The 1067022-nt window shown below is 42.7% G+C and overlaps 11 protein-coding genes and 4 long non-coding RNA genes across 23 annotated transcripts; 10 read left to right on the forward strand and 5 right to left on the reverse strand.

The window, feature by feature from the left end:
- Nucleotides 1–34662: 34662 nt before the first annotated feature.
- Nucleotides 34663–736376, reverse strand: LOC112987615 (uncharacterized). The gene is made up of 12 exons (XR_010391477.1): nucleotides 736044–736376; nucleotides 596974–597067; nucleotides 505150–505227; nucleotides 428552–428639; nucleotides 427255–427470; nucleotides 405020–405143; nucleotides 346838–346934; nucleotides 165755–165917; nucleotides 55398–55500; nucleotides 46575–46652; nucleotides 41797–41903; nucleotides 34663–37515 (listed from the first exon to the last, which is right to left on the reverse strand). It is a non-coding gene; the product is annotated as an uncharacterized LOC112987615 (long non-coding RNA).
- Nucleotides 580765–586962, forward strand: DYNLRB2 (dynein light chain roadblock-type 2). Its single transcript, XM_064519739.1, has 4 exons — nucleotides 580765–580900; nucleotides 580993–581068; nucleotides 584682–584849; nucleotides 586646–586962. The coding sequence occupies exons 1-4, from the start codon at nucleotides 580898–580900 to the stop codon at nucleotides 586687–586689; spliced, it is 291 nt and encodes a 96-aa protein (XP_064375809.1). The 5' UTR covers nucleotides 580765–580897; the 3' UTR covers nucleotides 586690–586962.
- A 4883-nt stretch (nucleotides 736377–741259) lies between the features above and the next one.
- CDYL2 (chromodomain Y like 2) lies at nucleotides 741260–803668 on the forward strand. Its single transcript, XM_064519740.1, has 7 exons — nucleotides 741260–741538; nucleotides 774179–774773; nucleotides 783462–783679; nucleotides 790852–791024; nucleotides 795789–795999; nucleotides 796747–796890; nucleotides 799147–803668. Exons 1-7 carry the CDS (start codon nucleotides 741515–741517, stop codon nucleotides 799303–799305), a joined length of 1524 nt encoding a protein of 507 aa, XP_064375810.1. The 5' UTR covers nucleotides 741260–741514; the 3' UTR covers nucleotides 799306–803668.
- On the forward strand, nucleotides 741742–745820 carry LOC135329791 (uncharacterized). Its single transcript, XR_010391478.1, has 2 exons — nucleotides 741742–741919; nucleotides 742385–745820. It is a non-coding gene; the product is annotated as an uncharacterized LOC135329791 (long non-coding RNA).
- Nucleotides 803669–849700: 46032 nt separating the features above from the next.
- CMC2 (C-X9-C motif containing 2) lies at nucleotides 849701–865542 on the reverse strand. Of its 4 annotated transcripts, XM_026092585.2 has the most exons (5): nucleotides 865392–865539; nucleotides 860068–860207; nucleotides 857890–858026; nucleotides 853827–853898; nucleotides 849701–851266 (listed from the first exon to the last, which is right to left on the reverse strand). In XM_026092585.2, the coding sequence occupies exons 3-5, from the start codon at nucleotides 857968–857970 to the stop codon at nucleotides 851180–851182; spliced, it is 240 nt and encodes a 79-aa protein (XP_025948370.2). In that variant the 5' UTR covers nucleotides 857971–858026; nucleotides 860068–860207; nucleotides 865392–865539; the 3' UTR covers nucleotides 849701–851179. The 4 variants fall into 4 exon arrangements, with proteins under 4 accessions (XP_025948370.2, XP_025948368.2, XP_025948371.2 ...); XM_026092583.2 differs by lacking the exon at nucleotides 860068–860207 and having other exon boundaries at nucleotides 865392–865542; XM_026092586.2 differs by lacking the exons at nucleotides 860068–860207; nucleotides 865392–865539 and adding an exon at nucleotides 865158–865203.
- Nucleotides 865543–865557: 15 nt separating this feature from the next.
- CENPN (centromere protein N) lies at nucleotides 865558–875519 on the forward strand. 2 transcript variants are annotated; one of them, XM_026092617.2, is made up of 11 exons: nucleotides 865558–865709; nucleotides 866028–866209; nucleotides 867210–867255; nucleotides 868024–868080; nucleotides 868450–868526; nucleotides 870108–870284; nucleotides 871022–871123; nucleotides 871647–871704; nucleotides 872172–872284; nucleotides 873802–873925; nucleotides 874217–875519. In XM_026092617.2, the coding sequence occupies exons 2-11, from the start codon at nucleotides 866039–866041 to the stop codon at nucleotides 874330–874332; spliced, it is 1041 nt and encodes a 346-aa protein (XP_025948402.1). In that variant the 5' UTR covers nucleotides 865558–865709; nucleotides 866028–866038; the 3' UTR covers nucleotides 874333–875519. The 2 variants fall into 2 exon arrangements, with proteins under 2 accessions (XP_025948402.1, XP_064375811.1); XM_064519741.1 differs by having other exon boundaries at nucleotides 865566–866209.
- Nucleotides 875520–876807: 1288 nt separating this feature from the next.
- ATMIN (ATM interactor) lies at nucleotides 876808–891795 on the forward strand. Of its 3 annotated transcripts, none has more exons than XM_064519742.1 (5): nucleotides 876979–877090; nucleotides 880460–880540; nucleotides 881113–881238; nucleotides 882416–882615; nucleotides 883317–891795. In XM_064519742.1, the coding sequence occupies exons 3-5, from the start codon at nucleotides 881134–881136 to the stop codon at nucleotides 885145–885147; spliced, it is 2136 nt and encodes a 711-aa protein (XP_064375812.1). In that variant the 5' UTR covers nucleotides 876979–877090; nucleotides 880460–880540; nucleotides 881113–881133; the 3' UTR covers nucleotides 885148–891795. The 3 variants fall into 3 exon arrangements, with proteins under 3 accessions (XP_025948388.2, XP_064375812.1, XP_064375813.1); XM_064519743.1 differs by lacking the exon at nucleotides 876979–877090 and adding an exon at nucleotides 877155–880331; XM_026092603.2 differs by lacking the exon at nucleotides 880460–880540 and having other exon boundaries at nucleotides 876808–877090.
- Nucleotides 891796–894323: 2528 nt separating this feature from the next.
- On the reverse strand, nucleotides 894324–899430 carry C13H16orf46 (chromosome 13 C16orf46 homolog). Its single transcript, XM_064519744.1, has 2 exons — nucleotides 899117–899430; nucleotides 894324–898587 (listed from the first exon to the last, which is right to left on the reverse strand). Exons 1-2 carry the CDS (start codon nucleotides 899291–899293, stop codon nucleotides 897556–897558), a joined length of 1209 nt encoding a protein of 402 aa, XP_064375814.1. The 5' UTR covers nucleotides 899294–899430; the 3' UTR covers nucleotides 894324–897555.
- On the forward strand, nucleotides 895881–899397 carry LOC135329793 (uncharacterized). Its single transcript, XR_010391480.1, has 3 exons — nucleotides 895881–895961; nucleotides 897113–897179; nucleotides 898880–899397. It is a non-coding gene; the product is annotated as an uncharacterized LOC135329793 (long non-coding RNA).
- LOC135329792 (uncharacterized) lies at nucleotides 899421–902534 on the forward strand. Its single transcript, XR_010391479.1, has 2 exons — nucleotides 899421–899615; nucleotides 899651–902534. It is a non-coding gene; the product is annotated as an uncharacterized LOC135329792 (long non-coding RNA).
- A 3257-nt stretch (nucleotides 902535–905791) lies between these two features.
- PPP1R3E (protein phosphatase 1 regulatory subunit 3E) lies at nucleotides 905792–906869 on the forward strand. The gene has a single exon (XM_026092605.2). It carries the CDS (start codon nucleotides 905889–905891, stop codon nucleotides 906834–906836), a length of 948 nt encoding a protein of 315 aa, XP_025948390.2. The 5' UTR covers nucleotides 905792–905888; the 3' UTR covers nucleotides 906837–906869.
- A 15066-nt stretch (nucleotides 906870–921935) lies between these two features.
- Nucleotides 921936–929585, reverse strand: GCSH (glycine cleavage system protein H). Its single transcript, XM_064519745.1, has 5 exons — nucleotides 929428–929585; nucleotides 925285–925364; nucleotides 924403–924466; nucleotides 922649–922780; nucleotides 921936–922065 (listed from the first exon to the last, which is right to left on the reverse strand). Exons 1-5 carry the CDS (start codon nucleotides 929546–929548, stop codon nucleotides 921968–921970), a joined length of 495 nt encoding a protein of 164 aa, XP_064375815.1. The 5' UTR covers nucleotides 929549–929585; the 3' UTR covers nucleotides 921936–921967.
- A 275-nt stretch (nucleotides 929586–929860) lies between these two features.
- On the reverse strand, nucleotides 929861–972580 carry LOC112978860 (polycystin-1-like protein 2). The gene is given in 43 exon segments (XM_064519289.1): nucleotides 929861–930149; nucleotides 931041–931172; nucleotides 932309–932410; nucleotides 933084–933294; nucleotides 934694–934854; nucleotides 935189–935316; nucleotides 936212–936345; nucleotides 937365–937692; nucleotides 938644–938829; nucleotides 939506–939646; nucleotides 941133–941229; nucleotides 941684–941915; nucleotides 942706–942934; nucleotides 943623–943839; nucleotides 944436–944662; nucleotides 944813–945012; nucleotides 945535–945681; nucleotides 946191–946369; nucleotides 946582–946683; nucleotides 947372–947602; nucleotides 948045–948238; nucleotides 948681–948906; nucleotides 949637–949771; nucleotides 950964–951090; nucleotides 951889–952013; nucleotides 953042–953224; nucleotides 954276–954401; nucleotides 955759–955953; nucleotides 956783–956928; nucleotides 957136–957336; nucleotides 957830–957971; nucleotides 958584–958704; nucleotides 959442–959649; nucleotides 960348–960465; nucleotides 961259–961308; nucleotides 962029–962127; nucleotides 963210–963614; nucleotides 964268–964497; nucleotides 966220–966367; nucleotides 966807–966917; nucleotides 967750–967935; nucleotides 971404–971568; nucleotides 972127–972580. Coding segments are annotated over 43 exon segments (7590 nt in total). The 3' UTR covers nucleotides 929861–930038.
- Nucleotides 972581–983609: 11029 nt separating this feature from the next.
- Nucleotides 983610–999954, forward strand: BCO1 (beta-carotene oxygenase 1). Of its 3 annotated transcripts, none has more exons than XR_010391481.1 (11): nucleotides 983610–983768; nucleotides 986676–986804; nucleotides 988733–988862; nucleotides 990035–990182; nucleotides 991123–991270; nucleotides 992313–992533; nucleotides 993315–993569; nucleotides 994883–994985; nucleotides 995974–996068; nucleotides 996944–997081; nucleotides 998300–998412. XR_010391481.1 is itself a non-coding variant. In XM_026092597.2 (11 exons), exons 1-11 carry the CDS (start codon nucleotides 983705–983707, stop codon nucleotides 999290–999292), a joined length of 1578 nt encoding a protein of 525 aa, XP_025948382.1. In that variant the 5' UTR covers nucleotides 983612–983704; the 3' UTR covers nucleotides 999293–999954. The 3 variants fall into 3 exon arrangements, 2 of the variants coding, with proteins under 2 accessions (XP_064375816.1, XP_025948382.1); XM_026092597.2 differs by lacking the exon at nucleotides 996944–997081 and adding an exon at nucleotides 999120–999954 and having other exon boundaries at nucleotides 983612–983768; nucleotides 998300–998411; XM_064519746.1 differs by lacking the exon at nucleotides 998300–998412 and having other exon boundaries at nucleotides 996944–997707.
- A 3868-nt stretch (nucleotides 999955–1003822) lies between these two features.
- Nucleotides 1003823–1047006, forward strand: GAN (gigaxonin). Its single transcript, XM_064519747.1, has 11 exons — nucleotides 1003823–1004103; nucleotides 1017759–1017873; nucleotides 1018735–1019085; nucleotides 1019569–1019786; nucleotides 1020871–1020992; nucleotides 1021475–1021587; nucleotides 1022611–1022760; nucleotides 1023861–1023997; nucleotides 1024585–1024713; nucleotides 1031832–1031941; nucleotides 1032751–1047006. The coding sequence occupies exons 1-11, from the start codon at nucleotides 1003937–1003939 to the stop codon at nucleotides 1032930–1032932; spliced, it is 1794 nt and encodes a 597-aa protein (XP_064375817.1). The 5' UTR covers nucleotides 1003823–1003936; the 3' UTR covers nucleotides 1032933–1047006.
- The last annotated feature ends 20016 nt before the right edge of the window (nucleotides 1047007–1067022 follow it).

Here is a 1067022-nt window from a genome sequence, read left to right on the forward strand (position 1 = left end):
ATTGGCAAATGTGTTATTCTTCCACAGAAATGAAAACAACCTGCAATTTACTGGATTGCTTTATAGAGTCTTGGTGCAAAGAAGTGTATGTCATGATGACATCTGATATCTTTCAGTGCCATTAACTGTCTTCAGCAAGAGAGAGATGGAAAGTCTTATGCCCCCTTTTTTCCTCCTCCTCCATTAAAATTAGCTCACTGTTATGGGAGCTCTAGGCAGATCCAGTTCAGCTTTGTCTCCATCCGGAGCCTGGGTCGTTCAGAAACTTTAATCCTTAACTAAAAGGAAATGATAAAAATACCCATGAAATTAATTTTCACACCTGCAGTTGGAATTAATAATGGCAACCAGAGTGGCATCCTATTTCAGCTCCCTTGAGGTGACTAACAGTCCTGGTCATTAATATAATACCAGCCACCAGAGGAATTCACTGTCTGAGGGATCTACCATGAAAAACAAATGATCCCCAGAGCTATGCCTGCACAATGGAAACACGGCTTTAGTCATGTATTAGTCATTTTATCACAAGATTGTATTTTTTGCACCATGAGGTTTGCTCTCTGATATTAAAAGAGAACAGAATACAGCAGCAGCATTTGACTTAGCAATTTGCACACAGATTTTGATTATATTTAAGCTTCCTCCCTTTAGAAGGATGTGTGTAAATGACTAAGAGCAATAAACCAAGTCTTAAAAGCGTGGGTTTTTTTCATGCTAAGTTCTCATGCATTTATTACTGTCTGCGCTTAGAATCAGTCCCCGCGTACATCTCTGAACGAGTGACACTTGTACTTCATCGCGATAAGGGAGTGGTCTGTCATTAAAACACGGCTTGAATTTTTCCCGTTCTGCTTCTCCCCTAATTGCAAGGGATGAAATGTGTCGAGTGTCTGCTTCACTCGGCTGGGAATCACCGTCCTGCCACTGCAATTTCCCAGCCTTCAAAGATGACATGCAGCTAGCAAACTATAAAGCCAAGCGACTGCGCTGTGACTCTGAACTGCCTTCAAAAGGCATTTGCTTCTACCGGTGGAGCAGCATTAGTACTTCAAGCAGGACGCAGAGTAGGTATGCACTTGAATCCTTTTGCAGAGCCATCTTTCAGAAAGAATTTATCTAATTATGTTTGTTTAATACTTCCCTAATGGATGCACATGAGATGCTACAAGCATCTGAAATGCAGCCACCAATTTCAGCATTTTTCTCCTCTGCTCTCAAGACCAGCTTTGCTCATGAAAAGCAAAACACTATTGCGTGCACCCCAGGGGCCATTTGCTCAAGGTGCAAGCACATTTGTACACCTAGTACTCGTGGCGAAAAGCAGATGTTGTAGTGCCTCTTCTTAACACAAGGCCTGAGATGTCCCGCACAACCAAACACACCGATCACGCGCTCCCCGCAGTTACTCCTCTGGGCAAACAAGAAGCTGTGACCTCGCGATATTGCTGGAGGGGATCTTTCCATACCTGCAGTTGTCTGTTTAGTTCCCAGAAATACTAACTAGTTTGAAAGATACGACCCGGACACCAGTACTTAACTTGGGGTACAAAGGGGTTTAAGGGCTTTAGCAGTGGTAGATCTTATTTATTTGCACAGCGCTGGAATTGGACTGATAGCAAGATCTGGAGATACCAGATTGTCTCCCTGCAATTTGTGCAGAGATTTCAGCCACTGCTTCCTCCCTGCCCTCCCCCCCCAACTTAGACCATTTACTAGAGCCAGTTACTGTGAATACAGCCCATATTATTCCCTGTGGAGCAGGAGACAGGTAGGACAGTTTCTCTTTTTATTCCTTCTTGTCCCTACTCCAAATGCACACCTTCCATAGTTGTTAACGTAACTACTGAACTACTTAGAGACCGGCCACGTACAGCGGCAGGTTAGCACGTTTTGGTGTTACTTTAGCCCCAGCAGGTTTAGATTCCATCTCCTGCAGTCTCTTTTAGGCAGTGATTTTTTTTATCTGCCTGAAATTCAGGGTTCAGTTTAAAGTTGATTCCAGCAGCACTTGGCTATATCCTTTTGCAGCTGATGACCCAAAATAAAGCACTAGGAGCCACTAATAAGAGGGGTGATATACCATAAGGTTTGTGCAGTTTTCCATACTACTCAAATATCCTGCTATTAGTAAATGTACCCTTGCAGATTCAAAGGAAAGATATACCTCATGCCACATTATTCTGCGAGGATGGTGGGGAATGCAAGGCTGCTTCTGTAGCTGGATGCACACTGTTGCAGTGAAGAATCGGGCTGCCAGCTCTTCCATATCACCAAAATTGAACAGGTCAGTGCAAAAAGGTGCAGTTGACTAGTCACGTAGTGCCTTGAATTGTAAGTGTCTGGGTCAAGGTACCACATATGAACCCTAATATTTGGTCATTCCAGTGCTGCAAAACATTCCTGGTGCACAGAAAAACATTCACGACCATGTCAGCTCACTACAGCAGTTGCCAGCTGCAAAGACGAATTGTTAACCTCCTCTTCATTTTCTACGGCTAAGTCAGACAAGTAAATACTCCACTCACAAGCCTCAGCTGGGCAAACTGTTGTTAGGCCAGTGGAGGTGATGGTTGCTCAGGGGCTGACCTTTCATTTCCCCAGAGTGCCCTTCCTCAGAGAGGATTTTTCTGTTTGAGCAGGAATTTCATTCTGACTGTGAGCGAGGAGCCCACTTGCAGCTCCTGCAATGCCAGCTTGCAGCAGAGGTGCTGCAAACCTGCAGATACAGTCTCGGAGTAGGGCTGTTACAGAATTTCTTAATGGAAAAAAAAGAGTTCAGTTTTAGGCTTCTTGTGGCTTTTCTGAAAGATAAGTAAACTCTACATTCACAACAATCTGGAACCTGATCTTGGGGTCAGAAGTACAAGTGCCTTTTCTGCATACTCAGGAAGGACTCGTAGCCTCCATCATTACCTTCCCTACCACCTGCTTTTAAACAATAGGCAGGTTTGGAGACCATCAGCCTCCTTTTTTAGACTGTGACAGCAGCTGGCAGGATAGAAGCAGGGCTTCTAATCAGGTGCATTAGCTTTCTCATCATTTTAAACATAAAAATGCCCAGACAGCCTCCCGCAGTGTGAGAGGGCACAGGGAGACCAGTGGACATCACTGCTTTGCTTCCGAGAGCAAAGGTGCGCTCATCGGGAGGAGCCATAACCAAATTTATAACAGAAGCAAAAGGACCCCTTTTCTTCTCCAGCCATCTGTCCTACAGACCAAACCCATCAGAAGGATGTCTCTCGTTCAGTAATGCAGTGGGAGCGTGGCAGTGTTACCCTCCTGTCCCACTGACTTCCAGGGAAAATGTGGTTCAAGCCTAACATGACAATTTCCTGAATCATAGTCCCACAAACCCAGGCTGGGAATGTGCAAGCCAAGAGCCTCTTACGTTGCCACCCAGACTGCAGGGATGATGATAGGAACTTAGCAGATAGTTTTATCGATGCTACTCAAGAATTTTGCCTCAGCTGGGGCTGAATAAAAGCATAGGACGTTTTTCAGCATTTGGCCCTTCATTTGGGAATTTCAGCTAATAACTTCCTTTCCTTCCTCTGTTTCACAGGTCCCCTAACTAATATACTGGGAGGTGTGAGAATATTGCTATGACTCATAATCAGAGCTGCAGAGTCCAAATCCAAACTTCTTCAGAGGCTTAGAGTGGTTGGGGCAAGGGCAAAATTACAAAAATAAAGGCAATGAGAAGTGGAGGACTTGCTATGAAGAGGGAGCTCCCATAGCATATCAATGCTCTTCAGCATCAGCAGCCAGGCAGTAGTGAACAGATGCTAGAGAAGTGCTTGGTGCACCAGTCTTTCTGGTTAGGAGCAATTTTCATCACTATCTTTCCAAAGTAATAGGATAGAATAATAATATCACGATTTACAGTATCCTTGATAAGGGTAACTTTCCACCTTACTAGAAAACCTAGCAGAAGACTTGAATGGGACATCAGTTAGCTGAGCAGCCTGCAGGATAAAACTAAGAGAAGGGAATGATACCTGATGCTTTATTTTACCTCATTTTAGATGTTCTTTCCTCACAGTTTGTACTAGCAATTAGCTCTATTTTTTCTGGAAAATATGAAAGCTGGTTAGAAGTAAAGAGTTATTGTCTGATCCCCTTTGGCTATCCACCCTACATAAAGCATATGTCATAGAAATTTAATGAAGCTCTTCCATTAGGTCAAAATACAGATGGCCCTACGTCCCTCCTACATAGTGGAAGAACTGCACCACTTTTTCTTTCATGGATGTCCGGTTATGTACAATTCAAGGACCGCATGGTAAACGTAACATCTATAATACAGAGCAATTAAAGCCATTCCAACCACAGCTGAGCTTGGCTCATTTATGAACAGTGCGCAATGAATGTTGTATCAAGACTGTGATGATCTGACGGTTTTAGGAATAAACCTTTCAAAGAATAGGAGACATTGATACAAAATTGAGGTGCCACAGAAAAGGCCAGATGTTCAACTTTTAGGTCTTTATAGGGCATGCAAATTTTTTGCATGACTGAATGTGCATATTACCCATTGATGCGATCACTTATGCATCCAGCTCATCATCTGAATAGGCAAATATCTTATCTTCTCCAGCAACTATACTCAGAATTTAATGCAAAATTCATTCTTTTTGAAAATCAGTCCCCTAGAACACAATGGTAAATCATCCATGATAAACTGATATGAAGAGAAACGCTGCACCCTTCTTCTGGGGTCTTTATTTCTTTTTTATTTTTCTAGAAAATGTCTCCACCTTCATGCTGAAAGACAGAATTATTACGTCTTTCTCATTCACCCTGTTTTACTGCTCAGCAACTCCCACCACACATTAGGCTCCATTATGCTAAATTCCAGAATGCCTAAAGAGTTAAATATAAAGCAGGAGCCAACAGACACAAAAAAAAGACATGGACCACAGGTAACCCTGAACCACAGTAACACCCTGCATTTGTTTTGTCTTCCAAGGCAGAGATGGGGTGAGTCAGTGCATCACGGGACATCACAAGGGATGTAGAGGTAGTGGTGGTTCTCACGTCACTGAATTGTGACCATTAAAATAATTGTCCTCCCTTGCGTTAGATGACATAGCAACCTTCATGTAGCCAGTGGTGGAAAGACATGCAAAAATGAAGTTCTGATCTCTAATGAGGAAAACACCTACGATTCTTCTTTTTCTTTCTTTTTTTTCCTTAACAAAAGGAAAAACAGTCTCCTGGCAATAGCCGGTTCTCAGTTCTGCCATGGCATTCTGCCTTGGCTATAGTTTTCTTGCTCATTTCCTTTCCAACCATGTGATGTTTATAGTTACGGGGTTTGAACAAATGGAGCAAATTCACTTGTGGATGATATATAATATAATATAAATATAATATATGTGAAATGCACTTTACATTTGTGTATCAGCTTATTAGCAGGCAGTACTGATCTTAACAGGAATTGCTTAGATTCCCATCTCTAGGCATCCGTAAGTCTGTTTGGTATGGAAATATGATTTCCATCCATATTATATGACCCACTGCATTTCGCCGTTCTCTCGTACGCGACGACTGATGTATGTAAGAAAAGATGTAGGAAAGCAAACCTGCCACAATTATCAGCCTCTGAAACAAATGCTTACTAAGGAAGACAAAATGCTCTTTCCCTAAGAAAGCACAAGCTATATTATGTATACAAATAACATGCCCGTAGTTTTGGTGCCATAAAGCATAAATCACATTTTAGCCCTGCGCAGGCAGCCTCTCTGCAGCTAGCTGCTGTGCGGCGCGGTCCACCTCCGCGGTGAGCACCGCGCCGAACCGGAGCAGCCGGCCAGAAGGACCCCGGCGCTCCCGGGGCCCGTCTCTGCCCCTGCCACCCTGTATCATTCCTGCAAGCGCCACCCTGGGAACCGAGGAAACGTGAATGTGTCTTTTCAGCGCTGTCAACGCGACGCCGACTGCTCTTTTTTTAAAGGGTTAGAGGAATTCTGGATCCATGTCAGTTCTGCGATCCCCAGTGCAGAAGGGAAAAGGATTTTTAATGAAAACCAGCTTCAGTTGTGAATATTTAATACAGTGCCCAAGTGGTAACAGGATGATAAAGTTTTGATAGGCCTGGTATTGGCTTTTATTTTTTTAAGGGGGAACTCCTCTCTCACTAACGGAAAAAGCATTTTTAATGCCAACATCAATATAAAGTGCTGCTGGGACTTTTATATCATTTCAATATCAGGCCTGTGTTCAAGAAGCACAAATAAATGCACTGTTCACAACCATTTGATATTATAGCTGAAGAGCTTTCAACAAGCTCTTACCATATTTTTATGCACAAAGTATGATCTGGAGGTTGGAGAAGGAAAATGAGAGAATTAGAGGGGAGGGGAAGCTTTTCGTTAATTTATAGACACTAGCTGAAATGTTTAAGAGCAATCTTACCAGGGTCACAACATGGTGCATACATCAGGAGATTTTGCAAATAGCAGAATTTCTCCTCCTCCTTCTTCTTTTTCTGGCAGTATCAATAAATTTGTTTGATGCACTTTAAATGTTTAATTAAAACATTATGTTAGCACATTTACTGTAAGTGATAAAAACACTTTGGAGGTGGTCTTAAAGCAATTGGTGGCTCTAAAATTGCTAGACATGCACTAGTAAATCAGATACAAAGTCCATAAATTGGAACGATTCTTTTTCAGGCCTGTGCCATTTCACAGATATTAAAGCTGCTTAATTTAATTCCTCAGTAATGTGGAATGTGTACAGCAGCTGATGTGACTTCTTCAGACTGATTGTTTAAGGTCATATAAACTCAGGCCTACAGAGCACAGGATACAAATTCCCTCTTATATTAATGCTGTTTATAATTCAGTTCCCTTTCAATCCCTTAATCAGAAAAGAAATGTTTATTGTATGATATTGCTATAAGAAAAGTAGGAATTGTAATGAGTATTTGAAAGTGCAGAAAAAATGTACGCTAAGTCACAGCTACTGGTACCAACAGCCTGCTCTTTTTAAGCAGGTTTGTTCAACTCAAAAGAAAAACTTGTTTCTAATGCAATTTTATATGTGGAATGTCACTCTATTTTATAAAGTACAAAGAATAACTCAAAGCTAATGGAAACTGTTCCTTGCAAATGACTTTTACTGTTCTTCAGCAAGCAACTCCCCCCCTCCAAGATTATGCCCTGTATTTACTAGATGAAATCCATATCCAGCTGAAGTCAATGGGAGTTTTGCTACTTACTCCCACCAGGAGTAGGGCTCACATTTTTAGGAATTGCATAGGTAGCATCTTGAGCAATACACAAAGGATAGCATCTGCTGCTCCACTGTTGTTTTAATACCTGTATTCAAAAACACAATGGTAATAAAGGCTTCAGAAGAAATTATTACGATTGGCTTCTTTGCCTGTGTCAGAAATCTTTACTGAATCAAATTAATACAGAATATAAGTATCACAATTAGATTTCACCAAGATGAGCAAATAATGAATCTTTCTTCTTCAGCTAAGAAAGTAGATTTTCTTGGGAAATCTCTGAGTCAGCATTTCCTGCAAGATGAACCTTTTTCCCCTTCCCCCAACAATGTCAATAGCTGAGAAGTCAATGATTTCCAAGGATGTCACGGATAACTTGCAATAGGAAAGGTAAAAGTTCACTCATTTTGATGTGTACATAACCTATTTCAGTCATCTTTAACAATATGTAACATGAAATTCTTAGCATGGAAAGCTTGACTAAATGTCATGTTCCCTACTCATAAAGAAGCTGCGTGACAAGCCCCTTCCAGGATGCACGAGACAAGCGAGCTCTGGCAAAGGCTTGACTCCGGAGCGGCAAAAACGCGTCAGAAAGCTCTGCTGCTGGAGCGCCTGCTTCTTGACAGGAGCATTTCCAGGGACGCAGACACGTCTTTTTGTTCTGTGCAGTGCCCAGCACCACGCAGCCCTGATCAATGCAGCTGAGCTGGAGATCAACGCAACGCAAGTCATAAGGCAATAGTATGTGGCGCATGCTCACGGTAGCGATGTCAGAAAAGTGTCTTGGTAAAAATGATACGGTCTTCTTCAGTGTGTTTTTAATTCGTATCTGTTCTCCTTCCTGACGAAACCACACTTTTACCACTAGCATGAGGTGGAAAGGATTTTTATCTCTCGTGCATCAACAAAGTTATCAGCACATTCTAATTAGGTGATGTTGTGAGAAGCAGCAAGGACACAGCTGGATTTTCAGATTCCAGATCTGAGGTGTCTGCAAGGCAGACATTTAAGAAAATAACATAGACACTAAGACTCATTAGACCATGTAGCATTTAAACTAGGGTTGAATTTGTCTCATGAACTCTGTCCTCTGTGATCAAATTCCAACTGCATGTCTGCTGGCCCTATTAATTACTTTTTGGATTAAGAGACAAAATTCACCTCTCCAACATTCTTAAGCAAGTGGCTTTTTTTTTTCCCTCCGTAAACAAACAATGAAATCAAAACTATTTGTCTTAACTTGTTGATTTGTCCTAGTTAGCTCATCCCAGAGCCAATGACTGTCCCAAGTATTAATACGAAAAAAAATCTCTTTAACAGCTGCACCTCTTTTAACATTATTATTTTCTTTATTCTTATTTTGTACTGGTTGCAGCCTTTAATGGTTAAAAAAAGGGTGGCAAAGTGGTAAAGCACGGACAGTCCTACCCATCTTCAGCTGACCTATTTTAGATTCTCATAACTGTCAAAAGAAACTGAAAATCCAATTGTTGCCATACATAGTGAGGCCTTCATTAATAAACTCTGACAAAATCCTGTCAAGCATCAAAGTCATTTTCAGCAGAAATTAATTATGTGTATTGGAGTCATTTTCAGAAGAAATTAACTGGGTGCACTGGAGTAATTTATTCCACCAATTCTGGAAGGAAGAACACTTGATTCTGTATTTAGCACAAAGAATATTCATAACACTGAAAAAAAGACCAGAGTTTGGCCAGTTCAAGTTTGGTCGTTGTGCTTCTCACAAAGAAGAAAACAGATAGTATTAAATATCACTTCCACCAGTGTTTTAAAGTACCTCTATTGGACAAGTATCATACAGTGTGTTCACAAGCTAGGAATGCTATTCCTAGTTAATGTGAATTTTGATAACGTATGGACATTAAGCCCTTCTTTATATTTGGCCTAGGTTAAAATGCTCTACTTAAACATCCATGTTTGTATATAGTGGAGCAGGTCAGTTCTCAAGGTAAGCTCAAGGCCTCCAGGATTTTTTTTTTTTTTTTTTTGAAAAGTACATTTTTAAACAGTCTTGATATTTCATAATATAGTTTGTGACAGGGCTATTTCGCTATTCACTAACGTGGGATGCGGTGTCATCACAAAGATCCCAGCACTGTGTCAGTGTGAGTCTATGGAGAAGACATCAAGATGTCAACATGTTCCGAAAGGGGAAAGAGTGTCAGTGCACGTCTGCAGAGATACACTGGCATGTGAAGAGGAAGCAAAATGAAATTATATCTGTGACTGTACAACACTGCCAAAGACACGCGCAACCCAGAAGCTTTTTCTTCAGGAACACATGCCGAGCTCAAGAGGAAGTGACCAGGTAATGGGAGGTATTTTCAAATATAACAGAAATTTTAGCTCTAAATAACTCTTCTGGGCTAAAATTCCTAATCCATAAGCAGAAGTCTTACAGGAGTGATGGGTCACTGGAAAACAATGCACTAGAGTGTGCTAACTAGGAGGACAGACAAACCGCTTATTGGGATGTATACTGTTGTCCTCCTAGCCAACTCTCCCCGCACAGAGGAGGTTGCCTTGCTGTCTTCTCCTAGCTAGTGGAAGGTACAGCATTTTTCTTAAGGGCTTGCACAACCTCTGGAGAGCTCAGAACAACAGCCAGCAACACAAAGTGGAGTGTCTTCTCCTGTCACAGGAGGACCATATATGCCACAGCGCCAATGTACAAATAATGCTCATGGTTCACGGTGCTGCCTACTGATTTCCTGGCGTTGGTTTCAAGCTCAGTAAAAACAGATCGAAAAGTTCATTTATGTTTAAGCATCTGGACAAAGCCCTCGGGGATGCGCACGTTCAGACTGAACAGCTCCACCATTCTCTGCAAGTGTTCATCTTTCCTCACTCCATCCATGCTTCATAAAATATTCAGCCCTGCAACTGCCCTTCCCACACGTCCGTCTCTCCTGGCTGTGCTGAGCACGCTCCAGCCTTGTGAGCGCAGCAGCCCCTTTTCTTGCGCGCCCTGGAAGGGACACCCCACAACTTTGGGAGCACAGCCCTGTTCTGTGGAGCTCCATTTTGCTGCCCAGACACCTGGAACCTATCGTCCAGGGGCCAGACGTGACCGGTGTCTTAATTTTACATTGCCTGCAGGAAGGAAGAGGGCAGAGGCCTCACATTACTATAGCACTGACAAGCCCTAATAGTTTTTTTGCATAATTACCAGACAATGTAAAGATGCATGTTAACGTGTGGTCCACGGAGCTATCTGACAGCGCCTTTAGACCCTCAGTAAGGAAGGTCCTCAACCAACATTTGTCACATCATGGCAAAACTTAGGGCTGGCTGTGGCCAGTAGATGCACATAGACACTCCCTGCTTTGACCTGAACGGGGCCAGGTGCAGCCTGAGGCCACGTGCTGTAAACTTTAGCCCAGGGAGCAAAGTACTTCCATGTTTTAGTAATGGAAGCTTCTTTTTTTCAACAGTGCTTGAAGGCCAACTCTTTAAAGCAATTAAGGCACCTAAAATTCAGAAGAAGGTGTTAGTCCAGGGCAGGATTCAAAAGCATCTAGGTATTCCACTCGCAATGCTAGATAAAATACTTGCCAAAATTATGCTTTGTGTGCCCTCCTCCAGTAGAAAAACGGGACTGAGGAGGACGAACCACACAAAAATAAGACCAAAAACAGTACAAAAAGTCTTATTGCATTCATTTATCAGTGCAAAATAGAAAACAACCCAGGGTTCAGCACAGCAAAAGAGCTGAAAGATGCAATTGTCCTGACCTTGGGGGTTTTTTGTTTGTTTTTGCTCTGTAGCATGCTCTGCCTTTCTAACGGGGGGACTTCCGTCATTACTGCAGGCAAGGTCAGCGAGCGCAGTCCCCGGGCGTGTGGCTGAGGCTGCTGCAGAAGGCAGCGAAGCCACATCCACCCTGGTGCGGCTCCACCAAGGCGCCCAGCCTTACAGAAGGGACTAATTTGGCCTTGTGTATTTTGAATAAATTGTTAACTCTTCTCGGCATGAAGGAGTGATTATTGAAAAGTTTGCCTCCACATACAAATGCAAATGACAGTCGAAGAACACGTGAATGTTAATCTTCCAAACCAAGTACGTAGACAAATGCTAGTCATTAGAAACATTTCCGTGCATTTATATTAGGCTGTCCTCTAAAAGACTTTTCAGACAAATATGTCATCAAGATATTCAAAACCATGTAATCTTATCCAAAGTTTCATCTATCAACAGTACAGTTTTCATCTCTCGCAGCTGTGTGTCAGAATGTGCAGGCAGATTAGCCAGCTGATAGCAAGGGGGGAAGGGAAAGAGGGGCTCTGTCATCATCAAGAAATACTGCTGGGGAGAAGAGACTGTTGCTGATTTTTTAAAAAGCTCCCCCAGAACCCTTTCCATGCGGGGATGCAGAGGAGATTTGCAAAAACTGTGATTTTTGACCAGCGTTTGGGCTCACCTCCGCTTTGAAGCCCTCCTCCCCCCCCGTTTCCCCTGCCCCGTAGAGTGTCAGTTCTCATAATAAAAAACATCCTGATCACAATTGTGTATCTGGTGGCTGTGGCAAAGCGTTTCCCTCCCAAGGCAGATTAACTCGCCAGATTTCTTCTGCATTCATAGGCCCGAAAAGAACTAGACAAAGCCCAAATCCAGATTATTTTGAACTCCAGCTGCACCCTTCACCTTCCTCAAAGGGCAAATCTGCACACAGACCCGTTTTCTGCTAAAGTCAAAGGGATCACTTAAAAAAAAAAAGTTTGCCTCAACACTTTTTAGCAAGCAAATGCTGTTGTTTCAAGGAAAGAGATGAATGATGACATATATGGGCTTCTGATAAAGATGCGAAGAGATAGGACTAACACATACAGTAAAACACTGTGAAATGACTCTTCAGCATGAGATTCAATATGCTGCAGTTGTTGTCTATGAGACAATGTCTATGAATCCATGTATATGAATCCCTGCATAATCTTCCAGCTTGTTCATTTTTAAACACATTCTTTCAAGCGAATTTTAGCATTACCAAGGAGCTCTAGTTTGACAGTGCTTGAAGATGAAGACAATGTTTTCAAATTTGGGGAGAGTGGGGAAGATTTTCAAAACCACAGAAAGGCAGTTAGGACTTAACATCCATCTAAAATAGGCTCCTGCTTTTCTGGGCATCTTTGAAACTTTGTTTTGAAGCAAAGCCTTAAATCAACATGTTTAGCTAGACAAATAGAAGTGCCCTGATTTTCAGAGCACCAGATCCGACTTGTGCTGGCCATGCAGAATATTCAGCACCTCTGAATGTCAGGCCACCCGTCCCCAAAAGCCCAGTGTCAGTTTTTGGGGGGTTACATTTTTATTTTCTGTTTTTGGCATGAAGGTGCCTCCCCACAGGATAGACAGAAACAAAGACAGTGCTTAGCCATGTGCCATGGGCTCTGATCTCAGGTTAAAGTGGTATTTCAGCCCGGAGGAGTCAGTTTTGGTGAGGAATCCTGGGGTACAGACACCTTCCAGCATCATGGCCTGAAGCCAACTAATGTCAGTTCAGTCACCAGACAGTCTGCGGGGATTAGGGTAGGAGGCACCAAACCTCTAACTGAAGGAGCGTTCGACTGAGGGAGACAGCGCACCGTATCTCACCAGTACTCCTCTGAGCTTATCTGGTTCCCTAACTTCAATACCAAATCAATCTCTTTAATGGGAGCGTAATGCTTAGCCCATTTCCGGACCTCTTCCCTTAGCCTTGGAAATGTTCTTCGGGGAAACTTGACTAAGAAGTCAGAGCAGAGAGAAGGAGTCATCGGAGCAGATGCTGAGGTGGCCTGGCAGGGGAGGGAAGGAAGAAGTTTGTTGTCTGCTAAAAGACAACCCTTAAATGTGAAAGCAAAACTCCTCACACTGTGCCCCACTTGAAAGGAAAGAGGAGCCTCAATGCAGTATTTCTTAAAGCTTCATTTTACAGACCCTGATTTTTAACTCAAGTAATTTTTTTTAAGTCCAGAGTATTTGTGTTTGCATTTCCTTGCTAGGAAAAGTACCTTTGTCTGCTCTCGAGAGATGCAGAAAAGGAGGGAGGAGCAGGGCTGGAAAGCAGAAGACGACACATTATTTGATGAAGGAAGACATTGCTGGGGCTTGCTTTATGCCACAGCGAAGGCCAGCACGGCCACACAAGCCCGCCTGCCAGCCAAGGTCCACCAGGTCAAAAAGCTGCTTTAGAGGAAGCGTCCCGAGCTTGTGTTTACCTAGAGGACCCATTGTGGCCTATCAGGAAATAATCCACATTTTCAGCCGAGCCTGCATGCCCAAATATTTATTTGCTAGTTAGATGGTAATGGCTCGAGAGCAGCTGTTGTGGTCTTCTGGGGACAACATGCAACTTGTACTGCTACACAGCGTTTGTGTACCGGATGAGGTATTAATCTGGTTAGTTGAAATACTACGGCCTGTCTACAAATCATTAATGTTGGCTACAGGACGCTGTAACAGAGGAACTTCAGGGGCTGGTCAGCAAGTCCAGTCCCACATACTAGGTATTTAGCCCAGAAAAGTCTGTTCCCACCCCCGTTCTCCTCCCGGCCGTGCTGCCAGACTAACAGAAACCAGTCTGAAGCACGGGGCCATGGGTGGAGGCTTTGGAGCTACAGCTTCAGTAGGCAACGGAGGAGGGGAGGGAGAGGGAGAGTGACCTGCCAAGACAAGCATGGGTGGTGTGGCTTTCAGAAGACAGGGGCACTAAATAGCAGGGAGCAAAGCTTGCTGGAGTGGTTTTTAAAGATGGTTTAGGAAACTGGCTTTGATTTTAACAGCCGGTTCTACCAACAGACACTGAACTGCCTTCAGTGTAGCCCTGTCCTTTTTCTTCGCCTACACACTGCCACAAGCCACAAAACACTCACCAAGACTCTATAACAAACAGAACTTCAAAAGACCAAAAGCCACAAAAACTATAATGTCCCACAAGAAGGGAACAGGAGCATAAAGAGAGGTAGTAGTAGTGATTTCCTCACATGTCTTTCTACAAAAAGAGAGAAGTGGGCAGCCAGAAGGTTACGTTACACTTCCAGATCTTCTCTGGCTTCTCGGAGCCTCTCTTGCTCCCCACAAGTGCCCTCAGCATCAACCAAAAATTTGAGCAACAGGATACAGATTGCAACGTGGACCCAAGACATCTGTGCAGAAGGTTGTGGCTTCCTGTGGGGACCGCGCAGGTTCCCTCTCTCCATCCCCACCGGAGCTGGCTCACAGGAGCCAGCAAATACCGAAGCAGCCCCAGCACTGTGCTCCCTCATGGCCCACGCACATCTCACTGTTAGCCTGCCAGTGACGGCAACCGAATCTCCGAAGAGTCACTGCCAGGGCTGGTATTTCCTCCTACAGCCTTGTAATCAAGCTTTTTTTTTTTTTTTCTTTTTTCCTCAGAATAGCTGGAGTCAAGGATGTGGTGTTGGCCTTATCTTTGAATTTCCTGGCTTTTGTCAGCGAGTGTGTCACTAAGGCAATGTTATTAGCTCCACCGTGCTGATAGCAACACGGAGATTTTGCTCTTGCTCTCTGAGGCTTATTAGAAAAAGCTGCTTACGGGACGTGATACGATTGCTGCGCGTACACCTTTCCCCACCGTTCCCTGCGTTCTTCCGTCACCTTTGATGCTGCTCGGGTGACTCCCCTTTTGGAGGGTAAGGGATCGCAAAGGACCTTCCTGAAGAGAAGAACGCCTCCCCCACGTGCCGTTTTGCTACACAAGTAGAGTTTCACTGGTGGTGTATCTGCAATCTGCACATTGCAGGCATAATCAAAGCAATTTTCCTTCTAACTCCTTGCAGATGGCATTTCGCTTGCCACTGGCTAGTTCCACTGCACAGCCCAGATTCACAACAAAAACAAACAAAAAAAACCCCAGTGCTGTGTGTAATCAGAGACATGAACACAAAGCCAGAAGTTATGCATCCCACACTACATGAGCCAAGTCGTACAGGGATAACAAAATTCAGTAACTTCTTCAACAGATAGAGCTCTCGATTACTGTGAACTCTCTCTACTTCAAAGTAGAGTCAGGCTATCTGGTAGGGATTCATTCACCCTTTCCAGAGCTGGGAAGCCAACTCTGCTGTTGCCCTGCGGCCTGGGAAGCCTCCAAGCACCTTTGGGAATCAATGCAGGCACTTCCTTCCTTGGGAGAGTTTCTGTAAGACCTGCTTTCAGAAGGTTTTTCAGGCCAACAGAGGCACCTGAAGACTTAAAGATGCTGCTGCCAGATGGCATGGCCCAGAGAGAAGATGAAATGAAGGCTGCTGGGACGCTAACACTGATTTCTCCAACTTATCGCAACCATGGTGAAGAAAGAAATAGCTTCTGTCACAAGAGAGTCTGATGAGAAAAGTCATTTGCTACAGAAATGTAATTTAAAAAATGTATTTAATACCAATTAACAACACAAGCCTGTAATATCCACTTATCTAAACTGCTTGTGGATTACTTGCCTTTCACTTACTAACCTACCCACTAATTTCCACAAAAAATAAAAATACAGGTCAGGCTTTTGCTACCAGATTTAGTTATTTTACTACCAGACAAAGATGAGCCAGAATGGTTATCAAGAAAAATAAGGGGGGAAAAGAGAATTGGGAAATCTTAGACATTGTATTAAAACAACAGTTTTTAGGGTGTTTGATTTACTATTCAACTGTGCACAGCTGCTGCTGTGAGAAATAGGAAGCATGCCAAGGGAAAGAAATGGGGAAAAAAAATTGAAGGATGGGGGAAGGTTTGCAGAATCAACTGGTTAACAAGATATGAAAATTTTTATGACTAAGCCGCTGCTGAAAAGCACTTGTTTGTCTAAACCAGCTTGCTGCTTATCTACTGCCACAGCAATTAGAGTATGCTCTCCAAAGGACTTAATCACCCAACACAAAATTTAGGTAGGGTTTGGGTTTTCATGCACCAGTTTAGATCCTCTGTATTCTCCCCCCAGTCTCAGAGCCACCCAAAACGCGCTGGAGCGTACCTTTTCCAGACGCAATTCCCCTAGAGGCAGCAAGAGGCACATGCTCTCGCCTCTGCCGCTCCAGGTAGGCTGCAGTGCTCCGCACGGAGGGGAACAATTCCAGCGGGAAGGGCTGTAAATGACTCAGAAATCCTGCAGCTGTCTCTGAGGACGCCCAGTGTGATGAGGTAAGAGATGTGGGTTTGAAGCCCTTCAGGCAGAGGACAAAATGCAAGCAGTGCTCTGAATGACAGCTGTCACCAGGCCAGGGCCACCTTCCCTGCAGCCCCACCACAGCCAGAATGGAGCTCTCCCTTCTCCGCCTCTCAGGGAAGGGCTCGGGGTCCAGGGAAGAACCAAGGCCATGAATTTTGGTAAGAGAAAAGCGCTCTGCTTGGTCCAGAGGAAGACCCCTAAACCTTCGAGAGGTCCATGCCTTTCCTTGGCGTTTCCTATCAGGCAACTTGGGCAGTCCCCTGCTGACTGGACTCACTTGCATGAAACCCTTAAGCACAAAGCTATTCCCAGGCACTTTACCTGAGGACCTAAGCACCAAATTCAGGATTATGATTTCCACTAGGCATTTAAGCACCCTGAATTTCAGAGCTGCATTATTGAGCCTTAATCTCTTTTGACACAATCTAAGCCTTAGACTTTGTTTCATAGCCCAAGTGAAAAAAGACTTAAGCCTCTCCGGTACCACTGCCTGGCTTCTATTTAATAATTCATTGGATTATATTGCCCAGTTTCTTCTATGATTACCCCCATCATACTTACAAATGGCTTTGACATTGCTCAGTGGTTTTTTTTAAGTGGCAAAAGCTCAACAATTTGCAAGAAAAATAAATGCCCGAAATGCTCTAAGAACCAAACACAGCCCCCTGAGGCTCGAGTCTACCCCAAACCCAGCCTGTGGGTTACTCCTCATGCAAAAGAAGGAACTGGCACCACCAAAAGTTTGGTTTGCATCTTGGTTTACTCACTGGTGAAAATTTATTGCTGGGGAAACTTTTCAACCTGAAATGCTCATTTACAGTTGACTGATAAACTCCTGAAAACAACATCCCATTGTCATGTAGATTCTAACATATCTACAGCTACTAGGCAGCTAATGGGCTCGGCCCCAGTCTACTACTAATTACATTAATGAAGGGTTATTTTCTAGAACTTGTTCAAATGATAAGCATTTAAATGGAGGGATAAAAGCCATATGCAGTGGGGCTCTGCAGCAGTGCACTCTGAATGCCCCTGTTTGCATCTGCTACCTTGTAAAAGATTTTCCATTGTGTCACTATTCTAGAAGGTCTCAACCCAGAATATTAGGCTTGAGAAATCATTTATTGGGATCTTATCTTGCATACCTAATTGAGATGTCAGGCCACTGCATTTAAACTATAACTTGCAGACTAATTAAAGGCAACAACTTACTGCTTACCTAGGGATTCCCGGAGATTGCATGATGACCTGCCTGCACCGTAAAGGGAAAATTGAACAGCCTGAACTAAACAGTGTCTTTATTTTTTTGGTGAGGTATGATTTTGGGGATCAATTCCACTTTTTCCCCAAACATAAACCTTTTCATTATTTACAGGGATATAACCTAGAAATGCCTTGTGAGCCTGGCTTTGATGCCTTCATTTTTACTAGCCTTAAAGCTTGTTTTTTCCCATTTCCCCAACTGGTTTCCAAGCAGCTATCTGGTTGGTGGGAAAGCATCACTTTGCTATAGGGAAAAGTTCAAATGAAAGAAATAACATTTTCTACAGTGTTCGCTTCCTTTATTTGCATATGTAGATCATTCTAATACCTGCTTGTCAAGTTGAATAAAAATACATGGGATCCTGCTACAGCAGAGCAGACTTAGAATGGCAAGTTAAAAGCTAAGAGGTCACTGCTGGGACAAGAGGAAGCAGTTTTCCTGTCTTCAGGAAGATGATGATGATGATGATGCCTTGATTTCACATGGTGTGGAAGGAGGCAGGCAGATACTGAATATAAAAAAGGAGGAGTTTATTTGACAGTGTTACGAGGAGGGTAACTGGAGGCAAACATTTGACACTGATGCACTGGAATGCTGTAAAAATTTAATTAGATGGCTACATTAGTCATAGTTGCATTAAGGGGTTCATATACTACATGCAAAAATGCATGCTCCAGTACTAAAGAAATATTTAAATCCTTCCTGTAAATACCATTTCCCTCATTATTGGGGAATGTGGTCTCAGTGGGACCATTGACCCTGTCACTGTATTTACAAAATACAGTACACAATACAGAATGAGATTAACGGCATTTATGGGAGGGGGGTTCCTACATGGAGAAAGATGCCCATCACGTAGGGAAGCTTGTGCAGCTGAGTTGCAATGAAGTAGACGTTTGTGGCTGCTCGCTGGTTTACTGCAGAGCCTAGTTCTGCATGGCTAAACTATCTTTAATAGCATCACGTTGCCTAAAATCAGGATTACTGGTGAGCTCAGATGTATTGAAGCATGCCAAATGTTTGGTGTGAACGAGAAGGCCTCCTGCAACTTTGCCTCCCCCTGGAAACCATCGGGGAATGCTATGGATTCACGGCTGTCCAGAGCAAAGATCGGTACATTCGCTTGCTCTCTTTGGGTAGTTATAAAGCATTTTCACAAACGGGTCCTCACAATGCGATCTCCTAGGACAAGGTTTATCTGGGAAGTGATTCCAACACAGACGCCCCAAGCAAACAGAGGACAAAGCTACACTCAAAAGCTTGCGGGGAGATGCCTAGGTCTCAGCAGCCCTCTTCCACTTTGTGGTGAACCAGAAAACCAGCTCAGCCCAAATAGTTCCCATGTGCTTGGATGTAAAGAACGGGGTTACTGTCAGGCTGATCTAAACCCGGCTAAAACCAAAGTCTTTGCAGAAAGGCTTTGAACATGAAGATCAAGGTGGTGAGCTAGTTCCGAAACAAGAAACTGGCAAACCAGAGAGAAATCATACGTGAAAGGATCTGCTCAGCTCTCATGCGCTCATACACACCGTGCTCCTCAAAACCCTCCCTACCTCAGAGCACACGCTTGTGTCCTGTCTTGGAAGAAATATGTATTTCGAGTCACTTGCAGTGATTTCTTTTCAGAAATCCCTTTGGAAAGGAATTTGGACCACTTCCCTTATTTTTTCCCCCCCCTCTTCAGCTGTACTACATGTGGAAAATAAGATAACGTTTTAATTTGACAATGTTCATTTAGTAGTAAATAAGCAAATAATTGGTTGCTTTTTACTTCAAACTATGTTTCGGTTGTGGTACCATGCGCAACATTCAAAAGTAATTACGAGATTGAGATACCGGATAGGAAAAGGATAAAAACAAAGGATGACTCAACCAAAATCAACTAATATTTTGTCTCAATCAGTGTTTGGATTGTTCTGGCAAATTTGATATCAATTCTACATAAAATGAGAAGGCTTTACTGGTGATCGGTTCATTTTCCAACTTCAGTGCATTTGCAAAAAGAGTACTGCCCTCCGTAATCACCTTAAGTATCTAAAACAGGAAGATGTACAAATTTTGAGGAAGGCAATTGTGAAAAATTGCCTCTAGAAAACCATATATGTAAATATCAGGAATTTATCTTCTTAATTTACTTGCCTGTAACTGCCTTGCATGTACAGTATCTTTTTAGAGACCTTTCCAAACTAGAATGGCTATTACTTTGAGACACAATGAATCCACTGAAAAGCCAAACTGGCAAAAAAAGGTAGCAGGGAGGGGGGAATCCAGGGTTCCTTACATGAACTAATGAACAATAGCCTGTGCCTTTACTTAACACCAAAGACTAAAAATGTAGATCAAAATTAACCTTCAGATGAACTAGTCACCCCTGGTCCTAGCACTACAATTTGCCCAAACTTCTGGTTTACTATTTATACAAATTGGAAAAAAATGTCACACTGGAAAGTGAGAAAAATGAACCTCAAGACCACCACCTCGAGTTCATGTTAAGACGATTCTTTCTTTTCTAACTCCCAAATAGAAAATCACAGCCTCACAAAAAGACTTGCCCTTCAGTGTCATGTTGGTTGTTTAAAATCAGCAGATCAGTCAGACCAACCGAACTGCCATGCAATAAGAAAGATGAACAGCCAAATGATCACAAACTGATTGCGAGGCAGATGCACACACACATACAATTTTTAAATGGGGAAAAAACCCAGTTTTTCAGAGCTACCTTGCTCTGAAAAGTCTGTTGTCAAACTTAAACAAAACTGATACAGGAAGAAGGGTCAAAGCAATTCTGGGCCTTAGAGATACCTTGTTATAGGCAAAGATATCAGCTGATAACTACATCTAATACAGCGTCCGAATGAGTACCTCAACAGATCCGAGGGAGCTCTGCAGGAACGACACTAATGGAAATGGTCTCAAGACATTTGGTTGAAGGACATATTTAACCATTGACACTGACATGCTGAGCAGATGACAAAACATGATTTTAACTTGCAAAAATATGGAAAAAGGGAGCCACCCAAGAAAAGTGAGATAAAGAATTAAACTAAGCCAAAACTATTCTGGCTGAACATCTGTAAAATTTCCAAACAGCAACTAGTATTATACTGAGGGACAGTCTCCCAAAGGAAGCAATAAAACCCCTGCTATATGGGTCTTTAAAATCAGAATAGAGTCAAAACTCAAGCGCACCTTCTGGGGCCATTAGCACAATGCCAAAGAAAAGCTAACAGGTCTCTAGCAGGCTGATCCCACAAAGACATTTACAGAGGCTACAATGAACTATATCCTCAGCGAGCGCGGTAATAAAATTTTAACATAACATTATCATAGACAAGAAATTGAGTTTATACTGTACAGAGCAAATACAAAACCTAAGAGGATGAACCAGAGGAGACTTTAGCATAGTGGACAGGACAAAGCACAATACGTTGAAAGAGCTTGCTGGATTGCTGCTACACTTCGGCTGACAGAATCATTTGAGTCATTTTTAAATTAACCATGTCAAATACTGTGAAGTGTTTGAATAACAACAGTGCCAAGTGCTGAGAAATGTTAAGATATTTGCATGTTCCTGACACATTTTTCAAATAATCCATGTTTTGCTAATGTATATTGTATGGTAACTTTCCCAGGTTTGTTTTGGAGAGTGAGATCTTCTCTTTTCTCTCTTGGAAAGATACAATTCAGACAGGACCAATGTGGTCAGAACACCAGGCCTCATCCTGGATTTGACGACTATGAAGAGGTGAGAGAGCAGCTTGGTTTCAGTGCCCGTTGAGCCTCATAGCTTTGCTTGGCGATCTAACAAGGGGTCAGATGTGTCGCTTCTTCTGGACTGCAACCATGTGCCCATGGACGCTGCCGTGGGCACTCACAAGCACCGATGGAGCAGACAGTGGGATCAAAGCCAGGTCCAACCACACGCCCCCTCACCAGGCTCAGGGTATGTTGAGCACGCTGATTTACTTGTGATAATGATGAAATCTAAGGTTCCCACTAAGATACAACACAAAATTTTTGAAGCCCTTTAGCGACTGCTTGAAGACCCATCTGCAAAAGTCTGACAGACACTTTTGCAAATTGGAATCATAATTAGTTTACTAGACAACCGGACTCTTAACATCATTAGAAAGATATTAGGCATAGTTTTCAAAGTCAGTGGGATTTATACACCTTAGTCACATAAGCCCCTCTGAAAATTTTCCTTCATGTCAATCTGCATTCAAATAATTCTTCTTGCACTTGGCTCAAATATGTTTGTCATGACCACTGAGCATGATAAATCAAATCTCAAAAATCCGGCAGCAATAGGAATTAAATAAATGTCTCCTTAAACTATTTATTACCCTTCAAAAAAGGTAAAAGAAATTATGACTAGACTATGGTAAAAAAAGAAAAAGAAAGCTTGTTAAAAAAAAACCTCAGACTGAAGTAATTCCAGCCCATGCAAACCCTGTTCCCAAAAGAGCGCAGGAAGATCAGAAAGCTGCGACTTGCAGAGAACAGGCAAAAGCAGATGCTGTGTCCAGAGCCCTCTGAGGAATTCAGTAGTTGGTTTGGTTAATCGTTTGAACTGGTCACTTGGGAGGACAGTGCCAGCATATTTTATGGTAAGTCTGAACAGGCCAATGCCTGAACGGCATATTCAACTCTTACTGGAATAAAGAGACTGTGTTTGTAAATAAGATGACAAGTTGTACCATATTAGGGCCTTTTGCAACTGACAAAGCATTCACATTTTCCATAGAAAAGGAATCATTTGACTGAGAAGAAATATTATCTGGCAGTATTTCTAGAGCCATGCTTCAAAGAGAAATTTGAAGCCACTCTTGTATAATGTGCAGGCATTAATCACCAAAAGTGAGATTCTCATAAACAAAGTAATCCAAACCAGTAACAGAAATCCAGTTCTTCTCCCTTGCTGAGTGCTAATCAGTGCGGAGCCCCTGGAGAGCTGGGTCAGATCCTGGCTGATACAAAGCAGCCCAGCTCCAGTGCCCGAGGACCGGCCCATGCCCTTGCGTCTCCGAACGAGCATGCAGCCCTGCTAAAATCTTCCTACAGCGCAAAACGCAAGTGAAGGCAAGGAGACACTAATAACCAAAACAGCATCCAAGGAAGCAGAGAAAGTTTTAGCTGCCCAGTGGTGGGAGCAGCAGCATAAATGCTTATATTATAGGACTGTCACCTGAGAGAGCTGATCAGTGCTATTAAGACTGAGTCAATCTGCATCTGTGCAAGTACAGAAGTGTCTGAATGATAACAAATCTCTGGGTGCAAGGGGAGACATCCTTCACCTTGTTGAAAAGTAAGGTAGTGGCTGCTGCGATCAGTTTTGGCAAGTATTTCTGATCCGTATCTGGACCATTCCCATCAGGTACCATTTGCTAAAGCTTTATGTGTTCTCACGTAATGTCCATGCTGAGAGGCCAAATCGCTGTGGACCAGCAGCGTTGACTGCTGTTGTTTCAATAAAATGAATAATTATATATCTCCCACTCAAGCTGATTGTTTGAAAGATGCGAGAGGGAACGTGCAAGAGAAATACACTACCAATGAGGATGTTTTTAATGCAGCCGGTGTTGCATCTGCGGAAGACCGGACTCAAAGTCTGCAAGAACACGGGGTGGATTGCAATCCTGCGATTAGTGCACAGCATAAACAACCCTTAAGTGGCATATCTCTGAGTTTGCGCTAATATATCTGAAATAGACAACTACTTTATGCAGGGAGGAATGAGGGGAACTATTTCCAAGTCAGTTTAATAGCCTAGTCTGCAAACAATCTTCTCCTCTCTTGTTGCTGTTCTCCCCTTGTCTCTCCTACTTGGCAAGTTGCCTTTTCCCCCCCGAGCAGCAGCTGTGCACACTTGAATAGTAAATCAAACACCCTAAAAACTGTTGTTCCAAAATCCTTTCAGATCTTTCTCTCCTCTATTTCTGTTCTCTTTTTATTGCTAATGATTAAGGCAATTGGCTTTTTCTTTTTTCTTTTTTTTTTTTAATCTGGTACGAACTAATCTTGTGTTGCAAACAACTTGACATGTCACAATGTCTAGCGATGAAAGGACCTAGGAGGTTCGTCCGGTTCCTCTCCCATGGGTGCATTGGTGGTTGGGGAGCCACAACCCTAGGAGAGGCACAGCAGGGGCCTTCCAACTTCATCTTTGGGAGCTGGAGCTCCCAGATCATTTCGCAAAAGGACAAGGAAGACGGTAACGGCCTGGATTCCCAGGTGATACATATCAATGTAAGTGCATTTCTGCCAGTGGAATGTAGCTGATTTACACTAGCCAGGGACCCAACCCTGAAGTCCTAAATGTCAATTGTTTTTACAACGTCAAGACTATTTCTACAACAAAAATGCCTGGAGGATTAATATATTAGAGAGAGTGATGAAGATAGCACAGCAAAACACCAGATAATTAGGACCATGCAGTACATCATATGTTTTTATTGAATTCACCATCCATCACAGAGTAGCAACGAGTTACTCCCTGGAAAAATGGGTGCTTTTTTCCCCATAAAGCTCAGATTTACAGAAAGTAACTAAGCAGCAAATCTGTTCCTATATTTTGAAGCTATTGAATGAAACTCATGTTGCAGCTTAGAAAGATCCAGTTTGGAAAAGAAAAATGAATAGTTCTAGTGCTGCCCCTTTTATTTGCAGGAGATACTTAAGCCCATGGATAGCTTCTCCCTTTAGTAACTCTGTGAAAGTGGTAGATGGTAGAGCTTTGGCTATGAAAATACAATGTATTCCTTATTACAAAGAAAACCACAGTTTGAAAACTGGGGAAAACTCTGATTCACCAGCATGACTCACGCATGCATTATAGAGCCTGCAATCCCTTCAGCAAAGATGCAAGCCCAGCAGCATGCAAGTACTTGCAGAGAGAACATATTTTCCCCAAATGAATGATCTTTTCAAGTGCCTTATCTTACTCTTTCTGAAGACAGTGGAAAAATCTCTTCCTGGACTTTGGACTAGGCCCTTAAATGCAGGAAGAAAGTCAGTAGACACCATGTGAATATCCACAAAAGTGACTCAAAGCCAGTATCAAGATAATGTTATCGTACGAGATAGGAAGTCCGATTTCTGAGAAGGCTGTCAGGAACCCTGGGAGGACCTGTTACGTTGGCCAGCGTCTGACTGCGATTAGCAGAGCTGAACTTTTCAGGAAATAAATGCTTTAGGGTTCACACTTCAGGAGACGCGTCTCAATTAGCATTAATGCTTCTGAAGGCCAAAAAGTTTCAGAGGATTTTTAGGTGTCTTCATAAAAATGAAAACAACCAGACTGCAGAGCGTACGTGTACCTGAAGGTTGCAACTGTAAGCTTAAGGGGGCTCAAAGGAATTTTCACATCCAGGGATGAAACCATTTTATTACATTACTCCAGGCCCACAGACCACTACTACAGCTGATTGTCTTAAGTTGTAATACTGGAGTAAAACGGCGAGGACTCAGATTCACACTGTTGCCCTGCTGCCTAACAGAACGGCGATGAGACACGAGAAACCTCGCTCAGGTGTAATTAAGGCGCATTCTTCCTGCTGGGGCTACAAAAAGTGCAGTGTAAGAACATGCACAGGACTTGGAGGGAGGAACTCAAGCTGCAGGTGCAGGTAAACTTGTTTATTCTACCCTCTTGAATAACTGGCTTCATTTTCAAAAATGCAAAGCACCACGCTGCTCTAACTGAACCAGCGTGCCACGGGAAGGAGCTGGGTTAGTGCTGCCCGTTTGTTTCCCACTCTCCATCTCGGGACGCAGGCTATGCTGTTCCCACAGCCATACCCAATGTGTCCGTTTATCCAGTAAAAGTAAGCTCTGAAAGTTTTTTAATATAGCTAACACGTACGAAAGTGTTAAAAGGAGAACAAAGTTCAGCTGAACTCTTTTCTTAATTAGGTTTCCAGTATTTTTTGACTTGCTTTAGCATGGGAAAGTTCCACTATATTTTGAAAATTCTCAGGAGGGAAGGGAACATAGTTTAGCACACAAAGAAGCTACATTCACCATTTCTTTTATTCCTTGTTGCTATGGCTGTGTTGAATCCACCCCTCTGACCTAAGTCTCTTTGATTTCCGTATATACATAGCTTCTACATGAACACACCTACATGCATTCAGCTCTACTGTCTGTGAACTGCAGTTCTAGAGCTATACGGGCACATTTCACCTGGCTTTTGGACCCTAGTGTCTTAACAGGCCTTTCATCTGCACATAAGTGTCTCTACTTGGCTTAAACCTCGGGTTTATAGCATGAGCTGTGGGAGTAGCAGACCTGGGCTCACATACGGTAGCTTGGTGTTTTACAGCATGCGAGACAGATGTAAGATCAAGCCAACTCAGATCCTGCACAGTCATCTCCTAACCATGCTGTGCTCAAATGAAAGGTCATGTCAGCCACATAAACTCTCATGCTTGCATTTCCCAAGCTAACAAACTCCCCATTTGTTTTTCAGAGCCCCAGAGAGTCCTTCCATGCTGGAGTCTCCTAACTTCACAGCTGTTGACAGTCATTAACGAAATGAATTCCCTACCACTTCCACCCCGTTGGCTAACTTGCCTTTGAACTTCAGTGTATTGCACAGGACTTCTGGGCAAAGACAGAGACAGCCCTCTCACTCCCATAACATCAGGCTGGAGCTGCAGACTTGGGAAAGGCTAGAATTGGAAAGCGTTGTCTACCTTGCTTAAAAAGAACAGGAAAGAGGTTAGTATATAGGAAGTGTGGACAAATGTCCATTTGTCCTTATGCAAAAGCTCTACGTACAGAACTTGAAAAATTGGTCTTTCGTATCGTCGGAAAAGAGATGTGTTTTCTCCTTTATAACACGTCAAATGTTTGTACTCAGGATTCCTGCTGAAACCCAGGTTGCTGTAGCTGTGTTTGACCAGATAATGCCATTAAACAGACCTGATTTATTTTATAGCTTTACAACATTACTGCTGGAGGGTGAGGGCAGGCGGGAGGCTGGCGTAGCGTGCAACGGGAGGGAGCAGCTATCTGAGGAATGCTGCCCTTGATTTCAGCTGCTCCTCCTCCCCTGGCACGCACCTCCCAGCTCCCTCGGACCAGCCACACCACGCATCAGGTGGCCGTGAATCTAGACACGTGGATGTGGAGCTCTTCAGGATCCTCTCTCTGCTCTATTCAACACAGGGCAGTGTGCTATGAAGCCGGTATACAAGCGTCCTGTGAGCTGCTATATTAAGGCACATTTATTTCTCTGGGTCGTGAAAGAAATATTACAACTTTTTACTTCCTGACTAAAAAAACCAAACCCCTATTTCTGCCTGAATGGCTAGGAGTGATCTCCAGCATGGCTCAAACTCATGTCTCTGGACCCTTAGCAAGATACTTCAGCTGCTTTAATACTGTACCCCCATGTCACTGTAACAGTTGGCAAAAATGGTGGGGTACTACGGTCACAGTTGGTTTATCCCCATTTCTTTTCTGCCTCAGCTGTGACACCTGGGAGCACTGTGGGTGGCCTGTTCAGCCAGAGAGGCGAGACACTTCAGCTCTGTTGTTATTTGCCTTTCTTCAGGGACACTCGATGACCAACATCTCCAGCTTCTGTGTGATGGCTTTATAGCATTCCTAAAATATCGCTGGAAATCCACAGAGCACATGTGGAGTAGGATATCCCCCTGCCCCCCAGTCCTTTGCTATCATTATCCTAACCCAGAATCGCAAACCTTCACAACGAAAGCTTTCTGATGGAAAGATCAGCGTTCTCCGGCATCCCCCAGCCAGAGATTCCTCTCCTACATCACGGCATAACACGCTCGCCCTAAGAGGGCTCTTATTCACACAGGCTTCTGCATCTACGCTACAGAAGTTTTTGTTATATATAGATGAGATTATGCATTCTCCCTCATGGAGCTAGATGGTATCTCAAGGACACACCTCAAGGAAAGCAGAGGGAGGACGCTATTCCCCAGCCCGGGAAAGCTCCAGAACAATTCCTCCCTATTTCTGTTTTGCTCCAATACCAACAGCAAATACTCACACGCCCCCGCTCCTATACGGCCTCGGTCGCGCCGGGGTGCTGCAATAGTTGGTCTTTGTCTTTCTCCACCCACTAGTTTATGAGGCTAAGCCCCAAGGCTCGGCAACCGCAGAGGCGCCCGGCTCCCCTCCCGCCTTCCCACCCGCCCACATTGAAAGCCACGGGCGAGCTCGGCACACGTGCCTCTGCGAGCGGAGCCCGACCGGAGTTCAGGGGAGCCGCGAACCTAAGCTTCTGCACAGCGAGGGGAGAGAATACACAGAGAGAAAGTGTGTTTTTGTTTTTATTTTTTTTTAAAAAAGAAAAGAAACAATGAATGTGGAGAATAAATTGCAAATAGCACAGGTGCATAATTTGTGGTCAGAAAGACTGAGCGCTAGTCATTATGGAGTATCACCCATTTCTTTCCTCCAAACATATGTATGAAAGCCAGGAACAAATAATATTTTTATAAACAGGGAGGAGGTTTTCTTTTTTAAATTAGATTATGTTAGAAAATAATCTGGGAAGACTGAGTGAGATTGTACCTATACAGAGAAATTATTATACAGCCAAGTGAATCATTAATCCAAATATAACATATAAGTTTACAGCAAACAAAAGCCAGACATACTGAGAGTGAATTGTTTACAATAAAGAGTTACATATTAAAATGTATGGATAATTGTAACCTTCTGCTAACACCCTCCTGAAGAGGAGAAACACCAGTTCTAGGCTCTATAATGATGTGTCTTAACCACGCTCAGCGAAGAGCCCTGTATGTAACAAGAGCAGCATATACAGGACAGATTCTCGTAGGAAAAAAGGAAAAAACTGCTACTATAAAAGTGTTTAGCAAAAATTGCTCCATCTTCATCTGCCTGTATCAAAGGAATTCATTGTCATCTCCGGCGACAAGCTTGGGGGGCAGAAAACATGCTTTATTGAAAGCGCGACATATGATTTAATCTGATCTCACCAGAATTTCATTCTAGCCCTAAGAAGGTTGCCCTGGTGACATCACACATGGTGTCATCAGCCCACAGGCACCCATTGTAAGCTCCAGAAGAGCCCTGGCGTCCGGCGAGGGACAGGGAAACGCACACGCTTCAGACGACTGATCGGGGAGAGCAGACGAACGCACCTTCCCTCCCGGCTCCGACAAGAGGCCCGGAGGCTTGGCCTCCGCTTACACTGACGGGCTCCACTTCCTCCAGAACAGCATCAAAGGCAAAAGCAAAGCCCCACACCCGTACCAAGCTCCTTTCCCCAAACTTGGGAAAGGACCGGACAGAGTAACCGTGATGCCTTCTACCATTTCACCAATTCAGCCACCATAAACACCTCCTCAAAGTAGCACAGGAAGCAAAGAAATCAGGTTTCAGACTCCCTTCCCATTAAGAAATGAATTAGAAAAGCCCTCGTCTCCCATTAAACTGGGTAATAGGGGGATGGACATAAGAACAGAGTGGGAATAAGGATTCCCCGGAGCGATGTACCCCGATTTAGCTGTCGTCACTGCAGGCTGGTTGGGTCTCCTACAAGCGCATGGTAGTAAGTGCCAGAGCTCTGCTCCACCAAGCACCCCCGAACGCGACTTGCGTGCACCTGCTGCTCTCTGGGCTCACACAAACCAGGCAATGCAAACCAATAACCAGCTGCTTTCTCTCACCCATAAAAATTCCCCTGTTTCAGTCAAAGGGAAAACACTTGCCCTCCTAAAAACAACCTTACCAAACCCCATCCTTTTTTTTCTTTTTTTTTTTTTCCCACTCCTCCTGAGCTGAAGCCAGATCTAAGTCTGTCAAGGGGGAGCCAGGCCTTGGGCTGATAGCCAGCACCTGGGCTTTGTTCGAGCCCAGCCCAGGCAGCTCAGCCCAGCCCAGCCCAGCCCACTTGTGAGCACCAGGTAAACGCCAGCATGCATCTGCATAGCTCTGCTTTGCTGTCACACACCAGTGCACTGTACAACACGTGCCCAAGGGTTATATATTATGTGAACTCCATGATTCTAATAAGAGCTCTTAGGGCAGTGTTTGGATATTACAGACTGGAAAACCAGGAAATAAAGTAGTGCAGAAGAGAGGGAGGCAGAGACCTTATTCAGGGAGAAAAGCTCCAACTCCAGTGCATCTGCCCAATACAAATCACAAAGCTCTTGCAAGCTCTACCAGGAAAACAACAGAAGCCACAATCAACACAACACTGGTGTGTACCACAGGTATGCACATTTCAATGCAATTTCAGCATAACCACACTTCAATATTTTCCATCCCACTGAACAAATAGGTGGGACTTAACATTCCCCAGACTATGCAGAGCACTAGTTTCCCAGCACAGAAGAAGAACCAAGTTTCTCTTACCTGCTTTCCTAGAGCCAGACACGGGAAAGCTCCTCTGCCAAGTACTTCAGGCAAGTGAGGGACTCACCCCTCAATTGAATGAAGACAATGAGAAAGTGAAGATTGACTTGCTCGTTATCACAAGATTCCCAGCTGGCTAGCACACACATTGGGAGGATAATTTCAGAGGAGCTTTGTTGCAAGGGCCCTTCTTTTCCAATCAGTAGGCATCATCACAGCCGGATAAGAAGCTAACACAAATACTAGCATTCGAGTCATTACAGTGATATGTAATACTGCAATTTTCTGGGCTATTGATTATTGCTGTTCTGGCATTCCTGCCCAAAACACTGGAGGAAATCAAGTGGAGAATGGGAAAAAAGGTGGATTTAGCATGCTGGTGAACTGGTTAAAATACCTTTCTGGAAAAAAAGCTGCCTTGACAAAATCATAACTTTGGGCCAAAAGGTATGAATTTCACGACAAAGGTTTTGCAGGTAGTTTGGGGATTTGTGCCTGGATCTCCAACCTGTCAAATTAGTTTCCTAGTCACCAAGCTATCAGTTATGCTCCCTTGGGTCATACTTTGCTTAATTTTAGTGCAATTTCATTCTTAGCTGCATCGCAACCAAATTTTTGAAATATCTCAAAAAATAGAGTGGTTTTGAGTCCCCAACACTTCCTTAGTGTTCAAAGAGAGGGAAATAACTCTATCATAACCTCCATGAGGACTTTATTGATAACATAAAATAGTACATTTTGCTCTCAAGACTTTTCTTATTACAGTCCAGAGAAAGAGGATGTGAATCAGAAGCTTTTGTCTCAGTTTCACTTGGTTCATTTTTTCACTTGGTTTACTGAAACCCAAGTAGCTGTTAGAGCTAGAAGTCCCGAGGCACCTGTGTTCTTTAACACATAACTTAACTTCCAAAACAAATAATTGCAACTAAGTTTCTAAGTGTCACTCTTCCTGGGAGGATCTGATGCGTATGCAAGAATGTAAAAACTCTAATGCCAGCGCTCTGCTGAGGCTAACTGCACCTTCTGTTTCAGAGATGCACTCTCTTCCCACCAGTTCTTTAGCTCAGGCAGTTGTTTCTTCACCTGCATCACTTTTGGATAGTTCACTCCTGGCCAGGAGACACTGGCAGACCACCGGTGTCACCCACACCAGACCCCTCCGCAAAGCACTTCTGCACTGAACAGATCTGCCTTCACGTAAGGCTGAGGTTGCTCAGACACCCTTCAGAGGAAGCTCTGCAACTGTAAAGATTCAGGACTTCAAATTTTTAGGGACTGGCCCCTCCTCGCTTTAGCTTTAATGCTGACCTAATTATACAGGGCCTCAAAGCCACCGTGTGTAACAGTTTTGAGTTTGCTTGTTATGCGATGCCTACAACAATATTTATTCACAAGCAGTTTCAAACAAAACGTGTTGTTCTACCATGCTAACATCAAAGCCTAGTTTGTAGAATGTACTGTTCTAATTTCTGTGATATACATATACATATATTTATGTGTAGATAATATATATTTATGTACACACACGCGCACTTGCTCAAGAGAAAACACAGTGCAGGGCCACTTACAATAACAACAAACAACAAGGGCTGATTGTGATTTGGGATCAAGCGAGACCCCATTTTCTCCCAACCAGGATATCAGCAGTTTAAGGCAAGGGTCCACCTCTTTCAACATCTCCGTAGGTCCATATGGATTTTTACTGCTCCTTCTTGTATGTGTAATGATGACTCGAGGGGGTGGAGTGCTGATATGGTGGCCATATGGTGATACATCAGTACCTTCTAAGACAGTAGTGTTGTCTTAGAAAATTCAAGATGCTTGCCAGAAGCTTTTTTGGTGATTTTTTTTGTCTGCAAGAGATCACTTCTAGCAGGCTAAGAGAAAGGTGAGGAAGTTTTCTCCACAGCCAGTGTGCCACGTGGGATACTGAAGCATTCCCAAACACAACCAAACCAGTCCACTTGTACACCTGCAATGCCTGTCTGTTCAAGAGAACACTTATTTTTGCCTTTTGTCTCATAACAGTTCAATTTAAAAAAAAATCAATATATACTAATGAATGATTTCAGTCATCTTAGCCATGATCAGGTCATCACATCTAGAAGAAAATCAGTAAAGGCGCCCCTTTTCTTTTAAACCAGTAAAAATTACCCTCTAATTTTCCTAATCCCCTCCTTCTTCTCAGTCTTTGTTAAAAAGTGGAAACTGAACTTTTAAAAAGAAAAGTAGATGAAAATCAAGACCAATACTGAGCCATAACATAGAACTTAATGCCAAGACATATTGAATAATATTGATTTGTCTAAAATATATGCTCATGACATCAAGCCCTTGCATTTTGAGCCATTTTTACTTTTGAACTGTAAAATCCTCACATTCTCTAAAACCCCTATACAGATGTCCATATTTTTCCTTCCTCCCTGTTTTATTTTTTCAGATCTGAAGGTCTGCATAAACCCTCATACTCTAGGCCAGAGCAGAGTTATAATCCAGAAATAATGTGGGGTCCTTAGTTCCTTCTTTCAATGAAGATGTGGGAATATAAACTATTTGGGGACAAATGTTCAGCAGTGTGGGAATTCTTCTATTTACCACTCATCAGCATGAGAGAAGAAGATACTAGCTAGAGGAGCTGAAGATCCTCTCTTCCCTGTCTTCATTTGACCAGCACAAAACAGTTGTGTTTACACTGCCTGCAGTGGCCCAGTTCAGCATGCATCAGCGTGGGAAACATGGGGAAGTAGAGCTGAAGACCTGAACTAGAATAATAGCATAAATACTGTTGTCATATGTACATGCGACCAACTGTGAGTCTTCAGACATTTCCCTGCAGACTCAATTTTTCTTTTTGCTAAATATGAACCCTTCTTGTACAATATAAAGACTTCCCAGCAGAGGTGGCCTGGGCAGCATCTTATTTTTTCATTGCCAGCAAGTATTTCTGAGAAAGGCTAGAACAGAGCGTGCCAGAATCTGGAATTAGATACAAATTAATTGCATGTAATTACTCAAGAGCATCAAGTATCTTTGGGGGATTTTACACTTATTGTTATTGTAATGATGTACAATTTGCAAATACAATTATTGTAAATTACTCTATTGATAACTTCAGCCTCCCTATTGTGTGCGATCACCTTGCCAGATTTCTTGTGGTCTCCAGAAACAGGGGTTCTTTAACCATGATGAAGACACAAGGAGAGCTGAAAATTGGCTGCTGTTCTCACAAAGGCTTTCTCTGTTACTCAGAAATGGGGAATTAGTAAATTATTAGCTTACGACTAAATTAAAATGACGCTGCAACATCTAAGAGGTCAAAGTCATAAACAAACTTTATTTTTGTCTTTCACCAGAAGCCTACTAATAATAAATCACTAACACTTAGTTTCCAGAATACTTTAGGCAATGCTAAATCTTAGCAGCGTTACCTCTTTGATTGTATTTCTCATTTTTTAATTTTCTATCCACTTGGGTTTCTCTTATCATTTCATGCAAGCTAGGACCACCAATGATCTCACAGGGAGGTGCTGAGAAGCCTAATAAAGTGATGCAGAAAAGCCCTTCAAAAGCCAGTTTTTATGTAAAATATGAAGATTTGTTAAACATTTCTCTCCTTAAGCCGACCACAGGGTGTAAATAAGTATCAATATGCACAAAGGGAGACAGAGGTCTGAAAAAAATCTCTTTTTTCTTGCACACAAAAATCTGTGTACAGCTGTTTGTGTATCCACTCAACTACACTAACTGATGATCACAGTTTGCACTTTCTGACCTCAGAAATTCACTAGGCATGCTGTCTCCCGATAATATAGTATATTCTTTGGTCAATAAAACCTATAGGAGAAGTAGGGAAAAAAGCTATATCCCAGTTAGACAGGGGGAGGAGAGATGCAAGAGAAACACACTATGAAAAAGATAAATGGGGAAAGTGAAACGTCTGAATGGAAAATTCTCTTAGAGACTCTTTCCCTTCCCCCTCAGACAATATCTTCTTCTAGCCCCTTCCCTGCACAGAGCTGCACGTGCTCTTCTGCATCGCCTTTCTTCTTTACATTCACTTTCTTCCAAGCCAATCTTCCAGTTAAGTATCCTTCTTCTCTTACCCAGCTCCTCTTTTCCATCAGAAATCCCTTTCCTCCCAGTATTTATTTTTTTCTTCCCAGCTTTGTTATTTTTCAGCATGGCATAAACTATAGGAAGGAAAATTCAGGTTAGGTATTAGGAAAAACCCGTTTGATGGTAAGGACAGCAGAAGCACTGAAACAGATTGCCCGAGGAGGTTGTGGAGGTTCCATCCTTGGATGGTTCAAAGGATAAATTTGACAAAGATATGCTGGGGATTTCCTAAGTGTAGCTGGTCTTGCCCTGGGGCAAGGGGGTGGCCCAGATGACCCCTTCAGATCTCTTCCAGCCTATGTTTCTGTGATTCCTCTCACTGGTCCAGGCTTTGAGTGCATTTAAATGGCTCACAATTTAAAGCCAGAGTATCTCACTGCTTAATTAAAACTTTACGGTACAAGAAAAGTATGTAAACCAGTAGAGACGATTCTTCCAGGGTCACAGTGCTTACATCCAGAAAGGTGCTGACACAGGCACACACAAACACACGCAGGGTTGTAAGAGGTGCACTCATCATTTATTTACGAAGTTTATAATCTGACACTTAAAAAAAAATGATCCTAACAGGCTCCAGCATTCCACAGTTGTTGAAATGTCACCTTTCAGATACAGATATTGATTTACAGTTCGAGACCAAGTACACTGTATTCTGTACTAACAAGCCAGTACAGCTCTACTCAACATTTTGCAGTGAAGGAGAGGGCTAAGTCAGGTTTGGTGTCATTTGTCAGACAGCACTGCATTTTGCGGGTGTTTTTTTTTAACATCAGGCTTCAGTTGGGGAGCCTGCAGACATGAGCCTGTTCTGCCCGGGCAACTGGACTCCAGTGTCACAGTGGAGAGAGCCAGGTTAAATGGAAAGATAGTGGTAGATTTGTATTTTGAGCCCAGGGTTTCTGAAGAAGGCAGGTGTGGGGCGACTCACAAACAAGGAGGTCTAAGGGAATCCTGGTCCCTTGGAGAGGGCTTGGGTGTTTCTCTGGCCCACTGAGAAACCATTTTAATCTCAAGCCCCTCCACAGCTTTACTGAGGTCTCAAGACACCCAGTTCTGCCACTGGTTGATAGTTCCTCAAATATAGCACCATTCTGCACCATCTAGTATGCTGACCTTTTCAACATAATCACCCAAAGTGGGATAACCCAACTGGAATCTGTGTTGTCTGAAATGCTAAATATTGGACTCTGAGATCCCAGGAGAACGTATAAACTGGCATGCAGGGAATGAGCCCAAAATGTCAGTGGCAGCGAGCTGATCACCAGGGAGGCAGTGAGAACAATGTGACAGCTATACGAAGCATAAGACTTCAAACAAGCATTTTGCTTCATTTGCATGGAGCTGATTTCCAGATCAGAAGGCAAAATCTCGGTTCCAGCAAAGCCAATGGCAAAATTCCTGCTGACACCACTGGGACCCGCAGAAAAGTTTTCAAGACTTAACATGAATGTAAACTTCCAAAAATGAAATCCCTAATGAAGAAATCTGTGTATTTTTCATCACATTTCCACTGGTACTGAGCCAGGTAAAACACATGACTACAGTTGCTGCTACTTTTCAAGCAAATTTATAGCTCTAGTAGTTTGTCCCAGGCACCGATCATTGTCTAAGCCACTCAGATCACACAGCGAATAGACTTTCCCTAATCTCACCATCCTTCAAACACAGGCTATAGTCTGGGATGGACTCCCCTTTCTGAGGGTCCTGGCCAAGGTGTGCTTACTGCGATTTTAACTACTGTTTTGTACAACGTTTAGGCCTCGGTATCTCAATTGTAAAGAGCTGCACATTCATTTGATAATGTCCACGGCTTCAGCATGATATAATGACTTATTTCCCTGCCTGTGCATTTGTTGGCAGCGAAACAGAGCATGTTATGAAGAACAGGTGAATTTGGGATAAGTAGGAGGTACTAGCTCTCAAAATGGCCTCTTCTCGAGGCCTCTAGCTTGGCTAAATGCTTTACTTAAAAATAACAGATTTCTTTCAGATGTCTCGGTACAAATTTTTTCCTCCTACTTATTTAAAGGAATGATAGCTTGGTGTCCAGATGTTATTTGCCAAAAAGTAAGCTGGACAATATACTGGAATCTTTTTCTCATATTTCTAATCCAAAGCAATGACATTAACTTTGCTATATCATATCAAAGAACTTTCATTCGGGCTTTATTTTTCAAAAGAGGTTTTAACATTTCACTTTCTGATCCCACGCTTCACTTATTTATTTATTGTGGTGCTTTGCGGTGGTGGTGGGTGCTCGATTGCACCAGTGGAAGGATGTGCAATCAAACTTGCAACGAGACAGTAGTCTCTGATTGTCATCAGCTGCAGCTCATTATTCTCTCAAGGATTCCTTGTGCCAATCGATGATAAACAATGTGTAATCACTTGCAATTGATTGCAAATCAGATTGCATAGACTGGCATGTGGAGTCCTTGAGGGAATAATGAGCGATGCCTTTTGCCCATTGCTGGGTCTGTAAGGCCCACATGCCATTATCCGAATGCTCTTGTCCTCCGCTTGCCTGAAATGCTAAGCATATTCTGCAGGATGCATCAGGTCAAGGTTGTGCTTATATTTGGCGTACAACATTGTGGCCATTCGTTTCTTTTTGGCCTCGTCACTCCTCGTGGGTGCCATATAGCTGTATTTTCCTGGTATGTTAGCCTCCACGAGACAAAATCTGAGGGGGTGAGGGGACATTTATGGTCCAGTCCACCAACAATGCTCTAAATCTTTCTATTGTTCCCTGTCAAAAACAGGATGAGTTTGAGTCCCCTTCAAAATAGCTCAGTTTTGAAGCAGTTGTCAGAAAAATAACCTGGAGAAGTAACAGAGAAATAAACCCCTACTGACTTGTCCCAAATCTGAGTAAGGTATGTGATGAGTTCAGCTAGGTTTTGCAGTTCAGATTTACCTTACACAGTGGTGTAATTATGGCAAAAATAGTAAAAGATGGCAAATGTTATCAGTAGCTGCTTTCTGATTGCTGACCGTGGCTGCCACCAAGCATAGCTGGTACTTGTCACTTACAATGTTGGTAACTGAACAATAATATTTTCATTTTAGAAACATTTCATTTATCTACTTTCTAAATACAATATTTATCAATTTATTTATCAATTATTTATCTCAGTCCAGGCTGCTAAACAACAGCAGATCTCTGGGCCAGAAATATTTTGTTAATCAAAGAGGTTGGTGGTTCTTCCATTGAAAGAGCTCAGGAAAGGCCATTCTCAATCACTTCTCTGTCCGGAGGTTTTGGTGTTTCAGGTTTAGGTCCACGTGAGGCTGCAATGATCTCGTTCCAAGTACTGCTCTTAGAGCAGAACATGCAATCCCATCTGATTTCTGCACGAAACAATGAGCAAACAACAAATGTATGAAAAAATACTCACGGAATAGCTTGTTTAACTGAGCTGATAGTGAGCTTTTTGACTGCCAGCAAGCAGGGTCTTGGCTTGATCTTTATATTTAAATGAGAAAAGAACAGCATTAGCATTCACTGAATATTTTGACTGAGATAATCATCTCTATTGATAACATACTTCCTTTAAACATCTGTAAAGCAATCAATCGTGAACTGATGCAGTGCTTTAATCTTACTTTACAATCTGGTTCTTGCTAAGGAGTTTTAAAATCATAATGGAGGAAGAAGCAGACTTTTATGGAGGTGAAGCTCTTCTAGTAAGTATTCCTTTTAAATATATTTTAATGCTTATTTTCTGAAGAAAGTTTTCCTCACAGTTGATGTAAACCACTGTAGCTCCACAGTATTCAATAGAATTAAGCGACTTACCCAATATCAGGGAGGTCAAGAAAAAAATTCCTCAATGAAAAATACACAGCTAATAAGTAAAGAAATGCCTTGCTTTCGTAAATCATTTTCCAAGTGTTTCATTAATAGTCATCAGGGTGTTAAAGTACAACTTCTTGAGGCTGCAGTACAGCTTGCAGTTGTTCTTCTATGAGCATCACAATAGCTATCATTAAACACATGAGGCACAAACACTGTCTGTAGCAGACTTTTAGAAAAATATGATTCCCAAAGGAATTCCCCCTTCAAAAACCAAAGAGAGTCATGAATTTATTTCAAATTTTCCTTCATTAACCAAAACTGATATAGCAACTAAAGAAACAAGTATATAGGTTTGGGTTTTTTCCTCCTAATCTCAGTTTATAAACAGAAACAGAAGGATATATAACTCAGCTTTTAAGTACAGTCATCAAAGATCTGAAATATGTCAAAATTCTGCAGTATTTTAAGAAATCACATATTTGAATAGTTGGTTTAAGTTACCTACATTAGGAGCAAATTCCCAGCAACTCACCTCCCAAACTTAGGAACATACTCTAAAAATATGTGAAGCTTTTGAAACATTATAAACAAAATGTGAGCCAGAGCGCTTTGGAAAGGCAGGAGCAATTTCTCAGCTGGTGTGATCCGTCACAACGCTCCGATGGCCAGCAGCAATTTACACCGTTGACCTTAATGGCTTTTGAATGAGGCCCTTCCATCCTTTCCAAAACGAATTTTGCGGGCTGAATGGAAATGCTCAGCTCCAAGTGGCACTAGCCAAGGGCGAGGGTATGCCGTGGTATTCCCTGGCAAGGGGAGACACAAGAGTCATTGCTACTGCTTGAGCTGGACAGACGACTTTATATTGGCTTTCTTATCTGTCTACAAACAGGACTTCTGATAAAGTGACAATGAAGTATCAGAGGTGCGGATGGTATGCTGATAGCTTTGCTATGCCCATGACATCTTGTGTAAGGAGAGTTGCAATGTGGCGTAAACTAAGGGAGCCTACATAGCTTTATTTATTTACACTGGAGCGTTCATATGACAGATATCCAGCATTTTACATGTTTCTCTTATGTGAGTCAAAATCCTGGCTAGTTTGCAAACAGAGTGGGCATGGATGTTCTGCAAACCACCCAGTAAATAATTACACCCAGGTTTGCATTAACTGCTTTTCCTTTCTGCAGTGTGCTGATGGAAACATGCAGTTGGTGAGCATCTGTGATGGGTGCTTGTTTTTTCTCATTTTTGTTTTACTGTAGAACAAGGCAATTTAATTATTAGCACTGAAATAGATAAAACATAATTTGTTCCTGCTTTGACATTTGTTAAGGATTTTTAAGCATTAAATAGTAAAACAAGAGCTATAGTTGTGGTTTTAGATAAATAATTCCAGCAACTGTGTAGAATGATGAAAATACTAAGGCAGGATTTATGTCTTCAGTGTGATAGTAAAGAATATACAAACTCCCTTACACTGAAGAGTCTTTCCCTGTGTCTATATATTGTTTGCTGTGTTGAGCAACTCTTGTTATCTGGAGCTGAACAAACTGTGCACATTAGAGAACTGGACAAAATTGTCCAGACAAAAGAAACAAGATTGCTTCTAACCAATGTTAAAAATAAATATAGCATAAAATACAGAGTGGTGAGAATGATGTTCATGCCTGGAGATGGATTCAATTTAGGGTTAGTCTGGGTTTTGAGGTTCGAATGAGAGAGTTAATTAAGACAAGGATTGTGTTCAACTGCAGTGAAATCTGCAGGAATTTCAGACCCTCCTGGCCAAAACCTCCTAAGAATCACTGTTTTCATGAGATTATATGTACAGTATATACAAATGGAAGCAGAACATATGTGCTCCTCCAGGCTTGGAAATGACTTAGAACCAAAAAAATGAGAGTTCAGATTTCAAAATCTAGCTTAGCTCATTCTTCCCTAATGTTAACAAATTCAAGAAAGAAAAATATATTAAAACATTATGAAAGTGTGAGAAAACAGATTTTAACTTGAACTATGGAAAGAGGATGGTTCTCTATCACTGGTCCCTGCCTGTGGCCTCTTTAACTTGCTATTAGTATACATGGTCTTCTGTCAGTCCTAAATTGCTGAGCAATGTGATATATTGTTGGGAAGCACTTGGAAAAATTTCCTGACTAAAGTGCAATCTAAAGACCTAGTCTTACAAACAGCAGTACCTTAGCCCGCAGCATATGAGAGAACTTTTTTTAGGATTTTTGAGCAGAGGCACCATTCTTTACGGTGTTATGCAAGTAGCTTAGAACATTTTTGATCCAAATCAAGTTAATTTTTAGCTTCTCCTCTACAAATCTTCTGAAACTTTTCCGTGAAGATGAAGATCCTGTTACGTGCTGTGTATTATGGAAATTAATAAAGCTAATGAAATCAAGTGCTGTTGGTTCATATGTGATTCATCAGTCACACATCTCCTTCTAGCTAATTTGCACAGGTTTTGAACCTACTTCTCACTTACACAAAAGTCTCACTCCGGTAGTTTAAGAAGTCCTAGTATAAAAAAGAATCCATTTTGTGATGTACCATAAAATATCTAATAGCAATGAATGATTATAGTCACAAGAGCTATTTTGGCTGGAATTGTGCTAGTTCCCCAGGCCCAGGATTAACACCACTTTCCCTGTGTCTGAAGAACATAGCAATTGCCAGAATCCTACAACCAGCAGTGACTAAAACCAGATGTTTCAGCACAAGAAACCTCTCATTAGGCTCACAGGGAATGAGCGTGGAAAAAATGGTTTGCTTGTTTGTTTGTTTGTTTGTTTTAACAAAGGGGGGGTGCAAATGCACCTGAGTGCAAATGCAAATTGAGCTTTTTGAGTTTCATGTTGCTATAGCAAAGCCTAAAGGAAATGACAAAAATACCCAGCCAACAAACAACCCTATTTAGCTTGTGGTTTTGGGCCTAAACTCCAACCCTTGAGGATCACTGAAGGCAAGTTCACTTTAGATAATCTGCCCTTTGGAAATTCTGCGTTTCGTAGTAAAACTGCCAAATTGGTGATGCCTGGTAGATCTCAAATTTCGTTCTGAAGGACTCGGGTATGGCTACCTTCATAGCCAGGTATTTAGTTTGTTTAAAACTGTGTTGTTTTGATATTAAGAAGTAAGAGATGATAAGCTAGAGCTCTAAACATACCACAGACACGCATCTTCAAGTCGGACAGGTTTTTAACAGCACCAGTAAAGCAGGAGAACATGAAGCTCGGCTCTAGCAATGCCTCAAGTAAAAACACCACCCCAAGAAAGATGGGGGGTTGCGTGTGTTCTGGCTATGGATAAAAGAACCTACTTCAGAAATGAGGGACGAGGCAAAGCATCTCGGTTGAAGCAGTCTGCTTTGAAAGCTAAGCCCTTTCTCGAGGCAGCCGTGGCATGGCCCATCCGTGGTCGCCGGACACCCGAAATGAATTCGGGGCTACCACTAGGCACACAGCCACCGAGGTAAGCAGCCAAACATTTTCAATCACGGACACATACTTCAGTACTTCTTTCCCTCATGTCTTATATTTATCAGTCCGTCAACTTAACGATAAAGATATTCTGGGTTTAGGGGTGACTGCTGAATTCCAGCTGCAGGCTGAGCCGTTAGGCATCAGGATGGCCCGCAGGAAGCCTTCATCTCGGGAAGAGCAGTGTCAGGACAGTCTGCCTGCAAGAGCAGGTATCTAGGGCTAAAGAGCTGAACCCAGTGACGGTGTGTGGAGAGGGAGAGCCCTCATTTCCTTCCTACTTGCAGAGTTAAAAGCTACTGCCCAAGAGCCAGGACACTGAGATTAGAGAGCAACACTCACAGAGGACGGGATCCCAGAGGGATTATGTGTTTTCTGCGTGAACAATCCTGTGTGCCCCCATCATGCGTCTTTGTCCAGCGTCATATTCCACATCTGGGCTTTGGCACCTGGAAAGGTATGTTCAGACATAGCATGACCAAATGGCTCAGAAAAACACACCAAATATCAGTGAGATTTAGTGTGTTTTTTTTTTTTTTAAAGTCAGGGGCTTTTCCATTTAAAAAACAGAATTCCAGTGAAATAACAAATGCTTAAAACATGTATTATCTATTTTCAACAGAATAAAAGAGCCCCTATAGTATTTTGAAAGAGTGTCTGCTTTATAGGTCTGCAGTGATAACATGTTGGAAGTAACTAACAATTATGTTATTTTTGTCCTCGCTAATAATGCTCAGGGAGCAACTGATGTTTCTTTTAGAGTTAATAAGAAACATTTGAGGCAAAAGCAGGAACTGTGGAGATAAAGCAATTGGCAAGAAATAGTATGTTTAAATACCATAAAACAGTCAGTATCCAAACAGGTGTGAGATAAAGTGGTATAAATAAACTGCTCTGTATGCAGCCCATCACACAGCAGAGTTGTGTAAAAAATTGCATGAAATAACTTTACTCCTATTCAGATGAAAATATAACACACCCAATCCTTGTGTCTCCTAATTAGCCTTAGCAGCTGAGAAAACATTTCTCATGTGGAAATTTCTAAAAGTTAAGAGTTGTTCTGCAAAAATGAAAAACAAACAAAAAAAGCAGTCAGACCTACAAACCCTTTGGAGAAGCCGTATCTGAATTTTGGAAACCTCTCCTCTCCACCAGTTAAACCTCTCCACAAGTTAAAACCAGTTATTCCGCATTGGCTGGTGGCATTACGATAACTAGATGATGTCTATGTTATTTTTATTGGTGCTGCTTTCACAAACACACAGACGTTTGCCCTTTCTTCATCCAAACATTTGGTTGCATTAAGGATTGTTTGGTTTAGATTAAAGATTTTCTTTTTTTAAGGCCAGTCAAATGCAAAGTAAATCAGCACTAGCAGACATGAGGTGAAAATAATTACACATGCTCACATGACTGATAAGCAGAACTACAGAAAATGGCTCACAACAAAATCCACCTGGTTTCTGTGGCTCTTACAAATTAGAAGCCACGATAGGTTCATTGAAAGGTTTGTCAAGATCCACTGACCTTTTGGGCCAGTCAGGCTAACTGTGGCATGACATATTTTTATTTAACCAGCATGTGAATTTGTTCAGCATGGGAATTTTAGGTGACCTATTACGATTTTTGTGATTCTTGCTCGCTGTCTTTGGGTTCCTTCAAACTCAAGTTAAAATAAGTGAAAGAATTATGTGCACAAGTGTGCATGTAGCAGCCCCCACAGAATGAAACTGCCAAATTTCAGACAGGTTTAGTAAACACAGTTTTCAAATCTCCCTCTTTGTAACTCCCCTGTTTGTGAATCGGGTCCCTGAATCCAGCTCTGTACTGTCCAAGCTGTGCAAAAAGCCAAGGAAAACAGCATCTCTTCTTCAACTGCTTCCCTGGCCTGTAGCACAGAGCGTGAGTTGGAAAAAGCCACCTCTCCACTGATACTCTCTGCTGACAAACCTCTCCCATAATTCGTGTTACATATAGCACGGAGGAGTCTCTAACCACAATGGCTTGGATCCCACCTGGTGTTAGGACTAAGGGAAACAAAATTTTTATAATGCCAATTTTTGCTTCTCCCCCAACATTCTGCGCTGGAATGATTCAGCTTGCTGGACCAGAGGGGCTAGTCTTGAGATTACGTGACCTTTTTTCTTAAAATCTCCCTCATAGTTTCCACATGCTCAGATTACTCTGGACCAGCTGTCCACAATCGGGAGCAGATGGACACGACATTCAGGTGGGCACCACATTTAGTTTGGAGTCCCTTGGCATCAGTCTCAAGTAGGACTCCTGGGCCAAGTCACACACAAATAAATACAGTGTTACAGACAAACACGGCTCCATGGCTCCACAGGAGCTCATGTCATTCACTTTTGAGGTCCATCCCTTCAGACACGCTGTATGGACAGAGCCAGTGGCCACGAGATAAGGGCATTCCCACGAGATGCCCACACTGCTTGGTGGAGCACAGCTGGAGCAGCCCCAGGCTGCTCAAAATTGAGATGCACATGGGATATGCTCAGGTGCGGCACCAAACAGCTGTGAACTTGTTTTGGCTGCCCAAGTACCCTCCCGTGCTAAGAGAGGTGCCAGGACAGCGTAGAGTTGGCGTGGGGTCTTTGCAGCGTATCGCGTTGCGCAGTGTGCACAGGCCCTGTAAGAGCAGAGATGTTTAGAGAGAAACCGATACAGCACTGAGACACGCAGAAATGGGAACGCTGCTTTTTCACGTTGGCTCTCTTCTGTTAACCACTGATAGATACGATAAGCTCCCAGCACTGCTACTAATAAGTAAAGGAAAGGAAGCCAATGTTCTTTTATACTCTGACACATGGCGCGTCTTGGTTTCACCCAGAGCAGCAAACCTTTTTTCCTTGTAGCAAGTATTATAAATAGGCCCACTTCTTATCAGATCCTCCTCTTAATGTTTTTCATTAGAAAACCACAGTTAATTTTAGATAATTGTTAGAGATAATCTCAAATTTGTGTGTAATGTATGCCCCAGTTCTAAGAAAAACATGACATTGGGGAAGGTACTGCCTGCCTAACAGCTTTTCATTTACAACACTGCTAGGAGATCTCTTGTTCTTGTCAAATGAATTCTTGTGTCTTAGACATTCAGACTCCTATCTCTCAAAGCAGATAAAATTTTAACTTGCTTAGTGTTTATTGTCTTCTGTATTTTGTAACAGCTTCTGAGCAGTGTGTTCAGGGACTGAGCACATGTTCTACCAAACAAGAAGAAAAAGGTTTCCAAAGAGCGTATGCCAGAATTTGCAGTGGCATATCTGACTCTTTAAGCTTTCCTGTGGGAGTCAATTTTACTTTACTTGACAGCAATGGCATTTGCTGCCAGAAGAATAAAGACAACAGTTGTTTAAAAAAGCACATGTGTCACCCAGCACTATCAATCTGCTCGGCATTGCAAGAGATTTAAGATGAAGTGAATAGATGAATTGCCAGTACCAGGGAGAAAAACTGTTTCTAACTCCAGAGAAGGAAGGAGGTTCATCTACCAATAGGAAAGGATTCAAAGTGGACTGCAAACATTATGTTAAGCCTTCTGGAAAGGACAAGAAGCAAGACTAAAAACCTAACAATAGTCTAAGAAAAAAAGCATTATGAGAAAAAGGGAAACAGTTACGTATCTCCCAGTGCTTCTCAGATGACTGAAAAAAAAAGTAGGTTTCTGTTCAAAGCATGATCCTTCCAGTCCAGTTTTCTTCTGTTCAGAAGTAAGATTGCAAAATATTGCTTGAATAGTATTAAATATATATAAAATATAGCAGTACATGGGGCTATAATATGCAAGATACCATAAAAATAAACAGAGTAAAAAGCAGTCTGGGATCTTCCACTTTAAAAAGATAAAGAAAGGCAAAGGGTTTCTTTGGGTGCCATAGGATGGTCCAAGGGAAACATGAGGGATCTGAACATCTTGGTCTTCCTGCTCCCAAGCGGAGACCTCTATTCCCTGAGCAACATTCACTTTAACATCGGGGGCTAAATGTTGCAAATATTTTTGTTGCTGAATTCTCACAACATTTTGAAGGCTATGTACCTTGAATGCTGTGTTTTTCTGGGCAAACTAATGGAAAGAGCTCTTCTTGGCATACCAAAATACTAGGAAATTCTAACATCATGCACTAAGTTTCAAATCTGCCTTTAGGAAAGGCCAACTTCCTTTATAAATTGGCTCCTCCTCGCTGGCAAAGGTGAGTAAGGTCAGGCAAAAAAACAAACACAAGCCTACTTTTAACTTTGTGAGGAAATTTTAAACCCCATAAATTTCAATACATTTTGCCTTTTATTGTGAAGTCCTGGCATATTTCTAATTGCAAGTTTTTTAAACAAAGTTCAGCTCTGCTATTTTATACTCTCTGTTTATGATATGTGTGAATGGACACGTATCCAAGTTTATAGCTGACAGCCCAATCAGAATGTCAGCTGGTCTAGAAGTCTGGAAAATTTTGGTGTCAGTCCCATGCTTCCACTCCCTGTGGTCCATGGAAATCCATAGCTTAGAAGTCTTAAGACGGAGAGACCATGGTGTTTTCACCCTCTGTTAACTGTTGTTTTAAACCAGCAGGCATATCCTTTTACTCAGATGCACACCCGTAAAAAACAGCTCACTTCCACACTTACTGGTGAAGGAAAACGAAATGAAGGTTGCTAGCTTTATTCACATATGATAGCTTTGCTAGTGAGCCTCATTTCTGATATTGCTGTTCCTGTCTTCCACCTCGAATGAACTGCAACTGCTAGTAAGATCTGAAGGTAGAGTGTTTTTAATAAAGTGATACATTAAACTCATTTTCACCTGTGATCAGAAGCCTTTCAGTGTAGACTTAAAGAAGTTAAAAGTTAATGTATGAATGACACAGATTAGCTAGCCTGGGGGTATTGTAGAACAAAATATTCTGCTCTTCAGAGCTGATTATTCTTGTGGCTGCATTAGGAAATGAACGAATGAAGGGAAAATACAAAAAACAATATATTTAAAAAAAATCAGACTCTTTAAAAATATACACTAGGTCATAACTCATCAACAGCAAAATAGAGCACTGCCTGCTTTAAGATTTCAAAAGTAGAAACTAGTAGGTTTGCACAAGTTCATTGGTTCTTACCGTCAGCATAGGACTTCTTAGACCAGCAAAGCTCTGTGGGAAGGGCCATGCCGTGAGTGAGCACCTCACCAGAAGAAACTGTGTAAAACACAAAAAAATGGCTCTGTTTCCGGTTTTAAAGCTATAGGTACTCATTTGACAGCAAGATGAGTTTGACCAGAAAGTCAATCTTGAAAAATCTCAAGAGTGAACTTTAACCCTATACAGCTCACTAACTTTTTAATAATGCTGGCAAAAAGGCCAAACCATTGGCTGTACTACTGTCCAAGGACAAGGACAATGTTAGCTTTTAAGAGGCACATTTTGTTTGCTGAAGCATACAGCACACTGCCAAAAGGACTTGTCCATTGTCTCGCATCGGAGCAGCTATCACAAGAGGGTTTGTAACTCCTATCTCTTGACTGCACAAATATCCCATAACAAAAATATAAACTCACATTTAAATAATGTTCTTTTTTCCGAACATCTATGAGGTCACTTATTTGCAGAAAGACAGATGTGGATTCCTTCACCTCTCCTGTTATCAGATGTTGCTGTCCTTCCAGCAAACTGTTTGGAAAGAAGGACCCCTGAACAGTCCTGCAAGGGGTGTGAACCAGTCGTGCAGAAGGCATGAGATCTGGGAATCCTGACTTCTTTTTACTCCTTCCTTTCAGACCCCAGGCTGAATTTAACTCTACCATAAGAATGAACCAAGACCACAGACTTCAGTGGGACTCCATTGGACTGATGGCACTGTAAGAGACTAAAATTTTATCATACTGGCTCCAGAATGTGCTTTCTTTTCTAGTCTCCAACCTCAGTTCCTCTACAGCTGTGTAAAGATGCTAAGGCCAGCACCCTCACTTGCAAATGGTTACAAGCTGCTTTCTGCATTGTACAGCATTACAGAACAAAGGATTGTGGAAGTCTATACTCAAAACAACACCCATGAGTTACCTACAGCTGTGGGGCCCCACATGGGACAAGCCTGTATTTCATCGTCCACCTCTAGTGCAATCAGAGCCCAGTAATGACGATGACCAAAAATGCATCCCACTTTCCAAGTGCAGCATACCAGAGAGTGGTTTTGGCGTCGTTGCTCTAAACAAGACACTGATTAGCTAGTAATCAGCCAGCGATTAGCAAAGACAACTGGGTCACTTGAAGTTCAGCATGTGTATTGTTTGCTGGGAGGCACAGGAATGCTAGCAGCACGAGCAGACCTCCTGATATGAATGTCCACTGCAAACACTGAATCAACAAACTTGGTTTGGAAAACCAATCTGTGGCCCATAGAAGTTTAAGCATAAATGTTGCAAAATGAGAATCATGATCCTCACTGAGCATCATAAGGTGTAGGTTATTTATGGGGGTTTTTTTAAACAATTTCTCTATGTGACATGATGAGGAACACTGATGTGAAGAAGAGCCATCTTTTACTTCAAGACTACTATAAACGAATTCTACCATGACGTACAGCAGTCTAACCACAGGTCATTCAATATCAGGTCTAGAGATACCAAAAACTGGCTGATAGATGATTTGCATAAAGGGCAATTATGCAGTAGCCTTTTCTGAGCACAGACAGACCAAGAATCAAACCTGTAGCTGATTTCAGTCAGCAGGTTTTCATTAGAGGCCAGCTGACACTCCATGTATTTGTGGACCTCCTCCTGTTCCAAATCAAAGCTTGTATTGACTTTGGAGAGTCACCTATGAGTCCTGTAAGTTATCACTTTTACTCTTTGTGCCACCATCAAGGGAAATCAAGAAGAAAGTTCCAACCACTTTAAAAACAGGGCTAAATTTATACCCAAGGCAATTTCACTGTCTTCACATTACCTATTGCAGCTAATCCAATTGTTAGGTAGAGATATCTAGGGTAGTTTATTAACTCATCACTAGCTATGTTTGAAATCTTCTTGTTCTTTATGCATGGCAGCAGTTGAACTGATATGGTCCCACATCAAAAGAGAGGAGGGCAGAAATCTCCAGTGATGGTATTTCGGTAATCTGGGTAAAAACAGATTTATGTACTGTCACCATCATCCCCTCCTTCCTCAAACAGTGGCTGTCTATTCCTGCCAGAGGACAATTGTGTTAACTGTATGAAAAAGCTGTTAATTTTTGGAGTTTCCATAAGACTAACAGCTCCTGAAACTTGACTTTTAAGTCTCTACCTAAGGGTTTTAAAAAAAGCCTGTTGTACAACATTGTAATGTGGCTTGCATTTCCTGATAATATGAATTACCTGCAACTGGACTTTTTCCTACTTCAAACTTGGTTACTCTTACAAAGATTGTCATGTAAAATTCCAGTAAACTTTTAAAACTCTAATTTTTAGCCATGTTAAAAAAAAAAAAAGCCCTCTATGAATCTGTCCTCTTTTTCCTGCCATATCTTTTAGTGGGTGTTACAAGAAAGCAGCTATTCAGTTATTACCAGCAATGAGTGTTTTGTTAAAGCACAATATTTGAAGTAAACAGATATTTCAGAATATGAATATGTCCCAAAGTTAAGCTGAGTCTAGAAACTGGAAGCACTGAATCCATCTAGAGTTAAATTAGACTGGAACAAATATGGACAAATCCTTAAGCCAAGAGGCAAAATATTTTTTTGTTTCCAGTCTCTAGGACACTAAAAATATTGTGGCATGGCAGCACTATATAATACTTGAAGCCTGATATGATACAAAATAAAGTCTGACAATGCTGTCCTGGAGACATTCCTTGTATAAGGTCTGGATTTGATCCCCAGTACTAGGCAAGCTTGCTAGCCTAGTGAAGTAAAGCAAGCACTGCTTTAATTAGAAGGTGGCCCCAGCCTCTCCTGGAACAGGAACTGCTGGTTCAGGAGATGGCTTCCTTCCCTGAAGCAGTCCAGGTCCAGCACTGGTAGGGGCTGCTACACTGTGTAAATGGTGGTTTGGGGACCAAGGTCACTTGGAAGAAATACACATAGCAGCTAGTCCTGGTCCCATCCTCTCCCCCAATGTCTCTTCCTTCTCAGGGGAGCGAGAGGAACCAAAAACCCAGGTATGTCACTTGTGTGCATCTGCAATGGGATATGGAGACATGGCTACCCTGCTTAGGGCAACAGAAAACATTCTGATTTTGCCATGTACATGCTGTTGTAACCTAATGTATGTGCGGAAATGTGACCTCAGATTAGAAAAACAGAAATGAGGCGTAGAGATTTACAGGAAATAAAGCAAATAGAGAGGAGAAATATTTGAAGTTTTTTCCTTGCCAAAATCACACATATCCACAATGTCAGTGCCAAGCCAGTGCCTGCTCTCAAAATAATGCCTATAGGGCTGAGGGAAAACATCACTGTAATTATTACAGTATGATTAAAGAGTTGTTACTTGAGGGAAAAAAAAAGCATTGGAAGAGCAGAGCTGATTTAAAACAGTACCACTGTTAGCAAGAGACAACACTCTAGTAGGGGCGAAGAGCAGTAGGAGAAAGCGGAGGAGGGAAAGAAGGCGCGACAACAAAAGGCTGTTTGCAGGAAGCAGCATCTCTCTGCCGCGATACAAAATCCACTCAGTTCTCTCCTCAAATGTAAGTGGTTAAGAAATGTAACCAACCTTCCCAGGGTTTTTTTTTCTTTTTTTCTTCCAAAAAAACCCATCTTACCTACTGTATATGGAATGACACCAAGGCTGATGAACACGGTGCCTTTAGCATGACTCATCTTGTGCCCAGGAAGAGCAAAGCTGAGACAGAAAGCTGTTAGGAACCCTTATTGAGCAGGATGCCTATACGACTAATTGCAGAACATCTGCGTTTCTTTGTCTGTTGTTCGGAACATCTTAATCTATATGGACCACAGAGTCTTCTGTAACCTTCAATGTATGCTTTTAGTTAAGATAAAACTGGTCTTGAGGTTATATCAAAGCTGTTCAAGGAACTTTGGCTTTAAATTCATCTTCATATTTGGGCCTGAGGTGTCTCCCTTTAGCCCTGTGGAGGTTGATGTAGCAACCCTGGAAGTTCATGGTTGGTAAATGGAGGCAAATGAAAGAGCAGAGGCAGCAGGGTTACCCGCTACGCACCGAGGGTGTGCTCGCCACGGCACGCGGCAGGGACGGCTGTGTTGCACCATTTCCCAAGAGGATTTGGATGGCTCTTCTCCCTTAATTCCAGAAACGCTTAGGAGGTGTTTTGTAACGAACCCAAAGCTGACACAAGGGAAGGAGGAAACAGCGAAAGGGCGGCCACAAAGGGGAATCTTTGTCTGGCTTGAGAGAGGCTGACTTGCTGCTGCGCTGGGATCAACGCTAGGATTTTGGATTTGAACACTTCCAGTGTCAAACTGTTTGAGGCAGTCCACTGGAAAATACAACAAACCCAGGGCAAACCCAGATAATAACAGATAGGCGAAGAGAAAGACAGACAGAACTGAGCTTGCCTCATTCCTCAGCCTTTTAATTCGTATCTGGCTTACGGATTTTCTCACCCGTTGTTAAAATAATCCTAAAGTTACCATTGAGCAGATCTCCTACGAAATACAGCCAGAGTATCAGTTTACATGGCGAGAGGTTCCTGTGTAAACAGAAAACGTTGTCCTTCTGAAACTGGAAGTTCAGATCTCCCACGCTGCACCTCGCTACCGACTGTCATGTGTTTCGAGTCCAGCAGGGCTAATAGGCTCCGTAAAGCCCAAGGACCGATTATACCCAGAGCACAACACAGCACTGACGATTATGTAGCAACTTAGCCGGTATATAATTACTTTTGAGGAAAATGCATTGCAGAACAACATCAGTTCTCAAAGATTTAAGTTATTAAGGAAGATTAAGGAATTTCACTCTGGAAAAGAGACTTCACAGTGACCTAATTGAAGTTTTTAGCATTCTCAAGGGAACTAATAAAAATTGGTTCATGCAAATTCTTCGTACTTTCAAAGAACACGAACACAAGAGAACATTATCTAAAAAAAAAAAAAAAAAAAAAAAAAAAAAAAAAGAAATTGAGATCAAAAAGAATTTAGAACAAAAAAAACCAGAATAATTTGAATTAGAGGGGACTATTCTACCAGGTCAGTTAATCCATCCCCTCCTCCCCTTGAATCACAGAAGGATTGATTTCCTTATCCTTAAATAATCCCTAATAGATGGGTGTCTACTTGAGCCAATGATGACAATTCCACAACCTCTCTTAGCAGTCTGTACTTTTAGAAGAATAAACATATTGAATAAATTATTAAAAGAGGCCACTGTGGGCAAGGAGAATCAATGAAATCTAGGGAGAACTTTTTAATATAGAGTGGGGGCTGAAAGACAGAGCACAAAAATAAGCTCATTAGATGAATGAAAGATGAAAATGGCAGAAAAGGAACAGAATCTTGCAGTGTATTTTTTATTCTTGCATTATTGTTTTCGCTTACTATTTAAAGAAAATGCATAAAAAGAACACCCACACATTTCTCTAACCATTAAGCAATTTCAAGAATAATCACATTAAAACTGCAGCTAATCTACTGTCAGCCTCTGACAAAGTAAAACGAACAAAAGAAATGCCCAGCAGTACATATATGAACAACTTTCTTCCAAATTGAAACCAACACATTTGCAAAAGATAATTTCAAGTAGATTCACAACAGTACATTCATTTATAGCAAAACATACACAGAAATAAACCACATTAATAAAATACTAATAGGTGAAAGTTAGATTTTAAGGTCACAAAGTATAACAAAGCTCCTCATCCTGCAATCAGGCACATATTTTGCTTTGCACAGAGGAGTAGTCCCAGTCAGCTCACTGGGAATATTCACCTCTGCAAAGTACTACTCACTCTGTGGCTGCCACTCCAATTAACCCAGGGAAATTCATGCTGGTGTCCTCGGTGCAAGATTGTCATCAGACAACCAAGTGCTTTCTATGCTGCTGTGCCCTAAATACTTGCCACAGGAACACAGTTAGGATTTTGCACTTGAATGGGGGCTGGGGGTAGATCACCTGGGTGCTGGTACAGTCTCTGTGCTGTTCATGGCTGCAGGGGATTATGCCTGGCTTAAAAGTAAACCTGATCTGATTTTCCCATGGCTTCTCCAGAACAAGCTGTCTGTGAAACCGTGCAGAAGGTACAGTTGAAGGGCAGCAGGAAAACTGAAGAAGCTGCAGAGTGGGGCTGTTAGAGCCTTTAAGAGTTCACACAAGCTCCAAAAGGTGCAATAGGCTTCAGCTGATCTTGGGTGTAACTCAGATTCTTCATTTGAACTTTTACATGGTGGCTGCCATCCTTGCACCGCAGTGCTTGGAGACAGTTTGTTTTCTAGAATGAGGTCAAAACTCACAAGCTCCTCCTCTCTTCCCTTTCCTTTAAATGCTCTTGGTGGGCTATTATTAGATGTATGTGAGTCTCCTGAGAGGGGAAGGATGCAGCTTGATTGCTTTTGCTCTGATGGATTGGCTGATTGTGCAGGGTTACATGTGACATTTGGATCTTTTCCTTTATGCATTTTGGGGTTTTGGATTTTGATTAGAGCATTTCTGATAGACATTTAACAGGAACCAAAAAACAGAACAAATATAAAAGTGGAAAAAGTTTTCACTGCCTATGAAGTCACAAATAAACATGCTGTGTTTCAAGAGAGGCTTAAGAAACTATCAAACAGGCTTTTCTAGGTCCCTATATAGCCATGAAAGCACATACAATATTTGCAATACTTGTTCATTCTAAATATATGAAAAACTGGTTAAGTTCTGCTCTTTCTGCATCTGACACTCTCCATGTCCCATTAATAATGTTTACTGTTCGTTAGCCTTACTTCTACAACTTCACTATTTATTCAGGCTATTATGCAGACAGCATGGCCATATACTCTTTACTAACTGTCCGTGCAAAGCATTTAAGTGACCTACAAACTATAATTATAATTCTATAAGTACTTTCTGTCACTTTTACTGTAAAGATTTGGATTTACATATCAACTTTATGGATTCACATAATTGCAAGGTTCTACCTGGTTTGTTTTCAAATGTAGCAACATTTTCCTTACAAGAAAAAGAAAACAACTCTCATTTGAGAAGTTTGCTGTTAAGTTTTGATTGTATTTTATCAGAATTTTAGCTGTTTGCTAGTGTACAGCCCTTGCTGAGATTAGTCTATCTGTACGCAATGGATGCAGACCAACTTTTTTGTTCCTGACAGGTAAACCTACACTTCCCAAGGCATTGAGTGCTTTCTGTCTCATGCAGTTTTATATTTTTAACCCCTTTGCTAGTGAGATGTGAACTCTAGTTCTGCCTTGAAATACATTTTGCACTGTACTTGGACTGGCTACTAAAAACCAAATGACCTCATTTCAGCTTAAGAGACTTTGTGGGAAAAGACGATGTTCAAGAAATAAAGATTCTGTTTTCTTGCATTTATATTATCTTTTGCTTCTAATAAATATTTAAGTAAAACTGAATTTAACTTAACTTGAGGATTGTTTAAGCTTAACAGTCATTGGTTTATTGCAGTTACTTTCAGAGAATTTTTATCTTAAAAATCTTTGGCATTACACCAAAAAACACTCTAACTTTCTTCTCCTTTGTCTTTAAGCTTATGACTTGCTTGTGCAGTTGTTGTATGAAAGTAATTTTACTTTTTTTTTCCTCTTGTAGGAAAACAGATGGAGAAGAATTTATCTGCAGTTGGGATTTGCTGCATATAATTTATTTCACAGGATCAAGTAAAAGATAACTGTGAGCTCACGCTAGCCAAGCTTCCAGGACGCCATCACTTCCAAATTATATATATTTTTGAGATTATAGTCATGGAGAGACGTGGGTAGAAAGCCATTGAGGCATTTTTTTTTTGATTTCCATGAAGGCTAAACGCTTCTCTGTAAATATACAGTACATTCCTAGTGCTCCCTCTTGACTGGGTGGCTCCCATGAACAGAAATATATTTCGTATTCTATTTCCTAGCTTTCTGAAGCATTTGGTATTGAAGAAACAGTCCAAGCACCTAAAAGAGCTGCGCACATTTCTGCGGTGGGCATGAAGTTGTGTGACTTCGCGATATGCTCAGATTATGCGAACGGGGTGGAAATGATTCTGACACAAGCTTGTTACACAAGTACCATTTCTCAGTGGAAATTTTCCGGTACACCCTATTGTTTTAGCATTACATTTTATTATTTTTCGTTAATACGGTAGGAAAATCACATTGCTTCCAGAACACGTTGATGCTAGTCAGGACGCTCTTGAGGCTAACAATGAGTCAGGACTCTGGATTCTCACCAAGCTTCCCTGCCATTGAGCTGCATGTGTTTTCCTTCCTCCTTAAGGAACTAGCTTTTATTGGCCTCCTTAGCTTTGGATTAACTTACATCATACATTTCATAGTATATATATATATTCCAGTGGAAGAACACAAACAGTATCATGCAAATTAATGCTCTAATCAAATTAAAAGGTTGAGTGACATATATAGAGCAGTGTGGAAAAGAGGCTCTGCACTGCAACATGATGGTTCCCATTATGTGCCTTACACATCACTCATCCGCACTGCACTTAGGGAGTGATAAAGCCAAATTACACTTGTGAGTCAAATGCTGAAAGAGTCGTGACAGAAAGCTGTAAAGCGAGCAGACTTTCCCTTCCCATGTGTTTTAACATAGTTGGGCACAACACTAAGTTATGGAGGACATGCAGCAGTTTTGAAGGGAGAAGGGGAAAGTTAATTTCCACTAGGAAAGGAAACAAAAGGGTATTTCTGTCAATGGTTCAGATGGGACATAGAGGTTCAATTCCTGCTAATTTTCAAAGGAACACGCCTTTGAAAACCCTCCCCCTACCCTTTTTCTCACAGCTCCACTGTGGAGGGCAGGAGCCTTACCTGGGCAATAGCCTGCAGAGAGCAGCAGCGCCGGCTGTCACTGCCTGCGACGGTGGGATGCGGTCCCAGACATGCATCTCTTCTCTCAGACCAAGGAGCTCCCCTATAAAAAAGGAGTCCGTATTATGGTAAAGACGTAGGATGAAATACTGCCAGCACATGCTTTATGACAGTTTAATGTCTCTCAAAGCCACTTCAGTGCCAACAGTGCGGTGATAATTCCTCTCTCCCCCACACCCTCGATTGTTTCGCGGCTCAGCAACACATTTTAGTCCTGTGGCTCCACTTGCTTTTCTTTGCTTTTTTTTCTTCTGGTCCTGAGTACAGGGTCGCTGACTGCCTTAATCAAATCTCACACCATACTGAAAAGTACAAGGCATAATGTACCATTTACCAGACTAACTATCCCCTGTGCTGGCTGGCATCTGATTTTTCTCAAAGAATGAAACTTCAGTAAGACCTGAATGGTTCAGTTCAGGAAGAAAGAGAGGCCAAATATCTTTCTAATCACAAACCTTTGCCCCATGGGGTCTGAATTCTTGCTTTAAGGACCACATCAGAAGATTTATGAAGTCTGCTGCTTTGTTCCCATTTTCAGGAACCACTCCAAGTCACACTGAAGTCAATAGGAGTCCTTTCATTGCCACGATTGGGCTTTGGAGCAGGTCCATAGAGAATGTCACTTTTCTGTGATAAAAAGAGACGAGCACTGAACATGCTCAGCATTTCCACCGATGCTCACGTAGGGTGGAAAGTGCTTCTTTCCGGATGAGTGATCATCCTGCACAGTCTGTAGAAACACTAACCAGATGCAGCACTTACCCAGTTCATCTTTCTATTATTCAGAGCAAGGCAGTAGAGCACTAAAGACACAGCTTTAAGAACACTTTCAGATAAACTTGAATAATCACTGGAATTATCCAGTTTCACAGCTAGACTCTTACAATGTTGAGCCCAAAGAGACCTAAATGAAGGCAATTTTCGCTTGGTCAGACAATCAGAGTCTTCACAAACCAGCCTCTGAGGGGTTTATTACAAATTACTGCCATGTTTACCTTGGTTTTTACTTTCCTTTATGGCCCAAATACAGCTGTTTAAAAGCCCTTGCATTACGTTAGTGTGTGCGAGTTGTCTAGGTGTGAAAATCGGATTTCTGATATGCCCCAAAACTCTGGATTCTAGGACCCCAGAGATACCCGAGATGTGTATCTGAGACAGAATGGGTAAAGATGATGTATTTTCTTATGGTGTTTTATAAAGATCCATTTAATATTAGCTCACTGTCATACCCACCAATGCCTTCATTCACTAAATGACAAGATGCCACTTGTTCACTGCCAAACCCATTAGTAATTTGAATGTAAATAACATTGCTTTAACTGGGCAGTAACGTCCCCATGAACCTCCAGATAATGAAAAACTCCTCCCTACCACCAGAAGGACAATGAAACTGCGCTGTTTGTAGCCAGGAATGTTTTGTGCCTGCAGAAGGTGGACCCAAAGTTGGCGAGGAATGGAGCTAGCTGTGCATGGTTGGCTGCAGACTCCAACATACCTTAACTACATTATCCCCATGAGCTGCCTGTTCCCTGCAAAGACCTTGGTTTGGACTGCTGATGCTGTTACCAACATAATAAGGAACAGAAGACCTTCCCTTGTGGAAGCATCATGTTACCAGAGCAGCAGCTGGGCCCATCTCTTTGTTCAGAAGGTTTAAAAAGAGCAACAAGCATTTCCATCATTATCACCGCTACGCGCCTTAAGTGTCCCGACACTCTGTTTTTCACTGTACATTGACAAAAAAGACACTGGTAAGAAGAACATTAATTAGTATAGGGAGGAAAAGAAACAAAGTTGTATGTGGGAGCACTGTGGATCGGATCAGCTTGTTCGCTCCCAGCAGGAGCACGCAATCAGTATTTATTTACTTGAAAGTGGAAGGTGCGCCGTGTCCAATATTCTCCCTGACAGATGCAGGCCCCTGTTGGATCATGCTAGTCTGCCCTCTCTTTGGGGCTCTTTGTCTTTGGTTTTCAACTGTCTCGTCATGATATATGTGCACTGTGCATACCATGGCGTGTCAGGCTAGATCAGACTATAACTTGTCACACACAGCAACAAATCAAGGCAGTATGAGTGAGCTGCAGATACATATCACATGACATGGAGAAGTTAATAAAACTTAGTTTGGTGGAACATATTTTGGTGTGTAGTAAGCATCCTTTGGATCATGTTTCCTGCTCTCTCGGCTGGTTAAAATCATTCTTTTTAACATGCACAATTTGAAATTTAAAAGGTAATTGTACGTTTTAGAAGTACACTTCTAAACATTCGTCTATGTGGCTCCCTTTGTTCTCTCACGAGAGCAATCTGTTACGGTCCTCTTTGCAAAATTATTCCTACTTCCATTTATTTTATCACTTCTTTTGCATTATTTGAAGGTGCCATTCTGACATAACAAAAGACGAGCCGGCTCTTGATAACTGACTGAAGCCACCTCGGCATTTATTAAAAGGAAGAGGGAGAAGCACATTTTTGGCTAGTATAAGAACCACCTGAAATTCTAGCCCAGATCTTCGTTCAAATGTACCCCCGGCATTCCTGAGGTCCCATGACTTTCCTCTTTGCCCCTCTCATGCACTTTCCCAGTTTGGGTCAGAGGTGTTGAAAAGCTGCATGAAACAAGTCCTCTTCCAGCCCCTGCTCTTCTTGCAGCAGCTGGGCGCATATTGGAGACAGTTTGGGGGCAAATCTGCAGACGCAGAACGGGCTTGGATTCGGGGCCCCGAAGTGGGCAGCCAGGAAGCGGGAGCACTGCGCTGGACTCGGCCGGACTCTCCCAGTTTGACTTTCTGTAGTTTGCTTAGGCTGGAGTTTAGCGAGATGCAAAGCCACATGGTTATCTTCGAGCACAGATAGTTTCACGGAAGTCAACAGAAAAGGACAGGGCTGTTAGGCTGCCGGAGCCGGAGCTGGGTGGGCGCTTCCATCGGCCTGGTGGCAGAACTGAGAACTGAAGAAAGGAATCAGGCGGAGCTGCTCCCAAAACATGCCGTGTTTTGGTGCAACAGCCATAAAACCCCCTGAAAAGTTTCATTTTGGATCATCTCAGGGTGTTTTGATTGATCTAGAATGGAAATTTCCATTTTGTTTACATTTTTTAAACCAAAAGTTAAACCACCAACAAACCCTGAGCCCTTGCTGAAAAAACTCTCTGTTTCAAAAATGTCAAAATGAAACTTAAAGCACTAACAATTCCCTCTCATAGTGAGAAGTCTAATATTCCCTTCATCACATTACTTCCAAAATAATCCTGAACAAAAAAAAAAGGTTAATTCTAGAAAGTAACTGGTTTAAAAAAAGGTCAAAATGACATGGTTTATTTTGAAAACATTGAAATGAAACATTTAAACTTTCCTGGGAAAAGAAATTCCCCCGGTTTTCTTTCTGACAAAACTCTTCATTACATGCAACCTGAATTTGTGAAGAGTTTTCCACTTCAAATTGCACTTTTTGGCAAACTTCGTCTATCCTGGAAAGTTTCCACCAGCTCTGTTGAAACTGGCACACGCTTACATACTTCACTGAATAAGAGATTTCATCCTGTAAAATGGGGATTATAATAAAACTCCCCCACCAATGGAGAATAATCTATAGGTTGACTTGTTACTATCTGTAAGACATAGATGGCTATGGTAGACACCACAGGTTTTGACTTTTCGAGGTATAACTCTTGACGACAAAAGGAATTCTTCTCTTGGATTTTAATGGAAGCTAGATCAGCTCTTAAAAATCTTAACTAGGTAGAAGGACAAAGAGCTAAAAGATAAAACAAGCGCAGGTGCTTTAAAATTATGATAAAGAAGACCTCTAATTTGCAGTATTACAATACAGCTACTTAGTTTAGTTTAAAGTGATAAATGGACCCAGGCATCCAGCTTCTGGCAGCAGCGGTGAAGGATGAGGGATTGCCGTTGCGGTTGCTGCATGGGACACTGCTGCGTCCAGCAGCGAACGACAGTGGGGACAAGTCTCTTGGCTGCAGGCGGTCTAGTCTTGCTGGTATTCAAGTATCACTCACCAGCATCTTGCTTATCCTGTCCTCTTCCTGATCAGGAGGGAATTTCACTACTAAATTGGGCACTCAGGTGGCAGAATGTTTTGGGTGGAATTTTCCTGTTTCATTGTATGTGACATGTCTGGGACTGAATTTTAGTACAGACTCGTAGCCTATGGCAGTGGGCAGGCCAGATGAGGCTTCGCTGAAATGTGGAGCAAACGTACACAGAAAGAAAATGGATAAAACATTAAAATGACAGCTTGCTGAGGTAGCTTTTTGTCAGAGCAGCTTTAGCAGGATCACAAAGTGATGCGCAGTAGTTGACATAGCTCACTGTGACGTGGTGAAACAAAATCGATGCTTCGTTTGCCCCGCTAGACCAGGATTTGCTACATGCACAAAATTTCCAAAGCGGGCCACAACAGGTGTGCCAACAAAATTGTGAACGTACGAAGAGATGTGTCTATACAGAATGCCCGAATCAAACATCTAATCAAACTTTGTCACGATGGATTCAGTGGTTTGATCAATGAGCCGTGCTTGGCAGCTCACGTCCGCTGTGTACTTTAAAACGGTTTTGCGCCCCATGCGATGTGACAGCATAGGTGCAGGAAACAATGTCAGAGCTAATAAAAAAACCTCAGAGCCAGAAGGAGAGTAAATGTTTTGGGCAAAATTCTGGCCTCAGGAAAATTGGTGGCGATACTCCTGCTGCCTGCTGCAGCGCCAGGATTTCACCCTTTACCTGCAGACGAGTCAGTGGATACTCAGTAACATGAATATCCATTACACTGGGCTTTATTTTTAAAGATACTTCGGTTTAGCTTCTGAACATCATTTCCAATAAGCTTTTGTTTAGCTCACAAAGGTCAATTAACATAATTCCAAAGCTTCTGGATCAAGTTGTGTATAGATCATTCTCTCTAATGCATCCGTCTGCCATGAACTACTCACATCTTCAATTTTCACTTAATTCCCTTTGAAGTTACCTGTATGCCTAAAGTTAAGCCTCTTTTAAATCTTTACAGAATCAGGGACATAGTTTTTCTAATTCTCCATTCAGCTGATGTGGTAAGAGCAGTAAGGATGGGCTGTGATATATGCAGAATTACATGCTGTGTTCTTCCTCAGAGCTGCTGCTTTTCTGTGGTGGTACAAAAAAATCCTATCTGCAGGGAATCTGGTAGTGGTTAAAATACGTATTTTAGTTTTCTCCATTTCTTCTACTCAAACTGAACTAACAGGTACAACACACATACGTACAAATGTGCATACAAATATTTAAGATCGTACAAAAAGGCTGTGGAGGAAGCTGGAAAACCATGCACTTGTTTTAACTGCTATGAAACTGTTTTTTTTCAAAGGCTAAAAATGGAAAATATTCATGTGCTAATTACCACAGGATGTGCAAATATAGGAAGGATTTTTTTTCTGTGTTTTCAGAACCTTTACGAGAAATGTTGTCATTTAATTCATGTATATCATGAAATTTTTAAATTTACATTCCTACTGGTTCCAACAAGATTATCGTCTACAGAAGGAAATAATAAATACCCATAAATGTAATAAAACCTGCTTGCATAACGTGTTATTTTTAAAAAGAAAAAGATAACTTATCTTAGCTGCTGCCAAGTATTTAAGTCATCTTTGTTTCTAGCATTCACTCAGAGCTCAAGGACTTTTGCTGGGAAAGCGTGCAAGTGTACTGATGTGCACACAGGGCACTCTCCCCACAGGAGCGAGAACATACCCACTTTTTGCAGTTGCAACTGGTGATGAAAGGGAAAAAAGGGTTTAAATGACAGTTCCTAATCGCTCAGATCTACCGACAAAAGGGAAAAGTAATCCTCTATTAAATGGAGAAGTTTTCACAACTTCTCGTGAAAATTTCACCAGGTCTTTATATGCTGTACATGCCTCTCCGAGATGTCAAGGACCTGCTGTTTCCCTCGCGGCAAGTGCGAAACCCCGTGCTGGCGAGCCTTTCCCCAAAAGGTGCGGGAAGGCCGCTTTTAGCTACTGAAACCTAGGAAAAAGGGGACGGGCCATAAATAAATGCACACATAAACAAACACGCAAATGATCTGCACGCAGCGTTTTGCTGAAAAAGCACAAAAACGAGTCAAAAAAGCCAGGGGTGCGAGGGGACGGGGAAGGAAAGAGGGAGGAAAACCCTGGCAGCCTCATGGGGCGGCGCGGGCCCTCCGCGGCCGGGGAGCACAGCAGGTCTCTACCCGTCTGAGACATGCTAAGGCGGGAACATTCCCCTCATTTTAGGACCACGGAAAAGTGCGCTTTTGCCCACACGCAGTCCTCTTCGTGGCCAGGCAGCAGAACGGCCTGTCCTGTACGTGAACGCAGGGCTTTGGGCAGCGCAGGGACCGCACTGGGGACCCCAAAGGCTCCCTCGCTCGGGGCAGGGCTCGCCGAGGCCTGGTGGGTGCAGGCCCGCCGCGGCCGGGCTCCCGCCGAGGGCCCAGCACGCAGGCCCCACCGCCGGCGCGCGCTCGCGCCTCCACAACGCCGGCGACGGCTCCGCCAGGAAAGCCCTTTCCAAAGGCCGGCGAAAGAGTTAACAGTGCCCTTTCATGCAAAACCACAAACAACCGGGGCGGGAGGGGGTGTGTGGGGGGGGTGGGATTTTAACTGAGAAATGGAAAGTATCCAAACTCGAACCGAGAGCAGAAGCGCAGGGAGAGTATGAAACGCACAAATCATCCCAGCGTCCGGAGTTGATAAAGTTATTAAAAAGGAAAAAGGGAGGTGGGGAGGGAGGAAACCCCCCCCTTCAGTTCTGCCCTCTACCTTTAGGCTGTGCAAACAGAGCCCAGAAGGAGCCAGGCGGGATAAGGATCTGCAGCAGCTGCTGCCGCTGGGCTCAGAGCGCGGGGAGGAAGCCGCTGCTCTGCCGCGCCGCTCTGCCCAGCCCTCGGCCCCAGTCGCCGGGGGCTTGCTTGCATAAACTCGGCACTTCTCGGGCTTTTTAAAAAATTATTATTATTAGCAAGTGGGAGAAGAGAGGCTTTTAATACCGGCGGGCCGGAGCCTGGCGCGGCCGGGGCGCGGGGTGGGGTTTGGAGGGCCCTGGCCGGCTATTGGGCCGGCCGCGTAGCAACAGCGCCGGGAGGGCCAACCCCAGCATTTTTGCAGCCGGGCCACTGTCCAAGGATGGGTGCCAAATGCTTCGCTCCTCTGCCAAGAAAACAAACAAGGGCACTTTTAAAAACTCCAGAGTTAAAGGTTTCTTTTTTTTCTTTCTTTTTTTTTTTCTCCTCCTCCGCAAACTATCCTCGCTCACAGTTAATGCTCCCCCGCTCCCCTTATCGCTGCAGTTGGCGCTCCGGGGAGTTGCTGCTTTTGCAGGTTTCGGAGCCGCTTCCACCGTCTCTGCACGGGGCAGTTTCACGTCTCTGCACCGGCGCCGCCGGCAGGGCGCAGGCAGCTCCCTCCCCTCAGACGCTGCGTTCCCTCCGCTCTTCCTTACGGGAGAAACCCCTGCCCTGTGCATTAGCTCTGAAATCTGCTCATTGCCGCTGTGCGTTTATGTAACTTACATAATTTACCATCTATGTCATTCTCTCATCTTCAGTCCCTCTATTTCGAATCTGCTAAGGACGTGGAATAAGCAGCACAGAGGCTTAAACTCACAAAAAGTAGCTTGTAGCTAGAAACCCGTTTTTCTGCAGAGAAGTAAGAAAGGAGTTTGGAATCCTCCTTTCCTTTTTATTAAAGACATATTTTTACATTAGATTTTTAATGTGGTCTTTCTTATATATTAGTCTTTGCGATTGCTGAAGTTGGGATAGAGCCAAATGTTCTCTGAACAGCAATCTGGACTATGTTTTTCACCAGCTGAGAAATCTCCAGGTCTATACCATGACATGAAATCTCTCCTTTCCTTGTGCAGCAGAAAAGCACTGAGCTCAGAGCCCATTTCTGAGAGATGCCAAGTGTCTTCAGGACCTGGTGGCTTAGTGCCTACCCAGACAGAGCGAGCTCTCGCCCTGGATCTTGACTTTTACTGTGCTAGAGGTAAAAAACGGAACTGGGACTTCTGTTGCTGTTGTTGTTGTTGCTAGAAGACAGTTCAGCACGAGGTGAAGCCAAACAGGACCTCCTGGGAAATGCTAAACACTTTGCCGAGACAGGCCTAGAGAGGCCAGGACTGCAGCCCTCTTCTCACGCAAGTCATTCCACGAATTTCTGAGACACTGCTCACACCAGTAAGGCTAGTGGGGTCAGGCCTTTATTTACACACAGTAGCACCTCCGAAGGTTAAAGGATGTCATTTGCAGTCATGATCCTCTTTCACTTCCTAACTCTACCTCTGATTTACTGGGCAACCTTGAGTAAATCACTTAACCTCTCTAAGATCAAGTTTATCCACGTGCAAGTGTGTTCAGAGCCTCAACAATGTGTGAAGTGCTTTGAGGTCCTTGGAGGAAAGAAATAATGTACCTGCAAATTATCCATGTAGCTACTTCTACAGAAATAAATCTAAATTGCTGTGGTTAAGCGCATATCCCGGCTGCATCCCAATCTCAGGTCTGCGGAATGGTGGTTATACCCTATACTCTCCCTTTTGGCTTTCATGGGAAAAATACGCAGGAAAAGAGGTTGAAAGGACCTCTCAGCTATTGCACTCAGGTCTGCTAATACAGTGGACTTCGGGCACACTGCAAGGTGCACTTCTTTCTCAAAGATTTATATCTGATACATGGAGAGAGACGTTTCTACAGCTGCATGTTGAAGTTGGGCGTGCAGTAGCCACATGCACTATTTGCTTTCTTCAACTACCTAAACATCTTGCATAAATAAAACTGGACTGGACAAGATTTTTTGAGCTCAGTTTCTGAATAGCTAAAAAACACGATGACAGTAACTCGTGTGGCTGTGACTATTCTTTCAGTCCTAGGCAGGACTAGGAAACGCAGAGGTACAAAACTGCACAACAACAGGAATCATACAAAAAAGAGAGTTTGGGTAAAGGTTCACTGCAGGGAGAAAAGGGAAGGGGCTTCCTTTTTATCCGTACTGGTTCTGCTTATCCTTTACTAGAGGTTATTTTTAGTGATGAGGAAGTAGAATGAGAAATCCATTTTGTTTTGCTCATGACACAGCAACATTCACAACCTAATAACTCAGAATAACATCCCTTCTGCCCTAAAGAAATAATCTGACAAAATTAAACCAAGACTTTATCCAGAGATTGTCCAATTCAATAGTAACTTTCCACTCAGCTGAAGAGGCTTTGGATAAAGCCTTCATGTGGGAATCCAACAAATTGAAGCAACACAATAAATGCTTGCTATGAATTCGGGGCTGTGGTCTTTATTATTTTGCATTCATTACTGAGCTAAGTACTACATACTTGCATGGCAATTTAGAGGACTACAAAATAGGACAAAATACTGTGGCACAGAAGCACAGTTGGATCAATCAGGAGGCCTTGAACCACCAGCCAGTAGGTGCTGAGCCGCGTTTGCACAATGCCTTCCTCGACGGCGGCTTCCCCTCCTGTGCTGCTGCCTCCAGCACGCTCTGCCTACCTCCACCATCCTCAACAGCATGTTTTACCACCACCTGAAATGGTATGTTTTTTAAGGGGTACATACATTGTGTTGGTAATTCCTATATACCCATAACTGGTTTTATAATACCTGGTTACAGTAGGTAGTACAATTTGCCAAGAACTTGATATTAATGCATTTCATAACATGCTTTATATAATCCATTATTAAAGAACACAGCTGCATCTGTAATTATGTTTGCAAATGCATTTTATTGAGTTCTGCTTAAAAGTATGCAGTACTGAAACCAGCTCCTAGGCTGCAGAAGTATATATGCTTCTTTCCATATAATTCTTTGTTCTGTATAGACAACACTATAAAGGGGGAAGTATGATATTTAGCCTTGTTTTCATAACAGAGTCCAGCCCCTCATCCAAGCTTCCCTGAACTTGGGGAAAGTTAAGACCTTCATTGGAATCCGGTCATTTTTATCTGCTTCAGTTCTAAACAACAAAAGTGATTATATAAATTCTGGTTTGAGATCGATCAAATCTTTGTGTGTCTCCTCCATCCCTGATACTGCTGTGAGAGGCAAAAACTGCATTTTGTACAGGCTTATGTTTGCAGAACCCACCCGGGTAAGCAAGCTGGACCCTACAGTAGTGTGTGCTAGAAATGCTAAATATATTCTGATTCCCCAGCCTCTTTCTGGCACAGTACGAGCCAGAGAAAATCTGGCTTGTCACATCCCAACCTGACTTTGACCGACCAGCAGCAGCTCTGGGAAGGGAGCTGCCTTTACAGCCTGTGGTACTGATTCGGCTAAGTACAGGCAGCGGAGCTTAGCCTCGTGCCTATAGATTTCCCACAAAATCTCCCCTGTACATGGTTAATTTGCAGGAGTCAGGCAGCTCAGACAGCAGCAGCATCTTTTCTCATACTGCCTTTCCAATAAATGCTCTTTCAGTCAGGTTTGATTAGCTCATCTGAAGCTTAAGTCCAAGACCATCAAAAGCCCTTACCTGAATAGAGCAAATATACTACCACACTAATCTGTGGTGAGACAGTTATCTGTTGTACCTAAAAAATACTGAGCGTGTGAGTTTTGGTGCATTTTTTTCTCTTGCATGGAAATACAGTAGAAATGTGATAAAAAGCTTGGACAAGGTGAACTAATTATAGTTCCAGCCTTTTTCCATTTATGGTGAGCTCTCTCCTTCCCTCGCAGCCCCCCGAGGAATTGCACTGTAAAACACTCCCTCTAATAGGTTTTATCTCATTCTGCCTCGCCTCCATTTTCTCCAGCTCCTCTAGTGAATATTTGTCTTTTCTACCTGCTGCCCAGTTAAATCAGCCTCGGAGGCAGTGACATATGCCAGATCGCGGGTGCTGTCACTTTAATTCCCTGTGCTCATATTTTTCTCCTCTTAGTGGGGAGCTGGGGGCAGATGTTTAGAGAAGGGACCCCTTTGCTGCCTGGCACGCTCAAGTCCTGACGTTAGCTGCTAATTACTGGAGTTGAAATCCTGGCCTTCACTGACAGTACCCAGAGTTAAACAGCCGGCTTCTCCCAAGCGCACTTGAATGCAGGTGCTAGACATTAGAAATGAAATTTTGTGTTCCACCACAGAATATTTCCAGAGGAATTCTTCCACTTTAAACTCAACTATCTGCTCTAACTCTTGCCTGAAGGTGTAGGCCTCCAGAAGGTGTGCATGCTAAAGCTAGTTGGCTCCCATCCTCGAGCCTTTCACAAATGAGTTATTTTTCCTACATGGCAAGGGGGAGACGAAGTCCCAAGAAACTGTGGCCTTCCCTGCTGTATTGCAGAGATTGTGATGGACTGCAAAGTGTCCATGACTCCTGGCTGCTCCACTGCAGTGCTGCCTGTGCAGAGACCATGTCAACAAGACCACGTGTGGGGCAATGCTTGGCTGGGTCGCCCTGAAGCTCCCTGGCTGGGTCGCCAGAAGCTCCTGGCAATGGGCCGTGGCTGCTCTGGGACCACAACATGTTGTAGATAAGCCACCAGATGCATATTCTGCACCTTCTCTCTTTCTAAGAGGGAAAGAGAAGTTGATGTCCCCTTTTGCTTTCACACTGGTGTGCTGCCCAAAGTCCACCTAACTCAGGTTTCCAACAGCTAGTGAGATTTTACCCTATTGGATATATATGTCTCAAAAGCCCTTTGAAATCAATGGAAATATCTCCACTGACTTCAAAGGGCCTTGATGAGAACCTGAACTTTAAAATCTTACTGGGCCAAAACTGCAGTTTCTACCTGGCTTGTTAGTGGTGTCAGTAATTTTTCAGCCAATGTGACTAGGAGAACATATTCTTCTACTGGCAGCTTTTCTTGGGAGTAAAGTGAAATCCTAAAGCTTCTGACGGTTTGCTAAAAACCCAGCTACATAAACCTTCTTCTATCTCTGACACTGTAAGGAGCACTCTAATCTAAGTCTTCCTCAGGGCTGGGGAAATTTAAGGCTGAGCCAGATGAAAGCTTGATGGAACAAAATAACCATGATTTATTAATAGGCTACAGGTTTGGTTTTAAACTGATATTTATCAGGAAAATACTGGAAGGGGGAAAATAGACAAGTCACTGATTAATGCAGGCACAATGCCAAAAGCCGCCAAATCATAGCTCCTACCTGATGGGATAGAGTAAAATGGACCATCCCCTTTTCTTTTGCCTTTGCACCACCACTCCCCTACACCCAGAGCAGGGGAGATCCTTAGAAACTGCTGTTCTGAAAATACTGAGACTTAAGTGTTTTTTTCAGAAAAGATGCAGTTCCCAACACCACACCTGCCTTTTCCAGCTAGAACTTAACACCATCACTAAACAGACAATGATATAACACACGTTTCTAAGTGAGAGTGTCCAGGGAGAGATAAATTGAAGGTTTGGGTTTTATTTACATTAATAATGCATACAGAAATGCTATTTGAAAATAAGAAAGTGATACATTTTATGCTGTGCAGTTTGTGGGGCAGGAATGGAAAGGAATTTAGTTTTATGCTTCTTTTGAGCCAGCTAAATGCTGGGTCAAGGTGACTCCTATTGTAAGTTAGAATAACTCCACCGGCAACCTCCTACACACCTACCTAGTATCGCTCCAGATCCTCTCCCGAGCTTAGTCATTTCTCCAAGCACATCGCAGAGGTGAGCGAGAGAGATAAGGTGCAGAACTGCTCATCCCCTCCCCAGAATGGCCCTCTGGCAGGACATGGGGGCTCTTTCCACTCCTTTAGTCCTGTCTCCTGATCAGAGCCAATGACTTCAGTGGGAAAACTGTACTTAAGGATATAGCTGTAAATCAGGGAAGGAAATGCCTGGAGCAGAGCCCTCAATTTATTACTCTAAAGAAAGCGAGCAAACTGTTTCTACTGAGCTTGAATGACCACACAACGTTCACAAGAGACACTGTGTGAACCTTGACGTTGCAGCATGAGTTTGCTTCGGCTGTCCTGGTATAGGATGGCAGGCCACGGGCATTTTCATCTGGCAAGTTTGGGGAATGCATGCCTGACTCTGCTCACTGGCACTGGCTTATTTTATGAGTGCTCGATTCACCCAGAGAGTGAAGAGTCCCAGCGTGAAGGCGACCAGTAACCGAACCTGGAGAACAGCCAGCTGCACCCTCTGCAAGAGGGACTGCTCACACGTACAACTACTCCTACCAGCCGATGTCGTGACACAAAACTGCAGTGACGCACTTGGGGATACTTCCTATGGGATGTGAATGGGACGTTGCTTAACCAAGAAAGGCAGCAGGCTTCCCAGCGTCCCAGTGTGGAGGCAATTAAAAAAGCCCCTGAGCCATGTGTGACTGTGCCTTAAGAAATCAGTGTGATTCAGAATGATTCGGGTAAAGGGATATTTTCCTTTAAGGTTTCTCCCTGGGCTGTTCAGTGTGTGGAGGGTGGGAGAGGAGCATTTCCCAGTCCTTCTGCAAAGGTGAACTTTGCCCAGAAAGATGAAATCTGAGCCCACTGCAGCCACCTCAGGGCATTCCATAAACCAAAATGGAAAATTAATTAAGAGGGTGAATCATTTTCTGAGACTTATTCAGTTTTGTGCAGCTTCAGTTTTCATCTTTTCTGTCAGTGGAGAAGCTCTTGATCCAAAACAGTGTTTACAGCCATGTTTCCATAGAGCCCTGGCTTGCACAGCAAACTTGTGTGAATGACCTGCAAGACCTGTTTACAGACCTCCATTACCGGGCCTCTCATTTTCTTGGATGATTATCATAGGTGTCAAATAATATTAATAAAATACCTGTTTTATGTCTTAGAATGATAAGCAAGCCAAAGCAAGTCATTTGGCTCATGCAGTTATACAGGTATACCTAGATATATGCATACATACATTATTTCAAACACTCTAGGCACTCTTACAGCCTTTCTTGTTGAGATTTCGAAATCTTTTCATTTTACCAAAACGTCCCTCTTGGTAAGGTGATGCTGGAATTTCAGCTTTTCTGGATGAGCCGAAGAGCTAGTTTGCAGGATCTAAAAGAGGATGGAGTAGGCACGGCAATATCGTTTCAAGGGGGCAAGAAGCCCTTCTTCCAGAGGGCGGCCGCGGTCCTCACCGCGCGGATGGGGTGTCTCACCCACAACAAGGTTTGGCTCGGCGGTGGTGCCTACGATGGTAACAGGAGGTGAAGCGTGTGCTGACAGAGCTCACTGCTGAGAAGCGTATAAATGATTCCTGGCACTAGAGTTGGCAGTGGCCAGCGCTACCAGTCCCCCCATTGCATAACATCTGCACTTTACCACAATCGCCAAAACAATCAAACGAGAAGAGCATGCTAATGCTTGTTAGCGAATAAACTCAGCAGTCACCCGAGCATCACCACACTTTTTCCAGCACGCGGCTCCACCTCCTTGTGCCTCATCCGCCGGGGATGACTTGGTCCTCCCCGGTACCCGGCGGCCCCACCTCCGTGGGTGCGGCGCGAGCCGAGCCCTGCTTCCCCTGGGCAGAGATGTGCTAAGGCTTTGGGATGTGCTGACTCAGTGATGCACGGCTGATTGCAAGGAGCAGTTTCAACCAGCCGGCCAGCTCCAGCTCGCGTTTAGTATGCGTTTACCAACGAACAGACCCAACCACAAGCTGCTTTTGTAAATGGATTCCAGGGCCCGGAGAGCAGAGAGCTGGCGGTGGCTGGAGACGCGCGAAGTGCAAAGCTGGGTATGTGGGAGGCCTGGGCAACGGCAGCCTCTGCGCTCCCAGAGCATGGGTCAGCTAAATCCGGAGCTAAGCCCCATCCCTCAGCGTAATCCCCAGAGGCTGGGAGGCTGCTCTAGTTAAAGCACAGTGCCGCAGCCCCAGGGAGGCTGTTAGAGGAAATGGAGCTCAGTCAGGCCTAGGAAAGCTCTAGGAAACCCCTCTACCCTCACCTCTTCCACCTATTCTTATACACTAATTAATGCCCTTGAAGGACCCACTTCTCGAGGTATGCCCTACACGCCAACAGCTTCAAGTCACTGCAGGACAAGCTGTAGAGGGAAGCAGCCCTCACCGGAGTCTCGGGTCCTCACTTGAGAGCAGCCCTCTCTCTCTTCCGCAGAAACGATGTGCTAGCTCACACGTTGCTCCTCTCAACAGATGAGGCAATATCCCCCGAGAAGAGAGTGTGTCTCTTGGATAGACAAGCTGTGCAGAGATCTTTGGGCCCGATCCAAAATAATTGCAGTACACGGCAAGTCCTTCCACTGATTCCAAAGAGGTTTGAATTAGACCCAAATATCAAAGCCAACACCATAAACTCTGCCTGGAAGCCAAGCAGCAGCCAAGTACCGATTCCTCAGCGTCGGTGTCATGTGCGTACAGCAAGACACCCTGCTTACTCAGCAGGCTGCTCCCGGTCAACACCAGCTTTTCAGTTCCCAGTGGATTTAACTTCCTTCCCTGCATTGCAGTGCTCAAGTCTGCAGGTGACAAAATGTGGATAAGAGCTGCAAGGTCCGCAGCCACGAGGGGAGGTCACGGCAGCTGCCGCCAAGCAGCCACAGGGGCAAAAAAGGACAAAAATCAACAAACCAACAAAGTTCCTGCACACAGGGAATGGGGTCTCCGAGCTCTCAGCCAATTATGATAAATAGTGGGAAAATCTTTATTCCCCCCCAACCAAACGGAACAAAACAATGACACAATGGCCTCGGCACTTTAATCAGCAGGACAAGTCAAGCCGTTTATTCCTTTGTATTTTCCAGTCAATGGGAAGTTATTGCTTAATTAACCCCCTTGAATGAATACCTGATAATTAATAAACCCCTATACTGTACCCCAAGGCTCTGAGTTTAAGAAATCTCTTCTGTTCAAGTATGAAAAAAGAAAACATGCTGAACTAATGGGAAATAATTCCAGTAGAAGGCAAACCAATTAGGATTAGTGAATTCCATTTCATTTAAAGTTCCAAGATAGAGAAGTAATTTATCTAGTAAATTAATAGTGTTAGTGACTTTCCTAATATATTAGCAAGTCTTTCGTATCATATTAGTGAAAACCAAGCTGGCTAATACAATAAAAGACTTATTATAAAGGTATGAAGGTTACTAATGTGATAAGATTTTTGCATCCAATTAGTATTAAAAGAGTGCTGTTCTAAAGTGGACTTCTATATTTATTTATATCATTAGACAGCCTACTACTAAGGCCACAACTTTTATCTCAGCAAATTACTCATTCTCCTCCCAAATTTGGAGCTACTGTATGTTATGTTCCTCTTGCAAAACTGCATGTGTGCCTGTATCTGTCTATCTGCATGTATTACTGACCCAGATTATTTGGTCTGGCTGTATTGTGTTTAGCACAACACTATGGTGGTTTTGCATTCTCCTAACCTTGGATCAGCTAGAGACTGGTCTAATCAGATACAGCAGCCTACAGGCAAAACAATTATGCTGAAATTATCATATGGAATCAAGCCAATGCTCCATCTTGTCTGGTATCCTGTCTTCATGAGTTACTACATCCTCCCACCCTTCTTTGGGAGAAGGTAAAAAGTATCTACTGCACTGAGTTTATGGAATAATCTACTCATACAGGCATTCCTTCCGAACCTAACTAGATAATGCGTTGCTGAATGAAGCAGCGAGGTTTATTTCCTTTTTAAAATCCTGAATTCTAAGCTTTATTGTGTAATACTAACCTGTATAAATATCCCCAGCTAAAACTACGCTAATGTGTCAGTGAGTTCAAGGGGTGACTTCTCAACAGCATGAAAAACTATCACCTCATTTGGTTAACTTTAAAACGTGCTTTCTACACTGTAATAATAAAAATTGTATGAACACAGTTTACAGGTTTTTTTTCCTGTCAAAGATCTCAGCTACTTCCTCATTCCCCCGCTGTGGGTGCAATAGCGGAGGAGCAGATTTCCTTTCAGGCCCCAGTGGAAACAAGGTTACACATGGCAGCACACAAAAATGGAAAAGACAAACACCAAAAAGAGTTTTTGTAGGCTTGTTTGCCTACGGTTGCACAAATGGGTACACTTTTGAACCTGCATATATTTAATCTCATTTATTCTTACCAATAGTTCAGGAGTATTTACCTATACATTTGGATTTGTACCATTTACCCGCAGTCCTTGGCAAGAAGCTTTCAGGATATCATAAACCCCCCTCTTACAGGGTCTGCAGCCAGAGTTTACCAAATCAGAGATCTACAGATAGGTGCTTAGAGATCAATTGCACTGGAGAATATAATTGGTGCTATTCTTCATCTTTAAAGTTCCTGCAAGAGTAATTTTCCTAGGTAGATCAAATTAGTAAAGTAGAAACAGATGCAGTCAATCGTCCATCGTTCAAGTAGAGGTATGCATTATAAAGACTGATCACGGTCGAGGGGATGCTAATGTGAGAAGATATATTCCTGCTCATGCCACAGAAATCTGAGCTGTAACTGGTCTGATTCAATCCATACCCTGAAGTCACTGGAAATCTTCCTAGTCTGCATTTCAGACTTAGGTCCTACTATCTCACCCCCTCTGGAAAACACAGTATCTTATGTACCAATCTGGAATTTCGCCTGCCTTGGCAATCCATACACCACCATGCGTCCACACCAGAGGTGAAAACACAACAACCCAAAGTGCGTGCTGGAAACAGGTGGCTGATACGTCAGGTTTTGTACTGGGCACAGGAGCAGAAGGAGATGAAAAGATCAGGATAATTCCACTAGGAAGACATTGATGCACCCCTTTTTTGAGCCCCCTCCCATAAATTGAGACCAAGGGAGTTCCTGGTAAAATGCAAGGTCTGTCTTTTTTAAGAAAAATAATGTTTTTCTGCAACAGCCAACCTGAGTCATCACTGAGACAACTGCTACAGAAAAATTTAATACAGAACCTATTACCTCCCTGATTGTAGGAAGAATAACTATGTAAGCATAGTAACAGGCATATTTAACCTTGTGATTCACTTACTGCTCTTATGAGTGTCAGAAAGGATCCCACAATATTAAACCATACACTAAGCATAGAGCTAGCTGTATTTCTTGTGCGTCTCTTTGAAAAAAATCAGACGATGGCCACATCTGGGCTGAGGCCACAGCAAAACTGCTTCTATTAGATACCTTTGAAACCACCACGCTGTATAGACCTTAAAGGGCAGACGGGGTAAGATGGAGTGAGCCGGAGGCTTGGGACCCGGCCTGTTGAGGAGGCAGAGCCAGGCGAGGTTTGAGGAGAGCCCCAGAGCAGGGACCAAGAAGGAGCCCCGGGTCCGCGCCGGCACCGGCCCAGCTGCCGCAGGAGCAGCCGGAGAAGTGGGAAGATTACTGAAGAGCAAAGAGTTATGGACGCTTCAGGAGGAGAAAAGGACTGACTGTCAAACCAGCACATAAAATAAGACAGCCGAAGAGAGAGGTCACGGGAACAACAAATACCAGGGTGGCTGCGGGAGCGGGCGAAAACGAGAACAGTAAGAGGAAATCAGCTGATAATTTGATAAGGGAAATCAGATTCAGAGGTCAAAGGGGAAGAAGTTGGTGCTGAAAAATAGGTCAAGGGAGCAGCCTACCGTCATTACATTGCTCTTCAAACCTTTAATTTAACAGTTACTAATGACAGACAGTGCACAAAATGACATTTGTATTACCCTCCAACACCGATGTAAAAATAGGCATAATCCTGTTTTTGTGATGATTAATGCAGTGTGAAAAAGATAATTAAATGAGGCCTGCTGTACTTTTGCTTTCTATGCCTCACTGCTACCTTCAGTGGCTCCTGCTCAATCTCCTTGAAAATCTATTAGACTCTGCTACCACTGTTTTATCGCTTCCCCTGCGTTATGTCAGGCATGCCATCCCCGAGCTGCGAACGGGGGAACGAGGAGGAGGCTGCGCGGTGCCGAGGGCCGCCGTGGCCTGGCCCTCCGCCTGCCGCGTCCTCCGCATAGCATTATCTGACCCTTATATAAATCCCAGCACAGTAAGTTTTTACTTCATTAGCTACTTTACGTAATAATAGCAACTTTTACCACTTGACCCAGCGAGGAAAGCTCTGGGAAGCAAAGTTCCAGTGAAGATGATGCACCGCACCGACTCACACTCTCAACTTTCATTTCGGAGAAACATGGGAGGAGAACAGGGGGAGAGGCGAGTCCTGAAAACATTAATAATATCCTGGAGAAGCTATTTGTGTAACTGTAGAGGATAAAGTTTTCAAAGCTCTGCTTTGGAATTTTATTTTTGTATTTTTATTTTTTATTACCAAAAAAATATAAAAATGTAAAAGTGCATCAAACGTCTGAAAAAATATTTTTATAACCATTTTTCTTTGTTCAGTGTTCAGAAATTTGCCAGATTTGATCCTAAATGAAATGAAAACAAATGACAGTTCCTTGACATTGCTCATGAAATGGATTTTCTTCCATTTCACTGCCCCTTACATAATCAAATGCACATTCAAAATACGTAGTGCTCTGCTGTTTTAAAATTATTGCTTGCTCCTACGGCTGCAGAAAAGCAGTGGAGTCAGCCGGTGTTTCTTTAGGGTAAATCAGTAGCAGAGGCAGGGCTAGAACTAAAGATATCCCAATACCTGCCTCTCTTCTCCTTCCAGCTCCCAAAGCAATAAAACCTTTCTATGCTAAATTAGACTATTGATCACTGGCTACCATTCCTAATGGACATCCTGTCTCTTCTGTCTGGGATTAGGATGTTCCTTCTATTGCTGGATAATCTTACAACTGTATGATTGCGCTTTCTCTGTTAACAACTGACTATAAGAAGAAATTTTTCCTAGTTGCTTTTGGTTTTGCAAAATATCATCAAACAGGATCACGTGAGAGGAACTAACAACCCCAATTTGTGATCTACTGCTATCTGATCGAGTTCACCCCAACTACCAGGTATGTGTTTTCTTTTCTATGAAGGGATGTTACATCATTAAACCACCATATGCAGCACGCTGTATGACTCTTTGATAATTCAAGCTATCATGTCATAATGTGCATTAGAAAAAAAAGAAAGAAAGAAAAAAACCTAACCCTTCTTCCTGTTCTGGTGACTGGCAAATGATAAACATGAGCTGAAAGTCACACCTGCAAATTTCTGAAAAAGTGCCACAGCCTGAACATCTGCATCGGATGCAGGATAGGGGCGTCCAGCCGGGCCACCAGCGCAGCCCCGTTGGCGATGCAGGGCTGTAGGCAGCCGCACCATCACCAAATTCAAGCCCTTTCTAACCACAGGAGGGAAAGTGTGAGATGCGCTTTTGACCAGACACCCACATGTGCTCTCACACGACCAGAGGTGATCCTGCGTTTGGTCGTACGGTGGGCAAGCATCTAGTGACGGACGAGGATACACCGAGCCATTCCCCAGCTCCCGGCCCTGTCTGCGGGGTGCCCGGCAAGGAAGGCAGCAGGAACAGCCACAGACCAGAAGACAGCCTGAACATTTCTCCACCCCTTCCAGACAGCGTAGGTTCAGGGCAGTTCTTCCAGATTCTTTTTCTTTTGGCCAGGAAAGAAGATGACACATGAATTAAAGTTCTGGAATCTCAGCTGTAATCCCGTAGTGGATATATTCTTATGGCCAGACTGAAAGCAGTGAACTCTCCAAAAACTGGACACAACTTTTGTTTGGAGATGCACTTATCTTATTTTCACCCAGCCTTTTCATGCTTTGGAAACACCCTTAGCAAGTCAGATTCCCAACTACATCCAAATAGCTGACTTCTGCATCGCAGGTTAGTAAAGAAAGAAAAACAATATTTCCCTGCCAAATGTACCCTAGACTGTATGCTGCTAAATATCAAGCACGGATGGTGGATTAGCAGCACTGACACACCACTGGAACAGTGGACGTATGTGAGAATGCTGCTAGACTTCCCAGAAGTCCATAATGAGTGTCCAACCGGATGGCAAGAAAGGGGTTTTTTTTCTTTCAGCATAAGCTGTTTTCCATCGCATTGTGGCCTGGAAATCAGCACACAAGATGTACTATGGCGTTATTAGATAGCAACAGCTGCTGAAGAAATGCTGCATTATAAACATGCAACAGTGCAGTGAACTGGCAAATCCATATGGTGGGAAAAAGGAGGAGGAGGAAGGAGGATGAAAAGTATTTCAGATTTTTTTGAATGAGGTAGATACTCAGGAGTTTGCTTCAACTTACATGTCCTAATCACAGCTTATTTGCACTAATGAAAGGTTTGTATACGCATATACACATATATATGTACACACACACACACATATATATGTATGCATTTCCGCTATTGTTTTTTTTCCTAGGGATAATCTATTGCATGCGGCTGGAGAACCGGAGGTGATATTTTCATATAGTACCCTATTTCTGCTGCTTATTTCTGGGAGATCTTTGGCTGAACGACCAGTATCTGGAGTTGCAACAGTGCTAACATCTTCAAGCATCCCCCTAAAACCTCTGTGCAGTTCCCCCCTCCCTCTCCTGGGTAGATGCATAATTGCGGCATGTATACGCCAGAGAAAGGTTAATCGCTCACTTCTGCAGTGTCGTGGGTCATGGAGGATTCTGTGTGTGTCAGAATAAGTGCGTGTGGGCAGCACGGACATAGCACATCACGGGGGAGACTCTAAAACCACACGCCAATGTTTATAGAGCTCATACATGCCCTCATAATTGATGGACTTCAGAGAATATACATATCTGTAGCTTTTAAAAATGCTGATAAATCCATGCCCATGACACATCCTTCTTAGGAAAGCAAGTACTATGACTTTTCAAGAAAACCAAATGAGGAAATGGAAACTTGCAGTCACATCAATCCGCACTTTCAAAACTGGCTGCCAAAGCTTGCTTCCTATTTCTGAGCTTAAGCTCCTAACTGACCGAGGCACAATTACCACCGGCACTGTATGCTAACAATGGCAATCCAGTCCCTTCTCGGTCCAGCAATTTTTGCTTGGGTCCTAAGCACAAGGTTAGAAATCCCAATTCTGTCATGGAGGTTTGAACTTGTAGCCCAAGAATCAGATGGAATCAGAAGCCTGTTAGTTTTCTCTTTCATGTGCCACTTTTCCATCCACCTTTAACCAGTGACATCTGAGAAATGAGGGCTTAAAGAGTATGGAGTATGGCACTGGCAACATTTCCTCAGGTTTTTATGGAGAGTTTTCTCCCCGGTGATTTTTTTCTTTGTCATTTAGTGCCACTATTTCAGATTTCTTCTTGCTGAACTGCTAGAGTGTCATCAGTGCATCTATATAGAGTATGAGAATATATTTGGAAAGCTTATTTCCAAGGGCCATTGGAGATGACTAACATTTTTACACTGCACAAAAGAAGAGAAAATAAATTTAGGAGTAGCAAATAGAGCCACTGTGTTATTTCCTTCCCTGTAAATAAATAACTGTAACACTTATATTCCAATCGTGGAGCAGGGTATCCAGCCTCTTTGTGGGGAAGGCACATTTCAAACAGCCATAAATGTTCACCCAAGACATTGACAATGAAGGCTTAAGACAGCACAAATTATAGGGAACATGAAAGAAGCCCTGCTTCCCTTGAAGACACCACCTGTTTAAGCACCTGGGAAAAATTATTCATAGCACTTTACCACTACACAGACAATAAAGATCCTATGGAAATGTCTTTGTTTAAAATCAACATTTATGGTCCTGATTTCATAGAAGTGTATGTAAATCCTAACTGATGTAACAAAAGCAAAATGACATCTCTAAAAACATGGGCGCTGCACATCAGGCTTCAGAACAATCCAGACTGCTCCAGCTTTAGAATCTCATATTTTAGGAGCAGAGACCTGAGACCAGAATTTCCTTCTTTTAAATGTTCCTTCTAGGTTGTTTCACCTCAGTACATATTTATATAATGATTTTTTCCCTGAACAAAACTACCCTACTCAGCTGAAGAGCTATTAACTGGAAAATGGGAGTAAAAACCATTGGCATTTATCCTAACGTGGCTACTCAGTGCTGTGTCCTTGCCCAAGTCACTAGAAATCTGATCTATAAGAGCAACAGAAACCTATTGTATCGGTCCCCTTCCCTTTTCTGTGCAGATGGATAATCTCTGTATAACACCAGGGGAAGGAGACAGATACCAACTGCATGAGAATTCATGTGATGTGCATCTTTAAGCCCTACTTTCTGTACCTAGGAAACATGTCCAAGCCTTCACTTCTGTGCTGTACCTGATTTCTCTATTGCAAAATGGGAGCTGTAATATTTCACATCATGCTGCATCATAAGTATAGTTTCAAAGCCTTAAGATACATTGTAGAAGTTTCAAATACTATGTTCAGCAAGTACAACTTAATTCAACTCTGAACTACAAATTTTAGTTACCTTACACTGCTCTGATTTGTTTCAGATTCATGTTTGAAGATCTTCTGAAACCAATTAATGGGTGTTCTCCAGCTGCCTCACATTAACTCTTTTATTGCTGGTACCTTTTGAGCATAAATGTTTCACCAAAGTGGAGAGAACTTCCAGCTATATTTGGTGAATACCACCACAGGGCAGGCACATCCAATTGTCCAGATGTACTTGGGAGCTGTCCAAAGGACTGGACACCTTCACACTCCTTAGGGGATGAAAGTGGTACTGAGTGCTGGGTATGATGGAGTCACGACTCTACTAGCCCTTCCCTGAATCACCCTGGCATTGGACTAAAGTTTTCCCCTTATACATGGGAATAGCACTGCGGGGTCACATATGAGTAAGGATTTCTTGTCTCTATTACAGCCATCAACATGGTATCTGGCCCTTAGCACACAGCCATGAGATGGTACCGCATCAGAATTCACATTTTCCAAAACGCTTCTTTTTAGTCACATAGGAAGACTGATGACTCTTCTCTGCTTTCTAATCTCAGGAAAATACCAGGAACTCTCCTCTCCCCACCCCCCACTTCCTTTAGAGAAACCCAACAGCCTTCACAGAAATAGGAAATGACTGTTACCTTCAGGCTTGTGGGTTTTTAGGTTATATCCTTCTTTATTTTCAGTTTAAAAACTTGATTCTTCCTTCCTTTTCTATATGTTCTGCCTCCGTCCTCCAACAGTGTTGGAATCTCCTTTTTCCCTTTGGCTGCGCTCCTAACTCAGCAGCCTTCTGTCATCACAAAAGAGATGCCCACAGCTAAGCACCTTAGAAGAGCCCAAGGAATGAATACGGTCCAGTTTGATGTTGTTTATCACAAGGGAGAAATCCTCTATCATACCTACTCTAAAACCCAGGAAAACATCGAGAAAAAACATCCAGAGAGAGAAAAGTTGGTGAACGGACAAGAAAAATCTCTCCTCTCATAATTTTGCACTATGGGAAAGGGACTAGAAAAAGTAGTTAAGATATAAAAAGTTATAACTTGCAGTATTTTTTCATTACTTTTTTTGACTAAGTAAAAACAAGTCCTTAAAATGCTATCAAAGAAATCATGGAATCCTTCAAAATTACTTGTAGTGCTTTGTGTAGAAGATTTTCTTACTGGCTGGTTGAGGATGTAATTTGTCCTAGAACATTTGTGGCTGCTTATTTTTTCCATGTGAATGAAAACACAGATACAAGTAGAAGCTGCTGTAACTGTGGCTACTTCACTTGCTTCTGCAGTCAAGTTTCTACTGGTTCAAGCACTCAAGTTTTATACAGGAAATACAATTGCACATTCAAAAATGCAAGCTCATATTTACACCCACCAGTGGGAGGCTTACCTTCTCAAAATGCATCTGCATATGTGCAAAGCACTGTACAAATTGCCATAACAATGATACCTCCTCCAGTGCACATATAAATATTACAATCTCCCTTCTGCAGTGAAGAAACTTAATACAGGAGTAAAGTCCACAAGTTCAGGTCACAGAGCAATGGAACAAAAAAGCCAAGGTTTTCAGAAGTTTCTGCCTTTTGCAGGATAAGACCATTTCACAGAATCTGCTTCCCCATTTTAACTTGCTTTTAAAAATAATTATAAGTATTGAGAAACTTTCTAAAAACCCACAAGATGCTTTAGTGGATGTATTTCATATGTTTGTTTTACAGTTGCCAGAAGATCTTTCGGTCTCCTTGTCATTTTGCACTATGTGACCTAAGTAACACTGATATTTATTGCTCATTTTCATTTAGCTCTTTGAAGACCAATCCACTTAATGATCAGAAGCCTCACACAATTTAGCAGATAACATCATTGCAGAGACTTGTTGGGAAGCTTTAATAAGTAAAATGAATACTAAGAGAAGGGCTGGGGTGATTGCTGTGTTTTAATGCTAGATGATAAGAATCAAAGTCATACCTGCTCATTCTTGCACTGCGATTACAGAGACAGAACTGTTCAAAGTGGACACACATTTTAGAGGAGGTTGTTGAAGCATCTACCTCAGATACTTGTGAGACACATGCTGAGAGCGACGCCTGCCCTTAGTGTCACACATGTTTCTCTGCACCCAGTTTCTCATGTGGTGGGTGAACTTGATCTGCAGGCAGGAAGCTGCTGTGCAGACCCACAGTTCCTGGTGCCACGTGCAAGGCCAAAATTGCCACATAAGCCTAACTGGTAGCCTCAGTCAAAAGCATCTCTGGAGGGCCAGCAAGCCTGCCTGGCTCCACTGCTGTCCTGCACGGGCAGCTCCCTCGGAGCGCCCCAAAACCTCCTCCTGGGAGCCCCCGGACGGCTGAGTCCAGCCCAAGCCAGCTCCCTGCGCAGGAGCCAGGACACCCCAGGTCACCACCCGCAGCCACAGCCAGCCCCGAGCAACACTGGCCAGGGGTGTGCACGGGCCAGGCTGGCCATCACAACCACGTCAAGAGGAAAACTGCAAAGAGCCGCCCCTTCTCAGGGCGTGTGCGGCGCCTATATGGGGGGACCCTAGTCCCAAGCCATCCCGGGCTGTGCCGGGAAGCAGCTGCGCTGGGAACGCAGTACGGGGTATTGCAGAGCATCAAAGGGAGTATAACAGAGTATGAAAGGGAGTATAATGGAGTATAACAGGGAGTGTAATAGCATCCTGCCTCTGTGCACAGACAGTGATACCAAGTAACTTGCTCAAGGTCATGCAGGAAATCTGGAGGGAACAAGGAAGAGAATCTGATTCCTCCTGGCTCCTAGTTCGTGCCCTAACAGCTGGACAAGCCTCTGCGTCTTATGGAAATGTGCCTTCAGTCCTACTGCAAAATATTTCACATTACAAACTTCCTACTGTCTTGAGAAAGTGTTTTATTTGTGGGAACTTTTAAAAAAACAGTCTCTATATAATAACCATGGAATGTTATTTTCTTGTAAAATTGTAAATAAGGCAGTATTTATATTATTGTTATAATCTCTCTGGTCCTCAGTGACAGGGTGACCCCGGTTGGTGTACGGAAATGGAGCAATTCATAAGTAATGGCCCATTTCCTGATAGGCACATAGTGCAGCCCATCTTTTGTTCTCAGATCTTCAGGGACTATCTCTTATCATAGGTCTCTTCCCCTATGCAGAAACACTTCAAGGTTGCTTTAGGTAATGCAGTAAAGGGTAATTTCCAAAACCAACTGAAATTAAAGGGTCCTTTCAGTAGTTTTGAGCATGCCACTACTGGAAGACCGCAGAAGGAAATGATCTGAATCACCCTCAGAGAGTTTTAGGGTTACAAATTTGTAAGACTCGGACGTCTTGTCACTAAATAAAGCAGTAGGTACCACCACTTTGTTTTCATGAACAGTTGAAAGTCTCATTTGAAACCAATCGGTTCTGTTTTATAACTTGAAGCCTTTACAGGAAACATCCCTTTGAGGGCTGAATTATGGTTTGTTACCTATCAAAAAAGGCCAAATCCTTGATTTTTGGTTCTGGGGGCTGTTCACCTTTCATATACAAACAGATGGCATCGGAACAACAGGTCTCTGTGCGTAAGGCAGAGCTTTGTGGATGTGCAGTTCTCCAGCGAGCATAAAGCAAAGTAAAACCAGACTGAAAACTTTCATTACCCAGCAATGCAAGTCACAACAGCAGGGTTAAATCTGTTTCTATTTAGACAATATCTGGAACACCATTTTATTATACAGCCTGTAAAGCACTGCCTGTGCATGGGTGGAAAGTACATTGTCTCCTTAAATAAAGAACTGGGGCAGGATTGTTTGGCACTTTCTTTCTTCTTCTTCTTTTTTCTTTAACCATAAATACAAAGTAACCATTTCTCCATAACGTTGAACTCTTTGTGGCCTTCCTAGAAACAATAAAAGTATCCAAAAATAAACATCTACTTAGAATAAATATTAACTCAGAGACCTTTAAAATATGAAGAAAATACTCTCTCCAATATCATCTTTTCCTCGATAATGCAAAAGCCACCCCATGGGCTTCCACACTGGCGGATTTCAGGGCTTCGGGGTGTCTTGCGGTGCTCGCTCTGAGCAGGCTGCATGCCAAGCCTTGTGAATGCTTCTGTCTTAAAAGACAGAGCCCTAATCGCTTTCAACTTTTCTAATTCTTCGCATTCCTTCCTAGCAAAATAACTGCCTGCTTTATAATGGCAGAAACATTTGGAGACTAAAAGAAACAAACAAAAAATAATCAATTTTCAAGGTCCACTTGCAGACGGAGGAACTGTTTATGAAACATTTACTGTTCAGTTGCAGGAAAAAACCTTGTCATCATAGCAAAAGGGGAAGCATGGAAATGCTGGAGAGAGTTTTGTGTGTGCGTGTGGGCTACAAGTCGGATGACTGACTTTTCCAGCAAGCAGCACCCACATCCATGCCTTGCCCAAGAAAACTGGGATTTTCAGCCCTGCTCTCTCCGGGGGAGCCCCCAGCTCTCGCAGGGAGCCGGGTGCGCTTGCTGCTGCCAGCGGCATGGGTTTACCCTGTGCAACCATCCCCAGCTCCAAACCGGCCCGGCCAAACACCGGGCCCGGCGCAGTCCTGACGGCAGAGCTCGCCCAATTCCCCACGTTTCTCTCGGGCAGTTCTGGTTTCCGAACCCAAGATCTCCCGCTGGGTTCTGACTCAACATTTTTACCAGTTTCCCACGAGCAGAGGACAAGGGACAGAAATTTTGAGCCAGTCTTGCTACATAGGGCCCATTCTCAACTTCCCACACTTTCTACATAAAATACAGAGCAGTTCTTGGAACAGTGGCTTTCACATTGCCCCACACCATCCCCATCTGCTGCATTCCCTTGCCACAAAAGACTGTCACAAAATGGAAACATCTTGGATTAAAACCGTATGAGTTCATCAGACTGTCAATCATACTTCTGATCACAGCCAGTCATTTCTTTAAAATGATCTGTCTGTGGCCCATGAGGTTAGAGGCTCAGTATTTTGTTAGCTTTATCACCTCTTGAATCTGGTTTTGATCTTTATCTTCTATGGCAATATTCTAAGAATTCAAAAAAACAACAGCTTTTATTGCCTTAATTTAAAAGTATGGCTTGCTTTTCAATTCCAGTTAAATACTTCATTTAAATCTTGCCAGAGATGCTGAGAAACTAATGTGTACAGATGAGAAGCAACCTTTCTAAAAATATGAATGGAAAACATCCAGTCTTTCCTGTTATGTTTATAGTTTTTCCCTTACAGCATATCATTAAAATCACCAGCTCTCACATGGTATAATTTGGCTACATCCCCTAAAGACATATGAAAGTAGTCCCAAAGGAGCTATTTACCTCAGTGAGAATTGAAGGTGCTGAGTACATCACTCAGGAACATTTTTTTGGTTGTTAGTGGGTGGGAATATTGGTCTGTTGCCTAAATCCTCAGCCCTCACTTCCCATGCCCACAAAGATGGGGCCGGGTGGGATGATGCAGGTCACACACCACTCTTCCACTGAGTTTTAATTTCTCTAGCTCTTTAGGCCTAACACTGTAGCCTTTACACACACTAAGGAAATGAGCCTGCTAATATGATGGGGAAGTACAGTTGTCACCTGCCTAGAGATGAGGTTAGACGACTTGCACAGCACATCATCTACGAGGGAGCAAAGACCAGAGCTCAGATCTTCTGTCTCCGACGGTGGCACGGAAACCGTAATCTTCCTCTGTTACTATTCTCAACCTGATGAGCAAAAACTGTCAGAAGCATTCAGCCATGGCCTAACTCTGCTCTCCCTGGGGTTAGTGCCAAAACAAGCGAAGTCTGCTCAGCCTTGGGGGCTCTGGAAAACCGGATCTGCTGCTGCTTGTGAGCTGCTAAAGAGCTGCCTTGTGCATCTCCGCTGTCCCCAACCTCCTACCATCCCTCTCTCCCTGGCTTATTAAGAGCTGGGATACACTGGCGCTGAATGCTTGTGAACATACTGACCAAGGATATTATGCTTTTTGCCCTTAATTCTGTAACAGGCTTTATGATACCCACATTCCTCCTTACTTCAGTAATCGCCTCTGTGAGCTCTGGTAGATCACTCTCTAACACCTCTCTTCGTTTCTCCTACCAAGTCAATGAAAGACTGAGTCTGGATATCTGAATGTGAAACTTAATGACCTCAGGAAGGGATTCCTTTAAAAACTAATCCTGCAAAATGATATTTAGATGTTCACTTTGCTATCCCCATGTTACATTATGTATTGCTGAGGAAATCACCGTTGGGTGTTATCAGCTGTGACAGTGAATAGGCAGATGCAAACATTTTCTACAAAGAACTAGAAATAAATGCAGAGCAAATCTACACACTTTCCACAATTCGCTAGTTGGTTGTGGTAACAGTCAGTTTCTGCTGTGCAACAACAGCAAAAGAGTCCGCAGTAAACAAACTAAACATCTTAAAGGTAGGTGCACAATCTGTTAGCTAAGTTCATGGTTAACTTTAAACATAAAAATAATGCCACTGACTTCAGTCTAATAAAGTTATGTAGCTCCATTTGTCTTGCATGCTTCAAATTAAGCCTACTGTTAAGTGCCTAACTGGTTAATTCTCTCCCTACGTGCTTTAATTAAAGTTTGTTTAGGATCAGTTGCTCCATCTTACACATACATAAGAGCACAGCTTCTCCAAGACATCTTCTCTAAAACATCAGTTTTCCCCAGCTGAGAATCTAACAGGTAAGTGTCTAAGGATTCTTCCTCCCATGAATATGACCCTCAATTTCTATCACTACATTTATGGACAGTTTATCACCCAAGAAGCTGAACCTGCAGTTCTCAAGATATCACGGTTTCTGCTTGTCATCTCAGTGCTGCCAGGGTATGGGCTACATTACCAAGCCTTTAATGTAGAGGAATATATGGTAACTATATTTCTAAAAATTTGTGTACAGTCTGGCTACAGTTGTTGTTAAACCAAATAGTCGGAGCTAAGAGAGTCATTTTGTCTAGCTGGGTATTACACATTATACCTTCACGGTCTTCACATTTTAATGGTAAGGTTTTGTCAGCTTCATAAATTGGTCCATCATGGATAGGCTTGTAAAGATGACGACTTGTGAAAACTAGAAGCTTTTTTGTGCTGTCTTTAGGTTTTGTTTTGAAACAGCTCCCCCGCATTAACTGTACAAATTTGAAATGGGGCACGGTGGGAGAGAGGGGAGAGGGGTGAACAGACGGTTCTGCATAGATTCACTCTCCAAAGAGAAGTCAAGGAATGAATTTTCAGCACAAACACTTGGATTTCAGTGGGTTGCGCTGCCCTGACAGGGAGAATTTTTCCCTAGTTATTCTCATTACTTAAACAGCATCTCTTTTGCAAGAATTCTGCTTTAACATCATGTAATACTTGTGACTAGTAAGAACTGGCTTCTAACTAAAACTGCATGTTTCAGAATGCCGCTAGCAGGGAATTTGCGTAAGTACCAGCTAGCACTGTTTTTTGACTTGCGTTACTCATGTAAAGGAGTAAGAGTTTTACTTGCACCCAGACACGAGCCCCTGCTCTTGACCTACTTATGGACCTGTGGGACCGATGTCCCATGGCCGCGGTGCGAGCACCTGCTCCACGGCAGGTCGGCCGTGAGGAGACAAGTCTCAGCTCTGCAGCCTGGTCTGCAGGCTACAACACAAGAACTGATACAGATGAGCTGCAAATGTCTTCCCCTTGCCGAAGAGGAGAAATCATAATCCTTGCAGCGATTCTCTGCTTGCGGTGTGGAACCCTCCACTCGGAGGCAAAACCTAATCCTCAGAGTTGCTTTTGAAGAGTCAGTTATAAAATCCAATAATTAGCTGAAGAAGCTAATTGCTGATATTCCGTTAAATAAAAAGAAAACAAAATGCTTTAATGATCTGTGTTGCATGCTGCTCTGAATGTATATTCAAATAGAGCATGTATCTTATTGAACACATCCAATACTGGGCTTTCTGGATTCAAAATAAATAATTAGACCTGTCTCTCTTCAGACAAATTATCAGGATGGAAAGCTTTAAAAATATTTTCTTGTGAAATACAGTGCTATTTCTTTAAATAAAGGGCTCTGGCAGTTCTGTGAGGCAGTTAGCTTAGCACCATTAATATAGAATACAGTCTATCAGCATTTAGTGAACTCTCCACGACCCTGGCGGAAAGTAACTACTTTAGCTTATACTTATGAAAAATATTATTAAAAAATGCTGTTGAAATGTAAGCATCATTTATAGTCAGTGTTAAATCGGAGTGATATTGCCAGCTCGATCAAGCATTTCACCAAAGATGGGGACCACTCATCTGCTCTCCTAGGGGACGCAGAGGAACTCGGGGAGCTGGAAACAGGAGCTTTTCAAAACATCTCGCTTACACCCTGCTTCGTGCACTTGCAGGCTTCTCCTCCATTTGCTACACATCTTGCCTTTCAGCAAAAATCTCTCGAAACTGGCCTACATGCTAAGTTTTGAAATTCACCTGTTTTGCAAAAGAGCAACTAATGCTGCTATGTGCGGGAGTATGTCTTGATGTGCCCAGACATGGCCTTCAAAGGTCACAGCTCCTCCTTTGCAGAAGGGGCACCTTGGTCAGGAAGGACTTTGGAGAGGAAGCCCAGGGTTGCGTCTGTTCTTCCTGCCTTGTGGAGGAGGAAATCTGAATAGTTCTCTGACAACAAAAGACAGTAAACGGCTTCTTTTGGTCATTCAGCCACAGAGCCCTTTTGCCTGCTGAACTTGTATCAACAATACTATCCACAGGATTACGCCTGCTTGTAACGGCTGCCCACTAAGTAGTACATGAGGCCACGTATGAATCCTAGCCCTCTAAAGAAACAGTTCGCAGGGATTCTCCAACACAATGCACAGCTATCTAGGCCCACGTGCGTAGCACCTAACTACAGGCACTCAGTGAAGATGCCCAAGTTGGACATTCATTATGGTAGCCTCCTTTGAGAGTCAAGGGACAGAGGCACCCACGGAGGACAAACACTTCCCTAAAGTATCTCCACGAATGCATATCTCCCTCTCTGTTGAATAACCATGGGGGTCTATGTGCCAAATTTAGGCTCCTAATTTAGACATTGTAACTAATTAAGGCTTTAGTCCAAGCTTTAACAGTTAAGAACCAAACTCAAGAATCCCTCGCAAACGCCGTGCTTGTATAACACTCAGGAAATACATCTGGCGACAGGGGCTGAGCACTCAGCCCGCAGCAGCAGCACATTTGCGGATCAAGCGCACAAGATGATTGCCTGTCTGAACCCTGTATATCAGAAAAAGGGGTTTTCCACATTTGGAGGAGGGCCACCACTGGAAGCTGAACCTGGCTAGAACAGTTAGTGACATTTTCATGATAAACAAAACAGTGCATTGCTTGGGCCACTGGCTGATTATAATAGCTATGAAATTACCCAATTTAGTTCACCACGTCAATAAAATTTATACAAAAATACCACCAGAATCTTGGCTAACATATGGATAACTGTAAGAAAGTTACCCAAGCCAATGTGACAACCATTTAAGAGGACTAACCTCTGTCATACGGTTTTCATTTTATGCGTATGCTATACAAACACAAGCACCACAAATATGCATTGCAAGCTGCCGGAGACTCACTGCTGAGGTGAATTAGCACTGTAGTCTGACCTGTTGAAAAGCTTAACCTTTAACCTCCCAGGCAACAGCGGTTGCAATTTGCAAGCCATTCGTGTGTTGAGTGGCTGAAAACATACTTATTTACTTGTGCAAAGCCATAAATGAAATGGGTTGGGTGAGCTCAGCTTACTTCCCAGTTCATAGACCATGTCACAAAACACTAACACATGTTCAGCCAGTAATTCAGCGTGAGCACTGAACACTACTGCACTGTGACCCAAATTCACTCTTCAGAGAAAGAAGAGTTTCTTTTAATCTGGAGTGAAAAGGAGAGAATTCAAAATGACTTCCTTTATAAGTAACTTCCCACTACACTTCCAAGAAAAAGAAATTCTAAGAAATTGTTTGAAAACAACTCGTTTACCCTCACGAAGGTCTGCATAAATTTAGAACTTGAGAAACCAAAATCCTCTATGTAACTGCACTCATGTGCTTGTCCTTAGAAGTATATGTTTCTTCCAGCTGCCCACTGGCGAGTCTCAACTCCGACCTGGATGCATTACCCATATAGGGTGAAGCACTAATTCAGTCACTTTTCCATCTCATCTGCAGAGGCTGCCAATAGTGCTATTTGGGATTAACTATAGAGAGGGACTTGAGACAGAAATATCATTTCCCACTCACAGCTTTTGCAAGATTTATCACTTATCAGCCTTCTGAAAGATGCATCGTTTCAGGATGTGAAGCTCTCCCATGTTAGAACTGCTCTTGTCTATCAAATGAAGCCAAATCAGTAGATAACCCAGGTTTAGCAAACTAGATGTTTTGTAATGCAGATAGCTAGATAATAAGTATTTCTAGATCAAAGTCAGTGACTAGGCGTTGCTCTTGGCCTGTTGGCTTTTTGTCTGACTGCATAACCACAGGTAGGCTTGAGTTGCAAAATTCAGATCAGGATGCAAACTCCATAATTTGGGAATTGTTTAGTTGCAAAGACCTGGTATGGTTCACAGGAAGTGAGATAGGAATCAAGATGCTCAGAACCAGGTTAGTGTAAGAATTACATCCAACCTGGCCACATGTTGCTGTCCTGGTCCATCTTCAATCCCAATGCACATGCAATTCCATCCCAGCAGAGTCTTCCAGTCAGACTAAAGCCACAGTTGGTTTTTCCCCTTTCCCCACAATTGTGTGTTTGCGCAGACACCAAACATCAAACTTTCAAACCTACAATAAAATTATTTCATTAAAGTAGACACTTTTGACTTTTGTTTTCTGATGCTTTGGTTCTTGTTGAAATATTTTTTTCATTTCAAGCCCTACAATAGTAAAACAAAACAAAAAATGCCCTACAATATATATTTGCTATGCCTCAGTAAAGACATAGACAAAAAGGTTTATTTTTCCCTCACTTCAGAAGACTTACATTATCCAGAAAATCTCAAAAGCCCTAGATGAGCCAGGAAGGGTTAGAGAGGGTTGTGAGGGAACAGCACACACTATATATATTGCTGCTTTTCATTGCTTTCATACACATACCATAGGCAGCTGCAACCCTACAAGTTTTAAGTTAAAATGTGACACAAACGCTGGGATATATCAAACAATATGAAAAGATGACACAATAAGCAACAGGGATAGAAGAGGACAGAGCAGAACGGGGATGTACGAGCTTAGCTTACTACAGCTATAGGCAAGTTTGAGAATCCACAGCCCATGCTGGTGCTGAGACTCCACTTTCATTTATTTTCTGAAATGGGAGTAAAATAATAATAATACCACCATAATTCCAGACAGTGTGACAATCTACTTTCTAAGTATTGATGAGAAGTGCAAGATTCATTTTTAGAAGAAATTTTAATAAAAAATCTTGGGTCTAAAATTGCAGTTTGAAAGAAAACTAACCTTGGATGGAATCCATGCCACATTCTTCCATCTTATTAAAAGTTGGTTTCAGTGGTGGATATCAGTGTTTGAAACAATATTACTGCTAATACTAGGGTCATATTTGTTGATTATGAAGAAAGGAGCAGATTTCCTTTGAAGAGAGGAACCAGTATTCCCCATTGGTTGAAAGCTTGCTATGATAGCTCTGCAGTCAGAGGCTGGCAATAATTACATTTTGGGTTTTGCGGTCATTTTGGATTGGTGTGAACATGATAAATGACACGTTTTAATTTGAACTATTGCTCAGCAGGCCTGTTCAGGTAGGCAATAATTCACTCAAGCAGGCAATAAACCTGAACAGGCAATAGCCCACACTTTGAAGTATGCCAGCAAACTCTTTAGCAACTAAATAAATATGTACATGAACTTCCGCCATAAATTGTATTTGGTGAGACAGACCTACTAAGAGTTTCAGAGCTGGCTTTTCAGGTACTCATGAGGAGCAGAATGAGTCAGTGGGCAGATCCTACTCCCATGTTAGTTCTTTGAAGCTGGACTAATGAACTGGTCCAACATCCACTGAAGTTAGGAGGAGTCTTCTATTCAATGAAAGCAGAGTGACTAAAGCTGGTAGGGCAGTTTTTCCTTTTACTAATATAACTAAATTGCCTTCACATGAAACCACCAGCTTATAAATGAGCCTATTCCTATGCAGTCAACCAAACTGAAAAAATGCAGCACTAATTTGCAGCGTAGCTTTGCTACGGCTCTGAAGAGATAGAGGGGGGTCCAAATAGCCCAGATTGCCAGTGCTCGGGAGATGTGTTGGTGAAGCCGAGCTTGCACAAGAGCTTTACGGCGTTCCTTTAACTGTTTTCAAACCAGGCTGTTTGTTAGACATTACATTACTTTTGTATTACAAACACAACTTTTCCAGCCTTTGGGCGAAGGCATGCATTGTTTTAGTCTCTTAGACTGATACGTTTTGTGCAAATGACACCGGACTTGCTGGTAACGGTATGCTTCCATCACTGCAGGATGCTGTAAAGGAAAGCAGGTCTGTCTTGGTTTCCTTTTCTTCTGGCTGCCAGTTGCTCTTACTTTTCCTATCAAGACCTATAGTATCATCACTGATTACTCTACTTGTAGAGCTTAAACTTGTGACAGGAGGGAAAAATACTTGAGAGTGTAACACTATTCAAGCCAACCTGCTCCTGAAAGAAGCTAGATATGGTTTTGATGATGCAAAGTAGGCTACCGGTCTGTGTGAAGTTTTTTTGCCTTCTGCTTTTACAATGAACAAGGGCAAAAATTTAAGAAGGCAGAAGAAAAAACAGCAACAGATTGAATGGAAAGAGGCCGTTTATCATCAATTGGAGATGTCAGTAAGTCTGGGCTGCTCTGCGGCCCAACTGCGCTTTCACACCAGACACCTAGAGGAGAGAGAGGTATTATTCCGAGTTACTTCAACCTCTGAGACTGTAGAGGATCCCACACTTTTTTGCAGAAATTTCTCCATCAAATCAGCCTGTAGGATAGGGCAGCATGTGCCATCATCTGCTGGCTGCTGGGAAGAGCGCAACGGCTGTGGCTATGCCTCACCCACCGTTTTTTCTTGTCTGCTTTGAGGTGATTCACCTTGCAGGGCACAATGTCCTTTGCCCCCTCACCAACAACCGTTTACCTTTAGAAACAAAAGAAAACGCGTTTCTGGGCTGGGCTCTGAATCCGGATTTACATTCTTTTCTTGCTTGAAGTTGCCCAGCTCTGTCTTCCTGGCTTGATTCATCACAGAAATAAGATCCAGCAGCTTCCTTCAGATGTGAATCTGGACCTGAAAGCCTTCCTCCTCCCTCCCCAGGCCATCTGGGAGCTGGGATTTTCCATCTTTTGTGAAAATAGTTACTTACAAGAGGAGGAAAGGGTTGAGGGCAGTTCACCACGTTCATTTTGCTTGGTATGTGTTTGCCTCTGCTTTAACACAGGCTGTTTTTATGCCAAATGACAGTTCTATTTGTTCCCCCACCCCCTTTTTTTGTGTAGCTTATGTAGAACATCTGGTTTTAAAAGTGTCGCAATTTCTAAACATATTCTAATGCTCTTGGGATCAGAATATCAACAACTGTCTATTGCGGTAAACCGCATGTCTGGAAAACATTCCTGCAAACTGAGTTCTTAAATAAACATAAAGCATCTATAACACATAATGCAAAGCAACATTCACTCATAAACTCAATATTTAGACCAGATGAGGTGCAAAATATGGTTTCTCTGGACTAAGCCATCACAATTTACAGAAACATTGAGGGGCTTTCCTTTGTATACAAGAGAGGGCAGAGGTGTGGATGCAGATCGTAGCCACACTTTAAGTGATCATTCTGCATTTAAGCCTCATCTGAGATTCTGCTGCTTGGGATGCAGACAGGAGGCCAGAAGTAGTGTCCTCTGAAAAATTTCTACTGTTATTAGAAAGTGGGAACTTAAAAACGAACCATATAAAGGACAGGCAGATTAGAAATGGCTGTATCTGATAAGCCTGATCATCTTGTGTAATATCTACATCTATGCTAATTATCTGCATACATGTGTCTGAAATCCAGAGGCAATTCAGAGACAGCTTCAAGATTAAATAAACTGAATAAGATGGTGAAAAGAAAATTGCAGTAAATTGGCCTGAGAGGGAAGCTTTTGTTATTTTCGATCATTATTATTATTTATAGGGTGTGGAAAGTGGAACTATAAGCAACTTTATTGAAATATGCGGTCATACTTTTTCAAAAAAATGGTTTCACTTTGAAATTCCCCTCTACACTGGTTTCACAGACATTTGCTGTACTCACAGTGAGGACTAGCACCAAAGCAAATAATCATTTCAAACCACTTTTTAAGAGTGGCCCACAAAGTTGGTTGACGGGATACAGAAATGCTGAAAACTCACTAAACTACTGCTACGTACTATAACTATACCATCTGATTATTCTTCCAGATTGCTATTTCTTAAAAATATTACCTTCTTCCCCCTAAAAAGAGCACCAAGTGCCTGCTTCCAATAAACCCTTTAAGAATTTTCATTCTCAAGTTGCTGCAAATATGTATTAAAAGAAGAACAGATGAATACGCACACTTCGGGCTGACGTAATTGCACATGAAGATTACCAAGAAGTCTACTGAAACTACCTCCTATGGCATCTCAAGGTTTATCAAGAGAAAACTGAAAAATTAAGTCTGGCCTTATCATTTCATTCCCTAATATTAAAAAGGGCTGGATCATTTTTTTGATGATTAACATCTGGAGTTATGTAAGGTGAGATAAGTGTATTAGAACATCTCACTTCCCCATATAAAGATGATCATCTGAACAATATGGAAATGAAGGCCTCCACCCAACTACCCCATTATGCAACTGGGAAGATGTTTTGGCCCCAAACCTACACGTATCGGGATGAAAACACCTCCCTTGTAAGTTCACCGCTGGAGATATGCACCACTTTCTGGACCTAAGTGATCACAGAGGGATAGAGCTCGCTTGCTTTGAAGATTAAAGACATCTTTTGAGGTTAGTGGAGATTTAGGTCTCAAAATGGATAAATGCTTGGGTTCTATTATTTTCTTCTTCCATATCAAAATCAAAGCTCTGTATTCCTAATGTGGGTTACTGGATTGAGCTAGTGTATCTGAAACTGATTCTCCTTAGAAGCTCAAACAAATGGTTTCTAGAAAGCAGAACCATTTTCAGTTTACTGGAAGCGAGCAAAATTTTAACAAATCAACCAGAGTGAAAAAGGCTGAGCATTCAGCTGAACATATATCAAGCTTGAAACAACTGTGCTCTAACGCAAAGCAGATTTGTGCCAACCTGCAGGAACTTCTCAGTCACAGCACTCACTCCCTAGGAATTTACTAGTGTCCCATCGCTTGGGACAACCAAACGGCTCAGCCTCTTGCTTCTGTGAGCGACGCTAGAGGCGATGTGCTGTTAGCAGTGATAATGGTGTTGTTGTCATCCATACAAAAAGCCTTGCTTTTGCTAAGTCTAATCATTATACAATGCGCCTCTCCTTCTTGAATGAGAGGTCCTAAAGTATGTAGTTCATTCAAAAATACATGCTGCATTCATTATAGCTGAATATTAATGAACACCTTAAATTCTTGGAGCATTATTGGCATCAGGTCTCTTGGCTGCAGCTAGGACAGGATGCCTTATGGGAAACTTGACACCCAGCCAGGACTCAGATTACAAAGCATACACATCTTTCTTTCAATATATTGAAGAATCCACTGAACCTTACGTATCATCAAAGTACTTCCTAAACATGTGTTTTTTCCAAAGTGTTTCTGCTGAGATTGCAATGACTCTGGAAAACCCTGGCTTTCCTTTTGCAGAAGCTGGAATACAAGGAGTACTCTATTGAGACTCTTAATAGGCATAACTGTTCCCCAATAATTGTTTCTTTGCTCTTTTAACAACTTTGATAATATCCTCTAAGAAAACATAAAGAAGCAGCTTATACAAGGAGGACAGTTTAGAGCTTAGGTCACATAGCATCCTCTTGCTCGCCATATGTTTGAGGCAAATGACTAACATACATAGCCCCACAAAATCATAACTACGATCATTTTCCAGGAATCTGATCTACCTATATATTTACATGACCTTCATCGCTTGAATATTTGAGAACTTGGCAAATTGTTTTGTCTTATCATACAACTTTCCTTTTCCATACAACAACCATACAACATTCAACTCTGGAGCACAAAAGAATTACCCAGACTTTAAAAGGCCATCAAACTGTTATAAGGGCAAATAAAGCCAGAGAAGAAGCCTGCATTTGGGTAAGAGGTGGATCACCTGAATACCACGTCAGCATCATGCCTCTGAGATCGTCCTTGCTCTAAACATAAAACAAAACCTCATCTTACTGGGATACTCTATTATATTAATATATTTGTTTAAAGGTACATCCAATATAACATTGCTGGCCCTATTCCTTCAGAGTATTACGTTTTAAGGATCTTTAGCTGAGTGAGCTAGAAATAGATGTTTGTGTTATTATTCCTAAAGAAAAATGTTTATTATTTATTCAAAAGCATCATGGAAATAGACTTCTCAGATGGTCTGGAGCCAGTATTCTCACCGGTTTCTCTTCTAGTCTACAGCAATTGATTTCCCTGACCTCAAGGACTATCTTGTGGCCCCTAAAGGGACCTCTGCCTGGCCCACCGATGATCCCTCTGGTGCAGCAGGAATGTTTTGAACAAACGACAAAGAGCACGTGAATGAGACGCCCGGTGTGTGTCCCTAGCACAGAGGACAGCCCCTTTGCAGAGTTCCTATTTTCACTTTCACCTTCGTCCTGCATCCAAATCCCTGTCATAGACTCAAAATCTACCTTGAAAGGGAGACATTTCCCAAACTACAACACACAAAAGGTGGTAAGCATCAACCCACCTCTGCTCTTTAACTGAAAATATGCTCAGAGATGTAAGTGAGCAGGGGAGGTGCTTCTTTAAAGAAACCAAGTCATGGATTTCTGATAGGATTAGGCAAAAATATTGCTCTGCCTTTCTAAATATTGACAAAAGGAAACAGGAAGATAGCTGTGTCCATAAAGAAGGGGTCTATTAACCATAATGCTGCTCTATTCAAGTGATAGTTTTATCTTTGTATTAAAACAAAAAGGGTAAGGCTAGATATTACTTTTTTATATTGACACTTCTAAACCTCATAAAATATTAGTATCTGAATCAGCTATAAAAATTAACAGCTCCAGATCCTTTTGTGTTGTGCTCTTCAATTTTATTTTATCACCAGGTTTTCAGTTGTGTGTGTGTGTGTGTGCACGCACAAAGGTATTCCATCCTTTCTAAGTGGCTTGGCTGTTGAATAGCCTTATAATTGTTCACTACGGCTGTGCAGTAGGTTTGCAAGTGGCACTCCTGATTCCTTTACATCAGAGGTCACTATTGTACAGTAAGATCCTGATAGGAGATAGTGATAACATGATGAAACAAAAAAAAGAGAGAGAGAGAGAGGGGAAAACTCTGGTTTTGACGGCGTGGATTGTTGTACATTTAAATGGTTTTCTAGGAGCAAAACTAAAATATTCTGTCAGCCCTCTCAGTCCAAAACTGGCCTTTTTAAATGTTTGGAAGCCAATGTAAACACTAAACTCAGTATGCTGTTTGTATTCACTTACCCAATCTAACTTTTATTAACAATTAATCCATCAAATTTAAATGCCTATAAACTCCCCTGAGGAACAAGCCCCTCAGAAGCCTGTATCTAGAAAATAAAATTTGCAATTACTGGCATTATTTTTTGATGCAGAATCAAATTTAAACTGGGTTTTACAAACTGAAGAATTAATCTGTATTTCTACTGTCTAAAGGCATCAGATTCCCTTGTTAAAGCTCATACAGAGTGTAAATATATATGAACTACAGGAGGCAGCCAGTACATATGGAACACATAAAGGCCACATAGTTTATTGAACCTTGCGGCCTGCTGATGTAACAAAATAAGCTTTGCAATGAGCAGCAAGATCTTAACATCAGCTCGCTCCCTTGCTGAAGTGTAATAGATGACAGCCCTCCCAGGGCCAGATTTGGATCCCCGTATTTACCAGGAGTCTTACTTCAGGCCCTGGCCCTCAGTACCCTGAATGAGGGATTTGAAAACATTCATTTGTAGTATTTTCTCTTCTCAGAGCAAAGTGTGGTGAGAGGCAGCTGTAGGGTTTAGTGTTCCTGCAGTAAAAGGGAAAGAGATCCTGAGACCAGCTATATCAAATCTTCTCAGTATTGATGAGTCCTTCTCTCTCAAACAGGTAAATAGCTCTCGGCTGGGGTAAAAGCAATTTGGGTCGAACTGACTCCTCATTGCAATAACCCCTTTCTGAAACGTTTAGCCGCAGAGGGTTAAACCCTTCCAACGAGAGGGGCCAGAGCAAGCAGTGCACGCCACAGTGCTTTCCTGCTAGCAGCAAGCAGTCCGTCACTCTTCAAAGGTGCCCAAACTTTCTTCCAGCTTCACGTGAAGCTTTTTCTTTCACCTCAGACTTCCCTGGATTCTGTGTCTGATCACATCCCCACTGGCCGGAGGCTGCACTTCCAAAAGGCCGGGGGTAAGGAAATCAGCCCCGACAGCCTGGCGCGTACAGGGGTGAGGGAGACATTTGTACCACACCTGAAGCCTGGTGCTAACGCAACGAGGCTGCAGCCCGGGAAAGGCTGAAGGCACCGCGCGAAGAGCTGTTCCTGGGGGCTGGGGACTGTCACCTTGACAAGCAGAAAGATTCAACCTCCCAGCACGGACGCCCCACGTTCGAGTCCCAGGGAAGCGGTGTCCATGTCCCCCTTCGGCCTGGATGGAGACCCTCGTGACAACAAACTGTGGCTGGATCACAATGACCTTTGGCTCAAAAGGACTGTTTATCTATTAAACCAAGGAGACTTATTTGCTTGAGGAGACGTTTTGTGAATGGAAACTATAGTTGTGAAAGGAAGAGTTGCTCTGCCTTTGGGAAGTAGCTAATATCTTCAAACCCCAGCTTCTAGGGAAATTTAGGCTGAAAGGAACCTCTGGAAAAATACTCTTTCATTCCAGCACCTCAGAATATCCCCTTTTGTCCTAGAGGCCTATCCTGCATTTTATTCCCATGAGCCATCCATATCCTCCCATATACTACAAAAGAGAAGGTTAATGTTATTGTTTCTCTACAAACCCTTTTACAATTGTGCACTCACTAAACGTCTGTCTTCTCTTGAGTGAAGAACAGAGCATATTCCTAGCCCATTTCTGCTCTGGAAATGGACTTGTTATTCACCAGACTACATCCATATGTCCACACTGCCCACTGGAACAAAGTCATCAACCCACAGGACAAATTAAATGTAAGTACATTTGAACTCATTCATAATATAGCAGCTATCTATAAAAAGCAGCTTCTAATTTCCTGTTTTCAGAAATCTGCAGGGAATGAGAAGTACATTTCAAGATTATGCACAAACTGAAAGCCCTGAAGAACTTGCAAATACTAAAATTGATGCAGATGATTCTCATGGATAAATAACATCACCAGAGAAAAGACAGAAGCTCACTGGGAGTTGCCTAAAGTAACTAGGGCGGAACAAAAGGGATTCCTAGTCCTGGCAGTGAAAGAAATACAGTGAGGCAAATGAGATGTAATCCAGCTCAGGAGCCAGGCAGGTCAGTCTCAAGCCCAGATGAGAAAGAAGGGTTGTGGTCACCAGTGGCATAAGCAGATAAAAAGATCCAACAACAGCATGGAGACATGCCCCACTGAGTAAACAGAGGAAGGTCACTCAGCTCACAGCTTTCATGCAACTCACTGCAACGCTGTCTCAGTGCCATCGGCTGGTGAAGAAACCAGTGAAGCCCTATTGAAAAGATCAAGTTATGGCCTAGTTGTATTCTCCGAATTATCTCCAAAAGGTTCTGGACTATTCTGATACACTCAGAATATAATTTGCTCTTTTGTCTACAGAGACAAAAGAGGAACAAACACTCACAATATGATAATGTGCGTTGATTCACAAATAATAGGAACTTAAGCTCATTTTCCACCTCCTTGACATTTTCTGCATTGCGTGGGTTGCAGTCAAGAGCCAATTATATCTAAGGTCATTGTGTCTATTCTGGTTTAGGAGATGAAATGCTTCTGGATCAACCATTATTTTTATCTATTTTTTTCAGAACACATGACCTATGAAAACATTTTCCTAGGAACCGGCGAGATGCACACACAGTCTGATCATAAAGCTTTCATAAGAGCTTGTGGTCTAACCACTGGAAGCATTGGTTCAGTCCTGACTACCTTTCATCTTCCAAAGGTTAATACATTTCATTCCATTTGCTTATGTTAGGTGGACCTCAAAGGAAAGTCTAAAAGCAAAGGTCCTTTGCAATGCTCCTTTTTAATTTTCCATGGGCAGACTTCAGTACAATTCTTCACGCAGGAGAAATGAAGCTTTCTCCTAAGGGAACAGATCTTGGGAAAAAGGGCCTACAAGAGAATTTTCAGTATTCAATGTCATACCCATTATTACACTTGATTAAAAAAAATCTGATCCTCCATACAACAGTTCATACACTTTTAAATGAGGTTATATATTTGCCATAGAGTCCTGTACTAACACATCCCCTATTAAGCCTTTAATCTATATCCTCTTCTTTATTTCTGTGGTACCCTTGGATTTGCATTCCAGTGATGCACTCTGGGATCCTCAAGATGAAACATACTACTGAAATGTTAAAATAGTTTCACAGTCTTTATTTAATACATTTTTATCATTAAAGGACAGGAATTATAGGAGAGGTTTTCTGCCTAATGCATCAGAAAATAATTATTTAGATAAAGTAGGTCTGCATGGCTTAGATATTTCTTGTTCTTCAACCTATTACATGACATCATTTTAATACAAAAGTACTTTGCAATTATGATGCCTTTCCTGATAAATCTTTGTTGAACACCACTGCATCTGTTTTATCTGAGCCCAGAGATCTTTTAGAGATCTTATACTCACACCGTAATGAATTGCAACAAAAAGGCTTTCAACCTTCTCAACCTCTTGCTTCGCTTTGGTGTGCTTTGGTGTGCTCAGGATAGCATTTTATATAACTTCTTCATTTTAGCTTTAACCTTGCCTAGAGGGCAGCAAAATAGCATCTCCTGAGGACTCCGAAAACTAAATTTGCTTCTCTTATTCAGCAAAGGACCACAAGCTCTTCTTCAGCGTTTCTAACGCTGTGCTGAAAGGTAGAGCCAAAATGTAACCCATCTTGGCCACTGTGGGTTGGCCAGGGTATGGTGTGGTTAGCCCCATCTGTCTCCCCACCGACCTAACAAACCAAGCTTGAACCTGCCAGGAACAGAGCTTCCACTCGCCGTCCTCAACGGGTTTTGTCAAGCTTTCTGCCAGCGACCCACCAGCTATGAGGTAGCGTCTCTGAGTCCTGGGTTGAAGACTGCAGTACTAACTCAATTATTTAATGATGGGGGAGACATTACTGCTGAGACTAGAACTTGCATCTCTAGTTTCTGGGCCTAAATGGGGACGCTGGAATGAAGAAAGACGCTAAATGAAGAAACGCTGGAAGCAAGACAAGCGCATAACTGTTCAGCTGCAAAACTCAGATGTCTGTAAGATTTTCCTCCAGTGAGGTATGCAGCTGAGACGCTTCTTCATGGATCAAAAGTCACCTGTCTAGTGGAACGAGATCTCTGGCAAACAGCCTGAGTATTCTTTTATTTTTAACTGAAAAAAAAAGATCAAAACAAAACAACCTCCAGAAATTTCTATCTAGATCTCAAAGCTCTGAGAAAAGACACTTGCCCAGTGGGACTTACCCCTCTGTTACTCATCTAAACATCTGCATTCTGCAAGAAAATGTACTTGAAGGAGAAGTGAAGTGTTTTTTAGATTATAGTAGATAGCAGTGAAGTTGAAAATGCTGGAGTCAATGCAAAAAAGAATGCCCCCAGCAAAGAAAAACATCTGAATAACTGTCTGAGCTAGAGGTAATAAATCTGGCTTCTCTTGGCTTTGCATATCCTGAGTGGTTTCTCTGATGCCTAGTGAGGACTCTTGCTCTAGTTTTTTCCACCAGGGAAGGCGTAACTAGGGCCTTTCTCCTCTATCCTGGATGTCTGTTTTCATAAACTTGTATGGGCACATTTTCCCTGTGACATCTCCTTCTTTTTTTGTCTCCTGTTAAAATTAGCCAAAAGGATCAAAAGTTAGTCAGGGATGATAAAGATGGACAGAAGTATGATATGATCATAGTCTCTCTTGTCTACCAAAGGTACTAGAGAAAAAAAAGTTACAATTTAAGTTAGATATTTGGACACTGAGGACAGAACATATGCAGGAGTGTCATCCCCTCACTATTTGCCATTACTTCATCTTGCTGGGAGACTATAACAATAACAATAATAAAAAAGGCTCTGGTTAGGGTCAGTCTGCAGTGGAAATCTGCAAATGTTTCCAGGTATCACTGCAGAAGAACCACCCTCTACTTGCAGAGAGTTATCCACTTTCTAGCTATCGCAGCCACTGTAGTTTCTTGTGCACAGCTTTGGTTATGGTGAGCCACAAATCGTTTTGATTTTCTTTGTGGATGTTTGAACCCCTGCACAAAGCACAGAAAGCTATCGAGGCCATCAACCAAAATGTACTGGAATTTGAAGTTTTTCTCAACTGGTTTGTCTGAACTCCCTGCTTCCACCGATACTAAAAATTCACAGCACACCCACACTCACAGGTTGCTCTGAATAACAAATGCAACCTTCCCTTTATCTCTAGCAAAAATAGAGAAGTAAAGTAACACTGCTTGTAAAAAGCATTTCATATGCAAGACAGATTAGAACATCAGTGGTGTAATAAAGTAAATAAGATGGCAATTGACCTGAGACGTGAGGTTTTACCCCAATTTTTTGTTTATAGTTGAAGGTCGTAAGCTATACAAACCTCTATTGATCAGAGTCCTCTTTGTTTAAACAAAACCTACTGTATTTATTTGTGCTGTTCCTCTAAAGTCAAACAAAAGGGGACAGTTTTAAGTAAATCTCTGCATGACACTGCTGCCATGTGGTTCATTCACTCAGTATACAGATGTTTTCAATCTGTACAGTTTGTCTTTCACATCCATATGAGATGAAGAAGGCTTGATTTAGGCTGGGAATGATGCCAAAGAGAGAAGATACATCATTAACCCTTAATAAACGACTTAGGAAGCATCCCTAGTTTATTCATTAAAGGGACTCCATGAAGTATTACCATCACACCTTATGCGTAGTAAGAACCCTTTACTCTGCCTGTAATAGCGTGACAGACATTTGTACGGAAAATGAAAACGCTTGGTGTGGGAGATCCTCTTTGCACACTAATATAGATGCTAAAAATAAGCATCTATCCACGCTTAGCATTCAGATAACTAACATTGTCCAGAATTAGAACGACAGATTCATTTGGGTTTTGCACTGCATGTAACGTGCTGACATCTCAGTGAAATGAGGACCCCTAGGTACCGGGCATCACACAGGTATTTACAGAGTTAGTTTGTGCCTTACCACCTTAATACGTACTATACGTATTTACATAATGCCTACTGTGCATAAGAGACAAGACGGTGCCTCTTCTTAGACATCTGTGGAAGTGAGGCAGCAGACGGGGCAACTTTCCCAAGGTCACGTGAGAAGCATGCAGCAGAGCCAGGAAATGAACCAAGCTGTCCCAAAACGCAGTCCAGAAAATCGGTCACAAGACCAACCGTCCTCCTATATCGGTTCCACTTTCCTCAACACCCCTTTCTTCCAACAAACTATAAAAACCCTTGACAAACATTAGATGTGTGCTGGGCACAACACTGTGCTCGTATTGGATATGGGGATATTAGAAGCAGCTACTGGCTTGGAAGCAATTGGGGAAAAAAAAGGACACAGCTTTTTCTTCAGGCAGTTTACAGTGTTTTGCACGCTGATTCTATTCTTGCTGCATTATTCAGGAAACAAACTGTTGCATCACTACAAAGAAGAAACTGCTGATCTAATGCAACTAATAAACAACCTCCTCAATCCATTTCTTGCTCTATTAAAACATGCAAAACAGTAGTGAGCTTAAGCCCGCTGTGCCAATAGTAACATCTCTTGATTTTAGCAGGGAGCAGTGTGGCTTGGCAAATAAAAAAATCAGAATTGATTTGTTTTTTCCTTCTGCTCCAGCTCAGTTAAAAGGCAGACATTCACCACACCACTTAGCTTTAAAAATTCAGAATTGAAGGCCACTGCTCAGAGGGGTGGGCTGAAAAGGCTGCTCCCCGCTACAGTGCGTTGTCCCTACAGATTTGACAGCCCATCCTACGCAGCTAGGAGGAGAAGTAGCCTAAGAACGTGGAGGATTTTCTGCCCTGCTTCAGTTTTTGTTTGAAGAACGGGCTATACATAGTCACATGTATGTTCAATTATTCATTTTCCAGGTGTTTCAGTCAGGGAGAGCAGGCTCAGCACATACCATAAAAATAGTTTCGCTCCTTATTCTCAAGATCCGCACTATAGGTCAAACGAGCTCCCTTCAGTCATGGGACATTAAGTCCCTGGCTCTTGAACTCCAGCCGATCGCCTCACCCCGGCTTTGGGACGCAGCGCGCATCTCCCCAGCCGAGCGGGGAAGCCAGCGGCCGGGCTCCTTCGCTCACCGCAGCGGGCCACGGCGCACGCCGGCAGCGCGCAACGGAGCCGCCCTCGCCCCGGCAGCTCGAATGTCCCCGGTGGGGACACTCGTGTGGGACAGCGGTGAAGGAAGCCTGGAAGGGCTGGTAGGAGCCTGAGGCTCAGTGCCCCGGTCCCTCGTCACGCGCGCTCTCACGACTCTCTTGGGAGAAACGATTTCTGAATCTGCGGCCACGTGGCTGCCCAGACCTTTCTCCAAGCCCAAAGTTCCCTGGGAGAGCAATGGGTGCCGAGGGGAAACACCCCAAACTAAGGGCGGACAGCTTGTCCGGGTGTCCAAGTGTGAGTGCTCTGAGCACTGGGCTGCGATACGAGAGGCCGCTGCCGTTACCTTCGCGTTACGGTCTTAAAGCCAGGGCTGGAACTCTGCTCAGCCCCTTGGCAGAGCAACTCCAGGTGCCTCCTGGCCGGACGGGGTCAGACCAAGTGTTAGATCAGCGTCCCCGATGCAAAAACGTCAGACCACGGAGGGGAAGCGAGAAGAGAAACGGGGTGAAATACGGTGATTCGCTCACGGTCATAAAGCAAATCAAAGGCAAACCCAGCCGAAAGCCCGAGACTACCAAGTCCCAGTCTTGTTCACCAGCTTGCACCGGCTCTGCTATGCAACCTATACCACAGGGCCTTTCTGGAGATACAAATTCCTTCCAAAAAATAAAATAAAATAAAATAAAAATTCAGGCTGTTTTCTGCATGGTACTTCAGCAGAAAGCTGCCTCAGTGAGCCTATTTTAAAGTCAAATACTCATTTAAATATGGGGGAAGAAGGAGGGATTTGGGGGGAGAGAGGGAGCCACAGTTACTGGCCCCTTTTTAGGTTTTTAAACCAAACCAGAGACAACAGTCAAACTTGGGACAATCCTGGGTAAACCGCAAAAGATGGCAGCACTTCTCCTCATCCTAAAACAACAATATTTTTCCAAGTTTTTTCAATCAGAAATGCTAGCAAGGCCACCCTGGAATTTGCTACCATTTTTCCTTACCCAAAGCTATTTTTCAACACAAGTATTGAGTTTACATATTAATACACCACTAAAAACAGGATAGAGGAGATTGGAATGTTGGAGTTACTGATTTGTTTGGGATTTTCTAAGAAAAAATAAAATAATTCTGTTCCATCACTTTTTTTTTCCTTTTCCCATTAAGTGGCTGTTTCAAATTAATAGAAAGAGGATGCAGCATTTCTTGAGTTTTATTTTATGGGTTTTCCCAGCATATGGAATCTTTTTAAATATGAGAAGCTGTGGTAATGTTATTATATGCATATTTTAAGTTAACCATTCTTTATATCTTTCTTAAAAGAAAAGATTTACCATGTATATGTCTGAGAAATATGTTTATTTGGAAGATTTACTCCGACTCTACTGATTTCCTTTAGAGGGACGTCAACTGGAAAACTGTAGCAGCATTTTTCTAAATTAAAATTAGGGTGGAGCAGAAGGAAATGATTGCTTGTTGCTTTTCTAAATCATAGAGGTTCCCTCCTAAATCTGACTTGACAGGTTCAGAACGTTATTTTCTGAGTTTGTTCATTTGCCAACAGGGCCACTTTTAAGGTGGTGATCCCTGATCTGTGATGCCAATGCTCCCATCAACATACTTCAGAGACCCCAGGAACCCAAATTTTCAAAAGTAGCTACTAAACTGAAATATGTCTTTTGGGGAAGGGGGTGAGGGGGAAGCAACGGGAGAATTTCTAAACACCAAACTGGCAAAAGGAGATGGTTATCAAACGCTCCAGATCTCCCAGGAATTTTGAGCAAGAGTCACTGGAAAACGAAATGACAATTTCTATGCGACTCTGCTCTGCTCTCTTTAAAATAGATGCCATCATAGGAGGTATCGCTGGGCTGCTTGAGCATTAACAAATGTTTGTAAGAGTTTAGCTTCATGAGTGATACTTTGCCTATATACAGTGCAGACGATAGGTGGTATCCATGAATAGCTATTTGCCTCACAGACCTGAGACTTGCATTGCAGCCCTGCATGCTGAGACCCCTATGGAAACATCCACCGCATCCACCACCTCAGCTGACACTCAGCACAGTTGAAATCTGTGTACACAGTTTACTTTTATCCTTCCATGCCGACCTAAAAATACTAGGATAAGAAATCTTCTGCTGCTTCCCAAGATGTTTTTTTTTCAAATAAAGCAAAAAAAAAAAAAAAAAATTAGGTTCAACTGACAGAAACTATAGAGAAAACTAATTTTAAATAAGACTTTCCTGCTGTAAAGAAAATTGCATTTTTGGCTCAGGGAAGGCATTTTAATTACCTGGGAAAAATTATATGAAGTCGTTACAAGGAGATAACTAGGGAGGCAGGTTTTTGAAATCAAATTTGCATGACTTTGGGATTTGGTCTGGGTACAGGATTAGTGTCTGTGTGTGTCAGAATTGGCAAGTCCTGCTGCATGTGGCACTTTTCTCCTTCCTGTATTGTAATTCAGTGTTGGTCTGAAATTTCACAGGATGGTGGCACAACTATAACGAAGGCGGCTATTAAACCTACTCACACAGACTGCCCCTTTCACAAATGGCTCTCCCTTGAGGCAAATAAATAATTCAATTCTGAATTATTGTAGGAAACAAAACAATCATGTTCCATGGGCGAAGAAGCGAACCACGGACTGAGAGTGACCACAAGGCTAGAGATCTTGAAAATAAGGGGAGGAGGGGCAGGAGGTTAAGTTATTGGAGATGAACCAGGAGACAGCTGGACCGAGAGAGCTGATGTCTCTGGGGGTGCAGGGCAAAGAGCTTGTGCTCAGCGGTACGTAAGCCCGGCACGGAGGGCTCCAAATTTGTCCACCACTGAGCACCCAACAGGCGAAGGCCTGTGGAAGCCACACAACAAGCTAGATGATTTGAGCTAAACCTAGATGTGCTTCTCCAGACCCAGCTCCCATGGCTTGTACCGCCGGCCTACGCGATAAACTCAAGCGGCTCTAACGAGCAGCACTGGAGTGGTTATCCAGCTCTGCACAGGTTCTCACACCATCTTGATTTAATTCCCCAGTCCCTGTCAGTGTTCAGTTTTGGGATATGATTTGCATACAACACATGGTTTTGCTCTTCACCAGAGATTGCTGGCTTTTTTTTAATCATGTACTTCCCTGTGATAATTACAAATTTAGGCTGTTTGCTCTTACATCCACAAAAGCAGATTCCCCGAGGCACAGTGACAGCCACAAAACTCCCCTGCAGATATCCTCGGGAACCGGACTACCTGCAGGACGACGTACATATTTCACTGTTTTAAAGGTAAAATGAACTCAGTAGTGGAGCAAGTAGGAGTTAACAAACCAGACTGCAGAATGACTGCCCAGACTAAGTCAGGCTAAGACCATGTGTGGAAGTACCTGCTGTTTTACACACATGGAGAGGCCACACACGACAAGGGGGTAGGAATATGGTCCTCTTGCACATCCCCTTCTCCTGCCCATGGAGCGTACGGGAGCAGGAGAGCGCTGGGAAGAGGCAGCCTGGCCCTATCAGATGGGACCAGAGCTGGCTAGACTGCTGTGAATCAAAGGCCCATAGGCAGATCAGAGACACCGGTTTCTTTTGGTGTCTCATTTTGTATCAGCCTGAAGAGCCTTTGTTGCTCAACAGTTTGTACATCCTTTTTTTTTTTTTTTTTTTTTTTCCCTCCACAGCTGTCAAACCAAATTGATTTTCAGTCATTTTAACCTGGGCAGGATCAGCAAACCTACTCCCCCAGGTGAAAAGCCAGAACGCAAGGAAACCGCTCGAGTTGGCCGAATTATCCGATTCTTCTAAGACACAAAGAATTTGTTTGTCTTGCTTACGAGAGCCGAGGGACTGATGGCACAGAAGGCTAAATCCTCACCATCCCCTCGGTACACACTTCACACTTTGCTATCAATACACAGCGCAGAAATGCTTCCAGGGCTAGCAAAGCAGTCGGCAGTGTCTTTTCAGGAAAGGACCTCTCCTGAGCAAGCTCGCTGTCTGAATTACATCTCAGCCCTAGGGAAGATGGCTTCTGCAGTTCCCATTCAAGGTCAGTTGTGGGGTAACATATGTTATTCGTCTCTCGGTCTCTGCTAACAGAAAATATGACTGAGCGACATGTGGAAACTGGGAAATGAAAATAAACAAAATGAATAAACACATTTAAAAGGGCTTGCAGGGGGAGACAGAATCCCGACCTGCACATAATATCCTTATCAACAGGACAATGCAAACTGAATTTGGGATTTGCATCTTGATGGGTACGGTAAATTTGAACTCTACATGACTCCAGCGCATCTGCTAAGCAAATAGAGCCACTCTTATTACAGATGTGCAGCACAGAGTCAGGGTAAGAGCTGGGATCCAGTAAACTCGCTGCATTTGTGAATAGCATGCGGGTGGGGGGGTTGTTCTTTTGCTTGCAGATTTCTTTTAATAACTAAAGGGAACAAGAGCTTGCAGAAATTAATATGCTTAAATGGCGTTTCAGCTTTCCTTTTATGCGCTGTAACAGGACGAACTCGGGAAGCCTCTGCGTTCCCAGCGCTGCCTCTCCTCACTCCTTGGCACCGCGTCCCTGGCTTTGCTCACCCGAAGCGAGCCAGGGGCAGGTGTGAAGCACACCCGCGCGCGGCCTCGCTGCGGGGCGGGAGCCCTTCGGCCTGCCTGGCGACAACGCGGGATCGCGTGGGCACGAGTTTCAGCGCACATCCGCGCTTACTCGTCCTTGGGATGGGTCAGCACAGCCTGGGGACACGTCAGTAAAGCCCAAAGGACCATCTCAGGTACCCAAAGAGGCAGGGGAATACTCTCAAAGATGTTGTGCCCTAGTGCGTGTGGTCTCAGCCCGAACAGTCGCGCGTCCTCGACTCTCAGGGCTTCTCCCCCCGCACGCACAGCCGCTGTGCTGCGACCCCACGGCAGGGTTGTGAGCCATGCCACAGCAGCTCCCGTCTGTACAGTCACGTTTGCCACCCCAGCCGTGGTGAAGAGCTCCCTGCGCTGGCTTACCAATGCTCCAGCACACCCACTTCTTTCCTAAGATTTGGCTAAAGATCAGAGCAGCCTGGTTATAATAGCATTTGGCAGTAAAAGTCTACCAAGCAACCCGGCCTGAATGGCTGAAAGGAGAGCGGTGAAGCAAAGGACTAGAAACTTAAAAAAGATCTGAGATTCCAAAAGGAAATTTCTGGGCATCCCTCACAACCACCATAACCTGGAGTTTCTATTTCTCCCTCATTCCTCTCTAACACATTTGCTTACACTCCCCCCTCCATTTTTTCCTTAAAATCAGCAAGGGAGAGGGGTGAATTCAGCATCTGTCTGAGCCTGTGTGTGTGCATGCAGGCACACGGGCTCCCGGAGAACAACCACCGTCATTGCCAAGATGAACTGGAGCCAGGCTGGTGAAAAGAAAGAAACCTAACTGAGGATAGTGAGTTATAGGGAAATGGGTGAGAAAAGTAGAAAATTGATCACAAGGGTTTCTCTTAGCCAGCTGGCATAGCTGCTCCACTGGTGAAAACCTAGAGGCTTTCCATGCAGTGTATTTCATAAGTGAGATATTATGACTAAATTCAATTTCAAAACACCACACAAAAAGGCATTTTATCATTTTCTGCTAGAACTCTGATGCTGACGCTAATGTGCTTTTGAGCTGGAAGGGAAACGCACAGCCTCTGCCTTGGTTATTCATGCAACAGCATGAGACAGGCTCAGGCTTCCCAGAAGGTGGAGGATACTAGCATCAAATCTACCTTCTAAAGGAACTCCTGAGGATCAATCACTGATCCAGGCTTCCTGACGGACAAGATTTTGTTTGTGAAGATCCCACGGTTATGGAGGAGCTCCCTGAAAAGCAGGTTTTGCAGTGCATCTTGCATCACAGTGGCCAAGTCCTGGACTTATATCAAAGCTTCACCTTATGAGTCGCAGCAGACATCAAGATGTGCTGCCTGCTCTGATCTCTGAGCAGCGGCTCTGCCTTCGCAGGGCAGGGTACCACACCTCGCACCAACCCAGGGATGTGCATGGCATCGCAACGAACCAAGCAGTCTCTGTTCCTGGATGAAACATGGCCCTAGCTGTGAATAACAGCCTGCTCAGTGACCCGTCTGGGGAAAAAAGAAAACCAGGCAAGTTTTCTACCAAACTATTTCTGTATGTCCCATGCTCTTTGTAGCACTGGTGTGCTGCAGCATAGTTGCATGGAATTCATTAGCACATCCCTTCTGTTAATCCTCGCTGGGTTTAACACAACATATGCACTGTTTTTTCCTGGCCCCCTGGCCAGCTGTGTCAAGTCAGAAGCATGTGCTTTGGGACAAGCTGAAACCCAGGAGCTCAGCCCTTGAGAGACTAGAGAAATTAGGGCTCTAAAGGTTCACTTGGAGGTTCAGGTGGCATGAATTTACATTATGATTCAAAAGAAACATCACAGAGGGTCTTGGGACCCTCTTTTCAGTAGCCTTGCCACCTCCCTTTAAATGCTGGGATCCACCATTGTTATCCCCGAGGAGATGGTCGGACATGCCTGGTGTCTCACCCAAACCCTAAAGAGCACTACAGAGCATACTCCAAATTTAAAGACCGCCCCAGACACAAAAAGACATCTTTAGGGTCCACTAGACAGAACATCCACCCACCACCTCACAAAACCCCAAAGAGTTATAAGGTGGTTCAGCATGATTTGTACTGACAACCTCAGCAGCTGAAGGAGAAAAACATGCTCCATCTTTTGCTGGGTGTTAAACTGAGCCCGATGCAGACGGCTTTGCCTCCAGGGCAGCCACCTAACGAGACTCAGACTTAGCAGAACATCCCTCTGAACACCATAAGACTTGCGATAGATCCAGTGGCTTTTCTGGTCTACCACCATGCACATACATGAGCCTCTCCCTAAAGATAAAGGTGGGTCCCATCTGTCCTACACGGAAAACCAGGAGTCAAAACCATCAGAGCAATCGCAAACACGTCAACATCACCTCATTAAAACGTTGCCATTGCGGCACCGGTCACGTGGTTCAACCACCCAAGCGCTGCCAAAACACTTCATGACATCATGTTGGAAGCCACCCGCATACGCCCGTCCTCCCCCGGCATCAGCAACGCTGTGCGAGCGCGCAGCGAAGCCGTCCTGCCGTGCAGAGCGCGCGTGGCGGGCCGGCGGCTAGAGCCACGGCTGAGAGCAGGGAGTCATGAGAGAGAGATGGCGAAGGAGGTGGAAATCGAGGGATATCTGCTAGAGGTTTAGGAGCAGAAGGAAGGACATGAGCAATAGGAAGCAGGCTTACCTCACCTTTCCGAGCCTGATCAGACTTGCACTGAGAGTAATGCAATTCATTTCTCCACCTCTTTAGATGTTAAGTACTCAGTTGCATCCAAAACTGAGCAACAGCCAAGAATGCATATAAAACTACAGATTTACAAGTGTGGATATGTGGAGCTCTTTCACTTCCTGGAAAACTTTATTAATGTTATCAGCTAGATCCCCAGCTGGTGCTGTAGCAATTCCTACCAACCGGGAATTTCATTCCCTGCACAGAGAATTAGCCCACATGCCCTATACTGTCAGGTGCTGCTGCAACAGTGGAGTATTTGTCTGCTTTTTGTTTTCTGCATTAAAGCATTTATTATCTGGAACACTGATTTGGCCGTGAAATTTTCACTAGAGCTGAGAAAATACGTTGTCATAAATCATTTCTATAATGAATCACACTTCCCAGTTTGCAGATTTTCCCTAAATGTCTCTTTCTTTTTGTGAACGTATTCATTTTTCAAAATGATCGGCTGCATAATGTTGGGAGTAATTCTTTGCCCCACCTATCTTACGGGATAACTGCAGGAGAAGTCCTTTTGATAGGAAATACAGGGCACAGGTTATGTGTCTGCTCCACAATAGCATTTCCAAACTTGAGTCCTTAAAGTTAGGCACCTTAGCCTGTATTTAAGCATTAAAAAAAAAAAAAAGATTGCTTGTCAAAAGTGCTATCTATCTGCTGTTTCCATCAGTTTCAGGAAAGACAAAACATTTAGGAGAAAGATTTCTAAGAATAATATTTTAAAATTTCCATGGATTTCAGCATCTCTTCAAATAACAGATGATTATTGTTATTACTGCTGTTGCGAGGTTTTGGTAATCTCGTAATATTTATGTCAAGTTATTTCCCACTGCTAGAATTTATATCTTCAATTTGGCCTAAAAATCATTAAATTAATCAGCAGCAGCTCAGCCCGCTAGGTTACTGTGCGCGTACCCCTTGCAGCCCAGCTTAGCACTTGGTACGTGTGCTGGTAGATAATCCAGGTTTTCAAAGCCGACTCCCTCTTTATCATTATGTGACGTAGGCCTGCAAAGTTCAAGGTAAGGCCATTGTGTCTTGAGTCTATTTTTATTGTACAAAACAGTGGATGGAACTTAATTATTTTTTCCATCTGCCAACCATTTTGACTAATTGAACCCTTTGGAGCCAGGAGTCAAGGCTTCCCAATGTAAACCAGACCCTGGAACTCAGCATTAGCAGAATGTTGAAAAATCATGAAGGAATTTTTGGTTCTGAGGTTTGGTTCTGTTTTCCAGAGTCTGACTGGGATTCAGAAGAAACCCAAACCCCTCTTCTACATATACATTTTTTGGGTCCTTTTTAGTGTCTCAAATTTTCCAGGCACTAAAAGTTCCCATTACCAAAAAAGAAAAAAAAAGAAAAAGAAAGAAAAAAAAAAGGATGTAACTTAAAGCCACAGAAGTATGGAAATTCCCAGCAAAGGCTCAGACTTCCATTATTTTGGCATAAGCAGAACATGCCTGGGCAGCACTAAAAATGAAGCACAACTTAATACCGGAGGGTTTTTGATAAGTTCTCTGTACTGAAGGTCAGACTGTTGATAATTTTGTAGTATGTTTTAATGTTATTTTCCCTGATATTTTTTCGCCTTAAGAGGGTGACTGGGTAAGCAATAAACTCTGTTGCATGTTTAATTTGTTTGATGACTCCATGAAGAAGTCTCCAATTGCAGTAATATTCCATTTCTGACCTTCACTCAGAACATACAAATCTTGGGAATGGCCAATCTTGCAGCCATTCAAGATCATAAAGGAATGGATGGTAAGAGGTATTATTTTTCAGCTGTGACTTGCTATACAGCCTACACCTCTGATCAGGCCTGGGAACTGCACTTGAGTTCTCCTGCTTGGTAGTGAAGCCTAAATGGGTGGCTTGTGCTTCTCTGTGGTTGCCTTCAGTACTATAAATCTGCCTTGATTTAGTTCTTTTTAGGACCTACTATCATTAAGGTGGCATCTCCATGCTGATGTCTACTGCCTCACTCATCTCGGCCTCTTCTGCTATTGCTCTGTCTTTCCCCAGCAGTTCCTCAACTTGCCACTGCCCTTACTGATATGCCACTAGAGAGGTTTCATCCTCTATTTTTCATGTCTTTGGTGTCTGGCCAAAGGAAGGAGCAGATTCAACGACTTCTACCACCACATTCTTTCACTTTGACACAAAACTCATTTTACAGTATAGCTGTGATAGCTTGGAAATGCCACGCAGAAATCAGGGGATCTGTCTGAAATTCTACACTGCAGGCAAATGAAAATTTCTAATAGATCTAGGTCTTAGTTCTGCTAATTTCAATGGTTCATTTCTCTGTTCTGGCAGTCAGGACCCATTAATGCAACAGAAGGAAAAGCATGTATAATGCATGTACAGCAACAGCACTCTAATCTGAAATTTCTTTCTTCTTTTAGGTTCTTATTTTTTTTAAATACATTTATAATGAGTTACTGACAGTCCTTAACAATATCTTATACTAGACACTGTAATACCCCAAATAAATACTTCATTTCTGCTTTCCTGCAACTTCACTAGGATTACATCATGTCAGATTACTGTAAGTCTGCTTTAACCCAGTTTGAAAACACCAGTTATTCAAATATCTTTACAATTCTTAATTTCATTCTTTGAAATACCTTTTCTTTTGCTTCCTTTATACATTTTTTCCAGCCTGTGAAGGCCAGAAAGTTGCTGAAGTCAGAGCAAGCCTGCAAGGGGGGAAGCTGGGAAGGCAAGAAGGCTGCTCAGCCGGCAGCAGAGCTTCCTCCCTTCCTCCTCTCGCCGGCCAGCAGCGGCTCATTCCCTCGGAGCAGACAGACAGCTAATTTGCCTCAAGCAACCTTTGGACTGTTTGATGCGGTAACAAACGTAGTGGTAGTTTTTGTGCTGTGTATTTGTATCTACGGAGAATCACATGGGCACCATGAATTCAGTTCACCCAGGCTCCTTACCACCCAGGAGATGGCATGTGCTTCGATCTGCTCACCTGCTTCCAGATCACAGCCACCGAGTGAGAAGTGAAGAGTTCCCTACCCTTAACTACCAAGTGTAGTCATTAACATGCGCTCCCCACCATGAATTAAATTAGTTTAGATTCTACTGACTATGCAAATAAACTCATGAAGCATAGCTCTATAGGGCTGCAAACTAACCCATTTGAAAAGCCCTTTGCTGCTTTTGTTTATCATTTCAGATGATAAACAGCTACCTCCCTAAATTACCCAGGAAAAGGAATCTTAAACATTCAGCAAATAATAAAAATTGTTTTAATGATATATAAAAACTCACAAAGCTCAGCATGTTCTGCTGAGAACTATTAATAAAGGAAGGTGGTGATGCCTATGAATTTACCTTTCCTTTTGTTAACAGGCTTTTTCGTCTTTAATCCATACAGTTGAACAGAACACAGCTCCCTTATTAAAAAAATTTTAAAAATGCTGAAATTTTGGTTCTTTCAAATTTTGCCTAATCTTGCGCTAAAGTCTTCCAAAAGGCTGAAGGAATTGAGCTCCTAATCCCACTATGTTCCTGTGAAAATCTAGACCATAACGATGACATTAATTATTGTTGCCTTTGACTTTCCTTCCTCGGTAAATATCAGTTTAAAACGTAGCTGTTAAAATAGCCTTCCTGTGGTAGGAAGCACCTTATCTTGTACTTTCGTGTCCCTGTAACATCTGCATGCGGTGTGCTGAACTTTGCCGTTGCCCTCAATTAAAAGCAAAACAAAAAAACCTTGATAATACTTTGCTGGAAAAGCACCTAAATGATATCCTGCTTATTGCAGAAAACGAACACATCATGTTCCTTTAGCACAGCAAATAGGATGCAAAATTGGCGAGGCACAATAAAGCGCACGAAGCGCCCTTCCCGTAGCCCTGCGTTCTGATCCCCAGCCCGCGGCCAGGCCCTTTCCAGCGCTCAGAGCACTTGTTTCCTGCTCTGTTATCCAAACGGGAGATACTGCTATCTCCTTCAATTTCCAAAAATTTCTGGCAATCCTGCAATGTCTATTTTGAAATGTACATTTGGAAATACTCTCCCATCCTTTTTCCCTCTTAAAATGTACTTTAATGACTCAATTATAAAGATCTGAAGTGTCTTTTATACAAGAGTTGTTAAATTGAAGATTTAGTTACGCCTGTCTATGAGATTTTAGATCATCTGGGAATTTTCTCCTCTTGCTAACTGTTTCAAGTTCTCTTGACCTGTCCAAATCCCACCGAAATCAGTTGACGGAGTTAACTGAACAAACAGGTTTACATAACCCCGTCCCAGCACCCAAACTCTATTCAAAGACCGACATTTCTGAGAGCTAGTATCAAATTATAGCTAGTCTAAAAATACATACATGAGAGAAGAAGCCTGTCCTTTCAACCTAAGAAAATAGCGATTTCTTTGGGCCCGAATATAGCCACAATTACATCATTTGTGTGTGCAGGGTCCATTTTGCCCGCATGAGCAGGGCACGTACGGACCGCGCTCTCTCGCTTCCTTGCTAATCCCTCCCATAGCTGCACAAAGAGATGTGAAGTCAGCCAGACTCCTGGTGCCTGGGAACGGGATGCCGTAAGCATGCGTGAGACAGTATAAACCAAAGATTTAACCGATACTGGAACAAACAAGCGACGAGATACAATATATGTTAAAGTTTCTAGAGAAGGAAGTTAAAAAGCAGGCAGAAACCTGTTTCACTTGTATTCCTACATTTAAATGCAGTCAGTTGGCTGCTAACAGCGGTATAATTTGCAGGCAAAGATGCAATAGAGAGAGCACATGCACACAAGCAGGGTGGATCCTGAAGATTTAAGAACCACATAGCAAGTTACAGGATCCCCACCGGCCTCCAGATACACAGCAGTGGGTGTTTTCCCAGAGCAGCATCTGCGGAGAAAAGGCTGAGGAGTTAGATGGTGGGATGAACATTTTTCATCTGAAAATGGGTGTTGGCTCCTGTCAAAAGTTATCTCAGTCTCTCCCCAAGAAAACTATTGCCAATACTTCTATTCGACTTGGCATGATCAGCTGTCTCTTTTCCAGAAAAAGCTGCTACCCTGTCTCCACCCTTTTATGCGACAGTGGAGGCTTAGCAACTGCATGTAGACCTCAGCGACAGACCTGAGATGAAGAGCTCTGCAGTCTAGAGAGGGACAATATAAAGGCCTCATCTCAAGGCACTGCAAACATAGGGCATTAAATGCAATATATGCATTCCTTTTTTCGAAAAAAAAGCAGAAAGCATCTGAGAGTTTTTGATTTCACATCTTGGAAAATAAAGAATGGGCTATTTTAACATGATTTATAAAAAAGGGAAATACCTGAAAACTTGAGGGGTCAGTCACTGCTTGAAAGCATCACCTCAGATGTCCAGCCTTGCTCAGAGAAATATCAGACCCTAGTGAAGGACAATGAGCCCCAATCAGAAAGGTGTGTCACAGACAGAGTCATTTCTGTCTGAATTTCAGACTTCTTGATATTGACCTTGGAAAAATCCTGGCAAGTGTTTTTACAATTACTATATTCAGTAGAATCTTCAAAAGGATTTTTTCAAATTCCTCAGTTCTCTGTGAATAGATGACATTTAGCTGCATATCACTTAACTTCATAATCCTCTTAAAAACATGTGGTCTTGATTTGGCAACATTATTTTCCATATGATGCTACTCTGTAATTCTGTATCAGATAATTGCATAATTTATTTGCCTTGCATATTGAACTGAGACCTGAATGCTGCTCTCCCAGCCCAATTACTCCAGACTTATGAAAAGTGAGTCAGAATATCATGCCTGAAAACCAAAATCAAGGAGAATAATAAACAGTGGGCACTTCTATATATATTTTTAAAAGAACATACAATGATCAGTGCAGAGCTCCAATTTTATATGCTCATAAAACACTGCCTTGTTACTATAAACAAAACGGGAATATGATAAGCAGCCAAAATATTTTTTTAAATGATAGCCAGAAGAAGGTACAACCTCACCACTGAATGTCATGCCGTAAGTCTACCTGGAAACACTCTTTGCACCCACTTGTGCCATACGGCACTGGGTCCCTTTTGTTCCTAGCAGGTGGAAATGAAGCTGATGGGAGTCCTGCTCCCAGTTTACGTGACTGGGCACCACACCTGGGACCTGCCAAGCATTTGCTGCCATTGCTGTTTTATCCCTATCACTCAAATGACATTAGGACCTTTTGGAGTTATCTTCAGAAAGTGTTTCATCCAAGTACTGAGTGGTACCATCACCACTTAATTGTATCTTTCATTTTACACCCACAATTAATATTACTCATTTGGTTGCAAGCTTTGGTTGCAAGCTTTGGTTGCCTGTCTGCAGGCAGGTGGCTTCATTAGCATCATTTGTCCACCTGATTGACAGCTGACACAACTATTTTGGAGAGCGAAAGAGCGTCTGCACAATTGGAGGCCACCTTAGCTGTCCTGGATACTTATTCAATTAGGTTTTTTAACTCTTTGCGATGCAGAAGTCACATCCCACCATGCTCCAACCCTGAAGAATTCTTTTATAATGTTTAAATGTCCAGGTTTTGGACCATCTAAATAAGTGAGAAGTTACTAGTTTTATGCCCTGCTAGAAAGAGATATTCAAAATCAGTTTTGTGAAAGAAAAAGGAAACCAGAAGATGAGCTCACTGACTCATAAGTTAAATGCATACGTGCATCAGTGTCAGAGTTAGCACAGAGACCAAAAAAAGATCTCTACATATCAGAGTTATCCATGTTGAGACTTCTTTTAAAAACATCTGAGAGGACTGCTTCTCTCAGGTGACATAAAGTAGATGCCTCCAGATATTCTGCAGGCACTGCTACCTCCACCTGGAAAAGACACATCTTGGCTCTGTCCTCCAGAAGTACACAGAGATTCAAGACATGGAAAAACAACCCAACATAAGTATGTGTTTGCCTTGGAAATCAATTGGACCTAAACATATGCTTTAAATTAAAGATGAGCCTCTGCAATTTCCTGGATGAGGAGGGATTTAGGCATGCATTTACACCCTTTCTGAATGGAGAGAAGAGGAAATATAGAGGGGCTTGGTACCACTTATATTCCACTTGCATAAATTGGAATTAGGCAGCATGATGTTACTGGAAATCCTTTCAAGAGTGAACACACTCCTGGACAGACTTTCACGATCGTTTGTGCAAGGAACGCTCCGTCCATGTAAACAGGAAACCAGATTTGCTTTGTCATGAAAGAAAATTCTCCCGCGCCAAAGGGCGATTCATTTCATGACAAAACAAAATTTGTTTTAGGCAAAAGCTGAAATAGCTTAGTGGTCATGAGCTGTCACATTAAATTGCTTTGAATTGACTTTAAAATCTGGAAACCTCTTTCCAGTAGACTGTCGTTCTCAGGAGGTGGACTGCTAAATAAAACTCGAACGGTGAATACGACAGAACGAGTGCTCTCCAAATGTCCCGGTCAGAGCATAGTGCCACTACTAGAAACATCACCATTGTGGAACCGGGTTTAATTACTAAGAAGTTACCAACATTAAAAAAAAAAAAAACCCTCCCCATTAAGCAGTAAGGAGCAGGCCTGCAAGGAGGCGAGCTGCGATTCGCTTCCTCCCTGGGTGAAAATGGAGTGAAAATGACTCAGACTCCAAACACTGACAAAACCAAACCCTTGGCTGTTACAAACGTACTGGAGTCAATCAGGACTTGCAGAAGCTAAGGACCCGATGCCTTTTGTTTCGGATAGCATTAGTGGGCAGAAATAACCCTGTCTTTACTATACGAGAGGACATAGTACATTGTAAATCGCTATCGGTAAGCCAGTAACTATGTTCTTCCTACAGAATAGCATCATGGGGGAGCTGAAGGAAAGGAAAGGAACTAAGTATGGTATAATAGTAAAATACAGTATAATTTCTGCCTTGGCTCTGGGGCGGTTTATTCACTACTGCTTAGATAGCTACAAATTCATTTGGTGCAGATCTCAGTCGCTGTAAGGATGAACACAGAGCAACAGGGTACCTGGCACTGCTGCGGAAAGCACGGGGGTCAGAGGCCCCCCCCAGCCCACATGTCACCTCTTTACCTCACCACACACCACGCGGTGCCGATGCACCCCTGAACTGCAGCTATTGCACTTAGCGAACTGTTACTCTACCAAGTCCTCTACCTCTGAAAGCTTTGCACAACATAATTTTTGCAAAACCCTCTGGGCAGCACATGGTCCCAGTCCTGGGGGTACGGTGCCGGCAAAAGCAGAAGCAGCTTTTCCCTCCCAGCCCCAGAGCTGCCGTGGGGCCAGCTCACTGCACCGGCACACGGACTGCTGCTGGCATGGGACCGCTCAGCTCCGCTCAGCACAGCTCGAAAAGCCACCTTTGAGCTCTGCAAGATTTACACCAGCGAAGCGTTTGGCCTTCCAAAAGTCTGCACGCTAAACCAGCTGGTTGTCTCAGCTGACCTTCCTCACAACACCAGCTTTCTCTTTGTCTCCCAAACAGTGAGGATGCCCGTAACACTAAAGGAGCTTCGCGATTCCTGCTCGGTCCACAAGGCTTACTTTTCCTTATTTATACTATATACCTGCCTAAGAAATTCAAAGAAGTAAAAGTTTGCAGCAGATTCTGGGGCTTCTAAAATACCATTTGCGATCATAAAGATCAAGAGCATCTTCATTTTTAAATAACACTTGTGTCTTCTTCAAAATTATGATCGGTTACATTTGGATTTTCTAGGTTTGCTGCAAATGGAAATGAACCGAACAACATGCATGATCGCAACTGCTTTCTGCGTGAAGAGGTCTTTCTCAGGCTGGGCTGGCTGCTGCTGTTTTAATCAGAAGGTTGTCTATTTGTATGTTAATAGTTTCATCCTGGTTTATTAGGCCTGTTGATGGAAAAGCGAAAATCAGATGCTTTACTATTTTCAAGCTTCACTATTAATCTACGATTTTTTTTGTGCCAATGCTGAACCATTTCAGCATCCTCTGCCTTAAATCCTCTTAATGAAAGCATGAAGAATGACAAAATACTTCCTTTCATAAAGCAGAAGGCTGTGCCAATTCACTTTCAACATGCTCATTCAGTGGAACTGAGGTAAATATGTTGCTCCACAGGTGCTTTTCCTTGCAATAACATACTCCCTAGTAATCCATTAAATTCATCTCATGCTCTGTTTAGTGCCTGCTCTGCGAACTGCCTAGCTGGTTAAGGTCACTGCGATAATAGGAGCAGGTTAAGCAGCATGGGTACGTTGAACTCGGACATCCACGCACCGCGGCCACCACACAGATAAGAAACGACAGGCAGCGGCAGATGTGTAGCATCTGCTTAGACTGACACGATCTTTTCTCCTCTGCAGGTCCTTAAAAGCAGAGACCTTGGGGATTAGGCAAACGCCATCAGACCTGCATCTCCAGACTCCTTAAAATAATTTAGCGCGTTTAGGAACAGCAGATCAGCAAATGGAAGCACGTCTATTTTCTTGCATTACTGAACGAGCACAAATGCTCGAGTGTGAAGCGGCTGACGGCCCCGGGGGGCCGAGGCTGGGTCCGCTGCCGCGGCACCTCTGCTAGTCAACCCAAAAATATCACGGGTATTTCTCATGCCGCTCATGGCTGGTGAGTGCCCAGGGAGGCTCTTGAAAGCCATCACGGCCTCGGTCCCAGCACCGTATCTTCCCACAACAGACTGGCTGTGGAAACAGACTCCATATAACTCCTAGATGATAACCTCTTTCATTACGGAGCTCCTGTTAAATGCAGACAAATAATTGCCAGTTAGCAAGTCTCTATTAAATTCAGCCCAAATTCAGCCCGAGCAATACTTTCCAAAAGCCTGATGGGTTTTATTTTATTATTTTCTTTGCAGGGTGTTAGGAAGTGTAATCACTGGTAACTAATCAAACTTCTTTCAGATACTCACAAATATATAACGGGAATGAAATGATTAATTATTGGGCTAAGCCATTTCAAATGAGACCTCATCTAAATGAGCAGATTTATTTCCAGAGCAAGCCGGGAGTAAATTTAGCTGGTTTTTGAAGCCCTGAATTAAAGCATGCTGGGATTTGAGGATGGGATGGCTTATGAGTGGCTGTATAACCTCTCCCAGACATCCAGCAAAGCACAGCAATAAAAAACAGACTGCAATTTTACAAAATAATTTCCCAGACAAAGTGCTAGCCAGGGTTAATAAGTGCTACCATTAGGTATTGTTTAATTATAGGCAGGATTAGGTTGGGACATTAAACTGAGCGGATTTAGTCTGTTCAGCATGTTTTAAATTTCAGTATTTAGATGAGCATTTATTTTATTTTTTTCATATAAATGTTTAATTTGAGAAGAGGAATTAAAAAATAACGTTTTATCAAGTCTCCCTCCCTGTCTTTATTTTGTTCTTGTGGGCTCTAACTGGTCCCTCGCCTCTCTTCGTCCTTTGATTTCTTCCAACGTTTCTACCTACTTTAGTTCAAGGTAGAGCTTTAAGGAGTAAAGAAAACCAAACCAGCTTCGGTTTCCCTCTTGCTGTCCTCAAAAATCCCTAGATTTTGCAAAAATCTGGCCATAGAAACTTTAACTCAGCACCATTACCCCAATTTACTGCAGCAATGATAATCATTAGATAATCTCCAGCAGTCGCTTTTCTCAGTAATGCCACAAGCATCCCTATACACCTATGCAGAAAGGGATACGGTATAAATAAAATCATCTTGTCCATCCAAACCTAAGCCCATAAAACTAAAATTTATGTCTCTAGAGAGCTGCAGCATTTCTCTTATTCAGAAATACATAATTAGAAACGAGTTAGCAGTTAATGTACATGCTGAATATCCTTCTGTCACCAGGCACAAAATTAATTTCTGAGATTCACTTTTACACCAAATGACGTACATGCCTCTTCTCATACTGAATAAATTTAGCAGAATAAGTATCGATATGTCCCACCAAAGCCGCAGTTAAAGAACCACCGCGGCACTGAAACGGTAATGCCGTGCTGCGCACAGCGGCTCGCATGCACTCTATGTACATGGGTCGCGCGGCCGCGCTTTCCCGTAGCGAAACCGCCAGCACCAGACTCACTGCAGAGACTCGCTTTAACCTCAGACAAACATTTATGGAAAGCATCTCCCTGAGCTGCAAATCCCAACCCACAGCCGACCGGCGGCGCGCGGCAGAGGGGGTGCTGAGCTGTGCAACCGCGCGCTCGGGGCTGCAGACACCAAGCGAGAAAGTCCTGCTCCGCGCAGCGTTCGCACTGTGCCGTTTCATTCTTCGTGCACGCATTTAAGTTACAGCCCAATATTTTATACTTCTCCCCAAGGTAATTGACAAAACACGGTTCTAATGTTATTTAACAATTTTAACGACAACAGCTGAAAGATGCATTAAAAAAAAAAAATTCTAAGCCAAACATTTTTTGACAAATGAGACAGTTCCCAAATTTGCTGTTCCTTGTCTCTCTATTTCTATATAAACTCTCATTCAGGCTGCAGGTCACAAAAGAAGAATGAAGCCTTGGAAGGATATACAATGACTACTTAATATTGTGTGGGATTATACGCAGCGGCCTGTGGCAATTCCTTATGTCTCTCTGGGTAGCGATGCTTTTCCAGCATCATTTCTTTTTTTTTTTTTGTCATCACACAATCCCATTGTGAAATGCTCTTTTCATGAAGGAGGAAGAAAGAGCTGGTTACACCCTGCAGTGTTTTGGGGAAGACTAAGAAGCGCGGTTTGCAGGGAGTATGTGTGAAATATGACATTTCATTATGTGTAATTATTTTTTAACCAGTAATGTCCACGTTGAAATGAGTTCCTTATTTCTGGAATGCATGGGGAGCGGCTGGGGAGGGGAGTCATGCTTTTTCCTTGTTAATAAACTCAAGTCATTCTTACGCTAAAGTAATTTCTCAACAAAACAAATTTCTCTCCATCTGGGTAACGACACACCCAAATACGACTACATTAGAAGGGATTTTAAATTAAATTTCAAGGTAGGAGCATTATTAACCCAACACATTTGTCTTTATTATCACTGGATCTGAAACAATAAAAGCCTAAAACTCGCCTGTAAATGGCACTACAGCCCCTTCTCCTCACGGCAACACAGGTTGGGTCTGAAACACTGCAAGCGGTGCGTCTTGGGCCAGGCCCCAACTGTAGACACAAACCGTCTGAAAAGGTGGAGCCGGAACGGCTGCATCCACCCCACAAAGACAGGGGAGTTACATAAGAGATTAATCTGTTTTGGATTCTTTCTGAACTCAAATGAGAAACATCAGATGCTGATTTGAGAGGCTTCTAAGGCACACTGCTAACAGCACTGGGAGGAGGTGGGACATGCAGAACTGCTACAACCAGAAATACACATTTTTCCAGAGCTACAGCAAATCAAGTCGTCACCTTGGAAGATCAGAAGTCCATATTTTTGAAGAACTGCAGGAAGAGCGGGGAGCTGCCACATGCTGCCCACCCCCTGATTTCAAAAAGAGGTGTCTGCATGCACGTGCCAAGTACCTGGATGCCCAAATGGCTTGTGCTCCTCTGCCTGCTCGTGTTCGCAGACATTCGTACTGCATTTTGGATGCAAAAACAATTTTGCTTAAACCCATACCTAATGAAATACAGTAAATAGATAAGAAATGCAAGAAGCCCTCCTGAGTACTATTTTTCAATCAAACACACACAAGACTTCCATCTATCTCTGCTTATAAAATCAATGTAATCAGAATTTGTCATCGCATCATTATTTGCCCACTTTTTCTTAGAGAACCTGACAGCTACCAGCTGATGATATTTGATCCGGCAACACAACGCAGATTTTACCAACTTTTCAGCACAACAGCGAAAAAATTCGCGCTCTGCAGCACCCCGAGTAACGTTATCACAAAACGCTACCATGTGAAACAGCCTGGCTTTCTACAAAGCAGCAACTTTATGAAACGTGCCGATTTCTCACTTTTCTGCCCTTCGAGGACCAACAGGTCTGCAGCTGCCCAGCCCTGCGCAGTCGGTCCCAGCCGCGGCGCTGTTGGAGCTGCCGAGGCAAGACCCGGCTGCAGAGCCGCCCGCCGCTCCTCCCCAGCAGCCTCCCAGCCTTTCACCTTCTTGATATCCAACACTTGCCAAGTGCAGCCGGTGGAGGCGACTGGCTGGCCGGGGCATCCCGGCACCCAAAGGGCCCAACGCCCTCCAGCGCAGCCGGGCCCTGGTGCCGAGCAGGGCTGCACCGGCTCACGCCTCCCTGAGAGCCGACCTCAGGCACAAGCGATACCCAAGAAGGTGGTAGGGGCTTGCTAGAAGATCACAGCCATGTCTCCCATGCTGCTCTTAACGGGGGCTTTTCCTTTGCACCGTGACGAGCGGACGGGACTACCCAACGCCGCGTTTCTGGATTAGCTTGGATTGCATTCAGAACATTTTACCCCAGTGCAACGGCGTGCATGCAAACACACACCTGTAATGGTGGGTGCCCACACAAACGTACAGCTTTTTAGGTAACGACTATGTTCCACTTAACAGTACACTCTCTGCGAAAGCCGTGCTGCAGCACAGGAGTGGGTATTGCGTTTCAGAAAGGGTATCCATTGCCACGCAGAAACAACTTAATCTTCACAGCCTAGTCCCTCAGTAACTGCCTGTGCATGAGATTTCCAAATGCTCAGACATAATTCTCCCACTGGAGAGCACAGGCTGATTATGACAAACTCTGTCAATTTTATTAGCCACACAGATGTTATAGATATATGTGAAATTCGACCATAATTCTTCCCGTGATGTGCACAGTGGAACTGCTGCAAACTGCGTCTTTCCCCCACACAACCCCGGAGCTTACGGGCTTCCTGCCACTCAGCCGCCATGTGGCCTGCAAGCTAAGACGATCCTAAAAGGAGAAGTATTAACAGGATTAAAAATGACACTACTGAGCCACTGAGTAATTGCAACCACGCAGTCCTGACTGCTGCTGAAAGCTGAAGCGAAGCGCAGGAAAGGAGCCCGCTGCCTGGAGCGCGCGGCACGCGGGGCTTCTCCCACCGGGCGCACAAGGCCGACGTGCAGGCGCACGCGTGTGCATCACCGCCGTCGTCCCTCCACGAACGTCTCAGCCGCTCGGCACCAGGTGGGCAAGGCTGGCTGCCCCTCTGAAGCTGGCGGGGGCACAGCTGAGCCACGTGGCTGCTCTTGCTCTCCGCCGGCACCAAGGTCCTCCCAAAGCCCGTCTTTACATTTACCACGGGGCCACCATGCCCCAAATCTGGCTAAGCAGGGCTGGATGCGAAATGCACTGCTAAAGGGCTGCAAGAAATACTTGCATCGCGATCACTTAGCCAAAGCCTTATCCAGCTCCCAGCACGTGTCCTCAGCAGCTTAGCAAACCAAAGGAAAGCAACGGGGGCAACCTGAGGAAAAGATGAAGCTTACAGGGGTTGTAGGTTTAAGCCCCTATTGAAATACACCTCTGCTGGAGGGAAACTAGAAAGGAGGTTTACTGTGGACAAGCAGGTCCAGGAGTGAGGAGACCCGTGCAGACTCAGCCCTTAACCCCTCTGCACCTCAGTCTCCCCATCCGTAAAAAGTCCCCAGGTTTAACAGCCCGAGAGCACCCCGGGCCCTGTGTGAAAGGTGAAAGCAATTAGTAACCGCGAGGCACGGAGAAACCGTTGGCTGCAAGAATCACACAAACGCAAAGTTATTACGGGCACCCAGTTACCATAGTGATTGGTGTCTTAGAAATGCTAATAATAGTAAAATAAATAATACAGGCCAGGCAGGAAGAGCCCCTCGAGATGAATGGGAGCTGCCCCCCTCCTGCGGGACGGCCCGTACTGCTTTCTCAGCGCTCCAGCCCCGCGCTGGCTCCGGCGCAGCGGCCTCCCGGGGCAGCACGCTGTGCCGGTGCGAGACCGCCGGGTCAGCCAAGTGAGAGCGGGACTTTTAAGTGCTTTATTATTTTCAGGAGTCATAAGAGAAAATGAAACCCCCACAACTGCAAATAATTGAATACGTCAATAATATTTTGACTTGTTCATGTTTCGCAAGGCTTACTATAGCCCTGTTAAGTACTTTATTGCTGTCCCTCCAGCGATGTTAATTAAGTTCACCATAGGCTCACAAGTTCTTTTTTTTCCCCTTCTTTCTTTCCTCCCCACTTTTTTTTTTTTTTTAAACGAGCGAGCAGTTTTCTCAAGTATAAAGCCAAGCAATGAGAGCTGTGATACAGTGGAAGGCACCTAGACAAAGGCCGATTAAAAGGAATAAAGATGAGGCGCCCTTTGGTGTGATGGTCAACGTTTCTCCACAAATAGCTTTTCCAGCAATATTAGCTGAGGGATCATGAAAGTCTGAAGAAAGTATTAAGGAGGAATGCCAAAAAATAGACAGCATCAATCCTTAGCCTTGGACCACTTTTATATTAGAATTTGTGTTCAGCATGTGCAAATGGATATTCACTGCAGAACATCTTTGCTAGATGTTTCATGGCTTTCCCATGTGGTTTTACAGGACTCAGTGGGTGGCAAAAATGGCCAATTCCATGTCACGGGGCAGGCAGAGGCATCCAGCCGGTGCTCCCCGCCGTTCCAACGTGAAGGGTGCCCTGGGGACCGCAGCAGCTCCCTGGGCTGCCACGACACTGCCGCGCTAGCAGGCTTCCCCTCTGCAGAACAGCAGGTTTGCAGGGATACAGAAAGATTAACGAAAGATGAGTGACCTCCCATCGCTTCACTGTTCCTCTGGTGACTCCTTGCTTCTACCCTGCCCCTTCTGCTCCCTTATCCATCGAGCATCTCCCATCTCCCTCTCAAGCCAGGCACTCACATGCATTCTCCCCGCACACAATTCTGCACACAGGTCATTTTTCCTGCTCTTATTCTTCTTTTCTATTTATAATGCTTTCAGCAATAGAGGAATCACATGAAGACAAGCTTAGTAAGGAGAACAGAGTAAACAGCAGGCCAGGAAAAAGACCTCTACACGCTCCCTCCTTTGTGTATGTTTCCAGCTGCCAAAGAAAGCATCATGATGTTTATCCTGCTTCATCTCCCAACAAATTCTCTGTGCCACCCGCTCTGCCATCTCAGTGACCAAGAGCAATTGGCCTCATGCCTCTCAGTAAAGCTGAGAAGTGCAGAGGAATCAGGAGGACCCAGCGGAGGTTTAACTACAGTGGGATGGGTTCTTCTTTCTATTATGCCTGTGCAAATCCAACTGTGACACTGTACAGGAGAATTTAGGCCATTATTTTCCTTGTCAGCCAGAGCTGTTGTTAAGATTTTAAGTAGGTAGTTGTATCTTGCACTTAGTTGTCCACCCTGAGCGATTCAGAACAAAGAAAATATCACTTTGCAGTAAACAGGGACATGAAATCCCACAGAATGAATTGCCCAGGACTTCTTAACCAGAAAAACTCTTAGAAAGCCTCTGCTATACAACCAACTGTCCTTCCCTGACTGAGGGCATTCATTGCTCTCATTGTACGTTGTATTTCCACTAAACTGAAAAAGCATTTTTAATGCAGTGCTGATCAGAATAAGAATAAAATTTTGTGGCAAACTTTGGTCAAGAACACAGTCTTTACATCCAGATTTGGCTCATTAAAGGCTGCTCAATGTTCAGATTTCTCCTTTCATTTCAGACTTCACTCCAAAACTCTTGCCATATATGCAGCTGATCAATTAGGCTAATACATTACCTTAAATACAAAGAAGCACAAACTCAGCTGCTGAGAACTGTACTTATGGAACCATCAATAATGTAGGGCAAAACTCTGCGCCCTCCCCTGCTCTTTGTGATTTCTTTGCTTGCATGCTGCACAAGGATGCTCAGAGGGACCAGCTTCTGTATCTGGCTGGACTAGGAAGACATTATCATTCTGGGTCACGGTATGCTAAACCAGTGTGGGGAGGAAAAATCTTTTGGTGCCTCTGCTTCCACTCAAACAACATTCAGACGTAACCTGGCCCTGTGCAACGCCCTTCCTGACCCCAGGGCATATCCTTCAAACCATCTTGATTAATCTCTTTCCAGTTTGACATTAACTAGATACACTATCTGACAGAGAGTCAAAGACGCTGCAGAAGAATTGTTTTCATTCTTGGAACAGTCCAACCTAATGGAAAGTACCAGTGACCCCCCTATCTACCAACTTAATCCTGAGTCAACATGTGTGTCTCAGCAGGACTCCTGGCCACTGGTGTGATGAAACAACACAAAGAAGAGAGATGAGTCAAGTATGACACCCGCACTGCAGGCAGGACTGGGAGACAGGAAAAAAAGTGGAGGTGGAAGTGGTTGGTTGGGAAGATGAGGCAGTCAATTTTGCTGATTCAAGCATACAAATCAATCAGCGATAAGAAACAGAGACATCAGGGAGGAGAGAAAAAAGGAAGCAGAAAAAGTTTCTACTGTTTTCAAGCAAGGAAGTGGTAGAAGCAGAAGTAAGGAAAAAGCCTGATAGTATGGAAGGAGTAGGAGGGGAAACTACATAAAACCTCCAATTTCCACAAGTGTCGAGCTTGGATTAAATTAGTTTCTCAGGTACTCAGGCAACTCTTATGACAGAGGTGCCTGTTCTGAGACATAAATGAATCAGCAGATCATAGGGAAGCCAGCACAAGAAAGATGACGTTGCACACAGAAAGCCTGCAAACTGGTATAATAAGTAAAGCAATGAATAAGCAGGAAGGAATTATGTTCTTTTTGAGCAACAGTTTGCTCTATCTAGATGAGTTCTGAAGATGTTGACATGTGATCAGTGATACCCATCTCCCAACCTCTGAATGCTTCTCTATGGGTAGGACTGTACAAACCAGCATATCTACTACTTGTCTGCATGTCATGGTTCTGAGGAACAGGAGACTGCTGGGGCAGAGGAACGGACCAAAAAACAGATGATGCTGCAGGATGAAATTCCATAGCTGAGAAAAGCCCACTACTGATGACTAAAAGAGAATGAAAATTGGGCAGCTAAGGGTTTTTTTTTTTTTTTTTTTTTTTTTTAGGGATTAAAGGATTCCTCCATTAGATGTGAATACTCATACAACCCCAACCCATGCTTGTATTAAATAAACATTCTTCCCCTATAAATTTGACTGAAGAAGAGTTAGGTGGCTGAGCATTTCTTCTGAGAGAGACATCAGAGGCCCTTTCCTAGAAGAGCAGACACATTCTGAGCTCTGTTGCTCTGCTTCTCCAACATGTATAACATCTAAACCAAGCAACCATGTTCCTTCTTCCTTCTGCAGCAATCTTCTATACACAGTATTTGGGATCCTTCCAGTAGAATTAAGCAGTTTGGCCTATTGCCACGTCCAATTATGTCACACAGAATTATCCCCTTTCTGTCCCTTCTGTTTGTGGCCTGGTTGTTTTAGGAATATAAAACCTATCACATGATTACATAATATTACAGTAGTATTTTCCTACAGGAGCAAGTTAGGAATACAGAAACAGACTGCAATTTTCATTAGCAGTTATGTCTGCTGTTGCTATATAAATGATTTCTCTTTCCCAGGCCATTGCATCCTGTTGCAAGGAAAACACAATCCTACCCTTGAGACTACAACATCAGTTTCCATGGGAGTCTGCGTGACGTCAGAAATCTGCTCTGATTGCTCCCTGCTAGGATTTCCATGTCCTGCATGAGCACAAGTCATAGCTGAGCAAATCCTGGTTTGAGTGCTTTGCTCATGCAGACTCCAGGAATCCACAAAGGTGCTCACTGAAAAAGCTAGTCCACCTGCTTGCTCGATATCTTGGAAGAATCTTTCCGTGCTTGACCCAAACTTCCCTGCCCATTGTCTCTTCTAAGCTCACCGTTGATTTTAATCATGTTCTTCAACAATGCTCTGACTCACTTATTTCCATTTTTTTATTGTTGCTGCTCTTCCATATTCATACCAGAGTGTGACACCAAATACAAAACATATTATGTTAATTCAACAATAACAACAATCAAGCTCTATAGGGCTTCAAGTTTGACAAGCTATGCACATGGAGCACTGTGACACCAGGTAAGTGCTGAAGTCCCCTTACCTTCTAGAGCCACACACTTTTTACCTTTTCATCTGAAAGACTCCATGCTCAGAGTCATCAGCCCTAGGTCACAAACCTGTCCCCACCTGCTCAATTCATTACAACAGTTAATCTATTCAGAAAACAAACAAACAAACTCCTCATAAATGATAAGCCTAGTATTTGGCAAGATTCAAATAAAAATAAGCCATTTGAGCAGAGCATGTACACCTCTCCTTTCATCTCAGAAAAATCAAAGAAAGTATAAATCTTCCATGTTTCAGAATATACACTACTTACAGCTTGATAGGAAATAGGAAGAAACTTCCACAAAACCACACAAGTTCACAACAGTCCCTCGGGAATTTTCTCTGATATTCCCAGTACTGGCCACTGTGGCATGTAGCTTTAATATCAAACTTGGTAGGCCACTGGTCAATCCAAGATGTCAGTGTCACGGTTTTCATCCCTCTCCTTGGATTTCTTCCTCCTGAGCCAAGCAGCACATGACTTTAAAGTGAAGGAGCTTTTTCTAAGTACCAGAGACTTCTAAACCAATTAATCATAACTCAAGACAAAACTATTAATGAGAAACTATGTGATACCATGGTGGACACTGCAAATCAAAAAATGGCATACTGGAAACACAAACCTATGCCTACTGCATGCTTCAGCTGCTTCTTGTAAGGTAAAGAGACCCTAAAACTACCTTAATCTTTTGGAATTTCAAATTCACGCATATAATAGTGCTATAATTGTGTTTGCTATGATCAAAGAACAAATGTGCGATTGTTACTCATTTCCTTAATGACTGCTCTGCAAGTGACTAGTTGACCGATGAACATATAGTTAACATAACTAATGAATTTGAAGAGACTGACGTAAAATAATCTAAAACTTCCCTAATGGTGTCAGAGTGTAAATTCCATAGTTATTTATTTATCGTCCACAGTAAATTATTTTGTCCATTTCATGAGAATTTTTTTTTAAGTTCCAGTATGCAATACCTGCTTTAAAAACACCCAGCATGGTGAAAGAACTGTATTATTAACAATTGCCAAATAATATCTGGAAACATAACTGCAATCAAAGCTATTGCTTTAGTTTAGGAAAAACAATATTAAACGGCCCACGCTGCTAGGTTAGTAACAATCTCACCAATGAAGGGATGCCCTGTTTGTATATATAATTTCAAACTGTACGGAAACAGGATGCGTGCTCCCTGGAAAGATGAAGGATCTTCCTTTCTGCTAAAGAGAATGCTGTTTCGTACTCATTTCTATTATTTTCTAAGGCTGACTGTTGAACAGCTATGCTTTGCAGCCTGCACAGCAAAATTTCCAGTAACAACTTATTTATGCAGTCCAGTGTGGGTTTTTTGACCAGCGATGTTAGCAATATGGAGTGTTTTTCCGAGATAAATTGGTAGCACTTGTTCCCTTCCAATCCATAGGAGAAAACTGTAATCATTATTTGTAATAGTTCACAGTAATATGGACACTGCTTTCATTTAAAGCAATGCTATTTATACATATTCCTATCTACAATTGCTGGGATTCAAGCATGTGACTCCCATTAACATTAATGGGAGTTATATATTTAAAATCTCTGCACATTGTGATGAGAATATACCCCATGGAATCCAATTAATTTGAAGAACATTACAAACATTTGGGAACATTCGTGTTGTACAATTTCACTGGCATATGCATTTGTCCTCAATAAAGCTTGCTAGTATTGGGTAACAAAGACATTAACAATCTACTGTACATCTAAATAAAGGAGGACTAGACTATATGTTTTCCCAGCTCAGTGTAGGCAGCTACAAAGAAGCTTTTGAGTGTAAACAAATAAAGAATTGAGAAAATAAGGAAGAAGATGGTATTTTAAGAATGTGAATATCTGGAGAATGCTGGGGAATGAACACAGAGGAGGCTGTTCGCTTATAGGTTAGATGCATTTTCAACAGGAACCGAGCAAGTACAGAAAAAGAAAAGAAAAAAATATGGGGGGAGGATAAAAAGAATATTCAGACTCTGGCTGTTTCCCACACGCAGAAGATAATAATGTGAATGGAAGTGATTTTGTTTCAGGGGTCACAGCAGAGGCTGATATTGCAACCTCTCCAGATCCTGTAAATATCATTTGATTAAAATAACTGGCCCCGTTGTTCTTGTGATCCTAAGGAGGCTATTTTACATGATGAAGACAACAGCAGCAAAGTAGCAAACAGTAGGTTTTAGTGCTTCAGAGCCAAAGCACCAGAGACACACTGCTGCTGGAAAATGTAACAGTACATTAAAGCACACGATAAGTAAGCAGGAATCAGCAAAAAGTTAATAGGAAACCACAATGACAATATGTCCATGCAGTTTGGTACAATATTTCTCTCTTCTTTTTTTTCCCTCTTCTAACAGGATGAGGCATTTAATAGTACACAGGAAAGCAATATCTTAGCAAAGAAAGAGAGGAACAACCAGAGATAAGGAAATAATGGTGCATGCCACCAAACAAGCTATTCAATTTTAAGAACATTTGTTTGTAAATGTTTGACAAGACCTCATTTACCCAGACCTTGATGATCCCGAGACCTTCTTCAGAAAGGTTTCCTTTCTCTAAATGAAGAAGTTACGTGACCAAGATCGCCAGAAATGAGTCACTATTTTCAAAGCCTCAATTCGAAACACGTCTTAAAGGCCTGAAGCTCACAGGAAGGTGTTTGGGCTGTTCTGAGAATGCAGGAGACTTGAAGCCCTCTCAAACCAGAGGTCTGCCTAGACCAGGCATGGGCCCATCTGACGTGTGCCGAACCACCCGGGCAGCACCCCACACAGTGGTGTCTGCATCCCACGGATTAGTTCAGAGTGTTTTGCTCTTATAAATGCCGCAGTGCTTTGTATCATACATTTCCCTTTGCAATATCTTACATAACCAAAACAGGCTGATAACGAGGAGCTGAGGGCACCTGAGGCCCTGCAATACTGCGTTTGGGGGAATGTGAGAAAACAGTTACGTTACAGGAAGCGACAGTGCAGTAGCCAAACTGAGACGGAAAAATTCTCTGAAAGCTTTCAAATATGAAAGAAATCAGCAAGTTAAAGAATAGCATTTGAAGACTTTTTAAAAATGTTTCAAAATCCTACAACTGAACTGTAAATTTATTTATTTATTTATTCTGGTGATGTAAAGCTCCCATTGCTACATCTGATGGCTGGGGAAGTCTCAGACCTTGCATACATAGATCTTTATGTGCATGGGCCCTGCTTTGATGGAGAGATTAATATGGCCCACTGTGATCCAAAAAGAAGGAAAATACTTTTTCATGCTTCTTTTGAAGGCTGAGAAAGAGGCATTACTAAGAAGAGGGCAAACAACAGCAACGGGTTCATGCTGGGTTCAGTTTGTTCCATGCCCTGCAATGGAAACTACACGAACGCGTTCCTCCCCGTTCTACGGTGCGAGCCGGCACGCACGGCTGCTAGGCAAGGACACCAGTGTTTTGCTCCTTCCTGCCCTTTCACGTGAAGCTACAGCAAGAGGAGATGCTCCCACCACACTTCCTCAGGTGCGCGGCAGCGGGGTCCCCAGCTCGCAGCTGCAGCTGGGTCCCTGGGCGACGTGGGTCACCTCCACCCCACCAGCTGCCCTCGTCCAGCCGCCCCAGGACAGCTCCCGGGACGCAGCCCCAGCCCTGGAAGTACCCCCGAACAGTGCGGACGAGGTCCCGGAGGGCCTCAGCTGAGCACCATTTTGTGCAGGATAAGTACGACACCGCAGCACGTCTGCAGCAAGAAGCTGCGTGACACTTCGTATAGCATTTCCTCATCACCTGCACAGCATAACCGAACCCAAACCCCTTCCTCTCCTGCAATAAATAACAGCTTCTCCGAAATGCAGAAGTCTTGTTTCAGATTGCTGCCAACTCCAAGCATCTTCTTCCATGCTTGCTCCTTAATGCTGCAGCTTTTTATTTCTGGCAGAGCAATGACTACAAAGGGTTAAACCCAACAAAGAACATTTGTAATTCCTCCTTCTGCTTGGTATTAAACAACCATTTTATAGAAAGCAAATAGATCTTTCTTTACAAAAAGAAGAAAGATGGAAAGAAGAGGACCTATGCTGTTCTTGCAGACCATAATTTAAACTTGATCCTGAAAAGTAATGTTAAAATGATAAACATGCTGTTTGTGATGTGTGAATGTTTAATGATGATGTTATTGAGAAGGGAGATTAGATCCATATCAGATGTGGTTTTGAAGAAGATACCTGGACTATGCAAAGATTTCCAAAGGCATTTTTCTTGCTAAAAAATAGCCAGCTCCTTGTATACTTTTCCTTTCTAAGTATCTTAAAAACACATCAAGTTTTTCACTCTCCAGTTCAGATTTTAGAACTGCTGTTTATCTATTTTAAAGATCTCTGTGCTGGAAAAAAGAACTTTAATTAATGAAGGTTTTAGGCTTTGCTTGTATACCCCCCCCCAAAAAAAAAAAAAGTTTATCTGTCTACGTACGCACAGACAGAGACACATTTCAACTTTAAGATGTGGTTAAAACTTAAAGGACTGATTGCAAAATATTGGCAAGGGCCATTTTATTTAACAAAATATCCAGTGGTTTGCCTAACATCTAATTCCAGAATGACCTCATTGACGTTATCATTTTCCAAAAGGCTAATGGAGAGAGGTTTTTTAGGGTAAGAAAGAAGAGCTAAGCCTCAGAATGCGGATGATCCAATGCTTCTGCAGAAGAAAGTCACTCCAGGCAACACATAACCTTACCTGACCTACGAATACTCACTAAAACCTTAAAGTTTCAAAAAGTTTTAAAAACCTTAAAGTCACTTAAAATTAGTCGATCAAAAACCAAACCGACAGCGCCAAATCTACCTTTGCAATTCACTGGATATCAAAGGAGAAGAAAATAATGTACAAACTGTGTTCACACGCATGTCGTTAGAGTTCAAAGCTGCGTACACTCTCTGCACATTGCACATCCGTACATGTGCCCCCCCAAATGACACTCTCAGTATGTATTTTCTTTTGAAGAGGGAAATCAAACTCATATGCTAACGCTATATGCCAGTCCCTGATACAACAGGCCTGCAAGCAGGAGTCGGTGGAATGGTACATGTGTCCAGACCTAAGCACACTTCATATTTTGTGCTCAGACGTGACCAGAAGAGTTAATGTCTTACGAGACCAAAGATATATGACAGAGATTCAGAAGGACTCTACCCCATGGAGAGGTTACTTCATAATTTTCTAATTGAAGTTTTTACCTCCTCCAAGACATCTGGTATTGGAAAAACATGCTATTGGTTTGGTACAGTACAGAAAGATCTGTATCTTCCTTCCAAAATAGGATCTTGCCTATTCAAGCTAAGAGAGAACAAAAAAAAAGAAAAAACAAAACAAAACAAAAAAAAAACTAAAAAACTCTACTTTTTTAAGGATGGCAACTTTCTAATAAATCCAGTGCAGAATGCTATAGACAGCACTTAAGAGCACACTGACATAGTATTATCTACAGAATTATGGACAACCCTAGGACCCTGCCAGGTTGAAGCTTAATACCAGAAATAGAATAAATTGATTCAAGAAGTCATCTTGAACACCACTGTTCAGCCTGAGTGCAGTTCAGTCTCTAATGATTAAATGTTACTTCTTTATAAGCTTTATTCTGGCCAAAACTCTCTTGCATTAATATTTTCACAAACTAGGTCCCAAAATAAACATTTTATATATGATACAAATACCAAAGTCACTTCAGTTCACTTATTGTGGTCATGACCACTTTGGCAAGATTATGGGGAGGGAGGAGAAATTCAATAAATCAGACATATTCATGATTTAGTGTTTTCAAAGGTCAGAAACCAGCACACAATATCTCCCTACTCTGAATTACACATCAGTTAATAGAAAGAGCAAAATTTTCCAAGAATCCAGCCAGAACCTGGCATCTGACAGAGGAACTTCATCAATGTGTCCTTCCTTTGGGCTCCTCCTTCCCACCAGTATGTCCTGAAGAAATACAGTGCAATAATGGGCACAAGGACTAGTTCTTAAATTAAGAAATAGATGGCAGGGGAAGGATGAATGGGGAGAGCCTCTGCTTTCCTTTAACGGTGCTGTGCTTTCATTAGCTATCTTTGTAGAATCGGCACTGGAAGAACATCATCTGAGGAAATTTGGTGACACGGGGGGAGCAGAGCATTGTGCTTCAGGTCAGGTCTGAGCATCTGCAAAACTGAAGTATACTGGGGATTTTTGGTTTAGGCAGTATTTAAAAAAGGCGGGGCAGCTACAAAATTCACAGCCAAATTACAAGGATGGAAAGCACGTCTCCAGAGTATCGGGGATGCTCCTTCTACCACAGCTTTTATGTTAGGGGCCCAGAGGATCACTAGCAGTATCACTTCCACTAGAGCTCCCATTCCAGCACCTCTTTTTCTGTGCTGTCAGGAGCCATGATGTAGTTCTGCTAGAGGCTTGTTTAAGTATGTGTAAAGCCCTGGTGTTGAAGACAGAGTACTAATCGTAATCATCTTTGCACTTAGTTCTGATGATAAGCTGAGACAAAAGCAAAGTTATTTCTGTTTTTAATTTGATTTTCCTTTTAAGTGGTAGAAATCCATAATGGTCTGCCCCAGGTAATATCAAATGGCTACCAAACATCTTGTCAGATTTATGATAATTTTGTTCTAAGACAGTAAGTCTACTCTGAGTTTCATATTCACCTGGACCACTTGCTCCTCTTTGTATCACTTCAGTTTTTTTCTGATCTGTTCTGACACAGGTGGGTTGTTTTTTTTTTTTTTTTTTTTTTTTTTTTACTGATGCACACAATATTCATTACACGAGGCATACTTGTGAGGAGTTAAAAAAAAAAAAAAAAAAAGCCAAAATATTGGATTCTGTTCTGTGATTTGCTGTCTCATTTCCTTAGTTTAGAGGTACCTAGCATGTCCTCATCAATACGTCTCTCTGCTCCCCTTTCATTGATTATCAGCAACTTCTGACCTGAACCAACCAGTGCATAGCTCAAACAGCAACACACCTGAGATGAGTGAGCTATGCATATGACTGTCCTTCCCCCGCGGCAGGACTTGCCCTTGGTGAGAAAGGGCCAACTCCACAACATTTTCACTGGCGATGCTCTGGAGAGCCTGTTGCGTTGCTGTGCAGGCTGATGCAGTTAGGCTAAGACACTTCTGGATAGATGCAAAAACGCAGGCTTCTGCTTTGCAAAGCCACTAGTATCTATGAGGCACTTAGTAAGGCAACCCGACATGCGTAATTGATATGGAAGGAGCAAGCCAACAACCAGGAACTGGCAGGGGTGCCCCAGCACATGCCCCTCCCGCATATATCATAGCATTAAAAGCATCAAACGCTCCTGGTAGAAGAGCCAACAAACAAGACCGGCATAAGACCAAGATATATAAAATGCCCAAAGCAACATTAAATCATCTGAAGATATTCCCATTAAACAGAATTATTGTCCCCATTAAGAATCAATCAAAGCTATTTAGAATCATTGGCTATTCAGCTAGTTCCCTGGGAGACCTCCTGATTAAGCAGATTTTCCATGTAGGTTTCTTGTGATTAAAGGTCCTATCTTGCAAATCCTTGCTCATAGCTACAGTCCTAACTCAAGTGAGCAGTTCTGTTGGCGGAAGGGTGCTGACTTACTCATCTCATGTACATTTACCTAGCTCTGCTGACTTCAGCTTTGATTTGCATGACACGAGGAGACTGCGCCCAGGGACCTACTCTCTCCCAACAGTTTGCAAGAGAAGAACTACGGTCCTGCCAACAGTCAGGCACAAACAGACGTACCTTAAGAACTGCCCAGGCTCCAAATCAGCAGAGCATAAGTCAGCTCTGGTCTGGAAGGTGCACAGCCATGTTAGTATAGTGCTGGGAACATGCTGATAAACCCACGCGAGAAGCAAAACTTTTTACTGCTGACACATTCACACCCTAAGGTGTCTAAATGGCTTCCTGACCAAAGCTGGCTTGTGCCCCAGTAGCTTGGAGCTAGCATGTGACTGTGTAGAAGTGGTCCATAAGGTAAGTACATCTTATATTGACAGCACGTAGTTGATTCTTCATACTAAAATGTGTATTCTACTGGTCTCTAATTGACTGGCCTGCTGACTGTCTGAAACTGCCTGGAGACAAAGAAATGAAATGAGACAAATTACTTTAAGGGTAATTATATTAATAAAATGCAATACAGCTTTGCCTGCCATCTAGAAATACTGTAGGTGTCAGACAGAAGAGCAAGCGAGGATCTCAAATTCCACAACTCAAACCAGAAATTGAGGACCTGCTCTCTTTTAAACCAAACTTGTATTCGCCCTGATTTCTGTAATTTATAATCCTGGAAATTAACCTTGACATCCTTAAATTCCCATGTTCCAAGTTTCCTAATATATTCTTTCCATAGATCTTCTGCCCCACCCTTTCTGTGGTCCAGACAGAATTTCTGAAGACAGTTCTGCTGATTTCGGCAACTTGATAAAGTACAGTGACTTCTTTCTACTTTCTCCAAGTAATACATGGGTGTATGCTTGCCTGTGGTGTGTCTGTGTGCATGTGTGTGTTTTAACATGGTTGCATTGTCCCCCACTTTGTCCTAATGAAAAAGAAAAAACAGATTATCAAAGAAAATAAGAAAGCAACCAAAAGCCTGAAAAGAGGACAAAGAGGAAAGACACCAAGCCCAGATAAGCCCACAAAATGGTTCACTCTCTCCTCCCAGTTACAAGAACCCAAATACAGCATTAGCGTGTATAAACCATTAACCTTTTATGGCTAGTTATGTGATGAAGTGGATCTTGTCTTGCTTCATTTTTGTTTGACAATGCTATAAACAAAGAAATTAAAAAAGTGTCCCAGCCAAATCTTCTCAGATAGACTTCTGTTGGAATTTTTGGGGAAAGCAGCAGAGGAAGAGAGACTGGGGGACTGAATGCAGGACTGACATGCATGCGTCTGAAACTCTTACAGTTGAAACAAACTCAAATTGGGAGTGATTTGATGTGTAGGAGTTACATCTGCTACTTAGGCAGCAGCCTCCAGGAGAGCATCAGGGTGGGCAGTGACATGGAGGGCAGGAAACACTTCAGGCATCTCAGCCAACTCACCTGCAAATGTGAGTCAGGACCCTCAGTTTACCCAAAACTGCACTGTCTACTTAACACACCTTCACTGGATTTCAAGTTAGAGGGGGTCCACCTGAAATAACGTAGGAGAACATTAAAAGTTTATGTTTGACAGCATCTGCTCAGTGTTCATGCGTGTCAAGTTCTGCAGACCTGTTACCTCTTCGTGGTTAGACACCTTGTTTTGAAATCCAAGCAGATTACCACTAAAAGCTTTTCCTTCCGCTCATTACTTCCTGCTTCAGTGTTATTTATATTGATTTTCTTATTCTAAGTCTTCAGATCTAAAAGCAGAAGGCTGAACTCGTAGGACTGCTCTTTTACCATTTTCATAAACAGGACTAACACTACTAGAGATCAATCATGGTGAAAGTTATTATTCCTTGCTTTTTTTTTTTTGACTGAAAGCTCAAGAATTTGAAAGCAAAGATATGGCACATGGGATAGAGGAAAGAGACAATAGACTGGGTGACTACATCTCCTCTCTTCAATGTTCAAGTCAATAAAGAAAAAATCAGATGAAGTGGAGTTACATGGGTGTAATACCGGGGCAAATAAGAGGAAAATCAGGCACTAAAAAAGGGAAACAGAACATTAGAAGTCTAATAACAAAAGCATGTCATTTAGCATAGGTAATACATGTATGCATAGCAGATCTTGATAACTACAAATATTTTCTTCTTCTCCCTTCTGCTCAAAAAATACTTGGCTCTACCTCTGTTTGTCAATAAATCACATTAAGGTCACTCTGAGGAGCAGAAGAATATAAATGTCTTTTATGCAAAATCAAACTATCTTTCAGGTAAAAATGTGATACAAATGCCATCCAAAAGATGCTTGAAATAGAGAAATGAAGTACTAGGCATTAGATTTGGCAATTTATTTACAGAGTAGAAGTCACTGAAATCCACTTCTCCCTAAACTATCTGTTCCCAGGCTTTAAACATTCAGTAACTTCTCAGCCAGGGAATGTGCTTTTTTTCCCTTCCCTCTGTTTTCTCTGTGGTTTGCCTTATCATGCACTAAATATATTATTGCAACACATGAGTTACTTTGGTGCACAGCTCTGAAACCTTCACACAAGACTCTAAGAATCTCACAGATAAATCACTGATCAGAATAAACTGATTGTCTGTTCTGAATTCTGCTTTGGAGGATTAGAAAAAAGTACAAAAGATAAGCTCAGAAAACAAATCTAAGTCTGTTCCTTCTCAGAAAGCCATGGGTGTTTTCACCCTCAGTCTATACATTGTGGATTTTTCTCCAAGTCTTACGTATGAATGGCAAAAACTGCAGCTCTTTCAAGCTGCAAGACAATCATCTGAAAATCAGAATATATTTGTAAGATTACAAGCTTGGTTTTCATTTAAAGTTTAGATAGACTCTGTATATCTTTCTCCAAACCAATATTTAAGAAGCTGTTTTTGGGACCTATTGAAGCAAGACATCTGCAGTGCTTTGCACTTTTGTTTTTGGTAGAGCCATATTAAGCCTGGTACAGTTGAAGTCTAGGACAGAACATCCTGGAACAGACAAGCCATGAATAATTCCAGATCTTCAGCTACCATAAGCACCTTCTTTCGACATCCTCATTCTGAACACCATCTTTTTTTTAAATTAGTCAATGGATGCCAGATTGAGGTTATGGACTTAATTAATTTTATGTCTGTGACATGCTCACTATATGATTATACCAAGCTGTGCACTATCAGATAATTATTTTTGGTCCTTAAAAGAGGTATTCAACCCATTTAAAATTATTTTAGCTCCTTCAGAAAGAAAGATGGTATTTCCTTTAGAAAAGCCATCAAACTAAGCGATAAAGCAACTCTATTCTGGTAATAAAAGACTATGGCACTGAAGTGGTTACAAACCATTTTGTTCAACCAGACTATTTACAAGTAGCAACAGGGTATCTGTTTCCTGTCATCTCCATCATATATCTTGAGGCAGAGAGATTGGAGCCCAATTACAGCCTGATATCTAATCAATACACACCTTATTCCTAGAGCAGGAAGTAAAGGAGTAGGCCCTTGGGAGCCAGAGTTCAAATTACTCTACTGTCGATTCTAGATAGCAGCTAATGATAGGATATATTTCGGAAAAGGGGGGAAGGTGGGAAGGGCAGCACGGTTTAATGGGATTGTTAATACAAAGAACACGTATGTATATTAATTTAGACGTCTACTTCTGAATTCCAGAAGCGCCTTCTGCGAATTAGAACAAAAGCGACCCAATTTGCTATTCTCTCCTGTAACTTTTTGGACTTAACTTTTTAAAATAAAGGATTCAGGTGACAAACTCCATCCAAAACTTCTAAATGAGATTTGTAAACTTCATTTGGTTAGATTTCCACCCCCCCCCCCGCTGTCTTTTTAGAGCTATTTTTTTCATGAAGAATGACTTAGTTTCATATGGATACAGATTTTATATAGCTCCAGGGACTTTTGGCCAAACCAGTTAACATTTCTCTCTCCCAGCTGACTAGTTAAACTTACTCTGTTTTGCACATGAACCCACTAAGCCAAATTCTACACTTCACTGAAGGCAGTCATCTGTTGATTCTTGGTCAGATACTAGCTATTTAGGAAGATCTTAAACAGATAAATCTGGGGACCTTTTGTCCTTAAGTGTCTACTTCTAATTTTGTCAGTTAGCCAGAAAAATAACCTCTCCTACTCACTAATTCGGTTATATTCCTAGTAATTGTTCAAAGAGCTGCCTTATGCACAGCAGTCTTTATGAACATGGGTTTTTCTGTCTTCCAAGAATTACTCTCAGAAATGTAAAATATGAAGAGCAAATAGCCTGAATAATCAAAGAAAGTCACATGCTCCACTCTGTATCCAAGAAAGAGAATGAAGCACAGGGGCATAATAAATCTTGTTAGCATTTAGTTTTCAAAATGGTCTGGAAGGCTGCCTGCTGACAGGGGTTCCTTCTAGGTTCAATACAGGTTTGATTAGCCAGGAAATCGTTGTCTTCTTCAAGTGAGCCAGACCACAGAACTACAAACTTCACAGCAAACAAAGACAGGTAACAGAAATTTTATCTATGGTTTCCTGGTTTGAAGCACTGCAGTAGGCCTAAGACACCTAGGCTCAGGTCCCAGTGTGCCAATCGACTCTGCACGTTCAAGGTAGGTAAAGTGTCACAAGGACCAGAGTGACAAAGACCTTTAGGTCTCCAAAGAGTAAAAAAAGAAAACAAACAAAAAAACCCTTCTCATTTATTGGGACTATCAAAAGCATTTAAATTGGTACTTAACTCCTACTGCATTCCAGGAGGAGTTAAGCCACAGACTTCCTCTGCATATCCCACTACTTATCCAATTGCATCTTCAGGTTCCTAAATAACTTTTTAAATACCTAAATCTGGTCTTGGATCCTGATAGGCTTCAGTTCCCCTTCTGTCATATCTGAGTGAGTAATACTTCCTCTCTCCTGTCTTAACTCTTTGCCCATCTTACTAATACAAATTCTTCCAGCCAGTGACCACTGCAATATATTTGTGCAATACTTAGCACAACTTCAGCTTGCGATCTCTTAGTCTGACTCACTACTGCTATTGCTAATAGAGTTTCACACAAATGGGGCCCCAAGATCGAGTGATACCTCTAAGTGCTGCTGCACTACAAATAAATAATTATATGATATACATAAATCTTGCATTTTTAATGCTGAAGTCCCATGAGACAGAAAAAAAGATTTTAAACGAGACAAGAACTTTCTAATTATACTGCATGTTGATGATCTTGGAAAAGGTACAAAAACCATTAAAGACTTTTACTATTTTTTTCTGCCTCTTAAATAGGAAAAATCTTTTCATCAAACATAGATTGAAGCCAGTGATAATGTAACTCTGGCTGACTAAATAATAACAGTGCAGGGCTTTCTAAATAGCCTACTTCAAATAATGACTTATATTATCCTAAATTCAAAAGCAAACAACTGGGGAGAAGGAAATCACTAAATGAAGAGCAATATTAAATTCCAGAGGGTGAATGTCTTCTGCTAAAGGTGTGGTCTTAATGGAATTTGACCTATATCCATAATTCTGCTGTCAGTCAGCATAAGCTCTCACAGCACAGAGGCAGTCAATGAGGAGGATGTGAGTGAAGGGGAGCTGCCTCGAGGAGCAAGACTTGGGGGGAACAGCACAGCCACGGCCCCATGGCCTCTTCCCCCAGCCCGGCTGGCTGCTGCCGCCGTGGTTTTGGGGAAGGTGAAGGCGTGCTGCGTGATGGCTCCTGCCCAGCATGGGCTTGGCCTCTCCCAGCAGCAAAGCCAGCTCCTCCAACACCTCCGCAGCAGCAACCCTATGGGCGCAGTCAACCCTCTTGAGCCCTGCCGCGTCTCCAGGTGTTCAGGGCACGGAAGCAAAAAGGAGGTGGTGGCTACCTGCTAGGTCCACAGTCCTTGGGAGAAAACAGGAGATTGGGTTAGTGAGCTGTCTTTATCCCAGCTGAACTGTTGCATGAACTTCCAAAAATATCCCTGAATTGGCATTCTGCATACAGCTGTGTTTATGAAAGGCAGTATCATGTATGTAAATAAATTCAGATGCTGCTTGAGTTATTTTAAAACAATCAGTAGAACACTAATCATTTTATAGGCACAATCTTATCCCAAGAAAGTGACAACTTGGTGTGTATACACATGTACCAAAAGTTAAACATACTGCTACTTCTATCTCCATAGATACATTTAACAATATGTAGACTTACAGCTTCATGCAAAGCTACTTTAATTTTCTGTGAACTTACTTTGCTTGCTGATGTAAGCTTTAAATACAGTAACCTAAAAAATCACTTAGCCAGAGCTCTAGGGGCCTCATCTGAGGTGGAGCTAATTATCTGCAGGCATCAGATATACCTTGGCAGCACGCGAACCCCCTTGTGTGAAGACCAGCTCCTCCTACCCTCCCCTCTGACACCTAACAAGGGAGAAGAAGCCCCAGCGAGGTCTCGGCAGGGACCGGCCTCTCGCGAGCACCGGGGCACCTCGGGCTGGGCAGGGGCACCAGGCAGGTCCGCGGGACAGCCCAAGCGCCGCTCTAACGGGGCAGGGTGGAGACCTGGGACCCGAGCGATGGCCAGCCGGCTGCTGGGCCTCGGGCAGAAAGCACGTCTATCACCGAGCTCCCTGTGTTTAAATGCACTAATTACCTCCGAGCGTAAACAGTGTTAGTGTGGTTGCCTGCTCATAGGAAGATAATCCAGTGCAACCACGGGCTGTCCTGACTTCATCGCTGAACCGATACAAGCAGGGTTACACAAATTCCTGAGCAAGACGGGGCAGCAACGAACCCATTTCCCAGCTTTGCCTCCTGTCAGCCTGTGGCAGCCTGGAAATGGTATTTCACCTCAGTCGGACAAAGCTAAATTGGGGAGGTCACCTGTGCTGGAGTCAACGGCGATACTCCTGCTGACCTCAAGGGAGCCAGGACGTCCCCTCCTGACTGAGCCTGACCTATGTATCTGTCTGCCTAACATATGCCACAAAAATAAAACTGTTCCCTTACTCCCAGTGGTCCCATAGTAATCCCATGATATCCAACTATCATCTGATTAATGTTTGGAAAAGCAACAGCCCTCAATTGCTAATAGATCTGGCTAGTCACCGTATAGAGAAGAACACCTGTCTACATCTTTATGCCACAGTCAATGCCACACAACGGCAGAGTTCTGCAGATCAGGTGGCTGTTTTAATAAAACATTGTATATTGCTCCCATTTATTCTTTTTTTGATTGGAGAACAATCTGGGACTGAGAAGGTATAATCTATCACAGTCTGTTATGTCTGTGTTATCATTTTTTCTCCAGTGTTGGCCCGCAGAGACGACATGTCTGGAAATACAAACATTTCCATTAATGTTAGCTCTGGTTTTTCTTTTTTTGAACAGAGTCCTGTACAGCAAGGTGAACTGATTACATGATGAACCAGTTACACTGCGAGAGCTGTAGAGAGTAAGGCCACATAACAAGGCACCTCAGCAATAGATAGAAAATGAGCTTAAACTTGCACAGTGCAGAAACTCAAGTCAACCTTGAATTTGATGCATCATTTGATGCACCATCTCTTTAGGTAGCAAACAAAATCTGGTGGCTAACCAGTGTCACTGAGATAAACCTCATCCTGATCTCCAGGGTCCAAAGCAGGAACTTAAAAATAAGTTTTTTATAGCACAAAAGTTACCATAGAGAAGACTACAAAACCACAGGATTACAAAACATACAGGGTTATTGCAAACTTCCCTCACAAATGCTAATGAATTGTTTTCTTTTTTTCGCTCCAATACTGTTGTTTCAACTGAAAACACATCGTTGCTTTGTTGCTGAGCACTTTCTCCCACAGCGCCCTGCATAAAGACTTGCTTGTGCACCCTGAGGAATGTGCTTGTTCCAAGATGTCTAATGGTCATTTTCTTTTACCTTACATCAGATGCCTGTCACATGCATTAATTAGGTCTGTAAAGATATGCTTGAAAACCCTACCATCTAAATACGAGAGAGACAGAAAGACAGAGAAATGAGCACTGTAATTTCCAAGAATGACTAATGTCTTGCTGAAGTTAATTCTACGGATTGATGGCCTAATTGCCAAAATGGCTAAGGTTGGGCACACGGTAGACTTCTTGGCAGTGAACACTGGCTTACTAACATGAAAACGGTAATTTTTTAATTGATGTTTCCAACTGTGAACTTGATTTAAATGAAAGGCTTACTGTGCAACAAACAATAAGCTGCCATTTACTGAGTACACTTACACATATATGGGTGACAAGCTCCAGCTATGGAGACCTGGGAATTGGAGACTAAGAAACACTTTGCATTATTACAGCAGAAAAGGAGCTGACTGACCCGATCAGGCCCCAAGTTCAGCTACTTCAGTATCCTATCCCGTCTCCAGCAGCATCAGCTCCAGGTGCCCCAGAATAATGTTTAGGGAGTTAAAAATAAACTCATGGGCTTCTTAAGTAGCCATTTCTTTAAATAAGACCCTTTCCTAGACAGGAGCTCTAGTCTTGACTGTCCTCTCACAATAATATAAATGAGAAGTAACTTCATCTAAACCAGTGAAATCACAGCAAGGACTTATTCACTGTGAGGGTGAGGAGGCACGGCAGAGAAGATGCCTTGAGCTTTAAATAGTCCAAATCAGGCAACAACTGTTTCAAAAAAGGTTTGCTCCTGCAGTAGCATTAACATGCCTACGCGCATGAGTGGCAGTTTCACTTTCTTGCCCCGCTAAGGACAGCTTCTGGCTTCCTAAAGGCATTTAGTCACTTCTTACTTCCCACTCTCCCGACACCAGCAGGACTTTCTGTTCCCACTCGGACACGTCCTTTCTGTGTGGCTGCAGATTGGTCACACAGATGGTCTGATCACTATTTCCATGCTGTTGCTGTTGTCCTGCTGCAAACACAAGGTTTGGGCAGTGATCTGCAGGGGGAAGCTGAGAAATCATCACTTAGGCGGTGCTGCCTTCCCTGCCGAGCCAGCCAGGGGCTGGCGTGTGCAGAGCTGCAACGCTGCAAACGCTCAGGGCCACACGCTCCCTGCCAGAGTTCCCGTGGACCCAGGGAAACAGCTCCCAAGGAAGGAAACTGTGTCACAACTTGTCATAGTTAGGGTATTAAGGTGTATTAGGATATTAAGACATATTCACAGCACAAGAAACGCTCAGTTGCATGCTGGGAACTAAACTGTGAGCACCATCTCCGTGACAGCACTGGAGTAACAGTGTGAATCATAGGATAGAATGCAAAAATCAAATAAAGTTTAATTTTTTTTTAATTTTGCATTTTTTGTGTGCTGACAGTCTTTCAGACTTGAGGGAATTAAATCGCTTGACTTATATAGCCCTGAAAAATAAGACTTTTAATTCAAATATCAATTGACCCTTAATTATTCTAGTATTAATGGCTTTTATTTCTGCTGGAGAGAATTCTGCTGTTTGTTTAAACTGACCAGAGATATATGCAAAACGTGCCTGGGAATAATATACAGACAATGAATTGCTTTCTGAAAAACTAAGCCAGGTTTATATTAGTACACCAACTGTATTTGTTTTCACATAATTCTGATACCCAGAGTTAAAACAAATGCATGTCTTTATGAAATGCATGTAGAATTATACTCAACATATCTCACATCAAACATCTTCCACTAGCTCTTCTGATGATCAGTATCTTTCAGATTTATTGCAAGACTTATCTGAGGAGGTCAAAGTACTCTAACATAAAGAAACCTCACAATATCCCAGATGAATAGTAAGCATGATTATAATCTATTTTACAATTCTAAATATGGTTTTCCAGTAGTCAGACACAGAGAGGTTATATACTTAGCCCAAAATAAGCCTCTGCTCTACCTCCTCAAGCTCTGTCTCCTCACACCTTTTCCCCCTCCTCTGCTCATGTGCCAGAAGAGCTCCAGAGGGTTTAGCAGCAGTGGTTAAGGATGCCAGCTCCCTTCCCACCGCTTTCCCCAAAATACGGACGCTGTAGGAGAGGCAGGAGAAGGGGCCGTATGGGCATACTGCAAGGTATGTTATGCCCCAATCGCAGGCTGCAGGGCTGGGGTTCCCCAGCCTGCGAGTGCCACACTCCCACCACATTCCCATAGGAAGACTGACACCGATGGAAGCTTTTTCTCTGATTTTGGTGATGCCAGATCCTTTCTCTACATTTGCATGCCTTTCCTTTCACCCTGCTTTTCACCAACTACCCCAATCCTTCCCAGCTGATCTAGGATCAAATATGCCTGAGAAGCCAGGAATTCAATGGTAGGGGGTTGGAAAGGCTAAGAATGCAGATCGGACACAGTGATTGTCCAAATCCTATAAAGTCACTCCCAGCAGCATTTCTTTTTGTGGACAGGTGTTTTTGCAGAACGATAAAGCTGAACAACATGTGTCTGTGACTTAGTCGGGGCTGAAATTTTAGCCTTTTTCTTAATATTCTATTACATACACTCTTCCTTTTAAATATTAAGCTTAACATTAAACATTAACTTTAAAGATTAAGTCAACTCCCACACATAGCAGACTATAACTTCTTAAAACTGCAACAGTCTGAGCTGGAAGAAAGAGGAACATGCTCCAACTGCTCCAAGAGGCTGGAGCAGCAGGTCACCAATGCTTCTAGGAAGTGCAGGCAAGGGCAGCAGCAAATGACCTTAAGTCACAGGTGGCTTCCATTTCCCTTAGCCACTGCAGTAGAAGAGGGCAAAAGCACTTTCACAGCCTGTATCTGAGTGCAGACCAATCGTGGCAAGAGGTGTCACTTGCTATTTATGTTACCTGAGAAATCATCTTCCCTTTTCAAATGTGGGACTTTATTTTGCTGAAGATAAGGAAGATCTGAGGTGGTTTGGGGGCTTTAAAGAGCTCATTTCAGGTTCTTTTTCCTTAGAGACAGACCTGAAATATTACATCAGTACTAAGGTGCAAGTAGTTCTCACCAAACTATTGTCCACTAGCACAGCCTACAGACAGCCGAGCCTGACATCAGTACATGCTTCAGGTTTTTATTTCAATAAACCATAAACTGTAATACTTGGATTAGTGTAGGTGAGTTCTCTCAAGCAATTAACTTATGAGACTAAGGTAATAATATCTATAGTAGAATTTGAAGGTAATTGTTAGAATAAAGCACCCACTATATTGAACTGGAGGTGGAAACGAACCCAAAAGCGATCATCCAGAGTCATCACCAGTCACCCCCTCGAAAATGGCTTTTTACATGAGGAGGTTTGGTAGGTTCAAAGCCCAGAACCGAAGCCCCACTTCTGAAACTTCCAGCTCTCCCCACAGAGAACAATTTCTAAAATCCAGATCAGATTTCTGTGGCTTGGATACTGCTTTAGGTGATGTCTGCTTTCCCTGCTGTGCTTTATCTTTGATTCACTACTCTGTGTTAAACCTCAGTTGACCCATTTGACAACAGCACATTTTATGACGCCAGTTCCACTGAAGAGAAATCTGAGATACAATGAAACTAAGTGAGATGTCCAAGGCAGTGCATGACATTTATAAGAGAGCAGGGAGTAGGCTGGGTCTCAGATTCTTCTCTCCCTGCCAGCAGGACTGTATATCCCCCTTCTGTTTCATCTTCCCTCATGCTTAAAATACTTGTAGCTTATTGAGAGATTTAGCAAGAAGCACAGGTCTATCTACCTGTTTAAGCAGAGAGTGCAGTGCTCCTAGAAGATGCATACCTTAGAGCTATCTGCCACGTGACGCCTAAAGATGTTGGACGTCTTGCCCGATACTTAAGTGAGATACCTAGTTGTCTGCCAGATAAGTGCTACAATCTCATTCAGAAAAAAAGCTGGGGGAGGAAAGGAACCTACATAGGCTGGAAGAAACAAAAGACCTTAAAAGATAATATATATACACACAGCCCTTCAGTATCATCAGCATTTGCAGCAAAGTCAAGAAAAGCTTGTTCACATTTGGCCCCAAAGGCTACTATCCTTTTAAAATGAAGACTTAGAATCTGTTATCCCTGTTTAGATGATGATGATTTCCAGGCTCCATTTCTGAAACAACGTACCAGTGCCCGATAGGACATCGCTCCTGGTGAGAGGTGCATCTCCCCGGGGCAGATCACGCCGGCACCCCAGGGTCCCCCCTCACTGACCGCAAGTTTCTGAGTGCAGCTGAGCAGTTGGTTGTGCCCAACAGCGACTGACTGGGAGCCTTCTCCATGAGATCAACAGAGGTTGGACCAGGCCTGAAGTCAAGCCTAAAAGCTGCAGAGAAGTCCCTCAAATACCCAGGGCCGCTGCAGCACTCAGCAGATAGGCTGAAGCTGGTATAAAAGAGGAGCAACAGACGGGAAAGCATTTGCTGGGAAGCGGCTGCAACACTGATACCCACTCCTTCCACGGTGATCCCTAATAGCCCGACTGTATTGTACTTTGGCTAGTAAAGCCCTCTTGATTTACCTAGAAACTAGACATCAGAGACGAGCAATAATACCTAGCAGGAAATATTACCAATTTGATTTCATTTTCAGATGGTTATTTCATACTCTGGTATCAGGTTTTATTCTTCTTGTGGAGTATCTATTATATATATTTTTAATAAAATCATTGCAGAATTACCAACAGGCTGGGGGAGAATAAATTAATAGGCTACTTAATTGAGTTCTTTTAAAGATTCTTAGCATCAGCTGCACCCAAGCGAAATGAACAGGAGTGTAAAATCTGCCACTTTACAAACCACCAGGTCATTTGCTCTCCCAGCCTGCTTACTGCAGTGGTAAATTCTTAATCATTTTAACTGAAAAAACAAACAGCAATGCATCAGTTTGGTTATAGAACCACTGTACCCAAAACAAGTGCCAGCTTCAAGAAGAGGAAAGATTATTCTTTCCTTGCTGCTGCTGGAGTCATAAACCTGCAATCCAAAGGGTGTTCAAATCCTTCTGGGTTTGAGCGCAAGTTAGGGACCTGAGAACTTCTGAGGATCCAGGCCTTGCTCTTACCTTTTCTTTTAAATGCATAAGGGGGGTGGGTGTCACTAATTTACCTGACCCTTATATATGCCACAGGAAACGCAAGCACTTCTCTTTTAATTGTACTTTTCAAGAATCATTTTGAAAGATCCCTTTTCCTCCTCAGAGAGACTGTCAGGCATTTTACAAGAACACAAAATCTTTCCCAGTTTGATTTTTAGTTTAACAGCAGTTAATTTCTATTTGTTCCTCCTCCACAATTTCACTAATGCCCCTTTTTGTATACGTATATTTGTCCATTACAATCTACAGAACAATCGCCCTAATTGATCTAACGCTAACCTCCGGCAGCTTAAGCTCCAGACTGTTTTCATCCATTGCTCAATCCCAGTTGCAGCATTAATTCCCTATAGTGCTTGCATCTCTGCCACCAGCACCCAGCCCTTTTACAAGCAGCACCTCGGAAATAAATGCCACCATAAACAAGCCTTAGAAGATAAGCAGCAGCTGCTGAAAAGCCCCCACCATAACAGTTTGTTTTGCCTTGTGTTGTATATAATGATAAATTTCATGCAGGTGTCACATTTTTTTTTCAGCAGGAGGCAAGGATTGATGGGGAGCAGTAGAACGATCCATCATCGGCGGCAGGTGGCACAGTATCGGAATTTCAGAAATCTGTTCCCGATCACATCCACTGCTGGATGACTCAGTAACGACCCTATTTGTGATGCCTTACTGAAAATCAATGTGCCACATTCAAGGTCAATGTACTGTTAGAAAACTCTTTAAGCACTGATGGATGGATTGTGTTCATTCAGAATAAATGTGAGAAGCAACTGACAGCTGAGCATCCCAATATTTGTGCCAACTTTCAGAGAACCGCTTCCTTTTTCGAGAGAGAAGCGTGATTCCCTCGGGGATCACAGCGCTCCGTACTTCCTTTGTTCTTTCTCTTTTGAGTATTTAGGTAATTGTTTAATGTATCTGTCTTCATGCAATTAGGAGACTTCAAAGTTTGAAGACAAATTCTGATGAACAACGATCTTTGTGGACTTCCCAATATGAATAACATTAATCATTGTGAAAGACCAAAGTTTATAAGGATTAAATAAACAAAGGGGAAAAACATGTGAAGACAAAACTAAACCTGTATGCAGGTACAGAAGAAAACCCTCTCTACAAAGAGCCCGGTAAGGAACCATACACTCTAAAGATAAAATCCCAAGTCAAAGCACCATCTCGATTTTTTCTGTTATTACAGTAGTGAACAAGATACTTAGTGTCTTTACATATCTTTACATATTTTTCAACTCTCTAAGTGGTTTTGCATATCTTTAAATGTTTTATATTAGCTAGGAACTTGCCGTGCATGGTAAAACAGATTTTAGCTCATAAAAAATCCACTTTTATAAATAAAGCTTCTCCACTTTTTCCCTTTAGCAATGGGATAGGATAGGATATCTTTATCAGCTAGGTTGCTAAATATGAATTCATGACACTTCAGAGACTCTTTCAATGGGGTTCAGAAATTACACTCCTTTTCTGTCCCAAGAAATAACAAAATTGGCTTTTAGTTGCTGGGGGAAAAAGTAATCACGAGCTTCCAAAAGGAAAAGAGGATTGATAGCTCAAACAAACAGGAAGGGGGAAAAGTGTGATTTACCATGTGGTTCACCAGCAGCTAAATCTGCTCACTTGACACAATAAATGATGTCAGGCTTCCTCACCCACTGTGTCAACAAAATGGGTGTTGTCAAAAACATTAAGACATCTTATTGACAAACTCTCAAGTCATTATACTCTTTGAAGTGGTTTTGTCTTCTGCCTAAAATTATTGCACCGACAGCATCGATTCATCTGATACATTGATACTGCAGCAACAAGCTCTGGGGAAGATTCTGAATAAGGCTAAAGCCATTATCTAGACAAAGTTATTTTTAAACTATTTTGGGAGTATTCTGAGGGGTGACGGATTACCAGGGATGAGCAGTTCATATATGATATTGGAACAGCTACGATTCTTCAGCAAAACAGTATTTTTGCTATATAAGGTAACTATACAGAGCACTGTGAAAAAGAGGTTGTTTTACATCAGGAGCTATCAGCTTGGGGTTAATTGCAAATACATTGTCTTAAACAGGCTGCTGCAAATTAGTCCAGCCAGAATATATTGCTTATTCATACACTTTAGGGAGTACAAAGCTTACAAAGCTCTCCTTACTCAAACAGTTGTACTACACTCTGTCAGCCTGGTGCTACGAGGAAAACTTGGATGATTTTGCCAAAAATAGCTACATTTGAAGATGATTTTGGTCAAAAATGTGTGAAAGAACCTAATCACTGCAATTTAAGAAGTAGGAATGAACTAATGTTCAGCTAGGAGGTCAAAGATGGAGTGAGCAGAGCAGGCAGAGTCCCCTTTCCAGTCTAAAATGATCTGGTAAGGTGAGGGTTGAGTCAGGTTGTACACACTGCTCTGCCCATCAGTCTCTGCTGCGTGGACAAACAGGAGACCTAGTCATCCAGAGTATGAAGGATGAGTGCTTCTGACCCTTAAGTTTAACACACCATGGGTCTAATTCTCCTTTCACACCAAGGTGAATCAGCAGCAACTCTGTGGAAGCATAAAGCCAAAAAAAGAGGAAAAGCAATTCTGCATGGGATTGAATGTCTATTCACCCTGCAAACCAAAGGCCCATTTCTTTTCTCCCCCCCGCCTTGCAGCTCTGCAGCGTGGAGGAGCCTGCAGCCAGCATGGAGACAATACAGCAAACTCCAGCCCTAGTTCTCCCCAGTTGGCCTTTAGGGAGCAAGGAAGGTGCGGTAGGCATAGCCAGAGCATGCCGTGGTCCTGTTTTTGCACTGACTATTATTTACGCTTTTCTGGTCTTTGTTGGGTTTGGCAAATCCTAGAACCACACGCCAGCAGCAGGGACTAATAACCAGGTCTCTTGATCCCATCCTGACTGCACACACAGATGAGAATCGTGGGCTGTTGAGAATTTGGCTTGCCATCCTCAATGTAAAGCACAGAACCGAAGATAGAAGCAGGTTGAGCGTGCCAGCTCTGTCCACTGTGGACTTGTGATTAAGTTTTGCCATTAAAATACAGTATATAAAACACTAATTTCAAGCCAAAATTATAGACTCGGATAATACATGGAATTACTGTGCCAACAATCCACAATAAAAATACACAGTACAAATAAGTGAAAGAATCTGATGTCAAAAATATGGATAATGAAAGTAAACTGCATAAATGTAACTAATAAAAGCTTAGAATGGAAATTTCCAGTGTGCAACGGCTGAGCCTAGATCCACTGAGATTCCAAGATCGCTCCTAAAATTAAGCTGAGATAGTAATGACCAGCTTCTTACGTTTTGTTTAAATTGCATCTTTTCTGTCAGAAGTCATCTAGGAGTCTCCACTAAATTATTTTAATTAAACTAACTACAGTATTTTATTAGTTCCAACTTTACCACATTCAGATGAGAAATAAAGACGCATGTAAAACCCAGGCTTTGACATGAAGAAATCCATTCCTGCACAAACGTTCACAGCCACTATCTCGCACTGCCCTAACTTTGCAGATAACAGCTACTGCTCTGCTGAACTTGTCATATAGCCTGGAAGCCTGACGAGGGTTTTTTGTGATCCCTTTGCAGCCTGTGCACAGTCTCAGCTATGCTTTTTTTTTTCCTTTGCTCAAAACCCTCTGAGCTTGGGTGGCCTTGATTGAGGATTTTCAGGTTTTATTGCTAAGATTATGAAAAAAAAAAAACCCAAAAAACTTTTCTTACATGAAGCACTTTTGTTTAAAAATACCACTGAAAATACCGAGCAAACGGGCTAAGACAACACTTGCCTTCCTTACTACCTTTGCTCTCCTGACTCAGCATTACACTTAACAGTGGAGGTTCCCATAAAAAAAGCCAGATTTGGCACTTCCACCTGAACTCACCATGTACTCTCCATGAAGACATGGATGAACTAAGTTTAACATGTCTATTATGTATGTAAATACGTTACTGTGATGGCTCCATCCAAAACCAAGAAGCAAAAGCATGTATTGCTAACACAAGGCCATGAAGATAAAGCCTCAACCAACACCCCCATGTTTTGATTCTTCTGGTCTAGATTTATGGAATGAAATCTCTTTCTGCTGGTTTTCATATGATGGATGGCCATGAGCCACTGATGTCAAAGAATGAAGATACTCACGCGCTAGCAGGAATAATGGGGTTTCTTGCCTAATTTTTAAGGTTCTAAAGTCTTTTGTGATCATGGAACGAAAGTTACTGTCAGGTAAGTCCTCGCGTTCTTACTCCCATGGGGTAGTCTCTTACGGAGAGTCATACGCTTTAATAGTAAGCAGGCTGTCCTGCATTATCTCTGGTTTCTGAGCAGCTTTTTAATAGATTGCAACTGTACAAAATTCTACTGAAATATATTTTCCATCTGTAATCACAATGCAAGTAATTAGCAAAGCATCCTCAGGAATCTGGTGGAACCACACAGCTAATTAAGTCATTTATCCAAATCAGACAAGGACACGGCCCAGTGGAAACCAGGTTCTGAAAAACCTTTCTCAGCCCTGGCACAGGTCTCGAGTTGGGAGTTTTTGCCAGTCCCTTGTGCACGCTCCCCGCTGCCGCACAGCTCTGCTGTGCTGTTTTTATAGCTCCCCACAACCTGGGTCCTGGTATGGAGGAGCCAGGGCTACTGCCCCCACGGGACTGCGACACAAGGGCTACCGGGAGCGACGCAAACCTCCAAACCCCCCCTCCAGTAAACCCATGCCTGCAGTGGGCGACTTTCAAATAAGCACAAAGGGAGAAACCAATACACTTCTTGTAATTGTCTTAATAAACAAAACCAGAGTAAACCACTCCAGAATAATAACTCTAGCAATTTGATCTCTCTTACTCTTTCAAAGAAAGCAACATTATTCTGGACTAATTAAAGACCATTTCTGATGGGAAATGAGAAGTGACATCCCAACTAATGCAAAATAGTAAGCAATAAGCTTAAAAAAATATCACCCCACCCATCTGCATGGAAAGATGCACAACCTTTTTTAGTCCTAAACTAGAAATACCTCTATGCCCCTTTGTAAAGCTGTTTAAGTGCATTGCTACATTAATTGCACTATATTTTCAAGTCAACTATCAGATATTCAGTGAAACAAACAGCAATTTCAGGTGTTGGCTGCAGCAGAACCCATTGCTCATCAGGTACACGGCACCGCCTGGCAGCTCAGCCAGCACAGGGAATCGTACAGGCGCTCACTGTCTGCTTCAGTGCAGACAGCTTAGCTTAAATTGCTGATGGTCATGATTTGAACCAACTTAACTGCCTCTGCATGGGTATGGGTAAGGCCACAGTCACATGAACCTTTCCAGTTCCTCTAGCAGACATTGCAGTCCAGGCTAGTTTTATCCCTTGGGTTTCCAGAAGAAAAATATTCTGTTTTCATTCTTATCCACCCAGATTACCATGTCAGTACAGCTGGGCGGGTCATCACATTCCCACAAACGCTTTGTGTTCCTGTGCTCCTCTTCCTACTCAGCAATTAGAAACACTTTCCCATCCAGGCAAGTCCTCTGGTGCACACTGATCACAACACTCTTCGTACACAGGACGGCAAATCTTCCAGTGATGTCAGTCGACATGCTATCAGCCCCTCTACTGCGTGGCTTTTGAGAGATAGTTTATGTTGGTATTCGAAATTAAATTGAATGTAATATTAGCCGTTGCCCCAAAATAATTAAAGTAAGCTACTTAAAGTGGTTTGGAATGTGCTTCCAAATGGAAGTTTTAACAGAAGTGATTCGCACGGAGTAAGAGATATAAGCATTTTGATAATTTGAAGTGAGACAGCTTATCCAAAAAGCCACTTAATTACACCAAAACTGAAACATCTGGTTTAGATTATCTCTAAAAAAAATAACATGATGAAAAGTAAACCACTTGGAGAGGAAGTATTAACATTTTTCTTGTCACGACAGCAAACTAATACCTACATTTTTTCATTATTCTTGTGCCTTCATGCGATTGCATATGATACACAGAGAGGAAACTGAGCAAAGTAAGGAGTCCTCTTGCCTTCACGCTGGATGTAACAGCTCAGAGGGGGAACAGGAGGAGCCTCCCTGCCCCGTCCAGAGCAAGTCCTAGGGTGACAGTTGCAGCGGGACTATGCTCAGGTGAGGCCAGAGGGACAGGGCTGATCCTCATCCCTTCGATCCTTTGGAGTCCAGATGCTTTTCTGCAGTCTTGCCCTGCTCGGGCTGCGGTCCTCGGCAGGATGAGGCAAAGGGATGGCTGAACGAGGCAGCCCACGGAGCTTAGTCCTTTCTACAAAGGACTTTCTTTTCCCCTTAGGAGAAAGGATTCATTTTCTAATAGATGCATGGAGCTGGCTACAGATCTGAGTAAATGTAGGGGGTTCTTCTCCAAAGGGACTTGGCCTGGTATGTATCAGACAACACACAAACAAGGCAACGTTCTTCACTTGGACTCAATCTAAAAACATTCCCAACTCTGCTGTTTTCTGCTGTTAGTTATGTCTGCCATTTCCCATTTTTCCCTGATTGCAACTAAGGAAAGACACACCATCTAAAAGCAACACCTGCTCTATCCCTGCACATACAGTAGGTACTCCCCAGTCTGGAGATATCTAAATCTCTCCCTGGTACAGTAGCCCAGTATTTCTTAACAGTATCTGTAGCTGAGAAGTCACATTATAGCACTTTAAAACATTTAGAGCTTAAGAAAAACCTTTTATGTGAGCATTTTAAAGCTCAAAGCTCTAATGTAGGACTTGGTATATTTATCCAAGTCCTTAATTATTAATGTTACTCTATTGATTTGATACCTAAAACTCTAACAACAAAACCTGTGCAAACTAATTATGCCTGGCTTCCGATTTTACAGGGCTTCTCTGCTCCTCTTCTAAGCTTTCTTTTTCTTAATCAATAAGGTCTGATTCTTAAAACAATACAGAGATGCCAGTATTGAGAAATAAAAGGCATATTAATTATCATATAAACTGAGCAACAGATCCGCAGGTTGGTGAATCATTTATGCACAAGAGCAATCCCAATGATACCTAAGTCAGTTTATGCTTATTATCCTAACACAGGCAGCACGATCAAGACTAACAGTATTATTAATTAGTTAAGAAACAGAGTTATTAAAAAAACCTTGGATGTTTATGTGCAAGGCTTTGTAACGCTACTTTCTTGAGGCAGTACACCTTTGCCAAATTTAACTGGACAGAGTACCTTCGCAAGCCTCTAATCTGCACAGACTCCTCTGTCCCTCCGGGAGCACCCGTGCAGCAGCAGCACTAGGGCTGTGCTTCGCTAGGTTGTAATGCTTAGAAGAGCCCAGGGTCTAGAAGACCCCTTGTCTGCATCCAAAAAATGCTCAATCAGCATTGATTGCAATTGAGCAAAAATGCTCAATTCACTAATACTGCTAATTTAGGGCCAGATGCTCATGCCTTTCCTCAGTCTGCATAGTATCTTTAAGACAGACAAGATTACTGTTGGAGCAGCTCTCATCCAGAGGGCTGGCAAGATCACCGTTCAGGATCAAGCCTCCGCAAGGGACAAAGCCTACCTGACTTGCACAAGGCAGAGGGCAGACAGCAGCAAGGCACAGGCTGCTGCTGGATTTCTTTTTCCAAGAGACAAGCAGCAGCTGACACAGTCCATTTTCTCCCACTGAAACACTTCCAGGATTTAACTGTTGTACTGAGAACAGAAGAGCTGACGACCTGCTGGTCTTTCCCACCAACTAACGCTACTGCAGGAGTGGTGACTCCGCACTGGGCTAGTGGGGGAAGGAGAGCCATGTATTCCCAGTTCCTCCTTTGAACAGTTACATAAGTGTTCATGCTCAAGTCCCAGTTTTAGCACAGGAATCTGGATCAACACATTTATGGATATGTTTAAATTTTACACTAAAGATAATTTTAAATAACTTTTAACATCACCAAATTTGTAGCGAAAAGTTTTAAAAGTGTATAATATAGAAGGTCTGCAATTCTCATCTGTGCTCAGTTAACTCTTCTCCCTCAATCTCTCATGGGCATATTGCAGCCCGGGAGGGGACAAATATTTGTCAACGATATATTCAGTACTGAACATGTGATTTTTGCCAATACTCTGTGAAAAGGCGATCCTTGCATCTCTTCCTAAGATACATTACTGCTGTAACTTTATTCCTAGGACTGAGATGTTGCTAAATAGAAGGCTGAATAAATATGATGTTATATGATCTTAACATTTTTATTAAGGTCACTACAAGGCATGACTTAAAATTAATGATACTGGTGACTCTCTGATCACAAACATACATAAAATTTTACTAAGCAGCAAAAGTTCGGGACAATATGGCCCTATTGAAAAGCTACTTTGATTTATCTGACCCTTTACAAATTTTGCACTCTTTTAGGAGACAATTTTTCTTATGGAACAGAATATATAGCACCATTTTTTGGTGTGCCTCATAGATCTGGAAACTTGGCTGCCCAAATCTACACCCTAATTTGAAGAAAGGACTATCTCTTCGCGCAGGACCCAGAGTTTCCAGAGACCTTCAAGTTCCACAGCAATACACATGGATGCAGCACTTTTTAAACGCTCGGCACGCTGCCTCTGGGCAGTTCTTCTGAACCATCCCACCACAGAGTGTACCTTGCTGAACTGGGACTTGATAAAGCTATTTCACCTATTCCAGGTGGCCACCTTTAAGCGAGTTATTTTATGACTTTAATAGCTAACGGTTGCTCTTTCCTCTTCTCCAGTTGCATCCCAGACATTTCTACTGTGATTTCTGAAACTGTTGTGTATAGACTTCTGCAAAACTAATCTCTGCACTGAGTAATTATTCTCTAGGTAAAAAGTGAAATATATTGTTTCTGTCCTCAGCAGCCTGGACCTGAGTTGCTACTGTCCTGGGAAGCATTTAATACCATTTTGCCTAGGTGCAAGTGACTTTTTAGGAATAACAGTGGACAATGAGACCACTCCTGCCTTTAGCTGCAGTGACCACTACAGTTTCAAGAGGTACCAGAGAGGAATCAGTGATACTACAGTCATCACCTCTAAGTGGAGAGAAGATGGGAAACAGATCAAATTCTTCCTTCCCCTTTTGAACACAATTGATTTCCCCCCCCCCCCAAACAGCAAATATTATAATACATTCACTCTTTTACAGAGAGTGGAGTTTACATACAATATTTTAGATGGGAAAAGTGGCTCAGGGAGACTATTCTCACCTGACTACAGGTTTTGATTTAGTCCCCAAACCTTCTCAGAGTTGTACTTCAGAAACTTGTATCTCAACTACAAAATTAGTAAGTGAAATGAGAAATTTGGTCTTAACCTATTTTTAATCTCCATTTCTGAATATCTACTTTGACCTGTTTTAATATGTCTAAGTACATAGTGATTATGACAAAAGAATTCATTTTTGTCTTATTTCAAGTCCTCTGATCTACCTGGCTCTTGAACAAAATATACTATATTCAGCTTAGAGTCTCCTGCTTCTTACATGCCATTTCAGCTATAAAAGTGATTTTAACAGTGTCAGAGAAGAAAAAGGCAAGTTCTGAGAAAGATGCACTGCATAAATTTGTTTATGAGCTAAAATGAAAGTGGGCTAGCATAAATCCTTGACTTCAGTGGGATTACTCCAAGATTACATCAGAAACAATGGTGATTCAAATTTGACCCAAACGTCTTCATTACGAACAAGCTCCATTAGTTCTATTGAATAGCAACGTACATCACTAAGGGAGGTAATTGACAATTTTTACAGCCATCAATTTGTAGTACACAGCCAACCACATGGCCATTCTTTCAAAACATCAAGATAAATCACAGAAAATCAAAGGCATATTTAACATTTGATGACAAACAGCTACTAACAAACATTTATTGCAATAAATTGTTGTTAAAAATGGTGATCATGGGAAAATGCCTAATAATGGTGATGCAGACCACTTATTTCAAAATTTTTTCTACTGCTTCTTTTAAGTGCATGGACCACCAAGTTTCATTTAATCCTTTCTAATTCTGAGCAGGATAAGTATGGCAAATAGTAGTAAATGAATCACATGCCTGTACAGGAGTATCACAGCCTTTGTGGCATTTAGATGAATGCTGTGTCAGAGGGATTAATGTGGTATAATACCGTATTTGCTTTTGCAGCCTGTTATTTTAATCTTGTGGGCTGCCTTTCATCAAGGTAGGGAAATACAGTAAGGTTACAGTTGATCTCGGGCAGCTGGAGAGGATGCTGTGCAACATCCAAGTCCTTCAGTCCTATAAGGGACTCTTGGCAGCTTCTAAAAGTCTTGTTTTGTGCATTAATGGAACGAGAGAGAGAATATGCCTGTGCTAGGGAAAAGTTGGCAGGTGAAGTAACAGCACAAGACACCATTGTGCCAACAAGTTACTTAGTTCTGAGTATTCGGCAGCGCGCACCCAAGAACTCATGGGGTCCTAAAACTGCAGAGACAGCAAATCACTGAACTGTCACTCACAGGGAAGCAGAGACCTGGCAGAGGCTCAGCACTAGATGGAATCAGGTAGCCAAGAGTCTATAGAAAAGAGGAGAACGTGATCGAGGCTACGAAAGAGAGGGACGCTCTTTACGCTTCGCATTTGCCTTGATATAGTTTCTCTCCTATCTGTGCTGAGGCCTTTAGCATTGTACTGACTAATGTGTCTCCGGCTTAGACCGCTGGAGAACTTCGTTATGGAACAGTCTGATCCTGAGCAAGAGCATCTTCACTCTTGTTGGGTAACAGCAGCAGTCTGAAGTGCTGGAGTTGTACATTTAGATACTGTGCCTACCAAATACCCACCTATGAACATATGCTCCACACTCACAACCTCTTTACAAAGAAAGGCAGCATGGGGGCAGGGGGTGAAAACTGTTCAGAAGCAAATACCATTTCCCCAAGCCATTGCCCAAAACATAAGAGGAATTCGGAACCCTCTGCAAATCAGAAAAATTCCCTTAAATTCTATCCATTATATTCTCTAAAACAAGATAGAGGAGTGCCAAAATACCTAAAGAAAGCAGTTTTTTCACGCTATTTCCATCCCACCAAGAAGTAATAAGTCCTGGAGATCTTACAAAGAAACCTGTTCGTGAACAATTTACTGCTCTGATTTACAAGTCCAAAAAATGAGGATGGTTCAGATTAACTTCATATAAGCATGGACTGACTCTCAAGAGTTCTTCTCCAAACCAACCCTGAGCCAGACTTTTTTTCCCAGTTAGCTGCCCTTTCACGCTGGCTGAGCCGTGTGAAGGGGATGGAGTATAGCCACAAGTGCGTATCTGAGAACTCCCCCAACTATGAGGAAGTCTCCAGCTGCTCTGAGTCACTGCAATCTATTCTTACACTTGCATCACAGAGGACATTAAGCACACCAGCGAGCTCTGCTAAACCGCTCCATGGCCAGCATCCACAACCTGAACTACTCTAATTGCTGCTGGGGTCAGCGCTATGAAGCTTGCAAATCCAAGAGCTTTATCCAGTTGTGAATATGCAAGTAGCTGGGTGGGTTTGGTGGGTTTTTTATTTATTTATTTTAAGATGTCTGCCAATTCTGCAAACCTGCAGAAAAAAATATTGTCTAGATCTGAAACAAAGGTTTTTGAATTACTTTGCGTATAAAGACTGAAGAAAAAGTCCTTTCAAGTGAGAATGCTGAAATTAAATATTGACGTTTTAGCTTTTAAATTTTGATTGGACACAAGTGATTCGGGGAAGTCAACATGAATTAATTGGTGCAATGCTGGGCTGCCAAACTGGCAGTATTTCTATTACTAAAAATGGACTTGGCCACAGAGCAGAGACCAGCTTTTCTTATAGGAGATAAACCCATCCTCAAATTTACATTAATTATAAATTGTCTGTTCTTGTGTGTTGTCCACAGCCCCAGATAATGCAGAGTGAACTTGGCAGGATCAGCAATGAGAGTCCAACCCTTGTGTAGTTCACCTCAGCAGGTCAAGTGAAGTTTTCAGTATCTGCTTTAAAATCTTATGTAAAGTCACACAGAAGTCTTTTTCAAGGGAGAACTGACAAAAAAAATTCAACCCAAAACAAAAAACTTTGAAATGCAGAGGTCCCCTAAAAATCTAGCAAAGAAAAGATGATACTCTCTAACTAGAAGAGGGAATGAAAGATCAGGAGCCCAACACTTTGACTTAATCTTAGCTACCTTGACTTCAGGTAGACTAACTATTTTATATGACCACAACCCTCACCACATTTGCAATCCATAAAACACTCCAGAAATAGAGGTGTTAGGAAGAGCACATAAAGCATATGCCTTAGTTTCCACCTTCACTCCGAGGGGAAAAGTCAAGTACTGTAGCGCAAAAGGAGGCAACTTAGGTATTGAAGGTATTCTAGTCTACATACACAGGTGGATGATATGATAAAAAGTCCAGGCGACAGAAACTGTTTGGAGCTACTTTGAGCTCATGGACTCTCCAAAGCACTCAGGGATGTTACCAGGGCTCCTTCTGGCAGGTAAAACAGATTTCTGATCAACAGAGAGGAAGCAAAGGGAAGCCACATCAGACAATCTCAAGCCGTGCAATTAACCACCCTGCACATCCCCTACCTTTACTATATTCACTTCTTTTTACACCATACTTAGAGGAAAAACATGCGTTCGCTGGGAGGCTGCAGAGAAAGCCAGTGCTGGAGATACCTTAAGTCAAGACATTGTATAAATAGAGATTTGAATATGAATTTCCACTGGCAGAGAGAACAGCAGTGAGATTTCATTTTCCGTTACTACTACATACTGGTAATGTGCCTGATAGCGTAAAAGCCTTTAATTGATATGAATGGATTTTTTAACCTACGGGTCTTTTTTCTCTCCTACTCTGCAGTAAATCAGAAGTCATTTTGCTAACATCAGTGTGATGGTACCACTCTACAACTGGGGAAAGGAGAATTAAAGCACTATTTTAAGCAGCAGTGGTTCTGTTCAGTATATAATGTTATTTTCAGTCCACATGAAACAGCGAAGATTGTCTATGAGGCTGGATTAAGAGCAGGAGATATGAATTGTATTCCTGGTTCTGCCAGTCTTTTGGCACTCTACTTGGACAAATCGCTTAACATTATTGCATCTCAGTGTCCCGTGAAGCTCAATGTATGTTTTCCTAACAGTAAGGATTTTTGTAGAGGGAAACAGAATAACGTTAGTAACTCTAAAAGCAACAAGGGAGATTGTTTTCCCAGTAAATAGCAATGCAGTTTTATAAGCAAATTCAGTAGTGTGAGATAACTTTCAGGCTCCTCTATTTCAGGGTTTTTATTGTATTAAAAAGTGTTGAGAGCAAGCACAGAACACAGATACCCACTGGTTTAAAGAAAAAAGAAAAGGAAGATTTTAGTTTTGTTTTTAAGTGAACCAGTTAGCAAGGATCCATCTTCTTATAACACCACATCCACTTTACTGTATATTTGAAAGCTACAGAACCGTATCAAGGTAAAAAATTGCTTCCGATTTTAAATTAAGACATGCAATGCAGGACACTTTTTGGTAAAATAACAAGGGTTTGAACTAGCTTAGAAGAAAAGTTTCTGTACAAGTCACTTGAAAACATAATAGTGAATAGTTTAACTTTGCTTATGTCAAAGGAATTTTGCCATCCATCCCCACAGAGCCAGGACAACACTTTGCAGGACTGGGACCCTAAAAAAACCCAAATGGTGATGCAGAAGGGAATTTCTAAAGTCAGTGGGATTCCCCCACAGCTCTCAGGATCAGAAAATTGTGGAAAACTATGTATAGAACTTGTCTGAATTTTGGCCCAAGAGTTTTCTCATTTCCTTTGACAGTCTCTATGAAAGCCCTCTTGTGCAATTCCTACTATCTTTTCATCTTGGGATGCCAAAATGTAAGAGTCTGAACATCTGTTTGAAAAACAGAATATGCCAATATTTAAATTAGCAATGGCTTCTTTTCCCTCCAAGACTATCAACTAATTATTTGAAATAGATTTACCCAAATATTGTACTCAGTTCCATATTACACATGCCTAAATGAGAACAGAATTTGGCCCAATATGTTTAAGCTAAGCACATTTTTGCAGCTATGAAAAGTAATCTGATTTCCATGAAATACTTCATATATGGCAACTTGCCTTCCTGGGCCTCAGTTCACGTCAAGCTTTTTCACTCCGTTCATTTTATGAAGATTTAATTGAATCCTACTTAAATAGCATCAACTAGCACTTATTCATAAAGCCATCAAGCCTTTCATCACAACTTCACAGTTTTGTAATTCTTAAAAAAATTAAATCAGTCATATATATTCGGTAATACTATCACTGGAATCACTTGAAACAAACTCTTCTGTCCACAGTCCTCCACCACCATTTTGAAACCCTGTTTTGAAGTCCTGTTAAAAACCACCGCATTTTCACCAAAGGAGATTTTTCACTGTTTTTCTGCCAGAAGAGTGATGGTAATGAAATAACTGTTGCAAGGGCGAGTGCAGTTTGAATTCAGGGTTGGTACAAAGGAATATAGCTGTAAAGCAACGACAGACAGGAAGGCCAACGCTGTTTGGGCAGAAAACCCTAAAGTTGTTAAAAATTGACCCTCAATGGGTATAATTTATGAACGAACAAAGAAGCTCGAACAGCAACAGAAATCCTCCAAAAACAAAACTAAAAAAACCAACAAAGAAAAAAGGGCACAAACGCAGAAGACAAAAGTCCTTTCTTACTAGCCTTCCTCCAGCACCCCCATCCACCAGCTCAACGAGAGGCAACACTTCTCTACCAGCGCGTAACTAGCATCACTGCCAGCTGCGCGGCCACCTCATTTGCTCTGTTGTTTTAGCCTTCAGTTTACCACCTCCAGCACCTCAAAGGCTAAAATTGCACTTTCAGAAAGAAACTCTGAGGTACTGGGTGCTTTGCCATTTGGTAAATCCTTCAACTTACTCCTCTCCCCGCCGGTCCCTTTGACCCTGGTTGCTACTTGCCAGAACAAATTGGGCCTTGCATTATTGGCTCTTGTTCTTTACAGACACGGAGCTGACACCATGCTGATCGCGACAGTCTTTCCAAAATACAACTCAGACATGCCTATTGTACTTGAGGAATTATGGTCCCCTCAAAACAATACCATATTTCTCATTTCCATCATATAAATGATCCCACAAGAGACCAGGTAGCCTTTTTGTCTCATAAAAATAGTTTACACAGGTGCACACTTAAAGCATGATTCTTGTTATTAATCAGCATGGTAAAAACACAATGGATTTACCTTCCTGGCAGTGATGAAAACCACATGGATCACGGCAATGCCCACCAGCATAGACACGACATTGCAGAGAGAGCAGGTTAAGTGTCTTCACTCACGCAGGACAGGAGGGAGACGATTTGCCTTGCTCACGGACCTTCATATGAACTGTCTCTGGATTATGCTCCTAAACAGAGAAGTAGGAAAAGTCCTTTTAGTATGAAAGGAACAACTATGAGAAAGAAAATGAGGGAGCCCATTCCACGCCTACCTCGCGGCCCTGTCAACACGCAATGGAAAAAGAGAATTGTTTCCCATTTTGTTTCGTTATTCACTTCCACACACAAGCAATCCAAATATAAATCACCAGAAATTATCACAGCAAAATAGAAGAGGAGAAAAGTAAAAATAGGGAAGTGAAGCCTTTAATCCATGACTCAAGAAAAAAGTGGCACATTCACAGATTATTCTTGTAGCTGATGTTCCCATTACAAGGCCAACTCCAACTGCTTTGGACACTTACAGACATTGCTGCAGCAAGCCCTGCTCTTCTGCTGCCCCATGCCAATGGGGGGCTGCCCCAATCCTCTCTCCGCAGTACCCTCGCACTCAGCCTGGGCTTATGCCTGCCGGCCTTTCTTCTCTGCAGCATCTCCTCACCCTTCCCGTGTCACACCTTCCTTTCTCTTTGCTTTTTTCTCCATGTGGTTTATTTCTTCCTTGTTGAAGCCACCATGACATACAACCACAGAGTCAGCCCGATGTCGCGACCCGACGCTGTTTGCTCTGGGTCACATCTCCGCGAGCACGGTGAAACGCGGTGCGGGGATGCCAGCCCGGATCTGCAACAGCAGGCGTGAATTCGTGCAACGCCGAATGCCCAGTGACAAACATCACGCCTCAGAGACCGGGCTGACTCTCGCACCAGCGATGCTGCCCTGCTCCATGTACACATCTGATCAGTAGCGCTTTATGACCATCTACAACGCGTTCATATACCTGCTTTTACACATTGGGGCCAATTTCCTCCATTTGCAACAGCATGGACAGACCATGACAGGTAGCAAAATAATAATAAAAAAAAAAAAAACAGAATTCAAGAAATTTGGAGGGCAGGTGTCAGTGCTAACACTTTGGTGAGGGCCCACATCCACCAGGCACCCATGGAAGCACCCATCTCCCCTCTCGGCAGCCCGCGCTTACGCAGCAGCTCGCAGAGCGCTGGTGGCTTCTGGGCTCACCCTTTGATTCTGCGAGCACTTGGAAGGCTTCGCTGTTATTTTAACCTCTTGGCAATCCTCCCTTTTGTTCTCCACCTTTACTTTCCTTATCTTATTTTTACACCCTCTTATCTGCATTCTGCATTCTTTAACTTTCTTTTTTTTTTTTTGAAAGAGGTTTTCCTCACTTCTCTTCCTGTTCTGTACAAGTTTAATGCAGAACCTCTTAGGTTACTCACCTGTTACCACCTATCTGGTCATCTGGGTGCCAACCTTTCGGGGAAAATGAGCATTCAGGTCTTGCTCTTCCCTATCATTCAAATTCCACTTCCAAGTTACTGAGCAAACTTTCCAGTGTTCAAGCATACAGGTCTCAGGCTCCTCCCTATGAGTTTCTCCCCCCCCCAAATATTCACTCTTGACACATGGGAAAGTACCTCGATTGATCTAACACCAGGGAACAAATACATAAAACTGTCTGAACTTAAAATGCTGTTCAGCTGAAGGACTTTCCCACCTCCTCGCACAGGGCAGGATTTTCTCTGCCCGACACATTCGCACAGTTAGGACAACTGCATCCACGCTCCGAGAGGCCCCCGGCTTCCTCCCGAGGCAGGTGTTTCCTGACAATTCCCATCGTCACGCTGGCGGCCGGTGACACCCGCCGCACGGCTTGTGCTGGGGACTTTCTGCACACTGGGAAAGCATCTCCCTCCGGCCAGCCCAAACCGTCCTCTCCTTTCTCGCCAGCAAGAGAGCTGCCCAGCTCTGACTGCGCCCACTCTTATAAACCCCCGATAAAAACCAACGTGGCACGCTAGACCTTGGCTTTACCCTCGGCAGCGTGCTACCTTTCCCGATTCCCTTCCCTCGTCTTTTTTTGGGGAAGACGGGGCTGCTTTGTTTTGTTCTGATTTGTTTTCTTGTTCCTGCCAATTGTGTGAAATGGAACATATTTGGGAGGAATGAATTAAATTTTATAAAAGCTCTTCTAATAATATAGATTAAAAAAATAAGCAAAGAATAACAAGTATTTGCCCAGTAGATGAACTGTAAATGTTATCAGGCAAAGTAAACATTCCAACTGTAATTGTTATTGTAGATGGATGAATTCATAAATATGGAAACACTAAAAAATGGTGTAATACAGAAACAAAATGCAATGGACTGCGGAAAGAATGCAGCATGCAGCAGCCTGGGCAAAAGCAGTTCAGAAAGGTTAAAGAGCTAACGAGAGCACTGAAAAACAGAACTTTCTCATGTGGCACCAACCCTGTCAAAGCTGATGCAAACATTCGTCACCCATTCACCCCTCGAGATTTTGTTGATACTGCTTATGAACCCAAAGGAACGTGTCCTCAGGAGGGCACTCTCAAAGTGCATCTCCCAGCGGTCCTCGCTCACCACGCTGCGACTCATAGCACGGAGAGGTCCTAGGGCACACGAGCCCTTTGCATGCAGCAAAACCAGATGATGTGCTCCAGGGATGCACCTGAAGCGTTGCAATCCCTACAGGGCAGGGGGCACAGGATCAGGCTACAGCCAGACCAGAGTAAAATCCCCACTCGATGAGGCTTGAGGACATCTGGTACTCAGCCGTGAGTATTTTGCTCTATACAGGAACAGAGAAATAGGAACAACAGCCGGCTCCTGCCGTGCCACATGACTTGCTAGCACAGGCATAACGTCACTCAACTACCTGAACCTGGAGGCTGGTCTTCACAGGCTTTTAGGTAGGCTTCTCCAGAGTACAGTTTGCTTAAATCAGGATCCTGTTCATTCTGTATTGTCCTCTGTAGGATTTCTTTCACTCATTCTCTTTCAGAGCCTGCTCTTAGGCAATATAAATACATGTGATAAAATCACGCTGAGGAGGGTTCACATTACTTGTGTTTTCCTTAAAGCTTTGCCTTATGAGAGACTTGTGTCCTGACACGTGCCAAACACAAATCAAAGATGTCCCGGATTGTTTGACAGCTTCGAGACCCGACTGCTCGTGAGGAGCATAAGTACCAGCTGTCACCCTACCTACTTCAGCAGGCTTCTGATGCTCTCCTAACTCACTTCAGGCAAAGTCGGAGGAAGCAACGCAACCAAATTCCTAACGAGCCCAGGGATCTATCACACAAACTGAGCCCCTTCCTGTGCACAGCATCTGCAACGTGAATCCTGTGTTTTGGCTCCCGATGGGCAAGCGTGTGGCCAGGCAGCCTGGCTTATGCCCTACCACATCTCTTCTGTCCCCCTCTTTGGAGCTGGTAGCACCGTCCCAGTAAAGTTGGCAAGCACACGTGTGACAACCAGATCACAATATTTTCCCCTGTCCCAGCTCCATTTGCACCCTATCCTGGTCCTAGATGCTCTGTTTTTCTTCCACTGCTGTTTTGGCATTTACATGTATAAAGTGGTCTGCTAGTCCTGCAAAATCAGGTCAGTTCTTCCTTCTTAACTGCTCCAAATCCCCAGCGGTGTGGTCAATGACAGCAACACACTTCCCTCATATTTTTCAGCTCATTGAGTTGTTCGGCTGAGATCAAGCTATAATTTAGGGAAAGAAATAGTATTTTGAGTCTGACATTTTAAGAAAACTGCCCTTCATTTTGCCTGAATACCAGCAATATTTACACTCCCAGCTTCTCCCTATACAATACATTGCAAGCACAAATATTAGCCCTTAGATGATCTGATCTTCAATCATGAAAAGCTGTCTCAGAGCTAATGCTTGCCCCCACGGTTCATTAGCAGGCAGAAAAAAAAGCTGCCGAGAAATAGGAAGGCTGGCTCTCTGCTCATCTAAAAATTTATCTCCGAATATTCAGTACAACCTCAGTCATTAGTTTCCAAAGTCACATACGGAGCAGATAGATGTCAAATCAATATCAAGACAGATAACTTCTTATCAGTAGGAATGGATACTGAGAAACAGCCTCTGTGTGATGGTATCATTTCATTAGGTAAGTTATCAACAATGAGTGCCATATGTGACATTCTCCTATAGCCCTGAAAAAAGCCTGGAAGATAGTAGTATGCTTTATAGCTTAATTCTATGCACTAGTTAATTATACGGCACATTAAATCTACCTCAAAATAAACAAATGCTGTAATTATAGCTAGAAAAAATTTGTGTCATTCTAATCAACCAGAGTCTGACTGGGGGAGCTGTGTATGTTTGGACAGCTAAATCAATACTTAGGTACCAAAAATGGGTATTTAAACAACTTCCAATCTTTTCAGTTAGAAACTCTTATGTTTTGCATTAAAAACAATTATTTCTCTTTAGGATAGACTTTCCCCCTGCTTTTACAGTGTTTTAGCATCATCTTTATATACAACTATTTTCTACACCTACTACATAGAAGTTCCCTGAAATTCTGAGGAATCCATACTTCAGATGCATTTCCACCACTACTGCATCACATGGAGTATGCAATAAGATGCCACTGAATTAATTTCATCACTGTGATGGATTATTAGTATGCAAATCTAATGGATCCCCTAGTGTTCCCTTGCTATCATATTACTGCTGTTTACAAAGGATTGCAAAACTTTCATTATGTTGGCCAATCATTCAAACATTGAGTCAGCTAGTTCATCTTTTTCTGTCTCTCCAAGTGGCTCTATTTATATCAGCTAGATGGTTTGACGATCCCCTGAAGCGCAGAAACCAAAACACCCCCCCCCCGCCTCCGGTAGCAAAGACCTCTAAAACCAGATTCATGGAAAACTCTCTTGACCCATCTCTGCTGCACAGCTTTCAGCACGGGCTGTATCACAATACTCTCTTTATCCTGCATTTCCCTTCTCACAGAGTAAATAAACCGAACTAATTAGGTTAAGGGATAACCATGAGTAATGTTGCAGCTGCACCGAATGACTCTCGGAGAGGAACTATGGAATAACTCAAGCATTTGAAGGAGTACAGAAGCAAGTGCTCTACAATAACCCACCATATATCAAAATAATAAAAAGAGACGGAATTTGGCAACAGCAAAGATATGGCAGTATTGACATACCTAGAGATGTCCAACATAAATATTTCAAGATCTTTTATCAACAGTTTCTAAACACAACAGGAATGTGCATGAGCTGCAGCAGCTCAGCTCCAAACAGCACCACATTAGAGATGATCAGACACTAGATAAAGCTTGTGAGTGGGGTGGAGAAGAAAGAAGAGGAGAAAAATGGTTTGCAGCTTAGTAGGTCACTTCCAAGCTAGCAGCATTGGTGGCAAATGGAGCTTTCTAATTACTTTTACTTTCCTGCTGAAATTGCAAGAGCAAAGAACAAAAAACTGCACAGCGCTGCGGCGATGCACACTCTTCTGGGACCTCCAAGCAGGCAATCCCTCCCTGGCACTACGGCTGCTGTCCGCTGGGTGAATTAGGGTTTAGCAGCTCCAGGCTGATTGCGTGAAAAGCAGTGACATATATCCAGCCTGTAGAACTGCAGTGGGGACAACAAACCTTTTGCATTGCAAACTGCCTCCTTTACAAGTAGCAAAAATAAATTGTTTTTCATATTTAAGCCTCATAAAAGTTGTTGATTCATAACTACTGTGATATCCATACACTTTTTCTATGTGACAGAGTTTTGAAAGACCTCCTAAATTAAAAGGACTAACTTTTTTTTTATTATTATTATTATTTTTTTTTTTAATATAAACTGACTCTTTTTCTTCTTTCTGAAAACACACTTGATTGCATGAAAGCAGTCTGAGCCAGCAAGGAGTTATTTACTCTCCAGACCACATATCTAGTACCACACTGAAAAACGTGGCTTAGCAATTCTGCACATCTCTGTCCTGCTGGGCATCTCCCAACTTGCCTCCAGCTTTCTCTGAGACATACTGACAAAGTCCTGCCTGGAAAAAGAATTATTCTTTGTCCTGCTTTCATGCTTACACCAAGTTTTCTGGGAGTGGTTCCTTGTACCCTACTGAGCAGGGAAGTAGGAGCCACTGCCCTCAGTTCAGCCCGGTTTAGGTTTTCCTAAATCCTCAAAAAGGCTAGGCAGAACTCCTGGTCCCTTTTTGGATACGCAGGATTGTCACAGAACAGGGTAAAGGGCCTCTGGAGACCCAGAGGCTTCACACTGCTGCGTTTGCATTTCTCCCGCTGATCCACCAGCTCTTCTGTATCACAGATACCCTGCCTAGACTCAGAAACCACCTGCGGAAGAACTTCAGAGCCACGATGCTGAGTACAAGTCCTACAGTTCAATACACCGACCTCCACGACAGCAGAAAAGTCTGTAGAAAGAACAGATTCTATTTGCAAGTCAGTGGCCATTTTCTAAATATTATTTACAATGTACTAGTAGCAGTATGTTTTGGCTGCATTAAATATTAGTTTGCTAGGAAACTGATAAGGAAATTCTCATACCTGTCAAAATTTTTACACACTGCTGCCTTTGGGCTTTGTTGCACCTAGAGCCTCCAGAAAGTTTTAAAGTTACTCTGGCTTGCTCTTCCAAAGAGGGTTACCAATCTGTGCAAAAAGATTATTGCCTCAGCATCTTCTCATCCATGTGTTCGTGCCTCAGAGGTATAACAGCAGAGTGTAAATTACTATAGCTTAATTCTGTTAGGAGACCCACCAGCAAGATATGGGAAATGTCCCCAAGACATGTTGTTTAAAGGGGAATGAGAAAGCTTGCTGGGACCGAATTGGAGAAGAAAGTTGGTTAGACATCATGAGATTCAGTGAACATATAGGCTGGGATTAATCAAAAGTGATTTTGAAGCACATTGGCACTTCTTTGCCACTTGGACTATTATGAAAATCCTATGTCTCAGTCCACATTCTCCAGTTTGTTGTGTGGCTTTTACACATCTGCTTATTGATTTCACTGGCTGCTTTTGGCATATGAGCTGTTCCCCAGAGCTGCTAAGCAGGACTTGGACCTTTTACTCACTTATCTAAACTAACTACCCTGCTCCATTAGAGGGGTGCACTCCTCAGGCCTTCCTTTCAAACCGTTGTGTAATTTAGTGTCACAAAGAAGCATTTCCACCATTTTAATATTGGAAATAATAAAATTATTTCTAAAACTGACATTGTGCTAGTTTAACTGGTTTGCAGAAAATAGAGACGCATTCGTTAATTGTGCAAGTTGAGAAATGCTTCATTTGTATCAAAAACAATAAGTTGGCAAGAAAGCACACTAACTGTGCCAGATCTAAAGGTGTTACCATGACGGTAAAAAGAATTGGTTTAAGAAGCCATTTATTTGATGAAATTGGAGGATCCCCAACTTCATAAATCAATTCCCAAATTGCAGGAAAAAATATTACCTTTTAAATGCCCCTAATTGTTATTCATTATTCTAGGCCCTCTAAACCTCACCAGAGTGGTTTATTGATGATGTAGTCTTCAAAGAACATTATTCAGGCAATGGAAAGGGGAAAAAAAGAAAAAGAAAGGAGTACTGCACCAGAATAATGAATTACAGTGGACAACATCAAGAAGTTTTAGTTTGTTTGCTTTAGGCTAATTTAACAAGTAGAAGGCTTTTCCACCCCCCCCCCCCCCATTCTTTTTTTGAAGCCAGTTGAAAAAGAAACAAAATTATTTAATCAGGAAAAAAGAAGGCAGTGAGATTCATATGAAATTACTGTTTTAAAATTTTTAAGTTAACTCTTCTAAAGCCCAATCTCCCAATACAAGACAGGGTTCATTCCATACAAGATTTCCGAGTGAAAGTTTTGGGTTGTTTGAGTATTTGCCCGGGGGCTTCACCGTTAAGCGTGGTGTCCTGGTTGCACAGAGGTCACAGACAGCTTTGACATTGCCCACAACAGACCTGGGTTTTCACATAGTGAGTCTAAATTGCAGTTTTTTGGACTGCAAAGTTTCTGGTAACTCAGGGCAAGTTCAACGGGCAGATTAGGCCTGATTTAACGAAGGACTTCAGCGTGCCTAGTTTAAAGCATGCCAATTGTCCCATTCATTCTTCTGGGGCTAATTCGCCGAGTAAAATACCGGCTCCATTGAAAGTATAGCTCCCACTCAGGGTATTTCTTTAGAGCCGATTCCTCCACAGGACAAAAGCAGATGGAGGTGCCAAGCAGACACCGCTGCAAAACTGGGACCTGGCAAGAAGCATCACATGCAAGAAGGAATAAGACCAGGGGTGGGGGAAGTCGAAAAGAACAGTGTGCCGAAAAGTCAGCGTGAGGCATCTGGCAATAGGGAAAAGGCACAAGCAAAGAGCGAGAAAGGCTGGGTCCTAAACCGGGCTCAAACAGGTGAACTTGAAGAAGTGCATTTATCTGTCCTATGGCGATGGGTACCCACCCTTCAAAGCGCAATTGTATTTACACAGTTGGAGAGAGTTCACCAAACACTCCGAAGCGCAAGCGTGTAACGGCCTGAAAATCAAAGCTATCAGTATATTCACAAACAGAACTTGTGTAGTTGCATTCCCACCCCAGCCGATTTCTTCTGATGGGGCAAAATCCAGGATTATCAGTACTGCCGGCGCAACGGCGCATATGCATCTCACCTGCTTGAAACGTGTTAACAGACAGGGACTGGTTATAGATCACCAGTAATAAAAACAACCCCCAGGATCACTCTGTCTGGAATGAAATAAAGATAAATCCCAAACTTTTGAGAGCTGTTTTCAGTGAGGTGGTTTTCACACATGGGATGCTCTTTTACAAGAGATACGAGCAGTCTCTCGAGAAGCTCTGCCTGGCACCTCCCTGCAATCACACAAGAACGCAGGCATCTTACCCCATTAAAAAGCACTTTTTAAATGTGTCACCGCAGGAGAAACTGCCCCGCTTCGGGGCCACGAAGAGGCCATCGGCATGGGCTTATTTATAGAAAGGGCTCAGAGAAGAGAGGATCAAAGGAGAAGCAGAAATACTTCAGCAAAATACAGCAGGTCCCCACAGCAGGACAGCATGCAGCCAAAGGGACAAAACCCCCTGAGCCGCAGGGCTAGCAAAAGGCACCTGCAAGTTGCAGGATGCTCTCGCTCTTCAGACTGGAGCAGAAACAGAAAGAAAACATGTAAGTTCAAGGTTCAGCTGCATCTCAGAGTGGTCTCACCATAAAACCAGCACTGTGCACATGCAGACGGAGGTTACAGCCCAAGTAAATGCATCACACCAGAGAATAAGTACAACTAATTTAGTGACTAATATAATTTTGGGGTATCGAGATGCAGCCAAACCCAAGACACAGCCATCCCAGGAGCCGAGAGGCAGCACTAGGGTTTTCACCCTGAAACCCCTCCCAACCTTTGACGCAATTTTGCCCTCAGTGACCATGCTTCTTAAAACCTGACCGGATACGTTTTAACTTACTAACTGAAAATTGAGCTGAGATCATTGAGTCATTTCAGAAAACCAGTACAGTGTCAGAAACATCAGTGCCAGAAACTTAGGGCATTAAAAAAAAGAGAGAGAAAGACAGCAAGAGAAACTTCAGCATTGCTCAGTCTTTTAGGGAGAAAAATAATAAAAAAAGAGACAATGGTCTATTTTCCTTCACTGGCAGTACAGGATTTACCCTGGGACCAGGATAGAGTTTGGAGGCGCTGGCCCACCACAAGGGAAGGCGAGGGGGCCACCGTTGCCTTAGCTTTCCCGTTTGCCCCGTTGCTCTCTCCCCCGCGAACCAGCCAGCCCAACCCCGCTGTCGGGGTGCGTGCTGCCTGCCTCTAAGCAAGAGCAGAACAAAAGCAGCATTAAACGGAGCTCTGTGGCCATCCACACACCATACTGGCTTGGATGACTCTCCGGCTCTGCGGCTTGCTGTACAAGAGCTTGCATCAATGGCCTCCTTGTTGTCTGTCGAGCCCCCGTGGGGTTACATGAGTACTATCGCAATTCAATAGCTTTGCTCTCAACCATTGTCTTTTAATATAGGTTTATAGTCCTCAAGGATATATGCTGCATTACAATTAGTCATAACGTCCAGCAGTTACTGAGGCTTATTTGGAACAGAGAGTTTATTGCCCTTTGCGAGGCTGACAAAGAGATACTTGTTGAGCACCGTATACAAGAGGCAAATACAATGTATGAATTTCTCAGCAAGGACAAAAATAATAGTGGCCAGTAAACAGCTCTATAAGCGACCAAGCAGCAGTCTCTTCGTCCTCCCCTGCCTCCCACTCCTGCCTTTCTCAAATCAATGTATCCCACCTAATTTTAAAGCAGTATCTGGTAGAGAGAGGAAAGAAACACCGATATGTACTCTGCATCACATCATGTTCATCCCTGCTTTCCACCATTTACATCCTCTGTTTCCCGGGGACACGCGCCCAGGCCCGGCACCCCAAGTTTCCCGCTGGAGCTTTTCCAGTCTGCATGTTTGGGGACAAGCAGGAACAGAGAGGAGGGAAAGGAGGCTTTGGCCCTTTATTGCTTTACAAAATGTAAATTAAACCTGTGAAAATTGCCATCTGGACCATAATGCTGAGGAGCAAAGCAGAATGCGATTGAGAACTTGCAAGGAGTGAAGCAGCAGTCATTGCACTGTTCACTCAGGGAAAGTAAGAGCTGCTTCATTTAAAATATTTGGACAAGATATCAACAGTACAAGGGAAGAAGAACTGGGATGGAGTCCAAGACAGAACAAACACTGTATCTGACGCCTTTCCTCATCCCTGATCCTCTTCTCCCCTCACCTCCCCCACTTCTCTAGAGGTTTTGAATTTGGGAAAAGTTCACCTCCAAACAATGCAAATCTAGATAGTCAGTGTTAAATGATCCAATGCAGAATGATACATAATCCAAACACCTCAAAAACATGAGGAAGCTCTTCTACTTCAGATGTAAAAGTCACAGCTCAACCCAGACTTCAAATGATCAGAAAGAATCTGCACCAAGGGGCTTCAAGCCAAGCCAACCAAAACATGCTCCACTGGCCTCTCCCAGTTAAGAGCTCCTCGCTATTTCCAAGAAGTTAGATACACCGGCAAAGTAGTCACCTTTACACCAGCACTGAAGAAAGAACATAAAATCTCACTGCTGGGAAAGCAAGCAAAGCTTCATCTGCTCATGGTGATTGACCAGAGGGATCATCTGCAACCAGATGATTTTAATATTAGAAGCTGCAGGCTCTAGACACGAGTATCCTTTGCATATCTGCATGTGTGTCCAAAAAATCCCTGTCACTTATCTCAAAGTAGGACAATATATAAACAAAAATAATGATGCTAATATTTATTTCCTTCTCTTGGGTTCCTCAGCACTTTGGAAAAGTCTTTGGACTGGAATCTGAGTTCATTAGCTGACGAGCCTTTCTTTTTTTTCTGCTTCATGGCTTCTTTTCAGAAATAGTTTTTCAGCCAACTTGCCAACTTTCCCTGGCCTAGTCTGGGTCCTGCCATTATGCTGGCTTTTTCACTTAAGAAATCTTTTTCTTTTTCCTCCTCAGAGGAAAAAGCTATTTCTGTGTCTCCTGTTCTTTCATGACTTCTTCATCAAAGACTGTTTAATTGCCTTGCTTCTCTCTGGGAAATTACCAAGTTTCTTCCCCTCTCCCAATCGGAGAAAATCGGTTCTCCTGACGCCAGCCAACCTCCATAGTTCAGAAGCCACTCATTAAGTCAAGCAACGCTCCACAGTCATTATGCTGGTGAGCACATGTGAGACACCTTGGGAGAAAATGATGGATTCACCATCTGAGGCAACCCAAGATGCTACAATTTTTCATAACAGCAACTTCATAACTTCAACCAGAATTCATAAATTGTACTTGGAAGATCCCCATATCAAGACAGGCTCCAAAAGTCCTTAGGGAATTGTCACATCTCTAAGGCATTAAATCCATCTCTCTCATCCACCGGAGAGCTCTGCGGGTATTAACGAGACAAACCTCTGTCAGCTCTGTAGAATCAAAGAAGAGTAATGAGCGTTTTTTGGACTCCACAGGAACGTCTGCCAATATACCTCTGAACATGGGTTTAATATCACAGCTAATTTTGTTCCAAGCCAGACATGTGTGCTCAATGACTCTTCATACTAAAATAAAATATTTCCCTAGTGGAGAAAACATTTATTTTTCAATGAATTCAAACAGATAAATAACAGGGACACATCAGGTCAGAATATAACCTCTCTCTTGTGTGTTCCAGGGAATGTAACTTTTTATTTGATCCTAACCTTTGAGGGCTGAAAAACATTCTTTTAGCACTTAAATAGCAACATCATCTATTAGTTTTTCAGCCCAGAAAAGCTTTCACAGGGAATTGTAAATCACTGTTCCCTACAAGTCATATGCTATCAGAACCTTAGTCTGAAAACTCCTAATAAATTGCTTGATTCTTAGATATTCATCACATAGATGTAGATCAGATGCAGAATTCACATTTTTTCCACATGCCTTTCTCCTGTATTTTAAACTCGTCACAAAAAAAAAAAAAGAAAACAGAATAGTAATAAGACATTAGAAATATATATTCTCCTGAAAGTGTCAGTCTATGAGCATAAGTTTCTATCCTATACCTTCTCTAGCAGATATCAGGGGGGTAAACACTTGCATTTAAGTACCATTCCAAAGGTTTTGCCTTTGCTATACTTTAAAAGTTGTATGTGTTCATAAATACTAAAGCTGCATATGTAAATAAGGATATGCAAATAAATAAGAATATGTAAATAATAATGAAGATTTTATTTCAGACAACCAAATATGCTACTGAAATTTAATTGGATGAAATAAATATTTATCAGGACATCCAAATCAATGGGAAAAAGAGGTGTAAAAGATACATAAGAATTTAGTAGTAAATGCATATACATTTCAGCAGAGTGCAAGGGAGTCTAATTTAATCCAATAGCATTGGAAGTGCTATAGTTAACTCTGCACTGTTTCACTCCAAAGGGCCTGATTTCAACCTCCAAATGTGCCTTTCTTCCCTGCCCAAGCTCCACGCAAGGTGTAGCATCACGCCACCACGCAGCTGAGACAACATACTGGGGACCCACACAAGGGCCGATGCACTAATTTTGCAGGGGCGACCTGCTCAGCAGCGGGATGAATCCTCTCCCCTGCCCGATTTCCCGGCAGTGCGCTGTGCCGCCCGGCCCTCGCCTCCGGCGGGCTCGTTCCCGCGGGCACCCACCGGGGACAGGCAGCACGGTGCTCCCCTGCCCCGGCTTCCCGGGGCTACGCTAAGGCGAGGCTCAGACGAGAAGGGTCCGGCTCTCCTCTGGGCAATGAAATAATCCATTACAAATACATTACTCATTACAGTGCATAAAAGAAAATACAGATGCAGAGAGCTTCACAGAGCACTGCACAGCCTGTTCTCACGTCTGAGCAGAGTTTCAAGCCTTTTGCTCCTCTTCCCTTCTTCCTCTCCCTCCCCCTATACACATGCGTCTCTGTGGGCCGGGGTATAGATTATCCCGCCAGCTTCAGTGGCCACAGCGTTTTTATGCCCTGCATATTGCTTGCGCTGTTATCTTGGACACAGCCCTTTGCAGACAGACTAGTTAAAAAAATACATTTCTTGCAATGTGTCATGACACTTAACACTGAACTAGGGGAAGTGAGGGAGAATAAAAACAGGTATTTCTTTGGGTGGGATGCACTCAATTAAAATTTGGTGCAAGGAAAATTAAGCTAAGCCAATCTCCAGCTACAGACAAGCCTGCTGCAACCCCCTGGCATGCAGGCACAGTCTGGATATTGGAGAATGCGTTTTTCTTTTCCTTGTTCACATAAACACTCCTATATGCCACCTTGAATTTCCAACAAACCAAATCTCTCTTTTAGAGCAGCTGAAGGCAGCGTGGTAATACTCCCGTCACTTTATCCCTTCACAAGCCCGTCTCTCAGACAGCATAAAGCATGACTTGCTTCAGTGGAGGGAGACTAATTTATCCTTCCTCCCCCAAACCCTTTCTTTGTTGCAGGGAAATTCGGTTTCACCCTCATATTTCTCACTTCCAGAGCAGAGCGAAGTTTCTGTCTCCCAAACCACAGGATTATCTGGTGTAAGAGAACTATCATTTCAAGGCCTACCCCAACACAGGTTTAGGAAGCAGGAGATGTTGCACGGCCTGAACAGCTGGTCATTGCTTCTCGCCGCTGCACGCAGCAGCCGAGGGGCTGGCCCTCTCCCTTTCCTCCCGCCACGCTCCGGTCCCGCTCGTTCTGTGCACTGCTCCTAAGTTACATCCCTGGATCAAGTCCCAAGCTCCTTAAATTAATATCCTCCCTAATAATCCCCACGAAAGCTACACCACGAGTGAGCTGCATGCTTCTCCTATATTAACTTACAGTATTTCGGCACAGTGCCACCCAGCAAAACGCCACTGGACTAAGCATCACCTGTTTAGCCTGGGTCTAAATTTAGGTCTCATTTTGTGTTGTCGCAACAGTGTCTCTGGAGTTTGTGGTTATTTGGATCTGGAAGTGCCTGTGTGCCTGCTTGAAAGAGTCTCGCAGACGGCACTCGCTGCCTGGCAGGACACACGCCCAGCCTTGATCATCGCAACCGGCTTCCCCGCTGGTGGGACCGGGCAGCGGGCTGCTGCAGGGGCGCCCGCAGCCTCCCCGCTTTGCAGACCTGTTCCTCCGTAACGCTCCAGCCGCAGTCGCTGCAGCTTTTACACCGCATTTAAATGCTGCAGGAAAACTTCAGGGGGCAGGAAGGCTCCTCCGAGTTGGGGACACCCTGCCTGCTGGAACCTGAAAAGTCCGAGATTTTCCATTTTCCTCTTCACTGACCCCTCCAGACCCTCTTTGGAGCTTTTCTCCCTTGCCTTTTTCCCCCCCCCCCCCTTCCCTCCCCCCCCCCTTTTCTTTTTTTTCCTTCTCTAAATTCAGCGAGTGACCTCCGTAGTCCAGCCTAGCTCCCATCAACGCTGAAGAGAGTTGTTCCCAAGATCTGGTTGGAAACAGGCCCCAACCTCCTGTTAGGAACCACCGTGATGATTTTATTCATCTTTTAAACCAGGGAACCATATTATCCTCCATGCCAAGGACTTTTGGACAAGCCTGTGGTTTTATGATCACCTCCGGATGGGATGCCCTATCTCTCTTTCGCCTCTGGGACATTTCTCACACAGCAATTCTCAAAAACGCCAGGGATGCCGCAGGAAACCCAGATACAAGAATTTTCTGAAGAACCAAGAATATGGTGCGTGCAGAAGCTGTTTAAACTTAATTAACAGGCATAGGATGGAACAGCCACTCGATTAGACAGAAATCTTTTATGTTCATCACCTGCCATGGTTTAGGATCTCAGGATGAATATCAAGCTAATAAAAGGACAGAGCTGTAATGCTGCTTTTAGAGCATAAGAGACCTCAGACAAAAGGGAACAGTCCAAGACAGGATTAGCTTGCGAGGGCTGACTTCCCCCAACATACTTGCTGGTGAGAGACAGAGTGGATTTCACTTCTGATTTCATTTCACATGCCCTTCCACGGAGGGGCAAGTCCTTTCCAGTAGCGGAGACCTGACACTGTCCTCCTGGGAAAGCCTCGTCTCCGAATGGTTCGCCCAGACGGTTTTCCTGACAACTCCCACAAAGTTATTGTGTGTCTGAAAATAAGAAATCCAATCTGAAAATATCACCTGTTCTCTATTCTTGGTCTCTTGTATATTATATATGCCACCTTTTTCTAACTTAATGTATTCGATTATGAAAAACAGAAGTTATAAAGGGCTCTTGGAAGGTGCCAAATCCACAGCCATCAGGATGTGAACAGGGCTCTCTCTTTCCAGTGGCAGAAAGGCAAGCATCTTGTTAAAGGAGATTATAAGTGCTCTAACCCTTTTAGAGCAGGCAAAGTACTTCTGCTGCCGTCTACATCGAGTTTGCCCACCTTCCTTAGAGGAGCCAGAAAGCGCAGCGTCAGTGTAGTGCTCCCTGCGGAGCTCACGTGCATGGCTCTGCATTTGCCTGTCAGCATCCACAGAGAGAGAGGTTTGCAAGCAGGGGTCTTAAACTTTTCCAAGAGCAACTATAACCCTGTTTTATCTCTTGTCCTTCTAACATTGTCTTGATGAGACATTTCTGTTTTGCTTTGTTGTTCCCTAAGGAGAGGGTAAAAGTATAAAAGGGAAAGAAAGAACTCAAAAACAGATAAACATCTAAAGTTTCCAACAAAACACATGGTTTAGCTTAAGGAAAATTTAGACAGCAATTGCTTAGAAAAATATGTATTTAAGTTTTGCTCTATACAGAGTGGGGGAAAAAACCTCAAAGACGTAGAGGGAGATACCAAATGGGAAAGCTGAAAAATACTGAAATAATCATGGTTCACTTCAGTTCTGCATAGTGCTCCTGACACGAAGTTAGGACAGTCCAAGCCCTGTGAAGTCAGTTCAAGATAAAACTCCCTCCTCAGACTAATCCCTAAGCATCCCAGCAATAATTAACACATTGATGAATCTTGTTGGGAAGAGCTGAAGGGAAGATGTTTTCAAGAACTGGCTAGCTTTCACATCCCTCCAGTTTCTGCTCTGGCAAAAGAGCTGAATGACCTACCTGCCTCTTTGGCTCAAATGCTGCAACAAAAGACAGACAGCAAACGTTCTCCTTCCCCTTCCCACGGCTCAGCATAAGGCTCATCTCTGGCTGGCCTTTAATAGTCACTCTGCCCTTCCTGTTGGTGCTACCTACAAGCCCCCAGTTGGACACATTAAGAGGTAAAGCAGCGCATGTTCTAGACCTCTCTTTCTTAGTTACCCTGATATTAATTTGTCTTCTCCTTTCTTGTTCATACTAACAGGAGACAAGGGGTCTTCTTCCTGCAGTGGACTTTCTTGATAGTTTTGTGGTTCAGGAACAAACCCCAGCCCTGTCCATCAACACTCGTCTTTGCTCTGATCTGAACTACATGAGGTTTCTAAGGTGACCTGATCTATAAAACTCAGTAAAGCTGGCAGAAAAGCTGGACTTCAGAGCACCTTGGATTTCATCTGATTAAAGTTAATTTCCTGGCATCTTTGCATCAGCCTTATGAAATGTCACAAATATATCTAGGCATGTTTTCAGAAAGGGGAATTTTAAGAAACACCCTGTGTCCTCCCTGGAGAGGCTCAAAATGGCACTTACGTGCAAATAGGAATTTACAGCATACACTGAATGTGTGTCAGACTTGAGCTCCAGATATCCCTTCATGGCTTAAAAACCTACTGAGTTTTGGGAATATGCAGAGGAATAAATATTTTATACAACAGCACCGCTGAACAGGCTAAAAGTCTTCTACAGCCCAGCACTGCCCAATCAAGACATCAAAAAAGGGTGAGAAACATCAGCCGATCATGTTAAATAGCCCACAGATACATGAGAGATGACCACAAGAGAGTCACTGCAGCCATTTCTATAAAATCATCATCTACCACCATATCCACCACTAACCAGCACAGCTGGTTTCTATCTACCTTGGACAGATGGAGAAACAGAAACACAAGACTCATCATTAACACACAGGTCAACACAGACCCAACAACAGTGTCCAGGTACCCCAACTGGTGCCTTAAACAAGGTAACATCCCTTTTCCCTAGTCAAGGTTACTTTTACCAGATATGTAGAATAAATAGAAGAAGCAGTTCTGATAGGCAAAACCAACTTTGAACCAGGAAATTCATTGCACATAAGGATTGTTGCCATGCCAGCGTCACCTATCTGTTGCGACCACGTTCACCACATTAATTTTTCCCCCTTTAGGTTACAAAGTACTTTCTTGAAATATGTACAAAGCTAACAGAACACAACGACTGCATGACTTCGCAAGGGAACATTTGTATCAGGAAGGTCAAAGTCAAAGCCTTGGTAATCTGGATCTGCCCAATTACATCATCGCAAGAACCACACACTTGCCTCTCACTGCATTCACGATCATTACTTTTTACTGTCTCCTTTTCTTCTGCTTGCACTTTAATTTAGTAGGATTGGTTGCACTCTACTGAGGATTCGACTGAAGTCTCTGCAAAACGCTGAACCTTGCAAATCTTGAATGCTATTAGCTGTGAGGTGGTGATATTTAACCAGATTAATATATTCAAGCCATGGCAAAAAAGAAAAAACCCAAACATCTTCCAGTGAAAATTATGCCTTTTTGGGTGGGCTGATTTTAGCAAATCTGAACAACAAACATGTTTAGGAAAATAAAACACCGATTCAGAAACCACAGAGTCCTGCCTGTGCTGCTGTGTTCTTGTCATGTGTCCTATGGTACAGCATGGCTATAAACTTGTCAGTGGTTCCTGTTCCCTCATTTGATAGCTACTTCATCAAGTGTGAATCATGAAACCACATAAACTGCAGCAATGCTGTCCTCCTACTGACTTCTCGGAACATAAACAATAATAACGTAAATACAACTTACCAAAGACTTAAGTAAAGCACTTAAAGGAAATCTATATTTTATATAAACCACGGATGTTTAGTGATGTGGTATGATATTTCTGCTCAGTTCCAAATAGCTGGAAATCATCTCACTACTGAATAGTAGTATATTCCTTGGATGCTTAAAATCAAAGCCAAAATGGTATCTTTTATTTATTTATTACATATTGTTGTGTTGATATAAAGAAGCACAGGCACAGACATTATGGACTGGTAAATGATCGATGTTTCATCAGTTTACAAATGACAATAAAGTGCTAGCAAGCTCTTCACGTAAAATGTGAAGAAAAGTTTATTTCAAACAGTCTGATGCTGGAAAAAAAAGAATCCAGAAGAAATCTTATTTGTAGTTTATTGACCTCTCTCATGAGTGTTCATTTGGCTGGTGCTGGATACTAACCTTAGCTGATACTGAATGGCCTCAGATGGAGCTGCCTACAAAGTCACGCAAACCTCATATTTCTATCAGCTGATTGTTAACCACAAATATTTGTAGTTTGTGTTATCTGAGCAATCATGAAAATCCAGCATGGAAAAAACTCAGACATGAAAATCAATGTTGAAACCACCTTAAAACCCTCAAGATGATAAAAAACAGAGTTAAGCCTGGAACACTGTCCTTAAAGTACCCTATTTTTACTGGCTCAAAGCAAGGATCTTCCAACAGGCGCTCCTCTGACTTACCATTAAATAACATAGGGCAAGATCTGCTCATCACAGCACCACAGCCACTTCATCAGCTATCAGCCCAAACAGTCCCTTGTCCTGTTTTAGCCACTCACTGTCTGGGCTCCTTCCAGTCTAACTGGGGTGCTGTCATCCCTGCATAGCTCATCCACCTCTACGCTGGCTATAGGGCGAGCTTCCTAGTTTAAATCAAGTGCTGCAAATACTGCTTTTAGTGTCAAAATTTTCCACGATTATCAGACTGCAAGACCTCACTATCTGAACCATGTGCACTGAATAAAGGGGTTTCCTGAGCAGGAAGCGTAGAGCACCACGAGATATGTTAGGGCAGATTCTGCAGACAATTTGTGTCCTAACTGATAAAAAGGGTTAAATCTATCACTGATGACCTGATGGTATCGCCGTGCGGCCAAATGCTGCAGTCGCTGACACCCTTGCAGATTTCAGCCACAGATTTAACTTTTGAAGTGAGAACTTAGCAAGAAGTTTCAAATGCTCTTTTTCAAGCACTGAGGAAACACTGAGAAAAGAAAACAAGGCAATACACAGTCTCTACAAAGAGCTCGTGAGGACTGATGGAATTGCTAGCTGTCTTTATCAAAAACTACAATCAAGATGACGACCGTGAACTTGGATGTTCTCTGCCAATTACTGAAGAGAGATTAAACAAGTTTGGAAAACCAGATTCCTTCACACATGATACTCACTTTTGCAAATTTGCAAGAGTAAAAATGGACTTTACTACAGTCAGCAGTACCAGTGGCAACGAGGTAACAAGTCTGTGCCAGATAATACAAGTCTGCCATACCAGGCCTGGTGTTTGAACAGTGCACAAGACTGAACTGTGTCTGCCGGAGGGGTCAAGGTGCCTTCACACAGGTGGAATCGCTGCCTATTGCTATAGCTTGTGCTGATGTTCCAAATACAACTTTTTCATCTATTGTCTCAATCCTGCTTAATCCAAATGCTTAACAGTTTCAGAATCTATGGGTTTAATCTAGGGTGAATCTAATTTAAAGCTTCCATAATGCTAATAAAGTTGTAAGGAAAAGTGTAAACCTGTCAACACACTTTGGAAAAATCTGCAAAAATTCTCTGATAGGGAAAAAGCATTTGCACTCTTCTTGCATCAATTCCGCATCATTTGAATTAGCAACATGGGATTCCCTGGCACAGCGAGGTCATGGCTCCTGCTAGCACTTTTAAGCATTGCATTATCTAACTCTAAGGCAAATACGAACAAAAACCAGTAGCTTATTTGCAAGGGGGCTTTTTGGCACAATCTCAGGCAAGTCACATGCTATTTTTCCTTTGTCAAATGACAGACAGCAGTGCTTCTCCCCTTCAATAAGGGCTTCGAGATCTGTAAACAAGGGATTCTAGATATTAAAGTTATACGCATACTCAACCTGGCATGTTCCCTCAGCTTTTTGCAAGAAAGGTGCCTAAAACATAAGGATATATAATGCGGAGAAGTTAATATTGAGAATATTTCCTGATCATTTGTTACCCGTATAACTGAGCTTAAACTAACATTTTTTTCCTGATACCATTTTCCTTTATTTTTGCACATCCATAGTGTATTAGAGTCACTTGATACAAACTTTTAGTTTGTATCTCTGTCCATGGAATGACAATGACAGTACATTTTACTCCACTGTTTTCCCAAGTCCGTTTCTATTTTTGTATTTATTTATTTGCACCACTAAATTATCTAATTAGTGGCATATATAGTTGAAACATGAGCTGCTGTGAATATTTACTGCACACTTGTTCAGGCATTTATCTAAATAGGTGGCATGCCAGGTCTACGTAATAAGGAATAATGATTCTTCAGAAGAGTTGCAGGAAATTACAGAAGACAAAAAAAAAGAAAAGTTTTCACAGTGGGTTGTAACTTCCAACAACATATATCAGTTCTTCCAGAGACAGAGCAATTGCATAGTAATGACAAAAATTTTATTGTAACAAATAAATCAATACTTGCCCTACTGCAGTCTCAGATGTTACTTTTATGGATCTTCCCATGTCTTTTATATAAAACTGCTCCTGATAGAGTGCGTTAAGTGACAACTGCTGGGGGGGAATACAGCACCACGTCTTCGCGCAGTGTGCTCTACCTGCTATTAATCACTATCTCATTGCATGGAGATCCATTTATATCACTGCAACAACAGAGCCGAGCGGCTTACGGTGATGGACTACGCTGCACCTGGAACGCTTGTTTTTACAACAGAGCCGTCACCACATGCCCAGCAAAATGGAAATTCAAGATATTCCCAATCAGAAATGATAGTAAGGGGGCAGCAAGAATGCTCTGCGGGGCAAGGGCAGAGTACACCAGTGTCCGACCATCTCATTCATCATATAAGCACCCCAGACCACATGTTCTCAGGGTTTTACACGATGCAGACACCACCTCTCCCACACCAGATGAGTTCTGCACCAGCCTCTTTTTGCACAGAGCCCTTCAGTGTAATAATTAGGCAATTTTTCACAGCACATTAAGTGATTACAGGAGTACCTTTCTGGATATCTTGTAGCTCAAATAGAAGTCAAAGACACCACACAAAAAAATTCCATTATGCAGAAGGTCATACCAGAGCCATCTGCTCTAGCAATCTTTGCTGGGCACTCTTTTCTCCTGTCTTCTCTAAGCAGAAGAAATCCCATACCAAGCAAATATATAGTGCTGGCAACTAAGGAAGAAACAGGCAGCCCTTCAGATAGGCTTTATTCGCTCTCCTGCACCAGTAGCTAGTAAAATGCAGACACCTGTCCCAGGTACCTATTCTTTCATTTTAATCTTTCATCATGCAGCAAGTGTGCCAGCAAGGACCAGTGCTGGGTAACGGGAAGTACCTCTGAAGTCAAGACATCATCATGTGTAGGCAGAGAGCAATGTCAGCGTGACTATTCAAAGAATTACAGCTGTCAAACACTATACCTTGTCTTACCCCACTGGTTGGCAAAAGACTAAGTTCCCTAACAGAAAAGTTACAGTTATTCCCCTTTCTCCAGTTTTAAGTCAAACATAACAGAAGCGTCCTCAAGGGGTACTGGCGAGAGCCAGCAGCATCACCGCATTTCTTCATCCCACTCCCTCCCTCTTTTCCCACTCCTTCATCCTTTGTCCGTTAGGCACTGTGCTACATCTAAACTTTCAGGGAGGCATGACATCTCCCCAGTTAGCCTCGCCAGAATCTGGGCATTATAATGGGAATCTACAACAATACTATACAGCGTTTCTCAACAGAAACATTCTGTATGCTGTTTGGGATGGCTTCTCAGAAAGCCAAGTGGAAATACAGCATTAGTGAGAGTCCTTCCTTGCCCAGACACACCAAACATTGGGAATTACTGTTTTATCTATAGCTGAAATTCAGGTCTCAAATGCTACTAACATGAGAGAGATGAAAGAGCAGGCAGCTTATGAAATTTCCTGCTCGTTTCCCCAGTCTCTTCACTCTAAGGTGATGTGCTTTTCTAAGCGTTAGATCCAAAGAGCTGCTGAGCATTTTAAAAAGGAATGCTGTTGAGTCCTTGTCCTTTCAAAGCTCATACTCTCTTGCCAGTTGTCTTTTTCCTCAGCCTACAGGTGTCATCTGGATGACATTTTGCTTATTTTACATGGCCAATTTATCTCTAGTGTATTATCCACACCCTGGGGGGGGGGGGGGGGGGGGGGGGGAGAAAACACTTGCACTGTTCTCCAGGGCTTCAAATGGATACACAAGTTTCTCTTGGACCAGGATTAATTTATTCACCAGTATGCTAATTTCATTTGCCTATGGCTATTAGTGAATAACCTGAAGCCTTGATTTGGCATGGTTTTTAGGAGTGCTTGCAATGATAAATGACCAACTAGGTATATCTGCACAGATTTTTTTTCTTCTGCATTTTAATTCATTAACCAAATGAGGTCTTAAAATCACTTTCCTATTTCTTACCCTTCTGATGGATTAGCATGCATTTCATAGTCATCCATCTGATAAAGGCAAAATAAAGCAAGACTATCTTCCATGGTGTTCAAGGCAGGCATCTCTCCACCCTTCTCATTACTTAGCTAAATCTAATTTTGAGCTTTTTGTTGTTTTCTGTTCACACAGTCATTTGCAAGTGAGAGCGAACCACTTTTTCCTCTGCAAAGAGGCCAGCTCAGACACCAAGTCCTTCTGCCAGGCTAGAACGAACCAAAGCGAACATCTTCCCATAGCTGCCACGCTCCCAGGGAGCTCTGCACAGCAATTACCTTCTGATCACCCTTTCGTGCCTTTTAAAGCACACGCCTTCAGTTCAGAGATGTAACAGCGATGTTGCTGAACTTCTGCGCTCAAGAGACAGGTCTACAGCCACTTTGTGCCAGTATCACAGCACATCTCCTTTGAAGGGCAGCCCCTTCGCCCTAGCCCCGTCACCTCTCCCTACCTCCCGCTGGCATTAGCATTTGCTGGCTGCAGAGCGAGCCAGGGCAGGGAAACACTTCAGCTGCAGGCTAATCTTTTACTATCACTGCTGGGTTAACCAGCACAATGAATGGCCTGGAAGAGGGGATAGAAGCATGCAGCCAGGCATGGCAAGAGCAGCAGTGGGAAAGGACAACCATCCCACTCAACAGCTGCATTGCCCAAAAATTAGCATGGACCCATGGTCAGGTGGGTAAAAACCACTTGTTTAGAGGCCCTCAATGAAGAGGCTGAAGTCCAGCTGCTCCTGGTTTATTTGCAACTTCACCTCTAAGACATAGCTGTCCCTGCTCATCAGCTGTTTGCTTCAGGTTTTTGGGTTTTTTCTGATTCATTGTGGGCATTGGCTGACTCTAAGGCCATTTTAAAATGGTTTTTAACTTTACATAGGAAAACATTATCTTAAGACAAACGGAGCAGGGAAATAAGCAGGGAACTGCCTCAGGCAAGGGCCATACCTCCTGCAGACCGCAGACCTTCCCCATACCCAAGTCCCAAATCCACTCTGTGCAAAATTCCCTGCCTCCCCCACTCCCAACTCCATGGGCTCTTCAGGCCAGCTGACTTTGATGGGTCCATTACTTTATCAGTGCTTGTCCTTCAGAAATCTACCCCCACATTTACAGACTTCACTTATCTTTCCTTTTAAGTTCAACTAAATCACCTTGTGATCACTCAATCCAAACATTTTTTTTTTACAAGTAGCTTCTTTAGACTGTCCTCACTATTTACTGACACCAAGTCTAAAACAGTCACCTCCTATTGACTCAGTAAATATTTGGTCATTACTTCCAGAAATAGCACTTGTTTTTCAGCACACATGTGAGAAGTCCCCTGGTGTTGCAATAAAATAGTCACCTTTTCCTTTGAGGAGAGAAGGAGGAAAAAACCCACCTTGTAAGAATCCAAGTATCAAAGAAGATTTTTGTTTATCACACTATTTGGTGGCTGTCTTAGCTTTTCTGATCACTGGCTGCTTGAGTGAATCTTATCTAAGGCTTTATCCAGATTTTTAAGGATCTCACATTTTAAAAGGTGAATTTGAAAACCATCAGTTGCTCTCCTGCTGAAGGGTGTGGATAGAGATTGTGCTATACCATCTGTTCCCAGCCTATCTATTTTATGTTATTAAAAAGAGACAGCTTTTAAACTCAGTAATTCTAAGTATTTTTAGTTTGCATTTGTTGCTATTCTGCAGCTGGGATCACAATGTTTTGAAGTAAATCAGATGAGAATTATACTGTGTAGAAAGTAGCAGTAGATATTCAATGTACCTATATTAGGTTAATGTATTCTTTTTATGGATTTATTTTTCTTAGTTCAAGACATGCAGAAAAGAATGGGGAAAAAAAAAATCCTTCAAACAAGTGATTTACTCTACATCAGGGATGTGTTTACCTGCCCTACTTAGATGGGGAAAAACAAGTTAGCTAGACATTGCTAGATATGAATATTTTCATCCTTTATTTCCATAAAGATTAGCTGCATATGGCCCCTTGAGTAAACAATGTGTATTGGCTCATAAGCCCTATTGGGGAAAAAGCAACATTAAAGATGGATCTCTGCTCTCAGTTCCACTGCAATCACACTACAACCAAGAGACTAGAAGAAACAAAAATGTTTATTGATTACTTTCCCATAACTTTGTGCAAAGAATATTGAAGACCAGCAGAGTGTACTAATGACTTAACTTCTTTCATTCAGTCATGACACAAGGATGGGGGGGGATGACAAAGAAACTATTTGTTTAAAAAGAATTTGGAGTAGGTAAAACTAAACAACCTTCCTTTCTTTTAAGGCTGAAATTGTTTCCAGCAAAATCAGTGTATATTCTTCAGAATAAAGATGGAAATACTATTTTGTGGACTCTTTGCAGGGAAATAGCACAAGGTAATATTGTGCTTCCACAGCTAACAGACTGGCTTTTTGAAGAGCTATTTAGAGCGATGCTGCAAACAGAGCTGCCCTTCCTGGGCAAGGACTTGCTTCCTTCTCCCTCTTTTCCTCCCTCTTGGTTCATGGAGGTTACTTCATCCTTTTGCTAAATAGCTTTCATGCAGATACAGCAGATGGATAGAAGATGGGTTAATGGCAAAACTGAAGTCATAGATCAAGCTAACAATACTGACAAGGCTTAAGGTAGGGCTGGAACCCCTCACAGGCCACCCACTGTTGAAGAGCAGCTTAGCTCTTTTCGAGTGTCAGTTCATCTATTTTCAGCATAAGCTGAATTTTTATTTAAAAACTAAAGCCAAGGGTAATCACCAGAGATGGTCACCTCATTCTTCCAGTCACATTCAAACTCAATATCAAGCCCCAAGTGCACATTTGCACTGCCTAATTTTAAGTGCTTGATCTAAGTGCCAGAATTTAGAGGCCACGTTCCCTGCCTAGGCAGCACTGAGGTGCTTGGGGCATCAACAGCCAAGTCAACCACGATGTATACATCCACAGTAGATGCCTAAGACCAGCTTCCTTGAAGCATCCACCTTTCAGAGATATGTCCTGATGTTTAGAGTGTTGTTATAATGTTCTTGTACAAGCAAACACAAGGATTTTTGAGAGCACACATTAGTGATACTTCAGTCTGTCAGCTAAACACAAGCCAAGTGACACTATTCCTTGATACAGATTTTTTGTTGACAGTCCCACAAGTTTGACAGGTTGTTTTGTTAACAGCCCCAAACTGGCCAGCAGCCACAGAAGGGAGTAACCAGCACTTGTTCACATTTTTGTGAGACTGGGTTGCTGGTGGCCCTACAGTCCAGGGAAGACTAGGCCATTAGTGAACTAAAAGCCTAGTGCAAGTACAGCAACTCAGTCACCAACAACCTTCCCTGGTGGAGACCCATTCAAAGCTTCTGTACCTGCTACAGTGCCCCTCTAGCTGCAATTCTCTACAGCAAGAACCAGTAAGAACCTCATTTCCAAATGCCTTGGTCTCCAATGAGACCATCTTTAAAATCTCCAAACCTACACATCAATGCTCTGCACTATGAACATCTATTCTTTCTTCAACTTCTTGGTTTTGGGGGGGGGTCTTTACAGTCACATTCTCTTTGAGTTCACAAAACTCAGACATTTATCAGCTACTCCTGTGTTTTAGGCATTACTCATGTCAACAGCGTTTCACTCACTTTTCATCCTTTCCCCAGAGAGACAGTAAAATAGATTTATCTTTACTTTCTGATATTCCTTCTCCATTGCCACTTTAGATGGAAACACTTCTGCTTTGCTTCCCTTGCTTCCAGACAGCATTTGTCTGGAAACCCAACTTTCCTGGGTGCCGTTGTTTTCCCATTAATCATACCTCTTCATTGTAAGCTTTGCTAAATTGACTCTGCCATTGCATATTTAAAGTTAGCCTTCTGTGAGAGAACTGCTCATAGGTATGGTGCTTTTAAACACCTGCACATGCTTGAAAATTGGGCCCACTTCATGCATGGCTGATCAGCAGGGGCTTTCCTCATGAGGGCTCTGATCATTTGGTTCTGTTATTCCCACCCTCAATTCCAGGATCAGATGGGACTGAAAATATGGCTGCCTTAGTGAGAAATTTTAATAAAGTTTGGTCTTTTGCTAGCTATACAGGAGAAGCGGGGGGAGAAATCTGGAGTATGGATAATGCCAGCTTCAAGAAAAAAAATTTACAGCCAATTTTAACAGTCAACTCATTGGTATAAGTGAGCTTGATCACAGCGAATATTGGAGTATTTACCAAGCCTTCCTAATAGCTGATGCAGCCTTGATATATGGCTTGCTCTGTTACCAAAAGTACATTCATCTTCTCTATGCTGGAAAAGAACAGTCCGCAGCTTTACTGTGGAATAGTGCTGTGCGATTCCCCTAACTCTATCAGAAACAAAAGGAGTATTGTTTTTATTAGCAGCAAGTTAAATTAACATGGATACTTGAGTATTGCAAGCTGAGAAGTTCTTATTTTAGGGGCTTTTTGGCATACGAACAAGTGAAACCCTAACTCTCAGAAGAATAAAAAATGGGCTTTTCCCATTATCCTTATCCATTCCTGGTGGCTCTTAAGAACAAATAAACTAAAAAACAAGCATAACCTGTCTTTTTATTTTATTAAGAAGCAGCCATCACTGTTCTGTTTGCTCTACCACTCGCTTCCAGAACATCTGAATGCAATACTGCTCTAAATTAATCCAGTGAGGGTTACTTATTCCCATTTATGTTTAAATGCCAGTATATTTCAGTCTTGGATTGACCAAATGCAAGTTTTATGGAAACAAGTATATTACTGAACACAGTTTTTAAGTTTCCTATAAACTGAATGTGTGAATATCCTCTACAGCAGTAGAAGTCACTCTCCTGACTGCAGAAACCCCATGGCAAAGTTGACTAAATGTCTGCTGAGCAGCATAGCACAGCATACAACAGCCATTTCCCACGCTGGTCCCAGAGCCAAGACAACCTTTTTGCCTTGATACAGAAGCATTTTCTGAGCAGCAACCGGAAGGGGATCACCCTGCAAGGAAGAGGCCAGAACCCCACTGCTCAAAAACACAGTAACTGGGAGTCAACAGCTATCACCATGTCCATGAAACATTGCCAGGTGGCTTGGAAGTAAGCAGAACAAATTCAACATGGATTTCTCCATCTGACATAATGATACGAGGTCAGCAGCTCATTTGAAGCGGTACTGAGCAGTTGTCTCATTCAAGTGTTACAGCAGGGGCCTGGGAGGGGGACTCAAACTTCAGGCACCAACATCTTGGTCTCCGGTTTAAGAAACACTCAAGTTCACTGTGATTCAACAGACATTATCAAACAAGCTTACCAGAAGTAGCTATTACAGCTAAGTGATTCCTGAGGTCAGAGAAATATATAATTTTCAGTTCTATTAATCAGAGATCATTTAAATTTGTTTTCATCTGGATTTGTCTCAAATATTCAAAGTTTCCTTTTAATTATATAGCAAATACATCTTTTGACCCAAAGGACTGTTTTAATACAAGCATAAATAAGAACTTAATGGAAAACTGCCAACAAGGTTTAGTCCTCAGATTTAACTGCACTAATCTAATATAAAATACATGCTGATGCCTGGGAAGGATTCGACATCTGTTGTGTCAAATTTTGCTCATCTTGTGCATCTCCCCATTCTTATCTACTTCACTGGGAAGTGACTGCCTTTACTGTGAGAGGGAAGATAGGCCTTGTATATGATTTTTACCTTTATCCTGACATTGTCCTTTCAAGTATCCTTGAAATAAGCAGGCCAGAAGTGTTTTTATGTAAAATGAGATGTAATTAACATGACATTCTTCATATTTACAAGAAAAGACTCACTAAATATGGAAGAGTTGCTGTTTGACATTTGAGTGCAAATACATTGGAAAAAGTTCAATGTCCTTAAGAGAGAATGCCCTATGAAGAAATCTGAATTCTGTTACTCATCACAGGAGGACATAAAAGGCCAGTTAGATTTTAAAAAGATCTAATTGGTATGATTTTATATGCACAGTTTATTGGAGAAGAACAGAACAGACTTGCCACCTCTTTCCCTTTCACTCAAAAATTCATCCTAACTAGTGTTAAGATAGATAAAGGAAGAACAGAAAGTGTTTTAAAAAGTGTTAGTATTTATAGTCTTGGATTCATAACAGAGTGAGGCTATATGTTTATGGGGGCTTGCCAGGAATTGCAAAATTGCACAGAACAGTAAATAGCATTGCAGAATCTGAAGCAGCATCAAAACCCTTTTCCCATGCTTCCTAGACACTGGTTTCAGCCAACACTATGCCACACACAGGTTTCCCTGCCGTTCTCATGCTGTGGCCAAAATAATGGGCACTATTCAATCATTATACTTTTATACAGCGGGCAAGGAGAACATTGACAATGACAACAGCTAACAGAGGAGGAGGGGGAGGAAAAAACACACAGGCAATCGCATGAGCAAAATGTGGCTGGAAAAAATTGACAAACTCTGTGGAGACCAGACAAAGAATAAAAACTGCAGAAGGCAGGCAATTCTGGAGAAAGGAACAGGACAGCCCAATGGCCCGATGGCATCCGAGCCATCTCAGGAGGGACTGAGCTGCGTTTGGCTCAGGAGACTCATGTTGGAATACCTGATCCTCTGCAGTTTCACTGCTCAAATTTATCTTTCCAATTTGCACTGTGTAAAGCACTTCTGAAAACATATGGTAAATGGAGACGTTCTTGAACACATCCTATGTAATAAATATGTTTTATGTTGTATAATAAATAACCAGATTCAATTAAGCTCAGCAAAGGAGCCATATTTTGTGAGTACTGTTCAGAATTTTAACATCTTATGCACTTTTTGGAGTAAAACATTTTGTTGGAAACTTTCTAACTGAACACAAAGTTAGATAGCCTGACGTCTCCTTTCATCTACATCAAAAAGAGAATCTGGATCCAATTATTCTAGTAATCCTGAGAATGGGATTTTGACCTCCAATTGTGCAATCCAGGAATAACTCCTTTGAGTCTTCATCTTTACAGTTGTGTAAATTATGCACTAAACCACAATTGGTTTCCATTAGCTTTTGGTAAGGTGCAGCATATGTGGTTAAGTCCCAGCCACAGTGGTCCAATGCCACTTTTAAGTGAAAGCCTTTTCAGTCTGCCAACACATTAAAACAGAGGTGGGAGACCAAACAATTCGATTTCTGGCTTCCCTGAAGGAAACAAAATGAAAAAGATCCAAGTTAAAAAAAGGTTTTTTGAATTCAGCACAGAAGAGAATAAAATTGTATTTTCTTCCTCATTTGGGCAGACTTTCTGAAAATACTAACTTCCTGCTCCACTGTCATAGTCACATGTGCAGTTTGGCCTTACTCAAGGTGTTTTCAGTGTTTGAAGTTTTGGTGGTTTCCTACTAGTTCAGTTCCCCAGGATCAGAAACCTTCTTACAGACAATCCTGGAAGTGAAAGTTGGAGGCCAAAAGAAAGTTAAGTGAGTTTTGCCCTATTGAGAATAAACTTTGAATAAGTATTCTACTGATTTGATCTGTGAAAGGATGAGGAAGCATTTGTTACTACCAGGAAAGTGTTAGCCTGAAACAAAAAAAGAGATACAGAATGTTTCCAGATGATTTTACTTTGAGCACCTAGAAGCATTAAACATGATTAAGTCAAGCTCCTACTAATTTCTCAGGAAACTCTTGTATGATACACAGTCACTACTACGAACTCCCTAACAAGGAAGTGCCACTGTCCATGGCCAGAAGAACCATTATGAATAGCAAATCAGGATGGGCTAGGCCTGAGAATTTCTCCATGCAAAAGCCTAACAACATGAAAGCACAACTTTTAGAAAGATACCCAATCCTGAGTTAAAGATTGCAGTAATAGAGACTTTGTCATATTTCTTCCTATGTTTCAGAAGAATTTTGTTTTAAAAAACAGTGCTTTATATCATAATTACTCTACTTTCCCCATCTACCCATTGCATTCTGCTTTGCCATGGGCTGCTAGAAGTACCATCTGGAGTCAGTAACAGTCTGGAGATGAACCTTGCCTATAAAAACAGACATTAAAAAGACTATCCTTGGAGATAGCACACTTATTTCCTACCCTGAATCTCCTGTGACAACTAGTTATTATATTTCCTACACCAGCTGTGGTATTTCAGTTGTTGATATTGTGGTAACCACTGCTGAATGACGACTTTTTAGCAGCAGATACTTAAGCTGTACAAAATACAGTGCCTGAAAAATAGGCTACGGCATGGCTTTCAGCCTTCCTTCTCCATAGCATATACTGAATTTACACATTAACTGGAATTTTTTAAAAAATATATTTCCAGTTAAATACAACTGCCCAAGAGAAAAAAAGAATTCACAGTTTGTGGACCCTTTGCATTTTCCATCTGAGCAAGTGGAGTTTCTCCAGGTTTGCTGGAGCAGACTGTGGCCATGTAAGATGCATCTCTTGTGGTTCACCCAAGATGCTATTTGGGAAAACTGGGAATCTTGCAAATGCTATGGTATTATTTTAAAAGAAGTTGGTAGTTTGGTTTCTATGATGCATGCAGGATGAGTCTGGAAACTACAGCAATCAATTGTGGCTGAGTTTCGGATGATAGCAAAAAGCTCTCAGCATTGGAAACTCATCCAACATATCCTACAGGCAGGGACTGAGAATGAAGCCTATTTCCATTCCCATACTTGCTGCTGCTATTGCCATTTCATTCTTCCATTCTCCCATCGCACTGCTCCCAGCGCTCTCCCTTACCTGGCTCGTTATACTTGATATCTATATTATAAGATGTCTAGGGCTGGAGCAAGTTTCTCCATAGCTCTTCAGTGCAGCACACAGCACAGGGAACTGTGAATATTTGGCTGGGGTTACTGGGTAGTACTGCACTAGATATAATACCCAAAGAGTCCCTCACACAGAAGTGAAAAACAGCCTTTAAAAATCTTCTGAAAAACTGGAGCTGCAGTACAGGTTCTCAAGAAAAATTATACTCAACAAAACAAACTCTAGTCCATACTGTCAACACCTCCATGTTTCCCATACTCCAGCACAGGATGGTCCCAGCTCCTTCAGCCAGGAGTTTCAGGCTGTTCCTCTGCACCAATCCCTTCAGCAGCAGGGAGCCCAGCCAGAGAGCAGCTCTTGAGCTCAAGACAGCCATCAGACTCCCCCAAAACCCTCCAAGAGAAAGCAAGGCTTTCAGAACTAGTGAACTGAGTTTTTTGGTTTTTTTTTGTTTTTTTTTTTTTTTTTTTTAATTTAAACCAAGTAGTTTCTTTACCAAGATAACAAGCTTCCCTTCCAGTGCTCTTAACCCAGAGCTGTCTATTCTGATGCACACTTAATTTGCACGGTGAGCAAGATCACTTGCTGGCATAGATGGAAGGTGAGCACAAGACCTGTTTGAAAGCTTTGCTTGGTTTATGTAGACTGCTGTGCGTAACAGGGAATATTAAAGGGTCTGTTTAATTTAAACAAGTGAAAAACAGCATCAAACTAGGAAAATACCAGGTTACATTATGTTTCATGTTGCCACGTATCTTACATGCTGTATTTCATAAAACCCAGTAATAACAGGAAAAACCCTAGGAATAGAAAAAACATTACCAGCATTTATGATAACGTGCTTCTTGATTAAGAGACCTGCCAGTTCTTTTAGTCTTATTTTTCCACATAAATATAGTCTGAAGCAAACAGACAACTGATGTTGCATTACAGAAAATCCTACATCAGCTACATTATAATATTTTAAGATAATGTTACAACCTCTCAACTATCAAATGCTATCAGCATTGCACTAGATTCGTTTTCTGAAATTTTTCATTTGAAAGTCTGGACAGAAGATTAGATGAGGTCATACCATCAGCACAATGAGTTTGGTGATTTCTAAGGGTATATTAAAGACACATTCTTATCACAGGGGGCCAATTTTAGCTTTGTTATGCAAGCTGAGTGCATTGCACTTACACATGTATTTTAAATTTAGCTTCAGTTGCATTTCTACTACACTACCTTATGTAGTGGTGACAACATGCTTAAAGTTGTGTTATACACATATATAGAGGCTTATATACCAGAAAAAAATCTATTAGCCAAACAGTATCACAGCAAAGCTATAGCTGTCCCAGACCAGCATCCTGTAAGTTCACATTTATTTCAGCAAAGAGTGTCTTTGCTGGATACACCTCCTGCAAAGTGGCACGGCCAGTGGCACACATCGCGGTGGCTTCACATACCTCTGAATATATTACTTGGGCAAAACCCCCAGGTGGTCTTGCTGGCTGTTAGCAATCCTGACCCATTCAAAACCAGAAGAAAACCAACTGTCAATGGGAGGAGAAAAAGAAAAAACCACACCCACCAAGTCCACAGACCACTGTTTCCATCCAGATGAAGCCCAGCTTCCGGTTTTAAAAGGAAAAGCAGCCACACCTGAGATTTAAAGACAATTTGCTGGGGATCAGTTTTGCAGCAAAAACAATTGTTCCAGGAGCATTCATTAACCAGAGCTGAAGGCTTTCGCAGGGGATGCGCTCATCAGAAACACACCAGCACGAGCTCCCGAGCAGGACAAGACTCCTCTTCTGGGTGTGGAGCCAAAGGACCAACAATTCAAGTAAATTAAAAAGCTAGCTGAGGTGCACATGAAAGCCCTTTAAATAGGCCAGTACCAATTCAAATAATTAGGGAGACTTTGCCAAATTATGCTTTTACATATATACATATGTATGCATATATGTGTATGAAATTATACTTCTTCCAGGAGAAAGAATCACACATGTAATGGCTTATGATAACATAAATTGTACTGATTTACTTGGCAATCTCTGCAGTATACTGACAGGCTTCAAAGCCAAAGGCCCCAGACATTATTTAAAACAAAGCCACAAGATCTTTAAGCCTCGAACTGGCATGTCTCACCAAAAAGGTGATGATTTAAATCCACTAAATTTCACACAGAGTAAATGAACTGTTGAAACTTGGTCTTTAACCAATTCTTGGAGCACACATCAAATTGCAGGGTCTGAGATGAGGAAGGTTCATCCAGAGGACACTGCAACAGGTCTGAGCCCAAACGGGTACAAACAGCAAAGTGGGCTGCACAGCTGCCTCATTATTATACCCAGATGGCCAGAAAAGTATCTTATGTCTTGAGGACACTGCAAACAAGGGGTGGGAAAAACAGTTCTCCAGTATTACATGGAGATTTTAAAGATGAGCACATCTTAAAGAGAGTTTCAAGGAAGGCAAAAAATAAAGAAAAAATCAAATAGAGATCCTGCTGATTTTAAGTTTATGCTAATTTTTATGTTTCAGTTGAATCAGGATCAGCAAAAGTTATTTTTGTAGAAGTTGGAGCATTTAAGGCATTTTGTGCCACTCTAGCTCAGGCGGTGACGCCACATGACAGCCACATGCACCCGTAACTGCACAGGTGTGGCCCCAAGCTCAATGCACACAGGCACCCCGAGGGCTGGAGAAACCACATCCATGGCCTCAGGAAGAGAAGCCACTTTCCACCAGGTGCTTTCATGCAAAACTTTAAAAACACTCAAGCAAGCCTCCTAATGAAAAGCTGGCTCAAACCACATATCTTAGTTTTAGTCTGGAGCTCAGACCTACATTAAGAACATATAGTCCCTACCGGTACAGCTCTAACAGCACCTGCTGTCCCAGAAACACGTTCTGGTGTTGGTAGCAAGTCTACCCTTGAGTTTTACAGAGGACAAAAGGCCTAGAACAACCACATCTCAATTCAAAACCTACCAAAATCCTTCCTTGGATTTCAGCAAAATTCAAAGGTCTTTGGATTAGACTTCAGAAACATTATAATGGGTAGCAGTATCCAAATGTAAAGAGATAGTATTAACTGAAAGTAGGCAGTTCATTCCATCCCCCCCCCCCAAAAAAAATTCTAAGACTGCATGTAAAATTTCAGAAGATACTTGTTTTAGTTTTTTTATAGCAGTCAATCACCAATATTCATTTGCCATCAGGAAAGCTGACCACAGATTTGTGAAACTATCTTTGCCCATAAGCTACCAACACAACTCTCCCAACTGCATAAAACACGACCTGCCCCAGTGCATTTGGCTGTAAAGACGACAACCAAGACCAGTCCCACTCCCTTTGAAACTAGGTGGAGTTACACCGTTCATTTTGGTGAGATCTAACAGGTCTCTATGCCAAGCAATATACTGAGCTCCCAAAGCCTAGTTTTGTTAAGCCAAAGAACAAGCATAGCCCCTACAGCAAATCATGACGAGCACAGCTGTGTCTCATGGTCCTTCCAGAGGTGCAGTGTCAGATTTCACTAAATTATCTATAAATTTCATTATGATTCTACCATTATTTGAGGTTGACTTTCACAAATTACAACTAAGCCATCAAGAAATTAGATATTTTACCATCACCACAGGACTTATTTCTTAAAAGAGATCTCTACAAGTTGTTTTTCCCCATTAATATCACAGCTTGCTTCTACATTAGAGCTTCTGCTGTTTCATTGCTGCCGAGCCAATATGAGCCTCAGACATTTCTTACAGGAAAACATTACAATTAAGAAATAGCTTAGTTAAGTCCTAGTTATTTGTCAAAAGTATCCAAAAAGAATGAACAGAAGCCTAGGGTGATCTACCAGATTACCTAGGCATTTTTAAGTTCAAATAACATTTGGTGGATTACCCTACATTAACATAATATAAATTAATGAGACACTCTCAACCAAAGTTAATGCAATACTGTTCTTTTGCTCAATTGGATTTAATCTTAGTTTAGTATAATACTAGGTGCAAACAATTAAATACAATAGTGAAGCAGTTCATCAAACTTAAGGAAGATCCATGCCAAGTATTCAGACCTCTCTCCCCTGAGGTTACAAGTTTAAGACCAGAATAACACTGAGTCATACTCCTACTTGTAGCCCCATTATTATCTTTTTTTTCCTTTAGTGCTTAGACAAGAATTGATGAAGAAGCCAAATCTCTATATTTTATCAAGCAGTAAAAACAGATTCATCACTTGATATAAATCCATGTTGTTTCCCTGGAGTCGATGGAGCTATATTAATTTACATTAGCCAAGGGTCTGGGCCATTGCTTTAATCTATTCAAAGTTAGAAGCACCAGATAACAATCATTTGATTTTTTTTTTTAAACAGAATCAATACATCAGATGCCTACTTGATCTAGGAGAGATTTTACATATTTTTAATAGTAAAGAATTATTATGCCAATAAAATAGTGCTTGAATATAAGCCATGGTATTTTTTCCATTCCAGTCCACCTATGCTATGAAAGCACACTTATGGATCCATAAATAATTAAAATCTAAGAGGGCTGTTGAAAAATTGTCTCAACTGATCATTAGACATATCTCACCTGCCTAGACATATTTGTGTAGCATTTATTCTTGTCTTAAAGGGGGGCAGGGGATTATGTGAACCACAGGTGCCAACAGAGGCTGGACTAACAGCTCCTTCCTCAGGCACACAAGCCTTGCCACTAGCCTCAAACCGTTCAAGTGCTTTTACAAACTTCTCACAAGGCTTTGTCTCATCCCATCCAGGATGCACTTCATTTCCACTATGATATAGACAGCAGTTTTTCCTCATCTACAAGCAACATAGGTTTCACAAGTACCTTTAGACAGCACAAGGTTAGAAAGAAGGCTTTGGTAATGGAGGCAACAGTCAGCAAAACCCAAGAGACTGCAAAGACACCTCCACCAGTCTGTGGTCTTCCAAAAGCACTTTCCAGAAAAGACATTTTACTCCAGGAAGTAGACTTAACCATTGTGAAAATATTACCTTTAACATCAAGTACAGAGCAAGCAAAAGAGTAACTTGTAAATGAATATACAAACATTAGTTTCATTCAGCAATCCTCAGTTTCTCAGAAAGAGTAACTAATCCTACCGGTTAAATAAGAAATTTAAAATCTTGCTTACACACCTCCAAAGCAAGTCACCTAAAGGAGCAGCTCGCAGTCTTAGGGCCAAAAGGAAACAACTCTTGGTGCCACCATCCTCCTGAAAGGCAGAATTCATCCCCTGCTCTCAGCTACAGAGCTGAGGCTCAACTCCCAGACTGCGTGGTTTATGCCCGCACTCAGAAGCTAACTCGCTGCAGCTGAGGCCACCTCCATCCCGCCTACCACCGGGCTCCTGGCAGCAGTTCCAGTGAGAGCTGACACCTGTGGTAGATAGCTGGTTCAGGAGAACATTAGCCTTGCCGGTGCCAGGGGTTCAGCCCTGGTCTACGTACATCCCGTGGCAGCCCTAGGCACACGCCATGCCAAGGAAAGCAGCCTGCTCCTCATTAGCTGTTTCACAGAGTCCGAAAATAATGATGTGACAACAAACTCAACAAAATTTGCTCTAGGGCACAACAAGAAATAGGCAAGATTTCCATATTTTTGGAGGACAATTTACTGTACTTGAAAGCGATGAATTCTTTCTGTTTACATTAACTGCCTCACTATTTGGTCCAATTATTCCTACTACTTCAGCAATCATGTTACGCTTGTTCAAGAAGAAAGAAATAACAACAGCTTATCTTGTTGAGAGCAAAGAACAAACAGTAAAAAATCAGTGGATGCACTTAAGCACTACAGTTGTTGCTATTGTGCTAAAGAGATGATTCATGTTCTCATAGCAACTAGGGTGAAAGAAAACTGCTCTTCTTCTGAAAAGGATTCTGTTGTAATGGTTAAAGAACTCTTGAATAATCAAGCTAAATGGAGAGGGGAAGAAACACTTCCCTATAAAATTATGTACACTAAACCCAAGGACATGTTGATCTTTAGATTATATTGAACTTCATATGTATCTAAGTTAATCATCTATCAGTGTTATATTTTGTATTAAGCTAAGGCAAAAATGAACAGCATCAAATATCAAAAAGCTCTCTAAATAGGGTGAATCTTCCAGCCAGCAGTGGAGGTAATTGCATGGTTATAGAGGCTGGCTACCGGGGAGTTCTGTACCACACGTTCAAAACCAAGCTCTCTTCACTTAAAATTATTTATACGAGCGATTGCTGCCAGCTCCTCGCAAAGTGCCCCGGCCAGTCGGCATTCCCACGGCTAACCGGCCACAAACAGCAAGCACCACATCTTCGCTGGCACTGCTGGCACTCCATGGCCACATGTCAGCTTGGTCTCACTGCATGCACATCTCGGTCTCAGCATCCTGCAGCGAAGGAGCAGGGGTGACAGAGGATGTTGAGCGGACCGTGGTCGTGTTAAGCTGATTTCACAGTTTCAGTGCACGGCGATCTTGCCCTCACCCATTGAGGTTACACCATTACCACAGTCAAAAGAGATCACGGCTTGCGAGCACATCACTGTCATGTTTTATTCATGCTGAATATGTGGGGTTTTTTTTTTCCGTTCATGGCAAAATGGCTTTCACAAAGCCCTTGGTAAGCTGCTCCAGGCATGGAGGACAAGCTTGTCCTTGACCTATGTTTTAACACTCTCCTTTGCAGCAAGGTTTAGTTTCAAATAATGGCCAGGTTGTGGAATCAGGAATCAATATTCAGGAGCAGTGTCAAGAGAGAGGAGGTTTAATTTCCTAACACGTCAGCATGACAGAAAGTTAGACCTAGCCCAGGTAGCATCAGTTACTAGCGCTACTTTCTGGGGCTCTCCCTAGCATGAGCCCCTAGCAGGCTGGAGGCTGCTGGGATGACCAAAAGCCACAACAGTCAAAGGAAAATGTATTCAGAACAGAGCGCTGGGCCAAGAATTACTGTAAAAATTAGCAGAATCCCACCCAAATGAGGGGATCCCGAAAGTATGCCTTTTAATCTTACCTTGGTATGTTCCACATTATCCCTGTCCGGGATAATTCAGCTGCTGGCCAACAGCTGGCTGCAAGCTGGGCTGCAGCCTTTAATGTTTTTGTCCTCTGCAAATTTGTGTTGCAATTTTGTAGCCACAGAGAGTTCTTTAAGAGACCTTTAATTAATCGTTACAGCCAAGTAACACTCAGAGAATCAGCCCTTTTAGCAACTTGTATTTTGGAAACTAAAGCCGTATCAGTAAATTCTCTTAGAATTTTTCTCAGCAAGTTCTGACAGCTTTAACACAGCAAAGAGGGGTGGTAGCAGGATATCTATGCAGAGATGATTACATTGTTTTCTTAAGCTTATCCAAAGCTTTTTAGAAACTTTTTCGAACGACCAAAAGGTTTCACTGTCCTCACTGCACATCAGTTGGGGTTTTGGCAGAGAAGCAGCGCTGGCTATCGAAGAGCACCAGGAGATGCTAGGTTCACTCGGACACTATTCCCATCGGAATAAAGCCGCCGCAGCTGCGGGAAAGCCATGCGGGCCGAACACAACCGCAAGCTCAGAACTGAACCCCAGGGCTTCTGCTGTGTGCTACAGTGTTGTCCTCTGGACGCAGTATCTCCTATGGCTCTTCACTGATCATTTGTGAGACACTGACTGAGCATGCTCCTTATCCAGATCCTTCAAGGTACCCGGAGATATATTTAGACTGACATGCAAATGAAAGCGCTACTTAGGCAAGGAGGTTTGAATATCATTAAGGGTATTATTTACTTTTTCTCAAATATCTGCTAAAAATGTAAATATCCAGCAAAGAAAAGTTTCTCTGTTGTATTTTAGAAGCATGTTGAAACGATCATCTGTGGAGCAGCATACACTCCCCCAAAATTGCCCGTAGATGAGATTCAGCTTTGCCCTACAGCCAGTAGCTTAGTCCTGCTTTTAGCTCCCATAGTGCTAGCACCCAAACCCACCAGGCAGAAAATGTTGAAACTGCCCTGAGGTATTTGCTGCAGCGTGGCCGGCGCGGAGCATTGCTGCCACGAACGGATCAGGCTGCAAGTACCTCCCTCCACCCGGCCGGGTCTGGGAGCTCAGCACGCCCTCTGCAGCGCTCACGGCACTGCCATATATCCAGGCCCTTCAGAAACAGGCCAAAATGTCTTCTAATTTTCGTTTCCAGAAAAGTGAAGCTGTATGCATATGGCTCGATTATGATTAAACGATGCACAGTTAAGTAGTTCAAGTTTACAAAAAGAAACTGGTTATGAAGCGATTGTTTTCACTAGCTGGCTTTGGGCGCCTAGAACGTAATTAGCTGGAGGACAGGCTTGCGCTGGCACAAGTCAAAAATGATTTAAACAGCGATCTTTCAGATTAAATGTTTGAGAGCCTGCTTGCTGGTTTTATGGATTTCAGGAGGGCAGATTCACATGGCAGCCTATTCCGGGAAGTATGGGAACAGCACCAGAAACTACTGTTTCCTGTAGTACCGTTCTTGCTTGTCCATTCCTGAAGCATTAGAGCAGATGATTCATGAGGCTGAGGGTGCTCTGCAGTGCTATTTACAGTCAGTGTTTGTGCCACTTCTCGACACACTAAAAAGAAGTTTAATACACTGTAGTTTGGTCCAAAGGAAAAAAATAATACCTCCAGCAAGAGCAAGCTGTGGCTTGCTGGACACTGTTAGCCTACTTCTTTCTATTAGATTTCGGACAGGCGGACCTTTGTAGGTTGCGTCTGTATGTCCAGCACACTTCATCTCTACTAGCTGTGTGGCTCCAGCTCACCACACTGGGGTGACTACGCCTTTGCAACCACACCATTTGTATGAAAGCTTGGCTTGGTCTTCAAGGATACTTTATCCCAGCAGTACAGCTGGCTCTGGGAAAGTTCAGCACCCTTCTATCAAACAGAAGATCTGTCCCTGGATAAACCTTCACACCGACAATGGTAATTCTTTTCTTTCACCTAAAATCTGTACTGAAGACAAAGCAAGGCTGGCATGAGGAGCACACGTATCTGGAGACCCCACAATACAGCAGGGCTATCTCGATAAATCTGAAAGAACCTGAGGCATGGGGAGATCATATGAAACAGATCCCAGTGCAGCGCGGAGCTCTGTCTTCTTCATTGCAGCAATACGATGGAGCTCAGCACGCATGAAACAGATCCCAGTGCAGCGCGGAGCTCCGTCTTCTTCATTGCAGCAATACAATGGAGCTCAGCATGCCTGGACCTTCCGGTTTTTGCTACTGCCAACCGTGACAATTACACAAACACATATGCCTATTTATCTTGCATGCAGTACTTTTTAAAGCTGCAAACAATTTCATTGCATGCGCTGCATTGTGTTTTAAACCAGACCTCTGAAGAACTTTCACTGGTACCAGCATAACTATAGTATGGTGCCTGCCACCAGCCATGCCAGACAGAAACTGAAGGAAACATTATTCCTGGAAACTCCCTTGTTTGAGCGATTTCCCTTGTCTCATCAAACTCACTGAGCACCAGCATAAATTAACCTGGCTGGGTTCTGAGGGGCAGAAAGTGCTTTTGAAAGCTGTGGCCCTTTCTGCCTAGAGCTTAAATTCTCAAATGCTCATTTTGCAAAGAAAACAAGATCTACTATCACAGTGGCACCACAAGGAAGGAAAAAGTCAAAGCTTGATAGCAAACATGCCCTGTTGTTTTGTTCTGCAAAAGCTGCATCTTAAGAAAACAACACTTTGGCTTGTAGCCAGCAGAACTTTCTGGTAGACCCTACTGGAAGAAGGCATCAGGCCCTACAAAGGTTAATGTCTTCAGGAATTCACCTCTGTGCCCCCTTTCCTCCAGAACAATGCTGCATTCATTGCTGAAATACCTTTGGCAGAAGGAGTTGCATTTCTGCTTGGCTGCCCCAGATCAGATCCTGAGTGGCATGGATTACATGGATTTCAATCATGAAATGCAGCGATCTCCTTTAGCCAGATATATCCAGACCTGGAGGTTTGCTACAGCTGTGTCGACAATTCAGCAAGTAGCAGTGCCAGAAATTAAATACAATATTGCTCTTTTTGGCTGCCAAAGTAGCTCTTGAGGAACCATTTACACTGAGTGCTGCAGAGTCCAAAATGTGGGAGGTATTGCCCAGAATGCAAGTGAAAATGTGACTTTAGAACTCCATGTTGGCAACCAGCCCTCCGGCTGCAAACAAAAAGGGCCAAGACCATTCCCAGTATTAACTAAGGAGGGTTAATTCCCCACTGGAGTTAGTGAAATTTGAAACAAAACAAATCACCATACTGCGATCCAGAAACTACATGTCTATAATCAGATCTGCAGCCCTTCTCGGAATTGCGGGTTGACTAAAATTTGCATTAAGAGGGCTTTTGGAAAGTCATCTGTCTCTCATAAATAGTATACCACCTATGCACCAAGTGCTTAGCTATACCTTGGGCTTGAACCATAGTATAAAAAACGGCAAGACAGCTGTTTATCTTTGCTTTATCACAAGTTCCTCTTAGCCCAACACCTAACCGACTGGGGCTATGGAAACAACTCCCACAAATTGTGATTTGGTTTTCAATAGGACTCCTCAGGGGTCTATTTATTTTCTATTCGTTTTCTTTTTTCACATGCTTTGCCTTTCCAAAGCTTGCTTTACTTTTTCTCTCACTTCGACTGCTTCGGTCTTTAAGGATGGTTTGCATACTGTAAGAAATATATTTCCTACATAAGTAGACTGTTCCTTTCTCTAAGTACTACTCTTCCCTTGGACATCAGATCTGCACTGTTTCTCAAGGCTACTTCTAATCCTCTGCAAGTTACGGTTTCACAAAAGTATTATTTTCCAAAACACATTGCTGTCAAATCCAGTAGGATTACTTTGGTGGGCAGAGCGCTCCTCAGCACAGCATCTCAACCTACATTTGTGAAGCATGAAAATATCCGGAAGCCTCACTCAGGCGAAATGCATTGCTACGTTTTCTATGGCTGGGAAAACAGTACTGCCTTGCTCTTCCAAACACTCAGAAGTCCAAGGGAGGAACAGAAAACTGATTTGCCTTTCTGTTTCTTAAAAGGCAAAACAGTTCCTACCAGATAAACTTGTAGGCTGGAGGAGGAGTATTCTGTGACAGTCACAGGAAAAAAAGATCCCGAGCATATTGACCGCTGGGTACCCACAGCAGCGCTGCCTTGGTAAAATGCTGCCTTGTATTGCCATCGCCTAAACAAACAGAAAGCTCCTGCCGTTCACCTCCGGATCCCCTGCACAGGGGAACCGCTCCAGCAGCTCCAAACTCCCTGCTGCCTCCCTGCCTAACACGTTTCTTCACCGTCCGCATGCCAGCAGCAGCCTGAAAGTCAACCCGAGAACACAACGCAGCCTCTTGAGCTTGGCCCAGCCTGCGAGAGGATGGCTGTCAGCAGTGTCGACAAAGCTTTAATGGTGCGAACTCAGGGCTCGAGTGCTCCCAAGCACTCGAAGGATCAACGCCTGCAGCACACTGCAGAGAATCTCGTTCCAGAAGTATTTTGGGAACCCTTGAAATTAGAGGCATTCTCTTTGCTCTGCAAAAGCTCATTTTGGAAAACAATCTAGACCATTTTTAGTAGCAGAGACGTTGAGATAGCTCTGCTGGGGGTGGCACTCTCCTGTTGACTTTATTTCCCTAATGCCCTGCTTTCTCGCTGCCTGTTTTTTCTGCCCATAGGGTCTCATCTTTCCAAAACACTCTGAAATGCCATTAGCATATATAAAAAGTTCAGTAACATTTCCTGTTCCAGCCCTATCCTGACCAGCCAGAAAGAAGGAACAAGTCGAACTGGCCCCACAGCCTCCTGGGGGTCGTTCTCCTTCAATTACACCTTGAGAAGGTTCAGTGCTGCTCCAGCTCACACCATCAGTGAAACAGGACCCAAGCTGGCTCTGGGAAGCTTTCAGACAGCTTGTCCTCGACCTCTCAGCGCTTGCAAACACGGCTCATTAAAACCCCCAGGTCACAGCTATGAGTTCAGAACTTCCCTACTTCATATTTTTTCCTCATATAGAACAATCAACTGTTTTGGAAAGTTAGTGCTGTGTGTCCCATTCTTGCTTTAAACAGTCTGTTGTGTTCTTCTCCACTAGCATCAGGCACACATGCTCGGCCACAAAACCGGCACGGAGCCCCGGCACATTCCCAGGCCCAGCTCTTCCAGATTTTGGGCTTTAGGGCTGGCCAACATACAAAAGTTGCACTAGTTTAACAGTTTTTAAATTGATTTAAAGCACTGCAAAAGCCTGTGTGGAAGCAAGGCTATTGGTTTGCAACCATCTTGTATCAAATTAGACAATTACTGGTTGACGCAGCTATTATGGTAACATCCTGATTTAAACTAATTTGATGTAAGCTGGTTATAAACCAATTTAAGTGTGTCCAATCAGGGACATACACTGGTTTAGCTAAACGGATTTTGCAGCTGAACTGATGCTACCATTGTGTGTGGACAAGCCCCCAGGCTTGTGTGGCCTGTTTCTCCATTGCTTCTGTCTGCATTCGTTCACGCCAGGACTGTAAACACTACCGACTCCTGGCAGTGCTGTTATATGCCCACGCTGAGCAAGTGGAATGCTAGTACAAACCCACATTTTATCATTTTTCTGTTCCAAAGAAGAAAAACATTAGTATTTTAATCACACAAGGCGTTACTCTTTCTGACCAGCCTCCTACGGATAGCACTCAACCACAAGAACCATTATAGGAACCAAAACACATAGTCTCGTATTTCAGTGGCAGAGGATTCATCTTCTCCAACCATATAGCCCAGCACGTACCTGGAGTAACTGCAAGAAAATGGAGGTGTTACCCTTGTGCAATGCCAGGAAAATGAGCAGAATTAGGTGCACTATCTGCAGATGGTCCACAGGGAGAGCAGAGCAGCTCCTGCCACCATGGCACCGTACAGGGACCCCACACGGCCGCGAAGGAGAATTTCCTCTGAGACAGGCCTTACGGGGACGAGCGTGTCAAGGGCCTGGCGGGAGTACGTGCCACTGCCGCAGTACTGCCACGCCACAGGCAGCTTCAAGCGGGAAACCTAAATCAGAACAAACAGCTATTTTGGTTCTCCTATCTGCTCACTAACGGGGTTAGAAAAGGGAAAGCAGAGAAACAGGTGCACGAAGGAAGCTTGCAATGACTTTAGCTTGCTCCCATCTCCCAATGGCAGTCTTGCTCTGTGTGATCGAGCACAGTGTCCCTGTTTGCTGCTGCTCTGATCTCGGCTATTGACTCCCGCTGTAGGAGCACTGTCCTGGGCTCCCATGTGAGCTCGAGTCTCCTCCCAGGTCATCCATCTTCTTCATCTTACTTTTCACAGCTGTGGCATCTCCCCAGGCTACATTTCCTTCCAACCTATGGAACGTGGCTCATAATTTCTGAATTAATCATCTCCCCCTCCAAAAGCCTGCTTTTATTCATACAGCAGAGTTACTCCCGGAGTAAAGACCATATGAAACTACCCTGCTGTTCCTCTCCACTGAGGTCTCAACAAGTCACTCCAATACACAAAATCCAGGCAGGTTTGATATAAGCACAAGAGCTTGCCCTTAGCTATCTTTTATTTTCTGTAAAACATGTCAGGAAAACCCAGTATTTTTATTCTCTATACACTAGAGAGTGTTTTGAATTGGAGTTTTAACATCTTGCCACAAAAAACAAAGCCATTTTTTGTGAGAATGTCCTACGAATTTCCTCACCAAAGTTCTACATGGTTGGAAAGGCCTTTCTCATCCCAAAACAAACATTTTGCAAAAATATTTCAACCAGCTTAAACAGCAACACAATTTTATACTGCACAGATAATAGGTCCAACATAATGATATATTAGTATGTTGAGCTATCACTGGTCTATGATACTACAATCTCTTAAAAGCTTCCAGCATTTTAATAAGAAGTGAGGCCCAATTCAAAGTAAAGAGAAAACCCTTAAGCTCAGAGTAGAAATATATAAACTGACAGGCTGACTACATTATCTAAACTGCTGTTTTATAGCTGTATTATGCACTCAATCTAAAAAGAAAGTCTAAGTAAAAAATGTATAAAGATAAGGCATTAGTGAGGGGTGGAGCTGTGTTTTTTTCATTAGATACATGCTTTGATTCTCCTGCCTAAAATGCTGCAGTCAGCAGTAGCATAATTCTAAGTTATAATTAGGGTTATGCATTAAACCAGGACTCTTGAGCATGTCTAACCTAAAGAAGTTAAATTCATAAATGAAAAACAGACCTGTGGCTGGCTGACTTGGCATCAACTAGGATACCAATATACAGTAACAGAATAAACTTTAAATGAAAATTAAATGTGGTCATTATAGCTTAAATTGATGACATATTTGCCAACTATTTATGGAAGGAAAATTTAAAGATAAACATGATTTTTGGGGGAGGCATTGTGCTCTGATACAGAGCAGCTTACTGTGAATTGGGGTGAATTTAAAATAATTTAACACTAATTTTTCAGTTTACCAAAATGATGTCAACATTTTTATTTAAGATTAGTTTGGCCCAAAATGCACATGGTGCTTAAATGAACAATTGCATGCTACATAATACATAAGGAAAGACTGTTTCTAACATCAAGAAATCTGGTTGCTTAACAACATGTGCTCTTAACATGAGCAAGTCACACAGTTAAAAAAAAATCAAATTTTCAAGATACATACATGCGTTACAAAATTGAAATGAAGATGTCCTGATGAGTAGGATGTCCCCTGCATTTCCTATTATTTCATTTTCTATTTATGACAAAAAGGTGGAAATTCTCATGTCTTTAAGGGGAGTTTTCTTACGAACCGTAAGGGCGTATGCTGCTCTCTAACGGCACAGGCGACTATCGACACTGACCGTTTCTGACATCCACGCGCCGTGACGACTCTTCCTCTCCAGACGCATCGCAAGGGCACAACATCCACACATAACCATCCCTCTCCATCCCAAGAGCCACACTGTCCTGTCCATAGTGGACACCTGGCGATATCGAGGCCTATCGATAGGCTTCGATATCGATATATCGATATCGAAGCCTATCGATAGGCACCAATTCCGCCCGTTCTCAACACACACGCATAGCTTTCGCTCTAGGGCCTATGCTGCTCTCCCTCGCCACCGGCCACTATCGACACTGACCGTTTCTGACATCCACGCGCCGTGACGACTCTTCCTCTCCAGACGCATCGCAAGGGCACAACATCCACACATAACCATCCCTCTCCATCCCAAGAGCCACACTGTCCTGTCCATAGTGGACACCTGGCGATATCGAGGCCTATCGATAGGCTTCGATATCGATATATTGATATCGAAACCTATCGATAGGCACCAATTCCGCCCGTTCTCAACACACACGCATAGCTTTCGCTCTAGGGCCTATGCTGCTCTCCCTCGCCACCGGCCACTATCGACACTGACCGTTTCTGACACCCACGCGCCGTGACGACTCTTCCTCTCCAGACGCATCGCAAGGGCACAACATCCACACATAACCATCCCTCTCCATCCCAAGAGCCACACTGTCCTGTCCATAGTGGACACCTGGCGATATCGAGGCCTATCGATAGGCTTCGATATCGATATATCGATATCGAAACCTATCGATAGGCACCAATTCCGCCCGTTCTCAACACACACGCATAGCTTTCGCTCTAGGGCCTATGTTGCTCTCCCTCGGTACCGGCCACTATCGACACTGACCGTTTCTGACATCCACGCGCCGTGACGACTCTTCCTCTCCAGACGCATCGCAAGGGCACAACATCCACACATAACCATCCCTCTCCATCCCAAGAGCCACACTGTCCTGTCCATAGTGGACACCTGGCGATATCGAGGCCTATCGATAGGCTTCGATATCGATATATCAATATCGAAACCTATCGATAGGCACCAATTCCGCCCGTTCTCAACACACACGCATAGCTTTCGCTCTAGGGCCTATGCTGCTCTCCCTCGCCACCGGCCACTATCGACACTGACCGTTTCTGACATCCACGCGCCGTGACGACTCTTCCTCTCCAGACGCATCGCAAGGGCACAACATCCACGCATAACCATCCCTCTCCATCCCAAGAGCCACACTGTCCTGTCCATAGTGGACACCTGGCGATATCGAGGCCTATCGATAGGCTTCGATATCGATATATCGATATCGAAACCTATCGATAGGCACCAATTCCGCCCGTTCTCAACACACACGCATAGATTTCGCTCTAGGGCCTATGCTGCTCTCCCTCGCCACCGGCCACTATCGACACTGACCGTTTCTGACACCCACGCGCCGTGACGACTCTTCCTCTCCAGACGCATCGCAAGGGCACAACATCCACACATAACCATCCCTCTCCATCCCAAGAGCCACACTGTCCTGTCCATAGTGGACACCTGGCGATATCGAGGCCTATCGATAGGCTTCGATATCGATATATCGATATCGAAACCTATCGATAGGCACCAATTCCGCCCGTTCTCAACACACACGCATAGATTTCGCTCTAGGGCCTATGCTGCTCTCCCTCGGCACCGCCCACTATCGACACTGACCGTTTCTGACATCCACGCGCCGTGATGACTCTTCCTCTCCAGACGCATCGCAAGGGCACAACATCCACACATAACCATCCCTCTCCATCCCAAGAGCCACACTGTCCTGTCCATAGTGGACACCTGGCGATATCGAGGCCTATCGATAGGCTTCGATATCGATATATCGATATCGAAACCTATCGATAGGCACCAATTCCGCCCGTTCTCAACACACACGCATAGCTTTCGCTCTAGGGCCTATGCTGCTCTCCCTCGCCACCGGCCACTATCGACACTGACCGTTTCTGACACCCACGCGCCGTGACGACTCTTCCTCTCCAGACGCATCGCAAGGGCACAACATCCACACATAACCATCCCTCTCCATCCCAAGAGCCACACTGTCCTGTCCATAGTGGACACCTGGCGATATCGAGGCCTATCGATAGGCTTCGATATCGATATATCGATATCGAAACCTATCGATAGGCACCAATTCCGCCCGTTCTCAACACACACGCATAGCTTTCGCTCTAGGGCCTATGCTGCTCTCCCTCTGCACCGCCCACTATCGACACTGACCGTTTCTGACATCCACGCGCCGTGATGACTCTTCCTCTCCAGACGCATCGCAAGGGCACAACATCCACACATAACCATCCCTCTCCATCCCAAGAGCCACACTGTCCTGTCCATAGTGGACACCTGGCGATATCGAGGCCTATCGATAGGCTTCGATATCGATATATCAATATCGAAACCTATCGATAGGCACCAATTCCGCCCGTTCTCAACACACACGCATAGCTTTCGCTCTAGGGCCTATGCTGCTCTCCCTCGCCACCGGCCACTATCGACACTGACCGTTTCTGACATCCACGCGCCGTGACGACTCTTCCTCTCCAGATGCATCGCAAGGGCACAACATCCACACATAACCATCCCTCTCCATCCCAAGAGCCACACTGTCCTGTCCATAGTGGACACCTGGCGATATCGAGGCCTATCGATAGGCTTCGATATCGATATATCGATATCGAAACCTATCGATAGGCACCAATTCCGCCCGTTCTCAACACACACGCATAGCTTTCGCTCTAGGGCCTATGTTGCTCTCCCTCGCCACCGGCCACTATCGACACTGACCGATTCTGACATCCACGCGCCGTGACGACTCTTCCTCTCCAGACGCATCGCAAGGGCACAACATCCACACATAACCATCCCTCTCCATCCCAAGAGCCACACTGTCCTGTCCATAGTGGACACCTGGCGATATCGAGGCCTATCGATAGGCTTCGATATCGATATATCGATATCGAAACCTATCGATAGGCACCAATTCCGCCCGTTCTCAACACACACGCATAGCTTTCGCTCTAGGGCCTATGCTGCTCTCCCTCGCCACCGGCCACTATCGACACTGACCGTTTCTGACATCCACGCGCCGTGACGACTCTTCCTCTCCAGACGCATCGCAAGGGCACAACATCCACGCATAACCATCCCTCTCCATCCCAAGAGCCACACTGTCCTGTCCATAGTGGACACCTGGCGATATCGAGGCCTATCGATAGGCTTCGATATCGATATATCGATATCGAAACCTATCGATAGGCACCAATTCCGCCCGTTCTCAACACACACGCATAGCTTTCGCTCTAGGGCCTATGCTGCTCTCCCTCGGCACCGGCCACTATCGACACTGACCGTTTCTGACATCCACGCGCCGTGACGACTCTTCCTCTCCAGATGCATCGCAAGGGCACAACATCCACACATAACCATCCCTCTCCATCCCAAGAGCCACACTGTCCTGTCCATAGTGGACACCTGGCGATATCGAGGCCTATCGATAGGCTTCGATATCGATATATCGATATCGAAACCTATCGATAGGCACCAATTCCGCCCGTTCTCAACACACACGCATAGCTTTCGCTCTAGGGCCTATGCTGCTCTCCCTCGCCACCGGCCACTATCGACACTGACCGTTTGTGACATCCACGCGCCGTGACGACTCTTCCTCTCCAGACGCATCGCAAGGGCACAACATCCACACATAACCATCCCTCTCCATCCCAAGAGCCACACTGTCCTGTCCATAGTGGACACCTGGCGATATCGAGGCCTATCGATAGGCTTCGATATCGATATATCGATATCGAAGCCTATCGATAGGCACCAATTCCGCCCGTTCTCAACACACACGCATAGCTTTCGCTCTAGGGCCTATGCTGCTCTCCCTCGCCACCGGCCACTATCGACACTGACCGTTTCTGACATCCACGCGCCGTGACGACTCTTCCTCTCCAGACGCATCGCAAGGGCACAACATCCACACATAACCATCCCTCTCCATCCCAAGAGCCACACTGTCCTGTCCATAGTGGACACCTGGCGATATCGAGGCCTATCGATAGGCTTCGATATCGATATATCGATATCGAAACCTATCGATAGGCACCAATTCCGCCCGTTCTCAACACACACGCATAGCTTTCGCTCTAGGGCCTATGCTGCTCTCCCTCGCCACCGCCCACTATCGACACTGACCGTTTCCGACATCCACGCGCCGTGACGACTCTTCCTCTCCAGACGCATCGCAAGGGCACAACATCCACACATAACCATCCCTCTCCATCCCAAGAGCCACACTGTCCTGTCCATAGTGGACACCTGGCGATATCGAGGCCTATCGATAGGCTTCGATATCGATATATCGATATCGAAGCCTATCGATAGGCACCAATTCCGCCCGTTCTCAACACACACGCATAGCTTTCGCTCTATGGCCTATGCTGCTCTCCCTCGGCACCGGCCACTATCGACACTGACCGTTTCCGACATCCACGCGCCGTGACGACTCTTCCTCTCCAGACGCATCGCAAGGGCACAACATCCACACATAACCATCCCTCTCCATCCCAAGAGCCACACTGTCCTGTCCATAGTGGACACCTGGCGATATCGAGGCCTATCGATAGGCTTCGATATCGATATATCGATATCGAAACCTATCGATAGGCACCAATTCCGCCCGTTCTCAACACACACGCATAGCTTTCGCTCTAGGGCCTATGCTGCTCTCCCTCGCCACCGGCCACTATCGACACTGACCGTTTCCGACATCCACGCGCCGTGACGACTCTTCCTCTCCAGACGCATCGCAAGGGCACAACATCCACACATAACCATCCCTCTCCATCCCAAGAGCCACACTGTCCTGTCCATAGTGGACACCTGGCGATATCGAGGCCTATCGATAGGCTTCGATATCGATATATCGATATCGAAACCTATCGATAGGCACCAATTCCGCCCGTTCTCAACACACACGCATAGATTTCGCTCTAGGGCCTATGCTGCTCTCCCTCGGCACCGGCCACTATCGACACTGACCGTTTCTGACACCCACGCGCCGTGACGACTCTTCCTCTCCAGACGCATCGCAAGGGCACAACATCCACACATAACCATCCCTCTCCATCCCAAGAGCCACACTGTCCTGTCCATAGTGGACACCTGGCGATATCGAGGCCTATCGATAGGCTTCGATATCGATATATCGATATCGAAACCTATCGATAGGCACCAATTCCGCCCGTTCTCAACACACACGCATAGCTTTCGCTCTAGGGCCTATGCTGCTCTCCCTCGGTACCGGCCACTATCGACACTAACCGATTCTGACATCCACGCGCCGTGACGACTCTTCCTCTCCAGACGCATCGCAAGGGCACAACATCCACACATAACCATCCCTCTCCATCCCAAGAGCCACACTGTCCTGTCCATAGTGGACACCTGGCGATATCGAGGCCTATCGATAGGCTTCGATATCGATATATCAATATCGAAACCTATCGATAGGCACCAATTCCGCCCGTTCTCAACACACACGCATAGCTTTCGCTCTAGGGCCTATGCTGCTCTCCCTCGCCACCGGCCACTATCGACACTGACCGTTTCTGACATCCACGCGCCGTGACGACTCTTCCTCTCCAGACGCATCGCAAGGGCACAACATCCACGCATAACCATCCCTCTCCATCCCAAGAGCCACACTGTCCTGTCCATAGTGGACACCTGGCGATATCGAGGCCTATCGATAGGCTTCGATATCGATATATCGATATCGAAACCTATCAATAGGCACCAATTCCGCCCGTTCTCAACACACACGCATAGCTTTCGCTCTAGGGCCTATGCTGCTCTCCCTCGGCACCGCCCACTATCGACACTGACCGTTTCTGACATCCACGCGCCGTGACGACTCTTCCTCTCCAGATGCATCGCAAGGGCACAACATCCACACATAACCATCCCTCTCCATCCCAAGAGCCACACTGTCCTGTCCATAGTGGACACCTGGCGATATCGAGGCCTATCGATAGGCTTCGATATCGATATATCGATATCGAAACCTATCGATAGGCACCAATTCCGCCCGTTCTCAACACACACGCATAGCTTTCGCTCTAGGGCCTATGCTGCTCTCCCTCGCCACCGGCCACTATCGACACTGACCGTTTGTGACATCCACGCGCCGTGACGACTCTTCCTCTCCAGACGCATCGCAAGGGCACAACATCCACACATAACCATCCCTCTCCATCCCAAGAGCCACACTGTCCTGTCCATAGTGGACACCTGGCGATATCGAGGCCTATCGATAGGCTTCGATATCGATATATCGATATCGAAACCTATCGATAGGCACCAATTCCGCCCGTTCTCAACACACACGCATAGCTTTCGCTCTAGGGCCTATGCTGCTCTCCCTCGCCACCGGCCACTATCGACACTGACCGTTTCCGACATCCACGCGCCGTGACGACTCTTCCTCTCCAGACGCATCGCAAGGGCACAACATCCACACATAACCATCCCTCTCCATCCCAAGAGCCACACTGTCCTGTCCATAGTGGACACCTGGCGATATCGAGGCCTATCGATAGGCTTCGATATCGATATATCGATATCGAAGCCTATCGATAGGCACCAATTCCGCCCGTTCTCAACACACACGCATAGCTTTCGCTCTAGGGCCTATGCTGCTCTCCCTCGGCACCGGCCACTATCGACACTGACCGTTTCCGACATCCACGCGCCGTGACGACTCTTCCTCTCCAGACGCATCGCAAGGGCACAACATCCACACATAACCATCCCTCTCCATCCCAAGAGCCACACTGTCCTGTCCATAGTGGACACCTGGCGATATCGAGGCCTATCGATAGGCTTCGATATCGATATATCGATATCGAAACCTATCGATAGGCACCAATTCCGCCCGTTCTCAACACACACGCATAGCTTTCGCTCTAGGGCCTATGCTGCTCTCCCTCGCCACCGCCCACTATCGACACTGACCGTTTCTGACATCCACGCGCCGTGACGACTCTTCCTCTCCAGACGCATCGCAAGGGCACAACATCCACACATAACCATCCCTCTCCATCCCAAGAGCCACACTGTCCTGTCCATAGTGGACACCTGGCGATATCGAGGCCTATCGATAGGCTTCGATATCGATATATCGATATCGAAGCCTATCGATAGGCACCAATTCCGCCCGTTCTCAACACACACGCATAGCTTTCGCTCTAGGGCCTATGCTGCTCTCCCTCGCCACTGGCCACTATCGACACTGACCGTTTCCGACATCCACGCGCCGTGACGACTCTTCCTCTCCAGACGCATCGCAAGGGCACAACATCCACACATAACCATCCCTCTCCATCCCAAGAGCCACACTGTCCTGTCCATAGTGGACACCTGGCGATATCGAGGCCTATCGATAGGCTTCGATATCGATATATCGATATCGAAACCTATCGATAGGCACCAATTCCGCCCGTTCTCAACACACACGCATAGCTTTCGCTCTAGGGCCTATGCTGCTCTCCCTCGCCACCGGCCACTATCGACACTGACCGTTTCCGACATCCACGCGCCGTGACGACTCTTCCTCTCCAGACGCATCGCAAGGGCACAACATCCACACATAACCATCCCTCTCCATCCCAAGAGCCACACTGTCCTGTCCATAGTGGACACCTGGCGATATCGAGGCCTATCGATAGGCTTCGATATCGATATATCGATATCGAAGCCTATCGATAGGCACCAATTCCGCCCGTTCTCAACACACACGCATAGCTTTCGCTCTAGGGCCTATGCTGCTCTCCCTCGCCACCGGCCACTATCGACACTGACCGTTTCTGACACCCACGCGCCGTGACGACTCTCCCTCTCCAGACGCATCGCAAGGGCACAACATCCACACATAACCATCCCTCTCCATCCCAAGAGCCACACTGTCCTGTCCATAGTGGACACCTGGCGATATCGAGGCCTATCGATAGGCTTCGATATCGATATATCGATATCGAAGCCTATCGATAGGCACCAATTCCGCCCGTTCTCAACACACACGCATAGCTTTCGCTCTAGGGCCTATGCTGCTCTCCCTCGGCACCGGCCACTATCGACACTGACCGTTTCCGACATCCACGCGCCGTGACGACTCTTCCTCTCCAGACGCATCGCAAGGGCACAACATCCACACATAACCATCCCTCTCCATCCCAAGAGCCACACTGTCCTGTCCATAGTGGACACCTGGCGATATCGAGGCCTATCGATAGGCTTCGATATCGATATATCGATATCGAAACCTATCGATAGGCACCAATTCCGCCCGTTCTCAACACACACGCATAGCTTTCGCTCTAGGGCCTATGCTGCTCTCCCTCGCCACCGGCCACCATCAACACTAACCGTTTCTGACATCCACGCGCCGTGACGACTCTTCCTCTCCAGACGCATCGCAAGGGCACAACATCCACACATAACCATCCCTCTCCATCCCAAGAGCCACACTGTCCTGTCCATAGTGGACACCTGGCGATATCGAGGCCTATCGATAGGCTTCGATATCGATATATCGATATCGAAACCTATCGATAGGCACCAATTCCGCCCGTTCTCAACACACACGCATAGCTTTCGCTCTAGGGCCTATGCTGCTCTCCCTCGGCACCGGCCACTATCGACACTGACCGTTTCTGACACCCACGCGCCGTGACGACTCTTCCTCTCCAGACGCATCGCAAGGGCACAACATCCACACATAACCATCCCTCTCCATCCCAAGAGCCACACTGTCCTGTCCATAGTGGACACCTGGCGATATCGAGGCCTATCGATAGGCTTCGATATCGATATATCGATATCGAAGCCTATCGATAGGCACCAATTCCGCCCGTTCTCAACACACACGCATAGCTTTCGCTCTAGGGCCTATGCTGCTCTCCCTCGCCACCGCCCACTATCGACACTGACCGTTTCTGACATCCACGCGCCGTGACGACTCTTCCTCTCCAGACGCATCGCAAGGGCACAACATCCACACATAACCATCCCTCTCCATCCCAAGAGCCACACTGTCCTGTCCATAGTGGACACCTGGCGATATCGAGGCCTATCGATAGGCTTCGATATCGATATATCGATATCGAAGCCTATCGATAGGCACCAATTCCGCCCGTTCTCAACACACACGCATAGCTTTCGCTCTAGGGCCTATGTTGCTCTCCCTCGCCACCGGCCACTATCGACACTGACCATTTCGGACATCCACGCGCCGTGACGACTCTTCCTCTCCAGACGCATCGCAAGGGCACAACATCCACGCATAACCATCCCTCTCCATCCCAAGAGCCACACTGTCCTGTCCATAGTGGACACCTGGCGATATCGAGGCCTATCGATAGGCTTCGATATCGATATATCGATATCGAAACCTATCGATAGGCACCAATTCCGCCCGTTCTCAACACACACGCATAGCTTTCGCTCTAGGGCCTATGCTGCTCTCCCTCGGCACCGGCCACTATCGACACTGACCGTTTCTGACATCCACGCGCCGTGACGACTCTTCCTCTCCAGATGCATCGCAAGGGCACAACATCCACACATAACCATCCCTCTCCATCCCAAGAGCCACACTGTCCTGTCCATAGTGGACACCTGGCGATATCGAGGCCTATCGATAGGCTTCGATATCGATATATCGATATCGAAACCTATCGATAGGCACCAATTCCGCCCGTTCTCAACACACACGCATAGCTTTCGCTCTAGGGCCTATGCTGCTCTCCCTCGCCACCGGCCACTATCGACACTGACCGTTTGTGACATCCACGCGCCGTGACGACTCTTCCTCTCCAGACGCATCGCAAGGGCACAACATCCACACATAACCATCCCTCTCCATCCCAAGAGCCACACTGTCCTGTCCATAGTGGACACCTGGCGATATCGAGGCCTATCGATAGGCTTCGATATCGATATATCGATATCGAAGCCTATCGATAGGCACCAATTCCGCCCGTTCTCAACACACACGCATAGCTTTCGCTCTAGGGCCTATGCTGCTCTCCCTCGCCACCGGCCACTATCGACACTGACCGTTTCTGACATCCACGCGCCGTGACGACTCTTCCTCTCCAGACGCATCGCAAGGGCACAACATCCACACATAACCATCCCTCTCCATCCCAAGAGCCACACTGTCCTGTCCATAGTGGACACCTGGCGATATCGAGGCCTATCGATAGGCTTCGATATCGATATATCGATATCGAAACCTATCGATAGGCACCAATTCCGCCCGTTCTCAACACACACGCATAGCTTTCGCTCTAGGGCCTATGCTGCTCTCCCTCGCCACCGCCCACTATCGACACTGACCGTTTCCGACATCCACGCGCCGTGACGACTCTTCCTCTCCAGACGCATCGCAAGGGCACAACATCCACACATAACCATCCCTCTCCATCCCAAGAGCCACACTGTCCTGTCCATAGTGGACACCTGGCGATATCGAGGCCTATCGATAGGCTTCGATATCGATATATCGATATCGAAGCCTATCGATAGGCACCAATTCCGCCCGTTCTCAACACACACGCATAGCTTTCGCTCTATGGCCTATGCTGCTCTCCCTCGGCACCGGCCACTATCGACACTGACCGTTTCCGACATCCACGCGCCGTGACGACTCTTCCTCTCCAGACGCATCGCAAGGGCACAACATCCACACATAACCATCCCTCTCCATCCCAAGAGCCACACTGTCCTGTCCATAGTGGACACCTGGCGATATCGAGGCCTATCGATAGGCTTCGATATCGATATATCGATATCGAAACCTATCGCTAGGCACCAATTCCGCCCGTTCTCAACACACACGCATAGCTTTCGCTCTAGGGCCTATGCTGCTCTCCCTCGCCACCGGCCACTATCGACACTGACCGTTTCCGACATCCACGCGCCGTGACGACTCTTCCTCTCCAGACGCATCGCAAGGGCACAACATCCACACATAACCATCCCTCTCCATCCCAAGAGCCACACTGTCCTGTCCATAGTGGACACCTGGCGATATCGAGGCCTATCGATAGGCTTCGATATCGATATATCGATATCGAAACCTATCGATAGGCACCAATTCCGCCCGTTCTCAACACACACGCATAGATTTCGCTCTAGGGCCTATGCTGCTCTCCCTCGGCACCGGCCACTATCGACACTGACCGTTTCTGACACCCACGCGCCGTGACGACTCTTCCTCTCCAGACGCATCGCAAGGGCACAACATCCACACATAACCATCCCTCTCCATCCCAAGAGCCACACTGTCCTGTCCATAGTGGACACCTGGCGATATCGAGGCCTATCGATAGGCTTCGATATCGATATATCGATATCGAAACCTATCGATAGGCACCAATTCCGCCCGTTCTCAACACACACGCATAGCTTTCGCTCTAGGGCCTATGCTGCTCTCCCTCGGTACCGGCCACTATCGACACTAACCGATTCTGACATCCACGCGCCGTGACGACTCTTCCTCTCCAGACGCATCGCAAGGGCACAACATCCACACATAACCATCCCTCTCCATCCCAAGAGCCACACTGTCCTGTCCATAGTGGACACCTGGCGATATCGAGGCCTATCGATAGGCTTCGATATCGATATATCAATATCGAAACCTATCGATAGGCACCAATTCCGCCCGTTCTCAACACACACGCATAGCTTTCGCTCTAGGGCCTATGCTGCTCTCCCTCGCCACCGGCCACTATCGACACTGACCGTTTCTGACATCCACGCGCCGTGACGACTCTTCCTCTCCAGACGCATCGCAAGGGCACAACATCCACGCATAACCATCCCTCTCCATCCCAAGAGCCACACTGTCCTGTCCATAGTGGACACCTGGCGATATCGAGGCCTATCGATAGGCTTCGATATCGATATATCGATATCGAAACCTATCAATAGGCACCAATTCCGCCCGTTCTCAACACACACGCATAGCTTTCGCTCTAGGGCCTATGCTGCTCTCCCTCGGCACCGCCCACTATCGACACTGACCGTTTCTGACATCCACGCGCCGTGACGACTCTTCCTCTCCAGATGCATCGCAAGGGCACAACATCCACACATAACCATCCCTCTCCATCCCAAGAGCCACACTGTCCTGTCCATAGTGGACACCTGGCGATATCGAGGCCTATCGATAGGCTTCGATATCGATATATCGATATCGAAACCTATCGATAGGCACCAATTCCGCCCGTTCTCAACACACACGCATAGCTTTCGCTCTAGGGCCTATGCTGCTCTCCCTCGCCACCGGCCACTATCGACACTGACCGTTTGTGACATCCACGCGCCGTGACGACTCTTCCTCTCCAGACGCATCGCAAGGGCACAACATCCACACATAACCATCCCTCTCCATCCCAAGAGCCACACTGTCCTGTCCATAGTGGACACCTGGCGATATCGAGGCCTATCGATAGGCTTCGATATCGATATATCGATATCGAAGCCTATCGATAGGCACCAATTCCGCCCGTTCTCAACACACACGCATAGCTTTTGCTCTAGGGCCTATGCTGCTCTCCCTCGCCACCGCCCACTATCGACACTGACCGTTTCTGACATCCACGCGCCGTGACGACTCTTCCTCTCCAGACGCATCGCAAGGGCACAACATCCACACATAACCATCCCTCTCCATCCCAAGAGCCACACTGTCCTGTCCATAGTGGACACCTGGCGATATCGAGGCCTATCGATAGGCTTCGATATCGATATATCGATATCGAAACCTATCGATAGGCACCAATTCCGCCCGTTCTCAACACACACGCATAGCTTTCGCTCTAGGGCCTATGCTGCTCTCCCTCGCCACCGCCCACTATCGACACTGACCGTTTCCGACATCCACGCGCCGTGACGACTCTTCCTCTCCAGACGCATCGCAAGGGCACAACATCCACACATAACCATCCCTCTCCATCCCAAGAGCCACACTGTCCTGTCCATAGTGGACACCTGGCGATATCGAGGCCTATCGATAGGCTTCGATATCGATATATCGATATCGAAGCCTATCGATAGGCACCAATTCCGCCCGTTCTCAACACACACGCATAGCTTTCGCTCTAGGGCCTATGCTGCTCTCCCTCGCCACCGGCCACTATCGACACTGACCGTTTCCGACATCCACGCGCCGTGACGACTCTTCCTCTCCAGACGCATCGCAAGGGCACAACATCCACACATAACCATCCCTCTCCATCCCAAGAGCCACACTGTCCTGTCCATAGTGGACACCTGGCGATATCGAGGCCTATCGATAGGCTTCGATATCGATATATCGATATCGAAACCTATCGATAGGCACCAATTCCGCCCGTTCTCAACACACACGCATAGCTTTCGCTCTAGGGCCTATGCTGCTCTCCCTCGCCACCGGCCACTATCGACACTGACCGTTTCTGACATCCACGCGCCGTGACGACTCTTCCTCTCCAGACGCATCGCAAGGGCACAACATCCACACATAACCATCCCTCTCCATCCCAAGAGCCACACTGTCCTGTCCATAGTGGACACCTGGCGATATCGAGGCCTATCGATAGGCTTCGATATCGATATATCGATATCGAAGCCTATCGATAGGCACCAATTCCGCCCGTTCTCAACACACACGCATAGCTTTCGCTCTAGGGCCTATGCTGCTCTCCCTCGCCACTGGCCACTATCGACACTGACCGTTTCCGACATCCACGCGCCGTGACGACTCTTCCTCTCCAGACGCATCGCAAGGGCACAACATCCACACATAACCATCCCTCTCCATCCCAAGAGCCACACTGTCCTGTCCATAGTGGACACCTGGCGATATCGAGGCCTATCGATAGGCTTCGATATCGATATATCGATATCGAAACCTATCGATAGGCACCAATTCCGCCCGTTCTCAACACACACGCATAGCTTTCGCTCTAGGGCCTATGCTGCTCTCCCTCGCCACCGGCCACTATCGACACTGACCGTTTCCGACATCCACGCGCCGTGACGACTCTTCCTCTCCAGACGCATCGCAAGGGCACAACATCCACACATAACCATCCCTCTCCATCCCAAGAGCCACACTGTCCTGTCCATAGTGGACACCTGGCGATATCGAGGCCTATCGATAGGCTTCGATATCGATATATCGATATCGAAGCCTATCGATAGGCACCAATTCCGCCCGTTCTCAACACACACGCATAGCTTTCGCTCTAGGGCCTATGCTGCTCTCCCTCGCCACCGGCCACTATCGACACTGACCGTTTCTGACACCCACGCGCCGTGACGACTCTCCCTCTCCAGACGCATCGCAAGGGCACAACATCCACACATAACCATCCCTCTCCATCCCAAGAGCCACACTGTCCTGTCCATAGTGGACACCTGGCGATATCGAGGCCTATCGATAGGCTTCGATATCGATATATCGATATCGAAGCCTATCGATAGGCACCAATTCCGCCCGTTCTCAACACACACGCATAGCTTTCGCTCTAGGGCCTATGCTGCTCTCCCTCGGCACCGGCCACTATCGACACTGACCGTTTCCGACATCCACGCGCCGTGACGACTCTTCCTCTCCAGACGCATCGCAAGGGCACAACATCCACACATAACCATCCCTCTCCATCCCAAGAGCCACACTGTCCTGTCCATAGTGGACACCTGGCGATATCGAGGCCTATCGATAGGCTTCGATATCGATATATCGATATCGAAACCTATCGATAGGCACCAATTCCGCCCGTTCTCAACACACACGCATAGCTTTCGCTCTAGGGCCTATGCTGCTCTCCCTCGCCACCGGCCACCATCAACACTAACCGTTTCTGACATCCACGCGCCGTGACGACTCTTCCTCTCCAGACGCATCGCAAGGGCACAACATCCACACATAACCATCCCTCTCCATCCCAAGAGCCACACTGTCCTGTCCATAGTGGACACCTGGCGATATCGAGGCCTATCGATAGGCTTCGATATCGATATATCGATATCGAAACCTATCGATAGGCACCAATTCCGCCCGTTCTCAACACACACGCATAGCTTTCGCTCTAGGGCCTATGCTGCTCTCCCTCGGCACCGGCCACTATCGACACTGACCGTTTCTGACACCCACGCGCCGTGACGACTCTTCCTCTCCAGACGCATCGCAAGGGCACAACATCCACACATAACCATCCCTCTCCATCCCAAGAGCCACACTGTCCTGTCCATAGTGGACACCTGGCGATATCGAGGCCTATCGATAGGCTTCGATATCGATATATCGATATCGAAGCCTATCGATAGGCACCAATTCCGCCCGTTCTCAACACACACGCATAGCTTTCGCTCTAGGGCCTATGCTGCTCTCCCTCGCCACCGCCCACTATCGACACTGACCGTTTCTGACATCCACGCGCCGTGACGACTCTTCCTCTCCAGACGCATCGCAAGGGCACAACATCCACACATAACCATCCCTCTCCATCCCAAGAGCCACACTGTCCTGTCCATAGTGGACACCTGGCGATATCGAGGCCTATCGATAGGCTTCGATATCGATATATCGATATCGAAGCCTATCGATAGGCACCAATTCCGCCCGTTCTCAACACACACGCATAGCTTTCGCTCTAGGGCCTATGCTGCTCTCCCTCGCCACCGGCCACTATCGACACTGACCGTTTCCGACATCCACGCGCCGTGACGACTCTTCCTCTCCAGACGCATCGCAAGGGCACAACATCCACACATAACCATCCCTCTCCATCCCAAGAGCCACACTGTCCTGTCCATAGTGGACACCTGGCGATATCGAGGCCTATCGATAGGCTTCGATATCGATATATCGATATCGAAACCTATCGATAGGCACCAATTCCGCCCGTTCTCAACACACACGCATAGCTTTCGCTCTAGGGCCTATGCTGCTCTCCCTCGCCACCGGCCACTATCGACACTGACCGTTTCCGACATCCACGCGCCGTGACGACTCTTCCTCTCCAGACGCATCGCAAGGGCACAACATCCACACATAACCATCCCTCTCCATCCCAAGAGCCACACTGTCCTGTCCATAGTGGACACCTGGCGATATCGAGGCCTATCGATAGGCTTCGATATCGATATATCGATATCGAAGCCTATCGATAGGCACCAATTCCGCCCGTTCTCAACACACACGCATAGATTTCGCTCTAGGGCCTATGCTGCTCTCCCTCGGCACCGGCCACTATCGACACTGACCGTTTCTGACACCCACGCGCCGTGACGACTCTTCCTCTCCAGACGCATCGCAAGGGCACAACATCCACACATAACCATCCCTCTCCATCCCAAGAGCCACACTGTCCTGTCCATAGTGGACACCTGGCGATATCGAGGCCTATCGATAGGCTTCGATATCGATATATCGATATCGAAACCTATCGATAGGCACCAATTCCGCCCGTTCTCAACACACACGCATAGCTTTCGCTCTAGGGCCTATGCTGCTCTCCCTCGCCACCGGCCACTATCGACACTGACCGTTTCCGACATCCACGCGCCGTGACGACTCTTCCTCTCCAGACGCATCGCAAGGGCACAACATCCACACATAACCATCCCTCTCCATCCCAAGAGCCACACTGTCCTGTCCATAGTGGACACCTGGCGATATCGAGGCCTATCGATAGGCTTCGATATCGATATATCGATATCGAAGCCTATCGATAGGCACCAATTCCGCCCGTTCTCAACACACACGCATAGCTTTCGCTCTAGGGCCTATGCTGCTCTCCCTCGCCACCGGCCACTATCGACACTGACCGTTTCTGACACCCACGCGCCGTGACGACTCTTCCTCTCCAGACGCATCGCAAGGGCACAACATCCACACATAACCATCCCTCTCCATCCCAAGAGCCACACTGTCCTGTCCATAGTGGACACCTGGCGATATCGAGGCCTATCGATAGGCTTCGATATCGATATATCGATATCGAAGCCTATCGATAGGCACCAATTCCGCCCGTTCTCAACACACACGCATAGCTTTCGCTCTAGGGCCTATGCTGCTCTCCCTCGCCACCGGCCACTATCGACACTGACCGTTTCCGACATCCACGCGCCGTGACGACTCTTCCTCTCCAGACGCATCGCAAGGGCACAACATCCACACATAACCATCCCTCTCCATCCCAAGAGCCACACTGTCCTGTCCATAGTGGACACCTGGCGATATCGAGGCCTATCGATAGGCTTCGATATCGATATATCGATATCGAAACCTATCGATAGGCACCAATTCCGCCCGTTCTCAACACACACGCATAGCTTTCGCTCTAGGGCCTATGCTGCTCTCCCTCGCCACCGGCCACCATCAACACTAACCGTTTCTGACATCCACGCGCCGTGACGACTCTTCCTCTCCAGACGCATCGCAAGGGCACAACATCCACACATAACCATCCCTCTCCATCCCAAGAGCCACACTGTCCTGTCCATAGTGGACACCTGGCGATATCGAGGCCTATCGATAGGCTTCGATATCGATATATCGATATCGAAGCCTATCGATAGGCACCAATTCCGCCCGTTCTCAACACACACGCATAGATTTCGCTCTAGGGCCTATGCTGCTCTCCCTCGGCACCGGCCACTATCGACACTGACCGTTTCTGACACCCACGCGCCGTGACGACTCTTCCTCTCCAGACGCATCGCAAGGGCACAACATCCACACATAACCATCCCTCTCCATCCCAAGAGCCACACTGTCCTGTCCATAGTGGACACCTGGCGATATCGAGGCCTATCGATAGGCTTCGATATCGATATATCGATATCGAAACCTATCGATAGGCACCAATTCCGCCCGTTCTCAACACACACGCATAGCTTTCGCTCTAGGGCCTATGCTGCTCTCCCTCGCCACCGGCCACTATCGACACTGACCGTTTCCGACATCCACGCGCCGTGACGACTCTTCCTCTCCAGACGCATCGCAAGGGCACAACATCCACACATAACCATCCCTCTCCATCCCAAGAGCCACACTGTCCTGTCCATAGTGGACACCTGGCGATATCGAGGCCTATCGATAGGCACCAATTCCGCCCGTTCTCAACACACACGCATAGCTTTCGCTCTAGGGCCTATGCTGCTCTCCCTCGCCACCGGCCACTATCGACACTGACCGTTTCTGACACCCACGCGCCGTGACGACTCTTCCTCTCCAGACGCATCGCAAGGGCACAACATCCACACATAACCATCCCTCTCCATCCCAAGAGCCACACTGTCCTGTCCATAGTGGACACCTGGCGATATCGAGGCCTATCGATAGGCTTCGATATCGATATATCGATATCGAAGCCTATCGATAGGCACCAATTCCGCCCGTTCTCAACACACACGCATAGCTTTCGCTCTAGGGCCTATGCTGCTCTCCCTCGCCACCGGCCACTATCGACACTGACCGTTTCCGACATCCACGCGCCGTGACGACTCTTCCTCTCCAGACGCATCGCAAGGGCACAACATCCACACATAACCATCCCTCTCCATCCCAAGAGCCACACTGTCCTGTCCATAGTGGACACCTGGCGATATCGAGGCCTATCGATAGGCTTCGATATCGATATATCGATATCGAAGCCTATCGATAGGCACCAATTCCGCCCGTTCTCAACACACACGCATAGCTTTCGCTCTAGGGCCTATGCTGCTCTCCCTCGCCACCGGCCACTATCGACACTGACCGTTTCCGACATCCACGCGCCGTGACGACTCTTCCTCTCCAGACGCATCGCAAGGGCACAACATCCACACATAACCATCCCTCTCCATCCCAAGAGCCACACTGTCCTGTCCATAGTGGACACCTGGCGATATCGAGGCCTATCGATAGGCTTCGATATCGATATATCGATATCGAAACCTATCGATAGGCACCAATTCCGCCCGTTCTCAACACACACGCATAGCTTTCGCTCTAGGGCCTATGCTGCTCTCCCTCGCCACCGGCCACCATCAACACTAACCGTTTCTGACATCCACGCGCCGTGACGACTCTTCCTCTCCAGACGCATCGCAAGGGCACAACATCCACACATAACCATCCCTCTCCATCCCAAGAGCCACACTGTCCTGTCCATAGTGGACACCTGGCGATATCGAGGCCTATCGATAGGCTTCGATATCGATATATCGATATCGAAACCTATCGATAGGCACCAATTCCGCCCGTTCTCAACACACACGCATAGATTTCGCTCTAGGGCCTATGCTGCTCTCCCTCGGCACCGGCCACTATCGACACTGACCGTTTCTGACACCCACGCGCCGTGACGACTCTTCCTCTCCAGACGCATCGCAAGGGCACAACATCCACACATAACCATCCCTCTCCATCCCAAGAGCCACACTGTCCTGTCCATAGTGGACACCTGGCGATATCGAGGCCTATCGATAGGCTTCGATATCGATATATCGATATCGAAGCCTATCGATAGGCACCAATTCCGCCCGTTCTCAACACACACGCATAGCTTTCGCTCTAGGGCCTATGCTGCTCTCCCTCGGCACCGGCCACTATCGACACTGACCGTTTCTGACACCCACGCGCCGTGACGACTCTTCCTCTCCAGACGCATCGCAAGGGCACAACATCCACACATAACCATCCCTCTCCATCCCAAGAGCCACACTGTCCTGTCCATAGTGGACACCTGGCGATATCGAGGCCTATCGATAGGCTTCGATATCGATATATCGATATCGAAACCTATCGATAGGCACCAATTCCGCCCGTTCTCAACACACACGCATAGCTTTCGCTCTAGGGCCTATGCTGCTCTCCCTCGGCACCGCCCACTATCGACACTGACCGTTTCTGACATCCACGCGCCGTGACGACTCTTCCTCTCCAGACGCATCGCAAGGGCACAACATCCACACATAACCATCCCTCTCCATCCCAAGAGCCACACTGTCCTGTCCATAGTGGACACCTGGCGATATCGAGGCCTATCGATAGGCTTCGATATCGATATATCGATATCGAAACCTATCGATAGGCACCAATTCCGCCCGTTCTCAACACACACGCATAGCTTTCGCTCTAGGGCCTATGCTGCTCTCCCTCGGCACCGTCCACTATCGACACTGACCGTTTCCGACATCCACGCGCCGTGACGACTCTTCCTCTCCAGACGCATCGCAAGGGCACAACATCCACACATAACCATCCCTCTCCATCCCAAGAGCCACACTGTCCTGTCCATAGTGGACACCTGGCGATATCGAGGCCTATCGATAGGCTTCGATATCGATATATCGATATCGAAGCCTATCGATAGGCACCAATTCCGCCCGTTCTCAACACACACGCATAGCTTTCGCTCTAGGGCCTATGCTGCTCTCCCTCGCCACCGGCCACTATCGACACTGACCGTTTCTGACACCCACGCGCCGTGACGACTCTCCCTCTCCAGACGCATCGCAAGGGCACAACATCCACACATAACCATCCCTCTCCATCCCAAGAGCCACACTGTCCTGTCCATAGTGGACACCTGGCGATATCGAGGCCTATCGATAGGCTTCGATATCGATATATCGATATCGAAGCCTATCGATAGGCACCAATTCCGCCCGTTCTCAACACACACGCATAGCTTTCGCTCTAGGGCCTATGCTGCTCTCCCTCGGCACCGGCCACTATCGACACTGACCGTTTCCGACATCCACGCGCCGTGACGACTCTTCCTCTCCAGACGCATCGCAAGGGCACAACATCCACACATAACCATCCCTCTCCATCCCAAGAGCCACACTGTCCTGTCCATAGTGGACACCTGGCGATATCGAGGCCTATCGATAGGCTTCGATATCGATATATCGATATCGAAGCCTATCGATAGGCACCAATTCCGCCCGTTCTCAACACACACGCATAGCTTTCGCTCTAGGGCCTATGCTGCTCTCCCTCGCCACCGCCCACTATCGACACTGACCGTTTCTGACATCCACGCGCCGTGACGACTCTTCCTCTCCAGACGCATCGCAAGGGCACAACATCCACACATAACCATCCCTCTCCATCCCAAGAGCCACACTGTCCTGTCCATAGTGGACACCTGGCGATATCGAGGCCTATCGATAGGCTTCGATATCGATATATCGATATCGAAGCCTATCGATAGGCACCAATTCCGCCCGTTCTCAACACACACGCATAGCTTTCGCTCTAGGGCCTATGCTGCTCTCCCTCGCCACCGGCCACTATCGACACTGACCGTTTCCGACATCCACGCGCCGTGACGACTCTTCCTCTCCAGACGCATCGCAAGGGCACAACATCCACACATAACCATCCCTCTCCATCCCAAGAGCCACACTGTCCTGTCCATAGTGGACACCTGGCGATATCGAGGCCTATCGATAGGCTTCGATATCGATATATCGATATCGAAACCTATCGATAGGCACCAATTCCGCCCGTTCTCAACACACACGCATAGCTTTCGCTCTAGGGCCTATGCTGCTCTCCCTCGCCACCGGCCACTATCGACACTGACCGTTTCCGACATCCACGCGCCGTGACGACTCTTCCTCTCCAGACGCATCGCAAGGGCACAACATCCACACATAACCATCCCTCTCCATCCCAAGAGCCACACTGTCCTGTCCATAGTGGACACCTGGCGATATCGAGGCCTATCGATAGGCTTCGATATCGATATATCGATATCGAAGCCTATCGATAGGCACCAATTCCGCCCGTTCTCAACACACACGCATAGATTTCGCTCTAGGGCCTATGCTGCTCTCCCTCGGCACCGGCCACTATCGACACTGACCGTTTCTGACACCCACGCGCCGTGACGACTCTTCCTCTCCAGACGCATCGCAAGGGCACAACATCCACACATAACCATCCCTCTCCATCCCAAGAGCCACACTGTCCTGTCCATAGTGGACACCTGGCGATATCGAGGCCTATCGATAGGCTTCGATATCGATATATCGATATCGAAACCTATCGATAGGCACCAATTCCGCCCGTTCTCAACACACACGCATAGCTTTCGCTCTAGGGCCTATGCTGCTCTCCCTCGCCACCGGCCACTATCGACACTGACCGTTTCCGACATCCACGCGCCGTGACGACTCTTCCTCTCCAGACGCATCGCAAGGGCACAACATCCACACATAACCATCCCTCTCCATCCCAAGAGCCACACTGTCCTGTCCATAGTGGACACCTGGCGATATCGAGGCCTATCGATAGGCTTCGATATCGATATATCGATATCGAAGCCTATCGATAGGCACCAATTCCGCCCGTTCTCAACACACACGCATAGCTTTCGCTCTAGGGCCTATGCTGCTCTCCCTCGCCACCGGCCACTATCGACACTGACCGTTTCTGACACCCACGCGCCGTGACGACTCTTCCTCTCCAGACGCATCGCAAGGGCACAACATCCACACATAACCATCCCTCTCCATCCCAAGAGCCACACTGTCCTGTCCATAGTGGACACCTGGCGATATCGAGGCCTATCGATAGGCTTCGATATCGATATATCGATATCGAAACCTATCGATAGGCACCAATTCCGCCCGTTCTCAACACACACGCATAGCTTTCGCTCTAGGGCCTATGCTGCTCTCCCTCGCCACCGGCCACTATCGACACTGACCGTTTCCGACATCCACGCGCCGTGACGACTCTTCCTCTCCAGACGCATCGCAAGGGCACAACATCCACACATAACCATCCCTCTCCATCCCAAGAGCCACACTGTCCTGTCCATAGTGGACACCTGGCGATATCGAGGCCTATCGATAGGCTTCGATATCGATATATCGATATCGAAACCTATCGATAGGCACCAATTCCGCCCGTTCTCAACACACACGCATAGCTTTCGCTCTAGGGCCTATGCTGCTCTCCCTCGCCACCGGCCACCATCAACACTAACCGTTTCTGACATCCACGCGCCGTGACGACTCTTCCTCTCCAGACGCATCGCAAGGGCACAACATCCACACATAACCATCCCTCTCCATCCCAAGAGCCACACTGTCCTGTCCATAGTGGACACCTGGCGATATCGAGGCCTATCGATAGGCTTCGATATCGATATATCGATATCGAAGCCTATCGATAGGCACCAATTCCGCCCGTTCTCAACACACACGCATAGATTTCGCTCTAGGGCCTATGCTGCTCTCCCTCGGCACCGGCCACTATCGACACTGACCGTTTCTGACACCCACGCGCCGTGACGACTCTTCCTCTCCAGACGCATCGCAAGGGCACAACATCCACACATAACCATCCCTCTCCATCCCAAGAGCCACACTGTCCTGTCCATAGTGGACACCTGGCGATATCGAGGCCTATCGATAGGCTTCGATATCGATATATCGATATCGAAACCTATCGATAGGCACCAATTCCGCCCGTTCTCAACACACACGCATAGCTTTCGCTCTAGGGCCTATGCTGCTCTCCCTCGCCACCGGCCACTATCGACACTGACCGTTTCCGACATCCACGCGCCGTGACGACTCTTCCTCTCCAGACGCATCGCAAGGGCACAACATCCACACATAACCATCCCTCTCCATCCCAAGAGCCACACTGTCCTGTCCATAGTGGACACCTGGCGATATCGAGGCCTATCGATAGGCTTCGATATCGATATATCGATATCGAAGCCTATCGATAGGCACCAATTCCGCCCGTTCTCAACACACACGCATAGCTTTCGCTCTAGGGCCTATGCTGCTCTCCCTCGCCACCGGCCACTATCGACACTGACCGTTTCTGACACCCACGCGCCGTGACGACTCTTCCTCTCCAGACGCATCGCAAGGGCACAACATCCACACATAACCATCCCTCTCCATCCCAAGAGCCACACTGTCCTGTCCATAGTGGACACCTGGCGATATCGAGGCCTATCGATAGGCTTCGATATCGATATATCGATATCGAAGCCTATCGATAGGCACCAATTCCGCCCGTTCTCAACACACACGCATAGCTTTCGCTCTAGGGCCTATGCTGCTCTCCCTCGCCACCGGCCACTATCGACACTGACCGTTTCCGACATCCACGCGCCGTGACGACTCTTCCTCTCCAGACGCATCGCAAGGGCACAACATCCACACATAACCATCCCTCTCCATCCCAAGAGCCACACTGTCCTGTCCATAGTGGACACCTGGCGATATCGAGGCCTATCGATAGGCTTCGATATCGATATATCGATATCGAAACCTATCGATAGGCACCAATTCCGCCCGTTCTCAACACACACGCATAGCTTTCGCTCTAGGGCCTATGCTGCTCTCCCTCGCCACCGGCCACTATCGACACTGACCGTTTCCGACATCCACGCGCCGTGACGACTCTTCCTCTCCAGACGCATCGCAAGGGCACAACATCCACACATAACCATCCCTCTCCATCCCAAGAGCCACACTGTCCTGTCCATAGTGGACACCTGGCGATATCGAGGCCTATCGATAGGCTTCGATATCGATATATCGATATCGAAACCTATCGATAGGCACCAATTCCGCCCGTTCTCAACACACACGCATAGCTTTCGCTCTAGGGCCTATGCTGCTCTCCCTCGCCACCGGCCACCATCAACACTAACCGTTTCTGACATCCACGCGCCGTGACGACTCTTCCTCTCCAGACGCATCGCAAGGGCACAACATCCACACATAACCATCCCTCTCCATCCCAAGAGCCACACTGTCCTGTCCATAGTGGACACCTGGCGATATCGAGGCCTATCGATAGGCTTCGATATCGATATATCGATATCGAAACCTATCGATAGGCACCAATTCCGCCCGTTCTCAACACACACGCATAGATTTCGCTCTAGGGCCTATGCTGCTCTCCCTCGGCACCGGCCACTATCGACACTGACCGTTTCTGACACCCACGCGCCGTGACGACTCTTCCTCTCCAGACGCATCGCAAGGGCACAACATCCACACATAACCATCCCTCTCCATCCCAAGAGCCACACTGTCCTGTCCATAGTGGACACCTGGCGATATCGAGGCCTATCGATAGGCTTCGATATCGATATATCGATATCGAAGCCTATCGATAGGCACCAATTCCGCCCGTTCTCAACACACACGCATAGCTTTCGCTCTAGGGCCTATGCTGCTCTCCCTCGGCACCGGCCACTATCGACACTGACCGTTTCTGACACCCACGCGCCGTGACGACTCTTCCTCTCCAGACGCATCGCAAGGGCACAACATCCACACATAACCATCCCTCTCCATCCCAAGAGCCACACTGTCCTGTCCATAGTGGACACCTGGCGATATCGAGGCCTATCGATAGGCTTCGATATCGATATATCGATATCGAAACCTATCGATAGGCACCAATTCCGCCCGTTCTCAACACACACGCATAGCTTTCGCTCTAGGGCCTATGCTGCTCTCCCTCGGCACCGCCCACTATCGACACTGACCGTTTCTGACATCCACGCGCCGTGACGACTCTTCCTCTCCAGACACATCGCAAGGGCACAACATCCACACATAACCATCCCTCTCCATCCCAAGAGCCACACTGTCCTGTCCATAGTGGACACCTGGCGATATCGAGGCCTATCGATAGGCTTCGATATCGATATATCGATATCGAAACCTATCGATAGGCACCAATTCCGCCCGTTCTCAACACACACGCATAGCTTTCGCTCTAGGGCCTATGCTGCTCTCCCTCGGCACCGTCCACTATCGACACTGACCGTTTCCGACATCCACGCGCCGTGACGACTCTTCCTCTCCAGACGCATCGCAAGGGCACAACATCCACACATAACCATCCCTCTCCATCCCAAGAGCCACACTGTCCTGTCCATAGTGGACACCTGGCGATATCGAGGCCTATCGATAGGCTTCGATATCGATATATCGATATCGAAGCCTATCGATAGGCACCAATTCCGCCCGTTCTCAACACACACGCATAGCTTTCGCTCTAGGGCCTATGCTGCTCTCCCTCGCCACCGGCCACTATCGACACTGACCGTTTCCGACATCCACGCGCCGTGACGACTCTTCCTCTCCAGACGCATCGCAAGGGCACAACATCCACACATAACCATCCCTCTCCATCCCAAGAGCCACACTGTCCTGTCCATAGTGGACACCTGGCGATATCGAGGCCTATCGATAGGCTTCGATATCGATATATCGATATCGAAGCCTATCGATAGGCACCAATTCCGCCCGTTCTCAACACACACGCATAGCTTTCGCTCTAGGGCCTATCTTGCTCTCCCTCGGTACCGGCCACTATCGACACTAACCGATTCTGACATCCACGCGCCGTGACGACTCTTCCTCTCCAGACGCATCGCAAGGGCACAACATCCACACATAACCATCCCTCTCCATCCCAAGAGCCACACTGTCCTGTCCATAGTGGACACCTGGCGATATCGAGGCCTATCGATAGGCTTCGATATCGATATATCGATATCGAAGCCTATCGATAGGCACCAATTCCGCCCGTTCTCAACACACACGCATAGCTTTCGCTCTAGGGCCTATGCTGCTCTCCCTCGGCACCGGCCACTATCGACACTGACCGTTTCTGACACCCACGCGCCGTGACGACTCTTCCTCTCCAGACGCATCGCAAGGGCACAACATCCACACATAACCATCCCTCTCCATCCCAAGAGCCACACTGTCCTGTCCATAGTGGACACCTGGCGATATCGAGGCCTATCGATAGGCTTCGATATCGATATATCGATATCGAAACCTATCGATAGGCACCAATTCCGCCCGTTCTCAACACACACGCATAGCTTTCGCTCTAGGGCCTATGCTGCTCTCCCTCGGCACCGCCCACTATCGACACTGACCGTTTCTGACATCCACGCGCCGTGACGACTCTTCCTCTCCAGACGCATCGCAAGGGCACAACATCCACACATAACCATCCCTCTCCATCCCAAGAGCCACACTGTCCTGTCCATAGTGGACACCTGGCGATATCGAGGCCTATCGATAGGCTTCGATATCGATATATCAATATCGAAACCTATCGATAGGCACCAATTCCGCCCGTTCTCAACACACACGCATAGCTTTCGCTCTAGGGCCTATGCTGCTCTCCCTCGCCACCGGCCACTATCGACACTGACCGTTTCTGACACCCACGCGCCGTGACGACTCTTCCTCTCCAGACGCATCGCAAGGGCACAACATCCACACATAACCATCCCTCTCCATCCCAAGAGCCACACTGTCCTGTCCATAGTGGACACCTGGCGATATCGAGGCCTATCGATAGGCTTCGATATCGATATATCGATATCGAAACCTATCGATAGGCACCAATTCCGCCCGTTCTCAACACACACGCATAGCTTTCGCTCTAGGGCCTATGCTGCTCTCCCTCGGCACCGCCCACTATCGACACTGACCGTTTCTGACATCCACGCGCCGTGACGACTCTTCCTCTCCAGACGCATCGCAAGGGCACAACATCCACACATAACCATCCCTCTCCATCCCAAGAGCCACACTGTCCTGTCCATAGTGGACACCTGGCGATATCGAGGCCTATCGATAGGCTTCGATATCGATATATCAATATCGAAACCTATCGATAGGCACCAATTCCGCCCGTTCTCAACACACACGCATAGCTTTCGCTCTAGGGCCTATGCTGCTCTCCCTCGCCACCGGCCACTATCGACACTGACCGTTTCCGACATCCACGCGCCGTGACGACTCTTCCTCTCCAGACGCATCGCAAGGGCACAACATCCACACATAACCATCCCTCTCCATCCCAAGAGCCACACTGTCCTGTCCATAGTGGACACCTGGCGATATCGAGGCCTATCGATAGGCTTCGATATCGATATATCGATATCGAAACCTATCGATAGGCACCAATTCCGCCCGTTCTCAACACACACGCATAGCTTTCGCTCTAGGGCCTATCTTGCTCTCCCTCGGTACCGGCCACTATCGACACTAACCGATTCTGACATCCACGCGCCGTGACGACTCTTCCTCTCCAGACGCATCGCAAGGGCACAACATCCACACATAACCATCCCTCTCCATCCCAAGAGCCACACTGTCCTGTCCATAGTGGACACCTGGCGATATCGAGGCCTATCGATAGGCTTCGATATCGATATATCGATATCGAAACCTATCGATAGGCACCAATTCCGCCCGTTCTCAACACACACGCATAGCTTTCGCTCTAGGGCCTATGCTGCTCTCCCTCGCCACCGCCCACTATCGACACTGACCGTTTCCGACATCCACGCGCCGTGACGACTCTTCCTCTCCAGACGCATCGCAAGGGCACAACATCCACACATAACCATCCCTCTCCATCCCAAGAGCCACACTGTCCTGTCCATAGTGGACACCTGGCGATATCGAGGCCTATCGATAGGCTTCGATATCGATATATCGATATCGAAACCTATCGATAGGCACCAATTCCGCCCGTTCTCAACACACACGCATAGCTTTCGCTCTAGGGCCTATGCTGCTCTCCCTCGGCACCGGCCACTATCGACACTGACCGTTTCCGACATCCACGCGCCGTGACGACTCTTCCTCTCCAGACGCATCGCAAGGGCACAACATCCACACATAACCATCCCTCTCCATCCCAAGAGCCACACTGTCCTGTCCATAGTGGACACCTGGCGATATCGAGGCCTATCGATAGGCTTCGATATCGATATATCGATATCGAAACCTATCGATAGGCACCAATTCCGCCCGTTCTCAACACACACGCATAGCTTTCGCTCTAGGGCCTATGCTGCTCTCCCTCGCCACCGCCCACTATCGACACTGACCGTTTCTGACATCCACGCGCCGTGACGACTCTTCCTCTCCAGACGCATCGCAAGGGCACAACATCCACACATAACCATCCCTCTCCATCCCAAGAGCCACACTGTCCTGTCCATAGTGGACACCTGGCGATATCGAGGCCTATCGATAGGCTTCGATATCGATATATCGATATCGAAGCCTATTGATAGGCACCAATTCCGCCCGTTCTCAACACACACGCATAGCTTTCGCTCTAGGGCCTATGCTGCTCTCCCTCGGCACCGGCCACTATCGACACTAACCGATTCTGACATCCACGCGCCGTGACGACTCTTCCTCTCCAGACGCATCGCAAGGGCACAACATCCACACATAACCATCCCTCTCCATCCCAAGAGCCACACTGTCCTGTCCATAGTGGACACCTGGCGATATCGAGGCCTATCGATAGGCTTCGATATCGATATATCGATATCGAAACCTATCGATAGGCACCAATTCCGCCCGTTCTCAACACACACGCATAGCTTTCGCTCTAGGGCCTATGCTGCTCTCCCTCGGCACCGCCCACTATCGACACTGACCGATTCTGACATCCACGCGCCGTGACGACTCTTCCTCTCCAGACGCATCGCAAGGGCACAACATCCACACATAACCATCCCTCTCCATCCCAAGAGCCACACTGTCCTGTCCATAGTGGACACCTGGCGATATCGAGGCCTATCGATAGGCTTCGATATCGATATATCGATATCGAAGCCTATCGATAGGCACCAATTCCGCCCGTTCTCAACACACACGCATAGCTTTCGCTCTAGGGCCTATGCTGCTCTCCCTCGGCACCGGCCACTATCGACACTGACCGTTTCTGACATCCATGCGCCGTGACGACTCTTCCTCTCCAGACGCATCGCAAGGGCACAACATCCACACATAACCATCCCTCTCCATCCCAAGAGCCACACTGTCCTGTCCATAGTGGACACCTGGCGATATCGAGGCCTATCGATAGGCTTCGATATCGATATATCGATATCGAAGCCTATCGATAGGCACCAATTCCGCCCGTTCTCAACACACACGCATAGCTTTCGCTCTAGGGCCTATGCTGCTCTCCCTCGCCACCGGCCACTATCGACACTGACCGTTTCTGACATCCACGCGCCGTGACGACTCTTCCTCTCCAGACGCATCGCAAGGGCACAACATCCACACATAACCATCCCTCTCCATCCCAAGAGCCACACTGTCCTGTCCATAGTGGACACCTGGCGATATCGAGGCCTATCGATAGGCTTCGATATCGATATATCGATATCGAAACCTATCGATAGGCACCAATTCCGCCCGTTCTCAACACACACGCATAGCTTTCGCTCTAGGGCCTATGCTGCTCTCCCTCGCCACCGCCCACTATCGACACTGACCGTTTCCGACATCCACGCGCCGTGACGACTCTTCCTCTCCAGACGCATCGCAAGGGCACAACATCCACACATAACCATCCCTCTCCATCCCAAGAGCCACACTGTCCTGTCCATAGTGGACACCTGGCGATATCGAGGCTTATCGATAGGCTTCGATATCGATATATCGATATCGAAGCCTATCGATAGGCACCAATTCCGCCCGTTCTCAACACACACGCATAGCTTTCGCTCTAGGGCCTATGCTGCTCTCCCTCGCCACCGCCCACTATCGACACTGACCGTTTCTGACATCCACGCGCCGTGACGACTCTTCCTCTCCAGACGCATCGCAAGGGCACAACATCCACACATAACCATCCCTCTCCATCCCAAGAGCCACACTGTCCTGTCCATAGTGGACACCTGGCGATATCGAGGCCTATCGATAGGCTTCGATATCGATATATCGATATCGAAACCTATCGATAGGCACCAATTCCGCCCGTTCTCAACACACACGCATAGCTTTCGCTCTAGGGCCTATGCTGCTCTCCCTCCACACCGGCCACTATCGACACTGACCGTTTCTGACATCCACGCGCCGTGACGACTCTTCCTCTCCAGACGCATCGCAAGGGCACAACATCCACACATAACCATCCCTCTCCATCCCAAGAGCCACACTGTCCTGTCCATAGTGGACACCTGGCGATATCGAGGCCTATCGATAGGCTTCGATATCGATATATCGATATCGAAGCCTATCGATAGGCACCAATTCCGCCCGTTCTCAACACACACGCATAGCTTTCGCTCTAGGGCCTATGCTGCTCTCCCTCGGCACCGCCCACTATCGACACTGACCGTTTCTGACATCCACGCGCCGTGACGACTCTTCCTCTCCAGACGCATCGCAAGGGCACAACATCCACACATAACCATCCCTCTCCATCCCAAGAGCCACACTGTCCTGTTCATAGTGGACACCTGGCGATATCGAGGCCTATCGATAGGCTTCGATATCGATATATCGATATCGAAGCCTATCGATAGGCACCAATTCCGCCCGTTCTCAACACACACGCATAGATTTCGCTCTAGGGCCTATGCTGCTCTCCCTCGCCACCGGCCACTATCGACACTGACCGTTTCTGACACCCACGCGCCGTGACGACTCTTCCTCTCCAGACGCATCGCAAGGGCACAACATCCACACATAACCATCCCTCTCCATCCCAAGAGCCACACTGTCCTGTCCATAGTGGACACCTGGCGATATCGAGGCTTATCGATAGGCTTCGATATCGATATATCGATATCGAAGCCTATCGATAGGCACCAATTCCGCCCGTTCTCAACACACACGCATAGCTTTCGCTCTAGGGCCTATGCTGCTCTCCCTCGCCACCGCCCACTATCGACACTGACCGTTTCCGACATCCACGCGCCGTGACGACTCTTCCTCTCCAGACGCATCGCAAGGGCACAACATCCACACATAACCATCCCTCTCCATCCCAAGAGCCACACTGTCCTGTCCATAGTGGACACCTGGCGATATCGAGGCCTATCGATAGGCTTCGATATCGATATATCGATATCGAAACCTATCGATAGGCACCAATTCCGCCCGTTCTCAACACACACGCATAGCTTTCGCTCTAGGGCCTATGCTGCTCTCCCTCGCCACCGGCCACTATCGACACTGACCGTTTCCGACATCCACGCGCCGTGACGACTCTTCCTCTCCAGACGCATCGCAAGGGCACAACATCCACACATAACCATCCCTCTCCATCCCAAGAGCCACACTGTCCTGTCCATAGTGGACACCTGGCGATATCGAGGCCTATCGATAGGCTTCGATATCGATATATCGATATCGAAGCCTATCGATAGGCACCAATTCCGCCCGTTCTCAACACACACGCATAGATTTCGCTCTAGGGCCTATGCTGCTCTCCCTCGCCACCGGCCACTATCGACACTGACCGTTTCTGACACCCACGCGCCGTGACGACTCTTCCTCTCCAGACGCATCGCAAGGGCACAACATCCACAGATAACCATCCTTCTCCATCCCAAGAGCCACACTGTCCTGTCCATAGTGGACACCTGGCGATATCGAGGCCTATCGATAGGCTTCGATATCGATATATCGATATCGAAACCTATCGATAGGCACCAATTCCGCCCGTTCTCAACACACACGCATAGCTTTCGCTCTAGGGCCTATGCTGCTCTCCCTCGGCACCGGCCACTATCGACACTGACCGTTTCCGACATCCACGCGCCGTGACGACTCTTCCTCTCCAGACGCATCGCAAGGGCACAACATCCACACATAACCATCCCTCTCCATCCCAAGAGCCACACTGTCCTGTCCATAGTGGACACCTGGCGATATCGAGGCCTATCGATAGGCTTCGATATCGATATATCGATATCGAAACCTATCGATAGGCACCAATTCCGCCCGTTCTCAACACACACGCATAGCTTTCGCTCTAGGGCCTATGCTGCTCTCCCTCGGCACCGCCCACTATCAACACTAACCGTTTCTGACATCCACGCGCCGTGACGACTCTTCCTCTCCAGACGCATCGCAAGGGCACAACATCCACACATAACCATCCCTCTCCATCCCAAGAGCCACACTGTCCTGTCCATAGTGGACACCTGGCGATATCGAGGCCTATCGATAGGCTTCAATATCGATATATCGATATCGAAACCTATCGATAGGCACCAATTCCGCCCGTTCTCAACACACACGCATAGATTTCGCTCTAGGGCCTATGCTGCTCTCCCTCGCCACCGGCCACTATCGACACTGACCGTTTCTGACATCCACGCGCCGTGACGACTCTTCCTCTCCAGACGCATCGCAAGGGCACAACATCCACACATAACCATCCCTCTCCATCCCAAGAGCCACACTGTCCTGTCCATAGTGGACACCTGGCGATATCGAGGCCTATTGATAGGCTTCGATATCGATATATCGATATCGAAACCTATCGATAGGCACCAATTCCGCCCGTTCTCAACACACACGCATAGCTTTCGCTCTAGGGCCTATGCTGCTCTCCCTCGCCACCGGCCACTATCGACACTGACCGTTTCTGACATCCACGCGCCGTGACGACTCTTCCTCTCCAGACGCATCGCAAGGGCACAACATCCACACATAACCATCCCTCTCCATCCCAAGAGCCACACTGTCCTGTCCATAGTGGACACCTGGCGATATCGAGGCCTATCGATAGGCTTCGATATCGATATATCAATATCGAAACCTATCGATAGGCACCAATTCCGCCCGTTCTCAACACACACGCATAGCTTTCGCTCTAGGGCCTATGCTGCTCTCCCTCGCCACCGGCCACTATCGACACTGACCGTTTCCGACATCCACGCGCCGTGACGACTCTTCCTCTCCAGACGCATCGCAAGGGCACAACATCCACACATAACCATCCCTCTCCATCCCAAGAGCCACACTGTCCTGTCCATAGTGGACACCTGGCGATATCGAGGCCTATCGATAGGCTTCGATATCGATATATCGATATCGAAACCTATCGATAGGCACCAATTCCGCCCGTTCTCAACACACACGCATAGCTTTCGCTCTAGGGCCTATCTTGCTCTCCCTCGGTACCGGCCACTATCGACACTAACCGATTCTGACATCCACGCGCCGTGACGACTCTTCCTCTCCAGACGCATCGCAAGGGCACAACATCCACACATAACCATCCCTCTCCATCCCAAGAGCCACACTGTCCTGTCCATAGTGGACACCTGGCGATATCGAGGCCTATCGATAGGCTTCGATATCGATATATCGATATCGAAACCTATCGATAGGCACCAATTCCGCCCGTTCTCAACACACACGCATAGCTTTCGCTCTAGGGCCTATGCTGCTCTCCCTCGGCACCGGCCACTATCGACACTGACCGTTTCCGACATCCACGCGCCGTGACGACTCTTCCTCTCCAGACGCATCGCAAGGGCACAACATCCACACATAACCATCCCTCTCCATCCCAAGAGCCACACTGTCCTGTCCATAGTGGACACCTGGCGATATCGAGGCCTATCGATAGGCTTCGATATCGATATATCGATATCGAAACCTATCGATAGGCACCAATTCCGCCCGTTCTCAACACACACGCATAGCTTTCGCTCTAGGGCCTATGCTGCTCTCCCTCGCCACCGGCCACTATCGACACTGACCGTTTCCGACATCCACGCGCCGTGACGACTCTTCCTCTCCAGACGCATCGCAAGGGCACAACATCCACACATAACCATCCCTCTCCATCCCAAGAGCCACACTGTCCTGTCCATAGTGGACACCTGGCGATATCGAGGCCTATCGATAGGCTTCGATATCGATATATCGATATCGAAGCCTATCGATAGGCACCAATTCCGCCCGTTCTCAACACACACGCATAGATTTCGCTCTAGGGCCTATGCTGCTCTCCCTCGCCACCGGCCACTATCGACACTGACCGTTTCCGACATCCACGCGCCGTGACGACTCTTCCTCTCCAGACGCATCGCAAGGGCACAACATCCACACATAACCATCCCTCTCCATCCCAAGAGCCACACTGTCCTGTCCATAGTGGACACCTGGCGATATCGAGGCCTATCGATAGGCTTCGATATCGATATATCGATATCGAAACCTATCGATAGGCACCAATTCCGCCCGTTCTCAACACACACGCATAGCTTTCGCTCTAGGGCCTATGCTGCTCTCCCTCGCCACCGGCCACTATCGACACTGACCGTTTCCGACATCCACGCGCCGTGACGACTCTTCCTCTCCAGACGCATCGCAAGGGCACAACATCCACACATAACCATCCCTCTCCATCCCAAGAGCCACACTGTCCTGTCCATAGTGGACACCTGGCGATATCGAGGCCTATCGATAGGCTTCGATATCGATATATCAATATCGAAACCTATCGATAGGCACCAATTCCGCCCGTTCTCAACACACACGCATAGCTTTCGCTCTAGGGCCTATGCTGCTCTCCCTCGCCACCGGCCACTATCGACACTGACCGTTTCCGACATCCACGCGCCGTGACGACTCTTCCTCTCCAGACGCATCGCAAGGGCACAACATCCACACATAACCATCCCTCTCCATCCCAAGAGCCACACTGTCCTGTCCATAGTGGACACCTGGCGATATCGAGGCCTATCGATAGGCTTCGATATCGATATATCGATATCGAAACCTATCGATAGGCACCAATTCCGCCCGTTCTCAACACACACGCATAGCTTTCGCTCTAGGGCCTATCTTGCTCTCCCTCGGTACCGGCCACTATCGACACTAACCGATTCTGACATCCACGCGCCGTGACGACTCTTCCTCTCCAGACGCATCGCAAGGGCACAACATCCACACATAACCATCCCTCTCCATCCCAAGAGCCACACTGTCCTGTCCATAGTGGACACCTGGCGATATCGAGGCCTATCGATAGGCTTCGATATCGATATATCGATATCGAAACCTATCGATAGGCACCAATTCCGCCCATTCTCAACACACACGCATAGCTTTCGCTCTAGGGCCTATGCTGCTCTCCCTCGCCACCGGCCACTATCGACACTGACCGTTTCTGACATCCACGCGCCGTGACGACTCTTCCTCTCCAGACGCATCGCAAGGGCACAACATCCACACATAACCATCCCTCTCCATCCCAAGAGCCACACTGTCCTGTCCATAGTGGACACCTGGCGATATCGAGGCCTATCGATAGGCTTCGATATCGATATATCGATATCGAAACCTATCGATAGGCACCAATTCCGCCCGTTCTCAACACACACACATAGATTTCGCTCTAGGGCCTATGCTGCTCTCCCTCGGCACCGGCCACTATCGACACTGACCGTTTCTGACACCCACGCGCCGTGACGACTCTTCCTCTCCAGACGCATCGCAAGGGCACAACATCCACACATAACCATCCCTCTCCATCCCAAGAGCCACACTGTCCTGTCCATAGTGGACACCTGGCGATATCGAGGCCTATCGATAGGCTTCGATATCGATATATCGATATCGAAGCCTATCGATAGGCACCAATTCCGCCCGTTCTCAACACACACGCATAGCTTTCGCTCTAGGGCCTATGCTGCTCTCCCTCGCCACCGCCCACTATCGACACTGACCGTTTCCGACATCCACGCGCCGTGACGACTCTTCCTCTCCAGACGCATCGCAAGGGCACAACATCCACACATAACCATCCCTCTCCATCCCAAGAGCCACACTGTCCTGTCCATAGTGGACACCTGGTGATATCGAGGCCTATCGATAGGTTTCGATATCGATATATCGATATCGAAACCTATCGATAGGCACCAATTCCGCCCGTTCTCAACACACACGCATAGCTTTCGCTCTAGGGCCTATGCTGCTCTCCCTCGGCACCGCCCACTATCGACACTGACCGTTTCTGACACCCACGCGCCGTGACGACTCTTCCTCTCCAGACGCATCGCAAGGGCACAACATCCACACATAACCATCCCTCTCCATCCCAAGAGCCACACTGTCCTGTCCATAGTGGACACCTGGCGATATCGAGGCCTATCGATAGGCTTCGATATCGATATATCGATATCGAAACCTATCGATAGGCACCAATTCCGCCCGTTCTCAACACACACGCATAGCTTTCGCTCTAGGGCCTATGCTGCTCTCCCTCGCCACCGCCCACTATCGACACTGACCGTTTCTGACATCCACGCGCCGTGACGACTCTTCCTCTCCAGACGCATCGCAAGGGCACAACATCCACACATAACCATCCCTCTCCATCCCAAGAGCCACACTGTCCTGTCCATAGTGGACACCTGGCGATATCGAGGCCTATCGATAGGCTTCGATATCGATATATCGATATCGAAACCTATCGATAGGCACCAATTCCGCCCGTTCTCAACACACATGCATAGCTTTCGCTCTAGGGCCTATGCTGCTCTCCCTCGGCACCGCCCACTATCGACACTGACCGTTTCTGACATCCACGCGCCGTGACGACTCTTCCTCTCCAGACGCATCGCAAGGGCACAACATCCACACATAACCATCCCTCTCCATCCCAAGAGCCACACTGTCCTGTCCATAGTGGACACCTGGCGATATCGAGGCCTATCGATAGGCTTCGATATCGATATATCGATATCGAAACCTATCGATAGGCACCAATTCCGCCCGTTCTCAACACACACGCATAGATTTCGCTCTAGGGCCTATGCTGCTCTCCCTCGCCACCGCCCACTATCGACACTGACCGTTTCTGACATCCACGCGCCGTGACGACTCTTCCTCTCCAGACGCATCGCAAGGGCACAACATCCACACATAACCATCCCTCTCCATCCCAAGAGCCACACTGTCCTGTCCATAGTGGACACCTGGCGATATCGAGGCCTATCGATAGGCTTCGATATCGATATATCGATATCGAAACCTATCGATAGGCACCAATTCCGCCCGTTCTCAACACACACGCATAGCTTTCGCTCTAGGGCCTATGCTGCTCTCCCTCGCCACCGCCCACTATCGACACTGACCGTTTCCGACATCCACGCGCCGTGACGACTCTTCCTCTCCAGACGCATCGCAAGGGCACAACATCCACACATAACCATCCCTCTCCATCCCAAGAGCCACACTGTCCTGTCCATAGTGGACACCTGGCGATATCGAGGCCTATCGATAGGCTTCGATATCGATATATCGATATCGAAACCTATCGATAGGCACCAATTCCGCCCGTTCTCAACACACACGCATAGCTTTCGCTCTAGGGCCTATGCTGCTCTCCCTCGCCACCGGCCACTATCGACACTGACCGTTTCTGACATCCACGCGCCGTGACGACTCTTCCTCTCCAGACGCATCGCAAGGGCACAACATCCACACATAACCATCCCTCTCCATCCCAAGAGCCACACTGTCCTGTCCATAGTGGACACCTGGCGATATCGAGGCCTATCGATAGGCTTCGATATCGATATATCGATATCGAAACCTATCGATAGGCACCAATTCCGCCCGTTCTCAACACACACGCATAGCTTTCGCTCTAGGGCCTATGCTGCTCTCCCTCGCCACCGGCCACTATCGACACTGACCGTTTCTGACATCCACGCGCCGTGACGACTCTTCCTCTCCAGACGCATCGCAAGGGCACAACATCCACACATAACCATCCCTCTCCATCCCAAGAGCCACACTGTCCTGTCCATAGTGGACACCTGGCGATATCGAGGCCTATCGATAGGCTTCGATATCGATATATCGATATCGAAACCTATCGATAGGCACCAATTCCGCCCGTTCTCAACACACACGCATAGCTTTCGCTCTAGGGCCTATGCTGCTCTCCCTCGGCACCGCCCACTATCGACACTGACCGATTCTGACATCCACGCGCCGTGACGACTCTTCCTCTCCAGACGCATCGCAAGGGCACAACATCCACACATAACCATCCCTCTCCATCCCAAGAGCCACACTGTCCTGTCCATAGTGGACACCTGGCGATATCGAGGCCTATCGATAGGCTTCGATATCGATATATCGATATCGAAGCCTATCGATAGGCACCAATTCCGCCCGTTCTCAACACACACGCATAGCTTTCGCTCTAGGGCCTATGCTGCTCTCCCTCGCCACCGGCCACTATCGACACTGACCGTTTCTGACATCCATGCGCCGTGACGACTCTTCCTCTCCAGACGCATCGCAAGGGCACAACATCCACACATAACCATCCCTCTCCATCCCAAGAGCCACACTGTCCTGTCCATAGTGGACACCTGGCGATATCGAGGCCTATCGATAGGCTTCGATATCGATATATCGATATCGAAACCTATCGATAGGCACCAATTCCGCCCGTTCTCAACACACACGCATAGCTTTCGCTCTAGGGCCTATGCTGCTCTCCCTCGGCACCGGCCACTATCGACACTGACCGTTTCTGACATCCACGCGCCGTGACGACTCTTCCTCTCCAGACGCATCGCAAGGGCACAACATCCACACATAACCATCCCTCTCCATCCCAAGAGCCACACTGTCCTGTCCATAGTGGACACCTGGCGATATCGAGGCCTATCGATAGGCTTCGATATCGATATATCGATATCGAAACCTATCGATAGGCACCAATTCCGCCCGTTCTCAACACACACGCATAGCTTTCGCTCTAGGGCCTATGCTGCTCTCCCTCGCCACCGGCCACTATCGACACTGACCGTTTCCGACATCCACGCGCCGTGACGACTCTTCCTCTCCAGACGCATCGCAAGGGCACAACATCCACACATAACCATCCCTCTCCATCCCAAGAGCCACACTGTCCTGTCCATAGTGGACACCTGGCGATATCGAGGCCTATCGATAGGCTTCGATATCGATATATCGATATCGAAGCCTATCGATAGGCACCAATTCCGCCCGTTCTCAACACACACGCATAGATTTCGCTCTAGGGCCTATGCTGCTCTCCCTCGCCACCGGCCACTATCGACACTGACCGTTTCTGACACCCACGCGCCGTGACGACTCTTCCTCTCCAGACGCATCGCAAGGGCACAACATCCACACATAACCATCCCTCTCCATCCCAAGAGCCACACTGTCCTGTCCATAGTGGACACCTGGCGATATCGAGGCCTATCGATAGGCTTCGATATCGATATATCGATATCGAAGCCTATCGATAGGCACCAATTCCGCCCGTTCTCAACACACACACATAGCTTTCGCTCTAGGGCCTATGCTGCTCTCCCTCGGCACCGGCCACTATCGACACTGACCGTTTCCGACATCCACGCGCCGTGACGACTCTTCCTCTCCAGACGCATCGCAAGGGCACAACATCCACACATAACCATCCCTCTCCATCCCAAGAGCCACACTGTCCTGTCCATAGTGGACACCTGGCGATATCGAGGCCTATCGATAGGCTTCGATATCGATATATCGATATCGAAACCTATCGATAGGCACCAATTCCGCCCGTTCTCAACACACACGCATAGCTTTCGCTCTAGGGCCTATGCTGCTCTCCCTCGGCACCGGCCACTATCGACACTGACCGTTTCTGACACCCACGCGCCGTGACGACTCTTCCTCTCCAGACGCATCGCAAGGGCACAACATCCACACATAACCATCCCTCTCCATCCCAAGAGCCACACTGTCCTGTCCATAGTGGACACCTGGCGATATCGAGGCCTATCGATAGGCTTCGATATCGATATATCGATATCGAAGCCTATCGATAGGCACCAATTCCGCCCGTTCTCAACACACACGCATAGCTTTCGCTCTAGGGCCTATGCTGCTCTCCCTCGGCACCGCCCACTATCGACACTGACCGTTTCTGACATCCACGCGCCGTGACGACTCTTCCTCTCCAGAAGCATCGCAAGGGCACAACATCCACACATAACCATCCCTCTCCATCCCAAGAGCCACACTGTCCTGTCCATAGTGGACACCTGGCGATATCGAGGCCTATCGATAGGCTTCGATATCGATATATCGATATCGAAACCTATCGATAGGCACCAATTCCGCCCGTTCTCAACACACACGCATAGCTTTCGCTCTAGGGCCTATGCTGCTCTCCCTCGCCACCGGCCACTATCGACACTGACCGTTTCTGACACCCACGCGCCGTGACGACTCTTCCTCTCCAGACGCATCGCAAGGGCACAACATCCACACATAACCATCCCTCTCCATCCCAAGAGCCACACTGTCCTGTCCATAGTGGACACCTGGCGATATCGAGGCCTATCGATAGGCTTCGATATCGATATATCGATATCGAAACCTATCGATAGGCACCAATTCCGCCCGTTCTCAACACACACGCATAGCTTTCGCTCTAGGGCCTATGCTGCTCTCCCTCGCCACCGCCCACTATCGACACTGACCGTTTCTGACACCCACGCGCCGTGACGACTCTTCCTCTCCAGACGCATCGCAAGGGCACAACATCCACACATAACCATCCCTCTCCATCCCAAGAGCCACACTGTCCTGTCCATAGTGGACACCTGGCGATATCGAGGCCTATCGATAGGCTTCGATATCGATATATCAATATCGAAACCTATCGATAGGCACCAATTCCGCCCGTTCTCAACACACACGCATAGCTTTCGCTCTAGGGCCTATGCTGCTCTCCCTCGCCACCGGCCACTATCGACACTGACCGTTTCCGACATCCACGCGCCGTGACGACTCTTCCTCTCCAGACGCATCGCAAGGGCACAACATCCACACATAACCATCCCTCTCCATCCCAAGAGCCACACTGTCCTGTCCATAGTGGACACCTGGCGATATCGAGGCCTATCGATAGGCTTCGATATCGATATATCGATATCGAAACCTATCGATAGGCACCAATTCCGCCCGTTCTCAACACACACGCATAGCTTTCGCTCTAGGGCCTATGTTGCTCTCCCTCGGTACCGGCCACTATCGACACTGACCGTTTCTGACATCCACGCGCCGTGACGACTCTTCCTCTCCAGACGCATCGCAAGGGCACAACATCCACACATAACCATCCCTCTCCATCCCAAGAGCCACACTGTCCTGTCCATAGTGGACACCTGGCGATATCGAGGCCTATCGATAGGCTTCGATATCGATATATCGATATCGAAACCTATCGATAGGCACCAATTCCGCCCGTTCTCAACACACACGCATAGCTTTCGCTCTAGGGCCTATGCTGCTCTCCCTCGCCACCGCCCACTATCGACACTGACCGTTTCCGACATCCACGCGCCGTGACGACTCTTCCTCTCCAGACGCATCGCAAGGGCACAACATCCACACATAACCATCCCTCTCCATCCCAAGAGCCACACTGTCCTGTCCATAGTGGACACCTGGCGATATCGAGGCCTATCGATAGGCTTCGATATCGATATATCGATATCGAAACCTATCGATAGGCACCAATTCCGCCCGTTCTCAACACACACGCATAGCTTTCGCTCTAGGGCCTATGCTGCTCTCCCTCGCCACCGGCCACTATCGACACTGACCGTTTCCGACATCCACGCGCCGTGACGACTCTTCCTCTCCAGACGCATCGCAAGGGCACAACATCCACACATAACCATCCCTCTCCATCCCAAGAGCCACACTGTCCTGTCCATAGTGGACACCTGGCGATATCGAGGCCTATCGATAGGCTTCGATATCGATATATCGATATCGAAGCCTATCGATAGGCACCAATTCCGCCCGTTCTCAACACACACGCATAGCTTTCGCTCTAGGGCCTATGCTGCTCTCCCTCGGCACCGGCCACTATCGACACTAACCGATTCTGACATCCACGCGCCGTGACGACTCTTCCTCTCCAGACGCATCGCAAGGGCACAACATCCACACATAACCATCCCTCTCCATCCCAAGAGCCACACTGTCCTGTCCATAGTGGACACCTGGCGATATCGAGGCCTATCGATAGGCTTCGATATCGATATATCGATATCGAAACCTATCGATAGGCACCAATTCCGCCCGTTCTCAACACACACGCATAGCTTTCGCTCTAGGGCCTATGCTGCTCTCCCTCGCCACCGCCCACTATCGACACTGACCGTTTCTGACATCCACGCGCCGTGACGACTCTTCCTCTCCAGACGCATCGCAAGGGCACAACATCCACACATAACCATCCCTCTCCATCCCAAGAGCCACACTGTCCTGTCCATAGTGGACACCTGGCGATATCGAGGCCTATCGATAGGCTTCGATATCGATATATCGATATCGAAGCCTATCGATAGGCACCAATTCCGCCCGTTCTCAACACACACGCATAGCTTTTGCTCTAGGGCCTATGCTGCTCTCCCTCGCCACCGGCCACTATCGACACTGACCGTTTCTGACATCCACGCGCCGTGACGACTCTTCCTCTCCAGACGCATCGCAAGGGCACAACATCCACACATAACCATCCCTCTCCATCCCAAGAGCCACACTGTCCTGTCCATAGTGGACACCTGGCGATATCGAGGCCTATCGATAGGCTTCGATATCGATATATCGATATCGAAACCTATCGATAGGCACCAATTCCGCTCGTTCTCAACACACACGCATAGATTTCGCTCTAGGGCCTATGCTGCTCTCCCTCGCCACCGGCCACTATCGACACTGACCGTTTCTGACACCCACGCGCCGTGACGACTCTTCCTCTCCAGACGCATCGCAAGGGCACAACATCCACACATAACCATCCCTCTCCATCCCAAGAGCCACACTGTCCTGTCCATAGTGGACACCTGGCGATATCGAGGCCTATCGATAGGCTTCGATATCGATATATCGATATCGAAACCTATCGATAGGCACCAATTCCGCCCGTTCTCAACACACACGCATAGCTTTCGCTCTAGGGCCTATGCTGCTCTCCCTCGCCACCGCCCACTATCGACACTGACCGTTTCTGACATCCACGCGCCGTGACGACTCTTCCTCTCCAGACGCATCGCAAGGGCACAACATCCACACATAACCATCCCTCTCCATCCCAAGAGCCACACTGTCCTGTCCATAGTGGACACCTGGCGATATCGAGGCCTATCGATAGGCTTCGATATCGATATATCGATATCGAAACCTATCGATAGGCACCAATTCCGCCCGTTCTCAACACACACGCATAGCTTTCGCTCTAGGGCCTATGCTGCTCTCCCTCGCCACCGCCCACTATCGACACTGACCGTTTCTGACATCCACGCGCCGTGACGACTCTTCCTCTCCAGACGCATCGCAAGGGCACAACATCCACACATAACCATCCCTCTCCATCCCAAGAGCCACACTGTCCTGTCCATAGTGGACACCTGGCGATATCGAGGCCTATCGATAGGCTTCGATATCGATATATCGATATCGAAGCCTATCGATAGGCACCAATTCCGCCCGTTCTCAACACACACGCATAGCTTTTGCTCTAGGGCCTATGCTGCTCTCCCTCGGCACCGGCCACTATCGACACTGACCGTTTCTGACATCCACGCGCCGTGACGACTCTTCCTCTCCAGACGCATCGCAAGGGCACAACATCCACACATAACCATCCCTCTCCATCCCAAGAGCCACACTGTCCTGTCCATAGTGGACACCTGGCGATATCGAGGCCTATCGATAGGCTTCGATATCGATATATCGATATCGAAACCTATCGATAGGCACCAATTCCGCTCGTTCTCAACACACACGCATAGCTTTCGCTCTAGGGCCTATGCTGCTCTCCCTCGCCACCGGCCACTATCGACACTGACCGTTTCTGACATCCACGCGCCGTGACGACTCTTCCTCTCCAGACGCATCGCAAGGGCACAACATCCACACATAACCATCCCTCTCCATCCCAAGAGCCACACTGTCCTGTCCATAGTGGACACCTGGCGATATCGAGGCCTATCGATAGGCTTCGATATCGATATATCGATATCGAAACCTATCGATAGGCACCAATTCCGCCCGTTCTCAACACACACGCATAGCTTTCGCTCTAGGGCCTATGCTGCTCTCCCTCGCCACCGCCCACTATCGACACTGACCGTTTCTGACATCCACGCGCCGTGACGACTCTTCCTCTCCAGACGCATCGCAAGGGCACAACATCCACACATAACCATCCCTCTCCATCCCAAGAGCCACACTGTCCTGTCCATAGTGGACACCTGGCGATATCGAGGCCTATCGATAGGCTTCAATATCGATATATCGATATCGAAGCCTATCGATAGGCACCAATTCCGCCCGTTCTCAACACACACGCATAGCTTTTGCTCTAGGGCCTATGCTGCTCTCCCTCGGCACCGGCCACTATCGACACTGACCGTTTCCGACATCCACGCGCCGTGACGACTCTTCCTCTCCAGACGCATCGCAAGGGCACAACATCCACACATAACCATCCCTCTCCATCCCAAGAGCCACACTGTCCTGTCCATAGTGGACACCTGGCGATATCGAGGCCTATCGATAGGCTTCGATATCGATATATCGATATCGAAACCTATCGATAGGCACCAATTCCGCTCGTTCTCAACACACACGCATAGATTTCGCTCTAGGGCCTATGCTGCTCTCCCTCGGCACCGCCCACTATCGACACTGACCGTTTCTGACACCCACGCGCCGTGACGACTCTTCCTCTCCAGACGCATCGCAAGGGCACAACATCCACACATAACCATCCCTCTCCATCCCAAGAGCCACACTGTCCTGTCCATAGTGGACACCTGGCGATATCGAGGCCTATCGATAGGCTTCGATATCGATATATCGATATCGAAACCTATCGATAGGCACCAATTCCGCCCGTTCTCAACACACACACATAGATTTCGCTCTAGGGCCTATGCTGCTCTCCCTCGCCACCGCCCACTATCGACACTGACCGTTTCTGACATCCACGCGCCGTGACGACTCTTCCTCTCCAGACGCATCGCAAGGGCACAACATCCACACATAACCATCCCTCTCCATCCCAAGAGCCACACTGTCCTGTCCATAGTGGACACCTGGCGATATCGAGGCCTATCGATAGGCTTCGATATCGATATATCGATATCGAAACCTATCGATAGGCACCAATTCCGCCCGTTCTCAACACACACGCATAGCTTTCGCTCTAGGGCCTATGCTGCTCTCCCTCGCCACCGGCCACTATCGACACTGACCGTTTCTGACATCCACGCGCCGTGACGACTCTTCCTCTCCAGACGCATCGCAAGGGCACAACATCCACACATAACCATCCCTCTCCATCCCAAGAGCCACACTGTCCTGTCCATAGTGGACACCTGGCGATATCGAGGCCTATCGATAGGCTTCGATATCGATATATCGATATCGAAACCTATCGATAGGCACCAATTCCGCCCGTTCTCAACACACACGCATAGCTTTCGCTCTAGGGCCTATGCTGCTCTCCCTCGCCACCGCCCACTATCGACACTGACCGTTTCCGACATCCACGCGCCGTGACGACTCTTCCTCTCCAGACGCATCGCAAGGGCACAACATCCACACATAACCATCCCTCTCCATCCCAAGAGCCACACTGTCCTGTCCATAGTGGACACCTGGCGATATCGAGGCCTATCGATAGGCTTCGATATCGATATATCGATATCGATACCTATCGATAGGCACCAATTCCGCCCGTTCTCAACACACACGCATAGCTTTCGCTCTAGGGCCTATGCTGCTCTCCCTCGGCACCGCCCACTATCGACACTGACCGTTTCCGACATCCACGCGCCGTGACGACTCTTCCTCTCCAGACGCATCGCAAGGGCACAACATCCACACATAACCATCCCTCTCCATCCCAAGAGCCACACTGTCCTGTCCATAGTGGACACCTGGCGATATCGAGGCCTATCGATAGGCTTCGATATCGATATATCGATATCGAAACCTATCGATAGGCACCAATTCCGCCCGTTCTCAACACACACGCATAGCTTTCGCTCTAGGGCCTATGCTGCTCTCCCTCGCCACCGGCCACTATCGACACTGACCGTTTCCGACATCCACGCGCCGTGACGACTCTTCCTCTCCAGACGCATCGCAAGGGCACAACATCCACACATAACCATCCCTCTCCATCCCAAGAGCCACACTGTCCTGTCCATAGTGGACACCTGGCGATATCGAGGCCTATCGATAGGCTTCGATATCGATATATCGATATCGAAACCTATCGATAGGCACCAATTCCGCCCGTTCTCAACACACACGCATAGCTTTCGCTCTAGGGCCTATGCTGCTCTCCCTCGCCACCGCCCACTATCGACACTGACCGTTTCCGACATCCACGCGCCGTGACGACTCTTCCTCTCCAGACGCATCGCAAGGGCACAACATCCACACATAACCATCCCTCTCCATCCCAAGAGCCACACTATCCTGTCCATAGTGGACACCTGGCGATATCGAGGCCTATCGATAGGCTTCGATATCGATATATCGATATCGATACCTATCGATAGGCACCAATTCCGCCTGTTCTCAACACACACGCATAGCTTTCGCTCTAGGGCCTATGCTGCTCTCCCTCGCCACCGGCCACTATCGACACTGACCGTTTCTGACATCCATGCGCCGTGACGACTCTTCCTCTCCAGACGCATCGCAAGGGCACAACATCCACACATAACCATCCCTCTCCATCCCAAGAGCCACACTATCCTGTCCATAGTGGACACCTGGTGATATCGAGGCCTATCGATAGGTTTCGATATCGATATATCGATATCGAAACCTATCGATAGGCACCAATTCCGCCCGTTCTCAACACACACGCATAGCTTTCGCTCTAGGGCCTATGCTGCTCTCCCTCGCCACCGGCCACTATCGACACTGACCGTTTCTGACATCCACGCGCCGTGACGACTCTTCCTCTCCAGACGCATCGCAAGGGCACAACATCCACACATAACCATCCCTCTCCATCCCAAGAGCCACACTGTCCTGTCCATAGTGGACACCTGGCGATATCGAGGCCTATCGATAGGCTTCGATATCGATATATCGATATCGAAACCTATCGATAGGCACCAATTCCGCCCGTTCTCAACACACACGCATAGCTTTCGCTCTAGGGCCTATGCTGCTCTCCCTCGCCACCGGCCACTATCGACACTGACCGTTTCTGACACCCACGCGCCGTGACGACTCTTCCTCTCCAGACGCATCGCAAGGGCACAACATCCACACATAACCATCCCTCTCCATCCCAAGAGCCACACTGTCCTGTCCATAGTGGACACCTGGCGATATCGAGGCCTATCGATAGGCTTCGATATCGATATATCGATATCGAAACCTATCGATAGGCACCAATTCCGCCCGTTCTCAACACACACGCATAGCTTTCGCTCTAGGGCCTATGCTGCTCTCCCTCGCCACCGCCCACTATCGACACTGACCGTTTCCGACATCCACGCGCCGTGACGACTCTTCCTCTCCAGACGCATCGCAAGGGCACAACATCCACACGTAACCATCCCTCTCCATCCCAAGAGCCACACTGTCCTGTCCATAGTGGACACCTGGCGATATCGAGGCCTATCGATAGGCTTCGATATCGATATATCGATATCGAAACCTATCGATAGGCACCAATTCCGCCCGTTCTCAACACACACGCATAGCTTTCGCTCTAGGGCCTATGCTGCTCTCCCTCGCCACCGGCCACTATCGACACTGACCGTTTCTGACATCCACGCGCCGTGACGACTCTTCCTCTCCAGACGCATCGCAAGGGCACAACATCCACACATAACCATCCCTCTCCATCCCAAGAGCCACACTGTCCTGTCCATAGTGGACACCTGGCGATATCGAGGCCTATCGATAGGCTTCGATATCGATATATCGATATCGAAACCTATCGATAGGCACCAATTCCGCCCGTTCTCAACACACACGCATAGCTTTCGCTCTAGGGTCTATGCTGCTCTCCCTCGCCACCGGCCACTATCGACACTGACCGTTTCTGACATCCACGCGCCGTGACGACTCTTCCTCTCCAGACGCATCGCAAGGGCACAACATCCACACATAACCATCCCTCTCCATCCCAAGAGCCACACTGTCCTGTCCATAGTGGACACCTGGCGATATCGAGGCCTATCGATAGGCTTCGATATCGATATATCGATATCGAAACCTATCGATAGGCACCAATTCCGCCCGTTCTCAACACACACGCATAGCTTTCGCTCTAGGGCCTATGCTGCTCTCCCTCGCCACCGGCCACTATCGACACTGACCGTTTCTGACATCCACGCGCCGTGACGACTCTTCCTCTCCAGACGCATCGCAAGGGCACAACATCCACACATAACCATCCCTCTCCATCCCAAGAGCCACACTGTCCTGTCCATAGTGGACACCTGGTGATATCGAGGCCTATCGATAGGCTTCGATATCGATATATCGATATCGAAACCTATCGATAGGCACCAATTCCGCCCGTTCTCAACACACACGCATAGCTTTCGCTCTAGGGCCTATGCTGCTCTCCCTCGCCACCGGCCACTATCGACACTGACCGTTTCCGACATCCACGCGCCGTGACGACTCTTCCTCTCCAGACGCATCGCAAGGGCACAACATCCACACATAACCATCCCTCTCCATCCCAAGAGCCACACTGTCCTGTCCATAGTGGACACCTGGCGATATCGAGGCCTATCGATAGGCTTCGATATCGATATATCGATATCGAAACCTATCGATAGGCACCAATTCCGCCCGTTCTCAACACACACGCATAGCTTTCGCTCTAGGGCCTATGCTGCTCTCCCTCGCCACCGCCCACTATCGACACTGACCGTTTCTGACATCCACGCGCCGTGACGACTCTTCCTCTCCAGACGCATCGCAAGGGCACAACATCCACACATAACCATCCCTCTCCATCCCAAGAGCCACACTGTCCTGTCCATAGTGGACACCTGGTGATATCGAGGCCTATCGATAGGCTTCGATATCGATATATCGATATCGAAACCTATCGATAGGCACCAATTCCGCCCGTTCTCAACACACACGCATAGCTTTCGCTCTAGGGCCTATGCTGCTCTCCCTCGGCACCGCCCACTATCGACACTGACCGTTTCTGACATCCACGCGCCGTGACGACTCTTCCTCTCCAGACGCATCGCAAGGGCACAACATCCACACATAACCATCCCTCTCCATCCCAAGAGCCACACTGTCCTGTCCATAGTGGACACCTGGCGATATCGAGGCCTATCGATAGGCTTCGATATCGATATATCGATATCGAAACCTATCGATAGGCACCAATTCCGCCCGTTCTCAACACACACGCATAGCTTTCGCTCTAGGGCCTATGCTGCTCTCCCTCGCCACCGCCCACTATCGACACTGACCGTTTCCGACATCCACGCGCCGTGACGACTCTTCCTCTCCAGACGCATCGCAAGGGCACAACATCCACACATAACCATCCCTCTCCATCCCAAGAGCCACACTGTCCTGTCCATAGTGGACACCTGGCGATATCGAGGCCTATCGATAGGCTTCGATATCGATATATCGATATCGATACCTATCGATAGGCACCAATTCCGCCCGTTCTCAACACACACGCATAGCTTTCGCTCTAGGGCCTATGCTGCTCTCCCTCGGCACCGCCCACTATCGACACTGACCGTTTCCGACATCCACGCGCCGTGACGACTCTTCCTCTCCAGACGCATCGCAAGGGCACAACATCCACACATAACCATCCCTCTCCATCCCAAGAGCCACACTGTCCTGTCCATAGTGGACACCTGGCGATATCGAGGCCTATCGATAGGCTTCGATATCGATATATCGATATCGAAACCTATCGATAGGCACCAATTCCGCCCGTTCTCAACACACACGCATAGCTTTCGCTCTAGGGCCTATGCTGCTCTCCCTCGCCACCGGCCACTATCGACACTGACCGTTTCTGACATCCACGCGCCGTGACGACTCTTCCTCTCCAGACGCATCGCAAGGGCACAACATCCACACATAACCATCCCTCTCCATCCCAAGAGCCACACTGTCCTGTCCATAGTGGACACCTGGCGATATCGAGGCCTATCGATAGGCTTCGATATCGATATATCGATATCGAAACCTATCGATAGGCACCAATTCCGCCCGTTCTCAACACACACGCATAGCTTTCGCTCTAGGGCCTATGCTGCTCTCCCTCGCCACCGCCCACTATCGACACTGACCGTTTCCGACATCCACGCGCCGTGACGACTCTTCCTCTCCAGACGCATCGCAAGGGCACAACATCCACACATAACCATCCCTCTCCATCCCAAGAGCCACACTGTCCTGTCCATAGTGGACACCTGGCGATATCGAGGCCTATCGATAGGCTTCGATATCGATATATCGATATCGATACCTATCGATAGGCACCAATTCCGCCCGTTCTCAACACACACGCATAGCTTTCGCTCTAGGGCCTATGCTGCTCTCCCTCGGCACCGCCCACTATCGACACTGACCGTTTCCGACATCCACGCGCCGTGACGACTCTTCCTCTCCAGACGCATCGCAAGGGCACAACATCCACACATAACCATCCCTCTCCATCCCAAGAGCCACACTGTCCTGTCCATAGTGGACACCTGGCGATATCGAGGCCTATCGATAGGCTTCGATATCGATATATCGATATCGAAACCTATCGATAGGCACCAATTCCGCCCGTTCTCAACACACACGCATAGCTTTCGCTCTAGGGCCTATGCTGCTCTCCCTCGCCACCGGCCACTATCGACACTGACCGTTTCCGACATCCACGCGCCGTGACGACTCTTCCTCTCCAGACGCATCGCAAGGGCACAACATCCACACATAACCATCCCTCTCCATCCCAAGAGCCACACTGTCCTGTCCATAGTGGACACCTGGCGATATCGAGGCCTATCGATAGGCTTCGATATCGATATATCGATATCGAAACCTATCGATAGGCACCAATTCCGCCCGTTCTCAACACACACGCATAGCTTTCGCTCTAGGGCCTATGCTGCTCTCCCTCGCCACCGCCCACTATCGACACTGACCGTTTCCGACATCCACGCGCCGTGACGACTCTTCCTCTCCAGACGCATCGCAAGGGCACAACATCCACACATAACCATCCCTCTCCATCCCAAGAGCCACACTATCCTGTCCATAGTGGACACCTGGCGATATCGAGGCCTATCGATAGGCTTCGATATCGATATATCGATATCGATACCTATCGATAGGCACCAATTCCGCCTGTTCTCAACACACACGCATAGCTTTCGCTCTAGGGCCTATGCTGCTCTCCCTCGCCACCGGCCACTATCGACACTGACCGTTTCTGACATCCATGCGCCGTGACGACTCTTCCTCTCCAGACGCATCGCAAGGGCACAACATCCACACATAACCATCCCTCTCCATCCCAAGAGCCACACTGTCCTGTCCATAGTGGACACCTGGTGATATCGAGGCCTATCGATAGGTTTCGATATCGATATATCGATATCGAAACCTATCGATAGGCACCAATTCCGCCCGTTCTCAACACACACGCATAGCTTTCGCTCTAGGGCCTATGCTGCTCTCCCTCGCCACCGGCCACTATCGACACTGACCGTTTCTGACATCCACGCGCCGTGACGACTCTTCCTCTCCAGACGCATCGCAAGGGCACAACATCCACACATAACCATCCCTCTCCATCCCAAGAGCCACACTGTCCTGTCCATAGTGGACACCTGGCGATATCGAGGCCTATCGATAGGCTTCGATATCGATATATCGATATCGAAACCTATCGATAGGCACCAATTCCGCCCGTTCTCAACACACACGCATAGCTTTCGCTCTAGGGCCTATGCTGCTCTCCCTCGCCACCGGCCACTATCGACACTGACCGTTTCTGACACCCACGCGCCGTGACGACTCTTCCTCTCCAGACGCATCGCAAGGGCACAACATCCACACATAACCATCCCTCTCCATCCCAAGAGCCACACTGTCCTGTCCATAGTGGACACCTGGCGATATCGAGGCCTATCGATAGGCTTCGATATCGATATATCGATATCGAAACCTATCGATAGGCACCAATTCCGCCCGTTCTCAACACACACGCATAGCTTTCGCTCTAGGGCCTATGCTGCTCTCCCTCGCCACCGCCCACTATCGACACTGACCGTTTCCGACATCCACGCGCCGTGACGACTCTTCCTCTCCAGACGCATCGCAAGGGCACAACATCCACACGTAACCATCCCTCTCCATCCCAAGAGCCACACTGTCCTGTCCATAGTGGACACCTGGCGATATCGAGGCCTATCGATAGGCTTCGATATCGATATATCGATATCGAAACCTATCGATAGGCACCAATTCCGCCCGTTCTCAACACACACGCATAGCTTTCGCTCTAGGGCCTATGCTGCTCTCCCTCGCCACCGGCCACTATCGACACTGACCGTTTCTGACATCCACGCGCCGTGACGACTCTTCCTCTCCAGACGCATCGCAAGGGCACAACATCCACACATAACCATCCCTCTCCATCCCAAGAGCCACACTGTCCTGTCCATAGTGGACACCTGGCGATATCGAGGCCTATCGATAGGCTTCGATATCGATATATCGATATCGAAACCTATCGATAGGCACCAATTCCGCCCGTTCTCAACACACACGCATAGCTTTCGCTCTAGGGTCTATGCTGCTCTCCCTCGCCACCGGCCACTATCGACACTGACCGTTTCTGACATCCACGCGCCGTGACGACTCTTCCTCTCCAGACGCATCGCAAGGGCACAACATCCACACATAACCATCCCTCTCCATCCCAAGAGCCACACTGTCCTGTCCATAGTGGACACCTGGCGATATCGAGGCCTATCGATAGGCTTCGATATCGATATATCGATATCGAAACCTATCGATAGGCACCAATTCCGCCCGTTCTCAACACACACGCATAGCTTTCGCTCTAGGGCCTATGCTGCTCTCCCTCGCCACCGGCCACTATCGACACTGACCGTTTCTGACATCCACGCGCCGTGACGACTCTTCCTCTCCAGACGCATCGCAAGGGCACAACATCCACACATAACCATCCCTCTCCATCCCAAGAGCCACACTGTCCTGTCCATAGTGGACACCTGGTGATATCGAGGCCTATCGATAGGCTTCGATATCGATATATCGATATCGAAACCTATCGATAGGCACCAATTCCGCCCGTTCTCAACACACACGCATAGCTTTCGCTCTAGGGCCTATGCTGCTCTCCCTCGCCACCGGCCACTATCGACACTGACCGTTTCCGACATCCACGCGCCGTGACGACTCTTCCTCTCCAGACGCATCGCAAGGGCACAACATCCACACATAACCATCCCTCTCCATCCCAAGAGCCACACTGTCCTGTCCATAGTGGACACCTGGCGATATCGAGGCCTATCGATAGGCTTCGATATCGATATATCGATATCGAAACCTATCGATAGGCACCAATTCCGCCCGTTCTCAACACACACGCATAGCTTTCGCTCTAGGGCCTATGCTGCTCTCCCTCGCCACCGCCCACTATCGACACTGACCGTTTCTGACATCCACGCGCCGTGACGACTCTTCCTCTCCAGACGCATCGCAAGGGCACAACATCCACACATAACCATCCCTCTCCATCCCAAGAGCCACACTGTCCTGTCCATAGTGGACACCTGGTGATATCGAGGCCTATCGATAGGCTTCGATATCGATATATCGATATCGAAACCTATCGATAGGCACCAATTCCGCCCGTTCTCAACACACACGCATAGCTTTCGCTCTAGGGCCTATGCTGCTCTCCCTCGGCACCGCCCACTATCGACACTGACCGTTTCTGACATCCACGCGCCGTGACGACTCTTCCTCTCCAGACGCATCGCAAGGGCACAACATCCACACATAACCATCCCTCTCCATCCCAAGAGCCACACTGTCCTGTCCATAGTGGACACCTGGCGATATCGAGGCCTATCGATAGGCTTCGATATCGATATATCGATATCGAAACCTATCGATAGGCACCAATTCCGCCCGTTCTCAACACACACGCATAGCTTTCGCTCTAGGGCCTATGCTGCTCTCCCTCGCCACCGGCCACTATCGACACTGACCGTTTCCGACATCCACGCGCCGTGACGACTCTTCCTCTCCAGACGCATCGCAAGGGCACAACATCCACACATAACCATCCCTCTCCATCCCAAGAGCCACACTGTCCTGTCCATAGTGGACACCTGGCGATATCGAGGCCTATCGATAGGCTTCGATATCGATATATCGATATCGAAACCTATCGATAGGCACCAATTCCGCCCGTTCTCAACACACACGCATAGCTTTCGCTCTAGGGCCTATGCTGCTCTCCCTCGCCACCGGCCACTATCGACACTGACCGTTTCTGACATCCACGCGCCGTGACGACTCTTCCTCTCCAGACGCATCGCAAGGGCACAACATCCACACATAACCATCCCTCTCCATCCCAAGAGCCACACTGTCCTGTCCATAGTGGACACCTGGCGATATCGAGGCCTATCGATAGGCTTCGATATCGATATATCGATATCGAAACCTATCGATAGGCACCAATTCCGCCCGTTCTCAACACACACGCATAGCTTTCGCTCTAGGGCCTATGCTGCTCTCCCTCGCCACCGGCCACTATCGACACTGACCGTTTCTGACATCCACGCGCCGTGACGACTCTTCCTCTCCAGACGCATCGCAAGGGCACAACATCCACACATAACCATCCCTCTCCATCCCAAGAGCCACACTGTCCTGTCCATAGTGGACACCTGGTGATATCGAGGCCTATCGATAGGCTTCGATATCGATATATCGATATCGAAACCTATCGATAGGCACCAATTCCGCCCGTTCTCAACACACACGCATAGCTTTCGCTCTAGGGCCTATGCTGCTCTCCCTCGGCACCGGCCACTATCGACACTGACCGTTTCTGACATCCACGCGCCGTGACGACTCTTCCTCTCCAGACGCATCGCAAGGGCACAACATCCACACATAACCATCCCTCTCCATCCCAAGAGCCACACTGTCCTGTCCATAGTGGACACCTGGCGATATCGAGGCCTATCGATAGGCTTCGATATCGATATATCGATATCGAAACCTATCGATAGGCACCAATTCCGCCCGTTCTCAACACACACGCATAGCTTTCGCTCTAGGGCCTATGCTGCTCTCCCTCGGCACCGGCCACTATCGACACTGACCGTTTCCGACATCCACGCGCCGTGACGACTCTTCCTCTCCAGACGCATCGCAAGGGCACAACATCCACACATAACCATCCCTCTCCATCCCAAGAGCCACACTGTCCTGTCCATAGTGGACACCTGGCGATATCGAGGCCTATCGATAGGCTTCGATATCGATATATCGATATCGAAACCTATCGATAGGCACCAATTCCGCCCGTTCTCAACACACACGCATAGCTTTCGCTCTAGGGCCTATGCTGCTCTCCCTCGGCACCGGCCACTATCGACACTGACCGTTTCTGACATCCACGCGCCGTGACGACTCTTCCTCTCCAGACGCATCGCAAGGGCACAACATCCACACATAACCATCCCTCTCCATCCCAAGAGCCACACTGTCCTGTCCATAGTGGACACCTGGCGATATCGAGGCCTATCGATAGGCTTCGATATCGATATATCGATATCGAAACCTATCGATAGGCACCAATTCCGCCCGTTCTCAACACACACGCATAGCTTTCGCTCTAGGGCCTATGCTGCTCTCCCTCGCCACCGGCCACTATCGACACTGACCGTTTCTGACATCCACGCGCCGTGACGACTCTTCCTCTCCAGACGCATCGCAAGGGCACAACATCCACACATAACCATCCCTCTCCATCCCAAGAGCCACACTGTCCTGTCCATAGTGGACACCTGGCGATATCGAGGCCTATCGATTGGCACCAATTCTGCCCGTTCTCAACACACACGCATAGCTTTCGCTCTAGGGCCTATGCTGCTCTCCCTCGCCACCGGCCACTATCGACACTGACCGTTTCCGACATCCACGCGCCGTGACGACTCTTCCTCTCCAGACGCATCACAAGGGCACAACTTCCACACATAACCATCCCTCTCCATCCCAAGAGCCACACTGTCCTGTCCATAGTGGACACCTGGCGATATCGAGGCCTATCGATAGGCTTCGATATCGATATATCGATATCGAAACCTATCGATAGGCACCAATTCCGCCCGTTCTCAACACACACGCATAGCTTTCGCTCTAGGGCCTATGCTGCTCTCCCTCGCCACCGGCCACTATCGACACTGACCGTTTCTGACATCCACGCGCCGTGACGACTCTTCCTCTCCAGACGCATCGCAAGGGCACAACATCCACACATAACCATCCCTCTCCATCCCAAGAGCCACACTGTCCTGTCCATAGTGGACACCTGGCGATATCGAGGCCTATCGATAGGCTTCGATATCGATATATCGATATTGAAGCCTATCGATAGGCACCAATTCCGCCCGTTCTCAACACACACGCATAGCTTTCGCTCTAGGGCCTATGCTGCTCTCCCTCGCCACCGGCCACTATCGACACTGACCGTTTCCGACATCCACGCGCCGTGACGACTCTTCCTCTCCAGACGCATCGCAAGGGCACAACATCCACACATAACCATCCCTCTCCATCCCAAGAGCCACACTGTCCTGTCCATAGTGGACACCTGGCGATATCGAGGCCTATCGATAGGCTTCGATATCGATATATCGATATCGAAACCTATCGATAGGCACCAATTCCGCCCGTTCTCAACACACACGCATAGCTTTCGCTCTAGGGCCTATGCTGCTCTCCCTCGCCACCGCCCACTATCGACACTGACCGTTTCTGACATCCACGCGCCGTGACGACTCTTCCTCTCCAGACGCATCGCAAGGGCACAACATCCACACATAACCATCCCTCTCCATCCCAAGAGCCACACTGTCCTGTCCATAGTGGACACCTGGCGATATCGAGGCCTATCGGTAGGCTTCGATATCGATATATCGATATCGAAACCTATCGATAGGCACCAATTCCGCCCGTTCTCAACACACACGCATAGCTTTCGCTCTAGGGCCTATGCTGCTCTCCCTCGGCACCGCCCACTATCGACACTGACCGTTTCTGACATCCATGCGCCGTGACGACTCTTCCTCTCCAGACGCATCGCAAGGGCACAACATCCACACATAACCATCCCTCTCCATCCCAAGAGCCACACTGTCCTGTCCATAGTGGACACCTGGCGATATCGAGGCCTATCGATAGGCTTCGATATCGATATATCAATATCGAAACCTATCGATAGGCACCAATTCCGCCCGTTCTCAACACACACGCATAGCTTTCGCTCTAGGGCCTATGCTGCTCTCCCTCGCCACCGGCCACTATCGACACTGACCGTTTCTGACATCCACGCGCCGTGACGACTCTTCCTCTCCAGACGCATCGCAAGGGCACAACATCCACACATAACCATCCCTCTCCATCCCAAGAGCCACACTGTCCTGTCCATAGTGGACACCTGGCGATATCGAGGCCTATCGATAGGCTTCGATATCGATATATCGATATCGAAACCTATCGATAGGCACCAATTCCGCCCGTTCTCAACACACACGCATAGCTTTCGCTCTAGGGCCTATGCTGCTCTCCCTCGCCACCGGCCACTATCGACACTGACCGTTTCTGACATCCACGCGCCGTGACGACTCTTCCTCTCCAGACGCATCGCAAGGGCACAACATCCACACATAACCATCCCTCTCCATCCCAAGAGCCACACTGTCCTGTCCATAGTGGACACCTGGCGATATCGAGGCCTATCGATAGGCTTCGATATCGATATATCGATATCGAAACCTATCGATAGGCACCAATTCCGCCCGTTCTCAACACACACGCATAGCTTTCGCTCTAGGGCCTATGCTGCTCTCCCTCGCCACCGCCCACTATCGACACTGACCGTTTCTGACATCCACGCGCCGTGACGACTCTTCCTCTCCAGACGCATCGCAAGGGCACAACATCCACACATAACCATCCCTCTCCATCCCAAGAGCCACACTGTCCTGTCCATAGTGGACACCTGGCGATATCGAGGCCTATCGATAGGCTTCGATATCGATATATCGATATCGAAACCTATCGATAGGCACCAATTCCGCCCGTTCTCAACACACACGCATAGCTTTCGCTCTAGGGCCTATGCTGCTCTCCCTCGCCACCGGCCACTATCGACACTGACCGTTTCTGACATCCACGCGCCGTGACGACTCTTCCTCTCCAGACGCATCGCAAGGGCACAACATCCACACATAACCATCCCTCTCCATCCCAAGAGCCACACTGTCCTGTCCATAGTGGACACCTGGCGATATCGAGGCCCATCGATAGGCTTCGATATCGAAACCTATCGATAGGCACCAATTCCGCCCGTTCTCAACACACACGCATAGCTTTCGCTCTAGGGCCTATGCTGCTCTCCCTCGCCACCGCCCACTATCGACACTGACCGTTTCTGACATCCACGCGCCGTGACGACTCTTCCTCTCCAGACGCATCGCAAGGGCACAACATCCACACATAACCATCCCTCTCCATCCCAAGAGCCACACTGTCCTGTCCATAGTGGACACCTGGCGATATCGAGGCCTATCGATAGGCTTCGATATCGATATATCGATATCGAAACCTATCGATAGGCACCAATTCCGCCCGTTCTCAACACACACGCATAGCTTTCGCTCTAGGGCCTATGCTGCTCTCCCTCGCCACCGGCCACTATCGACACTGACCGTTTCCGACATCCACGCGCCGTGACGACTCTTCCTCTCCAGACGCATCGCAAGGGCACAACATCCACACATAACCATCCCTCTCCATCCCAAGAGCCACACTGTCCTGTCCATAGTGGACACCTGGCGATATCGAGGCCTATCGATAGGCTTCGATATCGATATATCGATATCGAAACCTATCGATAGGCACCAATTCCGCCCGTTCTCAACACACACGCATAGCTTTCGCTCTAGGGCCTATGCTGCTCTCCCTCGCCACCGGCCACTATCGACACTGACCGTTTCTGACATCCATGCGCCGTGACGACTCTTCCTCTCCAGACGCATCGCAAGGGCACAACATCCACACATAACCATCCCTCTCCATCCCAAGAGCCACACTGTCCTGTCCATAGTGGACACCTGGCGATATCGAGGCCTATCGATAGGCTTCGATATCGATATATCGATATCGAAACCTATCGATAGGCACCAATTCCGCCCGTTCTCAACACACACGCATAGCTTTTGCTCTAGGGCCTATGCTGCTCTCCCTCGGCACCGGCCACTATCGACACTGACCGTTTCTGACATCCATGCGCCGTGACGACTCTTCCTCTCCAGACGCATCGCAAGGGCACAACATCCACACATAACCATCCCTCTCCATCCCAAGAGCCACACTGTCCTGTCCATAGTGGACACCTGGCGATATCGAGGCCTATCGATAGGCTTCGATATCGATATATCGATATCGAAACCTATCGATAGGCACCAATTCCGCCCGTTCTCAACACACACGCATAGCTTTCGCTCTAGGGCCTATGCTGCTCTCCCTCGGCACCGCCCACTATCGACACTGACCGTTTCCGACATCCACGCGCCGTGACGACTCTTCCTCTCCAGACGCATCGCAAGGGCACAACATCCACACATAACCATCCCTCTCCATCCCAAGAGCCACACTGTCCTGTCCATAGTGGACACCTGGCGATATCGAGGCCTATCGATAGGCTTCGATATCGATATATCGATATCGAAACCTATCGATAGGCACCAATTCCGCCCGTTCTCAACACACACGCATAGTTTTCGCTCTAGGGCCTATGCTGCTCTCCCTCGGCACCGGCCACTATCGACACTGACCGTTTCTGACATCCATGCGCCGTGACGACTCTTCCTCTCCAGACGCATCGCAAGGGCACAACATCCACACATAACCATCCCTCTCCATCCCAAGAGCCACACTATCCTGTCCATAGTGGACACCTGGCGATATCGAGGCCTATCGATAGGCTTCGATATCGATATATCGATATCGAAACCTATCGATAGGCACCAATTCCGCCCGTTCTCAACACACACGCATAGCTTTCGCTCTAGGGCCTATGCTGCTCTCCCTCGCCACCGGCCACTATCGACACTGACCGTTTCCGACATCCAGGCGCCGTGACGACTCTTCCTCTCCAGACGCATCGCAAGGGCACAACATCCACACATAACCATCCCTCTCCATCCCAAGAGCCACACTGTCCTGTCCATAGTGGACACCTGGCGATATCGAGGCCTATCGATAGGCTTCGATATCGATATATCGATATCGAAACCTATCGATAGGCACCAATTCCGCCCGTTCTCAACACACACGCATAGCTTTTGCTCTAGGGCCTATGCTGCTCTCCCTCGGCACCGGCCACTATCGACACTGACCGTTTCTGACATCCACGCGCCGTGACGACTCTTCCTCTCCAGACGCATCGCAAGGGCACAACATCCACACATAACCATCCCTCTCCATCCCAAGAGCCACACTGTCCTGTCCATAGTGGACACCTGGCGATATCGAGGCCTATCGATAGGCTTCGATATCGATATATCGATATCGAAACCTATCGATAGGCACCAATTCCGCCCGTTCTCAACACACACGCATAGCTTTCGCTCTAGGGCCTATGCTGCTCTCCCTCGCCACCGGCCACTATCGACACTGACCGTTTCTGACATCCACGCGCCGTGACGACTCTTCCTCTCCAGACGCATCGCAAGGGCACAACATCCACACATAACCATCCCTCTCCATCCCAAGAGCCACACTGTCCTGTCCATAGTGGACACCTGGCGATATCGAGGCCTATCGATAGGCTTCGATATCGATATATCGATATCGAAACCTATCGATAGGCACCAATTCCGCCCGTTCTCAACACACACGCATAGCTTTCGCTCTAGGGCCTATGCTGCTCTCCCTCGCCACCGGCCACTATCGACACTGACCGTTTCCGACATCCACGCGCCGTGACGACTCTTCCTCTCCAGACGCATCGCAAGGGCACAACATCCACACATAACCATCCCTCTCCATCCCAAGAGCCACACTGTCCTGTCCATAGTGGACACCTGGCGATATCGAGGCCTATCGATAGGCTTCGATATCGATATATCGATATCGAAACCTATCGATAGGCACCAATTCCGCCCGTTCTCAACACACACGCATAGCTTTCGCTCTAGGGCCTATGCTGCTCTCCCTCGCCACCGCCCACTATCGACACTGACCGTTTCTGACATCCACGCGCCGTGACGACTCTTCCTCTCCAGACGCATCGCAAGGGCACAACATCCACACATAACCATCCCTCTCCATCCCAAGAGCCACACTGTCCTGTCCATAGTGGACACCTGGCGATATCGAGGCCTATCGATAGGCTTCGATATCGATATATCGATATCGAAACCTATCGATAGGCACCAATTCCGCCCGTTCTCAACACACACGCATAGCTTTCGCTCTAGGGCCTATGCTGCTCTCCCTCGGCACCGCCCACTATCGACACTGACCGTTTCTGACATCCACGCGCCGTGACGACTCTTCCTCTCCAGACGCATCGCAAGGGCACAACATCCACACATAACCATCCCTCTCCATCCCAAGAGCCACACTGTCCTGTCCATAGTGGACACCTGGCGATATCGAGGCCTATCGATAGGCTTCGATATCGATATATCGATATCGAAACCTATCGATAGGCACCAATTCCGCCCGTTCTCAACACACACGCATAGCTTTCGCTCTAGGGCCTATGCTGCTCTCCCTCGGCACCGCCCACTATCGACACTGACCGTTTCCGACATCCACGCGCCGTGACGACTCTTCCTCTCCAGACGCATCGCAAGGGCACAACATCCACACATAACCATCCCTCTCCATCCCAAGAGCCACACTGTCCTGTCCATAGTGGACACCTGGCGATATCGAGGCCTATCGATAGGCTTCGATATCGATATATCGATATCGAAACCTATCGATAGGCACCAATTCCGCCCGTTCTCAACACACACGCATAGCTTTCGCTCTAGGGCCTATGCTGCTCTCCCTCGTCACCGGCCACTATCGACACTGACCGTTTCTGACATCCATGCGCCGTGACGACTCTTCCTCTCCAGACGCATCGCAAGGGCACAACATCCACACATAACCATCCCTCTCCATCCCAAGAGCCACACTGTCCTGTCCATAGTGGACACCTGGCGATATCGAGGCCTATCGATAGGCTTCGATATCGATATATCGATATCGAAACCTATCGATAGGCACCAATTCCGCCCGTTCTCAACACACACGCATAGCTTTCGCTCTAGGGCCTATGCTGCTCTCCCTCGCCACCGCCCACTATCGACACTGACCGTTTCTGACATCCACGCGCCGTGACGACTCTTCCTCTCCAGACGCATCGCAAGGGCACAACATCCACACATAACCATCCCTCTCCATCCCAAGAGCCACACTGTCCTGTCCATAGTGGACACCTGGCGATATCGAGGCCTATCGATAGGCTTCGATATCGATATATCGATATCGAAACCTATCGATAGGCACCAATTCCGCCCGTTCTCAACACACACGCATAGCTTTCGCTCTAGGGCCTATGCTGCTCTCCCTCGCCACCGGCCACTATCGACACTGACCGTTTCTGACATCCATGCGCCGTGACGACTCTTCCTCTCCAGACGCATCGCAAGGGCACAACATCCACACATAACCATCCCTCTCCATCCCAAGAGCCACACTGTCCTGTCCATAGTGGACACCTGGCGATATCGAGGCCTATCGATAGGCTTCGATATCGATATATCGATATCGAAACCTATCGATAGGCACCAATTCCGCCCGTTCTCAACACACACGCATAGCTTTTGCTCTAGGGCCTATGCTGCTCTCCCTCGGCACCGGCCACTATCGACACTGACCGTTTCTGACATCCATGCGCCGTGACGACTCTTCCTCTCCAGACGCATCGCAAGGGCACAACATCCACACATAACCATCCCTCTCCATCCCAAGAGCCACACTGTCCTGTCCATAGTGGACACCTGGCGATATCGAGGCCTATCGATAGGCTTCGATATCGATATATCGATATCGAAACCTATCGATAGGCACCAATTCCGCCCGTTCTCAACACACACGCATAGCTTTCGCTCTAGGGCCTATGCTGCTCTCCCTCGGCACCGCCCACTATCGACACTGACCGTTTCCGACATCCACGCGCCGTGACGACTCTTCCTCTCCAGACGCATCGCAAGGGCACAACATCCACACATAACCATCCCTCTCCATCCCAAGAGCCACACTGTCCTGTCCATAGTGGACACCTGGCGATATCGAGGCCTATCGATAGGCTTCGATATCGATATATCGATATCGAAACCTATCGATAGGCACCAATTCCGCCCGTTCTCAACACACACGCATAGTTTTCGCTCTAGGGCCTATGCTGCTCTCCCTCGGCACCGGCCACTATCGACACTGACCGTTTCTGACATCCATGCGCCGTGACGACTCTTCCTCTCCAGACGCATCGCAAGGGCACAACATCCACACATAACCATCCCTCTCCATCCCAAGAGCCACACTATCCTGTCCATAGTGGACACCTGGCGATATCGAGGCCTATCGATAGGCTTCGATATCGATATATCGATATCGAAACCTATCGATAGGCACCAATTCCGCCCGTTCTCAACACACACGCATAGCTTTCGCTCTAGGGCCTATGCTGCTCTCCCTCGCCACCGGCCACTATCGACACTGACCGTTTCCGACATCCACGCGCCGTGACGACTCTTCCTCTCCAGACGCATCGCAAGGGCACAACATCCACACATAACCATCCCTCTCCATCCCAAGAGCCACACTGTCCTGTCCATAGTGGACACCTGGCGATATCGAGGCCTATCGATAGGCTTCGATATCGATATATCGATATCGAAACCTATCGATAGGCACCAATTCCGCCCGTTCTCAACACACACGCATAGCTTTTGCTCTAGGGCCTATGCTGCTCTCCCTCGGCACCGGCCACTATCGACACTGACCGTTTCTGACATCCACGCGCCGTGACGACTCTTCCTCTCCAGACGCATCGCAAGGGCACAACATCCACACATAACCATCCCTCTCCATCCCAAGAGCCACACTGTCCTGTCCATAGTGGACACCTGGCGATATCGAGGCCTATCGATAGGCTTCGATATCGATATATCGATATCGAAACCTATCGATAGGCACCAATTCCGCCCGTTCTCAACACACACGCATAGCTTTCGCTCTAGGGCCTATGCTGCTCTCCCTCGCCACCGGCCACTATCGACACTGACCGTTTCTGACATCCACGCGCCGTGACGACTCTTCCTCTCCAGACGCATCGCAAGGGCACAACATCCACACATAACCATCCCTCTCCATCCCAAGAGCCACACTATCCTGTCCATAGTGGACACCTGGCGATATCGAGGCCTATCGATAGGCTTCGATATCGATATATCGATATCGAAACCTATCGATAGGCACCAATTCCGCCCGTTCTCAACACACACGCATAGCTTTCGCTCTAGGGCCTATGCTGCTCTCCCTCGCCACCGGCCACTATCGACACTGACCGTTTCCGACATCCACGCGCCGTGACGACTCTTCCTCTCCAGACGCATCGCAAGGGCACAACATCCACACATAACCATCCCTCTCCATCCCAAGAGCCACACTGTCCTGTCCATAGTGGACACCTGGCGATATCGAGGCCTATCGATAGGCTTCGATATCGATATATCGATATCGAAACCTATCGATAGGCACCAATTCCGCCCGTTCTCAACACACACGCATAGCTTTTGCTCTAGGGCCTATGCTGCTCTCCCTCGGCACCGGCCACTATCGACACTGACCGTTTCTGACATCCACGCGCCGTGACGACTCTTCCTCTCCAGACGCATCGCAAGGGCACAACATCCACACATAACCATCCCTCTCCATCCCAAGAGCCACACTGTCCTGTCCATAGTGGACACCTGGCGATATCGAGGCCTATCGATAGGCTTCGATATCGATATATCGATATCGAAACCTATCGATAGGCACCAATTCCGCCCGTTCTCAACACACACGCATAGCTTTCGCTCTAGGGCCTATGCTGCTCTCCCTCGCCACCGGCCACTATCGACACTGACCGTTTCTGACATCCACGCGCCGTGACGACTCTTCCTCTCCAGACGCATCGCAAGGGCACAACATCCACACATAACCATCCCTCTCCATCCCAAGAGCCACACTGTCCTGTCCATAGTGGACACCTGGCGATATCGAGGCCTATCGATAGGCTTCGATATCGATATATCGATATCGAAACCTATCGATAGGCACCAATTCCGCCCGTTCTCAACACACACGCATAGCTTTCGCTCTAGGGCCTATGCTGCTCTCCCTCGCCACCGGCCACTATCGACACTGACCGTTTCCGACATCCACGCGCCGTGACGACTCTTCCTCTCCAGACGCATCGCAAGGGCACAACATCCACACATAACCATCCCTCTCCATCCCAAGAGCCACACTGTCCTGTCCATAGTGGACACCTGGCGATATCGAGGCCTATCGATAGGCTTCGATATCGATATATCGATATCGAAACCTATCGATAGGCACCAATTCCGCCCGTTCTCAACACACACGCATAGCTTTCGCTCTAGGGCCTATGCTGCTCTCCCTCGCCACCGCCCACTATCGACACTGACCGTTTCTGACATCCACGCGCCGTGACGACTCTTCCTCTCCAGACGCATCGCAAGGGCACAACATCCACACATAACCATCCCTCTCCATCCCAAGAGCCACACTGTCCTGTCCATAGTGGACACCTGGCGATATCGAGGCCTATCGATAGGCTTCGATATCGATATATCGATATCGAAACCTATCGATAGGCACCAATTCCGCCCGTTCTCAACACACACGCATAGCTTTCGCTCTAGGGCCTATGCTGCTCTCCCTCGGCACCGCCCACTATCGACACTGACCGTTTCTGACATCCACGCGCCGTGACGACTCTTCCTCTCCAGACGCATCGCAAGGGCACAACATCCACACATAACCATCCCTCTCCATCCCAAGAGCCACACTGTCCTGTCCATAGTGGACACCTGGCGATATCGAGGCCTATCGATAGGCTTCGATATCGATATATCGATATCGAAACCTATCGATAGGCACCAATTCCGCCCGTTCTCAACACACACGCATAGCTTTCGCTCTAGGGCCTATGCTGCTCTCCCTCGGCACCGCCCACTATCGACACTGACCGTTTCCGACATCCACGCGCCGTGACGACTCTTCCTCTCCAGACGCATCGCAAGGGCACAACATCCACACATAACCATCCCTCTCCATCCCAAGAGCCACACTGTCCTGTCCATAGTGGACACCTGGCGATATCGAGGCCTATCGATAGGCTTCGATATCGATATATCGATATCGAAACCTATCGATAGGCACCAATTCCGCCCGTTCTCAACACACACGCATAGCTTTCGCTCTAGGGCCTATGCTGCTCTCCCTCGTCACCGGCCACTATCGACACTGACCGTTTCTGACATCCATGCGCCGTGACGACTCTTCCTCTCCAGACGCATCGCAAGGGCACAACATCCACACATAACCATCCCTCTCCATCCCAAGAGCCACACTGTCCTGTCCATAGTGGACACCTGGCGATATCGAGGCCTATCGATAGGCTTCGATATCGATATATCGATATCGAAACCTATCGATAGGCACCAATTCCGCCCGTTCTCAACACACACGCATAGCTTTCGCTCTAGGGCCTATGCTGCTCTCCCTCGCCACCGCCCACTATCGACACTGACCGTTTCTGACATCCACGCGCCGTGACGACTCTTCCTCTCCAGACGCATCGCAAGGGCACAACATCCACACATAACCATCCCTCTCCATCCCAAGAGCCACACTGTCCTGTCCATAGTGGACACCTGGCGATATCGAGGCCTATCGATAGGCTTCGATATCGATATATCGATATCGAAGCCTATCGATAGGCACCAATTCCGCCCGTTCTCAACACACACGCATAGCTTTCGCTCTAGGGCCTATGCTGCTCTCCCTCGCCACCGGCCACTATCGACACTGACCGTTTCCGACATCCACGCGCCGTGACGACTCTTCCTCTCCAGACGCATCGCAAGGGCACAACATCCACACATAACCATCCCTCTCCATCCCAAGAGCCACACTGTCCTGTCCATAGTGGACACCTGGCGATATCGAGGCCTATCGATAGGCTTCGATATCGATATATCGATATCGAAACCTATCGATAGGCACCAATTCCGCCCGTTCTCAACACACACGCATAGCTTTCGCTCTAGGGCCTATGCTGCTCTCCCTCGCCACCGGCCACTATCGACACTGACCGTTTCCGACATCCAGGCGCCGTGACGACTCTTCCTCTCCAGACGCATCGCAAGGGCACAACATCCACACATAACCATCCCTCTCCATCCCAAGAGCCACACTGTCCTGTCCATAGTGGACACCTGGCGATATCGAGGCCTATCGATAGGCTTCGATATCGATATATCGATATCGAAACCTATCGATAGGCACCAATTCCGCCCGTTCTCAACACACACGCATAGCTTTCGCTCTAGGGCCTATGCTGCTCTCCCTCGCCACCGGCCACTATCGACACTGACCGTTTCTGACATCCACGCGCCGTGACGACTCTTCCTCTCCAGACGCATCGCAAGGGCACAACATCCACACATAACCATCCCTCTCCATCCCAAGAGCCACACTGTCCTGTCCATAGTGGACACCTGGCGATATCGAGGCCTATCGATAGGCTTCAATATCGATATATCGATATCGAAACCTATCGATAGGCACCAATTCCGCCCGTTCTCAACACACACGCATAGCTTTCGCTCTAGGGCCTATGCTGCTCTCCCTCGCCACCGGCCACTATCGACACTGACCGTTTCCGACATCCACGCGCCGTGACGACTCTTCCTCTCCAGACGCATCGCAAGGGCACAACATCCACACATAACCATCCCTCTCCATCCCAAGAGCCACACTGTCCTGTCCATAGTGGACACCTGGCGATATCGAGGCCTATCGATAGGCTTCGATATCGATATATCGATATCGAAACCTATCGATAGGCACCAATTCCGCCCGTTCTCAACACACACGCATAGCTTTCGCTCTAGGGCCTATGCTGCTCTCCCTCGCCACCGGCCACTATCGACACTGACCGTTTCTGACATCCACGCGCCGTGACGACTCTTCCTCTCCAGACGCATCGCAAGGGCACAACATCCACACATAACCATCCCTCTCCATCCCAAGAGCCACACTGTCCTGTCCATAGTGGACACCTGGCGATATCGAGGCCTATCGATAGGCTTCGATATCGATATATCGATATCGAAACCTATCGATAGGCACCAATTCCGCCCGTTCTCAACACACACGCATAGCTTTCGCTCTAGGGCCTATGCTGCTCTCCCTCGCCACCGGCCACTATCGACACTGACCGTTTCCGACATCCACGCGCCGTGACGACTCTTCCTCTCCAGACGCATCGCAAGGGCACAACATCCACACATAACCATCCCTCTCCATCCCAAGAGCCACACTGTCCTGTCCATAGTGGACACCTGGCGATATCGAGGCCTATCGATAGGCTTCGATATCGATATATCGATATCGAAACCTATCGATAGGCACCAATTCCGCCCGTTCTCAACACACACGCATAGCTTTCGCTCTAGGGCCTATGCTGCTCTCCCTCGCCACCGGCCACTATCGACACTGACCGTTTCCGACATCCACGCGCCGTGACGACTCTTCCTCTCCAGACGCATCGCAAGGGCACAACATCCACACATAACCATCCCTCTCCATCCCAAGAGCCACACTGTCCTGTCCATAGTGGACACCTGGCGATATCGAGGCCTATCGATAGGCTTCGATATCGATATATCGATATCGAAACCTATCGATAGGCACCAATTCCGCCCGTTCTCAACACACACGCATAGCTTTCGCTCTAGGGCCTATGCTGCTCTCCCTCGGCACCGGCCACTATCGACACTGACCGTTTCTGACATCCATGCGCCGTGACGACTCTTCCTCTCCAGACGCATCGCAAGGGCACAACATCCACACATAACCATCCCTCTCCATCCCAAGAGCCACACTGTCCTGTCCATAGTGGACACCTGGCGATATCGAGGCCTATCGATAGGCTTCGATATCGATATATCGATATCGAAACCTATCGATAGGCACCAATTCCGCCCGTTCTCAACACACACGCATAGCTTTCGCTCTAGGGCCTATGCTGCTCTCCCTCGGCACCGCCCACTATCGACACTGACCGTTTCTGACATCCACGCGCCGTGACGACTCTTCCTCTCCAGACGCATCGCAAGGGCACAACATCCACACATAACCATCCCTCTCCATCCCAAGAGCCACACTGTCCTGTCCATAGTGGACACCTGGCGATATCGAGGCCTATCGATAGGCTTCGATATCGATATATCGATATCGAAACCTATCGATAGGCACCAATTCCGCCCGTTCTCAACACACACGCATAGCTTTCGCTCTAGGGCCTATGCTGCTCTCCCTCGCCACCGCCCACTATCGACACTGACCGTTTCTGACATCCACGCGCCGTGACGACTCTTCCTCTCCAGACGCATCGCAAGGGCACAACATCCACACATAACCATCCCTCTCCATCCCAAGAGCCACACTGTCCTGTCCATAGTGGACACCTGGCGATATCGAGGCCTATCGATAGGCTTCGATATCGATATATCGATATCGAAGCCTATCGATAGGCACCAATTCCGCCCGTTCTCAACACACACGCATAGCTTTCGCTCTAGGGCCTATGCTGCTCTCCCTCGCCACCGGCCACTATCGACACTGACCGTTTCCGACATCCACGCGCCGTGACGACTCTTCCTCTCCAGACGCATCGCAAGGGCACAACATCCACACATAACCATCCCTCTCCATCCCAAGAGCCACACTGTCCTGTCCATAGTGGACACCTGGCGATATCGAGGCCTATCGATAGGCTTCAATATCGATATATCGATATCGAAACCTATCGATAGGCACCAATTCCGCCCGTTCTCAACACACACGCATAGCTTTCGCTCTAGGGCCTATGCTGCTCTCCCTCGCCACCGGCCACTATCGACACTGACCGTTTCCGACATCCACGCGCCGTGACGACTCTTCCTCTCCAGACGCATCGCAAGGGCACAATATCCACACATAACCATCCCTCTCCATCCCAAGAGCCACACTGTCCTGTCCATAGTGGACACCTGGCGATATCGAGGCCTATCGATAGGCTTCGATATCGATATATCGATATCGAAACCTATCGATAGGCACCAATTCCGCCCGTTCTCAACACACACGCATAGCTTTCGCTCTAGGGCCTATGCTGCTCTCCCTCGCCACCGGCCACTATCGACACTGACCGTTTCTGACATCCACGCGCCGTGACGACTCTTCCTCTCCAGACGCATCGCAAGGGCACAACATCCACACATAACCATCCCTCTCCATCCCAAGAGCCACACTGTCCTGTCCATAGTGGACACCTGGCGATATCGAGGCCTATCGATAGGCTTCAATATCGATATATCGATATCGAAACCTATCGATAGGCACCAATTCCGCCCGTTCTCAACACACACGCATAGCTTTCGCTCTAGGGCCTATGCTGCTCTCCCTCGCCACCGGCCACTATCGACACTGACCGTTTCCGACATCCACGCGCCGTGACGACTCTTCCTCTCCAGACGCATCGCAAGGGCACAACATCCACACATAACCATCCCTCTCCATCCCAAGAGCCACACTGTCCTGTCCATAGTGGACACCTGGCGATATCGAGGCCTATCGATAGGTTTCGATATCGATATATCGATATCGAAACCTATCGATAGGCACCAATTCCGCCCGTTCTCAACACACACGCATAGCTTTCGCTCTAGGGCCTATGCTGCTCTCCCTCGGCACCGGCCACTATCGACACTGACCGTTTCCGACATCCACGCGCCATGACGACTCTTCCTCTCCAGACGCATCGCAAGGGCACAACATCCACACATAACCATCCCTCTCCATCCCAAGAGCCACACTGTCCTGTCCATAGTGGACACCTGGCGATATCGAGGCCTATCGATAGGCTTCGATATCGATATATCGATATCGAAACCTATCGATAGGCACCAATTCCGCCCGTTCTCAACACACACGCATAGCTTTCGCTCTAGGGCCTATGCTGCTCTCCCTCGGCACCGCCCACTATCGACACTGACCGTTTCTGACATCCACGCGCCGTGACGACTCTTCCTCTCCAGACGCATCGCAAGGGCACAACATCCACACATAACCATCCCTCTCCATCCCAAGAGCCACACTGTCCTGTCCATAGTGGACACCTGGCGATATCGAGGCCTATCGATAGGCTTCGATATCGATATATCGATATCGAAACCTATCGATAGGCACCAATTCCGCCCGTTCTCAACACACACGCATAGCTTTCGCTCTAGGGCCTATGCTGCTCTCCCTCGCCACCGGCCACTATCGACACTGACCGTTTCTGACATCCACGCGCCGTGACGACTCTTCCTCTCCAGACGCATCGCAAGGGCACAACATCCACACATAACCATCCCTCTCCATCCCAAGAGCCACACTGTCCTGTCCATAGTGGACACCTGGCGATATCGAGGCCTATCGATAGGCTTCGATATCGATATATCGATATCGAAACCTATCGATAGGCACCAATTCCGCCCGTTCTCAACACACACGCATAGCTTTCGCTCTAGGGCCTATGCTGCTCTCCCTCGCCACCGGCCACTATCGACACTGACCGTTTCTGACATCCACGCGCCGTGACGACTCTTCCTCTCCAGACGCATCGCAAGGGCACAACATCCACACATAACCATCCCTCTCCATCCCAAGAGCCACACTGTCCTGTCCATAGTGGACACCTGGCGATATCGAGGCCTATCGATAGGCTTCGATATCGATATATCGATATCGAAACCTATCGATAGGCACCAATTCCGCCCGTTCTCAACACACACGCATAGCTTTCGCTCTAGGGCCTATGCTGCTCTCCCTCGCCACCGGCCACTATCGACACTGACCGTTTCTGACATCCATGCGCCGTGACGACTCTTCCTCTCCAGACGCATCGCAAGGGCACAACATCCACACATAACCATCCCTCTCCATCCCAAGAGCCACACTGTCCTGTCCATAGTGGACACCTGGCGATATCGAGGCCTATCGATAGGCTTCGATATCGATATATCGATATCGAAACCTATCGATAGGCACCAATTCCGCCCGTTCTCAACACACACGCATAGCTTTCGCTCTAGGGCCTATGCTGCTCTCCCTCGGCACCGCCCACTATCGACACTGACCGTTTCCGACATCCACGCGCCGTGACGACTCTTCCTCTCCAGACGCATCGCAAGGGCACAACATCCACACATAACCATCCCTCTCCATCCCAAGAGCCACACTGTCCTGTCCATAGTGGACACCTGGCAATATCGAGGCCTATCGATAGGCTTCGATATCGATATATCGATATCGAAACCTATCGATAGGCACCAATTCCGCCCGTTCTCAACACACACGCATAGCTTTCGCTCTAGGGCCTATGCTGCTCTCCCTCGGCACCGCCCACTATCGACACTGACCGTTTCTGACATCCACGCGCCGTGACGACTCTTCCTCTCCAGATGCATCGCAAGGGCACAACATCCACACATAACCATCCCTCTCCATCCCAAGAGCCACACTGTCCTGTCCATAGTGGACACCTGGCGATATCGAGGCCTATCGATAGGCTTCGATATCGATATATCGATATCGAAACCTATCGATAGGCACCAATTCCGCCCGTTCTCAACACACACGCATAGCTTTCACTCTAGGGCCTATGCTGCTCTCCCTCGCCACCGCCCACTATCGACACTGACCGTTTCCGACATCCACGCGCCGTGACGACTCTTCCTCTCCAGACGCATCGCAAGGGCACAACATCCACACATAACCATCCCTCTCCATCCCAAGAGCCACACTGTCCTGTCCATAGTGGACACCTGGCGATATCGAGGCCTATCGATAGGCTTCGATATCGATATATCGATATCGAAACCTATCGATAGGCACCAATTCCGCCCGTTCTCAACACACACGCATAGCTTTCGCTCTAGGGCCTATGCTGCTCTCCCTCGCCACCGCCCACTATCGACACTGACCGTTTCCGACATCCACGCGCCGTGACGACTCTTCCTCTCCAGACGCATCACAAGGGCACAACATCCACACATAACCATCCCTCTCCATCCCAAGAGCCACACTGTCCTGTCCATAGTGGACGCCTGGCGATATCGAGGCCTATCGATAGGCTTCGATATCGATATATCGATATCGAAACCTATCGATAGGCACCAATTCCGCCCGTTCTCAACACACACGCATAGCTTTCGCTCTAGGGCCTATGCTGCTCTCCCTCGCCACCGCCCACTATCGACACTGACCGTTTCTGACATCCACGCGCCGTGACGACTCTTCCTCTCCAGACGCATCGCAAGGGCACAACATCCACACATAACCATCCCTCTCCATCCCAAGAGCCACACTGTCCTGTCCATAGTGGACACCTGGCGATATCGAGGCCTATCGATAGGCTTCGATATCGATATATCGATATCGAAACCTATCGATAGGCACCAATTCCGCCCGTTCTCAACACACACGCATAGCTTTCGCTCTAGGGCCTATGCTGCTCTCCCTCGGCACCGCCCACTATCGACACTGACCGTTTCTGACATCCACGCGCCGTGACGACTCTTCCTCTCCAGATGCATCGCAAGGGCACAACATCCACACATAACCATCCCTCTCCATCCCAAGAGCCACACTGTCCTGTCCATAGTGGACACCTGGCGATATCGAGGCCTATCGATAGGCTTCGATATCGATATATCGATATCGAAACCTATCGATAGGCACCAATTCCGCCCGTTCTCAACACACACGCATAGCTTTCGCTCTAGGGCCTATGCTGCTCTCCCTCGCCACCGCCCACTATCGACACTGACCGTTTCCGACATCCACGCGCCGTGACGACTCTTCCTCTCCAGACGCATCGCAAGGGCACAACATCCACACATAACCATCCCTCTCCATCCCAAGAGCCACACTGTCCTGTCCATAGTGGACACCTGGCGATATCGAGGCCTATCGATAGGCTTCGATATCGATATATCGATATCGAAACCTATCGATAGGCACCAATTCCGCCCGTTCTCAACACACACGCATAGCTTTCGCTCTAGGGCCTATGCTGCTCTCCCTCGCCACCGCCCACTATCGACACTGACCGTTTCCGACATCCACGCGCCGTGACGACTCTTCCTCTCCAGACGCATCGCAAGGGCACAACATCCACACATAACCATCCCTCTCCATCCCAAGAGCCACACTGTCCTGTCCATAGTGGACGCCTGGCGATATCGAGGCCTATCGATAGGCTTCGATATCGATATATCGATATCGAAACCTATCGATAGGCACCAATTCCGCCCGTTCTCAACACACACGCATAGCTTTCGCTCTAGGGCCTATGCTGCTCTCCCTCGGCACCGCCCACTATCGACACTGACCGTTTCTGACATCCACGCGCCGTGACGACTCTTCCTCTCCAGACGCATCGCAAGGGCACAACATCCACACATAACCATCCCTCTCCATCCCAAGAGCCACACTGTCCTGTCCATAGTGGACACCTGGCGATATCGAGGCCTATCGATAGGCTTCGATATCGATATATCGATATCGAAACCTATCGATAGGCACCAATTCCGCCCGTTCTCAACACACACGCGTAGCTTTCGCTCTAGGGCCTATGCTGCTCTCCCTCGCCACCGCCCACTATCGACACTGACCGTTTCTGACATCCACGCGCCGTGACGACTCTTCCTCTCCAGACGCATCGCAAGGGCACAACATCCACACATAACCATCCCTCTCCATCCCAAGAGCCACACTGTCCTGTCCATAGTGGACACCTGGCGATATCGAGGCCTATCGATAGGCTTCGATATCGATATATCGATATCGAAACCTATCGATAGGCACCAATTCCGCCCGTTCTCAACACACACGCATAGCTTTCGCTCTAGGGCCTATGCTGCTCTCCCTCGCCACCGGCCACTATCGACACTGACCGTTTCTGACATCCACGCGCCGTGACGACTCTTCCTCTCCAGACGCATCGCAAGGGCACAACATCCACACATAACCATCCCTCTCCATCCCAAGAGCCACACTGTCCTGTCCATAGTGGACACCTGGCGATATCGAGGCCTATCGATAGGCTTCGATATCGATATATCGATATCGAAACCTATCGATAGGCACCAATTCCGCCCGTTCTCAACACACACGCATAGCTTTCGCTCTAGGGCCTATGCTGCTCTCCCTCGCCACCGGCCACTATCGACACTGACCGTTTCCGACATCCACGCGCCGTGACGACTCTTCCTCTCCAGACGCATCGCAAGGGCACAACATCCACACATAACCATCCCTCTCCATCCCAAGAGCCACACTGTCCTGTCCATAGTGGACACCTGGCGATATCGAGGCCTATCGATAGGCTTCGATATCGATATATCGATATCGAAACCTATCGATAGGCACCAATTCCGCCCGTTCTCAACACACACGCATAGCTTTCGCTCTAGGGCCTATGCTGCTCTCCCTCGCCACCGGCCACTATCGACACTGACCGTTTCTGACATCCACGCGCCGTGACGACTCTTCCTCTCCAGACGCATCGCAAGGGCACAACATCCACACATAACCATCCCTCTCCATCCCAAGAGCCACACTGTCCTGTCCATAGTGGACACCTGGCGATATCGAGGCCTATCGATAGGCTTCGATATCGATATATCGATATCGAAACCTATCGATAGGCACCAATTCCGCCCGTTCTCAACACACACGCATAGCTTTCGCTCTAGGGCCTATGCTGCTCTCCCTCGCCACCGGCCACTATCGACACTGACCGTTTCTGACATCCACGCGCCGTGACGACTCTTCCTCTCCAGACGCATCGCAAGGGCACAACATCCACACATAACCATCCCTCTCCATCCCAAGAGCCACACTGTCCTGTCCATAGTGGACACCTGGCGATATCGAGGCCTATCGATAGGCTTCGATATCGATATATCGATATCGAAACCTATCGATAGGCACCAATTCCGCCCGTTCTCAACACACACGCATAGCTTTCGCTCTAGGGCCTATGCTGCTCTCCCTCGGCACCGCCCACTATCGACACTGACCGTTTCCGACATCCACGCGCCGTGACGACTCTTCCTCTCCAGACGCATCGCAAGGGCACAACATCCACACGTAACCATCCCTCTCCATCCCAAGAGCCACACTGTCCTGTCCATAGTGGACGCCTGGCGATATCGAGGCCTATCGATAGGCTTCGATATCGATATATCGATATCGAAACCTATCGATAGGCACCAATTCCGCCCGTTCTCAACACACACGCATAGCTTTCGCTCTAGAGCCTATGCTGCTCTCCCTCGGCACCGGCCACTATCGACACTAACCGATTCTGACATCCACGCGCCATGACGACTCTTCCTCTCCAGACGCATCGCAAGGGCACAACATCCACACATAACCATCCCTCTCCATCCCAAGAGCCACACTGTCCTGTCCATAGTGGACACCTGGCGATATCGAGGCCTATCGATAGGCTTCGATATCGATATATCGATATCGAAACCTATCGATAGGCACCAATTCCGCCCGTTCTCAACACACACGCATAGCTTTCGCTCTAGGGCCTATGCTGCTCTCCCTCGCCACCGGCCACTATCGACACTGACCGTTTCTGACATCCACGCGCCGTGACGACTCTTCCTCTCCAGACGCATCGCAAGGGCACAACATCCACACATAACCATCCCTCTCCATCCCAAGAGCCACACTGTCCTGTCCATAGTGGACACCTGGCGATATCGAGGCCTATCGATAGGCTTCGATATCGATATATCGATATCGAAACCTATCGATAGGCACCAATTCCGCCCGTTCTCAACACACACGCATAGCTTTCGCTCTAGGGCCTATGCTGCTCTCCCTCGCCACCGGCCACTATCGACACTGACCGTTTCTGACATCCACGCGCCGTGACGACTCTTCCTCTCCAGACGCATCGCAAGGGCACAACATCCACACATAACCATCCCTCTCCATCCCAAGAGCCACACTGTCCTGTCCATAGTGGACACCTGGCGATATCGAGGCCTATCGATAGGCTTCGATATCGATATATCGATATCGAAACCTATCGATAGGCACCAATTCCGCCCGTTCTCAACACACACGCATAGCTTTCGCTCTAGGGCCTATGCTGCTCTCCCTCGCCACCGGCCACTATCGACACTGACCGTTTCTGACATCCACGCGCCGTGACGACTCTTCCTCTCCAGACGCATCGCAAGGGCACAACATCCACACATAACCATCCCTCTCCATCCCAAGAGCCACACTGTCCTGTCCATAGTGGACACCTGGCGATATCGAGGCCTATCGATAGGCTTCGATATCGATATATCGATATCGAAACCTATCGATAGGCACCAATTCCGCCCGTTCTCAACACACACGCATAGCTTTCGCTCTAGGGCCTATGCTGCTCTCCCTCGCCACCGGCCACTATCGACACTGACCGTTTCTGACATCCACGCGCCGTGACGACTCTTCCTCTCCAGACGCATCGCAAGGGCACAACATCCACACATAACCATCCCTCTCCATCCCAAGAGCCACACTGTCCTGTCCATAGTGGACACCTGGCGATATCGAGGCCTATCGATAGGCTTCGATATCGATATATCGATATCGAAACCTATCGATAGGCACCAATTCCGCCCGTTCTCAACACACACGCATAGCTTTCGCTCTAGGGCCTATGCTGCTCTCCCTCGGCACCGCCCACTATCGACACTGACCGTTTCTGACATCCACGCGCCGTGACGACTCTTCCTCTCCAGACGCATCGCAAGGGCACAACATCCACACATAACCATCCCTCTCCATCCCAAGAGCCACACTGTCCTGTCCATAGTGGACACCTGGCGATATCGAGGCCTATCGATAGGCTTCGATATCGATATATCGATATCGAAACCTATCGATAGGCACCAATTCCGCCCGTTCTCAACACACACGCATAGATTTCGCTCTAGGGCCTATGCTGCTCTCCCTTGCCACCGGCCACTATCGACACTGACCGTTTCCGACATCCACGCGCCGTGACGACTCTTCCTCTCCAGACGCATCGCAAGGGCACAACATCCACACATAACCATCCCTCTCCATCCCAAGAGCCACACTGTCCTGTCCATAGTGGACACCTGGCGATATCGAGGCCTATCGATAGGCTTCGATATCGATATATCGATATCGAAACCTATCGATAGGCACCAATTCCGCCCATTCTCAACACACACGCATAGCTTTCGCTCTAGGGCCTATGCTGCTCTCCCTCGCCACCGCCCACTATCGACACTGACCGTTTCTGACATCCACGCGCCGTGACGACTCTTCCTCTCCAGACGCATCGCAAGGGCACAACATCCACACATAACCATCCCTCTCCATCCCAAGAGCCACACTGTCCTGTCCATAGTGGACACCTGGCGATATCGAGGCCTATCGATAGGCTTCGATATCGATATATCGATATCGAAACCTATCGATAGGCACCAATTCCGCCCGTTCTCAACACACACGCATAGCTTTCGCTCTAGGGCCTATGCTGCTCTCCCTCGCCACCGGCCACTATCGACACTGACCGTTTCTGACATCCACGCGCCGTGACGACTCTTCCTCTCCAGACGCATCGCAAGGGCACAACATCCACACATAACCATCCCTCTCCATCCCAAGAGCCACACTGTCCTGTCCATAGTGGACACCTGGCGATATCGAGGCCTATCGATAGGCTTCGATATCGATATATCGATATCGAAACCTATCGATAGGCACCAATTCCGCCCGTTCTCAACACACACGCATAGCTTTCGCTCTAGGGCCTATGCTGCTCTCCCTCGCCACCGGCCACTATCGACACTGACCGTTTCTGACATCCACGCGCCGTGACGACTCTTCCTCTCCAGACGCATCGCAAGGGCACAACATCCACACATAACCATCCCTCTCCATCCCAAGAGCCACACTGTCCTGTCCATAGTGGACACCTGGCGATATCGAGGCCTATCGATAGGCTTCGATATCGATATATCGATATCGAAACCTATCGATAGGCACCAATTCCGCCCGTTCTCAACACACACGCATAGCTTTCGCTCTAGGGCCTATGCTGCTCCCCCTCGCCACCGGCCACTATCGACACTGACCGTTTCCGACATCCACGCGCCGTGACGACTCTTCCTCTCCAGACGCATCGCAAGGGCACAACATCCACACATAACCATCCCTCTCCATCCCAAGAGCCACACTGTCCTGTCCATAGTGGACACCTGGCGATATCGAGGCCTATCGATAGGCTTCGATATCGATATATCGATATCGAAACCTATCGATAGGCACCAATTCCGCCCGTTCTCAACACACACGCATAGCTTTCGCTCTAGGGCCTATGCTGCTCTCCCTCGCCACCGGCCACTATCGACACTGACCGTTTCTGACATCCACGCGCCGTGACGACTCTTCCTCTCCAGACGCATCGCAAGGGCACAACATCCACACATAACCATCCCTCTCCATCCCAAGAGCCATACTGTCCTGTCCACAGTGGACGCCTGGCGATATCGAGGCCTATCGATAGGCTTCGATATCAATATATCGATATCGAAACCTATCGATAGGCACCAATTCCGCCCGTTCTCAACACACACGCATAGCTTTCGCTCTAGGGCCTATGCTGCTCTCCCTCGGCACCGGCCACTATCGACACTGACCGTTTCTGACATCCACGCGCCGTGACGACTCTTCCTCTCCAGACGCATCGCAAGGGCACAACATCCACACATAACCATCCCTCTCCATCCCAAGAGCCACACTGTCCTGTCCATAGTGGACACCTGGCGATATCGAGGCCTATCGATAGGCTTCGATATCGATATATCGATATCGAAACCTATCGATAGGCACCAATTCCGCCCGTTCTCAACACACACGCATAGCTTTCGCTCTAGGGCCTATGCTGCTCTCCCTCGCCACCGGCCACTATCGACACTGACCGTTTCCGACATCCACGCGCCGTGACGACTCTTCCTCTCCAGACGCATCGCAAGGGCACAACATCCACACATAACCATCCCTCTCCATCCCAAGAGCCACACTGTCCTGTCCATAGTGGACACCTGGCGATATCGAGGCCTATCGATAGGCTTCGATATCGATATATCGATATCGAAACCTATCGATAGGCACCAATTCCGCCCGTTCTCAACACACACGCATAGCTTTCGCTCTAGGGCCTATGCTGCTCTCCCTCGCCACCGCCCACTATCGACACTGACCGTTTCTGACATCCACGCGCCGTGACGACTCTTCCTCTCCAGACGCATCGCAAGGGCACAACATCCACACATAACCATCCCTCTCCATCCCAAGAGCCACACTGTCCTGTCCATAGTGGACACCTGGCGATATCGAGGCCTATCGATAGGCTTCGATATCGATATATCGATATCGAAACCTATCGATAGGCACCAATTCCGCCCGTTCTCAACACACACGCATAGCTTTCGCTCTAGGGCCTATGCTGCTCTCCCTCGCCACCGGCCACTATCGACACTGACCTTTTCTGACATCCACGCGCCGTGACGACTCTTCCTCTCCAGACGCATCGCAAGGGCACAACATCCACACATAACCATCCCTCTCCATCCCAAGAGCCACACTGTCCTGTCCATAGTGGACGCCTGGCGATATCGAGGCCTATCGATAGGCTTCGATATCGATATATCAATATCGAAACCTATCGATAGGCACCAATTCCGCCCGTTCTCAACACACACGCATAGCTTTCGCTCTAGGGCCTATGCTGCTCTCCCTCGGCACCGGCCACTATCGACACTGACCGTTTCTGACATCCACGCGCCGTGACGACTCTTCCTCTCCAGACGCATCGCAAGGGCACAACATCCACACATAACCATCCCTCTCCATCCCAAGAGCCACACTGTCCTGTCCATAGTGGACACCTGGCGATATCGAGGCCTATCGATAGGCTTCGATATCGATATATCGATATCGAAACCTATCGATAGGCACCAATTCCGCCCGTTCTCAACACACACGCATAGCTTTCGCTCTAGGGCCTATGCTGCTCTCCCTCGCCACCGGCCACTATCGACACTGACCGTTTCCGACATCCACGCGCCGTGACGACTCTTCCTCTCCAGACGCATCGCAAGGGCACAACATCCACACATAACCATCCCTCTCCATCCCAAGAGCCACACTGTCCTGTCCATAGTGGACACCTGGCGATATCGAGGCCTATCGATAGGCTTCGATATCGATATATCGATATCGAAACCTATCGATAGGCACCAATTCCGCCCGTTCTCAACACACACGCATAGCTTTCGCTCTAGGGCCTATGCTGCTCTCCCTCGCCACCGCCCACTATCGACACTGACCGTTTCCGACATCCACGCGCCGTGACGACTCTTCCTCTCCAGACGCATCGCAAGGGCACAACATCCACACATAACCATCCCTCTCCATCCCAAGAGCCACACTGTCCTGTCCATAGTGGACACCTGGCGATATCGAGGCCTATCGATAGGCTTCGATATCGATATATCGATATCGAAACCTATCGATAGGCACCAATTCCGCCCGTTCTCAACACACACGCATAGCTTTCGCTCTAGGGCCTATGCTGCTCTCCCTCGGCACCGGCCACTATCGACACTGACCATTTCTGACATCCACGCGCCGTGACGACTCTTCCTCTCCAGACGCATCGCAAGGGCACAACATCCACACATAACCATCCCTCTCCATCCCAAGAGCCACACTGTCCTGTCCATAGTGGACACCTGGCGATATCGAGGCCTATCGATAGGCTTCGATATCGATATATCGATATCGAAACCTATCGATAGGCACCAATTCCGCCCGTTCTCAACACACACGCATAGCTTTCGCTCTAGGGCCTATGCTGCTCTCCCTCGCCACCGGCCACTATCGACACTGACCGTTTCTGACATCCACGCGCCGTGACGACTCTTCCTCTCCAGACGCATCGCAAGGGCACAACATCCACACATAACCATCCCTCTCCATCCCAAGAGCCACACTGTCCTGTCCATAGTGGACACCTGGCGATATCGAGGCCTATCGATAGGCTTCGATATCGATATATCGATATCGAAACCTATCGATAGGCACCAATTCCGCCTGTTCTCAACACACACGCATAGCTTTCGCTCTAGGGCCTATGCTGCTCTCCCTCGCCACCGCCCACTATCGACACTGACCGTTTCCGACATCCACGCGCCGTGACGACTCTTCCTCTCCAGACGCATCGCAAGGGCACAACATCCACACATAACCATCCCTCTCCATCCCAAGAGCCACACTGTCCTGTCCATAGTGGACACCTGGCGATATCGAGGCCTATCGATAGGCTTCGATATCGATATATCGATATCGAAACCTATCGATAGGCACCAATTCCGCCCGTTCTCAACATACACGCATAGCTTTCGCTCTAGGGCCTATGCTGCTCTCCCTCGCCACCGGCCACTATCGACACTGACCGTTTCTGACATCCACGCGCCGTGACGACTCTTCCTCTCCAGACGCATCGCAAGGGCACAACATCCACACATAACCATCCCTCTCCATCCCAAGAGCCACACTGTCCTGTCCATAGTGGACACCTGGCGATATCGAGGCCTATCGATAGGCTTCGATATCGATATATCGATATCGAAACCTATCGATAGGCACCAATTCCGCCCGTTCTCAACACACACGCATAGCTTTCGCTCTAGGGCCTATGCTGCTCTCCCTCGCCACCGGCCACTATCGACACTGACCGTTTCTGACATCCACGCGCCGTGACGACTCTTCCTCTCCAGACGCATCGCAAGGGCACAACATCCACACATAACCATCCCTCTCCATCCCAAGAGCCACACTGTCCTGTCCATAGTGGACACCTGGCGATATCGAGGCCTATCGATAGGCTTCGATATCGATATATCGATATCGAAACCTATCGATAGGCACCAATTCCGCCCGTTCTCAACACACACGCATAGCTTTCGCTCTAGGGCCTATGCTGCTCTCCCTCGCCACCGGCCACTATCGACACTGACCATTTCTGACATCCACGCGCCGTGACGACTCTTCCTCTCCAGACGCATCGCAAGGGCACAACATCCACACATAACCATCCCTCTCCATCCCAAGAGCCACACTGTCCTGTCCATAGTGGACACCTGGCGATATCGAGGCCTATCGATAGGCTTCGATATCGATATATCGATATTGAAACCTATCGATAGGCACCAATTCCGCCCGTTCTCAACACACACGCATAGCTTTCGCTCTAGGGCCTATGCTGCTCTCCCTCGCCACCGCCCACTATCGACACTGACCGTTTCTGACATCCACGCGCCGTGACGACTCTTCCTCTCCAGACGCATCGCAAGGGCACAACATCCACGCATAACCATCCCTCTCCATCCCAAGAGCCACACTGTCCTGTCCATAGTGGACACCTGGCGATATCGAGGCCTATCGATAGGCTTCGATATTGATATATCGATATCGAAACCTATCGATAGGCACCAATTCCGCCCGTTCTCAACACACACGCATAGCTTTCGCTCTAGGGCCTATGCTGCTCTCCCTCGCCACCGCCCACTATCGACACTGACCGTTTCTGACATCCACGCGCCGTGACGACTCTTCCTCTCCAGACGCATCGCAAGGGCACAACATCCACACATAACCATCCCTCTCCATCCCAAGAGCCACACTGTCCTGTCCATAGTGGACACCTGGCGATATCGAGGCCTATCGATAGGCTTCGATATCGATATATCGATATCGAAACCTATCGATAGGCACCAATTCCGCCCGTTCTCAACACACACGCATAGCTTTCGCTCTAGGGCCTATGCTGCTCTCCCTCGCCACCGGCCACTATCGACACTGACCGTTTCTGACATCCACGCGCCGTGACGACTCTTCCTCTCCAGACGCATCGCAAGGGCACAACATCCACACATAACCATCCCTCTCCATCCCAAGAGCCACACTGTCCTGTCCATAGTGGACACCTGGCGATATCGAGGCCTATCGATAGGCTTCGATATCGATATATCGATATCGAAACCTATCGATAGGCACCAATTCCGCCCGTTCTCAACACACACGCATAGCTTTCGCTCTAGGGCCTATGCTGCTCTCCCTCGCCACCGGCCACTATCGACACTGACCGTTTCTGACATCCACGCGCCGTGACGACTCTTCCTCTCCAGACGCATCGCAAGGGCACAACATCCACACATAACCATCCCTCTCCATCCCAAGAGCCACACTGTCCTGTCCATAGTGGACACCTGGCGATATCGAGGCCTATCGATAGGCTTCGATATCGATATATCGATATCGAAACCTATCGATAGGCACCAATTCCGCCCGTTCTCAACACACACGCATAGCTTTCGCTCTAGGGCCTATGCTGCTCCCCCTCGCCACCGGCCACTATCGACACTGACCGTTTCCGACATCCACGCGCCGTGACGACTCTTCCTCTCCAGACGCATCGCAAGGGCACAACATCCACACATAACCATCCCTCTCCATCCCAAGAGCCACACTGTCCTGTCCATAGTGGACACCTGGCGATATCGAGGCCTATCGATAGGCTTCGATATCGATATATCGATATCGAAACCTATCGATAGGCACCAATTCCGCCCGTTCTCAACACACACGCATAGCTTTCGCTCTAGGGCCTATGCTGCTCTCCCTCGCCACCGGCCACTATCGACACTGACCGTTTCTGACATCCACGCGCCGTGACGACTCTTCCTCTCCAGACGCATCGCAAGGGCACAACATCCACACATAACCATCCCTCTCCATCCCAAGAGCCATACTGTCCTGTCCACAGTGGACGCCTGGCGATATCGAGGCCTATCGATAGGCTTCGATATCAATATATCGATATCGAAACCTATCGATAGGCACCAATTCCGCCCGTTCTCAACACACACGCATAGCTTTCGCTCTAGGGCCTATGCTGCTCTCCCTCGCCACCGGCCACTATCGACACTGACCGTTTCTGACATCCACGCGCCGTGACGACTCTTCCTCTCCAGACGCATCGCAAGGGCACAACATCCACACATAACCATCCCTCTCCATCCCAAGAGCCACACTGTCCTGTCCATAGTGGACACCTGGCGATATCGAGGCCTATCGATAGGCTTCGATATCGATATATCGATATCGAAACCTATCGATAGGCACCAATTCCGCCCGTTCTCAACACACACGCATAGCTTTCGCTCTAGGGCCTATGCTGCTCTCCCTCGCCACCGGCCACTATCGACACTGACCGTTTCCGACATCCACGCGCCGTGACGACTCTTCCTCTCCAGACGCATCGCAAGGGCACAACATCCACACATAACCATCCCTCTCCATCCCAAGAGCCACACTGTCCTGTCCATAGTGGACACCTGGCGATATCGAGGCCTATCGATAGGCTTCGATATCGATATATCGATATCGAAACCTATCGATAGGCACCAATTCCGCCCGTTCTCAACACACACGCATAGCTTTCGCTCTAGGGCCTATGCTGCTCTCCCTCGCCACCGCCCACTATCGACACTGACCGTTTCTGACATCCACGCGCCGTGACGACTCTTCCTCTCCAGACGCATCGCAAGGGCACAACATCCACACATAACCATCCCTCTCCATCCCAAGAGCCACACTGTCCTGTCCATAGTGGACACCTGGCGATATCGAGGCCTATCGATAGGCTTCGATATCGATATATCGATATCGAAACCTATCGATAGGCACCAATTCCGCCCGTTCTCAACACACACGCATAGCTTTCGCTCTAGGGCCTATGCTGCTCTCCCTCGCCACCGGCCACTATCGACACTGACCTTTTCTGACATCCACGCGCCGTGACGACTCTTCCTCTCCAGACGCATCGCAAGGGCACAACATCCACACATAACCATCCCTCTCCATCCCAAGAGCCACACTGTCCTGTCCATAGTGGACGCCTGGCGATATCGAGGCCTATCGATAGGCTTCGATATCGATATATCAATATCGAAACCTATCGATAGGCACCAATTCCGCCCGTTCTCAACACACACGCATAGCTTTCGCTCTAGGGCCTATGCTGCTCTCCCTCGGCACCGGCCACTATCGACACTGACCGTTTCTGACATCCACGCGCCGTGACGACTCTTCCTCTCCAGACGCATCGCAAGGGCACAACATCCACACATAACCATCCCTCTCCATCCCAAGAGCCACACTGTCCTGTCCATAGTGGACACCTGGCGATATCGAGGCCTATCGATAGGCTTCGATATCGATATATCGATATCGAAACCTATCGATAGGCACCAATTCCGCCCGTTCTCAACACACACGCATAGCTTTCGCTCTAGGGCCTATGCTGCTCTCCCTCGCCACCGGCCACTATCGACACTGACCGTTTCTGACATCCACGCGCCGTGACGACTCTTCCTCTCCAGACGCATCGCAAGGGCACAACATCCACACATAACCATCCCTCTCCATCCCAAGAGCCACACTGTCCTGTCCATAGTGGACACCTGGCGATATCGAGGCCTATCGATAGGCTTCGATATCGATATATCGATATCGAAACCTATCGATAGGCACCAATTCCGCCCGTTCTCAACACACACGCATAGCTTTCGCTCTAGGGCCTATGCTGCTCTCCCTCGCCACCGCCCACTATCGACACTGACCGTTTCCGACATCCACGCGCCGTGACGACTCTTCCTCTCCAGACGCATCGCAAGGGCACAACATCCACACATAACCATCCCTCTCCATCCCAAGAGCCACACTGTCCTGTCCATAGTGGACACCTGGCGATATCGAGGCCTATCGATAGGCTTCGATATCGATATATCGATATCGAAACCTATCGATAGGCACCAATTCCGCCCGTTCTCAACACACACGCATAGCTTTCGCTCTAGGGCCTATGCTGCTCTCCCTCGGCACCGGCCACTATCGACACTGACCATTTCTGACATCCACGCGCCGTGACGACTCTTCCTCTCCAGACGCATCGCAAGGGCACAACATCCACACATAACCATCCCTCTCCATCCCAAGAGCCACACTGTCCTGTCCATAGTGGACACCTGGCGATATCGAGGCCTATCGATAGGCTTCGATATCGATATATCGATATCGAAACCTATCGATAGGCACCAATTCCGCCCGTTCTCAACACACACGCATAGCTTTCGCTCTAGGGCCTATGCTGCTCTCCCTCGCCACCGGCCACTATCGACACTGACCGTTTCTGACATCCACGCGCCGTGACGACTCTTCCTCTCCAGACGCATCGCAAGGGCACAACATCCACACATAACCATCCCTCTCCATCCCAAGAGCCACACTGTCCTGTCCATAGTGGACACCTGGCGATATCGAGGCCTATCGATAGGCTTCGATATCGATATATCGATATCGAAACCTATCGATAGGCACCAATTCCGCCTGTTCTCAACACACACGCATAGCTTTCGCTCTAGGGCCTATGCTGCTCTCCCTCGCCACCGCCCACTATCGACACTGACCGTTTCCGACATCCACGCGCCGTGACGACTCTTCCTCTCCAGACGCATCGCAAGGGCACAACATCCACACATAACCATCCCTCTCCATCCCAAGAGCCACACTGTCCTGTCCATAGTGGACACCTGGCGATATCGAGGCCTATCGATAGGCTTCGATATCGATATATCGATATCGAAACCTATCGATAGGCACCAATTCCGCCCGTTCTCAACATACACGCATAGCTTTCGCTCTAGGGCCTATGCTGCTCTCCCTCGCCACCGGCCACTATCGACACTGACCGTTTCTGACATCCACGCGCCGTGACGACTCTTCCTCTCCAGACGCATCGCAAGGGCACAACATCCACACATAACCATCCCTCTCCATCCCAAGAGCCACACTGTCCTGTCCATAGTGGACACCTGGCGATATCGAGGCCTATCGATAGGCTTCGATATCGATATATCGATATCGAAACCTATCGATAGGCACCAATTCCGCCCGTTCTCAACACACACGCATAGCTTTCGCTCTAGGGCCTATGCTGCTCTCCCTCGCCACCGGCCACTATCGACACTGACCGTTTCTGACATCCACGCGCCGTGACGACTCTTCCTCTCCAGACGCATCGCAAGGGCACAACATCCACACATAACCATCCCTCTCCATCCCAAGAGCCACACTGTCCTGTCCATAGTGGACACCTGGCGATATCGAGGCCTATCGATAGGCTTCGATATCGATATATCGATATCGAAACCTATCGATAGGCACCAATTCCGCCCGTTCTCAACACACACGCATAGCTTTCGCTCTAGGGCCTATGCTGCTCTCCCTCGCCACCGGCCACTATCGACACTGACCATTTCTGACATCCACGCGCCGTGACGACTCTTCCTCTCCAGACGCATCGCAAGGGCACAACATCCACACATAACCATCCCTCTCCATCCCAAGAGCCACACTGTCCTGTCCATAGTGGACACCTGGCGATATCGAGGCCTATCGATAGGCTTCGATATCGATATATCGATATTGAAACCTATCGATAGGCACCAATTCCGCCCGTTCTCAACACACACGCATAGCTTTCGCTCTAGGGCCTATGCTGCTCTCCCTCGCCACCGCCCACTATCGACACTGACCGTTTCTGACATCCACGCGCCGTGACGACTCTTCCTCTCCAGACGCATCGCAAGGGCACAACATCCACGCATAACCATCCCTCTCCATCCCAAGAGCCACACTGTCCTGTCCATAGTGGACACCTGGCGATATCGAGGCCTATCGATAGGCTTCGATATTGATATATCGATATCGAAACCTATCGATAGGCACCAATTCCGCCTGTTCTCAACACACACGCATAGCTTTCGCTCTAGGGCCTATGCTGCTCTCCCTCGCCACCGGCCACTATCGACACTGACCGTTTCCGACATCCACGCGCCGTGACGACTCTTCCTCTCCAGACGCATCGCAAGGGCACAACATCCACACATAACCATCCCTCTCCATCCCAAGAGCCACACTGTCCTGTCCATAGTGGACACCTGGCGATATCGAGGCCTATCGATAGGCTTCGATATCGATATATCGATATCGAAACCTATCGATAGGCACCAATTCCGCCCGTTCTCAACACACACGCATAGCTTTCGCTCTAGGGCCTATGCTGCTCTCCCTCGCCACCGGCCACTATCGACACTGACCGTTTCTGACATCCACGCGCCGTGACGACTCTTCCTCTCCAGACGCATCGCAAGGGCACAACATCCACACATAACCATCCCTCTCCATCCCAAGAGCCACACTGTCCTGTCCATAGTGGACACCTGGCGATATCGAGGCCTATCGATAGGCTTCGATATCGATATATCGATATCGAAACCTATCGATAGGCACCAATTCCGCCCGTTCTCAACATACATGCATAGCTTTCGCTCTAGGGCCTATGCTGCTCTCCCTCGCCACCGGCCACTATCGACACTGACCGTTTCTGACATCCACGCGCCGTGACGACTCTTCCTCTCCAGACGCATCGCAAGGGCACAACATCCACACATAACCATCCCTCTCCATCCCAAGAGCCACACTGTCCTGTCCATAGTGGACACCTGGCGATATCGAGGCCTATCGATAGGCTTCGATATCGATATATCGATATCGAAACCTATCGATAGGCACCAATTCCGCCCGTTCTCAACACACACGCATAGCTTTCGCTCTAGGGCCTATGCTGCTCTCCCTCGCCACCGCCCACTATCGACACTGACCGTTTCTGACATCCACGCGCCGTGACGACTCTTCCTCTCCAGACGCATCGCAAGGGCACAACATCCACACATAACCATCCCTCTCCATCCCAAGAGCCACACTGTCCTGTCCATAGTGGACACCTGGCGATATCGAGGCCTATCGATAGGCTTCGATATCGATATATCGATATCGAAACCTATCGATAGGCACCAATTCCGCCTGTTCTCAACACACACGCATAGCTTTCGCTCTAGGGCCTATGCTGCTCTCCCTCGCCACCGGCCACTATCGACACTGACCGTTTCTGACATCCACGCGCCGTGACGACTCTTCCTCTCCAGACGCATCGCAAGGGCACAACATCCACACATAACCATCCCTCTCCATCCCAAGAGCCACACTGTCCTGTCCATAGTGGACACCTGGCGATATCGAGGCCTATCGATAGGCTTCGATATCGATATATCGATATCGAAGCCTATCGATAGGCACCAATTCCGCCCGTTCTCAACACACACGCATAGCTTTCGCTCTAGGGCCTATGCTGCTCTCCCTCGGCACCGGCCACTATCGACACTAACCGATTCTGACATCCACGCGCCGTGACGACTCTTCCTCTCCAGACGCATCGCAAGGGCACAACATCCACACATAACCATCCCTCTCCATCCCAAGAGCCACACTGTCCTGTCCATAGTGGACACCTGGCGATATCGAGGCCTATCGATAGGCTTCGATATCGATATATCGATATCGAAACCTATCGATAGGCACCAATTCCGCCCGTTCTCAACACACACGCATAGCTTTCGCTCTAGGGCCTATGCTGCTCTCCCTCGCCACCGGCCACTATCGACACTGACCGTTTCTGACATCCACGCGCCGTGACGACTCTTCCTCTCCAGACGCATCGCAAGGGCACAACATCCACACATAACCATCCCTCTCCATCCCAAGAGCCACACTGTCCTGTCCATAGTGGACACCTGGCGATATCGAGGCCTATCGATAGGCTTCGATATCGATATATCGATATCGAAACCTATCGATAGGCACCAAATCCGCCCGTTCTCAACACACACGCATAGCTTTCGCTCTAGGGCCTATGCTGCTCTCCCTCGGCACCGCCCACTATCGACACTGACCGTTTCTGACATCCACGCGCCGTGACGACTCTTCCTCTCCAGACGCATCGCAAGGGCACAACATCCACACATAACCATCCCTCTCCATCCCAAGAGCCACACTGTCCTGTCCATAGTGGACATCTGGCGATATCGAGGCCTATCGATAGGTTTCGATATCGATATATCGATATCGAAACCTATCGATAGGCACCAATTCCGCCCGTTCTCAACACACACGCATAGCTTTCGCTCTAGGGCCTATGCTGCTCTCCCTCGCCACCGGCCACTATCGACACTGACCGTTTCTGACATCCACGCGCCGTGACGACTCTTCCTCTCCAGACGCATCGCAAGGGCACAACATCCACACATAACCATCCCTCTCCATCCCAAGAGCCACACTGTCCTGTCCATAGTGGACACCTGGCGATATCGAGGCCTATCGATAGGCTTCGATATCGATATATCGATATCGAAACCTATCGATAGGCACCAAATCCACCCGTTCTCAACACACACGCATAGCTTTCGCTCTAGGGCCTATGCTGCTCTCCCTCGGCACCGCCCACTATCGACACTGACCGTTTCTGACATCCACGCGCCGTGACGACTCTTCCTCTCCAGACGCATCGCAAGGGCACAACATCCACACATAACCATCCCTCTCCATCCCAAGAGCCACACTGTCCTGTCCATAGTGGACACCTGGCGATATCGAGGCCTATCGATAGGCTTCGATATCGATATATCGATATCGAAACCTATCGATAGGCACCAATTCCGCCCGTTCTCAACACACACGCATAGCTTTCGCTCTAGGGCCTATGCTGCTCTCCCTCGCCACCGGCCACTATCGACACTGACCGTTTCTGACATCCACGCGCCGTGACGACTCTTCCTCTCCAGACGCATCGCAAGGGCACAACATCCACACATAACCATCCCTCTCCATCCCAAGAGCCACACTGTCCTGTCCATAGTGGACACCTGGCGATATCGAGGCCTATCGATAGGCTTCGATATCGATATATCGATATCGAAACCTATCGATAGGCACCAATTCCGCCCGTTCTCAACACACACGCATAGCTTTCGCTCTAGGGCCTATGCTGCTCTCCCTCGCCACCGGCCACTATCGATACTGACCGTTTCTGACATCCAAGCGCCGTGACGACTCTTCCTCTCCAGACGCATCGCAAGGGCACAACATCCACACATAACCATCCCTCTCCATCCCAAGAGCCACACTGTCCTGTCCATAGTGGACACCTGGCGATATCGAGGCCTATCGATAGGTTTCGATATCGATATATCGATATCGAAACCTATCGATAGGCACCAATTCCGCCCGTTCTCAACACACACGCATAGCTTTCGCTCTAGGGCCTATGCTGCTCTCCCTCGCCACCGGCCACTATCGACACTGACCGTTTCTGACATCCACGCGCCGTGACGACTCTTCCTCTCCAGACGCATCGCAAGGGCACAACATCCACACATAACCACCCCTCTCCATCCCAAGAGCCACACTGTCCTGTCCATAGTGGACACCTGGCGATATCGAGGCCTATCGATAGGCTTCGATATCGATATATCGATATCGAAACCTATCGATAGGCACCAATTCCGCCTGTTCTCAACACACACGCATAGCTTTCGCTCTAGGGCCTATGCTGCTCTCCCTCGCCACCGGCCACTATCGACACTGACCGTTTCCGACATCCACGCGCCGTGACGACTCTTCCTCTCCAGATGCATCGCAAGGGCACAACATCCACACATAACCATCCCTCTCCATCCCAAGAGCCACACTGTCCTGTCCATAGTGGACACCTGGCGATATCGAGGCCTATCGATAGGCTTCAATATCGATATATCGATATCGAAACCTATCGATAGGCACCAATTCCGCCCGTTCTCAACACACACGCATAGCTTTCGCTCTAGGGCCTATGCTGCTCTCCCTCGCCACCGGCCACTATCGACACTGACCGTTTCTGACATCCACGCGCCGTGACGACTCTTCCTCTCCAGACGCATCGCAAGGGCACAACATCCACACATAACCATCCCTCTCCATCCCAAGAGCCACACTATCCTGTCCATAGTGGACACCTGGCGATATCGAGGCCTATCGATAGGCTTCGATATCGATATATTGATATCGAAACCTATCGATAGGCACCAATTCCGCCCGTTCTCAACACACACGCATAGCTTTCGCTCTAGGGCCTATGCTGCTCTCCCTCGCCACCGCCCACTATTGACACTGACCGTTTCTGACATCCACGCGCCGTGACGACTCTTCCTCTCCAGACGCATCGCAAGGGCACAACATCCACACATAACCATCCCTCTCCATCCCAAGAGCCACACTGTCCTGTCCATAGTGGACACCTGGCGATATCGAGGCCTATCGATAGGCTTCGATATCGATATATCGATATCGAAACCTATCGATAGGCACCAATTCCGCCCGTTCTCAACACACACGCATAGCTTTCGCTCTAGGGCCTATGCTGCTCTCCCTCGCCACCGGCCACTATCGACACTGACCGTTTCCGACATCCACGCGCCGTGACGACTCTTCCTCTCCAGACGCATCGCAAGGGCACAACATCCACACATAACCATCCCTCTCCATCCCAAGAGCCACACTATCCTGTCCATAGTGGACACCTGGCGATATCGAGGCCTATCGATAGGCTTCGATATCGATATATCGATATCGAAACCTATCGATAGGCACCAATTCTGCCCGTTCTCAACACACACGCATAGCTTTCGCTCTAGGGCCTATGCTGCTCTCCCTCGTCACCGGCCACTATCGACACTGACCGTTTCCGACATCCACGCGCCGTGACGACTCTTCCTCTCCAGACGCATCGCAAGGGCACAACATCCACACATAACCATCCCTCTCCATCCCAAGAGCCACACTGTCCTGTCCATAGTGGACACCTGGCGATATCGAGGCCTATCGATAGGCTTCAATATCGATATATCGATATCGAAACCTATCGATAGGCACCAATTCCGCCCGTTCTCAACACACACGCATAGCTTTCACTCTAGGGCCTATGCTGCTCTCCCTCGGCACCGGCCACTATCGACACTGACCGTTTCTGACATCCACGCGCCGTGACGACTCTTCCTCTCCAGACGCATCGCAAGGGCACAACATCCACACATAACCATCCCTCTCCATCCCAAGAGCCACACTGTCCTGTCCATAGTGGACACCTGGCGATATCGAGGCCTATCGATAGGCTTCGATATCGATATATCGATATCGAAACCTATCGATAGGCACCAATTCCGCCCGTTCTCAACACACACGCATAGCTTTCGCTCTAGGGCCTATGCTGCTCTCCCTCGCCACCGGCCACTATCGACACTGACCGTTTCTGACATCCACGCGCCGTGACGACTCTTCCTCTCCAGACGCATCGCAAGGGCACAACATCCACACATAACCATCCCTCTCCATCCCAAGAGCCACACTGTCCTGTCCATAGTGGATGCCTGGCGATATCGAGGCCTATCGATAGGCTTCGATATCGATATATCGATATCGAAACCTATCGATAGGCACCAATTCCGCCCGTTCTCAACACACACGCATAGCTTTCGCTCTAGGGCCTATGCTGCTCTCCCTCGGCACCGGCCACTATCGACACTGACCGTTTCTGACATCCACGCGCCGTGACGACTCTTCCTCTCCAGACGCATCGCAAGGGCACAACATCCACACATAACCATCCCTCTCCATCCCAAGAGCCACACTGTCCGGTCCATAGTGGACACCTGGCGATATCGAGGCCTATCGATAGGCTTCGATATCGATATATCGATATCGAAACCTATCGATAGGCACCAATTCCGCCCGTTCTCAACACACACGCATAGCTTTCGCTCTAGGGCCTATGCTGCTCTCCCTCGCCACCGGCCACTATCGACACTGACCGTTTCCGACATCCACGCGCCGTGACGACTCTTCCTCTCCAGACGCATCGCAAGGGCACAACATCCACACATAACCATCCCTCTCCATCCCAAGAGCCACACTGTCCTGTCCATAGTGGACGCCTGGCGATATCGAGGCCTATCGATAGGCTTCGATATCGATATATCGATATCGAAACCTATCGATAGGCACCAATTCCGCCCGTTCTCAACACACACGCATAGCTTTCGCTCTAGGGCCTATGCTGCTCTCCCTCGCCACCGGCCACTATCGACACTGACCGTTTCTGACATCCACGCGCCGTGACGACTCTTCCTCTCCAGACGCATCGCAAGGGCACAACATCCACACATAACCATCCCTCTCCATCCCAAGAGCCACACTGTCCTGTCCATAGTGGACGCCTGGCGATATCGAGGCCTATCGATAGGCTTCGATATCGATATATCGATATCGATATCGAAACCTATCGATAGGCACCAATTCCGCCCGTTCTCAACACACACGCATAGCTTTCGCTCTAGGGCCTATGCTGCTCTCCCTCGCCACCGGCCACTATCGACACTGACCGTTTCTGACATCCACGCGCCGTGACGACTCTTCCTCTCCAGACGCATCGCAAGGGCACAACATCCACACATAACCATCCCTCTCCATCCCAAGAGCCACACTGTCCTGTCCATAGTGGACACCTGGCGATATCGAGGCCTATCGATAGGCTTCGATATCGATATATCGATATCGAAACCTATCGATAGGCACCAATTCCGCCCGTTCTCAACACACACGCATAGCTTTCGCTCTAGGGCCTATGCTGCTCTCCCTCGCCACCGGCCACTATCGACACTGACCGTTTCTGACATCCACGCGCCGTGACGACTCTTCCTCTCCAGACGCATCGCAAGGGCACAACATCCACACATAACCATCCCTCTCCATCCCAAGAGCCACACTATCCTGTCCATAGTGGACACCTGGCGATATCGAGGCCTATCGATAGGCTTCGATATCGATATATCGATATCGAAACCTATCGATAGGCACCAATTCCGCCCGTTCTCAACACACACGCATAGCTTTCGCTCTAGGGCCTATGCTGCTCTCCCTCGCCACCGGCCACTATCGACACTGACCGTTTCCAACATCCACGCGCCGTGACGACTCTTCCTCTCCAGACGCATCGCAAGGGCACAACATCCACACATAACCATCCCTCTCCATCCCAAGAGCCACACTGTCCTGTCCATAGTGGACGCCTGGCGATATCGAGGCCTATCGATAGGCTTCGATATCGATATATCGATATCGAAACCTATCGATAGGCACCAATTCCGCCCGTTCTCAACACACACGCATAGCTTTCGCTCTAGGGCCTATGCTGCTCTCCCTCGCCACCGGCCACTATCGACACTGACCGTTTCTGACATCCACGCGCCGTGACGACTCTTCCTCTCCAGACGCATCGCAAGGGCACAACATCCACACATAACCATCCCTCTCCATCCCAAGAGCCACACTGTCCTGTCCATAGTGGACACCTGGCGATATCGAGGCCTATCGATAGGCTTCGATATCGATATATCGATATCGAAACCTATCGATAGGCACCAATTCCGCCCGTTCTCAACACACATGCATAGCTTTCGCTCTAGGGCCTATGCTGCTCTCCCTCGCCACCGGCCACTATCGACACTGACCGTTTCCGACATCCACGCGCCGTGACGACTCTTCCTCTCCAGACGCATCGCAAGGGCACAACATCCACACATAACCATCCCTCTCCATCCCAAGAGCCACACTGTCCTGTCCATAGTGGACACCTGGCGATATCGAGGCCTATCGATAGGCTTCGATATCGATATATCGATATCGAAACCTATCGATAGGCACCAATTCCGCCCGTTCTCAACACACACGCATAGATTTCACTCTAGGGCCTATGCTGCTCTCCCTCGGCACCGCCCACTATCGACACTGACCGTTTCTGACATCCATGCGCCGTGACGACTCTTCCTCTCCAGACGCATCGCAAGGGCACAACATCCACACATAACCATCCCTCTCCATCCCAAGAGCCACACTGTCCTGTCCATAGTGGACACCTGGCGATATCGAGGCCTATCGATAGGGTTCCTTAATTTTCAAGCTCAAGTAAAAGGTAAGAATTCTAATTTTATGTCTGGTTGTTACAAAGTATAATTCTGTAAGTCAGATGCTGTAAACTGGCATTAGTTTCATAGGATTAGGCTACTTATTTTGTATCCATAGAAAGAGTCCAAGAGTCCCAGTTTATTTTAAAAATATTTCTCAACTATAGTCTCTATAAACAGCCAAACTCTTCCTGCAGACTATCGAATTATGATTTCTCAATGTAATCCAATGCAATTTAGCCTGAAGCTAATCATCAGAGTAAGGCTATTTCAAACTAAGGTCGATGGAACTAGAAACATTTCCTAGAGGAGGCAGTAGCCACAGCTACTGCTGCACACGTTGGTGAAGCTCCTTATGGTCAAGCTCTCCAATAATACACATCAGTTAAAAAAAAATCTTCTTTCATCACCCTAAGTTCTCGTATGTTTAGGGCTTTAAAGTGTGAAAAATAACGTTTTAAAACTTCGCCTTAGAGTTCATATGTAGCCAGCCTAAGGTTACTGTGATAATTCAGAGTAATAGATTTAATTCCCGTTTATCTGCTTCTGTTTTTAAAGAGAGCCTTTACTATGTACTTCTGGGAAGTGCATTTTCTTGCTTTCTTTTTGGATTCATTTATCTATAAGCTATGTTCCTTTCTTCCTTAACCTCATCCTAAAAGAAAACTTGGGGTTTCTATCATGATCCTCTCCTTTGTAGCATTTACCATCAACATCAAGCCCAGGACTAAACTCTTCATTAAGATAAAGGGACTTTATCAAAAACTTTAAAAAGTATGTTGTGTAATACTGGGTGCTGCATGAAGAAAAAAATTACACAGCTGTGACTATATGGCAAGTTTTGTGATAACATCATTTTTCATTTTCTCAGTCACTTAATTGTTCTTTGAGAAGTCTTGGCAGCTAGTTCATTAAGAATTCCACTCACTGTATACAATTTTACTATACAAAGTCACAAAATTATTTTCCTGACTGAAACTGCAGAAAATATTTTACAGCTGAGTGATTAGATAGTATCCAGCACTTTCACTTACAGGTAAAACATCATTCCTTGGTAAGGATGGGTATTTAGAGAAAATATACGAGTTAAATATTCCCCCTTCAAATTAGATATGTGTTCTTGTGCATCATTTCACACTGCAAAGCATACATATTTCTCTAAGAACAACACTAAAAAATTTATGTGTGTCATGTGTTTTTGAATCTGCCAGTTACTTGAACTTTGCTACATTTTCTCAGTTGAGTAACTACTGAGTACCTCCCATGGAGTTTAGCTAGCTGTTGTAAATTAAACTGTAAGGCCACATTATGTTAATTGAAGTAGAAATGCAAAAAACCTGACCTTACAGTTTTTCGTGTTGCAGAAAGCTACATAATGGCCCCAGAAATACCTGTAACTTACTAGCATTTCCTTAACTGTTCACCCCCAATTTCTAACTTTTTTTTTTTTTTAATTCTTTCCCTACCTGCAAAGGTTCTATGGCTTCTCCATCCTGATCTCTACCAAACATGTGCCGAGAGGAACTTTTAAAGACTCAAAAGAAAGAATTAAATTTTTTGGTAGGTATGTATATTAGCTGACGAGGATACAACCCTGTTTTCCCTACAGATAAGCTATCAGAAGCATCCAGATACTCCAAGTTCCTCAGTGGTAACTTTCTGCAAGTACAGCCCCTTCTAGGCTGAAGTCGCATAAAACTTGGATATACAATCAGGGACTTAAGAGTCTTCCAAGGAAAGGTGCTTCTGTCCAAAAAATAATGTCTCAGAGACAAATCAGACACAATCTTGAGCTTTTAAAATGACAAACTCCTGTAAGATTGAAATCTAGCAAAGGAAGCTTTCTTTCAAAGATAGTAAGATGCTTTCAGAAAGCTAACACTAATTTCGTAACATTCACCCCAGGATTACCAATTTATTTAGCTTTCTTACTACCTGTGCACTATTTTGCATCTGCTACAAAGACGTGCTAGGCATCAGCACTTCTAAAACTTTCCATTTATCAGTCTGTGTTTGTAAATGAAATGCTATACACAAGGGCGGGAGGGACACTTACACTGAATAAGGCTGGTTTTGGTGTTATTTGCCTAGACTGATGTACAAGTGTACCTGGAGAAAGCAACTGTAATAGACTGCATGAGAGGAAATTTTAAATCTCTGCTTTGGAAAAAAAACAGTCTGTCAAATGTTTTATATGCTGCGTGCATACAGCACTTTTATTATAACTAACATGATTCTGCATCATTTCAAATCAAAAAATTGTGCATTTCTTCAAAGAAATGTACTAAGCCAGCAGAGTTTCTCCATAATTAGCAATGGCAGAATGCATCTGAGTAACCTCCTCAATTTAAAATTCATTCTTAAATATAAATCTTTTGAAAGATTTTATGTTTTGTGAATATGACCACTTAATTTTATTTATTATTAGCATCTCTGGTTGTACAACTAGACAGTCAAATCTCACTGGAAAAGAAAACCTACAATGTCTTAGGAGCTACTTCCGTGCATATTTCTCCCAAGTTCAGAGATTTAGGGATCTATGTCACCAGATGAAGTCAATGAAAGCCAAAGATTCTGAGAAACTCTTTAAAGTCTGTCAGTGAATTAAAGCCTAGAGATCCAGAGCTTGAGGCCAAGAGACCAAGGATACTTTTCAAAAGATGCATCTTCACTTAATTAGTGGTTTGACTGATTTCCTTTCTTTCTCCCACTAATTCTCTTGATGTCTCCAAAGGCAGTAAGAATATTCCTCATGAGAAGACTATATATCTATATTATTTCCTTAAATATATAGTCTGGTGCATGAAAGTCTGTATTTAAATAGACAATCTTTTCAAGATCACATGAACTTCCGTAGAACAAGGGATGAACACAAATGCAGTTTAAGAGAGGTTTCAGTGTATGTTCACATCTAATGCTTCCTATTTTTACCAAGTTTTATTAACATCCACATTATATTAACAGCTATAAAATACAGAAGCACAGGACTCAACACAGGCACATACGTACAATGCAATATATACTGCAACTTCACATTAACATTTAAGGCACAACTCTTGGCAACTGAGCAAATGCAAATGGACTCTAATCACTACATGGCACCCAGGCAAAAGGAAAGATTCACTTGAAATTAATACCATTAAGACCAAAGTCCTATAAAACACTCAAGATAAACATCTGCTTTTGCAGGTGGGGGGGGGAAAACTGGATGAATTTTGTCTGATTTAAATTTCATGTAAACGTTTTTCATGATTCTAGTTGTGTGGTATTTTGATAAACTTGCTTAGAAAGGAAAGCTGGTTCTTGATAAACAAAACGCTTGCTATTCATCACAGGGTAGAACTACTGTGAAGATGTCAGGCTGCAGATTTTCCATCATGCATTAGTGCTGTTTGGTGTGGAGCCCATTCCACCCTGACATAAGGAGACAACGTGGTCCTTACACAGCCTGTTCACCGTACTCTCATAACCCTCCCCCTCGCCATAGAGACTGCATCACTACCTGGAGCATTATTTAACAGAATTCTTCTTTGTTACATCTTTCTTATTCGGATACTTAAACAAAGATCTCTCTACACATCTTGTGAGAGTGAACACGGAACGTAAGCAAATACATTAGCCACTTCAGTAAAGACAAAATTAACTGGATTACAGACAGCAAATCTACAGTTTTTACTTCCAAAATAACTGAAGATTTTCAGGGGGTGGAACAACGTACATTTACATTTATATAAATGTAAATATACATTCATATAGCTATATATTTAATGGTATGCATTACAAAGCCAAGAGTGTATAATGGCTTTGAGTATATACTGGAGTACATAAGTTTAGCTAGTGTCAGGATAAAACTAAACAACACCCCCCCAAAAATGCCCCCTGCACACATACTCCTCACTAGCTTTAAGGGATTTTCATAAAGATATCTGAGAAACAGCAAGAGGTCCAAGTCCTGAAAACGCAGAATACAGTTTTATGTGCTTCTATTAATTAGTAGAAGGTTACCCTGGGATATTTAAGTAGAAAACTACATTAATAATATGACCAGAAGGGAAATCATTTAGCTGTAGGTTGCAGTGGTGATAAATAGAGGTTGCCATAATCTTTGAAAATATAATCTGAAATTACAATGCTCTATCAAGGATCAAGGCTAGTCTTGTTCATTTAGTAAAAAGCTAATTAGGTTCACAGCATAAATCACTAGCGTAACCAAGCAGTAAAAGAACCTGTTTTTAGAAGTGAATCAACAAACTGGTTGATTGGCCATCAATTCTGCAGATTTAGTTGATTTAGAAACCTAACACTCACAAAACGTGAATGAAGGAAAACCGCTTGCACAACCTCGTCTGTTGCATTTTAACTGCAAAAAGAGCACTTCAAGAGTGCTCTTCCAGAAATTAACCAAAAGCAACAAATTGCGGTTACCAAATAATCTACTACAGATGAGAAAAAGCTACTTGCCATTGCTACCAAATTTGTAATCACACTATATCAACTGGGTCACTTGTTAGCATTTACTCTATAACCTACACTTCAATGAATTACAGAGAACAAGCAGCCAAACATAACTTTGCTAGCTATCAGACAATCTTTTGCAGTGATGGAAAATTTGCATAAAATTTGTGCATTTAAAGAGACACTCTGAAATTTTTCCACAATTACAGACTCTCCCTGTTTCAACGTATATACAAGTGTGTCTAGATACTGAAATTGCACTTTTGGAAAGACACGGTAAAATAAATTTGTTTTAGAAAGATAAAATAATGACAAAGCTGATAAAGAGCTTAAAAAAAAAAAACCCAAACCCCCCAAAATACACTTCTTTGCATAGTAAATGCTTACCTAAAAGACACTTAAGTCCAATGGAGTAACACAGTAATAATTCTTTGCCCAATGCAGGAAATGAGATAACACACACAACAACACATGGTGACTACTATCAGAAACAGAAATCTGTATTACAGCCTTTCAAACAGAGAGAAGGCTGAGAAGACAGAGAAAGCTGTCATGAAAGGTAGCCCTAGAGTCAGTAGCTTTTTCATTGTTTTAAATTTCCCCTTGGTCTTGTCTCTTTCATCATCAGTGTTTGAATATGCAATTCTGAGACTATGAATAATACTGTGAATATTATATCCACCACAGTGACAATTAAATAAGAAAATGCATATTCAGGTTTCACAAAACCAGTGTGAATGAACTGGCTGTGATGCTGCTCTTTCAATTTTAAATTAAGTGCTTTCAGGATATTGTGTTGTTTAAACAGCTATTAAGCCTCTCTGTATTCTTTCTGAATTCATAGAGCTAAGATTTTTCAAGAGACCTTTCAAATGGAAAGGAAGGAAGAGAAACCTTCCCAAATGTGAACACTTGCATTCACATAATAGGAAGAGAATGCTTCTGCTATTCTGATTTTCTGACTCATGACTTAGAAGTTGTATGCCTTACATATTGCATTCTTTGGCGCTTAGCTAAAAATACTCCTATCAAGAAAAATTGGACTCTATAATATTAGTTAGGATGAAAAATGTGAAATTAAGGCTTAATGATCCTGTAAAAGGAAAGCAGAAGCTGGAAGGAGACTAGAGATGACAAGGATTTGCCTTGCAACCAGTCATTTTAGTATTTTCATTATAGCACCCTGGCACAAACAACAGACGACCACCAAGGAAACTAAGTTAGGACCACTGTTGATAAAGAGTAGAACAGAGACATACCAAACAAAGTGGAATATGTTGACAACTGGAGTTACAGAAAAGGAAAGAAAGTATAAAATTCAAAATGATTCAGCTAGGACTAACAAGAAAAACATACTGCTAAGCCAGATGATCTCACCAGTCAGAAACAGTGAGGAGAATAAAGATATGGATGCATTAAAAGCCACCACTGCAATACAGCCCTATTGACACAGACTATACGTGTACAAGTCAAACACAATGACAGAACGCAAAAAGCAAGGTATATGCACTAGGGGTATCAGTATTAACACTATGTAAAAAGGTACTGGTGAGACCACTTCAAATAAAGTATGACACTTTAAGCATCATTAAAAATACACAGAGAAACATGGACAGAAAAGAGTGGACTGATGTACACTGATGGTACACTAATGTATATAAGTACATTGTGTGGGAGAGAAGAAAAAAGAGCAGGAGCAAAGGGAAAGATTAAAGGAACTGCTTATCTTAAAGACCAACGTGAGTGTGTATTCACAACCACTTCACAGATTTAAGTTCAAATTAGCAGATTTTCCTACCATTAGAGGTATCAAAGTCTAAAACAGCTTTTGGAACAGAAATTTCTTTGAGAAATAGTAGGGACAAAAAAAAGTAACTTCTTTAAATACATCTTCATAAATTTAAGAAAGGAACACTTCATGTGGTACATTACTGATTGGACTAGACCCAAAGATCTTTCCAGACAATTCCTTGAAGTCCTACAATCCCACCTCTCAACTCCAATAAATGGCTATTGACCTACATCAACTTTCATAGGTTATTCTTCACTTTCTTAACTAAAACTACCTTTGAGGACTTACATTGGCCAATCATTGTGTTAGACTTTTACCAGAAGTACAGGGTTACTATTCCAACGTGAACGAAGAACAATTTGAGTATCAAATATACAACCATCAAATTTTCATGTAGAGGGCAGGTCAGAATTATCCGCAGCACACAGCTAGTCAATTAAAAAAGGCAATCTATATCTAAATGATCTTGCATGCATGCATAGCTAGACATCACAGACTTCTTAACAGTTGATATGTACTTTACACAATTAAAAAAAGATAAACAGGTCCCATCTTCATACTTAGAAAACTATTAGGACATTCTTACAACAGCTGTTGCAAATTAATCCATCATAATCCTTCCATATTCTGCCATTAGTTACACAATAAAAATCAGAGCTTCTTGAAAACCAAAAATAAAGATGTATGAAATTGTTCTAATTCCACGCTTATGAAAAATTAGACTATTCCATTTGCCCTGATTCAAATCACCTAGAAAATTTAAAGAGAAATTAAACTATTTTGCTTTGATCCTCGCTGTGTCCAACTAACTGTAGGATTTCTTCCAGTGAGGCCTTACCTTAATTTAAGGCACTTTGTCTTAACACCCTTATGGCCAGCAAATTTATTTTCTCTTTACCTGATGTACTAAGAATATATCCTCAACTGAAAAAATATGAACCACAGAAAAGTAGTAGATGAAGTGCCTTCCCCCCCACCCCGCCAAAATCACAGTAAAGCATCCAAACACTATTTTGTTTTATTTTCAAATTTAAGAAGCTTCTTACTACACCATTCTATGGCTACATTCTTTATGAAACCTGACTGGAAAAACAGAAGTGTGAAAGGAATCAGAAAGGATTTAGGAAAATTCAGAACTTTGCCAAAATTCTGCATTGCAGCAAATATTTCAATTGGTGTGAAACATTAGTTTTGAAAGGTTCCCTTGAATGTGTATCTTTTTCAGGTATTATGGTGTTTAGCACTAGAATGCATTTTACAAGCATGTAGCTTAATTCCACGCAAATCAAGTATTAAAATACGTAATCGCCATGCTAAGAAAACCAGATTTACAGATAGGCAAAACGGGGTGTAAGCAGCGGTTGAGCATAACTTGCATGTGCCTCGCAACCTGTGTGCACCTTTATGCACCAACTGCCCCCCTCGACGTTTCAACTCATTTTGGGAGGAACTGCTTCAGGCTCAATTGTATCCGTGCACAGCAAAGGCACATGCGACGCAGTGAACGTGCATACGAAACCGCAGCGTTCGGAGGCAGACGGCCAGCGCTTGGAGCAGAAATGAGAGAGGAGCCCTTCCCCTGACCTCCTATCAAGCTGAGCATATTCCTCCTTGTGTTTAAAGGCCTGGAAAGAAGCGTGCGCTTTTATGTTTCAGTGCAAATTAGGCACAAAACAACACTGGAAACACCGCTTAGAATAGGTGGAGCCTTCGGTTTCGTTTTTTTCTTTTCTTTATGATTGTATTTGCTCAGTTAAGAAACAAGGTGCTGAGCTTTCTGGCAATGGCTCAGCCATTTGTATACGGCTCAGTAAAATATATAACACGACATTTAAGCATGTGCTTAATTTTAAGCAAAAGAAGCCTCTTTGAAGTCATACCATAACTAGTCATGCACCTAATGTTAAAGCACATATTTAAGTGCTTTACTGGATTGGAGCCAGAATAGCTAGCTTGCAGGATCCAGCCTTCAATACATAGGTTTAGATCTTAATTTACAGGCCTGATCTTAAGGAATAAGGTTGTGCAAAACTGAAAAAACTTGCTTCATTATCACATCCATTAACCTTCTGAGTCCTTTGCAAACACACAGCCTGCAATAGGCCCTGTGGACATGCCTTTATACACAGGAGTGTTGCAACCACACCGAAAAGTTGGCCAAACTTCAAAGAACATAAGCCTGATTTTATGTATATATATATCTATGCATGCACATATATATATGTGTGTGTGTGTGTGTGTGTGCATATGCATGTCATGCATGCATCTGTGTGTGCATATTTATGAACTTAAGAGGCAATGAATTAGAGTTAAACATGTGTTTTTGTAAGTTGTATTGATTACATCAGTAATGTTTCCTAAATAATTAAAGCTTTCCTTTGATCTTTGATTGCAGGCTTGAGTTTATGACAGTTAATGTAAGTATCTCTAAATGGTTCCATCCTACACTTACCGGTTACGCAGTGTCACATGAGGTCACTGACATTCACCTCACAACAGAAGGAGTGGATTCAGGGAGAAAAGCTAGCATGAAATTATTCAATGCTTTCGGGGGGGCGGGGGGGGAGGTTTTAAATCCAGGGCTAGTGCAAATCTCAGCCCTGACGCCCTGTGAGGTCAAGCCTGCACCAGTGGTGCCAGGAGGCAGGGAAGCCGCGTGGGCAGGCGGACGGGGGAGGCAGGGCAGGGCAGGGTGTCAGACCTCCCGCAACCCTCACTGCCGCTGGAAGTGTAAAACTGCATCCCGAGATGCTCGCGACGCTCGCAGGGGCAGGATGCGGTCCACGTTCTGCAGCAAACATCTCTGCTCCTCATCTTCTCCTCTCGAAACAAATATTTACGCAAAAAAAAACCCTAAACAGAATTCTTATGTAAAACACCTCCCTTCCTAGACACAGCCCTTCTTCCAGATACAACGGCTACTTGAAGAGATAGCAGAAGAGGTTAATCATCCACCCGACTTCCAAATAAACAGCAATACGCAGCCTACCAAATAAGCAGGAATCAGCCCGGGGCCCTCAGCACATGTAAATCAGCATCGTTTCATCAAGCGTGGCGCTTACACCATCGTACGCTCACTCAGCATCTAAAACCCAAATCTGTAAATGAAAATGATGCTAATTACAGCTCACCACCAAGCAACACTGCCTTAATTTTAAGGAAATGAAGGAAACGGGCTTGCTACCTGACAGTGGATATCATATTGCCATATAACTAACTTAAAGTTGTATAAGTTAGATTATAAGTTTTGAAGAAGCAATTATGATTTTATTGCACCCACTCGGCTGATGATTAATGCGGAGAGCCTAGGGGAAAATGCATCCTATCATTTGCTAACATGCACTGTAATTATGCATACCTCTCCAGGTACTGTAATTTAGGACTTAAAAAGCAACATTCTCAACGAGGACTGCTGCACTTGTAAAACATTACAGATGTGTTATCATATAAATGAGGTAGCTTTGACATGATAGTGTTCTAATAAATCCTCAGCTAAGATTCGGAGACAAGATACACCAAAAGCAAACTCCAAACTGTCTCTTAATCTTCTATATAAACTGTTTATTTTTTCTGAGTCCTACAATAATATGTGTGTCAAGAAGGCTTTGATGGCTTCTAGATTAAAGTACAGTTGGGTGGGATTTTTTTTTTCCCTCTGCAGGTCATCTTGAGATTGCTCATTTTAGTTAAATTAACTCAGCTATTTGCAGGATTTAAAAGTGAAGCAAAATAAAACTGTTCCCACCGAACTGGGAACTTGTGAGATGAAACTTAATAAATAACAAACTTATTTCACGCCATTTCAGTTAAAGTTGTTAAATGGCTAATGCTGAACGATCTTCTGTCAGCTGGAAAGCTTCACTTCAAACCACTTGTAACAAATCCAGCAAGAAAACCTCAAACATTGTATTCAGTGATATGAATTTATGAAACCCCCCGGACTTGATGTTTATTCTGTTTATTTTTTATTTTTATGGCAGTACTGACTTGATGCCTCAAACAAGATTGGGGCCCCATTCTGCTACACAACATACTGCAAAGGGGGTTTCCAGCCCCTGTACAGTTTAGTTTACACTCTTATCTGTCAAAACACAGAAAGTTTGGGAAGAGGAATAGTAGAAAAGAGGCAATACGACCAGGCCATTCGCAGCTTAGAAACTGGGAATAAAACCCAGGTGTCTCAGTTCAGTCTATATTCGACCATGATGCTTCTGAGCCTTCCTTATGCTGTACGGTTATATGGTGCTCATCACTAGCAAAGAGTGCTGTTTTTCTCTTTAATACTCCTCAATACTCTTCAATTTCTCTTCAATACTCTGATCAGACTAAATCACACACTCACATACACACATCCCCAAATTGTTCCAGGCTACTGCCGGAAAAATATACCTTGGTCCTCTCCGACTTGCGGTGGGGCATTTCTAAAAACTGTCTTGGTAACTATTGGGAAGAGAGAAAAAAAACAACCAAACAGGAAAGGCAGGATTTCGCACAATAGCGCGCGAACAGCAGTTGCATGCTATACCAGCATCTGCTCTAACGCTGCGATGTGAGTGCTTCAACTGCACTTTGCGGCTGACTGCGCTGAAAGCCACCCGTAAGTCGGGCTGGTAGAATTCAAGATTTATTGCTATTGAAAATCAGTGGCTAAAATCAACATATATCTATAGTTATTCATTCCAACTTGCATTGTCAGCCATAATTTTTCATCAGTTTCATATTTTTGCCAAAACAGCAACATAAATTTAAAAGCTTTTTAACAATGTGCCCACAGAAACAAGTCCAAGAGAGACATATTTTATTTGATATATTACAAACACCCCAGCTCCTAAAAGCAGATTATTTTCAGGGGTATCATATTGGAACAATTTTCTAAGGCTTGAAAGAAACACTCATATCTATCATTCTTTGAAAGTTAGCTAACTTCTTATTTCCAGTTCTGATTTTTTGAGTCAGTTGATAAAAATTCTTCATTATATTTTCCTACTTGCTTGGAAAAAAATCAAGCTAAAGCTAAAGAAGAAGCCTTGCATTATTTTCAGTTTTTTGCAAACATTTTTTAATTGCTTGCATTTGCCTAATCTTGCCTGGTATGAAAATGATCGTAAAAAGACCCTGTCTATGACTGTTGGAATCAGTGGTAATGCAAACGCTCAGGTAGCCTGTAATGTCTTTGAAGAAGTAAAGCACAGTCAGCTGTCTGAGGTGCTAGTAAAAAGTAAAAATAAAAGAATTTGTCTTCTGTTCTGAACTTCCCAAAGTAAACCGAATATACACTTCACATTCACATGTCTTGCAGACACAGACAGTTCGTGCAATGCTAGGTATTAGCTTCTGGCAATGGTTGCTGCTTATTTTTCTAGACAGTGCAGCAATCTGTTCTGCACTACCCTTTATGCCATGTATATACTAAAGTCAGTGTCCACTTTCACACAAACACCCTGAAAAACTGCATTAACATTTTATAGGACTCTAAATATCCTGTTTTTGAGAAACTCATACATAGTTTTGTGTTGATGAAATAGACCTGTTTTACAAAAAAACTTCTAGGGAGATTTTTGAATTTCTGGTTGTTTCAATATTTGTCTCCAAAACTATGAAGATCTTACTGATTACTTCCTTTCCTACCTGATGTTACTTGGAAGACACTGGTCTTCAGTTTGCTTCAGCCAGAAAAAGGGGGATTTGCATCTGCCCACCAACAGTAATGCTGCTCACCTCCAGCCCAGGCCTTTGTGTTTTGCATCGCTTCAGAAAGAGCAGTAAAAGCAAAGTTTTCAAACATTTTTTTCATAGTTGAGCAGGCATCAACGCCCCGAATCCCTACAGAGGCATCGCCTGAGCTTCCTGCAGCACGAGCACTGCCGGTGCTTCCCAGGCAGCGCCCCTGTGTCACCTGGGGTCCCGGCAGGCAAATCCCCCTGTGCAAACCACAGCTGGGGAACACTAGCCCCTGCAGCAGCACCACCTCCACACAAAGTCCGAGAAGGTGATTTTGCCCCACCGGAGACTTGACAATGGCAGAGAAACAAATAGGAATTTTGCTCAGGTCAGCACAGTCTCCAGAGGTTAGCACAACATCAACGGGTATGTGAACGGGACAAGGAATGAAAGGAATATGCAAGAATGCCCTGGAATTGGATCTTTAACAGCTGGACGCACGCACACTACTGCATCTGTTGTTTGAACCAGTTTTCTCAGCTCAAGTTGAATCCTTTCTGCATGCCATTTACCAAAAGGCCCAAAACGGAGAGACTGAACTATAGCAATACTTGATCTTAGATACTATCTACACTTACACATCTGCTGCAGGAAGCCCTTCCTATTCCAGACCACCATGGCCAAATACTTTATCAGCTAGCTCCTTTTCAATTATTATTTGGGAAAAAATATGTAGATTACTAACTTGAGAGTAGGAATAAATGTTCTCATAACGCAGAGCATACTCTAAAATATCTGGATGCTCCATCACAAGATTTGCCTCATTGCGAATATGGCTGCAGCCTGTTTCCATAACAGTCCGTGTTTGTTCTTCCCCTCTTCACAGCGAGCTGATGCAAATTGTAGGTTTCGTGTGTTCTCAAACGCTGTTCGCTTTATCAGCACTTCAGCACTACAACATCGGTATATTAAAATCCAGCGCCCTCACCCCAACACTCTTTGCATTTTTTACCTCAAATTCTCTGCGCTTTGTGCAATACTCTCCCAGCGACTTCCTTCTGTGACTCATCCTCCCAAACCAGCGCAGCAGTTTCGCGTGCCACTCGAGCAGGTTCTGCACAGGCCTGACGTTACATCCCTGTCTGCTGGATGATTTAACAGCACAGCACTGCCAGGTAACCACGATCCCCACCACAAGGTTTGCAAAGAAAAGGACAAGTACCTAGCCTCGCATAGCTATTTTTTATCACCTTTTCAAGCTAAAGAAAGGTACATACCAATGTTTATCATTTTTAATTGAGAGCCACCCTGCCTACATTAAATGATGCAAGTACTGTCCTGGTTTTGTAAGTTCAAGAATAAACTAACTCTCATACACTATAATGGCTTCCTGGGACCGCTGGCAGTCTGGGTAGACTTAAATTGGCCTGAATGACCTACTGAGGATCAGCGAAGTGCTAAGTTGACCAGGCCACAACTGCATTGAGTGCTTCTTGGCTGTAATTCAGCATAAGACTACACCTCCTCTTAGTGCATGGGTCATATCCTCAGGACAGCTCCCAAGATTGATACAGGCATCAGCCAGTGTGCACCAGCTAAACGTCTGGCATGGAGAGTCAACACTCACGGTCGTGAAATCACATCCAAGTCACAAAGCAAGGAAATTGTATTTCTTCCAGGTGTGTTTATGCAAGGTGAGATTTACCACCCCTGTTAATCCTTTGCAACCACTGTAGGCATTTTTCCAGATGAAGCCATGAATTTGGTAGAAGCAGTAAAGAGAAGGCAATTTTACACTTCCATTAGCGACAAAGTAGCTCAACACCTTGCTTGAAATTGGCCTTTGGACCTCTCCAATAAGAAAGGGAGCGGAGAACTGGGAAATACTGTATAATGGCACCACAGTGTTAGTGGGGTCTTAGTTCTGTCTTCTCCAACCTCTGCTACAAATCTATTGGTCAGTCCAGACACAGTATTCGTATTAGGTCTACACACAAGGAGCCGGGCAATCAGAAACGGTTTAATCTTAACATGGAGATTCTCAAAAATGTGTCACTAGTGACTTGCTTTACTTCCTCTGTGCTTCCAGTCTGGAGGTTTGGATCTAAATGTCTCTTTCCTCCCCCGACCTCCAGAGGGGAAAACAGAAGAGGGATAGCTGCGGGATGACAAGACATTCTTCCCACATACGAGGCAATAAACAGTAATATAGGCTTTTATACCACTAAGTGGAGGCAGGGTTCACGGAATGCTTCGGTGTAGACAGCAAAGGGAAGGCTGGACGTGGGAGCCACGGAGTTGCCTCTGCCGAAGGGAGACAGACTGTCGCTAACGGGATGCTTGCGCCAATGCTCGGCCAGACAGCGCTCACAGAGAGCACCAGGCGTGACGAACTGGACACCAAGTAACAGGTTAAACAGGCAGCTTTCCCCACTGGGTAAAAAAAAAACATGCTACGCGGTCTTGCAAATACCGGTATCTAGCCCGCTCCACATACCACTACGTGGGAAACACCTCGCTCAGGTGCACCCGACCCCAGGTCTGCTTCCCAAACAGATCTGCAGGCAAAAATGCCACAAGACGCTGTGTGAACATGTCTAGCAGGGCAATGCTCGCGAAATGCCCAGCATTCCCTGCATTCATTGGGGTGAACGTGCATTAAGGCATTTCCATGCGTTCCTTTTTACCAGTGCAGTAAATCTGAGCAGGCAGTGTGAGCAAAGGCCTGCAGGAGCACAGAGAACATATGCTGCTATGCTTCATGCATAACAAAGTAAGAGAAGGTCAACCAAGAGCCTGAGCTGGCAGCACACTTTCATATCTTCAGGCAGAGGGGTATTAAAAGAACAGAAGCATTGTGATATTTTGCAACTTTAAAAAGAAACCCGGTCAAACTAAGGAAATATCCCACCAGATAATCAAAAGGTTACTTGACAACAACTTCAATTCTCACTCTGGCACACCAGCCATTCCCAGTCCTCCAGGAATCCATCGTATTGCTCTTTGGAGGCTTTTCCGAGTCCCCGCACGCCCATGGAAGGTGGTTAAGTTACACAAAAATCTCTGCAGTGTTGCTTAGGAGCCAGTCTTTGGAGTCTATAACGAAAATCAACATCTGTGCCTTCCAGAGACTTTGAACTTCAGGTGTTTCACACTTCCTGCTACTCAATTTATGGAAAATGCAGATGAAAGTAAAGCACATAAACGTTCTTTAACTACGGGAGGGTTTTGTCATGTTTGAAACCGCATTGTTCTGAAGGAGTGGATTAATATAGCCACTCCCCAGGATACCAAAGGTTACGCTTGTAGCTGAGACAAAAGAGAACCTTTGCATATTTTGATAAGGTTACATCATCAGGACAGTAACAATAAAACCAGCTTGCCATTTCCGTGCAGGCCAATTTTCAAGCAGGAGGTGTCTTGTGCTTCCCCTTAATAATGAATCAGGCTGACTGACATTTGAAATGGCAATAATTTCCCCAGGAGATGCAGCTGCAATCTTAGTATTTTCTGTTCTTGCTCTCAATCTGATTTCTCTTATCCACAGTATGAGGCAGCTGAGTATAATGCAGGAAGCATTATCAGCAACAATGCTACAATTAATGCCGAAAGAAAATGAATATTTGTCTAGAGAAGAATAGATTTTAGAATACCTAGGGGAACTAGTGTACTTTGAAAATGAAGCCATTTGGTATGTTTATTGAAATGCACTCATATTTTTGTGGTTATACTCTGACTAGTTAACCATATCAAGGTAGTAAGTGCATAGACAGTTTTTACTGTCCTTTTTAAAGCTGTTCACTGAATGCTAAGTAGCCTAGGTCTATTCAGAAAACAGTCTCTTTTGGCTGTAATCCATCTCTATGTTTCCACACCTTACTTCGTCCAGCAAATTCAAGAATTATAACAGTCATGGCCACTCCTTTCTGATTCAGAGCTGTATCTGCAGAGGACATCCCAATGTGGAAAGGAGTCCTCCAGCAGCCATACAGCACCAGATCATGGAAACAGGGTCATGTTCTCCACTACTGATGGATGCAGAGGTGGACAAATACAGTGGTTTCCCATCTCTTCTGTTTCAGGGTGCCTTTTTTTCCCAGTATTTAAATGCCAGAAAGTCAAACAAGTGTCTCATTCAGCTCCCGGGTGAAAACGGGATAAAGAAACAGAGAAGCTATCGGAACATCCAAGCCTGCATCCAAGGCCCAAACTGAAAGGTGCTATTAATAGACAGAAATAAGAAGCTAGACTTCAAACAGTTCTGGACACAATAAGGCTTTAGAATAAGCTAGTGCCCCCTTGACCATCTGCATATCATCAATCAGGTCATCCAAGAAAAAGATCTATAAATAACCTATCCGACCAACTCTGAAAAGGCTTTTGATACAATTCTTCATAAGTGCAAATGGCAGCAGTTACACTACCTTATTTGTGAGCACAAGAGTCATTTGTCCCGGCAAATCAGCTAGTTGGTCAAAAATCTTTCATGCTCACATTTGATTGCATCCACACAACTATACAAACAACAAATAACAGCGAGCTAACTAAAATCCTGCACTGAGGCCTATAAGCACTGATGAAACAGCAGAAGTCTTACTCAGGAAGGTCCATGCTTCTGGCTGGACTGAGGTAGCTTGCCTTAGATGGCTCAAATATAGTAGAGTCATAGCATTTCCTGTCAGTCATCTTAATTGTCTGTATCGGGATGTATCATTTAAACAATAATTTCTATAGAAACAGAAAAGTCCGTGAAGCATAAGAAATCTGCCAAGGTTATCAATCACTATGGCATAAATTAAGAAACGCCCATTCCCTTTTTCAAGAGCTGCCAGGGTGAGCTGAAAAATATCAACCTAGGAAATCCCCTTGTCCTAGACATTCATGAAGGAAAAGAATGTAGAGAACTAGGACTGAATTTTATTTGAATCAGTGGTCTAGAAACCCACTGGATTCTAACTTCTCCAGCCTGTTTAATATTCCTGTTCTAGTCTGTATTGCAGACCCACTTGCAAAGGAAGGCCCTATAGCTCTAGAGAGCAGACTTTAAGCTTCGAGGGACATGGCTCTGCAGCAGAGTGATAATCCAAAATAATGACAATAGTGTATGCAGTTTTAGAGATTTTTAGTGCAGTTTTAAAAGCTATGTGCAAGTCTATAATGATTCCTGTCATCCAAAGTAAAATTTTAACCTAGCCTCCTCAAATCCAGCATCACATTTACCTCATATGAACATCAATGTTCACCTCCTCCCTTCTTTCCTGGGTTGCGTCAGACTACGTTCCTCTTCAGTTATATTCCCCAAGTCTGCTGGCTTTACTTACTGATATGCTGGAGCTGTGGGTCTAGTACGGACAACCCGAAAACTGCTCAGGACCCCGAGAGTACAAGAACATGAACAAAATCCTCATAGACGTTCCTAAAGAGGTCTTTAATAATGTAGCCCTCAGGTTAAATAAAAATCTTTGATCAACTGAGCATAGTTATTTATTATTCATTTACTTCTGTGCAAGGAACGCAGGTCATCCACTGCACCAGGCCCTGTCACAATCGTTTTTAACTCATCTGGAGACAGGCCTTTATTTATTGGAAATGAACATAATCCCATTGGCTTCAATAGGGTTTCATCAGCTGAAGTCATCAGCTAATCCATATCATAGTTACTAACTGATGATCCTTCCCAAGCAATGAAAGCTATGCCCCTCAAATGACATACTGTCTGCTATAAGGAATTCAGTGTCTAAACGTGGGATCAGTGACTTTTCAAACTGTTATGTTAAGATATTAAAATTCTGAAAATATTTTGTTCATGCCCAATTATTTTGGCTTAACTTTTTAGTAAAGCATGAACACATTCAGTCTCCCTAGGACATTTATTTCCTTTCTGAAATAACCACCATTTTGATTTTCAGTTGATTTCAGCAAATTTATACTAATACACCAGTATCCTCCAACTGCGTATCCATTCCATGAAGTCAATGACATTTTAGTGGCTAGGCTGGTAGAGTTTTCTTTCTTATTTGTTGCGTGTTTCCCTTTTATGTTTATGAGCTAAAATAATAATGAAGCCCTACTTAATGCTTATATTATTTTCCAAAGACTATTTTTCACTGAATAAGTGTGGGGAAAGATTTTTTAATGAAATAATACTGTTTACTACCAAAAAATATTTAATCATAATTACTTTAAGAAACATATATAAAAGTTAAGTAATAAAATAAAATGAGTTGGAGAACACAAAGGGAAAAAAAGACAGAAAGGATTAAGTAGAGTCATATAAGGAATAGGTTCTATTTAATGAAAATTTCTACAGTGTTCAACATTTTTATTATGGTTAATAGCACTGTGCTTCATTTTTGTCTGCAGTAATTGTGTATCCTTAATGAATGGGCACTCTTATTTCCCCATTGAGCACTGACAGAAATTAATAAACCTAATTCTGTAGGTTTAAGTTTAATTCTAGTGAAATATATAAAGCAGTTACATTTTCACTTAGCTACTAACTGGAATAGAAATGGGTTTAAGCTTTTCAGCAGCTTAATAGGGAACAAATTGGGTTTTCTTTTCTTTCTTTTTTTTCCCTCCTTCAGCTCTTGAGTCTATTTTTGTTGCTGCGTGCAAGAAAGGACATGTCATGACTGGTGAGGCTGAACAGAGCCTACCGTGAGAGTTGTGGACATTTTTTTTTTTTAGAAGTACAATTATCAGACTTAGCCCTTTATGCCAGCCTTGTAGTTAATGATTGGTGAAGACCATCTCCTTGGTTTACACTTTGATAGAGACTGCAAGCAATTGCAGACTCCAGATTGCCATCTAGAAAACTCAGCCGTTGCAGGGAAGAGCACCCAGAAGACAAGCTCTTGGCTCCCTATTCGTTCCTGGTCCAGTTATGCAAGGGAGTAAACACAGAAATAACCTGAAGCTGTGCTGTGCAAGGCTTGGTTGATATTGGGTATAATTATCTAAGGTTGCATAAAACTGAAACTGCCAAATCTGTGGCTCATGAACCAAATGCTGCATGGCAGAATATTTCACTCCTAAATGTCCTCTTTCCTGGAGGAGGAATGGGGTGTCCTGATGCCTTCCATCAAATTTCAAAAAAAAAATTAGGAGCCCCACCTTGAGTGTGATGTACCTGGTGCACAGATATGCATCACGTGAACAAAATGCACACATCCTCCCACCACAATACCAAAGCCACAGACCAATCATATATCTCATATTAGCTATTTGATGGACTGCACTGGCCCCATAATGTAAAAACTTTGATAATCTCCATAATAATCCCTAGCGGAGAGCAGGTGTCACAATTCCGAACTAACACTGAAGTGACTTTTAAGGTAGGCAAATACCTCAAAACCACAAAGTGGAATTCAAGGCAGAGTCTGATCCGGAACCATTAAATTCTGAGCTAAGGTGTTCTGCAGCCGCTAAGACCTGGGTAGTGGACCAAACGTGCGTCTTGCAGCTTTTTGGATTAACAATTTTACAGAGAAACTCCAGGTGCTGAATGAAGCCATTTCAGGAGTCACCACTGAGTGCCTTAAGGACTCAGCATATTCGCTTTTGAAAGAACCAATATTGTGACCACAGGTGGGCAATAATGAGACAATCATTTTAAAATATATTATTTTTAAAAACAAGAACAAAAACATCAGTCTGGCATCATGACAAAAGTGCTCTTTGGGAAAAAATCATACAGATCCTTCCTATCCTACAGTTTCATTTTAGAGTGGGCCAAATCCCCAGCTGGTTTAGATCAGCAGCTGATTTGCTCCAGCTAAAGACCTGCCCTGACATTTCATTTCTATTATTACCTTATCTTTTACAATCCCCACTGTCCTCATTTATCATCCGGGTTAGAAATTCCAGGAGCACAGTAAGGGGTAACCATGAACAAAGGAGCAAAGGAGGGGAAAACGTATCCGAGGATTACAGCAGAGCCACATCCCGAGTTAGTCAGCACAACCATCCACCCGTTTTGCTAGCTCATCACATTGAACTGTAGCTGAATGCACACTTCAAGAACTGGAGACAGAAGAGATGGAGAGAAGACAAAGGTGGAAATCAGATATGAGGAGGGTTTTGAAGTTGTTACAAGGAGGAGATATAGGAGGGCAACATGAGATAAGATCAAGTTGTTCGTGGAGGAGATGTGGACTGTGCAGAGCAGCAATGAGAAAGGAAGTGAGGTGCTGGGGGGCACCAGCAATACCACGGGGCGTGGGGACTGGGAGGCAGAAGAGAGCCAAGCACAACGGCTCTGGGAGAGAAGAGCCACGTACAGCTTCAAGCTTCGTTGTTCGGCAGCAACGGCTGCTGTGAGGAGTGCGGAGGGCTTGTCTGGGAGCTGGGCAGCTCCACTGCTCCTGCCTTGGCTTTGGTTTTGAAAAGCTGTACCAATCCACTGGGGAATCAAAAGCAACACCATGTGACCCTGGCTGACCAAAGATCTAACTATAGCAAAGGAAATTAAAGAACAACTTACAGGGTTTCCTCATTCTCTTTAGACTGCAACACATGGAGCTGCAACAGACTCTGAATTCAGGAGGAGACGTTCCAGAGAGAAATGAAATGAAGTAATGTGCTATCATGGGTCTTCCTGGGGGAGGCATGATAAAAGACTGCCTTTGGGAAAGGTCAGCCATACACTGAGCCATCTCTGCCCGTCTACATCAATTCTGTAAGCCTCCAGTGTTTTAAGTCAAGTATTTTGCGGGAGATTAGTGTTGAAAAGAAACAAACACTTACTAACCAGCAATAGGTAGCACCCTTCGAGGCAATGCAGTGATTTCTTAAAGCTATATGCCTTGTGCCTCATTCACCTTACACAAATTAGTTATAAGTAGCACAGCCTATAATGCATAATAATGCCTATAATGCACAACATAGGCTATGCTACTTATATAAGCAAGAGAAATAAGCGAGGCACCTCTTGAAGGCAGTTCAGGATCTCTGTCTGAATAGTGACTTAGAAGCTACCCGGTACCACTGTTGGGTGAAATAATCTGGTTGAGCCTGAAGGAAGATGATGGTAAGACCTAAAAATCTGAAAATGGCCATCAATGTTGTATCTCAGTGCTGAGATGAAAATCTCAAGCATTTAGCCAAATAGTGCTCAAAGGATATGCTCCTTAGCCTGTGGGTAATGTCCTAATGCTAAAAGAGCTGAGTATCAGGAAGAGTTGGTAACAACATCTTTCTTATGAAAACCATTTAGAAGAAAATTTACTCTTCCCAAATAATAGCTGCTGTCTAGAGAAAAATCTCTGAGGTTTTAGACATCAGTTTTTCAGATGTTTTCACATCGTGATGACTTAATTATTTTTCCCAGAACATCTAAATACCTATTCAGCTAGTGACAAATAGCTAAGAGCTTCACTTCAATAATCCATATATGAAAGCTGAGGTTATGTCTTTCGCTTAGTCATAGACAGGCATTTTCCTGCCCTGGTTCCCATCACTGCTGCCATTAGTAGCAGGCTAATAAAGATGCCCTGCAGCACCAGCCATCCTGTTGGGCAGCAGGGTTGAGTTTCCAACCTTTTCTAATGCACGACCAACAGGCACATACCTCTGCTGTTTGCCTACCTTCCAGGCGTCCCAGAGGACATACAAGTGTTTAATTTGGAGATTATATGCACCTAAGTTATTACTATAAACTACAGTTTCATCCTTATTTAAATTTCACTTTTGACTTAAGTGTATCATCTTCTAAGCTTCTCTTTAGAAAAGCAAACTTACTGTGCCACATTCTGTTTTAGAGCAATGAAGGAACAGCATAGGTGTAATGGACACTGGATCAACCACCTGAAATTCAAGTCTGTGCACTGTGATTGATTTCTCTTCACTGACAGGACCCATCAAAGAAAACACTGGCTCCTGTTCCAGAGCTGCACCTACTAAAGATCTACGCAATTTTATTAAATTAGTATGTCTTCATTTCTTTAGACAAAACTGCTGCTTCCCCAAGGCTGTATTTCATTCCATGTCCTACACATTTCCCAGGCAGCAGAACATTGTCATGCAAATCTGGCAGGCTTTCTCCGTGGTGTGCCACATCTAAAATCTGCCCCTACATGTTGGAGATCAAATTCCACCACCTAATATACAATTTTAGCCCTTTTGATTGCACCACCACCCAACACCCCCAGGAAATGAAGCTCTCCTGCAGCCATAAGGCGCTCTCAATCCTGAACGACCGGCTCCAGGTACAGCTGGGGGAATGGAGCATTACCTCCTTACCTCCTCATTTTTTAAATCAACTTTAATTACAGCAAAGCTCTGGGGCACATGTGCCAGCAGTGCTGTGAAGCTAGATTGTGTCCCAGGGTCAACTGCACGCAGCCACCGGTGCTGCAGGTAAAATGCCAGGGCACCACAGTGCGAGCTGAGGCCATGTCCACCTCCAGATGCTAACAGCTGATATTACAGACGGAAGGTTGAAAGAAATCCAGACAGGTATAAGGAGGAGGAGAAAAGGGAGAAGAAAAGAATATGAATAAAAATGGATTAAAAAGAAAACCTGACTTGATACAAAGTCGTTGCAGTGTATTAGCGCCCGGGGGTAGCAGCCATGTGCTGCGGGAGCGCTCAGCGCACCGGCTCTCTCCGGGGCTGCCGGCCCACGTCTCTGCTGCCGGATGGCGGCCCAGCTCGCACTGCGGCATCTCCTTCGCCCAGTCAGGAACAGCAAACTCCCACTTGAGCTTCAGCCTTATCGAGAACTCTTTACATAAGTGACCTATCATTAAGGTACACGGCAGTAGGACTAACACGGGCTACACTGGTTGAGCACTGAGAGGTGAAAGAAATATTTGACCTGTTTTCCTTCCCCATGTATGCTACAGGCCATAAACTATGCAAGCTGCAAGCACCACGGTGTCCAGACTTTGGAGTCCTAGATGATTATGTTTATTCTCTTTAGGGATTTTTTTTTGTTTGTTTGCTTTTTCCACTGAATCTAATGTTTAACTCCAGAACCACTCTAGGACATGTCATGAAGGCCACAGTCTGCTGCTTTTCCCAGAACAACATATTTCAAGAAAGGAACAAAATAATCAATGAAGCAGCATGACATTGAGACAGTCTGGAGGCCCCACACGTGGTTTAGTGTTCACGACAACAATAATTAGCCAGGTTTAATCACCGTAATCGTTTTTAAAATTTAACTTCAAAGTGGAAACCAGTTAGCTCAGGAATTTAGCCACCAGAATTTTGGCTCCACTGCAATCCACAGTGACTGCAAGTAAAACTTGACTCTTCTATGAATTTTCAGTAGTTTAAATAAAATGAGTTGGTGGGCCACCACTGATTCATAATTCACTGATTCAATTAATCAGAATCCATAAGACAACAACACATTTCCTCAAAAGTCACAGACTGGCATGGAAACTAAACCTTCCTTACACCCACACTAGTGGTGTCACTACAGCACAGAACTCTGGCAAATCCATCCTCAGTTGTACCAAGTCCTGATAAAGAGGGGATTTTGATTCCCAAATTGTCAGCTACAAGAATTTTCAGTCACACATGCATCCAAAGAGAAAAACAAATCTGATTACTGCTGGCATATTGCCCATTGCCATGTATAAGACCTTGACCCTATGCCATGAAAGTCAATAGGAGCATTGCTCTTGCCTTCGATGAATGTAGTTGGATCAAGCTGTTAATAAATAAAACTTAACATGATAAAGACCCATTTGGCAACACTCCATTTTACCGAAACCAAAACTGCTCGAAAGCTAAAAAGTCATATTAAAAAGTCAACTAAAGACCAGTACAGAAGGGTCAACAGGTATATATCAGAATTGGAAATGCACAGAGCTTCATCTTGAAGCCAACATAGTTCTAAAAACTAAATCTAAGCCAGTGTTTAAAATAGTCAAAAAATTCCTAGAAAATGTGTCATGCTCCTCTCTCCTGTAGGTCTTAGTCACCACAGAAGTGGGACACATTCTCTTCTCCTTTTTACTGGAATAAATCAGCAGTAACGTAACTGAAGCAAAGGTTATGCCCAACTGCCAGCTCAGAATCAGGCCCACAAAAGATTTGCTTAACTGTTTAAGTGACTGATGAATAACATCTTTTCTCAGTAGGGAAAACTACCAGTTTAGACAAGTATGGACCAGAATCCAAAGACAAGTAACACATTTGGCCTGTAATATATCCATATAGCCAAGACCTAATTATCAAAAGGAATGAAAAGATAAGCACTTTCCATTTGTTTTAATGGCGTTGTGGAGGTTAGATGAAGACACTACATGATTTTTACGCAGAAGTATGTGTACTGTTGCAGTGTTTAGCATGGTATTCAGTGCCTCCTATTAGTCTGGCTATGACAGATCGCTGAAGCATAGCCCTCACGTATATGGAACACGTATGGGAGAAGTGCTGCATTGCTCAACCTCTAGAAATGGCTTTTCCAGTTATGCTTCCTGAGGTGACCTATTAATCAGGGTGTACAACAGACACGGGCCAAAACAGAAGCCATTTTTAATCCACCACCTGAGTACGAATGATTGAGGAAGAAAATCAACTATAATCCTACCAGCTCCTATGTCAGAGATTGCAGACCACAAAGCCAACAAATGCAAGACAAAAAAAGAGCAAAAATTAGGATTACTTTTATCTTCAAAGAAACGGGCCACAAGTGATGGTATTAACCAATCCTTGCCCATTGATCTGAAATAGGAAGAATCAGAATAAGGCCTGAGGATCTCAAATCCTTAAATTTCAAATTTAATTTAATGAGGTAGTGTTCAAATTTTACTCCTTTTAGCTTGGTTTCAGCAGGTAAAACCAAATCTTGAAAAAGGTTCTGCTTTTTCTTGTCCTTTACTTATTAATGTAAATATGGAAAAAGAAAAATGAAAAAAGAATCAAATAAATGTCTGCTCATGTAATGTATTAATTCATCAGGGAATATTTAGGTTTCCCAACTTAAGAAACAAAAGTCCCCCTCACACATTCACACGAGCAAACAGCTAAGTGACAGCTGAGATTTGTTCCTGTGAATCTTCAAAACTGAAGCTGCAGCAGGCTGTGTTGGCAACAAAGTACAGGTGTAGACCATATGAGCTGATAAAAAAAGAAAAAAAAAAAGGATTCTTTGGAGCACAATCACATTTCTATGTGCACAATACATCCATGCCAAGGTGCACTCAAGCATCTGGAACTCACCACTCCGATCTGGAGTGTTTTTAACTAATTTCTGGGAGATTTACGCTGCCAGGTAGCTCTCACTAAAGCTGCTCTAACGAGTGCTAAAGGATTTGTCTTCCCCTGAAATGTGCCGGCTGCAGCACCAGTGACTTACGGAAGAAGCTTTAGTGATAAGCAAGGGTGACCAGCTCACATTATAAAAGGAACATAACTAGACGGGATCTCTAGGCAAGGGTCTGGAAGATCCTTCCACTTGTATAGTTAAGGACAGGAGGAGGATTTGGGACACAGGACACTAAAGAGCTGATAGGCAGAAGGAGGATCACTGTGGTCTACTTGGCTGGGTCAGAGCTGCCGTGTTGCCCGGAGCCTCAGCTGCAAGAAGCCTCTCTTCCCTGAAATGGGACATCCAATTTCTTTCGTTGTTGACACCATGGAATTAGGCAGCAGGTCTGGAGCTACGTGGCAAATGTCTGCTTTCAAGTGGGCCACTGGTTTCTGCATCACCCAGTGCGAATCTGGGTCACACATGTGAATACACATGACTAACTGGATTTTTGACAAGAGGCCAGAGTATTTCACCAGTTAAGGCCCTGGCACATCCAAAAAAGGTATTTCATTTTTATTTCATTATGAGGGGTTTTCCCTTCACTCCACAAGGAGTTATACAGCTTTTGGGTCAAGTTACAGATGATTTCCCCTCTCCAGGACTCTACCGCAAGCTGTATTTTCACTATTTTATGCTTCGTAGCAGCATAGTCCTCACCTAAATGAGCTAACGCTGTTGAATTTGAAGTTGCAGGGGCACGTGAATGGCCATGCAACCACAGGACCCTGCAGCCCCGTATCCCATGTGGAGCATGGCCGACCACAGCTGCTCCCGCAGGAGTACGGAGAAGGTAGCTGCGCATCCTCCCCCAGGCCCATCTCCACCCTCCGCCTTCCTGGCCCAGAGGGGGTGACTCAATATTTCATAGATCCCAGCAGACGTCTCCTCCTTGACCATGTCCAGTTCCTGCTTGAACACCGAACTCATTTCTTTTCGCTGCACAACAGAGCACATCCCGGAGCATCGCAGCGGTGTGTGAACACTGACCTCTCACGGGACCACCAGCACCTGCTATTAGGGCACTCTCTTCTTTAGCATAAAACGAGTGACCTCTCTTTTCATCACCACAATCCCAATTTTACCCCGCCACCAAGCACTTGATTTAATAAAGCAGGAGGAGGAACATCCAAGTCTTCTCTGCCTGGGGACTACCCCACATACAAGCCCAGGGACCACTGGAAAGGGATGGGGTTTTACTTGAACTCTTATTTTAAACAAAAACCCTTCAGGTATAAGCACAGCTGTCTCTGCTAACAGGGAAATTCACTTATATTAGATTACGCAAATAGTCAAGATCAACTACTACTAGGCACTTCAAGCCGGAGCAAGTAATCTCTTACTTAAATGAATCACTGGGTCATTTTAATCAGTTAAGTGGCTTAGCAGAGGAGTGCTTGCTGCTCCCTTTGGTTTCAAAGCTTCCCCGCCTGCACCGTCACCACCAAGAGAATCACAGCGCTGCACTCGGCTCACGGGCCCCAGCTCATCCAGACCCATTAACCGTGAGCTGAACTTTGTGTGGGTGAGAAGCCCCCTTAAAAACTGAGGGATGACTCACGGTCCTAAACATGTGCTTCTGGCTTTGTATCCTTGGTCATTGATAGGCTCTTTAAATGAGGCAGATGAAAGTTATTCAAAGCATTGAATAGTACTCAATAAATGATTGCAGATGTTACTACACTGGCACTTTCTTTAGGAAAAGAAAATAGAAGAAAGAAGGTATTTGAAGCACCATGGGCTTATTAATACACTGCTGCTACTTTATATTATCTTGGGAGAACCTGGAGCAGAGGAGTAAGGAGTAGCCTCTTCTTATTTCAGGGCATCTTATTTGCATGTATCTCACACTTGCTAAGGTCCTTTTTCTATCTGGGGGAACGGTGGAGAAAGGGAAACAAAGGAGAGCCGCAATGAAAGCAACCATGCAAGGAATGTTTCACAAAAGAAACACAAACTTCTCAGGAACAGCAAGAGATAAGATCAAGGTGAATAATCTAGAGCCCCCAAAACATTTTCAAAGGTGCTTCGGTCCTAGATGAAAAAGTCCTGTTAATTTTCTCTAGAAACTAAGCTCCTAAAGTCCCTGATGTATGTACTTCTCTCTTGCAAAAAATGCCAGTTTCTCCTCTACCAAGCAGTAGAAAGAGAGGCCCCACCAACGCACACACGAAACTCCTTAATTTCAGCTCCACGCTAAGTCATCAGTGGAACACGCCCATTCTTTATGTCTCTTTGCAACTTCCAGACATGTTTTACAAACTGTGAGGCTCTGGCTAATAATAAAAATGAGTATTAATAATAAACACAGACACTTTTGCAGTGATGGAAGATAAGACCAACTCAGTTTCGTAGGAAAAATAACACTAACAACCAGGTAGCTCTGCCAGCTCTGCCAATCTCCGCACGAGCCTGACCCCGGATATCTCAGACAGCAGAACAGGTTCTAGAAACAGGTTTCTGATACCAGATTATTTTCAAATGCAAAAAAATGCATAAAGGAGGAAAAGTACAACAGAATAAAGTGAGGTTTCTGCTAAAGAACTCTACCAAAGACCTGGCAGATGCTGCTGAGTTGTTGCACAGCCTCAGACAAGGCCCTTCCCTCCCCATAAAACCAAGGGAGAGACATTACAGAAGTGCAAAGAATTCTTCAGTTATTAGAGCAGGACAGGTCTGATATTTTCCCTTTTCAGGAAGACATGAACTGTGGAAAAGCTTAAAAAGAAAGTTATATTTTAATCTCATTTTTTAAAAAGCCAAAGAATAAGGCAGGCAGGCTATTCAGTGGGAATCCAACAAAAAACAATTGTCTTACAAGGGCAATTGAAAATCAAAGTGAATGAGTATTTATAGCAACTGAGCTGTTTAAAACAACAAACTGAAACTGCAGCAGCAACTACTTCACAAAGTCATATTCTTGAAGAAGGGGGAAAAAAAGATCAAAGATCTGCAGGCAGCCAGCTCTGCATACAAGTGGCTTTATCAGCTCTTGGCTGTGTTAAAGAGAGTCAGGCATCCTGAAAGAGAAAACATTTAATGAGGTGATGAACAACACTTTCTTGGCCTTAATTATAAGGATAGGACTAAGCAACAATAATTGCAGGATAAATTATTGTCAAGAGATATTTCCAAACAACAACAAAAAACCCATGTCATTAACAAACAATTATTTTAAGTCTCATTTACATATAAAAAAGAATAAGTGGAATAGTCCTCTTTTCCTTTTCCATTTGTGGGGGTGGTGGAAATTTTCAGGGTGGTGCATGGGAATTAGACACGCTACACCCAATATTGCTAAAGACAGATTAATTCTCTGCAGATCACACTGGAAATTGTACATTTGTATCCAAGGGCAGACTTCAACCCATCAAAACCTCAAACCTCTGTGATGTGCCCCCAAAGATTCAGGCATATTTAATGATAGGAACAGAAGACTAACTTCCTCGCAAAGCAGCATTTGAAGGAAATGGCAGAAAAGTCCCATTTAGGACAGAGCGCGTCAAGCTGTAGGTCGAGTGATCTAAATGTGCACAGCAGCTACTCACACCTTATCAGATGAGACTTTCAAAAGCTCACATTGCAGAAATGAAATGCAAACAGTAGCCTTGAGTCAAACGGGGTTTCGTGAGCCAACAACTGCACGTCGCACAGATGGAGGCAAAATGAGATCATGGCAATTGCTCGCGGGCATTTATCTCACCACTACTCTGAGCCTTTGGAGCCCGGGGAGTGGGAGGCCAGCGCAGCTCTGGCTCTATAAGCGTGCAGAGCCGGGTCTCCTCCTTCCCCACGTGAACTTCCCCACGTGAACAAATGCAGCAAAGTACCCGGCAGATTCTCAAAATGGTTCCTGCTTACGTATTAAAATAAATAGCCACGTTTCCAAAAGAGCTCAGCAGTCCAAAAGAGTAATAATTGCCACTGGTTTCTGAACTTTTTTTTTTTTTTTTCATCTAGCTACTTCTGGCTTAAATTTTCCAAGTAGCAACTAGTGATTTTGGGTGGCTAAACCAGAGACTTGATGAAGAGATTTTTTTCAGAAGTTGGAGGCATTTATTTCCCTGAAAATATGGTTGCTTAAAATTGTTTTAAGTTATCCCTCCAAAAATTGATTGCACCAAATCACTGGTTGCTTTGGAAAATGTAATCTCTCTCTCATGTATATATGCATGAGGGAAAGTTAAATATATACTGTGGTTGTGAATACAGTACCTATAAGGAAATCCCAATAAAATAAAGTGATGGTATTTGGATGTCTTTCCCATATGCAGGTATTTTGGCAAGTAACTTACCCACACACAGCGATGATTGGTTATGCTTAGAACAGACCAAGCTTATTATCATATGAATACACACAATAAGAAATCTCATTTCTTTCACAAAGAATGAAATAAAGCTGGGTACCACCAACGTTCTTCCTTCAGTCTCATCCAGACAATAGGGGCTATGATAAATATTATTGTTTAAGGAAAGCTGGAATATTTTTTCCTTTCTTCAAAACTCTGATAAATTTGTCAAACTACTTAAAGCATCAAATAGATTTTGCAGAAATCAGAAATTCATCAATGTCTTTACTCTTGCTACCACAAAATTCTGACAGAAAAAGCATAATTTGGACAACAAAGACTCCAATGCATGTCTGTTACATCAGTTACTAGATCTACAAAATCAGATTTTCAAACAGGATTAAAAAAAACCACATTTTAAACATTTCACCCCTTAGCTTAACAAAATGCAAAATCCACTGAATAGCAGTAGTAGTTCCCAGCTTGTATTTCAGACATATTTTGAAGTCCACAGGCTACTCCAAAGGAATCCACAAAGCGAGCCAGCAAGACTAGTTTTCTATAGGTTTACATTTGCTGTATCTGTTAAAAGTGCCAGATCTCCTTGGTAAAAGAAAGGCTCCATTAATTCAAAAACCTTCTCACCTACATGGTCCTAGCTCACAGCACGCAAAAATGAATGCATACGGTGCAAACAATTGAGAAGAATGTCCTTAGATTATAAAAATACATACACAGCTACAAGGCAATAAGAAACAAACAGTTTAATCAAGAGTTCAGTAAATTCCAAGATTCTAGCCAAATCAGTGGGATATGAATAAGACCCTTCATACTAACTACTTAAGACCGGGATTATTTTAGTGACAAAGACAGAATAAAAATGTGGTTTTTTTCTAGCACTTTGCTTACTGACATGAGACATCACGCTAGCTGCTTCATTTCTGCCCTTATTGTGATTATTGTAAATTAAAGCCTTGGCTCGCAAAATAGAGAGAAAAGCACAGTTTCTATTTCAAAAGCTCCCTCTAGCTTTTCCTAACTGTTTGTTACCAAATTTTCCTGATGATCTGCTAGAAAAAGCAGCTTAGAGTCAAAGGTGGTCTCATCAGTCTTAGAGAAACACAAGCACATATTGTATAACCAATTTCAAGTAGGTTTTTAATTTGTAAAAGCCACACAGTTAAGACGACATTAAAAACCCACCCTCTTCTTTTGATTCGAGATCAAAGAGATTTTTTCGAAAAGTGACATAACCCTTAGATGTCCCAGAAAACCACATTTGCCACAATTAACCAACTTCAGCCTCGAAGCCGCACACACACAGAGGAGCTAGCACAGCGTGTTCGGAGCAGCCAGGGTTTATTGCAATTGTGGGCACGTCTGGAATAAACCACCCCGGGTCAAGCTGCCCACGGCGGTGCTCCAGCACGCGCTCCACCGGCCACAGCGTCAGACACAGCCCGAAGCGACGGATCTGGCATTGCGGCGCTAGGACCTGGAGGCGGTGTAAATCAGCATAGTTCAACCAAATTCACTGCAATCTCCTTGATTTATACTAGGGAGAATCCCATCTATCAAATACGAACTGGATGGAGGTCAATCACACCACACCGGGAAAACGCTCAGTTCTTACGGTACAGACGCTTCTTTTCCTCCAGGGACAAACCAAAGACTGGCGACTGCCCAGAAGTATGAGACAGTAGAAGCAGAAAGTTGTAAAAGAAAATGACAGTGGTCTCACGGAAAGAGAAATTAAGAAGTTAGAAGCTGTACTTTTAGCCAGAAGGATATATCGGAAATTCCTCATACATAGTCCCCTAATAATACTTGATCTAAGATGGATGGACAAGGTACCTGGTTTCAGAGGTGCTTACGGTCTACTCAGTCATCACAATAAAATTGTTATGGGAGAAAGAGATGCCATCACATGTATTCCAGAAACATAAGATGAGAAATCCATCAAAGATGCAGCACATGAGTAATGGAAACAGGTAAAGCTGATAAATGATCTTTCATGAATGATGATAACTCCTCTGAGGGAAAGGTGATGCTTTAAAGTCATACCCACTTAAAAACCGAGTTCATGGTGCATTGTCTGGCACAGTCTGACACAGTTTAAAACATGAAGGACAGCTCTTGTCGCGTGGTCCATAGGTAACAGCAGCCCATCAGCAGAACACAGAAAGACACTGGAAGCAGGGAAGCAGAGTGTGTAATAAGAGCACACTTCAAACACAGGCCATAGCTTCTGGGGTAAACCAGTGCCACGAGCAGTCACATGCACTGGTCTCAGATACATGACATTTAGAAAAGTGAGGTACCAAATAATGCATAACCTTGTGTATTCCTTTTATATATTTTAACCCCATCCCATCTTTACATGTACTTTCAGAGATGCACCGTTTTCCAGCATTAAAGTACTATGCATGCTATAGTAATGCATAGGAGAGAGTAAAAAAAAAAAAAGCCATTATGAGTTTAAAAATTGAGAATTTCATGGGAGAGCTACTATTGTCACTACAGACACACCAGAAAGAATTACTGCATTAATGACACTGCCCTAACATTAAAGGATTAAATAAGAAAAGCAAAGTCTTCTATAAACTCAAGCAAATGTACAGACAATGTCAAAGCTATTTGGTCACAAACTGGAGCCATCATTTTAACTTTGGAGGCTTGCACAAGAAGCTATTCTGCACTGGAACTGCCACAAAAATGGGAAGGAGAAAATGAATGGGACACGGAAAATTTGGACTTAGCTTTCTCAAGCAGTGTAAAGTGCTAGACAGCAGCAATACTTATACAAGACACCAGAATGCTGAAGACTTTACTATTGCCCATCACTGAATGTGATGTATGGGCTGAGCTTGTCATACATACACAAAGACAGACATGAATTGAATTGTCCTCTGCAGAACAAAAGCATTCCTCCCCTACAGGAAACCATAACTCTTCCTCATGATCAGTGGAGTGATGCAACATGCCCCTTTGCTCAGCCTTCCAGTGTGTGTATGTGTGTCTATTCACATAGGCATAATAGGGTCTATTACCTCCTAGAGCTAGTAATAAAGTACAGATAAGGGAAACAGCAAGCCCATATTCTGCAATATGCAGAGGACTGAAACCAAATTGATCAGTGGGCCAAAAATCAACACACATACGACAGCAGAAACCTTGCTTTTTCTTAACTTCACAAATTGCCCTAATTAGAGAATCATTTCAAAAACACCTACCAGCCCAATTTCAGTGGGCTGACTTGCAAAGAAGAATCCAAGAGACCCAACTGAGACAGAATCAGGCCTTCAGCTTCTTCAGGATGACCAGTATCAGCTACTTCCAGCCATATCTGTCTATCTTCACCACGTTCACAGCATACTACAGCCTCACCTGTCACAGTATGTTATACTTAGCATTGCAATTATTTATAACAATGCGTAATCATGAAGACGGTAAATGCTGTGATAGAAGTGAGGAGACAGAAGATGACATTCCTCTAAGTTCAACAGAACTGATATGCATCAGAACTTGAATGGGTCATCAGCAGGTGTAAATAATGATGAAAATATGCCATTTCACACCAAAAGTGAGTACCAAATCCATCCATCCACATACACAAATATCCAGCAACTTCTTTCTGTACTAAAGAAAGCCATGGATCCATTTAAATAATTACATTCTTCTAGGAAGTCTCCCATCATTGGCCTTTTAATGGATTCTTCTCTAAAAACATTTGTTGCATGTATGTTTCCATTTTCCTTGAAATTTCAAAAGAGTTGGCATAGTTAACTTAGAATACTGCTAGTTAATTGTTGGCGAGAAAAGACAAATTATGAGCAGGGGAACTGTTCTGGGAGGATTTAGTGTATTTGAATAATTTAGACCCCTGCCGTTAACGTGACAGGATTGTTTTTCTCTTGCAGTAGCCTGCTGCTACAAGAATTAAAACTGCCGTGGCAGGCTACAGCTTGGTCTAGGCCTTAGTAATGAGCTTTATCAGTCAATAAATGATTTTATGCAGCAAATTAAATTGTAAATTTGGTTTAGGTGGTAAATATTTAGAGAATAAAGATATCCAGCTAATGAGGAGAACTGGGTGTGGAAAAATATAATGCAAATGTCAATCCTTTAAATCTTCAGTGGAGTAGGGTTTTGCAGAAAGTTTATTGCCACTGTCTTCTGGTTTTTTTTACCTTTGCAAACAGCAAGGGAACACTATCTCCATTGTATTTACAGATGCTAGAGAAGGAGGGAAAGACTTTTGTGAGCTATTGCGCTAGCCAGGACGCCATGCACACGCTTGGCTCTCAGACCGAAGCATTGAACGGCCTCATGTTGAAAGCACTAGCATGGAGACATTATACATGTTACACTCACAACGGACAAGCACAGCAAGTTTGCATGGGAGGTGTGTCTCAAGGGTAAGTTAGGAAGCTGGCAACCTGCTCCTGGCTCTAGTCTCTACCTCTAAACACAGCTCACTTGTAAAGAGCTCTTTGGTCCTCAACCTGTAGCAAGAGACAGTAGCAGCAATCTGCAGAGGCCACCAGTTTAAAACATCCTGACATACTTCTGACAAGGTGACCTTTCAGCTCTGGAGTTTACTTCTCCCTGACGGCTCTCCCAAATCCAGCACTGCTCCGTGTCCCACCCTTGAGGGCATGTACATGGAAAGGCATTCTGAGAACATCAAGCAATCAACAGGAGGAATATATTTTTAAAAGGCACATCTGGATTAACATGGATGAAAGTATCCCGAACAAATAAGTTGCATTTGTTCAAAGGTCAGGTGATTAGCAATATGCTGCTTCAAAAGCAGAGAGAGAAACAGTCTACCTAAAAGCTGACTTCCAAGATGAGCCCTTGACTTCCAGTTATGCTCCAAGGACTGTTCTTTCTCTAGAGAAGGTCTGGAAAACTTATTAATCTTAGCAAGGGCATTTATTACCAAGATTAAATTCTTTCATTTAATTTTTTTTCTGTGGCCAAAAGGTCAGCTTTGGAGGGGAGGGGGAATCTGTGAAAAAATGTCAATCAGCTCCACAAAGAATTGCTGGAACTCATCCTAAAACTATGAGCATTAACTCTGCTGCCCTTGGTCTGTTTCTAACAGTAGTAGCATTTATTTTGTGATTTCTGCTGGATCTATTATTCTCTGCTTTCTGACAAGGAAAATATATGCAACTCCTGACAGAATGAGCGAAACAATGGCTTTATTTATGCCTTCCAGGTGACATAGCCAGATGGCAGAATATAGCACAAACAAAGCCAGAAGTGCCTGTACGCCGTGCAGGGCTAGCACACAACCTACTCCAAGGTGGGGAAACCATCTCCTTTGAGGAGACTCAAAAGACGACCAAGAATCGAAGCCAGAAAATCCATTTTCAACCAGTTGCAGGCTCAGATACGGGTCAGTTCACAGCAACAGGACAGACGGAGGAGAACCTGGAGGCTGGACACCCCAAACCATCTCAAAGACCCCACTGAGGCATGGGTGTCGCTACACTGCGTGAGCTCCTTGCCTGTGCTCAGTTGAAGCCTAGCCTTGCACTTCAGAACCCATTTGATAAGGCAAAGAACAAAGGCTTTCCACCAAGGCAATCAATTATATGAGCCTTTAAAGTAAAATTTGAAAAGGACACAGTTGCATATTGAAAGGAAATTGAGCCACAGAATATCCTAGTAAAACTCAGTTGGACCCACACACTGTACACTCCAAACAATATGCTATTAAGTGCAATATATCCAAACAGCACCCTGGAGATTTGTTTGGAAGATCAGAATATATATTATGGATATACTATGGAAGGCGATTTTTAACATGAAATCTACTCAATTGCAAGCTGTTGATGTTAACCATTTCTTGAAAGACCCAATATACTAATGCAGCTTATTTACATGGCAGAGAATGAAACTTCATGTATCACCTTCTTCATGCCTTTCTTTGATTATATTGCCTCAGTTTAATTACCAAATTCTGTTAAAGGACTTTCAGCGCAGATGTAATTTCATGCAGGTGTTACCCGGTATAATGAAACCAGATGTTTCCATCAGAATAGGCCTCCCTCATCTGAAATGTGTGTGCTGCAATAGCCTGATTTGTACGTCCATCAGTTCAATCTGAAAGAAAAAAGTGGTTGGGGGGTGTTAGGCAAGATCAGATCCGGCGAATAAAATGAATAATGCCACCTGTTGTCTCTTTTCCATCTGTATGTAAGCTTTACTTTTAAATACCTTCCCCTGATGCATCTACCTTGACCAATTCACCAGGCTGGCCACTTTTGCAAAGAATTTGGGAGCATGATGCGCATAGGCAGAGATTTATACATGGGAAAAGGCAAGGATGTTCTTAACTAGGCACAATCGTTTTCTGACGTTTAATCCTCATGTACACATAATCCATGAAACTCTTTAACCAGTTTCTACAGTGTGCTAAAAAGTTCTTGGCCAGTTACAGAGTGAAATAAAAGATTGTTACTGTAGAATATCAGTAGCACTTTAAAAAATCCCAGACTCAAAACCCTTTTGGCTTTAAACAACTCTGAATAACTTTTCAATGTCCACAGGTTTCCATTAGTAGGAAGTTATTCTCTGGGCAGCTTTAGCGTTGATATTACAGCATAAAACGGGGAGAGAACTGAGTAATTGCAAGGACATTCACGAGAGTTACATGGACAGATCTGTCACTCATTAGCTTATGTACTTTGGGCGGTTTGCTTTTCCTGGTATAAAAACTAGTAACGAAAGAAGTAAACATTTCCTGCCTGCCAAGGTTCATGGAGATGTACTTTTTACAGTTGGGTCCCTGCAAGTTGCCTTAGCAATATGGCTAAGTATAAGCAACACAGCTAAGTCCATCACACGCATTATCAAGAATGGTGTTTACTTTTAACGTCATCATTGTAAAATCATGACTGACCAAATGACAGACCAAAGGCTTCGAGTGACAGAAAGAAGTGCCACTGAACAGCAACAGGGAGAGAGGAATCAAGCTCGCATCATGCCCAAGTTGATAGCAATTCTTGAGCAGTTTCTACAACTGCCAAATTTTGAATTGTTTTTCTGATTAATGCAGTTTGTCAAATGCATCACGGTCAGGGCAGTTCTAAGCATTGGCTGGCACTGAGCGACAGTGGGGGGAAAAATCACCATCATCACCACACAGTGGCAGAAGTGGGGGGAATCGGCACAGCAAGTCCTGGCCAGCTGCAGACTACCCCAAGGACTGCGGTGTCCACGCTCACGCCGGAGGAGCCCGCCGAGCCCGGGCTGGCAGGGGAAGCGACTCCAGCTGGCGCTTCAATCCCCGCCAGAGCCAGAACCTTCCCACATTTCTGCCCATCGCCCTGCGAAGCCCAACACCAGCACAGATGGCACGAACCAAAGCCCGGGCTCAAGCCCCGGGGCTGCCAAGCTGTGAACAAGGGAGAGCGATGGGCCTGCGGGTGGTAGCTCAACGTCCACAACTACCAACCAGGCAGCACAAAACAACCAACACACTCATTCTTCGGGATAGTTCTTTTAATATTAAAAACAAATAGAGAAGATGAAAATATTCAGAAATGTCTCTGCCCTCTCCTCCTCTTCCATCCGTATTCTCATACTAAGCTTGAAACTTTTTGCAAGCTACTCAAGCCTTTCGGTAGGCACACGAACAGGAGTTTGCAAGTGGGGTCTTAAAACTGCAAAATGACACACGCACACAAACCCAAGTGCGCGCACACACACACACACACACACAGATACTTCATGTGAGCAACCTCCAAATCTCTTTCTTTACTACTGTCTTCTTGAACGGATTTGTTTTTATTTTGTGTTGTTTCCAGGGTTTTTTGGGGAGGGTTATGAGGAAAGGGAACATACAGGTAAGTCAACAAGACGACTGTCTGCCCTCATTATTTCAATTCAGGGACTGACAGTACAAGACTTAATATTACAATAAAGCAAAACTGGTGTCAGCAAAAAAAAAAGTTTCGATGACACACTGATATGGAACACTATGATACACTGGTAAAAACTATGTGAAAACCAGAAACACATAAGACTGCAATTTAATCTTTTTATTTGAAATATAAATATTGTTACTATCAAGCTTGACAGTATAGAAAATGTGTGCCCTGCAGCCTTCTGACAAAACAAAATTTATATTTAAAACTTCCTGAAATAATGCCTTTCATATGTGGAGTTTTGTCACATTGCAGCGGCTCTGAGCCTACCTTATGGTCCTGCACCTTTAATTATTTTATGCCTAGAAGACACATTTTAAATAGAAGAGGCGGGTTACAAGAGTTTTGACAGCTGTAGATGATTAAAATACTGACAACATGCACTATATAAAATTCCCTGAGGTTTTAAGCTGGGTACTCACACGAGAGTTAGCGATTGGATTCCTCCCCTCCTCCCCACCAAAAAATCCCGCCAGCCTGAAACGTTCATGCCGCCGGCCTGGTGCCCCCTCCCCTTCAGTCAATGCAAACTTTTTTTTTTTCTTTTAATATCTCAAGGCCACATACTTGAAAATTGGTCAACAAATTTGATTTAGTAATCTGTTCCAATTTAACAAATATGCAGCCAGGTTTCCCGACCAGCTGTTCCATATCATTTCATGAATGGAAGGAAGGGAAACCGTTTAAAATATATGAATGGTTTTGGGTTTTGTTTCCATCCATCCCTTCCCACCTCACCTTTACAAGAGTGCTGCAGCTTGTGCTAGTTTTCTGGCCTCCTGACCTACATGTTTGGGTTGTGCAAAATATTATATTATGATGGAAAAAGAGTGGTCCCCAGTTCAGAGAAACACTGAAGTACATTCGTAACCTGAACTCTGCTAGCAGCCTTCTTGACTTCAGACACTTGAGGTAGGGGCATAGTTATGTACTCTGGTTAAAATGGGTCTCTACCCATCAAGTTCTTTGAATTAAAAGCTGCACATGAAAACATTAATTACATTGACTTTGAGCTGTAGCTACGACTATGTCAGTTTGTCTCTCCCTTTATTATACTACTGGCTAAGGATTCAAAGAAACCCTGGAGGAAGCAAATCACCTCTAAAAATATATAGAGTCAGACAAATATGCAGAGTCAGACTATCTGGATTTGGGTCATAAGTTATTGCTCACTTTTATTATTGTTAATTCATTTTAATTAATTTAGACACTTCAAAATGGAAGAAAAGACAAAGAAGGAAATCTTATCACCCAAAGAGCAGACACACCATTTGGACATTCCTTTCAGCCCCATAAGAAAGCTTTGTGAAAAGGCAAAGATGAATTTGGAACAAACCCGCTTCCACAATGATGGTGGGAAAGCAAATTCTTCTTCAGTCTCATGGAGCTCCCTGACAGAGGTGAAGTTTAGGGATGGACAGGAATGAAAAACTCAGAGCTCCAGACAAACAAAAGAAAGAGATCTTGCAAGCAAGGATGTAAAAGCAACATCGAGGCTGATGTTATGGAAAATGTAGGAAGAGATCCCCAAGTGCCGAACAACGTAAGGGAGGAGGCACAAAGCAGAATCTCAGCAATTCACCTCAATACTTCTGGTTCTGCTAAATCTTTTGGAGAAGCCAACCCACCAAACTCAATACACTTGGTAATACCCAAAGTAACACCTATTTGCCAGGCTGTAACAGAAGGACCGCGGTGGAACTTGGATGCTCAGTTCGTGTAATAGGACACAGACACTGATTTTCTCTGGATACGGTAACTTCAGTGTTGATTTCCACTGCTGAATACTAATGGCTACAGCGATACAGTGCTGGATGCGGATCTCCCGGGGCGCCATGGGGCAGCAGCAATACCCTGCTCTGCTGCCCACGTGCTCCCCCCACCCACGTCCTGCCCGCAGCGAGTCCTGGAGGAGCACATCCCACCAGCCTGGCCTTAGGAAGCTGGAAAGAAACCCGCCTGCTCAGCTGGGATGAGAGCGGGGCTGAGCTCCTCGTCGGGGCAAGCCCAGCTCTGCGGGATGCGGGATGTAGCACACCCACCCTATAATTTAGATGCAGCTACTGGTATCACTGTATGAAGAAAAGTATGTTTTACCATGCAGAGCACCTCTAACAGGAGAGTGGCACATACTTCTTGTTTCTCTGGGAGCAGCAGAAGGCAAGTCTCTGCTGTGGAGAATACTACGAGACTCGCTCAGTTTGCAAGTGCCCAGTCTGCAACTACGTAATTCTTCTTCTGCTAACAGTCCTGCATACAGCTTTGGCTGTAGGGCTGTGCAGGAGATTTAATATCTCTGATGTTAACAAAGACAGGGAAAGGACAACGTTTTTTTCTTATGGTGCAGTGCAAGTTATTGAAGCAGAAGTAAAACTGCAGAAACAAGAGCCAAAAATAGTTGAAGTATTTGATTAAAGAAGTTCAAGGACATAATGAGAATTTATCAAATACTCCTGTTATAGTTGGCCAAGAGACAAAACACTCCTTTTAATCTTCAATATTTGTAAATACAATGTTGGATATATATTTTTTTTTTTATTAGCGATATGGAAAGACCTTTTCTTCCTTGAAAACTCACAAATCCACCAGTTACATACTGGGGGAACAAGCAACAACAATAGAAATTCATAAAACAGTACTTCACTTCCTAAGAAAACATTACCTACAATAAAGTGCATTTGGAAAACGACCTTCATAAACAAGCGCCTGCAACCATGTGACTTGAGCATTTAGAAGTGCATCAGACAAGCCAAACCAAGCCTTCTTCCTTCCCCCTCTCTCCCCACGTAAAACAAATTAGTTTAGAAGACAACTTATCTAAAGCGGATGAAGTATGTCCTAAAAGCAGGTTATTGCAGAGGTCACTGCAATTTGAAAGGATAGAGTGGGTCATTTGAGGAGTCTCTTTGGAAAATGGAGGAAAGCTCTCACTAAAGGTGTCCAGGCCCTCTGCAGCCCTCCCTCGAGTCCCCACGATTTTAGTGCACGGAGTCCGTTCATGCACATGTTCCCTTTATGCATTCATTGCTGTGCATATAAGATGGAAAATCAGAGGTTTCTAAGTAGTCCAAAATATTTTATGTAATAAATACAGGACACAATAATTCAAAGTCCCAAACAATGTATAAGGATGACAAATGCCCGGGTGTTTCCACTGGCAATGTGTTTTAGTAGAACTAAGGTGAATCATCTAAAAAGGCAGTTGAGACAGGCAACCTCCACCTTACTGGGAGGTAAAGACAAACCCAGCCACAGCCAGGGGTACTCTGCTGATTTTTATGGCTTTTGCCAGTACCTCTCAAGGTAGCTTTATCCACCCAGGATTTTTCAATGAGATAAGAATATTCGTAAGTATCCCAACAGCAACACACACAGAGCTTTCTAAGCCACGAAAGCAGAAGTCTTCCAACCACTGGCCAAATTGCCAAAGATGAAAAGTCCAGAGCAAACACAAAATTCCCTTTGAAGGGTTTCAAAAATGGATGGATGTGAGAACACCTAGGACAAGCCACCGATCGTGTGCATCGCACCACCTCCATCACCCAAACAGCGCGGAAATGTCCACAGAGACATCACCTGGGGCTTAAAGGACTCCAAGCATCTGGCAGTGCCCACCGAAACTACCCAGTGCTTTTAACCCTCAATGAGCTCTCTGAGGTGCCTGAGACCAGCAGAAAGTTGGGTGCATGTCTTTTTAAAAGTTTCCGTGACTACTGAGAGCATCCCCATCACCCCACCCTCGGGAAAATGAGTTATTAAAAATGCTGGAACGCAATCTGTGTCAGAGGAGACATTACATTAGTCGCCGGGCCTCCTGCTTTGTGGTGTTGTTCGAGCCCTCAGTAAGGAAAAGAATGAAATGCATAACCTAGTGTCCTTGTCTTCAAACCTTCATTGTTATATATAGGATATTGCTGAGTATTTTATGGCTACTGCTGTTTCCTCACTAGAAACTATCCAATACAGATGTTCAAGCACTGGTCTGCAAAACGCAGTGTCTACTAAAGCAGTTAAGTCACACAACTCAGCTCTTTGCAGCGTCCCAGTTCGTTACATATATCATCCTGTACGTTACTGGTTGAATCATCACTTTCCGACCGATTCTGGGTTTTCACAACGCACAGCTTCTAATACACACGCTGATCCGTTCAGGGTCTGCTTCTCATCTTTCTTCACCCAAGTAGTTACAGCTTAGTATTTTTGTATCCAATTATGAAGAAAGATGAGGACGAAATGGGAAATAAAAATGTGACAGGTAGAATTACTGAACAAAACGGTATTGTACGCCTGCTTGATGTTAACTGGTTTTCTTAACTGCTTCAAACCCGTGGCACAGCACAAAGCGACCCAACGGGAGGGGTCTGCCAGCGCTGCAGACATGTTTTCAGTCAATTAGCTTTACTTAGTGGCAGCTCTAATACTTTTTGGCTGGTGGGCATCTCCACAGATATACCAAGGATGACCTCTGTGGCACCAAAAAAGTGAGGGGGGAAGAGGAAACAAATGTTTTTGTTATAAAAAATGTGAGATGTTTTGGATTAGGTGGAGTTTCTTTTGCTTATAAAAGTGGTAGTATTTAACTGTTTAACTAAATGAGAGTTCAGCACTTCTGAGCTCCACCACTACAGATAATTTACACCTCGTTTCGTGTGCTTCTGATTATTGTTACTGATGGGACTTTTCAAGTCAGCTGAGACTCCAGGCAGGTCGCTTCTCCTCCTCGGGCTGAGGAGCAAGTGGAAATGCGACAGCCAAGCAAAGTAACGCACTACGACCGAGCAGTTCCTCGGTACACATGGCCTGGGGTAATTCTGGGAACACAGCCACTCTAGACTAAAGACTCATGAAGAGTCATCAAGAACTGTTAAAATCCCTGTGCATCTAAAATCCTGATACGGAAGTCATTCTGCCACAGTATATGCATTCATCATTGAGGGCCGTATACAAAGGTGGATCCGCTATTTCCACTTCTGAAAACACAGACTGTGCACAGCAGAGGTAGGACAAAAAGGAATTAGCTAACGTCTATCGGCTTGCCTACTGAAAACTGCGGTCAGAGACGAGGCATTGCTGCTGTTGTGTTTTTCTTTACCAGTGCTAAAAGCAATGGAAAGTAAGGAGGAACGGGAAGAAACAGCATAAACTTTCAAGTGACCTTAGTCACGTAACCATTTTTTTCACTCTGGGCTTTGGAATCAAAGTGGATAATAACTGTGTCTTAATACCAGCATTTTCTCTGGAGGATGATGTTATGAAATAATAGGAATACAACCAGTAATAACTATCACCTTCTCTGGGACTTTGTAGAACTTATGTAATTCAGATTTGAAAGTACTCGGAGCTCCAAACATCCAAGTGCCGTAGAAACGCAAGATACATTTAAAATTGAGCACTTTGGGCTTAATTTATGTTCCCAACCACAGCTTTTGGGATCCTGTACATTAGCTGTACATATATTTTTTACATATTTCTAAGAAAAATTGGCCTCATAAGATGATGAATAGCATGCCTTACCAGAGAATATACGACAGGTTCTAAAAATGGTACATTTTTAAATTGGTATAGATATTTATACATGCTCTGATCCTCTGAGATGTATATTGAAATTTGTAATATAAACAGCAAAGGGTATTCCAAGACAAGCAAATTAAAATGAATTCTGCATCATTCTCTCCTGTCCTATTATTATAAGTTCTCAGGAGGCCCACAAAAATTTGTAAGAGAATTAAAACTGCATGTGAGTCTAGCAAAAGTTACTTTAAAAAACCTTAATCTTTTATTAGATCACAAATGTAACTGATGTTCAATGTAAGAAGTTAGGCTTACTATCACAATATATAAATAGAGTTTGTGACGGACTATTACTGGTATTCTATGTTTTTATAATGTTTTACATTTTGTTTTCCCATATATGTATATATATGTATCACTTGCCATCAATTCGCGATGACAATACTATTTTTTTTTCTAGAAAGTAATATCATTCCCATCTCTAAGAAAGAGCTATTTATCAACATCTGATAAACAACCATCCACTGATAGTCTCTTGGCAGTAGCTTTTACGCTTTTCTCTTGGGTCACTCTTAACAGGTAATAACACAGGCCTGGATAGGACCTCCCCAGCCTCCGGATCATCAGGAGAGCCAGACCCCCTCCCCACCATCTGTCTACCCTGTTCTGGAAACCCTCTGCTGAAGTCTGCATCATTACTCAACTCCCCCCGCGGTTAGAAAGTTTTCCTCCTAGGCATCCTAATTCATCTTGGCTGGAAATTAAATTGGTTTCTTTTGAATTCCCTCAAGCAGAGACAGAACAATAAGCACCATCCTTTGCGTAACAAACTTTCTCATATCGGAAAGACTATATGGTGATTTCTCTGTAGGTTTATCAGTTCCCGCAACTTTTCTTCACAGATCATGTTCTATAATTCTCAAATTTTTTGTCACGCTCTCTGGACTTTTATATACCTTCCTGATATTTAAAATACGGTGCTCAACGCAGTTCTTCGGCTGTGGACTCCCTACTGTATTTTTTTTCCTATTTTGTTCATAAGGACGTTATATGAGACATAGAAGCTTTACTGAAATCAAGACACTCCAGCAACATCTTCCCCCTTTCCCCAGGCTTCTTCCAGAGAAAGAAATCAAATATATTTGTCAAGAACAAACCACTTCAATCTTACATTGACTGTCTTCTACCACCTTCTCCTCTGGATAGTTATAGAGGAATTCTTTAAAGATCCTTTAAAGGACATGCTGAACAGAAATGCATGCTCTAGTTCATTGCTAGCAGGCTGATGGGTTTGTTCTAAGACTGTCCTGGCGAACTGAACTGCTGGACATTCTTAAAAATTCAGCATGAATATACAACGTGAATGACTTCCAATCCCGAGCAAACCTATGGTCGGGGTTTCCTATTACGGGTAAGACAGTGCCCCGCATGCTGGTTCATGTAATTCACTGCCTCCTGGCCCTGCGCATCTGAGTAGAGAATTAACAAATTGAGGCAGTTTAACTAACAGAAAACTATATATAGAAACAAGGATGTTTTCTGCAGGTGCCAGAGCAGCGGTGATGATGCAAGGGACGGCACAGGACAGTGAGACCAAGGGAGCGGAGAAACACAACTAGTCCTTTCAGCAGCAGTTGGTTGTTAGATTGGCTTTGCACTAAATACAGCACTAAATCCTGCCTTATTCACAACAAAAAAAGGAAGAATTTCAAACCAAGAAATAACAGCAGAGCCCAGATCTCCAAAAGTTTTGTCTTTTGGGTCCTAGCTCCTTACTGCAGTGATCCAAGATGCGTTGTTCAATCCAGCGAGACTCTTCCCTGGGGTTCCCAACCTGCCACTCCCAGAGCGCACAGCATATTGCTCGTACTATCATATGATTACTGCAAATACACATCCCTTACAAATAACTTTGTGAGCACTCAAAACTCGGTCTGTATGACAACCTTTCGGACAGAGGTCCTCAAAACTTGAGCGCATGGATTCAAGCAACAATACCAAAGCTATGGATCACTCCTGAGGTGGGAGCGTCGCTGGAAAACGTACGTTCTTCTGCAGAGACTGCAAAAAAAAACAACGCAAACTTCATACTCCATGTTGCAATGGCATCATCCTTCTCCACTCTCCTCCCACAGTGTCCTCAGCCTGGCTGGCCTCTCGCAGGCACCATGCTAAGGACGCAGGCCTCACACTACGGACACAAGCAACTCCGCTCTCCCTCTCTTAGCAGCCAGTGCCAGGATCAGGCTCACACAGAGCCTCTGCAGGCTATTACTGCGCAAAATAATAGGTTAGGCACATCACTGCAGTTACTCCTGCGCTTAAGGTCAAGCGCACAAACAGAGTGGTTGCAAGGCTGAATTCACATCTGTGCTTGGCCAAAGAGAACGTTTCAGACTGGAAGGCAGGCAACTCGAAACCTTTCACAAACACTAAATGCTCTTAATAAAGAGCAGAAAGAAATTGCTGCCTTTGTGTGTTGCCCCATCTGAATATTTTTAACATACCATGGGAAAAAGAGGTCTTTATGAAGAGCTGATTCATGTGTTATATCACTTGTGCACTAAATACTATGTTATCTTCTGAAATTATAGAAAGGAGGAGGATATTTTTAGTAATTGTTGGCTACTCAAGCCACTGAAAGAAAGTATGTTTCTCTGGGTACAACTAATTCTGCTTGTGGTTTCAGAGACCACTGCCAATATTTCAATAATATATACATTACGAACTGCTACAGCTGGCAAGGTGTATCTGTGTTGTCTATTCCAGGGAAGGATTTTGCTGCCTATTCAAAATGAATAGATTCAGAAGTGGAATCCAGCATGGAAAATGAAGGAAGGTCAGGGGAAGGGTAATATTTATGGAAGATTGAGCATTTTAGTGTGCTACTGGCTTCAGGGGCTGCACTCCCTGAAAATACCCGTTTTCCTGCCCCGGGATGCTGAGCAGACAGCCTCTCACTAACGCGCTTGTTTGAGCCTTCAGCAGCAGACAGTGCTTCGTATGCAAAAAAGAAAAGCAAGGGAACTTTCCCATTTGATACCACTCTGCAGCAGAACGCTCTACCCAAACAAGCAACCTAAAAAGCGCTTTTCAATCTACAAGAGCAGCAAAACTCTCAGAAATCTGCCTTGCTTTCGGCAGCTAGTCCAGCAGCCGCAGCAGCTCACCTCCTCTCCCCACTTCAAGCAGAAAGCCGCAACTCTCACAAATGTTTGCGTGTTGGGGGACTGATGGGTCGAGCGCACAGAGGGCTGGCGGTGGGGAGGTACTAAATCCCACCCACGCATTGCCAGCGGTAATCAAGGCACAAATAAATAATGAGCGCTAACACTCCACGGTTTAGTTAATTTTTTGGAAATACATGAGAGGTAGTGGGCTGACTGATCTGGGCGAACTATCCGCAGTGAACAGCTGCTTAGTTCAACGGTATAAATCCAACGGGACTATAGAAACCTCTTATCCTCACGTGACTGTTCATCAATCTAATGACTGTGGTCTGAGCTCATCCCGCCTGTAAACAACATTATCTTTCCACGTTGGTAGGCAAATGTTTATCATCAAAGACCAAATGGACATAAATTCTGCACAACCGAACCTCTCCAGTCTATAGAGCCATTTTGATAGGAAAGAGGACGAAAATATAAGGTGCTTTAAATAAAGAAATATGGAAAACTTTCTTTGTTAGCAACCAGAAGAAGAGAGTTTTCAGAGCTTCCAGTTTGGCATCTTGTGTGAGCAGGGTATTTGGGGGAGGAGGGCGAGAGGCACAACCAAATAAAAATGATAACTCTAGAAACACCCTTGGAGAGTGCAGCAAGGAAACCCATGCACTGGGCAGCAACGAGCTGGAACAAATTGCAGCCCTTTCCCTTTCCACAGCACAGGGCTTCAGGTCCTCGATGCAAAAGGCACGAGCAGTGACGCATCACTGTATCCTCTGCGCCTTCAAGGGCCTGAGGCCTCCCACAGGAACATTTAAAAACTGTTAAATGCAGTCACTTTTGCAGGACAGCATGACAAGGACATAAAACAATAAAAACTATTTACGTATTTGCTTAACGGCTCTTCCGAAGACTCCCTATTAATATCTGTAAATTACGTGTGGAAAATACTCCGTAATTCATAATATCAACTAAGAATCAATTTTTCTCTTGGTTAATTCAATGATCAAACTTGTATTGGCTTTAGCTGGAGTATACTGGACTTCTGGCTTCTCAGACTTATTTTCATGTGCCTGCGAGCAAAATTCAGGTTCTGTATGTATATCCGCTGCACGGCCACCCCTTCCACACCAGGCGTAACAAACCTCCCCGAGCAAGAAATGAGCACTGCTCCACGGTTCAAGGATGCGCTAGCAGGTCCTGCTCCCTGCTCTCCTCCTACGCACATTTTGGTTTGCTTCACTATAAACCGACTTACAAGATACTTCCAGTCGAGGAAAGTTATAGCTCATCTGAAAAGATTCTACGCTTTAAGGAACAGGCACCTTCCTCCTGGATCTTAAATAATATATCACGTAATGCAATTATTCTATGTCTCCTGGTCATCACATGGTCTGGGGAAATCATAGCCAGTCTTTCACTACTGGGAAGCGTGGATTCTGCAGTACTAGGGACTACACAGAACTGTATTCTTCTTCCTGCATAATCTCACCTCCTATCAGAACAAGCAGCTTCTAAAAATTACGGTCCCTTCTCCATTTCACACACCCTTTAAAATAAAATGCAGCAAACATGTTTGGGGATAGTTACGTATTCAAAATACACCAGACAATCGCACTGTATGCTGTTTTAATTAGAAAGCCCTTCCCTCAACAGGTCCTGGTTTCAGATGTGTGACTGTCCCCTGTACTCCATCGCTGCCATTGTGTTGTATCACAATCACATCTTGAATCAAAGAACAGAGCCATTTTTCCTAGATCAGACACCTGCTATCAATTTGAATGGTATCTGATTGAATATTTGTGCAGGAAGGACAAGAATCAATTATTCATGAGTACTAAACAATAGACTGTATAAACACAGTTCATGAACCTGAATCCTTTACAACCTGGCTTATCTTCGATACATTTATAAGGGCAGCCACATCTTTTAAAATACTGACATATTTATGGCACAAAAAAAAACAGGGAGATAAAAGAGGAAACAAATGTTTTTGTTAAAGAAAATGAGAGATGTTTTGGATTAGGTGGAGTTTCTTTTCTTTTGCCCATAAGAGTAGAAATATTTAACTGTTTGACTAAATTTAACTAGACATCTCATGTGACAGCCTTTTCCCTGAGACTCCCAGCTCAGATTCTGCTGAACCAGGCCATTTGGGTAATTCAAATGAACACCAAAATATATGCAACTTTTGGAAGCTTCCCCAGGAGCATTATGTGAGTTTTGGACTCCCACCTGTCCTTGGCAATTTAGCAGAACAAAACATTTTGAGGTTCCCCCGTCATTAGGTCTTCTCCACTGGAGGAAGCCGCGCTCTTTCGCTGGCAACCTCTCCAGTTTTAGGTTTCAAGTACAATTCAATTAAGCTCTGCAGCGCTGGCCGGGTTGAGCATACACCAGCAGAAATCCTGCACCTTGTTGTCCCACCTGGGCTTCGTAGCACAACTGCTGCTGATGTCAGAAGGGGAAATGCCTGATCCGTGGTTTCAGGGAAAACATACCTCTGACATCATGATGTACCACTACAGAAGCTGGACTCCTAAATATTGCATTTGTTAAAAAATCCTTCCTCCCTTCAAACACACTGCGAATGCTGCTGTCAGGTTTAATACATCTGTATGTATATTATTTTTATTATCTTACGGCAATGGTTTAAATTTCAATACAAATGTTCAGAGCATGTAGCAGTCTAAAATTACAGTATCCATATTTAAAGTCCCAAGATTACAACTTCTAGTGGTGAGTGCCTGAACTAACGTGAAATACAATTTGAATTCAAATCAATCCTCCGACTGACTTTAAAAAGGCAACTAGTGCTGTTTATTTGTTTTTATGGAAAATAATACAGGCAATTAATTTCTTTCATACCTTAAGTGTCTGAGTTATAGAAGTCTCTAATGTAACATGGCATGCTTGATGAATAACATTTGCGGTGATTTACTTTACAGCAAGTGATTGGCAGTTAGTGATTTTGATACAAAAAATTGTGGCATGATATGCAAGGGGCAACTCAGCTGTACAAACACAGAGTGAAAAAGGAAACTGTATCAGGTTACATTTTCTGCTGGGGAGTCAGTGAGAGGGAGGAGGACGTAATTCTTTCCTAGCTCTAGTAGCTGCTGCTTTAAGAAAAGAAATGACAAGGTTATGGGTTCTCCCTGTGCCATGCATCTCCTTCATAAATTTTAGCATTAAATTATAAATAAAACATACAAAGACTCAGCTCAATGAGAAATATGTCTGGACTTTGGCACTGTATAGGTCTGCACAAATCCATACAAGCTGCTTAACATTGATTTTCTTTGGCGTCTTTTGCAGCCCGATGCGGGCTTCACAATGCAGAAGGCAGACGGGCCTTTTATTGTATCAGGCCCTCTGCCATTAATTACAGACATGCCTGTCCTTAATGACCGGGCACAACTGACCTGTTGATTCCCCAACAGGATCACCCAAGGATGTGACCAACAGCCCAGACCACAGCTTCACCCACTTGCCGTCAGCCGGGGCCCGGCCTCTTTGCGAACGAGCCTCCGCGGCCCGAGAGCCTTCCCCTCGCGTGGTGGCCATGCCCGACCGCCTGAGCGCTCCACCGAGCCGAAACAGCTCAACCTGCATCTCCACCCACCCTCGAGCAGAGGACTGTGGGGAAAGCGAGAGGCAAGGCTCATCTTTCATACACCTAGAAGAGAAAAACGCCGCAGCAAAGCCAACATTACCCTCCTTCTCAATGCGGAGAGCTAACCAAACCTCCTGAGTCTGCAAAACTGAGCGGAAAAATTGCAAAAAACAAATTTTGCCTGTGGTATTTTCACATCTTCACTCTGGCCCTGGCTAGAAAAGTAAATGGTCTCGGTGGTTAGTGCCTGGGGCCAGGAGCAAGGAGCTCTGGGTTCTGCTCATGCCTCTGCTACTGACTCACTGCTGCAAACTGCCTGGACAAAATTCTTGAAAAGCATTCGCTAATTTGGGGAGCCAATTTTTTTGCATAAACAAGAAGAGACATGAAGGCGCAGAGCACCTACCGCTTTGCGTAAAGCCGGGGGGAGATTCTGGCGTGCGCTGCACCACTGTCAGCCATCCAGACCATGATCTGGACCTACATTTAGGAAGACACAAAGCGTTCTTCACTCTGAGTCGGAAAGCTGAGAGCTCCTCCTGTGCCCAACGGATAATCTTCCAGAGATGCAGGATTCAGCATTTAATCACACCTAAAATTACCAGACACATGAGCTTGAGCACTCCTTGTTTCTCCCATCTGCTCTTTGGGTGAGCAGTACACACGTGTCATAAGAGTCCTCCGACCTTCCACCACGGTGCATCAGAGAGCCCAGCAATCCCTCAAGACGAGATCTACTTCAGAACAGCAAAACATTACTACAGTATTTCGAGGAACCTTAAAAAAAGGTTTGGGTCAGGTCTGCACATCTTGCAGCGGAGAAATGTATGTTGGGAGGGTGATCTTATTGCAAATTAATAAAATTAATAAACCTTTCATATCAATTTCATACTGATGGGCAGATTTTGCCACTTGAACAAGAGCTACTGAATTAAATATTTGACTGGGAGAAGGACATGTTCATGTTAACTTCATAATTTTCTTTTGTTTTAAACTTAACTTTGACATATTTCCTGGACGATCCATCAGTAACAGCCAATCCCTGCAACTGGCTCATCCAGGTAATGACTGTTGAGCATGTAAAACAACTTGGGCAAGACCCTGCCCTAAGAGCAGGAGGTAGAGCTCGCATCAAAATCAATTCTGCTCTCATGTATAAAAGGTCACCGATAATTATGCGCATGTATCTAAGAATGAAATCTGCCTCTTTGAATGATATTGCCTCTTCACTCGCAATAACGCAAAGTAAATAGTAAAAAGACAGAATTGAATGAGACATCTTCAGTGTTGTTCTACCAAATGAGCGCTGTGCTTTAGCCCACAACTCATTTTCTGTTGAAACAGCTGCATGCTGCTTTTCAAAACTGATGCATTTGCTTTGCGCAGGGCAGATTATATATGGCATGTTCTGCCCCTCAACTCACTTTAAATTCCTGCACTCCCAGAGAATTCTCCCCCCAGATTTATTCCAATCTTTGGGAATTTAGTTGCTAATTGAATAAAATCAGGGGGCTTCAATACTGAGTTCTAGATGTGACGTCCTGAGTCTTTTATCAAGGGCAGAGAAAGATTTCATGTTCAGTGGCTCTGCCGAGTCTGCTGCCGTGCTACCGGGCCCGGGCTGTCATGCTGCTGATCTCCATGGGAAAGCTCTCGTCACCAGGGGACAGGGGTATTTCACCTTCTCCACCTCTTTCCACACCTCTGAGCAAATCATTTTTAAAAAAAAAAGCCACACAGATGCTATTGCTCCACGAACAGAACACAATCAATAGTATTGTTACAATTTGCCGTTTAGGTTTGAGAGAAATATACTTAGAGAAGAAATGGGAAAATCAAATCAACCATATCTGAAAACACATGGTGAACATGTCCCTGGCCTTATGTCCTTTATGGAAATTCTGCTTATACGACAGACAACTCAGCAATGCAGTCAATAACTGGCAAACTTGATACTTCCAAAGGCACTAAAGGCGAATGTCAACCACCGCTGATGAGCCGCCGTGAACCCTTGGCCTTTCAGATGCAGCCTGACAAGTTAACAGCCTCCTCTTCCTCTCTTGCAGCGCTTTGCAGGAACGCCGCCCTGCTTCTGCCTGCCCCGCTCCTTGGGGCACATCTACCTGCTTTGGGGACGGGCTGCGATTCACGGCTTGAAAAGCAGAGCTACACCCTAAAAGGCACCTGTGTAACCCTAAGAAAAAGGACAAAACCCTTTAACCCTCTCAGGCACAGATTCTGCAGGTTGAATTTCTCTCATTTCCTCAGGTTATCCTCTGTTTCCATAGCTACAAATGTTGTTTGTGCTCAGAAACTATCCTGCCCGCTTTTTATCCCTGTATCCCATAAACACGTATTTGAATTTTAAATCTAATTCCAAGGCTTCTGTGCTTTTGTTGTTGCTGTTGTTGTTTGCAAGCATGGTATTTCCCTCCTGTTGTAAAAAGTGGGAGTATTCCCGGTTTCGGCAAGCGGCGAGAGCAGCAGCAGCGCGGGGCGGTGGGCTGCGGGGCAGGGACCACGGCCAGCCCGCGCGGAGCCCCGGCCTTCAGCAGCTCTCCTGTTTGGATTGAGATATCTGCTAAGGTCTTTTGGGAAAACATACCACATATCTTTTCAAGGTCCAACCAAAATATCATCTATCCTGTCCTCAATACAACAGCTTTACTGAGATAAACAGTTCGGGGGGAAGAAAAAAACCCTGCCACTGTAAATCACACTAACCAAACATTGTTTGGCCAAATTCTCTGCCCTCCGCTCCAATGAGATGCTGTTTGTTCAACAGGGAGTCTGATTATTTGACAAAATTTAGGAGGTTAAAATTAAGACAACATAACTGCGGTCCTCTAAGAAATTATTCTGTTCTTATTTTCTTGCCTCTCTTTTTCTTGGCACCAGGGGACTTTGGGTCAGAGCTAAACAGCTTATGAACTCATTTCCTAAAATTTTCAGTCTCCCCAAAGCTTGCTTTCCTTGGATTATTTTTAATTCAGTCAATTTGTAACACATATTCAGCCTGTATCCTCCACAATATTTTATGATAAATCCCATTCAATTTCACATGTACAGTTGCAAGCTTTATTGCTTAACAAACATTTCATCTACTCTCCCATAATTTATATCTGAATGGGTTTATTATAGACATAGCATTTCATTCATTGTGCAGTTAATTCTGTAACATGCTGCCTGTTTTCTGTATGGTCGCTCTACCATTATGTGCTTTCAGTACAATTGAATTTTTCCTTGGGAGCTTTATAAAATGGTTTATGAATATGTAATACAAATTGTATTAACAAGGCAAATGTACTTTTTATTTCTTTTGTGAGCATTTCCAGTCAATGACTAGTAAGAGAACAAGCATGGCAGCACGTGTCTTCCTCAGCTCCTATTCACTAGGGCTATCCATACAATATTCTTTTTAAAGGCTCATCACTTCAAAAACAAAGGTGTTTTAAAATCTCGACTGATGCTGCAGTCAGCTCCATGGAAGAAAACAGAGAAAAGCTTTACAACACAACTTCCCTCTTTCTAGAGACTTTCCACCTTCTGTTCAGATAAAAAGATCTTTGGTGGATACTGTTTTGAAAAGGCATCGTGACATTCATTTCAGGCAGTCTATTATCTTGATTACCATCATGTATTTGTCTTACATTAACATCTAGAAACACCAGTCCTGTTGCATGACATGCCTGTACGCATATAAAACAAAGAGGCAATCCTTGAGCTGTGATTGACCATACACACCTAATGAGACAAGAAGTGGATATGACTAAAGAATTGGAATAAGAACAGCGTTAGGGAGGGTTACAACATATATAATATAGTTAACGTGCTCCCAACTGTCATGTCACGGAAGAGGAGGGAGGCATAGATGACACGAAGCAGTCGCACCAATTTTTGAGGGAGTGCCTGGGATGAATGTCAATACATTCACAGAATTGAAAAATGAGAAGCAATCAGAAGCAATCCTGTCAAAACGCCCATCCTTCCACTCACCACCTTGACCAACACACACTCTGGAACAAACTGGGCCCACTGCACGGGCCGGTGACTAACGCCTCACCCTATGCTCTTACGTACGGAGCCAGGGATTCGTTCCTCAGTGACAGCATGGGCAGGCTAGAGCCTTCACTAGGAAATAGTATGGTACTGACAGAAAAAGGAGGAAACAGAAAAAGGCAGTGTATGTCTGCTCAACTGGACAGATTATAAGAAACTACAGAGCAGAAATTTGCTGCTGGAATTCAGACTGCCCACGGGCTCAGTAATTTCTATACCATCTACCTACTACTGGAAGGCACGCAACCTTGCTAGATGCTGCTTGCCTCCCACTATTAGACAGCATAAAAATATAGCAGGACAGATTATGCAGTGCGGTTTGGCTAGCTTCTGCTCTCAGAGGCCCAGACAAATCCATGGAGGAAAATGCCCTGGTGTTATTCTAGGCCCCTGGAGTTACTCTGGATTTGTATGGAAACCATCAGGGAACGAAGAGCAAGTCAAAGCACAAGAAGGGACTCGCACATTTCATGAAACTTATGTGCCTGTAAAAGCATTGACATTTTAGGACAGAGAAGAGCGCAGCTTTTAAAGAAGGGACCTTCTTATCTGCCTTCACTCCTTTTGCATAGGCAAAGTGGGGCTCAGCAATGAAATGCTCAAGCAGAGCATCTCATGCTTTTCTAGAACAGATTCCTGGAAGGGCTCAGAATTAGCAGCATGGATCGCTGAGCCATATCCACTCCTTATTAAATTCCTCCAATGACAATTTTACTGGTATTTTATATTAGTATTAACAAAGGACCCGAACAAGATGCAAGTACGGGATGTTATATGTTAAATAAAAGTCCAGGTAATGTGCCACTGGGGACCTTATGATCAAATGAGCTTTTATATTTTTATGCAGAATGTAATCACTTTTTTCATGATTGTGGTTGCTACATTACTGTTATTAAAGAGTTTATTACCCTTTGGGGGATACTGCTCTTTGGAATTACATGCTTGCAGACCAAAAGAGACAGTGTGGCTTCATCCCTTAAATCACAATAGAGCCACAGGACAACAGAACATCAGAGTACTGGAACGGGCACAGCATGCTGGGTACCGCGCCTAACCGTGCCGGGACCACGGGGAGTCAGAGCTGGATGCAACAGAAAATAAAAAGTCATTGTTACATGGTCATCTGGTTTGCAAACCTTAATACGCTGAGTTTCTAGCAGGCTCTCGGGGAAACAGGCCAAAATGCAACATGAAAGCAAACGGCAAATCAGCCAGAAAAGGCAAGATATTACAAGAAACGGAAAATTACTTAACAGGCCAGCTATCCCTATTCAAACTTTGGAAAACCTTAGAACTTCTTCCTGGGCTATTACATGTCTATCATTTATTACCAGGTTCACCTTTAGCCCTTTCAACCTTGGCAGGATTATGCTCTCACAGGAATTATTTTTTAACAAAGTAGCCAATCTATTAGAAGACCCACTCAAGCTTTACTTTAGAATCAAAAAGGTCAATACTCTCTTTCCACTGATTTGTTTTTTAGCAAGCACGAGAGTGAATATTACAAAGAAAAAGAGTGCCAGCTCCTGGGATAAGCGTATAGCTTCCCTGAATCTTAAATACCTCTTCTTCCATCTCAGGTCCAAGCTGCGCTCATGAGAACTGTCATTTAGGCAGGAAGTTCATTCCATAGGTTTGAGTTCCTACACCTCCCATAGTTTCCCAGACTAACACCACAGTTCAACACAGACACTGCAGAAAGCAAACATTATTACTGAAGTTTCCTCCTTGGGACTCCGGTGACGCAAATCCATGGGTGGTGCTATTCTTTGGTGTTTTGTCTGTTTTCGAGGGGGAAGATATCTATATGATACGCTAACACTGGAATGCAAACATCTAAAGACAACTCTAATAAGCATGTCCATATCATTACCTGTTGCTTCACTGAGACAAGAAAGGAATCTCTTGGAGGAAGATGAATAGGAATGTATTATCACAGCAGCTTAAGAAATACGTGTCCTATATTGGCCAAAAAGGTTATAGAAGGTAACAGAAAAACTAGGTCTCCCTCTCCTTCCTCTCAACACTAGCAACATGGCCTTGCTTCATTTTCCCTGACAAGCTGTTAAATAAATACCTGTATTGAATACAGGAGGAAATGACTCATCAGTTCCACATACAGTGGCTGCTTCTGTTTCCATGTCATGGCAGCAGCAGTGCTTCTGAGTATAAGAAATCCATAAACAAATATCAGCACAACATGGGAAAACCAGACATCCTGAAACATATACATTCATGCGTATACTATCCAGGGCATCTGCTGTGTGACAAGTTATCATTTATCAAACCTGTCTTTGAAAGAACCGGTGTTAGATTTCATGTCAAGGAGAAATTACATTCAGGCTGGGATCACCGGTATACCACGAAGTATTCACTGCCTATGGCCAAGGACCGGGGTTAAGTTGCTCTTTGCCCTTTCAGTCACACATAGCTGAGACCTGGAGGCCTGCCACAGTTATTAGCATAGAGGTGACTGCTTGAGAGAGGGCACCCAAGCAGCACGGAGGAGCTGGGTGTTTCCAGCAGACACGTCATCATAGCATCTCCCTGAAAACAAGGCTGGAAGGCCTGACCGTCTCCTCCTGATAGGACCCCACTCCCCTACGCTGTGACGCAGGAGGAAGTGTCCCCTCCACCCAGTATTGTCCAACACTCCTACAGATACTCTGTGCTTGACCATACAGAATGAAAGGTCACCATCAACCTGTGGGCAAGGGCTTTTCCAGAAGAAACGGGCAGCCTGGTGCCCTGAGGATGGCCCCACTGGCATGAACCAAGACGTCTTCCACTAAATTGGAACCCCATCACCAATAACATATTCTCTTCGGCTGCTGCGCTTTACCCACATACCCCGTCCTGCCTCCACAGCAAGGCTGGGAGAAGCAAGCAGCTTACACTCACCCTGACTGCAAACACGCAGAGTGAACTCGGCCCTTACGCAGCCCTCGTACATACCCATTCACACACCACACAGCATCTAGCGCATAAACCACATCCCACATCAATGAGATCCAAATAATGCAGGAGCTACAAAGTAGTAACATCTGTGGTTACACTATTTTGTTTGAGTCACAAGGATTAACAAGCCCTGTGATACCAGAAATACACTAATCACTCGCACCGATCCCAGGAGAATTGTTGCCATCTTGCACTGCCCGGCTGGCCAAGCGATTTTAATCTGCTTCTGGGATAGATACTGGATCTCACTGACCATCGGTCTGTCGCCTTATGAAATGAAAGAGTTCTACAGCCCTGTATTAGCTCTGTCCACGCATTAGGTCCCTTCTGCGTAAGAGGCAGGAAAATCATGTTTTAATATCAAAAATTCAGCATTAAAAGAAAAGAGCAAACAGCTATCTCGAGACCAAGGAATATCGCTGGGAAAGAGCTTTATTCTTCCTTTTAGCGAATGCTCCACAGCCTTCTTTAACAAGATCCTGTGAGTAGGAGATAACCTAACAAATCCATGAAGATCTACAAATCCTGTGCTGGAAACAGACTAAACAACCATTTTTGACCCTCTTTCTATAAAATAATAAATAAATAAATATATAAAAGCAATCCCAAACCGGGATGAGCAGGCTACAGCTTTTGATTTTTTTCTGCACACTCTAAAAGCTAAGTGCTTATTAGAAATTCCGTTATTAAAGAGGACTTTTTAAACCCCCACTATAGTACTGTATTTCCAATAGGAGCATATGAGTGCACTAAAATTTAGTATAATAGATATCTTACTACCAGTTGTGTAAGGAGCAATCAGAAATGACAGAATTCTTTTCACTGACTTCTACAAACTTCCAAAGATCATCGAACAAGAGCATCACAGAAGAACAGTATTTGACTAATCTGTACTTTGAGTAATAGTTTGAACATAAAAGATTACTATGTTGAAGGCAGCCAGTGGACATATTTCATACTATCACAGTAACTTTCTTTCTTATCACTTCATTTAGCGATATCATCTCTCTTGAAAAAATAAGACTCTATGATATTTCTGTCTCTTGGAGTTAAGATGAGTGCCATGATACTATCTGTTTTAATCCATCATAGCACCCTTGCATCAGTTTTCCATGAAAATGTAGAAAATCCAAGGGAAGGGTTTCAGGGAAACAAATCTATATACAGTGTTTGTTCTACGCATGTTTGGCTTTCTCCTTTTCTGCAGCCTTTTCATTACTGCCAGAGCGCGCTGGCCTAACCCTTTCTATAAAAAGAATAATCGTAAATCTGCATGAAGTTCACAATGATTAGTTTCTTTTGGAGCTGGGCCAAAGAATAAGCCTTTCTCCAATACAAACTTCGCATGCAGGCTCAGTCAAGAATTCATTTATTAATCCTTTCTATCAAGCCTGGATTAAGCCATCCAGGGGCCCTAGTGACATCAAGCAACTCTGTGTCTTGAGATATGAGTCCTAATCAAAAGATCTACAGAGCAGCAAGTAGACGCTGCCCCGAACATAGTCCATGCTGTGTCTCTCCTTAACTCTGGAGCCCTCCGAGGGCGCCTGGCTCAGCACGCCTGTGTACGGGATCCTGCTCTGCCCCGAGTACGAACAGGCTCTGCTCCTTTTTAGACCAGGACACAAAACAGCAGCATGTGCTACAGGCCAAAGACTGTATGACTATTTGGAAGGTATAACATGTTGGAAAGGACAGTGCAATCAAAGGTCAAAAGACCAACTCTAAGAAATCCACCAGTGCATCTAAGAGCTCCTTTACTCCTACCCCTTGATTACTGACCTACATCCATGAGAAGACTTGAGCAGCCACCCGACACGCTGAAACCTCCCAGAGACTGACTTATTCACAGCACACTGTATCACTTCTGCAACAAACGCAATCCTACTTTGATTCAACTATTACTTTCTACAAAAAGTGTCTTAAAAATTCACTCCTCTTATTTCCTAAGAGCTCAGCTGAAAAATCTGTTTGTGGCTTTTAGCCCCTACAGTTTTCCCAGTTTTAATCCTTTCTTTCTCTTTAAAATTCAGATTTTGAGGTTGATATCCTTCCTCAGGAGCAAGATTAAGTTCAAAGCCTAATTTCCACCTGCTTTTATCTATGTGGCTCTTTGACTTCAACACAACTAGTATGATTTTCCTGGTGCAGAACTCCCACCTGGTCAGACCCGCCTGAAAGGTTGCTGTCTCCTCTCCACCACAGCTGAGTTCAGAACGATCCCCTCTCAATCCGGGCAAGATTTGTTGCAAACATTTCGCAGAGCTCTAACGTTGTGTGAACTCCTTCTGAATTATTGTTGTTCCAGGAGCGTCCTGGGGGATTTCCAGAGCTGCTGCGAGACAGTGATAACCCTTGCAGAGGACTAATAGACTGTCACTGTTTCCACGGGGAACAATGAAGGTCAGATGTGCCGGCTAACCTACGTTAACACGTAGCTTCCTTGCACTGCTCAGGACTAGTACTGGAAATAACACCCTGCCTAGGTACCCCTCCTTGCCATTTCAGTGCCATCGCCACGAAGCAGTCCTAATAACACGGGCTTTTTGGCTTCAGCCCTCAGCAGTAGATTCAGCGGAGACTAATCCAGAAGTCGCTACCGTCTTTTCTGGTCTAATAATCTACCAAAGACGCAGGGTTGGCTGATGGCATGTACGCTCACAGGTGCTATCTGATGTTATATTCTAGCACATCTGTAAGTATCTGCTGTTCTTCCACTTCCCAATATGTTAACAGCTCACTGTTTTACTATATTCTGAAAACCTATAGGAGCAAATGTAAAGCTGGAGGGGGACAAAAAGGATTCAGAAGTTTTAACAGAAAAACTGTAATTCATAAATATTATGACTACAAGGGAAAATTAACCACAGCTTGATCACACAACAAGAATAGCAATTAGGAACAATTGTTGAATTTAGTTTAGGTATGCAGCATACGTAGGTAAATACACTGAATGCTAATGGTTTTATAATAGTCTTATTAATTCACACACATAGTTAATGTTTAAGATAAACTCCCTATCTTTAGAGTAATTTATGCATTCCACTTTTATAGAATTCCAATCGAATGAATATGAACATAATCATTTTGCACAAATGTTCTCCAAGGAGTGTGCAGAGAGTCTGAGGCAATGCTGAGGCTCCCCACAGCTTTATTCATAATGGATCAGTCTATTCATTCCTTATTAATTTAATGGAGTACAACTGAGCAGTCTAGCAGCTTGAGCTTATGAGTGTTTCACAAATGGGGCTTTTTGCCTGTAATCGCTTAATCCTACTGGCTAGGCCTCATAAATTGAATAAAGGAGTGAACTAGGTTTTAATTAAGTCTAAGGAATGAGCTTGTGTGAAAGATACTACAGCCTCTTATGATCACAGTGGTGAAATGTGTTTGTCCAGGACCTTGGCAGGGGCCAGCATCCTAGGCTAGCTACGTTAGAGACCCGTTGCTTTGATCTAAAGTATGTGTTAATACCTTTTTTTTTTTTTAATTAAAAATTCATTTTCCACTGTCAGTACCATCGGAAAGCCCAAGGGAGAGCGCTGCAGCAGACCTGGCCGGTTTTGGACACAAGAGGGGTTTGGACTTCGCTCCTTCTGATTTCACAACGCAGCTCATGCAGGAAGGAGCACGCTGACGCTGACAGAGGACTCAACGTTTGGCCCTAACCGTGAGCCAGGCTTTCATTCTTTCTCAGAGGTCCCACACATCTCAGCCAGAGGCACCAGCTCCCAGCCACCTGCCTGCTTCACCACATACCCAGATCTCTGGCTCAGGAGGACCGACTCAGTACCCGTTTGCTACTAAATCGGAGCAGGACACGAATTAAAAACCCTCTCCTACCTTCCCTATGGGGCCAATCCTGGTAGCCTTTCCTATGGAAGGCAGAAGCCAAGAGAGATCGCATATCTTGCAACATGTACTTGCAGTCACTTTCTTTTAAAATTCAGCTGCTGGAAAAGCAATTCTGTTCAAGGTTTACAAACTAACTTGGCTCTCGCCCAGGCTTGGAAAAACTGGAGTTCAAATCTCTTCCTCCCCACAACAGTCTTCAGAGAGCAAAAATTACAATTTTCTACACTTTTTTCCAAACTACCTGTCGACTACATTCTGGGTAGCAAAAAATTCACGATTCACAGAGGTGTAAAAGCCTCCCTGGCAAACGCGTTCCACTTGCTGCGCCGGCGGGCTGTTCAGAGCACACGTATCAGATAAAGCAGAGATGTTGGGCACCGAACTCCGGTGCCCTCCTCCTTCCAGGACCAAGACTCGAATGAAAACTGCATTATGTAATTCCCTAAAAACTACTGGTTTGGTAAATCGTTTTCCAGGATGCGAGGTTTTGTCTTTGTAAATGTAGATAAACAACAAGATTCTGGGGAATCCTAAACCAAGGGCTGCCTTTTTCCTTTCTTTTTTCTTTTTTTTGCCATATACTGAATAGGGATAACGCAGTGTTTCTGCTATGGTTTTACTGCTGTCACGTACCCAGTAGTGTTCTTTTACCTACCTATACTTGTCCTACACTAATGCAACCACACAGTGAAGTCCCAGCAAACATCAGCCCCCTTTTGCCGCAAGCATTACGTAAGCCCACAACTAGAGACGGCTCCCCGGACAACCCAGAGAGCACCCACCTAAGGGCAGTATTTTAGGGACATGGCATTCACTTGGTGTTTTCCTTCCACATTCGGAAATTAGGAATGGGAAATGTAGGGCTGGTGAAACAAAAGCTCATTTGCCTGGCTTGCTTCGTGTGGGTTTTACTGAATTATACTGCTGCCCTGTAGTCATGTTGTGGTATTAATTGAGCTGCAGGTTTAAGGTACGCCAAAGGCAGGAAGGCGATGCATTTTAATTAGGCACCCATCTCCCAGCGAATTCTCAAAGGCTCCTTTGAAAATCCAGGCCCTAGAGCTGTCATGCATGCACGCCTGCTTGTTTCTGGGCATGTTGTATATATTTGTGCATACACAAATTTACATAAATAAATAAAGTGACATGATCAGATTTTCAAAGGCATTCAAAGCCGAGAAGCCCCCCTGTTGTTCTCAACAAGAGTTTGTGCACGCTGAGCTCTCCCAAAAATCCAGCCCAAATCTCTCACTCCGGGGAACGCAGAACGTACCCACCTGAGGCCTAAGCGAGAACGCACACGACTTCTGATCAGAATTAAGTTTTCATTGCTTTAAAAGACTGATCTGAGGGTGGGTGAAACAACGCATCTTTCTAAATGGTTGGCTTTTCAGTCTAAACCCACTTCTCCGAGACCAGTGACAATGTTAGGCATCCTGCCAGCTCGAGTGTGGAGGGCTCCGATTAACGGCACGCAGGCTGCGACAGGCTGCGGGAGCGGGAGCACGCGGAAAGCCTGCCGCAGATTTCCTATTGCGTTAAAATGGGGTGAAAAAGAAATAAAGTTAAACAAACACCAGAAGTGCATTTTAAAATGTAAATGCAAGCTGTATTTATTTACAGGGCTGTTACGATCGCTTCATTAGAGTCCTTTAAAAAATCCACGTGCGCAGAGCTACAAAGGCAGGCAAGGTTCATCTTGGGGACAATGGACCTACGGTGCCCAGCACTTTCAAAGCTGGTACCTGTGAGCAGGTACCATTCAGGATCTAAGATTATTTTCAGTTTTGATTACATTTTCTAAACTAATGAAAAAAACATTTTTCAATTATTCATACAAGTAACAAATAAGACAACTACAGTGTATGAATATTAAAGAGCGGAGACCTCTAGATGTACTTCTGGCGGCACTTCTCAGGGTAGTCAGACTCAGGGGAGTCCGTTTCCCTGTGGTTTTGAAAGACAGACTTACTTTGAAAAGAAAATAGGAGCATGCAGTTACAAAACCACAAAACCTGACAAAGGCAGAGAAATGATATTTCCCTCCCCTAGGAAGAAGGCTGGACTCCAAGAGTCCGGTGAGTGGCAAGGGGCAAGCTGTGTGTACCAGAGACGAAAGAACTGCACCCAAAAAGCTAAGCAGCCACCGGAGCCCAACAGCAGCGCTAACCAATCACTCACACGCAACCAAACTCCGTTTGCAGCCAGCACCGTCTTCAGCTCAACCCTTTGCCTACAACCAGCACCATCCCTTCCCTTCCCACGCTAGCAACTCTGCTGGGCTGCCGTGTGCCACTGCAAGGATTATGGGTCTGAAGCAAACATCACACGGAGCTACTGGAACATCCCAGACCGTGGGCAAGTTCGTTTCGGGCGCGGCCACACATATGCAAGTCACAAGGATCATGCTGTCTCCTCACTTCCCATGCGAGCAGTGGATGTAGCGATAGCTTAAAAGTACTTTTTAAATAACTGGAAAACTGTAGGTACAGTGCCAGCTGTCTACTGAATAAATGCATAAAGACCTCTAAATCAAAAGCCTCATAATCAAAGTACTACTGATCTATTTTTAAAAATGGGTAATTTTCTCACATTTTAAACCTATGGCACTTAAAAGAGATAACATATAATAGACTGCAACATTTTCCAAACTACTGCAATTTTTAAGGTGTCGCTAACACAGATCTATTGACTGATCCGCACTAATTACTTAAAAAAGATGCTCCAGGGCAAATCACAGACTCGCAGTCAATTTACAAAGGAGGTTATTCAGCAGCTGACAAGGTGCGCACCTCCCTTTGAATAGCTGTCGGACGGAAAAGAAAACAAATACCAAACACAGAGAAAATATATAGAAAACATGTTTAAGCCAACACGGAATTCTTGTCACACTGTTAATTGTTAATGTTAACGCACAATTCCTCTGGTTTTCACCATCCTGCACAGAAAAACCGCACAAGTGGCATAAATATTAAATCTGCATGAGAATTAGTCGTGAAGTGCTAATTTGTATACTTCCTTGAAAAATATTTTGGGTATTTCTGCAAACACTTAGCATTTATGACAAGAAAAGGTACCACGGCAGAGAACTTCATAGGAGCGCAATACATCTAAAGACAGCATGTAGTGTCACCCCCTTTTGTTTTGAAACGAACAGTGAAAGAGATTCGGTTTGGAAGTTGCTCTGAATTCTGCTCTTTTACACCTGAGCAATTCCTTTGCGTTTCACGGGAAGGGAGCAGGTGGGGAGGAGGAAAATGCACCTACCTACGCGCTCCCTGCTCATTCTGCGCTGAGCTGAACTGAGACGCTCCATAATTTACACAAGCAATTCAGTGGCACACCAAATCTTTGCTAATCTCTGCTCTGACGTGCAGCAAGCTGGGATCGTTCATTTGGAAAGGAGACGGGACAATTAACAGTCCGCCGTGACACGGCCAGCACAGAATCCAGATGTTCATAAATGCATTTGAATAAAATCGACATTTGCAGGAAAAAAACGGGTAACCATTTATACCTCTATCGTATGCCAGCTGAAATCACCGGGGGGGCAATGTGGCCCAACGGGTTTTAAAAAGCAGGCACAGCCAACGGGGTGGTTATCAACAGTGTCCGCGCCAGTTGGTATGCAGGCCCTCACACCGGTCCCCCAAGCTCCCTGCTTTATTATTTTTAATTAGACATTAGAAAGTTGCATAAACAGGTGGGACAGAACAGCTGACAGGCTAGTGGCATTTTCCGCATTCCCGCAATATGATAGAATACAGATACAATCAAAAACCAATTTGCATTAGCATCAATGGTGGAAAATAGGATGCAAGCGCTGTCTACCCCAACAGCTGTTCGGCATCTGAATGAAATACTGTAGCCAGTATTCACCCATCTCATAACATCCCTTTTGTAAGTCTCAGAGGTCACCTAAACACATTTATTGACTTCATTATTTTTATATAGGGAGAAAAAATTGATGGTGCTACAGAGCTGAGCAAATAACTCACAATAAAATCTTTATTCAATATATTTCATCTTTTTTTACTGTTCCTGCAACACAGTGAAGTTCTTGCATTTAACTATTATCTAAAATCACTATCTGAGAATTTCTGCTGTAAATTTTTCTATGCTACAAGATGTTCTTGGAAAGTTCAGAGTGAACACTTACCATTAAAATTGTGTTCCTTATTTAGATGAACCATGCAGTACTGTTTCTGCTCTCTCGTTGACTTGTATAATTTATAGTATAGTGACTTGTGAATTTTACTGGCTAGTGTACATGACAAATCCATGACCAGTTGGTTAGAGTGGCTCAGATTCTAGGACTTGTCAATAATTAATTTCATGGGGAGCAAAATTAAAAGGCAATTTGAAAGGTTCACATCCCAGGTGTCCTATCCAGAAGAAACAGAGACCAGAAAATGTGATAGCAATGCACAAATCAGAGGTTGATTAGCTGTACCTACTCTAAAATGCAACTCCCTGTGGTATTTTACATGAGTGCCTGGATAAATTTGGTTGACTTCTTCTTGTTTGAAATAAAAATATTTAATTCTACTGAGCATTCATTTCACTCATGGCCTGAGCGGGAGACAGCCAAATCCTCAGACGGTATCAGTCTCCACCAACCCTGCAGCATAAATCTAATGGCGTTGGCTGAGAACTTACAAAAGGAGAGACTACAATGTTCCTGAAACAGCCCCTTTTTGCATGAGCGGTGTAGCCTGCAATGTGCTCAGGTGAGGCATATTAACAAGAACCTAGATGAACCCTGGATGGCTCAATGATATGATGATATCAACTCCTGCTGATAGAGATGGGCACCGCTTTCACAATATGCAGTTCTGAGAAGTTGATGCGCTTCGGTGAGCTCATGTTCAGATCCTATTTTGAGGCAGGCTAAGGAACGGAGATGACCTCAAGTACAGTTCTGCACATTTTTAGAGTGCTCTTAGGGATGAGGCTCTTCAAACTGAATGAGGTCTGAAATTTGACCCATCCCTATTAAAACAAATGAACCAACAAGTCAAGCACATAGCTCATTATGAGTATAAAAATAATTCAAAGCAAGCCTCCCCACCGGCACACCACGAAGGGACGGCTCATTGGCTGGGCAGGGTACGAGCAGAAACAGGCACAGATGCAAACTGCATCGGGGACGCGACGATGCAGAGCCGTGTGTGTACGGACAACTTCCGTCCTTTAACTGCACACGGGGGATCATTCAGATGTCTATTCAACAGAAATTAAGTCACAAGCTCCGCACAAAAATGTCTCTTCTATGATGGGGAGACAAGCTGCAACCGTTTCTAAGGCCCTAAACGATAAACCGATTTTTATCCAAATGCTCTCAATTTTCAGGCATTTTTGACTGAGGTAGTTTTGCAGAGTTAGCCCAGTAACTCTAAGTAAAGCACCGCTTGATTTCTGCAACTGCCAGAAATACACCCCAGGAAGCAGAAGCTTTGGTATTACAGCCTAAGAGTGACAGAAAGAGGTGCCACGTCCTCACGGCAACGGACTCCTCTTTTTAATCCGTACCCAACAGGCAGCAACTCAGTAAACCATAGCTAAGTTTCAAAAACTCGCTTCATTAACACACAAACACAAGCCTAGCTCCATGGCTCCCTTACAGACCCTGCTGCACCGGCACTTTTATGACATTTTCTGCAGAAGAAGACAGGGTTCGAAAACTACTGAAAGGGCTAATAACCTGATCGCACACGCGGCACGCAGCGCACGGGGAGCGGCACAGAAAAGCGTTGAGACAGCTCTCCTGCTCCCACGTCCCAGCCGCGTCGCGGCGCTGATCTGACGGCACTGTGACAACGTCAATCTTACTCTCTGTACAGCTGTATGCACCGCTTAACGCTACAACCGATCCTGCAGATGCTCATTCAGCAGAGCTTCCCCGAGCAGCCCACGCTGACGCCCACGTTCCTGTTTTGGCAGAAACTGGTCACTCAAAAGAACGAAATGAATTTGTCCCTCCGGCGTACTCCCCGCGACCTGACCCGTCTGTGGCAGAAGTGGCACGTTCTCACCTTAACGTCAGGCAGTGCCGTGCAGCCCTCAGCTACCCCCTCCGCGGGAGCGGTCCCTTCGTGGGCAACCCCAGAAAGAAGCGACCGAGGGAAGTGAGGGAAGCCAAGCGCATGGGAGAGTCTCCTAACAGCCGAGTCTTTCAGGGAGACTTTAGGAGTGACACATGGGAAGACCAAGGTTAAAATCCCTAACCCCTTGAAATCAGAGGGATTTGTGCCATTGACTGCAGAGGAACCAGGATTTCTTTCTAAGATGCTTTGGAAAAGGTTGCAGACAGCAGTTAACCCGTGTACCTTCACTGACTGCCGCTGCTTCCCACGAGCCGCGAACCCGCTCCTCGGCATCCCCGGGAGGACCGAGCCATCCTGCCGCTCTGCCGGCGCTGGGGGTAGAGAGGGGGCTTCAGTCCCCAGCGCTCTCGATCCAACGCCTTCCACCAGAGCAGGATTCACATTTTGTGGCGTTTGCTCAACGTGAGCTTACAGAAGAACAAAACTGATAAACTTGCAGCCGCTCGGATTGCAGGAGCACAGGATAATACAGCAAGTTAAATGAAACATTAGGAGAAATAGAAAGCACTTTAGAAAACATGCTCTGCCTCTTTAACATTTCAAATTCTTCTTTTAACATAAAATTACAGCATAATAAAAGAAAGGAATCCAGCATGATGCTTTATCACAATACTCGGGCAACTTTAACTCATCACAAGTGTTATTATAAGAAATAGAATTTACTGGTATGGACTTATATTCAATAGCGCTCCTTCCCTTTTTAATGAAATGTCATTATTCCAATACAAATCCTTTCATTCTGCAACCCGCTCCCCCCTTCATCCCACTATATTTCATTTCCTGCAGTTACGTGATATTATTGCCTTTTTTTTCCACAGCTATTGATTTAGGTGTATATGGTTATTACAATGCAAAATAAAACAGTTCCCCCATCCATTCTACCTTGTACCATTGAACATTAACTTAATTTGTTTCAAATCTGCATTTGATTTGGCAAGGAAACCATTTATCTTTATGAAGAAAGCCCTCATAAAGTAAGGACTTCAGGAGATCACTGCTTTAAAAATTTAATAGCCTTGTGTCTTATACACTAGAAAAATGAATTAAACCTTCAAATATTATATGTCTCAATGTAACCTTTTTGCATTTCGTCCAATGTTTAATTTATTATATCCCAGGAAAAAAATTAGATAAAATCTCACTAGATTTAGGACGATAGTTGGTTCTCAGTTTTGTTTTGGCTTGGATTGGGCTTTTTACACTCCCTGACTAGAAGTCTATCAATATTGCACTAGTAGTTGGATGTGGTTAGGTTGGAGGTGGTTATTATATATTTGATTTTGGTTTGGGTCTCAGCACTGGTGAGAATCACAAACTCTGAAACCACCATCAAAATTGACCTTGTAACCTGTATGTAGCATGCAATGCCATTAAGGATGACTTTTGTGGCACGAGCAAAGGACAAGCTTTCAGAGTCTAAAGCAATCACAAACCAAATTAATTTTAAGTATTCTCATTAAAGATGTAATATTTCAATTGCAATCCAGTGTATGATGACTTTCGCATGACTGGTGAAGGAATGAGGTAGGAAGAAGAAATATGCATAACTACAATGGAAAAGTTCTGGTTTAAAGAAATAGCCACTTCATTACTAGGCTGATGAATAACATCAGCAACCAAGGGAAAATAATCAAAGGGTTTTGCAGGAGTGAGAACTGGTTTAGGTATTTATGTCCCTTATTTCTTGGAAAAACTAATATTTCACATTGCCACATAAATATAGTCACTCTGAACATCTTTAAAAGAGTAGTTTTCCTTCTTTCAGCTTTTTTTTCACTCTGAACAACAAGAGCTGTGCTAATCTCACTGATTCATTAATAATTCACGTTTGCATCATCTCTGAAGACCACAAAACCAATTGCAGCCACACACTTAACCACCTTTCAGGACATGGGCTGAAGGCTCCAGAGTCACTGGCCATCTCTGCAGGGACAGACTTAAGATAAAGGTCTCCTTAAAATGCAGACCTGCTGGCCATTTGCACTGTAACCTCTATGTCAAACCTCCAGTAACTCATTAGCCAAACCCTGGAAGAGCTGCTGAACTTCAGCATATGAGTGGAACCATGCCCTAACACAGCTCCTCCCCAGTTCTGCTTTTCCGTGTATTCGGAATTTACCCAAGATCTTGAATCTCAAGCACGGGAAGCCAGACAAAGCAAGCCTACAATTCCCTGCTCTTGTATTCCACCCCTTCTGCCCACCTGCACACCTCTTCTCTGCCCTGCGCCCAAATCGAGCTCAGGCAGAAAAAGAATCAGGTTTTCCGCGACTGACTCCTAGGAAGGTCAGCTTCATGAATAAGATGCACAGTAAGAACAGACGCGATGCAGACCATGAAGACAGACAGCTCATGCGGCTTGCTCTGGTTGAGAATGACACTAAATGTAACCCTAAATCAGCAATGCAGAAACACAACAAAAGGCTCTCTTTCAAATCAGGAACTAGAAGACAGTGGAAGTGCTACAAAAATTAGACACTTACTTAGATGAGGAGCTATAAAGGTAAATACCTACCTTTAGGCTGACCTTAGTAAACTAAGACGAAAGACACAGCCTTAAAATGGCATTCAAAATATGTTTTGCTGTCATTCTGAGGGATTATTATCAAATGAATTGGTTTTATGTTAGAAGAACTGCCAGTAGTGAAAAAATGATAGTCATAAGATACCTAGAAAGAGGAAACAGCTTCAAGCAGAAAGGCAGCATGAACGAACCAAAGAAAACTTAAACAGAAGAAAAATATCTCCAAGGACTCCTTAAGGACGACAACCAAGTGAAGAGAAGGGAGCAGTAAAACTAGAAGCTAGAAGTTGTGTAAGTAAGGAAAGAAGGAAGTCCGTAATGTTCAAATCTAAAATAAATTCACCATCGAGACAACTTCCACAAGCCTGTACCGCTGTATTACTGAGCTATATTCTTCGGTACACCTCAGTTTTATTGATTTTACAACTATAAAGCAAACATCAGACACTAAAAACACATCGGATAGGTCTCATTACAAATCTCCCCGTCTGCATCGTAGAACATCCTTAAGCTGCATTTAGCAAGCAACCTGGAAAGAGCCGACACACTGTGTACATGTTAGAGACATGACTGTATTTGCCCATTTCTTCCCAGTAGGTAAAAAAGGGCAATTTTCACTGGATGATCTCCAGAACCAGGATCAGAGCACGGCATTGTGATTAGTCAGCTCTTACACTGAATTCCCAGTTTCAGAAAGAGTAAGTAACACTCTAATTTAGGGTAGATATTTGACACCTTACAAGAGGGGAGAGGTTTCCTCTCCATTTTCTCCTTAGATAACAGCAGTAAACTACAAAACTCTCTGCTAAAATGTATGATCTTTGGAGAATGCTAATTGACCTACTAAAGTTGGCTTATTTTATTCGATGGAATTTGCTTATCACAGGCCTCTAGGTGCTTTACATAAACAATATAAATGAAAATAATGAAGAGACCAAATACCTAAGTGACAGCAGGGACTACATCAATAGCTGTCTACCCAACTGAGTATGGCTCAAAAGAAACGGTATTATAGCATCTGATCATCTCAGAAGAGGGAGCTTTCCTCTCCTCAGAGCTTCATTTTATTTCCAAGCACAAGGGGATTTGTTAGTTTGAGGCAGATCACATCTATCCACCCCTTGTAGACTGCAGAGTGTGTCAGTTCTTCGTGAATATGAATTTGTGTAAAATCGATGCCATCCTGTGGGTGTGGGAAGTGCCTGTACAGGGAGCGCAGATTATTGGGATGAGAATGGTACACACTCCCACGTCGCCGGGATGGACTTCTCCATCGGAGTGCCTCGTTTGAGATCATACACGGAGCAAAGCTACTGAGCTCACCGGTACCAGGATCTGCGGACTCCCTGTGCTTCCACAGGCGCGTGGGGCAGGCACACCAGCAGCAGAAGTTATTTTGTGCATTTTCCAAAGTACAAGATTCCTCCAAGATATCCTGAAATATATTTTTCTCTCTTTTTTTTTTTTTTGGTTGTTGTTGCTGCGCCTCAAGTCTGGGGAAACATCATCTTCTCACAGAAAGGCTCAACATCATCTTCTCACGGAAAGGGTCAACCGGCAGCAATTTTCCCTCTAGGTCACCCTAAGTCATAACAGAAGTCTTGGATGCAGAAACGTGGGCAGGATCTGGGAGCAAGGCAGTCACCTGACGTGAGTCACAATAACGCTTGAGGGATATAAACTACGAAATCATAAATGTAATATTGACATAAGCAGACTGGACTTAGCTAGCTAGCCAGCAAAACAAAGTTCAGAATAACTTAATTCACCCAGCTGTTCCGGGATTTTCACTGCTCACTCTGAGCCTGCCAGGTCTAGGCTGCTGGTGGGCTAAAGCCCAGGTTGGATGGGTCTACAGCCCCCTTGTCCCATCAGCATAGTTTTGAAATGCCAAAGCTGTGTCAGGTAAGCAAAGGTAAGTGTATCTGCTGATTCTCTGGCCAGTGAAAGCAAAGCAGACAAATGCTGTAGAGGCAGATGACTCCCTCTGAGCAAGTTATAAAATAACGCCTGCTCTTTATATATGTCGTATGGCTTAAGAGCAGGTCCATGGGGGCAGAAATATACTTCTTCATGGATTTGAAAGTTTGGATGGGCAGAAGCCTCATTCAATCTTCCGATAACACAATCTGAAACACTCTTCACAGCTGTAATTTCCTGTAGCATCTAAAATGTTTCCTGTTAATATTTTCCATGTTGTTGCTGTTTTTACAAAAAATATCCTTTCAATATTAGCATTTTCAGACAGCAGAAGGGAAAAAGTGAACATAACTCCTAGAGACACAAGCATACAAATCCAGAAATAGATCTAAAACCAGATTTCTCAGCACTCTCTAAATTCTGTCACAGGGAACAGACAAAAACTCCAGGTCCAACCTTCTGCTTTTCCTCACCAAGAGTTCAGATGTTGTAATTTGACCTCATTTCTAGCGAGAAGACAAGCCTCATTGCTGTAGTGTGACGCAGCTCATGCCCCTTTATTTTCTCATTGTATCCATGCTAATTCCTCAGCTGCTTCCTCCTCCCATTAGCATGGCAGATACTAAGCAGACCATTACTTACGATGCTTGGAGAAGGCTTAGCTTCCTTCTCTTGGAGGACAAAGATGTCGTCAACATGTAAAGAGAATTAGTCTGTTGCGCTCTTTCTATTGAAAGTTTTTGACTCAATAGGATGCTTGAGTGACAGGACACAGCTAAAGCAAGAAAGCTAGAAACTAGCCAAAAACAGAACAAAACAACAAGACTTGGGTTTTAGTCCTGTGGTGGTTCTTGCCTGTCCTCGTAGATTCCATTTTAAAAGACTTAATCACTGCCGACATTGTGAGCAGCTAAAGGATGGGGGATGTCTGCAAAGAAAGACCAGAACCACGACAGAACAAGTGGGCCCAGACCTTCTAGGAGTTTTATTGCCCTGGGAAAACCAGAAAATGCCTTACCCTTGTGGACAGCAGCAGCATACCCAGGAAACAAATGCTATTACTATTTTGCTGTTTCTTTGTCCATGCTGCCCAGAGGGCAGACCCAGCTCTGGTAGCATTAGCAGTTGTTTGGCCACCCTGATGGCCTGGCCTATCTATTCAGCAAAAACACTGGGCTGATTCCTCGTTTGGTAACTGTAACTCCAGGACTGTCAACCTCAGTGCAATGAAGTTAGGTGCATTTATACCAGCCTAGCTCGATATCCAGCACAGGGCCGGAGGATTAATGGAGTGTGTTCACAAAAGGCCTCTCCAATTAAGCAAGAAAAATACCAAACTGCACATATCTGCAAGGCTGTACGATTAGCTGCTGAACTGGGTGTGCACGTTAACATTTGTTCATGTATTCACTTACTTGTGAACAAATGTTCAGTGATAATCTCTACAGCTGTGGCCATAATTTCTGTAATCAGAGACCAGGAATACTGGCAATCAAACGTCCTGTGTGTGCCCACAGGTCAGGTACAGATCTCACACAGATCAAGCCATGCCTTTTGAGGGCTTGGTTACTCCTATGGAGAAAACAGAGAATGAGTTGAGATTCTTGCCAGCAATATTACATGAAGGCAAGCGAATGAGACTGAAGATACAAATGTTAAACTACTGACAAGATTTCATGTACCTCTAATTTCATAAAGTTTTGCTGCGAATTTGCCAGATTCATGTCTTGTGTGAACAGTGAAAAACATTCACTCCTGCAGTACAGCAGCATTCAGGATCTACCACAGACACTGCTCAGTTGAGTCGGAAATAAAACTTCCAAAGATCTTTGCAAACTTTCTGGCTGAAATTAAAAAAAAACCTGTGCTTATCATTTAAAGGAAGAAAGTTTCTTTTCTTCTCTCTCTCTGAGACCATGCATACAATAGTGGCTGTGTCTTAAATCAGTCTAAAATTTCTAGATAGACTTTTTTAAAAAAAAAATAACAGTACTGTGGCCATTCTGTGCTAGAAATACAGTGGCTGGCAAAATGTTGTTTTGACAGTAACAAGGCGTGACGCTCTTAGGTCACTCTGAATTGCACTGTCCTCCACTTACAGGGTCAATTAAACCAACAAAATTATTTGTGGGATGCAAGTGAGTCTCTGAATCCATCTCATAACAGGGGACTCTATTTGTCCACCTTTTCCACAGCCAGCTGCAGGTGCTTCTGTCCACGTGAGGCACAGCGAACCATGGGGCCACGGCTATTTGTGGATCAGTCCCTTAGCGTGCCATTACAGGGTTTTCCTATTTGCGATCACCCACCCAGACCTTGCTATCTGTATCCCTTCATATTTTGATTATTTAGATGGAAATCCATGGCGCAAAATAAATTTCCCCTCTCTCAAAATGCAATTGATTTTAAAAGCATGCAAGCAAAAAACTAAGCGCTCAGAGTCTTTGCAAGTGTCCATGACATGAAAGACTTTAAGCGACTGTAAGCTATTTTCCTTGCTGTCAAGCTGCCAGATGATTTTCCTGCCATTAACATATGCCTATACAGGCCAAACTAATGCTTGCTTTTTTGGACATATGGGGGGAAATAAATGTAATTACGAGCAAGATGTAATCACAATTGCTTTACTATTAAAGCTGCCGTACACTCTCACGGTTTAGTTAACAATACATGCAGAAGAGTAGAATTGCTTGATGTTCCCAGAAAAGGGAAAAGAGGGGGAAAAAAGATAAATATGGCCTCTTTCATATTATATCTGTGAAAACACAACATTTAAATGCAGAATTTGACTTTCCAAATATCACACCAAAAACCTTTTAACAAAAACAGCAGGGAGAGAAAGCTCTTTAAACCATGATATTCCATGAAGGATTATGAAAATAGAGGTCATTGCAAGAAAGAGAATTGCAAATACAACTTGAAAAGCTTCTCACATTTGTAAATACATCGAGGAGAATTTATTCCTCTCTGGTTTTGCTACCAGAGGATATTTACAGGTTCCCAGGGAAAAAGGAAGAAAAAAAAATGACATCAAATTTGATATACTCGGTGTGGTGCAACATGCTGATGTGTAGTAGTAACACTCAACTGAGCTTCAAAGGAAATGAGTTTTCTAGGCTGGAGTTACACATTATGGACCCGATCCTGACACCACACTGAGCATTTCCTGCGAGCTTTTGTGTGCCCTCAGCTCGCTGGATTTGGAGGCAGCTTTGGATTTTTTTGGGTGCTGGAAAATGATCAGAAGAAATGAGATAAAAATGTAGTATGCTTCAAAACAAGAGCTGAAATCTGTCTTTTTACAGAATCTATCGTGCTGAGGCCCTGGTCCTTAATTCGGGCTCAGGAGTGATAAAATAATAACGGCTATGATAGTCATAATAATAAAGTGAATCTTGGTTTGTCTAGTCAAACAGTCCCAGATTCTGCACAGTGAGACTTCTTACCTACCTAGCACAAGAAGGAAAGTGTTTGGGCCACATTCATCGGCTTTTTGGCATATCATTGACACAGAAGTGGTGAATGTATTCCCTAGCCTTTGGCTGACAGAAGTTATTAGCAGTTTTGAGTGTCCTCGTTCAGTGAAATTAGATTTTCAGCAAACTCCGAGCACCCACACTCTGAAAGTCAGTCCGTCTTGAAAGTGCAGACTTTCTTACTTCGAAACAACTAAAAGCACTGTCACGTGTAGATGACACGCATAGGAGGTGCTGATTTATGACGGACCCAGCTAGCAGGTCGAGCTTCCTATCCATGATTCGCGAATGACTCCCACAAAATTCAGCAGGTCAGTTCCACCGGTACACGCACTCTCAGACCATCAAGGCATAAAACTCCTGCAGAGCTCAACTAGATTATTTGAAACTTTGGACAAATCTACACTGAATGACATGGCACCACGAAAATAAACTGCATTAGAGTGACATACACCAGAATAGACCTTCCGTGCCCCAACTTTTGGTGGATCCAAATACCAGTAAAGATCCCTCTCTGAAGTCTGCAACACTCTTCAGGTGATAGTTACCCAAACTGAAAAACCAGTCCAAACACTGCTGACCTCTGCAAAAGGCTATATCTAGGTCTGCCTTCTTCTCTGATCTTTGCCACTCAGGCTATACAGTTCCGCTCAAATTCAATAGTTACGTTACAGCCGCAAGGTGGAACTCTTAATGACTGATATCAACAAAAAAGCTCTCGCCAGTCTCAGCAGAACCACGATTTCACCTTATGATTTCCTTCTGTACAAAAAATCAAGCAAAGACACAGCTCAGCTTTTCGGTGCCCAGACATCTGATACCAATAATGCTTTTTTACTCTGTCCAAAACTATATTTAAATTGCATTTCTGGCAGGTTTTGAGATGTGTGATATAGATCTCCTGCTATCACATCAGATGTAGTTTCCTTCAGAACTGTTGAGCCAGATGTAAAATGTGAGAGATGTGAAAAGTAAAATAAAAACCACGCTCGGAGTAAAGTGTTTCTGGCATGCAGCTATTACATATGGGGGGTTTAGATAAATATCTACACTCCAGCCATTTAAGAAGGTGCACAGTACCATAACTCTATTGGAGCTGATTAGTGCCAGCTACTTGTGATCAGTAGGAATTTAAAAACCAAAGGCTGCCAAACACTAACAATTTATAAACTGTATGCCAGCAATGTGCTGCAACTGAATATTCTGCAGTGCACTTAATTTCAAAGTAGAGCCATATTTAGAACACTGAGGGGGGAAAAAGAAGCTAATATATCACATCAATATTTGATTTTCAACACTTAGAGCTATGCATGTTCTACTTCTTACTGACAAAGGGAACTGGAGGCGCAGAGTGAATGGGATTCTTGCTAGGATGTCAAGCATCAATACACTCGCACAGACAACAGATATAGCTGTAAAGTAATTCTCCCTTTTCAAGCATAAAATTGTCTTGTACAAATCTCAGCGGCAAACGTATGCAGGTACAGATTTGAGTTACAAATGGAGAATGGTGAACAAATACTTTGGCAGCACAGGTGAGTCGAAGCACAGTGACATCGAGGCAGAAGCAGCTGCACTTGCGGCACATTAGCTGATGTCCTCATGGTGTCCCCTGCCCAGGGACCGAGTGCACGACATGCACCACCACCGGAGGAGCAAAGGAATCGAACCAACTGCATGCTCTTAAGAGAGAAGGGCAGTGATTCGCCTGTCACTAGTTTTCTGTCTTTGCAACTCCTTTTTAGGCCAAGGAAATCACTCCTGATTTATCGTACTGAAAGGAGAATTAGGCTGAGCCTGTTTCATCACAAGACCACAAGTCCTCCAAACAGAGACTCCCATCTCAGCAGGGACTAGGATTTTGCTTCTCCCTTGTGATTATGCATCTATTAACAACCCAAAGACACTATGCCATTCAGTGCCTTCAGTTAGGTCCTACAGCCTGGACCACAGTAAAAATGAATATAATTGTGTCCAGCAGCCAAGTAAAGAGAAAAGAAAAAAAGCCACAAAGCCACTTCATCCAATCATCTGAGATCAGAAAAGGCTTCTAAGAAAAAGATCAGTTGAGAAAAAATTCTGCCCGATGCCAGGAGAAGGGAGGGGGCTTTGGTGTATCTAACCCCCGACACTGGCTCGCAGATGCAGAGATGGACACTACTGACAAATGGGCACAAAGAATTGAATCTGCTTCAAAGTAAAGAAGGCTTCTTTTACCATTCTTGCTCATCAAAGATACCCAAGGGATCTCTCTTGTTTTCACTATGAACAAAAAACTTCCACAAATTATCAAGTCCAAAAGCCTTATTGAATTGAACCGAGCTGGAAGGAGAGAATAAAAAAAAAAAAAATCACTCATAATCCTTGCAGTTAGTCTACCTACACACTGTTTTCTGTAAGCACCTAAATCCCCTTAAGTAAACACAATAAACTGAAAGTCCGACTCTTAGCCAAGCTCCCTCACTGGTACAAGCAACTTTTAGGAGCTCAAGGAAGAAAAAATGGAAATCAGATCTTTGACAACCTCGCTTCCTGATGCAAGGCACAGAGCACAGGAACCAAGCGAGCTGCCCCAGCACGACTCAAGAGCAAGGAATGTGGTAATTCCTGTCCTTGCTGACTTCTGGCAAGTGCTGCTCGGATATTTTAATATCATTGTAATTTGTAATTGTTCAAATTGATGGCATCCCAGTTAATGGAGCTATAAAAATTTACATGCGCTGAGGCTCAAGGCTCAAAGACATGCCTGTAGGATGGAGCACGGGGATTTAGATAAGGGGAGTTAAAGCAGTCTCTATGCTTGATACAGCCGGATTTAAATCAGACCATTGTGATAAAGGTCTGAACGTGCTCAGGTAAGGATTTACATAGCTTCAAAAGTCAGGAGTCTCTCACACTGCCATCAACAGGGTAATGTCAAGCCTTCTACACTTTATCTTGGACACAGCTAATGTGGGAGAATATCCTCTGAGCAGCTCGCCTAGTGCACCCTGCTTTACCCAAAGGGCCTTAACAGAAGCAGTGGAGTCAGACGTGCACTTGTGTTGACACATGTAGAGATTTCTCAATACATGTTTTACTTTCTGATCCTGCACTGAATTACCGCACCCCACTCACACATGCACAGAATCTTAGATATGGCAAATATTTCATTAATAGGGAATCCAGATGTTCTAACATATTGTACTGGGAAAGATCAGATCACTATAAATTATGTTCAGTAGATGCCAGTTATGATCGTTCACACACATTTTTTGAGAAATACCGTAATTTAGAAAAAAAACCACAGAATTGATTCTAATGGTAAGTGACATTTTAGTTCGGCCACAATTACAATCAACCTGACTTATTCTTCACATTAGTAGCAGCATATGAGCCTGAAGTTCATACAGGGTTAAGTTTGTCATCCTCAGAGATTTCTTAATGACCCTTGTTATCTAAACCCTGATTCATAATGGTGGCTGTGTATTGCGTTTTCAATGCACATCCTCAGACATATTAGGACATGAAGTGAACCTGACAGGGAGAAGAATATTTCCTTTCTCCTCTGAAATGCCCCAAGAGGGTTTTCTGCAGGTGACCTCCTCAGACCTTGGCTCTACATTAGAGTTATTGTCCTGAGAGAAGATTCAGTTAAAACACCCAATTCATTTCATATAGTGCTCTTGAGTTTATTCTTGGTGGCAGCTAACTTGTAAAATTTTATTATGGATTCTTCTTTGGTTTGCTTGATGGAAAACAATTATTCTATCATCGGTTCTAAACGCAGTTGCATAAATCTCTGACATACCATGGTGGGCCCTCAGCTATTTTCTTCCCCTTACTATTATCTGATAAAATGTTAATTTCTGCTTAAAAAGAAGTTCAAAATATCCTTAACATGGTATTCCCAGTGTACTAATTTAGATCTCACACTTCTAAATGGCTGTGTTCAAATAGGTCTGATCACCCTAAAATAAGCCCTAGACTTCTGAATGCAACTTGTTGACCAAATGACTATTATTATTATTAATATTATTATTATTGCAGCAGTATGATGGTGTATCATATAAGAGCAGAGCTTTCTGTGGTAGGCAATATACTAATGCTTGGCAAGGGTTCATCTGTGCCCGAAACTGCTTATGCTATTAGTAGACAGAAAGACATAGGGCAAAAGAGTCCTACCCTACTAAGGGGAACTGAGCGAGGCATAGAAAAAGATGCAACTTCTGCAGAAATGAGTAAGCTGTCTCTGAACAAGCAGATCTGTCTGCACAGCCTTGCAGGGACACCAGCTCACACCCCTGAGCAGTATGGACCTGCCAGTGTAGCAGTGGCCCTGCATTACCAGCTCTGCTTTCTCAACCGGCTGATGCAGCCGTGCTGCTTATGGAGCCAGCCTACCTAGAAGCACCTCAGGTATCTCTGAGGCACTTAACTGTACAGGACAGGTGTACCCCACACAACTCAGTGGTTTCGAGAAGGATTATGCTGCCACCTAGAACCAAATCTACTAAATCCTAGCTGAGAACAGTACTTCTAAGTCTTCTCAAGTGCATGGCTTCTTATCCAGTGGAATCTTCTTCATAGACGTTTACTTCAGGAAAAATGTCAGTGACAACAGAGCTAAGCCCATAGGATTTATTTCCATGTGTGTTTTAAGATCACAGAGCATACCTGACCTTGAAATACACTGCTGTGCAGGGAGTTTGGCAGTGAGCTATTCTTTTCACTATAATAAAACGTTCAACTCTGGGACCCCACCGTAGTTTCATGATATCACCCTTACACCTGCTCACAAGCGACAACCCACCAATTGAGGCACAAATCTAAAGCCATCGCTCTCTCTTCCCTTGACACTATATGTTCTCTAAGGTAAGACAAATAAAACTGGATAAGGAATATATCTGAAACCTTATAAATCTTAGAAAAAAGATTTAAAAAAAGAACCCAACAACCTGCAAGCTACCTGAGACGCAGCTCCTCAGAACCACAAGTGTTTTCAGAAGTGGAGGACTTTGAGTTGTCAGGTAGCCTTTCTCTTTAACATCCACACACACATTAGAAAACTGATACACATTCAGCAATGATGAAACATTTCCACTGTTTTCAGTAGGCTTCAGATAAGGATGATCAGTGCTTACAGGAGGTTAAACCCAAGATATTTGCAATGTTATGCAGCTCATATTTGTATCACAAATTCTTTTAAATCTTTGGGAAATAAGCATTTAAATTTAGGTTCACCTCTTATTCCAGAATTTGCTGTTTCAAAGTTGTTTCCAGTAGAATTTTCTCTTGCAAAACAATCTGCCATCTACTGAAAAACTCACAGGTTCTTGCAGAGCCATTACCCATATATTTGGTAGATATCAAGCCAGCACCACCAGCAATACTATACAGTTTCTTCAGTGCACTGAGCAGTCAGACTGCCCTGTTGAGATGTCAGACGCAACCCAGGAAATCAAAGTAAAGCTAGTGCTGCAAATTTGTATTTAGACTTTGGTTGAAAGCACACGGAACATTTGGGGCAGCTCTGTGCAAACCCCACTCACAGGGATCAACCTTGTTTTGTAGAAAGTATCATGACGGGTTTAAAGTCTGTCCAAAAAACTATCTCCTCAAGGAGAAGGTACAGAACCTGATTTTATTTAAAGCTGAGTAAAGAGTCCTAGGACTCCATTCAGGGGTTTTCTCACACTTGCACAGACACTTGAACATCAACTTGGAGGCATGCAGAATTATATGATCCCATGGAAATTAACACGGTAATGAATATTAACATGATAATTAATAATATACTTGAATGTGTCATGCTGTTGAGTGAGCCAGGAATGAACCAAATGTATTGTACCAACTAACCCCCCACAGCTACAAGACAGAAATGAACAGCATTTTGTAATTATACACAGCGACATATTTTCTCATATCTATTGCCAAAAAAAATATCACTTTTTGGAATTAAAAAAGAGAGCAGCAAATAGAAACAGCTATGTCATCAGTAATTGCAGACGTTTTCAGCTCCAGCTTCTGATAACTATCCAAAGACGTTCTTTTAATTGGTAAAATTGACAAGTGTCCAAAAATAAAGGAGTCCTTAAGGGCCCTGTTCATTCCTCACAGGCAGACAGAGGAGTCCGACTGCCAAAAAGAGTACTAGAAAGTTTTGCAAGGAGATGGGAAATAGCAAACGATCAGCACAACCCAAAGGTGAACGGGGCTGCTAGTAAAGAGACTTTTGAGATATTACAGGACTCTACTATCTTTGCCCCATGGGGCCTGACCACTTGCCCAGGAGAGGTGGACAACAGGTTGACTTGCAGTGTTTAAAATACAGCCCCTCTTGCGGGAGCACTAAGAGGATTGCTTTCGACAAGCTACCCCGTCTTCTCAATGCCAGGGCTCTCTAGCACACAGCAGGGACGAGCTGGTGAAGTCCAAAACACGTTTCCAGCTCGTACAGCAAACTCGCTTCCAGAGCTTTACAACTAAAAGATGCTTTTGTAGGTGCAGGGGAGAGCTCAGCCCGAGACTGAGTCTCAGGAGCCTCAGCGGGGGTGGGAGACGCCGACGATCCTCCACGCAACCCCCCTGCCCCACTCGCAGGTAAACCAGATCATCTAAACAAGGTCGACAAAATCTTCTAAAGGCATCAGAGGGAGACTGTGCCAGATCCTCTCTGCAGCAAAGGAGATATTTCACCAGTCTGATCGTGTTCGAACGTTAATCCTTACTTAACAAGGATTACGGCTCGATAACATCACAGGCAAGCAGGAAAGCAAGGTCCCTGCTCTGAAGTTTCTTATCTGAAGAAAGTCAGTCTTCCAAGTAACATCCTATGCCCATGTTAAACAATGGAGCCAGAAGAAGGCTGCAGATCCTGGTCCCTGTGGATTCACCAGGAATTGGGAGTCTGGGGGCCTGTAACATGCTGAGGCTGGGGAAGTTTTAGGAACATTCTAAGTTCCTAAAAAACCCGAGTATTTGCAGGTCACAGACTACTTACGTGCAAAAGAAACAAAAAGACAAAAATAAAAAACCCAAAAAAGGCTTTGGTGATAACAGCCTTACTGCAAATTCCAGCTGAAACCGACCTAGGGCACTTCTCAGCCAAAGAAATGATACTTTTTCATTTCACCTGGTTGAACAACCAGCTACAAAAAGCCTGTATGATCGACAAACCTTTGTCCTCTCACCAGACAGGCCTACTCCATACATCAGCAAATCCCGCATCCATGCCTTGCCATTTACTGCCGAGGGAGGTGGGAAAAGTACACTACAGGTGACTTCACAGGTCCTAACCTCTAGGTTCAAAGACCTGCTTTTATTCCTGCCCCCATGGAATGAAATGTCTCCGTGTTTAGCTGCCTCCAGTCTACTTGTGGTGATTAAGCTACTAAGAATACGACTCAAGGAATGCTTAATAAAGCTTTTTGGGGCCCAAGAGTTGCCATGGAGATAGCTTTGTATACATCTTAAAGTATGTGTAAATATGTATTTGGACAGTTGTTAAAAACACGTATCATTTTTCCCAAATACCACAGCTCTTTCCAAGCATTACAGTTTAATAGCATCATGCATATTTAAAGATTTTTTAATAGTCTGCTTCATTTATAGTTATTTACTCAATAGAATACATCAAGCCTTCAAAACCTTTGTGGGCAACTGTGCAAATGAAGTATTCCATGTGCATTCACCCAGTTTTTAAAAACATGTGTCATTTACTTGGTGGATCGATCTGGAGAAGTCAGTACTATCAGACACTGCCCTCGGAAAGAGCAAGGCTTGAACACTGCCCTGGAGCAGCTCCCGGGATGCTGCTGCACCCGCAGGGGACAGCTCTGCTTTCAGGTGTAAGTCCAAAGCATGTCCATCAAACCACTGTTCTTACTCTGGATTTTTCTTTTTGGTAAATGGGAGCATAATTCACGTCTTTCTGTCCTGAAACAACGAAAGTTACAGAAGGAGGCAGTATCCACTATTAATAGGGTCTCCTATAATTGAGTTTAAAATACAGTATGAACAAACATTTAATAAAGGCTCTCAGAAAGTCCTGTTCCTCTCTGTTTTAGCTGTTTTCTTTCATGTAAAATTTGAACTGAAATCTCCTTTCTCAACTTTTACCTCGTGCTCAGTTCAAACGTGGTAATACATGTTGATAAAGCAAGAATCCTGCAAGTAGCACACTGCAAGTTCTTCAAGCATAAATCACTCCGAGACACACTTCCCATTGAGCAGACCAGTCACAAAAATCTGATTACTGTTTCACTACTGTCATAGCCCGGTTGGCACTAAGCAGGTCATTTCATAACATCACACCTCAGTTTTCTCTCGCTGTGAAGTCCTTTGTAATCTGTTTCGAGATAAAAGGGTGCAAAAAGTTCTCTGAAAACTACAAAGCGTTGTGATTGTTTTTGACATTGTTACTGCTGTTAAGCAAAGTTCCACAAATATTCAAGCCAGTCGTCTGTCCTGCGCAGATACTACAGTAGTACACCAGATACTATTGCATCATGAACAAAACTGGAAAATATTCAGAGCACTTCACAGATTTGCAGAGACTCAGACCTAAGAGTGTAAAGCGCATCAAATGATTTACCACAGGCCTATCTATATATCACAGGTATCAAATTCAACTTTGAATGTGAGCAGGGAAAAAATGAGAGCGCTGAAATTCGTATACTGTAATTAAATGGAAAACACATGCAAACTGTAGCAGAAAAATAATAGAAACATGAATCGTGTATATTGCATCTGTCTGTTATTACGGTAGGAGTGGCAATGATTAGTAGAAATAGGGTTGCAAAATGATTTCTCACATATTATCACTTCCTGTGCCCATAGGGTAACTGTAATAAAGGACGACTCACCCCTAGGCAAGGGCAAAGCCAGAAATCACTGTCCTTTCTGCTGCGAAAAAGAAGCACTCAGTTGCACAGAAGCCGTGCCAGCCAGAGGAGGTACTGATTTATCTTCCTTTGAAGGTACCAGCAACCAGTTTTGGAACTCCAGGCATATTCATTTGAGAGAAAGATGTCACTGCCAAGGACCTGCAGCCTAGATTACCCCAGCAGACAAGAATCTGCCTCAGAACCATCACGTGCAAGGGAAAAATGCTAAGAATGCTCCATAAGCCTTAAAATGTGGCATTGCTTGGACATTTGTGGACAGCACTATGCAAATTCAATGGTGCATAAATGTCGGCTTTTACATATACAAGTAGACTTGAAACTTGCCATTACTTATGCATATGAATGGCCCCACCGAGTGCAGGGAGAATATTCCTCTACTCAGCACTGCTGGTGACTGTTTTGCCATGCCTTTCTGCTTATCAGACGTGAAACACCCCAGTTAATGTACAGAGACAATGGGTGTTTCTCACGGGTCCTAGCACATATATAACTTCAACAGGTAGCAGTCAGCCCTTAATAGAAGATTGTGACATGTTGCACTTCTGCTTTAACAGTTTAACCCTGAGGTCTCCCAGAGGCAGAACTTAATACATTGCCTAAGACCACGAGATAACCCAGTGGCAAGCTTGAGCTGGCAATCTGGGTGGAGGATCTCCCCTCTCCACCCAAGCCTGACTCACCGCAGCTCAGCTCGCTGCAGCGGAAATACGAAGGGGCCAGATCTTTGCTGGCTGATGCAAGCAATCGTCTGGCTGCCTGCAGCAAGTGCTGGAACAGGGGACCTTTGCTGGGGCCATCTGCAGTTTGCAGCACTGCCGGGCCAGGTTAGGGCCCCCGTTCATGGGACACTGGGGTGGCCTGTGGTAAGCTGACCGGCACCCGAGGGCTGTTTATGTGGCCGCACTGATTCCCAAAGCAGTCGACGGGAGAGGAAGCTAAGCTGGCTTAAAGACCTGTCTGCCGCCTCCTGAGTCCAAGACATGCACTGCTCAGGCACACCGCTGCAACGCTCACCCAGTGCCTGGTCTGTACATGCACATGGCCATTAGCTCTGCTGCATTAACTTTACCAACATATACCCTGCTGGATTTTTTTATCCATTGTGCTGGGCTTGGGAAAGTTGCAGGGAAGAGGATATTTTTCTGCAAAAAGAATTTTTCTTAGCAGGAGAAAGTCACCTTTTGCTACTACAAATACAAGAGTAATAACATTATTTACAGGCCTGAGCAATAATGGAGATTTTGACGGATCTTTTTCCCCTTCATAAGCACACTGGGCCTAAGGCAAGGTTTTTCTTTATTTAACAAAGAAAATAGGAAGTTAGGGAGAAAAATTTTTTAAACCTGCATTGCCTCTCAAATTACACAATCTGCTAAAATAATTAGGGTATTCTTTCCCACAAACATTTCAAATGGATGAGAAAGAGGTCTGTTTTCATGACAGTTCACATGTCTTGTGGGCCAAATTGGTTCCTTTTGAAAGCTCACTGCAGTCAAGGATACAGCAGCAGAATTAAGGATGCTTATGATCCATATTTTAGAGGTACCCACCTACTGTTCACACCAGCCAGCTCAAGACTAAGACAAAAGTCAAGACATTAAGGTTTAGGCTGAGGAGACAACTAAGACAGTTATGAGAAACAGTCTAAAATCCGTGGCAGATATGTGTGTTTACCAGCCTCCACCACCTCCACCCGCCTCCCAGCTAGAAGGAAAAGGCTTGAACTAAACAACAGTAACTCGCATCCTTTTTCAACATTTTCTTAGAACGACATGTATTTTCATAGCCTGTTTTTTTTCCACTTGCAGAAGTGAATGGCAATCGTGTACTCGCTTTCCACAAGTGGTTATCTTCATGTAAAGAACAAAGTGGCAAGTACTTACAGCTGGGTCGCAATGGGTCACCCAGCGAACAGGTCCTTGCTTTGCAAATCATCAGTCCAAAAACACTTTCACTTTCCTTCAAATCACCAAGAAAACTGCCTTCTGAACTGGAAACAGGAAATCTGCTTTCAACAACAGGCCTCAGGTGCAGTAACGCAGCCAATCTGAGTGTATCAGCAACTGAATTAGACATTCACCTCAAGTCCAACTGAAAACTAGTAAACGCTCATTAGATCAAATAAAAAGGAAGGCAAAGAAGAAGCCATAGCTGTAATCATCCATCCAACCTATCAGCTCCCAAGGAAATAACTGCTATGTTAAAAACTTTCTCACATTAGACCACTTGCTCTTCATAGTAATTATAATACAATGCTTTAATGAAAGAGCTTCTTTCATTTTTTATTCTTTGCTAGTCAAGCTGACACTTGATTTGGGCCTGTTCTCAATTAAGAACTGTTTATGCTCTCCAAAATGCCTCCTTGAATGCTTCTGATGTTCTGCGTCAGAAAGAGGAGGGGGAACAAACTGGCAACTCACACTGGCAATGTGGGAACGGTGCTTGGGGAACGAGCAGGAACCCACTGGGACCTGCACCCTGAGCTCAACCAAAGCCAAGCTGCGCCAAAATGTAGGAATTTTGGCCAACTTCCTAAATCCTAGTAGCATGATTTTATTTATAGTAATTATTTTGAGGCACGTATTGACTTCAAATGGAGTAAAACACTATTTTAAAGACAAATTTCAAAAAAAGCAACATTTTCGCCTCCAGTTTCCCAGTACCATCTACCACCTACTGAACTTCCCACATCCAGCCCAGCGTGAGTTGGATCCCAAAGTCACAGACACCCTTTCCAAAATCCTCTCTCCGAAGACAGCATTTCTAGAGGCACAGGGCAGGAGCACGGCGCGAAGGAGCACGCCCCGTGTCACGGGGGCCGCCCAGCACCCCGTCAGTGCCCGCAGCAGAAGACAGCCTCCCCCGCGGCCAGGAGCACCTCCGCGGCACGCGACCCTCCGGCCTCCCACTGCCGCCGTCCCTTTGCCACGGGGAAAGGTGAAGACACCGTGAAGAAGAAACAACTGTTCTTCCTTGCTTCAAAAGACAACGCAGCGCCACCAATCACTCTTCACGCTTAAGTAACAGCCTCTTGTTGAAAAACGCGGAGTTTTGTAAACGGTAATTAAAGGGGCCTTCTGGTGTGCCTGCAAAGGAAACATTATTTTTGTTCTCCACGAGGACCACATTTTCATAAGTGGCTTTTGATGAGAGGATCCAGCCTTGAGCACAAAAGGCTTAATTTTCAGGGGGACAAGCACCTACAGGTCCTTTTGTATAACCTTCCTGCAATGTCTCCTAGCATCAGCTTAAGTTAAAACATGATATTTTAAGCCAAAAACCTCACAATCTTTCCTTTTGGACACTTTCTGCACAGTGCTAATCAGCAATTTTGAAAGAGGGGCTGGACTCATACAGCAAAACATTGTCAAATCAGTTAATCATTTATATATATACCTATATATATTTAAATATATATATATATATATATGTATGTATGTATGTATGTATGTATGTATGTATAAAAAACTTGCTTAGTCCCTCGACATTTCCCTGAGCAAACCTGCCAGGGGATGAATGCAATCAGCATGCTGGCATCCACTAAGAGGGCTGTTTCTCTACTTGTACTTCTCTTTCTCTCTTTACGCTTTGGACCGGACAGGGCTTTGAGCACTCGCTGTTTACCTTCCCCCCAAATCCAGCCTCCTCCGAGCGCTAGCTGGAAGTGAAAACTGGTGACACTTACAGCCCTGCCCACCCCAAAAACCCAACGCAACTTGGGTGAGCCCAGAGACGCCAAGTCACTGCTCTGTCTAATTACAAACCCGAGGCAGATTAACCTTTGATGACTAAATTAATCTTCTAAATAAAATGAATATGCATCAGCCAGCAAATTAGGATTAAATGCTTAGGAGAATCTTTATGTGATCAAGCAGGTTTTGTGGTGCAGATGTTAACCATTAACATGAAGCAATAAAATCATTCTTTTTTCTTATAATAACACCTAACAATTCTAGAGCCACCTTTCATCTGAAAGCCTCAAAGGGTTTCATAAACACAATTAATTAACCCCCTCAGCATCCGAGACAAGAGCATCATAACATCCCCATTCAACAACTGAAGAAATGGAAGTACAGAAAAGTTATAAAGGACAGACCAGATCATGTGCTGCGTGTAATGTGGTATTTTATGCTTGGAAGAAAAAAAAAAGGCCAGGTTTACATGGGCGTCACATCTTCTCCCATGTCGCACTTCTGCCAGGACGGGAAGAGCAGCTTCTCCGGATGGGCTCAACTACTACCACACACTCCCGTCCCCACCACCGAAAACCTGAGCGAACAAAAGTGCCACTGGTGGGAGGCCGGTAGAAGGATGCGGGATATTGAGATCGCTCTTCTCCGTGGCCCTGTCCAGCCTTCGAGGTCGGGGTCCGCTCCGAAAGGCAATGAAACAGGATATGCTTGTGCACTGCTTCGCCTCGCTCTAGGCTACCTGCTAGCGGAGCAGACACGTTCTTACGGACCAGAGCATTTTTTACTATAAAAAGTGATTGGATTTGCCTCAATATTGACAAAATCACTGCACTTTCCAATCTACTATTTAATTCTGAAATAAAGTCTCAGCTAAGCTCTAATAATGGGGAGAAAAAGGCCTCCACATTTCTGACAGTGAAGGAGAGACAATTTATTTTCTAGAATTACTGATGATTTGGGGGAGAAGAGGGGAGGGAGAATCTTTTCTGAAGAAAAGTCTGTTTCTTCTTGATTTTTTTCTTGGGCATTGGGAACTACCAGCCCATTAAAGTATCTGTTCTTTGCACATATCAGCTACCGCAACTTCATCACAAGAAGACCCATATGACAGCAATCCTATTTCTTTTTGACTGCTGCAAAAACCATTGCTCCTGCAATGCGATTCCTGTGGCTACAGGGAGTAAAACGCCGGCATGGGGGTACCACCTCCATCCGGATCCTGGCTCAGAGGGGAGATGTGGCCACGGTTCCTTCAGGCTCTCCTGGGAGAGCAGATGGTTCCTGCTGTCCCTTTTCTCTGCTCCTTCTTACAATGTAATATTCTTTTTCCAAGTGTTTTACAATGAGGAATTTAGGCATATGCATAAATCACGATTTTTCAGCCTTACTACCCCAATTTTAATTTCATTAGTTTCAAGCATTATGAGCAACTGAACTCTAAAATTAAGTTTTAATTTGATCTACTTCAATTAAAAGGAATGTAAAAGTGTTACTGAGCTACTGACAGGCATGTGAGAATTCATGGTCACCACAATCCAATTTGTTGACGTGTTTTGTTACACAAACCCAGCAGCTCCTCCTAGTACGTAAGTTTTTGTCCTGATGCAAACTGATCTGATGGTGTTAAATGGCCATTATTGTTAAAATCAAGGGGTTCAAAAGGAACCAATGGCTTTCGATTCATTTAAAAGGGTAGTGGATAACTTCTCATGATCAGTTTAAATTTCCTGGCTTCTGAAAGGAAGCTTAAACCAGAAATCTATGGTTATTTTAGTATATTCACAATGCATAGATAATTTTGGTATATAAGTAACCTCCATAGAACTGTAAGCTAGACATTGAAAGGCATTTGTTGTTTTCATAGACGGGCTGCTAAAATCTGCCAAAAAATTCCAAGGACTTTAATAAGCTTTGGATCAGGCACGTTACCACCAAGAATGTAATTCTTGATACTTCTTGTAACATCCCAGACCATGTGAGAAACTTGGGAAAGGCAATAAACATTTCTCCATCAACTTCATATTTTAAATTTACCACTTAAGACTTCAACTCTCCATAAAACTGCTTAAACATACATAACTTCAGTGTTATTTAAATGTTTTATGATCTTCCTGAAATGATCAGCTAATTAAAATTACCTAATTTACCTAATTCAGTACCCTAAATTTACTTTCCTTTATTTGGGAGGGATTGGATTTAATGTGCAGCTTTTGTTCATTTTCTTTCTTAGAAAATCTTAATTTAGGAGAAAAAGCATGACTGCAGACTAGGGAGGGGGTGTCTTCCAGGCTCCAAAGTTAAGCTAGGGGTAATTATTAGCTACCATGTATGACATGGCAACTATAATTAAGAAATAGATTTATTACAGAAACTTGGAATTATCAATTAAAAAGTAGTCAGGGCAGTCCCAAAAGGTCCTGTATGATTACCTATGTTATCTGGGCTGTCACTTCCAATGTTGGCTTGAATCTCAAACACCTCTAAGGGGTGCTCTGCGTGTCAAGTTAAATAAGTGAGACAACCTCAGTGGAAAATGCAACGATACAAGCAGGTGCAAGCACAACTGCTTCCGAGGAGAACAAAGATGTCAGCTCCAGCGTGAACGTTATTGGCAGGCCGTTCTTCCTCCCTGCTGTACTTCTGAACTTCCTGACAGGACAATTCAATTGGCGGCTTTACCACAATCTGCTCGATTGGTTACAAGGAGCAGAACCTCGGGGGCAGAAGAGGACACTTTGGTCCAGTCCAGTTTTTTCTTACTTATTATCTTTGCAGACTTTGATTTTTCCCTGTTCAGAGATTCCTCAAGCTTAAGGCCAGAAGAGAGCATTAAATTATCTAGTGTGACCCTGTGTATATCACAGGATATTAAGCTATGCCCGCTGACCCATCCTCTATTAACCCCCTTCTCCTCCTCCCTGAGCAACCTGCCGTAATACTGATGTACAAATGTATCTCTATTATGAGGCAGTAAATCAGAGTAGAAAAAATAAACAGCTTCTCCGACCAGCCTGTCTCTCCAGAACTCCAGCTCTAGCAAAATGATACTGTTGCTCATTCTAAAATTGAACCAAAAAATTTGGTGTGCTCTGATGAACCAGATTTTGTTTCTTGGGTTGGTTATTTCACACCTCTCCTGCTCTGGGCTCTAGCTGGGACTGGAAATAGAATGAACAGAAAATGTCACCTCATCATATTTTTGACCCACTTGGGGTAGATAGACCTTAAATACTTTGTATTCAGCACTGGAGGCCGGTTAGATCGATATATGAATTCAGATGCAAAGCAAACCCAGGTAGAATGTAAGTTGTTAATCCACAGGCTCAAATTAAAACCCTACCACTTTTCTAGCACTACATACTTACTCCAAACCAGTACACACCAAGAAATCTAATATCCTCTTTGCAACTCCAGAAAAGTTCTGACATTTACCAAAAATGAGGAAAAGGAAAATAACAGTCTAAAATTTGTGATGCTGTTATTTCGGATACCACTTGAAGACTCTCTCTTGGCGCTGAAACAAAGACTGCTGTCGACACGAGAATACCGTCAGCGATTGCCTCCTCTTTCAAACTGTGCTGGCAGCACCAACACCATTGTTCGGGCTGGTATCAAGGAGTGCCAGCGAGAGAGAACTACGGCTCACCGCACCGCATCATGCAAAACACAGCATTGCCGCGTTTCCCCCGACTTGCCCCCACAAGCACTCCAGAATGTGCACAACAAAACCACATGAAACTCAGATGATTTCGGATCATGTTACAAAGTCAAAACACAGAACAGATTCACAGAAAGATTTGCTAAGGTTCACCAACCTGTTGAGTGAGCCTGGGCCCAGTTCCAAGCAAATCTGGATTGATTAATGTTTTCTTTAAATCAACATCACCTGACGCTCTTTGCTACTGATGTGAATCTCAGCTTTTTCCTTCCTCTTTGAAATTTAGTATCAGTTTAAGTATGGAGCTTAAAACAGAACATGTGGAATTGAGATCTGTCTACCCAATAATGGAAGGGTATGTAGCATTAATTACTGCAAAGCAGTAAGTTTTGCGAAACCAGTATCCCATCTGCCATTCTATTATTAACCAGCTGGTGAAGGCTAGGGGTATGGCTTTTTTCAAATTGTTCCTGCCTTTAAAAACAAAACAGTAAAGGAGCTGTTTCTGCCTTTCAAATGTGGGACCAAATTGAAATATACCTAGCTACAAGGACGAGAACCTCTCTCTACTAACGGACCTCCTGAAATCAATGGAACTACTTATGGAGTAACATGCCATTACCCACTGAGTAAGAGCTACCGTAAATAAGCTTTGGAAACGATATTCCAGCTACAGTTGTGCTTGGTGGCTTGTAATATTCCAACAATTGCTAAATATAAATAAATGAAATAAAATAGAGTGGGAGATAGCGATGCTCTGACTTCTGTTAGCACTGACTACACATTTGTTCCAAGTGTCTGAGCAATCAGAAGACTACATAAAAACCTCGCCATGCCTGTGGGATCCCATGCTAAGCTCTAATCCATCACTGAGGCAGGCAGCCGCTCTTGAAGACATGCTAAAGCATTTCAGAGTTTGAATGTAATTCATTGCTACGTTCTCGGCTTGCATGTTTATTCCATCTAGCAGGAAGACGTGGCTACACCCTCAGCAGTTGTACGCTGTAAATCTCACTTAAAATTTGCATCAAATTAAACAACTATTGACCAAGGACTCTGTAATTTATCTGCTGATTTATTATCGTCTTTCTACAAGAACTCTTCATCAGTAACTTTTACTTTCGGTAACACTACCTTGACATACAGCTTCTCTGTATCTGTATCATTACTTCAAACCTACAAGAGTCTGAACCAGGTAAAACCATTCATATAAAACAAGAGTCAGTCCCAGTATGCCCTTACTACACACAAATAGGAACATGCACGTGTGTGTGTGTGTGTGTGTGTCTGTGTGTGTGTGTGTATAAAAATAAAACTGCTTATCACATAGTTGCTTTATTTTCTCCATTTCTGACTCCTCATTTCAGACAAACAAAAACTGATGAAAAAGCTAAAGAACTGCCAAAGATTCTGTTGGAATAGAAAAGGAACGGGAATACTGTAAGACAGACTGTTCCCTCAATTTCTTCTGGCCAGTTTGTAGTCCCAGCAGATTTGCACAAACTCTGAACACGCACAGAGGCCTGGCAGTGCTGACATGAGCTCAACTCCTTTAGCCTTGTGAAATCCAGCCACTGCTAGTTCACAGTCAGCTTTAGGAAAATACAGAGAAGATCAACCGAAAAGAAAAAAAGATATAAAACCAACTAGATTCTTAAGGAGAAGCTTTACTAGCAACTGCAAAAGCCCCCAACATTTCACCAGGAAACTTTCTAGCAGCTTCATTTTTCCATTCCTTGTTTGCGTTGCACTGAAGTCCATCCCCAGTGTCCCGAGTTTCTGCCTTTTCCTGTTACTACAGATTTAGATGTTGGTGTCCACTAATGATCTAAAAAAGGAACTCTTACTGTTCAGGCTGTAAATATGCCACTGGGTCCCATGAGTCTAAGATATGTCAAAGGCATGAAATGTTGACCATGAAAGGGAACTCTCCATCTGCGTCTGCTTAGCAGAACTCTGCAGGGCTGACCTATGCACTGACGTGGCTGTTTGCTGCGGCTTTCTGCAAACTGTTCAATAACAGCAGGACTGCTGTTTAATCCTCTTACCAACCATTGACGTTATTTCATGTTCTGCAAATTCCAACCCATCTGCAGAAGAAAAACTAGCCTCTCTCGCAAGCCAACCCTGAGAGCCAAATTTTCAAAGAGGGTTTCTAGGCTGCAGCTATAATCTTCTATGTATAATTTAAGAAGGCGATTTTTTTTTTCCCATGGGAACAGTTTTGCATAGCCTTATAATCTGAGTCTCATCTCAGTTTTGCTTTTGCAAGTCAGGAGTAAAGGTGATGCAAGTTGAGGATCAGAGCCCACAGCCCAATGAAACTAAGTTTTCTGATACAAATATGCAAAAGTGTGTTTTGAGACTATACATCTAAAGGTGTTCACAGGTAAAAATCTAAATCATTTGGCTTTTGGAAGAACAAAAACTATATTAAAAATAGAAAAACAAGTGTGAGTTCAGAGAAGCTTCACAACTCTCTATATTTCTAATTTAAGAACTTCCTGGCCTGTCTGTGCAATGTCTTCCCCTTTCATTTGAATTTCCCATGGAGAATTTGTGGCGATCACCTAAACGAACATGACCAGGCTTTTCATATGTTGATTCCCAATTCAAAGTTCAACATTAGAACACTCACTTAAGATTACTGAAAACGAAAAGGGGAAATGATTTGTCAATAATAATAAAGATTATCTCTCATTGTGATTTGCCTATGCATTTCCAGTGGGTCACAAGGAGTGCTTGATCTCGAAGGAGAAGGACTCAAGGAAGTGAAAATGTTTTGGCTTTAGAATGAACTAACATTTTTAATGCCGTGCAACCATTCTTACCTCCCTCTGCGACATTTCTGGGGGGGTCACAATCCATCCAAGGAGAACTGATCATTGAATGTAACCATATGAGCCTTGCGCTTCCATTTGGGTCATGTCACTGTCTTCTGCTGGAGAAGCGGGTCTGAAACCAAAGCAGACACACAGTTTGAATGAACTGCCAAAACGCAGAATATTTCCAAATCTGGAAGAGTGGTTAACACCAATGTCCTACTCAGAATATTACACATCTCAGAAACTGGTGGAGGAAGGAATATTTCTATATACAATACATGCAGTCTCCCACTATCACTTAATCCCTCTTCCATCTATGCCAAATTCCAGCTGCAGTCCATACTCGCCTCCAATGAACCGGAGCTCATAGCAAAGTAACAGTCTTATCTATTGGCTCCTTCACCATCATTTCACAACAGATATCACATGATTAGGTGTTAAGTGGGACTATTTGCACTTTTGCTTATGGCACATATAATTATGTAATTTTGTATAATGCCAAAATGACTGTTCAAGTAGCAGCTGCACAAAACAGAGACATTGGTTGGACAGCACAGAAAATACAATCTTAAATAAAACCCACACAGTAAAAAACACACACACACACATATATATTTATATACCTTTATGAGTTCTTAACCTAGAACGCTTTTGCAAGTCGGTCTAGTTAATGGTTTTTAGGCACAATTTTGCCTCCGTTCTTGCCCGTGAAAGTTTTGCCAAGGACAGGCCCAGAGTCCTTACAATCCTATTTGTGGTTTGACAGATCCTTAAAATCTAATGGATAAAATGCTTTGAGTTTATGATCATCCCATCGGCTGTCACTGGCATTTGTCACCGAGCAGGCTGGCACTAGATGGCTCTGCCCCTGCTTTAGGTGAGGCAGAGCAGCACACATTTGTGCTCCGAGTTTGCCAGTGCTTTAAAGCTCTCTCTGGAAAGGGCTAGAGCAGGAAAGGCAGGCGCAGGCAAACTGCATGCAGCTACCTTCTGCACGGCTCTTTTCAGGGAACTCAACGAATATCTCTCCTTGCCATAAGATAAAGGGAGGAAGGTACCTTTCAGTTATTTGTATTATTTTTCAGAAGAGATGTGTCCTAATTTCGTACCACAGTAACAAAACTTCCATGAACTTTAATTAAAGTCACCACAAAGTTTCACGGTTAGTAAGGAATGTTGCTGTATTTTAAAATAAGTCCTTCTAAAAATATGAGTAAGGTGGTGATAATGATAGGAGTTTGCCACAGAGGTGCTCTGTAGAGGTCAAAACGAGATCACCATTTGTTTAATTTAAATAAATCAATTTGTTAAACAAGGAGCTACTGAGATTATACAGTTGGAGGGTGGAGAGCAAAAAAAGATAATTATTTTTGTTTGCATAAATCATTTTCTTATTACTTGGGGATCAGGGTGGCATTGTTTGGCTTCGAGAAAAGAGGGCAAAAGAAGGTAAGCATATCCATTTGCTGATCAGGGTTACATGGGATTTTGCTGCTGGGGCTGGAGAAAGGAAGGAAGATCATTACTTTTATTTAAATAAATCAATTCGTTGCGATCAGGGATCACACAGGGTTGTGCTGTATTGCAAGGACGGCATAGGAAATTCTCTTTTTATGCATAGTTACTCATAGAACAAATGTTCAGATACTTCTCTATCAAATGGAGAAAGGACAAAAACCTTCAGAACCCCAAAGCTGTGTTCTGATTTCTTTCGTTTGAAAGACAGTCTTACTACTGGCACGGTGGTCTACCATCTTCCACTGGTCTCCCGTTCGAGCTAAAATAACAACAGCTGTCACACTTTTAACAACCTGAATTAAGATCATATATATGCATGCATGTGTGTGTGTGCACATCTGCACATATATATGTGTATATAAAACATATATAGAGATAATTAGATAGATAGATAGACAGATAAGAGCTAATAAGGCCTGATCCTGCAGAAGGGCTTGTAGTTGGAGCCAACACTCTGCCCGCCCAGGATATCGGATCACTCCTCCAGCGTGCAATATTATCAAAATCAATGGCAGTTCTGTGCACATATACTTTAAGGGCCTGATATTTGTTGCTGCTTTTCTGAGGCAATTAATGAAGCTCTGTCTCTAATTTTAAAGGCCCTTCATGAACTGACTGGAAATCTACAGTCCTGAACATCAGTGAACTCATGTCCAAAACTAATAGCTTCAGTATCACTGCCAAAAATTGACTAAGCTCTCTTTGTGCCTGCAAATGGGGTTCTGTAGGCAGTATCCTTCTATCTGCCTTCAAGGGATAATCTCCTCTTACAAATAAAACAATTGTTTCATTTGCTCATTGCAGTGGTTGAATGAGGCTGCAGAAATGAATCTCACTGGCTTTGAATATTCCAAAGTCAATCAAGTGAGGATTTGGGGAATAGGGTTGCTTTCAATTAACATGTGCTGCTATTCGCAAAACTAGCTTAAAAATGTATTTTCGCAGGCTTGGATGCGATTCATGCAAACTAATAAGCAAACTATGACCATTCTTCTCACTACACACTATAAAAATGGCTTAAATGTAGTGTAAGAGTCAAAAATTTGTATCTGCAGGACCTAGGTGTCCCATATTTTAACTTGCTGTGAAAAGGAGGAGTAACCTGGTTAGCTGTTTAACAAATGAAACAATGTTTAAGTAATTACAGAAAATAGTGGGCCCCAACCATCCCTTGGATGGTTTCTCAGCCAGTGGTATAATCCAGAGGATGAATTTGCGTTTGTAACAAGGCTGATAAATCTAACCAAACATCTTTATTTTTACAGTACGTTAAAGGAGCATTTTTATTTAGTGCAGTCATATATCTCCACATTATTTTGAAGTATGCTCTTTTATTGCTTTTATGTCTTCAGAATTGCCTGAGGAAAGCATCCTTTTCTCTCTGTGTTTCATTGTTGTTACCCTTGTAGAGTATAACATGCACAAACTTGATTATGATTAATTGAGAGCTCTGGCAAATTATGTTTTTATTCCTTTCCATCTAAGTCTTCCATCTGCTCAAGGGGAAAAAAAAAGGATATTTTACATTTATAAGGACACTTAGGGCTTTCTGGGTAAATCATCAGAACCACTTCTTCAGCAGTAATGGCTACAAGTAAAGAAAGTCTTCCTTATCTGGTATTCTTGCTCTTACATCATCGACACATTAATGCATCTCCATCCTACACACAAGGCTAAGAGAAGATGATAACAAGTCAAACCACATTTGATCCAAAATCTTGCTGCAGAGCTGGAATTTCAAACTGAATCAAACCAGTTTAGAAGACTGCTCAACTAGCTCCTACCCCCAAAGAACCACTTAGAGCAGTTAAGGCTTCAGTCCGTCAATATAAACACCTGTGTCCTTCGGCATAATGCATGTAACATCAGGCATGCTATTTATAAGAGGCTCTGTCGAAGTTCTTACCCAAGGTGATGCAGCTGCATACAGCAGCCCCGTCGAGCCTGGTGCACCACATCAGATAAGGCCCTTCCTTCAGGCTGTGTGATTCAGAGATGCTCACTTGCCATCCCCTGGAAACTGGCAAGTGAGGTTGCACTTGGCAGCCTGGGCTTTTCTTAATAGGATGAATGACAGAAGCAAGAAGTCATGTTTAACTTGCACAAATCTGAGGAGGGAAAGGCAGGGTATTTTTTTTTTCCACTTAAAGACAGCCTTGTTCTCTAGCTTCCTCAGTGCACAGCACAGAGTGGTGCCTTTGGCTGATGGGAAAGCAAAATCATTGAGGAATTTGCTCCTCTGGGACCACTAGAGGTGAAATAACAAAACCCCAAACAAGTTTAGCAACCTGAATGCAGATACAAGTCAGTCTTTAAAAGGCAGGTCTGGACAGCTGGTGGCACAGGGACAGCAGAGCCTTCAAATTTCCAGCAAGGTCAACATCAGTGGCATTTTTCCTGCACCACCAACAGTGTGAATTCAGCTGTTGGCCTTAGCCCAGGCCCCTATGACTAACACTACAAACAACTAACACTACCCCACTCTTCTGAACCATCGCTGAAGAAGACAGGTTAACTCAACACACCTTCCACTAAAGCAAACAGGGAGCACTGCTGTTATCTGTTACTTTAAGTCAGCTGCAAGGGTGGTGACTCCTGCAGAAAGGGTAATAATCATCACCACAAGCATCAGCCTGAGTCTAATTAACTGCAAAGATTACGTTTGACAGCTAGCATGAAAGTTACTGCCAGGTTCCTGCTCACAGGTGGACAGAGTTGAGGCTAAGCAATAAAAACAAGGAGTCTGTGGTTCACCTGAACCAAACTGGGTCTACAGACAGTCATATACATATACATAAAAGTAACACATAGAAAAATAAAAAATAACATGCTTGAAAAGTACTGGTACCTGGTTCAGCTTCTAACAGGGCACAGACGTGTGGTATGAAACTGAGGCACAGCGATGGAAAATTGCAAGTACCGATGTCTACGTTATACTTCCTCTGCCAAAGCTCACGAAAAAACCTCCTCAAAGGTGTCTGGAGAGCAATGCTGTAAAACCTCTCAGCAGTGCACTAAAGATCATATTCTCTGCTGGTCTCAAAGTAGAGAAGAAACCTCTTTGTCTAACAGACATGGTTTGCATAGCAAAATCACAGCTAACTTGTGACTTCTGTGGAAAAGGCAATACGGATCAAGGGTCCTCCGTGGCAGAGTGAACGAAGGCTCGAGCAGCAGATGCATCCTGCGTGCCTGGTAGTGCAGCAGCATCACTGCTAGTGGTATAGGAAACAATAACCAGCGGTGACAGGGAAAGATGTTCTATCAGTTAAGTGCAAAGGAGTTTTATTCCTAGTTGAGCCGTATTTGAGGCTGCTCAGCTGCACTCACACTTGGTGTTTTCCCGTCTCACCAAATGGAGAGGCCGCATTTAGCCACCACTGCTCAGGGATCTCAGTGAGAACGATTCACCACAGAGCAAAAGTTTTCCAGCGATAGGTATCCCCATTTCCTGCTGCACTGACACAGTTGTGCCCGAAGTAACAGGTCTCTGATGACTTTACCTCTCCAAGAAGCAATCCATAGACCTCCTGGCCCCAGCAGATCACACTGAAGACCTGCTGAGGAACCTGACCTACCAGCGTTTGGGGTGGGGAACCCCTGGGAGCAGCACTGTCGCGGCTTGCTCCGGGGATGCTCTCGCCGCAGTGCCCTGTGCAGTCCTGCTCCCTCCCCACATCACGTACCCACACGGCGCAGGGGTTACCGCAGTCTGCTAGGGAGAGCCCTGCATGAAGCCTCTTTAATTGGCCTTTGTGCGAGTGTGCGAATATCATCCCGATGCTTTCAGGGTACTCGGGGAAACATTAGAATGGCAGCGCTGCAGAAATGGAAAACGCATTATCATCCATTGGCAGCAAATAATTTATTTGATATCCGCCATCGCCTTCTTCCCTGCTGGCTGTGTTTGTGACCGTATGTGAAATTAATTTTTGAAGAGCTTAGCTAATAATTATTGGTGAGAAGATCCTGTCAGTCTCTTAAAATCAACAGGAAATGGCTGACACAGATCGTGCATCACATGACTATCCTATTTTTCTGATTTAATAAATATTAATCTTTATGCTTTGAGGAGCACTGTGCGATATTTTTTATCTTGTGATTTGCTAGGGGAAATGACCGGTACATGCCAAAACTATTCCTATTATATAAAAAGGCAAATTTTCCTTATTTCTTTTCAAGACAAGACATTTTTCAAATTAAAATTAATATGTGTGCAGATTACATCTTCTGTTACACAAATCTATGCAAGATGCTATTTAGGGTGTGCCTTTTTTCCTAACCGCAAATTCTTCTAACATCAGATAAAAGAAATTTATTGCTAGATTCCCATTTTATCTTCTTTTTGCCCAGTGGGAAAGTGTAAAGTAGACAGGTGACCCCCAAAAAACCGACAAGAGATGGTCTTACATCAAGGCACTTGGCAGCAACTCAGACGACCTCTTGGCTATTGCGCATTGCTTTCCTTCTCTGTGCCTCAGTTTCCCAACTGCAAAGCAAAAGGGCCGGGAAGGTATAATACTTTTTTCCCTCGCCTTTTTCTGTCTGGTCTACGCATACCGCAGCCCCTCTGAGGCAAGTCCGATTATGCATTTAGCAGACGGGGGCTCCAAACTCAGCTGGAGCCTCTAGGCATTACCACAGTATAAATAACAATAATGATGATGGAGTGTTAAAGTAGACAGAACTTGTTCTTTGTTCCCTGCAATGTGAATCAAACTCTGGCTGGACTTGTATTTAACACCACCAGCCAGTTTACTTACGAGAGGATTTATCAGAAGTGGTTGGGTTAAATTTTCTCTAATTCACACTTTATGAAAAATGGCAACTGTCTGATTTTAATCTACGCCCCGACACTAGGGCTTCCAGAAGTAACCGGACTGGCCCCGCGAAGGGGGGCACACAGGGCCGCCGCAGGGGCCCAGCCCGGCCCGCTCGCACCCCCCGCCTCGCGCCTCCCCTCCGGCCCCCCGCCTTCCTTTTCCAACAGTGTCTGCAAAGGCCAGGATCACCGCAGTAGCAGATAAATTATTAATGGTAATAAAGAGAATTCCAGGAGTTCAAGGTCTTTCCTTGGCATGTCGATTCACAGAAAGAGTTAATCTATTGTTCTTAGACCGGGCTTTTTATTTTTTAACCAAGTGATATTTAGTTGTTAAGCTGCCTTCTTCCTCAGATGGAAGGAGGAGGGAGCAAATCTGAAAAAAGCTGTCATTTTTAAATAGGACAAATGCATAAAGTTAAATATAAAGGTGCACTGACAATTCCGCAGATTATTACGGGGTGAAAAAAAATAATAAAAAATAGGGTATTTCTTTTCAAACCAATAGGAAAAAGATTCAAAAGCAGGGCAATCAATACCACCCCGTGATCAACAGGAAATGCTAAGAATAACTGTATATCATGTGTGGCTTCAAATTTACAACCAGGACATATAATCTCATTGTAAGAAGAGAGTCAAGTTCAAGAACTTAGCCTCTACAGTAAAGCTCTCATTTTAACTAAAGAAGCTGAGGTCGACGGCCTCTCAAATGAAACAGATAAGGCGACATAGGGTTCTTGTCAGAAACAAATGTTATGTCTCTCCCTACTGAAAAGCTTAAAGATATTATCAGCAAAAGCCTAGTTGGGCCTGAAATGGGTCCCAGAGAAGTAATATTAACCAGGCTCCTGGCAGATCATTTATTTATCTCAAGCTAAATTCAATAAAGAGAGCCATATATAAGTGAGGGAAAATAATGCAGCTGCTAGTAATTTATCATTGGATGGAAAGTCATTGTTATCCTTATCTCTCCAATGATGTTCTATTTCCAACTGGTAATGAATTATGGGGCTTGCCACATCTTTACTATGTGACAGGTCAACACTACCTCATGGGTACGGCACTGTATTTATGCAATCAATAGGGAGTTTGCTGAGAAAATATTGGCAAGCATTCGGGGAGAGCGACCCAGCGCTGGACAGCCTTATGATCGCTGGTGGTGGTCAGCGGCCACAATCGCATTTCTGCACTCCTTTAAAACAAAGATTTATCTGAATGCTTTAAAAGAATTGTTCACTCTGCTGTGTACGAAGCGGAGCATGGGAAGCGAACCGCGGGACTGTTAATTAGAAAGCATTCGGCTCATTTAAGCTGGCTCAGCCACCAAAGGGATCTTTTCTCTTCCTTTGTTGCACTTAGAAGAATTTATTAAATCAAACTTCAGTACCGAGTTAGCCAAAATTATTTGTGCCCGTGGCGCTGGGGGCACCGCAAAGGCACCAAGGGCAGCGGTTGGGTGAGGCTGCCGCACAGACGTGAAGCCCCGCGGGGCCGGGGAGCTCCCGGCAGGAACGGCGCGACTCCCGCGCCGCTGCCTCCTCCGGGCCACCGCCAGGGCCCCTGCCAGCGCGGTGCCCTGCCAGCACTACCTCTCCTCCAGGAAGGACAGCCCTTCCCCACGGACGCGCTGCAAGGGGGCGAGTCTGAGGAGCAGACCTGCCCCACGCCCCACCAGCGCTCTCCACGTCTCCTCGCCAGCTCTCTCCACGGGCTTTCGTCTTCGCTTTGCACAAGAAGGGCTCATGGGGCCTGAAAAGTGTGTTTCTACACTAAAACATTACTACGAAATACAGGTTTTTAATTTTATATGGAGTTAGGGGGGCAGATAAATAACAGGAATGACAAAAAAAGGCAGCCTGATTTTGGAGAACTTCTCTTAAAAGAGAACAAAGAAAACTTCCAAACCCACTATTGTTTTCCAGAGAAAAACTGGTCGAGGACTAAGAGGCCCTTTGTCATTAAGAGTTACTAAAGAGGGGGAAAAAAAAAACATTTTGACCAGGCCTCGTTTCTAGACGAGACCATTTGATCTTCATACCACTTAGTCCACAGCCCCCCCTTGAGCCTTCTCCTCTACTGAGAAACAGGAGATCATGCATTCGTGGCCAGGAACTGTTTGAAGAACCAAAGAATCTAAAAATTTTTTTTTTGAGTTAAAATCTCAAAAGGTAGAACAATACATCTCCCCCGAGGCAGACTAAGGACATATTTTGCAAAACAAAAGGCGAGAACGAGAAGCAGCAGCCACGGTGGTGGTGGCAGTCGGTACCGTACTGCTTCAGCAGCCATGCGGCCGGCTGGTCGGATGAGGGGGGCCACCGCTATTTAACTGGCAAACGTCTCCAAAAGAGCACAGCGGGGCCGGATAGTACCCGTGTGACATCCAAACGATACAACGAGAGGAAAAGTAAACTGTCTCTTTCCATAATACCACAAAGGAAATTCTGAAACGCTGGCCAGCTACAGTTCACTTACATAATGCTCTAGGTGACCTAAATGCTATTAACTAAGGTGACTAAGATTAACTCGGATGAAAAAACAAACCTGCCTCGCTCTATCCATTGTTATATAATGAGCATGCTTCCTGGTTACAGAGACATACCGTGCCTCTGGCATGCACGCATGTGTTAATATGTCTCTTTGGCTCTGTATGTTTAGGAAAGTCTTAGTAATGGAAAAACAAGGGTGTTGTAGGTGAAGGCTGAAGTCCTTTGGCAGAGCAGCGTGTGCAAGAGCTTGACCAGAGCCTGTTGGACTGTACTTTGGCCTAGCCTGTGATATCAGCCTGTCAGCTCCACGAGCGCTAACACTCATTCACAAAGATTCAGAAAGTCAATGACAGCATTACCATATCCTGGAGTAAAGACCCATATACCGACTGAGATATAAATTCCATATGGTTTGGCTACGCCACGAGGGGTCTTGCCCAGATCACATTAACATACGAGAGCTCCGATTCTTCCACAGTCAGTTAGCTCTAGGGGTCATCTAGCTGATGTCAGGAAGATCTTTCCTTCCTTTTAATAGCTGAGAGAGTATGATGGATTTTTACAACTTAAGTAACGTAAATAGCAAAAAATAAAAAATCTAGGTGTCGTAACTCATATAAACCACGATAATCCAGAGAAATATACTCCTTGAAATCAGCTATTGACTTCTGAGCCTACCATAGCCAGCAAGAAGCCTGCTACTTGTCAGATACTCTTTCTCATGTAGTTCCAAACACTGTCAAAACTGTGTATAGCTTCTAGCTCCCAGGCCTTCTACTTACATACCAATCACTCAATCTGCTTTTTAATTTCCATTGTTTGGAGTCCTATCCCAAAATTTTTAAAAGAAAAAAACAACAAAACCTAAAATATTGACTTAAAAGTACTTAGGTTTACAGAGGTACAGTCTGGTAAGAATGATGTATGCGTTTAATAATATGTTCCCTGGCTAATAAAATACTAGATTATTTTTGGACTACAGAATTTAAATGGAAAGAAGTTTAACCATTAGGAACCTGTTTACTATTACCAAGAGAATAGCCAGTTGGCAGGTCAATAGCTATCAGCAGAAATAAAGAACCACAGCAGCCACCTGTGCTTAAGACTTGTCCCTGTTAGGGAAAAAATAAATGAAACTGCAAAAACTGAAAAGTAAAGCTAGAGCGTGCTGGGTTTCTTCAGTTTAAAAGAAAGAAATAAGACTGCTTGCTCTGGGGCTGATGATTTCAGAGTTCAGTGCAAATGATAGCCAGTTCTTCTAGGCTGTTTAAGATGAAATGAGCAGCAAATACCTGTGTCAACCTTTTTCTCTAGATGAACAGTTGAATCTGAACCATGTTGAAATATCTCAGACAGGTTCTTTGTGGCATGAAGATTAGCTGTAAAAGGAAGCGTGCACACAGGCATGTTTCCCCTTCCTGTGTGAACAGTCCCACCATTGAGCCAGTTGGAGACCAGCCATTTAGTGTTGAAAAGGCCAGTAGACACCTGTGTCAAGCGCATCCTTCCTTTGCAGATGGAAATAATCAGAGCCTTGAGAGAATTCTCGCTCATTGTCGTTTTGAGGGGTCAGATCGTATCATACCTGCGCAAGAGCACCCGGTGCATCCCATGCTGAAAGACCTCGGGTAGAAGTGGGGTCCCATCAGTGTCAATGGGATTTCTGCTGGGGAACGTGACGATAAGGGCATCTGCTGCCACCAGTGAACAATTCCCAGAGGTACTGAAATCTTGTTCCTACACAATGTAAGACATGCATCAATCCTGAAATTAAATGCAAGAGGGAGATTTTTTATCTAATTTCTTATTTCCACATGAAGACTCTTTTTCCTTTCTTTACCAGTTAGCTGTGGTCAATATGCTTTCCTGTCCTAGAGTCTTCTTTGTGCACATATGTATATATGCATAATGGTATCATTTACATACCATTAAAACTAATTATCATCATTTGGTGATTCAGACATACTGTAACACAAGCACAGAGAATAACTGCATTAGTAAATGACACATTTTAATAGCAAGTACCCTACATACTATGCTAAATGTGCCTTATCAAAGACATGCAAAGATTATAGCCTCAATATGAGCTAAATATTGAAATAATAGATATTTGCATGATGAATAAACTTACACAGGGTCTTAATTTTTATTCTTTTAGCTCTTGCCAATGAAACACCAAGCTATTAATAACACAAATGTGAATTCAGTTCAAGTTCAGGTAATTCAAAGAAGTTCAATTTTTCAGAAGGAAAGAATTTTCCATTTAGTAAAAACTGAAGTAAGCAAAGCAGAAGAGATGCTTAAAATTATCAAAGAAAAACTTAACAATTCATCCAGTCAAAAATGGGGCTTGGAATTTTCTCAGAAATTTTTCTATAATTGTAAATTTTCTATGCTTTCGAGTTTTCATCGTGATGCCAAAATGATTATCTAGGAAACCATTTGCTATGAGGCTTCCATTTTAAGGGCTCTGCATGTTGCAAGACACAGCAGCAGCCCCCTCGGAAGAACACAGTCTTGTCCCTGATCACGTCCTGGGGCAGGTTCCTAAAGGTTTGCTGGAGGCATATGGCAATCTGCCAGTTTTACACCAGTTAGCCCATTTACAAGTTCACAGTGGCTTAACAGCTGCTACAGATATTAATGGCTAATCAATTGCTATTGATGCAATTATTCTTCTGATCCACAAGCAAAGCCTTAGATAAATGGGCAAATATTAACTTAAGTTCCAGCTGATAAGGTATTCTTCACCATGCTCGTTAGTACAGGCTTCTCTTCTGAACTTTGATAAGACATTTACAGGTTAAAAAAAAAAAGAATGATTTAGGCGTGTGATTGCTGCTATGGGCAACCTCCGTTTCATTATCATAGGACCTTAACCTGGACTTGTCTAATGTTACATAACTTTTTGGTGCCCTGCTCCCATTTATTCTGATTCCTATCAGAGAGAGTACGGCCCCGGGACAGTGCCGCCCGCAGAGCCCTTCGTCTGCTTTCTGACCAAAAGAAACACTTCTGCCGTGGTCCAAAACATGACGTTGCCTGAAGCGTGCTAGTCACCAAAATACTGCTGCCAACGGGTCAGCAAAGGTTGAGAGCGCTGCTCCCCAACCTGTGCCGTGCGTTCCCATATCGAGCACACCTGAACAAGGTGAGGCTTCAGCTTGAATACTGGGATCCCGTTATCAACACAGAAACGAGGGGAATGGACTCAGCAGACTTTCAGAAGAACAAGCTCGTGGGGAGCCTGACTGGAGAACAAGGTTCACTGTGGTCACAGTGCATTTTACAGGTCTGCTTACACAGACCTTGGCTGCAGCACAGCTGATGTAGCTCAAGACACCCATTCAGCTCCCGCAATGCACATTTTCTTCTTAGAAAGCAAACTGTCAACTTCCAGCTCTGTGTTGACTTGTTAAACACCATCAGTTTTCTTCACCTTCACTATTTCCCACAGTCAGGACTTCAAGTATACAAATAAACACTTCAACTGCAGGGAAACTTCTATTTTTGTATAACATATAGGAACATCACTGTAAATAGTTTAAAGAAGGAATTCTAGCACTCAGGATGTTGTTATTTATTTGAAATCCTGAAAATATTTGTGCATTGATTTGTAAGAAATAAATCTCAATATATGTAGGTCTTAGTCTCGACTGAGGTACTATGGGGAGCTGTGAAGGGAGAGACCATTACATCTGGCTTCCTCTTTTTGTACAGCCTGAATTGTATAAGCCAGATTACTGATCTACAAGAACAAGCTGGGACTGGCAGTAAACTATGCAGGGCAAATTCCCTGTCCCTTGAGTTTTTAAATCAAGGTTGGATGTATTTCTAAACTATGTGCTCTAGCTCGACCACAAGCTCAATGCAGGAGTCACTGAGTGAAATCCTCTGGCTTATGGGAGCTAGCCAAGATGATTGTAATGGTTCCTGCTGGTCTTAAAATTCTGTAATATAGGTGAAATAGAAACTATAGGCGAAATTCATCCAAGTGCAAAGCCCTGTGACAAAATAAACACATTTCAGCCAAAGTGCTTAGAAAGTCTTAGGCCACCCTGCATCCAGTGAGATTTTTAGGGAAAACCCCCTAAACTATACATGGAGAAGAACAGCTATTCCAAGCCTTATTAACGTTTTGTTTTGCATACTGTGAGAGGAAACAGAAAGCATCGCCTTCTGCCCCAGGGTCACGGCTGGAAGAAAAAGACCAGCTGGGACCTCTTGTGGAACGCAAAGGAAGTTTAACATTTATCTGCCTTTGCTGTCAGTGGTGTTTGCTGGCGGAGCACTTAAACGTGCATGTCCAAGAAGGAAACTCTAAGGGCACTCTTTGGACCATTCGGCAAGTTGCAGAAGGGCTGGAGTCAGTGGTGGCTTTGCCACGTATCCTGTGGGCTCACAGAAAAGCCACTCTCTAGCGAACGATGCTACGGCACCAGCGTAGGAGGACGTGCACCTTGTAGTGTGGTAAGGGGGAAAATCTGATCTGTGAACCCACTAACTCCTCCATTTCAATAATGTGCATTGGAGAATAAGATTTATTGAGGGAAATGCTGACTCTGCAACTCACTAATATAAATCATCTGTTGATGGGCAAAGCACAAGAAATTGCCTTGAGAGCTGGAGTGGTTTGGGTAGCACATGATTTTAGCATGCTGCATTTGGCCAAGGAATACTCCTGGCTCCTGAAACGGGCAGGTACCCACCGCTCCCCCTCCACGACACGCAACAGCACGTAGGCGGGCAGAGACTAGCCGCAGATATATTCACACACACTGTATGTGGGTATTAGTAAACACACAGGTTCCACCATAAAAGGATTATGTGACTCTGCCCTGGCATCTGAAACGCACATTAGATCACCAAACAAAGGAAATTATGCACAGATAGCCCCGGAGGCAGAACAACCATGATCCGCTCATACCTGCAAATACTGAGCAAATACTTACTAGCCACAATTAATTACCTGCCTCTGCTCATTTTGTTAAACGATCAAAGTAATACATCTACTGGTTGCAAATGAACGTGACTGTGTGCGCAAAGCCACATTTACACGAGAGCAGTGCAGGGCCAGATCCTGCAGTATTTGTCATTATTCACATACAAGTCAGCTGATCGAGGGAATTACTTCTAATTATTTCACATCAGGACTGCAGGATACAGTCAAAGCTCTGCACTGTTCAGGGGATGAGGATGGATAGCAGAGCAAGGGCAGAATCAACTGTTCTCAGGTTTCTCTCCTCCTCGTCAGCCCACCTGACACACACGCGATACTTGTAAAATCCATCTCAGAATGACCAGACAAGGTCCTGGAAGTCCCACAGCCAGCTCATCAGTGGGCTCCTCCCGGAGCACTTCAGGAATGAGGATGGGAGCATATTGCTTCCTTTCCCACAGGACAACGGCAATGAATACAGTAGCCATTGTTCTGAGAGGTACTGCTGCACGGTGACTCACATACTCTGTCAAACCAACAGCATTTGCCCCCTTTCAGCAACAGCCATGCACAGACCATTATGTAAGTCTCAACTTTCTTTCTCTCTTCATTTCTTTGGTACCGTGCAGTATTTTGTATCAGCACTGACTCATGCTGAGGTTCTCCAGAGTAAGTTTTGCTGGCTCCACCACTCTCACGCAGTTGTATTTCCCCGTTCAAAGCACATGGGGTCGGTTCGCCCCTCTGCACAACACAACTGGAACGATGCATCTCACCACCGCAGCGTTTGGCCGGCTACCACTACAACTCTATTAATAATCAGCCCATCTGGAGGGGAAAACAGAGCAACAAGGAGGATACGAACAGGGCTCCGTTCTTACGCTACTGAAGCCCTCTGGTAGCTTCCTCCTGCCTGAAGCGGGTTTTAGAGGCAGACAGCTAAGATCCATCTCAGGCAACTCAGTCCATGTTTGTACACAATAAGGCAGAAGTTTCACAGACTTTAGCAAATCTGGCCCACAGTTCTGCTATCCTCACGAGAGCTTTGCACACTCTCTCCTGACATGGAGGAAGGAAAGCCCTGCAACAAAGGTATGGAATAGGGTTCACTGAGAAGTTTGATAAAACACATAAGGAGTTCTACTTAGTGCCAGTGCAGACCCATTAAAAGGCATACATGAATATTTATGAAGTTTCCCTTTCTTTCAGGAATTGTTTGTTGCTGTATTTGATCATGCTACTTCTCTAGCTCCTAATATTTTTGGATAATGTTCTTGCCTTCATTTATAATCACTCTTTATTCGGTGTGGAAGATGGATTTTTCCAATTTTGTGCTATTATATACCTTAGCATGGAAGGATTAGATTTTTTTTTCTTTTTCCTTTTAGTCCTTATTTAACTGCTTGTGAGCTTCAGGGATTTATATCCCAGTAGGTCTAACTCCAGGATTATACGTATCTAGATATCCAGTAAATCATTTAGTAGCATATAGGTTTAAGGCAACTCTAAATAACCCCTCCAGTTAGCTTTCTGGCTAAAAAATGAAGTTAGCAAGAAGCACTAGATTTGAGCAAGAGTTATAAAGTAATGCAGAATCACTAATTTAGAGTCTGATTCTACTCCCTTTAAAGTCACTGATAAAACTTACACTCGCTTCAGTGGGAACATGGCAAGGCCTCTAAATCCTATTGCTTTAGAAGCTTTCCTTCTTCCTGGCCAAATTCTAATCAAAGTCTCCTCCTTCTCTGATTTAAGGTTCAGCTCTCATTCCTACAACTGTTGCATTTTTATTTAGATAAACACTGTCAGGTTGAGTTGACCCAAAATTTAGATTTATTAAAAATGAAATAAAATAAGCAACAGAAAGCTTTCTGTATTTATTTTTCTGAATTCTAGTGAAAACAGCTTCTCGGTTTGGACTTCAATTTTCCTTGGCATCATCCACAGCCTGAACATTGCAGCACTGTGTTCATACATGAAAACAAATAGGGGACAGAGGACAGTGAAACTGAGTTATATGTTTTCCTTGTTTGGTCTTAGTGAAAACTAAGCATGTGATATTAGAGATTAAAAGCAAATTTGGTCTCTTAGGATCTACCATTTGGAATAATCAAAAGCAACACTAATAGCAAAGATAAGGAAATCAGTGCTTTTAACTGTGTCTTTTAGCTTGTTTGTGTGCCTTTAAACATGGAATAGTTGAGGGAGAAAGGCTTTGCCCTGGCAGAGTGCTTAGTAAAACAAGGGCTCTGTGCCAGTTCTCACCAGGCGTGTCGAAGGGTTTGTCATCCTGCGTTTCAGGCAAGGCATTGTTCCACCGGCAGCAACAGCAGAAGCGCTGGAGACGTACAGGTGTTTCAAGGTCAGGTTTCTGTTTTCATTCTGAGATGCAGGAGGGCGTTAAATCCACCATTTAATGCATTTGTAGAACCACCCGACTCTCTCCAAGCAGTGTGAGGAGCTGGCTCTGTACCTGCTTGTTTTCATGCAGTAGAAGATACCACAGAGCAAGAGACTGCTCGGTGGTACAAACCGCAGCACGGAGGCCCTTACCGCACAGGGGAAAGAACCTGGTTGCTCCAACAGGGCCTGGAGGAGACCAGGCCCGCATGTAGGGTGGGGCAAGGTGATAAACCCGAGCATCCCTCCCACCCTTTAGGGTAGCTGCTTGTTTAAACTCTCTTTATATTGGGTGTGTCAGAGGTGGGGGCCTAGAGGAACTGCCACAGCCAGAGTTAACAAGTGTTCTCCTTCTGCAGAATAGGTATAAAAAGGCCTTTCCAGACAGAGGCTTTTTGCCTGCATGAGTGTCAACACGGAGTTCATTTGAGGTAAGTTCTGTGGTGAAGAAAAAGGTTAGGTTAGGTGAGGAGCCCTTCCCACCAAACCAAACTTGAAGGAAGGCCAGGACTGCAGGGCTGGATTAGGGCTGGGCACATCCCAGCACACAGCACGGTGAGTAAGATGCATCTCCCCGAGAAGGCACGGAGGAAGGCATGAAGGCAAGGAACGCACCTTGCATATGCAACTCCCTTCTTGTACAGGATGGGAAGGTGGGATGAGTAGTTCCTAACTCTCCCTTGCACTACGTGCCACCCGAGGCACTGCCACAGGTAACCAGGCCAGTGAGCAAGGAGAGCAGGCAGCCACGGCTCTGCCTCTCTCCACGGTCACCCTGCAAGGAGGGGTAAGGAAGCAGCCAGACCAGTTTACTGTGGCACGCTGGGATCCACAGTCCAGGGAGCCAACACAGGGGATGCTGGAGAGGTCAGTAAGCTTCTCTCTCCTGTGCAAGAGAGGAGTGCAGGCACCGTGTAGCCTCCCTCCACTGATCGCTCCACGTTCCCTGCAAACCTCTCCCTACCTGTGGCCACAGCACGTTCAGCTGTGTCCGTTCAGACTGCCTTAAGTTAGCTGATTTATAAAAGAATGAACACTAAATATGGAGAAATAACGCAAGCCACTGGTGGGATGTCATCCTGGTACATCGTTCAGAAAACTTCATGTGCGACTAGACCCTGTCAACAAATCTGCCTCCAACAGTGTGCAGGATCAGCAGTCTGCAGTTTCAGAAACAGGCAACATCTAAATCCACCACCAATTCAGTAACATCTCTGCCTGAATATGATAGATAAGGATTTCAGGAAGGCATGTCAAAGATAAAAGGAAAGCTACCCCCTTGCTCTTGTTTAATTTCCCTTCCAATTTCCTAAAAGGCCTGTTGCAGGACTGACTGTCACCAGCAAGATACAGGGCCCAATTTACAGCCGTTGCACAGAACTGCAATGAGCAGTTACAGTCTATAATTTTCAAGTAACACCACATTTATGAAAACTGCAACAATCCCTTTTGCTGTGATTTGTGGACTCCGGTGCCAGAAGAGCCAACCTCACTCTCATGTAACAGAGAGCAAGAAGTGAGGGAAAAAGAGGAAGAGAAACAAACTAGCTGCTGCCTCAGCACGTAGGCTGCAAAATAAATAAAAAAACAGTCTTAAAAAGTGTTAATGAAATATCCGCTAAGACTGGAAGGGAAGATTAGAGCTGACAAGTTGGCCATAGGGCCTTCTTCAGGCTCTTCCAGACAGAACTGAGACAAGATGACAAGTTGAGAAATTGAACTGTGTTGACGTGGCCTGTATTTTCTTAGATTTCCTGCTCCTTTTAATTTATACTAATAAAAAAAATCTGTAAAATAAAAAAGGATAAAATTCATACTTAGGCCTGTAGTACTGTGCAGTTCTTCTAAGCATCCTGTACCAAAGCTTTGGAGCAAATGCAAGAGCAACTGAAATACCCAGAACAGAAAATGTGTTGTATTTACTGAGTAATCACCTCTAATTTTTTTCACCACGGATCTGATCTGAATGGAAGGAGTTCAGCATGAGTTGGATGAGGCTCCAGACCATTCTGCACTTTTTAGGGAGAGCAATGTTCATACTGCCAGAGTGAACCAGAACATATCGGGGCTAGGGTTTATTATCTTTTTTTTTTTTTTAATACTATCAAAATCAGCACAAAAACTTGCATTAGGACTAATCCCATTTGGAAAACCAGCTAAATTCTGTCTGAACTGGGATAAATTTGTAGCATTTGGGGAACATTTATGAGGAAATCAGGGGTGCTTTTATAAATGGCCAGAACAGCAGTCAAGTTTCCTCCCTTTTACCTTCCCAGACTCAAAGCCAGAGCTCCACATTATCACCACTGAGCTCACTCTGCGCTTCAGGCAACTTAAAAGCAATAAGCTGAAGTGTCTCCTTCCTCCCCCAGAAAAGCAGCTCCATAATTAAATAAATGATACCCCTGCCTTTAGCTTTGCTGTCTGGGAATTTCTTTCCCAATTTGACTTTTGGAGCTGGGAGTTTTTCTCCAAATTGCTCAGCCTAAGCAAAGGGAACAGGAGAGATTTTTCAATTACATCATTTTATTTTTATCATCGTCATTATTATTATTATTGTCATGATCTTTGGCATTTCAATCATTATGTAACCGAGATGTATAGTGCTGCGCAGCACGTAGTCTACTTTCACATTTCAAATGAGCCCAGCCAGGCAGAGATTAGAGGTCCAACAAAGAGTTTATCCTAAGTGCATCTAGTGTTGTTTCTAATCACCGGACTGCACAAATGCCGGTACAGTGGAGCTGAAGGCTGGCAGGTTACCGAGGTACTCCTCATGCAGGGAGCTCGCCCACAAGGACGTTTCAGGCAAATGGCCTTTTACTAGCTTCAGTCATTTATGCAATTGTATTGCTATTTTGATGCTCACTCCACCTTCTGCGAGGCTGTAGGAGCAAATCTGGATCCCCTCTGAGCACAGAGGGTTGGAAAGGCAATGGAATAGGTCTGTCTTCACCATAGCTGAGAAAGGTAGAAAGCAAGGAAGCCGAGACACAACTCAACAGTTTACACCCCTGTAACCTGCTCTTCCCTCCTTCACCTCAGCAGAGGAATAGAATGCATCGCTCCTGCTGCAGTGACCATGTGTGACATTTCTGTGAGGGCCTTCTCACAGACCTGGACGTCATTTTTGCGTCAGAAAGCACACTGAGCCATGGTGAGGCTGGCCTTTAAAAACCAAGAACTCTCTGGGCTTCTGAGGGAACTTATGAGAGCTGGAGCTGGTGCCAGCTGAGTTCCTGCCTCGAGTCTCAAGGTCTGTGAAGGCCCTGCTCACAGGCCATGCACTTGTACTTTTGGCCACTTTCTGTTCAGTGCAGTCCAGAGAGATGGGAAATGTTTCTCTAGAGGTAGCCACTTATATACGGTAAGCAGAAGTCCAGGTGGATATCCTTTCTGGGCTAGGACATCAGGATGCTCAGAGACGCCAAGGGCAGACCAGCAACAAGCCTGGGCAGCACGGCAACGGCGAGCGGCCAGGCAGAGCAGGACAGGAGGAGCTCTCCAGCTCCCTGGTTTCAGTCCTTTCCTCACCTGACCAACCAAGCCCTCCTCAGACTAACAGGTGGGACGTTTAATGAAAAAAGTTATGTAAGGGCAGAAAGTTTGATTCACCAAGCTGCCACACTGGCAACATTTTACACAACCTCTCCACCCAAAATCAAGAGGTTTAACCTGTAGGGATAATTGTTTGCCTTTGGCAAGGGCGGTAGAGAACACTTAAAAAGGAAATCAAAGCAGAGAAAAAGGGAAAGCAACATCATTTTGGATAACTGGAGAAAAGAGGTAATACATATCTCAGTGTCACAGAGGAGACTGGCCAACCCAGTACGCATTCATTCTTATCTCAGAATTGTATTTATCGAAGTAAACTGAGCTTAAGATAAAAGCAAGCACATAAATCTTCTCTCATTGTCATCTCGCAACTCACAGCAGCTGCTAATTATATTATAGATCTCGCAGAAGTATGTATAGTAATTACCAGTTTCAGCCACATCATTAGACTTGCAAATACAGTTTGCTCTTTGCAAGTCTGTCAGGAGCAAAGTACTAGGTTCAGACCAAAAATGGAGTAAGCCAGCACGGACTCAAGCAGCCAAGTGGGAATCCCGAACGCTACTGGACCTACTCTGCTTTGCGCTGGTTGGACACCACCTGCTAAGCCGCACACAGGTTTACCCCCGAACTCTTCCATTTTGGCTTGCTCACCCAAGCTAAAAGTTACTTCAGGCTTTCCTGATGGGCCAACTCACCATGATTATCTGGATCTGAATTAGGCCCAAACTCAGTGTATTGGAATTAGTGACAGCTCTCTTTAGATCTGAAAATATTTCAGAAAGAAAAATTCATGTTATTGTTCTTAGACCAGGAGTAACTTCAAGGCCTCTGGAGTTGTAGAGGAATCCTTGATAGTGCATCCATCTGAGGATGAAGGGAAACATGTTTATCTTTGCCTTGTTTACTGTTATTTATTAAAAAAGGACAAAAATGAAATTTAATTGAATAACTGGGGTGTGGTTATGCTAACCACTTTCTCCATAAACCACAGCTGAAGATAAACAATGCTACCAGACATAAATCTTAAGTATTATTTTTATATGCATACATACATAGTATATGTAATACACAACCATGTGCATTACTAATTTGTTCTGTTTTTTTGGATTTCATGTCAACTGAGCTCTGACTGCAATTCTTAAACCAATAGGAATTATGTGGACAAAAGACTGAAGTGCTGGCATCCAAGGTAGAGTTTTTAAAAGCATTATGTGACTTATGAGCTGAACTTCCAATATGAAAACTGATTTGGGCACTTCAGTACTTAAGTATCACTGAAGGTCACTAAGGATCCTAAGTGACATAAGAAATTTTAAAAATTTCAACCCCTCTTTAATGAAATGATAATGGACTTCTCTTAAGTCCAAAATATTTTTCCATAGAAACTACAGAAATACTAATATATATCTATTCAGAATTAAACCTTCTTCAACATTACAAACCCAAATACAATCATTACTCAAATCCAGGTTTCCTCAAAAGGAAGGACCTCAAAGAGGTAGGACCTCATAATACAGCAGACGAATGGTTAATTTTTCTTTTAGCCCAGTCTGGGTATTTTAGTACCATAACCTCCTCCCTGCTCAAGCACAGCCTATTCTGTGAAGCCACAGTAATAAGATACAAGTATGTATTTTTGTTGTGAATTATAATTTGCAAAACATTTTGACACTTTTACTGGAAAGGTTCTATGCAAGTGCAAAGCAATATTATTAATGAGAATAAGCCATGCAGTCATTTAAACAAAGAAACCTTCATAGCGCTTTGCTGCTTTAGGCTCTGCTCTTACAAAGCGCTCAGTTTCTTCCATTCTCATTCAGAATAAGAGTGGAAATAAGAGTGGAAAACACTATTTTGTGCCCAGCTGGATGGGCAAGGTTTAATGTGTAATACGCTCCTTGGGAAAAGTATCTAAAGAAGAGTTTCAAGATTAATATCCTATTTCCAGGCTTTTACACTACTCGGCAACCACTCAAATCCAACAGTGAACCAAGGGAAAGATTAAACAGCCAAAGGCCACAAACCTGTTTAAACTAGTATAGTGGGTTCAAAGTTTCCTCTAAGATCTTGGGCTATAGTTTCCAGATATCACAGAAGTACAAAACCTAGACAGTCCCACAGATAAGCTCCTATTTATTCTAGATGAACTGAAGAAATACAACAAATCACACTTTGGACCTTGTTCTTAGCCATAATTAATACCTGACTATTTTGGTTACTCACTGAAAAGTGACTTCAGTATAACCTTTTCGAAGTATTTAGGGGCAAAATGAACTGCAAAAAAGAGCAGCTGCTGGTACTGGGAAGAGGGAAGGTAGGAAAATACTTATGCCCCCTCATCAAAGTGAAAGTGCATCTAAGTGCCTGCAGTAGTTGATATTCCTGTTCTTGCTGAACACTTAGCACGACTCCTTTTGACTCCGGAGCTGGCAGCAGGGAGTGCTGGCAAGCAGGAGTGTCAGTGTGAAAGAAAGCGGAGAGAACAAAGAAGTAGTAACGCAGAGTCCTTACTTACCTGTGCTTGGCATCTGCAATTCCCTGGTTGTTACACTATCTTGACATGGCACTGCTTTTAGTCCTGCTAATGGATGTGATCCAGATCCTTATGTTCAGAGTGAGATCCAACTTTCACCAATGGGAATGCCAACAGGAATCCTTCCTCTCTCTCTAGCCGTCTAACAGGAACAAACATGGTCCATTTTGATGAAAGCAAACCATTTAACTGTTCTCCCTGAAATAAAGCACAGCAAAAGCCGATTTTAGCATTCCAGAACTTCAGACACTGAGCCTAATACAGAGTGAATGAAAATGGTGGAAGCACATAATCAGTATTTATTATGCTTCAGTAGCACACAGTTACTTCAAATATGACTGCTCCTCCAAAATGCCAGGTACTGAACACAGGCTAGTGCTGTCCTTGCTCTAGACAGCACAGAGTCTAAAAGACAAGCAGGAGAACTAGCAGAGGAGGAGGCAGAAAGCAGAGTAAGTTAAACTCAGCGTTTTTTAAAAAACAGTTTAATCCTCCAAAGGAAAAATATAGACCAGCTTTTTCCTTCTCTTAAGAAACATAAAAAACTTTTGCTCAGGCTGCAAAATATTTAGGAGTTATGTTATGTCCTTAGCTGATTAATTACTGAAGACCTCCTCTATGCACTTAGCAAGATCTAGGCTATGACACCTTGTGTCAAATTACTTTTCTTTTGCCTGCAAGCTCTTTCCCATAAAGGGAACCATACTAACTTTGCTGATAATCAAGAAAACCCAAAGCTTTCAATGAGGTTGAAATTATCTCAGATCTGATGACCAGTATCTGTCCTTTGTAGTGACACTCACGGGAACTTTTTTGACAGCTGACCAACAGCTGGGCAGGCTCAAATTGTGAAAAATGCACACTGAGCTTCAATACATTGACTATAAGGTCATCAAGAAACCAGTTCAAAACAGGAAACGGCTCTAACCCCATGGATTATAAAGACTCCATATAACTATAACAGACGCTTACAGTAAATTCCATTATAAGGAACCTCCACCAGCAGCTAGAGCTGTAAGCTCTGAAAAACAGGGGGTGTGTCACTTGATGCTTGGGATCAAGGACATGTCTTACATAATAAACCAATACAAGTGAACTGGCACGGAGAAAGTATGAGACACTGTCATTATTTTAGCCAGGTCTCAGCTCTTCTGTAGAAATTTAATCCAAAGCAAAGTTTTACACTGTTGAGTTCCACTGCACCATCCTGGAAGAAACAGTTGTTATCAAGTCAAGAGGTTGGTACTTAATTCTGTATTCTCCGAGGATTGTCACCGACCTGTCCTCGCCTGGTCTGTCTGAGCAAAGCAGGTAAACAGCCACTGCCCTTCCCTGTGAGCGGCTCTTGCTGGCAGCTACTCCCAGTTCTGGAAAATAAATTGCAGACCATTATCATCTCTTTTAGTAATTGCTGCAGGATGGCAACTGAGAGCGCAATAAATCACAACATCATTGTACTACGGCCTAAATGGTCTGGCATATTTTTGCTCGAGATGGTTAATGCAGAAGTGGTATAGACTGCAATGGTAGGTAAAAATATCCTATATATTGACTAACTTACACATGGGCTTCTCTGTAATTGTTCAGATTATTCACAATATGTTTTAAATTAATAAAAATAGCATTAACTACAATAGCAACATTGTGCTTTTTAACTCAGAGTGAAGGTAATTCTTCAGCCTTTAAATATGCGAGCCTTGAACTCTGTACAAGGCATTATATTTATTGTGGGAGCACCATATATAACAATTGTGGGCTAAACCTTGGTGTATTTTCGGTGTTTGTGTTCCGTCTATAAGGCGAAAGTCCAGTGACCCATTATATCTCAGTATGTACATGGATATCGTATAGTTTCCAATAAAGTTTCTCACATCCAGACAAAAAGGAGTCACCTGGGTCCAAGCAAAGTTCTCTAAAGTCCAGTATAATACATGAATTTCAAAATTCAGATGTTAAAAGAGAGAAGTTGAAAAACCAGGCACTTTCAAACAATCATAAGGTCATGTGAAAAGAAAAGGTTTGAAGGGATTTCCCTTGGGATGTTCCAAGAACATGTACGATCCCAGGCGCCACGCCAACAGGATCCAGGCATATCAGCGAGGTGCAAGAAAGGGAGGAGTTAGCAGTCTTGTTCAAAAAATACGCATTTAATGTTCAGCCAAGGAGCAACATTAACGGCACTTGTGGACTTGCCAAATGCCCAGAGAAAAGTGTAAGGATGGAGTGGAGGGAAAGGAAATAAATAAAACTGAAGAGGGAAAATTATCTATAATAGAATTTTGTTTCTCCCTCCCGCTCCAGACCAGCTCATCAAAGCCAAAAGGTAATTCCACTCATTGCAGTATCTTCCATCTTGTTCAGATTTCATCCATGAATAAGCAGCTGGATTTATACCAGACAACTGGAAACCTACCAAAAACGCAACCCTCTGATGTGCTAGCAAAGCTGGAATTAGATAAAACATCCATGAGAAAGACCCACAGATTTAGTGGATGTGACTTTCATAAATGTTGGTGTTCAGAAAGCGCAGCTTTATAGAAAACATTTGCCCCTAGTTTACAGAGTCTCTGCTGATATTAGTTTAAACTACCTCTGTATCAAATGCATCAATTCTTTCCTTTCTTGATGATGGCATTGTTACTATTTTCATCCAGATACCAAAAAAAAAAAAAAAAAAAAAAAAAAAAAAAAAAAAAAAAAGCTCTGCAGGTCTTGTATTAAACAGGTTAAGATTATTATAATCAAATTTTGATCGAAATACTATTAATGATCTGGCCTGGGAATATAAAGTATCATTTGTTTGGGCTGATGGCATCTTTGTGATGGAAAGTAAATTTTTTTAATTGGATTACTGGAGAAAGTACTGTAAAGTTTGTCCAGTTTATGTTTTAACCCAGACTGCCCTGTGTGCATGCACATGGAGGCAACGCCACGACAAGGGGTCACGGAGCAGTACAGCATCGAACCCGCGCAGCACGGCCCGCAGCAGGGAGGGCTAGCAAGGAGGAGCCCTTCCTTTCAGTCCACCAGGTAGCAACCAAGGTCACAAACCTGCGGTAGATGCCACCAAGACCAGCAGACAGTGTCACTGCCACCAGGCACACCCCTGTGGGTCACTGACCGGGTGCACCAAGCTGTTCCCTCCCTGCATCTCAGCCGGGAGCATTTTTTCTGACCCTTGCACACCAATGCAGCTCAGCTGCAGAAAAAAGCGTCAGACACTTTCTTTCCTGTTACTGTTCACTACTTTGTGCTTTGAAACCAAGGGGTACAAGCAGTGTCCTACAAGCAGCACTCTGTACACTCGGGATTTGCTCTGGCATTGAAAACAAGAGACTCACTTATTTAAAAGGAAGGGTGAAATGCTGTTACGCAGAGATCCCTATTTAATTGAGAGCTGACAGCTATTTACATCACCAAGGATTTAGTTGCACTGCTACCGCTCTTACGACAAAGCCGCGAAGCTTTGAACACTGGAGAGCTTACTTCCAAATCTTTTACATTTTGACAGTCTCCCTAATCATTCAGCAAATAAATTGTGGAAGTCCCCGAACGGCATTTTCAAAACTGACAGTTACGCAGCTACCATCTTTACAACAGCCACTCCAGGGTGACTATTACTTTTGGAGCTGTTGAGGTTTTTTGATTATTTAAGAAACAAACAGGCTGCTGTTAGTATTCCTAACCCAATAAGCTCTGCCTATTATATGCAGAAAGTGAAAAACTACTCATGTTATGGAACAGTCAGTAATGGCAGCTCCTCCACCACCACCTATCTACATAAATGCAAGTTCTGCTGCTAGTGAGACCTAAAAGAATACATTCAAATGCAGACTATTTGCCACCACTTTCATGTTATTTCAGTGTTACTGTACTGCTCAAATTAAATGAAAGAACCCTAGACAATGCAGAGGCCCACGTCTAGTCTCGACTGAATTTATGGCACCAGAGAAAAAAAATGCAGAAACACACAATTCACAGAACTTTCTTTCTACGAAACATTTTGCTGATCACAATTACATCAATAAAAAGGAAATTCTTATTTATCACAGCGGATATTGGCAGGGGAAATGCTAAAATAGCTTTGCTAATTCCAACACTGTCAGATGTTTCAGTTTGCCAAATACCTATATTGATTTCTAAGTGTGCTCCTCCGGCACTGCTCCCCCATGGTGACCATTCTCACCAGCAATGCTGCTGCTGAGAACCAACTTCTCATGACGGCAGTTCAGCTACAATCAGTGGTGTCTTTAGGCATTTGGGCTGTGTCTGAACTACAGAAGACGCAGCATTTCCTCAATCCACTCTGGCCAAGTCTTGAAAACCTCTTTGGATGGAGGCTGCAAGTCTCTCCGCGTTATCCATCCCAGCGCTGCGCTGCCCTCTGAAATGCAACGGGGCACCAGAGCAGCTGGGGAGTCAGCAGTGCTAGTAGGGCCAGACTTCTTAGAAATAGTCCAAACACATTTTCTTAGAACTGCAGTCAACTAATACACGCGCTCTAATCTTGGAGCTGCATAGAGCACACGCTATTCCATCGACAGTGATTGAAGCATTTATCACTTCACCACTTGTTTTCCTCGCTGCAGAGAATCATTTATCTGCAATGTCGCCTGCAGAATGGCGGGTGTTGTCAGGAGATCAAAGTCCAGGATCACGGTACGTAACAAACATTAACCACTTCACCCCACTTCACTGGGCATTACTTTAATTTTGTTATTATCGAGCCTGATTATTAATTCACAACAGGCTGTAAATGACAGAACAAGCAAACCTACATCACCTCCTACAGGCGGAAGAGAGAGAAGGCTGTTTTTCTTCTCAGTAGCATCGCTGTTCCTAAACCACGGTACTGAGCCTGTAGTTTCCGCACCTTTGAAGAGCAGAGTCCAGCAGAGTGTCGAAGCTATGCTGAACCGCAATTACTTCCGTTAGCATCCAAGTGTCACAGGGGCACGTTACCTTCTAACAGCCTCAATTCTGGGCTCGATATCAGGCTTCCCCATACACGTGCCTATCAGCCAGTACAGCATGGGTGCTTTGAGAAATCAAATAAATGGCAACCAGAAATGACCAATTAGGTGTCTATCCAAATGTCTGCCCGCTTTAAGCAATCAGAAACAACCTTTGCACACGAATCAAGACGAGGGGTTTTGTATTCCTTGGAATCCTTTTCGGCAAAATGGGGTTCATGCAGACTATTGTAAAATACTGCGGGGGGAAGAGCACGTTATACGCATAATATATTCTTTTTACTGACATGATCTGAGAGTTAAAGTCTGTTTGAAAGGTTGTGTTTCACAATCCAGTCTATGCGATGAGTGATAAGTTATACAGCCATAACAAAGAGTAGCGATACATAAAATGTACTATATTCTGTACAGCCCTATTTGCATTGCAAAAATCTCCATTTGGATTACAACAAACTCTAAATTACAGAGTAAACAAGTCTTGGCTACATCTTGAGGCCCAGCAGGGAGGAAGGCATCTTCTGCCACCCCAGCAGAGGAACGCTGTTTATGTCCAACTGTACTGCCTCGGAGTCCTTGCAGCTCTAACACACGAGGGCTGCAGTCAGACCACCTCGGTCTCGTCTCTGTGCTCAGGGCTTTCGCTGGATGGCTGTAGGCGGCTCCCTACTCAACGCCAGCACCTTTCAGCAGTGCTCGGCTTTCCCAAAAGCGGTTAGGCCTCAGGGGCTTATGCTGGATTTAGCCTACCTTTGTGTCTGCTTGCTGGGTAGCACTGCAATGAAACACCGTTCTCATAAAGAAAAAAGTCTACGCTTTCATTTTGGACGAGCAGGGGGTAAGGGACAATAGGCTTATTTGCTTTAAGTTTTCTCCTCTCTTTTCTCCTTATGGAAAACTAGTTGAATGACTCACAACACTGCAGCGGCTCAGCTCACCTTGACCTCTGTCAGTCTGTGCACCAGCACAGGCATGGTACAGGCTACACTAGTTGTGTTGGTTGATGATCTCTTCTCAGAGCGGTATTAAGAAAAGACAGGTGTTCACTCTTATATACTCCAACATTAGCAGATCACCTCTACACAACTGATCCTGTTTTAGACTCTTCTGCACTCTAAGAGGGGTTTCTACAAAGTTCCAACTTTATGCCTCCTTTCATTAAATGCATATGCAAGGCTGTTAGGAGTGAGATAGCATCAGTTCTGATGATGTCAGGATGACAACACTGAGTCTTTTTTGACCTGGTAGAGTAAGATCAAGTCTGGAAGTGGCATGGACTGTGAACAGCAACCAGAGAGGGTTAGCATTAATATCTGCTCCAGATATTGGAGGCTGGTTTCCAACTAGTTTCACAACTCACAGAATCTGATAAGATCCCCGGGTTTTTTTGGACAACAAAATTCCCACAGCTTTTATTCACTTGTCTTCACAACAATGACAGAAAATACTCTTCTTTCCTGTAGGCCATCATGACCCATGCCTCATGCAATGGTCTTTCGGGAGTCCTATCCTGAAGTCATCTAGGAACTGAAGGTGGTGCAGAGAGCATCAACTTATTAGTCACAGATATCCTATCAAACCAGATCATACCAAACCCACAATTCATCATCTACAGTATACAGTGGAGGAAAGTTTTGGCTTTGTGTGAGCTCTTTCACCAAGGCAGAAAGCTACAATGCATATCACCCAAGACATTCAAGCTCCAGTCCACACCATATTTAGGAGTAGGAACTTCAGAGTCAATACTTGACATTGGGATCGACTCTCTCCTCTTGGTCTAAAATAGCTCAGATTAGTTGTTATTTCAGATATGCTGCGATTTTCTTCTCTGGAGGAAAGGAAAAGGAGGAGGGGTGTCTTCCAAAGAGAAGGAGTTATTAGGCAGAGTAGGACATTTTTCTTCTTTCTACTTTGGTGTACACCATTGATATGACCACTACGTTTTGTGCTTAACCTTTTATTATGTGCGATAAAATGATGCTGGGCTTTCACCAATTGTTATAAACTAGCCATATAATTTAGATTTAGGAGCCTAATATTCAGTGCTCATTTTTGCCACAAATAATCTCTATAAAAATGGGAGCTAGGACAAAAGCTTGATTGACAAGATATGATTCCTGTTCTTTGGAATGAAGTAGAGCACTCCACCTCTCTCCTGAGCACTCATGTTGGCTTTCTTCTGCATCCTCCCATTTATTGTTTGGACTGGGATATGAAGTGCAGAAGAGGCCCAAGTACATAAATACAACCAGTTTTAAAAAAACACAACAAAACAGGTTTGGTGCTTAAACTGAGGTGTGTCTGTGTAATAAGCAGGCACCAGAATCTTCTGGTTCAGGTGACAACTGAAAAAGGAAAACAACTTGTTAAAACATCACCTGAAGCAGAAGTTTCTAGCTCCACGCCAGGTGTGGTACATGCTTGAGCAACTCCTTTCAATTAAGTTATCATCCCAGAGATCCCTCGTGGGTGGTTTGGCTCCGTACTGTCCTCAGTGTGGGCTAGATCCTCTACCACATGATTTTGCACTAATTATTATCTTTGCTGTCAAATGTGATCATCACAAAGTCATGCTTTCATCATCGCAGCTCAGCACCCACTCCTGTGAGGTGGATGCCTCAGTGACAGGGACCAGCCAAAGCAGGTGAACACGCTGATCACAGCCCAGGCTATTCTGAATTCCCAAACTTTCTTTTCAGATCTCCTCATGAAACAGGCATGTGTCACCAATCATTGTATAAACTGGGAGCTGCCAAGTAAAAGGTGGATCTTCTATGCACTAGAGACATCTAACGTCAAGGACAGATTTTCCTAATAACTGCAGCTACTAATTCCCCATCTACTGAAGGCAATGGCTAAATATTAGACAGATCTGCCTAGAAAACAGGAAGCCTTTCTGCCTGAATTAGCTTTTCTCTCCTGTTTCTAGCAACAAATCTCCCTAAAATACCAGCAAAGAATCAATTTTACCTCTCTTCAGCAGGGAGCAAGGAAATCACCTTTTCTGATTTTGATCTTCTTCCAGTGTCACAAACCATCAGGCTAGCTGATCTCATAAGAATTCACCATATGTTCAAATTGGAACGTGAAGATGGGCTTATTTTCTGTTTAGTCTGAGTCCAAAGCTACAAAATGAAGTTTATGTTCAAGGTGCCTGAATCTGGAACCTCTCAAAAAGTGAAGGGTTTAGGTCTCTACTCATGGCTTTGTTTTCTCTTCCATTTCTAATATAAAATAACTTTAAAAGAGTAAGGATTAACAATTTATGGGGTAGTAATCTACAAAAAGCTCTGCATCCAAGGTATTAGAAAGCAATACAAATTCTTTTGTGCAAATGTAAACAGCATTTAAATATAAGTAGGTATTATACCCAGTTGGTTAGATGGGGACATGAAAAGTCTTTGACTGGCTTTTCTGGGAATCAGATAGGTCCCTAAAACAGTAACTTAGTATTAAATCATTTTAAGGTATAAATAAATTGAGAGACTTGCTCAAGGATATCTTGCAGAACATAAGTAGCTTCTAGGTGAATGACTCATAAGATCAAAGTCAAGGAAGACACCCATTTAATTAGGGAGGAAAATCTTGAGCAAATCTGTGATGACACCTTTGCCAGTGACAAAACCTTACTTGTGCGAAGCACAGTTTCAACTAGTTGTTCTGGAACACAATTGCCCCATACCGTCCTACGAAAACAGAAATGAAGCAGAAGAGCAGCTGATCTAGGAATTCTCCTGCAAATTCCAGAACACAGCTGCCACCAATAAATATTCGGAAGGTTTTTCTACAGCGCAAATTATCCAACAAAACAGGTTTGCAACCAGAATTGAGGCTTATGTAATTCAGCCATTAAACTCCATGACAACTTTACCAGCTCTCCCCCTTAGCTGGCGAAGTGGCCCACATTCTCAGCACGCTTCAGTTCGGTAATTGCATGGTTGCTTTGTATCACAGATGATCGGTGTCTGGCATAGTATATTTTCTCATGACATAATCAATCATGCTATTACAGAACAACTCATCCTTGATGGCTTATTCAGATCTAACCAGAAACCACAAAATTCTTTTGCCATTCAAAAATATGCAACTCTTCCTTTCCTCTCCAGATAGCCAATGTATTTTAGTTGATACCTGAGGAAGGGCAGTCAGAATCATGTTACAGTAGATTTTCAGAAATTAAAAAAACTGAATATATTCTTAAAGTCAATACCAAAAAAAGCCATTTGTATTTCTGTGTTTTGCATGAACTAGGAAGTTGGGGATGTTTGCAGGGAGAAAATATTATTCAACCTATGAACTAACGTTTCCGCTGTTGTAGCAAAGAATTTGGTAGGTGTGTCTCCATTACGGAGTGGAAAAACTCATGGTCCCATACACTTTACAGTGTGCTTTATTATTACACCAGCTGATCTTATTTCAGTTATTTATAACTGCATTTCAAAGACATTGTTGCTGCCATTTTTAGTATCGTGGCAATTCAAAAGTGGCCATCTACATTGCTGAACGCACTATTTGTATCTACATTGCCCATTTCGTTTACCCCTGTTACGACCCAAGATCTTGTTTTCATGACCAGCCACCCTGCATCCATGCTAGACTGTCTCTAGATCTCTTCTGAAGCAGAACAACTAGATTGTGCCTAGATTTCTGGAGTGGTTTGGTGCTTCGATCTCTCCAGAAGACAGAAGAGACAAGAGCACAGTCACCATAATGAGCTGCTTATAATTCTCAGTGGATATCAATAAATTCATCTAAGAAGCTGCTGCAAAAGCCAAAGTTCAACGGTTACCCGCAGTTTGACAAATCTAGTGCATGCCTGCTTATAATGTGACTATCTTCCTTGCATTTGGCTGCTAGCAATAACTTGGAGTCTGCCCTTGTTTTGAGGTGAAGAATACATTAATGTAAACTCGAGTGTTACTTTCCTACAATCCAATTAATTTTGTCACACAATATACAAAGTTTTGTTTCCCTGAAGTAGCAGAAATCAAAGAAGGGAAGGTGGTTTCTACAGCCAAACTTTCAAGGCCTTCTCCAGGCAGCACTCAGCTCATAAACTCTCCCTTGGCAATAAAGGACAGGTAGGACAAACAAGAGACTGGCACTGAGAAACCACTCTGCGACGTACATGGTCCAGCTGAAGAGGATGGGTGTCTCTCTGCTCTCTCTCTCTTACCCTGTTCCCGCCCACCCGGAGCCCCGTCTTCTTTCGTTCAGGAGATGCCCAAGTTGCCCTCATCTAAAAATTGACAAACATGAAAATGTGCTACACTAGCTTTTCCTCTAAAAATCTGTTTACCACAGTTCCCCCACATCCTTCACTAGAAAAGTTCATCTGGGTTTTTCTAGACAAGTTGTAGTCTGAATGAGGGGTCATTCGACAGAATTGCGGGGTACTGTCAGCCATCTGGTTGGAGCACATTTCGCTTAGTAGCCACTGTCACCAACGCCAGCAAGGAAAGAGGAGAATCTCAGCAGTGCACAAGACAGCAGGATGGGGACTACTGAAATAGGACTAGAACAGAACCTGTGCCAAGCTTGAAAAAGGATCACTGTGATCCTTTCCAACCACTTTTTCCGACTTTACCTCTCTCCACTGTAAAAAAAAAAAAAAAAAGGAGAAATAAAGATGAATAGAAGCAAGAGAACAAAGAAGGGTATATCAGAGAACACAGGGAGCGACAAGGGAGTGCAAAGAGAATGGTGTCCACGGGAAAAAAAAAGACAAGCAACTTTAATGAAAGTAATTTGTATCTCTTCCTTTATCTTATTGTACTTATCTGGTAGGATCCTCTGCTTTTTTATGCTTTGTTCAAAAGGGAGGTATGACTATCCTGATCGTTTTCCTTTCTGTCACTCCTTCCTCTCAATTTTAGTTAAAAATCAAGAAAATACACATAACATACCTAAATTCAGACAGATGAAATAGGTTTGCCATTTACCATGTTGTACATGAAAGCCTAGCATCCCACAAACATAAAAAAGAAAAGAAAAAATAGTTATCTGTTACCCTAATTTAAGGTGTGTAATTAGCAAAGCTAGTATGCAAACATCTTCTCTGTTCGAGGCACTGTGGGTGTATGGATGTATGACATCTCTAATAAGAAGCTGAGCATCCAGCCACTAAGATGCTCCTCTAAGCTGTACCACAATCCTCTTAAGGATTTAGGGAAATCAGAGGCTCAGCTTTGCCATCTGTGGCTTAATAAATATTTTCTTCAGAGACTTTGTGACTTGTTTTAGCAACCAAGAAAATAGTCATACAGAAATTTCTGAGATGTGGTATCACCACAGAGATCCTTTTTCTCCTTCCTTTTCTTCCCAGTCCCCAGGCAAGGACACATTTCAGAAGTGGCCAACCTGTGGCAGTTGGGCTATATGAAGCAGTTCAAACCTAACTCCCAGGCTTCATCGTGTGACCCAACAAGGCTGTGATAGACCAAGGGCTTCTGTGCAACCTGAATCCCTATCTTTGGGAGGAAACTGTCAGAAGATGTTCACGAAAGCAATACTGCCAGGCCCCTCTGCGACTCGGATGGAATTACAAGGTGGTGTCATACCACAGCCAAGCAGAGGCACCTCTGAGGAGCAATTACTATCCCTGACCCAGGCCTCTCCCATCCTCAGCTCTGAGAAATGTGATATATATTTCGTGATTATGTGGAAATTTTCGCATATGACTCAAAGGATCATTTGCCATTTTTGGTCAGTAGCAATAGAAACACTATTTTTACCAGAAATTTTTAAGCAGCCTCAGGAGACAAAAGGCATTTTTACACCTTTGTAGTTTCATTACCACATTTGGTGGTGGGGCCTCATCCAATACTTCTGCCACCAAGAAATTCAAATTTTGCTTGCCGTAACTGTGCTACTGATCTTCCCAAGCTCTGAAGCTTCAGACCTATCCAAATCTGGCTTAGGATAAAGGAAATCAGAAGAAGTTGGTCTGCTTCTAAATTCATCAAGTACAAATTAAGGAAATAAAGATGAATGGCAATACCCTCCGGAGCTTTAGATGAAGATAAAGAGGGCTTGCATAGGCCAAAGGATGTTAGCATAAAAGGTGCCGGTACTTAAGTAGATGTGAGGCAGCCTCCTAGGAAATTCTAGAAAAAGTCAATGATTTCCAATACTTTTAAAAGAAGCTGGAAAAAGAGAGAGAGGAGTACAGAAATCAATATATAATAACACATGGAAATAAAATATTGTTGCATTGGTCTAAGTGGTAAGGGCAGCAGAGAGCCAGAGTACTTGGCTTCTACTCTCGACTTTGTCACTGACATAGTGGATGATGTTGGAGAAGTAACTGTCTCCTGAGCCGCAGACTCCCTTCACACACACGTGCTTCAGCTGTAATTGAGCTAAGAACTCCCTCTTATGCTTCATACTTTGAAGGGTTTCAATTTCTGCTGCAGCTGTTAAGTTATAATATAAAAATAAATGCAAAACTGAATGGAAACTATAAAGTGTTCTTGGCTGGTTTTTTTTATTCTTTAACTGCTTCAAAAGTGCTCATAGTTATATAATGGCTCTGTTTTCAGAGCTGGATCCTGGGCTTGTGCATGCATAGTTTTTGCATGTATTTTCATGACAACAGCACTACGCATGATGAGGCTATATTTTAACTTGAAAACACATTGCAGTCAAATTTTCCAGGTACTGTACTTGGCACATGCATATCCGAACAAGCACATCTGCAGCTATTCCAAGGAAGTGTTCTGTGAGTGGAACTATGCACAGATAAAAGCTGCCCGTGAGATATTTCAGAAGTCTTTCTTTCCGAGGGAGCCATGTCCTAGATTCTTCTGTATTACCATACAGCAAAGGGAAGAAAACAAACGACGTTCCTTTGAATAACTTGTTCTAGGGGCAGATCTGTCCTTGTCAAACTAATGCACCTCAGTCTATAATAGTCAATCTTAAGGAACGATTGAGAGAAGCCACTTATTTAATTTGAAACAAGTATTTTGCTGTTGAAAGCAGGCCTCAAGCAGGGGCCGACTTGCAAATCAGCTGGCCAAACCAAAGCATGCAAACAACAGCATTTCTAATTCACATACCCAAACGGGTAATTCTGACAGTTTCTATGTGCAGTTATGTGAACTGCACGTGCAATCATGGTAACTGCATGCAGGAATTGGACGCAAACCACACAGCTAATTTTTTTTTTAAAGAGAGTAATCTTCCAACACTGTTTACAGAGGAATCAAACAATAATTACAATGCGCTTTTCAACCCCCTTAGAACAAATTCAGTATTTCCATACAGTCGTGCTAAAATATTTTCCAGCTGTCACTGTGCCTGCACACTGATAGGAAGAAACTTTTTTTAAAAATCACCAGGAGAGCTAGATAAATTTCATTTGTTTGACAGAACGCTCGTATAGTATTTCTAAATGAACAGTATCATCAACAAGAGCAGTTTACATTGCTGGTGTAAGGAGCGCAGATCTCTCGCAGAGCGCTTATCAGATCCATAAATGCATTAGAGAATGTGGTGAGAAGTCAATGGAATCGGAGCAGTTTGCTTCGAAGGCCCCAACTGAGACTGGGCATTTTGCCTGGGATGGCAAACTGAGGATTAATGGCTTTATGGGACATGTGAACTCCACTCAAATGCAAACATTAGCATGATTAAAACTTAGCAAACTATGATGTACAACCCCTTGGGCAAAATCCAGTAGACACAGCTGTATTTATAGGTTGATACAAAGATGATCTGTTAGAGCTAACAGCAATTCAGTAACACAGAGGACAGAAAGAAGTCTGAGATCCCTTACAGCTATTCAGTGCTGGGAATCTTGATCTAATTTTAGCATATCTTTCCCTTAACTACTCCCTTTGGCAGCTTTGACCATACAGTTACCATGCTGAACCATTCTTCCTAGGGATCAATGCATCAGCAACTATAATTACACTCAAACTGGAAAACAGCATCCTTCTTTCAAAGACCAGGTGTCTACACAGCTATTTAGATCATTTTAAGATCTTGGCTGAGGGCTGCATTTCACTGGTCTTTGCTGATAATGAGAACAAAAGAAATTTGGAAACAATGAGAAAGATTAATGGATATGAAGGTACTACAGCCTAGAATGGCTGCAGAGAGGCACATTCAATGAAATGCTTCACCAATACTGAAGGCACTGAAAGAAGTGTAAATAAGGCTTTAGTATCACCCAGGAAAATCAGAACTTCTGCAACCAGTTTTCTGCAGCAGGAAAAAATCTGTAACTTTGGCCTCTGGAAAAAAAAAACAGTTGAGACACACTAGTTATGAAATGTACCTTCCCCCTGTTTTCTCCAAATAAATCAACTTTATTGCATTGCTTATGGTCTAGGCAAAGGCAGGAAACACACCTGGGGATAATGATGGACAGCAGCTTTGTGACAACAAATTATGAGCTACCTCTACCCTAAAGAAAATCATCTGCACGATAGTCACCTTGTTCTGAATCAACGACAGGAAGAGAGAACCCTCAGCACTGCTCATCCAGAGAAGCAAAGATTTCTTCGAACCACACATTACATGCAGTTGTACGTCTCCCTGCTGCTACAGCCTTGTAGAGCTAAGTTGTTTTAAGCGAGAGCAGCCATCGTGACTTCCTATCTAAATTAGGAACAAGCTTTTGGATTGACCAAAAGGGCTAACAAGTTGGAACACTTCAAAATCTCTCTGGGTACCATCAGCTGGATGGGAGCACGTTTGATCTCTGCTTCATCACGCCACAGCACCCTTTGATAAACCCGACACTTCAATTTTCATCTGCGCTGTGAGCCTAACTCACGAAAGCTTTTTTAGGAAGAAATACATGAAGTAGTAATTCATGCACCCCAATATACTAGAAAGCTGCTGCATTAAATACTGATCCATTCTCGTGAGTCTGTTCTTCTTATGTCTGAGCTTTTCATGACTGACAATGCTGGGTGATAGGTGGGCCCACGGTCTGCCCAGAGTGTAAATGACCACATGAAAACTAGGAGAAACCAGGTTCCCACTAGTCTAAATAGCAGCCTCTCACATCGGTCTTCCATGTGCTTCCCAGAAGGCAAGCTTGGTGCTCCTCTTCCTCCTCAGTCTGGAGGAACTTTACCAGGAAAAGGGCTGTTATTCTGGTTTGGATATCAGGAGCCTTCTGCATCTGTGCTCTGCAGGCTCTGACTGCGCTGCAGGTAGAGAGGAGAGTACAAGAGCTGTCCTGGAAGTATCTTTGCCTCCTGCCGAGTCTCAGAGGGGGGTGGATGGTCACCCGCGCTGGGGTGGCACTAGAATGCAGCTTTCTCCCTGAGATGGAGGGCTGCAAAACACTGGATTATATGGTTGCCACCACTGTTTATTGGCTTTTGTTCTTTTCACGTAGCAAGGCAGCATGAAAGGGGTGCTGCAGTGCTGTGCTTGGATGTCCAAGTTCACTGTTCATTTAGTGTAAAAAGGCATTAACAGCAGCACGAGAAGAAAGTGGGGCAGCTTTCCTCCTAGAGAAGCAGGAGCCAGGTACACTGCTGCTGACAATGATGACAAACAAGTACTGGCAATATGTTGCACTTCAACTAGTAAGAATACTTAGGAATAGCCTCAAATGGCCTTACTCATACCGAGCAGCATCCTACCCTTGGAGCCAGGCGTGTGCTCATGGAGTAAGAAACATCTCCTTCTGGTCTCTGAGAGCTAGAGATTTTGTTAAAAGCAGCTCAAATTATGGCAGCTGTGATTAAGGCAACTCACACCACTCCCAGCTGAATCTGAGTACAAAAACCTGCTCATGTCAATACATTTCATTGCTTAGGTGTTGGCTGGGGCTTCTTATACGCAAGCAAAAGCAGCCAGAGGCAGTGAGAGCTTATCTCAGAAGAGAAGTGGTCTGTGAAGCACCGACCGGGGAGACTATGCTTTTACAGCAGAGAGGAAGCACACGTTTTTCTGGGGCTGCATGTTCCACAAAGCGGGCAGCGCAAAAGCTGAAAAAAGACCCCGGGACAGTTACGGGCGGCTACAACAGTAAGAAACTTCGGACACGCAACAGTGAATCCAAGGAATCTGCTTCCCTGGTAGCTAGATTTCCCCATTAGACTTTCAATTAAAGATATACTTTCTCCAGTGCCCTGAGCTGCCAGACCAGGACTCAGTTCTCCCAGCTTCTGGCAAGCCCTCAGCCCCCGACGGATTCGGCACCGAGGGTCACCTAGGCTGAGCCCTCTTCCTTCTGGAAAGCAGATACATCCTGCTCTAATGCACAGAATTATAACTGTATCTTATGTACGAGCACTTCATCATGCAGCACTTGCAGGTCTCATTCTGCGTTTTTTATTTCATTCTATTCATTTGAGTGTTGTTTTTTACTTATTTGTAAGGGGAACAGAGCCAAAGAGACTCTCCCTCTCCAGTTGCAGTGTGAGCCAGATGGCCACACTTTAACCATTTCTCATAAATCGAAAAAACAATTGCAAGTCAAAATATATGGGGGCAGACATGTCAGCTGGTGCAAAGAGCCCTAGCTCTACTGGCTTTGGGGAGGCAGGCAAATTTATACCGGGTGGGCCATTCCCCCACTCGATGTTGCAACTTCTAGCAATTTTATTGAGTCTTGCAATAGCTGATTTTTTTAAAAGTGTTGTTTAAATCAAGAGACTGTATGAGAACCTAAGCTTCGGGTGAGTTGTGTTGGCTTTTTTTCTTTTTAACTTTGAATTTCTAGTCCACACGGCTGTGGGAAAAAATGGAAAATGTTAAGTGAACGCTACTATATAAAGAGAGCCGTCAATTTTCAACAAATCTCAAAATCCTTATTCTTTTTATTCCTGACTTACGTTTTTTATTTGTGAGAGGTAAGCAAACATTAGCAGTTGAGTAATACCATAAATGCCAATGGAACAAATAATAAAGAAATCTTTAAAAACATGCTCCTAATTGTCTCAAACTTTAACAAAACACAAAGAAAGGATGTTGCAGCTGGCAAAGTGCTGTCTCAGGTGAAATTCAGAGGCAACCTGACTATCCTTAGCAGGCTGAAATGGTGGTAAGGATGCGGCAGTAAGATCTGCCTTCCTTTTAGAACAAAAGCGAGTTTTTCTCCCATGACCCACAGAAGACTGTTACTCTCTTGCCTGGTTATTTGCGCCATACAGATGGGATAGGGGGAGGCAGGTGCTCTGCTTAATCTTTGCAGCCTCTTAAATACGAGCAATACTTAAATACAGGCAAGTTAAGAACAGGAAAGGCAGCATTTGAAAACTGATTAGTTGAAATGCATAGGAACAACATGAAAACGTTTGGATTGCTCTGCTCACAAGCTCTGTTGCAAAGATGGTGCTTATGATGAGATTTGAGGTTCCTCAGGCAAGGATCATTTTATTCCTTGTTTTCTTTGTTCTGACCTCTCCCCCCACCAACTGGACAGCAACTTGTGCAAGGGAGTCCTCACGCAGGACAGGGCTCCCACGTACTATCCTCACAGATAAAATGCATCCAGCAGGATGAAATCCACTGATGGGCACACACTAGGAGCACACCTACAAAGCACAGCAGAATAGCCCGCAACAGGCTGAAAGGCAAACTTGCTCGTTGCTCAGTTTCATTCCTTTTTGTCTCTGAAAGCTAAATTAAGATGGTGGAAAACAATGCTCCCATCTCCCCTAAAAATACACAGTACATAATAAAAAACTAACGTGCAACCAGCCTCTTGATGTTTCTGAGGTAGCAGCAGGATCCTGCCCAGAGCAGCAATGAGTTTCTGAGCCCCACACACAGCAAGAGAATCTGAAACACGGGATATATGGAAAATCCATTAGCAGAAACCTACGTGGAGACAAAACATTTTGGTTTTCAGCATATCTCAAGAGGTCCAAGCACAGCGTGTTAATGTTTGCGATAGAAGTCAGTCAGTGTCCAAGCTTATGTAATTTTGTTTTGGTAAAAGAATATGAAATGTCAGAATAATCACTTTTATTTTTAGTGACTAACTCTCCTTAGGAGCTTCTCTCCAAAGCCGCTGGTTTTAATTTGTGGAAGGAGGGTGGGCACGGCTGAACACTTACGCAGCTCTGACTGACTGCAGGCCCCTCGCAGAGAGCAGTAACGTGACACTTATTTCTTAGAAGTTACTAAATGAGATGTTTCGATTTTAGTTGGTAAATTCCTGGAGTGTTATTTTTTTTCCTAAGTCCTTTGCTTTCACAGTGTGACTAAATCCAAAACGTTTGCACCATTAAGATGAAAGATGGCACGGCCCAAAGGCAAACGCATAGGATCATCTATCAGGTGCTTGGCTCTGCTGCTGGGTTTTACTGCGCGCTCTGCCAGCAAGTCTTAGCACCTTTCTGTGCTTCTGTTTCCTAACCTGTAAAATTGAGATAATGAAACTCCCCCTCTCTGTTAAAAGCTTTCACATCTTCTTGATATCAAAGTGCTATGCAGGAATACAAATGTAAATGCTTAGCTACCCCTAGCTCATTATAAATAAAGAAGAGTTGATAGAGGGAGAAATAATATCCTTTTTCTCAAGGGATCTGAAGGAGTTTTTGGTTTCAAGTCTCTATTTGTTTCTCTTTACCTTCCAGAAATGTCCAAAACATCTGCTGAGTTGGCACAATCTGAATGGAGAGATCCCATTGCACTGCAATTTTGACCTGATGCAAAACTGTCAATGTCTGGTGTTTTCAAAGGAAACGATTTTTTCTGAGTGCAGTGCCAGGAATAATCTCCTGCTCTTTGACTCAATCTGTAAGCCCACAGGGTTATGTATTTATTTACTTATTTATTTTGATGTCTCCAAAACAGCAATGCATGTTGCCTCTACGAGGCTGCATGCTGTAAAGCAGTGGAAGCAAATAAACCGCAATTGTTAAAGTTAATTGGTCCAACTTTACCATGTCATTTTCAATTTTTTTCAAAATGGAAATTAAAACAGGTTGGAGAAAAAGCTGTGATTTTGTCATAAGCACTCCAGGCAATGAACTGAAGGGGTTTGACTCCTCAGAGCTTTACACAACCAATGAACCACACAAATTCAGGTCAGTCTGTCTGTCCACGCTCCCTCAGACCTGTCTGTACAGACCGATGTTTCTACGGGCAGCGATCACGCAGGTCTCCGGGTGGGTATACGCATGCACAGAAGGGCCATGCTGTCATATGTATCTGGTACCACACGTGCATCGCACAGACCTTTGAAAAGGTACGTGCTGAAGTTTCAGTGAGCGTGCGAGCTCCAGAAGATCTCAGAGCCAAAAAATGATGAGAATTTTGCCATTTTATGTCCCACAGATATGGGGGTTGCTCTATGGAAAGTTTATGTAGTGAAAATATGCACAGTACCTCGCAGACCTGAGAAGTTCATCCAATATGAAAATCAGCCCAACTCACCCACCCCGCAGCATGCAGGCAGAAGCACATCTCCGCAGCACCGTGCCGCGTGTGCTCCCCAAACCGAATTTAAAAGACTCAGGGGAGAATGCTCCAGCCTAAACGATCTCGTTCAATCAGGAAGTTTTCATTAATATCCTGCTTCAATTTTCCAGTTGATAGTCTCAGTTGTATTATTCTTAGCATCCCCTTAATAAAACTGTATCTTTTTTCTAATGCCATGGTGTTTATGCCTTTTACATCCTTGCACGCAGTCCCTAACCATTCCTACCCTTGGCTGAGCTTCAGCAGCTCACAGGGGGAGCGAGCTGCTGTCACTGGGATGCACAGAAACACATCCATCCGCACATGCACACAGAAACTTGCTGCTTTCCTCTGAACTTCTGCTCAGCTTAGTCCGGAGGTGCCCACAATGGACTATATGTTCTCTCCATATGTCCATCCTCCACAGGTCTATTTAGCTCCACTGTCCACTCAACCTCCCAAGTTACTGCCGTCTAAAATCCTGCTAGTAAAACCTTCCTTCAAGTCATTACCAGCAGCTAAGAATAAACACAAATCCGACCCTGGTGCAGACCTCTGCTGGATACCTCCCCCAGACATGATCTGTTGTTGCTAATAATGATCCTTCAGCCACTTTGCAATTCTTGTGACATAATGTTTATATCCAAACCAATGCGTAAACTTGTTTTGCAAGGGGGAATGTCACAAGAAACCACATCAAATGCATTACTAAAATCCAAATCATTACTAGATCCAGCAAACTGTCTTTTATCCATTGATTTTGTAATTCTGTTTTCTAAAAGAAGTTTGCAAAATCTATTTTCTTTCTTTGCTGCTAAGCCTCATTTTTTCCATAGCGGTTCCCTTTTTCTATTCCTGCACTCTCCTTTTCTCAAGCTGAGATATTCCCAGGACCCTTCATTAGTTAGGTGGGAAGACAAGTTTCATCATAGTTTACCCTGCATCACAAAAGCCAATGGTAAATTCACGGCTTGTTGCAGCTGCAGAGCAGATGTGGCCCTGAACATTGAGATTTTTGTTCCCGCCGCGTAATGAGTCAGAATTTTTCGGCAAATGTATATGCCAACAGTTATCAGACTATGATACCTGAAATATTTCAATATTTCTACTTTGGGAATAGGATTTAGCTACAGTAACCTCAATATGGGACGCGGCAAAGGATGGGACTTTAGCCTGTGTCCTTGCTGATGGCTGCGAGTCATACAAAAGAGCAGTTTCAGGCTTGCACGCTGACCTTGGAGCTCACGGTTAGACAGCAGCTTCCCTGGGATCCCATACGGCTTCTGGCACGGATGGGATCAAATTGGAGTCAGACGCCACAGAGGTAGCCCGCTTCCTCCCCCCGAGTTCACTAGGCAGTGGGCACCTGAACCCTACTGGAAGGGGACTGAGTTACTGACAGCTTGGAGGCTTCTGGCTCCACATACAGAGCAGGAGACCACATAATCCCCAGCGACGACGTGCTTGGGGAAGCAGAACGACCAGAGATTGCCACCGAGATCATTCAAGGCCACACATTTTGTCCTTTCTGATGGAAAAAGAAAACTTGTGATTACAGAAGAGGAGGAAAATAAGAAAGGTTACACACACTGCCAGAGAAGACTCAAGCTCCCAAACGCAATGAAAGTGAAATTTAGGCACCTTTGAAACATGCAGCATTCTGCTTGGAAATCAACCATGGGGAGATGGGAAAAGGATATGCACAGACGGTATGATCATATGGCCAACATACAGAAATCAAATGGAATAGCTACTCGTTTTTAAGTTTTATCAGAACAAGAGATTGAAGAACAGCAAGAGCCCTCTTTCTCCTCCTCTTTACTTCCCTAGACGAGCAGCTGCTTCCCAGCCCTCACGGCACACACAGCACTTAACCCGTCTCTCAGGTATGTGCCACTTTTACCATCTAGGAAGTCTCAGACTCTTCCACAAGCCCTGTAACCACTTGCTTGAGACATAAAAAGCAGCAGAAGAATGGGGAAAGGCAACAGAGGCATCAGCACCCAGTTTCCTAAAAAAAAATCCTGACAACATGCTCACCATGCATGCTGGGCTCACTCTTACAGCCAGACAGGAAGAGCAGCATGTGAGCGCTGTACACACACACACACACACACACACACACAGCGTGTATTTACCCACGCACATATAAAAGCCTGCTGAAATCAAAACATATCGTAAGCCTAGGCAAAACATGTTAATTAAGGGAAACAGCTTTTCATCATTAATACACTGTATGGTGTACCCAAGAGCATGACACACTCCTGTGGCATGTTTTTCTCTTCTCCCTGGGCGAACATTTGTGTATTTCCCCAGAAGCAGAATTTGACACATGTGATGCAGGAACACAAATAAATTTGCAGGGGAAGTCTAAAGCAAACAGATGTGTAAAACATCTGCCAACTAGCTATGAGAAAGTTACTTCTGCTCCGGGACACAGTAACCTACGTACCTCTCCTTAGGATACTTGACTTCCGTGGAAAAGATGACTCCATACTATGAAGTTGTATGGGAAATACTCACAGAATGGATGAGATTGGAAGGGAGCTCTGGAGATCATCTAGTTCAACACTCTGCTCAAGCAGGGTCACCTAGAACATGTTGCCCAGGATTGTGTCCCAACAGGTTTCAAACATCTCCACTACCTCTTTGGACAGCCTGTTCCAGTGTGCAACCACCCACACAGTAAAAAAGTTTTTTCTGATGTTTAAATGGAATGTCCTGTATCTCAGTTTGCACCCACTGCCTCTTGTCCTTTCACTGGGCACTACTGGGAAGAGTCTGGCTCTGTCTTCTTTACTCCCTCATCCTTCCTCAGATATTTATACACACTGATAAGACTTCCCTGAGCCTTCCCTTCTCCAGCTCTCTCAGCCTCTCCTCCTATGAGAGATGCTCCAGTCCCTTTGCCATCCTTATGGCCCTTCATTGAACTCACTCCAGTTAGTCCATGTCTTCCTAGTACTGAGGAGGCCAGCACTGGACACAGCACCAGATGTGGCCTCACCAGTACTGGGCAGAGGGGAATAATCACCTCCCTTGACCTGGCAATGCTTCTCCTGATGCAGCCCAAGGTACCATTGGTCATCTTTGCTGCAAGGCATGTTGCTGGCTCATGTTCAACTTGTTTGCCACCAGGACCCACAGGTCCTTCTCTGAGACTTCTCCAGCTTCTGGGTAGCTCTGGCATACATGGGCATGGTTTTCAAATCTGCATACATAAGCCTAGGCACATAAATCCGCATCAGGCATCAAAATAAAAGTGGGTTGCTATTCCAAGGCACTACAGCTCCCAATGGAGAAAAGTGGAAGTGTTATGATTAAAGCCCTATTTCATGTCTCCAGGTTGCCTGCAGCAGAGCCTTCATCATCAAATTGTGTATAAACGGAGTCTCTGTAAGATGCCACATTTCAACTAAGCTCTAACGAGAACCACTCAAGAGAAAAGTGCATTTCCTCCTAGTTTATTCCTTTGGTTTCAATTGTGATAAGTTACAAACCTATTCTAAGGTAGATAGAGTGCAACACTGGGGCATGCATGCAGCTCTGTGATAACTCATCCTAACACAGTGATCTATATGGAAGGTTAGATAATGCTGCATTATACATGAGAATATCAGCTTCTCTATGAACGGACCCCCACTGCCATGTGCTGGGAGGTATGAATTAGACATGATGAACACAATAAAGCCAAGACATCACTGTTTAGGATACCTTTTTACAAAGCACTTGCCCGTCCCTACACTTAGAAGAGGTATCTGCATCCATTCCCTTATTAACTATCATATGCCTTGATCATACTTGAACTCTCTTATTAAGGTAAATAGCAAAAACAGAAAAAATAAGGTATTACTACTAAGCCCAATTCCTGGGCCCTGGGGTACCTAGCTGTACGAGATGGTTACAGAATGTAAATGCAGCAATGAGCGCTACAGAAATGCTTATGGATGAGCAAACGATATCATGAATTGTGTTATGTCAAGTGAGTCCCTATTTATAAACAGACAAAAAGCTTCTTGGTGTGTAAGTGATGGGAAGCAGGAAATTGTTCATTGTACAAACGAGTGCAAAATATGATAAAAAGGAACTGCAGGGCTCTCAGGAAGAATAATGTATGTGCCATTATCATTATGACACAAAGGACACTAGCGCATTCAACGGAAACGAGCTGCAGAGAACCTGCGCCGACCCTTTGTGAATCCTGTGGGAGGTTACGCACTTGCTATGCTGCTCTTGGGGCAGGTCTTTGGAAGATGCTGGAGCTCCTCATCAATGGCATGATCAAAGCCGGGGTCTACATATATTAAGGCAGGTACAGCAGAGACAACAGCTGAGAGCGTCCCAATTTGAATGTGCCAGCTATCGCTCTCAGTGAGGCAGAGAGGTTCACAGGCTCACGGTGCCTGGAAAGCCCTAGGTGGAAAGGCGCAAAAAGGGCAGAGGCAGGCACTGCTCCTTGCTTCAGAGAGCAGCTCAGAGTTGTCACTGGGGGAGCGCTCTGCACTACGAGCAAAATAAGCACGAAAGGTGCCTGTTATTTTTCCAGGGGGTTCTAACATCAACTCTTTTATTCTCCAGATAAATGCAATGGTATGTCTAGGAACTCCATACCTATCCTGTATTCATCTCTCCACATTCGCCCCATGAAATCATGCAGTCACACCTGGGACAAGACCCTTGAAAGAGGAACATTCAAGCGAAGCCGTATACCAGGGACAGGGTAAAAACCTGCACTGAGCGCCAGCTTTCAGGATCTGTCAGAAAGCTGCAAGACTGAAAGCACACTCAGTTTGGACTCCACAGGCTTAAAAATCTGAATTTGCTGAGAGCAACGTGGTAAGTTGACTAGATGCTGCCATAGGACCCATTCACCGCTGCTGTGTGGCACCAGTCGTTAGAGCCTACAGCCTGCACAAAGCACCCCGTGCTTTCAGGAGAGCCGACGCCACAGCTTTTCCATCAACACCACATTTGAGATGCATGTTTTGGTGGCTTTATCTGCACACTGACATGGAGCAGCTATTTTCTGGAGGCTGGAAGACACTTTTGTACGGAGGAAATCTCCAAGAAAGAATCAAAGTCAAGTCCCTGTGAAACACTAGTGCCTTTGCATCTGCTGTACAGGCGCACACACACACACACATCTAAGCTAACATTTCCAAGGATGCTGATGGGACTTGGAAATCAAACCTCCCTTAAAAGGTACACTCCAGGGAAGTATTGCAACTGTAGAGCTACACAGAGCACTCCAGACCAGATGTAAACATGGGACAGTGGATAAGACACTACCTTTGCCATGCTAAATACATTTCTTGCTTTCTGTCATTGCTTTAATAGGAGCCACTATAAAGATGGTATTAAGCATCACTGATTTTCTCCTGTTGCGCTCTCCTAACCTTGCCAATCTTTGAGTTTGGGGCTATAGCAGCGAGTAGCTTCTCTCTCCTGCAGTAGTAATAAAAAGCCATGACTTCCTGACCTCTTATCTCGTAGACTCTTGCCTTTCGCACTTCCAGTTGTGCCTGGGGAAAGGATGAGGAGACAAATACCAAGGAATTTAGCATATTATTAGTATTTTTTTAACCTAAGGGCAAGGAACAAAACAAGTGAGCTAAGCGCTCTGAAGTACAGTGCTTAACTCCATCTCCTGATCTCCGAAACGAGCACTTTAAAGGCTGGTGCTACCGTTTGATACCTGCTGCTGCTAAGGGAATGCCTAATGATAAAACCACCAACTAAGCTCTTACATCATTTTACAATCAGGCATCTCAAAAGCTGTTTATCTGATCAGCACCAAATTCTGTCAGAGCGTTGACATGTGCATTTCTAAATAATTTCAGTATGTCAACCTGAATAGACACACAGAATCAGAGAGTTAATTATCTTTGACAACTTTGCCAGCTAATTTCCTATTTATATGTACCAAACTAGGGGCCTCTTTTATCCTGCCCTGTCACAAAGAGTTTATCAATCAAAGCAAGGCCTAAAATTGGCTGCCAAGGCAGTCTGCCATCCCAAAGGGGAGTTTATCTGTTTGAAATCTTTCCGACTACCTAATGACAGCAACATTGACATGAAACATAATAGGCATTGTTTTTTGTTGTTGCTTGGCTCCCCCTCCCCCCTTTCCCTTTGCACTCAAGGAGGACTTAAGCCTCTTGGATAACAGGGAACGTCTCTGCGCCTTCCCGGCGCCCCACCACGCCTGCGCCTGGATGCAGCTGTCAGGACCCGGCTGGGGCCGCGCAGGCTTCACCTCCCGATTTCAGCTGACAGGACCTGCCAGCCGCGGCTCCATCCCTGTCTCCGCCAATTCGGGCACATCCACTGAGGGACGAGCGAGGCCGGCAGGAGCTGCCCGCGCCTGCTGACACGCATTAGGTGGCGGCGGTCCGGGTGCATGTTGTCACTACTGCTCTTTGACAGGCAGTTATGTTTTACTTTAATAGCCATATATCTTCTCTCAGGTTCCCCTGAACGGGTGGAATTTTACAAGGATACCAAGAGGTTGTCACTTCGCCGGCGCCTGCCGCCGCTATCCCTGATCGGGGGACGCCCCCCTACCACGGCTCGTAAAAACGCAGCCACATCCCACGGCGGAGGGAAGAGAGCGGAACGGGACACCATCCTCTCCTACGGCGCTGGGATCATCTGTCCCGCTGCGGCGGGGGAAGGCCACGGTGGGCCGAGTCCTGCCCGCCACCCCGAGTCGGCGAGGCAGCCTCCTTCGTGGCTTCTCGAGGGAAAAGAGCCTCCGCAAGGACCAGGATGACGCAGCAGCTCCTCTCAGCTACAGCTGGAAGTGCTGTGACTCATCGCACATAATGCTCGTAATCAATTATACCACCCTTAGCAATTAAAAAAAAAAATGGATAGAACTACCTTACGTCTACGAAGAGCAACATCGGCCCCAGACCAAAAGCTATGCATGCCTGTCCACAATGAGCACTATCACTGCCTATCCACAGGGGTCCATATCCATTTATCGATATCGAACCCTATCGACAGGTCTGGAGCTCGACAGGCATTGATGCCGCGCAATATTGAGAGGGATCCATGTCAATACCCTTCGAAGCCTACCAAGAGCAACATCGGCCATGGACCAAAAGTGACAGATGCCTGTCGAGGGCGAGACGTACCCATGGCTATCGGCAGGGATCGATATCGACAGCTGCCCATAACTATTGATCCCTCCCTATAATGAGGCATGCAAAGCGAAAGGACGCGATGCCTCTCGACATCGAGAGGTGTCCATGCATACCGAGAGGGATCGAGAGCCATGGATGTCGTGCCCTCCCAATACCTATGGAAATCAATACTCATCAAGGCCCGTCGGTATCAAAAACGGTCAATGTCGATAGGCAGCGGTGCCTACCGAGAGCAACATCGGCCCCAGACAAAAAGCTATGCACATCTGTCCAGAACGAGCAGCCTGTCAACATCAAAAACAGTCAATGTTTCAATGCAACTCCTAAGGCTGCATATTATACTTATGGCTCGACAACCTAAGGTTTATACTTGTTTGAAGATATATTCTGTTTTCAGCATTGCACCAAACTTTTCCAACTAAATTTTTTGCTTCTTGCAACCAAAAATGCACACAGATGCTCACATTCTGAAAGATGGTCTCATATGAATATGACGAAATGGTTATTTCAAAGGAAGCATCTTCACATTAACCTTATATACAAAAAGAACTTTTTTACACTTTTTCCCTTCAGACTGGGAGAAAAGTGTAAGTTCTTCCCACACTACTGCGAGTATAAATTACTTAGTGAATGGAAAATGCGTCTTTAGTTATGTAACCTAGCTATACCGAGATTTGGAAAAGAGAGTGTGCAGGCATCTGCCCTGCTTTAACTCAGGCCATAGCCAAATACTTGGATTTTCAATTTTGTAATTTTCCAGAATGACCACGACTGAAATGATCTAGTGGACATCAACTGGAAAGTTTGTTAAGCCTTGTCATCTTGTTTGTATCTTTGTAAAATTTGGAATTTTTCAAAGACGGCTGAAAAAACTAGTCATTTTAGCACCATTAAAAGACCAGCTTGTACTCGCATATAATACTGTGGCAGCCCAGAGGTACTTGTCTCTTATTTGTTCTGGGACACACGAATAAACTTTTAATCCGCTTCTTGTTCCGAGGAATAAATACTTCGGATCGTAAAACCCAGCAACTGATGGATTGCTTTGATCTACTTAAGCAAATCCCTCTTCCGAGCTCCCACTGCCCACAGAGCGGCGTATTTTCGGTGGGAGCAGCTCAGGGCCAGGCATACGCAGAGACAGGAACAGTCAGATTCCCTGGGCACCGGGACACTTCCAGGAACAGGTCGCACACCATCTCCAGCAGCAGAGAAAACAGCTCATGACACAGCTATGGGAGTGACAGAGGGGGCTAATGTCACCCGCACAATGGCTGTTATTTTTATTTTGCTGTCTCTGGAAGATGAATATTTAAAAATATTTTTAAACAGGGAGTGTAATGACCGTGCCCAGACCCTAGATGCCCTGGCTGCCAGTTGTCCTGTTAGTGCTGTGAAGGGCTCCTTATAGCTAGTGAAGGATTGCTACGGTTTCACCAAATGCACACAAAACATGCTGGGCAGAAACACCAAAAAGCAAAGTTCTTATCTTTCTCCTGCATTAATAAAGCTACTGTAGCAATAGTGCAAGCTCTCACACACCAGACAACCAACTCTCGGCAGGGAACTTGCATAAAGAGCAGGACATTATGTCTGGGTGCTGCCGAGACTCCCAGCACACTCCATTCGGGATGCAGAGGCTCATCCAGGAGAAGCTGGACAAAGATCAGCAATTCATTTCACATTAGCCGCTATTGAGCATCAGTCATTACCACCAGCACAGTCCAGATTTGAGCCAGTGACCTCCAGGTGAAAGGCGGCAGATTCCCAAGCCAGTAATCATTAAGTTTTGACAGTGCCAATTATTCAAAAACAGTCACTCAAAGCTCAATTAAAATTTCGGTAACTTAACCTTTTCCTTGCTTCTCCTTTGTCTCCCGCACAGCCTGCTCCCCAGCCTAAATACACTGAACACTTTGTCACTGCACTATATAATTCTGTATTCAAACTGTCAGGATCCACCGTAGCCACCTCCGTCACTGTCTCCGCCAATGCCAGGGCGCTCACTCAGGCCTCCCGACGGCATGGAGCACTCTCCCTGACAGCCCCTTTGATAACAGCACCGAGCACACGCAGGGAGGCAAACTCCTCCTGACAGCGTTCACTCAACAAGCCGAAACCTAGCGAGAGACACGGATTTGTTTTAGTTACCTCGCTTGTGTGATAGATGTTAAAATTAACGCTGTCTAATTCTGAAAAGCTATTGTTAAGTTTCGTGGCCTTTGAAGATTCATATTTGTAGCAGCAAACCTCTCAAATGAACGCATTTAGCAATGACTGCATTTTTCAGTGATTTTTTTAATGTTGCCAAACAGCAGCACTGAATATTTATAGAGCTCCTGTTAAAAAATTACACATATCATTGCTTGTTTTTGCTTTGATCTAGAATTTATTGTCTATGGAGTAAAAAAAAAACCAGACACCCCCCACACACACCTCCTCTCTCTTGTTCATCTCCAGTGCATGCTGACTGCTTACGACGTTGCGTAGAGGCAGGTCATCTCCCATTCCAGCACACATCTAATTAAATTAATGCAACCTCTTGGACAACACAGAATCATTCGTGCTGCAACCGTTCTAACATTTATCACATCTACACACTCATCAATCAGGAACTAAATGCTTAGTCTCCCGCTCTGCGCTCACCATAATGGATCCAGTCCCAATCTTCTCTCCCCAGCAAGAGTAAATCAGCCCAGCCTGACTCTCCGCTGATGCGTCCGTCTCCTGCATTACCAGCAGCAGCTGCGCTGCAGCCCACCGAGGAGGTACTCCTGCCCCAAAGAGCAAATCCCCCTCCGGCCCTCTGAGAGCGGTAAAGAGCAGGGACCGGCCCGGGGCTGGGAACGGCACCGACAGCAAGCTGGGCAAACCACTGGCCTCCGAGACGCCCGATGCCAGGAGGACTAGCAACCACCACGGATATGCAGTGGGAGACCTGTACAGAGGGAGCGCAGAAAGCAGCTAATAAAAGGGTAGAAGTTTATGTCAAAAGAGGTCTCTGTTCACAGTTGTTTTAACTTCCATCTGTTCAGAGTCCTCTAGAAACTCCTACCAACATGTAATTTGCAACACCTTAGATTTCATCTTTGAATTTAGCCCAGTAGGTAACTTTCTAACAGGGCCACAGGTTTCTCCAATTTGCATGAATGCTGGGGGATAAAGCAGCTCTGTGCACAGAACACATGCTTTTCACGCTGTTCTGTCTCTGAAAGACAGCCCTTATGAGAACGTCTCAGACTGACGGAAAATAGCTAAAATAATCCACTCTACATATGCTGATACTGCCATATCCGTTGCCTAAGCAGCTGTTCCTTCCATTTCTTCTCAGAGCATGGATGAAATCACTTATTCTGAATTTCCACCTGCCAGGAAAATGATAATGAACTCAGTAAAAGGGGTCCAGCCGTTGCCTGGTGCCCCAAACACCTCACAGGTAGCAGCATTTCACAGGCCACGCTTGCTATCACCGCTTTGCAATATTCTAGACAGATGAGCAGGAACTTGGTCTTTAAGGCAGACAAGAAGCGTTTAGCAGTCACAGCATTCAGTGCTCCATATTGCAGAGCCTAGCGGTCAGCGAGAGGCAAAGAAAGCAACTATGCAACCAGCAGCTTTAGTTTTGTGATTTGGGAGAAAAAGGAGAAAACAAATTTGCTATCTTGCAATTGGAATTTCCTTCCCACTACCAGCTCCCACCATTTCGTTCCCATTGCGAGGTCTGAATCCTTCCCGTAATTACCTCCACAGCTCTCTGATTGCCATTAGCTCTCCAGGCTCGCTAAGGTTTTTAATAGCAACAGTGACGAAACGAAGACGCAACCAGCCTGCCTTAGAGAGATGACAGTCTGGCATTTTAAACTTTTTGACCACACACTGCACATTTTTCCTACAGAGCTACTTCGAATGTGAAAAGAAATGACACTTCTTCTGCAGCATCATGTAACCAGTTATTTAAATGATCTTTCTTCTTTTATTATAACGATTTGTTGTTTAATCCTGAGATTGATTTTACATGAAGACCTGTCACTATCCCTTTAGCAGAAAGCAACATATGAGGGTTTGTTTTACTAATTATTGTAGCCCTCTGGACTACCTTAAGCACAGACAGGGGAAATACAAGCAAGGTCTGATGACAGAGGTGGCATTCTCATGTCTCATGTTCCAGGTAGTCGAGAAGCTGTCATTTTGATTACAAATGTGGCCACATTGCCATAATAAATATCATGCCCATGTTTCCACTGAGAAACAATTCTTCTGGGGTTTATTCTGTAACTTGCTCAAAAGCGTTTGCCTGAAGTTTGGCAGAGAAGTTGAAGAGAACATTAATTTCAAATAATAATAATAATAAAATATTTCTGCTCCTTTAAACTAGTGGAGTATTAAGAAAACACAAATTACACAGTTTATGAAGCTTAAATTTTTATAACTGTTCTGGGGTACTGGCATAATATTTGAAGTTTTTCTTTTAATGTACATTTACGTAAAATGCGTAACAATACTTGCTTAAATTTGAATTCACTCAAGAGACCAGAACATCTTTGCATTGCTCATCTGCTTTATCATGCAAATTTTTTTTATTTATCCTACAAACATTCTCAGGGATAAATAATATGCATTTTAAAATCATATATTATACTATAAATATACGCGAACGTTAAAGAGAATAAAAATTGTGGATTAGGTTTTCTGGGCCAGTGTAAATTGAGAGCCTTCATCCACTCCAGTAACACCTCTTCAGATTTAGAGGGGAATCTCCAGGATACGCTTGTGGATTCTTTACTGATTATGGCCTGAGACAGAACTGTACATTATATCCTTCATTATATGCTTTCCGAGATGCAACTTACTGATATGTATTGCATTTAGTCTAAAAACGCTGCATTAAAACTTAGTGTTCTTAATGGGCCTTGGCCTCAGCAACAACTGGAGCAGAGACCAGCAGCTGCCTCTGCTTCTTAAAGTTAGCACCCAGGTTAGGGTGAGGGAGAAGACTGAGGGCTAGTGGTGACACACTTTTACTAACAGAGATATCTCCTGAAACCAGGAAATTCTCTGTCGGGAGCCTACGGATGACCAGGCTACAGCCTTTTGGCACTCGGTGGCACCGAAGAGCCAGCACACAGCAAATAATCTTATCCGAAGGTCTACTTTTGGCATTGAAACCCCCTTAGCATTTGTTACAAATGCACTTCACTTCGTATTTAGTCATTTCCTAACATGCTTACTACTGTAGCAGTTTAGAATTTGCTATTCTGCTGCTGGATCTCCTGCCCTTACTCTGCACATAAAGGTGAAAAGGCATCACTTGGCTTTTAAGGTGTAGATTTTGACCACCAGATCTCATCTAAACCGGTGAATGCAGTTGCCTCTGTGCCAATTTGTGACACCATTTCTTCCTGGACATCCCCCTGCCTTGCATCAGCTTCCTTTTCTTTTTTTTTTTTTTTTTTTTTTTTTTGGCCAACATTTGTGAAATGACTCATCTTTTTGCTTCTTTCCCTTCTAACATAATGTCTGAGCTGGGAGCTGCTGGGATTCTTGTTAGCTTTGGCTGTTTGCTCCTTTCTTCCTTCTTTTTTAACAGTTGTTAACTATTTCTGTGACTGTAGTCAACATTGTATGCTTTCTCTGGTTAAAGATAAGCTGCCTCAGAGTAACTGTTAGATGAGGGGAAGTTTCTTTGTTTTATATCACTAGCTAGTAAAGTAAAAGATTACACAGGATTTACTGCACCAGCTGCCCACTGGCTAGGGACTTAGCTGACAGCCCGTGATGATCAATGACGAATTCAAGAGGAGTCTGCCAAGTTCTCTCTTTAAATCTACGATTATTTTTGCCCACTTGGTACTTCCTTGCCTTACAATGAAAATATACCCAACTCAGGAACTGCAGGACACAATCCAGCCTGGCCTTGTTTCACTTTGCCTTTCACTTGGCCTTCCAGGCAGTTCAGGGCATCATTTCGCCCTTAGGTACTTACTTTTCTTTTTGTTGAGGTGAATTAAAAGCAGTGCTGGTGAAGCATTAGTGGCTGATGTTATCCAAATGTAAGAAATACTGCCTCCTTTCCTGAGGTTCAAAAGGGTGGTAAAGAGGTTGTTGATGCACAGGTTAATGATCGAGCTTCATCAGCTCCAAGCAGCTTTTTAGCACACTTCATTTTAAATTAAAACAATTTGCCATCTATGTCTCTCAGTGAATGAAGAGGCCATCGACACCTGCTTGAGCTCCGCTAACATAAGTAGGTTTAAACACAAGTAATGTAAGAAAATTCGTATGTGATTGAAAACAAAGCTATACATTTCCTAATACCACCAATTTAAAAAACCTAGATCTCATCAGCAGCTTTGTAACAGTCATTTTGGGAAAACTGCACAAATCCATTCTGACTCTGCAAAATGCAACTTCTTTTAGGAACCGAGTCTATTTAACACTCCAGCACCAGCTTCAGGATAAAGCAGGCATATTGTAATATGCCCTTGTAAATGAGATGTAAATGGGCTGCAGGTCCACCTTGGATTTTGTGCCACTTGAGTGATCAAGAAAAAGCTATATATCATAGGAATATGGGACAGGCCTTCAGGGAAACAGGAAACCAAAGCAGTAACGAGGTCACCAAAAGATTGCACCTTTCACCTCCTCGCAGCATAACATCAGCGAGCCAAGTCCTGCCCGCAGTGCGCACAGAGCCCTCCCATCCCCGGCACATCATGTGCTGGAATAAAGGAGAGCACCCCTACCGTTGCTAAGGAATCCTGCTTTCTGCTGCTGAGTCAAATCACATCGTGGTAACTGTCTGCCAAAAGGGATCCGTCAAACTCTACCCCCTTCCCACTCTTTCCTCTAACCCCTATTTTAGCCTCTGCCCTAATCCCCATGCCTTAATGCCCCATTGATACATAAGTATAGGTAATTATTAACAAAGTCCATTATTAGAAGATCTTAATAAACTCAGCCTACCAATTCTTTTGCTTACTTTTTGTTCATTGTTCTTAAGTGGATCCCTCTGCCATCCCCTGCAGATTATACTCCTTCCTTAGCACTTGCATCTCGAGCTGCTTCAAAGGGGTGTGATCGTGCTCCTGCTGATCCAACAGAAAATCTTGGAAGTGATTTTAACAGAGCCCAGATTTCACCTCAAACCTGCCCAGACAGAGGACTACTAGCACCAGATCAGAATCAGACATGTCTGCTTATCACCGGTGCATCTCAGATAATGATATAGTTAGTTAGCAGTTTCCTTAAAGCACATACTGAACAACTCAAGGCCAATTTATAGCCAGCTCCTGAAAAAACCCTTCAAGAAATCGCCCTGGGAAAGAACCCCAAGTGCTTTCAAGACTCCCACGTGTGATCTTCTCGAGAAGTCTGTTTCCTAGCACCATAAGGGAGTGCTGAGAGCACATCAAGAGCAGTAAGAAACAGCATAATGGAGATCAAGTCAAAGCAGTATGAATAAACGTTGTTATATATTTAGGCAGTGTACGGAACAAACAAGGCACGAGAGAAACACAAGCCGTGAGGGAAAGGAATAACAATGCTCACAGTGTTCATTTTTTGAAACAGAAACACCACGGTTATTTTGGGTAGGATTTTCAGCGTCTATCACGAACAGTGGGCTCTGGAAGTGTTCTCATGCTGGCAAAGGAATAAAAAAAGAAATGGAATACAGAAAATAGACTTAAAATGACAAGGGGTAAATCTGATTGAAAACAGTGACACCCAGCAGTTTTCTTTAGCTGCTCTGACAGCTCTAGTGAGTCATCAGAATCCAAAACCAGGGAGGAAAGACCTTTTACTTCCCTTTTCTTTCTTCTCTGGAATCATAACTGACGGAGGAGAACTGACTACCAGCCAGGCTGCGGAAGGAAAGCCACTCTGAGGTGGTGGGGGATGCCATCAAAAACGCACACCATTTCCAAGCATAATGTGAAAGATCTGTATCTCCTCCTTCTAAAGAATGGAAATATATTAAGCAGAACAAGTGGCATAAATTTCTTTCTTTGCACCAAGACAGACTGACAGAGCTCTCTCACATTGCATGAGTCACGGCGAATGCCGCTTGCTTTGCAGCAGCAAGCTTGCTGTACAACTAAATAACACTTCTTCCTGACTTGGTAGCATTCAAGGCCAGATATCTAAGACCAAAAAGAGGAAAGAAAAAATGAGACTTCTCCCATACCTTTCTCCATTTAGAATTAACCACACATGAGAAAATATCCTTTTGCTTTTCCTGTGTCTCCAAAACATCTACCCTTACATGTATACATTTCTGGGATGAGCAGAAGTTCAGAATTTGATGGAATCAGTTGCTGAAAGCTCTAAAACATACTCAGATTTGATCCCAACACTTTGCCTTTCATTTCCACAGTAGTTGTTCTCTAACTACGTAAAAGGCTGAGATATCCAAGCTGAGATGGATTCTCATGCTCCTTTAGTCATTGCTTATTTCTCCGCTCTCTTTTGTCTCTTTCTTCTGGCACGCTCGCAGTGTACACAAGTACATGCACAAAGCCCAGGGGCTCAGGAGGCACCTACAGCTTGAAAGGCCTCCAAGGGCAGCCCACCAGCTGCGGCACTCCCCTGCCCGCTCCCATCTGCGGCTCAGCAGGGAGGTGCCCCTCTCACATGAGCTACACATGGCAGGTGGGATCACGAAGCAGGAGGGTATGGGACAACATCCATACGTGGGACAGGGATCTACCTACAGGCAGCCCCATTTCTGAACTTCCAGAGAGATGTTCACGTGGCTGCTGGGACAAATAGTGCTACCCAGATCAGACAGAGTTTGTCAAGTGATGTCTGGATCCAGATCACAAAGATGGATGTGGTTTGTATCCTGAGGATGGAGAAAAGAAAGGAGTGCATAAGCGGAGAGAGAGGGAAGGGATGAGGATTTGAGTGCCATGGGACAGGGAGCCCAATCTTTGCAGATGTAGGAAGCTGGGAAACATGGCTCTGGGCCACAAGACAACTTTGCAATGCAGATCTTTCTTAGGGGTTCACGTATCTTTGCATCAGTGTTCACAACTAAGGTACCTGGGAGAGCAACTTCACAGCTTTAGATGTGCTCTCTAAGTGAAAGTGTGATAAACTGATACGCTACAGAGAACTGACACAGTCAGTAGATTAAGTACACTTATAGAGAAGTAGGATTCTTCACCTCCAAATCTACGGGCTTTTCCCCCCATCCGGTAAAAGCAGATCTAGAGCCAAAAGGAATGGAAAACAGATATGAAACTATTAGAGAAGCCGCATAAAGCAGATAAGCACCTTGGAGAATTTAAAGTAGCTGAGGTATTTGTTTGCTTGGGAGAGTCTTACAAACGGCTTCTCACTAATGCATACTTTTAACTCACTGCACGCTCTGAACCGAAATGTTTCCTTTTTAATAATAATAACCAACAGCAATAAACAACGCTGCTCACTGTCCTAACTCGCAGATGTCCAACACCAAACACGACAGCGAAACCTGACTTCCAGCAACATTTCAAATCACATCCTCGGCTGCTCTAAGCCAGAATAGCTCTCTGGCTTCCAAGAGAGTCACGCTGATTTTTATCACCGAAGAATCTGACCTTCGTAACACAATATACACAAAGGAAACCCAGCATTATATCAGATAACTAGTTAACCAGCCCTTTGTTTTTCTCTCTGATATCCTGTCTCTTCAATTGCTGCAAGCAATTAAGTGCCCACCACTTGTTTGAACAACCAAACCAAAATAATTACAAATGCATGTTATGCTACAACAATTGCATATTAACAAAGGCTTGGGGCCAATTAATCATTACACCGTCAATATCTAATCTGCATAAAGCTATTCTCTTTAAAGACTCCATGTTTGGGGTGACAGGGTTACCTCATCGATTATGGAAATGCCCCATCAGGCTTTACAGAAGCAGTCAAAGGAAATAAAAAGGCTTGTCTGCTTCCAGGCGAGTCAACAACCTGCAGCAAGGAGGCAAGACAAAATTAAAAAAGAAAAAGGAAAAGAAAAGCAACAATGCAGGCTTAAGTTTTAAAAGGCTGGACTACAGGTCAGGCAGGGGAGCATAAAATTGCAAAAACCAAATTCAGAGCATGCCAATTAACCAGGCACTGGTGGATTTACTTCTACACAGCCACGTCATCACAACCCCAATAAAACAGAGGGCTCAAAAACAACGTTACCACTTTCTGCAGTGCCTAGAGCTTCCTCAAAGATCCACCCTAAGAGATATTTGGCTTTTCTAGAAAACCAAAGTCGCACAAACACAACTGGCAATAATACACACCTGCCAACAAAACAGTGAATTCCCCTTATGGTGAGGATGTTCATTTTCCTGGAGGTTTTCCCTGGAAGAACACTGGCTTCTTAAAATTAGCCATTTGCTTCTCGAGTCACAGGAAGGGATGGAGGGAAGAAGGAGCAAGGAGACTCGGTGCCCAGGAGCCAATAGCAATGACACGAACAGGCCTCCTCACGGATAAGCAGCCCCTTCCCTATGAGGCCAGGGCAGCACAGCAGGCACATTTACCTTGCCCCGGAGCTAGAGAGCAATCCTCTAACCCAAAGACAGGAAACCTTCACCTTGAAAAGCTAGGTTCCCCGTGGCTGCATGCTTTTTGTATCACAGTGTGGTGGAGAACAAGATATAATACCTATAGTTCAGGTTTCTCACTACCCAAAGTATACATACGTATAGAAGAGAGACTAAATATGTGGAAATTCCAAATAGCAGGAGTCCAAGCTCGGAAATCCACCTAGCAGGGAAAGCAGACGACTTGCTATGGCAGGTACTGCAAAAAGGCATTAGATTGCAGTTTATATTATACCTGTAACATACTTGATACTCTATTCTCCATGGAGGCTGCTCAACACCGAAATGGGGGACAAGGGGAAGAGATGGGAGTTTAAAGTGCAAGCTGCACTCTCTGCTCCAAAAAGCACACTATGCTGATTCAAAAAAAACATTTTCAAAAATGCCTGTGGGTAAATTTGAGCTGCCCACAGCTCCCCAGGGGCAGTCGAACTTGCTGTCGAGCCATTTATGTGGATTTCAGTCAAATTCTAATTTTAGTGTTCATTAAACATTGGTAAATCCCAAGCCAATCCCTGCATCACCTAGTATACATAATACCTCTACAATATAGGTCATCCCAGCTTAGAAAACATATACAGACATCAAAGTGCAACCATTTCATTAAAGTATTAACTTTATAAATAATTATGAACTTCATAATTCTTTACAAGATGCTGTATAATCACAAATGTTTAAAAAACATTACTATAGGCAGAGGGGAGGGTGGGTGTGGTATACGCGTAACACGTATGTATGTACCCACACACTTACATATATTATATCTTAGTACGCGTGCATATATCTACCCGAGGCAGAAGGAAGGATGCTTGCCTGACACCCAGGCACCTGAGGAGAAAAACTGGTCTCTGCTTTAACCAAAGCCTCAAACCTGGTGCCCTGATAGGGATTCGCAGCTTCTCCTTACTCTACAGAGAGCTCTTATGTTCTACCCAGGCCCGTTCACCTCACTGACTGAGGGTCTCAGGTTCCTCTGAGGTAGGATCTGGTAGAGCACTTGTGAGCATCTTGGGTCTCTATAGTTTGGTGCTCATGGAAGCTCTCCACAGAGAGGTGTGCAGTACAGCCACGTCTTCCCTTCCCCTTCTTCCCTTGCCACCTCCAGCTAGGTGATGAAGAGGCTGCCGGGCAAACGCGCCACTGCGCCTGTAACAAAACATAGCACTTCCTTTGCATGTCGCAGAGGAGGCAAACGTATTTTTATGTATTTTTTGGATGCTGTAATTGAGGCGTAGAGAGACTTGTGCTTTCAGACGCTGCCCTAGAATTTGGAAAGGGGATCGCTCCCTAGCTCTGCTGACGCGAAGCAGAAAGGAGATACTTCAGCACTGTGCTGCATTATGCCAGAACTCATAAAACAACTAAAACTGGACAATCACAACAGACCAGAGAAGTCTGATACAAAGCAAGGAAGAAGTTACAAAACTGCGAGTAGGGACTGTACTGAAACGACCTCTGCAAAAAGATATGCTTCCCAAAGGACAAGGATATTCTTTTACCTTGCAAGCTCCCAAGCTCTGAGGAAGCTGGCTTGGCGAGCTTCCTAGCAGCTATGTTACACAGCTCCAAATACAGAGCGGTACCTCCACCTTCAAACTCAACGCACACTGAAGGTATTTCCCCAGATCAAGCATTGGGTTTTGCTGCCACAGACAGCAAGCAGATGATACTTTTGCAAATACATGTGGCAAACAGTAGGCTGTATCCAGCTTTATCAGAGAAAACGTTCAGTAAAAGAAAAAGCCTTGTTCTTCTGCCTTTAGATCTGAGACTAGATGGTGGAAAAAAGAGAGAAAGGAGCAGGGATGTTTTAGGCTAGGAGATGAGAGACTAGAAGGTGCAATGCAAAGCAGTCTGGGCTGAGACCTTCAAATGTTCAAAGGTAAAGCAGCTATATCTAGACATAAGCTCTTGGGCAAGTTCTCAAAGGCACAGAAAGATAGTTAGCCACTTCTGGAAGTCTGTTTTAGCAGCCTTTTTAGTTTTGAAAGCCAAAACTTTCCAGATCATACTGAGGATAGCCTTGATACACAGATGACAAGAAGTTACCCTGGGTTCTAATCCTGCCTCAGCCGTGAATATCTCACGGTAGCCCTGTCCTTCCACCGTGGCTTTCCCCAGTATAAAAACGTGATCGCTTTCTACAGCACAGGGGGCACAGTGAAGCTTAAAGGACTGCAAAGTGCTTTGAGATCCTCAAGAGATAGCCACAGACCACAAAGCATAAGTGAGCCATTTATTATTAAACACTGCGATCGTATCAGAAGCACGGACACCTCAGGTGAACTTCAGAGAATTACAAAGATGCTATCTCAAAGCCAGACAGTGGTTGAGTGGGAACAAATATATCTCAGAGCAATAATTAAACCTAACCCTTTTTTGACAGCTTGAAAGGTGGCCCTAACAGCCAGCTGCCAGCGCAGCGCCAGCCTGAGCACCGCCTGGCACAGCTGCCTTGCTCTCCCGCAGCTGGCCCGGTGCGTCAGGGTCACCATATGCGAGTGGAGGACTCTGCGACGCAGGAGCTGGACTCCCCGGGCACGTGGCTCAGAGTCGCTCTACGCCGAGCCGTTCGGATATACGTGCAGCGCTGGAGCCCAGCTGACTTCTTCAGATGGCCCTGGAGAAGCCTCTCCAAAATAACGCTCCATACGAATCAATTATTGTTTCCTTTGCACGACATCTGTTACTAATCTAATAGTAGCATGTTAAAAACGCGCCCTTGCACAGCATTAATGTGAGAAAGTGGATTAAATATAGTTTGATTGCCTGCATTTTAACAGCTCCATAGCTAATGTTGTTTATGGGCTGTTGGCTTTCTTTTTATTAATTTATATTGATTTTAAGGGCTCCAAAAAGCCATGCCTAATAGAACGAGCTACAGCCAGGCGAAGTATCAACCTGCAGCAGGCACACGTGCCCACGGAGCACTGCCAGGGGAGCTCATTTGCAGCAAGCAACACACCTGCCACACTGCTGCCAGCTCCCTTAACACCAGCCCATTTCTCAAGCCAAAGCAAACATTACTTTCCTGCAAGGTGAGCCAGCAGCATCTTAGAGACCAGGCTGGGGCTATCCTGCTTCTCTCAGTCACGGCCTAATCTAAGAGAGTTTTAACTTCCTTCTGCTTGCAAGAGCGCAACTACACTTGTTTGCAAGAACCCAGTGTAGAAACGTGCAGGTCTCCACTTGGGAAACATAAAAGCGATGTCCTATTCAAAGAATATGGCAGAAAAAAAAGAGTCAATAAATTACTGATCAAGGATCTGCCCCTTCCATACACACAACTGCACCGAACACACGGCGAACTGGTAGCCATTCCCACAGAAAGTCCGGAGCGGTCCTTCGCAAACTGCTTCCTATCATCCAGAAGCAAGTCCAGCCCGTCGTTCCACGCCTTCCTCCAACACCCTTCTGTTCAGATGGTCACTCAAAACCTCGCCGGTCCTCGGCAGCTCAGGCTAAATCAGGCAATCACTACTGCTCAGTACAGCTGACTCCTAGCCCTTCTCCAGTCTTACTTAGGAAATTGCAGTGGGATTGATTATTCGGGATGGGATTTCAACCCCTCACACTCCTTGCGAGGTCACATGCCGTGGTTTATTTATATCTACTTCAGTCATCCTAAGGACAAGCAGAAATTTGTCAGCCACCATCCTAGGGCAGTCAGACAGGAGCAAGAATAGAGTCAAATGTAAAGGACGTTTTCAGGTTTCTTTCTGTCCTGGCCCCTATTTGTCCTTAATCCTGGTACTTTAGTGTAGTTACTGGCTAAACCAATCTTGTCACATGCACTAGAATAAAGAATTTAAACAGAAAGCTTTGACTGATACTGAGAACATCACTAACTAGATCAGAAAGACGTAATTAGGAAAGAAGGATCCAGTGGGTAAAACGTCGCTCCAAGAAGGGAAAGCAGCTACTTACAGATACCAAGTATGTATAAATAAAATCGATAACGAATGGACAAGAGAGGAAGAGAGTTGAAAAATCCAGATATAAATGAAAAACTAAGAATTGTAGAAAAATGACAAAAGCAGTAAAAGGATATAAGGAAAATGCTATGGTCAGCAGAATTATCAGCAATAAGAATTTATTTTCAGTACGTCAGAGAGACACGGACTCCTAAGAATGAAATGGAAAGACACAGAAAAAGGCAGATATGGTCACCAAGCATTGTTCAAGGCTGCAAGATGCACAAACAGTGGCAAATCAACAAATATTCACCAAATCACTTGAAAAGTGAAAGAAAAATTAAGCTGTGCACAGTACCATGCGTTGAAATGTCACCTTCCACAGCAGAAGTGGCAGGCTCATTCTAAGCAGGTCTCCTCACACCAGTGTGTGGTGCATCTTTCCAGGCTATGAAGCCTTTACAGAAATACCTGTCTTTATTAACTTGTACGGAACCCACCACCATTCAAGCCATGTCTTTATAGGGACTGTGAGCCAACGCTAACAGAACACAAAGTTCCTGGGAAATCCAAGGTATCTTCCTGATCCAGCTGTGTGATTACATACATTTCATTCTGTGTCTCAGTTTACCAGTCTGTAAAATAAGAATAATCAACATCCCTATCCAGAAAGTTTCTAAAGTTAAGAGATTGTCGGAGATGCTCTGATGGTTGGCACTTTAAGAGTGTTACGTGCTTTGTGATACATTATCTTCTATCTAAATTGCCCTTCTCAAGGAAGAAAGATTTCCCCATGACACACAAGCACAGCACACATTTCATAGCACTTCAAGAACAAAAAAGAGCAAGCAAAACTCTGTGGAGGCCACTAAGATGTTCAAGAAAACCAAAAGAGACCATGTCCCAGCGCTCCTGACTTGTCAGCAGAAACTAGGAACCTACATTTCTTGGAAAAGCTCAGCTTAAGTATTTCTTGGTTTGACCCAATGAATTGTGAAATTTAAAAAAAAAGTATATATATATATTCCTATTGCAGTTCCTATCACCTCCGCTTCACTCTCTTGCTGGCAGGCCAACACTGAATTCATTTAATTCCATGAAAATATATGCCTAGCTCCTGCCGTTACAAGGCTATGAAATCTGTGGGTCTTTATAGGGCAAAATCAGCTGGTCCCTGTTTAACAGGGTCTGTTATCACATACAGACACCAGACCCAAGTTACATGATCCCCCTTGCGCAGCTGACAGTCACGGGGCTCCTGCGGTGCACGCACCAGCTTAGCAAGAGCTGGTGGCAGCTCCAGGCTGGCCTGCAGAGGATGAAGTCTGGTGCGCTGGTACCTGCAGCGCTAGAGAACCGCCACTCCCATAAGACACCTGGGCAGTTCAGGTAGACGCAGATGACACCTCACATGGATCCAAAACATACTTTGGTTCCAAAAACCACCAGCTCAGCAAGTGCAAGCAGAAGCAAAATACTTCGTTTACTTTCCCCAATGGAGGATGAATATTTCAGGGCAATAATCAAATTTCCTCTCAGAAAATTCCTTAAATCATGTATCTTATCCAAAAAAAAAAAAAAAAATGGTTCTAGGAGGTTCCAGCTGTAACTGCATGCCTAGTGGGACGCTGCCTGCACTTGCCTAGTCCGTATCCAATCTCAGATACACAAAACCAAAGTGAATTGCACTAACACTGACAAACATTCATTCTGGCAGTTCCAAAACACCTCATCTGGACTCGGGCGAGATTCTGCCGGCACAGGTTCACACGGGACTCATGTTCTACCTCGGGGCTGATAGGGAAATCATGTACTTCTTCCTTCCTCTCTCTGAAACCCAGCAACTCAGGCTCTATCTCATATATGGAAGATACAGGTTTAATTCCCACCTCTGCAAGAGTCACACTAAAGACTCACCTTGTTTAACTCTTGCACGCTCTCAGGTTAAGGTCTGCCAGAATCCCCTTTTAAACACCGATGAAGCAACCCTACCTAGCTGAAATAGCAAGCATGCAATGCATAAAATTGTGCTGCACTTTTACAGTGTGCTTGTACAGACGCCACCGCAAAGTGAGTGTGAAGTGCTCTAATGCTGGGATCACATTCTCCTTCATTCCTGTAGTGCAAAGTCAAGAGAGTTAGAAAACTACTCTTACCTTGAAGACACAAAAACTACTAAGTTCTTTACGAAAATAAGCACATAGCCTTGTATGTAAAAGCTAAAAGACGACCCCAAAACACCACAACTCCACTGTACAACCACACTCGCATGTTCTGCCACCAACAAAATCCCACTAAGCTCCCCTCAGATTAAGAAAAAGGTCATGCCTTTCCCATACCGCTTCAAAAGTTTCCATACCTCCAGGGCGGCTCTCTCCCCCCTCCCGTGACCTTGAGGAGCAGTGCTCCCCGCGGGCACGCCGACAGTTGTAAAACAGGGAGTGCAGGAGGAAATGGATATGGATAGAGGGAAAGCGATTCTGTTGTCCTTTCGCACACTCGCAGCGGGACGTTGAATGTGATCCATCAAGACATTGATCCCGCGGGGAAGTGGAGATGTGGAAGGAAAGTTCAAGTACTTTCTAACCAGACCTACCTACGGGAGAATGCACCGAGCAGGGCAGTAAGAAGATACCTGTATTATCAATAGTCCCACGTCACGGGACAAGTCACGGCGGAGGTGAGGGGAAATCAGATGTGCTCTGGGGCTCTGGAGGCTGTATGTTCACCTGGCACAATTTCTCCTTGAAACGTAAAGAGCAAACTGCTGTCTGCGGTGGTCTGTTGAACTACGCCCTGCATCAAAATCAGCTGCAGGAAAACGGGAACGCAATGAAGAACAATACCTCTTAAGAGAATGTTTCAGAGGAAACACTGCAGAGACAGTATTATATTTTAAAGCTGCCAAACTCCATAATTAAGTGAAAAACGTGTGATTAACTGTAAGAATTTTCTGCTTATGCCTAAGACCCAAAGAATTAAATCAAAATCCTTAAAAGCCACTGCTAAACGAAGGAAACGCATGAGCTGGCCCTAGCAGTGAAGTCTGTCACCAACACAGGCTTTATCCTGCTTAAGCCACTTCATTCTTTGATCAGAAAAGAGGAAAGAGTGGCTTGAGTGGGTTTACTTCTGAAGGCTGCCAAGTGTCTCAGCTAGGACAGCTGCACGCTCTGAGCTCGGCTCAGGGGTCATCCTGTTTCCCCGTTCCCCCATCCAAACCCTGGGGCCAGATCTCGCAGAGGGTCCTGTCAAGTACCAGGAGCTGCTCTCCATCAGCAGGGCTAATCACAGCACTAACCACCGCACACTTGCGGCCAGCTCACAAGTTTTCTGCGAGAGGCAACATGTTGAAGAGCAGAGAGACAGTTTCCCTCATTTGCTGCGGTCTTCGTTCCTCACCTCCCGAGACCCACTGTGCAGCGTCCACTCCAGCGCACCGCCCCAACCACGGCTGCCTTGCTCCGGCATACAAGTGCCCTGGCTCATCCTCGGAGCAGCCGCACATGGCTCACGGGAGCCCACAGCCAGCAAGGGCCATCGCTGCCACGCTGCAACTGTGCCAACCTGAGCCTAAAAGAGTAAGTTTCTTGACGCTACATCAGGTTTAAGGCGCAGCAGTCCACCCCGATAGCACACGCCGCCTCAGCGGGCAGCCCTAACAGGATTAGCCAGAGCTCTGAGTAAGGTGCAGAACCAGACTTAATTGCTGCTAATTGCACCACAGGGCCAAGGACTGAAGCCCCCCGAAGGCTGCTTTCCCTCCCACCCACAGAGACCTGCATTGTGGCCGGGGGGACGGAGAGGAGCCCCAGCATTGAACCCATAGAGACCAGCAGCAAACCCCACCCGCGCTCAATGGCAACAGATTAGGTCACCTTTAGGAAGAAGCGCGTGCAGGATCACATTCACATTTGGCATTTATTTTCTAAAGAGAGACTTATTTAAAGCAAAGCTAAACATTGTGCATTGTTGCTTTGTGTGTTTAGTTTTGCAAGGCTTGGTTTTTTGCGGTGGTTATTTTTGGTGAAACAGGTCTTCGGTGATGAACTTTTGGATTTAATTCAGATCTAAATTTGATTGGTTAATTCATCAGTTCGGTTTCTAAAGAATCTGGAAACCAATGGAGCCTCTAACCATGAAAAATGTGACACTGCTCTTTGATTACCAGCTGGGATCTCCAAGCTCTTTTGGCCTACAAAGCGACAGTTTTTCAAAATATACAGCAACTAATATTTCATTTCAGTTGGCAGGACTCCATAAAATGGTTTGGACCTTACAGTGCACTTAAACCCTTTGATAAACAGACTGTATAGATTGAGCAGATGGTAGTTCAGGAGTTCAAAATGCTCAGGTTTCCAGCTGAACATACAATAACCTGTAGGCAGATGCAGAATAACATCTGAACAGGTTGAAACTGTGTCTGGGATGTTCTGTTCTACTTGTTAAATGCCGAGGAAGAGCTAGTCTGACACAGGAACATACGATGGGTGGGGACAACCCATCTCTACGGGAGAAAGCATCCAGTCCTCTGGGGGCACGGGCAGCTGCGTCGTCGCATGGCCCTTTTTACAAGCCAGCCGAGTTCCCTCTTAATGGTAGCTGGCTATTGCACCCCGCCACTTCATTTGGAAGGCAGCATCAAATCTCATTGCTCTAGGGGACAGATACTGACATTTAAGCTACATTTTAAGTGAATTTACAATGAAACTGAAGCTCCAACCTTCCCTCTTCACCTTTCAAAGGGAGAGGTCTGGGAGGAAGACAAGTCACAGTCATGCGAAAGCAGGCCAAGAGCAGTATGGCTTCTGAGCTGAGGTACAGAGTTAGAAAGAAGCCAAATTCTGCTGGCTGCCACTGCTGGACGCGTATGGTCCTGAGCTGCGGCTCCCCATGGACCTACAGCTCCATGGCTCCAAGAGTACAAAGTCAAGCACACTTTGCACTGGTGTGAGGGGTCTGCAAGGCTCACTTCAAGCACATTCCTCCAGTGATTTCCCTTTCCAGGCTAGTAATGATCTCGTGGGAAACATGACTGGCTGGGCAAAAAGAGGGTGCCGACAGCCACTCGTGCCTGCAACAAATCACAGTTTCCTCCTGGCTTGTAGTGACCGAATCCTGGTGCCTCTGACCCAGCTCCTCCTGCAGGAAGCTACCAAGTGTGGCACCAGGAACTGTCCATTTCCAAGGGAAAGCCTGAAAACCTTGCATGAGGTGGGACAATTTGATCTTAAAACCTCTCAGCTCTTTTAAGTTGTCTTAAGTTGAGGAATCTGCTTCCTGAGTGTGTATCAGTTACAGAAGAAAAGAATACCAGTTCACAATGAAACTTCCTGGCAATGATCGCAAAGGACAAGGAAAACATGGACTTTTCCTCCTTACAGAGTTGGATTTTGTCTAGCAGTTAGAGAAGTTACAGCACCCAGCAGAAAAGCAGTGCTGGAGTCATATTACCATAACGCAAAAAACATACTCAGGCTTAGTAACTGTATGATTTCCTTCCTGGTGCTCTTTTAAAAAAGGGGAGGAAAAAAGGGTCTCACACACACATCTGAAGAGTCCCATGACCTCATCTGGAAAAGACTCTCCAGGATTCTGAAAAAAGGCCACATCTGAGGCACTTTACACAGATCGTCTCCTCAGAGTTGAGTTTCAAGACATTCAGTAAGGTGTCCCTACCCAAATGCCAAATCAAACGTTACTCCTGAAGCAGAGGCTTTCTGTGATGCCCTGGCATCCCTCTCTCACCCTGCGTGCTCAGCAAATTCAAGTCCTCAGCGAAGCCTAGGGCATCAGCCTCGACTGGCTGATGCACAGACAGCAGGGGTCTGATCCTGTTCCTGTGAACGTTCAGGCCATCAGCCTAAGCAGGAATAGTGGTGTGGGCCTTTGCTTAAAAAATAAATAGACTCTTGTTTCCAGTAGTCCTTCCTTCTCTCCTTAAGTCAGCTAGTATGAAAGGCTTTTTGTTTTCTTTACAACCCCCCCCCCCCAAAAAAGAAAGACTAGAGAAAACGAATGTTTCCAGAAATTAAATGGCAAGTTGTGTTATTTTTAGGGAGTTAGATGACAGGAGGCATCACATTTGAAAGTACTCACTTGATCAAAGAGCCCTAAAAGGATTCAGCAGCCCTGAGAACTATATATCAAATAGGATTATGACAGAATTAAGGGACTGAGCCATTTATAACTTAGGGCAGTCTCCCTCTTTGAAGCCTGCCTTGGTAATTGATCCATTTCTCTATAAACCAGAACCATAGCATTGCATTAAAAATCTGTATCTATTCCAAAACTATTAGCTTTGTACAAGATAATCAGGGGAAAAGGTAACATTTGTATATGACACTCGAATTTTCGCTTGGAAAAGAAAATAGTTATGATATCTAAATAGAGAGAACATTTTTTTTATATCAGTATTACCATGTCCAACAAATTCTCCTCTGCAGCATGTCAAAGCACCAGTTGTGCATTATGAAAACAAGTCACACAATAAAAGTGGAAACTATTGTTTTTGTGTTACACAAATAATTGAAAATGGCACGAATGTATCAGTGCTATTTATTTTACTTCTTGGGACATTCAGATCGTGCTGAGAGGAAATCTGAAGACATGTATGCAGATTGATCAAGATGCTCTTACTCATGCAAGTAATCTTGGCTTGTGGGAACACCCTACTTGGGAGAAATCCTGGCCCTGCTCAAGTCAATGGCAAAACTCCCATCGACTTCAAAAGCACCTGCTGACGTCAGCGGAGCGAGGGAAGCCATGGCTCCTTACACCAGCGAGGGGTCTGGGGGATCTAGACCTCAAACTTGAGGCACACATAAGGGCTTGATTGTATATCACCTATCATCGAGGACGCTGTCTACCCATTTGTAAGGGGCAAAAAATGCTGCCGCCAGTCTCTTCACACTCTGCAAACTGACGGCGCTGAATTGTTAAGCAGTAAGTAGGAACCAGCAGAGTCAAGATCTCTGGCCATTTCAGTACTGTAAGAAGTGTAGTCAGAAATTGCTTGGAGAAAGAAAAAAAAAAAAGAAATCCTAAGCTTCAGATAACTTGCATGGCTGCCAACCTGATGTCATTTACATGCGTGCTGGTTTCCAAAAAGGGTCCAGCAAGCTCAAATTCTGAGTGGAAGCGAGCGATGTAAAGAAAGGTCTGTCATGCCACGACCATGCAGATGCTAAACCATGCAATCCACAAGCCACATGGGCAAATCCACAAAGACTTGAAGATGGGGTATTGTATCACACTTGCCTCCAGTCCCACCCCTTCATTGGACACTAAATATAACCATTCAGTGTATTTACTTATGAAAGATTTGAAAATAATCAAAAAATCTTTAAATACGATGGGGAAAAACATACTGTGGTACAGAGCTGAAGTATTTTTTGACCACAACCAGCCTGATAGGCGGCAAGCTAAACATACAGAAGAATTTAAAGTCAAAATTAAAGGTTTGATTGGAATTAAAGCAACCCTCATACTTGTTAATTTATTAGAATCATTACTGTAACTGAAAGAAGAGAAGGAATAATGCCAAGCTCCAGACTCCAAAACCCACTGCACTTATTAAAGCACTTTCTACAGTCAAGTCAGGTTTTTGCTGAACTTAGTGGATGAAAGCACTGCCCATCTATCTCATCCTACAGCAGACAGATCCTACCTTTTCAGATGATGCAGATATAAATAGGACTAATGCTAGCAGGTCTGAAATTCAGAGAATATTTTCATCACCTAATACATAGCTGCTAGAAAAAGAAGTGAGAGCCTAACTTGCTCCGGCACTTTGGTTCATCCGCTGGTGGCACCGACCTCTCCCCATAGACCGTAACAGAAACCTGGGCAACTGAAGTTCAGCGTTAGCAGTGCAAGCAGCCGCTCCTCGGCCTCGGCACGTGGCTTCCTCATAGGAAGTCATCGCTGCAATTAACTCCGTGACACTGCCTAGACATGTCTACGTGCAGGCACGTATGAGCATGCGAGACAGAACTACACAGTTCTCTTACGGGAGTATGCATCCACTTAAATGCACCTTCACTTAAATTTCCACAAAACGTTTATTAGTGAATACCCTTGGCATAATTTAATCTATTATATGGGCAGTATCTCATAGTTCCTTTACCTAAAGTGACCAGGGGCTGTGCTGAAGGAGCGTATTTTCTCCTGCGATTAATAGAAAGCGTATCTGGTAAATTCTTAGCTGTTTCTACACATGTATTTTATGCAAGCACACACACATATATACACACACACACACACAGATACGGAAGAACCTTTGTGAGGTGGTAAGGAGGGATGTAGACTAATCCACAGATTAATGGCAATTACAGATTAACTGCGGCTTTACATGCCACCAACAGCAGTCTGTCTTCCATACTAAACTGTAGTTTACCGTCCTCAGAGTTAAATTGCTTCTGCACCAAAGACCAAGAGAGTTTTCTCCACTGAATTAATTGGGTGCAGAAACAAGATACTAGATGACAGCCAAGAATCTACCCAGTGTGCATCCAGCCAGAGATGAGGCCATTTCACAGAAAGAAAAAACATGTTTTATACTTCCAGATCTTCTTTCATTATAACACGTTCCACCTCTTGTTTTCTAATTGTAAATTAAAATCTAACTGTTTCTAATGTAAACATACACACACACACACACACACACACACACACACACTCTTTAAACGTATTTAAATATGAGTTTTGTGGCCTCTATGAAGGACTAAATATGCCCAAACTGAAAAATAAAAACCAAATTTTGAATCTGAAAATTCCTTTGGGACATTTCTAACATTGGGAAAAAATAGCAGCTTCAGCTCAACCGCCACACAAAAATAAGGTTTTTTTCAATCAGTGGCTACTTACTATTCACCTGGGTTCTCAGCCAAATTCATCCTGGGAGCCGGCAAAACCCACTCAAGTCCACAGACTTGTCCTGCAAATCAATTTCTCTCCCCTACACACTCAGGGGGCAAACACCCCCCCCCCCCCCCCAATCTCTGTTCTTAGTTCTTTGACTAATTTCCCATTTATGCCCCATTCAGAGGTTTAAGAGGGATACATGACATTCATAGCATTTCCACCGGCCCTTTAAGTGGGGCTGGATTTCTCCCATACTGCACACTACTATACAAAATTATGAAAACAATCCATTTTTAACCATTCATTTCAGACACAATTACCATAGACTCCATCACAGCTCGTTAAATTACTCTAGCAGATCCAATCTAAATCGAAATTGGCCCAAACCTTGCATTGCATTTTGTCTACATTCTTCCCATTTAAAAAAATATTTACAGAAGCTTAGATTTCAATGGTATTTACAGTTACAAAATAATAATGTCAGGCCAGTTCAGCCCAAATCATGAAGTGCTGTTCAAAACATCCCTGAAATTGGACGGTAAAGGCTAGTTGGTTAATTTTGTGACCTGCTTCTTTTAATTTTTTAAAATTAAGTCAAACTTCAGGGGTTTTCTTTGTTTTGTTTTTGTTTGTTTTCTACAAACGAGCTTTGGAAACTACGCAAACACAAAGAAGAGGGAACACAAGGGTTGGTTTCAGTTTTTTCTAAACTTCTTTCCTCCAAGCTTTCTGCAGCAGAAACAGCTCCCGCAGTGTGAGCACAGGCCCCAGACCCCAAATCCCAGGGACCTGCTTTGAACAAAGCTGGACAAAGAGCTCCCACCTGAGCCCGCATGGCCAGGGACCTCGTGACGCCACGCGAGGACACAAAAGCAGGGCTCCTACAACGCTTCTCCAGCATCCGCAGAGCTCTGGGGGGAAAACCTAGCCCCAGAAAAACGAAATGAGAGGCTGGCCTTTGACTGCATGGATTTGAGTGATATCAGCCCACGTTTAATGGGCCAACCTAAGTCTTGTGCACTGACATTCAACACAAGCAATACAAAAATGGAAGCACTGTGGAGGCCTGATACAGTGACAAAGCTGATGCAAATTGCTGGGGAACACTGTTATTACACTCCACACAATTACGCTATCACCCAGAGACTCCAATTAACAGCACAGTCTCGTTGCACAGCCCTTGCTTCAAAGAGAGTTTGATTTAAGCAGACAAGGCAGGTAAGCAAAGCCTTAGGATATACACTGTACAACTGAGAAAGGAGGCAAAAGTAATTAAGCGACTTGACCAGGATCACAGCGAAAACCTTTGGCTGAGGCAGACCCTGCTCCCCGCTGCGCTGGCCCTGGCCAGGAGCTGCAGCTAGGGCAGCACTCTTCTGCTGCGGCCTCAGCCACCCGGCAAGCACGTGCCGACCGCCTGGCGCCGTCCCTTCGCCCCGGCAAACGCTGCTCCGCCCAAGTAGTTGAAGAGGAGAACAGAGACTACAGCATACATCCAAGACAACGTGACTCTGTTTGCATCTCTTCAGTGATCGCATTTTCTCAGGAAGCCTACTCAATGCTACGAGCAGTGGCATGGGTAAACTCAGCCTCAAAAAACAGAAACCAAAGCTTGAAGCTGTCAACGTTGTAAATGACCAGCACCTGCTGTAATTTCAAGGAAAAAAGGAATAGAAGTGGGAGTTTCAACAATAAAGTTTCCTTTTTTTTCTTTTTAAGATTACATTTGAATATACCTGACATATTTCTTACACTAGTTTTATCTTCTCGAGTTGCCTTCGATCCAGTCTGCGAGTATGCCAAGTAGACTTAATTGAAGGATAAAAACGCTTCTCTCTCTTTTCTCTCTTCCTTCTCAGAAGCGCAATGGGGGAAAAATTTGATATAGCTTGTTGTTATAATTAACATGAAACATTCCACTGTAAAACCAGGTAGCACCAGAGCATTAGCTGCTAGAAATCACCATACTTCCCCAACCCTAATGCAGCTGAGCTTTTCCCCCAAACGCCTGACAAACGCAACGAAACCAGACCTGCCGAGAGGAAGCCAGCAGTCACGAGGAGAACTTGAGCACGCTTCAACTTGCTCGAGTTGGAGAGGGGCAGTGAAACAGAGACTACTTTTGCCCAAGCTTTTCTCTGCGAGTTATTAGTTCCCATATATCCCTTCTCTTCAGGCTTTGCAAACTTCAGCCCATCAGGAGGCTGTCGAGCACCTCGCTCATGGCAACGTAGATCAGTTATGACCCCAGGTCTGGGTATCCCGCGTTCAGCCAGGCTGCTGAGCACAGGAGTGGTTATCCGCGACCAGAAGGAAAACTGCATAGACCAAGGATTTACAGGAAGGCAGCAAGCCACCCAGGAAATGCGTTACATTTCTTCAAGTGAGTAAGTCATTATGAATGAAAGGCGAAGACTGCAGATTAATTATCCAACTCACTCTTCCTCTGCTGCTTAGTGAGATTACAACTGTGGCTCTTGCAGAAAGGGGACACTGCAGCATAATTGTCTTAAAAGCTCTCTGTAGCTTAGCGAGATTTAGCCTGTAAGTGTGATAAATCTGCATCGAACAGAGGCAGAGAGGGTACGTACAGAGCTCAGGTAGCACGTGCTGCCTCGCCGCGGCGCTGTCAGCATGGAACGGGGCTAAGAAACAGAGATCCTGTGACGATATTAATTTTGGATGTTGGAGGCAAAGCCAGTCTGACTGATTATGGTGCTGATTTAACCTCTGCATTTAGACTTGGCATATTTCAGGGCTATCCTTTACTCCAGCCTCTGAAAGCAGGAACTGCATAAAAACATTTTCCTAGCAGGCAATTTTTCTGAGATTTATAGTGGCGTTACGGTTTGTTTATCGACTGATGCATAAAGGGACGGAAGTCAACACCCCGCTCCCCGCACACCTGCGGCCAGGGCCGGGCTAACACTGCGGCACAGCAGCAGGGGAGCGGGTCCTTCCAGACTGGCGACAAGCAAAAGTGCCTGCAAACTTTTTAGATTGACATTACTTGCAACAGAAAAATTACTCATTTTTTTAGGCACATATATTTAATACTTTTTGATTCTAGTGACTGTCAGAGAAGAACCTAGCCTAGTCCCCCTGAGATCTGGGCAACCTGCACTGCTGTGTTGCTGGGTTTTCTTCAAGACTAAAGCACGTCTTTTTTATTTTACTGCACTCCTGCTATTACAAACATTTCGTAATTGCCATGAACTCCCTGAAATCAGTTGTTTCTGCAATTAATGACTGATTACACGCAGCATTAACCATTGCAGGCAACAGTTCATTAACTACCAATATCTGACAGTATGAAAGGACTCAGGTTTAACTCAACCAGCTTGGTCTCCAGAACTACACCAGGAGCTTGGGGGGGGGGGGGGGGGGGTACATGCACAAACACTCCTGAACTTTAACAAAACTCCCAATTCTGACCTAAATCAAATTTAGAATGGGCTTAACCCATCGCCCAGATCTGAACTGCCTGAAACGCTTCAGATGGATCCTCCATAAGCACAGCTGAATTCTGCAGCTCAGGCCAGCCTGAAGGTTTCACTATAAACCAGTTATGCCACCTGATTTACAGTCTCCTGCAATAACACAGCTGCGGGGTAAGGGTCAAACATTTTCCTAAGAGAAGTTATTTCAGTGTTTATTTCTGAAGAGCAGCATTGATTAGAAACATATTGTAAGTAATCCAGGTAGGGCAGCTGAGAGAGGCAGTCAGGTGTACGTGTCCTTCAGATCATGACCCAGCTGCACCAAGTAATAGCACATGCTGTGTTGCATGTCACCTCTGCCAGCAGCTTAGGAAGCGGAAGAAACTGTATCCACATACCTTTCGCTTATTGACCTGGGTGTTAGTAGGTCCAAAGAGATAGCGACAGCAGCTAGTAAAAAAGGGAATCGAACAACATTCATTGACAGAATTCACCGGTCCCCATGGACCGGCTGCAATTGGCAGCAGCTTCTCCATTTCAATGTCCAAATATAGTAAGGTAATCACAGAGCTGATACATCCGCAGTCCAGTCTCCACGCATCAGCATTTTTTTCCTCTTCTTTTTTACTAGACTAATACCAAACAGGAGTTTGGTGGCAGGAATAAAAGAAGGAAGAATAACACAAACAATAATTGACAAGATTTTGTTTTTAAAGAGGGGAAAATAAGTGCCTTATTTAAGCACTCTGCAGTCAGCAGAAAGATTCCTGTTGACCTCTCAGGGGGTCAGAGATCAGATTAGCCTCTTGAAGATATTACTAAATACCTAAAGAAATGCTTCAAATCATTTATGACACAACCTTTTCCTAAAGAGAGTTTTTGCAGAAAAAGCCTTGTGTGCTGTCTAGGTGGAACTCTGCGAGCCTGGCTGCAAATCAAATGTCATCTTCAAAAGTCCTAAGGAGCCTCTCTCAGGCTGCACTGAGTTACTACAGATGTCTCTTTATCCAGAATAAAATCATAAATACAAACTTGTTCACCAGGCAATTCAATATGGTCTTCCAAATGCTTGATGAGTCTTTAAGACCTTGACATCATACGCTGTTCGAACACGAGCCCTTCCAAGCTCTGAGGGAAACCTCAGAACCACTTAAAAGTAGTAATAAGCCACCTATTGAGTATGTGACATGGATGCAAAGTCCAGAACCAAACCTATTGCTTAGGAAGGGAAAGGGTTATGAATGCACAGACCTGCAAGTCAGCCTGCACTGTATCACTCTCTCAGCATAAACACTTCCACTTTGCACCACACACACCTCGGAGCCAGAACTCAAACCAAACGCTTTCAGTTCTCTTTATGCAGAGCAATAAATAGGGGAAAGAACCTTTTAAAAACTAATAGTTTCCCCTCCACTCGCTCTCACAGGCACAAAAACAATTTTCTCGCAACACGCGCAGAGCCATCACTGCTGCACGCTGCTCTCCCCCACCCGATCATCGATTAGGAACGAGAAGAAAAAGCAGCACTGCCCGCTCTCTGCTTTTCAGCAAAAGACGTAGAAGTGAATGAACCCCACAACACCGAGCGCAGACGGGAACAGGTAGCGACCTGAACGGGACTGTCATGTTCGTCCTGGGGGCTCTTCCTTAGCGCATGCGGAAGGTAAATTGTCAGGCTACTCCATACCACGACGTACGCACGGTTGGAAGTCCTGTTGTCTCTAAAGCGGCCGCTCAGAAATCAGAGCCAGAGGCCATGGACTTTCTGAATCCCTCAGCAAATCCCTGTGCCTCAAATAACTTCTCTCAGACAATGACTACCACGATACAACAGCGGGAAGACGGGCATGTGGTTCCGCAAAGGGGGGAAGTAACATCAGCATGGGAACACTGGTAGGGAATCCCATGTTTTTAAACACTTGGATTTGCTATGAATTTATCCAAATGTTTTAGGCTTGTCAAAGCTGTCATTCCAAAAGTGATGTACACCCAAAAGAGAGACAAAAGTCTAACTTCCAGGTTGAGACATTACATTAGCATTTATTGCATGGAAGCTGCAGAAACAGGGATGAGTTTTTCAGCCTTTTTACTAATCACAATCTTAAATAACCCCGGTTGTCCAGCAAGCCTGGAAATACGCTATTACAAAGCTCTCTCCGCCTCATCCACGGCTACAAACCCCGGTGAACAACAGGAGCAGTTTCGCACCGCGGGCCGCGCAGGCAGAGGGTGGGTGGCTGCGGTAAGAACGCAAACGACCCCGGGCCAAAAACAACATGGCTCAATTTCTGCTTCCATCCTGGTCTTTAAACGTTGGCTGCTCTCGCTTTAAGTATTTATAGGGGACGCAGGAAGTGTGGCCTAAATATAATGGAATGGAAGGGATGGCGAGAAACCCGTTCTCTCCAACTTTTGTTTCACTTTAATCCCTGGTTGCTGGAAGTCAAGAATTGCGATAAGCTGTGCGGCACCAACAGTGGGGGCATCAGATCTAGCAGGCTCTGGGCCCCTTAGCATAGGGTTAAATGTCAAAAGCAGAGGAAGAAGCTGTCTGTAGTGAATGTGAATTAAGTTTTCCCTTTCTCAGCAAACCAGAAAAGCTATTTGTCACGAAAAAAGACAGCAACTGCTGTATTGCAATATATAACGTCTGCTCCAAGGCGTTACCATGGATAATCGTCACTACTAAGCCTGCAGTACCACCTGTGAATGAAATCCAGTGGATCACAGGCACTGTCTTTATTTCTAGTTAGTTACTTAAAATCTCATTTTGCCTTTCAAACAGTCCACCATCTATCCCTCTCCCATTTTGGTCTTGCCAAATAAGACACAAATAAACCACCATTAACTATATTAATCAATTATGATGTATCCTATTCTTATAATTAATCCCATTGATTTCAGCGGAGTCTTACATAATTGCATGCATACATTGGTGAGTCGGTTAAGCTAGCTAGTTTGGAGCCAATAACAACATTAGTCAATAATAATATTTCTTCCTCCTTACAGAGGGAACATCTCTGTCCCGTGAGCTCAAGCTCCCATTTGCCAAGGAGCCCACGAGAGCAGGAACTGCAAGGCTCGAGCACAAAATAGGGGCCGTGAACAGCGTGATAGTCTGCTGCACCAGGAGGGCTGCTCCCCTCAGACCAGGCTCCTGCTTGAGGGGCAGAGATCACCTGCCTCGCCTGGGGTGGAAAGCGAGGCACAAAAGGTTACGCATCTGTCCAACACACTGACCCGAGGGCTGTGAATAAAAGTGAATCTTCCTGTTCTAGCAACGGGACAATTTTCTACGTCTCTGAAGCTTTTCTTTAAAGCAAACATACCCGGACTAGGCTTGACTCCAACATGGCTGCGTTACATTACGATGACGGTGGAGCTGAGGGAACAGTAAATAAGAGGACTTTGCTGGCTTGAAGCTAGCTCTGAGAAAAAGCAAGAAGGGGAGACGTCTTCACCCTGATTTGCTGATGGCTTGGACAGGCCCAATAACAAGTGGGCATTAGTGATTTCTTCTTCAGATAGAGACTTGATGTGCCCCATTTTTACCTCCTGACTTTCTGGATACAAGCGTGAGGGTGCTTCCCGCCGGGTGCTTCGTCAGAGGCACAACACAGGCGTCAGTCACGAAGGGCCAGGACTTCGGGGGAAGGCTCCTCTGCTGCGGGCGTTGGAGCAGGCCTCGGGGCTCCATCTCAGCTGACTTCTTCCAGATGTCAAAGATGGAGCTCAGGCTCGATTCCACAGCTCGCCCTCGCCTTGGTTTGGAAGGTGAAAAGGGGGTTCCCGGGAAGATACTGCCCCAGAGCTCCTCACATCATCTTCACAATTAGAAGACCAAACTGTCTGTGCTTTTGCTGATGACAGAGTAAGGGAGGGTACTGAGGGGAAAAAAAACCTAAAAGACTAGGTGTTTTGCCCAGCTGTTGCTTGGGGAATTGAGAACACCGGCATCTCCCAACACATCGTTTGCTGAAAAAGTGCAACGGGAGGGAGCACGTCCAAGGGTACCTACCACACATATTTGGGCTGTAGGAAGGAGCAGCCAAGCCAAGGCCAGTCAAAAGTGGAAGAAAAAAACCAGCAGAAGTTCTTTGAAGCAGCTTCTACTCTGCGTAGCTGGAATGAATTTTCACCTTTCCAAAACTTATTCACCATGTATTCTTTCAAATACTTTTGAACTTCTGAAATATCAAAAATTTATTTTCCTACTTTGTCCTTTTTTCCTTTCTTTCCCTTAGTTTCATGCAGATTTAAATAATCATTTCAAAAGGTTTGGGGGTTATTTTTCTGCCCCCCACCCCCGGCCACAAGTAGGTTTTCTATCACTAACAAAGTTTCAGAAAACTGCAGGGTCAAAAGGAAAATTTTAAGTCAAGCTGTCCTGTGAGCACTGGAACTTAAGATTATCTTCCTACCCTCCTCCAGGTCTCAAGAGCAAGTTCCTGAGTGGATTCTCCCACATCTAACAAGAACTGAACGCACTCAGACATTTGCTTTGACAAAACTTTTAGGCACTTAACCTTGACACCCTTATCGTCTGTAAAATTTAGTGAAATGGGCCAAAAACCAGAAGTCACTGAGGGGCGAAGCAACAGGCACATACACACTAAAGAGAGTGATAAACAAGCCCTTAGGAAACCAAGATAAAAAGAAAAGCAAGGTCACAAAAAGCATATATATGATAGAGGAACAAAAGAAAGAGGAAAACTCTAAAGTCTGAAAATTTTAAATTCCATGGCAGTGGCTGTAATTATTTTACTAAAAAAAACAGCCTTATTCTATAGTACTAAAGTTTATAAGTATGAATAAAGGGAAATTATCTGAAACCCTAGAACTCCTCAGATCTTCTATAAATGGCGTTTCTGAGTCCCAAAAAGCTACACAGTTTGCCATGACAAAGCAAGCAGAGGAGGTTGCATGGTCTGCCTTTGTTCTGCATGAGAAAGTCCCACAGAAGCTGGAGCTGCTCTTTACTTCTGTCCTCTAATTAAGATATATAGCAATTGCATTTGGCCTGAAGTATACACAACAGAAGTACAGACATGTAGCACGTTAGTAACATTACAGGGAGTAAATTTTGGAAAAACTTCCAGAATGATACAGAAAACACTACTCTGGTCATTTTTGACCTACCAGGGAGCTTTTAGGTTACTATCTAAAAGCTGATTCCAAGACCACTGCCAGCAATGGAGTCTGCCCACTGGAGGCCTCAGCACCACTGAATCTGGCTCTGACTGCAAAGCGCAGAAAATATCCAGCTTACAAAAGAGTTCATTTACTTTCACCTTTTGGCCATTTTTCTGCATGCAACTGCTTGTACTAAGACTAGAAAAGTTGGAACATCGCACAATTGGGTCATGAAGTGGCTGCAACCAATAAATCACGGAGCTCGCCACCTGAACACAGAGCAGAGCTCCCGGGTCAGCACTAACACAATTGCACAGGCTGATGATGTGCAAGTACAGAGGACGTTCCTCCGAGTGCTTAATGATGTGAGTAACCAAACTCGCACGTGGAAATCCTTGGAGAAGCACAATTGCAGCTGGATCCTTCTCCAGTATTTGCAGTTCTCAGGCACCACTGTGGACTGTTCATTTTCAGCTATACCCGTGTGATGTCCATTGCTGTTCTAAGCCATTTAGCAAAGGCAAATTAGATGGTAAAACCAAGCTCTTTGGGACAGTAGCTGAGAGGGTTTTCCTAAAGGTTTCCCAAGGAGAACAGATGCTTCATACACGGGATGCAGTGATTAGGCCTTGGCATGGTGAAAATATCCAAGGTCCCCAAAACTCCAGAGCAGGGTTTGCGATTGCTCCGTCTGCTTGCCAAGTGCCTTGGAGGGAGCTACATTCCTGCAGCCTGGTTCTGGATTTATCAGGAAGGCGAGAGACAGCCTAGATCTGCTGGGGATGGGACAGGACATTGCACAGTCCTTTGTACGCTGCCATGACACATGGTCCTGCCCTATGCAGCACTAAGGATAGGCAGTTTGTCTCCCTCCTTTTGCCCAGGCAAATCCATCTACACTACCTACCACGGAAATACCACGCACAGCCCCACCAGCGCGAAGGCTCTCCACAGGCTGCAGAATTCGACTTTCTGGAAAGCAAACAAGCACCTACGAGGGTTGTGCCCAGCCAAAGTGCAAGCCCTTTAGGCACACAGCAGATATGAAAATACTCATGAAACAGAAATATCCAGTTCTGCTATGAGAAGAACCACTAAGGAAAACAGTGGTAATGAAGTGAAATTGGAGATTTAGGAGCATCCATTTTTGTCATCTTTGAGGTTCAGGGAAAGAAAGGCAGTATGCCAACAGTTCCTGATTTTAGTGCAGGTCAAAATTTTCCTCCCTAGGAGGAGCTCAGTTTCTTCCAGGTGCCAACGTATCAAAGTAATTCCCTATTCAATCAAATTTTTCTGGATTTTGGAATCTGGCTCCTATTTTACCACCTTCACATAAATAAGCACCATCAATATAAATTGCACCTTCCCCCAGGGTCCATACCTTAGTGTGTGCTCGCTGTTTATTTGGCAAGGCTTTCTTCATGTCCCTGCGCATTACCTGGGCCCTGCTTTTGAAACCCTTTGCCATCCAGGGAGCAGGGCTGCTCGTCTCCCCCCCTCACTGACTGTGCCACGGTTCATCCTCTCCCCAAACTCCCCTCTGCGCTGGTGAGTTCTCTGAGCTTTGCCACTTTCCAGAACGAAACAAACAAAAAGGAAACAATTCATTTGGGCCAAATGGAAATATTTAGTGTTTTGGTTTAACTTTTTTCCTCTAGTGCAGGGTCTTTGTTTTACTAACCAAAGCCATCTCAGGCAGACAGAGTTTTGTTTTGATAACATCAAAAGGAAGTCTTGAGCATTTATAAAGAACCATTTTATTTTCAAAAAATCTCTAAGAAAAATGTTTCAACTTTTTAATTTGGTTTCTCATCTGAAATTATGAGCTGAATTCAACCTCAGCTGTCAAATGTTTCTTCTCTCTGGACAAAAACACATTTTCAGAAAAAAAAATAAATAAAATTCTCCCAGGAAGGACTTTGCCACATCCCAAATCTGAATGACTTATCTAAATGACTTAAGTTACAGAAGACCTTCCAATGTGACGGGAGTAACTTGCAAAGCTAAACCTGAGGCTGACAAGAGCAGCAAAGAGGAGGTGGAGGAACACTCCTCTGCAGCATTAGGCTTAACACACACACTTTGCAGCATACGCGCAGCACAACCCACCTGCTACAGGACCAAAGCCCTGCCCCTGGGAAGCTACAGCTCTCCACAACCCCTCGAAGGGGGCTTCTGACAAGGAAGATCCCCTGGTTAATGGTAACCTCTGAGAGGCAAGATAAGGGCTGTGCAAAGAGCCTGACTGATGTCCTGCCGCGGGGCACCTGGCCAGAGATAAAGAGCAAGATAAGTCTCCCCTCCCTCCCGGGGAGGAAGTTAGGAAAAGGCCCTGGGGATTACCGCACAGCATTTTGAAACAGCATGGCTTGTTTGGCAGGACAAAAAACAAGCCTCTAGGAAGACGCACTCAAGCTAGACCACGGTAGTTCCCGTAACGGTGTCACCCACCTTTAACAAAAGACAACCGCTCAGCTCCAGAGAGTCGCCACTCTTAGGCCCCCCCCCCCCCGGATACCGAGAATCAGAGCAGGGGGAAACGAAGAACAGTGCTTACAGACCCACGAGTGAAACAGCCCCCAGCACCGGTGATGAGCGTTGTCACTCAAGCTTCTGCTCTTTGAGCACTCAGGGCTGGCGACATCATTTCCCAGGTGGGTAGGACCGCTCAATAATATATGTGGTACATTCACTTTTCCATCTTGTGCAGTGCACGCAAAATTAACCTTGATGGTGAGCTGGAGCTTGGAACGATAACGGAGGCTGTACGTGACAGTAAGCTAGGCCCCACTTCCCTGTTTTACAAAACAGGTACGCTGCGGGGGCACTGAGGTGTGACCTCTTCTTCCGTTCACCCCCGCTCGAGTCTCACATGTAAACGGAGAGCTTTTGGACTCAAAAATCAACACCTGATATCCTGGCTATCCCCTGCAGCAGCCATTAATAAAATGATAAGTGATTTTATCAGTGTGCAACTACCCCGGCTTCAGTCGGACACTTTGCTAGCGGCACGGGCCATTGTCCCGCAGTGACGGCTGCGACGCGGCGTGCTGCTGCCTCCGCCCACGGCCACCCATCTCATGGTCCAACGCACATCCGTTTCAAAACGCAGCGCCTGTCTTCTCGGGATAACGTTAATAAATTTATACTTAGGTTATTACAGTATCCAGCAAAGTAAGAGATGAGACTTTTTCCAGATGCCTCGGATGTCTGGAAGCCCCAGCCTGGCAGCATAACACCGTATTTGCGTGGTGTTCACCAGGACGAGAGGAGGAACGTCTTCAGTAACACCGCTGCATCAGGGATCCGGCACTTGCAAACCTGCCTTCCCGACCTCCCGACAACAAGGGAGATCAGACGTCTCACAGCAGTGGAAGAACCTCTGCAATCCCGTTTTATGCAGGGCTCACCTGCAAGCCCTAAGGAACTGCTTTTTCATTTTATTGCTGCCCTTTTCTCTTCACCCCGACCCACCTCTGCATCCCCCGGCCGCTCAGCCTTTCCCCACGCGCAGAGGGCAGAGGCCGGCCGCGGCGCACCACACTGGCAGGGGTTCCCGTCACGTCGGCCCGCCAGCCCTGCTACAGCTCCACAGCGAGAGCCGCCTGAAATACCATTCCTGAGCACTTGCTACGTATTAAAATGCACTAAATGATGCATCATCATCCACAGAGCAGAGAGAAAACGAATACAGGTCAATAATTAAATTTTTAAAAGCCCGCAGCCTACAGGTTGCTGTTTGTGTTAAAGGTGGCAAAATCTTTCAAGAGTAGGTTGCTGTTATTTAGCTAAAAAAAACCCTGAATGCATAAACGTGTACAGCCACAAGGTTAACCACATTACACACTGCTCACAGCATATCCAGGATAAAGAAAGCCCCCAGCACTTCGGGAGAGCATGCACACAAGTGGTCTAGTGAGCTTCTTTAAGCTTAGTATTTTAAAAGCAAAAGGATTTGGGGGGGGGGGGGGGGAGAAGAAAAATCAACTTCCTGGGAGCAATTGTCCCATGAAAAGTTAATTTAGCTGCCTAAACATCCATCCTTGCACCTATAACGGAGATCTAAATGGCTAATGTTGACAGATTTTTTTTTTATTTACTAAATACTTAGCTAGATTTCCTAGACACTTACTAGCTGGAGGCTGATAAACAAAACAGACTCTACAAAAGGATGCCCAATTAGTAATCTGAGACGGATTTTCTCTTCCATTTCTGCGGGGAGCTGGGTGCCATTTTTAAGCCACTGATCCTTCCAGCTGCTGCCGTGACACATACTGCTTCCAGAGTTGCCCTGTATTTGCAACCCAGCCCAGCTTCACATAAAACCAGCATCAGCCATTGTGCTCACTTCGGCGGGCTCTGGACCACAGGAACCTGCACAGAATCCGCTCCCTGACTACAGAATTCAGCTGTCACATAATAGATCTTCCCAAGCCTCCACTCGCTTCACACCTGTGCTCGTTTAATTCTGCAGCTTCTAGTCCTGACTCAGGCACAAGCCACCATGCACAACCAGCACGTGAACATGTGGTGGAAACATCATGACCCAGTGTCATAAGTCATTCTTTTCACACAAATAGGATCCTTAATACCAACTGATTGTTAAAAGGGCACTTACCAAGGTTTATTAAGTACATAGAACATAAATCCATTTGGCATGTAATTAATTCAAAATTACATGAGCACTAAATGTGCAATTAAATCTGCAAAGAATGTTCAGGCCTTTAGTTGGCATTTACAAAGGAAGCTACAAGAAGTTTATTAGCTAGCAATTTATTGCTAAAATACTGGCAATTCATGAGTATGTTGATTGAAAACTAACTTGCTATCACTATATTGTTATAGGCCAATTAAAGGTCTAAACAACCCTTTCAAGTGAATTAAGAAACAATAGAAGTTTTATGCGTTAATAAGAATGTTGTAAACCGCACAACTAACAGGTCTTTTATGGCGGCTCAACAAGTGTGCTTCTCCCCAGCTGCAGCAGGCCTTCCCAATCGCGCCCTCTTAACTCAGGGATGTGTTTCTAAACTCCAATGGGACATTGGGGACCTGCTGGGAAAATTGTACCACTGTCGCCAGGTAAATACTGCATGGGACATCATACTGTAGGTTTAAACCCAAAAGCACATTTTAGGAACTTTTCCAGGCAAAACCACAACACGAGCAAAGCTCAGTACAGGTGCTGAAACAGAACGTAGCAAAACAGAGCATTAGCGACCGCTCTGCCTGGAAAGCTCTCCTCTTGGGCCCACAGCTAGCAAATAATCTGTCCAGCTCAGAAGAACGCTGTCACACCCATCCTGCTCCATGTCCCCTTCTGGTGTTACCAGCCAGGGGCTCGGGCACACCGTCCACCTCAGTAGGTGGCTATCAGGTCCCTGAGCACAGGAGCACACAGAAACACCCCGAGGCCTGCAGACCTGGGCAGCATCTCCAGGGCTTCATTCTTGCTCAGTTGAAGAGTCGTTACAGTCAACACAGCTCTGGCTCCAAAGGAAAACACCAGATTCCCAATCTGCTAAATCTGGTGACAACTGGGATCCAGGCCCAGGCGTCATGGCCAGGAACTCCATTTACAGCAAAGTAAATACTAACTCTGAACAGCCACAAATTTCTCAAAAATATATACTTAGTATGAACTTGGAGACTAACCTGTAGTCTGAGACTATTACTCAAATACATATATTACGCTGGCAGTACATCCAGTTTATGGTTATTCTTTTATCTCTGTGAAACTTAATCTGCCCGTAGCAATGTCAAAACACAGCCGTGTGCCGCATTTCGCTCCCACTTGCAACCCCCACCCCGCGATTCCTTCCCATGGGCCAGGAACCAGCTCATCCCTGCCAGCCAGCTCGGTTTCCACTGGTTTAGCAGAGTCGGACCATCTCCTGTAGCCATTGCATACCCTGGCAGCTCCTTCTGCGTTTCCTATGCAGAGGCTGATTCAAGCAAAATTCGTACAGATGACAGAGAAAGCTCTTTCCTCGCACCAGGCTTAGACAGAACAGTGTTCTCCATCTATGATTTCAGTAGTGTCAGGCCTCCCGTTCTTGGCATTGCTTTGGTCCCAATGGGAAATTTTGTGCTATCCGTGAAAATCAATCCCTTTATGTTTTGCAGCACAGCAAAAGGTTAGGAGGAATCATGGAGAGAGGAGAGACAACAAACTGTTCCAGGATTATCTTTTAGGGCTGAGAGTCAAGAACTGTAAGAGAACTTTGAAGGGAGGAGGGGGAAAAAAAATAAAAAAGGAAGGAAGGAAGTAATTATTCCAACTCATAGCAGGACAAGAAATTCATCTCCAAGATGCAGCCAACTTCCTTAGCCATCTCCTCTCTCTCACTGGGGTCCCTTCCAGCTGCAGGGGACAACCTCTCACGCTTGCCTGCAGCAGCTAAATGGCTCACGGTGCCCCGGCTCCTCCAAGCCCACCTTTAGACCAACTCCTGAGATCAAAGCCAGAGGCTGTACAAGCTGCTCAGCACCACTGAAGACTGCACGTTGCTCCACACAGGCTCCACCACCTCAGCAACATATCTACAGTCATCTGTAGGCTATGCTACCCATAACACGGTATTATCTCACATACAACGTATTAGAATTTTTTGCAGCAACACTACAACAGTGTTTGAAAGGCCACAAATGGACTGTTGCACTCAAATTATATTTCAGGTTGAACTCCAGCAACTCTTTCTGGTTACGTTGCATGGTCTGGTGCTGATCCTATGATCACTTAGGGGCGAAAGGATTCACTGGCACCAGTGTTTAAATTCAGCAGAGGACAGCTGGAGTTGGAGGCTTTGTGCACAGAGCAGTCAAACTGGAACCATTACACCTAAGAATATGCATTATCCCCTCTGACAAAATTCCACGATTAGATCCAAAACTGAGGGAAAAACATGGCAAAGGTAATGTGTAACGGTTTAATTCTATTTTTAGGCGTTGTTTGGATTTTACCCCAACACATTTTTTTTCCCCTTCCCTAGAATGTCACCTTTTGCCTCAATCAGGGAATTTACAGAGTTAAACATAACTCATGTAGTCGAGGGGCTGTAGCAACCGCTAGTATTTCTCCTCAGAAAATCTGAATGCAAATGTTACAGGTGACATTGCTTTGAAGTGCTATTCTTAGTTCTCTAGGAGATGTTTAACCACATCAGAAAACATTATCCAAGGCAATAAGACAATTAAGCCTACTTTAAAATCCCTGAACAAAAGATGCCCAGAACTAGTGACACATGGAGTGAGCGCACACGCTCAGGACTGAGCATGCCGTTAGATCACATTTACCTACCCGCTGGTGGGGGGCAATTCTTAACAGACTCTAATTTTAACTTGGTTGTAGTTAACCTCACCACACACAACATCAGTGCCTTTCTGTGCCATCAGGTCACACATGGATTCATCTCATAATTTTTAAAGAAACTAAGTTACCAGGCTAACTTCATAGCAAGACACCACAGATCTCAAAAGAGTTAGCAGACAACGGCTGCGCTGATTCCTTCGAAATAATAGGATTATACATGATGCAGTCGGCTTGAACCACAGAGCATTTTCCCTGCTCTGCCTGGGATTTTGAAGAGGTGCTTGAAGAGCAAACCAACGGGAAACACAAACTGTGGGGCTGTCCTAGCAAATGCCAGTTCCTAGTCTAATACCATCTTGCCTGCTTATGTTAAATTTTCAGTGTAAAATGACATTCAAACACATTTGATGTTGAGAGGGAGGCATAATCTTGGGGTGCTACTGATGTTTTACCCAGGGTCCGTATCATGCTTTGAGTAGCTGCACGCCAGGACAAACGGCCTCTCCCGAGCTTTTGTTTCACGTACCACTGCTGCTGATTTACATGCGATCTTTGTTCAGTCCCGGCCTGGCCCCGTTTGCTCAACCTCCACCTTGCCTGAGCCACGGGGCATCTGCCCCCGGCCTAGACTGACCCAACAGCGGGGGCAAAGCTGCTGGGCTTGTCCCGTAGAGGCGCCTAATCCCGGGAGACGCTGAAGAGGGCTTCACACGCACAAACACATCCACGAACAATGAGAGGGCAGGATTTACTGCTGCCCGCGCCGAGCGCTGAGTTACGACGAGGCGCGCGTCAGCCGAGCTGCTTTCCCTGTTCTTTTGTTCGGGGTGGGTTAGAAGCGCAGCACGAACCGTGCGGCTCCCGCCGGCAGCCTGCTCGCCCAGGCACCACGGCTCTGCTCATCCTCCTTCCCTCCCTCCCTCCCCTCCAAAATGCATTCCCAAAACTGCTCCAGTCACTCTCCAGTCAGGCCAGCAGAGGAAATCAGAATTTGCTGGAAGGCCGTTAGTTTTCAGAAGGCTATTTAGGGAAAGTAAGAGGAAAAACCCCTTGGGAAAAACCTCATCTGAAAAAAACAACACATTTAAAAAAAAAAAAAAAAGTCAAGTACAAACATTGGGTATGAACATACCAATATGCCACTAAATAAAAATAATCCTTAGAGCTTACACAGAGCTTTTTGACTCTACAAAGCAAACATTAACCAATTAGTTAAAGCTAAAACACAAGCGTTCAGGTCAGCCATGTACCAAGCTGCTGCACTGTACATACGAATCAAGTCCATAGACTTAAGTCATAGTGCTTTGGGTTTTTGGTAGTATAGCTGACAGCAGGGTCGGGCCAATTGACTAAATGAAAAAGACATCCCAACCTTTCAAATGCAGCTCGGTGTGTGCACGTACGTGCAGGGTACCACTAGAACCGGGGGTCTTCAGATATCCAGGATGATTTTTCCATCGCTATTTTATTGCTGCACTTTATAGTGAGCAATGTTTCTAGAATCTGATCATGTCCACGCACAAAAAAAATCTTTGCGAGTGAACACCAATGCTTTCGGAGCACCCACTGCATCACCCCTGCTGGGCTGCAGCTCTTTGGAGCACGCAGTTTCTTTTGAGCTCAATGCTTAGTAGAGTCGGGGAAGAAAAAGCCTCAAAAAGCAGCTTACCGAACCTCGAAGTTTCCCAGCTCTAAAACAAACACGCTTCTATCTCTTTAAATCTGCTTGCTCATAACCACAAACATGTATGTTTTTCATAAAGCCCTGGAAATTGTACGGGGCCCAGGGGAAGGTACCGAGTGGAAACCCTGATACCTTGAGAGTAGAACTCTACTAGTCCGGAGGTGCAACGCGCTGTTTGTAACAATTATAATAATACACCTGTACCACCATTGTCAGCGCGGAGGAGCCACATGGGGTCTCATTAGTATTGTATTAGGACTGCATGGGGAAACGGATAATGGCCCATAATGAAAAATGCCAAATTTTCTATATAATAAAAATGAACTTGATTAATGAAAATCACTTTCAGGGAAAGAGTTACAGCGTTGTTAGAAATAAAAAATGATGTATTAATCCGACACTCTTACAGATGGTCCCAACCTCCTGACAACTGCTATTCATTTGAGATGCTATTAGCATGCATAATTATGCTAATTAAGTTGTAATTAAGCACCAATTCTTCAGAGGGCTTTTTTTGTCTATCATTTAATACAACTCAGCTTCAAAGAGTGCTTAAAGCTTTACACAGTGTTTCATGAGAAAGGGGTTCCCAAGTTTCTTAGTAAAGATTTAGCAGCTGAGCTGTGGAATAGGGCCTGTAATCTTTGTTTTGGTTAAAGGGAAACCAGTAAATAGAAGCAGGATCTGCCAATTGTTGATAAAATAATTAACACTTTCTGCTAAAATAGCACAGTTCATACTGGGACAATTATGAAAAGGAGAAAAATGGTATAATTATCAATGGAGCCAACACCAGTGGCCTATTATGGCTGCTACCCCTTAATTTGAAAAAAATAATTCATTGAAAAGTAGATTCCCGTAAATAATAATAATGGTCCTGATTCAGATACTCTTACTCATCACACACAGTCCCTCATTCCAAGACTACTCCTGCTGGCTTAATTTAAATAACAGAGCAAACTGCGCCAGCTCAATTTAAATTGATCTGAAAAATCAATTTAGTTAAACCAGGGCCAATCTCAGTGTGAACACTCCTGCTTCATTTTAACTTGCACCTGTTTCCAATTGCTCGAGGATTTGATCCAATAAAGGAGTTGAGATGAAGCCACTCTTTTACTTCGGGGTTTGTACTGCTTTAAGGCTACTTTCCTGTTTAAACAAGGCTTCACGGTGGGTAAGGGTGGCAAAATCAGATGGAAAACTAATAAGCCTCTTTGACAGCTCCTTTCTAACATTTTTATTCAAGTGTTTATTAAAACGAGAGAAATTTCTTATAAAAACAAGCAGAAACCCTAACTTCTGTTTGCAATTGCTGGCAAATCCTTCCTCTCCCTTTCGGAGCCAGACCGGGCAGCACTCAAAGCTGTATTCTTACAACTCCCCGTCGCCCTTCTCTCTAGCAAAGCAGATCTCCCCTCTGTTATGCCAATATGAGCAAAACACTGCCACATTAAGCCAAAGGAAGATTTTATTTTTAACCGATTCAGCTGATTTCTTGTCTCGTGATCAGAGCCGAAATGGCAAACAGCTTCTTAAAAAAAAGCTCATGTTAAGAAATTAAACTATGTACTATACGTGCAAGTTGACACTGAGTATCCAGGCTTGGCCAATTTCCTGGGACCCAAACGTTTGGCTCTAAATCCTCATTTAAGCAGCCTACAGGACCAAACAATTTTGCTTTCTCTTTTACTACAGCTCCCGGCCCAAACATTAAATGCATTGTCAATAAAAACTCAGATCAATGTGCTATGATTTGCCTCACATGGAATACTAAGTGCTATATATAAAAGTATATAAAGATTTTTAAAAAAGCAAGTGGGAAACATGCACAGTAAAATCAAAAGTCTCTACACTAATCTTTGGATAAACACAACCGGTTGCTGTTAAGAAGATGCCCTGGAGAGGATTATCTAAAATACTGTTATGCTGCTGACAACTTGGCTGTCTCTTTTTTTATCATCATATTCTTACTTAGTGCTCTACTCTATCATCTGTTGTACTTTCAGATCAGTCTTTACTTTTCAGTTAATTCAAGTCCTCAAACACTGGCCCAGTTGTTTGGCTCAGATTTCAATTGAAGCTGTAAAAGCAGAAAAGCCCACTTCAGACCAGGATGTTTTCAACCTTTGGGATTTTCAGGAACAAAAAAGCAAATTAGAGGCAGAGAATTTGGCTTTTTGTCCCAAAATAAACCATGAAATTTTAAAAGCAGGCTGGACTGCTTTGAACACAAAACTGATAAACTCCATTTAGTCAAGTGCCAACTAAAAATCCCTTGAACAATGTCTGGAGCCAGATTTTCAAATTCCTGCATGATCAGGTCCACAGGCAAAACGTGCATGATGTCCACATACATGATTTTTCCATTCCCATACGATCCCATGCAATCACGTAGGGTCATTCACAGGTTGAACCGTGCTGCAAGTTGCTGTGCTTACAGACACGGCCCATACGTGTTAAAGTCAAAGCTTCAAGCCCTGCATGCTCATTTTTCTTCAAAAGCAAATACAGGTACTTAAAACGAGTACAGAAAAAGCCAATGAAACAGCAGAAAGTATGCCTGTTGGACAGTTTAGCCCTGGTTATTCAGTATTTTGGTAAACAAAACATCTACTTAAACAAGGACTGCTGATCCCCCTTATGCTAAATATAAAGATAGACACAGTTGAAGTAATTGGATGGTATTGGATTAGAGACGGAAAAAGCACCTTTCAAACAAACTCTTGGAGTTTAAATTACTTAAACATAAGATATATAAGCTATCTAAAGGCTTATGTCACCTATGGAAAAAGGATTTGCAACACATATGATATATGCCTGAATGAAACAGAATATAGCAGAGAATATTTGAATGCTTTTAACTCACAATATTTTGCACATGTTCTCAGTCTGCATGATGTCAGCTACATTGAAAACTCCCCAAACAACATGAAACTAGTCCAAAGCTAACAAATGCAGGTTGTTCTTTCAATACAGATTGTATTAAACGATCATGTGTTCTCTGAATGTCAACCAACCATTGAGTATTGGCAAAAAGCAATTTCTTTAATAGCGAGGTTAATTGAAATACCATTGAAAGCTGATTTCTACTGCACAATGAAAATTAGTGGCTTTATCTGAAAAATCCAATTGGCATTGAAAAAGGTTGCTAGCTGTTCATAAAACGATGAGAACAGCGAACGAATGAACAAAATCATGGGTGGGGAAACAGAGCATGCAGGTTACACTCCCATTCTGTCATGGACTCACAGCACAACTTTACTGCTCAAAGGCGCTTTACAATCTGCAAAGCATTTTGAGACCTTTGGGTGAACAGGTAAACCTCAATATCCTCTACTGCAGGCAAATGATAACTAATACATTACAAAATTATAGGGGATTTTAGATTCTGAAGCATTGGGAAAGCCTATCTCAAAAAATTCAGCAATCTCTGTGAAGAAAATAGACTCGTAAGTGCATGTCATAAGCCACCTTGCCTTCCTGTCCTTTGTAGTAAGTACAGTATTTCTTTTTAGTTTTGTTGGTATGATTCAAGCTATATTGCTCTTACACTAGAATAAGAATTTCCAAAAGCAAGATCTAAAAAGACTGGTACGAACTCTGAGCTTGTAATGAAAGCTGAAACCAAGAAACCAACAGATTTTTTTTTCCAGGATTTAGGCTACATTTAGGAAGTGGAATCTCTAACAAGGGCCTGATCCAGACCTCAAAGTCAATGGACATCTTTCCATTGCCCTCACTGCTGGTTACATTAAGCCTATAGTGCTCAATGGCTCCCGGTTTAGGCAACACCAGAAAAAAAACCTCTTGATTTGCTGTAGAATTTTGATCTCTGGACTTGAGCAGAAAATTAAGTGGTATAGAAAAATACTCATTTTTAAGTTTTTTTTTTTTTTTTTTTTTTTTTTTTTTTTTTAAAAGAGGGCCTGGTTCTCCCAGAGACTATCTGAAAGTCCAAAATCCAGCCAGGTCCTCATTATCTCAAAAAGAAGCAGAGATGGGCTCCCCCATTACTTGTTTGCCCATTTTCTTCTTCTGAAAGAACCCCCTCTTGACTGTACTTGACGAGAAACGAAACACGCTTCAGTTGGCTTTCTTTGAAGAACAAAGAGCAAACAATCCGGAGGCTGCTTTTTTATTTTATTTTATTTTATTTCCCCCTAGTGGAAAGGAAACAATGAGAAATGATCTTTTGTTTTCTAGTGAACTCAAAAAGCATCACAGCTCATATTGTACAGACTGTGACACTTCCGAATCAGGGCTTAAAAGTAGTAAAAATCCTATGAAAGAAAGGAAGGTGGAGTGAAAGAGAGAGTCTGCAAGTGCTCCTTCTCCCAACCTTTGGCCCTATGCTGTACAAATGTGATTAGATTTTCTAAACAAAAGAATTGGCTGCTGTTTAATGACTTGTTTGGGGGCTGCCAAAGTCGTGCAGCAGACACAACGGTTTGTATTTCAAGAATAAATGCAGATGTCGCTATTGACAGATTCTACCCAAACAGTGACATTTGGCTGTTTCCTATAGGAGAGAAGGTTTCCAGTACTTTACTGGCTTTTAATAGTAACTTTAAAACTTTTTTTTAAGTTTATCTTAAAACACAGAACAGGTATTCACTTTGAGCAAAACAGTAGCTCTAATCACATTTTTGTCTTCATTCCTACCACTCAGTATTTCCCAGTTTTACCAAAAATCAGGTTAACACTCATCCACTGGATACGTTTTTCCACAGTAAAGCCAAAATGAATTTTACTCAGTAGAGCAGTATGGCCTGAACACACATAAAGCCCTTACATTTTTCATTAAGGGTATTTCATGTTCCCAGGACACTGGGACACCATCACACGAGAAACTGGAAAGATTCCAGTGAAACCAGAACATATGGTTACTGTAAATAATAGAAACGTACACACTGAAAAAAATGCTTCCCAGGAATTGCATTTGTCCATACCTTTCTAGGACAGGTTCCCTAGAGGATATTTTCTAAAAGAGCAACCAATCTACTCTTAAAATTGCCAAGCAATGCTGTTTCTGGCCCCCCTTCTGATGGGCTGGATTTACGAGCTTGCCACAGGCATTTATTCAACTGCTGTTTTCACTCATCAGTGCCTTATTGCTTTAATAGTCACACCGTATCTCAGCAATCCTCAAGCAAGAATTCAAGCGCGGTTTGTTCGGATACTGACAGGACTGAGCGCACTCAGGCTCCTGCGGTACCAGATTAAACACGTGCAGAAAGTCCATTCGGTTCAGGCGCTGCTCGGTGAGCGCGGCAGCTGCGCCGGTACCCGGCGGATGAGAGCACCGCTTCCACAGCCCGCGCGCCAGAAGCACCCACAGCTAGCGCGGGGTCTGGGGCTCCGGATTGCTACTTTCTGTATTGCTTATTTGCCTGGTTGTCTGGCCCTGCGCTAACTACTCAACCTCCTACAACCTTACTCTGCTCACCTATAAAACAGGGTTAGTTAACAAATGGCCACAATTTTTTTTTAAATTGTATTTCTGTGGTTTTAACATATATACTAACAAACAGTGGTATTTCTCTTTACCTAATACAATAATATACTGGTGACACCCTGCTTCCTTTTTAAAGCATCTTGCTTACATGAGCGTGTTGTTTTCTAATTAATTCCTGGTGGTAAAGCACATTACAGTCCTCCGATAAGCAGTCCTACCTAAATTCAAAGAATTAAATAGATATCTGGTTTCCTTTTGTAGCAGAGCATCCAAAACATTGTAGCCCTTTGCCATACAAAGGCATAGCAGCTCTACCAAGTTTCCAAAGCAGACAAATATCTAGATCCTTATTTTCTTCCTTTCTTCAGTTATATTTGCACACAAGGTAGGAGAAAGAAACCACATCAAACACTGCTAAGGGAGCTTGGCAATGAAAAGGAGTCAACTGAGTGATTCGCACAGAAAGCTCCAAACCATTCCTGCCACTTGACCTAAAATTAACAGATCTGTCAAGTTTAAGAGTAAGGTTTCTTTGGCAGACTGAAAAAAAAAATCCCACAGCCTTCCCTTCTCTTCTTAGTCACCCCTTCAAGGAAAATCCTGAAGCCAGAATAAAGTTTGCACAGGGTTTTAGTTACAGTTAATGTATAAGCCAACAATGTTTACTCAATATTATATAGGCTTTGCAACACACCACGGCAGTAAATTAGCTTGATATATTAGTTCTTGCTGAGAAAACGAGACTGTCTCCGAGATCTGTAAAGCACTACAAGTATTTCCCTTGTGGTGCAAAGATGAGTTCAGGTCACAGCAATAAAATCTAGGCCAACGTGCTGTGCTGCACAGAGCAGACGCAAACAAGCTCCGGGATCCTCGCTGCCCTCACATACACACGTGGAAAACGCCCAAGGACCACCAGTGACAACACTTGCCAACTGGGAGCACAGGCCCCCAGGTTTCTCCTCTCCCCTTCACCTCAGACCTGCCCCAACGCAGTTCTCCATGGAGGAGAGAGCAGGCACGGTACCCAGCTGCATTTCTTGGCATTCCTATTTCCCCTAATTTGTCTTCGGAAATGAAAAAGTCCCCAGTCTGCGATGGGAGAGGAGGATTAATAAGGTCAGGAGGATCATTTCAAGCATCTCATATGTTCCTGGCTGTGTCGTCCCACCTCAATTCCCTCGCACAGAGCTGCCAGTCAGATCCTTACTTAAAGGTAAGCGACACATGGGGAAGCTGAGGAGCGAGGCCTTCCCTGGTGTCCGGTGCTAACAGGAATGTCCCGGTTCCTGCCCTCGCACGCCCCAGCTGCCTGCTGCAGGGATACTGCTCCGACAGCACAGGGATGGTGGCACTGCCTTTCCTTCCGCAGATTCGGGACTTAGCCTTGTCTAGAACTCAAAGCAAATCTCCAAGGCTGCAAATCTACATGCTGTGGACATGAAGGGAGGGAGAGGTGTTCATGGTCTCACGAGTTTCTCTGGATTTGGGGAGAAAAAGGCTCCTGCAGAGGTTTGGGTAGAACAGAAGCCTAACACAGTTCTGTACTGCCCTACGAAAACGCTAGGGAACCTGCTCCGTGAAGTTTGCTGGCTATGTTCTTACAGTCAACAGACATCCCCAAATGCACAAAGAGCATTTGCCAGAGGCTGCGTTAAATGTTGCTCAGTTTCATTGCTATTAAACCTCGTTACTCCAAATAGAGGCACGACTGGGGACACCATGCAGCTAACATGCACTCTGCTGCAAAGGTTTGCACTGTGTATGATGCCCAGCCACGTGCTAACAGTTCTTTACCCTTCCTCACAAACAAAACCCCCTAGCCAAAGAGCAGTCCTCCAGCTTTATTTGCTCGTACAGATGTAAGCCAGAAGTACCCCAGGCAGAGAGCCGTGCAGCCGCTGGGACTCGCCTCTCTCTGCACCCCCTCCACTCCCCAGGCCAGGAGGACAGACACGGGGAAGCGCAGTCGGGGCACACTGCGTGCCCGTCATTCACCCTCGCGGCCACACTTGGTCTGACATTTGCTCTGAGCAGTGGATGACTTGTATAATGACTGGGCCTCGGGCTTCCCTAACACCACAGATGAAACTGGGACTTCCTAATCCAGAAGACCAAGACAGCAGGAGAAGTGATAAAGCTACCCAGCTTTCAGAGACAACGCCCTGCTGAGCATTTGACTCCTAAATAAAGAGGTGAGCATCAAAACCTGCAAAGAGGTAAAGCAACAGATTTTGTAAACCACAGAGACTGGATTTCTATATCCTCCTGTGCCCTAAAGTTAACAGGCGACCTCTGGAAAACCATTTCCACATTCTGTTCTTCTCTGTACTCACTGGCAAGAGGCATATAGTATTTCCTTGGTGCACAGCGATGCTAAAGAGCCTCAGAAAAGTAGCACTGGTGAAGTGTTTTGGATTGTTGAGTAGAAGGTATTCTGTAACAGCCAAGTCCTCCTAGCAAAGCTGCAATTTAAAGTGTGCCGCTATTTGCTGACAAAGAAGCTTGTGTTACCTTCCTTTTCATGCTCGTGGTTTGTCACGCGGGTGCGAAGGGATGAATGAAGGAACAGCTAGCTGTTCATCTAAAATCCAAGACCTTGGACTGAACAGTCACTTATCTCTACAGCTTAACCAGAAGAAAGAAAACATTATAACCAAATCAAACACAGATCATGTGATTCTCATTATTCTACAACGATAACAGAACAAACAAAAAGATATCTGGAAGGACATACAAACACTACAGCTTCCAAAGAAGTAAACTATACATTTTGCCAAGCTCTGACATCATTTCTGATGGTTGGGCTACCTCTGGCACTATAACCAGGAACACAATAAAACAATTTGACTACCACCTTTAATTGCTTCAATAAGTCAAATGGCACAAACCCATACTAGCACATGGGGGAGGCAAGTTCTGTATCTAACAGTTAATGAGTTCTTTAATATTCTGAAGTACTGTATATATTATGCCACAGTCCTAATGTCCTGAGAAAAAGTATGTGCAATACAAGTGCTAAGACTACCAAACATGCAACTTCACAGTGACCCTGCTACGTTCAGCAAAAGCATGTGATGTTTCGACTACATCTTCCTGAAAGCTATCATTAGTGAGATTGTAATAGCTCCTATTTGTCTACAGGACTTGAAACGTGTATCTGCTGAACAAATGCTGCCAGATTCCTCCACTGTCATATAGCACAAACTCAGTAAACATAGTATCATCCAGATAAAGAAATTTTATTAAGTCTGCTTACTCATTTAAACATGTGACTAACCACTGAGGTCGAAAGGATTTGTGTCCTTCCTCTTGCTTGTATATTAAATCATGTTTTTAATTTATTACTTTTTATAAACAATATAAGCTTAACCACTCTCCACCTTCTGCTCTATATACTTTATTCATTTATTGAAAAATATCTTAGTATGATGTGTTGGAAAGTAGAAAGTAGATGTTGCACTGCGAATATTAAAGCTGGCTAAGCGTGGACCTTTTAAAAATAGGAGGAAAAGACTGAAAAACTGACTTTTTGTAGCAAAAAAGCCAAAACGGAGAGCTCAAAACAGAAACAGAAGAAAATGAAAAAGTGTATGGCTTAAAATATCCTAGTGAAAGAGCATTTATGAAAAATGTCTGCAGTACTGGAAACCTTCTATTTGTCAAGGAACTTGATGTGAAACAGTAGGGCCATCATGGTCAATTAGCACAAGTAGGATGTGCTGTCCTGTACTGAACTCAGGATTAATTAATTCTCTTGCCATTACCCACATCTGGTACAGGCACGATAGGAATTTCAGGATTCTAGTGGAGGTTTTAGAAGTGGCAGAGGACTGCAACAAACGTAAGGCCAGGATTCTCCTGAGGGCACCGTTGGCTCTCACTGAAGTCAATGGCTGCCAGGGACGTTCAGTCCCTCTTAGCATGAATAACTCCGAAAACAGAAGTTGAGATTACTATTGCTGTGGTAAAACCCACTCGTAGAGAGCATAAAGGCTTCTGTCCCTGACTGCATACCTGGGGCACTATGGGAATGCAGCAGGTTTGGAAGATCCATGGATCGTCTTCAAGAACAGAAGAGTCCCTCCACCTACCTTTTTCTTTTTTCTTTCTTTCTTTTTTTTTTTTTAAAAATAAATCAAATCAGAGCAACTGCTGTCTTCAGAAGATACACATGGACCTTGTTAATGATAGCAGATAAACCTTGGTAGCTAAAGCCAAAAACATGTGCCATCAGATCTGAATAGCAAACGAAACAGTTTCATCTTGCACTATAATCTGGGCCACCATTCTTTTCATAGTCTGACCCTGAGCAGCACTCTACTTGGTACTATTTGTACACCTGTCCCAGTAAAAATTTATTGCCTAGTCATTATTTTAAACCATCAGCACTGCTCAGAGAAAGGATTAAAGCATATTAGCACAATATAAATAGTACTATTGCTAACAGCCTCCTATCTTTTTCATCAGCAGAGAAGGTATCAGATCTACTGTTTAAGGCAAACTGGGGTTGTTAAGGAAAAATAAGCTCTTGCCCTCCTGAAACAGGACTTAAATGCCTAAGCAAATAAATTTAGAGTCGAGGAGGAGACAGAGAGGGGTGATCAGAACATTGGATAAACATCCCAGAAATGGTCACCTGAAACTGCACTGAGGGGTGTATCTTTCCCTTGCAGGGCTCAGCATGACAGCACCACGAAGCAGTTGCAAAGTATGCTCCCTTAAAGATCACCCAAGGAAAGCTTCTATTTGTTTAGGTACTATAAACTGATCGTAACCAAGTTCTCCTCACAAATCACAGTGTAGAGCAGAGTTAAGTAAACTTACCTTCTCTATTCCAAATTGCCAAGAAAATCTCACTGAATACTGGTACAAAGCCAAAAAGACATTCAAAAAAATAAGACCTTTTGGCAACCGAATTACAATCCCTCCAAGTAAATGTGCAAATAGGAAGAATATGAAAATTGAAAAATAAAATCAAATGAAGTTACCTTTTTCTTGCAGTTCTGGGGAGATTATCATGCGAGTTCAGTTGATCATGGTGCTTTGCAAGGTCCTCAGAGCTTGATCTGTAAAGAAATACATATGGTTTTCAGTTTATTGTACTCTAACTCTTCAAAAGTACACACATAGGATGGCTTTGTGCAAAATTGCTAATTGGCCTAGGAGTGGAGTAGATACCTCACGTGTTGCCGTTCACTTTTGGAATCCATAGAAAACTAAATAGGGACAGTAACCTCCCACTCTCATTTTCACGTGTATTATCTTCTCGCTGTAAAGGGCACCAAGCCTGCCCACGTAGGACGTTAGTGTGATTTACTGTGCCCTCGCACACAGAGTTACCAACTTCCTCATGTAGACAGCCCCACCGAATGATCTCCTTAGCGATGTGCAAACAAGGTCCGAGTAGAGCAGGCCCAAATCTGCACTTCTTGAATTCAGTGACAAAATTTGTGGATCTCACTGACTCTCCAACAGCTTTCGTTTTGCTAATTAAAGAGTCATGTCTATAGGATCATGGGGGGGGGGGGGGGGAGGAGCTCTGGCATTTGGGAAGGTTCTTCCCAAAGTACCACCCTTCTCAACTATTATTTTTCCTTGATGTAAAGCAATCCACACAACTTCTACTAGTATAATTTGGAATTTCTTGATATGTACTTAGGAATAAATGGATCCTTATTCATTAAATATTGGGAGACAGGAATCGTAAATTTGTTTGTAGACATCCACTAGGAAAGCTTTCCTTTATCTTGTATGCCCGCAGGCCAGTTAGTCCCTGGTTAGCACTAGACGTTGTCTCCCATCTGCTCTAGGCAGTCTTACCATTAACTGCACTGCCATTAACTGTAGCACAGTTGTATGCACTCCTCCTTTCACAGTTATGTTGCACTAGTACCCAGAGGCCTCTCAGGCCTCTCTCCAGCTCCAAAACTGACCCAACGTATTTTAGGTAGACATCACTGGAAACAGGCTTTCCATTTGTTTAATAACCTCTTTTCTTCTGTAGTTACTATAAAGCGTTCATAAAAGCTGAAATTTGCAGAAAATTGGTATTATTACACAATCATATAATCAATCCCTGGTTCTAAACTACATTTCTCCTTGATTACATAAATAACAATAATTTATCAAATGACAGATGCTCCCATGCTCATAACTAATTTTACATATACTATAAAATTCAGGGCGAGCGTCACTTATTATTCTCTACCTATTTTTATCTGCTTTATGTACTTTTTTAATATACAATCTAAGTCATCCAAAAAGTATATTGGAGAAGGCAGATACTGCAAGGGCAAAGGCCACTGAAGGAAGGACATTAGGTTTAACATCCTTTTGAGGGGACCTGCTTAATTAGAAGATGACCTTCGTTACATGAGGTTGCATTAAATATCATTTCAATGGAGTACGTTGGGAAACTTTCCCCGGCTGTGACAGTGCTGCCAAAATCTAATTAGAGATTCATCCAGTCGTATATATCAACGTTATTGTCTGTCAGGCAGCCACAATGTATCATGCTTAAGTGGAATTTTAACTGTCTAAATCAGTCTGTCTAAACAACATAAAATAGGAAACAAATCAAAAGACCAGTTAAAATCATAAAACTGACACGTATTTATTATACACTACCATTTGTTGTATTAATGGGTTTAACAGTAGGGAGATGGAGCCAGGTGTGTCAGGGCTGCAACGCGCTAATAGAAGAGCCCCTGCTCCAGCCTGCCTAACCGCGGGGACTCACCACGCCGTGTCCTTGTCCCATCACCATCCCAGCCTGGCAGGAGCTGCCAGGTTACTGCGCCATGTACGTGCTACCAAACACGCCTTTGGAAACCATCACATACGCATTACGGCACCAGCCAGACCTTGCCCCAGTCGCTGTGCCTCCTCTCAAGGGGGGGGGAACCGCCTACCAGAGCTCCCCAAGTCTTCACAGAGTGGCCTAAGTTTCTTGTGAAACAGCACAGCTCGCCCAGGACAGTTTAGGAACAGTGCCTTGATTTTTAATGCTTTTATTCTCATTTTTCCAATCCTTCAATTTTAACTCTGTCCAATACTTCCTTTTTAAAAGAAATTACTTTATCACTTTAACCACCCCCTCAACCATTCAAAAAGTAACCGTGTTCTTCTGTGACGCAGCAGCTAGAAACCAGAAACGCTAGAATTGTTCAACAAACGTTGAATTGGTGGGGTTGAAAGATTAGGTACCATTAAGGGTTGGGGGGAAAAAAATTTTTTTCTGTGACACTGAACCTCTGTCCTTTAATGTCCCAACAGTTTTGTCCAAGCTGACAGCACAAAGAAGTGCCTGCAGAGTCTCGGTGGCTCTGGCCTTTGGCATCCCTGGCCGGCGTTCAAGCCAGGGCTCACGTCCTGGTGCACACCATCACTCCTGCTCACTCCCTGTTGAGCTCTGGCATCCTGCTCAGCTGATATTCCCACTGCATACGTCCTAGTTCACTTCTACACCTCTTTTGGGGTGAGCCAAGCACCTCTATCCAAGAGGAAACTTGGACGCCACCATTTGCTCTGCGGTTCGCTCACAACAGCAGGGCTGCAGGCCACCATCTCTTCTACCAATACCACTCCAGCAAGCCTTGCATCTCCAACGCATTCACACACTTTTTGTCTTGCAAAACACACCCTCAGAGTGATGCTGTAAAAACACCTCCCTGGACTCTGCAAGATGGAAAACGGCAATTAAAAGTATTTTTCCTAGCCGAGACCAGAAATCACCTCTACAGGAGCTTTTCACAACTTTTTCCCCAGCAGAGAGGTGCAGCTGCTAAGGAACCACTCAAGCCCAGAGGTCACCTTCGCAGGTGCTGCTCATTAGCTCCCTACCCAAGGGACAAGACCTAGCAGCACCACCTCCTACTGAGGTCACTGCCTAAGGTGTAATAATTTTTTTTTTTTTTTTAAGCTCCCAATGGAGCAGAGCAGGAGCATTCATACACACAGTCCAGCTGAGAGCTAGTAACTTCCCTGCCCACACAGGTCCCACTACCACCTCCCAGCCAAGACACATGCCTCAGTGTCTTCCCGTGGACCCCACTCGACAGATGAGGAGGCTAGCTGCCCCAAATCCCATTTTCAGGTCTCTATCAGATAGACGGCACAGGCATTAGTACTGCTGTGGTCCCTTCATCATTTCTTGTTTTCTCACTATCTCTGTGTCCCCCTATTTGTTCATTTTGTTCATCCACAATGTTGGGCACCACTTTTACATTATGCTTGTACATACTATATTATGACTTAATAAATATCATTAACATATACATGTGGCAGAAAACTGACAGAACTACTGAAACAGTCTTTATAGGTTGCTTTCAAGCTCCTGACAGAATCCACTTTTTTTTTTTTCCTCTTTTGTTCAATAAATAAGGGTTAGAAACTTAAAAGTCTCAGTATTGAAAGCTTTAAAAAAGGGACTTTATCTGTCCAGGAGACACAAGTATTCACTGACTGTCCGACAGAAGATTTATGTCGAATATAGACCCAGAAATCCCATCGACTTAGACTAGAAGATCATCTGCAGGAGGAAAGCACCATCAGCCTCCTGCCACCTCAACTCCGAGGCTGCCCGTCACTCACACGGCGTTTCACTCAAACAGTCACAGCAAGGAAGTATCTTGGTTCCTGAAACTGAAAACTAAGTGGTTATCACGGCTGAAAGGCCTGTATTTTAAAGGAACACATTCATTCTTATGCAATGACATGTCATGAATTTTGCATGAAGCACAGCACTCGGTGTCAGAAATTATATCAGCTCCAGCTAGGGGGACAATGATACATATGTTTGTACAAAACACATAATATGTTTTATTTAAAGTGTGCCATAAATATTTTTGCCCTGAAGCAGGGTTTAAAATGAGCTCCGTAAGGTGTCATAACAAAATGTATGTTCAGAAAGGAGAAATAGGTGCATCTATTCCTAAACGTCTAACTTCATCTACAAGAATTGCTGGATATCCACTGATAAAGCTGCCACTCCACTCTGAGATGGCTGATCCTAACAGTAAAACACACACAGCCATATTTTCTGCCATGGCTCACAATTTATGCATAAAGCCTTTTCTTCCTCAAGAGCCGGAAGAAATCTGGTACACTGAGCAAAGTAGCAATTCATACTACAGATTATAGATGTGTGACATTCAACGCTATTCAGTATGAGAAAAATTAGTAGCCCAGCCCATAAACAACGAGGGTTTTAGCAGCAGCGATACCTATCAGCTTGGCAAATCCCAGGACCTACCCAGACAGTTGTGCTTTGCTTTCTCAGGGTCAATACATCTGGGCCAGAAGTAGCTAAACAGCATCTCAACAAGAGCTGTCCTTGCAGCGATGCATCTCTCCTCTGCTCAACTACTGCCTTCAAGTGCCTACTGTAATTGTATTTATGTCCTTACTCAAGCAGATAATGGAGCATTTGGATCCTGGAATTGCTCTTGATTATGGGGCACATAACTTCAGGCCAGCTTGTGGAGCTGTGTCATTACTGGAGATTTGTTCAGCAGAAATAATTGAAAAGAATAATTCAGCCACTGGAACGTCACATCCACTTACAGCACTTTGCTATCTCTAGGTAGATCACTGATTGAGCAAGGAGACTGTGCTCCTCCTGCAGCTCTGGGGTGAGATTTGAATGTGCACATATGTGCACACACAAACGCACACGCCATGAGTAACGTGGGGAACAAAGCCAAAACGGCTCAAGGCAGCCTGCCATTGGAGTTGCACTCCATTTAGCACTAAGTCACTCTTAATAAATCAGAGGTGTCTGTCTCCTCCTTCCTCCAAGGAACAGTTTTAAACAATTGCAAAATCCTAATCCAACAGCTAACCCTAAACAGCAAGCTGCACAAGGCACTTAGGCTGTGTGTCTTCCAGTCACTCACTAAGAAATATTAAAGTTCACACAGAACATACAAAAGCAAAATAACTCCACAAATAGATACGATGATAATATTGGGGAAATATCAGCATGTTCACAGTTGCAAAGGAAGCCAGACTTTAAACTGTGGCCAACCATTTAATTTCAAGGGCCCATTTTCCAATGGGTAGGTTCAGGCTTTGCAAGTCAAACGAAATCCGCGAGAGCTGCAGGCCCCACGCCAGTGATTGCAGCCCACCATCGCTCAGGGAGCTCTGGACATCGCTTGCTGTGAGCTACCAAAACATAGCTCCAGCAATCAATGACAAATTCTAAAAAGCTACGTATGCGCCTGCATTTTCCACTAATGAAAAGGCTTAGAAACTAATTTCATACCTGTCCCCAGCCAATATATATTTGTCTGAGCAGTAATTATCTAGTTTGATAAGCACTGGAAAAAGAAGAATTTAGCGCACAGTGATTCAGAATTGCCCGAATGCCACCTTTAGGACTGAAGCTTACTGCTGGTTATCGGAGGCTAAGTTGAGACCTGCTCTCCTAGCCTTAAGAGCATACAAAGCCATTAAGGTCAGAAACAACAGCAATTTATGTAAAGCAAAATTACAGATTAAAAAACTAAACACGAAACTGCAAAAACTAATACAAAACCTGACAGCAAGAGGCTGACAAGGCTCTGACACTCCAGGATCAATTGGAAAGGAAGGACTGTTCACAGGACTCCCGGGGCCGAATCTCACGCTCAGCAGTGCCTGACAAGAGAAAATCACGGGAACACACAACAAGGTACAGCGGATTTGTCCTATTTGCTAGCAGGAGAAAAACTCAGTTTTTAAAGCATAGAAGATCCTAGAAAGGATGCATGCTGTTCTGTTTTGAGATGCAGCGATCCCCCCGCCTCTGAAGCATCTTCTTATTAAATCAATGGCAGTCTTTCCATTGACCTCAGTAGAGGCTGGGCTGGATCCACAGGGGAATCAATCCCATAGGTAGTAAAACAAATGAAGGCAATGGATTTCCTCATGAGCTAGTCACCAATAGAATTAAGCCAATCAGATAGTATCACATAATGATTTAAAATTCAAAATAAAGTCTTCTTTCTCCTTAACCCACAGTGGTCTTCAGATATACAGACATTAAAGATCTGAGCCTCATTCAGTGCAAGAACTCTAAATACTTCAGTCCCTGAATTTTTGTATTTTATAACCTAACAAAGCTTTTCTCTAGGTGGAGACTAACTGAATAAAATAAATATCCACATCACTGGGAATTGTAGCACAGATAGGTCTTAAAAAAATTTGTATTTGTATTTTTGATGTGCAACCTAATTAGACCAGAGCATCTTTAATTAAGTGTGTCAGCCCCAGTGGAAGCCGCAGAGTTCAACGCTAATAAAGCTGATAAGGTTTTTATTTTTCAGACTTAGTTTATTTAATGCTTCATCCATGTTAAGCCAATCTGTAACATATGGGCAGTTCTCCCACTATGGATTTATTGTTTGGGTGTTTCTTTTTGCAAATTAATGCAATCAAACTCCTGCCAGTGTTAATTATTTTTCTCCAAGAACAAATCCCAGAATTGAAAACACAACACACACACACACACCTGTTATTTGCTGCACAAGCCATAGCATAACAAGTGAGAAATAATTTAAAAAGTGCTGGGAAAACCCAGAAAGTTTCTGGATTGTGTAAGTGAGCTTTGGAAAAAGTTCAAGAAAGTAGTATTTATATATCTGACCTTAAAAGACAGTCATCAGAAATGCAGCAAAACTTATCTGTATATTCACGTAGAATGTGACAATTACCTTGTCCTTTAAAGATTTCTCATTTGCATTATCTCTACTTAAAAGGAGAGAATGAGAAGAAAGCTAGCCAATTACTGGAACAAATTTTAAAGTCACATGGCAAATTATTTTTTTTTTAAATACTAAACCCAAAACTCTTTCCTCTGAAAGGCATACTTCGGTTCAATCACAAGTAACAGGACCTAGAGGAGTCACCAGGTGAAACTGCACAGCTTGCTTTATGCAAGGTGTCATAGTAGATGGTTCCTGCTGCCTTTAAATCCATGAAGGGATCTTCCAGCAATACACCTCTGGGCAACGCAGCGGTTGTCTTGGATTCTCACAGGGAATCAGCACCTTTTTGAAATCTCAGTCTCTCTCTCCATCTAGACCATGAGACAGGGAGCATTATGTACTAAACCTGAATCCAACTTCATTGTGTTTCGACTTTAAACAAGTCATTGATCATTTTCATGGCTCATTTGTGCAGATTAATTGGTTAATATCTATGCAGTATTTTGGAGGTGGAAAGTACTGCAACACTGCTCTCAGTCCCGATGACCCTCTGCTGCCCAGAGCGCTGTCTCGTCCTCTCAGCTCCAGGCTCTCCATCACTGTTTTAAATCTCTTCTGTTCCATACTTCCTCCCCTTGCAAGCCAGCTAATTGCTATAATACATAAAAAAGGAAATGTCCCTTTTTAAGGGGGAGATGAACTAACATGACTTTTCAATTCTAATTTTTGTCATTCCTTGATTACCAGAGCCACAGGACACTGGCTGCAGAATTGCTCTTCATGTCCTCCAGGCATATTAGTTAGACTGCTAAAAGAAATGCAACTGTCTACTGCTTTAAACCCTTGCAAAACTTTGTTGATTCCCACTTCTCACACAGCTCCTGCACATGATGTACCTAATGATGCCAGCCTTGTCTTCCAGTATCTTCTGCAACGAGCAGGTGGCCGTTCTGCCAGGAAAGCCAAGCCTGAGGGCGCCTGCAGACTCACCACATCTTACTTAAATTCCTTTGGATGGCTCGGTTCTTCTGAGGCACACAGGACGTTAACCAAACCTCAGGAACCTACTTCTTCCATGATCACTACATGCTTTTGCTAAAAAAAAAAAAAAACTGCACATCCTGTTCATTGTATACGCTGTTCACTGACATGTGAGCTCCCTGTAGCAGGGACCTTGTTCTTGTAGGTGTAACCCAGAACATCCAACACACCCAAAAGGCTATAAACCGACAACTAAATGACTGCATGAACGCCACAAGTCCACAATCTCTCTGCTCCCACGGCTTTGTCAAGTCACACACACTTCATTGCCCTTCTCCGACCTTTCAAGAACTTCCATGCAAGCACCAAATGGCTGGTATTGACCTAAAGCCTAGCAGCAATTTATTTAGGCCTGCTGCTGTTATTAACGGTCCTCTGTTTTCCCCTTTCATGTTACGACAGCCTGTCAATAAAACGAGTTGTTCAGGATATATTCAAACCCAGGTCTGTCCACAGATGCTTTATGGAAACCCCATTGCAACCTCCAACACTGACTTCTGTCGTTGCTCTGAGATGTGTAGCACCCTGGTATTTATGTTTGACTGATTCAGCTGCTGGTCTTCAGAACGCCTCCCCCCTGCTTGCTTTAGTGCAATTGCAGAGCTCCCAAAGGAGGGGAAAAAGCATGTCTGGTTTTCAGACCCAAAGAGGATCTCATCACAGATGTAAATTCTATCTTTAACTCTCTCCTTCTAGGTTTTGCACCTGCCTGTACAGGGAAATCAAATGCAGTCCTCAGGCAGAAGTGTCATATGCTTTTTTTTTTTTAATTCTATTAACTATTTCAATGATTACACAAAGAAATCAAATTTCTGGGTGCATACAAATAGGAACTGCTGTCATGAGAGACAGCTGTATGAACTTGCTATCCTCTGAACCTGGAACTCTTCTATGACAGAACTGGGCTCACACAGCTTATTTGCTGCTACTGTTTTAATAAGCAGGGATATTACTATACCTCTTATTATTTATCTCAGGGACTCTAAAGCAAAGCAGCTGAAAAAGTAAGTGCAAATACAAGGATAGAAGAAAGAATAAGGAGAGCATGACAGCTGTCTCAAACTGTGGTTTAACTGTTTCCATGACTTTTACAATCTCCCTTTGGAGTTCTGCTTTACACAGTCCAAAGATACTGGGAAAATAAGGGCTAATTTATTTTTCACTGCCATTAGTTACCCCTAAAATGGGAGTGTTGTTTTAGAAATTGTCTTTTATAGGTTCTGATTAGCTTCACAATGCCACTAAAAAGCTGATATATAGATATATACATTTATATATTTAAGGCTCTATCCAGTAAAACATTTAAGCATTGGCTTCATTTAACATCAAAGTATTGTTTACAGGTATGTTTTAGTAAATTTTTTCCAACAGGTTCTGAGAAACTTCAGGTTGTTGTTGTAATCCAAAATAATCTGGGGACTCGCGATGAGTTCCACTGAAGGACAGTGAAAGCTTAGGCTACCAATTCACACGTTCCAAAAATGTTCCCTCAAAGCTTCTGAAAATCACTGAAAATGAAAGCTCACACAGCGGTAGTAATACGTGTCCCTTCTGCACCATGCAGGAGATCTTTAATGAATCCAACTACAAATCACACAGAGAGAAACTTCTTGGTGAGTACCTTTCTAAAACTATCTTTTATGTCTGACCTGTCCCCTCCCAGCCTAGGGGACATGGCAGAGACATGAGGTGGCGTCTGGAGCCCACCAAAATATAGAGCAACTGAGCCACGCAGCAACACTGGGAGCTGGAAATCTCTGAAGATCAAGGAACCACAATTTCCACATTTCTGAGACATAATTCTTTCCCATATGAAGCAGAGATGCAACAAGAAGAAAAACTATCTCACAAATTCAAGCTCAATATTAAAAAGAATCATCCACATTGAAAAATGGGTCCAGCTGGGGAAGCACAGCACAGAGAGGGGGCTTCTATCACCAGCTGAAGCAGGCAAAGCTGTTCTCCGTATCAGGACCCGAGAACACTTCATTGTGCGTACAGTAGCTACTTTTAGGGACTCTGCTTATTAAAATACTCAATCAAATTAAGTCTTTTCTAACAACGGAGCACAGAAGTCAATACCGGTAATACTAAAAAGAACAGAAGGGGAGATGAAGTAAACACCCATAGACATACACACACCCAAGGATATTCCCAGAGATCCCCATTGCGCTAGGGGGATTATGAGAGCCAGGACCACTAAAGCTTTAGCTTCCGGAGTCCTGCTAAATCTGAGAATTTCAACTTTCATTTGCCAGTGAGAAGTTCTTCTTATGTGAATGGTTCCAGATGAATATAACTAACATATATTAAAATTCATCAAAAAAGTCAAAAACCCAACTTTTTTTTAATTGAAGTTTAGAACATTTTTAGAACCCTTTGAAGAGGGCAGCACAGAGAGGTGTCAGAAAGCAGTGTAAACCATGACTTGATCTTCTGGTTCTGTTCCCTCCACACCAAATCCTTGCAGAAATGGAACGGAAGGAGGGCACTTGGGCTTTTGCAAGTTCTGCAAGTTCAAGAGTTCCCAGCTGTGCGTTTTAGTTTGCTGAGTGGCCCTGCACAAGAAATGCATCTGGTCTCAAGCAGGGACTTCACAGGTCATGTGTGCAAGGAAAAGTGCCACCATCATAAACATCCAGCCCTGACCCTACACAACTGCACAACACAGCGGGACGATGGATCCTGTCACCCTGCACAGCACGTTTCAAGCTGTGCCTGTGGAAACCCTGCAACAGAACCCACCTGAAGCCAAACGCAAACCCATTCATTCGTAATCTCATCATTCTCCTGCAAACAGGGATCCAGGCAGCTGTTTAACAACATACTGGGCTTCCCAGGAGAGCCTTGCTGTCTGATACGCTTCGGAGCATGGGAATCCTCCTTCTTCGTTGGTGGTGCTCATAAATGAAAGGCTGCCATTCACCACGTGAGCTGAGCCAGAAAAATCCCATGAAGCTTGGGGGGAAAAAAGGAAAAAAAAATCCTATTCTGTATGGCATATAAATGTCTGAGTACTAAGGTCTCCTGGGCTCAGTCAGACCCTGTCTCCTGCCTGATCTCAGAGTATTTTGAGGAGATTTTGAGGTTTCATTTCTTGACACCATACCATAGTTTGAGCCAGACAAAGCTTACCTGTATTTACATTACACTATGATAGTCGTGCACCCATTAATCAAACAAATTAGGATTCGGCTGTTCGTATTGTTTACTTGTCTAAGAGTGGCCTGTAGTTGTTTTTCATCATACTGCAGTTCCCCCTCTGCGTACACACTACCCACCCTTTCTCATCCCATGGTTATGCATTTACGTTTACTGGGCTTTCATACTGACAATGTACTGTGTGCCAGTCAGGCATCACATTAGCCACAAGATCCTGTTCATTTAGCATTAGTGCTTCCATTAGCGTGGACAGTTCAAACTGGGCAAAATGCACATCTCATCCATAATTTAAGGGACTTCATATAGCGAGTCAAAAACTGTTACTACAAAAGCATAAAAACCAGACTACTACTTTGAAGACTCATCACTAGGAAATACTGAAACTAAGGCAATCACTCCGCAGAATTAGCATTTGTCTTCACACACACAACAGCAAGTGGATTAGGCATCACCTTTACCTTCACCCATGTGAAATGTTGCACCAATATCCTGCAAAGTCTTCTTGAAGCTAAAAAGCAATGCTCCTCTGCCATCGAAACCTCCCGTTTTTCTTTCTGAAAGTCTTTACTATACAAATATCTCTAGGGCTTCTTGTTTTTGATCCGGATAGTTCCTATCTGGCTGAGACAGAACATAAAACTCCTCAGGGGACAGTCTTTTGCTTTACGATGCATATTTTTTGCTTGCTTGCTTGCTTGTTTGTTTAAAAAAAATACACTCCCACAGTCTAATAATCTATAAGAATAAATAAATCAAAACCAAAATCCCATGCAGAGTTTTCTGTCCAGATGAGAGGCACAATAGGCAACCTACAAAACTGAGCAGGAACACCGTTTAATGATTCTGCCCAAAAACCACTTGTATTTAACAGTGATTGACACAACAGTACAGTATCTAAGATAGATGCATTCACATTACCCTGTATGCAGTCCTCAGTCAAGACAGGTTGACTCGCACCATTTAGATCTGAATTGCTGCAAGCTTCAGAGGCTTCGGCTAACATCCTGCCGCACGTATCCAGGAGGGAAGACCAGGTGGAGGGAGGAGGAGGTTCTGGGACCAGGAGACCTTGTGTGGGACCTTGTGTGCTCTGCTCCCACTCTACTACTGACCTGCAGCATGGCCTTAGAAAACTTGCACCAATTTGTGCACTTCTGTTCCTCCTTCCACGCTTTGTCTGTATTTGCTACAGACAGCACCCAAAATGATGGGGCTCCAGGCACAGCTGGCTGCTGCTGGAATAGCGTGTTACCAAAAACACAAGTGCCTCCATCCACTCATTTCATTTTCCAGATCGCCTCTTCTTCCTCCTATATTTTCAAAATTTTATCAAGGCACCTTACACACTAGAAGTTATGGGCTAACTGTTTCTAGAAAGCTCACATACCTCTAGCTAAAATGAAGGGAGAGCAGAAGAGAGCAATTTCTGAGCTTTATATGGCATGATTCACACACCGTGGTCCAAATCTTTTGCTGCTTTCCTAAATTAGTAATTCAAAGGCGACAGGTTGGTCACCATCCAATCTCCCTCACTGCTGCTGGGAAGCGTTCCAAATGTAGCAAGAGGAAGTTACTGATAGCCTATGACACAAAGGTGTTATTTCACCAACTGTCACGGACTTACTCCATTCATTATACCCACTTTTCCTTTTCAGAAATGCTCCTATAAATCTCCCTATGCTGCTCGTGTGATGCTGCACTGAATTAACATCTCCACATCCTTTCCTCCTTGTCCCTTCCCACTACTGCTCTGCTTGTACTCTCTGCCCTGACTGTCCACTCAAATCAAATGTTGCTTTGACCTCTAGTACTGTACCTCTCCATTTAAATCCCCAAAGATATATATTTTCAAGCTGTAATGACCAGTTTACACAGAGAGGCAGAAGTTTCTAGTCAGGCTAGAGGTGCAACTATCAGCAAAGAACTTGTGCATCACCTCCTGCCTCCAAAACTGCTTCTCTGCACAGACGTCAACACGCCACTTAACGTTCAGCTTCTCTATCTGTAAACACTACATACCAAAAACTGTTAAATACTACACACATTGGCAATTAGCTGTAGTGGTTAAGCATGGACACAGAGACCAGAAGTTTCATGTGTCAGGTGCCTCTACGGATCTTTACAGTATAGAGCAAGTTTTCCCAAACGCTGTCAATAAGTTCCAGCTAATTTTTGAGTGGAAGTGGCAAAGAGCGTTGTCCCAGGACAAGTATCAAAGAAAATGCGATTTTAGTATGAAAACTTCTCCCTGCGATGGTCCTGATACATGGCTGGTCCACAGCTGGATATTACACTTGCCCGTTGCGCGTCTGTGCTTCCACTGACCTGCTCCCTCTCTAAGCAAAGCACTCATTTTACTGTCTCGATTTCCACTGTGTTAAACAGACAACTAGATTTAGCCTCTCTGAAAAGCATCTTTAGACCAACAGGACAAAGCATTAGGTGAGATCAGAGTACTAAAGAAAACTTGCTGTATAAACTAAATAAGCAAAGCTTGTGACCACCCTTCCCCCTCCCCCCAAAAACATCAAGAGAGTAAGACAGGACAAAAGATGACCAAATACCAGTGACAATGAGAAAAAGAAAGTGATAGCATTTTTAATAATGAACATAACATTAGGAAAATAATAGCAGAGCATGTCACAAGCTAAAGAAGGTCAAGAGAGAAAATAAACAGCTGTGATCTATAATCAAGTGATAGGAGTAGGGATGCATAATGTATAAATACATGTAATATACTGTGTGCATTCACAGTGCATAGATTTTCTTTTCCTATTTAAATTATTACCTTACAATAAGGCAATATTCTTCTCACCCATCCACAGAGAAGGTTCATAAGGCTAATGTGAGTGATCACTTATGAGACCACTGGCCTCAACTTTAAATGAATGCGACTTAGATAATGATTTCTCTCCAGCTTCAAAGTCAAGACTCTTCAAAACAGCCAGCAGAAACAGTACAATAGATCTGTTTTGAAGACAGAAAACAAGAATCACTGTTCATGCACTTTTTTGCAGTCTCCCAGCTGCCAGACCCATTCACATGAACAATGTTTGAAGTAAACTACCAGCCCCAGATCAAGTACACTTGATGTCAAAAGTGACTGGCTGAGGCAGACAAGTAGTGCTTGGTGCCTGAACTCGACTCACAGAGGGGTTGAAGAAAAGATGAACTGGAATGGTGGTGCATGAAAAAAACATGAAACCATCAAATGACTCTGGAATCCTTGCAACCAGTATTTCTTTGTAGACAGGTAAAGACGGGCAACAGAAACCTGCCCTCAGTGAATGAAAGTCCTTGTAGGAAAGAGGTACTAGTCCTTTTTCTGGTCCCAGCCAGCTCTTGGCACCCTTTTGTTAATCTACAAAATTTCAAGAGCTTTATAGGATTTTTTGCAGAGCAAGCAAGTCACTGCAAGTACAGAATCACAGAAATCCCTCAGAAAGAAGTGCAGGTTAGGAAGATAGTACTTTGAATTGATTACACAATGGTCAAGGAAGCTTTTGCACATATTAAAAACCACTTTTTATGGTGCTGAACAGCAAAAGCAAGACTGTTCCTGATACAGGGAAATTTCAAGTTGAGTACTTCCCAGGGAAGGGAGATGACTCCGAGGTGGCAGGTCCTCTGCCTCTATGGCATGCCCGGCATGGAAGTCTGCCCAAGTACGCTAGACCTCAGAATGAGAAATTACAAGCGCTTTGTCTTCTGAATGACTTATGAAGTTCCACGACAGCAGTGAAAAGCCCATGTTCTCTGTCCCAGACACTCCAGAGCAGGATGTTTTATTGAAGTGCTATGGTGTTTTCTTTCCGTGATTTATAACCTTACATATTCCCACATGTACTGAAAGACGCTTCGAGTGCACGGGCAGTCTTCCTTTAACAAAAAGCAGATACCACTTTAGTTAACTGCATTACCTGAACAATCTCCATCTTAAGAACGGCAAAATCAAGGGAAAAGACAGAAGGTAAGCCCCTTGCAACCAGAGGATTAAATGACTGTCTCAAAGGCTTCTTTCAGATCTCACCACAATCCTGCAACAGGCAGCCACAACTTAGATTCGATTTGATAAATATCATTGAAGCTTTGATTTAAACTCATCTGTGACCCAAGATTAGTCCATCTGATAAACTGAACCAGAGGAAACCCTTTCCTTGTGTAGCTCAGAAGTATAAAAACCTAAAACACAAAACCCAAAAACTAAATAGGAGAGTATCTACATGCAGGCTGAACAACATGCCTTTTTCTTCCTGTTGTAACACATCATGTATTACTGTAAAGGTTGTTAAACATTTGAAATATTTTTTATCCCAAAGAAAAACTACCTGAAAAGAGTATGCTATGAATTTTACTCTTATTTTCATAATTAAGAGTGAGAAAGAAAGTGGGGAACAAAATAGAGACAAAAAAAGAGAAGTCAGTTTAAACATAAGGCCTCTGTGTCTTTGGGAGTTGTGCTACTTTGGGGCAGTTAAGGTGTTCTCCCCCACGGAGGGCACCACGCTTTACGGCCCAGAACACGCTACACGGCAAAGCTCTGAGCTCAAGGTTAACGAGGAGTTAAATGCTTCTTAGTAAAAGGCTCTTTAAAAAGTCATTATCATTATACAAGAGGCTTCACTTCTTACTCTGTTCGATGACAGGCAAAATGCATTGCTTTTAGGCAATTATTAGTGAATATGTTTTAGAAGTGTTTTTCTAAGTTTGCATCAAAGAACATTTAAACAAACTGAGGCATTTCTGAAGGGGCAAAGGGGACCTGCAAGTACCACAGCCTACATCAGTGCAAGCTCATGTTCCACTACGCGCCATCCCCGCGCACAGCCGCCCAAGCAAATCATCTCCACTGGAGAGCAGGGCCTTGCAAATGCACCAGCGCGAGCCGAGACACACACACAGACCAATGCCAAAGCCGTGCCCAGGCCCCAAAACGCCCCTCCCCTTGGGCGTATCCTGCCAGGGAATTACACCGGAACAGTTCCTGCCACAGGGTCATGCTGTTGCTCCTGGTCTTTGCCCTCCTCCACCCCCCTCTTCTTCCTTTTCTCCTTCTCTCTTTTCTGATAGGCATCCAAACAAAGCAACCTTCGCACCTGATTACCTGGGCATTTACATGGCTTCATCACTGGGTGATCTCAGCACCTTCAACTCCAACTTTATTCTCGACTCCCAAGTAGTAAAGGAATATCATACTGCTATCATACAGCTGGGAAACGCAGACCAAAGGGTTGAATTATCTGCCCTGAAGAAGAGATGACGGCTATGAAAGAGCTGAAAATTGAATACTCGGTTCCTGATTACTATCTCAGCACCTGAACCACAAGAACATACTTCACTCTCACTAACAGCTTCTGCTGGTTGAATCGGCAACATGTGGAGCGTTTTCCGAGACTCAGTGAGAGCGACCACTTTCTAGGCAGACCTCAAACGCCTGAAGCTCATAACTTACACGCTACATATAGTAAACATTCAAGTCATTATTTCCACTGTATTTTTATATAGGAAAGCAAGAAGGAAATTTTCCATTTTCCCATGAAGCTACTCTTAGCAGTATTTCATATGCAGTATTGAAAACTCATGCCTATGATTTCCTTTAGAGTCATGCATGCCTCATTTCTTACACATTCAAAAGCAAAAGAAACTTAAATGTCACCATATTTATTTTAAAAAGCTACATTAGAACAGCAGGAATATACATATTCAAACCTCTTTGCAGTGCACATGGGTTTATGTTCAGAACTCCCATTACAATGAATGTATAAACCAAGGTACAACCACACTCCCCCAGGACTGACGGTAAATGACAAAAAATGGACATTGTTTAGGATTTAAAACTCTTCCAGCAGCTCAGCACGAGGCGCATTTCAAAGCTAACTGTACATTAATTTTCTAATTAAGTTCAGTTCACAGCCCTTCTACTAAAGCCATGCAGGGCTTCCAATGAGAAGGAGATACAACAGTGATAGGACTTGAGGGGGTATGTGCATGGGGAAGGAGTGTCTTCATTTGCTGCTCACTGCCAACGCCATAAGGACATCCCTACAATGAAACAACAGTAGCGTAACTGAGAGCCAGGAAGGGTCGTAACCAGACAACTTTCCTGGCAAACAGCTCCAACTGCCCCAAACGTTCCCCAGTGCTCTTCGTGGGCTGAAGAGTTCAGATGCCACCTTTCCCTTACCTTGCCTGTGGGCAGAGCTCCCCACGCTCTCACTGGCACCAGGCTACGCGCTGCTAATGGAATAGGAAGCACACGTGTACAGAACAGACAGATGCTAACGCTATCCTGTATGACTAAGTCATCCTCGTTTATTCTTCCTCTGCAAACCTGAGCCCACCATTTTATTTCAGTAGCAAACATAGCTCTCTCCTCTACCCTGGTTTCAAACTACTAAATCCATGACTGTCAGAGGAATTACTGCTGTTTCACACTTATGTACAACAAAGATCAGCCCCAGAGGGTGCTCAGCACAGTGCCGGATCAGTTCTGAGCACAGCAACCTAGCAAACATTAAGAAATCTCAATTACAGTAAATCACAAAAAAGTGTTTTAGTTATGGAAGATTTTCTATGAAAGTGAATTTCATGAGATTTTCCTGAGACAGGTATGAGCCACACAGGACAGGCTTACACCAAGGATAAATTTGGCCTTTCTTGCACATACACTTGACAGCAAGGGAAGCTGCACCAACTCCAGCAAGTTCCACGGATTGTCCTAATCTATGTTTTATTCCTTCACATACACCTCAATTTAAGGGGGAAAGAAATGGATATCAGATGTGACAAGTGTATGGTTTTTTCTGATATCTGACTGTTCATTTTGCCTTGCAAGGGCTAGAGCACCTTTCAAAAGTTTTAGCCCGCTGTTTCTGAGGAACTTATCCTTGTGGCATGTCTGTCAGGTTTCACAGCGCTCCAGCAAGTCTGCGCGATTCTCACATAATGGCAGTTGTTGACAGGTTGTTAGGGCTGACAGTGAATATGTTTGAAAAACTGTCAAGCTGGTGAAAAAAATTAGAGGGAGAGAGAGGGAGCCTCCTTACATTTGTAACAGCATGTTAAACTGTAAACGCAGCCTCAAAATGCATAGGCCTCCTTCCAGTCATGGTGCTTGCTCTACAATGACAGCATATGTGAATATATGATCCTTAAAAGCTAATGTCAGATTGTCACTTTATAGGTCATAGTCGCATTACCACAAAACTGTTTACCTTTATACAATTGATTTTACTTTTAATGTTCAATAACAGCTGTTTCAAGCAAAGAAATTGCTAGAAATATGGTGCTATCGATGCTAGCTGTTAATTAGTTTAACACTGCTATTGCCTTTGGTACTATCAGCTACTATGAGCCCACAGCAATGCAGGCAACCTGGCTGCTATCCAATGCGTTTTCCACCACCGCGCAGAGGGGCTACGGGAGGGGGTCTGCGAGTACCCTCGACCTGAAGAAAGGCGAGGGGCCAGTAGCACCACGGCCCAGCCCCAGCTCCTCTTCCTCGGGCTCCATCCCCAGCTTCACTGAGACTTCATTAGCTCACAGTCGCACAAGTTTCTCCAGAAATGATCCAGTATGGATGGTAATATCTTTATTTACATTGAGAAATGTACTGTACTCCAGAAGTGGTCTCTTAAACCAACTGGGTCTACGTGTAGAGAAATACTAGTGATGTGACAAAAGGGAAATTTGGTCTCATTATTTTAATATAGATTCTACTTCTATTTCAGCAACCCCACACTAGCACAGTCAGTGTTTGGCATCGTTAAAGGATTATTTCTTTTCTTATATCCTTGCATAACGCAAGGAATTCAGCAAAAATGATTTTTTGGACAAAAGTTTTAGAATTCAACTTCTGTTAAATACAAATTTACAATGGTCTGTCATCCAAATTCTCCTTTACGTAAGACATTTCTTAAAGACATCTCGAAGGCTCGTTCCTTTCAGCCCTCTATAGCTCTGCTTTGGTTACCATTACAAGGGGAAGACTGGATCTGAAGTGCTGCAGCGTGCAGCAGGTCTACTCTGCCTAACACTGTACTAGACTAAAATAACTAGGAGAAATAAATGAAGGGCAGGTTAGCATAACCACAGCCATGAAGTCATCGTAACCACGGTGAAGGACTGCATACAGTATTCACAACAAAAACGTGGTCTAAATTGCTCAAGTAGGAATACAGTAAGGTAAATTACATAGACGCAGTGTTCCAATAGACAGCATAACATCTTTACTTGCTCCACTGGATAAGAAAAAAAAAGAACTGAACTGGATAAGTCTGAAAAGGAAAAGAATTGCAAAGGTGAGGTGCAAAAGAACTCATGGGAGAAATATCTCCCAGGGTTACAAGCAGCATCAGAAATTAAATACACTGGGACTTTGGAAAACACAGAAAATAAGTAGCCAAAACGAAATTGTAATAAGGAAGACAAAGTTTTAAAAAGTCATGTTTAAAAAAAAAAAAAGTTAACACAACTAGGAAATACCAGAGAGTGTACTATGAGAAGGAGGGTCCACGAGGTTGAGCATGGGTTGGTTTCCCAGACCGAGCTCAAGACTTGATGTGTTACAGAAGACTTCTTCCAGCTCCTGAAGTCAGCAGATGAACTCCTTTATTTGAAGGGGAGCAGGATTAGGCCCTAATTCTTCTGCTTTGCTATGCTGTAAAGTGAGGATAATAATTGTATTGACAGGTAATTCGGTCTCACAGGAGTATTCTGAGGATTACGTAGCGTCTGTACTGTGCTGTGAAATGCTAAGTGCTAAATATGATTATACAGGGATTTCCATCCAAAGATCTCAAAGCACTTTCCAAACATTAATAATTGAAGCTTTATAATACCCTTAGGACTGCACATGTAAAGAAGGCAAACAAGATTCAGGGCTCAGTAAAGCGGGCAAGGATTATTAGACCTATTTTACAGTGGATAAACTGCACCACGGTGAGATTAAGTGACTTGCCCGCAGTAACAGAACAAATCAGCAACACTTCACAAAATGAGCCTAGAAGGCCAGATGCCTTCGCCCTTAGCGCAGGAGGAGATGCCAGTGGAATCAGAGGGTCAATTGGCTTTTGGAAGCAGTTGGACAGACCAGGCAACAGCTGGAAAATGGAGTACCCAGAGGAGACTCGAGAGCCCAGGGGAAGAGAAGAGAGTCACTGGGGAGGGGCAGGGTTTGTCCGAGCAAGAACTCATGGTAGAAGAGGCAATGCAGTGAAGTGGCAGAAGACATACTTTACTGACAGAAGGCATAGCCACTACAAAAAACAGTCTCAATCAATTCTTTGCCCCACACATTCAAATAAGATGGAGAACACATGTCAGAATTCATATTAATTTCGCAGGAGGAGAAGGAGAAGAAAGCAAAGGAAGTGAAAATCATGTTAGAACAAGGAATCAAGAAACTAGAATGACTGAAGACTGGTAAGACTTCTGGACCAAACACACTCTTCTCAGTGTCTGGAATAACGGGCTCACTGCTTACCAAAGTGACTTTGAAGGATGCGCTCACTACCTGCCAGTTGCACAACCTAACGTGACACTGAAACGGCCTTGACACTCAAGATGACTAGGACTGTCTCAGGAAGTCACAGCCATGTTGACATATCTTAGAGAAAGTACATACAAGTAAGCAAAGACAGCTTGTGAGAACATTTAAGAATTTGTTTAATGATGTACGTGATGACACTAAAACAATCTTGCCTAGAAAATGTGGTTGAATATCTGAAATGACTCTGGAACTAAGTTTACATTGACTGCATTACAGAATTAGAACAGGACCAAACAAACAAGTATATTACAAAGAACCTGATGTTCCAGTGCATTAAAAGTGACCTTGATCAGACAGCCAGCAAGATTTTGGAGCAAAGGACTGGGGTATCATAGCACTGCAATACACAGAGACAACGGAGCAGATGTTCAACACAAGTAAGTTGTGCATTTTGAGCATGAAATGATTTTTTACTTTGTACATGCAAATCTCTCACAGGCTTCTGAGCTAGAGTGATTGCAAGTTTAAGTTTGAAAGCAGCAGCGAGCAGAGCACACTCAGTGGTAACCTACACATTGCTAATTCTCGTATTTGTTATGACTATGGAAAGAGGAATGTTTTCCCCTCCTGGGTGCAAAACAGAGGAGAGGTGGTGTTGCACAGCAGAAGTTAACATAAGTCCAAAATCTATTAAGCTTTAGCTACTAGAAAGGCTTAAAAGAAATACTATAAATCTATATAAGCATAGATTGTTTTTCTAAGCAAAGAGGAAAGTATGAGAAATACATTACAGTAAGTTCAGGAGGAGCATAGAAGCCTTGCACAGTTACGTATCTACATAGATGCATAGAAATCCTGAAAAAAATTAAGTATTTGCTGAAAAATTACACTGAAATAAAACTAATTTAAAAGCAGGAGTCAACTTCAACTGTCAACTTCAACTGACCTGAGTCAACTTCAGGCTCCTTGGCTTCGCTTCACTTGTTTTTAGATTTTGGTAAAGAAAAAGCATTTGCTTGGCAGTTTCACTGCACAAAACAAAGTGACAAGAGCAACATCCAAAAAAAAGAAAAAGAAAAAAGAAAAAAAGTGCCTTGTCTTTTCCCAATTCCCGTGAATCAAGTCTACCTCTTTCTGTACTGTACCAGCTCTGCTATCACTGGATCTTTTTGTTCCATGTTATGCTATGCGATGCTAGGCACTTGCTTCAATAGATATCATCTAGTAATTACTTACAAACTACTATGAATATACAGAGTTAATGCTGATCAAAAGCATGAACCCTAGGACCCGTAATTTCTCCTGTTTAATGGAATTAAATTAGAGCTGAACAACAGGATTTCACACAGGAAAGGAATCTCATGTCCAGCTTTGTACTAACACACCATGTTAAGATTTCTACTTTGTAGTTAAAAGTTATCTGAAATTCATAGATAGTTGTTTCCTACTTAAAAACCTTCTAAGTTCTCTGAAAAACACCAGAGACCTGTAGTAAACACTTCAAAACTACTTTGAAAAGTCTCTTATAACAGATGTTTAAACTCCCCTTTAAGTCAGTGTGAATGTTTCCATTCATTTTCAAGGAATTATTGCAAAAATACAGGCTTAAAAAAATTTATATAAAGAAAAATAAAATCACCTTCAATCCTGATTTCCTCAGTTTCCACACATGCTCCAAATGAGTTAACTGGAGTTTTGCTGCTGACTTCACTGGTAAGAGGATTAGGACATATAGGTTCTGATAAAAAATGATAAAACTGTAACTTGGCTCTTCTGTTTCTTAAGTAAAATTTAAGGTCTCTATCATCCAGATTCCTTTTCAGATAGAGCCTATCTAGTAAGAAGCTAATAACCTCTCTCGGACATACAAAGGCTGTTCTTGCTCCAGAGAGCCTGTTGTAAATTCGGTTTTGATAAAATCTGACTCTGCAAGTGAAGAAACATACTCGATATCAGACCTTCATTCTTGCTCTTCTCATTGCCATACAAGATTTGCCAGATTAAGGAATTTTGCCAGCATCAATACTATGGATTTTTATCCAGTATTCTTTCCTATAGCCAAGGCAAATACATACTATGCTCTTTGTGTGTGCGTGTGTGTATTTTGAAAGCACAGCAAACACAATTGAGGACAGTAAATAAAGTCACCCATTTCATAACGGATTTCTGTCTCTGGGATTAAGTTACACACGACTACACCTCAATATTTTAAAACTATAGATTTGCCATATTTTTCACAATACTTGAGAAGTGACATCATTTAAACTACAGACTGCATTATCCTCCTATGGAAAAAAGTCTAAACCCTATCACTGTAAAGTCTAGAATAACTGACTTTACATTGGATAACCCCTGCTATTTAAAGTAGAAAGAAAAAATGGTGCAGATAATATAAATACTTGCATTATGAAGTGATGGACAAAAAACTCCCGATGCAACAGTGTATTCACCTTCCTTTAATATATTTGTTCCTTGGTTTTTTTGCAGTGCATGTCGCATTTGGCATCACTAACCAGTCTGTGTTCCAAGAAGCAGCACAAACATTATGTTCGACAGATTCCCTAACTCTGGTAACATCAAACAATAACATCAAGAAAAACCTAAAAATTACTCAGAAAAGAAGCAGGTTTGTGTCATTCTAAAATAAGCAATTTTTTGCCATTCGTTGCCATTAACAAGGAACTTGTTATCTAATAAATGTCACAATCAGTTTCATTTAATTAAAATAATAAATATTACACAGTAATGCAGATTGACATTTATATCTTCATTTACGTGAAGCTGGATTTATGGTCAATGCTCTATTTGATGGAGGCCACAAATAATGGCTATTAAACTGCCACAGGATGGACACAAGATCACTTTAATGAAATTAGACAAGGCAAGGCACTGATATATGGAGCCCTCCTGCTAGAGAATAAAGTCAGTCATGTCCTAAGCAGATGTTTTCTTTGGCTGCAGCTAAGTTTGCTAGATTTTAAGTAGGCAGTTCAGCTTCACACACAAAGGTGCGACGGTACGAGCTCCGTCCTGCGATGCTGCCTTTCAGGCTGCATTACAATTAATGCACCACATAAGCAGTGCTTTCCTTGGCAAACACATTCATGCAAGCCCCATACCTAAGCGTAAAGATATCTAATACAATACTAATTATTAAATTTGAATTAAGAAGCCTGAAGTAAGGTTTATGTGACTATTGGTGGAATAAAGACCTCATATCTCTCTCTCAATTATTAAACAGACAACCAGGAAATCAACTACAGATACATTCCATTTCCTTGTTTCTTTTTTCCCCCCTTTTCTTAAGGAACACTGGCCTAAGGTTGTCGCAGGGCAAACAAAAGGGATCAGAGGGTACAGGCATTTCCACCAGGAAAGACTCTCCTCTTACCTCCACAGTTACACCCTTACCAGCTTTTCCAGCCCATCCTGGAACATGATGCGCTGGGTGATAGTTCATCGCTTCTCACTCCAGTTTTCCATGAAAGATAATACTGCCGTGTCTATCATCACGGTGCTCGCTTAACAAATCAGCCTGATCCATAGCTCTGCTGTGGCAAATAAATAATCTCAAGTAGCAGAACATTGTGAAAAATCAAACAAACTTGCCTCGTGGGCAAATTATCTAACTGGATGCCGTGTGTGAAGTTCAGATAAACACTCAGCTACACGGAACAGCATCTCAAAGTTTGATATTTATCTCTGTGGATTTATTTTCACCTCAGGATCTTCGTGTGCCATGCTAATCCAATGCCACACAGGTTCAGGAATAAAAAAAAAAAAAAAAAAAAAAAAAGAGTAAATTGGGCATGGTCATGTTTGGAGGCAATGTCTACAGTAAGAGACCTGAAACAGTGAATGCCACTATTTTCTGCTGCTGAACTAGGCTAATGGTTTATAAAGTTACCTCTCCTAAAGAATGGCTCAGTTTGGTCATTTATGCTAGAGTTTAAGCATTTTACAAGCCTAAGGGTTTGGTCTAAATAACAATACCTTCATTAATCAATTTATAACAGCCAGGATCCTATTTCTGGCTCTAGAGTGGAGTGCAGTATAGCCAGCTGAAATCTGGCCTCACATTCCTCTGGCTCAAGTGAAAACGACACTGCAAACAGCTTAGACGTCGCTGGACAATTTATTGAGTAAGCATGAAGCTTCTTGGTCTATTTATCAGAAGACATGGAGCTGATATGAATAACAGCTTTACCTGTTTAGTACCTTATTCCACAGTAATATCCACACTCTATTGCAAATTCACTCTTCAACAAGATTTCCTTATACAGATAAATCCACACTTGGGTTTCTTGAGAAACTGTTGTAGAAAAATATGAGGCCTTCGGCACTTCTACTCTCACATCACAAAATCACACAGCAATGAAGTATCGTTGGCTCAACATGCGACTTTTAGCAATCATCAGACGCAGTCCCAGGTCTGAACAAGACACAGGCCCTGCCCAAGTCCCGTCGCATGGGTTACACACATGACTACGCTATTTTCCTAATCCTGCACAATTTCTCCCACCTTTCAGGGCCACACTGCTCAGAGCGATGCAGAGCTGAGCAACACGTGCAGCACAGCTCCCCAAGGCGGGGAGCGTGCCTGGGGGACGTGCTCGGGCACAGCGCATCGCGGCCGGCGGGGAAAGCACTCCTACGCAGGGCCACGGCTCGGCGGTGACAAATGCAGCATATCCATATCACACCACCACCGCGTTCCCGGCGCCTTGCTGCGAAGTGCTGCGCAAATGCTTTGCTGCCGTTTCAGAACTAGGCTTCTAAGGAGATAGGACAGAAAAATTAAGGCTCATTGCTTAGAGTCATTTGTTTCGATCTATGCCATTTTTAAGCACGCTTATTCAGCGGCAAGTCCAAGGACCGATTCTGACCCCTGAAGCACATGCGGTGCAGCACCCAGCGTACGGGGAATTGCCACCTGGCTCCCCGCATCCCAGCGCCAAGCGTCAGAGGACTAACGCTGACGCTAAGCGAGGACAGAGCGCAGGGAACGAGGCCTTCCCTCCGAGCAGACTTGCATGTGACACCACTTCGACAGCAGATGCACCATCTCCCCCTATTCCCAATGCTGTCTAAGGCTGTCGCCCAGATGTCGTCCCTCCACGCAGCAAGGTCAGCTTGAGCAATTTTCACTGATAAGAGAAACATTCCTGCTTTACTCACATCACCTTAAAATCCTAGAAACACAGGGCAGAAAGGAAAGGAAAGCAGAAAAGGCCTGGAACCTACTTTTGAAAACTAGAGAAGAACAGCTAGAAAACCAGAATAACCTCGATTTCAAAGACTGAAGGTCCATGCCCTGCACTTTGGCCAGCTTTCTAGGTAAGTTAGAAGACGTGCTCTCTGCTACCTTTCACATCCAGAGAAACCTTCACTAAAGGAAATATTGCACACTTTGATGCACACAAAGCCTACAACACATTTCAAGAGCACGCAATCATCAAAACCAAAGCAGACATCTTACAACCTACTCTTGTGCCAGACAGGTAATTGAGATGAAATTAGAAAGCCAGTATAGCAACTTCAGTAAGAGCAGAGCCTCGGACACCACAAAAAACCTACTATTTTGTAATTATACATCTCTCAGCACAACAGCAAGAAAGCAACCCTTTAGGAAAGCGCTTCACAATGCTTAAGCATTTTATCAGCTATTGCAGATGAGTCATTAAAAATCCAAGGTTTGTTGTCAGAAAGCAGAGCACCACTCATCCCTTTCCAGGGACTTGGGGGGGGGGGGGGGGGGGGCCCCTGCATCAGGTTTTTTGTACCTGTGACCTTAGTCATAAACATGCACACACAGAGGCTGAATCACAGCCCTACTGAAACCAGGAGTCTTGCACTGACTAATGCTGAGGCCTACCAAGTTTCAGCCAACACAGTCATAACACAAATCCGTTACAGAAAACAGTATTCCCTTAAACAGGCAGGACTGCCTCCGCAAGCTGAGCTGCTTCCCTCATTTACCATGCGAAAGTTAGGGCAACATGCCTCCCGCCAGATTGCTCAGCATGAATAATAGATGGGTCATTTTTTTTAACTGTCAACAAAGTATCTGTAAGAGGTGTGCTTGGTCCTCTTGAATATCTGCAGCAAACTATTTGGCATTACATGGAGTTCATTCTCCAACAACAAAGAAATGATTAAAGACATACATATTAAACCATAGAAATAATTTTATTCACACCTTATTATCCTTATGTAATATTTAATTATCTCCTCTCCTACTCCCTTGCTTCACTGACAATTTACTCAATGAGGCGTCAAGGAGACGGAGAAAAACAAAACAAATGAGGTCAAATCCGTGCAATAATACACTGCTGTTTATTTACCGAGGGCCAAAGCCTCCGCGGCTGCAAATGCCACGACTCCCGTACAGGCTGCTCAGCTCCGCTGACTCGCACCAGCTGTGGGCTGGAACAACTGCTGCGAAACAGGCTGTACCATCATAACCTTAAATATAAGCCAGGCAATATTCCACATATAAAAAATAAGGACCATCCACGAGAGCTGAAGCTGTATTGATAGGGTGATGTGCGCTCCCGTATATGTAAGAGGACAAATTGGAGTGGTGTGAATGGCCACCTGCCTTGGAGCTCAGCTCAGGACCGCCCAGTGCTTGTGTCGCTGTGGTCTAGTTATTTTCTTTGTAACAGTTAGTCTCAGTTGGCCTGTCTTTCCTTTACTAGTCCATTCAGAGCACGTTCCAATGCTGCTCTTCTGTCAGCAGCGAGCCCCGCACCTTTGGCGGGCCCCAGCCTGGGCTGCCATCCCCTCCCTGCGGCCACACTCCAAGTGACTGTCCTCCCAGTCGGGCCGTTTTGACCATTTGTGGCCACGCTTGAAGTCAGCTACATGAAATAACATACTGAAGTAAAGTCGCTGTTGGAGACGCAGAGGCCAGCCACACAAAGAGCTGAACCAGAACAGCAGAGGAGGCAGGAGGAACCGGCTGCCATGGGGTCAGCGCAAAAGGAAGAGCCACCAAAATCAGATCTGCCCCAACAGCGACACTATTCCAACGCCAGCAAAGAGCTGCCTCGTTTCTTCGGCTGGTGTCTGGGCCTCAAGAGCTTTCTTTTCTGCCATCATTTGGCAATCTACCATTGCTTTATCCTTCTTAGATGAGGATTCACCATAGGAGCCACTTTCAACATTTAAAGCTTTACGGCATAGACAGAAGTAATTAGTGGTCATTTCATCTGACTTAAGTGATTTGACAGTGACCAAAACAGTCAGTGGCAGAGTTGGGATCAGAATTCAGATGTCATTAACCAGATGATGGCAAACCTGCCAAAGTCATGACTGCTGTGCAATGGCAGCACTTACTCCTAAGGCTCTGGAAGAAGGTAGTTTGCGTATGTTCAGGACACACCATCTTCCCAATTTTTTTGGAGGATCCGTTAATTTCCCTCCAATGCCTTCACCAAGGGTAGCAATGGTGGGAGCATTAACACATTGGGCCCTAGCACCATGCACCATTCCCAGCACAGGAATTCAAGTGGTGCTTGTATTTGTTTGAGCAAGGTAAGGTGTCTATCTAAAAAACAGCCACCCACACGCTCCACACATTAGAGTTCTCATTCTTTATAGCACCGCCAGAGCCGAGCAACTGATAGCAGATACTGGGGAAAATTAGGACAAGAAAAAAAGGAAGGAATAGACAGCCTTAAGACTGAGGATACCATTACTACAACTTGACAGACCATTAAAAAAAGGTCAGCATCTACTTTAAATAAATTAACAGAATACACCATGTTCAGCTATGTATTAAGAAGCATTAATGAGAATCAGAATAGCTTGCAGTTCAGTTTACTTAGCTCTTTAAATAAACATGGGCTATTGGAAATGTTATACAACAACGCAAGCACCATAAGTGCAGCTCCAACTCCTGTCATTCCTGCAGATGAGTTACAAATCTACAAGAACTTGTCTGCTCCATGCTTGCAGCCACCGCTAAACTTAAATTAGTAACTATGTAGGCCTCTTCCAAGGCATATCAGAGACCAGCTGTGCAAGGACCTGTCACCTTCTTGTCAGTGAAAGTTTTCTGTCCAAAGAACTTTCGTCATCCCTCATTCCTCAAGTAGCTGGATGTCACTTGAAGAGACAGCTGAAGTCACTTGCAATGAATGGTCTCAAATCAGAGCTCACTGCCCTTGTCACAGAAAGTCTCACCCCGCAGCTAAAACTGTCACTGATCATGTTTAGATATGTACGCTGAGGTATCAGATTAGAAAAGAGTATGCACGAGATGGGAGTTTAAAAGAGGCCAAGTTGCAAGGAAAATCTTAATAGGGAGAATCGAGGGCTTGAAGGGTTAGCCCTTTTCCAAGCCCAATTTATATTTCCCATCAAATCCAATAAAAAATATCTAGCTTCTAAAAACGGCATGTTTCCAACCAACATATTCAAGAAGAAGCTAAAACTTTAAGTACTTTGGCCAGAGAGCAAGTAGACTGCTAGGATATTATGGCATCTCTGCAGCAAGTTACTTCATTAAGAGAAAAATACCCAAAAGGCATATTCTATTCTGACCTCAAGATTAATGCTCAAAATGGTGGATGCATATGCTATAGTAAAAATATATATACGTATACTCTGAAGAAACTCAAGAATATGGTACCGTTAGCCATTTGTTTCTGAACCTCCTGCTTACTTTAGCAATAGGAGCGAGGTCTACTGGTTACGGCAAGAGATTTAGCAGTCAAGAGTCCATGGTTCCATCCCCATCTGTTACCAGCTTTTAGATTCTTGCTAACTTCTAGGAAATTCAGCTTAACCGCTGGCAAACCTAGCAATGTGGGGTTGCCAGAGAGCACCAAGGACACATTTTTGAAACTGTGACCTCCACACTAAATATAGCAAAGTGAAGCCTGGTTACAGCTGCTGGAGGAAAGACAAAGGACATGCAAACATCCAGAAGATGCTCATTATGCTCCACATCATTTCATTTTAAACTTTTATTCCAAGACCATTGCTGCACCAATGTCACAGGAGCTCAATGCTGGGGAATCTCTGCAGATTCACTGGTGCTGCAGCCCAGCCTCTCGCACCCCTCAGTGCATCTGGTAGCCGACACTTCCAGTCCCGCTGCCTCCAGAAAGTGTTTCCCACAATGTGTTTCATCAGAAAAGCAGTTTTAGGGGGACAGTTAATTGAAGACACAGAAAGTGGCTTAGTCAACAGCTCCAGCAGACATCCACAGGAGAAAGCAAGACTGCCATCTCCTCCATCCACAGGAACCTCCCGCAGACCTGAAGATAACCAAGTAACACTCGCCCATCTCAGAGCCTGCTGCACTGGGGGATGGAGAGGATGTGTTTGTTTTCAAGAGAGAGCTCCAGTTCATGCCTGTCCAGTTCTCCTTCAAGATTGGAAATGAGATAAGTAGTGATATTTGGGCTCATCTGTCTTAAAAGTTATAATAGCTAATACCTTATTTTCCATATATAAAAGAAAATACACTCTTTACTCAAAAGCATAAGCCACTTCCCTTTAACACCTGCATTTCTGACTTGAAAGTGAAATTTTTTCCAACTACTTCTTTTAAAAGAAAATTTACTCATTTTCAAAATGTATTTGCTATGTTTCTGCTTGAAAACAGGGTACAAAATTTTGCTCTAAATTTCACATGCTAAAATCCTCTTCAGAGAGTCAATATAGTGAAAAAGTAAAATAATCCATTCCAGTTACCCTTTTTAGAAAAAGGGTATTTGTTTTGTACCTGCCTGAAAACACGGCAGAGAAACATTACCCAAAACTTCATGTGTAAAAATCCTTGCAGGAAGAGAAACTAAATATAGAGAGTTTTAGCCCAAACAGTTTAATTCCTCACCTTCCAGCCTCCCCCCGCATCACAAGCACTTACAAAACAAATATAACCCAAGTTTGCCACCCGCATCTACACCTCTCACTCCTGAGGAACTGCCAATCAACACTAAGCACCAGCAGGAGTTACCACCATCCACACTGAGCAGGTCCCAGCAGGGTATAAGCTGGACTCCAGCGAGGAGCTGCTGGATGCATGGCCCTTTAGAAACTTGGGCCACTGCTTTAAAAATCTAAACATACGCTCAGGATCCTAACTGTAGGCTCCTATTTTTGAAAGTCTTCAGTCTTTAATTTTCATAGCATGGTAAACAAAGCATCTTTTTTCTTCCCCACTACAAAGTATTCCGAGTTCAGAAGTTTATTGGAAACATAGCTGACATCCAAATCAGCACAGACTGCAAAAACAACAGGGCTGACAAGACAGAACACTTCCAAAACATCACACTGATCGTTACAACAGCAGAGCAAGACATTAATATCGTAAGCTTTTGCAGTCAAAGACTCCACTTTATCTGGGTATAGCTCTTTAAGCAACGGAAACCTGGGAAAATAGACTTTGAAGATAAATAGATGGATTTGCTTTCCAGCAAACAAATACAGGATCAACAAAATTGAACATGATGACTATTCCATAGGCAACAGTGATGCTGCCACGCAGATTTCCAGAAGTGTCACTAGAAAGCCTCTGCTTCGCTCTTGGGAGTAGAAGAAAGCAAGAAAATAGAGTAGATTGCAAAAGACATTTTGGCAAAAAAGTAAGAGATGAAAAAATAAACTCTCCTTAAACTTAACTTTCAGTGGACTCAAGTCCCAGGTTTGGGGCAGTGGGAGGCGGCTGTAGCTATTTAAACAAAAAATAATGTATTTTAGTAAGTCTTCAGCCAAATGAACCATTGTTTTAGCACTCCTGGAAGAGAGGAGAAACAAAGCCTTGCAAAAATAATTCACCCAGCTCTAATACAAGGGGTCCTACATAAAAAAGACATTTAGGATTGAAACCAACATGCCCTGTTCTCCCTAAAAAATTCAAACAAGTTACTGGATGAAAGGCCCATTTGTCTGTTCCAGACTGGAGTAAATGGCAGCTTTTTACACTGATAACACTGGGGATGCATTTCTTTGGAGCAGTGAAGGGTCCTTCTGTTCAAGTTCCATATGTAAAGCAACTCTTTGCAAATACGGACTTCATACATTTTAGTGACACGAATGCCTCCAGTTCCTTTCACAAACAGACCTACTAATGATCTCGATGGGAGTTACATGCATAGAGAATCAATACTGTTAACGCTGAATTAATGGTGTGTTGATATACTATGTTTGATGCATGAACATAAGAAATAATAATTCTGCAATTTGCTCTTCAAAGTTGATAACTTTTACTGAAGGTGCTGGGTGTTTCACTATTTACATTATTTCATTCTTTTTCGGGGCAATGACTTTGACCTGGCAAACACCTTCTCCCTGCCAAGATATATATTTACAATGGGGAAACTGAAAAGCATCATTCCCTTAACGTCTATAAGAGATGGTTTGGCAGTAAAGCAGATCTTTATTGTTGTGTCACACACTGTGCAGATGCAGATACAGTTAAGTGTCTGAGTTTGTCAGCATTCCCATTATAACCCTGGCCATAAAAATGTGTTTTGAGTGAGACTAACAAGTCAAAGGCCCTGATTCTCCTCTCACTAACAGTGATACCAATCGGAAGTTATCCCAGTGCAAATCTGGCAGAGGGACAAAAACTCGGAGGTTCTGCAAAAAAGAAAGTTTTGCTTACATGATCCCACACTTGCAGATGTCTGCATACACAATGGCAAGTCCCTTCAGCACCAAAACGCTCACACAGTTGTTGCTTAAGCATTTGTATGAGCTCTATGCCCAAGAGGTTTTTATCACATCTAGCTGATTTGAATATGCTGAGCTAACTCTAGGCTTGTCTTAAAACTATTAAGATTGCTATGAGCAAGACAGTAGAGTTTAATTTTACAGTCGTGTTCAAAAATTGTGTTTTCAATGAAAGGCAATCTCATCCAGTGAAATAAACACAGAACTACGGAGACAGGAATTCCCACATCTTCATCCCACCACTGCCAATGATGTGATGAGTCACTGAGAGTTCACTTATCTTCTAGATCATCACACACTTGAGGACGCTAGCACTTGCTTACTTTTCTCACTGGGGTGTTGTGAAGATTCACTAACATTTCCACATGTTAAGCATTAGAGAAGCACTAAGCAGTTGTAGTGTCTGATTTAATGCTCCCTTTTCTAAAAGCTGGGATGGAGTTACAATTCTCATTCTAAACTTACCTCATATAGCCTGTCTTGGTAGAGGAAAGGCCTGTCCTTAGCTACATATCACCCAGCCCACGTCCCAAAACCAATACCAGCAACTTTCAGGTCACAAATGAAGAATTTTAGACAACCACCAGTACACGTTCTGGTGAACTTTAAAGAACAAAAGCAAGCCCACACACCAATATTTTAATCCAAGCATTTTTTGCCTGCCTATTTTTCCATCTCTGTGCCTTAGTCATTCTATCTACACGCTTCAAGAGGTCCACTGGCTCGCCAAGGTCACACCACTGCACCACGTGCTACAGTCCCCTTGGTAACCGCTGTTGTTACAAACACTGCCCTGGAACAGGAGGAAGAGGAGGAATCCAGCAAGAAAAGAGTATTGACGTGCACCTTGGCAATCAGAAAGACTGAAATGAAACACACAAAGAAGTCTGACAGTTTAATGAGGTTTTGGTAACATGCTGTAGCTTTCCAACTGTGCTCAAGTGTGATCTTGGTTCTTAAAATCTGATTTTCCTTACTTTTATGAACTTGAGAACTACATCCATTTTGCTCAGTGCAGCAACCTGAAAGTTCACGTCTGATTTTATTATTTAATGTGTAGGAAGAACTGCGTTTCAACGCCTGCCGAAGAAACTGCCTTTTATAAGGACAGTCCATAGAGATCTGTTTGGAATTTTAAATCCTAGTGTTTTGCTTTTCCTTTAATCTTTTATTAATGGCTTGTGTTCCCATTACTCCAAACTGAGCATTAGTTTGCTGGGGAAAGCACCAATCAAATGTGTAAAACAACTGGAACTTATTTGAAAATAAAGGAGGCTTAGCTGTTCAAAATCAGTATTTCTGAGACTTGGGCCTGTGATGGACATCTTGCATTGAGGCGGGGAGGGGGAGAAAGAAAGAAAAAAAGAGAATCATTTTGACAGCAGCAGGATGGGAGACAGTGACAGAGACTGGAAATCAGCTCCCACTTTGCTTTAATCCTGACTGATCAATCTCAAGAGGTTGTGACAGAACCAAATCCAAGTGCCCTTTACTTTTTTGTGACAGAAATGGGTATAAATTAATTCTGCAGCCTGACCTATCCATGGCTCCTCCCGGGGTCCCTCCCTGCAGCTCGCTCCTGCAGAGGAATTGTGTATTTTCTGCAGGTCAGAGAGAACAGCTATGACTCGCCCGTTTGAATTGAGCTTCTGTGAAAGAGGAGACCAAAACCTTTTCCCTTAATAGTGGCAGCTAAACCTCCATTTTCCTGTCCTTCCTCTGGAAAGAGGCAATTGCTTGCAACTGGGTTAGAGCCCTGTGTCCACAGATTATAACAAAACCAAACAAAACACAACCCCAAAACACACTACTGCGTGGCAAAAAAAAGGATTGCTGTTTCCCTGCGAGGAGGCAGCACACAGCAGAGACAACAGCAGGGTAACTTTTCCCTGCTATGCACCCACATAATTTAGCCGGGATGCTATTTCATGTATATCGGGCTGCTACTGCCACTATCAGAGCACAGCATCCTTCCTTCCTTCTCCACCGAGTTATTAAATCACCTTATAGCATTTAATGGGAAGTTTTGTCACTACTAAGGAATTCTTCTGAATTTAAAGTTAGCTACAAGGGTCATTTTAACCTGACCTAACGATGGTGCTCACTCGGTCCTGGTTTTAAGGCCCTTGCTGCTCAAACTAACGCTCGCAAAATATTAATACTTGACTTTTTGCTTTTGTTCACCTGAGGAGTTGTGTGGCTACCCTGATGTGCTCCACGTGTGAGCCAGACACGAGCATCAGCTCCAGCAAAGCCAGTCAAACAGAAGGCAGGCAGCGGAGGCAGCACCGCAGCAGCATCTCCTCCCAGCGCTGGCTCATGGAGTGCGTCAGTCATTGCGTGGGCTGGGGGAGGCAGAGGAGCAGGGCAAAAGCGTGCACGCTATCAGAGAAAGAATCGTAAAGCCAATGCCATTAAGTTCTGAAGAGAACAGTAAAGTTCACAGGACAAGAAACTTGCTGAAACAAAATACCGAGCAATCTCTGGAAATGTTTTCAGTGCTCAAATGCTAAAGTACTTCATCCACAGCCTTAAGCGCTCTGGGGAAAGAAAAAAAAAGAAAAAGAAAAGGTACGGCACTCCCTCAAGGCTGGATGTTTGATTTTTATCAAAATATGAATTAGAGGTCCAGTATTCACCATTTAGCACATCCTATTAATGAAGCTTCTCTTAAAACCTCCCTTATGTTTGTCCTGATAATAAATGTTGTGCTGTACAGAAAAGTATTAACTTGGCCCATACAAAATTGGGAGCTCCTGAACAGCAGCACGTGAAATGCTTTTAAACATTTCAATGAAGAAACCAAGTGCTTCACATACACTGTAAAAATTGAGAGTACTCACCTGTTTATGCCTCATTTTAAATGTACTTGGTGCTTCTAGAAGGCACACAAGTAGTCAGAGTGAAGAAGTTATGATATTGATTAAATTAAGCCTATTGCAACAAAAATTGGAGATTATAGGATATCTATTTTCCAAGCTAGCATCTTGATATTTGAATTAAAATGGGTAAAAATCACAGATGCCAGAAGTAGTAACATAGCACTAATGCAAAGCTCCAATATGCAGCTGAAACATTACGTGCAAGCAAAACATGATTAAACAAGATACTGATAAAAATCCTAAAACTGGAGGAAAACAACATACATACAATATTAGAAAAATCAGAGCAATTAATTGAAAACAAGGCACATTGCAATAAATAAATAAATAAAAGAGACCTCTAGTTACCTAGGCAAAACTCTATAGGAGTCATCTGCAGCTTGAAGACAGACACACAGCTAAAATACATTGCTAATAAAACATCATTTAAAGCAGATGACACAGGCAAAAATCTTTTGAGTGTAATAGTGGAATCAGCTCTCCGTTCCAAAAATCTTTTACACCCATACAAATCAAATCATTTTCAATGGAATAAAAATTGCGCACAAAGTTGTGCAATCACACCCAAAACATTTGCAACCTAATACAGGAGCCACAGCATGCAGTGAGTCTCAGCTACTTCACACCCTTTCAGTGCATGCTTACCAGCTTGCTTCTTAATCAGTTTTTTTCCTGGACAGATGCTTTTGTTTTGTTTTGGAACTTCTCAGGATTCAAAACAAAACAAAAAACCCACCATAAAAGTTCAATCCCAAGGTCTGGTCTTTGCCTGCTCACCTTAGAGTGCCACACCAGCTTACGAGCTTGCATTTCTTTGAGCATGAAAAGTATCCAAGCATGTTCTTCTAGACCCCAATACACATCATAATAAATAACCATCAATTTAAAATGTTATTAGGCACCCAAAGTACAGATTGTAAAGGCTGTGTTGAGAAGCACACATTTACAAGAAAACCTGAAGAACTCAGCAGCAAGTTTTGTTCTGTAATTATGACTACGCTTCAAAGGCTTGGAGCTTCACTTTGTAAGCAGTATACAGCACATTCAAAGCAAGCTATTTTGATGTTACTATACAAATGTTGTTCTACATTCACCTACATAAATCTGTACAGAGAAAAACCTACATGCTGCAGACCCCGAGCTCAGGAATTACTCTGTCAGGATCTTTGCAGGTGCGGAAGGCCCCTCCAAATGGAAACGCATCTGTCCCTCAGGCAAAAATGAAGAAGGAGTTTTAGGAACCAAGACACAAGATGACAGAAGTCAGCTGATGTAACAGGGTGCCGGAGTGACCTGACCAAGGGAGGGGAGGGCAGGTCTGAGGGATAAGGGAGGAACTTGCAGCATAACAAAGACAGGGAAATACTGCTTTTTTCCAGTGGAGAATTAGGACCAAGATTCTCTAACAACCCATGTTGCATATAGTGACACTGCTCTGGGAAAATAATAGATAAAAACAAAACAAAAACTTCTACTAAAATCCCATATCACAGTTGACCAGACAATAAAAAAAAAATATTTTTTCAAGGAGTAATCTTACTCTCATTTCAAGGCAAATTATCCAAAACTCCAATTTGTCCTCTGTATACAAAGTCCATCCCCATGTCCACACAATATAGTTCTGCGAATACCTTTACTTGAAGTTTACTTGCTGCATGTTGTTTTAACACACAGATTCGAGATTTTTTAAACCAAGATGTTGAGACTGGTGTAAGAGCCATTCTTCTAGTTCTGACTGGGTGACTGTACTGTGCATGGGGTCACACTTCCACTGTAACTCTTAGAAAATATCTGACTACTAGTAGGAAATTTCTAATTGCTGTTTCTATTAATCTCTCACTTTCATGAATTTCCCTGAAACTAATATTGTTTGCAAGAATGCTCCAACAAAGCAAGAACAAGAAAACGGAATCACACAGATCTAAGGTAATTCATCTAAAAAGACAAGCAAACGCGCAGTAACCTTTCGCAGTATTTGTCCATCAGTTTTTCTGTCCAGAAATGCACTGGCAACTCCTGGTCAGAAGCTCTCAGTTAGGACTGTCTTCAAAGCAGCGAGCTCCTCACACTCCTGTAACCACTCACCCACACTGTGCAGCATCTCAATTTTTTTTCGCTCCGACACAAAGAAAATGAGACCTTTCAAAACACTTAGGCAAACTGACCCAAACATTATTCAAGACAGTTACCAGTGACAGCCATGTGCAGCTGTAATAATCACTCTCAAATACTACTTTAGTTCACTCACCCAGAACCTGGCAAAGGCTATCACTGCTCTTATCCTCAACTGAATAAAGAGCCGACAGCACACTGGAAGAGGTTTGCCCAAGACCAGACACCACCATCTAATTTTGACCTCTTCAGTCTGTCACCTTGATGCTCCATCCTGTTGCCAACAAAACTTTCTGCCATAAGAGATGCTGTGCATCCCACTAAACAAAATCATGTCTGACGTTTCTAAAAAGCACTGTAGTTAAACAGTAACTTTTGCTATTGCAAAAGATGGAATATTTTCATCTTGCCTCATGGCTTATTGTTTTAATCACCTGTGATATTTCAGCAATTCCAGGCAGGCAGCTTATCTACAATACCCAGGACATGAGCCTCTGCTCCACCAAGCCTTGAGCTGTCCCACTTGGCTGAAGATTACGGATGGGCTTCCCCCATGCCCTGTTGCTTACTTAACTAATATTACCCCTTACTTCCAAATCTGGGATTCTGCTATGTATCGAGCAGTCCTTGAGTGACCTATGTCAAACAGAAGTAGTTGCTGCTATGAATTTACAGCTCTAATTATAAAGGAAACACTACCATCTGCTGGTCTGTTTGAAGATACTTTCTCATAGAAAAAGAAATCAAGGCAAGATTCTTGCTGGCATAACACCTCACAAAAATCCAGACTGTTTTCCAGGACTGAAGAAGCCTCAAAAAGCTAAATCAGAGAAGCACGCAACATCAGTGCTGTTTCTCTTCCTCCCTTCCACCCACCACTGCCCCCCCCTCCCCAAAAAAGGATCTAATTAAACCCTATCCTGAAATACCACATCTGATTCTCCAGCCCCACACCTTGGACCATCTCATTCAGTGGAGTTTACTTGCATTTTGCACTCAGTCTACACTGGAGCAAGTTACAAAGGCGGGAAAAAAAAAACAGCCTGATGTGACAGGGTCCCTTAGCCTTGACATAAGAAAAGCAAAGTTTCTGCAAAAGAGGCAGGGGTTTTTCTTCAGCAGGCAGGGCTGAGCTAGACTACTCCACCCAAGCCCTCCCAGGCATACAACATTTCAGCCTGTGCTGCTGCGGCCTGAACTTCGGCACTGCGGTGCTCCTACCGTGACAGGCTACAACAGAAGCCCCCTAACAGCGGGGTCACCTTCTGCTGCATCCAAACTGCAGGATCCATAAGCCAGCTTCTGTCCAACGTCTGACTCTTACCCCATTCACACCACAGGGCCCTGCTCTTCTGCAACTGCCAAGAGAGAACTTGGGACAGGGGAAGTTGGCCAGCGTACCAAAGAGTCAAAGGGTGACGGGGCTACCACCACACTTCTAGTTTAGAGATGGTACAGTAGCATCAAAATGCTTCAGCTTCCAGCTGCTAAAAAAGACAGAGGTTTGACTAACTTTTTCCACTTAAAGAAGCAACCTTTGTTGCATTAGATTTTGTAATTTATGCCTCCCTAAAATCTAATTCTTTCAAGTACACAAGGTACTCAACACCACCTGTCTGTACCTAGGGAACAGCCTTACAAAGACAATCTCCTAAGATAATATAAAACCCTACTCTTACTTTTCTTTAAGCCATTAACCATTTTCATACCCTTTACATCAGCTGGGAACCATATATCACAGATATAAAGACAACCTCATTTGTTTTAATGGCTAAGTAAATTCAAAAATGGAAATGACTACAGCAATTTGTTCTTGTGCCTTTTTTTGTCCCCTCCCTCCCAAGAAAGCTTCTTCCAGCTAAACTAGGCTCACATGGCTTGGGCATGTTTGGCTGGTATAAAATGATACCATGTCTAAAGTGCCATGATTTATACCGACACAGGAGGGCATGCAAGTGACTACACCGGGATTAGAGCAGCCGCAAACCTGAGCCAGGCTCATACCACGGGAACTTTACAGGCTTGAGGTGGCACCATGCACTTCTGGCAAGCCAGTCTAGCTCCACTGAATTCAGTGCAAGTCAGGGTTAAACAAATCAAGGACTTGGCCTCAAAAAGGTCTAACTTAGGATGTTTTGTTACTGGTATTCTTTGTAAGCTTTCAAAGTCTGCCTTTCAAACAGGAGTAGTTTACCTAATGCTCAATAGATGAGGAAAAATTGACAGACAAATGAGCATGGTGTAGCAGGTGCTGTTAAAGCAATAGTTGTATCAGGTGCTGTACAGGCAGACATAGGTCAGTCACTGATGGATATGCTACTTTGCCATTTAAGTGGGGCACGCTAATCCTCGGCAGGTAATTATCAGTCATCTGCCATTCCTACACTTGAGCTAATCTTAATCTGTATTCTGTAGCGAGTGACTACAGTTGCATTGCAATTTGTTTTCAGCACAACTAAAGCACTTTAGAAGACTATCCAACTAGTAGTAAGAAGGAAAATATATTCTGATTTCATTATCTAAAGATTCAAATGTTTTGGACAATGATTCACATATTATTTAGTTCAGCTTTGTTTCCCTTCATGGAAGCTCCTTAAGGTCCAAGGCACGTGATTGCTAATACATCCATGCCTGGGGAACAGCAGATACTCACTTCATTCTTTCATTATTTTCAGGCTACTTGGCACACCCTTAACTTACTGTACACAACATTTCAATCCTGCACAAAAAGCTGTTCAGAACATGCCAACAGTCAATTTTATTAAAACAAGTACATGAGAAGTATAGAGTGTCTCAGAAAACTGCTCCTTTCATTATGATATAAAACACATGTCAGCTGGTCCTAGGTACAGGGCTAAAACACTTAGATTTTTTAGAAGTCAGACAACTCAAACTAACAGGATTGGATGTAATTTAGAGTTTGTCTGCCCTGAGCCTCTTAGAATGAGATGCAGTTACAAGACACTGGTAACATGGTGCTGCACTGTTTCTCACAGCACTCACTTGAGCAGATCTGCTCACCCAAAGTGTAATCAAATGTCAGCTGTGTACAGAGCAGTATTAACTGAAGGAACTGAATTAGGCTTTAATCAAATCAGTATATGTATGTGGACATAATCATATTCATTTAAATCTAACACAGCTTGGTATTCTTAATATGTTTCCATGCAACAATCAATACTGTTCCCTCTACAGATTAGAGGGAAAGCAAGCATAAATAACCAGATTTTTAACTGAACTAGGTCTACTCATCTTCATTGGAGTCCACAGACTTTAACAGAGCTGAAATTCAGGCCTAAAAAAACAAAAGACAGAACAATGAAGTGTTAAATGACCGGGTAGCACAAGCAGAACTAGGATGTAATTATTCCATCCCAAAGTACAAGAGGAATATAACTTAAACTTGTTGAGGAAATCAAAGAAAGATGAGTTTTTGAACAGATGTACAACACAGACAATAGGTAACTGCTAGCATACTTAAAGCCATGTGTGAAAAACATAACAGTCCAGATAAACTGTGAAAAAGAAAGGTCATTTCTGAACTGCAAAATGGATTTATTTTGATTAAGAAATACAAGAAGGTAATACAGAGAGCAGTGACCAGAGTTTCAGATCATACAGCAATAGAAAAGGAACTCATAAGCCCCTTAGGGACATAAGGCTACCCACCCACACACAGCTTATATTTCAAGTCTTCATTTTAAGGCCATGACTTGACCTCTGTTCAGAGACATATTAAGGTCTTGGCACAGTATCAGATGCCTAGAATAGTGAAGTATCGTAAACAGATTTAGCGTATGGAATTTTACACTGGCCAAAATTAATTGGTTAAGAGGTCAAGTTACAGCTGTTAATATTTTGCAGTAGGAGCCAAAGCCCTCCGATTGCCCCGTAGTCTATTAACCATTTCCAACATTGAATTTTACATCTCTAGCTACTCTTTTGAAACTAGTCATTTTGAGGTTTTCAAAATGACAACAAATATTAAAATATACCTCAGCTTTGTGCAAACCCTGTTTTCAGCCAACTACAAAAGTTGCTGATGAAGACACGTCCTGAAAGAAACTGAAAGGAAGAAAGGTCCAGGGGTTATGATACTAGCCTAGAATCCCAACTTAAGTTAAAGCTGTCCTCACAGCACCACCAGCTTCCTGCATGAGTTTAGGCAAGCAATTCAGGCACTACTGGCACACACTGCTGTGAGTTAGGGCCAACCTCAAAGTCAGTCTCTTCAGACCAATTATAAACTCCAAAACACAGCTCTCTGTAGCAGTGCAGTCAGACCCCGAAAGCTTTGATAAACTTAGGGACAGGTCAGCCTCTCCTATGGCCCACCTTGCAGCTCATCCCTCCCTGAATATTCCTTGCTCCTTTTCTTCTGCCTGAAAATATAAAGGTTGGAAGAACAGTGGCCTACAGAGCAGTTTCTAGGGTGGCTGTACCTCTCACTATGCACCAGGACCTGGAAAACATCTCAGAATCGCTCTGGAATAACAGCCACGTTTACATGGTTGGCTACAGTTTAGGCCAAAGTTTAATGCAGACGGAGGACTGACTTCATGGCAAAACCTAGTTATCATGTAAAAGAATGGGGAAATACTTCCTGGCCCCACTGAAGTCAATGGCAGGTATCCCACTAACATCAGGGTTTTAGCTTACAGTACTACAGCCCTATCACCAGCTCCCACACAAGACATTCACATACTATTGCTAGAGGTGAAGTACATTTGAGCCAAATTCCAAAACTTGGCCTTGGCTATGAAGCAGCATCAACTGTAAGTTTCCTATCAATGAACCCCTAAACTTTGTGCCCATACTTCATACCAGGGTATGGAACTGCTGGACCCACTTCAGTAACTAAGTTACCTATGCCTGGCTTGAGCCTATAATTAAAATCAGAGATGCAGGTACTTGGGTTTATAGATCTTGAGCTGTGAGAATAAACAGAATTTTCCAATTGTGCATACATCCTAATTTGATTAGTGTGAGTCTAGAACCATAAAGTTTCTTGAAAATTTCCCAGCAAAATCCACTTTAAACCCAGGATGGCTCAGCTGACCTGTACACCTTTTAATGTGTCAGGAAAGTATTTCATACATGAACTCTTTAAGGATTCTGGTGGGACACCCTGACTGCACTATAAACAAGCTTTAAATCAGCTCGTCCTTCAAAGGTGAGCATCTCAAAGGTCTGTGGTGGTCTCCCATAAGCTAGTATGTTTTATCTTTGTAAGTGTATATACACGTTTATCACACACATCCCTTTCCTTTCTTTTGAGGATTCTGAAGCAAAGTAGGGGCCAAATCCCAAAAGCTATTGAGCAAATCCCATCCTTTCCTACCAGCTTTGCCAAACACACAGATACTTTCCAGTGTCGTTATAGCAGTGCTCCTGTAGTTTCTGATGAAGACTGATACAGAAATAAGTAACACTTTGCAGGAAAAAACACTACCAAGTTTTACTCAAAAAAATATACCATAAAAGTTTTTCTGGCCACACAGCATGAAAAAGTGTGGGAAATAAATATCTCTAAAAATAAACCCAGTCCTGGAAGTATAGTAGTTTTGATGCCTTTTCCCAGATACTGAAGGAAGCACTATACTGGAAGTGGGTGAAATTCCAGCCTCCACCCTGCTGCTCAGCAAACACAAGCTACTTGAGCTCCCCTTACTTCTATCAGGGCATTGCTACCTACAGCTAAGAAGCTGGGCTATACTAAAAGCTGGGCTGTCCACCCCCAAACCTAACATTTGACACCTCTGTTATTTGGAAAGCTAGTAGCAGCAATTTTTTCCATGAAGCCATGGAAAACAGAGGCTACCTCAGCTTCATCAGCTACAACAAGCAAGCAGGCTGCATCAGGGTACCACTCCCTTCCCACTCAGTGCTGCCCAACCTTCTTTTCACCTCCCATTTGGCATCACAAAACCGTCAGCCCAGTTATGGTGCAGCCATGTGGTAGCCACAGCATCACTTGCAGGGAAGAGCACAACTGGGAAAGTGCCTCTGCACTGCTAGGTGTCTTAGGTGAGATTGGACGTGTTCTTTGTGAAAGAAGAGATAAGCCAGGCTTCTTCAGCTTCTCAAGTCTTGTCTTGTCTTCCCACATGCTCTGTTTCTCTCTATCAGAAACCGGAAAGACAGACTGCAAGATGACTGAGAACACAGCCAACATTTGAAAATCAGCAGAAATTCTTGCCAATTTCAAAAGGCTTTTTGAAATCAGGTATTTCCTCAAGCAGCCATCTTACCAGGCTCCTGAGAATACTGTTGCCAACTTTTTATCTCCATGTTTGAGTTTTCGAAGGTCTTGTTTCCATATGTATATTCATACTTTACTGTGCTGTGGAGATCATTAAGTTGATTCTCATGCTGCCTGGAAGTCTTGACTAAGCTAGGGCCTCGCTGTGGCATGCACATTCACCATGTGAACATAGTCTTGCACTAGTAACACCGGCCAGCCTTGGTGCGCCCTTCATCTGAGAAGGGCTACTTCAAACGCACGACTGCATCATTTTGCTTGTGCTCTGTAAGATGACATTTGTAAAGGTCTCAGGTTTTCTTCACTTCTTAACATCGAAGAGGATGGGTGTGAAGAAAGTCAGACCCTAAATGAAGAATCCTTTCAAGGCAGCAAAGCCTTTTAGTTCAAGCGATTTGTGAAGTTTCATCTGAACATCCTTATGCAACACTGCAGATAATGTATTGACAGGTGAGCCCAGGTCAGTGCCATGCTCAAAGGCTAAGGCACAAACTGAGTAATAACTACAGCTTCTCAACATTAGAGAAGGACACAAAGGCAGCTTCTCTTCTGTCCTTGGTGCCACTGTTCATTAAAATAAGGTTTCTTCCAAAGGCGAGAATGACATACACACCCCCAACATCTTACTTTATGAGGCCAGAAGGTGGAGTTGCAATGCAGAGGGCCATTAAAGAAGTAGGGAAAGGTACACACCCAACCATACAGCAGCTCTGCTCTACCAGAAGGTGATTTTGTGATCGTTTAAAGAAGGTGCCCTGCTGCATTCATGCCTTTTAGATGCTAATATAAAGCATCACTGCATAAAGGTCTAAAGAGCAAAAAATGAAGAGGACACAAAGACAAAGTGGCCCGGAAAAGAAGAAAAGCAAACAAAAACCCTAAGTAAACTCAGTTTTCACATACCTTCCCACCTTTTCTAACTCAGAGCACTTCTAGCAATACCTGCAATGAACTGTTTAAGTTGTAAGCACATTTGTAAGTGCACATTAATAATGTGTAAAGGCAGCATTATTTCTGTGCAGACCACGGGGTAACCATGTATACATATCTGTTGAAACACAGAGCCAAGTAAGCCAGCCAGAAAACTATGCACTGAATGGAAAATCTGAAACAAAATCATCCTGTGATTACCATCTCAGTGTCCCTTTAAGCCAAAATAAACATTTAGCACCAGTCCATCAGTAGAGTTAGTAGGCGGATATATTTAAGCTGACTCCCACATATTGGCACCAGTCTAATTGGGGGGGGGGGGGGAAGGTTAAACACACCACCCTTTCCAAGCAGTGCTGATTTCCCATCCCAGACAAATGAAAATGAAAGCGCATAACATCCTCGAGAAGCCCCAGAGCCCTGCGCTCACAAATGAAAACTGAGTCCTCAGTTAAGACTTGGCAGGAAAGTAACTCCCTGACATTCATCACAGATGATGCCTCTGGTGCAGTGACTGTATCATTTACACTCACGCTCTCAGTGCCCAGCTATCCTAGGGGCCCAGCTACAGAGGCAGAGATCCTTGGGTCTAAAATAATAATAAAAAAAATAATAAAAACACCACACATGCATCTAGAAGCTACTCAAATACATGGCAAGGACTGAGAATTAGACATAGTGGAAGGTAACCTCTGAGCATTGACTTCAATTTGCTCTTGAATTCATTCAGAGAGAAGATGGGATAAGACATTCAGTAAAAGTTCACTAGTTATTATAATGCTCAATTTACACGAAATAAAATTCTGATTGAGAACAAGTGAACAGAATTTAAGGAATAATATTTTTTGAGGATGAAACATAGGTTTTTTGGACAGATAAAATTCCAACTTCCTCACAACTTGCTGTAAGTGCAGTTTCAAGTGGGATCTGACTCTCAAGTAGTGAGACCAAAACTTCAGCATGAGACCAGCAGCTGAAGAGCTCACAAACATCAAGGGAAAACAATGAAATATTGTTTGGAAATATGACTTCTGATATAGCAAGTTTAACTCTCTGCACCTAGTATTGTTGCAGTATGTTTCAGAAATAGAGGCTTTTTTAAAAAAATAGCAGGGAGGTACAGTGACTGCCCTGCTGGGGAAGTCATGCATACTGCTTGTCACATACCAGACCTTTAGGGACTCTTACATAGGACTGCCACCACGGCAGCTTTGGGAGTGGGAAGGTAAAGTGAGAACGCTTGAAGTGAATGTGGCATTTGCTTTAGAAAAATGGAATGAAAATAGAATGGAAGAGAAGACGAGACTGAGCACAGTGAAAACACACGGCAAAGACAGAATCAAAGTACACAAATGTAAGTTATCAGGTAATAAAAATCAAGAAAAAAATAAGATTAAAAAAGTTAGAGATAACTTGGCTCACAGAGTAATCTTATTAATGAAAAAGTAGGCATGTAAGTAAAATACATTTCCTGTTAATCACGCATTCATCTTTTAAGAATGAACACCAGAAAACTTAAAGGGTTACCTTTCATTGTGAAACTGGGTTTCGCTTAGAAATTCTGCTGAACTGGAGCTTAAAAGAGTAGTAAAAAGTCCTTCAGGAAAGTACATGAAGGAAGAAAGGTGATACTGTATGTGGGACAGACTCCAAATGAAGTGACACGAGCAAGCAGATGAATTAAGCTAGGGAATATGGGAACCTCCTTCAAAAAAATTTAAACTACGTCTAGTTAAATAATATTCCTTAAATAGTACAGACTTGATTCATTGTATGCTGCTACCATGAGGAGATATTTAACATGTTTGGGGGTTTAATTTTATTTTGAACTCTAAGCATTTCAGTCTCAATTCATCGATATTCAGCAAAGGTCAAAAAGTAGTTTAAATAAAAGATAATCTCAAATAAAGTGCTAGAAATTGCCTAACTCATTGCCCAAGTGTTAGAGATCTGCCTAACTCAGAGCTTTATCAGTTTAACAGTATAATCAAGCATCTCTATTGTCATATCTTCCAGTTTATTATTATACAGATAATGCCCTGATAAGAATCAACTTGAGAAGCACAGCAGCAAGCTGTTTCTTATTACAGGGTATTTCCTACACTTAAAATAGTTATTACAATACACATCACAGATCATTAAGTACCTTAGGTATCAAATCTCTATTATTCTCTAATGGAAATCATTGCAAATGATGAAAAGAAATACTTTTAAGATTCATTTCGAAATGTGTGGGAGGCAGCCCCTTCTTGTTTTTAAGAGAGATACACCCAAGATAAGTCTGGCACATTGATGTGACCTAACCACTTATATGGCTTCTAGTATTTAGCTCATCTGTGTGTGTGTATGTATGTGTGTATATATATATATATATACACACACACCCCTAACTTGTCTTACATTTAGATTTTTTCTTCGTATTTTTGTCACTCTTCTCAGATGATCTAAAGTACCAGCAGACTGAAAAATGAATATACCGTAAAATAAAGTCTTAAGGGCATCACAGCGAATTAATCTGTTCATACCAAATCCACTGTTTGGCCACAGAATTTAGGTTTGCAAGCCAGGCCTTCCTTCAGCAGCCAAGATTTCTACTGGGAAAGAAAACACTGCTGCAAAATGTACAAAGGACCAGGCAACAGTTTAAGTCTTCTTCAGACTGACCTCATGCAAAGCATATACAGAGAACAAAACTGCACACTAGAAGAGAATGTTGCTTTCCATTAAAACAAACCCAGCAGGGAATTACACAGGTGCAAGAGCCTGAGAGAGGGGGAAAAAAAAATCTGTTAATATTTAACTGCCAAACAAATGCTGAGATTACTGCAGAAAGGCTTACAACTTACAAGGCATTGAATCAAGCAGCTGGTGAAGCATTCAGAAGCCTGTAAGGTAAGATGGTCATTAGGACTATTTAAATTCTTTTGAAGGAATTTAGCAAAAGATTCCTAGGCTGCTTCAAGCCAAACACTAAGGCTCTCACTGACAAGCCCTAATGGGGCAGACAGGAGTGTTGCGGTGTTGATAAGAGGACCTTTACAGCTGAAACTTGCTGAGGATAATTTTTGACAACCTAGATGACAGCTCTGAGGGGAGAACATATCTGAAGAGGCAAGAGGTTTTGATCCCTATCACCCTCCTGAAGGGCAGCAAACAGCCAGGTTGTGAACAAATCTGCCCAAAGATGCTCTGAGCTATAATGTAGTTTTACACGGAGAGCAACTGATCTGTACAGTGTGCGAGGGGAAGCAGACATTCCCTGTCAGCAGCAGCACGACCAGATCATGAGGAAGGGCAGCCTGTCTTACTGCTTGAAAGAGATACTTATCGAGACAAGCTACTAGCACCCGCTGCCCTTCTTTTAATCAGTGACAGATCGAGACACTCATAACTCAAATGCAGCTTTTCATCTGCTGTGCTGTTTAACAGGTTTCAGATCGGAAACTTCAGCTTTATCTGATATTCAGTGCCTCGCACCAGAGAAAGAATTGATCATTCTAGAAGCTGCATATTTTCACCACTCAAAAATGAAATAAGTTTGTCACGTAGCTTATTAACAGGCAATGGGAAATTGCAATTATTTAATTAGTACTGCTGAGCAGCATAAAACTAAGTTTTTCATTCCCTAAATTAGAAAACAGATCAGAGAAGCAGTCTAACACAGCCCAGTTCCTCGTGCTTTCGTCTCCTCTGGTTGAAGCGCAGGCTCCTCGGTTGCTACTGCCGCTGCCGACCTCCCCAGGCTCCGTACCCTCAAGCTCCGGCATGTCCTGCCTCCTTCCCCACTGCAACACCCTAACCTCTTTCCCAACTTGTCTCCCCCACAGCATCCTCGCATGTTTAGTCTAGCTCCTCTCCATCTGGAAGGTGGAGCAACTCCACCAGCTGCGACTAGACCAGACCCATCCGTGCAGATGGGCCAAGCAGCTCTTCCTCTTGGCTGCCGGGCAAACCAAACACAAGCGCAGCCTCCCAGCTACTGCCGGCTCGCCAGCTCGACTCGCAGGCTGCAGCTCCCGACCTGCTGGCCGCCCGGGCTTGCTCTAACGATATCCGAGACCATTTGCACTTGTTAACCAGCGGGGCCCAGTTTATACAGGGAAGCAGACACACAGGAGAGAGCGCTAGTTCATAATCCTCATTTCCTTAGCAAACCAAGATACATTCAACATCATCAATATAGCAGCTATACTGTCAACTTGCAGTCCTTTTGTCCAAAGATTATTACTCTTTAGCATGAGTTACAGAACCTTCTTTACCCACCTGTACCATACTTTTTGCCAGCTGTTGTGCAAAGGGATAAGGGGGGCAACAAGGGAAGCAAGGAAAATCCTCACACCTCAGACATGAAGTCTTCAAGGCACATTCACAATTTGACTGGAAAAGTTATTCTCAGATACTTTAACTCAAAATGCTACAAAAAAAATAGAGAAAAAGTTTCATAAGAGGGAGTTCAAATGGGAGTTCAATAAACTCCTCACCATTTTCTACTCAACTTTAAAACATTAGGATAGAGGAGGAAGGGAGGAAGGTACCAGATGTTACACCCAAATACCATATTCAAACACCTGCACATATTAGTATCCAAAAATATATTTTAAAGAAAAAAAATACATGATTTAGAGCATGTTTCATCCACAGAGGCAACAGTGCAAAGCTGCTGCCACTCTGGGTCAGCTAAAATCAGAAAGTCAGTAAGTGGGAAATAGGAGGCAGAAGAGCCTATTTACTAATGCCACTGAGGAATGACACTGTCTTATGCAATAAAGAGATCTAATTTTCACTAAATCATCTGTAACAAGCGTGCACTCACTGTGCTCCCTTCCCTGTGGCAGGAGGCAGCTTTCAGGGCTCATTGTCTCACAGATAATAACACGGCCAGAAAAGCTTACAGAAGAAAGCAGCAGAGCTTATTGCGACCTCCTTTTATTCCTCCACTTAACCACTAACCCTAGGGGTTTCCATCGGTGTGAGAATGGTAGTGTCCTTTGCCACAGCACAAAGTACTCAGTGAGCAGGACCATGAGACTCTCTCAAGCAGGAATACTTACATGTGCTGGGATTAACTGTACAGACTTTCACCTGGATGGGCAATCCTAACCCTCGAGCTGAACGAAGCCTGCTCTGACAAGTTCTGGTTTCAGTACTGAGCCTTAACACCAGGACTCACCAAGGACAGCATGAAAGAGTAACTATACATTTTGGCAGAAAACCTACACAGACTGCTAATATCACTAACACTGGTAAAATATATACAATGTAAAGGTACAAACTTTAAAAATGGCTCTTCAGTTTATAGGTTAATATTTTAATGATCTTCGTTTAAATAATGCATCATCTTTTGAACAAGCTAATACTTTATAAATGAGAATCTTTAAGCCAAATGTAATTGAGCTACAGTGTTTCTCGAGTGGGGTCCCCTCATCCTGAGTCTCTTTTAACACTCATTGATTTCTGCCAGACACTCATTGGAAGAATTAATTAATTTATGAACTTGTCATTACAAGTCATTGATTAAGATGTCCTTCCTTAAAGATTTAATTATGCCCAAAGATAAAAGATTTGCTAATTATTGTCTTTTATCTAATTGAAGCTTTGTATTACAAATAAAGTTCAAAGGTTTAAGACAGTTGCCCTTTCAACCATTTGGGCAAAGATGAGAATTTAATTAGAGGAGAGACCATGTTCTCTCTAGCATCTTCAGACGCATTCCAGGAGCCATTCTAGTAGCAGAATTGATGACTGCTCAGTGTGCAAAGACCCTAGAAAATCTTTTAACCTTTCTTGTCTTTCAAATGTTTTCACAGCGTTACTCTGTTTTGGATCTATCAAGCAATCTGACAGTCTGATCCAACTAGTGAAATATCTTAAACAAGAGATTAAAAACTTTCACATTTCTTTTTTCCAAGTTTGCATCTTCTCAGATACCAACAATGGGGACATCAGTTCCTTATACTGTGGGTTTTCAGGCTGTTAGAAAAAAAAGAAAGCAACAACTCCTCTTATAAATGAGGTTTTGGTATTCGATGAACATATCAGAAAGGCATCAATGTCCAAATGTCAGCATTTCTTAACAAACAAATCAGAAGAGTTACACAGAGTTTTCCCATATTGTTAAACCAGCTCATGAGCTCATTGGCTCATTCCACAGTAGCACAAATCAAGAGAAAAAATAGTAGGCATAGCCACAGAACAGCAAATCCTAACATAAACAACTCAATTCCTAGCAAGAGACTGTATCTGCATAAACCTGAAGCACAGGGCTCTCTTGTTTGGTAGACACAGACGAATCTATCACTACTGCATGCAAATATCACTGGCAGGAACTGTACTTGCAAATTATAGCAAAGATATCACACTGTGTTCGTAATTATTAGGCTCTGCACACAGTTGCAAATACGCCGTTCTGAAGAGCCGGCCCGCTGGGAAGCCTTTGTTCCCAACCACCACTTACTATCGTGTTACAGCGAATCCAAGGCTCGTCTGACACAACTGGCACAAAAAGCCCTCCTACCCGTGTGTGCGGGCAAAGGCCCTGACAGTACCTGCTAAACATAAAATGATTTCTCTGGAAATACAAACTATTCCAAGTAGGTATGTGGTCAATAATAAATGCCCACTCATCTACTAGCTAATGGAATTCCTTGATATTTATACACATAATTAAAGTATAATCAATCAACCCATCTATACACCATCAAACTGTAGTTTTAAAAGTCTTTGATTTATGACATAGCTTCTAAAAATAGAATATTTAGCACTTCACTGAGGCAGTATTTTCTCCCGTTTTACTCCTATCCCTCAAACACGTACTGGGCACAAAACAGGGAGTGAGCTCTCCCAGGGTCCTTTACAGAAGAAATTGCCTTTTAGAATATTGCTGAGTTTTGAGGGCAGAGAATTCAAGTTCCTGGTCCAAATTCCAGTAAACACTTCTCAGGAGGACTGACCCAGTAAATATCCAAGCACACAGTGAAGCCACCAAGCACTGAAGGAACAAAAAGAGACATTCATGAAATAAAGTGGGACAGAAGATTGTCAATTTTTGGGTGAGCACTGCTATAAATTTGGGTCTTCATCCACAAAAAGCAAGATACAGCATCACAAAGTCATTACATCTTGCTAGATAACCAATGAGTTCTGTTCAACAGCGCATGTCACACACCAGTGGCCAGTCAAAGTAAACCCAGCAGCTCTCCAAAGCCAGAACAGACCCTGCAGAACTGCAGATGTACTATATTGTAATTACTCAATGAATCAACACCCAGCTTCTTGATTATAAAGAGCCAGATACAGAAACTTTGCAGAAGAACTTCACCCATAGACACCAATGCTGGATTACTGAGATGATGACGAGATCCAAGATTTCTCTCCCCCCTTCTATTGTACCCCCAGGTTCATACCCAGGAAGCCTCTGTGCGAGTAGAGAATTCAGCCCGACTTGCATGCTAGAAATCATTGCATGTTTGCAGCAGCGTAACCAAGTGCATACAATAGTCCCGAGCCTGAATACCCCTTACACAGCTCATTCTGCTCTTTCTGTGAAGTCTTCTCATTATGGTAGATGCCCCGTGTTCCCAGCATTCAGAATAGCACGCACAAGGAGGTGGCTAGCGTGCAGCTCATGCACTAGAATTATGCATCAGTTCTTGTTAATATTACTAACAGTAAAAACACACTTCTAAAGTACAGCACCTTACCAAAGTTAAGTAGAACAGCCAATTCTTTTCTCCACTCCTTTTACCATCATGTAACTCTACAACTTTATCTGCCTTCAGCTTTCTGTAACACAACTCCCAGAAGAAATGCATCCTTGCAAATGCTGTGAAACAACCCTGCTTTGAACCTACACTTTTCATAATTCAGTCACATTTTGATGCTATCAGTATGATGGGATGAAACTGCAATTCCAAATCTGTTGAAGATGGTTTTGGTTCAAAACTTAAGAGTTTTAATCTGTAGTATTTGGATACAAGCTTCTATGCCCTTCAACTCATATCACCTTCAACAGGAATTCAGAGACCTTTTCACTTCACAGATGCTTAATCCAAAACAAGTTGAAAGCTTTTTTTGAATAATCTGCAGAATAACCACAGGTAGGCACACATTTCTCTGCTTCTCTCAGTTGTATCTTAGGCAAAACAATACTATCTAAAGACACCTTTCCAAAAACCTTACACAGTTTATCATTCTAGAAGAAACATTAATAACGGCACAGGTAAACCTATTCTGACCTACTTGGCAAGCTGAAATTTTGCCAGCTCACTTCAACTTTCACTCAGGTGAAGGAGACATTCTCTTTGGTTTACCAATGTAGTCCTGATGAGCACACTGTTCTTTTCAATGCATACTGCATGCAAATCCTTCTGTTCTTGCTGCATGCAGCATATGATGTGGGATAAAGTACTACATCCCAAAGAGGAACCTTGCAGTGAGCGTGCTACAGAACCAACAAAATCCCGTATGCACTTTAAGCCTGTGCCTCATTTATTTCCAGCCAAAAGAAAAACCTTAAAATATCTCTCAATGTCTTTCTTCCTCCTCAAAGCCTGACTAGGGGAGTCATCAGCTCTGAAATGGGAAGACAAGGAAACTCAGTGGTTTCACTGAAGTACTGTACCTACAGAAAACATACATGCATTCAGCATGCTCCAAAGCACTATGCGAAGGGAATCCTCCCCCCACCCCAAGATGCTCCAAAGCACACACTACAGAACCAAGAACATCAGTAAAACTGGATTTGTGCACTGGTCATTTCCTTAGTTCTTCCTTTATGAGCAATGAAGTAAGAGAAAATTGACAATATAGAAGAAAGTGAGCTATCCTCTCCTCTTCTAAATGCTGATTAAATATTAATATTTTCTTTAAACGAAACAGTGGATTAGCAGAAGAGAAATAAAAACTCACTAAGACCTGAAAAAAAATCCATGGCAATTTACTGTAAAACATTTGTCTTTGCACAAGAGACAGCTCTTGAGACAGCGATTTGTATGTGCTTCCCTAGAAGCATACCCCACCCAGCTAGGCAAGTACAGTAGTCTTTAAAAGCTATCTCAAATTTAAAAGCAATTATTTCAAGTTCATTGCAGTTCTTTTTCTGCTTTGACGAATATTCACAGTACAACTGAATTTCACCAGGGGTAAGGCTCGTTAACATTGCTGCTAACGAAGCAGGCTAGCTCAGTGATCTTGCCATAGAGAGGGCACTTCAAATTGACTTTCTGAACCTGCTCGTCAAGTAACTGATTTCAAGTATCTGTGGCCAGACAAAAGTATTAACAGCAAAATGATGTAGCAACAATGTAAAACTAAGCAGCAGAATTAGCACAGCTCAAAGTCAGCTAGAAAAAAAATTACAAAGGAATAATTCCAATCAATGGATCAATTTTTTTCTTTAAACATTGATCTTGCTGAATGAATGATACAGCTCTCCCCAGCAGATAAGTGGGGCAGTTACCAGAAACTAATGAATTACTGCTATGAGCACCACTGACAAACCTTTGTCTGAGGCTTCTGCTGAAGTCAGTAGACATTTTCCCCCTTGTTTCTGTGATATCAGAATCTGAACTTGTGTCCCACGTGTATGAATACTAACAGATTATGGGTATTATTCCCAACCAGTATGAAATTGAACAGGTTACCTAAAGTCATCCTCAATTTGTATTAGTTAATGATCTGATTTTAAAGAATGAATTAACCAAATACCTTTAAATCGTAATCAGCAAGTCAGCACCACCTCAAACACAAAATGACATTTAACCAAATTTGTTGATGCCATCTCACCTGCAGTAAACTGTGACACTGTTTTACACGATCCCTGTCACATAAGTGTATAAGGGGATGAGAGTGTGACACCTGTACAGGAAAGACTAAACAAGGAATAACTTCATAGCAGCCTGATCTCACATCTGTAAGGTTTCACCCAAACTGAATGCTTATGCTCCAGACGAGTTTGCCTGCTGTACAGACAGTGACCAATGTGAAATTTCCTAGAACAGCCCAGTTCCAAACACTCCCAAGCTTCAGATTACAGGCTTAAGTTTCTGCTCAGCTACGTTTTTTTTCCTTTTAGATTAATAATTGGGAAGGATACACAACTAAATACAAGTGTTTTTCATCCTCGATTTTTCTTAATGTTACCTTATATCATGATTTAGTTAACAGTTTGTCCAGGGACCACAAGCTTAGAAGCTGGTCACTGCCCTACAGGTCCTCAACTCAATGGAAAGTGAAAGAGTAAAGCAAAGTATCCTCATGCTGGAGAGAAGTTTGCATCTTGTCAGATTTTTATGTGGTTTATTTATTTCCATAAGTAAGTCACAGTATCTGGGTACCTCCTAGTATTATTTATAGGCATTTCTATGGAGCTCATAATCACAGTATCCGAGTGCCTCACACTATTTATGATACGCCATTTATCTCTAGAGGGTAGAGCTCTCCTCCTTTCTGCTTTGAAGAGGGTTTCTTACAGAGATAAGGTGCAGATGATTAATGCCTTCTGCACTTGGCATTCTTGTGACATGGCTGTTAGGGGAAAGGCAAGTTGAGCCAGACTCTAAAGCAGAGAGTTTGGGCTCAGCTTGATTTTTGAACTGTACATTTCTCCAAATAAATACAGTCAATTTAAAAAAAAATAGTAAGGGAACAGGAAATTGCATAGAATAATCAGCAACTGCAGTTTCCCTTAGCTGAAGAACTGGACATGACAGGGCATCTTCTTTAAAGGAACGCAGACCTAAGCCGTGTCTCCATCTGGCCAGCTATCCAAACACTGACTACACAAGCATGCCCCATGTCAGGTAGATCCTACCACATTGGGTCTTCGTTCCAGCACGTCTCGGAGCCTGCCAGTATTCCAGGGAACTTTCCAGTCTTTGAGGCCGTCAGGATGCTTTTCAGGAGGCCGAGAGACTGAAAATTAAGCATCTTTCATACTGATTGGCACCCAGCCGTAGTTTTTCTGCCTGCCATGAGCTAGCACTTCCAGTGAGAGCATTCTGAATTGGTTTGCCCTGATGAATGAATTCAGTTTCTTCAGTTCCAGGATGAACCAAGATTTGACCTTTTATACAAAACATTCAGCAAAAATTTAATCATCTGATAAACAGCAAGGCTTTGACAATAACTTTAATTTTTTTTTTTTTTGGGGGGGGGGGGGGGGGGAAGAGTAATCAGGATCAATGTCATCCAAAGAAGAGATCACTTAAAAGGATGATGTTTCCCACAGCCCAAAAATATTTTTTCAAAGGTGACAGATTTCAACTTCTGAAAAAATGGGAAGAGTTCAACAGAAGGAATAATGAGCATAAACAATATATTTTGGCCCCTATGAAAAAAGCTCTTTAATCCTAATTCATATCCTTAATGACACTACTGATTCTTAGATGTTTTTCCCCTCTCCAAGAGAGGGCTAGAGAAAGATCAAAAAAGAAAAGCAGCAACAAGGGGTAACTTAGGTTTTAAGGTTTCTGGCTTTCCTTGGTTATATATTTTCCAAGGTCTGACACAACGACCTTAAGCAGAACTGGAACACAACTAAACAACTGGCATTTCCTCACTAGAGCAGCTATGATAAAGTTCCACGAACTTTTGTTTCTCTGACTAATGATGAATTTGCATGGACTTTGCTTCAGAAACTTGATTGTGGAAAGTTTGAAATTTGTGTCAGCAACGGTCACTGCTAAGAGATGTAATTCATGAATATATAATTTGTTTTACATCTCTTAATAGCTCTGAAAGACTCATTATGAACCAGCAATTCTAGAAGCTTAACGCATTTATCTTCTGAAAGTCTCACCACCAGTGTATTCCAAGTGAGGCAGGGTCAGACAGATAGATACATGATACTTCCACAAGATAAGTCGTTTACTAGTCGCCATATACTTTCCTGTCCACATCTTTTAGTCTGTTAGAAACGAGAGCATTTTTCAAGTGATGGATGCAGAAAACCCAAATGACTGGTTACAAAAGAGCTGAATTATCAGATAATTGTTGAACACTTCAGAAAAAGTCTCACTAATTAATCCTTCAGGTGCCAAAATGGGAACAAAGCCCTTCTGATAAATTATTCCCATGACAGCGAATGTGGGGGTCCTTCAGCCCCAGGGTTAGAGTTCTTTATGCTTCTTATTTTTAGAAAGTAATGCTCAGTTTGGAATATTTTACATTCTTAGTATGTCCAAGAGGAAAACAAAAAAAAAAAGTAAATAACAGTGATGTTACGCCCAAAAATTCATCCTATTTTCACAGCCTAGTAAAATTCAAGTCAGAAATGCCATAAGATACAACTGGCTCAAATTTTAATGTGTCTATCCTCACAGAATTCCCATATGCAGGGCCCAAGGGCAGCGCTGATGCAGCTTTCTACAGAGAGGAATCTAGTGATAAGGGTAGTCCAGCACCTGGCCCAGCACCTAACAGTCAGTCTGCTGCAGGAGAGGCCCATTTGCTGGGCTACCTCCTACACAGAAAGCCAAAGTCAAGCTTAATTTGAATAAATACTGGATTCAGAAATGAAGTACATGAAAAGAAAAGAATGGAATAGATCTGAATGCCATCTTATAAGCAGATGCAAAGACAACTCTGCTTAAGCAACCAAAGTTAGATTGGTGTGGCACTGGGAGGATTGACAGCAGAATCCATGCCGTATTTCTGACTAGGAGCTTATTTCCATAGCAGAGAGATTTCCAGAGAAAAAACACCTGGGAAAAGAATGAAAAGACAAAGAGATATATACCGAGAGGTATAAATAGAGGTACAGAATAAATCAGTTCATGTTATTCAGGAGTCATTGTAAGGAACAACGCACATCCATGTTTACAGTATTATGCATCATTTCATTCACATGTAGTCCAGAGAAAACATCTGTAAAACCAAAAAAGGTACATCAGAGGGCAGCAAAAATAATTCAGACTTTTAGGAAAAAAATGTTTGTGAATAAAGATTAGCCGAGATTGGTCTCTGCAACTCGAGAGAGAAAGACAACCGAGAAAGGCAGAGAGGGATTCATATTCTCAGAGATGAGAGGCAAGCAATGGACTGATGCAAATGAACTCTTTCCGAGTTGCTGTTTCAAAAACAAAGGGCCATCAGCTGAAGCCAGGGAGAGCGATAACACACAAACAGTTCAGTTGCATTTCATATAGTGAGTCAGTACAGAACAAGAAGCCAGAGTCAGCAAGAGAAGCAAGCAGCATAAATCAGAACAAGAAACAATTGAACATACAAGGCCTGATCTTCTTGCTTATAGCAGCATAAGGCAGCACTAAAGTCAAGTGAATGAGTGATGAGTGTAGAAATTCAAAGGAGAATTAAGCCTGAGCTTTGGTTTTTTGAGGGTCTTTAGGGGGAGAGAGGAAGTGAGAGTGAAGAACAAGAATATCTGCAATTAGATTAGGTACCCCCAGCAAAAGATGAGGTCCTGGGGGCTCCACTGATGTTAATCAGACACAGATGCTAGCTGAGTGCCATTTCCTTCATGTGGCAGACATTCCCAGAAGTGTCCTACCAGATCCAGTGCTGGAGTTCACTGGAGACTGCACTTTTTGGTGCTGAGCCTAGAGGTAGTAGTGGTACTTACAGGCAACACTATGTTAAACCAAGTTCAGGTGAACGCTATTCCAGATAATATATTCTAAACCACAAAGATTTGAGGATTACATGTGGAAAACAGGCAAAAGATAGGACATAAACAGCGATTTTTTTCACCCTATTGCAGTCATATTGTTAAAATGCACTTAGTTTCGTTATTAGTAGTACTAAAGTTCATACTCATGTCAAAGTTCCTCATTACAGAAGGAAGCGCACAGAATGGCAATCCCTGTTGGCATTCCTGCTGCGCAGCACTAGTCAGAGCTCACAAGAACACTTTTACAAGGCTTGACACAATGCTTTGCAAGTAGTGAATTTTTATTGTCTCATATCAGGGTGGGACAAGGAGAGAGCAGGTATCTTCAGCTATTTTAATACACTTTATGTTTCCAGATGTTGCATGCCAGTTTCACCAGGAAGAGCTTTTCATTATCATAATATTTACATGCTCTGTAGGCTGAAAGACTCTTCAATTTGATAATAAAAAGCACAGTAATTTCCAAATGATCAAGAGATCATGTAAAGATGGTACATGGCATGCAAGGACATTGCAAGCGATCTTGTCCAAGGACTGGAAAAAGTGACAGTCAAAACAACAAATCTCTTAACACTTTCCTCCATATTTTTTCTCCATTTAGGATAATCTCTTAATAACAATACTGAGCATTCAGACAGCATTTGACATTTAAAGCACAATACAAACATTAACTAAGTGATGTTCTAGAGCAGTCCTGTAGACCAGTATACGAATTTGCTGAGAACACGTGAAATATCCTTTTAATAGTCCATTAACATGACTACTTTTTAAAGTGGTTCTCAAGCACCGGAAGACAGGTATACCATATAATAACAAACTGTGTCAGTGATAGTTTGGTGTATCCTTTCTTAAACATTTCAAACCACAGTATTTCAAGATAGGACACCTGAGACATTATTTGTTAGAGACAGTTCAACATACACTGTGAAAAACAAGAGATATAATATCTCCCTGAGAGCAATACACTAAGTTTCTTTCACAAGTTTATTCCAGACATTTCAAAGCTCAGCTCAAGGCCTGACGTAAGTCTATATTTACCTTAACATAGCTTATTGTGGAGAAAAACCTCACAGCAGTATGTGCCAACATCTAAATCTGAATCAAGAAAAAAAATACACCATCAGATCTATTGTAATATGGGCTTCCAGAGGTCACAGAATAATCTCTGTTCACCTTTGCTGAAAAAGATGATACCATCAACTTCAGCAGAATTCCAGCATTGCTATTATTTCTATATGAAGACTGTATGATTTATCATGACCACTAATGCTTTCTTGACAGGTGTCAATCTTAAAATCTTCTCCTGATGGATCCAAAAAGAAAAAGACACCGAGAACTGACCTTCATTACCAACAGCTCTCTTCCACAGCCTCTCACCATCTTTTGTCCATTACACACTAACTTGATCATCCTAAGAATCTGTCAAAGTTTTGTCCAGAAGAAGCAGTTTGACACAGTTAAGAGTTACAATTCTTAGAATTATCAAGAAATGGAGTTTTAAAAGGAAAATAAGAGTTAACTTTCATATTTCATAAGTGGCACAACTCACAGCAAAATCATTGGAATTTTTTACTTGTAGGGCCTGACTAGTTGTAATGCCAAAAGCGATCTGCTAATTTAGTAGCCTATTAATCCAGTAAATCCACATCTCTAAGCAAACATCTTCAGAAGGATTGCAGCTACATCAAACTGTTCAAGCAGTGAATATTTTAATATGTATTACAAAAACATCCATACATTATAGAAATGTCACCATCCAATGAAGCCTTAATTTTTGTATCTGAGTATCTAGACATCTCTGACCAGGGGCAAAGCTAGCTGGTAATCTAATATTCTTACATATATTCAATAGGTCACTAAAGGTTAGTATTTCAGGCAGGATGTAAGAAACAGTGGAAAGTTCCAGAAGTAAAAGGCAAGACTTAAAATAGCAGAGCCACCATCCACTCTTCTCATACTGTTCTCCGACAGTGCTACAATAGCTGCAAATCGTGCATTAACACCTAGCTTGTAGTATGTGCCACACTTGTGGAGAAGTTTTCTTAAAATCTGCTCATAAATTGAGGCAGAGGTACGTTTTGTGAACAGGACAACAAAAAGTATTGTGATTTAATGAGATGGGCATCACTGTTACTGTGGGAAAAGGAGATACTGCACAATACAGGTTCCCAAGGTCCTCGTGCACTACTACAAAGCCTTTGATTTGCAAATCTCATCCACCAAACATCTAAGAATGAACTACTTGTCAATGGACCAATATGTTCCCCCACTACATCAGAGTAAATCAGTGAGAAATATGTTTGAAAATAGCAGAAATGCACCACAGCAAAGCCAGCACCATCTATCAAAAGGGGATTTTATATCTTCATCAGTCCATTTAAGCTGACAGAGATGTGAAGTTATTTATCTCACAGAATGGCTGAGGGTGGAAGGGACCTCTGGAGATCATCTAGTCCAATCCTCCAACAGAGTAATGCTGGTGTTAGTCTAACAGACCCATACCACTTCAAAGGCACAAAGTTGGACCCAAGCAAAAATTTCTGAAGTTTAAAGATGTTTTGGAATATGAGTGGAGCCTGAATCTCCCTAATGAAACCTTGTATAGCTGTTGTATGTATTTTTCTTTGTATAGCTCTCACAGAGCAGGACACTTGATTCCACTCAACAGGACTGAGAAATCTAATGAAGAAATTGCATATAAAAAGAGACTTCCTAATATACCTCAGTTTCCATTTTAGGATTAATAGTGACTGATACTAATTTACATGCTGATAATGAAAAATGGTCTTATATTGATTGTCAGCATAATTGCAATGTAACCAAACTCAAGGATAAAGTAGGTCAGCGTCCGAAGATTTACATCCACATTATCAACCCTTTCCACTGTCAGAAACTACAGAAACTTGAGAGCAACAGTGATGAAAGAAACATTCTTTTTTATACAAGTGATACTAAAAACATACAGAAATCAGTAGAAAATTATAACTACTTTAAACCAGGCTGTAGAATTTTATGGCAAGGATATAATTTTCTGCTAAGTTTTATAGACATGCCCAGAAATAAAACACCAGGCCTCTATTGAATTTTATAGGGCTTTTCTGTGAGAATTACAAACAGTGGTATTCAACAATACTTGTGGATCAGTTTGCCAGCAGCCCTGAAGCTGAAACTGGATTACATAAACCAGGCATTGAATAATTTGGGATAATGAACAAATTCATAAAAAGTCAGCGGCTGTTTGTCAGTAATCTGCAAACAGACAAAGTGGTAAATTCATTGAATAAAAACCCTGGCTGTGAACAGTTCACTCAGCTTTACTGCTCTGCCTTTAAGGGACTGCCTGAAGGGCTTATAACTCCACAGCTTTCTTGCCAGGTAATTTGTGCAGCATTTTTAAGCAACGGTTAAATTAAAAAACCCTTATGGGAAAACCCAATGGATTTAATAGAGATGAAATCAATACAGTTCTACAGAAATTACTTTAAAACCTTCAGTCAGATCCTCTCCCCCTATCTCAGCCCCTTTACAGCCTCTTTACAGTGACAGCAGAGTTGGAGCAGCAAAAGGGAATCCTGAAACAGTGATTCTGACTACAGGAAAAAAATAAATAAAAAAAAAGACATGGGAAAGCACTTCTCTTGACTCTAGTAGGGCTTGTTTTGCACCTAGAAGGAGAGGACAACATGAAACTGAGGATGAGGCAGCTCTTGGAATAATCCAAATACAATGTAGCTTAACCAGGAGCTCAGTCATGCCAAGAACCTCTTTAACAGCCTTGTATAATGAAGGCTTAAGTACTTCTCAGTTCAGGATTTAAGACAGTGTCCTTTCCTCTAAGCTAGTCAAGCAGCCCATAGATGGAAACTTTATCTCAACTACTGGACCACAATTGCTCTAGTATTTCTACAGAAAAGCCAGCCCTCCTTGCTAAATGCTGTAAAATACTTCTACTTGCTATTCCATCATGCTTATGCCTCCTTCCTTTAAAAGGAAGTTAAATAAGCAGAAGGAAGTCAATGATATGGAGAGAAGGTCAAATTCCACTTTCCCAAATGAATAAACATGCCCAGAAAATCCCAAGTGAGAACCATAAAGGAAAGGTGCAACATAAGCTGAAACCATAGGCTGTGCAGCCAACCTTAATATAGCTTCATGACTATAGGGAGATCCTAACTCCATCAACTCTAGGAACAAAAAGTTCATGATAAAGGTGTGGAGAGTGGTGAGAATAAGTAACAGCAGTAGTACATTTTACCCTACTTTGCAATGTTTGCATTCAGAGTATACAGTATTTTTCCCCTCATATTCAGTTTTCACAGGCCTGAAAGGAGAAAAATCAGTCCAACAGATGGAATGACTGTGCTGTATCTAAGAATCCCTGATTTTAACTATAACTGTGCCTTCCTGTCTTTCTAGGATACTGTGTGGAAAAAGGTATTGAAGTCTGCAGGATAGCAGATTAGCGTAGAAGCTATAGCAGCACCTTGGACAAACAGGCAGTGGACAAGATAAGAAGACCCCACATCCAAACAGTTTACTTCAAGGAAAAAAGAAACTAAATTTTCTCCTCCCAGCTTTTACCCTTCCTTCTGATTAGCCCTCTAAGTCAGTTTTAGTATCTAAGTTCCTCTAAAAGAAGATGACCAAGGGAATAAGATGTAGCTGAAACCACAGTTCTGTGATTAGACCTGTTTAGATTTTGTAGCTTTGTTTAGTCCTGAATACATTCATTAAGGTGTAGTTACCACTATGATAAACAGATATCACTAATTACAATACTAGATTTTAAGTGCAACTTGAGTGTCTCCAGTGCCCTTTGAAGTGGTGCAACACCACAGCCAAATCAAATTTAATTAAAACTATCAGTTCAATTTAGTTTGTTTACAGTTAAAACCTAAACAAAATCCAAACTTCACGGCCATTAAACTCTATTCCAAACACTCCTATTAAGCACCAGGAAAATCTGCACACTTGTTTTGATAAACAATCATTTACCTTTTTGCCCATCCATGCTTAAATGTCAGCTTATTCTTTATTTAGTTGAGTGGAAAAATGCATACACATCCCTTTTCATTACTTAAGGGATGCATGAGCATTTTTCCACTCAATGCTCAAAGAATTGGACAAATAAATCCCACTGGTAATTACAGCATGTAATCTTATCTGAAGTTCAATCTGTTGCACTAAAAGTCTCCCTTGCGACATCTAAAAGGGTAGACAGATAATGGAAGATTTCTGGAGTCTGTTCTCCTGTCCTACATTGCTGAAGCCAAGAGCAACAGGACTGGGTCCCAGAGAATTGCCTTAAGCCTCTGAGTGTAAAGCTTTGTCTTGTAAAGGAGTCCATGAAAACTGACTGTTGTCCTTCTGCCCTTTTGAAATCCCAAGTCTGTATTCCTATTTATGAGAAGGATTATTTCTATTTTATACAGTGATAGTACTTAGAGGCCCCAACAGAGATCAGGGCCCCATTGCACCAGGCACTGAGCAAGCACACAGCAGAAGGCCTGCACCCTGGAAAACAGACAGAGCAGACTGAGTGGGAGGAGAAGCAGAGACACAAGGAAGTGAAGTAGTTTGCTCAAGATCACACAACACATCATTAACAGGCCGAGATCTCCTGATTCACTGCAAGTTCAAGAAACCAAAAATCCCCAACATGAGCTAAATTATCACAGAAAGATGATACTGTCTTTTTAAATGTCGTGTACCAAAATGCCCCTCACCTGACTGCAGAAGTGTAATATACTGAACATTGTTGGACACAAGATACTGGTCTAGAAGAGTCACAGCTCTGGTTCATTGCTAAAATGCTGCTGTTCCATCCGGCCTTTGAAACGAGGCCTGTTGACAGGATCAGGCACTCACTGAAGAGCTTCTGTACGCATTAGTACATAGTACACACAGGATCTTCACTTTCTCTCTTCTATACCACATACAATTCTCTTCATGCATTATTATATTAATAGTGATTATTGATAACTGATAGTTACATATAAAATACTGAATCACTATTTTTCTGGAAGGGCAACATGCACCTGCTCAAAAAACAAGCATGACCCCCTTAAAATTATTATGCTGCTACTGATTTGAATGGGAAGAGAACTGAGCTGCTGTACAGAAAGGAGACTAAGATTTAGGCCCCCCAGTACCATACAACTTGGCTTCTTCAAAAGGCTATTCTTCCACTGACTTTGCCAAGTATTGCATCAAATCCCACAGAAAATAGGAAATTTCTTTCAAGTTAGAAACTATGTTGGCTGGCCCCAAACCAGCACAGGTCTCAAATTTGAGCAGGAAAAAAGCTACAAATGGCAGCAGTCATATTGATCTGCAAAGCCAATCCGGTTGGGATTAAAAAGGCTGCACAGAAAAGTCCAAGCACACTTGGTGTCAGAAATCGAGTGTTTGATTCTTTTAACTGGACATTCAAAAATACTTCATTTTAGTTAAGTATGCTTTTTAGAAAAGCTAGTATGTGGTTAAAGCTGCTAACATAATTATGCTTTAATGCAATGTTTTTACTTAACACATACCTTGACCAGAAATGCAGCTACATCATTGTGGCACAACCAGCTGATTAATTCCAAACTAAAACTATGCTGAATTTTGACCAAAGAACAACATTAATCAAGTGTCATTCATGAAGCAGCAAGCATCCTAAAATGGCCCTTTTCTAAGGCCAGATTAAAGCACTTTACCCAACCACAAGAACCACCGTATGATTTAGTTAGTACCCAGAAATCTTAAAATTTCCAGTAAAAAGTGTTCATTCTTCAGCAAGCATTGATTTTCCTCAGGCAACTGTTCCACTTTCACCATGTTACCAGGCAAGGAGCAAAGTGCACAGAGTGCACGAAAGGTGTGGTGGTAGTTGTGTCAAAGTTCACCAGGACTAAATGTAATCTAAAATGAGAGGGGGCAAGGTACAGAAATTCCCTTTAGAAATTAATTTGAGGGAAAAAATTGATCAGCAGGGCAGAGTGCATGTACATGCATATAAAGAGACCATAACAAGGAACTGACTGACTGTTGGCACACACCCAGCATCCAGGGGCCAAATTACAGCCTCACCTGCTTGCTTATTTTTTCCAGGCATGGAATTCAGTCTTGTGGGGACATCTCGCTTTCTCACAGCTCCCATTACAGCAGCCTTCCTTGACCAATGAGCACGTATTTAAATATCATCTGTAACACATCAGTGGCACCACTAAAGCCATTTAGGGTTCTTGCTGTTGACACATTTCTCAGTTGTCACAGATGATTGCTGCATCACTTTTTGCAGGGAGGAAGGGAAGAAAAACCAACAGCAACAGGTTCATAGCATACGCATTGTTCAATGTACAGCACCATATGTTTTAAACAACCTGAGCTACCTAGATTGCAGCTGGCACCCTGGCCAGCCAGCTAAGCCCACCCCAGGATCAGGACCTAAGATGCGATTCTAGCATTGTCCAGTATCCTGACAGGACAAAGCAAAAGCAGCCTTTCAAGCCAGTTCTCATCTCCTGCAGTCAGAACTACACCCAGTGAAGTCACCACAATTGAATCAGCATGAGATCAGCAACTGAAGTTAAAGTCAGGATCCCTGGCTTAAGAGATGGGAGCAGATCAGAATAAAACATCAGAATAGTGGCTTGTCAGCATGAAGAGAGACAAAAGCTTACCTCCTAAAGAAAATGATTTCCATCTGATACAACTTAAAACTACATTTATTATTTTTAAACAATGTTAGCTCCAATTAAGGGCTGCATCCTAGTTGCCTGACATCCTACCTGCACAGTTAGCCTGCTGAAACCAAAACTTCACTTACGTCCAGTGAGTTTAGTCTGCCCTCAAAAGTGTAATTTTATTGGAATTCAGACGTGAGGAAAAAAGTTTCTCTCTGATACCTTTTCAATACTTGCTTGGCAACCAGTGCTGGCATTTCTTTAAAAGGACCGTAAGTCTAGAACCAAAGCTGTTTATTCATTGACATGAAAGTCTGAGTAGTTTGTTCAGCACAGACCCTTGGGCTACACAAGCTGAAGAGGCTCATGTTCAGATGTCAGAGAGTAGGAAGAAGTAGCTTCAACAAATGCTGTCAAACAGACTCATACCACAGCAGAGATAATTTCTTTGATTAAGAGAATTACAGCCTGAAATCCCGTAAATATCAGCACTCTGCACTGTAACTTACAAATCATGAGAACAGTTTAACATCTAATTGCTATTGAACTATTTACAGCAGCTGTTATGAGAAAATAAGCAAAACTGGCAAGAGTTTCAAATTTTCATTCATGTGCAGTTTCAGCAGATGAGGTGAGGAATTTTTTTTTTTTTAATACTTAAATATTTATTGGGTCTGACAGCACAAGACTAGGAAAAAGCTGCCCGAAATATAGGGTGTAATAAAGATTTAGAGCAATTGCTTAGAAGACTGGAGACCTGCCTCAAATATGGCAGAACTGAACTTGGATATAGCATAATATCCAGAAAGGATATTAGGATACAAGGACAGACAACACCTTTGAGTGCTGCAGTTTCCTGTTTCATGAATAAGTTCCCCTTAGCTCAGGGGTGCTACTGCAATATATTAATCCTATGATCTGTTCAGGCACTCTGATATTACCACCTCTTGAAAAGCCAGTTTCTAAAGGAGACAAGATCATCCCAAAAGAACCAAAGCAAATCCCTCCCTCTGGCCTACCCAGAAAGCAGTTGTGAAGCTTAGAGTCAAGAAGTATTAATGCTTGCTCAAAATAGAATAAGATGTACAGAGTCAGAGGGGAAAGGCTAGGTTAGACTGACAGAACAGCACCTTTAACAAATGGCACTTGGCAATAGCTGCTGCACTCATGTCACGGATCACTGTGCTATTCATTGTGCACCGAAGAGTCCATTTGAAAGAAAACACAGGAACCCATGAACCACGATCAATGGTGTAATGCAAGTAGTGTTTAGAGAACATGCACCCTTGTTTATATGTTGGTTACTTGGAAACCATGTGCCAATAGCTATTTTTAAGTTTACATAAAAACCCCATAGAAAAATTTCCACCATGTGAAAGATGGCATACAGTATATCACTGTGGCTCTGGTTCCATTCCTAGCAGCATCAAAAGCACTACCCAAGTTCATCGCAGGGATGCTGTTCTGACACTACTTCAGTGTACATTTAGCACCATCATTCTGGTGGTCTATATTTAGCCTTCTAGCTGTGGAATGATTGAACGGAACAACGCACTTTGCTGGTAAACTGACATGGAGCTAAAGAAGGTGACCAAAGCATTTAAAGCTTCACTAAGTTACAGTGACATATGCAGGAAGAATGTGACTGGTGAGGTTGCAATAAAACAACTCAATCTAGTTTAAATCCTCACTGCTTCCAAGAGCTTTTACACTGGCCACATATCACCTCTAAAAGCTTTCTGGTTTACTCCTGGATTTGTTTCTGGTTTTGAAGACAGCTACACAGTCCTGGGATGCCTACAGAGAAGGACTAAAACAATACAAAATGAATTCCAGTAACAAAAGAAATAGGACCCAGCTGTGCTAACTACAAAAAAAAAAGTCAGTTTTCACACTGGATAGAAAGTTTGTAACAACTTGAGTTCTGCAACAGACATGAATCCAGAACAAGTGTGCCTCTACCACGACCTCCCTTCCCGTTAGCTTTCAGATAATCCAGTCTAGGAGTCATTGATAGCTGCATTCTCCTGCTAAGCAGGAATGGCAGGCAGCATCATCTATAAACATAGCTGTTTCTCAAACACATAAGCAATGCAAGTAAAGAGAAACAAAGGCAATTGTGTAATTTAAAACCACGTAATCTGTTTTTTTTCCTCCAAAAATCACTAAAATTCTACATGAAAATATAACCTGTCTAGACCTCCATACAAGTTCCACTATAATTACTTTTCTCATCATTGTTCTGTGAGCAGCAGTTCCACTAACTCCAACGATTAGCTCTGCAAACTTTCTTTATAATAATAAAGCCTTCAGGAGAAACTGCTAATAGCAAAATTGCTCCAAGCAGTCTTTCCCTAATAAATGAGCTGGTGACGTGAGTGATGGAGAGCTTGCACGATATATAATTGTGTGTGTGTGTGTGTGTGTGTGTGTGTGTGTGCGCGCGTGCACTTGCTGTGGTGTTTTCAGACTTAGGTGTACAAATACCAGCTTTTTATGTTGTTTTGAACTCCTATTTCCAGTCCAAACTGAGATGAAGAAATAACATAAGAATATCATACCACCAGACTACAGGTTGCATTCCTGGACTGTAGTTTAATTGGGACTTTCAAAGACAACCCAGAACATTCAAGTAACAGGAAATACACTTTTTGTCCAAAAATGTCAATATAGGTAAATACATTCTTGCACCAATTCTCTACTAGCTCCCTGTGCATCAGTAGCTGTACTCCAGGCTTTTGATGATTATGTATAAAGACATAAATTGCCTGGAGCCCAGCTACATCCACTCCTTCTCCCAGGATGGCAATTACAACTAGCTGGGACAGCCTTGTACTGTAGCTCACATTTGAATACCTCAGAGTGGAAAGAAGGCAGTACATGTTTAAGGGCCCCAACGCCAGCCTTCACCAACACCTCCAGTCTGCTATACGTCAAAGTTAGCCACTGTACAACATCGGTTCCAGGAACCATCTAGTTTCTGGTTATCTTTGTTTAACTTTTGAGTATTTGTACACACACATACTATCCAGAATAGGTCACAGAAGCCTGTGATCTTACCTTACATAGCTGTCAAATTGAAACGCCTCAGCAATATAAAAAAATGGATATGCAAACTCTATAAAAGCTATGGTCATTCACTCATCTCCCAGAATGAAGCACAACTGCATTTTAGAGAATTAAAAGCACGACATACATGTTTAATACAGGAAATAAAAGCACTGAACTTTAGGTGCTGTTATTAGTCAGCTCAGAATCACTATTACAATACCTAACAGAAACTGTAGCTGAACTTGGGACAAACTGCTGTTACCTAAAATGAAGTTTGGCCAGTAGACTCTCCCTACCCCATGAAGAACATTTCAATAACTTCAAGTGAGGAAGACATCAGTATTCCACCTCACAGAATAGAAATACAAACGCATCTTAAATTATTTACTGGGAAAAACACTTATCAAATTTTATTCCAGCCTCACAAAGAACCTAAAAGGCAAGATGTCAACTTATAGCAGAAAGGGTACAACTATCTAAGTGAGCCAAAGTTTAAAATACAATACAAATCCATGGCTCAGGCTACTCTTATTGTTGTGTGAAAACACTTTTACCGACAGAGGTTTCACAAGGATTGTGAAGTTCTTCCTTATTCTTATAAGGGACATAGTCTATATCCTTGAGCTAATCAGAAGGCTCAGTAATGGCAGAGATTGGACAATTTCTCTCCCCCCCCAAATTATGCCCCTGTGTTTTCACCCTCCTGGAGCCTAATGTTTCAATACAAGCTCATCAAATACAGCCCTCGCTTTGTCAGTAACAGTACTAATCTCAGTAGGAGTCAGCCATCACTAGAGCCATTCTCTGAACCCTTACATGTCAGTGGGCATTCCCTGTCAAGGCAGGGCTGTGGAATATTAGCACATACAGCTCAGCAGCCCCCTCCCTGACATACAATTCCTTTTACTAGATATCACAGCAGACCACACAAAAGATCTTGCTAGATCACCAAGTACTCTCATGCTCAGGAGTACTGCTGATAAGCAGACATGCCTGTTCTGACTAAACTTTACTCACTGAAATAATCAGACAGGCAGGGGGTTGGGAGTGGCTAACTTCAGAGAAGAGACATGAGGAAGGAAATTTAACAGAGCAGATTCACATCCCAGTCTGAAAATCTTTAAGTGGATAGTTTAGAAACCCAGGTAGGAATGTGCTCACAATTGAGATTTTGTTTCACTACAAGAAAAGTTAGCAGAATATCAAATATTAATTTTGATGAAGCTCTGCATAAGCTTATTGCAATTATCAAATAAAGTGCCTCTACAGTTCCTGCCTTACAGCTCAACCAAGGTTATTATCAATTTGCTCTTGATATAAGGAAGCAATTTTCATGTACTTACATCTGCTCTCACAAGGAAGAGAAAATGGTTCGTAAAGTTCTCATTAGCATACAAAAGCAGCAACATCTGCTGGGAGTCTTAAGAGGCTTATTGCCATCACTTAATCAGCAGCACAGGCTACAGTTGGTCACCTCTGCCCTCATCAGCACTCAAGGTATGGATGCACTAAGAAGGTGCTTCACAAAGGTTTCAGGAGACAAGGGGATAATTTGACCACAAAACAGTTCCTGCAAGACTTCTGTATCTATAAAAAACTATTCTACCCTTTTAGATAGATGAGGGAATGTAATCCACATATGCCAATTCCTCCTTGCATAAATCTGTAAACAGTATCATAGCTGAAGTTGCTAATCCTTTTGTACAACACACGAGTAAAGCGAATTGGTATTTTAACAAGCAAAACAGTTTCTCCAAAACCTAACAGCATGAGCTTCTTTGAATACAATATAGCTGTAGCACCATCTAGAGGATTTGTGCTACAAATTCTTCACACAATGGAGGAAAAACTATGAAAAAAAAATGCTCAAGAGTTGTGGAAAAAGGTCTTTTGATATTCTGAGTTAACATTTCAAGTTAATTTTTATTCTAACATTTTTCTAAGATTAACTTCTTTAAATTGTTTCACACATGCCTACACAACAGTTTTCCTTAAATACTTTCACAGCTTATAATATTGGGACTCATCAAGTTAACAGAACATTAGAACAAAAATGTTTATTGACAGACAGTGAGATTGGAGAAAATCTTTATCCAAGTCCACCCCAGGTCACATGCTTCCTACAAGGCCTCTTTCAAGTGGAGAAAGCCATGACCTCACCTTAGCAGTTTTGTTCCTAAACTTGCCAAAATGACTGGCTTTACTACATTTCCCTTAATTTTTCACCCTTAAGGAGGTCTCTTAATAAAACCAAAACCAAATGTCAATCATGCTCTCCCCTTTAATAAGTTGTGTGCCTTTTTCCAGGGTGTCCATTTCTGCTGCACAAGAGGTAATTTGGAACGGCACTAGAGTGGTCACTGGCACTTCACAGAAACACCAGCTCTCATCTCTGAGCAATATAAATGCCCAGTATTACTAGTCCTCTGAACACTGTTACAGGTGACAAGCCATCCAGATTCTTCAAGAGGAAGGCCAGAAACTCTACTAGGAGAAAAATAATGGTGCAGACCTAACCATACACATCAGGGCTGTTTGCATCTCCTCCGCTCTCATTCTTCCCCAGTGGAAGAGCATCCCTCACTTGTAAGAATCCATTAACTCCACACACCATCTGCTCCAAAGAATCAGTACCCAAATACTGCACACAGGAAGCTGAGAAGGAATGGAGATCTGGCATCACCACCTCCAACTTGCATATAGCATCTCTGAGCTAGGCATATTTTAACAGAGGACCACATACACACAAGGACAGTATGTACAAGGTGCACAGGGGCTTTGGGAAAAAGGAGAATTGATGTTTTCAAGAGCAGCTGCCTGGATGATAGGAAAGATATAACAAGCACTTAAGACTTCAGAGTCAAGAACAGTTATTTTCTCTCATCAGGATGCATTTCTGTTCACAGGACCTGCTGCTTAGCTTGTTCACAATGTGATACTTATATCAAAATGAAACTTCATAAAGTGAAATAGGATGGCCTGAAAGACAATTTGTCTTATATTCTGCACAGTGAATCATTACCAGCTACTATGTGCCAGTAATTCTTATAAAATTTTTCTTTTATTTTTAAGCATGTTTTATCAGAGCACTCCGCCTTCTCACCCAATTAACATAAGCTTATAAGTTGATTCTGCTCTAATTTCAGCCTTAACATGAACTAAAACACTATCTTAGGTTTCCACTGATGCTTATATTCACACCAAGTCCATAAAATCCCTTAAGGATGTAGTATGATTACCTAATACAGCAACAGTTCACTCAGGTTTCTTCTAAAGAACTAAGACCTCAATTCTTTTTTGTAGAGTTTTACACAGAAGCACTTTTAAAGTACAAGACAGAGTAAAGGTAACAGGATGCAGAATATTCTCAGCTGCAGAACACCAGCTCTCATTTACCTACAGTGATAACTGCAATCAGCCAGCCACCCACACCTGAGCAAACACCTGACAATTTATCATTGACTGATGAATTTCAACTGCTGCAGGTTGTCCACTGCAAAACTGTGAAATTCAAATATGCCTAAGTCAAAATTGCCAAAGGATTTTGTTCAACCAGCCAAGATATTCAAAGCCTGCTCAAGACACAAAAAAGTAACAACTAGAGTGGCCTCACCTCTACCCCAAGAGGGCACAGGAGATAGAAGAAACAGACAGGCACCCCTGGAGTCCTACCGACTCTCTCTCCATCCCCAAACACTCCAAACCTCACTAACGACTTTCAGCGGGGCACTCTCCTCCAAAGCTTACTCTGCTACTGCCACAAAATAGCACTTCTTGGGGTAGCAAAATCCAATCTTTTTATTACTTCTAAAAAAGCTCTGAACCAGCTCCTCAAAGACTGGAGGATAAAGAATTAAGCGAGAATATTCACTATGTAATTGCCTCACTGAGTTTGCAAGCTGCAAGTCCAAACAGTAGCTCCTATTCCATGGTTAAAGTGCAACTGATCAGTAACATGATTTCCAGTCACACATCTGTATTAAAAATTCAAACTGCTAGTACACCTGAACACAATTTGAATTTTTTTCTCCAAGTATCATGTCAAAATAATTATGTAATACCAAATAATCACAGTAGTCTTTTTTAGATATTTATAACAGCTGTATGCTAAGAATGGACTCTATAAGCTTTCACCTTCTAGCCTACATGTCAGCTGATTCTACCAAATTTCCCTCAAGACTGTTTAGTCAGGAATAAAGGTATAAAGAAAAAACTGAAAGAAGCAACTGTATGATCATCAACAGCTTCGCTATTGTCATGCATGAGTTCATTCCACTTAAGGGCTACAAAAAGTGACAGCTTCTGGAGATACCTTAAAGGATGGGCAAGGAAGGCAGGAATAGAGCTATAGTGGTGGCTAGCATAGCTTTAGAATTGCTTGAAATCAAGTTTTAATGGTTTATATACACCAATTACTGGTTATAAGTGAAAAGTGAAGTTCTTCCTGCATTGAATTGTTTTAGACTATTTCATAATGGCCAGCAGCAACAGGATTGCTTGCAGCACTTCAGTGTAGTGCAAGTCCCTCAGTGTCTAAACAACGACATGGCAGTTCTCTTGCTCCTACCTCTTCCTGGGTCTTCAGGTTTTACTAGCAATGAAGGACTTGAACTTCTCACACTCCCACCAGCAAAATCCTCTTCCTAATTTCCCATGTGGGGAGTTGCATCTGCCATAGCTTAAAGAAAAGATATGGGAATAGCCTTTAATATTTTTCATCTTTCAGGTAATTACTTTCTCAGTCTTATCTGCGAATGCATGTGTTTTAGGAGTTCAAACCCAAGACTACAAGTCCAAATACCTGAAGCTTAAGCTTCTCACTTGCTATTTAACAACAAGCATTTAGACTTATTCACACACAGAAGCTTTTGCACGATTTTAGTCCTAACTTATAAAGAGCTGCTGGCTCTCAAGCAATATCATCCTGTTCCTAATATTGTATTCACTGTTGTATGTCAAAGGAGTAATTATGTTGCATAGAATCTGTTCTCGCTTAAATTTCAGAAGTCACCAAGAAAATATTTTCATTTATTCTTACATATCTAAAGTATGAGACTAAGCCTATCTGAGTGCCTCCAAAAGGCTGCATGTTTCAGTCTTTCATGCTGAGCATAAATAATGCTTCCAAAAGTAATCCTGTATCATGCTGGCTGTCATTTTGGCTCCAGTTCAGGATTTTCTGCAAAACTGTATCTGATATTTTTATTGGTTTTAAAGAGACTCATAGGCATCTTGCATCTGCAAAGAACAACAGGGATCTTGAAAGAAGCGCTGAAAATGAAGTAATAGCAATGGGGCAGAATAATTGGAAAATATTCCTCCTCCTTATTCTCCTAGACCCCTGGAATTGCCTGTCCAGTTACTAGGGGTAAGATTATCACCTTCACTTACACTACATCTTCCACCAGTGTGTTGTCTTTAATTAGACTGTAATAGCAAAGATCATTCCCGTGACCAATGCAGATAGTAGGATCAGGTTCACATTGTATATTCCATAAGTTTCCATTTAAGAACATCTACTGATTGTACTAAAACAAAATTGCACAGCAGATGTTCCAGTCAGATTCAATAATCATGCAACAGTGCTTCCAATTGTTAAAAAAAAAAAAAATCTGAAAGGGTATCTCAATTCCAAAAATTCAGAACACCATAACCCTTACTATGACAAAACCACATAGGCATATCAATGCAAATTCCATCGCTGGCTAATCTCCTCACAGGTGAAATGTATTTCACAGCTGATGTAATCACTCATAAGGACCTGAACCTGTGCCATGCAGTGTTCTTGATTGCCTTCCATAGCATGCTAAAGGATTTGGGGCAACCTCCTACTATACCAGCTTTCTTTAATAAATGCATTTTAAAGTCAGTTATATCCCTAGCTGAACAGACAGCAGCTCCAATAATTCTGATTTACATTGGTCCCTGTCAGTCTGCAGATACATCATTGCAATTTTCAGACACAACTGAGGCCTTAAAGAGCTGCAGGTGAATAATTAACTTGTTAATTTATTCTTGAAGTCTTACTGTTTTAAGAAAAGGGGATGGGGTCTTCAGATAACAGAAGACTTTGTAAATGACTATATATAGTTAACTCTTCAGAGCACAGCAGCTAAAAAACTCCAACAGTGAGGACTCCAGAGGCTTCATATACAATATAGAAGACCGAGCCTGACTAAATTCCCCCTTACCAGCATACAAAAATCATTTCTACATACTGTCAATACCATTTACTATGAGAGACACAGGAAAGTAGATGGCTCCTCAAAGATTTCATCACACATGATCTGTGCCTCTGCTATTAGCAGAGGATGAGGCCACATGGATGACCCAGCCACACTGCACAAGCAGCCTGCACCAGCCTGAAGCGCGTGGTGAGCTACAGCAGCACCAAGCACCTTCTACAGAGGCAGGTGCCAAGGCGCAGGCAGCCTGGGGCAGCTCCACAGAACAGACTGTACAGGAAACCCGCAGGAATAAGGGAGCAGACAAGGGACCACTTACATACAACAAGAAAAGAAACCACTTATTTCTGGTGACAGCAACTAAGTGATATTATTAGACTTTAGAATCAGAAGCAACCTCAACTTAAAATAAATAAATTATTCACCTTCCAAAAAGCAAGCAGACTTCAGCTTGCCTCTCCTCTTGCTCTCCAGTCCCCACACAAGCACCTACCAGCTACTCAGCCACCAGCCTCCACCACAGGACTGACCCCACCGCCCTGAGCACCTCAATAAGGGCCCTGGATGTGCTAATAGGCCTTAAGTGCCCTGAGCAGCCTCACCTGGGCCTCCCTCCCACCTCCCCCCGCCTCGGCCCGCGCCTCGAGGGCGCCCCTGAGCACCGGCCTGGGCACCTGCCTCCGGGCAGCCCCAGCACTGGGCAGCGGGCTCGGCTCCTCGCCGCGCCCCACCACGCCACGCCGGCCCGGCCCGGCCCGGCCCAGCCCCGCTGTCCGCGGCCACCCCCGAGGAGGCGGGAAGGACCCGGCGGGCGGGTCCCGCGCTCCCGCCCTCCCTCAGGGCAGCGCCCGGGCGGCCCTGCCCGCGCCGCCGCGTCACTTCCGCCCCGCGCCGTGGCAACGGCGGCAGCCAGGGCGGGCGGGAAAGAGGCGGCGGCGCCGGCATGGTAATGGCGCCGCGGCGCGGGCCGGGGGAGCGGGGCGGGGGCGGGCGCGGGGCGCGGCGGCGGGACTGGTGCGGCGTCGTGTCTCCCTCTAGGCTGAAGTGGAGGAAACCCTCAAGAGGATCCAGGCCCACAAGGGGGTCGTCGGCACTATCGTTGTGAACGCGGAAGGTAAAGTCCTCGCAGGCGGGTGCCGCCGAGGCGCGAGGCTGCGGGGTGGCGGTGCGCCTGAAGGCCTTGGGGGCACGGCACCTCTCAGAGCCCTACGAGGTGCTCTTAATCCAAGGTAATGGAAAGCAGGAAGGTCAAGAGCTTTGATGCAAGTCCTCGCTGAAGAAATAACGGAAAGTATCATAATTTTCAGTTAATTTAGGGATTTACAATGTGTCGTTACTTACTCCACTTAATTAACTAAATTAAACTCTATTTTTCAGAACCAGATCTTGAACATCTCCTGGTAGGTTACAGAAAGGGAGAACGCACGTGGCACTAAGCTGCTGCTGTTACGGTTATTTTTTGGATTCCAGATTCTTCATGTGTACAAGAAAACTCACTAGCACTTCATCCTCCCTCTTTTCCTCTGAAAAGTCAGGAAAGGTGACAAAGACATTGGGAGAAAACCTCTCACTAAACACAGCTGGCCTCCTGCTTTGGGAGCAGCTCCTTGGCTGCGCTAAACTCAGAAGCGGGTTAAAGAGTGTTACGGTGCGTTGTCATAGCACCCTGCAGAGCGAGTGTCATGTCAGGCCAGCTTTGGCTGTGACCCGACCTTGAGGACTGCAAACCAAACGTGGATCTGGTCACAAAAGTCAGTTTTGAGAAGCTAAGCTTCTAAATTTAGTGTTGTTTTAACCATTCTGTTGCAAATAAGGTAAGACAACTCACTCCACAATACCTTGCCTGTATTAAAATTTAGTTGATCTCCTTCACTTTTACAATCAAAAAAAAAAAAAAAAGCTATTCCCCCAGTAGCAGCTCACCAGCCTGAGGAAAGAATGCTAAGAAGGAAGCCTGAGTGGTTTTTAGTCTTCGGAAGATCTAGACAATTTGATTTGCATGCCTGGACATGTTAAATAAAACATGTCTTTGTTCACAGAATGGATGATGCAGGGCAAGAGAAGTGTGTAGCCTGACAAACAGTAAACGAAAACCAGCTTTGTGCCTGCACATGCTCATTTCTATGTATGGCTGTTTACTAAGCTGAAATACAGTTTGGTATTAGAACAGTTATTGTTTTTAGCTGTTTCTGTGTTCTGTTTAAATCAATAGAATGCGACTTGATCCAATGAGCATTTATAGCCTGGTTAATTTGCAGACCAAAACTGAACAAAACCAACTACTCAGAAGACACAATCCTTGTTGAGTTTGCAAATACATTTCTTCTAAAATAAATCAAAAACACTAGTTAATAAAAAAAATGCATTTTTGTGTGTTCAGTTCCTCGGAGCATTATGCTTTGCTTTTTGGCATGATCCTGGTCAGGTATGCTTTCCCACTCAGGTGTGCTCGTCTTTACCTATGGTATTTCTGCTGTCTAGTGAGGGAAAGCTCACATGTAGATCTGCAGTCTCCATGATGATAGCAAGTTTTTTAAAAAAGGCTTTTTTATGGATTCCTTCTCACTTTTCTTGCACAAAGGATGTGGTACGCTCCTGCCTGTTCCTTTCCTGCACATTAGACTGTTCACAGCAAGGCAAAAAGTCATGTCCTGTTCAAACTTCTTCCTCACAAACCTGCAGAACACGTGGCCAGACTGAAACTGACTGGAAAAGCAGCAAAGGAATTTGGGGTTAATTTCTCATTTGGAAATGTTACAATTCCAAATTCCAGATGTGAACACAACAGACCATACTATGTGAGAATATATTCAAGGTACCAAGAAGTTTAGATCCTACAAACTAAATCTTGAAGCAGGTGTGTAGTTGCATGGTTTTGTAACATCTGCAAATGTCCATACTTACCACTGGCCTATCTCATCATTTCAAATTTTTCTATACAAATTAAAAAATGTTGATTTCTCTATGCTGAAGTATTTAAAATAAATGTACAACTTAAATGAGCCACAGTAGAATAATTTGAACTGATAGTGCAACAGTAAATTTTTTTTTAGGCTCCACAGGTTCTGTAGAAAGACCAAATCCTCTGTTCTTCAGTAAAATAGTCATTTTTTTACTAGTACAGATACAGGCCTGTGTACAGGAAAAATAGTAATTTAAAAGTTCCTGGTACAAGCATTGCCAGTCACTTGAAACAGAATGCTCAAAGTTAATTTATTCATTGTAACGCTATGTGTTAAGTATGTTGTTCAAGTTGGAAATCTCCTAAACTGCTGATGTCTTTCACAGTTGTGAAGGATCACACTACAGCAGTTCTAATGAAGGATTTATTTGCCTTTCTCTAATTTGGGGGGGCAGAGGCAAAGAGAATTTGTCCTTAAGGAAGAATAGCTTGCTTTTTATCTAAGGATTAACTTGTATCAACATATTTTCAGATTATTATTAGACCCTAGAGGATGACATATTTCATTAAAAGTGCTAGGCTGGTTGAGGTGATCATTTAGATAGAAGGTCATATAAACTTGACATGGTTTCATGGCTGCTTTTAAGTGACTTACCATTTTAATGTTGTGATTATATAGATATTTTTGTGCTAATGTAGTGCTTGGGAACACCTGTTTGTTTCCATTAAATCCTCAGTTCCATCTGTGTAATAAACATTAGACACAAAAAGTATGTACTGGGTCATCCTGTTATGGTTCTCTACCAATGCAGGTTTATTTCTCACATGTTAACACTGATTTCAAGTGAATCAAATAATGCTGTCCTAGAAAAATTATGGAATAGCCTAAGTCTAATGTAGTTCTATCATTTCTTTTGTTCTTTTGCCTCCAGTTGTTTAACTGACATTCAGTATTTTGGCATGTTAATTCTTTCATAAATCAAGCTCTTCAACTTGTTAAATCATATTATGCTATTTTTATATTCCTGTCCATATGGAAGATGCAGTATAAATGTATGTAAAGAGAATATTGCCTTGCCAACTTTTAATCTATTTGTTAGTAAGTTACAGGGAAATTTTTTAATAAGTGAAACAAGCTTATTAAAGCCAAGCAATTTTACACTTGCATGATTACCGTGACCTCTGTGTTTAGTTCCACCTGGTAGCCTACTGATATCAAAAGCACGATTTGACAAAGTATTGCTAAACAATGATTCATGAAATTATCCAAAATTAATCTTGATTTATGTGGTCATATTTTTAATAGTTTGGATCAATATAGTAGGTACTACTGATTGTCAGTATTTTGCATCCTAACTGTAAGGGAGTCTTCCAGGAGTGGTTTGCTTGCCAGATGCAAGCACACCACTTCTACCCTGTGATTGCTCTTGGTATTTCACTGGCAATACATAATTTTTATCACTGAACATACCAAATGCTGCAGTTGGTTGAAGTGTGGTTTAGATTCTTGTAGCCAAGATGCAAACTCAGTTACAATGTTTACACTGACTGAAGCACAAAAACTGGTAAGGTACTAAAGAACAGTTTGATAGATATTTAAGAGCCTTAAACAGCAATTAGGCTCTTTCGAAAGTTTCATAAGTTTCTTAATGTTAATTGCCACTGATTAATAAAAAATCATACCTTAAAACACATGTAGATACCTGAAATCAATATAAATCCTTTCTGCTATGAGAAAGATGAAATCTTTGTTTTTTATGATTTGCTGTATATGAATAATATGCAGTTTGAGTGAGTTATGAGTTAGAATATTATTTATTTGCAGGAATTCCAATCAGAACAACTCTTGATAACTCTACAACAGTCCAGTATGCAGGTCTTCTTCATCAGCTCACCATGAAAGCTAGGAGCACAGTGAGAGATATTGATCCTCAGAATGATCTAACCTTTCTTAGGATCAGATCAAAGAAACATGAAATCATGGTAGCTCCAGGTAATCTTTCTATTAAATAATCATAGAATTGTATGTTCTTGAAGTTTCTTTTAGTTCTTCCTAAGCAACGCTAGTGTAAGAAAATGCATTTGAGAAATGAATATTTAAAATTATCAATTTAATAATAATAATTTAAAATATTTAAAAGTATCAAATATGTACAGTTTTAAAGGCAGCAGATCAATTTTAGCTCTGAACAGATGCAGGAGATAGCTTTTGTTTCTAAAAATTGGTTTTCATCTGATACTGTATGTTATTGTGACTTCTAGCCATAGGTGGGATGTGTTACAGATCAATATGCGGTATTATCACCAACATAGTGACTGTGATATATCCTTATAACAACCAGGAGAATATAGCAGCCTGTTTCACTCACGTTAAATACAAATGTGTTAGATTTGTTATAGTTGTTTCTCTAACTAAAATAGATAACAAAGCCAGATAAACTGTGGTCAAGGAATAAATAGTACAAGGTGAATCAGGCCAAGTGGAAGTGATTAGATGGGGCTGAGATCCTGATGTGTGCACTAGCTGACAGAGGGTAAAGGTATTCAGGATTTTGACAAATACCAGATGAAGGTGTGCAGAACAAAGCAGGCGCCAGGGATATCCCCAGCATCGCCACGGGGGAGGAATTTGGTGCTGAACCTGCTGCAGTCGTGAGTGCCATTAGTAGATCCCCTTCCCTGAGGTTGTCCTCTGATGCTGATTTCATAGGCAAACTTAAAGTAGAGTGAGTGCACTAGATATGCATTACCTCACCTCACTGGAATTATTTATAATGCTGGTATAAAACCAATATGGGTAAAATCAGCTAATAGTAAGATTAAAATTTTAGTCAGCTATGTATCTTGGAGTATAAATAGGATACATCTTTTAAATAAGGTGTCTTGCTCATTGATTTAAACTGATGCACTTATTCTTACTTTGCATTTGCCCTTCAGTTATTGTTTAGAGAGAGGCTGGCTCTCTTTGACTAGTAACCATTAAAGCATGTTGACCTTCAAATAAATGGTGTAGAATGTGATGCTTTTTTGCTAACAGGGAGATCAGTTGTTCAAAAGCTTGATTGCCTTTTACAGTAATAAAAGGTGGCAAATGAATTTTTATCCTGTGATTTATACAACCTTTCTTTTGGATGAAAGTGCAAAGTAGCAACAGAGCAGAGCAACTTAACTTTTTAAAGCAGATGTATCGCTGACTTCATTGGATACTTTAAAGAAATCTTTCATTTAAAATAGTTACTGTTAAATAGCTATACATCTTAATTGTTTCCGAAACTGTTCCTCAAGCTTTTAGAATTAGTAGGCGAAGTCTTGCATGCTTAGAATTTCTTCATAGTAAATGTCTATTCAAATCTTTCCTGCTGTTTTCATCCCTAAATGGGGCTTTCAACTTTGAATAAACTAGGTAGCGAACTGAAAGAAGTTCTCTGCACCTGCAGAAGTGGCTGCAGCTGTCAAAAGTTTATTATTGTAACAAGGGCTAACTTCCAGGTGCTTATCTTGTGGCTTCTCTTTAAACTTGCTTGTTTAAGTATCTTCATAGCTACTTGAGAGCAAATTTGCTGCTTACTAAAATAGAGTTAGTATTTTATAGTTAAATATTGATGTAGATTTTCATCTGAAATTTCAGATTTTTGTAGAAGTAGTGCTTAAATTTTTAAATCAAGTTTTTATGAATGCAGTTGCTTTTTAATTTATGTTTCATAAATATAATTTTGATTACAGAGGAATAGATAAGAATATCAGGAAAATAGATAAAATATTTTAACTAAAACTTCTTATATTTTGCAGATAAGGAGTATCTCCTGATCGTTATTCAGAACCCCTGCGAGTAGTCCTACTACAGCAATATTTTTAGAGACAGCGAAGTAGCTTTACTTTTTAAACTAATATTCTTTACTGCTATTTAATATCAAACATACCACTGAGTAATTTTCATAATGTGTAACTGTCATGACTGAAATGTTGCTAAATTAAAATTTTCAGTTGTAGCTATATCAATTTCTGCTTGAGCAAAACATAATGCACATATTAAAATATTGTATGTTTATCTTGGTACTCAGAAGAGCAATAATAAAGCAAAATGCTTAAAACTCCTTTTAAAAGGATATTCAAGCTATTCTTGTCATTCTCTTTAAATTTCTGACTTTATGCTGGTGGAGAAATCATACCTCATGGGAAGTCATAGATCATATATGTGTATATATGTATATAAATGTCTTTATGAACTACAATAATCACAGTTACATTGACTAAAGAATAGGAATGTAAACAATATAGTTCATGTAATAATACACTGGATTTTGCCCTGTCTTTAACTTCTGTGTCTTGAGTTTTCTAAGATCTTAAAATGAAAGAAACTCTTCTGTTTTCTAATTTCTACTGATTAAAACAATAGCTTCACTTATTATTTACCGGCTAGTAGTGAGAAGTTCAAGCAGACAAAGTTGAGCCGGCACTCCAGTGTAAAACTATTAGTTTGTTGGTAATGGTAGACTGTGCCCTGAATAAACTGGAGCACTGGTGACTGTGCCCTGAATAAACTGGAGCACTGGTAACTATTTAAGCCTTTAGATCAATACATAAGTTCTGTTCTCTAATGACATGAGGCAAAGGATGGGTTAAAGCTCAGAATGCTCCCCAAATCAAGCCCACATATCCAGTAGCACTGGATACAGGATGCCTATTGCTGGTTGTCTTTAAAATAGATGCACTGTTAAAAGGGATTAAGCTACCTACAAATCTGTTCTGTTCTGAAGATGTGTGATGTCGGTGTCCTAAGATGATTCTTGTTCCCAGTCTGTCCTCATGGCTCTGCAAGGGCAGGACTGAACCGGATCCCGCACCGGTTGCCTGTTCTGTAGGCGTCTCGTGGGGGTAGCATGGATACAAGCTTTCTCCCTTAGGATCTGAAACTTGAGCTAAACTTTGCTTTTGAGTATATCCTGAAGCACTGTGAAAGGAAGGGAAGTTTGTGCTGAGCCTGTGCTTGAAATATTGCCCAGTCATACTTATATTAAACACTGAGGGGTTTGTTTCAACGTGATGTGAACTATGGCTGTTTGTGTTGCATTTACTTTCAAAACTAGACACCTACACAAAAAACTGTTTTAACCAAACCATTGTGGGTTATGTAGATTATATATATATTTTATCAACTAATTATTTAAACTGTCAAATTTGGGGTTGTTTAGATTCAGTTGATCACAAGAATTTTTTGTCTAGATATTTTATAGGAAGGAAGAAAAAACAATTTAAAATGTAAGATGGCATTAAGCCTGGCTACGAGGATGAAAGTTGAAAATCTGAATACTGCTCGGGGATCTCTGTAGTATATAATGTGAATTGTGGTTGAGGTTATGAAACTGCTAAATCACTGACTGTCTCGGTGGATGTGGAGTCAACAGTATTCTATTAGGGCTTTGTTACGTATCGCACAAACCCTAAGCGACGGAGAATCATCAAAACATGCTGGTATTTTTCCCAGTCTATGCATGTTTGCTCTGACTTTACTGAAGAGCTTTGGAAAGGCCTATTTCACTGATAAATGTGAGAGGGTTGGGAGCTGTCAGTATCTGAGCTTTGTGGTATCCCAGGTTAGCGGACGGATTGGACAACCAGGAAGCAGGCAGTGGGACCGGGGGAAGATTCAGTGCTGTTGCATATTGAGAGGAAGTGAACCCAAAGGCACAGAGGCCCAGTTTGATGGAAATGAAGCATAGTAATCTATTCAAAATTGGAAGAATATGTAAATCAAGGGGACAGTTATTGGAGGCACTGACTGTATTCAGTGCTCAGCAGGAAGGATTTCCTCACTGCTAGAGGTTTTATTTAAATTGTGCACTGGAGAACCATCAAGTTATTTGTAATGAACTGATATACTGACATATGTCAATATTGCAAAAAGCTAAGCTTTGCATTTGTTACCTTTTGTGTTTCTGTCATAATTTAAGAAATCCAACTTAATTACTGCTAAATATCAGTGAATCTTTATTCTACCAAAAGAGCATATAGCATGGTATTTGGGGATGTCAAATGCTTGCCAATTCAAAGCCCAGATTATCACTTCAGCCCATCCTAGTTTGAATTCAGTAGTAGTTTGGGGTATTAATGTGTGTTTGTGGCTAATAAGCTTTTTTCTCTTCTTCTTTTTCTCTCAGTAGTTTTCCTCTAACAGCATTAAATTCTGTGGAGGGTTTCACTATCTAACTAGCAAACTTCCAGAATCGCAATCCCTGTCAAACTTTTTTTACTGTCAAAAACATTGGTGTTACAGTTTCAAACATCAGTGACAGCTGTCCTTCAGCCCAAACGCCCCCAAAAAGCTTAGTATCTGGCAATGTTCTTTCATTTGTCTCTGATACATGTGTTCCCTTTACAGACTTTAATCCAATATTTATTAAGCAGCTGATTGCTGTAGCTTGATAAAGCACTCAAAAAGACACTTAAGCCAAGTCATTAAAATTAAACACATGCTAAATCATTTTCCTGAAAAATGTTTTATGTGGAAAAATGGCCTTAAGCAGATGCATGTAGTTCTCAAAGGGTCAAGTACTGCTCACAAATTACTTTCTTTCACTGTTCCTCTGAGAGGCATAGATGCAGATAACAGGGCAAAGTTTGGTCCCATTTATAATTATGTAGGTAGTAACAAATGCTATGCAAACACATGGGCTGAGCTATGTTTCTGCCAGATTTTCTGACCAAGACAGTCTAACCAGGGTTCCTTGAAAGCTTTGTGATATACAATTTTAGCAACATCTTCACTAGAGAGCATAAATTGAAGTACTGTTTCATTTCCTGATAATTTGTTCCTACTTTGTATTAGCAGAAACAAATTCAATACATGTGTAAACTTTCCACTTAAGTTTTGCAGTAGGAAATGGAAACAAAAATAGTTAAGTCCTTAGCAATCCTAACAGAAAACCCTAGTCAGCACATTAATCTGAACAAAGATGGGCAAATGAGCAGTGGAGACAAAATATAGGGAAGCAATTTTTAAGTTACTCGAGCACCACGAGTATGTTACATAAGATCACTCAAGCTGTCATTTATGTGAGACCAGCAGAGATTTTACTAGTCCTGTAAGATTTAGAATATTGATACAATTAACTGGGGGGTGAGAGGAAGGCTGAGGGGTAAGAAAAAAGTCATATTAAGGGATTAATTTCATGGATAATCATTTTGTCAAGTGAATGTTTAGTATGTCAGAATGGCTGCTGTTCAGTGAGAGGCCGCTTGGGATTGAGTTGTAACATGCTAGTGAGGCCATCAGCCAAGGAAAAGATTGTCAGCATTGGGTGCTTGGGGTGCTCAAAATAAACTAAAATAGAAAGTTTTCATAGAATCAGCCTCCCACTTTCAAAAGTAAAGTACCTCGGATTTTCCTCAGCATGCAATTTTGCAAAATGCGTAGTTCCTCATGGGGCAGCAGCCTTTGCCAGCTCTCTGATTTATTTTAACATTTCATTCACGGCAGTTCATTCTCCTAAATTTTGCTCATCTCACATTAAAATGGGTTTTTAAATATTTCATTTAATGCACATTCAGTGCATTTGGTAATCTAGCCTTCTGTGAAGTTACTTGTTCTCTAGACATGTGATTATCATTTAATCTACTTCGCACAATGCATATGGAAGTGTCAACTTGTGTATTTTTCAGTTACGCTTTCAGCTCAGCTCTTTGAGATGTATGTAGCTCTGTGGTCTAATGTTAGTACATGTATTGTTTGAATATAACTATGGGATATAATGAAAGTGAGTCACAAAACATTTTTAAGATTCTGACCTGCTTATTAATTTGTCAGCTGTACAGATTTGCAGGAATTTGTGTGTTTGTATCTTGTCAAGTCTAGTAAGCACATTGTTATGACAGGTTTTTAGAAGGAAGCATAGTGGCGAGGAAACTGGTATTAAATATTAAGTCAAGATGATCTGAAGTGGACCATGTTCATTAACAGCATTTAGGATGTTCACAATTAATCTAGGAAGCATGTTAAAATGTTAAATATGAAATTCTCTTACTGCCATTGAATGAATTTTCAGACCATGTAATTTGTCATATTTAATAGTACTTGCCAATGTAATTTCAGTGAGACATTCCTCAGGTTTACAGATGACACAAGAACACAAAATAGCATTTCACATACAGTAGTATTTCTATATATATATATGATGTACACATCTATATACAACTGTCAACTTCATTAGAGGAGTGGGAGCACACTGGGTTCTGTGAAGAAACTGTTTTGATCATGAGGATTAATGATAGTGATCCTGAAAAGGTCAGCTTAATAAAATGTCACAGTCGTATCTGAAAGTGTGATTGGGAATATATACTATTTCAAAGAGTTATTCAATTACTTTTGAAATAAAAACAGTGATAGCAGCACTTCTAGTAAACACAGGCTTTCCCTAACAGAGCAACCAGTCCCAGTTCCACTGTCTCAGCTCAGTATGAGGCAGGTTCTGGAGCGGGCCCACAGAAAAAGCCACAGTGGTCCTAAATAAACCGATGTCACCCTTTTAATTATGTTCTAGTTATTAAGTTACTACCTAGAGACAGCAAGATAATTCCCCTATTGATTTTTCAAGTCTCAGGCAGTTAAATCGGAGAAGCCAGGAGAATTCCAAGTTTGTGTTCCCTTCGCCTGGCACCTGAACAAATTAAATCTCTCCATTTGTAGAAAAATTAGGTCATAACAACAAGGCTCACTGTGGGACTTCACAGTATCCATGGGAGAAAGGAAGACTGATGCTTGGAGAGAAAGCCTAGAATGTCCTAAGTTAATTAGGCGTAACAGCAGAGGTACATGGTATATCTATTTAGATCATAGCATAGATTTGAATTTCTCTGAATTTCAGAACATTCACATTTGGGGACACAGTGGGACTGGAAGCAGATTCCAGTTAAGAAAAAAAAAAAAAAAGACACCTGCAGAGACTAGCAGGAAAGTTGAAGCCACAGGGACATTGCAGCTGATTTCTTGAGCATTGTGGACAATCTGAGGGGGAAAATCTGAGTTCTCCTTTGGGTTGCAGCCATGCAGAAAATCAGCTAGTCTAAACACATGTAGGTTTTGGTTGTCTCTGCAAGTGCAGGGTGACATTATCTTTAAATAATAAAGCACTGAGAAGTTCTTTCTGAGGAATTTTTAATTGTTGCATTGAACAGGGCACACTTTAATTTTTAAAACAACACTGATTTAAGCCTACATTTTTTAAACTGAATGCATAACAAGAGGGCATGGGTTGCAATTCCACCCATCCTACTTTGGACAGGCTGGGGCTCTCAGCTGAGCTTAATGTTTTGGGTCGTGCTGTAGTATGGATTATTCTTTCTCCTCTTCAAAAATAAATAAGTCAGCCTTTGGCTTGATTACCCTTTCAGTTACCCTGGCTCTGAACCATCAATTTCAGTGAAATTGTTTCAATCTAAAGTAGTTAAAATATTATTCAAAAGATACCACCATCTTGGGTCCATAGCAGTTGGGTCAAAAAGAAATCTAGACACGCTTTCACAGCTTTGTTGCTAAAGATACTGAGCAAGAAGACCGCTACACTAGATCATTCTTCCCTGAAGATGCATAGAAGTCAGTGTTAGTTGTCAGCTGGCAATAGGTTTAGGAAGCATTGTTTAAATGCCATGATCATAAAGAGCAAAATAGCACAGAGAATATCCGCAAAAATAGCTAGACAGAAGTTCAGGCTAAGAAAGTTAGCTGTGATATGGCTCATCGTTAAAAGTAGCACTTAATAGCACTTTGCATTTTCAAAGCAGAACAGGAACACAGAGAAGAACATTGTACTGGAGTAGTTGTTATCAGATAAGGAGCAGCAGAGATTCAGCCTTCTTGGGTGTTTACGTATATAAACGCCAAAGTTAAATCAATGAAGATGACTGCAAAATCTGACTCGATGGGATACGTTCACCAGCACCATTCAACTGCAGTGACTTTTCAACTTCTGGAGCCAGCAAACTATCCCTCCGCTGCCTTGTCCCAAGTGGCGTATGCATTTGTCAGACAAATCAGTGCTTGCCAAACCTGTTGTGAACTCTGCTGAAGGCTACCTAAGCGTCTTGGTCACCGAAGCAGTGCTTGGTGCCCACTAACCCACAGCAACTGCCATCCAACCTTCGTGTTGAACAAAGTTCTTAAACACAATCTTTGGCAAAAATCTGCTGGAAATCTCCTGGTCAGCCTCTATGAGAGTCCTGAGCTGCGAGTGTCTTGCAGTATTTCACTGTCTAGTTCAGGCTAGAACCCAGAACAGGGTAGTCGAATAGAGATAATACATAATGACGAAATACTTAAATTAGGAATGGAGCAGTACTGTCTTCGTAAAGAATTCTTACTGCCACTTGGGAAAAGCTACCCATTTCTTTCCAGTTTACTAATAATCCCCAGTGATTTATAAAATAGTGCCCCCCACCAGAATTACTTAATTGTCCACCAAAAATCATGGCTGTAGGCACAGTTTTCTGGAGCTATGTTGGCCACCAACGTGATGTCCAGCACATGCAGCTGAATCGTGTTGAAGAAACTGGAAATGCTCTCACCTCCTCTAAGGCAGCAAGAGAGCAAAACATAGAAAAGTGCTCATTTCCCATGCGAGTGCTCTCACACAGAAAAGTGAGAAGTTTCCTGGTTAGGCAAAGATTTTCTTTGCTGTAACATTTTGTTGAAGGGAATATACAGCTAAATCATAATCCAGAATAAGAAGAGACTCATGACACTGACAAATCTCTATCCTTTATGATGCCAGATTAATTTTCATGGTAGAATAGTCTGTGGGGTCTTCCACAATACATTATTCCAGGACATTCACGATATACTTGCCATTGTCCAGCGCACATAACAACACACAGTCCTTGTCTAAGGGGACAATCTGCAGGACCAGGTTTCTTCTTTCTACTAGTTTTTCAAGAGAATGACTTCCCTGACTCAAATGAAATTATTCTGCATTCACACAAGCTTTGCTTTCCCCTTGTGTGTCCCATTTTGGAAGAATTTCAAAAATACAAGATTCAGCAAACCGCAAAACAGAAAGTTATAGGGAAGAAAATTCAGTATCCTCACAATACCACTGCATTTTCAATCAAGCGTATTCCTTTCCTTTAGCGAAACAGAGGAACCACAGACCATCTCTACCTGTTTACACCACTGCAATCCATTCAGAAGACCAGGGAAACTTGACCTTGGCTACCAGCAGTATCCATTTCCTCTGTTCTCTCTGTGCAGGTGCCCCTGCTAATGCACTAGTACAATACATTACCACTTATCTATGGATTCATTGTAAAGATAGGGTATGAAATAGGTCATTGTTCTTAGAAAGAGCAGCGAGGAAGCTACTGGCCTATTGAAAAGACTAGAAATGATGGATATACTGCATACTTACCATATTTCACACATTTTAAGCTCAACAAAGTCACCACTACTGAAGGTAGCCAACAGATAAGTTTGTTCTTGCAAAATTGGGTTATTTTACTGGGTTTTAACGTATTTCACATCCACAACATCTCACTTAAAATAATGCATTTCACCCTCTGCTTTGGGTTGGAACATCAGAAAACACATTTTTACAGAAATCAGATCTTCTTTTCAGCATTTCATAAAAGTAGTTCAGTTTTTCACTTATTTTCCCTCCACTGCCAATATTCTAAAAGATAAGGCATGAAATTTTTCCTATTGTCAGTCTTCTTACTCAGAAACTTATTTTAAAGCGTTCCATTGATCACCATTGCCTGTTCAAGGAGGTTATGCCTAGCTGCACCATTTGCATTCAAAACAAGCAGAGCTACAAGGAGAGAGGAATTTATTCATGCACACCATTACTTCAGCCTCCTGTCATAGAGAAATTGCTATAATCTGTAATATTTAGATTAGAAGTATCAATCAAAACAAATTCATAAGCCTTTTGGGTGTGGAAGTAGGTTCCCCTGAATTTCTCAAGAAAGCTAAAGGGAAAAGGAGCTCCATATCTAGGATCAGGAGTTCCAGTCTGGAGAGGTGTCGGTTTCAGCTTCTGCAGCAGATCACACTTGTAGCCAATATTTACTCAGAGCCTGTGACTCAGATAAGCATGGCGAATAATGGATGTACAAATATTAAATCTGCACAATACAAGAAGTCTTTACATGAAAATTTGGCAAGTGAATGCTTAAATTAACATTAGCATATTCAAATTGAGGCTTTTGTGAGCAAGTCGGCTATCTTCAGATTCTGTTTCACAAAGAATAACGAAAGTGGATATTTTCTTAGCGCAGAAGAAAGCATTTCAAACAACGTTATGAAATTAAAAGCCATATTTCCTAGGCAAACAGACCAGCATGACCAAGCCATGCTCTTTCCTCCATCCAGTGTCCTTTACTACTTAAGAGTATTAATGTCGCTCCAGGAGATAAAGGAATCTGGAAGGTGCTTCATAATTTCAGCTCTACTCAGACACCCTTAGTGACAGACGTTTCTAATATAGATAAGAAAGATGGAGCGGATATTAAACTGGAACATCTCCCCATCTATTCTTTGTTATTCTAGCCGAGATTTACCCAAAGCACTTTCTCCATGCTGGGGAATGGGTGTCAGTTATTGCAGATGGCATCGTGGTCTGCTCGCAAGGAAAAGGCAGAGGTGTGTGTTAACGTTCCCCCATCCGGGAGAGATTTGATATATTGCATATTATAATAAAAGAATGAGGCGGACGGAGGAGGAGGATGCCGGGGGCGGGGGGGACCGGAGAAAAGGATGAACAGTGATATTCACTTGCTCAATAAGTAGACAAGGGAAAACTTCCAACACCTGAAATTACGAATTTTCATTCATATAGAGATTGATATTTGCTTTAAAATATACAACATTTAAAAGCAATATATTGCCAGGCAAAGATGGGAATTCTTTTCTAGTTTGCAGCAGTTTTCTATTGGGGAATCCTACCATTTTCCAATGGCAGCATATACCCCGGTGTAACACACACCAACCTTTGAGCAAAGGCTTGCATTTCTTTTCACCTTTTATGCCTATTTAGCGCAAGGATCCCCAGCGATGCACAGACCACAGGCTGCACGCCGAGCTGGTTTGCTTTCGTGTCTGGCCGTTAGATGGCAGCCAACCGAACGACCATTCCTGTGCATCGCGTCCTTGAGCTCACGAAACAAGCCGGAAAATGCTGCTGCTCTATAAATTGGCTAGCTTCACATCCACTAGCAATAAAACACGCTGCATCCCAAAGGCCTTTTAAAGTCACTTTTCTTCTTTTTGCTCCCAAACCGTACATTGCAACAACCTAAATCCCGTAATAAAAACACATAACAGCCATTCCTTCCTCTTCCCCTTATAATCCGATTGCATTCAACTTTCAGCAGAAAGCATCTTCCTAGCCTCCACTCCCCACCATTTCTGCAGTCCTGATTCATCTCTGCAATGAAGTAATTGGTCTCACCTGAACTATGAATGATTTCCCCATGGCAGGATTTCTCAGCAGTGTGAGAAAATGCCTGACGTTGCTCTCCTACTAAGGAGATGTTTAAGCAAGGGAGTATAACTGCATGGTTGTAGTCACATTTTTGAACCAGCAGTGCAATATTTGCAAGGGTATTACCTATCTATGTCAAACCGATTTTGTTTTTCATAAATGGGTGACAATGTCTATACACACGTGACAACACTGAGAGCACGTCTGCAATGCCCAAAGATAAATATTAAGTATGCAAACTTGTTGTCTTACATATGCAATCCCTTTCTGTTCTTCAGAGACCCACTTGAAAACCCACTTGTTGGTATAATCACATTGTTAATCTTCAAAGAACGCCACAAGATTTATAGGAAAATGTTCCCTGCTATCACAGCAACAGCAGGAAATTTCTATCTATCATGGCTTGAATGAGGTGTGACTGGTAGCACTGTATCTAAATGAAGAACTACGAGCATATGCAATGACAGCATGAGAAACTTTGGCCGATACAAGCTGTGGAAATAGTGTTTTATATAAGTCTTGATTAGCTATGGCCTCTGTCCCATGTAAATAGTATCCAATCGAACAAAGCAAACAAAAAAGCCTACTATTCTCCCAGAGGCAATTTTGCAGAGCCTTTCATCTGGAGTATGTAAATGAAAGTCCTACCTTCATGAAAGCTTCTGCAGGACAAAGGAGGATCTCATTCGTGCAGGAGTTCCACGTTTGAGCAGTCCACCTCCATGAGCTGTTTGAATAATGCCTGTATGAAGAAGAGGCAATACAATGTTAGTCATTCAAGAGCTGTATCCCACCTAATAATCAATATTCAAAAGACTTTCTTAAAAAGCCCAATACACTTCAGAATCATCCCACATTCAGAAGAAGAAATGCATGTTTATATGCTGTTACCTGAAGCATGGAGATCTACAAAGGGCATAAAACCTGCCTCTAAAATTTTAAGAGGAGAAGCCCAACATAATACTGCAAAAAACTATTTCTCCAAGTTATCACACTTCTTCACAATAACTTCCCATTATTCTATTATCAAAAAAGGTGTCAGTCTGAAAAGATCTCCTGTGCTGGCACGTCACGCTCAGGGCACAGTGCAGATAATGTAGTGATAAATTAAAAAAAGAATGAATTCTTCCACCACATGTGTAAAGCACTGAGAAGTAGTTAGGTACAGTACTGCCCTACTCTGAACTGGGAAAACTCATTTCACCCACCTCCACCCATTGTACCTTCTGACCCTCAGACTTGCAAAAGTCACTTGTCTGGGATCTTGTCCAGTTCCCACGTCAGTTCAGCCCTCGAGCACAACTGAATATTTGGTGAACAGACCCTTCCCATGAGTCAATACTATAAAGTCTGGATTTGAAGTTAACCAGCCAAGAACCAGTCACTCAACACCGAACCACGTACCGAATCAACCTTGCCCACTTGCACACCCACTTAACCAATTAGCTGGGGATTCATTCATCTGCTGCAGAAACAATTACTCCTGCATATTAAACTTAAGGGCTGTGCACTACATTATCTTGATCAGAAATTAATATTCGGGCATGCCAAGATCTGAAAATTTGCGCAAGAAACGGAGACCACAGCTGCTGGCAGCTAGCGATGTGCTACACGCTATTTCAGAGCCTGTCTACCGTTCAAAGCTTATTACACCGTCTCCTCCAAGCACAGCACAATATACAACCTGGCCATTTTTAGTACACACCGCTGTTGGCCTCTCAAAACACTTTTATGCACTGCAATTATGGAATCTGTCATTTAAATGTGGAGCTTATTTTTAAATTCTCCATGTGGGTAATGAATAGCACTATTTTATTTTATTAATAATGTTACTAGATTAGAAGGTATTTTATGGCTTGTATTCCACATGCTCTGGAAATAATTATAACAGATACTACATCAGAGTATGTGTGTTTGCATCATCTACTTATGCTATCCTTAAATATACAAAAGGATAAGTATGAATCGCACATGTGGGAAATTGTTAATATTACAGCACACAAGAAATCTTAGTGAATAGCCTCGTAATATATTATTCATTACACATAGTCAGTCCTTGAAGAATCAGAGTTCCCATGACTACAGTATAAAACCAGTATACTCAGAGCATAAACTGAGTTCAAAAACACGTCCCAACATAGCTGGCTACTCCTTAAGTTACCCCAGAAGAGGGGTAACTCTTTAGACCCTTAGTTCTTCTCTTGCTTCCTTGGTCTGCAGGGATAGGTTATCTCATTATACATCTTTGTTTAGCAGCACTAGCAATTTTAACAAAGCTGAAAAACATGTTGCACACAGCGCAGAAATACACGATAATGCTGGCTCAACCCCGCACTGTCCGGAAGATACGGCATGAGCCAGAAGCACAGCTCTCAGAAATGCCCACATGCCTTTGAAGCCCAAGTATTTGAAGCAGTTTTGGTATTTTTCTCTGAGATTTTGAAAGCCTGACCAAATTCTGAACCCGCAATTTTATGGGCAAAAATATTCATGGGTTTAATTTTGCATCTGCAACTCAGCCCAGTTGGATGTCTTAAAACTTTTCTATTGCGTTAGTAGGCAGGTGCATGTGTTATCACTCCTGTTACAAAACTGCTTACATACTACCCTTTCTCAACAGCTCGAGAGCTCTCAGCTGGATGTTCATGTATAATTATTTTCACATAGTCATCCTCTTCTTGGGAGCATTCACATCGACCTGTCACTGGAAATAATTGCTGCAAATTATTTTTGGCTGATATTTTACACATATAATGAACAAAGGCACAAAGAACACACCATATATAAATTCAGTGAAAATCATTTTAAAGCCATTATTCTCAGTTCTAGACTGTGCAGGACTGATTTAACAATGTTTAGACGATGGAGTGGGGCAGTCCCAGGAGCCTTCACACAAAAATACAGGCTGCTGTTGCAGGGCTTGTTTCCATCTTCCCAGGTATCTGAATCCTTAAACCAGCAATCAGTGTTGCAAGCTAAAATGCCCACGACTTCTCTTTCTACCCCTTCCAGGCTTGTGGCTGTATCTCCCGGCCTGTCATTCTGCTCTTCTCAGACACTAGCTGGGTTGTCCACTTCCCTTCCGCCCTGTTAACTCGACCGGTTCCTCTCAAGAATTGCTCTGTCCTCATTAATACATTCACTTTTTCTTGTTACTTCATTTCAGTGCATTTCCTTAAGATTTTCCTCTCTGTCTTTTTTTAGAGCATTTGGCTTTGGCTGTTCACAGCTTTGGCCAGATAGCAGAATGGGAGAAAAAGGAAAAGATAAAAAAAAAAAAGCTCATGCAGGAAGACACAGTAAAAATAGAAGCGGTAAGTTTCAGTATATCAACTAAATCCTTTTCAATAAATTCCTGTTACACAGATCTGAAAAACAAAACCATTGCTGCCCAGTAACGAAACAACTCTTGTGCATGGCTCGTTCTGCAGGAAGGGGAACTGCCTCTGACGGTGTAGCCTCCTGAATCTGCAAACTCACCACGAAGCGAAGGCACCGATGGGAGCGGTTTGGCGAAACCCATCCAAGTGATTACGGAGCTCTGCACATACCACGTGCATTAGGCAAAGCCAGGCGTGATGTGGGGGGCTGTCCCGACTTCCAAAGACTGCGGAAAGACACCATGCTTCAAAATGCAACTGATGGGGCTTCCTCTTCCCCCTAAATTATCAAAGCCACCAAGCTCGCTGGAGGATGAGCAACTGACCGTCTTCTCATTGAAGTCAAAGCAAATTCAGGCACTGACTTCAGGAGGAGCTGCCTCAGGCCTTAACAGCTTGAAAAGAGGCTTTTTACTACTAGCTTTTTACTTCAATTAAAATAAAAAGCATTTGAAACACCACAGAATTTTTATCTTGTAAAAAAGTGAAAAGGAACTTACAGGCATATTAATTAGCATTAAAGCTGAGGACTTGCAAGGCAATTCCAGCTTGACATGGCTTGAAACTGCTGCTTTACAAACTCACAAGAAGTGAAGTTTCTGATGCAAATAGCTTTAAACTTACCAGTCTGTTGCAGTGAACGATCCAGAAGGTACACAAACAAACAATGTATTTTGCTTGGTTAATTGATATTATTCTGATAACGGTTTCCATGACCACCAGCTGTCCGCTTCTCCCCGGCTTCTGCTCTCGCTACCCTTTAAACACAAAAACCATCTCACTCAGGAGGTAGTGCCCACCCGAAACTCTGTCTAGAAATTCTCAGGACTGAAAAAACCACACACACACAAAAAACACAGTTTTGTTGTCATACCAGTCATTATGCCTTTGGATCATCTCGATGACTAATAGCACCTATCATGACTTTTAAACTTGACAGATGTCAGCTTAGCATCATATTGAGAAGATAATAATGTGCAACTTATGCTGTAACTAAGCAAATTGCTGTAAACAAGCAGCATAAAGTCACTGTCAGTAAACAGAGCAGACAACAATTCTAAAACAAGGTCTGTGGTTTCCAAACTGTCTGCATTTCATTTTAATCCTTCAGAAGTACTAGCACAAAATAGACCTTTGTTAGTGTGTTTCGTACTTCCTCTTATGGATCATTAATTATAGTTCTCAAAAACCCCTATAATTCTGAATAGAATTGGCTGAATAATTCATAACAGACACACTTGTCTGTGAATGTTGTCTGCAAGTAGTGCATGATCATCTTAGCTGGATTCATTACTTAAAATTATTTGCCAAATACCTCCTACAGATAGCTCTTGATCTGCAGTTATTTGGGAGCTGCCAGTTGCCAATATTTAAAATTCATGTGCTGGGCATTCACAGCTTGAGACTTGGTCAAAAACATAACATAGATCTAGTCATTCGCGTGTGTATGCTATTACCACACTTACAAATCACCCAGGCCTTCTCATGTAAACGTAGGTCTGAGCTGGTCTAGCGTAAGAGCTGGTACCGTGAAGGCTCATCGCTGACGGGCAGCTGTGCTCCTCAGGCTCCCACCCGGAGCCGAGACCCTCCTGCTCCGGGGACAGGCAGAAGGAGCAAAGCAGCGCGTGCCTGGAAGGGACGGAGCGCAGACACGGGCGGCAGAGCGGCACAGGAACAGCCCCACCGCCCTCTGCGTGCAAGGACAACCGCTTTGGGAGGTAATTTTCTGAACTGAAACGAAAAGAGCTGAACTGAAATGATTGAATCCCGTCTCCTCATGCATGAGGCAGAAAACTAAGTGACCAAAGTAGAGAGAAACTGTCGGCTGAAATGCCAGTGTGAAATCCCTAGGAAAGAGATTTAGCCAACTTGGCAAAAGCAGGTGCATTCCAGATGTGGATCTTTCAAAGACTCTTTGTTTATGCAGACAACGTCCCAATATTGCAGCAGTTTATGCATTTGATGAGCCAGAATCTGGTAGCAGATGCTCCAGTATAAACCCGTCCTCCACCACCGAAACCATTGAAATTACTCTGGAATTACGGCAGGATAAGTGAGATCAAATGTTTCTAAATGAGACCTTTTGCTCCTTGGTGATCTTTAAGAACCAGAATTTTTTAGACATATGTCTCAGAATTACTACAATTAAAATGCTGATGAATCTCTCCAATGGATTTGACTGCAAACAACCCGTCCTGCTCTGGTTCAATACAACATCTGTTCAGAGCAGCATCTTAGAAAGGAAGGTTCTTGTTACCATAATCCCCCGAAGCCAAGGCCTCAGAAATAAATTTTGACAGAGCCATAGATAAGTGCAGCACTAAACAACCATCCCATATAAGCAATTTGTTAATGTCTTCTATTTCTCCTGACCAGAAAGAGGATGGAAGGGAAGGAGGTGGAACAGGAGCCTGAAAAGCACCAGGATAGAAGAAAAGTAGTAGTGGAAAACATAGATTCCCCAGGCAAAAAGGAGGCCAAGATATCTTGACACAGTTCTGAATATAGACTATTGTCTCATATATAGACCACTGACTTTGGTGGGATCAACATGTCATCCAGATAAGTAGTGTAACTGATGCACTTCTTCACATGGAGTGGGAAGCTTCCCAAAATAAGCCCCAACATTTCCAGTGCTGTTACGGTTGAAAGAATCATCCCTTATACATCAAGTCAGGAATTCATGCCTTTTGCAGCAGAAGATCCAAAGCACCATTACGCATACATTCAAAAGACCTTAGGTAAAACTTAGAATGAGTCCTATTACAAAAAAAAATACTGATCTGCCCAGATATTTTCTTAACACTTTATTAAGTACAGAACACAGAATATGCTGCTATTCACGTAACTGCTCCCGCACCATTTGCCAGATGTTGTTTGTGTGTCCACAACACTGTAGTCATATTAAAAAGTATAAAATTGCAATTTTTGCAGGCTGCTCAGCTTCTCCTGAGGCTCCCGTCCTGCTGCAGGCTTTCAGCAAGACCCAGTTAAGCAGACAATAACTGCAGATTTCACTTCTCCATTGGCCTGCAGTAGCACTACAATTCAAGCAGTGGCTTAATATTGCCCATTCATTCAACCTTCAAGTGTGTAGATTTTCATCTGCTTGATTCTTGCTGTTTAAGAGAGTCCAGGGAGACTATTTACAGTTGGTGGGTTGTGAGCATCTACTTCAGAGGACTAAAAGGACCACAGATTTGATCTGCAGTGAACAGTATGCTATCCAGCTATTTTCCAAGAATTCAAAATCAAAGCAATCAAAATAAATACAGAGATAGTCTCCCATTATTAGTGTTACTCAATGGCCAAGTTTTAATGTAGTCTTAGAGAAGTGCTACTTCTATTATTGTCTCATTTAAAGTATTACATCTTGCAAAGTCTTGGCTTTGTAGCATCCCTTTCTCTTGTCCACTCCATTATCTGATAGCCTATTAACATCATTAGGAAAGAAAATTGCAGTTAGTGGTAAGAAAATATTGGTCCACAATTACGTTTCCTTTTAATAATTAAAACAGGAAACATTTCATTTTCTGACATTATTAAGAGAAAATCCAGCATGTTTTATGTTTACACTGATTCAGTTCTGGTCACCTACAGTCACTGTCACTTGTATTTCTACAGCATGCTAGAGAGATGCCTCATGCTCCTGACACGATATGTGGCTGCAGATTCAAATTCGTCAGGAGCTTAAGAAAGTTCTCATTGGGGATTAGCCTAGACACCCTCCGCAACAACTATAAATCATCTTGATAGGAAATGCCTGGAAAGTGCGTTTAGGAATATGCAAAGTAAATCATATTGGGCCAAATTCATCCCTTTCGCTCCCGTGCACCAACTCTCATCTCCACATCCACCGTGGTGCTCAGCTCCTCCAGCTCCGCCAGCCTGGGCACTGCTGCTTCTCGCTCTGCCAGGGAAGTGTTGGGTATTGATTTGCAGAGTACATCTTAAGAAATGTCGTGCTGTTATGAGCCCAGTTGCCGGGAATGCACACAGCTAATTAACTGCATAACGGATCTAAAACGGAGCGACTGTAATTTGTATGTCCAAATGGGATTATCCGAAGTATTTGCACGCTCGCCCTGTTTCAGCGCACAAGGCCAGCACGGAAGGGGCCACGCGCCTCCGGCCTCTTGCAGGGAGACAACGGAGCGGAGGGAGAAGGGTGCAAACTCTCGCAAGAACATATGGGGGAAGAAAGAGAAAGATCCTCCATTGAAGTCAATCGAGCTGTGATGATTTATACCCCCTGCAAATCAGCCCCTTCATCTACAAAAGCAGGCTGTCAGAGCGCGGCCGGGGCGGCTGGAGTGAGTACAGCTGTGTAACAGCCACGCTGCTCTGATTCTGCCTCAAGCATCATTTGCAAAGCAGCCAGCTAAAACTCCGGTTCCAGCCCCGCTATTGATTGCGGTGGCGGCTGATGTATGAAGCAGAACACAAGTTAATTATCAGACTCTGCGTCGAGTTCGTGTGATTGGCAGTTAGAAGAAACCTCATCTTGACGTGTAAACTCGAAGAATACATTACAGGAGAGAGCTGAAGCGAGGCGACCACGGCGCGCAAAGAGCACGGCCCGGGGGTCTGCCTTCCCGCGCACGCGGCCCGGAGTGTGCAACCTGCTCCTTGCAAACACACCAGCTCTCACAGTTAAAACCAGCATATGGAAAAGATACTGTAAAAAAACAACTATGTCGGTGATTTATGTGTCTCCAACTAACTGTTATCAAGCGCAGAGGGTCTTATCTGCAGGAGACATGTTCCTGGCACTATCCTGGCACAAAGAAGTATGAAATCTCTCTCATGATAGCATACAAATATCCCAAACCGTGCCCCCTCGATAATAGATGACCGAAAACCAGTAACAGTGGCTAAGGAAAATTAATGTCTCCAGAACAAATTAAAAAGGCCCTCTCATAAGCTGAGGAAATATCAGTGGATTCTTCCAGCTACACGTGCCCCAGCTGAAGACCTGCATCTCCCACATGTTTGGCTTTGGATGTGATTTCTGCTCCACGAGTGCTAATGCCTTTGGGTAGGGATACACAACGGCTCCCTCGTACCAAGGGAGAGGCCTGGGAAGACCAACCAGCAGGGCAGTAACGGTCTCCACCTCTTCAGTGCCTTCCTCTAATAAAGCCATTTGTCCCCAGAGTTTGCCTAGCATTTACTTTCTCAATTTAATTCCAGTACCCAATACATGATACAGCTTACAGGTTATAACGCCGGGGGAAAGTGAGACCGGCAAGTTTAAACTTCCACAGGCAGAGGAGGCACCCAAATGCTCCAACAGCCTGTTCCCCTCTGCCAAGCTTTAAAGGAAGCAACACGTAGCAGTGTACTTCGTGATGAAGCGGACGCAATCGGGGCGACACATGTGCTCGAGAAAGCCCAGCAGGTCGGGCCGCTAGGGGACCTGGGCAGAGAAGCACCTCATCCAAGATGAGGACCAGATGTTCGGCCTCATCAAGGCACTTTGATGCCTTGGACCACTGGAGAGTTTGGGTGGCACGCAAGGAGCATCTTTGTGCACCGCAGGGAGCTTTGTATCGAAAAAGGAAGAGTTAATGCCAGCATAGCGGGTGCCTGAGCAGGGCTACAGGTTTCTCCCGAGCTGCTCCTGACTCCTCAATTCCTCCTTCTCCGCAGCCCGCAGGCCCCACGAAGCAGGGTGAGCACATCTACACGTGCCGGCTACCCACAGCCTTCTTCTCCTACCACAACCGAAGCGAAACCCTTCTGGGCCACACGGGGCATGTCACGAAGCAATCCTATCCGAGCTGTAGGGAAGGGGCCTGTAACAAAACCCCTCCTCCGCCGGTCGGCAGCACCGGTCATGCCCCCGAGGGCTGCTGGAGCCCACACCCCGCCACCACCCTTCCCCTTGGAGCAGTTCCCGTCACCGTCCCCGGGCGAGCGGTGACAGCCGCGCAGCAGAAATACTCCCCGGTGCATCGTCATGGCCCGGCTCCCCACAGCGAAGACGGGCTCCACCAGCACTAAAGCCTTCTCCCTCCGAGCAACCCGAGCTCGGCTTAAGGAGGGAGCCCACACCACCAACCTTAACCCTGGTACGAGGCCGGTAACTAGGGCAACAGCATCTCGCAAATGCACGCTGCCATGCCGTCTTGTCTTCGTGCGCGGCAGCACAAGATACGATAGCTATGTGGATGGGTAAATAAAAAAAACCAAACCTCATCCCCTCCTATAGCTCATATTTTAGTCCTGGAGTTTCCTAAGAGCAATGGAGGGTTATTTATTAATGCTGACATTAATGCAAAAAGATCATCTTTTTCACTCCGTATGCACGGCGCGTACCAGGCGACACCGTGCCCCTTTCCTGCCTGGACTCCACTGTAATTATTTGCAGCAGGTAGCACAAAATGATCTTCCCAAAATTAGACTCAAGCTGCTTGTCTGGTTTAGCTTGATCTTTATTTAGAGACACTGAGTCGGGGAGCTTTTGGTGTGCAGAGCAGGACATAGTGACCTACTCCGGCTCAGTTATGTAATAGTTTCAAAGCAGACTTAGTGTAAATTGACCCTAATCTGATTTTGAATTGTGACAAATTGTAATTCCAGAAATAACCAGCATTTATCTAACTATGCAATTTATTGATTTTTCACAACTGGAAATAACCACAGACTGGTAAATCTAACTGTTATTTATTAATTCCTTAAACTTTCTTAAAAAAAATGCCTCACACTACATTCATTGAATATTACAACAATTGACTAATACACTATTATACCATGCAATTCTGGATGGTCTGTAAAATACTAAGTTCCGCTTTACAGTCACTTCCCAAGTGCAAATACTATATTCACAGATAGCAAATTCCCCAAAAAAATTCTGTGTTCTTTGAACGCATGGTCTTAGAGTTTACACCGTCAAATTCACAAGGAGGTGGCAACCTGTGCCCACATTCAAACACACAGGTAGCCCTCTTCCCCCACCAGTATTCGAGCACACCGACGCAGAGCTCCTGTTCCAGAGGCGCTTGGGTGTACAAGCTCCTTCCATGGCCATCTTGACTGCACATTTCCATTGTATTCATGGAAAGGGAATACAAAAGAGGTATAAAAATGGCTCAGAAAATTAATTTGCAAACCTGAATCAGTATTCACAGGTATTTTTACAACATTTTCTTAACTCTTGCTGATGAGTAGCAGCTGTATGAAAATACAGAGACATATTTGGAATGGTCTTTAACAACTTTGAGCAGCAACTCGCTGCCAAACAACTGATGGAAAAAGGCCTCAGTATCAATGGAAAACAGGCCCATCACATTTTCCCTTTATATCAGTATTAACTAACTAATCAGCCAAACTGATTATGCATGTTATTCAAATTTGGCCTTTCTAAAATGCCATAGCTTGCGCTCAAAGTGATTTCTTATATGGTAATAGGTGTATTAATTTATAGTGATTATTAGCCTGGTAAAAAAGGCTCCAGTCCTGCAGACGGGACCTGTACGAGCAGGTCATTTGCAGACAGTTGCCTGCTGAAGTCCTGCACAGATCAGATTGTGCAGGGGGTAACTAATTGACATTCATCTTTACTATCAGCGAGTAACACACAGATGGGCTTTGGCTTCACGCAAAAGCAGTAAGTGTGATGCTTTCAAGTGCAGCTATTAGGGTCCACACTGATAGTCCTTGCATTATGCAGGTTATAAAGTGTTCATGGATTATTAGAAGCCACCTTCTGAGATACTTGTCTGTTCCTCGATATATCAAGTCATTCATTCTCTATTTAGTCAACAGCATAGAGCCTCCTACTTACTTAGATAAGTAGCTGGAATATTTTATTTTGAAATCTAAGGGCAGCAGCAATTTTTCTGTTGGTGCTGCTAGCTGTTCCTGAAAAACTAACTGTTCCTTTGAAACCATGATTGTCCAACTGCCTTTTGCAAACAAGTATTTGTGTATTTTTGGTTTGTGTTGGGTATACGGTTCTTGTGAAAAAGTCCTTGCTGTGCAGAGCTCAGCTTGGGGTGGTGCTGTTTTTCTTTGCAGACTTGTACGAACTAATGGCGAAACACTGCACCATTTGGAGCTGTATTCTCCTTCAGACTTCTTGGCAGCTTCGTTCTGGGAAAAATACCCCTCTGGACACCAACGGCATGTTATCACATGGAGACACAGCGTTTGAGCACACTGTGACACCCACAAAGAGCTCTCCAAAACAGAGTTCACCACAGGCCTTCCAAAACTTCGTGGTGCCTTCACGTCCCTGATACCACTATCAGGGCAGGGCTGGCTTGTCTATCGTTTTTTTAAGTAAAGTTTTAGAAGATAACACATGGAGGGGTCTTATGTTTACCCCCGCCTTAAAGGAAACTCAAGGAGGGGGGTAAATTATTGCTGCAATCCTCTGTTTGCACATGCACCGTCTAGGAGCAGACTACACATAAGTGAGGCTCCAGGCCAAAACTTTAAAACAAAATTTAGTCTTACTGCATCAGTTGCATTCCCATTAATGTGTTTTAATAGGCACCAGTATTTCATTTTTTCTTCAGAAATAATCCTTTTAAAGTCACTTATGTTTGCAAGTAGACATTATTTTTGGCAGGATAAATGCACTGCAGAGGAAAGACTCTATTGTACACTGCTTTACTTGGGAGTGAAGAAGGGGCGTTAGGAATGAATTGCTCTGACTCCAGAAGAGTTTAAATTACATGTATTTGGCATGGAGGGAAAAAAAAGTGAAAATGGTGTATATTTCTCATAAGATTTAAAAAAATATAAATTAAAGCTTCTATAATTGAAGTGCCTTTGCTCTGAATAAGTATTTTCATTTTTTCACTTGTAATACAAAATACCTAACTGAATGTGTATTAATGAGCTTAAATAGTTCATCTTGATATTGATTTTCCTTTTTACTCCTTATCAACATCTAGCATTTTTAATTAAGAGTTGAAGAAAGATGCACATATAACCAATCCCCAAATAATACCTTCAAATATTTTTGAAATTACAGAGGAACAATACTATAATAAATTAAATGCAGGGGCGAGGAGGGGGGATTCTCTTTATGTGAGAATCCTCAATAACAATTCTGTCCTGATATCATTGCTGTCTTCAACATGATTAAGGAGCAATTCTTACCCAAAGGCAGGTAACCATGTTGTGAGAGTATGGCAAAATACTCGAGGCAAGCAGGAGTGCTCTGCCATTGCAGACATTGACCAAGCAAGCAAACAAGTAAGACAACCAAAAAAACGCCACAAAAGACATGCAAATAAATTTCAGATCCCACCAAAACAAATTAGATGATCAAAGACTACAAGACTGTACAGGTGACAGAGAGATGCAGGAATGAAGCTTTCCAGGGACACAATCACTGAAGGTGTCTGAAAGAGTACTTACTAAAGGTCAGGTTTTAAGGCTGTCTAAAATTGGATCCCCTCCTGAGTACCTACAACTCTATCTGAAATAAGTTTTATGATACAGCCGGTTGGGGAGCTTCTGCAGTAACTCTAGAGCTCCACGATAAGATGAAGCATCTGAGATTAGCAGCACACCCAGCTCAAGTCCTCTGTGATGATGACTCTCAGATACTGTGATGCCCTTAAGAGTTATCCTTGATTTAAAATAGAGTTTAATTTCAGAACCAAAATTCAGGAGGGAAAAAGCTATCTATTCACTCTTTCCTCATGGTCACTACAAGGACAGAAAGTCATGGCTTACGCTCCAGCCATTGGACGTCAAGAAATCAGCACCTCTAAGGAAACCAGAAAGGTCTTAATACTCTAGGCAGTTCAAAACTTACCTCTAATGACATCACCTGGACACTTTCTTAATAGAAGCCCACATGTAGTTGGCAAATTAATTCCATAAACATTTTGCATATAGCATTTTCTCTAGTCTTGCTAATGATAGCTAGCTTATAAACATCTTTGGGACAGAGCCTATCTCCCATCTCATAGTTATACATGCCACTCAGGAAAAGCACACCAGGAACTTCTGCTTGATTGCATCCCAGGGTATTGCTACAACTCAAACGCTTATTAAAGAAATGCACCTGAAATCAGTAAGACTACTTCATGCACCATACCCACCCCCAGTAGTCTTAGAGTCCTCAGGCAATATGCCTAGACCTTATTCCTCAAAATACAGTTACATCATTAAAAAAACCACAGTCATTAGAAAAACACAAGAGAGGGAGAAAGGGAATCGACAGGAGAGCTCGACCAGGTAGCAAAACAACCTTCACTTCCCAGGGAAATCGCTTCCCTTTAATTGCCAAGATACCCCAAATCTCCAGCCTACCGTAGACTTTATAATTCTCGATAGGGTTCAGACTCTGAACCTTTCAGTCTGTGCGCAGGGAAATAGGTCTATAGGCTGCAGGTGTCCTCCCATCCTCCCAGATGAGAAGCAGCGGTGGCTTCCTCGCCCCTCGGTGCGGCAGGCCAGCTGGGACCAGCTGCTGGGGCCACCGGAGCACATCTGCACGTCCTACCTGCCGGCGAGCCGCCAGCCGCGGGACACCCTCCAGCGCGGCTCTCCCCACCACGCTTGGTGCGAGTGGGAATCCCTGCTCTCCACGGCTTTGACCGAGGCCAGCCTCCCAACACCTTACTTCGTCTTCATCTTTGGGGAAACAAAATTAAGTCATAACTCCGCTACTGAGAAGCCCTGCTCCATTCTGCCAGGCTAGCTTTACCATCCCCTGCTCCCTCCTTCCCAGTGCATCAGCTTCATAAAGTATTCATCTTTCCCTACACCTACCCAATAACAAGAGTATTTATATTGCAGGTGCTTTCTAACTACCCCAGTTAGTCTAAACAGCACTTGAAAATCAGGACAGGTGGACAAAGAAATATAAAGCGACAAGCCACTTTTCTACAATACCATACAGCAAGTGGCCAGATGCCAAAACACTGATTGTCAATAAAGAAACGACCCTTTATTTTGTGTACGTTGTATTTTTAGTCTGCCTCTCACCTGATGATCTCAGATTTGTTGATGAAGAAACTAAAGCCAACATACGCTTTTGAACAGTCACCACCATTTTACTACTTACACTTAAAAAAAAATTACTATTCACTACTGTTAGCAATCACAATCTACACATAACACAGCGAGAAAGGAAAAATCCCTTGGCTCCAGAGGAGATTCACTGGGAGCGTATTCACCACAGCACGATGGCTTGGGCCGTGAACAGTGGCCACTTCAAAAGCACAACTGTGCTTGAGGGGAGGCAGCGAATGGCAAGAAATGACATGAAAGTCCTGAGCGCAGCTGAGATGGGCAATGCCAGACGGGTGCCCAGGGAGCTCTGCAGATAGCACCTTCAGCTGCTGACTGGCCGCAGAACTGCAGCATTTGCTGAAAGCCAAGCTCAGCAGTGATATGTTTGTGAGCAACTGTACTTTCCTCTTGTCTGTCTTCAGCATATATTTTTCCCTGCAGGGCTTCACGTGGGAACCAATTCAGTTTCCCTGGGTAGATTTCAAATGTCATTTTCAGGAGAGAAAAATAATTTGTGTTGCACATTTTCTTCCAAGCTTCATAAGCATTACCAGCTCAGAATAGCATTAGTCATACCCTTACAGTCCAGCAATGCTATAATCACTGCTTTACTATGCAAACACTATCACTCATGCTTCGACTTTAACTAACTCCTTCCTCAACGCACTCAGCCTGTTCGAAACCTTGCCTGACAGCTCTTTGATATCTACACAGTATATTTGCAAGCCCTCAGCAACAAAACTGAAGCATATACAATCTCTCACGATGTTGAACCTTATCCAAATGAAGGGTTGAGTTTAGACTTCAATTATTTATGAACTATTAGTTTCCTGAGCTAATCAAATGATTTCACCTGAAGAGCAGAGTAGCTTTTACCACGTAGGACAGTGCAATATTCTATAATCCCGCTTGACAATCTGCTGCCATAGGTAGGGACAAATTGCTGTGCACGTGCCATCCAGATTCAGCACTGATAATGGGCAATCGGAAGATAAACATCAATCTTCCAGACACATTATACCGTACAGAAAACAAGCAGTGACAAAAATGTTTAGGCCCCAGAAATATCTGACTGCTTTGAAAGCAGTCTGAGGTAAATATAAACAAGCTACACTATCCTGGGAGAACAGCTTCTGTACGGGGAGCTGCTCCGAAGTAGCTAGTGTAGACGTAATGTATTGTACAACGCTTCATGTTGTCCCCCAAGAAAATATACACATACAATTGCTTGGAGGACAACGTAACTAGTCACATGCATACAGCATTACCACACATCCTAAGAATCACAAACCAAGCCCCTTAAAATCATGGAACTAAATTAGAAGTTTCTAGGGTGTCCATCTTTGACCTTGCCTCAAATTCTGCTTTTGCCATTGCTGTTCGTTGGTCTATCACAGGCACCTCAGTTTCCACATCTTCTGCTGCATTTTGACCACATTCTCTTCTCCTCTTCTGGTCGTCGTCTCCATTTTCCTGTCCTTCCCCTTGACCAGCAATCACAGCCGACATTCAGACTTCCAGCTCCCTGCTCCCTCACGCACTCAGCTACTCCAGCTATTAAATACGATCGATGCCAGCACCTGGGCATAGCCATTGGGCCGCTGTGATCACATCTTCCTCTTGTTCCCCTACTCATAAGACTCTGATATGAATTAATGAATTATTGAAAAGATGTACGACTGGTCTGGTTTTGTCATATGGTTCTTGGGTTTTTTTATATATAAACAGTGGTCATATTTTCAAGCTTTTCTAGCCAGCCATAATCTGTTTTCTAAAGTAAAAGCTGAGATTTTTTTATTTAAAGGACTGAACTCTTATAAACATTACATATTTCGGCATTCATGATAAAAAGTGTGAAAGCTGGTACCACTGCAAAGCCAAAGAAAGAAGAATTTGGCCTAACTCTAACAACACACAAAAATGGCTCTCACATTAATACAATTGATCTTCTATTTATTTTTACCTCGAGCTTTCCAAGGCTACTTATGTGTTAGTTCACAGAAGTGTTACCCTGAGCACGACAATTCATAGCATCACCAATGCCTGGAAAGAATTTTTCCTTTTTCTTAGTAAGACATTTTTCCACCTAGTTTAGGCCGATAGAAGAAATACTTTCATAGTGTGAGAAGCTCAAATGTTTTCCTTGACAAGGTGTTAAATATTTTTTAGGGAATGAACAAGTACAGGTAATTACAACCTCACTTTCAAATACCAACAGCTGGATTTGCAAAAAACTCTCTGCTACTCTTCAAAACACAGTGCAGTCGGTTGAAAGGAGTCCCTCAGCTCCCCTGGACTCTGAGGTCTAATGCACATTTCACCACCACAGGTCCTCTCTGTTGACATATCTATCACAGCTATCCAATCTGAGCGAGATCTGCAAAGGACTTAATGTCTACATGCTCAAGGCCTCATCCTAGGCGAGCCTAGATGTACTGCCGAGGTCAGAAGACACAAGAGCTTTGAGAGGCAAGCTCTAGTAGATTTAGAGGTGGCGGTTTAAAACATTACTGCTTCTGGATCTCTACCTTATCCTTGTGCCAGAGGTGAATGTCAGCCAAACGAGACATGAATTATGCTTTCGCTGCCACAGTTTATTGTCCGGGGTGTTGCTTTAAACCACCACTGCTGATTCATGGACACCTGACGCTGGGTGGGTTGGGCAACCGGAGCGACAGGTTTTTAAACCACTGCAGTTAACCCACCAGAGCTATAAATTGCATCCTCAACCCACCTCTGAAGTTGGCCCTGTCATTCGAGATCATATTGGTAAATACAGTAAATGTAATCCAGGAATGTAATTTATCATTGGCATTTTATTTTATGCAATATAATGAAACTGCAAAGAACTGTATTTTTCTTTACTTCCAGGATGTTTTAACTATGATTTCTTGTTTTGTATTACCAAACTTCAACTATATCCAAATGTCATTCCCCACCAGAAACACTGTATTCAGCTCACTCTGTGAAATTCTTTAGATACATTTAATGCCAGCATTACTGGGCTGCACTATGAAGTTATTCCATTACAAAAATTCCAGCTTGGGAAATCAAAAAAGCTAAAAGTGGAATGAAAAGCCTAAAAGCAAGGATTTGGGTTACATGTTGGCATCCTGCTTCATAGTAAGATCCTATTTATAAATGCTATGTTATGTTCACTGGGGGAATATTGGAAATTCATTTGCAAATTAAAGTCTGAGTCAGAATACCCTTGTTCAAGTAGAAACAGAAAAAGAAAAAAAAGAAAAAAAAAAACTAATGAGTTAGAGTCAGAGTAAAATAGCTTGATTTGTGTCTCTAGGGAACATGTTATTCCTCTAGCTCATATCTTTCAAATTTGGCACATCAAACCTTTAACCTATGGATGACTCATTTCAGACACAATCGCTGGTGATTTCCATATCTGGTATTATACATTGCACTTAAGGCAAGTCACCAGTTCTGATCGCTCCTGTCCTCCCACTTGGCGATGTATTGAACACCAACCTGTCTGCAGTCCCGCGTGGCAGCTGCCCTCTTGGTCAATGCCAGAGATAGAGCCAGGGGCCTCCAGCGCTAAAAATACACGTTTCCAAAGGCAGCTTCTTGAGGGCTGTAAGAAGCCCACGTCCCCTGAGATCAAAACCAATGGGACAGTTAGCAGTAAGGGATGCAGCCAGCAGGCTTCACCGAGAAAAGAATAAAAAACAAAGAGACTGTCCTGAGCGAGCGCATTCGAGGCCAGAGCACCATGCTGAGAGGCCTCCGTTCATCTGGCAACGGCCCACGCCAACCCTGCATTCCCAGCAAACGGGAAGGACCTTCTGGAAAGCTGACTCCACTTCCAGGCAAAGTGCTAAGGGAGACATATAACACATCAGCAGTGATCTGCGGACTACACCGGCTCTACCCCTAAGCATCACTTATATCTCACTTGAAATAGCGAAGAAGTTTTATGATTAGTAGGAGAGCTTCACTCTGCCGGGTGATAAATCCTCCTCTCCCAGCTCGCTGGAGGATGTGAGGACGATGAATCTGAAACGGGCTGAGCTCCCTAGCTCTTGCACGTGCTTTTCTTGCCCAAGGTATAACATCATCTACTGAAAATGTAGACACACGCATGTGACAGCAGAGACATCATGGCATATTAGTTTGTTCCCTAAGACTTAATATAATATGAAAGATCATTTCTCAGTTAAAAAGATATGTGGGAATATTTTCCTTAAACCATTATCGACTGACTTTAAACTTATGCCTGATCCGTCTAAACAAGAGACACATATATCGTAAGCGGCGTCTGCAGCAGTGTTAACAGTGCTATGAAGGCATACGCAATGTTGCATACATGGGACTACTTAAACAACCATATACACATAACCACATACGTACAGATTTACTCGTTTTCTATGCACAGCTTCTGCAACAAACTCAAAATGACTGGCAGATGGGGACATCCCTTGTCCCTGCACATAACACCACTGATCTTGAATAGTGAAGAGTCTTGGGCAGGAAAGAGGAGGTCAGGCCCTATGGTTCAGGCCCAAAACCAGAGAAGGCAAGAACGAGTTTGGCTAAGCCAAGGGTTTAAGCAGGAAACTAAAAATCCCTGAGCTGAGGAGCAAGCAGAAAGCGTGATTGGAAGGCAAGCCGAGGGTGAGGAAGCCAGGACACACGTGTACTACAAGCAGGACTTGCAGAAGGGATTGAACACGGCTGGTGAAGATCAGGCAGGCTGGTCGGAGGGGGAATCCACAGCAACGCAGGCACGTCACGCTGCCCAGAACCAGAGGAGGTACCAGAGGAGGAACCAGGTCCTGCCACATCCCACTGCTGGAAGCAAACCAGGAGCCGCAGCTGCAGCAGGCCACGAGGAGGGCTTGCTGGGCCCCCAGGACCCACTGCCACCAGCCGCAGAGCCCAATTACCTGCGTGGCCCGGCCAAAGCCCATCGGGATTCTGGACAGAAGGACAGGTAGATGCAGGAGAGGGGATTCCACCATTTTGGGGAACTGTGTTCCCAATTTAAACACATCTCTAAAAGAGCACGAAGGAAACACTTCAGTGCGTCAACAACACAAGGCATTTTTCCCACTTGGGTTTTCCTGTTGCTTCTTCATCTGCTGCTATTTTCTTTTCGAATTATACAAAAACCACTCTTTCTAGTAATTGCGTTATTCCTTATAGTCTGTCAGGGAAGATCTGCTAGTGCCCTGCAAAATTTATTCTTAGCAAGAGAAATAACAAATATGTCAACCGAACCTGTCTCTCTTTCTAATGCTTTTATTATCCTTCTCTGTAAAAAACCCACTTCCAGTAAAAGATGATACAGTATATACTAAAAATAATAGTGAATAAACCAATTTTAACTTGCAGATGTGCTTATTGGCTAAGAAGATTGGCTATTTCCCACATTATTGATTAAAGAAAACCATCAATGCACATTGACTCTGTGTTGCCCATGGAACCCCTTAAAACTAATGACTTTCAATTATTCAATGAATCATCGGCAGATGTGACAATTGCTTATTCAGTTATTGATTCTAAAGATTGCATGAGCAATGCTGTTTGAATTTATGGAGCACTAAAATATGCCTTTCCAATAGCAGATGCACCTTCCAATCACTGATATAGTTTGTTTTTTAATCATGGTCAATAATGGGGTGAACTTCACTGTTCCGAGTACTGATTTGCAGTCATCTCTAAAAGAAGCTCCTCTAGGACCTATAGCTAATGTTGACAACATATTTGTCTACAAAATGACTCAACTGTCAGACAAAGCCCACAGTATTGGGCAACATTTTTAAGAGGCTGATAATTGCTTATTAATTGTAAAAGGCTTGCACATCATTAAAAAGGTCTATAAAATCCACTGATGATAAAATCTAACGATCTAATCCGACAAAATGAATATACGGTAGTTTATAACATTTTACAAGGCACTGAAATGTGAAGAATTTGTGGCTATTGTTAACTATATTTGCAGCCTCCAAGAGTTTACTCTTCTGTTCTCCCCTCTATCCCTTTCCTGTTTTCTTCAGAGTGTGAAAAGAGGTGTGAATAAAGTGACCTAAGCAGTATGTCTTCTTCTATTATTTTAAACAGATCATTGCATTTTTTTATATTCTCAGATTTTTTCTGTGTTTTAGTTCTGTAATGTATTATACAGAAAAATATGTCAATCAAAGGGAAGAACTGATCTAACAAAATGACTCTACCGAGTAACTCTTCCAGGTATTTTAGAGAGATGACTACCTAACCTTGTGTGTGTGTGCATGTATATGTGTACACACGCATTGACGTTATGTATTCATACAGTATACACATGAAAATACTAATACAATGTACTTACTAATTAGCTTTATCCATTCCAGGTTTACAGAATAACCTGGATAGCCGCCTTACTCTTTAATGTTCCAAAAGTTGCTAAATGGCAATTAAACTTGAATCTAAAGCTCCACACACACAGCCAATACACACTGGGGTTTGGATCCATGTGATTCTTCGCTTGATATATAGTCAAGGGAATTGACCCATGCCTGCATGTGTCTCATTAAGGCTGCCCAGATATGTCATTTCCAATTTTTCATGTTGACCCCTCTATCTTCTTTGCTTAGCTAAAGTGTTCAGTCAACTCCATCCTGACAAAAAAATTCTAGGCATAGAGCTGATCCTGAGCTCTTCTCTTGACCCTTGGTAACGCTTAAAATATGAGATGCTAGGAAATGCTTAAACTACACTAGGATTAAACATTCCTTTTCCTCACCTCCTTCAGTGTTTTGCAGGAAATGTTCAATACTTCGAGATGACAATGAATGTCTTTAAATAAATCAGTCGTATTTCTTATATGTGTATGTGTGCGTTTAGAAACACAACTTTCTTTGAAAAATGTGCAACAACTGTGGGGTATTCTCTAATTTGTAACTCTCAGTTACAGGATAATCATTAAATCAGCAACCACGCTACATTTGGCCCTGTGCTCTGCAGAGCTAAATCCGTGCACTCTCTGGCACAGCTCATAGGAGACTGAGGAGCTACTAAGGACTCAGACGTGCCTTCTGGAGCCACTGCTGCTTATTCAATCTTGCAGTGAATGGGGCAGTTCTGGAGAGACCCTGCAAAAGGAAATATGTCTCTTAACCTGTCAGATTTAGTTAATTCCAAGTTCAGTGTAAAGGGCAAGAGGAGCTACCTCTTACCTGCCATATGGGGACAAGGCTAGAGCTGTTCACATCACACTCGAATACAATTACTGAAATTGGGTCTACACTCAGTATGGTGTACACAAATGAGAAGGGTGACTTGCATGTCACCCTTGCACCTCTTACACCCTATGGAGCACATACCTACTCTTGACTGACTGTGGCTCTTGCAAGAGTTCAAAAGCTGCTTCTGAGAACTTACTGATAAGTGCAGTTTTGATTTAACACTAGTTTATCTGTAAACTACAGTTCACAGCCCAAATTCTGCTCTCATTTGTCCTTGCAACGTCTGCAGTTCCAGAACAGTGTTACAGATTATCATAATCCCCTTTTAAATTAATCAGGTATAGCCTGCTAGGGCGAGTCGTTAAGAAGCCTTATAGAAAGGGGATGTCTTTCCATGTGAATACAACCAAATTTAAAATACAACACAGGAAATTGCTGCAGGACAGGAAGGACATTAAGGTCAACGCCTAAAGGTGTGACAGTGACTCAGCAGTGTGTTGGACCAGTCACATCGCCTCTGGGGAGGACCTGAGCTCATGCCACCACTCACACCATACATAATTACAGGTGCTCACTGCAGACACAACCTCCTTTTTGCATACATCTGATGGCTCTTCAAGCGGAAAATGAACCACTTGGCTGTGGTGGGTTTTCCTTTCTTCCTAAAGTGGCTAAACAACAAACATCCAAACCCCAAATCCTACCTATCTAATACCAAAACCAGTCGTACGCCAAAGCTCTGATCCAGCTGGGTACAAATGCGCTGGCCTTCGCTCTGCAACGCATGTACACGCAAGAGGTGCCACCGAGCTCAGAGGGACTGCAAGAGATTTGCCTCCTCAGCACACGGTTAAGTGTTCTTTACACAAGATTAAACCAGGACTGCTCAGCATCTTCACTGCTTCCATTCCAGCCGAAATTCAGATAAAAGCAGGAAATTCTTTCTTTCGCTACAGCCCTCATGCACTGCCACAGAACTGTACACAGGCACTAAAACCCTTCGGCTGCCTATGAGAAAATTTGCTCAGCACAATCAGTGCATACCATACTTTTGCTGTAAAATATACAGGATCTCCCACGAACTTCAGAGTAGGAGGCAGAGGGTAGGAGGAAAAGCTACTCCTCCAAAACATGCTAAGCAATTCATTGTGCTGCTTTATTCAGATTGGAATAGTCATCACCACGGTATCTGAGTGCCTAAATATTGCTCTTGAAAATAAGGCAAGTGCTAACAACATGAGATCTGCCTGCCAGCTCCAACTTCTTCTGCTGGGCACTCAATGCCTGTGTCAGAAAGAACTGGAAGAACTGGAAGGATGGTTTCACATCACATACAGGCCTAGAAGGACTACTTTACAGATTTCTAAAGAAAACTGAAGGCTTTAGTGGAGATACTCTTAAGCCTGAGAGGATGAAAAGCTCCTTCTCTGCCAGTAAATGCCTCTCCTGCAGATAGTCAACATTTTCCTCTGCTCCTATTTGGAAGGGGGGGGTTGCTTCAGAGAGCACATGGCTGTCAAAAATACAGCCTACAACTGCCATTACACCTGCAACAACACAGTTTTCTGAAATCGCGTTAAATGAGTTAGGTAGCACCTCCATAGTACTCTGCCTGAAGCAGCGTGGAGCTCAGTGGCACCTAGTTAGGTACTTGGTGCTAAGTGCCTCCATGGCTGGACTGCTATTGGAGACTAGTTTGACATTAGTCCAGCTATTTTACACAACACTGCAGCATACATATATGTACAATGAGATTTAAACAGAGTGGGACTAACCTAACTCAGCAGAATTTGCAAGTAAATGTAAGCCTTTATCATGCCAAAGTTGACATTTTTGTCTTTTGCCACACTGCAGTTACACTCCTCAGTGCTACTTCCCATTTAAAACCCTCTGAGGGAGAGGAAGTCACATTTGTGGTAAATGAGGATTTGGGGGAGGGGAATACATATCACTGAGCAGTACTATATTGTTATTTTACTTCCATCTTATGTGATTCTGGTCTAGTTTCCTTCCTTTGTGTTGAAACACACTTAGATGCATCTCTGGTTAAAGGAGTAATATGAAGTTAAGACATTTTTGGCCTTACAGGAGAAATGCTGTAACCCCCTGCGCACCATTTACCATTTTAGGAAAAGATCTTTGTATCTCTTTCTATATAGCTTGATAGTTATGATCAGGAAAATCTGCCTATATCATAGACTTCCACTGAAAAATGTGTTGGTGCATTGCCCGTAGGCAATGGCAGACACTACTTTCCCCTTAATGTTTTCTTACGCTAATTATAAGTGATAGGAAGATAATATCACTTAGCTACAGGATCAACTCTCTCAGCAAAAGCCTGTGATAAAGTCGAGTATTTGTTCTGGCGAATACCAAGCCAGGCACAGCTCCGTGAGGATGTCAGCTGTATGATTATGCAGTGCTGGATATTGTGCTCTCAGCCCTGGGTTGTACTTCACCAAAGGAGAAAATCCTGGACAAAGAAAACCATCAGCAACAAATTCTCAGTTCTGGATTCTCTTTTATGACAGCACATCTTTAAACTTATGATATTGTAAAAGAATATTGAGATGGGCATAAATATAATGTGATATTCTTATTCCATGATGGCCCCATCCCTGCCAGCACGCTGTAAAGGTGACTGGGCAGCCCTATCTATTCCTCTGTAACATTATGTCCTGCTATGTTCCTTATTAAAATAATGTTTAAACATAACATAACAGAACTGCCCTGAACTTTTAATTTGCAGCCTATTGTCCTTGACCTCCAACAGCAACAACAAAAAAGTGCTGTCAGCATCATACTCCTAGATACCACATAATCATGTTATGCAAGTGAAGAAGTCAATGACAGTCTGACTCAACCTGTACTCACTCAGGAGCTGACTTCTGTTGCCTGCAAGTATGAATAGGGATTGCTCAGATGAGTCAACACTGTGCTATCCGTGGAATGTGAACTATACAGCAGGAATTCATTGGTATCTATTGGCTGCATGTTTTTAGCTCAATGATAAAAATAAATTTCTTTTTGAGCCATGACAACCTCGATCCGCACTTAGAAATAGATTTTCAGCTGGTGTGCACCAGCGTAGGTACAGGGATCCTCTCGACTGACTCGCCAGTGCCGTAATTCCCGTGTTCTCGGAGAATCCTCCAGGCATCATTCCTACAGCGGCGGCTGGAGTACCTCGTACAGCATGCCAGGAAGAAAATGAAAAAGCTTGAGAAAGCATGCATCTTTCTAATAAATGATTCCTTTTCACAGCAGACTCCACAAAGACTTGTTTATCTTTATAGTTTGTCATCACGGAACTATACATCTCCTGGTTTCTCTGTCGGTTTGCCAAACGTTCTACATTTTGTGAATGAATCCAGTATTTTTACACAGGCCACCACCCCATTTATGTTTTTTTAAAGACTGGGCATCTTTTTGAAAGCAGTTTTTAACACTTTGCTATATAAATCTTTGCTATAGTAAATGAATAATGCCATTTTAAATGGCTAGAATTTATATTCCTAATAAGCAGGACTGACTCTATTATATCAATTGCTTAAAAACCTAGAAGCCCTACTCATGAAAGCAATGAAACAAAACCAGCCCCTCTTACAAAGAACTGCGAATTACATGAGACACAACAGAAAAGCTTCAGTTCTAATACATAAATGAAAAATAAAATCATAATAGCTGACTTGAGAGACAATAGTATCAGCACATCAGCATGTGGAGTTCCTCCTAGTGACCTCTGCAGATAGAGCTAAAGAAATACGGAGGGGAACAGCGAGGTTCATTCCTAGGTATTTACAAGAAGCTCTGTCCATGCGTGAGGGACAGCATGGGAGAAAGCATACAAATACTCGCTTGAAAACTGAAGTAGTGGGATCACGGCAGCTAGGAGTCTACCCTAAATATGGAGTGAAAGGTGAATCCAGGAAGATACTACTGAATTTGTATTTGAAGAGGAAAAACACACCAAAACCAGAGCGTAGAGAAAAGAGACATGGAGGCAGGGCAGAACCTTTACAGAATCCCACAAGAAGCTGAAACAAAATGAGAACGTGAGGAAAATTTAGAGGATGGAGTCACAACAAGAAAACAATTTCAAGATCTTCTTCTAATCTGACAAGGATGACGGAAAGGCCAGAGTGGTATTCCGAGGTTTGGGTTCAAAACAGAAAACCAAAACCAGCTCATTACAGATTTTGGTGAGTTAAAGGTTTCAGCTGAATGCCAGGGACAGAAGCGAGACTGAAAAAGATACAGGACAGAAATGAAAGGGAACAACTCCAGACAGAGATTGCACACATCACTTTCAGTGAGCTTACAGATCAAAGGGAGAAAAAGAGCAATAGCTGAGGAGCCCAGGCCCTCAGACAGGTGGAAGGGCTACGGAAAACAGGAGATGAGTAACAAAGCACAAAAATATTGGGAGGAAAAAAGAGCTGATAGTGAGGGGAAGGTGATGATCCCTCTTCTCTCTGAAAAACTGCTGTGATCTTGAGTGGAGAGAGGTGGTGTGAAGAAATGTCAGTCTGAGCAAGCCACGGCCCAGGAAAGCGCGGATGACTGTGAGCACTACACCCCCACGGATCCTGCTCTTCCCACCGTCCTTCCCTCCATTTGATCTTGGTAAGTCACTTCCACATCAGTGGACCAAGTACTCTCGCCATCTTAACATTCACCATTTTATTGGGACATAATTCATAAATACAAGTATTTACGAATGAAAATTCAACTATTTACATACATTTTAAAAGCACTTTGATTTGGGGGCAGAGGGATCTACATTTCGTTTTTCCAGTTAGCGCCATTTCTCAGTCTCATAACCAGATATTTTCTCATACAGAGATGATCAGAGGAATTATTCCACCCATCATCAGAGAGAAATGAAGAATAAGAGGCCTAACAAAACTAGTGGGATTAGCTGCAGTGATTCATCCGAAAGGGATACGAGAATATAAACACAGCTATCCCTCCTCTCCCCTTTGCTTGAGGTTACTGCTTCCACATCAGTGTCAGGAGAAGCAAATAGACACTTTCTCCACAGCTACCAAAATTAGCAGCTTGGCATACTGATCTTAACCAAAGTTGGTGGTGGATTAGTTAAGCCATTCTTACTAGAATAGTTAGACAGAGCTTCCCAGGAGCACTTTTAGGCAGGCAGAGTTAATTCGCCTCATTCAGAATTAGTGTGGGACGTTTAAATCAGCACTTAACTCTCCAAGCACAACCACTCAGTCTCCAACAGCAATGAATGGCAAGTCTCCCTTTTGCCTTCTGGTCAAAAGACAGCCAACAGCAACAGCATTACAATGGACTAATTTGGCTGTCGAAAGGAGTGTGACATGTCTCTTAATCCCTACACTGGCCTGTTGATTTAGTCATGACAGAGAGAAGAAGGCCCTACCGCATTCGAGCATCAGCTCATAGGAGACCTGAGCTTCACTTGCAGGTCTCACTCCAGCTCTCCATCACACAACTGGAGTTTTACTACCCATCAGGGTTCTCGGTCTCATTCATTCTGACTTCTTATTACTTGAGATGCTGAAGTAATGTTAAGTAATACTAATCCTACTTATGCAACCTCTAATGCAATTCAGTTTCACTGTGCATTATTTGTCATTTGATCCTGCAATTTTGCAGCCTCTCCAGACTAAATCTGACCTTAACTGGTTTAGCACAGCCGGCTCTGAACCAAACCAAAATATTGACTTTGAGGTTGAATATGTGGTTGAGGGATCATTTTTTTCCCTAATTGATGCTAGAATTAAAGCAGTGATATTCAGTTTTAAGGTCATCCTAAATGGTAGAATTGAGATGGAGATTTTCTTCATTCATTCTGATGCATCAAATGGAGATGGAAAAATTCTTTAAATGTTTTGGCTTTGGCAGTGTATCTAATTTGTCCTCAGATGAGCCTGCATAACTGAAACGATAGCAGCAATACTGCTATTGAGGCTAATATTATACTTGCCTTCAAGAAGGTCTACAATAACAGTAGGTAAGAGTATGAATTTAGCATAGCAAATTACACAAACTGAACTATACAAAAGCAAACTATCACAGGACAGGATCTTCACTAACAATGTGATATTTGCTATGACAAACAGGAGTGTTTCTGAAGTAATCTAGCCGAACCCACACATTTCAGGCTGTTAAAGGAAAACATAGAGTGTCATGTTCTTTCTCCTTGGCTCTGTCTATCTGGATAACACTGTGCAAACAAAGCAAAAGTCCCATCAACTTTGATGACATCAGTACCTCACCTCCAACTCAAGTATTCAGTGTGACGCTCGTTAAAGTTCATACCAATTTATTAAAACAGACTCTAAATAGAAGAATCTGCAGTTGACTTCAGCCTGGCCTGAATCCGACGCTACAGCTTCTGAATTATTTCAGTAACCACAGTCCACTAAATCAATAGTATCTGGATCAAAACCATCTCTCTTTCAGCCCTGTAATTACAGAATAAGATTCTCCATTGTACTATTATTGTGGATTAAATTGATTCCACATACTTCTACAGAATGGTATTTCCAAGGCCCTCGTCTGTTCCTTTCTTTGTCGTCTTGTCCTGTCAGCTAAATTGTCAACCTTTCGGTCCTTACTTGGGCAAAGTCTGAAAATTTGGGCTCCTCAGTTCAAATGTGTAGGCAAGGGTGACATTTCCTGTTGTGACCTAAATGACCGCAACACATCAGTAGTGCAAGAATGTACAGCAGAGCTTTTGCTACAGGAGGAAATGGGATGAGAAAGTAACATACCTTTTCTGAGCCAGAACTGAGTGTACTTGTTCTTATTCAAGGGGAGGGGAGGGGGGAAAAAAAAGGAAGCCAAAACTCTAAGAGGGAAAAAAAAAGAAAAGGAAACCAAAAACAATGACTGCATATGTTGATGATGCCCCAGGATATTTTAACTTGCTTGCCAAGATATGCTGGGTTTTGTGAAGCTATTGTGTTTATTCTTGTTGTTCAATAAAAAATAATTAGTTGCCATGGTAACTGCCACATCATGTCATGCTTATGCTCCTTCTGGGATAAGGAACACCTTCTTCAAGAAAAAGTCATCACTTTGTGGTAAAATGCTTTTGCTTTTTGTCATATCTATGAGAAACAGTTTCACTTTATTTTAAACTTCCTACATGCAGATGACACAATATGGTCAGAAAATGTTCTCTTCCCTTTCTCCATAACGGAATAAGCCATTTGGATCTTCATTAAAAAATTAGGCAATGGCCACCATAATAGAGGATGCAAAGTCTCTGCAGTACCTTTTTGGATGTGCAAGCACAGCTTTTTAATGCAATCTAAGTAATAAAGCAATTGCCTCGACACACCTTCGCAACGCATTTCATCAGCTGAAGTATGGTAATTGATTTAATTTCTAGTAAGCGATTTGCTCTGATATGGAAAGGGAAGCAGTAGTTTTTGAGAGCGGTGACAGAGAGTCGCACACACACTCGTGGCTGCTCTAGGGCAGGCAGGTTTGCTAGCGGCGTAGGCAAAAGCAAGCCGCGAGACCTGCGGGGTCTCGCCGAGGCTGGTCCAGCAGCGCTGCGAGAGGTGCCACGTCTCCTCCCCCTCTTCGGCACCATGCCAGGACAGGCTGCCATCCCGCAGGCTCCCTGGGACCCCGCACAGCTACCCGGAGGTTGGTGCCTGGGGGGGAAGCACGGCACAGCTCACGTTTCCCAGGAGCCACCGCATTCCCTATCAACTTTCTCTTCCATAAGTCTGTGGCATTTATTTAAATGTAGGTAAGATGGGCAACCAAAAAATTTTAAAAAGCCATTTTCCATCCCCAGCAGCCCACCTCTCTATGCAGCTACCCCACTTTTCTTATACTTATGCTACCACGGCAGATTTACCAATGCAAGGTAAGGTTTGGGCTTTGCTTTTCACAAGGTCTTCTTTTCAAACCTTCCTATGAAATAGTTAATAAATGTGTTCTTTCTAAGAGATATTGTGGTCTAATCCAATTTTGCATTCTGTTTTCAACAAATAGGCTAACAGATGTTTACCACTTTATCATTCGAAGCCAATATTTAAAAAGCAGTCACATATATATCCCGGCAGCCCAAGCAGGGTCTCTGTGCGCAGGTTTGGGATATTCAGTGACCCAGACACGCATGGACAAATGAAGCAGGTGGATGCCACCATGCCGAAGTCATTCTGTCACCTTTCAAGATGCCCCTTACAATATTAGCTTTACAGACTTTATTTTTGTCACTTGACTAATTAAGACTCAAAAATATTTCTTTTTCTGTACGATGGAAATCCGACGTTCATTTAACATCTCCAATCTTACAGCGAGCTGGGCCCACAGCAATGCCCCCCGCAAGTGAGGCGGAGCAGAGAGCCCAGAACACGTGAGGACAGGGAGGAGAAAGCGAGGAGAAGTCCTGGCCGAGGCAGACCGCTCCAAGAGCTCGAGTCTTTCCAGACTTGTGCTGAATTAACGTAGCCTTAACATTAACAGTAAATCGAGCAGCGAGGCAGTGAAACGCTCCTTACCTAGACTCAAGAAGCCAAGGAACTACGTCCTCCTCCTCCCACAGCCGACTCGGCGTCCACCACCACGTCCTAGCAGCGGCAAGCACAGAGCCGGTGAATACAACACGTACCAGAGCCCCAGCACTGAGAGAGGGGAGCGTAAGCCACAAGCTGATCTGAATGCATACAAAAGCTACATTAAAGTAATGCGATTTCTGTTCTGCCTCAGACAGTCCAAATGTCACATTTACCACTGCGCATGCAATCTTAATCTGTCCCCCTCGTGCCTCCACCCATGCATCGCGCAGACAGGCTGTCGCAGAGGAAACGCGAGCGGGGAGTCCAAGACCACACTACCTACGTGCACGGCAATAAGAGAGCCTGCAGAATTACCGCAGCTCCGCCATTTTTCTAACTTGTGAGTAGGGAAAGACGGCGGGCGGCCAGTCCCCCTCGCTCTGCCCAGACCCCACGGCTCGGCTGCTCCGTCCCGTTCGTGGTGTGTTTTCCCTTGCTGAGCACGTAGAGATCCCTGCAGCAGGGGGGATGCCGATGCTTCCCAAAGCGATGCTCAGCCTTTGCACACCAAATGGTGCCAGGCGGCCCGAGTGCGAGAGGCTGCTGCCACTTCTTTAAAACTACAGCTACTTTATATATTCACACGCAGAATAAGAACTGCATATTTCCAGGATCTTTTCTCACAAAGATTCCTTGTCACGTTAAAAATGTATTGATGGAAATTTATGGATTTTTCTCTTTTTTTGCCGAAATGGTTACCTAAACATATACTTTAATTTTCCTAAACTTTAACATTTTAATCATGCTCATGACAAAATTTGGAAAACATTATTAACCAGGAATAACTCCCAAAACAAAAAAACCCCCCAAAATAGCGCTATTTTAAAAACTTTCGAATGAAAATAATGTGGAAACTATAAGAATATTTCCACGTGCCTGCACCTTTTAAGTCATCCAGCTCCAGGGTATTATTTAATAGCCCTGCGCTGATGGTTTTTTTTTAAAAAAAAGCATTTTAGGACTCCTTTGTTAGCACACAGATTTCACTTACAGGATGACTTGATCACTCATACTTTTGGCCCATTTGTCTCCAATGGCACCTAACCCATCGGGCCAGGCAAGCCACCGCTGTCTCTGCGCTGCGTAAGGGCACGCGTGCTCTATAGCAAGCTCATTTACATCTGCATTTTAGAGGTTCATATCCTCTTTGAAAATTACCCTTAACATAATTTCTTACTGTAAGCATGGCGTAAGCTGCGCTCCCGCGCTCTCCCGGCACACAGACCAGGCGCCATGGCCTCTGGACCCCAAGCCCCCGGGCACGCACCGCCGCGCAGGCACAAGTGCAGACCAAGAACAGGGCCAAGCCAGGGCACATAGAAAAGACGAAAACTTTCTCAGCAAGGGAATCAGTGGAGGAGAGGAGTCAGGCTCATACATGGCATGATGTAAAGCATCAATAACACTACTGGCAGAATTTACCCCTGCCCTGCAAGACATACCTGCACAACGGACTGGGAAAAAAAGCAGTAACAAAAGCTTCATTACGAAGGTGCGACAGAAAAGATTAATACAACCCCGAAATCAGTAATCTGAAAGACTACTTTGTCATCCAGGGTCTGAAAAAGCTTCGGGAAAATATTGATGCGTTGGTCACTCGGTGTTTGAAAACACCACACTTTTCATTATGCACACACCAGAGGAAAGTGCTATCAGTTTGGCTCTGCAGTGACACCGTTATCACCCTGTAAGTTATCTCAGCACCGTCGCGAAACCATGGGAATGCAACAAGTGCTCCTCTTCAGGGCACAGTTTTCTACAGACATCGTAAAACGTGGCTAAAACTCCCAAATGCTTATGTAAAGTCTGAATTAGGGCTCTTTGCTTAAAAAATCTGAAACAAAAATTCTGCATCCAAAATACTTCTAGTCACTGTCATTTCGTTGTTATTAACTCCACAATTTATGCATTATTTATAAAGTATGAACTATGTTACCCTTAGTGTATCAGCATTTTATTAGGATTCCGTTTCTGATTATTCACATTAGATATTTATTTCCTTATCAAAAACACAGAGATGGGAGAAGATTTAATAATTATTCCTTTGATATCAATTCACAGAAAGAAGTCAGACAAATATTTTCTTAGAAAAATTAAAGGAGGTCTGCCAAACTGCTCAATGGCTGAAACTAATTCCTTTTAACTACCACACAAACTAAATACTTTTTTTGCAAACAGGAATAAAGATTTCCCACACAGTCAAAATCCAAACAGTTCAGCTCTCACTGGAGAGAAAATCTGCTTTTGCAAATTTTGCTTCTTTTCACATTTCATTTGTAGAGCAATACTCCATCTGAGAGCTAGGCTTGGCACCAGCATGCCTGTTGAATAGCTTTTTTTTCTCTGTGCACAGCCCCCTAAAAACTGAAGGACAGGGAATAAAGGACAAGCCAGACTCCCTCAATTTTTTCTTAACTGCCCCTAGCAACTTGGAATTGAAAGGTTCATTCCTCTTTCCACACTTATATTTTCCCCCAAGTTTTCTCCTGTAGGTCACACATCATTTCAACCTTTCTAGGATTAGAAATCCGTGCATTTGAAGCAAGAGTCTCATGTCAATTAGTGTTCACAGGAAACATATTTTGCTTAAATAAAAATGACACCAAAATGTCATTTTGCTCTTAAAACAGTGATGGTTTATATTATGACAAAGAAATGAAGTATGAACATGAACATTGTAACAATGAATATTGTATGTATGAGCGTGCAGCCAGCGGGAGACAGCAGGCAAGCAAGTGCTATGAAATGTTTAGCAGACATCATCACATACAATATACTTCTTATTTCTCAACAGCATGAGCAAATTCTGGCACTGTAATTCTTCCTGAACAGCACTTGAGCCCCAAATGGACCGTTCACATACATCGTCTGGAGAAAGGCTGTAAGAATATGGCCCCAGTGAGCCCAGGATGATCCTAGGAATGAAACCTCGGAGCACAACAGCTCAGTTCAACACTGCTTTGTGGACAAGTGCGTTTCTTGGAGAGCAAGAACATGTCAGTTAAGGACATCCGAAATTGTGTTGTCAGATGAAAACCTGTTGTCTCCTGGTAGCATATAATGCTCGCGCTGGGTAAGAGCTCTCCCCATTCACTTCCGTAAAGCAATATGGCTGAGGACCTGTTTAACAGAGATTTCAGTAAGGGCATTGGCAATTCTGGGGCAGAAAGTGGGGTTTTTTTGATATCTCCCTACTCTACTGCCTCCTAAACTGCTCTGCTTGCGAACATGCTGCTGGCTACAAAGTGGGTTTCTACTGGGCTTTGCAAGTGCCTGCGCTAGACTAGATAACAGTACTCTGTCAGCCTGAAAATACTGCTCAGCCCTGCTGCGTTCCCACCTCCTGGAGACTGAAATTCAGAGATTAACAGTCTCGTGAGTTGAAGGGCAAAGAGGGGTCAGCTTGGGAGCTGCTTTCCCTCTCCTAAAATCGATTCCAAATAATGAAGCAAGGAATGACCCTCCGCCCGCTCAGCAGGCAATGGAGGGAGCTCCATCCAAGCAGAGCTGGTTCCTGGGGCTGGACAGACGGACGGAGCTGAGTGGGTGAGCGGCCGCAGGGAGCTGAGCCAGCGTAAACTCATCGCTGCCTTTCTAGGGGATGGGAACATCTCTGAGGGCACGATACCGGTGGGTCACGCAAGCCACAGAAGTCCTGCTTCGGCCAGATCAGGCAGCCCACGGCCCTCGTGGCCCCAGCCCGGGGCTCACCCGTGGCCCTGCTGCCGCCCCAACACGCGTTTGCGTGAGCGCAGGTAGCCTGCACAAAGAGCCAACGGGTCGAGGCGTAACTCCCTGGAATAACAGCCCTTCTTCCTCTAGCTCTTTCCCAGGCCAGCTCGCGGTTCAGCCGTGCAAACATCTGTCCCGGCACAGAACAGGAGCCACCAAACCACTCGGCCACCGCCGCCACTGCAAAGCTCCTGGATGGACAACAGCCTTTGGGACATTTCTCCCCCTTCCTCTTCCAGCGCAGAAGGCTAACACAAGCCTCGGGCACCACCTACGTCCATTCGCTGCTGTCAAGCGTTTTGTAGGCAACACACAGGACACCACTCCCGCAGTAGGGCCTGCAGGGCATCGCTGCTGTCCTTCAAAGCCCCTCGAGATCCCAGCCAAAGCGCCTGGGCACAGGGAGGTTCGCCGGGCCCTCTGAACTGCTCCGACCTACGGCACGGTTGTAAGGGGAGGTTTCACAGCGTGTTCAGCAGGGCAAAACATGCTGTTCCTCTGTTACATGAAATGAGTGTGGTCTTCTCAAAAAGTGCCCTGCTGGGTTTTGTTAGCCACGTTGTTTTCCACAGCCACTCACCTCACACAGCAAAGGACCGGGTGCGCATTTCTTCCCCAGTGCAAAGAGTTTCACACGCCTGCTGTCCCAGCGCGGGCTGTACCCTGCCGCGTCTGTCCTCTTGTTTTGTTTGGGCTGTTCTAATTTACATAGTGTTTCCTCTGACTGTGGCGACTGCAAGGTTACTTGGGGGGTCACGCTGTATCTTTTGCAAATCAGGATGTAAACAAGCCTGGGTAACTCATGTGATACTGCTCTGCCCACTCCCTTTTTTGTTTGTGAGGTTTTTTTTAGATTTTTATTAGCATCAAAAATGACTGCGATCCTTTTAGAGATCCAATTTCATACTTTCCAGCATGCAGCAAACTGGCTGCATAGCAGGGAAATGCCAAGTGCTCTGAAATAACCAGAGTGAAGGAAGCTCCAATAAGTAGCCCAGGACACCAAGGACTCGCCCAAAGAGCAACATCCTGACACCTGAGCTTTGCTCAGGTAGTAGAAGGAGCCTGAGTCTTTCAAATGGAAACATCTCCATAAAGCACCTTCACTTAAAAAAAAAAAAAGTCTGATTAGAAACGGAACGGGCTCGGGATAATTTGAGCTGGTGAATCCTTGCCAGCTCCACTCCTCCACACATTCCTCCCCGCAGTCTGAGCTCATTATGCGCCGGGCGCGAGCGGCGGAGGAACAGTTCTCATCCATCTGCATCCTCTCCTCCGCGCTCCAGCCGAGGGAGGACGGATATTTATAACCCCATCCAGACCCTGTGCCGCTTCACGTCACAAAGGCAGCGCGCCGCAGTTGCACGCCGGGCAGCCCCAAGGCGAAGGGTGGCTGCCCCAAAGATGCACGTGCACATCACGCCCTTCGCCTCGTTTCAAGAAGCCAAGGCTTCACTTCAGATGGACACACAGATTGCCCTAACTCCTTGCTGTTTCCAAATTAAGATAAAAGCTTATGCTCAAACACCAACTTTTCCTCCCACAGACTTTGAGTGTGTCTGGACATACCAAGTGAGGTCCCCGAAGGACCTGTCCTGAAACCAAGCCGATTCACTCTTCTCATTGATGACCCGGCTCATAGTGAGGACAGCACAGAAGGTGTCGATGCTGGAGAAGGCTGCAAATTCTCCAGAAGACTCTTGGAGAAACGGCCTTAAATCAGGCAAAGAAACTCAGTAAAGGCAAGTGCAAAAGTACTAAGTTAAGGAAGCAGAAATCAAGTGAACAAATAAAAAATAACTAGTTAAATAACCGGATTGCAAAACAAGTGCTGGGACTTAAGGAGGACCACAGGTGGAATATGACTCAACACCACGACACACTGCAACAAAAAAGTAAATCTTATCCAAATGCGTATTAATAAGACTGACGCATGTCAAATATAGGAAGGAATTATTCCCTTTCATTAAGCATCCATGAAGCTCCTCCTAAAGCACAATTTGGAACACCATATTTTATCAAAAATGTAGGCAAATTTGAGAGGAAAATATCCTCTTCTGGGGAAAAGCTGAAATTTTTCTCTTTGGTCTAGAAAAGAGGAGACTCAGGGGAATGTAATAGGAGCTTCCAAAACAGGGAGCAAGAATATCTGATGGATAACATAAGAACTGACTTAATTCAGAGCCAACAATATTTAGACTATATTTTAGGAAAAGTTTTCTAAGAATAGTTGAAGGCTGCAGAAGGGTATCTGCGGGATATCTCTGTGTCTACCTAATTAGCCTTGCTTCTCAGAATGGCTGATTATCCCAGGCTGGCTACGCTGTGCCTGGCTGATAGTCTGCCCAATGTCAAAACCGCCTGCTCAGAGCTCCTTGTGCTTCTCTGCACCGAGCTGCACGGTGCAGCGCGGTGCTGCGTCCGGACGGCCTCGAGTTCCCTCCAGGACTGCATCGCTGGGATTCGGCGCTTGAGCGTGGTAGGTCTCGTTGGTCCAAGAACCCCTCCTGACCTGCCCGCACCAGCCGGGCAGAGGTTAGTGCCTTGGTCGAACAGGTTTCCACCAAGGACACACGAGTACAAAGCGAAGCCGAGCAGCGCCTCACCCCAGCGGGCAAGGAGAAAATGCAGGGCCTGGTTTCAAACACAGGGAAATCAGGTCACTCCTGCCTCGCGCAGCACCGAGGTATCACCAGTCAGTGCAAGAGTGGCGTCTTCCCTCCTCGTGAAACTGCTTCTCCCAGCTCCCACGCAGCTCTGAACTTCACCAGCAACCCTCGTCATTAGTATCACTGTCAGTCCTAAACCGCAGCAACACTCCACCCTCTCCAGCTGGCGCGGCAACGTCACGCCTGGAGGATGGACGGCTTCTTCCCAGTCCTCGCGGTCAGCACCAGGATTGCTCACAGCAGTACCCAAGGTGTATCGGCTGCTCTGGGGTAATGCAACGTGGGCCAGCGGAGCCTGGATCATGCCCGAAATGGAGGGCTGGGTGGCAGAGGTGGCAGCAGCCCCGCTGCCCGGGAACCAGCCCGGCGCTCCCTTACACATTCCTGCCATAGGCGTCTTTGCAGGGCTCTTCCTCCGGATGCGACAGCCCTTGCCAGAGGCCCAACTGACCTCAGGAGTTCGGGAAGGCAACGAAGAATAAATCCCTCTTTGTCTCGGAGCTGGAATCTGACCCAATATGTACATATGGGAAAAAATAATTGGAATAGACAAAGCCATGGGCAATTGGGCAGATGATGTGCCTGAGAACTATGAACATCTGTTGTGTGGTAAATATGCAACCATCAGATTCTCTCCATAGTCTATAAACAAATTCGAATAAAAGGACAGGATGATAGCTTTTGTTTATATGCAACTGCCTATTACAGAAGTCTGGGAGTTACCATGCTGCTGTAAAATAGTAACTGTTGACAAATAAACTCATTTGCAGACCACTATTAACACTCTACAGAGTGCACTTCACCCAAAATGATCTGCAAAAACAGGGGATTCATGGGATAAATTCTCCTCTGTGTCCTCTTTCTCTCTGTGTCCCTTTGCCATCTCCCCATTCTCTAATGCATCAAACACCTCACTTCCAAGGCCTGTGTCCACACCTTCCGCACGCCGTGTTGCTAGGTCTCACCACTCACTCGCCAGAGTTTGGAACAAGCAAATTCATGCTTTCTCCTCCTTTGCCGAAGCTTCCTAAAAACGTCCACAGCTTTGTAATTCTCGTTCCACTTCCTCGTGCCTCTGCTTTGCTATGTTGCCTACAGGAACTATAAAACGATAGTACTGTTGGGCTGTTTAGTGTGTCAAACAGCATTGTTTCATGGTTTACTTGTTCCCTCTACCACTATCATCTGCCGTGCTCTCCTGCGCTTAGGCAGCCAGGCCTTCTGGAGGAACCGCCTTTTTCTTCTAAGTCTTTATAATGCCTGGCACAGCCAGCCTATTCCAAAATGAGACTTGCACATGCTGTGGTAATATAAATAAATAAAGACATCACTGTTAATTCACCTTCTCTTTCTACACAGGAGACTGTGAATTTGGGTCAGACATGCATTTTGTGCAATCTCATCGAAACCAACAGAGTGTTAGGAGGAGTCGCTAGCAACGTTTAAAGCTAGAAAGCATCCAGAAAAACAGTCAGCAAAACTCAAAAACACACCCTATCACACAGATGCTAAATTACAATTACCAAAGTAATGTTTTTATGTTGTTAAAACAAGGTAAGTACACTCCATTTAATCCAGCTTAGTGGCATATTGTCAACCACAGAGATATTTTCTTACTATTAAATTGTTGCTTTTCATGAACAGATTCTTGGCCAATGGCTAAAGCAAAGCACCAGCAGAGGCTCCGGAGCCTGCAGACAGCTAAGCTGATAAGAGAATGGGTTAAACAGAGACTATTCTTATTTGTGTGACAATCATCTTGTGAGAATATTTTCCGTCTGTGCTATTTTTGGTTCCCAGTGAGATGGTTCGTGCAAGAATATGGAATTAGAATTTGAATACTGGCATAGTAAGAGCACTTTGCATGTGTGCCCACCCCCCCGCAGGGAGCTCCACTGCTGAGCAAGGTCAAATTTTATCAATAAGGCACTACAGGAAAATCTTTTACATTCCCAGTTTGGCTAGAGAAATTAAAACTCATCTCCTGGGATTTTCAAATCAAGGAATGTTGTTTATTTTAAGGATCACTGTAGCATTGTATTTATGACTCATTAATCACCTTGGCTTGAAAATCTAAGTCAGATGAGGACTACCACGCTTAGACGATTTGCACAGGATGGCCAGATTCTGGCTGCCATTAACAGCATGGTCTAAGGGAAAGATGAGCTTTTTCTGCACAGAGAATTTGAAATCATGGACAAGTCCCTGCAATTATGGGCTGAGTTACTTAACCTTTCTGACACTGATTCTTTCCCAGAAGTCTCTTTTGGCCAGAAGCAGCTCTCACTGTATGTATGCAACAGAAAAAGACTTACTGGAGTGGCTGAAGGAATTAATAACTTTTGGTGCAGTACGCACGCTCCTAGTGTTGTTTTAACCGTGCTGCACAGTTCAGGTCGTGATTGCATTTGGCCCAGCACAACTTTGCCACAGTAGAGGGGCAATGCTGGGTAGCACATGTACAGCATCCCAAAAATAGACCTTGATAGTGAACCCTAAGCAGAAGCAAAGACCCCACTCGACAGCTATCCCTTACTTGAGACAAGCGCCAAGGCATGACCAGCGCAAGTAGACTATGAGCAGTATGATTGTAGCTATGTTTTAGGCAGGATGAAGGAGTCACCTCTTTCCCATGCGACTCTTCATAACAGAAAGTGCCTGTAAGGACGATGGCAGGTGCCAGGTACGTACTCCTGCACACCCGCCCGACGCTCAGTACAGGGTCCATATTCCCCCGGTCCTCACGGCAAGCACGCCCGAGCACGGCCTTTTGCAGTCTGAGCCGCTGAGCAGCCCAGTGTTGGTTACGCAGGCAGATCAGCTCCGTGGCAGCTGCCCTGACCAGCGAGGTGGGAGCCCGTATTTCATTCAAGACTTTGAAAAGGCACTTGACTAACTCAGCTCTGTTTTCCATTGATAGAAGTTTTAAAAATTAACCTCCCAAGGGAACGAGAGGACACACTTGAAAGTCTGTTCATGTAAACAGCTAGAAAGGTCTATTTGTTCTCCTTCTGCTGGAAGTGAGACTCCTGCTGAAGAATGTAATGCACTTTTTTATCTCCGTGGTATTGAAAACACAAGGCATTGATTGTGCTTTCAGTAGAAGTAAAACCACCACAAACAAGTCAAACCTCTAAAGCTGGGAAAGAATTGCTTATTGAGAGGTCATTAAGGCATCGCATCTCTCCTGTACACATCCATAAAGCAGGGTAGGATATTAGTGCTACAGGACTATAAACAACATAACGATGAATAGAGACTTTATATTTACAGACTCTTCTAAGAGAGTTTTAGAAGTATCCTTAATTTGTCAATGAACGTTCACATAAAAACAACATTAACATCAAATGCACAATACTGATTAAGCATAATTGAGAAATTATTGCTTTAGGTTTTGAAGTCTCTCTCCAGATGTTAATGAATCAATCCTTGTACTACTCAGTGAGGGATATGACTATTTGCACAGCACAGTACAATGAAGCAGGAAGATTAAGCACCTTACCTAAGTTTTTGCAGACTACATCTATGCTCTGGAGAGCAGTGGAGGTCCTGGAGGTCTGATCATTCCCACCAGAGACCTGGCTGGGTTTGGCTGGACTAGACTGGAACTCTTTCAGCTGTGGGTTTCCATGGGAGTCAGGGTAGGGAAGGGAGAGACGTGCGCTCCCACATCTTGTCTCAACATGGAGAGCTTGGTCATGGTCTTGGCTCCTTGAGCTCAGACATAGTCAAACAGTAGGAATGAAAGCTAGGACCAGAATTCATGACACTCAGTTCTCAGCACTAGCTGCATTTTAAGCTGATTTCCTGAATATCGAAAGCTTAATAGGAAATTAAGGTAAACTAAAGAGAAATAGTAAACAATAGTGCAGACAAAAGAAATGGCAGGTGTAAGGAACCACAGTCTATTTTGCTGCAATTCTCTCTGAAGTGTAAAACTTATCTGACGCACCTATAATCCCGTCCTCATTTTCCTTCCAACGTCTCACCTTGGACTTTGCCTAATTCCCAGTAGACATCAATGGGAAAGTCACCTCGCTAGAAGGTAAGAACGAATTGTAGCTTTAGCAGTTGTTGCCTAACTGAAATCATATGATATGGGCATTATGCCAACATTTATCAAACAAAGTGTTCAGACTGTTTAATGAAAAGTATCCAAGTCTGTGAATGCTACAATAATAGTAGTTCTTACCACCTATGAGCTCTCCATCAGCTTTCATGGCTCGGAGGTGTAGGAACCTTTCAATCACACGTTCATGACACATTTCATGAGACAGCGAGGTTCAGTTTTGCCCCCAAAGCAACAGACTCGCGCAAACCCAAACCCTTGAACCGTGGCCTCTCAAATCCTAGCGCCGTGCCAGTGCACACAGCCCACAAATCTTCGTGCCACAGTGGCCTACATGGCTTTTTGGATGACAAATTCAGGTAGCCAAGAAACAGTAAACAACCGGCAATGAAAACAGGGAGCTGGCACTTAACAGAGCTGGAGAGACAACCCCTAGCCCAGAAACACAGATTTGGCAGAATGGCAGATGTCAAACTTTCACCGATTCTCATGTTCCTAAAAAGCAGCAGAAGCTGCCATATTGAGTGAATTTTAAAATACTCAAACCTCACTGGGGAAAAAGCTCAGTGTAAGAGCTGCATTCAGTATTTTCTGCTGGCTCTGTCAGAAGACTCCCTTAGTCCATCCTCAGAGTGCCTGTATTAATCCACTTTGGAAGCAGACTAAGCTAGCTCATAAAAAGGCAGTCCTGATGTGGAATGGAAGTGTCACAGAGTGAGGTAGGGACAATAATTAGTACACTTCATGTTCACACGACACTTCACTGTGTTATAATTTCTCCCAAGAATTCCAGCAATAGGGTACAAGAAAGTCCCAGTAACATTTCATTTGGCAAGAGCCTGCTTCTACTAGAACCTGTTTAGGTTTTTTAAGGCTGTGATTTGGGTCATTCTCGTAATTTTGCTCAGTATTCACATCAGGCTGAGGTCAGTTTTACTTGCTTAGGACTCAAATAAATAAAGGTATCCCAAGCCATCCTACCAGCACCCTATCACAAATGCCCTCACTGGAGGAGACCCAAAACAAAGATTCGTAAAAAGAAGTCTCTGGAACAGCTTAAACTTGAAAAAGAAATGTGATGTTTTCAAAAAAATTTAGGGTCTTCTTCCTTTTTAGAATCAATAAGGTTCTTGCTTTAAGTTAAAACTGGTCATAAAAAGAGTGTTTTAGTGAAGAGCCACATTACTGGAGCCTTCTGCAACAAGCTGCTAAGAATAAAACTGTATTCATTTCCATTAAAGGACAAGAGGCTTTCAGGGGCAAAGGAACAGTATTTGCTTTCTAAAGTACAGGTCAGCTTCAGTGAAAACGTTGGCTGAAATGATAAAAACTGATGTGGTGATGCATATTAACACAAAGTATTTTTACTTGCATTTCTCAAGAGGTAGCAGTTCCCGCTCCCGCTATGGGCACGGGGAGTTATAGCTGTACAGCACATCAAAAAATGATATTCTTTCAAAAAATAATGACAGCAAATAAGAAAAAGAAACACAAGATCATGGACTGAACCTTGGAATCTCATAGTTTCCAAAGAGCACAGGTAAGGAGGTGTTTGCCTCTGCATGGATGTGGAGGTACAAAAAGGTTCCCACTTCCCTGGTCCGCAGGCTCTGTACCAAACTTCAGCTCTGCACTAGATTAGGAGAGTTCAGTGGGTACTCTAATTTCCACAAAGCACAAATAATCCTTGGTGTCTCAAATGGAGTCAAAGACAGGCATGACAAAAGGACATCCCATGCCTTTGTCAGAGCACATCCCCTTTCCTTTGTTTTCCTAGTTTTGCTGGCAGCAGAAAGTGAATGGTGGTAGGAGCCACAAACTGAGCTCTTTGCCCATGTCCCCCAAACAGCTGGAGAGACCCTGCCTGGACCAACAGCAGCTGCTTTAGACATAAATGTACAGCAGAGATGAGACACAAAGTGGCCTCATTACGGAGCACAATTTGCTTTAGATTTCCCAGGGAAGAGGAGGCAAGAGACTCCGCTCAGAAAACCAGCTCCCTCTCTGCCAGTCCTGCAGTCCCTGCATGTCTACAAGTCGTATCAAACCCAGAAGACCTTTTGTCTAGTCTACAGCCAGTCTCTCAGGCCACAGATTCTGCGGGTTTTGCTTCAGCTTGGCTATGTAGTGTCGACACAACAGCAGCTCGGCTGCACGCAGATTGGCTGAAAAAGTAGGTCAACATGTGACAAGCTGTTCTCCGAGTAGCGTTGCTCTCTCCTCTCCCTTCTCCCTTTGTAAATGAAGAGGGCTAAACGCGGTGCTCTGAAAAGCACATAGGCATTCATCCTGTCAAACAGGAGTGGAGCCATTTTGCTGAATATGCTGCAGTTCTAGACTATTATTTTAGCATGCAATTCAGAACAATATGCCATGTTTGTTATAGACTTCATAGAAGAAACCACTTGTTAGTATTAAAATCCAAATTAATTACCAAAAAGATGTTTTGACTATTAGAAAACAAGGGGAGTATATAGGCAAGACCAAAATCATTATAAATATTAAATGAATATTCATGAAAAATGCAAAGTATTTACACAGTTTGAGCTCTGCTGTCACAGAAAATGGCTTTCACAGTTGTATGTCAAAAGAACGCACAGAAACTGAGTTTTAAATCTGCATACATAGCATTAATTGAAAAGTACTTGTAAGTTCATCAAACAAAAAAACTAATAAAATCACACAATCTATGCAGCCTGCCTAAGCTAGCAGCACTGCTCAATGGGCATGGATCTGAAATGAGCAGCAATGTTTTCTCATTTTTCAAATCTGTGTGTTACTCTATAAGCAACCAAATAAATATGATTAAATGACAAATGCAAAAAAAAGAAAAAGAAAGAAAAAGAAATGAGGAGTGCCCACAGATGGATTAGTCACCAAACATTAAAAGGAAACAAATTAACCCAAGACATTATTTGGTGCCTCTTGCACACACCAAATTATTGTGGGAACCTTTAGAGGGTAGAATGGTGACTCCTTCAACTTCTTCAGGTAGATTAACTGTCTCCCTATGTATGTCCTAAGACTCCTGTCCTTGGAAAACAAAACAAAACATCGCTGTAAAATTATGCATGTCAATAATGGGCATTATCTTCAGATGGCTCTCACTCTAATCAAAAATACGATAAAGCATCAAGGACCAGAGACTGAGCGTCAAAAATCTTTCTTACTTTCCTCAGTCAAGAAATACCATCAACTTCAAGAGAGGAGTAATCATGAATAAAGAAAGCCAGATTTGGAGCTGGATCCCATTCAAGTCCGCTGGAAGTCAATGGAGCCACTCTCAATGATTGTAAAATAAGAAGGATTGGGCTTGGGCCCATGTTTAGTGTTGGACATATATTTTTCCATGGTACATATTTTTCCAATATATAATGCAACTTTTTCCTCTTAATTTCTTTTTCCTCTGCTTAGATTATTACTTTTTGCTAATGAGTATTAAATCCATCTTGGTTTTATCATACACTTTGAGTCTCTGCAGAAGTACTGCTGCGAATTTTCCCTTGAATTGCTACAATGTTCAAGGGAAAGTGGTCATAATTTGTTCCATCCTTGGACACATGCTACATTTCAGGCAAAGCTCAAGGAGAAAGCATTCGCTCTTCTGCTCTGAAACACTACAGGCAATTGGAGCTATTACTCCCACCAGGGTCAATGACAAATCTTCCACTGTCAGTCAGGTCAACGGGACGAGACAAGGACTCAGAAGACCTGGGAGCAGCAGAGGAACTTCTATTTCATGTAAGACTTCTGGTGCAAAGAGCTGTAGGGAAAAGTGCCGCACAGTGACTAAATGGAATTTTACCTTCAGAAAGAGAAGCTATTTCTTTATTTATAATACTGCTGTGCTTACATAGCTCAGTCATGCATTAGGACCCAACAATGCCAGGTCTTGTACAAACATAGATCAAAAAGAGAAGGCCTGCCCCAAAGAACACTCTTTTTTTTATATATACTATATATACATATATATATATATAGTTTACACACACAAGCAGAAAGAAACACATGATAGTTTGTCATTGCAATATCTGTATAGACAAGGTTTTCAGTAAATGAGGGTAGAGTTGACTTCTGCAGCAATAAAATTTCCAAAGAAATTTCAGGCTCGCAAGTAAAAAGGTTGTTTGGAACAATGTGGAATATGCTTTGGCCAGATCTAGTCTGTAAGAGTCTTATTTAATTGTTGTTACATTACTCAAATTACTGCCTTGAGGCTCCAGCCAAGATCAAGCCCAACTGTTCTGGGAAACCGAGACTGCGCATTATACAAACCACCAAACAAGACACAGGCTCCACCCCAAAACGCTTACGTATCAGACATAAAATTATTCCGCCACCTCCGTGGTGGCACGCTTATCTGAATAATGCCCTCGATTAAGGAGATTTAGGCACCTAAACAACCCTGAGGGCCGGAACAGGACCCGCTCGGCCGAGCAGCAGCACAGGCTGGTGCTGAGCCCTGGCTGCGATCAGACAGATGTTTCCAGTCGTGCTGGCACTCGTGGAGGAGTCTCTCCCGCGTGCCGGCGATCGCTTCCCATTCAGCACAGACATGGTGCCCGTACACGTCCCATGCGGACGCTTCTGCCGGACGCACGCACAGAAGCAGCGGGTCGCAGCGACTAACCCCACTTTGCAGGGCAGCAGGCCAGGAGCAGCGCGCAGTCGGATGCCCCATCTCCGCAGAGCAGGGACAGCCTCCACTGAAAGCCTCTAACAGCCTAATCACAGAGAGTTACCTCCCGGAGCACGGTTCAGAAACGTCGGAAACGAGTGTCTGCTATTCAGTTATAGTCTCTGCTTTATTGCAGTCAGTGCAAATCAGACTTTACAGTTAACTTACACGTGTTTTTTCTCTGCTGCCTTTCCCCTTTGCTTCTAGCAATTGTGCTTGTGTCTCCCCTTACTATTTGTTTAATAACAGAGAGGAAAAAAAGAGGGAGACTCAATCTGATGTGGGAACACTTTCTCCTTTGTATCAAAGAACCATCTGCTAATTTACAAAATACAAACAAAGTTCCTGGATGTGCAAGAGCTCCTGTCGAGCAGCCAGGCACAAGCAGTGCCTGCGCCGCGCCAGGGAAGGTTTGTGTTTGTTCTGGAACGCGGAGCTCTCGGCCTTCTTTTATCTTTGCGTATTTTTCCTCCTTTCTCTCATTTTATTGATCTGAGTTCAGCATAGCCAATTCACTCTAGCAAAATAATAAATATGGAACATTTATGGAATGTTTTCCTATTATAAAAAGCGCTATTGTAGACAGGAACAGAAATTATACAGAGCAGCAACGATTCTGCTGGCCAGTGCAGGACCAGCTCACAGCCCTGCCCCCTCCAACCTCCGGGTTTGAAGCCACCGTCACCGTCTGCCCTCTGTTTTCCGAGCAGTTGGGTGACACAAGAGTCAAATTAGTCCACCCACTGTTTTGATGCTCTCTCCCCCGCTCCTTCGTGCACCACGCAGGCCAAGGCACAATGCAACACTCAGGAGACAGCTCAGCCTTGTCCTTTCTCAGTTGTTCTGCAAGGTAGAAAAAGAAAAAAAGAAGGCGAAAAGAGAGCGATACCGCCAGTGCTCTTCATCTGCCGCAAGCAGAGCGCCCGGCGGCAGCTGCTGCGGTCAGGCAGCTCTCCGTGGTCTCACCAGAGCTCGTGAGGACAAATGGCACCTCACGGAGACCGGGAGCAGAATTCCTCCACCGGGGATTCAGGTAAAGTGGTTACGTTACCAGCAGTTTATGTTTAGCGTTTAGACCTTTTTCTTAATTTTGGCTGGTGCTGAGGTTTTAAAACAGCCAGAAATATTTACGTATGCGTAGGCAGACCTGCAAACGTTTCCTATGAACTGGAAGTCTGCATGGCGAAGATAAGGCTGTGGACAAAATATAGCCCACACAATACTCAGAGAACAGGCTACTAAATGTCCTGTTTCTTAACAGCTGGGCTAAAATGCATTTAAATTTGTTTTTTTTTTTTTCCTGTTCATCTTTTCATATGAATTTAGTGTTTGGGGATCATACATTGGCAGGCCTGAAAGGTGAAGACCTGTATTAACAGCAAAAAGAGCAGGTACTGTAGCAAGGATAACCTAAACACGCTTTCCCTTCCTTGTGCCCCGCTCATATGAAAAAACAGTTCAAAGAAGGAAGGTGCTCCAAGGGGTCCATCAGCTTCAGGGATCTGAGATGATGCAGCAGAAGCCCTTGCAATAGGATCAGCTCTGACCCACACAAACCTTTATGCGTTAAAACTAAATTGTCAACTAAACTAGCAACTAAAGTCTGATACATTGTAGATACGCAACTGCAAAATCTAGATTGATGATACAAAACCAGCCTATCCTGCTGTAAACTCCCAAGACCCAAATAAAACCAAATGAACATGAGATCGTCCAGTATCTCACAAAAGCGGGTCTAAAACTAAGAGGTCTTTTTAAATAGTGCAATGGTCGCAGGTACCGCTAAAGAGCCTGTGCATGTACATATGTGCACCCTTATTCAAGCGCCCCGCTGGTATGAATAAGAATTAAGCCTGAGTTACAATTTGGCACCTCAGCCGACAGTCCAAGGGTTCCTGCACAAATTGCTACAGCTAAAACCAAAGGCTCCCATCTCCTGCAAAGCAGATAAATGCTGGATTTAGAGTGGACTTTTCAATACATAACTTATACATATTAAACAACAAAACTCTATTTCCTCTGATGTTCAAGACAACTATTCAGTATCCTGAAGCTGTAACTAGGCTAATATTCACTATGTATGTGATAATGTAATTCTCCTACTCCTCTCCTCCCTTTCCATCCAAAAAAAACACACGGTTCAGCTGAAAAACAGCGGAGGCAATCCCAGATCCAATGAAACCAGTAGAAGCTGTGCTAATTTATCAATGGCAACAGGCGAGTGGAGGTGTCGCTGTACCTGCCGGGGCCGGCCGTCGGGACTCTCCGCGCGCACCGGGCCAGCCCTGCTCACGCCGCAGCCCCGTGCCAACCGCGAGCCAGGCCACGGGAGCCCAGCCCAGCCCGCTGCAACGCCGCTCCGGGAACCCCTTGCATGGAAAACACCCACCTCCAGCCCGCTTTTAGAGAGCTGCAAATCTTTAGTGCAAGGCAGCGTAGTTTTTTGGAAAGGTTCAAAAGTTAATTCCGGATAAGACCCTGTCACCAACCCCTTTGGTCTGTTTTTACAAGGAAACCCCCCACTTCTAAGAAATACTTCATCATTTCGAGGTATTCCAGTGTTCTGAGCTATTTCTACCAGTTCATGTGACTTCCAAGAGAGCTACCACAAGCTCGATGTAAGGCTCATCTGTCCCTGCAGATGACTCCATCGAAAGCATGAACCCAGGCTGGGAAAATGCTGGCTCCCATTCCCATAGCACTGAATGGAGAACCGTTAACAATGAATTAACTTTAACCGAAGTCCCTTCCTGCTTTGTTTCCAGCATTCCTGCAAACAGAGTGTGACCAGTTCTCATTCAGAAGTATCCGACATCTTTCTATTCCATATTATTTCTATAACACAGTGTTTATTCAGTCAAATATCCAGGCTATCACGTAACATCCTTTTCCCCGTGAAGGGACTACACAGAATATACGAGGCTGGAACTGCTTTAAATACTTTCCACTGCTCTGTGTACACAGCGTAGGATTTTCCCTATCATCCTCCAGCACTTTTCCATTGCGGCCTCTGGACGTCACACGGTGCCGCATGCACCTATCAGCTCTCATACACCATGGGTAAATGCTAGTTTCACTGATGTTGGCATAATCCCACTAAAGCCAGAAGGATTGCCGGGGTTTAGCCAAGATCAGAAGGCAGCCTCAAGTTAGGCTGAGCTACATAAGTGCTTGGAAGGAGCAATTATGCTCTGCAGAGAAAGACATAGGTTTCACCATTTAGCATGACACAGGAGTTAATAATCCCCTCACAAGGACGTACTGAGCTACCGGCACTACGTGGCCTCAGGAGGTATTTTTGCTGAGAGTGTCATTTTTTGCATAGGATAAAGCCAAACTGCTGATCATTTCTAGTTTTTAATAAATAAAATCAACCTTGCACGTGATATCATTAACAGAGTAAATGGCAAGACTGGTCTTTCTGGATAATAGCGATGTATTACGGCACAATATCCAGATACTATCAGTGATGATAGATTAAATAGATTAGAGGAGATGAAAGAAATAAAATTCAACCCAAGCTCTCGCTGCAGCAGCCACGAACTGAAATTCTCATTCCCGTGCGGTCCCAAATGACTTGGCATTGCTTGGTCTCTCAAACAACGGCCATATTTCACACCAGCAATGCTGCACTCCAGCTTAAGGTTGTGTTTCAAACGTAGGTTTGTAAAGCATTGTGGGATTTTCCAGAGTGAAAGGCATCATATATAAATTTAAAATATTATTATTATTTCAACATTATTTATGGATACCATCTGTTCATAACTCTGTTAGTGTCTCTTCTTTTTAATGCTCTGATCACAGACTGCCTTGCTTATTACTTGCTAAATTGGTCAGAATTCAGTTCAAGCTATCTCTGAGTTATGTGTTTACCTCAATGCGTGCCTGCCAGGAATGATGTTTATGGCATATCTTGCATTGATTTTAGAATTTCTGAAAGTAATAAAGCACCGAATGAGGTTCATTTATTCTCACAAATTAGAATCTGTCATATTAATAGAGTAATATAATCCTGACATCGCTTCCATTTGTTTCTCTCCCTAGACTGATAGGAAAGAAAGGTTAACTTCTGGTTCATTTAGGCTGTTTGTTTAAAAGACACAGAGGAAGCTGCTGGTTTGTTTTTAAAATCTGCAATAACCATTTAAAATGGGATTCTGCTCCCCCTTGCATGGGTGAAATAGCGTCTTATCCTGCAAGGATCCCACGGGGCACCTGCAGGGCCGGGCGCTGCTCGCCGCGGGAGCAGGGCAGGACCAAGCGTGGGCTGCGTCCCGCTTCTTCCTGACCGCAACGCCGAGGCGGTGGGTAGCGACCGCACACCCCATGCCCGCTGCCCCCGTGCCGGGCTCGGCGAGGTCAGCACTACATCCCACGGCCGGCTGGGGAGAGCCAGGGAGCAGAGCCTTCCTCCCGCTCCTCCGAGGAGGCCACTTCCATGCCACCTCCCATCACGGGCATGCCTCCAGGCACCATTTAGTCTGTATTTACTTTGTGAAAACCCTTCCCATGTGTAAACTTGTACATCAGCTGTTATGTCAGCTCTCATGAGCTTTCCACAAACAATAATGTACAATTCAGGGGGGAAAAAATCTCTGAACAGGACCGGTGAGGTTTCACTAGGAGCTATGCAGCAGATGCGTTGAATAAGCGACTGCCCCTTCCAGCAGCCATTGCCTCGCAGCAGCTGCCCGGAATTTTTATTTTCTTGGTTTTAACTTCATAACTCCACTTTCCTTTTCCTTCTTGCTTCCTCTTGGCTGACATATTGTAGAGCTGCTGAAATGATCCTCTAGCCAGGAATGCTGCATGAGCGGCTGCCCGTGGACTGGTGCCAGCACTGCACTGGAAACTGGAAAGCAGCAGGGGCTGGCTTGCACCCGCGTCTCCTCTCAGACACAGATAAAAAGACGGAGCTGTTTGCTGGCGACTACCGACCTCAGAACTGCAGACCTTCTCTCGGCTGCCCCTGCGGACACACCCGCGCACGATGCCAAGCTGAGCTTCCTATTCCTCTCGCCGGGTTTTGAGAAAGCCATGCTGAGAGCTGCGAAACATCAATTTTAACCCTGAACGCATTTCTCAAAAGAAAATTTTTGTGCATTTTTGTAGCAGATCACCCAATAATAGCACACAGTTCAAGCAACTAACGGAGCACAAGTCTGCTTCCAATGTGTCAGATAGTAATTGTGCTGTAACACCACAGTGCATACATGAATAAATACAATTCTAAATTCAATGAGATATTTTCCTTCTGCTGCTCCTCCTGCAGCAAATGAATACACCAGCAATTAATTACTGTGCTCAGCAACTCCCCGCAGCAATTGTGTAACAGATTCATTTCCAGTCCCTTGTCTCGTAACCTTTCAGATAAGTTTCATGGGTCTGGAATGGCAAGCATAAAAATATATGTTTGTATTCATTTAATATTTGTAAATGTTACGGCTCTCAGATGCTGGCAATAACTTTCTCAAAGTTCTTCTACGCTGCTTATAAATACTGCTGGATATCTGAACATCAGAATCATTCCAGCTCATAGCCAAGAGTAAGGGATCTGTCTCAAACTGAGATATTTTCATGTTACATTTTATGAAAAAACTTATTTATATTTAATAAATTAAAAACATCTGGAAAATAGGATGATACTAGTTCTTACTGTCAGTCATTTAGGTGGTTAGAGCTAAAACAATATATCCTGGCCTCAGTAAAGTCAATGATGTTCTGCCTCTGAATTCAGCGGAGCCAGGATTTCACCTAAATCACTAGTTGTGTAACGCTACAAAAACTGGGAATTGAAACTGATATGTTGTCATTGTACCTCTGCTTTTTAAACAATTATTTTAAGGATGCCCCATTAAAGCCTGCTGAGCTCCTCAGGCATTATGAAAAGAACCTCCCAATCAATAAAACTGCAAAGTTATTATTTCCTGATCCAATTTTGCAAGTGTTTAAAGTCCAATGAGGTCACGTGCCCAGAACTGACAACACAGTGCCGGGTGAACATTGAACAGACACTGCCTAAGTGAGGAAATGCAATGTAATAATACTAGTGTCTCGATGACAATATTATCTAGTGTTGCACAGATGTCTCAGGAAAAGTCAGCTTTCTATGGTTCTCCTGGGCAAACGCAACTGCAAGAAGGGGAAACACAGGAACTGGGTAAAAAACAAGTAGGGGAAGCAATGAGAAATTCAACCTTTCTGAACCTGAAAAGGTAACAAAGATCCTTGGGGAAATGACTTTCCAGGCTAGATGAGCAGCACAAGTGGACGGCTGGTCTTCTCCAGGCAAAACTGGAAAACAAATCTCCTGAATGTTATAAACCCAGTTTAACCCTGAGAAATACCACATGTGCAATATACCAAGAACAATTCACATGAAAAAATAACTCTGAGCTTTGACTGGAAACACAGCACGGGCCAGTGCTCAGACTACTGGAGTGGGACTCCAGAGCCTTGGATGCAGTTCTGTGTCTGCTACTACTGGGCTATAAACCAATGCTAACCTCAAAGCCGCCCTTCAGGACAGTGACTTCCTCTGGATGTTTAGTGCCCTGCAAATTAAGGCTTTGCAAATAAATTAATAGAAATAAATAACTCATATCGAACGTCCTAAGGTGCCCCTTAAGCCAAGACATTGAGAACTGGTCAGCAAGGTTATAATGAGCGCATTCATCACTAAAACTAGTCATGAAGTGCTTGTAAGAAGCAAATGTCAAAGGGAGGAAAAATATTAAACGTGTTTCCTAATTCCAGTGTTATCCTTGAAGTGGACTGCATAGTGACTGGAATGCTTCTGGACCTGGCATTTGCCTCACTAAGCTGAGGAAAAGCCACAGTCCCTTACTACCACGGTGCAAAGTTTTGTTATAATTTACAGTATCACCTATAGTTGGCACCACAAACAGTATGTTTCTGCATCTCATGAAGAGATGCAAGATTTCTGTAGATTTCTCCCACTCTCTTGATCCATGTTTCCAAGTTTCACATCTCACAACAGTGAGCTGAGCAGATCAGAGGTGCGAACAGTGACTGAAATCTGCCTTTCAGGCACGCAGGATCTTCCAGTCTCTATTCCACGTTCTGCTGCACTTAGCAGTCCCTCTGGCGTATTCCACCACAAAAGGACAACAGTCATCACGCAGATTGGTGACTTGGCGCATCACGGAGGGTAAATAACCCTATGCTACTCCCTGTCTCTACTAATGGTGTTGAGAGACCATCCACCATGGAAGATGCAATCCTCCACCTCTGCAGTTACTCACTGCTCCTCACTTACAACCTCTGCGGAGGAGCTTCATCACCCACTCTCAATACATGGGACTCCTGTGGGCAGGAGCAACCACTCCCCAGAATACTGAGATAATGTCCGGATTACTATCTGTCTCCAGTCTTTCCCAAAGAACAGCACTGGGGGACTGCACTGTATATCTGAAATGCACAGAGATCCAAAACTTCTTTCCTGCTGGCATCTGTCTAATCACTTCTGCGCTTAAAAACCTGACAGATAACTGCTGCACTTCTCCCTGTGCACCGACCTCCTCAAACTTACATTCCTATTACAGAGATTTGGTCAACGGAGTCAGGCAGATAATTTTTTTTTTCTTTTTCTGCACACCACATCAAAAAATAATCTTTCAAAGACCCTTGGTTTGTCAAATTTTTGTGCAGTATAGCTCTACCATTACTAACCACTTTTCCATGCTGCCTGGGCCTCTGGAAACAATTGAAACCTGAGAAAACACGAGGGATATGTCCTCATTTTCTATTATATTTTCTTACTAGAATGGCAGGTGAGTCAGAGTTGAGACTTTATTCACGCAGGAAGTCTATGGATCCAACTTTAATCATCTGCAAATAACTGCAAGGCAGAGTAACATGAAGAAAATAACCACAGGGTTGATTATCAAGAGATCCCATGTTTCCGTACATCTTCACGCGACCTTAGTTCCTTTGTTTCAGCCTTCTCTTCCACATAAAGGGTAACAGTTCACAGAAATATTGTGAGGATTAATTATTTAATGCCCTTTCTTTGCCTTTGAAAATGTAAAGCTCTCTGTTGCCTAACGCTTTAGGTGGATGTCCAACGGGATTTACAAAAGTACTTAAGCAGGTTAAATGACTACGTCTCACTGACTCTCAGAGACTTTTATAAACCCGGCCCTCTATAAATGGAGTAGCAACGAGTGAGAACGCTTTTGCCCTGCATCTATACTGGCCAGGGCACTGGAACGGTTTCTGCCAGATTCTCTTCCAGTAACTGAACCTTATTCACACTGAAGCCTGGTCGTTCACGGCTGAGATGCTGATTTGAAGTAGGCACCTACTCGACCTAAAGTCTTTCATGTCCCAAACCAATATCTAAGATCAACAGGGAGCCTAAACCCTAAAGGTGCTCCTGTCCAGATGAAGTCTGTTAGCAGGGTGAGACCATCTCCTGAACCGAATCATGGACACCAACAAAATATACACTTACGATGACATTAATGTGTGCAGAGGTGCCATGCGCTAGGTGCTCTGTTCTAGCTACCAAATTACCTTGACTTTGTCTTGGATTACTCTGAATTACTCTGGCATCGCTGACACAGACAGACTCCAAAAAGCTCGACTCCTCCCAAGCCAGAGACAAAAATAAACCGGCCATATAGGCTCCCTTAAGCTGCCATTGTAACTTGTTGCATTTATTTTCTATTAAATGATAGTTAAGACATTGCTACTGAATTGCTTTAACCAACAGCTCAGAGATCTTGTAAGGAAGGTTCAGAGATGACAAAACCAGCTGGGCTTTTCAGATAAATACAGCTGATCTGCTCAGTCCAGCAGCCTGGTCCAACTTGCCTCTGCACCACAGTAGGTATGGGCCTGGACTCTGCATAAGCACAGCTATAGGCACCACCCAGCCCAGTACCAACGCAGGCGCTGCGCGGCTCAGCGTCAGCTGTGCACCGTCCTGCCGCGCAGGTGGGTCCGGAGTCTGCACCAAGCTGTCCGTAACACCGCAATTTTCTGCTACCAATACCTGAGTGAGCTGGTTTCAAGGTATTTGAATGTCTAATTTGAATGTCTAACACGCCTTACCCCCCGACTGAACTGCAGATGTACCCGACCAGCCGCTGGTGCTAGAAAGCTGAGTCTGTCACCAGAGAAGAATACTGACGGACAAAAAAAGGGGGTGGGGGGGGATTAAATTATACTTTAAAACAAGCTAGAGCAATCGGCTAGTGCAGAATGCAGCAACCGCTCTCCTCTCTGTAGGCAGTGCCTCTTATCAGGAACACAAAATGGTACAGCTCCGGGTTGTGTCCCTTGTGGATCGTATGGATCCAGGTGGAATTTGAATTTTAAAAGCCTTCAAGCCTGAACTGTCTTAGGAGCTGTCTGTTTAAAAGAGCACATTTCTCTTTGTGCATTTTGGGCAGCACTGCAATCAAGGGAGCCACATATGCTGGATCCTGTTCAACTTAATAGATAGAAATTTGGCAGGAGTGTGTTCTCCATATGGGGTTTTCAGCTGTAGGAAAGCTTCTGCCTTTGCTATAAAATAGATGGGGATTGTTCCTTTCCAGAGGATGCTGCCTCCTCGGCGAGACAGTTGAGGAGAACTGGGTTCAGAAGAGAGCTGCCTCTTCATGGGCAACCGAGTACCAGTGAAAAACCCTCGCTGGCTTTCAACGGGAGCGCGTGAGGTCCCCTGGCACCCTCAGGAGCTCAGTACTCTGTTTGTCTTGACTGCATTTTTGGTTTTACCAAGAGCATCCAGGGGCCCAGACTGCCACATTTCATCTAATACCATTCCTAAAGAATAAATGTGTCATGCCAGTCACTTATCTAACTGCGAAGGTGCAGAGTAGTGTTGGAAGACACTCAGTGACCTAATAAAAATTGAGCATAGAACATCAGATTGAAGTTATTTCACCAAATAAAATTATCCTGGGATAAAAATACAAATAAGTTTTCTCAACTTACTGCAGGTATGAGGGCTTCATTGTACAGACACAACTTTTTTCCCATCAAGACAAAGCAATTTAGCCTGAAATAATTAATTTATGTAGGCAAAGCCCAACAGTTCCATCATTGCCAAAGGGAAAGCAAAGAACAATTGTATGGACAGGAAAAAACTCACAATGAGGTCTCTGGGAATAATTCCAATAGCATGAAATTAATGTAAATCAAAAATAGCTCCTATGAAGTTAATGTAAGACTTTGTGGGAAATAAGAATCAGGCCCAATAACCTAAATATGAATCACAGAAAAAAAAAAGCAGAAGACTATGACAGAGGTATTTAATAACATTTTAAATTAATATTAATACTGAGTGATCAGTAAAGGAATAAACATTCCCTGAGAACGTTTAAGTCATATGATAGTAGTTTCTTGCGGGAATAGTATAAACTTTAATGGTAATCTTGTCTCAGTGAATCTCACAGAATTTACACAAGCCAAGTGGATGCTATGATAGCTTTCAGGAAATGCATCTTTCTTAGCTGGGTAACAGTCACCTCAAATAATGGATGGCAACAGGAATGTTATCAAGTAAATGCGACAGATCGGAAACTACCTAGAATCTATTTAACACCGCTGCTCCATCACTCTAGATGTTTGCCAGTCTCTTTTCCTTCAATGTTTTTTTTTTGCAGCTGCTCAAGAAAGAATAGCTGGAAGCCCAGCAAGTGTAATTTTTTCACTGTTGCTTTTATATATTTGATATAATTAATTTAATGTTTTTAGATTCAGAATGAATAAACCCCCCGTATGACTCAGTGGAGGATTTCCTCCTCAAGAATATGTTAGAATGATATTTGTGCTCACTAACAGAACTGAAAATATTACCTTGAACGAGTTTATTTCGGGCACCGGTCTATTCTTTGAGGTGTTTGCATGTTTGCGGTGGAGGTAAGGATGAATTGGGATATATAGTATATTTTAAGATGGTGCCTGTGTTTTCTCAATATTGCTCTGCTTTGGTAAGGCATTTGCTTTTGTTGTCTAAATGGGCTCGAATATGTCATTCTTATTACCAAGGCTTATTTAATTCATTTACTAGGTCATTGCTTGGGATAATATATGCAAATTGTACATATTAAGAGTGATATGAATTACATCAAGCATTGCCATTTATGTGCAAAATTCATCAAATGTTAATGTAAAATCTATAAATAGAAAGAATAAAATAATAATAAAACATGAATGTGTAGCAGGCATAAAAAATGAAGACCCTTAACTGCCCATTTATTAGGCAAATAAGCACAGCATATTCTTAACTAGCGAGCAAAAAAGGCAAAAGAAAATCAGTGTGTGTTACAGTGGCACTGATAACCATTTAAATCAAGCCTCCGGTATTCTGACAGGGTGTGTGCTCAGGAATGGGGAAAATGAAAATTAATGTCATAAAGGACTTCCAACAACTGTGTTGGTTAGAAGGTGGTAGAAGAGATTTAAAAAATAAGCTCGCTGATTTAGTCTGTATGACAAAACTTATCACAGATTGCTTGGGCATTACACCAAACAGTTGGAGGGAACTATAAACACAAGAATAATATTTTATATCATTTTGTGTCTGTATTTTGTAATTACACGATTCAAATGCTCTTGCTTGCAGGTACAGCCTGGCATGTTACAGGCTAGTCATAGTGTCCTGAATCTGTAAAAATTCATTTTTCTCATACTGTAAGAACAAATATTCACTTATCATTCCAGTATGTGGCTATGAAACACCCATAGAATCTCATATACCCCCACATAACTTGGCATAACTGGCAGGCTCTCCTAAAACTGAATAACTGAATAATAAAGAAGGCCATTAATGATGATTAGAAACATTACAAAGAGTGAAAAATTAGTAATATAGTTTCTTATATTCATAGATTGCCTATGAAGAGAGCATTTTTGTAGAAATCATGCATAATTATTACTCAAGAAGAGGATATCAATGGTAAGTTATTTGAATTTTCACTCTCTTAAAAAATGCTCTCATTATTGTAGCCTGAATTATTACATTTCAGAAAAATAGTTAACTTCTCCTTTTTTTCCTAATGATTCATATAATGCTTCCCTAGTCAATTGTTTTAATTTAAGTTCTTCTATTCCCACAGACTGATAACCCTTTACAACATCAGATGTACATCCTTTCAGGAGTCAGACATATATGTTCTTTGTGTTAATTCTGTTCTTGTGACTGCTGATTTAAATGAAGCAATTCTTATTTTTCTTTTAAAATCCAGATGTCATTAATTTTTTTTTATCAGCCTCTAACAGAAAACATACCTCAACACTTTTGGATACATACTGCTAGCCTTTATAAATCTCAATCATAAAATAGCAAAGTGTTGCTTAACATCTGCTCTTCCTTTCAGCATAAAGAGAAAAAAAGAGCCTCCCTCTTCCAGCGGCAGTTGTGCAGCTCTCAGAGACTTGTTTTTTTCTTGTGCTGTACGTTGCACAAGCAGAATAATAAATCACTGAAAGTTAATTCCCCTAATAAACAAGCCTGTATAAGCATGATCCTCTCAAAAACGATCTGCTTTTCCTGATTTATGTTTGCCCATTTTGAAATACACCATTTGTGTCATCACAAAAGGCCAAATCCTGCAGTGCTGGTTTATCCCTAATAAATTCTACTTAAAAGGTCTGATCTAAGGTCCATGTTAGTGAATTACAAGCTCTTCACTGATTTTGACATTATCTGGGTAAGGTGAGGAGGCACAAAGCAGGGAGTCCTGCCTCCTTCCCAATCAAGGTTGTAAGATATTCACCTTAGTCATGACTGCAGGATGTTATACCACCTATATTTAATATATTTATTAGTGGAGAAAAATGATATTCTTTTGTTATCACGGATACAACATGAAAGAGGACCCATTTTACTGGTGTTTGGATGAATCCTAAGGAACAGAACAAAACTCCAATTCCTGCAACCAAATGTGACAGAATACATGATTGCACTTTATATTTAGATGCCATTTATAAGCAGTTCATAAAGAGGAATGACTATTAAAACATCAATTAAGACATTAATAAATTGTGAAAAACTATTTGAGAGCAACTATGTATTAGGCTGCTAATAAGGGTGAATAAGTGCCTCCTCCCCTGTGCTTGTGGCCATCAGTAACACATTGCTTACTTCCCTACATTTCTTATTACTCAGTTTATTAACCCCATATAAACATAACATTAATATGAAGTGTTACCAGATGTTTAAAAGAAGCTATGAAAATGCTCCCTTAGGTTCTGTAGCCTTGAGTCATTAATTTACAAACTCTTTGGTTTCTTTTCTTAAACACTATATGATTTTTCCAAAAGGATTTGGTGCTCTCAAAGGTAAAATCCTGCCTGCCTATTAACGCATGAAATCTCACTGAAGTCACTGAAACTACTCATGTGAAAAGATACACTAAAGTTCGTCATAGAGAGATTAGCCATTTGGGTTTAAGAAAACTGTATACGAAGTGCCATAGTGAAGGGAAGTCGTTTCGGTCTTTGTCATTTACATACAAAGGAAATACTTCCACCGCTGGCTTCCAATTTGATAACTGAGCAAAAGCAAAATAATAAAGAAAGAAAAATACATATTTTTAAAATTTACTTTAATAAACCAGTGCAACAGCCGATGGCGACCTGGGGATTTCTTTCGCCGAGCTGGGAAGGCAAGCAGAAGGGAGGAGCCCCTCCGGAGGTCTCGGCTCGTCTGGGGAGCCACGCGACCACCTTCTTCCTCTGGGCCTCCCAAACAGCTGCTCCATGTGCAGAGTGCGCAGAACAGCTTAAGGAAACTTGGGGAAAATTTAACCAAGGGCAAAAGAACAACCAAAAATAAAAGACAATCCCACACACACTCAGAAATAGATATTATTACTGGGGCCCAGCTCAGTCCAGTGCAGGTCCTAGCCAGGTTGCCCAAGGAGCGAAATGCTACTGCAGGGCCGTAGCCTCTCCTCCCGAGACTGCCTGAAAACAGCACAGACGCTTTCCAGAAAGATGGCTGGATGGCTGGGAACTGCCGAGACTTCCACAGAAATTAAAGCTGCTTCCTTTGGCAATGTCCCAAGAGAAGATACTGGCAGTCATGTTGCCTTCCCTTCCCGTCCTGTCCCATCCCTTCCCTTCCCTTCCCCGCAGGCTCCGGAAGCAGGGTGGCTCCGGTCCGCACACCCAGACTCTCCCTACACAGTGTCCTGAGGTCAGCAGCGGTTTTGGTGTAGCTGTATTAACCCTTCCTGCAGAGCTCTGCTACGTGCATCGTGTAGCCAAACCCCACAGACACTACTGCCCTAAAACTGCCCACGGCGATGCTAACGGTGCAAAACTGCTCGGGTACGTGATGCACCGCCCCACATCCTCCCCGGCCTAATCCCGCCGCTCCTCTGCGGCTCTACACCAGGACCAACTTGCGTTCAGCAAAGTGATCCTGGCACGGCACGTGGCTGCTGGCTCCCTGCCCACGGTGGCTACCGCTGCTGGGTCCTCACCCACCCGTGCAACGGGCTCCGGAGAGGCACCTTCGCCAGCGCGCGAGGGGCGAGGTCCCTCACGGGGGAAGGTTCACCCCCGAGACCTCTGAGCTCGAGACGGCTGCCCAAGGAGCAACACCGCAGAAGAAAGGTGAGCAGAAGGAAATCCCTAGATAAAACGGCCGGTTCCCACATGGAAAGAATCGCATAGGAATGAAGGGGCACGACACCAAGAGGCGGGGCACTAGGGGAGAATCTGCAGAAAGCACTCTAACGAACCCGACAACTTAACAGAAAATTGTCTCTTTTTTTATGGGTTAGTGTTTCTTAAAACATCTTAGAGAAAATCTAACTGGGAGAGATGTGTTTGATAAAATTCTAGAAGATTAAATAAATGCTAAAAAAAAGATGATCACTTTTTTTTTAATTCAGTAATTCATTTTCTTAAAATATCTCTAATGAGAAACATTTATGTCTCTTCTGAGATCAAAACATTTACTGTATTTATTAGTATTTACTGTAATCGCCTCAATTCCATTTTTTTTTTATGTCTTTTGGTATAACCTTGATCTCTACAAAGGTGATGGAAATTTTGCCACGTTTCATCCTTATTGATAGCAGAGCCTCTCCCAGACAATTCACTCCTCGCTTCTGGGAAATATTTATGCCTTGGTCTAGGAAACCTCCAAGTGTCCATGTCTAAAAACCTACGGTATTCCCAAGTATGGTGGTTTTTGAATTTTGATGTGCATGACAAGTACTGAAGAAAGAAAAATAGCCTATGCTTCTCTGAGTAACAATGAAGTGCAAATCTGTAATATTTCAAAATATATGTCGCCTATTTAATTAATTCATTATTACTTCTTACTGGCCTCCTACTGACAGTTTTGTGCCTGGGAAACTAAAACCAAAGCACAACACTAACAAGTAAAGGAAAATTCATGGTCAGGTTAAGAAACCAGTAACTCACTTTGTGCACCAGAATAGAGTTTGACCATCTAAAGTATCTCTGATCTTGTGGCAAATTTCAGCCTGTACTTAAAAAAAAAAAAATCCTCCAGAATTGGTCACAGCAGCGCTATTATCCATTACAAGTAAAAAGCAATGAAACTACACGAAATTTGGCGTAGGGCCCAGACCTGAATAAGGCTATTGCAGACTAGCCTGACACTGATATATTCTCTGTTTTCCACAGAAGTATTCTAAGTTTTCATGGCTGCAGCAAAAACCCGCATTTCTGTGTTCCCTGCCAGGCTCCCTACCCTCAAAAAGCTGATTCACGGCAACATGAGGCTGTGCATCCCAGAGCTGAGCACGACCTAGAAATGGCAGGAAGGGCTCAAGATCACATTACTATTGATATGCAGATTATTGGTCAAGTGCTCAACCACATAGACCGAGGGGAGCCTCAGGACACTCTTTAGAGATGAACCAGTTTTCTGTGCAAGAACCTAAGTTCAGAGGATGGACATCAGCACATATTTAGAATATGAAAATGGACAGTTGAATAATACATCATCATGCTTTTTAGGATAGTTTTTCTTTCAAAAAAAGCATCACAGACAGGAAAGCAATTATAAGCTTATTTTGATGGGCTCATAATCATGATTTTCCATAGAAACTTCAGAGACCTTCAATGGAACATGCAGAAATATCTGGAATGTTAATTGTCCCTACAGAATTGCTGCAAGACTGAAATATGTTCACTCAGAACTATCTGAGCACTCAAATGACTACATCTTTGAAAATAAAGCAAAGAATCAGTCCTCTTCTGCAAATCTAACCGAAATAATAGCCAACAAAAAACATTTTGAGCGATTACACACAAGTCAGACTAACACACTGACTGTGTAGGTACACAGCGCAGAGCAGAATTTAGCTAGACACTGGTACAATTTTATTATCCATTTTCAATAAAAAATGATTTCATATTGGAACAGGTATAAAGGAAAACTGCTCACATGGCCAGGGCAACAAATGGCCCATCTTAAGATTTTTTTTTAAGTATTTCTAGCAAGTGTGATTTCTTTGGCCCAGTAAAACAAAGGCTGAGAAGATGCAGCTACTGTTGCCAGATATACATGTGATAAACACGAAGAAGAGCTGCTTAACCAGGAAGAAAATTTTAGAACTAATCATAAATATGTGGTGGAAATCCAGAGAACAGTTCTATTAATCAGTGAAGCTCTGAAACACATTTCTAGTAGGAGTAATGGAAAGAGGAAGAATCTAGCTAGCTTTTAAATGGAGCTTTAGCAGTTACGAGGTGGCATCTTAGCCTGATGAAGAAATAGGAGCAGTAGCTCTGTTATCAAAATGAACATCAACATGCTGTTAATTCGAATACAGCAACAATGTAAAAAACTTAGGGAAATTTGAAAAATTAAAAAACAAACCCACCAAAACCTAACCTTACTTGAGCTTCACAGTCATTTTTGTAAAAAGGAAAAAGATATTCCAACAGTGAATGTGTTTCCAGTTCCCTTTCTCTGAAATATAAAAACTCTAAGCCTCAAATATCAGCATCATATACACTTGAACTGAAATGGCACTAAAAAATAACATCCTTTATTTTTTCCAACTATCTAATTCTAGAAATGTCCACTGGAAAGAACCATTTGTTGGCTGCCCTGAGCTGATGGGCTCCTTTCAACTAACCCCATCATTCCTCAGCAGAACACTATATGGCGAACAAATGTTAAGAGCAACATATTACCATGCAAAGTACAGTACCTGCTATTTAACATTCTAAAAGTTGGTTTAAAGTGAACATCTTCTTACATAAAATTAAAGATTGTTAAGATATCAACTGACAAGTCTAACAACAGAAAACCGTAGTCTTCTTTTAATAAGAAATCCTCAACTTCCTGCATCAACTGAGTCTCTCTTTACTATATTGTTACTGAGAAACTTTGAGATGATGCTTATTAATTGTGGTAATTCTTAAGGTCTCTGTAATATACTACAGAGTGTCTAAATGTTATTGTACTCTATTTGTGGGCTTCTGGGTTAGGCTATACCCAGCTACGCTGCTCCCGCAGGGACACGGTACTTGGCAGGTAGGCTGAGTAAATTCAGGGACTCCATTAGTGGGGCAGCAAAACGTAATGAAGAAAGAGTGGTCCAGTCATTGATTTCCCATTACATTTTCATTTGATAGAAGAATTACACTTGGCTATTACAATCAAAGAGAATACTTATGTTATTCTGGGCAACTTATATTTAGATTGATTTTCCCTAAAATAGGATTTTCATAATTACACTTTCCTGTTCTAACTCTGCCTTTAAGGAACACTTCCCAATATGGGAGGAACACCCATCGTTCTTGTTAAGAGAAATTGCAGCTGAAGAGTTCAAAACCCTTACCAGAAAAGTACATAGGCACCTAACTCCTCTTATAAAGGGGCTGGGTTTCTGGGGAACCCATCTTTGGAACATGCATTAATTCATTAATAAGAAACAGGACTCCTGAAAAGCTCTTCCAGGATCCCATCCAATGCCTACCACTCCCTTTGACATCAGCACTAGGTTAAAATAGGCACTGGGTTAAAAAAACTCATGAGGAGGAACCAGAATTAACTATTGCCATTTCAGATACTGGCATCAGTAGAAGACTACTTCAGAACTCAGTGTCAATAGACATAGTCTCATTATTTTGTTTTGCTTCACTTATTTTTAGCAGTTTCTTTCCTCTTTTTTGGCAATGTTCTCCAGAAGTGTAAGCCACTCACACGCAGTGTAATTTTGGTACCGCTGGAGAACCAGAAAACTGAACACAAGGTAAATGAAAAGAAACCAACCAGCCTAGTTTCATCACCAAAACTCAGTGAAACATATGAAATAGACAAACTGCAGGAATGAAGAAAATTAAACTCAGTTCTTTTTCCTGCAGTTTTAATATAGGAAGACACAGATCCCAAAATACAGTATGTCACCAACTGCATGCAACAACCACAGCACAAAATAACCCCTGCTTGCTCCCTCCTCCCCAGAGGGCAGTGACCAGTAACAGATGCAAAAAGGAGGAACATAAGAGCATTCCCCCAGCAACCTGCACAGCTCCGAGCAATCTGCAGTCTAGGGACTTCCTGAACTGGGGGTTACATCAGCATCTTCCTGTTCAGCAGCCCTCAACGGACCTATCTTTCACGAATTGTCTAATCACTTTTTAAACCTATACATACTTTTGGCATACGACATATCCTGTAGCAATGGATCCCATGATTTAACTGTGCGTTGTGCAAAGAGAGTATTTCCTTTTGTTTGCTTTAAATCTGCAGCACAGTCATTTCATCTGACGCCTTGTAGGTGCTGTGTTTGGAGAAACAGAAAATAATCCTTCCTTCCCACCTTCCCCTTGCCATTCGAAACCTCTGTCACCTGACTTACGGGCACTCTTGTCCCCGCTGAAGAGTCCTAGGACTTCCAGCCTCCCCTCTGTGGCCACTCATACCTGATCGCTCCTAATGACGTGCTGCTCTTTAAGGGGTGGACTCACAGAACTGCACATCGCAGATGCACGTTGGAGTATAGCAGCCTGCGGAGATTTTTAATTTCACTTTCCATTTTCTTCCTACTAGTTCCCAATATTTCATTAGCCTTTTTGACCAGGTCAAAGTGCTGAAGTGGCATTTTTGGAGGACTGTTCATAAGTCATTCTAACATCACTTTGCTCAGACGGCAACAGCCATCTCAGAGCCCATCACTGTGCTGTTGCAGTCAGGGCTGGTTTCCCCCCCTGTGTATTGCATTCGTATGTAACACCATTCACCTTTACCTCCCATTTTATTACCAGCTACTCAATTTCTTGAGATCTTTCTTTAATTTTTCTCAACTTTAATTTTGACTATCTTGAATAACGCATTATCACCAGACAATCTTACCAAGTTGCTACTCCTGGTCACATCTTTAGCACAAATTCCCAAACCAGATGTTTGGAGGATGACACTCGTCTTCCCAATGAGAAATGAGAGCATTTATTCCAACTCTGTTGTATCTGCTCCTCATTTCTACTTGTTTAAAATCTCTCCTACCAGCACCTGAACATGACACAGTTCCTCAGCTTTGGCACCATAAAGAAAAAATCTAGCTTTCCTCCAGAATGAACGCCAATGCAAAGAATTCATTTAGCTTTTCTGCCATGTTTTTTTTTTTTTTTTCTTGCATGTGTATTTTACACATCATCTATTGCCTATGCAGATTTTCTGGCAGAATCTCTTCTCTGGAGAAAAAAGTTTTGGTTTTTTTTTTTTCATGAGTTTTATGCCTTCAGCAGGGTGTTCCTTAAAATTTTCTTAGGTCTGCCTTACTCTGGTTTTATGTTTAACTGGCCAAAGTTATGCTATTTTTCTGTCTCCCATTTTGAACCAGATGCTTTTTATTTATGAAAGCCTCCTTTTGCCCTAATGTTTAACCATTCTGCTCCTTTTTGATAGTGGTATATATTTACCCAAAGCCTCTAAAATGGCTTAACAGGCCTACAGAATATTTACAAGCAGTCCTGCTAGCTCAATCTATAATACAGTTATATACATTACTTGAAAACCCTGTTTTAAAATGCAAAGAAAGTATTAGCAACATGTTCTATAGTTTACACTAGAAAAATACCACTGTTATTAATTTGGGGGAGGGTTTTAATGTCAAAACTGAAACACCTGCAACTCTGTAACAGCGAATTAAAGACTTGAGGTATATATCACAAAGAGGGGAGACTCTCACCTCCAGCCTACTGATTCATTCAGACTCTGCAAACGTAAAAGGTACCTTCTGTCACCTTCTTTGGTGAATTACTGATTAGCCCAGCCTTAAAAGAGCCCATTTCTCTCCACTGATTGCAAAGGCAGTTTGGATAAAGAGCTCTTATGTTGACATCTACACTATAGATATTTAAAATTAGGTGACAGCAATCCTGCCAAGAGGAACCTCACTTGTGACACTTTTCTAGTCAGTATACACTGGCAATGAAGATAACACGGCATGGGAGATGTGACATTCTGTCACTGCTCTAAGGAGATACGCACTTCTTCGCTGGACAGGTGGTTGCACACTGGAACAGGTTGGCCAGGGAAGTAGTGGAGTCTCCAGCCTTGGAAATATTCAGCCTTGGAAATATTCAAACCGTGACTGGACATGGCCCTGGACAACCTGCTCTAGCTGACTGTGCTTCAGTAGGGAGTTGGACCAGAAGATCTCCAGAGACCCCTGCCACCCGCAACTAGTCCGTGATTCTGTGACGACAGTCCTGTGCTGGAGTGATGGTCCTAAGCTTTTTACAGATTAAATAAACACCAAACATTCACATCGCACCTCATTTTAACAAGAGCATCTGAGGTAAAAACTCAGTGACCAGATTTTGGTTAGTCGATTGCCAAACAACCACCTAAAAGAAAGGTCTGCTGTTACAGGGTACCCAGAACAAGTCCTCTGAGAGTGGCCTTCAGTAGTGCACAGGTTTTCAAGCTGCATTAGCTAGAAAGATGGCAGTGCTGATTTATTTTGGAGTTGCACTGTTTCACTGCTTGATCCTCCTGCTTTTGATGTATATAGTAAGGGAAGAAGACTTCATTTACTGTCATTGATATGTAATTTATAATATCACCTATGGCCACAGCATTTATTCTTGGGATTGTGCTGGGAGGTGATCCTAAATCATTCCCAGCTTGTTAGCTAAGCAGTATAAAACAACAGTCAGCATATTCCCTGCCTGTTTTTTCCAGCTGTAACTCTAAATCTAGCTGCTTTTGGTACCGACAGGTCAGTATTCTTTGTGGGCCTTTTACATTACTCTCTTATATATCAGTTTGCCTATGGTTTTGGCTTCCAGTGTCTGTCATGTTGGCAATAGCCATTCTTTTGGAGTCTAAGAATGGAAATTTTGCAAGTGGTGAAATGGAGGAATGTATCTTTTTTATGGTCACTTTCCAGATACACTTCAAAGCCAGGTCTCCCTAAGCTTCTGCCATTAGAGACTTCGGGCACCTATGGAGACTAACAGAAACAGGATGTTGCTATAGAAATTGCTATATTAAGTACGGTCCCATGGTCTGCGCCCTCTGTCGGAGCCCAGATCTCCTCAAAATGGAGCCAGTGGCAGAACTCCAGCATTAGTTATTTGTGGGAGAAGGGTGAGATTCAGAGGAAACACTGGGCACGCTTGTAAATAGCTTATATAAAATAAAATGTCATTTGTCCAGAACGATCACTCGATGCCAGCACAGAAAGACAGCAAAATAAAACACTTTGCAACACAGTGGTAGAAGTGAGGAGTTTTTCCTGCTATTCACAACAGCAGCCACAAAATACAACAGCATTGCTCCAGGTGTTCGCAGGTTCCAGCTGGCACTGAACGTTTAAAGACCTTCTCCTAACCCGCAACACTTGGGAGGCGCAGATTGGAGGCATTTAAACATTTGCAAGGATTTGAAACCTTTTACTTCTGCAGATCCAATCTGCATTTTCAAGCCCAGATGATCCCATGGAAGCATAAGCATTTGCGTCTTGTGCATTTTCTCATTTGTTTTGATCTGCACTGGTTTTGCTTTTTAAGCGTAGCTAGCCCAGACTCTGTTAATAGTCTGCTCTCTATTATAACACCGACTACAACATTAAGCCCAGTATTCAGCGTATACAGTTCCTGCTTCTCTTTCACAGCATCGTTCACATCAAACACAGGTAGCAAAGCAAGCAGTACAGGCACACAAAACAAACAGCTTGTTAAAGGAATGCAGACCATCTTTGAAGCCTATAAAATGCGTAATGCTACTCCTGATTCATAAGCTAAAAGTTGCCTCAGATCCATATAGAATATTAAGATTAAAAATATACATATATTAAAGGAGACATTAATTGCAATAGCTTTATGCATCTGAATAATAATTTGCCCATGAATGACCAGTGTGAATGTGCTGCACTTTGGATTTTGTTTTTACATATGCATCATTTCTAAGTATTTAGCATAGCAACATCTAGCAAACTATTATTGCAACAGCTCTAGGGAGACTGAGTCACTATTTGTATCTTGTACAGATCAAACCCAAGCTCCTGATATCAGCATTTTCCTCACCATTTCAGATCATTTCAAGATTTCCATACCATTCCTTAAAAATCTGCAGATATGTCACTGGTATCTTTACAAAACTGGTCCCTGAACTTCCAGTTTGTTAATATCATTTCTTAATATTCTTTTAAAAGAAAACATGAGGCATTAAAAGAGAGAAAGGACAATGAGCCAATGTTTGTAAAACCTTCTAGCATCATCAGTCACACAACAGATGCAGTTAAGTCATAGTATTTTACCCTGAAGCATGTTATTGCTGATCCTCTCTCTAAGCAAGCAAGCTAAGCTCAGAAGTTGGATGCAGTCCAAATCTTTCCAGTTTTAAATAAACTTCTTCTCTGTTTTGTCCTATTATTCAATAAAATGTTCTCAAAACAACGGTTTTGTAAGCTATAAACAAGTTAGGCATCTAAATAATTATGTTTGAATGGAGGAACAGAGAAAATGTTCAGGGCAAGAGCTTGTGTCTTAAGTCAATAAAACAAACAATAATTCTTAGTTTTAGTGCTCAAAGGAACTCCAGCGCCTAAACAAAATCAAGGTCCACTTGTGCTAACGCTCGGCAGACACAGTCCAACAGGGTCTCTGCCCTTCACACTTCGCGGTTCACTCACAGACAACATGCAGCGACCAGAAGCATGGGGAAAAAATAACCCCAAACCCATCACATTTGCTATTACTGTAGCCCCCCCAAATTTACACAATTTATTAGCAGGTTTTTCCTTATTATTTTCCCAAGCTCCTCTTTGATCCAATAGAGAGAGCATGTCACCGTGGTGCACCCGGAGCTGGAGACTACCCCTCTTTTCCCCACGCAGCAGATGTTTATTTCCACTGGACTTTGACCAGTTCCAGAGAGGCCACAGGATCAGTTAGATATTTTATGGGTAACAGTCGATCAGTTTGGAGTCTGTACTGTAGAAAGAAGCCTCTCCCAAGAACATTGTGTCACCATTCCACCAAATCGTATGTCATCAAAAACCGGGAGACCGGCGGTGCCAAGCCACAACCATCAGTTCAATTCAATGCAGAAATAATGAAAGTGAAGATAAGATGATGGACATCTTTTATGAGTTATAAAAACCAGGAGTATGTGATGCTGCATATCTTAAGCATGGCTTGGAATTGCACTGGGAATGGAACTGGATACTTCTCTATTTGCAAATGAGGAAAATTTACCCCAGTGCAACAATCTACGTAAATTCTTATGCACTACACAAGAACCACATTAAGGACCTGAAATTGGCCTTACGCTACATGAGGCGCTGTGCTGGCAGTTTGCACAGGGATGAGCACCACTGCAGGGCAAATTTCAGCTACGGTATGTATTTGCCTATCTAGCATCTAAAGATTTGGGCAGAGCGTTCTGCACACAAGCACATACCTCAGGAAACAGAGGAGGGAGAAAAGCACGAGTTCCTCTTAATGCATGTAGCAGTCATTTGGGAAATCCCCCAAAGGACTTAGCTCTGAAAATTATCAGGCAAGCGTGTCTGAGAATGCGAATTTCAGAAGTGCCGTTAGAAGCGAAACTGCATCCATCGCAAGGAACTGGTTTCCTGTTTCCATTCTTCTTGCCTTTCATTTTTCAGATGTGTAAGCTAGATGATGAAAAGCCATTCCAGACCATTTTAGGTATTGCTGAGATGAAGGTAAGGCTGTTATCTATTTGAAGGAGAATCATTTTTCATTGTCTGCCCGTATAAACGGATAGAGAGTTTTTTGCTTTCCCCTCACATCCAACTGACGTAAAAATCTTACATTCTCTGAAGAGCACTATGGAGTTTATCCATCCCATTTGCTTTAGCCCACAGTGAAAGTAATTGCGATTGGTGACTAAAGCTGTGCTTTTCCTTGAAAATTTAGGATGTACAAATTTCATGTTAAGTTGTATTTATTTTATGCGGTTTCATATTTTTACTCTTTATCCTTTTCGCTCCCTTCTCTCCTCATCAGTTTTGCAACATGTGCAGAATGTAAACTAAAGAAAGCAACTACCTCATCTTGAACTTTGACTTTCCATACAATATCAGACTGATATAATTGAGACCAGGATCTCAATTTTATATCATGTTCAAGGATGGTTTGAGGGACCGTGTCCCACCCACTATATTATGAGACTGGATCCATTCCTACCAGTGTATCGCCAACACATTTTCAGCAGCTTTTAAAGCACCATCCATACAACTGTCGAGCCAACTGAACACTAGTTAATGGTGTATGTAAACAGCATCATTTCTCAAGGAAGCTTGACTAAAGACATTGACAGCTAAAGACAATCCAATTTGGAATTATGCAAAATTACTTGAGAGAACAAGTCAATGAAAAAGCAGTGGTTTTTACAGTCATTGTAAATTCCATAATTCTCCAGCCCTTCCTCTAATCTGTCTTTTTAACTCACAACTCTTCCAGAATTCAGACTAAACTGAGCTAATTGAGCTATCCATTGCTTTTGGATCTTACGACCAAACATTTCTTACAGTCAACAAGCAACTGAACCAGTTCCTCATTGTCAGGTGCAAAGGATCTTCATGCTGGAAAATGAAGAACCATTATGCAAGCTAAATTCACACTTACTTTGCTGCATTAATTCTGTTGATGAAGTTTTGAGTATATGAAACTCTTAATTTTCATGAAAAATCAAAATGTTGCTGCAATTCATTAGTACAGAAAAAACCCTCTTCTCTGAGAGTGACTACTCACCTCATTTCTCAAACTACTTGTGTGAATTTCTCAAACTACTCGGGCTCTTTTCAGAGCTGAATTGTATTTTCGAGCTCTAAAATTTATGTAGACTCGTTTTTCAAGGAAAATGTATTTGGAGATTAATGAACCCAAGGCTGGCTGCATCATGCTTGGAGTGAAATTCCAGGACTAGGCCGCTGGATTTAACCACACTCAGATACGCAGTGTTATGGGGAAAACAGATTCTGTCAAATCAGCAGTTTTTAAATTGATCTCAAAGTGTGGGTTTTTTAATATAGAATTACAGAATATAGAATAGTTAATATAAAAGTTACAAGAATAAAGATCAAGATTATTAAAAATAGAAACCTGTGTAAATATTTTGAAAACCACATTTAAATCTGGCAGACTGCCAAAAGTCCTCACTGGCTTCAACGGGAAAGACAAACGCTCGATATTCTTGAAAACGAGTCATTTATTAAGGAGCCTAATTGTGGGCCTCTCTTTGGACTTTTGAAGGAGTCTCACACACGTTCAGACTCAAAGGCCACAGTGGACAGCTCTGATCAGCCAACGCAAATTTACCCAGTGAATCCAGCATCCACCTCAGGACACGTCAGTGATCTCGGGAACTGCTCAAGTGAAGTCCACAAGGCAGACATTGATTTATTACGTGAAGAGCTACGGGGACTTCCAGTCCCCCACTTGAGCACATGCTCCTCGCGAGCCGGCGGTGGCTATACGCCAGCCCGGCCCTTCCCCTCTCAATGCTCAGCACTAGGAAGTGCTCTTCAGCCCCAGCACTGCAGCTTGCAACTGATTATCTTCCACTACAGATCGCCTGAAAACACCGTACGATACAGCACTGAGCTACAGAGCTATCCTTTAGCAAGTGCAGAATTAATATATATTATACTTGGCCAGATTTTTACTAAACTCTCCCTGGTCTCAGCTCTGCCTTAGGACTGGCACAGATCTCTGCACCTGCACCAAGTCAGCTTACAGCAGGGGAGCTTCACTGAGTCAGGTATGGTTACGTTGCACAACATTAATTTATCAGATTCCGTTTGTCCTTACGCAAACTGCCACCTTTTGGAACAGCACTTGCACTATGACTCCGTTGTCTCAGATTTTCTTAGGACAAAAAAGTAAAAATAATAAGCCCTCTGCAGCTTTTGCGTAGGGATTTGCTTTGGCAGAGGACTTCCTTCCCCAATCCTTGCCAGATGTCAGAGTGTTTCGAGAGAGAACATTTCATCCTTTGCCACAAACAAAGAAACACAGAAATAAAGGAGCAGTTAAGGGAAAAAGACTGCTATCTTCTAGACACTCATCTAGAACAGACTGTGATGAGGAGGAGTTGACTGCAACACAGGCTTTCAAACGTGGGACAGCTTTTTCTAACACCAATACATAACCCAAAAGAGACTGCTACAGGAGGAAGCTATGGATTCTTTTTTATTATTTTTTGTATTTTGTGTTTTACTAAAATGCTTTGGTCTTTTGAGTTCACATGGCGACACCTGGAAAAAAAAAACTTAGAAACAATCACCAGGTTTATATTTCCTTTTCTTTTCAAAGAAGCTAATGTAAAGAACAGCATTGCTCTGGCCTGCAGGCACCTCTCCAGCCGGCAATTACAATTGAAAAGAATTACAGCTGCAATCTAGCTGAAGAAATTGTCTTATCTGCTCCATGAATGCACCCTTGGGAGGTTTCTTAAATGTTATTTTATATCCCCAGAGAAGAGTAACACAGAGACAATGATGAAAAAGGCATCTGTTTTAGATGTGTGTAGTTCCAACCACTAACGTGGGCTGTGCGATCTATGCCTGTGGATAGTGTGACTACTGCTCATTAATATTTTATCATAGGTTGCTCCGTATCTTATTCACGGTGTAGAAGCTCAAATGAGACCCAAGCACAGCCAGCTTGGAACCTCCAGAATATGTGTTTTAAAACAGTGGGGAGATAGGTCATAAAATTTGTCCCATTTATGGAAAAAAAATCAGTCTTTAAATTTATCTGAGTGGTGTCAGCTATGTCTTGCTGTATTGATGTAGCAAAGATAGTATTTTGTAGATATGGACTCCCCTAACAGCAAGTAAGACGTTCTGAGATACATTCTGAAAACAAGATTTAAAGAAATGGAACTAGAAAACATCCTTCAAGAAAATCTTCCACTTTCTACCAACTCTGTTTTCAAAAAATATTTCTATTTTTGAAAAGCAAGGTAAAACAGAATCAGTCTGGAAAGACAAAAGTTGTCAACCGTCTGAATGGCACATGTCAAACAACGTAAGTGTCTTCTGACAAATTCACCTTTTAGCATCTCCACTCTCTACTGCTTGGTTCTTATTCCTTATGGTTCTACATAAACATAAAATACATGAGAGCACGTTATCCTTGAAGAAATTACCCTAATCATGATTCTGAAGCATCAAATCAAGATCATTTCAAAATTAGCATTTTTCAGTTTGTCCATCCACTCTTAGTAAATCTGAAGGCAAATTTAGCTGGCTTAAACCCCATCCAGAGAGAAAACTGTTAGACAGAAACAGGTTAAATAGAAATTTACTTAAACCAGTACCAAAAAAATTAAATAGCAAGGCCCCAAGGTATTTGTTCATATGCATTTAGTCAGCCGTTAGTCAGACAAAATACATTAAAGCAAGGTAGCACTTTCAGTTTAATCTGTCATAGACTTGAGCATAGAGATGGAAGTCATTTGTTCTTCAAACAACCCCCTAATGTATGCAGAGAGACCGGTTTTACATACGTAATCTTTCAAAATCCAAGTTTCTAAATCATGTTTCATCCCAGCCCCCAAAAGGCATGGAGAAACAAAAGCACTCTCATTAAATACCCACCTCTAATCCCACACGTCTAGTCAGTAGTGTTAATGATCTTCAAAGGTGTGGATCGCAAATAAGTCCAGACCTGTCAGATAGGCAGTTCTGGGAAGCTGAGTACTAAAAATTGGCAAAGACTGATTAAATGAATAAACTATGTTGAGGTGCACTGAGCATCTGCATCTTCATTGTCCTCAATGAGAGGTGTAGGTACTCAGCACCTCTTCAAAACTGGGCCACACACTATGAATAGAGGCTGAAAAGTTTATTGCCAAACTAGACATAGCCTCTGAAAAGATACTGGCTCTATTTCACCCACCCAATGCATGAGCCGAGAAGAAAGAGCAAACACATCTGCTCTGTGCAATGAAGCACAGTGCAGGGATGTCCTCAAGGGCATCAGCTCCTGCAGAGCAATGTTGCAGAGATGCCAATTCAAGTCCAAAAGCAGTATTGGTTTGATGCTGTGCCCAAGCTCATAAGTCAACCTGTGAATAAAGCTTATTAGGCTAGTCTCAGGTCTGCGCTGACATAGCTAAAAAACTTCCAATTGTGGTGTCAGCATGAACTCTGCCATCACAGGAACCTCTTCCAAAGCACCACATTTCACAAACATGCATCTTGTGTCCCAGATTATACGAGAGAACGGTTAAAAAAGCAAAGGAATGTTGCTTTTGGAGACATATAAAAAAGGCTTTTACTTTCATCAAACTCTAATAATCTATTAATTCTAACAATTAAATTCTGCATCTACAAACAGCAGAATGCTGTACCTGTGATGAACAGGAAGTATTTTCTCAAAACAAGGCCTCCATATTTTGAGGCGGATATAATACCCTATTGCCTTCCACCTCTTTTCTTTCTTTAATGTGCATTCTCTGTCTGAGTCTTCTCCTCCTAAATTCTTCTGGGAAAATAATGACATGAATTAAACTTGATACTAACATTATTATTTCTGTGTTTCATTACAAATGATCAAGGAAGACTGTTGGTTTGAGGCACTGAGAACTCCAGAGATCCTAGGTTATCTCCAAACTCTGCAGCATTTTTCTTGAATGACCCGGACAATTCGCAATCCTTTTGTGCCTGTGTTCCCATCTATAAAATAGTGATAAGAAAACTCCTTCGTCTCCTCTGTGTTGTCTTTCTGGAATGATTATATAGCACCTATTATAACAGGTCTCAGGTGAGATAATTAGGGGCTTCTCTACAATTTGTAACAGCAACAACAAAATACAAATAAAATCCTCCCAAATGCTGTTTTCTGGGGATTCTTCACTATGATATTAAGCACAGGTACAGAGGAAGTCAATGTATCAACGCTTCAGGAGCATCTCTTAAATAAGGGTCACCACCCTGAAACTGATTCATTAAAATTACATGAAGTTATTTTGGAATACTCATCCAAAGCCATATTGTTACAAATTTCTGCATTGTAAATACTGCTCATTGCTGAATTTGTTGTCCAACTCCACAAAGATAGCAGATAAGATAGAGTGGATAAGGAAACTGAAACTGTGGGCAGAGTATTGATTTTGAAACGAAGGAATAAACGAGAAAATGCGATGTACTACCTCAGCAAGGAAGGAAATACCTTCATCCACAAGTATCTGCATGCCTTCCAACAGAAGAGAGCAAAAGTTGGTTTGCGTAGATTCATTTGTCCTCCCAGTCTCCCCCTCAGAAGTGTTTCACAATGGCTCTGTGTTTCAACACCTAACTTACTACGCTCAGCCTATTCGATACCATCCTCAAGGTGACATCCCGTTCTATACACAGAAAAAAAGTGCATTAAGTTACTGCATTTGGACTAAAAATATCTCAATTTCAATGTTTTCTACACATATGCAGTCAAATTATGCACTTGTACGAACAATTGCAGTTCTACAGATATTCAAAAAAAAGCAAAAATGCCTAGGTCATTTGAACTACCATCTTCATTTTATACTGACACCTTATGGGGACATGGTTTTACCACCTATAATTTCCACAGAACTACAATTTTTTAATTACTTAGGCCTTCTACCAAATCATTTAGGACTTACTCTCTCATATTTCTCTCATACCTCCCCCCCCGCCAAAAAGTAAGTATTACAAAAGCACACTATGCCATGAGCTAAAACAGAGAGACTTCAGATTGAACTAGTTCAAATGCTATGATACATGCACTTAATTTAGATCTTGTTCTATTTTTAGGTTTGGGTAAACCACATCATACAATATTCAGAATACAAAAGTATGATCAAATTAGAAAGTTAAGCACACCATGTGGGAACCTAGAAAACATGGGTTATAATACCAGGTGAAGTTTATTTCTGTCTCCTTTCCTATTCAGTCATTCTTACTGGCTTATGCTGTGTTATATTCCGCAAAAAATACACTTATTAACAGCAAAGATGGTGCAGGAAGTGGCAATAAGGCCAACTGATAGCATCAATATTATCAGATAAATTTAGTATAGAGTTGAACAAAGGAATCCAGTCAGAACAGATCGTTTCATCAAAAGCGAAGCAGCTTGCAAAGTTAGATTCTATTACAATTTTATTTCATCTGAATGCTTTGCTTTGAAACAACTACATTTTGAATGCCACTGTATTGTGTGATAGAATACAGTGACACAGTTCTATGCACTTTTCAGGATCTTCTTCCCTTTTTTACTTCCTCTTTGCTAAAAATAGTGATGCTAACATTGGGCCCATCTCAGCCTTTTAAGTAAAGAAATCCCATCTCTTTTCTCGACTAACTGCTGTCAGGCTCTCTTATTTTTCACCGCTATAAACAGAGTTCTGCTGCCCAATGCACACCTGAATCCAAAAACCTATCAGATTTTTCCCATTCCTCCCTTAGATAGTTAGCTGCTCTGTAGCTCTATTTAAACCCTCTGAAGCCTTCCTTTTGTCTGCATGCCCCACTTCTCCATACCTCCTGGGACAAGCAGCACATCAGCTCTACTCCACTTTTTGTCAACATGCAAAAGCAGTAGGGAAAGCTCTTTATTCCTGGACTCTCTTTTAGGAGCAGGCCAGAAAAAGGAAGGACAAAAGGACCTCTTCTGCAGCAGACCTTCCTAAGGCTGCAGACAAAACCCAAAGAGGGTCAGAGAGGAGCACCAAGGGCAGACCTGGGGGATAGCTGTAGGCTCAGGGGAGGAGGGGGCTATGGGAAGAGACCTGATGAGCTGCAGAGGGAAAGTGGAGTGAGGTTGGAAGCGGCAGGGCCTAGAAAAGTGATGCTGGTGACCTTGGAGCAGCCTGAGAGGCAGCACTGAGGAAGGGGCCAGGACCAGAATTAATAGAGCAGAACTAGCCCAGAGGGCTGTGAATATGTAATAATGCCCAGAAAAACAGGTTTGGTTTGGACTCTGGAAAGCAGCATCATTTGGATCAACAGATGTGAAGGATGAGACCAGTTGCAGCATCCCTGGGCCATCTCCCAACATTTAATGATACATCTCTGATACACGAGAAAGAGTAGCAGAGAATTGAAACTCAAAACAAAGAACAAGAACTCACGGTCTTTTCAGAAAAAGAAGTCATTGTTTTGGAACATCTGACTCAAGATATTTTAGTATCTTGAGGCTGGCAATACCAAGAATACGCACTTTAGGCCACTCCTTTTACCTAGTACCAAGGACCTACTGCTTGGTATTTTCCCACCTTGGTAGTTTCTGCTTTCTCCTTTCCTACTCAGCTTTCCTCATCCCATCAATACTGGCATCTTCAGGCCCATCCAGGGAGCTCTGATCCTCTGCTATGTCCCTTAAAGGGATTAGTTACTCCACAAAAAAGGTTAAACCTTCCCCCCCACCCCGGACAAAATGCAAAACATTTTTCTTCCTGAATAATTTACGGGGGGGAGCGACAGCTTGTCTCAGCATGGAACTAAGGCAAATTTCAAACCTCAAAGAGGGAATTTGCAATTTCCACCCAACTCGTACTGGAACTGAGACACGGCCACGTTGAGAACGAGAGACAGGAAGCCGCACGACGACGCGAGCAGACCTTCCAGCTGGGGCTGCACAGCACAGCGAGCAGGACGCTCGCGCGCGATCCAACGCCTGCCGAAATCGGAGCCTCCTTCCAACGACGGCCACCTCTGGATCCTGGTAGCACACCCGGCCGCTCTTTGCCAACGTGAATTATGCTGCAGTGTTTTACAAAACCATGGAAAACAACCAGATGCTTCTGATTGTAACAGAGTAGAAAAGATAATGGCAATTAACCACCCAGAAGAGATCAGCTTCTGTGGACGCAACAGAAACTGGGTTGGCAGCAGCGCGCTCAGAAACCTGCTGCAGATGCACGTCAGCACTGGGCCACCGGGATCCCGTCACAACGGGCTTTTTGGAAATAAAACAGATCAGTAACTAAGAAGTTACACTCCACGCCAGGTTTAGGAGAACCGCCCTCCCCGTGCGCGTCGGGGGAAAGGATACACAACCAGCTCGTGCTGCCTCGTGGTTTGCAAACACAGACTCAAACGGCACTTGTATCATAACACCTCCACAGTGCAGCTACTGGTCGGTGTCACTCCGAACACCGACATCCCCCCGACAGGAACAAGACAGCCACTAGAACGGGCTGAGCTTGACACCGCTTGAAGGTTTTAACTATCTAACAACAGCACATTATTTCATATTGATTATCAGCATTAATCAAAAGCCTAGTGCATGAAACAGGTTCAGGATAGGTGTGGAAACAAAAGGCGTACGTGCAACCAGCGATCACTGCTTACATAAGATTACCTCCAAAGCCCAATAATACACCATATTTTCAGAAGAAAAAATGCAGATGTAATTGTCACTTATGGATAAATGTGTTTTGGTTTTGGCTTTAAAAGAGCTTGGATGATTGTAAGGGATTATGTCAAACCACATTGCAGCTGTAATGTTTAAAAAGCTCGAGCTGCAATGTTCTAGATTATAAATTACATTTGATTTCATTTTTATCATTCTGAATGGATTATGATTGAAATGAGCATGTAAAGTAATTGCCCATGCATGCCATGTGCCACCCTCCCCCGCCCCCCAAATCTCTTGTAAACAAAACAAGGTAATTCAAGGGAATATTCAGAGGAGAAAAAAGTTGGTAAATGAAAAATACACCCTTTTGTCAGTGTCTGTAATTTTTCTGTATTCTTTTGCAGCCAATATCCGCCGCATCTTTCATTAGCCGAAGAGTCAGTGTCTGCAGCTATGGGTTGCAGAAGCTAATTATTATGTTTCTCCAATAAAAACTTCTGTTCTAAAGAAATTCATTCAATTGCCACCTATTTTGCTCTGAATTACTCCCATCTTCATTTTTAGAAAAATCTTCCATGCCCAGTAAATAGACATATATATTCATGAAATCCACCTGCTCTTTTTACTTCACAATAGAGCTGATTTGACATGTGTTTTCTGTTCCATTTGAAGGTGTCACCATGCTCCATACATTTTATAATAAACACCTAAAACTGTGTGGTTTTCCATTTGCTTTGTTTGGGGAGGAAGGAGGCAGAGGGTTCGGCACTCAGACGACAGCTAGGCTACCAGCTGATTGACAGTGTAATAAAATATCACAATCTTTCTCTGTAATCTCACACAAAATAATGTAAGTTAGCATTATTTCAGCAAAATGAGATCTGCCACTCTCGACACAGCATGCACCACCGTCGCACACAGACAGCATACTTTGGGTCCGTGAGGGCTAGCACTCGCCACTATGCCTCTGTTTGCTAAAATAGGATTTATTTATGTACAAATATTAATATGATCACAAGCATTTACTAACAACCTCAGAGGAAAAGAGCACAGAAGAGAAAGGATGCTCAGTAACAAGGCTACAGGCTGATGACTAAGGCTTAACACCAACGGTGAGTATGAAAAGAAGAGCCAGCCTCCTGGGAGAAAGGTCTCTCACCTGCGAGAAAGCATTAGGGAGATATCTGTCTTTCACTTAGATATACAGCACTACACATATGGGAGCATCGCAGTGAGTACAGAAGGTGAGCAGGTTTTAACAGCAGCAAGAGAAAGTTTAAAGGTAGAAGCTATTCAGCAGATGCTCCGATTGCTCTGCGCGATTGCTCCATGCTCCCGAGCCCCTTTCGTTCAACCGTGAAGTACCACCAAGCTACCAGAGTCAGAGACGAGAAAGCTGCCCTCGCAGGAGCTCACAGCTCTGCTGCCCACGGCAGCATCTCCCACCCACCGCCAAGGCCAAGCGAAGAGGCCCGGCACAGGAGGGCAGCAGAATTCCCCCCGCGGCCAGGGGCAAACGGGACCTCCCTGCCGGGAACGCCTGAGCTGGGGGTCCGAGCGACAGCAAGCACAGAAGGGCGTTAGCTGATAAGACACACTAAGGTCCTTTCAAATTGACGATAAGGAAAGGACCTTTTCTCACTTCTCTGTCAACCATGGGAGTCCTACGCAAGACTAAAGCACTGGTAACTTCACTGGAAAACCAATATGAGGCACCTCAAACCAAGAACCTATTACCTTTTCAAGAAGACTTTCTCAGCTATCGATAAGTTATTGATCACTAATGCTTTGCAGAGCATATTTGGATAATTTTCTCTTTTCTGTAAAGGCAAGCAACAAAAAGTTTAAATTAATTCCATACCCAAAAGATTTTTTAAAGTAAAATTGCTCTTATAAACATTTGTTACCTGCTACATACGTTTGTTTCTATGACTCATGTTTGTTTTGATGCCACAGTCTAACATACCATTTTGATCATATCTCAACCCACACAATCCCACAAGGGTATAGCGCTTAATAAAAAGAGCCTGGGGATGAAACAAGTAGGAACATGTTAGGTTAACAGAGTAGATGGAGTGATCTACAGCTAAGTGAGAACGGTACGATTTACATGATCCAAGAGACATTTTCTCAGCCTCTGGAAGCAATGCTCAGAAGTACAAAGCACCTAAGATTTTTTTGGTACTTTGTATTTTCTGATTGCCAGAACTCGGAGTCTGAGAGCTCGTCCACAGCTTCCAGCTGCTTTAGTAAACAATCATAACTCTCCCTATAAGCCCTCCTTCCTTCATAAAATATGAGTGGTTAATCCAAACCATTACAGATTGATACTACTATTTTCTTCTCATAGCATAGACAGCAAAAGTAAGGCCAGCTATATATGCACTAACGCAATGATTCCTTGCCTATACAAGCAGGCTGTTGAAAATCATGGTGATTGTGAACCTCACCATATGCCCAAATGTCATTTAAACAGTACAAACTTTTTCAGATGTTCAAAAGAACTTCTTTCAAGAACTTGAAATACTCCACCTAATTAATGTGATGGCCAAATTTCCCCGTGGCTTCAAAGAGAGGGGACAGATGTTGTTGTGCTAAGAGCAGGCTGCTGGATGAGATAAGGTCAATTCCCTGCTCCAACTTCCTGTACAGCAGCAGAGGAGTCACTGGGGGCCTGATCCAAAGCAAAAGCAGTCCCTCCACTGACTGTAAGCAGGTTCTGAAAGCGCCATTAAATCTCTCCAAGCTTCAGGTCCCCATGAAATGCATAGACAAGAAATTCCCACCATACATGTTAAGATGCTGTAGGAATCGGACCCACCGAAGGACACCTTCCCGGACACCCTCAGTTGTGTGTAAGGCCATGCTCTAGGTAAGCCACAGAATAAAAAGTGAAGTAAACTACACACAGTTTTTAAGTCACTTCAATTAATAAGCTGGTGGCAGCAAGACCTAGAAGGCTTTTGTATTTTATTTCTTCCTCATATGTTTCTTGCTGTGACAGTGTCCCTTTAAATCCCAAGTAAATGCACAATTCCCCTTTTTCCTTATGGTTTTACTATCACTGAAAATGGACTTAATGTCAAGTGGCCAATGCTAACAAATTAACGCTTCTGGTATGACACTTTGCACACCCCCAGAAAGCGCTGGTGGAGGGAGCCCAAGGGGAGAGAGGCAGCGACCCAGCGCTCTGTAAAACTGCGTGAAATGGTGTGGGAAATCTTCTTCCAACTGGGAGACAGAATTGTCATGTGAGCTGCTTGGGGAAAACAAGTGGTTACATATCCTACAGCACAGAGTGGATGCCACCTGCTTTTTGCATAGAATTGCCTCCTTTCTTGATTGTTAAAATTGTTAAGAGTTAGCTATTGCTGAATTATTTTTCTTGGCAAAAGGCTTAATTTTTGTTTATTATCTTCCCTGTTGAGTTCAGTTTGGATGCCTGTGACTGCTGATTTCTTTCTAAATATGTCTCTACATGAGCAATTCTCACGAATAGATTTCAGGGCTAGGAGGAAGCCTAGGACAACAATGGGGACGGAGGCGGGGGAAGGAGGAGAATGCAGGGTGTGTGCCGCTACCGTCATCCAAATTAAAGGAAATGTTACTCTCTCACATCCTCGCACAGCTTTATCTTTCAAGCTGCAACCACTTTCCACATACACACAAATAATCACACAGATTTAGCACCACTATTGTTGATAAAAAATTCTTCTCATTTTTATAATGAAAGTAAGGGGGAGGCAGAAAACGTTAACTTCCTACAGTCCTGCGGAAAGGCTGAGAAACCTGTCTGCTGCTGAGGCTGCTGCTGAGCAGGAGCAGTAGCGCGTCTGCCTACCCGCTTTGCAGACCCCCCACGCCAGTCCCCGAGCACACGACACTCCTGCAGCGTGCCTGTGCGGCAGGAAAACCCCGCTCGCTCCACTTGCCGGACAGAATCAGAAGAGTAAGTGATTTGCTCAGGGTCACATGGGAAAAGCGTGAGGAGCAAGGAATTAAACCCAGACCTCTTCACTCCTCATCTCCGATTGCATTCTTACATAGCGCAGAGCCAAGCACAAACGGGTTAACAGCACGCTGACTTGCGCTATCCTCTAGTCTTCAACGAGAGTCTTTTAGGAAAGTATTTCCTAAGGTTCTAAATAAAATGACACCAATCTTAGCTGACCTTCCCCAATGAACGCAGAAGTCTTATTAACTGATGCCAATGAATTTTACATCATTTACTGAGTAAACTGAACATAAATGATATAGAGTGTTAGCAATACCAGAACGAAAAACTTCTACTTTGATTTTCCTTCAAAGCAAAGGATAAATACTAGTTCTAACGTAACACAGATGTGAGTCTGAACACTCCTAGAGCATTGGCATTTCTGCTCCCACCACAACAGCCCTGCTATGGAAGATGCCCTCCGTCCATTGCTGACGATTTTGTCTGAATACTAAAAATGCTGAACCAGGATATGGTCAGCTACAGCCCCTTCTTGTGACAGCCACGTTTCATCCAGGTAATGCTGCTCCTCCCATTGATGTGGCAGCTTCTAGCAGTGGTGGCAAGGAAAGGTACCCGGTATCAGCCCAAGAGGTGAGCGAGATAACCGCTGTTTCTGCCATACAAAGGACTGCCATGAACACAAATCCAGGCAGTGCAGAAGCAGCACATCACGGGCTCGACTTCCACAAGCTGGGTGAGGCTGGACCCGAAGGCCAACAACAGCATCAGTTAAACCAGTTATGAAACTAAAACCTCAAAGACTTCCTCAGTTTGTTTTAAAGGCTTCTTTTATCCTCCATTAAATTAAGCATAACTTCTTGGAAGAGGAATGTATATGAATTATTATAGCTAAGTTGGAGACAAAGGGATAGATCATAGGAACTGCAGCAATTTACAACCGTGAATATAAATTTGGCTGTCTTGACTCTTGTACGGTCAGGCGAAGAACCAGCTGAGACTCAGACAGAGGGATGGGTCTGATACTATTGCTGGCCGATTTCCAGCAGCTTCATATTCTCTAATATCTCAGGACCTGCCAAGTGATCCCATCTCCAGCGCAAGTGTTCTCAGGGCAGCGATCTTGCAGGGATGCCTCATTACTCTAGAAAAAGTGAATGCTAAATCAACACATACAAATTTTTGCTTCCCATTTAATCACGGGAATAAAAAACAACAACCAACAATAACAGGTTAAGGCAGCAACTCCTGGCCAGCCTGCAAATGCCTCATACCCACAGATGAGTGCTTATGCACGGAAGTATTTCTTCTTGGGGACAGCACCATCGGTGTAAAATAAGGACTCTTGGAATTCATAACAAACATGTCACAAATAAAAATCTCACTGGCAGGCTGAAAGAAATTATTTGTATTTAAAATATGCCAGTATTTTAGATAGTGCCTGTGTGCAGGTGCAAAGTCTTGTACTGATTTTTGAGAGTAAGGCTGTCCCTGTGTAAAATCTTACTCTGCTGCCCTGCAGTTCTCAGGACGTTCTCCTCAGAGCTGCTCCAAAACTGCCTGCTTGGACCGCGCCGAGCCATCTACCTCAAAATGCTCCAAAGCCATAAATTTCAACATCCTTCTGACGACGGCCAAGGAGGTTCTGAATCCTGCCAGAAGCCTGTCCGACCTCCTGCCCGCTGACAGCTCAGCTGCTCGGCGGCACGGCGAGCGGACCGGGGGCTACCAGAACCCCACCTCCCGAGCGGGTGGCCGCCCTCCATCCACGGCGGCGGCCAGAGCCAAAAAGAGGGAATCCGACACTTAAAAAAAGAGAGATCTCATGGTAATCCAAGTTCACCTTCATGAAAGAGGAAGCGGCCAGGATCACACTGCGAGTCAGGAGAAAAACCAACCAGGCTACACAATAATTTGATTATTTAAGATACTTCAGAGTAATAAAATGCCACATTTTTCATAATTATTCAGTAGAAAACCAATCCAATATCACCATCTCATTGAGAGGTTACTGCAAATATTTAAAGGCAGCTACACTTTATACAGCACACTGAACAGAAGCATTAGCCAAACTTTATTTTATTTCCCATTGACTTTTACTTATTTTAGTTGAGTATCTTTTAATACCTATCAACTTGTGAAAATATTCATTGCACTGAAAGCGAAAACAGATTAGATACTCGATATGTAATAAGCAGTTGCTAAATCTTTAAAGAGCCTGGATAAAAATAGTTATACTGGGTTATTTTGAAAAAATATCACAGCTCTTTGTCATGCAAGATGCTGATATCCCTACAACTACGCGAGCTGGAATTAACCACGGTGCACTGCAGCTAATAAACATAAGTTATTATTCATGGTATTGATTAAATACACAATGTGTCTATTACAGCTCTATTAGGGAGGCTGTGACCACCATAAATGCACTATTATCTACTAAATATAAACCTTATTAAAAGGGTTTCCTATAAATAGTCCTAAGGGTAAATTTAATATTCCCTCAATTATCTGAGGTATGAAGTTGAGATTTCACAGGCATTTTCAGTAGGAAACATTACTTAAAATTCTCTAGCAGTGCAACACAGGTATTCATTTAAAAAGCACCATTTTCACTGTACTTTCTTTAAGTTATTTTATCCTTTTTTGTGCAACTAAGAGACTTATCATGAGGGTTTTTATTAATAGAGAGCTCTATTTCCAGAGCTATTTTTAATTAAAGAGTGGTTTTAAGGAGTTCATTGTCTTATATTTAATCAGATTATATTTCTAGTAGAAGATTTACAGAACTGCATATTACACCCACCCTCCCAGTTATCTGCAGTATAGAAATAAACATGAAAAAAGACATCATTCAGTAATAAGGGATGTGTTTCTGTGTATACATTTCCTTTGGACAAGGTTCGTTGCAGGTTTGCTTCTCTGTTTTTTTAAGCGTGATTTCTAAAAGTTAACGATATCAAAGGCAAGTCAAAGAAGTTTTCACAGGCTTCCCAGACAAGCACCTCTCCACTCTTTGGCATTTAGAAGATTGAGGCCTTCAGAGCTTCCCCCAAGATGATCCATGGAAGCATATGGGAAACATGCTTTCCCTCAGTACCAAATTCTCAAAGGTTTAAAGATTGTTCTGTTCCAAGAAATCAAACTGATTTTTAATCCCTTCTTACCATAAGGGGCTCTTTTGCTATAGATACATAGATACATAGATATATGCATGCACACAAGCATATGTAACATTCATACATACTTGTGTGTGTACATAAATATATATATAAACACATACGAGTCACACATCACACATGCATGCACATACATACATACGACAAAAGCTACAAGGAAGCTTCAGACCGAGCTGGCCACGGCGGCCACCAAGAGTGCTCACGGTCAAGCACTGGAGAGAGGAGCTGCTGCAAGAATTCAGTCCTGCCAGAAACAGCAGCTCTCAGCATGTCCAGGAGAGAGAGCATCTTGGAAGATCCAGCTCTTGTAACAAAATGGAAAATGCTAAAATAGTCTTGGGGATAGCTGCTCTGTCTAACCTGCAAAGTTAGAGTCAAAAGAGTCAAAGAGATTTCCAGTTGTCCAAGGAAGACCTTTGTCAAGGGCTTTATGTTAAAAAGAGTAGGAAAAAAAAAGAACCAATGGTCAAAGCTGAGGTTCAAGGCAAGATCAGATTGGAAATAAGGCACATGGCATTAACAGTGAGGTTAATTAATCATGGAAAAATCTTACCCGTGATGCAGTAGATTTTCCAGCATTGGATAATTTAAAAACAACACATGCTGTTTTTCTGAAGCATATGGTCTCATTCCAGCAATAAGCAAAGGTAGCAGATATGAAGCAAAACACAAGGGAGTTGTGTGACCTGTGTTATGCAGGAAGTAAAACTTAATGATCCCAGCAGCGATCCTTAATTTAAATTTTGTGGGGAAAAGATGATTTCAGAACGTGCAATTAATCAACATTTGTTCATCAAATTGATGAGAAACCTATCTACGCAAGATGCCATAAAATAACGTTAATGATGTTAGGCGTATTGTTTTCCACATAGGAAGCTGCCTTTTATTAAATATATTGGATTTTTTTCCATGAAACTTCAGAGAAACTGCAGAAAGTTCACAAAGCTAGAAAATTGTCCATAAAATAAGACATGAATTTTCAGCAGTGTAATAAAAGATATTTAAAAAGGAGAGAATTTCTTGAAAGGAAGAGGAAGTTTTATTTTAACAGAGCAAATTATGAATGAACAGTGGAGCAGTACCTGATGAAATCCAATGGAATAGAGAAGCAACAGAATAAGCACATCAGTATATGCAGGACCAGAGCATTTGTATGCTTGGCATACAGAAAAATATGGCAAGAATAAAACATAAAAGGACAGCGGAAGTGGGTGAAGGAGTGTGAAAGATAATCAGGGATAGGTTTTTTTTTTTTTTTTTTTTTTTTTTTTAAAGAGATATGGTATGTATAAAACATCAGCTGTAGTGGAGGACGGAAGAGATTTCAGAACGAAGTTCTGCGCGCAGGGAAATTACAAGTCGCAGGAGGCACAGTTGGCAGGACGGGCTGCAGCCTAAGTGCTTAGGACAGGTGAGATATTATCGAGCAGATAAAGCAAGAGAGATGGGTGAAGGGCATGACAAGACATCTGAGAGAGGGTGACAGCATAATTTGCAGCAGGAATTGGTGACATCTGAAAGCAGACAGCAAACCCACTGCTATATTACTACGTAGTAATTTTCAGTACGTTTGGTTTTGAAGAGAAAGAAAATACATTTTTGACAATTAATTCTGCACAACATCTATCAGCTGACAAAGCGCACAGCGAGGTAATCTGATAGCTCTTTCAGTCACACTCAGCCACCCTGACTCAGCCCGAGCCCGTGCATACTGCACGAGCATCCCAGGGCTGCATCCCAAGGCAAAGGCAGAGGGACAGGACTGGCCACCCCGTCTGGCTTCGCTCCGCGCGGCCGGGGAGGGAGGGTATAGGGTACTCACTAAGAGCTCCCTGCTGCGATGTACTCTGCAGTTTGGAAAGCAGAATTTCCACTCATCATCTAAGCTAGCTGCTCATAACAAAGCTGCTTCATAAAAAAGGAGTGAAGCGTATTATTTCTCCCTTGGGACAAGGGAAGGAACCGTGATTCAATCCTGTGCCTGGAGCAGCATATATACCAGGAGAGACTGAAGTTACAGCCTGGTCCTACCCAGTGGCAAAGAAAATTGCATTTTCATTGGGGTGGGGGGAAGGCATCTGTTCAATTTTTTTTTTAGCTTGTCATTAAACACAGTCCAGTTGTCAAAAAACTAAGATTCAGTAAGTTAGCACTAACCATGTTATCTGATCAATTTAATTTTCTGCCACAAGAAACACTGGCATCTGTTGATTAAGATCTGATATTTCCACTTGGCACCTCGTGTCAGAAGTTACCTGGAGCTAAAAGAGAGGCAGCGAATTTCTTATAATAAAATATTAATATGAATTAATTCAGTGGTAGTAGAAATTGCAACTGCCTTCATTCTTCAAAATTCCACTTTTAATTTGCCATGATAGTACTTTATTACTGACTTTTTACAGACCTTTGTGAAAGGAATTACAGCAAAATCTCTGAAACACTAGAAGAAGGTGCCAGGTACATTACTTTTTGTCACTGCAAAAATCTAAACTGTTCACAAAACTGTACCTGATGCTTCAGCCTGTCAAGTAAATCTGTGCTGCAGCTTGAGAAGAGACTACTGTAATATGAATAATGATCAATAAACATGTTTTGTATAACTGAAAGAACCAAGGAAATTATATAGTAGCTTAATTTTTTTTAAGTATATGGCACTAAGCTCCTGCAGAACAGCAAGAGGCTTGGCCTTGACCCTCGTTCCCTTCTCCACCTCTTCCCTCCTCACATTATCCGGTTATTCACCCACCTCCACAGAGGGCAGGACAGACCAGCTCACGTGCAGCAGTGGTCGGATGCTTTGCGGCTACCACACCTAAGCGGCCGCACAGGGCAGCGGCCAGAAGCTGCGCTCAGACTTGGCTGGCGAGAACTTCTGCCACGTTCATGAGCTCCAGCCAAAGCTATCTGGAGAAGGGGTGACCTGACCAGCGCATTTAAGCAATCTGCACCTGTGTTATGCTCAGTGTTATGTCTGTAAAAGCCAGGAGCCAAAGCTTTTGCTCAGCCTATCTCAACAGGACTGGCGGCTTCCTTATCAATTCTCTCACTGACACCTTGTTTGACTGTGGGTCATTAATTTAGTTTTGTCTACGCTTCAGTTTTCTCAGCTACAAAATAGCAATAAATTTCTTTATATACATATATATATATACACACACACACACAGGCACACACCTTTACCACTTAAAAAGGATGGTTTTTTTAGCATGTTTTGCATTTTGAGATCCTACTGTCAGAATTTTACAAAGAATGTAATATTTTAAACTTCTTGGCACATTTCTTGGTATACTGAAAAGATGCCCAATAGCACAGTTGTCTGCACCTTTCAAAAACATCATGAGACCCTAGAGCTAGGTTATGTACCATCACATTCGAGACAACAGTGAACAGAATAGGTATATGCATATCTCACTAATCAGACATGTAACGTTTCTGTTAAATATAACCTCATGCTATGCAACTCCAGGCATGCTGAAGAGAGCACAATGCTTAATCTTTCAGCTTCATATAAAAAGAAATTTTATGCAAACTATATAGCAGGAGAATTATGGTTACCACTGGCTACCTCTTTTTTTAAAAAAAGTAATTAACCCACTTTTTCAGGCTAAGCTTCTACTTACTGGCTGTGCTGTTTTCCACCTTGTAGAACTCAGAACAGATTATGTTGCTGCATTAAACTCTTACCTTTTCTCAGGAAAAGATATGGAAATAATTTATGCGAGGTGTTTCTAAACTAGCTGATCTCAACACAATGTCTCAATTTTTAGTACATATCTCTTGCATGTCAGATCTGAGGGCGAATTATTCTGTGCTACATGTGTATTTGGCAGCAAGAAATTTGGTAAGTGATTCAAACAACTCTAGATATTCCTTGAAGCTTAAACTAGTCTATGATACTGGGAATTTAAAGTCAGTTAGAAACAAGTTTTGAAAAGTCAATAATTAAGGATCTTGAGAAAGCCAGATAGCCAGGCAAATACTCAGATAATACTTGCCTAATCTATTTCATTTATTCAGGCATTTATATGACAGTTAATCTTTACATCTTTAATCTTGAATGAGCAAGAAAGGGTTTAATTACCATTATTTTGCTTTCAGTATTTATTTCTGCTCAACAAACATCTTGAGATATTTAGCATTTTGCAAACATTTTGTAAAATAATTTGTTGCTAGTAAAATAATTTGCTGCTAATGACTCAGACATATTTTTTGGTTTGTCTCTGTAATGAACACCAACACTGAAGCTAGAAAGCCAAGACATCTTTTTCAGTGTCACTGGCAGCATTATGTCACCTGAAACACCTTCCACGGTAGGTGTGTGCCGAGAGTTTGCATTCGGAGAAGTCATCACACCCAGATGTTGTTGAGGAACTACTGTAACAACCCCGCGAGTGCTCTGCGAAAGGCACCCGTCCCAGCTACACAGGGAGTCCCTGACCGTGTAAAATGTACTGTCACATACATCCATTCATCTGACATATGGAACAGCTCCACTGTACCTGCATAACCCGATTTCCATTTGCCTTTGGCTTCAGCTCAATATTTCTTTCTGATGGTTATTACTTCACTTAAAGTACAGCATGTTAGAGAGCTTGCTGTCTGAGGTTAGTTTTTTGTACAGTATTCTCAGGAGACTTGATAAAATCCCACTGAAGCCAACGAAAAGACTCCTGTCTCTAACGAACTCTGGATGAAAGCCATTATAACTGTTCTGTGCTGTTATTTTTGGTCACTATCCATGTTGCTTCACCTTTTATTAAGCTGCATATTATTCATTCACCCAGGAACCTTAACTATAGAAATCTCTCTCGTGAACCACTCCAAGTGTCCATGAAACTCAGAGACAACAAGAACACCCTACTTTTCACAGGAACTTGTACAAGAGAGTAAACTGTTTAAACTAAAATAAAATGCAGATGCAGCAAACCTTCAGCTCTGCAGTTTTCATGAGAACCAGTTGTTGACATGTGTATCTCCACTTGCACTGGGACTCACCTTCCCCATATGGTGGGAAGAAAAGAAAAAAAACCCAAATCCTGTTACGTAAGGAATGCAGCTTGCAGAAATACTGATTCATGGGACAGGAGTATGAAGGAAGAGCTGGAGCCTGTGTACACACAGAGGAAGGGAAAACAGAAAGGAATAAGAAGGAGCAAAGCTGGAACAGGAGGGCTGGAAATGATGACTAGATAAATTTGAGAGAGACAGTAGGGAACTGAACATGACTAAGAGGCATCTGTAAAAATAAATAGAGTATTATTCAGTTTGACCTTCATCCAAACTTTTTTCTTTTCTTTTTTTCCAGCTAATAGGAAGAGGCTTTGTGAACCCAGTCTTGTTATTCTGCACAGGTCGCGAGCTTTGTGAGTAGTCGCACTGTTACTTCTCCCTGGTAGAGCTCATACGCAGCTGTGCTTGGGTCCCAACTGCACGGGATGCAGGTATGTTCACACAGAGCCAGCTCTCCCAGGGCGGATACCAGTCTGTGCCTTTTAGCAAGAAATCTCTCTCTGCTGCCTTGAGCAGGGACTGAATAGATCTGTCCAAGATGCTGGATGTCGAGAAATCCTGAGCAAATGGCCATTTCACAAAACGCTGAATCGCGTGGGCAAAGAGACCACTGCCTCAACCTCACCGCACGTATGATGTAGAGTCTGTGTGCGAATGTGCAGCGTGTCTGATCCAGCCGGGATGTGTCAGATTTACTGTGCACATGTACATCAGCCGTGCAGCAACCACCACTGACCCTAATGCTTTCGGACCTGCCAGCACTGGCAGGTACATCCAAGCTCTGACTGGCCTAAGGGCACTCCAGCACTGCTCTGTACCTTAGCCTTTGCAGCACTTTACTCCTTCCGCCTGTGCACAGTTTCACTGCTGATTGAGCAGCGCTTCCTTTCTTTCACTCTCCTCTTTAGGCAAGCAGTTTCCATCTTCTTCAGCTGGTCCTACAGCTATAAGAACCCCTCCTACCAACAAGGCAAAGCCCTCCGTGTCTCTCCTCTTTCTCCGAGATTATTTGCATTCCTTCCTGGAAGGCATATGCCGTGCTGGAGACCCAGTCTTAACACAGCCTTTCACTCCTGTTTCCAGGGAAATTACCACCTTCTAAATATCTGAGGACTAATTTGACAGTTATGCTTATTTAACGACCAGCTCTCCTACCATCCATTGCTCACACTGGACTAGGTTCCCATGTTTACTGACCCTCCAATTTCACTAGTCCGTAAGACACCTGACACAGTCTGTAGGTGATTTCACATCCTCAAGGGCAAATATTATCAGACAATGCTTCATAAACTCAAAAAGAACTCGCAGGTAAATACATTCCCCAAAATATCATGCTATTACTACATAAAACACCAAATGTCAGATTATTATTACCCTATTAAAATAATGCCTCCTGGCACGGACACTGATCTGGTCCCACATAAGCCAATTTGAGCTTCGCTGTTAACTTAAACGAAGGGAAGATAAAACTCACAGAGGAAACAGAATAAAAGGCAGCAAAGGAAGACAATTTGCTATTGAACACAAAGTAAACTCTTAAATTCTCTTCCTTTTGATCATGTGTAAGTGCTCAGGGTGGATTTTCAGGAAACCTCTACGCGCTCAGCGAACTTGCAGACTCTCTGGGATGCGGCATGACGCTGGTGACCAACTGGAACATGCGGACGGCTCTGTGGGGATCTGCAGCCGCTCCGTTCCCATCTTCCTGTGCTCCCTCCGAAACTCATCTGTCTCTGACATGAGCAACAGGGGAGATAGAGCAGCTGGGGAAGCAATAGGGACAAGCTGAAAGTTATTTACAGATGTTAGCAGAGAAAATGGGAAACCTGCAGAGCAGAGCAGTGCATACAACTCCATCTCAGAATAAGTGTTCTGCTGTAATTAGAAATGGAAATGTTTTCTGCTAATTTTCAGCTTTTGCTGTGAACAACAGGACATAATCTCAGCAGCTGCTGTCCAAATATTCTAATATCCCTGACACTGAACTGTAAACTCACTCACCCTCTCTAAAAAAAGAAGCAAGCACAGGTGCAGTTATCTCCAGAGACAAAACCTACAGCATATTCTCTATCTGCTCAGATTTGTAATAGCACCACAAGAATGGTTTCAGCTGATCACAGGATGTATACGAAAATTTGAAGAGGGCAACTGAGTTAGAACAGCCTTCATACCATCTTCAGGATGCTCAACTAAATCCTAAATTTATTTTTAAATTTACTGACGAGTCTGTCCCACATCTATCCAGGCTCCAGCTATTTCATAGTCCATGATCCTCATCACAAATAAGCAAGCAGAACTGAACAGTAATCTTACTAACCATGGTTACCACCACCCCATCCTTGATGTGAGGTCTGGGAGTATCACACACCAGTACAGTCCACAGATGTCTACTCACTCCTAAACTTATAATTTAGACTGATGACCTGAATAAAATTACACAAGTGCGTATTGTAGCTAGAGGATGAAAGACATGCTCAGTTCATCTAGGATCACCATCTCCTGGAAAAAATCAACTATCACTTAGATTTGTAATGTCACACTTCTTACCCATACTTGAATTCACACTTTGGAACAACATTCCCTGTTATCTAGTTCACAAAACCTAGTGTAATTTTTAAGTATTTTAGTAGTTCCTCTCCTGCTCATAGAAAATATTTAACTCAAAAAATTACAACTGCTTTCTTCAGACAAGAGTAAGTAGATCAGCTTCTAAGTTTATCCCCCAACTATTCGGTGGCATATTACAAATGCAGTTTGTTCACATCTGCCATAAATCCACACTAGCCTTGTGACAGTCAACCTGAAGAACAATTCTGACAAAAGGAGACAGTAAAAGTAAGTAGACATGTCAGATAAAAATAAAACTGAACTTAACATTTCCATCGAAATAGGCCTAATTTTTAAGATAATTGTGTCTGTAACTGTGGCAACTAACTCATCTTAATACACAGAGAGCAAATGTAATATCAGCCACGAGTCAGGTATCCGCCTGGCCTCTGGCACACGCCTTTCCTTTGCGCACCTGGTTGTGTAACTCCGTGCCAGGGTTATGCACCAGCAGTTTCGTATGTGTCATTCAGCAGAAATTTTGTGAGCGCTCTGTTTCTGCGACTGGCCTTCATCAGCACCGCGATGCCTTCACGGCAGGCTCTCGCTGTCAGCCGTCTCTTAAGGTTATAATTAATTCTGCAGTTCTAAATGTTCCATAGCTGTAATTTATTTTTGTGTCCAACATTTTCCTCACATCTGAGGTTAGATTTTCAGCTCTTTAGTTTTTCTTCAATCTTCCCTTGATCCTTCCAAATATATACAGCTACTACGCTTAGTGTTTTTATCTCTCTGACATCTTCAGAAAAAGCCTCTGGTAGAGTACTTTTCCAGGCGAGTGCGTTGCGATAGTGTCACCAAGAGTAAAGGTCTGTACTATCTATCTGCTCTGAAAGGCTGACTCACTGCTATATTTGCCTTTCCCCGTTTTAACTTGTCTTGGGCAACACATTCATATTTCTATTATCGCCAGACACAATTTCATTAGTCTCTTCTCTCAAAATTAAAACCAACATTTGAAGTGCGCCTCATGCTTTCCAGAGCTTTCTAAACCAGGGAGTACCAGGATCTCGATATTACAAAATCACTAAATAATCACTATGGTGGAATATATATAGCTTATTTTTTTTACAAAATACACAAACAAACGATGGTAAGTCGTGTAGGACTTTCCGCACACTGACACAAAGCCAGCAAATCCTAATCTTATGATTAGGTGCTGCTGCCTTCCCTGCCAGCCCGGACACCCACACCAAAGTCACCTCCACAGCCAAGCTACCACCAAATGAGCCTTATCTGTTTCTTTTTTAAGACCAAAGGTGTACGTGTACTCCCAGCAGCCTCTCAGAAATACTTATTTTACAAACTGTTGCAAAGATGTAAGGATGGGTACCACACACTTCTCACACGCTCGCTTCTGCAGCCGCTGATTGAACGCAAAGGTAGCGTGGTCCACGGGGACAAGAGCCCAAAAGCCGGTGGCTTTCCCTTTCAGCTCTGTCTCTGGCATGTTGTGGGAAATGGTGCAGTTTACTTCCACTTGGTCATCTGTGCAATGCCTAGCACAACTTTGGCTGCAGTTTCTGGTAACTATTCCAATAATTAAAACAGTATTATGTAGAGAGACTGCTATACTCCATCTAACAAATGCTGCTTGTACCCTGCATTCATCTGACAGATACACTAATGCTGATCCACAACTATCTGGTCACTGTAGTTGATACTGGAAAGCTTAAAATATCCCAACTGAAGAGAAAGAGCAAGAAGCTTGCATTATTACTTCTTTTTTTTCCTCCCCTCAATACTAGGTATTATGCAACTCCAGCTGAAGCATTTGCTCACAAGTCTCTGTGTTGCCTCAACATACGCTTTCTCTGTTCCAGCCTGGAGAACAGCATCTCCTTTGGTTTTCTATCCCACCTAAAAATTACTCATCCAAAACACTCACATAAACCTCACTTCTTCTATTTCAAGGGTGGGGGAGAAAGATCTGGTATGCCAGTGTCTGGCTGCCAGAATACCTCGCATCCGCACCGGCTTAGAGCTACTGAAGAAGTGATCCTCTGCGTCTTTACACGTTATGTCAGGGCACAACTGACAATGTTATGGGTATTACATATGCAGCGTAATGAGAGTTATGTTTGCTGATCATATGTTAACAAAACAGGAAAGTCGCGTGATTCAGTTTCAAGCGTGGAGGCAAACCAAAACCTATTCCGAACTGTCAAGCAACCATACCATAAGCAGTCTGCAACACTAACAAAACCACGCAATGCCACAATGAACTGGAGTCTCGTTTCCAGGTTTGTGTCACATTTACTCTCTCAGTTCAGAAACACATTTGGTGCAGAGAAAAAACAAGGAATGGCTTTAAATGACTCATTTATACCTCATCCAAATTGCACTGCTATGGAACGCATTGCAACGCTTGTTCCTCGAAGCAGCCGCTCCGTTCGACTTGGAGCCCGCTGCAGCGATCTTCCCCGGGGAGAGCAGAGCTCCTGGAGCACCTTCGCGTATCCAGTCCAAGCCGACGTTTCCAGGATGAGGGAACCACAGCGAGTGGGAGCAGTAGGTGGGTATAAAAGAAAACCAAAGAGCTCCCTTGAATGTACATTAAGGGCAGGAAATGGAGTTGGCTCCACCTCAGCTGCGAGACCGTGCTCACGAGACAGAGGCGAGAAGGAAAGCAAATGGGACTGGCAGAGGCAAAGCAACAAGGGTGCCAGGAGCCGAAATTAAACAGAGGTATTGGAAATCCCACTAACTGAACGGGATCAGGAAATCGAACCGATGAGAGCACAGCAGTCTGAGGAGTCGGGGACTGGGCTAAACGAATGCAAAGAAACAAGGAAGCCAGTGAAAAAAGAAACTCCAAGACAAATTCAAAAGAGAACAGGCAGAGCTGTAAGAGTTCGTGGATGCCTGTGTGTGTACCACATGTAGCAGTATCCATAAAAACGTTGAGTGCTTTAAACCTCTGAATCGCCTGTGATGGTCAAGGTAAGGGAAGAAATTGCCTGCTTTTTACTCAAAAGGACAAAGAAGAGCAACAATTAATTTAGAAAAATTTGCAACTAAAATAAATATAAATATTGGCTTCAAATAAATAAGTCCATTCATAGTTCAGCTTCATTTTAGAACGTTTTAGGCAACCACACTGCTGTCTAGGTATCTCTGCGGTCCGTAGCCGACTGTCCTGTGAGGCTCTCCCAGCCCCATCTCATCGCGACTCCAGCGCTCGAGGCAGGCGAGTTCCTGCAGAACAGATGGGAAAACACCGTCGTGCAACCTCATCCGTTTATTTCAACCTTATTCAGTCCTTTAAACACCTGTGACTGAAATGCCTCACAATGACTTAAATCCTTCAAGCAGCAAGAAAGTGATACTTCTGATTAGAAAACAAAATTAAAATGCAATTAAAATAATTAAATGTGAAAACATGTATTAACTATTGTTATTTTTGACAGGAGAAAAATCAGCACCACCTGAAAGCTAGGGTATCCAGCCATTCAAAATGCCTCATTTCGCCAAGCCGGGAATGTCAGAAATCATCTCCCCACATATTCAGCTACACAGATCCTTATATAAGTCACTCAAGTCGTCACCGGAGGGAACTGAGGATGAGTTGCCAGTTTCATTTTGCAGACTTGCAACAAAACTCTCTCAACACTAATTCTGTCAAATCAGAAGATCAACGGATGTTTTGAAAAAGCGGAGTGTTTTGCTGTATTCTTCTCCTTCCGCTAGTGCCAGAAAAAATTCCCAAAAATGCAAGGTAGATAAAGAGTTGTACCTGAATTGATTACTAACCCCCAAGCCCACTGCCATTAAACCGAGCAGCCACAACTAAATCAAGCAATTTTGCTATTCACACGGAGAGACAGAGGCATGACGGACAGCTGCAGGAACCAGATCATCCAGTGAAACACGCTGCTACTGAATCAACGCAAACAGGCTTCATTACATGCACGTACTATAAGAAAAGCCAAACTATTTCAGCTAACGATTTTTAAAGGACCAGTTGTCAGGATGCTGAGTAACCCAATACATCAACACCAGAATAAGCAGCCCAGGCGTAACTCGACATGACGAAGAAGAGTGGGACAGTGGACTTCACCACGGCGCCTCACCAAGGGAGAAACAAGCTCTCAGCAAATCCTCCCAACCAAATGCCACTGAACTTTCAAACAAATCTGCTCTGACTGCATCACAACCTTTTGTGATTACTTGCCATGAATATTGTATCAATCGAAGATCGCTTGCTGGAACACCGAGTTTTAAAGGAACGTTGCAGAGTATCTGAGGAAAGTGAACTATGAATTTTTAATTTAAATACCCACATTAGAAACAAGTCTCTAAAAGCTGTTGTCTTCCGATCGGACAGACAGTGACCTACGAGCCCAGGTAATACAATTTCAGTTCCTAAATAGGAACAATGAAATCCTGTCAAGCTGCAGACCAAGAATTAATGAAACACAACTTGCATTTTTCCTGATGCTAAAATATTAGAATGAAAATCTTAATAGCATTATATTTTTAAATCTATCTGGTTTTCAGAAGAAAAAATACAAAGGGAACTGAAATTCCACCCTCCACTATCTAGATGTAGCAATTTATGCAACTCAAACCCACTCCAACTCCCACTTACACCAAAAGAAGTGGATCCAGCTGATTCCAGCCAGCTGACTGAACAGGAGTGGGATCCAGCTGACGGCATTCCCGCAGAAACAACACAAATGCAGGTCTTCAGCTAAATCCAGTCACAGGGCTTCTTCTCATTCCATTGATCCAAACTTCACTAGTCCTTAATAAACCCTTCAGAGTCACAAAAATTCATCATAGGAAATGTATCCTTTTTTCCCCCCATTTTGCAATGTAAAATTATTGTGTATCCCATACTGCAAAAATACATATGAACCAGCTGTTACTTAATACCTCCCAAACAATTCACCTTTCAACTTACGCTATGCAGAAAAAGTTTCAGCTGAAGAGGCATTTAATGAAGAATGACAAGCACCTGAAAAGAGGGAGCTATTACAAAAGCATCTCAATGAGGCATTGAAGACAGTCATTACTAATTAAGAAAATAAGTAAGAGAACAAGTGTGCAGAGCATGATGATACTTCCATACAACTGCTGCAAGAGCATATGCTTGATACCATTCCTGTTAAAGTAGTCGTTTACTGTTAGATCACGTACAACCAAGGCCAACAAGTTACCGCACAGGTTGTGAAAACTGCTCTCCTCCAAAATCGAGATGAGAGGGAAAAGAATAGCAATTGCTAAGTGATTTCTTTGAGCAAGAGGAGAAAAACACTGAGAACAGAAAAAAGGAATTTGGCTTTTTATGTCTTTATAAATTTGCTTTTGCTCTCTAGTTGTAACTATCATGCCATTTCCAATGCAGTGAATGTCAGAAGAACAGGAACCTCGTTAAGGCCACCAGGAACTTATCGATGGCACCAGCTGAACGACGGTCTCACACACTGACATCGCTGGTGGCAGCTGTAGTTAAGGGCAGCCTGTGGGATGCAAACACACGCACGTGAGCAACCACCACCTGTGCTCTAAGCAGATCAGGCACAAGGCAGCTTTCACGAAGACGCCACGCAGCCGCTCTTACGCAAATTACGCTGAGTTGATAAGCCTTACTACAAGCCGCTCTGGGGAAGCGATTCTCCTGTCCTTGGGATGCAGAACAGCACGTTGTAGATAAGGCAGGGGGGCGAGTTACGTTTGTGTTAGCTTTTTGGAGCTACACTTCCAAAATGAGGCCCTGTGCCGACAACAGCACCGGGGCGAGGGGAGGAGGAAAAGCAATGGCAGCTCCAGTGTGTAATGCCAGCAAGAGCTGAAGGCACTAATCTGTAGAAACCAAAGGAGTATCAGCCACAAAACAGACTAAGAACCACTGTGCCAAAATGTGTGGAGAATCTAGGCCAGAATGAGGGGGGAAATGAACTGCCCATGTACCAATCCTCGTGTGCTCAGCCCATTTCTCAAGTCCGGGCTCCTACAGGCACCACTAAGTTGGACGTCGGCTTTTACATGTTTTAGTGATTGGAAAATGAGGCAGATTTGTCAGTGGCTGGACAGGAATGAATTAGTTCATAAAAATAGGTGAAAATCTCACACTCCACCAGGCTTCGTGATTATTTCACACATCAGGACATATGTCACGCACTGCCAGAATTAAAGCTTTCATGACCTTTGCTAAACATCATCTTTTCCTTTCTTCCTTTATTCATGCGATGACCCATGGAAACATCAAACCTTTTTTTCATAAAGAGAAGCTGTGTAATACCAGCTTGCCATTGCCACTCACGTGTCTTCTTTCACTGTCACTCTTAAATAAATAAATGAATCATCTTTCTCTTCCTCAATCCCCTACAATATATACTCTTAAAAAGTGTCTGCTAAGATCTACAATAGTCAGAGCCATTTCATGCTAATATTTCATGCTCTGATTATCTTTTTTTCCAATGCATTACCTCTTAAAAAAATAACCTGTCCAACAATACTATTTACAGTTCATTTCTGTCCTGTGAATGTTTTATGCTTATTCATGATACTGTTCTTTATTGCTTTGGCTGATGACACTGTAATCTGTCACCTCATCTGTCATTTACATCTCATTAGTATCAATTGTACCCTCAGGGATGGATCTTGTCATCAGAAAATGGCACAGAGGGCCTACAAATAGAAGAAATACCAAGAAAGGGTGCCAAAAATAGTCAGTAAAAAGACATCTCACCTCTCCTTCTCAGACCCCACAGATGCTCCTGTGTATAATCACAGTGCATTGGTGCTGTTCCAGTCACTACGGTATAAGGAACTTGTATTTAACAGTCATGTTTTTATTGAAAAGTTATATAACTAACAGAACTGCAAGCCTGGCATTGATTGCAACCTGCTGTTCCCTACAGCCCAGGACCTTGCCTACAGAGCGTCAGCAGCCACTCCCGGGCATCCTGCCTGGGAGGGAAGCACCAGGGCAGAACCATAGGGCTACTTTTTATAGCTTCATTTCCCAAGAAAAGCTGAGTGGCACATGATGTAGGTGAATTCTTATTGGGCCAGTAGAGGCATGCAGAAATACCATTTCTCTGGATATCCTGCACACACTTTTCTTCTCTGCAAACCATGAAGGTCTCTACAATGTTATATAGCAATGCCCTTGGGTCAGAAATTAAAAAGTATTCTTCTGACCACACCATTACCACTGCTGTCAATCCCACCCACTGGAAAAAGTGCATGACAGGTTTGCCAGAATCATCAGACTGGCCTAAGCCACATGACAGATATCTAAGGGGTTAAACACTGGAAGTTTTACTACAGAAAAACTAAACTAACTTCCCTGCAGATGAAAGCTGTGATTTTTTTATATCCATATGACTTCAGAAGCTGAGGATTTAAGAAAACACAGTGCACCTGATGAAACTTTGCAGCCTGCTGGGCTGTTACACTCATGTGCTGTTGAGTCTATTCTGCTGTGCAGCAGTAGATCCATCAGCATGTTCAGCGCCTTCCTTCTCCTGATCTCTGTTGTTGAAACATAGATCACTGATGGTTTTCTGTTTCTCTCTGACCCTCTTCCAAGAAAAAAGTCATTTTTCCCTTTTAAAGCGATCACTGGTTGCCTTTTCTGTGATTAAAAAGCTCATTTATCATATACATTAAATATGTCATTCCTTCTGCTTGCAACCCACATACACAGTTTTCACAAATTACACATTCAGGTTCTTTACACAGACATTTCAAAAGTTCTGACACTATTTATTGGCTCTTTGCAGCACCTTCCCAAAGGTAGCTAATTTCCAAACGAATGTCCATGAATATAGCACTCTTAGGCTCTTTTGAAAATCCCAGCTGCAGCTACAAAATTGTATGTTATATGAAAATTACTGTAAAACTACTCTCATTTCAAGTTGGACAGTGCTCTACTCACTACAGCCACACAACAAACCAACTTTTAAGCTATTTACATGTTTGATTCATTTGCTCGCAATTATATTTAGTAAAGTATCTCATACTATTGACTGTTCAGTCACTTGCCTCTACACCTTATTAGTCTTATCATTAGGAGACTCCTCCACTGATTCACACGCAATGCTGAATAGCAGTCTGTAGAGACATCTGCCTAACTGCAAACAAATGTATTTACACTCTATTTTATTGCAAATAATGCCTACCAGATTTGCCAAAAGGTACGTATTTCATACATCCTCCACTACACTTACCTACAGCCCCAAAACCTTTATCCTAATTTCACTCTTCAGCTTCTGATGTCTTTATGTATCACATTAGCATCCAGTCTCTCTCATCTTTTCCACTTCAGCGGCCGTACAGCTCATTGTGCTGTTCCAGTTTATCCATGAGGCCTACACCTTCCACGCTGCAACATCAAGATGACCACTCATCCAGATAATCCTGGCCAGTCCTGTCACAGCTTTGACACCAGACGACTGTACCTGTCACATTAGATAAGCTATTCCATTTGCTTCCCGTTGAATGGCAGGGCGATACATAGATATCATCTGTCACATGGGAAGCCTCGGTGAAAAGACAGCTTTATCAAACACAAAAAGCATGAAGAGCAGAAAAGACCCAGTGACTGAAGGAAAAGTATATTAATATTTAAATGATTCTCCTTTTAAATTAAAATGAATTAAAAGGCAAAACGATAGACATGCATATATAGAGTCACCTTACTAAAAGGCGGCCTATTCTTACCCTTGATATCTCTCTACTAGCCATCTTGTTTCCATCAGAAATGCTCTTAATATGATAAGAAGTTCAAAAAATTCAAGGAATTAGCCACAAATCTTCCACCAACTGACAGTCTGTGCTCCTTATATTAGTTTTAACAGACTGCGCAATGATATGGCTTTGAAAATCTGTAAGCACAGTCAAGGAGACAGATGCATTAGAAACACTCTCCGAAATACGAACAACCTTCATGTCAAATCTCTCTTTATTCACATTTGCAGGAAAGAAATTGTATGCAGGTTACATCATTTACGATATTTTATCCAAATAAAATGATGTAAACGGTCTACATGTAAATTGTCATCAGGCTGCAGCTTTTCATTAACTAAATAGACAAGATCCTATTTCCCTGGTCTCTGAAACCGCAGGAGCTCTTCCAACAAAAATCATAGCAGCAAATGCCAGAAATTAACAGCCAAAGGCAGCCAGATAGGTGGTGGTGGGCATCTTATGAAATGATGATAATTTGTAGGGCAGTAACAATTCATCCATGTGTAACTTCATTGATTTAACTTTGGTTTTGTTTTGATATTATAAAACTTCATCCCAAATGAGGTGTTAAAATCATTTTTTGAGTGCAAGTGACAGTGAATTTGGGACATTTATTGCAAACCAGCTATGGGAAGTTTACAGTCAATTATCGAGGACAAGGATTATTAAGCATAGAGTGCACTAGCCCCTCTGTTGAAAATCTGGAAATGAAGTCCTCTTTCAGAAACCAAAACTTGTAAAGGTCTCAATATTGTCAATACATTTTTTCATAATTGTTCTGATTGAATTTGGCCTGCAGTCCATAGCTGACTCCACTCCAGATCTCTAAACTAGGGCTGCAGGATCTGGTAAGGATCTCGGTTTTTACGACTGATCCAAAACTGCATATATCAGTTTGCATGACTGATTATAGTACCATGAGAATTTATGGTTCAGAATATTAACTATTCTTAAGTGAGCAGTTAGTTAGAACATAACAGAATTGCTATTTTCTCTCTATATCCCTCTATCACCAAAAATGCAGAGATTTGTCAAAAAAAAAAAAAAAACCAGAATTCCCAAACTGTTTACTTAGTTTTATCTATTTTGATCACTTTGATTAGGATTGTCTTATTTTATCACAAGCTTAAATTTTTCACTTAGGAAAAAAAACAACTTTACAGAAAATAGAAAAGTTTTTGATAGAAAATTTTGAAGAAGGTTAAGTTTATATCCATTTGTTAATGGAGATAAAAACAACCAAAAAAGTCTTATGAGAAGAAGAACAGCTTAGATTTAAGAAGTGAGAGCAGACTTCAGCCTAGACTGTAGCAGCTCATCTCAAACCCAATGTGAGTGACTAGCTCCGGGTTACCACATCTGAAATACTTTTCCATTCATGCTATGCAGATTATTAGCAATCATATATTTGACTGGAGTGTGTACACACACAAAGCCACTTAACTTTTAACCCAAGCAATAATAGCATCTCAGCAGGATGCTGGGAGGACAGAAACATCCAAGAGCCTGCAGCATTCATATACTATAGTAGCAAGAGTTATATAAGAAACTTGACAGAATTTTCTGTGCCTCATCAACATATTTACCCATTAGCTCTAGGAATGCAGCGAGCCTCACAGGTACAGGGAGACATTTTCAAAACTCTCAAAGAGGGTTAGGAACACCCACAGGACTTGGGCTAAGTCGCTAAGGAACGCTGAAAAGTGCATACAAAAAATTTAGCCCAGGACAGTGGCCACAGTGCTCATTGTTTTGCAATGGCTGGAGGCAAGACCAGCCAACTGAGCTACTCCTTCAACAGTTCTTTAAAATGGGAATGTTCATGTAAATGCCAAAATCATGTATACGTACCATGGCTCTACATGTGCTAATGACTGGCTAGATACTAATAACTGTGTTAGATTACACATGCAGTAGGAAATTGGATCTAGATGGTGAAATTCAGACTAAAAAATGAATATCTGAACAAGGGTTGTTTCTGTATTTTTGCTTAATCTTGGCAGTTCAGTATCCCCTTCTATAAACCGGGGATGTTCTGGGATATCTCTGTAATGGTATTTATTACCTGTTCTAAAAGAGCACTGTCAGATTTAATCAGTTTGTACTTAAGTGTGCTAGAGATGGAAATTCTATGTAAGGCAAAAGTATTACTATTGCTTAAATACTATAAAGCAGATGCAGTATTTCAAATCTAAGATGATTAGAAAAGAGGCATTGTATAAAACATAATACAAACATTGAATGGTTGGGCTTCAGCTACTGCTCTGTTGTTAATATTTTCTCTCATTATTTAAATTCAATGTGGCTAAAGAGTCAGTTCATACTGGAAATTACTGCTTAATATTTCAGGAACTTCATATTTTTTTCTCTTTTTTCATTCCTTTGTTTATGTGCTTGGAACAACTGATTGCTTTTTAAAAGGATGGATTCATTTTTAAATATGAATCACACAGTAATCTTACAAGGAAAGAGAGGAATCAGTCATAAAAACAATTGTGTATTCAAGCACAGAAGAATGTGCAGAGCAGGACAGTGAGGGGTGGGAAGTCGAGACAGACAGAGAGCTGCCATAGCTATTTTAATCAGCAAAAATAATACTGTCGTGGGGGGGGGGGGGGGGGGGGGGGGAACATGCTAGGCCAGCTTCATAGCCAGCAGAGGGAGCCAGGAAAAGCCCTCAGTATCGAGAGTTAAAGAATAAAGAGAAATTAAAACAGATGAATTTTTTTCCCCCATCTTCTTTCACATCTCTGCCTCTTTGTTGAGCAACTCACTCTTGGAATTCATGTTCTCCATTTCCAGTATGACACAGGCACATTAAATGCAATGAAGTATCTTTACATGTTTCAGACTTACTTTCTACCAATGACCAGTAGGTTTTTACAATGTGTAGAGAAAACGGAGAACACTGACTGCGTGGACTTGGACAACTTATCTGCTATGCATTTTAATCCTGATTTAAGAGACAAAAGCTCTCCTGCAGTACTCTGCAGGGCCCAGCCACAAAGAGACTGCGTGCACTGATCCATGGCTCATGCTTTTCCCAAAATACATACCTATGGATGGCTACGCCTGAACCAAGCGCCTGGGACATTCGTACTGCCCTTGAGCAGACAGATGACTAACACTAGATTAGCAATGGACTCAAACACCGCTGTTATTCAATTAATAACATAATTAATAAAATAAGACATGACACAATTTCTAGCACTATTCAGCCAGCTGCATAAATGAGTGAAGAAGTTATGGACTGATTAACAATCTCCCATGGATCTTTTTTCTTTTTTTAAGTAGACAGACTAGATCACGAACAGTTGTAGGAAAAACCCAGCTCCACTTCTTTCATTGGAAGTGGTCTTGTTTACACAGCTCTGAAAATCTTGCCCAGAGCTAGGCAAATGCTGCATTAAAATAAAACAAGAAAACAGCAAACTATCTCTATTTTTTTTTGGCATTTTTTATGCATATTGAATTACTTTAACATTTCTTGGGTGCTAATTTTGGGCCCCGCTCTTCAGCTACAGAATCAAACGGGTAACTTCATTGAAGTCAGTAATTCAGAATGGGCTGGTCCTTCAAAGAGGTGCCTCAGCACTTTCTGCAGATAGGGAGCAGGACTGACTTAGGGCAAATCGTAACTCCTTTTCTCCCCACACCCAAAATGTTTGTTCCAGAACATCTAAATTCTGATTTAGACCATCAGAGTCACCTCACTGGTTCACTCACACTGCATCGGCCACAGCAAGCCATGGACAAGTACTTTTGGGGGGACTATTACGTTGTAAACAATCCTGAAACACAACTAGGATCAAGGAAACGAGAGTCTGGTCATGAACAAGTTGTTAGCAGAAAAGGTTTGGAATATCATTAATAAAATCCAGCTCTTCCTAAACTGACCACATTCTTCTGTGCCCTTTGGACTGCCAAAACAAAGAGTAGAAACAGGCATTTTAAAAGTCAGTAACGTGGTTATGAGTGCACTTAGGACAAAAATGATTTACTGAAGTTTACATCATGTGCTATTATTTTCCACTGTGACACAGAATCATAGTTGTTTGGCCCATAACAGCGATATGCAAACATCTTCTGTCCCTAGCACTTGCTCCGTGGCAGGGAATACAGAGCATATTATGTTCTCCACTCACAGAGCAGCGACAGAGCAGTGCTCTACGGGGGGAGCAGAAAAAAAGGAGGAGAACTGTCAGTAGCTTGTATTTATACAGAGCCTTCCTCAGTAATTACACAAATGTTGCCACTCTTCAGCTGCACACTTTGGATAACAAATGCTACTTGAGCTACCTGACTTACCCAGAATGCTGATGTACTTGATTTAGCCATTGCTGTCACATTATTATTTCCCTTTGTTTTCTTCTCCCAAATATTACCCACAAATTTTGCAAGGATATTTTACAACGCTGTAGAAGCGGTGATAAAAATTGATCATAAGGAAATACATAGCAAACAGGTCTGATTTTTTTTCTTTTTTACAAATGCACTGATTATAATAGTTCTGGCGTTTTTCGCCATTGCAAAGTGTGTATTTGTTCCTAAGAGATACTGATATGTGTGCCTTACCAATGTTCTTTATCTTAAAAATAGCATTAGTAACACACAGTATAGCAGTTGCTTTGGTAACTGATATTTCCCCTTTTAAAGGCTGAATAAACTGAATAAATAGTTGTGTAATACACACGTAAATTATCAGCATGCTTGTGATTGCCGTGGGTCTGAAGCAACTTTCACATCGTAATTCTTTCTGTGTTTTTCCATGAATATGCATAAATGTCGAGGTATGACATGCTTACTAAGGAAAACTTGTGTCAGCATGGCATGTTGTGATTAAAGGAGATTATTGGAAAAACAATGATTTAGAGCAGAAACTGCAAAATTAACAAGAGCTCTGGCAAATAGATCTTCAAATTGTTTCACTCTACTGGTAACCTTCACCTGAATGAGAGTCCCAACCGTACATGAACTCAGGGAATGAAATAGTTACTTAATGTGTATTTTGAACTGAATTCAGTAGCAGAATCCAAGTATGTTGCTTTGTGATTTTAGAGTAAAGCAACAGAAAAGAGCTAAAGTTCTTAAAAAGTACAAAACTATTCATGTCTGCCCATAGTCCACTGACATCTGTGGACTACTTATTTTTTAGACCAGCCAAAATTCTTATCAGTGCAATCCCCCTATTCTTCAATGGGTATACGGGACATTTACATTGAAATTTCCCAAGAAAGTAGATGAACCTACAGTCATAACACCCTACACAAATACAGGGAGTATCTAATCAAGGCTTAAGTCCTTCCAAATGACTTCATTACCAAAGTCCAATTGACCTCAGTGAGAGCAAGGAAGATTCTGTGTGACTCTTGCTAAAACCAAAAACATGACACTAAACAACAGCATTTCCACTGATAAGGCACTTGTGACTCATTTAGAAATGTAAATTATTTTTACTTAAGTACAGGTATGGTTACACAGTAGAGGAAGACTGATAAATCATGCTACTATGGTATACCTGTAAATAAGACCATTTCTCCCCCTGCAAAATGTGTGCAAATATATTCGATCTCAACCATTATCATCCCATCTTTCTAGCTACTTATTTAAAATAAAACACTATTTTATTACTTAGTAAGAGCATTAAAATGCCATACTTATGTAACAAAGTTTTAATTAAAATTCAGATTATAATAATTTAACACTGAAGCATAGAACTGAATTTCTTTTGTTATAAATCAAAAAGGGTACTGGGAGCACAGATACAGGTGTCAGGAATGTGCCATACTGGCACAGTTGTGAATTAAGTGCAGATTACAGCAGAAGACCCTATTCTTACGCTTGGTATTGAATGGCCAAGCTATCATCTAAATACAGTGTACTCTGCCTGGTAGTACCATAGAATGAATGGGTAAATTAAATGATTTACAAGAATGATTCCTTACAAAGATGTACTCAACAGATCATAACTAGATGCAAGGGCTACCAAAGTCAACAGAAAGATTCCTACTAATTTTGGCATTAGGCCCTAAGAAAAGAGGCTGTTTTGGAAAATAGTGATCTTGCCTTAAGTATTTTGGAATATGAGGAAGGTGGGTCAAGCAGCAGTTTCAGTCTTTAAAGTCTCAGAGGTCCTTCAAGAGTGATTTGCAATAGTAAAGAAAGACAAAACAGACACAAAGTCAAACATGAAGAGGTCTATAAAAAAACTCCATCTGCCTTATCCAAATCATTAGTAAATTGGACATGGGTGGTAGCTGATACAGCTGACAGGAGTGACTATGTGCATGAACTCCAGAAAGATTTGAATTCTTCTGCATTGATAAATGCTAAGAACTGACTTTTCTCCTCAATCTCTGAAAACATTGGTCCCATTTCCATTCTAAAGGGCAATACTTCAAAATGAAAAGTATCACGGCTCACTGTCTCTGCCTGCATAATCAGGTATCTTCAGACATCATCCTTCCCATGGTCCCTTCAGAGGAAACATGCAAATCAGCATTCAGTGCATTTAATCTTCTACGTACAGGTCCACACTTGCACTTGGCCTGCGCAGGAATTTCGAAAGAACTTTATTCACTGACACCACTAACAGCACCGCTGTATCTGTATGTGTGACAGTGCACAACCCTAAAACCTCCCTTTTAATCTGGACTCACATTTCCCAGCACTTATGGTAAAGATCCTCGTGTCTGCAAGCAGCTGCTCCATGTAGCCCGGGGATGCGCCGGGCGCCTCGTGTTCCCTGCTGCTTGCTACTTGTGATGGTCATGTCCTCGGCGCTCCGTCCCCACACTCCAGGCTGATTTAAAACACACAGTGTCATTAAAGCGCTCTGATGCCTTCACACTAACTAGCAGTTTTACCAAGTACTTCCCTTTTATCACTATAGGCAGTGAATTTCATGTGATCTTATTTTCAGCAGCAAATTACTTCCTGTTGTGAGTTCAACAGTTTGAAACACTCTGCAAAGGATCCTACACTGCAGGAAATAGTCCTGTGCTATTTCAATATTTTCTAGTTATACAAATTACTTCCTTTCCAAATTGCTTTGCTTTTTTTACTCTTTAAATTGTTCAGTTTAATTATCAAACTATTTTCAAAAGCAGGAGAGCTTAGGGTTTTTTTCAGAATACTATTAGTTTTAAGTTGTTTCTGTAACTAATTCATGTTCTTACGACAGGCTTTTCAGCTCTCACAAAAATAATTTGAAAATAGTTACGGCACGAGACAACATAACACTGGTGTATTTAAAGTTTAAAGGATAACGCTTAAGCGACAACTAAACAGCAATTTTTCCATCCTGATACAGACAGACCTTGTCACTTTAATCCTTAAAAAATCAACATAGTTAAACATTTCCTTTCTTTTTTTAAGCCAAAGCCAAAACCTATTACGATTTTGTTTTAAATGGGAAAGAAGACAGTCTTATGTTATACTAAGTGTATTAAATGAGTGCTGGGGATATTTGATTAAACGTTTTGGAGGCAAATGCATAGTGACATGTGCCAAATGACCTGCCAACAGCTCTGATCTGACCCAAATGAAACCGCTTTCAGGTTATTTAGAGAGGTCACCGTAAAACGACAGACACGGTTTTGAAGCTACCTGCTTGCTCAGTAGAGCAGCACTCATCAAGCAATGACAAAAGCAGTTTGATGAAAGTTGAGCAGTTACGGCTTAACTCCGTCGTTTACATCAGGACCTAATTATAGCGCGTCGGGTCACGCCGCCGGCTCCGCCGCCTGCCTCCGGCACAGCAGCCCGCGCGGTGAGTCACCGCTGCGCGGGGGGAAGGTCCGCCACTGCCACCGCCACTGCCACCGCCACCGTCACCGCTGCCCTCTCCACCTGGCACCGGCCACCGCTCCGCTCCCGCTCAGAAAGCGGGCTGAGCCATGCCTGAACTTCAGCGCTGACATCGCTACGCATCTCCGCTCCGAAAAAGTTAAAAAAGGAGTATGGGAAGTGTAATGGTCACGCTGCGTGATTTTAGTCTTTACCTGTTCAAAGCTCCCCAACACAGGCTTTGCCCATAAATATATTTAAAGAAATCCAACTAAATTTGTGAAATAAACTATTTTTAGGGTTGCTGGTTTTTTAACACAACCTACTTGATCACCTCATTGCCAAAGAAGGGAAAACTCCACACACAATATTCACCCACAAAAAGTCAAATCTTCGCAGAGGATACAATTGCAGGCTTCAAGCCTGCTTTCTGAATTACACCAAGGACCTACATTATGTGTCAATTTACAGGAAATTTGTCTACTATGCACCACAATTGTGAAAGAACAAAATCGTGTAGAAGGAGGACAGCATGTCGTAAAAGAGGAGGGTGGCTCTGAAAATGAATACAGAGCTCTGCATTCAAGAATGCATGAAACTCCTAAAGTTTCTTGTACAGAAATCAAAGTACTGAAACTCCTTCAGCAGCCACTGCCTGCAATGTCACTGCTGGTAGTGTCAATCCAATACTAGTTCACCCTCTATTCTTTAATTGCTAAGCTTCAAATTTTTGGATCTACTCCTGGTAGATAATATTTTAACTTCAGTCTGTTTACCACTTCTTAATCGCTCTCGCAAGTGCAACAGTAAGAAAGGGCTGGTTAAGTGATTTTTCTACAAAGAGGCTGCTGTTTTTCAATAGCAAAAATCCCGCACGGTTTTGGTATCCTTTCCGTAGGCATCACCACTCTGCTGTCTCAGGCCCATCTGTTCCTGAGTTACGGCATGCCAACCCCGGGACTCCTATGGTCATGTTAAATCTTGCTTTTTGTACAGCTGTGTCAGCTACAGATCAAATTGGAAACAAGTACATCTATAGCTGGAATTTGAAGCTAATTCTTCCTTAAGACAGAAGCAAGCATGCAACCACATATAAAGGGAGGAAGTGTACTGAATTTATAAAATCCATGCTTACTGACAGGTGAACTGTAACTCTGACTGCGATGAAGACTTCCACTGGCTGAAGGAATGAAAGGGATATGAAATGGAGTGTACTGCAGTATGATAAAAACATGGTATTTTCATTCAAGGAACAAGAAGGTCATGAAACTTAAGTACAAGGCCAAGTCTTACAATTTTTCTTTTAGTTAAGGTGATCATTTAATATCATTGTATTAAAAACAAAAGAAGGTGCCCAGTCATTGCTGAAAAAAATACTGTTTGAAGGTCAAATTCCCCTGCAGCTGCATGGAGGTCACCTGCATTTCACATAAAGGGCAGAACTCGCCCTGTGGTAGGAATAGAAAATACCTCTAACATTTAGTCTGGTATTTCCTCAGCTTCTAGATACTTAGTACATGATTATACTGAAGTTATTCCAGAAGTTTATAAATCTGAGTCATTCTCTGAACAGACAGTCTTCTAAGAGAACCATTATATGACTATAAACGAAGGCAGGCATTTAAAAATGTTAGTAAGCTTTGTAAATACAAACATTATCTGGCAAGTAAAATGATTTAGTTATATTAAAGCTCAATTAAGTTAAATGATGGTAAAAAACATAAGATACCTGGATTACATGATTATTCTCCACATGTTCAGTGCAGGAGATCAGTTTTGCATCAGTCAGCTAAATGGTCTCATCTCGCTGCCAAATTCTTAGAGGTTAATATTTGCAAGAGCCATTACAGCAGTTCAGGATACCTTTTCTGCTGGTATAAATGCTGAGATCGACTCCAAATGAGTCAATCCTTGAAATGGAGTCATCTCATTCTGTTTCCAACAGGCCCAAATGAGCTCTGATTTTTTTTCTCATAAAGGAGATTGCATCTTTCCCTGTCCAAATATATGTTAATAGTGCAGGCAGAAATTTAAACACATATTTAACTGGAGAAACTAGTAACTTAATACAAGTTGGAAGGTTCACCCTCATGGTGGTTATCCACAAACCCAGCTGCAGGGAACTTAGGTGAATAATTTTATTGCAGTGAGGGAAGGATTTTTTATCTGTTTTGTTTTTATACAATAACTGAGTACTCAGTAACTAACTGAGATAATGACTCTCTAGTGCTATGAACTGCTAGATATCCAAGGAATGTTTTGAAAACCATCCTACATAGCTCTTTATAATTAACTACAATCCATAAAATTTCCAAAATCTCCAAAAATATTTTGCTGCTTCAGCTTACTAGGAAGAATGATGGGGTGACTGGACACCAATTTTTTACCAGATAATAAAACAGGATTTATCAGTATGCCTGACTCATTCATAAAGCTGCTAAACTGAAGTATTTGGGCAAAAATTTCCATAGCCAGTGCAGACAGCAGAAAGATAGGAGGCAACTAGTCCTGTTACATGTCTAGACACTTCAATTTTCATGAGCTAAATATAAAATTCGTCTTTTGGCCTTTCTCTCATGCTTCTTCATTGCAACTTCAATACTGACTACACCCTCAGCTCAGAGTCACAGCCCCTCCTCTGCTCCAGGATCCCATAACGCAGATGCAGATGGCTGGATCTATATTCTGTGACCAGCTGCATGTGGTGCACAGGATTCAGATGGAGGCGGTGGCAGTGCACTGCAGCAGGGTGATACGCTTCCAGACATACATTCCCAATAATAACCTCTTGGAGTAGGCCTTTCCTGTCATACAACACGACATAGCCAGCATTGGTCATGATGTGAAAAAGTGTCACTGTCACACAACCCTGTGGGCAGACACCCTGGGATCCACACCTATTACATGGTCTGACATGTGAGTCATCATGATTCCGGTGGTGGCAGTCAATTCTGGTTCCTTAAGAGATCTGGGCTTCATGCCAAATTCTTAATAAATCATAATTAGGAGCTCAGATGTTGGGAATTGACATAATGATCATATCCAAGCAGGGAATTTGGTTCAAATCCCCTCTCTTTACCATGCAAATAGAAGAATGACCACCCAGCACTAAGAAAAGCTCAATTTAGCATTGCATATTACTCAGTTTAAGAGAGTGAATTGCACTTAATAATCTTCTGTTCTCAGAGCAATCTGTCTCCTGTACAATTCTACTTCATCATAGTGAACTAGTTCAAGGAGAAATTGTTTTAACCTTGGCATTAAAATTCTGGATAAGATATTTAATACTCACTATTGGACAGAGAAATAAGTTCACGGGAGGCACACCATTCTGAACCCTTCTTTCCCCTTTGTATAGATCAGCAATCATATCGGAGACCTAGAAACACAGTAAGGAAACTACCAGGCAGTACGGAAGCAGATCCTCTCCTTCATTAGAGCCCCAATTGGTGCAGAAGACAGAGCAGACATTAGTGAGAAGGACAGAGATGCTGGGCTGAGGTCCAGCTTTGAAGCCCCAGCAGGGAGTCCTCCTACAGTAAAGGATTTCTCTGCTAGCAGAGAAATCTGTGGCCAAAGCCCATGCCCTTATATTTATATAATGGTACCTACAGACCAGAATGTCAGAATCCAATCCCAAGAACTGTATTAGAGACCAGTTAACAAGCAGACTCATTTTTACACGTTTTATAAATGCTGACGGCATTTGTATGAAGGCTTTGGGCTTCTGCAAGTGAGTAAGTATGAATGAGCCTACTTTCCTTCCTCCACTGAGGTTACTTTTCTAGTTCCAAGCAGCAGGACTGCAGCAGAGTCAAGATAAAAGAGTAGGTCATGCATAATTAAATATTAATTTCTACTAAGTTTTTAGAAATGCCAATAATATTATTCTCGGTATGTATGAGAACTTGGACTATTTCAATGCTTTTGTCTTGAGTGCTTTACTTACATCACTGTGTATGATGTTTTCAACCATTTAAATTTATTTTCAACTTTTATAATTAATAGATTATCTAAATTAGATAGGATGTTTATTAAGCTGAATAATCTTTCTTCACAGAGTTAGTCTAACATGAAAAGTAATTTTATACTGACTGCATATTTTTTGGACCTAATATCTTTTCATGGCAAAATTTTCAAAAGAATATCATGTCTGGATGCATTCTGCTTATATTGAAGTCAGTGTGTATTCTATCACTGACTTAACCAGGAAAAACTAAACCAAAACCACGATTTTTGGCAAGTGCCATCCTCTATCCTTGGTTTTGAGCAGACGTCTCATCATCTATAAATAGATGTCATATCTAGTAGAATCACATTCCTTGTTGTTATCCAGCTCTTTAATAGCAAAATATTTGACCACTGTAACATTTTTCTACTGGACTAGTTAATGGAAACCTTAGTATAGCTCCCATTATGTATTCAAACTATTTGCCAGTTTCCTCTCAACATGTGAAAACCCTTATTTGTGAGCAATGTGCTTCATGTACTGGGAGTATCTCAAAGTAGGCAATTACTGCTTAAACAGTGGTTATATGCTGTAGCATTCTCCAAAGCATAGAAGTATTAAACAAAACAGATGAGAAAGCTTTTATTATTGCCAGATTATGCAAAGTAAGAGTTACCCTTTAAAACCAACTGTACCAAATGCTGACCTTTCTTAAGGAAAATCGCATTCCAGTTGGCAACATAGTGATTTCATCAAAACACCTTCTGTTTTCAGAATGAACCTCATGATTTTTTGCTGAATTTGCTTTAATTTACGTTAGATCCTCAGTGCCAGTATAGCTTATTTTTTTAGGAAATAGAAATATCAAATCATTTGTTCTTTTAGGTGGAAAAGCCAAGTAACAGATTTTCACAAATCAGTGATGCCTCCCTAAGTTTTATGGACCTCTATTTTTCTTTTAAATACAGAATCTTGCAGATTGCCCGAAAATTTCCAGAAATGATCACAAGAGTCAAGGTTATAGGTCAAACCATCTTCTCTGAATATTAACAGTAAAAGTAGCTGTTATTTAAAAACCACAGCCCTATTGAAGTACTCCAGTATAAAAATAACACAGGCAAATTAAATGCAGTAACACCTCCTTAATATTCAAACCATTCAGAGAAAGGTGGAAAAATCCAAAAACCATACCAAGGGAAAGGAAAAGGTGATTAGTGTTATATAAAAAAGGAGTTCAAGAATAGTTGTTCGAACACCTTTCCAAGGAGGGGTATGGAACAAAATGGGAAATAAAACTCTCGTTCTACAACACAGCAGCAGCATCTTGTAAGCTAAAAACACGACAGCAAAATTCATCCCAGATGAGCAATGTTTGTGTACAAAACTGAGCAGACGAAGCTAAAAAAATCAGAGCATTTACAGCTCCTGTAATACCAAAGAGACAATATAAATCAAATACAACAATATATTAACAGCCATTCTCATCAAACAATGAAAGCAAGATTTTAGAAGCCAAGTTCAAAGTGACTCTTCGTGTTTCAAAAGTGTTTTGGATGATCAAACTCTGTAATTGACTTGTAGGCATAACTTTACAAAGTTTCTCAGCTCAGAAATTGCGCTCGGGTTTAAGGTCACAGTCTTCCACACCCAGCTGCATGATTCATCTCAGCTCCACTGGGCAATAGAAAGCTTTCTGCTTTGTTTTCGTATTCATGTCCTCAGTGCTTATCATATCACAGTGTACAACATATGCTCAACTAGAGCAGGGTTATTCTTTATGGCGCTAGAATTCGGCTGAGGGGTGGAACTCTCCGTCACACGGACTAAACATCATTTTACTGGTGTACTTACAAACTGCTCCACAGAAGGAAGGTACGCACATATTTCCAACTCTCTTAGGAGTTAACCCTTTCTAGGTAAGTAGCTTTCTTCATTCTCCTTCAGCAGTGTCTCAGAGACCTGGTCTCAGAGTCCTTTGTCCTTGTCCTACTGGAACCTTACTCCTTTAATAATCTTTAAATCAATTGTCCCAATTGTATGCAAAGAATGGCCTGAATAAGGGAATCTCCTTGCATACGAGGAAACATATCTCAAACCAGAAGTGGTGACCAGAAATAATCTTGCTGATGGCTTAGCTGAAGCCAGAAGTTAGTTCAACATTTCGAGCTTCTCATAAGGTGTGGCCTCCATTTTAAGCTATATGTCAGTGCTAGGAATGAAAAAGTTAACAAACACAGACTAAAATATACTGTATTCTACCTGGGTTTTTCCATTACAGACCTGACATCGTAATGATAGGTTAGACTTGAATATTTCTGTATGAAAACATTCTTCTGGAAATTAAAAAATCATAGTCTTTTGATGCTCTGAGGGTTTTTTCTCCCAAAATCCTACATAATTTTCTAGAGAGTTATATTACCGCTATACAATTTTATAAGCTATTTCAAAAGTCTGTCTAAGGTATCATTTACCATTCATTTCTATGGGTAATTCTAAAAGTTTCCATGGGACTTTATTAAATTCTTGTAGAATCCTACTATTCTTGTTCCTATTAAATTTCATAGCATTTTTCCACAGAGGGTTGCGCAGTCTGTTAAAGCAAAAGGCTGGAGTCAGTATAATCTAATTGGGACATTCTGATGAATGAATTTAAAGAGAAAAATTGAGTCATCATTAATTTATAACACATTGCCAGACTTAACAGTAAATACTGATCACCATACTTCTGGAAATATCTAAGCTCAAAGTTTTTACAGACTAGTTTGCTATCACAAACATGCATTCTCACGTATTTTGTGCAGATGTAGACAGCTACGTATTTACAATGGATCCTAAGTCCTTATTCTTGAAAATACTATTTTAAAAGCCCAAATAGTTTAGCCCCTCACCCCAATTGTCCTTATACGAAAAAAAGATCGCCAAGCAAACAGAAAACAGCTTACTACTGTCTAATTGGAAAGCAGAGGCTTCAGTCCGAAACAAACACATTATATGACTATCCAGGATGAACAAACAAATTGGGGCACAGAGCTAATAACTTATGCCAGCACTACTCCATGCATCAAGGATCTTATATGCACATGGGAAGGCATTACAAAAATTAGACTAATGTACCAGAAAGAATGGGTTTGATCTTCCGTAACAGCATTATTCTATCGCCACTGCTTTGCATTTCAGGCAACCCACAACAAACCCCTTTGCAAGGAGTGAGATAAGGGTACCTGCTGATGGGAATTTACCTAGTTTCTGTTGGATTGTGGGCCTTTTGGAAAAACATGTAGCAGATGAGTAAATTCAGATCTCCTCTGTGCTTGCTCCCTTTTGCACCTATGGCCATATCTTTGATGAGAATATGGAAAATCTTTTTCAACACCCTCGATCAGGTTATTTATCATGGTTTAGTCAGATCCCTCGCTGCCTCCAGAGCATGCAGAGGTTTCTCTTTCCCGGCATACGAGCATCGTAAGAGGACTGATCCAAAGAATCTCAAGCAGCAGGTGGGAAGACACTGGAAATACTGTGACGGGCAGCAAGAGGTTATGAAGGTGAACTCAGGCCTCCCATTTTGAACTGACCGATTACTTAAGAAGTGAATGAATACTTCATGAAATGAAGGAAAAAATCATATACAGTCATGGCTATTAACAGTAAAATAACTAGATAAAGCCAAACTTATAGGCATTATTCATAATCTGCTCTGAAGACATGACAGAATGGCAGCTACCTTCAGCAAAATAACACAAGAAAGCAACTAGCTGTAATAAAAATGATAGGTTTCTGCTGCTGAACATATATATTCAACACTTCCACTATGCATTTAAATGAAAAGCTGGTGAAAGTGTCTGCTGATTTACGGTACTTTGCTCCAGACATCAGGATCACAGTTTCCAAAGGTGATAAGAACTCAAAACAAGAAATGGTCGACAGTGTAATTACACTGAAGTTAAGATACTCAAGACAGGCCATATTCCGTACCTCCCTCCACAAACCAGACCATCTGTGGAAGTCTACCAGAATATGGAACAGCAGCATTTTGTAGGAGATGTTGCAGTGGAAACTTCCCTTCAAAGTCTGGCCCTTTGCATGACAAAAATTGGGAAAGACTTCAGGAAACTGCCCACTGAAATCAGTCTTCCAGTGACCCCATTTTTTTCATTAAGTTCTAACTTAGCTGAAAACAAAGAGATTTACTGCAAAGTAGTAAGCAGAATAGAAAGTTTTGTTACTGAAAACATCCCATATGGATTCTGCTTTGCATTTCACAGGAAAAGCTCATTAGTTGGGTAGCAACTTCACTACTATTTTCTTAATTTCTAGATGTGTATATAGATGAATATATAACAAAGGCAACTTCTCACACACATGATAAAAAAGACCAGTGAATCTTATGATTTTGTACTTCATACATTTTCTCCATTCAGTGTACGTTTTGTGGACAAACCTGAGACACAAATCCTAGTAACACATTAGCGTAACAACAGTATACTAATAACATCAATGCCATAATAAAACAATAATAACTTAAGGAACATCAACATTTTGTCACCCACGTAGCTTCCATGGAAAAAAACCACTACGATAAATGCCTCTGATAAAAGCGTGACTTTAGTCTTTTCACACACAAAATATTGCTACCATATAATTAATGCCAGCAGACTCACGGACTCTACTCACGCATTGCTTTTATCTTCCTTGCAAGGAAAAAATCCAATGATTTTCATCACATACAAGGTAGTCGCTATGATTCTTTTCAATCCAGAAAGAAAAGCATCACTTAATAATAAATTAAATACTATATTTTCAGTCCAGACTCCTATACACAAAAGCAGGGAAATTATGGTAAGGGAAGGATAACTCCTCCACTAAAGGGATCCTTGCTTACGGATGGTTTGCTGCCATTCTGTGAGGGACTGAATTCACACTCTACTCCTTGCTTTGACTGATGAAATGCTCCTGGTTACCAAGGCCCTAAAAGCTTCTTCCAGGTGTTTCTTTAGATTCTAACTTGGCTGAAAATACAAACTGTGAAAGCAAAGAAGATACTAAGAACTTCTCTTACTGACTATCCAGCTGTTGTATGTAACATGGGGCTAAGTGGGGTTACCAGTCAGCCCATGTGCTGCAATATTTCATTCCAACACATCCAGCGATGCAGTGTTAGCTCAGAGTGCGAAAATCGAGGTGGGTCTTTAGAGCGAGGCAGGACATGCAGGGGCGCTGATGGCAATGGGGCGCTGATGGCAATGGGGCGCTGATGCAATAGCAGGGAGTTATCCCAAGGAGCCATTTTGACACTCTCAGTTGCTTTGACACTCTTGGCTCATCTGAACCAACTTTTTAGTAATGCTCTTTACTCCTTTCAGAAGTTATTTTGGGCAGCAATGAAGTGGGGTCCATTGAAAGCTGGTGCCACTCCCAGAAAGTCCTGAAGTGGGGGATACAAATCAATCCAAATGCTTACGAGAGCACAGAGACGTGACACTTCACCAGAGCAAGAGTCTAGTTTTATGAGTTCCTACTTTCGAGAAATGATGATGTGCAGAGCAACATTCTGTTATTAACTTTCTCCCAACAAAATAAGACAGCAGGAAAGTCCAGCCACACAATAGGCAACTGCTGGATCCTGGGGATCTGGATTTTGCCATGAATTCTGTCTCTTAGAGACTAGAAAGAAGAGTCGTGAACTATAATATCCACAGTTGGACATATATTTGTATATACACATTGTATATTTATTAGTCAATGGAGAAAAAATTACTACCTATTTCAACTACACTGGAGGTGAAAAAAACCTAAGCTAAAGGAATGCAGCCTTTAAGGTTGCCCCTATTCAAAGAGACTCCACTTTGATGTGCATGAAACAACTACATGCAATCACGCATCCACACTGATGGGCAAATCTACATGAAAATTCCTTTGAAGAGGATTTTAAAAACTGCAACCCATAAAGTTCTAGAGAGTAAATAAATTCTCATTTAGATGTGTCTCCAGGAATATACCTGGCTTCTTTAAAAAATCCTACGCATTATGGAACTGTGGAAATCCCTTCTTCATTGCAGAAAACCAACTAGAAGTCTAAAACATGAATTACAACTGGGTTCTCATGCATCCTCCACAGATCAGTACATGGCAGATGCACAAATATCAAAATTTTTTCATTAACAAAGTATTGTTTCCCCTCTCTCCTTCACCTTCCATATGCATCTGTATGTGGAATGTGAATCTACTTTTGAATGTGCATAAGACTATAGTAACACAACACAAAATACAGAAGTAGTGTTCATTGAAACACAAAATTCCAACCAGAATGGCAAAAATAACACCCTTTTTCCTACTAATATAGCAGTATAAACTACCATTTCTCCTTCATTTACTAATTTATTTAAAGGTCTTTTCTCCCCAGCCTTGGATATAAACTGTAGATTAAAGTTTTCAAACTGTTTTTCTACCATCTCTTTCAGTATTTTACAGATTCAGAATGACTCCAGTTCAGCTTTTCAGTCAAGTTCAGACATGGATTGTGCAATTCATTGTCAGGTGGTTTAACATAAAAAAACATGTATTCTTAACAATTTACTTAAACAGTATTTCTGACAGGTTGTGGAGGGCAGAATGATACTGCATTTTTGACTCATCAAAGAAAAAAATTAGCTTATGGTATGGTAAAAATTATATTTAACAATCAAATTAAATTTCTGAGTGCATAGTCATTGCGTTTAAAGTCTCTAGCCTTACACTACAGCAGATGTGTTTCTGAAGGTTTCTTTTGTGATTACCATACTAGAAAACACTTTCTTTTCCTCAACGGAACAGTATCCTTATTTATTGCTTTTTACTTGAAAACACCATGCTGCTATTTGCATACAAATTTTATTTGCGACAAATAACAAATACAGATATTTTCTGCGAGTCCTGCATCTAAAACAAAGCAAAGAAGAAAAAAGTATGCAGCACTGCTACCTGGGAACGCAGGTTCCAGCCTCTGCTGCTGGGTGCAAGGCCTCAGCCAAGAGAGCTCCAGCAAAGCTGGGTTACTCTCTGCGTTCTGCGCAGCTGAGACCACACATCAATAGAGAGTCCTCTGCTAGGATGTCTTCTGCTGGAAGGCAAAACACTTCTCCCATACAGAAGGGAATTTCGGAAGCTAAAATGCCCATGATAAATGTGAAAAGTCTTCAAGAGTTAAATGCAAGCTGCCACGGACTCTAAACTCTACAGCAAGGGAGGATGAAAGGAAGAGGTGGAGAAGGAGATAAATAAAGGCAAAAGAAATGAAGTAGGAGGTTATAAGGCAAGAAAAAAGGTAGTATGACTTCTGCAAGTGAAATTGCATGATAACACCAAAAAGTTGAAAACGGAAAACAGAAGTGGAATGAAACCTTTATACGCCTGGTGAATCATTGTTTGGCTAGAAACCAGGAAATAATTGCTGGAGCAGGCAAACAGTGAAAAGCCATTTATAAGACCCTCGGCAGGAAGCAAGCAAGATGACTTGGGAGAAGTTGCCGGACTGGCTTAGGACAATTTCCATTGATGATGCAGGTTAAGAGAAAACACAGCAAAAACGGGAATTAAGGAATAGACAGCTGCTCACTGTGACAAGTAATACTACTGTTGTCTGATCTGATAAGCTAGGAGAAAACGCTGGGCTTAAAGAACCACAAATGAACTTTGTAAGAGTCAATCTGCCTAAGGCAAAAGGTAACATTAAAAAAAAAACAGAACATGAGCAAAGTATTTCTTTCCTTCATCCTTCCATAAAGTGGATGACTGCATCTGGTTTTAAATGGAGTATTTGGTTTTCTTCTAAAAAAAGTTTTTCCACAAAGTGTTGGCTTTCCTTGGAAAAATACTGATTCACTTAAAAAGAAATCACTGGGAAATACACAGAGGGCTTGGAAGTTTTATTATGATGCTGGATCAGAGCTGTACTTTGAGTGTCTTATACTTCCACAAGAGGAAAATTGAAGAAATACAGCTCATAGAAGTCACTGTGGGGAATAAGGTACCCTGGCAGCATTTTCAAATCAAAACTTAATGTTTCAACACAAAAACACTTTTGGCGGAACATTTTTGGTTTTCACCATTTGTTTTTTATTTTTGACAAAATAAAAAACAAAAAGTATTCCCATTAGCTTTATGTCTTTAAATAGAAGTATTTATTTACTTAGTTTGATAACTGTAAATTCAATTGAGTAGGACATTTCTTTGAGAAACAGCAGGAGGATCAGATTGCATTACACTAATTTTTATTTTAAAAAAATCTATTCTCGGACACGGATGATCAAAAGATTAAAGCTGAAGACCCTTCTCCACTAAATTTACAAAAGCATAAGGCATAAACATTTGTTGAAAATACCATTTCTGTGAGGTTAGGTATCAAGTTACTAGTATGAGAGTGCCTATGATTAGGAGACATTGCAATGCGATGTGAATGAGTAAGCCAGCCTCAGAGCATGCTCAGAGTGAAGTCTCTGCGAACAGACTGGGCGACTAGAGGTTTATCTAACCTCTCATGCAATTAATAAAAATATTCAGTCCTCACTCTTGGCAAATCTGACTTCTAAGTGCTCTTCAAATATTACAGTATTCAGCCTTTGTCACACCCATGAAAATATACTCAAGTGAAGTAGAATTTAGCCTTCAGCCATTAACTTAATTAACTTTTACTCTATTTTTCCAGGCCAACTCAGCACACTACAGGCACATGCAATTTTACCATTTCTTATGGATGACACAGATCTGAACAAATTGAACCATCTCAGAAAAAATGTGTATTTTTGTACAAAGACACAGTTCTTGTGTCTGCTGATGTCCTCCTAATTTCACCCTTTTAAGAGATAATAGTGCTGTCTTTCTTTTCCCCTCATGAAAATTAGAGGTACCCTAATTAACTCATTAAAATTATACTGGTGAAGACAACAAGTAGCAGGCCCGTTATACTCTTGCAATATATAAAAACAGTATTCTTCAACAGAACTTCTCACTGTGACTAGTCTCCAGAAATTAGAGCTCTAAGGAGAATTAAAATTAGCTCAGAATTTCAAGATTTTGAAATTTAACTTAATTCCAAACAAAAATCAAAAACCTTTCAAAACAATGTAAGGAGGAGAACTGAGGGAAATACATTTAACATAAGGCTATAGGGTCATCCTTAGCAGCTCAGAGGCCCTATCAGACTCCTCAGCAAGAGTCGGTGTCTGTTATGAAATAGCTGTGGACTGATTCTTCTTTCATAAGTTAGAGTAGTTGCTTTTTGAACTCCTGACCATTTTTGTTATCCAGAACACCCTGTGGCAGAGAGTTCCACAGCTGAACACCGCATGTTTGCAGCTCTTCTTTTTTCCTTTTCTGAACCTGCCTGCTCCTAATTTCATTTCATGCCCCAGATCTCGCATTGGAAGAAAGAGTGAGCCATCACCTCCACCTCACTCTTTCCATGCCACTTACAATTTTATATATTTCTATCATATCCCTCATTTACAGGCTAAGAAGTCCTAACCTTCATTCATTCCTCAAGAGGAAGCCGTTTCATTCCTTTGATTTTCCATGTTGTTTCCATGATTTTCCATTGCACCTTCTCCCATTCTACTGCATTTCTTTTGACACAAGGAACAACAACTTCATACACAGCATTAAGGATTAAAGCATACCATGGACACATGCAGTGAACTGTGTTTATTTCTTTCCTAATTACTCGCAGCATCCAATTTGCTTTTTTGAGCCGCTAAGCTGACATACCGAGCGGACTGATATTCGACTGGCTGATATTCTGACCTTGCTTTCAGCAGGGGGGGTTGGACTACGGGTGGGGTTGGACATCCCTTCCAACCTCAATGATTCTGCGATTCAAACTTAAGGGATTTAGAGGACAGCAGGTGAAATATTTGTATTTTGCCACTGTACAAGACACTCCCATCGCAGTTTTATACACAACTTCAGCCATCCCCATTCAAGAAAAATGAACACAAACTGGATCAAGCACAGAAAATTATTACCAAGACAACTGGGAAAGGCAGACATTACTCTGCACAAGAAAACTAAAGGAACTTAGGTTCAGCCTGAACTGAAGGTTGACAGGGTTTATGATTGATGTCCGAACTACATTAAAGAGCTAAATACCATAAATGTCTATCTAAGCTAAATGATAGCATTGACTTAAGAAGAAACTCTCCATGTCTATTAACTATCCTTGAAAAAATTCAAGCTAGAAAATAGGAGAAAGGTTCTATGGAGGTTTTAAACAGCATTTCAAACTGCCAGCATTTTTGGCAGCAGCAGAGCCAAAAAACTCATTATATTTAGCATGGAGTTTCCTGCATTTTGACATTTTCTGAGCTCTTTCTTCCTTAAAACTAAATGATGGGGAAGATGATGCAATTTTTCAACGTGCTTTAGTTTTCATGGAATTTCATACTGTAATGGAATATGACACTTTCGAATTTTCTCCATCCAAGTCTATCTGAGATGCAGGATACACAGTTTGAAACTATTAGCTGTAACAACAAGTAAGAGATGGGCTTTCCACCAACTTTGGATAGAACTCTTCAAAATGTAATGCAAGAAGAAACTTCGAGACTCTTAGAACTGTCCACACCAAAAAAAGAAAGGCAAGCCTAGAGACACACAGTGCTAGGAAAAAGCAATTAAGAATGTGGAAATTACATTTCCTAAATCATTCTAAGGAGATGTGACAGTGCTAAACCAGGGATTGTTCTATTACCTCATATAAAGTCCCCAGTTAATAACTGGAGAGAGCAACAACTTTCTTGTCTATCAGCTCAGGCAAGTCAAGACAATAGCTTTCTATTTCATCCATTAAAGCACAAAAAGAATGCACCATCAAATTAACCAAACTAAACAGGCTTCTAAACATGCTTTTTAAAACTTGGTGTCCCCTGTCCTCCCTGTTTATTGTTCATCTAAGCCATACAAAACTGGGGCAGAGTTTGGAAACCCACTGGTCTCAGCCCTAGGTAGATGTTCTAGCTGCTGACATGTTAGAAGACCCAACATGTCAGATTTTATCTGAGCTGCAGAAGTTAATCTGTCAGCTAGGAAGCACAGAGCACAGGACATTATACACTTCACAAAATCTTGTAGTCCAAGTATTCTATACTCATTCTATAAATACGATTTTGAGTCACTCACTTTTTAATTTCAGGTCTTGCTAAGGACATAAAAGCACACCTAGAATATTGCTGTTGTCATGGCCTGCCACTCCATTCAGATGGCTTATGTCTATTCAAAAACAGCTTCACATAAGACCCTCTCTACTTTTCAGGCATGGGGTCCATCTGGACACATACGTACATGAGATCTTGTGGAATATCGTATGCAGAGGCATGTAGACTAAGGCAAGAGATTTATTTCTTTTGTGAAGATAAAGCAACAGAGCCTCTCTAATACTTCACAAATGAAAAAAAAAGTTCTTCAAAGTAATTTTAAATAGAAAAATAGAAAATATCACTGTCTGTATGGATTAGCGGTCAAATACTGATAACACAAGTTGTTGAACACTTTTCCTTCAACAGAGCAACAGGTACTACACAATCTCTGGAGAGGTTATAAGTCTCCCTACAATTCACATTTTAATTCTAATTTTTATCACTGCCTCTCACCAAATCTTAGCCTTGCAAAGGGATTGGGAAATAGGCCACTGGCCTCAAGGGGGTCAGTTTGAGACACTTTTTGTATATAAATTATTGCTAGAATGTGTGTGTATAAGACCAATGTAAAAGTGTGTAACACTTTAATCTTTAATTACTATGATTGCAGATTACAGGAATGTCTCTCTTATTAAAATGGTAAACTTCTGGCAGGCTTTAAACAAATTACTCTTGTATGGCGGAAAGAATCGCGTCTAGCAACAGCCAGTCAAGGTTAATCACTGTTCTGCCTCAGCAGCAGTAGCTACAGCATTTATCTTGTAAACCTTCTTCTGAGATCTCCTGGGGAAGAGAGAAGCAGGGGACAGGTCCAAGGTAGGGTCAGATTGTTGCTGTTTGCTTACATATATTTTTTACTATTCTGATTTTATTGTTCAATAAATATTGTCTGAGAGTCTTCTGGATACCTGAGCTGATTTAACAGTATATTTAACTCATTTAGATTTTAGACTGAAGTCTAAATTTTTTATTAAATTACTAAATTTTATATGAATTAAAAATATTTTTTATAAATTAAATTACTAAATTTTAATTAAAATTAAAGAATTTTAATTTGAAGGCAATTGTGTCATCTGCCCAAGTACAAACATCTACACTTCCATGCCTTTTTCCTGTGCAATTTGCCTGCCACTTACTGAAATCTACTGCCTAAGGAATATACTTAAATAAAGATTTTAGCCAAAGGATCTGGCTCAATCCAGTCTCTGTTGACTAAATGTCTTCCAAAGACTTTGCTGGAAGTGGATGAGGTCCTAATGGTTCCCTGAACTAACACTATTCTATTATTGGCCGTCATTGCACTTGTCTTCAAAAACATTTAGCCAAGTACCACTACGTGTTTTATTTTCTCTCCCAGTGTCAATGAACCCCGAATGTCAAATAACTTTCTACAGTTCAATACAAGTTAAAAAAACCTGCTTTGGACTTTTTTAGCATTCTGGATGGAGTGCAGTAGAAGACTTCAGCTGCAGCTTCACCGCGCTGCCATTTTAGCCATCCATTTTCTTCGGCTCAAAAATCCACTGTGATCAGGAATAATTCACAGAGCACAGCTACAATGCACATGTAATCCACAGCAGCATATATCTAATAATATGAATACGATGAATCTTCATTAGCTTAGATTCTACTGTTTTTTATATTCTGCAGTCAAGATTTACTGACATCTTGCAGACATTAACTAGTTATTCTTGCACCAGCCTGCATGGAACAACTAAGAGAAGTGACGTATTAGCCTCCTCTCAGCAACACACAAGAACTTCCCATTATACGTAAAAGGGATCATCTGGGACTACATCATCCTAAATCCTAAAATTAATGTGGAACTAACACTGTCATCTAGATCAAACTCTACATTTGGCCATAACAAATGTGACATATTTTACTCAGAATTAATAGCTCTTGTCTTTGAATGAGCCATGTATATGAAATTCTGGTCTCAGATAAAAGAGGCATTTCAAAGGTATCAGTTACAGAGTATTTCTTTACAAAGTTATATTTTCAGCTTTTCTGCAACTTCTGAACTTGATTTAGGCATTAATGCATTAAATGGTGACTACAGTCAGATAAGTGATATAGGCCTGCTTTCATTAAACCTTACTCCCATTTACTGTATTAACACAACATTTTAATTGAATTCTCATTCAAATGAACAAAAGTCACAAGACTAGAGCTGATGCTGGATCAATCCTCTATTTTGGCATCATCATTTTAGCTTATATTATCAGCCACTTTATTTAAGGTCACACCGTGCTAAACATCGATGGAGGATCCGTTATACATAATTATGACAAATACTCATAACTTATTCTGAGACCTCTCTAAGTTAATTTAGACTTACTCTGATGCAATATTGTAAATTACTTTTGTTTTATATGTTCAAATAATAAAGTTCGTGTTGCTTATAATAGGCAACAATATTATTATTCTTATGTTAATATAATGTTGAACACATTTGAATGCAACAGGATGCAAAGAATCTAGCTTCTATCGCTTCACTTCAGTGGAATTACGATCTGCGTAACCAAGAGGCAGATCAAATCCAAAACATAAATTTTACTATCTACATAATATAGAAATGCAAGACAGGAATAAGTTCAGTAGGGTAAAATGGTATAAAGTAAATTTTGTACTGAAGTACATTTTCCATAGCACAGACTGACATTTCTTTGAAGGTTTGCAAAAGGTAGTTTATGACCCATTAGGAATCAAATGTAATCTTTGTGGCACAAGTGCATATACTGTAACATTTATTGAGCCTGTTTATCTGAGATAAAACACATAGGATACGAAATGTGCAAGCTATTATAATATTTTGTCTCCCTTTATTTACCTGGCCAGGATACACTACTGAATTTCACAACTCATTTATGACGGAGTAATGGGAATATGGAAACTGCATAAATAACACCCCAAGTCAAAATGCAAAGCTGTAACCATTGAAAAAGTACAATTGCTTTTTATAGCAGTTCTTAATCTGCTCTTTCCTCACCAAGGAAAAATAACACATTAACTGTTTATTGATCTTTGATGTCATCATGTGAGCTTTAAAGTGAAAAGGTGTGGACTTAAACAAAAACTCTGTTCCGTAACAATTTAATGCAGTTGGCCTTTCTTGTGACATTGTTATAGCTTCTAGAGCAAGTGTTTATGATGCAGGATGCAGAGTATTATAATTTCAGTAAGCACAAAAGGAAAGAGAGACACCACGGATCAGAATCATTGGTTTACCTTGCGCAATGAGAAGCAGCCCTTCATTGAAAATACTAGGAGTCAATCTAAAAGAAATTACGTCTTTGCTGTAACTGACGATTAAAATACATGTACCAGTAAGGAAATTAGTTATCAACTTCCAAGTGGGCCATAGCTGGATTGCATACACCACGTACAAACATATTCCATTAACAACTTATGGAAGGCATTTTGTCTGAACTCGGTGCTAATAATGAAGTTGTACGCTTTCATTTCTGCTGCCTCGTCTTTTTAATCGCACCAGTTATGCCAGAATACTCCAGTCGGGTGGACTGCTGAGTCACTCAGGATGCACTGCTGACTCATGAGTGTTTCAGTCTACTTGTATGAAAGAAAGGCCTGACAGAAAATACTTCGGTTAAGTAACTGCAGTTGCATAAAATGTTCTATCTCAGGCTTATTCACATAAAAATAATCACAGCATTTAAGGGCATAACTTTCCTATTGCCTGCCTGAAAGCTCCATGAGAGACTTACTTGCTAACAGAAAAAAAGGAAGGATATTCAGCATATTTTCAAACAACAGTCTTCTGAAAAAGAAAAGGTGAGAGAAACATCACAACTTTAGGAAGAAAAGTGTAAGTTTTGTACCAGGAAACATCCAATGTCTATTGTCTCAGAATTTGATGACCACTTTATCACCAAGCCGGAGCAAGCAATACGGATAGCTGTTCCTCAAGTTCAACCGCGTGTTTCAGAGACCCAGCGTGCCATTACGCTTTCTCCCAACAAGGGGAGTTTACGGCATACATCTTACTTGATATTTCCACTACAGAAGTAATGGGACATATGTTTTCCAGTTACAGCAAGAACAATGTGCGGGGAGCTGTGCCTCTCAGACAATGCAGTGCCAAATACTTTTCTGCTGCAATGATGTGGCCCCACTGATTTCAAGATGTGGCTTCAGGGATAAAAAAAGAATGGAACTGCAGCTACATCCCAGACCCAGTTTTCACATGAAGAAACAGAATATATTGGGGCATAAGCAACATTATGAGTAACATCTAATTATGTTTTAAAGCACAGCCATGACTCAAAATACTTATTAATGAAACCCTTGAATATATTAATTTCACTAAAGAGGCAAGCCACTAAACCGTCTTCGAAGTGGTGTTAATATAAAGGTCAGTCAGTCATTAGCAACATCAAGTATCCTCCTGCACTTTGGAGAATTCTAATATTTTGTAATGGATGTTAAAGGACAAGCCAGAGCTCCTTCAGCACAGTGTAGCTGAAAATTGGAATATTTTTCACATAAAAATATAACATACAAAAAAGCTAACCTTTTCATATAGAACATGCCAATACAGGACAACATAGACATTAAATTTCTAATGCTTTTTTTGCAATGTGACTTTGTAAGTGTTAGCTAAAACTGAGCATGGGTAGACACACAGCAAATATTAAAGTACTTTTTACCCTATTTATTGCAGCTGTAAGGGATTCAAAACTCTCCCAGACAAACTCCACCTGTGAAAACCCAAACAGCATAGAGGAAAGGCAGCTGGGAAGTCATATTTCTTCTCTCATGGAAAGTTTTAATTGGAGACAAAAATATTTTATTAAAATTTGGGGGGGTCTGTAAAAAACATGGTTTTGATTACCAAAATTGAGAACACTTGTATGCTTACAGATTTGAAAAAAAGAAACAAAGGTAGCAACAAAAAGTTCTTCCTCTCCCACTCTGAAAGTGCTATTTAATTGAAAAACCATTTTATTTTCAAAAAAAAAAAAGAAAAAGTTTTGATGAAAAATGTCCTACTCCCTGCTACTAGTTTTAATGTTCAGACTAAGAGTCTGGAAACCACTGACACTGATAAATTTGCTAGCAGTAGCAGAGCAATGCTGCAAGCTTCCTGCAATCCCCACCTCCCTTCAGGGACCCAGAAATAGCTGCTGAAGTCCCAGAGCGGGTTTAGCTGATTCATGAGAAATGTGATTAGGCTAGGAGGAAAATGCACTGATTAGTCATTTCTCAGATAGGTTTTGCTCATAAGATTGCAGGTGAGGACCGCAATCTCAGGGAGGTTTTGGCTCATAAGAAACTCAGCCAAACTGCAGCGACAATACCAACCGTCCTCATCAGCTGACTCTTAATCCACAAGCATGAAGTAATTTGTATTCTGCTTCTAGGAACTAGTCTAGGGTCAGAGCAAGAGTTTCTAGTGAGGCTTGTGCATAAAAATCCCAAATACTGAAAGGAAAGCTTGCAAACAAGAACATGGTTGAATACATATCTTATCTTCTCCCAGTCTTTTCAGCCTTATTGCAGGGTTCTACAACATTCCCAATCAGTAAAAAGCTGTATATGTCAATAGAGGAAGTTTGTGTAATGGGCATGGAGAATTTAGGTTGTGAACCCATGGTCCGGACCTGGAATATATAACACCATTTCTCTGTAAAATGTATGAAGCATTTTACCACCAAATTAATGAAGAAGATCTCTTCTAATTTCTTGTGCAGTCAAGCCTCTCCACAATGCTGGTGTACTGCACATATAATTGCTACAGACCAGTGCTGGGCCACAAATAACTCACATCAGGACAATTCATTCTCACTTAAATGGATTACACCAATCCTTTCCTCAACACATTATGAAAATGGAGCTTGTTTTTCTCCTCCCCCAGGTTAGCTTTTCTAATTCAGAAAATTAAAAAAAGACATTAAACATTATTCCTATTAGTGGGCCTCAGATTTATAAAGTCTAAAACTTTATGTTTTAAAAGATTCTTACCACTATTTTTGACAAGCTACTATGGTTTGCCACAGGCCTTTGAAATGCAGAAGGCAGAATGCCCTTAAGCTAAAGAAGTGCCTTTTCTTTATCCCATTAAACTGTACTCGGGCTCAGCTGAGTTACAAATTGTTTAAAATTGACATTTTCTTCTTTTGCTTGAATTGCTCAGAAAAAATTTAGGAACACAGGACTGGAAGGGACCTCCTGAGTCATCGAATGCTGTCCCTAGGCACCATGTTATATAACCTTTTTCATAAATGTACTGAGCTCCACCTCAAGATCAGCTGTTTTTTTCTGAACCCACTATCTCATTTGTAGGCTGTTCCAGAACCTCAAACGATTAAGGAACCTCCTTCTGATTTCCAGCCAGAATTTATTCACAGTATTTATACCCATTTTTTTGTAGGCAAATATTGCCCTTTAGCTTGAATAGCTATTTCCCATGTCTTGTATTTATTCCCTCATGTATTCATATCCTCCCTCAGCTTTTCTTCTGCTATGCTGAACAAGCTGAACTTTTTTAGTTCCTTACTGTAAAACAGGTCCTCTACTCCCCTAATGAGCTTCCGGAGCACAGCAATTATTAACTGTCCATGGACTTTCCAAAGGGCCAGGTCTGCACTGCCACAAAAGTAGAGGCACATGTTATATTGGGAACTCCGGATACCTATCGGAGACCCATGACTGGCCAGGGATTTAACCTGGAGCTACCACACCACTCCTCCCTAACCCAAACCACATTCAAGCATGCCCTCTTCAGTGGGTACCACAGCAGGTGAAAGCTTCTCCTGTTCTCAGGGGTAGACAAGAGAGATGGGAGAAGGCCATGGAAAGAAGAAAGAAAGAAGAGGAAAGTGGAACAAACATTTCCAGTTAAGAAAAAGACAAAGCAGAAGTTCTGAAGACACAGCTGTTTATGGAGCTCAGTACCACCAGGGAACAGAAAAAGGATAGCACTGGTGCAAGCTTTTATTTTTAACTTCTCAGGCATTTTTGAAATGGATAATTCCTAAAGCATTTGACCTAAGAACAAAACCAGAAAACATCAAGAAAGGTTCTTAAATGTCCCACCAAAAGCCACTGAAATCAGTCTGAATTTTCAAGAATCTCTCAAAAATTTTTAGCCAAAACCAAAAAGAGGTAGGTCTTAAAAGTTTTGTTACAACTTAAAACAACATAGTACACAAAGACCGGTACAATTATATAGTCCATAAACCATGATAGATACAATATATGTACTTTCAGGAAAAGAAATGGGAAAAATACAGCATCGATGATGGGAAAGAGGAAAAATAAAGTGGGTATTTAATCACATTTGGTGAGGCAACATTATTTTTGATGCAAAATGACACAAGGAACATCAGGTTGAGTATTAGAAAAAGCTCCTTAATGCTGAGAATTGCAAAAGCCTGAAAACTAGGAAACAATGGACATCTGAAAGTACATGACACAAAGCACCTGTAGACAAACCAGTATCAGAGAAAAGGTATTTTAATCCTACTTCTTTTCTCTTATTTCTCAGATTTTTTTGCTTATATTCTAGTCTAGATTTCCTTATAAATTCTACCCTGAATTTGCCTCTGTAAAGGAATTCCAGGACGATATTTGAGAGGCATGACATCTCCTTCTGGCACTGTGAATGTGTCGGATGCCTGAGAGCACAGAGGGGAGCCTTAGCACTGTTCCACCATTTCTCATTTAAGCCCATTGCTGAGAAGCACTGGAGAAAGACCGTGAGATCAAGGGAACGCATGCTTTCACCATCCTGAAAGGTGAATGCTGATCAATGGCATTTATGAATGATTTAGTATTCAGAGTGCATTTGGGACTGTCTTGTAATGTCATCTATCATGGACACACACAAAGACAGATGCATAAAACAGAAAATTAATCCTTTACATCTAGCTTTATCAAGCACAACGTGTCACTACTGTGGTTCAGCCTAACTTTATAAAATACATTCTGAAGATACCACAGTAGGAAAAGAGCAATACATCTTGCCTAGCAAATATTACAATCCAGAGCCCAACCTACGTGTAAGAGTGGTACATCTCCTCAATATATACCCACTTTTCCTCCCTCCTTGGGTAGTTCTGAAATCTGTAGCAATGAACTACCTTTTAAAAAGAGAGAGAGAGAGAGAAATTTCTACTGAAAAAACAGATGATAGAGTAAACAAGAAGAGCCTTTAAGGCCACCAGGTCTTACACAGCCCTTCAGACTAATCACAGGTCAAAGGAGCAACTGCCAACATAGCTGTTTACTCATTTGATTTAAAAGTCCTCCTGAGTTAGAAAAGTTTTATCTGTTACTCCTCAGTTTTGCTGTAGGCTCCAACAGTGACTACCCAATGGCTCCTGATGTCTGTCATCGTTGACTTTTGACAAGAAATAAAGTTCTTTCTGTAACTTTTCTGACACAGCAATGACACTGATGAAAATGTTCCCTGTCCATGTACAAAATTTCTTCCATATTGGCACTCACTCATGATATACTATTAAGAGAAAAAAATATTCTTTGATCTGGACCTCCTGAAGGGAGATAGCTTAATATATCTATTCTATTTGAAATGCACCCTCTTCATTATGTTTTTGTAAAAATCAGTCTTCTAAACATCACATAGAAATGCTGCTTTTAAAGGTACCACTTCCAATACAGTTAAGATCAGCAGTGCATTCTCATTATTCTTTGTAAAGCCAGCTCATGAACTAACTTTTATCCTATTAATCCTTTGGAAGTAGGGGCAAGATTTGCCCCCATTAGGAATTTTACTAACCAAGAAAGACTACAGTTAACAAGTACAAGTATTGAGACATATGCATGGATTTCTCAAGAGCAGACAGCTGATACACATAACCTTTGGGCTAAGGAAACCACCACTTTAGATGACAGAGGAGTTCTGTTTTTATATCCACCAGTATCAACCTTTTGAGACTACCAGAAAAATGGTTGTTTTTGTGACATGGGTAGCAGTTCATTCAGACCCGAAACTCGGACTCTAAACTCGTTTCACAGGCGTATTTTCATGTTCTAGTTGGCAGCAGACTACTTATTTTACGAGCCTTCCTCCAACTTAACTGCTTTTTCAGCTTTTCTACTGATTGCATGGATAGAGTCAGCAAGACATGGATAGAGTCATGGATACTGAGCATGACTGGCTGCACCAGAAGGGGACAAAGGCAGCTCTGTCTCTGCTGCTGTCACTAGCACATGACAGCGAAGCCACTGAAGCAACCACATGAGTGAGTCAAGCATAGTCCTCAGCCCAGCTTGTTCATGACCTCCAAGTACATCCCAGCCACCAGCACCACACCCCAACGCACTGCTGGCCATGGTGAGACATGCGGGCAGGTCAGCCGGGGCAGGATTTACAGACAGGGCAGCAAGGGGGTGACACTTGTGGACAGGGAGGGAGGTGTTGTGGGGCAGATGGTATGTGCAAGAGACAACAGCCATGCTTTGGCCACTGCTGCTGGACTCTGTGCACAGCTATGGCCCCGAGCCAGAAACAGGGCAGCACCTTTGGACAGGCCTGGCTGAATCAGTCCTGGTCTTGGCATCCACACCCTGGACCGCTTTGACATCACCAGTCCCGAGAACTGACTTCCTTTCCTGCAGGCAGCCTACTGCCAGCAGCCCAAGCTACCCCATAAGATGTGGAGAACCAGCAGTATCTTCTGCTCCCTCACAGAAGCACCCATGGGAGGGTAGCACAAAATACGGTGCAGGTTCTGTGGGTGAGAAGGGTAACTCTCAGTTCATTAAAGTGCTGGCTGTGCTTCTTAGAGGAACCAGGGACCCCTCGTAACAGGCCCAGCAGATAGTAAAGGCTCCAAAAACAGTGCTATTCAGATTGCAGCTGCTGCTAACCAAGCACAGTGCCAAGATCACTATGGCAGAAAAATCACCCAAGCATATTTGCCAACTTTACTACTTTCTGAATGTCAAATGTTGGCAGTTATGTACAAGAATCATCAAATAGCTATCAAGCGACCATGTCTTTGGGTTACATCACCCTGTCATGGACTTGTATTGCCAACATTGTGGAAAAGTTCAAGAGCTGGATTTGGAAGTAGCCTGAAACATAAAGGCATGTGAATGAACGCAAAGATGTAGAAGACAGAATCTGGCCACTTACAAATTACAAATGCCCAACTGCAAGGATGTTTTACCAGCTGAAAGTCATGTTTGAGCGGTACATCAGTACCACAACAATCACAGGTAGTTCATGGTTGTCTTGCAAATTTACTTGTTTCCTGCCTTCCTTCAGCTAAAGTAGCACTAGTGCTTGTACACAGTGCAGTGAAGACAGAGCACAGAGCAATGCAGATAGCAGGAGCTCTAGCTCAGGATACATTCTGCTACCACCCTTTTTAATTACTATTTGCAGTTCAAGGCTGCACAGATTACCTCCACCCACACAAGGTAATTTAAGCACTTTTATTTCGTATAACTATGTACTGACATGATGTTAACAGTTGCAAATTTCAAGGAGTAAAATCCTTAGAACTGTAGTTAAAGATCAAGCAGAAAAATTCAGATCTTTCCCTGTGATTTCACAGATTCACAGAATAGCTGAGTGTGAAAAGGACCTCTGGAGGTCATCTAGTCCACTCTCCTCAAAGAAGGGCTAATTTCAAGGCTAGAACAGGTTGCCCAGGGCCTTGTCCAGTTAAGTCTTGAAAAACTCCAAAGACAGAGATTCCACAACACCTCTCTGGGCATCTGTTCCAGTGCTTAATCTCTCTTATCAATTTTTTTTCCCTCCTGCCCAGTCAAAATTTCCCTTGCTGCAACTTATGACCATTACCTCCGGTCTTTTTGCTGTACATCTCTGAGAAAAGTCTGGCACATCCTCCCTATCACCACCTCATAGAACTACAATGAGATCCCCCTCTTAGGCTTCTCTTCTCTGGGCTAAACAAACCTTTGACTCTCAGCCTCTTCCTGTACATCAGGTTCTCCCATCCCCTGACCATCTTAATCGCCCAGCTACTACCAAACTGCATCTCTTAGCACACAGACTCACTATACTGCTTTGTAAATGAAAGGGTTGGAAATTATCCCTAAATAAGATAGTGACATCAGGTGTAAGGTCCCAGTCTCTAACTAAAGTCAATTTAAAATTTGCACTAGCCTCAGTGAGGCCAGGTGCTCACCTAAGACATCGGACCGTACTGCAGGAACAGAACTAAAATTCAGTTCATGGGACTACCGGGGGGAGAAAGGTGTCAAAGATTTTTGCATTAGAGGGGAAAAATGAACAAAAAAGGTGATGAGGAATTGGGAAGTCATTTTCTTATTTGACACATGCTTTGAAACTGAGTTGTTATTAACATAGCAACTAGAACAGAAAATTATATGTTTCATTACTCAGAATTAGAATGAAAATGGACTGGTTTGTGCACAGAAACGTGAGAGGCTGGCCAAGGTAACAAAAACAGAACAAGAATATTATCAGGCAATATTAGTGTCAATATTCTTCACTATGTCTTGTATGAAAAATGACATATATATTTACAAATAATATCTTGCATGAACTTACAAATAGACAAAACTCAGCTCTTACTTCCATACAATAAATTTAGATAGGCTTATTTGCTTTGGTTTAACTGTTTAACCATAGTGGAAACACAAAGTAATACAAGTCAATGAGAATTACAGCTACAACTGACCAGAATGCTAAACTGAAAGGAAAATACAACTTCTGATTTCAGGGAACTCTGAACCAGAACTAACATGTTGCAAGAAAACAGACTAAGAACTAGAATGAATGCATTATTATGAAACTAATATAACACACAGTAAGACTAAGTGATGGGAGCTGAGCTGGGAACAAACCACTTCTTTGATTCCCACCAATATGTGATTTATCTCCAGCTAAAGACTCTAGGCCAGAATTTCAGGGAAGGTGAATTGCTGTTGTTATATTGAAATAATTACTTTAAATTCATTGAAAGTCCAGCTTTCAGGCTGTGGCTTTTAATATGCTCCAACTTGCTTTGCTCCAGCTACACTGTAGGAAATTTAGGTTTGAGTGTAAAGGAACAGACCTGGTTCTCATCTTACTCAGGTTTTACTCTTCCCTGAATTTTAAAGAATACTTCTGATTCACGTTGGTAAAGTGAATCAGTCTTTCAGATTAAAACTAGCTTTTTTTGTCCGGTAACTTCTTTTAACTCTTACTCTAAGAAGTTAGTCCAGCTTGGTTTAAAAAAGCCCTATTACAGCAGCTCTGGACCGGTCCATGCCTAACACAAGTGGGCTCACTGCCATCTCATCTATACTGATACATCCTGTTCGAAACACTAAAGGGAAGTCTAATGGTTCATTATTTGTAGATTGGTATTGCAAATGGAGTTCAAATTTTTAAAAGTCATCCTGGTGCAAAAACTAATAAAGTAAAATTCTTGACATTTCTGAAGTTACATGAGAATGTTTAACATCTTAAAATAAAAATGAGAGCATATAAAAAGCACAATATCTGAGAACAAGATATTAACATTTTGCAAATTCTTTGTCAAAACTGCATAAGTATGCTTTTGAAGTGTACTTTTCCTGCAAACGAATGCAATGCAAATACTAGGTCCCATAAGGCCTAGTTTATAGCCCTTACTCTAAAAAGTAGTCCTACAGATTAGCATAGTTAAGTATGTACTGTAATGTAGAGTCTGTTGTATATTCATTCACAGTGGGTATAATTCTTTTCTTAGAGACATTACGAAACCCAGCAACAGCCTTTGTATGTAAATGGAGAGTTCCACTAGCTTGTATTTAAAGGCATCTATAATAACAAATAAATAATACGCATAATATAATTATATATTTTAAAAGTGCAGACTTTACTATAAGGCACCCTATAACATATATTATCTAAAAACATAAAACATATTAGTAAAATAAATAAATAAATCCTTTAAATTTTAGTTTCCATGCTCCTAAACAAACCTCTTGTAAATACATACATATTCCAAATAAATGTGTAGCTAGTGACCACAAATAACTAGGCATAGAAAGAATTTCAGAATGTGCATCAGACAAAATTAATGCTATTTTTCCCTGGACTACAACAGGCTTTTCCCGTTTTGTCCATATCTAAATGATCTTTGTTTTAAAATTCCAGGCTAGGAATAGCTAATCCTTTACTAGTTCATAATAAGAATATTTTTAGCTGTGTTATGATACTCAAATTTAATATATATGCATTTTCTTGAGCGAAATCCAACATAATTTCCCAGGGACCAAGAAAGTTATAACTGCAAAAAGAAGGCTCTCCTTAAAGAATGTAATCAGAAATAGTAACACAGATAATCCAATCAATTGCTGGAGCAAGGGCCTGAGAGTTGAGGCATGGATTCCATCCCTGACTGTGCAGTTTGTTGTGATCTTAAGAATTATTGAGCCTTGATACATTTCAGCTTTCTGATCATCGTGCCCAAGATACTAATATATTTCTTGTTTTGGAAAGCATTTTGAAAATCTCATAAAGAAGAAACAGATTAAATACAGTTTTATGAAATCTAATTTAAATATCCATTTAAACACAAGAGAAAAAAAAGCTTTTTTACGGTGAGGGTGATCAGAAACTGGAAGAGGTTGCTCAGAGAGGTTGTGAAGTCTCCGTCCTCAGAGATATTCAAAACCCAACGGAACATGGTATGGGGCAACCTGCTCTAGTTACCCTGGTTTGAGCAGGGGAGCTGGACTAGATGATCTCCAGAAGTCCCTGCCAATCTCAACTATTCTGTGATTCTTAATTTTTTTTTTTTTTTTGCAACACCTCTGATGTATTTTGATGGTTTTTTTTTTTTGCTTGTAAACCTAGAAAAATGGACCTGGATGCACTTTCTAACTTACAAAGTCAGGTTCTCCATACTCATAAATATTGACATTACATAATCTTTTTCATACACTGGTCAGGCTCCATCTTGCCTCTCGGTAGTAAGGAAGCAATCTTTCAATTTTGTTTTCTGAATTGTTGTGTGTCCACATATGATTTCAAAGTTACTGTTACAATCATGCAGTTATTCCTCTTCACTGTGCCTGTCATGAATACCCTAATTACAGGTGAGATATTTTGTGAATTGCAAATACGGAGACCCAAGCTGTACAATTAAAAAACACAAAACACATGATCACTTAACATATACAAGTATACAAATTGATGTTAAAACCCTGCATATTTGCATATTAGTAGACATCAGCAGTTCTGTGCAATTTTTAAGAACCAAATTTCAGGAAAAAAAAATCCATTGGCCTACTTCTATGTGGTAATACACTCTGAATACTGCACATACTTTATGTGCAAGCTATAGAGAATGTCAGACGTCACCTCTTAAGAGAGTCTGTTGGTCAGCTAAATCTAACAGTGTTTTCTATCTCGTCCAGCTATGTACAGATTCTTTTTATGATTCCAGTACACCCTGTCCAGATGTTACTGGTGAAACTTACCTTGACTTCCTTTAATTGGCACTGTGTAAGTTTCAAATCCCATTTTCCATTGCTTCTACAACTCTTAAGTGTTTACATAATTTCATTTGTTGTTTAATAGGAGAAACCACCCGAGCCACCCAGTTCACACTTGCATTTCTACTCGCATAAAAACAAAACCATAAACCCATGTCTCTAACACTGGACTCTTGCCTAATGTTTCAGATATAGATGAGTACATGAAAATCATGTTTTTGATTTGTTCCTGCTTAGTGTAGATGAGGATTTCCTAAATATGCTGAAAATCCAGCTGTTGAGCTGCCAGTTTTGAAAGCTCTGTATAGACAAGAGTACCAATTTACCATATGAAACTGACTTCCACATGATCTACACTTTCCCATTTTTCCTCCTGAGCAGGAAAGTTAGCAAATCTTTGTTTCAACAGGAATGTTTTGGCACCTGACTATTATCTATCACAATATGTTGGGTAGAAACGACAGCATCTGCAAACAAGAGAAAGCAGAATACGGATTTTTGGTGTCACTGGGAAGCACCAGCAAAAGGACCACTGTGTTCAGACAAAGACAACGCTAGGTTATTTTCAACATTAGAAAGGACTCTACAACAATTAGCTTCAATCCTTGTTGCCAGACATGGTTTTAACTTCAGAGAATAAGACCATGAGCGATACAACAGTAAGCAAGAGAAACCTGAAAAGGAGAGATGAACATGCGCAGAAGGCACCAAAACTCACAGAAGGCAAAAGAACACTTCCATGGATTTCTGTGATTTTTGAATGATCATGATTATTTATATTCCAGAACAAACACGTATCCTAGTAAAGCATGTTCTACAGTAGCTATTGTGTGGCTGTGATAATAAACCATGAATAACATACCTTTGCTGACTCACAGCAGAAACCAATTCCGAGCCATTTCCATCTGATGAGAAGTCTTTACTCACTATCAGGTTCTCTTCTTGCTCTTCTCAACGACTGCTGTTACAGAATACTGCTTGTACTGGTTTAGGGAAAAGTCGTTTCGACAGCGAAGTCTCCTCTACCACGATCATTTCTGTACTTGCCTTTTTTCTGACAATGGTACACACTATCTCTGTTTCCTTCTCCTGTGACACACCATTCCACAGTTTAATTTTTTAGGCATTTTTTCTCCATCTCTTTTTCTCACATGATGTCAGTCTGTTAAACTGATCGTAATGAGTTGATCCTCATACTTGCATGGAGATCTGTTAAAATCAATAGATCACATGAATTAACTCACAGAATAAGTGCACGCAATATATCTATTATAAAATATTTCCCACTGTAAGGAACTACCAAGCAAATATGTGCTAAACAACAGGATTTTCTTACTTCTAAATCTAGACGGATAGTGACAAGTATACACAACTGCATCACAGAGATTCCCATTTGAAGTATTAACCATCGTAGATACTTATGTCTTCCCCTATATGTCTTAGTTGACATCCATTTTCTCATTTATCCCTGGTCAAAGTCTTCATTTGATAGGAAGTAAAGATGGTTTTCAGAACAACTGCCATTAAAATACATATTCAACTCTGGAAAAGTTCTGTCCCGTTGCATATGCTGTACACCAACACATAATCACTACTTGGTTTTCATTATTGTTTGTTTTCATTATTGTTTGTTTCACTATACTGTGGTATTTCATATTCTGTTTCAAATGCCTCCTTTTGATGATAAATAATTGCATTTTGTAAGATTCAAAGAAAGGTTTGGAGGAGTGCCACAGTATAGCATGAGAACCAAAGGATCACAACTACTTGCTTGCTTTCAAAGATAGCATGGCATAGTACAAAATATAATGAGCTTTTCCCAAGTCTATTTCTTCCTGTGAAAAAATGTGCAAATCAATTATTCAAACACTTGTGCTTTCCTATTTTCCTTTCAGGATCACCTATTCTCCAATTCTTAGGTAATATCTCTGCACTAAGGACCTCCTCATCTTGCTTTGCAACTCTTATTTGATGTTGCATGTTTGATAATTTTTCTGAAAACTTCCCTGGGGTATTTTAGCCCTCTTTCAGACCTAAGGGGTGAGTACATAGCCACCACAATACCAAGAAATCCACTACCCTGTCTATCACCCAGCCAGAACAGTGGCGTCATAAGCGACTCTCCTCTTCCTGCTGTAGATACTCACCATTTCCTGTCAGCTCTTCCTCTATGAACTCGCTAAAACATTTCTTTTCATCTTTATCCTGACTGGCGAGACATTTCTTCATGTTCTGGTCATCCTCCCCTCTTTGGTTTGGGATAGACATCTTGTGCCTTTGTTCACTGCTCCACTTCCAGTTTCTGCTGCTAAAATATCCCCTTCTGCCTCCCCCTTTTTTTTTTTTTTTTTTTTTTTGCATACTCAAGGCTCTGCACAGCTTTTTCCTTGCATTCACCTTTGGTTCCTCATCCTTCTCTCCTTCCTCTCACCCATGCCTTGTTTTCACCCTTCTCTCATTCAATTTTCATACCTTCCTGCCCCCTAATACAGGAATTCTCTCCATTTCTTTGTTTACAAACTATTCTCTCCCATCATTCAGTTTCCTCCTTAAGACACAATGCAGCCCTTTACAGTGACTTTTCCTAGAGCTCACTGCCAAAATGCACGATGAGACTGTACACTCCTTGGGGCAGGAGCGGTATTATTGACTGCACAGTATTTCCAGTATTTGCACAGCACTGGGCAGGCTGACTAAACAATCAATAATAAATCAATGGCAGAGATATGATAACAGTATTTTTAGCTTTCTGAAATATAATAGTTTCATTTTTAAGTGTATTCAATTGGAGAGATAATGCCTGTAATTAACGTAGTGGAAACCAGAGCATCCACCAAACCAAAATCAGTGTTCCAACGTGACGTATCGCACTTGGAATGTCCCCCTTGCCTGCAATGCTCTCTTGGGATGGGAAATAGGAGAAGGCGGCAAAACAATAAGAGTAATGAATAATCACATATTTTGCAAAAATGCTCAGTTTAGAGTTTGTAATTTGTACAAAAATCTGGATTTTGCTGCAATTTCATTTCAGAGTAAAGATATTTATGTTTAAAGACAATTAAAATTTGTAAATATTTATTTCCTGAAAATCTGTCATCACAAACTCAAAAAAACGCCCAATGTGATAATAATTTTCCTTTTTTTTTTCCAAAAAGACTCAGAGGTATATTGTGTGACTTGATTAGGGTTAAAATAGAGACTTGCCAGATTTTTTAAAATTCAAACTTTGTTTTCTGCCAAATGAATGGGAAAAAACACTGAAATCGCAATCAACTTTTCCTGGGTTTGACAATCACAAAAGTCCTCTTCCCACTCCTCATTATTGACTCACACACCACTGCATCCCAAGAGACTGTATATTCTAAAACAAGGAATGAGTAATCAGGAAAAAGATGTTTCCCCTCTTCAAAGTATGCACTAAAGCATTCATCTTTTCAAAACTTTCAAACTAAAATTTGTTTGGGTTGTAAATCTTACGGCAACAACACTGACAGCGTTAATGTAAGCTAACCACGGGACACAAGGTACATACACTTTCCTAAAATACAGACCAGCTCATGGAAACTTCTCCCAGTAAGGTGCAAGGCTGGGTCTTGTTTTAGCTGTCTGAGAACAGAGTAACACAGAAGCCCAGAAAGACCAGGCGAATTATCAGACCCATCTCGAAAGACAGGACATACTTTCTTCCACATCTTGGAAAGGGACATTTCTTAGTTTGTTCGAGACACCTTTGATGCGAGTTACTACTGCAAAGAGAGGCAACAATTTTGGAAGAGGATATTTCAGAACACATTCGAGAAATGACTCACTGGATTTGACTGCCATTTTGTTTACTACTGTAGAAAGAAGCATAACACTAGGTGTAATAAAGCAGATTTTAAAGAGGAATGGATTAAAATATCTACTTACCTAACGAATATTCTGCTCAATGAGCACTCTGAAGAGCTGATTTGCTACTGTAAACCGTAAAACTCAGTTTCTCATAAGACAAAATAATTAATTTGTTTTCTGACAGTAGCATCAAGGAGAAACTATGGGGTGTGATTATTAACTTGTGCATTTCTTAGGAGTTAAGAATTTTCTGCTGCACTCATTACTAAATTTGCTCAAGGTACAGGTAGTTTCTATTTCTTAGTCCTTTCAACATTGTTCTGATGAAATATCAAATCTCAAAAATCCAAATATTGCTGGCAAACTGGCAAGCAGAGAACACACTTCCAGCTCTTTTACTTAAGATACGAAACTCTTGGGTTTTATGTAAGCAGAGTTGCTTGTGCTTAGGAATTCAACGTTACCACATCATCCAGCAGACTACATGAACCATAAATGTCTTTAAGCTCCAAACTACTATAAGATAGTTTTTATTGAACTAAAGTCAATACTAAACTGGTTAGCTGGCAAGTTCATAATCACCAGAGGTAATATTCACAGTTGAGGAGATCGGGTCAATCAAGACTGGTATGCGTGCATGTGATTTCCTACTTTCATGATAAAAGGTGGCAGCATTCAAAATATCCATTATCAATATTTTGAATAGGAATCCTTTCAGGCGAAGTCTTCAGTCTTACCATATGTGCAATTTGGTGAAAATTTTGGTTGTAAACGAAATTTCAAAAATAATTCCATGTTCAAATCCACCAGTATTCATTACCCATACTCATACCGACTGTTTTATACTCAATAACCGGCTCCACTCTACTATAACAGAATAGATAACAGCCTAGACAGCGCCAAGTCTCACATTAACGTGTAGTGCAGTGTTACACAAAGGGCTGAAACCAGAAGATGAAAAATGCCAGTAAGATGAAGAGGAACATAAGCTACCACCCCAGCAAAGCCAGGCGTCGCTCCCACACGCCGAAGCACGACTGCCCGTTGGAGGTCAGTTATGAGGTGAAAACATGGAGTCTAAACGCTGATAACAACAACAGCGGGGTCTCTACGAAGGCAAGATGTGAAGGGCCGATCCGAACAAAATCTGACTGCACGCTTGATTATCAAGAAAGCTAATACTGGGAGGACGCTCGCACCTTCTTTACCTGGAGGAACAAATCCCTCGCAACGCGTGGCTGGGGAGCCGCAGGAACGCTGCTCGCTACGCGAGCGGCCTCCCCTGAGAAGCAGCCGCGTCCTTCAGCAGCTTGTGGTCACGGTGCTCCGCTCCCGGCCACTCTCGCACGCCAGTTTGCGTCTCCTCAAGCCTCCGCCGCGTCTGGTGGAAGGTGAAGCTTCTGCTTACGATTCACGGATTCATCTTGAATTATGGCCAGATTGGTCTGGGAAAGCCTCCTCGGCTTGGGCCGCGAGGAGCAGGAGACATTCGAGGGCGGTGGCGGGTCCTGTGCCGGAGCGGCCTCGCAGGCGAGCCGGGAGCCGTCACGTGGGGAGGCCGCCGTGGGCCGCAGCGCCTCCGGGGGGACGCAGCCATGCGAGGCCGCCGCCAAAGATGGCCCGGAAGGTTCTCTGATGGAGAACCCCACTCATCTCACGGCGCACCGCCGCGTCGGGCGGCCTCGTGGGGAGTTGGCCACCCCACACGTCCAGCCAAGACCGAGGAGGAGGCGGGCGGCTTCCATTTCCTCGAGAGGGCTGGCCAATTTGCAAAATGGCTGAAAGGGAGTGGGAGAAAGGCCCCCTTCCCTGGCGGGGTGCGAAGCGGGCCGGGCGCCGCGGCCCGGGCACTGCTGGCGGGGCGGCCGTGAAGGCACGGCGGGCACCTCGGCTCCGCGGCCGCGGCGGGGGGCGGTGGCAGACGCGGGGCTGCGCGGGCTGCCCGAGGCGGCGGCGCGGAGCCGGCCCGCACCCGCCGAAGCGCCGTGACCTTGGGCGGGCGGCGCGGGCTCCACGCGGCCTCGCGTCGCCCCCTCTGTTTTCAGGCGTTTGTTTTTTTGGGGTGGCTTTCGGCGGTCGGGCTTTTTTCCCTTTTTATTTTTTATTTTTTTGGCCGCGGAAAGAGTTTGAAGTGCTCCCGGCGCGGAGCGGGGGAAGGGGAGGCCGCGCGGGCGCGGGACTTTCCCTGGCGGAGGGCGCGGGGGGAGCCGCGGCGGCGGCGCCCCGGGCGGGGCGGGGGGCGGCGGCGGGGGGCGGGGGGGCGCCGGCCCCGCCGCCGCGGGGGGACGCGGCTCTCGGCGCCGTGCGCCCGAGCTGCCGCTGGTTACGCCAGCCCCGCCGCCTGCCTCTCTGCCGCTCCTCGCCTCTGATTCTGCGCACAGCCAGCCCCGAAGCCTGTCATTCTGCAAAACACAGTTTACTCAACAGAGAGCGAGCGAGTGGGGGAGCGGGAGAGGTGGCGAGAGGGAGACGGCGCGGCGCAGCGCGGTCCCGCACCCCAGCATGGCTTCGGGGGACCTTTACGAGGTAGCGGGGGGCGGCGGGGCGCCGCGGGGCGCGGGGCGGCCGGGGGGCGCCGGCCGGGGCGCCGCGGCGGGCAGCGGCGGCGCGCTGGGAGCCGCTCCGCGGAGCCCCTTAGTTGCCGAAGAGCGGAGGAAATCGGCGAGGGAAGGGCTGGGGTGGGGGGAGAAGGGCCGGCGTGTGCGCCGGGGGGGGAGGGAGGGATGGAGCGGCTCCCCTCCCTTCCCGCTGCCTCTCTCTTTCTCTTTCTCTCTCTACTTTCCATCGGGCTTGATCTTAGCAGGCCTCGCAAGAGGGAAGGAGGAAGGAGTGAAGGAGAGCGAGAGTTAGCGGTAGGATGGGGAGGTGATCGCAGTGTGATGAGCCCGGAGAGTGGAGAAAGTCCAGGTAAAGTCATAGGCGCTCTGGACGTGCTGAATGTGCAGATTAGTGCGAAAAAATGCGCCTTAGCGCTGCCGGGAGGCGCAGGGATGGAGGCGGCTCTGCGCCCGCTGTGCAAAGTGCAGGAGCCGACGCCAGGTTGCTTCACCTCGCGCCCGGGGGGCGGCGGGGGCGGCGGCCGGGCCGGGCCGGGCCGGGCCGGGCCGGGCCGCGCGGGGGGCCGCGCCCGCGCTCCGCGCCGCGCCGCGTGGCGGGCCGCCAAGTGCGGCCGCGGCCCAGGTGCGCGGGGGGCGGCGGCGCGGGGGGCCGGGGCCGCCCCAGGCCGCGGCGGGGGCGGGGGGGGGGACCCGGCCGGATCTCGACCCCGGGCGCCCGGTGCTGCCGGCCGAGCCGCGAACAAGTCCGGCCGCTCTGGCTGCGCCGGGAAACAGAACAGAGAAAACAGATTTTTTTTTTTTTTTTTCCAAAAAGGAAGACCCGACTCGGGCGTTTTAAATACCGAGCTCCAGGACGTGGAGCCAAGGTGGAACTCCACCATCTGCACAACCCAGAAGGAGCGGGTGTCCTACGCCAGCTCTCGGGGCAGGACGCTGGGCTCCATGTTTCCTAGAGGAGGACAGTTGCTGCACCACACCGCTGCGGTTGTTGGGAGTGCGTGGTTTGATGGCTAGGACGAGGCAATCACGCCCCAGTTGGACCCGTGTGCCGATGGCTGGGTGTCGCTCAAACACCAGGGCACGCGTGGGGTGGAAGTACTGCTGCAGTAGCCATGGCTGGACTTGTGACCGTGTTGATGATGTGGTGTAGGGTCCTAAGTGCAAAAATTGGAGGATCTGGCAGGTTTCACATAGACAAAGTTTTTACTTTGTCGTGGTCTGTCAAAGTCTCTAACGAAGGTCACAGCTAAGGGATGACATTGCTCTATTAGGACTTTATTTCGCTGAATGGGACACAGACCTTCTTTGAAGTGAAAAGCACTTACACTCTCCTAAGTGGTGTTAAGTGCTCAGAAGCACATGATGGTTTGAGTAGTCTCATTGACCTTTTTCCCCACCATTTTGCGATAGTTGCCGTATGAGTTTGTAGTTGTAACGATACTGTGTATCAACTGTGTTACTGTTGTGGCTCCAGCCCAGCGGTGGGGGCTCTGTGAAGAACAACCTTGACAGGAAAAAGTTAGTAATACAATTGCGTATTAGTAACTTCTGGGGTGTGTAGAGGATCTTTGCCTGGTCTCCTCCAAGTTTTCCTTAGATGTCTGGATTAGTTCTGGAAAGAAACAGAACTAGTGCCTCTTGGTTAGTGGTGGCCATCTTGCTTCAGCTCCTGCTCTTCGTTTAAAATTTCTGCTCTCTTAAGATCTTTGTGTTATTACAAGAAGATGACATTTGGCAACTGGATGTGGGCTGTGTGTTTAATACTAGTGTGGCATATAAGTAATGTTGCTCAAGTAATAACACAGCAGGAAGATGCTCTGTGAGACAGCAGACTGCTGACCCAGGCTGCAGTCGGTTTTCGGCCCAGTCACTTTGCAGGCGTTCGCATGGAGGAGCGCGAAGCCGTCACCGGCTACGCTGTGAGCTGCACCACGGCATTGTCAAGTGCTGTGGTTCGAAGGCTGTGAATCACTTCCTTTCTTTGTTATTCCATTTGGACTAGTTTTGCTTATCACTGTGTAATATGGAAGGGTTTATCCACCAGAACAGGTAGGTAGAAATATGGCTTTTCATTTCTTGTTTGGGATGTCTGGAATGAGTATGACCTTCTCAGCTGGGCGTGCTTCATTAAAACTTCGTCTACCTGTCGGATGCGTGGAAAAAATATGTACAGGCCTCAAATTATCAATCTAGCTACATTTTGCATCTTCACTGTGAAGCTCTTGTGATGGAGAGTCAGAAGAAATGTCTAGAAAGCTGAAGAGTTTTTATGCCTAACAGGTAGCAAGTTTGCGGATGGTAGCTTTATTTAAACGACAACTCAGCTTTGCTTCTTCCCGTCCCAGAAACCAAACCGCATCAAAGGAACTCATTAGAAAGGAGCTCTTGCAGGCTGTGATGTCCAATACCAGTTAGACCACACGTGAGATGAAGCTCTTCCCACCAGCACTTTACGCTTTCAGAGCTGACACCTCATTTCTTGCTTGGATACACCATTGTTTTCTGTCCTTCTTTTGAACAACTAAAGCATTATGAGGATGGCAGGATGACCATTAAACAGTTTCAAGATTTTATCTTGAACTATGTTATTCTCCTGAATAATTTGGGGTTTATGGGACTATTTTAAAGCCATACTACACTTGATTCCTCTTTGACTCCATTAGTAACATCTGAGTCCTTCAAGGTTTCTTACCGAATTTCAGCAAATGAGTCAATAATAATTTCCTCTGCAATTGAGAGTATTTAATGCTGGCTGCAGAATTATTTTCATTATAGCTGATTGTGGTCTAGGAGTCATGATAAAACACATTTAAAAAGTAGAGTGTGCATTACCCACACTATATTTTTGCTCATGTATTGGTGGCACTCAAGAAACTTAATTCACTATAAAATTTAAAATTTCAGAAATAAATGTGACTATTTCTCCTATTAGTCCATCCAGTTTCTACTGTCATGTTATTTTAGAAAATTTTTTAACCTTTTAAACTTAAAGATAAATTCAATGAATATCTTTACATTAAAGCTAATTAAGACCACAGACAAAATAACCTCAGTATTCTGTTAACTGGGTGCCTTTTTCCAGTTAAAGTGGCTTCAAATCATCTGAAATATGTCCTATTATATTTCTTTTAGGAGCATGAAATAGTTATCAATTTATTCCAGAAATTAAAGACTATCTATCGAGAATTCTATGTTTACTGGTAGTCAGTTCTAGATTTGTTTTTTAGAACCAGGACACTTTGCATCTAAAGAGAGTTACTTCCATTATAGGTGAGAAGGTAGGTGTTAATTTTGAAAGAAAAATAAAAGAAGGTTTATTTTTGCGTAAATATAAAGACTTTTACCTTAACACTGAGGAATGTGGTACATATTTTAGTATAATTCCCAAGCAATATAAAATGCTAGTTTGCCTTTGCTTGACTTCCATGTGCTTGGGCCTTCGAGCTTTTCTGAGTGGGTGGAAGAGTCATGGAGTATTCCTTCATTCCCCCCCCCCCAGTAAGAGAGCATCTGTTAAATATTAAAGTGCTATGCTGCATATTCTTTAGTATTAACAAATTAAAAGTAAAGGACTGGCAAAAGGTATCTGCAATGGCCTTCATTAACACACCCCTATTCTGCTTTATGATTCAAATACATTGTTGGATGCGTTGATAGAAAATCTCATTAATTTTGACAGCAAACAGAAATGGTAATACATTTGAAAGTGAATACCATTTTTGTTGACTCACATTAAAGTTTTTGTCACTGCTTTGGAGTAACATTTTGAATTCTCCATCTTGAATTTGGTTCCCACATTATCTTAACACAAATGGTTCCCCCATTATCTTAACACACACAGTCTCACAAAGGCTGTGGTATTAAAATATATGACATGGTTTTACAGGAAAAAATTTTTAATATGAACAGCGCACCTAGCTTTTTTTTTCCCCCTACCACAGAGCATCCTGTTTAATGCAATAAAATTCAACTTTATTGATGAATATATGGATAAGTTATCAATATTGTAGAAATGCTCATGAAGCTGACACTTTTTCATTTAATGTTTTGATTTTTCAAATTTTAGATAATAAACACAATTATACATTCAGCGACAATGATGTTGAAATCTAAAGTGTTATTTTAACATTGTGTCAGATTATATTACAACACCTTAGGGAGTCATCTAAAGATTATAGCTAAGTCTCTGAAATGGACTGTCACCTGCATGTATTTCTGGATCACAGTAATAAAATCACTTTTAAAACTCAGCAATTTCTGCATTGAAGTGTTCTCTGTTGGGAAAAGTGACTTTTAAAAAAAATGGCATCTTCTCATTAAAATTATCAGATGCCCATGATAGGAGGCTTGTCCACCTTAGTGACAAGTTTCAGTTAAATCTTATGTCTGTTTATGCAGCTGTGTAAGAATGAGCCGCAGTTTATTTTAGCTCACGTGATCCTCCAGAAAGATAATTTATTTCCAGAGAAGTTACAACATCTCTCATTTATACCTGCACTCAGGTACCAGCAAAGTCAAAACCTGAAGGTAATACTGACACAATTTGGCCTGCTGACTCCTTATTACATGTGCAGACATGCAAATTGGAGAGAACATGGCTGAACTTTTAGATGACAGGTTTGGTTTGAGGAAGCTGAGTTTGGAAAATATCTTTTGATTTACAAAGTGAGCAAATGAGAGTTGTTGAGCATTGTGGCTTCCCATCTTGCATCTTTTTTAATGGAGTCACTTTTTAGAAGAGAGACACACTTAAACCTGCTTATTGAAGACTTCTGGAAAGCCAGAAATCTATTTTTAAAGTACTTCACACATGTATCCTCTATGGCAGAGATGATTTGCAAGAAAACAGGATTTTTAAGTAAATATTATTATTTCATGTAAACTTAAACTTAAATCAGTGAGTTTATTGGCATAACAGTTCAGTGTGGAGGGAACAAGAGTGATGCCACAAGCAGAAAACAGTGACTGGAAGTGTGATGGGGGTGGGGGGGGGATACAAAACACAGTTAGGCATCTGCTCCTGCTGTAAAATGGGAAGCTATGGATGCAATGCTGACTTCAGTAATATTAGGCATATTCCCAACAGCTAAGCATCTGGTCATCTTTAAGTAACACCATAGTTTTTCTAGTGGAAAAGCTTTATCAACAGCTATTTTGAAGAATCAGCTATTTATCCATACACTGTTCCAGAACTATTATCAAAATCAGTTTTTAGAAGACAATTGTACTCAAAATAAGGTAACTTGTGAGCAATGCTATACTCGGTAGAAATCTTGCTGCTTCAGGAAACTTTTCAGAATTCAGTTCCAAACTCGGTGTGGTTTGCATGCAGTGCAATTTGCATGCAGTGCAGACAGGAGTCTTTAATCCTAAACTGAGCCATCATCTGGGCGATAGATTAAACTGAGATATAAAGCCCACAATACAGAGTTAACCTGAGGCTCCTTCTACCCAGGTCCTATAGTTCTCTAAATTCAAAATACTGAGTGACTTTCAAAAGCGTTAGTGGATAACTCTGGCAATATTCATTATCTTACTAAGAAATGCCAGGGTCAAGCTGCACATGGAACATTAAAATGCACATAATGACTGTCTTGTTTACCTACAACGTCACTGTGTTACCACTACTCCAACTTCCTCGTTACGTTGCAAACTGCTTGGCATATTTGGGGATACTGAAAGGCAATTGATTTCTTATGCATGTTACAGTTCTGTTACAATCTTGATGAAGCGCTTTATCTGGATCAAGTGTAGTTTACCTCAAGAACACACACGTCACAAGCACCTCTGGCTTGGAAAAGCTACTGAAAATATACTCTGGAACACACACGTAAACCTAAATATGTGCAATGAAGACTTTCCCCCACCAAAGACACTGAACTGAACAGGCTTCCCTTCCTTGTCCAGGTTCAGTGTTTCTGTTTACCTCTCAGAGGATAAAAATGATGCAACTTTTCGTAACGCTTTGTGAACGACAACCATATTTTACTTTGGATTTGGTCTTTAATTCAATATTAAAACCAGTAATAAAGCCATTATTTAGTAATTGTTTCTGAAAGTTAAAATATTTAGAGAGAAACTAGTTCAAATAATAGCAAAATTTAAATGTGATCTAATATTGAGAGAAATTGGCTGGGGTTTTTTTACATCAATGGAGTAATTGTGATGGCTAACTATGCTGTAAATAGTGTTTCTTTGTCTATTCATTTGACTTTTAGCAGTGTTACAGTTTCTTGGCTCTGTACATTTTCATCAGTGCAATCCCTTTTTTTGTCCCTCCCTACCCATATATTTTTCAAACAATTTTTGCAGTACATTTTATGACCCTGGCATCTTGACACTGACAAAAAACATGAATTAAAGAGTAACCTGTTCTCTATGTCCAAGCTATTAGAACACTATACTACATCAAACAGTTTCATATGAAATATTTGTAATGGAAAGGGAAGGGGAAGGGAGGTATATGAACGCTGGCTTGCTTTGCATTCAGGAAAATAAGATCATTCTTCTATTTTCCACAAAAGGAAAATTATCCTGTTGTTTATTATCAAAACTTTAGGCTGGTAATATTGTAAGGCTGAAGAGAAATGCACCTGTTTTCTTTCATTACACGGAGAATAGGTAGGTTTCAGTATTATCTCATTATCAATCAGGATATAAAATAGTCAGGAATCTATTAGGTTTCTAAAAGCTTTCTTGAGACGTTGATGTGACTGACCTGTAGAGGCAGCAATGATTCTTGTGGCTCACCAAAGAAGGGAGGATAGATTGACTATTGCAGTATTGTAAATGGTAGCAATGTGATCAGCAGACTACAACAAAACATTAGAACAAAAACAGTGTAGAAAACATCTGTCAGAAGTACACTTCTCTTTGAAAACAACAGTTGCCCCACTTGGACTTTGCTAGATTTCTCGTAGACCACCACCCACAAAGCTCACAGCCCATCCCTTCACAGGGACAAAACAGGGACCATAAGGATATTCTCTTCCATAATGCACTTCACTGTATTTATTTACATTTGTGGTTTTTATTCAGAATCTCTTACAATAATGTAATCCTTACACCTGCTCAGCACCCAGTGGATTAAAAAGGGGTACAAGGGACTACAGACCAGTAAGCCTGAGCCCCACTGTATGCAAATTAATAGCACCTATAAAAATAAATTGAATAGCAGATACATGGGAATGTGTCTTGGTTTGAAGAAGAGTTAATGTGACTTCTTAGAGGAAAGTCGCATCTCGCAGATCTCTTAGAGTCAATGAACATGTGGATAAGAATGGTTGTGGCTGGTGTAAATGGATTTTCAAAAAACCTTCTGATGAGATCCCAAAGGAGCAGCTGTTACTGAAAAAAAGCTGTGGCACAGGAGGATTGGTGATCTGGACTGCTTGGTTTGCAGAGAAGAATCAAAGGAAGCAATGAAGGGAGGTTATGCCAGAGTTTCCAAATATCAGCACTGAGATCAGTGCTGTACAACAGAATCATAAATTATTTGAAAATAATTGCATTTACTGCTGATAATTTACAGATTATTATTAGCGTTGTCAAGAGGAAAGTCGACAGTGAAGAGCTGGATGATAAAATAGCAATTGAAATTCAGTGTTTATAAATGCAAGCTAATGATCAAGGGAAAAGTAATCCTGACTATACATGCATAGCAATGAGTCCTTCCTACAGTAGCCATTATCATTCAGGAGAGAGATCTTGGAATCACTGTGAAAAGTCTTCACAGTGTATAATGTAGGTGTGCCTACGTTAGGATTTTCATCTGGATCAGGTGCATGCTTTCTAAGTGAATCTCCCTCTGATCCCCGTTCACCACACCTCGGCTCGCATCACCGAACAGTCTTGGAGAGCAGGGACTGCATTCCTTTCGGATGAAACCAAACTGGAAAATGTGCTCCAGTTCCTAACGGGTATCCGGTCCCTGGGACCAGACCACTGCTTATCAGACGTTAACCTCCTGAGCTATGTGCAGTGGAAATACCAGGTCCTCCGCACCGATTGCTTCATTCTATAGGTCTGCTGCTACTTGCTCATCCAGACACAGTCTTCGAAAAATCAGCTCAGTATTTAAGCACAGGCAAACAGAATTCAGGTGTTATTAAAAAAAGAACTGAGAACAAAAAAGAAAATCATCATTACATCACTGGGGAATACCATTGTGCTTCCACATCTTCAGTACTGCACCCATTTCAAGAGCACGGCAGAACTAGAAACAGTGCAGAGAAGGGCAAGGAAGGCGTTGCAAGGTATGAATGACTGTCAGCGAAAAGACACCTTATGATAACTTTCTGGCTGGCAGAAGACGTGATTGAGGAAGATATGAATGGCATGGAAAAGACAAATGGGGATGATAGTTAATCCAGTGATGAATGCTATTTCTTATTGCACAGGAAAAGACATGCAGCGACTGAAATGATCAGGCAAATAACTGAGACAAAAGAAGTAGTTCTTCACAGTATTTAAATCTGGGAACTCATTGTCACAGGATATTGTGGAAGTCAAAACTATAAATGGTTTCAAACAATGGTAAAACAGCTTCTTGGAAGGTAGATCCATTTATACTTTTCAGCACAAAAAATCCTTACACTGCTAACTGTCAGGAGCTAGGAGGGTAGACCAAGGACAGCACTTACTCTACAGATGCTGTTTTCCTAAGCATCCAATACTAATTTCTGTTAGAACATTTATAAATAAATGTTCTAATATGTTGAGCTCAATGGACCTTTAGTCTGACCCAGTATGGCAGTTCTTAGTTTTGTATATACAGCAGTCATTAAACAAACATAAGTATTGACTAAGATGTTGATACGGTCTACAGAGATCACAAACCTACTTGCCTGACAAGTTGTACTCTGGTATTTTAATAGATGATCATTGCTAATTTGTAGCACTGCAAACTAAAGGACAAATTAGAATAGTGGGTTCAGTCTCTGACACAGAAAAAATGTTCCTGTTTTAGAGACCTCACAGTCTAGACTTCCAACAAGATGCAACAGGGGGAAGAAGCAAACAAAAGAGAAGAATGGAGGAGGTGATGAAGTAATGTTAAAACAAACATGCATAATAAAATAAAAGTTTTGGCTTATTGCCATAGTTCTGCTTAAAGCTGGGGTAGAAGGGATAATGGTAAACTAGAAAACATTTGAGTAAATGCATGGAATGAGGCAACTTCTCAAATCAGTGTTATTAGAAAGTTGCATTAATGAAAGAAAACATTTCTAATGAATGAAAATAGCTTTCTCCTACTTTATGAGGAAATCATTTCAAGATCTAAAAGGGCTTATTCATAAATTTATACATTTGTATTTTTGGATGATCTTCATAGGTTTCCCTAATGCTCCATAGGATTGTTAGTATACACTTATTAATCTTTGAAGGCCTCATCTGAATATACTTAAAAGAGCCACTAACTTTTAATAAACCTACCAAATTGCTATTTTGTTATTTTCTTTCCTGTAAATGGTGATTACTAATACAACAAAATATAAACAGTCTAATCTTTAACTGACCAGTTCTACTTGACAAATTCTTTTGTTGCTCTAAATTAAATAGCAACATATATCAAATATCAAAATTCATAACAGGAAAGAGGATGGAGACATTCTGCATCACAAATTAAATACTAGGAATTATAGGAAAAAGTACATTTGCAAACAAAAATGTCTCCACAAAACTCCAAGGAAAATAACCCAGAAGTTCCTGAAACAATAAATAATGGTGATCATGACTGATGAGGGACAACTGAAACTGTGCAATTTGACTGCAGTAACTGGAAACTAGACTATAAGAGAATCTGGGTGCACAAACTCAAGTTTTAATATCTGAAAAGCAGCTTCCACTTTTGTACAATTAAATACTGCCACTGGTTCATAATTTTCTTCTGTGCTGAAATGTCAGAACTGATGTACCATAAGAGTCAGAAAAGGAAATTGTAGAGATGATGGGGAGCATGACAAAGTTTTATCAAAATAATAACTACTATATACCTAATACTACAATATGCTACAGATCAATAATAGTAATACATATTAATATACAGTATTTATATAGTTGGCAAGTTACACCTTAGCACAGAAACAATAATAAAAGTAACAGGAAACCGAAAGAAGCAATAGGTATCAGCTTCAGATCTCCGGCAGCAGAAGAGCAGAAGTGAGTACTTCTTAGTAAAAACCTTTGTGAACTCAGTACACCCTGGTAGCTGCATGCCAACGGAGCTAGAAATGAACAGTTCGAGAGGTCCCTATTCCAGGGTGTATAAGGCACCAGCAACACAGACCAAGACATGCCAAGGAGAGATTACAGTCCAGATTTAAAATATATGCTTTTTCTTGCTGGTATGGAGAAAATGAACATTTTGAAGACACAAGAAAACAAACAAGATCTTGAAACTACTCTCTGAATGCATTACAGTAAAGAGCAGTCCCTACAACGCAAAAGAGCTAGAGGATAAAATTTAACGAGTGCAACTTTCAGAGAAGCAAGAAATTCAGTGAGCAGTGAAAGGAAGCCCGAAAATCCATGGGTCTGGAAAAAGTTTGGAGAACTCCAAGTGATACTGACATGCAAGAATTAATGTGCCTCAGAGGAAAACTCCTCCGAAGGAAAAAGTGAGCAATAAACAAGAAGCTGTGTCCTGCATGGTTTCTTAAGGGGCATCACAAAAGTTTGAGGGTTACAACTTATTTTTAGGAAATGATGAAGGGGATGAGAAAACAGTAAGAAATACTAGATGGAAATGGCAACTCATCAATGAACGAAGAAAGAGACTAGATCTTTACTGTAGAAATGCAGTATGACTTCATTTCCATCTTTATATATATGAAAACAGAGAATGACACTTAGTGAAGTATAAAATACACAATTCAGACTGAAAAACTTTCTGAAACACTGAATGTTCCTTTTAATTACCCCTATGGCCTAGTAATGTCTTATGTACAACAGACGCCCCCATCATCTGTGCGCTGATGACACAGAAAAGATGCAACGGGAACCGCAGAGAAGGCTGCGTTTGATAACACCGTATTTGTAGTGGGGAATTTGTGTACTGGGGAATTCATATGCTGGGGAAATAGCTTCTTTCTTACTTCAACCCACAGAAACACTCTGTTTCTTATCAGGATAAGTAGGTGAGGGAAGCTGAAGTATAAATGCACCATCAGCCTAAGTGCCGGGCAGGCTGCCTGTGGGACCTGCCAGCAGCTAAGGGGTGAGAGTGCTCTGCCCCTCCCGTGTCCCCAGCGAGCAAGGACCGTGCTGATGCCGCTGGAGGCAGGTTCATCCGTCTCCTGCCTGCTTTTCTCCCCCTGCTGCCTTCTCCCCAGCAATGAATGGCTTCTGGTGCCTTTCCCATGCACTGGCATGCACTTGCATCAGATGACAGATTAAACCAGAGTGCCAAGATGGCCTTGTCATCTCTCCCTGCTGACTAAGGCCTATGCAAACAGTATGTTGCATGGCATTTATCAAGATAACAAAAATTCCAAGCTAACAGGAAGACACCTTGTTGGTTTTTTTTCTTCCTGTAGACATCACAAGCTTTGGATTCTTATTCTCATCAATCTTTTGTTAGACTGATAGAAGGCACTTCCACCAAAGAGCACCCCTGCTCTGTGTGTGGACTGCCTGTCACAGCCCATAATCTTACATGAACTGATGTTTTTACTGCCTCAGAAAGCGTCAAGGAATTGCTAGAATTGATGGAAGACTGTTTCTCCTAGTTGAGTAACATGTCCCCCAGCCTTGTCATGAGAGTCACAGAGGATGCCAGATCTGTTCCCTACGTTGTTTGACCATCCTACAGTCTGGCTTTCTGACATGACTTCACTTACAGTGCTTGCAGTGCGTGCCAGTGACAGCAGTTCTCCCACAGAAGTGGTATCAAATACTGCAGTGTGTGCATGGTTTCCAGTTATTGACAAGCTGCTGTGGGCTGTGATTTGAATTGTTCCACAACTGTGCTGCTGTTATTTTCTTTGCTACATCTACTCATATCAAATACCACTGACAACCTGCTGTGTTTAGAAGACAAAGGCAGGCCTCTTTTTAACATGAACTGGACCTTCTATTTGTACCATGAATAATGCAATTTTTCTCATGTGCTGTTAACTGCTGCTCTTGTAGCCTGTTTAGTATACATGAAAAAAGGTCTTGCTTACTGAGCAATTAAAATGTGTAGGCTACTCTTTTACTTTGGATATGGAACCATCCTCCACTGCTGTTTTATCTTAGAATATTTATTCACCCTTTGAATTTCTACAGTCCTTTTCAAGACATGTGTCCAAAGCACAGTTCATAAGCCAAGGAGAACATTCTTTAAAGCTGTTACATCCCCAAGACACAAGACAGAATTCCTTCGGTAATTGCTGTAGTTTCTTCTTTAACATAACACTTCTGTCAAATTTCTAGTTTCCTATGTTAAACTCTTAAGTTTTTGTGCAGTTCAGAACAGCTTTAACAGCGCTTTCCCTAAACACCTTTCTTACCTCATGTTCACCTGCTGTTGCTCCTACTACCTCCAAAGACAGCCATTCCAGCCATTACAAGCATCTCCACTCATCACAGGCTGAAATCTAATGGCAGCTGGGCTTTCAAAGGGCAGAGTTACGCACTGAGGGTGTTTTTTTAGTACTGAGCATCACAAAGGTCTGTTTTGGATGTCTACTTAAATACATACATATATTTAAATGTATGCATGAGGGGGTATTTGGGATTGTCTACTGAATATTTAATATTTGATATATCACTTCTTCAATTTTTGTAACTTAACCTGAGTAGTAAGCCTCAAGGTTAACAGGGGAACTGCATGATAAGCCTCAGATCTAACAGAGGAACTGATAGCAAGACCTATGTTTTTATTCCCCCTCTGATTACACAGCAGCATAATACTGATTTGCACTACCAAATGCAGTGTAATTGAATGAGGCAGAAGACAACTAAGACTGTTCTACAGTCCTTTTTTTTGTTGTTTTCTTTTGCAGAGACTCGTCTTTAGCTCCCTTTCTGAGACAGTTTCTTGAATCTCTGACTCAAACAGAGACACCTCTGAATGGGGTAAACCGGTAGCGTAGCACTTCTGGGACAGAAACTGCAAACTGTTAGGAGAACGTTCCCCTTTTCAAACATGGGGGCAGCTGCTTTTGATCTGTGGCTTCTCGCTGCTATTGTGCAAGGCAATCGCACTCTGCGAGTTTCGGGAGCCACAACAGAGAGTAAGCAAAGCTGTGGCTCATTTAGGACTGGGTGTTATTGTAATGAACTTAATAAATCCTATCGAGAACTGAAAGTTTCTCCAGAGTTCTCGGTCCTGCAAAGCAGCACTCTCCGTCTGACCGCTGAGCCTTGCACACTCTGGGCCCTACAAAAACTGCACCAGGTCTAAGCGACACCAGTTTCGGCAACACCAGTAACCCTAGTGGAAGTCGTTCCCCCACGTCAGCAGCTGTTTTCAGCATGAAGTTGACTAGACGTGCTCTGAGCGGAGCTTAAGGGACACTGCCCTGCAGAGGGCTTCCTGGGCCCCAGGTCCCCGTGCTGAGGTGACGGCAGTCCAGGAGGTAGGCCCTCGTGCAGAAACAAACTGATTTTCTTTGTGAAATAAATACCCGTAGAAGATAGGGGGTTGGCATTTTTGTTAACCAGACTCATCGTATGGTTAAAGCTGAATGTTAATATTGTTCTTGTAGAACATGAATGGCAAGGATCTGTTTCATGTGCCTTATGGATCCTGACCTTCAAAAGGCAAAATACATTGCAGTGCCATTTATCTCATTTTAGGAAAGCAGGATAGAAAGAGATCTCCTAACTCATTAATTCTACAGTCATGGTTATCAGCTCATCACAGTCAGCCATGTCATATCATCACTCACATCAAGAGAGATGGTATCTGGATCAGACTCCATCTTAAAACGAGCAGGGTTCACACCCTCTGCCCCTAAACTTAAAGGACGCTTCTGGAAAGGATTTCTAAGACCAGTCGTGGTTAGGACTGAAAATGCACTGGAGGAAAGACTGAGCCAGGCAGCAAACTCTGCAGCAGAAAAAACATTCACCATAGAAACCTAAAAATGACTCAGAATGATGAACTAGTATCATTTCAAAAAGAAAGTACTATCATACCTATTTTCTGGCCACAGGACAGTTTTATTAATGGACATGAATTGTAAATTATATATTCTTGGTCTGTCTACTTTGGAACACTCAAAAATGAAAAAAAAGAAAACTTTTATAAAATATTTCAGTGTGCTTTAATACCAAAAGCTGATAAGTATGGTAGATACACCAGGAAAATTAAAAGCCCTAGGGCTAAATATTTTTATAAATGTCATTAGAAAAAAAACTTCAACTAATCAGGTTGACCTTGCTCTTTAAGGTGCTGGGGAGACGGGGCTGCGCACGGCTCTGAGTTTAGCACTGTGTAAATAACGTATCAGACTCCACCAATGGTGTAATGCTTTGTGCCTTCTGCTAGGGCATAATCTATAGCTTTCGACACAGATGATTAGGGAAAGATCTGATATACTAGGTTCTTGTGTTACTTGGGGGAATATATAATTTACATATATTAAAAAAATTAATGTTATACTACTATCTGTTAAAGCCATCTTTCCTTCCTTTTTCTGAAGCCCATTTAAAAGGATTTCTAGGCATCTAAAAATAAAACAGAAATACCTGAGGGCCTGGCTTTTAAATGAAAATATTCAGTTTCCCAGACTCTTCATGGCGCAAAAGGTCATGGCGGTCTAATCTACTACGAAAAACGAAGGCGCTCCGGAACACAACAGAATTGCTGTGCCGCTTCTTACAGTAGATCTGTGCTGCTCATTTCTCCATGTGCAGCTCAAGAAACTACTACATCTCCCATGGGACATACGCATGGGGCAGTCGCTTTCGTCACTAACAGGGACATACGATTTGGGCAATACCTACAGCGATTCCCATGTCACTCCTAATCCCAGCCTCGCTCGCTGTACTCTGACGGCTCCAAGAAGCGTCTCGGGGTGCACTCAGCCCCCTCCGTGTGCCCCCCAGCCATCCCCTGCCTTTACGCTCCTTTGCGGCCTTGCGCTCGGGAAGTCGTCCAGCAGTCCCGCGATGCTGCTGCCCGGCTCCAGCCCTCCGGCACCCCACCACCTCTCTGTGCTGCCTCTGGCCATAGGGAGGCCGGGAAGGGGAGACGGGCTGTCCTCAGCTTTGTCTTGGAAGACTTGGCTTCACAATTAAGAAGCTCAATATATATTTTAAGGCCAGGGAAGCGTAGCTGCTGTACTTTAATCAGTGAATTAAAGTATCAGTCATACTAAGCTGCCCTGAACAAGTGAACTCATGTACCAGTAATGCAAACTACTGACTGAATTTGCCCCATGGAGTTCCCTGATCTCAGAAATGCAGAACTGGGTTATTTTAGTAGAGGTTGATTCACCAGTCATGAATTTCATTTCAGAAAATGATGTAATTTTTGCTTTTTGGTTCACTGTCTGCTCTGAAGTGTGACAGCAGCTCTTTTACATACCCCAACAGTCTCAACAAACTTTTGTAAGAGACTGAGGGTTGAGAAGAAAGTGTTGTTCCTTCTTCATTTCCCTCAACACATTTCATGGTGAGTCACTCGTGTCTAGTGAATGCTTTCTAGGGTCAGCACAAGCAACTCCCTTCTTATTTTGGGGCGCATGTATGCAAAGGATACCAATCCTGGCAACTCTCAAGATAACAAGTCTTGAATGCACTTTACCGTGGTAAAAAAATAAACAAACCTACCGAATTCAAAGCTTTCAAACTCACTCCTTACATTTGATTAGTGCTTTATATGCGTCCTTTCAAAGCATTCCTAAAGCAACTACTTGTGTTCTAATTGGTTTAATTAGTATTTTTAAACACGTAGCATATATTTTAAAAAGCCCAATGCTAAACATTTTTATTCTTTAAAGGCAGATTATTAACTGTTTACAGCATGTGTAACTTCCATACATGACTTCTTTCTAAGGTTTTGCACTTATCCCATGTTATGACTCTAAGTTCAAATAAATACTTAGCATTTGGATTTTTCACAAACAAATGAGAATATTCTTGTCCTGTTTCAGAAAGAAAGGGTATATATTTATGCAGATGTAAAGCAGTTTGTAGACAGATGTGGGCAATTATATAGCTATACGCAATAATCCAGTATAGCATGGGGGAAACTGTTCTCTTTGTCCATATGACAGGACACATGGGTACAGATTTAAGACAATAAGTAATAAACTGTTTATGCATAGCAGGATAAAATGGGGGCACAGAACTGAACACTGAGTATTTTCCTTCTACCTAAATTTTACTTTGTCTTTAGTCAAAATCGTCCCATCTTTAAAAGGTACATTATTTTCCTAAGCAATAAAGCAAAGAAAACAAGAGACTGGTATTGATCTCATGAATGCAAATACCATAGTTTCTGCACTTAATAAAAATGTTCTCCCTCAAAATTGTATAAAAATTCATGATATTGAACTTTAAATACAGGTGATGAACCCTAACACTTGGGATGGAGTTTTAGAATATGGTTTCTGAAGCAGCTACAAAATTTTAGACTGAGCCATCACATTAGTGCCCAGATTTTATAAAACTTAAGAAATATGGAGACCATCTGTTCAGTTAGCTGCAAACTACTTTGCAGGATTTAAGGTTTGGAAAATTAAACTAGCTAACAAAGATAAAAAAGGAGGCAGTGGCTGGAAGTTTACCCTACCTAAATTAGAAATGAGATGCCCTTTCAGCATTAAGGTTGTAACATTTTATTTATAGCACTTAGGAAACTTCACTAACAGCAATGGTGCACTTTCCGCAAATCACTTCAAATTAAGATGCAATGATTTCCTAATAGATGCAGTTTAACTAAATCAGAAGTTGGGACTTGATGCAGAACTGCTGAATGAAGATCATTCCTTTTGTAACCGAAGACTGGCTAGATGAATATAATTGTCCCTTCTGGCCTTAAAATCTATAAAACTGTGAGTCTGTAAGTACTGCCGTGACAGATAAATAATCAAGTCTGGGCCATCACACTGAAAAGGAACATAGGTTCCTCCTAAATGAGCAATGCCACTTCTGGTGGCATGCTCACTTCTTCTGTGCCTTTGTGTATAAAATGTATTCTAGCTCTGTGCTCTAGTTTTTGTCAAAATATTATCAAGAGGTAGAATTTCCAAAAGTTTTATAGCCACAGACCAATATTTTGTCAAAAATAAAGAAAAAATAATGACAAAAAAATTGTGATACCATGTCATATATTCTGGAGGTTCATTATTATTTTAATAGGTTTGTATTTTTAATTTTTAGACTTTTACTACACAATAAACTTACCTAAAAATCTTAAGCTCAAACACGAGAGTCTTTTTCACCATTATTCTAGTGATCATCTAGTGAACAGCATATTAGTTTGGTATTTTAAACAGGGGTTGAAAACCTGCAGGTTTAGGAAAAGCATGGTGACCAGCTGTTTAGGAGTGAGTTCTAATGTGTGAATAGAAAATAAAGTGCATATCACTGTCATGTAGGAGAAATTTCACTATTTTATACTGTTACAAATAACAAACCAGCTCATAATCTAATTCTTTAGAATTAGAAATTTTCTCACTTTACATGCAGCGTATTTAGATTATTGTAGGATGCCATTCATTGAATGTCGTATGACCAATATGACCCTACAATTACTTACATGATTAGATTTCTTATTGCTGACTTATGAATCCTTTAACCAGAGGGGCATTAGACAGAGGAAGGGCCCTGGATCTTAAAATACAAACTCGCGGGTAGAAGAGAGCCTGAAAAATCTCTTTGCTCTCTACTAACTACCATAAAAATTTTTTGAAGCGAAATAGATTTTTATGTTGAAGAAAAAATGCAATTACATTCCTTAAGCAAAACTGAAGTGGCTTATTGATTAGCTTGGACAGGACTCTCCATTGTTCCTATCTATGGTATTAGAAGGGTTTAAAGAAATAAGGAAGTACATCAGCAAACAGTTTAAAGTGGAAGATTTCGGATGTTTTTGTTTGTCATCTTGAAAAGAAAATATTTGATATTTTATGGCCATCAGAGGCAGTTACTAAATACCCGAAGAATGCTCATCTGAGTAAGACAAATTTCCAACAAAATGCAAGAGCTGTACAGATGATTCACATGCATTGCTCGTCCGCTCTGTCACCTTTAGAGAACTCCTTCTAGCAGTTAAAAGAAAACTGATGAACTTTCCATTCTTCTTTCCCCAGTGGCTGCCATCTAACTAGCACACAGCCTTACTCGTGTTGTAAAACATCTCAGATTCCCTTTAAAAGTAATGCACAGATTCAAACTTGCCTTTTGAAATCTGCGCTGGCTACTTGTAATTGTCTGCATTAACAGAATCAACAAGGCAGAAATGGTAAAGATAATGAGCCTACGATACTGCATGTTTTGTATTTGCCCTGTACTGCACAGTGCGTATTTTGAACACTGCACGTGACATTCAACAGCCAAGGGCAAGGTCTTTTCCTGAATAACACTGCATTTTCACAGTGCAGAACCAACATCTTTGCTTTTTGTGCTCACTAGCAATAGTGCACACTGATCTGACAGCTACTCCCTACCGGATTTTGTTACTGGCATATTCTGACCATTGCATCCAATGAACAAGCACAACATTATGGCACACTACAAATTAAGGGCAAATGCTCATTGCTCTAAGTTCTACCTGTTATGTTATTAAATAATAGTAACAATCATTAGCATCCATGTAGTAGTATAGATTTGTATGGAACTAACATTTCAGAGTAATAATTGGGGAAGTACATACTCTCTAGGGAAATCCTCTGATTATTGAAAGACAAATTGTCACTTTCAGTGTAAATCATTCTCCCACCACCACCTAGAGTAGTTTCTTGTTTCCTTGGAATTAAAATAAAAATTTTTAACCATGTGCGCATCATCTCGAAACCTTCAATACATCTCCATAAAGTACTTTTTACATTCTTATCTATAAGTTTAGTTAATATCCCTATAAATATTCCAACAAGGATGAGGTTTATATTCCTTATATTAGGCTGCAGCTGAGAAGCATAATAAAAGTAATACTTCCCCCAATATTTATCAGAATTCCTGTTGAAGTAGTAAGCATGTAACACACCTCGATCATGGGTGTTACTGTTTATTTCTACATTATTTTTTCTATGTACACCTTTGCAACCAACTGCTCTTTGGAGAAAAGGACAGGTTGACATGGGATCAGAACTTCCATATGTAGTTCCAGAATTGTCTGATCCAGATATATTGCTGTTCCCAGCAAAAGAAAATGGGTATTCATCCCATGAGTTTGCTACCAGTCCCAGTATGCTAGGAACCTCTTGATCTTTCCAGGAAACTGCATGGCATAAGCTAGTAGTGAAACTGCTAAATACAAGCATCAGCTAGCATGAATACTAAATGCAGATATTCAGCATGAGTTAAAATATCTTCTTTTTTCCCATTTGTATATGGTTCAGTAGGCTTCAAAACAGATTTTCTTCATCACAATTTTCATTTTGTGGACTGCTCTACATAAAAATTATTTCAGTGCGCCTTTCCCCTTTTCAACACCAGATGTGAAATCACTTTGTGGAGAAGGTATTCTTTTCAGACAAGGCATGATGTGAATGGATGGGGTGACAAGGGGACTAGAAACAGAAACTCAAACTTTCAAGCCCCATCGAAGCATCCTGTCCTTGGGAGCATTCTGTCACCATCCCCGCAGAAACCTCCAGGATAAGTACAAGAACTACCTGCATGTTTCCTCTTAGCTTTGTGGCAAACGCACGGTGGTTTACTCCTCTTGAATTCAAGATGGCTTTAATTCTTTCATATTGGATGAAGAGCAAATACACAGCTGCTATCATGGAGCATGTTGTATGTTCACGCCCCAATTCACCTCACATTCACTTGTTCAGCTCATACCAGAAATACTGAAAGTTCATACAAACACTGAAAATACAGATTATTAAATTGTAGCTTCAAGTTGGATTACTTCAGAATGTATCTCATTTAGTATTAAAAATTGCCTATTCAATGACTAAGAAAACATTTTTTAAAAACCCCTGTGATCAGCTGACCTTAGTCCTCCAACCTGTCTCTCTCTATTACATCTCACAGAATAGATGACTCTTGCAGTATGACCTCAAAGTCAACAACTCCTGACGGTATCAGGTCAAGGCAAGAAGGAAGTTCAGAGCTGCCTGTGGGAAACTCCCTTCCAGCAGCCTAGTAAATCTGAATTCAGCTTAATTGAGTCAGTTCATACACCCCCTTCCACGCACTGTAGAGAACTTAGTTTTTCGAACAGAACTGCTTTGCCGAGTGGAAAGGAATTAATAAAGAATTAGTAAATGATCAGTAAAGATTTTAAGCAAAATTTATGTATCATAGAATCATAGAATAATTTAGGTTGGAAGGGACTTTTGGAGGTTATCTGATCCAACCCCCCTCGCTCAAAGGAGTACCAACTTAATTAGGTTTCTCAGGGTCTTGTCCAGTCAAGTTCCGAGTGTCTCCAGGGCCAGAGATGCCACAGCCTCTCTGGGCACCTGCTACAGTGTTAGACTGTATGTATAGTTTGTGTTAGGATGGTTTGTGTTAAGGATGATGGTGAGGATATTAGAAGACTATAATGCACTCATTAGAAGACTAATTAGGTGCTGGATTCATGACAGTCCCTGAACAGTTTATTAGCCGTTTGTTAACACTCCTTTTCATAATTCCATAAACCATTTGCAAGCGGAATCTTGATACTAAATGTGACCCAGCAGTTTCTTAAATTAAAGTGTGAATTTAAGCTTCCATTCATAAACTACTTGGAAGTCTTGGAGTACCAATGTATGTTGGTCTCTGCACTAACCCCCATTTAATAATAAGCAGACAGCTGCAGCCTTCCACAGCTTCAGTCTGTGCCTGGCATAGTGCCATGGAGGGAACATATACTAGCCTAATCCCAGTGAGACAAATGTAGGAATAAATCTAAGAAACCCTACATTTAGAAGAATATAGTGCCCCATTCTAGGGAGGCACATGAACCCTTTGCCTCTCCATTGCTGTGCAGGCAGCTAGGAGCAGCTGATGTATTAACACACCCATCTGACTAACAAATGGATGGAAAATTTCCTAAGTAATATATTCACTACTTATATATTCAATACTGCTTCAAGCACAGACATTTCTAAATGGATCCTCAGCTTCATCAAAGTTCCTGTCTCACCCTGACACTTGGTACGTCTGTATGTTCAATCAACACCGTCAACATGAAGATGCAGCCCAGGCTCCACTGTAACCCTTACAGTAAACCCTTAGGCATTTTGAGCAGGATGACAGGATCTGTCCTTCTCTGCCTGAGAAACGCCAGTGTTCTTCTTTGAGACCTCTTTGACAGGAGTAATGGACTCCATTCATAGCAACCCCTATCGCTGGAGGTACTGCCAACGCTTTGCTGAAACCCTCCTCAGCAAGAAGGGTCTAAAAGAACTCAATTCCTCTATTAAAAGAACTCAAGATTCATCAATTAACGCCTCCCTAGCTTATGTGTATTACCAAGGCTGAGGTCAAGGAACGGTGAACATCTGTTGCCAAAGTCACCTTCCAGCAGGATCTAGGGCATGAGGACAGCAGGAAGGCAGCCCGCCTGCCGCCTCGGTGCGTGCCGCTCTGATACCACCTCCAGAGGGGACCCCCGTTGCCAAAGGACTTCCATGGCAACATACAGCTCGGAGCCTGCCATGCAGTATGGTGCAGTCAGGGTCTGACTCATCGCACACATATCCAACTTGTACAAGCACAGATGTGTGAGTGTCTTTCATCCACACTGTAAGCAAACTGTCCTCCCCACACAGAGGCCATCTGATTGCTCCAAAACACACACTGATGTTAAACCCATGAATATGCTTTTATTCCTTTGCATCTCTGCATTTGGAGCACTGTTGCCACTTTTTAAATGTAGATTTCTAACCAGCTACACTATGAGGCTTTTTTAGATGCATCAGTCTGATGAATGCTGACAGCTTTCATAACTACCTTTACTACTGTCCAAAATACAGTTTGTTCCTTCTAGGCACTCATAGTAAGTTGGTTTTACACTGGACAGAATTCCGATCTCAAGTACACAAATTAAATCTGCAGTGAAAACCAGTGCAATAATTGAGGCTAGAATTTGGCCTACTGACCTTGCCCATCTGAATGATATCTCTCTCTGAGGGCACAACGGTGTATTATTCTTCCTCTTTGCCAATTACTCTTTCATAGATAATTTTTAGAATTTTATGTGACATTTTTCTAGGATGTTGCGATGGTCTCCTGGATACTTACTTTAAATTCTGTGCTCCTATCGTGCCATTATAGTTGTCTAAAGCATGTTTCTTTTTTCCTCTTTCTGCTCTACCTTTCTTTTTGGCTCATTTCTGTGTTCTGCCATCACATTATCTGCTATTTGATGGGGTAGCTTCATTTGTATAACCAAGAAAATGAAGAATTCTGCTGAATTCTGAAAGAAATCTTCGTGTTTCATGACTTCGCTTCTCTTATCCCACTGCCTCACACACTGCTACCTCAGCTTTTCACTCAGAGGATCTCCCCTCAACTTTCTTCTACTTCGTACAGTTATCTATTTTTAGCCCTTTCCTTCTAAAACCGATTCCTGCACGATGTTATTCAGAAATTTGAATATTACTACCATCTCTGCCTGGATGATTCAGAGAGATACTGCTCTGCTCCAGACTAGTCTGGAGTCCTAGTCTATAGTCCTATCCTAATTTGGAGACAGAAAGCATTAAATGGCTGTGATTTACCTTTCTGACATCTCCTTATACCTGTCCAGCTGGACAGGATATACAGTAATATAACATGGACAGAGTTCTTCATTTTCCTCACTCACCTGCAGGCTTTTAGATTGGGGCTTCTTTTGACTAGATGCTCTCTCAAATGTATTGATCATTTTGAAAATACTTGTTTCTTCCTGTACACTGTAGCCATAAAACATATCCTATCACTCAAGATTCTTTACACACTATATCAAAAACCTGCTGTTCTACATCCCTTTTCTTCAAGTAACTACCACCTCAACTTCTAGCCCTGACAGGGAATCAGGATGTCCACCCCACTTTTTACATCAGTGACACCTGCTCTAATTGTCCATTTGTCACATTTGCTACCACAGAGCTTTAATTTTTCCAAGCTATCATTTCAGTCCAGGGCATGTTCCTTGACAATATCTGCAAAGCTATCATGTTGTCCTCTTTCAAATACTACTTTAAAATTCACTTCTACAATGACGCTTTTAAAAACCCTGGTAAGGAGAGTGTTCTACAACTGCTGCTCACACTGATTGGTATCACCTTGTACTGTGATCTGCTGTACCCTCCTGCTGTCTCTTCTCTTCTCCATAGTGTAAGCTTTGCAAAGCCAGCAAACTGCCCTTAGACAACTCCTCCCAGGTGTCACACTGCATGAAGCTGGTAAAGCCTCTCTGAACAACTGAAGCTTGTGCCAGCATTGAAATCATAGGTCCTCAGCACCTATGGAACCCACCAAGGGAGGAACAGCTCCCCAGAAAGTAGGCTTTCATTGCTTTGTGCTCAAGTTTACCACTTTTCTGTAAAAAGGATAAGGAAATATTTTTCTACCTACCACACAAGAACATGTGGCTTATTTTATGACAGTCGTACCGGTAGCATTTGTAGGGCAATGAGTCATTGAGCGGTAGTACAGCACAGGAGTTCAAATATTTATTTATACAGTGCTATAGCTGAACCTTTGTATTTTTCTATGTGGAATCTTCACTTCTGGCTAAGCTTTGGGATGGATGTAAGAGTGCCCAACCGAAGCCCTGGCCTTCAGCTGAATTTGAATAAAGCCCATATGGCTGAAAAAAAATCTGAGTGAACTTTACAACAGAACACTAAAATAAGCTAGACTTGAACATGGTAACAGGAGAACAACTTGCAAATGAACATAAAAGTAAACAGACGGCATTAATTAATTCTAATGATCCCAGGTACAGCTTTTTCATAAATTAGTAATAGCTGCCTGTATTTGTGGACATTGCAAAATATTCCCTGAGCGTTTGCTGTAAGGTTAGCAAAAAGCATCTTCAGTGATAGTCATGTTATTTTTTTTTAACTGCTGCTTATGTGTTTCTACATCTGTTTAGAAACAGGAGTATTCTTAACACATGCTGGTTTTACTGAGAGAACTGTGATACGTTCACACAAACACTGATTTGCTTAGAGTCTCTTGAAGTCCTATTCCTGTTCCTATAAACTGCTTTTAAAGTAATAATAAAACACCTTGTGGTATCTAGGTTTAAATCTCAGGGTTTCCCACTTCGATTTTACTTGCTTCCAAGTAAATTGGGAATAATCCTGCTGACCTGCAGTACTGTAAAGGAAGCACAGGCAGAAGCAGGTCCTTACAAGGTTGTACTGAACTCTTCCTCTCTGATAAACGCACGTCTTTCCCATACACATTCTCTCAGATGGTACCAAACTGGAGAATCCCACAGAACTCAGCAGAGAAACACTCAGGGATGTGGTCCACAGTGTTAGAAAGCTGAGAGCCATAGGTCCACCCAAAACAGCCAGCTCTCTGTAGAGCTTAACAAAATATTTTGTCTCTTTGAATTTGATGTCTCATTCCCCATTTAGTCATCTGTGTTTGTCACAAAAACAGACTTTACAAGAACAGTTCTGCTTAAAGCAAACTTCATCCATGTCTTGATTTTCCTCTATTATCAGAATATATTAACTGTATTCCTAATTCCCACTTGTGACAGTAAACAGGAACTGCATTTATTTTTTCCTTTGTTGGTCTATATACAGGAATATAGCTATTGTTTCTATATTTAAAGCATGCACTATAATGTACAAAACTCATTTAATGACACAGTAAAAATTACCAGCTATACTTTACTACTGAAATAAAACTAAGCATTTATCATCAAACTCAAATGTTCTGGATAGAATTCTAACAGATTCATTCCAAATTAAATTGTGCTAGCAAGTTTGTAGAGCGTGTGATCAGAATTGACTAATTTTTAACATAACAGGTATTAAAATTTTGGTATGCCCTGCTTCTTGCTTTCCTTTTCTTAAGAAATATGAGCACCAAAAAATAATCTTACATTAACTTACTATACAGAAGAAAACAGTGATTTGGTAAAGGAAATGCAACCATTATGCTTTACAATAGATGGAAACCCCCAGGTTCTTTGGATTTTCACATATGTTGTATGTGTTGATTAGTGTTTGTAATTGAAAGGGATCTGAACTATTTACTGAGGGACAAATCTAAAGAGGTCTCCTCCACTATTGCATAATAGTTCTTTTGATGACAGTGGCATATATTTGGACTGCAAAAGAAAAATACTGTTCTTTTACATATAAAGAACATTCTCAAGATAAACTTAACCTAGCCCAAAAGAGCATCTCTCTTTTTTAAAGGACACTTTCCTTGGACCCTTGAAAACAAACTTGCTTTCCAAATGGAAACTTTCAGTATTGTTTATGAAATGATTACATTTAAGAATTACCAGCTCTTTGCTATGCAACCTGTCAACAAGAAACCCAAGGCAGAAATATGTTCTGTATCATTAACATACACAACATGAAAGGGTTTGCATGATGTAATTGCCTGCAACGACAGTGATTACACATGCTGCCCACGAAGTCCTCTCTTGGTCCCTGTATCATCTTTTAATTTTCCTTCTCCAGTCCTTTCCCACAAAGCAGTGTTGGCCTACACAAAAATCCCCTTCCTCCAGCACATGATTCTTTGTATAGTATTATTCCTGTTTGCTCAAAAACCAGCAGTGAATCTGGCATTTGCACCATAGATATTGTTATATATACATGCTTAAAGATCCTAGTAAAAGAAAGTGATTCAGAATACATCCTTTAAGCTAGAGTGGGAGAGGAACACAGCTGTAACAGACTGGGAGACACGAGCACCCCAAGTTCTGACCAGGAGAGTTTCAACAAACAAAGTGAAAGAAGACATAGACATGAAAACAGCTTCTGCTAGGAGAGTCAGCAACAGAGACAAATGACATCAAAGGGGAAAACACACTTCTGTGGAAGTGGAGATGGGGAATCAGGGCAATTTTCAAAAGGAAAATGCAGAAAAGACTAGAAATGAGCAACTGAGAGGCAAGACCAGAAGTTCAGTTTTACTGAGCCTGAATTCCAGATGAAGGTGGGACTTCCAAGAAAAATGGCATAAGGCGACTAGAGATATGAGCGTACATGGAAGCTGTGGTCGGCTGTTTTTCTGCAGGCTATGAGCCAGGATGGCGTTTGATCTAAACTGGTAATAAAGACAAGCTCCTTCTGCCAGAAGACTCCTTACGCAAAGAGGAAATCACGTTGCTTACGAGAACACAGAGTTAGGCTTTTGTTTCATTTTCTTTAATGTAATGGGATGCCAGGGAAGATAGCTAACGGAGTTTACTTATCCAGGCAGAACACTGGGTTCAAATAATATAATCTTAGGATTGCGAAAGCTGCATTTTCAAGAATAACTTCTAATTGCCTCCGCAATACTGTAAAGCATAATTAACTTGCAGTGTACTTCTGCCTTTCTATATAAACCTGGAACATCAAATCACATAGCAGGAAGCCTCTACGATGCTACTGTCTATCAGGGCAGGAAGATCAAAGCGGCAGGCCGACATACAGGGAGCAGCAGGAGTTTTTACAGCATTCATTTGGTCTGTCTTAGGCCTTCGTATGTATGTGTTGTAGGATGTGTATACTTAATGCAAGGTTGGCAACGTTATTCGATATCAGGCCCTTAAATGTTTTCCAGTGGAAATGCAGAACATTCAGAATTCCACTAGCAAGTTTAACACTTCTGCTGATTCTGAGAAGATTGTAGAAATTTAGAATTTCATATGCTTAAAAAGAGAAAGAGGAAAGAGAGGAAAATGCAGTATTTTCTTAACACTAACAAGGTGTTCACTGAGCCCTGGAAAAGATGTCATCCTGGAAAGATGTCATTTGATGTTTTGCCTGTGAATGATTCGGGCCAGGAATGTTTTCCCTTTTATTTTTATGACTATCTAGCCTTTTCTCTTTCATTTTGTCCTCCTAGGTGTTACACAAACTTACTAACGGGGGGGTTGTAGCTTGCACATTGATTGGATCTACCCTACTTTTAAACTGTGGGTCAGACTTTGAAGACAGACCCAGCATCCGTTCCACAATTATTTTTCTAACATGGAGACTGACCACTTTTGAAGATACGGTCCCATATATTTGCTGCATCTGGAACAAATGCTTCGATAACCAGTTTTTGAGAAATTAAATACAAATACAAGAGAAACACAAGTCACAAATGCAAGCAAGTAAGAGATATAAAATTAATGGAATAAATTACTTCTTAAAGAGGAGGTAACTAAAAGGAGGAAGTTAGGGCAATAATGAATTTTTAGAAGACAAACATGTTGAATCCGATGGCCTTTATCTCTCTCAGAAATCTTACTGCCTTTCTTTACTTGGCGCTTTCTTCAAATACCATTCTACATCCCTCCCAAGAGCCTGAGGCACGACATGGGACAAAGACCTCCAATGACAAAAGCACACAAAACAGTACAAGTGCTGTAATTTATAGTAATGAAAAGCAGTTTTTCTGGTGCATGCCATGAAATCAGTCTGCTGCTCCATACTCAGCACTAACAGAGACTATCTGAGCATCACAGATTACAGTTTAAATCATTTACATAAGAGATATACCTGGTCAAAGAAGTGGTGATGACTTGTGCTTATTTTGGAAATCAGTATGTAGATGCGCCATCTTCCAAAGCTTGCTGGAAGCTGGCTGCTCTTCTGGAAGGTGGTCTTTTGGGAGCATGAGAATTTTTATTTACGCTTTGTAGAGCTCATGCTCTGAACTGTGAGCCAAATATACTGTGTTCAGATTTTACTATTATAACTATATAAATAATTCAATAGGCATTACCCTTTTTTAACCTGGCCTAGATTTTTTTTTTGATAAGTTGATAATAACACTGCACAGTTAAATGAGCGATTTTGACCGTGAATCTTCTGTGAAGGAGGGAAATATACGTGTTGTACTCTGCAGAAACAGCACTTGATCACCAGATCATACTAGTAAGTTTGTTTATGAAGGCCTACATATTCGTACCATAATTTTTTGGGCTTTTTTAAGTTCACACTAAGTTTAAATTCCCTTTACTGTGAAATTTTAAGAGAAAGGATTTCATATTTCAGTTACGACTTTCATCCTAGTTTGTGTAGGTGAAAATAGTCCTAGGTTTAAGACTACTTGAAAGCTAAACAGTGGTGTTGAAAATGCATTTGCACAGATCCAGCGGTCTTGTTCCATTTGTTCTCTTTAAACATATTTATATGGTAACACATTAAGACCTCAGTTCATCCAGAATTAGTCAAGAGACAGAGTAGACTCCAGGCAAGTAATGATATATGTCAAATTCTAGCACTCTCTTAACTGCGATACTCCTTCAGTAAACTTTGTGGTCATTTCAGTTTTACTAAATTTAACTATTTACTATTCCAAGCCAAATACAGTGAATTCAGGGATTTGGAAAACTGTGACTAGCAAGGTCACTTCTGGCAAGATTTTATTCAGTTCTCATTGAAGTCGGAACTGAGGGGGGAAACGGTAAATCAGACAGTGAAGCAATAGATTCCCAGAATTCCCACAATTCCCAGAATTGTGTATTGCTTATTCCAGCAGAGGGATGAAAATAGTATTTCTTTTAATCACTGGTTGTCACAGAATTATTACTCATTAAGAAAACTCGTATGATTTTGTATAGCCTGAAGTAAATGCAGAAAGATCATTACTTTATGTGAAAATAAACACACATCATAAAAACAGTGGTGTTATTAGCACGGACTGTGAATAGAAGGAAACTGGGACAGACAGTACCAGGTGGGGGTAATAACCCCAAATTTCTGCCTACGCTGGAGCACTTCACTGTAGGCATGGAAAGAACGCAGCGGCACTCTGAAAGGGATAAATAGCAGCGGAGGACTGAAAGCCCCGACAAAGCAGAGAGGCCACGTGGAGAGGTCAAGTACGCTTGATGCTACCCTCAAATGCATTCAGCACCGAACAATGAGACAGTAATGAGGATGAGGCAAATATCGAGGCAGACTTTTTATGCATCACTAGTCAAGCCAGCGGGTATGATGGCTGAACCAAAAAACTCGATGAAAACAAGTAATTTTGGATCAACCCAAAATTTTGTCATTTTCTCGCCAGCAAAACAATAAACTGAAAACTGGTTTTATCTGAAACAAAACAATCTGTCTTCAGTTTCTTTAAGCCCTCTTTAACCTTTTCATTTTAGTTTTGTTTAATTAAATTTGACGTGAAACATTAATAGTTTTGTTCTGAAAATGCTGAAATGCTTATTCTTTCCCAAATATACTTGCTGAGTACTTTTTTCTGCAACCATTTATTAAATTTGGCCCAATTTCATAAATACTTTTATTCTCCCTGATGACGTGTCATGTTGAACTGGTTAATCACATTCTCCATTGCCAGTATTTTGTTCCCCAGGAGCAAAGAACCCTCATGTTTTCTCCTTTTATCCTGTTAATTGAAATCCATAGTGCCTCATCACCTAAATACTCAAGTGTTTTCCCATATTAAAAAATGCTTTCCAAGCAACCTCTTCCCTTCATTTTCCTTCCTTGTAGTAAAACAATAATATGAAATTGAGTAATCAGTATCGTTAAATTTAAAATGAGTGAAAAAAGGTTGGATTGAAAATATGTTTTGTATGTGAATGGAAAATGGCAAGGTACTTTTCTGTACTTTCTGAGGTTCTTCCTTCACTGACCAATTCTGGTGGAATACAACGGACGTAATGCATCAAAATAAAGAGAGAAGTTACTCCTGGGTAGCATCAACCTGACACAGAGCCTGTGTTTTAAATACAAATTCCTGAGTTAGAAGAGGAGGACGGGTGCATGTATTGAATACGCAGTATGGGCAGAAGGGTGCTAGACCTGATTCTCTACAGTAATATTAGCTGTGGTCTGCTGAGTTTAACAGCAATGTAATTTTTTTCCCCCAGGATATATGTATTTTTTGTTTCTTGGTATACTGAGTTGCAGTAATTAAAGTAACCAATCCACAGATAACCACAGGCCACAGCAGAGTTCCACAGTCTGATATATGGTCTTCTGGCTACTCTCAGATATGAGGATGAGAAGTATTTTAAAGCCAGGGATAATTTGGACATCTGCTCCCTGTAATTCAACAAGATCATAATAAGTCTATTAGTTTAACAATGGAAAGCCACACATCCCAAATGAGGACAAAAAAATGCTAGTTCATTTTTTGTGGGAACCCTCCTCTTTTCAGACAAATGATCTCCAACTTGCCTAGATTAAGCTTCAGCTAATTGTTTTACCACATTGAGCAATCCTGAAGGGGCCTGTGCTAAATTCAGAGGGAAGAAGACGATTCCTTGCTCTGCTTCTGCAGAGGCTCCACGCAGATGTTTGACACGGCAGAGCACAGGACGGAGCTGTGTGGGAAGCTGCAGTTGAATGCCCTGGAGATGGAGGAAAGCTGTCCACTCTGACTCAGATACAGATATCTGAGCACGGTTTTGATGTAAATGAATTGAGATAGAAGTATATAGTGTTTAGCTGCTAATGACATTAGACTCCTTTGGGGGACCCACCAAGATTTCTACGAATGTACAGTTCCAGTCAGTAGGCAGACAGAATTAATCCATTGGTTTCATCTAACAGGGGACCTAAAAAGAACAATTACTTACACTACTGTAATTGCCGTTCTTCAAGGTTAAATTCTTCATACAGATTCTTCTGTTGTTTTTTACACAAGAGACAACTTTTCTTTGAAGATCAATGAGAACTATTACATTAGCACTTTTTTATTATTATTATTACATCACAGTTTTTATTTTTCTAAATTAACAATAATGCTTTTGGTTAGCAATAATGATTTTTCTGTTATTAGTGGCAGCTTTATCCTTCATAAGCCACATTTTCAAAAAGTAAAAAAAAAATTAAAAAATCAGAAAATAAAAGTTGGAGAGACTACAAAAGTTCCACGTTCCAGCAATGACTATTCCGGGCAGATTCCAGCACTAAACCATTCCTAGCAGATGTTTGTCTAACCTGCTCGAAAACATCTCAATAGCCTCGCAAAGTTATCCACTCTAGTGCTTAGCTGTCCCTACCAGAACGGTTTTTCTTAATGATTGATCTAAATTTCACTTGCTGCAATTTAAACCTATGACTTTTTTGCAGAATCCGCAGAGAATAGTTTACTTCTTCCTTATTTGCCTCTACCTTTAACTTGAAGACATTATGATGTTTCTCCTCTTCTCTAAAGTAAATAACTTAAATCTCTTCAAGTTTCACTCAGCAGTCAATACAGATCGCTGATGATGCTTGGGTTTTCCTATGCACTCTGCCTCTATTTGAGATCCTGCCAGTGCTGAGATAGCACAAAGATTTCTTCGGTGGTACCACAGTCCGTTTTCCACAACAGCATGATCCTGCTAATTCACATTCAGCTTGCAGTCCAATACAGTCCCCTCATCCCTCTGCGCAGACGTGCTCCTTAAACTGCCATTCCCTATCACAGGTTCATGAAATTCATTATTTCTGCATAAGAATTTTGCTTTTACACTTTTGATTTGCATTCTTTTTTGAAATGCTTGCACTCTCAAATTTCAGTGGATTTATTCAAACATTGCATTCACAAAAAATATGAATTTTTATAAGCTATGAAGTAGCAAAATCCATGTATGCTATTGAGAATAAGATTTTTGGAGTAAAAGATTGTAACATGATTCCAAATAATTGGTTCTCTGCTCAAGACAGCTTCAAGACATGAAATAGTATGGGGACATTTATGGGGACATAATTAATGCATGTGTGAATTCAGGAGAATGCTCGGTAACTGCTAATATAGCAAAATGTACTTTATTTAGCCCTTTTAAACACAAGGTAGCTGAGGAAGGTAACAGTAAAGGCCTCATTTTACACACAGATTTTCAAAGAAATCATGTTTTTATTACTGTTCTTAAGGCCCTTGTTGCTTCACAGTGTGGATACTGCAGGTTCCCAGATCAGATTTGATCAGGTGTTTTATGTTTTTTTCTAATATTTTTAGAAGTGGAAATGGCCTTCCTGTCAAAATACCACTGGGGCCACTACACACCTCTTACGCACTGCCAGATCTATTCACAGGAGCTCTTTGTCAAACAGAAACATGTAACTGCGATTTCTAAGCATTGTGTCAAGCAGTTTATACAGACGCCAATTAGGCTCCCATCAGCAGTCAGCATGGTCTATATAGATCCAATGAGAATATAATGTTGGACTGCATCCTACAAAATCACAGTAGGTTTTAATCTGTAAACCAGAGTGCTAAATTTTGCCCAGTCTGGGTAGGCTTTCAGTGTCACAGTCATTTCATACTTTAGGCACTGCATTTTAGGAGCTGCATCTCATGACCACTAAGGCACCTTTACATTGTCAAAGAAGCCTTTGTAGCTGTAAATGACAAAACAATTTTTCTTTCTAATATGATTTTTTTTCTCTGTTAGGTTGAGAGGATTGTGGACAAAAGGAAGAACAAGAAGGGCAAATGGGAATATCTCATCAGATGGAAAGGCTATGGAAGCAACGAGGACACCTGGGAGCCTGAGCATCATCTCCTGCATTGTGAGGAATTTATTGATGAGTTCAATGGACTACATGTTACTAGAGAAAAGCGATCAAGACATGGGAAGCAGGCTGGCACTCCAAAATTTTTACGGGAAAGTCGAGGGTCATCTGTTGAGAAAATATCACACAGACCTTCTGAATCTGGGAAGTCTAAAGGGTCAACACATAAAAGAAAGAGAATTAATCCATCTCTTCAAAAACAGAAAAGAGGATACACAGCAAAGCCAGCATCTGCAAGTGACAGGGCTGCTAAAACTGTGACTTACCGAACTACCCCCAGCGGTTTACAGATCATGCCACTGAAAAAGCCACATAATGGGCTGCAGAATGGAGATGGCAGTCACGAAAAAGATTCTAGGCATTTTGGGAATGGCTCACAACAGCAAAACATGGATTTAAATGATCATGAAGGAGAACACAATTTGCCAAGCGTTTTGGAAGTCAGTAACGATTCGCCTGTTGTGAATGGAATTGGTATGTGATTTAAACAACTACAGTCTTTTTTTCGGTGGGGGGTGTTAACTGCAGCAACTGCAAACAAAGAGCCCACTTATGGAAACACCACTGTCATGCTACACAAGTAATATGGTGAGAAGCACATTAAAAGTTTCACATTCTTTCCCCATAAATTACACCATTTTTCTACCAGTTGGCTTCTCCATTTCCCACTGAGTGACACGAAGCAATGTGGGCTTTGGTACATGCCTTTGCAATATAAAGTTCTTGTGGGGAAATGATGACAAGGCATGGAGTAGGAATGACACCTGAGGTAGGTACAGTATTGAACTTTGTTTCTGGGTATCACCAAGTAACAAACCACTTCTCAGTTATGTGTGCACAGACCCAATGGTCTAGAAAGATCAGAACTATTTTAGAAACAGAATTAGTACCACTCTTGCTAAAGGATCCTAGTATGTTTGTCTGAGTAACATTCAAATTCTTCTGTATTAACACTAGCCATATCCATTACTCAGACGTTCCAGGTCCTCATCTCTGACAGCGACTGGATACATCCGAAGTGGCAAGACATGCTTTATTGGAAGCTCTAAAAAGCTTCGCAGTGAACAACACAACTTGCTTACAGGAGAAATTTCTTTCTAATCCCCGCAGTTACTGACTGGCTTCTTTCCCAGTGAACAAAGGTTTACGTTCCCTGTAAAATTCAATGCAGTTTAGTGCAACTACGTAGCTTCTCATTATCTATAGGAGTCCAATCCTTTTATTTTTTTTTTTTTTTATCCTACTAATCTTACAGCCTCAACGATGCTTTGTGGCAGTAATTTCCAGGACTTAACAATGTGTTGCATGGTTTATTTGATCAGTTCTTTTGTTGATTTTTTTTTCTGACTTTACTGTCATCAGTTAAGGTCTCTTCCTTATATAAAAGGATGAAGGGGGAGATGTCCTGGTCAATCTGTAGGCAGCCCCAACCTTTTCAGTCTTCCTTCCATGTGGAAGTCTTTCCAGATTCCTGATTGTTTTCAGTATTCTCTTGGGCTTTTGTTTTTTCTTTTGTTTTTTCTTTTTTTAATAACTTTTAAAGACAGCATGAACTGTTCCAAATGAATTCCTACCACTTACTGATACAATGGTGATACAATCTTTTGCGTATTATTATTTCTGCTGTTGCATACAGAGTTGCTCTTAGTTATTTTTCCTCACTGGTAAAAGTTAATTTAGAACACAGCTATATATATGATTCTTTTCGTTATGCATTTAATCTGCTTTACCGTTACCAATTCACCTTTTTGTTATGACTCAGTGGAGATATTCAAAATCTTTCCTAGCTTTCATTCTACTTATCTTGTATTCTCTTCAAATTTTCCTATCGCACTTCTCACTTCTCTTCCCAGTTCATTAATACATACATTAAATAAACTAATCCTTGTGCAGGTCCTTGGGGCAGCCAACTACTAATCATTTGACATGATGAAAAGTAACCATTTGTTCCTATTATTTATTTTTATTAGCCACTTTCTGTAGCCCATGATAGCACTCATTTCCTTAACAGCTTCTTGTGAATTGCCCTGCCAAAAACTTCTCAAAAGTCAACATAAATTATATCACCCAGCTTCCCATTTTCCATTGTACAGGAGACTTAAAAGATACTACTTGATTTGGGAAGCAAAACTGTCTTTGTCTCGTCTTACCAGTTACATAAACTGCTGTGAGATAAGGACCTTTCAATTCAGGCATCAAATACTGTAATAAAGACTCAAAAATCAGCAAAAGTCAGCAAAAGTCAGCTTTGAATACATAAGTAGCCCAGATGATGTCAATGATGCTACTCTACACTTCAAATTGGGACTGCAGAGTTCTGTATTTTGGCTACTTTGTGCCCACATGAATCTGTTTAAAAACTTAGTTGCTTCTTTAAAAAGACTTGCATATCTAATTGCAGACATGTATAAAGTTATTTTTGTTTGCTTTCTTATTCTAATGAATTTTTTTAATCATTTACGTTATTCTTCAGGTAGATTCCAATACAAAATGCATCTTTTTAAATGCATTTACTGCCATATTTTAAAGTCTTCTCTTAATGAAAAACAAAAAGGGCTACAAAGAACTGTAAGGTCAAATGAGCCTTTCATTTGTCCCCACAGGAACTAAGGAATGGTACCTACCAGCCCTTGTTTGAGTAACCCCTGTGAGAGCGCTCTATTTCAGGAGAAGGCCGCTTTGCCTAAGCAGCCAGGTGTTCTGCCATGGACAGAGGGCTTCTGGCCTAACAATCGATGAATTCAACTCCTTTGAAGCATTTATTTATGATGGTTTTCCATTCTTCAAGTCCTTCACTACTGCTCTGTACTTTGCACTCCTTCCGCCCTCGCACTGTGGCCTCCCCGTAGGCAAAAGGAAGGGATCTTTGAATGGCTACACGGTTCCCCCCTGAAAAACCCATGCTCAGCAGCATGCCCAAGGTCAGCAGTCCCTTCAGTCTTGCTTTGTGATACCCAACACATCCGTAGTGGAAAAAAACTATAAAGAGGACAGATGAAGCTTCCAAAATAAGAGGAAACAAACTAGTGAGAAGGGGGCAAAATAAAAATACTAGCTTTTTTCTGCATATCATCTTATAGGCTTAAGAGAAGTCACATTTCCTGATACAGTGTTTTGTGTCATTTGAAGGGACTACTGTCAAATCAAAGAAACAGGCATCACTGTTCGCCAATCCCAATAGTGAATTTACTGAACTCCCTCGGCATTCACACTCGCAGGGAAGTGACACAGAAGATGCCAGTGTGATTCTGCCGTATGTCCACTTAGGATCACACACTCCTTTGAAACAGGATAGATGTCATGCTAAAACTGGTCTAGAATTTTACAAATTACAAACGAATAAAGTTTCAGAGAAAAATGCCAATTTGTTGAATAACAGAAGTTTTGTTCCAAACATCTTGGGTTTCAAAACTTTCTCCAAATCTGAGCCAAGGTCCCAAGGCTTTGTCCCCTGAGACATGGAGCTCTGGAGCTCTGTGGCAGCCTGTTTGGCAGGACTCCCCTGTTCAGCTTTGAGGCAGCCAGCTATGCCAGAGGTTTCGGGCTGTCTGCCACGGAGTCTGCAATCCAAAAGCCCGGCATGCCCCACCACCGCTCGCACGGCTCCCAGGCGCTATGCGGGGAACAAAGACAGAGCCTGGAGGACCTGGGTTTAGCTCCCAGCATCTGTGCCTCTGGGGCAGCCCCATGCAGCCCCTGGAGCAGGCATTTGTGCCAGTTTTGAGCTTGCTATGTGAAGCCCAAAAGCAGCTTCATTTCACAGCTAAGTATAGGGGTGCACAGAAAATGTATATACAAATTTTAAGTCAGTCTTGCAGAAGCAAAGCCTAGATTTTGAAAACTCAAAAATTCCCTACATTTAAAAACCCAGCTTTAGGCCCAGCTCTGCTGCCAGTGTTGGCCTACAGATGAAGGCCTCCATAACCTTTCAATCTGAAGCAGCAGTCTTGTATATTATAATAATGTTTAACTACCAGTGTATTGAACCAAGCAATGTAATTACTAACCTGCATACTGAGTAGATCTGTAACTAATCAAAAATACCTATTTTATTTTTCTGTAGTATGCCCCACACCCTGGCAGCTCTGTTGAAATAAATAATACCTATCTGGAAGCCAGTTTTTGATGGCTCCTTGAACTGACTTCCACCAGTCTGTGCTTGGTTTTGTATATGCTTCCACTTGGTAAAGCATTTCCTGCTGAACCCACAGATAAAACTTTCACCAGTAAGCCATTTACCCCCAAAAAACTAGTGTATACCTGCTGATGTATATACAAAATTATAAACGCAGCCTGGCAGAGGCCTGGAACTTTGACGTGGTAAAGTTGGGACAGACCTGTCTTAGCAAGACCTCTTCTCTACCATCTACACTTCCCTTCCCAAGGAGCGTATAGAGGCATCTTTACTGACAGTTATTTAAGGGTCTGCAAACCGGGAAATGTGGAAAACCTCTGCGTCAGAACATCCACTGAGGCTCCCAGGAGCTAACAATAGCGTTCCTTCTGATGCCATTTGGTGTCTTCTGTTATCACATTGCTACTTCTCTCATGATACTGTAATTGTAAGTGAGTGTTTTGTCAAGTTTCTTGACAGCATCAAAAACATCCCCTTTTAATTTTTCCCTTTCCTTTTCTGCCTTGCTCTATTTCTGTACCATCTGCTGAAGAATTTTTGCTTGTCACGTATCACTAACCACTGTCTTTCTCCATTACAAAAACCTTTGTAGTCTCATGGTGCCCTTAATTTAAATATTCTCTATGAACTTAGTTACTGCTCCCTCTTGTTTTTCTAGCTTGTTTTATTTAATCGGCAGCAATACGGGCAGTAAAATACAACCAAAAATGCTTGCTTTCTCAGTTTGGATAGAAACTCATTGCTTTTAGATATCTTACAGATGCTCCCTTAGCTGGAGAAGTAAAAAATTATTAGTAAATTATCAACAGCACACTGCTTTTAAATATGTACAGTATTAACCATTACCCACAAGACAGACAGAAAGGAGAGAGAGAAGGGCTGTTGGGAGGACTGGGGAATGCCAAGCTGTTTTACCAGAGAGAATAAAGGACCGTGGTTTGTTTCACCTAGAATAATTTAAGCCGTAGCTCCATGATCCTTTTCTTTCAGTATAAAAGCATGCTGCTAACAAAAGCAATGGTCCAGCCCTTCTTCCCACAACATGCTCATCATTATTCCCATCCCTCCTCTGCACTGGTTTTAGTGCTCTTGAGGCTACAAGGTGAACCGGAGCAGGGACCTGATCTGTTTGAAAATTAACCAGGGCTTTGCAGGGTGAGTTTCCAGCCAGCCAGTTCCCGGTGTGGCCACCCGAGCACTAGTGTCAGCAAACAGATCACCAAGTAGGGTGGCGGCATGGAGGCTGCTCCAGTAAACTGGCTGTGGAACTGTGGCAAAACTCTAAGAAAAGATACGTCTGAAAATAATGGTGCCCTGAGGTATCGTCTCTCCTAGGAGACAGGAAAACTGGAAGGAGATGAGGAGATCTGAGCCTTCTAAAATGTTGAGTGATCTGAGGCTCGTGTTATTTTCTCTCTTTTCTCTCCTACTCTCTATTTGTCTCATCTTTCTAGACTGTAAATTGCTCGTGTGTCTTCTGCAAGGCCTAGCATCATGCAGCCCCAGACTCAGTCTGGAATCTCTACGCACTTTATAGTATCAACAGCAGCAACAATAACACCATTGCATTTTGCCCCATTTGAAGGAAATAGTGGAGTATTAGGGAAGGTACAGGGACAGGCAACTGAAATGATGAAGGGGATTACAAGAGGAAAAAGACTGAAAGACACTTCAGTTTGGAGAAGAGGAGACAAGGGGGGGATGTGCTCAAAGTTTACAAAATCATCAAGGCCTCAGATAAAGTAAATGCAGAACTGTTGTTTACTAAATCCCTCAACAGCAAAACTAGGGGCCACTCACTGAAAAGAGCACAACAAATAAAAGCACAGATGAAAGAAAATTCTTCTCTGTGTAGTGGCTACTAAACTTCTCAAACTCATACCACAGGATGCTGTGGAGACGAGATAGTATCAACAGGCTCAAAAAGGGATTAGAGAAATCCATGAAAAGGTCCATGAGCAAACACTAAAAGAAATAAGGAAGATAAATCCTCCAATGTCCCTATACAAGACTTATGCATGATACTAGGGGAAAGGACTGCAGAAAGTGGCCAAGCTTGGATTTTCTCCTTAAATAACATCTCTTTTCACCATTCTTGGAGAAGTACTAGATGGACTACTGGTCTTGGAATATCTTAAGTTCCCTTAAAAAATATTAAAACTTCCTTTAAATATCAGTGTGTTTTTAGATACCTTCACAAGTTCTACTGCAGAGTCATACTAGGTAATAATTAAATTAAACTCCCACTAGAGGAAGGAGTATTTTCTCATTTGTGACATCCTTAATCTACTTCACATGCATTATAGATTGTTTTGTGGATGCCTCTTTTTTCCTATGTCACAGTCATTTTTCATCTGGACATATTAAGGTACTGTTCCCCTTGTGTGCATTAAGCAGGTGCTAACTATGAACCCTCATGCAAAGACCATGTGGATGCTTTAGTGGCTCCAGAGCAAAGCAGCAGTAGCTCCATCACATCCACACAAAAGACTCGCTAAATTAGCCTGGTTTCACTTGAGTGTTATCTTTGGATTTTGATGATCATTTTCTCCAGTTTATCGGATTACACAAGATTACAGGGACCTACTGAGTACACAAAACAACAATTTACTCACTAGATGCTGTTCTGTTAATCATCCATTCTTGGAAATCATGTTTTTCCATTTATGTTTCTCTCATATTTAATACACACCTTTCCCCTGGTTACGTTTTTGTCAGCTGGTGGGCAGACAGTTAAAATGCTATGATAAGATCTGCAGTCCCTTTTGACATATATTTTACTTACAAACTAATACATTACTTGAACAAAAAAGAATGCAACAAACAACTAAAATAAAATTATGAATATGAGGCTTTTGGTTGATCTGGATTATCTGTGAGAATTAGTCTTCTACCACTGTATTACCGTCTGTATGTAAAATGGATGTGGCTTAATCTTCAACACTAGGTAGATTACCAATACAGTCAGCCTGACACATCTTCCATTTATTTGTGCACCTGATTTTGTAAGTTCTTTAGACTTTTTGAGGGGACTTACCTCTTCATATCTTTAGTGGTCAAGCAACACAGAAAGGACTGAGTAAATCTAATAATGAATTTGTTTTAGTATATTATTCCCAATCCTATTAATTTTGCATTAGTAATTTCACAAGTTGATTTCTGTTTATAAGAATATATATGAAAATACATGCAGTAACAAAAGCTTATAAAAAAGAAGAAATTTACCATAAGAAAATAAACAGTAATTTGTAAATGTCAAGCATTTGGTGATTTCTACACTTGTAGACAATTTTTGTCAAGAAAACAAATTTCAAATTCTGTTGGCTGCAAATACTTTTTTCAAATCGATGAACTAACACAATTTGTCAGTGTTTTCATTCTTTGGCACCAGTTAAATGCCCAATTTATTATAAGAGAGGTAATATTCTAGATCGGATCTTTAACTATGAAAAGAGTTTTATCAAGTGACTGAAATAGCAGACTTTTCAGCAAATGTGTTTCTATCTGTAGATATATGTGTACACACATGCACACACATTACATGATGAGGCCAAATGATATATCAGTTAAATACTATCAAGCACTCCGTATGTATTTTTAACATCATATAGCGTAACTGCAGCATATACACAGGCATTTCACTTACTGTGAACAATTCCCCAGGCCACAGTCAGTTGAGAACTAACCAGACAGTTCAGCTACCTACATAAACACCAAGTAAATTTAAATATCCATTCTATGAAACAAAGATAACTGGTTTTGGTTTAGAGAGTAATCTGGTAAGCTTCTACCATTCAAATCTACTCTAACAGAGCATTTTTAACTGGGTGGTGGTCAGTTAAGCTGTAAAATTTAAATCTATGTTCTAATATTCATGTCATCTCCCTGTAAGATTTCTCAGCTATTTCATCCTTTCTTAAATGTGGAATATTACGCGCTCATATCTTTACAAACACAAAACAGATTTGGACATTATTTCAATGAACAGGGTGACTTTAATCTCTGCTCCTGAATAACCGATGCTTTACTTCTAATGGCAAAAGCGTGGAACATCTGTAATTAGAAAAGGAGTACTGCATAGCAAGTATTGTAAAGGTATTTTCAAGATTCCAGCTCAGCACTGTTAGCAATCATAACACATTGCCTATTACAAAGGAATTGTAAAGATGAGCAAAGTAAGAGTTTACAGTTAATACAAAGTGTAAGTCAGAATAGACTGCTTTTTAAATTTGACATATTATTACTTTCGCTTTTAAGGAGGAACCATATCTTTGGTCATTGATCCTTCTTTTTTCTACTGCTGAGTATCCTCCAAGAAGGCATCAAGCATTAATACTTTTTATGCACAAAGGCCAGTATTAATACTGTATCTGTTACTCACAAGTCAGCAACTATTGTTATTGTAAAATGTAATGAGCAGAAGTTTAGAATCAGAACAACTACTACTTTTAAGGATAACCAGATGCGGTAAAAGGAAGAGAATGTTGGTTGTGGCAGCTCTCAGCTTAGTAAGAACTCCCCTAGCTTACTGTCATATAGAGATGTGCAACAGGAAACAACCTGCATTAAAATTTGAAACTGATAATGGCTTTTGGTCATCATAAAAGGAAGAAAATGTAACTCTGAAAGACGGATTTGGACTATACTTGTCAAGCTTTTACAAAGCTGCTTTAGAATTCTCCTGTGAATTCAAGGATCACCCTAAATTCTTATTAGACACCATGATACAACTGCTTTCATCTTCAAAGCAGAACTGCGTCACATTAAGAGTACCAGTCCTACATGCTACAGTTCACTTGATCTAGTGGTTGTCTGATCGGAGAACAAAAAATACTGCATGTTGGAATATAAAGGCTCTATAGAGTAATGAGAATGGCTTGAGACCACATTTGACTAGCCAGGCATATTTTTGATAATTTATGAAACAGAGGCTATAGTAAATATTGAGGTATATTTAAGCTAATAATATCACTCCATTTCTTTGAAGGTATAGACATAATTATGCTTTGATTATCTCCATCTGGCAGGTTCTTCTCTGGCCAATGGAAGCTTGAACCTACACAGCACTGTGAAAAGGAAACTAGATGGGGAGAAAGATTATGTCTTCGATAAGAGACTAAGATACAGCGTGCGTCAAAATGAAAGTAACTGCCGGTTCAGGGACATTGTAGTCCGGAAAGAAGATGGTTTCACACATATTTTGCTGTCCAGTCAGACTTCAGATAACAATGCACTGACCCCAGAGGTAAGCATGTAGCCATAAAAGCCAAAGAAAGCCATCCTAACATGTGGGGATGTTGTAAGCACTGCACTTAAGCAGTATTTTGTGTATTTTCGTCCTAATCAATTATCTTAAAAAAGAAAGCACGGAGTTCAGATATATCTGACTTTTCCACGCTTGGAGTCCTATCAAAAAGAACGCAATGGAAATTAATTTTTCATATACATCTCTGAAACTGAAAATTAAGCATAAAGAAAGGAATGACATAGCTTTTATTTCCAGGATGGAGCTGTAAGAAGCAGTTGTTCACATGCTGAAGTTATTGCTAGTTACCATCCTTAGCAGAAATCTGGTCTCTTTCATGATATTAGTTTAATGGTGCTCCAGTTGTTGCAGATAGAAGTATTTCAACCTGTGTCCTGAGATAATCATTCAAAAAGTATATCTTGATACCCAATTGTTTATTTTCTAAAATGACTTATTTATGCAATCTTTACAAATTAAGGGCTCTATTCTCAGCTGAATTGCTTAAGAATGTACAACATATACATGATATTAATGAATTCCCTTGTTCCAGACATTATATACTCAGGGTCAGGCTTGCACCTGTAGCTCATACTATTCAAGTACATATCAGTAAGAGAAAGGGCTCAGAAGCCCTTCCTTCCATTCCCTGCGATCCCTGCTCAGTGGGTAGCAAGGTCATGGTATACCTTTTTCATGTCAGAACAGGAGAGGTGTAAATGTCTGCATCAGGACACAGACAATATACTTGAGCCCTGTTCCATGCACTGATGGAAAGGAGTTACTGTATATCGGAGAGGAAGCCAAGGGGCTGCCTCCCATCACCAATTTTGCCTGCCTGAGCACTCTGCAGACCGAGTCCCTCCAGGAGCTGCCAACAGTGTCGCAGATCTCTGACCTCCTCTACCTTCCCAGGACTCCAGTGCAGCTCTGGCTTATGCAGTCACTACACAACCTTCAAGACTAGAGTCTATGAAATACCAGTTTGAAGGAAAGGCAGACTGTAGCTTTCAGGAATTCTTCTATTCATTAAGAAATTGAGTAACTTTGGAATGAATTTCCTGTAATTAGCTTCAGATAAAACCATTGCCAGTTATGATGGGCCCTAAATTTGACTCCCCCTCCCAAATGCACATGTGCCCGTGGACACTGATACACACAATGATACCAAACAGTTAAAACTGTTGGTACATACACTTATCACTCCTAGGCTTTAAATTATTTAATATTTTAAAACCATATCTTAGTAATTAACATTGAACACCAAACACCTGTTTTTAATACTAGATCCTTCATATGTATTAGGTTGCATAAAATACCTCATTTCATCCCTGTATTACTAAAGAGATTACTTATATATTAAAGAAACTACCACTAACTGATGCCACAGGTAATTTAAATGAAAAGCTCAAGGGCCTGAAAATTATGAAATCAACAGCTTAACCATGTTCATGCTGAAGAGGCATATCTTTGTGTTGCTGTCTCTGCTACTGAACATCAGCAGTCTTCAAATGCACTAATCAGTGAATTAATTCAAGCTCTTCATGTTTGCCAAACCAATTCATTTTTTTTAAATTCTCAATATGCCAGGAGCCCATCACTATGTAAGAATAAATCATAAACCTGTAATATTCCTCTTCTTGCATCACCAGCATTGACTACTTCTAGATCTTTGCTGAAGCTCATGCAAAAACTATGAAATGTATTTTAGGAAGCTACATTACTGACTAAGATCTGGATGGTCAGGAATTGATCAGGGTAATGAGTTTTCTACGTTTAGATTGTCTGTTTAAAATTCATCCAGGCTGAGAGCAATTGGAAGCTGTTACCCTCTGAATGCTGCTTATTGGCAAACATGAAACTACTTCTCTGGCCTCAATCCAGGCTGCAGCACGTGAGCATTTGCACCACAAAATCCAGCATCTCCAGTACTGACATCCTTGTTGGCAATTTCAGTAAAAATTCGAGGGACTGAAAGGAGAAATATGTTGAATGCCTCGTCCCTACAGGTTTTTACCAATAACCATAGTTGAGAAAAACTGATAGAGTAGTTCAGGGAAGCTTACACTATTTCCAGGTTTGACACCTTTTACCACCACTGAATACACAATCACGAAACTCCTACAAGGTTTAAGAGAATATGTTTCATTTTGTCAAAAGAAACACTAATTTCAAGCTTTATTAGAATTTCTGTAAATTATATTTGCCAAATAGAAAGTGATGAACTTACTCACAGCAGGTCTGCTTGGTGTGGTTAAAATATTAGTGGTCTAGTTATTCTGGGCCATCCATGTTAGGCAAGAAAACAAGTTGTGTGCTGCCCACAATCATTATAAAATTGATCTTATACCAAATCACTCTCACCACTAAACACCTCTGCTTCCCTTTGTGTTTTTGTCCTAATCCTCAGATGAAATTTAATAGTTTCGTTCAGCCAGTGCCATCTGCTATTTTTGCCCATTCACATAAAGTAACCAAGAACTTAAGAATTACGGCACAGGGTTCTGTGTGTATCTCTAAGCTGAGTCAAACAAGTTTTTTGCCTGCATGAGATAAATTTATCATTTACATGCTACTCAACTTATTTTCATGAGGCTTATTGATACCAAAAAAAAAGCTTGGAAAAGTCTACCTGTACCTTCATCCTATGTTGTTGGTAACCACATCACACCTGTGGGTTTGTGCAAGTGATTTTGGCATAAAATGTGCCTATGCTCCTGCCAGCAGCATTTGCACTGACTGAAGTTGGCTTAGTGCCACCATAGTAATTGAGTTTTTTCAACAAAATGTTCAGGTCACTATAGAAATTTTTTTTTTTCTTTCACAAGACCTTATAAAATTTTCAAGCCAGTGTCATGAAACAGTATAGGTTTGTGTTTATTTCAGTGGCTTAGGCTTGCTACCTTTTAAATTCATTTTTTAAACAGATATGTAAAATATTTCATCATTATAAATTCCATTAGAGCATTTTCTCTCACCGATCTTTTGCTGCTTCTGAAGTTCTTTCTCCAATGATGATGTTGCTGCTTTAATTCAGCACATTTCAAGGATCCAAGTTCTGTTCAAACTTGAGATGAAATGGATCCATCCACTGTTTTCACTTTGCAGTGTTAATATAGCTAGAAATTAATATTCCACTGAATTAAAAGCAAAACATACCCTAAACAGCTACTGTTTTCAATAAGGACTGATGTAACTACTTCAAGTTCACTTCACATGCAGCAGAGTCAGGCCTCAAATTTCTAGCCATGAGAATTACAGGTTCTACAAGGTGTATTTTGAAGCACCGGCGTGCCTTCACTTTTCCTTGCTTTAAACTTTTCCTGACTTCAAAGAAAACATGGCAGGTACAAGTTTACTGCTATGTGTATTTCTGCTGTCATACAAAGACAGATTGTTTCTTTGGCCAATACCTATGCCTGTAGACAGCCATATAGGTTCTTACGTCTTTTATTTATCAAACAGCTTTATATAAAAAAGGACTCAGAATCTGTTTGCATGAAGAGTCAATAAGTAACAAAAAGTGCATTTATGTAAAAAGGTAAGACTTGTGGGAGAGGTTCTAAGGACAGCTGAATGGTTCTACGTTTTTCTTTTACTGTAATATTTACAGAATATTTTCCTTTAAGAGTATTAACAGTGAATCTTTAGAGGTTCAGGGAAGTTAATCTTTTAAACTAGTATTTCTATTTATATGAACAAGAGACTACTGATTCTTGTATAATTAAGGTGATAAATTCCCAACTTCCTGATTTCCCCAGAATGTAAGCAATATCTAAACCAAACAGCACCAAAAGCCTTTTAAAACCTCCTACCTCCCTTGAAAGGCATTAAACTAAGCTCTCAGTTTAATGAAGTTTTTAAACATTGTATGTTTATTTTGCAATAAAAGGTGTCCTATTAATAAACTAACCCCCTTCTTGTCTTGACAAGGTTATAAAATAAGCAACTTTTGAAAGAGCAATAATTTTATTATATATTTGGGTTTCAGTAAAACAGTAAGTGAAGCATTAGAGCTGGTCTAAATTTATAATTTGATAGATTTTCATCAGCTGAAAATTTCCTCTGAAACTTTAGTCAAATACAAATAAAAATACTACCCCCACAACTGAAAATTGACTGAATTTGACTGACCATAAAATAGCTTACAAAAAAAAAAAGACATGGAACTGGAGAATAAAGCTATGGACCCCTGCAAATAGTAATATTAGATCTGTCTCACTAGAGAAAGTAAAACTTAATTTATCAAATGCCATAATTGTACCAAATGAGGGAAGGTTCAAGTACCATGAAGAAGAGAAAAAGGAATATGGAATTTAGCAAAGGTACTTAACTAAAAGCACACACCATATCTATTTTTTTTAAGTGAACTCACTACTGCATTAAATGGAATTTGTACTTGAAAACAGCAAGTTCTGAACCAAAATTACATTTAGAATACTGTAGTTTAATACAGAGTTTTGGAGCTAAACAGGCAAATCATCTTTTTGTCTTATTTTGTTGTCAGTAGCTTTCCTATAATTGTATAAATGCCAGGAGGAAAACACCCATACACAACTGATCAGGAAGGAAGGCCATGATGCCAAGTGAGGAGTGGACAGCCGGGTAGATATAACTAGGCTGAGGGCCATGGTGGCCTCGTGAATTTTGGGCTACACAGGCAAAGGAACCATACCATTGAACAAGGGAATGGGACCTGACTTTGCTGGCATTGGTATATTCCCGTGAGCTTCTGAGCACCTTTTGATGAAAAAGATAATAACAAACTTAGAGCTATTTGTCAAAAAAAAAATTTCTAGGTATTGATAAGACCAAATTATGATTTTTTTCTGGTTTCCAATAATATTTTCTTTCACTAGAAACCAGTGGAACAGTGCAAATAAATTTGCATTCTTGCTTAAAAATGCTATCCAGAATAGTGTCGAAGCCTTCCCTATTTCAACGAGATCTGAGAAATCAATTTATAATAACTCACCTTTAATACCACCCTCTCCAAAACCTGAAAAAAAGATGATGGCAGAATACTGCTTTTTCCATGTAGCATAACCTCTCCTCAAAAGCCATATATGTACATATATGTAGTTTTGGATGACTTTGGACATCCAAATTAATAAGGGGGTGATGAAAACATGCCAGGTTTGGAATGGATTATGTATTTGAAGGACAGGAGTCCTTCAACATCAAAAAAATGGTATGTATGCAAGTATCACTGGAAGAAGTTGAAACAGAAGAGAAACCTACTGGATGTAATATCATATCAAGGCATTGCATACAAATCAAAACTCCTCATTGTACATAAAAATGACTAACTACTCTCTAATGTTATTTATATACCTTCCCTTAGAAAGAGCAGATTTTGAGGACATTTAAAACGTTCAAAGTAAACTAAGAGGACAATGGTGTACTCACACAGAATTAAATCAAAATTTATATTTTTTTGGTTCTAACATCTACTGACTTCTACAGTTTCTTTTTTTAACTTTGAACAGAGGTTTGGTTTCTTTTCCCTTTATTTTTCCCTTTACAAAATACAGAGTTTTGCCCACATTTTTACCACCTGAGGGCTGAGAGCTTCTGCGATTCTGAGACTAAACAATACTCATAAAATAGCTGATGACATTTTTGTATCTGCACAAGAATTTCAAATACAGTTCCAAATTCTGCTGCCTTTAATTACTTCACTTCCACCCACTGTTACATACCCGGTATTACAGGCGCTCCGAAGTGCACGTGTTGAAGGGAAGCTCCTAAAAATTCACCAGCCGATTTCTCGTGTCCCGGTCTTAGCAGCCAATAGAAGGCAGGTATTCCTGTGCAAACACATATGGAAAGCAGGCAGTTAGCATTGCACTGCATGGTTTGAACACACAAGTTCAAGCTTGTTCTCATAAGCCACAGAATTTATAATAAAGGCCTACCGATTTAAAAGGGTATAAACAAAACTGCTGTTCTCTGTTTAGGGGGATTCTTATGTAAAACATTTCAGAGATGTAAAGAATTTTTGGAAACAGAAAGTGGTGAACAGAAATAATTGCAAGCTAAAAATCTTGTTTCTCTCTTATGTGGAAACTGTATTTGATCCACCAACCACATTTTGCTATCTTTGAAAATTTACCCTAACAGCAAATCTTTCAATGCAAAAGAGAAAAAATTGACTCAACAGGCCCCTGTGTATAAAGACTGCCTGGGCACATGAGTATGTTTAAGCATAGGAAGTGTCACACTAAAGGAAATCATGGCTCTGCTGAAGTGAAAAGCAAATCGTTGAAGGGAACAGGAGAAGCACGAGCTCCTGAAATCAATTAGTCAGTGAGGCTACCGACACACCTCAGGGTAAGCCCAGGCTTACCAACTACGCTGAATTGTGACCAAACAAGAAATTACCTTTCCGAAGTTTATGAAATAACATTTCCTTTTTAAAAACCATTAGGAAAACAGTTCCACTCAAACGGTAGGCTATTTTCTTACAATGCCAGCAGCTCAATTCTCTATGGATTTTGATTAGTCTTGATTTATGGTGCAATTAATAGTTTGATTCGGTTGTAAATCACAGAGTAAAAAGGTCTTTCCCGTGGCTTTTTGGTCTAACTTTTCTAGACTTTAACCATATCACTGACCACAGAAATATGAATAATATATTTGTCATACTGATGTATATGAAGTCCTCTTGTCCCTACCTTGCTCTGGTTCATGCCATCTTAAACCAAAGTAGCTGAAGAACTGAAAACTGGGTTTATAGATTTTGCTTACAACATACTGAGGTTAATAGGCTATTGTTGTGATGACCATGTTACTAAGGATACAGCAATGTACAATGAATATTTTTTAAACTATGAAAACACAAAGTGCTATTTGAAACTATTAAATTGCAATCAAATAGTATCAGTCAGGTGGCCAGAATTTCCCACAGACTAAGAAAAGAACAGCCAAGTTATAAAAACTTTTTGAATTAGTGAACATCTATAAAGCACTTCCAAATACAAAACATTTTGTAAACTCTCAGTGTTATCATTCTAAGTATATTAAAATTATATAAATATATATAATTTATGTAAGTATTAATTAATAGTGCCCAAAATTTAAGTCTCTCAAAATCAATAAGGTTTGTAAAATTAGGGAAATGATATTGCAACGGCATGCATGTCGAATTGTTTACTTTTCTTTATCCACAGATCATGAAGGAAGTTCGGAGAGCATTGTGCAATGCATCAGCTGATGACAGTAAACTCTTACTTCTCAGCGCAGTGGGAAGTGTATTCTGTAGTGGCCTAGATTACTCATATTTAATTGGCAGGTTATCCAATGACAGAAGAAAGGAAAGCACTAGGATTGCAGAAGCTATAAGGTGACCCAAGCTTACCTATGATCTCTAAATTATGAAATGCAGTGTGTGATTATAAAGATATTTATCAGGTCCAAAAATGTTGTATATTTAAGTGTTGATTGCATTCTAATATAATACTACAAATTTATTTAGTAGAAGAGCCTTGGACCTTTCCTTATTAGAAAAAAAAGCACATTTATTCCAGTGCTACTATTCACAGCAATTTATTTTATTCCACTTCTCTGTATTTAATATTTCAAATTATTCCTCCAAATTCCAACACACCTTTGTCGGTTTTTTTCAAATTAGCTATGGCTTCATGTTCTAAAGTGGTTCCTGAAAGGTAGATAATTTATTTGTTTTAATGTTCATCATTTTAATGAATTTCAGCACAAATGGGAATCCATGGCTTAGTCATATTCTGTTGAAATAGCAGTCTTCCACTGTATTTCAGAACCTTACTAGAAGGGTCTCCACTCTTTTTCTTAAATTTAAATTACTTAATGTATATGTAAATGTAGTTTTATTTTCATAACTAAAATGTCACTTTCCTTACATATATCAGGTTATCTTAACAGAAATTCAGAGTTTATGACATGTAGACATTAGTATGTCTACCAGTCAATCTGCATAATACATCCCCAAATATTTCCATTATCCACACTGTATACATATTGGGCAGATCTTCCAAAACAGATCAGCTTTACTCCACCAAAGTCAGTCTGTACCAGCTGAGAGTTTGGTCCATGTTTTTCACTTCCTACAAATAAATATCCTTCTTCTGAGAGCTTTCAAATTCTATGCAGCACATTCCAACAATTCTATGCAGGAATACTAAAGAATTTGTTTTACAACAATCTATATTTTGAACACATTAGTATAACATAAGATTAGGTTTAGTTGTTACATGATATGTATTTCACGTCCCTAACATAGGCGAAGACACTCTGAATAGTGACCTCAGTCTGTTAATCCTCAGGTGTCTTGGTTACAACTACTGCAGATCAGTTTGGATTCTCAGTTTGATACTTTTGAAATTCTCAGAGAAGTAAAAATTATTTTAAAAGAATGAAAATGTACTACTTAAATATTTAAAAAGTTACCTGTTTTTAAAAGTCTACCTATGCTTGAATGTCATTTAGTGATATTAACAAAGAGGAAAAAGGAAAAACCCTTTGAAGGACAGATCCTAGATTACTTTCCTTAATGTGAGGGATCTTTAAAAATGTGGAACCAAAAAGAATGGGAGGGAAGAAAATCATTACTCTTGTTTGAGAGCACACTCACACTCTAGGAAAAGACACAAATTTAATATTACTCATTTAAATATTGCATAGATAGGTATTGCTATATAGGTATATGTTTATATACACACATTTATACACAGGTATACTTATCAATTCAACATTTAAAGAAGTATAGGCCAGACTGTGACATTTTTACTCAGTTTTTCCATTCCTGGACTCACGGAGCACTCTTGAAGTACTTGCACAATGTACTTCTACTTGTCAAGAATGTCGGACTCAGGCCCACTGGAAATATATTTTTATTGTACTTCTGGAAACAATACACTACTTTTTCCATTTAACTCTCTCGGTGCTTTCTGTGAACAAAGGACTCAACCTACGGAAAATATGCTATAATAAGCACAGGAAAAACATACTTTTTGCTTTTTCAGTGGTTAGCATGTCCTAGTACACAGGAACCCCTCTCTGCTTTCACAGTCCTACATCAGGTTAGACTGATACATCTGTATCAACATGAAATAAGAATCTTCAATACACTGTGTTTCTGCTCTCTAAGCTATGGATCTCATATTCTGATCACAAGATAAAAACAAAGTTTAAACACCTGTCAAATCTCCTATCACGTCAATGGTTTATTCGCTTGGCCCTGTCCTCATCTGCTGCCTCTGGGGCTTGCAGCTCAGAGGGTGCACAGCCTTGCAGCTTCTCTCCAGGCATGGGACACAGCTCATCAGCCTGAGCTGCGATCATCTAGAAGCGTGTCTGGCATTGCACCTCTGCAGCAAGAAACGGGTAGAGGGACTGCAATGCAACCATGCATATGTGGCCTACAGAGCCCTGCACTCAAAAGTGACTCATTGGAAGGCAACCCTAGCATCAGGGTCTTCTTTGTCACATCATCAGTGAGGCATCATTACGTGACCTAATACATGGAATTCTGGATGTGGTCAGAAGAAAACTAAGAAGGAGGAGTTTACTTGTTTAAACTGTTTACAGCCTTTGATGTATTTATGGGCCCCGACCTGCAGCAAGACCACTGCAACCAGGCAGTGGTTTCTGAGCATCCCAAAGCGCATTCAGTGGTCAACTTTCCAGATCTCTAGTGAAAACAGAAGCCTTCTGCACATAACGCGTTCTCTGATCTTTGAGCCTCAGGTTCTCCCGGGCTGCAATTAGAACTTCCAGTCTTTTTCAAAGACTGTCTTGAATTGAAACAAGGAACTTCTAGACCAGCAACTACACAGGCGAACTTACAGTTCAGAGACATGGAAACACATCATGTTCCGGGGACAAAAAGAAGTCACTGAAACAACGTACCAAGCAGGGAGCAGAGATAAGAGAGCGCTGGACAGCGCAGCTTCTGTAGGTGCACTGCACCGAATGCAGGTGTTTGTTCCCCCCATAAGCTCCCTATGTTTTACTTTTCCATTCTATAGGTGGCACATTCCATACTCATCCATTGTGCCACGTGCTTTGTGTTCCTCATCCTTCCCGGGTGACCAAGGCACAGAGTGTCTGATCAACGCTCTGTTCCACTCTCTCCCCAGCCTCCCCAGCTCCAGGTGCTTCCTTCCTTGCTTGCTCATATGAAAATCTCATGTTTCCTTCATCCCTTCCCCTTCATTCATTCATTCTTCCTCCCCAACATCTAAGCATTCCCTCTCTATGCCCCTAATTGCTTTTCCATATTCACGTCCAGGTCCCATTTATCACTACATGCTTCCTGCTTTTCTCTACAACTCTGTTTACTTCTTTCTCCATAAGGTCCTCAGGTCTGCTGCCACTACCTGTCCACACTGTTTGTTCTTTTTGCCTCTCATTCTTCACGTGCCTGTTTCTGACCCTTAGTCTTACTTGCAAAGCCTACTTGCTTATCTGCTACAGTTCCCAAAATTCTGGAATTAATCAGGTGCAGTGATCCACAGTCATTACATAACCATAAACAACCAGAGAAATGACGAGACTAGGGAACAACATTGCTTCTGCAACAAAAAAAATGAACAACTCTCCTGAATCCTCCCATCCTCTAGGAAGAAATTGTGTCTTGAACACATAAATATGATGTTTTTTATCTCACTCTCTTTGTCGTGTCTCGGATCTTCTGTCGTATTGCTCATTGTGTAAGCAGAGCTGCCTTAACTCCCACATGACTCCTTATTTTCTCATAGTCAAAAATCAACTCCTTACTAGACAGCCAGAAAAACAGAACTCATTCATTTAGCATTTAATGCTGGGTCACCTCAGACTCTTCTTTTTCATTTAAAATATAGACAATTCCCTTGCACTTCAGTCCAATAAAATACTTATTTTCAGTCTGTTTTCCATTTTTTCCCAAGTCAGGACTCTAACCTGCAAGGCTCACATTCTGCTCTCAGATGTGTAAGTCGAGGTCTTTTTGACCTCAGTGGGCGATCTGCAACTCATCCAAGGGCATATTTAAAAAAATGCAGTCATGTTCTTTCATATAGTCTGTCAGCAATGAGGTACACCGGATCTAACAAATACCCAAGGCAGTCACAGAATCACCTGCTTTGTATTGAATTTGATTAATATATGTCTTTTTATCTAAAGTAATTGAGCATCTTGTTAGCCTTCATATACCTGCTGTGCACTGAGCTGCTGGAGCCCATAATTTGCCCACAATTACACTCATGCTTTTTCCTAATTGGTGTATAGACTTTTCCATTCAACAGATGTCTTTCCACAGTTCCTAAATGGTAGGTGACTTATTTGGAATATCTCTTAATAGCACAGAATTTAACATGTTCCAGTTTACTCATCCAGATGAATCCACTCATACTATTTCCCCATTATTTCCCATTGCTTCACATTTACTGTTGTAGGCAGGCATGGGCATCTACTTTGTTATGCTTTAGATCAGTCATTTGCAAACAGATCACTCTCACAATTCTCTCGCTGTTTAAACTTTTTTCCCCCTCTTTGACTCCCCTTTTGCGGGTCTTGCTCTTCCAGCTGGTGTGCCATACAGAACATTCATTATCTCCCAATCCACTGATGGGACTTGCAGTAATCTTTGACATAGGATCTTAAGAGAGCTTTTTGAAAATGTAAAGCTGCAAAAAATACCTGAGTTTCCTCTGTCTTTTATGCTAAAACACATTCACCAAGTTAGCCAAACCACATTGTCAGAATCCACACTAGCCATTCGGGAACAAACTGAGAAACACTATGTACACAAACTCATGAGTTACTCGTCAAGAAGTAAAACCCACCCTAACCAAGCATTCTGCAAACACTACAACAGTCAGTGCATTTTGATTAATCTACTAATATACAGCACACACAAAAGTATTTAATATCCCAGGTACTCTGAAAGATTAAATAACTAAACATGAGAGAAATTATCCATGTCTGAAGTAGAAAGTGTCCTGCAATTCTGACCTCATAAAACTGGGCCATGGCATTTATTGCGTTCATCTGAGGTTCAATTTTGTTTTCAGATTAAGTATTTTAGGCTCGGGAATTTATCTAAGTGTTATTTCTGTATTCAAGATCTTCCTTTTATTTTTTATTTTAGGGATTTTGTAAAAGCTTTTATTCAGTTTAAGAAGCCAATTGTGGTTGCTATCAACGGCCCCGCTCTCGGGTTAGGAGCTTCTATTTTACCACTATGTGATATCGTTTGGGCAAGTGAGAAGGCATGGTTTCAGACACCATATGCAACAATCCGACTCACTCCAGCCGGCTGCTCATCATATACATTCCCACAAATACTGGGTGTTGCACTGGTAAGGTTTTCCATCTAAAATTCCTGAAGAATCTGTGTTAATTTCACACTCTTGTTTTCTCTGTCTTTAAGAAGCAAAACAGAAAACACAAGTGTTTCTCTGAATTATCAGGAGTGGAAATAAAACCCATGGAAAGTTCATCTAATCCTATTTATTTCTTATCATAAAATGACCTCAGAATTCAATATATTCCACGGGCAGTATACAAGAAAGATTTAACGCAGGTTGAAAGAGTGATTATTGCCAAGATCATGATAGAAAAGGAAAGAAATGGGTTGGCAGAATAATGTTACAAAATACTTACCTGTATTGTGTTAAGATTGTGCAGCAACAGAGCTAAACACTGCTCTTTGCTTCTTTTCTACAGACAGTCCTTAATAATTCCAGAAATGTTGCTTAGCTTTTTACCATTGTAACAAAGTAGAATTTGACCCACAAAGTATTTCATACTATGTTCTGTGACTGTTGGCACAGCATCACTGTATCACTGACAGTTACTCTTGTAAAATCAGCAATATAGATTCATCATGCATGCCAGCACATTTCTCTTTTAAATGAAGCCCATGCTGTGCTCTGGCCACCTGCACAATCCTTAAATAGCTACCAAAACTCCTTTTTAAGTATTCTGCAGTATGGAAAGATACAGGAGAACATTTGTAAATTTAATCTTGAAAATAGGAGGGAAGCATGGAAAAAGTTTTAAGGGAATAATAACCCAAGATCTCAAGTAACCTTTTGCTTTTATAGGCAAATGAAATGTTGTTCTGTGGGAGAAAGCTGACAGCACAGGAAGCCTGCAGCAGAGGACTAGTGTCACAAGTGTTTTGGCCAACAACATTCAGCCAAGAAGTGATGCTACGAGTGAAGGAAATGGCATCCTGCAGTGCAGTGGTAAGGAATCAAACAGCTTTGTGACTAAATTACACTTCGCAAAGGTAAGGTGTGCTCCAAAGGCTTATCACATCAGAAGGGTGGGGCCTGAGTTTCCACAACGATACCTGTGGAAGAGGGATCAGCATGAGCTAACCTGGAGAGGGATCAGGGAAGTCAGAGAATCTCCTTTCCTCAGGGGCAGGGAGGGTTGTTCCCTTTCCCCAACTCCACATTTATTCAGTACATGTGGAAAGTCCTTGCCACAGATTTTGAAAGGGGATTTCAGCATAGCTTTACTTTATAAAGATGGAAGAGTCTGAAACTGTGCAACAGTATTGGGACATCTCTGCAGGATGTCAGAAAGTATATTTGGCCTTCATGTTGTCCTGGCCCACTGTGTCTCAGCTGACTCTGACTTCTTTTCTGCACCTGCATAGTTCCTGATTCTGCAAAATGTTCTGCACAGGGCACCAGAAAGGTATAATAATGCCAACTAAGCTCTGCTGTGAAGAAGAGGTGAGATCCAGACACAGATGGATCTGAACAGCATGTGGACACAGTGCATTGTAACTTTCCTTCTGTGTACCTAACAGTTAAATGAAAATCCTTTCCTAGTTTTACTTTCTAAGGCCCTTTTCCTTCAGGCAGATAGACTCCTGTTCCAGGCTCATCCCTGCTTTAAAAAAATGCAATGAAGAAACTAATACTGGCTGCAATAAAACTGCACTAACAAAAGTACAAACTGCTACAGTTTATTGTTATACCTCATATCCCTGAAACCATCTTAGCATCCCTCAATTTCATTGAAAAGATCCACTGTAAAAGACAAGGTAAAAGCACAGGAGATTTTTAATTAAATGAAGTGTAGATTATATCTCACAAAAGACATTCAGAATGAAACTCACTGGAAATGTAGCATAAGCTTATTTGATCATGCTGAGATAACATGTATTATATGAACTGGGAAAACCTCTGGGCCTGACTGTGAATTCTTCCTTCCTTCACTGATATTGGATAGCAATGAAATTTTCTCCTGAGATCTGTTAGAAAGAAGACCAGTGCTAACTTGTGGACAAAGATAGAGAGTTAAAACTGCCACGGATTAGATTTATTCTCTGACATCCTAAATGCAAATCAGGCTGAAGTCACAAAAACAATGAATATAATGAGCTCATCCAAGTTGACTGTGGATACTTGTTCACGACAGAATAATGCACAGGGCCAGCTACTTAAAATTAACACCACTTATTAAAGAGAAATGCTGTTCTGGAAGAGCACAGTGCTGTAACCTGTAACAGACAGGAACTGGGCTTCAAATGTAGCTGTTGGCAAAGCTGAGTGGAGAGTATGCATCCCGCTGGCCATAAACAGGGTAGTAATCTTCTGTCCCAAAAACTCAATACTGTATACATTTCTAACGATTTTGTTTTGAGTAGCTGGGTTCCTTATAAGATATATATCTGTGTTACATATTTCGAAAGGAATTTTAAAGGAGGCAATCTCATTCTGCTTAAAAATGATCTGGGAGAAACAAGAGCTGAACTGTGGGAGCAACCACGGACTTGCTGTTCACGCCTAACTAACAACAATTACTAAGAGAGCTTATTAAGGCTTGAGATTGGGTTTTCCAATGTAAAAACTTCAGGTGATTCATTATGACCTCTTACATCATGCTAAGAAAATGTAACTCCAGAACAGTCAGAGGGTGCTTCTTTCGCTTAACACCCTTCTGTCATAAAATGCAATTTCTCTTTCGTAAACATTTAAGCAAGCAAACCTGAAAAGGCGTTTGCAGTAAAGGCCCATTCCTATTCATTTCTGTTCTGACAATTAACTAATACATGGGGAAAAATCGTTAAAGATGGACATCCACATTTGGGTGTCAAAACCCTATAACCTTAAAGACTAGCTTCCAGAAAACAGGTAGCTGATGTATCATGCCTCACAAATCTTCATTTCAACGGGTCACATGTTGAACAAGAGGGAGTTCAGCTCCTTCCAGAGCCTCCTGGCAGACCTTCAATAAAATAAGGTACTCCTGAATCCCTCTTTCCTTTTAAAAATGTTGGCATTACTGCATAAACCACAGAAGTCCTGAATTTTTAAAGACACTATCAGCAACTGGAATTGCAGCTGAAAATCAGACCTCATTTCTGTGCCCAAAGGAGTTATTTAGATTGTAAAAGTCAGTAGTATAAAAATGCTGTTCAGAGCATTATCCATAATAATTATATCAGATTCCAAATAAAATACTAAGCAATATTTTGGCTTTAGGTATTGGAAGAGTCCAAATGCCTTGTGCGGAGCTTCCTGAAATCCGGACTGGAAGATGTGAATGAGAAAGAGTGTCAGATGTTGAAACAGCTGTGGAGTTCTTCCAAAGGACTGGATTCATTATTCAGCTACTTGCAAGACAAAATTTATGAAGTCTGATGTCATGGCCTAACTTCAAGAGAAAATGCTCCGACTGTAAACAGAGCCCAACATTACCTGTGTTTGAAAAGCAGAGGCAACGCATCCTTGAGGAATTTGTGACAGTGTATCTTAATACATATGGTTGTGTCCATTTCCTTGTGAGTTACACAGCTGCTTCTAGCTGGTTTGATTTCGTGTGACAGAGATGTAGGCAGGCTTGTTCAGTGCACATAAGCTCTGCAGAGGGCTGCGTCTTTCACATGCTCACCCAGATAAAATTCACATTCCAGGGGCCAAGAAGCACTGCTGCGGCCCAAGAAGGCACGCCGTCGGTAACCATTTATTTTGTCTGTCCTTCTTAACTTATTCTTGCTGTTGCAACACATCTGGGCTGACACACAGGGCTCAAGCGGAAAACTGGGTCGGCGTAACATTTTGTAGACCCAACCATCATACTTATGAAATATTTTAATTATTTTTTTCTAGGTTCTAACAATGTAATGGAAAAATCTGATAATTTATATGTATAATATGTAAAGTTAGTTTTACAAAAACTACTAGGATTTTTTCTTTGTTGAATTTATTTAACTTATTTATTTTGTGTTCATACTCAGCTGTTGGTTGATCACAGATCTTATTTTCATACTTCCCTTGACTGAATTAATGGTAACACATAAGAATGCAAAAATTTTTTAGCAGCGAGCTGTGTAGAAAAGAAAGACTATATATAGAAAACACACAGTATGCTGTGGGCACTAAAAGAAACAGCCATGTGCATGCTCTTGTGTGCGGGAAAACTGTACAAAGATGTATTTGCCAGGGTTAAGGAAAGAAAAAAGCGGATTCTGAAACAGTGAGTCCCCCCTAGTCTCTCTTCACTTTCTGCCTTCTTGAGGAGCATTGAAGGGCTTGCCAACAAGATGCTTTATTTAAGTTTACTATACTCCTGTTAGCCGGATGTCAGTAACAGGGTGAGTGGTGCCGTTATGTGGCATCTTACTGTTCTTCAGGTTTAAACATCCCCTTTTGGTCTGAAGTCTAAAAACAAATCTTTATGAGCCTTAGTCTAGTTGCCTGATTCCTCAGGTGTGAGATAATTTCTGCTCTGGAGGCCTTTGGGTGTGGGCCAACAGCTTATACAAGGTGCTAGGTACTGAACAAAGTGGAGGGAGAGGTTTCCTGTTGCTTTTCCCAGCTCTCCACATCTGGCCACCCCACCATCTGGTTACAAGAACTGATGGCTATCCGTAAAAGCAGTCCCCAACAAATGACAAAACTCCCATCCGTTACCCCAGAACGTGATGCAAGCACTCCTCAGCAACACCGACCGACTTCCGAACACTGGATCACTCTCGTTTCCTTCTTGCTAGTAAGGCAGTTAACATGGAGCTAACGCAAACCTGCTCGGTGACTTCAGCTGCCATTTTAGCATGCCCAAATCAAAAGCTCTTGAAGCAGAAGCTCTGCACGTTTGTTTATTTTGTAATGTGTGCACTTACTCTCCATCGTCGAGCTCAGCGACTAAGTGACTAGGTTATGCCCTAGACCTCTGCAAAGGAGGTCAGTGGTTAGGTTTTCCCCCTCGCGGTCTTTCCATGACAGTCTCCACACACCTTTGTAAAGTTAGCAAACAGGTCATCACCGCAAACAGTAGCCTTCAACACATTTATGTGTTATTTCTTCTTCCACAAATAAAGAAACGCACTATTTCTAGGGCCTGATTGTACCATTGATTTTCAAGGAAATCATTACTCCAGAGGCAGAAGTTTTCATGGAAGTTCTTCATAAAAAATATGAAATCTGGCTTCTAATTAGCCAGCTGAAACGTCTTCAAAAAGCACTATCCAAACAAGTGACTTATTTTTAAATGTCTGAAACAAAGAGGAGCTCTTTCAGTAACTCTCGGAAATGATAGATATACCACTCGTTCTTATACCAAGAGCTGCTTGTTTCTGCAACCTGCCAGCAATGCCACAGACCCCGCGACCCTGTCTGTGTGCACATCTGAGTCACCTATAGGGCAGTCCCGTTAAAAGGAGAGGGATTACTCAAGTGAAAATTATCCACGTGCCTAAGTGTTTGCACAATCAGGCCTCCGGTACATGACTTCAGAAAAAAAGTAATGGAAAGTACCATGGTTCCTCAACTTCCTTTGTTTTTCTTTCTTTATTCCCGTCCAGAGAGCCATAACTCCTAGTCATGTGTTAAATGTGTTAATAAAATATTAGGAAGTTTATTTCAGTACTATGCTTGGGTTTTGTAGATAAATTTAGAAAGACTGCTCAGCAATGTGAAGGTAAGCTTTCCGTATGAGATTTTCAAACAAAGAAGAATCATAAGTTGTTAGACTTTAAACTGCATCATTTCATCTGATTTTTCAAATATCTGTATCTTAGCATTTTTTATGACAAAGGAATGGTTGAAATACATTTTCTATAATTATTTTTCCATTAAAGCAAGAGCTAAACATAGTTAACATTTTTAATTATTCATATCTATACAGTCACAATCTAGTTTTCATGGAATCTATTTTCCCTTCAAGAAAAGAATAGTAACAATGTCAAAAGCTTCTTTTCCAGTATTTAAGGATCAGAATCAATTCTCTCTTGTGTTGCTGTCCTTACTAGGTATTCAGATATTTAGATGTACTGTACATATTAGTCTGGGTACCTTTACTAATATTCACAGTATTTAAGATTATAAATGCAATTTGTTGTTAAGTATGTTATTTTATTGTGTAAATTGTTTTGTACAATCTTTAAAAATCTACAGTTTTGCATTTGTAGATATTAAAGGTAAGCAATTTATTTTGTGTTGTCCTGCATGTATATTTTTGCTGTAGATAAGTGTTGCTTAGTTTACTATTTCAGTACATTTCTGTTTAAATGAATAAGCTTACAAACTTTAATACAGTATATATTTTCAGAATATAAACTTTTATATTTCTGTGGTAGGTTAGGGTATGCGTTTTAGGCAATCTTTTTCACTACTATTAACTGTTCTTTTAATCTATAATATAATGGTTTTGTGCCAATAGTTTTTCATTAGAATAAAATGCTCTTTTAACATTAGGGATAAACAGACAATTTTGGTTGGGGTTTGTTTTGTTTTGTTATTTTTTAATTTTTTGCCAGCCTTTACAGTTTTAAATGTAATTTGTAAATGTATTGCATTTGTGAATAAGCCTTACCATTAGGTACAAGAAATCTTTAAAGCTACATAATTGCATATATAGTACTAAGGACTTCCCCAAGTAATTGCTGTAAGAAAGTTAGCAAAATCAGAGTACAGGGCCTTAAGTTTTTCTTGTGAAAAGGATAATACGGGTTGTTTCTTTCGAACAACACAGTTAGACTTGTCAGCATGGGCTTTGGTATATATAAACTGTGCATTTGTGCTCCCAACCACAATAGTTTAATCTCAGGCTTTGTGTGGCTGGGTCTATAAAAGTCAAATCTGGCTAAAGCCAGCACTCTTTAGGAGACGCTAAAGAAGTTTACATAAGAGACTTATAGACAATCTTAATCATAGTACATTTGGGTACGCTGTATCCTAGATGTGTTATCTGTGTCTGCCCAATTAACCGTACGTTTTAAGCCATATTAAATCTCTTTACTGCTACTTTAAATACTACACTGAAAGTCATTTGCTAGCTTACCTACCCACAGACAGGATTTCGATTTTTAGTGAATAAAAATATTATGCCTTCCATAAAAACAAAGGACCAAAGAACTACATTATTCTGACAAAGCACTAGTTACTTAGCCAGTGAACTACTTTGACGTTTGTACTGAAGATCAAATAGTCTCCTTCTGCTGCAAACACCGCATTCTCACCCACACCGAGCATAAGGGGAAAAAAGGTATCCACTGACTCACTGGGAAAGAGCGACGGTCAGCTAGGGTGGCATGTCTACTGGTAAGGCTTATTACCAAACCTCTGAGATGAAGCAAAGAACCAAAAATTCACAAATTATGTCAATGTAAATTTATTTTCAGAACTTGCACAAGTAATTAATTGTAGAACTCTGCAAATTAGGCCCTTAAGTTATTTTGTCAGGACGCCATGGAACAGACGAAAACAGTTTCTAATATTTGTAATGATGAGTACATATTATAATATTATAAGGGTACAGGCACCCCTATATCACAGTGTTGTAAATATTTTCTGAAACTGGTACAGTACCGAGGGACTTGTATCTTCTGATATATCAACTATTGACTGTCTAGATCAAATTGTACACAATTTATTTGTTGATGGTCCTGTAACTAGTGTATGGACACATTTCTGGGTGCCTTAGAAGTTGTATTTTTCATGTGTGTTAATATGCAGTATTTATACATTGTGAGAAGCTGCTTTGAATAAAAACATTGAAACTCCATTTCGACGCAGTGACTTTCAGTTCTACATCATCAGAATGAATTTGATAAATAGGAGCCACAGACTCTCTTTTGTATTTTAGTATGCAAAGCTATTCCACAGACTCCTGTGTTTTGAAAGGAGGTCGGCAGACAAAAGGCTTTTTAAGAGAGAAAGGGAACTTAAAAGTATTCATTAAAAACTGCAAAAAATAGGGTATTAAGAAATACTGCAGTAAGGACTCTCTGAAGTCATTCATCATGAATGATCTCATGTATCATTTCATCAAAGAAAACCACAGAGAACTGTCTTATAAGTACGCTTCTAGGATGCCTTCTACCCCATCATCACTTCCACCACTGCTCTGACACGTGCAGGGCACCTAGAGCGTTCCCTGCCCAGAGCAGCTATTGCAGGCAGCGTTTCGGCTCCTGGTGAGGGGATCGGGCTTTGGGGGGCCTTTCCCAGGGGCTGCTTCTGCGAGCGGCCCCGAGCCCCCGGGGCAGCGTGCTGTGGGACCGCGCACTCCTCCTCCGCGGTGCCGGGCTGCGCACCCTCCACCGACTCTCTGGGACACGAGGAGGTGGTTTGGCTGTCACATCCCTGAGCACTGTTTCCAATAATGTATCTTCCATGATCAGAAAAGCAACTGGAAAAGACTTCCACCCTGGGGCAGGAAGGGAGGGATATTTTATACGGGGACTCAGTCATTACCCAGCCACCTATACAGCAAGGTCTGCAACAAATGCCCTACGCTTGAGCTACGGGACCACGCTTCTCTTCCACCGACCAAAGTGCTTAGCTTTAACATGACAGATACTGTCAGTAAAAATTGCGGTAAGCTATTTAGAGCAGAGGATCGAGCAATTCAGTCTTGCTTCACCACCAACAAATCCAATTATTATTTATTACAGTGACTCTTGTCATGAATTAACTTGTTGTAAGTTGCACCGGACTGCAGGCAACGCGCACATGATGAACACAGTATGACATTTATGTAACATGTAGTTAAAGACACCATAAACTTAAAACTCGTACACAAACATATTCCCTTGCTAACTTTTGTGTTAAAAATGTAGATGACACATATGATCGTTCTGTGATCTCTATCCTGTTTAATTTTCATTTCAAGAGATCTTAAAAGTATGAATCCAATATATATCTCTTTGGAATTTTACCAAAACTAGGTTTAAATTTAAAAATGATTTACTAAAATAGCTACTTTTAATTAGTAAATTGATTTGACAACTTCAATAACCAAATGTTTCTAGATTTTAGAGCTGGAAGATCTTCTCTCAAATCCACCTTTATTTAAGACAGGTGGAGGTAAACAAATTTTAACTCACAACCAACTTTTCAAATCAGAATTATTTAGTCATTAAGTTGAACTAACTAAGCAAGTTAAAGTATTTTCTCAGCACTGCAAAAGAGGTTAAGCTCTTAAAAGGTGTTTTATTACTTTCATATGCTTAGCTAGTAATTTCTATCAATCCTATAGTAGTAGGTTTCGAGGTTGTTTTTTGGGGTTTGGGGGTTTGTTTGACTTGGCAACAAACCTCTATTGATTTATCTCTCCACCCTTGTCTAAAAGTTTTATTAATAAGCTTTGCTCTTAACACAGATAACTAGTGTTTCATCTTTATTTTTCAAAAATTCATTCTTTCAAGGAAAGTAAACATAAAAGAATCCACCCAAAGTTCAGTTTTTATTCAGAAAGATAAATGTTGGTCCTTGTTGGTGTAAATTAATGCACCAGCAAACCACATGGGGGAGGAACCCGGTAATCTAGTATATAAAAAAATCTACAAAGTTAAACATTCAAAAGACCAGTCTATGAACTCCAGGTAGGAAAGAGCGCAGGCAGATACCAATCCCACTGGCCTGAAGACAAAGAAAGCACTCAGACAGGTCAAAGCACTAACTAGGCAAACTACACCCCACCACTTCTCCTCCTCAGTCCTGATTAACAGACAGCAACAGTAGTACCTATGGCTCTGGAGCAAATGAAGAGCAACTGAAGCCACACGAGAAAAGCAGGAGGACACTGCTTTAAAGCTTTGGGCGGTATTCACACAGACCGGCAGAGCAAAGCCAACTGAGCCTCAGGAGCTGGACGATGAGGCAGTTTGGTTGAGGAGGAGACAGTCAGTGGGTGAAACTCTGGGCCTATTAACATCAGGAATTCACCCCTTCTTTGTGCCTTACTTTTGTGGCAAACCCCCTCCGAAGATCGTAAAATTTAATAAAATGTAACTCACACCTGTTTATGACTCCGATGCCTGATTTATCCTCAGAAACAATCTACAATCATGGTAAGGAGAGAGTTTCAAATTATTGAGCAAGCCAGAGAAACAACCTGCTCTAGAATTCAAACCATTTAAATTGTACTAGCAACATTTTGCTTTAAATTATATTCTTTCCTTGGTTTCACAAAATTTGCTCATTACAGATGTATAATAAAAATAGAACCCTTCGGAGCTTTGCTGGATCCCAATTATTAAGTCCATCTGGCCTGACATGGTAATTTTCACCTGGAACTGTCAAAAGGTGCTATGGGAGAAAGAATGGAATTTTCCTTTCAGAAAAAGGAAACAATTTATTATTTAGCAGAGAATAAACGAATTAACACAGAGCACGAAGCAAAGACCAGAAATGCAGATGAAAGAATCAAGAGTTTTTATAAAGGAAAGTCTCTGCTAGGATAAGAACTAAGTTTCTGCTACAAATTGGTTATGCAGGAATATCTAAACACATATATAATCTCCAGCTATAATTTTATTGTAAAGCAGCCCTAATTGTTCAGGGAGGGATTAATTATCTTCAACTACACGACAGCTTTTAACACGAAAAAATGTACAGAATATTATCCTCACGAAAGTCTCAACATAGAAGTTATAATGCTACTTAATGAGTCAGGAACAAACCTAGTGATTACAGTTTCATGCATCCTTCAGCAAACTTCCAGGTAATAATCAGTACCTGTGTAAAGTAAATCTCCTCCTCCCAGACGGACAGGTCATTCAAGCCTAAAGTCTGTATGTAACAGGTACAGTACTTTCAATGTGACTCGATGTCCCAGTCCGAGCAAAAATGAAGAGCCAGGACCCCAATGAAAACCCATAACTTCAGCCTGCACAACCCCTTCCCGCAATGCACAAACCAGCTACAGCAGAAGTCAGTAATGGAGAGGGTAATTTTCAAAAAAAATCAAAAAAACCCTAACTAGCACAGAAGGCAGGGTTCCATATCTTTACTTTAAAATTTAACAGCAGTAGCTGAGAAGTTTTGAGTAAAATCCAACATTTTCAATTTTATCACTAACTCTTGTTAGTAAAAAGAGGTGCTCTACTATGTTTTAACCTTCCTCAACTCCTCAGTCACATTTATCAACTTGGATTCTAGATGTCTGCGTAACTTATTTTTGTCCATTGCTCATAGGCAGAAATAGGATTGGTCCACAACTATGAAAAGAAAAAGGAAAATGCTCTTCGCAAGTAAGAGTCATGTTTGAAAAAGGAGGTACTGAAGTGCTGCTACCGCCTGAGATGTTAGATAAAAAGCTGCTTCCAACAGAGTGTCTATAACAAAAAATGATTTAAACACTAAGCGGCAATCTTGACTTGTTAGGATTAAGTTAATTACTATCATCTAGAAGTAAGTTATTCACAGTCATCCAGAAATGTGTTTCTGATGTGGCTGTAAATAAGTGCTACATTCGCTATTACAAGATCAGCAATTTCATCCTGCTGTCCTTCCAGCCTTCGGTTAGCGATTACACATGCTGCCTACCAAGCTCCAGGGTATTCAGTTTCTACAAGAGGTTCATTAGATGGATAAAGGCATTCACATAAAACTCTTCCCATGCCTAATCATTCAAGATCTGCATTATCTTAGCCCCTCATTTGTTTATTTTGTATGCAGCTGCAACGAGCTGTTTGTCAGGGACTCAGTACTCCGGCAAACAATTCCCTCCAAGTCCACTTTTTGCCCATTAGGCTCATAATGAGCAACAACTCCAAAATCTTGCCAGCTGAGCCGCCGAGGGATTCCCTGCTGTTGCAGGGGTAAAGGTCGGACGAGCACCGCGCGGCTGATAGGCAGCAGCGTGCCTTACTGCTCAGGGTACGGCACTCGGAGTCAGCAAGCGCTCGGCTCTAATCCTCCCTTTATTCCTGAAAGCAAGCCTTAATAATATCAGCGGTCCGGCCCTCTCAGGATTTTCCTGCCATAATGACCTTTCATCACTCCTCTGCACAGGGCTGCTCCCTGCAATGACAGCCGAAAAAATACAGGTTATTAACTACAAAATAAAGCAGCCTGTAAGTTCCTCATGCCCCCGACCAGGCCCATCCCAAGGAGGCAAAGGGCAAAGGTGCTCGCAATACCCACCCCATCCCCAGCACCGCCCTGCGCCCAGCTCAGGCACGCCAGGCGAACAGGACCTTGTCCAGGCTATGCGTTTACAGGGAACAGCATCAAACACAGAGTTATTTTCCTGGACACTGATCTCATGGTTATTGGAAAGACTCTTAACAGAAATACCTCAAAACGCCCCAGACCTGGTGGGATTCATCGCACACAGCTGTAGCTAGCCAGAGACACTGGCCCTCTCTAAAGACAGTTTCCTAAATAAAACCGCCTTCTCTAAAATTTATTGCAAGATTAAACTGAACTTTAAAGAAAGAGGCTGCAATGTAGCTGATTGGAAACCTTGACTCTTTCCCCAACCGTTTCAAGCACGAGAAAACCCAGCACGGCCCCATTAGGGAGCCAAGCGGCGGGTAAACACCCGCACACCCGGACCCTGGCCGCGGGCCAGCAAAAGGGTGAGTCAGCACCGGCGCGGGGCATCCAGCGTGGAGACTGCATTAACCCGTGCTCCGGAGAGCGCCTTCCTTACCAGCAGAACGACAGCACCCTATAAAAAGGAAGAATTTAGTACATTTTTCTTCTCCATTCGTACAGGCAACCGTGACCATTTCCTTCAGCAGCTCTCAAATTTTAAATGAGGAGAAATGCTTAAGAAAATAGCAATCAGCAAACAGAATGACAAAGAGGATCATGAACAGAAATCAGTCCAGTCCTACAAGCCTTACTTTGACAAAACTCCCACTGATCACCCTGCAAGGCTGAGTGCAGAATGTCTTCTCGGGAGCACTGGGATCTGTAACACTAAATACTTGCACAGACACAAACAGGAGTACGTTTTCTTAATGAAAATACAGTTCAAATGGTTTGTCATTTCCCAAAGGAATATCTGCACATGCCGCTTTGCTTCACAGCATTCTCGTGGAGTGTGAGATGAATCATGAGCTTTCCTGAATCATTTTCAAATTAATCCCTCTTAAGAAATTCCCCACTTATGCATCATTCTGCATGATCACCCTAGATCTTCTATTCAGGATAGAAAAAAAGGATTAAAAAAAAAAGATTCAGAATTAGGAAAAGAAAAAAAAGATTTGCAAGAAGACCCAATCCTCCACCTGAAAATTTGAACATTCATTTACAAGGCTGTTAAACACTGCCAAACCAGAATGGCAGCATTTTATGCTGACTTTCTTACTCGCTCTTCACAGGTGTAAATAACCACACTGGGCAGCTGGGGAGGGAGGGAGTAAAGGGGAAGAAAACCCAGGCTCTAGCTATTACCTTCCCCGTGTTAGCTGAGGGCAGTTATAGAAAGGCTGTGACCCTGAGTGTGCAGCTGGGGCTTGCAGCGAGAGGCTGAGCCCTGCCCCACCTCGCAGCCCTCCAACGCCCGCCCCAGGGCCTCCTCGCGCCCTGCCCCACTGATCTCCCGGGCCTGGGCCACCTCCTGCAGGAACACCCCTCGCAGCCCCAAACACTCCTTTCAGGTGACTGTTTGTCCTCCCCTGGACTAAGCCTGCTGGACTGTGAAACTAAGGAGATCAGACCCAGCTTGTACAGACACCCGATGTACGATCAGGCTGGAATCATCCATAGCTGGGCTCCCTGGACAGGTCTATGAGAGAATTTTTGTCCAGTCTAACAGCCCTTGCAAATGCCTATGCCTGAAGTTTAGATTTGCAAAACCATCACTCAAGGCGTTAAGAGACAGCCAAACGCTGCTGGAGCGGCTGCAGGACTTCTGCCCCAACCACCAGCCCTGTCCTCCTTGCAGATGTTAGCAACCGCAGCAGAGCCTGCAGATTTGACAGCTGTATCTGCACCAAAGAAGATAAGTTTGAGCTGACTGTGAGCTCAAACGGCTGACGAAAAGCTAGGATCCTCGAGAGATGATAACCTCCTGCCAAAGGACAGAGCCACAAGGGAGAGTGGTCGTCTCTTCAAACACTCTGTTCCCCTCCACCATGACCTCGCAGATTGGAAATACAGAAATAGGAGCAAAGAATAATTTTGTTGGGAGGCTGATGTCATTCACCGTGAAGGAGCCCGTCACGGCTCTCGCTTGATTCCCACGGTTACACACCGCCAGACAGAATAAAGTCCTTAGAGCTCCAGTTTTGAAAGCAAATGTCCCACGTGCACTGGTAAAGTCCTCCACCTGAAATACATTCCTCTTCCCGTATGAAAAAGATTGCCAACTTGCAGTGCTAAGTCTACTGTTCATGGAAGGAAACCATGACCTCTCTTTCCTGTAAGCCACAAGTTCTAAGCCTTCTTCCACCGTTGTCCCAACACGAATTCCCAGAAATCCGACAGAGCTACAGAATTCTCCCGAGCACCATTTCATACACTCGACACGCTCACATCAAAACCTGTCTTAAAAAACACAAAGAACAACGCATTTGTGCTACATCCTGCAGCATTACCTGACCTATTTTGCACACAGGTTAACTCTGGCGTCCACAGACCTTTTCCACCTCACACAAATAACACTGATCAGTTACAAATAGAAAACGATTTGCCCATTTTTGCACTCTGATGCCCAAATACCTTTTTGGTCTTCTGTGGGCACACATCTCACTTTGGGAAATGCTAACAGTTATAGGTTATACCAATTCACACGAGGTGCAACATTATTGAACAAACAGGAGAGGAAGGGATCAAATGAAATGGCAGAGATTTGTGACTGACACACTTGTTGGTTGGGCAGCACAAAACCTGACAGCTTTACAGCTTGGCAGCTTGTTATATAAGGGTTCTTCACCCAGGTAAGAATGTTAATTATTGTTGAGAATTTTATTTAAATAGAGCCTGCATTGTTTATGCAGAAAGCACGAGCAGAGACTGCTTCAAACAACTTTAGACACTCAGCACTAAGTAAGTGGCTCATTTTCAAGAAACAAACCAAAAAAACCCACTGCACAGCACGTCACATATTCCTTCAAACAGGAAATGTATTTTATCAGGATAGATGCTTAAGTCGAAATAAATCTCAGTATAGAGACTCTTCTCAAGAATAGCTGTTACTTAAGTGGTAAAGTACTAATACAACCCTTAAGCAGTTTGCATTTAAATAGCACCATAATAACATGTAATTACTAAAAGATGTGCAAAAACCATTCTGCAATAGACTGCATTTAGTTTTCATGCACTGTGCAAACCCTTTTGAAAGCAGAACGGATTCTAGCATCTACGGTCTACCATGGCTGATATACAGGCTATGAGATTTCTGCTTTCATTGATTGTGTAGAGGAGAGGTTGGTTTTTAAAAAGCAGACTTTTTCTAAGTCTCTCTAATAGGAGCTACGGAAGTTTAAAAGGAAAAATAAAGATTTAAATATCCAAAGCACTGGAAAAGACTAGTCACAAGCACAAAGCTCCACTGCAAATGGACTGAAATCTTTTTGATTCATATTCTTAACACACAGGAGAATAAATACATACACAGCAGCAACGAGGCCAGCAACTCTTTCTGCACAGTCATAAAGAAAAAACACTACGAAAGCAGGAAAAGGCTATCAGGGTCATATGGCAGAAGCCTGTCCCCAGCAGTACTCTGGAAATGGTAAAGCATTCAATTCAAAAGTGAATTTGGCGGTAGGGGCACCAAAACATTTTGCTGTGGTTAGAAAGGTGGAATTCTGTGTGTGCAAGCAAAAAGTGTAGTTGGAAAAAGAAATTCAACATAGGCAGGATGAATCTCAACTGTAAGAAAATGCAAGTATTTAAACCTGAAAACTCTGTCAACGAAGGGGTCAGGAAAAGAAAGTCAGGATCAAGTTGACATACAGTCTCACAAAACTGCCATCAGAACAGAAACTACATGAAATGTATGGGAAGGAAAAAATTAGATAAAAATTATCTTTAGTAGGTAACAACCAATAATATCAAGTACAGAGAAATTTTGATTTTGTAACAGCTTTTCTTACTGATGACAGTAGTTCTCTACTTGTGGTGTAAATGCAATAAATAGATGACACCCTAATACGTCCCAGAGCTGCTCATACAATCTTTATATTCCGCAGTAACAGCCACTGGTGTCTTTTAAGATTAATGGTAGACTGCAGTGAACGTGGACCCTAGCTCCACAAAAGTACTGCTTTCTCTAAATCAAATTAAAGTAACATTCATACAAATACTGTGATGACAGATAATTTATAAACGCATACAGTAATTTTGAAAACCTAATTTTATTTTTACTCTATGTTGAACTAAAGCTTGGCAGCCCCTTCCAAACTAAATTATTTTATGATTCTCAAACTAACATGCTACATCTCTGCGCCATGAAATCCCTCATATTTCCTGCAGCCGTATTTCCCCATGTTTTAAAGACCTGTGGAATGACTGTACGACACATTACGGAAATAAGGGGCTTCTTCCAAGTCAAAGAAAATGGAGCATTTCTTCATGCAAATTTTTCAAAATTTACATCAATGGAAATTAGGTACCAAATTTAAATAACTGCTTTTGAAAACCTATCCTCTGTGCCTTCACAGGCAATTTCTCTATGAGTGTTCAGACAATTTCTTTGTGCACTTAGAATTCTGCCAATAAACCCTTTTAAAAAACCAAAGGCAAGCTTTTGTGAGCACTGCGTGGTTGAGCCAGTATGCGCGCTGAAGTACTGAGCCTGTGCTCAGTAGTGTACCTTTCAGACAGCCATATTTTGACATGCATAACCTCCACATGCTTAGAAATATTCTTCCTTGAAAATAAGTCCTCAAACAACCAGAGGCAGACTGAGCAATACTGGATTTGAGCAGACTTGGATTAGTTTTGCCTGGGTATTACCTGCATATGACCTATAAAAACACCGAATCATAGACTTTTGTTTTTGCTTTTCAGTAAAAACAGAAGACCGTAGGATACACACATCAGAAAAAAAGGTTTTCTTAAAACAGTGGGAAGACCTTATTCATTTGACAAAAAGAACAGTACATTTTTTAAAGATTCAAGCATCCACTGAAACACTAGAAAAATGCATCATCTTCAAATGATATAATAGGAATTATAACCTACAAAGTCAAGAAGCCATACCCACATGCTTAGGGTGAGAATCTCACCCTATAAGTCAATTAACACTTGAAAATGAGAACATTTCTATTCTGTAAGATCTCCCAATTTTCACTGTGCCTTGAACATTAAGGAAGATTACATTTATATTACAGGACTATGATTTGCAGCAGGTTAATGTTCTACTTCGTGAACAGATTACCAAGAAAGAGCCTTCCCTTGTAATAAAAGCCACTTTTTCCCTTTGGATTCAGAAAGCTGATTTCACCATGCAACTGAGTCATTAAGGAGACTGCTGAGCAGCAGCCCCGGCCAAGAAATGAAGATCAGATTGCATCTGCTGCTGTCCAATTCTGCACCTTGCTTTTTTGCTCAAACCCATTTGTGCTTCATCACCAGCTTGTTTCCCAGACGTTGTGTGGATCCGCAAAGGGACTGTTGGAGCAGGTTGGGAACCTATATCCTGCCCTCCCAGGCAAGTGCCCTGGTCACTAAGTTACAGCAATATGCTTGCTCTCAGACCAGCCTACAGAATATTTGATTGTTCCTTGCAAAGCAGACCAGTTTCGAAGGAAGGATTTGAGAAAGCACTTCTCCACTTCTAAGTATCCTGTTCATTGTCTGGGATATTCTCTTGGGTGTTGTGAGACACAGATTCAGATTTCTCAAACAGATGAAGGAATTGCAGCTCCATCTTCCATATTCTGGAAGAAGCTATGATATTGGATAGAAGGGGATAGTATCTCTTCATTGGCCTTTTTACATTTTTCTACCGGCTTGATTGTGGATCCTCTGCTCGGGCATCTAACTCTTGCTTAGATACCTCAGCACCTAACTTGCTGCAGATCAGTTAAAATTCAGAATTCAGGCACGGTAATGCTGGCAAATAGAAGGTGCAATTACCCTGTGTAAATTTAGCCCACGGACTCGTTCTGCAAGTTTCGCAGAAGGAAGTTCTGACTTCAGGGAAGGCTGCAGGACAGGCCCCTAGAGCCCAGGAGTTCCTTCTCTGCAGAATTCAGTGTTATATTTTTAGGGGAATTATGTTCTTCTTTATGTCACGTGTTATTATGTATCCACTGCTGAAGCACGCCTCATTAGAAAGCACGATGTTACATGTCAAGTGGCAGCATAAATTAAATTCAAGGAATCTTCCCAGACCGATTAGTAAATAATACTAAGTCATGTAATTAAAACAAAACCAAAACAGTAGAAGCATAATCATACCGTCATCACAAGTTGACAAAGGGGCTGTTGTAACACATACACATACAGTCAGAGATCAGACAGCATTCATTATGCATAATATAGTCAAGCAAAAAGGAAAACTTTTCTCACTTACGAATTCATAAAACTGAATGCAGAGCACACAAATTCACTGGTTCCAAAGTGGCAGCAAGGTGATGAGTAACACCCAAGTCCTCCCTTCTCCTTTCTCCCAGGCTTTGATGTTGATATTGCAATAGAGATAGGAAATGCCAAACCAGGTTTGGGCTCAGTTATGCAAGATGCTGGGTAACAGAAAAAGACAAAGCTGCTGTCCCAAAGGGAGGAAAATTCTCCATCGGTAATGCACAGCTGTATATACAGATACATGGAAGTTTGATATTGACCTTGCTGTACTAAAATCAATTGCAGATTTGTCACTAACTTGAACGGAATAGGATCAAGCCCAGAGACAGCAGATATGCCAGGTGTGCTCATCAGACTCGACCTAGTCTTCAGACATTGTCTCATTTATTGTAACCACTGCAGTAGAAGGAGGTCTTCAGGATCAATATGAAGCAGAAAGTGACACAAAATGTTTGTACGTGAGATTTAAAAACAGATTTTGAGGCTGGGAATCAAGAAAAAATGGGAAGAAAAAACAAGTAAGCAGCAGCACAGGAACAGGGTAGCAGCTGATACAAACCACTACAACTCTGAGAGAATTGTGAAATGACTTCACGAACACGGGGGTTAAATCCAACAGGGTAAAGCAAAAAAAAAAAGTCACCAAAGAAGTCAAAAGTTGAGCTTTATTACAAGAAAAGATGTCTACATGTATTTTTGCTAAAGGTACTAAGGGGAAATAAAATGTTTCTCTCAAAATTGAGACTTGCTATTACTGCATTTATGGATTTGTTGTCAGCCTTCACAGTGAGAGGCATTAGAAGAGAGTTTTTAGTGATTTGAAGAGAAGTAGAAACTAGCCTAAACACAAGGGGCAGAGTAATGAACTCATTAATTTACAAAGTATTTTGAAACTGGTAAATAACATTTGTTAAAATAACCATAGAAATGTAAGGATAATGAAAACTGAGTGTTCCCTGAGTGCACAAGGACATTAACAGGCAAACGAGCAGTCAGTGGGTGGCACATGATCGATTTTCAGGTTCAGTGTTACGAATAGTTGATTCAAAATATACAAAATATACATACACTTGCACTGTGACTGATATCAAGACAAAAGAATTAGGAACTGCAAGCCCAAGGGCCAATTCTGTCTCAGGAGCAGGGCTGCCTGTTCAACAGCCCCTTGTAGAAATACTAGAGGCAATTTTAAACCTCAAGGACTGACGGCATCAGAACGATGTGCAGGTTACCAGGCGTTTACCAGAGCGGTATCAGACGCTTCATTGCATCATTTAATCATATTTAAGAGAAATTTATTTTTCCTCCAAACTAAATTCCAGATGAGATAGCTGAACTCAGACACATCACAGCAGCTGTCATTTGCTCTCCCTTGTTTTCATTATATGTTAGTTACAATCTATTTACTTTTCTTCTGGTTACAGGTGCATTTCTAAATCAGTAACATTGTATTTGAAAGACAGCTTATAGAGAAAAAAGCAGTAAGTAGTCACCGTACTATGTTTAGCTACAGAAAATCCCAGTTCAATTTTCTATTCCAGCAAAACTGGCAGTGTGACCTAGGAACTGGTTTTGGTCTAAATCAGCAAAGATATTTAGGTACCTGTCACCAAAATCACCTAAACCGGACTGTTTCAATAAAGCACTTCACCATCAGTTTCTCTTTCCATCCAAATTAGTATGTTACACTACAAACTGATCAAGTCCAAAGACAGACAACAATACAGGAAAGCCTCCGAAAAGCTCAGGCAGCAGAGGGGAATGGAGACGTGTCTTGGTTCCGCCCGTGCACACCACCCTGCACTTGTATGACTGTCGCTTTCTGAGGTACTAAGGCTCCTCTGAAAAGTAAATAATGAAGAGCATCGAACAGACTAACCATTCACCCACACATGAAATAATAAACTCAAATTTCCAGTTAAGTAAATGCAAAACAAAGTGACTAAGAAATTAGCCACTGAATAATTACATTTGCAAGCCAATAATACACACTGCATGATTGGAATCTACTAATCTCTTTGGGGCATGGACTGAGCTCCGCGATAAACCACAGGTCAGCATTACGGCCTTGCACCTCACACTGAGAACCCAGAAATTTAACTTCCACTGGACCAGATCCTCAGCAGATGCCAATCATGTTATTGCTACGGGAAATACAATTATCCAAATTATCCAATACAATTTATCCAAACTTTGGCCTCATTTCTGAATAACTGGTAGCTTCAAAGAGTGTAATATATGCACTATGAAAGATCAGACATTTTCTAGTGTGAGCTAAGCAGTGATCAACATTTTAGGGCTATTAAGACGAACATGCAAGGATATATTGAAGAAAAATTTGGAGGGAAAAAAAAAATTTTACTGTCACATTAGACACCATTTGTGAAAGGTGGGTGAACCTCAGCATTTAGCTCCAATATAAAGCAGATAGCTGCCCATTTCCTAATGCATGGGAGTACATGCTTTGATCTTGGCACAATTCCAATTTTACATTACTAAACTGCCTCTTTTTTGTAAACAGAATCAATATCCTGTTAAAAGAGACTCTCAGAGAAAAGCAGGAAATTAGAAAATATTAATCAAACTTATTCATGAAATATTTTACGTACTGTATCCATATTTTAATGGATATTTTAGTTTAAGTTATATACACACAGGTACATAGTATACATTACTCTAAACATATGAACTACATGCTTATTTGACATATACAAGAGCTATGTATATTTTTCTCATTACAAGGTGATTCCATGAACACTGAATCAGTGCAGTGTTTATTTTCAGGGATTATGAATTTAAAATACTGTAGAATTTTTTAGGGTGAATCACACATCAAAATAAGTTTCTTTTTGCCTCTTTACAATTTCTCAGCAAAACTGAATGTGTCTTTACTTAAAAGAAAGAAAACCCATACTGGGAAGCAGAGATTTCCTAAAATGTTTTATTTTATTATAGGTATACCAAGTCCTCGTTTTCCCCGTCCTTGTCAGGAAATTTCAGAGAATCAAATGACATCAGCTGCATCATTCAAGGCATTCTAAAACTTGGCTTGAATTTCGACATTCCTAAGGAATTTCTAAGCTCTCCAGTTTTTCTGTTGCGGAAGGGCAAAAATGGTTCAGAAGAAATGTATCCAAGACAGAAAGAGGCCTCCCCTGGGAAAGAGCAGCGAAAGCAGGGACAAGGAGGCCAAACAATTTGAAGAATGAAAGGAGGTAGAAGTTTTGGGGAACAAAACGTCCAAAGAGATCAGTAATGTGGTTTGGCTTGTGACTCTGATGAATATGAAAAACACTCAGAAACTATTATTTGGACTAAATGTAGATAAGAAGTCTGGACAGAAGAGAGGAAGGGAAAGATTTTTCAGTCTTGCTCAAAATCTAAAATCATACAAAATCAGATTCCAAGATGGGGAAAAAAGTCGGCTAAAGAGAAATGTGTTTATAAAACAGGCTTACTGTGCAAGTATCAATTTAACTATAACTGTAGCATTCACTACCAAGCAGACTTCAAATTACATCACACCCTGGGAAGGTCACTTTTCACAGAAATGTATTCCATCCAGACTGCGATTTTAAACCTCAAAACTCTGCTTCTCTGCTGCACCAAGCTATTTTAGCTCTTATACTGAAGGATGAGCTATGAGGGAAGCTACACTTGAGAATACACCTGAAAATATCAGCCACATAGATCAAATGCTGAATATCTCCAGAACCGTTTGCAAGACTCGAGTGCAGTTTTATTTACTGAGCTCTTTCCTCTCTTGTGTTTGCACATTCACGAACAGTAACCGTTCATGAGGTCTAATGGAAGCCCAGTGTGCAAGTTCACAGTGACGCCTTTGAAACAGTGGGGAAACATTTTTAACAGTGAGTGTGCCAGATTAGCTGTGAACTTCTTATCTTCGGCATTGCAGCTGAGATCACTGTGAACGGTCCCTAACTGCGGCTTCCACAAGCATACACTTGGTCTTCACACAGGGGAAGAAAAGTAAAGCTATTAAGAGTCCTCAACATTTTGACCCTTCTAAGAACACATTTCAACAACTTCAAATCATCTCTCTCTCTTGCTTTTAAAAGGTACAGGTGTTCATAGTTTCAAAACTGCATATACCTCTTCAAAACTGGACACGTGAATCTCCAAGTTTTAGTTTGCAACGCCCACCTTATGCACACAAACAGAAATGTCCATAAATTAAAGCATAAGTATTGCTGATGCCCAACTGTACTTGCTTATTTTGCAAGTGTACAGGCAAGGGCAATTTGTTGCAGAAAAGGGAAATACAAATTACGGATTGTCTGTTGAGGTTAACAAACTGTAAATGAAACCCACAGATCATGGACAAGTTTCCCTTCTATAGTGCTCTGCCTTTCATAAGTGTTTCAAAATAAACAAAACAATTATTGCTTAATGCACCTTAAGTACGCCTTTGGGATGCTCAGCAAATTGCGGCTCTGTTGACAACTGTAGAAAATCACCAGGGCCACAATACACTCAATACAAGAGCTAATTTTTGAAATACTAACCTACATTAAAATATCACTGCTTCGTATTGTTACCTCTGTCAGTAACAACTACCAACGTGCACTTGCATAAACCAATCCTCTTCGCCATGTCAGGAGGTCAGGCTTTAGTACAGCTCTTGGATCACTGTGCAACAGCAACCTCAGATACACTGTACTTGCTTCGACAGTCACACGCTTTGGTATAAAGGATGCGGGGAAACCTCTGAATGAGTGGAAAACTTACTGTTAAATGATAAAAAGATGAGATGCTTGGTTACTCCTATGCACTGAAGAAAGTGGAGGCATAGAAATATAGCCAAAGTTTAAACTGAAATGTCTTATTTTATGTATGTTTGCAGAGTCGCCATGGCAGAATGTTTTATGTGCGAGACTGCGGACAACAACACATAATCACACCGACTGTGCAGTGAAGACTGGACTTTTCACACCTTGAAACAAAAACAAAACTGGTCTCCATCCCTCCGAACTAAGAGGAGCTTTGCTTAAGCAGTTCCATGTTCCTGCTCTGGAGCCAGCCACTAGAACCAGGCATGACCTCACAGCACAAGCCTGTCTATCACAGAGCTTTTATCACCAAAAGTAGTAAGAGGTTGCACAAGGTTACTTTGATTGCGTTTAGGAACGGTACTCAGCCTGATTATTTGCTTTATGCTTTAAGTCAACAAATCATTACACGTGAAGCCTAACACAGCCTCCCTCACGAAACCGTGCTAGGGTGCTGCGCGGCAGCAGCTCAATAAGCCACCGTGACGCTGCAGAAATCTTGCTGGCTTTGCAGCACCACGGAGGCGAAGGGCAGCACAGCAACTCTGCTCTCAGTTGATAATATCTTTGCCAGACTTCAAACATGCATGCCAGTAATCTGCCTAGACGGGGGAGAAAAGCAGATAAACTAAAACACATTTGGCAGGATAAGACCTTGAAGAGGGGAGGGAAAGGGAAGAAGTTGGGGAGTGCAGTGCAAGGTGCCACAGGGACTGGTATTTGGGGAGACATCCCATGCAGTACGTAGTATAACACAGCCCTAGACTACCTAACTCCGTTTTATTCTTTTCCACACTCCCTACTGCTCAGGGCAGGTACATTCTGGGCCTGGTTAGCCTGGTGAAGAGGCCTGTTTTCCCTAAGCCCCCCAGGTCACTGTTGGAGCTCACAGGCACATCTGAAATGAAATGGCAGGCGGGGGAAGAGAGAGGCAGGCAAAAAAGAGGACAGTCTCATGGTCTCATGTTAGGACAGATGAATGCTGCATAGTGGAAGTGGATTTTATCTCCATCTCTCCTCACCTCCTGATACTAGGAAAATCTTCTGAACCAAACTTCTTCTACAGTTTCAGAGCTTCTGATGGGAGACCTTTGGGTAGGACATGTCTGAACACCCATGAGCCGCAAAAGAAGCTGTTCCCTGATCGTAACATACCAGATGGTAGCAAGTTATGTCGAAAAACCTTCAGCCCTAGGTGTCTCAAATTAGGCACCCAGAATTAGGATAAACCGTCACTCACTTTGCTGTGCTTGTTTATTACGTGTACACTGGGGATAGTACTCAATCATCTCTCTCAGACTGTTTTGAAAATAACTGATGATTACAAAACAAACATATTATAGCAGAAAGCCTCTGAAGGAATTAATCATCTTGTCTACATGGTTGAGTGTGAATGTTGTGCCTAAGTACCTGAAAAATCAGCAGAGAACAAAATACAAGTCGCTGTCCCTGTTAATGTACAGAACTTCATTCAAGAATTGCATTCGTGAAATGGCTACACTGGCAGCCCCTAGCTTTGAAATTTGACAATGTTCTTCCAAAAGTTTACATAGAAGATTTACAGAAGGGATACCACACACGAACAGTACACTCTCCCAATGTACCAACCTACAGCAAACTGGAAACCAGCAGTAAAAATTACAGCTTTTTGATGGAGCACTCATGTTCTCAGATTCCCATCCTCTGAGTCCTGCAAAACAGGCTGCAGAATGTTTTACAACAGCAGCAGCATCTTCCCTGTTGACACAGCTTTTCTTAACAGAGCTTATTTTACTACCCCCTCATTCAGGTACGTGTAGAGCAAGAACTGCAGATGAGTTCTTGTTGTTACAGAAAAAAATTAGCCATGAAGCAACACTGCAAACTCCAGAAATAGCTTGCCTTTTTTGAACTGTAACGACAAGCACTTCAGAAAACACACACACACAACTGGATAAGCACATACTCACCACTGAAAGCCCTAGCTTCCTTACTACACGAGTTTTCCTACGTGGTATTACCAGCAACTGCAAGAGCAGAGTTTTCACTAAAGCTGGAGGAGGAGGAAGGAGCGCGAAGCACAGCAGAAGGAGCATGTGCATTGCTTATGTACACCAAAATACAGCCGTGGATGCATGCGCCCATATGCAAGGTTAATTTAGCAAGGCCTATAACCACCGATCAAATCCAGCTGAATTTTTTTTATTTACTTTCCTTGGTCCTCGTGTAATGTAACATTTTTACTTTCTCTTTCAGACATGCCCTAAAGCTCCCTATATTTTGAGCCCATGGTCTTTTCTGCAGTACTTAGAACTAACCCAAAGCCTCATGTTACAGTCAGTTGCAGTCCACCAAATCTATGAGGCACCAATACTCAAACACATATACTGAGGAGAATCTGAATTGCTGTTTGCAGCATTTATGAGATGGCAAATTCAGCTCACTTGACATATTCTACTTAATTCTTCACTTTTTACTCCAGAATTTGGGGGGCAGGATGGATGAGAATGACATTAAAGATAACTTCTTTGAGTCTAACCACAGCACTCTGTTGTAACAGTCTAAATGCAATGAAAAGCAAAAGCACATCCTATTAAAAAAAATCGCTAACCCATTTTCTTGGTTCTTACTGATCTGTAGGAAACTATGCTAGATTTTTACCAGTCTGTATCAGCTACCACAAACAACACTAATCTATCCGAGCATACTGACACTCAATATTCTCTTACAGGTGTGACTGAACACAGCGGGAAGCTGCGAACACATCAATTTCTCAAACTAGGCTTCTCAGTTTTAAAACCAATACATGATCCAGGGTAAAACTTCTGCAATTTTCACAGCATGAACAACGCCTGAAGATCAAGTATAATCTGTGGATTTGCTATTTCTCCTCTCACAAACTCTCAAATAGCATTTTTCCAGCAGTAGAATTTTTTTTATGCCGTTAGTTGCTAGTTGTATAGTTTATCATGGCTACCACGCTGCAAGAAAGGTAGACAAAAAAATTTATGCCAAAAATGGCATCAAATATCGTAAAAAACGTTATTTAGAACCAGATTCCCAAATTGTGCACTGTATACTGCGATTTACTGAAGTCAATGAAGCTGTAATAATTTACCTCCATGGAGAATCTTGCCTATCATATAATTGCATTGAAACTTTCTTCCGCCCCCTCGATCACGATACAAATACCAAATCTGGGATGTTTTCATTTCAAAGCTTCTCCAGTGTGTGCTACATTGTGGAAGGTACCGAACCCTAACAAAACAAAACAGCCAGAAGAAGTCATGTTGCTAATTTCAGAACATGCAACTGATTTTTATCACATTTCAGTAACTAATCTCCTGTCATAAAATATAAACGCACTCTCAGAAAGGATAGCACAAAAACATCCAACTTCGGCTACTACGGTCTGCACAAAAGACTCTGCTTTAGTAAAAGATACTCACTCCCATAATTTTTTTAATGTGCCAGTTTCTATTTAACTAGATAATCATTTATCCAAGTTTTAATTTCCAAGCTCTATGCAACAGTTTTACAACAGTTTCTGAAAAAGAAAATGAAGAGGAAAACAATGACAACAAAGAAGATGATGAAGATCTAAGAAAATCTTTCTGGCAATTTTTTTTACCTGCCTTTAGCGTGTTTTGTGTTGTGTGTGTACCAAACTCTCGCAATGACACTTTACACAATAAGAGTTCTTGCAACAGACTGGGCCGCCGGTCTGCCCCTTAACACAATCAAGAACTCAAGTTCAAGAAGGATGCAGTACAGCTCCACAGTCCAGGCCACACAACTGAAACCCGCTTTTACTGCTGGTTAAGGACATTGCTCCCAATTTTTAAAAACGGCTCAGTGCTGCGGAGAGACTTAGCGTTCCTTCATGTCCTCGTTTCGTCCAAAATCCAGGGGGAGGGGGATGGAGAAAACGAAGTAAGAGCTCGCTCTTTGCTGTAATTTGAATTCATCTTACTTGCTAAACCAATGCCAAGGGTTTTCGTGGCCTGATTAGGAATTAAGGACGATGGATTGACAATACTGTAAAACACAGCCTCTGCCCGCCAGGTCTTCACTGCTTCATCTTACTGCACATCTTCAGAGGCCGTGATCAAAAGAAGGGGAAGAGAAGGAAGATGGAGCTATGAATTTCTGAAGAAAACAATCACGTAACTAATGGGGAGGAAGAAAATAAAAAGCAATGTATTTTCAAAATATTTCTTGCAACTATGAAGTACATCTCTGCCAACACTTTAACTGATGACGTGTTCAGGAGCTAGTATGTTTTCCTGAGGCATGTTATAGTAACACTTCATTGTGTTCTCCATTTGAATCAACTAAAAAAAAAATCTGAAAAATAGGAAAGGACAGAAAATAACTATAGATAAGAAGAAATAAACGTGTAAAGATTTCAGCAGCAAATAGTACCTACGGCTTTTGCATGCATGCATGGTGCAGACTCGACCCTACTAAATTCTTCGTTCAGCCCTGCAGAGACAAGGAATTAAAGGTGAAGACAAACAGGCAGCAAACAGCTGTGCTGGTGGGAAAGGCTCATCCCCAGGTGTTCATCAGCAGCTCCGCTGCAGAGGTTACTGCCCTCCAGAGCAGCTCCCAGCTGTTCTCTTTAAATGGTCCCAAAACCACTTCAGCCAAAACAAACTAGATTAGCATAGACCGGCCTTTTGAAACTGTTAAAAAAAACCCAGACAGATGAAAGTTGGCCTTGCCTCCCCTGCCCTTCCCCCTCCAATCCACTCATCCTCTCCCTTATGCCAGCAACAGCACTTAATTGACCCCTTTAGGCATCAGAGGATGCTAAACAGAGACAAATAATGACTTTTTATTGAACAGGGCAAAACCTGGGGGAAGGGGGAAAGCAGGAGGGCCCTCCTCAGCTGCAGCCTTGGTGTATCCTGGATTAACGTAACCAGGAAGCCATGGCTTCATAGCTTCAGTATGTAAATCGAAGAGAGGATAAAGGCTAATTTATTTCACTTGATGAGAATTAAAATGTTTCCTCTCCAAGGGATAAAGTATAGAAGTAATAAGCCAGAAAAAAGTAAACTAACTTTAAGTACATTGCAAGACAGTTTAAAATCCTCCCAGGACTTCCTCTCCTTCGGAAACAAGACTTCCCATCCTTTTCCTGACAAGAAAATCTTCTATCGTGCAACCATTTAGAAAGACTGTTCAGATTGTTCTATTTTACATTTTCCAAACCTAAAGCATCAGAATGAATAATTACAAGACTGTCCACCCTGGCTATTACTTTTAGAGTTCTCTAGGGCAAGTTGTTTAATGCTTGCCTCCAGGGCCAAAACCGATTTTTCCTTCTCCAGCAACAGTTCAGAGAATGGCATGGGTTTGATCAAGAAATAAGAAAAGAATCCTTTATTACGGGCAGATGCTAGGAATCTCTTTCCCCTCACCTCTTTTTTCTGTGTGTGAGGAAGACAAATCACTAAAGTTTAGACATATAAAAAAATAACAGCAGCATCAATTTTCAGGCAATGTATACTTCAGCAGACAGCACATCAGTCGGCTTGGTTTATAGAAACTGAGAAATGATGTTTTAACTTTTACTATTGCTCCTCTCAGTGTAGAAAAGATGCAGTTTCTCAACTTTGGAGTAAAACAGTTAACACTGTCATGTTCAAAATTATACTTATTGCTTACGCATATGATAAGTACAACATTTGGCCTACATTTATTGTTATGTCTGTGTTCCAGTGTTTGCTTGGTTTAAAAAAAAAACTGTGTGTGCATGCGTGTGTAAGAGCATTTTTAATGCATAAAAGCACAGTGTCTTACAAGTGAAACAAAAACCAGAAAGGTAGAACTGCTGCATATTTTAGGGAAGCTAATTCGAAAGCACTATAATAGTACCCTAAAAGCTAATTACACCTTAGCTATGGCAACTGCACTTCTGCAGCACAATGGCAACAAGCTCAGACCCAAACCTTCGGAGCTCTTCAGCTTCCTCCTGCCCACTGCCTGGATAACAATCGCACCAAGCGGCATTGTTCTTTGTTCCCAAAACTAACAAGTGTTTTAATGCAAGCTGGGGAAACCTTACATGGAAGAATTTAATCTGCTCCCTAAGACCGCTCTGTGCGGAACACTCCAAGACTGTATTTTCTTACAAAAGATAAGCCAGAGCAATCATCTTCGTAACAGCACACAGTGGTGAAAATATTGGGTTTGCTGTAGCTAGCACAGATGTGAACCAAGAAAGGAAGGCAGTTCCCTCCGCACCGAGACGTTACCCGGTGGTCAGTCCTCCATACAGCCCATCACTGTCAGCCCCTCATGTAGCTATGGCAGTTCAGGCTAGCAAATAAGCCACTGGATGAGGTCTACCATGCAGTGTGGTCTATGTATGTTGTAAGATAGTCCTTTCCCTCCGTACCTGGAATCCAAGCTCCTCTCATTGCAGCATGAACGCTCATCCTTTCCTCTTGGACCACGTACCCAGAATTTGCTTAACTCTGTGTTTCCTAACTCGTAACATCCCATTCCAGAGAAAGTGTTTTATAGCCTATATTATTCCACTCCCACACTTCGAAAGTTGGCTAGCTAATAAAATCCTGTAGGTGCCAAAACATTATCATTAAGCCAGAAGTATATTATTTAGCCAGTCTAACAATACTTGAAAGAACATTTACAAGTAGCAATACAGAGGGATCAATAACATCCAGAGGACAGGAGGAGAACAGATCCCCGAGGCTTAGTCTACTTGAGCTAACTGTCAATCAATGAAGACTACACATAATATGTATCCTTGCTAGTCTGGGTGCTTCACAAATACAGTGCTCTGGAACAACAAACCCTTTGGCTGGAATTAACCCCTTTTGATGGAATTAACCCCTTTAAATAACTGCCATGACCCCCCAAAATCTTGCTGTCTTATGCATTACTGTTCCTGTTCTACCTGTTTAAAAAATGGACATGAATTACCATTGTTTCACGTGCCTCTTTATTCCTCTGCCTCGTCTGCTTTATTGTAAGCTCTTCAGGGCAATTTTTTTTTTAAGGCTGCAAAGAAAGTACTAAACAAAACACAGCTTTGAGCACTACTTTAATGTCAAAGCAATAAAGGACTACTTCATCCAAACACTGCTTGCTTGGTGCTATCTAAAATTTCTCCTCCTCTGTTTCTTTGCTATAAGAATACTACACTTTTCACTGCCTTCATTGCTGAAACCTGTGATGAAAGGAGGACCCCCAAGATTTCCTCAAGACGCTGCTCTTTCCTACATCTCTGCCACGTCCTCCTCTGCTCTGGACTTCTTCAGTGCCACTGGCATTTACATCAGAGCAAATACAGTGTCCATGATCAATACACAAAAGCAATAAAAGAAATACAAAAGACAAGCTAATTTAGACTGGCTGTGAAAAGATGTCAGTTCAGTGGCTCAAATCAGCATCAGCTGGCCTTCACCACTGGACCATGCCAGCAATGACAGTCATGCTGCAGCTCTGCAGAACAAATCAGTCCCTTCGCCCGCCGCGGGAAATCCCTCTCTGGCCTCCGACTGCCAGATGGAAGCGACGGCCAAAGGGTCAGATCTTCCTTCGTTAGCAACATGCAGTTACTGATCTGTGTCACCCCAAAGCAGCATAACTCCAGCTCAAACTCAGCTCTAGCTACTACCAGCTGTTTCAGCTCCCGGGGCAAACAAAATATTTAAACCTCATAACTGAGATCACAGTGAGAGTCCATCTTTGCCAAATATTCCCTTTCGCTTTACTCCTCCACTGTTTCTTACATTTACCAACAGATAAGTGCACGGGAGCCCAAAAGCCACTGCTGTGAGGGTCAGAGCACGCTGAGAGGAGGGAACATATGGGAGCAATACGGTGGCAAGGCATTTCTTCCTTCTTTTAGGCCACCCAGACCCCTTGTTATCACTGGGACTTGGCAACATCACCCCTCCTTGTATCTTGGCTGGTCCTGACCTTATATTTTAACACCAGAACTCTAAAATCCTGCACAACTATCCCGATGAACAGGCAATTATGGAGAACAACAGGGAGGAGGGAGCCAGGGCTAGCAGTACAAAGAAGGAAAACCACTGAGACACCCTACATCCTCATTCTGATCTGGTTTTCCTGCTTCTCCTCTTTTAAGGGCTAGATTTTTTGGTTGGTGCAAACCAACCAATACAAACTCCCTTTACACAAGGGTGGCATCGCATACCTTGCAAACCCCTGTATTAGCAGAAGGAACTGATATCCTCCAACATGATGCCACGCGCCCATCCCTCTCCTCCACTGCAGCCATCTCCTCAGACATGCTGACAGAGCGGTACGAACACTCCTCCAAATGTTTCAGCCAAATCTGACAGGCCACGTGAAACAGCTGCAGAAGAGTTCTCTGATTTGACAGAAATAGGTTGCAGAGCAGCTGAAAGATGGCCATCTGTCCACAGCCTACCAGAGACCACAGAAAGACATGTTTTTCCAGACTCAGCTGAAGACTGTACCCATCTCCACCTTCTCATCACTATCCACCAGGTCAGTATCCTCCAGCAAAGGTGTATTAACACCATTAGCTAGAATGGCTGAGGCACATTCACACAGTTTTCTCTGTTGTAATACAGAAACCCCTGGCAGAGGCACGTTTCTGGGGGCAGCACCGTCTCCCACCAGCTCAGCTGTTTGTACAATGAGCCTCAGTCTGTGGCCTAAGAGCCTTCGATGTACATGAGAGGATATAAAACTGCAAGCAGCTGTAACGTGGAGAGTGGTGTTACAAAGCTGCTCTTGCTTGTGCGACCAGGATGTGAGACAGCACACCAGGCAACACGAAGCACAGGCAGAGGCAAGAAGTAAACCTCTTGGCCATGCACCCCATCTCAATAAATCTGTCCAGATGGAAGTAACCTGTTTGATTAAGAGACGTTTCACAGGCACTTTACACAGGTACAAACTGCTGGCCTCGTCCCACACCTCTGGAAAACAAATAAACAAAGGCCTTTAGCCGCAACCAGAGCCGGCGCCGTCGGTGGCATGACTCAGTCCCATCCTCTGCCATTTCTTGAAACTGCCTCGTCACAAAGGCAGTCGCTGCATGTCCCCAAACCTGCCTGGAAGTACAGGAATCAGCGCGGTTATTATCCTGATTGGACAAGTTATAATGAGAAAAGGTGTCTTCAAAACAGTGTCAGAAAGGGATATGTGCTAACCACTGACAGTAAGAAAAATCACAAAAACGCTGAAGAACGGTACAGGCTTTCCAGGCATGTAATATCCAGTTGTCCCTAAGAGGCAACAACTGCTGCAGCAGTAAACGCTGAGAAGCCTCTGCTGTCTTTTCAGATATTGTCTTAATAAATTCTTGCTTTTATTTTCACTCAGAATCCAATCTCTTTACTGCGCCAGTAATTTTATGCTTTCTAGAACACAATATTATAGGAAACACTCAACACTGTAATGAGCTCAAGCCCTATTCTGGAGAACCAGTGATGACATGACGTTGTCAGCACCAGTTTTAATATCCATTCAGCTTGGATGCTAAACAAATCAGGGCCCTTCCCTACAGAAGTACGTATTAAAGGACATTCAAAGAAAAAGTAAGCTGTATTTCAGGAAAATCTATGCAAACAGAAAATCAGGTACACTGTATCACGCAGCCTTTTATATATTTTGAAACACACCAGAAAATACTGGTGTATCCATTTCCCTCTCTCTCCCATTCTCATGGATGCTCCACACAGGCAAGCCCAGCCTCCAGTCCCACTGTCTTCAATAGGAATTCATGTGAAATTCTAACGAAATGGAGAAGTTTGCAGCTGGTTTTGGTGGTAAACTTCCTCACCGAACATCCACATACAACCATCCACGCGCACACACATTGGCTCCTCAATGTCATGCACAATGATCCTTCCCCGAAAGTGTACAATCCAAAAGCCACGGGGCAGAATGGCAGTGAAGCAGGAGGTGAGACAGCAGATATGAATCCTGCCAGAGTACAGTAACGTACAGCGGAATCATTTACCTCAGCAGCGTTTAGACACACCCTAGTTAAATTCATACATTTAAATGCACAAGTCTCTCTGCTTTCTTCTTTTTAAGACTAGAAAATGAGGTTATTGTGGGCAGCTCAGGTATCTTGTGTCTGCAGATGAAGTGGATGCTTCTGTGGGGCTTGCACTACCAATTAACTTTCCCAAGTAATGAGGTATAATCCCCCCTGAGAAAACCTGCTTCATCTGTGATATATTCCCAGCAGAAATGAAGAAATCTAACAGCCTAAATTCAGATTCATGAGATTTGTTCTTTAAAGTACTCTCTGAAAAGCTACAGGAATAAAAATTTAACATGGGAGCCCCTTCTACTGTTTTACTCTCTGGCACAAATACTATATAACCAGTGTACAGCATTTTAACACTAAGAAAAGTAACAATATTTTATGATCAGTGCCCGTATCTCCATGCATATTAAAAACATTCAGCCAAACTCTGTAGAAAACAATGAAGATAAATGACTGTTGAGAATTAATATAGGGCTGCTACTATAAGATGTCTCAAGTTCTCATATATTAAAAGCAGTGAAATTTATGATTTAGCCTGGCTTTTATTCACTGCCACTGTAATAAAAAACAATAATTTGGTGGAAATATAAATGGTTCCCATCAACACGAATAGTCCCATTCAATGGACCGGTATCTGCCTTCACGTGAGCTCAAGTAAATCAGAAGTTAACCATTTAAACATGAATTATACAAGTTTAAGAATGAAGGAATCAGACCTAGACATTGATTTTGCATGCCGTTTGCTAATGACGCCTGCTCTGTTATTGTTTATACCCCAGCTGAATGCTGTGCCAATCATCTGGATACAATAAACAGCTCTTTCAGATGACTGACTACAAAAGAGAAAGAAAAAAGTAAAGAGGAGCATAATGGCCACAGTAAAAGGCTTTGATGACAACACATCAACTTCATAAGCCTGTGTCCTAGACTAACACAAGTGAACAGTCAGTAGACCAAAAGCAACACAGGAACACGTGGATGACTTCATCGGCCATTAAGTCTGCCGTGCCCTGATCTGACAGCATGATGCAAAATTAAAATCAAGGAAATCTGTTAACAAGCATTTCCTCCGCTCAGAAGAATCATCAAGTGTTCTGGCTTTTACTCCACACCCATTTGGGTCAAAGAGACCACAGATGGTGAGAAGACCGAGTAGACTGCTGTTACATTTTACCAATTCCAAATCAGTAAAAACAGTCCTTTGAGGCAGAGGCTTAGTAGTCTCTATCAGCTTTGCTTTATGCCAGGTACTGGAACTGGAATGATAGTGTACACCATCATACTCCAGGGTGGGAAGGAAAAAAAGCAGTTCAATCTCTTTTCCTCCTGCACCCAGCTCTTCCAGGCTTGCCCACAACAGAGCAGAGCTGGCAGGCAAATGTCAGTGGCCCTAAAAAGGAGTGAAAGAGATGCACCTGCTTTTGGCTGCGGGAAGATGTTCCTTGGTGATAGGAATTGCATGGAGAATGAAGAACAGATTAGATGAATAATTATTGTTCAAAAGTAGGATTAAGAAGTAAATGACGAAGATGTAATTTATGAGACAGAATGACACAATCCCATACAATTTAAAGAGCGGTTTCTCGATCTGCCCCATAGTTTCATACCCACACTTTTTCCCTTCCCTTAAATGTTAAAGAATTGGGACCTACAGCGCAGAAACCTCACATATATCTAGCTTAGATGGATACATACCCATTTTTTCATGTGTCTGTGAAAAAAAATCAGAGCTCTGGAACATACAGTAAAAAATGCTCATAAAGAAATTATTTCAAGGCACATTTTACTCCTCTAGCCAATATGGATTTCTGTGCCATACATGAGGTAAATATGACTTTTCTTAGCTGGAATTGGCTCATATAAATACAGAGCCAGTTTTCAATATGGAAGAGAGCACTTCATACACACCTTTGCTGGCTTCACAGTTTGCTCTGCCAGTGAATTCAATTACTTTTCAACAATTTATCTGTGTTACAATGTTATTTTTAGAACTTCTGATCTTAATCTTACGAATGGCAACAGGTTCTAAGTTCTTGACTGTAGTTCCAGCCCTAAAAGAGTTCCATCTTTGGCAAGTATCCAAGAAGGCAGCACATGTTTCTACAAACTGCAAGTGCAAAAACGTCTCATGAAATGGGTTGCAAAGAGAGAATTGAGGAGACAGACTTAAGAAAACACAACTGAACAAAGCAGTAACGTGGATTATAGCGGAGATTTGTTATAGCGGAGATTTGTTTTACACCTCAGGATTTAAAAACAGTCTCCCTCTAGCAAAAATTTTTATTTTTTCAGAGCTCTCTGCTGAGTAGCGTAACAGGGAAGACTTCTTGTACATCCAGCTTTCTGGCTTTTGAGGGTCTCAGTTCAACTCAAATTTCACAGGCTTTTTGGAAAAAAAGAAAATCTACAGAGAAGGGAAGAAACTCAAATAATGCAGCTAAAGTAACTAAAAGCACTCCCCACACATGGCTTATAATATCCACTTTATAGATATGGGAAAAGATGCAAAGGAGTGGGGTCAGTCTGCCTAAACTCACATGCAAAGTCGGCAGGAGTCAGGAACACAGCCCCACTCCTTCCTCGTAGTCTAAGCACCAAACCACAGTTCTAAGAAATTTAAAAAAAAAATCACAACAAGCATGGTCCTATTGGGGAGAAAGCAGGAGAAAACAGTTTAATTGAGGTAAATACTTGTTTTTAGAGATTCCTGCCTGTCTCACCAATACCCTAGTGACCACCCTGTCTACACCCGTAATTAGGGCAAGCCCCTCTGTAACCGCATGAGGTCATGTTTTTCTTTGAAGCAGCAGTAAATTACTGTGTTTGCCATCACTCCTCTCCATAGATTCCCTCAAAAAAATAGATTATTTCCAGAGTATCCTTTGTTATTTCATCATTTTCAGTATCACTCTTACTACAGCAGAAAAAAAAAGGGAAAAAAATCTGCATTTAGAGTTTGAGAAACAAAGATATTCATGTATTAGGAAAAAAAAGAGAGCGAGAGAAGCAGATCATCCTGGAACTGCCAATTTTCTGTATCCTTTGAGGATTAGATCCAAGCTTATAATTTCAGTGAGCAATTATCTAAACAGAAATGTTCTAATTGCACTAGGATTGTGTTTTCTCTGGAGTGTTACTTCTTTCAAGTATCCTGCTGTTTATTTATATTCAGCTAAATAAAAGGTAGGCTGAGCTACCCAGCGATTTACACTGCAGTAGGGATGTTACCACCGGCACACAGGAGACTGCTGGTGTAGAGCAGAAAACCCTCTAGGCTGTTCTAACTTACTAGAACTAAGCCCATTGCAGCCTCTGTCGTATAAACTCACAGCTTAATAGAGAAAACAAAGCAATTCTTCCTGCGTGATCGTCAATCAGCTGCTTTGTTGCCTCTGCAATCGCTGCCAGCTCAGGAGAAGCAGGGAGCAATTAGGCAGCACGCACGAGCACCCGAGGAAAGCAGCCTGCTGGGCCCGGGACCCCAAACCTGGGAGGGCGAGGGGGGCAGGCGGGAGCGTGTCTCCGAGGCTGCAACGACACAGCAGCACGCTGCCGCTTCGGCGTCCGCAGCGGTATGCACCGACCACTGCAACGTGCCTCAATGGCTGCTACAATGGCTATAAGGGTTGGCCTCGAGGCACCCTATGCACCTTCGCATGAAGAAAGTTCTGCTATTATCTATGTCATGCTATAATATAAATACCACCTGTCTTAAAGGTTAGCAAGCCTGCATAAGACATGCGCACGTGTTAAGAGGAAGCCAAAAAATCTCCACAGCAAGTTGTGCTGACCGTCTCACCAGGGCCCCTCTTCCTCCTTGTCTAGAAACACAGCAAAATGCCAAGAGCAAAAGCAGCAAGGGGAAACTCCAAGACCACTGCGGTCTCCTCGCAAACAAAATGGCACAGACTGGTCCAGAAAGCCTTACTGGGAATATCATTATGTGGCACATAATTCCTGAACAGCTGGGCAACTGAGGGAGTTTTCCTACCGCACATACTAGTATCAAAAGCTACTTAATATCTTTATTCGCCTTTATTTATTTATGTTTATATAAAGTAATAGAGAGGCAGAAGAAGGGAAAAGGGCCAAAACTAAGAGATTAGAAAAAGCCAGAATTCAGGAGAATGCATGGAAATTAAGCGGTTACAAGGGCTCTCAGAGGACACCGACATATCAAGTCATGAATAATTCCCTAGAAACATCACTGTTTTTTCCAAATTCCAACAGAGAGTAACTGCTTTACATTAAAAGTAAAGAAACAATGCAGAGAATGTTCCTCTTCCTCTTGATGTGCTGCAATTAACTGAGAACTTGACACAAGTGAGTGAAGATCTGCTTTATTTCTATTTAGAATAAATTGTATATTTTGGTGTACATATTTTCAAACAGGACAGCTGCCTTAGGAATCATGTTTGTGTATAAGCCTAAATTTCATATTACTTACTTTTACTATGCAAAATATGCACAGAGCACCTGTCGACAGGCACCTGTGACACAGGTCCCAAGAAAAAAGGCCCCAAAATACGCTAACTAGCAACTAACACCACAACAGCCAACAAGTTCTAACCCCTGACAGAGACTGAAAAACATGCACTTCAAAACCCCATTTACTTAAAGCTAATTTTCTATGCCACCTTGAACATCAGCAGTGGAGAAACAGTATCTGCTCACCTGTCCTTTAACAATGAGCAAGATGACTGGGAGGAAAATAAACACGATTAATTTCTTGTCCAAAGCTGTCACTCAAATTGATGGAGCAACTAGATTTTTCCACAGCAGAATTAAAGCAGAGGTACACCCAGTAATTTTATTGCTTTTCTTTAGTTACTCGACTAAATTGAGAAGACCATTTAAGCCTGGTACCTCCAGCAGTAGAACAGACAAGTTCTGCTTACATGTGTGCAAAACAGGAGCGAGCAGCAAAGCAAGGGTCAGCGGAACCAGACCAGACTCAGAACTCGTCTTGAGAAAAATCCTACTTAACCACCTGGTAGTTTTCCTGGAGCAGTGCTTCACTTCAATCCTTTAACAATTATTATTGTCTCACAAAATTACACGTTTCACACAACAAAGGCGCTTCCTAAGTTCAGTGCATTTTAATGATTATGCATTTGGGACAAGAGGAACAAACAGATCTTTTCTGCCTACTCCTTCATGTCTACTCCCCTAGAGCTGTGAGCTCAAGGACTCAAAATCTCCATGCAGAAGCAGAAAGCCACGATAAGAATCGGATTTTTTTCCCCCAAGAGTCTTTATCAGGATTGAGGCTCTAGAGGTAGGAAAAGGCATGGGAATCCCATGCAGATGCTCAAAGCCAGCACCCAGCCTTCTGCGATTCCCCACCCCGCATCGCCTGCGCAGAGGAGGACGGTGCCCAGGCCAAGAACCTGCTGTTGCCAACACCACTGAGAGATTTTGGGTCTATCTTCTGCAAGCCATGCCTGTTCACCGTTGTCTTCCTCTAGCTCAGATGGTGTCCAAAAGCCCTCTTAAGAAAACTAAGTCCTATGCACTCTTGGAAGTCCATGCATGTCTTTCTTCATGTGTTACTGATGTCTTAGCACTTATATACACATATCATGACGTACAGTGGTGGAAAGAAAGGCTTTCTGAAACACGTGAACTCATACCTTGTTCTGTCTTTTAGAAAATTATTTTTTACCAGCTAGTCTGCAGAATGCTACTGCACATCCGCTATTGCAAATTACAACAATCATCCAGATTTTCAGATTCCAAGTCTATTCAGGAAAACCAAATTTAAAACTGAAAACCTGGAGGGTACACAATAAAGCAGTACCTTAAATTCTAAATGCAGCTGGTAGCAAAACATAAAAATTCTAGCAATTCTTTTCATCAATCATTCTCGGCATACAGCAAAGGCAATGGATCACTATAATACAATCTGAAGACAAAAGTAGGTATTTTAAGTCAGTAAGAGCTGCATGACTAAATTTTAACTTCAAACCCCTCTTTTTCTCCTCACACATCACACAACTGCAGATACACAGATTTATAATTTTATTTATTGTGTAACTTTTTCTTCTAGAAATACAAAAGTTTTCTTTTAAAATTATTTATCCTTCTTAAAACATTTTTACCTACTCCTAGCATGCAGTTCTCCTGCTATATTCCAACAATGTGTATTTGATCCTTAAGGCATCAGTATTTATTATGTATTCCCTATTAAATTCAATTATGTTGCTATCATGGTCAATATGTCTTTCTTCAGTAGATTAATTCAGTAAGCTACATTTTGTTTCAGGACAGCCAGGACTGTAAGGCCGCTTTATCTATCAACTAAATCTGTGAATTTATTGTGTTTTGGCATCATCTTACAGCTGGCTACAAAGCTGTTCGTTAACATACTATTGAAATGACTGGAACAATAGCAACCTATCACAGGCATAATGCTGCCAAGTTATCCAATGTCAACAAAATCATTAGGACAAAGAGTCAGAAATCTCTCAGCTCTCCATCCAAATCCATTTGTCGTTTCTGAATTAAGGTTTCTAGCTCCACTTTCCACAGATAGATAGGCACAGGTCAGTATTTCAGCAATTGTTTCTCTGACTGCCTTCAGACATCCAATTTGCCATTGCAGCACCTGTTAGTTAGGTCACTCCATCACTCTTTTGGGAAAACCAAAAGGAAAAGTGGCAAGGGAGGAGAAAGATGAAAACATAAACTGACAAACTCCACAGAATACAGGGTCCCATGCTATCATCAAGCTTGTTAGCCCCTCCACTTTAAGGATTAACACCTACTAAAAAGTATGTCAAACATTCATTGGTACCAAATCCAGAACAGAATAAGCAAGTAGTTATCAGCATTTGAATGTTTCATGCAAAGCAGAGCATCTTTGACAAACGGGATTGAGAACATCCCATTCCAGAAAAGCCAGCAGGCTCCCAGGTGACGACTCATCTGGGAGGGCAGGGATGCACCCGCAAAGAAGAGGGCTAAGAACCGGCTGCTTCTTGCATAACCCTAGCAAGTGCTCCAGGTACGAGGCCATTCCTCCTCCCGCCCACTGCAGTTTGGGCCCAGTTCAACATTTGCACTTGGAAGAATGCATCCAGATCAGGCAAGATAGGCACAGAAAGGCCAGATTTGTGGATTTCAATGAGCTTCAAGCAGTAAGACAGGTGCTAATCATTATACAGCACCAAGATTTTTTCAACAGAGCTAAAAGCAGACATCAGGATACTGAAGGAACTTGCCTGGTGGAAACTTCAAGCGCCTAGAGAATTAACAAAGTTTCCTTATTTAAACAATTACTGAGCTAATGAGCTGTTCTACATCAATAAAACTGCTAGCTCAAATAAACTGCACTAATTTCACTGGTTCAGATCCAAGTTGTCTCTCAGATCAGCATTACTGTGAGTTATGAGATTTTTACAGCAGTCATCTCAATTTTCCTCTGTTAACGTGTTTACATACCATTAGAAGCGTTTGGAGCTGCACTACTGTAACCATAGCAGTTCACCCAGTCACTGTGGACAATCTAACCATCTTTCGTGGACCTTCAAAAACATCTTAACGGCATGGCAGTTACCAAGAGATTGTCATCTTCCCTTCTTTTATTTTTAGAATGGGCTCCTCAGAAGAGTGTTTAATCTCCACTGAAGGCAACTACAAGGTATATTATGTCTCTATGGCTTTTCGGATTTTTGTGTACCCAGCCTAGCCACTTTTGCATACTGATTTTTCTTGGCACCTTTTGCAAAATACTACCTCTAACTCCACATGCTCTCACTCATATTACTGAAGTTATGCCTTTTATATCTTTATTATATCTACTGGTTCAGCACTTGGAGTTTGTATCTGTACAGGACATAAATGTTGATTCTGCAATACTTGCACAGCCCACATGAAAATACAAAAAGGCAAACTTCTCTAGAGATAAGCTTATGCCTCTTGACCTATTAGTTTTCTTAGAGAAAATTTTGAAAAAAAATAGTAGCTTTTCTGGCTAGAAGTGTGGAAATAACTTCTGACATTTATCGTTTTAAGACAAAACATAAAAAACAGTCTTCAATTAATTTGATAGTTTCACTTTTACCAATATGTTCAAGGAATATGCATCCTAAGAGGTATCCTGAAGGATCTCAGATTGCAAGGTATTTGTTTTAAATTCCTTAATGAACAATCTTTGCATTCTCAAGTCACAGTTTGTATCCCAAGCTTAAATTCTACTTCGTCTCTGCTTCAATATCTCTTATCTCAGTGGAAGTCGGTTACATAATGTTTTCTGTGTTATTACTGGTTGCAGGAGTATTGTATTTCTATTTATTATTAGCATAGTATTCTCTCGCCACACATTCTTTTCTAGCTGGTGCAATGCTGCTGACTTTCTTAAATATATTCTTTGAACTGTGCTCCCAATTTCCCATGAATAAGATTCTCTTTTATTTGCAGCTGGCTCCTAAGACAGCCTTGTCTCTCTCATACATATTCACACATCAAATAGTATACGTATTTCTCCTGTATCTTATTAATTTTTTAGACACTGATATAAAACTAAGATGTTTTTAAACCAAAACCTGAAGCAGATTTCTAGGTATACCCTCAAATATACCAGGAACATTGCTTCAGCTGCTTTCTTGAAGGTGGAACTCCATCTAGAATTTAATGTGATACACTGATTAATAAAATTCAACAGATATGCAAAGGCCCTTTTTCCCCAGGAACAAAAACAATCTATTCTGTGAGCGTCCAAGGAACAGACGATCTTGAACGCTTACACCACTGCATGCAATTATTCAACATGGTTTTGTTTTCTTTTTAAATAAAAAAAAATATTCCCTCTGCTTATGGCCAAATATTTTTTAAACACCTTCAGTGCTTTAACTATCTTAACAAATCCAAGATAGAGGGATACAAACTATTTTCACACACTTAACTTGTTTCATTGTTGGTCATGACCTTTTATTCATAGCAGGCAGAACGCATGTGTACAAAAGCAAGTAGTATATTCCCCCATTTTATTGCCATTTTTATGCTCTGGAGCAATAGCTGTTTTTCATTTAATTCAAATAAAATATTTGAAACTATCATTGCCTCCATAAAGGGTTCTTCTCTAACACAAATGAAGGGGATTATCACGCTGCCTCTGAATTTCACATAAATATTATTTTCCTTCTGTCTTAAACCAGTCTCTGAATGAAGATGTTCAATTGCAAATGCAGACGTAGCTACACTAAGTTTGCATTTAAGGCACTAGATGCAAGTAAAGCACCAAGTTTGAAAATTTCACCTGTTTGGAACTGTTCACAAAGTTTATGAAAAGCAAACCAAAAAGAGATCCTGAAATGAAGCACGCAGAAATAACTGGAAGACTATACTAAATTTATCCACTGTGCACCACAAAGCCAAGGAGACAGTATCAAATGGGTCTGCATTGAACAAGAAAAAGAATTTAGGAAAAACACAAAAACAATGTCATACTTGAACTTGATCTGTACTTGTGTCAGAGCCAACTGATTGCTTTGAAAAGGATTTTGCTCAAAGTGAAAGCTGGATGGAGGAAAGAAGATCAGGAAGGAGGGGGGTGTCTGCTGTTAAAAAAAAAAAAAAAAAAAAAAAAAAGCTTGGAGAATGCAACACGCCACAAATGTATTATGCTGCAGTAAACACTCCAAACTGAAAAAAAACTATTTTATAGTAATGTCTTCATTCCCTTGATTTTTATTAAGTAGGAGACAAACAAATTCTTCTTTGCAGAAACAGAGCTTGGAGCTTTGCCAAGAATGGTCACATCTAACCCGCATTATTTATGACTGTATAAAGTGCAAGAATATTAGTCATTTAATGAATAACTTGACGATGTTTGTTACAGGACATGAAATGATCAGAACTTGTTAAAGGCACAGAGAAGGTTAAAAACAGGATTTTCTTCAGGCAGGAAGCCGATATAAGCTCAGAACTTTTTCAGAAAGGCATTTTCTAGCTCTTGCTCTTTTCCAGCTCCAAACTCTTGCCCAGCACTCACAGCCGTCACCGCTGGCCTTATTCAATTCAAAATCTTACAACGTCTTCTCCCTGTTGTCTCTTGCAAGCCTCCACTGATGCCTTTGGCATTACCAATTACCCACACCTCACCAAAACTTCAGTTTGATACACAGCTGCTGCAGTCGGTGGGTTTTCGCCGCACCTTTCTTTTCAGAGTGACATTCCGTTGTCTCTTCCTCCTCCTCCTCCCTTCGTACACTGTGTACATTTTCCAAGGGGATCTTCTCACCCTACCACTTTTTCACATTTTCTATTTTTACCCTCCTGTTGACCTCATTCACTCACAGAGTCTGTCTTCGAGCACAGCCTAACAACCCTCAAATATTCCTCATTTGAGGATCTCTACCCTGCCACCTTCCTCTCTTCTCACAGAGGCTTCTATACTAAATACAACAGAATCACACATTTATCCCGTCTAACCTCATTCCAACCACTGGCCTTCTCTCCAAAGACAGTCTTTTACCTCACTATAGGGGAGGGTTTTGAGACAGAACTAACAAGAGCAGCAATAATATATATTTTTCCCTTTATTTATACATCACATTTTTATTTTGTATCAGTGATTCTGATATAATAAAATTATTCTTTCTAAAGAGGGGGAAAAAAAAACAGTGAGCTCTCTGAGAAGGAGAAATTCTCTTTGGGCCTGTATTCAAAGAAAGAGATGAAGCATGACACACAGAAACAATTGCAGTTTTTTTGGTGCTGTTGCTCAGAAGATATCTGAAATTGAGTTGTAACAAGGAGCTACTTATATAGGGAATCTAATTATCTACCACGTTCTGTATCTCTGCCACAGAATTTTGTGAAGGGGCACGAGTTGCAGGGTTTGCTGGGGTTTTTCCTTTTTTTCTTTAAGTTGCAGTTTTCCATTATTTTTGCATTTTTAAAGCAGCTCCCCATTCTCCTACAAAATGGCTGTTTCCAGCCATCAGACTTTGCTAGCTCTGTTGTAATAAACCTGCCATGCCTGGCAAGCCGCTTGCCCAAGGCCTTCAGTTTCCAACACGGCGCAGTGCAGCCCAGCACAGTACATCTGGCATCATGCATCATACGCATGGTGCAAAAATTTTGCTCAAGAACAATCACGGCTTTTAAAACTCAAGCTTTGCTACCCAATGATAACCAGAAATACACTCCCTTCTCCTCTGCCGCCATCCAACTCCTCCTCAGTGTGTAGCATGACTCAGCCCAGTTCAACAGCAGTAGGTTAACAAGTTATTTCATTACTTTCTAGTGAGATACCTCATATGAAGGAAATAAATAAAATATTTTATAAATGTTATTTTTGGTGCCTGGTCCCTGGTGGATTATAGAGGAAGCTTATGAGACCAGATAGGCCCTAACTGGGAATTTTACTGCATTAGTTTTTGCTTAACCAGAGTGATATTTCTGTTTTGCAGCCCATTCTATGATGGCAGCAGAACAATGCCCACAGCACTTCAACATTTCCTTCTAACTCTTTAAGCTGACTAATATATTTTGGAACTATTCATATTGTTACAATGACCGGCTTATCTCCAAGCCCACGGGTAGGGCAACAACTGTCTCTGCACAAATGCATTTTTCCTAAGGTCCTGTGCTGAGGGCCATCTTTCACTTGCCAAAACGCCAGACTTCAGCTGGACTCTGAGGTTTCCAACACATCTTTAACAATTTCACTCCCAAATGGCAGCCAGTTTACAGGCGAGCCATGAGATGTTTATACATATGCTCTTGTCTCCCCCTCGCTAGTCTATTGTCAGCGTGTTCGCTGCGTTAAAATTTATACAAATAAAATAAGGGGGAGAGGGGACGACCATCACGTATCATCCTGAGGAAAATGACTATTTTCGGTAGTCATGAGGGATCAAACCAGAAGCAAACATTTATCAGGACACTGCAGAAAGTGACACATTGTTATGATTGCAGTTTTCTTTCTTTCTATTTTTTTAAGCATTCTACCGTGTTAAATTTCGAGGACCGGTTATGTCAAGTCCTGAGTATCCACTGGTAGCTGCTACTTGCCTTTACTCACAGTTGAATTACCTCAATTGATAGCAGTCAGCAGGGTGCAGAATTAAGAGCCATCCTAGTAAAGCACCCTCAAACCTAGAAAAAAAAGAACAAAAAGAAAAAAAAGGGGGAGGGGGGAAAGTCAAGTGGGCCAGGTGTGAAAAAAGAGCAGGGAAGGCTAACAGAGGAGAGATGGCTCATTGAACTGAAAGGGGCCAGGTACTAGCTGAAATTTCAGCATTATAAATAGGACATTATGTAGCTGAACTAAAAATAGTAGTTTTATTTTTACTTAATGTTCCTCGCTGCTGGCTGCTGACCTAGGGAGAGAGGGCTTCGAATGGAGAATTAAACAATTCCCCACACCACACAAATACAACCACTAGCCCGACTCCGATGCCTATTTGCAAACTGAAAAAAAGCCATTTTTTAAAACCAGTTTCAAGAAATGTCCAATTGAAAGAACTCTAATGTTGCTGTTAAAAGAACATAATAGATTGCAACCATTTCTGCAGCAAACCAACTGCAATCACAAATTCCCTGTTCACACAGTTGCTCGTAACAGAAAATCGCCAGTGTATCTAATCTGATTCCTTCATGCATTTTATATGTAAGTAAGTATTGCCCCATGCTGTAGGCAGTCTCTGTTCAAAAGCAATATACATCGTCAGCCCAGTTCTAGGTTTCAAGTCAAGATCGAGGGGACCCAGCAAACGTTTGCAGGGAAGTGCTCTGTGAACCTGCCACCACAACAGTCTCGGAGCAGCATCTTGTGTTTTACCCTTTCCTAAGGAGCTATTTTGTACTTAAACAGAGAATCCTAATTTAGCTACGGTAAAACGGCTGCTTATATGGCCAGCTGCTGAAGTGGCTTTCATATTTTGTTTCATAAAGAATTGATGAAACTAGCACAAGTCTAAAAGACCAAATCTGGATTTAGTTTCAAGCCCACAAATCTCATCCTCAGGATGAGAGCAACTCGAAACCATGGTTTTGGTTCTGCTTACAGAGATAAGAGGAAGCTGCGAAATAAAAACAGATCTGACTCTGAATTTAAGTTCACAGATGTTTAAGTCCACGGCTTTGTTTTGGGCCCATCACTAGCTAAAATGAAGAGTCTTGATAGGCTTGAGGTTTACCCAGGCTACTTCTGTCTGTATCTGCTAAATTCTGGCTCTTTTGTAACGTACCACAGACCCCAAGGGGGTGTACAGAAGCATTTATTCAGCACCACTTTCATAGAAAGCTGAAATGAAGATGAAAATAGGGTGATTTAACTTTAGAGAACAACCCATAATTACTTAAAAGAGTTTATCGCAACAACAAAAATAACTTGCATTACTTGTCATTGCTGGTCAAGACGAAATACAGGGATTTATTATAATAATTTATGGAAAAATACTTAGCATTTGTGTAGTTTATATGTTCTGTAATATATAACCACAAATCAACTAGTCAGTCACACTTTCTTTCGAGCTGAAAAATGGCAAACCCTCTATTTGCTGTATTCATATACCACTCTCATCCTTCCTTAGTATTAGCTGTCTGGTTTGTTTGAGAATGCTTAGACTCAGGACATAATTCTGCACTTAGTTTAAATAACTCTAAAATATAGGTTAGCACAGAGATGGATGATAATCCAAAACTTACTGCTACTTTAGCTTCTCTCATTGTCAAAGCCAAGTCAGACGCACTTGAATTAAAATGTCTATTTGCCGTGTCTCAAAAGACAACAGGAATATTAATGCATTTCGACTTCTCTCTTGATTTTAAGAAATGTTTTTCGCCTCTTATATACTGAATCAAAAACCCGAAAATAAAATTTAACCCTATCACTAAGACTGCACTGTTGTACTACTGCTAGGTTTCAGTATAGGAGGTAGCTTGAGAGAAAAACAAAAACATTACCCCATCCATGTGTGAAATGATGACTACATTTGCAATTTGCTCCTTTTTCACCATTATACTAGTTTTTAAGATACATCCAACACCATTTCAAATGTCGTTTTAGACTACTAGCAAAATTTTCCAAAAGTCTGCACTGCTAATTTTTCTTTTTCTTCTTCCCCCCTTCCCTAGTAACTCACTCACATAAAACAGACAAAAATAGCTGTGCAACCTCTAGAAGCTTTTTGACTGCAAAATGGAAGGCAACACAACCACCAAGAGAAGGACACATTAGAAACTTAGGCTCACGTGACCTACGCTTGCCAGACCTGCCCTACCTCACTGAGCATCATTTTTGGAGTAAGGACTCAAGGAGACCTCGACTCAGCAGCAACAGAATACACTAAAATCAGCCAGTTCACCTATAATCACATACAACAGTATGTGATTATAGCCACAGATAAGAGCCAGATATTCATCCTATTGAAATTGAGCCACTTCCACATGAACATGGTGCCCTGCCTGCCATTTTGCTTGGAAGGATTCTCACTTTCCTTGCCGATACGGCCTTCCTCCTTCCCCAGTGTAATGTGTAATACCCAGCTCCTGTACGCAGTATCTTCTAAGGCATGGTGAGACCTAACAAATAATTAGACACAATATCAAACATCTCTAGTAAGTCCTGGACACATTATTTGTTTTCCACTCAATGCACCGCTTTTTGTAATAGTATGCAACTTTCCAGCTAGGAGACTTAGTTCAACTATGCCATTTTCCTCTCTCACCTTGAAATAGCCCTAAGCATGGAAACACAACCGCTGAACACAGCCCCAGCATAGAAAAATTCAAGTGAGAATGTTTTGCTCTTCTTACAGGTTCAAGATTATTTAGGAGTTCCCATTTTGAATACTGAGAAACTCCAAAGGAGAGTTTCAGGTTTCCTTGTCGCTACCCCTCTTCAGCCTTTATGCTATCTATTCGTGGCCATCCTGCAAAGCAGAACAGCAGCAGCACAGCTGCACCGCAGTAAGAACAAACAGGCTTTCTGACAAAACTTGTTTTTAGTACACAGTTTTTTCCATATAATATCATAACTCCAATCAGCCTCTCCTAATTTCCTAGTTAAAACAACAGAACTATCTAATCATGGAAAAGTCGTGTCTCCCAGCATCCATTCTCCAAGGTTGCCTTCTCCCAGGTTTACGACAGGAAAAAGTGACAAGGTTCTGGACTGCCTGCTGTTACATGCCATAATTCGTATTTCCACCTAAATGAACACACTGTGGACCAATTACGGAAAAATCTAGCATTCCCATTGGAATTACTTTGTATGGGGACTTGATTTTCGATTTGTTTACCCTTGAGGCTTTCTGGAAGCAAGAGTGGGATAAAGATTAAATAAAATCTGGACTACTTGCATCCCAATGATGACTATGCAATAGCACACAGTTAACTGACTGATTTAACGTCATTATGTGGACTACATATAATTACAGCTGCCTTAAACTAACAGTTATACACAAAGTACTTTATATACTCATTACCAGTAATACTAGAATAAGAAACAAATCAAAGTGCAGCAAAATAATTTGTGTAAATATTTAGCTCTGAAAGCTGTAGAAAAGTGTAGGAATAAGAAGGTGGCTTAACTTTTTAATTCACAAAGACAGCTCAGCTGGCTTATTTCCATGAACTGCACGCACAGTCTAAGGTGCCACTGGGTAAATCATTACAGTATTGCAGAACACACACAAAGCAAGTGACAAACTAACCACTAGACCACAATGCTATCCAAAATAAATCACTAATGAAATAAATTGCAACAACGCTAGCTGTCTTTGAGAATGACCTGATATGCCTGGCTGCCTTCAGAGCAGCCACTGCAAATATCCCGGTGAACTTTGGGAAAGAGGAATACCTCTAGCAAGGACACATCACCTCTGTTCCCAGAATACCATCGGCATCGTAGTTATAACTACAAGGCCAGAAAAAAATTAAAAAAGGGGGGGGAGGTTTGGTTTTCTAATCCCACCAAACGACTAGGATTATTCGCAAAACCGGTATGGCCGCGGCACGGCCCCGCTGCGCCAGGGGCTGCTCGGAGCAGAGGGCAGCAAAGTCCAGCCAAGTTTGCTGATTTCGACAGCGCTGCTGCGGCGCACCAGCCACTCGCGGAGAAAATAAAGGAGGTGGGTGAAAACTAAAGCAGGATTGTGCAAGTAGAGCTGGCAGCTGGGCGATGGGCAGGTTACACCCTCGCGACGCTCATGAGCCGGGGGGCACCTCCGCGGGGCTTTGGGGAGCCGCGGGGGCCTGGCGTTACCTGAGGCGCGAACCACGCAGCGAGGACAACCGCACTGGCGCCCCTTCGACGGGCAGCAGCCGGGCAGCACCCCCGGACCCGCCTCGGCACAGCCCGCCGCGGCCCCGGGCAGGGCCGGGCCGCGCACCCCCACAGCCCGCGGGAGCCAGCGGCCACCCCAAGGCCGCGCCAAGATGGCGGCCGGCCCCATGATGGCGGCGCGGCGGCCCCACGGCGGCGGGGCCCGGCCCGGCTCGGCGCGGCCGCCAGGCGGCGCGGCGGGGGGAGCGCGCGGCGGCGCCGCCGGTGCCGGGCTCGGCCCCAAGCGGCCGTCGCCTGCCGGGGCCGCGACGGTGCGGCCGCGGAGGGGCTCCGTGCGCAGGGCTCGCCGCGGGCCCGCCGAAAGCCTTAACAATTCCCGGCGAAACGCTCCTAAAACTCCCCGTTAAACATTCCTAAAATTCCCCGCGCGGTTTTCGCCCTTGCCGGCTCCGGGCGCAGGCGGCCAACGCCCGCGGCCCCGGGGCACCTTCGTGGCGGTGCCGGCCTGCGAAGCAGCCTTAGCAAAAAGCCCAGTTAGGCTCAGGTTTGCGATCCAAACCGCCTCTGCGGGGAATAACCGCCTGACTATAAAAGCGAGCGCAGTTTTATTCCTCAAGAGGTGAGGAACAGCCGCCTCAGCCTATTGCTGGAGGGGTAATTAGCTTAGTGTGTCACGTATTTAATTACAGCCCAAATAATCTTGCCCTAGGTTGTTGGCAGCAAAGGTCACAGGTTTTGTAAAAGTACAATATTGCCACTAAACCGCTGATTTCATACTACCAAAATATATGTTTTGTAACTGCTCTTTCAGCACCTTACTGTTACACTTTGGGGACAAGCTGGCTTTATATAGGTTCCTGGAAAAGCAGCGTTTAATAGAATTAGCACTTTCCTAGTGACTGTAATATAACTTAGTTGCACACGTCTCTATTCTTTAAAGCACTCGCTGTTTTTCCCAAGCCAAAACAAATCATCAGATTCTAGATGGTTAAGTGCTCTATTGGGGGTGAATTTTGCAAAGCTATCAGTATGATCCTTTCCAGGTACTGAATCCCCCCCCAAAATCTTTCTGCACGGTTACCTTCTTGAAGGCAGCTCGTTTTGTCTAGGGATCTACGTTAAAAAAAAGGGAAAAAAAAGTCTCACCAGTTAAAGCAATAGTTCCATATCAACGTTCTCAGCCTTTAAAATGTCATTGAATAGTTCAAAAGAATGATTTTAAAGCATGACAGTTCACAAGAACAGTTTTTAGGCCAAAATGTATTTTCTTCCCACTGATATTTTTGGTACACAGCAGTTTAAACAGTTCTGAGGAACTTGATGTGAATTTAGTACTCACTTAAAAGTTTATCTTAACACACCTTTTATTACAAAGCAGGTTCAGCTGATTAGCAAGCACTACTGCAGAAAGAAAAAAAGCCCTACAGAGTATACCAAATACCTATTAACCTCAGGGGTGCAAGCACCTCTATGAAAGAGGACAGACTATTAACCTCATCAGATACCTCTTACTCCTATTATGCAGAGCAGGATTAGAATTAGCAAATTACAAGTGAAAGTCTCCATAAAATAACCAACAATTCTAATGGGGCCACTAAGATTTGCTATGATTTTTTTACTTTAGCAAATATTAATAAAATTGAATGTGTAACCTAAGTCTACAGCCCTAAAATTCATTACAATGTCCAGGTAGAGAATCCTAATAATTATTTTTTAATTAAACTGATTCTGATACCATATTTTTTCATGCTGTTCACATCATTTTAGGTATTCCACAGAAATTTGTTTTCATTTATATCAGATAGATGCAATAATACTAGCCATCATGTATTCTTTTGAAATACTGGTAACAACATCAAGAAATGCCACTTTATTCATGTGGTATAAAGCTTTAGCAAAGTATACAGCATATCAGAAATATTCCTTGCAATGATCCACAATTACAGTATGCATGATTTCAAACTTTTCAGCTGCATACTTTAGTAATGGTTATCCACATTAATCCCTCCTGTGGAGTGTACCAACCTAGACTACATGTCTTATTTTTTTGAGCACAGCCTGATTTTCAGGAAGTTATAGATGCCTACAAAAAACACAAAAATTGTGTTTGTGTGCAGTTACCCCAACCATTTGAATAGCCAGTGTATCATTTGAGAATCAGATGGGAAAAAGCATATAGGTGTAGCACTCACAAGATTACAGTCCTTACCTGAAGTGTACAAATGGTCAGTTCAAGTGAATCTAGGTTTTGCTACAAGATCTAGGGACTACACGTAGTCTTCACAGCCGCTTCCCATCTGCAACAAACGGCCATGCCATAATTGAGTGTGCTATTAACAAAAATGAAACAGGGAGAAGACAAACAGTATATGCATGATACATTAACGCTCAGATAGTGCTACATTTTGGCCCCTTGATGCAAAAAACTAAAAATCTGAAAACTAAGTAAGAGATGCAGGCCATAAATGAGATGAGATGTGAAATGGTGTAAAAGGTATGTGAAAGCCAGCATTATAGCTGGTCAGTGAAAGTTAACTTGGATAAAGACTAGACCATGATGTACTGAATTCTTCTCTCTCCATCAGCGTGGAGCCCACAGGCACCTGCAATAGCTGCTGCTTATGCTCTGTACCACACTTGCGAGGCCAAGCAAGCTATGCTGCGCCAGGGCACTCGCTGAAGATTAAAAGCGTCCAGAGTTAACTTACGGCAAGCTAGCTGCAGAGAGCTCACTGGAATGTATCTCACATTATTCTCCCTGACAGACAACTGTTTCAAACTATTCCTAGCAGAACTAAGCACCAGTACAGTGACTTTGCAGGCAGAGATTAGCACCAGAGCAAAAGCTAGCCCTGTGGTATGTGCATTATGCTGTTGCTGCTCAGCAGAGTATCCTTCCTCCTACTGAAAGAAAAACAAGATGTTAGTACTGGATTTCCTGGGAAGAGAGAGTACACTAAAAATGTCAGTGGATTTCAAATCCTGTTTTTAATAAAGCACTGAAGTCCACATAGTCTGATGAAAACAGATACTACAACAAATTAGCCCACTCTAAAACTCCCTTATCACATTACTAATATCCTCTTTTTTATGACTTCACACTAGCTCCATTTCTGGAGCAGTGGGAAGTGTCAGAAATAGGGAAGCAAAGAGTTACACTGCTGACAGCAGTGTTACCAGCTGTTTCTAGTAACGCTCAAGGGATTTTGCTGCATAGAATTATCATTCCCTCACTCTGCTCTCCTGTCCTTGGATCCTATAGGCTTGTATTGTACATGAATATGGAAAACCTCATTGCTATGGCCAGGTCTGTATTACAGCTGCTATTTTCCCTTTCTAGTGATATTTCCTCCCTTAACTTTTCCACATGAAGAGCCTAAGAGCTTCTCAGGCATGATGCATCAGAAAGTTCCATCAAATTTGCTTTCTCCTCTCTCAAACTTACTCTTTCAGAAAGAACAAGGAGGAGAAAATGCTTCTGTACACAAATGACTTTAAGATAAACTGGTTCCAAAGTCTATGGTTTATTTCACCCACCATGTCCCCTAGTCACCGCTCAGCTCACTTTAAGAAGCAAGTAACAACAAACTTATGTAAAGTTTCACCCTTAACCTTTTATTCTGTCAGATAAGCTCCAAGTATTATTACACCAGCCTTTCTCAGCTTTAAAATCAAATTAGCCACATAACCCTTCTCAAAAAAGAAAAAAAAATGCAGAAATCAGTGGGCTATCTGCTATCACACTACCAGTGAGCAATTAGTAAAGAGAAAGAGGGATCAATGTGATCATACTTTCTCTAGGTAAACAAGTTTTGTAAAATAGATGCGGGGTTAAATGTAGCTCAGGGTATCAATATAAATTGTGCATGACACTTGGGCTTTCATTTGTTAAATAAACTAATCTTTGCAATATGATTCTGACTAATAAGTTATGTTGAATAGTTCTTGGGTTCTTTCTTTGTTACCATTTTAGTGAAAGTTCCAGATTCACAGAAGCTGATGAAAAAGAATAGCTCTACTGCTTCTGCACTAAAGTATCAGCTTCTCAACCTAATCTCTAGGGCAATTCTCAATTTTTTTTGAATTTAAGATTACAAGTGGCACCAAATTCTATTTAAGAGTTTGCCTTAAGTAGATTTTGTCATCATCACAAATGGAAGAAGGATCAAGGATGCAGAGTTCCCCATTTGGGATTTGTTTTTGTTTTTTTTTTTTACTAAATAAAAAGTACTCTTTGAACTTATTCCAAAGAGTACCAATAAAAGGACTGCACAATTTCCAACCACTCAAGTATTTAATTCAAATGATATATCATTTACTTATTCTGAGAAATCAGAGAACATGTCAAAACAAGCAGCAGTTGTTTCAGTTTTTCTTGGAACTCTCACTTTCACTTTGTACATGAAAAACCTTTGCGGTCAAGCTTCACAAACTTAACTAGGTCAACTCAAATACTGAAAAATAAGTAAAATTATTCTTCTATCTAGACAATCTCTTCAAAATAGATCACAAAATATTACTTTGTTCCAAAAATAGGTGCATGAATTAATTTGAAGACTGAGTGCCAACAACGGTTCTCAGAATAAACTGCAGAATTCACTGTAGAATAGGGCACCCTTTCCTCAAAAAGTTTGAGAAAGACATTTAGTAGAACTGCCTCAATAAAACATATTTTATTTTAAATAGTCTTTTGTTGCTGGGCAAAATAGAGAAGTCATTTCATTGCATAAGGTGAATCCATTAGACACTCAAAGAAGCAGCTCCATTATGGCATAAACCAACAGAGTGTTCCAATATCAATTCTGCCGCATTCATAGACTGTTCAGGACTTTCTGCAGTCTGACAGCAAATTAACATCTGTAGGCTAACAAGGCAGCTTGGTTAGCACAATACTGTTTGACTCATCTAACTAAAGGGCAAATTATCCGTTCTTTCACTTTAACGTAAGTTGTTTTTCAACAGCAATAGTTATAAGTTGACCTCACCCTTGTACCAGATTACGTGGAAGAACAATTGAGCTTATATTTTTGGCAGCACTCTTCTTCAGCATCATTCAGCACACTTTGATTGTACTCAACATAAATCAAGGCAATGCTTTGTAAATCCCTGAAAAAGTTCCATTCTGCATTTCTAAAGCGACGTGCTTTGGGTATGATGAACAAATCATTTAACAACAGTCTAGGCTGTACTTATGGTTGGCACGGAAGATTTTTAATCTTGCCAATGCAAGACCATCACTTCATCCTTCAGGCTCGAATAAAAGTACTAGAGCTCCATTTATTGCTTTACAGGCAATTTCCAATTTCAGGCCACTTCTGATTAAAATTTTTTGATAATCCATTTAGGCGGTGTTATCACAACACTACAAAGAGTGAGGGAAGAGTCATTCAGTGTTTTGAAAAAACATGAAAAAACAAATGCAGCTCAACACAAGGTAGGGAATACAACAGCCTTAAATACATAATACTCCACACATTGATTCAGCATTACTCAACAGTCATAACAAAACTACGCCAGAACAACAAGTTCCCACAAAAAATTTCTTTTAGAAGTCAAAATTAAGTTGTTAGTAATCTTTTTTTTTTTTTTTTTGGTCTGCTTTTAGTTCACCTTTCTGGGAATGAGTATGTTTTGTGTGTGTTTATTTTCCCATAACTTCACAAACCACAGGCCGAACAACGGTGATCTGAAAGTAACAGTCAACTTTCAACCAAGTGTTCCTATTGATATGCAGCTGCCCAACTACAGCACAGCTCACTTCTCAGAGTTTTTCGGAGCATTAATTAGCCTCCGTCGCATCTCTGCAGTATGTGCCTTGTTCCTGGCCCTGTTTTCTTCATACTGGAAGACAGATAAGGAAATTAATAGATCAGCTATGTCATTAAACAGATAAGTCAAATTTAAAAGTGTAGAGAGGGTTTATTACTCAGGAACAGAAACAATGTCATTGACTGATGCATTAGAAATGCAGTTCTTTTTAATATCAATGTATTGATTCATTTTACTTTGAAATTAACATTTGATTAAAATACCTGTTTCTAAGTTTGCTATTAAACTAAAGAGTATTAAAAAATTTAAAAAAAAGGTTCAGTTAAGATTATGCAGAAACTTAATTACACAGCTGCCTTATGTATGACAGCTATACTTTATTCACACATACACTAAAACTAGAAAAAAGTTACACAGGATGATTCTAGATCACTGGATAGGCTTTTTTCCTTTTAAGCACTGATTTAAGTGTCTCTGCCTTCTGAAACATGAATTTGTCATCCTACACTTGGTCTATTTTTGATCCTGGTTATTAATTATATACACTGATAACAGCAGTATACCAAGATGTAAAGAACAAAAGCAAATTTGGGTTGAATGAGGCTATTTTTTCTATGGGAGAAAAAACACGTAACAGAGATAGGACTTCAGTATGACAGGAAATCATGGAAACCTTCATATTTTAGATACATGCATAGGCACATACTTTCAAGTATGCGCCTGCACTACCAAAATTCTGAAGACTAAAGATCTTAACCGTCTTTCACTGGAGCCAAAAGGGAAATCTTCTTCATGGCTTAAGAAAAATTTCAAATCAAAGCATGATTTTCTATATATTTCATGAGAAGCAAGTTATTCTTGGCCTTAAATTACAGCATACATTAGTTCATTTTTTTAAAAAAGGTATTAAGAAGAAAAACCAAAATAACCTTCAAATACTCAAATCTCTATATAATGTAATAAATAAAATAAATAAATAAATAAATAAAATAAAAAGACTGATTTTGGTAAACATTTGCAATTTTTCACTCATTGTACTGATTGTCATATAAGTGAAATAATGGCCTGAAACATTACTCCACATATACAGAATGCTTAACTTTTTTCCATGCTACATTGACAGTATTTATTTTTTCACTAAATTATCCATACTTATGTAGAATGAGAACACCAAATCTTTAAAAAGTTACACCTGTGCCTCTTGCGTACTTGTGAACAGTCCTGCAGGCACCTCACAGCAATAACCTATCTACATAGCCATATTATAAGAAGGCAGACAGTCTTCATGAAGTCTTATTAATATAAAGGCTTCCATGGAAGAAAGAAAAATAGCATTACATGGAAAGAAACTTCATTATTTTCCAAATCTGTGTTACAGTTCTTCCAAATTTGTGCTACAGTTTTTCTGTATTAGGAAAAAAATAGTATTTGACACAAAGCAAATGAAATTAATTTCCATAGATCGATAGGGACAAGGGAGGGAAGAGAGGGGGACTAAACTATTCTGGTTATCATGTATTCGAAGTCTTCCTTTCCAGACAAGACTGTAAATTTTATGTCACAATTAGTAAGTTAAAAGGTGTGTGAAAAGTTCATTTGTTTTGCATGTTCTGTCATGCATGCATGAAAAACGTAAAGATCAGTTCATACCCTTTTAAAAATTTGTCCATTAGCTAATGAATCTATTTAAAATCCTAGAGCTTTCCCTTTCCTTTGTATCTGAAGATGTAGTACTGCAATAAGTAGGTCGTAAGCAGCAACATTATTTTCAGAGGATTTGTTTAAGGCCTAATTCAGCAGCTCATCAAATAATTTCACAGAAAACAGTATTACTGAGTTTGGTAATAAGTATTACTTATGCAAAATTGACCATTACTGCTTTATAGTCTCTACAGTGCAGATACTGCTATTAAAGAATACCTAGACAATTTCCTTTTTAAAGAAAAAAGAAAAAAAAAACAGAAGTAACCTGTGGAGCATCAGTTTCTATTTGCAGTATTTTTGTTTTGTTAAAACGTGTATTGGCCTGTTTTCTGTATCTCCAAAAATGGCTCACACCATTAGTTAAAACTAGATACACATCTGAACTGCATTATTTGTAAGGAACATACCAAAGACTTCCACCTCATGAGACATAAAAAAGCAATCATTATTTAAAAGTTTTGTGCTGAATACAATTTAGAATGTTTATTTCAAGACTTCTAATTTGACAGGAGAATCTTGAAATTATAAAAACAGCAAGAAACTAAATTTGTTAAATCCTTTGAAATCACATCAGCACAGACACTTATATCTTCATATCTTTTATCTTCACAGAAAGCATCCCTCATAATCTCACTTGTAACTTTCAGTGCCAGATCTTGCCAACAGTAGAAGCAAAGGGAGAGATGCATGCTCCTCGCTCATATTGGTCTCAACACAATTTCAGGCCTTGTTCATACAATTTTACCTGACAACTGACAAATTTATCACAAGAAATGTAAATTGGGTCTCACATGCCCACTCCAGAATGTGCTTACATTTTAAGGCCTATTTATTGATTTGCACTGTACTTGGTAAAAAAACAACAACTCTACAGTTATCCTATTGACTTTTTTAATGAAGCATTAACTCACTAAAATGTGCATCTTACCTCTTTCTTTAAGCATTTCCGCATCTCACGGTCAATGTCATTGCAATGGCCAAAAAATTTCAAAATGTTGTGCTAGTAAGTTAGGGAGAGAAAAACAAATTTAACAATTCAAAAGTTATTTCCTCCGAAGCTCTAAATTTCTTAGAAGATATCTGCATTTTGCAATATATCCTGGTCTTCTTTTCCTTTTCTTTTTGTGGAAAAATAATGCTTTGTAACTTTGTTACCGAGTAGCTCAAAGTCAAAACTGCTGCCAAACCTCAAATCTACCCTAGCCTTGTTGAAAGTTGAAGGTACTCAACATGCTGCATAATCAGACTGAAATAAGATGCACAGGCTGAAGCAATGAAGTCTAAACGTAGAACACAGATTTTATTCATCTAGGAATCAGTCTTAAAACTTTCACTCACGCTAACTTGAAATTGTGTACAAAAAAATGTGTTCTGAACTCAAATTCCTGATTTAGAAAGGTGTAGCAGGATCTGCAGCTATCCTGGACGCAATGCCCTTTCTGCCTTAGAGAGGGCATAGTTTTCAATACTTCCTCATGACCTGAAGAGAGGCAAAGGACTCTGTGCTACAGTTTCATCATGCCAACCACATGAAGAACATGCTGTCGGTCCAAAAGATGCAGCCACTAGACCCAAGTAACTGCAATGTTAGAAACTGTACAGAAATAGGAGGGTTAAGTTTCTCTGAGTATAACCGAAGGCTCTTTTCTAGTTTCTCAAATCCTGAGGTTTACCATAATTACAGCACAGCTCAGCTGGAGGCTTTACGGGTACTTGAATATTACCAAGTTTCTGAAAAAGTGCAGGCATTGTTCTAAGTGTCTATATAGGCCTCACCCAAATAACCTAATTATATTCACCATTAAAAAAGTGTCCTCCTTGCCAGGATTTCCTGAAGTGATTTCTTATTATCGGCCACCAAAGGACTCTCAGAAGTCATTCTCCTTCTAATAGGACTAATTTTTCTGAGTGTTACTTGCTAACGTGCCATATAATCTGACAGCAGAATCTGGTAGCAGAATATCCAAACAATTCAGAAGCCCTGACAGACTGGAGCTTTTAAACAGATATTTACAGCTACAGAGTGAACACAGTCAGTTAGACCAATCCTTCAAGAAGGATTTAATGAAAGAATAGAACATGAAGTACAAAACAGATGAGAATGAAGTCGCTTCCTTATTTCAAGGGGAAACCTAAGTGTAGTTCTGTAGCCGATGAGCAGATAAATGGATTTACACAAATAATACAGTGGACAATACTAAAAATTCAAATAGTGGACAAGATAGATCTCAACCAATAGAACATTTATGACTAGAAATAGCAGTAGGTTAATAAAGATGAGAGACACTTAACTACAGCACTGCTATAATTAGCTTGTTTATACCTCTCTGCTTTACAGAAGGCATCAGATGACACTCTGAAGCAGTTGCATGTAATAAATGGTCACTTTACTGCAAGCTGATCTTGCTTCTAAAGCATTTTAATTTTAGCTAATACAGATATAATTTTTATTCTATTCCCATATTAGCATGCTAAATTTCAAGGTGAGCACTCACATTTCAAGCTAACTCCACCCTTCCTAGTGCATACAGTGAATTGAATCTGGGTTTATTTAGCCAGACTCCTAAGCTGTCAACTCTTTTCAGATCGGATTATGAGGAGAAAGAAGAAGAAATCAGTTTTTCAAAAATACATCTCACTCCTATTACCATGGTAAGATTGTAATCCTTTATGTATTTCATTCAGCTGTCACATGTAAAAAACAAGGCTTTTTTTTTTTTTAAAAAAAAAAAGCACTTACATGACAACTGAAATACATGCAGTCTTAAACACTACAAGAGTGGAATTCTTGTTGGAAAAAAAAATAAATCAAAATAATGACATCAAATAGGAATCCCAATAACCTCTTCCCATAGACGCGAGACTTCATATAATGGGCAAGTTCTAGATTAGGAATAAAGTGAATTAAACTGACTTCTGTGAAAAGGCACATACAGGACATCCGATTAAAGATAATGCTTTTAATCCCTCAGGAGTAATAATTTAAGTTATATGTAGAGGTTGGCATTTTGACAAAACAGTAGGTAGTCACTGGTATCTGTGCTTAATATGACTGACTTTTCATATTTCAGTGACTTCAATTTCAAAACAATACTTCAATACATTTCCCTTCAATTTCATGTGAAAAAGTAAAGCTTCTTTCACACCCAGTCAGAAAGATGCAATCCTTACTGTGTTTTTTCTGAGACTGTTAGCTCAAATATCCTCTCATGGTTGAGTACTAGACTGAAAAAAGTAGTTTGTCACCATCTAAAGAAACCAACTTCAAACCAAACCAAGAAAATAAAATCCTTTGCACGACTTTATTACCAGTTTGACTTAAGAAAGTGACTAGTAGCAGCGATAATAGATTCCTTTGAATCCCTGCTGCCAAGAAATTCAAGGAAGCCCAGCTATGTACGTACCAAAATGCAGGGCATATGTGAAAGGAGTATATTTTCTGTCCTCATTGTCTTTATTTTCACAATTATGAAAAATTCATGACATTTTAATTCTATATCATCTCTACAAGTTTTATTCTCCTCCTGTTAGCGAGTCATTTTATTTGACAATTCTTTTGATACCATAGTAGTTGATGTACAAGGAGAGTCTTCTAGCTCAATTCTAACTACTGAACACTCGTACAATATTAAACTTGTTTCAAAAAAACTTCAGCTTAAAAAAAACCCAAAGTCTCTCCAATCTCTCAAATGACCTAAAACATTCTTTAGGCAGATAAAGATTTTAGAACTCAGAAAAAAACATGACACTTGGCACTTAATAGACCTTTTAAAGTTTAGGGGTATTCTACATAAGAACTCTGTATGAGACAGTTGGGAGGCAATGGTAAGAGAAGCACCATGTGACAGACTTCAATGTGCTTAAATTTCAAGATAGTACAATAAAAGCGCCAACAAAAAACAATTAACTTTTGCTGAACAAACCCAGCACAGTACACTCATTCCAGCACCACAAGTGAATTTTAGTATTCAAACTCCTCTCCATACCTTGTGGTAATTCAGAAATCATAAGAAAGCAAGTTACTGTAAAAGTTATCTGTATGTTAGTTTAGCTACTTTAAAAACAGATTTGCAAAATTTTTGTTATCCCTCCCTCTCTCCCACAAAACTCCTTCACTCGTATTTCCTGTATTGTCAGCCTCATTTCTCTGTAACAGCTTTTGGAAGAAAAAACTCAGAATTCTGCACAAAACAGTAAAACTAATAGATGTATTTATAAATAAATTCTAAGACAATACATTATGAAAAAGCATAAACATCACATCTAAACAGAGAGGTGAAAATACTTTGGATTGCATATGGCAGTAAACCATTGCTTTCTCATTAATATTCAACATTCAAATAAATGCACTCAGTTTTCACTGAGACAAAAAATTGAATTGACTTTTTATGCACTGATACAGAAATATATCTGTACAGAACATCTATTTAGAATAACTCAAAGGACTGGGAAATTTATTAATAGTGTAACAATGCTGCAGATACCTTTCACTGCAAAGGCTGATCTTTCTAAATCTAGAAGTTTACTACAGAGTGAATTAATAACAGGCTTTTAAGTGAGTGAGATTAAATTTCTATCTACTTAAAGTAATGAAGAACCTTGAGATGCCTGAAGACAATACAGTATTTTACATCCTTTAGTAGGTGCCTATTAAGAATATGGAAGTCAAATAATTCTGCTTTTATTACTGTTTTTTTGAGAGGCACACAGTACTAAAAGGTGCAGAAATTACTTCAACTTTAGAAATAGGTCCATATTTGTCAAGCTGTAGCGCAAGAGATCTTAAGTCATGTTTTAGTTCCTAATGAAATCACTGGCACGGTTTTACAGAGTTGTCAGATATCTCTTCAGTGAGAATGTACTAGCCATATTTCATGGCTGTTCTGCCTGAAGGAGATATTTCCCTCTCTGATCATATAATATTCCCACTAATTTATCCGACACTCATTTCCCCAACCCACCCACTCTTTTCTCTGCTCAGAGATCCTTACCTCTTTGTGACACTTCTTGAGCAGACTGATAACTAGGTTACATTCTTCAGTGTGCAGATGAGGAGACAAGTCTGGATGCATCTTTAGTTAGGGATAATTTAAGTAGTTCAAAGACAAAAATCTGAGAAAAATTCCACCTGCCAATATTAAAATATAAAAGTATAATTAAAGATTTCAAGTTTACACCATTTATCGCACATTATAATTTTAATAAAAATATTTTAAATCAAAATGAGACACAATATGTATAATTTACATTACACAGTTAAAGTAATTAAATCTAGCATATGCCTGTTCTTTATATATGCAGCCCATAAGTTTGAAGTTAAGGACAAGTTTATATTCTTTGCTGGATCATGGACATAAACATACATTTCATTTTCAGGAACTGCCTAATAGTATGAACCTTTCTTGAACTGCAGACTATCTTTTCATCTTCTCACTTCAGTTTGCTTGTTTCTAGCTTAGAAAAAGCTAAGAATAAGTAGTTTTCTTTCCACCTTACACACAGATGGATACAGAACAGGAAGCACATGAGGAAGCTACAATATTTCATTGCAGCACTCAGAGCTAGCATCTTTTCTAGTTGTTATCTACATGTTTTTAAGAAATCTCATGCAAAGCATTGATGATGCTTTAAAAAACAGTACTTAATCACTCTCATGGTAATTACTTTTTTTTTCTTCCTTAAGCCTAGTTAGAACTTCCCTTCTTGCCACTTCGCATCCTTGCCTTTCACCCTTTCATTATGCTTCTCTGAAGAGCATCTGGATCCTCCTTTTCAGCTCCTCTGAAAAGCACCTCCTATATGACATCCCTGCTCCCTTAAGTAGTGGAACACAACATCTAGGTTTCTCTTCAGCCTTCTCTTCACAATGCTCAACAGGCCTAGCTCCCTTACCCTCTCCTCACGTGCCATCTGTTCCAAACTCTGACCACCTTAGTTGCCCTCTGCTGGACTCCAGTTTTTCCTTATAGCTGTCTTGGACTGTGGGGCCCAAAGCTGAACATGAAATCTCAGATGTGGCCTCAGGAGTGCCAAGACACAAATAATAACTTCCCTCGACCTGCTAGCTACACTCTACTACTGCAGCCCAGTATGCTGTTAGCCTTCGTTGCCGCAAGGGTGCACTGCTAACCCATGTCTTACTTGATGCCAACCAGGGCCCCCAAGTTCATCACTGCAGAGTTCCGTGGGGCAGGAGCAAACTCCATTCTAGAAACAAATCTTTATAGTACTTCCCATTAAAAAAAAAACCCAGAAGCAATTTTCCAAGATATTTTATTGGAAAGGATGAAAACATCATATAGTAATAGCTTCAATAAGATGACCTGTTTGTTGCAGAAGATCACTCTGTACTAGGGAGGGAGGAAGAAAAATCTGGTTCGTACTAGGACAAATGGGCTCATATTGACAAAATTTTACTTATATTAACCACACTGCCACTGAATTAAAGAAGTGCCTTTGTTTGTTTGTTTATGCAGTATTTTATCATCCCCCTCCTCTCAGAGATGACCTTTCTAGCTGCAATACATCAAGGAAATGCCGCTATACCTTTACATAAAGGAAATACCACTATACCTTCTGCTAAGTAGCCATCACAGTTTTAACGCTTTATTCTAAACAGACATGCTAAATACTATTAGTCAGCAGTTAGATTTTATAATTGTAAAATCCTAATAGTCAACTGCAGTGCTGATAGCTATAATCCACACTACTGTTCCCAGAAAACTTAGTATGTTCACTTGAGGAGGCATCTATACTAATTTACCCAATATTTCCCATCATGTGTTCAGCTTAAGAAGAGTTACATTCCCACAGTCAAACAAAATTTTAAGAATCCAAACACATTTAAAAGCCTCTGGAGACCCATGAGAATACAGTCACATATTGCTACAAACACTTCTAATGTGTTCTTTCAAAAAATCTCCTCTGTACTATCTGGAAGTCTAATATTACACTATACCTTAGCACAGAAGAACTTGGAAGCCATACAAGTTGCTTAAGTAGTCTATTCAACAAATTAACAAATGAACCTTTAGAAATATGACAGCAGGAGCATGACTGTAACAGTAAAGGGATTAAATACCATGCTGCGCTATTGCCACCAGCTTTTGACTGCATGCCACACTAAGTCAATATGTTTTAAATTTATCAGTAGATATTCTGGATAGTACCTGAGTTAGCATTTCCTTGAGATGGTGACCTGCTCAATGACTGCGTTGTTTTAACATGTGCAAACCCAAGCTGATTATTAAATTGCTTCATCATTCATTCTCTGACATCTCTTCCCAAAACTGTGATCTAGGCTGGTTGTCTTGTAAAACAAACAAACAAACAAAAAACAACAAAAGCAAGACTAACGTCCCAGTGAATAAGTAGTGTGCACATCACCAGGCACCAAGAAGTCAGAGGAAGTATTTCAAGAAAAGGGTCATTCTTTCCAAACTTAGAATAGTAATCACTGCTGTTCACAAAATTCACAGATAAAGTGGATAAAAGCCATCAACGCCACAAAGAGAGGTGACAGAGTATATTCCACCAGCTGAAAGCCTTCTAATGACATCTTACTCAAATGCATTCTCCAATGGTACCTCTTGCAGACAAATACTACAAATGAGAGGTCCTAACTGCCACACCACTTCATAGATCAGTACTCTCAAAATCATTTTTCAAATAACATTGGATATTAAAATCTTTGAAGTTCAATCACCAGATATGGGCAAAAAAAATGTAGATATGTGTACTCAGTTCATGTAGGCTACAATGGCTTAAAATAATCAAATATCTTACACTGGTCATGGAAGGCTTGATTGGAGCCTTTGAGTACTTTTGAGGTTCATGACTGAAAGTGTTATCAGTGCTAAAGACGAATGTTTAGGAATGTCCAGATTAGACAGTGATCTATAAATGATCAGAGAAGGCTAAAATATTTGTGCTGGAGGGGAATGGCAGAAGACAGGGTGACAAGAAAAGAGGCTGTGTTCAAAAATACTCTGAAAGATGAGAGGAGTTTCAAGAGAACAAAAATATGTATGAAATGAGAGGATGAGTTATTGGCTTCCTCAGTATCTTTTTAGTAGTGCTCTAATCTAAAATAAAGATAGCAAATTACCATTACTAGAATTTAAGTCCACATGAATGGAATATTATATAGATGGTAGCTCATAAGGATGCTAAGTATCAAGAAATACTAAAAAAATAAAAAATAGCAGCAAATGTTTGGGAAAAAACAGTATAAATTGCTTGGAGAAAACTATTAACAGAAATGCTGGATAAAAAATGTCAGGGTAAACAAGCAATTGCTCTAGAAGAAATATTAGCAGTAAAGTATAAAAATAATATTATGAAAACATAGCAATTGCTTTAGGAGAAAAAATGATTGTAAGATGCTACGCCAACATTATTTAGATCCAAAGTGATTATTTGCAGAGAATTATTTAGATGAACTCTTCACGTAAAGGCACTAATATACTTCACTGTGTAGCACACACATGGTCTGCCCTTTAACATGTTTTACACAAGATTCTGAATTCTGTGCATTTTTTCTTCCTTATTAAGAATTGCATAACATAACAGATTTGATCAAAATGTCAAAAGAACTAAAAAATTATTGCAAATTTCTGTGAACAAGCCTCTGAAGGTATAAGACATAGATAAAGATTATTTCTCTCAACTTTCTCAAGCAGTTTCTAAATTTATACTATCCTTCATGGAAGGAAGAATCAAAAATAACCTGACTCAAATATCATTTTATGTGTAGTTTAGATAAAGTGAGGAAAATGAGGGATGTCTTAGTTTTAAGATTTCCAACATAACTTTTAAAATAAAGCAAAAGCCTGAACTTAGAAATTCTCAGAAAATGATACTTAATCTCCAATGCTAATATTTTTGTTTAGAAAAATAATTACTTAGAAAGTAATCTCTAGGCTTGTACAAGCATTTCTGAACATTAAGTATATTGAACTGCTACAGATTTCCAACAGAAATCAACATACAAGTTATCAAGAATAGGTACTCATCCTTAATCTAAAAGCCTATCTAGACATATGTTCAATAAATTAAACATTGAACACTAATGTGCAAAAGGAACCTATAAGTACTAAAGATGTTTGCAATAAAATTGCAGATATCTAATAAGTAGACAGAAATCAAAAAGCTGTCCCCAAAGAACACGCCGAGAACACACACTTCATGGACTTCCACAGTCCTGTTAGCCTGAGGAGCAGGACACCACAATCCAGGCTGAATCAGCCCCTCTCAATGGTTTCTTCTCCTAGACTCCTTATGAGAGAAAACAGCAAAAGGAGCTACAGGTGTGGAAAAAGCCAGGTTTTAAGACATCCCCACTTCTTTCCTGAATGAAGCACAAAATCAGCATATCAGGAAGCCAGGGAAGTTCCTTTCTTCTCTTCCCAGAATCTCCCATAAATCAGAACCAACAAGTTTCCTGATGCAGAGCAAAAATTAGATCAGCTTGCTTTTTTATTCTGTTTAACTTAATGCTTAATAATTCCACATTTGGTGGGAGGCAAAGAAAGAAAACGTTTAAATACAGATAATTGCTTTCCTAAGATATTTGCTCCACATTTCATGAAAACATTTAGAAGACTACCTTTTTAAACAAAATTCTGCAAATTTGTCCATTTTAAAAGCTGCACACATAAAGGTCATTTACATTTTTCAAGCTTGTAAAGGCAAGGGGGGGGGGAGAAGCATGAATTCACATATGACTCAGAAAAATAACTACTTCAAATAAAACGCAAATCCTTACTTACCACTGAGAAGGGAAAGTTGCAACTAAGCACCTACACTGCTAAGCATTAATCTCCTAAACACAGAACTTTCTACACTACAAAATATTGCAGCATTTGATACATACACTCAAATAATGTCCACAAGGTGGTGCAGTAACCCTGCAAACAAGGACACAGGGCAAGGAAAAAGGAACAGACCTAAAAATTGCTGTAAAACCAATTTATCATGGCTAAAATGTATTTTTGCACTTCATTTCACTGTCCAAATTCAGTAACAACAGACATTTTGTTTTTAAGTCCTCAGTTACACAGTATTGTTATGTTTGACTTTTGACTTTCGAGGAAAATACTTATAAACCAAGCAGTTCTTTGCTTATTCAAATCATAGGTGTATTTCTACAAGATTACACAAAGTTGTATCATGAAAGGTTCAGCTCTGGTTCTACCAGTTTGTGTTACCTGAAGATATCAATCATGTCAATTCATCAGAAATTCAGCATTCCCAACATTATCTTTCATACACATAGGATTTATAAATACATTTTTGATGATATTAGAATACTCAGATCAGCCATTCAGTGAAATGAGAAGTTGGTGGATTAACACTGATTCAACAGCCTAGGAAACACTGAACTAAGGACCTTGCTTTTACTTTCAATAACATGGTTAATGTCTTCCAGATCTGGATATTCAAATATCATCCTATACTGCTATTCCTAATGTTGTGTTACATAGACTGAGGATGACGCCTAACTTTCCAACACTTCTACGAAATTCAGCCAACACCTTCACTTTCATAAACAAAACTTGGCTACATCTTAGGAAAATTAGTCATGAGCTCTTGAAATTTAACCTTCAAAACTGCACTAGCTTTCCAGTATTATTTGGGGGGTGGCATGGGGAATAATTTAAATACGTATCTACGAAGACTTATAAACAGCAAGGCAACACCAACCACAGGGCAGTGGGGAAGACTATGTCTACTTTAAGAACTTCTTTATATTACATGGATTGCATCTACTTTCCCTGAACCTAAGGAATAAAAATCATTAATAAGATTCATACTGGATTTTAATAGTCTTTTTACATGACCTCTTTCTGCCTACACAGCAAAATGAATGCTCATCACTTACTCTTGGTAGCAAGTATCTGATAAAGCTAGAACATACCTGATCTAATAATTATTAGAGCATGTAAAGAAGGTATTAGCCCTGTTGAATAACACAAGTTGAACACCAAACTGAACATCAAGTAATTGCCACAGTTTTATTTCCTACTAAAACAAGTTATCAAATAAAACACAATGGAGCATTTTCACCTCTTTTATTGGCAACTATTTATGGTCATTGTCTACACTGAGGCTGTATTTATAAAACAAGAGTGTCAACATAGCTAAAGGACAGTTAATGGAATATTTATTATAATATGCAGCAAGTCACACCACACAATACAGTGTTTATCACAAAAGATTACTGAAGTCGTATCTTTCTATTCCAGAAGAGACCTGTCTTCCTACTACGATGAGTAACATTTTATTCTACCTAGAAAGACACTCAAAAGCTACCCATGACAGCTTTCCCCCATAGTATAACCAGACCTACTGATTACCGTCAGCTCAGCTGTCCTGTATAGTAAATTCCACACTTCTTAGAAAGCATGCATGGCATAAACCCGTACGTTCTCCCTATCCGAATTCAGTAGTCCTTATAAAAAGGAGAGGACAGCAGAGATTTAGATGAATTTAATTAGCACACTGATTATAACACAATCTTGGCACGACTGCTCTACTTGTGCAAACACACATTTCCTTGCAAGAGCAGCTTTTAGTCATAGTTTTCAAGAAGTTTTTAGGTAAACCCAATTGTTGCAGACTGTACCGCCAAAAACAAATTCTAACGTTATTACTCAATAGGATGCCAAGAACTTCAGTCAGGAATGACAAGACCCAGCCCATGCAAAAGGAAAACACGCTGAAGCCGAGGGTCTTTCGCCAAATTCCTTTCTCACAAGCTGCTGTTGTATTTCAGCTGCGTCCACTAGACAGGGCTTCCCTCCACTGCTATTGCTGTTTCACTCATTTCACAACATAGCAAACAAGAACAACATAGAAGCATCACCACTGCTGGCAGAATTTTCTGTTCTGTCATAAAGTGCTTTCCCCCGTTAGAGAGGGCAGGATCAGGAGGATCACGCTCCCTGTCAGAAGCAGCACAGCCTCACCCCCTGAGCAGCTAGAAGCCCTCAGGGCTGGCACGAAGGACGTGGCAGAAAGGGAGCACTGCCAGCCCAGCCCAGCGCAGCCTCGCCAGCAAGTGGAGGGAGCTGCTAACCTGCGGCGTTATCAGCGGCTCAGACAGAAGAGACCCCTGAGCTACCTCACACGGGTTGTTTCCAGTCGGTCGTTTCTCAGCCCTCCCAGGGGGCCTGATTTAATGGTTATTAAAGCACGCAATGAAGGCGTCAGCCCTACCGAATAAAGCAAGCTGAGCACCAACTCCGACATCAAGTACCTCCATACGGAACACCTCGACGACACGCGGGTCACAAACTCTGGCGGAAAAGCAAGCGCGCGAGGGGCTCGCCCCAGGCAGCGCTCCCGCGACCCCGAACGAGGCCGCAAGGGCGGCAGCGAGGCCCGGGAGGCGGCCGGGGTGGCCTCCCCGCGCCCCCCCATTTCCCCCTGGGGGCACCGCGGCGCCCTCGGGCCCGGCCAGGCCTCCCCTCTCGGCCATCCTCGCACTTACTGCGGTCCCCACAGGACAAGGCCGGGACCGAGGGCGACGCGGCGCCCCCGGCACCGCCAGCCCCCACCGGAAGCCACCTCAGGGCGCCCGCCCGCCACGGGAAGAGCCCCACGCAGGGCGGCTGCGCCGCCGGGGCGGGAGGCGGGGCTTTCCCTGATTGGGCGGCTCGAGCCCCGTGCGGCGCCGGATTGGGCGCTTCGAAGGGCGGGCGGCGGTTGGCGGGGCGCGCGGCGGGCGCCAAGGCGCGGCGGGCGGCTCCACGGGCGGCTCCACGGGCGGCTCCCTTGGCCTCCGCGCCCGGCGCCTGAGGCGCGGCCGGTGAGTGGGGCCGCTTGCTGGCCGGGGGCCGCGGCCTTTCCTCCTTCCCGCTCCGGCGGGGCGGCCTGAGGCCCTCACGTGCTGGCCGGGCCCCCCTCAGCGGGGCTGGAAGCGGGCTCGCGGCCTGGGGTGGCCGCTTGCTCCCCCTCGCTCTCAGGGACTTGCGGCTGAGCCCTCAGCCCCGGGAGACGCGAATTCCTGTCAGCACCGCGCTTAACTGCTGCGCCAGCCGTGCCCAGACACACCTCCGTACGCCTTACAAAGCCGAGAAATCTGAGCCTGCCTGTGCTGAGGTCTCTTAACGCTCCTGCTTCTCAGGCGGCTCCGTCATGGACGAGACTGTTGCTGAGTACATCAGGAGGACCGTGCTCAAAATCCCCCGTGATGAGATCAGGACCATGCTGCAGACCTGGGGCTTTCTCTCTGAGGCGCAGCTGCAAACCTTAAACTTCCATCAGACGAAAGACAACGTTTCTCAAGATGTTGTCCAGCTCTGCGAGGTAAATCCTGCTCTGCGGGAGTTGCCCGTCGGTGACACACGGGACACCGGTGCTGACACACCGTCAAAAGCGTTCTCGTTCTGGAGTGAGCTTTATTTGGGCATAATCCAACATCAAGTGGCAGTTTGCAGACTGGCAAATGTAAAGCAAAGCTAGCAATAATAGTGACTTTGTCTACTTGCTATGAGCGCAGGATTGGCCCTTGTGGAGTATAGAAGTGCATGTTTTGAGCTCTAAGTTGCACAAGGTTGATTAAACCTCAGTGTTTTAAACCTTTAAGAAATAAAGATACTTCTAAATTGTAAAAAGAAGGCCCTGATTAAGATGTCTACTCACTTTCCAGTGCTGATGTAAATCTGTTTGGTACGGGTAATGATAGCACTGGTTTCTAGTTTTTCTTCAGTAGTGTAAGAATGATCATGCATGCTGCAAGCACCTCCTTATGTTGCTGTGTAAGCATTTTCTCATTGTTGGCTCTTACAAAACACAGTGTTCTGAGAGTTTCTGCAACTTTGTATAATAAGTGATTCTGTTATGTGATTCTGATATGTTAAGTATTCCATTACACTAATGGACATTTGAATTTGATAGAATTCTGCACTGTCCCATGTGAAGTGAAGATAGACCCTCTTTTTTTTCTTTTTATTTTTTTCCATTTTACTGTCATTTGCTTGTTTGTTTTGGAAGGATTTTGACAAGGAAGTTCAATGTTTGGAAAAATTTTCTTGGCCAGAACTGCTTTGATTCTGCACACTGTAAACAACCAACCTTCCTGATGTTGTACTTATTGGTGTTCTAGGAGTCTTACTATAGTGTCTTAGGCCAGATATAATAGATAATGGCTATCAAGTGCAGTGTCTTTGAGGAAAGCATGCCTGCTGTGGACTTGAGTGCAATTCAAATAATTTAAACTACCTCGTTTCAGTTTTTCACTTCCTAAACAATGCGATAGGGTGTTCTGGCTCTGCAGTTCACCATGTGTTGTCATTTTCCCTTTCAGGATAATTCTGCAGACATAAAGCAAGCAGCAGTCCTGGACATAATTTGTAAGTAAAAATGAATTTATTGTTCACACCTTTATATTTTTTTCTCAGTAACTTGGTAACTCCCTTAATTACATAGCAATTGCCCTGGTGAGTCTATGGATGCATTTGGTGTAAACAGATTACATTTTAGATGCAGAATCTGATTGGATCTGTCTGACCATTCCTTAAAAAAGTAATAAGCTGCAAAATCAACAAAAGCATATGTTTGGTTCTTCTGGCTTCTAAATAGATGTCAACTGTGGTAAGCTGTATCCAACATTTAGTAACAAGTGTGGAGAGATAAGTTTGTCTCCGGTATGCACAGAACCCTGAAATCAATGGTATCTTGCTCCATATAAGGAGTGACATGGCAAAACCATCGGCAAATACGCCGCATGGAATTCCAACTCCAAAATTGATTTGTAATTTTATTATATAATATTTTGAATTGCGATTTTAACAGTCTACATTTTTCAGTTTGAGTTTAGACCAAATTTCAGTAACTTTAGGTGAAATGCTTCTTTAAACATTGGACCTCAGAGATATCCTTTATTAGCTGCTTAATCAAATTACAAAAGATTTAAAGATTTTTCCTATCTTTCTTAATTTAAAAAAAGTTGCTTTTAGGCTTACCATTAATGGTAGCTTAAGAATGTTGAATCAATTATATTGCATTATTGGAAGCCATCTTTTTGAAATAAACTGGTTATAAAAGTATTGTAAGATTTGTTTCTTTAATTACCTTTTAATATATGTACTGTGTTATTGGGCAATTGTTATTTTCCTTAGACAACCACATCTATCCAAACAAAAGAATATGGAGTGTTTACCAGATGAACAAAACAGGTAGGTAAATATCTTTCCCTGCTGTAATCTTACTGTTATAGTCCTTACCAACTTATTGTAGTGTTGCCTCATATAATATGCTTTAGATAAATCCATACTAGTCTATGTTTGTTTCATTGGAGATATATTTAATGTTTTCAGACTACTTTTGCTCAACTTTTCAAGCAATTATTATAAATTAATAACTACTAATTAAAGATTAACTTTCTTATGTATCAATAATGAGGCTCAAATTTAATATAGGGCCTGTCTTATACAGTTATGCAACTTTAGCTTTTTCTGCATTGTTTTGTTTCAGCCAAAACTGTAAAAACATCTTTGAACTAGTTTTTGTAAAGAGAATTCCGATCTCTTTTTCTTGTGTAACAGGGGAAGAAATGGACTTTTTTGACTTAACAGATTTCAAAAAAAAATTTAAAAGAAGACTTCGGTCAGCTCTGAAAAACGTAAGAATAAATCCATTCTAAGTGTTGCACAGCTCTCTGGTGTCAAGATACATATACATATATATTTTTTAATATATGCATAGATCTTTTGTAAGGTTTTTTTTTTTCTTACCAACTGCTTCAAAATTGGAGTAAAACTATTAACTTTGGGAATGGTAGGGACTGCATGTAAAATAAGTAAAAAACATTGGGTATATCTGTTCTAGCAACTTTACAAGTTTACTGAACTGGAGTGAAATAAAATATAGGTTTGCCTTAAGCTATGACACTGCCTATTTCAGGCTTCAAGAAATGCAGTATTCTCTCTATATTTTCTATTTTTTTTTTTTTTAATTTGAGAGTATGTGTTGCCTAGGTAAGTTGGTATTGCTCAGTCCTGATACCCAATAATAATACATGAAAAAATGTATCTGATGAAGCAGAAGCTAGATGGAATTTGAAGTAGCCAATAATTTGCATCAAGAAGCAAGACAAGGAAGTCTTGTGGGGTTTTGTGGGTTTTTCTGGTTTTTTTGTTTGTTTGTTTACTACTTGGATTAGTAAGCAAAATTGCATCCATTTCATTTTAGTTCTGATTTTAAGATGAAGTTTTGTGATCACTCAAAACTGATATTTTTGTTACATTGTAATGACTGACAGACCACTGTCAAGAGCAAGAAGTGGTTTCTAGACTACAAAGAAATGGTAAGAAATGTCTGGGAAGCAGGTACTACCTGACATTTTTAGTGAGCAAGCTGCAGTGGCCTTTTCTTGCTGCAAGTAAGCTTACCTGCTTCATTTAGGGAAGGGAATAGAAGGTGCCTCTGCGTAACTAGTTGTGTCCCTTCTTGACACGCAAGGGATTTCCACTGACAACAGTAGAGGGCAACAAATACAAATTGGCCCAACAGATAATCATATCTAGTTCATAGAACCCTATTAAAACATTATATTCACTTTTTTTTTTTTTAATTATGATAGTCCACAAAAACTTTGAGAGGTGATGTTGGTCCACCAGTTCAAACAGTTTGGGACCTAGTTGACTGAGAGCTTGAATGGCTGTGCCTGAAGCAAAGGGAGTTTTTGTCAAGGTAGAAAGAAACTGAAAATCAACAGCAACTGAGTAGCAAAACTGCAAGAACAGGGAAGGAAATCTTCAAAATAGTGATTATGAATTCTTGACCTGTGATAGATACTTATACTCAGGTATCAAAAGTTTATTCTCTTAAAAATAAGACATTTGAAATACTCCTTCTAAATACAAAGACTTTTTTTGTTGCATTGCTACTCTCCCAGAAGAAAAAATTGGGGGTTTGTAATGAACCATTTCTGTTCTTGTTGATATGCGTCTTCTGAAGGGGCAAAATAAAGTCATATTTTTGAAAGTTTGAAAGATGATTTTTTTTCCCCAACAAAAAAAATTCCAACTGGAATTTGATTTAAATAGAATCCTGATCAAGCTAGAGGGATTTGTTCTTATTCAGGCAGTGGTATACTATCTGCGTAATGTTTGGGTCATGCGAACACAGAGTTGAGAGGTAACAAAATGTTTCTAGACATCTGAATGTGCAAGTAAATTGAAGCTTTTCTTTTTCTGTTCAGGTTACCATCAACTTTAGAGAATATGAGGATAATGCAATCTGGATTAGAATTGCTTGGGGAACACCATATAAAAAACCAAACCAATACAAAACCAGCTATGTTGTGTACCATTCACAGACACCCTACGTCTTCATCTCTGCCTCAGTGCTTAGGAGCACCTTACCTCTGCTATGCCAGGTAGAAAATAAAACTGTGTAGACCCTGACTCTACCACAGTCTTGTAGATCTATAATTCTGCTTGTTAGTTTTTAAGAGGATGGATAAAGACTCATCACTTCCCCAAAACCCCAACTTGTAAAGTAATTTTCTAATTTAAATAGTCATTTTCTCCACTAACTCTCGGGGGGGGGGGGGCGGGGAGGAATAGGGCAAATATCAATCTTTGTGACCCTTAGAATGGTTAATAGTCAATATATTCAATTTTGGGGATCTTTGCTGATCTTGAATCTTTCAAATTCCTTAATAAAAATATGAGATAATTTAACTGCGTATTACCTAACAAGTCCAAGAATATGAAATCAACGTAGTTAACCTTATGAACTAAGTGTATGAGCTCATCAGGGGAAGCTATTAATTAGGTGAAAAAACTTGTTTTTCTGTAAACTCTTGGGGATCAGTGTTTGTAATTTTCTTATTTATTTAGCAGACCTCCATGTTAGTTATTTTATTATCTTTATCAGGCTGATAATGCTATATAATTATCTAGTTAATCCTATGAATGCCTTTATTATTAAGGTTAGATTAATACTTAATCTATTGCACATTCTTCAGACATCAGAATCCTGCTTATTAAAGGGCAGCTGCTTACCCTAAAATAAAAACACTGCAATGTCTAGAAATACTATGTTTTTCCATATTATAAGCACAGTGATGATTAATACTGATGTTAAAATAATTTCAATTTTTATTTAAAGGCACTGGTTGTTGCTTCCAATTACCATGACATCCGTGAAATGGAGCTTCGAAGTCATTGCTTAAACTCCCTTAAAGATATTGTGTTTAGGAGATACAGCCAGGTGAGCCACTCCACAAGTTCATCCTAAGATGAGTCTTGCTTCTTGTTTCAGGCCTAGTATCTTACCCTGTAGCAGACAGGAAAATTCACCTCTTCCAAGAGATCATGATGTTACAATAATACTGAACTACTGAGGTGGACAGCTTTTCATTAAGGTAGCATTAAAATGGTGATCTAATAGCTTAGTATCCTCAAGGTCAAACTTAGTCTAAAAATTCTATGACCAAATCAATCTTAGGACTCTTCAATGTAATTTCACTGGGCTTCCTAGAGTAATGTTTTGGAAACTATTAGAATGGGCATTTATGCTGTTCATCCAAGTAACACTTGTAAGTAATGTTGACAAATCTCATAGAAGGATGGGGATAGCCCTCTCTAAATTGGGCTTCCTGGCCTACAGTAGGGAGAATGCTTATTTTAAGAAAGAGAAATAAAAGGAAATCTGGAAAATTCTTTTCTGCTATAGCCTATAAAAGTGGAAGTGAACTAAAAGTAAAGGATTAATCTTTTCCTCCCTCATTTAGACCTTCCAAACTTATTATCCAAAACCTCTACAAGAAAGGAATATAGCCCCAGAGAATGGTACGTACATGTTAAATTAAACTGCCGTTTCAGTGTCATTACTTGTTAGATTTGTACTCCAAAATATTCCTGGCTTATGGAGTGCGATTCAATAGGAAATGTACATATATTATATTCACATTATATTGCCCATACCTGGAGGGGTACCATAATTTTGGATACCTCTAGGAGAGGTAAATATTTCCCACTGACAGTCATTAGAGACACATATTTATGAAACCAAAAATACATAATGCCCAGTATTTCATTTCACATCAGCTCATTTGGTTTTCTTAACAGTTAAGAACTGAAAATGTGAAGTGGACAATTAGCTTATGAGAAAAGATTGTGATGATTTTTTCAAATTCATTTCTATTTTACTCTTATACTACATTGGAGCATTTGCCTGATCAGAGAAACAGTATTGTATCAGCTGAGAGACTTGTCTTTCTGGTTTTCCTCTCCTCCTTCTACTCTTTCACTTGCAGTGGATTTAAGGATAATTCAAGAAAACAGAAATGAAAAAGAAAGAATACAGAGAGTGAATCGGGAAGTTTTTGGTGATGGTCCCCAACCAAAACTTGAATTTGCACAATATAAGGTAGGAAAAGCAATCCATTTTTGTTTTTGTCGTTTCAGCAGAATTAGCTACATTAAATCGCAAATAAAGAACTTACTAGTACTACTGCAAGCTGTAGGGAGGACATTTTAAAATAAACTAGTTAAAACTGGCTTTATAAAACAGATTTGCACTGGGATTTGGTCAGACCAATAGATTGTATTTTTCAAGTCTTTCAGCCTTGTGAACTAAGTATTTCAACTTGTTTTTGTAATAAAGCTTAAAAGAGTTTAGAACAGCAGTGTTTTCAAGCATGAGAAATTAGGGCTACTCATACATATAAATGAGTACATATAAAGCTCATAATGTATGTAACAGCTGTAATTTAATTTCTCAGGTGGTGCACTGTGGTTTGTTGTGAGGTTTTTTTTGTCTTTTTTTTCTTTTTTTTGGGGGGTGATAAACATGCATCGGAAATTCTGGGAGATCATTCTTAATGTTTTACTATATAATTGAACAGGCTGTCTCTTTCAGCAGAAAATTGTTTGCCACATGGTGGCACCCTCTGATTTTATTAATAAAATATTCTTTGAACCAGAATCACGTTAACACTATGAAATAACAGCAGATTGATTCTTCTTCTATCTCGTGGTTAACCTATTCAGAGTTACATGGTAATTCCAGAGATAACAGGAGATTCAGAAACTTTTTTTTAATGCTGAAACTTGTAGAACATATTTTCATTACCTAGTTAGCTGCTAATCATTTTTTACTTAACTCAAAAAGCAGTTTGAAGAAACAATCCAGATTAAATCATGTTTGTTTGAAAATATTCTAATGTTCAAAGTAATACTTGGTTCCATTTTCAACTTTTTTCAGTTTGATATCAGTTGGAACTTTTTTTTGGTCCGGCTAACTTATATTAGTCATTTGGAGATTATTTTTATTTGTATATCTGTGGCTTTCGGTATATGGGGAGAAACTATTTGTCTGTGCTGTAATTCTGAAATGAAAAAAGTATGTAAGTTCAAGGAACGGTGTGCTATAGTATCTGGAATTACTTCTGTTCATTTCTGATGATAGGAAATACATGTTTTGGTTTTGGTTTTTGTTCTTAATTCTCCATATACCCACTAGTTATATTTTACAGAATAATTTTGAACTAGATGTCTATTTAGAGAGAAAGCGAACTTGAGGACAGCAACTAAGAAAACAACACGTCTGTCATAACAGAGTTAAAACATAACTTACAGCTCTACTTCCCACAGTGCTCTACAAACTAGTAGGCATATAGCTCTACAGTGTTAGGCCTGTTGGGTGTATTGTGCCCTACAAAAAAAGCTGAGGGTTGGCAGTGATCTGGTTACTCAAAGTTTGAGAACTATAATGATATAGAAAAATCTGTTTTTTAAATACGGATGTAAGATGTTCTGTTCAATACCACATGTAGTTTGCAAGCAGTAGTCAAAGACAAATGGGCCACAGTCAAAGTATTATATAATAATATATGTGTAAAATATATTCCTTGCTCATATTCTCTGGATATTTTGTGTTAACAGCTTGAGACAATGTTTAAAAGTAATCCTAAAATGGATGTCTTGGATATAAAAGAGCCATTCAGATGTCTGGTCAAGTTTTCTAGTCCACATCTTCTAGAATCACTGAAATCCTTGGCACCAGCAGGTAAGTGTTTCAGCTCTGTAAAACGGAGGAAAAATTCATAATTCATCTTACATTCTGCTTGTATCTTGCATAAGAGAGAGCCTGTGTAGTTTGTTTGGAAGTGTATAGAAATTTAGTAGAATAAAAATGTCACCACCATGAAAACTGTTGTCTAAATATATACCAGCTTGTTCTTAGAATTCCTAATGTGTACATAGATACTCAAGTTGTATTTTTAATTCCATACCATTTATGAAATGTAAATATTGGCTGAGTTAAGCGATAATTATCTGTTTCTCTTACTCTCTCTAGGTCTGGCTGATGCACCACTTTCATCACTACTTACATGTATACCACAAAAAGCAAGGAATTATTTTAAAATTAGAGAGAGGAAAGGTTTCTTCCCAGGAAGCTTTGTAAGCCCTTAATTTAAGAGTGATTTATAGAAAAATATAGAGCTCATTTATTACTGATATTAATCTAAATCATAATAAAGGTTAAAACATTTTTTAATTAACTTATTCTTTGATAATCTCTTAAACTTCTTCAATGTAAAGCTTTTTTGAATTGTCTTTCCCCATTAGTCTTTAAAAAGTTAATCCTTAGATAATGTAAATAAAAAGCTATTAGGAAGTTTAAACAACGTCTGGCAGTGATCGTGATTTTTTTTTTAATGTAATGATTGCTCTTAACTGTATTTTTAATAGTATATGTGAAGTTAAAGCTAGCTAAGCCTAATCTAGATACACCAGGACATCTCCAGTTGTTTAGTTTACTGTCACGACTAAGATATTCTAGATAGCCTTTTTTCTTAGGCTCCAGCTCAGCAGTGTAATAGAGTGTGTGCCCCATTTCGACCATGTGAATAGTCCCATTCAAACAAGGGAACCGACCCGTTTGCCTCAGGTCAGGCACGTTGTGAGCTTGGCAGAAGAAGATTCCACTCTGAGGCCGTTGCAGACAAGTGGGGGAAAGGAGACAGGACTCTTGAAATGCAGATGTCAATAAGAAGTTTCCATCCAGCTATACTGGACGTTGTTTCAGATCCAGTGTCTTTGGCTGAGTGCAATATTCAAGAACAAATATTTATATAAAAAGCCAAATTCTATTTTTTCTATCTGTTTGTATCTTATGAAATTTTACCCTAGAGGAATACAATGAAATTGGCAATAACTTTGTTTTGAGGAAGCTGTGTCTTAGAATGTGTACTTCATTAAAGATTTCATCCTTCTGCAATCCTTGCGCATTAGTACTTCATTTAACTTGTGGACATAAAGATGGCAGAATCAAGATGGCAATGTTGACTAATGCAAACATTAGCTCTGCGGTGGAGTTCTTTAGAAGTAACAATTGAATAGATCTTTTATGTAACTTTCTACATCACTTTTAATTTAAGAGATGGATTTAGTTTCAAGATTCAGTTATACTGTACTTTTTCTTAAATTCTTTTACCTAGAAACTTATTATACCTGTAGCTTGTGTATATGAGGTTTTTTTTAGATATGTCAATATGCAAAGACAGTCTTTTGAAAAACTTTATTACACAATGTACCTATTTTGACGGGTTGTATGGGACTGTTTTTCAAACCATAAATAAATGTGTAAATTAAGTCTTCTCATAGAAGTTTGTTTGGCTTGACTAACTGAAAAGTGACCTAATGTATACCGATGATATCATTTTTTCAGCAGCTCTGTATAACTACTCCATAAAAAAAGAAGTTAGTTTACGACTATCTGCTAGTGGTATGTTTTTAGCGCTTCTGTCTGTGCAATTTAAATGCTAATATTTGACAAGAATACTTAATGTTAGGGTTTTGAAATGATTTCAGGTTTTGTATGATACCATGTCTACATTGCAATTAAGAGTTGGCTCTTAATGTCTCTCACTCACTTATATCCTCATATACCACTCTGAGAGAGAGAGAGACCCATTAAGATTCCAGTATGCATTTCAGTCTGTGCAGCTTTTATTTCCTAATGCCCTACACAAACAATTTAAACATCTGAGATATTGATTTATAATAGAAAAGTAAAGCTTTAAAATACTCTTAAACATCCTGAGTACCTTGCCTACTGCCTGTTTCTGCCTCTCAGTCTGTTTCTGGAAAAGGTAGTCTCTCCCCCCTTTTTAAGGAAAGAGAAATCTGCTTCCTTTATTTTTCAGGTATACATTTCACAGCAGGCCATTACGTAACAGAGACAGTACTTCCAGGCAACCAGACATGTATTTATTAGTTACGAGAAGCAGAATCCTTGTAGGTAAGATATGTGAGAGAGACCTAGAGGCTCTATAATGAAAGCAAGGACGCATGGGGCCCTGGTACATTTCTCGAGGACAGGTGTCAAAAGACCAAGCACATGTTTGCACACTGGGAGTGGACTCCATAAGGTAACACCTTGCTCTGATTTTCTTTCAGAGGTGCAGAGCAATAGAGGTGAAATATACTCGCATTTTTAAAGAATCAGTGACACAGTAAGCAACTCTCTACTAATAAATAAATCCCAAAAAGCTGTTGGGACAGAGATTGCATGGTTACCCACAAGGAAACATTGATGAAAGGTAAAATAACTGCTTTTGCCAACTGCTTCATGAGCTCCCTTTATTCTGTAATTTGATACCTGGATATTTTATCATGGAATTCTCTTTTTTGATGCGAAAGTGTTCATACTTTTGTTTATTAGTTTCTAACGTGGGATCGATAAGTATTCCTTTTACTGAGTCTTTCAGAGAATTAAAACCCCCAGCCCCAGCAGGGCCGCCAGCCCCCTGGGGAACGAGCCGCGCCGCCGAGGGAGGCGCTCAGCGGTGCCGCTGTCCGGCCTTTAAGGGTAGGTAGCAGCCCGCCACGGGGGCGGGGCCAGCGCGCTCTCGTGAATATTCAACAGCCTTGATGAATATTCATGAGCCGCCCGTGCCGCCCACCCGGAAGTGGGCGCGGAGCAGCTGACAGCAACATGGCGGCGGCGGCGGCGGGGCGGCGTGGCGGGGGGCTCGGGAGGCCCCCGGCGGCGGCGCCGCCGCCGCCCGTGGGGGCCCTGCCGCCGCCCCGCGAGCTGGTGCGGCCCTCGGTGACGGAGCTGTCCCAAGTGAGGACCAACATCCTGTGCACCGTGCCCGGCTGCGGCAAGGTCCTGCCCAACAGCCCGGCCCTCAACATGCACCTCAGCAAGGCCCACCGCCTCCAGGTACCGCCCGGCCCCGCCCCCCCCCCCCCCCCCCCGGCCCCTTCCGCGGCGCTGCGCGAACATGCTGCGTTTCTCCCCTTGGCGGCTGGTAACGCGTCGCGGTTAAAACGCTGAGTGTTGTAGTCACGCGGGGCTTTTTTGTTTGCTTTTTAAAAGTGTCTGTGAGCCAGAAAGCCTCGATGGATGCCATTTTGGAAGCGAGCCTGCGTTGCACTAGTGCTGAGAAGGTGCAGCCTGCGGGGCCGGGGGGAAGCCTCCCTTCAGGGAGCGTGTTCTTGAGCGTAGGCTTTTCATAATATAACCTCACTTTTTATTAAGATCACAGTGCCAGCTACACGAAGATAAATCCTATTCCTGGAATTAATGAGCACACTGCCAGTAGGATGTTCTGATGCCAAAAACAGGCATTGTCACTGCAGAAGGAGATGAGGACACTGGTACAGGGAAGCTGGATGACCCTGGAAAAAATAGGGTCAAGTGCGATAGTAAAAATAGAAGGTTATGCTCTTGTGAACTGATGACAGAAATTTTGAGTTGGTCAGTCCTGGTTTGTAGCAGGAAGAACTTAAATGGAAAACACTTGCAAGTGCTACCTGGTCATAGGCATATGAGTCTTTAGGGCGATGCTGCTGTGAGAAGGGGAATCCTGAAATACGTCAGAAGAATATGTCAGAATACACTACTGTACGGTAGGAATCTGAATCCAAGAAGCTAGAATAAACCAAAAGGACTACTAAGGATGATGAGAATGGCAAGTGGCTGCCCAAGGGAGACTGTAAGAATTTGGCTTGTTTGGCCTTGCAAAGATGATATGATCAAGTGCTGATAGATAAATGTTTGTCTTCTGGCTCCTTAGCTTAATTAAGTCAATGTAAAACAGGAACGACTGATATGAACTGGCAATGAATATATTACGTTTGAAAACTTTTTGAATATTTAAGTCTTTTGCCTATAATACTTTATGAGGCAGAGAGGAAGATGTCTGTCTACTTTAAAAATGAAGCTAGATCAGTTCATGTGCAGGAGAGGGTTCTGTGGGCTCCTGTGATACCTGGGAGGCTGCACTCAGTGGTGTTACCGAAACACGGGTTTTACACAAGTTCAGTATTTTTGACGATAAGAATAACTGCACTTCTCTCCCTGTTACTTACTAAAGAAATGAGTAATCTCTTGCTCGCAAAAGAATGTTTTAAATAGTTGGCTACAGTATACTGTAACCATGTTTTAAATTAATCCTTTAAAGTAAATCTCTCTGTTGCAGGGAGGTAAGTCCTGACTAAGTTCACCTTGCCTAAATCAGTAGCAAGGATTATTACTTTATCTTTTCCATGTTGATGATACAAGCCCTGTCCGAATGTCAGTGTTATGTGTAATACAAATTTCTGCGGTGTGATAATTGAACAAGTATCTACCAATAATTGTGGAGGTGGGTATTGTGCAACCATGGGAAGTAAAATCAGAAGAAGACTTGTGAAAAATGCCTGAAATACGACTGCCTAGCCAAATTGCTGTGAAGATCTAAGGTTAGGATTTAGAGCTGGGAGGACTTGTAAATTAGCAAAATAAGGTTAGTGTCTGGTAAAGGTTACTTGGATGTGTAGAGTATCTTTCAACTTGTCATAACAAATCTGTTGTGATCTGTGCTTCAAAATCTACATTCCATCTGTTATAAAAGCTTCTTACTCATGTTTATAAAGCCTTTAAGCACTTGGTATTATTTTACAGCTTAGTTTTTTTACTGAACTATTACAGAAGTTGAAGTGTGATTTATTAAGGTCTTGGGATGCTCTTATAGAAGCATGTTATCAGGCATCTAGACAATTGGTAGAAATTTAGCATTCAGGTAGTTTTGAAAAATCTGACTGTGGTTTGCGTATTAAGTGCTTGAATGTATTTCTGATTGCACTGTCATCTGATGGGTCATGATGTTAAATTTTACCCACTTAGAATAACTTCTTACTTATTCCTAAGTAAGGCTAATTGCTGCTTACTAAGCTTATTGGTTTCCTCTGCAATGAAGGGTACTAAACCTAGTTTTTAATTAAAGGCAAATCTTTCTTTCCGAAGGAAGAAGTTTGGTATCTTCCAGTTTGGTATCTGATCAAAGTGTTTTGGGGTAAATTGGAGGTTAAAAAAATTAATTTGGGGTGGCAGGACTGGAACAACTAGATTTTTGAGTCATGTACCTCTCTTCTGGGCAGTGGCTCTCTAGGGTGCAAAAATAATCATAGTAACTATTCAGCCTTCAGCAACAATGCCACACTATTTTAAAGCTAATTTGAGATCCTTAGGTTAATGCTATCTAGATTGAGGCGTTGAATCCACAGTCACAAGGGAGATAAAACAGGCCCATTAACGAATGGCTTGTCCATGGGAAAATCTGCTGCCTCTGCAGAAGGATGCTTAGAAGGGTAGAGGAAAGTTAAAACCTTATATGAAAGCTCCCTGTCTGGAGAATTATTCCAGAGGGTTTTTTGGTAAAATGGAAGCTGATCGACTTTGTCAGGAGACTCAGAACTTCTTGAGTATGGTATAACATAGCAGGGCTGAGTATCTGGAACTAGAACTGAAACATTGCTTGAAGGGAATGTTATTTTCTGCATAGAATATGTTAAATTGAAAGGTGGTTTGAGGGAAAGCAAAATGTTTGAAGTGTGTCACTAAACCAGTTTGTGATATTCCTGAAGGACAAAAGAAAGTAATACTCCAAAAGCAAGATAAAAGCAGGTCTGAACAGAGTTTTTAGGTTCTGGCCAGCTGTAGTTAGGTGAGAAGAACAGATCTAAGCAGTGTCACGGCAGCTGTTGTACGTACTTTTTCTTTGTTTCACATAGGATGATTATTGCATTTTGTGATTTCTTTATGTATGGCCCGACCCAAGTAAACGTGAAGCGGCTGGATATCTGCCTGAACAAAGTAGCTAGGAAATCAGTGGTGTAATATCAGCGTTTCACCACTCACTCTGCTTGTTCCCACTGTCATCTCGCTAAGGAAATCAGGTGTGGAGCCCAAACAGGGCATGCTCCAGTAACCCTTACCGGAATAATGGTCTCGGGGATGACATCGTAGGCTGTTGTGCCTGGCACTGGGGACTTGGCTGGCCTCCTAGTCAGACTTAGGAAACTGAAAAAAGACTTACAGCTACACTGAGCATCGGATTTTCCTTTTGCTAATAGTTTGCTTTTTAATTTTTTGCTTAGAACAGGTGCCTGATGTTTTGACTGAGACCAGAAGATTTCAGGTAGAATATCTCTAGAGGGATGTGTTTTGCCTGGTTTCCGTGGCTGTGTCCTCAGCAGGAATCAGTTTTATGTTGTTGAGCAGTCTGGACAATCCTGTTAATGTATCCTTCTTATTTTATTTTTTGAGGTCCTCTGTGAACAAGTTACATTGCCGTCTTTTTTTGTGTACATGTGATAAGGCCACTGAGGTAGACTATGGAGAGCACAGGTATGTTAGTCACTTAATGTGTAGAGATTCAAATTAGCAAACAGTTGTTAGTTTCATGGACTTCAGTGAATTTTGGTTTATGCTCTAAACTAAGTGGCAGAAAGTACTTTGCATTCTTCATTTTATTACAAACAAACTCTAAATAGTGCTGACAGAATTCCAGTGACAGAGAAGTGTAGTGTTACACAGTGTGCTGCAAGTAGACTTCTCTACTAACAAATAAAATTGCATTGTATTGGCAGTGTATTTTAGCGTCTGTAGGGCAAGCTTGTTGGCTCGAATAACATGAAAGGCGTGTATAATTTGCTTGGGGCTGAGAGTATCTTGGTAGAAATAACTTGTACAACGCCATTACTCTATCGAGCCTGTTGTGATTTGGCTTGGCAACTCTGACGGAGCAAAATAGCATTTAAAGAGGTGAAACACAGCATGGGAACTTTCACCTCGGTAAGGAAAGTGCTTTTAACTTGACTTGAGGTATGTGAACCTGTTGAGCCAAAGTTGATGTGTATTCTGAATGTCGTCTTTAATATGCAAACCTGTAGAATTTTTGTCAAATTGTACTTTTTCAGGATGGAAAACTTAATGCACCAATGAGGAAGGGTTTGAAAACGTCACAGAAATTCTACTGCTGTCCTATTGAAGGCTGCCCTAGAGGACCAAACAGACCATTTTCCCAATTTTCTCTTGTAAAACAGGTATTTCTTTTTTCCTGATTTGGTCCTGACTGTCTCTACTCCACAGTGTGTACACTTTTGCATTTAGATATGAGAAAAGCCCCCCAGCATCTATCCAGGAGTTGCAGAAGTGTATACAGAAACTCCATGTGGGCATATAGTTGGTGAACATGCACATTTGCATGTTGACAGTGGAGGACCTGAAGCTTTTGATCAAGCAGACACTGGGATGTTCTGCTAAGATGGGAGACAGCCCTTCTGCCCAAATTAATAAGCTTGAAAAAGATAAAAGAGAGAAAAAAAATCACAGTAGCAACCAATAAGGGTTTAAGATGTAGCTGATGCTTTTAAACAGCTTTTTAAGTGGGGAAGAGGTAAGGGTTTTTCTCTGCTTTAGTCTCAAAGTGCACTTGTTTACAAGTTACATGTTTAAGAAAGCAAGTAAAACTTGTTTCTCTGTATGAGTAAAAACCTACTCTTCTGCTGTTGGTCATCTGTGATCACCCATGGAGACTGTGAGTGACTACCACTTGGTGCCAGAAATTGTAAAGAAAAATTCTGGCCTTTGCTCTAAAATTGACTTGTTTGCTTTGATACTATTCACTCAGTTGTAGATCTTTAGAAGTATCTATTTGTTGCTCTGTATACCACTTACTGCACTCTTCCGCAAGATTCATCTTTAGCTTTATTAATGTCAGTAAGGAACCTCCTATAGGATTAGGAGAAACCTCCTATAAGATTATGTTGCACATAAACATAATCTGCATTTTAAAGTGGTAGAAGCTGCTGATACAGAGCTGATATGATCAGGAGCCTCCCAGTAGATGCATTCTCCAAGCTGTGGAGAGCTGAATGCAGTATGAATCTTGTGTATACACACATATTTGTACAAATGAAAACTTATTAGATCTTATACTCCAGCTTTTTCCTGTATTCCAACTTGGACAGTGAAACTTCTCAATCTTATGTTTTCTTAACTTGAAGGTATTTTGAGATGCACATAGCACAAGAAGATTTTCAAATTTTAAATTCTTTAAGCTCATAACTTATTTCTCATGAAATTTTCAAAATATTCTGACGTCTAATTCTATTCCTCAATTATATTTAACATATAAAATGTTGCAAATGTCGATGTCTCCCCTGAAGATTTCTTTAACTCAGCTGCAGACTGATATTTACTTTTCATTGTGTATTCTAGCACTTTATGAAGATGCATGCTGAAAAGAAGCACAAATGTGACAAATGTAGTAACTCCTATGGTACAGAATGGTACTTGAAACGGCATATAGAGGACTGTGGCAAGACTTTCCAGTGTACTTGTGGGTGCCCTTATGCCAGCAGAACAGCATTGCTGTCTCATATTTACAGAACTGGCCATGAAATTCCTGCAGAACACAGGTAAAGGTGAAGCAGTAAAGTAATGCCACTTGTGTTCATCCCCGAGTCCTCTGTCTCCTATGTGCTGCCTATTTGCTCGGTTTTTGTTGATTAAATTGAAGATTGGCTCACACTCTTTTAGCTGGAGAACTGTTTTCAGTTTCCTTGTTCTGTTGCTTTTAGCAGTTTCTGTTTTGTTGAAGGCAATGATGATTAATTGCCTAATCAGTAAGATCAGCTTTCCCATATATAAAACAGGAAGTACTGCCAGCAAGATAGTTACTGATGACACTGCACTAGATGGTGTAAATACTAGGGATTCTTGTTGGAGCTGCTTTTAGTTTCCTGAAAGTAGAAATAATGTGGAAATGTTTACAGCTGGTAACTGTGGTGTGAAATACAGTTCAGTTTATTTTCTTTTATAGTCCAGTTAGCATCAAAATGAATTAAGTGCTCTGATTTGAAGACATCTAATGTATAAAGGGAAACAAAAACTCTAAACCTTAACCTCTCTTTAGAACATAGGTCTCTGTAAAATAGGTAAGCTTTTTTCTTTTTTAAATAAGAATGAGGAGTAAAGCCTATATTTTAATCAGGATTAGTGGTCTTCTCATTTTCAACCTCATTTGTGGCTTGGGTTCATATTTCCGTCACTTGAAAGAATGGAAGGCAGATGTTTTGTGCTTGAGGAGAAGTGTAAATTATTGATCTCATGTTCACAGGGATCCTCCTGGTAAGAAAAGGAAAATGGAAACCTCGATACATAATCAGCACTTGGCAGAGAAAGCAAATGAAGCATTCATCAATACACACAACAGTAGTCCTGGCACTCAGGAAGTGGACTCATCTGAAGTGAAATTAGTAGCCCCTTTTGAAGGCTCCTGCAGTTCAAACTTTGCTAAGCAAATGCAGCCAAAATGTACACCGAAGATGCTTTTACCAAAGCCCAAAGTGGCTTTGGTTAAACTTCCAGTGATGCAGCTTGCTCACTTGCCTATATTTGTATCTGCAACAGACTCTTCTGTCAAACCTGTTGTAGTGGCTGTTGATAATCAAGGGTCAGTTATGAGTACTGTTCACTTACTGCCTCAATCTGTAGGAATTCTGATTCCAGCACTGGAGGCAGAAACACTTGTATTTAAAGACACTATGCCTGTTTCGAAAGTGACAAATTCTGGTGATAATGAACCAGTAAGTACTGGTGTACAAGTTGACATGGATAAGGTTACATCAACTAACGCAGGACAAATGCTGGGGAATGTTTGCCACAGGAATAAAATTTCTTCCATAAATGTACAGACTGACTTATCTTATATTTCACAGCACTTTGTACCAACTGCAGCCTGGACTCCTGATTCTTCTGTATCTTCTTGCTCTCAGACAGATCTGTCGTTCAGTTCGCAGGTGTCATTACCCATCAGTGTACAAACACAGACACTGCTGCCTGCTTCTAAACTGACTTCATCCATAGCTGCTCAGACTGATGCTTTTAGTCAGGCTTGTTTTCCAACGTGTGGTATTTCTAGAGAGACTCAAACTAATCGAACACAGAACTCTATAGATGGAAGAGTGCAAATGGACCAGGCCGTAATGTGCAGTGACATCTTTGACAATGTTCATTCGTCATACAACGTTTCCACTCAGATTGGACTTGCAGAGAACAATTTAATGACTGCAAATATAGATGAAGCTTTGCTGCAAAGGAGTAATTGCAAGAGCCTGAATCAAGATACAGTGAAGTCAGAATCCATTATCACCTTCAATACACAGACTAATATACTTCCACCTCAAAATACAATGGATAATCAAACCCAGACAATGGACTTACTGAGTGATCTGGAAAACATCTTTTCAGGAAACATGTCTGGCCAGACACTGGATAATCGTGGCCTTTTGTCTGACGCTGGTTCTAATGCTGACACGCATCTGCCATCTGGCCCATCGCAGAGCACAGGAATAGACTTTGATATTGAAGAGTTTTTTTCAGCGTCCAATATCCAAACTCAAACTGAAGAGAGTGAGCTTGGTACCCTAAACTCTGAGCCTGTTTTGGAGTCTCTGGACATCGAAACTCAGACTGATTTCTTATTTTCAGACAGTGCCACACAATCGTATAGCTGCAGAGGAAATTCTAACTTCCTAGGTTTGGAGATGTTTGATACGCAGACACAGACAGACTTGAATTTCTTTTTAGACACTAATAGCCATCTGCCTTTAGGCAGTATTCTGAAGCAGTCCAGTTTCTCCATGAGTACTGACTCATCTGATACAGAAACCCAGACAGAAGTGTATCCTGCCACTAAAAATATACCTAGCCAGAACATAGAAAGCAAAGTCCAGCTGAATAGCGCTGAAACGCAGACTATGGATAGTTGCTTTGAGAACCTTGGGAATTTATTCCTTACCAGCAATGAGACACAGACAGCAATGGATGACTTTCTTCTGGCCGACTTAGCCTGGAATACAATGGAGTCCCAGTTCAGCTCGGTAGAAACGCAGACCTGTGAAGAGCTGTGCTCCTTGTTTCAGAGCGCTGACAAGTCCAGCTGTTGAGTGCTGTGTAACAAACCGTTTCCTGTGGTGTGAAATTAAGTTATTGGGGTGGGAGAGGTGGATTGACCAAGTCGTCCACTTTGCGTTGTTGAATGTAGTTGTCATGCGCAGTTGGCCTAAGAGGCTTTTCATGCTGAAGGTACTCTATTGAATATGTAACTTCAACATAAACTCTGTGGGCATAAATGTATGTGTGGTTTTTTTTGTTGTTTGTTTTTTGTAACTTGTTAATGTACATTTGAAACTTAAAAAATTTTGTGGTGCCTATGTTTTCTGCTCAGATTTCATTGCAGAGTTGATACTGCTTTAATTTAAACTGAAAAACCTTTGCAGTTTTCCTGTATCTGTTTATTTCTGGCATACATATAGGGTTCCAGTGTCCTGGACCAAAACCTGGCCTGTCCCATTCAGATGCTTCCCTGAACTTATGGGGAAGGATTCTCTTGGTGTAAGCTACTTTCGTTTACTTTTTTTTCGTAGCTTGTATTTTGAATTTGGCATGGATATGCCAGTGTAAGCCGTACTGGCTTCTTCTATTCTATGCCTTCCCAGCTCTTACTCCTGTGTAAGTTGGTATTTTCCAAGCACCCGTCCAACAGACTAGCTTTGATACTATTCACTCAGTTGTAGATCTTTAGAAGTATCTATTCATTGCCACCTGTACCACTTACTGCACTCTTTGGTGAGATTCATCTTTAGCTTTATTAATGTAGACTGTTGAATATATTTATTATTAAAAATATGTAGAAAGCAATAGGTTTTTTTCTTCTCAAGTGGCACTGATGCCCCTTTGAAGGGTAGGAAAAGAACTTGGAATACACAGTTATAGGGAAAATTAGCATGCTGTTCTTTTAACTTGTGTACTAAAATATTTTTAGTCTTCAGGAGAGATTTGCTTAAATCGTCTGTGATTGTAAGACACTAATGTTAAAATGCGTGTGCCTGAAAGACTGGAATAACTTGGTTTTACTGAAACTCCCCTAGCTCTATCAAGATACAGCTTGAGAAATCTTACAATGGTTTATACTACAATTACCTTAAGAAAAATCTTCAGAAATGGGAATTTAAATTCTCTGAAATGCGTCCTCACCTGGACTCCTATTCTTGGACTTGCTGCTTCTGAAAAACAGTGCCCGTTGGAACCTGTAGAGAGCTGGGAGAGCAGCTCCCAGAAGCCCTTTTGGAAGAGGTGTGTCCTGCTTTTGCACATTGATCTGCAGCCCTCAGTGCCGGCAGCTTTTTGGAAAGTTTTCTGAATATAATCAAATTTAAACAGCCTGATCTGTTGAAGAGAAATATATGACCTCTTGGATTTTTTTTCTTTAATGTTCATCTTACCCCTTGTACCAAGCTTGTGGTAGATGGAATTGCATGAAAAAAGTTAAGCCAGTTGTGAATGTAACCTGGAATTTGGCCTTAACTGCTTTTTATCTTTTACTATAATAGCAGTAAAACGGAGGCCTCTGGTTTTGTCTTGGACAAGTTCTAGTTTCCGTTACCTTAAATGACAAAAGCAACTTGGTGTCAAACTCCTGGGCCTATAATAGACTTTACTTCCCTAGTGTAGGGGAGAGGTATTGGCTACCTATATACTAGGCAGCCCACCTGTGATATCTGTCCAAGCCTTAGTTTTTAAAACTCGCTATGCTCTGTGTTTTGCTTCGTCTCCTCGATTCAAGGATGTGGGAGTTAGGTTACTCATCCAGTGTAGCTGGTGTCTTTTGTTTGAAATGAGCAATACCTTTCAACTTCTTGTCTCTTCCTACCACTCTTTAACTCGTCATAGTTAAATCAACACACTAGTATGGTAAGAATCTCTGTGTACGCTTGCAACCGTCTCTGTAAATTAGCCCAGAAAGTTGTGTCCTGTTTTTTCAGCATTTCTGGGTGAGAGCTTGGAGACTTCCACAGTCTTTGGTTAAAGAAACTGCACAAAGGAACCTTGTAGTTCTCTCAGGAGTATAGTAATTTTGTTTTTGGTAAAGGTCATTCCCCCCAAGTTTCTCAATGTCTGGATTTTCTGATCTTAAACATGGGAGGTTGGGGGGGGGAACCTTGCTTTTAATGCCGTCTTTTCTGAAGATATGACTGATCCATATTTGCTTATCTACTTCCAAATTGAGAAATAAGATAAATGACAAAATTAGGGTAATTTATTCTATTGCAGTATTTTTCTAGTAATGTTGCTACTTTGGGTTTTCGAGTGTTTTTCTCCTCCCTGCTTCCCTGGCTGGAATACAAGAGAATACTTCTTCATGCACAGGCTTCTGTATTTTCCTTGTGCAAGTTGCCTGTACTGACATATGAAAGGGAAGCAGCTGTTATAAATCTGGTTTTTAGATTATTGCTTTAAAGGAAATTGACAGTTAGGGAGAACTGTGTGTTTTCCACAACTGTAGAAGGCAGAAGTGAGAGACTCTTCATTACCTCTGAATTAGGAAACCAGAGTCTTTCTGCAAGAGAAGGAATCTTAACTGATGAGGAGCAGAATTACGGAAGGTTTCAGATTCTAGCCATAGCCATCGGAGATGCTAGCTAGCATTTCAAAAACTTTGAAACTAATTTACAAGTCAGAATGAGAATCACCTTGTTTTCAGCATGTAAGCCAAAGCTCTTAACATCCGTGACTAGCAGAAAAAATGTAAGGTTTGTATGGACACAAAATACTACAATGTGATCATTACTCATTTATTCTGTTTTGTAATTGAAAGTGTTTATGAGCTTTCTGTGTTCTGTTGAAATACAAAAGTACCATTCCCCTCCCTCAGCTAAATTTAATTAGGTTAACACAGTACTGCAGCATGAAATTATTTAATGAAAATGCAGCATTAAGAAAGCAGTTAAGCATGCCTGCATTGCCCTATGGAATTTGCTCATTTTGACCAAGATTAATTTTTTTTCACAAATTTGATGAGTTATTTAAAGTCAAACAAAAATGATAAATATACATATATTAGAAAATGCTTTGGATTCTAGATTGCTAGCACATGTCCTCATTTAGGATTTATTAAATATTAAAAAAAATGTAAAGACTGCAATCGGAGTGTTCATAGTTAGTTCTGTTGAATTCTAGAGTGAACCTAATGAAACTTCATCTGAAATACTGTTGCTAAATACTTGTAATTCTTCAAAATTAAAAGGTTTCTTCTTTACAATAGCTAGTTTTCTGTTGTGGCCTTTGTTTTGTAGAATTAACTTTAGTCAGAACTCTTTCTTAATAGCAGTAAGATTGTATTTATCTTCCTCTTCTTTGTCTCTGATTTGATTTTCAAGGCACTGTCTCTATTATATGAGTTAATAGTGACTTGTTATTTTGCTAATTCTCTTTTATGTGAGTAGTCTATCCTCTACCACCATTTGAACTAAGATATAGGAAAAGTAACATCAGATTGTCCATAGCCTCTTAGTACAAGTTTTTATTTAGAAGTGATAACTAATATTACTTGCCCTTACTCTTTGCAATTCCTGCTTAATTCTAAATTATGCTGTGATTGTTGGGTCTCTCATTCCTGTGTAATACTACTCTAAAATTAAATCAGTCTGTAGTTTTGTAGGCTCATTTGAGCTTTTCTTTATTACTTAAAGAAAAAGTTAGTCTAAGACTTTCCAATATGTATCAACCTGCTGCTTCACCAAGTTCAGCAGTTTGTGTCTGCGAAAGATAGTAGCCCAGTACTTCAGAGAAAAATGGAAAATGCCTCTAGAGGCCGTTAACAAGTTACTGCAATTGATAAGACTGTTTTCAAACACTTCACTGGACTTGTGATTCATTTGGTTGTCAGAAAAAGCTTTCCTCATCTCATGCCCAGAGAGGTTGTGGAGTCTCCATCCCTGGAGATGGTCAAAAGCCTGGACACGGTCCTGGGCAGCGTGCTGTAGGTGACCCTGCTTGAGCAGGGGGGTTGCACTAGATGATCTCCAGACGTCCCTTCAAACCTCAGCCGTTCTGTGATTCTGTCATGCATTCAGTGTACTGTGATTTCAGCCTTACTGAGACTGCGGTATTCTGTGGAGAGCTGGTCAGGAAAGGTGAATTTGCTAGCTGTGCCAGCTAATGGATCCAGCTTGTTCTAAGTAACTTCAGAATAAACATGGCATCAGTCTCTTACAGTTCTTTGGATAGATGAAGATAAACATAACAGTGGCAGATATTCTTTAATAGTTTTTTTGTGATGTTTAAGAATAATGCAATTATGTACACATTTAAGAATTTAAGTGTACAACTTAAAGGTAGCTTTCTGGAAAAATGGATATATTTTATGCCTGTTTGGTAGAGTAGTGCAGTGGCAGATGTGAGCCTCTATTGGCTATTTGCACATGTGTGTTTATGCAAAATTGAGTAGATTGACTTGAAACTTTTGGCTTTTGAGAGAATGCTGATTGTTATAAAAGGTGAACACGTTTTGTTTTTAAGGTATACAAAAAAAATCAAATGAAATACAAGCAAATCTGGGACACATTCCTTTCCTTTCACAGTCTATGAGGACATAAGCACAGAACCACTGAAAAATGAGAGGTCTGTCTTGTTGCCTTCCATGTTTGTCACTTCATGCTAAAATTTGTTTAACAGTGGATGTATGTTTCTGCTTATATATGCATCTATTTATGCTACCATGCTTGTAAATATTTCTTCCTGCTTTGGTAGGGAGGGAATCCTCCCTCTCAACTCTTCGTGTCAGCCTAAGAGATATTGGTAGTTTAAAGTCAGATTTCATTAACTCCATATATTCTTAGCTATGCAAAGTCATGTCTAGAAAATTTTCTCTTTGACGTGTATGTAAGTTAAACAACTGTAAAACAAGCCTTGTGAGACCTCTTCTCATTTTAAACAGTTCAATCAGTGTCTGTAATTTAACAATGTACTTAACTAATACTCCTTAACAGAATTTTATTCCCAGGCACACTCTCAGTTGTTTTTTTTTTTGACACTAGAAGGCTAAATTTCCCTGCTACCCATGTGTACCTTGAGAGCATAGAGGCAACAGAACCAGCTTTCCCGTGAACAAAGATAACTGCCTTCCACTATTTCCAGTCCTTATCCTGCTAACGCATGCTTACGTGCTTAGAGTCAGATGTGAATTAATTTTGGTGGGATTAGGTAAAAAGATGTATGTGTTGGCAGGATTCGGATCTAAGGGTTTTTTTTTTTTAATAATCTTTCAAACATTGGGTAAGTAAATTATAAGACTAATATAATTACATACTGAATCAATATAAGGTGCTCAACTTGCAAAAGAATATTTGTTACTGAAATGACAACTCAAAGGTGACCCAAACTTTTATTTGCCTTTATCATTAAGGTGTACAGCTTCCTTTGCTTTAATCTGTTTTTGACATTTTTTTTTAAACATGATCTTAATGTACAATTTACTGTTCCAAATACATTCACACCAAAACATTGCTGACATTGTGGGCCTTGCAGCTTTTTCGTTCATGTGTGTTATGAGGTGCTGCTATGCCTGTGTTGCTAATAGAATAGATCTGCTGTAAACAGGCTTCCATTTATGATTTTATATGAACACTATGAGGATAGGGTTGTCTAATGGTAGCAAGCTGCTTTTCCAATGCATTATGCAAACTTGCAACTTCTGTTTTTTATTTTTTTAAAAGGTTGATGTGAATCAAAGTGTGCGTGCTTGAAGGATTTGCTGCTTAGAGCATGACTGAATTTTCTTGTTTAAAATGCCATTGCTATGCAATGAACAGAATCAAGGAGCCACATCATTCAACTCTGCGTTGCCTTGCAGTCAGGTTGATGTTAGGTTTGTCTTAGTGTATGCGACTCTTCGGCATCACTTAAAATGTAATTAGAGAGCCTTGAAATAGTGAAAATTCCTGAAGGAGCTGCTGATCTTCAGTTAAACAACCAGAAGTCCTTTACTTCTGATTCTATTTCATATACTGGCTTTTTAGCAGTAACAACATAACTAGCAATGGAATATAGTAGATGACTTGTGATGATGTAAACTCTGCAGCTCCCATTTCACCATGAGTAATGCTTTACATGCATGCTCCAAGTGCTTGCATGCAGAGCTAACTTGACCATACTTCTATATACACAGTACTTACAAGCGCATTTGATAAAACAAAGCTAGATACGAAAGATAGCCATATTTTTCAGCTTACAGAATTGAACACCTGATTATGATCTAATCTAAACTTTTAATTTTTTGGAATGGATGAGTAAGAAGTATCATGGGTGAGTTCATTTCCCAAAGCATGCGTGAGCCAATCTCAATAAGGCTGAGAAATGTCCTTAAAATGTTTTTCTTCTCATCACTGTTGAGGTTTTCATCTAGTGGAGAAATTTAGTTTCCAAAGGATGTTTGTGTTTGATTCTTGCTGTTTAAGCCAATAAACTTGCAATGAACAGAAAAAAGCAAGCGTTCATTTCTTATACCTATTTTACAAGTGACAATCCCAAAGAAGGAATGTTGTCTTAATAATTGTGAAACTTTTAAGTAAAATGCATGCAAAGAAAACCCTGTGCCAAAATACTGTTTCATATTTCCCTCTGTTGGAAACTGAAATGTTACATAAAGCTACTAGTAAGTTATTCACAAGTGTTGAAACATTTTGTTCACCAGTGAAGCACTTCTTTACTCCTGTAAATTATACATATTTTGGAATAAAGTCAACTTCAATCTATTTTTGTCTTCTGTTTTAATGGCTGTGATCTGCCTACAGAGACATGGGTAGGGTATGCAGTGCCTATTAAGTGCCATCCGTCACTCCTTAACATCTTATCTTCTGAAAGCTAGGTATCTTTGGAATTAGTAGAGTTTCTGTAATCTAAAAATGTCTTTAAAAGTCAGTCCTTGATCTCCAGAGACGGCAAAACACTATGTTTTCCAATGTAGTCCTACTTGTCAATGAGTTATAGGAAGTTTAAACTTAGAACACAAATAGAATCAGATTTAACAAGATACTACATTTCGTAAACCTGAAATAAACCTCCATTAGGGAGGTTCTGCATTTTAAGTGAACCTGTGCGTAGACTTTGGTACTGAACTGCATGTATACAGATAAGGGCGGATTCTTTTGACTGGCAGCATCCGGGCTGGCTGCACCTGTGATACTCTATCCCAAAGCACTCAGCAGTGCATGCATAAAGAGACAGGGCTTTCACAATTAAAACGTTAAGCTTTAATTACCTTTTATGCAAAATGGATACCTCTAGAGTTTCAGTTTGCTAACAGATGCCTTTCCTCTGCAATAGACTAGACTGAAGGACTGCTTTGCATTCTTCCTCCAGCTTACCGTCCATCCCATGCCTCCCTTAATTTTCAGGACTTCTACAGTCATGAGTAGCATCAGGTAGAAATTCTACTGCATTATGCTGATTAGTTTTCAAAGTATCCCACTAGAAAATCACACTATCTGATAGTTCATATTATTTTGCAATGTATTTTATATAACTGAGAAAATAACTTTTACCACTGTGAATATAAGCAAAGCTGGACTAGGTTGATTTGGAGCCTGAATGATACTTTGTCCCTTTTTAGCCTATGCAGTCCCCATGCTTAATCCCATCATTTTCTGTTACTGGAGGATACAGAATACTGATTTCTGCTCTTGCCCTGGTATCTTGTCAACTTCCATGTTAATTCAGAGTAGGTGAATGAGCAGATGCTCAGTGGCTGACGGTTCATCTGTACTGTTGCAGTGGCTACATTTAAGACAACATTCCCTGATGTAGACCAGGCGGCTGGGTTTGGTCCCGTTATGCTCTGGGTAAGTGTTTGCTTAAGGCAGCATTCAGCCATAGTGGCAGCGAAACATGGAAGATGTTTCCAGAGGCATAAGTATCTAGAAACTAAATTCCTGTTCAGAGCATTTAAAACCGTGTTTCAAAGAGTCATGTGCATAATATACTGACTTTCCTTACAGGAATGAAATAGTCCTATTCCTGTTACAGGAATGACATTCTGCTTAGATTAGGCAGAGTTATTTCAGGCTTTGGATCATTTGAATAGAGCATATTTGGCCCATGAACAAAAGTCTTTGACAGACTGGCCTCAAGAAACTTTCAGAAGTGGCTAGACAGTCTAAAAGGCAAGACAGACATTTTGAGTTTTGATTGCTGAGGAAGATAATGGCTGTTTAGAGATCAGTGAAGCCTCATGTATTTTTGAACTACTTTTTTGTGGGTTTGGTAAAATTTCACTGTTATTTCTTCTGTTGGCAATGAAACCATCCGGGACTGGTTTGTGTGTAGATCCCGAATTTCCGTCACTTAAAGAAATTGCATGCTGGCAAGCAGATTGTCTTCTGTCAAAACAACGGAATTCAAGGTAGAGGCAGACTTTCTATCTTGCTCAGGGATTTGCTGCCAGTGGCAGAGAGGCCTGCAGAATGAGTCCTCTGGAAGTTTGAACCTAAAACAAAGGAAAAAAGAAGGTTGTTGATTTAACCTTTGGGTGTTCCATCATTATATTATTATAGCGTTGTCAACAATTCCCTTTTCACTTGCTTTGTTTTGGCACCAGGAATACAGGAAGCACTTTTATCTGCTGTAGCACTTAATTTTATTGCCTTCATTCTCAAAAGAAGAATCTAAATGTAAACGGGAAGCTGTTGTTTCCTGTGGTAGAAGAACCGATGTCTTCAAGGTCACACAACTTCTAATCATTAGGATTATGATGACTGAAATGCTGTGAATTCAATCTTTATATTCCAGGCCTTTAGTTGTTAGCTTTTTGTATTGCCTTTTATTGCACTCCTTGAAAAATCGTTATTTTTGTGCCATAAACTGTAAGGAGAATGTAATTTGCCATTATCCCTTTCTTCTTTAAAGCCGCTTGTCAAGGGAGCACAATGGAAAGGTTTGCTATAGTAGGCCAAAAATGTTCCTCTCCTGCAAATGCTGTTTTTTGGAGGATTGCTGGACACTATTTTGCAATTAGTTTTTAACTGATCTCTTGTAGACTTGGTTGATGGGGCCAATTCTCCACGAGCTGCTGGAACCACGTTTATGTGAGTACGTAAGTAACAATTTTGTCTGCCAATTTTTTTGAACTTACTTTGTATTGGATGGCAGATGAAAGGAGCATCTCTGCCCAAGTTTTTTACCTGAAACACAAAGTATAATAGGTCTATGTTAAGTATTAGTGGATTTTTCCAACAGTAAAAACTAATCACCTATAGCCTAAGCAAGTGCATTAATGATCCTGACACAGATTTTCACATTCTTTATTGGACGAAAAGAGTTAAAATGATTTTTTTCCTATATCCTCTGTGAATACTTTTCAGCTCTTTGGAGAAGTTCTAAATTTGCAGTTTACAGCTGTTTTCATACATGCTCATGAAATTACACTGAAGAGTCCTATTTCACAGGTCTTGTAGCAATAATCCAGAAGTATGACTTGGAAGTGTCATCTTGTATCAGTTTGTAGTAAAAACTCTTCCTTCTAATCAAAACAGATTTGGCAGTTCAAAAAAAAAATCTTCGCAAAAATCTTCATCGGGTATGAAACACTGGAAAACATGGAAATAAAGTTTATAGTTTTCCCTGTGAATTCAGATTTTTTCCTATAGTCTTAAAGAATTTACCATCTGTCTGCAGTGGCTGCAACTTACAATTACTATAGTGAACGTGGTTAGCTTTGCTTACTTTTAGGTGATAAAGCAGTTCAGTTTTCACACTGAAGGAGCAATATTTTCAGTTGCTTGAATGGAAGAGACTATCTTCCCTCCTTCCAGGCTATGGAAATTGTTATTAATTTCATGGGCACATATATGTTTAAATTTTCTACCTAGTGGACTGGAGACTGGAAGTAAGCATATATGCATTTGGATACTTATTCTGGGGCTATTTGTGAAGGACGCTTCTCTTGTGGAGTGTGTATCTTGCATCTAAATATGACGCACAGGATGGGGAAGAACATTGACTTGGAGGAAGAGTGAGGGAGAAGGAAAGGGGACAAAGAAGGGAAGAAAATTACATGTTAGAGGATGCCTCTATTCTGCCAGAATGATACTGCGGTTGTGTAACTGTAGCATTATAATTGCAGTTATGCCAGACTTTCTATTCTGCAAGTTACTACAACAAAAAAGTAAATGTTTCCTGGAAATTAACAGCTAAGATAGAACCTGAGTCCAGATAGTCACTGGCTGAGATTTTCAGTTATCCAGGGTATTGAAAAAGATGAAAGATGCATATAGATGCTAGTATCAGCTATGATGATCGTTTTTTTCTACAATGAAGTATGACTGGAAATTAATATTACCACTGACCCAATTTTAAAATCACCCACTGCTCCATTTCTAACTTTAGTATCATGAAAGCATCACATACAAAAATCACGTTAAAATATTTATAAATTGACCTTGCAATATAAAATAGTTAATGTATTTTCCAGTGACATTATGAAATCTAAGTACTTCATTAAATAGAGGTTGTAAAAAGTACTCATTTTTACTATCCTGTATAAATTTTTATTTAAAATGAATTTCTGGTGATGAATCTCATTTTCCATATTTCAAGCTGATGCATCACTGTGCTTATCAAAGATCTGTAACACAACTGCTATATAAAGAGCTACCCTAAAATCTTAAGGAGTCACTGAGTGAGGGGAATCCTGCACTGGGGAAAAGGGAAAATCTTATAGCTAACTAGTTGGATAAAAACACTGGGGAAAAAACAGATCACTGTCAGGAGCACGGAGGAACAATGTTCCAATACACCGTCGAGGTGTGAATCAAGTGATGTTTTGTTCCCTTTTTGTAGGATAATCCCATTGTGCGTTTGGACAAAGTAATGTATTTAGAATTATGCATTTTTCTCTCTTGACTTGCAACAAAATAACAAACAGGTATGAAAAATTTCTGTAATTTCAGATTGAAACGCTCAGCTTTTGTTTTTCAGTAAAAGTGAAGAAATACAGATGAAAGACAGTAGTTGTAAAAGCACTTGGGAGCTTTTTCTGTCTTAGGTGTTTATTTCGTTAGCCGTTCAGTAGGTGGCACTCTTCTCTCCAGTACACAGATATCATACCTAGAAAAATCGAATTTACCACGAGAAAAATGGTAGCCCTGGTGTAACCTCCAGTGCAAGATTCTGCACTTCGCGCTGATATGTCACAGTACATGCAGAGAAGACTTGTAACATAACTTATTTAAGTATTGCAGAAGATCTCCAGATTTCCTAAGCAATTTCCAGTAAAATTTGTATTAGGACACAATGCAAACTGCTGGAACTATTATTTAATGCTTGTAGACAGCTCCTACATGCTTCTCTAGAGATCACTGCACTCCAGTAGTGGTGGGAGAGGTAAAGCCCTGTCATCCTCTTTTTTAAAGGAATAAACATGTAATCATTTAGCCATTCTGTATAACAACTTTTTTTTTAACCTACGCTATGCCTCTAGAAGGTGATTATTCTTTAGCTCTGATGTACAGATACCTGAAGATGAATAAATGGTTAAAAAATTGATGCCAGAAAAATGCTGAAAACTTTACATTTATGCACATACTTATTAAAAAAGAATTAAATCTGAAAAGACAATGAATTCCTGAATCTAAAGCTCTGGTTTAAAGTGAAAACCTCATGCTATGGGAGTCTTGGACTGGTATTATCTTTCCCTATTACTTCCAAATTTCCATCAAGGCATCAAAAGAGGGAAAGGCTAAGTTGCAGTGTCTCTCTGTCCTGAATGCTAAGGAGCATGCTCTTTGTTGTGCATGTGTCGAAGCTATTACAACCAAATTGCAGTTATCTATCTATGGAAAGACTGCTATTTTACTTTGATTTGCAAATAGCTGTTATGTTTAACACAAAAACAAAGTAGAATTTGATGTAAAAGTCCCCCTATTTACTATGAGATGAAACAAGGTCTATGTGTATATTAAACAGAAACAAGCAAATAAAACATTACCGGGATTAAAAAAATAAGTCTATCTAAAACTAGTAAGAACAAATAATTGTAAATAACTTCCAGTCCTGCTGCTGTTTGCTTTCTTTTAGGTACAAAATTAGCAAAGAAGGTATGCAAAAGTCTGCGAAGTTCAATACGATTTAAACACTGCTTAAGGTAAGAATATTCTTAAATACCTTGTTGAGTAGGCATGGATTTAAGAATGTTCTTAAAGTCAGGCATTGCTCTAGTGCTTAGTGGGATCAAATACCTAAATACCATGCTTGACTACGCTAGTCATTCAGACTGCATCTGAATGAAGAGGTTGCAGTTCATCCCCAGAATAAGCTATTTAAGGCTCTAATGGGCTATCTGATGGTCAAGAAGAAACTAAACCTATGTGAAAGTAATTGGCATTCAGCAGCTTATAATGCTATTAATAGCACCTACAGAAGCTACATGTATCCAGATTGCTCACAAGGAAATCTTCATTTTTTTCCCTCATTGTACAGCAAACAAACAAACAAAAGGCATGAAATTACAATATAAAATTTTAGGTCAGTCTAGACGGCAGTGTAGCTCTTGCAACACGGCTGACCGTTAAGGAAGGTAATAGTCCAGAAAGTGGTGGGACATCCTGTATTTTTGCTTCTTTTTCTTGCTTGACCTCAACATATCTGTTCCTGACATTGTTGGTTAAAGAGCCTTGGATATCATAATGTTTTGTATGTTGTATTCCTTCTGTATGTGGAAGCTGCTTACAGGCATGATGACTGTTCTTTCTCAGAGCAACAGGATTAGAAACAGTTGCAATATTTTTGTTTGCTGCAAGAGCGTAATGCCAGTGTGACTGCTCAGGATCTTCTTGCAGGAGAGAGACCTTCGTATGGCTTGGCACAAATGATGACAGTTCATGAATTTCTATTTTTTCCTTCACTTGATCATTGATGACATCAGTTCCTTTTTTACTCTTCTGTTCTACAGCTTTAGCATCCTGATTATAGGAAGCAATCTCAACTGAAGTACCACTGAGCATTTTCTGAGAGATAATGGTCGTCTTATTCCTCCAAGATGGGTCTGAAGTATCATTGGGAGTGGCATCTTTCACGGGTGGAAACAGTAGTAAAGATTTTGAAGTCAAAGATGCAGAGCTATTTGGACCGAGGATATTAAGCCCCTGGGGTTTTATCTCTTTATGCCTCACAGCTTCTGGATTTTTCACATCTAGGTTCCACATACAGTATTCCTTTATTGGCAGGTTCTTCTTTTCACCTTGGGATGTTTGAACAGAGTGTAACTTGCTGTGATGTACTTCGGTTTTAATGCCATCTGCTGTAGGATAGCAGTTAGACTTGCTAGAACGGGTTGAAATCTCTTCCTTTTCTGAAGCTGATTCACTTAACTTGCCATCAGATTTTGACTGATTTCTTCTAGTCTTGACTTCTTGGCCTAAACTTTTGTCAAGAGACTGCAACATGTCCGAGCAAAACAGGCAATTGTTGACAGTTTCATTTGCCTTTGATTTCTTAGCTTGTTTTTGCAGCTGAAAGCAGGCGAAGGGAGCAGTTTCACCCCAACCTTGCACCTGGTAATAGAGAAACATGTTAAATGTAAGATAACATAAAGCATTGTAAACAGAAAAAAGTAGAAGGGATATACTCTTTGCTGATGTAACTAAACACTTGTGCTATTCTGAATATGCCATTTGAGTTTTCTACGAAGCCTAAAATAACAGGTAACTCTAACCCTAGCCAGACCCATGGTGTAATAGTGTAGTACTTTGTAGTATTTCATGTTCCCTCTCTGAGGATTTTCAGTGTTATCCTGAGGGTTTGCGAACAGGCTAATCTAACCTCTTGTGCATTGGTTTGTGACAGGCAAACACTGTCCACTCCTGCAATGTCTCAGAGAAGCTGATGCATCTTTTCTTCACGGTGGGTATGAAAAAAATTCCCAGATCTAGATAGAGGAGTCCCGAAGCGATACATTCCCTGTACCGCAAAAAGGGCCTGCACCTTTCTGACACAGCAAACCAGAACTGAAGCAAAACTATGCTCGTCTCCTGCAAAGCAGCCTTCAGCGGGAGGGCCGCCCCGCCCCGCCCCGCCACTTACAGCCTCCTCCCAGCCGCCGGGCGCCGCGGTGGCAGCCCGGGCCTCCTCGGCGGCGACGCGCTCGCTGAGGCGGCGCAGGGCGCGCACGGGCCGCAGCTCGCCGCCGCCGCAGCAGCAGGGTGCCGCGGCGCCCCCCGGGCCGTGCCCCGAGGCGGGTCCCCGCTCGGCGGGGCTCATGGCCGGCGCGGCGCCCCTCCGCCGCCAGGGACCGCGCGCCCCGCATCGGCGCCCCGCGGCCGCTTCGGCGCCGCCGCCCTCCCGCTGCCGCGGTTACCGGGGCAACGCGCGGGCGGGGGGCGGGGCAGCGCCGGCCGGAAGTGACCGCCGCGCAGGCGGCGGGGGCGGGGGGCGCGGCGGCACCGTCATGGCGGGGGCGCTGCGCCGCCTCGGCCGGCCTCGCCCCTCACACGAGCGGCCTCGGGAGCCGCCGGGCAGTCGCCTCTCCGGAGGAGCAAACTTGTCCCGCTGACGGACGCCAGTGAGCGGCCCGGTCCTTCAGGTGCCCGTCGGGGCATCTGCGCCCCTGTCCTTCAGGTGCCTGTCGGGGCGTGTGCGCCCGTGGCAGAGGGCACCCGCGGCCCGGGCCTTGGCCTCTGGCCGGCGTCGGGGCGCTAGCAGCAGCGTGGCGCCTGCCCGGGAGGAGGAGAGGCGGCGCGTTGCCCTGGAAGAGTCGCACCCGGACCCGGCCGCTGCGGCGGAGCTGCCCAGGATCCCTCCGACCAGCCTTCTCCTGCGGGTCCTACGATTCGCGTGGCTGCGACAGCCCGAGCCCCGTCCCGGGGCCTGGCCTCCCGCTCGAGCGGGCTACAAGGGGCACCTGGGAAGGACTGGGAAGCCCGGCAGCGGGCCGATGTCGGAACGGCCGGCCGGGAACGACGAACGGGTGAAACGTCAGAGTTGGGCAGCCAGCAAGGAAACAAAGTGAGGAACGTGCTGGAAGCACCCAAAGGAGGGAGGGAGCCCATACAAGAATGGAAAGAAAGAAAACAGTAGAGGGTATGAGGAAAATGGCTGTGAAATGGCCACAGGAGGAAGATGAAAGAAAAAGGAGAGAGATGAAGAACAAGTACAAAATGAGGAGACAGAAATGGATCCGACAATATAAGCAACCTAAATTGTCTCTTGGAATGAACTGCTGCCTGACCAATACATCTTTAAATATGGAAAATATGAAAATGAAAAGCAGGTGTATAATGAGCATGCTTTTATTTCTAAAATCATTAACTAGCACTAATGAGACCACTTGCAGTTGATAAAAACAGTCCTGTGGTTATTTTATAACATGGCACGAAGACTGAGTCAAGAGCACTCTCACCAGAAGATGGGATTCTGGGATATCCTGAAGTGCATTAATCAAGATATGTGCATAAAAAATAATGTTGAAAGTTTTAGGACTGAAACAGTCCCAGTCTTGTAGCTGCTGCTTAAGTTTTATAAAAAACAAGCAATCCTTTTAAAAACAGTAGAGCTATTTGATGAGAAAAAGACCTTAAATAGGATGCTCTTTATGATCTTCTCTACAAAATGAGCTGAACCAGTTTTTTCTTTTCCACGGTAGTCTTAATAGTTACTAGTCTTAGGCCAGTCACTTTGAGCCAACAGAGATGGTTAACGCTTAACTAATGAAATTGTGTGTGAGCTTCATCAAGACATACAGTGAGGCAGATTCACAAGGTCATGAACTGAAGTAAACTCTTAAAATTGTGTTTTGTTAATACTGTGGGCTTGCTTGGATCCTGATTTAAAAAACAAAGAAAAAAACCCACAAATCAACCACAAAGCAACTCTCCAAGCTGTCACATCTATGTTTAGCTGACTGTTACTAGATTGTGTCTGAATCACACGTCCTTGATACAACACTGTGAATCACACAGCTTGCATTGCAATAGATAAAGACTGTATATCCTGGTAGGTGAAGATAATATTCGATACAGAAGATAGATATCATTGCTCTTTAACAGAACATTTCTTTTTGTTATATATGTATGCCTCAGGGAGTTATATTACCTAATCCTCATCTGATACTTCTCTGAGATTTTTCCTCAAGCAAAATTCATTAAATCTGAGCTATTCAGCAATGTGAAACAGCATAGAAAAGTATTTAAAAATATATGCACAAAGAACAAATGTCTCATTCAAGGCTTACAAACTGTCAATGTAAAATGCCAGTGTCAGATTCCTGTAGTCACATACGATTATTAAACTCGTGGCCTATATTCTAGTCTAACACCCACAAAGTCCATCAGCCTCAGAAGAGCTGCACAGATGTAAATGAGAGTAGAAGCTGACCTTTTGAATTCACATACTGAGTCACAACTTCATCTCAGAAGCTGATGTAATCGTAATGTACTTCACCTTTACATCCATTTTATCTTCCTACAATTCTCATTACTAAAAATAAACCTGTTCTGGAAAGTTAAAGTGGACATGTGACAGTGGCCACTTCGGATAAGCCCCTGCACTCAGACACTCCTGTCTTCCTATTAAGGTTCACTGTATTTCTGCCTAATGCTCCCGGCACTGGCATCTGCCTTCTCCTGTATTACCTGGATTCAAGGCAATTGGTAAATACAGTGGAAGAAAGCTCCCAGTTCACTGCTTTCAGTTATTTGGATCAGTCTTGCATTTATCTTTACAGATAATTTAAATCTTAACAAAAGAGGGGACAAGATGTCTCTGTTCAGTTAGTTGGAAATTCTGAGACCTCAGACGATATTAAATGCAGTCTGGCACCGCAGAAATGTCAGATTCACTTAGTGCTACATAGGCAGAACATGAGCTTGTCTTTAAAATTTCTGTTGTCACCTGGAAGATGCAGAGACTGCCCCAGAAAATTTATTAGGACAATGTTATTAGGACAAACTTTTATTACACGGCATGCTATTTAAAGCTGCAGACAGGAGAGGAATCTGTAAGAATCAAAACAATGCCTGATTGCCATTGTCTAACTCTATACAGACTATTTGTAATGTAAGACCTCCAGCTCTTCTTACACCATAATAGAGCACTGTATAAAATGAGTTCTAAAAAGGATACAGTAGCATAAAATACTAGAAAATTAGTAATATTTTTTAAATTTATTACTGTCATGCCAACACTAATGAAAGGTGGAAACAATAGGAATGTATATTCTCAGGAACCAAGCAGAAGCAACAGATACAGTTAGATCTTTGTACAATAAACTGCACACCTGACTAGCAATCTGTTTACATTATGACTGATCTATTCCTTATGAAACTTCAAAATCATCTTGTCATAGAGATACTATTTTCCAGTACAAGAATACTGGATATTTCTTTAAAGGGGCAGAGCCAGAATTAATGATTTCATAATCAGCTTGTTCTTGACAGTGTAATTCAGAAAAGAGTGTCCTTAATATAGCCCAATAAAAGAACAGACAATACGAGACATTTAAAAACGTGTATGTTCATTATTCTGTGAACTAAACAAAGATAGATGGGGATGTATGGATGTCTACTGGTGGACATACTAAGTCATAGTTCCTGTATGTTGGGAGTGCTTGCCTGGCTCTAAGCATGTAAGCATTTGCTGTGTATAAATATTTATAGCAGGCAAAACTGAAAGAGCGGCCTGTTATAAATGAAGATGTCTGATGCTTCCCATTATGAATTCATACCACAGTTTCCACATCACAGAAGGATCCACAAGGCTTCAGGCTATTTCAGGGAATGTCTGTGCATATATCTGTTAAATTTCAGTGTTTGAAACTGTTTCATTTCTTTCTTAAATTCATTAGATGAGAGAAAAAGGAAGGAAGACAAGCCTAGTAATAAGGACACCTTCAGGAGAAGTGAAAGATGTGGGTAAGAATCCCCACAGCTTCACCCTTGGCAAGTGAGCAAAAGGGTAAAAAGAAGGCAGCAGCACATCTCCCATGGTAGATGCAACAAGACATATTGGGACTGTTTCAGATCAAGCACCTGGTGATTCTGGTGGAGTTTGTGTGTGACAGTGCTCAACAAAGTCAACGCTGAGGTGCCTCTGTGCCAGAACTTTAGGTGTCTGAGGGAAATTATAGGTGGAAATGTGAGTACCTCCAGGGTTGGCTGGTGAGTTGATGTTTTGATGACTTAAGTACCATATATTTCTGATTTTTTTTTAAGCATCTAATTGCTTTCTTCAACTTTAGTCCGGTAGAATAAGCAGTGAAATTCTTTACAGTGGGCTGTGTTTGTATCTTACTGATCACATCTCTTTCTACCTTTTTTCCCCAATACGCACGTATCCATTCAGTATTCTCATTCTCTTGAAAGGCAAAGGAAAGACTCATGAAGGTTTACCTGATGATGACCAGAGATGAACTCAACAAAAAACTTCTGAGCAGTGTTGTTATTATGACTATCAGTTTAAATGGGTGTCCATTTGCATCTCGCATTGCTTTGACCTGGCCAGTCCAAAGCTTACTGTATTACTTTTTGCTTTCTTATAACATGATTTTTTCATAGTTTATGCTAGTCTTTGGTTTACAGACTTTGGGGAATCTGTATTTCCAGCTCGGTTACATGAACTACATTGGTCGCAATCATCAGAGAAGAAAGGAGGAGTGTGGGGGTTCTGCCCTGTGAAATATTACCAAAGCTGTGGGGAGCAAACAGGAGACTTGAAAAAGCCAAAAAGCAAGAGTATTACACAAGTTTAAGATAAGAAGAAGTTAGGCAACTAAAATTACCAGAAGAGGGGAAGCTGAACGCTACTAAGACATCCCTATTGTGTAAAGTACAGCAGAAGTTTAAATGGCCCCAAACAATAACGTCCTCAGTGTCTATCTCCTTATTGCAAAGACATCTCAAAAAGTGACTGAAAACCTTTTGTATGTGAAATCTGATTTAAGCCCACTTAATTTATTAGTTCTGATAGTTTTATAATAGTTCAAAAAATGCAAAGACTTTGTTATGTTAATGTAAATAACAATGTTCTTACTGTTCTGTGTTTTTCAAGTGAAATTAACTAACATTAACAAAAAATAGTGTTCATTCCTTAGAAAATTTTCATTATGACAGATAGAAATTACTAAAATATTTTTAAGGTTGTAACCTTAAATCCTCTTTTAACAATTATTTGAGTTTGTTCTGTTTTTCCCCCTAAATGAGTAGATGAAAACGAAATATGAGTTTTATATTGTTTTCTTGAAATACTCATTTTTGGAAGGGAGGAAAAGGAAAAAGGCTTAGTGAATCTTTCCCTTAGAGTGCACTAAAGGACAAGTAAGACAATTTTAAGATACTGGGGTAATAAAGTCAAATATAATCCTTGGGGTTATTCATTTTTTCAAAAACTATGATCATCCTGTGAATTTAAGCCAGTGACATGACAAATCATTGGGAAGTATCAGAGTGTCAAATTTAACACTCCCGAGCATATTTTTTCATTCCCTACTTACGAGACATCTGTCATGAAAAAGATTTGTAACCTATGAGCTATTTTCATATTTATTAAGAAAGGACTTAAAGCTTAGTTCTCAGGTGAGGCAATGAAAAGCTTTTCCCCATGTTTTAGTGGCTTTTTTAAAAAATCTTGGTCCTTATCAGGTTTACTTGTCCCATTATTAATCTCATCAGCCACATTTCCACTGCCTAGCCTTTCCAAGTGCTGCAGATAAAAAATGATGAAGGAATAGAGGCTCCTGCTCAGAAGTTAAACCAGAATCATATGTCAAAACAGTTCAAATACAGTCTTTATTTCATGGCAGAATCATTGCTTTTAATGCAATTTACTAATTAAAAATGAGTAACAGATTATGCACAGTCTGGAATGAAACAGCCTTCCAAAATAGTATTTTAGCTGCTTGAACTGCCTTCATCAGAGTCTGTTTTTCATTAAAGTATAATTCATTCAAATATTGCTTGGGAATTATTAAATTATCTTCTGAAAAGAACAAGCACTGTTCATGTTTTATAATCAGTCCTCTCTATTTAGACTGGAACTGTTTTTACTGCAAATGGAAATCTGTAGCATGACTGTGGTAGGTGTATTTTATTCGGCAGATGTACTGTAAACGCATTATAGCAGATTAGCTGGATTTCTTCCTTTAAATGTACACTGCGAGATCCAACTTGCAAGCCAGCTGTTTCTTATCGGCCTGTTTAATCTTCCAGAGCCCGGCTTTGCTCCTTCCTTTTAGCAGCTATTTCTGTAGCGGATCGGACGAGGAAGAGCGCCGCAATGAGTTTTAATGCTTCCATCGGGGAATCCCTCCCGCCTCCTCTTTCTGGATGAGATCCCCGAGGAAAGACCCAGAATACAGAGAGGAGGAGGAGGAGGAGAGGAGCGGAGTAACCGCGATATTCGGGAAACAGGGCGGGGGGGCAGCCGCGGACGGGGGGGGTGGGGGGGGTGCTGGCAGCCGGAGCGGGGTATAAATAGGGAAGGTGGCCAGGCCGCCGCCGAGGCGGGCAGAGGGGTGGGTGGGAGCTGGAGCGATGGGGGAGGAAGGATGACTCGCGGCGTAGTTCCCTGCCCGACCCCGGCACGTCAGCAGGAGCCGGAGCGCCTGAGCCCCGCCGCTGCCCGCTGCACATGCCCGCGGCAGCGCTCGGCAGCCCCCGGCGCCGCGGAGCGGGGCGAGGCGAGGCGGGGCGGGGCGGCGGCGCCGGGCGGCGGGCAGACCCGCAGCGCGGCCGCTAGACCGCCGCCGCGCCGCAGCCGGGGAGGGGCGCCGCCGGCCCCCCGCGCCGGCACGGGCAGCGCCGGGCAGCCCGCCCCGGGCCGTGCGCTAGGCGGCGGCGCAGCGCCCGCGGCCCGGCGGCCCCCCATGGATAAGGCAGGCTCGCTGCACAGCTCCGTGCCCGCGCCGCCGCCGCGGCTCTACCTGCCGCGCAACTTCAGCTGCAGCGCCTGCCTCTATGGCAGCCTGGCCGAGCAGTGCAGGGGCGGCTGCAGCCCCGACGGCGAGGCGGCGCCCGCGGCGCGCGAGGCGGCGGGCGAGAAGCCGGCGGCGGGCGAGAAGCCGCCCCGCGGCCGCGAGCCCTCGCTGCCCGCCGTGCCCCCCAGCCCCACGCAGCGCCGCCGCGCCAAGTCGCTGCCCACGCCCGGCGACCGCAGCCTGCGCCCGGCGCTGCAGCAGAGCCCGTCGCGCCGCAAGACCGTGCGCTTCGCCGACTCCCTCGGCTTGGAGCTCACCTCGGTGCGGCACTTCTGCGAGGCCGACCTGCCGCGGGTGCCGCCGCCGCGCCCCGCCGACCTCCTCAAGACCAGGAAGCCGCCGGCGCTGGGCGACCTGGAGCCGGTGCTCTTCGGGCCGCCGCCGCCGGCGCTGGAGCCGCTCTTCCCGCCGCAGCCCGGCGCCAGCCCCGGCTTCGCGGAGCGGGTGCGGCAGCACAAGGTGAGGCTGGAGTGGGTGCGCGCCGAGCCGGCGGGGCTGCGCGGCGCCGTGCGCGTCCTCAACCTGGCCTACGAGAAGGCCGTGTCGGTGCGCTACACGCTGAACCGCTGGGCCAGCTGCGCCGAGGTGCCGGCCGCCTACCAGCCCGCGGGGCCGGCCGACGGCCTCACCGACCGCTTCGCCTTCCACCTGCCGCTGGGCGCCGCCGCCGCCGCCGCCGAGGCCTCGCTGGAGTTCGCCGTGCGCTACCGCGTCGCCGGCGCCGAGTACTGGGACAACAACGAGGGGGCGAACTACCGGCTGCGGGGCCGGCCCCGCGCCGCCGCCGCCTGCCTCCCGGGGGACCCCGACAGCACCGCCTGGATCCACTTCATCTGACCGCGCGGCCCGGCCGCCTGCGCCCCCCTCACCCCTCCCCGCCCCCGCCGCGGCCGTTGGCGGCGCGAGGATGCGGCACGCGGCGGCGACCGTTGGCGGCCGTTGGCGCGGCGGGGGGTCTCGCGCCTCCTGAGGCGCCCCGCACCCGCCCGCGCTGATCGCTGTGGGAAAGCGGGGCGCTGAGGGCGGGCGGACCGCTCCGGTCCGCCCCAGCCCCCGTCCCCCCGGCGCGGGCAGCCGGCTGGCCGGCCCCGCCGCCGCGGCCCTTCAGCCTGAGGGCGAGGCCGCTCCGCCGTCCGCGCCCCCCCCCCCCCCCCGCCGCCCCCACAGGGGTCTTCGGCCCTGCGCAGTCCTTCGTCTCCGGTTGCTCCTTTGTAAGTCACCAGAAGATATTTTTGAATTCTGTTTACAGATAAATATAAATGATTTATATTTTCTATTTTACTAGCTGCATTTAGGGGAAACCTTTCAGACCTCCCTGAAGATGTCAATGCACGTCTAGGTGTACGGTGTGTAAGTCACTAGTGTCGGGTAACGCCACTGGCGTTGCACAGCGTTTTCCGGTGCAAGCTTGCTACGTTTTGTTGTTACAACCAAAACTGCTGCAAAATAAGGTTTTGAAGAGCTGATTTCTGAGGGGGGAGAGGCTGTAGACATTTGCAGAATTTTCTAGGCAGATGCAGGATCCAGGGGTGCAAACAAATCCTCTCGGGGTGCTGGAGGCTGGGACCGGCTGCTCTCGTGTCCCCAGGATCAGTTCTGGAAGCACAGAGAACAGTATCATAGGGCATCCTGTTTGCCTAATCCTGCTTAAGCAAAGGTTGGCTCCGGGAAGATGCTGGATCCTTGTTCAGAGCCCTGCTGATTGAGTGTCCAGGTGGACAGAGATTCATTTGTGTTAATTGCCCTGCTGGGTTTAGGGCCTTGCTGGGGAAAGATTATGGTATTAAACCCAAAAGGCAGAATATAGAATAGCCCCATATGGTTTTATTTCTTTTGCTACAGACATGATTTATGAGCTTAAACAAAGATTAAAACATTTTTTTGAACTTGGTTTTATATATGTGAAGAAATTTAGAAAAGTGGTAAGAACACACAGTCACATTGAAATGCAGTCTACTGAGAGATTTTCAAAAATGAGTGTTTTAAAAATGGTTTGGTATGTTTTCATGTCAGAGTTTTGTATTTGTTTCAGTACAGTTTCTCCCATAAAGCTGCTTGTGTTTGGGTCTGCAGGATTGCCATGACATTCCACCAAAGGAACTGGGGATGGCAAGAATTGAATCCATAATTTTAGTTTGCACCCCAAGCAACATCTTAAGTTTTATTTCTGTTAACAGTTTGAGTTTCTTATGCTGATATATCAGTGCAGGAGCTAGGTTTTTGGAAAACAAAATGCTGCACATTTTTCGTAATAATTCCAGTAAACCACAGATTTCATGAAGCCAGCCAAATTTAGTCAAATAGAAGACTGCCATTTAAAAAGAGATTTATCAATAAAAACATTGAAATTACAGAGTATGCTGACTTCTGCCTTTAAAACTACATTTTAAATTATATTAAGAGTGAACAGAATATTTTTGTTTTTTTAACTTGCTGTTTCAGGAGTTCAGCTGAATACAGGTTGTGCTGGTGCCAAATTTGGGTGCTAATTTTCAAGGACTTAGGCATGTCTGTGTTTGCAGGAGAGGGACCTGTGCATGTATTACTTCTGAGAGCAATAGAACTGATGACAGTGTGATCTTTCTATCTGAAGGGCTGTAAGATCAGGCCTTTAATGTTTTGGGTCTTCTGTAGAACGCTTAGAAATGAAATGTAATTTTAACTACATTTTTATGTTCCTCGTAAGGGTTAAGTATCCCAAAGGGCTTGATTTATGTCAAGTTCTCTTAGAACCTCTTGAGTTCTGTGGGAATTGAGAGCACTTTGTCTGCTGAGGGTCGGGTTCAGGCAGAATAATTAAACTTTTGGATTCTAGGAAGAAAAGAACTGGAAACTTCATGGAATTAGTGCATTTCATTAATTTCTCTAGACCATTTTTTCTGATCTAAAAAAAATAATAGCAAGAGTAGCCTTTCTGTAGTATTGGTAGCTTGGTTTTAATTCCCAACCAGTTTTCTCATCCCTGTGTTTTTAATAAAAACAAAATATAAAAGAAATAAACTGTCAAAGTTCTATTGAGTATTTCACATTTTAGAATATTAAGGCCCTGATCCTGTAGTACAGTAACCATGCGTACTGCTAGTACGCATTTATAAAGCCAAGATTGCAGAACTAGGGTCTTAAACTGTTCATGATTAAAGCATATCGGGTAGTGTATAAGCTAAAAGACACCAGGGCTTTCTTTATCAAACCTTATTTAAAAGAGCCTTAATACTGGAGAGAAGGAAAAGGGCCTGTATCTGTTTGAAAGCACTTCGAAATCTGGTGAAAATATAGCCAAACTCCTTTTTATTTATGTGTTTTAGTTTCCAAAACATATTTGCTTGGCCTTTTTACCCCAATAGTAAACCAACAACTGTTACACAGATTGATGATAACACTGAAGCTTTCTAATGCTGCTGCTTGGAGGAAAAAGTAGTTTCTATGCATTTTGGATTAACCAATGCTATAACTTTGTTTATGACTATTTAACAAGACTTCCTATTTACTGTTCTAATGGCTTTGGAAGCATGAACAGTGATAAAACCATTTTGAACAATGAATAACTTCTTTAATTATAGAACTTTCAAAATTCTTTTGCAGCGAATGGCAGTTTTCATCATAGTTTGATTTTTACAGTATCTACAGGCCTGTGGTCATAAAAAAAAAAAATCTTCTTACAGGAATTAGGGCTGAAATGCTTTAAATTTGGTATACCTAAAAAGATGTACATGGATGAAGTATACTAGAAAGTTATTCTATTACCTTTTTTTTATTCTTAGGTAAACTTATTGTTGCTTTCAGCTGAAGTTTTGGGGGGGGGGTTGTATTTTATTTATGGCTCCCTTTGTCAAGTAGAAACATGCAAATTCAACCTTTTTGGATGTAGCATGCCTACAGGAATGTTTTGCAAAACAGAGTCCTGAGCTTTCAAACAGTTATGCCTATCCTTAGCATTAAGTTTTGCAGGTAACTTTATGGATTTGAACATGAACACAGACTATCTATGGTATACTGTGCAACTCCAGTAAAATACGTAGTTTTCTGGAAGCATTTATAAACACTTTCTAAAGCCTGGAAAGCTGATGTGGGCCCAGTTGGCTTTTACTAGAGAACACTACCAATGAAGTCCGTGGGAGAATTTTGATGGGTTTTGACAGTAACTTACCACCAATATATGCCAGAACTGCACTGTTTCGATTATACATTATTTTCACTTCTATGACATTAATTTATTTTCAGGTAAGATTTATTCAGATTTATAAACACATGTTTAGTTGCACTGATTGTGAGTATTCTCACCACCAACAGTGTTTATGTATGGTTTCCAATGATGTAGATTTCAGTCTGATGCTATACGTGGCTTGCTAGAAACTTTATGATAAACAGATAAAATTAAAAAAAGGTACCAAATAACAATGATTTCATACTTATATAAATGATAACTTTGAGGGGAAAAACTTGTGCTGAATTGGATACTTTTAAAGTTGGTAGGACAGTGATCATTTTAATGGGAGCAGGAGCAAGACAAATTTCTTTAATTCATGTGTCTAAAGAATATAGTTCCACAAAATTAACTTTCTTTCCCAAAGTAAAATTTTGAAACAATTTTCAGGAGGACACTGATTTTTCTAGCCAACCTTTTTCTGGAAAAATGTCAGCTCTCTATTTTTTTTTTATTTACATGAGTCAGCTAATGCTGCCTACCTTTCCAAGTGATACTAGAATGTCTAGGCAAGGCAATAATCCTTAGATAGCATACTTCACTTTTAAGTGAATTATTCATTGCTTCTGTCTTTGGAGATGTAAAAATGTGTCTGTTACTTACTGTGCAAAATTATAGCTTTATGAAATGTGCCATGTTATTTTATGTGCAATACAATGATACTTTATACAGTAAGTCAAATTGTATTATATGTCTTATATGTATTGATGTTTGCTGCTTCACGCTTAAACTGATAGATTTTTTGCATGTGATTCTATGCCTTTTATGGCAATATTTTTAAAATCTACCCTATTTATTAGGAATCCTAACAGAATAGCAGGAATCAGAACAATGAAGTAAACAAAATTTCAGCTAGCTAAACATAATACTGTAGACTAGCATAAAAAATAGCAATTGAAAATATGGTGTGTCCATTTTTAATGAGCTTACCTTATTTCAGGTAATTTTTTTCTCCTATTACCATTACAGATATTTTTTTCATATGAACATGTGTGCCTCAGTATCTTGTTAAACAACAGAATAAGTACACACATTTTTTAAAAATTATTTCTTTGTATGTGAGGGGAAAATGTATCACTTGAATGAAGAAATGTCTCTTCATGCATAAGCATGAGCTCTTTACAGATACATGAAATGTTTTTTTGGTAGAGCCAAGAGGCAAACATCTGCTAATTCTATATTTTAATGTAAAGTAATCTGAAGAAATACTCAGAATCTGCTTTCTAACATATTATTAAATATATATTGAATTTCTTAGGTGCCTTTCAACATTTGCAAGTAAGAAATCTCACATGTTCCTTAATTCCCCTGGCAAAGTCCAATAATGGCTTTCTCATTAAAATGAAATTTATTATAAAAATATAATAATTCTAATTCCTGACACATTTTCAGCTGTACCAGAACTCTTGTATCAGTAGAAGCCAGAAGAATTTGATAACATTTTCCTGTATTACAGTGAAAAACAATACAAGGAGAAATATGTCTTCCTGGTACACCTCTAAAATTATGTAGTTAAGTAAAAAAAAAAAAAAAGTGACTATATTTAATATAAGAAAATATATTTATTGTATATATACAACTCTTACAGATATAATTCTAAATATATATTCTACGTGAAACCAGAAATTCTAGTTTTTTATGAAATGTATTTGTGTAGACATTGCCATCTTTTCCGCTTTTACTGTTATTTGATGCTGCATAATGCATATTGTTGATACTTATGGATGGATTTAATCTGTCTGCACAGTTTGTATCATGAAATTAAAGTGCTCACTATAAGGAATATCTGAAGAAAATGACTTCTATCTTCAAATTATCCTGCATGGCTTTTTGGCAAATCACTAGTAATTCTGTATGCATTTCATATATACACGATCTGAAAATATGAAAGGATTACTGATTGAAATGAAAATATCTTGAATAGTGAAATTAAAGCTTTATGAACATAAATAGTTTAAGGTAGGAAGTAAAAGTAGTCAATTTTGCTGCAAAAGAAAAATCCAGTCTTACATAGAGTTGTTTGGGATTTTTTTTAAATGTAAGATGGTGACTTTTCAAATTTGAAACATGTTCAGGGAAACATCTGTTTCAATAGGAGGGTTTTCTCAGGATCAGCTTATATGAGAGAATTGCTCTGAAATAGCTGAGTGATAAGAGTACTTCTTAATTTCATGTATGGACTTGAATGGTCTTCCACAATCAAAGTGAATACTGAACTATGAAACCATTGGCTATTCCTGAGGCTAGACTCTTTATTCAACTTTGAAGCATTGCTTTTAAACTGTTTTATAGAGCAAAGGTTTGGATCTGGATTTTCCGATCTTATATGAGTATCCTATTCATTCAGCTCTTTTGGGTTTTGTTTGAGCTTTCTCTTTTTGAGAAAGGTCTGATTTTATTTTCATGCATCATAGGAAAATTCTTTTACATTATAGTTTTTTGAGGGAAGTGGAAAGCAGTTTTCCTTTCAATTTTAGTTTTTTAATATTAAACAATAGCATGCAGAATAAAAATGTGCTTGACATAACACATACACTAGTAATTCCAAAGAATATAGCTAAGAAAAACGTCATAAAATGTGAGATGTGCTTTTTAAAAATGTGTGCGCTTTGATTTGATAAGGAAGGCAAAAAAGTCCTAGTCTGCAGTGCAAGCATATTTATACCAGGGATTTTTTTTTTTCTATGCAATATTGTGGTACACCTGTTTTGTAGGGATTAACTTCAATGGTTAAAGTTTCAGTATCTGTATGTTGTATATAGAATATTCTGTTAAATGTGTCAGTAGGGAAACTTTGTCTTAAATAGTATCATATTTTTAGGCTCTTTTGTCCAGTCTGACTTCGCAAAGTCATAATCATTCTCCTTCGAATAATGGTAACAAAACAATAATTCATAACATGGGTCGTAGTCTCATGCATAATACGTTTCTCTACTCTTTCACCTTCCAGAAAGAAAAATTGTTTGTTGCGTTACTTTTGTGAGTTTAAATTTTATCTCCATATCATAGAAATAAGCCAAATTGTATTACAGTTTTAAATTGGCAAAGCTTATATATTTGTTTTTAAAATTGAGCCCAGGTAGTAGAATGGAAGTTTGTTGGTATTACTCTCAAGTCCAGTTTCTAAACTGTGGTAAAATGGATGTTCGTATAGATCCTGTAGGCTTCATGGAGGTGCACCCTTCCATGAGTTCCTACATTTTAAGAGGGCCAAGACATCATAGCTTGATATAAAATGGGCTCTACTTGAGTGCAAAAACCTGCCTGCATCTGGGTTGGAATCCACGTTGTAGTGCAGGAAAACTGACTACTGTGATAGAAAATTAACTATTCTTGAGATGATTTAAACCGACCTAACTTCTCTCGTACAGTATTAAACAAATTATTTCTCTCAGTGTTGGCAATGTTGCCTGTTCAAGACAATGTTCTGTAACACACAAGTTTTTGTCATTGTTGTTGCTTTGACTTACCTTGACTTTGTTTAAAAAAAAAGTTGTTTCTTAACTTTAAATTGAATTGGTAAGCTGCTTTTGGTTGTAGTTTCTTCTGCAGTGTTTATACAGCACTAAATAGTGTTTATTTCTAATGTTTGTAAAAATAATACCACCAAAAGTTCGGAATCAACTTTTTGTAATAATGCCTTGTAATTTATCTAGCCTTACTGTATTTCAGACTATTTTCCACTAAAACTATATCTAGTCACTGGTTGTCACAACTATGAAAAATATATATTTATAAACCTGTAGCTTCTATCTGTTATTAAAGATGAATGATACAGATTGTGATCGTGTGGTAAATATGAGCCTGTTTTTTAACTGAAAAAAACATGAGTTGCTTTTGGTTGACAATTTAAAAAAAAGTTCGGATTTTTCTGTAGTACACATAGGAAGACATGAGCTGATGTACCTTAACATCTGAAGACAAGCATTTAACCTTTGGGCCAGGTTTTCAAATCCAGTTGTCTTCAAGCAGTCTTCATTAAGAGTGTTCTCTATGGAAGCGGCTGCATGCTGAGTTCTTTTGGAAATCTGGTCTTCTGGTCTGTTGTAAGTAATGTTAAGTATAATTGTTATTCTAGAAGTTTGGATGAGATTATTAGCTGGCATAAATGTACGTAGCTAGCTTTGTAGTCTTGTGTCTTTAACACAATTTACAGACATAGCCAGTATAGCGTTCTGTAGTTCAGAAAGAGATGCCTGTATTTTAACTGTTTGTGGTTTACTCCGTCCCAGTTTTGCATCATTACAGTAGCTGGCAACAGTTGGCACATTCTCACTGCAGTTTCAACATGTAGCTGCCAAAAGCCATTTGTAGGTACCAGAAGGTACAGGAATACATCTTTCTTGGAGGGAGTGGCTGTCATGGAGGGGATGCATGAGATACACAAGAACTGTGGTTTTATTTTATTTAAAAAAAAAAAAAGCAGTTTAAATTGTCCAGTGCTGAGGGAAGTCCACTTGAACTAGGAGAAAGCCTAAGCCCCATGTATACTGAGCAGTAACCACAGTAGTACTCTCTCTTTAACCAATACATATTTCTCTCTCAGTGATGGAGATGGTGGTGATGGAGAATTGAGGCTATCTAGGTATCAGCTAAATGGATCTTAAAGACTCTTGTATAAAGTCTTTCCTTGTCAATTGCTGAGTTCAGAATACTTGTTTCTTGAAATCTTATAATGCACTAGTTTTCACAGTCTTCCAGTAGATAGCACCGTATCTTACAGTGTCAAGAACAGGTGTCAGCTTTTCGCTGACCAAAACTTTTTAGCCCTTCTGTATGGTAAAGATAGCCATATAGTCATAGAGAGAATAAAAGGTACTTGTCTGTTTTCGTATATTTTGTACAACTTATTTTTCTATACAACACAACTTTTTTTTACTATACTCTTACCGAAACGTCTGCTTTGTTGTCTGTATATTATTATTACTGTTTTCCTTGATGTCTTTGGAAAGGCAAAGTAAATAAAATGTAACCCCAGCTTTCTTTTTTTTTTTCCAGAGGGAATGTTTTCTGATTAAATGTCAGTCTAATCTTTTTGTTTGAGTAAAAGCAAGCTCTTAGCTTACATAAAATAGAGAATCTAGACCTATTTTCTTAAGGTGCCACTGTATAAATATTAGAGTATAATAATTGGAATAATAGAATGTAATTTCCCTATTCTCTTTGGTAAGACTTATACTTTGAATTTAAAATTGCAGTTATACTTGAATGTTCCTGAAGTCATAAGATTACAGTTCTGGGTTAAGATTATAACAACGTGACAGAGTACTCCTAAATGTAAAGAAAAAAAAAAAGGCATAGTTTTACATTCTTCTCGAGTGAGACCATGTTAGATTCTCTATCTGAAATAGTACTTCTGTAGATCACATAGAAGCAGGGGCCTGTGTCCAAAGAGCAGGTGGTAGAGAAGGAGTAGCTGGAGCATGTTGTCTGTCGGTTGCCTCTTTTTGCTACATCAGTGCATTGGACACATGCAGTTATTCCCAGCCAAGTCGTAGTTCATAGGGTAAGTTACTAGACAGCTGGGGTAATGCAGGTTTCTTTAATTGGGTTCGGGGCAGAAATGGAAAAACTGAATTCAGTTAGTTCTGAGGTCGTCTTCTCTCTGTTTATGCCTAAGCCAGTCTTTGTGAGTGGAGGAAAGTGGGTCTTTTCAAGCTTAAGCACTACTACATTGTACCAAGTGAACTTCATCCCATCTTCATGGCCTTCCTGAACCCATCTTCTTTGCTCCCTTTCATTTCTGTTCCTTCCCTTTCCCCTCCAGCAGGCAGGGACCAGAGAAAGGGTGGTAACTATGGAAAAGACAGGATTTGCACACTTCCATTTTATATCATTGCTTTAGATTCTTTTCTTGCAACTAGGCCCTGCTGACAGTACCTATGATTGACATAACCAGTGATACTTACGTAATAAAATTAGACATTTATGGCAGGAGAGAGCAGAATGTGTGTATAAACACAGGATGATCTACTTACTAGTGGAGATAAACCTATGGAAGATAATGGGACAGTAGAAAAAATAATCCCTTCAAAGGTTTTGAATGGCTGAATTTTTGTCTTTATTGTGTGGCATGTTTATTAGGATAGTCTGATTTAAGAAATGCCTTGTAGTCTAGTAAAAAGCTGACAAAAATGTCTCAGTTGTAGCTGAGGATCATACATGAAAGCAAAAAGAAAGGTATGCAGTGGTGGTATTATGGCAGGTTTGTCATTGACTTTGCTCTACCAATTGAGGCACAAGTTAGGGGGTTGTCAGAACAGACAAGAATTGCAGAGAATGTTTAATTCTCAGTCATTTTCTCTTGATCCAGATACCTGCAGTGAAGAAGGGAGGGAGTGATGATTGACTCAAGAAAATACTCTTGTATTCTGAGAAGTGCAGCCTCATCCTTATATCTTGTGGATTGTTTTTCATGGTTAGAGAAAGGTTAAAGTGCTGCACCTCCATTAAAATGCATCTCTGAGTGAAATACATTCAACAGCATAAATAATTAAACACTATAAACAAATGACAAAACAGCCTAATAGCAGAGGATGTAGAACATTGGTATTGCATTAAAATAGATCAGGTCTGAAATGACAGAATTATCCTTTATCAGGAAGGAGGGATATCAATATTGTAAAGGAAACTCTAACCAATTCAAATACCCCTAACTAAATACCCTTGCCAGTGATGTATGCTAGGATGATGTCTCAAATGTTTTTGGGACAGTAAGGAAAATGACATTCAGGACACCCCTAGGCAATTGAGACTGCTCTCAAAATTTGTCTCGAGCTCATACCGTTTAGAGCATACCTTGCCGGTAATTTACATTGATAAGGCTCTGTGTCTTGCGCAAGGTGCCTTGCAATTCTTCTTAAATCCATGAGGTCAAATTCCCCAGGAATGGCTTTCCAAAAGATGTTCAGTTTTCGATCAACCCATTCACAGTTCACCACGTGAAAGTACATCACTATTCTCTGTAAAAGTGGTCCTGTGTTCTGTAGGAGAATTTTGCAGTCTCTAAGACTGATTCAGCTTCCATTAATGTTAAAAGCAGTTTTGCCTGTAATATTGATGGAGCAATATGTTTGCCAAAGCTCCTAATCAATCCCTGCTGGATTAATGAAAAGACTCCTGATGATGTAGTGGACAGCACCATGCTTGGAACTTGGTAAAATTTCAGATGCCTCCCCCCTCACACAAATCCCTATCTTGACAAGCTGACAATTTTAAACATGCTGCAGAAATCAAGAAGAGGTGACCAGGGGAGAAGAAACATGATAAAATGAGGTTGCAGTGAATTGTTTTGTTACATATAGTTCTGGGAGGAGTGATTATTAAACATTTTCAGTGAAGCAAGATATGCCTAATTTTTTTCTGGTCTTGAAGTTGACACAGGAAATTAAATCACACTGAAGCTGAGGAGTCAGTGCAGTGCCTTTTAGAGAGTAAACTGCTGAAGCAGAAAAGTGGGCTGACCTCTCTTCCCAGTCCTCCTTACCTTCCCACTGTACCACTATCATTGTTAACATTTTGAGTGCCACCATGTGGTGGAAGTATATGATGATTTCTTTTTTAAGTTTGAATGATTTAAATCAGCACATCAGCATTTGACAACTTGAAGCATTCCACCCCTGGTGAACTCGTGTTATTGATTAATCATGTAGTATTTGTATTTCTCTTCTCCAAAATATGCACTGCAGGTGGTGCATTTTCCTTTGTCTCTTGCTGTATGATGTCTCCCATCATCACAGAAAAGTCTCACATTCTCAGATGAAGAACTTAGGATGATTCTGGATTGATTTCCTGGTGCATTTCTGTTTTCTCATATGACCAGGGTGACATGAAGATAGATGTTACATTCTTTATATGTCAGCTTGGCTTACAACAATTGTGTGATGGGAGACATTACTATAGGAAACTTCAAATTTCAAATCTATTAGTATGAGTTAAAAGGAAGGAGGATCCTTATCTGCAAGACATCACCACCTGGAGACACCAGTTAAGAGGAGCATTAGAAATGCCACTCATGCTGTGGTTAAGAAATAGAGATATGTCACACTTGTAAGTAACCTAATCATCAGAGCTTCTTAGGTAATTATCTTACTGCTAATTTAATGACAAAGAAGTTGACATTGTCCTTTATGTTCATAATGAAATCTCCTGACAAATTAAAACAATATTGTCATACAAACATGTTTCCAATACCTACTATGATAGATGCAACATTAATCTATTTAACAGCTCTTCTTTATTTCTGAAATTAAATGATGGCTCACTAGCTGTGTGCAATAACAGTTTGATACATCTATGTAGCATTACAGAGCATTACTTAAAGAAAAATCACGATGTAGACTTTGCAGAGACATAGCAGTACAGGAATGTCGCCACTTCAGAACACCAGCTGTTACTATTTCTGTATTTTTGTTCTTTTAGTTCTATACTATTGTTTTTTTCTTATGATCATAAGTAACAATACATGATTCTTACATACATGATGCACCAAGATTCACAGGGATTTACTGGTTGAAAAACAGACAAAGTTTTAGGTATGCAATGCTTTCAGGTTTGAAATGGATAAAAATCTTCGAAACTGAGTATGGACTGAAAAGGGTAGCTCCAAGTTTAGCTTGTATTATTTACCTAGATAATTTGAAAGAAAAATCAGTTGGTATTTGTGGAACAGAAAGGAGGTGTTTGCAAGATGAAAGGTGATGATACAGTTAACCCCTGTGAGATAGAGACTTAATTACTGCTTGTAAGAGAAACATGGAAATTATAATTTCCTATAAAACCAGTCTCCCTACTGGATCTACAACATTTAGTATCCAGTAATGATGAATTTTAAGTAAGTTCTCAAGCTCATCTGTTAAAGATACTTTTTTTAGGTCTCCCCTCAGAATCAAGACTTACCAGGCCAGAGACAAAGTGGTTGTTTTGTGAAAAATCATCTTCTTTATTCATTTTCTATAGGAGCACACACTGCCAAACAAGCCCCCCCTCCCCCCCCCGATTTATACAAAAACATTTAGAAGTAAGTATGTCATAGTCCAAAACTAATACATATTCAATCCATCCATTTATTTTGATGATTCTGTTAAAAGGATTGTTTATGGATTCATGTTGGGAAGTTTAGCATTTTTGCTCTTGCACAGTCTGGCTCAAATCAGTGCACACTGATCTGCCTGAAGTTTGCTTCTGATGAGTTTAGTGAAGCTGTGGGACTGTTTGAGGTCTAGGAGCACTACTTGGGTAGTATGCATCAACCACAGGCGAATAATTTCTTTTCATTATGTAATTTAGGCAGTTGGATGGCTTAAACAAAGATATGAAAACAATACTCACGTTGATAGATATCCTTTGGTCTAAATAGCTGCAGAATACCTGAGCCATCAGCAAAAGCATACAAGAAAGGCACCAAAATATCACTGCTCCCATTTGCAGAGGTATTGGGAGATTTAATAAGTCACTTCAAGGTCATAGCAAACCCTAAAAGAACTAGGAACAGAAAGGTTCCTGGTCCTCTTCCTTAAACAAAAGAACATCCCTTCTCCAGCTGTTTGGCATAAAAGAAAGGGGGAATTCTGTTTCAGATGGTTTCTCCAGAAAGATGTCATTTATCCATGCTCACATGTAACCTTATAAACTCTACCAATACACAGATGAGGGCAAAGCTTGAGGGAGAGACCAGACTTTCCAGTTTTTACTATTACCCAAGTTAAAAGTGATGAGTTCCTTAGGGATTTACAGGCGTGACTCTTTCATATTTCATTGTTCAAAAGGAAAGAATACAAATATTTTCAAGGCAAATGTACATAAAAATGCTTTACAATGCTTCGGACTAATCTTAAAGGGAGATCCAAAAAGATCATATATGGCAGTGAATGAAGGGCATATCATTAATTACTCTCTTGTAAAGATGAATAGAATAGAGGTGGAAGAAACAACAAATTGAAACATTTTCATGCATTCCTATGTTCATTTGCCTGCACTCATTCTAATCTGAATGAAACTTTCTCTTTCCTTTCAGAAGGTGCACAGGGCAGTTAAAGACCCAAACTGACATGAGGGAGTGAGGGAGTCTGTAACAGAGGCAAGGATCAAACTTCCACGTCTCCAGGCCTTAACTGTTGTCACAAGTCTCTCATGAATACTGCATGATACTGTGAATAATGGATAAGTACTGACCGTTCTTAAAGCACTTACATTCAGGTTTACCAGAGCTTTTTGTTTATCAACCATTGCCAAGTCAGGACTTCTCTGGAACAGCAAACCTGCTCTTTCCTCTTAGTCACTTTCCAGTTCCAACTCCTAAGGAGAAGAGACAGTCTCATCTTAGACATTGGGTGGTCTGTCTTTTGGCAGAGTGTTCATCCAAGACTTGTTTAGGAAAAGTTTAGATCTTCAGATTTGGAAAAACACCAACTGTTTTGACATCCTTTCAGATCTTAAAGTAGGGCCTACATTTTTATATATTAGAGAATTTGAAAAAGACGTTTCTGTATAGCCTGCAGTGTATTTCAGCCTGTCTAGAATGGCTGCAGTTTCAAAGTAACTTCCAAAGGAATTGTAATTCTACCTTTGTCTTCTTACATGGATTAAACATTCCTGTTTCCTCTTAGATCAACTTAAATATACTTCGTTTTCACTCCTGCTGTTTTCTGGTTAGCTTCAAACCCATAATTGTAAAATTGGGGGAAAAAAGCTTTAGTCTAGAACTCTGTTGTACTCTTACATTTTCCCAAAATGCTGGTCTGCACAACTTAGCCTTGCCCTTAGATGTCACATCAGCTTTGAATACGTTTGTGAATTCATTAAATGTTAAGTCTAATGGAGTCAGCTGCTTTAGTTTACTGGTTTAGGAAATGAAAGTTTCAGTTCATTCCCATTATGTCCTCATGACAGCAGTGCACCTAATTGTTCCTAGAGACAGGCACATATGTTTAAATTATATGCCAAAGTATTACTGACCACACACTTTTCAAGAGTATCTACTCTTCTGAGATCATCACAATTGCTAAGCACAAGATGTAAAATTTCTTAATTACTTGTGACATACATAGTGTTTGCTTAGTCTAGAAAAGAAATCTGGCCTAAACGATCCACTTGAGAACCCTGATAAACTGCATCATTGCATGAGTTTTGCATGCTAAGAAAGTAAGTCAAAAGACAAGGACTATTCCTTTGTAAGGGCATAACTATTTGATTACATAATAAAATGAAGAGGGAGCACATACGGGATTCTAGTTCTGTAAAGAAGTAAAACATGTAAAAATCATGCAGAAAGGTACTTTGTATAGCTTCTCCCTTTTGGTATCATCTTGGCAACTATAATTAGGAAAAATATTAAGAGGTTAGGGAGACACTGCTTTTCCACCGTCTTAGAAGTGATAGAAAAATATTTCAGGGAAAGCTGTAGTCCAGAATACAAAATAAGTCGTGTCTTTTACAGAGTTACCATATTCATGTATTAAGGCTTTTGTATATTACATTTGATTGTCAAATGATGCTTGGGAGGTATCTATTTTAACAAATATATTTTTTGCTTTCCAAAATAGCATAGATTGGAAGTCTCAAAGTTACATAAATCAGGCAATTTAGAATAAGAAAAAGCCCTAGCTGGTTTGCAGATGTTAAACATTTTAGCACTGCAGTTATTTGTCTTGTTTATGTGATCACAAATGATGTATTTTTCAGGTTGCCAAAACTGGATTTTCTCCACTGATTTATGACAAACTACACTGAAATATTTTATACGGGTTTATTTCAGAATTCCAGCTCAGTCTTCAATGGATTTTATGTATTTTTCATAGGCATCTTCATTCATCAGTTCATCAAGTTCAGTGGGGTTTTCCACAGTCATCTTGATAAGCCAACCTGTAGTTAAGAAATTAGAAAGAAACACAGTTGCCAATATCCTACAAGAAAGAGACATTCATGTTACCTCCTGAGAAAAATACTCCCTGGTAGACATACAAGTTCTGTAATGCTGTGGTAGAATCAGCAGGACTTCAGTGTCTTGTGCCAGCAAAACAATGTTTAGATACTTGAAAAAAGTCTCTTATAAGAAATGGCCTGAGTCAGACCAGTTTTCTAAAGCAGTACTGTCTCTGTCAGTGGCATTAAAGAAATGCTATTTAGAGAGAGTAAAAAAACCTGACACCCCAGTATCTTGAGCTGTTACAGGATCAAAAAATGGAAATGCAATGAAGGGAAATACATTTAAATTCAACCCCAATCTATCTCTGAAAAGAAAACATTGCAAAGAAGTTGGCAGCAAAGACAAGACTACAATAATGCTTTCCTGCTATAAATTTTATTTGGCTTGAGCTATATTCTATACATTCCATTAAACCTGAAGAATTAAAGAATTAAAAATCACATCTCTATCTTTGATAGCAAGCAACGCTGTCAGGATCCAGGTGGTATTCTTTACTGGAAGATAAAAATGACATCTTACCATCTTGATAACAAGATTTATTGACGAGCCCTGGATTTTCTGCAAGGGCAGCATTGATTTCAGTCACTTCTCCAGTGAGAGGAGAATAGAGTTCGCTAGCAGCTTTCACACTTTCCAGGGCTCCAAACTCATCTGAAACACAGAATATGATTTAATGCTCCTAGGAGAAATATATGAAATTATTTAGTTTGTAGACAAATATTCTGATGTTGACCTAGCCAATGAAAGAAGTGCCTTAATACTGAACAAGGAAACTTTCAAAGAGGCTGAAGTCATCAATATTATGACAATGATGAGAAGTACTGAATTTGAAGTTTATGCTCCTCAGTTATTCTAGGGAACTTGTATAACATTGGCTATTATAATAGTAGCTGGCTACTATTGAAGGGATGGATACGTCTTATATTTGGCTAGTCCTTTAGTTAAAGCCCTACAGCATGATATGAGGTAGGGTTAGAAGGAGCTGCACCCAGCTCTTGCTGCAACAGGTCTAAATATGCGTTCTATGTACCACTTAAACCTTTCTCTGTATAATTTCGCTACAGAACAGATGCAGCCATAGTTTAAGGACTCTCATATTTTTCCTTCAGAAACACTATCAAATGTTACATTTGCACTCATTGGAAAACACACATTTAGTGTTCAGGAGCACCACACTGGAACTACCTAGCTGTCCTTCCTTTTTTTTTATTTTACATGCAGTTATGGAAATGATGCCTGAAGCAACATTAGTCAGAGTAACTCTAAACCACAGAGAAACAAGACAGGATGGAGGAACGTGGAGCTGTCAGAAGACAGCTAGGCATGAGCACAGGGAATCAGAGAACACCTTCTGGGAAGGCCTGGAATTAGATTAAGGCCAGAACTGGTAGGAAAGCAAGAACTAAATGGAAATGAAATTCCTTCTGATAAAATAAAACTACAAGTTGGTTAATTCAAGCCCTAAACAGAAAGAGCTTTTGTGTAACATTCATTATTCAAGCCAACGTATAGATTTGGTTGAAACAGTTCTATAAGGACCTATTATACAAGAAGGATGTCAAAAGAAAGGCCTCATCTCACCTCAGCAAATTTACGTTCTTGTTCTGCAACATCTAAAGCTAATGACAAGCGCTCCATATAAATACAAAATAGGCTTTTCCTTTCTACCTGCTAATGCTCACTCTTCGTTAACATGTAAAATTACGTAACTGCATGATTAAGAATGTAACAATTTCTAAGTTGCTAATGGGTAGAACAACCTATGATTACAGTTGATACCAGAAATTACTGAGTTTGTATGTTCACAGGAAAATTAGAGCTTGGTAGCAATTATATCTTACTGTTTCTTACATTGCAACTCATGAAATGCATAGTTGCAGAATCACAGGTAAGCCAGCCTACACACTAGCAAGGAGTTCAAATCAAAGCATGAAAATAAGTGTATTTTAAAAGCAAAGTGTAAATAGAATTATTACAAAAATGTATTTCAAGTATTTGGGTTTTAAGTAAGTGTCTTCACAGTTTAAAAGGTAGATTGTCTCTGCTATTACACATGACCTAAGATGCGTTTAGTTTTATCTGACAGTTAGAGTTGGAAAATAAAGCTACTGTCTATCTTAGAAATACCTGAATTAATTTTGCATCTAGAAGATGTATAATAGTATTAATGAACATAAAGATTAATTCATAAAATTCAACTTTGCAAAGTGGGAGTGGAGTGGGAGTGGGATAAGTATAATAATTATCTCATTAGAAACTATAGCTGAACTTACCATCTTTATTCAACTTGGTCCCAACTTCTGGAAGACTACAATAAACAACATCTCCTAATGCTTCCTTAAAAGAAAAACAAATGAATCAAAGCATACATTAAAGAAACTGTATGTAGGAGATATTTGATACAGTAACTCCAGAACCAATGGAGTATAGAAGTTTTCTCTCCCCCTTTCTTGCCTCCTGTCTCCCAATTTAGTTCTCATTCTTTTTAAGGATTACACATTCGTAATGGAAATCACTTTGGTTTTTTTTTTTTTTGGGGGGGGGGGGGGGAGGTAATGAAAATCATGCCCCAAATGCCAAATTATTATCTATTACAGTATTAATAATCCTAAGGCTGAGTGATAAGGATTATATAGAGATTTTTTTTAGGCAGGATGAGAAAATATCTGCTGATCTTCTTGAAGAACCCCCACCCACCACTATCTTAGATTAAGAAATATATGCCACATTGTACTTCTATTCACGATTGTTCTTTAGCCAGAGGAGTTGCTCCATATTCAAGTTCAAGTGGAATTTGGCTGGAAAAGTACATGGCAACTTCTTCATATAACCATGTGTTCTGAAAACCTCTTGCATCACTTCAGTTTTTATGGGCTTTAAGTTCAACTGAACTATTAAGTTTCTCATCAAGTTCAGCTCTCCATAGGCTTGAGCAAAGTGATTAAGAATTTATCAGAGAATACTGAAGCAGCATGGACTTTATAAACAATGTGATAGCTTTAAGTCCAAAATCTCAGTGTACAGCATATGCAATTAGAATAATAATAATGAAAAAACCCAACAGTATCTATCCAAAGAGCAAGGACAAGAGCAGGTATATATAAGTAAATATTGCAGGCTTAGGTAGGAGGAAGAAAAAAGAAAGCTATCAATACCTGTGCAAAATTGCTGATTCCTACTGTTCCAATACCATTTTCAACTGATATCCACTCGTGCTTGTCTGTGAATTTGCGGGCTGAAATGAAACAAACTTGGTATTTCAGAAGTACGTGACATGTTGCTTGCTTAGATACAATAACACATTTGCAGGTTTAAACCCTGCTGTTCTTTTACTGACGTTAGTTTTGTCTGTCTTTCCTGGAAAATATTTAAGACAACAGTACACATTACAGAAGCACTTTGTTCCATTCATGACATCTTCAGCAGCGCAACAGAAGCTCACTAGGGATATTGCTGACAGCATTACTAGTTCCTGTGTAACCACAAAGACTTATACAGTACAGGAGCAAAAGGAGTAGTTCTAGTTCACAGAAGTATAAATCCAAAGTGCATATGTGTACTTTACTTACAGTTACACATCTCCATAGCTTAGTGGCTTTTCCAACCTGTTCAGTGATTACTTCTGCCAACCACTTTATTATTCTCAACAAGGACAGTGTTAATGACATACTGGAAAAACGTGACCATTCCAACATCTCACTCAAGGTACTGCATACTTAAATAGAGCCATCAGTTGCAGTGAAGACCTAGCTATTTTAAGTGGCTGATTGCCCTCCCTCCTGCTGACATTTTCTGTAAGGTCTATTTCTCACCTGTTTAATGTTGCCACAGATCTATGTATAATTAAGCCCAATGAATATTGGGCGAATTAATAAGGCCACTCATACAGGTAACTGTTACTTAAGAGAATTTGTTCTCTGTTAATACTGTTCCTGTAAAACTATTCAGAATAACTAATATGTTGTTCTTAAAATAAGCATATTTAAGACCCTGTTAAATCTTTTCACAACAGTCTCACAATTTTGCATATAATTTAGGTCTGTAAGATTCATGACAGCTTTTATTATTGAAAGCACCTCCTTCTATAAAGCCATATGGAAAAACTTCAAGAGAAGTAACTGAAACAGACATTTGTCTTCCCAGCATTTGACCTAGAACTTTTCTTGCTCTGAGAATTTCCAGCCTGCTTTGTTCTTTTTCTCACTTGTAGTGTTTCCACTAAGATTCCTTCTTTCCAGTTTTTTCTTTTTAATCTTCACTTTTAGCACTTGTCCAATCAGACAAGAGACGTTCCAGAACTTGGAGAAGATAACTTCTTAAACTGAACTTCTGTGTGATTAGTGCCACATCACCGCAGCTGGGCCTTTCTTTGGGCTCCAAAATTCTCCTCTTGGGCTTCTCCTCTGGGATGGACTCCTAATCCCCCCCTAGAGAAACTAAACTTGACAAAGCCTTGCTTATTTTGTAAATTTGTGCATGAAGGAAAGCAGAAGTTCTTGCTATAGACTCGCTAAAATCTTTCCACTTTAAGTCAGTAATGTTTTGAGCTGTTTTAATTGTAGTGACCCTCTCATTAATGTCTGAGCACGTGTAAGAGAAGCAAGTCTTCTAAAATGGTTTGTCTTTTAAGACGGCCTAAGTTTTCTAGAACTACATAGCACGATATACACAATTGCCTATACTTGCAGAAATGTCTATTTTTTTCAGAGTATACTTAATATTTGCGTTTTATGCAATGTATTTTGCATGTTTATTTTCCACACAGTATCAATCAGAAAAAGCAGAGATTTCAGCTAGTATTATTTAAACCTACATAAACTTCTCAGGACATATTCTAATGAACAGAAGAAACCAAGTATCTTGTAAATCATTTTAGGTCGAGACATTAAATCCATGGATAATAGGAATGTCACTGGAAATGAATAAAGAATCATGAGAACACAGAATGACACAGCACTTCAAACCCAAACTGAACGTTAATGTTATGTATTCCACAAAGAAGACAGTCGGTACCTTTTTATGTAGAATAATAATACCATATAAGATGCATTAATAAAGCAAGATTAAAAAAAGAAAGAGAAGGACAGAAGATTTCAGGTTTAATTTAGAACAAAGCAGACTGTTAGAAGAGCACATAAAAAAAATTCTAACCGTGTAACATACACTGTAAATAAATCCAAGGCCAAATTAGAGAGAGTTAATAAGTAATCTCAAAATCTGAACTCTGAACTTATACAATCAGCACATTAAATAAATCAGATTACATGAATATGAGATGTCAAAGCATATCAAATCTCTTCTGTAAGTATTCTTTTTCAGAAGAGCAGCTGAATTTACTCTTAACTTCATCAACTTCAACATGACTTTAACTAGTGCATTCTAAATTCAGATCTTCATTTAACATTGCCTGCCTCTATTAAATATTTCATAAAGATACACCTGAAGAGTGAAGAAAAACTCACACCTCCACAAACAAGCATTCGATGTTTCCTCTCTGCCTAAAACAAAGATATGATTTATGTTATTACCTTCAAGTTATATCTACAGAAAAATGATGGGCATATTAAACAATTACAGTAGTGAAAAAGTTTAGCTCTTGATTCATCTGATTTGCAAATAATGACCAAAAAAAATATTATTTCTTTCACTTGCAAAGGCAGCAGGAGGCTAGGTTAAAAGGCTGTCTGGAAGAAAATTAATGACTTCTTAGTAGTAGACATTGCTTTTATGGTATATTCTCCTTCTCTCCTCCAACCCTGCCTTCTCCTTTGCACTGCTGTTGTCTAGAGTACTACAGATTCTGTTTTCAGACTTCTGTGGCTAACCTTCATTCAAATCCAGTTTTGACAGCAGTAGGTATTGTCAGAATTAACTGCATAAATGCAAAGATGTACCAATGCAAAAGTCTATCTTCTGCCTTAATACTGGTGTAGCTATACTGCACAGGCATCGGGTTAGACTGACCCAAGTTGCTTGAATGTGAGCAGGCCCGAGGCCCTGAAAGTCTGGCTCAGATTTCCTGCCAGCCTAAACCAATCTAGCTGCTGGGCTGCTGCAGCCTGTCCTTGCCATCCGCACATTTTTGCCCCTCTTGTACTGTTGATGATGGTCCCTGATTCCATCAACAAGCCATTTCAGCATGCTCATTCAAGAGAAAGCTATCCGCTTTGGCATCGAGTTCATTTTCTCCTTACGAGCCCGCTCAGTGAGGGGTCTGGCTAGGGCCGGGTGGGGGACAGGGCCACACCGTGGAAGGAAGGCAGCAGTCAGATCAGCTTTGACGGCTAAAACTGCAGCATGGCGATGAGGTCAGCTTTCTGGCAATTCAGGGAAGTGAACCAGCTCCTCGTGGGATGAGGAATCAGAGGAGCATCAGCACCAAAACAAGGGATAGGTGAAACTGCACTACGGAAAGCAGGGAGAGAGCAATTGCCCCTTTCGGCCATGGGGATCCACTACAGGGGCTCAGCCATCTTGCGAGGCTGCACTCCAGTTCTCACACAGACAACCCCGGCGCGTGTCCCGCTAGTCTGGATGAGCCAGCTGAGCCCATACCGCCTGAGCGGGGATTCATCCTCACATGGCTGCGCTGGCTGCGTTCCGCCGTAATCCTACCTGCTCAGTACTGGAGCAGAATAGTTCACTGGGGCTGCAGCACCCAAATCCAGTCTCTTATGTGGCTCCTATCTGCACAGGACAGCTAAACTAGGTGTATCGATATAAAGTACTTTTGCACACAAAGCTCTGCCAATCCCATTAGGGCCTGGCAGGTAGGTATTTAAACTTCCATATCACGCTGTATGCAGGACAGCAGAGTCACTTAAGAACTCATCGACCGTTATAAGTTTCTGCCGTGCGTTAGTAAACTACGCGTTAGCAAACACATGCAGCGTAGCGCTTGCAGCCGCTCCTCCGCGGGCACTTCGCTCCGCGCCCGAGCAGGAGCGCGGCCTGCCTGGCGCAGCTGCGCTCCCCCCGCGCCCGCCTCGGCCCCGGCGGTCTGCACCGCCCGCCCCGCCCGACAGCCCACCCGGGGCGAGGCGCGACCGCGGGGCTGCGCCGGTGCCGCTCGGGCACGACAGGCCAGGCCAGGCCAGCGCAGCGACGCGCCCGCTCGGGAAGCCTCGGCAGCTCCGGCACAAAGGCGGCAGGGCCCCCGCAGGCGCCGGCCCGCTCTCCCGCGGCACGGCGAGCCCCAGGCACGCCGGGAGCCCGCAGCCCGGCCCCCGCCGGACCTGCGCTCCGCGCCCCGGGGGACGAGCTGCAGGCGGCGCCGCGCGCGGCCGCCCCGCACTCACCCGACAGCACCAGCGAGCTGGTCGCCAGCCTCCGGGCCGCGGGCACCTGCAGCCGCGGCGCGGGCGGCCAGAGGCGCGGCGCCAAGGCGGGCCCGACCCGCCGCAGCACTCGCCACGCCATCTTGGCCGGCGGGGCGGGGCGGAGGCGGAGGCGGCGCCGGCGCGGCGGGCGGGGCGGCTGCGCGGGGCCCCAGCGCTGCCCTCCGGGGGCGCCGCGCAGCGCCGAGCGCCGTCCTGGCGTAGCACCGACCCGCGCCGGCCCGAGCCGCCTGCTAAACCCTTTCCCGACGTTTTAATCGGTAGCTGGATCGACACAGCAACTGGTGCTAGCCAAACAGTGCAACAATCGCTTAGTGTTTATTGAATACAGATGCTAAGTCTACAGGGACATTTTATTTTAGGTTTAGTATTGCTTTCCACCTAGTACACCGTAATAACATCAGGCAGCAGAAGTTTATTGGCTGAATGGCACAGCTCTTGAAAGGACAGCATTTTAGTCAGAAGCTGCTATAGTCTAAGTCTAGCCACTGCAGCCGACAGTTAGCAAGTAAACTCATTCATCCGTGAACAAAGCAGTTTTTCATTATGGTTACCCATCTGTTGTTGACAGGTTATTCCAGTTGATCATTAGTGACTGGCTTCTCTTCTTTCTTGCATTTAATCCCAAAGAAACTGAAAAGTTTCATTAGCATTAGATCGACAATCTCCTCTTCTTCTGACGCCTAAAAGAATTACAACAGAAATAAGTTACTAGGACGCATGGACCAGAAACTTACAGTCTCTGCTAAAACCAGAGAAAGGTAGAAGAGAAAGTCTGTACTTGACATGAAGTGAGTCAGACGTCACTCTAGGCAGAGCGTGAATATCCGCCAAAGCAGAACATCACACAAATATTTTTATCAAGACGAAAGTCCCAGATATAGCCTCTAGGTGAATATGTAAATAATAGAATAAATTTTGGCTCTGTCAAAGCCTATGGAAATCCTGCCGCTGGAGCCTGGAGTTCACTAGCTAACTGCCATACGACTAGTGGTATATACAACTAGCAGCCCCTCATTTCTAGATGCCATAAATGAGAAAGACTAAGCATATCTTATTTTCTATTGGTCATTTCTTTTGCTTTCCACTCCTTTGACTTCATTTACAAAGTAAACTATTCTTTAAGGACTTTTGGACAGTACCATAGTACTAAGCTGGATTTTGCACCATGCTGTCAATAACTTGAATGGGTCAGATGCTTAGAGTGACATTTTAAAAAAGGAACTGTATAGTCCTCATGAAGACACTAGTAGTTTTGGCACTGATTTTGTTGAAGCTAGGACATGAGCGCAAGGGGTTTTTTTTGTTTGTTTTGGTTTTTTGCTGGTCTTAGTATGTGACCATAATATAGACTACAAATATGATTTAGTACTAACTCCGAACAGAGACTCATCTGAATGGAAATTGGCAGTGTGAATCTGCAGAATCTGAAGTGTTGTTTATGCATAAGTGTTGACTTCCTAAGAGCAGGACAGAGTTTACATGTGTTTCGTCACATGGTGAAACACTTAAGTCATGAATAAGCACTGCACAAGACATGTTGAAGAACAGCAGAAGAGCTTAGATGAACACACCTGATAATTCTTCTGCTCCTCACTGAAAGCAACCAGAATCACTGAAATGAACAAATTCAGCACCACAAATGTCATGAAAATGATGCAGGATCCAATTAAGAAGGAGCCTAAAATTGGATTGTAGTCCAAGACCTGTAGTATTAATAAAGTAAGGCATCATATTTTGGTTATAACAAAAGGGTATACATATAAGCAGTTTAACACTCAAAAAAAGGAGTTTGTCAGTTTGAAAGTCCTTGTGGCTAATAAATTATTTTATCAATATATGTATATATATTTACACACATTCTTCTTCTTTAGTCATTTTCATACTTTGATACAGTATAGTACAAAGGATAGAATATTTTTATTTATACGATATATGAATATGGGCAATCTTTCATTTTTCAAAATGCTTGCATGTCAATATAATGGTGTGAAAGTTTCATGTGAAAGTTGGCAAGCCTGGAGATCTCTTTATCCCCAGAACAAACAGCTTAAGCTCCATCATGCCTCAGCTATCAGAGTATAGATGAAACCTCTATATGCTTTTACTTAGTAGTATCTTTACAAAGAAACCCAGTCATACTGTCATGGACACATACCAACTAAGGATTATATAGAAATTCAAAACCCTCATTTTCATGTAAACTGTAACATAGGAATATATTTTCATGATTAGCAACATGAGTGGGATGTAGAAACAAAAAACATACGCATATCCTGTTGGATCTATGATATTAAAAAAAAAAAAAAAAATCCACCAGGGAGGACTTCACAGTCAGAGATGTCTGACAGCTAGTTTAATCCACAAAGATTTGTCTGAAGGATATTGTAATATTTCAAAGAGCTTAATGAAAAGGTCAAGAATAATAAAAATAAATGTAACAAAGTTCCTTTGTTGTGGAAGGCCTTGCCTTTCTTGAGAAGCTGATGGGTCAATATTCAGAATGAATGCAGAGTGTCACTCACACTTCTGCCTATAGCTTTCTAAGGGAATTGCTTCATAGTTTTCCAGCACTCTGTAAGCAACATACCTAGTTAAAGTGCGAGCACCTCTCTCAATGAAAGGTTCATTATGAGTCTACTGATGTTCAGAATGGGACATGAGGTATTTTTCATCTAATGTTCTTGTCTTGATGAGAAAGGCTCTAGAACTTGCAAAATTAGATTCTTGTCTAGCACTATTTGAAAGTCTTCCCATTTGCTAGTTCAAAGCATGTTTGATGATTGGATATCTGAGATGCTAATGATACAAATAATAAAATTCTCAAAGTTAGAGATGGTACCTCCTCATAGTTGAAGATTCCTAGCTGAAGACTGACCATTGTCTCTGCTGAATCAAAAAGAGTTTTGTAAGAGTAGAGCTTCCAGCCAAATATCAGGTTTGTCTGCAGGGGAAAGAAGACATATCTTGTACCATAGTCAGAGTACTTGCTGCGAATGTAGCTAGTGACTATTATATTTGGAGAAAGCTCTCCTAGCTTATCATTGAAGTCACATGAAGTATTTTTGGGGTGGGTTTTTTTGGTATACGATTAGGGAAAACACCTGACAAAGTCATAGAAGATGACTAGGCTAGAGGTAAGAATTGGATTCGTTGCAGTCAAATAATTCCTTAATCTCATTAGAAGGAAAAAGAACAGTTTATTTACATAATAGTTTATTTACATAATACCTATAATAGGTGGAAAAATAATTATTTCCCACTTAAAAATCAGCCAAACAGAAAATGGCACTTCATATGCTCTCCTCGATTTGAGCTTTATCCAGAAAATGAGTTTCCCTGTACTTTGCTCTTTATCACAACTATTACACATTCTACATTTCAATTCGCAAAGAACAGATAAGTGGATATTTTAGCTTTTCTTTCACTTATACTGAAGAATCAGACTTCAAACAGAATATTGCAGCCATCAAGCTGCTAACCTAAGATTTAGATAGACAGCTTTATTTAGTTTTACATTTCAAACCCACATTGCTTTCATCATTCACAGACAAGTCATTCAATCTGCAAGTACCTGGATGCAGACTGCAAACAACAGAAACCACAGTGATACTCACGGCAACGGAATAGGCTAGGAACATGATTGCAATAACAGTGATGAATCCGGAGATATCACCCCAGGCCCTCCTTAGGGTTGAAGTGATCATGTTTAGTTTGGGGTTGAGCCTCAGTAGATGCCACAGTTTTACTGTGGAGAGAAGTACTAGGAAAGCAATCAGGTAGCCAAGAACTGCATCAGCTGTTGCTGTTTCATTAAAGCTTACACAGCTGTTGGGAAACAAGAAAAGGTTTATTAAACTATGCACATAGAAGCCTTTGAACTGCATGAACGAGTATACTGGAAAAGTCCATCACTCTGGACTTGTTTTCAGTGTAGGGCTAACTTGAGCTCTTGCTTGAATGTTGCTTCCTGTACTTCCTGCTGTGTGCGGACAAAAGGTCAGTAGTGCATGGCAGAGTTTTATATCGGCATTAGCCAGAGCTGAGAGAGGGTCGAGGGTATAACCCAAATGTTGCTGATTTTCAGTTAGTCACAGGTTAAAGACAGCAATTTTTTTTTTTTTTTTTATGACAGAGGTGACCATGAAAAGCTTTAAAAACTGTAATGCTAGTGTAGCATATGACCTATACATATATGATATATACATGCTACATGAGCAAGAATGTAGCCATCAGGTGAAAGGAAGTGATTATTCTCTCCTCTCATTCAGCACTTGTGAGGCTGCATCTGGAATACTGAGTCCAGTTTTGGGTCCCCCAGTGAAAGAGACGTTGACAAAATGGAGTGAGTCCAGTGGAGGGCCACTGAGAGAGTTAGGGGGTTGCAGTACAGGACATATGAGAGGGGGATGAGGGAGCTAGGTTTGTTCAGCCTGGAGAAAAAAAAGCTAAGGAGGCATCTAATTGCTGTCCTCAACTACCTAGTGGGTAGTTATAGAGAGGATGGCATAAGACACTTCTTGCAGCTGCACAGCAAAAGGACAAGGGGCAATAGTCACAAATTGCAGCAAGAGAAATTCCAATTGGATATGAAAAAGCATTTTTTTACCATGAGAGTAATTAAGTGCTAGAGTGGAAGTCTGGGGAGGCTGTGGAATCTCTATCCTTGGAGATGCTTAAAACTCAACCAAACAAGGCCCCGAGCAACCTGATCTAATGCCAAAGCAAAGGATTGTAGCAGAGGCCTGGAAAGGTCCCTTCTTACCTAAACTATTCTGTGATTCTTTGATCTATTTTCCTGTTTGATCATACTTTTTAAACAGACGTTATTGTTTTCCATTCTGTATATAATAAGCCATTTTTGTCCTCTACAGAATGGTTACCTACACTAAGGATGAGACAGATTATGTGCTATCAGGCTGCATGTCCTGTAGCAGAAAGGCTTGTTGATTCAGAACAGGGTGATGCAGTTAGGGAACTAGCAGCTGGGCTAGGAGACTTGGTGTTCAAGTCTGCTGGATTTTGTTAGAGCAATATGTTTTGTTTGAGCAAAACAGAAAATCCTCTTGCTGACACACATGCAAGCCCTGAAATGCTTACACACTTCATGAATATAGACACGTGGGCTAGCATTATCTATCACAGAAAAGCTGCTGTCTGGGAAAAGTGATCTGTTTCTGCATTAGTAGCACTGACAAAGAATGAACTAGCTAGTGCTAATACTTACTCTTCTTTGTGTTCCTGGTAGTAGCTGATGTCTCGGGTCCCTAGGATTGTCCGCTTCACAAACACAGACAGGGCGCTCCAGCTAATCAATATAATGGCCAGCTCCAGGAGATTCCACTTGCTGTGGAAATATCTCCATTTCAGAGTCTTCATAAGTTTTCCCTGTGAAAACAGTTTCACTCTTCAATCTCCATATTATATAATACACCTCTAAAGATTAGGGCTGTCCCTTCCGCAGTAAAACAGACTACTGCACATCCATATAGCTACATCTTGCACTGATTTATCATATTCTTTCTCAAAAGAAGCATTCCTGCCAAATAAAATGTTGCCTTCCTATGTTTTAATAAAGATACAGTGTCTGATTCAGATCTTCCACTGGGACAAGTCAGCAGCAGCACTACTGAAGTCAAGTACTGACCTAAAGTATTTGCAAATGAGATCAGAACCAGAAGCAATATGATACCTGGCACCAGAAGTTCCCATTGGATCTCACCTGTACTACCATATAGTAGACAATAAAGAAGAAATAAATTACTTCTGCTGCAATGACAAAGATGTGGAGACTGTTGGTGTATGGGTAAAGCCGGATACTTTGCAGCTCTGCACTTGTGAAGAAGGCCCCTAAAAAAATAACAGTATTCATCTCAGTGCTCTAATAATTACATCTTTCTGTTTTCATTCAAACAATTTACTTCACCAGTAAGACCCCCATACTCACATTCACTTCAGTGTGAGACTGAATCAGGCTATCAGACTAAGATTTATTTTGACTAGGTAAGTAGCCTTAGAAGTATTCTTTCAAATTTTCTTCAAATAGGAATTTCAGACAGTCAATGGTTTTTCGAATGCTAGTACTCTCTTTTATGATAGTAATCCCAGCAGAGCTGAGTTTGGTTTGACCACAAATGCAAAAATGTAACAGTAGGATCTGGAGATGTAAATCTGAATCTAAAAAGAAAATTAGCTAGGTTCTGTGGTCTGGTGTGTTTCTGCGACAGACCTGAGGGAGACTACTGTTCAGATTAAAACTTTTCGTAAACTATTCAAGCAAGAATCTAGTTTCATTATTCTCTTCGTTGTATTTAAATGACATATTATAATGATTACATGGCCATATTTTGTAAGTTTCTAGAACAAAAAAGACAGATTCTGTTATTTGTGCTTTTCTGTCTTAATACTATATTGATTAGCTGAAATTTTTCTTATTTCTTTTGTGTACATTTTAGAAATTAAGTTTCAGTACTGTGCTTTCTTCAGCAGCAGATGACTACAGCATAAGCAAACATAATATATGCCGTTATGGTCTGTATTACTGTGGCACTCCATCAGTATTTTATCCACATCAACTTCTAAATGGTTTGTTATTTTTTTATTGATTTTGCCATTATTAGAGTTATTAACACACTTCTGTTTACTGAATCAAGAACTAGGTAAGCACTGACAGCACGTAAATATCCGATCTGTAGATGCATTGCTTGCTGTCTTCTGAAATGTTTAAGTTAAAAAAGGCTCTCACCTAAAGCATTTGTTTCGAACATCAGACTTATAACGCAGAAAAGATTCACATTGGCATTGTAGACTGTAAATTCAACGAACACTGCTCTTGTAAAGGTGTCTAGCCAGACATTGGTGAAAAGGTACTGGAGAATTCTGCCAAAAAATATATAGCCAGTCATTCAACCCATACAGGAGAGAAACAGTATTACACAGAGGATAGGAGTGTTTGGACATTATCACATAGAAAAGGCAAAACAGACATTCCAGGTGACTTCTGGTCTGTGAAGTCTAAAGAAGAGAGAGGATATTTGCACTGTTAGTCTAAGTGCTAAGTTTCTTTTTGCCTCTTCTGGAGAATGAGATACTTGATATTGGCCAATGCTAAAATTGCAGTATTTCAGGTAACTGGCTCATTTACATCATATAGGTTCCTGTACAGATATCTCTAAAAATGTAAATTACCTGTAAGTTTGGAACACCAGCCCTATGGGGTACTACTTCCTGCTCATTTACCTCCGGTCCCTTATCAGCCAAATTCTTTTTAAGTCCTGGATTTCAAGACCTCATTTCCTGTTATTTCACTTTTACTGTTACTATTCATATTAACACAGAGGAGATTACTTCCAGGAATATTTCTCTCATTCTCTTCCTTTAAAGATGACTAGAAAGTGGATACAAAACTGTCTGCAAGGATCTAGGGAGTGTGTAAACACTAAAGAGGGAGAGTAAGATCTCTGAAGCTTCTTTGTATGATCTGAAAACAGAGAAAGATTTAGGCTAAATTATTTTCTTACCACCTTTGACATCCCCTTTGAAAGTTCATTACTTTAGACATTAAAAGCTAGACTAGATCCAGCACTGGAATAATACTGCATTGATAGGACTGATGTATTAGTTTTCCAGCATTATGTATTTCTGTAAATCAGGAATCCATGTATGTAAGTTAGTAAAACAGACTAATTTTGGACCCTGATTATTTCCTAACATGGAGCAAGATGATAAGAACATAAATTACATTGAGGCCACCACAATTATGTCTACAATAGCCAGGCATAGTCCTCAGTAGCGAAACTCAGGATGCTATCTGAAATTAATCCTAAATAAGGTAGAGAAAAGAGTAGTATTCACACTACAGCAGATTCACTAATAATTTACTTTAGTACACATGGTACCTGGAGGCATTCTTGGGATCTGTTCCCAGATGAATCACATATCCTCCTCCCCTGTAGATGGCAAGTTTGCCCCAGATTGGGTGCCCTCTTAGTTTGGACTGACTCTGATACTGCCATGCTGAGCTCAAGTCCGAGGAGTTATCAAAGGCTGAAGTGTTCCAGTGTTCCCCATAATCTGATGTATCTTCTGTTTGTAAGGTATATGGGGCATGGCATTCCCGAATCACACGCTGGAGTTTGGGAGCAATGGGGCAGGTGTCTCCTTTCACTCTTACTTGGCGAATTCGGGCACTACCCACCAGCTTGGAATTGCCATCTGTAATGAATCCTAAACAGGAGATGGAAGAAGAGCAGCACTGGCAGTATGACAAAACTACTACTACTATTTTTCGTATCATTTATTGTTTTGGTATAGCTTCTGTTAAAAAAACCCACAACACTGTAAGCAAAATACTCATGAAAATTAAGCCCTTATCCCGATTTGAATGAAGTTCTTAGCTAACATCCATAGATCCATCCACAGAGTTCAAGATTGTTATCAATCTGTATTTCATAGAGAAGGAAACAGACCTGCAGGAAAAAATTTACCTGCTTAGAGTCACACAGCAGAGCAGCTGTGTGCAGCCTGTGTTCACTTGGCCACAGTAGGCTAGTGCTTAATCTGCTAATGCATTGTAATATTCGCTCTTAAATGTGAGCTGGAAAGAGGGCTGTACTTAGTGCTGGATATGGCTAGATAGAAACATGGCGATGTTATGAAATTTGCCTGCACTGTGATGTAAGCCATGACACAAGCAGAGTTCTCCCAAGGAAAAGCTTTATAGTGCCATCTACCTACCATTCTTTTTTTAATGCAAAAAGCAGCTCATGTAAGCTAGGAGGCATATATCTGAATACCTGTAATGAGTAACATAAAATGTAAAAAATGTAAAATTACAATGCCAAATGTGTGGACTATATTAAAGATAATTAAAATATCAGGCCACATTAAACTTCGGGTCAGGCGGGTGGAATCATATCAGAGATTAATTTGGCTATTATGTTTCAGTGCACAATGTATTGCAGTCATTCAACTATGCACCTAATGGTTAGACAGCATAGATGTATACACCGCTTTTTGTTGTCTACTAGGATTCATAAATCCACGTTAGCCTTATACACTCATAATCCCCTCCTCCAATCCAGTATGCATCGGTAAGTTAGAGATAAGTAAAAAGATAATGTTGCAGATTCTGGCAAGCTGAGGTGAAACAATTTGATATGAGCATGGTTTCTGCACCTTTATATGATCCGTACAGATTTTTGACTAAGGTAGTTTTTGCCCATGTGAAAAAATCATGGTAAGTATAGACATCCTGGAATCCATCTGTAAAGCTGTTCTCAATGTGCTTGTTTAAGTAGTAGGAATTGGGATCTCTCTGCCCATAGGCAACCAATAGCAGCATCCATAAAAATCCCAGATAGGCTGGAAAAGACAAGAAGAGACAGCACATGTGAGCTCAGAATTAATACTGCTGTTTATATACTTAATACCACTTATTAGGTTAAAGAGACGCTTTATAAGACACTGCTAATGAATTTACACAAGCTACTTGAAAGTGCTGAAGTTTAAGCATATCACTTTTGGAATATGAAGAGTGATCAAGAAAATAAGTGGAAAGGCTGGCTGAACACTGACAGGAACAAAGGCTCTAAATGGAACTAGTGGTCTGACTTTGTTTCAAGTGAAGTTGATGTAGTTTTTTCCATTGCTTTTAGACTAAGCAAGACTGAAATATAAGTCATTATCTGTAGAGAATTTTTGCTTTTAGAAAGATGGCCTCCAATGGCTGTTTTGGTTCCAAATTCTTTTAAGCACTGACCTCCTCCTTTTGCCCTTTCTAATTTTTCTTTAGCCTCTCGCATTTTTGTAGTCCGTTTCTTTACCATAAAATCCAGCCTTAGCTACACTTTTATCTCCAGCTAACATTTCCACTCCCCTTCAGCTCAAACTGCACTGCGCAGCCTGCCTCTACACCATAATGGCTAGCAGAAAGCAAAAGATACCACTACTTCTTTTTTACCCAGGAGAACAGTATTTTCACTGATGTAAAGATATTGATATGAGTAAAACAAGAAAATAATCTATTGATGGGTAATACCCAGGATTTCTCTGATGAGGGCAAATGCTTTTTGCTCCTTCATGCAGCTGACTTTCATTTTCTCAACATCTGTTGGAGGAGGGGGCTGGTAGATGTTGCTTCTGCTGTCCCGTCGGACTCCAAAGAGAGGATTTGAATCACCTGTGAGTGACAGCAGGAAAACAGAGAATCATTGAATAGATCCACGATGTCTGATTTTTCATTTATTTTAACATTGTAAGGAAACATTAATACTTTCTCTTACGAAGACAGGGGACGTGACTTAAGCCATCAGTAGAGTAAGGTAACGATGGTGAGGGAAGCAGCTCACAAACACAGTATGGCAGGTTCAGGCTGTAACCCTGTAGCCTGGGTGTCCCTCTCTTCCTGTTGCCCGGCCTAGGCTGAGCATCTCAAAAGATGATATACGCAAAGCTTGTGACTGATCAGGGATAAAACTGTTAAACAGCATTCTTCACTGAAGCCTAGGACTCCTGTTTGCCACTGTAAACTTTTTTTACACATGATTGTGATTGCAGTACCCACTATTTGATTAATGGGAGTAGTAGTACAGATAACTGTGATAGTTGAGTGGCTGTAGAAAACTACATAAATTGGAAAGCACAGAGTTTTCATATCATAAGAGTTAAAGGAAGTGGGAAATTTCCTTGTAACAGAAGTTGAGTTTTAGACATGCTTGTTAGATAAAGGTCTACCATACTGGGTTAGAGTGCAACATTTTGTGCTGCACTACATGTTTATTTTCACCAAGTTGTGGAATAGTTATCCTGTGAAAACTGAGATGTCTGCTTAAACAGGTCTCCTTGTAAATCTGTTTATCCTTATGTGTGATATGAGAGCTGAAATATTTAAGGATGACTTCTGCATATTTATAGGACTAATTCACTGATTTTGATTTTCATGTTTTCAGAGTTTGCTGCATTTTATTATATTCTTCCCTAGATGTTCCTCAAATGTTGGCAGACTGAAATGTGGTTGCTGAACTACCAGAAGACTTTCACAATTCTTGATCTCATATGAATCAGCAAGCCAGTGATGGGGGAAGGAAGTCAGATATCAGTATCCTGGGAGCAGGTAGGTCCTCCAATAACAAGGGCAATCTCACAACAGGACTGGGTAAAAGTGTGTATGTATACATATTTGCAGAGGTTAAAAAAAAATACAGAAAAAGCTAAACAAGAAGGTATTATTCTTTTGATCCAGAACTTTTTCTCCTTTATCTTTTTGATCTTGTGGTCTTTTTCATTAAGTATTCTGCAAAATTTATCCTACCTAGACATACAGTGGCCATTCTCCTCTTCATCACTATTCTAGCAATATTTCCCAACCCTTACTGATTCTTCTGATGTAAAGCTGAAGGGACATCTTTACTCGTATTCCTCTCCAACTGGCACAAAATCAATTATTTAGCTTTGTTCTCACTTCCACCCTGACCTTGGGAATGCTAATGGGTGGGCATGTAGTCACAGCACCTGTGCATTCCAGAGATTTCTGCTATCTTCAGGTAAGATTCAGGTATATAAAGATAACTAGTTAATTCCTGAGTTGACCTATCTGTCACACATAAAACACTCCAAAATATCAGAGAACACTTCACTATCTTTAACCATTTCTAATTTGTACACACCTGGGGCAGATAAAGACCCATCAATGGCTGTGTTTTCTTCATCCTCCTGCTCCACCTTCTTCAGAACCAGAGCAAAAAAAGCAGCAAATCCCAGCACCTGGAAAGAATTAGCTATAGACTCACTGCATGCCTGTTTCACATAAAGAAGCTCAGGCTCTGACCTGGATCCCTTTGAATCCAGGCACTATAGACCAGGCAGAAGAACTGTGCTTTGACTGTGTTGCACTCATGCAGCTGAAGCACATGAACAAGAGAGCAGTGTGCAGGCCAGGGTCCAAATCACTAAACTCCTTTTGCCATATAAAACATCCTCCCTGGTCAGAAATCTCATCACCTATCAAACTCTGGCAAAAGAAGGGGAGATGAAACTAAAGGAATTAATGCAAGCAAAGAACAGCACAACACTGTAATCTGGCTGCTAGCTCTTGTTACAAGGGTAAAGATTTCTTGTTTTACAAGTCCTGTGGTTCTTTAAAACTCACAACACTTTTCCCAAAGTGGTGGTAGAATGAGTTCTTATTAGCCAGTAGTTGTACTTTTGAAGATCTCACCTTTAAGGGCTGTGTGATGAAAAGACTTTCAAAGAAGGAGATGGCCATGGAGATCAGCCACTTGATGGAGTTCTCCTTGCCATAATGCAGCCCATAGAGCATAGTAAAGAACCCAGATACACCGCTGGTGGCTGCAACAAGGAACCAAGCAATGAACACAAACCACCAGGGCAGCCCTTTGGGAGAAGAGGCTTTCTTGCCATCACCGGAGAAGCTTGGAGTAAGGGACCACCTTGAGAGTCAACCAGAAGAGAAAAAAATTAGTTCTGCAGTGGAATAGAAGCCAGTGAACAAAATCAGTGTCTTCGGGTGCAGTAGGCAACATTGGCAACATATTACGATTTAAAATCTCAACCGAAATATTTTTAATTATTTTAATTAATGCAATTATACAGGATATATGGATAGCAAAAGGTACAGAGAGCAAAAATATGGGGAAGTCTGCAGACACCAACTAAAATGAAAACAAATATGATGGGTGTATTTGATCCTCAATTCATGCATAATTGAACTTCCAGCAGAAATGTTGACAAAAAATAATCATGAGTGCATTTTAGCTGCTGGATATGTCCCTTGTGATCACCATAAAGACCAGAAAGATAATTATTGGTGTTGTTTTCAATATTTCCAACTTAATGATCAGATTTTTCTGAGGTATTTTTGTCTGCTCGTTAATTTTTCTTTATCCATATGTTTTTAGAGCCCTCCCAAGACTTTGAATCTCAGTGATTATCTTCAGTGTTTTGTTATAATGGGGCACTGTACTGCAACATTCAGTTTTGGAGGCAAAAAATGACAAAAGGTGATGATCTGTCTTTATTGCTTTGTTGTGCAGTACACAATGCTTTGAAATTTCTCTGTTGCTCCTACTATAGTATAATAATAAGACATGTTTCTACAGCTATAATAATGCTTACCCAGCAAGTATTAAGCAGTAATTACTTTTGGCTCCATCATCCTGGCCAGTTTTGAGGTCATGACCTGAATTTACTTTTACTGAAAATGGGATGAGAATAGGTTACCTCTCACTGATGGATGCTGATGAGCAGATCCGGCTCTCCAGGAGGTTCTTCATGTGCTGAACCTGCCGAACTGCTTGTGTGTAACTCTGAGGCATTTGAAACTTATGGGGCCCCAGTAGTTCCAGCTCCATCTCTACATGCTGGAGCTGCATGAGCAAGCAGCGGTTGTAGTCATTGTATTTCAGCCGCTCACACATTCCCTTCTCTGGAGTTGGGCTTCTTGTTTTTTCTGCAAGTAAAGAAAAATTTTAAAAAATCAGTATAGCTATCCATAGATTAAAATACTATTCAGTACAAAAGGTAACAGAATTGGAGCCCAAGATTATCAATGTGACAACACACAGTAACATTTGAAGGGACACGTAAATGCAACTTCAGTAATGGAGCTTTAATGCTCTTCTGCAGGGATAGGCTGGACATACCAGGACAGAATTTGGTAAGACAGAAGTCTTAAAACCTTAATAGAAAAGTGAGATGAGATCAAGTGCTACTTTGTTTATAGTATACCTGTGCAATTTGTAGCTTGGTACACTCACTGGAAAAGGCAAATGCAAGTCTTAATGAAATTAGTGGGATTGTTCACTCATCTATTATTGTTTAATTGAAAATAAATGAATGCCTAAGTTAAGAATCAGACTGAAAGGATCAACAACACAGGGTTAGCAAGAAAAAAGCAGAGGACAAAATGATGTGAAGCAATTCATATTTGAGAGTCTTGATGCTATTAGATACTGATCCTTTTCCCAAGCCAGGCTGATAGCTAACATTCCATTCTACAGCATAGGAAATAGAGATTTCACAGTGTCTTTATTTAATTGTTTTTAAGACAGAATATAAGAGCTTGGGTCATCACATCGGTGGTCATCATCATTTTCACTACACAGGTTTCAGTAGGACTGTCACATTGTGTTACTTACCTTGTATATCCACAGCACCTATTGTGACAATTATAGGGTCATCCTTCTTTTTACTCTCATCATAAAACTCGTGCCCAGCTCTGTTCTGCTGACAGATGATGTCCTCAACCAGTGCCAAAAGTGTGTTGATGTTAGTTGATTTTCCAAGGTCTGATACTGAGGTGAGTGATGGAGTCTTCAGGGCTTTAAACAGCGAGTTGGCAATTCTCCTTATGTCCTAGAAAAGACAGCAGCAACATGGCAGTCACTCTGCCTGCAGTGTGTAAACCTGATGTGATCTCAAGACATCACTGGTTGGGAGCGCACAGATTGCTAAAATGTCCAGAATGGAGATCGCACATCCTATAAAGCTGGATGTGACAGTCTGATTTCAGTGAGTTCAGCAGGACAGCTTTCAGGAACCACATTCAAAAATGTGGTTTATCTGACTGAGGACCTAGGCCAAGGAAGACAGGGGCTATGATACCTTTTATCTTCACTGTCCTGCTTAATGTTTGCTTGTAACCACTGTGATTCTGGTCCCACATAATTGTGCAAGGACCTGAGATGTACATAGGCAGATCTTGCTGAAGTCAAGAGGTCCCCTGCAGGTGGAATATACCCTGCAGGTGGATGCCTCTAGCTAGTTCCTCCCTCCCAAGGCCATGTAGATGCATAACTGAGTGCTTTGCACCAGTGGGTACTTGGCTTGTAATTGCAGGCAATCTGAAGGGCATCCAACAGGAAAGATTTTTGCTCTTACACTGTAGAGAGGTGGTGTGTGGCAGCAGAGGGCAGTGCAGAGCACATTGGGGAGCAGCCATAGGAACTTGCCTTTATCACAGCTTCTGGAGTGAGTGAGACTGCCTGGGTGACCTGTCGTGTGGGAGGTAGGCTTGGGGACACACGACCACACTTCCCTGGCTTCTTCTCTCTCCCCTGCATGGCTGGCTGGGATCGTATGTTCCTGAAGATCTGCACAATGAGCAGGTTGATTGGGAACATGAGGAGGGAGCTCTCGAAGCCAATCATCACCTCCTGCCACGTGAACTCGATCTTACCTGCCAAGATCAAACAGAGAGGAGGAATGAGAATAACCCCAGGAAGCATCGGATCTCTCTCCTATGAAAAATCCCATTTGTTCAACTGTCCTGCTTCTAGATTCTGCTGTCTCTCTGTTTCCCTGCCCAAGCAATGATTAGGATTATTACCCAAGTCCATTTTCTGCTCCGCTGGATCCTTTGGCACTCCCCAGAACATGATGCTAGTCAGCATGGTGCAGAGCAGCAGTGAGAAGCAGCATGACACACGCTGGGCTCGTGTGAAGGAGCTTCGTGGGGAGCGGCTGAAAACTGAGTACCAGATGTGTCCATCTTGGAAACCCTTAGAGGTCTTCATGAAAAACAGATTGCTGGGAAGGAGAAGGGGGAAATCAAGGGGATGCTTAGAAAGCAGAAGGAATAATAAAGCTGTAGTTTGGGGCTCTGACCTGTTGGTGCCTCTAGGCACTATCAGAAGAAATAATAACTATGAGAAATTACCAAATATCATCGCTTGATTTGCATGGAATGGTCATAACTACTTATGTCCTTTCCTTTTGGCCACACCATGGAGGAAAAGCTAATCATAAGCAGTTTCTGTATAAATTTTCAGGGAAATTACACATAAGAGAAGATAAGGTGCTTGGGTTTTTGTAGATCTTGTCAGACTATCCTTTTTTAATACCAGCATTTCCACTGTGGTATTACCATTAAGGTAACATTTAAACTTAGCTAACCATCCTTCCTCTTCTCCTTGTCCAGAATCCTTTGACCTCAATGGAAAGACCTCCCTTGTTTTCATTTTGGCTTAGGGGTTTCATCTCTTTTGCACACTTGTTTTTCAGACCGATTACTCTCAGGAGCTAAAAAGTCTGTAAAGCAGGCATATTTACCTGAACTGCTTCATGTCCTGTTCTGTAGCTACTGGGAACACTTTATCGAGGACACATTCTCCAATATCAATGGCTAGCCAAGAGTTACAGAGGAAGTACCATTTCTGGTCCCATGCCAGGTCATGGACCAATACTCGATTCACATACCTGTAGGAAAAACATACAGGGCACATTCACATGTAACTGAGTGGTATGAAATTCGGGGTTCAACAGGAGTATGGAGGACAAACTCTGGCCTTTGGCTTCTTTGGTTGCGTCTAAACTGGAAGGCACCGAACACCCCCCAGTATGCCCCAAAATGCTAGTACTCAGGCTGGTGACCTAATCCAGAGAATGTTACCATTCTCCCATCTGATCATTGTGCCTGGATTTCACTTAATAGCTTCTGTAGGATGTTTTAGGAGTATTGACAGAAGTTTTGTCCCAGCACAGAATCAGGATGTAGCAGGGATATGTACTGGACACAGTATATGGGAGGCACTCCTAATCCTGCAGTTTAGATTATGATTTGATCTATTCATCTGCAAAAAAGAGAAACTAACACTTCCTTCCTTTCTAGAATTGTGAAAAGTATTATTTTGTTATGCACTAGAAAAGGAAAAAATGTTATTATAAAAAAAATTGTGGATCTTTAATATTTCCCTGCATACACTTACCAGGATGGACTGTGCCCTGAATTATCATGCCATAGTCTGATACTCTGCAGTTCTCCAAGAGGGAAGAGAGTACAGAGTAGGAAAACATCCACTCCTCCACGTTCAAAGACTGGTGTATCAGGATCAGTTAGATGGTGTGGCTCACTCTCTCCTTCCAGTCCATAGAGGGTGAGAGTCACCTGGAGAATAGAAAGACAGACTGAAGACCTGCACATCTCGGAATTCTATGTGATTATTCCTGACATACTCTTTCTGGTTTCATCAAATTTAAGGACTTTCTGGCTTAGAAGTTGCATTTGAGCCATCCTGTTTACTGCTACCTGGTGCTTCTTATTCATCAAGTTCTATAAATGCATACATAAACTGTATTACTGCACAGTTCCTTCAGTACCTTGGAGGTTGTGGCTGCCCCTCGGCGATGTCCTGTAAAAACTGTCACAAGATAACGATACTGAGCAAAGGGGTCATTGTCTTCCAGTACTGTGATTTTCACCTGCAGAGCGACATAATACAAGCAGTGGGTTAGCAGTTCTGTAAGAATGGCTGCCTTAATGCTGTGGATAGGAATTTGTCATCTTGTGAACAGTGCATATACTTACCAGGAAACATAGAGTAAAAGGAAAGGGAGTAGGTTTGGTTGAAGACTTCCTATTAAAACAGTTTTATGATGGTTAATGACATTTTGCACCAAAAAAAAAAAAAATCCTGTGTTTTCCAGAAGGTTTTTTTCAGTAAAAAATGAAAAATATTTCAAAGCTGAATTTTCTAAAGAAAGTGTAAATAAAATCAGCCTTTTCACTTCTGTTCAAATTTTCTCCAGGAGAAAAAACTATTTTAAGTTATGCTTAGAAGCAGGGTAGGCAGAAAGACACAGAAACGAACAAAGTTTGGCGACTCTGAGTGTCAAACCAAATTCAGTTTTATTATAGTCTCATTTTCAAAGCTTAACATAAGTAACTCACTGATAGCTGAAGATTTATGAATATTCTGAGGAACGTGCTGAGAATGACCCTTGGAACATCCACACTAGCTCTCAGATCACATTTTATTTAGGGGCTTCAGCTTACAGAAGGATGGGCCACTGTCTGTCCTAAGTGCTCGGAATGACATGTCCTCCACAGAGAAGGCCAGGCAAAGCAGGAATTGATCTAAATACATTCAGTCTTTATCTGAAGACTTACTTTGGCATCATCCTGGATGTCTTTCCTTCGAGCCCAAATAACTACAAGCACATACACCAGAAAGATACATCCTACAGTTGTCACCACCACAGGGTTGTCCACAAATGTACCAAATAGCTCTACAGTTTTGCTAACATCAATGGCATTGGGTATGACGACGAAGGAGCTCCCAAAGAAGGTCAGATGGTTGCAGAGGCACTGTGTGCTTCTAGGATTTGTTTTCGGTCCTACCTGAAAAACAGAAAAGTTTCCTGATAAAACATTCTGGACATTTGGCTTCAAAGTATTAGAACTTACCAAGCAAACTAAAGAGACTGCTGAGATTGATCAGTTAGTGGGGAGAATTGCTATACAGGAAAGAATTGCTCAAGTTCCAATACAGAATATTAATTCTACTATCTAGGCAGAAATAGGCATTATTATACAATACAGCCTTGTCAGAATGGTTCTGTATCTTCTCATAGGGAAGCATATCCCCAGAAAGTGGTAGAAATGTCATTTTATGTTGGATTAAACTTCACTTCTTGATTTTATTAAAACATCTCAAAATGAACTTATTTTATGGTCTGAGTTCAAACTTGTTATTTTACTACAATGCTGTGGTTATAAGGGCTGGTTTTGAAGTGTATAATATAAACATTATTATAACACTGTTTTCTTTTTCTCTACTTACATGACATCCATAGCTATTCCAGTTCCCCTGGTGCTCATCCCAAAATACACAGCGGGATGCGAAGCAAGTGACAGCTATAGTTAGCCTCTCATTGACTGTAGAATCTATTCCCGTATCTTGTAAAACCATGAAATAATAAGTTCCCTCTCCGAAAGAGAGTTCTTCTGGACTGAGAACCCAGGTGTTTTCCTCACCTTGAACATAAATATTTTAGCTTGAATGTATATAAGGAAATGTTAATTTGGAAGTATATGGCTCTATTGCATATAATCAAATAAATGAACTCAAAAAAATGAAAGGAGCGGGTGTCAAATAATGCTTAGCAACTCAGTGTTCAAAGCGTCGCACTCTTTGCTCCTGTTAGTAAACACTGAATATTAGAGATGGAAACCCTGAAGCATGGCATATTGAAACTCCCTTGAGAGGTTTCTTTCCAGCTGGACTCCTAAACTCATGGTCAGGGCTCATGTTGCAAATAGCAAGTGCTAACCCTGTAAACTTGTGGGAGAGCACTCCATATTATCCATACTAAGTGCCCTTAACTTGCTGTGGATCGCGGGTGTACATATGGCTTAGTGTTTTGGGCCCATAAGCCCAGAATGCACAAATTCAAAGGTCACTAGCAAGCTGTCTTACCTCCAGTAGTCTTCTTACAGAATAGGTGATTTTTCATATCATAGTTAGTTTCATTTGGATGATAACCGTATCCTAAGTAAAGTATTAGTGGAATGTCTTGTTCAGATTCCAGGTAGATCACTATAGATGTGTTTTCTGAAGTGACATTGACTTGAAAAGCACTAAAATTGCCTAGATTCAAAAGAATCCTGTCTTCCTGAGTTGCTGAAAGCCTCGGTAGCATTATCTATTTTAAAACAGAAGGATATAACTTTGAATACAACAAAGCACCTTGTGTCTATTATCTACGAGCACAATACAGCCACATGCTAGAAAATCTTTTTTTCACAACATAGGGAAAGCACAGCCAGCAACATTGGCTACTTATCCTAGATAGACTTCTCTAATTAATTTTTGCTTCAAAGTAATTTTCTTGATTCTTTCAAATAATCTCTGAAAAGTCCATTTCAAATCTATATAGACTCACCACAAGTTTTGTGATCTTTAGTGCGCTTATCTAAGAGGTGAGATTATAACTATAGTTGACTATAACTGAAACACTGGCTATATGAAGTTTATCTATGAATGATTTAGATGTCAGTTTATACATGGGCTAGGAAGCCCATCAGTACTAATACAAACATATAGTTGCTGGATGATGAAATCAGACATTACATTCTGTTTCAGGATGACCATAATTTATAGTCATTTTCCATAACCATTAGCACTCTCATATCCATTTAAATGAAGAGTAAGATACCTAATTTTTAAGAAAAGACAGAACTATTTGTTATTTTATTCTTCAAACCACACAAATCACTCCATCACAAATGCATGCACCATGGTCCCATTATGTGTGGTAATGAACACAATACCACCATTTACAATCACCACACCCAAGATAACAAAATGACAGTTTATAAACAGAGGAAGAATACAGGAAAGAGAGGGAGAGGAATAGAAAGTTTGGGGTTTACCTCAATGTTTTCTTTGAGGTTGCTGACTGGTATGATCAAGCCATCCAGACCAGTAAGACTTAGACCTCCCACTGTTCCACTGACATCAAAACTCGTGTCACTGGAGAAAAAGGGATTCACTGCAAAGCTCACCATCTATTAGCAAGACATTAACAATCAGCTTTGAGCTATTGTTAATATTTCATTATATTCACATTCTAAATTGCTGAACAGATAAGGCTTGAACTCAGACCCAAACAGTACTCAACTTAAAAGAAGTCTGTATCCAGATTCATATATGAAGTTGCCCATATCTCTGTAGTAGACCAAATACAATCCTTGGAAGTGATTTTTATCGTGATATGTGTATACCAATGTTTATTGCTTTCCATTCATTGTAATCCTTTTGCCTTTTAGACATCAGATGATCAAAATGTAATTGTATAAGCCTCTTAAATACAACTTATGTAAGTTACGATGCAACTGCATCAAAGCTAAACAGTGGCACTTATCTTGGAATTAGGAACTAAAATCTATTTCTATTATGATTGCAATGCACAGAAGAGTATGTCAGAGTCATTAGTACAATGAAAGGCACCTGGAGCCTCTCCTAACACTCAGGTAAGACAATGGATATGTTTCCACTGATTTCAATAGGCTCTGGACACATTTTAGCAGAGCTGGAAAAGGCAGGGCACAGTGGAAAAAAAAAATCTGTATTTTACAGGTGTGTGTAGGAGTTTCCTTAGAGTGTCAAATCAATCTGAGAGGCCTTTAGAAAATGTATTATAAAAACATCATAATAATATGTAATCTATTGTTCTGAGGGGAAAAAAAACAGCATCCTGACTCAGATGAGGGACATGTGTTATTATCAAGAGACTCCCAGGCCTTTTGTTTCCTGCAGGATCTGAGTGCCTCAAACTGATTCATTTCTAGCTGGGAGGAAACAGGACTGCTGCTTGTTGGGTTTAACGGTGACATGGACTCTGAGCTGTTGCATCCTTCTCACAGCAATAGATGTGAACAAATGGCAAATGGATTTAAAGTTATTGATTCCATCACCTTCTCTAGCCATGCAAATATGAATCAGGAATGTATGCGAGGGGGTGATGGAATGAGGAATTTAAACCTTCAGTCCCCATCAGCTTGTTGAACCAACCTCATGTAATTAAGAAAAGTGAAGACTTCTGTGACCAAAAAAATTTCAAATGATTTTGTTGGCATAACTGGAGGGCTGACTTGTGTGCTTGTGTATTCATTGTAAAAAGAGAAGGGATTCTAAAACCACTGGACCAAGAAAGTAAGTTACAGATCAGATCAAATCACATAACAGCTGTTCACTTGCCCTTATGTCCACTGTTTCATCATCAACTCCTGAAACACTGAGGGAGGAAGCAGGTGGGAGAGTAAAGCTGGCAGAGCTGGAATTGGAGGTGTTAATGGATGTCCCATCCATGCTTTCTGTTTGTAATCTGTCCACAGTTACAGTTAGACACAAGCAAAACAAAACAAAAAGATATAAAGACAGAAAAAAAGCATTAATAATATAGACTTTATATCTAGAGAAAATGCTTCCTCACTTCATAAGTATAACTTGTCTAGTAAGTTATTTCTAACTCTGCCAGTAAATGCTTAATATATTACCTGTCCCTGATGTAGTACTCCACAAAACACTAGCACAGAATCATCAATAAAGAGGTAGAACTGGCATATCTGGATTTTAAATCTTACCCATTTGGGTATATTTATGTGAAAGATGTACCTGGTCTCTATGAACAAGCTCTTGATTTTTATGTGCAGTTAAATGTAGATGAGAATCAGGTTCTTGGTGAACAATTTAGGGATGGTTATAGGAGAATGCTTGTCAGGCTTCTCCTGGTTATGTCTGCTCCTGCCAGGCTGGTTACAATTCTATATAACATGTCAGTATTGGCAACTTGTAAAAGAAAAAAACCTTAACTGGCATGACATGAGTTTTTCATACTTGCAAAGGTAAGTGGCTACTGCATCATGAGGAATAGCAGTAAATTCTTCTCTGGTCAGAGATGACACAGTATGAGAATTTCTAAGATAGCTTTATTGAAGTTAATTGGAGTTAAAGCTGTTCTTTCAATCAGTAATTACAGCCTCTTTGTACTGTCAAAGTTGTAATTACGCTACAATCTTTGTGTGACTCCATTTAATGATAACATAAAGAATATCTGGGGAAAATCTGAGGAACTATCAGGCATTTAGGCACAAGGCCATCACTGAAACATTATTACTATTACCTGTTTATATACATTGTGGCAGAAGGAGTGGTAAGGACCATTGGTTCATCATCTGGTTCTTTCCCAAACAGAAGGGCACTCTGTAGATTTTCAACTGTGTTCAAGAGCTGATGTGACACTGAACTCTGGAAAAGGAGGATGGAAAACTTGTAGAGTTTGTTTTTACCTTGTTTTATGAGCTAATACTAATTTTTACAGTTTCTTATAAAGCTGGTGTACTCAGTGATGTGCTTGTTAATCACAGGGAAAGTTATTTTGATCAACAATTCCATTTCTGTAATTCTCATGAAAACATTACAGACAACAAATAAATACATCTTCCAGTAAAAGGATTTCTAATATTTAAAACTTCTACACATTGAAATTTGAAGAACTACAAACATGACATCAATTTTGTGCAAAATGTTCATGCACTTGTGTACATTAATGACCTTTAGCTTTACATGTTGGTATTTATCACTTGCAAAAGCAAGACCAAACTGCTTATAAATTGTGTATTATTAGTGTGTTTTCCTGGAGGACTTCTAATAGTTCATAACCTCTTCTCTCAGATTAGATTTATATCATGCCCTACAGTTGATGAAAGCTAAAGAATCTTCAGCATAGGAAGCACACAAAGGCAACTGTGATAATTCATATTCATATATATAGGATGGAAAAAGACAAAATAAACACATTGCATAATTCTGAATAGAAAACCAGAATGTGGTTTCTGAAAAAGTTTGAGTAGCAGTGGGAGCTGATTCCAAATCTGGAGTAATGGAACCAATCATGAATATTGAGTACCTGTGGCTTCCTTGAACTGTGGGGGTAGAATCACATCTGAAAAAAATCTTATTACAGTCAGTCAGCTTGTCATCCATTAGATGCCTTACACTGATCTTGTGTTCTCCAGCGCTCTGTCTTGTTCAGCTTTAAGTGTAAAAAAATCTTAAGAGGCTTCTGGCATTTTCATCAGCAGACTGTTCAGTCTAACAGATCTAACTGGGGAGAAGTTTACTTTGATATTCAATTTAACTCCATCATGGTGTCACAACAAACCCTACCCAGTGCCAATTTAAAACTATGAGAGGCAGCAGAACTCTTGAAAGCCTTCTGAAGCAGGCAAATGTTCATACACAGTCCACTAGAAACTGGACCAAACCAAAATTACCTGTTCTGCCTCTGGCACCAAAGTATTCACAGCTCTGTTTTGTATAGAAGCTTTAAGCACATTGCTAACTGCATTAAATAGATAGTTGGCTGCATCCTTTCGCTTCTGATCATCTCTGCTGTCCTCTGTGTTCACAGTAAGCAAGGAAGCACTGACATCTTTTAGAGTGTTGCTGGCTTCTACCTGCATGGAAAATAAGGAAAAAAGTTTATGTGTATTGGTACTACAAATGACAGAAGTGACACATGATCTCATTAAGGCTTTTACTGAATATTACAACCTAAGTAATCTAATGGGACTATTTGAGGTCAAAGCTGTTTTAATTATAATCATTTGTGCTTCTCAAACAGCAATAAAGATGAGGTACTAAAGATGGTATACTAACATGTAATACAGACCCAAAAAGTACAGCCTGCCTCTACAGATGCAATCCATAAAGAAGATGAATAACATCTGAAGGAAGCTTATCTGTCAAACACTGGGCCAAGATACAGTTTAGATGTTACAGTAACGTAATAAATTAGGTTATTCTGTTTGGTGCTGAATCCAAAAAATACAACTGCATTGTCAAATGCATTTCAATCTTATTTTTCACAAAGCACATTAGATTACCAGCAAGTAATACCTTTGGCCTTGTGCTGTGCTAAATGCCAAAGAAAGATGAATCTATGATTTTTCTTTTGTGCCCGAATGCAGTCATTGATTGCTTTGTGATTGTGAAAGTACTGGTGAGCTTTTAGCCCAGGGTGATGAGGAAGCCAAGCAAATTTACTGCAAGCTTGGACATGCTCATTCCTACAATCTGCAGATTCTTAGCAGCCTCAATGTAGAGTACATGGAGAATCTGAGCAATTTCCTTGTCTTGCCAAAGTTAACCACATACTGATGAAGTGGTCCCAAGCCATTCTCTGGCTCAACTGTATAAGACAGAAATCAGGCATAAATTTTACATCCTAGCATGCCTCTGGCTAGAAATTGTATCACAGAATGTAACTGGCCAGCCAGTCATAGCCTAGATTGTAGTGGTTGCTGAGACAGAATCTATGAGTCCAGATTCTTTTACTCTAAACAGTAAAAATGCATTCTCTTCTGGTCAAGACACACATGCTGGTATGGTTCAAAAACTGAGTAAAGAACAGATAACTGTAAGGTACTGACACTCTTCCAAGCTCAGTGGGATGTAGTAGAGTCTGTACTGTTTGTGTAAGGAGATATGAGGTTAATTTCTTCTTACCTGCGCTGAGACGGACAGCTCTTCACTCCTGTAAGTGATGTCTTTCAATACTTCTGACATCTTAAGAGCGGTTTGCACTGATGTTATGTTAATAGCAGACAGAGTTGTCAACATCAACCCTCGGAGCTTGGGACAAAAAGGGATAATTAGGCAAAGGAATAAGATGCTAATTAAGACCATGTAAGTAGTGCTACATATTGAAAGCTTAGTTTACTGTAAATTGTGAGGTAGAATAAGACTTCACAACAAGGATCATGTGAACTGATATTAGCTCCCCTGACAAGATGCCACTTCTCTTAGTTACTATATAATCACTACTATTATGTTACCTCCCAACTCAGAGAATTTATACACTTAACATCCATTAACAGCTAGGAGAGTTACTTGAGAGAATTTGTACTTGTGTATGTGAATTACTGTATAAATGCCACCTCTAAAGAAACAGAGCCATGTATGATTGCTGTTACTCAAATAATGAATCTTAATTGAAGGATACATTACATTTCTCCAGATCTTTTCATCTGGGGTACTCAAAGCACTGTACAAATAAAAGCTTAAAACTGAAACACAAGCTCATAGCTGAAAAGAACAAACTGAAGTTACCTGCCATCTAGTACTTTGGGGAAAATTTAGATAGGATATTTCTCCCACAGAAAAGGCCATTCTAGCAATATTTAAATTGTTTGTGGAAAATCAGTTTAACTTTTAGTTTAAAAATACAATCCAAATTAGTTTAATCTCTTAGTTTTGGTTAATAATGTTAAAGGAATTCTTCTGTTGATCTGAATGGATTACAGAGGTTTGCAGAGGAGGGGATTCAAATTCTGACTTTTTGTCTAGATTCTGAATGAAAGTATTTAAGTTTTTCCTGTTCTAGTCACAGACACAGGATGAGTATCTTTAACTCAGGACCATCCAATCCCTGAGTAACTCATCAAGAGAATACAACACAGGAATCCCAGTCCCTGTTTCCCTACTCCAGCTGCCAGCTACACCCATTAGAAGGCCCTACAAATGATTGTTGTGATAACTGAATGTGAAATCATAACAGTCTAGTACTTGAGTCAACTTTAAGGAGAAGGCAGCGAATTCCAGAAGAGGCACTCTCGTACCTGAAAGATCTCAAATAGTGATGGGCAGATACTTCCTGATTTTTAAACATCTCTAGCCATACCAAAGACTGTTTGTATTCCATCTCTCTCAGTGCAAATGCAATAAAGCTAGTGGCCATGGGATAAGGTAATGGAATAACAATTGAGAAAGAAATCTTTTATGGATGGATTGTAAAGAAAATCATTTGCTTGGGAAAGTAGTGAAAAATAGCTGAAACTTGTGCCAAACACTGAGACAGATAGTAGAAACTTGAAACTTCTGTTCATTTCAGGAAGTGATACAGGAGCTTGTTATTACTCAAGAGCTGTCAAAGAATATGAAGAGTACATTTTATTACACTATACTGCAAGAAAACAAGTGTCTGGCTGACCTCTTTTCGTGTGTCTGTCTGTAAAGATATGTTAAAACTTTCCTCTTGGGTCTCCTGATTAAGGACTGAAGTCACTGACTTATACAGCTGGAACAGACTCATGCTGTTGTTTCCATCTTTGAGAATGATGTTTGCCTTCTCAGATACAATGGTCTGCAGGGTCAGGTTCTCATTGATCATATCTGCGTGTCCAACCTGATGAAGAAATCAGATATGACCCTAACATTGCCAGGGCTGTTATAATCACCTTTGCACAGCTTCCAAGATCATTTCATTGATAGCCTAGCTAGAGCTGGACAGAAAACCCAATTGTATTCCCCAGTTTTTCATAGTTTATTTTCAGTTAAATTTTCCAGGCATCTCTGATCTCCTTTTGGGTCTCCTGACTAAGAACTGAAGTCACTGATTTATACAGTTAGACCAGACTCATGCTATTGTTTCCGGCTTTTAGATTGATGTTTGCCTTCTCAGATACAATGGGCCATCTTTAGAAATGCCCAAATATGGGAAGATAGCTCAATTCCAACTCAGTCTATGAAAAACTGCTGTCTTTTTAAGATGAGTCCAAATTAATCTACTTGACTGACAAACTTGTGCAAGAGAAGAGACAGAGCCTAATTCAACCCTGCATGTTTCAAACCTCACCGCATGGATTGCCACTAAAACCAGCACAGTGATGAGCAGCTCCTCTGAGCGTGAAGCAGAAATGCTAATAAGTCTCTCATTACTGGGAAACTGGGACAGAAGCTGGGAGTTCTCTCAGCCTACAGAGAGTAACTCCAGACTTACTAAATATAGCTTATGCTGCCCAATGTCCAAATAGATCATCTTTTCAAATTCTGTCCTAGAAAAAGAACAGTGGAAGAGTCTTGATTCCACAGTGTCATCTCTGCTAGACAGGAAAAATGATAATTATGCCACAGCCACAGGGAAGTAAGAAGTATAAAATGGCAAGTTCCAAAAGTGAATTGTGGTTTAGGTATCAACTTGAGACACCTTGAAATAAAGTAATTTTACTGCATACCTTCACTGAAGCATTAGTTTGAACTGTATCACCAAAGCTGTTGCTGACAGTAATTGTCATATGTAAAATGAAATTATTTTCCTCTTCTCCAAGTGGAAGATAAACTGGGAAGAGTTCAGGATCTGGGCTGCAGTGCAGGAGAGAATCTGAAATAAGAAAGATGGGGTTACCTGTCAGACAGATGGGGTTACCTATTCTCTAAGAGTATGCTCTGTGCAGGCCTGATTAATTGACCCATTATTAGCCTCTCTGAGGAGTGAAAGCAGACTGTGCCTTCGCTCGTTAGTGACAGTAACAGCGCTTGCTAGAAACACAGAGAAGCAGTTGGTCAAACAGTTCACCTCAGGACTTACTTGGTTTCAGATGGAAGCAATACGTGAGCTGCCTGCTACGACTGGATTGGCATGGATCCACTAAGCAAGAAGTACTGCAGGAGACTGTGAAAGTGGTGAGCACTGATCCCTCCTTGGGAGACACAGCACATTCGGGGATCAAGGGTGGAGGCACCGTGCTGACAAGGTACGTTTCCTCACCGTATCCACTCTGAGTCATGGCTGGGAATTCAGGGAGCAGAAAGTCAGTGATGATCATCCAGGGACAGCACTGGTCTGCAGACATTAATGTTACCTATTCTAGTAATGATGCCGTTTGTTCAGGCACCAGAGACATCAGCATGGGCCTAATCAGGAATGAAGTCCCATTGCTGAATAAGCCATAACTACTAGAAAACATGGCAGTGCGAACTTTATGAAGTAAAGCTGTATTATTCGATCAAGTGTTTAGCGTAACATCATTTCCAAATGAGCCTTAACAAAATTATTAACAGCTTGGATTAAGGTAACTGAATTTGTCTTACTGCACGACAGCCCACAACAAACTTAGCTCTTAATTATTTTAGAGAACCCCACATGTAACATAATGCCGCTCAACTTGTGGAATAATTTAACTTCTTTGTTAGTGAGGCTATATCTGTGCAACGCCCCGTGTGATGTCATGATGGCAGAGACTGTAGCTCAAAGGAGTCTGGAAAACCCTGCTTGCCCCTACCTGTTACTTTGATCTGAAAAGCTTCTCCATGTGTCTGCAAGAAAGAGCTGTTCATTGTCAACATGGATCTGTTGCTTTGAAGCAAATTCAAAGAGCTCTGCCGGAACCCAGTTAGGCTACAGACTGGAGGGAGCGGTGTGGGCTAGAAAATCAGATAGAAGAGAAAAGATCACAGTAGAGGCTGTTTGCTGTGATTTCTGTTGTGATTTCAAGTTAGACACTTCACCAAATCTGCAGGCTATATGGTAAACAAGATTCCGCTCAACATTGACAGAGGTTTTGCCTCACTATGGTTCTGTGGTTAGACATACTGTACTGAGAGAATGAACAGTATATTGATGACATATCAGTTATTTCCCATGAATATTTATTATAGGAACTTGATTAGATACCTAAGACATATAGATAGAAACCTATGTAAAAAGCATGTGTGCATTTGCATTCCCATCTGTACATATACAATCACCAATACTAGCTGCAAGTTAAATAATCCTTTACCATGTCTGTGGGGAGGCATTTCACTTCAGGAGCGAGGTGTCAATTAGGTGCCTTCTGTTATAATCCTCCCAAAACCTGGCACCCCCTCACCTCAGTCTTTCTTTTTATTTCCAAAGCTTCCATGTGATGAAGTATTGCTCTGAGGCCACGTGGCTTTCCCTCAGGCTGGATGGGTTTTTTTTTTGTTTGTGCATGTTTGTTTTGTATGTTTGTTTTGTGTGTTTGTCAGTATTTCTGACAAAGCCAACGCACTTACCTTGGTTTGGAATGTGTTATCTAAATACCAGTTATAATATACTGCCTGGGAGTCCTTCTGTCCAGAGACACTCAAAACTACTTCCTTGCTAGAATTCACTGGCTTGCAATTTGCCTCACACCTGTAAGAAGATAAGACAGCAGTTATGAGTAGTAACTGTACGAAATATCATGGTACATGATGTGGATTGTTTTACTCTCATTTGATGAAAATCTGCATGAGCCTTTGGGATATGAGACAAGTGACACCTGTGACTCACAAATAGAAAAACATTTCATTTAAAAGGAAGAAGTTTAGGAACCTTCATCCCATTTTCAACAGTGACTGAGGTCCACAACCAGCAAACTATTTGTGTTCCAAAACTGATTCAGGCTCTCAACTGAAACATACTACTATATGAGTTCTGAATTGCTTATGTTAATAGATCAATGAAATGCCATGAGGCACTAAACTCTCAAAGACCAATTTTTTTTAAGGCAGTAAGGGGTATCTAGGTGTCCAGTAGGAATATCAGACATATCTTAGGGCTTTTATTCCCATAATTTCAATTAGGTTCGCATCTAGAAATCTCCAGCACAGGAAGGATGTAGTAGGGTGAAAAAACTTAACGGATTTTGAAAAGAACGTTTTTCAGTTCATAAAAGGATTATGTTCTTTATTTGTCTGCATTAGCAGGAGTCTGGACTTCAAGATACAGCAAGTCTCATTTTGTTTTTAATGGTCAGGAATCTATATATTTACAATGATCAATAAATTATCACTTTATTAGTATTATTATTAATGATGATAACTGCACCCCTACACTAGGATTTTGCAGTAGTAATATTAAATAATGAATACTGTGGTTTAAAATCAGACCTGATTTCTAGTTGCAGTTCTTGTTTTGCAGTCACATACAGACATTGCTCATCTTGCCTCTCTTCGCTTCCATGGCTTCGGACTGTAACTCTCACAGTCACTGCTGACTTTGGAGGAGGAAGGCAGGAAGGTGGGATCTGCACTTCAGTTTGGTTAATTAGGATGATCTGTTGCTGCACGCATTCATTCCACTCAGGCCAGCAAGCTCCTGCACAAACATTTCCTCTATAATTAGAATATTCATAACATTCCGCAACTCTTGTAAACGTCTTGCCTGCCATAGCTTTCAAAGAGCTTTACAGAGCAAACAAATTTCCTTAACCCAATTTACAGAGCAGGTAACCAGAGTTCAGACCGACTTCTTCAAAGTAACCCACAAGGTCAGGGATAAAGATGGGGGCAGAACACAGATGTCCTGAATCCCAATCCAGTTCTCAGCTATAAATGTTTTTGCATCACATTTGATGCTAATTATTGCTGTTTTATTGAGGCACATGTACCTTGCAAATGCCTAATTATTTAAATCACTTGGGATTAGTTCTTGGCAATGAGGGTGAGGGCTTAGAATGGGCAGATCTTGAGAAATTGAAAACTAGGAGTAGCCACCTTTGGGAGAAGAGAAAACTGTGAACTATGCCATATTATATGTATGCCATATGTATACACACACACACACACACACACACATATACACTCTTTGCCACATATATACCATAAGTAGTTGGTTGTTAAATGAGAGTGAGGTAGAGGCACGTTATTCGTTTACAGTGAACGGCAAACTTTTTTAACGCCAGGCAGAGACTAAACCATCCTTTACTCTGACTTTCACCACTTAATCTGACATGACAGTGAGTTTGTCATTCAGCAAGCAGCAATTGGTGGAAAAGCTTCAGGAAATGCACATACCGCAGGACCAGAGGAAACTAGAATTATCATTGTTGTCTGGCCAGCCAAGTGTAACAGTTGTGAAAGGATCCACATGACGACTTGGTTTAATATACATTCTGCTTTTTCTTTTGCGATCCTAAATAATAAGTAAATGTTCCAGTTAAGACAGTAGCATGTATAAATGCATACATATCTTGCTTCTTTGTAATGAAGAAAGTCTAAAAGTTTAGGCTCCAAGTCACTGTACAGAGAGCTGTATGCAGTTTAAATGATCTTTCCTTGACCAGAGATAATATGGGATTGGAAGCTATGGGAATAGAAGCAGATGGCACAGACAAATCACATATGGCAAAATATTCCCAAACTCATAAGTGGCTTAGAAGCCCAACTCTCATTTTCAAAACTAATGCAGGTACTTAGAAACCTAATTCCCACTAATTTTACACTTTTGGGCCAAGACTTTTAACCAATGGAAAATCATTTGTCTTCTAGTACGTCACTTTTTTTGTCGGAATTGGATACATTACAGCTGTAGACAAAGAGAAGAATAAGGTAACCGAATCTGTCATTCTGTGCAACAAACTGTGATGAACCCAGCTCCGAATTAGGCTGATATTCCTGTGATGTAATGCAGTCTTACAGCCAGTCTGTAAATCATGACATCTTGTTGTGAAGCAGGATGTCTCCTGTAATAGACATTTGTCTGCTATAGTTATAGTTAAAAAATAGACCTTCAAGATGATAACAAAACATTGTATCTAGCAATTCTGTGATTTAATTAAATCTAGCAATTCTATGGCACAGAAAATATAGTCCATAATGCAGTATGTTACAAATACTTTTTATAAATACTTAATGCAGCATTTCTAACACCAAGAAGAATTTCTCAGCATTTCAATTTTAAAGTAAAAACTTTAAATAATACTTACATTTGTCTTTTGGGTATTTGTTTTGGAGCTACCTTTTATCTTAGCAGAATCTGTTTAATACAAAAAAGATCAGAATGTTTTAGTGCTACCTGTAGGCAGTCCTCAATGACACAAGAGTATGACATAAACACTCAGGATTTGACTATGGTCAGTCTGAAAGACAGGGCTGTAAGAATCAGACTCTCGAATTGTGATAAAGTCTTGTTACAATAGGCAAAACTGTAACAACAACCTAGTAACATACTATAAAGATGATCCTGATTCTTCCATCATAATAGTATAAATCAAAATAAATTCACAGATGGTGATGGAGTTCAGTTGATGTACAAAGAAAAATTGAGGGAAGCACTGGAAATGTCTCAATAGGATTAATACCAAAGTCACTTTATTTGTGGTATAATCTGCTATTGTAAATGTAAGGGTGAGCCATCTAGAAGCATTTACTGACAGCAATTTCTGTGATTATTGTGATGAAGATATCTCATGGTTTCATAGCTATGTCCCAGGCCACAAGCTTCACTAATTATTTCTAGGACAAATAGCAAATGCAGTGTGTAACATATATAGTGTGATGCTGATTTATGACCCCTTCAAAGCCAGGGAAGATGCCTTAATTAGAAACAAGCCTCCACAAAAGTTTTCAGTGCTGTTGCTGGAAGGAAAGCAATTACTAGATGCAAACCATAAACACTAAACACTCCATGAAATGCTCTGATTGCAGAATGTCACTTATGTGGTCAAAAATGGCACTGTCAGGATAATGCAATTACCTTCTTTAAGGGAACTGTTTGCCAGCACATTGACAAGCCCAATATCCACACTCACATTTGAGAAGGCGTTCATGGCCACCACTTTTACTAGGAAAGTACCTAGAGAAGATACATAGTCAATTAGGAATAGTAGCGCACCAATCCATCCTGTTTGGGACATAAAATCCAATTCATAAAGAAAATCCCATTCTCTCCTGTTAAGTTATTTGGTTTGATGAGTTCACTGCTACTTAAAGGCTTTTCTAGGAATGAAAAAGTTTTCTATATCTCAGCTTTTTAACAGCTCAGCTACTCTTGTCCTACCACTTGCAATGCTGTTCTTTGTCAGCTGGCTATGGTATTACCACACAGGAAACTAGAGACATGCTAATACTGGAGTCCTAGCATCTTGCGAGAGCAGCTGTCTTGTTTGACAATTTCTGCCTGAAGGGGAGAGATGTTCAAATTGATATAGCGTGGCCAAATAAAGCTTTGAATATTGAACAATTTAGAAAAATAAAATGAAATGATAATTAGCTTCTGTTGTTCCAGCTCTGTCATGACACTTGAATAGTTCATTAGAGGAGAAAATTTTTTTACCCCCTGCCACTGAGTTAGCTCTTAAGGAGAGTCTCTCTAATCCCATATATTAAATTCTCTATATTAAAGACATTGATTTCTTAATAACCATAAAGAAAAATGACTATAAAGCATATGCATAAATCCAGCAAAAACTACATGTTGGAGACATGCACAGACAGGAAGTTCCCCTTTTCTTTGTCATCTGAACTGCGAACTCAGATAGTTTATTACTGCAGTGCAGAATGCAGGGGAGTATAAACTGGAAGTTAAACAAACAAACGTGATTCAGGAAGATGTCATCATTTGTACTCAAATTAGGGGTGAGGCCATGAAAAACGAGCTCTGCTCACTATGTCTTTTTTATTGCAAAATTCAGGAGAAGCCTCACTTTCGGTCTCCTTAGGAAAAACAATTTGCCATTTTAATTCTTTTAGATTGGTTATAAGTCAATAAGACCGTGCTGTGCATACTCTCCTGCAGACCAAGTTTGAGCAGTTAAAAAAGTTACCAAATTCAGCTCTAGGTTACTGTCCCCCACCCAGGGGTGCTGTGATGGAATGTATGGGCTCCTCTACACAGCTGTCTGTCTTAGAAAGACAGAAGATGTCAGCATGCTGTACCTTCAGAGTACATGGGTATGCTGTATGTTTGAGGCTCCCCATGAGGGCTGTCTTCCTCGTGAGAGCGCATTTCATTAGATCCCACAATGTCAATCTTCAGTTTATCTGGGGCTCCATGAGCAACAGAGACATTTATCTCTAAATTCTCCCCCAGCTCCAGAGTGTGAGAAGCTAATACAGCCTGAAGACCAGATACTGGCTCAATTAAGTGAACAGCAATATTCTTGGAGGTCTCCGATGTGGTTGTGTTGCTGGATGCTCGGATTTCCAGCTGATGTATCCCTGGACCTAGCAGCTCTTGAGAGGTACTGTTGAGCGTCAGATTGTGAGGGACAATTCCTTCCTTTGCACTGGATTCAGTGAGTGTCATGTTATCTGCTAATATAACGTAGGTCACTCCATTACCTGCAAAAAAACAATTCAGAATTTCACACATTCTACCTGTTTTGTGCAACCTTCAGATATTTATAAAGGGGTCAGAAGAATACTGCAGCAATGCAATTACTTTGAATAGATTTGCTTCATCTGCTTTTGTGCCCCTCTGAGCTCCCTATGAAAGTCTGTCACATGTATTTCCTGATGGGAATCTTAAGGCAGTCAAGAGAATTCAAACATGTGCTACTGAATTTTATTTTTTAAGTATGTATGTGGATTCCAGGAGTTTGAAGTGAGAACTAAAGACGTATCAGCAAATATGACCTGCTCAGTCTGGAATCATCTCACTCTCATTCAGTGAAGCATTTCTGCAGATGCTTAACTTCAAATATGGAAATATTCCTACTGGCTTCATGTGGATTTACATGATTAAAGTTATGCTCATGCTTTGTCAGCTTCATGCTGAGGGGAAAAGGGTTTATGGTCATGTCTAAAGTGCTGTAACAGCTCTGAGAAAGAACCCCTTCCAATAGGGCTCAGAGCATTCAGTTGCAGGAATGCAACAGCTATAGGGAAAGCATTTGCTAAAAAAGGTATTGTTTTGTGTCATAAAAATCTGCTTCTTCTTATGCATAGCATAATATTTAGTCTGCCATTTAAACATGCAGAATAATTACCCTCACCTCCATTGAGTTCTACTTGAATCCATAACAACTCTCCATATAGTGTCCGGCAGTGAGAGCTGTTCCCAGATTCATACTGGCTATAGCACCCAGTAATGCTAAGTTGATCCCTCTTATCCTGAACAGTCACCCGTTTCTGAGCTGTCACGTGCCATTCGCTGGTTGTGCATTCCACAAAAACTGTAAACTCTCCAGGAGATGAATATCTGTGTGTGACATTGCTGACCAGCCTAGGATACAAAGAGAACTTGTTGCAGAAGACTGTCCTGAGAAGTCTTTAGCACTGTGTGATAACAGTGGTCACAGTTCCCAAACCTCTGATCTGACTCAGCTCTAATGCAATCACTTTAATCCCTCGTGTGTTTACGTAAAATTTCTAGGGTTAAAGATTGTTTCTTTGTTCCAGCTATGGAGTCATTAAGGCTGTATATCAAGGGTGGTCTTTCTAGAGGCATATCTATGGAGATGAATATACGTTGCTGTAAAGCAGGAAGTTTGCAGTTCAACACCATGCTCATCAAACCTGGTTTGTGCTGTGTTGGCTCTGAGCACAGACATATGACTGTGGATACCACATCATGTAAAGGTGCCCTTAATTTCTATCTTTTTATCTTACCTTATTTTGTTCCCTGATTTATCTTCTCTTAGATACGTCAGTGAGAGCTGAGGCTGCTCAGCATTTTGTCAGATCATTCTCTTGCTATTTTTTTCTCATGTGCAACTGCTTCTATACTTGCTCATGCTGGCAAAAAGGTATCTTCCCTGCTGGGTCTGCTGCAGCTCCAGTAGTGGTAGCAATGGGAGGTGAATGGATATGAAAAAGTCTGCTGTAGCTGCCAGGATTGCTAACAAGCATAGGGAGATGCTAAAAAGAATCTAAGGATATTCTTCTTGAATGGGATACACCAGGAAAGGCAAATAAATAAGTAACATTCCTGATACTATTCTTTCTGAACTATTTATATTCTTATCATAGTGCCACCTGACAAATGCAAACAAAGATCAGGAGTTATCATCCTTGACTATATATATTTTTCATTACCTGTTTTAACAAGGAAAAATATTTAGTTCAAACTGGACTTCAAAAACATGCCAGTGTCAAAAACAAGGCCAGAAAAGACAATCCCTGTAAAACTAGGTATCAAACTGGATGTAGAAAACAGATGAATATGACTGGTAGCCATTTAGTAGTGAAATAGAAGAGTTTACCATAAAAACAACAAGACTCTGCTTGCAGCTAGCAAATACATTGCACTTAAAGGTTCAGTATAATAAAAATCATTTTTTATCAAGTACTTTACAGCTACAGACCTGTGTCTGTAGCTCTGAAAGAACGTCTACAATTTGTAGTACATTACTACTTTTGTTTTTCATTCCTTCTACTCTTTACTTATCTTTCTAATTCAGTCAAATAGGATTCCATTAGTAGACAAATAAATTTCTAGATTTATATACTTTATTTCTGAGCACTAGGACAATACAAAATCTGATCTTTAAAAACAGCAGAAAAATGTTTGATCTTTCAAAGACACATTTTTCATTGAATTAAAATAAAACAAGTAACATCCATGATAATGTAATTCCATTATATTATTTTAAATGTTATCAAATATAAAAACACTCTTTAAACTGAAAAAGTTGCCCATTTCTTTGGCAGTTACTGAAAGTTTTTCAGTAATTTTGTGCATTCAGGATCTGTATTAAATTCCATTAGTAGGAAATAGGAATCACTTGTTACAGTAAGTAGAAGAAAGAATGCGGTCGGCAGCTTGATATAAAATTGTATATTAATTTCAGAATGAGTTTCTGCAAAATCCAGCTGTCTTTTATATATGATCTATTCTTAATCTAGTTAATATTTAACATCTCATTTAAGAGACTTGAAGCATTCAAAGAAATGCAGGCAGGGAAATTTACTGGTTGTCTGATGATAGATAAAAGATATATCTTACATTGGAGGGTAGTAGGGATCAATGGTGTGTCCATCTCCAGTGTTAATGATGCATGAAAGGTTGCCAGAGTATGGAGAGAGCGTCCAGTTCAAAGTGACTGTGATATTTTCAAAGACAAAGCATGTATCTGTTACAGCCAGCTGCAGACCTGTAAAATGTAACGCCAGAGTTCAGCGTCATTGTTTGTCTACGTTTCATGCATAATTAAATTAATTTTCATGTATTGTTGAGAGCTGGCCTTCTCCAAAACAAAGTCAATATTGCTGCCAATTTGAATGCATTAGTAACAAATCTTCTCCACAATATTGGTCAGGATTCTTGTTGGAACATAATTTCATTTGAGGGTGTTTATGTGTCTGAATTTCCTGGCTTTGTAGCTTTATCAAAAACTCTGTGGAGCTGTCAGTTAGGACTAGGAAGCTACATTTTTGTGTCCTGAATATTTTTAGTGGTCACCTTCTCCAGAGGATCACTCTTCCAGCTTTTTCCTTGAGGACGGACCAGCTATTTTTAAGATAATTGGCAATGGTCACAGTGTTACTGCAAAGTGTAGAACAGGCTTTTGTGTTGACAGCCCCCCCACTTACCTTCCTTGCAGTGGTACTGAATAGACAAATAGCTCCCGGAAGCTGGACAAGGATCTCCAAAGAAAGTGCCATCTGCTGCAACCTGGCAGGCCTGGAGACCATGACACTGCCCTGGAAAGAAGGACCGTCTTAGATGCACTGGTGGTTTTTGTCTTTGACTGTCATAACAGCTCGGAGGAGAGATGATTACAGAAAGAAAAAGGGGTGAGGAGGGGCAATATCTTGTCATCGATTTCTAGACCAACTCCCACAGTACTTTCACTATATTGTGTTGCTTACCGCCTGCTTTTTCTTAGCACCATTCCACTTTATAGGAATACAGCTGAATTAGAGTGGGCAAAAAATGAGGAAGTCATGTGTTTGGTTTAACTTTAGCTGGAAGCCCAAAGAATCATTATAGGGACAGGCCATAATCAGTGTTTAGATTGGCAAGCAGTGGAGCCCTGTAGCTCTTGCAGGCTGCATACTCAACACGCTGCAACACTGCAGGTGGTGGCAGCTCCCTCCTGCCCTCTTGTCCCCACAGAAGCTCCCTGGGTGCCAGCCTTCTCACTCTTTGTTAGAGGTTAGGTTTGTATGCATGGTTGACATGTGTGCTGGTCCATCTCCAACCTATCTATTGTATTCATCAGGGAATCTGTGTATCCACATATTTTCTTCACACTAGGAGAGGAGCCAGGTATGCCCTTGTTCTCCATTTGCTCCTGTGCATCCCCCTCTCTCCTCTGAATTGTTTTGCTCCCCACAAAGTCCCTTCCTTCTATTCAGCCTCCTGTGGGAACCTCCTGCATATAAGAAGTTCTTTGCAACCCCCCTCATCTTGGGCATAATCCACTTTCTCACTCACTGACTCTACTGAAATAAACCAACATAAAATATTTTAGGGAGCAGGAACTTTGATGCTTACTCTACGCCTCTGACAAGCGATGCAACAAGATATTACCTGCTACTTCATCTTTGACACTGATCCAGCTACAGTCTTCGTCCATATCATACTGGAGAGGTGTCTCCAACACGCAGTAGTGAGGGGTCTTCCGTCCATAGAAACTCTCTCCAATTTGAATAACTTCTCCTGACCCACACTGTACAGTGGCATTGTAATTATTACAAGCAATGCTCTGGCCAGATTCTAATAGCAGAAAAAAATTAGATTTCGTTAAAATGAAGATGTATAGCTGAGGCATCTGCCCCTTCCTCCTCCATTGTCACTAGAATTGTGCACAGCATCTCCAGGATAGCTGATCTTAACCTATTGATTATCAAGACATGAGATTAAAATCCTTTATTGAAGGTGGGACTCAACTAGAGCTAAGCTTATGCTTTTTTTGTATGTGACAAAGAAAACAGGGGGATATTTCTCAAGTTTTTTGTTTGTTTTCTTGTAATAAGGTTGAAATACTTAACATTTTTGAATTTCCAGAAAATCCTGCTGCAATTCTCAGGTACATCAATTTTTTTCTTTTTTCTTTCTTGGTTCGTTTTATCCCTCTTTCAATAAACGGTGAGGAAAATAAAACAAAAGAACAACAAATCAAAATTTTTTAAATTTTTGAAATCCAAAAAGAATACATTTATGGTTTCTATTGCCTTAAAAATGTGAGAACATTTTTATTAAAACAAAAATATCTTAATTTAAAAAATTGAACATATTTCTGTGGAAAATATTTAGTGTTCTGTGGAAAACATTTAGTCAGTAGTGAAAAGTTTAAAGCTTTTCATAACTTCAAAAAGAGCTCTCTGGCAGTATGTGATCTGCATGATATTCAGGTAACTGCTCTGGAGAAGAGTTTGCATATTAAATATGGGACCCAGTCCCATTCCTGCTACAGAGACACCTTTGTTCCTGTGCAATATTCAGCTGACTTCATTCAGCAGAACTGCTCAAATGAGTAAGGTCATATCTCTAAATGCATACACCTCATTCTTTGATTAATCTGGGGCAGTTAATTATCTTTCAGCATTTGTAGTACCCTGAAGTAATCAGGATATTTAATTCTCTGAAGGGGAAGATGCAAAAAAGCACTTGCGTATGAGAGTGTTGCAGAAGAATGTTTTTGTTTCAGCTGTCCCAAGTTTAAATACATTGTCCTCCAATTGCTGTTTTGATCATTCCCCTTAAATACCTTGATTAATGGTGCCAATGTGTGCACACTGCAGTAATTGTGTGCTGTTGTTATTTAAAGGCCAAATCTAAGCCTGGCTGTAACTATAGCAACATGATCAGTTTACAGATTAGAGTTCTCTAAATAAGCTTGGAAAATAATTTATTGTTAAATTCTAATACAGGCTAGAATCTCATGCATTTTTTGTTCCCTACTTTGTATAGAGGTTTCCCATAGTAGTTGCTCTCTCAGCAACTTTTATATGGAATAATGCACAAAATCTGGTTTATATTCCTATGTGCAAACCCTGGTTCAATATGTGTATTTTTACTACAACAAAAGTGCTAACCTAAAGGGCACCAAATGTCCAACCAAGTGGTGAGGCAGAAATAATAAGGAACAGTGAATTAAAATAAGGGAAGTTCTTACTTGAGGAGAAAAACAAATAATTCTATCATAGAGAGCCAAAGAAAGGATGAAGGCAAAACATTGTCTGTCTGGTTAGTTGTTTGGGCACATATGTACACCTCTGATGATCAAGTAGACAAGGTTATCAGTAATCAGAGAGAGATTCAGTTCAAATAGTAATACTGTTTGGAGTTGAACTGTATATCTCATCTGAAGTTTCAAACTCAGATTGAAACCAATCTCCACAGTAGCTGTGTGTGAAGGTATTAAGTATCATTGTGCTCATTTTACAGAAGGACAAACTGAAGCACTGTCAGGTTGCATGAACTTTCACTGTCCAGAGAAACTAATGAAAACTTTGTCGCTGTTTTTCCAGAATGTTGGCTTAAATTCCTCGCATGCAAAGCTGATAAAAGAAACAGGAGTCTACTCCAGTACTGAAATATGTGTGTGTATTAATGGACATGGGCTGTGGATATTGAAAACAAGGCTATAATTGTCTCCATTTATTCTCAGTTTCCTGGGTTATGGAATGATGAATGTAGTGGAAGACATTGTTGCTCATTAATGCAAACTCTCTTTTAATTTAATAGGCTTTAGGTCAGATCCTATGGTAATGGATGATAGTTTCCTTAGAAACAGACAGTCGTCTGCTGTGGTTGTAATGGAAAAATGATTTTAGTCTGTTTTTGTAAGGAAAGTAAGCTTAAAAGATGGTGCTGTCTGCCAATATCCTCTCCCCCAATTACTTTCAATCTGTTAGTTGCCTCCAACCAAACTTGATGTATGGATATAGACTTCAAAACACCCTAAAAAATTAATGAAAATCAGTAGTGGGGTAGAAGAGAGAGAGAGATTTTAATGTCTCTGTAAGGAGTAGGGATAGTAGGGATAACCCAATCCTTATCTGTTTCATGATGTAGGATTCAACTGGCTAATGTGTACAGCCGTTGCTCTCAACCAGCTACAGAACCACACGGGAGGGAGCTGAGGGAGGGAAAGTATTTGGAGAGGCAGGAAGTGCTGGGAACAGGGGAGTGAACCCGGAGTGCTCAGAAGGAGGATAGGGAGGGGAGGTGGAACAGAAAATCAGGGCAGGAAACAAAACTTCATTGGTTCTGCTGATTATGGAACAACTTGTTAGTTATGTCAGAAGTGATACGGTGGACCAGGGCAGTGCTAGGGCTTGTGGTAACCTGTACTTGCATAGTGGATTCAAAGTATTAGTGAATCTAAAGCCAGACTTGCCTTCAAATACTTCTGACCTTAGTTCTAGTTACAGATTAAAATGCTTGGTTTACGTACAAAGTGTGAGGAACACAAATTCCCCTCATATCTCTGTGTTGAATGGGATGATACTGCCAGCATTCCTTTCCAGGACTGTTTGTTCCAAGCCAGGATTTAAAGGACCTATGTTGTAACACTGGAACACAATGGCTGTAGTTATTCTGTCTAGCTGCTAAAATGCCATCAGGAAATGCAGGTTCCTGTCTGTCTGTTATCCTAGGGAAGCCCTTAAACTTCATCTGATAGAGGAGTCTGAGAAGAAACAAGAACTTGCTCTAACTTCTGGTCACTAGAGGCTACTATGAGTGGTGTCCCTGGAAGCCCGGCTGTGTTTTTGCTTCAGTTACAAATGGAAAATATTTTGAAGGCCTTAGTCCATATTTATGATTAAGGGTATGTTTACAGGGCAGACACACTGTCCTGTCTAGCTCAGGTAGCAGTGAATTGTGGCAGATTATTCTTGCAACTACGCTGTTATGCACTATTCAAATTGGCTTTAAACTAGCTAGGTTATGTATGTCTGCTGTAGACACAGACTGCTCCAGATTTAGATTCATCCTCAAATCCAGTTGCTGGGCACCTACAGCTCCCAGTGATTTCAGGGTTCTTCCTTTCTCTGGATCTGATCTTACATCAGCAAAGTAGAATAATAGCACCTGTTGGGGTTTTATGGATTTTTGCTTGTTCACTTTTAATGAGCTTTATTGCAGTTGCCTCATAGCCACTTTGAAAGAAACAATTTATGCAAAGTCGTGAATATGGTATGTTCACTTCTCAGTTCTAGCTGTTGTTCATCTTACCAAACTCACAAATGAAGTCAAATTCCTGGCTGCAATTTTCAGTCATACCCCACTGATAGTTGGCATTCTTCAGGATGTACCCACATGTGGATGAGAAGGGAGAAGGTTGATCCGCGTACCAGTTACTGTAGCTTATATTTGAAGTGTCCAGCCAAATCATTGACCCTGTGAACAAAGTAAATCATGTCCTAAATGTTTATTTTCCATAGTAACACAATCAAAGAGTCAGAGCCTGCAGAGCAGGCTTTGACTGCGCCTGTGCAGAGGTAGTTTGTCTGAATAAAGAAAAATGTTTTAAATTTAATTTTACATTTAAACTGATAAAACCACTAACTCGGACATTGCCACTTCCCCCTATGCTATCAGCCTCAAGATTCCACCATTTCCCTTGCAGTAGACCTTACAACTTGATAGTGTGATGAATTGGCTCAGCTTGCTCATCAACTGTAGAATTAATCCAGCACATTTTTTTCTCTGGGTTAGCAAGCTGATCTAATTCATCATTTGTTCATAGAGCCACAAAACCCAGTGGAAAGTGTGAAAACATGCAACAGGGAAGTGAAGCAGCCATTTAAAACTTCTTAATATAAATCTGAAGTTATAGCAACAAAAGACAATGGCTTTTCAGCAGCTGTCTATAGAAGGATTGATTCAGTTTTTTGTCAGATTAAGCATCACGTGCTGATACAGTATTAAATATGACATGATTTCAAAATCACCTACCGCCAGTAGTTTCATTCAGCAAGGAGCTTGAGATCAGTCCTATCCACCATTCCTGGTCCTCAGAGATATGTTTTTGCAAGAACTCTTGAGTTTCCTCATTTTCAATGAAGACAAGGTGCCCCCCTCCTCTCTCGCACCAGCTCTGGGCACTTGTGAAGGTGCGCTGGAGTCTAACAAACTCATAGCATGAACGGTTGAAAGCTGTCTGGTATTTTGAGCAAGGGACTCCTTCCTCAACAGTTGCCTCCTCCACAGCCCAGCATACAGCAAGAGAAATTAGAATTGCAACTGCAAGCCACATTCTCAGCTCAGTGCCCTGCATGGCACTGGTCTTGCTTATTGCTTCACCACTCTTTTTGCTGCTGTCTTCAAAGGCTTGAGATGTCATCCTTGTCATGTCATCAATATTTCTCCTTTCTCTTTGCTGCTTGCAACAATTTCAGCAATAGAACATGGAACAGATTGCTTCTAATATATAATACTGATTGTGTCTGAGGATAGCAATGCCAGGTGTTGCTGCTAAGTCACTGCAAATAGCTATTGTGAGGCACATCGTATAAACATTTCATTCAAAAGAAGTCAGTTTGCAGAGAAGCCATTAGAATATTACTTTCCTCATGAGCACAGAAGATAAAGTTGATATATGTTGCTAATGCACACATGGGAAAGTGAGATAAAACTCACCCATCAAAGGAGTCATTGTTTGAACATTAAAGCTGGAGGTCTTTATAACAACAGTGAAATATAATAGTAAGAATGAGAGGAGAATGAGGAAAATGAGAATTCAGAAACACAAGGAGTCATGAGATGGGAAAACACATAGTGGTCCTCTAGATTCTTCTAAATGTTTTGGATTGCTTTATTTTTAATAATTATTATTGTTTCAATATAATTATCTGAGTTGCTTCTTTTGGATGCTGATGTAATGTCTATAATTGTTGTGTCAAATTCATCCTACCCATCTGTTTACACATAACCAGGTTAATCTCAGCTCTCCCAAGTAAGCTTCATTTTGAAGTGTTGTGTCTGTTTAGAATTCCGCACCCAATGTGAAATGCTCCTGTCATCCCTTTAAAGCTAAGCTGCTGAACTGTATAGAGCTACATTATTTATACTTGCCAGGAGGTACAAGAGAAGGCTAAAAGTTAAAACAGTCATTTAAAAAAGATGAAAGTTCTGCCTTGATCATCAGAACTGCTTGGGAGCCCTATGTGCACATTCCAAAGGCTGCTGATGGACTTTGGGAAAGCAGCCCAGTAACATTTAGGAGCTGAAACCTCTAAATGCTCCTGAACTTCCTTGCTAAAGATACCCATCAGGTTTACAAGGCCACTGGATCAGCAGAGACACGGTACAAGTAAGGATCTTTAGCTATTGTGATTCTCCCGTCCTTAGTGTAACTCCACTGAATTTGATGCTATTATTATTAATTTATATCACCGTAACCTGACACTGAAAGAACACACCCTTACATTTAGATGAGGATCAGAGTGGGCCAGCTACTGCATCACAGAGATGCAGGAAGCAGTGATCTTTAGCTGAATTGCTTCGTTGCAGAAATGCCAACTATATTGCACTATTGACCTGAAGGTAATGCACATATTGCACAATTTGCCAGCTACTCTATTCTAACTCCATAAAGCTTTCTTGCATGGTAAAGTGTGTACACTGCATACAGTAAGCATTTAAGAATGATCTTCAGTCCAGAGACCATTCTGGACTTCCAGTTCATGGTCATCTTGCTCAGCTGGATAAAGCAGGACTGTGCTCAGGACTTTTAGGAGTTTTGTTTGTTTTAATGTGGGATCTGCTTTTTTGGAGTCTGATTAATAGGAAGGGCTGATGGAGCAGCTGATATGTGAATATACAGACCGGGTTCCCCAGCTCTGGGGACTGCCACTCCATATTCTGCCTAGTTGATGAATCTGGCCCAGTCAGTGCCCAGACACCCATCCCCTTCCTGGAACAGACCCTGTGACCGTGATTATCAGCTGTATCTGTTGAGGATGTCCACAGATTAGGAGTCTCTTTTGGGCTGCGTACAAAACTTCATAGGTTTCAGTTTGGGACACCCCCCCCCCCCCCCCCAGTTCGACTGTGTTATATTCAAGCTATTACAAAACTTAGAGCTGAGAGCAGCTTTTGTTCAATTACTTGGCCACTGTATATTTTCATGACATTTCCTTTAGAGTGCCTGCTTCTCCATGGGCCATGCTGACCTGCCTGGCTTTGGAGAAGCTGGCAGCCAGCCCTACCGTTTTGGCCTTATAGTTATGAGAAGCATATCCTGTTTTTGAAAACAAAGCTATGAAGGAGACTACTTAAATGGATCTTACTCAGTGATACAGAACTGTGGATTTCTGGTAAGTGACATTGACTCTCGCATTTGTGACGGATGGATTCTGTAGCATCTTTCAGGTCTCTCTCTGCAACTGGGAATTTGACTACATGAGCATACTGCTAAAAATGCCAGAGCTGGAGGTGCCACAGGCTATACTCTATGGATCCACTCCAAAGCCATTGAAATTAATGGAAGTCTTGTCTTTGGCTTTAATGGATTTTGAAACAGGCCCCAAAAAAGAACAAGTAATGTTTGGAAATGTCTACAAATAAAGCCAAGATCTCCTAGTGGGTCCACTGTTAGCAATTTCTACAGCAGTGTGAATTTTTTTTCCTAATCTACGGTTGCTATAAGTAACTCTTCAACTGCTTACAGCAGATGGAGAATGGAAAAAGATAGTTTCTCTTTCTTACAGTTTGTTGACTTCATACATTTTAGTGTCATTAAAGCTTGTCAGTCAGTTTATTCTACTATTTAGCACAAGGAAGAGAAAAGCCTTTACAAAAAAGAAAATACTGTTTTAAAAGCATCAAAATTAGCAACTAGGGTCCTCAGGAAGTGAGAAAATTCCTGAAAGCCCTTTCAGTCATTACTGAAAAATGGCTTGATTTCAAATAAACAGTGCTCTTTGAATTTAACATTTTGTAGGAAACATGCTTTTTGCATTCTTCTTCAACAGAAACACTTTTGTATTTTAATAGCTTTCTTATGCTAGAAGTCAGCATGGAAAATTCACAGTATAATGGGTTTTTTTTCACTGTTTGCCTTTGTGCAGCTGGCTGAGGTAATTTAACTAATTTAAATAGTTTAAGAGCTTATTTAAATAGTCACATATGCTAGTGTGCAAGAGAGAAAATGGTGCACATTGCTGTATGATCTCAGCTTGTACGCTTCCAAAGGGAGTCATGGAAGTGCGTAATGAAACCTCTCCTTGTCTCAGGGGTCCCTGCAGGTACAGAAAGCTGCCCCCATCCCCATGCCCGTGGAAGTGAAACTGACCCCAACAGGTATGACAAAGCCACTCCAGGGACTTGGGAGAAGTGTTAGCTGTAACGTCAGTTATATAGATTTTGGATTCCACAAATCCATTCGCTTGCTGGTTTTTGTTTGCCTTTTGCATAGTTCTGAGGAACTTGGACAAACTCACAAAAGAAAAGTCTGTACATAAGCATTGTTTTTAAGGAACTGTGAGCCTTTCACTTAGAGCCAAGACTTGTTAATCCTTGTTCAGTTATAACTGCCTGCCTGAAAGGCTGATGTAGCAACCACCCTTACAGCACATTATGTCCCAGTGACTTAAACTAAAACATATTCACCAGCTAAAATGAGACTTGCAAAACAATTGTGTTTTGCAAGCTTTGACTAGAAATCAGTGACAAAGCTTTCTTAATATTTTCACACCCTCACTCCAAGCTGCGATAAAGCTATGAATAACTCCTTTGTTTGTGAACTCTCTTGCGTCTGTTGGAATAAGTCTTTCATTTTTCACAGAAATGTTTTTAGGGGGCCCTGCAGATCTCTTATAGAGTCCTAACTTGCCCTTATGAATTACGCCAGATGGTGGCCATCAAGAGAAAGTTTCTGTGGAAATGCATTGTGCTATATAAAACACCACAAAAGACAATGATGAATTCGCAAAGAGATCCTTCAAGGTTTATTAATATTTTCTGTTGTTGGAAGTAGAGGCAGGTGAGGTGAAAGAAAACTGAAGCATATTTTGTTAAAAGTTAATAGATGTTAATAAAAAAAAAGTGGCCTGTATTGAGTTTCTTAAGAGAATCTTCTAGGTAATATTCACCACTCCTAAAAATAGAAGCCTTTAAAACCATCTCAGCTTTGGTAGCCTCATCTCAATGTACTCATAATGACTAAATATTTTTTTTAAATCTAAGCTTACATTTATAAATTATATGCCATTTCGAATGCTTAGCTTTATATGCCTAAATTTTTGTAGATCAGGGTGATGAGTAAATGCCATGGTTATCTAACTTATACAGGTGCAGTAGGCTTGCCTTGATACCTTTGAAAATCAGCCTTTCCTACTCCGTATTAGGCACCCAGCACTGGAGGCTGTTTTTGAAAAATGGAAGCCTGATTTCTTGTTCAACATAATCAATAGCTCTATAGCTACAGCTCAGGCTCCCCTGCATCCAACCGCAAATGTCTCCATGACCAACTGCTACTATTAGGAGAAACCAGCTTGTTTGTAAGAGTTTCTTATTTCTGAACTTCGGTCTCCCAGCCCTGAGGAAAAACAGTTCCAGAGTTTCACTGGGCTTTTGGAGAGCTTGGTGCAAACAAGGAGGAGGCGCACTTTACCTCCACTGACTTCAGAGTGGTCCTGATTTGTACCCTAGTGCAGATCAGAACTGCATCATGGCAGCCTAACAAGGTCCTGTGCTTCAAAAAGTCATTGCAGCACAGCAGAATAGCTTGAAAATATTCTAACACAGGCCAGAAAGTAACAGACTTGAAGAGTTAGGGAAGTGAAGAGCTGCCAATGGGAAGGAATAAATCACAGTCGCATTCATTTTGGCTTTTGTTCATTTGCCTTGAGGAACAGCAAGTAAATTTACTCTCTACAGGAGGATATTACCATCTTTACATTCCTGAACATTACTGAATGCTATGTATAGATTTTATCAGGAACACAAATATGCCTCTTCTATGAGTTGAACATTCATATAAATTGAAAATTGGTTTACATTACTTAGCCTTTGAGGTAGAAAAAAGATGATTTTCAGGTATCACTAACTTCAGACAAGATTGTGAGTGGTCCATTTTAGTCTATGTCACATGCAGTTCTGCTGTGTGAGAACTCCCTCTTGAAAAGTTCAGTTCATTTTTACTCGAATAGGTCAGAAGTACTGAGTACTGAGCAGACTTCTGGAATGGGATGGAGAAAAGCCCCTAGCTACAGCTACTTCTTCCAGCTCTACAGATGGCTTTAGAAGAGGCTGTCTGCCAGTTGGTTTAAGAAGGTGGATCACGATCATGCTTCCTTCCTAGCTGCTGTCCTGGGCTGCTTGTCCTGATAGTGAGGCCCAGCTATTTGCTGACTCAAAAACCTGTTTTTGTTTGTTCTAATGTCTAATTTTCCGTATGGCAACATAGTGAACTTATCAGTGAGCCCTGCCAAGCTGCAATTGAGATGTTATCTTATATAGGAAAACAAGGAAAATAATTCTGACTGGATGGCTTATCTTTATAGGTCACAATTAATTTAGACATCCATGCCTGGGATGATGGGGTCGAGATATAGATAAGTAGGACTATGTTCAGGAGTTGCTAGGTTGGACCTAACTTCTGTTTATAGAATGTATATGGTTACACTGTAGCACAGATGTTGCCTGGATAAGTCCCTGAGGATTTTCTCATACGAACTGTCTTTCCGGAAATATCTAATATTGTCTTTGGGCTTATTGCTTAAGTCTCTTCAATTGCCATATGGCTCGTGCCTTAGTACATCCCCCTTCCCCAGTTCCTATGTTTTATTGCATCCCACAGCAGAACTCTGACTATTGGGAAGGAGACAAAAAGTGTGCCACGTAAGACCACAACAGTAATGGAGCCTGTTATTGACAGCTAGAGTTAGCCTTGAACTCACATAGAAAGTAGCAGAGCTGTCTGAAACATCTGCTGACACCTCATGTGTTCTTATCATCATGGCTCACTAAGTGGCACAATTTAGATGTGCCATTATCTTAATATCTTAATAAGAGAACTATGCTAGGGATTCAAGGTACCCTATTTGGATGAAACATTAACTGTTGTTAGATAGCAAATGGACTGAGCTGTTCCTAGCCCATACAGCAAGGCAAAAAAGATTGCATGAATCTGAACCCACAGCCGTCACAACTCCACTGGTATCTCTGCAGTCAATCCTGATTTCCATAAGTGTAAGCCTGGTCAGCCTTGCAAGGCAATCCAGCTTCCATCTCTTGTTTGTTTTATTTAATTTTGTTATGTGTTTTTCTTCTGCTTATTATGAGCTATAACTGAGCTTACAGGACAAGAAAACAAAAAACAAAACTGGATTACAGATTGCTTCCACTAATAAAAACAATGCCTATCCCTTAAACAGTGTCTTTCATCAATAGACTGTAAAGCATGTTACAAAAGAGGTCAGCTTCACAGTCCCTGTGATGAGACGACCAGAGATCCAGCTGTCTGCCTGTTCAGGGACACTGCCTTTGTGTTAAGCAACCTACAGTCAGGTACCACCTGACTAAAAATAGAAAATGATTCTTTTTAGTTTTTCTTTTATGTTCTACCAAAGATGTGCGATAGGCTAAAAGGCAAGATAATATAGAACAACATTAATTTGTCTTACTGTAAATGTTTGTAATACCATTTTTACAGCCTCAGCCATGGAACCTAATGCTTACCTCTATATTGTCACTGTGCCCATTTGGAAACACGTTGCTGACTGTACACATATTAAATATAAAAACAAGTAAATAATCTGGTGATGTTGAAAGCTGCAGGTAAGGTTATACAAGTCTTATGGTGAGGAAGTTTGTGTGGGTACTGTTTGAATGTCTAGTGTTTAAATGTTTGGGCGTTTACATGTTTGGACATTGTGATGACTGGGTGAGCTCAGTCTGGTTAGACACTACTGTGGGTTGAGCAGCAGTTTTGTGCCTGAGCACTTAAACAATGCTAATTCTAAGTTAAATCATGTTTTTATTTAAATTATGAAATCAGTATTTCTGGTGATTTCTGTACACAAAATGACAGCAGTAAAAGAAAAAAAGTATTTTTATTCGTTACAAAAACATATTAAAACCTCCAACCTTTGATTTCAAACAATACTGACAAACCTGATCAGAATAATGTATTGAAACTATCATTATTTAATTTGAACAAACTATATTAATAGTTTGTATATATAGTTGTACTTGGACAGCACAAGGGAACATACATAGTGATGCTGATTGTATTTCTTCTGAAAGGAGATCATGTCAATAAGACAATATTTAACAAAGATAAAGGTTAGAGCTCACATGTCCTAGCACAGTGAGATAGCAATCAGTCTGATTTCAGCAAGAACTACTCTAAGTTCATATCTGCTTTAATATTGGAGTCTTTATGTGGTAATAACAGATTATGATAGTTAAAAACCTGACCTTTGTTAACGGGTTTGAATTATAACTTGAATTTTATAATAGAAAGGTTGAGATTAAAGTAAATTAAATAAGTACTTCTACTTCAATATAGAGATAAGGAATAATATTGTTCTCTCTCTGCTCCATAAGGCAAAGATCTGCTTCTTGTATAGATAAACCAAAAGTAGAAAGGTAGACATATGGCAATTACATTATCATTATAATAAAAGCTTAATTAATCGGCAGTTAGAGCTGTGCAAAATACTTACATATTTACATACACAGAAAGCAAACATGATTACAATTTTACAATAAAGCAATAAGACTCTTAAAGCTACTCTGCCTTGGGAAATTTTGTTTTCATTGTCCAGCAGAAGTGGAATGAATCTGTTTTAACAACAGAACGGCTGCTGCTGATGAGAGATTTTAGGATTTGAGAGGTTTTATGCCTGAGCTTTGTCAAGCTTATATCTCATGTTCTTATTAGAACTAGAGTGGCTGGACTATTTCTTGAGAAAAAAAGAAGTGTTTGGGTTTTTTTTCTTTTCTTGCCATGTTGGTGCTTGTTTGACTTTTTATGCACTGAATCAAACCAAAAAAATAAACCTTTTATCCAGCACTTAGGTAACTCCTGTAGGACACTGGCTGGATACATCTGACTAGGTGGCTTTCACTCAGCTGTTACATTTAGGAAGCTAGAAAATGGATGATGTGTCTGACTTCAGAAGATTCTTAGTGGAATCCAAGCTCTAATCACAGAGATGACACCCTAAATGTCATCCCCAGCCTTGCATGGCCACAGGATGCAACCAGACCAAAGCAGAGCAAGGCAATGCTGTGCTCCAAAGATGTCTTCATGGCCCTTCACCACTAGACAGTTTCTGTAAATGAGGTCGATTCAAACCGTGGGATTGAATCTTTTGCATTAAGGCTTTTGTTTTCAATATCCCTTACTAGCAAGAGTCATGAAGGGTACAGTGCAGAGACAATGTAAAGAAACTGTCACACAGCTAGTAGGGCACTAACCATGAAACATGAGTTTGCCTTTTGTGTTCCATTAAGCCCGTGAAAATTAGTTCATTGCATTTGAAAGTTTCAGAGGCTACAAAATATGGGTCTCCTCTCTACACCCTTTGTTTGCAAAGAACAGCAAAAAAGGACCACTTCTACTAGACTGTAGATCCTGTTTGCCTAATATAAGTACTTCTGCAGTAAGACTGATAGATGCCTTTTGACTACATTCATGATTTCATCTTACAGCTAAGATCTTTTCCTTCCTCTCTCTGAAGTTGTGAACAGGTCTGTTCTCTCTTCTTTCCTTCATTGCAAACTATTCAATTATATGGCTTCACTAACATGGCAAAAATCAAACACTATAGAAAGCTGTCTATTCTTCATACACACAGAACATTCTCTCCAAGTTTATAATGTTTTGTTAAACATTATATGTAGGAATTATAATGTGCCTGGTAAACCCAAGATCAGAGAGTTGCTGAGTGTGTCTCCTAAATCCAGAAAAGGTTATATTTCCTGTAGGCCCAGTTCCCTTTTCTTACTTCTTCTTTGTATTGTTCTGTACAGGAAGTTTGAGCCAAAGCCAAAATGCAGACCTGAAAACATTAATAGGAACACTATCAGATTCACCATAAAGATACACAGTTTTGTGCTGACAAAGAGCTTTAGCTCTTAGGGAGGATCCTATTGGCAAAACTAAGCTCTTTCTTTTCTGATGGAATATCAAAATAAATTAAAAGAATAGTAGGAGTAGAAAAGTTTTCTTGTATGTTCTCTGTTTTCTCTAGAACATGGAGCTCCATATTCTCTCCGTGTGCTCTCCCAGCAAACAAGTGTTTCTACAGAGGGGGAAGACACTCTGTGAAGTAATTTAAATAGAAATGTCACCTATTCATATCCACTTCCCCTGTCAATTAAAAATTACTGTTGTAAATAAATATTTTTATACTGCTCCATTTCAACATAAAAAGGGGAAAACTACACAGTTAGCAAGAAAATTAATCTCTATATCTTACTAAGATGCTTATCAGTCATTAGCATGAATGAAAACAAAAAATGACATGTGTTTTACTGGTAAATAAATTTGTCCATGACAAGCAGGAGAAATGAACTTTGCAAGGCTTTCTTAGTTAAGTTTTATAAAATATGGGTCAAAACCTTAAGTGCATAGATGCCTGAAACATGCTTGGGTTGATTTCAAAAGTTGATGGATATCTGTAGCTCCTTGTTCTTCCATTCAAACAACTTTTAACAAGGTTTCCAATGATCTTATCTTGGATGAAACTTAAGGTAGATGGACAGTCATGGTGAAGAAAGGCAAAAGTGTTTTGAAGTAGTATTTTTTGTTGCCTGCTTTCTGTTTGGAAATCTGCTTAGTGCTGCTACAAATTAGACCACTCGCAGAACTTCTATTTTAATGAAGTACAGGCCAAATAATTAAAACTGCAGCAATAAAAGCTGTGGTCATGTCAATGGTAAGGATACACTGAAAAGAACATGTTAAAGCAAAGCAGAACATCATGGATAGAGAAAATGTCTCCATGGCTTAGTGGAAATAAAAATCAGACAACTTAGCTTTCTTGCCAGACCCTCTCCAGGCTCTGGCATTGCTGAAAAATCCCTTACTTGGGTCTGTGTTTCCAAAAACTCTACATATGTATATATACATACATGCATATATGTGTGTGTGTATATATATATACATATATATAGGTGTGGGTATTTATCAATATATATCTGTGCATGTGTACATATGTGAACTTTGACCCCTTCATCTACTTCAGCCTTAAAATTCATCCTGGCTCAGTCCTGCTGTTTCTTTATTGATACTACAGACTCTAGCAAAACCCATGTATTTTCTTTTTTGTCTGGTTTCTTATTTTTGTTATCTCTTGCTTCTGTCAGTGCTTTCCAAATAGAGAAAAACACATCCTGTTTTGAAGATCTCCCAAGGTGAAGATAAGCCATCAAACAGACAACGGGTAAGGAAGAAAGGAGCAATATATGTGTGTGACAAGTGAGTCTCAGCAGTCATGTGTAACATAGATTGTGGTTTAAATAAAATAAATATGTCTATGTATAAAAGATCAGTCACCTTTAAGAAGTGATGTTAAAACATTTTGGGAACAACAGTGATTTAGCTAAAAAAATCGGATTTTAGGGTAGTCTCACATGAAATTGCATAATATATAACTGTGCAAAGAATCTTTTTATCCTTCATGTTCAATGGAGCCTATGATTTGCTCTGCAATCACATGCTTTATATTGAAATAATTCTTTTCCTAGAGGATTTTAAAATTACCAACATTAAACTCAGTTAAGTACCTTATCTTGAAACAAAAGCAGTGAAGTTAAAAATCCCTCTTACTTTTCATGATCCCTGCCATGCTTACATAGAGACTCCAAAGAGCTGATAACTAGGTTCTCTGTGCATGCAGGTCACATATGGGAGAATATGTTATAGTGTTTATATGTGAAAAGATGTTCAACTCAAAATGTGCTACTCTAAAACAGCTTGTCTATAAAGAAAGAAAGCACATATGACAGTTCAAGGATGGTATTTTGTTAATTCATAGAAAAGCCCAGTTTAAATTTCCACAGGATGGAAAGGAAAGTGTGAGACCCTGCTCTGAAATGTTTGTCACTCCCAAAAAGCCAAGTTCAGAATAGCAAGTAAAGATTTCTTTTACTTTTCTCTCCCTGTCTGCCAAATGGGGCAAGCACCTCTAAACAATATGTAAAATTTATCTGAAATGCTGAAGGTGAGGTTTCAGATTCATTCTTCCTGACTCCTTGGGTGTGTGTGACTGCTTGAAATTGGCTTATTTTGAGCAAAAAGGCAACTGAGTTACATTTTTCTTACTCTTCCTTTGAAACGGTGAAAGAGTTAATTTTATTGAGAAAGTGCAAGAATTATAGTGTATGTGTTAGGGATTAAAGATCGGCTATTATAAATTGTCAATCTATAAGCCAACAGCCACTAGCTAGAAGTGCACTTTGACCTTATCCTTATATGTAACAGGAAAGAGCTGTTCTTAGCCCAGACAGGAGGGGACCACTGCGACAGCAGGAGCAGCTGGACAGGGGACACAGAAAATTTTTAATTACATGAGCAATGGATGCAATATTTGGTATAAATAAAGAAGAACATCCAGAGCCCATAAAAGCTGAGGTGCAAGGTAAGTGAAAGAAAATCTGTTCTAATACGTGTTATTACTTTGGTGTTTTCAAATGTGTAAATATTGAAACAGTTTTCCACTCAAGGCAACACTGAAAAGGGAAACTGAGAAAGGGAAAAACAAAAGTGAGTTTTGTTTAAAGGATAGAGCTTTCTGATCTTATTTGTGCCCCGAACTGTGGGATTTTTCTCACTTCATAGGAATTTCTGTGTACTTTTCCAGAAAGTTTGTTTGAAAAGGATTCACAGAAGTTGGTGGCGAGGAACCGAAGTCTAGGGATTTAATCTGGTGACACCTCCTCCCCCATTCTCTGCTCAGAGTTTCAGTTTCTCCTTTCTGTAACCCTTCACTTCCCTCCCTCTGCTTTCAGCTGAGCACATTCTTCCTTGCTTCCTGGAGAGGACTGGCAAAACTGGAACTCTTTAGCAATAGTAAATCTAAACAGAAAAGCAGCCCTGATGCCACAGTGTTCTGTTAAAAAGACAGTTCAGAAGGTAATCCTGTAAAAAATGCAGAGTATCCTCCAGGGAGATAGTTTAAAGTGCCCCTTCTAGGGATGCCCTCTTCCTCACATAGCTTACTATTTTTATTGCTTTTTTATCTTACAGAAGGGGGAGGCAAAGAGTATTTTTTTAAGACAAATTGTCAGAAAAGCAGTTACAAGGGAGATTTCTTATTGAGAACGCTTATTTAGTTGAGAATAAATATATGCTGCATTTTTTATGATATATAGAGAAAGAAATAGCAGGCATCAGTACCAATTTTAAAGTCACTTCCCAAGTAGGAGACTAGAAAGACAATTACAACTTGTGTGACTTTGTTGTTGTTGTACAGTTTAGTGGCTGATTTTGAAAATACTTTGTTTCAAGTCAGATGAAATGCTTTTTTTTTCTAATTTGAGCTGTTTTTATGCCTTTCTAAAATTTTTCACTCCAGATGAAAACTTACTATTGTAACATTTGGAATTATTTTCAGCCAAAGCCATTTATCATATCTGATCCGTATAGAAGAATGGTTTATTCCAGCACAGACTGCATATTTCAGAAATTAAAATAAATTTTACAAAGAACTCTTTCATCCCTAATGACAATTCACCATTTTCCAATTTTGACAACTAAAGGGAAGCTTGACCTCTTTAAATATTTAGCTAGCTCTGGGCTCCGCCAGTATTTTGGCTGTTTTGTTATTCAATACGTACACTGTAAATATGACCCCACACTACTAACATCAGTCATAGTTTAACCCTTGCTTTCCTAAACCTTGTATATCCATGTGATTGTATGAGACAACTCCATTGCTATGATAGCTAATAATCTTCCAAATATTTAGAGATTTTGCTGTGTCACTTTTGTGACTGCAGGCAGTACGGAGAAGTATCATTATTGCTACTTTACATAAAAGTCTAAGGCAAAAAGATACTAGGTCCAGACCTTAAAAGCTATTTAGGTATTTTAGGATGCTGATCGGTACCCAGTGTGATTTACAGAAGTTCTTAAATCCTTAATTGCCACTGAGCTGAATTTTCACCTGAAACCCTTACTAGATGTCCCTTTGCACCATGCTTTTTATCCTGCTTTTTTTTTTTTAATGCCAAAAATGACACTGGATTACACCAGAAGTTTCAGAAGCTGCACCAACTCTCCTGTGCACAAGGGGGACTTTCTTCCCTGTTTATCTCTCCCAGTGAATTGTTTTACTGGCCTGCGCTGGAATGTTTTGAGCATCTTTATTCTGATAGAGAGAAATAATCTCCATACAATTTTTAGCCCCAGATCCAGCAAGATGTTCTCTGAATTGCAGAAATATCTGCTTTTTCTTGAATGATGAGTCCCTAATCAGAGGACAGTTTTACTGGGTTCAAATCCTCCCTGTGTACAAGACCTCAAATGCAGCAGAAGTATTACATTTTTGCTGAGTGATAGGAAAGAATGATTGCAGCAAGACCACGTGCAGTCAGCCCAAACTCAGCGAAAGCACAGATAAAAAGGTTCACTGGGACATGACCAGCAGTTCATTTTTACTGCACGGATTTATGGTCATAAATAGCATTGGTAGGAGCACAAAAGGCCATGCTCACTACACTGCAGTTACCTGAAGTGTTGGAGAAATAGCAGAGACTACAGTGTTCTATTTGCAAATAACAGAAAGCTGTAGGAAGGGAGGGTACAAGAAGTGAAATACTTGTATTTTAAGGCATATAAACAAGCGAAATTTGTTCAGTATTTAATTTTCTCAGCTTTGCATGCCTAATGACGTTCTTTGAATTTTGTTATTGTGTGTGTCAAATGGTAGCTTCATTTATTTCTTGTAGGAATTTGATGTGGAACATTTTGTATTCAAACCTTGACAGGACTTATATATTTTCAGTATAATATTTCTATCCTTTATTTCTGTTTGAAACACCAGCAATAAGATTAGTGTCAGAAAAGCACCACTGAAATGACACTACATTATGTTGTGTAATTTAATTAATGAAATTGTTACTGGAATTCATTTAGCCTGAAGTTTAAATTGATATATTGAAGGCCAATGCAAGTCATATAACCTATAAAATATGCTTATTTCTGATAAGCCCCAGCTTTTCCTGGTATGAGTAAAAGGGTTTAAATGGATTCCTTTAAAATCTGAGTTCAGGAAAGAAAGGTCCAGCTCTATTTACTTCCTGATATTTAGCAAATTACATTCCAGCAATCTCATATTTTTGGTGCAGAATGTTACTAGTGCCATGTTTTTGAGCAGGTCATATTTTAGTTAGACAAAACTCCAATATCACTATATGCTTTTAAAAATCTTGACTTACACGCATAGTCTGTCTGCCTATATGAAATCTGTGCCCTTTGGAAAACTGTCCTATAGCATGCTCATCACCTAAATGAATGGATATTGATATGTCCTTTTTGTTTATAGGTGAGTTGCCTACTTGGTTGCAAGGGATACTTCTCCGAAATGGCCCAGGGATGCACACAATAGGGGACACTAAGTATAACCACTGGTTTGATGGCTTGGCTCTGCTTCATAGCTTTACATTTAAAAATGGTAAGTTGTTGCACATCAGATTTAAAAAACCTCAATAACCCAAGTCTTGGTGTCTTATGTTGCTAATCCTGATTTGAGTTTTGTTATCATTAAAATGTTTTCAGGTCAAAAAATGGGACATGTAGGCTCTATTTGGCTGATTAGTCTGCCACAATTGCCGGTCCAGATAGGCGAGCATTTTCATGTAACTTCTTTCTGAGAGGGAAGGATGGTGCACACCTCAGGAGAGGAATGTCCAAAAGGGGCTATAACTGAACTTCCTGTGTCACCAGATTCTGGAGCTGCTCTAATTTGCTTTAGATGTCCAGTCACTCCAAGTGACCATTAGAGAAAGGCAGCTGCTGGATATCAGGATCTTTCAGACATATCCCTGTCGTCCAACTACAGCTTTTCTCTCCCGTCATGGAAGGAGATGGTATAGAAAGTGCTATGATGGTTCAATGGGCCAGACCGTGATGTGAGAGTAATCCTTTCTGAAACAATTACTGTTTTTGAAGGCCAGCTTCAGGTCATGCAAGTCATGCAAGCAAGACCACAGCTCACTATCTATGCTAAATGAGGGTAAGATTTGCTGCTGCAGCAGTGCACTGTGTCTAACAGCTAATTCCTGCCTCTCATCTGTGCAGTGGAGTGTGAGGGGGTAACTCGCTTTGGTGAAAGTGTCTCTAAACATCCACTTTTCCACTTGCACATCACTCTCACTAGCAAAAGGAGCACCTCTCCAGTGCTGTTATCCAAGATATATTATGTTGTCCTTTTCCCTGGAGTGCCGAAGTTCAATACTGCCTGAATTGCAGAATAGCCTTCAACCACCTCTGAGCAGTCACAGCAGAGTAGCCTTTGCCTTTCACCCAGAGCAGGAAAACCTCTGTTGTTTTAAACCACATCAGCCAAAAGTACCATATTATACAGAGGTTTTTCTGCTGTGGATGAACAGCCTAGTTTCAGGGAAGACTAGCATTCCTCTTTTGGGATTTGGCTGTAGCTATAACAACTGCCAGGAGAGAAACTAGGCCACTGTGTCACTGCACAGATCAAACCTCACTTACATATTCATAACACCCTTACGAGCAGTCCTCTTATTTGACATCCTCATGGAGGGAAAACAGACATCTCCTCTATACAAAACAATATAATTTTCTGTAAATTTTTCAGTTAAAGCATTTTTTGTCTTTTATCTGTTTTACAGTGTGAGGCAGGATGTTTTACATTGTGATTCTTGTTGCAAAAAGTATATACCGGTATATACCCTGTGTATACAAGAAATGTGTTCTACTCCTGCCATCCTCCTTTGCTAGTGTTTATCTTTTAGTTTCCATTTCTGAGGTAGAGCCATTTAATGAAGCTGCAGGAAGTACTTGCCTTAAAAAAATAACCTATAAAGAAATGACCAGTCATTTTGTTTTCTAAACTGTCAGGATATTGTACTTCCCTAAACCAAGCAGAGCTCAGTTAGTTCAAATGTAGAAGTCCGTCAAGTGGGTTAACATAGACTAACCTTCAAACAATTGTTACTCTTATAAACAGCAAAAACTAAATTTTGACAGTGCAGGATATTTACTACTGCCCACAAATAGATGTATAATTGATCATTTTAGCACAGATTGTTTTGGTTTACTGGAAGAGTTTAAGTCCTTCCTTTTCTGTCACCAGTTCCACAGTATTGTCCAAATTTGTTGGGAATCAGGGAAACTAGACAAGCTGAAGTATTGGCTTATCCGTCTCAGCAGGCGCAAGTACAGTTCTGGGTTCCAGAGCTGAAGGAGCCTTATGAAACAGGGATTCAGGGGCACGGCAGAGTTTGTTTTATTGCAGCCTTTTCTTAGCTGAAGGACATCCAGTTGAGAAATTCCTTCTCTGTCTGTCTGTGCTAATGTTCTAAAGAACTCAGTGTGAAATGTGACTGAAACCTGTTTGGCCTTTGTCAGGTGAAGTTTACTACAGAAGTAAATATCTCCGAAGTGATACATACAATTGCAATGTAGAAGCAAACAGAATCGTGGTGTCTGAATTTGGAACTATGGCTTATCCAGATCCATGCAAAAACATATTTGCCAAGTAAGCAATGCTTTTTCCAACAAGATTCTGCTATCCACTTCTCTCTCCAACACGGATGTCTTTGTTTACCCTGTGCACATATTTACAAATATTAAATTTGTGTTGTAAACTTTCAACTGCCAAATACTGATGAGGCCAGCAAATATCTTCTCTCTCTGAATCTCAGACAGCACCATGCATTCTATGGGTTATTCTAAGACAAATATTTTAAATTCATTTTATCAATAATTTTGTCTGTTTTATTCAGTATTGCAAGTAAATTTTGTTGTAATTTTGGAAAAGCAAATATTTTCCTTTTTAAATGTTTCACAAAAATTTATAAATATGAAACTTTTGAAGGAGAGAAGCAGTAAGAAAGGAAGGAAAAGATGAAGAGATAGGAGGGAATTAGTGCAAAGTTTCCTCAGCAAAAGGAAGAAAATCATCCATAACTGAAAAAAAAATTCAAAGAAATTTTTTATTCTTTTAAAGTCCATTTTTACCAAAAAAGAAACTGATGAAAAATCTCAGTTGTTTGGTGTAGATGTAGACATGCACAGTGCTTTGAAGGACTGCACCCATAGGAGCCTGAAGTAATCTTATGTTCAAAATCAGAACCACTTGGAGTCATTGCAATAGTTCCTTTCATACCTTTAGAAATGATCAGAGCGTATGTATGAGAAATCGTATGAAATCATAACTGTGATAAGGAATAACACTAGGAACAAAAATACACTACAAGGGAGATATGAATCCATTGTGAAAGCATATCTGAAAAACCTATCAGCTTTTAGGTAGAAACTGTTGGGCAAGTTCTCAAAATGTTTGCACGCCTGAGTGTATAATTAGCCTTGTTAAATATCTCCTTGTTAAATATCTCACAGCTGTCAGCAGGACTGGATGGGGCTGCCCATTTGTGCATGGAAAAGCAGTCACGTGCATATTCTCAATCCTAGGGCTGGCTAAGGGCATTCAAGAAGTCCATGACCTCCATCCCAGCCCTTTCCACAGGGGAGCGTGAGAGGAGCCAGAAAAGGGCTCAGCGATGAGAGACGAACCCAGCTCCCTTGCCTTGCCACTGTGCACAGCCCACACTGCCCATGGTGACTGCTGCTTTGTACAGGGTACAGGCTAGTAAAACTGCTGCTTCTCCCAAGGACTAATGAACCAATATGAAATTTGCATTTGTACAGGGCTTTCTGTTACTTGTCTCACACCATTCCTGAGTTCACAGACAACTGCCTGATCAACATTATGAAAACTGGGGATGATTTTTATGCTACCAGTGAGACTAACTTCATCAGGAGAATTAATCCGCAGACTCTGGAGACACTAGAGAAGGTATAAATAAATGACTGTCTGTCATGGTTCCTTGTCTGCTAACGAGTGCAATTTCATCCTGACTCATAAGGCTTCTTTAACACTCACAAAATCGGAAAGATGCTTCACTTCTTCTACTATTTCATTACTGACATAGTAAACTTTTTTGAAATCATGGTAAAGTGAGATAGTAGAGATACCAGATCTTTTAAGAACTTATGAGTTCACAAGTACTTTACACTGTTCAAAGTATAAATCCCAGGCAGGTGAAGGAAAAGCTTGGCTTTTGGCAATTTCATTTATACATAATCTCACAAGGCTGCAGGCATAATGCCATATCTCATGCTTATGACAGACATCTAATTATTTTGGATTAGTCCCATTTTTATGCTACTGTAGTTATCTTTATAACAAACCAAGTGATTTATATAATTAACAATAAATTCAGTAGGTCAATTATATCACTACTTTTCAAGTACCTTATGCAAGATATTGCTTAATTATTAAAAGCAAATCTTGACATATTAAAATATGCATTGAAGTTTTTTTTTTCTAGCAAGAAGTACAGTTTGAGTAAAATTTCCAAGCTTTAAAGAGAATAGAAATCTTTTTGTTCTAGAAAATTGCTAGACTCACAGCCCTATTGAATAAACTGCATTCAGGATGAAATGGGCATTTGCAGAGTAACTTCTTTAACCAATCTTTCTGTTGTGTTACAGAGCTGCAAGGGAGAGATGAATGTAATTCAGATTCCGTAACTTGTTCTAGCCTTAAATTACGAAATTGTCTGAGTGCCTGCTTAAGTCATTTGACTTAAACATTTAACCTCAAGCCTTTTTGAATGTGGGGCACCATAGAAGGCTGACCAGTGCTAAAAAGCTAGCGGACTGCATATTTTAGCTGTGATGTTCAATATACTTACTTAGATATCTCTAATATCTTCTGTTGTGTCATTTGCCAGGTTGACTATAACAAATATGTAGCTGTAAACGTGGCAACTTCTCACCCGCACTATGACAGTGCTGGAAATGTTCTCAACATGGGTACTTCCATAGTTGATAAAGGGAAGACAAAATACATTCTTTTTAAGATTCCTTCATCTGTGCCAGGTAAGATATGGCTTCTATCAGTATTTCTTAGAAACTTGTTAGTAATTTCTTCTGAGGTTAAGGGGCTGTGACACAATTCTTCTAAAAACTGATTGTGTTTATTTTCTTAATGTTAACTTAGTGTGAACTTAATGAACTTAACTGCTTAACTTGTCTGGGTATTTGCTATTAGAAAGGTTCCTATTAAGTACTACATAAGCAGGGTATTTTCATTAGGAAGAACATTGCTTTTAGAAGAATTTGTCTCTATTTGTAGCTTTCCACCCTGTATTGTGATGCGCAGATGGAGGATGAACAGAAACAATTCTATCTATCAGGCAGTGTCTTGTAATTTGAGGTTGTAAATTTTAAATTTTTTTATAAATGAAGATGCTTTTAAAATGCTGATACTGCAATTATAGAGAAGCATAATACCTAATATTACCAATATCTGATTTAGAGTTCATTCCTCACTAACCTGGCCTATGCTAGGCCTTGCTGACATACTGTCATTTTTTCACACAGCAAATTACTTGCTCTTTTCCCTGCAACACAGTCCTTTTACTTTCTTTGTTTAACACCAGCTGCTAATGTGATGTCTGTCCTCTTGCCTGAATGATCAAGAGGCCTTCCATAATTGAAAGACAAGTTCATCATTAAGCCTTTCTATCTGGGGCTGAAAGAAAGTCAATAGAAATCAAATAGGGACATCTCTTAGCAATAAGTTCACAGCCATGGGGGCATTTGAGCCCCCTTGTAAAGCTGCCAATTTAATTGAACAACTTTCTCCTCTGTGCTGGAACTTCTGAAGACAGTAGCCAATGGAATCAAATACTGAGACACGGGGTCTCTGCCTAAATGTGTCTGGCACTGCGCTCTTACTGAGTGACTTCATTCAGGCACAAACTTCCCTGCTAATTCTTCAGGAGGGAAAGAGCCATGTTCTTAATGGGAAAATGTAAAGACAACTGAGAGGAATGTCCTCCATACGTGGGAGTAACCCAAACACAACCACTTGCTTGGAATTTAGTATAAATACTTTATTTTTATTATTTATGTTCAGAAAAGGAAAAGAAGAACTCTTGCTTTAAACACCTGGAAGTGGTGTGCTCCATTCCTTCTCGCTCTCTTCTCCATCCAAGTTACTACCACAGCTTCGGAATCACGGAAAATTATATTATCTTCATAGAGCAGCCGTTCAGACTAGATATTGTCAAAATGGCAACTGCCTATATCCGAGGTGTGAACTGGGCTTCCTGCCTTGCCTATCATAAGGAAGATAAGGTACTTTTCCTAATGCTGACCAGTGGAGTCAACCAGGCCAATAACCCCTTCCACGCTGTTCTGTCTTTCGTATGGTTCATTAATTTCAGTAATCCCTCTTTTTCCCTCAGTCCCTGACTTTCATGCTGTACATTTTTTTAGAAGTTGTATGTTTTTGAATACTATCCCCCCATATCCAGAAATTTCACAAATAAATGCCTGACTGAAGTGCTTGAGAAAGACAATACTATTTGGCATTACTTGGCCAGGACAGAAAATAGTGTGGATAAGATCTGCTCTAGATCCATGGTACCAGATAGAAGAGCCAGGTTGGTGGAAATCCCTGGATCCAACAAAAGAATAGTCTTTCACTGTGGAAACTGAGGAAGAAAACTGTTTTCTGAGGACCTTGTTTACACATGCTATGGCCATCAATACATGGGGCATGTTGGGGTGGAAGGCACCAGCAAAGAGCATGGCAAAGACTCTAGCCTGAGGCAGAATGATGCAACTTGAAAACAGACTGGGGATTTTCCAGCTTTTACTGGAAAACTTCAATCCTCAGATTAGCCCAAACACAAGAAGGTGCAGAAGTGTTTTAAACTCATTTTGCTCCTGCATTTTTTGGTCTTTAAGTTAGTATCTCTTGTCTCCTAGCAGCAAATCCTCAATTCTTAACAAGCTTCAGTAGAATCAAACAATGCACTAGATTGTAGATGACTTCTAGTAGAATAAAAGTTCTACTAAATAGCTATTTGCTGACTGTGAATGGTTTTAAACAAGTTTGTTTGCTACCTTTCAGACCTGGTTTCACTTTGTAGACAAGAAGACCAAAAAAGATGTATCCAAGTTTTATACTGATGCCATGGTGCTTTTTCACCATGTTAATGCTTATGAAGAAGATGGCCACATTATTTTTGATATTATTGCCTATGCAGACAATAGCCTGTATGATATGTTCTATTTAAAAAACTTAAACAAAGACTTTGAAGAAAACACCAAGCTTAACTCCGTGCCAATCTGCAAGCGATTCGTTGTTCCTCTGCAGTACGACAAGGTAGAAAGAAAATGGCTTTTTATCTGCTCTTTGATTTAAAATACATTAATGTGAGTAATGAATGTGAATTATTAGTTGCCAGCCCTTGTGTACAAATTTCTGATTCTCTGAAAGTAACATGTTCACAAAGTATGTAGGAGTTTTGTCTGCTTTGTGTGAGAAATGGCAATGAGCAGTTGGACACAGAGATATGTGGATCTAGGTTCTGATATCTTCCATGATGGAGACAGGGCTATTTAGCATACATAATTTTCTTATCAGTGGGATTATTTGTAAAATGCTATCAAATATAAGCAGATATATCAACCTGGATGTTGAATGGCAAGGCATGCATGAGGTTTTGAATAATCAGTCTCTTCCACTTTACTGGACACCTATATAGAATGTACTCACACTCCCAATTGTTGCAATAGTTTTATTAAAATTATAAGATTTCATTTAAGTGTGAGATTTACCAGCAAGAGGAAAGATCTTCTCTTTCGATTTAATTTAAAACATCATTTTACATCATTGTTTGCATGAAAAATTTTATACTGCCCAGCAACTTTGGAAATTTCTGCCTGATGCATTTGGAATGGATAATACTTTTTCTTACTGTGTCCTAGAATCTTGCTTTTGTTAATGTCCCAAAAACAATCATGTAGCAATGACAGACAAGGTTTTGGGTCACACCAGATATCCAGCCTACACTGCAATCTTAAGAATTCAGCAACAGTGTACTGAGAAAGTACCATTCAAGCTATGAATGTAGCTTTTCTTTAAAATAAATATTGGGGTTTACTCATTTTATAATATAAAATAGCATCACTTTATTAGATATGCTGTACCTCATATTGTGCTAACTTAGAATATTACTAGAGTAAACTATCAGCAAATTAAAAACAGGAATGCATAATACCTATTTTTGCACTTGATCTATAGCACGTGCAAAAACATAACTTCTGATGACTTACAGTGGAAATTTGATATCTGATATGACTCCTTTAAGCCCATCTTCATAAATTAAATTCACAAACAATGTAATCCATTTATTGTGTTTTTAGCCATGTCCACATAAACCTTTCTAAAAGGCTCGCTGTGATTCAAAATGGTTAAGCTATGCTCTGTTAAAATCATACGAGTGTAACAAGATTTCTAATGAAATGGTCAGAGTCTAATGTTACAGCATAAATGCCATTAAGAAACATCTTCTTGAGGCTGGATTATTTGTTTAATCCCAAAAATGTATATATTAATATCAAACCTCATGAAAAATCTAAATTAGAAGCATATTCTTAGAAACACATTAGGTTTTCAGGATATGTCTTTTTCAGGATGCAGAAGTCGGTTCTAATTTAGTCACATTTCCATCTACTGCAACTGCTATAAAAGAAAAAGATGGCAGCATCTATTGCCAACCTGAAATATTATGCGAAGGTGAGACATTCATTAAACAAATCTCAAATATATCTTCTTACACATAGGTGCACTCTAATACTGTCTGATAGCTGTTTGCATATGTAAGGTCTTTTTAAAACTAAAAGAAATGAAACTTTCAAATCATATGTTTTGTGTAGATATTGACAATGTCTTTCTCTTCTTCCTTACTTCCCTCCATTGAGTCTATCCAATAATATAAGACTCTGGATCTGCACAGTAGTTCAGGAACGATTCACAGGCAGAATGCAGAAATCAAGGTCATAAATTGGGGCATAAATGAATTATTGATACTGATAGTGATAATAGTACGCTAGTTCTAGAAACATTTATATTTAAAAAGTTTAAAATATCATTGCGTCAAAGTCAGAGATCTTAACCATGCAAATTGTTGAGATCTCTCTATTCTTACTGATGACCTGCAAAGCCAAAAGGAGGACAAATCAGGTATTTATCAAAGGTGAAATCGTTGAAATTTCTGAAGTTAAATCAGTTTTATATTGGTATAGGGTCCCAAGTTTGATCTTATAACTATTATTATGGCTTGCAAATCTACCTATTATAAAGAGTAACTTCAGTTAAATATGCCTGTTATAAAAAGTAACTTCAGTTATGTGCTGTATTTTATAAAGATTGCCTTTGAAAGTGGATTTTAAGCTTTTTTTTGAAGTAGTAATCTCATGTATGTATGAAAACAGTAATTTCATGTATTTATGGAAAAAAAGAAATACAGTACTCGTAATTTCTATCTAATGAATCCCTAAGAATGAAATATTCTCATTTTTGCAGTCACAACCCAAGCTTAATCGTTCTGTGTTAATATCCATCTTCAGCGTTTTAGAAATACATACCAAATCTGTGAACTATCTATTTTAAATGCTGTCAGAGTATTTCATAAGACAATATTTCCTGAAGATTGCCATATGTAAATATGCAGTTAATCTTTTTTTTTCTTGTGTTTTTAAGTCTTGAGTTTTATTTTACCCAGGGATAGAGCTGCCTCGCATCAACTATGACTATAATGGCAAGAAATACAGATATGTCTTTGCAACAGGAGTCCAGTGGAGTCCAGTTCCTACAAAGGTATAATTAACATTTATAAAGCCAGGAACTGTATTTATAGAACACAAATCAAATTTAAGCAGTTATAGTAGACTATGCTTTATCAGTCTGGCCCAAAGTATATCCTAACTGCAGCAACACATGCAAATTAAGATTGTGTGGGTCTGAGGCCAGAACGGAAACTGCTAAATCTTGGTTCTCCTCTGAATACAACTGAACTAGAAGCAAACCCCTTTTCTTTAACAAGTTAAAGCTTCTAAAGGACAACAGTGCAGTTAAATACTGTGTTCATAAAGTTAGCACTTGTAAGCAAGGGGATGAAAAGTTGGACGTACATGTTAGCTTACCTGTATGACTAAAAACAGCCTCACTGGGTCAAACTATCAGCCCGTATAAAACAATATTTCTTAATTTTATTAGCTTAAAATCTGGAACATTATAATCAACTGTTATGAACATGTAGTTCCATAAGCAGCAGAACAAATGAAGACTGCTTTCTTATGGAAGTGTCTTGAAATTGGATTATCTGGCATTCAATAATGAGTGAGTTTCTGTTAAAGCTTTTCCCATTGCTGGGTCATACACATGAAGAGAAGCATGAATTGTCTAAATTCTAATAAGGTAAGCTCATGTTGCACCATTTCCCTCAAGAAGTACTAATAAATTCAGGCTTCTTTACCCACCTTCATATTTCCACAAAGGCTGTTGGAACACAGTGGTTTCCAAGACCTCCACTTCTCTGCTAAATAGGGCTGAGCTGCTGTTAATGTGCCAAAGGCCACCAAGGAAAGGGTAGGGGAAAGGAACAGGAGTACTAGACGGATACACATCTGTATTAAATAAGTTTTTTTTTCCTCTAGGAAACCTAACTAAAAAAGAATTATCTCATTTTTCAGAAAGCGTTATCTTTTGCTAGAAAACTATCTGTGGATTAGAGGACAGCAAATGCATCGTTTTTGTATGCATGATGCCAACTTTTCAGTAGATATCCTAGAGTACAAATAGATTAAGATGCAAAATATTATTAATTGAAGGTAAGAGAGTTGTAGAGACAAACTCACTCTTTATAATTATTGTTCCATCAGAAGTGACTCTAAGGCAGAGCAAATCATGTTCACTGTTGGTTCTTGTATATAATTATCACAACTGATTACAAAATAAAGCTGGATTTCTGCATGATGCAAGAAAATTTATTGCAGCACATCTGACAATAGCTCAAGCAAATCTGCAAGTTTGTGATTTCTAGTACAGATAATCCCTGTTTGACTTAAATATAATCAAAATTGGTATTAGAAGATTTTTTTTCTCACATTGGTTTATCTTTTATGAATGCAAGCACAGCAACAACCATGTATCATGGTAAAGGCTATCAGGGAAATGTCTGTCGTCTCGGTTACAGGAGAAAATTCAAATTCTTCCATGAGTTGAAATTAATTTGAATACTTTCATTTTTGTATGAAAGTGTTCTTCTGATTAAAGTTCAAAGGGGAAAAGAATAGAACTGGATCTGGATGAGTAGAGAGAAGGCTGTAACAGAACTGCACTCAAAATGCCATGCCTCCACAGTGGAAATTGGTTTGGTCAGGCCGTTGGCCCATTAATGAGATCAAAATCTGTACTCAGTTCCTTCCGTTAATACCAGTATTTGTGTGGAATTCTTTCCCCATTGGTTTAGTCTTTACACATCACTGTTAAGACCTTTGTTCTGGTGTGTATCCCCTACTTAGCAATGCAAGGTCTTGATAAACACTGAGGTAACATCAAAAGGAAAATAACTCACAGGATTAGAAATTGGAAGTTTCAAATCCTGTTCCCTGCTTTACTACTGAATTGCAGTGATTTGGGGCAAGTCACTTAAATGTTGTCTTGTACTCTTCCTCTGTATAGCGAGGGTATTAGTTACCCATGATGCACGATTCTCCCATGATCTATTAATATTTCTAAAATACTTGAAGTCCATAAATGAAAAAAGAATCCAATTATAATACAGTAAAATGGTATCGATGTCTTTTAAGACCTTTATAGAACAGTCTCTATAAAATAAAAATAAGATTTTGTGATTATGCAGCCACTAAATATGATTCCGAAGTTTAAAATTTTTCAGATGTTTCCTCCTTGTGCTGCCACATCCCTTGTTGCTCCTTAACTCCTAGCATTGATCCCCCGTTCTAGCACTCTGTTCCTGTTGTACCTTTGGAATAAAGCAGTAACTGGTTTACTGACTTTTTTTTTTTTTGGTCACAATAATTTAGATTGTAAAATTTAATGTCCAGACAAAGGAAATGCTCCACTGGAGAGAAGACCATTGCTGGCCATCTGAGCCCGTTTTTGTTCCCAGTCCTAATGCAAGAGAAGAGGATGATGGTAAAAAAAAAAGACAACATTCCAAAAGTTGGGGTTACATTTAATTTTTACATTAAATCTTAAAAGCTTTTCTGCTGTCAGTTATAACAAGAAAGTTGGGTCAGTGATTGATGTTTCTACAGTGAGATTAAAACTAGCACAAACCATTTACTCCTGGCAGACAAAAAACAACACAGCAGTAGAGCAAAATCAACTTGAGTGAACTCCCAAGCTAGTCATAAACAATCAAAACAGCACTGCTCAGGACTTTCCAGATAGCCACTTGGGGCTGGTATTTATCAAGAGGTTAGAGCAGCTGGAGCTTTAGAAAGGCAGCGTTGTTACAGATCAGAGCACGAAGCAGCACTGCAAGCATCCCTGTCATCTCTATCCAGTTCTGTTCTGGGGTGACTCCCTGCAATGGTAAATGACAAATAGCTGAAGGGATGTGCCCCAAGCTTCACTACTCAGCTGCCCAACAGAACTGCCAGGGACACAATTCAGGGTTTGTTTGCTTCTTTCCTTCTTAAGAAACTGCAGACAGACCAGAAAACGGCACAGAAAACAGCCATTGACTAGTTCTTTAGCACTCTGTTAGACTTCACCTAGTAAGCACTCTGAGTTTGTATCCTAAAACTCTGAGGAAACAAGAATTTTTTCCAGATACTGTTATCTTTTCTGTTCGATTTAACTAGCATGTCCTTCTAATTCTTCATTTATATGTCACAGGTGTTGTTTTGACCTGTATTGTGATGTCTGATCCAAACAAAGCACCCTTTCTACTTGTCTTGGATGCTAAAACGTTCAAAGAATTGGGCCGAGCCACAGTAAATGCAGAAATGCATCTGGACCTGCATGGAATCTTTATACCAGAGAAAGATGTGAAGACTGAGACTGAGTAAAATGCTACTTATCCTATCATATAGACTGAGACAACTTTTTTTACTGTATATGGACTAATATCCCTTTCACCATTCAGGACAACCTTATCTTCTGACAAGAAATTACTATCTCTCTTAATTACTTATTCTTAAATAACTATATATAATATCTTATAAGAGATAACAATAACTTTTATTACAAATAATGATATGCGCAATTGGTACATAACTCTTCCAAAAGAAGAATCATCAGTATTAAAAAAAGCGCTAATGTTGTATACAACTTGTGGAGCAGGGAATAGGAGAGGAAGGTAAAAAGAAAATTTTTATTTGAGTAGAATATATTTTTTTGGAGCAAATGGAATATTGTATTTATAGTATGATATATGGCATGAGTCATGTCTGCAGCTCACGTAATTTTTTTGGATTGTTTCAAGACTGCAGATCCTGGTGAAAGTTCTTCCCTGCCAGAAAACCTCAAAGTAAACTATTTGCTATGATACTAATAATTCATGGCAATGCATTTTATTGGTGCTTGATATCTTAAACTCTGATATAACCAAAGTTAAATATTATACTGAGGTGCTACATCAATTTATTGCCTAAAGAATCTGCTTTGCTAATAGTGTTATGGTATATTTTTTCCTTTTTATGATGACAAAAATAAATAACTTGAAATAGAATATATGGTTTTATGTAGCATTCAATTACACTTCAGCAGTATTCAATCCTAATGCTATAAACAGTTTGTATTTAAATCAGTTTTGCTTGGGGAGAATATCTGATATGACATTTAAAGTAATTAGATGATTACACTGTCTAAAAGATAAATAGAAAGGTAATATTTGTTAATATTGTTAATTGTCTTTTTGTCTCTTTGTTAAAAACAATACGCATATGAATGAGAAGAGTGTATTTCTAGCATAACTCAGATGACACACGTTCAACAAATTGTTTAGGTAAAAGAGCGAAAGACAATGTAGACCTCATCTGAACCACTCAGTAGCTAAAACTACAGTCTGTTGTTGTTCTCTCTAGGCATTTGCACTATTATCTGCTCAGGATCTTTCTGTTGAAGAAAACTAGCTATACCTCTATCCATGCTGGGTGTTCATTTGGTCTGTATGTGTCATCACATGATTTGGGTATCTTTAACTCTTCAATATATCCATCATCACAGCATCTCTGCCACTCGCTCTTTTTTACAGGTAGGAAACAGAATGAAATCATTGTCATTTACTATCTACCCATCAGATGAGAATCTGGCCTTTGATGACTTGCTCATGATTGTATAAAATGTTTATGGCAGAGCAGAAATTGAGCCAACATCTCCCACGGTTCTTGCTTGCACTGTAACAACTGCACCTCCCTTTCTCTGCTTAAGTCTATACAGTGTGTAAGCATAAAGAATATACAGCCTATTTTTAATGTAGAAAGTGTCACCGTGGTCTGAATCTAGACTCTAGAGTTTAAGTATGCAGTTTGGGGCATTCAGATATTTATATATTCCATAAAATGGAAATAAACACTTCAATAAAATGTGTCTGCAGAAATAGTCATCTTTAATGTTTTCAAGGCATATTGCCACTACTTTATCATCTAAAGATGACATTTAATTCTATTTTTATAAATCACATGGAAGCAGGGCTAAAATGGAAGAATGATTTCTGACGTTGGGAAAGTACCACTTAAAGGACATCAGCTGTGAGGCTGGGTTTTTTTAATCTGCAAAAGTTTATATTTTTAAAGTTGCTATAAAGATTTCTGGAATTATAAGACACTCATAAATCAAATGTCTGACCACTGTTACAGACCTCCTTTCAAAAGTCAGAATTTCATCTGTAGAATTCACTGTTTTATGTTTTTGGATGATCATGAGTTTAGATACAGAAGATACTTGGCTTCTGAGGAGCTAATTCACATTGGGCAGAAATGACATAATATGGGAACATCCATCATAAAAATAAATCATATTTGTTATCTAACATCTAAGAAAGCAAGTATGTTATGTTCATTTAGAAAGAATGCAGAAAATAAATTGTAAGAGCTTGTTTGAGGTATGATTTTTTAAAGTTTACTTAAAAAACGAGCTAAGTGGGCCATATTCGCTTGGTCAAAATTACACAGGATGTGATTAGTACGATGTTTGTCGTCAGCCTGAAAAGAAAAACATAGCGATGTAAATCTAGATTTGCCAATCGAAGTATTCGATCCAGGTCCTACTGCCCCAGAAACAATGTGGTTCAAACCGTAAGTACGGTTGATTGCAAATCTGTTTGAGAATGTTTTCAGCAGTTGCAATAGCAGCCTCATGAAACATTTAAGGTGAAGGTGGTAATACACAGTACCATTTCTGGGCTGACAAGACCCATGGGGAATGCCTGTAAGTTTTGCCAAGTGGCTGCAAGGCCAAGGCTGCTGGTTTTTTCTGTTGTAGCAACATGACAGATGGTAGCGAGTCTGTCATTTGCTGTGCTTCCCTGACATCCTTCACTATGAATGAAATGTTGAGGGACAGAAGGGTCTGAGTTGTCTTTTGCACCAATTAAAGTCATAAATTAGCACCGTGAAGCCAGTGGAGTTATTGTGATGGCACAGAAAAGAATCTAGACGCAGCGACTGTAAATAGAAACAGTATGGTAAGTAGCTTCAATAAATGTAAAAAAACAGGAAATTGTTGAGCAACAGAATCAGGTCATAGGTATGCATACATATAATTACTTCAAAGATGTTACAAATGGCCCTCTAGTTGGTACCAGCGTTGTTGTTTTTATCAACAGGTTCCATTAAATGGAGCAAATAACAAAACATAATAATTAATCTGTTCTGTCGAAATGGGTATTATCTGTCTCATTGCCCCACATATACAGCAGGAGGAGAATCAATTACTTTGACTTATTTACTAAATATATATACATATAGAATAATAATAAAAAACCCTAAAAAAAAAAAGAGAAATACAACTGTGCTTTCCTACATTATAATCCATGCAGCGGGCATGGAAACAAGCCAATGTTTTTCTTTTTAAATAACCAGGCTGCTCAATGACAGCTTTCACAAGAGCTTAAACCACTACTCCCTTGAGTATGCAATTACCAAAGTATTAATAACAACAGGCAGAGTGCATCTTTTGCCAGCAGTGCAAGATGCAGAGCACTCTCCGCTTTCATTACACTCGGTGAGAGCTCTGGATCTCTTCTGCTCTTCCTACGCAGAAGGAGGGCATTCGCCATGCTGGATGATCACCCCCAAGCCAGAGGAAGTGGCCTTCTAGTATTTTTAAATGGGTATATTGTGTTATGCCAAACACATGCTGCTGGAATTAGGCTGGTTTTATGCCTTCCATCACACCGGGACATGAAACACCTTCACTGTTTCTCCTAAAATACTTGTTCAAAGCTGCACAACAAACCTGCAGCATGATACTCCTCTCGGAGCCCCTCTCCCCCTCCAGTCCGCAAAGCACCGAAGCAAGGGTGAACTCCAAACACTGCCTTAAGCAGACTATTCCCCTTCTTCTAAAGGAAGCACTTGTGGCAGAGTTTTGACTTATTGGGGCCGCTGTGTGCGGGTGCCCCAGGGAAATCTCCGCCTGGAGAACAGCACAGCACGGTGTCCGGTCTGCGACGACCACGGCGTCTTTGCAAAGCCATTCACTTCTTCCCACACCGACATGTCCAGATACCTTTATTCCAATTTTTCCAGAGGTACAACTATTTGGGGACACTATCGAACTGCATTGGAATGAACCACAGAATACAATTTTAAGTTCTCCCCATTTCAAATAGATGTATTTTTAAATGTCATGCCTGAAGTCACATTTAAAAAGTGCCAATGATAAAAGCATGCCATCTACCGCAGACACACCAGGCCAGGCCCTCGGGAGACGTCGTTCTCCCCGCGGAGGGAGAAACGGGGATCTCCCGCTGCAGTAGGGTATCTCACAAAGGAAGGCGGCCACGGCAGACCACTTCCAGCTCGGCATGGGCCGTGGCGCGCTCCTGCTTGCCGCCTCCTGGCAGCACCGCCTGGCACCGCGGGCGAGTGGGTGACAGCTTTGAAAACACTTCCAGCTGGTGCCGTCACAGCTTCACTACTTAAATATTGCATGGTATTAAAGAAGAAACAGATGGAACCAAGTCACCCCCTAACGTGCGGTTAACGCACGCTAAATATATGGCCTAAAACCTCGTGAACAGTCCTCTCGAAGCCATCCTTCCCCCGAGAAGGGCGCACCACCAGCCGGCCAGCACAGCGCTGCGCCAGCGCACCTCGCTTGTGAAAATCCCCCTTCGCTTCTGATCCTTTAACGCGAGTGTCTATCGTTTCGTGCCCGCAAGAAAAAAAATGGTTTAAGTGGTCACATTTTAGCGCCAAGGGAAAAAAAAGGCAGCTTATTCGACACGCAGCCCTCGACGGCAGCGCTCGGCCTCGCCCCCCCGCATAGCCCCTTCCAGCCCCCCCGCCGCCCCCGCCCCCGCCCCCTTGCGCATGAGCACTAGCGCCCCGCCCCGCGGCGGCGCGCGCACCCCCGTCCCCTCCCCGGGGCGGCGCGGAGCGGAGCGGCGCGGCCCCGCCCGGGGCGCGGGGAGATGACGTCAGCGGCGGGCGGCGGGCGGGCGGCCATGGTGCGCGGGCGCTGAGCGGCGCGGTGGCAGCGGCAGCATGTCGGGGCAGAGCGCCGTGTCGGACCCCCAGCACCCGGCGCGGCTGCTGCGGGCGCTCAGCTCCTTCCGCGAGGAGAGCCGCTTCTGCGACGCGCACCTGGTGCTGGACGGCGAGGAGATCCCGGTGCAGAAGAACATCCTGGCGGCCGCCAGCCCCTACATCAGGTGCGGCGGGCGGCGGCGCGGCCCGGGGCTCCCCCCGGCACCGGGGCTGGGGCCGGCACCGGGACGGGCTGGCGGCCAGGCCCGGCCCGGCCCGGCCCGCCGGGGGCGCCGCCGCCGGCGCCATGACTCGGCCGGAGGCCGCGGGGAGCGGAGCCGCTTCTGGCCGCGGGTCGCTGGCGCCGGGCGGCGGCGCGGGAAGGGCCCCGCCGGGGCGGCCGCGCTCCCCGGTCCCCGCTCTCCGCCCCCGGCATCGCGGGCCCGGCTGGGCCCGGCGGCGCGGCCCGGCGAGGCTGCGGGGGGGCCCCCGGCCGGGGGCGGCGTCCCGCTGTTGGCAGCGCTTCCGGGGCCTGGGGGCGCCGGGCTCTGCGTCTGCGGGGTGCCTGGTGGAGTCAGCGCTTGGGGGGTTCCTTCCTTTTTTTGGGGTGTTTTTTGGCAGCACGTGAGGCTCCAGGCAGCGGGGATGGTTCTGGAGCACGTCCCTCCTCAAACTTAAACTGTCTTTGTCCCCTCTGCTTTCCCTTGTGTCCTTACAGCGTGTGTGACATACCCGAGAAGCTGCCGGCGGTGCAGGGACCACGGCCCTCTGGCAGCGGCTGTCGGCAGCCCGTGCGGTCGGAGCCGCGCTGCGCTTGCGGCTGGGCTGCGCTCAGGGGGACAGGCGCGTTCAGCACAGTCATGGTGCCGGGGCTGGCCGGCGCGCTGTCCGTCCTGGCTGAACTTCCAGGGAAACCCTCTGCCAGAGAGGTCCTGGGCAGCACTGCCAGCTCGCCTTGTACGCTCAGTGGCGAAGACTCCGCTGGCATAAAATAGAAAAAGTGTACCCTAATGCCTTCATATTTTCATAGTACCTATCTGCATTTCTGGGAGAGTAAATGAAACGTACAGGGGGTGAATTCCACTGTAGTGGTGGTGCTTTTCTTTCTTTTCCTTTTTTCAAAGGTCGTACCACTTCCAGGTAATGAAGACGTGAATTTTTGTCTTGGCGTGTGAGGAAGGAGCAGACCTTTCAGTCTCACGTAAACTTAGGGTTATCATAAGACTGTAGCAGACTTCTGCTTTGTGATTCTGTGGTCTTTTAGGCAGTGTGATATTTTTGGGTGATGACTGTAGCTGTGATGATTGTAGAGCTTCAGCATTCTTAAAGGTATAAAAATAAACTGAGAATGAATAGAATTTAAAGTTGGTGATTAGCTTTTAGCTGCATGTCAGTGATGGACAGGGTTAAAGGAGCAGTGTTCTGACCTTTCAAGTTAAAATCTAAGGGCCTGATTTTTCCATAATACACAGACTGGTGTTATGCATCAGCTAGCAAGGCTGAGGAGTAAAATGAAGTAAAACTCACAAAAATAAGAGCAGCAAGGACTTGCAAAATGACAACAAAAAAGCTGAAGCACCAGTAGTCATTTTTTCAATTCATGTCTTGAGAAGTGGTTATGGAAGACTGTGATGAAAGGCTAATTGGAGATATGAGGTCAAAATAAATATGAGTAGTTGATCAATACTCTTCAAAATGCCAGGATGATCTTTAGCTTGTTGATCATCATTACGCATCGTTTAGATGGCCCTGTGTCGTATCTGAAGTTAGTGTCCTACCAAAGACCCCTCTGCTGAGAAGAAAGGTTTGGTTTAAATGGAAAGAGGCCATATTCTTGGAAAAACTGCTACTCTACTGTACTTATCATATGGGTTTATGTGAACTGTGCAGCCTTTTGCTATGAAAAAGGCTACTTAGTTAAAAGATACCATAAGTTATTCTACAGAAAAGATCTTTTTCATAGAATTTCATCTTTAAGTACTGCATTTTGTCATTCATCTCTGAAAAATGTCCTGGGAAACATGAGCTAATAAAGTGTATGTGAAGAGTCAGAGAGCCAGACATAGCTATGTTAACAACAACAAAGCAGTCATTAGAGTTGTGGTTGTTTTAAACTTTAAATGGTTCAGGTTCACATCCCATCAAGGAACTCATTAGCTATGTGTGAATGTAGGTTACATGTATTAATATATAAATATCTTTTTTTTAAGCTTACTCATGTTTTTTCCTTGGGCTTGTGATGGGTAGTGAACTATAAATACCACAAACCAATTTTTTCTGTGGCGCATTGAGAAGCACATCTGTCTTGCCTGCCTTTGCAGAGCCTAATTTTTACCTGTGCTGCTTGTCTCCCTGCTTTCCACCACTCCAGGATCTCTTTCTTACTCCAGCTGCTCTCTCTGTTGGGTAGAATTGGTCAGATAGGTGGCCGATATTGGAGAAGTTAGTTTCTAAGCCAAAATTAACATTTCAGTGGCTCTTTTTAGAGATAAAAATCACCGTTAGCCTGTCCCTAGTTTCTGCAAGTATTTAGTCCTATTTCTTTTGACTGTTTTTTTTAATAAAATGACTTTTTTTTAAATGTAAAAAGTTACTAGAGGACACCCATGAATCTTACGTTGTATGTATTGGAAGCTAGATGATTGCAAAGCATGCTTTGGTACCAGAGTCTGACTCTCCAAGTGTCAATTAATTTAGATTGCTTTCATTTCAAAATTCCAACATAAAGCTCACAACATCTAGTAACCAATTTCAGAAATATAACTGGGTAGAAAAGTGAGTGGGCATGGGAAATGTGTGCCTGGCAGTGAGGCAGTGGCGGGATTAGCTGGCGCTCTGTCCTCTGTTTCTGGCTTTGTCTTTTATGCTCTGACTGGGGGCAAGCTGGGGGCAGGCTGAGAAGCCCCGTAGGGTTTGCGCGAGTGCTCAGTTTCGGGTGTGAGTGGGAAAATAAGTAAGCATGGGTTTTTCTGAGGGGGCGGCTTGGGCGTGAGCAGTCTGTGCTGAGGGATTTGTGTGGCCACAGAGAGGAGCGCTACCTGTTTGTGGTTTTGCATGGAGGCTGTTTGGCTGCCTGGTTGTGACTAGGACACTTCTAAATTACAGTGCCGTGGTTTCCCTCTAGTTATTTGGCAACTGGATTATCCATGGAGCTCGAAAATGGCAGCTTCTGAGGGAAGAGGGAGGACGTGAAGATGAAGCAGCAGCACGCAGCAGTTTTGCCAGTGTTGCTGGTCCCATCCGTCTTTCTCTTCCGTAGGCTAGCTTCTGCAGGCATGGGAAAAACTGCTGGATTTATGAGTAAACTTGCTGTCTGTGGTACCAGTAAGACTTTAATTTTTGTGGTAGTTTGATTCTTGAGGTCTTGCCTCAACTGCTTAATGCCAAGTCCCTCGAGGCTCTGAGGGCAGTGAGGTCTGGGGCGGCTGTGTGAATTCCCGCAGAGCGGCCCTGTACGCGCAGGCTTATCTAATCCCTTCGTGTGCCCCCGGAGCAAACCCTGCCGCTTGCCAAAACCAGAAACCTCCCTGCATATCTCTAACATCTTGTGGTCTGTTCCTGAGCCTGAGAAAAGGAGAATCCCAAATGAAGGCGCTTCTCTAAGTCAAAGCGTGGTTTGGCTTAATGGGATATGGCTATGCGTCCCAGAGAAGTTAAATTGGAGCCAGGTTAGCCCATGGTTTCTCTGTGCTATAACAAATCAGCCAGAAGTCTGCACTTTTTTTTCCCCTGAACACAGTTTTTGTCCCAGCAATATCCCGAATGCAGACAAAATCCTGCTGCCCAAGCTGTGTTTCTGTTGGTTTTAACTTATTTGATTCGTGAGCCTAGTATGAATTATACTGGCGTAAGAGTGCTTTTGGCAGGATAAACTATGTTTACACTGGGAAGTTTGGCATTAGTAGTAGCATATATCCCCAAACCTTTTATAGGATAGATTTGGTCTAAGTATTCCTGGTATCCTCAACAGTAGGAGCAAATGTTCTCCTCCTCACAGACCTGTTGCTCTCTAGCGTGAGTAGTTTGTGGCCAGCTGAAGTTTGCAGCTCTTGACAATTTGGTAGCGCACTGCCTGCCAGCCCGTATAGCAGGGTGCTCGGAGGAACTGCTTTAACAAGGAGAATGTTTGAACTCAAATTCTGAGATAAACTGAATGTTGCTGCACAGTGATTGTTCCGTTCTTCTGTCTTTAGCACGGTATTTGAAATTAAATGAAGCTTTTCTTGTTATCTTAGCATGTTTTATTTTCACGCATATGCATGAACAGATTACAGATGGATACGTATGTGCAATACTGCTGTACAAGGCTCTCCTAACTCAGTAAAGGATCTACTACCATATTTCCATCTCTCTTTTGGGGTGGGGGCTCTATTATGCTTACCTGGAAAATGAAAAATTAAGTTCATATTGTTTTCTGTTCACTTTAAAAAAAAAAAAAAAAAGCTGTACTCTTTTCTAAATTAGCTTTGGTGAGAAGTGATGTGACTGTGTTTACGTGTTCTCACTTGTGCAGTTCAGCTTTCTGATGCCCCCTGAGCCTTGTAGAGCAGCTGGCCTTGTAAGACCCTTGCACAACCAGAAAACTAAACCGTGCCCTCTGCCATTCTGCAGCTGATTTCGGGGGAGCCCTGCTCGGGAATGCTCTCCGTCACCGTGTCCGTGGTTCTTTCCGCTAAGCACTGCTCACCTGTGCTTTGAGTTGTCACAAAGTCTGTGAGAAGGCAGCCAACTAAAACGTCTTTGTTGTATAAATTTACCGAGCGTTGCTGAGCCCTGGTGTGAAACCGGGATGTGACAGGTTGTCCTGCGGCTTGGTGGGAGAGCTGGGCTTGGCCCTGGGCAGATCTCGTCCCACAGCGGTCCCGTGGCGGGGTAACAACACGAGGTGGAAGCCAACGTGTGCCAGTTGCTTCTGCTGCTCATTTCCCGCTAGCCATTTGTTCGATTTATGCTGGCATTTATAAAAAGACCTTTTGAACGGCGTTCCAGAACTCTGTCTATTTGTGACTAATACCGAAATCGCTAATGAACTGCTGTTGAAGTCGGGAGGTACTTTGGTAATCAGGACCTTGTTTTCCCAAGTGTTTTAGCTGAACCGCTGTTTCAGGTCAAAGACACGAGCCTGCCCTCCCCTTCTGGCAGTCTGCTCTTCGCATCCCTGCATGCCGCCAGCGCAAGGGGTTGCAGCGGCTGCCTCGTCCCGGAGGGTTTAAAGCCACACCGTAGCCACAATTCCTTACAAGAAATTTGTGCCGTTTTCCTGGGAACTGTACAGGACGTTGTGGCAGTTTCAACTCTTGTATGAAATTTGGACAGATCAGCAGGCCGGATTTTTCCTCCTGACTTTTAAAGCTGTGTTTTTCAGATAGGGAACATTTTCCCCATGAAACTGAAGTGTCACCTGTGATGCTTTAGCGATATCTGCCTTAGTCGCTCTTTGTAAAGTCTATAACTTTGAGAAGCAGCAAATCCAAATAGTGGCCAAGTCCAGAAACCCTGTGTACGTGGCATGGCTCGGAGAAGCGCTCCCGTGTGCGTTAGGTCTGAGCGAGTAACTGAGGGGCAACCGCGGCAAGGGTTTGTTAGGAGCTTACGATGGGGTTTAAGAAGCACCGATGGGGTTTAAGAAGCGCCGTGCCAGGCTTGCACGGGGAGTTGTTAATTATGTTCCTGTCCTAACAAGCCCCCAGAAGACGGCCTGAGGGAAGGAAGCAGAAAGGCTCTTGCCCAGCTCGGAAGAGAAAGCAAATTCGGCTGGGCCTCTTCTATGTGTCCGGCTCGGGCAGAAGGGGAAATCGGGGCATCCTGGCTACGCAGGAGGACTCGGAGGTGAAACAGCGTGGCCTTGCGCTGTCTGAAGACACAGTTCTGTACGTGCACGCTTGGAGGGGCAAGTTGGGGTGGAAAGAGATGTGGTGGAATGGAGATTTTCGGGATGTCTGGGTAATTGATACTCTCCAGGTAGCCTTTACGCCTGTGTTAATTGCCTCGCTTGGCAAAATCTTTATTATTAAGAGGACATTTCTATTAATTACTTTTCTTGCATGCTTGAGAGTATTTTGTGGCTGGAACAGGGCTGTTCTGGAGGCGCAAACTCGTCTGAAGAAAGCGGTGTGGAGAGCTGAGCAGTCTGGCATCTGGTTGAATCTGCTTTGCTTGCGTTGGTCCCAGCTGCAGATGAGGACTAGCCCACGTGAGAATTAGGTGTTTGACAGTCTTGCAGAATTCGTCTCTTCTTGGCGCTCTACTCGTCCAGACCTCTCGATTCATCCGTGGTACAAAGCTCCCTCCCTCGGCCCCGCTGGCGCGGCACTGCCACGCTGGAGTACGGGTTCCTTGTCTCCCCTAGGTCCTCTTCACCGCTGCTGCATATAGCCGAGAAAAGGAACAAAAAACCGCTGTTATGGACAGCTCTGAAATGTTGTTGCCTCTCAAGGAAGTAAGTTCTGAACGCCAGGTACTCAGCGACTGTTTTGTGTCCTGGGGCGTGTTGGTTTATATCAACTGAGCAACTTTAAGCTGCCTAATACAACTGTTCTTATTTATGGACACGTTTAGTACTTTGAATTGTAGATGCTCGGCTCATTTCTTGTGCTGGTGAAATCCATGCTTCTGTTTCCTTTTTCTTCTTGGCTGTGCCGTCACTCTTCCTGCAGTCTTGCAGACCTCAGTTTTCCAGCTCCCAGCGTATTTAGATTTTGGTACTTTCCTCAGTTGGGTTCTCGCAGAAACACAGTGCTTGTTGCCTCTTCCGACTGTCCTGCGGTATTACACGTGCACTTTGATTTTAGGTGTTCTTCTTTCTTCCCAGCAGTTGTGGAAATGCTAGTTAGACTCCGATGTGTTTTTCTTCTATGTGCTGTAAGAACAAGATGAGATATAAAGACCCCATAAAATGAAGTTTTTTCAGAGAGTTCATTGAGGCTTTCCAAATGTGGTTTCAGTAAGTCACAGAAATGTTTAGGTTATTAGAGACGCTACACAGCACTGCATTCTTTAATATTTTTAATCCCAGATTTAACCATGTGGGCATGTTGCTGTACTTGTTCCTTTTAAGAAAGCATTTTAGTAAATTTAAAAGCAGAGTTAACTTGACAGAAAACACATTTTCAGGTAAGATAATGTTCAGTCCTTGGTTTAAAGCTGTATCCCAGAAATGCTTGCCTTCTCCCTTCCAAGGAAGTCGTGGTTCCAACCTGCTGCCTGACAGATATAACAGTACTGTCAGTAGAAAGTTGCTTATAATTTTCAGCTGACGTGGAGTGAAAGTCTGATGAATCATCTATTTAGTCAGTGAACTTGAGCATCCCTTGAAGCACAAAAATGTCACAAGTGTCATACTGATTTAGTCTCCCGAGAAGATGCTTTGACCAGTACTTCATGTTAGCTAGCTTGCTGCCTGCTAAGGAAAAGGGCTATTTAGATGCTAAAAACCCCCAAACAAACCTTTTCCAAATTCAATGGCACAAAGTGTCACATGTGAAAAGGTATTTCTTATATAAGAAGGTACATCCACGAACCTGTCCCAGAAGTGTCGTGTTGTGAAAAGTATTTCTTATATAAGAAGGCACATCATAAATCTGTGCTTCGTGTGGCAAGAGAGCTGGGTCAGCTCCCACCAGCTGCAGGCACAGGTTTGCTTTGTGCAGCAGACAAGGTGTCTGGCTGAGGCCATCGGTGCCCAGCAGCCAGCTCCTCCACCTCGCTTGGGTTTGTGACTTGTTTGTAGTCTCACCTGCTACAGTTTTTATTTCTCTCTCTCTCTCTCTCTCTCTCTCTCTTTTTTTTTTTTTTTTTGCCTTAAGTTGGCTAAAAAACCAGAGCGAATTTAGGTGGTACATAGAGGTGCATAGAAGCCCTGAGAGTCCCTCCGTGGAGGCCGTGTTAGTCGAGTGTGTGTTCTGTCTACTTAGGGCTAACTCGCGTGTTTAGGCAAGACGGGCTGGTTGGGAGTAATCTCTCATTTAGATTATAATCTAATTCTGGATGAGATCAGTGTAATCAAGAGTCGCTTCAGATTTTTGGGGTAAACAAGCTCTTCGTTGGGCCAAGCCTGTGAGCCCTGGACACCTACCCTCTGCTGCTGTGGAAGGAATTGCTTTGTTCTGTTTTCTACCCTGGCCGACTTAAAATTTTGGCTGACTTTTCATTTTTCTGTCCACGGGAAACTTTCAGCTGTTCCTAGTCGTTGTTCCTCTTAAACAAAGCAAGGCGACTTCTCCAGGTTTTTATGCTGAGCTAAGTGGACTGTTTTGCCTTGAGACCTGGAGCTGCAGTTAACTACAGATAATCTTGAAAAGAGAGGCATAGCCAGAATGCCCGGAGAGCTGGCGCTCGCAGCAGGGTGTGGTGGAGACAGCCTTAATGCCTGCTGCTAAAGGCCAGGGTGCGACCTCAAAGAAAACCTAGCGATTTGGTTGTAAAAGGTCTTTCTGGAGGAGGGGAGAGGGCGGGGTTAGCTGCTGCATCATGTTTTTGTCTGACCTATTTAATTACGTGTTTATTATTTCTTTTGTTTTTGCATGCAGGAAGACCAGCCTTGGTGGGGGAAAAGTGTTGCAGATATAAAGGCAGACACATAAGACTCATGAGCCCACATAAGGAAGCCTAAATTAGGAGACTAAATTGATGGTGTTTGCATTGAAACCAGAACTTTTTAAGTTTTCTCCTTATCGATGCAAAAGCTCGAAATACCGACTTGCCAATTTTGGTGCTCCTTAATGTCTTGCGGTGATCCTGTTCTAGCTTGGGCCTGAGTCACAACTGTGAGCATGTTTTAGTCTCAGTGCATGTCTTTGCCGGTAACTTTGGTTAGAGGTGTGACTTCTCTTTAAAGTGCTGGCTTGAGAAGGCCAGAACAGTGGTGCCGGTATATTGGCGTATGTTGGCAAAATGACTGTATTACTCTTTGGCTTGGCAGGATTGTTTTGCTGCTTCAGTCCTAAGATTTCCTAACGTAGCAGTATTGGCAAGGCTTTTCTAGTGTACGCTGGCCCTTATGGTTAGTCTGCTTGGAGCAAAATCATTCCTTCTGAAAGAAGCTGTCTTTCCAAATTGAAGATATTTCCCTCTTGTCTCTTGAAGTTTTGTTTCTGACGCTGTACTACGCTTTATAAGCAGGTCAGTGGAACTGCATTGTTGGCTACTTTTCCCATCATTGCAGTGCAAAAAGTTTTGATTTATTTTAACCTCTGCTCTTTTCTCATTGTAAAGTATCAAAACCAAAGCAACTGGCTGGGTTTCCCAGATTTTCCGATTACTGTTGACTGTAAATATTGCGAACCTACTTGAGGTGAGTGTGGTCTGGGAAGATACTCCTTTGGGAGGGTGTAATCTTGGGAGAGGTGTTTTCTTTACCCGATTAGGTACAAATATACCAGCACTCTAAGGATTAAAGCCTTCCAAGAACTATACTGTTATTTTCTTATGTCACTGTTGTAGAAATACATTGGGTTATCTTTCCATAACACAGTTTGCAAATAAGGTAAAGACTTTGAAGATAAAACTATTCCCACAGAATTGTGTCTCACTCGGTTGGGAAAGCAAACTTTATACGTGGTGTTTGAGGCCTTTGTTTTGTCTGTCTTTTTTTTATCTTCCCCCCTTCTGAGGTCAGCCATAAAAGATAAGAACAACCGGTTTTCACGCACAAAGCCCCTTTCTGATTGGGCTTTGCTTGCATCTTGGTTTAAAAAGTGTATTAAAAAAAGAAGGAAAAAAAAAAAGGTGAGTTGGAGATTCAACTTAATTTGACCAAGAACTGTGGACGGTTTTAAATTTCTTTCTCTTTTTTTTTTGAAGATTTGAATCTGTGACCAGTTCTATGCTGTTGGATGTGCATTGTGATTCCTAGCAGTATCAAAACTTGTTCTTAAGCCCTTATTTTCATTTGAATGGTTGCCCTGCTCAGGTTGTTGCCTACCTTTGCAGAAGAGCCGCTTGAATCTTTCCTTTGTGCTGCCTGATGCAGTGACGTTTCAGATGACTCATTAGGATCGTATGCTTTGAGTAAGGTGGAGGAGCAGATTCTGACTTTGCGTGTCTATAATACAACAGTTGTTTTTATGGCTGGTATATGCCAAGCTGTTTTCCTGATGTGTATGAGAGATTTTGTAATTCTCGGGCAGTGTTTGTAAAACATTTGATTTATGTTCCTGTAGAAATCGGAAGCAATTTTGTCTTACAGCAGTAATCTCTTTATTTGAACAAGCGAAAACCCATTTTTAAAGTGCTTAAAGTACAGACTCAAGCTGCTGAAAATTAAATGACTTAAGAGAGGGAAGGAGTTTTGGGGGCGGTTTGCCTGTTTTCCTCTCTCCAGCTCTTCCCAGCTGCGTATGCATCTCTTACAGTCAACTGCGCTCTGCTCCCAGGCGATAACTTTTCTTTTTTCTGTGAGGTTCTTTTTCCTTTTAATTCTTGATGTTCTCCTCTTTCATCTGCGTTAGGGAAGACTGAGGCAGCCTTTTCTCCTGTGGTCTGGCAAATTAAAGTGTGCTTGGGGTAAGCAGACGTGCCGTGCCGAGGGGAAGCTCCGGGGCCGGCGTTGGAAGCGGCCGTGCTGCGGTTGGGCAGATCTCCGCACGCCGACTCGGTGACTTCCAGGGTCTGGCCGTGCAAATCGTAGTCCGAATAAATCGCTGCGGGGAAGAGCAGAACAGGGAAAGAAAATGCCCCTTCCTGGGAGGGAAGGGAGGTCGAAAAACCTGTGTTTAAATTTGGAGCTTTTCTGCTGAAGTGGAATTTGCTGGAGAACCACAGTTAAAACCAGCTTTTCGTAACCTGCTGTCTGCTCCCATTTCATCTGACCCGGCAACAAATGTGTTTGGAAACTTTCTCTGTTGCGTGTATTAGGACCAGGATGCCTAAACTTCAGTCCGCTAGCGAGGCGTGGAAGTGGGTGCGATGGCAGCTGATACCGGGTGAGGCAAGGGGCGGTGTTTCCTTTCTCTTCTTGCATACGCCCTCCCTCCTCCTCCTCCTCCTCCTCCTCCTCCTCCTCCTCCCTTACCAAACACTTCCACACTGGACTCGCAGTTTTCTCTTAATCTTTCTTAACCTGTTTTTAACCTTTCTCAGCTCTAAACCTAGTGATAATACATCCCTTTTCTCACCGTTTTGTTTTTTCCTCTCCTCCCGTCAGCCCGTAGCTGTCTCGCAGGGCTGATCAAAGCCGCAAGGAGCCCCTCCAGCTGCCGTGGGCAATGGTTCTTGTGCTGTGCTCTGGAAATCTCCCCGTCGAAGGAGAGAGCCTAGTAACTTAAGTTAAGGATGTCTGACTGATAGGTGAGGTAGCTGCCGTTTCTCGGGATAGGTGATAGTTTGAAACTAACCAAGATGCATTTGTACAGTGTGAATATTGTCTATGAGTAACTTTGGAGGTCCTGGGACTTGTGTGTTTTCTTTTAGAAAGAGAAGAATGATGTTCTCAAGGTTATTTTTTTTCGTGCTAGGTGTTTGTATGTTTTGGTTGACATCAGTGCTTTCCCCCCGCCCTCCTTCAGATAAACAATTGTGGCCTCAAATAATACACAGCAATTAGAGCACCTCGGCTGATGGCTGGCTGGGCCCAGGGCTCTGAACAACACTTGCTGGTTTCTAGGAGGTGTCTGTGTAAAGTCCGTGCGAGGAGGTGGTTTGGCTTGGGTGTGTGCCGGGGATGGGAAGATGAAAGTTGATGATAAACAGCGCCAGGCCTTACAGCAATCTCCCCATTAGTGCTGGCATGCGGCTTGTTTATTCTGCGCCTTGCGTCTGGCTTAAAACCCACAAGGCCCTGAAATACCCAGGCGCTGTGCAGGTACTGCTGGGTCTCTGCCCCTGTCAGATCACATCCCAGCTTGCTGTGTCTTTTTTTTCCTGGTAATTCCTAGAAGGATGCTGCAGATTTTGAGAACTTTTATGTTAAAATAACAGAAAATGCAATTTCATTCCGGGAGACAAGACGTAGCTTTTGTTAAAAGTGGAGAAACCCCAAACTCAACTATGATTAGTGTACATAAAGTTGAGATTTTGTTTGGATAGACTTGAAAATCCGTGTAAAGACACAGTGGTTAAATCAAAGCAGTATTAGAGTTCAAAACACTTGCATTGAGTGTGCACGTGTGCTCTCGTTCTGTGAAGAACGTACATATTGCACGTGCTGTGTGCTGGCGCTCGGGGGAGGACGGGGCAAGCTGAGGTGCAGGTTGTGCAGTATTGCTGGAACTATCTCCTCAGCTTAGCGGCTTTCAACTGACAAGTCACAGATCTGTTTCTGCCAGTGCAGCCTCTGCTTTACTGTAGGTCATGCAGAATGTATTTAATTAATCTTCCAGGTGTCAAGAAAAAAAAATCGTAATATTTCGAATTACGCTGCTGCTGTAAATACTGCTATTTGTATAACTCGCGCTAGGTGCTGTACAAATACAGAATGAAGAAGCTTGGCGTCAGACGGCTTAGTCATGTGCATGAATCAGAACGGTGCCGAGTCTGAGAGTGTCCAGATAACGAGATGGATCTTCTGCAGCCCAGAAAAGCTGTGAGGAAGCAAGTCCACAAATATGACTGACTTAGGGGCTAAAATTACCACGATTATTCACACTTTGAAATCACTTGCTATAGGCGAGGATATTATTTAATGGGAGTAGTATCTTACTTTGTGAGAAACTAATTTATTCCGAGTAAGTGAAGCAGAATCTGGCTCTTAGGTAAATCATATTTATGTCGTTACTCAACGTGAGTAAGGATAGCGGGCAGCAGTGACAAATTAAGACATTTGCAGCTTGGCTAAGCCACTGCTTTTCACATTGAGAAGCTAATTATATGTAAGAAAGATATTGGAATGAATATTAAAATGTTTTTAAAGGCTTTTCTTTAAATGGATGTAGTGATATAATCAGGTAGTGAAGCCAACTTTTCTGGTCCTTTCATGTTATATTTTTAGTTCCTTAAAGTATGAAAGTAGTGTTTAAAGTTATCACCTCTTAGCTCTGGTGGCTGTTTTACTGGTTTGGTGGACAGTGTTCCTCTCCGAACACTCGGAGTGTGCTTTCCTGGAAAAGTGTCTGTGCTAACGTGATGGAAAGCCAGCTCTGCTGCCGCGGCATTATTTCAGCATCGCCTTCCCCCCCGTTCTCCTTCGTTCTGTTCAAAAGAACATCAAACTGTTCCTGAAATACGTGTGTGTGTGTATTTATATATAGTATATTATATATTTATTATATAAATTACTGTTTGTAGTATTTAAATGACTCATAAGTAAAGTGTCCAATGGTTTAGATGGATATTTAAAGCTTGATTCAGCAGAATACAGTCAAGTTCCTAGAACTGTGAGCGTGCAGTTCGGTTGTGGCCAGATATAATGACAGGCTGATAACATCATAAACTACACAAAATAGTAATGCAATCAAAATACCTGTGCTGCCAGTGTAGATTCTGCTCATTGTAATGATTTTTTTGGTAAAGTGTTTTTTTGGGGGGGAGGGTGTTTTTCATCATTACCAAAGCAAATCCTTGCGTTTCATCCATCAGCAGTACTCTGTGACTAAGTTCTGATTGAAGCTTATGAATGCCTGTGATGAATGAGCCAGGAAAAAATTACTTTGACTCTTTGATGCCAAGAAAAGTTTGCAAGGCTCATGTAATTGTTCAGTCTGGAAATGTGATGAGCGATATTAGAGACCATAAACGCAGCCTTTTTGTCCTAAATCAAGAGAGAATTTTCAGATTATGTTGTAGGGTTTTAACATATCTTTTATGGCTGAAGTGATCTGTAGCTTGCTCGTTGTTTTCTAAAGAAAAAACCGCTATGCCTAGGTCATGAGCTCTTTTTTAGGCTTCTTTTATTTTCCTTCCTCAGAACAAAATTGAACTATAATCCTCCAAAGGATGATGGCTCAACATACAAGATTGAACTTGAAGGAATATCTGTTGATATCATGAAAGAGATACTAGATTACATCTTCAGTGGGCAGGTATGGTATTAAAAAGAACGAGACAGAATTGGAATTTTTCAGCAAAATCAAGTTTTAACACTGCTCTCCAGAAAGATAAACCTATTGAGAATCTTGCTTTAAAAATTCTTAAATTTTTTTTCTGTAAAGCAGTAAATCACACTCGGGCTTTGCATATGAAAAAGAGATGGTAAGCACTTCAGGAGGCCTTTCTCTCTTCTTCTGATACAGCTGATACCCTTTAAAAGACTTAGTGTCAAATGCTTGTTCTAAAATTGTGAATATTTCCAGTAACCTAATCTAAAACATGCAGTCTTTTAGAATGGTAAAAGATAACTGGGTTGGTAGTAATGGTGATTAAGACCCCATCACTGAACTCACATACTGCAGTACACCAGGCATCCTTCCTTACTGCCCCCATAACGTCCAATTTTTTGGTCCCTTGTTGGTGGCAACATGCCCATTCAGTCCGGGTTGATCTTTGTTCCATTAGTTTTAGTGGGGCTTAACACTGGTGTGTCTAGTCAATTTGGAGCCAGATTGAGATTGCTGAATTAGTTTAACTTTCAGCAGAAAAAGAAAAGGCGGATGAGAGTACTTTTCTGGGTATACTACCCCTCCATTCATTTTACATTCTTAAACCAGCAATTTCATTGTTTCTTTGGGCACAGAATTCTGCGAATACTTTCTGTTAAGTTAATACCTTTCCAGTCCTCTGTTCACTTATGTGAACATATGTGCAGTAATCGCCTCTATTTCTCATTAATTTTATACTGGCATTAATACTCAACTTTTCAGCCACTGAGAATGAATGTTATGAATGTGGACATCTCATGTAGCAATGAGTAATGGTAGCTATAACTTCTAAATTAATTCTTGCAGATCAGGCTAAATGAAGAAACTATCCAAGATGTGGTACAGGCAGCTGATCTCCTGCTGCTTACAGATTTAAAAGCTCTCTGCTGTGAGTTTTTAGAAGGTTGTATAGCTGCTGAGAACTGTATTGGTATTCGGGACTTTGCACTACACTATTGTTTGCATCATGTTCACTACCTTGCCTCAGAGTATCTGGAAACTCACTTTCGAGATGTCAGCAGCACAGAGGAATTCTTGGAACTGACTCCAAAAAAACTGAAAGAAGTGCTGTCAATGGAAAAGCTCAATGTCGGAAATGAAAGATACGTCTTTGAAGCGGTGATTAGGTGGATTTCTCATGATGCAGAATCAAGAAAGGTAAGGATATCAAAGAGTTTGTTTTTTGAATATTACTCAAATAACTACGTATATTCTAATTGGTGGGAGCTTAAAATAGATACATGTCTTTCAGGACTGCTATTGTGTTCACAGAATTAGTTGAATTTTGCCAGAAATGCAGATGAGGGAATGGCAGGAAAAGTGTGAAGGCTATGTTTGGGATGTATTATCTGCTGTGTTCGTGATGTTGTCTTCTAATAGGCATTAAGTAAAAATTTTGCTGCTTTTGGCATTAATGGTATCATCTTGTTTTTGTAGAGAGAAAGCAGGTAGTACCTCTTCAGTGAAACTTTGAAGACCTCATCTGTTTTCTTAATATTGTGATGCAGATTTTATTATTACTTGCGAATGCCAAAAATACTCTTCAGGTTTTGATCGATGCAGAAGTTTCTGTATATGTGAGTGCATTAGTGCTGTTTTGTGAAGTGTTGGCAATTTTCTTCCGTTTACCCCATTCTGCAGGTTCACATGAAGGATGTTATGTCAGCAGTGTGGGTTTCGGGCTTAGATGCAGCCTATCTACGCGAGCAGATGATGAGCGAGCCGCTGGTCCGGGAGATCGTCAAAGAGTGCAACAACATTCCCCTGACGCCCCCGCAGCAGGGAGAGGCCATGCTGGCCTCCTTCAAGCCCAGGGGCTACTCCGAGTGCATAGTGACCGTTGGGGGAGAGGAAAGGGTGTAAGTATCGAGTGGCGTTACAGGCCATCACAGATGGTAAAGTACAAGCAGCTAGCGTTCACAGCACGTCTGAAAACGCAACGTGAAGAGAAGATGTGCATCTAATGTGTATGTGCTTATTGCTCTATCATTTGAATGCTGTTTTTTTAAGTTGGTCAAACGTGCATGACATTCAAAATACCTTTGAATGATTCAGCAATAAATACTAAATTTTGCATGATTTTCTCAAATTCAACATATAGTTCTTAATCTTAAACAAGACTCTTTTTCATGTTGCTTTATACATGTAAAATATCATATAAATGCCATGGATCTAAGCCTAATTTTATTCTTAAGATTTTTTTTTTTTCCTTAGAGAGGTTCATAGAAAAAACTTACAGTAGGACATGTTTTGTTCAGGAAGTGTTGGGTATTTTTTAACAGAATAGGTTTTATCCAAAATAAGCACCGGACGTTGGTGAAACTAAAGATCTGGAAACCATCTATAATAAAGCTTAAAAACAATGAACGTATCCTTTGCTTTAACTGTTTTGTATATAATAGCTGTGGTTCCAAAGAAAAGTACTTCTTGGTGCATCTGAGATGTCAGGTGAAAATTCCTGTTCCACAGAATAATTCCTTTTTTTTCTTGAGTATTCCCTGGGTTTGTCCTATGTTTAAATGAATTTAGCACTTTGATATCTGCTCTTTGTAGAAGTGCAATAAAATACTCAAATGAAATTTTGCATTTCTGTTTGTGTATCATTTTACAAAGAGATTTTAAAAAGCACTGATAGTGCATATTAGTGAAGTTCATTAGAAGTTCCTAATTTAAAAAATACTACAGGCAGATATAGTAAGAATGAGGTGCACCTGCTTTTTATGTCTCCAGTCTGTACACAATTAAATTTATGCACATTTGACTTGTGGGGCAAACTTATTAAAACTCCTCCTTACCAGGGAAGTGCCACATTTTATGAATATATATTAAGTCATGCGTATTTCAGACAAAGTTGCTAACAACTAGTAAACTTATGTCTCTTTCTCTGTGTGCTTTTTTTTCTTTTTCCTTCTGCCTTCCCTTCCCACCTGCCCCCACGTTCAGGTCACGGAAACCCACCTCAGTGATGCGGTGCATGTGTCCTCTTTATGATCCCAACAGACAGCTCTGGATTGAGCTTGCTCCGATGAGTATTCCACGGATCAATCATGGAGTATTGTCGGCAGGTAAAGGGGAACCTGGCATTTGTAAGGTCAATAGTATGGAAGCTTACCAATACCTCAAAATCTGAGATACATTTTATAATAAGTTTTTCCCTCAGGGTTAATGGCACTGGGGTTACTTCTTGCTTCTCCTTGGTCTGCCCACAATGCTACTTTATTCTGTGATAATCCCCGTCATCTGAACCCTGTACAATAACTTTCATATTTTGTGGGAGTCTGCTCCATCTATCTCTCCAGGAACACTTCATGTTTTAAGTAAGTTGTAGTTAGTTGCTGCATCACTGAATTTGTTGAAGGTTATCTGCAGTGATAGACGGGAGCACAGTTAAAGACATGTGCTTTACCTCCTCCAGTCCAGAGTTTGACTGGTGACTAGTCTCAGTCTCTTAATGAATTCCAAGATGTGGGTAACCGGTCTTGTGGTCTTGCGGAGTGCACAGGTGTGAATCCTGTTTTTGAGATCACATTATATTTTGTTTTTACAGAAGGATTTTTATTTGTGCTTGGTGGTCAGGATGAAAACAAGGCAACGCTAAGCTCTGGAGAGAAGTATGATCCAGATACCAATTCATGGAGTTCCCTGCCACCGATGAACGAGGCAAGATTACTATCTAACTCTTGGGATTTAATTTTTCACTTTGGCAAAATGTTCGATTGCTTCTGCAAAACTTTATTTTGAACCTTCAGTCAATTGCATCTTATGCATTCAAAAGCATGGTGCAGACTGCCTTCTGTTTATTTCTTATAGTTACTTTTGGTCCAATAATGACTATAGGATCTAGAAAATACTAGCTATTGGGCAAGAGCTAGCTGTAAAGCTGAACTACAGAATTTCGTGAATTACATGTTGGATTGGTTATATAGTGTTCTTAATATTTTCTGTATACTGACCTTTCTAAAAAAAAAAACTGCATATTTCTCCTGTGTTATACACAAGAGAATTACATGGATGGAGGGATTGGACTATGCAGGAACAGAGAGAGGCCTACAGAATTTGTCTTGTACAGTCATTTATATTTTGGTTTAATAACGCTGCTTCTTCATGTTTGCATTCCATCAAAAAATAAGTTTATTATATGTAAACATATATCCTTAATATGCCTATGTCTTACTTTCTTAAATCAATGTAGTTTTTTTATTAAGAAATTGTAGTTTGTTTTTCTTCAGCAAAGGCTGTTGTTGACATAGGGCTGTACTTGCACTTAAAGGAAACCTACGGTTGTAGTTATGATCCATTATTTTTCCTGTTTGCTATGAAGAAGACTGTGCGTGAGGCTAGATGTGTCTCTACACTACAAAATAGCAGAGTTGCCTTTCCGTAGAATTAAGGGTCCAAATTTTGACAGCAGCAGCTTCATCTAGTAGACCGTTACTATGCAAACTGAAACGCAGCTAAGCACTGCTTCTAGATTTCTGTATGGTCTCTTTTGGTTTTGCTCTTCTATCTGTTTGGATACTCCGTTTTCTTTAGAGATTTTTAAAATGTTCTAGATACTTGTTTTTTTTTAAAAAAAAATGGCAAAGTCTCAGCTGTAATGCTGCAGACAGGTACAAGAAAAAAGGTGGTAAAACAGAACGGCTGCTGTAAGTAAATCAGTGCAATGTTGACTTTATTCCCTAGGCACGGCATAATTTTGGTGTGGTAGAGATTGATGGAATTCTGTATATTCTGGGAGGTGAGGATGGTGAAAGGGAGCTAATCTCTATGGAGAGTTATGATATTTATAAGCGGACCTGGACCAAGCAGCCAGACTTGACCATGGTTAGAAAGGTAAGAACTGCATTGTATGATCATATGTTACGGCATTATTTATTGTTAAAGAGTTCAGGCCAAGGTATAGTTTTACCCTCTGTTTCAAGTACAAGCTGCAACGAATACTCCTCAAACTGAGATGAGGGAGAGCAGCTTTATATCAAAATGCAACTGCTGCTGACAGTTTTCACGGGCAACGTTGTGCGACATGTGGTGCAGGAACCCAAGCCCATCTCTTGCTCTCTGCCTTGCTTGTCACCCTACCCCTGTCCCAGCTTTAAACTTCTGTAGCTTTTTTTACTCTTTCTAAGAGGTCTCCTCCCCTGGAGATCAGTCTGTAGTGTTGAGTCCTAAAGTGGCAGAAGGAAGATACTTTTAGTCCTCTCTTAATGCTCGATCAACTCTTGCCATTCAGAATGATGTAGGAGGACTCTTGTTTGCTTCGCTGTTTTCTTCTTCAGCAACAGAAATAAACATTAAGGAGAAAATGCTGTATCTACTCTGCGTACAAGTAAACATTTAAAAACCTAGTAATTTAAGGCTATATAGTTTATTTCATTGCTGTTTACTACAGAGAAAATGAACTTTTTATGCAGCCTGTGTTTTTGGAGAATTGTCACAGAGCAGATGATAAAGAGAAATTAAACTGAAGGCAACGTGGTGCAAAGTGAACTGTAACAGCATTGCCCAATATGAGCAATACTTTAACCTCACTTTTGCTGTGTTTTATTCCCTTTGTTTTGATAGTAAATGACCTGATGTTCAGGGTGTAGTCACCAATATAAAGCCTGTATTGGTTAGCCAGTTAAAAGGAACAGTTTTATGCTCATATTTCTTTTTGACCTGGAAGTGAAACCAGGTAAAGAAACTTGAACTAGTCCTCCCGCACCTCTCCCCTTGTGCTTAGAGACTGTTCTTTGCTAAAAACTCAATTTACGATATGATTGAGTTTAATTAAGACTCCTCTCTGCCTTGTTCCTTAGACTGTGTTTTGTTTATTTTGATTAGGCTTCCTGATAAGATTTTTCTAACACTTAACACTATTAAAGAAGATTCTTTAGTTTTGAGCTATTGATACCATGTGCAACTTTAGGTGTGTTTTTCCCCCTTCATTTAAGATTGGCTGCTATGCAGCTATGAAGAAGAAAATCTATGCAATGGGTGGAGGCTCCTATGGAAAACTCTTTGAATCTGTGGAGTGTTATGACCCTAGGACTCAGCAATGGACAGCAATTTGTCCTCTGAAAGAGAGAAGGTGAGTGACAATGGAAATAAAAATCTAGATTAAAAGAATATATTCAGTTAGAACCTTCCAAAACAGTTAGAAAAGTGTACTCAGACTTACTTTTTTTAAAAAGGAGTTGATTGTTAATGTCATCAGTATTGTATCAGTGTATACTTGATAACATGTACAGTTCCTTTAATGTTGAAGTGCTGGTCCTCTGATAAGAGGAAGTTGTCTTTGTTTCTCTGAAGAATACCTAAGATGTCTGTTAAAGAGCCCTATGGGTTTCACCATGCCTTTCTGAGTCATGGTGGCCTGCAGTTGTTACGCCAAGATGTGGCTGAGTAATGTGTCAGAGTTATAAATACATCCTAATGTTACAAGCAGTACTACCCTGATGCAAACTGAGAACTCTAGTTCAACTGGAACTTCAAAATTTTGTCCACAGATAACTGCTGTATTTTGTTCTTTTGCATGGTCTGGCTTACAGTTCATATCCATGACTCATCTAATTTTGTTGAATATGCCAGATGCCCAGAATGGAGAAAGTTCAGAAGGCTATGTAGAATGGTTTAAATGCATCACAACTTTGCCTGTTTTCTTATTTGGATTCTCAGATTTGGTGCAGTGGCCTGTGGAGTTGCCTCTGAGCTTTACGTGTTTGGTGGGGTCAGAAGTCGCGATGATAGTCAAGCCAGTGAGATGGTGACATGCAAATCTGAATTCTATCATGATGAGTTTAAAAGGTAACTAGCCACAGCTATTAACATAAGAAATACATAGTTTAGATGCTCGTCTGTCCATTTCACCTCCACATAAAAGCATCTTAGACCTTTGTGCATCTCTGTTGCTTGTTTTACCTTGTAATGCTCCTACTGGGTCATGCAGTGGCTTGTCCCTCTAAGGTACCATGCTGGGCTCTTAATGTGTGACAGGGCCACCATGAGAAGCCCTGTCTGTTCCTGGACAGGAGAAACACCATAACTGTAAAAGTGGTTTGCCTGGCTCTTCCCTGTGCTCTGCAGTTTCCCGAAGTTCACAACACTGCTGTCGCCCACCATTTACTCATGCCCCCGGCTCCTAGGGATTGCTTGTGGAGAAGCGTAAGAACATATAGCAATACTTCCTGCTGGTCCAGGCCCATTGCCAAAGACTTGCAGCTCAGCTGGTTCCTGAGCTAGAGCTGCTGGAGCTAAGATACTTCATGGATTTCTCTTCCTAGCACTCATCTGATTGGTGTTTGAATCCACATAGGCTTTTGCCATAGGAAGGACACTGTGGATGCTATGCATTCCTCGGTTATCTCCACACACTGTGTATGGCTAATCTCCTTGTGTTTGTTTTGAATCTGCTTCTGATGACTTCATTTGTTATCTCCGGGCTCTTGTATTAAAATCTACCTTAGGCCTTATTACGTGTAGTAACTATTCAAAACATAGTTTGTGTTATGCAAAATTTTGCATGTAGTTCAGCTTATTTTCCAGGCATAACTGACAAGCTTTGATACCTCCCATGCTTTCTTCTTGCATATAACTATAAATAGGATGTCTTTATTTCTTTATAAACTACACTGAAATAAGACTGCTGTCAGATATTTCAAGGGTTGCTGACAGTGCAGGAGATTAATACGCTTGTATTACAAAATCAAGACTGATTTATGATTGTGACCTTTCTAAAAGCACATGAAAATAAAATAGTAGGGTGTAAGTTCATGATATAATTTTCTCATAAAATGTGGTTGTAAAGAGACCTCAGTTTCTGTATGAAAATATCTTCTCTGTTCTAAGTAGTGTCCAAAATAGCTGTAATCGAAAGAAGCTAGAGGAAAAGAAATATTCTTCAGTGTGACTATAAGAGGCAGGCAGATAAGAGAGCTTATTGCTCCTCGTGTTCTGTAGTGACTTCCCGTCCTTCAGGGGCGTGGCGAAATGTGAAGGCAAATAAACTTCTGGGCAAGAGTTCTGCCAGAAGGAAAGAATTCTGGCAGGAAATGCTTCCCTACCTCCCAGTTGCTATTTCTAATTGATTTGCTTGAAATGTTTCCAGATTGCCTGTGTTTTTTTGAAGGGTGTTATATAGCTCAAGATTCTTACCAGTGACCAACGTCTAGTCTCCTTGGTTGCTACAGAATAAGCTTTTCTGAACTGTAATTAGAAAAAGTTTGCAAGTCCCAGCCTTGATGTAGGTGAGTTCCCACTGCCACCTACTGCCTGCAGTGCAGTTGTCTAGCTGGCAGTATTTCCAGTGTAACTACATCTTTACTTGGTGGCATCCCAGAGATGTTGCTAGATTCATGTAAAGATACAATAAAAATCCAGTTGCTTCAACTCTTGAATGGTGATAAATTACGGCATTGATACTTATGGAAGTGTCAATGTTTCTTCCCCCACAACTGTCAGTCTCCCTTCAAAATATTCCAGACCAGTTGGTCTTGGGTTGGTTCTTCTGCCCCCCCGCCCCTGACACTTGTTGATAGATGCAAACTTAAGATGGGAACCTGGTTTGTATTGAAATGTGGCGCCCTGTGTGGCGTGTGAGTGGCCCGTGAGCTGTGCTGGCACAGGGGAAGGTGAGGTGGAAGTAAGTGGAGGAGCATGTGCTGAGGGCTGCTGAGATATCCAGGCTTTGCTTCTGCTTTGATAATTTGAGCTTAGAAACTTGAAGCATGTATTTGCACTCTAGACTGTTCACAGGGGGTGCGTGCTCCATCAGAAATGGAGGAGAACCATTACTGCTTTTGCTTCAGTGGTAAATGCCGACGCTCCAGCTTTGTAACTCTTGTTTTCCTGTTTTTGAAGGTCCACTAGTTTCAGCCCCTGGAGTGGTGTTAGTTACCAGAAGAGGGTGCTGTGCTACCACGTTATTTGATAGCGTTAGCTGTAGCTCATGAGGACTAACAATCATCCCGAGCTTCAGAGTAATTCAGATACATCTGTGCAAGCTGATCGCTGCCTGATCTAGCCATGATGGTGACTTTGAAACCTGAGCAGTTGTACCTACTTGGGGAAGAGGGAAAATGATCGTAAAGGGAGCTCACTACAAAACAAAGTAACCAAGTATTCCCCTGCCAATACCAAGACAAAATACTTTCTGCTGTCTGGATGGTGCTCTCTTACTCTGCAGTAGGATCGAGCCTGGAACGTTATCGTAATTTCATTGTAATAGTGGGTTGTGAGCATCAAATGAAGGCAAGTCGACTCTTTCTGGCAAATGTGAGACACTTATTTCTTCAGCTGACTCAGAAATAACAGAAAACAAATCTAAATCACTTTGAGTGAAGGATGAAAGCTAAATAATATGCAGCTCTCAGATCTGTGAATACCATATGCTAAGTACCGGGGCGGGGGGGTTGAGTAGTTAAGCAATTCTGCCTGCGTTGAGAGTCATGTGCCCTGCTATGCATTGCTGCTCTGCTCTGAATAAAGCATAGGTGATGCTATAAACTTTACTGCAAGTGGATCATACCTTATCACTACGCATAGTTAATGCGATATATACAAAGATTGATAGTTCATCTTTAATATTATTCAGTTGTTAGGTGCTTAATTCATTATTGGGCATTCTGTTTGTTTCCTCAGCAATGGTTTCTGATACAAGTAATACTAACTTCTTCTTGCTTTGAAGAGGACTGCAAAAAGTCAGCTATTACATGAAGCAAATAGGCACCTGAGATTGCAAAGAACGTGCTTTTTTCTTTTTTTTTCTTTTCTGGTTTCAGGAAAGGAATGATACTGGAACCATCTAATTGAAACCGAAACAGCACGTTGATAGTGCATGTGCATATGATTGACGAAAGTCTGAAGTATTGGGTTAAAAGAGATGATTTGAGGAAAGGAGGAGTATGTTCTTTAGATTGCTTACTAGCAATGGGCCAAAAGCACAGTCTATATCCAGCATATATCCATCCAGAAAGGCTCACAAAACAAACTCCACAGTGTGGATTTTTGTTTGTTTTTTAACTTACTGTTTTGCCTTAATAATATATCAGCTACTGCATAATTGTAGTTCATAATGAACTACAGGCTTTTTCAGCTTATATATTTTTTTTCAGCTGCCTGTAAGAAACTTCAGGACTCTGTCATGTTCACTTTCTTTTTGAACAGAAACATTTTTTTGTACTGAGTTCAGCCATCAGATCTTGTTAGTTTACAATTATGTGTAGCAGTGCATTTGTATGAAAAAAGATGAAGATCATGCGTATACCTTACAGCTTTGTGGCACTCTAATCTCTAGATCTTGTTGCTTGAAAATGCAGGATTTAGCATCATTCTAGGTATCCTAGAGTCCACAAAGAACTGAAGTTATGAGTTTTACTTAGTGTATAAGTATAAATACTTGTATATAAATATATTAATTTATACAAACCAATATAAATGTCCTTTGGATTGGATTAAAGAAGTGGAGCTTAATTTGTTTAATATTATTTAGTCTGATAGTAATTTATTCCAGAAGATTTCACAGTGTGTAGTCTTTTTGAAATTGTTGTCCTTAACCATGGCACAGACTTTTCTAAAGACTAGGAAGATGCAGAGATCTTCACACTAGTTTAATAAGAAATGCTGAGACTTCTGTTAAATCACAGCGTATACAGAAGTAATAAAATTAACAAAGTGAGTCAGAATACCAGCATATACACGAAATGTGGACAGAATAGTGCAGAAAACAATTCTCATTATGTTTGAAGTGGTCCTGTATCTGAAAAAGTGGAAAGTAGGAGACAGGGACAGCAGAAGGGTAATCTTGGCTCAGTGATCCAATATTTTAGTCCATAGAGAATAGGAAACCTTAAATACGTATCAAAGATCCCGTTGGGTTAGTCTTTCTTTCAGCCAGAGTTTATAATGTACGACATGGCTTTGTGTTTCATACGGATGTGTGGGCAACTGGATGGTGTCTGTACACACTTTTTTTTCCTCCTCAGCATGGATATTTGGAAATCCTTAATAGAATACAAAGTGCCTGTGGGATTCTTTGCAAATGCATGATAAAACTGCTGGTGGAGCTCTGTCCTTGAGTACAGCTGCTGCTGCATTTACTGGTATTGTGTAAATGTGGGGTAGACTTTCTTTCTACTAGCTCCTGGTATGAAATTACTAATCAAAATCTGTAGGGTGTGGGGTTTCTGTTTTGTTTTTTTTGGGGGGGGGGGAATAAAATGAAAGGTGCTTGTTCAGGAGCAATACTTGGTGAACACCACTTAAAATAATTCTCTTTGCTACTGAAACATCACAGAAACCCTCTAAACAGTATGTAAGTAGTAAGTTAAATCTTGTGACACAGTATTTGCAACTAGGAAGATGCTCCTGTGCAGTGTGTGGGAATCTCATCCAAAGGAAAAGCTGCCTATGCAGATGCAAAGGGAAGACGCGCTGGCTCTCTGGTGGTGCGTCAGATAAGAGGAACGCTCACAAGATTTCCATTCGTTTGTAGGTTTCCTGACACAGCTGGTATGAGCTTAAGGCGATTGGTGTGTCTGAAAGAGGCTGGTTCTGTGTTGCCTCTCTGTTTTACTTCCCATCTGGAAATAAAACAGGTACCATCCTGCTTATTAGTTGCAGCTGTTTGGATGGATTTTTAGTTTATACTGCTTCAGAAGCTCCCCAGACTGGGATTCCTTCCCCTTTTGATTTCAGGGGAGGCCCATTTCGGTTTCCTATTGACCACTTTCGTCTGTAGTTACAAAGGACTGTGTCACCTCCCGTGTTCTTCTCGGAGCCCGTTTCCGTGGGGTCATCCCAGGGAAGGCGCAGCAGAGCTGGGCTCCCGCATGTGCTTTCAAACTCCTGAAGACTCCGACTTTCTTGTCGTGTTTTTTCATACCGCTCCCACGGCAGGCAGCGATCAATGCGCGCGAAGCTGGAGCTCGGTGAGCTCTGATGAGACGTGACCCCTCGCCCTTCCTGCCTTTGTTCCTTCCACGTTTTAACTGCTAAACCTGCTGTAAGCATTCCTGAAAAGTTGGGGCTGTTTTTAAAGTATGTGTGTTGGGAAAGGTTGAGACTGAATTTTCACAAGCAGCTACAGCTACTTTAAACTTTTCTTTTCTTGCTATGCGGTAGCAAAATGCCTGGGTCCTGCACAGCATTTCTGTGAGTTTAGACTCCGAATCCGTGAGTACCTAGTGCAGGCAAACTCCCAAAGTTCGTGTGATTTCCATTTACTCAGTCAGTAGCTAGAGTAAAAACCGGGTTTTGCTCTTCAGAGTGACACCTCGCTGTGCTGTGTGCTGAAGCTCAGCACCCTCATTCTGTATTTTTCCCTTCTCTGATACAATCCTGTTTTTTTCCTTCTCCCATACTTTTTTGCTCTTTATTCAACTAAGCTGAGGTAACTTGGTGGTGCTGGAATGCAGTGAGAAGACTGAATATGTCCCGTCACCCCACAGTAAGGGGAAAAAGCTGGTGCATGCTCAAAGGTGTTTTGCTGTCTAACAGGCTTTCTGAATGACTGTAGAAGACTTTCCTTTTTCCCTGGTGTTAGTTCATCTGCCATCCTCTGCGGCAGCTACGCACGTCCCCGTGCTCTCTGCAGGCTGCTGACCCTTCCCTGTATAGCACAAAGTGACGCACAGCTTATCCTTTAATTTGGCCTTTAAAAATTGATCTCTGTCTCCAAGATAATGGCTGTGTATCAGCATCTCCTTCAGTGTCAGTTAAGATGATACAGGATTTTCAAGGGTCAGCAGTTTCCATGAGGATATTTCCGATCTTTTCCCTCAAATTAACCAGGTGCGGCAATGCAAATACGTGGGATGCTTGTAAAAGGCTTTTCAAATTTCTGTTCTCTGTAAATTATTAAAATATTGGATCCCCTCCAGAAGGGGTCACCTAAAATAGTCTTGATTTTATGTCTTAAGGGTCTGTAAATAGTAGCTATGCCAACATCTGCAAAAGTGCTGCAGCAGTCTGCAGAAATTTGTTCCCAAGCCGTAGAGAGGACGCTGACACGTCTAGATAAATGGGCCATCTTTATAAACCAGCGTCTCACACGGGGTAATAAGTACATACTTAGCTGGTTTCCAAAGGCTTCAACATGGAGAACTGCTTTTCACTCTGTGGGAAGATCAGGCTGATGTAGTACGGAAATGGAGGCATTTTTAAAGTGAACATAGGGGATTTTTAAGATTGCAGTAGGAGCTAGGAAGCAACTGAAGAGAGCCTGATATGCGGCTGGGAAGTTCTGCTTCCATTCCAAGGAATGGTCTTTTTTTTTTTTTTTTCTTTACCCTCCTCAAATCCCTTGACACTGAGTTTCAATCTTCTATGCCTTGTTTAAAATTAAGTATTGCCAAGTGCTGCATTCCTTGTACTGCACATGGGATTTCTTGTCTCTGACAAAGTACAATTAAAGAAGTTAGGGAATTAGATGGGGGACGGCACTGCTTAATAATAAGGCCTTGCTATAGCAACGTGTTATTTCCCCTGCTATGTGCTATTAAGACTTCTATGCTTTCACGGCTGTGTTGATTTTAAGACAAAGTTGCCTAAAATCTTCCCTGGAGGGAAAATTGACTGTCATAGCTATTGCAGAAAAGGCTCGCCTGTGTGCCTGCTGTTTTCCAGAAGAACATACTCGGTGGCTGCAAGAAAAATTTATTGCAGATAGATGACACGGATGAGTGGAGCAATTTTGAAATAAAGTAACCTCAAAATAAAGTATCCCAAACTTTCCAAATAGCAGTACCAGTTACTTTTGCTGGCTATGAGGTCTGATCAACTAGACAACATTCCCAACTTTTACATAGAAAATTAACTTGTATGCTCTGCTTTTTGTTCAAAGAGGACAGCTGGAAAAAGAACCCGGATTTTTTTTATGTGCTCAATAAAAATAAAATACCCAAATCTTATTTTATTTATTTTTACAGGTGGATTTATCTGAATGACCAGAACTTATGTATCCCAACTAGTTCTTCTTTCGTGTATGGAGCTGTGCCTATTGGAGCCAGCATTTATGTGATTGGAGATCTTGATACAGGTTAGAGTTAGAACTAATAATTTCCTGTTGCTTGTTGTCTTCTAAATACTTAGTGCTAATGAGTCTGATTTTTCGAATTAAAAGCTAGGACTTTAATTCTTTGTAATTCTGAACTGTGTTCTGTTCCAGTGCTGTTGTCCTCGGGGGAGATATGCTAGATTTACAGAAATGTGCATGTAGGTTTTGTACATTGGACCTCTTCAGAAACAAAATCAGTATTTATAAGCATTTGGTTGATTAGCACTGCAAAGATGAGGAGAAAAGATCAAGATGAACAGCATAGTATTGCATTTGTTTAAATATAAGAAAAAAAAAAGTTAGTGTCTGTGGGTTTTTTTTCTCCACCTTTTCATTGGTGAGCAGGTGGCTCTGCATTTTGTGGACATCATCCTGTGGCTCGCATAGAGCTGATAGCAGCTCTTGGCTCTAAATCCCAGCTGTGTGCAAGTGTACTTCAATTCTCCTTCCTCTAAGCTTTCAGCAGCAGGCCACATGCTGTAGGAAATGTTAGAAAAAGTACACTTGCTTTCATGGCTATATATAGATATATATATATATGTGTGCATATGTATGTGAGACTTTCTACAAAATAGGAAAAAGCAAATTCAAAATCTGGTGTTTTTAAGTAGATAAGAAATGTCTGTTTTCTTTTGAGAGTAATCTTAACAATATATCCAGAAATTGTTTTGAGATTGTATGTGTGCTCTAGTTCACTCTAGTAATAAGTATTTGCCTTACTAGAGGTTAAACGTGCTGGTAGCTACAGTATGCTTTAAATATTTTTTCATTTTGTGTCTGTGTGAGCTTAGGTACAAATTATGATTATGTGAGAGAATTTAAAAGGAGCACGGGAACCTGGCAGCGCACAAAGCCGCTGCTTCAATCAGACCTCCGCCGTACCGGCTGCGCAGCTCTGCGGATTGCAAACTGCAAGCTCTTTCGACTGCAGCTTCAACAAGGATTATTCCGCATTCGCGTACATTCTCCATGATCCCTATGCTGGAAGTGGCGGAGACTGGAAGAATTCTGCGCTGTCCACCATAATATAGCTCTATATAAAGGAAAAGCTGAGAAATTGCAACTGAAACTTACACTGTATGCTGTGCTTTGGTATGGTAACTGTTTTTGTTTTAAATGCTTAAAAAGCTTGAGTCTCAGTTCATGTTTCGGGGACAAATAACTCTACGTATACATTAAAAGAAGAGATATAAAAATGAGATAAGGAAACACCTTCAGTCCTAACCATTTGGAGTTTAAACTGTGTTATTGAAGGAGTTTCTTTGTGTCTGAAACTGGTGGGAATTGGTATTCCTTTGACGAAGTTTATGGGAAGCAAAAACGATTTAAGGTGCATTTCCCCTGAGGGGAATTGATAAGAATAAATGTGCTATCTTGGACTGGATAGCTATAATGCACAGAAGCTATATGAAAACCAACCTCTCTGGTATACTGCAAAGACTGTTGTTTGACTGTAATGCCATAGGAGATGTTGGTTGTTGCACCATTTATTTCTAGTCCTTCCTCAAAAGTTAAGGTCTGTGCCTAAAAATGGTGGAGGTGTACATATGTTTTTCATTCATTTGCAATGTTTTCATTCCTAAGAATATTTTTAATATATTTAAAATGGACTAATCTAAAACAGATACAATACACTACAGATAAGTAAACTGTTTTTTCTACGCTGTCATTCGAATAGCCTGACGCACTGGTGTACAGATGGGTGGCATGCATTTCTTTGAGGATTTTGGAGGCTGCTTTCTTGAAGTAAAGGGAAAACTAATTGGAACGGTTCATGACGACTGCTGCTCTTGGTAAAAGACAACAGATCGTGACAAATTAAAGAAAATAGGTTGTATTCCTTTTTACTTCAGATGATTTGCTAACTAAGAGTCAGGTTTTTAAGACTGAGGATTGTAGGAAGGTGCATTTTATCTCTGTTAGAACAAAGGTGGCATGTGACAAGGATATACTTGTTTTGCAGAAAACATGATTTTTGGACCATCAGTTAAGGAAAATTGTACAGCAACTTTAAATTGGGATCAAAAGCTGGTTTACTAAAGACTTTTATGCTAAGGTACAAAGTCTTGTTTACTACTGTTTGACTTTGAAGGCTGGGTATTATGGTGTGGTTATAGTGAAGAATTTAGTATCTTGCATTTTATTTCTTAAGTCTTGTTCACATCAGTAGTGATATTTAATTGACTTATTTGTAGTAAAGATCGGCTGGTAGAACATTTTACCTCACTTTTTGATTTCATTGTTGTCGTTTATGATAGGTGGGATATAACATATATTTATTTAAAAAGAATAAAATGAGAGATGGAAATAGAATTGAAATTTCCTGCCCATCAGAAAAAAGAGACTTTATATTACCAGTATTATAACTACGTATAGTACTTTCCATTCTGCAACTTTGTGGACCTCAGACAGAAGCCAATCTTTGCCCTCAGTTTTGTTAGTGTAAATGTTTGTCGTCATTATAGATCTGCTGAGATGCAATCCCAAATTAGTACAAAATCATTGTATTTAAATATTCCTTTAAGAGACATTCTAAAACTTACTCCTGCTCATAATCCTTCTATAAGGCTGATTCCTTGTTGGAATTACTCTGGTTCTGAGTGGGGTGGGGTGGGAAGGGCGCAGCAGCTAACCCATTGACCACTATTTATTTTTTTTATTTCTTGTAATGCTGAAGTGCTGCAAGACTTGAACTATATACATCAGTTTTCTGGCCTATATTAGTTGGCATATTAGAAAGTATATATATTTATGCATTGCAGTAAACTTGGTGTGTGTATATATGTTTTAAGATTTTAAATTTATATATAATGCTTTATTACAGAAATGTGAACCACTAATTCTATCTTCAGCTGTCTTGTGAAAGAAATCTCAAGTACTGTTAGCTTATCTGTAAAACATCCCTTTTCTGAAAATTTTGCATTGTTTAATTTTTTTCCTGAATAAGTGCTGAAATCCCATATTCAAAAGTGAGTGGATTAAATGTTTCCAAGTATCTATCTCACTTTTGAGCTTAGTTTTCTGAGCGGCTTAGAAAACTTCTGAAAATGTTATTTAAAATATTGCAGGCTGCTATCTCTGAGTCCCTGTAGCTCCCCAGTACATTTGAGGGCATTCAGCATCCAGAGAAACTAAATAATAAATGCGCATAATAACAAATTATGTATACATTAGCAGTGTTTTGCAGTTAAAGTTAGTGAACTAAATGTTTACACATCGAGTAGGATTAACAGTAGGTTTTCTTACTTTTTTAAAAAAAAAAAACATAAAGCAAACAAAAATTTGCTGGTAATTGGAGTGTGTTGCTAATGCACTCAATTAAACTTGACCGAGAAGCTTAAAACTTGTCACTTGGAATAGTTGCAAACTTAATTTCGTAGCATGCATATACTCCTAGAGCTTACTCCAAGATTGGAGATTGGGAGCCAAGTCTCTAGAGACACCGTCACCTTAAGTTTCAGGTGTGTAAGTTGAAGATTTAGTACTCATTCAATCTCAAAATTGGCTTCCTTGGCCCTGCTTCAAGCAGGGAGTTGAACCAGATTTCCAGTATGGATTAATTGGTGATTCTATAATCCATGTTGCCCAACTACCTGCCTAACCCTCCTAGGGCTTAAAGTTGCAGTTCTGGGGACTTGGAGTAGTTTTGTTTTTGTCTGAGCTAGTGAGCTGGATCAGCTCCCAGAGAGCTGGTACGAGGATGGGAACGTGAGGTTCAGGGCGAAGGAAGACGGAGCGTGAAGCAGTAGGGCAGGACGGGTGTCCAGAGCCGCCTCTTTGGGCGGCATCATGCCATCGATCAGCCTGCGCTCCTGTTGAGGAGCTGGGAGGAAAGTTGTCTGCATCTCCGTGCTGCTGGGTTCCTCCGACCCCTTTTTATGTTGCAGCCTTGGTAGAGGATCAGGATGGTCCTCAGACTGCTTTGTCTATGGAGCTGATCAGTAGATGATCCCGCCTGGCTTGTGCTTGTGTGTACAAGAGAAGGGACATATCTTTTGGCGTCCGGTAAGCATATGTCTGTCTGTTTGTCCAGCTCTTAATCCACAAGCCTGGTGATGAGCCTACTTTGGGGGGAAGTGAAATAATCAGGTTTTGGTTCCTTCCCAGTTTGGAGCAGGATTTGGAAACCAAGGTTCTCCCTTCTCCAGGGAGCACCTGGTGGTTCGGATTGTTGTTTATGGTGAGATGGATAGTTACCTCTTCCTGGCTTTCTTCAGGAAAGATGATCTACTTCAGCAGTGGGGAGAGGATTTGATACCAGAGGTCCTGGGTGGAGGGAGGCATCCAGCCCAGACCGCTGGGAGGTAGGATGTCTCGCTGATGAACACCTCTAGGTAGAATTGGATCTTCTGATAAAGGTCACCAGCCTGGCTGTCCTTGCTCTTCTTGGCAACCACATAGACCTTCGTAAGATGGCTGAACCACGTGTGAAGCACCTCATGAATTTTTGTAGTTTGCAATCCAGGTTTAGGTGTTTGGGCAGTTTAGAAACTTGTTTAAGTTGTCCTTGCTAGGCACAGAAGCCTTGACAGCCATCCCACCTTAATTCACTGCTGTTCATGGATCAGCACTCTTAAATCCAGCCAGTTCCTTCAGAGATTAAAAAAAAAAAGAAAAAAAAGAAAAAAAAAAGAAAAACACAAAAAACCCAATTTTCTTAGTGAGCTCTCTGCAGTCTGCTGGTTTCTGAGGATCAGGTTTTTGAGCTCCTAATCTTCCCTGCTGGTTTACTGAGCTGGCTGCTGGGTTAGGGACCGTGAGTTCGCCATGGCATTGAAAGAAGTTCCTGAGGCCAATGCATGTGTCACTTAAGAGTGCCGCTCGCTTTGTGTGCACAGGGTCTAGAAGACAGCAATAGTGGAGCCTTTCTCCCCCTCTCACTCCAGCTCTTACCATAATTCCCCCCAAAAGTTTGTTTTTCTTTCCTTTCTACATTTGCCACAGATTACTTTTGGAAAAGCAAATTGTGAATTTAGGGGTAAAGAGCAAAAGTTTGACCTTACAAATGGAAAAAAAAAATTATATGCACACAACAGTGTCCTCTGTGCCTGCTTTACATGTGTAGTCTTGTGGCTCCTTTGCACAGAAGGTGATTGCTGCTGTCCCCCTCAAAAGGGAAGTAAAGGTATAATGCACGAAAGCGCTCATGAAACAAAACTTCTAGGTTTCATTCCAGGGGTCCTACCAGAAGCGGAAGAGATGTGCAGCAGGCTTGGTGTCCGTGCTTTGACCAACCTGAGTTGAGACACTCGTGCTCCTAAGTGTTCAATGTTGGACTGGACTCCAGATTCACCTCTGCTTCATTTCTCTAGCCCTGAGGAAGGGACGTCCTGCAGAGCTTTCTGCCTTGTTAGACCACAGTGAGGTCTGTCTGTCTTTAAATGTTTTACCAGCTGTTCCTCAAGTTTTAGTTATTGTGAAATGCTGTGTGAACTTGGCTGTTTCTGGTCAAGTGACTTGCAGTAGCTTTAAGGTACCTTGTCTTTGAACTGAAGCCGAGCTGATACGAGACTACACCAGAGAAGAGCGGTGAATCCGAAAAATGAAGGCAAACTTACAAAATCAGCTTGCTAATCACTGCAGGCAAGCTGTATCCCTTCTGCTTTTGATGGCACAAAACTCATGCAGTTTACATTCTGAATCAAAATTCTTGCTGAAAATAGGAGTTTTCATCAAAGCTACGGAAATGCCTGGCTTTCTTTATAAATTCCCCTTCCAGAAAACACCAGGCAGCTGAATTTCCTTTTTGCAATATTTTCTCGTGCCTGCATGACTTGGTAAATGCACAAGCACAAAAGTGAGGGGTTTAGTTCTTTTCTTCCTTCCCCCCCCCCCCCCCCCCATTTTGACTGCAGTTTCTCTAGTCGGTTGCATAAATACTGTCTTTGTATGGTCTGAATGTTTTTTTTGGTAATACGCATTTGCCATGCAAAGTGCAGGATGCAATAACAAATGAAAGCTGTTACAAGTGCCAAACTTCTGTTTTTCTCTATATGTAACAATGATTTAACTCTTCTGTTAAAATACAGGGGTGTTTAAAATTCACTGTGTTCCACAAAGAGTAGTGGTTCTTCAAATGAATGCTACTTAAATCACTGTAAATCCTTCCATATCGTTTTTTTGTTTGTGGTTTTTGTTTTAATACTCTTCTGCAGGTCTGTGTTACTCTTCACAGCTGCCTTGAAACATCACTCCATGTGATGCATCTAGACACCTCACTCTTCATTAGCACACTAGTGCCATGCAAGTGTATACTAAATGGCCGCTGGTGATAGGTTTTAATATTTAAATTTAGAAATATTTGGATAAAGTGCAATTCATCTGAATTAATCTTACTGCAGAAGGAAAGTTGTGTCTCAGGAAATGTGAATAAGACCAGGGACACAGGCGTAGTTAAGATGGTAACTTTGATATATTTTTGTGCCCCTCACAGGGACGCTTTCCAAGGAGTTTTGTTTAATTTAGGGTATGGATCCTTTCTGCCTCTGATGTAAGCATCAGGACTTTGTTTCTCATAACTCTTTGCGGTGTTTAAACAACTTTTTCTAGACTGTTCATTATGAAGGTGTTTTGCAGTTAGAAGCTACTGGTTCGAGGTTAGTTTGGAGTTTTTTCTTTTAACGTTGAGGAGATGCAATGGGTTACAGCCTCTATGCCAGACAGGGCTGCTGTAGCCTTTTGCTGTTTTCTGTTATTCTTCCATGTTTGCTGTTGCAGTTAACAGCTGCGTCAGCAGGATCTGTGTTTCTGTGGCTTGGTACCTTTGAAAGGAAAAAGAGAGCGCTCCCTAATCCGTAGGAGCGGGAAGCTGACCCAATAAAAGCCGATACCGCTGCAAAGCCAGGAGGATTCGGGTGAAGCACCGCTCTTTCTGTAGAGGTCGCGTTCACGTGCCCTGATGCTCAGGTTGAGCATCTCGTGTGCACCTCTGTGCTCCCCAGCTCCGGGGTGGTTCCTGAGAAACTCCTTACTGGGAGAAGCGTTGCAGCCGGCCTTTGAAGTGGCAGCTCTGATCGGCCCTGTCCTGCATGACTCTCTGTAATTTAACTGCTGCTGTACTTCAGTAATCAATTCCTTTAAATTTTTCATTACAGCTAAGCTGAAAGAATAGATAAAACCTTTCTAAGTGCCTAACTAAATAAACATCTGCTAAAATGGATTAAATGTAATGGAGGAATTAAGCTTTAAGCTGCTACCAACAGGTGATATATTACAAATTTGTTGGCAATACGAAATCTTAAAGATTTTTCAGAATACCTTAAAATAGCTTATTCTAGATAGCTGCTTGTTATAAAAATAACCATAATATGTACAGGGTCAGATTTAGGAATAATATTTGAAGATTGTGAAATAACTTGTTAAAATGTCTAGAAAAGTGAGCTTGAAGATTGGAACTTTTCAATGTAATAGGTTAAATGTTGTTGCCCAGTATTTTTGCAGGGTTTCATGTGGATGACACCTGCCAGAGTGCTTCAGTAAATGAACATGCTCAATGCAATTGCTTACCAGTGCCCTTGAATTTTCATAATGAAATGAGAATATACTGAGCCCTTGTAAAAGCTGATGGATTATATTACAATAACAAGATAGGAAGAAGCATCCCCAATATAAGTAATGTCTATTATTTCATTGATAAAACATGAAAAAGGCCTTTTTTTTTTTAATACCAGTTGCTTCTGAATTGCCACCTGATGCCCTTGATTTTTTTCCTTGCCTTTCCTCCTTTCCAGGTAATGGCAAGATATCTTCTGTTTTTGTCAAGGGCAGTTTCTTTCATCTGTACTTTTAAACCCTGTCAGAGCTTGTTAGGTATCATTTAAGCAGGCTCTGCAGTGGGCTGTTTTTGCAGGTATAATTTTGTGTCTGTGATTTCTGTTAGCATAATACTACCTTTACGTAATTTCAGAATAGGAAAAAACAGCTCTGGAAGAATATTGTACCTGATAAAAGCAAGGGCTGTTTTGGAAAGTCTACATTGCTGTATGCGATAGGCAGCATGCTACAAAAAAACTATCACTGGCAGTTTTTGGATTTTTCTCAACTTAATGATCTCGTGTGTTAAAACTTCGGCCAGCCTGTGTCTGCTTCATTAATCTACCCGTATTAATGGAAAAACGTATTATCATCTTTGTCACTTGTTTCACTATTTTTAGTTCTTAAAAAAGCAAAGTCTGTTTAATTATTTAGAAGAAGAACATATAAAGCTGTACAGCAGGGTATCTGGCCAGGTGGTCAAGTTGGAGAGATGTTCTTTAAAGTCTCTTGTTAAAGTTGCTTTCTGAAAGGAAGCCAAGAAGTGTCCCCTTAAGAAACACCTTCTCATAAACTCTTTTGGACCTGGTCTTAAATTTTTGTTGGTGAGTGTTAACATCCAAAAGACTCTTGGATTGCTTACAGAAAGTGGGGATTTGTTCTAGTTTTTGCCTGCTTGGAGAGGAAAAAAAATGCTTAAGTCGATCTTAAGCTAAGCTTGTGGGTTGTTGTTGCTTTCCTCTCCCTAAATTCCCAAACCTAATGATTGATCTTGTAGCTGTAAGTTTACATGTAAGGGTCTGCGTCTATATCTTGCAATATGTTGCGAGTATTATATTGATATCTTAGTTTAATTGATTTACGCAGTAAGCTGTGTTCTGGTGGACTTCTAAAAGGTAGCGTTAATACTGCAGTGTTGGGGGGAGGGAAGTTATCGGTAAAAGGACAAGATTCTCCTTATGCTGCTGCAGCCTTGCCGTGTGCACCTGACAGGGCAGGAGCTGTTCATTTTGGCACAGAGCTGGTGTAATTGCTGCCACTTTTGCTGCCCTTGCTGCTTGGAAAAGTGGTGGGTTTGTTGCCCGGGTGCCAGAGGGATCTCCCAAGCCCGTGTTCGGCTGAGAACTGTGCCCTGCAACACTCGTCACAACCCTGAGGAACCAAAGATGCAGCCCGCTGGGTGTACCTCACCGTGTCCGCTGCCTCCTGGCCTTGTTTTGTCTTTTGCTTTTGTTATTGTCACCGAATCACAAACTGGTTGGGGTTGGCAGTGATCTCTGGAGTCATTTGGTTGGATGATCCAACCATCGTGAATCCAGCCCCATGGATGGAGACTCCTCTACCTCGCTGAGCAGCCTGCTCCGGTGTTCAACACAGCGCAGTTTTAAAAAAAAAAAAAAAAAAAAAAAAAAAAAAAAAAAAAAGTCTTATTTTCAGATAGAATTTCCTGTATTTTGGTTTGTGCCCGTTGCCTCTCGTCCCATCTCTGGGCACTGCTGGGAAGAGTCTGGCCCTGGCCTCCTTACTGCCCCCATCTTTATACGCATTGACGGGACCCCCGCAGCCTCCTCTTCTCCAGGCTGAACCACCCCGGCTCTTTCAGCCTCTCTTACTAACAGTCCTGTTAACAGGACTCTTGCCCCAAATTTCCGTCTGAATCTGTAGCTTTCCGTGTGTGATAGGACTCAAGAACTTCTGTGGGTCTGAGGAAATCTGCCTCGGATCTGATCTTCCCGCGCGCTGGCTTTCTGCATGGCTTTGCATCCTTTGATTGCGCTCGGCGTGCGTGGGGAGAGTGCTTAGTGGGTGATGAAATGACTTTTCATCAAGCTTATAAAACTGTAATGTGGCAGGTTAGGGATCACCTGAACAGGTTGTGTGTACAACGCCTGTCGCACCCTGCGCTGCATGGGTTTTACTTGTGGCTGGAAGACTTTGCTTTTTGTCTATGGAGGAAAGCCCCTGTTCTCAGCCACTCTTCTTTTTCCCCCCTCCCCGTGTCTTTTTTTTAACTGCATTTTGTCCTTCAATTAAACACCAAAACCAGACAAGAAGCGAGGCAGAGTGATGCCATTGTCCAAGGACAGTTTACTTTATTTTCATTTTAAATGCATGTTTCTGGAGGAAAAGACCAAGGTTGACCTGCAGCTGCTGTAAAAAAAGAAAAATAAATAAAATTTTATATTGCTTGAAAGTAACTACTGCACTTGTAAATGAGAGAAGCAATTGAAAGACTGTCCTGATGGTTTTTAAATTGGAAAACATGTCTTTTTTAAAAAAAAAGTCTTTGCTTTGTTTTCTCTCTGCTCTGTGCTGTTTTTCCCTGTGAAGTTGCTCCATGATCTCACTCGAGAGCCTCCTCGATTTTTGTGTAATGTCTAATCGGGACTCTTGTGCATGGAGTTCCCCACTTACACATCCGAATACACCCTCGCCTTCCCTACCTGAGATCATACTTTTGTCCATTTCTTTGGGACCTTCAAGTTTGCAGGTTTTGCACAGCTTGAAGAATAAGAAAACTGCTAGCTTATTTTTTTCCTGCTCCTAAAGGTGCTATTTTGACATATTTTTGAATTCCTGACACTGTGCTTGAATTCTTAAAGTACCAATGCAAGCTGATAACCAGCTCATTGCTTGTTGTGTTTTTTGAGTATTCAGTACTTTATGGAAAATGATTTTTTTTTTAAGACAGCTCCCTAACTGTTAAAGGCCTTAATGATCTGGAATGAAATGGGAAACGGCTGCCTTTTTTCCGTTTTTGTTTGTAAAGGCAAAACAAGAAATGGAGAAATGGGGAAATTTTGTCTAAAATGTTAAGTAGCAGCTTGTATTAACTTGAAGTGTAGCAAGTATTATACCGACCACGCACAAATGTTAGGCTTAAAAGAGGGGGCTGTACTAACTGGCTAATTCCAGAGCTTTCAATGGGCATCGTGGCGGTTATTTAGCGAGTAGTGATCTCCGAGGGGCCGGCTGGGCCGCGGAGAGCGCAGAGGATCCGCCGAGGTTGGATCCCGGATCCTCCTGCTTCGGGAAGGGCTGAGGAGGAGCAGCGCTGCAGCCAGGCTGGTGCTCGGGGGCTGCTTGCGGCTCGCTGGCAGCCTGGGTCAGGATGGGACCGTCCTGTTCCTTGGTTAAGGGAACCTTGCAAAGGTTTCTGGGCTGAGCAGCGTAGGAGGTCAGCACAGGAGGGCCTGTGTTTGTCCTAGCTCAACCTGAGGGTCGTGGAGGCGATGGAGCTGTTTCCGCAGGGTGGAACAGTGAGTGTTGGCGTCGGTGTCCGGGGTCTGCTGGCAGCCTGTTCCCCACCCCCTTCTAGAGAGACCCAGCCTGTGTTACTGCTTCCCAGTTTATGCATACTTTGGATTTAATCATCTCAAGTGGGAGCCTCATGATTTGAGATTGTCTTCATTTTGCCTCCAAAAGGAAAAAAATACCATATTTCTTTATATTGGATGCTCTGCCTTAAGCATTTTCCCTCTGTAAACCATGTTTGAGTGCCATGAATGTCGTAGGTCTGGCTAAAGGACTGAAGTACGCATTGGGTGAATGATCGCTTGTGTACTTAGTCTAATTTTGTCCTGGACAAAATCTTCTATTTTAGCGTAAGAGAATGAAATAGCGGCTACGCTGTGTACTCCAGCCGTGATGTCTGTACTCCTTGAGCCAAGCAACGGGGCGGTGCGGGAACGCGATGCCTTGCCGGAGCGCCCTGCTGCCGCTCTAGTGACGGTTCGGTCGAACCCAAGGTCTCGGTAAGTGCCGGGATGTTGTCGGAATATATTGTCGCCTTTTCTGCGGGAAGCACGTCAGGGTGGCGTGGTGGAAACGTGCTCACCTGGCCTTGTTTGCCGCCACCCACGCACAGCCCGCCGGCACGCTCGCCCCAGCTGTCCGCCTTCGGCTGCCGTCTTGCAGATTTGTTTACTGTTGCAGGCTTTTACGTGTGTCCGTTTTGTGGGTCTTTCCGTGCTCCGGCATGCTCTGTGGGAATGAGGCGGTTCCTCGTGGATGCTTACCCCAAGTCTTCGTGTTGCTTTAAGATTGGATTTGTGAGTCGCTTTGGGCCCAGCTTGGGAGCGCTCCCCCGACCTGCCTACGTGGAGGCACTTCTGCTAAAACCAGGGGAAAAATGAGGAGTAAGCGCTTGTCGGCCTCAATCAAACTATGCAATAAAGACCACTGGAGAGCTGCATTTTTTCTGATACCGAAGACGTGTGGCTCTCGTCCTTCCGAGTCCAGGCCTTGGTCCAAGGTTAGGAGAGCTTGTGCTAAGTTGCTGCCCAAGAATCTTGCATCCAAATCGAGTCTTGTCCGCTGTTTTCCCTCCTTTTTTCCCCGCTGGCTGTGCGGTTTGCTGGGTGTTTTGACTTTGAGTAACGTGCTGTCCAAAGTACATCCCTCCTGTCGTCTTGTTGTCAGCTGGAGCCTGTCCCGTACATCTGCCCGTGTAGGTCACCCAGCAGTGGACATTAGGGGCTGCTTCCCAACACCTGCACCTCTGGTGCAGAGTGCATTGGGCTCTTTTGATTGTCGCTGGGCCCCTCCAGGTAGATGTGAGTCCTGCTTGTGTCCCCGTGTTGTTCAGCTGTGTGTCTGGTGCTGACGGTAAAGACTATCCTTGAAGTCTCAGACGCAGCCTGAGTCGGTCTTTGTTTCCGCTGCTTGTGCATGCGCGTGTGTGCGTCTCTGTTGCTTCCGTTGCAGTTCGGGGATTAAATGCCCGTGTGGTCAGGACTGTTAAAGGTTCTTTGTTTTCCCTTTGTTTCATTTTCTTTGACGTTTGTTCCGTCTTTCTGTGCTTATGGTGTTTCCCCTATTAAATGCTATTAAAATCCATGCGTCATTTTCCCCTGGTCCTGCATCCTGGGGGTAGGTAGCTCTTCTCTACCCGTCTACCAGACTTGCCACCTTCAGACTTGCCACCTTCACGTGCATTTGTTCAAGTGGTTTCCTTATATTGTCATTTAAATAACCCCTTTTGTACCTCATGCTGCTTCTCCTTCCTAAATCTGTTTACTATTTTGCCTTTCTTAGTTCAGGTTAACATTGATTAATTTGCCTGACTTGAAAAGGGGTTTCAGTGCGTAAGGCAGGAGATGAACGCGAATCTCTTCGGATATCCGTGTGTCTCCCTCCCTCGCTCGTACGGTGCAAGGGGGGGGTCAGGCTGTCCCGTTCCTAACCCCGGCTTTTCCACGGGCAGGACCAAGTCTGAAGGTGTCTTTGATTTCTTTTGTTTATTAAAAATATTTGGAAATTCTCTTCTTTGGAAGTTGCCAACCCTGATGAGTCGTTGGCCTGTGGGAAGTTTGTGATGCTTCCATATTCAGCATTTTTAATTGAGAAACAGATTATTTATTTTGGAAAAAGATGTAAATTCTTTTGTATTTGTATGTCAAAGTGGCCTTTATAGAAAAAGCACATAAAATATTTAGATTAAAATTGCTTAGTTCTGTAATTTTAGTGGGGATTTTTGTATTGACAGGGTTTCTATGCATTTTTCAAAATATACTTGCTGTTTTGTGTTACAAATTATCGGTAATATTTTTAAAATGTATATTACCACATTTTCCATGGTTGATCCCTTTACTATCATTCCTTTTGAATACTACAAAGATTTTAATTAACCCTGTAAATTAATTTTCCCCCACAAATGTATGCATAAAGCCAATGTAGTGAGTTAGAGCATGGGTGTGTAGCTTTAGGGGAATAATTGCAGTAGCGTAGCTTAATTATGGAGAGGTTTTTTTTTTTTTTTTTGAGAAGAACAGTATGCAGTTAAGTATTGCACTTAAAAGACTAAATTAGCAAATTAAGTTTTTGCTGTACCTCACTAGGGTGTTTTTTCAACTTATTTTTTCCATCCTATGTTGTTTACACTCGAGCATTATTTAAATACGTACCATTTGTGCAGTATGCAATTTCTCCTTTAGTTTATCAGGATAGTGCTAACGTTAGTGGATACGGAAGAATTCCGGAATAGGTGTGATATCGCGATGGATACGGCACGGGTTTGGGGGAGGGAGGGGGGAGAAGCTAGAACCGGTAGTATGCTTTTCCATTTAATCATGTGCACATTTTCACACTAGCTCAAGTAGTTGAACTTACGGTCGAATTGTGAGCAAAGTTGGTGCTTTGAGAAGAGGGGGAAAAACCAAGGTGGAGTTTGCAGAACTGCAGGCAAAAATACGCTTTTGGCTGCACCTACCACCGCGCGTGCGGTTGCCGCGGCTGCCTACGCAGAGCAGAGCCTGGGTCTGATCCGTGAGACCCTCTGTTGCTGCTCTGACTTCACTTTCTCTGCTCGAGGTGTTAGTGTAAGTCTCGCTGAGCGGAAGCTTCCCCAGGAGCGTTTGTCAACCACCACTTTGGTTTTTATCTTAGGTATGGCTTTTAATTTTGTTTGCAGTTGGGTTAGTGAGAGATCCTGCATCGTTCGTAGGCTAGCCTAAGTGCAAGCTTTCAGGCGCAGCAAGGCTAACGTCGCATGCTACCACGTATTCTCACAACTGAAGAAAAACGTGCAATTTTAACGGCACTTTGTGACCTACTGCTGAAACGCTGGGTTTTGCAGTGGAACAAACTCTTAACGATTGAAAACACTCTGTGACTAGATTAGATGCCTTGAAAGGGAAGAAAGGGAGTTATTCAGATTGTACCCACAGAACAAAAATTTTAAGAGCTTTGTGATCTATTATTAGAAAAATATATATTCCTTGGTCTGCTTTAGTTGCCATAAATTGCCCAGTGCAGAGTCTGGTCCACCTCCATCCATTTATTTTCGCGGAGTAATCCTACACAAACTTGTGACAGCAAAGCAGGGAACTGCTGGGTTATTTATCGGTAACCTGTCTCGCAGGATCGTTTTGTGGCTCACACATGATACAAAAAGGGACATGGGACTTTTCCTGGATTAAGTAGCACTTGCTTTGTTTACATGTTCAGTATAGCGTCGGGTGAGTAAAGGGAGGTTCCCTTTTTAAAGTATTTGACTTGTGCTTTGGGGACTTAGTTGACACTGTGCAAATTGTGCTGTAATATTGTACCAAGGATCAGTGGAAGTGTTTTATCTTTTTTAATGTTGTTTGTACTTGACCGGGTTTTATAAGTGTAAGAAAACAGAGTGTTGTATTTTGATCTGAAATTTGCGTATGGTAAAGTAACTTTGCTTTATGTATTGGAGGTTTGTTGAGAACTTGAATTATTTTATAGAAGGGTACAGACCAAAATTAATTGTCTTAAAGGTGTTTAATAAACTAACCAAATAAAACACTTGATGGTTTGAAAACTTGTTAACTGCTTCTTATGACTTTCCTTTCTGCTTTTAAAAGAAGGAAGAACATAGCTCTAGCTTCTCTCAAGGTCTTGTTAAGAATGAAAAAATGTAGTAGCTCTTATAAATACCACATCCCATGGGTTCTCTGTTTTATTATTAAACATACCTACATGCCAGAAGCTTAATCAAAGGGGAAAGCCCAAAGGAAATAAATGGAGGAGGAAAGGCGAGGGAAGTGAAGGGCGGCGGGAGCAGCCCCCCCGGCTCTGCCCGGCGTCGAGGCTGGCCGCAGGGGAGCCGCGGTGGCACCGCGGGAGGGACGACGCGGGCAGCAGCCCCTGGTCAGCTGCGAGAGCTCGGGGGGCTGCTGAGAGCCGCAAACGGTGGCTTCAAGGTCTCCGTTCTCCCCTGCAATCGCATCTGTTAGTAATACTTGAAGCATAACTGCTCCCAAGGGCAGGTACAAATAGCTCGTTCCAGGGCTGCCAGCTATTTGGCAGCCCTCGGTCGCACCATGGTGTGCACACATAACCCCTTCCAGCACAGAGATCTGGGCTTTTTTAAGACGGTAAGTAGCTGCAACTCCAACCAGGCAACGTGCTTCCTTGGTGCTGGGCTTGTCCTGTTACCGGTGCCTCTGTCACTGCTGCTCTTGCTGCTGATGGAGAAGGGGCAGAGCCAGGGCCGCGGCTGTGAACGGGAGCGACCCGAGGGCTGGTGGCTGCAGCTGGGAGCGCGACCGCAGCGCTGAGCTCGGCCACTGCAGTAGTCCCGTGCGTTTGATCTTCAGGAAAGTGCCTGATTTTGCCAAGAGCTGTCCGCTTTCTCCTAAACAAAAGGATGTTGAGGCAAGGCCAGATGTGAGGCAGGAGGCCAAGAAAAGCGGAGGTTTTGGGCTAGCTTTGGTGAGGTGGGAAGGCCGTCCCACAGCTTCAGAACAGCCCAAAACCGGGTGTGTAAACCTGGTGCGCACAGTTCAAACCAGATGTTGGGAGTAGGAGGGGATGGTGGATATTTACTCAGTAAAACCCTTGTATTGATTAGTGCAAAAGCCATAGCAAAGCGAAGCCCAGGTCCTGAACTGCCGACCAGCTTGGTGCAGGGAGCCTGAGGCCTCCAGTGTAAACACGGGCTTGATGATAGGGACTCCAGTGTTGATTTACCTTTGTTGCTGGTGTTCCTATGGTTATTGCTGCGTAGATGGGCTCTGCCGTATCTCCCCTGTCTTGCTGAGCGCTGGAAACAAAGAGGGGAGGTTGCACTTAGATTTATCTTTATTCCACAGCCTGGAGTTCCAGCAGAAAGGGAAAAGGGCAGCTGCTTGGCTTCCTCTACCTTTTGTGCGTGGAGGAGACACAACTCGAAGTTTCCTTTTCTTCCCCTTTTCCTCCTTAAATTTTTTTCTAAAATACCACAAAATAAATCCATAAACAGCTCCTTAAACCAACAGAGCTTTCAGCTGAGGCTCTCGATGCATTTTGCAAAGGAGCAAGGCGTCCCGGTGCCTCTTTGCTTGCAAGATGTTTGCCGAGGTTACGTACCGAGTCGCTGCAGTAGGACTCGAGACTCCAGCGCTGTCCGTGCCGCAAGGAATCGCGGAGCCAGTTGCCCGCTGTTGGCCGGGGGCAGGTGGCATCGTGTCCTTCGCAGACCCCTGGCCTCGGGACAGGCTCTCACCAGGCTGTTTTTTTCCAGGTGAAGAAGGGAAAGAAGGTGATGTGGGAAAGCGGAGAATCCAGGCGGCAGCCGCAGCCTCTGGCTGAGCAGGTAATTGGTCCTGGCCCCCAAATCCAGCGATGAGCCCCTCTCTCCCCTGCACTGCAAATTCGGCCAATTTGGCAGTGATAACTGGAAACGGGAAGTAAGTGATGTTGCTGTGCAGAATTCGGTACAGTCCTTCACTTTTCCTTGGGAAGCCGCCGTAAAGCAGGAGCGAAAACTAATGCAGAGCCCATGGGGTCCTGGGAAGCGAGCAAAGCAGCTTGAGATGGATGTTGCTGCCATTGAACAGATCTCTGCTGCTGTCCCAGGTGAAGCCCGTGGCACCAGGATCAGTGCTATTATTTTTTGCTTCTTCTCCAGCGTATTTGGACTCGCACAGGCCGAGCTCTGTCACGTGTGGCCTCTAAGGAATCGCGAACCCCAACACTGTGGGCTGGGCTGAAGGAGCTGGCTAATGGAGAGCTTACGGTAAGAGCAAATGTATTTTTAACCGCCAGGATATGCTTATCGCCAGGAAAGGGCAAGCAGCACTCCTATCTCTCCAGGGAAGGGGAAGTGTTGAGCATGACTTTAGTTTTTTCCATCTTCTTTCCAAACTCTGAAAGGGTTTTTCTTGCTGAGACATGTTGTCGGATTAAACCAGGGAGTTAAATAGACATCAATCCTGGGTCACAGGTGAAAAATATTAAATGCCAGGCGTGCAGTGTTTTTTCCATTGCATACAACGTGTGTTTACCCCTTTTGTGCTGAGAAAAAACCTTTGGAAAGAGCGCTTTGAAACCGATCCATGTTTTGCTTTTTATTAATATATTAAGAGTCTATCCAGAAGCTTTTAATTTTTCAGGGCAACTTTGATGTCCTCTGTCTTGCAGAGGAAAGCAGGTTGCCCTCTCAGTCCTCTCTCCCACCTCCTGCCTCTGGAACGAGCAGAACGTCACTCAGGTGGTGGCAATATTTGGCTGCTTGAGCAGAAAGCCCGGCTCTTCTAATGACACACAGAGTAATTTACTTGCAAAACAGACAATAATCCCTTTCAGGGCACCTAGGCAGGAGGGTTTTGCTGATTCTATAAATACCCGCTCGCCTATTTTAGTAAGTGGTAGGAGTCACAAAGCGAAGAAATACTTTGAAATGCTAAAAGCTGCCTGGCTCTTCGGCCGGGCTCAGGGCGTTGCTGCCTGCTCGGAGATTCCCACGTGCTGCCCGTCTCCTCTGCGCGGGGGAAGCCCGTCTCCCCGGCCTCCAGCAGCCCCGGAGCTGCTGCCTGTCCGTCCTCGTGGGCCGCGAGGCCTCCTCCCGCCCCTCCGGGCTCTCCCGTCACCCCCCTTCCTCTTCCTCCCTCCTCTCCGGACTCTTCCTCGGTGCGGGTCTCGCCTCGGGGAGGGCCTGGGCGGCTCCTTCCCGCTTGCGGACGGCGCTTCGGCAAGCCTGGCCGATTTGCAATGAAGCCGTAGCTGCTTTGGTGTCGCTTTTAATAGCCCTCTCAGTTCCCCAAACTGGAATAGCGCCGAAGAGTCCCTTTGCTGCCGTTCCGTTCATCTCCTCCTCTCGCTACGCCTGCGCTGCTCTCTTTGCTGTCGCCGTGTGAAATATTCAGGGAGAAATGTAAAACCCCTCCTCTGGCAGTCCCACACCACCTCTGCAGGCTTGCCACCAGGCACGAGAGCGGTGCTGGCTCTACCTGCTCTGAAGAGCCAAGAGAGGAGAGCTGCGAGCACAGCGTTGTCTGCTCCCGGCAGATGCTTTGGAGACCGGCCCGTTTTCATGGAAATTACGTTGTTGCTGTTAGTTTATTTTTGTCGGGAGCTGAGCAATTCCCGAATCGTTTTTCCATTTTCACGACGCAGTTTGTGAATCACACACGTGTAAAACGAAGGAGCTAGCAAATGCTGCGTCCCTTTGATGCAGGGTAATCGAGTCCTCTCCTTTTTGTAACTGCTCCCTGGAATTTTCCATCATCATCTTCTTATTTCAATTAAAGTTAAAAAACAACAACAACAACAACCCCCTACACCACCCTGTACTCTTTTTTAAAGAGAACAGGAAGGTTGTGCAAGCTAAAATGAAAAAACTGGTTTGCAGCTGAATAGTTGTGTAACCCGCATGTGAAGAAACTGCAGCAGGAAAGGGCTGAGGAAGAGCTTTCTGCGACGAGCCCATCAGGTGAGGCACGTCGGCTCAGGCCAGGCGATCCCTGGTCAGAGAGATGCGCTCTGCTCGTTACAGCCCGGTGCGCTAGTGACATTACGGGATGATGGTACTTTCTGTGAGTGAGAGACGTGGCTGTAAACACAGGCACCCTCAACGTACCCCCTTCAGCGATGGGGAGTCAGCGTCAGAACCAAGCGTACCGTTGCTCAGTGCAACACTGACAGCGTTTCCCTACTTTTCTTTCCATGCCGAACGTCGTTTTATATCCTGCAGATATTAGCCTGGTGACTGACACAAACAGAAATCTAATAATTTCTAACTGTTTACTATTAACAGCCCATTCCAGCTTTCGGGACTCTTCTTCCTTAACCTAACCTGTTACCCTAACCTAACCTGATGCAATTAGAATGACACTGCCTTAGACCCTGCTTTGGGATGACAGATACTCCTTGATTTTTGCTCTTCATTGCATCAGTATGTTGTTATAAGTTCGTGGCCCCAAAGATGGACTTTCCTGCCTAATTAGATTCCAAGAGTAAGTTAGGGGTAACGCAGCTGTGGCCTGCTTTATCCTAGGGTTTAAAAAGGAAGGAATTATTTTCCTATCCTTAGAAGTGAGTTTGAACTGGAAGTTTTTGCTGTTTTCACTTTTTCGCCACCGTTGGAAGTGTGGTGGGAGAGCCCCTTCCCACAGGATTTCTCCGGGAGGTTCAGTTCTGTGGCTGTGCTTCAGGTTCTGTGATGGAGCAAAAAGAGAAATGTCGACTCTTTCTTTCTGCCTGTGTTTTACCATTTGGAAAATATTGTTTTCTGAATTGGAGAGCATTAGAATAACCTCACTTAAGGGGGGGACAGCCATCATCATGCCCATCCATATCTCTGTGCTACTTTCTAAAGAGCACCTGGAAGGAAGGAATCCTTCACAAAATGTCTTTGGCTAAATCACACCCTGTTTCCCACGTGTAACATAAATATTTCTGTAAAGGGGATTTTTGGGGGGTGACCCTGGGATCTGCATGTGTGAGCAGCACTGAGGATGCAGATTAAGGCCCTGGTTAAACACATTTAGAGCTGTGCTTGCTCTTTGCAGAATCGTTGGTCCGTCTTTGCTGAGGGCCTGCGTGAGTGCAGCCGGCTGCTGGACGAGGAAGCGTTGCTCGGACCTGGAATGACACTAGCTCAAAAGCAGAACAGGCCAGGAAATCTGAACGTTTGGAGGGCACAGGGAGTGCACGCTCAGCAGTTTCTCCTAGATTCTTCCACCACGCCCCCACGGTACCAGTTTATTAAAGAGACTTGGAAAAAAAAAACTAGTTCTTGCCAGTCGAGGTGACTCCTATCACAGCTATGACAGGTTTATTCCATTTGCAAGTCAAAACAAGTTTCTCTTCTCTCTTGGAGGTACATAATTATCAAGATCATCCTCATTGCTACACCCGCTACCATTGCCTATAATCTTTTGGTATTTGCACTTTCCTGGCACGGTTCTGATTGGCAAAACAAAGCTTGCATGTGTGATAAGTTTAGCATAATAGACTCTTCTCGTTAGCACTGGATGCCATGAATCAGAGAATGATTAAGTGATTTGCCCAAAGCACAAAGTAGACTTGGTGGTTCTGCACTGCAGTCCCAGTGAATCATGAGTGTCACTAAAATCACAAATATTACTTAAAAATAAATCGAAAACAATCATAAATATCAGAAGTTTTAAGTTGCATTGCGGAGCTCAAGCTATTACCGTTTTCTTTTTCTTACTTTTTTTTACAACTAAAAACTTCTAAAAACTTGATGTTAAAAAGGGAGAAAAGCAGAAATCATCCTGTAATCAGAGGCTACCTGATTTCTGTGAAGTTCTTGAACCCTGACAACACCGCAAGTCGTCATCTCAGGTTCTGCCCTTTTCTCTCCTTGCTTTCTGACTCAACAGCTCACGATACCGTGCTCATTCCTAATCGGCAATTAAAAGCCGCCTTGAACACCATGAGCACCTTGAGCACTTTGAGCATGGTCAGGGTGACAGTGCTGCTGCTGCTGAGCCGTTACTAGAAACGCAGCTGAGATGGAGAGAAACGGTCCAGCAACAAGGACCGGAGGACTGCGAATCGGCTCCAGGTGCCCCCAGTTCTGGTCCTTGCTTTTCTCCGCGCTTTCTGTGCGGCTGTTGGCGAGACAGAGAGAGACGGGTTTGTCAAGGTGCCAGGAAGTCGTTCAGGACCATCCCCTGATCTCCTGACTTCAAAGCAGCCTGTGCTTTGGAGGATATACTTCTCTGTCCTGCTGCCTGTTTCTAGACAGGAGAAAACAGAGCTGCCGCGTCACGGGCTGGCGGTCGGAGGCGTTCATCAGTAACGACTGTCAGGCTCTCGCCCCGCGCTAAGAGGGGCTGTTCGTACCTGCGTGAGCTCTGGATGTTTTTTGGGGGGCCACCAAGACTGGGTGTGGAGCAGGGGAAGGGAGAACATGCCACCAGTACAGGTGGCTGGTAACTTTGGGACCGGAAGGGTTTTGTTTTCAGCTGCTTGCGTTTGCAAAAGCCTGCTGACTTCTTTGGTGAGATAAGCACGATTTTTTGCACTATTCCTGCTCCACCACTTGCCCCTGGCTGTAGGGACAGACAAATACCTCCTTTTGCCACAGGCCCCAGGACGACGCAAAGAGATCTCGCCCTTAACGCTTCAGTAGCCAGTGATGTTGCTGGGAGGAGGAAGTGTGAGCGAGATGAAACTGTTCCAGCGCTTGAGCCCTCCCTCCTCACCGTCGTTGCTCTTCTGGTCATCCTAATCCTCTTCTATTTCTCCGCAGAACCTTTGTGCAGCAGTCTCCACGCTGCGAGCCTTGGGTACGTACCCCTGTGCTTCTGCTTCCTCCATGGAGCCTGCGTCCCTGCTCCTGCTAACCTAAACAGGCCGCTTCAGTGGCTTCACGCATCTCAATTTGCATCCACGAGGCTCGTTCGTAACAAATGACGCCGTACCCTCCTTGGAGGCTGCTCACCCAAAGCATCATGCAAACGGTATGCAAACCTCCCCTCGCCCGCGGGAGGTGAACCGTGCCTCAGCGCCGGTTTTGCTGCTGCATGGCCAGAGGCTCGGAGGCCCCATCGTGCGATGCACCGGCGATGCCCTGGGCGGGCTCACAGGAGGGCAGAGGCTGCAGGAGCACTGCTAGCTTCCAGAAATTCATAGGTTCACGATGCTGAGGACACCGTGAGCGCTCAGCACCAGGGGATTGCGTGGCACAGCCTGAGCCTCCACGCCGTCCTCCACCACCTCCTCGCCCGCGGACGCAGCGCAGCCCTGCTCCAGCGCGGCTGCCCCGGGGCCGGCGGTGCCTGCGGAGGCCGCGGCGGTGCAGGCGCGCGAGGCCTCGGCTGCGTGCTGCAGACCGAGCATCTCCGGCTGCCGGCCGCTCGCACGCCGTGCCACATCCCGCTTCCCCAACGCCCTTTCAGTATGAGCACCCAGGCCCTGCGGCTGCCGGGACGGGGAAGTCTCCTCGGAGCCGTCGGCGTTGCCGGCGGCTGGCTGGGTCGCTGCCTTTCCGCCTCTCCCCCTGGGCCCTGGCCTGCGCCTTTCTGCCCCCCCCCTTTTTTTTCCCCTTGAAAAGGCTGAGCCAGGCTGTACCTCGGGGTCACCGTTAGTGAACCCCGAAATGCTTCCCTTAAGCTCCTCGCTGTTTCGGTTGTCGTGCTGGAGAAGGAGCAGCAGCATCGCGCAGGCGGGACGGAGGAAGGGGTGGTCGTGATTTATATCCCGAGCCCTGAAGGGAGCCGGAGGCTGGGTCCCTTCCTCCGCCGCAGGGGCACCGCACCAGGACACAGATCCACGTCTCCCTCGTCCCAGCTCGCAGCCCAGCTCAGGCTCGCGGTGAGGTTTCCGCGAAAGGTGCTTTCGCCAGGCTCTTTGCTCCCAAATTTGGTGTAGTTTTCTTGTAATCGTGCCGCCCCCTCCCCGGCTGCTTGTGCCTGCCGCCCTGCTACGGCTGAAAGCCCCGCGCGAGCGCAGGGACGAGCCCCACGCGCCGCTCTGGGAGCAGCCGGGCTGCCCGCACCGCCGGGCTTGGAGCAGGTTATGTACTGCGCAGTCAAACCTCCGTCTGTTTTGTGCTAACCTCCCGTGCGGGCAAGTAACTACCTTGCTCAGAGTGACTTGCCCACTTGAATGCGGACAGGTACGTGGTCTCCCAGCTGGGCCGTTGTTCGGAGCTACGCGGTGCTCAGCCATCCCAGCCCTGCCAAGCCGGAGTTTTATCTCCGCCTCTGCGAGGCGAGCTGTGGAGTGCAAACCATGCCGGTGTGTCTGCAGGTCTGTGCCGAGGAGGGGATCCCGGGAGCTCGATACTTCTGTTTCCCAACGACTCATTATTATTATGTAGCTTGCGTTGCCCCACCGCTTGGAGATAAGAAATGCCGGGGGTTTGCAGGTCGCTTGTGTTTTGTACGAGAGCACAGGATGATCCCAACGTGTGTGTAGATGTGTGCAGCAGGGAAGTGGCATTCCAGTGGCGATCACGCACTGCTTGTAATCCAGCCTTTCTTCCAAAATCTCACCCCAAACCTGTCACTAGGCAAACAGGGCATCCCCTCAAGCACTTTCCGCTGCTCGCGGGCTTGGAGGAGGAGCTCGTGACTGCAGACGGCTCTGTTAGTGCAGCAAATTCCAGCGGCTCTCGAGCTGCTTTCTCCATGCTTTTATCTCAGGTGTGCAAGGTAATCCTTTGCTTTCACTTAATAGCCCCAACAACCAAGCAGAGGTGGGGGAATTGCTGGCTAATTACATGTTCGTTTGATAGACTGCACGTAAGTGACTGCAAATGCTTGCGCATTTTAATAACTCTTGAAGCTGCATTCCAGTCCTTCTGGTTAGATGTCCTTTCTGCTCCACTGCTGAACAAAGGAGGCAATTTTATCAGTTGCCTAAGCATGAGAGATTCTGTGGCTTCCTTAAACAGAAGCTGTCAAAAATAGGTTAAAAAAATCTCCTCACTTTCTCCCCCTCAAACAGCCAGTGCTCGGTGCTGTCTGCAGGCAGGGGGGGTGGATTCGCTGCTGCTCAGGAATGGAGATGACCCTCGTTCAGCCCCGACTCGCCCTGTGGGCAGGGATGACCCAGAAGAGAGCTGTGAAGAGCACGGGGAGCGCTGGGTGAGAGGAGGCACTTCTGCCTTATGAGTGAATTAAAATGTGTTTGATTACCAGATGGATCCAGGGCATCACCGCAAAGCTCAGCCCGGCGTATGAAGTCTTACATTTAAAAGGATGTCTGGATCCAGGGGTTTGAACGTCTATGTCTACCTCATCCCTGCTTTTGAGCTAACTCCTGGGCTAACGCACACCGCCGCATTACACGCTGACATCTGGGCCTCTGTGCTGCAGGCCACTTTGTCCCAGGCTTTGGTTTTCACAAGGGAACTTGGCTCCGAGGCTGCTCCGCTGACGCCGGCTCCCCCCGGGCTGCCTGCACGGTGGGGACCGGCTCCGTGGTGGCTGCTGCCAAGCGCAGCAGGGCCAAGGCTGGGTGCAGAGCACCCGGCGGGCGTCATCTGGCAGGACGGGGCACGGGGTTTCTGGCTTTGCCACTAATAGTCCTGCCATTAGCGTGTGAGACAGCCAAAACAAGGGTTTTTCTGACTGTTCTGGAGATCCAAATCAGATGGTGCAGGTGACTTCAGAGGAACGCAGGCCAGGCTTTGGATATCTTTGCTTACATTCAGAACTAGCTTTAAAAAATGCTGGTAATAAACAACAAAATGTTGCTTACTTTAGCCAGTTGCCTTGAATACACGCTCTCTCTTCTGTTTTCTGTATTTTTGTACTCAATTTGACCACGGTATCTGACTGACTTCCAGTTAGGCAGTAGTCAACCTGACTAATATTTGTCATCACCTGTGAGCTAAATATAATCTGGATTTTATCTACCCCATAGTATTTCTTTAACAGCTTCTCTGATGTGACTTTTTCCTGGAAAAAAAAAATGTTGCTGTCCTTACGCAAAATAAATACAATCTTTCTGTGTTCTTGCCACATTTAGATCTATATATATCTCTGTACACAGAGGCGATATCAGCTTGGGAATTGGCATGCTGAGGGTAAATAAATGAATTTACAGTAAAGCCTGGTTATTGTTTTTAAAGACCTATTGAAAGGAGAAGAGTGTGCTTAATTTTCTCCCATAATCTCATTTCAAGATGTGCAGCTCAGAAGGGTCTGTCAGAGAGGGCCCGTAGTTTTATCTCTGCTCTGCAGTGCACAAGCTGGAGGACAGACAGGTCTTTAACCCTCGGCCACGGCCACGAGGAGAGGCCGTAGGCAGTGCGGGTCCCAGGGCGCTGCTCCCTTGCGCGGCAGCGGAAAGGGCTGCTCCCGGGCCCTGTTTGCTCTGCTCACCACACCCCTGCTCGCTGCCCGCCGCCGTCCCAATCGCAGCGGCGGCCAGGCCTGCTTCCTGGGGAAAACAATAGCCCTGGACGACACGACACGCCACGACACGCCGTAGCCCCGGACGACACGACACGACACGACACGCCGTAGCCCCGGACGACACGACACGACACGACACGCCGTAGCCCCGGACGACACGCCGCCGCGGAGGCAGCGGGACCACGGCCGCGCGCCCGGCACCCGCGGGGGACGCTGCTTCTGAGCGTAGCGGGGCGGCTGGTAACGGCGTGTGCAAAGGACTTACTTGAAGGACATCAAATTAGGGGACGCTTCTCTGGGAACCGTCCGGAAAAGAATAAGCATGGACATGATCACCAAGGGTTTATGTTAGCGTGAATTTCGACGGGGAAGCTAGTTTGTAAATCTCCAGCTGTCTCAGGATTTGAATCATGTTTTTCTTTATTTGCACCAAGGGGTACTATTTTGTTGCAGTAAATATTTTCATTAGGCAGTGTTTTCAAGGACTGTATGCAGGAGCTAAGACGTCAGTTCTTCAGTTTCTTTCACCTCACCTAGGAAATACCCGTGACAGCCACAGCTGACGTTATTTGTGTATAATGGTGCGAGAGTCAATCCGTCCCTCTGCAAACAGAGGCTCTATAGCAGATGTCCCAGGTGCTTCCCAGCCACTATACTGGATCGTAGCCAAAACGCCACGGAGGGCCCAGCACTTCCACGTGCAAACGGTTTTGTGTTCACAGCGTCTGGTTAACAAGTGCCAATGCAAGTTAGGTGGGAGCAGCATTGCTGTCCTTCGAAAACCTGGCTGCCAGTGACAAAAATTTGCGATACTTTCTGGCGTAGCAAGACACATCCATTGGATGGGTGCAGAAAACTCTGTAGCGAGCTATCTGGGACGTGTACCAGCTTCCAAAATAGGAATGATCTTTTTCTTGCTCCAGATGGAACATGTCTGGTAGCCAGGCTCTGGTCACTGCTGTTGCCCCGTGCTTACAGGCGTGAGGTGCCCTGCGTCCCGTTGCTTATACCGCCCTCAATTAATCCAATATTCCAAAGATCTACCTCATTAATACAGGTTAGAAATAATTTTCCCTAACTCTTACAGTTTCCAAGGGAATCTCGGGTGTACCTTGGGAAGGTTCTCCCTCCCTGCTTCCATCCTTCCGGATCAGATTATATCTGGCTCCGTTGCTTTGTCAGCCTTTAGATAATTTACTGTTCCCATCTCTTCCAGCATGATCTATATGATCCTCTCCTGGGACATTTTAATGTGTGGAATAAACTCCCCCATCTCCCACACTGAGGCAGATCGTTAACTGTAGCCAAATCTACCCTTTTTCTCAGTAAATTATCCATTACTGTCTCCTCCTTCCTTTCCTTGGTTTTAACTAACAACCTCATGAAATGTCTGACTCCTTGCTTTTTCTAGGGAAAATTTTTAAACAAAACCACATTCAGACACAGAGAGAGGCACAGACATATACACACAAAACACGAACAATGCACGCTCACAGACAACCAACAGCGTGCTCACAGAGACAGGCTTCTACAGAGACACAGTGACGTAAATCAACACCCAGAAGCATTTATTAAATTACCCAGATATATACACAGAGAGACAGGCAGATGGGTTAAGGCTGCAGTTTTGCTGGTGGATGAACAAAAACAACACTTAAATGCCCACCGGAGAGTATTTTGGAAAAGCAGGGGCAGTAGCAGCACCAGATATTAAAGGTGATACCTCTTTATTCACTTTTTTGGATTAATCGGCCTATCCTAAGAAATGGCAAATGCTGCTGCACGCCAAGTGTTAACCCATCTGCTTCCATAATCAAAATCAGTGTGAAAACAGCATAGCAGTCTTTCCCAAAATCATTGTGTTCCCAAGCGATGAGTGATTCCAGGAATTGCATCCCTAACTCCTGCTTTTGATTGCTCTGGGTAGCCCCTGCCTTCCTTTTTTCTTTCTTAAATATATGAAAACAAACTAATGAGCCTGCCACGATTGCCATAACTCTCCTTTGGATATTAATTTACAGGTGCTCAAATCCATTAACACAGAGCTGGTTCTTTGACCTTGAAATGGCTTCCTTCCCAGCGGGCTGTATCCTGTGCGGCTTAGGAAATGGATCACTGTATTTCTTGTGTACATTCATGTGAAGAATTATTCCCAGAACTGCAGCTACACAGCACCTGCTCTATTGACTACACTTCTCCCTGAACGCCCACAGTCCTCGGGGTGAGGGGCACTAGGAAATACTGCAATTCAGTCATGGCTGGTACTTGGTTACCCCCGCTTACTGCTAAGCTAACTGTAATCTCCATATGATATCCAGATGATGTTGAATCGTGGGATTCACCTAAATCTTCAGTATGCTTATACCAAATTATCATTTGTGTGATACGATGCCTTTAAACACTCCCTGTTAAACCAATTCTGCTACCTCTACTTGCCCCTTTCCACGTGGTACATCAGTCCCACTAACTTCACCCAACAGTTTCTTCATTCCTTGTCCCACTGTTAAAATTTGGATATTGTTTAGAACCGTTCTGATCTTTGGGAGGCCGAGCCCCAGCCGGGTGTGCTCACGAGCAAGACCTGGCGCGCACGATGCCTTCCTCCTGCCGCTGTTGATGATGATAGCCCAGCCCGACCCCACAGAGCGCTCCTTGCCGGGACCGGCGCCCGCAGCTCCTCCCTTTCTTCCCGTCACCTGTGTGGATGTGGTAAACAAACGCCGACTGATACCTGCGCTGGTGCAATTTGCTGGTGGGGTTAACCGGTTCGCAAGTTGTTTTTCACCGACAGCTGTACCATCCCTCGTGCTCTCAAAGTCCTACTAAAGGCCTCAAGAGCTTGTGCTGGATAGGTGATTCTTCTTCTGTGATCTTATATTCTTCTGCGTTGCATCTTCAAGTTTTCCACAGTGTCAATGAAAAGCTTGATCAAGATGTACTCCTTTTAGCCTCCTGCTTTCATGTTATGAAAGAATAGCCTTATACACTGGAAGGCAAATTGATACAGCATAGAAAATGTCTCCATTTTGCAATCTTGTGGTAGCCCAGAAATTCTGATTTTTGTGGTCAGCCACAGCCTTGGGCATTACCAAAGCTACATGCATTTCTTTGTCTGTTTCTCCCCCTTTTCTTTTTCTGGTTACGATGTTTGAGGCATTTATTCTAGCTATATAGCTAGTCTGTCCATGTGGGTGAAAGCCACCATTACTGACCATCTGCTCTCTTCACAGAACTCTCCAGTGTCATCTTCTTGCTCTGCCGCTTGTCATCTGGGGACTGTCCTAAGCGAATCACTGCCATTCCCTTACTTGCTGTTCCCCCTTGGACTGTGGTGCCTCCAAGGATGTTATAGTTCCAAGAAATCAGCCATGCTCAGCTGAGGGACAGGTGGAAATTGTTAATATATTAAGGTGTGTAGTTACCAAAGCACACCCAAACAACCAATTTTTTTAGTTGTATCTGGGAATATAAAAACTGTGAGAGATAACAGAATGCTAAACTGATGCTTCTTTTTTGTCCTTTATATTTGTTTCCTTAGACTTCTTAGGCCAGGGACCATCTTACATATTTGCATAAGGTGCTTTGCACAAACAAGCCAGGAGCACTAGATGATGTGCACGGTCATTGGATGGTAGTTCTTACTTCAACTTTTAACCCTGCTCATATTAAGGTTATGTTGGAAAATGACTGAGGACAGTTGGGAGAGTTTCATCTGCCTTTTGTGTAAGATACTTTATTGAAGTTACCGTAACACAGGAGTTTAATAATAAAAACAAGAAATAAGGATGTTATTTTATCTTCTTTTTCTTGCTCCATGACAGTTCCTCACCAGTGAATTTGAAGATACTAATCCTGTTAATAGTTTTAATGCTCTTTCTCACTCTGCATTTTTTTTCCTGATCTTTTCAAAAATAATCTAAGTTCTTCAGCATTTCTTCCACTTCTGATTTCACTTCCCTGCTGTGTTGTTTCAGTGAATGAAAATACACTTCCCTGATTTTTGGACTACCTTTTTCCTTCTTAGTTGGTTCTCCTCTGTTTTGGAGAAACTTCACCTTGCTATGACAAGTTTACAGCTCTGCATGATCTCCCTTTTCCCTTCGTTTTAATTCTTATTTGCGTTATGAAGATATTTTATAAGTGTTAAGTCCTAGTAGTGCATTCTGGACTGAAGAGCACGCACTGTTTCGAATGACTGGTAGGACGTAACCTACTGATGAAACAGCAAATATCAGCTGGGGGGTGGGAGGATGAGGTAACACTAATGCAAACAGCTTAACAGAAATGGTGGCTTTTCACCAAGTGCAGCCCAATGAAAGCTTTTTACATACGTCTTGACAGAAGTAAGCACTAAAGGAAAAAGGGATGGGAGCCTGACAAGGTTTGTTGGGAGCTCTTTTTCCAGGGATTTTCCCACACCTGGGCATGTTGGTAGCCCTAGAAAAAGGCAGAGGTTGGTGGAGACTTATGACTGCTGTCATTAGGGGTAAATGTGTGGGGATGACAGCTGATATCTTAGCTGCACTGATAGGGTACAGTAAAGCAGAGAAAACCTTTCAGGCTTTTCCCCCTCCCTTTGTATCTTCTGCTTCCTTCCTATCCACTTGTCTGTTTATTTTAGATGCCTCCGTGTTTCTGTGTGTCCAGTTCAGACTTAGACTTGAGATTATAGACTTCAGACTTCCTCTTTCTGCTTAAATAAATTCCTTCACCCCAGCAAGTCTGTTACTGTTCCTTATATTCAGATGTATTTTACCTCCTTTGTACAGTGCTTCATCCTTACAAAATGTACTAGTATCACAGCAGGTAGGAGTCAGACTGGAGTGCTGTTCAGAGCAGCAGATGGCAGGCTGCTTCTAGCAATCGATGCCATCGGCTTCATCCCACATAGTCCTGTATCAGAACATCTGATGATAACAGGTGGGAAAAAAGTATGATTTCTGCACCCTTACAAGTGTGCGTTACGCCAGTAAGGAATCAAAAATACCTTTGTCACTAAAGTCTGTGTGGAGTGCATTTAGCCCTTTAATGTAATGTGTATCAGATGGGAAAGCAGGAACACAGTGACTGAGTAGTGCTGGTAACAGTAGAAATTGGAATGTCAGAGACTGAGATTTACAAGTTCACATCCAAGTCTGACTTTCCGTCTTACTATTCTACCTGTGAAGCTTTCCTCCAAAATAAAATAGGTTCAGACAGTGAGTGATGAGAAATTTGGGGAAAAGGAAGAGATGCTGGTAAATGCAATCTTAATTTTATGTAAGTATCTATGGTCGAATGGTGCCCTAATCAAGCTCTTCTTTCCCATAAAGTGTCTATGAAACTGCTCCTTATAGGGTGTTTTTTTTAAAAAAAGCTTTATCTAGTTAGGTTTTAAATGTCCACCATTCCTTTTGGGAAACAATTCTGTTTCCCAGAGTTTTATGGATCCTCCTGACACAATGGCAATGAACAATCGCAGGCCTTTTAGCATTATTGATGCAGCATCTCTTTTATGTTTTATATGTTTGCTCAAATTTGTTGTATTCCCCAGTTTCACCACAGAATAGTTTTAAAGTATTTTTAACAATGCAGCATTGTTATGAAAATGAGCTGACTAGTGAGTCTGATAGCAGGAATTTGCTCTGAGTCAACAGCAGCAATTTACAAGCATTGACTAATGAATCCCAAAATGCGCACAGCACCTCGTGAATAAGGCAAGAAAGCTCCATTATCTGTAATATGCATCAAGGATTCAAATATCAGAGGCACAAATGCCATATAAGAAGCTGAACGGATAGTGAATCCAAGCTGGGAATTCCTGGTGCTCGCTTCTCTGGTTGGAAAAAAAAAAATGTATTTCACAACTCTGTACAGATGTCTCTCAGGGACATGTTGACCAGACAATAGCAGCTTTTTTTTTTTTTTTTTTTTTTTTTTTAACAGAAAGCACTAATGTGGTAGGCCCGTACAGCCTCTGAGAGAAATTTTCAGTGAGAGACAGTAAAAGCAGATTTCTTTTCTGCCTCTTTGATTGGACTAGGGAAAGAGTTTACTAGAACATCTGTTAATATTCTAACATTCTGTAAAATAATTTAGGAATAATTCAAAGGTGGAGTAAGGGCTTATTTTATTCCTTTTTTCTTTTTTCCTCTCCCCCTTTGAAAGTGTATGACAAACCCAGCTGGGGCTAATCTCCTTTGGGGAGAGTGGTCTCTCCCCTGTACTTGAGACATCTCAATATCCGTATCTGGCCCTTGCCACAGCTGCTCCTTCGCCCCCCTCGTTTAGAGTGTCATCTAATCCCACTGCATGGATTTACTCTCATGCAAGGTGCCTTTAGGCAACACTTCTCTTCTGCGTAGGTTCTGGCATCTCACATGCTTTCTCGAGGGTTTTCCAAGCCCCCTCTCCTAGACAACCTGTGTTATGGGCATTGAGAAGTACCTATTAATGTCCTGTCTTCTTTTCCTTCAGAATATCACCTTGGTTTTGTTTTAACACATGATTATAAATGGGTGATACCAAGTTTAACTGCCAGTGCTTCTGCTTTGGCACCCAGGAGGGACCTCCTGCAGAACACTTGGTGGCCTTGAGTGTAGACAGGCAAGAGACGAAATATTGGAAAGGCAGGAAAAGTGTGGTTTTTGAGACTGGAGTCCCAGCTGGAATTTGCAAATGGCTGTGTTTATGGGCCTTCCTGGTTTTACAGGCTTATAACTGAGCAGATGAATATTCTTGCTTCTAATACAGATCACAACCTAACTCGCTTTGAGGTGGAGGAAAAAAGAAGTCTGAATCTACTTCTCTATCTCTGACCCAGAGCCAGTTCTCTGGCTAAAATTGCATGGTGGGGATATCCCAATTTTTCCAGTCTACAATCTCTTTCAGTAAATGATACTTCTATTTACAAAATCTCATTTAAAGGAAAATAGGAGTGAATAAGAAAAAAAGAGCAAGATAAAAAGAACTGCAAATGAGACGGCAAAGTTTAAGAACCGGGCCCTGGACTGGCAGGCGGATCTTAGGTCTCTCCACCATTGACCTCTCATCAGGAGGAAATGCCTTCACCTCCGCCAGCGTCCCTGTTTGTCCCTGTTAGTCCAAAACTCTTGTTTTGGTCTGATTACACTGATATTTCTGCAGAAGAGAATTCTCTTTCTCCCTTTCCAAATTTGACCTGTACCTATGGGTCCTGACTTAGGTAGAGCTTCCATTTGGTAGTAATATCAACAATAATAAATCAACCACTCAATTTTCACTTCCAAAGCCTTTTTTTTCTGTTCTAAGCATCTGGCAAATGTTTAAGCATAATAATTATTGGGACTGTTCAGCATGGAAATGAAGTGTTTCACAGACAAACTCATAAATTTCTGAATTATTCAAAATTGATAGCATGCCCATGAATACCTTGTGAGTAGCTAAAGATGTACATTTTCATTGAGATGCTATTCATTATGAATTATTTCCTCAGTGTTTATTATATAAACAAAGTATGTCCCTCCTTCAAGATAAAATTCTGATTGTGTTTGCTCTTAAAAATTAGATTCCTAGGAGGAAAAAAAAATGCTGGAGCCCCCAAGCATCACTTTGAAATATAGCCAAGCACGTATACCTGAAGTGTCTACAGGGCTGCATGGAGCCAGAAGAGGAAGTTTGGAAAAACACAAAGCCAGAAAGGCAATTCATCCACCTTCTGCTTGGTGTAATTTATATGGGATATGAGAAGGGGTACTAGTTTTACTGTGTTCAGCCTTGGGTCACATAGCACCCATTTGCTGCACCCTGGAAGGTAAAATGCATTTCAGCAGGTTGTGCAGCAAACAGAGTGTTTCAATTTCACTTGTCTAGACAGGGTTTTTGGTTGCCCCATTCTGGCAGGCAATGTGAAATTTCCTACCTTGATCATATCTTTATGTGCTGAGTTTACTTCAGAGAGAACACCTGCAGCCCTGAGAGAGTAAATTCAGTGAGAGCTGCAAACGCTCAGTACCTCTGAGGGTTTGGACCTCTGTCCTTGACAAGGGTTGCTAGCAGTGGCACTGCCTGGTGTGCTGTGCTTTTGTAATATCTTGCTGGATTTCAACACTTCCAGACTGTGAATTTCCAGAGGTATGGATCCTCTCAGGTAACGCTTGTATGTTGATGGCTATATACCATATACAGCTTTGCTTTTTTGTTACCTCCTGCGGAATGTGCATTCAAAACATCTGTGCTAATTTGCCAGGAAATTCACTTGAAATCACCAGACTTTTTATATATAGTCTCCCCATTAGCAAACAGCTGTCAGAGATGACAATTACAGTAGATTTAAAGCAGTGGTTTGAACAGGTGGCTAGTTTACACAGACTTTCACCAAAATAATTACATTGGTTGCAGTTCACACTTACTGAAGTGTTGGTACAGGTCATGTGTGTGCGAATACTCCTGCTATTGTCACTATTTGTACCAGAACAGTGCCTCGGGTCAAACAAGAACAGGTCTTCCTTGTACCAGGCATCCTAGGAACTCTCAGAAACTGCCAGCTCCTGCAGTAAAAAGCTTACATCAAAATAAAGGTGTCCTTTTAAAATTTAGTTTAAAAGTTTTTTTCTTTTTTAACTGCAGGTTCACCGTTATTTACAGGTATGAGTAGATCTGATTTTATTTCAGTGTAATGTGTGTATCATTCATCTCTAGCAGTAGTATGGTATACAAAGCTTTGTGGGAACTGCTTGTGATGGTTAGTGCATAATGGCCAGTCAGTTTGCTTAAGACCAGAAGGTAAGTAATTACCAGTGCTATGAGATAGCGTCAGTCTGAAAAGAGCTTTATACAAAAGAATTTTTTCTTACCATTGGTTGTATCATTTATGTCATTAAATGAGTATATTTCTTCTAACCTTAGCCAAATTGCGTAATTCAGTGCATCATACTATAAACTGGCACTTGAGAGTACTCTGCAGACTTCCTAGGTTTTTATAAATAATTTTGATGCTAACATCCAACAAAAGTATTCATAGAATTTGATAAGTAATTGATGTGTTACTAAAATCTTCCTGAAAGTGTTTAAATAGCAATTCTCTTGTCAAATGCATGCCTATTTCAGCACAACTGCTTTGTAACCTAACACGTGATGGACATCGTCACAGGGATTGTGGTCCATCTAGTCACGTATTCTCTTTGCGAGCACTCAGTACAAAAGGTTTTGTGACAAAAACTCCCAGACCCTTCCAGTGACAGTTCACCTCTCAAACAGATAATTCGTGTGACTCTAAATACTACCATGAATATCAGATGAAAGCATTTTCTGTAGGGCAGGCTCATGACTCCAGTCATAACTGCTGGCACCTCTCTCAGCATCATGATCTCTCATTTGAGAACTATTGTACTAAAAGAAGCTGCTAGAGACTCAGCTGCAGATATAGTCTGGGAAATAATCTGCTTGTCATGGGTACCATCTCTTTCCCAGTCTCCCTAAATTAGAGCTGGGTTTAAACTTTGAAATATGAGGTTTTATACTTTCTCTAAACATTTTGCTAGCAGCAGGTAAAACAGCCCTGTAAATCCCTTCTAAATTCTTGACCTCAGCAATAGCCAGTGTAATGAGTTCCACAGTTTAATGGCACCTACATGTATTCTATACAATGTAGTTTTTTTTTTTTGGTCCTAACCTGCTTGTTCAAATCAGGAAATTGGAAATGAGATCTGAGTTCCATTACTACCTTTGCCAGCTGAGGGAGGGAAAAAAAAAGAAAAAATGTGGATAAATTTTATCATCTCT

The sequence above is a fragment of the Dromaius novaehollandiae genome, chromosome 13, assembly GCF_036370855.1.
Source record: "Dromaius novaehollandiae isolate bDroNov1 chromosome 13, bDroNov1.hap1, whole genome shotgun sequence".
NCBI classification, from domain to species: Eukaryota; Metazoa; Chordata; class Aves; order Casuariiformes; family Dromaiidae; genus Dromaius; species Dromaius novaehollandiae.

What these genes read in the sequence shown, in the direction of transcription:
- PPP1R3E (XM_026092605.2), top strand. Translation starts at nt 905,889, where the DNA reads ATGGATAAGGCAGGCTCGCTGCACAGCTCCGTGCCCGCGCCGCCGCCG.
- CENPN (XM_026092617.2), top strand. Translation starts at nt 866,039, where the DNA reads ATGGACGAGACTGTTGCTGAGTACATCAGGAGGACCGTGCTCAAAATC. An exon ending in AGCAGTCCTGGACATAATTT is followed by an intron (nt 867,256 to 868,023) that starts GTAAGTAAAAAT and finishes TATTTTCCTTAG; the next exon opens with ACAACCACATCTATCCAAAC. An exon ending in GAATATAGCCCCAGAGAATG is followed by an intron (nt 871,705 to 872,171) that starts GTACGTACATGT and finishes TTTCACTTGCAG; the next exon opens with TGGATTTAAGGATAATTCAA.
- CDYL2 (XM_064519740.1), top strand. Translation starts at nt 741,515, where the DNA reads ATGGCTTCGGGGGACCTTTACGAG. An exon ending in GCCTGTTGTGAATGGAATTG is followed by an intron (nt 774,774 to 783,461) that starts GTATGTGATTTA and finishes TCCATCTGGCAG; the next exon opens with GTTCTTCTCTGGCCAATGGA. An exon ending in ACAATGCACTGACCCCAGAG is followed by an intron (nt 783,680 to 790,851) that starts GTAAGCATGTAG and finishes CTTTATCCACAG; the next exon opens with ATCATGAAGGAAGTTCGGAG.
- DYNLRB2 (XM_064519739.1), top strand. An exon ending in TATCGTTGTGAACGCGGAAG is followed by an intron (nt 581,069 to 584,681) that starts GTAAAGTCCTCG and finishes ATTTATTTGCAG; the next exon opens with GAATTCCAATCAGAACAACT. An exon ending in TGAAATCATGGTAGCTCCAG is followed by an intron (nt 584,850 to 586,645) that starts GTAATCTTTCTA and finishes TATATTTTGCAG; the next exon opens with ATAAGGAGTATCTCCTGATC.
- C13H16orf46 (XM_064519744.1), bottom strand. Translation starts at nt 899,293, where the DNA reads ATGAGCCCCGCCGAGCGGGGACCCGCCTCGGGGCACGGCCCGGGGGGC. An exon ending in CCGGCGGCTGGGAGGAGGCT is followed by an intron (nt 898,588 to 899,116) that starts GTAAGTGGCGGG and finishes CTCTATTACCAG; the next exon opens with GTGCAAGGTTGGGGTGAAAC.
- BCO1 (XM_026092597.2), top strand. Translation starts at nt 983,705, where the DNA reads ATGGATGCAATATTTGGTATAAATAAAGAAGAACATCCAGAGCCCATA. An exon ending in GATTCCTTCATCTGTGCCAG is followed by an intron (nt 991,271 to 992,312) that starts GTAAGATATGGC and finishes ATTTATGTTCAG; the next exon opens with AAAAGGAAAAGAAGAACTCT. An exon ending in GGAGTCCAGTTCCTACAAAG is followed by an intron (nt 996,069 to 998,299) that starts GTATAATTAACA and finishes ACAATAATTTAG; the next exon opens with ATTGTAAAATTTAATGTCCA.
- ATMIN (XM_026092603.2), top strand. Translation starts at nt 876,860, where the DNA reads ATGGCGGCGGCGGCGGCGGGGCGGCGTGGCGGGGGGCTCGGGAGGCCC. An exon ending in AATTTTCTCTTGTAAAACAG is followed by an intron (nt 881,239 to 882,415) that starts GTATTTCTTTTT and finishes TGTGTATTCTAG; the next exon opens with CACTTTATGAAGATGCATGC. An exon ending in GAAATTCCTGCAGAACACAG is followed by an intron (nt 882,616 to 883,316) that starts GTAAAGGTGAAG and finishes TCATGTTCACAG; the next exon opens with GGATCCTCCTGGTAAGAAAA.
- GAN (XM_064519747.1), top strand. Translation starts at nt 1,003,937, where the DNA reads ATGTCGGGGCAGAGCGCCGTGTCGGACCCCCAGCACCCGGCGCGGCTG. An exon ending in TCATGGAGTATTGTCGGCAG is followed by an intron (nt 1,020,993 to 1,021,474) that starts GTAAAGGGGAAC and finishes TTGTTTTTACAG; the next exon opens with AAGGATTTTTATTTGTGCTT. An exon ending in ACTTGACCATGGTTAGAAAG is followed by an intron (nt 1,022,761 to 1,023,860) that starts GTAAGAACTGCA and finishes CCTTCATTTAAG; the next exon opens with ATTGGCTGCTATGCAGCTAT.
- GCSH (XM_064519745.1), bottom strand. Translation starts at nt 929,548, where the DNA reads ATGGCGTGGCGAGTGCTGCGGCGGGTCGGGCCCGCCTTGGCGCCGCGC. An exon ending in GAATCAGCAATTTTGCACAG is followed by an intron (nt 924,467 to 925,284) that starts GTATTGATAGCT and finishes TTTTCTTTTAAG; the next exon opens with GAAGCATTAGGAGATGTTGT. An exon ending in GACCAAGTTGAATAAAGATG is followed by an intron (nt 922,781 to 924,402) that starts GTAAGTTCAGCT and finishes TCTGTGTTTCAG; the next exon opens with ATGAGTTTGGAGCCCTGGAA.
- CMC2 (XM_026092583.2), bottom strand. Translation starts at nt 857,970, where the DNA reads ATGCATCCAGACTTGTCTCCTCATCTGCACACTGAAGAATGTAACCTA. An exon ending in TCAAGAAGTGTCACAAAGAG is followed by an intron (nt 853,899 to 857,889) that starts GTAAGGATCTCT and finishes CTAACTTACTAG; the next exon opens with CACAACATTTTGAAATTTTT. An exon ending in GGAAATGCTTAAAGAAAGAG is followed by an intron (nt 851,267 to 853,826) that starts GTAAGATGCACA and finishes TCTGTCTTCCAG; the next exon opens with TATGAAGAAAACAGGGCCAG.